We start from the raw sequence: 1,019,505 nt of genomic DNA on the forward strand, positions 1-1,019,505 counted from the left end.
GCTAGTTTGGTAGCTGACAAGTAAGTCTCTTGGCCATAGCCTGCTTCTGGCACCCCAGCCCTTTCCTGTCCTAATCCTCTGCTCCCCCACCACTCAGCATACCCAAACCCTCTGTCCCCCTCTTACACCCATACCCCCTCCCAGATGTGGCACCCCAATCTCCTGCCCTAGAACACATTTCCCTTCTACCCTAGGTCACATCCCAAATCCCTGCACTCCAGTCCCCTGCCCTAGGTCACAACCGCCTGCTTCATCCAAACTCCCTCCCAGACTCCACTCTCCCTCCTGCACCTCAGTCTTTACCCCAAGCTCCCTTCTGCATCCAACCTCCATCCCAGACCCCGCACCTCCTCTATTAATAGCATGAAAGAGTGCAGCCCTAGAACACTTTCCAAAATCTTGGAGTGGCCCCCATCAAAAATTACTGCCAACCCCAGATCAACTGTATTTACTGTATATAGGGTTCAGAGGTTCAGTATATATGTATAGCCAAAAGTCTAAAACTTATTCAAAACTCCCTATACAAAAATCCCAAAGCCCGTACAAAAGGGGGCTTCAGTTCTCAGAACAGACTCTAAAATATATGGTATTTCTGACTTCTCTTTAGGTGGCACCAAGACATGCACTGCTGTGGACAAAAATGGATTTTTAAATAATTAAGCAAACTTTCCTGACCTTCTATTTAGGTCATTTTATTCGATTTCTGGGCAAACTATTGTTTTAGTTCTTTGGTACTATGATTGGTTCTCAGTATGGTTTTATATAAGAAAACTAGATTTACCCAGAGTTGCTTGGGTCCTTAACCCTTTTTATTAAATGAAATGAAAATGTAGATGTTTCACTTCAATCATTGTTCTAGGGTGGGGCTGGGGATGAGGGGCTCAGTATGGAGGCTGCCATGGGGAGAGAGAACAACCCCATCCCCCTCTCACCACAGCAGCTTGGGACCAGGTGAGAAGTGCCTCCAGTTGCATTAATTGCATAGCTTGAGTCGAAGTATCTTAAATCGAATTTTGGCACCATCCACACTGCAGGAAGTCGAAGGGAGCACACTCTTCCTTCAACTTCACTTACTCCTCCTAGGAGCAGAACTACTGGCATTGACCGGCACGCCCTCTCAGGTTGAATTAGCGTGTCTTCACAAGACCCACTAATTCGAACCCCGGAAGATCAACTGTGGCAGCTTTGATCTTCTCTGTAGCGTAGACAGGGCCTTAAATACTTCTGAAAAATTTACACAGGGTCTTCAGATCAAATTATAACTGAAAAACAGATCATTTAACAAGATTTCAACTGTTTTATTCTAAGCAGTTTAGTCTTATTTTCAGAAAATGATAAACTTGACCAGTGAGATTCTGTTTCCATCCATATAAGACAAATTATATTTAATTATTTTCTCTTCTACATGAATGTATCTTTATCCTTCTCTTTTGTGAAAAGTAAAGTAATGCAAAGTTACACAGGGATTCTTTTATCTCTGTTGCTTTAGATAATGGCCATCAGGCATAAATGTTAAACATAAACACAGAGACAGTTCTTACTGGGGTCACTTTTGAATGCTACAAGAAATGCTGAGGGACATTCAGGGACAGCCCACAACATTTTGGCACCTGAGGCGGGGAGCTCAAATAATGTCCCCATGTCCCTTCACTTGGCCAAAACTTTGAAAGGTCTCAGTTCTGCCTTCTTCCTGTTTTGCTCCTGTTATGGTACTACTCTGCTACCTACCCCAATAAAGAAGAAATAACAACTTAAAACGCCTTGTTCAAAATTTTTAAGTAATACTTAACTTTCAAACACCTGAACAGCAAATGTAACTTTTCTTGTCTGCATAGTAAACACTGGCATTTTTATCTGTTTGAATAATCAAAAGTGGTGCTTTCTGTGCCTTCTTGCAAAGATTTGAACTGCTTCCTGAAGGTCCACAGTCTGAGCCAGCTCTTGCTCTATTAAGATGGTTGGAAAGCTGACCAGCCTCTCCTGTGTCATTGTGCAGCATAGATGTGTTTTTATTAACTTCAGCTTGGAGAAGCTGCGTTCTCCACTGGCAACTGTTACAGGAAATGTTAGAAGTATGCGCAGAGCAACAAAAGCATTTGGAAAGAGAGTGGTCATCTTATTTGTGCACATATATTCCAGAAAAGCCTTTGGAGTTAATCCTGCTGAAATGTATCTTGAAAGGGCTTTCAGTTCATCACCTAAATCACTTGCATCAATATCACGCGTGTTATCATGTGTCAACACTGTCTCTAGTGTCCTGCATAGCTGGTGTAGGTCTTCTTCAGGCATAGTGAGGAGTTTTGGAATATCATACAACATCCCAAATATACTGCTGTGTTCCTTGAGCTACATGAAACGTTCTTCAACTGACTGTATTGCACAGTCTAGCACCTGGTTAAAAAATTCAACTTTGCATTGTTTTTTGGCTCTTATTGGATTATCCTGTGCCTCGTAATCAAAATGTCTTCTTCTTCGGTGATTCTTGTATTCTTGAATGGGTGGGAAAATAGCTTCAGGGTGAAGTTCCTCTGCCAACTTCTGTGCATTCTTTGGAACATTTTGAAATCCCTCATCTGACCGGTAAGACTGTAGGTATGACTTTGCTTTTTCTAGTTGTTTCATTGCTCCAGATATATCAAGGTCAACACCTTGGAATCCCTTGCTTACAACATTTATTTCAAACAGTATGTCATGCCACAACACTAAGCCTCACAGAAATTTCAAGTTGTGTGTTTCTGGTGATTCCATTTCCCTCTGCCACTGTTCTCCCACAAACAGTTCCTGTCATAGCATTATCCTCCATAATGGCAACTATGGCATCATCTATCTTCTCAATTTGGTGTTTGATAGGCTTTATAGCCTCCACTCGACTTTCCCATCACGTGGCACTCAGTGGTTTCAGTGTCAGAAAGGATGTTCCTAGATGTTGCTTCAAAATTTGCCATCAAGGAGTTGAGGCAGAGAAAAATACTTAGATGCTTTGAATTACATTAAAAAATTCAGCAGCCTCGTTAGAAGCTAATGTTGCATCACTGACCACCAAGTTCAATGAATGAGAACTGCATGGGACAAAAAAAACCATCAAGGGTTTAACTCTTGGATCTTTGTCTGTACTCCTCTGTTCTTTCCTCTCATGTTGGCACCATTATCGTAGCCCGGACCTCTCATGTCAGCTATCGCAATTCCCGTATCTTCCAGCTTTTTAAGAAGCACATTTGTCATATCAGCTCCTATAGTATCTTCAATGTCAATACATTCTAGAAAATGTTCTCTGACAGTCACCATTGCAGGAATATTTTCACTAGGTTCTGTTGTTGTTACAAAACACACCATTAAAGTAATTTGTTCTGTATGGTTGATGTTAAGTGTGCAGTCCAGAATAACAGTAATATCTTGCTGACTTCAGATCTGCCACAATCTTTTGTTTGACTTTTGTTGCCAGTAATTGTATGATCTCATTTTGAATTTTTTCCAAGGTAGTGGTGTGTGTACATTTCTTGGGTGGTGACTCTTCTTAGATGCTCCTGGAGTACAGCATCAAACTCAGCCATCAGCTCCACAATTTTAAGGAAGTTTCCATTGTTTGTCACATACAGCTGATCTGAAGTGCCACACAGTGCTAGGTTTTCAGTAGCAAGCATTCTCACAATTGCAATGAGCCTTTTCAGAACATTTTGCCAGTAAAGAGACTCTGATGCAATCTTCTCTTGATGCTGATCATCTTTGGTGGCCTTTTAACCTTAGTCTCATCTCAAGCTCTTTCCACCTATGGAATGCTCTTTGGTGATTTGCTGCCTTCTCATGGCATGCCAGATTTCTAGCCAGATTTTTCTAGTCCTTTGTTCCTGTAGAACCCACTATGGTTGGAACATTACACTGGAAGAGTTTGCAATAAAAACATTATGCAGCATTCTGTGTTTGTGAGTACATAAGCCATGGCCTCTCTACTTTGTCACCATTGAGGATTTCACGCCAGTAATGTGTTGGATGGAAACTTCTATTTTAATTGTCTTTGGGGAACATGAAGTTTTTCACTTGCTGTGGCCCATGCAGTACAAGGAAGTCCCTCAGGCTACTGTTCAAGTGAGTCCGCAGTCCTGGATCATCTAGACTTAAGGAACTAAACTCAGCAGCAGCTGTTTCTTGTGCCTCCACCACACTGTTCTCTGATCTACACTTTTCTTTGGGAATGTGCATGGTTATATCCATTTGAGATGGAGATATGGATGCTGCAGTAGCTGCCAAGTCACCTGCACTCTGACTAACTGGGGGTATGTCTACACTACCCTCCTAATTCGAAATAGGAGGGTAATGTAGTCATACCGCAATTGCAAATGAAGCCCGGGATTTGAATTTCCCAGGCTTCATTTGCATAAAGCCGGCCGGCGCCATTTTTAAATGCCGGCAGTTCGAACCCCGTGTCGCGCGGCTACACACGGCACGGAGTAGCTAGTTCGGATTAGGCTTCCTAATCCGAACTAGCTGTACTCCTCGTGGAATGACTAGCTGTACTCCTCGTGGAATGAATGCGGTATGACTACATTACCCTCCTATTTCGAATTAGGAGGGTAGTGTAGACATACCCTGGAAGATCAGGCATCTCCTCACATAGGCACCAGCAGCAAACACAATTTTCTACACTCTGGGTTCTAGTGGCATCCTCCCCGCACCATAGTCTGGCACCTGAGGCGGCCACCTCAGTTCACCTCATGGTAAGGCTAGCCCTGGGGACTTTAAATAGCCCCCAAACCATGTGCATTTGAAATAACTTTTAAATTCCACATAATAGACACTAAGCAGAAGGCCTTGTGGAAAAAGCATGAGTATCTTCTGGATATTTCTGGCTAAAATAACATGATACAAGGAAGCAACTAATATATTAAAATCACTTTCATAATCTCACTACTACAGTGACATAAGGGAGGGAAGGAAGGAATGAAACGAAAGCACACATATTCCTCTTCTGAGACATGAACAGAAGAGATCCTCAGAGCTGCTGTTCATCACATTGACTCTGATCAAAGAGAACAATCCAGGCTCTGAATAAGGGTCTTCTTGATTTATGAAAAACTACATAGGAAAAGTCAGGTACATGTTTCCAAATCCCAAATGCCTGTATTCTGATTTATTGACCTTGCCATCAGACCAGAATGTTCATGTTAACCATTCCCAGAGAGTAGTTATCAGTGGTTCACATTCATGCTGGAAGGGCATAATGATTCAGGTGTGGAGGATTCAGTTCTGGGACTGGTTTTGTTCAATAACTTCATCAGTGTTTTAGATAATGGCAGAGTGAACACACTTATCAAGTTGGCGGATGTTATCAAGATGGGAAGGGATGCAAGTGCTTGGGAGGATAGGATTGTAATTCACAATGGCCTGGACAAACTAGAGAAATGATCTGTGGTAAATAGGATGAAATTCAATTAGGACATATGCAAAGAACCCCACTTAAGAAGGAACAGAAGGTCTCAGTTTCACACATATAAAATGGGAAATGACTGTCTAAGAAGGAGTACTGTAGAAAGGGATCTAGGAATCATAATGGATCACAACCTAAATATGAGTCAACACTGTGATACTGTTATGGGGTGGCCCATGGCTATAGGCTGACTCGGCTGCTGCCTAGGGCGCTGCTGCCTGGGTTGCCTGATAATGATGTCATGAGGGTGCCCGGGGCGCCCGCCAATGACGTCAGGCCATTGACAGCCCTGCAGGTGGGGGTGCCAATCGCACACTCCGCCTGGGGCGCCAGCTGCAGGTCTCGGACCACTCCTGACACAGTTGTAAAAAAAGCAAACATCATTCTGGTATGTATTAACAGGAGTGTTGTGAACATGAGAAGTAATTATTTCACTCTGCTCTGCGACTGATTAGGTCACAGTTCGGGAATTGTGTCCAATTCTGGGCACCACATTCAGGAAAGATATGGACAAACTGGAAGAAGAAGAGCAAAAAAATGATTAAAGGTCTAGAAAGCATGACCTATAAGGGCAAACTGAAAGAACTGGGTTTGTTTAGTCTAGTAAAGAGAAGACTGAGAAGGGACATGATAACAGCTTTCAAGTACCTAAAAGGGTGTTACAAAAAGGAGGAAAGAAAATTATTCTCCTTAACCTCTGATGATAGAAAAGAAACTTAAATTGCAGCAAAGGAGATTTAGGTTGGACATTAGGAACCAAACTGTCAGGGTGATTAAGTACTGGAATAAATTGCCTAGGGAGGTTGTGGAATCACCATCATTGGAGATTTTTAAGAGCAGGCTAGACAGACACCTCTCAGGGATGGTGCTTATTCCTGCCATGAGTGCAGGGGACTGGACTTGAATAGCTCTAGAGGTTTCTTCCAGTCCTATGAGAGTCTATGATTGTGTGTGTAACATGGCTTCAATTCACTGGTTTAGTTGCTCAAAGTTAGCCATTATTGCTAGAAATGGACCTATCCCAATATTATTAAAAGTATCAATTTTTAATCAGAACTGTCTGAGGCTAGGTCTACATTATAGGGTTTTTTTTTCAGAAACACCTATGCAAATTGTGCTCCACAATTTGCGTATCTTTTTCCGATTGCTTTTCCAGAAGAGGCTTTTCTGCCATTTGGCCAAGTCTAGATGGGGCCAAATGGCTGAAAAGCCTCCTCTTTCAGAGGAGCCCTTATTCCTCATAAAATGAGGTATACAGGGTTCCCTGAAAGAGTGCATTTACTTTTCCACAAAAAAAAGTGGAAGGGAAATGCGTTCCTTGGACGTGGCAGAGATTTTCCGGGATACCTCTGGTAGCTCAGAAAAAATCCACAGTGTAGATATACCATAAGGATGTAAATGGGAAGTTGATTCAAAACTGATGGTTTGTTTTGACTTATTGTCGTTATTAGATCTTCACATCATTGTCTGTAAGAGAGTGATCATAGTTCACACTGACATTTTAAGTAGGAATGTATTTTTTTTTAATGTACAAGTCAAAATACTGAGCAAATTTGCTTCTCAATAGCTGTATTTACTTAACCTCCCTAGAGCTACTTTCCTTGCATTTTGCCTCTTCTCGCCCCAGTTTTTTCTCTGAACGGTATTAAAAGTACAGCTCCTCAAAACATTTTCGTACTTTATGTCTGGTGGAATAAAGGCAGACAGAATGCCACACTATGGTGGGTGCAATTATTCCCTTATGCTCAGTTCAGCTACATACAATTAGACATGTGTTTGAACTATGTCCTATACTGAGGTAAATTTGAAAGTGCCCTAAAAATAACATTATACCACCAGCAGCAGTACTGAAGCTCACACTTCCACCAAGATGTTACTGAAATAAATTAGTTGCACGCAAATACATAAAATTGCATTTTTTAATTTTCCTTCACTTTCTTGACACTTTCCCCCACAATGTGTCTAATATCCCAAGCTGGGATAGAATAATAAGGGTTAGCTGGCAGGGATGCTAGGTGGAAGCAACAATGGTGGTGGATTTTTAGCTAATGCTTCCAGTGCACCCACCACATCTCAATTTCAGACTACTGTTAGTTTTACCTTAGCATATGGTATCAAAACAGAATTTTATATTTGAATATAAGACTAGAGAGCAAAAGAAAAGGTTCCATCTCCCTGTATTCCTCTCCATGTAATTGTAAGTGATATCAGTTTCAAACCTAAGGGATTTCACAGTTCTTAAGTGTTTGAGTTTATGGGTATTGTAATGTTTGTCTGCATACATGGTTTAGATAGCTGAAGGCACGAAGAAGTGCATATAATTGGGAGCAACTTGTGGAACCCAACTTAGACTGAGATGCTCAGATCAAAGGTGTTATACAGATATAAATGCAGGCATTGTATCTTCATGGTAGGGATTACATTATTTTAATTACAAGATTGAATCCTTAAACCTTAATGTACTCAGTCCCTTTTTCAGAGTGACACTAGACTCAGAAGTGTAGCCTGCTTCTGTACTATGTAAAGTGGGCCTTCCCCTTTGGGCTGAGTGGTTCAGCTGTCAGCACTCCCAAGGGAGGGTTGCAGACATTATGTGCTCATGTCTGAATGCTGTTTGGGAGAGCTTAGGGTTCTATTCTAAAACAACTTGTTAGAGAGGATTATTTTGCTGAAATATAATGAGAAAGAAAACTGCCCTTCATATCAGCCTGAGACCAAGTGGAGTTCTTCTGCCACATTTAACATGAGTTAGACAAGTGGTTCCTGAACTAAAACAGCCTGAAAATAGAGGTTCACAAACTTTCTTAATGTTCCTGCCTGTGGCGGGTTCACCAGCCCTGCCCTCTTCTCCCCAAGGTCCGGTCCCTTTAAATGCAGGCCCAGCGGCCTAGTCCTTTAAATGGATCCCCTCATCATCCGGGATCTAGAAGGAAGGGGTAGGGGGGCCCGGGCCCTCCCTCTCCACCGGGCCCCAACCCAGGGCCCTATCAGTGGTGGGTGGTTCCAACCACTGGCTCAGCGGGGCATCCTCCCTATCCCTTTGCCTGGTGCGATGGCTGTCCCACCTGTAAGTGCAGGTCCGGCAACTGCAGCGACATCTGTAGGCGTGGCTTAGGAGACAGCTGGGGCCGGGGCAGCAACGGCTTCTAGGGAGGCTGCACAGTGCAGCCGGCGTTGCGGTCTGGCTCGACCCGGCGACAATAGCGTCCGGGGTAACTGGTTCAGTGCCTCTTGGTCCAGCTGCTGCTGTTGCTGTTGCTGTTGTGGCTCCGGTGCATGGAGAGGAACCCCTTCCCCTCCCATGGCCAGCCCCAACTGAGCAGCCTGGCAGCCTTTTATACCAGGGCTGCATTGCAAGCGTGCCCAGCAGGGCTGAGGGGGAGGGGCGTATTCCACCCAATAGGCGGGCTCTCCGCCCCCCATGTTCAGTACAGGGCTGGCCAGCCTTGTCACACTGCCCCTTAAGGCAAACAGCAGAAAGGAGAAAGATTCTGCAAGCTGAGGGCTGGTGCCCAACACCAAAGATTAGTTGATCCAACACTACTTGTAATAGTTGTTAATATTTTAAATAAGAGCATCAGCATGGCACATCAATGCTAATAGTCTTAAAACAGAGATCCAAATGAATTCAGAGCTCTGTGCTTGTGCCGAAAGTACTCAAGGTGTAAAATGATCACTAGAGAGATGAGTCCATTGCAAAAGGACAATTTTTTCCCCACCAAATCACATAAACTGTAAATTGACAAACACTTTCCGAAAGCTTTTCATCAGTCTATGCTGCATCACAGCTGTTATAAAACAAACATTTGAACATGTTTTTGAAAACTCCAGTTGGGAGACCAAAGTAGTAATAAAGACTGTTGTTATTAATGATATGCTTGTAAGTAGGCTCTTCCTTCCCTCTTACTAACCTTGAAAAATTACTCCTCCATCCATTCTGTGGTTAGATACTGGCTCTCTGTCTAAGGCAGAGATTGCCTGCTGTGCACGGATTCTGTTGTAACAGTGTTATAGCTTGTCCAGCTGGGCTTCGGAACTGCCAAGCTGATTTTGTTTATGCTCCCAGGGGCCAGCCAATAAATAAGTATTATAAAGAAAATATGCTTCTCCTTTAGTTATCAAGCCCAGCAAAATATATACAGCACAATATATTTATAAAGACTCTGAACTGGCTATTAAGTCATTAAATCATGCTCCCATTGATTTTTCTGAGTTAAAAAGTCCAGTGCAATAATACTACTTCACCACCAAAGAACTGTTCTATCTCAGCAACAAGGAAAAGCATTCACCCCTTTATTTTCCACATGCACTAACATAAATGGCCACGTGAGGCATAATGATAGTGTTCTGCACAGATGTCAGTACATATTGTTCCAGCAGCCCTGCCAACTACTCACCTTCCTAGGTGCATAAAATGGGAAGAGCTTTTCATGTAATTTTCCACTGGGGTGTGTCCCTTTAAGAAATGTACAGCACTCCAAGAAAGGAGAGACTGGGAAGCAGCAAGTGTTATTGGTATGTCCTCGAGGAGTGGGCAGGCAGGAGAGGAGCCAAAATGACCTTTTGAGGACCCTGGACTTCAGGGAGCAAATCATCCCTGAAGCACCAGAAACAAATTAGTCTGTCAGTAAATTCAGAGAAGGGCAACACTGAGTCTGTACACTATTATCAGGTGTCTTTACAGATTGTCCTCCCTTAGCTGGGCCTCTGTGGTCCGGCAACATCCATGGTCCAGCAAGATCATGGATGTTCCTGAATCCCAGAGGCCAGGTATAGGGAGGTTGGGTTGTGGGGGAGGAGCTGTGTGTGCGTGTGGGGAAGGCAGCAACTCAGCCAGGAGCCTGGTGTTGGAGGGGCGCAGAGAGGTGGGTGGCACCGCAGGGAATTCTGGCCCCTGCAGCCAGGGAGTAGAGGGTGGTCAGCAGGGCAGCCGCAGCGCTCTGGCCCCAGCTACGGAGTTCTGGCTGGCAGAGGCAGCTGTGGAGGTCTGGCCCCAGCAGCAGCCACAAAGCTCCAGCCTGGGGAGCCATGGCCAGGCACGCAGCAACAGGGCTGGACTGGAGCTCTATCCTGGGGGTAGCAGGGCAGCATGAGCCGTAATGGGAGGATCCTTCCCTGATCCAGCAAATCCTCTCATTCAGGACCAGTCAGGCCCCAAGGGTGCTGGACGAGGGAGATCCAACCTGCACTACCTTTGAAATCTCGCTTGTGTCTGTGAACACGTGACTTACCCAAATGTCTAACACAGCCTTGCTTTCTGCATGGGCTATTAGATAGGCTTATTTCTAATACTAAGAGCCTGGCCAGTCTTCATCACTGGTTTAAGGCTGACAGGGAAGGGAAACTTCACCTACTTTTATCTGCTCAAAGCCTCATCAAATGCAAATATCTTCAGATCTTCAGATATTTGCAGATCAAGAAATTGCCTGCTAAATTCAGTGAGTGAAGCGAAGCAATTTCTGAAACAAAACAAAGGCTTGAGTGACATGTTGTCAATTCTCCTGAAATTATTCTACACAATTGTGATTACAATCTGCACTGCTGAGTGATCATTCATTTGCCTGCATAGATGGACAGTTTTCACAGAAGTGCCTAAAGTTAGACACATCGGCACCTAAGGAAGTGGCTGGGATTCAAAGACACTGAGCACATATACCTTTGTCCTTCTGTGAATGGGAGCTGATGAGGGATCTGCACCTCTGAAAATCAGGCAGTCTGTTTAAGTATGTAATTGTGAATTCATGTATGTAACACTAGGCATTCCTTTTTTGAAAATTCTGGCAGTTGGGTGTTAGACATTGTTTTTTAATCTATTCACAATGACAATCCTTTGGAAAGAACAAAATTGATTCTCTGTTATTTGAGGCAGAAGTAATTGCAGACTGAAAGAGGAACATTCCAGATGTTTAATGTTTACTTTGAAGGATGTCAGTTTTGTATAATTGGCAACCAGAACAAGTCCAAGTCCCACCTTCCCACACCTGCCTTGTTAGCCAATACATTTAAAAAAAATGTAATTATGGACTTGAAACAGTAAGCTTGTAATGATTTTCCTATATTGCACAGTATCACTATTATAAGAAAAAAATAACCCAGAAATCAACTTTATTAATATTATTTTGAAAACAGAAACAACCAACCACTCATGGGTCAATAACCCTCAAAAGCAAATATTTTCTAAGAAGTAGCCCCCTTTTTTATGATGTTCTTCAGGAGACAGCACTTTTCATCATTGTTTGGTTCTGGAAATGAATGAAGCCATCCAGGAGACTTTCAATGTCCAATTCAAAGGTAAGAGTTCTTACGAATGTGCAGAAATGTCAAATAATTTAGATGTCAGCCCATTGTCTTTTGCAAATAATTGTTCATTCCCTTCACTCCCATGCTTCACACACTTGAAAAAGTGATATTTGGTAACAGTGGAAATAAGCATTTATAAGCATTCTTAATTTTTCCCTCCTGCATTTTGCTTATGTTGACAAATCATTGCCTTGTGCTATTGTCATTAGAAATATTGAATTCCAAATATTCGTTGAGCATAAACTTGTAGTAGCAAGATGTGGCTTCTCTGAGAAGCGGATGTGGAGGGACAGCCACAGTTCACCACGTGGTAGGCAGCATCCTTGAAAGCAGAAGGGTGGGATGGAAGGGGAAATATAAAACCCAGATTCTGCAGTTCACTTAAAAGGTAGCCACTGAAGGAGACACACATATCCTGCTGGCTGCTTCACCCTGAACCCAGCACCAGCCATTCTGAAGACATACCCGAAAGTGCTTGCAGCCTCTGGTTGACCATGATGCCGAGAAGCTTTTGGAGCTGCCATTGTTGCTGGTCATCTATTCAGGGGAGATACTGAACACTTGCTACACTGAGGTACCAACTGAAGGAGAGTAGGAAGTTGCCCAGGGGAACCAGACACCACCATTTGGCTATAATGCCATTTGAAGCACAGTCTAGACTACACGCTTCTTTCAAAAGAAGCTTTTGAGAAAGCTTCTTTAGAAAGAGATTGTCTCTAGACAGCCACAACTTTTTTTGAAAAAGCCCTGCTTGTGGTCAAGATCGCCTTTTTTTGAAAGAGCTCTTTTGAAAAAAGCCATTCTTCCTCATAAAATGAGTTTTACTGCTGTTGAAAAAACCACCGTGTTCTTTCGATTTGAAGTTTTTTCGAGAAAACCCTGTAGTCTAGACATAGCCTTTGTGTATTGCAGCTGGAATCTCTGCTGACTCAGTGGCAGCCCACTTGCCACTGTTAGGGCCTGAACTGAGACCTGGTTGAGTCAGGTGCACCTGTGTCCTCTTACACCTGCAACCCCATCTCAGGGGTGGCAGTTCTTCCCCTCCTTAGACTGACAATCTGGCTTCCATTGCTCACCCCTGACAGAGTTCCTAGACTGCTTTGGGGGCTCATACTGGTCTGAACCTCTAGACTGCTTTGGGAGCTCGCACCAGTTTGAACCTCTAGACTGCTTTGGGGCTTATAGACAGTCTACCTTATCCTGCTTGAGGGCCAGGTCCATAGATTTCTGCTAATTCCACATTTTTTAAGATTAATCCTGCAGATCAGATTGCAAAGACATGTGGCCTTGCTCAGAGGCAGATGCAGAGGGACAGCCATTCCCGCTTGCACTTGCTCTATACTATTAAACTCAAGACAATTAAACTGTCATAAAAATCCAGTGAAAAAGGTTTAGGTTTAAAAATTTGATACTATCTTCTTCTTTATAAAATTTGTATTTGTAACAATTTTTTAATGAAATAATAGGGAACTCTCTGTCTAATCACTAATGGTGCTGGTATCTTTCACACTGCATAAGACTGATCTATTGAAAACCTCTTCCTTTGACAGATATATCTTCTTACTTAGGGTACATCTACACAGCACCCTACACTCGAAACAAGATATGCAATTTGTGCTAAGCAAATTGCGTATCTAATCTCAAATCTATTTTGAATAACTTAGTTTGAAATTTGGCGTGTCTACATAGCGCCAAATTTCAAAATAACGCACTATTTTAAGCCATCCCTTAACTCTCATGCAGCGCGGTTTACCAGGATGCCGAAATAGTGCACCCATTATTTCAAAAAATATTTCAAAATAATGGGAGGCTTGTGAAGACGTGACGTAGCTATTTTGGGATACCTCTGGTACCCCGAGATAGCCATTCAGTGTAGACATACCCTTAGTAGTTTCACTGGAATTTTTGCAGATGAGGTTCATCCATTTAATAGCTTTGATCTGAAGGCTATTACAATGTTTTCTCATTCCCCATCTCCTTTTTACTATCTGTAAAATGGGAATATTAATATTTACCAACCTCATAATATGACTAGGACTCCTTTGTTCCATGTGTGTCTGGTCAGTTGGTTGTGACCTTTTCTATTTGATGTTAATCTCATTGCCAGAATCCATGATGTTATCACTTTGAGACTGGGGCAGTGTAGTGTGTTCCATATATGCAGAGACTAAAATCACTTTGAACTCAGTACAAAATGTGGCAGAATTCAAGTTGAATGGTTTTATGCTATGTTTCTATTGACTTTGTTCCCGCTTGTTATGTAACAATTTATAGTGTCACAGAATTAGTCACTTTTCTTTGTTAAATTAGAAGATATTATTAGAATAAGGAAAATAGCATTATCTGTAAATTACCTGCATGTAGAGCTGCTATTATACTCTTCTCAACCATCAATCTTTCCCCAGGAGCTGCCAGTTTTTGTACTGCTCCATATGTGATATTCTATGGAAATTACTTAATTAGCTCTTGTATATGCCCATAAACTTCAACTTTTTAAAATTTGTGTAGATTTAGACTCTGTCTACACTATCCAGCTTTTAGCAATATGGCTGTGTTGACACAGCCATGTTGCTAAAAGTCAGCCAGTATAACCACGGTTTGTTGGAACATTTCCAACAAAGAATGTCCACCCCCTATGAATGGCTTTTGCTTTGTTGGCACATGTTTACACTAGTACTTAGTGTGGCAAAGCTTTTGTAATTCAGGGTGGTGAGGAGTGTTTAAGTACCTGTGAATGACAAAAACTTTGTCGCTCAATTGCTAGTGTAGACAAAGCCTTAGTGTGGTGAAACGTATCACATTTGATAACCTTGGTGAACAAAGTCCTCCATTCATGTGTAGAGTATCATCAGGGTAGTTTCTCATACACTATCTTGCTAGCATGTCTTAAGAACATAAGAACATCCATTTCCAAAGGCTAGAGGCACCATTCCTACACATCCTGGCTAATAGCATTGATGGGCCTAACCTCCATGAATTTATCGAGTTCTTTTTTGAATCCTGTTAAAGTCCTGGTCTTCACAACATCCTCTAGTAAGGAGTTCCATGTGTTGACTGTGCACTGCCTGAAGAAAAATATCCTTTTGTTTGTTTTAAACCTGCTACCTATTGATTTCATTTGGTGTCCCCAGATATTATGTTATAGGAACAAGTAAATAACTTTTCCTTATTCACTTTGGGTATGTCTGCATTTCATTCCTCTTCCGAGAGAGGAATGCAAATGAAGACACCTGAAATTGCAAATGAAGCAGGGATTTAAATATTCCACGCTTCATTTGCATAATCATGTTATGGCGCTATTTTAAAATAGTGCTATTTCGAGAGAAAAAACGGGGTTATTTTGAGATAAAACCCTCCCCTCGAAATAATCCTTACTTCTCATCTTTTGATTTCAAGGGAAGGGTTTTATCTTGAAATAGCACTATTTCGAGAGAAAAAACAGGGTTATTTCGAAATAGCGCCATAACACAAAGAGGAATGAAATGTAGACATACCCTTTCTCCATACTTGTTATGATCTTACAGACCTCTATCATATCCCCCCTTCATTTCCTCTTTTCTAAGCTGAAAACTCCCAGTCTTTTTAATCTCTCTTCATATGGCACCCATTCCAAACCCTGTTGTTTTGCCCTTTTTTTAATCTTTTCCAATGCCAAGATATCTTTAATGAGATGTGTTGACCACAACTGTAGACAATATTCAAGATGTGGGCGTACCATGGATTTATACAGAGGTACGAAGATATTCTCTGTCTTATTCTCTACTCCTTTTAAAATAATTCCTAACATTTTGTTTGCTTTTCTGACTGCCGATGCACACTGAGTTAATGTTAATGAGTTAATGAGAGAGCTATCCACAGTGATTCCAAGATCTGTCTCTTGAGTAGATGTAGCTAAATTAGTCCCCATCACATTGTGGCTGTGTCTACACTGGCCACTTATTCTGGAAAATCAGCCGCTTTTCCGGAATAACTTGTCAGCTGTCTACACTGGCCCCTTGAATTTCTGGAAAAGCACTGACGATCTACCAGGATGTGTAAAATCATCAGTGCTTTTCCGGAAAAACTATGATGCTCCCGTTCGGGCAAAAGTCCTTTTCCAGAAAACTGTTCCGGAAAAGGGCCAGTGTAGACAGAACAGATTTCTTTCTGGAAAAAAGCCCCGATCGCGAAAATGACAATCGGGGCTTTTTTTTGCGGAAAAGTGCGTCTACATTGGCATGGACGCTTTTCCAGAAAAAGTGCTTTTCCGGAAAAGCATCCTGCCAATGTAGACGCACTTTTTCCGGAAATACTTATAACGGAAAACTGTTCCATTTTAAGCATTTCCGGAAAAGGGTGCAAGTGTAGACGTAGCCTATATGTATAGTTGGGATTTTTTTCCTATGTGCATTACTTTGCATTTATCGATATTAAAATTCATTTGCCATTTTGTTGACCAGTCACCTAGCTTTGTGAGATCCTTTTGAAGCTCTTCACAGACTGCTTTGTTCTTAACTATATGCAGCAGTTTAGTATCATCTGTAAATTTTGCATCCTCACAGTTTACCCATTATTCCAGATCATTTATAAATATGTTGAATAGGATTGATCCCAGTATGGACCCACTACCTCTCTCCATTATGAAAACTGACCCCAATCTCTGGTGATTCCCTCCTTTAGAGCCACTGGGGACGGCTCAGTCTTCTTGGCTCATGCTATAATTTGCCTCTTTACAGAATCTGTGATTTAGTGAAAATCATGGTGATGATTTTTGACCTGATCTATCCACAAACTTCAGATCAACACAGTTATGGTGCTCAGGGGTGTGAGCACTCCTTCCTATTTCAAATTAACCCATAGTATAGATGTAGTGAGGTCGATTGGAAGAATTCTTCCATTATCTTTTACCATCACTCTGGAAAGTGGAGTTCCTACATCAACAGAAAAACCCCTTAAATTGCTGTATACTGTGTCAATATTACAAGGTTATGTTGGCAATAACTACATTATAGTAGCTATGCTGCAAGAATCCCTGTAGGATAGATATGGCCTTGGTAACTGTGAAGCTGGACCAGAGACTCATTGAAATGCTTCTTATATGGGGGAGGAATGAATCAGCAGCTAAGACATCACTCTAATCACTTAAACATTAACTGCCCTGGGATGGAGCTGTGTGCCTAATTAGTGGATTAGAATGGTCTGGGGAGGATTAAAGAGTGAGTCTATTAACACACAGGGTAAAAAGAGGCATAGGAGGAAAGAGGCAGGCTAGCAGAATCAGGAGGAAGAAGGATCTCTGAGTGGAGAGATTGCTTCCCTTTACACTTCTCGGGATGGAGGTGAGGAAAAACAGATGCTGTAAAGCAGTGTGTTTCAAAGTATGGGTCGTGGCCCAGGACTGGATCACAGAATGTCAGGTCCTGGGTTGCCTTGCTGTGGGGTGACGTGGTAGCCAACAGTGCTAAGGCAGGCTTCCTGTCTTGGTACCATGGACTGCACCACGCCCTGGCCAGAAGCAGATCTGGGTGGGAGAGGGGATGCATGGGACTCTGCATGCTGCCGCCATCCTGAACACTTGCTCCACACTCTCACTGGCCAGGAACTGGGGAGCTGAAGGGCAGTGCCTGCAGATGTGAGCAGCACACAGAGCTAGACTAACTGCTGTCCATTTCCAGAGCACAGTATTGTTAGGCCCTAGAAAATTAGGCTTAGTGCAGTTATGCTAAAGCAGATGTAACAAAGGTTTCTGGGTAGTCCCTGGACAGAACTGGAGATAGGTTCAAGCAGAGATGCACCCTACACGCTTGTTCAAGTTGCAAAATGAGATAAGTAAGAAGCTGCATTTTTGTACCTGCTGTGATGAGGAACAGTTTGTTTTGAGAACTGATAAGGAGACTCCCTGTTTCTGCTCTCCCCCTGTTTGTTCCAAACTCCCTGTTTATGTTCTCCTTTGGCCATAACAGACTGTATCCTTGTTGCCAGTACCTGTCTTTTGGGCTGATAAGAAATTGCTGATGCATTATGAATTGCTTAAGTCCATGATGTATAGTTGGCCAGGTGTGCATGGATACTAAAAGTTTCTAACCGATAAAGGAGGGTGGGTTGCTTGGGCAAATAGTCTATGACGCGACGGAACTGTCTATATAAGCCTACCTGTTAATGAAATCATGGCTGGTTCACTTTGGAGACGGGCCGCTCTCTATTGTAAGTGCGCACTATTCAATACAGAGCTTGTGATTGGATCTTGCTGGTGTTGCCTGTCTCTTTGTGGTCAGACAACGAACGGAGGCCGTCCGGGTTAAAGTCCCCGACAGTATGATTTGCAGTGCCAGGACAGGCAGAAGGCCTATCTTAGCAACCCTGCTGTGCCACTGATTGTGAACCACAAGTAAGCCTGTGGCCCAACCCTATACCCCAACCCCCTATCCCAGCCCTGAGCCTCAGCCCACATCCCAAACCCCTCCTGCCTGACCCCACAGCAGAGCCTGAATTCTAGCCAAAAGATATAATTATGCTGAGTCAGAGGCGTCAACTAACTGGGTCATGACAAAAAAAAGTTCAAAAACTAGCGCTGTAAACCATATGGATCTCTGAAAAAAGATGGACGCAGTGGTGTATAACAACTGAAGTTCTCAGAACAGTCTGAGTAGATAGAGTAGAAGACAGGAGTTTGGCTATATAGAAACAATTGCTAATCTCGACTGAGCTGTCTACAGTTAAACAGGTGAGACTTTAGCTCACTAGCAATGCAATCAGCCATCCATCCCCCAATGTGTGCTTATATTATAATTTCATAAAAATCTTTTCTGGAGAGATAAGTTTATTAACTGAAATTCTGGCTTCTTATCAGCTTACACTGGAATGGTTTTCCCACTCTATGGACATTCACATAAAATCTCCTACACATCTAGCACATACAGAGTTCAGCTATTAATTTGTTCCAAAAATACCTCAGTAGGGATAATTCCTCAGATTTATACCCAGAACTTTCAGGTCCTCAGCATATCATCTGAAAGCTCAACTGATAACAGAAAGACTGTAAACCTGTCTGTGCAATAGCCCCTTTAAGGGAGACATGATCTATTTAGCTAGTGAATTACACATCCGTTTCTGAAACAGCAGAGGAATACCGGGTATTGGAATTCCCAGAGCCATCCCAACCACAGGACAATTCAGGGCAACAGCCCTGAGCACTGGGCTTTAAGGGGCCCTGTGAGATCCAGGGCAGCCTGGGATACTAGAGGGGAGTCTGGGGCTGGCAGCAGGGGTTGGGCCAGCCCCTGCATTCACTGATGGCAGTGGAAAGCAAAGTGTCCCAGCCCCAGCCTGATCTGCGCCCCTGCCTCTCAGCCATGTTACACAGGGAAGGTGAATCTGGGGAACTACAGACCAATCAGCCTCACCTCAAACCCCAGAAAAATCATGGAGGGGATCCTCAAGGAGTCCATTTTGAAGAACGTGTATGAGAGGAAAATGATCAAGAATAGTCAACGCGGATTCACCAAGGGCATATCATGCCCAACCAACCTGATTGCCTTCTGTGATGAGGTAACTGGCTCTGTGTATATGGGGAGGCAGCGGATATGATATACCTTGACTTTAGCAAAGCTTTTGATACTGTCTCCTGCAGTATTCTTGCCAATAAGTTAAGGAAGTATGGACTGGATAAATGAACTGTAAGGTGAACAGAAAGCTGGATAGACTGTCGGGCTCAGTGGGTACTGATTAATGGCTCAATGTCTGGTTGGCAGTCAGTATCCAGTGGAATGTGCTAAGAGTTAGTTCTGGGGCTGGTTTTGTTCAACATCTTTATTAATGACCTGGATGAAACATCCTCAAGTTTGCAGATGACACCAAGATAGGGAGAGAGGCAGAAACACTACAAGGTAGGGACAAGTTCCAGAGTGACCTAGGCAAGTTGGAGGATTGGGCCAAAAGAAATCTGATGAGGTTCAACAAGGACAAGTGCAGAGTCCTGCACTTGGGACAGAAGAATCTCAAGCACAGTTACAGGTTGGAGACTGACCAGCTAAGTAGCAATTCAGCAGAAAAGGACCTGGGGACTACAGTGGATGAGAAGCTGGATATGAGTCAACCGTGGGCCCTTGTAGCCAAAAAGGCTAATGGTATATTGGAGTGCATTAGTAGGAGCATTGCCAGCAGATCTAGAGAAGTGATTATTCCCCTTTACTTGGCACTGGTGAGGTATCATCTGGAGTATTGTGTCCATGCCCATGCCCCCATTACAGAGAGAATGCAGATGCATTGGAGAAGGTCCAGCAGAGGCAACACAAATGATCAGGGGGCTGGAGCACATGACTTATGAAGAGAGGCTGGGGAATTCGGGCTTATTTAGTCTTCAGAAGAGAAGAGTAGGGAGAGGGATTTGATAGCATCCTTCAACTACCTGAGAGGGGGTTCCAAAGAGGATGGAGAGAAGCTGTTCTTATTGGCGACAGATAACAGAAAGAGGAACAATGGTCTCAAGTTGCAGCGGGGGGTTAGTGGGCGGGGGGGTGGAAGTAAAGGTTGAGTATTAGGAAAAACTATTTCACTAGGGCTGTGTCTAGACTGCAGGGTTTATTCAAAAAAGTAGCCTTTTTTCGAAAAAACTTCACCTGCGTCTAGACTACAGCCGCGTTCTTTCGAAATTAAATCGAAAGAACGTGGCTTTTCTTTTGACGGCGGTACTCCTCATTTCACGAGGAAGAACGCCTTTTTTCGAAAGTGCTCTTTTGAAAAAAGGCGTTCTTGAGTGCAAACAGGGCTTTTTCGAAAGAGAGCATCCAGACTGCCTGGGTGCTCTCTTTCAAAAAAGCGGCTTGCTTTTTTGAAAGTACTGCTTGCAGTCTAGACACTCTTTTTCAAAAGAGGCTTTTTCGAAAGTATCTTTCGAAAAAGCCTCTTTCGAAAGAGGCTTGCAGTCTAGACGTAGCCTAGGAGGATGGTGAAGCACTGGAATGGATTACATAAGGAAGTGGTAGAATCTTTATCTTTAGTGGTTTTAAAGTCATGGCTTGGCAAAGCCCTGGCTAGGATGATTTATTTGGGATAGGGTTCGACTCGAACTCCTGAAGTCTCTTTCAACCCTATGATTCTATGAAAGTCTTACTTTCATATGTGACTGACATTTTATCTTTGATGCAGGCAGGCACAGTGCTGCTAAATGCATGAGTGTCCACAGAAGCTGCACAATACTTTACAGAACTGCCAGTCTGGCTTTCTGCTAGGTTACGTCTAGACTGCAAGCAGTACTTTTGAAAAAGCAAGCGCTTTTTTGAAAGAGAGTACCCAGGCAGTCCGGATGCTCTCTTTTGAAAAAGCCCTGTTTGCATTACATAGTGCCTTTTTTGAAAGAGCACTTTCGAAAAAAGGCGTTCTTCCTCATAAAATGAGGTTGTCCGCAGTCGAAAAAACTGGCACATTCTTTCAATCTACTTTTAAAAGAATGTGGCAGCAGTCTAGATGCAGGGGAAGCTTTTTTAAAAAAAGGCCACTTTTTCAAAAAAAGCCTGTAGACACAAAGAAGTGGGGTACATTTCCTGCCACAATTTTTATGACTTGTGCCTTTAATGGATTGTCAGAACTCCTAAGCTTGGAACTAATGTATTTTCAATGTTCAAATAAAAGATTAAAATAAATACACTCCTTAATGTTTTTAAAGATCTTTGAAATGCATAGCTTTGAAGTTTCTATAGAAGTATAAAGTATTTTATACATCATAACACAAAATAAAGTGGTCGGATGTAAGTTATAATTTTGTTCACAATTCCAGGACTAATAGAACCATTTAAAAAAAATAAAATACAGAACCTTGCTTTTATGTTATCAAGAAATTAATATATGTGGCAGGAACTTAGGAAATGGCAGGTATATTGTTATTATTATGCCACTGGATGGAGAAGGAAGACTTAGCAGGAGAGAGAAATAATTTGACATGCTCATAATAACTTAAAAAAGTATTTCTGTGAGTGTTATACTGAGAAGTACTTCAGACTCATTTTCTTTAACGGGAGTATTTCCAGATTGAAGTACAGTACTACTGAATGTGAATAAGGCCTTGTCCATAAGTGAGAATTGTATTGTTGTAACCTAAGGTGTGAATTTATACCAATTAAACTGGTGCAAAGTCTTGTGTGGACACTTATCTCAGATTGGCTTTTGTTTTTTGTTTATTTTAAATCAATTTGGAATGCATTTAATCTAAACTGAAATAAGGGACTTTGAAATAAAAATAAAAATATCCAGTTAACTTAAATGGGGGTAACCTTTCCAGTGTAGATGGATGACAGGCACTAGCCCTGCTTAGATAGGCTTCTCTTTTTTAAAATTAAGATAGTTGGACAATTCTACACGATAGAAAGGGATAGTGCAGAGGCACCCAAAGTGGTGAAAAATGCATTCCATATCTTTTATTTATTAATAAAACAATCTGTCTTTGATTTAAATTTGACTAATAATAGATTTAAACTGGGGCTGTCAAACTATGAAAAAAATAAAGCACAATTTAATTGTGAGATTAAAAAAGTCACGATTTGTAGCAGTTTTAATCACATGATTAAACAATAATAGAATATCATATATTTAAATATTTTGGATGTTTTCTACATTTTCAAAGATATTGATTTAAATTACAACACAGAATAAAAAGTGTACAGTGCTCACATTATATTATTATTTTTGATAACAGATATTTGCATTGTGACAAAGATAAACAAATGAAATATTAGTATTCAAATCACCTCAGACAAGTATTCTAGTGCAATCGCAAGCTCCTGTGGGCATCCCTCTCCCTTTGCTCCTCCTGTTAAAAATAACATATTAATTTGTTTTGAGTTAATCACATGCATTAACTGAGTTTAACTGACAGCCCTAATTTATATCTTCATAATTTAAACAAAAATTTCTCACTTTTTAGAGACCACAGATATAATCATTTTCTCTTGTCACCATTCATAATAGAAGTTCAGGAGCTGTGTTTCTTCAAGGCATTGTTTATCCTCACCCAACTTTGTTCTTCATCTCTAAGGTTTCAGTTCAGGAATGTAGCTGAAATGAAAGAGAAATACACACACACACATACAAGAATCATTTGATTGAAGTGACTGATTCAAAAATATTGCTTTTTTCCTAGACAATATGAAGGTGAATCAGGAAATGGATGGTCTTTTCAAGTCATATGAATCAATACCCCAAGTTTCATCATTTTCACCAAGTGTTTTGTTAGTTAAAAAGTTGTTAGATAAGTGTTAAAACACTCTTAGCTATCATAGATATATTAACATTATTAAAGTGAAATCCAAGAACATATTAATATCCATTTCATGTAGTTCTGTTGTAGTTCTGTGCCACCTTAATGTACGTGCAATGATTTGCAAAAATATCATACAAAATTATTTATGAAGCACCTTATTTATGAAGAACTCACCCTGTACAGGGTTGTTAAAATTAGTGCAGGCAATTTATCATAATGTCAGTGGCTTTTACAATATTTTGGTCAAAATTTCAGGTTTTCAGAAAATTATAACCACCCTATAAATTGACGGCAAAACAGTAAAAACATTTAACCAAATATTTTTGTCAAAATCTTGAAAGTGTTCAATGAGCTCTACTGTGCAGCAGCCTGACCTTTCTCCTATGGTAGAGCAGCTCAATAGTATGAGAGGCTACAACAGGGCTAGTGTTTGTCTGAGTATTGTGATACTTCTCAGGGGCACCCAGAGCTATGAGGCACCTTGTAACCACCGGCCTTTAGAGTCAGGGAGCCTTGGCTGTGCTTGCTGTGGTCAGTTCCCCAACGCTACTGGATACAGGCAACACACACTCCTTGCTCGCCCATTGTCACTCTGACAGGCAGCGATAGCCACACTCCAACCTTTGAGTCCTAGCATGTCCAACCCTTGGTCCACTGGACATTTGAGGGTTTCACCAATTTACTGATACCACAATAACAATTGGGGGCAGTGAGTGCAGGGAGCAGTTATTCTGCAGAGTGACCCCTGGGGACACTGTGCTTCTAAAATGCCCAATGACAAGGAGTTTGCCTCTTCTCCTGGGACCGTAACCCTGAATTACTTTCCTGCTGACTAAACAGATCTCAGCACCAGCATGTCTCCATATTGCCATTTACCTTGACCTCTCTAATAAACTTAATTTCCACCTACAGGAGGTCAGACAGGAGAAAATTAACTAGAGCCCCTTCTGCCACTTCTGAAGTCTCCAAATTAAGTACAGTTCTGTTAACCAGGGCAGACTGGGCACTGTATTTGGAATTCCTATACCTAGGGAATTGTTTATTTACATATTCAAGGGACCCATTCAAGAAACACTTTTTGGGGCCATCTCCCTGGGCAGGTGTCTGATTAAAGTTATCAGGAGGGGATCAGTACTGGAGTGGTGTATGCTTAGTCCTGTTCTTCCTTCTCCCATGAACACACTGGGCACCCCATTTTACGCCAGGTTTCTGCCTAACCTTTTGGGACCTGCAGTCTACGAATGGTTTCACTTACATGTATAAATTAGCTGCCCCTTCTACCATTGCTGGGGATATTTCCCACACTGCTGCCCTCACCTCATCAGACTAATTGGTTATACGCCCTTATTTCCAATCCAATTTCTAAGATAAATCCCTTGTTTTATTAACACAGTCCCAGTGATATATCATATCAACTTTGTTGAGGCTTCTAACCTTTATGTGATATGCTCTTGGAGTAATTTAAGACCTTTTTAACACGGACCCTTAAGCAGCTCATACAGCATAATGTCACTTACATCCATATCATTAAACACGTATAAAGCATCATCAGTTAGTTTGGAAAATAAGACAGTCATTCTCTCGTCTTTATCTTTTGCAATCTGACCCCATGTAACTCAGACACAGTTTGTCCCACAGATGGGTGATCCTTGGGAAGGATTAGATCAATAGATTTTAAGTCCAGGAGGGACCATCATGATCATGTAGTCTGACCTTCTGTCTACCACATGCCACGATCCTCGCCCCATTTCCTGTAATAGTCCCATAACCTGTGGCTGAGTTGCCAAAGCCGTCAAATCTTGATTTAAAGACTTCAAGTTACAGAGAATCCACTGTTTACTCTAGTTGAAAGCAGCAAGTGATCTATGCCCCATGTTCCAGAGGATGGTGAAAATCATGGTCCCTGGTAATGTGACCATGAGAAAAATTATTTTCTGACCCCAAATATGGTGCTCAATTAGATCCTGAGCATGTGGGCAAAACCCACCAGCCACACACCTTGGAAATAATTCTCTGTAGTAACTCAGAGCCCTCCCTCTCTACTGTCCCATCTCTGGCTCTTGATAATATTTGCTAATAGCAGTCACAGATGGGCCATATGACTTTATAAGCAATTTCATCGCATCAAACCCTTCATAACTTGAAACCAGTTAGGTTTCTTGCCTAAACTGTTCTCCTTGGAAGTTTGTTCCAGAGCTTCACTCCTCTGATGGTTAGAAACACTCATCTAATTTCAAGCCTAAAGTTGTTGATGGCCAGTTTATATCCATTTCTCTCCCCTTCCCCCTCTTGCTATTTATTCTTCTGATGTATTTATAGAGAGCAATCATGTCTCCCTCTAGCTTTCATTTTATAAGGTAAAACAAGCCAAGTTCCTTAAATCTTCTGTCATATAGTAGATTTTCCATTCCTTGGATCATCTTGGTAGCTCTTGCTTGCATGTGTTCCAGTTTGAATTCATGTTTCTTAAACATGGGATAACTGAACTGCATGAAGTATTACAGATTAAGTCTTACTAGTGCCTCTATATAATGGTACTAACACTTCTCTATCTCTACTGGAAACACCTTGTCTAGTGCATCCAAGGATTATATTAGCCTTTTTTTTCACTTGGGCCTTTCTCCTCCATGGTCACTTCAAACTGATGTGTCTCAAGTTTATACCAAAAATTCTTTTTGTAAGTCCCTAAATGCATGCACTTGCACTTTGTACTATTAAATTTCCTCCAATTTCTAATACTCTAGTTTTCAAGATCATCTAAATTATGTTGTAAGATTTTCTGGTCCTCCTCCATGCTGGCAAAGCCTTCCAACTTTGTGTCATCTGCAAATTTTATTAAAATACTTCTGGGCCCAAGTAATTAATTAAAATATTAAGTAAGATGAGTCCTACACTAATCCCTGAGGAATTCACTAGTAACCTCCTTCCAGCAGACAGTCTGCTTTCAGCATGACCTATTGTAGTCACTTCTTTAGCCATTCCTTATCCATCTTTCAGTTATTGTATTAATCCCCATTTTCTCCAATTTAACTAAATTTTCCATATGGAATTGTGTCAAATGCTTTACTGAAATCCAGGTAGGTAAGCTCTATTGTATTTCCTTTATCGACAATTTTTTTTATCTTTTTGAAGAAAAAGTTCAAATTGGTCTGCTACCGTCTACCAATTTTGCAGCCTTAAAAAATAGAGGTACAGAATAACCCCTGAATGTATGAATTCATTAAAAGTTCTTGCTATTGTTTTTGCAATTTCATTGCTAGTTCCTTTAGTATTTTTCGATGGAAATGATCTAGGCTCCCTATATGATTTCATTAAGCTATCTGAGTTTGGCTTTTTGATGGGGTCACTAAGGGTACGTCTAGACTACAGGGTTTCGTTGACAGAAGTTTTGTCGACAGATACTGTCGACAAAGCTTCTGTCGACAAAGAGCGTCTAGACTACATCCAGTTCTGTCGACAAAGCAAGCCACTTTGTCGACATAACAGTGTGGACGCAAAGGACAGTGTAGATGAAATAATGCCTTCTATCGACAGAACTCTGTCAACAAAAGGCGTTATTCCTCGTAGAATGAGGTTTACATACATCGACAAAACTGCTGAGTTTTGTCTACATTATGTCGACATAACTCAAAGGCAGTGTGGACGCAGGTATAGTTTGGTCGACAAAAGTCCACTTTTGTCGACAAAACCCTGTAGTCTAGACACACCCTAAGGCTTACTGCTGGAGGCATTCTGGTCCTGATACACTCAGCCCCAAAAAAGAGTACAGAGGACTGTCAAACTGCCTAGAAAGGGTATGTGGAAAGCGACCAATTAGGGCCCACTAGGCTAGCATAAGAAGAGCGGGAAGGCCAGACTGAGAATGGTTCCTTGCTAGAGTGTGTGGCTGTCTGAGGGAACTGCAGAATGGAACCTTATACAGGGCAATACTTATAGAAGCCAGGGAGAGGGGGGAAAACCCCTGTGCTGGTTGCTGGGACTACCCTAAGGTAGGCGTGAAGAGGCTGTGGGGAAGTGGTGCAGGGAGTTAGAGAGGCTATATGACAGTTAAAGGGACACAGCAGATGGCTGCTATCTGCAGGGTTCTTGGCTGGAATCTGGAGTAGTGGGCAGGCCTGGGTACCCCCTCAAAGCCACATTACTCACTTGGGGGAAGTGGTCTGGATATTGGGTAGGGATAGAATCATAGAATATTAGGACTGGAAGGGACCTTGAGAGGTCATCAAGTCCAGTCCCCTGCCCCCATGGCAGGACCAAATACTGTCTAAACCATCCCTGATAGACATTTATCTAACCTACTCTTAAATATCTCCAGAAATGGAGATTCCACAACCTCCCTGGGCAATTTATTCCAGTGTTTGACTACCCTGACAGTTAGGAACTTTTTCCTAATGTCTAACCTAAACCTCCCTTGCTGCAGTTTAAGCCCATTGCTTCTTGTTCTATCCCCAGAGGCCAAGATGAACACGTTTTTTCCCTCCTCCTTATGACACCCTTTTAGATATCTGAAAACTGCTATCATGTCCCCCCTCAATCTTCTCTTTTCTAAACTAAAACCCAATTCCTTCAGCTTTCCCTCATAGGTCATGACCTTTAATCATTCTTGTTGCTCTTCTCTAGACCCTCTCCAATTTCTCCACATCTTTCTTGAAATGCGGTGCACAGAACTGGACACAATACTCCAATTGAGGCCTAACCAGCGCAGAGTAGAGCGGAAGAATGATTTCTTGTGTCTTGCTCACAACACACCTGTTAATGCATCCCAGAAAGATGTTAAATTTTGATCAGTGGCGGCCCGTCCATAGGCGTGAAATAGGCGGTCGCCTAGGGTGCCAAATTAAATGGCCGTTGTGGGATTTGGAGGTGGGGGCACCAATCGCGTATTTCGCATAGGGTGCCCGTTGCCGGCAGCTTATCTAGGGCCGCTCCTGATTGCGATTAATCAGCTAATCGAGTAGTCAATGGAATCTCAATGAGTTGATGGGGGAGGGGCACTCATTACCCCCCACTGAGACTCTTCAGTTTAAATGTAGTAGGAGCCAGGTGCATGGCAACGAGGTTAGCTCCTGGGGGCAGCGTGACAGGTCCTGCGCTGCACCTCTGCCTTTTAAAAGTAGTAAGAGCCCAGCAGCTCTTAGTACATTTAAAAGGCAGTGGTGCTGTGCCTCTGCCTCCCCAGCCCTGCACTGTGGAGATGGTGCTGGGGGCAATTGGCTTTTAAGCCAGCTCCCCACAAGACCAGCTCCTGCTTCCCCCAACCTTGCTGTCTCTGATAAAGAGGCAGCGGGGGGGGGGGGGGGGAGGGGCGGAGGGGGAGGAATGTGAGTAGTCAGCTTGACTAGCTGATAAGCCTAGGCTTATCGGGTAGTCTACTGTTTTACATCCCTAACACAGAGGCACTCCCAGAAGGGGGAACTGAGCTGCAGTAGCGCAGCTGGAGAGTTGTGGCCAGAAAAACTCAAACAGCATGAAGATGGTCACCTGTGACAGAGCCCTGTGGCACTGCTCTATCCTAGAGCAGAGACAATTTATGAGAGACATTACAGGGGGGCTGTTGGAACTTGTATCCTAGGAGGAGTTTTGCTTCTCCTTCATCACGCAGACAACTGTGTGTGACTCCGGCAGCAGGCTGAGTCACTAATGGCACACTAGAGAGAGTGCAGGGCATATACACTTGGTTGATGAATACACCCTATTAGCGGGCTTCTATCATGGATGTGATAGTTTTGATTTCCATGTCCTTGTTCTCCTTATCTTTAATTTCCACCCCATCCTTAGTGGTTAGGGATACTGTTCTTTCCTTGTTTTTTTTTTTTAATTTATATGACTAAATAAACTATTACTGTTAATTTTAGTTTCCATTGTGAGACCCAACTCTGCTTGAATTTTGGCAGTTTTCACTTTTTCCCTACACTTTTTCACCTCCAAGAGGTAGTCTTTGTTGCTGATTCATCCCTTCTTCCTTTTCTTGTAGGCTTTCTACTTTTGTTTAATAACTATATGATAAACTTGTTCATCCATTTTGGTCTGCAACCTAAAATATAACCGTGTGTATAATTATTGCTACCATTTTTATATAATTGTAACAAATCTTGTACAAAATATGTCATGTAAGGTGTCAATGAAAAAGTTATTGTTTGCTCAATATGATTATCCTATTTTTATATATGTATCATTTTTGTATCTGAAGTTATGAATATTGATATGTACCTGCATTTAAAATGTGCTCACTCCTGTGATAACACCCACAATATAGTTTACCACTAGTCTAGCCAGCATATTGTGAAGGGCTTATTCAAACTGATGGCCCATCAATGAACAGAATGGGCAATGGAAGAAGCTTATCTCTATCTCATGGATTTCCTGTGGATGTTCTAGATAGAATATAGGTAATGGCTCCTGCAATGACTCACTGAAGCATGTGGATAGCTCATGTGACACTTTTCCACAAATTGCTGAGGGCTTTGCTTGGAGTAATGGGTTTTCCTCCATATGGCAGAAGCTATAAAAGGCCCCAGAAACTCCATTTTTTTTTCCTGTTCTTATTTTGGGACTATGAACTTATATTAATGGAAGCTTTCTATGGGACTGAGGACTTTCCAATCTTTTGGAAGCAACCCAAGAGTTAACAAGCCAGCTGTTTATTCTATCACTGCTAAAAGCCTCAACCAAGAATTTTGAAACTACTGTATGTATTTGAATACTTTAATCAATTTTAACACTCACCTCTTTCTTTTCTCTTTATATATTAGATTCCAAAGAATTGACAAGAGCATGATTATTCCACAAGATCTGAGTTATATATTGACTGGGATATGTGACCGGCCCTTTGAGATCAGAAGAATCTTTTGTTTGATTAAATTGGTTTTAAATAGCCATTAATCAGTAAGTGCAGTGTCTAGGTGTTGGAACAATGTCTGGGATACCAAAAGAGATGCATTTCTGACTTCTTGTTATCCAGTATGGTGAGACAGAAGTCTACTTTCGTTGCTGGTTTTGGTATATCCTATGAGAAAAATAACCACCAGTTTTTGGATGCCCCTGCCCTCTCTCTCAGCAGTTTGTCCTAAATCTGGTATTAGTTGTGACCCAGTGAGGCAAGGTGACACTTGTTTTGCAGAAAATGGATAAAGAAGCATTTCAGCCCTTCTCTTACTTTCCCCCTCCTGCTTGGGATGCAGGCTACAATAGTTTTTGCAACTTTGACTTAAATCAATTCCAGGCCTCCTACTCATTCAGATCCTTGAGTTGTTCTGTCCAGTATACTTTCTAACTAATTCCTGATTTTTGTTAAGGTTTGCCACGGACCCCAGCTGAAGATCTATTTTTATTTATCTTTCCATTTGTTTAAACTGAATTAACTCATGATCACTTGAGTCAAGTTTACCCTCTATAATTAGCTCTTTTGTGAGGTCCATAGTACTTACCAATACTAAATCTAAACATCTTGTTGCATTACTGAGCATTTGGTGAAGAAATCTGTCATCTATCACATCCAGGAATATCCAGGCCTAACTTTGATTAGTAGCCCTTTCCTCTCTAATCTATATCTAAAAATTAAAGGCTCAGATAATCACATAATTCCCAGTAGTATCTTTCATTTAAAATAATTAAAGCAGTCTCTATTTTTTCCAAATTGGATCCTGAGGGTCTGCAGCAGACCCTAAGCACTATATGAAAGAAATGTAATAGACACTCTACTGATAAAGTGATTTCTGACTCAAACAGAATCCATTTTATCCATTCCATCAGCCAGGAGCAGGGATGCGGGAGGAGGTAGGTGTCTGCCAGCTCCATAGGGGTTGCCTGTTCCTGGCCCTACACTCTAGTAGGGAGCTGCTCCTAGCTACTAATTAACCATTAACATTAAAGGTGATGCTTACCGGGTAACCAGTTAGCCAGTTACCCTTCACATCCCTAAACCCAATCTCCTAGCATTGGTGTACAGACATCTTAGTACTTTCTGCTTGATTTCACTTAGATTCATCACATGATTTAGTACAGTCATTTTAGTGCCAATATCGCTTACCAGTTCCTGTCATAGAGCAAGTACCAATCTTTCCTCTTGTTCTCCATTTTCCTATCTTCTATTTTTTCTTTTTCTGATGTATCCTCTTTTAGTTGATTTTCCTCCCACTCAATACCAGAATCAGGCATGGAGATTATATGAACATCGCCTCCAAATTCCAAATTTAAACTCTTTTAATCAGTTGTTCCAACTTCCATCCCAGAAATCCTTTTCCAACGCTAGTAAAGAGGAGTTCATCCCATGAGCACAGTCCTTTGTCTGTGAATGCCCCCAGTGGTCAAACACCCCAAAACTCCTCCTTATAGTACCGTTGCCCCAGTCATTGTTGATCATCATAGTCTTATCTTACCTTTGCTCTACTCTAAGTACTGATAGAATCCCACTGAAAATCACTGGAGCCTCCATTTCTTTGAACATCTTCCCCAACTAGCTACATTCTTTCTTCATTGTCCCATTAAGAATCTAGCAGTATTATTTGTTTGCATGTGAAAGAAAATCACTGGATTCTTTCTTGTTTCCATTAGGATCCTTATCAGCCCCTATTCCACATAATGTATCTTAACTCCCAGTAGACAACACATCCTTCAGTTCTCCAGATCAGCTTTAGTGACAGGCTGGTCTGTTTCTTATTAGGAAGTCCCAACATCACATAGACTTGCCTTTTCCTGTTGGTGCCATTCTCTGGTCTCCCCCTTTCTGTTCTTTCCGGCTTCAAGTTCTCTTACTTTTTATACTCACTTGCAATCTTCTATGAGTCATCTTCTATTCTCTACCTCCTGGGGTTCTGACTCTGGCTATTTGCAAGGTCTCTTTCCCTTTTCTTGTAGGAATAGCCACTTTTGTCTTCTTCCTTGATCTCCCATCTTCTTTTACCGCCTGCCTCTCCTTCATTTTCCAACTCAGCAAACCTCTTTTTGAGCTCTGTTTCTCCTTTGCTAGTTGATCTTCCTCCCTCTGCCTTGTTTCTGTAGTCATGCACAGCCACTTACCACTTTCCTCTTCCAGCAATTTATCCTCACAGTTCACGTGTCCTCATGCATCTGCAAGCTGTAAGGTTTCCCTTCAGCCTCCTGTCTCTTTCCCTCCATCTGTTCAAATCCTCTTCTAACCTCAACCACAGTTTGGAGATGCATATCCAAGCCTTGAATTTTCTTTTCCATCAGATTTGTCAGGCGATACTTCATACAAATAAAGCAACTTTCAGGTGTACACTCTAGAATAATATACATCCCACAGCTTCCACATCCAGTCACTTTTGTTATCTCTTCCATTTTTTAGGTCTCTACCACTATTGCCTCTGTATCTGCCAGTCTTCCCTCCCAAACTCCTGTTAAGAAAGAAAACTCCACAGACCATCCATTACAATCTCTTAACAAACTTCTGCTCAAACTCCCATTTTCAGCTTTGTTAGCAGTGGCACGGAAGTCAGCAAAATTTCAGTATAAGATATATAACTCCTGTGGATATTTCTGTATATTTGTTTCAATTAGTATGATGATCAGTAAGCAGCTGGGTTTTCAGTACAGACTAGGGATGTTAAATATCAGTTAATTGAATAGTCGAGTAACCTCATGAATTCTTTTTGGTTAGTCAACTATTCTAAGCCAGTGCGCTCTGCGTCAGAGGCAGCAGCATGGGGTGCCAGGCAGGAGCTGGTCCACGAGGGAAGCCAATTTAAAAACCAGCTCCCCTTGCAGACAGGCTACCTGTTGTCCTGCGCTACTGCCTCTGATAAAGAGGTAGAAGCATGGAGTGGCAGTAGCCCCTATTTGGGTACAGTCTGAGGTCCTGAACCTGGCATGAGCCGGAACTGAGCTGGGCTGTCTATCTACCTGACTCCTAATACACTTTGGCTGTGTCTACACTGGCCACTTATTCCGGAAAATCAGCTGCTTTTCCGGAATAACTTGCCAACTGTCTACACTGGCCGCTTGCTTTTCCGGAAAAGCACTGACGATCTACTGTAAAATCATCAGTGGTTTTCCGGAAAAACTATGCTGCTCCCGTTTGGGCAAAAGTCCTTTTCCAGAAAACTGTTCCGGAAAAGGGCCAGTGTAGAAAGCAGAGATTTCTTTTCTGCAAAAAAGCCCCGATCTAGAAAATGATGATCGGGACTTTTTTGTGGAAAAGCGTGTCTACATTGGCACAGACGCTTTTCCGGAAAAACGCGCTTTTTCCGGAAATACTTATAACGGAAAACTGTTCCGTTTTAAGCATTTCCGGAAAAGGGTGCCAGTGTAGACGTAGCCTTTAAATACAGAGTCACAGCAGGGGTAGATCCTGCACCCATCACAAGCCAGGACTGACCAGGTTGCTAAAAAATGTAGTGGCAAGGGGAGGAGGGAGGGAAATGCACGTAGTCCATAGCTTTAACCTATAAGCTTTTGCTTATCGGTTAATGGGTTAATCAACTTCACTATTACATACTAGTAGAGACATCATGTGTGACACTATGGTGAATTATTATGCAGATATCCAACTCAGGGGATCCCTGTACAACCCAATGTACCCCCATATCCTCCACCATTTAGCACCCAAGAGTCCCTGGGTCACAATACCTATGGGTGCTATATTAACAAAGTTTTAATTAAAACAATGTAATAAAAAATATGTATGTAAAATCATCCTCCCTTGACTGCTGCTTCCCAGAGTAGTGTTTCCCAATTGGTGCTCCGCGGAACCCTGGGGTTCTGTGAAGAGAAAGTAAGGGTTCCGCGAGAATTCGGCATTCCCCTACCCCCTTTTAAAGAGACAGAGCCTTTTTGCGGCAGGACTCGGCGAGTCTTTTTTTTTTTTTTTTTTGCTGGATAAATTTTACCCTGGCAATCCTAGGGGTTCCTTGAAATTCTTTCAATCGGAAAAGGGTTCCGTGGCCAAATAAAATTGGGAAACACTGTCTTAGAGTATTCACATCATGGGCCTATATTTTCTGACACTATACTACTATCTCTTTAAACCTTAAAGTACGAGAGAGAGGTATACTCATCTACAGAGTTCCTCACAGGGAGACTAGAAAGAAGTGCATTCACTTTCTATCCTTTCCTTGTCTTTCTACCCTCTCTATTCAGGCAGGGGCCCAACTTCCTTAATTCTAATCCCTAACATCTCCTCTCCCTGACTCTTTGTATTGGATAGCACCTAGAAGCCCCAGTCAGAGTTCAGGGTACCATTGTGCCAGGTAGTGTACATACAAACAATAAAAAAGACAGCTTCTCCTTTGAAGAGCTTTTTGCAATCAACTAATAAATATACATTTATGGAAATCACCTTGCCCAATCAATTATTCTGCAATGATTTACTCAAATGTTATTAAATGCAGTGTCTAGAATAATTTTACATTATGTAGTTCATTTTTAACACAGTAATATAATGGCCATTTTCATGTAGCTGTTAAATTCTTTTGTTAGGGGTTTCTTAAAATAAAAATGGTCACTAATATTGCTTTGGGATTATATCAGCATCTTAGTGAACGTGTATGAAGCACATGAGATAAAACTCTAATGGATTATTTGGAGGCAGTATGATTTCAGGACACAGACAACACATGCCTGCCAATAGTGCGGGGAGAGGGAGAGGGAGAGGGCAGAGTGAGGGCAGCCAGCTTCAGCAGTGTTTCTGAGCACGCACAGACAACCAGCCAAACTGGAGAGGCATATGGACTCTTTATGACCATCCCTAGCAGTTGTAATGCCCTATGCAGCCTGAGCACTTGAACCCCCAATGAGAGGGCAGCTGCTTTGAGGGGGGAAGATGGGGCTGTGCTTAGAGCTGTGGGACATGGGGGCAGGAGGAGGGAAGGGAGGCAGCAGAGGTCAGGCCCAACCCTGCAATAACCGGGGACAACCGGAAGCAGTGACCTGGCCACAGCCTGTTCCACTCCCCCAGCTCCTAGCCGCATCAGTCAGGGGAGGGGACCACCCCCCTGCACTCACCAACAGTGGCAAGAAGCTGAGTGACGCAGCTGGAAACCAGCAGAGTGGGCTGTGGCTGGGTCGCTCCATTTCCCCCTGTTGTCAACGGTGAGTGTTGCTTGGAGGAGGGGGTGGAGTGGGGAGAGAGTAGGGACTGGACGTGGCTTTCCACGGACGCAGCCCATGTGGGAATGTGGCCTGGAGAGCAGCCCATGTGTGTGTGGGGGTGCCTGCTGGAGCTGGAAATACCCACAAGAGCGACCCCCTATGCAGCTGCCTAGGGCACCTCCTGTGGGTTAATAATCCCGAACCCAAAAAGAAGTTTCCCACTCCTGCCATAGACAGCTCCACACTCCCCTACCTCCTCCTCTATATCTGCCTCCAATGCCCCGCTTCTTGGCCAACTCAGAGGCAGGAAGCCGAAGCCAAAGCCACACAGTGCAGGGTAGTTGCAGCTCTGGCTGGTAACACAGATCAGGTAGGTGCAGCATCTTTCAATTTCCTGCTGATGCTCAGGGGTTGAGACTATTCCTCAGCTGTAGGGGTGCCAATGTGTAGTCAACTATGCAATTAACCAATAAGCCTTGCCTTATTGGTTAATCCGATGGCCTACACGCATTTCCTCCCTTGCTGCCTCTGTATCAGAGATAGCAAGGGGCAGGGAGGCAGGAGCCGGCTTTTAAACTAGCTTCCTGTGAGTACTGGATCCCGTAGAGCCACCTGCTCCTCCACCCCCACGCTGCTGCCTCTTTAGAGGGGAAGGCAGTAGTCGGTGCTCAGGGGGAGCCAGTTTAAAAACGGGCTTTCCCTGAGCACTGGCTCTGCAGAGCTGCTGCAGCCCCCCCTCTGCGCTGCTGCCTCTATTAGAGGCAGCAATGCCGGAGGGAGCAGGGGAGGCTGCTCTGTGGGACACTGGCACAGCCTCTATTCATGGAGCCCCCCTGGGGGTAGGGGCAGCTGCCATGGAGCAGCCTCTGTCCACAGTGGCCCTGGGCTCCCCACAGACAGAGGCTATGCCCGCATCCCATGGAGCAGCCTCTGTCCGTGGCGAGCCCAGCCCCCCCACAGACAGATGCTGCTCCACGGCAGCCTCCCCTACTTTCCTCTGCCCCTGTGCTGCTGCTCTGTTAGAGGCAGCAGCGCAGGGAGGGACAGGTGTCTCCACAGAGTCGGTACTCGTGGGTAGCCTACTTTTAAACCGGCTCTCCACACAGACTGGCTCCTGCCTGCCACCCTGCGCTGTTGCCACTGTACCAGAGGCAGCAGCGCAGGATAGCTGGGAGCTTCTCTGGAGTGGAACTAGGAGCACACTGGTGTTATCAAATAATCGTGTAACTGCTAATATTTGATGCGATTACACGATTATTCAATTATTCGATTTCTAACACCCTACCCACCTCCCAGCCCCCTCTAATTGCTCATGCAGGAAGTCAGAGCTGCCTGGATGAGGGGCATGGCTGTCCAGTAGCCTAGGCGGGGGAAGGCACTGCCTTCTGAGACTGCCAGGCATGGTGCCGCTCGCACTTAGCCCCCAGAACTCCTGTGGGAGGCGTACTGAGGCTGAGTGTTGCTGCCCAAGAACTCCCATCCTCCCTGTACTCCAGGTCTGGGGAAGCTACAGCTGCGCACTCTCCTCCCTCCCCAGTGCTCCGGGCCAGAGAGGTTGGGGCGCACGCATGCTTGCTCCTGTCCCGTGGTGGTGGTGGGGTGTGTGCACGCTTGGCGTTCTACCCCACCTCCTCCCCTCTCTGTGGTGGAGGGCAGAGCTGTAGTAGGATTGGGAGCCTGCCTCCCTCAGTCCTACCTTCACTGACCACCCATGGCTTGGGGCCCTGATAAAAGGGAGCCTCCCACCATAGCCTCTAGTTACTCCTCTCTGCACCCTGAGCCACCCATCCCCACCATCGTATGCACCCTCTAAGGTGTGTGGCCACTCAGCCATAGGGACCTGGAGAACAGAGAGGTAGGTGATGGGCAAGTAGCAAGTTGGGGCATGCAGGGATGCAGCTGGGGAGCTGCCACTGCCCCAGCCCCAGAGTGAGAGAAAGCTAGGGGAAGAAGGGAATCCTTTCTCCTCACTGCAGCCCCAGGGCTTTACTGCACAGCCTGCACCTCCCAGCCAGGATCCTCACCTGCTCACCCCCAACCCTGAGCTCCCTCTTGCACTCTGAACCCTCATCCCTGGCCCCTCTACTCCAGCTCTGGGCCACCTCCTGGGTATCCCACAGCCCTCATCCTGAGCCGCACCTCAGAATCTTCACCCCCCCATTCATCCAAATTCTTTGCCCAGTTCTGAACCCCCTCACACTCCAAATTTGTTGTTCCTACTCTGCTCCACATGGCCTCTGTATTGATGCACATAACAAAATTCGTTCTGCATATGGATGTAAAAAATTAAAGGGAACACTGTTGTCCTCACACAGTAGGGTGACCATGTCTGGGACAGCCCTTTTTAAAGCCCTGTTTCTACTTCTTTTGGCAATGATGGGGGCATTTGTCCTATTGATCTTGCCAGCTGATCAAGCTGGCAAGAGCAAATAGGACAAATCAAATGCCCACTTCAGTCACAAATGTGAGATGCAGAGGAACATGTTGGGGGACAAGCAGCAATGAAGCAATGCAATCCCCATGCAGGGAGAGGGAGACAGGGCTCAAGCAAGCCCTGATATCAGCCCCAGACTTTGGAGGAGGAGAGCAGGGCTCGAGCAAGCAGCGATGCCAATCCTGCATGGGGTTGGAGTCAGGGAACTTGGGTGGTGTCTGCTTTTGGGAAATATGGTCACTCTAGCAGACAGCCCTTGCTACCCTCTCCATGCACACAGTCCTAGCCACCCTGCCCCAATAGCTACTTCTTGCGTGAGCAATTTTCAGACGTTTTGAGCTGAGCCTCTTTTCCCTTTTAGTTTTTGGTCCTCCTCTCCCCCATCACCGAACCCAACAGGCTAGCTGGTCCGCTAAGGTGAGTAAGGACATGGAGGAAGTGTTCCCTCCACAAACCTTGCAAGGTGGAGCTGGCCTAACCCCCACAATCCCCTTCCTCTCCCCTGTAATAGAACCCTGCAAATCCACAGAAATTCACTTTATATCTGCAGATATCTGTGAATGTCCTTAGCTCATTTTTGTGGCTACAGATGCGGATGCAAATTTTGTATCTAGAATTCTTCAAATGTGCAGATATCCACAGGTATCTGCATCTGTGATGTGGGTGCAGATTTCCGTGGATCATTTTTGCAGATACAAATTTTGTAACTGCACAGGGCTCTACCACTAGAACTCAAACTATGCCTATGCCTGAAGGTCTCCCAGCCTTGAGCCCTGGAGTTTTCCTAACATGTTGGTGTGGGACTCAAAAAGAAAAAAGGTTGAAAACCCTTGGTCTAAGATCTCAGCAAAACTCCAGGAATTAATAATCTTATTGGTATGTTTACTTGTTTACTTTCTTGCATGTATAGTGAGCACTTTTCTAAGTTAAAGTACTTGCGATGTTGTTTTTAAAGATTTAGAAAAATAGTCTCTCTTTCTGAGTTTAAAAATTAAAGCTGTTGTAAGCTGGGAAAATCTACAGAAAGCACTACATGATATATTTATATATCTATAATTTAAAATCCATCCAAATGATTAAGATTTTTTTTAAATGATGTGATTGGGTGAACGTTTCCATGACCAGTTTACAATTAGATGAATTTTTTCATATCTAAAAAAATCTGTCCAAGATTTAGGACTTGTGAAGAAAATACCACACTGTCTAAAATTCATTAGCCGGTGCTTCTGAAATTAAAACTTACTGTCATAGTCAAAGGAAGCTGTCTAGGTTATAAATATGTACCTGAAATCAGAATTTGGCCAATACAATTTTATCCTTATATTTATATTGGTTTTCATACCAAACAGCTATCAGTATAACTGCTACCGTTTGCCAACTTTCAGTATTTTTGATAAACACGAACTTTCATATTCATTAGTCTTTCCTATGAGCGAATATCTTATATAAGTAAGCCAACGTGGTGATTCAACTTGTGGCGTTTCAGGCCATTTGAATTCCTCCCATTCTGGACTGCAAGCAGCTTCGGGTGATAGTTGTTTTAATTGAGTCTCATACGCTAGCGCTCTTGTTCATTGGGTCCGTTCCATGCTTTTATTTGTTTCACATATTCAACGGGTCATAACATTTTACACCTTCAACCGCGGGCAGTCTTGCCGACCGTGGCAGGGGTTTAGTTTGTACCGTAGTTTGCAGGAACATGCAAGCGCCCTGGAAAAGCCACGCGCGAGCCTGGCGGGCGACAAGCCCAGGCAGTCGGCGGAGGGAAAGCGATGGCATTCTCCGTGGAACACCACAGGCCATGCACCCGCACCGCCACGGAACAGGAGCGCAGGGGACACTGGCGCCCACGTACCTGAGCAGGATGCTCGCGCGTCTATCCCGCAGGAGAGTCAGTGCCACGTCTCACTGTCCCACTCACTCTCCCTGGGACTTTTATAGTGCGCTAGCCCGAGGCCCAAAAATAGCCTTGGAAACGCTATCCGTAAGGGGGCGGGGAAGCGGCCCGGGGAGGCCGGTCGCACGGGGGGCTGAGGGCAGGCGGGCGGGGGGAGGAGCGCCTGAAGGGGAGCAGTGCGTGCGGGCTGGCACCTCACGGGCCGGGCAGGCAGGAGGAGGGGAGAGACGCGGGCGGCCGGGGCTCTGGTTTCACTCCCCGCCTGGCCCCGAGAGGCGGCGTGTGCAGGCAGGCCGGGGGCGGGACGGAGCAGGGAGGCGCGGCGCGCAGAGGAGTCCCGCTCCCAGCCAGTCCTGCAGGGGGAGTCGGCGAGAGAGGCTCGCTCAGGCGCACGGCTCCGGCTGCCCGCCCGCCCGCACTCCCCGTGCCCTGGGCGCTCTCGGTCCGCTCCCCACTCGCCCGCGGGCTGCAGAGCCGCCAGGAAGCCTCGGGCTGCTGCTGCCGCCGCCGAGCGAGGGGAGAGCAGCGGCCGCTGCCCAGACCGCCAGGCGCCTCCTCGAGGATCCCTCGCCCCGCATTACAGACTGCCCCCGGCACTGGATTTATAGGCAACTTCCCCCCGCGTCTTCGCCGCCCGCCCCGCAGGGACAGCCCGGCCGGCGCCCCTCTCCTTGTGTGCAGCTGGCTCTCGCCATCCCCTCCCGGGGCGCCCGGACGGAGCCCGAGCCCGAGCCCCGAAGCGCTCGCTGAGCCCGGGCGAGTGGGGGCCAGGCTGGCGCGGCACCTGAGGAGCCGCCGCTCGCGGTCTCTGCTGCGGGCTGGGATTTGTTGTGCTCCAGTTTGGGGTCTGTCGGCTCGCTCTGCTCAGAGCCGATCCCGAGAAGCAGCCCCAGGCGATGAGTTCCGTGCCGCGGTGAGTACACACGGAAAAGCTGCCCGACCAGTCGCAACTTCTTGGCGGCCCGCGATTAGGCGGGTGCGCGGCGTGTGCTGGGGGGCAGGTGAACGCTGAGTGTTTCAGGGCAGTGGCTTCCCTCCCGCGTGCGGGACTGGGACAGCACGGTGATGGGCTGGCAGCGTCGTTCCCCTCAAACTCCTCTCCCCACTCCCCCCCCCCCCCAAGCTGTTCTCCCCTCTCCGCTGCAGCCCTCCCGCTTCTGCCGTTTGAGTAGCCGCGGAAGCAGGGGCTGGCAGGGACAGACTTGGTCGCACAGAGGCTGTGTATCAAACTTGGTTTGACCGCGAGCTGCCCTGGGGGTGGGAAGGGAGGGGAGCTTATTCATAGGTGTTGGAACTATGCAGCACCCCTGGCTTGAAGCGGTTTTTATCACAGGGTTTACTGTTAGCTAAGTGGCTCCCAGCCCCCCTCCCCCTTTAAAAATTGCTCCAGCTTCCCTGCTCTTATGGGAAAGGATGATTGAGTTACAGGGGATTTCCTCAGCACCTAAACCCATGGAACTCCTACCCTCCCCTCACTCCCCCCTTCCTGTTGTATTGCTATTCCTGGGATGGCTGGAGCCAGCATACAGGGTGAAGGGAGAGTGGCAGAAAACCGGTCGGGGAATGTGGCCTCAAGGCCCACTCCGGATTTCCCCCTCCTCCATTCCTCTGTGTTCTGATCACTCTCCTGCAGGCAATCTGGGCTCTGTGCTGAGGTCTTGTACAGCTCCTGCCAGTGCCTTTCCTATGAGCGTGTAGCTTTGCTCTTTGCTTTACCTGCTTCATGTGGTGGTGGTTAGTGATTTTGTTTCTGGAGTTGGGAGCCTGACTTTTCTCTTAGCCATAGTGGTCTGTTACCAGTAGGGGGCGCTGGAAGCGAAGGCTGTGCTCAAGGTGCCTGGATTCTCCAGCTACTGTTCAGAAAGCAGTGAGCGGTCTAGGGTCACCATCGCGGGGACAGAGGGCAAAACCTGCAACTGGTTCGCATTAAGCAAAACCTACCTCGTTAAGTATCTAGCACAGATATTTAAGAGGGAGGGAAATAAGAGATGTCAAAACAGAGAGTCCACTTAGTACTGTTACTAAACAGGAGCTAACTCTTTAGACAAGATAATGAAAACTAACAGCAAAATTCCGATCGGTAAAACTGATATAAACTAACCTTATTCCCCTGCTTAACCTCTCCAAGGACATTCAACATGTCCCACCACATCCTTCTGCTGGATTTTACGTTTTTGTTATATGTAAATAAGATAAATGACGCTGAAGTAAACAATTTCACGTACCTCAGTCTGGAATAGAATATATATTCATATAGAAAATGTCTGTGATTTTTTTTTTGTCACGGCTTTATTGTTTTTAAAGTATTGTATGCCTTTTCATGAAAGTAAAAAGAAATGGCTGGAGGGTAAGGGAAACTGTCATGGAAAGTTAGTTTACAGTTGGATATTATAAAAATGTGTACTTGGACATTTACAAATAATATTAGTTGCTGCTGAATATGAGTTTTAATATACGTGTACTGCACCTATTATCTAATTTGATAAATGACAGTAGTTCTCGTCTGTAGTATAAACTTGTATTTTGGCACCTATTAAAGAGTACATTTTGAGTTAATGATCCATAATACACTGAAGGAGACATCATGGTCTGTTGTGTAAATCTTTCTTATTGCATGGCTTATTACTCTGAAAGATGGTAGCGCTTATGGTTTCTCATATCAGCTAGATGCCAAGCATGTGCACCAAGTTCACATATTAAAAATCTGTATGATATTTTTCCTTTAAAAAAAAAAGCAATGTTCAAGCTCATTCTGTAAACCATACTCCTAAAAGTAAACAGCTCAGGGATAGATTGATATCTAAAGGCTGAACAGAGTATGGAGCCTTCAAGTTTACAACTGAGAAAAGAAGCAGCAGTTATTTTTAGGACTGTAGAAGTACATTTATATGGTTAAAAATAGTTGAACAGATTTTTTTGAATAAACAACATTTTGTAAAGCAAAGCAAACACTGAACATTCTTGGACTGAGTTCTTGTACACTAGACTCCAGCCTGAAGCTACACATTTTCAGCCCAGTTTAAAGCTCTGTAAAAACATGATTTATAAGGGAAGTAGGACTTCAATTTTAACTCTAGCAGCTGGAGTATTCTGCCGTCCTTGTACAGGTAAAATGAAAGATTTTGATAGATTTCTGTGTTCTTTAGGGTAGGTATATTTTTATTACTTTTTCTAATGGCAACACTTCATTTCTCATTTTAGTCGTGAATAGCTTTGTAAAGTCCCAAGGAGAGCAAAGACTTTGCTCTTTTGGGGGCATTTTACTTTTTTGTCTGAGAGAAGGTTAAGAAATAGAAAATGTAAACTCTTGCCATTAAGTTAACAAACCTTTCCTTTAGGAAGTTTTCACATAGTGTTTTGAAGAACCTAAGTAACATCAACAGTCTACATGTTTTAAATTTTCTCCCATTATCAGTTTGTTAAAATTTGTACAAGTAGCAATTTCCTGTATACCTTGTAAAGACAAAAACCTTGGCTATGTTAAGTTTATTGAGCTAATTTGCAGTCATAGATCTGTACCATCACAAATATGTAGCATTTTATTTGCACAAGAGCTATAGCTTTAAGCTTGTTTAATCAGATATGTAATCAAACTGGGTAATAGCAGAGTTTTACATCTGTTATTATTACTATTGTATAGAATGACATGATTATTATATTTTGTGTTGTCAAGACATTGGCATTAAGTAATAATGAAAAAGAAAACATTGCTTCTTAATAAATAAAACGTACAAAAGTGGCAAAGAATACAAAAAAAAACACCCTAGCAACTCCAGTTCATCAGTTAGAATCTAATTACAACAATGGATTCAACAGATGGAATTAGAAAGTTGCTTGGAAATTAGGGATGTGATAACCATGTAAATGGCTAATTGGGGTCATCGCTTGACCTTCGTGGTTACATGCAGGCTTCTCTCCCCACGCTGCTGCCTCTGTTACAGAGGCAGCAACATGGTGGGGGGACACAGGTGGGAACCTGTGCATGCAGGAAGCCCGCAAGCAGTGGCCTTTGTCTTCCCTCCCCCTCCCCAGCATCGGGGGAGGGGAGAAGGAAGGGAGCAGGCAGCTCTGTAGGAGCCGCCTGCCCCCGCCCCATGTAAATATGTAACCACAGAATACACACATTTTAGCATTCCTATTGGATATACAAAATCAAATCTTTAACTGGATTCCAATCCTTTAATCACACTACTGTAGATACATTATTAGCTTTAAGCCTGAAACAGTTCTACTGATGGCAATGAAGTTACTCCCATCCTTAACGTTAACAGAGGAGTTATGCTGATTTTCCCTGTATGATCTATACCATTGATAGTCAGACTGAGCATTGGGAGCCACAATTGGCTATTTAATTTGTCTCTTGTGGCTCTTTTAATCACATGATATTAAAAGACTGTGATTTAATTAATAACCAATCTAAGTTATTAACCAGCTAGGATACTTTTCTAATGTTATTATTATTAATCAAATAGAAGATTTACCTGATGTTTCTCTGGTGCTTAACTCAATAACATTTTTGGTTTTTGGAAAATAAAATTGAAAATGTACGTGCTTCATTTTAAGGATGTTGAAATGTGATTATCTGGCTAATCATATAGTCGATACAATTATACAATTAGTATCGACTACACAATTAGTCAATAAGCACCTTGCAGAGCTGCAGCGAGGGTAGGTCCAGAGGAGTTGACTCGAGCCAGGACTGAGCCAGGACTGGTTCATGATGGCTCCGGAGCCACCTATGCTATGGCTCTGCATTTTAAATGTACAGGCAGTCCCCGACTTACGCGGATCTGACTTACGTCAGATCCGCACTTACGAACGGGGCTTTCTCGCCCCGGAGGTCGAGGTAGCGGATTGCTACCTGCGAGCTCCGGGGCGAGAAAGCCCCGTTCGTAAGCTGCTCCGGTGCCCCTGGTCTGCTGGAGACCGTCTCCAGCAGACCAGGGGCACCGGGCGGGTTCCCGCGCTTCTGAGGCTTTGCCAGAGCAAAGCCTCAGAAGCGCGGGAACCCGCCGCTGCTGCTGCTTCAGTCGGGGTGCCTGTGGTCTGCTGGGGACGGTCCCCAGCAGACCACAGGCACGGGGACTGAAGCGGCAGCAGCTGCGGTTCCCCGCGCTTCTGAGACTTTGCTTTGGCAAAGCCTCAGAAGCGGGGGAACCCGCCTGCTGCTGCCGCTTCAGTTGCGGTGCCTGTGGTCTGCTGGGGACTGTCCCCAGCAGACCACAGGCACCGGGACTGAAGCCGCAGCCGCGGGGGTCCCGCGCCTCTGAGGTTTTGCCAGAGCAAAGCCTCAGAGGCGCGGCACCCCGCTGCCGCTGCGGCTCTGCTCCCGTATCCCTGGTCTGCTGGGGGGGGGGGGGGCGCGGCTAGTGTGCCCCCCCCCCCCCCAGCAGACCAGGCTTTTGTTTTGGACCCTGGAGCAGAGCAGCTGGGGCGCTGCCGATTGGTCCTGCAGCGCCTTCTGGGCACTACTGGACCAACCCGGCAGCACCCCAACTGCTCTGCCCCAGGTCCTGATTCAGCCGCTGCTGGTCAGTTTCAGCAGTGGCTGAATCAGGACGCCTGGGGCAGAGCAGCTGGGGTGCTGCTGGGTTGGTCCAGTAGCGCCAAGGAGCGGTGCTACTGGAGCAACCCAGCAGCACCCCAGCTGCTCTGCCCCAGGCGTCCCCAAGTCAGTCGCTGCTGAAACTGACCAGCGCTGACTACAGGAAGCCCGAGGCAGAGTTGCCCTGCCCCAGGCTTCCTGGAATCAGCTGCTGATCAGTTTTAGCAGCAGCTGACTTGGGGAAGCTTGGGGTTCTTAAATTGAATCTGTATGTAAGTCAGAACTGGCGGTCAGTTTCAGCAGCGGCTGAATCTGGACGCCAGTTCCGACTTACATACAGATTCAACTTAAGAACAAACCTACAGTCCCTATCTTGTACGTAACCCGGGGACTGCCTGTAATAAAAGCCACTGGGCTCTTACTACATTTAAAATGCAGAGGCACAGCGATTAGCACGAACTGGGACTGTTCGGTCCCAGCTTGCGCTGACTTCAGCAGCCTCTGTTCGCGGCGGTCAGCCCTGGCTGCCATGAGCAGGGGTTGCTTGGCAGCAACAACCACGGTCTGCGGGGAGGGGGCTGCTTGCCACTGGAACCCTGGCGGACAGGAGTTGCTTCACAGCAGCGGCCACGATTCCCCGCTGCTGCCTCTAATAGAGGCGGGGGGAAGGGGAGAAGGTGGCGCTCCAAAGAGGTGCCAGAATGGTGCCCCCATAGAGGAAGTGGGGCGGGGGGGGGGGAGAGCTGCAGAGAGCACAGGGATGAGTAGGGACAGCTTGTGCCATTTCCCCGCTGTGCCTCTGCCTCCCCGCACCCCACAGATACAGCGCTGGGGGGGAACTGGCTTTACCGGTTTCCCCCAGCAGTGGCTCCTGCTCCCGCTGTCCTTGCTTCCTCTCTCTGATAAAGGCAGCAAGGGAGGGGGGCGGGAAGGCAACTAGTAGAGTTGAATATACGATAAGCATTTGTATATCACATAGTCAACTAGTCGCCTAATTGCTTACATCCCTACTTCATTTAAATAATTGCATTGGGGTGGGGTTGGGGATGAGGGGTTCAGTATTCAGACTGTCCCAGGGAGAAAGGACAACGCCAGCCCTCTGGCACCGCAGCAGCAGGTGAAAAACACCTGTCCATGGCCACTTCAACTCCAGTGGGCACAGCTGAGGCAGGGGTGCATGTCCCCGGGCTACAGCAGGTCCAGGTTAGTATGCCCCCTGTGCATCACAGCCAGAGTGAGGAATGAAGCAAACTGTGCACTTCCCCTCACTCCCTGATGAAAAGAAACAACAGCAATGTTCCTATACAAATGGGGGGAGGGGAGCTTTAGTACCTCTTGCACTCCCTAAAGAGTGCCTGGGGGGGGTGGGAAGTTCAGGGCTGGGGCAGTTCTGGACAAGGTGGGGAGCATCACTGGCCAGTCCCTTTCACCCGCCTGGTGATCCTGTCTCTTTTCTATATTGCTTTATGAGACTCATTCCCATTTCAGGCTCATCCCATTTTCCTGGCATAATCAAACTCTTACCTTGCTTTAAGTTATGCCCAGGAGATTTACCTGGCATTGCTCAGGTACTTATCTTAAATAAGTTTTGTTTTTCTTCCAATACACATTGTTCTGGGGTGGGATTGAGGATGAGGAGTTCAGTTTGCAGTGCTATCTCACCACAGTAGCTTGGGGCCAGGCAAGAAGTGCCTGTTCATGGCCACTGCAGCTCCAATGGGTACAGTTGGGGAAGGCATGCATGTCCCCCGGCTGGGGGATAGATAGACATAGACAAAGAGACACACAAACAGATAAACTCTCTGAAATATATAATGGATAGCTGTTCCTTTCTTCACTCCTGCCCCCTGCTGGCCCAATGGGGCTATAGGTATCCTGGTCCATGTCCTGCCCCTTATTGTGGTCAATTTGCAGTATAACTCCCTCATGCCAGACCCCTCCCATTCTACTGTGTGAGAAACAATTGAATTCCACACAGATCCCATTAGCCTGGCACAACCGAGCCTTGACCTTGCTTTAAGTTATGATAAGAGGAATCTGCATACCAAATTTGGTGGTCCTAGCTCTTACAGTTTAGCACTTGAACAGACTCACAGACAGACAGACAATTCTAAAATATATAGTAAGATAAGAGGAACTGTACACAGAATTTGGTGGTCTTAGCTCTTACCATTTAGGAGGAGTTCTTGAACAGACAGACAGACATACTTTCTCAAATTATATAGAAGTTTGTAGTTGATAGCATAAAAATACGTGGTCAGTGATTTTTAATGTGAGAATTTATGTATATCTATATTCACACACACACACACACACACTCTAAATATTTCCCATAATACTGTTTAAATATGATGATATAGTACTAGAGTAAAAGAAACAATGAATTCATACTTTCCAGTAATGTTGATTGCAAACTTGGCTCCTGAACTATCGAAGTTTGAGTATCATTGAATTACACCGATAGTATTTGTATGGGGTCTGCAATCAAATGAATGAGGCTGAAGCAATAACTACTAATCAATATTTTGTGAAAAGAGTTTCAGTATATCAAGTATGTAAATATTTATAGTATCGTATAACATGATATACTATGCTAAGAAATTATTACTATTCTTTGAAAAAGAAGCTTGATTATAACATATGAACTGTAAAATTACAATACATCATCTTGATTATTTGGGCAATTTTTCTGAAACTGTTGCCATGATTACTGAGAGAAATAGGTATGATAATTAAAAAAAGAATCACTAAAGGTACGTCTACTCTGCACGGCTATTTCGGGATACCAAAGCTACTTTGCATCTTAACAAGCCGCCTGTTATTTCGAAATATTTTTTGAAATAACGGGCATGCTATTTAGGCATCCCTGTAACCCTTGTTCCATGAGGGTTAAGGGATGTCTCGAAATAGTGCGTTATTTCAAAATTTGGCGCTGTGTAGATAGAATCAAAATAAGATACGCAATTCACATAGTGTAAATTGTACATCTTATTTCAAGTTTAGGGTGCAGTGTAGATGCGCCCTATGCAAGTTCTTACATTTTTTTCCATTATGTTTGTCGAAACATATAATTTAAGTCTCTGTCAGTGCTCAGTTTCAAAAATTATTGTCTAATTCAACTTAGCTAGTCTCTTTCTCCCTCTTATCTGCATACATTTTACATTCTTTCTTGACATCAAGTTGCAAAATACAGTACACACGCATTTTATCTTTCCTAATTTGTCTTTGTAAACTATAACTGACTTAAAAGAATAAGTGTTTTATCAACCATATCCAAACATATTTCAGACTGAGCCCTCTGTGACATACACCTTTTGTCAGCTGTTCATGGTAGACTGGTTTTAATTTTTAGCCTGCAGCATTGCATAAATAACCTGCAAAAGACAGGTGGCAGTCTGCTATTTCAAATCCCTCCAGAAATCTTATGAATCTTGCAACTTGAACCTAGTATGCAGGTAAAGTCAGTCTTACAGAGAAAATAAGACACAGCTTTCTAAGAAAAATATACAATTTTCTAAGTAAACACACCCCTTTGTTTCTATGGTACAATTAGCCAGGCAGAAGCTAACTATTGCATGTATACCTAACATTTGGCAGAAATAACAACTTAATTGAGAGGCAGGTTTGAAATGTCTAGGACTTTGTTTGCTTGTAGTCTGCAGTTTTGATAGAGTATATTTTTTGTTGTTCAACATTTGAAAAAGCTTCAACTTTTTCTTCCACTACAGGATTAATTGTAATATTTATTTCTTAATTTGTATTGTCACCTATCCCCTAGCATGTAGAGAGATTCACATTTATAAAAAATACTCACTGATGGTATAAGGAAAGAAATGGAATACTCTAATATAGTAGGTAGCTGCATTTACACAATCTTGGTTATCTGAAGAGTTCTTATGCTAAGAAAGATATACTTGCATTCCTCAGTTTATTAGGGTACGTCTAGACTACATGCCTCTGTCGCCAGAGGCATGTAGATTAGGCTACCCGACAGAGTAAAATGAAGCGGCGATTTAAATAATCGCCGCTTCATTTAAATTTACATGGCTGCCGCTTTGAGCCGACAAACAGCTGATCAGCTGTTTGTCGGCTCAGCGCGATAGTCTGGACGCTCCCCTGCCGACATCAAAGGGAGCTGTCGACAACCCAGGCATGCCTCCTGGGATGAGGCATACCTGGGTTGTCGACAGCTCCCTTTGATGTCGGCAGGGGAGCGTCCAGACTATCGCGCTGAGCCGACAAACAGCTGATCAGCTGTTTGTCGGCTCACAGCGGCAGCCATGTAAATTTAAATGAAGCGGCGATTATTTAAATCGCCGCTTCATTTTACTCTGTCGGGTAGCCTAATCTACATGCCTCTGGCGACAGAGGCATGTAGTCTAGACGTACCCTTAGAAAGCCAAAGAACTTAAAAGAAGATAAATAACTAGAAGTCTTGTGGCACCTTATAGACTAACAGATTTATTGGAGCATAAGCTTTCATTGGCAAAGGCCCACTTTGTCAGAAGCATGTAGTGGAATCTGACAAAGTGAGTCTTTGCCCACGAAAGCTTATGCGCCAATATTTCTGTTAGGGTATGTCTACACTACAGCACTAATTCGAACTAACTTAATTTGAATTAGTTAATTTGAACTAAGCTAATTCGAATTAATGCATCTAGACCTAAAAACTAATTCAAATTAGCGTTTTGCTAATTCGAAATAGCATGTCCACATTGAGTGGACACTGAACCGAAGTTAAGGCTGGCCAGAACCAGTGCCGGCAGGGCATCAGATTAGGACTTAGACTGTGGAGCTGTTGTTTCAGGCTAGCCGAGGGCTGTGCTTAAAGGGACCCGACCTCCTCCCCAGACAGACAGTTCTCAGTGTTCCCTGCTTGCTTGTCTAACTTGATGAGGGACAGCAGAGCAGTCCTGTCTTAGAGTGCCCTGAGGGTATGTCTAAACTACATGGCTCCGTGGATGGAGCCATGTAGATTAGGCTAATCGGCAGAGGGAAATGGAGCCGCGATTTAAATAATCACGGCTTCATATAAATGTAAATGGCTGCCGCGCTCTGCCAACCAGCTGATGATCAGCTGTTTGTCGGCAGATCGGGGCAGTCTGGACGCGCTGCTGTCGACAAGGAAGCCTTTGTCGACTGGCGCAGGTAAACCTCGTTTCACAGGACTTCTCATTGTTTATGCAGATTCAGACTAATACAGCTACCCCTCTGATTTAAAGAAGATATTATTCCCCCCAAGTTTAGTGGTAAAATGTTGGAAATGAGAGGCACCTTCTACTAGGAAAACACTGAAAACTCGTGGAAAACAAATACTTGTTAACAACCCAAACTCTTTATAATCAAAATGTAAATTAACTACATTTGAAGCGGGGAAAAAGATAAAATTATTATCTCATGAAAGTTTTCAATTTTGCTGTAAAGCATGAGGTGAGGTCGTATTTTCAAGCTATCTTTAAGGAGATTCCCGGTCACTCCGAAATGTATCATTTCACAAAACTTTTGTAGAACAGAACAGACACAATTCCTTTATGTATTTCTGTTTTCCAGTTACTATTTCTGAAAATAGTAATTCGAACTGCTAATTCGAACTAACGCATACAGACTAAAAAACTAGTTCGAATTAGCGTTTTGCTAATTCGAACTAGCATGTCCACATTAAGCGGACCCTGAACCGGGCTTAAGGATGGCCGGAAGCAGTGCCGGCAGGGCATCAGAGGAGGACTTAGAGCGTGGAGATGCTGTCTCAGGCTAGCCGAGGACTGTGCTTAAAGGGTCCTGACCCCCACCCCGGACAGACAGTTCTCAGGGGTGCCCCGCTTGCAAAGCAGTCCTGGCTTGGAGTGCCCGGACTACCCACACTGGGCACATCACAGCACTCGGCCATCAGACCGGTTGCACTTGCCACAGGCTGCCATCTGGGGAGAGGGGGCAATTGGGGGGATGCAGGAGAGCTTCCACCCCCAGAAGCCCGCAGAGCCAGCCCAGTCCTCCCCATCGGGGGCTCGTGCCCCATTCCTCCCTCACCTCCTTCCACTTACCCTTCCCTAGCCCCTCTTCTTGATGTACAAAATAAAGATAACGTTTCTTCCAAAATGGAATCTGTCTTTATTGAACAAAACTGGGGGAGACTGGGAGGCTGGGAGAGGGGAGGGCAACTAAAATGATAAGGGGTTGGGAACAGGTCCCATATGAAGAGACGCTAAAGAGACTGGGACTTTTCAGCTTAGAAAAGAGGAGACGGAGGGGGGACAGGATAGAGGTCTCTAAAAGCAGGAGTTGGGTGGAGAGGGTGCATACAGAGAAGTTCTTCATTAGTTCCCATAAAGAAGGACTAGAGGACACCAAAGGAAAGGAATGGGTAGCAGGCTTCAAACTAGTAACAGAAAGTTGTTCTTCACAAAGCAAAGAGTCAACCTGTGGAACTCCTTGCTGTAGGAGGCTGTGAAGGCTAGAACTACAACAGAGTTTAAAGGGAAGTGAGATCAAGTCATGGAGGTTGGGTCCATGGAGTGGTATTAGCCAGCGGATAGGAGTGGTGTCCCTGCCCAAAGTTTGTGGAAGGCTGGAGAGGGATGGCACGAGACAAATGGCTTGGTCACTGTCTTCGGTCCATCCCCTCCAGGGTCCCTAGTGTTGGCCGCTGTCGGCAGACAGGCTACTGGGCTAGATGGACCTTTGGTCTGACCCAGGATGGCCATTGTAAGCTCAGGGCTCAGGGTCGGGGGTCTCAGTGGACCCCCTTGATTTTCATGCACTCCTGCTCCTGGGTGGCCAGGCTGGCAGCTCTCCTGCCTTAGCTGGCCACTTTCCTGTGCCTAGTGCGGAGATCGTGGACGAGGTCCACAATGTCCGCACTAGCCGAGGCGGGTGCCCGCCTCTTGCAGTCCCGGGCAAGCTCCCGGGAGCCGCCAGCCTGGTCCCGGGAAGAGGGGGAGGACTGGGGGGCATCGGGTGGGTGGCTCAATCCGTGCCAGGTGCAGGGTCTGCTGGCTGGGTGCTGGCAGGTTTGCACCTGGCACGGGCACCGTAGCCAGCCCGTGCCCCTTTAAGGGGTCCAGGGCCAGGAGGGGGCAGACGAGTTTCCCTGGTGTTGGCCAGAGTGGCCACCAGGGAAAGCTGGGGAGGGCTAGCCTCCCACTAGTTCGAATTAAGGGGCTACACAGCCCTTCATTCGAACTAGTAAGTTCGAACTAGGCTTAATCCTCGTGGAATGAGGATTACCTAGTTCGAACTAAGCGCTCCGTTAGTTCGAATTAAATTCGAACTAACGGAGCGCTAGTGTAGCGCCTATGAAAGTTAACTTTGAAGTATAGACATACCCTCAGAGATAGCAGTCCATTAACAGTTGGAAGAAATGTTCTTTCAGTTTGCATAGATATTAAATTAAGAAATAAAATAAACATAGTAAATACATCACTGAAAAGCATTAACGAAGCAGCTATGTCCTCATAATATAATTTACATTGTGTGAAATCCTTCCTGCATGTTAACTAAATAACAATTGCATATTGTTCAGTGCTAGCTTTTGTTTCATTTGATGCACAAATTGTGATCTGAAGAGTCCTAAAATTGCTGCTCTCAGTACATTGTATCTGAGGCCCTTCCTGAGGCTTTACATGATTGTAAGTGAACTTGGCTCTAAAATATTTGATCAGCTGGAAAAGACAGGAACATATTATGTTTAAAAAACAGTTTAAAAAGGATGCTTAAAAACAAGTTATGTCTAAATGGGGAGAGATTGTTAAGCTGGGATTTGGTCTCTGAGTAGAACCAGGATCAACCACAATCAAACATACTATAAACATACTATATTTGATTGTAAAGACCATATAAACAGACTTGAATAAAGAAATACAGTCTGGAAATAAATTATTCTAATACATTAGGGTATGTCTGCACTACCCCGCTAGTTCGAACTAGCGGGGTAATGTATGCATACCGAACTTGCTAATGAAGCGCCGCCATTTTTAAAAGCCGGCTAGTGCGAACCCCGTGCCGCACGGCTACACGCGGCACGGGCTAGATAGTTCGAACTACGTAGCCATTCCACGAGGAGTACAGATAGTTCGAACTACGTAGCCATTCCGAACTATCTAGCCCGTGCCGCGTGGAGCCGCGCGGCACGGGGTTCGCACTAGCCGGCTTTTAAAAATGGCGGCGACGGCTTTATGCTAATGAAGCCCGGGAAATTAAAATCCCGGGCTTCATTAGCAAGTTCGGTATGCATACATTACCCCGCTAGTTCGAACTAGCGGGGTAGTGTAGACATACCCTTAGATACCCAGTTTTCTGGCCTACAATATGGCTCTGAATTATTTGATATTTTCTATTGCTGGTGAATTCTACACAGGAAGGCATAAGTATAAGTGAATGTTAAAGTTGTATACATTTATTTTTCATTTATTTATAATAATCATTTATATTTAATATTTGATACATTTATTTTTCATTTATTTATAATAATGTATATTTAATGCATACATTTTTATTTTATTGTATTTATTTATAATAATAATGTTTTTATTTGTCACCACTTTAAAAAGCATGCAATGTTTGTCTAACTCTATTATTGTTGAAGTCACTCATAGACTTCAATAGATCACTGATGAGCAATTCTGAAAATCCCCAGCACATAGAATAAAGAACTTGCTCATGACAAGTTGTCCAGACGCCTTTTGGTTTGACAGAGTTTGGATGCTCCTGATCTGGGGATACATTTCTAGAAGAGAGTTTAATAATAACAAGTGGATGAAGAAAAATATAATGGTTGAAGGTTGCTATCAGTATTCTACAAGGTGAAATGGCAGCTGCATTGTTTTACGCAATCAATAAAATACTGGTTTCCTTTGACTGTTCCTTAGTTTTCTAGTTTATATGTTCTGAGTAACTGAAATCCTGATATGGATTTTTCTGTAAGAATTTTGAGGGTGAATGAAGATTGTAAATAAAGAAGGCTGTTTTCAGCCTCTTGACACTGAAAAATCTTCTCCGCCCAAAGCCATGAGATTTAGAGCTAGAGTGTGCATTCTAAGGTGGGAAGACCAAGGAGCTGGGAAGCAGCCACGGGACAAACTGTTCCCATCTGCAGATTGCAGTTTACAGCCTCTTTTGAAAGAGGGGTTATGATGTAGATGCCAGGGATAGAGCCACACTGCCAATGTGCAGTAAACCCAGAGGCCTTCTCTGAATGAAGGAGTTAAGCCTCCATAGAATCCATTCAGTTTTGCCTGGACTTCCGAACAGATTCACCATGTTTTCTGGTTTATTGGTTTCATTACTTTTCTCCTTGGCACGAGTCCACACTTCTTGTTCTGACATTTAGACGTGCCTTTAACTCTGTGAACACCGACCTGTAGAGTCTAGGCCTCATGCTTTCTCCATTTTGTATTTTTATCAGCTGCAGGAAAATGTCTAATAACTGGAAAGGAAGAGATAGCATGCAAGCCTTTAAGTTTGGAGTAGTGGGTTTTGTAGGTGTGTCTGCTTGTTTTTCTTTTAACTTTGAATTTATAAAAAACCTTTGGATGGATACAGGTTAACTTTCTTTTCTCTAAATTATGGAGAGGCAGCAACTTGTCTACAGTTAACATTGCAACTAGCTTCCATTTTAAAGCCCTATTTTTCCTTTTCTATTTTTTTGTTTATCTTGAAAATTTCCAAATTTCCTCTGAAGGCAGAGAAGATCATGTACACTAGAATTTGAAGAAAAGTAATTTAATTGTTCTTAAGTTATAGGCAATTAATAACTTACTCTGCTTTGACAGTGGATTTGTGTCATCTGTTTCTTTGGCTTCCAGTCTTGATACGAGAGATTTTTCGAATTACTTCAGCAGGATTGTGTACTAAATGCACATGTGAGCATGTTGCCTGTTATACAGGGTAGTTTGCATTTTAGACACATAAGGGTCTTTTTATAGCTCACTGCTGAAAAATGTCTTCCTTTATGTGAAGTGATAGAGGTCATATATCATAACTGTCCCCTCAAAACAGTTAAAACAAGTTTCTAGCTTATTGTGTAGACATGGCATATTGTATTTTATACAATAACTGGAAATATGAGAATCCCATGACCTCACATTGAGCTGATTAAATTATACTTTGAGAGTAAATTATTTGATTAATTTAGCCCATTGTTGTGATTCATATGTGAACTGATTCAAATTTCTACAAATGTATTTTGTTAGTGTTGCTAGATAATTTATACAAATTGATTTTATCTTATGGCAGTATCCCCAGTGTGACTGCTTGTCCCTAACTGGGTGGGACAGTCCCAAAATGTACATTTCAAGTTCTAGTCCTGAGTAGAGTTAGCAAGTAGGTTTAGAAAAAGTACCGAATACACTTGATGGGGGGAAGGTGGTCGGGGGAACCAGCTGGGAGGGGGGTGGGAGCCAGCGCAGCTGGCCACGGGAGATGGGGGGGCCAGGGGCGGGGCTGGCAAGTGGGGGGTCGGGGGCAGCATGGCTGGCCAGAGGAGATGGGGGAGGTTAGGACACCGCGGCTGGCTGGGGGAGATCGGGAGGAGGAGAACCGGCCGGCAGGAAGCAGGGATGGCCGGGAGGGGGTCAGGGGCAGCGGAGCTGGTCGGGAAGGGTTGGGGGAAGCGGGGGGTGGGAGGGTGGGGGTGGGACTGACCTGGGCACATGCAGATCCCGGGGCGCTGTCAGTCCCGCTCATGGTCCAGAGAAGCACGAGTGAGTCCGGCTGCGGCTCCACCACGCACTCAGGAGCAGGGACAGGGCTTCTCCTCCTTCCCAAGGTGTCAGATGGAGCCAGGGCTCCCAGCTCCGATCGCGCCCCGCCTCCCTGCCACTCCCCCAGCTCCCGCCAGGCTTCCGTCTGGCGCCCAGCCAGAAATCCAGGAAATACCGGATATAAGACATGTCTGGTATTTTCTGGATTTTTTTACTGGACAGAGGGCCCAAAAAACGGACTGTCCGGTAGAAAACTGGATACCTGGCAACCCTAGCTCCTGGGCTGTATGATGCTAGAATAGCATTTGTTCTGGATTCCCTGTGGTGGCTGATCTTTGCCTGTCTGAGGTTCAGGGGCAGTACCAGCTTCCTCCTTGTTGTGGGGCTGAGATGGGTCTCAGTCCCGGCTCCCCACAAAGCCTGCCCCATACTCCTTCTCTTTCCCCTGAAGCCCTGCTTCTGGATAGGCCAGAAGCTGGAGCTGGGCAGTTGTAGGATCCACTCGGGAAGTCTTGGCCACTGTGGGGTGTCCCGTGTCCAGGTGAAAGGCTGCTCTTGGGAATTGCACAAAAATGAGGAGGTTAGTTAAACAGAAATTAAAAGGCACAGTGACTAGAGCCAAATCCCTGAAAGCTGCATGGAAACTTTTTAAAGACACCATAATAGAGGCCCAACTTAAATGTATACCCCAAATTAAAAAACATAGCAAGAGACCTAAAAAAGAGTCACCGTGGCTTAACCACCATGTAAAAGAAGCAGTGAGGGACAAAAAGGTATCTTTTAAGAAGTGGAAGTCCAATCCTAGTGAGTTAAATAGAAAAGAACATAAACACTGTCAAAGCAAGTGTAAAAATGTAATAAGAAAAGCAAAAAAAGATTTTGAGGAACAGCTAGCCAAAAACTCAAAAAGAAATAACAAAATGTTTTTTAAGTACATTAGAAGCAGGAAACCTGCTAAAAACCCTGTGGGTTCCCTAGATGATCGAGCTATAAAAGGAGCAATCAAGGATGATAAAGCCATTGAGGAGAAACTAAATGATTTCTTTGCTTCAGTCTTCACGGCTGAGGACGTTGGGGAGATTCCCAAATCTGCACCGTCCTTTGTGGGTGATGAATCTGAGGAACTGTCCCGGATTGAAGTGTCATTAGAGGAGATTTTGGAACAAATAGAAAAACTTAATGTTAACAAATCTCCAGGACCGGATGGCATTCATCCAAGGGTTCTAAAAGAACTCAAATGGGAAATTTTTCCCCTTGAAACTTCATGTTATCATGCATGTATGGATTGGCTTTGGCTATCTATATTTTGAGTGTGAGAAGTTGGGCGCAAATCACAATGATCGCAGTGTAAGGCCTGGAGAGACCCTCAGTTCAGGTTACATAAAAGCATAGCCAGATTTCATTTCCCCACCTCTGAAAAAGCAATCATTTTTGTAAAAGCAATCACAGAGAGCAGTCATCAGAGAGCCTGTGATCTGAAGAAGAGCTGTGAAGTGTTACAATTCAATTTGGTAGGGAACACAGTTCAAATAGACTGGAACTGCTGGACTTCCCTGTGTGAGCTGCATCCATCATCATAGCCAATAAAGAAAAGTTACACATTCACTTAAATTATCTGCAATACAAAGTCTTCATTTAATTACATGTCAGTTAAACATTGGTTACATTCATGGGGACATTAATGCAGTTTTTGTATTAGTTGACTGCAACATATCAGAGTGTTTTATAGAAGTATCGAAGAGTCCTGTGGCATCTTAGGGTGTGTCTAGACTACATGCCTCCGTCGACGGAGGCATGTAGATTAGCCAGATCGGCAGAGGGAAATGAAGCCGCGATTAAAATAATCGTGGCTTCATTTAAATTTAAATGGCTGCCCCGCTCTGCCGATCAGCTGTTTGTCGGCAGATCGGGGCAGTCTGGACGCGACGCGCCGACAAAGAAGCCTTTCTTGATCGGCACAGGTATGCCTCGTGAAACCAGGTTTACCTGTGCTGATCAAGAAAGGCTTCTTTGTCGGCGCGGCGCGTCCAGACTGCCCCGATCTGCCGACAAACAGCTGATCGGCAGAGCGGGGCAGCCATTTAAATTTAAATGAAGCCGCGATTATTTTAATCGCGGCTTCATTTCCCTCTGCCGATCTGGCTAATCTACATGCCTCCGTCGACGGAGGCATGTAGTCTAGACGTACCCCTAGAGACTAACAGACGTTAGGGCTTAAAGGTGCCACAGGACTCCTTGTTGTTTTTTCAGATACTTTTGGTCTACACTAGACCAGGGAATAACTCCCTTATTTCAAAATAACAAGCAGAACATCCACACTACGGAGTCCATTATTTTGAAATAATAACTCCTGCTTTCCATGAGGAATAACACTTATTTTTAAATTATTTCAAAATAGCATCAGTGTGGACCCTCAGCTGCACTGGCCTTCAGAGGCCTCTCACAGCTGCAGTTGTGGCTGTTTGGCCATACGTGACATCTTCATTGCTCCCCTTCTCCTGTGGAACATTTAAAGCAACAGGCTTCAGGAAAATGCCCCCTACCCTGACAGGAAATTCTCTCGCTTGCTCTCGCAAAAGTTATGGTGCACACAGCAGGCTATCACCATGAAGGGGTTGTTTCACTTGCTGAGGTTCAGGCTAGGGATGTTAAATATCGGTTAACTGAATAGTCAGATAACCTCATTAATTCTTATTGATTAGTCAACTATTCTATAGTCTCTGGAGGTGGGGCCTGCAGCCACTGTATCAGAGGCAGCAGTGTGGGGTGTCAGGCAGGAACTGGTCCACGAGGGGAACCAGTTTAAAAACTAGTTCCCTTTGTGGACTGGCTGCCTATTGCCCAGTGCTGCTGCCTCTGATAAAGAGGCAGTAGTGTGGCATGGCAGCAGCCCCTAAGGTGGGTCTGAGGTCCTGAACCCAGCACAAGCTGGAACTGAGCCGGGCTACCTGCCTGTCTGGCTCCTAATACACTTTAAATACAGAGCTGCAGCAGGAGTAGGTCCAGGAGTAGCGAGCCAGAACTGAGCTGGGCTGCTGGCCAGCCCTGCTAAAAAATGTACTGGCCAGGATTGGGGGGGCGGGGGGAGGAGAGAGGGAAATGCATGTAGTCTATAGTATTAACCTATAAGCTTTGGCTTATTGATTTATCAGTTAATCGACTACACTATTACATCCCTCGTCCAGGCAGGGTAGGAGACTCCTGAACCTCCCCTTCAAATGGCCAAATGAACACTCCACAAGCATGCGGCACCTGCTGAGCTTGGCATTGAAGTTCACTTTGGTGCGCTGCCCTTGTGGGGCTTCAAAAGTCAGGGTAGCAAGGAGTAGGCTGTGTCACCCAAAATGCACATAGGCGTGTCCATGTCCCCGATTCTGATGGTGTGGTCGGGGAAATTAGTGCTGCTGTGCATCTTCTGGAACAGACTTGAGTTCTGGAATATGCAGGTGTTGTGCACCTTCCCCGACCAGCCAACATTAATCTGTTAGGGTATGTCTACACTACCACCCTAGTTCGAACTAGGGTGGTAATGTAGGCAACTGGGAGTTGCAAATGAAGCCCGGGATTTGAATTTCCCGGGCTTCATTTGCATCTTGCCGGGCGCCGCCATTTTTAAATGTCCGCTAGTGCGGACTCCGTGCCCTGCGGCTACACGCGGCACGGACTTTGGTCTAACCCAGTACGGCCATTCTTATGTTCTTATGTTCTTAATGTCTGTGACCCAGCCCTTATGGTTCACCCTGGCCTGTAGCACCATCGGAAAGAACCCTTTCCTGTTGATATAGTTTGAGGCACGGTGGTTGGCGGCGTTGGGGGGAGGGGAATGGGGATGTGTGTGCTGTCTATGCCTGCCCCCATAGTTGGGGAAGCCCATGGCAACAAAGCCATCAACAACGGTGTCCATGTTGCCCTGAGTAGTGACCCTCCACAGCAGGATGTTGTTGATGGCCTTGGTTACCCACAGGACTTTGGATTTCCCCATGCTGAACTGTTTCCTGATGGAGTGGTAGCTGTCCGGCGTGGTGAGCTTCCATAGGGCGATGGCAGTGCGCTTCTGCAGGGGGATGGCAGGTCACAGCTGGTTGTCCTGTAGCCTGAGGGCAGGAGCAAGCCACTCGCAGAGCTCCAGGAAGCTCTGGAGCCACTGCTGGTCATCCCATCCCTGCAGGATGATGCAGTCGCACCAGTTGGAACTGGTCTCTCTCTGCCAGAAGCAGCATTCAATGGTGTCCAGTGGGTTTAGGGGCATTTGCAGCAGCAGGAATGCTAGGACCTGGACAGTGTGGACGAATTGAGCCCTGAGGCGCAACACAAGGCCTGTGAGCCTGGCATAGCTTTGCAGCAGCTCTGGCTCTATGATGTGAGTGCTGTGGCATCCGCAAGAGCAACCAGAGCACACTGCATCCGTTTTGGTGTCCCACAAGGGGGTAGGCAGTGGAGGAGTGGCGCTGAGATGCAGCTGTAGAGAGAAGCTCCTGTAAGCACGTCTCAGCTTGCCTGACCAAGCAGCCACAGGAAGTAACCACCCTCCTGGTGCCCTCCCCGGAGTGCTTCCAGGGGGCTCTAAGTGCGAGATAGGCACCAGTCAGTGTGGACGCACTATTTTGAAATGATTCTGAGCCATTTCGATGCTCCCCCATAGTGCAGATGTAATATTTCAATTTTGTTATTTTGGGAGATATTTCGATTTTACTTATTTTGAAATTATTTCCCAGTGTAGGCATGCCCATACAGACTAACACCGCTACCCCGTAAGACTTATAAAAGTATGTTTCTCAGAAGTATCTGCTTGCAGACTTTTAACAGCTTCCTTGACTTTATCTTAGGGCAAATGTGTCAGACTGTGAAGAAAAAGTCACCATGTTTTGTGGTGTTGAGTCAAAATATTGTTAAAAGGGTTAGGATAAAGCAAGCAATTAATGAATCATTCTTAGTGAAGACTAATATCAGAGACCCCCTCCAGGACTAAAATGCCTTTATGGTGTACTCACTAACCTTTTTAATGAAGCCGTTATGACTGAATTTAATTAGGCATGTATGAGTAAACTCATGAAAACAGGTATCTAAAAACAATTTAAAACTGTTTTCTCAAAAAATGAGAACTTTTTCCTTGTTAGCAGATTCCTCTTTTCACTTTTCAGGTAACTGTTTTTATTTATTTTTTCTAAACATAACCATGAGGATAGTCTACCACTCTGGCTTTTGGCAGGATATGTGCCTTTTGACTATTTCAGTCTGTTCCCGGAATGACATTAATGTGTTCACATTTGAAACCCCTTGAGTCAAAACACGTTTGAAAGAATCTGAACAAAAGACACAGCCAATAGAGTCTTAACCCACTGAGTCTCTAGTATGCATGGCAAGAAATGCTCATGGGCAAAGATGTATACATCTAAAGCACTTATAATTAAAATTCCAAAATGCAGCTGCCGGCTCAATCCAGACTTTCTTAAAAAACTCATATACCCAGATGTTTGATCAGCCAAAATGCTTTTTGGCTGCAGGGTGTTTCTTCAGCATGAACTTCTAAACAAAACAATAATTATCCATTGGACATAGCAAATTATATGCTCAGATTGGAACTCAGACAGTAGTGCCCAATATACAGTATTTCTAACAAGAAGCATTGATACAATTTCTTTGCATTATCCTATCACATGTAAGTGTGATATTAACTACTTCAGTTAGTACAACAAGGAGCAATGAAAACAGTATATTTAAAAATAAAAACGCTTTAAATAAATGTATGTACTGAATATTAGGTTATAATGGTATATTTTAGAATATTGTTGTTTATATATCAGTTTGAAAGGTGTACCTCCATTACTTTTTTTTAAATTCGGGGGCTGTGCTCCCTGCTTGCTACACTTGCCAATCCCCCTTTCTCTGGGGGTAAGTGCCTAGCCAGTGGGGAGCAGGCAGGAGCAGACACAGGATAGGTGTCTGGCCAGGAGGAAGGGTGCAGGAACAGGCTGGGGGCGAGGGTCTTAGTGGAAGAGATGAGTGGAGGTGCAAGGTCTTGGCTTGGGGGGGTATGAGTGAGTGGGCTGGGGGTTTGGTGGAGGGAGTGTGTGAGAGGGCTGAGGGTGTGTGGTCTCACCTTGGGGGGTAGGAGTGAATGGGCTGGGACAATGCTACTGGCATTCTAGCCTTACACCCTGCAAGTCGAGACCCCTCACCACCACCCGCTCACTCACTGCCTTGCTGAGACCCTGCACCCCTAGCCCACTTACTCACCAGCTCCAGATCAGCCTCCCTTGCCCCCCGGGCTCCCCTCCTAGCTAGGAGCCTGCAACTGGTGTGCCAGTGCTGGCTTCCTGCAGAGGGAGGGAGACAGCCCCAAGGCTCCCCACATGCTGCTGCTTCCCTTCCTCCTCCCCTGTCTGGAGGAACAGCAGCAGGAACAGGCTCCTTGAAGCGCATCCCTGTACTGCAGTGCCCCGAGCCAGGGAAGGGGGGAGAGAAGTGGCAGCATGTGGGGAGCCCTGGGTCTTTGTCCCTCCTCCCTGCGGGAAATTGGCACTGCTGCTTCAACCTTGGTGGGGGGAGGTGGTAGAACTATGTTGTGTGAGGGGGGAGCTGGGAGTGCGCCATCTTCTCTGGGTGGTGAGTGAGGGGGCTGGAGGTGCGTGGTCTCAGATGGGCAGTAATTGAGCAGGTTAGGGATGTGGAGTCTTGGCTTGGGGAGGTGTGAATGAGGGGGCTAGGGATGGTGTGAGGAGGTGCTGCAGCCAGTGGGGCGGGGGTGAAGATGCTGGTCAGCGGGAAAGGTGGCTGGGACCAAGAGGCAGGCCTGGGTGGCTGGTGGCAAAGGTAGCATGGCATGAAGAGGGGCTGCAGCCGGTAGAGCTGTGGGAGAAGAGGCCAGTCAGCGTGAAAGGCAGGGATGTGTGTTCTGGGCTTAGTCTGGCTGGTGGTGATGGTAGCATGGCGTGAGGAGGGTCTACAGGCTGTGGGGGAAGAGGCCAGTATGGAATGTGGCCAGAATCAGGGGTTGGGGGTAGGTGGTGGTGGCTTAAGATGACCTCCTGCTGTGGGGAAGCAATGTAAGGGCAAGAGGAGGTGCCCGTCATCCTGCAGGAAATTTAGATAGATAAATAATATGAACCACAGCCCAGAATGCTCCAAAATAAACACCTCCTGAAGAAATAAACTTCTGGAAAGAATTCATTTTCTCTGTACTACTATGTGTCTATTGTATAAAGATAATGACAGTAACATAAAAAGTCCTGCAGAAGGACTATGTAGTAATTTGAGCATTCAAGTCAGCTAGTAACTAGAAACACTGATCTGGTAACTTACAGAACCACTTTAAAAGTTGAGATGTGCCATTGGCCAGATATGCTATTTTTAACCATCTCTATCACACCCTGTAGTGGAGTACATCCAACAATCTAAAATTAGCATTGTATCCTGGATATGATACTGCTAGTGGTTCGCATGTACTAAATAGAATCAAGACCCCTGTTGTTCAAGGCAGGTCAGAGTACATGTTTACTTTAATACATTATGGGTGTATGCAAAATTATATTACAATGATTATTGCCTTGTTGTTTTTATATTGCATGATAGGTGTGGAATGTGTTGTACTGGCGTAACAATAAAGCAACATCCTGAGACATTTAAAATCATATAGCCCAGGTCTGCACCCTTGAAGTCAATGACAACATTGTAGTTGGCTTCAGTGGGAGTAGGAATGGATCCTAACTTGATGATAATATTCATAATAATTAATGTAGGGGAAGAAAATATGGGTGTTGTTCATCAGTTGATTACAATGATGAACAAGATGAAGTCACATTTTTATACTTTATAGTATTTTACTTATTTTTTAATCCAAATAATGAATTCTGTATGGGCCAGAGAAAAATCCTCCATTCCCTAAATCTAGGGAAAGAAATGAATGAATTACTTAAACCAAGCTTTAAATGGTTTGAATTACATGACTGGTTAAACAGGGGAGTTCTGGTTTTTTACCTCCTCTCTCTCCTCTCTCCATGAAACAGGAGAGGTCAGCTGCTTTGGGACTGCAGGGCAGGAGGTTGTTTTAAAAATTCATCAGAGTGACCCTTCAGCTGTGAAGTTAAGCAGAGATGCTGTTAAAATTTGGTAATTGGCTCTAGATTATATTTTTAATGTGTGATTCAGAAAGGGACATGAAAACCATATAACTGTATGTGTGATATACTGGAGTATGTAGACAACACACATAGGAAGAGCATCTTCTCTCTCATGCTGTACTGTCCCTTTTTTAGTACCATTATTTTTAGCATTAAAAGTGAAGATCTTAACAATTATATTTTAGTTTTCTTTGCTAGAATAGTTATAAAAACTCACTCTTCAAGTTAAGACTTCTGGTTTAAAAATTTATGGTTTTTAATAAGGTGCAACACTTCAGTTTCATATGTTTTCAGATCTGTCTGCAGAGTTGTAAAAAGAGCGTCTGAGCTAAGTAGTAAAAGGCTAGGTTCATAAAGTTCTTTGTTCATATTTAATGCTTGCAGGAATTTTAATAACTATTACTTTTGGGGATTTTTTAATATTATAATTTCTTGCCATAGTTTAAGTGATGTTTAATACTTTCCATTTGCATCACTTACTTATAAAACTTAAAATATTATTAACATAAAGAGCTTGAATTTTACATTTACAATTCATTGGTACTGCAAAAAGAAATGTGTTAATATGAAAGTAGTTTGGGGAAAAGCATGTGAGGTGAAGGGATAGTTCAGGCAGCTGTTCTGTTGCAGAGGCCCCTTTTGCTGGCTTGCCAAACAGAATCAGTAGCAGATTTTGGTGCCAGTGAGTGTGGCATTAGTTGAGCAGGGGACAGAAAAAACAAGTGTGATGTGAGACTGATCCCCAAAGGAAAACAAAAATACTTTGAAGCTAGACTTGCCAGATTTCCCTGTTGTAACACTAGTCATCCTTCCCCTGGGATTACAGCAGTAGTTCTCAGAGCTAGTGGTCTGCGGCCGCCTTCCAGGTAGTCCATGGCCACCTCCCAGGTGGTCCGTGGTGGGAGCTCATGTCTCCCCCATGCAGCGGGAAGCTCGCACTGCCGCTGCAGCCTCACAGTTGGAGCTCAGTCACAAGGCTGGATTACTAGCTCCAGCCAGCAGGTGGGGAGGTGAGGAAAGCAAACTCATCCCCCCTACACAAGCCATAGAGCTACACGTGGAAGAGCACCGCCACAATGGTAAGAATGGTGTGTCCCTTGATTCGTCCCATGGGGCAGGCAGCAGGTTGAGCTGTGCGGTTCTTGGCCGGGTGTGGTGGGCTCTCGGGGTGCATGAGTGGCTGGCGCCCTCCCTTCCCTGTCAGCAGGTTAGGCTATGCCACGCCTGGCAGCGGTGAGAGGAGACGACACTGGAACTAAACAATGAGAAGTTCCGTGGCACCATATAGACTAATAGATTTATTGGAGCATAAGTTTTCGTGGGCAAAGACCCACTTCATTAGATGCATGTAGTGGAAATTCCAGAGGCAGGTATAAATATACAGGCATAAGAAAAGAGTTCTAACCAAGAGTAAGGCTAGAGATAACGTCAGTTCAGGCACGGAGGATGGAAGCCCACTTCTAGCAGCTGGTGTGGAGGTGTGAACACCAAGGGAGGAGAAATTGCTTTTGTAGTTGGTTAGCCATTCACAGTCTTTGTTTAATCCTAGACTGATAGTGTCAAATTTGCAAATGAATTGTAGCTCTGCAATTTCTCTCTGAAGTCTGTTTTTTAAGTTTTTTTTGTTGCAGGATGGCTACCTTTAAATCTGCTACTGTGTGTCCGGGGAGATTGAGGTGTTCTACAGGTTTTTGGATATTACCATTCCTGATATCTGATTTGTGTCCGTTTATTCTTTTACGTAGGGACTATCCAGTTTGGCCAATGTATATGGCAAAGGGGCATTGCTGGCACAGGATGGCATATATTATATTGGTAGGTTGGCAGGTGAATGAGCCCATGATGGTGTGGTTGATGTGGTTAGGTCCTGTGATGGTGTTGCTGGTGTAGATATGTGGGCAGAGTTGGCTCCGAGGTTTGTTGCAGGGATTGGTTCCTGAGTTAGTTACTTTGGTGTAATGTATAGTTGCTGGTGTGAATTTGCTTCAGGTTGGCGGGTTGTCTGTGGGTGAGGACTGGCCTACCTCCCTAGGTCTGTGAGAGTGAGGGATCATTGTCCAGGATGGGTTGTAGATCACTGATTATGCATTGGAAAGGTTTTAGCTGCGGACCATAGGTGATGGCCAGGCACTCCCTCCCTCCATCTCCCTGCCCCTGGCCAGACACTCTACCCTGAGTCTGCTCTTGTACCCTACCTCTCACCCAGACCTTGAACCCTCACCCCCTTCTGCACCCCACCTTGCTCACAGTTCCTGTACCTCATTTCTATCCCACTCACGTAGCCCTGTCCTGCACACTGAACCCCTCATTTTTGTCTCCACCCCAGAGCCTAAAGGGGTCCATAAAATCCACTAGCTCCAGAACCCCAGAAAAGTAAATCAAGCCTATGGGAAGCTCTGAACCTTAGTCCTCCCTGTCCCTCCCCTTTCCCATGTCCCTTGGGGTGGAGCGCCAAAGGAGTGAGGTATCTCAGTTGGGGGCCACATCACTGAGGATTGGGGGTTTTTGAAGGAGGTTTTTTTTGCTTCTCACTTGTATGGTCCCCAACTGATTTTTCTGTGGGTCAGTGACCCCTGACACAAAAAAGGTTCCCCTCACGTGCCATAAATAAAGAAAACATTGAAACCTTTTGTATTGTACAAAAATTAATATTTTATTGTATTTAAAATGAAGTTTGATAAACTAGCATGAGAAAATTAAAGTGCTTAATCTGTTTAATAATTTAAATTAAACCAGTCTCCCTAGCTGCAGCATTAGCAAAATGGCTCAGACATAATTATATAATTAACAGTGAGTTTGCATTAGTGACTGGTGGTCCACAGAAAGGTTTACATTGAGCCAGGTGGTTCATGAGCCAAAAAGTTTGAGAACCATTGGATTATAGTATCACTGTCAGAATGTGGGTCCTTAGATCATTGTATTTCTGATGGGATACCCCTTTGCCTGCCTGAACCTTTTCAGAGTTGCCCTCTTAAAAAGAGAAGAAATGACAGTGCAGTGATAGGCAGCTATAGTAGAGCAGCCAGTCCTCTCCTTCTCCTTGTGGCTCCAGAGATGGGCTCACATAATGGGTTTGCTTCACCTATGAAATGCTGAGATGAAGCAATGCCACAAAGATCTCTCACCCATGTAAATCAGGGCTACATCCATGGAGGTGAATGGAGTGTTAGAGAGAGTATAATTCAGCCCATTAGGTTTGAAACACAAGTCTGGGTTTACAGATCGAGAGTACTAGAAGTTGGGTCTGCAGGGATTTGAATAACTATTGTTTCCATGTTGCCCCCCCTCCCCAGCAGATATGGCAGAGCTTCAATTCAAGCATTATAAACCACAGGAAGAGCTCCACTCAGAAGACCTGCTTATTATTACACCTCATTAGCTCTGGTTGGTCCAGCCACTTCGTTTCAGCATGCAGAGAGGTCCAGGAACCCGGTAGTACTTTCTCTCTTGTACAAGACCTGGCTCTCCTCATTTTGTGGCTTGACTCCTGACTCACTCTAGGCTTTATTCCTGGTCCTTGACTCTAGTGCTGATCTCTGGTTAGAGACCCTGACTTTGTCTTTGACCTTAAGCCTGACGCCTGATTTCTGACTCCAACTCAGGCTCCTGCTGCAACCACTAAGAGTGTTGCACTAACTACTACTAGATCTAACTCCTGGTCCTACCTGCTAAATCAGACCACCTAGTCAATAAGACTAGTAAATTAATAATCATGACACCAAAATAGAGAAATTTTAATGGGTCAATCTTCCACAAATGTCTTCTGGGCCAAAAAAATTAATATTTGTATTGCCTTCCCAACAGTACATCTATTCTTAAAACATAAATTTAGAACTTTGGGTTTCTCAAATGCATTCTGTTCAGTGAATTTTTGGTTTATGTTTAAATTAGCTGTTGTGGAGCTGTTTTTGGTTTATGTTTAAATTAGTTTGCAAATGAAATACATTGAAAGGAAGTAGAATTTTTCATTCTGATTCATCATTGGAAAAGAGGAGAGGAAAAAAAGGATAACTTTGTGGCCAATGCACATTTATCACCAACTTTATTCCCTACTCCTACTTAAAATCCTCTTTTGAGGATAGTGTATTAATCTTCTGCATTATAGTGAATGTCACTCAGAGCTTGTTTTATTTGTTAAATGTTTGCAATACACTTTGTAAGATCCTTGTGACATGTTGGTGTAGAGTAGAGATGTAAGAGTATGTCTACACTACACTACAAAGTTAATTCGAACTAACGGACGTTAGTTCAAATTAACTTTGATAGGTGCTACACTAATTCGAACTTAATTCGAACTAGCGGAGCGCTTAGTTCAAACTAGGTAAACCTCATTCTACGAGGACTAAGCCTAGTTCAAACTTACTAGTTCGAATTAAGGGGTGTGTAGCCCCTTAATACGAACTAGTGGGAGGCTAGACCTCCCCAGCTTTCCCTGGTGGCCACTCTGGCCAACACCAGGGAAACTCGACTGCCCCCCTCCCGGCCCCGGACCCCTTAAAGGGGCACGGGCTGGCTACGGTGCCCGTGCCAGGTGCAAGCTTGCCAGCACCCAGCCAGAAGACCCTGCACCTGGCACGGATCGAGCCAGCCACCCGATGCCCCCCAGCCCTCCCCCTCTTCCCGGGACCAGGCTGGCGGCTCCCAGGAGCTTGCCTGGGACCGCAACAGGCGGGCACCCGCCTGGGCAAGTGCGGACATCGTGGACCTCGTCCACGACCTCCGCATTAGGCACAGGAAAGTGGCCGTCTAGGGCAGGAGAGCTGCCAGCCTGGCCACCCAGGAAGAGGTGTGCATGAAAATCAAGGTGGTCCACTGAGACCCCCGACCCTGAGCCCTGAGCTTACAATGGCCGTCCTGGGTCAGACCAAAGGTCCATCTAGCCCAGTAGCCTGTCTGCCGACAGCGGCCAACCCTAGGGACCCTGGAGGGGATGGACCGAAGACAGTGACCAAGCCATTTGTCTCGTGCCATCCCTCTCCAGCCTTCCACAAACTTTGGGCAGGGACACCAATCCTACCCCCTGGCTAATACCACTCCATGGACCCAAACTCCATGAATTGATCTCACTTCTCTTTAAACTCTGTTCCAGTTCTAGCCTTCACAGCCTCCTGCAGCAAGGAGTTCCACAGGTTGACTCTTTGCTTTGTGAAGAACAGCTTTCTGTTACTAGTTTGAAGCCTGCTACCCATTCCTTTCCTTTGGTGTCCTCTAGTCCTTCTATTATGGGAACTAATGAAGAACTTTTCTTGATGCATCCTCTCCACCCCACTCATGCTTTTGTAGACCTCTATCCTATCCCCCCTCAGTCTCCTCTTTTCTAAACTGAAAAGTCCCAGTCTCTTTAGCCTTTCTTCATATGGGACCTGTTCCAAACCTCTGATCATTGTAGTTGCCCTCCCCTCTTCCACCCTTTCTCTTCCCCTCTCCCACCTTCTTTTCCCAGTCTCCCCGAGTTCTGTTCAATAAAGAGAGATTCTATTTTTGACCACACGTGTCCTTCATTTTGTATATCAGGAAGGGGGGCTAGGGAAGGGTAAGTGGAAGGAGGTGAGGGAGGAATCGGGTACGAGCCCCCGATGGGCTGGCTCTGCGGGCTTCTGGGGGTGGAAGCTCTCCTGCAGCCCCCCAATTGCCTCCTCTCCCCAGATGGCAGCCTGCGGCAAGTGCAGCCAGTCTGATGGCCGAGTGCTGTGATATGCCGAGTGTGGGTACACCGGGCACTCCAAGCCAGGACAGCTTTGCAAGCAGGGAACCCCTGAGTACTGTCTGTCCGGGGTGGGGGTCGGGACCCTTTAAGCACAGCCCTCGGCTAGCCTGAGACAGCAGCTCCACGCTCTAAGTCCTCCTCTGATGCCCTGCCGGCACTGCTTCTGGCCATCCTTAAGCCCGGTTCAGGGTCCACTTAATGTGGACATGCTAGTTCGAATTAACAAAACGCTAATTTGAACTAGTTTTTTAGTCTGGATCCGTTAGTTCGAATTAGCTTAGTTCGAATTAACTAAGTTAGTTCGAATTAGTGCTGTAGTGTAGACATACCCAAAGAGTGTAACCATGAGCTTATCAACAATTACCCAAACTGCTACATGTGGTTTACATGCCAACTATCCCGGGACACCAGCTCCTGGGGAGCCACCTGCCACCTTGCACTGTTGCCTCTGTATCTGATACAGAGGCAGCAGCGCGGAGGGGCAAGCTGGAGTCAGTACATGCAGGGAGCCAGTTTAAAAGCTGGCTCCCCGAGCGAATCGGCTCCTGGGGAGCTGCCTGCTGTGTCTCCCTGCTGCCTCTGTATCAGAGGCAGCAGCACAGGGGAGGAGGGGTGAGGCAGGCGGGAGCTGGTATGCACAGGGAGCTGTCTTAAAAGTCGACTTCCAGTGTGGCCTGGATCCTGGGGAGCTGGCTGCCGCCCCACATGTAACCATGTAACCGATGAAATTTTCAGCTGTTACACGATTAATTAGTTACATGCATTTTAACATCCCTAGTGCAGAGTGTTTTATTTGTTATGTTATATCGAATTCACTGTGCGTGGGTTGCACTGTGCAAAGCTCACTAAATTGCTGATCCTCTTCTTCTCCCTTCCCTCACCATTCAGGTAATAGACACTTCACGACATTTAGGTGCTTAGTGATGTCCAGGTACAGAATAACCTTCTTTTGTGACTCAAGAATTTTAAAAGAAATATATGACTTTTATGTCTGGAGGAGGATTTGAACTTCTCCAGGCACAGAAAAATTCTCCCCATTCCTCTACTAGTTTTAACATAGGTGTAATGTAGGGCTTTTGTTTTCCATATAAAAAAGTCCCCTACATATGTTTTTTCTTCCATTGACAACCTGTTGCACTGCATGAAATACTGAGAACATGACCACTTATGAATGGCATGACATTTTAGGATAGATTGGAAACCAACAGCTTGAATGACATTTGAAAATGCAGGATGGCTTAAGAATGCGCCTGCATTGCTAAATGTAAACACTGCTGGGAAAAGACAAGGCTTTTTAAAAGTGGGGGAGGGAGAAAGGACTTTTAACACCGTTGTCTCGTAAGTCTAATATCTGCTTTCAGAAAACTATGTACATGTCTCTGGTTTTATGATTTCAGGACAATTTATCTGATGCCATACTTCTATATCTGTGGCTTAGTCAGAAAGTTAAAATTCCAAGTGTAAGCACTAAAGATAGCAGTGATTGGCTTTTAAACTTCCATTGTCACAGCAATGCCAAATCACTCTTATCATTAAAAAGCCCTACCTATTTGTTTTCTTTTCTTAAATTATACTTTGAAGCAATGAACTCTCCCAACTTTCCTATATGTGTAACAGATTGGAGGAGATTTGTACTTAGGAGAGCTGTAGGGAATAGAGGTGTGTGCTAGTAGTCGAATCGACTACAGAGGCAGCCCGGCTCAGTCCCAGCACGGGTCCAGGAGCTACCCCCGCTGCGGCTCTGCAGTTTAAGTATAGTAGGAGCCAGCCTGCTTGCCCACCTGACTCTTATTACATTCACACTGCAGAGCTGCAGCAGGGGAGGGGGGGAGTAACTCCCAGAAGCTTCCTTCCTTATCAACTAATCATGTAGTCGATAGAAATTTTATCAACTACACCATTAACTATTTTTTGCTTCCTAACATCCCTAGTAGGGTAAACAGTGTTACAAGTACCTGTCTGTGCCAGCATTAGAACAGCTTTAACATGGAAATCTATTCAAAATGTTTGTGTGCCTGTTTCAGTTGAAATCCCTTGGATTTGGTAGGGAGAATGTGTACAGGTCACATGAAAAAGCTGTACCCTACTGTAGTGGTCAATAGGTAGATTATAGGACAAATCTGGACCCTGAAGTATTATTGATTGCTTAATTATAATTATTGTTGATTTTTTTATTATGTTCTCTAGAGTCTGGATTTTGCCTATACCTTAACCAAGAAATTTGGACCTTGACAAAAAATAATTGGCTACTCCATGGCAGTAGAGAAAAAAACCCCAAATATGCATTAAAATTTGTCTATATGTTCATTCTGTAATAAAAGTTGGGGCTAGTTAATACAGCATCAGCTAATAATCTGTTATTGATTTTCTTGAAATTCCATTTCTTTATGAAATTGTTCTTCAAAACCTTATGTTTTTCCTATGGCAAACCATTGCAGGCAGAATGAGTGAACAGGACAAATTAAAATGCAGATGAAAAAAATGTATTTGGCTGTTACTGTTTATCAAAGAGCATTTCCTTAAAGGAGTTAAAAAAAAAAGTCAGCCTAAACCATGAAATGAGAGCAATAGATAGAAGATAATTAAAATACAACCTTTCCCCCCCAACAGAATTTCTTTAGTAGAGCAGAAAGTAGGACATAAAACTTGAAGCTGAAGTGTATGTAGATTCGTTTGTATTGTGTTAGCCAGTCAGTATAACTTGAGAGTATGTGAGTGTTTTGTGTAGATGTAGCTCCAGAGCAAGAGACACTTGCTGGAAACATGTCTGATTAATTTCTTGTTTTTAAAGACTGCATGCACTCTGGGCTACTGGAGAAGATTGCTCTCAGGGTTAATTAAGGTGGAATGGATACATTAAGAAATGAGAGCGTTAATGGTAAATTAAAAAGGGTCTTGGATGATTTTAGTGATTTCGTATTGATTTTGCAGTTTTGGGATGATGGGTGCTTCCACATTTCACAGCACACAGCTGAACAATGTGAAAGCTGGGCGTGCTGACAGAAGTCAGCTTTTAATAACACTTACCAGTGTAGTATGGAACAGACCCCTGGCCACTTTAATAGACTTGTTACTGATGGAGTCCATGCTCAGGAAGGCTGATCTGGAAGCCCTCATTTAGCTTTTTTTAAAATGAGAAATAAAAAGCCAGAGTTCATTATTTAAAAAAAATATTTAAGACATCTAATCTATATTTGATAAGTGTAGTCTCTTCTGGTTTATTTTGTTACTTCCAGGGTCTTCCACTCTCAGAGGATATTTCTTTACTGTAAATTTTAAAAAGCTATAAAACATATAGCATTCTGGAATCTATATGCCATAAAGTGTCAGAAGGGAAAAATATATATCAGAAATTATAGTTGCAAAACAATGCCCATTAATACAGAGCCCCTAATAGTTGGTGTACATTAATGGCTTAGTGGGCATCCAAAAGGTGAACATTTTCACCAGCTAGGGCAGTGGTTTTCAAACTATGGGTCATGACTCAGTACTGGGTCCCAGAAGGTCATTGTCCAGGAACCAGCCAGTGGGAGTGGAGAGCTGGTGTTCAGGGCAGGCGCAGCACTTGGCTCCTTGGACATCCACGCCCCCACCTAGGAGCTGGACCTGTTGCTGGCCACTTCCGAAATGCAGCATGGTCACCGTATAGCAAAGTGACCCAATGCCTCAAGAGGGGGCTGTGCCTGCTGGCAAGAATAGCACACAGAGCTGCTTGTTCACCTCTGCTGCTGGCCACTTCTGGGACACAGCATGGTCTGTGGTGCAAGGACAAGCAGGAAACCTGCCTTAGCACCCCTGCAGCACTGCTGACTAGACGTAAGCCTGTTCCTCAGCCTTGGCCCTGAGCCCCCTCCTTCATTCCTGGACCCACCCCATATGCAGCATTCTAGTCAAAAGCTATGATTATGTTGGGTTGTGGGCGATAGCAATTTTCTTCAGCTGAGTCATGAGACAAAAAGTTTGAAAACCACTGAACTAGGGTGACCAGAGGTTTTTAAGGAACAGTCCCAATATTCAGGGCTTTGTCTTGTATAGGGTTCCCACCTCCTGTCTCTATTTTTCACATTTGCTATCGCATCATCCTATGACAGGTTGAATCTCTAAAATCTGGGATTCTCGGACCATAGATGTTGCTGGACCAGAGAGCCCCGGCTGGCCAGGTTCAGAAGTTCAGCCCGGGCTGGGCTGGTGGTGGGGAGTGCAGCCCCAGTTATGCAGTGGGGAGCACAGCACTGGGCAAGACTGGCTGCCAGGAGCACAGCCCCAACTGGGTCTGGCAGCCGGAAGCATAGCCCCAGCCAGGGCTTGAGTCATTAGGGCTGGCAGCTGGCCACATAGCCCAGGCTGGTGCTGTGGTGGGCACAGTCCTGGCAGGGGCTGGAGGCAGTGGTCCTTGTCTGGGGCTGGCATGGTGGGGCTGGAGGCAGTGGTAGACAGCATGGAGCACAGCCCCAGCCGGGAGCATAACCTACAACCAGGTAGGGAGCCTTGATCTCTCCTAGTCCAGCAAACACTCAGGTCCCGAGGCTGTCACACCAGGGAGGTCCAACCTGTGCCAACATGTAAATTATGGTTTTCTGAATTTATGTAGCTGGTATTTTCAGTTTGTCTTGATAAACCTAGAGAATACTCTTTGTCTCCTAAACTATTTTTTGTTCTCCTGAGAGGAAATGTTCAGCACAATCAGAAACAATTTAATGCTGACAACTGGTGTTAAGCATGCAATTGCCCACATAGCTTGCTAAAAAAGTACCCCTTTCAGCTATCTGTTTTTCATCTGAAATAATACATGTAGCACCATATAGTGCTGTGCAATGTAATTTACTTAGGGATAGCAATTTTCATTCAAAAATTACAAATGCTTTCAGGCTGATTATTTAATGTATTGAGAAACATGCAGAATACTTGTTAAAAATACCATAAATCTTAATGGTCTCTAAAGAGAAGGTCAAGGTCAGTGGTCAGGAAGTAGAAATGAGTTGTGAGATGGATTTGAAGTGAATCAGTCAGGAGCAGGGAGGCTGTCCAGGATGCGTGGGAAAGGGATTTGCTAATCCCGGTTAAAGATTTGATTATATGATATGTCTGCCTGCGATAACAGGAGATTGGACATTATGATCCAGGAGATCTCTTCCAGTCTTAGGTCATATGACCTATACAAAAGTACAATATTAATTTGGCATAAGAAATGAGGAGGTGAAAAAGGAAAGATCAATTCAGATAATTGGCATGGAAATGAAGTGGCCAGTCAAGGAAGTCTTAAATCTTGAAGACTTAAAAGGAGACTTTGTAATAGACTTGATTGAAATTAAAATGTAAAAAGCTGAGGATGACAATACTGTTTCTGCTAAGGGAAGGTAGTCAATTATTTTTTGTCAGCATCCCAGTTTCTTCATCATAGTGTAGTCGAGGTCCAGTCTTTCAAGTGCCTCTGTTCAACAAACACATACAATACTATATAATATTTGCAGGGCCTATTGCTTATATTTTAGCACACTAAATGAAAAATAAAATCAAACCATTGTATAACCTAAAAATAACTGCCAAGAAAGATAATATAAAATGTAATATAAACAAGTTACATCTGAGACTTTGAGAAGGCACATAGATAAAATGTCAAATAAATGCAAATATTATCATTAAAACATTTTTAGACAACTGTTTTAGATTTTGAATTTGTTTGAATTTGTAAGGAGTGTTAACTTTGGTTTTGTCAAATAAAATTAATGTAAGCATATAACTACTTTATTATCTGCTATCCGGGATGTCCTTAGGATTTATGAGGCCCTATACAGAACTATTAGATTGATGCTTCAGGGGATAGCCAAGTTAGTCTGTACTAACTGAACTGAAAAGACAACAAATAGTTTGGTAGTTTTGTTAGTCTATAAAGTGCTACCAGACTATTTGGTTTTTTTTTCAGTTTATTAGACTGATGACCTTACCCTGGTGGCAGAATGGGGAGGCTGGGGAAGGGGCAGATTACAATTATTTTAGAGATGTGATTTTCTAATCTTCATCAACACAGATTTTAAACAAAGGTCCTGTCCACTAGCACAATAAATTCAGAAAGTTACAGTATATACCTGAGGTTTGCAAATGCCCGTTAAATGGCTTCATTACCAGCTGAATGATTCTTTCATAGATTCAATGATGTGCTTACTGCAATGAGGAGTAACGGTAGTTCGAATTAGGAGTTTTAATTCTAACTATCTAGTCCGTGCTGCGTGTAGCTGCGGGCAGGTAGTTTGAACTACTGGGCATTTAAAAATGGCGGCACCTGGGAACATGCAAATGAAGCTGAGGATATTTAAATCCCGGGCTTCATTTGCAAGTTCGAATGCCTACATTAGCCACCCTAGTTCGAACTAGGGTGGCTAGTGTAGACATACCCTGGAGGATTAATTGGACTGTGCTCCAGGGGGCATTTGAGGGTGTGGGGAGATGTGTGTGTATGGGGAGAGGATATTTGGGAGGTGCTGGAGGAGGTACTTATAGCCTCACTCTCCAGATTGGTAGGCAGTGTCACTCCCTGTCATGGTGGCAGGGTGTTCAGTGCAGGCCCAGGACATAGCGCCAGCTCATCAGTTAGACCTGCCTGCAGGCCTCTCCACCTCCCAAGGCAGGGAACAGAGGCCTGGCTCTGTGACCCTCCTGACTGGGCTGTGAGGCCCTGTGGTGGAGCAGGTGGCCAGCTAACTTGTGCTTGGCAGCTCTGCTTATTTCATAGGCCAGGTGGCCCAGCTCCTCCCAACCCTGCAATAGCCCAGTCACACCCTGCCTGACTCGGCAGGAGCCTCTCACTGCCTCACCCACTGAACCCAGATACCAGTGCTTGTTGGTTGGCATGCATGGCCCACTCGCTCCTTCACTGCAGTTCTGCTAGCCGGCAGAGGAAAGAGCTGGTGGGACTGTGGCTACAGAAGTAGTCACCCTGAGGACTCACTTTATCCAGTAGCTTGGGCCAACTGTCTGGGGGTTTGTGTATGTGTTGGGGAGTGAGCTTGGCTTCAATCCATTTGACTTTTATGAAAAGGGCCTGGCAGCCTGTATTTGGCTTGCAGTCCACCTATTGAATACACCTGTGCTAAGGCATGAGAAGAGCGATTTTATTTTCCCCTTTCATTGTGATGTAAGGTAATAACCCTGCAATGGGATTGGCATGCACTGAGTCCCAACTTTGCCTTCTGTAGTATTCCGGACTTTGTTTGAATGGATATCTGATAGTTGTGCTTTTCTGTAAGTCCTCAGGAAGAGTTCCACAATACTGCCCTCTAGTGTTTGACACATGCAGTTATGGGACCCTCCACTGCTACAAGCATTGTAGAAAAGTAATAGGCTGGTTGGAGAGACTGATTACAAAATGAGCCCACACCTGAGACGAAATAGATTAATCTTTTCCAGTAAAGGCATCAGGAAGCTGTTGAGTGTGCGTACAGTAGCCACTGACACATTCCCAGAATACAATATCCACTTAGTTATCCCCACCCCATCTCCTTTTTTGAGTCCATCTTTGCTGGTTTGAACTTGTACACATGGTGTGTGGGGGGTCATGCTGCATGGAGGAAGTTATTTTACAAAGCATGCTGCCCCTCTCTCATTTGTATGTCCTCACACACAATGCTACAAGTGAGGTTTAGCTGGAGGGAGCAATATGGCATAATCTGCAAAATGGCAAAAAATGAGGTTTACAGGATCTTTCAAAAAAGGCTTCTATTTTTGAAAGAACCAAATCTACACTGCGGTTTCACTTTCAAAATAGCGCTTTTTCGAAAGAGCGCCATGACACACATGTGCAGATGAAGCACAAGACATTCAAATCCCAGCTTAAGTGTCTAATTTACATCCCTCTGTGGAAAGAGGGTTGTAGTCTAGATGTACCCTTGCAGTGTATTATTCAGCCACTAGCTGTCTGTGTGTGCTATCACAGCGATCCGGGCAGAGTAATAAAGTCAGACTGAACAGAAACTTGGGACACCTGGAAGCTTTTTTGTTTTTGTCTATAGTTTTAAATGCCTTAAGCTTCCTGTTTAGGAAAAACTGTTATTCCATGTAACATTACTATAGTGAAAGGCAATTTTAAAAATAGCGCATAGTAAATTTAACAAATATATTCATTCAGGGTTCTTGTATAAAAAAATCCTAATTATGACAGCAAATGTTGAAATTGTATCGAACTATCTGACATATATTGTCAAAATTCAATTCACCTTAAAAACATAATTGTCTTATCACATGAGTAATGCAAGAAGTATTTGCCCCTACATAAAGTTTGAGTCAGACTCTACCGTTCATTTGAAAGGATTCTGGGGAAACATTTTGTTGAAATTGACCTTATTCATTTCTCAGAGGGGAAACAGAATGATGGTTTTGTTTGTAACATCAAATTTGCAAATACTTCATGGTGGCTATAGTTACTGCTTACCCCTTTGGAAGGTATAGGAAAGCTTTTCATTGTCCCATGGTGATACAAAATACCAGGCACACACAATAAACACAAAATCCAGCAATGGAAATTTTGCTTGTCTTCTACCACCTATTGAGATCTAATTTGTGCAAATTTAACTGTTGCTGTGGTTACAGAACACCATATTTAGTTGAGGGGACATATGCAAAATATTTATTTGTTACAATATCCTCTAAACAATGACATAGGGAAACAATTTTAAAACAAGGCAAGGAGTTAGTTGTGCACCAGAATCAGCCATTTCTACAATAGTTTGATTCCATTAAAATGAAAGAGCTTGCATGTGCAGGAGAGGGAGCTGGAGGAATCTGTACATTGTTGATCTCCATTAATCATTTCCTTCATTGAAGTCAACAGTGTGGAAAGTGACTTCAAGATAATTGAATTAAATTGTCTCTTTATACCACTAGCGGAGTCACAGCGAGATGTCAGAGCACAGTCAGAAACATAGGTGCTTTTAAAAAAAATCATCGTTACATTTCCCAACCAAACAGCCCTTAAAATAAAATAAACAAAACAAACTCTTCACGCAAGTCATTAAAAAACAAAAGCAAATTCCATTTTTCTCCTTTTAAATAGTTATAAACATGTAGCCTTGTCAGCTTCTTGCTTCTATCATCCTGAGTGTGATAAATGTTTTCTCCCTTATTATCTTTAGATTTGTAAATTCTTGGTGTTGCCATTGATTGTTTTTTAAACCTTATGTTCTGTGGCATTGACATTTAAAACCCAAACAGAAGAAGACAATTGATTATGCTTGCCAAACAACCTAGTGATGTTCCCGTATCCATAGTGTGTTTAAATAGTCAGAAAGTAAATAGTCAGCTTTTGGCATAAAAATGACTCAGCACATTCTTTGTTTACTGTCGGCAGCTTCACTTCCTTTGGGGGGAAAAATAGACTAAAAAGAACATAAAAACAGAAATTAGGGAAGGGAAAACAAGGAGTTCTGTGGCTCCTTAGGGTATGTCTACACTACGGGATAAGGTCAACATAAGATACGCAACTTCAGCTATGTTAATAGCATAGCCGAAGTAAAAATATCTTAACTCAACTTTTGGTGCTGTTCGTACTGCAGGAAGTCAAAGGGAACGCTCTCCCTTAGACTTTCCTTACTCGTTGTGGAAGCAGGACTACTGGCATCGACTGAAGTCCCCTCTTAGTTCGAGTTAGCTGACTTCACTTGACCTGCTGATTCGAACCCTGGAAGATTGACAATGGCAGCTTCAATCTTCTCTGTAGTGTAGACATGCCCTTAAAGACTAACAGATTTACTAGGGCATAAGCTTTTGGGAGTAAACCCACTTCGTGAGATGAATTGGAGTGGAAGTTACAGGAGCAGGAGTATATATAAGAAAGAAGTTGCTTGTGTTAATGAAGCTAATCAAGTCAGGGTGAAAATGGATCATTCATACCATTTTCTATGGAGTTATGAATATTTAGAGAGGGCGGGGCAGGCAAACAGACAGCAATCATTGGCAAGAGAGAGGGGGACACAGGGGGGAAACAGGGGAGATATGTAGAGTGGCAGGGGGTTGCAAGCCCTTCCTACTCCACTGTGTCCCAGCCCAGGGCCCTGCCACTGGAGTCAGCGGGGATCCGGCCCGCAACACACTGACACACTCTAAAATTCTGTAAGGTCAGCTTGACTGTTGTTGGCTCCCCCTGGGCCACTTCCTAACTCCCCCTCACTCTTGACCTGTCTCCATGGCCACTGCAGGTTCTCGGAGTTCTTGGTGTCTGAACCCTCTGGCAGGCTTAAAAGGGTCTCCTCTTTGGTGAAACGGCTCAGCAGTCCGGGCCAGTCTTCAGCTTCCATAAGATCCTCAGTGGCCACCTGCGTTTGGAGCTCAGGGCAGGCTTCTGCTTCTTCTGGTGGATGGAGGCCTACTGGCTCCTGGGCTTTTATACCACTTGCCCTGCCCCCTGGCTTCCGGGAAGTTAAAGGGGCAGGACCGGGCTCAGCCCAGTTGGGCTTACGGAGAGGTTCTTCCCCCTTGGGATCAGTGAGCGGTCATTCCTGCTCACTACACTGCATTTTTTACTCTTCTATTTAACGGCTTTTTTTTTGGTCATCTTGCTTTTTGGGGGTGCTGAAATACAGTTAGTTTGAGCCTCTAATTATGACTTAAAATAGTTTCTATGAAGTTTGCATGCATTTCACCTTGCAACTTTCTTATTAATTTCCATGTAACTAGTTTCCTCGTTGTGTAGTTTCCCTTTTCAAAAGTAAATGCTACTGTGGTGGGTTTCTTTGGGATTTTTCTTCATGTAATAAAGTTAGATTTAATTATGTTCTGATCACTATGTTTGAGCTGTCTTGGACCAGCTCCTGTGCTTCAGTTACTACTAAAGCAAGAATTGTCTCCCATTTTAGGTTCCAGGAGAAGCTGCTCCAAGAAGCAGTTATTCATGGCATCTAGAAATGTGATTTCTGCATCCCTTTCTGCTGTGGTGTTACAGTGTTGTGTTGTAACAGGAAAATGCAAATCATAGTTGCACCCACTATGTGTGTTTGCCCCAAATTCTGTGCAAAGTGAGCCAAGGTGTCTAAAAAAAGCATATGCTATGCTGATTCTATTTATTCTACTCATATTCTGGTATGATTTTGGTATGTAAAGATGGGCTCTGTATTTATATTTTACATGTTTTCTGTGTGGCAGACACAGGCAGGTGTTGCCCACCTATTGTGAGGGGTGGTGGCCCAGTGACTTCTACATGGACAATGGCTCTTAAGGGTTGCCAGTTGAGACCTGAGAAGCACACAATGGGCCCTTGCCTAAGAACGACATATCTGTGTATCCCAGGGCTCCATGCCTAAAAAGTACATAGACTGGTTTGTGGATCATGTGATCAACTCCATTTTGGGAGGCACCGTCACCCAGGAGAACAATGGATTTCTCTCCACATGGGCAAAATTATAAAAGTATCCTGGGGGTGCCTCCATCTTTGTATTCAATCTGCTTTTGACTTTAGAAGCATCCTTGTGATGGACAAAGAGCCAGGAAGGACTTGTTGACTCATCCTAACACAGAATGGTACTCCAGAGACACTTAAACTATCAGTTTACTACATCTCTACTAAGAGCCTGCATCAAGAATTTGGCCCTAAAGGATTTTTCAGAATTGATGCATATAGTGACAGTTCACATGCAAGACAAAAAAAAGTATAATAGAAATGGGATGGCTCAGGAGAATAGCAATTGCATCCTTTCACTTCTAACTTAGGCCTCGCCTGTACAAAACGTAAGATTGCCACTGCCACAGTCGACGTTCCAAAGTTTGATTTAGTGAGTTTAAATCAACTTTAACTCTTAGTTAAGACTTGCTAAATCGCACTCAGAGGGTGCTCCCTCCCCCGCCTGGTGTCGGGTCAAGAGCAGGATTGAAGACAAAGATGGAAGCACCAAATACGCTGATTGTTTCATTTGGCATCAAAATAAACTGTGATTCTGGACCAGATAATTTTTGATAGGTGTGATCTGCACAATGAAAAGCATCCAGTCACTAGTAGGGATGTAATGGGATAACCGTTTACAGGTTAACCGATAAGCCTGGGCTTATTGGTTACTGTGAGTAGCTACATGCAGGCTCCTTCCCTGCTCCTGGGTTGCGGGTGCCACCCCGCACTGCTGCCTCTGCTTCAGAGGCAGCAGTGCAGGATGGCAAGTGGCTCCCCAGGAGTGGTCCTGGCAGGGGGGAACGAGTATGCGCTGTGGGGTGCATGTAAACATGTAACCGCTGAAATTTTCAGTGGTAACATGGTTACCCAGTGACCTGCTTTTTCACATGTCTAGAATAACACCACAATTTCTGACTAATTCCACTATAAAATAAACAAACATTGAAGAAATATTGGAGAAACAGCATCACAGTGGGATAAGCATCTTATTTGAAATAGCTTCTGAAACTAAATTGTGACCATTCCACAGAAGTATTGAACAGTTTAAGAAGTATGTTTTTAAAGTTCACTTTGCCCTCAACTGGCAGGAGTTAGAAAGCTTTGCTCATAGAACTCAATATTTACAAGGGCAGTTCTAGTTTTCAGTGGCAACCTATCAGTGTGAAAATCCCAAAATATAGTGATTTGGAAACAGAATAAAACAGTTTATTCTTGGGATCAAAAGCTCAATATGTTAAATTCAGACTCTAGATTGCTGACTTAAACAGAGAGTGTCTTTGAAAACAAACATTAATATTTAGCTTCAGAGGGGTAGCTGAGTTAGTCTGTAACAGGAAACTTCGTCAGTGGGTTGTGCCCACGAAAGCTCATGATGCCATCTACATGTTTTGTTAGTCTTTAAAGTGCTACTAGACTGTTTGGGTTTTTTTAAGTTATTAATATTTAGGGGAACTATCAGTCATGTGTAGAATCTGCAATAATTAGAAAGTGAAATTAAACTGGACAAATGCCATTTGAGACTAGAACATTAAGACTGTAAATAACGGGCCTCTGACTCTTGGTTGTTTGGTAAGGTGATAGCTGGTTGAAGGGCATAACTGATTGTTTTATCTTTGCTATGTGAAATAGTACTTTGTTGTCCCCATTTGGTTTGCATTAGGGATGGCTGATGATATTGCACAGTGAGGTATAACAGTAGAAATTTGGTAAGTAACTACATAATTATACATATTATCAGTTGGAGATTTCCAGATTAATACTCGGCTGTGTACCTTTGCAAGCATAATGAAGGCTGGCATACCATCCCTACAGCAACCAGATTTACCGTGCATTGGGCAGTTTCAGTTCTAAAAAAGATGATAGAGGAGAGAGAATTAATTGTCTTTAATTTGTTTCCAGTCAGAGGCTTGTCAACATCATACTGAAAAAAATTGCTCAATTGACTAAGAATTTGCAAGGAAATGTTGCTTCTAAAATTGACTACAAGTGGTAAATGTTTTGGGGATGTAGTATGTTAGGATATAGTGTGTAAAATAAAGTATGATACACAAGACTCACGTTAAGAAACCACTTGCCTCTATCCAATTGTCATATCATATGGATTAGAATTATATATTCACATCTCTGGCACACAACATGGTTAGTATCTGCCGAATCCAGCAGCTATTATTATATTCCTCCATCCTGCCTTAACTTTATAGTTTTGAATGTGAAATGCAAATAATACATAGTATCAATTTAAAATAACAGCTGAAAACTCATAAACTTCTGAACCCACTGGCAGATTAGAGGATTATTTTGCCCCTTATTGGCCATTTATCAATAATTGTCTCTGAACCTCAGGAACTGATAGAGCAACTGACCATTTCTTTTTCTCAAAACATTTTCTTTTGCTGGATCTGTTCAGTTTCCAAAGTAAATCTTTTACTTAACGAATGCCTGTGTTTGGTGCTCCTGATGTTCTTCTTTGTTAGTGACTAGAAGGAGAGGGAATGGTGTTGTATTAGTTCTGACAGCTCAGGAACTGTCAGTAGAATTCTGGATGCCCTCAGCAAAGTGGACACAAAGATATGGGGTTCTCCTTGGCTTTGTCTACCATTCCTTCTGTAGAACTGACGTTTAACAACTGTTATGACACAATATAGCACTGGTGTAGCTTTTACCTGGACAGTTACCCGATACTTGAGTTTGAAATTTATGGGTTCAGCCACTCCACAGAATTAACTTCAGTGATTCAATCTTGAGTTAATTGCCTTGTGTTAAGGCTGTCATGTGGGAGAGCAGTCACATTGCAAAATTACAAGTGAGTACCGCAGGAATGGCTGAAGTGTTCTGTATCCATACTGGCAATCTATTCAATCACTCTTCCACTAAGACTTCTGTGGGTATAGTCCATAATTGATAGCACCACAGTAAACTGTGCTGTTCTATGTATACTTTCACAGAGTACTGTGGGAGAATCTGTCTGTCCCTTGTGGGCACTTTAGGTATAAAAGGTGTATAGTAGCCTGCATACACAAGAGAGAGAGAGCTAGAGTTAGTAGCTCTTGAGCAATGTTCACTTGACAGATGCTCTCTACTTCCAGTCTTACCAGCCAACTTGTGTTATTACACCATGACACACAAGTGATGTGTGTGTGTGTGTGTGAGAACAACAGCTGAATTAATGGGAACTCTAAAGTTATACTCCTGTGAACTTGCTAATGAAGACAAGTTCTACCATTCTACATTACTAGCAAAGGCAGTCGTTTGGAATTCTTATGATACTCTTTCTTCTCTTCTAATTCCTCGGCATATAGCTGGTTTGTAACTATTTCAGGGTTGTTTTTAGTTTGAGAAACATTTTTAGATTTTAGTGTGATGACACCCTTGTTGACCAGAAGTATGCATTACACCAGGGGCCTCTAGAGCTAAAAGTGTGAATAGCTTTTACTTTTTTTACCCCTAGAAGGGGTGGAGCCTTGGGTGGAAGGGGAGGGGTCAGGGGCAGCCAGCCATTAGTGCATCCTGGATGCCTCTCTCCCCAGACCTCAGCCACATGAAGCACACAGTTCAGTGCTCTGGCAGCAATTCAAAGGGACCTGGGGCTCTGGCCACTACTACAGTAGCAGCAGCGGCATCTGGTTGTTCCAGGCCCCTTTGAATCACTGGGCCCTGGGGCAATTGCCTCCTTTGCCCCCCCCACTCCATCAGTGAGCCTAAGTGTAACTCATCCATATTCTCTGTAAATCAGGCTGAGATGAGGATGCATAACATATTGACAAGTGAGCCACAGTAGACTAAAGTTGTTTTCCATCTTCTCATAGTTTCTGAACTGGTGATGCTACTAAAGTAGAGTGAGGTGTTTTACAATATTCTAATAGCACTAAGTTAGGAATGGGCAATAAGACGGTGGCTGGCGCTTTGTATACCTGTGCCTCCACAGGTGTGGGCACTTATAGCTCCTGTTGCCTACAGATTGCTCTTCCTGGCCAATGAGAGCTTCAGGAAGCAGTGTGGACCAAGACACCACTTCTTGCAGCTCTATTGGTTGGTAAGGGTGATCCATGGCCAATGGGAGGTGTAAGTACCCATACCTGCAGAGGTACAGGTGAATACAAAAGTGGTGGCCTGATGGGGGCTAACCCTGGCAAACCAGTTCCAGCCTGTGGGCCAGTTATTGCCCACCACAGCCTTAAATTGGCCACAACTATTTATTTATTTATTAAAAAAAACCAAACAAACAAGTTATATCACAGGTTCAACTGATAAACACAAAGGCTATGTCTAGACTGGAATGAGCGGGAGCAGCATAGTATTTGCGCAAGAACACTGACAATCTTACATTAGATCGTCAGTGTTCTTGCGCAAATTCAAGCGGCCAGTGTAGACAGCTGGCAAGTTTTTCCACAAAAGCGACTGCTTTTGCGGAAAAACTTGCCAGTCTAGACACAGCCAAAATGACTCCATCTCGTATGAGTTTACGTAAATACTGTCCATCTGGATACTGAGAGATAAAATAACAGAATTTGACATTCTCTGTTCTAGCCTGACATAAATGCTGTTATTAAAGATAAGGCATCCGAATATGAAATTTATAATATAGAAAACAAACTGCAAATGAAAACAAAACCCATATCATACTCCTGATTGTCCTTAGCCAAGATTGGCAAAAATCTATCTAAATGAAATGGGAAATATCCACTTCTGAGTAGTGGACTTCTCATTTTTTAAAATTTACTTTTGCAACACATCAGTTAACAGAGTAATATATTGCAAATCAATTTGCTAACCATGGAATTCTAGATTAATTAATAACAGAAAATGGACCATAATTTAAAAGTGGCTCATTTTTGGCAGTTCTCATCATATGATAGCTTTGCTGTTTATGTGCAGACAAATACTAGCAGCTTTTGACCCCATTGGCCATATTTTCTTGAAATCCAGGTATCCCTGGGCTTTTGTGACTGTCTTCTTCTCAAACTGCCTTTCATCTCACCTTTTCAACCTCTTGTTAAGTGGTTCTGCCTCCTTTGGTGGAAGTCCAGGCTTCTATCCTTTGCCTCCTCCTCTTAATCCTTTATTAACTTCTTACATGGACGCTTTCCTAGTTTTCCCAGTATGTACAGTAGGTCTTGTTAATTTTCAGGAACAGAAGCTGGAAATCTAGAAGATGAAGGGAGAGTATAAAACCAAAAATATATCAACAGCCTTAGCTTCCATACTTTATTTTGTATTTTGGTTGCAAGCTACTTGTTTGCAGAAAATAAAAAAAAATTGTTGCTAGACAACAAATAAGCTAATATAGGCTGGTGTTTCTCCTCACAAAAGGCCATGTTTGATGGCTTTCTATATTTATTTTTGTTCTAAGTACTATCTGCATTTCTTCATTATAATACTTCCATTTCACCAGCCCTTTGCTATAATGCTAGGACTGTGTCACATAGGTTAGTTATTCTTTTACCAGTTATTCTTTTATTCAGACCAGCTGACATCAGTCTGAGCTGCACATTTGTTAGTCCTGTAATTGTGAACTGTATTACTTACCTCTGATTTACTAGTAGCAAGGAATATGTTGGAGGTGATATGAATTTCATTTTAAATATAAATATAAAATATTTAATACAATGCTGGCATATAGGTTGACTTGTCATGTAGCTAACATAAAGATCTGCTTGATATATACATGCTTAATTCACTTGAGAAAAAGTTCTTGAAAGATAAAGCTCCTATTCTGCATGTTTGGGAATTACATATGTGACCCACACACCTGTTCTACAGCCTGGCTACGTCTAGACTACATCCCTTTTTCGGAAAAGGGATGTAAATTAGACGTATCACAATTGCTAATGAAGCAGGGATTTAAATCTCCTGCACTTCATTAGCATAAAAATGGCTGCCACTTTTTTCGGCACGGAGCTTTGTCGGAGAAAAGCGCCAGTCTAGACACTGATCTTTCGAAAAATAAAGGCTTTTCCGAAAGATCCCTTATCCCTCTTGAAATAAGGGAAAAGGGATCTTTTGGAAAAGGCTTTATTGTTCGAAAGATCAGCGTCTAGACTGGCGCTTTTCTCCGACAAAGCTCCGTGCGGAAAAAAAGCGGCAGCCATTTCTATGCTAATGAAGTGGGTGAGATTTAAATCCCTGCTTCATTAGCAATTGCGATACGTCTAATTTACATCCCTTTTCTGAAAAAGGGATGTAGTCTAGACGTAGCCCCTTAGTTTACAACTGGCTGGCTTTTAGTTTATGCAGTGATGACTCGTACTAAATTCCAGAGGCCTCAGGTTCAATTCTGCCCACAGATTGCATGAGTCTGCCTGTGTTACACATGCACACTACTTGTTTTATTCACACAAGTAATCTTTCTGTTTGACTTGATTTTGATTCACAATCCTTGCCTTTTGCTGCCTGAACTGATCTTTCAGGAAGAAGATTCAGCTTGTGAGCCAATGAGTTTCAGAATGGTCAACAGTAGCATTTATTACAATCAATTTAGGACTGAATAAGGATCTTAACTAGTTAACACATTACAAAAGCAATTTTCCCTCTCTTCATATTCACACATGTACACCAAATTCTGTGAATGAGCTACTTCCACACTGACATGATTAGCCTCATTAACACAGTATCTATACCCCTACCTCTATAATTTCCATTACAGTTCATGTGAGGAAGTGGGTTTTACCCACAAAAGCTCATGCCCTAATAAATCTGTTTAGTCTCTAAGGTGCCATAGGACTCCTTGTTGTTTTGACCAATTAAGAAATACTGTTGGATAGAGAGAAAGTGGCCATAATTGGAGATTTGAGAAGGTCAAAGGAGAAGAAGAGAGAAATTACCATTTTGCTATCTGACTTGCCTTTGTGTTGATTGTAGCTAAATGCAGCAGCTCATGACAGCATGACTCAACCCTTTCATTGATTCATCAAAGTGAACCACAATAGTAGAAAAAGATGAAATAGCAAGTTTTTAGCATTCCTCTTGTGAAAGTATTTGAATTTTTTATCCATGCTATTATTTTCAAAGCTATTAAGATTTGCTAGCCTGCCCTCACAAAGCTACTGTGTAACATTTTCAAGTCATTGTATTCCTTGGTCTGGCCATAATGAATGGTCTAACTCAGTGGTCTCCAACCTTTTAAAGCACAAGACCACTGTTTTGAATTTAAGCCAGGATCTACCTCACACTGCAATACCCTTGCCCTGACCCCAGGTGTGAGGGGCATGTATGCAGTGCTTTTTTTTGTTTAAAAAAAAAAGGTGCCGGTACTCCAGGGGAAAAGTTGTTGAGCAAAAACAAACAAACAAAAAAACCCCACTGGGCTCCTTTTAAGACACGAGGCCCAGCTGTGACTGTTGGACATTTGCATAGAGGTGCCGATATGCTCTGTTCTTTCCAGATAAGCTCTGACTGGAGGTGCGGGTACTGCGTCTGGAGGTACAGAACCATCACAAAAAAAGCACTGTATGAGTGGAATGCAAACACTTCCCTTTCACTCCCTGACAGTCCAGGGAATGGGAACAAAAGCAAGACCTTGAAGAAGTGGGCTGTGCCCATGAAAGCTCAGGATACCATCTACATTCGAAGTAGGAATAAGAGATCCTCCGGAAAAGGGCTTTTTTCCGGAGGATCGGGGCCAGTGTAGGCGCTCTTTTCCGGCTTTTCTAAAAGCCGGAAAAAGCGGAGGACATTTTTATTTAAATGCCGCGGGGGATATTTAAATCCCCCGCGGATTTCCCTATTACGACCTGTGAAATTAACATGCCCCTTTCGGAAAAGGGGCCAGTGTAGACGTAGCCTCTGCATTTTGTTATCTCTTCCACCTCCTATGCCACATCTTGTCTACCTGTCATACCCTATCTGACATTTTAGCTCTGGTCTGTGCTAGGAAGTTATTTCAAAATAACTCCTCTTATTTCAAAATAACAAGTGGAGCATCCACACTACTAAGCTCATTATTTTGAAATAAGTGCTTGGTTATTTCGAAATAGTAACTCCTGCTTTCCTTGGGGAATAAGCTTATTTTGAAATAGTTATTTTGGGAGTTATTTCAAATTTAGCTATTCCAAAATAATTTCATAGTGTAGACATGCCCTTAAATTGTAGCCCTCATGGTCCAGGATTGCTTGTTTTGTCTGTACAGTGCCTAACGCAGTGTTGCTTTGATCCTTGATTGGGGTGCCCAAATGTGACGACAATACAAATAACAATAATTTCACACAAAAAACTATGCTAAAAGAATATTAAGTTTGAAAAGTCAAACATTCAAAACTTAGGAAATGCCATAATAAAGATTGTTTATACAATCTTAATTTGATACAGTCTTTAATTATGTTATCAAATACTGTTTTTCCACAGGATTCTGGCCTCATTCAGTGCACAGGATGATGGTGTTTACTTAATGAGCAGTTCTTCGGTATTTTGTTTTACCTTCATTATTCAGTGTGTGACCCTGGTCTTTATTTATTCCACACTATTCAAACTCTGTTCTGAATTATTAATTGTTTCATTGGTTTTTCTGTGAGTTTCATCACCAAAGCACTTCAGTTGTTCACCAACATTAATGAATTTATCTTCACAATGCCCCTGTAAAGTGAAGGGGTGGCATTATCTTCATTTTAAATATGAGGAAATGAGACCCAGAGATATTAAGGTCAAATGTATCCACTAATTTTGGGTGGCCAGTTTCAGTTAAATAGGACCTGATTTTTCAGATTACTTCACATGATACTTTGTAAGTTCAAAGTCTAATTGACTTCACTTACAGTTATGAGTGTTCAGCAAATCAGAATCTAGGATCTAAAGTTTGACATCTAGAAAATGGGGAACACACATTTAGGGTGCTTCTAGACAGTGGCGTTATTTCGGGATACTTCCGGTATCCTGAAGTAGCTATTCCGCATCTTTTAAGCAAGCCCATTATTTCAAAATATAATAGGCTCGCTATTCTGACATCCCCGTAAACCTCGTTCCATGAGGATTAAGGGACGCTTCAGAATAGTGGTTTATTTATTTATAGTGGTTTATTTATTTATAGTATGCTACAACTACACCTACAGGCCCATAAAAATTAATTATTGGCTCTAATCTGTTCAGCCTAACAATCAGTTCTTGCTTCTTGAAAGTCCTGGGCGTTTAGTTTCTGTTTCTCAGCAGACTAATGTGCAAAGACAGACACAGGCTGGATAAGATTGTTTTTGTTCTGTGCTTATGTGGTGGTGGACTGGGTCCAAGCACAGCGGCAGAGTTAGGTAAGACATTGTCTAAAGACAGAGCCTTGCAAATCTGGGGATATCAGCTTTTTATCGTTTTTGCAGATATAAATGTGGATATAAATATTGTATCTAGAACCCTGTAAATGTGTGGGTATCCGCTTTAAATCTGTAGGTATCTGCATCCGCAGATGTCAGTGCAGATATCTGAAGCTCACTTTTGTGGATGCAGGTATGGACGTGGATAGAAATTTTATATCTGCGCAGGGCTCAAAAGACAGAGAGGCCATATATAGGACATGATGGAGGCAGCATAGAATTAGGGTTGCCAGATAGTTTCACAAAAAATACCAAACATGGCAGGAAAAAAATTGGTTGAGCGAAAAACAAAGAGAACTCTCCAGACACTGCAGGGGAAAAATGTCCCCACTGGCCTTCAGTCCAAGAAAAACAGAAAATATTGGTATTTTCCAGGGCTTTTTTTTAACCGGACAGAAGATGCAATGGCCGGACTGTCTAGGTGAAAACCACACACCTGGCAACCCTAAACCCATGCAGGGAAGGGGGGGAGGCTTCCCTTCCTTCCCCCTCTTGCAAGGGATTCTGCTCCTCCCCCCAGCCTTTCCCTCAAGTCCTGTATGCCTCCTTAACAGTTAAGGAGGCATTGCGGGCAGTGTAGGGCTAGCTAGAGCTACAAGACACCGCTCCTTGCTGCAGTCAGCCTATTGCAGGGAAGGAGTTCTGGGGCTTGCCCAGATGTGGCCACCCCTTCCTCCCTAAATGCACCCCATGCAGAAAAGGGGCTCGGGGTGATTCTCTTCCTACCCACTCCTGAAAGGTATCCCCCCACCCCGCCCTCCAGTCCTGCTTTTCTCCTTATCTGGTAAGGCCACAGACTGCCAGAGGCTAGCCAGCCTATTCAGGGAAGGGGGGAGAGAAGGGGAGACGCTGTCCATGCTGTGGTTTCCTCTTCCTTCCAAAAGGTGCCCCATGCAGGGAAGGGGCTCAGGTGCTTCCCTTCCACTCTGGGAATGGATCCCCCCCTCCCTCTCCTCTCATCCCATACACCTGCTCACGGCAAAAGGAGTTTTGCTGGCAACCTCTGCAGCCGCTGATGGCTGTCCTTCAGAGACTGCTGCAATTGCAAATATGAAATATTATGCTACATTTAAGATTTAGTTTAATCAAATATATCGTGTTTGTGTGTGTGATTTAGTTCTTACCATTCATAATATACTGCTGCTGCATCTGCAGCTTGATTCAGTTAATGAGTATTAAGTGCTATTTCCAAAACGAATTAAAATCAAGTTATCTAAAAAAAATTACAGAAACTATAGCCTCTTAGATGTTGTAAAACACTGTACCAAACTATACATTAACATGTTTTAGTGATCAGATTTGCACCATTGTTCGAAGAAATATGTGAAGAAATATCATTGGGAAACTTGATTTCAATCAGTTATTTTCTTTCGGTGATTTAAATGGTGATTTAAGTCAATCCACCCTGCTTCAGACCAACTTTTTCAAATAGAAATATTGATATGAAATAATATTTTTCAAATGAAATATCAGTTTGACATTTTTGTATCTAAAATGTCATTTCGAAATGAAATGTTGAAACATTATCATTTCAAAAATGTCACAATGTTATGTTTCAACATTTCTGACTTTTCTTTCAACTTCTTTTTGTGGGAGGGCTGAAAGTATTTGTCCAAATCAGTCCAAATTTGCCCAGCATCATGTAGGAACTCTGTGACAGAGGGAGGAATAAACTCCAGTTCTCCAAGTAGGGTGACCAGGTGTCTGCTTTTTTACTGGGACACTTGGTTGAGAAGGTGGCTCTGGTCAGCACCACTGACTGCACTGTTGACTGTCCAGTTGGCAGCACTGCACAGTAGAGTTGGCAGGCATCCTGCTAGACTGTTCCTTGCAGGTTTTGAGAAGCAGCTGGCAAGTCCCACCGCTGAATCCTGCGGGTAGGGACAGCCAGGAGTCTCTGCATGTTCTCTCCCTCCCCCCCCCCAAAGTGCTCCTGTCACTACCATTGGCTGGGAACTGCTGTCAATGGGAGCAGCAGGGTGGCTCCTGCAGAGGGTCCAGCTCACAGAGCCACCTGGCTGCACCTCTGCATAGGAGCCAGAGGAGGGACTTCAGGGAGCTGCTTCCAGGAGCTTTTTGAGGTAAGCACTGTGTAGAGCCTGTGCTTCTGACTCCCTCCCTTGCCCCAGCCCTGGTCCCATTCCCATCCTCCAAACTTCTCAGCCCCAACATGGTGTATCCTCCTGGTCCCTCATCCCTAGCTCACCTCGGAAACCACTCCCTAGATGGAGCTCTCACTTCATCTTACATCCAACCCACAGCTTCAGGCTGGAGCTGCCTTCCACGCTCTGAACATCCTGAGCTCCACTGCAGAGCCTGCACCCCCAGCAACACCTCAGTCCTCTGAGCCAGCCCAATGAAAATGAGTGAGTGAGCGAGGTTGGAGAGAGAGAAAGAGTGACAGAGGATGGGGGAGATGGAATGAGTGAGTGTGGAGTCTCATAGAAAGGGTCGAGTATCAGAGGGAAGCCGTGTTAGTCTGAATCTGCCCTATGTTTAGTGTTAATGTTGTAGTTATTACAAATGTTACAAGTGTTCTAAAAATGTTAGTGGTGTTATAAATTTTACAAGCGTGGCTTTCCATGATAATCTTTGGATAATGTTGTATGCAGTTAACTATTATTACATTTTAATTGCTTTGTTGTGTAAAAAATATATTGACATCTTTTCACAGCACATGGCCCGCCAATTCCGCCTGAGGCCCCGCCCCTTCCAAGTTGGCCCGCAGACACTTCTGAAATTTGTGAAGTGGCTCCCTTTCAGAAATTATTGCCCACCCCGGTGTAGGGGCACTGTGGAATATAAAGGTCCTTGTATCTTTCCCCTTGCACCGTTTTTCTCCCAGACACAATTTGGCTCTGGCTGATATCAGAGTTTGAGATAACTGGGTGAAAAATGCAGTGAACACAGAGAAGTATGGATATGAGTTGGACAGAATGAATTGTTCCTTCAAAAATTCTAAGGTCAGTATTATACACTCCTCACCCTCCCAAAAGGAAGAGTTTATTTTTTTGGTGAACTATTCAGAGCACAGTAAGAAAAATGCCTTGGAAAACAATGAATGTATTGAGTGAAAGAGAGGAGCATCTTAGACCTAATCAGGTGCTTTATTTTTTTTTTTGCGAACATATACAAACCTCACCTCTAGCTTCATTGTTACAGTTATGGAGCAAAGTGATTGTGAGGCTCAGAATCTGCTCTGCATTAAAAGAGTTATATTCTGATGGGGCTTATCCTTTGGAATGCTAAACATCTTTATAGTCTTGTTAATGTACTACCAATCTGTGCTGAGAAATGATCTTTTACATTTGAGGAATAATAACATTGGTCCTGGCATTGACATAGTGTGTGTGACATTCAGAATGGTTTTAAATAGAAATATTTTAAAAATTTGAATAAAATGTGTGTGCATGTGAGGAAAGGGGGTTTTAAGGAATAATTTAAACCTGAGTTCTAACTCCTCTTATATAAAGGTACATCTAGACTACCCTGCGTCCAAGGAACGCACCCGCTATTTTGAAATAATTTTTTAAATAACGGACATGCTCTTTCGGCATCCCTGTAAACCTCATTCCATGAGGAATAAGGGATGTCTTGAAATAGTGCTTTATTTCAAAATTTGGCGCTGTGTAGATGCACCAAATTTTGAAATAGCCTATTTCAAAATAAAATAAAAATACGATATTTAGATTTTAAAGTGCAATCTAGACGTACCCTAAAAATATGAACAGTTGCTTCTGACTTCACTGGGAATAACTTGTATCCTGTAAAAAGAAATTTGGAAAATGTCAGTGTCACCTAGGCTACCTCTACACTGCACAGTTATTTCGGAATGAGCTATTATTATTAACAAGTTATTCCGAAATAGCTTATTTCCAAAATAGCATGTCTACACTGCAGGGAAACCTCAAAATTAGTCTGAAGCAGGCTTCCCTAATATAGACGTGCAATCTCAATTTAGAGCCCCAGGAGGAATAATTTAGAATTGTCCTAGTAAGGGGCTATTTCCAAATAGCAGAAATGGAGCATCTACACAAGCCTTATTTTGAAATAGCTTTTTCAGAATAGGCATTATTCTTTGTAGAAAGAGGTTTACAGAAGTTGAAATAAGCCGTCCGTTATTTTAAAATTATTTCAAAATAATGGAATTGCTGTGTAGACACTCGCATAGTTATTTCGTAATAGCAGCCATTATTCTGAAATAACTTTGCTGTGTAGACACACCCAAGTCACAACAAAGCTGAGGCTATGTCTACACTACAGCGCTAATTCGAACTAAGCTAATTCGAACTAGCACAGCTAGACTTAAAAACTAGTTCGAATTAGCGTTTTGCTAATTCGAATTAGCGCGTCCACACAGAGTGGACCCTGAACTGGGGTTAAGGATGGCCGGAAGCAGTGCCAGCAGGGCATCAGATGAGGACTTAGACAGTGGAGCTGCTGTCTCAGGCTAGTCGAGGGCTGTGCTTAGAGGGTCCCGACCCCCACCCTGGACAGACAGTTCTCAGGGGGTTTCCCGCTTGCAAACCAGTCCTGGCTTGGAGTGCTCTGAGTGCCCACACTCGGCACATCACAGCACTCGGACATCAGTCCGGATGCACTTGCCGCAGGCTGCCATCTGGGGAGAGGGGTCAATCGGGGGGCTGCAGGAGAGTTTCCACCCCGAGGAGCCCACAGAGCCACCCCAGTCCTCCCCATTGGGGGCTCGTACCCCATTCCTCCCTCATCTCCTTCCACTTACCCCTCCCTAGCCCCCCTTCCTGATGTACAAAATAAAGGACACGTGTGGTCAAAAATAGAAACTCTCTTTATTGAACAAAACTGGGTGAGACTGGGAAAAGGAGGTGGGAGAGGGGAAGAGAGAGGGTGGGAGAGGGGAGGGCAACTACAATGATGAGGGGTTTGAAACAGGTCCCATATGAAGAGAGGATAAAGAGACTGGGACTTTTCAGCTTAGAAAAGAGGAGACGGAGGGGGGATATGATAGAGGTCTATAAAAGCATGAGTGGTGTGGAGAGGGTGCATACAGAAAAGTTCTTCATTAGTTCCCATACTAGAAGGACTAGAGGACACCAAAGGAAAGGAATGGGTAGCAGGCTTCAAACTAGTAACAGAAAGTTGTTCTTCACAAAGCAAAGAGTCAACCTGTGGAACTCCTTGCTGTAGGAGGCTGTGAAGGCTAGAACTACAACAGAGTTTAAAGGGAAGTGAGATCAAGTCATGGAGGTTGGGTCCATGGAGTGGTATTAGCCAGGGGATAGGAGTGGTGTCCCTGCCCAAGGTTTGTGGAAGGCTGGAGATGGATGGCATGAGACAAATGGCTTGGTCATTGTCTTTGGTCCATCCCCTCCAGGGTCCCTAGTGTTGGCCGCTGTTGGCAGACAGGCCACTGGGCTAGATGGACCTTTGGTCTGACCCAGTACGGCCATTCTAAGCTCAGGGCTCAGGGTCAGGGGGTCTCACTGGACCGCCCTGATTTTCATGCAAACCTGCTCCTGGGTGGTCAGGCTGGCAGCTCTCCTGCCCTAGTCGGCCACTTTCCTGTGCCTAGTGCGGAGGTCGTGGACGAGGTCCACGATGTCTGCACTAGACCAGGCGGGCGCCCGCCTCTTGCGGTCCCGGGCAGGCTCCTGGGAGCCGCCAGCTTGGTCCTGGGAAGAGGGGGAGGGCTGGGTGGCAGTAGGTGGCTGGCTCGAGCCGTGCCAGGTGCAGGGTCTGCTGGCTGGGTGCTGGCAGGCTTGCACCTGGCACGGGCACCGTAGCCAACCCGTGTCCCTTTAAGGGCTCCGGGGCCGGGAGGGTGGCAGACGAGTTTCCCTGGTGTTGGCCAGAGTGGCCACCAGGGAAAGCTGGGGAGGGCTAGCGTCCCACTAGTTCGAATTAAGCGGCTACACAGCCCTTAATTCGAACTAGTTAGTTTGAACTAGGCTTAGACCTCGTGGAATGAGGTTTACCTAGTTCGAACTAAGCACTCTGCTTGTTCGAATTAAGTTCGAACTAGCGGATCGCTAGTGTAGCGCTTATCAAAGTTAATTCAAACTAACGTCTATTAGTTCGAATTAACTTTGTAGTGTAGACATACCCTGAGTTGAGCTTCAGGCCACTGAACTACAATAATCTCGTTAAAAAAGAGAGAGGTATAAAATAAATCTATCTTGAACCCATCACAGTAGGGTCTCTGAGACTCTCACAATCATTAATGAATGTATTCTTTTGATACTCCTGTAAAGTAGAGAGAACTGTTATCCAGCATTTATAGATGAGGCATGCAGAGAAAACATTCAGTGACCAAGGCCAGTGGTCAGAGCCAGAATTAGCCTCAGTGTTCCCTGTAAGCTGTACGCTTGTGCGGCAACTCAGGAGAAATTCAGATGCTGCCCAGTTGACTAGCAGAGTGTGCACAACTAGGTTTTCTGTTCCTGTTGGTGGTGCATATTCACACATGCATTGGTGCATGTAAAAATTATTCCACACATGGATGGAAAAATATTCTCACTTGGATGGAAAAGATTAGAGGGAACATCAATCAACCCTAGTGATTGGAACCAAAGGTGAAAATCAAAGACATTGTCAGGTGCTCAACCAAAGGTCAGAGCTGCTCTACTCAGGATTGTTCTTTCTCCTTAATGTAATGAAGTGTAAGAAAAACAGAAGTAGCTGCTATTGGACTAGCTGAGTCACACTTGTGTCATTGGCATTAAGACCTAACTTTTGGTGGTTGTTGTCATGCTATATTTGTTTGGGCCAGCAAGGCTGCTGAGAAGATATAATTATGCAATTTACGTGCCAAATTCTGGCTTGGGTGCCATATGGGTTTCTTCCATGTAAATCAGTGAAATCCACATAGATAGCTTCAAAGCGAGAATTTAGCCCTAAATATTTTTCAGTATATTATAAGAATTTGCACTTGGTTGTTGGCATATTATTTTAACTACTATATAAATATACAGGAATATGTGTTGAAGAAAACTCACTTCTGCTGCCTCTCACTTTCTCTTTCTTGTGCTTTCAGTCTTGTTTTAGGGAAAACCTTGCCCATACAGAAAGATTTTTTTAGTTTCTAGAATGAACTTTGTAATTCCTCATTGACTAATTTATTTCCATGGATCCCAGATGCTTCTTGTATGCAAGGTCTTGTATGGAATGCGGAGAAGCCTCCAAATGCCTTGTTGAGCTGCACATCCTCTCTGATGGCAGGCTAATTGGCAAACATTCAGTGTATTTATTTGCTACTTGTGCAAATTCAGGCCTGGACAAACATTTGAGAGACCCATAGATGAGACAGAGTGCACTGGAAAATTCTGTAAGACTTCTGGAAAATATTTTTTAAGCAAATGAATTTCTGTTGAAAGTCAATAACTCTCTCCCACATCATAGCAATATTCAGGGGCTATTTTATTAAAATCCAGTATACTGTAGCTGAAATCTTGTTACCATTGCCATATGCTCTTTATCTTTCTCAAAAAAACAAACAAACCCCAAACTGAAAGGACACTCTCTCTTTTGATATTTTGTATTCACCTTTTATTCATCAGCTTGAGTAATAGTAAAACTGCATTGTGGAAATTTAAAATGTATGGACTGGAGAGTTCACTTATAATAAGGAAGTTTAAAAAGTACATAAATCACCTTTCACAGAAGCTCCCATTAACAGCCATTTTAGCTTATTATTCCATGAAAGTCATGCTGAAGTTTATGGAGAAACTACTTATGTTGGATCACATGTAGAGATGTGCCTGAACCAAACTCCAGATCACAGTTTCCTAAGTCTTGTGAAGGTTTGAATCCAGATCTGGATTTGAGTGTCTTAGCTGACATCTTTGTCAAGACAAGGAGCCAGGGTTATTTCAGCTGCATAAGGGGAAACTAAAATACAGTATATATGATATTCAAAATGAAATGCAATTATTACTAGAGATGAGCATGAATTAGAACTCCTGAATTTTGAGGAAGTTCACAGCTGGATCTAAATTTCTGTCTTAGCTCTATCTCCATTATCTATCTTATCTAACTTCAATGGCTGTGTGTTAAGAACTGCTGTGTTTGAACCCTGAAAGTGAGAATACATGTCTGTTCCACTTGGGGAACACCATGATTGTTAAAGTCCGAAATTAAAAGTTCCCTGCATGCAGCATCTCTTAGGAAAAACAGGGTGCTGAATACTTTTTGAAAATTCTGAGTGCTTCATGTAGATTCCTAAATAAAAGCTGAGGTCTTGAAAATTTGTTAGTGGCTTTTCTTCTTTTTTTCTAGTTGCATATAATGTTAATTTATTGTGCTGCCATGTTAAATCTGTTGTCAAAGTATTTAATGTAGATTTTGGGAACTAAAGTCTGCTATATTAGATATATGTATATGTATTTTGGTTCTTAATCTAGCAAATATGAAGAAAAAACAAAAGCAGAGTGACAGGAAAGAGTGAGAAAAAAGACTCAATTGGAATGTTTTTAGTTGTTAGGATGAAATAAAAAGATAAATTGCAAATAAGTAGTTTCTCACATTATTCTCCAGCCTGCACTATTTGATAGGAAACATCTGTTTATTTGTTTTATTATCCCAGAGCAGTTTTCCACAATGATGACAGGTTACAGATTAAGTAACACTAACAATATCTTCATACTCCTTACAGACAATTCAAAACATGTTGGACTCTTTGAGACCCCATTTAGATTGTTATTGGCAAATACCATTATGGGAAGAATTTCTCTCATTATTTCATGGCATTTGAGACGCCAAATGGCATTTTAGGATGGCATTTGAGACGCCAAACAGCCACTATAGTGGCTACTGTTATAGCAAACTAGCCACACTCACCTGGCCAAATAGCCACCTGCAGCTAGTGGCTAGCGTGTTGGATACCATGGCTCTAGTTTAATGACATGCACACAAGGTACATCATCTTTATTGGATTATAACATGGATTTATTAGGAAAAACAGAATTCTTTTCTATGGATTGAATACCAAAGCTTGCCGTTGCATAGTCTTCTCAGTTTTGTTCCTACATTTAAAACATCGGCTTTTGAATAACTTTTGTGTAGATGCATTGCTATGGAATGTAAGATTCTTAGTACAGTAGACTTCCGATAATCTGGAACCTATGGGACCTAGGTGGTGCCGGATTATCAGATATGCCGGACTATCAGGAGGTACTATAAACTGGTTATATATACTGTATACATTATATACTGTATATAAAGTGTTCTTAACCCTTTTTATTGTACATAATATATACAGTATACTGTAATATTTTAGTTTTTTTAAGCCTTTTTTACCCTTTTTGCTCAGTTCAGCTGCTGCCGCTATTACCTTGTGACTCATTTTTTGCTGAAGCTCACTCACTAGGCTCTTGCCATTTTGATGCCGCACTATCAGGAGTGCCGGACTATTGGATGCCAAACTATTGGAGTTTTACTGTAGCTTCTAATTAAACTCATTCAGATAACTGAGAAATGATGGAAACAAAGGATGAATCAGTTGTATTCTGTTTGTGGTGGAAATATCTTAAGCTGTACTGAAAATATTTTCCTATATTAGAAGTACTACTTACAGATTAATTACTTCAGCCCTGTGTTTACGTCCTCACTCTATGTATTAGATATATTTGTTAGTATATTTTGACTGGCCTGTATAGATATCTATATTGTTATCAACCCGACAATGTACTGCATTCACTTACAGAAGTTATTTTAAGAACAAAACTGGTTATGTTTCAAAAGACTTTTTAGCCCACTCTTGTTAATAATTAGAATTTAGGTTATATTCATGGGAATACCCAGTTGAAGTCCACATGTCTATAAAAAAATCCAGTGCTCAAATCTGAAAAATGAAAGTCTTAATTGGCTACAGGAACAATAAATTTGAAGATTGAACAAGGGTATATGCTTCCTGCCCCAGCAAGATCAGCGAAGGAGTTGGTTTTGGGTCTCTAATAGATTTGGAGGTGAAGAAACTCAGAATCACACAGAGACTGAGATATTTCTCTGTGGGAGGACTCAGCTCAGGAATTGCCCAGCAGTCCTCTACATACACTCTCTGGATTGTAAACTCATAATTACATTGTCTTGTGCTGTACAGAGATCTATAGAGCATAGGCTCGTGAAAATTGCCCCCTTCCTCAATGTGGAGGAGGATGTGAATAGCTGTTTCCCCTGCTTCCCCAGTTATGAAGTACACAAATTAGATAGTAATTTCTCATCCTAAATGTTTTTAGGCAGGTTGCAGAGTTTCTTTAAGGTAAACTGCACTGCTTCCACCTTAAATCTCCAGGTGTATCCTTTATAGGCCTGGACACCTGTCATTTCTCCTTAAGACTTAGGTCAGTCTTAGATGTTTACAGCAGCGATCCTGTGGGGTGATTCAGTGGGAACTGGTGATCTGGATTAACTCACTCTACAGCCTTAAATAGGATTTACATATGGCAGGAATCTTTTCTTTCCCTGTTTGATTCCCACACCAACTCCTTCTCAGTGGAAAAATACCAGCATTGTCCCAAGTGGTATTTTGTGGCCGGTAACAACATCATTACATTACCTTGCAGTGTTAAAGCAACCATGAGACAGGGCTTATTTGTAATATCCGTAGGAAGGAATGCCAAGAAGATGGAAGATCAGTATCTTCAAACACCCATTGTCTTTCCCAGTGGCCTATCCAGGCTGAATGTCTATTGTCTGGTGAGCATTCCCCAGGTATAGTTGTAATTGTTACAGAGTCCATATTCATAACTCCAGATAGAGAAATGATGCATGTGTACAAATTAGATACTCACATTCAGTAACTCATAACCTTTCCAATGATATCTCACAAGGCCCCTCTTGAATCAAATACCTCTTGGTTATGCCATATTCATATCATAACAATATTTCTATGAAGAATATCACTGTGGGCTCTGAGTTTCTTCCCTTCCACTGGGAGAGCAGACTTCAGGGGGAAAGAAAGCTCTAAGACCCTCCCTTGAGAGAAAGTTGTGGTGGATGAGAGACAAAGTTTTGCCTGCTTCTCCTTGCCAGCCAAGGCAGGCAATGGGAGGAATGGATTGGTGACCCATTTCTTTCTATTAATTCTAGGCCCAATGGCCCACTCCCCCACCAGGTTCTACACAATAAAAAATGCTAGCCTGCTATGCCTGCCCATTACAGCTCATTTGAAGAACTGGTACTCCTCCCCTGCCCAACAGATTAATGAAGTGAAGAGAAATATTATTAGTTATGCAAAGGGGCATTGATTTACTTTTAAAACTTTTTTGGAGCAGTGGGACTGTTGTAGCAATTTATGTGGTAATTTAAAGATAAAATTGAAAAATGTGTTTAGAAAAATGTATGCGACGGCAAATTGCTATGCTAATTGAAGTAAATCAGAGCAGGTATACATTTTTAACCAGGAAATTAATGAGGTGCTTTTTTAGATAGTGATTCTGAATCTGTCAAGAGATGGTTCTGGTCACAAGAACAGAATATTGCTACTAGCCTAGAGCCTCCAAGGAGCATGGTCAAACATTCTCATGCTGCCTCCAGTCCCTCCTTACAATCAATATTTAGTATATTTAAAAATGAAATAATAATTCTGAGTCTAAAACTACGGGTTATGTTTAATAATGCATTCTAATAGCACAGGAATGAGTTGAGGATTAATCAAAACTTTTAAAATTGGGACTAAATTGATTTAGTGATTTGCATTTGCCTCGCTGCTATATGCCTGTTGACAATAACTTGTAAAAAATTACCTTGCAATTTCCTCTTAATTGCCCGTGTTATGCTGCAGGGTGACACTGAAGACATTAAAATATGAGTAACAGATGTGATGTTTGCTAATGGAGCATCACATCCCATATATTTTCTCATGCTGTTATTTATTTATTTGTTTGCTTGTTGAAAATGAAGCCTAGCTAGTAAAAAAAGAAAACCTACTTCTTTCTGTGAACATTTTTTCATAGTTTTTTTCCAGGAAGTTCTTCAGACCTTTTCTGTCTCATGAATTGGTGACTGAAGAGCGGCCACGTGTAGTGCAATTTATATCTGGTTCTTAGCATTTTTGATGTGCAATTCTGTCTGCATTATGAGCCTTAGCCAAAGCTCGTTCAAGTTAATGGATGTCTTTGCACTGACTTCACTGGGCTTTAGATCAAATCTTTTATGGCCAAATTGTGGCATTAAGGCATCAGCCTCTGTTGTGGCAGAAGAAAGCCGCCCCCAAACCAGGGTAAGGAACTCCAGGAGGGGACTCTGCTTCCAGAGTTACAATCCCTTTAGGGTTTCTAGTCAGGCAAGCATATGTATGCTTCAGCACCCCTTAGTCTATGTCTACACTGGAGAGAAAAGTTGGAAAAAGATACGCAAATTGCGAATTTCAATTTGCATATCTTTTTCCACTTTTTTTCTGAAAGAGGCTTTTCCAAAATTTGGCCTGTCTACACGGGGCCAAATTTCAGAAAAAACTCCTCTTTCAGAATATCCCTTTTCCGCTCACTGAGAAGAATACAGGGATGCTGAAAGAACACGTCTGCTTTTTTGGAAACTGTTCCGAAAAAGTGGGCTTGTTCCTTGGATGTGGCAGAGCTTTTCTGGGATACCTCCGGTACCCCAGAAAAGCTCTGTTGTCTAGACATAGCCTTAGTTTGCAGCAGTATGTTGCCCTCTCTTGACCACCTATACTTGTAACCCTGCCTCCCCCCCATTGCTCACACTCTTTGAGTCCGCCTTATCCCATTGAGTGTCATGGCACTTGGAGCAGATTTTGTGCTCCACCAAGTACAGATACAGAGATTCTGTCTCACACTTGCATGTAGGGCATACGTAGGGAAAGAATTTTGTACATTTCCCCAACTGCTTTCTCATCCCTGTGTGAGAGCCAGGCACAGTTCAGCCCCTAGGGTAGGCTACCTGCTGCTGGCCTCTGTGGTTGCTACTTATAACATGGGTGCCAACTATTGCCAATAATTATGATGATTTCTGCAATCCCTAAAGGGATTGTAACCTCTTCTGCAATAACTGCACTGAGCCCATGCTGTATTGCACATAGGCCAGTTGCTGGCTTTCAGTCACTAGCATCCTAGGCCAGTAAAGAGGAAAAGTTCTGTGCACAGTTAGCAGTTACTTGTGCCACAGGTAAATTAAATTCTTGTTAAGAATAAATACACGTTCTTCATGCAATACTAAGAACATACCAAGTTTGAGATTTCAGAATAAAAGCCTTGTCACGTTAGTTGAAAGAAGGGAGAAAAAAGTCTGATAATATTCTTAACTGAAAACTATTTTTTTCTTCTCAGATAACTCAAATCCGTTTTTATTTTTCCAGACAATAAAAATCATTTATTTGATCAGAAAAAGCTTAAGAAATATAACCCCTTACATAATATTTATCTGACAGCCTAAAAGGAAGCAAAAACAGAAGTCTACTAGGACTAGATGTGTCATCCGAATCTTATCTTTAACATTACTACCATGATGTTATAACACCCTTTAAAATAACTCACTTTTGCTCATGTCATAATTTCTTTCATGCCTCATAATCCCAACTATAGCTCTACGTTGAGTTATTCCATCTGCAAGAAGTTAACACTCTTATGTTCTGTCCCAAACTGATAAAACATTTCTAGTCCTTCCAATTTGTGAACACATAGCCAGTGCCAGATTTCCAATTAGGCACAGTAACCACATGCCTAAGAGCACTGGCATTCTAGGGGTGCCTAAAAATTAAAAGTGGATTAAATATTTCATTTTTTACGAATAACATGAAGGTTGCCTGTAAGCAGGGATTAAGGGAGGTACTGAACATGTGCTGCATAGGGGCACGTAAAGTGTAAATCCAGTCCTGCATGTGGCACAATAATCCATACAATTATGATACATTTTGACCAACACACTAATTTTGAAGACTTCCCTCTGTTTCGATAGAGTTCTGTTATGGCTTTCTTGGGGCTATTATTTTTATTATGTACTTCTGTTTTGGAGTGACACTATTTTATTCCTCTATATTTTTTTAATACATCAGTTTTCTGATTAATTTTGTTCCAAACTTTCGTACTTAAGTTGTCAAAATACATGTTTTCTGACAAAATCTTAAGGTTTCTTTATGTCACCATGTAATGCACATTGTATGAAATGAAACTGCAATAGATGCACTGCAACAGGCAGAAGAATAATGGTACTATACAAAATGATATCGGGACAATCACCGTCCAAAATGCCTACAACTAGTTCGTGGATGACATTAAGATGCAGGAGAGGCAGATATGCTGGAGGGTAGGAATAAGGTCCAGAGTGACCTTGACAATTTGGAGAATTGGACTGAAAGAAATCTGATGAGATTCAATAAGAATAAGTGCACTTAGGAGGGAAGAATCTCATGCACTAGTAGAAGCTCAGCACTGACCGGCTAAGCAGCAGTCCTGAAGAAAAGGACCTAGGGATTAGAGTAGTTGAGGAGCTGAATATGAGTCAATGGTGTGCTAATGGCATATTAGGGCTTCATTAGTAGGAGCACTGCCAGCAAATTGAGGGAAGTGATTATTTCCCTCTGTTCAGTACTAGTGAGGCCACATCTGTAATGTTGTGTAGTGCTTCCACTACATAAGTGGACAATTTGGAGAGGGTCCAGTAAAGAGCAAGAAAAATGATTATGTGGCTGGGACACATGACTTATGAGGAGAGATTGAGAGAACTGGGCTCCTTTAGTCTGCAGAAGAGTGAGGGGAGATTTGATAGCAGCCTTCAGCTTCCTGAAAGGGGAGGGGGGAGCCAAAGATGATGACTGGTAACAGATGACAGAACAAGGAGCAATGGTCTCAAGTTATGGTGGGAAAGGTCTAGGTTGGATATTAGGAAAAACTATTTCACTAGGAGGGTAGTGAAGCACTGGAATGGGCTACCCAAGGAGGCGGTGGAATCTCAATCCTTGGGGTTTTTTAAGACCAGGATTGATGAAGCTCTGGTTGGAATGATTTACTTGAGTTTCGTCCTGCTTTGGGCAAGGGGTTGGTCTAGACCTTCTGAGGTCTTTTCCAACCCTAATCTTCTATGATTCTATGAAATGATGGCACAGAAATATTTTGTGGCATATAGCACCTCTGATCCCTACACCAATGGTTCACCGCTCAATTGGTAATGAGTGTAGCATTTCAGGTTGGTAAAGTGGCTAAAATGCAACTAGAGGCTGCTTAGTGGCTTAAGTGAGATGAGATGGAGGCTAGTACCAAATAGACAATTGTCTGCAAACACACATTTGATACCAATCAACACCTTTGCCAAATATCCAATAGAGAAGAAAAAGGCTGAATGGGTATGGAGGGCCAAATTCAAATGTAGTGTGTGAAAATAAAGACATAATAAAGACAATGGATTTCAAGAAGACAGACTTTAGTAAACTCAGGGAGGTGGTAGATAAGGTCCCATAAGAAGCAAGAACCACAGGAAAAACAGTTGAAGACAGTTGGCAGTTTTTCAAAGGGACATTATTAAGGACACAAGAGCATACTATTCCACTGTGCAGAAAAGATAGGAAGTATGGCAAGGAATTATGTCTGGTTTAACGAGGAGATCTTGAATGACCTAAAAATCAAAAGGGAGTCATATTAAAAGTGGAAACTAGGACAAAGTACAAAGGATGAATATAAACAAACAACACAAGTATGTAGGGGCAAAATTAGAAAGGTGAAGACACAAAACAAGCTCAGTCTAGCTAGAGACATAAAGGGTAGCAAGAAAACATTCTACAAATATATTAGAAGCAAGAGGAAGACCAAGGGCAGGGTAGGTCCATTGCTCAATGAGGAATGAGAAGCAATATCAGAAAATGTGGAAATGGCAGAGGTGCTTAATGACTTCTTTGTTTCTGTTTTCACCAAAAAGGTTGCTGGTGTTTGGGTACCTAACATAGTGAATGCTAGTGAAAATGAGGTAGGTTCAGAAGTTAAACTAGGAAAAGAACAATTTAAAATTTACTTAGAAAAGTTATATGTCTTCAAGTCACTAGGGCCTGATGAAATGCGCCCTAAAATACTCAAGGAGCTGATAGAGGAGGTATCTGAGCCAATAACTATCATTGAAAATTCATGGAAGACAGGAGAGATTCCAGAAGACTGGAAAAGAACAAATATAGTGCCTATTCATAAAAAGGGAAATAAGGGCAACCTAGGAAACTACAGACTAGTCAGCTTAACTTCTGTGCCAGGAAAGATAATGGAGGAAATAATTAAGGAATTCATCTGAAAGATAATAAGCTGATAAGTATCTCTCAGCATGGGATAAAGATTAAATCATGTCAAACCAACCCTATAGCTTTCTTTGATAGTATAACAAGCCTTCTGGATAAGGGGGAAGTGGTAGATATGGCTTACCTAGACTTTAGTAAAGCATATGACATAGTTTTGCATGATCTCCTTATCAATAAACTAGGGAAGTACAAACTGGATGGAGCTACTGTAAGGTAGGTGCATAACTGGTTGGCTAAACTTTCTCAGAAAGTAGTTATCAATGGTTCACAGTCATGCTGCAAGGGCATAACAAATGGTGTTCTGCAGGGATCAGTTTTGGGACCGGTTCTGTTTAATATCTTCATCAATGATTTAGATATTGGCATAGAGAGTGGCTACGTCTACACTGGCATGATTTTCCGAAAATGCTTTTAACGGAAAAGTTTTCTGTTAAAAGCATTTTCGGAAAAGCACGTCTAGATTGGCAGGATGCTTTTTCGCAAAAGCACTTTTTGCAGGAAAGTGTGCGTGGCCAATCTAGACGCGGTTTTCCGCAAAAACGCCCTGATCGCCATTTTCGTGATCAGGGCTTTTTTGCGGAAAACAGTACTGTGCTGTTTACACTGGCCCTCTTGCACAAATGATTTGCGCAAGAGGGCTTTTGCACGAAAGGGAGCAGCACAGTATTTCCTCAAGAACACTGACGATCTTACATGAGATCGTCAGTGTTCTTGCGGAAATTCAAACGGCCAGTGTAGATAGCTGGCAAGTTTTTCCGCAAAATCAGATGATTTTGCGGAAAAACTTGCCAGTCTAGACACAGCCAGTATGTTTATAAAGTTTGCAGATGATACCAAGCTAGGAGAGGTTGCAAGTGCTTTGGAGGATAGGGTCATAATGATCTAGACGAACTGGAGAAATGGTCTGAGGAAAATAGGATGAAGTTCAATAACAAATGCAAAGTATTCTATTTAGGAAGGAGCAGTAAGTTTTACATATACAAAATGGGAAGTGACTGTCTAGGAAGGAGTACTGCAGAAAGGGATCTAGAGGCATAGTGTACCACAAACAGTGTGACGCTTGCAAAAAGAGCAAAAGTGGGATGCATTAATTGGAGAGTTGCGAGCAAGACACAACATTTTAGGGAAGATGTGGAGAAACTGGAGAAGGTCCAAAGAGCAACAAGAATGATTAAAGGTCTTGAGAATATGAGCTATGAGGGAAGGCTGAAAGAATTGGGTTGGTTTAGAGAAGAGAAGACTGAGAGGAGATATAATAGCAGCTTTTAAGTACCTCAAAGGGTGTTATAAGGAGGAAGGAAAAAAAATATTCTTCTGAACATCTCATGATAAGACAAGAAGCAATGGAGTTAAATTACAGCAAGAGAGGTTTAGGTTGGACAATAGGAAAAACTTTCTAACTGTCAAGGTGATTAAACACTGGAATAAATTAGCTAGAGGATGTGGAATCTCCATCACTGGAGATATTTAAGAGCAGGTTAGATAAACATCTATCAGGGATGATCTAGATGGTGCTTGGTCCTGCCATGAGGGCCGGACACTTGACTTAATGATCTCTTAAGGTCCCTTCCAGTTCTAGTGTTTTGTGATTCTATGATATCTTTTGACACCCTGTAATGTTTTTGTCTGCTTGTGCAGCATGGATTATACATTGCAGGGAACAGTTACAATGAAAAATTAGACATAATGGACTTTATTGGTGAAGTTTTCAGCATTTGAATGTACTCCAGTACAGCTGACTAACATTTCTTCAAGATCTAACTGCTTGTACACTCATATAAAAATAATTTATAACATTTGCTGGAAATTGCCCCATCTGGTGGCCTCCAATAAAACTAGTGTATCCTGGAGTTAGAGCAGTGCTAATATGTTACACCTGTGTATAACAGGACTGGATTTGGGCTGAACAGTGAATACTGTCTCATTCCTAGAAATGCTCTCTCGAATTTCGGGGTAAGCTCTTGGAAACATCGATGTGAGGAATCTTGCATTGATGTTTCCTATACTTTGCCTGAACTGTTGATTAAATAGAATCTTTTGGACTTAGAAATTAGAAAAAGAAGGGCTAGAAATGAGACCGTTTTAATTTTTCTCACTACCAAATGTAATTAACGTGCACATAAAGGGTAATTGCTGGCAGATATTCATTGGGTTGTACTTACCAAGCTTATTTCATGTATCACAAAAACCAGAAGCTCTTATAATATGATTATATTCTCACATAAAAATGTGTGTGATAACCATGTACTGTTCTCATGTTTAGTATTAAGATTTTTATTGTACATCTGCACCAAAATAACAGCGTGAAGATGGCTATTTCATAGTTAATTATAGAGAGATAATTTTATAAATAAACTGCTCTTTAATAACATTCTAGGGTCTATGATAGGGCCCAGTGAGTGGTTTTTACACTGTTATAATGAAATGTCAGAATGTTTTATTGTTGGAATAATCTTTTTAAATAAAAACAGTGATGGTCCTAGGTTGCTCCAGCTGGTATGTCTTTGGAAGAACCTTAAGATAAAAATAAAAAGTTATGATTAGTAGTTACATTCTGTTTTAACCTCTGATTTGATTGCAGAAGCAAAACATTACAGATTCATAATTTATAAGGCCAAAAGGGACTACTGTGATCATCTAGTCTGACCTCCTCTGTAGCACAGGCCGTAGAACTCCCCCACAACAATTTCTAGAGCAGATGTTGCAGATCTTTTAGAAGAATATGTAGTTGTGGCTAAAAAATTGTCATAGGTGGAGAATCCACCATCAATCTTGGAAGAGTCCAATTGTTCATTATCCTCATGGTTAAAAATGTATGCCTTATTTCCAGTCTACATTTGCTGGGTTCCATTTTCAGGTATTGGATCACATTATACCTTTTCTAAGCTAGATTCAAGAGCCAGTTATTATTTGTTCCCTACGTAGGTACTCACAAACTGTAATCAAGTTGCTCCTTAATTGTGTTTTGATAAACAAAATAGACTGAGCTCCTGGAGTTTTACCACTATAAGGCAGAGTGGGCAATCATTTTTGTGCGGGGAGGGGCACTCCAAGAATGTTGGTAAGTGGTCACGGGCAACCCTTTTCTGTTATATTAATGGAGGAGGTGTGAGGTCTGGGACAGATTTTGGGTGGAGGAGGGAACTTTGGGCAGGAATTTGGGTGCAGGGGTGTAAGAAGGGGTGTGCTGTCTGGAAGGAAGTTTGGGTGCAGGAGAGTGTCAGTTAGGGATTGGGGTGCAGGAGGTCATGCAGGATCTGGGAGGGAGCTGTGACCTGGGACAAGGGTTGCGAAGCAGGAGGAAGTGCAAGATGAAGGCTCTTCCAAGAGGCGCTTACCATAGGCAGCTCCCAGCCAGCAGGACAGTGGGGCATTCAGGCAGGTAGGATGCTAGCATGCTATGGTGGTCGCATGCCTCTCAAAGCGTTCGGAGGTTGCTGGGTGTCTATGTGCGCTGCTTGGGAAAGAGAGGGGAGGTGGGTCTCCACACACTGCCCTGTACTGCAACCACTGCCCTTTGAGCTCCATTGGCTGATTTACAGTTAATAGGAGCTGAGAGGATGGTGCTGGGAGCAGGGGTATCATGCGGAGACCTGCTGTCCCCCCTCCCTCCAAGTGCATACAGAGACATGCTTGCCGTCATCTTCCATCTGTTCTGCTTCGGGGAGAGAGTGGCATGGATGGGGCTGTGACTAGTCAGACAGACATGAGCGCCTCTCCCCCATTGGAACGTAGCCGGCTGGACATGACCGCTCTCTGTTTTCCCCTCCCTCTCATCTGCTCTTTCAGCTGCAGTTTGAACAAAACTTCCTGTTATGTTGAGCAAAGGTGCTTTACATAAGTTCCTGTTATGTTAGAAAGTCCCTATAATGTTAAATATCTGTTAAAGCCACATCGCTTTATTAGAATGCTTATGAATATGTATGTAACCTACAGAATGTGTGAGGAAGTGTGAATGAGAAATACTCAATCATAAGGCAGTTGCTTTTTATGGCTAAGAAAGAATTCTGCAAAGTACTTAAATTGGTGAGTCAGGCAGCCAAAAGGGTGTCTTCCCTCAGAAAGATATAACAGCAAATATGGAAATAAAATGTTACCGGTCTGCCAAAATTTTGTGAATGGGTTTGTTGGTCCGTGGTATAAAAAAGATTGGGAACCATTGGTCTAGGTAATACTTAGTCCTACCTTGAATGCAGGGGATTGGACTAGCAGACCTCTCAAGGACTCTTCCAGACCTACAATTCTATAGTTCTATGCATGTGACTGCTTTTTACATAGAAGTCCAAGTTTGGGGTTGGTTTGTTTGTTTTTAACCATGTCACCGTAATTTATGGAACGTCAACCATGGACAATTTGATGGAGTAGCTATTTTAAAGTATTATATCATTGAAACATGCATTGAGAGGCAGAAGGCAAACACATTTTGTTCTCTGTTAAGATATGCTTTCAAAAATATTCAGAAATTGCTGATTATCTAAGAATATGTTTCTTAATGGAGAAAGAAAATCTCTGTCCAGCCTTACATTTCTGTGATTATGATTCATGTTTCAGTTCAGTTCTAGTTATTCAAAATTCCTGAGATTTAAAGACAGGTTTAAATTTTCTGAAGTATTTTCTGAAGACTGAGCTCTCGTTTATATGTGCACTAAAGTACATAATGTGCCTCTTATTAATTTTAGTCAAATATGAATAAAATTAAAACTATGCTCCTTTTTAAAAGTTAATGCAGGAAAGTTCTTAGAAATGAAATGTTTTGTGACTGGAATAATTCTGTGGTTATTTTTTTATTATTAATATTGGAACATATTGCATATACAGTAACTTTGATTTCCTCCCATAATCTAATCTTAATTTCAGCATTTCCAAATATACTACACAGAAAACAGCAAAGACACATACTAGTAGATGGCCATAATGACTTCATGTGACTGATTCAGATATTTTTAAAGATAAATATATATGACCGCTTTCTAAACCAAATATACGTATTGAAATTTATTTGGGGAAAGAAAGGGAGTAGGAGGAAGTTTTAAAGTCTCCATCTATTTATACACCTCATATAATGCATACTGTTGTCTTACTTAAACTGTTGTCCAACCAAAAGTAGCCCCTTAGTAGATAATTAATCTCCTTCTATAATATTCAACAGAGAAACTTACAATAAGAATATGAAGTGTGTTGAGAAGGAGGGGTGTATGTGTGGGTGAGGGGAGGGAAAACAGGATATACATGCCTAACCCAGGTGTACCACAGTGTAATTTTTTCTTACTCATCCCTACTACAATATCATCTAGGGATGAGTAAGAAAAAGAAATATTTGAATAAAGATGGCTAATTAAACAGCAGCTTGGGGTATCTGAGATATGAATATGTTGGGGATAGGGAAACATCCCTATCCCAACAAATATTTATCTAGGTCCTTTTTTCAATGTTTGCTTGTTCAACAGTACGACGCTTTAAAACCCCCAACTCCAGCATTTATTAGCTGCAAAAACTGAACTAAGAATTATCATTTTAAGTATATTAGCATGAAATATAATAATCCTTACATTCCTTCTGATTTACCTTGTGAAATGGATGTGTGAAACACACAGGACAAAGTGAGATATTTTAATCTGTGCTCATGATTCTTTCAGTGAGGTAGACAAAATTGAAAACAGAGTTTTGGGATGATATTTTCCTTCAGTACTCTTCTTCATGCCTACTAGTTATTCATGTTCATTTCTGAGTTTAAGAAATAGCAGCTAGCCTTTTCAGAATGCATTTTTAGGGCTTGTGGCTGAAATAATGTTATGGGAAGTAAAACAGGAGAGAGAGCTAAAGCAAATGTTTATAGAAGAGCTGAGTAACTAAATTGAGTTCCAATTACATAGCTGCTTACTGTGGGCCTATGGATATCTGCCTCATTTATGAGGCTGCCATAATCCTAACATCTAAGCACCCATGGATATGCATATTTCGATAAAATGAAAAAAGATTGAAACATAGAGGGCTCAGAAATGGCTCTTACAAGGCTGAGTCATGCTTAGCAGAGGACACATTGCTAGAGCACTAGTGCTGGAAGAACTCTCTCTTTGGGCATGATGGCTTCATTGCCCTCAGCTCAGATTTTGAGTGATGTGAATAGCAGTGTGCACCAAAGTGCTGCAGTGTCCCTCCCCTGTGCAGACACCGCAGCTGTGAACGTAAAGGTTCTTAGTTTTCACTAATTTAAACTTATTCAAAGAGGACTAAATTAGCGAGAACTCCAGACCTTTATGTTTGCTCCCACAGCATCCACGCAAGGCAGTGACAGCGCAGCACATTGGTGTGCACTGCTAGTCACACATCTTAAAGCTTTGAACACTAGGACAGAGTAGTCATGCCCATTGAAAGGCACAAAGGGTGAAATGCTGCCTCTCTGAAGACGATGGGAATTTTCCCACTGATTACCACTTCTAAGCCAAATAAACTAAACTGAATAAAGGCACCCTTATTCTGGAATAAGAGTGTCCACATAGAGATTTACATTGATACAACTGCAGCTATCTAATTATGTTGATAAATTTCACCTATCCTTCACTGGGACCAGAATTTCACCAATATCTCAAGAGAGCCAGAGGAGTCCCTAGGAGAAAGAGGAAGAGACAGTGCCCTTTGCTTCATCTTTAGGAAGATTCTAGTCTGCACCTTTAGTCTTAGGATGTCATATATCAGGATCCCTTTGTCCAATTTCGACGCCATTTCTGCATCTAAATTGCAAGTTCGTTTGTGGACTTTAGAGTATGTGGGATGGCAAAATTCAGTTTATAATTCAAATTCAGCTGAAGCTCCTGCATCTCCTTAATAGGGTACATATGAGGAGAGGAAAGATTTTTGTAACCTTGGCTACGTCTACATTGGCCCCTTTTCCGGAAGGGGCATGTTAATTTCACAGGTCGTAATAGGGAAATCCGCGGGGGATTTAAATATCCCCCGCGGCATTTAAATAAAAATGTCCGCCGCTTTTTTCCGGCTTTTAGAAAAGCCGGAAAAGAACGTCTACACTGGCCCCGATCCTCCGGAAAAAAGCCTTTTTTTCCGGAGGATCGGGGCCAGTGTAGACGTTCTTTTCCGGCTTTTCTAAAAGCCGGAAAAAAGCGGCGGACATTTTTATTTAAATGCCGCGGGGGATATTTAAATCCCCCGCGGATTTCCCTATTACGACCTGTGAAATTAACATGCCCCTTCCGGAAAAGGGGCCAATGTAGACGTAGCCCATGAGTTTGGAAGAACCTTATTACTCATGAGTTGAAACCATGAATGAACGATGAAGGTTTTACTAAACAAGCTAGATGTGTTTTCCCCCACCAAGCTTTGCTATTCTTATTCTTCAGAAATTCTAAGCTCTATTTATTCTAATCTGTTGGTTGTAATATTAATTCATCAATACCAGAATGCCTGGCTTTTACTTATGTGCTATTCTTGCCAAACAAGTGCCAATGCAATCTTCATGCCACTCTATCACATATCCATCATGTACCACATATATCTTACATACGTCTTCTATTTAGACACATTTTATTGTTCTAAATGTATTTATTAATACTGTTTTCCATATCAGTTGCTTGTCACATGATTGCAAACATGAAGGAATCTTCTGCCTTTATGTGGTATAAATAGACTATGGATGAGGTATAAATACATATACATGAACACTTGTATTCCCTTTTGGACTCAATTTAATGACTGTGTCCCAATAACCAAGAGTTTTTCTGCCTTTTGATATCTCTTTTTGAGGGCGGTGATACACGATACATTATTATATATATTTTTAAAAAATCACTGGCCACTTGTTTTTGTATTCCCTGAGGCAGTGGTTTTCAACCTTTCCAGATTACTGTACCCCTCCCAGGAGTCTGATTTGTCTTGCATATGCCCACGTTCCACTTCACATAAAAACTATTTGCTTATAAAATCATATATAAAAATACAAAAGTATCACAGCACACTATTATTGAAATATTGCCTACTTTCCCATTTTAACCATATGATTAAAAATAATGTAATTGGAATGTAAGTATTGCACATACGTTTCAGTATATAGTGCATATCAGTGTTTTTCAAACTATAGGTTGTAACCAGTATTGGGTTGTGGAATGTCAGGCATTGGGTCATGTTGCAGCAGGATGATCAGGTGACAGGTGGGAGTGCCAAGGTACCTGTCCGCTGACGGTAAGCCCCTCCTGCCCCAGTCCTGATGTCCCCCAAAGCTGGAGCAACCTCCTATGCTCCAAAGCTGTCATCCTCAGCCCCATTCCAGAGCCCACACTCTAGTCAAATGATGTTGAGTTGCAGGCAACAATTTTCTTCAACTGGGTCATAAGAAAAAAAGTTTGAAAACTACTGGTGCATAGAGCAATACACTCAAGTCCATGCGGCATTCTCTCTCCCTCTCAAGCACCAGGGTGAGGGGAAGGGCTGTGCCACATGCAGCTCCTGGGGCTGTGTGGCTTCCAGCTGCCGCCCCACCTCCCAGAACTCCAAGGAAGGCCATGTGGCTCATGGCTGTCACCCCACCCCTCCACACTCCAGAGCTCCTGGGAGACCTCACCTGGAGGGGCTAGACCTGAGCCTTGCTGGCCCTGCTTTCCCTTGGCCACTGGGAAGGGGAGAGGAGAGGAGGCCCTGTTATGGGTAGCCCCAGCCCTCCACATGAGCCCTGGGAAGGGCCATGCTGGGAATGGGTGGGGCTAGTTCCTGTGAGACGCAGAAAAAACTTTTTTTTATATTGAGAGAGATTTAATATCTTTTGAGGAGTTAGATATTCATGTGATTTTTTTTTTGTTAGAATAAAAATTGCAAACAGTCTTTTGTTTAAAGACATAATTGGCTTATGAGTATGTCTTGGTTTGGTGATTTCATCATTAAGTTTATTAGGCCATCTGGCCTGAACTAAACTGCAAAATTTGACTAATGATTCTGTTTGTTTCTTGCACAGATCTAGGGCTATTTAGATACAGGGGATTGGTCCAATCTCTTATGGCAAGTGTGGGCAATAATTTTTCATGGGAGGCCACTCCTAGAATTTGTTAAGTGGTCAAGGGCTGCACTCTTCCATGATATTAAAGAAGGAAGTATGGGTTCTGGGATTGAGATGAGGTTCAGAAGAGAGCTCAGAGTAAGGGACTTGGGTATAGGAGGGGGTGGGATTTGGGAGGAAATTAGGGTGATGGAGAGAGTTGTGACCTGGGGGAGGTGATTGGGGTGTAGGAAGGCGTGCAGGGTCTAGGAAGGGGTATTGGTGCAGGAGTGGGGTTGCAGAGGGTTTGAGTTGTGACCTGGGGCAGGAGGTAGCTGTGATCTGGGGCAGGGCATTGGGGTGCAAGAGGAAGTACAGAGTCTGGAGGGGGATATGAATGCGTGTTCTGATCTGCTGGAGGAGTGTGTGTGGGGGGGTGCAGGGTCTGGGAGGAGATTGTAACTTGGGGTGGGAATGCAGAAGGTATATGACCTGGGGCAGGGAGCTACGACAAAGGGGATGGAGTATTAGGTGCAGGCTAAGGCCAGGAGGCACTTACCTTAGGCAGCTCTTGGCCAGCAGCCCAGTAGGACCTTCACATTGCTCAGAGCTGCTAGCTGTGGGGGACATGTATTCTCTGTGTGCTGCACGTCCCTTGGGAGACCCTCTGAGTTCTGCCTATGCTGCAAGGATGGCCCAGGGTTCTCCCATTGGCTATTTTCTGTCCAATGGGAGCTGTGAGATTGTGCTGGGGGTGGGAGCAATGAGCAAGCTCCTGCTTCTCAGAGAGCACATGGCCCCCTGGAGCTGGCTGCTTTGAGCAGTATGTGGGGGCGCAGCAGGCAGGAAGCCTGCCTGAGGCTCCTGCTGAGCCATGGGAGGATGGAAGCCGGATCTGGTGATTTGGTAGGCTGGGTCAGGCATGCAGGCCAAATTTTGCCCGCCCCTGCTTTATTGAGATAGGGGGTCACCTGTGGGCTATTAATAGATTCATAGATTTCATAGCCAAAAGGATTCCGAAGCCAAATAGATCATCTAATCTCACAATGCTAAATTGTTCCAAGGGTCAGTTACTCTTACTCTTAAAACATGTGTACCTTATTTCCTGTTTGAATTTGTCTAGCTTCAATGTCCAGTCCTTGGATCATGTTATAGTTTTCTCTGATAGACTAAAGAACTCGTTATTAAATATATGTTTCCCATGTAGGTACTTAAAGATTGCAATCAAGTCACTCTTTAATGTTTTCTTTGTTAAAATAAATAGATTGAGCTTTTTGAGTCTATCACTCTAAGGCAGGTTTTCTAATCCTTTAATCATTCTTATGGCTGTTTTCTGAACCTTCTCCAATTTATCAACATCCTTCTTGAAGATACAACAGAAGTAAGTGACTGATCTGAAGCCTATTGAACTGAGTCTTCATTGCCCCAAACTAGCAAACCATCTGGTACTTATCACTGTATAATAATGGTCATTTTTTTAATGTGCACGAGAGTTGTCTGAAATCCATAATTTCTTCTATACTATGAAAGGCAGTGAAGTTAGGCTTAGGACATATTAGGATAATATGAAACCTATGATTTTAATGTCATATCAACTTGCTTTTTAATTTGTATCCTTGCATATGGGAAACATATCTGCTGCCATGCTTATCAAATCATTTGTTGTTAAAACATGCTGAAATTTAGAAGCATATTGATAATTAGAAGGACATTGTAACACCTCATTTGTGTTTTTTTTTATTGGCTATAGATATTCATTAAAGTACAAAATGGCATTGTGAGACTGTTGTCCTGGAAGGATGCAGTAAATATTTGAATGACGAGATTGTCTTTTCTGACAGTAAATCCAGTTTATCCGTTTGTTTGGTCACATGAACTATTCCAATGGATTCTATGAGAAATTCCATGAGGGCTGGTAGATGTTGAAGTTCCTTTGAGTTTTTTTTTAAAAAACCCAAGGCTACAAGTTGGGCCTCCCTCATCTGTCCCTCTTGGGAGCTTCCCAGCCCCAGACAAGGGAGTTTGCCAGACCAGGATAGTTCTGAGAGGCCCACTGGGCTCCTCTCCCCAGCAACGTGGGCTCTTTTCCCCAGCCTCGTCTCCTCAGCCCTCTGGTCTCATGCACTACAGCAGCCCTGATGGAGTCTGGCTAGCTACAGGAGCCCTGCCCGAGCTTCTGGCCCCACCAGAGCTCACAGTGGCCCCTTCAGAGCTCACAGCAGCCTTGCTGCCATGCCAGAGCTCCTGGCGGCCCCACTGACTGCAGGCTCCGCTGTCCCATGAACTCTGCACTCACCCTCCAAGTCCGGGACAATAGATACTCAACCTGTAGTAGAACTGCAAAGACTCCATTAACAGGTCATTGTTAAGGGTGTTAAGAAAATATTATAAATTTTCTATGTCAGTTGACATGTATACATATTAATACATATATTTAAATTATTATTCAGTGAGGAAGATAGTATTCATGCACAACCCTATCCTATAAAACTGCTGCATAGGATACAGGAACAAGGAAAATACTGATGAGAGAAAAGTTGAGTTTTAAGCTTAATTTTAAAAAATGGAAACAATGAAAAATACCTAGACTGTGTCCTTTCTCTGTGGAGGCTGATGTATGTGTTAATTGTGAATGCTCACATAAGAGCAAGTAAAATCTTCTTGATTTTGTAGAAACAAATGAAGGCTTATTTGGAAACCATAAATATGTGAATATATTTTCTATTAATAATCTCTCTCTCTCTGTGTCTCTCTCTCTCTCTCTCTCTCTCTGTCCTAAACAATCAGTGGGATCTCTAGATGATTGAGGTACTAATGGAGCATTCAAGGAAGGCAAAGGTGTTGTGGAGAAGCTAAATAAATTCTTTGCATTGGTCACCACTGCTAGGGACATAGGAGACCTGAGACATTCTCTTTAGGGGACAAATCTGAGTGACTGCCCCCTACTGAGGTGTTAGGTAGTGAAGGTTTTAGAACAAATGGATGAATTAAATAGTAATTTATGTATTAGTCACCATGAACAAAAAATATTCACTCAGGAGCTCTGAAGGAATTCAGATATGAAATTGGAGAGCTACTAATGGTGGTGCACTTTAATCCACCTCTGTATCAGATAATGGAGTGTAATTAATGTAACACCATTAAAAAAAAAGGCTTCAAAGGCAATCCTGTCAATTACAGACCTGATCTGATTAAGTGGATTTTACCCTTGAAAGTTTATGCCCTAATACATTTGTTAGTCTCTGAGGGCATGTCTACACTAGGAAAATATTTACGAAATAACTTATTTCAAAATAGTAACTCCTGAAATAACTATTTTGAAATAGCGCGTCCACTTGAAATTAGTCTGAGACAGGCTCCCTTAATGTCTATGTGCTACCTTGTATTAGAGCCCCAGGAAACACTGGGGAATAATTACTTTGCATGACTCTGGGGAGTAGTTACTTCAAAATAGCAAAAGTATACCTGGGTTCAAAAATAATTAGATAATTTCATGGAGGATATCTGCCAATGGCTATTAGCTAAATTGGTCAGGAATGCAAAACCATGTCTTGAGTGTCCCTATATCTCTGACTGTCAGGAACAGGGGATAGATCGCTCAATAATTGCCCTGTCCTGTTTATTCTCTCTGAAACATCCAGCACTGGCATGCAATGTATAGGACAGGCTATTGGGCTAGATGAATGACTGATCTGACCCAGAATGGCTGTTCTTATATTCCTATATTCATGTTTTTCTATTTTTCGACATTTTTTCTCTTCCCAGTGCTTTGTGAAAGACCCAAAGAAATAGGGGGAAATGACTAACACCCCATTTCTACAAACCCACATGCTTAACTTTATGCATAATGTGAGTTAATTCCATCAAAATCAGTAGGATTAGTCATCTGTGCAGTTAAATATGTGTATAAATGTTTACAGAGCGGTGGACAAGGAAATTTGTCAAAATATTCAGAAAATATTGTTAAAATGCACAAATAAGGAAACTGGAAAAAAAATAGAGATAGTATTTTCCTGTGTCCTCTTTCAGTTATACTGATAAGATGTATTTGTTAAAAGAATTTATATAACAAATTTAGACGCAAGTTTAAATATTTGGTTGGAAATCTCCTTTTAAGAGAAAGCATTGTTTTAAAAAATATAATTATTGCCATAAGCACCATATGCCAAACATCTGAATGGTTTTGAATTTCACATCTCTGATTTATATATTTGTTTGTTTACTGTTTGGCACTCTATTATTAAATATGAATGATGAACATGACTGACACATGGCAGCATTCAACACTATTACTTTACCTTACGGTCCTGAGTCCAGCAAAGGTTTAGATTAATAAATCCTGGGCAGGAAGAAACTGATTTGTATAACTGATTTTATTTCTTACAGCCCTTTGTCCAGGTGACCCATAGAACAGCATCAAGCAGAATTGTAACTAAATTGCTAACAATGACGATTATTTCAGAAGGTAATTATCTTGCATGTTTGTGCAGAGCTGCTATTTTAAGCACTAAATACTGCATTTCCAACATTCACCCTTCAGATCCATAGATTCTGAATGTCTACATATGCATTCTAGAAGACCCCACCCTCAGAATTAAATACTTGATTATGTTTTTCTTGTGGAAAAAAAGCAGGATTGCGCTCTAAAATAATACCCATTGCTATTAGAAGTATGAACATTTAACCTCTTCCTGCATACTGGCTTTTGATTCTCTGCAAAATTACCAGTTTTAACTGGTTGCAATGTTTTATTGACAATCACATAATTATTTTTAAAATAGTGCAAAAATGGCCATTTCACTTCACAAAGGGAGTTGTTTGGTTTTTTAATCTATGTGGGTTTGCAACTCCTGAATTTTGGTTTCAGTTTCTGGTTATAATCTAACCAGTCTTCTTTTTAAAGGGTTGCTTGCTTTTATGTTGGTACACTTTGTACCTGCAGTTTTCATAGGGAGACACATCTGATTAGTGTGTTTCTATTTCATTTTAGGACCTATTTGGTAGTTACAGATGTAGTTTTGTGTTTGCATTTAATATTTTTTGGTCTCAAATTTTTTAGTACTAATTTTGTCCATTAAAATGGAGCCTGGGCCTCATCCTTCCAAAAACAACCCCCACAATCTCATTATGAATTTCTCCTACTTTTTTAATTGAAAGCTTCTATGAAACACATATAATGGAGGTATAACCTTTTGCAACTCTGATCTATGTCATGAGTCAGGAGCCAGGAAACGAACTTCTCAACATCCTTCCTGTGTTGCCAGTTCTTTTGATTTAGTCATGAGTCTTAAAACGTTTCATGTATTTTCCTTAAAGCTACAGCTCCTGGAATCATGTTATTATGTGTGACTCTCACCTTTCATTTTAAATAGTAAGTTTCTAGACCAGAAAAACATGGAGTGAAGTTTGAAAGTGTGACATCTAAGGGAGCAAAACCCACTTTTTAATGTATGATAAATGACTTTTTAATGTATGATAAAGAAGGAATACCATTTTCATATCTGAATTAGAGATGTGAAAGTTTCTGGTGAACTGGTGGGGGCCGGAACAGCTCCCCCCTCTCCCTCTTTAATCAGTGAATCAGTTAAACATACATTTAACAGATTAACCTATTAAATGGGATTTTACATCCCTAACCTGACTCTTTCCTTGCACAGGTGATTTGCCTATTAGGAACTGGAAACAGTGCAATAAGGAGGTCTGATTACAACACTTGTAGACCTACACCAGAGCTAACATGATAAACCACAGCAGGGAAGCTGCAGCAGCATAGGCAGCTGCACAAGGTGCCTCTGTCTGCCCAGGACTGTAGGGTCATTGCTGTTTCATCTTCACTGCTGTTATTTGAGCTAGTTTTGATGCACGGTATTATTTGCACTTCCCAGTTCAAGGAGACTTACCTAAGCTAGCTCTGATCAAACTAGTGCACTAAAAATGAGGGTAGTCTCAAAAGTGTGAGTGATGGGTGGAGCTAGCTACCCTGATTTGGATGGGCTCATAGGCGGGATGGCTAGTCCTTCCCAGCACTTGCATTGCCATGGCTGCTCTCTAGTTTTAGGATGCTAGCTTAGAGCCACCATGGGTATATCCTGCACCTGAGAATTACACCTCCAGCTCCAAGTGTAAATTTATCACTAGCTTTATGTAGACTAGTTCAGGTATGTCTAGATACACTGGTGATGAACACCTTCAAATTGTAGTGTAAATATAACCGGATTCTGTGGAATTCAGTGATTCTAAGCCAGGTCTACACTAGACCTGAAAGGTCAGGTTAAGACAGGGGTTCTTAAACTTTGTGATACTGCAACCCTCCTCTAAGTTACTCATGACACCCCAGGAGGTTGGGATCCACAGTTTGAGAAATGCAGGGTTAAGGTATGCAACTCCTGCTACGTAAAATATCTCCACAGAGGGAGGCTGATGGGAGCAAACAAGCCTGTCGGCTTCTCTTACTCCGTGCGACTGCCAGGTGTAATAGAACTGACTGGGGCTGCCCTCAGCATTTGATTTAGCAGGTCTTAACTAGATCAGTTAAATCAAACACCAGAAGACTGATCTCTGCCATGGCAAGAGAAGATGTGGTCTACGGAATTCTTTATGGTGTTGATCAAGATGTGGCTGGTGATGTCGAGTAATTAGAACAGGTCTCATGTCTAGTAGTTAGAGCAGAAGCCATGCCCCCAGATGACAGAACAAATGGCCAGAGCAAAAGTCAAAGTCAGGAATTGGAGCTGAGGGTCAGGATTGGCTTACCTGGGGCAAGACAGGGAAAAGCAAGCACTTGACCTATCACAGCCATGGTGGGTATGTCTACACTACAGCACTAATTCGAACTAAGTTAATTAGAATTAGTTAATTAGAAATAAGCTAATTCGAATTAGTGCATCTAGACCTAAAAACTAATTTGAATTAGCTTTTAGCTAATTCGAAATAGCATGTCCACATTGAGTGGACCCTGAACTGAGGTTAAGGCTGGCCGGAAGCAGTGCCGGCAGGGCATCAGGTTAGGACTTAGAGTGTGGAGCTGCCGCCTCAGGCTAGCCGAAGGCTGTGCTTAAAGGGACCCGACCTCCACCCCGGACAGACAGTTCTCAGGGTTCCCCCCTTGCTTGTCTAGCTCGATGAGGGACAGAAAAGAAGCCCTGGCTTGGAGTGCCCTGAGTGCCCACACTCGGCACATCATAGCACTCGGCCATCAGCCTGGCTGCACTTGCCACCGGCTGCCATCTGGGGGGGTCAATGGGAGGCTGTCAGAATCCAGGAGGCCCTGCAGGAGAGCTTCCATCCCAAGGAGCCCACAGAGCTACCCCAGTCTTCCCCATCGGGGGCTCGTGCCACATTCCTCCCTCACCTCCTTCCACCTACCCCTCCCTAGCCCCCCTTCCTGATGTAAAAAATAACAGACTCGTGTGTTCAAAGATAGAAACTCTCTTTATTTAACAAAACTGGGGGGGGGGATTAATCTCTGGAGAGACTGGGAAAAGGAGGTGGGAGAGGGGAAGAGAGAGGGTGGAAGAGGGGAGGGAGAAACCTGGGAGGAGGGAGCTGGAAGGGGGAAGCCAGGGGAAGAAGGAGGAGGGGAAGTATGAAACTATGGTACGCCATATGTTCAGTACTGTGTACAGAGGTGGTCTCCTCACCTCAAAAAAGATATTTTGGCCTTGGAAAGGGTTCAGAAAAGGGCAACTACAATGCTTATGGGTTTGGAACAAGTCCCATATGAAGAGAGGCTAAAGAGACGGGGACTTTTCAGCTTAGAAAAGACGAGACGGAGGGGGGATATGATAGAGGTCTACAAAAGCATGAGTGGTGTGGAGAGGGTGAATAAAGAAAAGTTCTTCATTAGTTCCCATAATAGAAGGACTAGAAGACACCAAATGAAATGAATGGACAGCAGGTTTAAAACTAATAAGCGAAAGTTCTTCTTCACACAGCACATAGTCAATGTGTGGAACTCCTTGCTGCAGGAGGCTGTGACGGCTAGAACTATAACAGAGTTTAAAGAGAAGTTAGATAAATTCATGGAGGTTGGGCCCATGGAGTGCTATTAGCCGGGGGTAGGAACGGTGTCCCTGGCCTCTGTTTGTGGAAGGCTGGAGATGGATGGCACGAGACAAATTGCTTGGTCATTGTCTTCGGTCCATCCCCTCCAGGGTACCTGGTGTTGTCTGCTGATGGCAGACAGGCTACTGGGCTAGATGGACCTTTGGTCTGACCCAGTATGGCCGTTTTTATGTTCTTATGTTCTAAGCTCAGGGCTCATGGTCGGGGGTCTCACTTGACCAACTTGATTTTCACGCAAACCTGCTCCTGGGTTCGCATGTGGCCTTTGGTGGCCAGGCTGGCAGCTATCCTGCCCTAGAAAGCAGCATTCCTGTGCCTAGTGCGGAGATCGTGGATGTTGGAGGCCTCCCCCGAAACCTCAATGAGGTCCATGATCTCCGCACTAGACCAGGCGGGCGCCCACCTCTTGCGGCTCTGGGCAGACTCCTGGGAGCCTCCAGCCTGGTCCTGGGAAGAGGCGGAGGTCTGGGTGGCAGCGGGTTGCTGGCTCATGCTGTGCCAGGTGCAGGGTCTGCTGGCAGGCTTGCAACTGGCATGGGCACTGTAGCCAGACCATGCACCTTTAAGGGCTCCGGGGCCGAGAGGGGGGCAGAAAAGTTTCTCTGGTTTGGCCCAGAGTGGCCAACAGGGCAACGTGGGAAGGGCTAGCCTCCAACTACTTCGAATTAAGTGGCTACACAGCCCTTAATTCGAACTTCTTAATTCGAACTAGGCGCTAGTCCTCGTAAAACAAGGCTTACCTAGTTCGAATTAAGCGCTCCACTAGTTCGAATTTAATTCGCACTAGCGGTTTGAATGTGTAGCTGATATTAAAGTTAATTTGAACTAACGGCTGTTAGTTTCAATTAACTTTAAAGTGTAGACATACCCGGTTTGTGCAGCCCCTGAAATATTGCTTCTAGTGGGCTTAAGAGCCAATCTACTGATTTTTCCATCCAATCAGGTGGTATAGTTAATTAGATAACCTGCTATAGGCCAGCTGTGCTCATTAGGTTGTCTGGAATCCAACTTTGTTTTAGGCCTTGTTTTCTGGCAGTACATGGGATGTTGTTGCTTTCAAATCTAGAAGACTCTCTTCACCAAGTTCTACGTTGGACCTGCATTGGCACCTTATAGGTCAACTTACCATCAATATTTTGTGGTTTTCTTGGTGGAAAAGAGGGCCAAGTCATATGTTAACCAGAGCCTAATTCTACTTAGTGGGGAAGTTTAGTCCTCATGGAGTCTCCCCAGAGGGCTGTTTATTGGGTCATGGAAATGGGAGACCAATTCAGCAGCAATGATTTCTTAAAGATAGAGAATAAGAGAGAATATCTTATTGCCTCTATATAAAACCATGAATACTGCATATACATGCGGTCGCTTCATCTAAAAAAAGATATATTGGCATTGGAAAAGGTTCAGAAAAGGGCAACAAAAATTATTAGGGGGTTGGAACGGGTCCTATATGAAAAGAGATTAAAAAGACTTGGACTTTTCAGCTTAGAAAAGAGGAGACTAAGGAGGGATATTATATAGGTCTATAAAATCATGACTGTTATGGGAACAGTGAATAAGGAAAAGTTATTTACTTATTCCCACAATATAAGAACTAGGGGTCACCAAATGAAATTAATAGGCATCAGGTTTAAAACAAACAAAAGGAAGTTTTTCTTCACTAAGCGCACAGTCAACCTGTGGAACTCCTTGCCAGAGGATGCGGTGAAGGCTAGAATTTAATATGGTTCAAAAAAGAGCTAGATTCATGTAGGTTAGGTCCATCAATGGCTATTAGTCAGGATGTGTAGGAATGGTATCCCTAACCTCTGTTTTCCTGGAGGTGGGTGACAGGGGAGAGATCATGTGAGGATTACTTGTTGTGATCCCTTTCTCTGGGGCATCCGGTATTTGCCACTGTCAGCAGAAAGGATACTGGGCTAGAAAGACCTTTGGTCTGACCCGGTATGGCCGTTCTTATGTTCTTATATTCCACCCTTCCACCCTCTCCTCAGCTAGGTTCATGTGGGTTTTGGCCTTTACATATCTGAGCACCTCTCAATAGTGACTTGAAATCAGGTTAGAATCATAGCATTACCCTTACTATTTATGCAGAATCAAACTTGATGTGGAATTGAGGTATTGCCTTGACAGTGTAGAGCATTAAAACATTATTTTAGTGTTTTTGTTAGAAATCACTCACACCAATTTATTTTAATAGGTGTTCTGTATATTGAAAAAAGCACAGGAAACTATTCTCTCTTTTTAAAAAAATAGCAGTAATTTTTTTTATCATCATTTCATTCTGAATGGGTCTTTGTTGAACTATGTACTTTGTTTCAAATTTATGGCTTCAGTATTGAATTTTATGTTATCTTTTCATTCAATATGTTTCTGTTACATCAGTGGAATAATATGAAAGTCCTCTCTAGTCAAAATAATATATATAAATTCTCACTTAACTTTAAAATATATCTATAAACTGGAGGAGACCTGGACTAGTGCCTCAGCAATTTCAAGAGATATTTAGTTTAAAATTTGTGCTGTATGTTGTATTTTTTAATAACTATTAGATTTTATTAACTGATGTTATCACTCTTAAATATATGTAGTTTTGTAGCTGTGGTGGTCCCAGGATATTAGAGAGATAAGGTGAGTGAGATAATATCTTTTAGTGGACCAACTTTTGCAGGCGAGAGAGATATGAACTCTTTTCAGATGACTTGAGTTTCAAAGGAATTTTTTAAACAATGTAGTAGAGAAGTATGAGCCTCTAGGACAGGGCTACTCAACACGCGGCCTGCGGCTCCTTTGTTTGTGGCCCGCAGTGCAGTTTGGGTTTATGCAGGGCTCAACATGCAGGACGTGGGTGAGAGCCAAAACAAAAAAGTAGTTAATGTAATGGTTTTCTATTGATGTGCATTTTAGTAGTTAAATTCCTGGACTGTCATTGCTCATTAAAAGTGCTGTCATATGGGTGGAAAGTGGGTAAATATTGCATTATATTAATATCAGTATAACTGACTTAAATGGGACCTGCATGTTGTGTAGTCTTGTCTTAATCTTTGTGTTTATGTCTGTCAATGTGAAAGTAGATATTTGCATATATTGGTATATACATTTGCATGTACATGCAACCACACTTAGGTTGTGGCCCTCGGTATGTAATGTGAGCATCATTGTGGCCCCCGGGGCTTCCAAAGTTGAGTAGCCCTTCTCTAGGAAGTACTTGCGAGGGAGTGAATGCAAGTTCCTGCCTTCAGATTGAACCTTTTAAAACTACACTCTGGTTATGTCTAGACTGCAGCTCTTTTCCGGGAAATCCAGGGCTATCCCAGAAAACCTATGCCACGTCTAAGGAAATTTTCCTCTTTTTCGGAAAAATTTCTGAAAAAGCGGACACGTTCTTTCACCATCCCTGTCAACTTCGTTTCACAAGGAAGAAGGGATGGCTCGAAAGAGAAGGTTTTCCAAAAGAGAAGCCTCTTTCAAAAGAAAAGCAGAAAAAGATACACAAATTGCAAACCACAATTTGCGTATCTTTTTCCTACTTTTCTTTGTAGTGTAGATGTAGCCTCAGAGGAAAATCCGAATGGCTGGTCATTACCCCCTGCTTTGAGGGTCCAAAGATCAAATGTCCCACTGGTATTGAGAAGTGACTCGTGTTTTTATGTGGTGCCCTGATTCTGAGCAAGAAGGTTTATGAATTTGTGGCCACAGAAAAACCTTTCTGTGGGGTTTGCAAGACTGAGTCCTACAGGAATCACTGTTAGGCTATGTCTACACTGCAGGTATTTGTCGGTAGAGAGTATGCTAATGAAGCGCTCATTAGCATTTGTCACACTGTCATTTGTATATTCTCTGCTGATGCATTTTGTGGAAGAGGTTTTTGCGCAAACAGTGTTGCTGGGTCTGTTTTGCACAAAACCCTCTTTTGCGCAAGAACCCTTATGCCTCAAAAAAGGAGGTACAGAGGATCTGGCACAAAAGGGTTTGGGGGGGGGGGGGGAAATGGACCCATCTACACTGCTTGTTTTTGCACAAAAACTTCTTGTGCAAAAAGCATCAGCAGAGAATATGCAAATGACAGTGTGACAAATGCTAATGAGCGCTTCATTAGCATACTCTCTACCGACAAATACCTTCAGTGTAGACATAGCCTTAGTGCTGGGATGGTCTTTGATAAGCTTATTGGCATGAGTGTAAGGTTTTTAAATTGTTTTAATATGTCTTTCATCTTAAAAATGTATATGTTTGCATAGAAAAGCTGCATGGTACCCTTATAATTGTGGGCAATTATGCTGTTTATAACCTCTGAGGAGAAAACACAGCAAGCCTGCTGAGGCAGTCTGCCTTACTGGGGAACTCACAGTATAAAGCAGCCTAAAACAAACTCCTGTCCAGGAGTACGGGTATGTCTACAGCACTATCGCGTTATTTCAAAATATCTAATTTTGAAATAGTTATTTCGAAATAACGCGTCTACACACAAAATGCATTTCGAAATAGTATTTTGCTATTTCAAAATAGCGCATCCACACTGATTGGATGCTGAATTGCATTTAAGGCCAGCTGAAACTGGTCCTGGCAGGGCATCAGGTCAGGAGTTACTTTGTGTGGCTGCTACCTGCGGCTATCTGAGGCCTGTGCTTAAAGGGACCTCCCCGGACAGCTGATTCTCAGGTTTCTCTGCTTGCTTGCCTACCTCGCTGAGGGACAGCAAATCATTGTTTTCTCTGTGTGCTCTGGTTGCCCTCACTCGGGACACCACAGCACTCTGCACCATGGAGCTGGAGCTGCCCTTGGGCACTCTGGTGCTTCTTTTGGATGTGTTGCTGCAAGCCTGGAAGCACTTTCTGGAGTCTTCCTCACAGCATCTGCTGCAGCCCAACCCTCAGGCCATCATCTGGACCCTCCTGGGGTATATGGAGGAGCAGTAGCAGCGCCCGGACACCAGCAGCGACTGTTGGGACCACATTGTCCTGGAGCGCTGGGGAGACCAACAATGGACCCAGAACTTTAGGATGAAGGAGGACACCTTCATGGAACTCTGTGAGTGGCTCGCCCCTGCTCTGCAGTGATGGACACGCACATGAGGCCCTCCATTCCCCTCCAGAAGTGTGTGGCCATTGCCCTCTGAAAGCTCTCCACGTGGGATAGCTACTGATCCATGGGGAACCAGTTCGGCGTGGGGAGATCCACCGTCGGAGCAGTGCTCATGCAGGTATAGTCTCCAGCCACTGTGCCGGGGAGGGGGATCCAAGGAGGGGATGGGCTGCCTTAGGGAAAAGTGGGGGAGATGGTGCAAGTCCCCTCTATGGGAGGGTTTGTTCTGTACCACTCGCACTAAGGACTGCTGGTGGTGGCCAGGATTGCAGGAGGAATTGCTCCTGGGGAGTGGGGACGCGGGGCAGTGGCAGGGAAGGAGCACTCTCAGCCATCCTGGCACCTCAGTGACTCTCAGTTTTGTGTGTCCCTCTGCTAGTGGTCAAGACCATCAATAGAGTGTTGTTCTGCAGAGTCATCCGCCTTGCCAATGTTGATTCGGTCATCGAGAGGTTTGGCGCCCCGGGCTTCCCCAACTGTGGGGGGGCAATTGACGGGACACACATCCCCATCCGTGCCCCGGAACACCAGGCCTCCCTCTATATCAACCACAAAGGATACTTTTCCATCATCCTATAGGCTGTGTCTGACCACTGGGGTCACTTTGTGGACATCAGTGTGGGCTGGTCCGGCAAGCACACAATGCACGTGTGTACTGCAACTCCTCCATTTGCCAGAGGTTGCATGCTGGGACTTTCTTCCCCGACCGCTACATCAGGGTCGGGGATGTGGACATGCCTGTGTGCCAGGTGGGGGATGCAGCCTATCCCCTACAACTCTGGCTCATGAAGCCCTACACGGGACCTCTCAACCGTCCCCGACAGGCCTTTAATGCCAGGCTATGCAGGGCCGCATCGTGATGGAGGGTGCCTTCGGCCAGCTGACGGACCATTTTAGATGCCTCCTCATCCTCCTGGACCTCTCCGAGACGAATATTCTACACGTGGTGGCAGTGTGCTGCATGCTGCACAATTTGTGCAAGAGAAAGGGGGAGGCTTTCCTGCCAGTCTGGATGGCAGAGGCCGAGCACTTGTCCGGCCTGTACATGCAACCCCACACAGCTGTCAGCTGGGAGGCCCATCGGGGGGCTGTCTGTATCCGGGAGGCCCTGTAGGAGAGCTTCCACCCAGAGGAGGAGTGACGTCTCCCTTGTGTGCCCCACTCATTCCACCCTCATGTCCTTCCACTTACTCCTCCCTAACCCCCCTTTCTGATGTACAATAAAGACACATGTTGAAGAAAACAAACTCTCTTTATTGAACAAAACTGAGGTGTGTGTGTGTGTGTGGGGGGGGAATGAAGGCAGGAGAGGGGAGATGAGAGGGTGGGAGAGGGGAGGGATAAACCAGGGAGGAGGGAGCTGGAAGGGGGAGGCAAGGGGAGGAAGAGGAAGGAGAAGCTCAGGGCTCAGGGGTGGGGCTGTTGCTGGCCTACCTGTCTCCCAATACTGTGGCTGTAGGGGCCTTGACGTCCCCGCAGGGTGAGGGAAGAGGGAGAGGAAGAAGCGGGTGAGGGAGCAGGTGTGGGAGGAGGAGCGGTAGCTGGGGAGGCAGCAGGGGCTGGAGCGGCAGGAGGCACCAATCTCTGCACCAGGGTCTGCAGGTGGTCGCAGATGGCACGGCTCTGGGCAAGCAGCTCCTGCCTGCTCTCTAGCTGGAGCTGCAGGTCTTCGTGCACCCAGTAGTCCAGGATGCAGTGCAGGCCTCACAGTATCCCCAGGTGCTGCCGCTGGTACTCCTTCTGGTTACGCGTCAGCCTGCTGAGTGCCCATGTGTGGGAGGATGCCCTGGGCGGGGTAGTGTGCCCTGCAGTTGCAGCTGGTGCGGCTGTGGAGAAACAAGAGAGGTGGTCAGTTATCCCTGGGGACACAGTGGGTGAAGCCCAGCCCCCCTCTGCAAGGCGAGGACGACAGATCTCTGTACCATCAGAGCTGAAGTGCTTGCACAGATGTCATGTTCGGGATGTCTTGCTATCCCCGGGAGTGGGAGCTGGCCCGGGAGTGCACCCATGCCCCTGTGCTGTATGTGGTATGGGTCTGTGGGCGGGGGAAGTGGGAGAAGGAGAGATGTCCCCTGTGTCTGTGTAGAGAGGGCTTGTGGAGGGAGGGTGTCTTGCTGTGTCTCACCCAGGGGTCAGGAGCACGTCATGTGCCTTCATACATACACACATGTGGTTAACAGGCCATGGCCTCTGTGTGGCAACCAGAGGGGCCACGTGCTCAGGGGTGGCATGGCACATGCACAGGTTTCTGCGTGAGCCATGGCCAGCAAGGCCCATCTGCGCGGTCCCTGGTCTCCCTCCCCTCCCGCTCCCGCATAAGGGGACGGTGATGGCACTCACATGTTGTTGCCTCCCTGGCCTTGGATGACACTGGCAACAGGCTCACTGGGACGGCTCGGGGGCCCTGGCTGTGCGGCATGTTCCCTCGGGGCTCCTGTGGCTCCTGACCCTCTTCTTCCTCCGTGCCCTGGTGAGGGCCCTCTGCCCCAGGGTTGATGACCACCCAGGGGATCATGGACCATCCTACCCCCCAGGATGCAGTCCAGGGCGTCAAAATAGGGGCAGGTGTCTGGGTCTGCCCCTGTTTGGGAGCTGCTCCCTGTGGCCCTGGCATAGGCCTGCCGCAGCTCCTTTATCTTCATGTGCACTTGCTGCAGCTCCTTGGTTTTCATTCGAACCTGCTCCTGGTTTCAGATGTGGCCTTTGGTGGCCAGGCTGGCAGCCATGTGGCTGTAGACGGCCACTTTCCTCCGTCTAGTGCAGAGATCATGGACGTTGCAGGCCTCCCCATAAACCTCAATGAGGTCCCTGATCTCCGCACTGGACCAGGTAGGCACCTGCCTTTTCCGGCCTCTGGCAGGCTTCTGGCAGACTGGTCCTGGGGAATGGTGGAGGGCTGGCTGGCACTGGCTGCCTGGCTTATGCTGCTGCCTGGCTCAGGGGCAGCCGCATAGTGGCTCTGGGCTGGCAGGTCTGGTGCTAGCCACAAAAGACTGTAGCCAGACTCTACCCTTTTAAGGGCTCCAGGAGCAGGAGGCAGGAGAGGAGTTTTCCTGTTTGTGCCCAGAGTGGCCACCATGTCACCCTGAGAAGGGCTGGAGGCCCCCTATTTCGAAATGAGAGTCTACAATTTCAAAATAGATGCTATTCCTCAAGGAATGAGGTTTACCAATTTTGAAATAAGCCCTCCCTATTTCAAATTATTTTTGAAATAGCAGTTGGCTTGTGTAGACGCTAGTACAGTTATTTTGAAATAATGGCTTTTATTTCAAAATAACTTTGTTGTGTAGACATACCCTAAGAGAAATGTGGGTATTCACGCAAGGGGTTTGATAGCTGGGGAATTGTGAATCTAGAGGGGGTGTCTTTCCTGGACCATGAAGGGGAGATATAGGTGCCCTGGACCGTGGCAATGTGCACAAAAGTTTATTGTGGCAATGCAAGAGGTTAATTTCTGAGTCTCTTTGTACTTGGCTTAAACAGTGACTGCTCAGTGTGTCCCTACTGACTTTGAATACTTGATGTCAGGTCTACTCGTTAAAGATACAATGGCATAGTTATGTCTCTCAGGGATGTGAAAAATCCACACCCGGAGGGTACATCTAGACTACACCTCTCTGTCGACAGAGAGATGTAGATTAGGCACATCAAAATTGCTAATGAAGCAGGGATTTAAATAACCCACGCTTCATTAGCAAAAACATGGCCACCGCTTTTTTTTAACATGGAGCTTTTTTGAAAAAAAACCCCTGCAGTCTAGATGGGGATCTGTCGAAAAATAAACCCTTTTTCGACAGATCCCGTATTCCTCAAAAACTGAGGTTTAGAGGATCTGTCGAAAAAGGGTTTATTTTTTGACAGATCCCCGTCTAGACTGTCGTTTTTCCGAAAAAGTTCCGTGTTGAGAAAAAGCGGTGGCCATGTTTATGCTAATGAAGCATGGGTTATTTAAATCCCTGCTTCATTAGCAATTTCGACGTGCCTCATCTACATCTCTCTGTCGACAGATAGGTGTAGTCTAGACACACTCTGCAAGACATAGTAAGCTGACCTACTTCCTTAATTTATGCAAATGTTTCTCATCCGTCCATCCCCCTCACCTATAATTTTCAGCAACACCCAACAATATTTGGATTTATGTACAAAGTCAGCCTATTTTCAAAAATAATCAGTTTTTGAAGATGTAAATAGCATTTAGAAGTTTTTAGAAACGTGTCTCATTTTGGCAGATTATTAATCATAGAATCATAGAGCTGGAAGAGACCTCAGGAGGTCATCAAGTCCAGCTCCCTGCCCAAGGCAGGACCAATCCCAACTAATTGGGACCAATTCATTCCCCTTCTTCTGCATCTGCCCTACATGCTACATGATGCAAGGAATAAAGTGACAAGAAAGATAACACCATCCTGCTACAGGAAGTGTAAGTTATATTCTTGTTTCAATGAGTCACCTAGCACATTTTTATGTGTCGGGACAATAATTAATAATAGGAATAAAAGTGTTATTGTGTTCTGTTAAATATCTGCTGAATTTCACTCTTGAGATGTCATATCATCTTCGTCAGGAATTCTACAGCTTTCTGATAAATTTGTAAAATCCCTTTGGGATGCATTGAGATGGATCATACTACTCAAAAGAAAGAATAAAATCATTTAGTACGGAGTTTACTTTGGTGTATGCTATATTCAACTACCTTTATGATACTACAGCTGTTTTAAATTCTACAGTGTTCCTACTTTTCTTGTACTAACACGTTCTAATGGGTTCAGTTACTACAGTGCCTCTGGCTCTAACACACGTGAATTTTGTTCTCAAAGACAGTGGGAAATTGCTGCATGGTTTCACAGGATTGCTAATGTTTTCATACATTTGGTGTTTGAACCATTTCCCCAGTTCAATATCACAGTGAATTCACAAGAAAAAAGGAGAGGCATAATAAAGGAGAGATAGAGCTGAAGCTAGTTTGAATTACCACACAATCCTTAGTCAATGAATGCTGACAAGTTACTGAAATTAATACATGCAGAGCAGGTAAGAAAGGGATAATATAAAATAGATATCCAGTCTCATTAATATAGATATAACAAGTTGGGTAAAATTTTCCAAAACGGGTTGCCTACAGTTAAGCATTTTGAAAGATGAGAACCTGAAGCACAACTGCTTTCTCAATATCAGATGAAGGGGATTGAACTCAGGTCTTGTCCACATCATTAGTAAGTGCACTCACCATGGAACTTAGGACAGGACTATGCAGCAATTTAAGACTAACAAGATGGTTTATTAGGTGATGAGCTTTCGTGGGCCATCACCTAATAAACCATCTTGTTAGTCTTTAAAGTTCTGCATTGTCCTGTCTTTTGTTTCAGCAAGACAGGACTAATACGGCTACATCTCTATTACCGTGGAACTTAATGCAGCTCAGTAACTGTATCTTCCTCCTCCCCCCAGAGTTTTTCAAAAAATATTTAGGCACCTGCCTCCAGGAAAGGGTTCATGGCTATGAATCCCAAGGAGAGATAGTCTTTCTCCAAACCAGACATAGGGTACATCTAAACAGCAACATTATTTCGAAATAACTTAATCCGCATCTACACAGCAGGCAGTTATTTTGAAATAATGTCAAAATACTGTCAAGCTGGAGGACTTCTTGCTCCATCTCCTGTAACCCTCATTGTACGAGGAGTAAGGGAAATTGGAGGAGGAGTGCTCTATTTTGAAATAAGTGCTGTGTAGATGCTCCCAATTTCAAAATAAGCGATGTAATTGGCATAGCTCAATTTGCATAGCTTATTTCAATTTAAGCCCTGCTGCATAGATGCACCCTTAGGCACCTTCTAGCTCTGTGAGAACACCTGGACTTAGGCAATGGCTCACCATTGGTTAGCTTTGGCAGCTCCCTGCTCAGCATGCTAGCTTTTATGGACTCCATATTTAGGCAACTAATTCTCCCCATGGACTGTATGGGGAGCCCAGGCATATAGTTTGGGGCCATGGACATGTGAAGCATGTAATGGAGGCTGGGGGAGGCTAAGCCTCTCCAACCTCCACTCTGATGCTCCACACCGATGTTTTAGGGCCAGACCTTGGCAGGGCTCAGAGCTCCTCCAGACAGTCAGGACTTGGGGCTCCTCTGGCCCGCTGGGGCTTGATTTAGTTGGGGTTTGTCCTGCTTTGAGCAGGAAGTTGGACTAGATGGCCAACCCTAATCTTCTGTGATACTATGATTTTACAATTTGTGTTTAAAAATACAAATGGAGAATGAAAGTAATTTAAAATGTGATGTTTTATGCTTGAATTTTCACCAAGAACTAGCATCCCATACATTTTCTAGAGAGATACTGGTTTAATTTCAAACACATATAAAAGGCCCCGTGTCTGTTGCTGCATTTATTGCTTCTCCCAGCTTGAGAAATTCTAATCTCTGTGGGGTAGTTGAAATTTAGTTTTTTATTTATTCTATCAGAAAGTCGTCTTCTTCTTCTTCTTTGCTGCTACCACCCCTCTATTAATTACATATACCAAGAAGGCCCCCAAATTTTAAGGCTCCAATTCTCAATACATTTGACTTAAGTGGGAGTTTCCCCCTATTTAAGCGGGGGCCAAAGGCCCTTAGCCCCTCACCTCTGCATAGAAAGTAAGACTATATTTCCAATTCCTTCATTAATCTAAGCTAGCTCTATTGTTAGCTAGAAGCAGATTGTATGATTTGTCATAACTAAGGTTATAATTTAATCATGAGTATTTTTAGTAAAAGTCATGGACAGGTCACAGGCAATAAATAAAGTCATGGCCAGTGACCTGTTCATGACTTTTACTAAAAATACCCGTAACTAAATATTAGGTGCTGGGAAGCTCCAGTGGATGCTGCTGCTCTATGTGAGTGGGGGAGCACTGGTAGTCAGTGCTATCCCTGGGGTAAGCTTAGGACTAGACCACTGCTCCTGGGGATGGATAGCCCCCAGACTTCACTGTCACTGATGCTTCTGGAGGAAAGGGGCACGGCTTAGAACCCTGCCACTGCTTTTCTGGGCAAAGAGCAGCCCAGGGCACTGCTGCTGCCCTTGGACCACTGCTCCTGGACAAGTGGTCTGGGGCCACCCGAGGCCCAAGGGTCCGTCATACCACCCCTGCAGTTGCAGAAGCCAAGGAGGTCCAGGAAAGTCACAGCATCTGTGTCTTCTGTGAGGTCCATGAAAAATTCATACATAGCCTTATTCGTGACTATTTTTGGCTATTGTCCAAACAAGCAGAGCCAAAAAAACATTTTTTTTAAAGTTTGCCATAGCAGGGCTAAGCGAGAAGATTAAATATCCAACACTAAGGCCAGTGCCCTCTGGAGATTTCAGTTAGTTTGGTTCACTAAGCAAGAGAATTCAAGGAAAAAACGTTACTTATTCTTTATAGAAGAGAATTTGCCAAGCTGGTTTATATGTAATGTGGGAGTGGGAGATCAATTCCCGGAGAGAAAGATAAAGCAGAACTTGAAGCATTCCATACATTAAAAATGGAATAACCCAGGCTACCAATATGATAGTAATAACAAGTCACACTGTGCTTTTAAAACAAAAATAAAGCTATTAATAAATGACACACATGATGATTCAATACAACATTTTAGAGATTAATCTCTACCAGTCTCTTTAATAGATCAGAGAGGTTTGTTAAACATTAATGGTAACAAGGTGCACCTCATATGCATGTTAATGGATTATAACTTGTTATAGGCACAATTTGTACCTGTCCCTCAGTGAATTAGGAAACTGGTGCACCAGGAGTGGATCGTTAGGCACTAGTGGACAAGCTTTTCTAATTAGCCCATCCTCTAAGTGACAACTCTCTAATCAACAGAGAGAGACTATAAATTATGCCTACCAAACTATTACAAATTGTATTTTTCTCTCAATTTTGAGGGCATCGCATGCAGTGCATCTCTCCAATAGAAAGGCAGGGACTGTGGATTTGTAGTTTACAATTCTCATGATTAATGGAATAACATGCACGGTTTAGTCATACTTACAAAAGCAGGGATGCTGCCAGAAAGTATCTAATTGGTTAAATAAATAACCTTAAGCTTTTATTGCTCAAATCCTTTTTTATTGAATTATTAATGCTATGTCACCCTCCAAATCAGTAGCAGTTAATGACTGATTTGCCTGAGGCTGTTAATATTCTCCCATCAGTTGTAAATTTCAGTGATGACTTATTTTGCTAACTTAGAGCCTAAGTTACCAGTGTAGTTTGTAAAGTGGCATTGATTATAAGTCTGTAGAGAGAAATAATTGCCAGCTACAAATTTTTGTTGGTTTTATTATTTATATTTTTTTCTAATGAAGATCTTTGGTAAACTCAGTTAATTTAATAGTGGTGATTATTTTTTTTCAAATGGGACAAATTATTTATGAGACTTGCTTAGGACAGTTGAGATTAAAATGCAAATAAGCATCACATATTTTTCCCTGTTCCTGAAATTGAACTGGAACTAAGGATATTAAGGAATGGGTATTTTGCTAATTGTGTAGTCGATACACTTTGTATTGCCCACACGATTAGTCATTAAGTGGAGGCTCGCTCTGGAACCTTGGCACCTCTGCATTTTAAATGCAGTAAGAGCATGCAAGCCGGGACTGCTCAGTCCTGACTCGTGCTGGGTTCAGCAGCCTCTGTTTGTGGTGGCCTGGCACTAGTGGGCAAAAGGCTGCTGCCAGAGCAGCCTCTGCCTGCAGTGAGCCTCAGCCTGCTAATGGAGGCAGCAGGGGAGGGGACAGTCGGGAACCAGCTTTAAACCAGCTCCTCCCAGCATCAGGTCCTGTTTCCTCCCCCCTTTGCAGCCTCTCATACAGAGGCAACATGGGGGGGGGGGGCGGGGGCGGAGCGAGTAGTTGAGTACTCCCCTCTACTATTCAATAAGCTTTCATACCGCCAGCGTGGTATAGGCAGTCTGGGGGTGGAGTGTTGCTGCCCCAGCACTTGTTCTGCCCCGTGTTCAGAGGCTGGAGCCGTGTGCTGCCCGCCTTCCCTGTGCTTCAGGGCTGGGGAGGCTTGAGCTGTGCGTTGTCTGCTCTCCTCATGTGCCAGGGAGGTTGGAGCTGCATGCCACCCACCCTCTCTGAGCTCTGAGGCCAGGTAGGCTCAGGCCGTGCGTCTTCCCCCTCCCCCCATTCCTGTGATAGGGGGTGAGAGGTGCAATGCCCCACCTCCCCGTGGTGAGGGGTGGGATCTCGGCAGAAGGGGCGAGGCTGAGGTGGGGCTGGGGGCTTGCTTCCCTTCACCGACTGCCCATGCTCACTCACCTATTCTATCTTTTTCTAGAAATTAGGTTACAAACTCAAATAAAGATTTCAGCATTTTATGACTGTTAATGCGGCTGGTCTATCATCTAGCTGTTTTTTTGGCTATAAAAAGTAAAACTAGCCTCTGCCCTCAGTAGCTCGCAAAATGGCACTTCCTCAATATGAAAGTCTAGTGTCTGATGTTCTTTTCATTTCATTGATAGTAATAGAATAAAATACTGCTTCATCTTCTCACTTAACAACAAATCACCTCCATTCTGTTGGGCTGTCACACAGAGAATCTCAAGAGCCTTGCACACTCTGTTATTTAACAGTAAAGGCAGTACATAGCTTACATCTTTGTCATTACCTTTATGTTCACAGATGTATTCTGTGTGTGGATATGCATTTTTCCATCCATCTCCTTAGTGATTCCATGTCTGTGGAGCAGGTAATGGCTTGGTGTTGGTGAAGAGAAGGAACGTATTTGAGGGCTATGACCTCGACAGCAACCGGTGCCATGGAAATGCTCAATCTGTATGTCTTTGAATAGTTGAAAGGAATTTTACCCCCCCCCCCCCCGTTTTCTACCTGGCAAGTTGCAAATATAAAACAAAACTATGCAATAGAATGGCAAGCTACACTATTTCAAATCCTTCTGCAGAAGAAGCAATCATATATCATTTCTTTACCTCAAGCACATTATAGGGATCCATTAAAAAGTCAAAGAAAAGTAGGGGGGCAATTAGAAGAAAGTCCAAAGTACAATTAAGCAAGCTGTAATTTGTTTTGATAAGCTCCTTTTCTTCTGCTTCTTGCACTGATCCTTCGTTTTTCCGCAGATAAGGGCCACATTACTTAGTGCTGATAAAAATAGTACTCAGTCCAGAGCTAGACTGTTGTTCTGTGGATAGCTTTGTTTCCAGTAGGTTGGCTATCGAACAGGTTAATTTGCCTAATTACTTACATCTTTGGTACATGAACCACCAAACACTGTCTTTGGTTTGTTTATTTTTAAGAGGAGAGTAGCATAAATAAGGACATTAAAAGAAAGTTGGAGGTGGTGCAAATGTCTACAATATCTAATTTGAGATTACGAATGATGACCTCAACTTTGGTGGCCATAAATTGCTTATGGGATAATAAACCTATCAGGAATTATCTCTAATTTTGCAATCTTGCTTAATTGACAATTTGTACTCTGGCCAAAACTGGAAAAGAAACAGTACTTAAGATCAAAATTAACATTGGCAGAAGTTCTTATGTTGATTTACAGTAAATAGCACCTACTTGAACTGTGATCCTTTCTAACAAATGCTGTGATTTAGCTCCAAGTTCCCTCCTTTGCTTCAGGCTCCTTGAGTGTTTTAGGTTCATCTGGCTAGCGAAGCAAAATACCTGTGTGTCTATGTGAGTTGAGTTGAAATAAGAGGCTGCCTGTTTCAATTTAATAACTTGTAAAAAGTTATCCATAGTTACTTTTCCAGCTTCTTTTTTCTCTGCTGGAGAACAGAGCTGTTGGATTTATTCAGTGTCATTTCTATGAATGACAAATGTATGTATGTATGTACAATTATGTTTGCCACATCACTGTTCCTGAAAAAAATAGGTTAATTCATATTTTCTAAAGGAGAAAATTATATCAAATAATAAATAGATGAATGGTGAACTGGATTTTTCAAATTCCAGGAATCACAATTTTATTGTTAACAAAAGTTAAACATGGACAAGTTGTTAAAAGTACAGGCAATGCCTTGAAAGGAGTGATTTTTAACCTTATTCTCTCTTATGTGAAGAGAGCAGCCTACTACATTAGCAAAGTATTTTGAGAATGCCCATCCTAAATCAGGAAGAGCCCTCAGTTAAGCATGCTTCACACAGAGTGTATGTTAGTACATAGACCCTATGGGGATAGGGGACAGGAAGGCCATTTGGCCTGGACCTCAGGAGAGAAAGTGGCCTCAAGTGTTGACATTTTTCTACCAAGTCATTTCCATTTATTATACACCTTGCAGTTATAACAGAGACAACAAAAGAAGCTATATATACCTGCAAAAAAATAGATTTAAATAATTGTGGGACCTTGGGCCTTCACCATCTGAGTTTTCGTCTGCGTGACTGGAGTAGCTTCTCTGATTAGTGATTCTACTTTATGAAATGCTTTTTTACAGTCTTTGCATAGTTTAAAGGTTTTGGAAATCATAATGAATTCTCTTACTGTAAAGTGATTTTGCTTGGTCTGAGGGTGAGTTTAACCTTTAAATTAGATGTTTATCTCTGCATAGGAGATTTTCGTATTCCTGTTTTTTCTTATGTGTCTTTCTATACAATAACCATGCCAGGCTCAGCTGTAAGCTACTTCGTCATCCAGTTTTAGATTAACCTTTAATGGCTTTTTTATGATGATAAACTTAATTCTAGTTGTTTAATAAACTTTATATCTAATCTGGCAATCTCTCCGTGTTCCTATTCATAATAATGCACCAGTTATTAGAGGAATTTAATAATGGGAACAGGTTAGCAGACAAAATTTCATGATTTTGAACTAAGGATATAAGAGCCTTAATAAATAACACTCCGAAACCATTATTATATAATATTCATTGTGTGAAGTATATACAGTAAACTTCTGATAATCTGGCACCTTTAGGATCCAGGGGGTGCTGGATTATCAGATATGACGGACTAAGCGGATAGTCCGGCTCTGTCCCAGGCATCCCCGATTCAGCCGCTGCTGGTCAGTTTCAGCAGCGGCTGAATCTGGGACGCCTGGGGCAGAGCAGCTGGGGTGCTGCCAGGTTGGTCCAGTAGTGCCACCCTTCGGTGCTGCGAGATCAACCCGGCAGCACCCCAGCTGCTCTTGGGGATGCCTGGGACAGAGCAGCTGGAGTGTTGCCGGGTTGGTCCCGCAACGCCAAGGGGTGGCGCTACGGGACCAACCCGGCAGCACCCCAGCTTCTCTGCCTCAGGCGTCCCTGTTTCAGCTGCTGCTGAAACTGATCAGCAGCTGACTCCAGGAAGCCTGGGGCAGAGCTGCGGGACCAACCCGGAAGCACCCCAGCTGCTCTGTCCCAGGCGTCCCCAAGAGCAGCTGGGGTGCTGCCGGGTTGGTCTCGCAGCGCCGAGGGGCAGCACTACGGGACCAACCCGGCAGCACCCCTGCTGCTCTGCCCCCAGCTTCCCTGATTCAGCTCCTGGTCAGTTTCAGCAGCAGCTGAATCAGGGAATCTGGGTGCAGAGCAGCTCCAATTGTCCAGCAGCCAGAGCACTTCCGGGTTCCTGCTGGTGCTGGACCATCAGGAGTGCCGGAGCATTGGATGCCAGACCAATGGAGTTTTACTGTACAATTAAAATTTTGTGTAACCAATAGCCTTTAATGAATTAATTTATTGTGCGCTACTGTGTTTTAAAAGAACCCATTTATAAACATGAAGTGCATATTTGAAAGTAGTGCAAGTAAGAGATGGCAAAAGCAACAGAGTGAAGCAGCAATTAAGAGTTTAAAGCCAATAACATCATTTCTTGTAGAAAAAATGCCTCAGACATTAGATGGTGACCATACTGATAGTGACACTTCCCAGTTCTGATGATAAAAATGTTGTACCCACAAATGACATTTCAATGCCATTGCCTCAAAATGAGGAGATCATAAATCAAGTCACAGAAATGACAATAGTAGTGATAGATGCAGAATCTACACTTGATTTAGAGACTGTACAGGCAAAAATGAGGATCTCTGAGATGCTGCTCAGCAAGAGCAAGAACTTATGACTAGCACAGGACACAGTATAAACACAGTGGCATCAGAACCTGATATTGGACTTTTTGATAAGAAGAATGTTGCCCAAATGCAGTTGTTTCTCAAAGTTAGTTATATTCAGATTCCAAGTAATATACTGAAAGATGCTGAAAATCATGCTTTTCCCATTCGTCCGCTGACAAAAACTCTTCCAAATGGAGAGATCTACACAAGAGATTGGCTCTGCTGGAGCATGGAAAAACAAGCACTGTACTGTGTACCCTGATTAATTTTTAACAGTACTATTGGATTCAACCAGTTGGAGCATCAGTAGAGGTTGGAGGAAGTTGAAAGACCGAATACCTGCACATTAAACTTTAGTATTTCATAAAGATAACTATGTTACATGGAAATCAGCTAGTAAAGCAGCACTAGCTTACAGTTCAGTTGAAAATTTACTCCTGAGTGAATAAACACAGAAACTGATAACTGGAAAAAACTCCTTGAGCACCTATTGAATGTCATTCTTTCCTTTCTGAACAGGGATTGGCTTTGTTTGCTTCCAGTCAGCGTATCTGTGACCCTACAAACAGAAACTTTCTTGGTATACTTGAGTTTCTTAGAAAGTATAACGCACTTTTATCGGGCCATGTTAAGCATTTTCATGAATCACAAGAGAGAGGAAAACACATGCAAGTCCATTATCTGTCTTATCAGAATACAAAAGAAGTTTATTGAGCAGTGTGGGACATTTGTGCAAACAACAGTTCTTGAAGAGATACGACATACGAAGTACTTTTCAATTATTATTAATGCAACTCCAGACTGTTCTCATAAAAAATAGATGGCCTTGGTTGTTCAATATGTTAAAATTGTAGGAAGTTCGAAGGTTTCAAATGAAGAATGATTCTTTTTGTTCTATAATTTTATAAAAAACCTGGAAAAGAAATCTCTGCTCATGTATTAGAAATTCTGGAAGGCTCCAAATTATATTTTCAAGTCTGCATTGGCCAAGCCTATGACAATAGATCCAATATGGCTGGGAAGTGCAACAGAGTACAAGCATCAGAGGGGTAGCCGTGTTAGTCTAAATCTGTATAAACAACAAGAAGTCCTGTGGCACAAGCAGCCCTTTTCTAGCAAAATCCAAACCATATTTTCTCCAGTGGAAACCACACACTAAATCTTGTCGGCATTGATTGCACTGAATCATGAAAGGAAGCAGTCACGTACTTTGGAATAATCCAACAATTGTACAACCTCTTCAATAGCAATCCTAGAAAGTGGGAAACTCTGAAACAGCATCTGCCTGTTTCCCTTCACAGCATGTCGACAACAAGATGGTCAGCACGAACTGATAGTGTTAAACCAGTTGCACAGCATTTGGACTCTGTGAGAGAGACTTTAAGTGAGCTTGAATCTCTTACTCTCACAGCACAGGCTCACGTTGATCTTAAATCAGTTCAGAAGTATACATCCAAATTTGAATGCATTTTAATGTTGTCTATGTGGATGAAGCTGCTAAAAATGATCCACAAAACTAATCCTGTAGTTGAAGCACACAATGCTACAGTAGAGATTAAGAGGGAAAACACTAAATGACTTCTTAAAGATATTCAAAAGATTCATGATCGATGGAACATGATCCTTTCTGAGTCCAAATCAATAGCACAGGGTATTGATCTTTCGCCTGAGTTTTCCACCAATCGCAGCCTAACATCTCAATCTGATGCAGAAGGGCATTATTGAGTCAGTTTTTTTTGTTATTATTGACTCCATCAAATCTGGTCTTAGACATCAATTTGAGTCACTATGACAAATTTGTACCCCTTTTGGATTCCTTTGGGAGTTCAGAGAACTAAGTGATGAAGATCTGTATTCAGTGGCTGAACAGTTTCAACAAAGGTACAACAATGACATTTCAAGAGATCTCTCTGACGAGATCATCTTCCTGAAATGTATACATTCCATCAACTTTAGACTTCAAGCCGAAAGAACTGCTTCAAGAAATATTCGATCTCAGCCTGTCGACTGTATTTCCTAATATCACAATTGCATTGCGTATTTTTGTCAGTCTCCCTGCATCAGTTGCTTCAGGTGAATGCACATTCAATATGTTAAAACAAGTAAAGAACTATCATCATTCTACAATGGTGCATTTGAATGGGCTTACAATGCTTAACATTAACAAATAGCCAATTAGCCCATCATAAGACGGGATTTTCAGGTCTCTCCTCCACGTCGGTCTTCTCTCCTGAGCCTCTGGTCTCTCTCTCTCTCCTCCTCCTACTGCCTCCCCCTCTCTCTCTCTCAGCTGTCCTCCTCCTACTGCCTCTCTCTCTGTCTCTTCTCCTCCCCGTCCTGACTCTCACTCGGGGGACCACGGAGCCTAAATGGCTGTTTGGGCACCACACTCCCCGTGCTGTATGAGGGGTGTGGAGCCCAAACAGTCGCTTGCGCCACTTGCTCCCACATGGTGGCCACGCAGAAATCAGCCGAGCACCATGGTGGGAGGCAAAGGGGGTGGGGCTGTGACGTTCACGGAGGGGGCAGGGCCTGGAGCTGCTGTCATGCCGCACATCACTGCCCTGCACCCTTTCCCCTCCCGCTGTGGTGCTCGGCTGACTTCTGCGCCGCTCAGCCGGGCCTCTGCAAGGGAGCAAGTGGTGCAAGTGGCCGTTTGGGCCCCACACTCCCCATGCAGCACGGGCCGCCCAGAGGGAACAGCCAGCATTTCAGCGTTACGGACTCACAGACATTGGGCTACTATATATATGATGACGTTGCACGTAAATTAGATATTTCTTCAATTATAAATGAGTTTGCACACAACAAAGCCAGAAAAGCATTCCTAAAAAGAAGAGTGTTGTTTGCAGCAGAAACTCACAATTAAAGTCACATTATACATGCTATTGGTATAATTACTTAATTGTTAATAAATACGTGTGTCAGATTTTCATTTTCATATATTCTTTTGGTTTTGCTATGACCCTGTGGATGAGAAATTAGATACATCGAGAAGCTGAGGCGAGGAGGGGCTGGGGCCGGGGCCACTAAACTCAAAGTGGCCTGGGCCTCTGTCATTCTTTCAGAGGGCCTGTGAGTACATCCTTAACAATTTGACACCTTCTCAGATTAATCAGTTGGGGAAACACGAGGCAGATGGAAGTATTGTGTTATCACAGATGTCCTAGCTTTTTAGCTTCCAACTTTGCCAGCATGTGGTTGATGCTGTATAAGCATGTTTTTGGTTTGCACTTTTCTGTTCTTCAGTGATATATAATGGATTTTCCATTCCCTTTAATATGTTTTGAAATTTCTTTTTGGAAGAGACTTGTTTATTCTTGCCAAGGATAACAGATATATACTTCAATCAGAGAGATTGTAACCTTTGTATCTTACATTAATTACACATTCACTTCAAAGCAATAGACTAGTCATTGCAAAAAGAATATTGCTTAATAGCTTAGGTTGACAGCTCTGATGATCATGATAAAGTTTAATGAAGAATCGTGAAAAGTGAATTGTAAATAAACCACAACCATTATGCAATGTGTTGTCTTTTGCTTTTTATGTTTTGCTATTTAACATCCACTTAGAAGGAGATATTTTACTTTATGATGTGTTAGTAACTTTTTGAGTACTTCAGACTGAATTGTCTATGCCTTCTATATGCCAAACTCTTGTGTGTCGCAAGAGGGAGGGAGCAGAATGTATGTGACCTTGGCTGAAAGAGTATTTCTTCTTTGTATCATCTCTAAGATCCACAAGTAAAGCAGTTTAAATGGCATGACCTCGCTAGCTGGGAAGCTAAAGGGTGGATCCCCTGTCATTTGAAGTCTGCTCTGAATTTTTGCAGATAAAAACAACACACAGTGGAGAAGTGCAGAAGAAGGTTAAAGATATATGGCTCTGAAGAGTCACACTTCATTAGAACAAACTGAAGGCCATTAGATCGCTAAAGTATTGTAGCTGTTCAACACATAGAGATGGAAAAATGTCACTCAGCAGCATGGTGAGTGAGCTCTCTAGGCTTGAATGGGGATGTGATGCTATAGGCATGGTAGGTACAGAATATTACAGTGGGAATCAAAATATTACAGTGGGAATATTTTAGGTGCATGCCCATAAGAAATAGACACAATCTAGAAAATGGATGGGCTCTGGGAATTCAGCAATGGAGCTGGTCAGAGATAAGATTTTCCTATCTATCTCAGTAAGACACATGCTGAAATCTGAAAAAGCTTTCATGACTTCTCTCCCCCCTGCAAATTTTTTTAGTAAGACAGTTTAAACTTTTTCTTTGGATAATTTTGAAGCATTTCATTTTGATTTTTCCATATTTTACTATAAAATAATTGAAACAAAAAGTTGTTTTAAATCTAATTTTTTTATTTTGAAAATTTCAAAATGGAAAATTGTGACAATTTGAAAACTTTTTTTTTTCAAAAGATGTACAACAGGAAATGTGTTTAAATTGATTTTTCCCGCAAACTGTTTAAGTTAAATAGGCATGTTCTGACATAAAAGCATCTTGTTAAAAAAAGTATGACGAGAACTCCTTTTGCCTGCTCCTTCCCCATTCATACTTCTTTTATTCACACTACAGTTGGACTTGTGAAGGGTGGGGTTTTCTGCGACAATGTCCCGTATATGTCATTGAAATCAAATCCTTGAGGTAAGATTTTAATTATCTGTGTTGGTGTCCCAGTGGTTAGGGCACTGACCTACATCTTAGGACATGGGAGGCCAACCTATTACAGACAAAGAGCCAAAATAGTGGAGGATACAGTGCAAAGAGCTGAGGGAAAAAAGTTATTAAGCAAAAAAAGGGGGGAAAAAAGCCCCAGCGGCCATTTTGAGTGTCCATTTTGAAGGATGCATGGGATGCTGCAGCTCTGTCTCTTTCACACCGCTGCCCCTTGAAGAGCTGCAATTTTTTCTTTGAAGAGCCGGCTCGCGAGTCGCAGGTTGGCCACCCCTCACTTAGGAGATCCAACTTAAGTTCCTTCTGTTTCACAGACATCATATGTGATCTGGAGCAAGTTAACTAAGGTGAATCCATGAAGGAATTGAATCATTGCAATGCTGAATGTCACAGCGCTTAGAAAGGTCAAAGGAGTAACACTGTGATTGGCAAAACCAAGTTAGGCACCTAGGCTGTCTGTGCAGTGCATGGGGTGAAATAGATAATTTAGAACAGGGTTGGGTGAGATGTGGCCTGGATGCCGGATTCGACCTACCTAACACTTTGATCCAACCCCTGGACTGCATCTGGCTGCCTTCTATTTATATCCTGCTGCCCGGGCCACCGAATTTCCAGGCGGTGGTTATGGCAGCAGGTTCCTATTTAAATGGCTCTAGGCTCCCTGTTGTGGCCAGTGTTTCCTCTAAACTGCCTGGCAGCACAGCTTCACAGGTGATTAATCAGCCCCGCCCAATCAGAAGCTCAGGGCTCTGTGCAGGGAGCTGATTGGCTGGGTGGGACTGATTAATCACCTGTGAAGCTGTGCTGCTGCGCAGTTTAGAGGAAACACTGGTTGTGGCTATCCTGGCAGGGGCTGAATCCACGAGCCCTTTAAATAGCTGCAGTAACCCTGGATGGCTGCCAGCCAACGTGGTATTGGCAGGGCTGTGAGCTGTGAGCCCTTTAAATAGCAGTAATTTAAAGGGTTCACAGTTCAAGGCTCCTGGCCCTGCTCTACCATTTTGATTGAAAGGTCACGTAGTTGCAGTAATCCCAGGCAGCTTCCAGGCAACACAGAAGCAGTGGGGCCGAGAGCCATCAGCCCTTTGCTTTGTTTTTAATTAAAAACTTCTGACCCCAGACAACTCTGGGGGGAGACTAGTCCCTAGCCCTGCCCCTTCTGCCCAGACCCACCCCTTCCAGGGGAGTGGAGCCAGCCCATGACCACATACCAAAATTCATGAAGTGGCCCCCCTTCAAAAATTATTGCCCACCCCTGATTTAGAATGTGATCCACAAAAGTCAGGGTATGCTGTCTCTCTTTCTGAGCCAGCCCCTGGACTGCGCTGACATTCCACCATGGATACTTAGTCATTGAGCCAGAGAGAGAATGAGTCAGTAGTCCAGTGGTTAGTGTGTCCATGTGGGAGACCATGGGTCCAGTCTCCCTGTTCTATTTATCCACCATAGAACATCTTCAGCAGGAGAGCTCAAGGTAGCTTCTTAAAAGAATATCCAATAGTGTAGTGATTACAGCAGCCTCTTGAAAAGTAGGAGACTTTTGTTTAAATCCTTTCTCCCTATTTAGCAAAAAAAGGGAGAATTGAACCTGTTTCTCCAACATCTCAAGCAAGTTCACTGACCACTAGGCTGAAGGTGAAAAGGTGGACAGTCCTATTAGCACTTCTAACTACAGCTGGATTTTGAATGCGCCCTTAACCAGTAAGCGTGCTCAGAGGCTGCCTCCCTGATTGGAACCTGCAGGGGACCTAGGTGGCTGAATGCCTGTCTTTTCCTGGATAAGAAGTGGATGAAACCCACGAAAGCTCATGACACCCATCTACATGTTTTGTTAGTCTCTAAGGGTATGTCTACACTACCCTCCTAGTTCGAACTAGGAGGGTAATGTAGGCATACCGCACTTGCAAATGAAGCCCGGGATTTGAATTTCCCGGGCTTCATTTGCATAAGCAGGGAGCCGCCATTTTTAAAACCCCGCTGGTTCGAACCCCGTGCAGCGCGGTTACACGGGGCACGAACTAGGTAGTTCGAACTAGGCTTCCTAGTTCGAACTACCATTACTCCTCATTTCACGGTCCTGCTGCCTGCGAGCTCCGGGGCGAGAAAGCCCCGTTCGTAAGTGCGGATCTGACTTAAGTCGGATCCGCGTAACTCAGGGACTGCCTGTACTATTTGTTTTCTTTGGATATATGTTTGTAATAGCAAACTATGCATGGTTTTTACAAGATATGATCATATTCTGTCAGTCCTAGGTTCTAGAAAGTGGGTTTACATAAATATACCACTCAGATTTTAAAAAGCAAGTATTGCAAGATATAAAAATTATTTTTTTCCTTACAAATAAAATTAAGATGTGATTAAAAATGTCAAAAACAATATTTCCATAATCATTCATCCAATATAAATGAAGACCGATAAATGGTAGTGCTGTTCAGCCCTGTGCTGAAACATGCCAGTATAGAGAGTATCTCTAGGGAAGTAAGCTGCTAGAAGTCTGTAGTTAGCATGTGCAAACTATGATTTTTTTCAAAGGCCTATAACTTGGCTAAATCTAAGTAGAGTTTCAGAAGGCAGTAGGATTGCCAGTGTTGAGTTTTCAATCAGAACATCCAACTGAAAGGGGACCCTGGTTACTGAGGTCAGCCACACTGATCAATTGGCAGTGCTGACGGGCTTCCTCTTCATAGAGTAGGTACGCAAGGAAACCATTTTGAAACACTTGGAGGAGAGGAAGGTAATCAGGAACAGTCAACACGGATTCACCAAAGGCAAGTCATGCTGATCAACCCAATTGCTTCTATGATGAGATAACTAGTACTGTGGATATGGGGGAAAGTAGTGGATGTGCTATACCCGGATTTTAGCAAAACTTTTTATATGGTCTCCCATAGTATTCTTGCCAGTAAGTTAAAGAAATATGGCTTGGGTTAATGGACTGCAAGGGAGCTAGAAAGCTGATTAGATCATCAAGTAGAATCACTGGTTCAATGACTAGTTGGAAGCCGGCATCAAGTGGAGTGACCCAGGTGTCAGTCCTGGGACCAATTTTAATCAACATTTTTCATTAATGATCTGGATGATGGGGTGGATCACATCCTCAGCACGTTTGTGGCTGACACTAAGTTGGGGAGAAATTTTGTTTCATCAGCTAATCGAGCAGTCAGTGGATAAGAGGGGAAACTGCAGAGCCCCAGAGGAGACTGTCTTGCATCTGGTCCCAGATGCTGCGCCTCTGCTTAAAAGGCAGAGGTGCAGCAGGAGACCGGGCGTGAGCTGGGAATCAGCTGTCGCAGCTAACACCCAGTCCCGTGCTGCACCTCTGCCTTCTCTGCCCCACTGCAGAGATGGTGCTGGAGGGAACCAGCTTTTAAGCACTGGCTCCTGCTCCCCTCTCTGCTGCCTCTATAGAGGCAGCAAGGGGAGGGGGAAGCGACTAGTTGAGTAGTGACTTGACTAGTTGCTTACATCCCTAGCTGCAGGGCAGGGATAGGGTCCAGAGTGACCTAGACAAATTGGAGGGTTGGGCCAAAACAAAGCTGATGCAGTTCAACAAAGACAAGCACAGAGTTGAGCACTTAGGACAGAAGAATCCCAGCCATAGTTACAAGCTGGGGACTGGCTGGCTAAGCAACAGTTCTGCAGGAAACAATCTGGGGATTACAGTGGATGAGAAGCTGGATATGATTCAATAGTGTGTCCTTGTAGCCAAGAAAGCTAACGGCATATCAGGGTGCATTATTTGGAACATTGTCTATTCAGCACTGGTGAGACCACATCTGGAGAACTGTGTCCAGTTTTAGGCCCCCCGTCCTCCCTGAAAGGATGTGAACTAACTGGGGTGAGTCCAGTGGGGGGAGAATGAAAATGATTAGAGGGCTAGGGTGCATGATTTATGAGGAGAGGCTGAGAGATCTGGGCTTATTTAGTCTGTAGAAGAGAGGAGGGAGGGAGGATTTGATAGCATCCTTCAACTACCTGAAGTGGGGTTCCAAAGAGGATAGAGCTAGGTATTCTCATTGGTGACAGATGGCTGAATGAGGAGCAATGGTCTCAAGTTGCAGTCGGGGAGGTTCATGTTGAACATGAGGAAAAAGTGTTTCACTACGAGGGAGATGAAGTACTGGAATGGGTTACCTAGGGAGGTGGCAGAGTCTTCATCCTTAGATGTTTTTAAGGTGAGGCTTGACAAAGCCCTGACTGGAATGATTTATATGGAGTTGGTCCTGCTTTGAGAAGGGGGTTTGACTAGATGGCTCTTGAGGTCTCTTCCAACCCTAATCTTCTGTGATTCTGTGAGTCCAGGCTGTGCAGGGGGTTGAAGCAGGAGCTATAGTATCTGTGCACAGGGGGACGGGGCAAGAGTGAGCAGAGCCACCCCTCATTCCCTGTTCCTGCACCTTACAGCTGCAGGGACATGTTGCCACTTCCAGGAGCCTTTAAGAGGGTATGTCTATACTACAAAGTTAGTTCGAACTAACGGACGTTAGTTCGAACTAATTTTCATAGGCGCTACACTAGCGCTCCGTTAGTTCGAACTTAATTCGAACTAACGGAGCGCTTAGTTCGAACTAGGTAATCCTCATTCCACGAAGATTAAGCCTAGTTCGAATTTACTAGTTCGAATTAAGGGCTGTGTAGACCTTTAATTCGAACTAGTGGGAGGCTAGCCCTCCCCAGGTTTCCCTGGTGGCCACTCTGGCCAACACCATGGAAACTCGTCTGCCCCCCTCCCGGCCCCGGATCCCTTAAAGGGGCACGGGCTGGCTACGGTGCCCATGCCAGGTGCAAGCCTGCCAGCACCCAGCCAGCAGACCCTGCACCTGGCATGGCTCGAGCCACCTACCCGATGCCCCCCAGCCCTCCTCCTCTTCCTGGGACCAGGCTGGCGGCTCCCGGGAGCTTGCCCGGGACCGCAAGAGGCGGGCACCCGCCTGGGCTAGTGCGGACATCGTGGACCTCATCCACGACCTCCGCACTAGGCACAGGAATGTGGCCGGCTAGGTCAGGAGAGCTGCCAGCCTAGCCACCCAGGAGCAGGTGTGCATGAAAATCAAGGTGGTCCACTGAGATCCCCGACCCTGAGCAATCCAAGCCAGGACTGCTTTGCAAGCGGGGCACCCCTGTCCGGGGTGGGGGTCGGGACCCTTTAAGCACAGCCCTCGGCTAGCCTGAGAGAGCAGCTCCACGCTCTAAGTCCTCCTCAGATGCCCTGCCGGCACTGCTTCTGGCCATCCTTAACTCCGGTTCAGGGTCCACTTAATGTGGATGCGCTAGTTCAAATTAGCAAAACGCTAATTCGAACTAGTTTTTAGTTCTAGATGCGTTAGTTCGAATTAGCTTAGTTCGAATTAACTAATTCGAACTAAGTTAGTTCGAATTAGCGCTGTAGTGTAGACGTATCCAGAGTGAGGTAGGAGCCCTCCCCCCATATCAAGCTCCCTCCTGGAGCATGTTCCCACTCTCACACGTCCTTGTCCCAGGTTATGAGCCGTTTCCGGCACCCCAAGCCCTTCATCCCTGGCTCCACCCTGGAGCCTGCACCACCTCCTTCACCCAATCCCCTGCTTCAGGCTGGTTAAAATGAGCAGTTGAGTGAGGGTAGGGAAGAGTGAGCGATGGAGATAAGGGCATGGGAGAAGGGGCAGGATAGGAGTGTAGTAAGGATGTTCAATTATGTGCAATTAGAGAGTTGGCAATTCTATAAGGCAGCAAAAGGTACCTGGCATAAAGGCCAGATTTCAAGTCTCTGCTCCAATTCAGGTGAGCACACAGTATTCCATAGAAAAGGTCACCAGAATTATTTAACATTGGCAAAACAGCATATTCTCACCCAATCTCAAAAATGATTGAATTGTGATGGCTAAAATAAAATAAAATAAAATAAAAATACTTGAGTCAAACACTTAGCTTGGAAAATTTGAGGCTCAACCAAAATGTTTAAAGTTTGGAAAAGCAACTGAAAACAGATTATTATAATGAAGCACCATCTATAATAAAAAAAATAAAAAGTTCCATCTTTGATGTCTAACAATGTCAGATTATTTAAGTAGAGAAAAATCCGCTTCTCACACATCAATCCTGAGTAAGGTAGGGTTGTGTAGGGGCTGGGCAGGTAGAACCAACTGTCACCTGTGTTGTTTGATGGCTTAAGTGAGACTGGCACAGAGATTCTGTGAAGCAGTGAGGTACTCGTGCATTGCTATCTCCCTGCATTCTCACTGCCCAACCTCTTTGCCAGTCATCAGTGGTGCAATGGATTTTATGCCATTCTTCCACATAGTGCATGAATTGTACAAGTAGAGAATTTCATATGAAAACCAGAATTCTAGTGCATAAAATAATGGAGTTAGGTATTTTAATATCTTAGGAAATGGTATCCCCTCTTTTAAAAATTTCTTGGTGGGGACCTCTGGTATACCTTTTTAAATTTTTTCATTCCATGCTCCACTCAATATTGCTTATACTTTTATGTATAAGCAGATATGAGATACTTCCAAGTCATATGCAGTCTGATAATCTGAAGAACCTGGGTATTCATGGGATATCAAGAAAGTTAAAAAATAATTCTAATTTCTTTTGCACTTAAAAAAATGTATATGCATTTATCCTTTCCTCTGGATATCTTAGATTGCCAAATAAAACTATTGAGAAATATGTTCCAACAGTGCTTTATTCATCTACACTAATTTTGTTTTTGCTTACTCAGGAGATAATAAGAGAGCTATGGAGTGAATCTGGAGAGGAGATAAAGGAGTTATCAAAATACCAAAGTTTATAGCTTCTCCAATTTGTCAAAAACCAGAAAGACTTGTGGGAAGAAATGATTAGTCCTTCTATATCATTTTAGTCTATTGGATTATTCCACTGTTTTCTGTGCAGTGAAATCTGATCAAATAAAAGGTCTTTTTTGACAAAAACTATACATATTTTATGATTGTGAGAAAGGAAACTCATTATTAAATTCTCACAGAATTAAATAATCTTTTTCTGGACGTCCAAAGGGAGACGCTCCTTCAGAATATACAGAGTCAGTATTACCCAAATGTGGCTGATTTCTTCCTATTTCTGTTTTATAGCATTATACCATTTTTTCTTTTTTTAAATTTGACTTAATAACCATAATCACTTGTGGTTATTAAATCTCAAGATGTTTTTATCAGGACTGAAAATAATATAGAAATATTTCTATTATATTTTTCCCCTCACTGTTTTTGGGTTGGTTAGTAAAAAATACAAAACATTTTTTAAAAAAGGAAACTTACACTAAGGGCTATCTATAAGGAATAATTCCCTGATTTAAAAATCAAGTAGGTCTGCAAAGCAATTAAAAAATTAATTGTATTTAATCACATGATTCTTCATGCTGTTAAACAACAATAGAAAACCATTTATTTAAATATTTTTCAGTGTTTTCTGGATTTTCAAATATTTTGATTTCAGATGTTGCACTAAATACAAAGTGTACAGTGCTCACTATTTATTATTTTTTTATTCTAAATATTTGCCTTATACAAAATAAAAGAAATTGTAGTTTTCATCCCCCTCCATGACAAGTACTGTCGTGCAATCTCTTTATCGTGAATGTTAAACTTATAAATGTAGAATTATATATAAAAAAAAATCCTGTAAAACAATGTACAGGTCAAACCTCAGTCATATGGGGGAGACGGTTGGGAGATGCCCAGGTAATCTCTATGCCAGATTTTAACACTGAGAGGGAGGAAAACGAAGTAAGAAAGGATATAGCTGGGGGTAGGAGAATGAACATGAGGAAGGGTGGGGTGGATACCAGTCTAATAGGTCATATTGGAGGTATAACGTCTGTGCCAAATTGGGTAAAGAATGTGAATGAGGCCAAACAGCAAAAATTAAGATGTTTGTACACCAATGCGAGGAGCCTAGGTAACAAAAAGGAGGAACTAGAGCTATTGGTCCAGGAAGTGAAACCAGATATTATAGGAATAACAGAAACATGGTGGAATACTAGGCATGACTGGAGTACAGGTATTGAAGGGTATGTGCTGTTTAGGAAAGACAGAAATAAGGGTAAAGATGGTGGAGTCGCATTGTACATCAAAGATGAGGTAGATTGTAAAGAAATAAAAAGTGATGGAATGGAGAAGAGAGAGTCCGTTTGGGCAAAAATCACATTGGGGAAGAAAACTATCAGATCCTCCCCTGGGATAGTGCTTGGGGTTTGTTATAGACCACCAGGATCCAATTTGGATATGGATAGAGACCTCTTTAATGTTTTTAATGAAGTAAATACTCATGGAAACTGTGTAATCATGGGAGATTTCAACTTTCCAGATATAGACTGGAGAACAAGTAAATCTTGTAAATTGGAGTGATAGCAATAGGATGAAATTTAATAGTGAGAAGTGTAAGGTTATGCCTTTAGGGATTAATAACAAGAATTTTAGTTATAAGCTGGGGACACATCAGTTGGAAGTAACGGAGTCCTGGTTGATTATAGAATGACTATGAGCCGCCATTGTGACATGGCCATGAAAAAGGCTAATAAGATCTTGGGATGTATTAGGCGAGGTATTTCCAGTAGGGATAAGGAGGTGTTAGTGCCATTATACAGGGCATTGGTGAGACCCCATTTGGAATACTATGTGCAGTTCTGGTCTCCCATGTTTAAGAAGGATGAATTCAAACTGGAACAGGTACAAATAAGGGCCACTAGGATGATCCGAGGAATGGAAAGTCTTAAGAAAGGAGACTCAAGGAGCTTGGCTTGTTTACTTTAACCAAAAGAAGGCTGAGGGGAGACATGATTTTTAAATATATTAGAGGGATAAATACCAGGGAGGGAGAGGAATTATTTAAGTTTAATACCAATGTGGACACAAGAACAAATGGATATAAACTGGCTAGTAGGAAGGTTAGACTTGAGATTAGACGAAGGTTTCTAACCATTAGAGGAGTGAGGTTCTGGAACGGCCTTCCAAGGGAAGTAGTGGGGGCAAAAGATCTATCTGGTTTCAAGATTAAACTAGATGGGTTTATGAAGGGGATGGTTTGATGAGATAACATGATCTTGGTAACTAATTGACCATTCATTATCAGTGGGAAATAGGTCAATGGAGGGATGATAGGAGTTACTATAGAGAACTTTCTGGGTGTCTGGCTGATGAGTCTTGCCCACATGCTCAGGGTTTAGCTGATCGCCATATTTGGGGTCGGGAAGGAATTTTCCTCCAGGGTAGATTGGCAGAGGCCCTGGAGGTTTTTCGCCTTCCTCTGTAGCATGGGGTACAGATCACAGCTGGAGGATTCTCTGCATCTTGGGGTCTTCAAAGTATTTGAAGGCTTCAATATCTGAGATATAGGTGAGAGGATTATTCTAGGAGGGGTGGGTGAGATTTTGTGGCCTGCACTGTGCAGGGGGTCAGACTAGATGATCATAATGGTCCCTTCTGACCTTAAAGTCTATGAGTCTATATGGCATCACTAGCCTGACTGGTGCCGAACCAAGAATTTGCTGAATTTGCTGGTGGTAAATCTTGTATAGTAAATTACTAAGTTTCATTGCTTAGTAAGCTCTTAGAAGAAATTTAGCGGTAAATTAGAACAGCATAGAACACTGAAAGCCAGAACTTGTGGCTGTAAACAAATGTTATGGGACCACATAAATCTTGGGCACACCTATGATATGCGGCATAGTGATAGAAATGTAGCCGTGTTAGTCTGGTGTAGCTGAAACAAAAAACAGGACTACGTAGCACTTTAAAGACTAACAAGATGGTTTATTAGGTGATGAGCTTTCGTGGGCCAGACCCACTTCCTCAGATCAAATAGTTGAACATCCGGCTAACTAAAATCATGCCAAGCCATGGATGTTGCCAGACCAGACAGTGCTGGACTAGAGAGTATCAACCTGTAAAACTGTAGAGCTTAGTCATGAGTCCTACTTCTTGTACGGCCAATTGGTCAAACAAACAAATTTATTTACATTTGCAGGTGATCGTGCTCCTTGCTTCTTTTACAATGTCATTTGAAGGTGAGAACAGACATTCGTACGGCGCTGCTATAGCTGGCATCACAAGATATTTACATGCTAGATATGCTAAGGAGTCATAAGTCCCTTCATGCTTGAACCGCCATTCCAAACCACGTGTATCCATGATGCTAATGGGCTCTGCTTAATAACGATGCAAAGCAGTGAAGACTGATGCATGTTTATTTGCATCATTTGAGTCAAATTCCAACTAATAGAAGGGTTGATTTTCCTTTTGATGGTTTGATTTCTGTAATTTCCTCATTAGAGTGTTGCTCTTGTAACACTTCTGAAAGCAGATTCCACACTTCATCCCTCTCAGATTTTGGAAGCCCTTTCAGATTCTTAAACCTTGGGTTGAGTGCTTTCGGAAATTTAATACTGCACCTTTTTTGTATTTTGTCAAATCTGCAGTGACATTATTCTTATATAGAACAATACAAACTGGACTAACATCTTAGACTGCTGTAACGTGATATATGTCAGAATGTGGATAAAAGAACAGGAAACACACAATTATCCCCCAAGAAGTTCAATCATAAAGTTAATTAATGCTTTTTTTAATGAGCGTAATCAATATGAAAGCCTGTCTTCTGGAATGGTGGCTAAAACATGAAGATGCATATGAATGTTAAGCACATCTCTTTCATGTAAATATCTTGCAATGCCAGCTACAAAAGTGCAATGTGAATGTCTGTCTTCAGTTTTAGGTGACATGGTAAATGAGAAGCGAGCAGCATTATTTCCTTTAAATTTGAACAATCTTATTTCTCTTAGGGTGTGTTTACACAGCAAAGTTATTTCAGAATAATGGCCATCATTCCGAAATAATTATGTGAGCATCTACACAACAGTTCCATGATTTCAAAATAATTTTGAAATAACGGCCGTTTTATTCCGAATTCTGTACACCTCATTCTACGAAGAATAATGCCTATTCCAAAATAGCTATTTCAAAATAAGGTGTGTATAGATGCCTTCCACTTCTGCTATTTTGAAATAGCCCCTCACCAGGGCCATTCTAAGTCATTCGTTCTGGGGCTCTAAATCGAGATAGCATGTCTACATTAAGGAAGCCTGCCTTGGACTAATTTTGAGGCTTCCCTGCAGTATAGATGTGCTATTTCAAAACAAGCTATTTTGGAATAACTATTCCGGAATAGTTTATTCCAAAATAACTGTGCAGTGTTGAAGTAGCCTTGTGACTGGCTGAACAAGAAGTAGGTCTGAGTGGATTTGTATGCTCCAAATTTTTATATTGTTTTGATTTGAATGTAGTTAAGTAACAGAAAATACACTTTCATGATAAATAAATTGCACTATAGTACTTGTGTGAGATAAATTGATAAATACCATACCATTTGTTTATCATTTCTACAGATTAAATATTTGTAATAAAATAATAATATAAAGGGAGTACTGTACACTTTGTATTCTTTGTTTTAATTGACTTGCATATATTTGAAAATGTAGAAAACATCTAAACATTTTAATTGGTATTCTATTGTTTAACAGTGTGGTTAAAACTGTGATTAATTGCAGTTAAGATTTTTTAATCACAGTTAATTTTGTTTTAGTTAATTGTGTGAGTTAACTGTGATCAATCAACAGCCTTAAAAACAACTTTAAAATATCCCTAGGATTTCTAGTACAATGTTGTTGAATTTTATAGAACACTGACTTTTACTGTGAAGTCAATTTTTTCTGGGCATTGAAGCCTGGTTACATTGTTTCTTTAATGTTACATGCACACAGACATGCATACACAGACCCAGACAATTATTTAAACCATTATTTAATGCATCTGTCTGCCTTTATACAGCAGTGTATTATATTTTGCTTCAACTTTTTCTATTCCAATAGTACCAATTCTGCATGTCTGTCATGTGCATAAATCCCACTGACCCTATATAATATACTTCACTAGGAATTCCAGGATCTCAAGGTTGATGCAGTTGGTCATATATGGCATTTTTTATTTGAAAAACATATTCAGGGAATATGGAATGGGATTATATTAGGGTGCTGGAATAATTCTTTGAAGTTGAGGGTTTAAAAGTAATGTTCATGTTTGGTTTAATAAATACAGGCAGTCCCCGGGTTACGTACAAGATAGGGACTGTAGGTTTGTTCTTAAGCTGAATCTGTATGTAAGTCGGAACTGGCGTCCAGATTCAGCCACTGCTGAAACTGACCGCCAGTTCCGACTTACATACAGATTCAACTTAAGAACCCCAGGCATCCCCAAGTCAGCTGCTGCTGAAACTGATCAGCAGCTGATTCCAGAAAGCCCGGGGCAGAGCAACTCTGCCTCGGGCTTCCTGTAGTCAGCGCTGGTCAGTTTCAGCAGCGGCTGACTTGGGGGTGCCTGGGGCAGAGCAGCTGGGGTGCTGCTGGGTTGCTCCAATAGCATCGCTCCTCGGCACTACTGGACCAACCCAGCAGCACCCCATCTGCTCTGCCCCAGGCGTCCTGATTCAGCCGCTGCTCAAACTGACCAGCAGCGGCTGAATCAGGACGCCTGGGGCAGAGCAGCTGGGGTGCTGCCGGGTTGATCCAGTAGCGCCCAGAGCGGCGCTGCGGGACCAACTGGCAGCGCCTCAGCTGCTCTACCACAGGCGTCCGGAGAAAAGCCTGGTCTGCTGGGGGGGGGGGCATTCTAGCTGCCCCCCCCCCAGCAGACCAGAGAGACGCGGGCGGTGGACCGAGACACACCGCGGTCCCGCCGCCCGGGTCCTCCATGGCTTTGCTCCCCGTCTCCCTGGTCTGCTGGAGACCAGCAGACCAGGGAGACGGGGAGCAAAGCCTCTGAGGATGCCAGCAGCGGGACAGCCACTGCGCGTCTGGGCTGACCTGCTGCCCACGTGCTCCGCGGCTTTGCTCCGCGTCTCCCTGGTCTGCTGGTGACCAGCAGACCAGGGAGACCGGGAGCAAAGCCGCGGAGCACGCGGGCAGCGGGACAGCCCAGACCAGGGAGACGTGGAGCAAACCCCGTTCATAACTGCGGATCCGACATTAGTCGGATCCGCGTAACTTGGGGACTGCCTGTAAGATGCTTCAATGCATTTTTGTAGACTATTCTGATGTTTAAAATTGTGATTTAAAGATAACAATGTTATTAGCCAAGAAGTAAAGAAAATTAGAGGAGCTGAAACCAGAAACATTTGCTTAGATATTACTATTTAGAATCTTAAATACATTGTAATAAATGTAGCAAAATGCAGGACAATGTAGCACTTTAAAGACTAACAAGATGGTTTATTAGATGATGAGCTTTCGTGGGCCAGACCCACTTCCTCAGATCAAATAGTGGAAGAAAGTAGTCACAACCATATATACCAAAGGATACAATTAAAAAAAAATGAACAAATATGAAAAGGACAAATCACATTGCAGAACACGAGGGGGATGCAGGAGGGAGGGGAGGAAGGAAGGTAAGTGTCTGTGAATTGATGATATTAGAGGTAGGGAGAGTGGGATGTTTGTGAGTTAATGGTATTAGAGGTGATAATTGGGGAAACTATCTTGGTAATGGGTGAGATAGTTCAAATGTTTGTTGAGTCCTTTTTGGAAAGCGTCGAATTTTAACATGAATGACAGTTCAGAGGATTCCCTTTCAAGTGCAGATGTAAAAGGTCTTTGTAGCAGAATGCAGGTGGTTAAGTCATTTAGAGAGTGTCCTTTCTGGTTAAAATGGCAAGAAACTGTTTTCTCTTTGTGATCTTGTCTGATATCTGTTTTGTGGGCATTAATCCTTTGGCGAAGTGTCTGAGATGTTTGTCCAATGTACATAGCAGACGGACACTTTCGGCACATGATAGCATAGATTATATTTCTGGATGAGCAGGAATATGTGTTCTTGATCTTATAACTCACTTGGTTAGGTCCAATAATGGTATCAGCAGAATGAATATGTGGACAAAGCTGGCAACGGGGTTTGTTGCAAGGGAAGGTACCAGGGTTGGTATTAGTGTGGTATGTCCTGTGGTTGTTGCTAAGAATCATCTTGAGGTTAGGTGGTTGTCTATAGGAGACTATGGGTCTGTCTCCCAGAGCCTCTTTGAGTATGGTATCCTGTTCCAATATAGGCTGTAGTTTATTGATAATGTGTTGGACAGGTTTAAGTTGGGGGTTGTAGGTGATGACTAGTGGTGTTCTATTGTTGGTTTTCTTGGGTCTGTCTTGAAGTAGATGGTTTCTAGGTATCTTCTTCAAGACCATCTACTTCAAGACAGACCCAAAAAAACCAACAATAGAACACCATTATTGGAATGTGCCCAAGCCCGCATCGGTGCTGCTGGTGTTGGCTCTGATGGAGAGAGAGAGGAGAAGACAAGTGGCTGCTGAGCATGAGGTAGGCACTAGTTCAAAACGGGGTCATGAGAGAAAAAAAGAGTTCTTTTCATTAAAAATAAAAAAGGCATAATTGGTACAATTTAATTTCAAGAGGTCTCTAAAATAGAGGTAGTTCTAGTGCTTTACTTAGATATTTATGCATTCTGGAATTATATACCTTTTAGAAATTGTGTGACAGTAGGTTTCCATTATATTTACATCTTAGAAAGATTTCCTGGGGAAATGAAAAGTTCTGGCTGTTTCATAAAACATCTTTGGGTAAGTTTTGAAAGGTTTGTCATGATTTTAATAGGAGTTATATGGGTAGACCCCTTTCACACTTCTTTAAACATATATTCCATGACAGCTTTCACAAAGCTTTGTGAAACCCTGAAATTCTCTGGATTTCCGTTCTCTAATCTGTATGAAAGAACTTTTAAACTGTGATGTTTTCTTTTAAATAGCTTGTGTGGTATGAGTCTTGTGCCTTTGTTATTACAGCTGGGTCAATTTAGCTTTGCTTCTGGCCCCTGGCTTCCCCTTCTTTTCCTCATGCCTTTTAGGTCTGGGATAAAGGACAAGGTTGCCAGTAGTGTTTTGACATGTGCTTTGTGTTATTGCTAGATGTCACAGCTGCATTCAGTTGATCTCAATACACTTAGAAGAAGAGAAGCACTCCCTTTTTGCCCTAATATTTTTGTGTCTCTGGTTTTTCCTTCAGTTCTCAAGAGGAAGGAAATTGTGTTTTGGTTGTTTTGCTGCTCCTCCCTTATCAAGCCAAGTACTGGATTATCACCAATACCAAGAGCTTGTTGTTTGAAGAAAGCTTAAAAATGATATAGAAGCAATTTTTCCTACCCAGTTGCTAAAGAGAGATTACATTTATCAAAAACCAGACTGAAAGGGTGAGACAGAGCATGTTTAGAACAGAACAGCACCTTGTAAAACTTGCTGAGGAGTAAGCATAGCAATACTGAAAGCTGGGACTGGTAAATAATAGAACAGGATACAACTACGTCTAACTAGAATATTTATGAGTGGGTACTTGCTAGGGATGTAAGCGACTAGTCGACTATCCGATAAGCAAAAGCTTATTGGATAGTCGACACACTAGTCAACTAGTCGCTTCCCCCCCCTTGCTGCCTCTATCAGAAAGAGGCAGAAAGCAGGGGGAAGAGGAGGAGGTGCTGGGGAGAACCGGCTTAAAAGCCGGTTCCTCTGGGGCTCTTGTGCATTTCAAAGATTGAAACGCCACATGGTGCCTGGGGTCAGCGGGGAGTCCCCTGCTGAGCCCAAAATGTACAGGAGCCCCAGTAGAGGCTCTTGTGTGTTTCAAAGATTGAAATGCCACGTGGAGCCCAGGGCCAGCAGTGTTTCAGTCTGAAATTCACAAGAGCCCCAGCTGTATGTTTCAAAGGTGGAATGCTACACTAGTCCTTATCGACTAATAGAATAGTCGATGGAAGTCCCATTGACTATTCGATTAGTTAATTAATCAAAATTTAACATCCCTAGTAATTGCAATGTAACTTTAGGCCAGCCAGAAATCAACAACGTCCTCTGCCACACATAGATATTGGATGGTTTGGATCAGTATTTAGTTTGTTTGATGCTCACAACGTAACAGCCGGGAAAGGGATGTTGGGGGCAAGGAGTAATGTTTAGAGCCCAGCAAATCCACAGGTATCTTCATCCACAGATGTAGCTGTGGATATCTGCGGCTCATTTTTGAAGATACTGATGCGGATATCCGGTTCATATCTGTGGGTATCCACATCTGGATATTTTGCAGATATGGATGCAGATGTGGATACAAGTATTGTATCCACACACAGGGTTCTAGTGATGCTGATCATGTGTGTTCATTGGAAAACTTCTCAGGTCCAGGTGTGCTCCCTCAGGTCCAGAGATGCAGTCACTGCCGGTGTGGCATGGAGATTGAAACAAAAAGACAGAACTATGTAGCACTTTAAAGACTAACAAGATGGTTTATTAGGTGATGAGCTTTCGTGGGCCAGACCCTCTTCCTCAGATCAAATAATGGAAGAAAATTGGCACAACCATATATAGCAAAGGATACAATCAAAAAAATGAGCGCATGTGAAATTGACAAATGAAATTTTAGAACGGAGTGAGGGTGGGGGGGAAGGTTAGTGTCTGTGAGGTAATGACATTAGGGGTGATAATTGGGGAATCTATCTTTGTAATGGGTGAGATAATTAGAGTCTTTGTTTAGACCCATACATAAAGTGTCAAATTTAAGCATGAATGACAATTCTGAAGCTTCTCCTCTGGAGTGATTACAGTATCTGTGTTAGGCAGGGATGCTGGAGTTCTTTGCCCTTTGTGTGTTCCTACTATCCCTCTGCTCATCTTCTTTTCCCTGGTGGCTTGTCCAGTAGTTGCCCCCATTCAACTGCTGCACTTCCATAAGATGATATCATTGTGGGCTGTTTATTAGTGTCATGTCTATTAACAAATGTGTAATGTTCAGTCCTGTACAAGTGACAGATTGTCTGAAATCTTTTGATCCATCATGTGTAGAAACAAAAGCTTTATATCACTGAAAAAAGGAGATTACCAGCTTATCAGAAGGATAAATATATATCTTGGCAGGTTCTGAGATACTGGACCTTAAAATCACATCATTACTATGTATGAAAAAATAAAATCATTTTAGAAGTTTCCAAAACTATTAATTAAAAGGTTTTTATCCCAGAGACTTGTAAAATTTGTTTCTAAGGCATCTAATTTCACAGGAAGAAGAAGATGAAAAAAACTTAACATCAAAAAAATTCTATCAAACAATTTTTATTTTTTTTTACAGTATGTACAGAATATATAATGGGTTGGTGTGGTATAGATGTTCAGGAGCACTTGTTTGAGGTGAGTTTTGTAACAATGTGCCTGAATAATGTGACCATCCCAAATTCAAATTAATCACATCACACCTGAAAGTATTATAACAGTTGCACATTACAGAATAGTTACTTGTCTAGGTTTTTTTTTAAAGTAATAATAGTATGAATGTTTTAGCATTTTCTCATATGGTTCAAATTTGTCTTTTGGGGGTTGTTTGACTCTCATTACATTTTCTTCTTCTATACTCTTGGAATGCTGCTGATGCTAGTTGTTCTGAGTAAGGTTGCCAGATGGTTTAACCAAAAATACCAAACAACCCCCCTCCCAAAAAAACCCAGGGAAAAAATTCTGTTGAGAGAGAAAAAAAAAAGAGGGAGACCAAAGTTCTTCAACTTGTCTGTTATTTTCTGTTTTTCTTACTGGGCAGGGGACCCGAATAACGGACAGTCCAGGTGAAAACCGGACACCTGGCAACCCTAGATTTCTGAGTAAAAAGCTGACTGTGACAATTCAAGAAGAAAGCTTGGTAGGGGTGTGGTTAGTTTGAAATAATCACATCCTTGACATATGAAGGGAGATTAAACAGTTTTATATTTTCAGTCTGCAATTATCTCATGACCATTGCCAGCCTTCCAATTTATCCTTTTTGTAAGGTGGAAATAGCTTCATTTTTATGCAGTGATCTAAGTGAATGTGTCAATCTGTATTAGGATATTTTAGTTTTGAGGTTCATCCTGATTCATCTGGTGTTAAATGAAAATTAGAGACTAAACAAATTGGATGCATCCTTTTCAGTGCATTTTACCAAATCAAACACATGCATAATATACTGTGTTAAGGAATATTTTTGTTTGTGTTCACTCATTCATTAGTACTAAAAGTGACACACTGAACGGTTGTAAGAGGAAGAAGGGGTGTTAGATATCTCAATGTATCATTAATTTGTGAAAATGGATATGGCTTGTAGTCCCTTTTGTGGATTGAAAGGGAAAAAAATTGTAAGAGGTAGTGCAGTGTTCTGTTCTGTAAGCATTTAAAAGAATCTTTTATGACTTACAGCTTTTGAAGGTTTTAATTTTATGACTAGATTCTTTTTTCTCTGTTAAAAATAAATCCATCCTTTGTTTTATGTTAGCAGCCTCAAACTGAAAAGTAGTTATTTGAAATGGATTGTCAGAACATGTTATAATATTGCCAAACTCAGGTGAGAGAACCAAAAACGTGCATTGTGCAAGGTAACATATTAAGATTTGAATTAATTTTCACTTTGAACATTTGTCCAGAAGAACTCTTTCCCATGTATGATGCATGAAAAATATGTTAAGAGGGCTCAGACAAGTTGCTATGGTATTTGAAAGTTTAAGATGAACAGCTTTACTGTTCAGAAAAATATTATGACAAGTGTAATGGGACACTGTCCCTTGGGCTTACTCATTCATTCTATCAAGAGGGTTTCCAACATAGAAAATAAAAATCTGGTTTATATTATAAAATTAGAACATTTAAAAAGGGCAATACAAATCTGAGCATCCTGCTAGCAGTGAGTAATGAATCCCAGGGTATGTCTACACTACAAAGTTAGTTCGAACTAATGGACGTTAGTTCGAACTAACTTTCATAGGCGCTACACTAGCGCTCCGTTAGTTCGAATTTAGTTCGAACTAACGGAGCGCTTAGTTCAAACTAGGAAAACCTCATTTTATGAGGATTAAGCCTAGTTCGAACTAGCTAGTTCGAATTAAGGGGTGTGTAGCTAGCCCTCCCCAGAGGCTAGCCCTCCCCAGGTTTCCCTGGTGGCCACTCTGGCCAACACCAGGGAAACTCTATTGCCCCCCTCCCGGCCCCGGACCCTTTAAAGGGGCACGGGCTGGCTACGGTGCCCGTGCCAGGTGCAAGCCTGCCAGCACCCAGCCAGCAGACCCTGCACCTGGCATGGATCGAGCCACCCACCCGATGCCCCCCAGTCCTCCCCCTCTTCCCGGGACAAGGCTGGCGGCTCCCGGGAGCTTGCCTGGGACCGCAAGAGGCGGGCACCCGCCTGGGCTAGTGCAGACATCGTGGACCTCGTCCACGATCTCCGCACTAGGCACAGGAAAGTGGCCAGCTAGGGCAGGAGAGCTGCCAGCCTGGCCACCCAGGAGCAGGTGTGCAAGAGAATCAAGGGGGTCCACTGAGACCCCCGACCCTGAGCCCTGAGCTTACAATGGCCGTCCTGGGTCAGACTAAAGGTCCATCTAGCCCAGTAGCCTGTCTGCTGACAGTGGCCAACCCTAGGGACCCTGGAGGGGATGGACCGAAGACAGTGACCAAGCCATTTGTCTCGTGCCATCCCTCTCCAGCCTTCCACAAACCTTGGGCAGGGACACCACTCCTACCCCCTGGTTAATAGCACTCCATGGACCCAACCTCCATGACTTGATCTCACTTCCGTTTAAACTCTGTTGTAGTTCTAGCTTTCACAGCCTCCTGCAGCAAGGAGTTCCACAGGTTGACTCTTTGCTTTGTGAAGAACAACTTTCTGTTACTAGTTTGAAGCCTGCTACCCATTCCTTTCCTTTGGTGTCCTCTAGTCCTTCTTTATGGGAACTAATGAAGAACTTTTCTGTATGCACCCTCTCCACCCCACTCATGCTTTTAGAGACCTCTATCCTGTCCCCCCTCCGTCTCCTCTTTTCTAAGCTGAAAAGTCTCTTTAGCCTCTCTTCATATGGGATCTGTTCCCAACCCCTGATCATTTTAGTTGCCCTCCCCTCTCCCAGCCTCTCTCTTCCCCTCTCCCACCTCCTTTCCCCAGTCTCCCCCAGTTTTGTTCAATAAAGACAGATTCCATTTTGGAAGACACGTTATCTTTATTTTGTACATCAAGAAGAGAGGCTAGGGAAGGGTAAGTGGAAGGAGGTGAGGGAGGAATGGGGCACGAGCCCCCGATGGGGAGGACTGGGGTGGCTCTGCGGGCTTCTGGGGGTGGAAGCTCTCCTGCAGCCTCCCGATTACCCCCTCTCTGCAGATGGCAGCCTGCGGCAAGTGCAGCCGGGCTGATGGCCGAGTCCTGTGATGTGCCCAGTGTGGGTAGTCCGGGCACTCCAAGCTAGGACTGCTTTGCAAGCGGGGCACCCCTTAGAACTGTCTGTCCAGGGTGGGGGTCGGCACCCTTTAAGCACAGCCCTCGGCTAGCCTGAGAAAGCATCTCCACACGCTAAGTTCTTCTCTGATGCCCTGCCGGCACTGCTTCCGGCCATCCTTAAGCCCGGTTCAGGGTCCACTTAATGTGGACATGCTAGTTCGAATTAGCAAAACGCTAATTCAAACTAGTTTTTTAGTCTGGATCCGTTAGTTCGAATTAGCTTAGTTCGAATTAACTAATAGCTTAGTTCGAATTAACTAATTCGAACTAAGTTAGTTCGAATTAACGTTGTAGTGTTGACATACCCCCAGTGTTTACTAGGTTAGTTCTTGTATGGGGAACTAGTTATTGTGAATTATGTTTTACAAGTTTTTATAGAAGCTGTTTTCCCTCATTTCCACAATATGCACTGTAAGCCTGAAAGTCCTGAGAATGTTATCTGCGTTGAAATGAAAAGTAATCGTTTCCATTGTGAAGTCTTGAATTTAAGTATAAAGATTTTGTGGTATGATTTTTAGTTAAGGAGAAAGAGCAAATAAGATGAGTCATTTATATCACTGTGAATGTTAATGCAGATAGTCTTATGTGAAAACATCGGTAACCTACTGTTTAAAAGGTAGTAATTAGATTCAAACTAAGCTTGGAAACTCAAACTGGATGATTAAATAAGCAGTTAGAATAATGCAACTTGTCTCAATGGAGCAGCTTGGGAACACCCACCTAAAGCAGTTTCCAAGCAATAATTGATTTTTCCCACATTAGCCATTTGTTTTGGGTGGTCTCACCATATTTTGTTAGACTTATAAATATAGCCATTCTGTGTGCAACAGTTCAGTTTAAAATAGTGCCACAAAAGAAAGACAAAATTGATTAACCTTCCTGTCATATGATGGAATAATTGAAAGCCTCACATTCACAATAGTCCCCCCTCACACATACCCTGTGTTTTTAGGAGCTGGCTTCATTTGCTGTACAACACCAAGTGTCTTTTATTTGAGTGGCTGTTAGCACTTCCTATGAGACTGAGAGCTGGCTTCCTCATTAGTCTGTTGGGAGCAATTATAGGTATTGTGAAACTGAAGCTGGGGCTGAATGAATTCCAGTTTCTTTTTTTCTTATTTGTTTTTGTGGAGGCTGGTGGGAATGCTTGCTGTGAGTTGAATGCAGTTCTTACCAGGGCTGCCACTTTTCTTTCCCTTTGTTGATACCAAGGGGACAGTTTTGGCCTCCTTACACAATTTTCTGTTGTAAGGAAGTGGACCACACATCAGAAGCACTATGCCTGTAGAAATGAACTGAAAGTGAACAGAGGGGCTCCCTTTGGAGATGTTGGTGCAAATGAAGATGTCATTTGGGTTTGTGCAGTGACAATTTCCATGCAGTACATTCCTGAGGGAGACCGATCTTGTGCTGCCATTCTTAACTTTCCCCCTGTCCTCCATTCTGTCAGAGCAGCAGGAGTCAAAGCTGAGCAAAGCAGTGCTAGTAAGGCTGCTGGCACAATCTGCTTGACAGAGAAAAAAAAAAGACTAATGTAGAATGAAGGAAGCTACCAAAAGAAATAGACCATAGCTCCCTTCAAAGTTTGAAATATGCAGTTAGGTGCATTAGGTGGATGGCTAAACTGATTTGTTTATGCAGGTTTCTCTGAAAATGTTTTTTTTGGAGGGAGAGGCAGGAAGTTATTTTTACTGGCAACCTACACCTCAGTAGGCTATTGCTAACAAAAGGAAGGAATTTTACTCCTCTAAAGGAGTTGTGTGATAGGCAATACTAGGATCCACAAAGGAAAACTCATGTTGATCCTGATTTTCCTCTTCTGCTTTCACTTGCTTTTACCGCTTTTGTTAATGTTGATAAATCTTGAATGATGGTGTGGCTGCTTTATCTTGCAGCTTGTCAATAGGTATTAGATTAATTTAATCTCAGCAATAACATCTCTATGAAGAAATCATAATAAATACCACATAACTTTATTTACAATTTTTGGGTAGTTTATCCATTGAGCTGTCTTTGGAATTTCATGCCACTTTTCTGATTTGCAGCTACTCTACAATATTTGAAATGAGGCATGAACTGGAAATTGGCATGACATTGTCAGTAAGTGATGAATAGCAGTGTCCATCCTTCCCAATCCAATTTGAGTCATGTGAAGAAAGCAGTAAACAAGAACAAGACACAGTTTTCTAAGTATAATAACCAGCCACCCTCCCTCTTGCCTTGTGTCTTCCATTTCAATACTGTTTTTTCTTATAATTTCCCCATATTTGTTGTTTATTGGTGTATTCAAGACATTGCCCATGAATCAAGATATTTTCCCTCCTACACAGACTTTACAAACTCCTGCCTACGCATGCTGAGATTGCTTTCATGTTTATAAGATGCACAAGGCTTCCTGGGCATAAGTCAGATAGATTTTTACCTACACAACACAAAAACTATGGCAAGTAACTTATCTTACAGCATGTAAAAAGAGATGAAACCTGTACATCATTTATGCCCCCCCTGCCTCTCACCTGAAGCTGAATGAATATAATGGTGAAGTAAAATATTCACCATTCATTAGCATTATTTCAGAATACCTGTTGTTATTCTGAAATAACCGTCTGTGTCTACATTACAAGCAGTTATTTTGACATAATGTCAACATAATGTCAAGCTGGAAGACTTCTTACTCTGACTCATGGTAACCCTAATTTCATGAGGAGTAAGGGAAATTGGAGGAGGAGTACTCTTTCTCAGACTTCCTGCTGTGTAGACAGGGCCAAAATCCGAAATAAGCTATTTCGACTTAAGCTACACAATTGACATAGCTCAAGTTGTGTAACTTATCGGCTCTAGCCCTGCTGTGTAGACATGCCCTCAGAGTGCAGTGATGGTAATTAGGTACTAGCCATGAGTTAGGGTGTTTTTTCATTAAACAAATTCTTACATTCTGACTGACTTGAAGGTTGCTGTGTGCAGTCTTGTTGCCACATTGGTCTCAGGATATTAGACACACAAAGTGAGTAATATTTTTTTATTGGACTAACTTCTGTTAGCGAGAGACACAAGTTTGAGGGTTGCTATCAGCCACTTGGAGAATATTCACTGTGTGATTAATTTCTTAGAGGGTACTCATAACAAATCCTTCCACTCAGAATGGCTACTCCTTTCAGAACTGTCCAACTCTTTGCCACAAGGCTACATCCTCAACAAGATAGCAGCAATGAAGAAGGCCCGGTACTATTAGGCCAAGTATACACTCTGTCACCCAGTTACCTATTATCCAGTTAAGGTTAATGAAGGGCCTTAATTAATGGGGCTGGAAGGCTTCCGAACTGCAGGAAATTGCTGAAAAGTATCACATAAAGGTCTTATGTGAAGGTCTCCATGCTGGTTAGTGCACAAAATCCAGTGGTACAGACCTAGTCCTCACAGCTGATAGTAACTGGCTATTCACAGACATTTTTTGCCATTGAGCACAACACTGTCAATCCACAATGTCTGACAAAGCCATCGATTTGCTACTTCATTGTCCTATTTTAGAGGAGCTATGTGTAGACCCTTCTTTAGACAAGGTTACTAAGGCCACCAAGCTCTATCCATGGGCAAGTCTCTAGGCTGGATGGTGTTCCACCTGAAGTATACAAAAGTGAAGGTGCCCATCTGGCCAGGAAAGTCACCTGCCTTCACAAGACTATATGAAAATAGGGTGCCATGCTCTAGGAGCACAACTGTGCTTCATTTCTTCAAAAGAAAGGGAAGCATACTGAGCTGGGACAACCATCATAGAATATCACTGTTATACATAGTGGGGAAGCTCCTTTCACGATCTATCCTCTACAGGCTCATTTCACACCTAATGTATTCAGTATATCACAGTGTAGCTTTTGTGCTGGCCATGATACCATGGACCTGATTTTTGTAGCCCAACAAATACAAGATAAGGCTTGTGAACAGAACAAAAACCTGTACAAGGTGTCTGTTGACCTGACGAAGACTTTGACATAGTAAAGAATGCCTATGGAATCTCATTAATTTCTCTGCCCCGAAAAGATGATTGCTGCCATCTGCTCATTTCACGATGGCTTGATGGGCAGGATGGTTAAATGTGATGACTCGCTAGAAGCCTTCCTTGTCGTCAATAGCCTCAAACAAGGATTCATAATGGCAGCCTTTTTTTACTATAGTCTTTTTTATCAATGCATTTGTTCGCATTCAAGGACTTTGATAGATGTGTACACATGGGGTCTATTCAATCTACAGCAGCTCAGGGTCCACACTAAGGCAACTGAATGGCTATTTAGAGAGCTCCTGCTGATGACTGTGCCCGTGTTGCAAACACACATAAGGACATTCAGCTTATTGCGGATTGCTTTGCCAGTGTCTCAAAAATGCTTGAGTTTCAATATCAGTCTAAAAAAGACAGAAGTCACGTACCAGAATACCAGCATCATGAGCACTCTGATTCCATCATCACAACTGACATTGTGCCTCTCTGCTTGGTCCCAAAATTCTGGTACTTGGCTAGCACACTCTCCAACAATGCCATTTTGGATGATGAGAACACTTAGCGGCTGACAAAAACTAGCCTGGCCCTTTTCATGCTCACCTGCAGGATCTGGAGGTGTGGAGACTGCTTCAGAACCCAGATAAAAGCCTATTGCACTGTTCTACTCACCTCACTCCTCTACAGCTGTGAGACATGAATGCTTACCAACACCATATCAAACAGCTGGGGTGTATCTACGCAGCAAAGTTATTTTGGAATAACAGCCGTTATTATGAAATAACAATGTGAGCATCTATACAGCAATTTTGCTATTTCAAAATAATTTTGAAATAACAGACGGCTTAGTCCGACTTCTGTAAACCTCATTTTATGAGGAATAATGGCTATTCTGAAATAGCTATTTTTAAATAAGGTGTGTGTAGACTCTCCACTTCTGCTATTTTGAAATAGCCCCTCACCAGGACTATTCTAAGTTATTCCTCCTGGGGCTATAAATTGAGATAGCACATTTACATTAGGAAGCCTGCTTTGGACTAATTTTGAGGCTTCCCTACAAGTTCTATTTTGAAATAACTATTCTGGAATAGCTTATTCCAAAATAACTGTGCAGTGTTGATATAGCCCTGGAGAGCTTCCAGCATAGCTGCCTCAGGTCCATCTGCAACATCAAGTGGAGGACAGAATCCACAACACTGAAGTGCTTGAGAGATTCCAAATTCCTGTCATTAAGATCATGCTAATTAGGCCTCATTTTTTGCTGAGTCTGCCATGTGATCTGCATGAAGGTTTCCTGCATACCAAAAGTAGTGGCCTACAGTCAACTGAGCATCTGAATCCACTTTAACTGTCAACTGTCCTCAGATAGAAAGACACTGTGAAACCAAACCTCAAAGTGTTCAAGATAAACATTAAAACTTGGGAACTTGTTGCCCTGGGCAGAGTCAGATGGGGAGAGAAGTAGGTCTGTTCAGGAGAAGTGAGCGTGTGATAAAGTTAATGCATCAGACTCTCCCATTAACAAAAACTATACGTCTACGTCTACACTGGCATGATTTTCCACAAATGCTTTTAACAGAAAAGTTTTTCCGTTAAAAGCATTTGCGGAAATGAGCGTCTTGATTGGCACGGACGCTTTTCCACAAAAGCACTTTTTGCGGAAAAGCGTCTGTGCCAATCTAGACACGGTTTTGTGCAAGAAAGCCCCGATCGCCATTTTCGTGATTGGTGCTTTATGCACAAAAAATACCGCGTTGTCTACACTGGCCCTCTTGCGCAAAAGCATTTGCGCAAGAGGGCTTTTGCCCGAACGGGAGAAGCATAGTATTTCCGCAAGAACACTGGCAATCTTACATGAGATCGTCAATGTTCTTGCAGAAATTCAAGTGGCCAGTGTAGACAGCTGGCAAGTTTTTCCTCAAAAGCAGCTGCTTTCGCGGAAAAACTTGCCAGTCTAGACACAGCCTACATGCAAACAACTTTACACTGACATATCATGTCAGAAGCCATCAAAATAAATACACCTAGACCCAAAGCCAATACTGGGTTTACGCTCATCCATCATCTTCATCATCATCTTTCATCACTTCCATTTTAACATAGTTTTAATCTTGGAATAATTTAATCTACTCCTATAACATTTATGAATTTTGCCTCTAGAACACTGGAAGGTGAGAGTCAAGTTCATTTGTTTGACTAGAAGTGGTTTGTGATGAAAATCTTGAGAACCATTATCCTGTAGGCACATTAAGGAGGGAAGGAGTGTGAAATGCACAACATGTGGAAAATTGTGTAGTTCTGTGTGCGTTCTTGATACTTGCTTGTCCACTTTTCTGCAACCTCAGGGATGGTCATGGCCAGTGTTTGTATGTAATGGACAGTCATATTTAGTTGTAACAATGCCATGATTTGAGATAAGTGCATTTGTTTTCTCTCTGTCATGTAATAAATTCATCTTCCTTTTTTAAAGTTCTAAGTTTTAAGAGCAGAGTGATTTTTTTCCAGAAGTTTATATTCTCTTAAGGAAATATTCTCCATAATATTTAGTTAGGATTTTCATACAGATTTTATAGACATCTCAGTCACTCTCCTCTACAACCTCATTCCCTCAGCTTCTATATTTGGTGGTTCAGGAGAGCTTCTTGCTGTATTGTGAATTAGATCTGCTGAGCCACAGGCATTTTTCCTTGCTACATCATTACCGTGAACTTTTAGAAAAACTAAAATCCCAAAAGTGGTTGAGGAAAAGACATGTCTCTTCCCATTCTGCCTTAGTAAACCAAATCTGCAGTTTCAGTGCTTTTTTTTGTTTCAGTTTCTGTCAGTAATGTACTTAAAGGTATTTCCATTCCCAATAAGAAATGCTTTCTGTTGGGCAATTTAGTTCAATTAGGTTTAAATAGAATTGATTGTGAGTTGCCATTTTTAACATGAGCTTTGTTGAATGAATTACTAAGGATAATGAGATCTAATACCAACAGAAACACAAGATAACATGTCCATTATTAACAGGACTGTAGTTATAATATGATTACCTGGCTACGTAAATTGCTGCATATCTTCTTGGGTGCCAAAAGCTCAAACTTTTACCCACTTAGATGTCAAAACCTCCTGTTTCCTGTGGGGGAGGAAGCTTGTTTCTCCCTTGGTAACAGACTGGAAAGCCTAATATCAATAATTGTCAATCATTTTGCATAGAGGGATGATTAGAGTCACACCATGGATCTTGAAAGCTGTTTTGGGGGCAGGAGATGGAACATCATAGGAGTAGAGACATGTCTGCAGGTTTTGTGTCCATTGTTATGGCAGACTCTGATGCTGCTTTGAGTTGGTGGATTGTGTTCTATGGGGAGCTTGCTTCTGATGATAAGCTAGCAAGGTGGGTGATTTTTATCTAGGCTAGAAGAGAGTGGCTGGGAAAGATTTCTATCAGGATATGATTGCCAGAAAACATAGATTTTATTTGTTTAATGGTATCTCTTGTAAGCCAGAAGCTCTGGTCTCCCCAGCAAAGACACAGAGTTAGGGTCACAGCAGAGCAACACAGACACTGAGATCAACTCCGTTCTGGGAGGACTCGGTTACAGGGACTTGACACAGCCCCCAGATGCACCGCTACAATGGGAGCAGAACTCCAGATAAATCCATCTTATTCTGCAGAAAAGTTTTATACAGAGCAAGCTTTAATTAACCCTTTGTCAGTGAAAGAGAGATGCTTGGCTGTTCTCATCCCCAGGTAACAATTATTTACACTGGGTTTAATAATGAATAAAAGAGATTTTATTAAATATAAAAATATTATTTCAGTGGTTGCAAGTGATAACAGACAGATCAAAGTAAGTTACCAAGCTAAATAAAACAAAACATTCCATATAAGCTTAATACCCTAAGAAACTTGTTACAGGACAATTTCCTACCATATTTGTAATAATCTTTTCTCAAAAGCTAGGCAGCTTCCCATCTTGGGCCCGATCCTTCCCCAATTCAGTCTTAGATGTTTCCACTAGTCATCTGGGTGGTAATCAGGAGTATCTTGGGCTATGTCTAGACTGCAGAGTTATATTGGAAAATGATATGCAAATTGTGAACTGCAATTTAGGTATTTTCTTCTGCAGTTTTTTCAAAAGAGGATTTTCCAAAATTTGGCCTGTCTATACGGAGCCAAATTTTGGAAATACCTCCTCTTTCAGATCATCCCTTATTCCTCATACAATGAGGAATACAGGGATGCCAGAAGAACGCGTCTGCTTTTTCAGAAACTGTTCCGAAAAAGCAGACTCCTTCTTTGGACTTGGGATACCAGTATCCTGGAAAAGCTCTGCAGTGTAGACATAACCTTGGTGTCTGGTAACTACTCCTATTATTTGTTTTCCAGTCTATAAATAGATTTTGCACAAAGCAGGAATCCATTGTGTTCATTTTCAACCCTTTCACCCCAATAGACAAGTACCACATCCAAAATTGTTCCAGAATCAGGTGACCTGGCCACATGTTTTGGTAGGACCAACCATACTTCAGGCTTGCAGGAAAAGCAAGACTATTTACAGAGCTTTGTCATGAGCACCAGACTATTATGTTCATTGAGTACTATTAATGACCTTCATTAGCACATCAATATATATAAACAGGTTTATAGTTCACATTTCTAACTTCAAATACAGGAGTGATACACATACACAAATATAATATACACGTTCAGGGGATTAAATGCTCTTCAGTGATGGGTTACATGCCACATTTTGCATAAAGCATATTTGGGGTAGGCATATTCATATTAAAAAAACCTATTTCCATAAAAAAGATGGGGGTTCAACATCATACATATTCTATGGAATCTGAGTGCCTGGCTATAGATAATATATTTCTTGGTGTGCTTTGGTTAGTTACTGGATCTGTGAAGGTAAATGTGGTGATCCATGGGTTTCTTACATATAGTTTCTTGCAGAATTTGATTGCTAATACTGTTTGAAGTATCTGGGAAGTTGATGCTGGTGTGAGTCTTTTACAGAGAGTTTGATAGACAAATGATGATCTTTCAAAGTTGTGGAAATCTGTGTAGGAAATTAGGTCATCTGTCCGTTGGATGAAAATATCATTGCTATATCTCAGATAAATCATTAGTGTCATAATGTATTTGTCCAGAAATTCTTCCTCAAGGTGGCTGGTGAAGCTCTAGAAAAGGCTTACTGGTACCTATAGCTGTGTAACGATCCCGGCCCCTTCCCCGGGATGAGGGGTTGTTATCTTGCCCTGCTTTGTCTCTCGGGTGGTTCTCCGGTATCCGACCGGGGTGGAGGGGGACCTGGGCCCACCCCCTCTCCAGGTCCCAGCCCAGGACCCTAAGGGAGTGCGTCTGAGATGCGCTGCCCGACCGGGGGGGCTACGGCCGCAACGCACCGGTCCCCGGGGTTCCTACCCCATCCTGGGCTACTTCCTCCGCCCTCTTAGGTCTGCTGGTCCTTGTCTGGTTCAGCGGGGTCTCGGGGTTAACTCACCCACTCCGGTCCCAGGATGCTCAGTCGTCGGTCTGGGTCCGTGCAATGTCCTGCCGTCCGGCGCGAGTTTCCGCGCCCTGCTTACCAGGGCTCCGTCCCTTTTCTCCTCCCCCTCTGCGTCCTGGCCGCCCGGCTTTTAAACCCGGCACCCCTGCTCAGGGACGCCGGCGCCTGCGCCCTGCAGGAGGGGGCGGGCGCGTGCGGGGGCGGCCCCTCCGGGCGAAGACTCCTGCGCCTGCGCCGGCCGCCGTCCCTGGGCCGGCACGTTAGAGCCGCTCGGGCGTCCCTGCGGCGATTTCCCCTGGCGCGGGGCGCCGGGTTGGGGCCTGTGATCCCCACTGCCCTGCCCCCGCCTACGCCGGCGGCTGTCGCCGAACAAGCGTGGCAGAGCCGCTCAGGCGTTTCGGTGCCTGTCTCCCGCGGCGCCCCAGTGCGGGGCGTGGGGTTGGGGCTCGCGATCCCCGCCGCCCCGTCACAAGCTGTTCCTGTGATTTATTATTGAATGCAAAAGCGTTATGAGTGAGGATGAAAGAGATGAGTTTGACAGTGAGTTTGGGAAGGATATCTGAGTGTTCTCCATTGTCTTGTAGATATTTGAGGCAGGCAGCAATGCATTCATGACGACGGATTTTGGTGTAGTGGGGTAATGACATACGCGGTAGCAAGGATGGTGTTCTGAGGTAGGTTATTAATGTTGCAGAGTTTAAGAGGAAGTTGTTTATGTGCTTGAGGAATCTGGCCCTTTGCGTGGTGAGTAGCTTGAGAATTGTTTCTAAGAATCCCATTTTTTCTTCAGTAAGGGTGTGTCTAGACTACATGCCTCCTTCGACGGAGGCATGTAGATTAGCCAGATCGGAAGAGGGAAATGAAGCCGCGATTAAAATAATCGCGGCTTCATTTAAATTTAAATGGCTGCCCCGATCTGCCGATCAGCTGTTTGTCGGCAGATCGGGGCAGTCTGGACGCGATGCGCCGACAAAGAAGCCTTTCTTCATCGGCACAGGTAAACCTGGTTTCACGAGGCTTACCTGTGCCGATGAAGAAAGGCTTCTTTGTCGGCGCATCGCGTCCAGACTGCCCCGATCTGCCGACAAACAGCTGATCGGCAGATCGGGGCAGCCATTTAAATTTAAATGAAGCCGCGATTATTTTAATCGCGGCTTCATTTCCCTCTTCCGATCTGGCTAATCTACATGCCTCCGTCGAAGGAGGCATGTAGTCTAGACACACCCTAAGAGTGTTGGGGACAAGTATGATGGGTCTGTCTGCTTCATTTATTTGTGTATCTTGAGAAACACGTAGCTGTCTCTAGGGTGGCTTTATGGGGAATGAGGTTGTAGAGTTGCTCCTGGGGTTGTTTGGGGATGCATTTGATGATATCCTTTAATTCCTGGGTGATCTATGGTATGGGTGTGGGTCCTTCTTTGAGTTCTTTATTGTAGATGGTGTTGAAAAGTTTGTTGAATGGCCTTGTTGAAATAATCATCATAATTGAGGACCACAGTGGTCGCCCTTTATCTGTTGCTTTGATCACTATTTGGTGGTTCGATTTCAGGGTCCACATGGCTGTCCTCTTACATGTGGAGAAGTTCTGCTGGATGAGGGTATCACAGTCATTTTTCATCTTGAATTGTTATTTGAAAACATTATTTGTTGTAAAGTTACACAAACTTTATTTTGCCATCGAAATAGGTTCCAGTATGTTTAGGGAAAGATTACTATGAAATATTTAAAGGCTCACTGATGCAGTCTCAAAAAACAAAATTAATCCCCTCGCCCTTCCAAAATTGGATCCTGGACGAAATACATCTCTGGTGTAAGTCCACTCAAGTCAGTGGAGTTACACAAGGGATGAATTTGTCCTCCTATCTTTTAAATAAAATGGATGCACACCATAGTTTAAATGCTTTTGTAGCATTTAAACTAACCACATGAATAAGCCAGTCTGTGGAACAAATTGTCTCACATGAAAACTGGCTCAGATGTTAAACAGTGAACAGTTTTAATGTTCTTTTGTTTGTCCATTATTATTTCAGCTGTACAATTATGGGAGTCTGCTGCAGATGATCAGATGCTTTCTTCATAACCTAAAGCTATTGTATTTTTTTTCTCTTTCAAATTATCCTCTTGGATTGCGCCAGACAGCATATCATTTTGCCCCCAGTAGTGCATACTGGAAGCAGTAGTGGGTGTGATGCTTTCCTCATGTTAGGCAATGAGTTTTATCAGCAGCTGCAATTTTCAGGACTAGTCCCTTCATTATTGTTTGGCATCTGCAGCACCTGCATGAATCTGTTCAGTCTTGTTTTCTACGAGTCTGGGCTCTGACTGAGATACTATGACTGTGAAGTCACTTCTCCTGGGAACAGTTTCACTATATTTTATTATAACAACAGAGATTCACTGTAACTTGAATTGTAGTTTGCACATTGCAGTGCATTAAAACAATTTGGAACTTGATTCTATTTAATTATAACCTTAGTTTAACTATATCCAAATTCATTTTAAGCAGAAAGCTTCAGTTCTGACATTCTATTACAGATTTGAACACATGTATTTGACTAAGTTTCTCAGGGCAGGGACTTGTGTACTGATACTTGTGTACTGATATCACAATGGGGTCTAGTTCTAATTGGGACCTTTGGGGAGCAACACAATTAAAATAATGAATGCTACACATTTTTGGGCTGCCAGCAATGCTCTTTGCCAGACATTTCAAAACACATATACCTAGGATTGTCATCCAGCTGATATTTTAAAGTCACATTCTAGTCTTATAACTTAATAATAACATGCACCAATAGGACTTTGTATCTGTAGATCTGAGAGTACTTAAAGTCGTGTGAATGTTGGTACCCAATTTTACAGATGGTGAAACAGGTACAACGAGGTAAGAGCTATGCGCAAGGTCACAGTATAAATCAGCAGCATAACTTCATATTTTATCCTGGTCTCCACAGTCTTCATGTCAAGTGTGCTACAGATACTTGAATTGCGATAGCCCAGTTGTTATAGTGCAGCAAGAAAATACCAAATCTTGCTTTCCAAGTGGCAAATTAAATAAGATAGGGATATGCACAATCCTATTAAATCCATTTTATTATTTTGGATTTTGGGACATATTATATTCTGATTTTTTCCATTAAAATTTAATGTTGGTGTGTTTCTTTAATCAAAATTGTTGGGATATCTATACAAATTTAGAAGCCTTGCTATATATACATAAACATGTTCAGCATTGGATTGCAGTGGGAAAAATGGCTTTCCAAAAAATTTCAACAATTTTAACAAAACAGTAGAGTCTCAATTTTCCGACCTTCACTAATCCGACATTCTGTTTTATCTGATGGTGCCGCCCGTCACATGATGGCAACGGGCTCCAGGGACACTTCACACCACAGTGGCCTTGCTTTCCCTTTTTCCAGGGCTGGGCAGGAGCTCTGGTTGGCAGATCTGCGGGGGCTCCCCTCAGCCTGGCACATGCAGCGTGAGCTCAGCAACCTTACCTCCCATCCCACGCCCGGGGCAGCTCATGCCCATGCTGCGGGCTTGCCCGGCGCTCAGGTGTGCTGGGTCTGTGCCCCACTCGGTGCCCGATCCTAGCCTTCCTGCCGCGTTAATGGCTCCACTCTTAGGAGCGGGCCTGGACCCGCTTCCCCCTCACGAAACTTTGCAGGCTGGGAGGGAAGGAAGGGAAGGGAGGGAGCGGCCCCCCTGCAGAGCGAGCCCGACTCTCGGTCGGAGCAAGGGAGGAGTCCAGGAGCCCGCCCCTCCAGGCTGAGGCAGGAAGGGAAGGGGAAGGGTGTATGTGGCGAGGGGAGGGGCTGCCGCTGCCACCGGGCTGAGGAGAGGCAGGAGCGCTAGGGTCTTGGGCACATCCGGGAGGCCGGGGGGAGGAGAGAGGAAGAGGAAGGGAGAGGACACGGCCCCTCACGAGGACACAGCATCCAGAATCCACTGGGGAGGGGGCAGCGCGTGCGCCAACCGCCGCTGAGACAAAGAGTGGAGTGCGCCTGGGAGGTCCCCTCCCCAGCCGCCACTACTGCTGTCATTGCTGCTCTGCTTCCACCCCTCGGCCAGAGCGTGCCGGGCCCCCGCCCCACCACGAGCCAGAGCCATCTGTATTCTTCGACATTTCCGTTATCCGACCATCCTCCAGTCCTGTTTAGGTTACATAGTCAAGACTTTACTGTATACAGAAAAGTAACATATTTTAAATCACTTTTTAAAGCAGCATTAGTTAATATGATCCAAGTGGCATGGCTGAACAGTAACACAAGAAATCCAGAGAAGTAAGAGCTCTTACACTGTCCTTTTATTCATATGTGAATAATAATAATAATAATAACAATAAAATCCATGCTTCTAGCAGTCATTGTTGCTATTTAAACGCAGTACTTTCAAGCTTCCTGTATTCTGAAGGAATGCTTAAACAAATTTCAGTGTTGATTAGAAATAATTTCAAACTATCAAATCAACAGTTTATTGTTGAGTAGCATGACAAATTGCCAAATTAAATGTCATTATTTTTGCCATCTCTGGCAGACATCTCCATTGTGGTACATTATGGTTAGCTTAAGAAAGTGATTCCCTCTTTTCTGTAAGTAGATTTCTGTTTATAAAGCTTCTGTCTGTGTCTACAGAGCTGACAAGGAAGACGATATGAGGTAGCGCAAACTCTGTGACATTAGGCACTCCGCCTTTCATAACCTCCTAGCTCAAAGATCCAGTGGAATTGGGATGGGCTCATTCTGCTTGCTGCTCAGCCTGTGTCTTCACTGCAGAGTTTTTGTGCAAAAACGGCTGGTTTTGTGCAAAAACTCACGGAGTGTCCACACCTCAAGTGTATTTTTGCACAAGAAAATGTACATTGAATTGACAGAACAGAGGGGTTTTTGCGGTGTAGGTATTCTTTTTTCTACAAGGAATAACTCCTTTTTGCGTAAGTGCTCTTGCTCAGAAGGTATGTGGACAGTAAATGAGGTTTATTTTGCACAAAAACAGCCTATCGAAAGAATCACAGGTGCACTGGTGGCCATTCTGTTAATGGGAATCCGAGCTTTTTTGCAAGTGAGCATTAAGCAGTCTGGATGCTTTTCCAATGTGCTTTTGCAGTGTGGACGGGCTCTTACGCAAGAAGTTTGTGTGAACGATCTCAGAAACACTAGCCATAGTTCACACTGTTCAGGTGAGGGGTGAGTGAAAGGTGGTAGTTTTCTGTACTGATCAATGTTTTATTGCATGAGTGGAATCTGCCTGGGAGCTGCAACTCCCGACATGAACTGACATAGCAAGGAACTCAGAAGCGTCCCTTAAATTCCAGATGCTGATCCTTCTCTCCTTAATCCTTGCACTGCTTGTGGCCTGAGCTCCCTGCATCAATCTCCCTGTGCCAGGTTGCCTACAGAGGCAACACCTAGCTGAGCCTGCCCTGCCTGCCTGCTTCTGTAGTCCTACTGCCAGGGAGAGTGTGAATTCCATGTTATTGTTTTGATTCTGCAATTCCATTCGTGTTTTCAGTAATGTGGATTTCATAGGGTTCTACACATGGTATTTTGTTGCATATGATAGGTATTTTTGTCTTTGAAAGGGAGCTTATCTTCAATCAGAACTAATGAAGGTTTTTTAAAAATTTAACAAAAGTTTTCAAGCCCCTAGAGATTATTTATTCACTAAAAGATTTACCCGGTATTGCTCAGGTCCTTAACTCGAATAAATTTTGTTTTTCTTCATTTAAATAATTGACTTGGGGTGGGGCTGGGAATGCAGGGTTTGGGATGCAGTCTGTTTCCCAGCCGTCTCTGATTGTAGCAGATTAGAGCCAGGTGAGAAGCCCTATCCATGGACCATGCAAATTGCCGGACCAGAGAGCCCCAGATTTTAGAGGTTCAACCTGTAGTAGATAGCTGTCCCTTTCTCCACACTTGGCCCCGTGCTGTTCCAATAGGGTTATAGTTGTCTCAGTCCCCATCTTTGGTTTCTTGTTGCCCCCTGTGGTCTTTCTATAGTATAACTCCCTCCTACCAGATTGTCCTTTTCCTTTTTTTTTTTTGAGAAACAATCACATTCGAGTTCCATCCTATAGTCCTGGCACAACCAAAACCTGACTTTGATTTAAGTTATGGTAAGAGGAAACTGCATACCAAATTTGGTGGTCCTAGCTCTTACCATTTAGGAGGAGTTCTTGAACAAACAGACTCACAGATGGGCAAACAGATACACATTTGTAAAATGTATGGCAAAGATCACAACATACTGCACTGATGGCTTTGGTTTTTGGCCTGATGTGACTTTTTGATGTAGCATTTGCAGTATTTCCTTTTTGAGATCCCGTTTAACTGATTCTACCTTTCTTAGCACAACTTGTCTTCTTTGGAAAAATGAAAATAACTAAATTATACTATATTATATCGTAGGTGTGTATAAATTGTAACATTTTTGAAAAGTGACCGTGAAGAGTAATATAAACCATGCAGAAGCAATGAAGACCCTCTAGCTCTGTCAGTTATATCAAGGGTGGAGTAAGGGCATAAAAAGGGCTTGCCAAGCGGCAGCAAGCCCTGCTCGCCAGCTGTGTGGAAGCGCACGCTGCGCATGCACAGACTGCGCTGCGCAGCCCCACCGGCTTAAAATGTACTCGCCACGGGCGAGTAGATTAACTAATCTGTCGAGCCCTGGGCATAAAAATAAGAAATTTCCAGCCATTGTTGGGCACTCTTGAGGAGAGCAGATATGGTCAGGGATACTGCCCTCAGGTTAATTACCACCTCTCCTCCATGTAATTACAAGAACATAGTAGTTCCAGTATACTGGCTGGGTAAAATAGGTCCAGCAAGCACCAAAGTAATCACATTTAGTTGGTGCCTTTACCCGCTACCTCTTTTCAGGTTAGAGAATCTGCAAACAGATAAAAGGGACTAGGGCAGTGGGAGCCAAGAGCCCCACTCCTCTCACTCCAAAAAGACTATGTAACCAATTTGTGTCACAGGGACTCAGACAGATGAGAGCACCCTAAGAACATTCCAGTGCCCATTTGCAGCCTAGGAACTGGGACAGTAACTTAGGCACTCAGATTCAGACTGTCAAAGGAACTTATTTGCCTTATTCTCACGGATTTCAGTGGGATTTAAATTCCTAAATATCTTTGAGTGTCTGGAAGTTTAGTCTCATTCTTTTTATTTGTTTTCTGGTGTGAACTGTTGGGTGACCTCAGATCTTGTTTTCAAGCTTTTCTTTGCAACTATTAGGATTAGAAACTTACGGTATTTTTTTGTTGAAATGAAAGCTAGACTAGCCAGGTAACAGCCTAGCTCCAGGAATGCTGACTTTCAGGAAACCACCAAAGACTGCGAGTTTTGTGATATAATTAGGGCTGCCAGATAGAAAGAAAAAGAAGAAGAGGAACTGTCAAGTGGACTCTGAAGAATAGTGAGGAAGCTCACCAATGAGGGTGGAGAGACAAAAGGGCAGTTGCTCCAAGGCCCAGAGAGTCAAAGGGGCCAAGGGCTTGCTACTGCGGTGGCAGCTGGAGCCCTGGACCCTTTCAATTGACATCAGAAGAGAGTGAGCTCTGGGCTGCTCTAAGGGTTGGTAGGGCTAGTGTGACACACTCTGGATGGTACAGAGGGCTGGCTTCCATGGCCCTGCCCCTTCTGGGAGTGAGCAGCCAGTTCTCCCCTCCCCCCTTGCCTAGGGGCCCACAAAGGTTGTCAGTTCCCCTGATCGTGAACAACAGAAAACAAAACCATGAGAGCACAATCACAGGACCCTGGACAAGAAAGGAAGAAAGAAATGAAAGAGTACCATCAATGTTCCACAGGGATCAGTTCTGTGTCTGGTTCTGTTTAGTATTTTAAACAGCGATTTAGATAGTGGCATAGAGAGTACACTTACAAAGTTTGCGGATGATACAAAGTAGAATAGGATGATAGTATTATGATTCAAAATGATCTGGACAAACTGGAGAAATGGTCTGAGGTAAATAGGATGAAATTCAATAAGGACAAATACAAAGTACTCCACTTCAGAAGGAACAATCAGTTGCACACGTACAAAATGGGAAATGACTGCCTAAAAAGAGTACTGTGCTAAGGGATCTAGGGCTCATAGTGGACCACAAGCTAAATGTGAGTCAACAATGTGAGATAGTTACAAAAAAAGCAAACATTCTATGATGTATTAGCAAGGGTGTTGTAAGCAATATATAATCTACCCATCACCCTCAAGGGTGTGATGTACTGTCCTATCTAGTGACACTGAGATCACTTAGGGTACGTCTACACTACAGCGCTAGTTCGAACTAACTTAGTTCGAATTAGTTAATTCGAACTAAGCTAGTTCGAACTAACGCGTCTAGAACTAAAAACTAGTTCGAACTAGCGTTTTGCTAGTTCGAACTAGTAAGTCCACATTGAGTGGACTCTGAACAGGGCTTAAGGATGGCCGGAAGCAGTGCCGGCAGGGCATAAAAGGAGGACTTAGAGCATGGAGATGCTGTCTCAGGCTAGCCGAGGGCTGCGCTTAAAGGGTCCCGACCCCCACCCCGGACACACAGTTCTAAGGGGTGCCCCGCTTCCAAAGAAGTTCTGGCTTGGAGTGCCCTGAGTGCCCACACTGGGCACATCACACCACTCGGCCATCAGCCCGGCTGCACTTGCCGCAGGCTGCCATCTGGGGAGAGGGAGTAATTGGGGGGCTGCAGGAGAGCTTCCACCCCCAGAAGCCCGCAGAGCCAGCCCAGTCCTCCCCATCGGGGGCTCGTACCCCATTCCTCCCTCACCTCCTTCCACTTACCCTTCCCTAGCCCCTCTTCTTATTGATGTACAAAATAAAGATAACGTTTCTTCCAACATTGACTCTGTCTTTATTGAAAAAAACTGGGGGACACTGGGAAAAGGAGGTGGGAGAGGGGAAGAGAAAGGCTGGGAGAGGGGAGGGCAACTAACATGATCAGGGGTTGGGAACAGGTCCCAGATGAAGAAAGGCTACAGAGACTGGGACTGTTCAGCTTAGAAAAGAGGAGATGGAGGGGGGACAGGATAGAGGTCTCTAAAAGCAGGGGTTGGGTGGAGAGGGTGCATTCAGAAAAGTTCTTCCTGAGTTCCCATAAAGAAGGACTAGAGGACACCAAAGGAAAGGAATGGGTAGCAGGCTTGAAACTAGTAAGAGAAAGTTGTTCTTCTTGACAAAGCAAATAGTTAACCTGTGGAACTCCTTGCTGCAGGAGGCTGTGAAGGCTACAACTAGAACAGAGTTTAAAGGGAAGTGAGATAAAGTGATGGAGGTTGGGTCCATGGAGTCCTATTAGCCAGAGGGTAGGAGTGGTGTCCCTGCCCAAAGTTTGTGGAAGGCTGGAGAGGGATGGCACGAGACAAATGGCTTGGTCATTGTCTTCAGTCCATCCCCTCCAGGGTCCCTAGGGTTGGCCGCTGTTGGCAGACAGGCTACTGGGCTAGATGGACCTTTGGTCTGACCCAGGACGGCCATTGTAAGCTCAGGGCTCAGTGTCGGGGGTCTCAGTGGACCCCCTTGATTTTCATGCACACCTGGTCCTGGGTGGCCAGGCTGGCAGCTCTCCTGCCCTAGACAGCCACTTTCCTGTGCCTAGTGCGGAGATCGTGGACGAGGTCCACGATGTCCGCACTAGCCCAGGAAGGTGCCCGCCTCTTGCGGTCCAGGGCAAGCTCCCGGGAGCCGCCAGCCTGGTCCCGGCAAGAGGGGGTGGGCTGGGGGGCATCGGGTGGGTGGCTCTGTGCCGTGCCAGGTGCAGGGTCTGCTAGCTGGGTGCTGGCAGGCTTGCACCTGGCACGGGCACCGTAGCCAGCCCGTGCCCCTTTAAGGGGTCCGGGGCCGGGAGGGGGGCATAGAGTTTCCCTGGTGTTGGCCAGAGTGGCCACCAGGGAAACCTGGGGAGGGCTAGCCTCCCACTAGTTCGAACTAAAGGGCTACACAGCCCTTAGTTCGAACTAGCTAGTTCGAACTAGGCGTTAGTCCTCGTAAAATGAGGTTTACCTAGTTCGAACTAAGCGCTCCGCTAGTTCGATTCAAATTCGAACTAGCGGAGCGCTAGTGTAGCACCTATTAAAGTTAGTTCGAACTAACGTCCGTTAGTTCGAACTAACTTTGTAGTGTAGACATACCCTTACAGAGAGAATAATGAGTCTGCTCTACAGCCTTCATTGATAACCAGCGGGCTTTTAGCTGATGTGGTAGAGGCTCATGTTCTAAACTCCAGAGTTACCAAGTTTGATTCCAGCTGCAGAAAAATGAGGTCTTTCAGCATTACAAAGACACAAAGATAAGGGCAATACTGGCAAATGAGGTCTTTCAGCATTACAAAGACACACAGATAAGGGCAATACTGGAGTATTGTGTGTGTTTCTAACCACCGCGTTACAGGAAATGTGTGGACAAATTGGAAAAAGTTCTTAGAAGAACAACAAAAATGATTAAATATCTAGAAAACACAACCTACGAGGGATGATTGAAAGAATTGTGTTTAGTCTGGAAAACAGAAGCCCTCTCAAGGTCCTTCCAGTTCTATGGGTCTTTGTGAGCAGGTAGATCAGGTTGGCCTTTTCCTCCCTTTATAAGTATCGTGTTGGTGGTGTAGCCAGCAGAAACAAGATTAGAGAAGTTGAAAGGAGACTTGGAAAAGGGGAAGTGTTCAAGAATTGTTGAGGCAAAGGGGAAGATACAGATTGGCTGAGATTTTTAGGGTCCAGAACATTTAATGGAAAGTATTTTTCATGGTGGAGAATAAAAGAGCATGTTTGTATAGATAAGTGGAATGGAGTCACAAGATTGAGAACAAAAAGTCTCACGGAGTAGCCGTGTTAGACTGTATCTTTAAAAATACCAAGTAATCCTGTGGCACCTTAGCCCTGATCTATACTAGGGGATAAATTTGAAATAAGATACACAACTTCAGCTACCATTCATTGCATAGTTTAAGTTGAAATATCTTGAATTTTGACGCCATCCACACTGTGGGAAGGCGAAGGGAGCACTCTTCCTTCGACTTCCCTTACTCCTCCTAAGAGCAGAACTACCAGCATTGATGGGAGCACCCACTCAGTTTGAATGAGTGTGCCTTCACTAGATCCACTAATTCGAATGCTGGAAGATCAATTGCGGCTGCTCTGATCTTATCTGTAGTGTAGACGTGGCCTTAGAGACTAGCAAATATATTAGATCATGAGCTTTCTTGGGCAAAACCTACTTTCACTCATCTGATGAAGTGGGTTTTGCGTACAAAAGTTCATGATCGAATGTATTTATTAGTCTCTTAGGCTACGTCTACACTGCGGAGCTATTTCAGGATACCAGAAGTATCCCGCATAGCTATTCTGCGTCTTTTGAGTGCACTTGTTATTTTGAAATATAATGGGGCTCACTAGTCCAATGTCCCTGTAAACCTTGTTCCATGAGGGTTAAGGGACGTTTCAGAATAGTGCTTCATTTTGAAATTACCTCAAAATAAGTTACACAATTTGCATGGCATAAATTGCGTAGCTTATTTTGAGGTAAGATTGCAGTGTAGACACACCTTGAGGTGCCACAATACTAGAAAGCAGTTATCACAACAGAAAGAGTTCACTAATAAAGACCTTTTTATTATCAATTTTAAGAATTGCTGAGTTAGTGATTCTCCAAACTTGTAAATCTTTGAATCCTTTAATATTAGAAAGATCCACTTGTGAATCACCTTCCGAATCTGATTCCATTATGTTCCTTGCAGCATTCTGTGTCTGTTCTGGTGGAAGGAGCTTAGATGTAATTGGGAATTACATTGGTAAATCAAATAACAATGAATGGCCCCTGTTATTATCGTTTACAACATTTATATGGGGAAAAAGGTTCCGGAAGGAACCTTCATTGCTTCATTGCAGTGTCACAAACCCATGGGTGGAATGTTCTAATGCAGAAACTGCAGTTTTCTCCCAGAAAATGTGTGGCTGGTATATTAAATTAACAGCAGACCGCTGAACTGCAAATAGGTCAGTACACACAAAGAAAGTGAGGAATTCTGCTTTACTGGACTCTGCATATATGGTAAAGGAACTGAGGATCAGAGAATGATGAATGTGTGGAGAGGTCTTTGTTCCTCACTGTAGCGAATGAACCCTTTTCCTTTAAAGCCTGCTGTGAAAGCTGTAAGATTAATGTAATTTGGAAGTTGGATCTCAACCCCTGGCTGGAAACTCTAGCTGGTATGATTTATAATTTGTATCTCTTTGCATCCTTACCAATGAGATTGTTAATAAACAAGAAATGTAGGTAGAGATCCTGCTACTTTAGTCTGACAGAGTCCCAGGTGTCTTTTAGCTGCCTGAGCCATTTAAGCCTGGGTTTCCCTATTTCTGGTTCTAAAAATGTTGAAAGAATTATTGGAGAAGGGCACTGCTTTTGAGGCCTTAGAGTTATCACTAGTAGTACAATTTCTCTGTGTGTGTGTGTTTTTTTTTAAGCAACACTGATTTTGTATTGTGTTCATTAACACTTGCTGGTAATTTAGTTCCTATGGAAGCCTTTCACATGGAGACACTGAATGTTGTAGGGAGAGAGATAACATCCCATTTAATCAGTTAACCAGTTAAACATTATGTTTAATCAGTTAAACAGGAGCAGGCAGAGGGGTGCCTCAGCCCCACTTGCCATGGCTGGACTGGAGCAGCCTCCCTTCCTCCCCCACCATGGGCAGCGGCTGCTCCAGCTCGGCTGAAGTGCCCCCTGCTTGTGGCAAGTGCCGCTGGACTGGTCAGGGGGCTGCTCCAGCTCCTGGCAGTTAACTATAACTAGTACACCTCACCCGGTTAACCATTCACATCCTTAGAATCATAGAATCATAGAGCTGGAAGAGACCTCAGGAGGTCATCAAGTCCAGCCCCCTGCCCAAAGCAGGACCAATCCCAACTAAATCAACCCAGCCAGGGCTTTGAAATTCCCTAGAACCGTGGTCCCCAACACGGTGCCCGCAGGCACCATGGCGCCCGCGGGGGCATTTGAATGCGCCCGCCAAGTGCTCGGGGCTGGCCTGGCCCCGGGCACATGGCGCGGCGCTTTCGGGGAGCGTCGGCCCAGGGCGCGCGGCGCTTGTGTGGGGGAGCGCCGGCCCCGGGCGCGCGGCGCTTGCGGGGGGGGAGTTCTGGCCCTGGGCGCGCGGCGCTTGCGGGGGGGGGAGGAGCGCCGGCCCCGGGCGCGTGGCTATGGGGGGGCCCCAGCCCCGGGCATGCGGCTATGGGGGGGCGCTCCCGGGCGCGCAAGTGTCCCCGCCCCCTGGCGCCCGGCGGGCGAATGGCCATGCCCCCTGGTGCCCGACAACCTCAAAAGGTTGGGGACCACTGCCCTAGAATGTGTCTGGATTATTTTCACTCATAGTTTCAGTTCACACACCCCATGTGCCCCTCCCATAGCTTCTTGCTGCTCTTACAGTGAAATCACATGATCCAGTCCAGGCTCCTTTGTAACCAGGGTTGACTATCTCTCGTCCCCCACCTCCACCACCCTGATTGGTAATCAACCCTGCTACAAGTTCAAAAATCAGTAAGTGACAAATTACTGGTCTAAAGCTCTTGAATTCAGAAGCGATTTTGGATGTGATGGAGACATGAGAGACACTTTATTTAATTTAGTTCTTTGATCTGCTTCTCAGCGATTGACTCTTTCATTGAAAAGATGCTATGACTTACATATTCAGCATACTATAACCTTTCCAATGACACTCCACATGACTTATCTTGCATGAAATACACAATAGCTATGTCATAATCATATCATAATAATATCATGGTGAATAATATGAGTTTCACTTCATAATACCATCGATAATTTTTTGAGGACATGCAGTTTAAAGCTTAGGGATTTGAAATAACTTTATTTCGTAAAGTGGTACTTTACCTCTGTCTTTTCCGTCCTTCTTCTAAAGCTGTGTATCATTATCGAGGCAAAGGAATAGTCCAAATTTCAGAAAAAAAGGACTCTGCTGATAATCCAAACTCTTCCAAAAGAGATTATTTATTTATTATATGGTTTCCATAATTTATCCATTCTATGAGCAAGACATAAACTGCATTGTGGGGTAAGCAATGATACTTGAAATAAAGTTGATTATCTCAGTCCTGAATATGCAATTCCCTTCTAAAAGATAGTACACTATTGCTATGTCTACACTACAGAGGTTTTTTTTCGGAAAAACAGCCATTTTTCCGAAAAAAACTTCACTTATGTCCACACTGCAGTTGCGTTCTTTCAAAAACAAATTGAAAGAACAGAGGGGTTTTTCTGACATTGGCAAACCTCTTTCTATGAGGAAGAACCCTTTTTCTGAAAGAGCTCTTCTGGAAAAAGGCATGTGTGGACAGGGAAGACGGAATTCTTTCGAAACTTTTGTATCACTTCTGAAAATCTTAGCAACTGTGTGTCAAGCGCATAACATATGTATTGGTAAAAAATAGGAATATTAAATACAAATGGAAATGTATTGCAAATTATTTATATTTATTTCTGTTTGAAATTTCAAACTGCAGTACATTAGAATTAGAAAAGCACACAAGCATTCATAATACAAACTAATGTAGCTGTCACAACTAAAGAGTAATAATTCCTCGAAGCGTTTCACTCTTCACTACCCCTCTCCTTTCTATTAAAAAGTTTTAATGAATTGTGTATAATCAGGACAATTGTCCTAGAAAATACGTTATGGATTAATAAAAGGACTGTGGCTGCTATCAAATGTTGCTAAAATTATATTAACCCTCTCCTTTCATTTTTTAATATTGTATCCTTTGTAGTGTGGGGCAGGCTGCTGTGTGCAGTAATGTGGTAGAATTATTTTGAGATTTATAAGAAGTAAATAAGCTTTACATAAACAATATTTATGAAATGAAAGGTATGGAATATATTCTATTTTTAGAAACTGAGAGAAGTTTTTCTAGTTAGCAAATGTTATGTGAAGACTTGAAGGGTACTGTCTTTTAGCATCTTGGGGACTGTTTTCTCCCATAAGAACATGCAAGGAATACAGTATATAGAAACATATTACTACAGAATATATTGATAGCAAAGGTTGTAAGAACCATCTACAGCACCCACTCATAGATAAATCTGTGAGATTCAAATGAAGCAACTATAGTCATACCATACATAAAAAGGCGTATAGTATGATCTGTCTTGACATTTTTTCTTGAGAGAAAATGATACAATTGCACAAAAACTTAACTAAGTAGCACCACTTTATTTTGTGAAAGTTACATTCATGCACAGAGTTGATAGGAAAGTCCAGAGAATCTTGTTTCACCATAGTGATAGGATTGATTGATGCCTTTGCTGATGAGACTGTAACTGGGGGATTTCTTTCCAAACCACAGAACTTCTTAGTAAATGGAGTGTGTGCAATAACTATATAGAAAATGCAGTTTTCTGCCTGATGACCTCAAACCACATCCTATAATTCAGTATTTTATAGAAACCAAACTGAACCACAGATTAGCCACTGATTTGCCTTGTTGCATATCTGTATCTATGTAACACATATGTACATTCACCTATAAATATCACTACAGGTTGCATCTCGCAAAACCGGGACACGCTTGTCTGGCAACATCCATGATCTGGCAGGACCACAGATGTTCTTGAATGAGAGCCCCAGGGCAGGAGGACAAGCAGCCGAGAACCCTGCACATGTCGAGGCTGGTGGTAGTGGGGCTAGAGCCTCAGCAGCCCAGCAGCAGTAGTGGGGCCATAAGTAGCGGGACAGAGGCAGACAGGCAACCCCGCTGGGGCCAGAGCAGCCTGTTCCACAGAGCAACACAATTGGGGCTGTGTGCTGACCCGGAAGCAGGGCAGAGCCGCAGCAGCCTGGCTGGTGATAAGGCTGGGCTGTGGCAGTCCAGCAGGGAAAACCTATCAGGAGCTGTGGCTGTGGAGCTGGGGCCGCTGCTACCCAGCTGGGGCCGCGGCAGGCTGGCAGCCTGATCGGGGCTGTGTGTTGGCCGGCAGCGGGGCTGGTGCTGCCATGGCAGCCCAGCTTGGACCAGGGCAGCTTAGTCAGGGCCACATGTCACCCAGTAGCAGGGTGGGTGCTGTGGCAGCGGGGCCAGGGCTGCGGGCTGCTGTGACAGCACTGGGGCTGGGGAAGCAGCTCTGGCAGCAGGGCTGGGGCAGCCATGTCACCCAGCCGGCAGCAGGGCTGAAGGAGTTGGCAGTGAGGAGGGATGGCAGGCTGAGGGAGCAGGTGGCAGGGGACCTTCCCTGCTCTGGCAAATTCCTGTAGACCGCCCAGGTCTACAGGGTGCAGGACCATGGAGGACCAACTCCAACCTGGACTTTTTTGTACGTTATAATGTATATTAAAATATATTTATTGGGGTGAACATGTGCATTCTTTTACCTCAGACTCTGTATTTATTCTTTGTTTAGACATCTATTTCTGTGCTTATCTTGTCAATCCCTGAGGCTTTCAGAGGCGTTGCTTGCAGCATTCACCATTTCCGAGTGATAGGCATGTTAACGTGGGAAGGTCAAGTATTCTAAGCAGCAGAATAAGCAAGCCATGAGAGTTTTTACTTGCTCTAGATCAGTGGTTCCCAACCTTTTGGGGCTGCCGGGCGCCCGGGGGCGGGGCCACTCATGTGGCGCGCGCTCAGGGGCGGGAACGCGCACGTGCCGCATGTCCAGGGGTGGGGCCACGCACGGGCCGCGCATCAGGGGTGGGGCTCCGCATGCGCCATGAGCCCAGGGGCAGGGACGCTCATGCACTGTGCATCCGGGGGCAGAGCCAGGCACGCGCCACGCACCTGGGAGGGGGGGGGACTGCACCTGCACTGTGTGCCCAGGGCCAGCACCGCATGCCCAGGGTGCAAGAATGGTTTGGGCCGGCCGTGGTCACTCGGCGGGTGCACATAAATGCTCTGGCAGGCACTATGGCGCCCACGGGCACCACGTTGGGGACCACTGCTCTAGATCATGGAGCAAATGTCTGACAGGTCCCAGATTAAAATGCTGGTGTTCCTAGTTCTCAGTTCCGTTGACTAGAGGACTATGCTGCCTACCTATTGTGACTCAATCTAATATATAAAGGAGAATGTTTGTAAGTTTGTGCGCTAATACCTTGGATACTGTAAGAGCTACCACAACCAAACTTTGCATGGGATTACCTTTTATCCAGGAGAAGGTTTTAAGGTACTTTTGAACCCGATCGGGCCTGAGCTCAAGCTATAAAAATCAAAAAGTAACCCGCCACACTGTGCTACAGGGGCCGCCCTGCTCACCCTAGGTCCTGTGCCCACTGCCTGCGGCCCCCAGCACCGTCCAGGACTCACCCCCTCCCACCTGCGAGGTTATGTAAGCGACCCGCTCCCTCCCCCCTTCCCCGGCCGCGCCGGACGTAGCGTCCTGACCCCCACGCGCACAACGGCTCGAGCACCCGCCCTGCCCCCCGCGGCACCTGCAGTCCCGGGCGTGAGCTGGGGCGCCCCTCCCATGTGTAACCTGCCCTCTCCCCCCAGGGATGACGCGGACCCATATTTTAATCCCTATAGAAATCAGTGCAACTTTTCTACCATTCAAAAAATATAATGCATTACTAATTTTCTACATTTTGTTCCTCTGGTTTCCTGAGCAACGCCAGGTAACTCCAGCTAGTTTAAAATACTTAGTAACTTAGGCTGTAAAGGGCTATCTTGTTCTAAGGCCAATTTATTCATCTACCGTGGGTACATTATATGGAGGAGAGGAGGATTTGTTTGAATAGCAAAAACATAGGCACTGGCTCCATGAGTGCTTTGGGGCTGGATTTCTCTGGGGGGGAAGTTAGTGCATATGCAGCACTCACTACAGTCAAGCACTCGCCCCCCCTCCAGGTCTTCTCCCACCAGCCATGAATAGCTGTTTTGTGGCATTTGTGGCTTCTGAGGAAGGGGCAGGAGTGGGGACATGACCCACTTGGAGGAGGAGGTGGGAAAGAGATGGGGTGGGGCAGAGGCTTGGGGAAAAGGATGGAGTTGATGGTGGAGTGGAGGCAGAGTAGGGGTGGGAAGACGTGGGGGGACTTGGGGAAGGGTTGGAGTTGGGGTGGGGCAGAGGTAGACCAGGGACAGGAATGGGTAGAGGGAGGGTCGACCACCTCCCCTCTCCAGGGTTACAGGGGAAGTCATTGCTGATCAACAAAATGTGGTAATAAGAGTGATATTATGTGAGTTTATATATTTTTGAATAAAATATATGGAAACTTTGCTTATAAAACACTTAGATCCAGAGTCCTTGATAAGAGGTTTTCTTTCTGCTTTGAAAGAATCAAAGAGTTTTTGAAATATGCTTAGATCTTGGCTATTTTCCCCATGCATTGTTTTTTTACAGTATCTTTGCCTATGTAGTCCTGAGATTTACGCTTCCAACTGCAGGTAACTCTTTTATGTGTATTATTTTTTTTTTACATTAATCCACTCAGACAAATTCAGTGAAACATGCTTTAAAATAGCCATTTAATGAAACAATAATAAAAAAGTCAATTATTGTAGATGGTCTTTTATTGAAGCTTGAGCAGAACTCATTCTCTAGATACCAAAGTGTTAACTGCTTTAGGACTATCATAGCGGAGGATGTGATTCGTGCATGTAAAGATGTGCATTCAAAAATGAAAGTTGGGCTGAGGTTTCTCTGAAAATCTGACTATCTTCAGTATCAATTTAAATAGTGACTTTTAAACCAAATGCATTTTGGCAAATAACTGAAGATCAGACACTGGAATTTGTATATTATCAGTGGAAGGAAATTTTTCAGTAGGTATAGTTCTATATGCAAGTGAAAAAAAAGAAACCAGAAGAGAATGAGTTTTAAAGCCCAAATCTTAAGAAGCAAAGAGAGGAAAGAAGTGCTCTGAATCTTGATATCTGAAGACTTAGAAAAAATTATGTAGCATATTGATTAATATCTGAGTATCTCTGCTGTTGTCTCCCAGCTTCTGATTTCAAGGCAGATCCAAGACTAATTTGGTGCCCACAGCGTGCTTATTCAGCCTGAATTTGAGTTACCAGTAGTTGTGCAGTGATCAGTGTTCCCTGCAAGCTGAGTACATGGCTGGCCACCCAGGAGAGATTCAAATGCTGCCCAGCTGATTAACAGAGCACCCACAATGCCCACAACTAGAAGTATATGTTTCTACTGGTGGTGTATATCTCTAAATGCCTGGGTGCACATAACAAAGTTTATTCTGTACGTGGATGAAAAAAATTAGAGAAAACATTAGTGGTGGTACTGATATATTAGTGCAATGCATATTGAAACTCCCTTTTATACAACAGCATATTTTAATAAAACACAGCCAATGTAATTTTGTAATTCAGAGGTGGACTATAATTGAAATACTGTTATTTTTAACTGAGCTGGAATAACTAATAACTTGATTTCATTTTGACTATATGACTTTGGCATCTCGAGGGAATTATCTTGAGAGAAATCCTCTAGGACTTGCCAATACAGTTACTCTACCTTGAAGGCTCAGCTACTTAAATTTTAATTTTTTTCCAGAGTAATAGCCATCTTTGTTGGCTCCACTAATACAGGAGTAGATTGAATAAGCTATTGCTCTTTTTTTAAAAGCTGCTGACAGATAAAATGAAATATTGCTTTTGTGCAAATAAATAATTTTAGTTAATGGACTTCATTTATTTTTACAGTTCCCCATGGCAAACTGAACCTAAACAAGTGACTGAGAGAAAAGAATAATAATAAGCCCCTTAGAACGTAGATATAAAATAAGGTCACTGGAGTGAAACATTATTGAAATATATAAAATAGATTAATGTATTTTTTCATTTTGTACCATTAGGTCATTTTATACAGCTGTAAAATGTAACTTGTCATAACTCCAATCTGAATAAAATCTTGTGTAGAAAATCCCTTTTGCAGATTCTGTTTGTAATACAGTAGATCCAGCAAGCACTACAATGCTTAAAAAGCTGTCAATGTTTCCATTATCACACTGTTTTTGAAAAGTTTGACTTGGCCAGTACATTACTTTTAGACTGAAACTTGGCATAGGTAGGGTATGTGAGTCAAAAAGTCATATTCAAACTTTTTGGCTTCCCCTTTCACTTCTGTGTGAGAGGTTCCAGTCTTATTATGGCTTCCAGAGATAGTGGCCAATAGACTTGTCAATAAGGAGGACAGGGCTAGGCGAGGGCAAGTTTCTGACTTGTTAAAACTCTTGAATTTCACTTTTATAGCATCAGCACTGTCTGGATACTGAGACTGTTACTTCTCAAGTTAATTTCAGTCCAAACTGAATGAAATCAAATTGTCAAGTGAAAAGAAAACGAAGAGGTGGAAAGAAAAACAGACCCCTAAATGTTTAAAATATTTAATTTCTATGAGTTTGCAATTCTGAAGACCGTGTGTGTCTGACTCTCACAGGCATCCCTAGTTGCTCTGTCTATGCAAAAGCAGCAGAGGTGGGCCTTAGCATGTAGTATATGTCTTCTGCAATTCTAATATCAGTTATGGTGTGGAAGGTGTTCCTATTTTCTTATTTGAGATTTAATTTAGGGACAAATAGAAATGAAGCAAAGACCAAAATGAAATAATGTAACTTAGAACACTTCAGGTAAAGAAGGATGGTCAAATGATCTGCAGAGATCATAGCATTTTGTAAAACTACACTGAACCAAACAGTAAGAATAAAAAGCTATAGAGAGATCATTTCCCTCCATTTTATATATTTTTTCTTTTATTATAACAGTAAAAAAGTTTTTCTTCTATATCAGCAAATTGGAAGTTCTTCCAAGGTAAATTTAATGGTGATAATTATCTCACTGACTGAGAAAGGTCATACAAACTGCAGTAGAATGTCTTTGTGTGTCTGTTAGAATTAGATGCCCATTGTGCTCCAAGACTGAAATTGGGATTACATGTTCAGGGAGTAAGACGCAATAAGAGCCTTTTCCTGATATTTGTATTTGCACTACCCTAGGGTCCAAGTACACATGAGTAAGCAAAACAGGTTGTTAGGGAGGAACATCTAAATTGATGAAGGGGGTTAGTAGTAATCTGCAGTTTGTATGAAACGGCTGCAAAGTACGAATCCTCCTTCCACCTTCCCTGGAGCAAACAAAGCAGAGATGCAGTGTGTTTCAGATGGGTATCGCCAATGCACAATATCTCTTATGGGGGAGATGTGTCGTGTCTGTCTCATGTTGTTCAGGAATGTGCCTAAAAGAACAATCAGACTCTTCATGCTTTGTGAAGAAAGATTCCAAGGAAAGCTCCTTTCATTTGTAGATTAATGCCAAGAAAATATATACTGCTTGAGTGAATGTATATTGAATTGAGTTCCTCTTTACAGTATGAGAGAAGCATTCAAAATGCAATATAGAAGCTAAGAGTTCAATTCTGTAAATGTTTACCACATTGTAGGTATGCGTAGTTAGATAACTGGTGCACTGTTCCTTTAAGAGAGGCATGGGAAATGACTTTGAGATTGGCTTTTGTGCGGAGATAAGCTGTTGAGACAAGAGCATGTATTTGAAAGCCTTGCTAATAAAGGGCAGCTTAGTATACCCTGTCCTGTAGGGGCCTCCACTCCTGTGAGTAATCTGTACAAAGATAATGCACAATGTCCGAAGGAAAACAACCACCACAACAAAACTATGGTTTTCATGTAGAACAGTGGTTCTCAGGTGGTCCGCGGGTGCTTCCCAGTGGTCCAAAGCAGAGGTCAGCCTCCTCTTTTCCTCCATGCAGTGGGAGCCCATGCTGCCACTAGAGCTCCGTGGCCAGCACGCAGCCATAAAGCATAATCAGCTCCAGTCGGCAGGCGGAGAGGTGAAGAAAGTAAACTCACTCCCCTTCCCTGATGTGAGCGGCGCATCTACATGTGGAGGAGCACTGCCCTGAACCTCTCTATGGGAAAGTCCCGCCTGCTGCTGGGCATCTTCCTCGCCTAGGCCCTGCTGAGCTCACAGTCACCATGGTAAGAGCGGCACATCCCTCGGTTGTTCCTGTGGGGAGAGGCTGCAGGTTGGGCTATGCCGCTTCCAGCAGAGGTGGGAGGAGGCAATGCTGGGGCTGAGGACCCCACAGGATGCAGGTAAAGGCTCTGGGCTCTTTGGAGCTTTGCACCTCCAGGGACTAGGTATGGGGGGAGAGGCCGGGCCACCTCAGCGCCCGCCCCCCGAGGTTGTCATGGACTTCATCCCCATGGGACCCCACCCCCAGCAGGGCTGGGCACTCCAGGTACTTATTAAAAATGCCAAGTACACCCTTTACAAAAGTACTTATGACATGTAGGTATTTGTAAGTAAAAATACAAGTATAAATAGAGAGACTTTCAAATACCATATTCTCTATAATTGTCTGGTCAACAGATGGAGAATTCCTAAATAATACAAGCACGTATTGAAAGGGAGCGAAAAGCGCAATAATGAATTTTTAATCTTATACAGAAATAAGTATGGAATAACATTGAAAAAAATCTCATATAAATGTAAATACATTTATAAATTTCCTTTCTGTTTATTTATATATAACGATATTATATACAGACATCATATCACTCAATGAAATGGGTTTTTTTCTGCAATAACAGCATGATCTTGAACATATCCTGAAGATGGTTCCTTCTTGGAAAAAGGATTTGTCCAGTACTATTGAATTATCTTTCCACTTGAGCAAATCTTGGCGTTGTGGTATTAAATTTGATAAGAACTGTAGCAACTGCTTTTCACTTGATTCAGATCATGCAGTGGATTATTGAGGAATTGCATCCCGCAATTCTTAAGTCAGATTCAGCTACCCTTTTATCATCAGAGCAATAGAAATTAGTGGCAGCTGTGGAGGTTGTACATTGAGCTATAGTTTTGATAGCATGTTAGTATAAACTAGATCTTATTTTAAAACGTTTCCTTGCAATTTTTTCTGATTCTGATTGTGCAGACAATCTAGCTAAAAAATTGGGTATGACACAGAAGCAATGATGGATCTCTCTACACTATTGTTATGCACAGTTCCATCACAGGTCAAAATATGCCTGAACCATTTTCTAAGTTTATCCTTCAAATTATCTGCCAAGCAAAAATGGTATTTTGGAGAAAATGAGTCAAATCTGGATTTTAGCATAAGTAGAGAAGGCAGAACTGCAGCATAGAAAGACTCATTTGTTCTCCTATCCATGAAGTTTGTCAAATACATTGGCAACTGGGACATCACGTCTAAGCACTCAATTAGAAATTCCAAGTGTGGGTAGGAGAATTGTGACAATTCCATCACAATATTCATCCTGTCACATGTCATAAATGTGATCAAAGCAATGTAACTTTGAATTCCATTGGATAGTGGTAGGTTTGGAAATTGTTTTCCTATGGGTGTAATTCTCATCAGCCCTCTTGAGCTTTCGTGTGCAGCATTGCTTAAGGCAGAGCATTAACCCATTAATATTCTTGAAAAGACACTTGTATTGAGAGGTTTTGGGCAGAGCACAGTAGTTACCACTAAATTCAGTGTGTGTGAAAAACTGGTCAGAGTTGGTGGCAAGTTAAATAGACGTGAACACTCAGCAGCGTTGCTTAACAATCCCTACATGGCTACATATACCAGAAGCTGGGGTATCTTGTTTTCATACCAACATCATTCTCCACTTGATTACCCATCATTGTTCAGCTGTCCAGGTGCTGGAAAAAAGTGTGAGGGCTTTAACAAAATTATTACTATTGCTATAACCATGTCTTATTTTTGCTGAATCCAAGTCAAAGAGTGAATGGACCTCAGTTACCAGAGACGCAATATTATTGCACTCTGACTATAACAGGGTTCAAAACAGAACTAGATAAATTCATGGACGACAGATTCATCAATGGCTATTAGCCAGGATGGGCAGCAATGGTGTTCCTCATCTCTCTTTGTCGGAAGCTGGGAATGGATGACAGGTAGGGTTGCCAAGTGTCCAGTATTCACCCAGACAGTCCGGTATTTTTGGCTCCTGTCCGGTAAAAAAAAAATCAGAGAATACCGGACATCTAAGATATCTGGTATTTTCTGAATTTTTCCCCGGCCAGGAGGCAAAAATGCCGGGCACCTGGCAATCCTACAAACATTCAGCGCCCGGCCTCACCCCAACCCCCTCTTTCCCTCCCTCCGACTCCAGCCCCCATGCCTACCTGGTTCCCCAAGGCTGCTGGCACAAAATGGCTGCCGGCCAAAAGACCTAGGGGAAGCAATGCTTCCCCTGGGTTTTAGTGCTCAACCTCTCCCTGGTTCCTATCCCTGCAGTTCAAGGGGACATGCTGTTTTATTTTAATTTTTTATTTTTTTGGCTTAATAAGTCCTTGGAGTCTTTTTTTTGTTTTGCTCAACAACTTTGGTCCTCTCCCCCCTTTTTTGCCCTTCAACAGAAGGGTGGGGGTGTTCAGTATTTTTGTTTCAACCATCTGGCAGCCCTAATGACAGGGCTTGATGGGGAACCTGATATTGGCCATTGTTGGAAGACAGTGTGACAGGTTAGATCACAGAAGTCCTGTTGGGGTTGTCCACCTGGTGTGCTGATCACGCTACTGATGCCTGTCTTCCTGCTCTCTGGGACTCCCCACCACTCTGTCTTGCTGGGCCAGAAACCCTGGTCTTCCCCAGCAAAGGCAGCGTTGTGGTTACTACCCCTCTACAGAGCAACACAGATGCTGAACCAGTACAGCTTTAGAAGGGCTCAGCACGTAGGAAACCAATTTGCAAAAGGAACCAAAACCACAGATAAATCCATCTTGCCCTGTGTAAAAGTTTTACGCAGAGAAAGCTCATAGGCTGTGTCTAGACTGCAGGCTTCTTTCGAAAGAGCCTCTTTCGAAAGCATCTTTCGAAAGAGCCTCTTTCGAAAGATCGCGTCTAGACAGCAGGCGGATCTTTCGATAGAGGAAATCCGCTTTTTCGAAAGAGAGCACCCAGCGAGTCTGGATGCTCTCTTTCGAAGACGGCCTCTTTACATTGTAGAACGCCTTCTTTCGAAAGAGGAACTTTCAAAAGAAGGCGTTCTTCCTCGTGAAACGAGGTTTACCGCCATCGAAAGAAAAGTCGCGTTCTTTCGAAATAATTTCGAAAGAACGCGGCTTGAGTCTGGACGCAGGGGAAGTTCTTTCGAAAAAAGGGTACTTTTTTCGAAAGAACCCCTGAGTGTGGACACGGCCATAGTGTCTGCCTCCTTTATTAATGAAACAGTTGATCTAAACATATTTCACAAGCTAAGCCACCTCTTAGCTTGGGTTCAATTTTTTGGGTTCTTAGAAGTTTGCAGCAGGCATCTTAGGTGGTAAGGGGGGAGGAGTGTCTCCTGGCATCTAGCAGTTGCCCCTATTCTTTGTTTCCCCCCGTTATAGCTGTTTTGACCAAGGGGGGAATTCTTTATGCAGAGTTTAAACTTTTCTCACCTTGAGTGGAAAAGTACAAGATCCAAAAGAGAATAAAGCATCAAGTAGCCTGCCCACATGTCTTTCTGGGACCAACTACAGTTTGGGCGTATAGGACAAACAAGACTGTTTACCCTTTGTTGGTTTGAGTACGGAGTCGTGTTTCTGGAGCATCAGTAATGGTCTTCATTAGCAGATTTAGAATGATAAACAGATCCATTCTTCATATTTCTAATTACACATACAAGAAAGATACATGCACACAAATAGGATTTAAAGATAAAGCAGATTACAACTATTAAAATGACGTCACATGATCTATTTTGCAGAAAGCATCTTTGAGTTATGCATATTCGTATTCATAAGCTAATTTTCATACAGCATAGGGGATCCTATCCCAGACAGGATACTGGGCAAAATGGACCTTTCTTCTGACCCAGTATGGCAATTCTTCTGTTCTGTTCTGTTCTGTACAAATGTGTTTTAACAAGTGTCAGAAACCTAAGACTGCGGACTCTCTTGTTCTTCTTCGAGTAGTGTCCCCGTGGGTGCTCCACTCTAGGTGAAGGGTCGCCCTGAGCCGCAGATCGGAGCTTTTCAAAGCAGTTTTCCCCCTGTTGAGCCACGCATGCCCAGAGGGCGTCTCGAGCCCTTCCCGCCCTCTGCAGCGCGCGGCTCAACCCCCTCCCTTTCAGTTCCTCTTTAACCGCCCTCGTCAGCGGACGGAGCGAGCAGGAGCTCCCTCACAGTCTCTCAGACTGTATTTTCTATTAGTTAGGTTACATAGTTTTTCCCCTGTTACTCCAAGTTAGTTTCCCTTATTTTTCTCTTTGAAATAATAATAACAAAATATTTTTTTATAAGAAGAACGAAACTGACAACAAAATCCCCCCTCGGGGACTAAAACTCTCTTCAGACCGGAGCCCCGGGTAAACCGGAGCTCTCTCTCTCCTGGCTCCTCAGCCAGAGAAAAACACATAAACCATATGAAAGAAAAAGAAACGAAATATCAACACTTTAAAGAAACAAGCAGCAAGATATGTCTGCCTCCTCAGGCTTTAAAAAATGCGACCAGTGCCGCGAGCCTATGCCGGCTTCTGACGGCCACACGAAATGTATCCGCTGCTTGGGGGAAGCTCACTCACCCCGCAGCTGCACACACTGTGCTTCCCTCACGGCGAGAGCTAGAAAAGATAGAGAGCTCCGCCTGAGGATGATTTTATTTGATAAGACTCTGCAGCCTTCAGAGCAGGGGGAACTGCAGCATGAAACCCCCCTGCCAACGAAACCTACGAGGCAGAGAGCCTCACCATCTCGCTCTCTCCCGCCTTCTTCCTCCCCCAAAACCCAGGGAGAGGGGCAAAGAAACCCGAGGACCCCTGCCAATAAAGCAGAGGGAAAATCCTCGCGGTCCACATCAACGCCGGTGCGCGCTGCTTCTGAGCCCTCCCGGGAACGCACTGAGAAACCCGGGCGAAAAGAAAAGCCGGCGCCGCTTCAAACCGCGGCGCCGCTGCAAGCCCCGGCATCGCGAAAAACCCCGGTGCCGCTTAAAGGAACGGCACCGCTAAAACAACCCGCACCGCAACAAAGCAAGGCTAATACACAGCCGGCACCGGTTGCGACCACAAACCAGGGCTCGGCACCGGCACCGGCAACAGACAATGAGAGGCTTCTTCGGGAGTCTGCTGCAGAGCTCTCTAAGACTCCGTCTGACTCTCACAGCAGGCAGCAACAGCCCTGCCCCCCTCCCATTGACTGCTCACCAGGGACATCCTTTGCAAGGCATTCCCCTGCCAGATCTGTGTCCCCAGTGTCCTTTCATGGCGCTCCCTTTCTAGAGGATGACCGCCATACGACATATTCGTCGCGACAGACGTCGCCAAGAGGGTCTCGTTCCTATTATCAGAGGGCTGGACCGCAACAAAACCCGTGGCACCCCTACTGGTCTTACCCGCCCCCACCTTATCCACCCCAATGGGGGCCCTGGGACCAATGGGACCCGTACAGACGCCGGTCCTCAGTCCACTCCACACCATCTCGGAGAGGTCTGCCTCATCCACAGCCCCTACCCCCTGCATCACACACAGAGCAGGAAGAGGAGGAGGAGCGCTTTTCGGATAATGAATCCGACATTCAATCTATAAACGTCACTCACCCAGATGACCTGACTGCCCAACAGGACGATGCAGCGATACCATCAGATACCCTAGCGATGGATGACCTCAAACAGTTCCAGGAGCTATTTAAGCGAGTAGCAACAAGTCAGCATGTCTCCCTACAAGAAGTACAAAAGAAACAACATCACTTATTAAAGAACCTGCATCCTACGCTGCATAGTAAAATTGCCCTGCCGATTGATGAGGCAATCATGGAAACATCTGAAGATCTGTGGAAGACACCAGCATCCATCCAACCGACTAACAAAAAGATTGATAGGAAATATTTTGTTCCACCGAAAGACAATGACTTCCTCTTTACGCATCCACAAGCAAACTCCTTAGTGGTTGAATCTGCACAGCAAAGAGCGAAGATACCGCAATACAAGAATGGCAGTACCGACAAAGAACATAGAAAGCTAGACTTCTTTGGAAAGAAAATATATTCCTCTTCTACGCTACAACTAAGAATATCAAATTATTCTGCCCTCTTAGCGAATCACGACTTTGATAATTATTCGAAGCTCGGAGAACTGATACCACATCTCCCTGAGTCCAAAAGAGCCATCTTGAAAGCAATAGTCCACGAAGGCCACACCATCGCTCGCACTGCCCTCCAGACGGCAATGGATGTTGCTGACACAGCCGCTAGAACTACAGCCACTGCAATAGTCATGCGCAGAACTTCCTGGCTACAATCATCTGGAGTTCCCCGCGAACTTCAGCCAAAAGTAGAAGACTTGCCATTTGATAAACAAAAATTATTTGCAGCTTCTACAGATGAAATGCTACATAATAGTAAGAACTCGAAAACCACACTTCGCACACTAGGCATGTATACACCGCCCTTCAAACGCAGGCGATACACCCCATATAATACGTACAATCGTTATAGATATGGGCAATACAACCGGCCACAGAGACCCTATGAGGACACTAGGCCAAGGCAACGACCTCAGAGAAGACGACCTAATCAAGGTCGCCCACCAACTACCCAGTCCTCCAAACAGCAAATTTGAAGTCGTGGTCGAGGGTCTGCACTACCTCCCTCACGATCTAGCAATAACACAACATGGCTGCCTATTTACCCACCGTTTGCGGTCGTTCCTCCCACAATGGGAATCCATAACATCGGACCGCTGGGTTCTAGAAATAATTCGAGTAGGATACACTATCCCATTTACCACTACCCCACCTACCCTTCCCCCTACCCCGTCCCTTTTCAGGGACCCCTCTCACGACACTCTACTAAAACAAGAGATCGACCGCCTCCTTTCTATCGGAGCCATAGAAAAAGTACCAGTAGAGTTCCACGGGAAAGGGTTTTACTCGAACTACTTCTTGATCGAGAAAAAAACGGGAGGCTGGAGGCCAATATTAGACCTCCGCAAACTGAACAGGTTTCTCAAGAAACAACGCTTCAAAATGGTCACACTTACAACAATCATTCCTGCGCTAGATCAAGGGGACTGGTTCGCAGCCCTCGACCTACAAGATGCGTATTTCCATATAACTATCCATCCCGCCCACAGACGCTATCTACGCTTTACTCTCGGCCAGGATCATTTCCAATACAATGTCCTCCCCTTCGGCCTCTCGTCAGCTCCGAGGGTATTTTCAAAGGTACTAGCAGTCGTCGCTGCATACCTCAGACGCCAGAATGTCATCATATTCCCCTACCTAGACGACTGCCTTTTGAAGGGCTCAACACAGGACGAAACTGCCTCCATGATAAGTACGACCACATCACTCCTCAATCGTCTAGGCCTTCTACTCAACGAAAGCAAATCAACATTGCACCCAGTTCAAAATATAGAGTTCATTGGGGCGCGCCTGGACTCAATTACAGCCCGAGCATACCTACCTCGGCAACGTTTCATAACGATACAAGAAATTATAAGTGTAATGCTTACAACTCCTACCACTACAGCTCTTACTTGCCTCCAGCTAATGGGCCACATGGCTTCCACCACCTACGTTGTCCACCATGCTCGTCTGCATTTCCGATGCTTCCAACTCTGGATAGCAAGTGTATACATACCGTCACGACATTCCCTCAACAAGACGGTGACTATTCCACCAAACGTCCTTGCTTCCTTACGGTGGTGGACGATACCGAACAACCTCCTCACAGGTGTTCCATTCCAACAGAGCGAACCCACTGTACAGATTACTACAGATGCTTCCCTCCTTGGCTGGGGAGCACATATGAACGACCAAGCCGTTCAGGGAAGGTGGTCCCCATCCGAGGCACGACTACACATCAATCTCCTCGAACTGCGAGCAGTAAGGAATGCCTGCGCACACTTCGCCCCCGACATTGCCAATCAGACGGTCCGCATTCTAACGGACAACATCTGCACAATGTTCTATATAAACAAGCAAGGCGGAGCCCGCTCCCGCTCCCTCTGTGCAGAGGCTATCCGCCTGTGGAACTCATGCATACGCAAACAGATCACCCTGGTAGCATCCTACCTGCCCGGGGTGAACAACACCAGAGCAGATTCACTCAGCCGCAACTTCACCTCAGATCACGAGTGGGAGCTACACACGGAGGTCGCAAACTCAATCTTCAACCATTGGGGATGGCCATCCATAGACCTTTTTGCATCTACCCAGAATGCCAAATGCCCCCAATTCTGCTCACGCGCAGGTCTTGGCAAACATTCCCTAGGGGATGCCTTTCTAATCAAATGGACAGCCCCCCTTCACTATGCCTTCCCTCCCATACCGTTAATCCCGAAAACCTTACGCAAGATCTGCAGAGACGGAGCCCTAGTCATCCTGATAGCCCCGTCGTGGGCCCGCCAAACTTGGTACCCGTACCTGTACAGACTAGCAGTTCACCCTCCTTACCCGCTACCTCACCGGGCAGACCTAATATCTCAGAGCAATGGAACGATACTGCACCCACAGCTCCACACCCTACACCTCCAGGCTTGGCTACTCTCTGGTTCTCGGAGATAGAAAATCACTGTTCCCAACAAGTGAAAGATATCCTCCTCCACAGTAGGAGGCAGTCCACTCGAAAAACTTACCTACAGAAATGGACTCGATTTTCCCTCTGGTGCCAACGAACCAGAATAGAACCCCGTGATGCACCATTACATATGATTTTGGACTACATTCTAGACCTTAAAATATCAGGACTCTCAATTTCTTCTTTAAGAGTACATCTTTCTGCAATAACAGCGTTCCATACTTCCATTGATGGATTCTCCATATTTGCCCATCCTATCACTAAAAGATTCCTTAAAGGGCTCCACAACGTATACCCACCCCATAAGGCACCACCCCCCTTATGGGACCTAAATCTTGTTCTCCACCAACTTACTGGACCTCCTTTCGAGCCTCTGGCTACAGTAGCACTCCCATTTCTCTTTATGAAAGTCTGTTTCTTATTGGCTATCACGTCTGTTAGACGGGTGAGTGAAATTGGGGCATTAATGGCAGTACCCCCCTACACAGTTTTTACGAAGGATAGGGTCATACTTAGACCTCATCCAACATTTCTGCCAAAGGTCTGTACAGAATTCCATGTAAATGAACCAATCGTACTACCTACCTTTTTTCCGAAACCGCATGCATCACAGAAGGACGCCACTCTGCATACCCTGGACATTCGGAGGGCTCTCGCCTTCTTCCTGGAAAGAACAAAACCATTTCGTAAATCTGAAAGACTTTTTATATCAATCGCTGAGCGTTCTAAGGGAACACCCCTGTCATCACAGCGAATCTCAAAATGGATCTCCACATGCATAGTCAAGTGTCATACTTTGGGCAATAGACCACTACCGTGCCCCCCAAGAGCACATTCCACTCGAGCCACGGCCGCTTCTACAGCCTTTTTAAACAATGTCCCCTTAAGGGATATTTACCGAGCAGCAACGTGGTCTTCAGATCACACGTTTGCCAGACATTATGCAATCCTACCGCAACTTACACAGGACTCAGCAGTAGCTACAGCGGTGCTCTCTACCACCGCTAAACATTGACTCCGGCTCCCTCCAGCCATATATTGAACACTGCTTTGTAGTCACCTAGAGTGGAGCACCCACGGGGACACTACTCGAAGAAGAAAAGGGAGTTACTCACCTCGTGCAGTAACGAGTGTTCTTCGAGATGTGTGTCCCCGTGGGTGCTCCACGACCCTCCCTTCCTCCCCTCTGCACGGAGTCTAAACTACTCGGGCGGAGACGAGGAACTGAAAGGGAGGGGGTTGAGCCGCGCGCTGCAGAGGGCGGGAAGGGCTCGAGACGCCCTCTGGGCATGCGTGGCTCAACAGGGGGAAAACTGCTTTGAAAAGCTCCGATCTGCGGCTCAGGGCGACCCTTCACCTAGAGTGGAGCACCCACGGGGACACACATCTCGAAGAACACTCGTTACTGCACGAGGTGAGTAACTCCCTTTTATGTTATCAGAGTCAGTCCAGTGACAGGTGATACTTGTGTAGCTTCTCGCTTGATGGGCCCACACTCCTGCTGTTGTGGAAACATAAGGAAGAGATGTCAATTTATTTTTAGTTTTTTCTAGAACCAAGTGGTACTATACCACTAGTTTATTTTGAAATGTTTCAGTTCACATACGAGTGGCCTTATAAATAATTCCATTAAGAAAGTGTGGATGACATTCTCTTCAGCAAACAGGGGCAGAATTGCACTAACAAAATCAAGTATTATTAGTGTATGTGTTTTTTCTTTGGATACTGGTCCATTACAGAGTCATTGCTTCTGAAGTATCTAAATAGCTGTCTAGAGAGTCTCACAACCTGAGGGTAAACTACCAAAAAGTTGGGCAGATACCCCAAACTACTTGGCTGTGTCTACACTGGGCCACTTATTCTGGAAAAGCAGCCGCTTTTCCGGAATAAGCTGCGAGCTGTCTACACTGGCCCCTTGAATTTCCGGAAAAGCAGTGACGATTTACTGTAAGAAATCAGCTGCTTTTCCGGAAAAACTATGCTGCTCCCGCTCGGGCAAAAGTCCTTTTTCCGGAAAACTATCCCGGAAAAGGGCCAGTGTAGACAGCACAGTAGTCTTTTCCGCAAAAAAGCCCCGATCGCGAAAATGACGATCGGGGCTTTTTTCCGGAAAATCGCGTCTACATTGGCCACGGACGCTTTTCCGGAAAAAGGGGTTTTCCGGAAAAGCATCCTGACAATGTAGACGCTCTTTTTCTGGGAATACTTATAATGGAAAACTGTTCCATTTTAAGCATTTCCGGAAAAAGGTGCCAGTGTAGACACAGCCATTGTGTATACGTCATCTGCAAACTCTATTAATGATAATTGTATGTTTTCCTCCAGGTCACTAATAAACATTTTATATGGTGCAGGCTGAAGACTCAACTAAAAATTCTCTCATGATTCTCCATGTATAATTACATTGCAGTTACATTTGAGACCTGTTTGTTAAACAGCTTTTAATCAACTTAAAGCATGACATGCTAATTTTATATTGTTCTAGTTTTTAAATCAAATGCCATCAAATAAAGTGTTACAGAAATCTAATTAGTTTACATGAAAACTATTATTGTGAGAAGTCAAACCTGTAATTTTTTCAAGAAAATATATCTAGTTAGTTTGACAGGATCTATTTTGCATAAACTCATTTTGATTGGAATTAATTATATTGCTTTCCTTTAATTCTGTATTAATCAAGTCAGGTATCAGCCATTCCATTATGTGACCTGAGCTGAATATCAGACTGACAAGCCTTTAATTATTTGGGTTATCTCATTTATCCCTTTAAAATATTGACACAACATTAGCTTTCTTCCAGTCTCCCAGAACTTTTCAGGTGTTCCAATATTTATTGAAAATCAATCTTCATGATCCAGTAAGATCATCATCCAGCTTTTTTTTTTAAAATTCTTGAGGGCAAGTTAGTCAGGTCCTTGCCACCCATTAATAAACGACCTGCCCTCCTCTTCTCCCAGATGTCCTAGAATGCAGGAATTGGGGTTTGTCCTGGGAAGCCTTTTACTCAGCTCTCAGGGATGACTCCTGGAGTAGAAGGCTGTCTTTCCCACAGCTTTGATTGCTACACCGGGTGATTGTTATAAGCCATATTCTCTTGTGTTCTCCCCTCCTCCCGCTCCATTATCAGACTCTAGCTACATCCACAGCTCATTTTCTATTCAATTATGTCTGTGTTTCCTAAATAAAAATGAATTATTTCAGAAAAGGAGGCTCTGCTTTGGGGTGTGTGGTGATTTACAGGGCAGTACCTGTACAACGGGAGGCACCTAGATAATGAGCAAAAACATAACTGGCACTTCATTGTCTAGTCTTTCATGAAACTCATTTTCAAAGCTTCTCTGAGGCACAGTGCACCTCAATGTGCTCTCCTTACTTCCATGGTGTCTGACTGCTCATAATTGGCCATCAGGCAATCTGCCTCAACCACCCATGCTTCCAGAAACATTTCTGCCTTAATTTCACAGCTATCATGCAGCACACAGCAAGTAGCAACAACAATGGGAATATTGCTTTCACTGCAGAGATTTTAAATGGCAAAGGCACAGTCTACCACCATTCTGCATTTTCTCAATCTGAAGTTGAATTGGTCCTTACTGCTGTCCAAGCTATCTGTGTACGGCTTCATGAGTCATGAGGGCAAGGAGTAGCCTGGGTCTCCAAGGATAACTATTGGCATTTCATCGTCTCCAATAGTAATTTTCTGGTCTGGGAAGAAAGTTGCATCTTGCAGCTTTTTGAATAGATCAGAATTTCTAATGATGCATGTGTCATGCACTTTTCCTACCATCCCATGTTGATTTTGGTGTGACAGCTCTTGTGATCCACCAGCAACTGCAACACCATTGAGAAGTACCCCCTTGTGATTTATATACCCTTTGGGAAGATGGTCTGGTGCCAAGATAGATGGAACATACGTCCCTATTTCCCCACTACAGTTAGGGAACCTCATCATAGCAAAACCATCCACTATGTCCTGCACATTATCCAGAGTCACTAATCTTTCTAGCAGAAGGATACTGATTGCCCTGGCTACTTGGATCACAGCAGCCCCTATTGTGGATTTACCCCTTCCAAATTGATTCCTGACCCATTGGTAGCAGTCTGGCATTGCAGCTTCTACATTGCTATTGCCACGTGCTTCTCAGCTGTCAGAGTGGGCCTCATTTGGGTATTGCTGCACTTCAGGGGAAAGCAAGTCACACAGTTCCATGAAAGTGTCTTTACACGTGCAAAACTTTTGCAGTCACCGATCACTGTTCCATAGCTGCATAACTATGAAGTCCCACCAGTCTGTGCTTGTTTCCCAGGGCCAGAACTGGCATTCCAATGTGTCAAAATTCCCAGCCATTGTCAGCCTATGCCAGTTACTCCATTCAATAGGTTCCTACACTCTGTGAGCCTTCTCACACACTTCCTCACTCAGGAAGCTCCTGGCTAGGCTTTGAACAAACTGCAGCATAATGCATGAGATGTTTGCAATGCTTGCCACTGCAGTTTGCAGCTGAGCTGGATCCATGCTTGCCATGCTGTGGTGTTTGCATGGATAACCAGGGAAAAAATGATGCAAAACGATTGTTTGCCATTACTTTAAAGCAGGAAGGGCAAAACAAGATAAGTATGTTGTGGCAGGCTGAAAACATGTGCCTACAACCACCTGTGACAATGGAGCCTAGCCCAGAATTCAAATGGGTGACAGGAACTATGGAAAGGCTACCCACAATGCATCACTGTAAGAGTCGATATTAGCAATGGCAGTGCAGATGCACTCTGTTGATCACATGTGCTTAGTGAGGACATGCACCTTTGACTTTATAAATTCGGATGCTAACAGTTGACCTCAGAAAATTTGACTGCATTCTGTAGTATAAACATACCTGAAGTTTCCATTAATATTTAGGTCAGTGATCAGTCCTGTTCGTTTTCTTTAAATTCCCCATTTTATCAATCATGAAAAGGTTTAATACAGAATTCTCTTTTATGGGATACAACACTTCTTGAGTTAGAAAATGGTCATATATAATATTTATAAATGCCCTGATTATTTTACTATTGGGAATTCCTGCATACGTCATTGAGATTGGAGTTTCCCATGATCACATTGATTTCCCCCCTATATATGACCGTAAGGAGTTTATTACTCTGTTCTATGGTGTAATTTGATCGTCTAACACAGATAGTAACTGATACCCCATATTGTGCTTACTGACATTGATTCATAAGCATTTAAAGTAATTTTCTCACAAGTTATCAGTGACTTGGAATACAAGAAGCAACACTCTCTCCAGAGGTGGAAAAATGTTTAAACCAAAGAGTAGAAGATCCTAATGTTGTTATTAAGCTGGAACATTAGGAATGACATGAAAGTATGTTTTAAAAGGGAGCTATATTATATTCATGCATAGTTAGAGAACTGGTAAACTGCTGTCCCCTTAAGAAAGGCATAAGAAGTGAGTCTGACATTGTCTTTCTCTGAGCGTGTGCGCTCTCAGCTGGGCTTTTGAGATCAAAGTGTGTATTTGAAAGCCCTGCTAATAAAAGTCTATTTAGTTTATCCGATCTTGCATGAATCTCTACATGAACAATCTGAACAGACAGCACAAGTAATTACCATGTATAATCACATTAAAGTCAATAATCTTCTTATCAGCATGCATTATGTTGGTAGTTATGTACAGGATTGGTCTCATTATACCTACTCCAGCCTGTTTTTAAAAACGTTCATTAATAGATAGACCTTTATAAAAATAAAAGATACCCAGATATTCTGGCAATGATTTGTGATCTTTAACTTCCTACAATGCTAAAGAAATTTATTCGTAACTACACTCTCTCTCCCTCATTTCCATCTTATTTAATTTTCTTTAAAACCAGCAAGAATGTTTCTTTGCACTCTGATCTCATTCTTTTTTTCTTTTTTTTCCCTTCAAATTCTTAGGCCAAACTTTTCCTCCTTTTGCCTATTGGATTGCATCCACTAGATGTATTTAAAAAAAAAGCAAGAGCCAAATCCTAGTGCTGTACAGTTAGCTTACTGCACATAAAGAAATACTGGCTGCTTTTGATATATGTGCATAACTCTTATTACTGATAATGGGAGTTATGTATGTGTGCACAACACAGGAGGAATGTTTTCATAAACATTCATTTGCTTGATATAATTTGTATAATATAAATTGGAAATGTTTACATTTTTATCTTTATTGAACTATATAGAGCAGCTCAGTGAAATCACACATGCTATATGTCAGCTCTTAGCATTGTCACCAATGATTATTTTTGGTGAATGGCTCAGTTAAGCTGCCTGTAGCACAAGATCTTTGAGTTATCATGTTAAGTTGTTAGTGCTTGGAACATTTACCTGTGGTAAAGCTAATAGAATTGGATTTGATCCTGAAATCACGAAGAATTGTAAGTGTTCTGCAAGTTACAAAATATAATCTGTGCAGGGGTGCCTGGTGCCTGTGCTGAGGAGGGTGCAGGGAGGGCTACCCAGAGGAGCAGGGAAGAAGCATTAAGTGGCACCCCATTAGCAATTAAAATTTTGGGGGGGACAGGAAGGGCTGGTGCACCTCCCAAGTACTATCACAACTTACCTATGTATCTGTGGAGCGTGGATGTTTCAAGGAATTGCTGTAATATGGGGCTTTTTACCTGCCCCATATTACAATGGGGCTTGAATGTGACCGAAGTAGGTACTGAGAAAGTCATCACTGTTTTGTGCTCTATGTTAGGGATGTAAAATCCCATTTAATTAGTTAACTGGTAAAACTTTGTGTTTAACTAATTAACTGATTAATGGAGGACAGGGAAGGGGCGCTGTAGCCTGACTGGGAGGCAGGGAAGCACAGGGTGGGCAGGTGGCTGCTCCGTTAAGGGTGGGGCTTACTGGTTAATCAGTAAATTGGTTAACAGTTCACATCCCTAGTTGGTGTAAAACAAGTTGTTGATCTCTGTACAGCTCTGATTAGAAAGGTGCTCTCACTGTTAGCACATCATCACCAAAGGCAATCTTGTGTAGGCAGTCTCATCAAAGCAGTCAGGTATTGAATAGACATGGAAACGGAATAAATCTGACAAGATTTGAGATATACCTGCAGGCTAAGGCACAGTGCCAGGTCACCCTGGAGAATTTTGCCCTGCTGATGCCTCATGTTACAAATATGCTGTGGACAGGCAGAAAATACATCCTCCAGGGTTGTCAGTTGCAGAATTTTCACATGCAATATAGCGTGTAAAATGAAGGTACGATGTCTTTGCTATGATATGGGTAGTATAGAGCAAATAATGCACTTTGCTTTACTGAGAAGACTGGATCAAGCAGCTTTGGATCTTTAAGTGAGGGTGAGGCAGTATGAACTCCATGCCATAGTCACCTGTGGAGGAGGAGGAAATGACTAGTGTGGCATCTCATCCTTCCATTCAGCCCTATGGAGATATCTTATGTAATTGCTGACCTCATCAGCAAAGCCCTGCGCAGAAACTGATCTGTGGATATCCGTGTCTACATCCACAGATGGGGATATCTTTGGATATAAAGCAGATAGCTGCAAATTTTGTGAGGTTCCAAATATAAAATGTGTACCCACATCCATAGCTTCAGTAATGAGCTACAGCTATCTGCATCCACAGCTGGATGCAGATACTTGCAGATATAAATTGGATAGGTGTGGATTTGTAGGGCTGTATTCATTAGTATTAATTTATACTAGGTCTCCCTTCACTGAGCAACAGCCAAAAGCCCCTTTTAGAGAGCTTTGGAGGGCAATGACCAGTGTGCTAAGCTCATAGGAGCATGATTTCTTTAGGACCCAGATGCTATGGAAATCAGTTGGTAGGAGATAATACATAGGTACTTTGGTAGAGCTCTTGAGATCTCTGCAGATCTCAGGAAAATAGTGGGGAGGGGAGATTGTGTGTGTGTGTGTGGGGGGGGGAAGCGGACTGAAACATCTTTGGGTTCTGCAGGATAGCGAATCACACCATCACATGGAAACAATCAGATGGAAACTGAGGGTCTGGTTTCACTGAAGTTGCTGGCAACATTCCCATTTACTTGAGCAGTACAGGATTGAGCCTTGTGTGAGTGTAAACTTGGTTTCTGCTGTCGTATGTGGAAGTAGCCTTGGCATGGTGTGGTTTAGCTGAGGGCACATAAGTAGATTATATGAGTAGTTTTATAAGACTGCTTGAGTTATATTTATGAAATCAGCTTTGGAAACTATAGCATATTCTAATTTAAGATAATGCTGCTGTTCTGCAAGTTGTTTCTAAAAGAAATGTCATGTGTAAAACTCTCTTCTCACACATCAAAAAGTGGTAAAAATATAAATTTAAATATAACAAAACAATTTTTTTCTGCATGCCAATGGCAGATAAAACATGTTTTTTTCATTCAATCCCAAGTTTATGGAAATGTAACTGACAGTTTTGACTTTTGAGGAATCAAACTTCACAGGGAAGGAAAACAAAGGATTATTTTCCATTGAAAACCTAACCAATTGTTTTATTTTTTTATTAGCAGTCCTTGGTATCATTGATTTTTTTTATTTGCATTCTTCAGGTCCTTTCCACACATGTACACAAGGAGAGTTACCAGTTAAAAGAAAAGTGACCAGTGCAGACGACGGCATGACCACCATGAAGGGAAACGGTCTGATTGTGTTGCTGGTTGCAAGTTTGGGAGGCTTTGGAATCTTAGTGGCGGGAGCAACAGAAGATTCCCAGTGCCAGCGAGCTGAGCACCCTGTTATAATGTTTAAAGGTAGGGCATATTTCCCCTTTTCTTCTAAACTAGTTTTCCAAAAAAGGGATAAGTGCCATATAAGCCCTTTACTTCTGGAATTGGTTTATATCACACATTGACAACACGTGAAAATTAATTTAGTGCCCTGTGCTTAGTTGCCTATTGATATTAGTCTGTACTTCAGAAATCAACAGAGTTTGATTGATTGTATTTCTGGCAATTTCAGCACAGAAGAGTCCCAGGTCTGGAACAATAGCAGCATTATAGGTTGGCAAGGATTAAAGTGCATTGGCAGAGCTCTGTGTTGAAATTTGCCTGGCCCAGTGCCAGTTAATCAGTTAACTGGGTAAGCATGCCGGTAAGGCAATGCTTACCGTGTATCTGGTTAACCCTTTACATCCGTACTTCTGTCTCTGCTGTCTGGCAGCTCTTACAAGATACAGCCCTAAATCAGAGTTAAAACAGAGGCAGAGAGCAGAAACAAGTTGAAATGTATCTTGGACAGGCTAATACAAATGATTTTATGAACACTGCTCACCGTTCCCCTCTAAAGGTACTCATAGGATTAGATCCCCCATTTTCATTTGTAATGAAAACATAAAATGGATGAATACAATATCTTCTATATATACTGTATTTTCTGTCCTTTTGGTTACCACTGCCAGGCCCACCAATGCAGGGGTGGGGAAGGGTAAAGGGTCTGTTGTCTCTGGGGCCCAGCGATTCAGAGGGGCCTGCTTCTCCTAGCTGCCACTACTGCTAATGAAACAGCAATGGTGGCTGGAGTGCTGGGCCCTTTAAATCACCACCAGTGTGTGCCAAGCTGTGTGTTCCATGCAGCTCTGAGTGTGGCGAGAGCGGGGAAGGGGGGGGGGGGGCTAATAATCATAGAATCATAGAATAATAGGACTGGAAGGGACCTCAAGAGGTCATCGAGTCCAGCCCCCCGCCCTCAAGGCAGGACCAAGCTCCGTCTACACCATCCCTGACAGATGTCTATCTAACCTGTTCTTAAATATCTCCAGACAGGGAGATTCCACCACCTCCCTTGGCAATTTATTCCAATATTTGACCACCCTGACAGTTAGGAATTTTTTCCTAATGTCCAATCTAAACCTCCCCTGCTGCACTTTAAGCCCATTACTCCTTGTCCTGGCCTCAGAAACCAAGAGGAACAAATTTTCTCCTTCCTCCTTGTGACACCCTTTTAGATATTTGAAAACCGCTATCATGTCCCCCCTTAATCTTCTTTTTTCCAAACTAAACAAGCCCAGTTCATGAAGCCTGGCTTCATAGGTCATGTTCTCTAAACCTTTAATCATTCTTGTTGCTCTTCTCTGTACCCTTTCCAATTTCTCCACATCTTTCTTGAAATGTGGTGCCCAGAACTGGACACAGTACTCCAGCTGAGGCCTAACTAGTGCAGAGTAGAGCGGCAGAATGACTTCATGAGTTTTGCTTACAACACACCTGTTGATACAACCTAGAATCATACAGGCAGTCCCCGACTTACGCGGATCCGACTTACGTCAGATCCGCAGTTACGAACGGAGCTGCCCCGGAGTACATGAACTGCGGGACCTTGCGGTCCCGCGGCCCGTGTACTCCGGGCGAGAAAAGCTGCTCCGCGTCTCCCTGGTCTGCAGACCAGGAAGACGCGGAGCAAAGCCCCGCTGCCCGAGTCCCCCCCCCCCCCGGGGCTTTGCAAAGCCGCGGGAGGGGGGGCGGGCTCAGGCAGCGGGGCAACCCAGGCGCGCCTGGGCTGCCCTGCTGCTGGCTTCTCCGAGGCTTTGCAAAGCCGCGGGGGAAGCCGGCAGCGGGACAGCCCAGACACCCTAACCCTAACCCTAACCCTCAGAGGCTTTGCTCCCCGTCTCCCTGGTCTGCAAAGCCACGGAGGACCCAGGCGGCGGGACCGTGGTGCGTCTCGGTCCGCCGCCCACGTCTTTCTGGTCTGCTGGGGTGGGGGTGGGGAGCGCAGCTAGTATGCCCCCCCCAGCAGACTAGGCTTTTCTCCGGACGCCGGTGGCAGAGCAGCTGGGGTGCTGCCGGTTGGTCCCGCAGCGCCGCTCTGGGCACTACTGGTCCAACCCAGCAGCACCCTAGCTGCTCTGGTCCTGATTCAGCCGCTGCTGGTCAGTTTCAGCAGCGGCTGAATCAGGACGCCTGGGGCAGAGCAGATGAGGTGCTGCTGGGTTGGTCCAGTAGCACCGAGGAGCGGCGCTACTGGAGCAACCCAGCAGCACCCCAGCTGCTCTGCCCCAGGCATCCTGATTTACCCGCTGCTGAAACTGACCAGCGCTGACTACAGGAAGCCCGAGGCAGAGTTGCTCTGCCCCGGGCTTCCTGGAATCAGCTGCTGATCAGTTTCAGCAGCAGCTGACTTGGGGACGCTTGGGGTTCTTAAGTTGATTCTGTATGTAAGTCAGAACTGGCGGTCAGTTTCAGCAGTGGCTGAATCTGGACGCCAGTTCCGACTTACATACAGATTCAACTTAAGAACAAACCTACAGTCCCCATCTTGTACGTAACTCGGGGACTGCCTGTATTTGCTTTTTTTGCACCAGCATCACACTGTTGACTCATATTCAACTTGTGGTCCACTATGACCCCTAGATCCCTTTCCGCCATGCTCCTTCCTAGACAGTCGCTTCCCATCTTGTATGTATGGAACTGATTGTTCCTTCCTAAGTGGAGCACTTTGCATTTCCCTTTATTAAACCTCATCCTGTTTACCTCTGACCATTTCTCTAACTTGCTAAGGTCATTTTGAATTATGTCCCTATCCTCCAAAGAAGTTGCAACCCCACCCAGTTTGGTATCATCTGCAAACTTAATAAGCGTACTCTCTATCCCAATATCTACATCATTGATGAAGATATTGAACAGTACGGGTCCCAAAACAGACCCTTGAGGAACTCCACTTGTTATCCCTTTCCAGCAGGATTTAAAACCGTTAACAACAACTGTCTGACTACGGTTATCCAGCCAATTATGCACCCACCTTATCGTGGCCCTGTCTAAGTTATATTTGCCTAGTTTATCAATAAGAATATCATGCAAGACCGTATCAAATGCCTTACTAAAGTCTAGGTATATGACATCCACCGCTTCTCCCTTATCCACAAGGCTCGTTATCCTATCCTCCCACTATTATTATTTATTGGTTGATTTAAAGTTTACACTTTAGGGGTATGTCTACACTACAAAGTTAATTCGAACTAACGGACTAGCGGAGCGCTTAGTTCGAAATAGGTAAATCGCATTGTACGAGGACTAAGCCTAGTTCGAACTTACTAGTTCAAATTAAGGGGTGTGTAGCCCCTTAATTCGAACTAGTGGGAGGCGAGCACTCCCCAGCTTTCCCTGGTGGCCACTCTGGCCAACACCAGGGAAACTCTATTGCCCCCCTCCCGGTCCCGGACCCCTTAAAGGGGCACGGGCTGGCTACGGTGCCCGTGCCAGGTGCAAGCCTGCCAGCACCCAGCCAGCAGACCCTGCACCTGGCACGGCTTGAGCCAGCCACCCGATGCCCCCCAGTCCTCCCCCTCTTCCCGGGACCGCAAGAGGTGGGCACCCACCTGGTCTAGTGCGGACATCGTGGACCTCGTCCACGTCCTCCACACTAGGAACAGGAAAGTGGCCGTCTAGAGCAGGAGAGCTGCCAGCCTGGCCACCCAGGAGCAGGTTTGCATGAAAATCAAGGTGGTCCACTGAGACCCCCGACCCTGAGCCCTGAGCTTACAATGGCCGTCCTGGGTCAGACCAAAGGTCCATCTAGCCCAGTAGCCTGTCTGCCGACAGCGGCCAACACTAGGGACCTTGGAGGGGATGGACCAAAGACAGTGACCAAGCCATTTGTCTCGTGCCATCCCTCTCCTGCCTTCCACAAACTTTGGGCAGGGACACCACTCCTACCCACTGGCTAATATCACTCCATGGACCCAACCTCCATGAATTGATCTCACTTCTCTTTAAACTCTGTTCCAGTTCTAGCCTTCACAGCCTCCTGCAGCAAGGAGTTCCACAGGTTGACTCTTTGCTTTGTGAAGAACAACTTTCTGTTACTAGTTTGAAGCCTGCTACCCATTCCTTTCCTTTGGTGTCCTCTAGTCCTTCTGTTATGGGAACTAATGAAGAACTTTTCTGTATGCACCCTCTCCACCCCACTCCTGCTTTTATAGACCTCTATCCTATCCCCCCTCCATCTCCTCTTTTCTAAGCTGAAAAGTCCCAGTCTCTTTAGCCTCTCTTCATATGGGACCTCTTCCAAACCTCTGATCATTGTAGTTGCCCTCCCCTCTCCCCCTCTCTCTTCCCCTCTCCCACCTCCTTTTCCCAGTCTCCCCGAGTTTTGTCAAATAAAGAGAGATTCTATTTTTGACCACATGTTTTCTTTATTTTGTACATCAAGAAGAGGGGCTAGGGAAGGGTAAGTGGAAGGAGGTGAGGGAGGAATGGGGTACGAGCCCCCAATGGGGAGGACTGGGCTGGCTCTGCGGGCTTCTGGGGGTGGAAGCTCTCCTGCAGCCCCCCAATTGCCTCCTCTCCCCAGATGTCAGCCTGCGGCAAGTGCAGCCGGTCTGATGGCCGAGTGCTGTGATGTGCCCATTGTGGGCACTCAGGGCACTTCAAGCCAGGACTGCTTTGCAAGCGGGGCACCCCTGAGAACTGTCTGTCCGGGGTGGGGGTCGGGTCCCTTTAAGCACAGCCCTCGGCTAGCCTGAGGTGGCATCTCCACGCTCTAAGTCCTCCTCTGATTCCCTGCCGGCACTGCTTCCAGCCATCCTTAACCCCGGTTCAGGGTCCACTTAATGTGGTCATGCTAGTTTGAATTAGCAAAACGCTAATTCGAACTAGTTTTTTAGTCTGGATGCATTAGTTCGAATTAGCTTAGTTGTAATTAACTAATTCGAACTAAGTTAGTTTGAATTAGCGTTGTAGTGTAGACATACCCTAGGTTAGCAAGTTACAGAGCTTGTATGTGTAGATATGTACTATCACACTTTTTTCTTCAAATTATTATAATCAGTAAGCACAATGATATGGGCTCCTCTTTTATGGTTCCTCAAATACCAACTTTTTACTTTGATCAAGTGACCAATGACCCTGTTTTGGAAGAACAAAATGTGTTGTGGAAATTGCTTTTGGAAGGTTGGGGGTAGTTAATCTTTGTGTGTCGAACAGAAAGTTGGTTTCTGAAAGATTTTTTAGTATAATTGCTTACTATGATGAAATGAATGATGAATTTTCATTCATCATTATTATAAATTATTGTTAACATCTGATATAATGCATTTAATCTGGTGAGTTATAAAATAAACGATTCTGTGCCCCAGTATTTGAAGATAAACGGTGATTCAAAGAAATTAATTTGAACCTCAAGTCATAGCAAACTCAGTGGGACTATACAAAGAATAAAGTACTACTCTGTGAGTAAGCGTGTAAATAAAGCCCTGCGTGGATACAAAATTTGTATCTGTATCCTCATCCATATCTACAAAATGATCATCTATCTCTCTGGATGTGGATACTCACAAATATAAAGAGGATATTAGTGGAATTGCAGGGTTCTAAGTATCAGAATCTAGGTGTATTATAAGTGGAGCTGTTAGCACCGCTTGTAGCTAAGATTGCCCTGAGCCTTCATAGTGTTGCCAACTCTTGTGAATTCATAGCTTGTGACCTGGTTTTAGTCCTAGTTTTGCTCCAGAAGGCACCGCTTTCAAGTTATTTCCAGCCCTGCCAAGGGGCAAGCTTTGTCTGATTGTCTGTTTTTTCCACTTCCATGCCTCCTGGGCAAGAAGAGCCAATCAGCTCTGTTGCAGGAGATCAGCCTCTCTCTCTGTTGTCTTGTAAAGAGTGAAAGGACTGTTTGGGTGGAGGAAGGGGGAAACATCTGATACTATTCTCACAGGAGGGGAGGATGCATAAAGTAGCTGAAAGAGCCCAACAGATCAGAGGCCTCCACTCTTTCATCCCTCCTCTCCTCCTGTGAATAGTGGGGTCAGTCTGCTTTCTTCTTCTTCTGCCCTTCCTTCCAGGTATATCTCCATTCCTTCTGTACCAACCTGGGAAGAAGGAGAAAAAGACTTTCCTGCAGCTGTCCTCCAGGTCATGTGGGGTGGGTGTGAAGAATCGTGGGATCTGCAAGAACAGAAGTGAACTTGGCTGTTCTTGGGGAAAAAAAGAGTTCAGGAGATCTGGCAGTTTTTTTAAAGAGATATAGTTTAGTGCACAAGCTCAAAGTGTCAAGTGCATAGGAAAGAGATGAAATACAGTAAGGGTGTGTCTAGACTACATGCCTCCTTCGACGGAGGCATGTAGATTAGCCAGATCGGAAGAGGGAAATGAAGCTGCGATTAAAATAATCGCGGCTTCATTTAAATTTAAATGGCTGCCCCGATCTGCCGATCAGCTGTTTGTCGGCAGATCGGGGGAGTCTGGACGCGATGCCCCGACAAAGAAGCCTTTCTTCATCGACACAGGTAAACCTGGTTTCACGAGGCTTACCTGTGTCGATGAAGAAAGGCTTCTTTGTCGGGGCATCGCGTCCAGACTCCCCCGATCTGCCGACAAACAGCTGATCGGCAGATCGGGGCAGCTATTTAAATTTAAATGAAGCCGCGATTATTTTAATCGCGGCTTCATTTCCCTCTTCCGATCTGGCTAATCTACATGCCTCCGTCGAAGGAGGCATGTAGTCTAGACACACCCTAAGAGACCACCCTGGTTTAACCCAAGAGTCTTCTATGATTTCAGACTTTTTAAAAAAACATGCAAAATTAGGAACTAGGTCAAATTATGAAAGATGAACATGAAAATAAAATCCCTGAATATGTAGGGAAACGTTAGAAAGACCAAAGCACAAAATGTGCTTAAACTAAGAACATAATGGCTAACAAGAAAACATTTTGTACATACTGTCAAAGCAAGAGTAATAGGAAGTACAGAGTAGACTCATCTGTCAATGTGGAGGGAAAGATTAACAGAACATGCAGATACCTCAAGTATCAAATGCCTTTTTTGTTTCAGTTTTCACCAGTAGTGATTGGACAACTGACAGTAAATTAGGTAGGTTCTGAGGCTAAAATATGGAAAGAACAATTTAAATAAATAGTTAAACAAGTTAAATGTTTTCAAGTCAGCAAGACCTGATGAAATACACCTCAAGAACGTGTAAGGAGCTGACTGATGAGATCTCTGATCTATTAATTATTTTTGTGAATTCATGGAGAATGGGAGAAATCACAGAGGACTGGAAAAGAGCAAATGTGGTATCTATTGATAAAAAGGGGAATAAAGACAACCCGGGGAATTACAGACAAGTAAGCCAAACTTCAGTACCAAGAAAGATAATGGAACAAATAATTACACAATCAATTTGTAAGCACCTAGAGGTGATAAGAGGTAGACTAGATTAGTCATGAACAAATCATGTCAACCCAATCCTTTTTTGACAGAGTAACAAGCTTTGTGTATAGGGGAAAAGAAATAAATGTGACATGTTTCTACTTTTGAAGGTTTTGATTCGGTCTCACATGACCTGCTCATTAACACATTACGGAAATATAGCCTAGATGAACCCTACTGTAAAATGAAAAACCATACTCAAAGAGTAGTTATCAATGACTCACAGTTAAGCTGTAAGGGCATATTGAATGGGGTCCCTTACGGATCTGTCTGGGTCTGGTTGTATTGAATTCCTTCATAACTGTTTGGCGAATGGGATAGGGAATTCACTTGCACCATTCGCAGGTGTTACCAAGCTTGGAGTTGTTGAGAATAATCCTCTCCTAAAAAGCAGAGTCCAAAATGATCTTGGCAAACTGGAGAAAAGATCAGAAATAAATAGAATGGCTTTCAATGCAGGGTATTGTAAGCAAGACATGCTTCCACTATACTCAACACTGATAAGGCCTTTACTGGAATATTGTGTCCACTTTGGGGCAATATATTTCGAGTATGATATGGACAAACTGGAGAATGTCCAGAGGAGAGTTACATAATTGATAAAAGATCTAGAAAACATGACCTACAACGAAAGATTGACAACATTAGCTTTGATTAGTCTGGAAAGCAGGAGGAGGAAGGGACATGATAAGTCTTCAAAATGCAAAAGGCCCTTATAAAAAAAAGAAAGTGATAAATTGTTCTTTTTATCTACTGAGGATAGGACAAAGTAATTGGCTTAAACTGTGGCAAGGAAACTTTAGGTTAGACATCAGAAAAAACTTCCCAGTAGGAAAGGCAATAAAATACTGGAACAAATTACCTAAGGAAATTGCACAATCTCCATCATTGGATATTTTAGATAAACACCTGTCAGATATTAGCATTTCTTAGTGACCAATCCATGGACCAGCGCTGGTCCTGAGCACTCCCTGACACAGTTTAGAAGACCACAAGCAAGTTTCTACTATCAAAAAGATTGAAAAGCAGTGGTCTAGATAATACTTAATTCTGCCACAGTGTAGCAGACTGAACTAGATCTCTTGAAGTATCTTCCAGTCTTGCATTTCTGTGAGAGACAAGAGACAGATGGTGGGGCTGACAGGTTAAAATGGAGGTGGAAGTTGGGGTGTGTGTGCATAAATCATTGCTGGGTTGGGGGACAGACAGCTGTGGGATTGGGAACAGAAATAATTAATTATAGATGAAGAGTTTTAGGAGAATGCTGCAAGATCAGGCAGCCTTTTACACACAGCTTTAGAATTTGAGCTCATTTGGGTCCTTCACCCAGAGCTCCTGAATGGGGCCAAATTACCTTACTATATAAATTGGGAGGAGTTGGTAAAACTGTAACTGCTACACACAAATTGGGGATGAAAGGAGGGAGTTCAAAAATCAAAAGGCAGAGCAATCTCATTGTTTTTAGGGCCTGGCTCATGATTCTTGAGCATGTGAGGCTGGCATTATATCTTCGTTTGGCTGTGTGTACAGTTACTTATAATTTTGCCTAACTTTAGCCACTTAGGCTGAAGGTTCTGTTTCCAGATGCTCAACAGAGACTTGTTGGAGTTTGAAAGCTAAATTCTCTTAAACTTCTGCTTCATGGTGTGGTCCATTGTTGGCACAGATGGGCTGAGCAGGACTTTCCTTGCAATTATGTCTGCTGGGTGCCAGCTGCCTTGGCCCCAGGCAAAGAAACAGAACGGAGAGAGAATGGCTCTCCCGGGCTCCACCTGCTGGAGCCAGGGATCATGAAAGAAAATGAAGCAGCATCCTGACTGAAATGCAGAGGAGTGAAGAATTAGGGGGCAAGAGAGAGGGAGTTGGAGAGGCCGGAGAGTGGGGAGAAATGGAGAGGAACCAGGAGGGAGGTGTAGATGCAGATGGGGATACGGTCAGTATCTGAGGCCTGTGGGGTCAATAGGAGACGGGAGGGAAGGAAATGGAGAGAGACAGGCACGTGTGGGATTGGAGAGAAGCAGAGGGGGAGAGAGACAGGCATGAATTTATTTTCACAGCACCCCGTGAGGTAAGGCAGAAGAAAATGTGTACAGTGTACCCTATGTGGAGCACCTGCTTTCAGATGCTAAAGGATTGATTTTTTTTTAAAGAGAACTTGGCATTTTGTAACATTTACTTGTTCAAAGCACTGCTCCGTTGACCTTAATTGTATCTCTCACTTCTGCAAATGAATCTCCAGGGTCTAAAGGCAGGTTCCCAGAGAAGAAAGAACATATAATTAGTGACCTCCTGTGAAAAGTTTGATTTCAGTGACTTGCCTGATGTTACAGAAACTCTGTGGCAGAAACGGGGTAGAATCTAGTTCTGCAGAGTAGAATTCAACTGCCTTAAACACAGGAATTTTGGGTTACTTCAATCCTTTGCGTTGTTTACTACATACCTTCCACTTCTTCAAAAAACAACACAGGGGTCCTACAGACAACAGTGTCTTCCACTGCATAGCTTTGATTAATCTCCAAAACATATCCATCCTGTGCACTGAATGGAGCCAGGGGTGCTTTGGAAAAAATAGTGTGTGATCAAAATGCAGATACACAAGGGGCAACCTTAATTAATACATTTCCTAACTGTTGAGTGCTTGATTTTGCAACCTTAATGTTGTTTAAGTGTAGGATCTTTCTGGACTGGTTTAGTTTATAATATATATAAAATGTAAACATTAAATTTTAATACAAAATATTTTAGACTCATTTCCATATTCACATGGTACAAATCTGATAGTTGAAAGTGAAAAAGATATAATAAATATTAAGAGTTGACTCAGGGCTCCTGCTCTAACCGTATTTCAGCCCAAATTTGGGAATATGCCCTGAATTTGACCTGCTGTTGTTTGTACAATTTAGCCTTTGTTCTCTTTCCATGCTCCTTCTTATGCCACATGTTCCAGTATTTTTGTCTTATAAATGGGTGGCTTTCCCAATCCGAGTGATCTGCTTCCCTATACTGAGAGTGGAAGGTCACTCATCCCTGTAAGGCCTCTCATGGTTAACAGGTAAAGTTCAGTGCCCTCCTCCAAGTGAAAGATCCTTGGGGAAGTTGGATTGGGACACCGTCCCTTTCTTGCTGCTGCCATTGACTGTCCTGAAACAACAACATATAGGCTACGTCTACATTGGCATCCCTTTCCGGAAAAGGGATGCTAATGTGACGAGTCGGAATTGCAAATCCGCGGGGGATTTAAATATCCCCCGCGGCATTTGCATTTACATGGCTGCCGCTTTTTTCCGGCTTGGGGATAAGCCAGAGAAAAGCGCCAGTCTAGACGCAATTCTCCGGAAAATAAGCCCTTTTCCGGAGGATTTCTTATTCCTACATCAGGCATCAAAAGATAAGCCAAAAGAGATTTTTCTTCTTCAGGATTGGTTGGGAGGGTGTAGAATTGCATGGAAGCCTTGGGGATTACCTCACGAGGTTGTAGAATCTCCATCACTGGAGATTGTTCAGATTAGTTCAACACCTGTCAGGGATGGTCTAGATAATATTTAGTCTTGCCTCAGTGCAGGGGGCTAGACTAGGTGTCCTACCAATGTCCTTCTAAACCTACACTTTTATGATTATGTGGCTTTTGCAATTTGAACATCCAAACATATAACCCTTGTGCATGTATCCTGCAGGATGGGGTTCATGTTGCTGTCATGAACTGACCTTTGCAGTATTGGCCCCGCCCTGGGTGTCAGCTCTGCACAACTGCTAGTTGTATTAATTTCTACAGGAAGGCTCTTTCCTGCTCTGTGTAGTAGCTCTTGGGGTTGTTATCACTGCTGCAGGAGGAATGCAGAGTTCTGAAGTCAGGTCTTGCAGAGAAGTAGCCTTTCTTTGAAATCTACATTAGATTTTGAAAAAAAGAAATTGATCTACTGTCAGGTCTGAGTCTCAGAGATGAGGCATACCAACCAGGGGCTAAGGGTAGGGGCATGAAAGGTTAACTGGCACTCTTAACTGATGATGTTTATCAGTTGCGGATAACTATTAACTGTTGGGGGGCTGGAGTAGCTCCCCTCTCCCCCAGGAGGCCCATTGTGAACAGGGACTGCTCCAGTCACCTTGTGCAGGGAGGGAGCTACTCCAAACCAGGAAGGCTAGAGTGGTCTCCCCACCTGAGCACCTTTTAACTGGTTAACCGGTTACATTTTATATCCCTAGGTAAGGGCATTCAGAATCCTGTGGAAGTCATTTAAAAGCATGCAAATGCCCTTAGTTTACAAAAATACTTTTTACCTTCTTAAAATTTTGTTCTTTTATAAACTAAACAAGATTTGTTAGCTTTTGCCTTGCCATGGTAGTAGTGAGTTAATTTATTATGTATTCCCTGAGAGACCTATGGGAAGCATAGTAGATGAACTGCAAACTACTATTAAATAAAATTAATTGAGTGAGAATCTGCTGAAGTATAAGGCTGAATAGGTGCAAAACAAATAAATGCAATTTTAAAAAGTGCCCTGGAGTTGTCATAGTAACATATGGGACGGGAACTTGAGTTTCTACAATGGTCAAACATTCCTTTCCATTGCCTGTGTGCCACTCAGCTTGCAGGATATTATAGGTGATGATCCTGTTGAACAGCTCATGGAAGGCATATCATTTTTATACTGATTATACTTTCATCTACATATTTTTAGATGGAGAATTGTGGTGTATCTCAGAGCCAACTGCAAGAGATCCCACCACCCCTTCCACATCCAGTAGAGAACTCTCCATTCACTTTTTAATCTGATAGTTAAAGAGAAAGGAGCGAGATTGCATGAGATGCTTGGAAGACTTAAAAATATACTCAAAGGGTTCTCTGTATGATTTTAAAATATATCTTTCTGTATCTATTTCTTATAAATGAGGTGCGGATAGCCATGAGATTAATCACATTGCATAGCAATTTATCTATAAATGCACTTCTTCTGCCTTATCTGTTCTCTGCCTACTATTTCTTCCCCCTGGGAACTATACAAATAACCTAAAAGAGACTTTACTATTCATGAAAATGTCATAACTTTAAAATGATTTATCTTAGTCCCTTCAAAATCTTTGAGATATACATTATATATATGTAATGAATGCATATATTGGTGTAAATCAGGAGTAACTGAGGTTACTGGAGTTAAGTGAGTGTAAATTGAGGTCATACATATGTGGAGATGATATTTGGGTTACAAAATGGAAAAGCATGTGATAAATTTTGGTCTGTGTGCATGTATATTATGTATATATGTGTGAATGTGTATGAACAGTTTAAAGAGCTAGGACATCAAAGAGCTGTGAAAGCTGCAATTCAGTTAACAGAACAGAATTTGCAGCATTATTTTTTAATATGTATGTGCAGATATATGTATGTATCTACTCAAGGCCAGATTAAGCTCTTTTTAGGCCCTAGGCACTCTCAATTGTACGTTCTTGAATTAGACTATATAGAAATATATAAGGGAGAAATGCCTTGTCACTTACACACCTCATATTACCAACTTTAATTTTTGCTCTTGAAGGTGGTGCAGTGTGTGAGAAATTCATGATACTTCATTCTAAAATAGCAGCCATTTTGTTGGATGCTACGATTATACTTAGGATTCACCTGATAACTAATGAGGAGAAAAGTAGGGATGATATTGCGCCACTACAACTGTAAAGTCTACAACTGCATTGCTCCGCAGAACTGGTAACTTGGCAACATTCTGTTTTAAGATCGTTCAACTTCATTTGCTAAAGAACTGTCCATTGGCTGATGCTGGCCATACATTTCCACTAGAAACAGTGTTTAGTAGTAACCTAAGATTGCTGAAACAACTGTGAAATGCAAGCACTGTAGTAATAAGCAGTATTCCCTGCCCTCTAACAATAGAATCCTTTTCTTTCCATACCTTAACACCTATGTAAACTTTATTTGAAATGTAATCATACAAATGTCATGAGATAGGCCTATCCATGTAATTCTTATCTACAAAAGCAACCTAACTGCTTTACAATGGAAAAACACCTATACAAGAGAAGCCAGATCCTGCATTAAGATCTGCTAATGCAGAATCTCTCTACCATTTTTGTCTGCTCTGGATCTATCTCCCTCAAACAAACTAATATTTAGCTCAGGCTAACATCTCCAGGCAGAGTACTTCCTGTTAAACTCAATATGGCCTAAAGCAAGCTCTTTATCTTACCTCCTGATACTAGATAGGGTTGCCAGGTGGCTGAAAGAAAAATACCGAACCCCCCATCCCAAAAGAAAAAACCCACCGGGAAAAAATTTTGTTGAAGGAAAAAAAAGAGGAGAGCGGGGAGGCAAAGTTGTTGAGCTGCTGGGCAGGTAATCATTAAAAAACAAAAAAAAAACCAAACCCGAACACGCTTCATTGGAGGGAGGAAGGGTGTGGCCAGGAAGGGAGTGGTGCTGGCTGAGAGGGGGGGGCCTGGAAACAGCTAACGGGGGGAGGGCAGCAACGGGGCTAGCCGGGGGAGATGGGGGGCCAACGGGAAGCAGGGCTGGTCGTGGGGGGGGGGGGGGATTGGGTGGAATGGGGTTGGCCGCGGGATATCGGGGGAGGGCGAACCGGCCAGAAGGGAGCAGGGCTGGGCGGGAAGCACAGCTGGGGGGGATCAAGGGCTGTGAGGGTGGCTGGGAAGAAGGGGGAGCGGGAAGCAGAGCTGGCGGGGGGGCCAGGAGGAAGGGGGAGCAGGAAGCACACCTGTCCCCCTATTTTACCACACAGATGCCAGCACCCACCCCCTCTTTCCCCAGCTACCTACCCCATGTAGTCTGCTCCCTCTCTCCTCCCCTCGTAGACCAGCAGGATAGAGAATGCTGGGTTCCTCACATAAAACTGCAGCCAAGCCCAGCTGTTGTAATCACACCTGTCCTCTTCCACCATTTATTCGCCCCCTCCCCCTTATATGCTCTCCCTGCCAGCTGGAAGAGGCAAACTCCATCTATAGCATGGAAATGGAACTGCTGCTGCTGAGGGAGAAGTACCTGGCCCCCAGTGAAGCAGACCCTGAGCTCCTGGGCAGGGCTTATTAAGCAGCTATGACACTAGGCTTCTGCCCAAGTTACAGAGAACCTTGGTAACTAGGTAGTGAAAGGTTTTTTTTTTATTATACTTGTATGTTGTTTGTTGAGTAAAGATTTAATACACCTGCATTAAATTGATCATCATTTACACATGTATTCTAATCATAGAATCATAGAATCATAGAATAATAGGACTGGAAGGGACCTCAAGAGGTCATCGAGTCCAGCCCCCCGCCCTCAAGGCAGGACCAAGCTCCACCTACACCATCCCTGACAGATGTCTATCTAACCTGTTCTTAAATATCTCCAGAGAGGAAGATTCCACCACCTCCCTTGGCAATTTATTCCAATAAAAAATAGCAAATCATTAAGTGTGATTTAGCAGTTTTCTTGTCTTATTTTTTAATCAATTATGAATTATTTTAGGCCCTAAATTTTTCATGTGCCCTAGGCGCTTTGCCTACTGTGTCTAATGGATAATCAGGCCCTGTATATACTTTTTATGTGTGTGCAGATACAATTGTTGCACACTATATAGAGAAATATTGTAGAATTTTTGTGGAGTGTTTTAGGGCTCATCCTGACTAACTTAATTTATTGGAAAAACAAATCTACATAATGCTGAAGCCAAGTGAGTTTTTATTAATAGGGGCAGTCTGGACGCGCCGCGTCGACAAAGAAGCCTTTCTTGATCGGCACAGGTAAACCTGGCTTCACGAGGCATACCTGTGCCGATCAAGAAAGGCTTCTTTGTCGACGCGGCGCATCCAGACTGTCCCGATCTGCCGACAAACAGCTGATCGGCAGAGCGGGGCAGCCATTTAAATTTAAATGAAGCCGCGATTATTTTAATCACGGCTTCATTTCCCTCTGCCGATCTGTCTAATCTACATGCCTCCGTCGACGGAGGCATGTAGTCTAGACACACCCTTGGATAATACATCCAGTGCATTTTTGTTTTAAGTACCTGTATTACAGCTCAAATGGTCTGTATTATTCTGAATTTGATCTCACAACATTTAAATCTCATTTAACTAATTTCTGGTCTAATCCATTTTAGCATATCAAAACAGGACATTACTCCTTCTATGAGCCCTGACTGCTTGAAACAGCTCTTGTCAGTCATCAAAAGAAGCTAAGGCCAGGTCTACATTAGAAACTTTTGCCAGCATAGCAATCTTAGTTCAGGAGTGTGATTTTTTTTTTGCTTTCAAAAGCCCAACAGAAATTTCATTGTCACTGGTTTATATCAAGTTCCCAGGAAGATATTAGATTTTTACAGAGAAATTGAGAGCTGTCTCAGTGAGAGAAATAGTTGACATAATTCTGGAAAACATTGTTGGCAATGTTTTAAAATATACAAAAAGTTCTTGCAAAAAGGTCATGTCTTATGGTAAATAAACAAATGCTCAAAAATAGGATGAAACCCCAATCCACAGAGGAAACAAAAACAAAGTATTCATTGCTTCTTTGAGGTTTTCCAGAAAAGAAAAATAAAACATACATTTTAGAGTTGGTTTAGAACCCCCAAAATGTCTTTTCTTGGCCTCAGTGTCTGACCGCTATAGAATTCTCTAATTTGGTGTTTGTCTAGGGGAAATGGAGTCAGTGCAGTCACTCCTCTTAGTCTTATTGTGTGGTTTATATATAGACAGTACATGTTTAGAGTGCACCATGGAGGAAATGACTTTAGTGGGCTGAATGAAAAGGCATGGATGTTGCATAAACTTTATACCCTTTGAGATGCTTTCATCTCTCCCTTTCTCTCTTTTTGTAGCAAGTCACTTTAACTAGAACTTAGTGAAATTTTTCTTCTGAAGTCATTTTTTCATCCCAAAATGCAGATTTGAGTCATCTAAAATGTTTCAGGAACTTATGTGAAATTAATTGAATTGTTTCAAATGGAAAAAAAAAAGCAATGAAAATTTAGAAAAATAAAAATATTTAATGTCACATTTTTATGTGAAATAACTTTTTACTTCAAATTTTACCTCCAATTTTATTAAGAAAAGGTTAAAAAACTCAACAATTAATACTTTAATTACAGATAGATAGATAGATAGATAGATAGATAGATACGTGAATAACTTATTTTTTTGGTCATTGGATAAGCCTGAAACATTAAAACATCTGGTTGAACCATTTCATTCTATCATCTTCTTTAATTTGCAAAAATATACGTTAGTGTCAAGATCTAAGAATGTCTTTAGACTTCGTTTAAAAAAATGGTGACTTCAACATCTATGAAAAATGTTGATTGTAAGACTTAGGAGACCAAACCCTTGATTTATCCAAACATCAGAGAGAGAGAGCAGTGCCAGCTTCTTCACTTTGTTCTGTCACTGTTTCTCATCCCACACCTAAACAGACCATCTCTTTGGGTGAGGAGGAGAACTCATTTTTCACCACACTTGTGTTTTTTGTTACATGGTGTCAGACCACCAGTTCCTTTCATATATAGGACATGGAGCACCCATTAGGTGGCAGCAGCTTCTAGTTACGTATTATCAAACTTAGATTAAAGAAAAGTTGATGATTAATGGATAAGTATCTTATTGCCTGCTCCTTGAGTCATCTAATCCCTTTCCAATGCACTTGCACAAAGAAACAAAGTACAGGATGACATCCAAAATGTTGACTTTCCTGAAAAATGACACAACCACTCAATAGTTTACAAACAAGCAAGCAACCAAACAAAAAGAATCTACAAATAACACCCTTCTCATGCATAAAACTCTTACCTCTTCAAAGTGAGGGCTGCAGCAATCTAAAATCCCATGCCCGGTTTAACTGTTCCCTAAAGGTTAATCACAAGAAGCAAAGGGAGGGGAAGGATATTGCTATATTACCTCTATATTCCTAGTCAAACAGATCAGGCAACTACGATTTCAAAGCTGATAAAGACCGGAGGGAACGCTTCGGTGCTTTTGTTGTTCTGTGTTTTCATTACTTGAGTACACTGCTCTTTTGCCACAAGTTATTCAGAGCTGGCTGCCACTGGATCAGCAGAGATCCTGACCGCAACACACTGATTCAGTGTCTTTCCTCTCTTCCGACAGATCAGGGTGACTATCTCTGGGCTACTTCCCAAGTGCCCCCATGGGCATACCTGGCTTGGTACCAGCTCCTCCTGGTATTCAGGGAATGAAGACTGGCAGGGTTTCCATCAGTTCTGGACCTGGGGTCATCAGTAGCCCTGATGGTCCTGGACAGTTTTCCACCTCGGGAGTTCAGGAAAGGCACCTGGTTCCTTCAGTGGCTGGGGTCCAACTGAGCTCTTAGCTCCAGCCTTTATACTTTCTGGCCCTGCCCTTTTGCTTCCTGGGGGCAGGTCTGGTTTCCTTTGGCCCTGCTCACCAGGGTGTCTTGGGGAGTTCTTCCCATTCTGGATCAGAGGGAGGGCAAGCTGACTCACTACAGTGCCCCTTCACCATTCCAGAGCACATGTTTCCTGCTGATGATTCTTGTTAAAAATCCATTCAATTTGTGACTGATTCGTTGGGGGGAAATTTTATGTCTCCTGCTCTGTGTTTTACTGCATTCTGCCATATACTGCATGTTACTGGATGATGTTTCGGATGATGACCCAACACAGGTGTTTCATTTTAAGAACGCTTTCACTGCAGATTTGACAATGCAAAGAAAGTACCAATGTGAGATTTCTAAAGATAAAGATAGCACTCAATCTGAGGTTTCAGAATCTAAATGCCTTCCAAAATCTGAGAGGGACGAAGTGTGTTCCCTGGTTTCAGAAGTCTGAAAAGCGCAACACTTTGATGCGGAAGCTACAGAACCTGAACAACCAAAAAAGAAAACCAACTTTCTGCTGGTGGCATCTAACTCAGATGATAAAAATGAACATTCATTGGTCTGCACCGCTTTGCATCATTATTGAGCAGAACCCATCATCAGCATGGCCATGTCCTCTGGAATGATATTTGAAGCATGAAGGGACATATGTATCTTGAGCTCATCTGGCATGTAAATATTTTGTGATGCCAGTTGCAACAGTGCTATATGAACACCTGTTCTCACTCTCAGGTGACTATAAACAATGAGTGGGCAGCATTATCTTTCACAAATAAAAACAAACATGTTAGTTTGGGCGATAGGCTGAAGAATAAGTAGGACAGAGTGAAATTGTAGACTCTAAAGTTTTACATTGGTTTATTTTTATATAAAGTCACTTTTGTATATAGTTACATCTGTAGGTTCAACTTTTGTGATAGACAGATTGTACTACAGTATTTGAATGAAGTGAATTGAAATGCTATTTCTTTTTTTCTTTTTTACAGTGTAATAAAAATAAATATAAACTGAGCATTATTCACTCTGTATTCTGTTGTAATTTAAATCAATGTATTTGAAAATGTAGAAAGCATCCAAAATGTCTATTATTAACAGTGCAATTGCATGATTAATCACTTGCTAGCCCTACTAGAAATGCATTTTGCCTATGTCAGGAAGAGAGACATTTGTTGAGTTTCATCCAGAGAAGTATTGAGCATTGTGGGTTGATATTACACTATTGAAGCCAATGGGAATTTTGCAACCAAATTCAATGTGACAAGAATGAAGGCAGTACTGAGCTGCTGGAAACTATTGTGAGAGTACCAAACTTTGTGTGTGTGTGGGTGAAGACAGCATATCTATATGTCCTTCACTGTGGGTTTTGGCTCTATAATCCTAAATCCTCTTTATGGATAATACATATAGATTGTTTCATCTGTAATCAATACAATTTTCAACCTATTTTTCTTTAATGGAAAATCCAAGTATAAAGCACTATACATTATATTTCAAACTTTCATTTTAGTTAACTGTTTTGGAGCACCATGTGTGAGGCAGCAAAGTTGAATGAAATTAGAACACAAAAAGTGAGGAAACTATGATACTTTTATATCACGTGGCATACAGTCCAGTGACAGATGTATGCTGTTTTTTTCCAGTCAGAAATTCTGTGTAGTGTGTGGCATATCCAAGGCAAAAATCCAGTCTATGGTACTCTTGTCACTTTACTGAGTAACTCGGGCTTTGTGAATCCCAGTGATTTCCTAGGCGATAAAACGTTAGGTGTTATGATGCTCATCATCACAGTGTCTAACTCCTTTTATGCTCCCAGGCCAATGTGCCTTCAGTGGTAGAAGCACATGTGAGATGTTGGGGTATCTGTGTCTACTCTTACTGGATATTTGACTCATCAAGGCATCCTTTCAGGTAGACCAAGCAGTGGCCATGCCACAAACATGTATCTTATTCCAGACACCGAGTTCAGGTGAACTGGAAGAAATCACTTACATCTCCAGCCTAGATAATATCTTTTTCCGGGGACAGTTAGGGATTCTCAGAAAGACAGAGGTTTTTATTTTTAATTAGAAAGATTTTGAAAATGCAATAGAAGTACTATAAGAGAACTTGTACCAAATAGTAATGTTCTTCCTCAAACTCATATGCCTTATTCCAGGGATGGGGAACCTTTTTTGGGGTTGGGGGCTACTGACTCAGAAATATCAGTGGGGGGGGGGGGCACACAAGTGAGAAGAAGAAAAAAAACAACAATCCAAACCCTCACTGACGTGTCCCCTGACTGAGAAGAAGAAAGACACTCTCCACATTCCCCTCACATACCAGAGCCTGAGGAGGGGGTAGCCTAGTAGTTTTGTATGCCTCAGCCCTGCAATGGGATGGCAGGGGAGATGGAGCACCAGTGCAGGCTCCCCAATGGTGGGGGGAGCCCTGCGCCTTGGGGGATGGATCCAGGCAAGCTGGGAGCTGCATCTGGCCTCTGGGCCTGAAGTTCCCCACCCCGCCTTATGCCTTTGGTGGCATATGCAATACTGCATGAACATATAAAAGTGAGGCCTCTGCCACACTGGCTACCAAGATATTATATTTCAAACATAGAAGCATGTTTAGGAATTTGAAACTACCCAGGCATGTGTTCCTATCACTCATATGATGGAGTCAATGTTGCAATGTGTTCAAAGAAATTACATTCAAATTCCCAGCTCCATTAGCCACAATCACCTCTAATGATCCAATTCTGGCCCAGAGAACTCATTTCAAGAACTTGACAGTTCATGGTCACTGGACTTTCTGGGAGAAAAAAGACTAGGTAACTTCATTCTATCAAGAAGTGCAGTACTTGCTGACAATATTACAGTGATGTTTTATGTGAACAAGCTGGAAGAAAACATTCTAGCCCTAAGGGAGTGGTGTATAGTACAACAAATTTATCCAAAGCTTTATCTTTATAAAGCTTTATTTATCTTGCAAGCAAGGAGAGTATGCTGGTAAATCTGCTGATCATGATCAGCTCAAACAGTCACTCAAGAACTCAGTTACAAGCAACATCTTCCTGTGGGAATATTTGGACATGGTCTTATTTGCAACAAAACACGGTCCCTAATACCAGAGACCTTGCTCCAGAGCCAGAACAGACAATCAGTCCATTTCTTTGCATTTCTTCTGCACTATGTGATGAGGTTTGGGGGGAGGGGAAGTGGATCATAGCTATTTGTTCCCCCTAATTCATCTAAGTCAACAAGTTCATAGGAAAATCAAACAAGATGGAACCTAAATTATCCTAGTTGTTCCAGTCTGGGTGATATAATAGTGATGCTACTACAATTATCAAAACGGGAGTATCTGTCTCCAAAATTTTAGACCTTACCAACAAAGAAGAGAGGTCAGATTTTCCATCAGGATACAGGCACTCTGCCCTTGACAGGATGGGATGTAGGATTTTGACAAATCTGGAACTGTTCTGTTTGAAGATTGTGGTAAACTCCAGGAAGGTGTCAACTCATCTCTGTTGCGATCATATGTAGCAAAGGTTTTCTTTGAGGACAACCAACCATAGCATAAATCCAGCTTTGGTTCCTAGTCAATCCATCTTGGAGTGCTAACTTTCCTTAAAATCCTTGTGACTCCTATTGCTGGTAAATTACATCTTATCCACATCACACCTAAGTCAAGCAAATGACCATATTTAGCCATTATGTATTCAATTGGTTCTCAAAGGGCTCAATGAATGTCTAGAATCCTAGTTATAGAAGCCACAGTTACACAGGACCTCAGGAGCTCATGAAACTTTCTTTCAAACCTATGGAAGAATGTCCTGTGTCATTTCTCATCTAAGACAACATTTAATGTAGCAATTGCATCCACTAGAAGGGTGACTCAGCTGCAGTTTCTCATGGCTGAATTCCCTTAACAGTCTGTCAGAAAAATAAAATGGTCCTTTGTCCATCTCTGAATTGATGCCATTCCCAAAATGGTAACAGAATTCCATCTCAATCAGGCCATAAACTAACCCATATTTCTATTAACCTCACTCTCACTCAGGGGAACCTAATCTATCTACCTTAGCTGCTAAGGAAGCATTAGCCTTTTATTTGAGTAGGTCTAAGAAATATGAGACATCTACTAAACTGACTGCCTCTTTATATGGAAAAGAATACAATTCAGGAAATTACATCCTGGTGTGATACTCTGTATTGGAAAGAATTATAAAGATATCTCTAGTTCTCTTCCAGAAGTACTGTGCGGACTTGCTTAGTGTGCAAGCTATTTACATGGCTTGTGTAAGACATGTTCCCATAGTCTGTAGAGCTGCCACTTGGAGCTCCATTCATGCTGTCACCAAAGATAATCTTTTAGGGTATGTCTACATTTGCACCCTAGTTCGAACTAGGGAAGCAAATGTAGGCATTCGAAATAGTCAGTGAAGTAGGGATTTAAATATCCCGCACTTCATTAGCATGATCTTGCCGGAATGTTACCCTGATCAACAGCTGTTTCGAAAGTGAAAGTGCACTCCGGGACGTGTTAGTTCGAACCAAGCCTCTTGCAATTTCTAGAAAGCTCATGTGTCCATCAAAGGAGAGCTCTAGAAAGTAGATAGAGAATACTGGGAAACCAGAAAATTTATTAATTTTCTAGATAACACTGTGAAATCTAGGACTATATCAATGGAACAGGTACTTTTGAAGGACATGATAATGACACTATATAGATGTAGACTTGGGGAAAATAATCTTTGCCATGATGTCATATGACTTTTAAACACCTTTGGAATAAAAAATGTTGAATGTGATTTTTTTGAGCTTTTAAGTCAAATCTGAAGGTTTGTAGGTCAAATTCAAGCCCTTACTTCACATAAACTAAAAATTATATTTCCAATTATATATGGCATGAGTTTCAATTTCTAGGAGTTTGACAGGATGTTTAAACAGTATATTGAGAACTGCATTTAAAATTTTCCAGAATCTAATTTTTAAAAACAAAAGTCACTTTCCTTGACAAGTGAGCAGAAGTTTCTTGTTTTTTAATTATTATTATTATTATTAATTATTATTATTTTATTCATTATATGACTAAGGGGCTTGCTGTGCTAGCCTTGGCTCTCCCCTGGCCACCTGGAAGGGCCAGGCCAAAGTGTAGCAGCCCTGGCTTGCCCCGGCTCTCTCTCACGGCTGCTGGGCCCTCAAGAGGCCAGGCCAGCCCTGGCTCCTCCCACAGTCACTGGGGGGTTTGGCTGGGTTGAGACTGCTGGGGGGCTGGGCTGAGGTTGAGGCTGGCCTAGCTCTTTCCCTCCGATTGCCAGCTGGCTGTGGGGAGGAAGGGTGCATGGGTCTGCCCCCCCCACCCCCCACAAGAGGGAAGGGGGAAGTCGCAAGGCTCCCGTCCCTCTGAAGTACCGGAGAGGGGGCGGAGAGAGAGGGAGGGGGTGGGGTGGCTGAGGGCGGAGGAAGGGGCTGCGGGTCTCAGAGTGGTGTGATTATGTCACAGGAAACGTTATTTTATGTGTATAGAGAGACAACATGCCATTAATTAGCTTTGCCATGCTTGAGAAATGGCAAGAAAAGCTGAGGCCATATATGTGCTTTCAAGAATAGGAAAATATTGTGCCCTAAAGTTGTTGTTAAAAACAAACAAACAGACAATCAATCAAACATCAGGTGATTCACTAATCCATTAGAGAAGAGAGAACATTTGGCCTCTTGCCTCTCTGAATCATTCATCTGTGTCCCACATCTCCTTATTAAAGGCTTAATGAATTGGAACTTGGCTTCAGTCTGTTTTATTGGACTCCAGAGATTGCACGTTATATACCACCCATCTAGAAGTTGCAGTCTAATACAGAAATTTATAGATCGAAAGCTGTGATTTTCAACCTTTTCTGCATTTTCAGACTCCTAAAAAATTCAGATGGAGGTGCAGACCTTTTTGTACATCTTAAATATAGTTTGCAGACCCCTATTGATTTAAGGGAAATTGCCTTCCTAATGATATATGGTAGCACCTTCAACTACTTATGATCTAGGTGGGCTTCATGTTAGGGATGTTAGATGTTGTGTAATTGAATAGTTGTGTAACCATGTGAATTCTTAGCCATCTCTTCTATAGTTCCTGGGGATGGGGCCGGCAGCCAATGTGCTCTCAGTCCCAATCCTGAGGAGTCCCCAGCTGTCCCGTGCTGCTACCTCTATATCAGAGGCAGCAGTGTGGGGTGCCATGTGGTAGCTGGTCGACAAAAGGAGCCAGTTTAAAAACCATCTACCCACTCAGACTGGCTGCCTGCCACCACGCGCTGCTGCCTTCAATAAAAAGGCAGCAGCAGCACAGGGTGACAGCAGCCCCTGTCCACAAGGAGCTCAGACCCCCAATGGACAGGGGCTGTTGCCATGGACTAGCCTCTGTCTATGGGGAGCTCGGGCCACTGTGGAGAGAGGCTGCTTCACAGCAGCCTCCCCTAACCCCTGCTGCAGGTGGCACCATGAACCTGGTGCTGGGGGGAACCGGCTTTTAAGCTAGCTCCCCCCGGCCCTCCCTGCCTGCGTAGGAGGCAGCAAGAAGAGGGGGAAGGCAGATCCACAGAGCTGGCTTGAAAGCCAGCTTTCCACATGTATCGTCTCCAGCCTGCCTCTCCCCTCACCCTACGCATGGCTGCCTGTCGACCAGAGACAGCAGGATGTGGTGTGGTGGGGCAGGTAGATTTAGTGCTCATAAGGAGCCTGCTGAAAGTCAGCTCTTCAATGTCATTGGATTCCATTCCCTGCCCTTGCTGCCTCTGATACAGAAGCAGCAAGAGGTGGGGAGTGAATATACTCGATGAGATTAACTGATAAGACCAGGCTTATCGGTTAATTGTGTAGTCGACTACACGTTGACATCCCTAGTTCATGTGTCTCTCTTCAAATTTGCAAAGTTCATACATTATTTTTGCTGAATTAATTGTGACTTCAGGGATGATCAAGAGAATATGAAAAAGATCTATTATATTTTATTTCTTATGGTTTATTTATATGCTGGATGACTTTTTTCCCTTCTAATTTTAATTTTAAAAAATTTTCCTGGGAGATTTGTCCTTAGTTTTTAACAATTAACACTCAGCAAGAAAGTTCATTTCATCATATACTTCAAAGGCCTTGGGTCACTGATAGGGTGTGTCTAGACTACATGCCTCCTTCGACGGAGGCATGTAGATTAGCCAGATCGGAAGAGGGAAATGAAGCCGCGATTAAAATAATCGCAGCTTCATTTAAATTTAAATGGCTGCCCCGATCTGCCGATCAGCTGTTTGTCGGCAGATCGGGGCAGTCTGGACGCGACGCGCCGACAAATAAGCCTTTCTTCATCGGCACAGGTAAGCCTCGTGAAACCAGGTTTACCTGTGCCGATGAAGAAAGGCTTCTTTGTCGGCGCATCGCGTCCAGACTGCCCCGATCTGCCGACAAACAGCTGATCGGCAGATCGGGGCAGCCATTTAAATTTAAATGAAGCCGCGATTATTTTAATCGCGGCTTCATTTCCCTCTTCCGATCTGGCTAATCTACATGCCTCCGTCGAAGGAGGCATGTAGTCTAGACACACCCATAGAGACTTCAGTTATAATGGAGTTAAATAGTGACTGTGTCAGAACCATTGATCTAGAATTCCGTGCACCAATAGACATTCAGGACTGGAGCTACCAAAACAAACATCACTATGGCTATGTCTACACTACACTTCTTTTTTGGAAAAAGGTAAGCAAAATTGCACACCGTAATTTTCACACCTTTTTCCAATTCTTTTTTCGGAAGTGGCTTTCCTGAAATTTGGCCCATCTACACTGGGCCATGTTTTGGGAAAACCTCCCTTTTCAGAAGAGCCCTTCTTCCCCATGAAATGAGGTTTACAGGGCTTCCAAAAGAGTGCATCTGCTGTTCCGAAAAAAATTTCAGAAGAGCAGACGTATTCCCCGATGCAGCCGAGTTTTTCTGGAATACCTATGGTATCCCGGAAAAACTCTGTAGTGTAGACGTATCCTATACAACTTTGATTGTAGGCAGCACTGTAGCTTTGTTGATCCCAGGATATTAAAGGGTATGTCTACACTACAAAGTTAATTCGAACTAACAGACGTTAGTTCGAATTAACTTTCATAGGCGCTACACTAGCGCTCCGCTAGTTCGAACTTAATTCGAACTAGCGGAGCGCTTAGTTCGAACTAGGTAAACCTCATTCTACGAGGACTAAGCCTAGTTCGAACTTACTAGTTCGAAATAAGGGGTGTGTAGCCTCTTAATTTGAACTAGTGGGAGGCTAGCTCTCCCCAACTTTCCCTGGTGGCCACTCTGGCCAACACCAGGGAAACTCGTCTGCCCCCCTCCCGGCCCCGGACACCTTAAAGGGGCACGGGCTGGCTACTATGCCCGTGCCAGGTGCAAGCCTGCCAGCATCCAGCTAGCAGACCCTGCACCTGGCACGGATTGAGCCAGCCACCCGATGCCCCCCAGCCCTTCCCCTCTTCCCGGGACAAGGCTGGCGGCTCCTGGGAGCTTGCCCGGTACCGCAAGAGGCGGGCACCCGCCTGGTCTAGTGCGGACATCGTGGACCTTGTCCATGATCTCCGCACTAGGCACAGGAAAGTGGCCGGCTAGGGCAGGAGAGCTGCCAGCCTGGCCACCCAGGAGCAGGTGTGCATGAAAATCAAGGTGGTCCACTGAGACCCCCCAACCCTGAGCCCTGAGCTTACAATGGCCGTCCTGGGTCAGACCAAAGGTCCATCTAGCCCAGTAGCCTGTCTGCCGACAGCGGCCAACCCTAGGAACCCTGGAGGGGATGGACCGAAGACAGTGACCAAGCCATTTGTCTCGTGCCATCACTCTCCAGCCTTCCACAAACCTTGGGCAGGGACACCACTCCTACCCCCTGGCTAATACCACTCCATGGACCCAACCTCCATGACTTGATCTCACTTCCCTTTAAACTCTGTTCCAGTTCTAGCCTTCACAGCCTCCTGCAGCAAGGAGTTCCACAGGTTGACTCTTTGCTTTGTGAAGAACAACTTTCTCTTACTAGTTTGAAGCCTGCTACCCATTCCTTTCCTTTGGTGTCCTCTAGTCCTTCTGTTATGGGAACTAATGAAGAACTTTTCTGTATGCAACTTCTCCACCCCACTCCTGCTTTTATAGACCTCTATCCTGTCCCCCCTCCATCTCCTCTTTTCTAAACTGAAAAGTCCCAGTCTCTTTAGCCTCTCTTCATATGGGACCTCTTCCAAACCTCTGATCATTTTAGTTGCCCTCCCCTCTTCCACCCTCTCTCTTCCCCTCTCCCACCTCCTTTTCCCAGTCTCCCCCAGTTTTGTTCAATAAAGAGAGATTCTATTTTTGACCACACGTTTTCTTTATTTTGTACATCATGAAGGGGGGCTAGGGAGGGATCAGTGGAAGGAGGTGAGGGAGGAATGGGGTATGAGGCCCCGATGGGGAGGACTGGGCTGGCTCTGTGGGCTTCTGGGTGTGGAAGCTCTCCTGCAGCCTCCCAATTGCCCCCTCTCCCCAGATGGCAGCCTGCGGCAAGTGCAGCCTGTCTGATGGCTGAGTGCTGTGATGTGCCCAGTGTGGGCACTCAGGACACTCCAAGCCAGGACTGCTTTGCAAGCGGGGCACCCCTGAGAACTGTCTGTCCGGGGTGGGGGGTCTGGTCCCTTTAAGCACAACCCTCAGCTAGCCTGAGGCAGCAGCTCCACGCTCTAGGTCCTCCTCTGATGCCCTGCCGGCACTGCTTCTGGCCATCCTTAACCCTGGTTCAGGGTCCACTCAGTGTGGACATGCTAGTTCGAATTAGCAAAACGCTAATTCGAACTAGTTTTTTAATCTGGATGCGTTAGTTCGAATTAGCTAAGTTAGTTCGAATTAGCGCTGTAGTGTAGACATACCCAAAGAGACAAGGAAGGTGGGATAATTTTATTGGACCAACTTCTGTTGATGAGAAAGAAACTTTTGTGGTTGCACAGAGCTCTTCAAGCTGGGAAACAAGTTAAAGCTTGTGCAAGAGCTGTGAGTAAGCCTGGAAGCTTATCTTCCACCAGTGTAAATTGATTAATGAAGATATTGCCTCACCCACTTTGCATCACTATAAGCATAAGTCATGTGGATCTATATGATATGCAAAGATATATCTAATTTTCCCAGTTATTCAACATTTTCCACAGAGATCAAAATCATACCATAAATGAGTAACTATAGCTATTGCCAACAAAGAGCATGTATTATCCAAAATCAAGCATAAAATAGCTTATCCACATACCTTGCCTCAGCCACATTGAGATGGATGAAAGATAAAATTTAGTAGGGTTTTGAGATAAAATCATTATCCTTTTCTTTGCTGGAAGATACCGAAGAGTATCTGGTCATATTCTCCTGCTGCACTCCAGAGAATGTGCTTTTTTCTCAATGGCAATGAGAATCAGTAACTTATTAATAGGAGCGTGTTTCATTCATTGATGAGTAGAAATAGGAATGAAAGAATTCTGCAGTAGGTGGGTGGTAGGGAGAGGAAAGGCGAAAAATGAGTAGTCAAAAAAACCAATTTTGCAAATGCAATTTTTCTTTCTCCATATCTCTTTTTTTATATTCATGAAACTGTTTTGTGTAGTTGTTATTTATAGAAATATTTATTTAATGAAGTGAAGCTTAAAAAGTAAAAAAAACAACACTAAAATGGATTAGGTTTAGAAAAATCACTCAAAAACTGTATCTGTCTGAATCATAGTTTAAAAATGGAAGAATATGAAATCCTACAATGTCAAAGTAGAGAATCTGTAGGTGCACCTATCTAAGAAAGAAAGAGAAATGCTGCAAAGACTGCACCAAACATAATACAGTAAAACTCCAATTGTCCGGCTTCCAGTGGTCCGGCACTTGTGATAGTCCGGCACCAACTGGAACCCAGAAGTGCTCCGGCCAGCCGGACAATTGGAGCTGCTCTGCGCCGCTTCCCCAAATCCGCTGCTGCTGCTGCTGAAACTGACCAGCTGCGGACCTGGGGAAGCGGCACGGAGCAGAGCAGCTAGGGTGCTGCCAGATTGGTCCTGCAGCGTCGCCCCTCACCTGAGTGGTGCTGTGGGACCAACCCGGCAGCACTCTAGCTGTTCTGCCCCATGGCTTCCCCAAGTCCTCCGCTGCTGAAACTGACCAGCGGCGGACTTGGGGAAGGATGGGCAGAGCAGCTGGGGTGCTGCCCGGTTGGTCCCGCAGCGCTGCCCCTCGCCAGCACCCGATTCGCCCCACGCTGCGCCGTTCCCTGCTCACACCCCCCCCCCCCCCCCGCCACAGACCCGTCACAGCCCCCCTGCCGGAGTACCTCCTGATCCTCCGGCATATCCAATAATCCAGCACCTCCTGGGTCCCAATGGTGCCAGATTATCAGAAGTCTGCTGTACAAGTGAATGTAGGGATAGGTGTAACTTCTCTTATCATTTGTTAAGCTGTCTTCATATATTCTTTTGGTCTTAATGAGACTAGCACATGGGCATCAGGGATGATGGAAGGAAAAGAGCAAGGTAATAGCTGAAAATTCTACCTCATCTTCATTCTTTTGGAGATTACTAACATATCACAGCTGTCACGTGAATTAACTGTAGATGTTATGTTTAGGACATTATACAATATTACAGAATTGTTATTTTACCATTTTTAGTCTGAATTATTTTAATGTTATTAAAATAAACTTTTTGTTCTAAAGTATATTTTAATTTGCATCTGGTGAGATTACTGAACATGTGGTACCGGTATCACCCACAGATTTCTATTAATATTCCAAATTCAGTAGTTTTAAAAAGCGATGGAGAAAAATGCCTGCTATTTTTGTAAAGCCAGTTTGCTGAAGAAAACTGTGTTGCAAATGTTTCTTGATTTAACTTAAAAATTATGGTCACTCTGCATTTATCTCTATACAGTGACAGATGGGACAACATAACATGAAAAGTCATTGGATGACACGATAGTTTAAAAATTTTACTATCCGGTGACTGACTGCACCCCTGTATTCACAATCTACTTACTACTGTATAAATCTTTGCTCAAAATGTGACTTGTCTGCTATTATTTAAAAACCAATAGCTCACTGGTCAGTAATATGGTGAAATGTATGTGGCAACATTAGGGCTGTGTCTACACTGCACCCCTTTTCCGGAAAAAGGATGCAGATTAGACACTTTGGAATAGGGAAATCCGCGGGGGATTTAAATATCCCCCGCGGTATTTGCATTAACATGGCTGCCGCTTTTTTCCGGCTTGGGGATAAGCCAGAGAAAAGCGCCAGTCTAGACGTGATTCTCCAGAAAATAAACCCTTTTCCGGAGGATCTCTTATTCCTACTTCTTGCCTAAACCAACAACACCCTCCACCCCAACAAACCTCACTGACCTGGGCTCAAGTGCGAACGACCAACTCCCCGCTACTGACAGGACCCCGACTGAGAAGGAGAAAATAAAAAGAGAGACATGCTTCACACACACAACTTAGGATGCTAGTGGCACTCTCACACTCCAGCCCTGTGGGGAGGGAAAGGTTGAAAGAGGCACAGAAGCTCAGTACTTCCTTCCAGAGCTGGATTAACTACTCTGGAGTCTGAGGCAATACATTTTGTGGGCCCCCCCTAGGCTATGGGGTGGGGAAAAAATGAGCCTCATGGATCAAGGCAAACGAGGGGACCAGATCTGGCCCATCCCTGCTATAATAGTTTCCATTGTGTCCATATCCTCACAATGACAGGAGGCACTACCTTGACACTTCACATTGATTTCACCAGACCTACTTACCTCATACAGATATCAGCACAGACTATGCAAACCTACACACCTAGGACCTTTATTTATATTTAGCTAGCATTGCTTAGTGACTACATTCAAAATATTTTTTAAAATGCTTCACTAAGCTGCAGATTGGAGGAAATCAGGACTTTTGTGCTGTTGTTATTAAAAAAGGGTTAGTTTTACATTCAGTGCCTATAAATAACATTTTGTGTGTGCATAGTGTGTCTGCATGCTGTGTGCTCAAATCATCCATGTCCATACTCAGTTCGGCACTCAACTAGTCATATATGTACAGAAATAGTTGTTTTGCACTGATACATCAAGAGCTTCTATTGATTAGTTAGGTATGCACACTTGCTTATAGTGTGCTTCATTTAAAAAAATCTGGATCTGTACGTGTAAACTGAGTGCGAAGAGTGTTGATGCTTCTCTAATTGTAAAGATAGCCCTTTGGCCTTCAGCCTCTGTATTTTATTGTGCTACATCATTATTTCTCTAAGAAAAGCTTACAATAAAATCGACAAAAATGCATTGGCTGAATGTGATGTTTCTTGCTCACTCCCACTTGTTTTGTGTTGAAAATGATTAAAAAGCAAACAAGCAAGTAAACAAACAGACGCGACTTTTTGTTTAATACGTTTAGCCCATGAGGACTTTTTTTGTGTTTATTTTTTGATGTTCTTCAGCTATTTCTGGTTTATTTGTACATGAAATAGTTGTGTTCACATTTGGTTACCCTCCAGTCTAATGAATTGTGATAAACATTATGTTGTTCTCTGTCTTGTTCAGTGCTTGGGGAAGAAAAGCACATCTGGCTTGTAAATCAGAACTAAACATGTTAGGGGATGTCTACACTACCACCCTAGTTCGAACTAGGGTGGTAATGTAGTCAACCAGAGTTGCAAATGAAGCCCGGGATTTGAATTTCCCGGGCTTCATTTGCATGTTGCCGGGCGCCACCATTGTTAAATGTCCGCTAGTTTGGACTCGGTGCCCGCAGCTACACGCGGCACGAACTAGGTAGTTCGGACTAGGCTTCCTAGTGGAACGAGGAGTACAGGTAGTTTGGACTAGGAAGCCTAGTCCGAACTACCTAGTTCGTGCCGCGTGTAGCCGCGAGCACGGAGTCCGAACTAGCGGACATTTAAAAATGGCGGCGCCCGGCAACATGCAAATGAAGCCCGAGAAATTCAAATCCTGGGCTTCTTTTGCAACTCCGGTTGACTACATTAACCACCCTAGTTCGAACTAGGGTGGTAGTGTAGACATACCCTTATATAGGTCTGTAGTACAGATTATGTACACAGTGATGAAAAGAAGAACACTGGAATACCTCTAAACCCTACAGTACCTTTGATATGTAATGTGTGTTACCCGATACATTATAACTACCTGTCCTGCAAATAACAATCTCTTTTTATTTCTTTAGAAATTGCTCCCTGGTTACATGTATTCAGAGCAGAGAATGCTGTGGACTTCTCACAGTTAACATTTGACCTAGGCCAAAAGGAACTTATTGCTGGAGCAAGGTGAGAAATGTATTTGCTTTTGCTGATTATTTTTGTGTGTAGTTACATGCCCATGGGCCAAATTCTGCAATTTCATTTACTTTAAGTCATGAAGACCCACTGAACTGGATGCAAGCTGAATCTCCTCTATTATAATTGACAGGAGATTTAAAGTGCTGGGTTGGCTTAGGGTGAATATGAAGTTGTGCTGTCTTCTCATTTTTAGGAACCTTGTCCTATAGTCATTGCAAACTGAGAACTGAGAGATCAGTGCAGAACATGATCCTATAGTGAGAGATAAAGTTGCTTTAAGCCCAGGTGGCAAAAGCTTAATTCAGTACATATTTTATAGCAACCCCAAATAAGTGCTTTATGGCACTTATTTTCCCCCTTATACGAGCCAATTCATGGTTCTCTATGGTCATTGTTTCCTCCACATGCAGAACTTCTATTAAGTATTAGTCCTCAATAGCATGAATCTCAATCATCCTTTTTCTTGAATGTGATATTTATTAAGCAGTAATTTTCAAACTGTGGTCCATAGTGAATTACACTCACATTTTCTGTAGAGCTACTTCTATCCTAGTGGTGAACCATTTGCTGGTCTGCAGACACTGATTGTCTTAGTTGTTATAGTCAAGTAGAATTTTTAGGTTTCCCTTAGATTTTAACCAATTAAACTTAAATTTTAACAAAATATTTTGGCTCTATTTAACTTTGTATCTTAGAATCATAGAACCATAGAGCTGGAAGAGACCTCAGAAGATCAACAAGTCCAGCCCCCTGCTCTAGGCAGGACCAACCCCAAATAAATCAACACGGCCAGGGTTTTGTGAAGCCGAGACTAAAACACCTGTAGGGATGGAGACTCCACTACTTCCCTAGGTAACCCATTCCAGTGCTTCACCACCCTCCTAGTGAAATAGTTTTTCCTAATATTCAACCTGGACCTCTCCCACCACAACTTGAGACCATTGCTCCTTGTTCTGCCATCTGTCACTACTGAGAACAGCCTCTCTCCATCCTCTTTGGAATCTCCCTTCAGGAAGTTGAAGGCTGCTATCAAATCCCCCCTCACTCTTTGCTTCTGAAGACTAAACAGACCCAACTTCCTCAGCCTCTCCTCATAGGTTATATGCTTCAACCCCCTAATAATTTTGGTTGCCCTCCGCTGGTCCCTCTCCAATGCGTCTACATCCTTTTTGTAGTGGAGGGCCCAGAACTGGACACAATACTCCAGATGTGGCCTCACCAGAGCCAAATAAAGGGGAATAATAATATCTCTGGATTTGCTGGCAATGCTCCTCTTAATGCAACCTAACATGCCATTAGCCTTCTTGGCTACAAGGGCACACTGTTGACTCATATCCAGCTTGTCATCCACTGTAACCCCCAGGTCCTTTTCTGCAGAACTACCAGCCTGTAACAATGCTTGGGATTCTTCTGTCCCAAGTGCAGGATTCTGCACTTGTCCTTGTTGAACCTCATCAGATTTCTTGTGGCCCAATCCTCCAATTTGTCTAAGTCACTCTAGACCCTATCTCTGCCCTCAAGTGTATCTACCTCTCCCCCTAGCTTAGTGTCATCCGCAAACTTGCTGAGGGTGCAATCCATCACCTCATCCAGGTTATTAATAAAGATATTGAACAAAACTGGTCCTAGAACCAAACCTTGGGGCACTCCGCTAGAAACCGACTGCCATCCTGACATCGAGCCGTTGATCACTACCCACAGGGCCCAGTCTTCTAGCCAGCTTTCTATCCATGTTACTGTCCATTTATCCAATCCACATTCCCTTAACTTGCTGGCAAGAATATTGTGGGAGACCGTATCAAAAGTCTTGCTAAAGTCAAGGTATATCCCATCCACTGACTTTCCCACGTCCACAGAGCCAGTTACCTCATCATAGAAGCTAATCAGATTGGTCAGGCACGACTTGCCCTTTGTGAATCCGTGCTGACTATTCCTGATCACTTTCCTCTCTTCCACGTGCCTCAAAATGGATTCCTTAAGGATCCTTTCCATGATTTTTCCAGGAACCAAGGTAAGACTGACCGGCCTATAGTTCCCTGGATCGTCCTTCTTCCCTTTTTTGAAGATGGGCACTACATTTGCCTTTTTCCAATCATCCGGGATTTCTCTCAACCTCCACGACTTTTCAAAGATAATGGCCAAAGGCTCCTCAATGACATTTGCCAACTCCCTCAGTATCCTCGGATGCATTTAGTCCAGACCCATGGATTTGTGTACATTTAGCTTTTCTAAATAGTTCCTAACCTGTTCTTTACCCACCAAGGGCTGTCCATCTTCATCCCATCTTGCGTCACTTAGCGCATTAATCCGGGAGCCCACCTTGTCCGTGAATACAGATGCAAAGAAAGCATTGAGTACTTCAGCTTTTCCCACATCATCTGTCACTAGGTTACCTCCTTCATCCAGTAGGGGCCGCATACCCTCTCTGATCACCTTCTTCTTGTTAACATGCCTATAGAAACCTTTCTTGTTATCCTTCACATCCTTAGCCAGTCGCAATTCCATTTGCGCTTTCACCTTCCTGATAACCCCCTGGCGTTCCCGAGCTATACATTTAAACCCCTCTCTGGTCATTTGTCCAAGTTTCCACTTTTTGTAAGCTTCCTTTTTGTGCTTAAGTTCACCAAGGATTTCCCCTGTAAGCCAATCTGGTCTCCTACCATGTTTGCCTCTCTTGCTACGCATTGGGATGGTTTATTTCTGTGCCTTCAATAAGGCTTCTTTAAAATACTGCCAGCTGTCCTGGACTCCTTTCCCCTTCATGTTAGCATCCCAAGGGATTCTGCCCATCAGATCTCTGAGGGAGTCAAAATCTGCTTTTTTGCAGTCCAAGGTGTATATTTTATTACTCTCTTTTCTTCCTTTGGTCAGGATTCTGAAATCTACCATCTTATGATCATTGCTTCCCAAGTTGTCACCCACCTCTACTTCCCCTATTAGTTCCTCCCTGTTTGTGAGCAGAAGGTCAAGCTGCGCACGGCCCCTGGTCGGATTCTTCAGCACTTGTACCAAGAAGTTATCCCCAACATTCTCCAAAAACGTCCTGGATTGCCTGTGTACTGCCATATTGGTTTCCCAGCAGATGTCAGGGTGATTAAACTCCCCTATGAGAACCAGGGCCTGTGATCTGGAAGCTTCTCAGTTGTCCGAAGAAAGCCTCGTCTATCTCATCCACCTGATTCGGTGGCCTGTAGCAGATACCAACCACAACATCACTGCTGTTGTTTGCTCCTTTAAACTCAGCCCATAGACTCTCAACATGTTTTTCTCCCTCTTTATACTGGAGTTCAGAGCAATCGTAGTGCTCTCTTACATATAGTGCAACTCCTCCTCCTTTTGTCCCCTGCCTGTTCTTCCTGAACAGTTTATACCCTTCCATGACAGCGCTCCAGTCATGCGAGTCATCCCACCAAGTCTGTTATCCCAATTAAATCATATTTCTTGGACTGGGCCAGGGCCTCCAGTTCTTCCTGTTAGTTGCCCAGGCTTCTCGCATTAGTGTACAAACACCTCAGAATAAAGGGGAATACCAGTTGATCGCCCTATCTTCTCCATTCTAATCAGGGGTCCTCCTTTGTTGCTTGTTCCTCTCTGCATTTCTTCCCAGTATCTGACTTTCCCATTACCCTCAGGGTTTTGGTCACCGTCCCCCGACGAACCTAGTTTAAAGCCCTCCTCACTAGGTTTGCAAGCCTGCCCGCAAAGATGCTCCTTCCTCTTTTGGTTAGGTGGATCCCATCTCTTCCTAACAATCCTTGTGCCCAGAACAGAGTCCCATAGTCAAAGAAACCAAAGCCCTCTCTGCGACACCACCTCACTCCCTATTTGTTGCCGGGCAGACTCTGAGTTTGCCTTGGCTCCCCCTCGGACAGTGTGCCTCTCCCTAAGCTGCCAGCAGACAGAGCCCCAGGAATCTAGGTAATCTACTTGGGGGTTACATTAGGATAGATTGTTAGCCATAAAGAGTTCACCTGTGCTGTAGGCCACGTATAACAAAGTGTGGCAACTAAGGGTTAGCAGGCAATGGAGTGAGTTACAAATTGTTGTAATGACTCATACAACGAATCTGTCTCTTAAGTCCTTGGTATTTAGTGTCCAGCAGACTTATAAATTTAAGGCCTCAGGCTTATCTTTGAAGGTGTTATGCAGGCTTCCTTTGAGGATGAGGACTGACTGAGAGGTCAGATTGCAAAGCACACAGATGTATACATCTGCAGCCAGTCAACCACTTCTCCATTGTGCTTGCAACTAGTCACAAGGAAACCTTTGTGTTCACACACCATACCTTCACTTCTTCTGGAACAGAACTGGAGCAGCTGTGAGCCCTGGATCCACCAGAGCAGCAGCTGGGATTGGGTCAGGCTCGCTGGGACTTGAACTGTGGTGGTCATCTCTTGCCCCAGTAACAGAGTTGAGACTGGAGCAGCTGCGAGTCCCCAGCAGCAGTCTGACTATTTGTCCCCCCATCCCAAGATATTTTTAGTGCAAACCAGGGACAGGTCATGGGCTTCTGTGATTTTATGTTCCTTCTCCATGAACTGACCAAGGTAGAATTTTAATACTACTGATCAGCTTGGCCATCCGGCTTATTCCCTTGGATGGCAGCTTCCTATTGTTTCAGCTATTATTGTACAAAGGGGTATTTAATTGTTACGTCCATTCAGCCTGAAAGAAATGTGCTTACTACACCTGTCAGGTGTAGCTATGCAATTGTCTATAGATCAAAGACTGACTCAGTGGCAACCATTGAGAGTTTCCAGCAGAACAGCTGTCCCCTCCCCATCCTCCAGTCTCCCATCACCTATCTGCTCATCATTCTGATGGATTTTAAATGTTGACACCATAAATGACACATCCCAGACAGAAAGAAAATAAAATAACTTTTTAAAAAAATAATACAAACTTAACTATGTACATATTTACTCAGTGTTTTTCTCTCAGCACATCCTACAAATCAGCTTGACTCTGATCTAATCTTCTTCGAGTTCCCTCTCTCTGCACTGTCTCCTTTCTGCCAAATCAGAAGGGAGCACCTCCGGTAGGGTCCTGATAAGAGTCTTTTCTTTCTGTGGCGGCATTAGTTGGGACAGAGTTAATCTATTCAATTTTAATGAGGAATTCATTATTGTCCCAAATCTTTTAGCTGACAAATTTGAGGAACTGTCCCAGACTGAGTTGTCAATAGGAGGTATCAGTTGGACAGATTGATACATTAAGCAGTAATGCACCACTAGGAGCACATGATATTCACTCGAGTTCTGAAGTAACTCAGATATAAAGCTGCAGGTCTATTAAATCTGGTATGCAACCTATTGGTTCAAAGCAGCCTCTGTACCAGATGACTGGAGATCAGCTAATGTAACAGTTATTTTTAAAAAAGGCGTCAAAGGCACTTACACACCATTAAAACTAACTTCAGTTCCGGGTAAATCAGTTGAAATAAGAGTAAAAAATCAGAATGATCCAGGCACAGGAACAAATACAATTTGTTGGGAAACAGAACACAGTTTTTGTAAAGGGAAATAATACCTCAACAATCTATTAGAATTCTTTTTTTCACTCAGAGAAATAGAACTAGCAGAATCTTGTTTGGCGGATAAGGCAATATGCCGCAATAAGGCAATGTGCCACATTTATTGTGAATGTAGAATTAATTTACTGTCCCTAGCTACTAAAATTACCCAACACACATACACACACTCATACACACAGTTCCACAGATGGGAATATAATTACCAGCCTCAGTTGCTGTTCCACTGGCCAGGTGGTCTAACCATAAGGAGGGGAGCTGGGTCGTGTCAGTCCACATGATGCTCCTGGAGGATGATTGTAGAACTAAAAGACCCAATCATATAGTTTTACATTTATCTTTTGATATGTTTTAGTTCAGGCGTGGGGAACCTTTTTGGGTTGGGGGCCGCTGATACACAGGAAAATCAGTCAGGGGCTGCACATAAGTGAGAAAGGAAAAAAAAACAACCCAAACAAAACTCCCCCACCCCAAAATAAACCTCTCAACACTGATGTGGCCCCCGACTGAGAAGAGAAAGACACTCCCCACATTTCCCTTGCACAACAGAGCCTAGAGGGGCACAGGCTAGTAGATTTTGTGTGCTCCAGCCCCACAGGACAGCAAGGGGGCTGGAGTGCCAGTGTGGGCTCCCCAATGCTGGGGGTTGGGGGAAAGCCCAGAGTCTTGGGGACCAGTTTCAGGCAAGCGGGGGGCCACATGTGGCCCCTGGGCCTTATATTCCCTACCCCTGTTTTAGTCCTCAAACCTTGTCCTGTTTCACTGCCCCAGGACACTGTATGATCATGAGTCCTCAGTTCAATCTTTTACTGATAGGGCGTTTGTGTCTCTTTCTTGGGTGGGTTCTTTTGCAGGGCTTGCTTGCATTGTAAATGTGAGTACAGACACACACCTAACTTTAAACAGATTTAAGGCAGCACAAAGTTTAAAATGGGGTTTCAGTTATAATATGTATTTAAAAAAGGTTACAATGACATATTCTTCAAAGGCAATTCTTAACAGGTTACTAACAAACTCATCGAAAATCTAAAAAAATCCATTAATAAAAATTGGTCCTATTTGGTCTCACATTCATAGCATCATTGTGTCAATACTGCCCCGATCTGTAAGTACTAAGTTTTGTGTCTCATATGAAAAGAGGTTTGAGACACAGGTAGACTAATATAGGAGCCATTGTGATAGAAATGTAGGAGCCATTATAAGAGCTCTTTTCAAGAATGAAAATGCTAAATCATACTTTGCTGACCACTGAAATTGTTTTCCTTTTCTAAGCAACTTATGCAACGGCCTTGCAATATTGGCATTGCCACAAATAAACCTTCTCTAACAGGAGCAAAGACTTTCAAACTCTGCACATCTTTCAGTGTCTGGGGAGTTGACCAGTCCTGTACAGCCTCAATTTTCCTTTTGTCAGTGGAAATTCTCTCCCACACACAGTTATCATCTATACTGAAATCCAAACTGGTTATTAGCTCTTTCACTGCCTCAGCTATTCAGAGTTCTTTCTTAAATTCCCTTGGTCCCGTTTTCAGACTCAGTTTTCACATTTTTTGAATAGGTATCCTTGAGTCATTGTCTCCATTTCAGATCAATTGGATGGTTCATCTTAAAACCCCTTATTTTCTAGGATTGTTAAGATGTGTAGCCTAATAACTGTTATATTCAGGGGCAAAAGTGAAACTATTTTTGCCTGGTACAATGGGAGATTGCATAGCTAACAGGGGCCACATGACCCCCTTGTGACTCTGTCCCCAGCCCAGGGCTCCCATGGTCTTTCCTTCCCCTCCCCATCCCAAGTTACTGGGGTGGGGGAGTGGAGGCTCTACTCCCGTGGTCCCCAACACGGTGCCCACGGGCGCCATGGCGCCCAAGGGGGCATTCGTGTGCACCCGCCATGTGCGCGGGACTGGCCTGGCCCTGGGCACGTGGCGCATGCACAGTGCCGGAGCCGGCTCCAGGCGCATGGTGAGTGCCGGCCCCAGGCGTGCGGCGCTTGGAGCGGGGGGCGCCGGCCCCGGGCGCTTGGGGGAGGGGGCGCCGACCCCGGCCCCCAGCGCTTGGAGGAGGGGGGGCGCTGGCCCCGAGCGCATGGAGCTTGGGGGGGGAGGGGGCGCTGGCCCCGGGCGCACAGAGCTCGAGGGGGGGGGGACGCCGGGCGCGCGGCGCTTGGAGCGGGGGTGCCGGCCTCGGGCACTTGGAGGAGGGGGGGGCGCCGGCCCCGGGCGCTTGGAGGGGGGGCGCCGGCCCCGGGCGCGGCTATGGGGGGGGCGCGCGACTATGGGGGGGCCTGTGGGCTCCCCGGCCCCGCCCCCTGGCGCCCGGCGGGCGAACGGCCACGCCTCCTGGCGCCCGGCAACCTCCACAGGTTGGGGACCACTGCTCTACTCCTTTCCCCACTATGAGAGGCAGCAGGGAAAGGAGCTGAACACTGGGAGCTCCTCCAACTGCTGTACTGCTCCTAGCTCCTATTTATCCCCCCCAACCCTGTTCTCCTACTGGGCTGCTGCTTTACTGAGGGAGCTAGAGGAGAGGCAGCTCCATGGAAGGGCTGGGGGCAGTAGGTGTGGTGTCTTTCTGATACACTGTACTGGTTCTATATAGTTGCTACAGTGTACCGGACTTTCCTGGTCACTTTCTTGCCCGTACGGTGTATCAGTCAGTACCAACATAGTTTCACCTCTGGTTATATTAAAATAAGCGTCCACTATTCCTATAAAATTCACAGCTTCTATTTAATTTGTAATAGCCAAACTATTACATTGTATATAAATAAAAACTGCAAGTCTGATCCTTGTACCATTAAGATTTGCCCCTTCACTTGCATGTCCCCCCATTTCAAAAAATGGGCATTGTGACACTCACTCGTACACCTTTCTATGGACAGTTATTTCATACACCAGCATTTAACTAAATTCCTTCCCTTAATTTTTGCATTATTGTCCATTTCCCTTATTTTACAAAACAATTTAGCTGATTTTCAAAAATCCATGAACCCGATCAGAATCTCAATTCCCACCATGCATATTAGACTCAGAGCTGTATTACTGGGCTCATGGTAATCAGTTTCCTTCTTCTTCACTAGTAGCAGCTTTCTTTTCTCATGGGCTGCTATAAGGATTGTGGCAAATTTCAGAGCTTCCTATAGTGTCCTTCGCCTCCTTTCGCTGAACGTGAGTTGCAAGACCAAATCTAGTTGAGCATCTATAAATTGGTCCATTGCTAATTATCCCAGAAGTCCTTCCTGATATCTGGTTACACCAGGAAGACAAGTTTCCTCAGGTTCTCTGTCTGCTCAAGTGAGATTGCTTTTTTCCTCTCCTACCATCTCTCAGGTATAGTGGACCCTGGCCAGCAAAGAATAATGGCTGGCTACAAGATGCCTACCAAGAGCTTGTAGCATGTCTGGATAACTCGCTCTTTTTTTCTGAGGTAATTTCTACAGCACAATGAACCTCCCTCTATGTTCTTTTCCCCACTTGTTCTTTTGGGGTAGGATGTTAAACTGAGCCAATTCTACCTTGCAGGCAGTTTTGCTCCTGTAAGAAAAATGGCTTTTGAGTTACTTGAGCTGGAACAATTTCACCTATCCCCTCTGAAGGTTCCACACAGGGTAGAGAAGTTGTGGACATGTCTACTTCAGTTGTTGTATGCAGTGTATTTAACCCTGTGTTTGTCCCAGAAGATTAGTGGGGCAAGGTGGGGTAGGTCAAATCTTTTATTGGTCCATCTTGTCTCTCTGTCTTCTTCAAGTCATCTGGATGGCCTGATTCTTTATTCATGTGGCTGTCTTGCACTGCGATCTGGGGCCCTTTGAATTCCTACTGCCTGGAATAGAAATTTTAGCTCCTTAAATACTTGCTCTAATTTGCTTGTACCGGCAAATTCCAGGTGTGCCAGAAGCATTCCTAGTTTTCTGTATAATCTGGAAAACATTTTGGTCTATCAGTCAGGTCACTGAGGATCATTGGCAGGCCACAAACATATGCTTGCAAGGCCACATCTGGCTGCCTCGGCCCCACTCGCTGGAGAAGTGCATGGTGAGTGGCACAGTGGGCGGGTGCTTCGGGGGTCTGTGCTGGGCCTGCATGTGTGTGCGGGCCCAAGCAGCACGGGAATGGGGGGGGTTGTCTCATGCCTTGCAGGAGTGGGTTGCCCCAGGGAAGGCGCTGCCTGACTGCGGCACAGGCAGCTCCACGAGATCCAGAAGAGCAGCACTAGCTGGTTGTGGATCACATGAGAGGAACTGGAAGTTGGCCAGTCTTTGCTTCTTGGGAGGTCCTTCTAGGCCCTTAAGCTGAGGTGTTTCTAAGGCCCGCGGCTGCTGCTCATGCAGAAAGCTGTGAGGCAAGGGGGAGTGGTCGTGGCGGTGGCTGCACCTCCTCCTGCCACGGAGGTGGGGTATGGGTGAGAGCACCAGACCCATCAGCATGATGCTGGTGAGTTTGGGCAGCCGTGGCATCCAGCTGCTCTTCTGTTTCCCCTTCCAGTGGGGCCTCGAGCACCAATCACCCAGGTCAATAAGTGACAGCCTGGGGCCACGGGTGCACAAGGGCTTGGTGCCAATAGCAGGGGAAGAGTGAGGCGGGGGTTGGGCTCGCCCTGGGCCACACAGTTGGGGATGGAGGCAGCTTAGAGGCCATTGTCCAGGCCCTGGGGGTGGGGAGTGTTCCTAGAGGGAAGGAAAGGAGGTGGTAGGGAAGCAAAGAAGGACAATGGCCCTCATAAAGTGGGAAAACTTGGAGAAATGGTGGGTTATTCATAGTGTACGTACAGAAGCAATGCAAAATAACATGTGACCACTTAAAATTAATTACCATAATGAATATGCGAATAGATTACCATAATGAATATACATGTGTTTCTATGCTGGGCCACCAGTCGTTTTTGAATGAGTTTGCCAGTCCGTGGTATAAAAATGGTTGGGAACCACTGAGTCAGGTGGCTGGTCACCTCTTCATTCTGTCTTGCCAGACCAGACTCTGATTGTTTGGATTGTCACATCTGCTCTTACCTTTAATAGTTGCTGCCCCAAAATAGATTGTATCTCTAAACGCAGGTCATCTCAGATCTTGTTAAATCTCCAGATACTGTTATTTTATTTTATTTTATTTTATGTGGAGTCTATAAGTCTGGAGTTTTTTTAGATCTGGTTTTAATGCCTTTTTGCCATTTTTGAGTTCTGTGAGCGTCTCCATAATTTGTTCCATCTTCTTTCAAGAGGAATAATAGCTCTCAATTTCTCCTATTGGAAAGACTCTCCCACCTTGTCTCTAGTGTTACACTCTTCACCCCCTGCCCTGAGCCCCTAACACACTACCCCACACTTATACTTCTTACAGGTAAGGCATGTCTATACTAGGAAATAATTTCAAAATTGCTTATTTAAAAATAATAACTCCTAAAATAACTATTTCAAAATAGCATGCGCACACGGCAGGGAAGCATCAAAATTAGTCGGAGGCAGGCTCCCTTAATGTGGACATGTTGTCTTGACTTAGAGCCCTGGGATGCTTTGGGGAATAATTACTTTGAATAACTCTGGGGAGTAGTTATTTGAAATAGCAGCAGTGGAGCGTCCACACTAGCACTATTTTGAAATAACTATTTTGAAAGAAGTGTTATTCATCATGAAAAGCAGGAGTTATTATTTTGGAATAATCAGCCCCTTATTTTGAAATAACAGGTTTGGTAGTGTGGACGTTCCGCTTGTTATTTTGAAATAATCCTTTAGTGTAGATGAGGGTGTACTGTCATTGCACCCCGCCATTCCACTACCCTGAGCCCTCTCCAGGGGGTGTATGCAATATGACAGTCGCTATAAGAAACTTTAGTTACTTTTACCCCCAGTTGGAACAAACAGCAGCAGGCAATTTCCTTGCTCATGATTTCCAGTCAGTTCTGTTCCCCCAGGAGCTCTGTTTCTCTGCTCCTTCTCAGAACCAAGTTTACAGCTGCTTTTCTTGCTTTTAACTGTCATTCTTCTGTCTTTCTGCTTTTTTCATTCACACCTTGCCAAACAATCCCTGAGCTCCTACATTTAGAATCAGAGACCCTCTTTGCCCACAGGGTTTAGCTTCTGATCAGGCCCTGCTATGTGGTCAATTATCTTCTCAACTTCAATTAGCTCTGTGATTTTCTTTGGATCAAAGACTCAGTTAATGGCTGCCATTAACAACTTCCAGCATAACAACAGATAGTTTTACAGTCCGCATTGAAACCAAAGCACAGCTGTAGAGATTTTTTTTTAAGTAGCATTTCTGTCAGCCTATTGTGCAAAATAATATGTGTGCCTGTGTTATTGCAAAGGGACTTCTGAAACAAGGGAGCAGCTCCTGAATGATTGATGCCTTAGCTCAGTTCTTAGTGCCAAAATACAATTGACTACTTGCCTGCGACAGTTCTTCACAAATTGCATGCATGGCAAAATTCATTCAGAAAAATATGGGGAGACTTTTATCTTTCTCAGTTTCGATATAATGGCCCAAGAGCATAGTACATGAAAAGTGAAAGGTTCAATACAATTTCTGAAACTGAATCAGAAAGGAAAGGTCAGTTTTTTATGCCTTTTAAGTTTTGAAATTTGCTCTGGTAGATAACAGCAGATGCTGGACTCTTCTGTCAGTTGTTTCTAGATTTAACTCATGAACAACTTTTAAATAAAAATTGACCCACGGAAAATGTTAATAATGAGTAATAAATTCTGTTCTCTTTGCAAGACTGTACTGTTTTATGTGTTGATTTAAATACAAGAATGGTAGAATCAATAGTGAAACCCTCTAGAGAAAATTCAGAACAGCAGTGACTCTGAAAAAAGATGTATGGGTTGTAGTGGATAATCAGCTGAACGTGCACTCCCAGTGTGATGTTGTGGCCAAATGATCTAATGTGATCTTTGGAGACAAACACTAATCTTGAGTAGGAGCAAAGAGGTTACTTTATCTCAGTATTTGGCACTGGTGCAACCACTGCTGAACTATTGCGTCCAATTCTGGTGTCACAGTTCAAAAAGGATGTTGATAAATTACAGGGGCTTCAGCGAAAAGCTACAAGAATGATTTCCAGGGTTAGAAAACATGCCTTCATCTTCGAGTGAAGGCTTCTTTCCAAAGACTCTTTGCCCCAGAGGCTGGGCATGCTCTGGCCCCTGGGCTTGAAGCTTGATGCCTCTTGCGTCAAACCTATGCCAGTGAGTAACCCGCATGCTAGCTGTTTTAAAGTGTTTGGGGGAAACTCGTGTAAAAGATAAGTGCTTACCTAAAGGGATTTTAGATCTCACACTAAGAAGGCCAGGGACATTTGGCAGAAGGACAGTCTCATGGAGGCTGCCCTCAGACCAGTCTTGAAACCAAGACTCTGAATCAGTGCGAAGCACTTCAACATCATGTACATAAGAACATAAGAACGGCCATACTGGGTCAGGCCAAAGGTCCATCTAGCCCAGTACCCTGTCTACCGACAGTGGCCAGCACCAGGTGCCCCAGAGAGGGTGGACTGAAGACAATGATCAAGCGATTTGTCTCCTGCCATCCCTCTCCAGCCTCTGACAAACAGGGTACGTCTACACTACAACGTTAATTCGAACTAACTAAGCTAATTCGAACTAACGGATCCAGTCTAAAAAACTAGTTCGAATTAGCGTTTTGCTAATTCGAACTAGCATGTCCACATTAAGTGGACCCTGAACCGAGGTTAAGGATGGCCGGAAGCAGTGCCGGCAGGGCATCAGAATAGGACTTAGAGCATGGAGCTGCTGTCTCAGGCTAGCCGAGGGCTGTGCTTAAAGGGACCCAATCCCCACCCCGGACAGACAGTTCTCAGGGGTGCCCCGCTTGCAAAGCAGTCCTGGCTTGGAGTGCCCGGACTACCCACACTGGGCACATCACAGCACTCGGCCATCAGACCGGCTGCACTTGCCGCAGGCTGCCATCTGGGGAGAGGGGACAATTAGGGGGCTGCAGGAGAGGTTCCACCCCCAGAAGCCCGCAGAGCCAGCCCAGTCCTCCCCATCGGGGGCTCGTACCCCATTCCTCCCTCACCTCCTTCCACTTACCGTTCCCTAGCCCCCCTTCCTGATGTATAAAATAAAGAAAACGTGTGTTCAAAAATAGAATCTCTCTTTATTGAACAAAACTCGGGGAGACTGGGAAAAGGAGGTGGGAGAGGGGAAGAGAGAGGGTGGGAGAGGGGAGGGCAACTAAAATGATCAGAGGTTTGGAAGAGGTCCCATATGAAGAGAGGCTAAAGAGACTGGGACTTTTCAGCTTAGAAAAGAGGAGATGGAGGGGGGATAGGATAGAGGTCTATAAAAGCATGAGTGGGGTGGAGAGGGTGCATACAGAAAAGTTCTTCATTAGTTCCCATAATAGAAGGACTAGAGGACACCAAAGGAAAGGAATGGGTAGCAGGCTTTAAACTAGTAACAGAAAGTTGTTTTTCACAAAGCAAATAGTCAACCTGTGGAACTCCTTGCTGCAGGAGGCTGTGAAGGCTAGAACTACAACAGAGTTTAAAGAGAAGTGAGATCAAGTCATGGAGGTTGGATCCATGGAGTGGTATTAGCCAGGGGGTAGGAGTGGTGTCCCTGCCCAAAGTTTGTGGAAGGCTGGAGAGGGATGGCAGGAGACAAATGGCTTGGTCACTGTCTTCGGTCCATCCCCTCCAAGTTTGCTAGGGTTGGCCGCTGTCGGCAGACAGGCTACTGGGCTAGATGGACCTTTGGTCTGACCCAGTACGGCCAATGTAAGCTCAGGGCTCAGGGTCAGGGGTCTCAGAGGACCACCTTGATTTTCATGCAAACCTGCTCCTGGGTGGCCAGGCTGGCAGCTCCCCTGCCCTAGACGGCCACTTTCCTGTGCCTAGTGCGGAGGTCATGGATGAGGTCCACGATGTCCGCACTAGACCAGGTGGGTGCCTGCCTCTTGTGGTCCCGGGCAAGCTCCCGAGAGCCGCCAGCCTTGTCCCGGGAAGAGGGGGAGGGCTGGGGGGCATTGGGTGGCTGGCTCGAGCCGTGCCAGGTGCAGGGTCTGCTAGCTGGGTGCTGGCAGGCTTGCACCTGGCACGGGCACCGTAGCCAGCCCGTGCCCCTTTAAGGGGTCCGGGACCGGGAGGGGGGCAGACGAGTTTCCCTGGTGTTGGCCAGAGTGGCCACCAGGGAAAGCTGGGGAGGGCTAGCCTCCCACTAGTTTGAATTAAGGGGCTACACACCCCTTAATTCGAACTAGTAAGTTCGAACTAGGCTTAATCCTCGTGGAATGAGGATTACCTAGTTCGAACTATGCGCTCCGTTAGTTCGAATTAAATTCGAACTAGCGGAGCGCTAGTGTAGCGCCTATGAAAGTTAGTTCGAACTAACAAATAGTGATTTTCTATTTGTTCCAAAACCTCCTCTAATGACACTTCAATCCGGGACAGTTCCTCAGATTCATCACCCACAAAGGACGGTGCAGATTTGGGAATCTCCCCAACGTCCTCAGCCGTGAAGACTGAAGCAAAGAAATCATTTACTTTATCCGCAATGGCTTTATCGTCCTTGATTGCTCCTTTTATAGCTCGATCATCTAGGGGACCCACAGGTTTTTTAGCAGGCTTCCTGCTTCTAATGTACTTAAAAAACATTTTGTTATTTCTTTTTGAGTTTTTGGCTAGCTGTTCCTCAAAATCTTTTTTTGCTTTTCTTATTACATTTTTACACTTGATTTGACAGTGTTTATGTTCCTTTCTATTTATCTCACTAGGATTGGCCTTCCACTTCTTAAAAGATACCTTTTTGTCCCTCACTGCTTCTTTTACATGGTGGTTAAGCCATGGTGACTCTTTTTTAGGTCTCTTGCTATGTTTTTTTAATTATGGGTATACATTTAAGTTGGGCCTCTATTATGTAGAGCACTCTGCCAGCACCTGGCTCTTCCTAGTACCATTCATGATCTCCTGGGTAGAGGCATAACCATGAGAAGCAGCATACCAAGGGAAGGCACCTCAAGGTGTAGAAGAGGGACAAGCTGGGATAGGCTAGTACAATGAGACCTGTGCCAGGCCACTTTTCATCCCCCAAGCCAGGGATGTCACCATTGACTCTCCCTCGGGTGTTGAGTGTGATGTGTAACCTCTACTGACTCCTACAAGTGGCTACAGTGCAAGAGATCTGACTGTTCCTTCGACCCTGGAAGTCTCCCAAGCAGCAACGGACATCTTCTCCCTCCCAGTTGCACCAACTCCAAGGGGAAGCTGCCAGCATGGACAATGGAATCTAGAAGGGAACAGGAAGTATTAGGCCACTTCCTGGCACTAGCACTTCTTACTCCCTCGAAAGGCAAAGCTACCATGGTGGTGTCATTCCAATCATCATTTTGTGGCCAGCCCCTGGAATTCCAGCTCCACATAGAGGTGGAAGTCACTATGGCTTCACCATGGTCCCTGGGGAAGACTCCTCTTTAAAGCCTAAAGGAGAATCTCTTTCTCTGCCCAAAGCACATCACTGCTACCCAGCCAATGCACCACCAGACTTCAGCACTGATCCCCCTGCCAGAACTTGGCCAGCAATCCGCTGGCCAGTGCTGCAATTGTATTGTAACCCCTGGTGGGTTTCCCCTGGCACCAAGACCCTCCTTTCATCATTCTTATTTGTTGGCTTCATAGAAACAGGCTACTGCCTCTTCTGACTTAGCACAGGATCCCAACCCTAGCACCGATTCTAGTTCCAACATGTATCCAACGGCTCCGGTGGAAAGAACAAAGAGGAAGGAACCTTTCTTCCAGCGTAAGCCACCTACTCCTCATTCCCAGATAAGGCCATTGTGGAACACAGTAACATGCTTTCATAGAAGACTTGAGAATCCAACAGAACCTTCTGATACAGATTGCAGCAAATCAAGGTCTAGAAATCAAGGAACTCAGAGTCCTCCCGCAGCCTGATTGACATCCTGGCAATTGCACTGGTAATTGCCAAGGAAATTACCTTCAGGTGGTATTCTTGGCTCGAGTCTTCTGGCCTCCCCCATGAGGATCAGCAGACTGCCAAGGACCTCCCCTTTGGAGGCTACTCTCTTTTTTTAGAGCAAACAGACATGAGGCTTCATGCTTAAAGGATTCAAGGGCCATTCTGCATTTCCTGGGTCTTTACACCCCAGAAGTTTTCTGCACCACCTAATAAGGAGCCCTCCAAGAGAAAGGGAGGGGTTATAAATGTCACAATCCCTTCTCATCCATCTCAGTCCCCCAGTTGGGGTCTCAGAGACAGTCTAGCAGGCCTAATCAGACCTTTTAAAGGTGTGCCCTAGGGTTCTGTACCCGTTGACATCTCAAATCATCTCTTCCTTTATTTTTGGACTATATATCTTCATTAAGTAGAGTGTCATCATTCATAACATTGGACCATTGGATCTTGAATACAGTGATAGTCAGATATAACCTTCAGTTTTTAATCATTTCTCCTTTTTGCTCCCCTCTGCCATCCTTTTCAGGGACCATTCTCACAAGCAACTAAGTACAGTTACTTCTGGTGGGAGGGATGGGGAGGGAGGGTATGGGATATGCTCTCCCAAACTTGAGGGGTGGAGGTTACTCTTGAGATTTCTTAATCCCAAAAGCAAAGAGATGCTTCTGACCCATTTCGAATCTGCATCATCTTAATAAATGTCTCAAGAAACTGAGGTTCTGCGTGGTTTCCTGGGCCTCTGTCATTCCCTCCCTGGATCTCGCATGAGGATATGCTGCCCTCAACCTTTTAGCTTCACAGTTCTGTCTTCCATGGCCACAGAGGATTTCTTAGATTTGTGGTGGGTCAGTGCCATGACCAATGCACCACTTCAGCTTTTCTGAATTCCTCCAGCTATTCATTAAGATAGGGCAGTTGTAACAGCCTTTTTTTCAGGTGACAGGGCCTGTGATATGAGAATACCCATTCTGGCTGAGTAAAGACAATTGCAAACTCAAGTACAGACCAGCATCATTATTGTTGGAGCCATGTTTCAAGCACTTGGCCTACTGAGAAATGAGCAAAAATCAATTCTGGTCCAAGTTCAGAGAATACAGTTCATTGAGGGCAGTGTTTGACTTGACCCAAGCCAGAGATTTTCTGCCAGAGCCCCAATTCTGGACCATATTACATATCCTAAATCACTGCCCACCCAATTATGACTGCTTGATTCTGTTTCAAGTCATTGGGACATGTGGTTGTCTGTACTTACATGGTACAGAATGCAAGGCTTAATCTCAGGCTCCTCCAGATGTGGCTAGATTCCTATTCTACTCCTTGAGAAGACACCATTTATACTCTGTACTCCCTGCCCTGCCTCCTGTCTTTGCTTCTCTGGTCTCATGGAGAGACCCAAGATTGGTAATGAAAGGATTACCCTTTGTTGCTTCTCAACTGTTGGTAGCCTTGGTCTCAGATGCATCAGACCCAGGGTGGAGAATCCCTCTCAACAACCTCAGGTCCAAGATCCTCTAATCCCAAGAATTCTTCCTGCATATAAACATGATGGAACTCAGGGCAGTACATTTATCTTGCCAACTGTTCCTTATCCACCTCTCAGGTGAAGTGATGCAGGTCCTGATAGACAACACCATGACCATGTTTTACGTCAACAAGCACTGAAGGGTTTAATCTTTGGCTATGTGCAAGGAGGCTCTCCAGGTGTTAGCTTTCTGCATGGCATACTCTGTTCATCTCAAGGTGACATCTTTCTGGAGCCCAGAAAATACTAGTGGAAAACCTCACTAGATCCTATTCCTTTTACCACACGTGGTTCCTTCATATAGAGGTCACCAGATCAGTCTTCCAGAGGTGGGGGGAGGGTCTTCCCAAGTGGACCTATTCACTACCAAGTAGAACAGGAAGTGCCAACATTTTTGTCCACTGCACAGACACAGCCTGATCTTATTCTCCAATGTCCTGTTTTCATGGACAGACCAGCTCCTCTATGGCTTTCCCAGAATCCCCTTAGTCCAAAAGATCCTCCTAAAAATCAAATGGCACAAGGTGAGAATTACTTTCATCACCCCAGCATCAGTACTTTCAGTACTTTCCTAGATCTCTTGGTGGCAACCCCTTCTTCAAGAACATGATCCAAATATGCTCCCATTTGGTATTCCTACCAAAAGTGGTGTCAGAATTCCACTTGTCTTCTTTCCAAAGCCTCACAAAAAATCAGAGGAACATCGGCTCCATATATTGAATGTTATGTAAGCCTTCGCCTTTTATATTGAGAGATCTACCAAACCCTTCCATGCAGTTCTTTGTAGTAATAGTGGAAAGGATGAGAGGCCTGTCCATATCAAGTCAAAGGATTTCATCCCAGATAACTGTTTGCATCTGAGTTTGCTAGGAGCTGGCAAATGTTTTGCTTCCAGTCATTATGACCACAATGGCCCAGGGCTTGTCAGCAGCATTTCTTGTGCAAATACCAATCCAGAACATCTGGAAACCCTTAATCTGGTCATCACTTCATACCTTTGCATCCCATTATGTCATCAGCCAACAAACCCATGATGATACCAGTTTCGGGAGAGCAGTGTTGCAGTCACATGTCCATGAATTCCACATGTGTGTGTGTGTGTGCTGATTGTGAGTTACCAAGCATGGAGTGGACATTAACAAGCACTTCTTGTTCTTTGAGATGTTGCTCTTTCTATTCTATGGCTCTCCCTCCTACCTCTCTGTTAGAGTTGCCCGCAAGAAGGAACTGAAGGGTGGGGGGGAGCGGAACTCCTGATACTGGGGCACATGCATGTGGCCACAGAGGGCAATGGAATACAACTGAAGGAAAAATTTCTCATAACAATGCACATGGCACACATTCACCTAACATGGAATGGATGCAAGAAAACATATCTTGAAAAACAGCAGTGATGAAAGTTGAGTAACCTCCAGATACTTATGATGCTCTGTCTCCCACCCCCTCTCTTTTTTCTCTCCCCCCCTTCCCCTCTCCTATTTATTTTGAGTATTCATATCCTAAACTCAAAACTCCAGTCCTCTGGAGAAGTGGGCTGTGCCCATGAAAGCTCATGATACCATCTACATGTTTTGTTAGTCTCTAAAGTGCTACCAGACCATTTATTGTTTTTTTCTGTAACAGACTAACTCGGCTACCCCCTGAAGTGCCATTATTTATAGTGGTCGTCTCAAAGAGCTCAGTCTATTTAGTTTACTAAAGAGAATGTTGAAAATGATTAAAATTTTAATCTAAGAATACCTACATGGGGAACAAATATTTAATAATGCGCTCTTCAGTCAAGAAGAAAAACATGATCCAATGAATGAAAGTTGAAACTAGACAAATTAGGTTAGAAGTAAGGCATAATTTTTCAATAGTGAGTGTCATTGACAATTGGAACAACTGCCAAGGTTTGTGATGGGTTCTCCATCACTGACAGATTTTTAATCAAGACTGGATGTTTTCCTAAATATATGCCTTAGCAATTTTTTTGGAGATGTTTTATGGCCTGAGCAGTACAGGAGGTCAGACTAGATTATCACAATTGTCCACTCTAGCCTTAGAAATTATAAACCTATGAATAAGTAAAATAGATTCTAATATGCTATATATTTGAGAGAATTTGTGCATCTGTCTGTCTGCGTGTCCATCCGTCTGCCTGTGAGTCTGTTAGTTCAAGAACTCCTCCTTAAATGGTAAGAGCTAGGACCACCAAGTTCGGTATGCAGCTTCCTCTTATCATAACTTAAAGCAAGGGCAGGGTATGATTGTGCCAGGACAATGGGATGTGCATAGAATGCGATTTTCCTTTGATGAGAAATAAGGGGGCAGTGATAGTTATACTCCTAAATGACCACAAGGGAGGCAGCAAGCACCCCAACCCTGGGGAGCAGCCACTGGCCAGCTAGTGCAGCCTCTGCTGTTCTGACTTGGCCCCAAGGAGCAGCGAGAGGTTAGGCAGTGCAGCCACTGCCACCCCAGGGAGGAGCAGGCAGCCACCCCCACATCCTGCCCAGAGCGCGCCCACCCGCCCTAAACCTCCCCACATCTTCCAGCCCCCTGCCCTGACCCCTGTGCCCTCCAATCCTGCCCTGACTCCTGCACTCCCGACACACCCTGCCTTCAGCGCCCCACATCCTCAAGCCCCTGCCCTGACTCCTGCAGCCCCCACACTTCTAGGTAAATCTTCTAGTATGTACATAAAGATTAACACGTTTCAGATTCACAGGTTCCAAAACGGTTGCCATCCATGAATCATAGCAAACTGAGCAGTCTGGAAAACATTCAGAAACAACTCCTGCAATGAAAAACACCTTAACCATTACTTTTAACATCAAATGCTGCCTTGCAGATATAAAAAATGAATTCTCTTGTCATCTGAAACTCTTTAGGGGCATTTGTTCCCTTCCTGCAGAAAGGCAGGTGGAAGGAGAGACGTTACTTTTAAAATGAAGAGGCCTTGGAGGGAGATGACTTGCACTGTGTGCCTTCTAGCATTACGAGCAACAGGCAGCCTGGTGGAGAGGAAGAACTCTCAGGTGCACACTGTTATGTGATATATTCTATATTATTGCTGATGCTTCCTCCCTGTTCAGCTAAGGCGAAGTCTCTTGGACAGAGACAGGCAGCAGAAGGCATAGCTGGTAGGGATACGGAAGGTGAGCTTACTTGGACAGCTCTGGCCCCCCGTTCCTTTTCCAAGGAGTAGAGTGTCTTCCAGGAAGGGAGTATAAGAATCAGCGAGCATTTTGTGAGAACAAAAAGCCTGGCAGCTGTGCAGGAGCAGAAAGAGAAGCAGGCCCTGAGCTGCTGTGCACTTTACAGACAGAACCTGCACTCTCCACTCTGAGAAGTGCACTGGCCCAGCCTGGTCCCTCTAAATCAGCGGTTATCAAACTTTTGTATTGGTGATCCCCTTCACACAGCAAGCCTCTGAGTGTGACCCCCTGCTTTTACATTACAGCACTGTTATAATAATAGAGGCAAAGTGGGGTTTGAGGGTGGAGGCTGACAGCTCATGACCCCCACATAATAATCTCACCACTCTGGGCGGAGTCACAACCCCCAGCTTGAAAGCACCTGAAGTAGCTCCCCTCATGAAAGAGGGAGAGGAAAGGAGTAGGGACCTGCTGGCGTGTACCAGCAGTAGAACTTTGCAGACAGGAGTGCTGGTGAGGAGCAGGGATGGTTGCAAGAATTGTATTGGAGCTAGAGAAGGGACAGTGCTGGCTGAACTACGTATGAATTGGAACTCCTTCTAGGAACTGATTTCAGAACTGGTTTCTTGTAGTCACAGAGTGAGGGATCAGTCGTAAAAAGATTTCATAATTAAAAACCTTCATCTGAAAATGAGTGCACAGCACTCAACAAAACTCAGATGCTCCATATTTTGCCCATATAACATTTGGATACCTTGTACCACACAAGCTGGAAGACTGAAAGGCATAGGAAGTATATATGGCTTTAAATCCATGCAGATTCACTGAAGAAACACTGCAGGATTAAAGCCATAAAGGCACATCTCTCCCATGCTTTTGTAGCACTTCTTGAGAATCACCCCCTTCAGTACTGATGACACAGCCAGTGTGCTCTTGTTCTCACTAGTGTTCCTTTGATGGGGCAATTAAAGATGAGCACTACAAGTTAATGATTTTCAGAGCAGCATTAATTTATAATCATGAACCTCAGTTTTCAAATGGCACATGGCTCATTCTTTCTGCTGCTGACCACACACCTGTTTCACCCTTCTGCAACTGTCATTTAAATCATGCCCACTCTGGCAGTTTTACATTTTCACTGCTAAGTAGTTATTTCATGCACATTGTGTTTCCTATCCCATATTTGCATATAAGTCATGCCTGCTGGCTTCCCTCAGATACATGCAATGGATGGGAATATATGAACCATAACAACTTGAACTCTTCATAGTTACTTAGTCATCCACTCTGAGTGTAACATTTCTAGTGTGAAGAACAAATGCTTTAAAGATTAGATAGCAACCAAAAGAGATTGCTTTTGCCTCTCTCACAAATAAATTGCCCTGTAACATACAATAACAGCTTGACATTTGATCTAAACAGTGGGGGCTCCTTAATGCAATTTCTTTTTTTTTTTTTTTGATCCACTCAGGGACAAATGATTCAAAATATATTAGAGCAGGAAATTTAAATTATTTGCGATTAATTTTCAACAATTTCAGTAAACCATGTTTCATGACTCATCATTTTGATATAGGTTATTTAAAATAATAAAGAGTGATATTTGGGACACTTAGGTGGAATGTGATCAATTTGCCTCCAAAAATATGGTGATTGTCTCCTAGTGAGGGTCGGTCGGGGGGAAGGATGAGGACGTGAGCTCAAAAGCAATTAATGTCAACTGTGTGAGACTAGAAGGGCATCTGTATTTTGCATCTGAATTTGAACTAGTTTGTCATATTTTTTGAATCTGCAAACCATTGTACTCCTATCAGATTTATGATTTAAGAGTGAGATTCATTTTGGGTAAGTTTGTTTTGTTCAGTATGTTTGAGATAAGCATGTGCAAGCATTGACTGCAGTTCATGCAATCCTTCTGATCAGCTGAACATATGAAATTAATACTTAGCTTGTAAAATTTTGAAATTCACTGTTAGAATTACAATCTTTGGGCTCTTTTGAGGGAGATATATGTAGTCACTTGTGATTTTGTTGTTATAGGTTTGTTTTCATTTCTATATATAGGCAGTCCCCGGGTTACGTACAAGATAGGGACTGTAGGTTTGTTCTTAAGTTGAATTTGTATGTAAGTCGGAACTGGTACATATTGTAGGGGAAACTCTAGCCAAACATTTCTCCAGAGCTCAGTTTTATTCTCCCACATCTCACTTCCCTCAGTCCTTTATTCTCAAGCTGAGGTGTCTGCTGAGAAAAGCTGCTCCGCGTCTCCCTGGTCTGCTGGGGGGAAGCAGCTAGTGCTGGGTTGCCTCACCCCGTTTGTAAATAGGGATCCGATGTAAGTCGGATCCATGTAACCCGGGGACTGCCTGTACTTTTCAACTGTGCTAATTTCATTTTATTGCTCTAGTCTTTTTCTTATTTCCAGTCCATTACATTATTCTACACTCCATCTGCTTAACTCCTCCTTGTTATTGGGCTTTCAGTGATTGTTCCATCACCTGCTAGCTGTCTGATTGCTCTTTTACTTTCATTTTTGGGCTACTTACCTGACTGCACTGATTCTCGCCTTGCCCCTCACTTCCTGACTTTTCCTGTTGCGTTTTGTCCCCCATCAGCAGCTGTTTTTGTCAGACTTTCCTGGATGTTCAGCCGCTGCCTCAAACTCAACATGACAAAAGTAGTACTCTTCTTTCCTGAACCAGTCCATTTCACTCATTTCTTTTCCATATTTTGACAACTCTACATCTACCATCCTAAGGTTTGCAACTTTGTTGTCCTATTTAGAGCTGAGAGAATAGTTGATTTGTCATTTCAGCAGCTGATTAATTCATATTTGGATAATTCAGATAATTCATATCCAAGGAATGTGTCTTGCTTTTTCAAGAATTTTTTTGAAAGAACGGTTGTACTCTTTCCCTATCCTTGTAAACCTCACTCTGTGAGGAATAAGGGACAGCTCGGAAGAGCCTTTTCTTTTGCAATTTGGCGCCGTGTAGATGCACCAAATTTTGAAAAAGCCTCTTTTGAAAGTAAATTGAAAAAAGATACTCAATTTACATACCGGAAATTGCGTATCTTTTTCCAATTTAACAGTGCAGTCTAGACGTAGCCTGATTTTTCTTAGGATAAGTGTTGACCTTTAATTAGCTTCCTAAGCTTTGTTTCTACTAGGATTTTATGTTGAGTTAGCTACCTCAATGTAAGATATTTTTTTCTAGTTAAAATAAATATTTACAGACTGCTTTTCTTCTTATGCTTCTTCTCAGCATATGAAATTAACAGTGCTTTTCTTCTGGACCTCCAGAAAGCAAATTCTGATGTGACATACACTTATCAGAACACTTCAGTGAGTGAAGGACTAGGGTTCTAAGGGAGTTTAAGCAGATGTAACTTATATGTTGAAGTTCTGGGAGCTGTGGTAAAAAAATTTAAGTTAAAGTGTGAGTGGGAACTAATTAATCATAAACTTTCTTACATCCTTCTTTTATGTGCTTTTTCTGCTATACATATCTCCTTTTGTACCTTTGTGCGAAAGTTACACCAACTTGCATGTGAACTAGACCATTTTAGCCTTAGATCCTTTTAAATTTCAGTTTACCCAACCATCTGAATATGGCCCCGGGCCAGGCTGGTTTGAGGAGTGGGAAAGCAAGGCAGTTTTCAAAAGTTGGGGAACCTCCCTCGCCGACAAAATAGCTCAGGCTTCTGCTTTCACTACAGGGCATTTTTATATACATTCATAGATTTGGAAGCCAGAAGGAACCATTATTTAGTATGACTTCTGTATAACACAGACTTCTAAATTTCACTCCAGTCATCCCAATAACTTCTCTGGCTAAAGTATATTCTACAGAAAGGCATTCAGGTGTGAGCTAAAGATGGCAATTGATGGTCTTGTTATGCCTTTTTCTGCTACATGAAAGAGTCCTTTAGATCCTGGTATTTTCTCCCAAGGTAAATGCATATTCATTGAAATCAAGTCTCTTGGTCTTCTTTTTGAAAAACTACACAAATGGAGGGCATTTAGGTCTCTCACCTTAGGACACTTTCTCCAGCTCTCAAATAGTTTTTGTATTGGCCCTTTTTGCTGTTGCATCACACTAGGAGATCATGTTGAGCGGTGTGTCCATTACGATCATTAAATGCTTTTCAGAGCCACTGTTTTCCAGGATATTGTTCTCCATCTTGTACAGGTTGAACCTCTCCAGTCCAGAAACATCCATGGTCCAGCATGATTTTACTTAGCCACATGCCCACTTGGTGTGGCCAAGCTTCCCACGGTCCCATAAAATTTGTCTATAGCCACCAGTCCTTGCTTTGTGTTAGCTCTAATTTACCCCTAAATGTTTTCTAAGAGCGCAGTAAGCAGTGGAAGAGTTGGTAATGCTGCTAGACAATATTGACCTCCTGTGGTTTGGCAAATTCTCTGGTTGGGCACTGGTCAGGTCCCGAGGGTGGCTGGCTAGAGAGGTTCACCTTGTGCAGGTGACCTGCATTCTGTGGTCCCAGATGTAGAACTTGTGTATTTTAATACAGCCAAATACATTTGTTTGAATAGTTTCTATTTAAGAAGCAATTCAGCTTGTTTTTGTTATCCACAAATTTAATTAGCCGTGACTTTTTCTGTTTATTTCCAGATCATTGATAAAAATGTTAAATAGCAACAACTAATCCCCATGGAACTCTATTAGAAACAGCCCCATTCAATGATGATTCCTCACTGACAAATATTTGGGAGATCCATTAATTAGCCGGTCCTTGATTTATTTATAAGGAAGACTGTTAATTTTTTTAATGAGAATGTCATGCAGTACTAAGAAAAACACTTTACAGACGTCTCTGTTCATTACATCTACTCAGTTACCTTTATGAACTAAATGTATAATTCTTTCAAAAAATGAAATCTTTTTTTCCCTTTAAACCTGCTGACTGGAATTAGTTATATCGACATCCTTTAATTCGTTATTAATTGAATCCCACATCGACTTTTCCATTATTTTGCCCAGGACTGACATCAGTGTAATGGGCCTTTAATTACCCAGCTCATTAAATATACCCTTTTTAAATGTTGGCACAACAACGCCATTCTTCCAGTCATCTGGAATTTCCCTAACATTTCCAGGATTTATTAAAAATGATCAGTTGGTGAGAGATTTCTTCCACCAACACTTCTAGGACTCTTGCGTGCAAGAATATCTGGGCCTTCTCATTTGAAAAAAAAAAACCCACCTGTTTATCTCTATAGATGCTCTTCAACATCCGTCTTAGTTACTAATACACGGCAAAGTAATTCATCGTCCTCATATGATATGAGAACATCATCAGAACAAATATATATTGAACAATTTTGCCTCTTCTTCATAGTTAACAATTTACTGTTTGCATCTTGCAATGAGTCTATACCATTAAGATTTATTTTGTTTTTAATATACTTAAATATCTCCATATTGTACTTAGTCCTGCTAAACAGAGATTTTTCCCTGATGTCCTTTAGTTTCCATTATCAGTTTTATATTGATTGCTATTTCCCTTTGTCCCCATTTGTTTTATATAATATTATTTTTAATTGCTGCCTCCACTTACCCATTAAACCAGGTTTGCCCAAAGTTGCCTTCTAATTTTTGTTTTTTCTTTCTGAAATTTTTCCATTGGTCATGCCCAGAACATAGGTGTTGCTACAAACTCATATCTGTTTGTGAATGTGGTTTGAGGGGGTGTGTTTCTTTTGCTTCTGGAGCTTTCTTGGAGTTCTCATTGAGCTGACTTTTTGCCATATTTTGGGTTTTGATGTTTTAAATGCAATGTACATAGAGGCTATGTTGGGTTCATTGTTTTCATTATTGTAGGAAGTGTTGGCAGTAAACATTTATAGTTAAGGTTGCCTAACATTTTCTATTATAAGACTCTGTATTTTATTTTTACGTATATGTAAAATACGCCAAACTTCAATCATTTTGACTGCAATTTTCCCTGTTGGGTGTCTGTTTCAACATAAATTGTTTTGAGAAAGCCTCATTGATGTTTGTAAACTCAATATTTCTAATTCCATGCTGCACATATGAATGGAGAAGAAATTTGTGTTTTACTGTGTAGGAGGTAGCCATGTCTGTTTTGTTTTTCTTGGAGGTTTTTCTGCTACATAATTATGAATTTATGGGCGAGTTGGTCATAGAAATTTAGAATTGAGTTGTGTGTCTCATAGTGAAGACTGATATTATGTCTTGCTCAGTTATAAAATGTATTATCAATAATGAGGTGGCCTGTGTAGAAATTGAACCACGGCATTCACAATCTGTGCAAGATGAAATATGCTCAAAGAAATAACATGACCACTGACCTGAAAATTGCTCATGCACGCTCATATTGCTGTTTACTAATCAATTCAGCAAAAAAAACTTGATTCATTTTAGAGGGGGATAGAACACATTAAATAAAATTCCAAGTTCAGTGCTGGTGACCCTATTCACACATTGTGAATTGGGGCTCAGTATCTATCTGAGAGTCGGGGTGGTAAGAAAGCAGTCATCCAGTATCAACAGTGACTTCGCCGCTTTGCTTAGTATCTTCGTTTCCAGTTTGAAGGAAGACCAAGTGATACTGGTTGATGGGTTTGGGGATATGTAAAAAAATCTGATGAAAATGGAGTGTTAGTATTTAAATTCTCTGAATATTTTTGAGCAAGATATAGTAAGCTAATATTCATGTATTTTTAAAGAATAAAATATCTAGATTAAAATAGTAGATGAAAAGACTCCATGTGATGTGTTGTGACTTTCAGTTTAGTTTGTGCTTCACATATTGATGAGACTTTGGGTAAACACTGTCATGCAGTGTCGTTTTTTTTCTGTCTTTGCTGGAGCTCTTTGTGAACTGCACACAGGTACTTCAAAGATTTGGCTCTTATGTACTAGTCATAAATGCAGTTTCTTCCTTTGCCGCCTCATGAGCTCTTGCCTTTAAACGTTTCTTCTCTGTGTACAGTTTGAACGTCATAAAAACAAAATCACCTTAGCACTTCATCTTTTATTACATAAGCCGTGAATCTTTTCCATAGTTATGTACATTAAAAGTATGTACGTACCTAAAGCATGTTTTATAAAGAAAGCTGCACAAGGTTGTGTTCTGGAATATTTTATTCAACTAGAACTGCTTGTATTGTTCAGACACAACCAATACTATGTAATCTGTGTCTTTCAGCTTTCGACTGAGATGTGAAATTTATGTCCTGACTTCTTGTGTTCATTAAAGATCCATAGAGGGTATGGTCATTTCACCTCCCTTTTAATCAGTTAACTGGTTAAACATTATGTGAAAATGTGGGGACTCCCAGCTGCCACTCTGATGCACCTCCTCTTCTTCCCCAGCCCCTTCCTTTCTCTGATAGAGACAGCAAGGAGGTGGGGGAAGCGACTAGTAGACTAGTGTGTTGACTAGCCGATAAGCATTTGCTTATAGTCGACTAGTCAGTCACAGCCCTAGTCTCAAGGCATGTTCTGAAGGTCAGTGCATTTGAACTGTTTCATATTCAGGTGAAAATTAGTATTATATTAATTTTGTGTTTCTATTTAGATTAATTTACCTTGCACAAATGATGAATCCGAAGTACTAGTCCAGGTTTTCTTAACTCTTCCTGGATTTCCACTGAACTTAACTTGTGACATGCAAGCCAAATGTTGTGTACTCATTGCAAACTGGATATGGGTTGTATGAATGAAATGGATAATTCAGAGCTGGTTGTACCCAGAAATCATCTCTTAACCAATCTGAGACAAGTCTATACATTAGTTTCCAAATGTAGAAAAAGTGAGTAGCAGAAAGATTCAAAACATAGTATTGAGTTCCTCTGACTTTAATATAATGAAATCTTTAAGCTGCTACAGATGCTCCATTATAAAACAAATTTTGATAGGAAAACATATATGTGTTCTGGGTGCCTCAGTGTAGAAAGCGGGGAGGCACTTTCATGACACATTTGATAAAACTAATCTCACTGGATAAAGAACTGGAATACTTCTTTCCAGACTTGCTCTGAAAATTGACTGCAAAAATTGCATTGGCAGATTCAGTGGTAGTCTCTTTATGTATCTCTGTCAAGGACATTATATACAAATGTTTTTTTCTGTGTTTCATAAAAGCCACATTACTATTTAATTATGGGCACAGTTTGTAGTGTCCCCTACCATGTAGTATTGCCTGCAGTTAAGGTTGCCTGATACTTTACATCTTAAACCCAATTTTCATTTGCCAAACTTTGAATGTTCAGGCTGCGATTTTTTCCCCCCTGCTCTAGGGATCAGTGCCATGGTGGGTGGTTTTTTTGTTTTTTGTTTTTTTTGTCTTTCACCTAGTTTATGAAAACTGCCCATACTTGGCCAAGCCTCTGAAAAATCTCATTTTGTACAGTCTCAATAGAGACTTGTTGGAAGTTCAGCAGCTAAAATCTCCAAACGAGTCCTTCTATATTGGGTATGCTGCTGAGGAAGGCTACAGGGGCTGAGCAGGACTTTCCTGGATACTTGGGTACCAAGCCCTGGAACGAATCAAGGTGGAGGTAAGGAAGCAGTTAGGAGAGTGGAGCAGCAACCAGAGTTGAGGCTGAGGAAGCAAAGGCGGGTGAGAACCAGAGTAGGACATGGATCAAAGCAGAGGAATTAGATGATAGGAGCCATGGAAGAGGGATGGGGCAGATGGAAAGAGCAGAGTGAAAGGGGGAGTAGATAGTATTACAGGGGTCATCTAGTGCTTGCCCAGGTACAGGACTTGTGTCTAAACAATCCAAGGCAGGTGGCTATCCCGCCTCCTTTTGTAAATCTCTAGTGAAGGAGTTCCCATTTCTTCCCTAGGCATTCTGTTCTGTTGTCTTGCTATTCTTGTAGTTAAGAAAATTTTCCTGAGAACTAATCTAAATCTGCTCTGCTATAGTTTGAACCTATTTCCTTTTATACTCTTTTGTTGTAGAAAGCAGCCATTTTTTAAAAGAGCCTTTCAAGTATCTGAAGGCTGCCATCAAATCCTATCTTCATCCCCTCTTTGTCTAAAGTAAACCTACTTAGATCCTTCAGCTTTTGCTCATATGATCTGCACTTGCATCAGGATCCTTTCCAGTTTCGCTGCATCTTTTCTATACGTTGGTAACCAAAATTGGACACAGTACTACAGCTGAAAGCTAACCAGCACCAAGAAGAGGACTACTCTCACTTCCCGTGATTTGCCTTCCATACCTCCATTAATGCAACCTAAAAGTCTATTTGCTTTTTGCAACAACATTGCATTAATGACTTATATTTAGGTTGTGATCCACTCCCATGTCCTTCTTTGCAGTGCTGTTGTCAAGCTAGTTTCCCACCATTCTATATTTGTGCATTTGGTTTTGCTTCTCTTAAATGTAACACCTTACATTGTCTTTGTTGAATTTCATTTTGGTTATAGCCCATTCTTTGAATTCATCAATATTTGTCTGCATTTTTGTCCTGTCCTCCAAAGTACTGGCAATCCCTTCAGCTTTGAATCATCAGCAAACCCAATCAGAATGCTCTTTGAACTGACATAAAGAACTGGTCATGAATAAGGATGTTAAACACTGGACCCAGAACAGATCCCTATGGAACGCCTCTTGAGACCTCCCTCCCGTCCAGTAACACTCCAATAGATGGGGGAGGAGAACAAGAGGTACAAGCTGGGAGAGCTAGAGTGGCTGGGCCACAGTGGTAAAAGTTTTTGATAATCAAAATCTGGAACTGAATTCAGGAGTCCTAAATCTGAACATTGTTTTGCTGTTACCAAATATCTGCAAAATCCACCGGCAAAGAGTTATCCCCTCCCTCTCTATTGGAAGGTCCACATAAAGGATGGTAGCCTTCTATTGCGACCAGTCACTTTATTAGTTCAAGTCATCTGTGCTATGGATTTAAAGGTCCCAGCCTGGGTGATGACCCACGTGAGCATCAGTACAATTCCAGGTGAAGGAATTTCTGTTTTTACTTTTCCATTTTGATTTTTTTTTAAGAAATTGAATACAATAAAACCTATATTAAAATAAGCTTGCAAGTTGAAATAAACAAAACCTAGCACCATAATTGCAGTTGCTTGTATAATCTTAGTTTGGAGCTTTTGTGTGCATATATGAGGATAATGATTCAATGCTACTTTTTTCACAGGATCCCTGCCTCACTATTTTATGTATGTATAACGTATGTACACATTATCCTAAATCACTTCTGATCAACTAAACACACTTCTGTGGCCTGTTCAGCAAGGTACTTGTATTCATAGATTCCAGAGCCAGAAGGGGCCATTTTGATCACATAGTCTGACCTCTTGTATAACATAGGCTATAGAACTTCCCCACAATAATTCCCAGAGCAAATTTTTTTATAAAAAACAACCTGCCTTAATTTAAGAATTGTTAATGATGGAGAATCTTGGTAAATTGTTCCAATGGTGAATTACTCTTACTTTAAAAATGTCTGCCCTTTTCAGGTCGGAATTTGTCTAGCTTCCACTTCTAGCCACCGGATTATGTTCTACTGCTAAGTGAAGAGCCTATTATTAAATATTTGCTTCCCATAGAGATACTTACATTCTATAATCAAGCCACCCCTTCAGTGACAGCTTCTCAAGGTGTCCAGAACTATAACTGACCTCATTATCCCCCTTCCTCAATAAGGGCATGTCTGCACTAGAACATTATTTTGAAATAACTAAATAACCATTTAGAAATAAGCTTATTCCCCGAGGAAAGCAGGAGTACAGATTTTTAAATAACCAGCCCGTTATTTTTAAATAATGGGCTTGGTAGTGTGGATGCTCCACTTAGTTTGAAATAAGGGGGGTTATTCTGAAGTAACTCTCTAGTGTAGACCAGGGCTAAGAGAGAACACTGTTATATATATCACTCAGTATCATTATATATATCACTCAGTTATATATCACTCAGTATCATTTCTCTGACACCACCAGCCTGTCAGTCGCCCAAACAATCTGTGTTCCACGAGCCTTTACTTTGCCTTGTAGGTTACAATAAGAATACCCCAGCCACTAAGCCTTTCTGAAAACACCCCCCTGTAGTTTGTCACTGGACACTCACAGAATGGCCAGATTTGCTGTCCTCAAGAGAACAATATACAGACATTTTGACTGATACCACTTAGGATCAAGTATTTTATAACACTGCAGCACAAAGATATGGTTAAAGTTAAAACAACCATAAACTAATTATCTAAGATAAAAGTTACGAGAGATACTGTGAGAGAACAATGGAACCGAAATGTCTAGATCTAAAACAATAAGGATAATATACTTCTTGTGTTTGTCACTGCTGCAACCACTGCTAGTCTCTAGTCAATGGCAGAGCCTGGAACAGAAGACAAGAATCCTGGAAATCAGTCCCTGCTCTGATCACATACAATAAAAGCTCTATTCTCTGGCACTCAGTTACCCAGAAAGCTGAATTAACCAGCATTTCTGATATCTCCCAATACAAATCTTCAGTCTAATAACAGGGACTAGTATACTGCCCAATTTATTATGCAATTGCAAATTTTGTACTATACTTTTGTGCAAAAGAGGCAGAAAACAAGTAAGCTAGCTGCAATCAGGGATTTAGTCACAAAGGCAACTTCCAGTGTGTCATAGGGTCATTACAGATTCAGCCCAATCGTCTATACCTTCTACATCTCCACTGATAATTGATGTTGATCATGATGAAACCAAAGCACTGCAAGATCCTAAAATGCCTTCTGAACTCTCAAAGAAAGATTAAACTAACTATATTCAATATCGTTCTAGGGTAAATGTAGTTTTAGTGATCAGAGTGTAAGTCAGGCACTGCCCATAGTGATATGCAGTGTCATAAGATAATCAACTCTTTAGAAAACTCTACTTGTATACATCTAAGTGCCTCAAGAAACCAATAACCCTGCAGTGCAACCCTACTACTGGATTGTTGAGTATCTGTTCCATTTAAAACTTCATTCATTTATTGTATTCTGATTCTTTGAAAACTGGTATCCAGTTGGTAAAGTATAACTCTCAGTTAACCAGAATATTCGAGGGCCTCTATTCTCACAACATGCTGGATAGCTGAGCTTTTAGTATACCTTCTTAGTACATTAGCATTTTACTGCTATTTAAAGCAATAGTAAGACTTTTCTTTTTTTCTTTATCCTAGAAACTACCTCTTCAGGTTACATCTTGAGGATCTGTCTCTAATCCAGGTACGTGCAATGTATTTTCCTGTCTCAATTAGTTCTTGGTTTTAATGTGATGAAAAAGATGTTTTAAACTTGTAATCAAGCTAATCAGATGTTCTCTAGTGCACTGGACAGCTATTTTTTCAGCTTTGCTGCTCCTCATTATGTAAATCACATTACTCATTTTAATTCCAGATTAGCCTTTGGCCTAGGACATATATACTAGGGATGATAAATGTCGGTTAATTGAATAGTCGAGTAACCTCATGAAATTTTATTGGTTAGTCGACTAGTCTATAGTCCCTGGGGCTGTCAGCCATTGTATCAGAGGCAGCAGCCCTGGGTGCCAGGAGGGAGCTGGTCCTCGAGGAGAGCAAGTTTAAAAACCAGCTCCCTTGTGGACCAGCTGCCTTGTGCTGCTGTGTCTGACAAAGACGCAGTAGTGCGGGGTGACAGAAATTCCTGTCGGGGGAGGGGGGGGGAAGGGAGGTCTGAACTCCCGGACTCAGTGTGAGCCAGAACTGAGCAAGGCTGCTTGCCCACCTGGCTCCTAATACATTTAAATGCAGGGGAAGGTCCTGGAACCGGTGCGAGCCAGGACTGAGCCAGGCTGATGGCCAACCTACTAAAAAATTTACTGGGAGGGAGAGGGGGAGAGAGAAATGTGTGTAGTCTAGAGCATTAAGTTATAAGTTTTTGCTTATCGGTTAATTGACTATACTATTACATCCCTAATACATACCTGCTGTTACCTCACTATCTATTGTGATTTTAGTGAGAGTTAATATTTACAAAATGGAGGCTGGGGAGAGAAGTAATTGTATTGCTGAAGTGGTCTGACTTGCAACGGAGCACCCTACTATGGTTTTGTTGTGAAATTCTCTTAAGAATCCATTATTCCTGTTTGGAAAGCATCTGTCCTTTCTCTGTAATACTCGATGAAGGAGTGTATCCACATTTGCTGTGTGCAGTTCCTTAGCAAAGGAAAAACAAAGGTTGTGATAAACAAATACAAACTAATCTGCTTGCCTTATACAGCTAATTGCTTTTTAAAGTTATTAGAGCTTGAAATCCAAGTCTTCAGGCTTCAAGAAAAGATGAGAAAATAACTCAGCTTAATTAATTTCCCCCCTGAACTTTGCAAGGACAAAGAGGCCTCCATGTTCAGAATTTGTCATGTATTTCAGCCTTATATTCCCACAGGACTCTGAGTCCTTCCTTTTTACAGCAATAATATTCTTGCCATGCACATCCTGCCAAAAGAAAAGAATTTGGCATCCTACTTTGAATTCTTGGCTCTAAACATTTGTTTTCATTAATTTGATGTAATTGGCTGATATGTTAAAGAATGGAAGTACAATATAGGAGTCTGCAGTTTCTGACACCTTTCTTGTATATTACAGTAACTAATGAAAACACTACTTTTTAAGTTGAATTCTGTGGCTCTTCCAAAATACAACCCTGTAATTTTTAAGTATCAAAAAAATAAAGTCAATTGAGGTGAGTCTGGCCTTGTGATTTGTGCAGCCCCAACGTTTTCTGCATGTACAAATTAGGCCAAGAAATGCCTTGCCCTGTGGTCCCACAATATACTAGAGGGGGAAAAGTAAGTGATCTAGGGAGCTGCCACAATTACAGAATCCTTCCCTCACAATTGCGTTGCTGGTTGGGCCTTTTTGTTGGTGGTGATGGGTTTGTTTGTTTGTTTGTTTGTTTGTTTGTTTGTTTGTTTGTTTGTTTGTTAGAGTGACCATATTTCCAAGCCAAAAAGCAGAACACGTGGTTATTTTCTTCCATCATTGCACCCTTCCTTATCTCCTCTCACTTTCAGCACACCTTTTCTATATCCCCTCATCTCCTCCTTCCTGGCTTATTACTGACAAGGTCAGCCTCTATCTCAAAAATCTACTCTGTTGTGTCCTTTAAAAACTTGTACATCAACTATAAGGTAGCTAACGTCCTGATTTCCATATAATTAGCCTGAAAACATGGAGTATCCCTTAAAATTGTGAAATGTTCATAATCTTTTCAAGTGATCTGGGACTAGTTTCAAGCATATTTGTGCTATTTTTACGTTTATACTTTGAAATTACATTATTGTCATTTCCAAGAGTTAAACAATCAGGAGATTAACTGTTTTAGAAGTTATACATTTTGGTTTTTTTTTTTTAATTTCTTACTTTTTGGTTCATGTTTTCAAGCTTCTCTCCACATCCACGAGAGCTAGAAACAGTTTTCAAAAATTAAACCCGAGATTTTCATAAAATCAAATGAGTACAGGGACGGAGGTTATAGAAAAATACCGAATCACAAGATCTGTGATTAAATCACAAGAGTTGGCATTACTAATAATTCAGAATGAAACTCATCTCTTAAGGTGACAGGCAGGGGGAACCTACAAAAATCAAAATCAAAGAATGAAATTCCTGTAGAGTGGAATTACTGTGTTTATAAGAGGAAATAACAAAATACACTTGCTCCTGGAGTTGTACTTTGTTGGTAAATGTCTGCTTGCTGAGTGACTGAACATTTTGAAACTATGTAATAGAAGAAATGTTCTCCTTGCATCTTTTGCTTTCACACAATTGTTGGTGTCATAATAACAACATAAAAAGTTCAATCTAATTTTCCTTCCCTCTTTGATCACTTTGCTTACTTTACAAGAACCATCTTTTGTAAAACAAGCATCTGGTTTACAGCTAATAATCTACATTTTCACATCTGGAAGAGGATATGTACAGTAATATCTAGCAGTAAGAAGTCTGCAGTGTAGCACACTAAGAACAAAAAGGGAATGGAGATAATACAGCCCGGAGAGCTATTGTTCCATTATTTTGGAAAATTGCTCAAGATCTGTCTTTATGTTGTGTCTCTTTTCTGTGGGAAGAGGAAAGTAGCTGACTCTTCCTCAATCACAAGTGATACCACAGGCCTTAGAATAGAGATGAATGTTCCAGTTTGCCACCTGTTTTACCAATTTCCAAACAGATTGTTATAGCTCTGTTTTATTTATTTATTTTGTCACAATTGGCTCAAAGATTTTGTTTCTTTCAGCCTAAACTAACTTGTCAATTTATTTTGACCTACTTGTGGGAAGTCTTTTATCAAAGAATTTGGGAAAGAGTAGACAGTACAGAGATTTAGGTCTTGATTTTTAAGTCTAATGCAGGTGCGTAAGTTTGTTCACGTATTCGTGTACTCCCAAAAGTTTCACTGGAGCTAGGCTTAGGCGTATGTCTTTGCACAATGGGGCACTTCAAAATTAAAAATATTCAGACTAAGCGTAGGTTTATACTTAAAACACTTCTGTGGCACTTCAGTGAAGATACTACCATGTTGATGGCAGAGTTTCTTCCATTGGAGTAGTTAATCCATCCCGTGAGAGGCAGTAGCTATATCAGCCCTCCACTATCAGCCGTCTATGCCAGGGGTTAGGTTGGTATAACTATGTTGTTCAGGGGTATGGATTAATGTGATAGCCACTTAGCAACAGCAAGATAACAGTTCGAGTTCTTGGATTTAAATCTGTCTTTACATTACTAAAATATAAATGTTCTCCTTATCGTGGCATTTTATAGTAACAATAGTTCTCTTCAAAATCAACACATTAAAAGAACTACACCTTGTTTCAAGCAATTGCCTAATAACTTTGCATAGGATAATTCACATGTATTGGTTTAAAATAAATATTCTGTATTGATTAGACTTACTCAGAAAATCTTTATACGAGGTGCATTCTATTTATTATCCCTTATTAAAAACTCCATTTGAAATGTAAATCTCCATAAAGGAAATGAAAAACAGGTTAACATTTATAAAAAATGCAGCACTTTCATTACAGTAGAGAGTCCCAGCATCTTGCAAAAGTGATAGTTGGATTACAAGAGACAGGATGTGTATCTAAAGTGAAGAAAGGCTTTAGCTAGTAAGTCGTCATCACTCATTGCTGGCACACTGAAACTAACATCTAGAATGTGATGGTTCTGTGCTCTGTCCTTTAGAGGAAAGTCCTATTGTTTGGGTTAGCAATATGAAATGCCTATAGTGAGCCAGCATTTGACATGTCTCAGCAGTTCTCTTTATGAAGGGGAATACAGATGAGTTTAAAGGGCTGAAAACCCTTTAATCTTCTGCCAGGGAAGCATATAAGTAAAAAAAGTTCAAAGCTGACTCTTGGAACAATGACTCTATGGTGATTATGGATTAAGAAATAAAACCTCACAAGGCCCTAGTTGTAGAAGGACGGGTATTTCACTCCTCAGAACAGCACATGAATTTAATAGTCCTCATTATTATAAAGGTTACCAAACTGTATCCTTTTAAAAACAATTTTTTAACTTGTGTAATTTTGTCCTTAAAGGCAAAATCTTGTAGTAAAGAAATCTACTGGATATCATAGAGAAACTCTGTGTTTATAGATATATAAATACACACACACACTTTAGTTACTGTGTAAATACACACACAAACAACTGTGGGAATAATAATGGGTATCAGAAGTCAAGCAGAGATGTTACTAATGATTTTTACAACATTTTTTCCAAGAAGCTTCATTTTAAAAATAAATGAAAATGAGTGCCTCTGCTGAACTTACAGATCTGTGGGTGTTCTTCAAATGAACCACAAAGCTATTTGATGGTGAAGTCAAAAAGCTGTTCTTTAAATGGCTGTGAAACTGAACAGAGTATTCAAACATTTGTAGCCATTATCAATGTTTCTGTTGGGTCTGTTGAAAGTGGCATATAGTAAATGGCTTGTAAAATTTTACGATGTTTGGGACATGGAGATGTACTTAAAAATATATGACCTGTAAATCCAAATTGGCTTGAGATCTACCTCTCTGAGGGTATGTCTAGACTACAGGGTTTTGTCGACAGAAGTTTTGTCGACAGATACTGTCAACAAAGCTTCTGTCGACAAAGAGCGTCTAGACTACATCCAGTTCTGTCGACAAAGCAAGCTGCTTTCTCGACATAACAGTGTGGACGCAAAGGACAGTGTAGATGCAATAATGCCTTCTATCGACAGAACTCTGTCGATAAAAGGCGTTATTCCCCGTAGAATGAGGTTTACATACGTTGACAAAACTGCCGAGTTCTGTCGACGTTATGTCGACATAATTCAAAGGCAGTGTGGACACAGGTATAGTTTTGTTGACAAAAGTCCACTTTTGTCGACAAAACCCTGTAGTCTAGACACAACCTGAGAGAGTGCTTATCTTATCCATTTGATATTGGGCTTATGGCAAGGCATTATCCTTGAACAACTCTCAGTTTTGGAATCTGCTGCCCCTAATTGGAAATAACCTGGATTTGTTGATGACAAGGTCTATATATTCAGGGTTCACTATATATTCTCTCTGTCTGATCATGAATATCAACATATTTTTAAGGTCACACTTCCTACAATTATGTGCATATCTGAATAACTCAGTATGCATTTCTAAGTGAGGTTTTAACCTTCGTGATTGCTTGGAAACATAACCCAAATATCCCCTAAAACCGTATTATTTTTAATCCAATGTCATGATTTTAAAGGCCTGAATCAAGATTTTCATTGCTTGGATTGACGATACTATGGATACTGCAGGCATCTTTTGGAAGAAGCTTTTCCGGAAGAGATCTTCTGAAAAAAACTTCTTCCGAAAGAGAGTGTCCACACTGCAAAAGCACATCGGAAAAGCCATCTGCTTTTTCAAAAGATAGCGTCCACACTGATTGGATGCTACCTCGCATTTCAGCTGTGATTATTGTATGCGGAGTGGCCAGCAGGGCACCTGTGCTTTTTCCTCTTTCTTCTTTTTTCAAAAAAGCTCCCTCTTCCCCATTCACACGGGCCTTTTTCCGAAAGAGCTCTTTTGGAAAAAAGGCTTCTTCCTCGTAGAATGAAGATTACCAGTGCCGGAAAACCCCTCTGTTCTTTCAATTTTCTTTTGGAAGAACACGATTGCAGTGTGGACGTAATTGAAGTTTTTTCAGAAAAACAGCTGTTTTTCCAAAAAACCCTCTGTAATGTAGACATACCCTCCGTGCTTACTAATGCATTTGAGGAGGCAGAAGCCAGTCTGGGAAATGATGTTGCATGGGAGAGGAACTGCTTTAGAGGCTGACTGTTATTGTAGTGGACTGCTGCTGTTTCGACTGACTATAAATTTGTCAGAAGCTCCTGGAGCTTAGGAAAAGTTCTCTTTCAAATGGGTTGATAATAAAATAGTAATTTAATGCCAAAAGTTTATATGAAATAGTGATGTTTACTGAATTTTAACATATTTGGGGTATTCCTGTAGTTTTAACACAGAATTAATCCTGGCAGAAATCCAACTGATATTAAGGACTTTGTGACTGGGGCCTTTGTTTTTACAAGAGAGTAAAAGTGTTTCTGTATAGTCTGAAACAGTTGACAAATAGATAATGACTTTTGGGGGGAGGGGAAACTTACAGAGCATGGCATTTTTTAAGAGTACAATGTTTGCTTTACATGGAATTAAATGTTTATGAAAAATTCCAGAGACCTGATATAGGAGAAAGTATCTTCCATGAGAAAATTTTTGGAAAACATCGTTACTTGTTGCTCTCTGAAGGCAAGGTAGGTGATAGGTTGTATTCCATAGTTAATAGTTGTGTAATTTCATATTTGAGTTCCTTAAGACTTCTTGAGTGAACACCACTTGATCCAGGTGACTTACTACATTTTTGGTTCTAAAACTTGCTCTATCATCATGTGAATATGAAGAATTGTCGTAGATTTGTCTCCTAAAAAAGCTCACACATGGGAAACTCCCTCACACCTTCTGCAGTGAAGACTAATACAAATAATTTATTTAGCTTTTTTGCAGTGGCCTTACCTTCCTCCAGTGCTCCTTTAACACCTCAGTCATCCAGTGCCTTCACTTGGTTGGTTTGTTAGTTTGTGAGTGTGTGTGTGTGTGGGGGGGGTCTCTTTGTTTTGTTTTTGCTTTAGAGTTTGTGTCTTTTGCTGGATTGGGTGTCCAAATTGTTGTTGCCTCAGCAATGTATCAGTATATTACCTATAAACTAAGAAATGCAATCCTGAAGTAATCATTCTAACCTGATATTTCAAAATAAGTTTTTCTTTGATTCTGGGGATCACAAAATCTCCCCTCTTTTATGCTGATGTTATTAAGAATTGACTATGTACCTGTATATTTTAAAAAAAATTCAGTTACTGTAACTAATTTCACTAAGAATTCAGAGATAAAAATAGGGAAATTGCTCTTTAATTTCATCTATTTGATTTGTCAGATGGTAAAAGCTCAAGCTTTTGGGATAGAAAACTACCTTAGGGTCCCTAATATAAACTCCATTCAAATTGGGACAAATTTTATAGTCTTCCTATCTCTGAAATCTGCTCAAGGAGAGTATCTCTCTGTACTTGCCTTTGCAGAAGGGAATGTCAACCCCTTGTGCAGTTACATTTACCTCTGCATTTGACCCCACCCTCAGCCCTTCATGAGGCCAGGAATCTATGAATGAGGAGGAAATGAGCAGCAGTTGGGCCGGGACAGGTGGGCATCACATCATCTGCCCACAAAACTAGTGAATTCTTAAAAACAGAGGTCTCCAACTCCCAGCCTGTGGGTCATCCATGGCTAGAGTATTTTTTGCAATCTGGCCTGGGTGTCCCGGTGGCCCCGGGGAGGAGGGGGATGTCTATACCCGTCCCCCAAGTCTCACCCCTTCCCATCACAACCCCACTCTCTCCTCCCACTGTGGGCGCAGGAACTGTGGGGGCTGCTTTGGGGAAAGCAGAGTGTGCATGCACTCACTCAACTTCCCCACAGTGGTGGGGGCCAGGGGAAGTCTGGGGACCTGATTTCTGCTGCTGCCCCACACAAGCCTTCCACCCAGTAATCTCTGAGGTATCATCCCTCCAGGGATGGGGTGAAATGGGGAAGGAGAGGGTGGAGTGGTGGAGGGAAGAGGGGGGAGCTTTAGGGTGGGCACGCCCCCTCCCTTGGCTGCCGAGTCTCCCAGGTTTGATTGTGAAAATGCTCTGGCTGTAGATGGTCCACAGGCTGGGAGTTTGAGACCTCAGCTCAAAAAGGTTAATATTGTTATTGCTACACTGAGCTTTCTATGACCCTTTCACAATTCAATCCCCACGACCCTCTTCTTGGGAGTCCAGCCAGTGGAGACAGAACAAAAAAAGTTCTTTCAGCAGAGCTGTGATTCCAAGGAGAAGGGGTTGGATACCGGACAATGGATGATAGACCCAGAGCAAAGACTTGTTGAGCGGAGGTCTCTGCTTCTTTAATGGAAACTAATGAATCTTAAGATTAAACTCCTTGCTTCTTCCACAGACTGGGTCCAAAGAGAGGTTAAAACCAAACTAAACTTGCTATATAAATATCTGTAAATGACAGTGGCAGTCTTCCAGTTCTGTACTGAAAATTTATCTTTAGAAATGTAAATGCTTGCTTTTACATGAGGTTAAAAACTAATGGAACTGGAGGTAACAAAGTTGAGTGATGAATTGATAAGGTTTTGTTTTGCTTGTTATAACAAATTTTTTGTTCATTGAACAATACTTATAAGCCAGATTCATTATTTCATTGAAGCTAGTGGAGTTTCACCAAGAATGAATCTAATCATAAGTGAATGTAGCTTAGGGCCAGTTACTCTTATTCAAATAGCCACATTAGCTGTGTATAAGGAGTCCACAATCTATTTTATGTAAAGTAAGTGTATCCTATCTTGAAGCTATCCTAATATTTTATTTTAAAGTGTGGCCTGTGGAAAGTCATACCATGCAATGCCACTTGTCTACTGAAGATGAGTGTTACCTTCTGAGAGCTGTAGTCTGCACAGACTACACTCATCTATTTAAATATAGAGGAGCTATTACTGTAAATCACTATTGGTTACATTTGGCTTATGGCACACAGTATGGCTCAGTCCATCCTAAGGATGACCAAAGTGAAAGTTATTCCTCCCACAAAAAAAGATTCTGACACACAGTGTTGGAAAGTATTTTCAAGGTGAATGTCTGATTTAATGTGAAGCTCCCATTGTGAAATTTTACTCTGTAGACAAGCTAGAAGAACAGTTTTATTCATATATTTCCCCACACTTGTTATTCATTTACACTTTGCATGTAGGTAATTGAAAGGTTTCAGTTTCCAGAATTCGTAATCTTGTAGCCTTCAGCAGTGCTAAAATTCCTCACTTCAATTTGAAAAGAGAGTAAGCGTGAGACCAACAAATATTGATAAACTGGCAGGGTTCTGTGGCTACTTTTTCTTTATGTATTTGTGTCAGCGTTTTATGAGGGAGGTAGGAAGAAAAAGAAAGTAGGGAAAGCCTTTATCATTTGTCATTTACTCACTATATGACTGTGTCTAGACTGGCATGATTTTCTGGAAATGCTTTTAACGGAAAAGTTTTCCGTTAAAAGCATTTTCGGAAAAGAGCGTCTAGATTGGCACGGACACTTTTCTGCAAAAGCACTTTTTGCGGAAAAGCGTCCGTGCCAATTTAGATGTGCTTTTCTGCAAAAAAAGTCCCAATCGCCATTTTCGCGATCGGGGCTTTTTTGCGGAAAACAAATCTGAGCTGTCTACACTGGCGTTTTTCCACAAAAGTTTTGCGCAAAAGGACTTTTGCCTGAATGAGAGCAGCATAGTATTTCTGCAAGAAGCACTGATTTCTTACAGTAGGAAGTCAGTGCTTTTGCAGAAATTCAAGCGGCCAGTGTAGACAGCTGGCCAGTTTTTCCGGAAAAGCGGCTGATTTTCCGAAAAAAACTGGCCAGTCTAGACACAGCCGATCTGTCACAGATTTGTGCCAATACCGAAATATAAACACAAGCACACTTTTAAACTAATGAGTCTGAACACATCCATTTATTGAAGGAAGTTTAACTTTTTTTTTTATTCCTGTCTCAGATTGTATTTGGTGTTATTTTACAGAAATTTTACATCCTTGTTTTGGCAATGGAGAAGGCACTGACATTTTTCTTTATACCTAAAGTAAAGCTTTGTATTAATTCTTGTGGCCCACTGAGATGGAGGGCCACTCATTCAGCCCGCTCATTTGCCAACATTGCCCATCACTGCAATATAGCCACTAATATACATTTTAATACAATGTTCAAGCTTTTGTATTGCTAACCTTTTCGCGCAGGAAGTCTCTGAGTGCCACTCCTCCTCCATAAATGAAACACACACACACACATACACACACAAAATTGCTATAAAATTGCTGGAGACAAAGTGCACTTTGGCATGGAGGCTGACCGCTCTCAAACCCCGTATGCAATAACTTCATGACCCTCTAAGGCAAGGGTGGGAAACCTCAGGTCTGTGGGCCACATACAGCTCCCACCTTGACTGGATCTGGCCCTGTGGCTGAGGATGTCCCGCCTTCACCATTAGGAAGCCGGTACTGGTGTTCCAGCCCAATGCTGCCCCACTGCAGGACTGAAGCACACGATCTACTAGGCTGGGTCCCTCTCGACTCTGGTGTGTGAGGGGAATATGGGGAATGTCTTTCTCTTAGTTTGGGGTCACATCAGTGAGGGAGGTTGTTTTTGTTTCCTCACTTGTGTGTGGGCCCCTGGCTGATTTTATTCTGTGGGTCAGTGTCCCCTGACCCAAAACAGGTTCCCCACCTCTGCCCTAAGGGGTCCCAACCACCAGTTTGAGAGCCACTGTTCTAATACAAGCCACAGGATCAATTCTAGACCTAAATTTGTTTGCTGTACATCACATTTTCTGGTTTCAACACAAGCCTCCTGATTCCACAATTTTGGATCATCATGATTCCTTTTGGTCCTAGGAGATGATTTATTGTGTGCTATAGATCTAAAGAATCATTCTGATACTTCAGTGCTTGCCAGCTATGTTGTTTTGCTAGTTAAAACAAGAAAGAAAACAAAAATTAGAAATCCTTGGTCATTGGGAGGGGACTCGAAAACTCAAATATACAGTGTCCATCTGTTCTTATCCTTAGATAATAAAAATATTTAGGGTAATTCAACTTGAAATTAACTTTGAAAGAATCTTCCCATACAAAGAGGAGTGCCCTCCTGGGTTTCATAACTTTACCTAGGATTGGTAACACATGGATATTTCCACCTGTATTTGTGTAAAATTTTATTATTACAGGTTGGACCTCCCTTGTTCTGCACCCTCAGGACCTGACCCATCCCAAATGAGGGAATTGGTTGGAATTGGGAAGTCCCCTCCACAGCCCTCCCAGGACGCTCTCTCTCCCTGTAGTTGGCTCCGCTCCAGGCCCAATGCCACCGGCTCCAGCCTGAAGGGCTTGGACTTGGGCTCTGGCCTGCTGGGGCTCCTCAGGATGGGGCTGCTCAGCGTAGGTGGCCCCGCTTCTCCCCCACCTGACTGGGGCTCCCCAGGGACAGGGTTCGCACTCCCGGGCTCCCGGACTCTTTGATCCACAAACATCCGTGGTCCAGCAGAATCCTGGATTTCGGAAATTCAAACTGTACTACAATGAGGAAGGAAAGTGATCAAACCACTTCTTGATCTTGTAATTGGTATTTATTAGAGATAATTACTTTTGAAATATGTAGAAACACCAACAGAATAGAATTTTTTTTTAACATACTGGTTTAGTTATTATGATCTGTTTATTCAAGAACATAGGAAAGATCTGCATATGAAAGAATTTTTCAATGGAGTTGCCAAAATTTAAGGCTTCAGTATTTCTATAATATACCATAGGACAAGCAGCTTTAGATGAATTAATTCCATTAATGCGGTGTAATTGGGGCACAGTGAAAAGAAATCAGTTAATTACACTAGTCTACAATTTTTTAGAAGTCATCTGCCTCAGAGATAAAATGTGCTATTTATTATGTATTTTGATGTGCTGAATTCAAATATGACAATTAAAACAACTGATTGGCTACTGTTTCCAAGATATTTAAGTTTTTACATTTTACGTCTAAGTATATTGTGTAGATAGTAGAGTTATAATCATAAATTGAAAACCTAGGTCTTTTAATGTGTTTATGGTTGCTTTACATGATAATATTTCACCTGTCCTGTTTATGTAACACTTTAAAAATCAGCAAAATGGTTATATAAATAAAATTTATTATGAAACAAAAGGCAAAAAACTATTATGTACATAGTTTAGTCCTATTCAGTGTCTACTCGGTGCTTCTTGGCTTGTCTCTTGTATTCATTAAATGGAGCATCTCTTGTCACTGTCCTGCAATAGTCTGCAAGCATTGATGGGCTCCATTTGCCCTGATTGCATTTCTCCATTGTTGCAATGTCCTGCTGAAATCGCTCGCCATGCTCGTCGCTCACTGCTCTGCAGTTCGTGGAAAAAAATCTAGATGAGAGTGCAAAAAATGTATCTTTAGTGACATGTTTGCAACCAAGGCTTTTGTATGCCTTGAGGAGGTTTTCCACCAACAACCTGTAGTTGTCTGCCTTGTTTCCGAGAACATTTATTGCCACTAACTGGAAGGCTTTCCATGCCGTCTTTTCCTTGCCACGTAGTGTATGGTCAAATGCAACATCTTGAAGAAGTTCACAAATCTGAAGACCAACAAAGACACCTTCCTTTATCTTAGCTTCACTTAACCTTGGAAATTTTCCACGGAAGTACTTGAAAGCTGCTTGTGTTTTGTCCATGGTCTGGACAAAGTTCTTCATCAGACCTAGCTTGATGTGTAAGGGTGGTAACAAAATCTTCCTTGATTCATCAAGTGGTGGATGCTGAACACTTTTTCTCTCAGGCTCCAATGACTGTTGGAGTGGCTAATCTATCTCAATGTAGTAGGAATCTCTTGCACGACTATCCCATTCGCAGAGAAAACAGCAGTACTTTGTGTATCCAGTCTGCAGACCAAGCAAGTGTTGCAGCATATGTATGGGGCCCACCTCTTGTCCTGATCTCCAATTTTGCAGCCAAAATAAAGGTGATAGGCTTTCTTAATCATAGTGGTTATACTGCGATTTTGTGATGCAAAAGTCACTTCACCACAAACATAGCAGAAGTTATCTGCACTGTTCACACAAGTACGAGGTATCTCTGCTCACTTTGGCTAAACAGAAATGTGTCCCTTTGCAAAATCAAACACTGACTAATAAGAGAGCATGACACTGTATGATTTCTAGAGCTGATATAGGGCAATTTGTTCAGCAGAGTGATGTAAGCTTCGTTATGATTGCATCATCCATGACTTCTAGGAATAACATGATGTAATTCATATCATGTATGACGCAATACCAGTTTCAGATTGCATCATTCATTGTTTTGCCTAAAAAGCAAGTACTGTCCAAACCCAGTCATAGATTTATTCATAGATCCAGTCAAAGATGTATTTTAGTCATTTCTGGTTTAAATTGAGATCCCTTCCCTTTATAACTCACTTATCCTCCGCCATTAGCAAGTCAAGGGTCATATATACTGACCCAATAGCATATCTTGAAAACTAGAGCCAATCGACAATTTTAAGCACCGTTTTCATTCTCAGTGACCCAGAATTAGTAAAGTTTGACTACATTTATTTCAGAAGCATTTTGGCTGTGGAGCAGTGTTACTAATGAAAATAATGTAGCTGTTGCAGTGAGTATTTTCATGCTGTAGATGTTATAATTTTCATATTTTAAAGTTAATTTGGAGACCCAAGATGATTTTTTCAGGATTTCTAAATCCTGGTACAGAGATGTTGATTTGCTAGTAAGTGTGTTTCACAGAGAAAAGTGCAAAATTTATTCTTTTTTCAAACAGATTCTGCTTAACAAACTCCTGTAATCATACGTTCACAGTGTTCAGTGCCTTTGTAATGCCTTTGAATACCGATTCTATTACAGCTAACTATACCACTTTGAAACTGCAACTTCAGCCTGTGTCTCTTTTGTGACTGAATTGCATTGCTTGAGATTTATAAAGATCAGTGGTTAGTCCACATTTAAAAAGAAAAAAAATAAGAGAAGGACAGTATGAGAATAAAAGAGGTAAAAAAAAGGACAAAAACCTGAAAGAAACATTTTTCCTGTATGCCACCTACTCCATTGTACTCAAGGGCATATACTCATGTGTCTACAGGAAGTGATGGCACCTTCCCTTTTTTATACAGCACTAAGCACATTGTTAGGGTCCAGTAATTATTATTCAGAGAGACCAAGAATGTGCTCCATGTTGTATAGAATGAATGCAGACTATGCTCTAGAATGTTTGCAATTTAATCAGAAAAAAATGTCCACACTTTTCTTCTCTCATATCCTGTTGTCAACTTTTTTTTGAGGGGGGTGGGGGGGGGGTTCAATTTAAAGTCCCAGCTGCTGGTATCGTATGATAATATAAGAATGCCAGCATTCATTTTTTGTATTTAAGAACATTTCTAGCCTTCATGGTTCAGAGAAAAATCAAGAAGGGGGCCCTGAAAAGGTTCAAAACCCAGAAAAAATAAGACCCCCCCCAAATATATTACTTTAAAATCTTATGATTTTTAAGCTAATTTCTTTAGTTTGTGGGGCGCGGGGTTACTCGTGATTTTTGTACACTTTAAGTCCACTTTACTGTATATGCCAATTTTGTCAGGTCTTGTCCAGAAACATAAAAGAGGATTAGGATGCAAAGATCTTACATCTCCAGAGGGAGCAGCCACTATTGCTACTTTTGTGTTCTCTGTATGTAATGGCAAGACATGCAAGGAATCCTCTAGTCTGCATCAGCTGAAGGAATGCAGCTATTGCATGTGTGTGTATGTGTGTGTGTGTAATCACGTTGAAACACCACATCTCAAAAAAACTAGGTGTTCATGGCATACTTCACTGCAGGAGTCCTTCTAGCATCTGTAGATCAGTGTTTTTCAAGATTTTGGAGCTGAGTCCCTCCCCATTTTGGGTGCATCTACACAGCACCCTAAAGGCAAAATAAGATTCTATTTCAAAACAGCTTATTTTGAAATTTGGCGCATCTACACAGATAATTCAGTTTGTCAGAAATATCAGTATGCTAAGCCAAAAGCACAAACAAGTGAGGATCACACAGTGTCTCCATGTTGCTGAAATTCAGATTCACTAGAAAAAGTTGAATTTTGTTTTTCAATTCATAAATGTTTCAACACTGGATAGCCATTTGACTTCCACATGAAACTACAAAGTACCGTGCTCTTCTTCGATTTCTGCACAAAGCATTTGTGGACTGTCTTGGAGAAGTTCACAATTTTAATAGCAGAACTCAGAACATCCATAAGTTTCCTGCAATCGAAACATTGATCAAGATTTCCCAGTGAATCTTTCAATGAGTCTATGATATACGTGGAACAATTTCACTTTGCCTTATCTCCAAGTACAGAAGGGTCTCTCTTCATGGAGATTCCAATGCAAGCTTTCTGCTTCAACTTGTGAGAAGTTAGGAAGTCATAGATGACTGGTGCATGCAGGGAAAGGGGATTCAAGCCAAGGGTACCATTTTGGGCACATATGGGGGGCAGCAGGTATGCGCTCCGGGATGTGGCTTGCTTTTCATCAATTCCCCAGACTGTAAGAGAGTGAGGGGAAAGTACTTGCATTCCTCTCACATCTGGCTGGTGAGCTTCCTTCACCAGCCAGGTGTGAGAGGAATGCACAGAATGCAAACTCTTTCCTCTCACTCCCTTAGTGTCCAGGGAACTGGATGAAAAGCAAGCCACATCCCGGAGAGCATCGCTGCTGCCCTCCATACTCACCCGAAATGGAACCCTTGATTCAGGGAGGGCCATCCAGAGAGGCAGGGAGAAGACATGTCGGGGCACCCATTTAGCAATTAAAATTTTGTGTGGGCATAGGGAAGCAATTCACCTCCAGAGTGCTGCCATGAATCATCTATGTAGGAAGTAATTTAAAATGTAAAAGAGTTCAGATCCAGCTGCAAGCATCTTGCAGAATTTTTAAAAAAATCTAATATTGATGCTTTGTGAGTGCCAAACAGTTAAATGAGCTTCTTTTGCTATATCCATTGCTTCATCCAACTAGATTGCAAATAAATTGGATGGTAATCAAGAAATCACCTGTGTAATTAATGTTTTCTGACATTTCATAGATTTGGTAGCTGATCAGTTTGTCTGACATTGGGATAATTTTTAACTTCTTTACTACACAGTCATCAAGTATTGTTCTGCAAACATCAGTTGCTGCTGAGAGAGTCGGTTTTCCCTCAGTTTTATAAGGCTTTTTTTTTCTTGCAATGTAGTGTGCTACTTGATATGATGTGTTTAAGGACTTGCAGGGGTGGATAGCACATTTTTCATTGTTTTTTTGTTTGTTAATTTCTTGTACAGGTTGAATCTCGCTAGTCTAGCACCCTCGAGGCCTCACCAGTGCCAAACTAGAGAATTTGCCAAACCACAAGAGGTCGATATTGTTTAGTGCCATTACCAAAATTTCCACTGTTTACTGGGCTCTTAGAATACCTTTTAGTGGTAAATTACAGCTAAACAAGAGCACAGAACACTGAGAGTCAGGACTGGTGCTATAAACAAACATTATGGGATGGCAGGAAACTTGGTCACACTCATGATAATTGGACATTTGGCTCAGTAAAGTCATGCTGGACCAATGATATAGCCAGAGTAGAGAGGTTCAAGATGTAGCTTTTTAAAGTCTTTGTCAGGAAAGATGGTTATTACTATTGATATGATCATTGCTTATAATTAGATACATTCTAACATACTCCTTTATTGCATCAGCAGCCTCGTGTCAGACAAAAAAGACGCATCTGATTAAATTAGTTGAAAAATGTTTACTTTTACTAAAGGCTTTACATAATTTTTAATATTGCAGATCCTGCAATGCTAGGTTCCCATTGCAATTTATGTCAAGCATGTGCTGACAACAGGAACCCCCTCTATGTGTGGGCTGATAGCAGGAGTGCTAGCTGCCCAGGAATAACAGTGGAAGCCCTGGACCACTGATTAATGTGTTGCGGAAACCTAATATTGTGGGATCTGCAATATCATGAATTAAGTAGGGCATTAGTAATAATATATTTTTCAAAAAAAGGAAGAAATGCTTTGGGTGTTAGCTCCTCCCCCCTCCCCCAAACTTTCCTCCACGCCTCTGAGGGAGTGTGCCCCCGCAATTTGAAAATCTCTGATCTGGAGGCAGTCATTCAGGTTGCTCATGTGCTCTGTACTCAGAATAGTTCCATTGATACAGTGTTCTTCTGCAACATCACTGCAGCTGTAGCTTATAGAATGTCTTCAGATACATGCTTACTGGAATTACTGTAACATAACTGAGGGCACGTCTACACTGCAGGGCAAAAGTTTAAGTAAGATACGTAAGTTCAGCTACACCGATTGCGTAGCTGAAGTCGAAATAGCTTAATTCGGCTTTTGGCGCTGCCTCCACAGCAGGAAAATGAAGGAAAAACACTCTTCCTTTGACTTCCCTTAATCCTCATGAAATGTGGGTTACAGGAGTCGGAGTATGAAGTCCTCCATATTGAAATGATTTTGAAATAACGGCTTGCTATGGAGACGCGCATTATGTTATTTTAAAGTAACATCAGTTATTCTGAAATAATGCTTCTGTGGAGACCTACCCTGAGTGTGCTGTTTCGTCTGAATACCCTACTTTTGGAGAAAAAGAGAAAAAAATGACCAAGATACTACTGAGTCCTAATATTTACTATTTTAGGGATCTCACAAGCAAATATAGTCCTGGAAAGTGATATTTGAAAAGTACAGACATTCATATGTAAATTACCCAGACAAACTTAACTCTGCCATCTTTGTGATTTCCCATATTCTTCATTACTTACTCTTCTGTCCTTCTTCTTTCAGTCTGTTGGTTCCATTCATACTCCCATTCTCCACTGCCTCCCACAACCTACCTGCTCTCTCCAGTCTCTCCCTCCAACACTCTCTTCTCTTTCCCCTTACCATTTCCTGCAGGCTTCCTTTTTGTGAATTTTAGAGGAGCTCAAATCATCACTGCCTTGCTACTTCTACTCCGGAATATGCTGTATTTAAATATTATTAATTGGACACAGTCAAATGCAGTAAATGGATTGTTTCCCACAATATCAGATGTTAATAACATTTCCATATTAACCTACTTTTCCTAAGAGACCAATGGCTTGTTTGATTACTTAATTTAAACACCGCCCCCTCCAATTATCTCATATTATTGGAACATGCCCAGGAGTAAAGGATTAAATCCCAGTAAATTGCATTTTATTTGACTATTTCTATGGGCAAGAATGACACTGTGACCCAGTGGATTTAACAAAATTTCTATCAGCTTTTGGTATAAAGAACAGATTAATCTGCAGAGAACCAGAAAGGCAATAGAGCTTTGTAGAAGGAACTTATTTAATTCTACAAATGTTGATATAAATAAAATAATAAATGTGAATATTATATCATTGTCTATTTTTGTCAAAAAATACCACCAGACCAATACAAAAGAGTGGAGTCTCTTGTTTGTTTGCAGTTCTTTTAGACACTGCAGAATCTACCCATAGCAGCATACATGTAGGTATTTTCCTTCTTTCCATGCTGTGGAAAATTCCTTCCGGGAACGAAGGTGTACAGATAGTTCGGATTAGGAAGCCTAATCCAAACTATCTAGTCCGTGCCGCGTGTAGCTGCGCGGCACGGGGTTCGCACTAGCCGGCTTTTAAAAATGGCGGCGCCGGCTTTATGCTAATGAAGCCCGGGAAATTCAAATTCCGGGCTTCATTAGCAAGTTCGGTATGCATACATTACCCCCCTAGTTCGAACTAGGGGGTAGTGTAGACATACCCTCTCTCTCTCTCTCTCTCCCTTTTTGTCCACCCCCCTTGTGCCCTCCACTCCTCTCCAAAAAGATAAAAACAATGTTAAAATGGTGTGAAAAAGAGAGGCCATTGATTTGATTGGAAACATAGCTTTGGACACAGGGAATCCAATTTTAAGAGGCTTAAAGGGAGACACCAAAACTTCAGACAGGAGTCCAAAACAGCTTTTTGAAATATAAAATATTGTTATTCCTTTTGACCTGAGCCAATATGAGGAAGGGGTAATTAAGGGTCATTTCTATTAGGAGGAGAAATTGCTCATAGAGTCAATTTTTTATATACTCCTGTTAGTTACAAAGAATGTACATAGCTCTTTTCCCTGAACGCAGCAGGAATCAAACAGTAGGTGGTAGTTTCTTTGCTTACAGTTCCAGGTCTCATTTAATCTCATACAAAAGTTCTGTCTTTTAGCTTTTTTCAGTTCAGGCTACAAGTCTCAGTTCAGACTACAAGCTGGCTTCCTTTGTCTTTTTCGCTCATGTTTCTGCTGCTTCTCTCCCACCCATGTAGGCACATAACAGCAATCAAATCATTCTAGATGTTTATTACCAGTCCTCTATTAAATCCCTTGGTGTGCAAGGTTTGCATGCAGTTTGGTTCACAAAGGTGCATTTAAATTGTTCAGTCATTTGACTCGAGTAGAAGACAATCCCAGTGACTTCAACGAGACCCAGTCGCAGCATAACAATATATCGATATTTATTGTCTTGGACCCTACCCAGAGCTACATGTGAGTATTGTATATCCCATTGGGAAGCTGAAAAGTTCCGTTTACCATTAATATATAAAGATTCCTTTTTCTGTTCACGCAGAGTGATGAGATAATGGGCCTAAATTTGTGACACATGTATGTGTTGCAAAATAGAATTTTGTATGAACTCAACCTCAGATAGGGGTATTTTTCTTTCCAAGGAAGTGCCTTGCTTGTGAGAAAGATGAGGAAACGTTTCTCTGGAAGGGATAATTGATTTTTGTTTTGTAGCTATGGCAGCTGCTTGAAGCTATATAGGCTATACAGAAGTTTGAAATGTTAGAATAAATCATGGAGCAGAAAGTAGCTGAGGTGCCAAAGATGCATGATGACTAATTTAATACATGGCTATGCAGTATAGCACCTGGATATTGTCACCACCCACATAAAATATCAGTGTGTGCATTTATACACCCTCCATATCTGTCCCCACTGATAGAGAGGCCTGATAAAAACCTGTCTGGTCATTTAAGACACTCTTTGAAAAGGGTGAGGAGATATAACCACATTCTGACTTCAGATATGTTCTTGTGTGCTTCCCAACTGTTCCCCCTCATTGACTTCAGTGAGAGGTGTATCTATACCTATCTATTTGTCTATATGTGTTTTATATGTACAGGTTGAACCTCTCTAGTCTAGCACAGACACAGGAGGTCTATACTGTCTAGCAGCATTACCAACACTTGCACTTCTTACTGGGCTCTTAGAAGACATTTAGGGGTAAATTAGAGCTAAATAACAGCACAGAACACTGAGCGCCAGGACTAGTGGCTGTAAACAAACTTTATAGCATGGTGGGAAACTTGGCCACACCCATGATAAGTGGACACCTGGCTAATTAAAATCATGCTGTACCACAGATTTTATCTATCTATCTAGCTATCTATCTAGCTATATGTCTACACTACCCCCTTAGTTCGAACTAGGGGGGGTAATGTAGTCATATGGAGTTGCAAATGAAGCCCGGGATTTGAATTTCCCGGGCTTCATTTGCATGAAGCCGGCTGGCGCCATTTTTAAATGCCGGCTAGTTCGGACCCCGTGCCGCGTGGCTACACGCGGCACGGACTAGCTAGTTCGGATTAGGCTTCCTATCCGAACTAGCTGTACTAGTGGAACGAGGCGTACAGCTAGTTCGGATTAGGAAGCCTAATCCGAACTAGCTAGTCCATGCCGCGTGTAGCCGCGCGGCACGGGGTCCGAACTAGCCGGCATTTAAAAATGGCGCCAGCCGGCTTCATGCAAATGAAGCCCGGGAAATTCAAATCCCGGGCTTCATTTGCAACTCCGTATGACTACATTAGCCCCCCTAGTTCGAACTAGGGGGGTAGTGTAGACATACCCTATCTATCTATCTATCTATCTATCTATCTATCTATCTATCTATCTATCTATCTATCTATCTATCTATCTATCTATCTATCTATCTAATCTGCTAAAATAGAATAGGGCCCATACATTACAATTATCAAACCATTTAAGGGGACAAAAACCATTTAAGGGGGCAAAAACCAAAATACAACCCATCTGCTAGGAAATCCTTTGAATCAGAGAGCTTTGTTTGGAGGAAATGATAGAAATTACTTTGTCACAATAGCTGATCCTAATTCTTCACTGTGAGAGTGATGTCTGTTGAAAATCATAAAATTCCAGCAGAGGGAATGTGCTATTTAATGACAAATACTCTCCTCTAGCTTAAAGACTTTTAAAGCTGTTGAAAATACCTAGGTTTTGATATTCTCTGCTCTTTAATATTTGGTATATATTTTTTAAATCCAATGGTTTGAAATCAGACTTAATGTATCCCTTCTTTGCATAGGGAGAGATTTGAAATTGCTTTATTTAATAATTTTCAGTGGAAGAAATCTTCTGTTGGAATAAGTTATTGTTCCTCTCTTTTGCTACACAGAGAAGTGGAAAGGATGTTTATCCAAGATTTATAATTCTATCCATGCTACTGGCCCTGGCATTAACACTCTGTTCCATAAGCAGGATGAACTGGAACTTTCCTTTTTCTCCCCCCACAGTGTTCAGGAACCCATCTGTTTCCTGGGTGACTCCAGCCAGGTTCTCAGAACAAGGAGAGCCTGACAGACTGGGTCCTGTTGTCTTCAGGGTAGTCATCTTGTAGCTTCAGGCTGGAATAAATCGCTCTGGGTATATAAATCCTGTATGTAAGAAGCAGATTGCATTAAGGGGTCCATAAAGATGTACAGGGAAGCAAACGATGTTCGTATATTGTACAGTTGTAGATTCCATATTTGCCAGTGACTCTTTAACAGTTGTGATGACTTTACAATAAACACATGATTTTTCAAACTGATACTCTTGTAAACTCTACTTGTAACATTATTCTCCCTGCTTCTCCTTGTGCATCATCTTCAACACTAACAGTAGCGTAGGCCAAATTGGAGGTGACACCAATGCAATCCAACAGTGGGTATGTACAGTTGTAGCTTAATAAACAATCAGATTAGTGCACAAGAAGTAATAGAATAATAGAATCCAGTTCACCTTCCCTTTGTAGTGGTTACTCTGCAGAGGTTTCAGAGATTAAAAAAAACCCACCATCACCTTTGACACTGCAATGAGTTGGTATGACTGTGATTACACAGAGAATTTATGAACACAAGTGCCACTTTTATGTTTTCGGTACTGTTGATTCAGGTCTGTTGATTGTGGGAGGAAGGCAATTGCCCTGAGGTCTGGTGATTCAAAGTGGGGCAATGCTCCCAGCCACTGCCTCCTTCAATCTGTGGTATAACATTATCCGATGTCATTTTAAGTCTACATATGTGTGTGTGTGTAATATATATATAATAATTTTACATCCCAACCACCACTTTTTACAGGAAATGTCATAATCATATACGTAATGGAGAATTTAGAAGCAGAGCACCAAGTTCAAGGCTTGGCAAGATTTATGGGAATTACTGCAGTAAGAGTGCTGAAGTGTTCAGTATCAGCAAACTTTCCATAGGCTTATATATCATCATTTTAGCCAAACAATGTATCTGTCCTTTGTACTTATTCAACTACTTTCCACATCATCTGGACATTTGTAGAGGGGAATACATCATTATTTCAAGGTTGCTTATGAAATTTTCCTGCTGAAGTTCTAGGCCATTTATTTTATAAAATCAGGACTCACAAGTACATTGAGTTCCATTATCAGTTTTACCTTGGTAACAAGCTCTTTATGGTGTAGTGTTCAGACAGCTCACCTTTTGAGTTTAAACTCTTAAGACTCTAATCACAAGCTTAGATCTGCTCTTCACAGGGTCCACATCATGCTAGTTTGACAGAATAAACTTGATCCCTTTACTCATCTCGTTCTGGTGCAGTACTGGAGTTGATGGGAGAATGAGCAGCAGTTGACTTAGTGAGTTTTCACTAGACCTGCTAAATCAACTCCTGGTGGATCGATCGCTGCAGCACCGATTCACCCTGTAGTGGAGACAAGCCCTATGATATTTTGACACTAGGAAGGGTAGAGATTATAGGTATGATGATGATATGACCCTGAATGTTTCACTTTTCTACCTGATATCTGCAGAGTCTTGTAATTCACCCCCTGTTGCTGCTGCCTCCTCCTTCCCCTTCTTCACTAAAATAATTTGTAATATGTGAACATCTTAACCTACTGGCGGATGCTCAAGACCTTTAAAAATTCATCTTTGGTGCTTAAATATGGATGTAGGAGTCTTATATAAGCTCCTAATTTTGGAAAAAAAACCAAACCTCCTAATAATTTGATTGTAGCTATCACCGTTCATTAAAAGATTTCTAAATGTTTTACAACCAATAATTAAAACTCATATAACCCCGGCAGGGGGTAATAATAATAATATAAATAATCGTTATTATTACTCCCCCTTTTACAAACTCAGAAAGGGTCAATTATATAATTGCTTAGCGATTCCAAATCATAGCGGGGAGTAGAATCTTGGAGCCGTTTGCAAATCACCCTCTCTCTAATTGGCAACACTCCATCCTCTGAAAAAATGGAAGAACAGTTTGTTTTTGTCCTTTTTGGTTTTGGGGTTTTATGAGAGCTGCCTTTTTACTTTTTTGTGGTAAGTTTAGGAGTTTATTGGGCATAGAACACGTTTATTGATAAATAATTATATATACATATTCTTTAGGTGGAGTAATTCCATTAAAATGTCTTACTGAAAAGTTAATATTTCTTGTCATTGCAAATGTGTAGAGTAAATCTTAGTGAATAAATGAGCAGCCGCTCTTAGGTAGAATCAAATAGGAAAATTGCTATATGGCATATCTGTGCTTTCCACAATTGAATGTTTCCTGTATGCTATTTGGTCAATATTCTGCTGAAGAATATTTAGCTGCCCAATCCAAGTGCAGTGCACAGCAGCAGATGCTGAGCTGGTTAGTGATCCAGACAAGGCGGAGCTTGAGGAAGAGACCAGACCATTGTCTCCTCCTTACTGTTATGGCTACTGAACCCCTTATAACTTCTTTCATTTTCATGTGAAAAAGGAAACACTTCTCTTTCTCACCCAATCTTTACTTCCTTTAAGGCCTTTGCTCCCTGCCACCCAGGAAATCGTCATCTCTGGAAGTAACAGGAATGACAAATTCTTTTGTCAGGATCCTAATAAGGATAGTGAGACTCAAGGGTCAGGGCAGGGTCAAACCTGAGGCTGGGAGTATCAGAGGAGTTCATAGTCAGGTTCCAGGCCAGGATAGATATCAAGGGGGCAGAGTCCAAGGCAGGTTTCAGGATCAGGAGGCTAAGTCTAAAGCAAGCCAGGAACAAAGCTACAATTTCAAGAGTCGGAATAATCATAGCAGCCACAGGAAATTCTCACTATTGACTGAACACTTCTTGGACCATCCTTTGTGCTTATATATGGCAGGGAGCCAATCAGGAGCTATTAGCTGACTGCTCCAGAAGGCCACCTAGCAGGATGCCATTGTAACGAGCTTGCATGCCATTGTCTGTACCCCACTTTGGACAACTCCTTGAGGCAGTACTTCCTATAGCATTTGTCCAAAGTGGGTCATGGGCAATGACATGCAAGCTGCTTATAGCTTTCTCTTGAGTGGCCGCCTGGAGAGGTCAGCTGCTTAGCAGCTTTGCAGCCCTTGGTTCTACAGACCCCCTCTCCTCAGTCTCCCCCTGCACCAACCTATGATGAGCAGCATGGATGGTACCACAAGACTAGGGCATAGGCTTGCAATGTAGGCTCTTAGAATTCCTCTTCTGGGGCATGGCTGCAAGGTACTAGAGCAAATTGCATCTGATTCTTCAGTCCAGTATCTTGTGGCCCTCATGCTCAACAAGTCCTTGGTCTCACACCAGATGGGGTCGTGGTTGAGTTTGGTGAACAAAAGGGTTGCCATTCTAGGTCTTAGCAAGGATACAAGAAACACTGCATATATTTTTAAGTATCTGGGTAACGGAAACTTCATGGTCACTAGGGCTATGTCTGCATTGCACATTTATTTAAGAATAAGCTATTCTATGCTGCAGAGAAGCCTCAGAATTAGTTTGAGATGTAGATGTGCTACTTCAGTTTAGAGCCCCAGGAGGCACTGGGGAGGAATAAGTTAGAATGGCCCTGGTGAAGGGCTATTTTGAAATAGCAGAAGAGGAGCATCTACACAGCCCCTATTCCGAAATAACTATTTTGGAATAGGTATTATTCTTCATAGAATGAGGTTTACAGAAGTTGGAATAAGCCTCGAGTTATTTTGAAATAATTTCAAAATAATGCTATTGTTGTATAGACGCTTGCATAGTTATTTTGGCATAAAGGCTGCTATTCTGAAATAACTTTGTTGTGTAGAGACACCCTAGGTTAATTACCTCAGGTTATATCCCATCAACCAAGTATTGGTAGTCCTGTTTAAAAAGCAGCTGGTTGGTGTGGAGGATTTGGGCTAAGAGCCACACTGACAGTGAATGCTAGGCCTTTCTGGAGTTAATGGTCACCCGGTCACTTAGGGTATGTCTACACTAGCTCCCTAGTTTGAACTAGGGAGGCTAATGTAGGCATTCGAAGTTGCAAATGAAGCCCGGGATTTAAATATCCCGGGCTTTATTTGCATCTTCCCGTCTGGGTACCATTTTAAATCCCCTTAATCTGAACTAACTGCCCACGGCTACACGCGGCAGTCAAACGTTAACTCGAACTAAGTCCTTAACTAGTGTAGACATACCCTTACAGTTTTCCTTGTCCAGATGAGCCCTGAGTTCTTCTTGAAGCTTATGGATCTGCTGCACCTAGATCGTTGCCATAGTATTTAGGGAGCTAACAGGTACAGCCAGGTGGAGAAAGGGGTAAAAGCTGTAGTTTGCATAGAATGGACACTACCCAGCAGAGACGTGGTCAGTGTTGCATGGGGTAGGAGCAAGTCTTCATGAGTAGAAAGCTCAACCAGTTGCCCTACTGGAAACTGGTGCAGCAGTGCAAGTATTGCTCTAACACCTGGTTTGCTCGTTTGGGCTGATTTTCCCCAAAAACCATATGATTGCTTGGGGTCTGCACTTATATATATCTATTGCCTATCCATAAACTGGTGGTCAGTGCAAATGGTGAGTTGTGACTCGCTAGGGGAGTCCATGAAGACAGATGGCATGTGACATCAGGAACTGGGCTGTTCTTTTGCATACAATGGGGATGAAAGAAGACATTTTATTAACTGGTTGACCATAGCGGGATGGACTATCGTGTGTTTGTTAGGCACAGATAGCTTGACTATGAAGTCTAGGTAATGGCCATCCAGGGTCTAGAAGATAGTGTCCTGAAAGGTATTAGGGTGCCATGGGGTTTTGAGTGCAATGTTTTGGTACAGGATATCTCCCAGGAATCAACATATGACTGGATTGCCATGCACTTTTTGAACATCAGAAGGAGCAGATGGGCAAGCAGAGAGAGGGTTATGAGGTGCCAAAATGGACTGCTATTGCTGAGTAATGAGAGAGCAAGAACACTTCTAACTGAAGGGGTCCTGGTGCAACAGCAATGCGGCCCTTGATGTAGAGCAAACCATCCTGAACCTGATGTTGGCCTTGACTTGCTGTCTCAGTTCCTTGGGAGGGGGCTCCATCTTTGTAGCTGAGTGGTACACTGACAAAAGGTCTTGGGAACTATGGCATCCTCAAAGTTATGAGGCTGAAGAATAGGGTTCAGGTGGTTGGGACGGGTAGGGAGGGCTCCTGAATGGTGAGGGAGTCCTCTTTACTGGGCAAGACTTCAGGGGGCTTGTTCTGGTCCCTCTGGTGATATGTGATAGGGAAACTGAAGTCTCCGAAGACCTGGGTCTAGTGAAGCTGCCTCTAGTTCAATGCTTTTGCTCAGTGGACATATTCTAAGTTGTGATCTATGTATGCTTGTGCTGGGTACTGCTGGAGGGCTTTGCCCTTCATCCTCCCATTTACCTGCCTCTCATGCAGACCAAGATCAACTAACCAGAAGTCCAAAATGGCGACAATGTGATGTTTATTGATGAGATTAATTTCCAGCAAAGATGATTCAAAAGCCTTTCACACAAGTTGGGTGTATCTCTATAGGCTGATAGGGTCTGTTCCCCAGTGTTCTGTTCCCTGCTCTGATGCTACAGAGCATTTACCCTGTGTCTCCTTCTCAGCTGTGACCCCACGGAGCCTTGCCCATGTCCCTGTTCCTCATTCTCTGTTTTCTCCTCCCGCCCCTCCCCGCAAACATGACCCCAGTTTCCTTCCCCCTGCTTCCTGTATGACCTCAGTTTATATTAGTAAAACTGGAGTTCTGCTCTGATATATACCCCAACTAGTCATTTTACTGAAATTTTACTAACCAAACCTAACATGTTGTATCATCATTCTATGACCAATTATATCCCACCATCTTAATTAATTTACACCCAGCAAAATTAATTATAGAGCAGAGAGAAATAATTAAAGAATCAGACAGAGACCATACAGATTAATATAGAAAAGGGGGACCATAAAGACAAAACAGTGAATGAGAATTTCATAATCACAACAATTGATAAGTAAAAATGAGTAGTCCTATGGCACCTTCGGGTATGTCTACACAGCAACATTATTTTGAAATAACTAGTGTTATTTCCAAATAACTTAGTCCACATCTACACAGCAGGCAGTTATTTCGAAATAATGTCGAAATACTGTCAAGCTGGAGGACTTCTTACTCTGGCTCCTGTAACCCTCATTATACAAGGAGTACGGGAAGTTGGAGGAAGAGTGCTCTACTTGCAAAATAAGTGCTGGGTAGATGCTCCCAATTTTGAAATAAGCTATGCAATTATCATAGAATCACAGAACTGGAAGGGACCTCAAGAGGTCATTGAGTCCAATCCCCTGCCCTCACCGCAGGACCAAAAACCATCTAGATCGGTGTTTCTCAACCTTTTTAAATAAAGTACCCCTTTAAAAAAATTATAAGTAGACTTAACTGAAATTTGGAGAAAACGTAATTTTTGTTTTGTGTTGAGTACCTCCCCAGACTTCTCTCAAGTACCCCTAAGGGTCAATTTCCATAGCTTATTTTGAGTTATGCCCTGCAGTATAGACACACCCTAATAGATAGATAGATAGATAGATAGATAGATAGATAGATATAGTATCATGAGTCTTTGTGAGCAAAACCCACTTCAGATTAGATGAAAACTCATGATACTAGATAGATAGATAGATAGATAGATAGATAGATAGATAGATAGATAGATAGATAGATAGATAGATAGATAGATAGATACCTTCTAAGGTGTCACAGGACTACTCATTTTTAAAGTTACAGATTAACACAGCTACCCCTCTGAGGCTATGTCTAGACTACACCCCTCTCTCAGCAAAGTGATGTAAATTAGACATTTTGAAAGTGCAAATGCAGCGGGAATTTAAATATCCCACGCTTCATTTGCATAATCACATAATGGCGCTCTTTCAAACAAGCGCCATTTCAAAAGTAAAACCATGGTCTTTTTTGAGGTTTACAGGATCTTTCGAAAAAGCGCCCTGTTGTTGAAAAAAACACATCTAAACCACGGTTTCAGTTTCGAAATGGCGCTTGTTTGAAAGAGTGCCATTACGTGATTATGCAAATGAAGTGCAGGATATTTAAATCCCCGCTTCATTTGCACTTTTAAAGTGCTTAATTTAAATTCCTCTGCCGACAGAGGGGTGTAGTTTAGACACAGCCTGAGACTTTTATTGATAAGTAATTTCTTGCCAGACAGAAAGCTGTGACCTTTCCTTTATCAGGAGGCATTCATTTGGATCACCTACCTAACAGTCAAATATTACCTTATTTCAGTGGGATAGTTTGGAATATAAGGATGTGACTATAAGCTTCCCTGCTAATGGATGCCCCTGCTGCTTAGCCAAAGAACAAGGCCTTAGCCAAAAAATAATTCTTCAGACTGTCACAGTGAGAGAAGGCTCATAGACTGGCAATCTTGTGTTGTTTCATTTGTCGTTTTATACTTCCAGAACTAGCTAGGCAATGAGACTCTATCTAAATCCTTAAAGTATAGTCCGGCCTGAATATCGCTAAGCTAGCAGATGCAAAGCACTCCAGAGAGTGGTATCATTCTTCAAAGGCTTCTTTGATGGATAGAATATCCTTAGCTAGTATTTCATCATTCTGTTTGTCTAGAGCAAGCTTCTGTAAATAATAGGTAGAAGAATGGAAGTGCTTTTAAGGAGTATGGCCCTAATTGCCACTCTAGAGGCAATCTGACTTGAAGACAAAGATCTGTGCTGGGTTTGGATGGATCATGATCAGATCACTGGTAAAGGTCATCTTCATTTGTTCAAATGCTTATTGGGCCTCTGGAAATGAGGTGGAGGTTTTTTGCAGAAAAGAACGGTAAATGAGAGGATTTGGCCTGAAAACCTGGTTATGAGGAACGTATACATGTTAGTCAACCCCAGAAAACATTGCAACTCCTAGATGTTTCATGGGGCATCAAGTCTTAGGGTCCATTTGGAAGCTGTGATGGGGCGGATGTGCCCTGCACTGGGGGGAGGGGAGGAGCGAAGCTAAGACTCTGTGGACAGAGGAAGTCCCGCCTTTCTTCCCAGACTGGGCATGCTCCAACTGCTGGAGCTGTGTAAAAGCCACGGGAGCAGCTCAGTCTGGGCAGACTGCCAGCAGGGAAGGAGCTCAGGCCCCGCCACAGCCCAGGCAGCAGCCACCACAGCCTCAGTGACAGCCCCGACACCAGGGACGGTAGGAAGTGGCCCAGGGCGGAGGTTTGTCCCTCCGGGAGCTTAGTGCATTTCGGAAGGACGCCCCGCTGAGCAGACAGTAGAAGCGTCCACTGCCAACAGGGACCTGGGTTGGGACCCAGTGGAGCAGGAGGGCCTGGGTCCCCCTGCCCCGCAACACTCGCCTCCCTGACAGCTGGGGAGACTCACCAGAGGCGCAGGCCTCCAGGCCAGAGAGCCTTCCAGAGGGAGACCACAGAACTTTTTGGACTAGGCTTGTAGGGCCATATAGCCCCTAAAAGAGAGAACAATGTTTCTGAGACAAGGCCTACCGGGCTGTATTCCCCCTGAGAGAAGGGGCAGTACTTTTGACTAGGCATTTGTACCGTATTTACCCTCAAGCGAGGCAACAGGACCTTGGGACCAGGCCCATGTGGCCGTATTTACTGTAAAAGGAGGGAATTGTATTTTAGGAACCACTTGCCCCTTTAGAAAAGGGGCATCGATCCCACCTGTGGGGACCCCCTCAGACTATAGCAGGGGCAGAGCCCGTTACAGAAGCCCTCAGGGGACAAGTTGTAACTCAGGAACTCCAGAAAGAATTGAATGAAGCACCACTTTTCCAGATTTGCATATGGGCCCATGTGGGTGCAGTCTTTCCAGGCCTGACCAGACAAGCTGGGTATTCTGCTTGGGATCCTCAGAAAAGATGAGGCTCTCATCAAGGTACATTACAATATACTAATCTAGGATATTGTGAAAGACCTCCTTCAAAAAGTTCTGGAATGTTATGGGAACACTTTTGAGGTCAAATGTCATGATCAGGTATAGATAGTGGCTGTCATCTGAAAGCCATCTGCCCTTCATTACCCATTCAAGCAAGTTGTAGCCCCACTCCTTCCTACCCTTTCTGCCACAGGTAAAGTCATATGAATACCTGTGCGAAATCATACATAGTCCTGTGGTTCTGGGAAGGATGAAAGGGGGTATCATTTCTTCATGGTAACCTGATTGAGGGCCCACTAATCCATGCATAGGATTTTAATAAAGAGAGGTAAGAAGGCAGGAGAAGTATTAAACCCTTAGGCTGTGTCTAGACTGGCAAGTTCTTCCACAAAAGCAGCCGCTTGAATTTCCGCTAGAACACTGACGATCTCATCTAAGAAATCAGTGCTTCTTGCGGAAATACTATGCTGCTCCTGTTCGGGCAAAAGTCCTTTTGTGCAAAAGCTTTTGCGCAAAAGGGCCAGTGTAGAAAGCTCAGATTTGTTTTGCACAAAAAAGCCCCGATCGTGAAAATGGCGATCGGGGCTTTTTTGTGCAAAAGCACGTCTAGATTGGAACAGACACTTTTCTGTAAAAAGTTCTTTTGCGGAAAAGCATCCGTGCCAATCTAGATGCTCTTTTCCGCGAATGCTTTTAACGGAAAACTTTTCCATTAAAAGCATTTGTGGAAAATCATGCCAGTCTAGACGTAGCCTTAGCCTGGTTATCCTGAAGACAGGAATGCAGGGGAGTCAACTCTTGTTCTGACATGGTGTAGAAATGGCAAAACAGCATCTTGGCCCCTCGTTGCATCTCAGTCAGACAGTCATGATCCTGATGTGGTGGAAGGGTGCCACTGAAGGCCTTCACCACGGGTTAGGGTGGTCCAGGCAAACTGTCAGAATCTTAATAAGGATAGTCAGGACTAAGGGTCCAAGTAGGGTCAAACCTGAAGCTGTGAGTAGCGGAGGAATTCATTGTAAGGTTTCAGAATTGCCAGAATTGATACCTTAGTCAGGGTTTGGATCTAGAAGCATAGTTCAAAAATCAAGTGGAGATTCAAGCTAGGAATTCAAGGGCAGGAATAGTTGTGGGAGCTACAAAAAATCCACATAGTTGCCTGCACCCTTTCTGGAATGTCCCTTATGTAGCATATGGGAAGTCCATCAGGAGCCATGTAGCTGTAACCTGCCAAACCCTCAAATGCAGAACTTCCTGTCTATGTGTACAGTGGGTCATGGGCAATGAAGTGGAAGTTGGAATTGGCAGCTCTGCAGTCCTGGGTTCCAGACTTGTGGTGATTTTCACCCTGATGTTGGGATAGTTGGTTCAATAAGGACCTAGGAGTATGTCTACACTAGCTCGTTAGTTTGAGCTAGGCAGGCAAATGAGGGCAACCGGAGTTGCAAATGAAGCCCGGGATTTAAATATCCCGGGCCTCATTTGCATCTTCCCGGGCACCACCATTTTTAAATCCCCTTAGTCCAAACTCCGTGCCCGCAACTACACGCGGCACGGAGTAGGTAGTTCGAATTAGGATTTCTAATTCGAACTACCGGTACTCCTACGAGGTGTACCGGTAGTTCAAATTAGAGATCCTAATTCAAACTACCTACTCCATGGTGTGTGTAGTCGCGGGCACGGAGTTCGGACTAAGGGGATTTAAAAATGGCGGCGCCCGGGAAGATGCAAATGAGGCCCGGGATATTTAAATCCCAGGCTTCATTTGCAACTCCAGTTGCCCTCATTTGCCTACCTAGCTCAAACTAACGAGCTAGAGTAGACATACTCCTAGGTCCTCATTGAACCAACTATCCCAACACCAGGGTGAAAATCACCACAAGTCTGGAACCCAGGACTGCAGAGCTGCCAATTCCAACTTCCACTTCATTGCCTATGACCCACTGTACACATAGACAGGAAGTTCTGCATTTGAGGGTTTGGCAGGTTACAGCTACATGGCTCCTTACTGTTTGAAAGTGGTGGACATGTCAGATAAGCCTCTAATTTTTTCCTGTCCTGCCTGGAGAGTGAGCCTTAGATGTAGGAAATGGGAATGAGAATACAAATGATCAGAAGGCAGGAGCATCTCCTAGTAAGGATGGAGGTGTGTTTGTTAGGTGAGAGGTGTAAATCCAGCAAAGATGATGGGAAGATTTAGGAAAGGGTTGATAAACAGAGTGTGTTTGGAATATGGATGTTGGAACCCCTAAATATCAATATCCTAAATTCTAATATGAGCCTGTTTGCCCATAAATATTAGCTATGTAATATTAGCTGTGACATGCCACTTTCCATCACATGAGCTACATTTTGAATAGAATAATCATATAGTTATGGGAGTCCCCTGAGAACCAAGATTCTCAAAGCACAGTAGGCCCAAACCAGAATACTGACATTAAGGTTCTCTTCTAAGGGTGGAGTTTTGGGGATGTGGGGGGCAACACCTGTGTGCTCCAGGATGTGGCTTGCTTTTCATCCCATTTCCTGGACTATCAGGGAGTGAGAGGAAAGTACTTGCATGCCGTGCATGCCTCTCACATCTGCCTGGTGAACTCCCTTAACCAGCTAGGTGTGAGAGGCATGCACGGAATACAAGCACTTTCCCCTCACTCCATGATAGTCTGGGGAACGTGATGAAAAGCAAGCTGCGTCCCAGAGTGCACGGCTGCTATCCCTCCCCCCCCATCCTCCCGAAATTCTGCCCTTGTTCTCTTCCCCTCTCTGTGTGAACATAACGCTCATTGACAATAGTGGGAATGAAACAGAAAAGTGAGAAAAGCCCCAGGTGTCTATCTGACATTTTATATAGCTAAAGTATATCTCATGAAAGCTTCAACAGAAATATAAAGAATGCTTTCAAGCCAGTGTATACAGATAATAATAGGAAACAAACAAAGAACACACACATCCATATGTTTTAGCAGAGAAAAAATAAACTTTTTTCTTTGCTCTCTACCAAAACTGTAAAATGTGATTTAAACATATATCTCAAAATATATTACTATAAATTAAACCACCATTTTTTGTTTGAGATTGCAGCACATATCCTATACTTTGGCTGACTGTCACAGAGGCTGGGTAGCCACCTGGGAAGATATTTTTGTGATAAAAACAGTTGCAGCTGGTCTTTGGCAAACTCCTCTGTCATTTATATTGGCAGCTCTTGTAGTTGCCTGCGTCTTTGTCTTGCAGTTAAACCGCTGAGTGGTGTTCTGACTCCCACTGGCATCTTGGACTCAGTTCAGTTTCAACCTACTTTTATTTCAAGGAGCTGGCAGGCAGACTTTTATGTACTGATGAATCCATTCCAGTACAAATCCTGTGAGAGACTGGATAGCACAGAACTGGGTTTATCTCTTTTTACATCTTTATCTGATGACATCTTAGCTGGAAAGCAAATGATATTTTGATTCTAAAGAGCATTTGATGCCAAATGTGATTGTCAAGAGAACATATATTTTGATGCCATAAGCCATGCACATTTTGTGTCTAAATTAAATCTAATAATTTCTACCTCATTATTTATGGTTTCGTACTCCTGTTGGAATTCTGCAACTGTTGCAAGTGGAGCCAGAGTGCTCTTCGAGGTTTCGAGCAGGAACACTTAAGTAATATATCACTATGTCAGATGTGCAGAACTATCTGATGAGCACACTCAGGCTACATCTACACTGCAACGCTATTTTGGACTACCTCCGGTAGCCCGAAATAGCTATTCCACGGGTATGTCTACACTACCCTCCTAGTTCGAACTAGGAGGGTAATGTAGGCATACCGCACTTGCAAATGAAGCCCGGGATTTGAATTTCCCGGGCTTCATTTGCATAAACTGGGCGCCGCCATTTTTAAATCCCTGCTTGTTCGAACCCCGTGCCGCGCGGCTACACGCGGCACGAACTAGGTAGTTCGGACTAGGCTTCCTAGTCCGAACTACTGTTACTCCTCGTGGAATGAGGAGTAACGGTAGTTCGGACTAGGAAGCCTAGTCCTAACTACCTAGTTCGTGCTGCGTGTAGCCGCGCAGCACGGGGTTCGAACGAGCAGGGATTTAAAAATGGCGGCGCCCAGTTTATGCAAATGAAGCCCGGGAAATTCAAATCCCGGGCTTCATTTGCAAGTGCGGTATGCCTACATTACCCTCCTAGTTCGAACTAGGAGGGTAGTGTAGACATACCCCACATCTTTTGAGCGCGCATGTTATGCAAAATATAACAGGCTCGCTATTCCAATGTTCCTGTAAACCTCATTCCACGAGGAGAAAGAGATGTTTTGGAATAGCAGTTTTTTTCAAAATAAGTGCTGTGTAGACAGCACCAAATCTCAAAATAAGCTATTTTGAAATAACATGGAAATAAGCTATGCAATTTGCGTAGCTCAAATTGCGTATCTTATTTTGACCTACGGTGCAGTGTAGATGCACCCATAGGTAGGTTTTTTCTATGTGGAGTTCCTCAACTACAGAGTTTCCACCTGTGATGTTATTATGCACAGCTCAAGCCATGTTCTTTTTAAATATTTATTTTAAAACGTGACAGTCATCATTCAGTTTTGTCTCATTTCAGTTACTGTATCAAATCAATATTGCCATGAATGTGAGCTGGTATCGCTGGTGTTGTATGATGAAATATTGGGAAACATTTGTGAGCTCTAAGGAATGGGTGAATTTGTCTTACTATGTACTCCATGAAAGAGCTAGAAAAGTGTCTGCCTCAGAATCTGGATAGAGGTTTAATGAAAAACACCGTTCCTGGAATTTTCAAATTTTTGTCAGTTGTTTGTGTGTAAGTAAAATATGACATTCTCTGATTCTGTGTTTTTGTGCTCAATTGCTCCACTAATATATGTGTGTACATATATATATAATGTGCCTACATTACAGGAAATTAACACAAACTAATCTGGTGAATTAAAAAATAGTTTGTGATTCATAAAACGTCAGACTTTAAGATCCTCATGAATCACTACGTGACATCTTTCTAATTGTGTTATTTTTCCTTGATCTTTTAGAATATGAAACAGTACAGGGCATTTACAAATTCATTACTACTGACAATTTAGTTGTCTACGAAACAGAGATGTTCCTACAAAAAATTGAACAGTAAAATTATCAGTGAAAAACTACAAGATATATAGCAAGGGGGAGAAAAGTCCATTTTGGTGGCCAAAGGAGCTGGGAGGAGACAGAAGGCCCTTGATAGCTGGGGGGAGGCTGGGAGGAAAGAAAAGGCCTCTGGTGGCATGGGGGCTGGAGGAAGTGAGAGACGGCCCCTGATGGAAGAGGGGAACTGGGTGGGGAAGGGGTGGTGGAGAAAAGACCCCTGTGGGGCTGGAGGGAGCGAGAAGGCCCCACCAGCTGGAGGGTAAGAGAAAGATATCCCCAGACAATGGGGCCCCTCCTAATCTCCCAACCCGCGCTCTCGTACCTTCCCACACTCCTACCCTGTCCCTCCACATCCCCAAGGCCCTGTCCTGACTCCTTCTCCCACACCATCAGCCCTCTCACCTGAAGGACCCAGGCAATGCCTGGTACTCTGTGTGTGTGTGTGTGTGTGTGTATTCACACATATAAGGTTGTTATAGCTCAACCTAAAGGAACTGAGGGTATGTTTACACTACCACCCTAGTTCGAACTAGGGTGGTTAATGTAGGCAACCGGAGTTGCAAATGAAGCCCAGGATTTGAATTTCCCGGGCTTCATTTGCATATTGCCGGGCGCCGCCATTTTTAAATGTCCGCTAGTTCGGACTCCGTGCCCGCAGCTACACGCGGCACGAACTAGGTAGTTCGGATTAGGCTTCCTATTCCGAACTACCGTTACTCCTTGTGGAACGAGGTGTACCGGTAGTTCGGAATAGGAAGCCTAATCCAAACTACCTAGTTCGTGCCGCGTGTAGCCGCAGGCACGGAGTCCAAACTAGTGGACATTTAAAAATGGCGGCGCCTGGCAATTTGCAAATGAAGCCCGGGAAATTCAAATCCCGGGCTTCATTTGCAACTCCGGTTGCCTACATTAACCACCCTAGTTCGAACTAGGGTGGTAGTGTAGACATACCCTGAGTGACTATAGAAAAATCAATGAGAATGGGGCATTAACTCTTTTAGGTTCCTTTGAAAATTGCAGCCCATTGTGTTCGTTGGTATGGTCCAGTGGACAGAATAGTGGGTTGGATGGCAGGAGACTTCAGTGCTATTCTCAGCTCTGCCATGCTGTATGACTTGCAACCAATTCCTTTGCTTTTTTGTCACAGGTTTTCCATATGTAAAATAAGGATCATGATACTTAGAAATAGATCGATGAAAGCCCTATACAAGAACAAAAGTGGCGAGGAGTCCTGTGGCACCTTATAGACTAACTGAAGTGTAGGACGAAGTGGGACTTTGCCCACGAAAGCTTATGCTCCTACACTTCATTTAGTCTATAAGGTGCCACAGGACTCCTCGCTGGTTTTGCAGATTCAGACTAACACGGCTACCCCTCTGATATTACACAAAAACAGAGTACCATATTTATTTTGTTTATTCCGCATTTATAACTCACAAGATGTATACATTCTGGGTTTTTTTTGAGGGAGAGAGGTTATGTATTTAAATTAATCATATTAATTTGTAGCCAGTATATTTGAAATGGGTTTGATGTAGAAATTACTGGGCAAGGTTGTAGGTATAAGCAGAGAAATGGTCCTGCTGCTGTGGAGAATTTTCCTGGCTTCTATTCTACTCTAGCAGAATCAGATGGCAGAGGATCTGAGTACCCACCTCCTCTGACTTCACCTGAAAGTCTTCCTGAACTTGGGGATGCCTCTTTCTCTCTCCCATGTGGCAGAGTTCTCAAATACTTGATAAAGCTGGACCCAGAATAGCTGAGAAGCTTAATCCCCAGTCTTGACAAGGGTCTAGGCTAGGGGGTCCATGATATTTTCTCTTCACTGATCAGTTCCTTAACCTAGTTATCACCATATGGTGTTTAAACCCTTAAACATCAACATCAGGGAAAATGTGAGGATGTTAAAGGAACCTCCTAAACAATAGGCTCTAGAATACCAAGAAATTCAGTCTGTTCCTTACACATCTCAGGCCTCATTCCCAGGGCCTGGCTGTGCTGTGGTGATACTGCAGGTAAAACATCTTCTCTGGTAGTGTCTGCAAGCCCTCAGGGTCTGGTTGTGGAAGTATTACTCCCAACCCTATCAGGTTCACATCCCTCCTCAGAGTCTGGGCTTCAAGGCCCTCTTATCTGATGACATCTCACTACACTAAGCCATCTCTGTGAAGGGTCTTTACCTTGTTTTCCCCAGCCACTCCCAGCTCTTGGCTCTAGGTTACTTCTTGCATAAGTAGGCCTTCCACTATCCCAGCTCTAGGCCCTCCTGGCTCACCATCGGTGTCACTCTGGGCTTTTCCATTCTCTCCAGATTTGCTTTAGCTGCTCTGTTCTCCTCTTTGTGCCTTATTCTGTCCACAAAGCCACAGTTCACACACAAGATGGACTATGGACTTTCAACTCCCTCATTGGCCTGTCTACCCTTTCAATTTGGCTGACTTGGAGTGTTGGCACCTCTCCCCATTAGTCCTGGAGAATCTGCCAGTCCCAGGAAGCTTATACCTCTTTGGTGTTTCCATTCTCCTGGTACTGGGATATAGACAACCAAAAATCCCTCTAAGTTTCAGTAAGGGGTCAGGAGTTCCCTTTCTTATAGCTTGTTATTCCGGATATTGTATTAGGTGATCATAACCATCCTTTCTGCCCTTAAAAATCTATGAATCTATGAAAATAACAAGAAAAGCGGAGACAATATTCTGCAGGTGTTATCAAAGCAAAACTCCCATTATAGCTAGGAGATTTACTTGCTGAAGAGCTGCAGACCACATATTGCTAAGCAATTGCTGTTGCTGTACAAATCAAAGAAGAAATGCTAATTAGTTTTTTACAACTTGATTTAGAAAAAATGTTATACAAAAGAACCATCTATTAAAACGTTAAAGAACATTAATTGTAAAGTCAATAGATGCTGCTGGGCCCTTAGCGATTCTGAAAATTAGTCCACTTATGTAGGAATACAAGGCCTGGCCTATTCAGATATGTTTGTACCGGTATGATTATTTTGGTTAGTGTTCTGCATTTTTTTTTTTACTGAAATAATTACACGGGTATAATCTCTAGCAATGATTCAGTTATACTAGCAGCATAGAACTGCTTTCAAGGAATTTTGGCAATTCTTATTTCTTAATTTTCTTTGTATTCTATGATGGTCTTTGCTCGTGAGGAGTATTGCCTAGTGGTCAGGGCTTATACCCTGGAATATGCAGAGAAGAGTGTTGGTAAGGGAGCCTGGGTCCTCCCCCTCCACTAGGATCCAGCCTAAGGCTATTAAAGGTCTGACACCAAAGAGTGCCTTAAGGCTGCCTTCATTGGGCTATTTCTTACCTTCCTGTATTGCCCAAAGTGTGCAGTCTGTAGCAGGAAGACATGAAGGAGTTCAGTTCACCCCTTGGCACCTCTTTTCAGCTCTCTCTAAGGGTGATAGTTGCCTTCTCTTATGCCTTGGACCTACAACCAGAGTAGTTCCAAGTCTCTTCCTTTCAGAGGTAGCCCATAAACAAAACACAGGCAATCAACACCAATAAACAGGGATAGTAGGTAAGAGGGGGAAATGCCTCTCTCTCCAGGTCTGAGCAAAGCAGGACATGATCCTTAGGCAGTTTGGGATGAAAGGGATTATATCTTCCCTCAGCCCTTTCCTCAGGGGCTTGCAAAGTAAATGTCCTTTCTCTTCCACGGTGTGCCCCTAACTGAGCAGTTCTGTCCTCTTTTAACTCTTCCTGAAGTCTGTGCATCTCTTGTGAGTGTATTGGGCCGGGGATGGCTAAGACTAGAGAAGCTCCTTAACTTCTTGTAGTACATTGTGTGGGTTTTAGGCTCCATCACAGTTTCTCAGAATGAAACTGAAGGTATAGTACAGGCAGTCCCCAGGTTACATGGATCCGACTTACATCGGATCCCTACTTACAAACGGGGTGAGGCAACCCTGCCCTAGCTGCTTCCCCCCAGCAGACCAGGGAGACATGAAGCTAGCACCCCCCTTCCCCAGCAGACCAGGGAGACACGGAGCAGCTTTTCTCAGCAGACACCTCAGCTTGAGAATAAAGGACTGAGGGAAGTGAGGTGTGGGAGAATAAAACTGAGCTCTGGAGAAATGTTTGGCTAGAGTTTCCCCTACAATATGTACCAGTTCCGACTTACATACAAATTCAACTTAAGAACAAACCTACAGTCCCTATCTTGTACGTAACCCGGGGACTGCCTGTAATTCATAAGCATTTTGCACCCTGTCTGGCCCATGTAGACCTTGCTGGCTTGCACTAAAGTTCCCTAATGCATGCTAACATTGTTCTCTTTGAAGCAAGAGGACATTAGCATATGCTATAAACTTTTAGTGCATGCCAGGCCAGCTGGGACCACATGTACCATTTAGTGAATGACACTTGGATGCTTTACAATTCATACCCTACTGATGTGCAATCCTGCTCTATGTAAACAAGTCCTGAGGATTTTCCTGTGGAGCAGTGGAGGGCGGACTCTTGTGTTGAGCAAGGATTGGGAAGATGGCTGATACGTGAAGGGGAACCTGGGAAGAAGTTGTGCCCCTCCTCCAGTGTCTCTGTTACCTTTTAAATCATGAGCTCTTCAGGATACAGCCAATCTTTTATTCTAAATTTGTTCAAGTGCTAACACAATGGAGCCCCTGCCATGACTGGAGGTTTTGAGAACTACCAGGATACTACTACTACTAAATATAATAATGAATAATGTCACAAATTGACTTCAGTTACCCTGTGCTCCCTAAACTGGTCAAATAATTGTATGATTTCACTTTACTGGCGGTGTTGTTGCTTGCTGTAGCGTTCTTGCATATTTTTATTCCAAGCCAAAATATTGCGTTAACAAGGAAATACGGCTTCTGAGCTTCATTAATTTAAAAAAATATATAAAAATGCAGGCACTCCTAAATTATTTGTTCTCAACATTCGAAAACACTTAATCTTTCATTAAATAACAAAATCATTTATGTTTAGTTTAATAAAACTAATATACATTCTGTTTACATGTAGTTTAATAAAACTCACATACAATAAAACTAACATAAACACAACTTTATTGTTGATGATGTTCAGATGTAACATTTGTTACCAATACACACACCTCTTCTCCCCCCCACCCACTGGAATAAATCTCCCCTTTAGCTATATTTTCAAACACAACCTTAATTGTGAAATTGTGCCACATGCTTTAATAATAAGCAATTACAGGCAGTCCCCGGGTTACGTACAAGATAGGGACTGTAGGTTTGTTCTTAAGTTGAATCTGTATGTAAGTCGGAACTGGCGTCAGCCGCTGCTGAAACTGATCAGTTTCAACCGCGGCTGAATCTGGATGCCAGTTCTGACTTACATACAGATTCAACTTAAGAAACTTTGCTGGACCTCCCCCGCAGACCAGGGGGACAGGAGCAAAGCCGCGGAGCACGCCCGCAGTGGGACAGCCCGGGCGCGCCCAGGCTGTCTCGCTGTGGACGTGCTCCAAGGTTTTGCTCCCCATTTCCCTGCAGACCAGGGGGACAGGAGCTAAAACCCAGGCGACGGCTTTGCTCCGGTGTCCCTGGTCTGCTGGGGGGGGTCCAGCGGCTTTGCTGGACCCCCCCCAGCAGACCAGGGAGACGGAGAGCAAAGCCGCGGAGCACGCCTGCAGGGGGACAGCTCAAGCGCGCCTGGGCTGTCCCGCTGCGGGCGTGCTCCAAGGCTTTGCTCCTGTCCCCCTGGTCTGCTGGGGGGGTCCAGCAAAGCCGCTGGACCCCCCCAGCAGACCAGGGACACCGGAGCAAAGCCGCCACCTGGGCGGCTTTGCTCCCGGGCAAACGAGCAAAGCCGCCCAGGCAGCGGCTTTGCTCGGGCGTTCCTGGTCTGCTGGGGGGGTCCAGTGGCTTTGCTGGACCCCCCCCAGCAAACCAGGGAGACCGGGAGAAGCTTTTCTCGCCCCGGAGGACACGGGTGGCGACCCGCCGCCCGTGAGCTCCGGGGCGAGAAAAGCCCCGTTCGTAAGTGCGGATCCGACATAAGTCGGGGACTGCCTGTACCTTTCTATGTGTTTTCTCATATTTGCTGTTATGAAGCAGTTAAATAAAATAAGGAATATTTCTGTAATATCAGTAGCTTGATTGTATTCAGAAGAGTTACTAAAGAGAATATGAAAATTAATATGAATTTTAATCGGTTGTAAAGGAAAAGAATGCATATATAGGAGAAGTCAGCAATAATGTACATGTCCTTGAGCTCTCAGTGTCATAGATCTCTGAGTTAGCGGGATGATTTATAAAATTATAAGTAGACGGAGACTCCCTATTGACTGTGCTTGAAAAGGCACCTGTGTGTTGCTGATTGTAGCTAATCTGTGAAATGCCTTGTGCTTATGAAATGTGAAACAATTATCTCTGTTTTGTTGGCAGTATGTGACTAATTAGTGTGTGGGGCTGAAATCTCCCACTTGTTGGGACTTCCGCTGCTTCAGCACAAGTGTCTAAGACACAGAGCAGTGCTAATGTTCCTCTGGAGTGTGGAGAAATCCTACAGCAACTATAGTTGTGATGATTTGTCGTTGATCACGGCTCTGCATCAAGAGTTCACTTGCTGCTACAGGTTGAACTTCCCTTGTCTGGCACCCTCAGGACCTGAGTGGTCCTGAACCACAGAGTTTGAGAGGCTCCTTACCCAGGTGTAGGGCTCTGCTTCCGGCTGGGACTGTACTCCCTACTGCTGCCTCCAGCCCCACACCCTGCCAGCCCTAGCTGGGGCTGCATCCCCCACTGTGCCAGCCCCAGACAGGGGCCGGCCTCCCTGTCTCCACCCCTTACGGGAGCTGCATCCAATGGTGCCGGCTCAGCCTGCACACCTAGCTGCCAGCCCCGCTGACTCCAGCCCTGGCTGGGTCTGCACTCTTCACTGCCAGCCTCAGCCAGGACTGTGTTTCTGACTATTGGCCCTGCTGCCTTTAGCCATTGGTGAGGCTATGCTCCCCCACCGTGCCAGCTCCAACCGAGGCTGTGTTTCTCACCGTGCCAGCCCTGACCAAGGCTGTTTTTCACGCTGCACCAGTCCTGGCTGGAGCTGTATTCCCCATCTCACCAGCCTCAGCAGGGCTGTGCTCCTGGCCATTGGCCCCACTGCCTCCAGCCCTGGCTGGGGATGCACTCCTGGCTTCCAGCCCTGGCAAGGGCTGAGCTCCCCACCATGCCAGCCCTGCTGGGAACGTACTCCCCACTGCCAGCCCAGCTCAGTCTGCATTTCTGAAACTGGGTAGCCAGGGATCTCTGGTTCAGCAATATCCGTGGTCCTGCCAGACCACAGATGTTGTTGGACCAAAGAGTCCTGAATTTTAGAGGTTCAACCTGTATAACCTTTCAGTGTATAGAACCTTGTTCCCTGTCTTTATACCCAGCCAGACCTGATCAGGGCCATAACAAGGGCGGAGCAAGTATTGCACTCACCCCAGGCGCATCATTATCAAGGGTGCAAAGATACAATGTCTGTGTCTACACTGGCCCCTTCTTCGGAATAGCCTTGCTAATTTAGAACTTTGGAATAGGGAAATGCGCGGGGGATTTAAATATCCCCCGCGGGATTTAAATAAACATGGCCGCCGCTTTTTTTCCGGCTTGGGGAAAAGCCAGAAAAGAGCGTCCAGACTGGCACGATCCTCCGGAATAAAGCCCTATTCCGGAGGATCTCTTATTCCTACTTCAAAAAAAAAAGCTTTTTTCCTACTTCAAGTAGGAATAAGAGATCCTCGGAATAGGGCTTTATTCCGGAGGATCGCGCCAGTCTGGACGCTCTTTTCCGGCTTTTCCCCAAGCCGGAAAAAAAGCGGCGGCCATGTTTACTTAAATCCCGCGGGGGATATTTAGATCCCCCGCGCATTTCCCTATTCCAAAGTTCTAAATTAGCATGGCTATTCCGAAGAAGGGGCCAGTGTAGACGTAGCCAATAAGTACAAATAATAAGATGCAAAAATAGAGCATGAAGCATGCTAACCTAAAATTAATATTTTGCCCCAGGCGCAAAAATATTGAGTGGCATTGCTGAGCCTGACTAATGCTTGAAGGAAATGCGTAGCCCCATCCCACATTTCCCCAACCCCCTTTGAGATGTTTTGATCACCAAATAGCCTAATAACGTAGGTAACCTGTGCTGAAATTGTGCTTGGCTAATGCAAGGATGTAAAGAAGGCTGTACACTCCTAGAACACCCGGGCACAATTTCCTTCTAATGAGAACACTGCCATTAATCTCTCTAAACGTATGTATTGTTCTGCTCTTTAGGGTTAGGTAGATGGAGATCTCATTTAAGAATCAAATCCAAAATGCTCCAAAGCCTAAAGCATCTTAAGTTTTGCACAGTAAAATGTTTTTGTGGTGGTGGGATGAATTTGGAAGCACACATTTACAAATATTTAGACGGGTGCCAATTAGGAATTCTTACTCTGATTCCCTTTGCATTCTCCTCTTAGAATTCTTCAGATGCCAATTCCTGCATATGAACACAAGAGACAACCCTCAAGTGATTGAGATCCCACTTAGTTCTTGACACTTGGAAAGTTGGCATTCTTTCTATAGTAACTCTTGACAAGTCACGTTTACACTGAAAAAAGAGTATTGTGTTTGAAAATATGTTAAATGACATGGTTTAACTAACACAAAATTAAACATGATTTAGCACCTACTTCAGATAGGGACAAATTGTCCTTAAAACAAAATTTGTAACCATGACCAGCTAGCAACATTGAAAGCACAATTTATCCATGTCTACACAAGGGCTACGTCTAGACTGCAAGCCTCTTTCAAAAAAAGCTTTTTCGAAAGATATTTTAGAAAAAGCCTCTTTTGAAAAAGAGCGTCTAGACTACAACCAGAAGACTACAACCAGTACTTTCAAAAAAGCAAGCCGCTTTTTCAAAAGAGAGCACCCAAGCAGTCTGGATGCTCTCTTTCAAAAAAGCACAGTTTGCATTACATAGCGCCTTTTTAAAAAAAGCTTTCGAAAAAAGGCGTTCTTCTTTGTAAAACAAGGGTTTCCGTGGTAAAAAAAAACCCTGCTGCGTTCTTTTGATTTACTTTCAAAAGAACGCGGCAGCAGTCTAGATGCAGGGGAAGTTTATTTTAAAAAAGGCCATTTTTTTCGAAAAAACTCTGTAGTCTAGACACACCCTAGGTGGCTTAGTTGTGTTTAACATGTTGTTAGTAAACATTCTAACAGTCTAACTGACGGAATGATTTTTCCAGTGGAAATCTCTGTGTTTAAGTGATGAGTTAAACCTACGAGTGCAGCAGTTTTCCATTCAGTGCAGCAATATATTAGCTGATTTTTGAGCCAACATAAGAGCAGTCCATATAGTAATGACCCAGGCCTTGTCTACACTAAAAAGTTTTGTTGCCAAAAACTCCCTTTTGGCCACAAAACTGTGAGGGTACACGCAGCAGCTTTTGTTGAGAAAAACACCCGGTTTGCAACAAAAAACTTCCACCCCCCCAACAGAGACTTTGTTTTTCTTTCCCCCTACCTTTATTATAGACAAAGAACAAGTGTAAATGCCGCTGTTTGTTTTGTCCATGGGACTGGCTCCACTATCCCCCTTCCAATCCCACAATGCCAGCCCTGATAGCTTTGCTCAGTGTTTTGATTTCTGCTACCTGGAAGACTTTCACACCTCCTCTATCAAGCTCTGGGAAGTATCTGACAGCTGAGTGAGCTGCTGCCTTTGGGGAACAAAGAACAAATCATTAGAATGCTCCTGTTCTACCCTGCACTAGAAACACATAATCAGAAAGACTGCTGCTGCGGGGGGAGGGAAAGAGACTGCTGTGCTGCTTTAACATTCATCAACACAGAGAGCTCACAGAGTAACTCATGATGCTGAAGAGCCTGTGGGAGAACTCAAAGGGAATCCCTAGATGCAGAGGGATCAACTCTGCCTTCCCACAATGCTGCACTGTGGGCTACATACATTGCTCATACTGTCAGTGCTAGTGTCGCCAATGTGGACATGATCTATTGACAGATGGAGCAAGTGTGAAAACAATTTGGCAATTTTGGATTTGTCGATTTTTGCGCATCAACATAAGTCAACAAAACTTGATAAGACAGACAAGGACTTAATAAGAGAATCAAAAAGATTTAGAAAGACAAAAAGCAAATCCCAAAGCCTGTGTTGTATCTTACATTTGATTCTTCCTTTGTGTCATGGTTTTTATTTATCTTTACACTTGTTTCAGCATTCTTCATGGACCCAGTTGCTTAATGTTTACATTAATATGGCTTTTTTTTCAGTTTACCTAGGTAACACTGATGTTTTATATTGAAAAATGTTATATAAAGTATTGTAAAGCTGCTGTCAACAGGACTACTTTCCAAGTTTGTCATGCTGAAAAATTACTGGGGTGCTCCTGGTTCCCTCGAAGAGTGCACTCTTAACTTCCTTTAGAACACAAAACGCTCCTGGTAATATAGGCATACACACGTGCTGTGTGATGCTCTTTTATTCAGAATGCTAAAATATTAACAAACTAGTAAATTTAGTTGAAAATAATTTAAAATGTGACAACAGACATGTAAACTAAAAAGAAACAAACAAGCACATACAGAGATGATCAGAAGCTAACAAATTGTGGGTTTATTATCATTTTGATAACTTTCACCCTAATCCAGCAGAGACATATACCCATGCTCAACTTGATGCTTGTGAAAGGACCCGTTGCTTTTATTGGGAGTACTGATGTTAAAAAAATATACATTTTTTTTTTTAGGATCAGGGTATGACATTCTGCACATCAAAGTAGCACTCTGTAATCCCCATAGTCACCATTGACATCAAATTATTATATGTTTTGTACAAAGTTTACATTTTTAAAAAGTATTTTATGTTGTAAAAGTATCATTTTAAAAGTCTTATCTGTTGAACAGTATATCCCATTGGATTGTATGAGCTGTCACGGTGTGTGAAGTTATGAAGCATTGCTATGTAGTCAATAAAGTGCAAACAAAATATAGAATACAAAAAACAGATACAGTTCCTTTTATGCCGGTATCACAAGATGACACATGAAAAGGATTCATAATCTCCGTGGTTATGGGCAGAGACACAGATTGGGAAAGGTATGAGTCTGGCATTGAGTACTTACCATTATGAAACAGATGAAAAGCAGCATGGTTATGACATGGCTGAAAAACTGATTGCCCCTTAATTGTTCTTGTTTGTTTAATTAGACTAATTTTTTATAAAGAGAAAGCATTATTAAATTAAAGAGCAATTATCCACTGTGAAAATTATAGTTAAAATGATTGTGGCAAATTATTCTAGTTTCCAGCATTAATTTGGCTATAAGAAAACAGTCTAATTATTAGAGTTTATTCTATGTGAAATTGGTTGTTCTCGACTGTTAAGGTATTTTGGAAATCTGACAAAAGCTGACTTGTACTCATTCCTTGAAAAAAAATAAGTTATTTGTTGTTGAGACAGGGATAACTATAGCAAACTTTTAAATGAACCACAGTTGCATGACAGAAAGTATCTTGGAAACTCAATCAGTAGTTAACTTTAGGAACATAATTATGTACCTTGTTTCAAAAGGGTGGGATTACCAACTTGTTTATGCTGAAATATGTGGTCAAGTGTTTTGCGTTGGCCCAACATGACCAAGGCTGCATAATTAGAGCATCTCATAAAGCCATTTAGGTAGAAGTTAAAAATGTAACAGCTGTTTCATCCATGTAAAGATGGAAAAATTTCCATTTGGATTCATGAGAAATGACTCTTTAACTGGCAGGAATATTGACATTTCTCAAAAAAATAGCTGTAATATTCCAGAAAGCTGGAATATTAGCAATCTTTGCCTTTTTATCTCCCCTCTCTTCCAAAAAGAAAAACAAGCTATCGGAAAGTTTAGCTTGCACATAGCAATGTTTTGAGTCAAATACATAATTGTAACGTTATCGTTAGAACAGAAAACCATTTCAGAGAGCGAAAAATCAAAATCACGATTACAAATTTCAATGAGGAGGAGGCATGTAAGTGGCTAAGGATCTGATTTTTAATGGTCTTTTAAGCTGCTGAAGAAGCAAGTAGTGGAATTTTCAAAAGTGCCCAGAAACCCAATTGCTCTGATGGGAGTTGGATATTTGGGGACAGATTTTCAAAGCTATTTAGACATTTAAAGATGCAGATAGATGCTTAGTAAGATTTTCAAAATTGCCTAGATGCCAATGAGAGTGAGACACCTAGCCACTTTTGAAAACTCATTTTACAGGTTCCTAAATACCTTTGTAAATGGTCCCAAGTCACTTTTGAAAATGGGACTTAGGCTTCTGCATTACTTAGGCACTGTAGAAAATGGCACCTATTTTCTGTTAGGGATGTAAATGGATAATTGGTTACCTAGTAAGAATCACCTTTATCCGTAACCAGTTAACTGGTGCCCACAGGCAAGAGGATGCTCCAGACTGGATGGGTCCACAACCCCGTGGGCCGAGGCCATTAGCCATCAGACCCGCTGGGACAAGAGTTGGCAGTAAAGCCCTGCAATTAACTGTGTAACTGATATAATTTTTATTGGTTACACAGTTAATATTTTAATATATTTTATATTCTTATTCTCTGTAATCATGAGACTTATGTTTGATGAAAGTTTGTGTGTCTGTTGTAATGCTTCTTCAGAAAGAAGGAATTTCCAACTTCATTGCCATTGTCTCCATCATTATTCTAATATGTGTATATAAACAGAACTTTTAAAATTAACTAAAATGTTAATAAAATGTCACTGGCTGAATGTTTAAATGACTGAAATCCTCTTTAACCACAGAACAGATACGGCATAGATAGTAGAAAACCCTGCTGTCCTAGAATTGCCAGTCAGTGTAGGTTAGCAGTGACAATAAATGGCCCTCAGGCCAGACTCAGTCCAGCTGGGTTAGCCCCTGGCAGGCTGTCGGTGCTTTATTTACCTGCAGAGACGCAGGTAAATACAAGTACTTGCAGCTCCCATTGGCCATGGATTGCTGTTCCTAGCCAATCAGAGGTGTGAGTGGCAGGCATGGAACCACTTCCCACAACTCATGTTGCCCAGGAATGGCAATCTGCAGCCAATAGGTGCTGCAAGCGCCGATATCAGTGGAAGCACAGGTAAATAAAAGGGTGGCAGCAGCATGCCAGGGGCTACCCTTGGCAAACCATATTGTCTTATTGCCCACCACTGGTATAGGTTAAGCTAGACTTTGAGGAAAATTCTATAGGACTCCCTTGATGCTGATAAAGCTGACAGAAATTGGACAGAGATGGCCAACTCACTTCCCATAAATAACTGCCTTAAAGGCTATGAGATGGTGCCAACTTCCAGCAATTACTAGCCTGGAGCAAATTTGAGCATGTGACTTAGAAGTGAAAGTCATCGTATCTTTTGCCGATGTTCTGAACCTTTCCATCTCCCTGTAACATAATAAATGAAAAAAATATTTTCAGTCTTTATAAGAACATCGCCATAATCCCAGATCTCCATCAGGAAATTGTAAATGGGGATTTCAAGTTGTATTGTTGGCTTCTCCTTTTTGATTACTTCTGTTGACTAGGTGGTCAATGTTATACTGCTGTCCGAGCCTTTTTTCTCATTTTATCAGGGAATATTAACCCTAATCCTCCTCAGTCTTCCTTACATTGTCTTCCTTACATTTTCTTTTTTGTTTCCTTGGTCTTTTTTGCAACTGTACAATTTATTCATTGAGCAGGTATGCCACAAATTAAATTTGCACTGAAATGATTTCCTTCATTCTTTCATGACTGATCTTTCAAAATATCCTGATATAATATGTAGCTTTCTCTCATCCTGCTTTGATGGGTGTCCCCCAGGACACTTTTCTCTTTCCCCTATTCTTTTTGCTTTATATTTGCTTTGTTGGTAACATTATCCTGTCTCAGAGCATGCAGTGCTGGTTATATTCAATTGTAGTCCTGGTTTATATCCTCTCCCCTTCATACTCATAAATTTGTCTTAATTTTTCTCATATTCAACCAAATTATCTTAAATTAATTATAACCAGGGCAGAAATTATTTTATTTCTTCTTTCGCTTTCCACTTCTTCCACATTCTGGTCATTACCACTAGATACTTTATCTTTAATCTGCAGTTTACTTTTGGTACTGGCATTGTCTTATTTTTTTCAATCTTGCCTTGTTCACCTTCTAAACATCTTGGCTACGTCTAGACTGGCATGATTTTCCGCAAATGCTTTTAACGGAAAAGTTTTCCATTAAAAGCATTTTCGGAAAAGAGCATCTAGATTGGCACGGACGCTTTTCCGCAAAAGCACTTTTTGCGGAAAAGCGTCCATGGCCAATCTAGACCCGCTTTTGCGCAAAAAAGCCCCGATCACTATTTTCGCGATCAGGGCTTTTTTGCACAAACAAATGTGAGCAGTCTACACTGGCCCTTTTGCGCGGAAGTTTTGCGCAAAAGGGACTTTAGCCTGAACGGGAGCAGCATAGTATTTCCGCGAAAAGCACTGATTTCTTACAGTAGGAAGTCAGTGCTTTTGCAGAAATTCAAGCGGCCAGTGTAGACAGCTGGCTAGTTTTTCCGGAAAAGCGGCTGATTTTCCGGAAAAACTGGCCAGTCTAGACACAGCCCTCATGTATCAGTATGTTATTTTAAACAGCAAAATCATGGTCTATGTACTTGTTTTTGCAGCTTAACTTCAGCAATGAAATGTAAGTTGGACATCTAAAATCCTCTTGCTGGGCATGTCATGCAGTTCTAAAGAAAACTGTATGTCTCATTTTCACTTTCATTTGCTATTGACATGCCTATTTCTTCAATAGCATTTTATTGCACAAATTGGGACTAACTATATTTCTTTTAGTTTATTACACTTTCTTTTAACTGTTTTCTGTCTCTTCGTTGTCTCATAAGCCTCCAATTGTTGACCAGTTCTTATTTTTGGCTATTATTTTGATTATTAATTAGCGTATTATTATTTATTTGTCCTCCTGTTATCTTTTCCTCCAGAATTTTGAATGAGAGGTACTGTTGAAACTGCTATCAATGAAGTCTTAGACATGGCCTACACTAAAGGGGAACGTTGACTTAAGATATGCAACTCCAGCTATGTTAATTAAGTAGTTGGAGCTTACTTATCTTAAATCATGTTTTTGTACTGTACACACAGTGGGAGGTTGACGGGAGCAAACGCTTCTGTTGACTTCCATTATGCCTTGTGAGGAGTGCGACTACTGGCACCAGTGGGAGCACCCTCTCTGTTCAAATCAGCAGGTCTTCACTATACCCACTAATTTGGATCCTGGAAGATCAAAAGTAGCAGCGTTGATCGAAGGTAGCAGAGTATAGACAAGCTCTAATGGCAAAATTCCCTCAATAGGTATAATGTGAATATACTCTAAACAGATATTAGTGAGAAGAGGAATAAGCAAGAGCAATGATGAAATTGTTGGTGTTAGTATCTAAAAAATAAAATAAAGCCCAAAAAAGTATGCTAGATTGTGCAATCCAATGTGTGATTCTCACATATTTAAAAAATTCAGAAGGTCACATACTGCACTGTATATGCAGTAACAGATATTTCTCCTCCTTAAACTAAGGCCTCTAACTCATTGTCGTTGTTATTTATCTTAATTTGTAAGAGTATTTTCTGTCTTTAAGCACAGTCATAGGCCAAGGCTTAGTGCATAGGCTGCAACCTTCCCAAGAAACTCGAGGGGGAATTGTGACTCATCAGCATCTTTCTAAGGCATAATTGCCTCCTTGCTTCCTTCTTAATTCAAGTATTGGTTGATGTGGGGTAACTGGCTAATCCCTACTTCCCATGTAGAGTATGTCTACACTGCAGAGTTTTTTCAGAAAAACGGTCAAAAGTTTCACTTACATCCACACTGCAATTGTGTTCTTTTGCAGAGAGTTTTTTCTGACATTGGTAAACCACTTTCTATGAGGAACAAGCCTTTTTCCAAAAGAGCTCTTTTGAAAAAAGGCGTGTGTGGACAGGGAAGAGGGAGTAATTTCGAAAGTAGAGGAAAGAGGAAAAAGCACAGGTGCCCTGGTGGCTGCTCTCTCCATAGTAATCACAGCTTAAATGTGATATAGCGTCCATTCAGTGGGGATGCTATCTTTTGAAAAAGCAGATCACTTTTACGATGTGCTTTCAAAGTGCGGACCCTCTGTTTTAGAAGAAATTTTTTGGAAGATCTCTTCTGGAAAAGCTTCTTCTGAAAGAAACCTGCAGTCTAGACGTAGCCGTAGGGAGCAAACAGCCACATAGCATAGTTTATTCCTGCTTGCCTAGGCTCATGGACCAAATAGACTGCATAGCAGTCCTCTGTTGAGGAAATGCATAGTCCAAAGCACAATCTACAACTAAGAGAGTGCAGTGTTCTAATAATTTTTTTGTAATATGATTTGTGATTATATAGTTTCTTTGGGGAATGGATTAGTGCTCATGTTGCGCTCTGAGGGTATGTCTAGACTACATTCCTCTTTTGAAAGAGGAATGTAAATTTGGCAAATCAAAAGAGCAAATGAAGCGCAGATTTAAATATCCCATGCTTCATTTGCATATTTGCGTCTGAGTGCTTTTTCAAAAAAGATTTTTTTGAAAGTGCAAGCGCAGTCTAGACGCAGTTCTTTCGAAAAAACCCCGTAACACCTAAAAAAATGAGGAGTATGGGTTCTTTCAAAATAGGGTGCATTTTTTTGAAAGAACCATGTCTACACTACGCTTTCACTTTCGAAAAATCCTTTTTTGAAAAAGCGCTCAGACGCGAATATGCAAATGAAGTGTGTGTTATTTAAATCTGTGCTTCATTTGCACATTAGATTTGCCTAATTTACATTCCTCTTTCTAAAGAGGAATGTAGTTTAGCTATGCCCTCTGTCAGTACCTGACCCAGGCTGGGGAAGCTAATGATCCAGCCAACTGACCAAATTTGATAATGAATCCCGTTCACATGCCATTTTGAGGCACATTTTGCATGCACTTAGAAAAAGAGCGAGAGAAGTTTGATATTCATTTGTCAGCTCCCTACAAAATTTTGTAACACTGTAAGATCAGGCTTTTTGTAAGTTTTTCTCAAAAAAATCTTTGAACCCACCAAAACCAGCCAACATGCCAACAAGTAGGGAGTGATTTTACTCCCTATAGTGCTGCAGGTAGTTAAAAAGGATTTTTCTACAATTTAAACAATGATTTCCTTGCTGACTTGGGTATGTGACCATTAACTTCATAATCTGCATTCAAAAACCAAATTTATTAATATGATGAAGGCATATACTCTTTACTCCTGTCTACTGACTGTCTGAGAAATTTTGGATTTGCATTGAGTGTTTTAATGTCCGAATCAAATATATTTTAAAAATGGGAAATAATCTAATACAAGAGACTCAAACACCCAAAACTTTGGAGCTTTAGCTGAACATGCCTGACTCAGGAGTGTTATTTCAATTTTGCAAATAATAACCTGTATAGGCCAGAACCAAACCCAGGATCCAAATCCCTCAAACTTTGGGGGAGTTGAATTCCAGCATTAAATATTAATTTTGCAGTGAACTTGTCTCTATTAAATATAACCCAAATATTTTTTGTTTAAAATATACGAGCCATATATGGGCCCTTTCTTCACCTCTTAACAGTGGAATTCTTTACAAGTTGAACTTCTCTAGTCTGGCACAGTCGGGACCTGACCAGTGCCTAACCAGAGAATTTGCCAACCACAGAGGGTCTATACTGTCTAGCAGCATTACCATCACTTCCACTGCTTATTGGGTTCTTAGAAGACATTTAGGGGTAAATTAGAGCTAAATAACAGCACAGAACACTGAGAGCCAGGAGCCAGGTCTGGTGGCTGTAAACAAACTTTATGGGATCGCAGGAAAGTTGTCCACACCCATGATAAGGGGACATATGGTTGACTAAAATCATGCCGGACCATGGATGTTGTCAGAACAGAGAGTGCTGGAATAGAGAGGTTCAGTCTGTAGTTTACGTCTATACTGCACCTCTCTTGTGCAAAAACTTATACAAATGAAGCTTGGATTAGCGTATTGCCACACTCTATTTGCATAATTAATTAGCAGCTGCTTTTGCACATGAGGCTTTTGCGGAAAAAGGAGCTGTGTGGATGGCTTCTTTTGCCCCAAAACACCTTCTTGCACAAGAGCCATTCTTCCTAAATTTTCAGGAAGCCTCTTGCGCAAAAGCACCCCCTAATTAATTATGCAAATGAAGTGTGACAGTATGCTAATCAATGTTTCATTTTCATAAGCTTTTGTGCAAGTGAGGTGCAGTATAGATGTAGCTGTAGTGTAATCAGGAGAAATGAGGGACTTCAGATAGAATTTTCAAAATTGTTCAGCATTGGGCTAAATTTTTTCCCACTAAAGTCAATGAAGTATCTCAGTGTTGCGCACTTTTGAAAGTTAGCTTGATAGATCTGTCTGCTAATTATGTCTACTGATGTAGTGCTAGATTCTGACCTTCTGAGATGTTTCAAAACCTGAAATGTACCTTTGCATGTTAAACATACTCATAGTGTAAAACTTTGATTCTTCATTCCATATGGATTCATGTGAAGATTTTCTCCAGATTTTGACACAGGATGGATAGACTCATAGAATACTAGGACTGGAAGGGACCTCGAGAGGTCATCGAGTCTAGTCCCCTGCCCTCATGGAAGGACCAAATACTGTCTAGACTATCCCTGATAGATATTTATCTAACCTACTCTTAAATATCTCCAGATGGAGATTCCACAACCACCCATATATATAAGTACAGAGTTTTGTTGTGTTTAAACCAAATTGTTTAAATTGAAATTGAGTTGAAAGCTAAATACCAGTTCAATACCATGTGAAATTTCAAATTCACTGCATTAAATCATGTCAGGTACACTCGCTTTGTAGTGAACATCAAAACCATTTGAGCTTAAGCATGATTTGAGATTTATTTAAAATATTTCACACAGACCCCTGTATGAAACACAGTATAAACTTACATAAAAGTTGCAGTTGTTATGGAGATATTTCCATATTAGAGTCAGATATTTAAACTTGACTCTAAATAGACAAAAACATATAAATAGTGTTTTCCCCAAGAAAAACAAGTTGTTATGTCTGCCACCTGATTTCCAGATCTGAGACTAGACATAACCAATTACCAGAATCCTCCATCTGGTGGTTGGATTCCCTGTAGAGGATTCTGGCATATTGATACAGTTGAGACTCAAATTAGGGTCCTTTGCTGAGTGAGCCAAAAGAGAACCCTTCTCATCTCTGAAGGAAGCTCATCTAATCAGAACATCATTCTTCATGTATGATCTTCTAGCTTTTTCAATGAAAAACAGATGTTCCCCAGACCTCAAAGTCTTTTGGACAGCAAAGTAGGGTTCTAACAAAGCAGCTGCCCGGAGACAAAATGGTTGGGGTGGAAGGCAAGAAGATGATTACTATGTTTGAAATATGGAGAACTTTTTTTCTCAGTGGATATAGAGTTGTAAATCTTTCTTAATTGGATTTGTATGTCAACTGGAAGCATTGACCTCATAACACCAAAATCATGCCATAAAAAACCTGGCACCAGCCAATAGTACAGTCATTCTGCTAAGCTCTACTTCTGCCGAAATTCTGTTCCTTCATTATTTCCCTGCACTAAGTGTTCAGACATCCTCCTATGGCCCCTTTAGATCCAGTTCTTGGATTCCAACATAAATGACTACTGAGACACAATTACATAGCTGGAAAGTCTCTATAGCCAAACAGAGCATAGTTTTAGCCAAGCCATTTCATTTTTGAACTACAGGCAGTCCCCAGGTTACGTACAAGATAGGGACTGTAGGTTTGTTTTAAGTTGAATCTGTATGTAAGTCGGAACTGGCGTCCAGATTCAGCCACTGCTGAAACTGACCGCCAGTTCTGACTTACATACAGAATCAACTTAAGAACCCCAAGCGTCCCCAAGTCAGCTGCTGCTAAAACTGATCAGCAGCTGATTCCAGGAAGCCCGAGGCAGAGCAACTCTGCCTCGGGCTTCCTGTAGTCAGCGCTGGTCAGTTTCAGCAGCGGCTAAATCAGGACGCCTGGGGCAGAGCAGCTGGGGTGCTGCTGGGTTGCTCCAGTAGCGCCGAGGAGCGGCGCTACTGGACCAACCCAGCAGCACCCCAGCTGCTCTGCCCCAGGCGTCCTGATTCAGCCGCTGCTGAAACTGACCAGCAGCGGCTGAATCAGGACCAGAGCAGCTGGGGTGCTGCTGGGTTGGTCCAGTAGCGCCCAGAGCGGTGCTGCGGGACCAACCGACAGCGCCCCAGCTGCTCTGCCACAGGCGTCCAGAGAAAAGCCTAGTCTGCTGGGGGGGTCGTACTAGCTGCGCCCCCCTCACCCCAGCAGACCAGGAAGACGTGGGCAGCGGACCGAGACACGCACCGCGGTCCCGCCGCCTGGGTCCTCCGCGGCTGGAGACCAGCAGACCAGGGAGACGGGGAGCAAAGCCTCTGAGGATGCCGGCAGGGGGACAACCGCGGGGCGTCTGGGCTGTCCCGCTGCCGGCTTTCCCCGCAGCTTTGCAAAGCCTCGCTGCCTCGCTGCCTGAGCCCCCCGCGGCTTTGCAAAGCCGGGGGGGGGGGGAGCTCGGGCAGCGGCTTTGCTCCGCGTCTTCCTGGTCTGCAGACCAGGGAGACGCGGAGCAGCTTTTCTCGCCCGGAGTACACGGGCGGCGGGACCACGAGGTCCCGCAGTCCATGTACTCCGGAGCAGCCCCGTTCGTAACTGCGGATCCGACATAAGTCAGATCCGCGTAAGTCGGGGACTGCCTGTAGTGTGAACAATAGGATGGGATGACCATGTGCTTACCATCATTTAGTTGTAATGCTCATTACCATTATATCTAAAAAATCTCCAAGGTACTGATGAAATACATAATGTAAGATGTGAAAGCAACCAGATAATAAAAAGAAAAGCTCATTTAGTTGTTAATTTTTGGCATCATGTAATTAAACCACCTTTTTAATGTTATTTTTTGCCAGTATCTAATTAGCAGAGCCATCTGCCTAAGGAGTGCTGGACCATCTGCCTGGAATGTTGTTCTGTTCATTTCTCTATTTCCTGACTAATTAGCTTCTTCTACTAGGAAATGTAATAGTACATTTTGTTTTTACACTTCATAGGAGTGTATACATAATATCTGTGTACTTGTATTAATGCATCTATTATTAGGGCCTGTCTACCTACAGTGATCGAGGTATTACACAGGGCCCAGTTATGCTCTCAGTTACATGACAGCAGCTTCTATTGATGTTAATGGAAGCAATGTGTTTTTTTGCTCTAATAATAGAAACGCTCACCAACCAGTCTTTCCATGGCCTTTTAAGATCCTGAACACATGGCTGACGCTTTCTTATTGATTAAGGTCATGATTGCACACTGTGGCTATAGTGCAATGGGCTGTCTATAGCTTGATTTCCGCCCCTCCCAATTGCAATTTGTAGCATTTCTGGAAAATTCATGTTAGGACTTAATATCCTGCTGAACTGGATTGCTAGCGCGCACACACACAAACACATTCTTTCCAGTGATCATAGCAAGGACTTTTATCCTTCTTGATTACTGTTTATTCAATAAATGGAAGGGATTACTAAGCATTCTTCACACTTTTCAGATTTTTACTATTTGCCTTCTGCAAAGGTATCTGAACAAATCAAATAGCATTTGGCATCCCTTTCAGTTTCCCTGGGACCGAACCAGCTTTTACATCTAATTTGCTTGCTAAAGATATGACTGTTTAACTTTTTAACATGATTCTATTGCCCACTGAATCTTTAGTCAGATAGTTGAAATATTTTATTGTGGTAAAGTATGTCATTATCCTTAATAGCTCTTTGATGTTTAAAGGGTGCTCAAAATCTATTAATCATCACCAGTTCTTTACTTAGCTAACAGCTTTTACCTCGATAGCAAAGATGACACTGTAAACCCAGGTGGAGCAGATTTAAGTACAGAACTCTAGTATGAGCAACCCAAAGTTATAGAAAAAAAGAGACAAAGGTGCCTATCTAATATGAAACAAAATACAGGACCAGACTAACACGGCTACATCTCTATCACTATCTAATATGAGTACTTTGGATCACCAGGAGTGTTCCTAAGCGGCTGTTGCAGGACCACAGTTGTCTTCTTTCTAGGTGTCTTAAGCTTTCAGGAAGCAATATGCTGAGTGGGTTACATTTTTATAAAAATTGTTGTGGGCTAATTACATGGCAGCTCATGCTGCTGACACAGATTGAAAATATCCAGCCAAATTAATGTTGTGGTCCCCTCTCATCACCCAATTCGAAGATGAAGCATCACTTTTGAATACAGTATACTTCCGATAATCCGGCACCTTTAGGACCCAGGGGGTGCCGGATTATTAGATTTGCCGGACTATCGGAAGGAGGGGCTATGAGGAGGGGCCACTCCTCAGCGCTACTGAACCAACCCGGCAGAACCCCAGCTGCTCTGCCCTAGGTGTCCCCAAGTCAGCCGCTGCTGATACTGATCAGCGGCTGACTCCAGGAAGCCCGAGGCAGAGTTGCTCTGCCTCGGGCTTCCTGGAGTCAGCCGCTGGTCAGTTTCAGCAGCGGCTGAATCGGGGACAGCTGGGGTGCTGCTGGGTTGGTCTCGCAGCCTCGAGGGGCAGCGCTACGGGACCAACCCGGCAGCACTCCAGCTGCTTTGCCCCGGCTTCCCCGATTCAGCCGCTGGTCAGTTTTAGCAGCGGCTGAATCGGGGAAGCTGGGGACAGAGCAGCTCCAATGGTCCAGCTGCCTGGAGTACTTCCGGGTTCTTGATGGTGCCGGACCATCAGGAGTGCCGGACCATCAGATGCCGGACCATCGGAGTTTTACTGTACTTGCAACTGGGTTTTAGGCTACGGCTAGACTTCATCCCTCGGTCGGCACTCCATTTTCGAAAGAACTGAATCTAGACTGCGGTTTCAATTTCGAAATAGCACTTTTTCGAAAGAGAGCCATTACGTGATTATGAAAACGAAGTGCGGGATATTTAAATCCCAGCTTCATTTGCACTTTCCAAGTGCTTCATTTACATCCCTCTGCCGACAGAGGGATGTAGTCTAGACGTAGCCAAACATTCCAGTGTATTTGTGCCACATCAGTTTACGTAAGATTAGTGCTTACACTTAGTTTAATGGTTAGGACTAGTGCTAAAGATTAGTTAATGACTAGTTAGGTCATAGCCATTTGTATGGTAGTAATGGTACATACATTGAACAGCTGCTGGCTAATCCCAGCCAGCAACATTTTTTCACAAGTTGCTTTTCAACTGCACCACCAGTGTGGTTAATAGGCTTCCAGACTTGCCTACTTAGAGTTCCATTACATACTCTGGTGAAAGGCTGAAAAAACTGTGCCACTGGATTTAGAGTCTGTACTCTCTTAGGCCTTTGACTTTTATCTCCTGAAAAAACCTAGGCTGAGTGAAATGAACTAAGATCACACAGCAAATCAGTGTTAAAATGAGAGAAAAATAGAATTCACTGATTTGGACTCTCCAAGCCAATGCCCATTCCAATAGATTAGAAAATAAACTACAAGGCAATCCACTTAATCTTTTTCAATATAGGATTCCAGATCTTTATAATTGGGGAAAATAATATTGTTTTGGTCTCTGGCAGCAGGTATTTTAAATCTGTAGAGTACATTTTCACCTGTGATAAATACCATTGGCACTCTATTACAAGTAGTGGAATTGTAGCAGTAGTAAGCTCATCTGTGAGAAGTGAAGTACCTTTGTCAAATCACATATTGGATGTTAAAGATGGGCACCCAATACAAAGCTGCTTCTGAAAAAAACTTGCCATAAGCATTGTATTCTGGGGTTATTGTGGTCTAATGTATTACATTACCTAGGAAACAGAGGACTTGAATTCTAATCCTTTTTTCTGCCCCTATTACACCAGAGTCCAACACTAGGCAAGTCTCTTTACATCTGTCTCAATTTCTTCATATGGAAAATAAGTGTTGTGAGATACAATGCATGTGATGTTGTTGTAGCTGTGATCAACCCTAGGGTATGAGAGATACTCTATTGGTGAAGTAATATCTTTTTTATTAGACCAACTTTTGTTGGTGTATGGGATAAGCTTGCAAGCTACAAAGAGATCTTGCTTAGGTGCTGAGAAGGAAACCAACGGGAGTGTAAAATACAAGGTGGAACGCATTGTTAATCATAAAGGGTTTACTCATTCTGTAGGATATGCTACATGCTTAACTTGTCTTCTTTCTCTCCACTCCCCATGATTGGTATAGCCTACTAAGTTCACATATGGCAAGCACTCTCCTTAAATCCTTAATTTAAAATCACATTTCTCATGAAATCTTCCTACCCTGATGACCTACTAGTAACTCTTGTTACATTAGAACCATCGTAGGATTTAAGCTTCAATGCTTTTATGGGTTAAAATTTCCAAAATCAGACACTGGCACATAATGCTATAAAACACAAAGACATATTGTGTCCTGCTAATAGTTGCTTTAGTCTTCATTCTAAAACAATCAATTATAATACTCTAGAAAGCAGGGAGGCATTTTTATGCCAGGAGTAGTCTTCTATGGTTTACTTACCATTTTTGGGATCAAACTGCTTTTTGTACAAAAGAGCTAAGACTTTGTTCCCATTTTATACAATTGCATATGAGGGTGTTTCAGGCTGCTAGATACAGTTTTGTTACAAATGCTTAGGTTATTCACTGAAGGATTCTTCCAGACTGTTTTTGAAGTTTCCGTGAATCTCCACTGATGTAGAAACTAATCTGCAGTAGAAATTGTTTAAATGGGAAGAAATTTGGGGAAGCTTGGGCACTGATTATAAAGTTATTTTTCTGGAAATAAAAATCTCATTCTTGGGCTAGTTGAAAAACGCAAGACAAAGAGCACTGGGTAGTATTCTCTGAAGGTGTTTCTTTCCCTCATTTAAATAAGCTTTCAGTCTATTATTTTACTAATTATAGAATCTTCTCACTATTAATAGATCTCCATGAAAGGTCAGCTACAAAAAATTAGCTACATTAAGTCAGCATGAATTAGCTTTGGCTACTTAAAATGAAAATCGGGCAAATTATGATTTAAATTGTTAAGCTGTAACAGTTAGTTAAAAAGTCATAGTTCTTTCTAATAAAAAGAAAATGTAGTCATTCATAACAGATAGGAATCTGCACCCGAGATATGAAAGATACCATCTGATATCCAAGGAACTCTTAATTATACGGTGTGCGTGTGTGTGTGAATATATACACACTGAAGTATACAAACTACTTCATAAAAGAATACTCTTCTTAATCATATTTTTTAATATTAGATTAGGCAATAATATGGTTTAATTTATAATCTGAAACTACAGCATGGAAAAATATTGTTACAGCTGTGGTAGAAATCTGTTGAAGCAACAAAACAGCACAGAAATGAAGCTAAATCACCTCCATTCCACAGTCGACAATTTTAGTGCTGCTGTTCTGTACATTTTTTTCTTCCACACAAAAATGTAAGTTTTAGTGTTTGTGATTAGAGCTGGACTGATGCCCTTTTCAGTTTATATTGGTAGGAGGAAGAACAGCAATAGTGAACACTTTCCCACAGCTTGGTGATTATGTCTCTTCACAGAAGTGACCTCACATGCTAAGGCAATGCAGGCCATTTAACTCCCTAAAGAGATCAAGGGAAAGAACATCTTTTCCTCTCCATACTTATTCAGTCACTTAGCTTTGCTAGGACTCCTAGGAATCATGCTAATTAGTGCTGATTGTGATTTTTCTGATGTAGGTAAGTGTGTACTAGGTCTGGATTGAAAATACGAACCTCACTTTAGCTATGTCTGTAAGCAGCCATCAATAAAAATGTAATGTGTTTCCAAGGAAAAAAGATTATAACAATATTATAAATGGATTCTCATTGATATCAACAGTTAATGTGACAGAATTATGCTCAATGAGTATGGACTATTAGCTGTTTCTATCTGACACACCTATGTGTTTTGTATTTTATTTACTTTTTTCTATAAATATTTTTTATTGGTATGTATTTCAGGCAGTGGAGTGGCAGTGTGATGAAGCTACTAAAAGAGCCTGTTACAGTAAGGGCAAATCAAAGGTAAGTAGGTGACAACTGTGACACTTAATCAAATCTTATATTTGACCGACAAGGTATCCAGTAGAGTCCTGAGTGGGACTAGTCAAAGTACAAACTTCTTGAGTATAAAATTCTTGATCTCCTTTTAAAAGTAATGCAGTATTCTTTAGGATGGCAATACAGCATTTACTAGACTGTAGGCAAAAAATATAAACAATAATATTTCAGCTGTTGCCTTCAGGGCCCATCAAAGGCCCTAGAGTAGTAATACTCAACTTACTTAGTTTGTATCACTTTACTGTCTTAGGCCTAGAATATGTGAAATTCAGTGGACTAGATTCTGATCTCATTGATGTAAAACTAGATTACCTCCTCAGAAATCCTTCAATAATACACCATTTATCTCTTTGGTATCAGGCACAATTTTATATATATTTTTTATCTGTGTCTCATAAACTGCTCCAGGATTTATTGACCTTTTGATGATAGTAATCGGAAATTCATTAGCTGTGTAGACATACATCCTGCTGTGTTTCTGATGTCCAAAACCAGATTCCGGTTTGACCAACTACAATATTTTTAAATGTATACAGCACAGTTAAATACAATGCCAAGAAGGAACAGGTCCTATGGTCATACAAAATGAATTATTTTGTGAGTTTTTAGAGGTGCATTTAATTAATCACATTTATTTGTGTGATATTGTGCACAATCTACTTCACAACTTGAGCAATTTGTATCTATTTTTTTACTGCTTATGTTTGCTAATTGTGAAGATACAAATATCAACATCCTATATATTCACGGCAAACAAGTTATATTTTAGAAATACTAACATTATGGACCTTATTAAAAGAATTGAGTCAGTATTAGTTTTATACCTTCTATTAAAATTTCCAAACAAAAACAAAACCAAAAAACATATCACCAATGCTAAGCTGCCACTAGTAATACCACTAGAATAGAACAATACAGATATCACATTAAGTTAAGTCAACAAGTTAGTCTTGGCATTGGAATGGAATCAAATAAATCAAATTACGGTAAAAAAGTCTAGTTTCCTTGGACCACATCCTACGATCCCCTCACAGGATACCTGCATTCCACAGGTATCCTCTGTTTGCTCAGGATATGCAGCAAGCAACAGATCCACTGGCTCTTCATCTGGGTCAGTCTCCTCCAGGGGCAAGGCATGGCTTAGTGCGGGTTCAGCTCCAGGACTTTGCAATGCCCTGGACATGTCCATTCCTTTCCCTTCCCTGACTCAGACTCAGCTGGGTTGGCACCTTTGCCTTTTATACTTCCTGTCCTGCCCCTTGACATCCAGTGGGAAAGGTGAGTCTGGCTTGGCTCTGTCCTACAAGGATTCCAAGAGATTCCTCCCTGTCTAGCTCAGTGAGAGGCTACTCTGCCTCACTATAAAATTCCTTAGGCTATTTAAACCAAGAACTTTTTTTGGTGCCTTCCCATTATGAACTTGCCAAGTGTCCATACACACTTGCTTTCATGTATCCACACTCCCATGCCCTAATACAGGTGTGGCCAACCTAAGCCTGAGAAGGAGCCACAGTTTACCAATGTACATTGCCAAAGAGCTACAGTAATTTGTGAGCAGTCCCCATCAGGTGCCTCCTTTCTCATCTCCAGCATCATTTGCCCACCAGCAACCCCACCAATCAGTGCCTCCTCTTTCTTCCCCATGCCTCCTGCCCACTGCAATCAACTCTTTCATGGCACTCAGGAAGTTTTGTGGGGGAGAGAATGAACGAAGGTGCAATATGCTTGAAGGAGGAGATGGAGCCAGGAGTTGAGCACTAGAAAGTTGGCACCTGTAGCTGCAGCCCTGGAGTCGGTGCCTGAGCAAGGAGCTACATATTAACTTCAGAAGAATCACAGGTGGCTCCAGAGTCACAGATTGGCCACCCCTGCCCTAATATGAGAGACTGAAAAAGGTTTGATTGCTTCAGTTTTCATGGCCTTCTGGACATTCCTGGAACAGAAGCTGGAACTGTAGTCCAGCAACTAGATCAGTGGTCCCCAACCTTTAGAGGCTCCCGGGCGCCCGGGAGGTGGGGCAACTCACGCGCCGGGTGCCCAGGAGGTGGGGACCACTCACGCACCGGGCGCCCGGGGGCGGGGCCGCGCGTCTGGGGGCACGCCAGGGGATTGGGATGCCCTTGCACCTGGCGCCGGCGTGTGCCCTAGGGCCGGGGCTGGGGCCGCCCGAGTGCCTTGTGCCATGGGCCCGGGGCCGGCGCTGCCACCTGAGCCACACTCCTGGGGCCGGCACCAGCGCCGCTCAAGCACCGCACGCCTGAGCGCCCGCATGTGCCCCGGGGCTGGAGCCGCCCGAGCGCCGCGCACCCAGCGCCGGTGCGTGTCACGCGCCTAGGGCCGGCGCCTTCCGTGCGCCAGGGGCGGAGCCAGCCCAGGTTGTCAGCGGGTGCACACGAATGCCCCGGTGGGCGCCATGGCACCCACGGGCACCATATTGGGGACCACTGAACTAGATAGTGAGGTTGCTGGCACAGCACTTAGTTGCATCCTTCATGTGCAGGGAGACAGATCAATGGCTGGGTCAGCCTTCTTGCAGGTGAATTGACTTAATTTCTCTAAGGTGATTACCTTAGAGCTTCGGGAACGTCCATCATCCCTGTGGTGGTTTGCTGATCCAGAAGGCTTACTTGGCCTTCCTTTTCATTTCAGAGTTTTCAATCTTCGTTTACTCCACCTTGAAGTGCCCCCCTTAAAAGCCTCTAAACAAATCAAGTATGGAGCTACAGAAGTTGTTTAAATTAGGTCATTGTTAGTGAGCTTCAATTTTGGAGAAGCCCTGCTTAAGTCACAAATTTTAAACAAACAAAAAATCATTGTTTTGCACACCACAAAGATTAAATCCATGACACCCATCCTATAAAACCAAAACCAAAACCAAAGAACATGTTTATTGACCTTAACGAGGTCACGTCCATGTTTACAAGTCTAGACATGCCATTATGGAACCAGTTTAAGGAAAATTGACCCCAAATGCTAGAAAGATAATGGACTTGAAAAGACCTTAGCAGCTGCCAGCCTCATTGACAGCAAGATCAAAATAAACTTGAACTGATGGTCCTGACCTTTGGATAAAGACCGAAAGGGTGAAATTGTGGGTGCAAGCAGCAAAAATGAGGTTTCTCTGCGGTGTGGCTGGGCTTACTCTCTAAGGGTGTGTCTATACAGCAAACAATAACTATGCAAGTGCCTACCAGGGAAGTCCATTATTTCAAAATAATTTTGAAATAATGGACGGCTTATTCCGGTTTCTGTAAATCGCATTCTGCCAAGAATAATGCCTGTTCCGAAATAGCTATTTCGAAATAAGGCATGTGTAGATGCTCCACTTGTACTATTTTGAAATAGCCCCTCACCAGGGCCATTCTAAGTTATTCCTCCTGGGGCTCTAAATCGAGATAGCATGTCTACATTGGGGAAGTCTGCCTCAGAAAAATTTTGAGGCTTCCCTGCAGAGTAAATGTGCTATTTTGAAATAAGCTATTTTGGAATAACTATTCTGGAATAGCTTATTCCAAAATAACTCTGCAGTGTAGATATAGCCTGAGACAGGGTGAGAGGCCCAGCTATTCAGGAGACCCTTGGGCTGTGTCTACATTGGCACCCTTTTCTGGAAAAGAGATGCTAATGAGACAAGTCGGAATTGCAAATGTCGCGGGGGATTTAAATATCCCCTGCGGCATTTGCATGAACATGGCTGCTGCTTTTTTCCGGCTTGGGGCTTTGCCAGAGAAAAGTGCCAGTCTAGACAGGATCTTTTTGGAAAATAAACCCTTTTCCGGAAGATCCCTTATTCCTGATTTTAAGAGGAATAAGCGATCTTCCAGAAAAGACTTTATTTTCCAAAAGATCCCTTCTAGACTAGCGCTTTTCTCCGGCAAAGCCCCAAGCCGGAAAAAAGCAGCAGCCATGTTCATGCAAATGCCGCAGGGGATATTTAAATCCCCCGCGACATTTGCAATTCCGACTTGTCTCATTAGCATCTCTTTTCCGGAAAAGGGTGCCAATGTAGACACAGCCTTGGAGTATAGCTGCTAATCCATTGGATGGAGAGGAGCCAGCTGAAGTGTTTCAGGCACCGGATGAGGATGCTCCCAGGAGGATTCCTTTGAGATTTACCGAGTATGTCCCACTGGGTGGGGGCCCAGAGGCTGACCCAGGGCACACTGGAGGGATTACATCTTCCAGTGTGCCTGGGAACGCTGGGGAATCCCACAGGAGGAGCTGGCACCTGTTGCAGAGGAAAGAGAGGTCTGGTCCTCCTTATACTCTATGCTGCTGCCATGACCATCAACACGTTAAAAAAAAGTCATAAAGGAAGAAAGAAGAGAAGAAGAGCCTGATGTCACCATTAATAAGACAATCTATAATAAACATCATATTTAGAAACCAGGGCAAAAATCAAACAGCTTGTAGTTGTAAGGTTGCCTCTTGATAAAGAAGAGAGGCCTTAAAACTTCTCAAGATAAAACCCATTAAAATAAAAACATTTGTAGATCTCTCTTCCTAAATACTCTATTTTTCTCACACTGAGTTAGTTCTTGTAAATTAATTAAAAAGAAAATCTACAAAAAAATCGAGCATTTTATCTCTTTGTTACTTTTTGTGTCATTAAATACGATTAAATCCTTATAAGGTCAAAATCATGGAAAAATCCAAGGACCTTACTTCAGAGTTGGAGAAGATTGCCTCTTCTGTGACACAGCAAAACCTTTAGTTTCTACTCTTCTCAGTGTTCTGGTCTATTTAAACATATTGAAATGACATTGAAAATCGATAAACATCAGTATATCAGTGAGTTGTACATGCAATTTAATATCATGACCTGTGTTCTTTCAGGAATTAAAATGAATTGAATTAAAAAGGTAAAGAAAAACACATGCAAATAAATCAAAAGCAGTAATTACAAAATTACTTAGCAAGCTTCAGAAATCTGATTCTCTCCTCATCAGGACACAGTTACCTGTTTCCAGGCATCTCTTGCAAATGCTTGCACTGCCTTGAGCAGTTTTAAACATGTTCCCCACTTCCCCACTTGTCATCCATTTAAATATAAAGAAAGTACATGCACATTGTGAGTTTCCCTGCTAAATGCAGGAAATAACTTTGCTTTGTAGGGCTGGCCTACCCTATTCCATTTGGGATTGATTTAAAAAAATTATAAACTCAAACCCATGGCGAAGATGTGTAATATTGTGAAGTGTATAGAGGCAGAATTATAATTTATTTGTAAACAAATCACTGAATGTATAATCTATTAAGACGCATACAAATATATGAGGAGAAGTTGAGTAATGCAAAGGAGAAATGAACTATGTGGGCTGCCAGATGCCATACATTGACTGGTTATACTTTGGTTGCAGTAGGTAGCTTCAGTCCTCAATCTTCTGTACAAACCTAATAGGAAAACCATTAGTAAGATAATAGGCTGAGGCCATTCCAACTTACTATTTTTAAACAGACTTTAAAATGTCTCTTTAATGATTTTGAGCTTTGTGATTCTGGAGAATTACATGTCTCTAATGTACAAAACAAGATTGCAGTAGTGATTTTTTTGTTATTTAGACTGACATTAATAATTTGTGTTTATAACTATTATATGTGTGGAAAACTAATGAGCCATTAATTTAGAAAACACCAAAAGAATTAGAGATAGAGAGAGAAATAAATTTAACCACTGCAATAGCTTTTAATAGATCATTGCCACCCCTGCAATTATAACATGTTTTCGGAGACATATATAGTGTAATGAGTTTTAAATGAGTTTCTCAAAGAGGCACAGATGCTTTAGTAACTTTTGCAAACTCAGTTACCATATTACCAACTTTCATACTTTTCAAATTAATTATCAGAAATGGTCCTGCCAGACAGCTCACTTGAGAAGAGTGAAAGATAAAGATAATGTGCCAAATGAAATGTTAACAATCACTTCTTATAATAAGTTTCCATGTTGTCTCTGAAAACCACCTCTGCCCTTCTCATACCTATAAAAGCATGTTCAGTATGTGTGATTTCTTTAAAAATATACAATTGATGTCTTGAGCATAGCTACATAATCCCCTAATGAACTGTGCTCCATTTCCTACATTGTGTGTTATAAAAACGTTGACTTTGACTTCAGAAGAAATCAGTTGAATCAACTCAGTCTCTTGAACCTGATGCCTAGATTTGTTACCAACAGTTAACTGCTAGACAATTTAAATAATTAGATATTGATGAATACTGGATATGATTTTGAAAGATTCCTTTGTGAATTGTGCTACTCTTTCTGTAATTATTTTACTTAACATGGTCAAACTGCAGAAGATAACCATGGTTCATTTTAGGAAATCCCTAAACTATATTAACTATTTTTACTTATTTCCCCTCCTCATTATGGGAAGACAACAGAAAACCATTAAAAAACCTTAAACCTCTGGCACTAAGTGACCCAATATTCCTGATAATTTATAAACTCTGGAAAAATAGATTTATGAAATTAATTTTTGTGATTCTCAGATAGAAAATATGTCCGTCAATGCTTAGAAATATCTGTAATCTTAAATATAGCTGATTCTGAAAAAAGAAATACATGAATCTTTAAAGGTCTAGTCCTGTTTCCTTTGAAATTAATATCAAATCTGTCATTGTCTTCAAGGGCAGAAAGATCAGGTTTTAAATTGGAAGATATGACTGTGTAAGTAATGTAGAATTGAGCCCTGAAAAAATTACTTTAAAGAAATAAAGGGTAAAATCCTGTACCCATTGAAGTCAGTGGCAAAAGTCCCATTAACTTCAATTAGTATAGGATTTCTCCTAAGGGATATGCTGGAAGTGAAATATTAATTATTATATACATCTGTACTTGTGAGCTCATGTTATACATTTCAATTTTCTATGGTTTGTTGCTTCAGACATTAGTTCTTGCAGTGGCTTGGTGGATTGGCATTTTCCTTTTCCATATTCCATCATGCTGTTACCCTAGCATAGATCTCAGTCTCACTCCTTTTTTCTGATCGTTGTGTCTGTCTTGCCTCTTCTTATTTTTTTTCTTTACTTTTTCTTCTTCCTCTCTTCCGTTTTCCTCCCTCTCGGGCTACTTCTAGACTACTTTTTTTTTCCCTAAAAGGAAATATGCAAATTTGGTGCTAATTTGCATATCTTCTTCCGATCGGTTTTTCAAAAGCGGGTTTTTCAAAAGTGAAAGTAGTCTGGATGCCTTTTTTTGGACCCCCCTTTTTGAAAAACTGCGTAGACCTTTTTTTTTTAGGAAGAGCGGGTTTTTCAAAAAAGGGGGTTTTCCCGGGGAAAAAAACGCATCCAGAGTACTTTCACTTTTGAAAAACCCGCTTTCAAAAAAGCAATCGGAAGAAGATATGCAAATTAGCTCTGAATTTGTGTATCTCCTTTTGAAAAAAAAGTAGTCTAGATTTAGCCTCAGTGACTCTTCATTTCTGGTCTGCCACAAAAATGGTCAAAAATCACTCACAACCTACCATGTCCCACAATCCTTTGTAGTGGAAAAATACTGGAATTTGTATCACACAGTGCACAGTCCACCTGTGGAACTCGTTGCAAAAGGATGCTATGAAGACCAATATTATAACTCTGTACAAAAATAAAACTAATTAGGTGAGTTCATGGAGGACAGGTTAATCAATAGCTATTAGTCATGATGGTCAGGAATGGAACACTGTGTGGGTCCCTATCTGCCAGAAGCTGGAATTGGATGATTGGTTATGGATCACTTGAAATGTCCTTTTTCTGTTCATACCCCTGGAAGTCTCTAGCACAGGCAGAATATTGGGCTAGATGGACAATTAGTCTGATTTTGGGTGGCTAATCTTATGACAAGGTTTGTTTGCTTTTACTGGTTTGTAGGCCATGCATCAAGAAAGCTCAGGGGAATATAGGGGAAATGGTGATGCTTTTCTGTGCTAGCAAATTGTTACAGTGCCTATCTGCAAAAGCAAGGGTGTACTCTTCCTTCACATGACAGAGCATCTTTGCTCCACAAGTCTACCTCATTTTTGTCTCCTCACAAACATCTCTTCTGCTGCCCACCTCACTGTCACATCTCTCCCCCACCTCCTTTCTTCTGCATTAAATCTATTAAACAGGAGGATGGAAGGAAAGAGGGAGGATGAGTGGCTTTCAAAGGGCCACCTTTGACTGTAGAAGCATGCCTAAAATGTGGTTGGGGGTGTTTGGATTTGGACTTGTTTCCTCTCTGTCCCTTTTCTTTGTCTCAGTGGAGCCACATCTCACTTTAGGAAGGAGTCTTTAATAGTCATTCAAATGAGGCCTTTCCTATGGAAATGTATGGTGATAACAACAATAAAGAGACAAATACTGATCATTAATATTTCATTAGGTTTTTTTTTAATCCAGGGAAACTTTCTGAGATACTTCATCAGAGGTGAAAAAGAATTAAGCAATAGACTAGATTACACGGAAATAAAACAATTACTAGTCTGTATCTGAAAGAGTAACAAAGAATCCTCAAGGAACTCTTAATCAGGTTTGCATTGAATTATGCATAATACTTAAGGAGTTTCACTTTCTAAGTTGTTGTTCCCTAAAAGATTTATGATTCTTAATGTAATATATCCCTCAAACATTCATCCAATTTTATCAACAAAGCCAGCTCACAGACATCAACACATTGGAGGTTAAAAAAAGCCTAAATGGCAATGGAATATGACAAATTGTATTGACCAAAGGGATATATAATAGAAAATATGGCTGGAATATATCAGGTAAATAAAAGCATAGGCCTCTATTTTAGTAGCTGATGCTTTTGAGGCTTAAAATTAGTTTTTTTAAGACTAGCCTCTGCCTGAGATGGATGAAATATGATGGATGAAAAGAAGGGTTAACTCTGAGCCTACACAAGCATACTTTGAATTTTGTCTTGACAATGCTAAATATTTCCCCTGTCCCAAACTAGCAATGTAAAATTCATATTCAATTCCACAATATGAAAGCATAGGCTGATGTTAAGTACTTTTGCTTGGAGTAGGATTTTTTTTTGAGTGTTAGGAATGGACATCAGTAGCGTGATACACAAGTAGATTTTCATTCACTGCATCATATCCTTCCAAAGAAATAGTAAAGTGTTCTATAACAATCACCAAAAACTTACTGCAACATGTATGTCATTACAGTACAATAATGTGGTATTTATGTTAGGACCCTTAGTTCTTAGGTTGATTTTTCTCTAAGGGTTGTGTCTAGATTACAGGGTTTTTCAAAAAAATGGCCTTTTTTTAAAAAAAACTTCCCCTGCGTCTAGACTGCTGCCACATTCTTTCGAAAGTAAATTGAAAGAACGTAGCAGTTTTTTCGACCGTGGAAAACCTCATTTTACGAGGAAGAATGCCTTTTTTCAAAAAGGCATTGTGTAATGCAAACTGTGCTTTTTTGAAAGAGAGCGTCCAGGCTGTCTGGGTGCTCTCTTTTGAAAAAGCAGCTTGCTTTTTCGAAAGTACTGGTTGTAGTCTAGATCTTTCAAAAGAGGCTTGCAGTCTAGACGTAGCCCAAGTGTTTGCATCTGTCTGTTCCAGATTTAGGGTATGTCTACACTACAGAGTGTTTTTTCGGAAAAATGGCCATTTATTTCCACACTGCAATCACGTTTTTCTGAAAGAAAATCGAAAGAACAGAGGGATTTTTCCGGCATTGGTAATCCTCATTCTATGAGGAAGAAGCCTTTTGCCAAAAGAGCTCTTTTGGAAGAAGGCCTATGTGGACGGGGAAGAGGGAGTTCTTTCAAAAGAAGACGAAAGTGGAAAAAGCACAGGTGCCCTGGTGGCCATTCAGTCTATAGTAATCACAGCTGAAATGCGAGAGAGCGTCCATTCAGTGTGAACGCTATCTTTCAAAAAAGCAGATGGCTTTTTCGATGCACTTTGGCAGTGTGGACGCTCCCTTTCAGAAGAAGTTTTTCCAGAAGATCTTTTCCAGAAAAGTTTCTTCTGAAAGAAGCCTGCAGTCTAGACATAGCCTTACTGTCCACATGCCCCAAATGCAATTGTTGGAAATTTTTCTCTCAATGGTAACTTTCAAGGTGTCCCAAGTGCCTTCTTCTGCTGCGTCCCATAAGGCACTGATATAAGGGGTCCAGCCAGTCCTGAGCCTTTTTAGCTCCTTCTTCTCACTTGTGATTGCCATTGGAATTGGTTGGTTTGCTTTTTCAAGTGCTCTCATTGTACTCCTTGCAGTTTTTATTGCAAATAGTTTCTAAGGTGTTATTAAAGTTGTTAGTTAACCATTAAGGTTGCTAGATTTTTTTTCCCCCTTGCTGGTGATCTCATCTAATACCCAATACTGAGGTAAGCTTCTGTCACTGGGCTTCAAGCCTGTATTTTCTGCAGAAAGTCAATGCACTTGGAGCAAACCACACTCATGCTTGAAATGTTTGGGGGAAACTCGTATTTGGGATCGCTGCCAGATCTGCTGAGATTAAATCTAGCACAAACAAGGACTGTGAAGCCAAGCTAAAGTTTTTACTGATGGAGACAGCTCTGAGATCTCTTTCTCAGACAGGTCAGTCAGACTCGGCACTGAGTGCTTTGGCTAGGAGTGCCCCTCTAACTTTGCCTGAGTCCTTTTGTCACTCACCACCCCTATTGCCTATGTAAGGGGACTGTTAGCCCCTTACTAAAACTTTGTGGGAGTTTTTGGTTCGCCAGCTCCCAGTGTCAAAAGGGGAAGGGTCCATGAGAAATCAGGGCCCTGAGACTGACAGATCCCAGAGACAATGGAAAGCAGCCAACACTCCAGCTCGGCCTGATTGACAGGTTGGACAGGCCAGTGAGAAAAGTGAGAGGCCAGGCCCCGTCCTCCCTGTGAGCTGGGATTGTTCTGGGTCTCTGTGAGCAAGGAGAGAGCTGAGAGACAGCTAAGAGGAGCAAGCTGTTTGGAGAAGCAGTCCTGCAGCAACAGAGCCAGGCACAGACAGCCCAAGGAGTGCAAGCTGTGCCGAGGGGCAGTTTTGCAGCAACAGAGCCAGGCACACACAGCCCAAGGAGCGCAGACCCTGTGTTGAGCAGCAGACTGGCAGTGCTCAGAGAGCCCAAAAGGGACAGAGAAGCAACGCAAGGAGCTGGAGACTGGCAAAGCAGCACAGCCTGCAGCTGGGTGTGGTGAGCAGCTGGGACCAGCAAAGGGGGGGAGAGGCTATAGGCAGGGAGATATCACCAGCCAAGAGGCCCAGCAGGCCAGACTGGGAGAGGGGTCTGACCACTTAGAGCTTGAGGCTGTGTGGTCATGTGGTCACTGCCAGAGCAAGCGTGTCCAGCCTGCAGTCCCCCTGCAAGCACATCCAGGGCCTCTAAGGGGCCTCTAAGGAAGAGACTGTGAACTGTCCCTGCACTCTGCAGACTGCTGTTTTGATGTCCCCGTGCTACAGAGCAGGGCTGTGTGTTCTCATTTAACCATTCTCATTTTTTCTTATTCTTTTCTCTTTAATCAGTTGATGTTTAATAAATTGTATTTGCTTTGAACCTTATGAAATGATCACTGGGCCAAGAAAGCCTGCAGTGTAAAGAGAGCTCCTCGGAGTGGGGACACCCTAACTCCTGCCCCTAGTGACTACAAGGTCGGGGATTAAGCCCCAGGAAACCTGGGCCCAGCCTTGTTGGGGTTCCGAGGACTCTGCTACTCAGGAGAGTGGAGGGGGAGCCCTCAGGATCAGGGAAGCCGTGGGGTAAAGGAAGTGGGAGCGGGGACTCAGATCCTTTCACTAGTCCATTTCACCGGGGTGGTATAGAAGCCAGGAAAGTTCCCCACAATAGCGGGACCATTCCCCCGCTTACACCTAGGAAGAAGCAGACCTCCAAGCAAACTGCTAAGAGATGATCTCCAACACCAAAGCCTGCTAGGCATGGGATTAAGAGTAGAGGGCAGATAAATTCCAAGCACTCCTCTTGTCTGACACTGTTGATTCTGGCACAAAGGCAAGTACCACTGAGTGCAGAGCTTGAGGGGTGAACTTTTGGCAACTGTGGCACTGCACCAAAATGAAACCATCTTGGTACCAACCACCTGGGGTCTCCTGACATATTTGGTACGGTACTGCTGGGAGTTCAGGAGTCAGTGCTCTCCATACCAAGAGACGTGGGTGCTGCAGCAAACATCACTGCAGTGCACAGTGCCTCATCAGCACCATTTATCTCAGATAGCTTGTCCTTTGTTACTGTGGATGGGGAAGCTTGCAGTACTTGCTATGCTGAGTCTGACTCCACCTTGGCTCTGGTCATCGGCACTATCAATAGCAGAACCTCCATCATCACTGGAAGGAGAGTCATCCTCCTTTGAATCACAAGTTGGGTCCTAAATTTCCCAGCCTGGGAGCCACTCTTGCTATTATCCTGCTAAGGATCCTTCAGCAGGAGTATCACTGGGTGGATGGCCAGGAGGTCACAAGGGGGTATGCACCTATCCAGTGAAATCTGTGGGGTTTCCCCAATTTCCAAATCACATTCTAGGCATTTCTATTCCATGGCCTCAGAGACCACCTAGTACTGAGCCCAGCTCTGGTACCAAGGGCTGACTTAGGAGGAGCTCTCTAGATAAGTATTGGAGAAAGAACAGTCTGAATATGTGCCGTTCTTCTTTCCAGCCTCTCCTGGTGAAGCAATCTCACTGGGGGCATTTTGCATTTCCTAGATGACATTGAAACCCATCAAGAGTTGTTAAAGAATGTGGCTATAAGTCTGTGAGGGTATGTCTACACTACCCCGCTAGTTCGAACTAGCGGGGTAATGTAGGCATACCGCACTTGCAAATGAAGCCCGGGATTTGAATTTCCCAGGCTTCATTTGCATAAGCCGGCCGGCGCCATTTTTAAATGCCGGCTTGTTCGAACCCCGTGCTGCGCGGCTACACGCGGCACGGGCTAGATAGTAGAACGAGGCGTACAGATAGTTCGGAATGGCTTGCTAATTCGAACTATCTAGCCCGTGCCGCGTGTAGCTGCGCGGCACGGGGTTCGAACAAGCCGGCATTTAAAAATGGCGCCGGCCGGCTTATGCAAATGAAGCCCGGGAAATTCAAATCCCGGGCTTCATTTGCAAGTGCGGTATGCCTACATTACCACCCTAGTTCGAACTAGGGTGGTAGTGTAGACATACCCTGAAAGACTTAGTAAAGAATAGGTCCATCCAGAATGGCCCTGCCTCTGAATGAGGCAATTATGGATCCCATTAAGGCTCTCTTGCAGACCCTTTTGTCTATTCCCCTGGCATCTACAAGGGCTGAAAGCAAATACTGTGTGTCAGGGGGTTTGAGGACCTCATTTCTCATCCCTCCTCTACCTGTCTGATGATATCAGCAAATAATGAAAATGAATGTCTGGAGCATGAAGGTGTGCCCCATACCGATCAAAGAAAGTTAAAAAAAACCCAAAAAATGCATGTGGCAGGAAAGCTTATACAACTAAGGCGTTGCAATTCAGGACAAGATGTTAAGCAGGAATTCTCTTCATTAGTGCATGAGGAGAAATCTATTGCAGGAGATTCACTGAATGCTGCACTTCAGTGGATTCAGTGGCCAGCTCCACAGATTATGCAGTCACTATGTGCAGCAGCTCCTGGTTGCAGTCCTAGAGTCTTCCACAGGAGGGCCAACAAACTTTATAAGATCTGCCTTCTTGCTCTTTTGAGAGCAGATGGTTTTTAAGGACACATCTACCCAGCAGGGCTAAAGTTGAATTAAGCTACGCAACTTCAGTGACGTCAATTGTGTAGCTGAAGTTGAAATAGCTTAATTCGGCATTTGGCACTGTCTACGCAGCAGGAAGTCAAAGGAAAACTACTCTTCCTTAAACTGCCCTTACTCCTTGTGAAATGAGGGTTACCATGAGTTGGAGTAAGAAGTCCTCAAGCTCGACATTATTTTGAAATAAAGGCTGGTAGTGTAGACGCAGATGTCAGTTATTCCAAAATAACACAGCTGTGTAGACATACCCAGATTCAAGGGCAACCTTAAAGGCTCTGGAATGGTTCCATCTAATGATTTTTATCCCTGTTCAGAATGAATTTTGTTATGTGCACCACATCAAGGTAATGTGTGGATGTTGCCCATGAGTAGAAACAAAATGCCCAGAGATAACATACATTTTTTTAAAAGATACCATAGGGATAATTACTCCAGCCAAGTCAGGTTAGGCATTTTAGAACTCTTAAATTTAAGTATGCATTCTGGAAGAAGTATAAGAAGTAACAACTATAATAATACAAGTATGTGTTGAGAGGTGAGTGTGAAAGACTGTGTGTGTGACAGAGACACTCAGTATGTGTGTCTGTGACAGAGAGGTAAATGTATAATCAAACATACATAGATGAAATAGTAACCGAAAACAGTGAATTTCCTGCAAACAGATAAATGTCTGTAACCAGATTGCCCTCATGTTGTCTAGTTGGAGTGAAAATGTTAAAAACCAGTCAGATACTAGTTGAAACTGTGCTAGTCTAATCTATATTTTTGTAAAATCAGAGAATGCTTAGTAAATAAATATTTCCCAAAAGAGGTTTATAAGGCAGCAGGAGAGCAAAATAGTAGATAAAAAGTCAGTTGCAAACTAGAGCTATGCGACTCAAACAAGACTTTGTTCTTTTAGTCTGAGGCATTCACAAAGGCCATCCTTATACCAAACATGACCTTTTCACACAGCAAGCCACTGTAGTCGCCTGAAAACATCTAAGACTCCTGAATTTGAACATCCAAGTGAACCTGTATAATTTAATTTGCCTCTGAATCCAGCAAACTGACTCTGGAAGGTTCACATTATGTTTTTTTAGCTGTTGCTATTTTAAAATAATGTGTAAAATAGCTAATTGTAAGAAAATGTGCCTTAGTTCATCAAAAGAGAATGTGTTTTTTTAATTCTCTCCCAAAATGTGATTTTAATTTTTTTTTAAATATTGGTTATTTTAATTATGATACCTTTGAAAAAAAGCACCAGAAGGGATGTGGTCCAGTGTCAAATCTACTTTGACCACAGGATGGGCTTACACAAGAGACAAAGAACTTTTGCTTATTCTGTTGCGTTATAGGAATCCTTAAAAAGTTGGCACAGGGACTGAGAACATATAAAGAAAGAATCTTACAAATGCTAAGAATGTCTGTCTCAAATGAATGTTATTCTCCTTGAACATAGAGTGGGTGCTCAGTGTACAACTAATTTTATCACAGAGCTATTTCAGCAGGCTGTGGAGAATGAAGAGGAGAGGTGAATAGGACTGATGGGTTGTAATATCATAACCCACTTGTTTCCTACACTTACATTCCACAGCTTACTGGGATAGCAAAACATTAAAAATCTCCTATTGTTTCAATGCATACCATTCTTGTGAACATATTCCGTCTAAATAAAAAAAGATGACATTCCATTTACCCTTATTAAAAAACAAAATTGAAGTAAGAGAGAGGTCCAAAGCTTTAACCGTCACTTTAAAAGTGGAAAAGGATCAATAGTATTGCCAAACTGCTCTGTAGTTGTATTGATATTTCTGACTTCTGTTTAGTTGAAAATGTATTTTTTTAAAAAAGTTTGGTAAATTTAAGATAAAGTTACTATGTGAGGTTTTGAAACTAGGTCAGATTTTTAAACGTTTTTATTGTTTTATATAAAATCGACATATAACATAACAAAACAAAATATATAAATAAATGCACGATGGAAATACCATAAACTAAATTACTAAACTAACTAACAAACTAAATAACTAACTAAATAACGTAAGTAAAGTAAATGTTCATTATTTGTATAATTTGGAAAACAAACAAGCCTAGCCAACCCCTAGGTCATGTAGGGCATCAGTTATTGAAGTAACTAAACAAATAAATGAGAACAAAACCTACGAGTACAGGAGAATAATTTATACTAAACCGCAAAAGTATGCAATAACTTCATAGAATCCTAGGACTGGAAGGGACCTCAAGAAGTCATCTAGTGCAGTCCCCTGCACTTGTGGCCCCCCACTGAGTAATGGGCCTACCCTGTCCTTGGCTGCCTTCTTGTTTCTAATGTATTTGTAGAAGGTTTTCTTGTTACCCTTTATGTCTCTAACTAGTTTGATCTCGTTCTGAGCTATGTTGCACCAGCCTCTGCTGGGACAGTATCAGACAGCTGCATGCCCAATCCCCAAGCACTAACAATGGGGATCTCAGGCCACTTGCCCCACTCTCTGGCAACAGCAGCTGGGATCTTGGGCCATGTATTGCTTCCCATCCCCACATCTACAACATCCTTGGTGCCCCCCAGGCTGTGCGCTGCTCCTTCAACAGCCTCAGTGCCCCAGGCCATGGTCTGTTTCCAAGATTTAATCAGATATTATATAGTACAAGTCATGTACAGGTCATGAGCCATTCATTTTTGTTTACTGTCCATGACTTTTACCAAAAATATACATGACTAAATCAAAACCTGAACTATATTCAATAATGATAGGATTGGTGAGGGTGGATTCTTCACCAGCACAAAAAAGTCATGAACATATAAACTGATTTTGAATTCTCCCCTGTTTATAGTCACACCTTCAGTGCCTGACTGCTAAGGTGTGTACAGTGTTGGTGGTCCAGGAGAGACATAAAAAAGGAGAGGCAGATAGGAGACAGCTCTGTCATGCCCCTCTTTCTAGTTGAAATGTGGGAGAAATAATTTCATTATTTGATAGTGAAGTGAGGTGAGTATTGTATAATACTGACCCAGTAATATTTATCCAAATTTAAATGGTTGGTTTTTTTTTTAAAGGACAGGCATTGAAGGGGGACTGGCTCTGATCAATATCTTCTTCAACCATTTAGATATTGGTATAGAAAGTATGCTTATTACATTTGCATGAGGTTACCAAGATGGGAGGGGTTGCGACTACTCTGGAGGATAGGGTCATAATTCAAAATGATCTGGAAAAATTGGAGAAATGGTCTGAGGTAAACAGGATGAAGTTTAATAAAGACAAATGCAAAGTGCTCCACTTAGGAAGGAACAATGAATTTCACACACACACAATGGGAAGTAACTGTCTAGGAAGGAGTACCGCAGAAAGGGATCTAGGGGTGATAGTGGACTACAAGCTGAATATGAGTCAGCAGTGTGATGCTGTTGCAAAAAAAGCAAATATGATTCTGGGATACATTAACAGGTGTGTTGTGAGCAAGACACGAGAAGTCATTCTTCCATTCTACTCTGCCCTGGTTAAGCCTCAGTTGGAGTATTGTGTCCAGTTCTGGGCACCGCATTTCAAGAAAGATGTGGAGAAATTGGAGAGGGTCCAAAGAAGAGCAACAAGAATGATTAAAGGTCTAGAGAACATGACCTATCAAGGGGTACGTCTAGACTACAGGGTTTTGTCAACAGAAGTTTTGTCGACAGATACTGTCGACAAAGCTTCTGTCGACAAAGAGCGTCTACACTACATTCAGTTCTGTCAACAAAGCAAGCTGCTTTGTCGACATGGCAGTGTAGACGCAAGGACAGTTTACATGCAATAACACCTTCTGTTGACAGAACTCTGTCGACAGAAGGCGTTATGCCTCGTAAAATGAGGTTTACCAGCGTCGACAAAACTGCTTAGTTCTGTCGACGTTATGTCAACAGAACTCAGCGGTAGTGTAGACGCAGGTATAGTTTTGTCGACAAAAGTCCACTTTTGTCGACAAAACTCTGTAGTCTAGACACACCCAAGGAAGGCTGAAAGAATTGGGTTTGTTTAGTTGAGAAAAGAAAAAATTGAGAGGGGACATGATAGCAGTTTTCAGGTATCTAAAAGGGTGTCATAAGGAGGAGGGAGAAAACTTGTTCATCTTGGCCTCTGAGGATAGAACAAGAAGCCATGGGCTTAAACTGCAGTGAGGGAGGTTTAGGTTGGACATTAGGAAAAAGTTCCTAACTGTCAGGATAGTCCAACACTGGAATAAATTGCACAGGGAGGTTGTGGAATCCCCATCTCTGGAGATATTTAAGAGTAGGTTAGATAAATGTCTATCAGGGATGGTCTAGACAGTATTTGGTCTTGCCATGAGGGCAGGGGATTGGACTCGATGACCTCTTGAGGTCCTAGTATTCTATGATTAGATAAGGCCATTCAACCTATCAAAGGCTTTTTCTACATCTAGAAATAAATCTATTGAGGGAACACCTGACATCTGAGCTTGTTGATCAAGTGAGAGTGTTTTTATATACTAGCAGTAGCTAATATTTCTTTAATGAAACCAGCCTGATCTGTGCATATGATTGATGGGATGTTCAGTCATGTTACTAAAATTTTTGCAATTATTTTGCAATCTGTGATCAATAGGTAGATGAGGCAGAAATCACTGATGTTGCAACCATCTTTGTTCTTCTTTAATATTAAAGTAATTAAAGCAGTTCTTATGTTTCAAGATATGGTTCCACTGTGAATGTTTCAGTGCAGACCATTAAAAGAATAGAAGATAGCCGATTGCAAGGTTTTTTTTGTAGGAATATGCCAGAAAGCCATCTATCCCAGGGGCCTTGCTGTAATTCATGGTTTTTTTAATAATCTGCTCAATCTTTTGTCTTCTGATAGCTTTGTACATTATTTGCCTCATTCTTGTGCATTCTCTGCAACTCATCTATTTCCTTGTTCAGAGAGTCTGGATATTTGGGGTTTTCTTTCTTCTTTTGGGAAGCATACTTTATGCATTCTCCCCTGACAGTAGCTTTCAGAGTTTTCCAAAAGATGTTATCTGAGGTATGAGTGCTCATTTTCTTGTGGGATGTTCAGTGACTCAACTGTGGAACAGAACTTTGCATCTGTTAATTGCAGAGTGTTCAGATGATACCTAGAAGAGTTTAATGATGTATATCAAGCATCTATGGCAAATATAATTGGATCATTATCAGAAGTAAATATACTAGCAATGCCTACTTCTAGGCATGCTGGAATGACCTCAGAGAATACAAGAAAAAAAGTCATTTATAGATTAATTTACTTAAGAGAAATTTGTATAGTTATAATCTTTGGGGTATATCTCTCCATATGTCCTTCATATCTAGTTCATAATTAAACAAAAAAAGGTTAGCTTATTAGGCTTTGAGAGCTGTGTATAATGTAATTGGATTTGTCCAGATATCTATATAGTGTTATATTCCAATTGCCTCTCAGTTTTTCAGGAATATCTTTTTCATTAGAAAGGATGTCTGCAATGTCTTTGAAAAATTCAGCATTACCTTCACTTGGACTCTAAGGCACAGCAGATTTATTTCGGAATAACTGATGTTATAACAAAGAGCGCAACTACACAGCAAGCCATTATTTTGAAATAATGGTGAGCTGCACGACTTCTTACTCTGACTCTTGTAACCCTCATTTTATGAGGAGTAGGGGAAGTGGAAGGAAGAGTGTTCTTCCTTTGACTTCCTGCAGTGAAGACAGCACCAAAAGCCGAATTAAGCTATTTTGACTTCAGCTACACAGTTGACATAGCTGAAGATGTGTAGCTTAATTTGACTTTTGCCCTGCTGTGTAGACGTGCCTCAAAGTGATTCCAAGAATTAACTTTTCTGAGTTGAAACAGCCTTAAAGAAGACTGTATCTTCCTTTGGAATCAGACACAGACTGTATTTATTGAAAAGTTATACTTTTATGAATTAAGGTGGATATGCCTCTGTTCTTAGAATTCAGTGATTAATGATCAGCACCTTCCCATCAAATCAAACCTTGATTTGATTGGCATCTATTTCTGCAAGATGAGTTACTTGCTATAAAGTTACTTGGAGGTGTAGTTATTTTTTTTATATGAGGTGTCTCAGGATTTTAATTCTTTTTGAAAAGTTGATTTAGTCCCCTCACATTCCAGGAGCTCAATCTAACAAAATTCAAGGTAAAGATTGAAATGATATATTAAGACTTGTAATCTTACTCTAAAGATACATATTTCCCGTTGATGCTGTAAAACTATATCTCTATGATATGATCTGTATGTATACTTTTAAAATACTGGTTAGTTTTGACTGAATTTATGCCTTCAATTGAGCCTCGAAGTGTTAGTTATAGAGAAAGATCTATAGTTAAATATCATATATCTTCCAAAGTATATTTGTCACAGAAAACAAACAACAAATTAACAGATTTAAAACAAACCAGTGTGGGAATATTTAGATCCCAGATGGTTTCAATCCCAACTGTTCCTCCCTTCCCCATATTATCTAATAACTAGCCAATCAGCCCATCATAAGACAGGATTTTCAGGTCTCTCCTCCACGTTGGTCTTCTCTCCTGAGCCTTCAATCTCTCGTTCTGTCTCTCTATCCTCCTTCCTCTCTCTTTCTCTCAGCTCTCTTCCGCCTCCTGCCTCTCTCTCTGTCTCTCTCTTTCACTTCTCCTCCCCCTACTGCCTCTCACTCGGGGGACCATGGAGCCCAAATGGCCGCTTGGGCTCCGCACTCCCCATGCTGTATGGGGGGCACAGAGCCCAAACGGTCACTTGCGCCGCTTGCTCCCACACAGCAGCCTGGCTGAGCAGTGCAGAAGTCAGCCGAGTGCCACGGCGGGAGGTGAAGGGGGGCGGGGCAATGATGTTCACGGCCAGGGGGCGGGGCCTGGAGCCGCTGTCACGCCGCACATCACCACCCCGTCCCCCTTCCCCTCCCGCCGTGGTGCTCGGCTGACTTTTGCGCCGTTCAGCCGGGCCGCCGCGGGGGAGCAAGCGGTACAAGCGGCCGTTTGGGCCCCACACTCCCCATGCAGCACGGGCTGCCCAGGGGGAACAGCCAGCATTTCAGCAACAGCACCTCCCAGAGGGAACAGCCAACATTTCAGGCAGCAGCGCCCCCCAGAGGGAACAGCCAACATTTCAGGCAGCAGCCCCCCCCCAGAGGGAACAGCCAGCAATTCAGGCAACAGAGCCCCCCAGAGGGAACAGCCAGCATTTCGGCGTTACAGACTCTCAGACACTGGGCAACTATATATATGATAGTCTAAACATCTCCACATGCAAATATATTTTATATCCGATATTACATTGTAAGTACTATTGGGTATTCTAGAACATGATTAATATATTCCCACCTATAGAATGTTGCATGCTCTTAAAAATCCCCAGTGATTGAGATCCCACAACTTTTCTAGGTAATTTAACGCCAACACAGCTAGGGGAGATGGGATACTGGCCAGTGCCTCTTCTCTTGTAATCCTGCAAGGGCAGGGCAGGATTACATGGTGGTGCAGGCTGTTATGATGGACTCTGGAGCTCTAATGGCCTCCTCCTGTTCTCTTATAAATGAATGGTACATTTTCCATTCCATGTGCAAGCAAGTATTGTGGGGGAGGGGCTGCACTGAGGAAAATGTGTTACCCTTTTATAGATGTAGGAAAGATCAGGAGTGAAGTTGCTCCCTGCAGCTCATTTCAGGGTAATATGGCTTCCTTGCTTTTGCCCACATTGTGATTACAACACAGCCCTGGAGAAGTCACTGCAATTGCAGATTCATATCAGGCCTGAATTTATCCCATTCCCTCTAGCCATCGCCAGGCAAGGTGGTACAAATACTTCCTTACCTCTCAGCGTAGCTCAGACACCATATGTTCCTCTTTTGAATTTAAAATGTTGACTGATGAATGTGTGGCTATATGCAATGCAAAACATTGCCACAAATGTTATGGTGTACTCCAGTGCGTTTAGATGGCTACCTTTTTGCAAAACATATGCACAACTGTATTTGATGTCAGTATTTATAGCTAAAGCCCAGAAAACGGTGCTTTCTGCAGGATAACAAGTTACCTTTTCAAAGACTGTGGATTTAGCTGCATGACCTTAGTTAATATCAGGAGTCACATTGCTACATTTCAATGTGCTTTAAAACTTTAGCCCAAGACCTTCTTGAGAAGTAGAAGCAAAGTTGAAAGCTGCTTAAGCTTTCATTCAAGCCAGAGGTGTCTGCAACCTGTTTTCTTATAAGCATATTTTTGGCTTGAGTTTTAGTGAATTCAAGCTGCAAAAGGAGTGTCTGTATCTTTTTGATTTACACTTCTAATAGATTTTTAGTATTTCAGCAAAAAGTCCTCTGCTAGGGAATGCATACCTGAACCCAGCCATGAAAGTTTTGGTTGTCCTCTTAATAGCTCCAGTTTCAGAGTTTATACTTAATAAAACAATCATACGCTGTAATATAGTTAAAAACGAAGTAACATACAGAGTGAGCTTACATGTTATTTGAAGAGATCATTTTAGAGGTCATGTTGAGGAACCTCTGTGCCCGGAGAAATGTATCTCCTGTGGATAATTTAATATGCTTCTAATATCATCCATTGAAGTAATAGAGCCAAACCCTCATCTGAAGATCTAGCTCATGAAGTATATCTATGACAGTTCCAACAAACCCAAGCTAGTGACCTATTGATCACCGTCGCCCTGTAGTCTGGCCTATTTTGAGATATAGCATTTGATTTGGGACTGACATTTTTATTCAGAGTGGTGTATATCATGTAAAAAATTAACCGGACCTTTAAAATATCAATTTGGCAGATGTATTCAGTACTGGACAGGTTTATTTGACCCTATTATGGGCTTTTCTTAAGGACAGAATGTATTCTTTAACTAGAGTTATGAATTCAATGCAAGTGCTTATTGATTTCTCATACATCAGGTATATTCAAGCATTGCTTTTCTAAGTTTTCACATGTGGTCATGTAGCTCTGATGTGCAAGTTTTAAATGGCCTCCTTCTTCTTTGCAGCATTGCTAAATACATTGTTTCTTTTCTGCATCACAGGAAGAATGCCAGAACTATATCCGTGTGCTTCTTGTGGGCGGTGACCGACTCTTCACTTGTGGAACCAATGCTTTCACTCCTATTTGCACCAATCGAACGGTATGAGTAAATAAATTGATTCTGTGTGTTCACAGAAATGATCACTATTGCCATTGTGAAACAAAACAGCTAAGGGGATGTGCAGATTAGTAATGGGAAATTTCACTTTTAGGTTGTTAGCTCAATACAGCCCTAGATAGTTACTGAAAGTATCATCTATTTCAGGGGTTCTCAACCTCTTTCTGAGACCCATGCAACATGCTGTAAAAACTCCACAGCGCAGGAGTCACAATAACTGGATTTCTATATATAAAGCAAGGTCCAGCATTAGGAGGTAGCCAGCAGGACAATTGCCTGGAGCCCCATGCCACAAGGACTTCATCAAAGCTACAGTGCTCAGGCTTCAGCCCCAAGCGATGGGGCTCAGGGATCAGGCTTTGACCTTATGTGGCAGGGCTTTCTACCCTGAGCCCCAGCGAGTCTAATGTTGGCCTTGCTGGGTGGCCCCCCCGACACCTGCTCCTGGCCCCACAACGGGCACCAAGCCACAGATTGAGAAGCACTGAGCTATCTTATCAGATGCCTGTGTGAGTTGTTGAGATGTCCACAGTGAACGCACTTCCACATCACAAAAAACACCACCTTATTTCACTTTATTTAGTCCTCTCATTGGCAGAGAGAGATTGAATCAATTTTCAAGCCTGAACCAGCCTCTTACCTCTCTAAAAGTACCTTTCAAGCTAGGGCTGAGGCATGTTGGTCAGAAGGGTAGGCATTGATGCTGACACTTGGGAGAGGCAGGTGAAGGATCGGATAACCTGGAGGACCACCATCAAGAACGGTGCCCAACACTTTGAGATTAAGCGACGTCTCTGCAGAAAATCAGAGAGCCCGACATAAGGAGTGTGCCCAGGCCTGCATCAGCTCTGCTGGTATCAGTGTCACTAGAGATAAATTACATCTCTGACACGGGCCTGGAAAAAAGGTGTGAAAGAAGTGTGCTTGGTACCCATGTATGTAAATAAGACATTTGCTGAACTCATGGTGTTTTTCTTCACTGATGTTATTGTTTGAATAATAATTCTTATGGAGATTTTTTTGCTTTTGTTCCAGTTAAGCAACCTGACAGAGATACACGATCAGATCAGTGGCATGGCTCGCTGCCCGTACAGTCCCCAACACAATTCCACAGCTCTTCTCACTTCTAGTGGGGAGTTATATGCTGCTACAGCCATGGATTTCCCAGGAAGGGATCCTGCCATTTATCGCAGTCTGGGGGGTCTTCCTCCTCTCCGCACTGCACAGTACAACTCCAAATGGCTAAATGGCAAGTATTGACAAGCCTCAGTGCTTTTGTTTTTGTTATACCCCAGTGTCTCCTTACCCACATTCTTCAAAGCCTGTGCTTCGAGTAAGCATGCTGTTAAAATTGTTTTTTAATCTTTTAAACATTTTTTTAGAGCGTTCTTACTTTGGACTGTAACACAAAGCAAAATCTGCAACTAACAATACCTTGAGGAAGGACTTTGTGAGTTATAGTTTCTTGGGGGTCAAACTGTCTCCAATGTGCGCGTATACAATGTGTATACAATATTTGTTACTTACAGAAATAGTCAATAGGAAATACATGCACAAACACACACAAATGATTATGCTTCTTTGACCAGGGTTCTAGGTTCAGTGCTGAGGTCACTCAGGTCCTAAGTGCCAAAAACGGCATCCCTATAGAGGATGGCTGAGGAACCTTTTTTGGGTCGGGGGCCACTGACCCACAGAAAAATCAGTCAGGGGAGTACAAAAACCTCACTGACATGGCCCCCGATCGAGAAGGAAAAAGACACTCCTCACATTCCACTGGGGGGCCCAGGCTAATAGATTTTGTGTTCTCCAGCCCCACTGGGCCATGGTGAGGGGTGGGGCTGGAGTGCAAGTGTGGGCTCCCCAAAGCTGGGGGGAGAGCCCTGAACCTCGAGGGCCATCAGGATAGAAATCATTCTTAATTTTTAAAGTAGACATTTTTTTAATGTAACTAATCTTGTAAATTAAAATGAACAAATCAAGAACATGACAGAATGCTTTGTTTAACTAATTGTTGATCCACTTTTCAACTTTGCACTCTTTTAGTCATGATGTATGAGTTCTGGGTGCTTATCCAAACTACTTTGGTCTGGAAATCTTGGTGAATGGAGCAGCATTGGCTATGTGATGGTCTCACAATAGCAAGTAAATGAGGCAGTAGCAAAGTATGCATGTTTTCTGTAATAAATGTATATGAAACTTGCTTGGTGAAAACATTTGAAAAATATTGTTACTGCCTCTGGCTATGTCTAGACTACAAGCCTCTTTTGAAAGATTTTTTTTTTTGAAGCAATCTTTTGAAAAAGCGTTGTTTGAAAAAGTGCGTCTAGACTGCGTCTAGACTGCAACCCAGGCAGTCTGGATGCTCTCTTTCGAAAAAACCCTGTTTGCTTTCAAGAACGCCTTTTTTCGTAAGAGCACTTTTGAAAAAAGGCGTTCTTCCTCATAAAATGAGGTTTACCACGGTCGAAAAAAACCCCATGTTCTTTTGATTTAATTTCGAAAGAACATGGCAGCAGTCTAGACGCAGGGGAAGTTTTTTCGAAAAAAGGTTACTTTTTTTGAAAAAATTGTATAGTCTAGAGATACCCTCTGAGTTGCTGATTTCTACTTTAAAAACCGCTTTTTGAAAAGACTGGTTCTGATAATAACTAGGGTCTTGGTCCTGCCACGCAGGGTGTTGGCTTGAAAAAATATATTTTAATAAATATTTGTTTGATTATTAAATACCTAATTGTTCTTCTATTGCTTGCTGTGATTTTACAATAGTTTTAAAATGTATCTGTTAAATTGTCATATAAAAATCTATAATGATCTGACTTATACAATTTTAGTCTTGTAGCTAGTATTACACAGATGGAATCAGGGAAGGGTGAAAGTGCCCAAGAACTATTTTTCTGTGTTTATGCAGGTATGAAACAGCTAAGCAGACTTTATTTGAACCATTAAAAATTTCTCATGCGTAGACATGGCAAACTTCCCATTTACTTCAATAGGAATGTGAGTGGTCGAATGGTTTCAATGGCAAATTATAGTCTAGAGCGACTGTTTACAGCAATTACAAATGTGTGAAAATAGATCAAGTGCAGGACCTTACAGGCAGCACTATATAGTACTTCTGTGTATGTGTTTAATGTTTAAATTATTGTGAGATGAAACATAAAATACAGCAGCAGTTTGCAGAAATGTAGAAACTGGATGATAAACAACATATACATGTCTCTACTGGCAGACATAGAGATAACTGTAGTGTTTCTCAGGTGTGCTTACACAGGAAAACTCAGTCTGCCAGCAGAAGTAACCTGTCTTGATGTTTTCTGTTAAATACTTGGAAAAGCAAAAAGTAAACAACGGAATAAATTGAATTCTTCTGGCTCTCTTGGTAGGGAGTTGTCCTGACAGGCATAAAGGGTGTGTTTTTCAGTTATGTTTGTTCTGAGTTAACAGGGTTGATGGATACTCCCTTAAGATGCAAACTAACAAAACTGAAGCTGTACATAGCCTAAGGAGGAACACTAGACTACAACATGGCCTGCTACTATAGCTAATAATTTAATATTTCTAGGAAGTGTTACTTTGTCACAAGTGATAATCAGCTGATAAGGACTTTCTGCTGGGAGAAGCAGATACACCTTGACTTTCCCTGAGGCACAACAGGGCATAATGCAATCCATTCAGTTATTTATTTTTAAAGTTGTAGGTGGTACTTTAAAAAAATACCCTTAAATGCAGGGATGGGCAACAATTTCTTATAGAGATCCACTCCAAGAATTTGGAAAGTGGTCTGGGGCCACCCTCTTCCATGATAATAATGGAGGAAATGCAGGGTTTGGGATAGATGTTGGGTGCAGAAGGGAGCTCAGAATAAAGGACTGGGATGCAGGAGACATGTGGGGTCTGGGAGTGAGTTTGAGTGAAGGAGGAGGTTATGACCTTTTGGGAGAGGATTGTGATCTGGAGCAGAGAATTGGAGTGCATGAGGGGGTGTAGGTTAGGAAGGGGTTGTGCCGTGGGGCAGAGGATTGGGGTACAGTAGGGCATGCAGGGTCTAGGAGGGGTATGGGTGCAGAAGAGGAGTCTGTCCAGGCGGAGTGGTGTAGAAGGCAGTGCACAGTCTGGGAGGGGTTGTGACCTAGGGCAGGATGGGGATTGAGGTGCGGGAAGGGGGGCAGAAGGCTGGGGGGAGAGAAAGGGTGAGGTGTCAGGCTGTGGCAGGGAGGCGCTTACCTTAGGCAGCTCCTAGAGAGCAGCACAGTGGGACCTTCAGGAAGGCTCCCTGCCTGCTGCACCCCATACACCACTCAAAGCAGCTTGCCACAGGGGCCATGTACTCTCTGTGTGCTGTGCTCCCTGTGGGGGGCCCTCTGTGCGCTGCGTGCACCATAAGCATGGCTCAGGCAGCTCCCACTGGCCAGTTTCTGTCCAATGGGAGCTGCAAAATTATGCTGGGGCAGGGGCAGAGTGCAAAGTCCCCTATCCCAGGGTGCGCAACGTGCAGAGAGCACGTGGCCCCTGCATCTGAACACTTTGAGTGGCATGTAGGGTCGTAACAGGCAGGGAGCCTGCCCCAATCTCTCCCACTGGGATGCAGAATGGTGGTGGGCTGGATCTGGTTGTTTGGCAGGCCGGATGTGGCCCTCAGGCCATGTTTTGCTCACCCTAGCTGTAATGTATTATGATTGCACATGTGTACAAAACCCTCCTTAGGACTTGTCTACACTAGGAGGATGAATTTTATGTGTCCCCCCCATGGGACTATTCTCATGCATAAAGTTAAGCACATGGGTAAATCTTTGCAGGTTCAGAACTCTAGGATGAACCATGACCATCTGACATGACAGTCCTTATATAAAGTGAGTGCTAAATTGTGTTGAACATTTTTATTACCATGTGTATTAGCATGGATAGCTCAATGAAATTTCCCAAAGCAGACAAGCTTTTAGAGTGTCTGAGAAAATCAAAGAGCTTTGCAATATGCTCAGAATGTCAGCAAATTCCAGAATATAAAATACAAAAGATATACATTGCATGGTTCTAATCTCATTTTACAATTATGTCAGTAAAGACAGCTCCATTGATATTTAGAGTTTTACTAGTACAAAAATGGCATGAGAGGAGAAACAGGCCCTTTGTGTGTATGATACTCTTATTTAGTCAATATTTATCTATATAATTAAGGTATTATGACTAGTTACTCCACTAGGATTCCCCTGTAGTAGAAAAAATATTGTTATTGCCAGGTTTTCATGTTAACCGTTCGCATTCTGAATTGTATCCAAAGGGTAAAATAAAATCTGCTCCCTGTATCAATTAAGTAGAATGACTCAGTTTAATATTTTCTCTACTAACTAGCTTCAATTGTACCTATTAGCCCTCTATTGATGCTTACACTTGAGCATCAAATCTATTGGGATTTAAATCTTATTTTAAGAACACAGATTTTAGCTTTAGGTAAAATATAAGACTTGTAATTAGAGGCTGTTGAAAGCAAATCCAATATAAAGTTGGGAGCAAAGTTTTACCTAACTGAGGGGGGGAGCATTCAGGCATTAAGGTACTGATACATTCATCTGTTGTTGTGTCTGTCTGCCTGCCCACACATGACTCAGCCACCTGCCAGCGAATCGCACTGGCTTTGCAGCACTGGAGCACAGTGAGGACTTTCAGTTCCTACAATTTGAGAGTGCAATGTATATATAGCAGGAAAACTATGGCAGTTTGACAAATTGAAATTGAGGCTTCCTGTCAAATATTAGTTATGCAACAGTCATATATAATGGCAGGACGAAAAGATTTCTCTGGTGCCTGATGGCTCACTCATGGAAGACAGTCTTTTATCTAACATGGTGGAGTTGCTGCTCTGCTGCTCAAAATGGCACTTTGCTGTGAGATCTTGCCAGTAGCCTACAAAAAACATTGGCTATGCTCAAAAGCTTCATAGGGGTAGCTGAGTTAGTCTGTAACAGGAAAAACGTAAAACACAACAAATAGACTACGAGGGTATGTCTGCACTAGCACGCTGGTTCGCGCTAGGTAGGGTAATAAGGGCAAGCGGAGTTGCAAATGAAGCCTGGGATTTAAATATCCCGGGCTTCATTTGCATGTTCCTGGGCGCCGCCATTTTTAAATCCCCCTTAGTCCGAACTCCGTGCCTGCGGCTACACGCAGCACGGAGTAGGTAGTTCGAATTAAAGATCCTAATTCGAACTACCGTTACTCCTCATTCCACGAGGATTTTAAAATGGCGGCGCCCAGGAACATGCAAATGAAGCCCAGGATATTTAAATCCCGGGCTACATTTGCAACTCCGCTTGCCCTCATTACCCTACCTAGCTCGAATTAACGAGCTAGTGTAGACGTACCCCGAGCTCCTTAAAGACTAAGAAAACATGTAGATGGTATCATGAGCTTTCGTGGTCACAGCCCACTTCTTCAGATGACAGGAGTGTTAGAAGTCTAGATCTAAGAATAAATAAGGGAAGGAAAGGTGGGGTAAGGGGGAGAAGGAAAAAAGAGAAAGAAAAGGAGGGTAGGAATTTAAAAAGAGAGAAAGTAAATACGCTTCAGAGCAAGATAACTGGAACAGGATGGACTTAATTCCTTTTAATGGTTAGTGGGCTTCTTTCCTAGCAAATTCAGAGGTTTGAGAAACCTCTGAAGAGAGCTGCCTGCATTGCCAAGTCACGTGTTTGAGCAGCATACCTTCACTACTCCCTCTTAACTGTGGAGGTTCTTGGCATTGGAAGATGTATAACACTGGGAACTGAGCCCTTATTTTTGGTTAAGTGGTTTATCTTGGGTGACAATCGATTTTTCTATGCCACGTTCCTTTGCCTTTTGTGATTGGCTGTCTACATTGGCATCCCTTTCCGGAAAAGGGATGCTAATGAGACACTTCAGAATTGCAAATCCGCGGGGGATTTAAATATCCCCCGCGGCATTTGCATTTACATGGCTGCCGCTTTTTTCCGGCTCGGGGTTTTTGCCGGAGAAAAGCACCAGTCTAGACACGATTCTCCGGAAAATAAGCCCTTTTCCGGAGGATCCCTTATTCTTGAAAGTAGGAATAAGGGATCCTCTGGAAAAGGGCTTATTTTCCGGAGAATCGCGTCTAGACTGGCGCTTTTCTCCGGCAAAAACCCCGAGCCGGAAAAAAGCGGCGGCCATGTAAATGCAAATGCCACGGGGGATATTTAAATCCCCCGTGGATTTGCAATTCCAAAGTGTCTCATTAGCATCCCTTTTCCAGAAAGGGATGCCAATGTAGACACAGCCATTATGTATTTGGGTTGCTTAGTTCTCTTTTGAATAGTTTGAAATATATTGTATTTGGTTTTATGACACTGAGACACAATGATAGGTGTTATTTTAATTTTTTAATTAAAAAAATATGTGTTTTATATAAGTATTTAGTTTGAGACTTGTGCAATACTTTTAAAATACTTTTTTTAGGTCCTTTTTGGCATATATAACTTTGGAAGCTTCACTAATTAGAATAAATACTTTCAGTGTTTCTTAGCTGTTGTTGATAAAAATTCCCTAGTGGTACAGGGAGGAGAGGTGTTCAATATATATAGTACAGGTCTCGACCTGCTGTAATCATTGTTTATCACTGTTTTCTACATTCTGGAAATAACTTGTATTGCAATTTGGACATGTGGGGAGAAAATATGAGCTAAGAGCTAAGATTAATCATTTCATTTATGCTGATAAACATAATGCATATGGTTACAATAATTCAAGATCATCTTTCAGTTTTTAATAAAAAGCACGGCATTACCCAAGCCAATCTTTTCTTACCAAGAGGTATGCAAATAATTCTGGAACACAGTGTTCTTGGGGTTATTGCAGTTTTGACTCTTGCTTACAAATCTGAGATCTGAGGACAGAAATACAAAGCAAACCTGCATATAGCTGCCAATTGTTACTGCTTTTGCAAAAAAGACATCATTATTTTCATTTGATTATATCATAATTTTCTCTACAAGTAAAATGTAGTTTTTAGTACTGGAAATGTTCTTTTTTTTTTTTAAAGAATTTGCTACAAAACTCTAAAAGTAGATGCAGATGATATTTTGCCCATATTGTAAAACATGCATGACTATAAAAATCATCACAGTTGTTTCTTTGTGCACACCTTGTCATTTTTAAGATACCAGATAAAAAACGAGATAAAGTGTACAAGATCCTGATCTTAAAGCTCAGATTCCTGTAATCTGAGCTATAGGATAATCACCTGAACCGTATAAAGCTTATTATTCAGAGTAATGTTTTTTTGATTCCGTTGAGTTTAGAGTAATAGTACAAACACACTAAATAATACATTGTAATATTGTAGATTGCCAAGGCTAAATTCTGGGGGTTTAATCTGGTTTGAAAAGTTGAAATAAAATCTGTTTTAAAAATTGAAATCCACAATTTATTAATGATGCGATTAATTTACAATACATGCCGGATTGATTTTATTTTTAGTATTTGCGTGAAAGCACCTAGAGGCCTCAGGTAAGAGCCCCAGCCCTGGCATACACTAGGGTGTTATTTCAAAATAATAAGCAGAGTGTCCACATGACCAAACCCATTATTTCAAAATAAGGGGTTGGTTATTTTGAAATCTGTACTCCCAGTTTTTCACAGGGAATAATGCTTATTTTGAAATAGCATGAGTGTGAACACTCTGCTGCTGCTATTTCAAAATAACTACTCCCCAGAATCATTTGAAGTAATTACACCCAGGCTGTCTGCACTCGTGGCTTCTTGCGCAAGAACATCTTGTGCAAGAAAACGTCCACACTGCCATGTGCGTGCTGTGCTTTTGCGCAAGAGCTCCCATGGCAGTGTGGATGCTCTCTTGCGCAAGAAAGCTCCGATGGCCATTTCAGCCATAGGGCTTTCTTGCGCAAGAAATCCCTGCTGAGCGTCCACACTGCCCTCTTGCGCAAGAGCTCCTGCGCAAGAGGACTTACACCTGTTAAAAAAGAGCGTAGCCCTCGCTTACCACGCCGTACTGTAAATTTCCTTACGCAAGAGCGTGCCGGCAATGTAGACGCTCTGCGGATTCTTGCACAAGAACGGTCATACTTGCGCAAGAAGCCGTGAGTGTAGACATACCCAGTGTTTCCTGGGGCTCTAAGTCGAGGAAGCGTGTCCACATTAACAGAGCCTGCCTCAAAACTAATTTCAAGGCTCACCTGTAGTGGGAACCCACTATTTCCATTTTAGAAACAACAACAACAACAACAACAAATAGTCTGGTAGCACTTTATAGACTAGCAAAACATGTAGATGGTATCATGAGCTTTTGTGGGCACAGCCCACTTCTTCAGATGACCGGAGTTTTATTTTGGGAGTTATTATTTTGAATTTACTTATTTTGCATTCTGTTGAATAAGAAGTATTTCCCTGCAGGATGGGAACTTTACTACTCTTATGTGCCCTCCCCTACAGAAAGGATGTGGCCAAATTGGAGAGTGTTGAACACAGGGCAACAAAAATAATTAGGGGGCAGAGGCACATGACTTATAAGGAGAGGCTGAGGGAACTGTGGTTATTTAGTCTGCAGAAGAGAAAGAGAAGGTGGGATTTGATAGCAGCCTTCAACTACCTGAGGGGGATTCAAAGAGGATGGAGGTAGGCTGTTCTCAGTGGTGGCAGATGGCAGAACGATTGTGTCAAGTTGTAGTGGGGGAAGATCTAGGTTGGATATGAGGAAAAGCTATGTCACTAGAATGGTGATGAAACACTGGAATAGGTTGCCTAAGGAGGCGGTAGAATCTCCATCCTCAGAGGTTTTGAAGGCCCTGCTTCTCAAAGCCCTCGCTGGGGTTGGTCTTGCTTTGAGCAGAGAATTGACCTAGATAACTTATAAATACCAATTCAGTGGGTGCTCAGGGTCTGGGAAAAATTAGAGGGTGATGAGTACCCACTAGCAGCCAAGCTTCTCCCCTTTGCCTTCCTTCCTTCATGCCTGTCGCCTGTTGGACCAGCTCCTTGCCTACTCTCCCATGGCTTCTAAAGCACAGTGTACAGCTGATTTGCTACATTCATGCATTCCAGGAAAGAGGGGGAGGAGTGGAGACAACGGAGCATATTAGGGGAAAGGAGGCAGGACAAAGGTGGGAGTTTGGAGGAAGGGAAGAAAGGGGCAGGGTGATGCTTGGGGAAAGGAGTGGAATGGGGGTAAAGCCTGGGATGGAGCTGAGGGGGAGGGGGATGCAGCACTCCCCTGGCTAGAGGGGAAGTTGGAACCTATATTCTGAGGTCTTTTCCATCCCTAATCATCTATAATTCTATGATTCAGGACCTTCTTTTGAGCAATGAAAGCTCATCAGTTAGTTTGCCACTCTATCAAAGAATAGTGTACATGCACCCCTGTTAGTAATCTGAAGAGAGTCCCCAAGCAATCATATTCACTGGTAAAGATAAACGATTAAAATAAATGTATTAATTACAGAAAGGTAGTTGTTAAGTTATTATAAGCATTCAGAATAGAGGTTAGAGTTGGTTACATAAGAAATAAAAGGTAAACGTTTAGTCTAAATCCTAAACTTTATCAAAGCATGTAAGATTTGACTATGGCAGTTTTTCCCCACCCCACTAGAAACTGTAACCAGTTCATGGTTATTAATATGCAAGTGGAATTCCCTGCTCAGCCTGAGACCAATCCCCCCAGTTCAAAGATTTTTCTTACAAACCTTAAGAATAGATAGGGGAGGAAAGACATGAATTTATGATGTCACTGCCCCTTACTTTATACTCTCAGTTCATGTGCCTGGAAAAATACTGGCTCCAAAATGAATTCAAATATCATATGTCCTGATATCTTGCTAAGTCAGGGTACGGCTATACAGTAGTGCGCACCACGAAATAAGCTACGCAATATGAACTATGGAAATTGTGTATCTTATTTCTAAATAGCTTATTTTGAAATTTGGTGCTGTCACTATTCCAGCGTCTTCCTTAATCCTCGGCAACGAGGTTTACAGGAAGCCAGAATAAGAAGCCCCTTATTTTGAATGTATTTCTTGTGTAGACAGCGCAGAACAGACGTTATCCCGAAATAGCACCACTGTGTAGACGTACCCTGACGGAGGTAAGCTAGCTATTGTTTACAATTCCCCTGCTGGTAAATGGCTCGTGATGGTTGCTTAATGCCTATCCCCTTTGTTGCCAATGATGAGCTAGCTGTGGGCATCTCCTAGATTCGCCACATATTTCAGTAACAACCATACAGCATATTACAACTCCATATACAATTATGTTACACATATTTTGACAGAACAATGATTTTCAGCAAACCATGACTTTTCATAGGATACCTTACAAGACATTTATTGTTAAAAATATCATAGCCATTTAAAAATGGTGAATGTGGGAGATACAGTTCGCTATTTGAGGTACAGTAAGTGACACTTTCTCTCTTACTTTACTGCAAGAGTGTTAGTTACTAGCTAACTCAAAGGCATTGTGGTTTAGGTCCTCCGGCATTTTAACAACATAACCTCCAAGTGTTGTTAAACATTGTAGTACTACCCACATAGGCTTTTGCAAAGTCCTGCGTATCTTTGATCACATTGTGGACCAGTCTTGTGACCTCAAAAGTTAGCAAGTGTGTTTTCTCTGGATTGCTAGAAAGCATCTCTCTCTACCTTTGCATTACTGTTAACACTTGTGCTTTTACAGCTGATTTTAAATCACTGTACACATTAATGTTTTCCAATGTGTATAGGTTGTGGCATCCAGTCATAGATGAAACAGCATGCCTCAGTTTCCCTTCCACGCAGCAAGTTTCTTATGGTTTCTCTGCTGTGATTAATTTTAAATCTATTCACTTGTAATACGTGAGAAGCAGTATTTCCATAAGGTGTCTTAACATTGCATGTGTCTCCGGTTACTATCCCTAGCATGTCCAATGGCTTTTCCCCAAATTTGTTCATAATATACCTTATCACAAGGTCTAACATTGGTGTCAAATTCCTTATTACCTACAGATGTTTACAGCTATCTTTTGTCTATATAGTCCACACCTTTTGTCCACACTATAGACCACACCTTTTGTCTATATAGTCTGCTTCTGAGGTTGGTTGATGCAGTACTCATTGTGTAATTTACATTCTTCCTGAACCTTTGCCTGTAATCAGGTATGGGCTTTTCTTTCCTTTCAGTGACCCCTTCTTCATGGGTTTTTAATCTAATCATATTTCTGGGATTTTGAAACCTCAGGATCTGGTGAGATAAGGGTTCAGGGGAATGGCTATCCCTTTGTGGAGCAGTCTTTCAATCCCAAGGGTTACACACATGCAAAAAGTGCTTTTCCCCTCAAAGGGTTAATCTGTAAGTCTTTCTCCAGGACTGAGTCCTCCCCTGTATCCTATTCCTTCAGGGTTGTGATTTGTGATCTCTAGGCTAAGAGATGTCTTAGCTCTTTGACCAAATGTTTTTGTCTCCAGCAGCATGTTCTTAGTAGCTGTTTTCCATGCCTTACCAGCCCATGAGAAGCCCCCATCCTCCACTGGCCAGATTATTTGCATGTTCATAGATACTTTCTTTCTCAGTGCAGTTTGCATCCTGTCTTACAGAGACACTTTTTATCATAAGATCATAAGAAAGACCATACTGGGTCAGACCAAAGTCCCATCTAGTCCAAGATCCTGTCTTCCCAACAGTGGCCAATCCCAGTTGCCCCAGAGGCAGTGAACAGAACAGAAAATCATCACATGATCCCCCTGTTGTCATCCATTTCACTGGTCTACAATTTTTTAGAAGTCGCCTGCTTCCGAGATAAAATGTGCTATTTATTATGTATTTTGATGTGCTGAATTCAAATATGACAATTAAAACAACTGATTGACTACTGTTTCCAAGATATTTAAGTTTTTACATTTTACGTCTATGTATATTGTGTAGATAGTAGAGTTTTAATCATAAATTGTAAACCTAGGTCTTTTCATGTGTTTATGGTTGGTTGCTTTACATGATAATATTTCACCTGTCCTGTTTATGTAACACTTTAAAAATCAGCAAAAGGGTTATATAAATAAAATTTATTATTGAACAGAAGGCAAAAAACTATTATGTACATAGTTTAGTCCTATTCAGTGTCTACTCGGTGCTTCTTGGCTTGTCTCTTGTATTCATTAAATGGAGCATCTCTTGTCACTGTCCAGCAATAGTCTGCAAGCATGGATGGGCTCCATTTGCCCTGATAGCGTTTCTCCATTGTTGCAATGTCCTGGTGAAATCGCTCGCCGTGCTCGTCGCTCACTGCTCCGCAGTTCGGTGGAAAAAAATCTAGATGATAGTGCAAAAAATGTAAATGTAGTGACATGTTGCAACCAAGGCTTTTGTATGCCTTGAGGAGGTTTTCCACCAACAACCTGTAGTTGTCTGCCTTGTTGTTTCCGAGAAAATTTAATGCCACTAACTAGAAGGCTTTCCATGCCATCTTTTCCTTGCCACGCAGTGCATAGTCAAATGCATCATCTCGAAGAAGTTCACGAATCTGAGGACCAACAAAGACACCTTCCTTTATTTTAGCTTCACTTAACCTTGGAAATTTTCCACGGAAGTACTTGAAAGCTGCTTGTGTTTTGTCCATGGCCTTGACAAAGTTCTTCATCAGACCTAGCTTGATGTGTAAGGGTGGTAACAAAATCTTCCTTGATTCATCAAGTGGTGGATGCTGAACACTTTTCCTCCCAGGCTCCAATGACTGTCGGAGTGGCCAATCTATCTCGATGTAGTGGGAATCTCTTGCACGACTATCCCATTCGCCAAGAAAACAACAGTACTTTGTGTATCCAGTCTGCAGACCAAGCAAGAGAGCAAAAACCTTCAAATCGTCACAAAGCTGCCACTGATGTTGGTCATAGTTTATGCACCTCCAAAGTTGTTTCATGTTGTCATAGGTTTCCTTCATATGGACTGCATGACCAACTGGAATTGATGGCAAACCATTGCCATTATGCAGCAAAACATCCATGACTTCTAGGAATAACATGACGCAATTCATATTGTGTATGACGCAATACCAGCTTCAGATTGCATCATTCATTGTTTTGCCTAAAAAGCAAGTACTGTCCAAACCCAGTCATAGATTTATTCATAGATCCAGTCAAAGATGTATTTTAGTCATTTCTGGTTTAAATTGAGATCCCTTCCCTTTATAACTCACTTATCCTCTGCCATTAGCAAGTCAAGGGTCATATATACTGACCCAATAGCATATCTTGAAAACTAGAGCCAGTCGACAATTTTAAGCATCATTTTCGTTCTCAGTGACCCAGAATTAGTAAAGTTTGACTACATTTATTTCAGAAGCATTTTGGCTGTAGAGCAGTGTTTCCAGCCTCTGACAAACGGAAGCTACTGACACCATTCCTACTCATTGTGGCTAATAGCCATTAATTGACCTAACCTCCATGAATTTATCTAGTTATTTTTTGAACCCTACCAAAGTCCTGGTCTTCACAACATCTGCTGGCAACGAGTTCCCCAGGTTGATTGTGCGCTGAGTGAAGAAAAACTTCCTTTTGTTTGTTTTAAACCTGCTACCCATTAATTTCATTTGGTGACCCCCTAGTTCTTATGTTATGGAAACAAGAGAATAATTTTTCTGTATTCATTTTTTTCCACGCCAGCCATGATTATGTAGACCTCTGTCATATCTTTCCCCATCCCACACCTCCCACTCTCCTCTTTTCTGAGCTGAAAAGTCCCAGACATTTTAATCTCTCATCATATGGAACCTGTTCCAAACCCCTCATCTTTTCGTGGCCCTTTTCTGAACCTTTTCCAATGCCAATATATCTTTTTTGAGATGAGGTGACCACATCTGTACACAGTATTCAAGAAGTGGGTGTATTATGGTTTTATACAGAGGCAATAAGACATTCTCTGTCTTATTTTATATTCCTTTTAAAATGATTCCTAGCATTCTGTATGTTTGTTTGACTGTCACTGCAGTAGTTATAACTAAATTAATCCCCATCACACTGTATGTATAGTGGGATTATTTTTTCAGATGTGCATTACTTTACATTTATCACCATTAAATTTAATTTGCCATTTTGTTGCCCAGTCACTTAGGGTATGTCTACACTACAAAGTTAGTTCGAACTAACGGATGTTAGTTCGAACTAACTTTCATAGGCGCTACACTAGCGCTCCGTTAGTTCGAATTTAATTCAAACTAACGGAGCGCTTAGTTTGAACTAGGTAATCCTCATTCCATGAGGATTAAGCCTCATTCAAATTTACTAGTTCGAATTAAGGACTGTGTAGACCCTTAATTCGAACTAGTGGGAGGCTAGCCCTCCCCAGGTTTCCCTGGTGGCCACTCTGGCCAACACCAGGGAAACTCTACTGCCCCCCTCCCGGCCCCGGACCCCTTAAAGGGGCACGGGCTGGCTACGGTGCCCATGCCAGGTGCAAACCTGCCAGCACCCAGCCAGCAGACCCTGCACCTGGCACGGCTCGAGCCACCCACCCGATGCCCCCTAGTCCTCCCCGTCTTCCCGGGAACAGGCTGGCGGATCCCGGGAGCTTGCCCGGGACCGCAAGAGGCGGGCATCCGCCTGGGCTAGTGCGGATATCGTGGACCTCGTCCACGATCTCCGCACTAGGCACAGGAAAGCGGCCATCTAGGGCAGGAGAGCTGCCAGCCTGGCCACCCAGGAGTAGGTGTGCATGAAAATCAAGGTGGTCCACTGAGACCCCCGACCCTGAGCCCTGAGCTTACAATGGCTGTCCTGGGTCAGACCAAAGGTCCATCTAGCCCAGTAGCCTGTCTGCCGACAGCGGCCAACCCTAGGGACCCTGGAGGGGATGGACCGAAGACAGTGACCAAGCCATTTGTCTCGTGCCATCCCTCTCCAGCCTTCCACAAACTTTGGGCAGGGACAGAACTCCTACCCCCTGGCTAATAGTACTCCATGGACCCAACCTCCATGACTTGATCTCACATCCCTTTAAACTCTGTTGTAGTTCTAGCCTTCACAGCCTCCTGCAGCAAGGAGTTCCACAGGTTGACTATTTGCTTTGTGAAGAACAACTTTCTCTTACTAGTTTGAAGCCTGCTACCCATTCCTTTCCTTTGGTGTCCTCTAGTCCTTCTTTATGGGAACTAATGAAGAACTTTTCTGTATGCACCCTCTCCACCCCACTCATGCTTTTAGAGACCTCTATCCTGTCCCCCCTCCGTCTCCTGTTTTCTAAGCTGAAAAGTCCCAGTCTCTTTAGCCTCTCTTCATATGGAACCTGTTCCCAACCCCTGATCATTTTAGTTGCCCTCCCCTCTCCCACCCTCTCTCTTCCCCTCTCCCACCTCTTTTTCCCAGTCTCTCCCAGTTTTGTTCAATAAAGACAGATTCCATTTTTGAACACAATTCTCCTTTATTTTGTACATCAAGAAGAGGGGCTAGGGAAGGGTAAGTGGAAGGAGGTGAGGGAGGAATGGGGTACGAGCCCCCGATGGGGAGGACTGGGCTGGCTCTGCGGGCTTCTGGGGGTGGAAGCTCTCCTGCATCCCCCCAATTGCCCCCTCTCCCCAGATGGCAGCCTGCGGCAAGTGCAGCCGGACTGATGGCCGAGTCCTGTGTTGTGCCCAGCGTGGGTACTCCGGGCAATCCAAGCCAGGACTGCTTTGCAAGCGGGGCACCCCTGAGAACTGTCTGTCCGGGGAGGGGGTCGGGATCCTTTAAGCACAGCCCTCGGCTAGCCTGAGACAGCATCTCCATGCTCTAAGTCCTCCTCTGATGCCCTGCCGGCACTGCTTCCAGCCATCGTTAAGCCTGTTTCAGGGTCCACTTAATGTGGACATGCTAGTTCGAATTAGCAAAACGCTAATTCGAACTAGTTTTTTAATCTGGATCCGTTAGTTCGAATTAGCTTAGTTCGAATTAACTAAGTCGAACTAAGTTAGTTCGAATTAACGTTGTAGTGTAGACGTATCCTTAGTTTGGTGAGATCTTTTTGAAACTCTTCACAGTTTTTCATGTGAAAGGCTTTGGTGGGTTCAGCTAATAACCATGGTTACAGAATGCATAGTAACTATCACATGTTTCAGAAATTCACTGAAATTCGACAATGCTATCAGCTATTATTACTTTGTTTTCAGAATTCCCAGAAGAGACAAGTATGATTGTGAAGAATTCCCTCTTAATCTACAGATGGAATTTATGGACATTTACCCTTGTGCTAAGTTTTAGAAAAATCGTTTTCCTAGATACACATCTGCATAAAGAATGGACTGTATGTTTCCCCCATCCCCCCTTAATGGGCAGTATCATGATTAAAGATCATGCACAGGATTCTTCCTTTCTTGGGTTAGAAGGAAAGATGTTGGAACATTTCCAGGAGGATCGTGCTTTCCAAGAAACAGTACTTACAATTTAATAGCAGCAGGTCATATGCTCAGAAATCTGCTCTTAATTCCTAAGTGCCTAAGTGCTGGAAGACATATGGTCTACTTCTAAATACAATTTAATTCACTAGCTACTTTGCTATTGCTGGACTGAAATGTAGCTCATTGGCTAAAAATATAGCTTATCCAAACAAGTCTGAATAGCACAGTAACAATAAAAAAAAAAGCTGTTTAGGTCCTATTGTTTCTTAATTTATTAGTTTGTAAAGTCCTGATTTGTTGCACAAGGCATCTGTTGACTTCTGTATCAGGCCCTAAGTGTGGGATTTGTTTTTATGTATTTATTTTTGTTATTACCCCCTTTTATTACTAGCCAGTAAGAAGTATTTTAAAAATGATACTTTCTTTACAGGGATACAACAAACCTACATGGACAAACTCTTTGCATAAATAGTACAACAGATTTTACAGCTAAAGCAAATGTGAACCTTTTGGAGGTAAATTGGAATTAGAATGGGAACCTTTTGGGGATAAATTGTAATTAAAGTTGTGCAGTTAGAGTTGTAATTAGAGTTGTGCAAAATAAAAGACAGATTTTCTATTCCAGTTTGTGCCAGAAACACACCCATTCAGATTTTGATAATTTTACACCTCCTGAAATTTCTCTTTTCTGTGTAATTCAGAGCACTGCCTGTGCTTGTTGAACAAAATAATATGAAAGCATTGATAGCCACAATTGCTTAATCTGTGCTCCTTTTCAACTGAAGGCATTTGCTATCATACAGATTGATCTGTTCTGTCCCCCCTCTGAGGACAATGAATGGCCAGTTCACATGTGATTGCCAAACAACTCTGAAAACACCTGGCTGGAGGTACTGATCTCTTCTGGGATAAATCTGTTTACTCCTTCCTCAGATTTGCCTGGCAAACATATTTTAATTTCACATTTACTTCACATTTTTATGTCCCCAAGGACATATACCAAACATTGCACAACATCATTAATGAGTGCAGTGAGACCTTGTATGACACACATCAGATACAGTTTATGACATTAAGGAATTGGTGTATACAGTGCCTTACTGAATTGGTCAGGCCCAATGAAACTCACTGCCCAATACGAGGGACCCCTTTGTCATCTTGTAGTTGGGAGCTGTTAGACACACCACTGTTAGTGAAAAACATTTCCCAGGAAGAGCTAAGCCATCTTACATTTAGTAAGTATAGTACCGTGTAAGATAATGGGTATTGACTTTATTAGGAGCTTCACGAAAACCAGGGTTACTGAGTGCCATTAAGATCATGACAGTTCTATTGTCTAGTCCTACTACAAGTTCTACTGTCAAGTCCATTGGTATAGCAGACCCCAGGCTGAAGAGTTGTGGGCAGAGACAGGAGGAGACCTAGGGGTCTTCATTGTGGTTATTAGTATAAACACTGAGACTGCAGGACCTTATATAATCTTTAATGTAAGCACATAGGCCTGGCCACTAGAAGCTCATTGAGACCAGGTGGCAGTGCTTGAATTGGCCAAAATGCTTCAATACTTAGTGTCAGTTATCCCTTTCGAACATAAATGCAATTCTTGTGAGGCCATTCTGCAATCAGGACTCAGAGTCATGTCCTGTACCTACATCATCCATGGCATGATGGATCTGTGGTCTGAATGGGTCATCAGGAAAGGAGAGTGTATGAAGGATATCAAATAGCTGCTGATCATCCCATGACAGTCAGACACCTTGGATGCGTCTAGACTGGCAAGTTTTTCCGCAAAAGCAGCTGCTTTTGTGGAAAAACTTGCCAGCTGTCTACAGAGGTCGCTTGAATTTCTGCAAGAACATTGACAATCTCATGTAAGATTGTCAGTGTTCTTGCGGAGATGCTATGCTGCTCCCGTTGGGCAAAAGCCCTCTTGTGCAAATGCTTTTGTGCAAGAGGGCCAGTGTAGACAACGCGGTATTGTTTTGCGCAAAAAAGCCCTGATCGTGAAAATGGCGATCGGGGCTTTCTTGTGCAAAACCAAGTCTAGATTGGCACGGACGCTTTTCCGCAAAAAGTGCTTTTGTGGAAGAGCTTCTGTGCCAATCTAGACGTTCTTTTCTGCAAATGCTTTTAACGGAAAAACTTTTCTGTTAAAAGCATTTGCGGAAAATCATGCCAGTCTAGACGTAGCCCTTAAGTATGGCGGTAGAAGGCTCTCTGGCAGGTTTGAGATACTCGTCTTTTCAAAATAGGGCTTCCACCTCCTGTTTGTCATCTATAGGCAATAAGTTATCACAAAAAGAGGAGCCAGCTATTCTCATTTGTTAATATGTCTAGGAGTCCATAGCTACTTCAGATTCTTGTGTCTGTCAAGACTTGGATAGGGAATCAGACTTCTTCCAAGAGGTGGCACCATTTCTTGAAAACCACTGTGAAAGCCAATAGCTTCTAGTCCCAAATATTCCATCCCCCCCTTCCCCCCCCCCCCCGGGTTAGCTTTCAAGCATAAAGGCACAAGGAATAAGTAGATTATGTAAATTGATACAATCCTGCATCTATGTAAACATTGAGGGTGTTGGGCTTGATTGTAAGTGGTTTAGTGGAATCTGGGTGAATCAGGATGGATACTGAGATGAAAGTTTTCTTCAGTCAATGAAAGGCTGAGCAGGAGCTGGTAGTCAGGAATAGGAGCCCAGGGTCAAAGCTGAAGTCAAAAGCTAAATGACAGAGCCAAGGGATATAGCTGGAATCAAAAGTCAAGAATCAGAGTAAAAAGTCAGAGGCAGGTTGCCTGGCGTGAGCCAAGGCAGGGCCAGGACTGGAACAAGTTGGGAGTAAGGTTGAAAACAAACAGGCATAGAAGTTGTCACAGGGATAGCTGAATGCTTTGAGAAGCCACCAAGCTACTGCTGGGTTTAAGGACTGGTCTGCTAACTTTTCCCATCAGTCAGACACAGAAACTCCTGCAGAGAGAGAGAGAGAGAGAGAGAGAGTGTGTGTGTGTGTGTGTGTGTGAAAAACCTCACTCACACCTCCTCCTCACCCCCTGGAGAGTCTTTTTAGCTGTTTAGTGGGGAGAGGAGTGCTAATCTCAAGTCTCACAGTAAAACAACTGAGTACATTTGGGTTGGAGACTGGAAGCCATCTTCATCAATAATACCTTAACCATTGTCTTGTAATGGCCTCCCAGGTGTTCTTTGGGAGGTTGCTTACCTTGAGTCACTATGTTGCCTGTCTGTTAGTTTTTCTAACTGCCCTGAGTTAAACTAGACCAATGTGTTCATACAGGAAAATTTAATAACCCAATATAGCCATACAGGAACTCTCTCACTGACCTTGTAAAAGACACTATTCATCAAATTAATACAGAGCAGTATTCTTCATTTTTACCTAACAGCTCCACATCCACCATTCCTGTACTGAGATATTTTGACTGCTCTTCAAAATCCAGAATGTATTTACCCTTTTAGAACTATCTGCAAATTCAGCAGAAAACAAAAGAGCCTTTTCATCTCCTCTATTACAAAGTTCTATTGGAAAGAGCTGCCTGTACTGATAAATGTCAGGTCTCCATGCACTATCTGGGCATATATAAACTAATTTTTTGTTGAACAAGAATCACCCTTTTTCTGAAACTCCAAAATTACTCAATAAATTTTCCCCAAATGAAAAAAAGAAATAAAGTCTGACAGGATAATCCCAGCAAATCCACAGAATCCCCTGAGGTGGTGCTAGTATTAATCCATTTCATGCAAATGGAAACAGCGTTCACAGCTTACAGCAGCTGGCCTTCTTTATATCAAATCATAATCAGTGAAGTGTCCATACAGGTGTTTGTGGGTGGATGTATTATAGTTCTAGTTTGAGTCAATGAACTATATGTACAAGTTTGTGTATTTGTGTGTGAGTATGTGTGTGTGTTTGAGAGACAGAGAGACCCTAGTAAGAGATTTACATGGATTTATCAAAGGACGATGAAAATGCTCTGACTGGATTTCATAACATTTTTTTATTCCTAAAGCCTTTGCTCATTGACGCATACTGTCAGCAATAGTAACACTGCTTTTGGTGCTGACCCTGCAATCACATTTCTTTGTGTGAACCCGTATGCTCCTGTGGATTCCTGTTGAAGACGGTGGACTTCAACAGATGGAAGTGTCAGCAGATCTGACTGCCAGCACCAGGCTTTAGTAGTTATTTTTTCAACAGTATATTTTTAGGAAAAATGAGGTGGTGAGTGTTTGTGCAAGTAGAAATGGTTTTACATCAGACATTGTACTGCTGAGAGAGAGTTAGAAGACCAAGTGGGATATTAAGCTCAAGGCCTTCCCTAACGGTCTGAGGTAAATCACCTATATAGGCTCCCCTGAACATATTTTACACAAGCAAGGGGGCCCTGATACACCTTCATCAATATGCAGACTTCCCCATCCCCTGTAATTAGGAATAAAAAATGCTGCTCTTCCCCAGTGCAATTAAGTGCTGCCCCCACCCCCAAAACAGGGAAGTTACTCAGTCCCTACACCTCTAGAGCAGGGACCTGCAGACTACAGTACCCCTTCCCCAATATATCCTTCCCTATACTGCTGCCTGCCCAGGAAGCATTCACATACCTAATTTGCCCCTTCCCCCATAAAGACTGATGACATTCTCTTCAAAGTCAAATTGCCATCACCCATGACTCACAAAACGTTGTGCCCTCCAGCAGGGCTGCCAACTGGGGGTGGGGAGCGGAAAAAGGGGGCAGTTGCTCTGAGGCCCAGTGATTTGAAAGTACCTGGGGCTCTGGGCCACTGCTACTGCAGCCCCAGATCCTTTAAATCACCACCAGAGTCTTGCACAGCATGGTCGTGGTGGTGATGAGGGTTGGGTTGTGGAGCGCAGTGTAAGTGGGTGCCACTGAGGGTCAGCTGCCTCTTCTGGGGGACTGGAGTTGAGGGCTTCTCCCCCCTTGGTTCCCCCCACCCCCCCAGCACATTGTGAAGGGCTTGGCAAATTCTGTGGCAAGACCGGCCCTCCAGCAGGTATCTATTCCATGACTTCTTCTGTCTAATGGGGTTGTATGATTAACTTATCCTTAGTTATCCACCATATATCTCAATGAAAACAATGAGGTCTGTCTGTGATTCATCCAGACATTTATTATCTCACTCTCCAGAGGACAGAAGGGAACAGGTTTGGGTTTTTTTTTATGGGGAAGGATGGCCCCTTTGATCAAATGACCCCAAAATTGGATCACCGCTGACTCTGCATTCCCAGGAGGCAGATTTCCAAGCAATTAAGAGTAACCATTGAGATTTTACAGCACTTAGAGTATGTCTACACTACCACCCTAGTTCGAACTAGGGTGGTAGTGTAGACATACCCTTAGAAAGGTGAGTTTTAAAGCAAATAAAATGGTGGGAGTCAGTGGAAACATTGTGGGCTACGTCTACACTGGCCCCTTTTCCGGAAGGGGCATGTAAATTTCACCAGTCGTCGTAGGGAAATCCGCGGGGGATTTAAATATCCCCCGCGGCATTTAAATAAAAATGTCCGCCGCTTTTTTCCGGCTTTTAAAAAAGCCGGAAAAGAGCGTCTACACTGGCCCCGATCCTCCGGAAAAAGTGCCCTTTTCCGGAGGCTCTTATTCCTAAGAATAAGACCCTCCGGAAAAGGGCGCTTTTTCCGGAGGATCGGGGCCAGTGTAGACGCTCTTTTCCGGCTTTTTTAAAAGCCGGAAAAAAGCGGCGGACATTTTTATTTAAATGCCGCGGGGGATATTTAAATCCCCCGCGGATTTCCCTACGACGACTGGTGAAATTTACATGCCCCTTCCGGAAAAGGGGCCAGTGTAGACGTAGCCGTGCTGTTTTTCTGTAATTTGCCAGTCTTCGTGGAGGTGGTGGAGTTTTGGAACCTTGAGTGCTGGTACCACAGGACAGGGAACTCAAAGACCAGAGCCTGCTGCTGGAAAGCTGAAAGGGGTGGGGCACTGGGGAAACACCAATGCTGGGCAATGGAGATTAGATAGCACACACCTGTGCTAGGAGGGAGCCCCTGTGCAGTGGAGCTGTAAACGTGAAGGGTCCATCTCTCCCTATGAGGTGGAAACCTGGAAGGGCAGAGGCAGGGTCAAGATCAGCCTACTCTGCTCAGGCTGCTAGAGTGACACTAGAGAATGGCAGAAGAGGGAGCACTAGGACCCTGCGATTGCCAGCAGGTGACTGATTCTGGAAGCCCATAAACAATGGTAGAACATACATTTAAATTTATTATAAATAGTTTGGATGTTTTTCCACATTCTCAAATATATTGATTTTAAATTACATTGCAGAATACAACATCTACAATGCTCACTTTACATTATTTTGTATGATTAATATTTGCCCAGCAAAAAAGATAAAATAAATCGTAATTTTTCAATCCACCTCATAAAAGTCCACTCAGTTTCACTTCTTGTTTAGCCAATTGCAATGAAAAACAAGTTCATTTACATTTTCAGAGATATTGCTGCTTGATTCGTCTTTATAATGTCACCTGACAGTCACATGGCACTGTTGTAGCGGTATGGCAAAATATTTACATACAAGATATACTAAATATTAGTATGTCCTTCATGCATTGACTTGTAGGGTCTAAACTTTTACATTGTTTTGTTTTTATTGCAGTTATGTAATGATAATAATTCTACATTTGTAAGTTGTATTTTCATGAAAAAGAGATTGCACTACAGTATGTGTCTGAGACGGACTGAAAAATATTTAATTAAAAACAATAAGTTTAAGTGAGTGCTATATAGTTTGCATTCTGTTTTGTTATTGAAATCAACATATATGAAAATGTAGAAAAACACCCAAAAGTTATAATACATTTAAATTGGTGTTCTGTTATTGTTTAACAGTGATTAATCACAACTATTTTAATCTTGTGTTTAATCATGATTATTTTAATAGTAACTTATGCAATTATATTAACTAGTGTTATGATTTCAAGCTTTTTGAGGAAGGAACTGTTTCTATTTCTGCTTGCACAGTACTGCTACTGGAAATAGATCATTACTATTATGTATGACTTTTTTTTACTTTAGCACCCATAGTGTACTAGGTGCCATGCAAACATAGAAGGCCAGGTCCTATTTTCCTTAGGTAATTAGTATTTTCTACACATAACTTCTGATAAATAGAACTGGTGATAAAACAAAATTTTTGATCCACAAAAAATAGAGTATTTTAGGGAAAAAATCATAAATCAGATGAAAAAAAGTCAACATTTTTCATGGGACTGAAATTCTGAAATGTTTTGTTTCATAAACATCATCTATGCTCCTCAGGATCCCATATTCCACAGCAGCCTGCCTGGCAGACTGGTGGAGTGCCCAATTTCCTATGCCCCATGGGTTACCCCGCTTCCCAGCTCCTCAACTGGCCTTCAGACAGAAGGCTAGATAGGGAGCTGGCTGTTTGGAAAACCAGCCATCCCAGGAAGACAACCACCCAGGAGGAGGGGCAGTCCACCCACCTGTCTACCCTCTGGAAAGCTGAAGAGGCAGCCAGCTGGAGAGCTGGCTGCCTGGGAAGCCAGGAATCCCTGGGATGCCAGCCTGCTGATAGGATTGGCAGGGAGCCTTGGGTGCTGGGGGAAATAAATGGAAGCTAGGCAGCCTCCCTAGGTGCCTGGTTTCCATCAAAGTTGAAGAGGACATGACCTGATCTTGCAGAATATTTCAAGTCTATCAAACCGGCATTTTCTGATAGAAAACTGTTCAGTTGAAAATGTTTTTACTGGCTCTATTACTAAAGTTATCTAGCAAGGTATGTTGGAAAAAGTGTTTTTCATCCAGGGCGGTGTGTTTTTATTTATTTATTTTAAATATTTTTACAGTGAATTCTGGAAATGTACACTGTAAAATATACAAATCTTGCATTTCTGTTAAGAGGCATCCGTTTTTTACAATCATGGTTCTCCTGGTCCATGTGTCAGTATAGCTAATGTGCTTTGCCTTTAAGAAATTACCAAGTTGTCCATCTCCATCGAGCTAATGGATGCTTTTTAGCTTCCATAAGTCTTACTGGAAAAGTCCCATATTTTTGTTTTCTCTGGTCTCCAGAATTCTTAATTTTTTTATTTTGTTCCTTATTTCTTATATCACTATTGTTTATTTGCTAATTTCTTGTTGAATGTGTTTTTCTTCCTTGCCAGAATAAATTTGCTGCATCATTTTTTTATTTAGTTTTGTTTTTTAGAGAGAACCAAAATATTCTAAAGTGTGATGAAGGTTTTAATTGATATATTGATAAAACCAGTTTATTTTGCTCTCAAAGGTTCACTTTCAGCAGTCTCTTTCTTTGCATCAAAGCACTTAAGCACATGCTTAATATTTTGGTGCCTCATCCTGTGCTTTTAACTCAACTGGAATTTTACCATTGACTTCAGTAGCCACATGATCAAGCCCTTGAAGAATAGGGATAGAGTGATATCTGTGCTTATCAGGGCATAATTTATTATACTACATGCAGTTTAGAAATTGCTGTTTTTTATAACAAAAACTTAAATCATGTGTTCAGTATCTGCTGTCTCTACAGTCTCCTCATGATGTGCAGAAGTGCAGAATTCTATTTAATGTCTGCATGAATATTGTCATCATATGCCTTATTTTAACATGGAAAAAATAATCATTTTGAATTTTAGAAAAAAAATACACTTTCTCAGACTGATGTACTGATGATGAAAATTTAGATTTCAAGCAGATATCAGAAGTATATGTACTATACCTGACATTAATTATTTTCTCCAACTTTTCAGAGCCAAATTTTGTGTCATCCTATGACATTGGAAACTTCACATACTTCTTCTTCCGAGAGAATGCAGTAGAACATGACTGTGGGAAAACAGTCTTTTCTCGGGCTGCTCGGGTGTGTAAAAATGACATAGGGGGCAGATTTTTGCTAGAGGACACCTGGACAACCTTTATGAAGGCTCGTCTGAACTGCTCTCGCCCAGGAGAAATTCCATTTTACTATAATGAACTACAAAGCACTTTCTTTCTGCCAGAATTGGACTTGATCTATGGGATCTTTACCACTAATGTGTATGTAACTTACAATCTTTTTGTTTATTTTACTGTTATATTCAGAGTAAATTCTAAGGCTCTCAAGCTCCCTTCTGGCTCTTGGATAATAATTTTAAATAATAATTATTAATGATAATTATTATTTTAAAACCAGTGTAAAGGGTGTTACAAGGAAGACCAAGCAAAATTGTTTGCCTTGGCCACTGATGATAGGCCAAGAAGCTATGGGCTTAAATTGAAGCAAGCAAAGTTAAGGTTGGACATTAGGAAAAATTTCCTAAATGTCAGAATGATTAAACACTGGAATAAATTGCCGGGGGAAGTTGTGAAATACCCATCATTGGAGATATTTAAGAGTTACTGGGATAGACATCTATGAGGGATGATCTAGACCAGGTGTGGGCAAAAATTTTTGATTGGAGGCCACTTTGCAAATTTTTGAAATGGCCCCGGGCCACCAGAAGGGGCAGGGCCTCAGGTGGAAGGGGTGGGGCCAGGACACTTCCATGCTTCCCCACCCACAGTCTTTGCCCCTGTCCTCCCTCCCCCCCCCCAAAAAAAAAGAAAATGCCAGCTGTTTTGAACAGCTGGCAGTTCCCTTTAGGTGCCCTACCCCTGCTGGAGGGAGGAGACTTCATGCACTTGCCTCTCTGCCCCCAGGTCAGTCAGGGCCTGGGTGAAGGGGAGCATGGAAAAATCTCTCACTCCCTACCCTGATCCTGCAAGGGAGTGCGGCGCTTAGAGTCAACTGCCAGCTGATTGGCAGCTGGTGGTTGACTTTAAGTGCTGAGCCCATTGCAGGGCAGGAGGAGACTTTGTGTGCTCCCTCTGCCCCCAAGCCCTGATTGGCTTCGGGGGTGGGGAGAAAATGCACAAAGTTTCCTCCCAACCTGCCAGGAGCACACAGAGCTTCTAACCACTGCACACTCCTTGCAGGGTGGGGACAGGGCAGGAGAAGAATTTGTGTCCCTCTTCCCCTCCCTCCTGACCCAGCCCTAGCCCTGATTGTCCTGGGGAAAGACAAGATCGTGCAAAGTCTCTCTGTCCCCCATCCCTAGGCCCTGATTGGCCTGGGAGCAAGGAAGCGACAGGGCATCTGAGGGCCAAATCAACCCACTTCGCAGGCCAGATCCAGCCCTCAGAGGCCCTTTTGTCCACCCCTGACATAGATAGTGCTTGGTCCTGCTGTGAGGGCAGGGGACTGGACTCGATGACCTCTCAAGGTCCCTTCCAATTCTAGTGTTCTATGATTCTATGATACTGTGCGGACAGATAGTCTTGCACTGACATATGTTGACTGTTCTGTTCTACTGGTTCAAACCAGTGGTCTACCTAATCCAATGACCCATCTCGAAAAAATAATGCCCAAGAAGGAAGAATGCTTGCTCTTTCCTCCTAACAGTGCAATCTTTGTCTCGAATACCTGTTTTGTCGTCTTGCTCCTATAAATGAAAATGTTATGCATTTTGTGGACCCCAGCAATCAGAAAGGCAAAAGGCTCCAGGGGGTCCAGTAATGAGGAGCAGGCTGCCTATTACAGTAATTCAGACAAGGGTTTAGCATTTTTTATGTGAATTGCTTGTGTACACATAGCTAATATGAAACTTACTTTCATCTGCTAGTTTTTGTTTTTTTCCAATGTGACTGACAAGCATAAAGAGTCAAAGTGCTTTTCTGCCATGGTTGTAAATCCATACTGATACACTGTTTGTTCAGTCGGCAGATCTGATCCCCAGGGATTATTTTCTCTTCCCAATAAATTTGAACAATAACAATTTGAAGCTTAAACAGTAGATTTGCTTTCTAAAGCCTTGTTTAAACAACAGAGTAGGTTAGAAGAAATAAATGCTGTGTTGACCACTTGTCAGCAGTTTTGCCCACAGTGGAAGTTAGTGTAACTGTCCGCCTGCTTCATTATTTCTCCATTTATCTTACATTGTACAAAAGGACAAATCAGGAGTTTAGTTCCATGAGTTATGGATATGGTTAAAAAAGTAATTCCAAGCCTTAATTCACTGTGAGCTGTTAGGCATTCAATTTATTTTGCTTTTGCTAAAAGCATTTTTATAAATATTTTAAACCTCTCAAATACTGCTCTTTTTTTTTCGAGTTAGCTTTATTTATGTTGTTATGCCAAAATGAAGTTGTAATTTGCAGCAGAGTCCCATTTTTGGAGTTCTCACAGTTACAGTATACACATCTATATTGCTTACATTGTGCTAAATTAACACACTGTTGTACTTTATTTCTCATTTCAACATGAAAATAGGGGAATGGTATAGCTGGCTTGGCCGGTGCTTAACTCTTTGGGTATGTCTACACTAGCTCGTTAATTCGAGCTAGGTAGACAAATCAGGCAACCAGAGTTGCAAATGAAGCCCGGGATTTAAATATCCCAGGCTTTACTTGCATGTTCCCGTCTGGCTATCATTTTTAAATCCCCCTTAGTTCGAACGAACTGCTCGCGGTTACACGTGGCAGTTTAAAGTTAATCCGAACTAAGTCCTTAGTTCGGATTAACTGTTACTCCTCGTTGCCTGATTTGCCTACTTAACTCGAATTAACAAGCTAGTGTAGACATACGCTTTGATATTGCAGAATGTTAAGTTCAAGTTACTTGCTTATGGGCTTATTTTGCCAACCAGTGGGCACCTGTTGTCCATAGGGATAGTGTTACTTTGAAGATGTGGGCTTGAGTGTAGATCTCTTAGTTTCTCATCCTGCAAGAACTTGGGCGTATTTCAAAGGGAACAGACTTAGGGTACGTCTAGACTACATGCCTCTGTCTATAGATTAGGCTATCAGGCATAGGAAAATGAAGCGGCGATTTAAATAATCGCCGCTTCCTTTAAATTTACATGGCTGCCGCGCTGAGCCGACAAACAGCTGATCAGCTGTTTGTCGGCTCAGCTCTGTAGTCTGGACGTGGAGGTGTCGACATCAAAGGCATTTGTCGACCACCCAGGTATGCCTCCTGGGATGAGGTATACCTGGGTGGTCGACAAATGCCTTTGATGTCGACACCCGCGCATCCAGACTACAGCGCTGAGCTGACAAACAGCTGATCAGCTGTTTGTTGGCTCAGCGCGGCAACCATGTAAATTTAAATGAAGCGGCGATTATTTAAATTACCACTTCATTTTCCTATGCCTGGTAGCCTAATCTACATGCCTCTGGCAACAGAGGCATGTAGTCTAGATGTACCCTTAGCGCTCTCACAGTGCAACCGGCTGATTAAAGAAGGAGGAATATTGATGAACCGTGAGATGGAAGAGTGGTAGCTCTGATGCATGAAGTCAAGATTGTAAAAGAACAGGATTAGGAAGCAGGAATTCCTGAGTTTCAGTCCTAGATCCCTCTATATTCTCGACAAGCCACTTTTCTCATTTTTAGTTTTCCCATCTAAAAAATGGGGATGTTGATACTTTCAGTATGTGTCACACTGGGATGTAGTGAGAATGGCTAGTTAATGTTTATAAAGTGCTTTGAAGATTAAGAGCTTGAGTCACTCAAATGGTTGCAGTAATCATCAAGAGGACACCTCTTATATTCATTAGGGCTCCTGAAACTTTGCGCAGATTTACTCTCCCACCCTCAGCTGCTAAGCCAGGGCACATTTAAAGTACTATCAGGGTGCCCATGATGTGCTGCTGCTGGGAGCAATTGAACTTTGGCCCTGACCACTTTCTGATTGGCCCCAACTATATTGTGAACTACTCATAGAGTTGCAGAGTTAATAAGAGGAAATGTTGCTTTTTGTGGGCAGGTAATTAATTCCTCAGTGTCTCTATTTATCTTGGTTTTGTTTTGTTTTGTTTTGCAGGAACAGCATAGCTGCCTCTGCAGTTTGTGTTTTCAACCTGAGTGCGATAACTCAGGCCTTCAGTGGACCATTCAAATTTCAGGAGAACTCCCGCTCTGCCTGGCTGCCTTACCCCAATCCCAACCCTAATTTCCAGGTACGTAGGGCGCTAGTCCTCAACAAACTTCTTTAAAGCACAGTTTAAAGGTATCAGATTACAGACTGAGACACAAGTCGTTGGAGTTCTTGTATCTGGAACTACCGTAAATTAGCGTATATAACCCGCCGTTTTTCCTGAATGAGTAAAAAAAATTTTAGATAACCTGCGGACATATATAACCCGCAGGTTATATATACTACTTTAAGATAATTGCACGTACCTGCTGCCAGCGGGGGTAATGTAGAGCGCAGCGTAGGCGAGCTGGCCGGCCTGCAGGAGGGGAGCCACACTCACACCCAGGCTCTGTGCAACCGCAGCCAGGCGCAACCCACCCTCCTCCGGGCAGGGGGAATGGAGACCGCAGCACAGATGAGTAAAAATAAACTTGTATACCCTGCAGACATGTATACACCATAGGGAGGGAGTGGGGTTTGTAAATACATGTATAACCCATGGATTATATACGCCAAAAGACGGTAGTCCAGCTAACTGGCAAACAAATCTGTTCAGATAGATATCAGTGAAAGGAGCTGCACTTTACAGAGATTGGTTCACATTATGGAACAGTGGCATTGATAATTGGCAATATATGTCCTTCTGTTTCCTTATATCCAAATTCGCCAAAGGAAGAAAAGACAATTTAAGGACAATATTGAGTAAAATCTGTTGAGCTTTTAACACAGTATTTACTGGGACACAGTATATCTCGGATAATTTATATTCCCCACAATTTGATTTTGTGAAATACGGAGGGAATGAAAATTACTCAGAGAAATAGGCAAAAAAAGGGATTAAGGCATTTTTGTATAAATATTTTTACTCTTAAATTTGAAAGAGAAGGATGAGCCCCTCCCCTGCTTAGAAATCTCTTGAGCATGTGGCCTTTGAAGACAAATCCTCCACTCCCCAGGTTCACAAAAAGTGTCTTTTCAGTTTTTAACAATAGCCAGAACATCACATGAAATTTCATGCAAAATATTTGAGTTTTTAAAAAGTTTATTGTGTTTCACAGGAGTTTTTCATGAAAATAAGCACATGTTGACTCGCCACCCCCAAAACACTGTGCACACACAGAGTTTTGATTCAGGGGAGACAGGAATGTGGTGTTATTACTGCAGTAAAAAGCCATGATTCTGCCATTGCATTTAATGCATTTCCATGAAGTTACTATTATCTTCAGTTAGGCTCTGTGTGGGTATAGGGGTCCATCCACCCAAACCAGATTGTAAGCTCAGTGCCCAAGCTTGCATTGTGTTCTACCAGTGGTTCTTGATACATGAAAAACTAAAGTTCCATCTGTCTCATCAAACTTTATGTATACCGTAGAGAGAGATTACAAAATCAAGTATACTCTGGCTGCCACCTATGCACGGCTGACTTTATATTCCATTTATGCAGGTTCATAGATTAGGTTTGGAAGAGACCTGAAGAGGTCATTCAGTCTAGACTGCAAACTTCTTTCGGAATAAGCTTTTGTGGAAGAGATCTTCCGGAAAAGCTTATTTAGAAAGAGAGCGTCCAGACGCAAAAAGCGCAACAAAATAGTGATGTGCTATTTCAAAAGATAGTGTCCACACTGATTGGACGCTATCTCACACTTAACGCCACCTGGAACCAGTTCAGGAAGGGCATTAGGTCAGCACTTGCTTCCGGGTGCTGTTGCCTAAAGCTAGCTGAGATGCATGCATAGCTTCCCCAATTATCACCTCTAATACCATTAACTCACAGACATCTCCCCTTCCCCACCTCTAATATCATTAACTCACAGGCATTTACCTTCCTTTCCCCCCTCCCCTGTATTCCCCCTCTGTTCTGAAATGTGATTTGTCCTTTTCATATGTGTTCATTTTTTTAAATTGTATCCTTTGGTATATATGGTTGTGACTATTTTCTTCCACTATTTGATCTGAGGAAGTGGGTCTGGCCCACGAAAGCTCATCATCTAATAAACCATCTTGTTAGTCTTTAAAGTGCTACATAGTCCTGTACTTTGTTTCAGCTACACCAAACTAACACGGCTACATTTCTATCACTAAACTGAAAGAGATACTTTTCCATGGTCCTGCAGGCTGTGGTCGACCACCGCGGACAGTTAGTGACATTTTTGTCAGCTAGTCGGCAAGGGCGCACAACGCCCGTGTCTTCCACAACTCAAGCCTGTACCAGAAGCTGGAGGCTAGCACTTTCTTCCCTGAGCACAACTTCCAAGTCGGGGATGTGGAGATACGACTGTACATCATGAGGGATGCAGCTTACTCCCTCATGCTGTGGCTGATGAAGCCATACACTGGTCACCTGCACCCAAGCAGGAACAGTTTCAATGCCTGTCTGGACAGGGCCCACATCCAGGTGGAATGCGCCTTTAGGCACATGAAGGCGTGGTTCAGGTGCCTCCTGACCTGCCTCGATATGGGGGAGCACAACATCCCCCAGGTAGTGTCAGCCTGTTGTGTTCCCCACAACATTGTGGAGCGGAAGGGGGAGGCCTTTCTTCCAGGGTGGGGGGCAGAGGCGGGCTGGGAGGGATGGGCCTTCGAGCAGCTGTGCACAGCTGCCATCCACTAGGCCCATCAGGTGGGGGTGCTCATTCAGGAGGTCCTGAGGGAGTCTTTCTCTGAAGGTCTCAAGTAACTCTCCCCAGGGCCACCCTACTAGGGGCTTCTGCCTTGCCCCTTTCTACCTTTCCCACAACAACCCTTCTCTTCCCCCTAATAATACTTCTTCCCTGCAGCCAAAATAAAAAAAACTGTTTAGTTTTGAAAAAAAATAACTGTTTGCTTTTTTATTTGGGATAAAAGTAACTGGGAGGGAGGGAGGGAGGCTGAGAACCTCGATATGAGGAGAGAAGAGAGAGGCTGAGAACCTGGGTATGGGGAGGGGGAGTGAGAACATTTAAGCGGGGGAGAGAGTCTCAGAGCTAGGGCTGAGACTGGCGCATGGTTCAGATGGTACTTCCACCTTATATCTGGGGACCTCAGAAACCTCAGCGGTGAGGGGGTCCTGGGAGAACAGGGGAATAGGCAGGAGGGAGGGCTGGAGCGGGGTCAGGCATGGCAGGAAGAGCTGGGTCAGGCATGGCTGTGGTGGGGGAACAGGGATAGGAGGCATGTACACCATCATCCCCGGATAGTAGCACAGATGTTGCAGCCTTGCTGCAGCAGCTTGGTCCACATCTGGGCCCACCATTATGCGTCGTCCTGGGCGTTCTGGTCCAGAGTCTGCTGTATGTCTCTGAGGACGGACAAGTGCTCTCTCATTAGGTTCTTGTGGACCCTCTGACACCTGCGGCTCCCCGAGCATCAAGCGACTGTCTCAGAAGCTGGTGATTGCCCCACAGTCACGGCCAGTCTGGCTGGGGAGAATAAAGAGAGGTGGTCAGTAATCCCTGGAGATATTGTCCCTGAGGCCTTGCCCTCATCAGTGAGCTGAGAGCAACAGTTCTCAGGTCAGAAGGAGGTGATGTCCCAGGACCAAGGCCATGTGTGGCCTGGATAGTGGGCCCTGCCCCACAGGGGCCCAGAGGTCCCCACGGGGAACATGCTTTCTGCCCCCCTGTCCCATGGACAAGCAGGCAAGGGAGGTGTCCAGCTGCAATGGAATCCCATAGCTGGGATTCCCATGGCTGGGAGAGGGGTTAGGGTCTCTATCAGGGCCGCACACATACCTGGACTTGGCAGCGCTGTCCCCACTGTCCTCCTCATTTTTTGAGGAGTACAGGATCTTTCAAAATGGGGCATTTCTGTCGAAAATGTCTGATATAAACTGCCGATTGTTTTCAAAAAGCCCCGTTTTGAAAAAAAGGGGCGGCAGCCATTATGCAAATTTAGCACAGGATATTTAAATCCCCGCTTCATTTGCGCTTTCAATACATCTAATTTACATCCCTCTGCCGACAGAGGAGCATAGATTAGACATAGCCATACTTATAGAATTTCTTCTTGTTACCCTTTATGTCTATAACTAGATTCAGCTCATTTTGTGCCTTTGCCTTTCTTATCTTGCCCCTGCATACCTGTGTTGTCATGTAAGATCTCCTGGTTAAGAAAGTATGGTAAGTGGTCTCTTACCATACTTTCTGACTTTCCTACACAGATGTCCCTTTGAAAAGCTGCCAGTTCTCTTCAGTTGTTTTTTCCTTAGTCTCGCTTCCCATGGGACTTACCTACCAGCTCTCTGAGTTTACTAAAATCTGCCTTCCTGAAATCCATTGTCTCTATTTTGCTGTTCTCCCTTCTGCCATTTCTTGGAATCATGAACTCTATGATTCACCCAAGCTGCCTTCCACTTTCAAATTTTCAACTAGTTCCTCCCTATTGGTTAAAATCAAATCTAGAACAGCTTCCCCACAATAGCTTTCTCAACCTTCTGAAATAAAAAATCGTCTCCAATACATTCCAAGAACTTACTGGATAGTCTGTACCCTGCTCTTTTAGTTTCCCAACATATGTCTAGATAGTTGAAGTCCCCCATCACCACCAAATCCTGCGCTTTAGATTATTTTGTTAGTTGTTTAAAAAAAGCTTCTTCCACCTCTTCTGCCTGAGTAGGTAGTCTGTAGGGGTGTGTCTAGACTACATGCCTCCGTCGATGGAGGCATGTAGATTAGACAGATTGGCAGAGGGAAATGAAGCCGCGATTAAAATAATCGCGGCTTCATTTAAATTTAAATGGCTGCCCCGCTCTGCCGATCAGCTGTTTGTCGGCAGATCGGGGCAGTCTGGACGTGCCGCGTCGACAAAGAAGCCTTTCTTGATCTGCACAGGTAAACCTGGTTTCACGAGGCATACCTGTGCCGATCAAGAAAGGCTTCTTTGTCGACGCGGCGCGTCCAGACTGCCCCGATCTGCCGACAAACAGCTGATCGGCAGAGCGGGGCAGCCATTTAAATTTAAATGAAGCCGCGATTATTTTAATCACGGCTTCATTTCCCTCTGCCGATCTGTCTAATCTACATGCCTCCGTCAACGGAGGCATGTAGTTTAGATGTACCCTAGAAGACCTGTATCATGACACCTTGTTTTTTACCCCTTTAATCTAACCCAGAGACTCTCAACAAGTCTGTCTACTATGTCCATCTCCACCTCTGTCCAAGTGTATTCATTTTTAATATATAAGGCAACACCTCCTCCCTTTTTCCCCCTGCCTATCCTTCCTGAGCAAGCCATACCCTTCTATACCAATATTCCATTTGTGTGTATTATCTCACCAAAGCTGTGTCTAGACTACATGGCTCCATCGACGGAGCCATGTAGATGAGGGTTGTAGGCAAAGGGAAATGAAGCGGCGATTTAAATAATCGCTGCTTCATTTAAATTTACATGGCTGCCGCGCTGAGCCGACAAACAGCTGATCAGCTGTTTGTCGGCTCAGCACGCTAGTCTGGATGCTCCCCTGCCGACATCAAAGCCCTTTGTCGGCAGCCCCGTTATTCCTCGTGGGATGAGGTTTACCGGGGCTGCCGACAAAGGGCTTTGATGTCAGCAGGGGAGCGTCCAGACTAGCGCGCGGAGCCGACAAACAGCTGATCAGCTGTTTGTCGGCTCAGCGCGGCAGCCATGTAAATTTAAATGAAGCGGCGATTATTTAAATCGCCACTTCATTTCCCTTTGCCCAATAAACAAATCTACATGGCTCCATCGACGGAGCCATGTAGTGTAGACGTACCCCTAGTGTCTGTGGTACCAACTATGTCATAGTTCTGTTTGTTTATTAGCACTTCAAGGTCTTCTTGCTTATTCCCCATACTTCTTGCATTTGTATACAGGCATATAAGATACTGATTTGATTTGGTCCCCCAGTGTTCCCTTGCCCCTCCTTTAACTCTGCTATTATAGCCCATGCTACCTCCCATTTCTGGCCCATCTCCCAGGTCTCCATGTTTTTCACTTACCTGTGGGCTTTGGTCATCTGCCCTTGTAGAACCGAGTTTAAAGCCTTTCTCACGAGGTTAGCTAGTCTGTGTCCAAATACTCTCTTCCTCTTCCTTGAAAGGTGAACCCCATCCCTGCTTAGCAGTCCATGGGATAGCATCCTGTGGTCAAGGAAGCCAACGCCCTCCTGGTGACACCATCTTCGCAGCCAGGCATTCACTGCCAGGGTGCTCCTGTCTCTGCCTGAGCCCCTACCTTTGACAGGAAGGCCTGTGTTCCATACCCCTTCACCCATTCTTCCAGATCCATGTATCAGCCACTGTGAGCCTACTCAGCCCTATTCTGCTATACCTGCACTTGCAGTCAGGTAATTAAGGGCAATTAAAATTGGAAGGAATGGCTTATTAGTTGTCTGACCAGGGAGGAGAAGAGACCTATCTTTTGCTTCCTGTGGAGAGGACCAGCCCAGAACTTCTGGAAAGACTGCTGGTTTCCATAACCCCTCTGGTAGAAGCAGGGCCATTCCTAACCAATTAGCGGCCCTGGGCAACCGCTCGGCTCGCCCGTAGGTTTGCCTGATGGTTTCAAAAAAAATACCGGACAACAATTTGTCAAGCAAAACAAAAAAAAGGATCGGGGAGTAACCAGGGAAACCTGGGGGGAGGATTTGGGAGGTGGGGCTGAAATGTAGTCATGGCCCGCCCCTAAGACCAGCTCTGATGGCGGCCCCGGGCAACCGCCTGGCTCGCCCACCCCTAAGACCAGCTCTGAGTAGAAGGTAGGGCTGGCACAAGGCTAATGAGTTTCTTTTCTTCCTGGGACTATTTCTTTGATGTATTATAAAGATTATTGTGCTGGCTTGGCAAGGTCAGAAGGACCTAACAATATGATTTCAGGGACTCTCTACTCATGGTGCACGGGCAGCTGCTTCAGTAAACTCAGTAGACTTTTGCATGCTACTCGAGTCTGCACTGTAGTTGTCTTGGACCCTCGAGAGCACGAACACAATGAGTTATTAAGCAATTTGGCAATTTCAGTGAATCTTGAGAAATAATCAGGCTACATTGACCAGATATAAAAGATCAATACCAGCTGTCTGCCATGGCCTTTGTTGTAGAGCAGATGGTAGTACGGCTTCCAGCAGATTGGTTCTCATGTGAGCACAAATATCACATTTCTCAACACTCTGTTGTAGTTGTTTGCTCAGAGCAGGCTGCCAGACTAGCTCTCTCTATGTATTTTGTAATACCTTGGGGGTCTCTCATGCAGTCTGTCGAGGATTTCCTGTTACATTGATGTAAGGATAACTAGTTGGTTGCGGGTCACATTTATTGGAAACCATCCAATGTGATATCACAGAGCTTTCTTACTATATGTTTTGTCCAGCTTTCTTTGCAGTGAGTCATCACTTGATTCAGTAATTCATCTGCCTTTTCCTTCTTTTTCAGTACTTGGAGGCATTTGTGATCAGTTTTCACATGAAGTTTTATGCTCGCTAGAAAGTCTCTGAAATATTCATATGGCTATGTATAGTGGCTAGGACATCTTTTCTAATGTGTGCATTGTGCTACCCTATATTGGTATGTGCTGCTAGGTGTCACAGACAAGATGATTGTTCCTGAAGGAAGACTGCACCATCAGATGACAATGTCCTGGTTTTGCTTGGCTTATATAGGATAAAAATATGTCAAGTGGTAGTCTACTAAAACAAGACCTTGATAAACTAATATGAAAAAGTTAAACTGCTTAATCTGTTTAATAATTGAATATCGCCTTTCTTACTGGTTACGTTAAACCATTCTCCCTAGCTGCAGCACGAGCAAAATGACTCGGGCGTAATTATGTAATTAACAGAGAGCCATGGAAAGGTTTGCATTGAGCCAGGTGGGCCACGGACCAAAAAGTTTGAGCACCACTGTTAGGGAGATGGGAGAGCGCTGTGTTGTGGGGGGATGGGTGGTTGGGGCTAGTGGCAGTATAACAGGGCCGGGAGAACAATGTGTTCCACTCAGGAGTGGCCTGGGCCTGGCCCCGCTAGCTAGATACCCCGCCCCCACTCACCTAGCGCTGACCTCACCAAGCAGATAGAGCAGCAGCAGGCAAAGGGAGCCACGGGAATGGGTGGCTATGGCGGTCGCGCTGCCCGCCATGATCCCAGAAGGTAATTTCTGTAAAACCTTTATTACTGTATACATTTTTAGTATGTTATAACGAAATGATTTTACCAATCACTGTTTCCACTCAATTTTTTCATTAACTTCTCTTATGCACAGTTATTTCATGACTATTTTGAACTCCTTTATATTTAAAAAAAATTGTTATCCACATTTACAAAAAAAGCATACATCCCCCACAGAAATTCCTGCGTACGGGCCTGTTATTTCATAGGTTTCCTATGGTGATTATTGTGATTAATTCTGGGGTTTCATGCTCATCTCCTATTGCTCCAAATGGGCGAGCTCAGTGTCTTTTAGGTCATTGTCTTGAAAGACAGCTGTTGCCGTAGATTGAGACCAGCAGCCTGCTGCGTAACGGGCCCCTTTTAGACATTTCTTGCATGTGGAACATTTCAGTGTTGGATTAGGTTGTGCAGAGTTGCTATGAAATCATTCACTGACTCACCCTTCTCTTGCTTACGTAAGTGAAATTGTGCTTTCTCACAAATCATATGGTGCTGTAACATGAAATGCTTCTCCAGTACTACTTTAATTATACTGGGCTGTTTTATGTGAGCAGCTGTGAGGCTTCTGGGAAGGATAATATTGTCTGCTGCAAGTCGCACTGTACAGAGCAGGGTATTGTTTCTCCTCTGATTGCTGGCATGAGCCAGATGGAACCTCTGGAATCTGCTTACACACAGTGGCCATCCCTCACAGTGTAGGAAATTAAATTCTGTTGGGGGCTGAGGGGTTGGGAAAAGTCTCAGTCAGATGTACTCATCTCTGCTGTTTTACCAGGTCCTCCTGTATGGAGTAAGGTGGAGTAACTTTTCAGGAAGCAAGCTGGTGTTGCTGTGGACCTAGCCTTAGTTTCAGTGTCTCTTGCTTTCCTTACCCCACTGTTTGTGGGAGCCTGGACTCATCATAGCAGTTCTCTCCGGATTTTCTGTATTTTCTGACCTTTTCTGTGCTCGTTGAACTGCTAGCTCTGTGCACTGTTCTGGCTGAGCTAGAAAGATTGCTTGTTTGCCTTCCTGCCCGCCCCTTCCCTCTCCCTTTCTCCTTTTTTCAGGGATGTTCTCTGATCTGTTGACTCTCTATTCATTTTCACTCTGATACCATGTAGAAGAGACTACAGAGACCCAGCACACTGTGGTTGGGATGAATGCAAGACTGGCTGTGCTACCTGCTTACACAGACTCTTACCATCTAGCTCTACGCCCCCCACGGGTCACTCTAAATAGTGCACTCAGTATTAGCTGTGACCATATTTATGCTCACCCCAAAGAATGATGTGCTTGGGAAAGCTGATGTGTCTGGAAAGGCAGAAGTATAAGGGTTCAGCTTTGACCTGTTGATATTCTCAAGTCTATGAAAGAGGAACAAGGAATTCAAGTGTGAGACTACTATTAGCATTTAGGCCAAGTGAAACCATGCTGCATTACTCTTGTGTCCACTTCCCCTGTGCCAGAACAATGGGAAGAGGGAGTATTGTTTGATGGTAAAGGGTAAGAAGGTTTTGACCAATCCCTGATCAGAAAATGGTGACTGTTTCTGTGAAAGAAGATACACAGATCCTAACAGTCTTCAGACCATTTGGACGGCAAAACCAGACTTGCCATTGAAAAGTATAGGGGATGTCCCCCTAAAGTGCGCATGAATTTAATGCATCTTTAACAAAGGCTACTTATGTGTCATTGCAGTAAGGAATAAAAATAGTTTGTGGAGCAGTGTGCCTCTTCATTCACAGTTGTTAGCTGTAGTATAGCTATAATGCTGTGCATCCCTTGAAAATGGCTGACAATTTTGATTCTGTATCATGAAACTTATGAGTCCAAAGGTGAGTCAATATTTGAAACTTTCTGAAAAAGAAAAAAATATATAGTCCTGTTTTTCTGCCCAGAAAGTTCTGCGGATCCTAACAATATGATTTGATTAGCAGCATGGCTCTATAATATTGGTAGTTACAAAGTTAGCTTGTTTTTACCGAGGTACTCCTCAGTGCAAAGTCTTTCTCCTAAAGTTGAGGTTTGTATGTCTGACTTGTAGAACTAAATGTAGAATTTAGTGAAGTTGTTGAAAGAAATTATGGCTTTTTTAGAAGCAAAAGATCTTTATATCCATGAAGTAGAATCTCCAGTAGGGGATTTCTGGGTGGTTTCCACTTCCTTTCTGGTGCCTGCATGATTCAGATGAAGCAGAACAGGACAGAGAATATTGATTAGAGCCCTTTTTATAATAATATGTTTGACTGTAAGACTCAAAAGTCTGGGCACTGGTTAGGTTTTGAGAGAACTCAGATATGAAATTGCAGAGCTGTTAACACTGCTTAAATCAAATAGATAGATACCTAATTTCTATCTATCATAGAACTGGAAAAGATATAGAGTAGGGATGTGAACATGAAAACATGTGCATGATTAATCGATGAGCCTGGGCTCATTGGTTAACATGCACAGTTACACACAGCCTCTCCTCACCGCCCTTACCCCCCCCCCCCATGCTTTTGCCTCAGTATGAGAGGGTACCAGGTGGGAGCCAGCTCCCCGTGCATGCCAGCTCCCATGGAGCCACCTGCGCCCTCCCACACTGCTGCTTCTTGGCAGGCGCAAGCACCAGCTTTCTGCTGCTGCCTCACCCCCGGCCCTACCCCGCCGCCACTGCTGCCTCTGATACAGAGGTGGCTCCATGGGAACCAGTACACGTGGGGAGCCGTCTTCCCCTCCTCCCATATGTAAATGACTAGCGGCTGAAATTTTTAGCAGTTACACATTTACCTAAATAAACACATTTTAACATCCCGAATATAGAGAAGGGTATAAAGCAGCTTCTACATAAGGAGAAACTAAAAAGACTGTAACTGATAAGCTTGGAAAAGAGACAACTAAAAGGAAGCTAAGATAGATGTCTATAAAATCATGAATAGTGTGGATAAAATGAATAAGGAAGTGTTATTTATCCCTTCACATAATACAGCAGTCAGGGCTCTCCCATTTAACTTAATAGGCAGCAGGTTTGCAGCAAACAACACAACATACAGTCAACTTGTGGAGCTTATAGTCAGAGGATTTTTGTGAAGTCCAAAAGTATAACTGGGTTAAAAAAGAATTAGATAAGTTCACAAAGGATGGGTCCATCAAAGACTATTAGCAAACATTGTCAGGAATTTTTTTTTAATATTATCAGGGATGCAAACCTATGCTCTGAATGTCCCCAGGTCTATAACTGCTGGATATTGGGAATGGATGACAGGAGATGGAAATAATTATTCTTCATAACTCATCTTTTTCTGAAGTTATGATACAACTTCATGTAACATTGCAGCTTCATTTTCTTGTGAACAGACTGATCCTTCTCAATACAAATAAAGAGGACATACTGATCTGGAGACTCATCCTTTTCGGAGTGTCTCCTGTAAATGGATACTCACTTATTGTGGAATGAAGTCCTCTGCCCCCCCCCCCCAAAAAAAAACCCCTCCCCCACATAAGTAATGGTTAATTTTGGAACTCGTCACCGGCGTTCTTAGATTTCTTATGAGTTTTAGATGTATTTACAATATATATACATTTATTTATTTATTTATTCATTTATTTACAGTGTGGTACAATGGACCAGGGACAGTACATGAATCTGACTGAGAGGAATCTTCAGGATGCCCAAAAATTTATTCTAATGCATGAGGTGGTTCAGCCAGTTATTCCAATTCCTTACTTCATGGAGGACAACAGTCGATTTTCCCATGTGGCAGTGGATGTGGTGCAGGGCAAGGACATGCTTTTCCATATCATCTATCTGGCCACAGGTATGGCATAATGGTGCTGAGAAAACCATGGAAAATCTGAGATTCTTTTGAATGATCTGTGTATCAGGATCGCAATGTCGAAACCATCCTGGAGAATCGAGTTTGTCATTTGACATAATTAACTGTGTCCTTCCTCTGTTCGAAGTAGATAAGCTAAGCACTATGCATTCTGCAGGGTGTCTGGCTCTTTTGTACAAAATGTGCAACATCAAGGCTCTGTGTCCTCTGCATGAAAATGGGGCTAATTTTTCAAATGGAGGAGAGACTCCAGCAGTGGTGTCTTGCTGAGTTTCTTTGCCTCTTTCTTGGTTTTGAAACATAGACTATGATCTCACCCTGAGTTTATAAAGTCTTTTGGGATTATGATGTTTGTGAAGATTGATTAATTGATTAAACTTATTTAGAATATCAGTACAAAAAAAAAAAAGATGCTATGTACTTTAGTACTTTAGGTAGCACCATTTGCAGGGCCCAGGATAACCCCTCTTCCAATTCAGGCCTCACCCTATCCCACTTCTTCCTGCCCTATTCCACCCCAATTCCATCCCTTCCCCCAGTCTCTGTCCCTGTTCCACCTCTGCCCCATTGCACCCATTCCCCCAACCTCCCTCCTCTAAGTAATGCAATCCAGGGGATTATAGTGGGGCCTGGTGCGGGTAGCAGGAGCTGGGGACTTGTGCGCTCACTGCGACAGTAGGAAGTGTAGCCACTCGTCCCCAGCCCATTGCGCTCTTCCAAGTTTGGCTCCCAGTCACATCACTTGGGGGAACAGAGCCAGCTGGGGTCAGGACGCTCTGCTTTCTGTGGCCATGGTGAAGCACCGTGACATGGCTGGGGACTGATGGAGTGGAACAGGTTGGGGCTGGATCACTCTGCTTCTGCCACTACAGGTGAGTCTGAAGGTGGGCCCAACCCTTTCCGGCCTCCCACCACCCAGTAATTTCCCAGGCTGCCCTAGGCCTCATGCTCTCTCCCTCCTCCTCCCCGCCCAATGTGGCACCTCCTCTGAACCATCCTATGGATAGGACGGCTATGAGAAAGGACTTGCCACATTTTGCATTTAGGTTTTTTTCTATGTAGAAACACTCTTACTTCAAGACTGTATTCCATATTTAGCTCACAACTGCCTTTCCTCCCCCGTCTACTATATGTTTGAGAGAGAAAGTGTGTGTGTGTCTGTTTATGAGTCTGTTTGTTCAAGGACTTCTCCTAAATGGTAAGAGCTAGGACCACCAAATTTGGTGTTCAGCTTTCTCTTATCAAAACTTAAAGCAAGGTCAGGGTTTGATTGTCCCAGGACAATGGGATGTGCCTGGAATCTGATTGTGTCTCATACTGTGTAAAAGGAGGGCTCTGATAGTAGCAAGTGTTATACTGCAGAACAGCCACAGAGGGGCAGCAAGAGCATAAGGCCTTGGGAACAGCTGCTGGCTGGGCAGCACAGCCTCCATTGCCCCAGCTGCCGCAAGGAGTCCCACACCTCCCAACACCCTGACCTGACTCCAGCATTCCCACCCCCTGCCCTGAGCCGCCCCGACCTCCGAACTCCCTACCCTGACTCCTAACCGCCCGCCACCATTCAGAGCCCCCTGACTCCTGCAAGCCCACACCCTGCCCTAACTCCAGCACTGTCACAGCTCTAGCCCCATGCCCTGAAGGACCTAAGCAACACTGGGTAAATCTTCTAATAAAGCCTGATATAAGGTTTAGCTCTGATGGCACAAACATTCCTGCATATTGTACTGTATGCATGTGAAATGACAGAGCAGTTTGGAATGTTGTGTCAACCCAAATACTGGAGAGGCTAGTGATTCCTTGCCTTGACATTTTCCTGTTATAGGTGTTTTATGTTATAAAACTCATTCTTAGTTTCTTTTCTTCTATTCTAAGTTTTGGACTGTCCTGTTTGTATGTTTCAACAAAGAAAACCAATCAAACTTATGAGAAAGACCAGGGAGTCTTTCACCACCTGATTTAGAGCTATACAAACAGTTTTATATAAATGACAACAATACCAGAAACCAGCTGTGATGTTACATCCCCATATTTTTTATAGAAACGCCATATTTTCTCATTTCTAAAGTTTATTAGTATGCATATTGGAGTGACACACATTCTGAACTGGAGTGATGGGACTAATTCAGATCCAGAGGACCTGGAAAAACAAACTGCTGAAAAGTTTTCTAACAATGTATAGCATGTGTACCATCCATAGCACAACTTTGTATATTTTAATCAGTCATTTTCTAACTTGGTTAGTTTTTTTCTTGTGAAATGTCCTGGATCAATCTAAGTATATTCTTAATAGTTTGACTGCTCATAGGCTCTATCTTTCATTCTCTTGAGAAAGTTAATATTCATTTTTGATACTCTGTGCTTGGGTTTGGATCATCTCATATAAATGGTTAACAGATTTTAAGACCAGCATTATCCATCACCTCACCTAATCTGATCTGTCATATAACCCTGGTCATGGAATATCTCACAGTGGGCCATCTCTGGCCCCTTGCTGCCACCCCATGGTTATTATACAATATAACTGCCCCTGCTACCAGAGACCTCCCTTTCCATTTTTTAAGAAACAATTGAATTCCAGGCACATCCCACTGTCCTGGCACAACCAAACCCTCATCTTGCTTACAGGTTATGATAAGAAGTTTCATACAAAATTTGGTGGTCTTAGCTCTTGCCATTTAGCAGCAGTTCTTGAGCAAACGGACTCACAGATGGACAGACAGGCTGACTCACAATTCTAAAATATATAGATAATGTTACTGCAGAATTTTCTAGGTTTCTTCTGTACTATGTGTATGGAACTACAGGGTATATTATAGGAGTGTTCTCCAGATGAAATGGAAAATTGGAAATATTGTAAAGCTACCCCTTGTACCTTCTTAGCTTTCTAGCCTTGATAGTGTCTTTTTAAACAGGCCTCTAAAAAGTATGGTCATTGAATATTCTACCATCTTTATGATGTTGTGTTAGTGTCTCTGATACAGTGCATATTAGAAATAATCATATAATAAAAATAGTACCAAGAGTTTGCATTTTTTTTCAGAAATTAAGATTTAAACCATCAGAAGTTAGTGTCCTTTATTTCCGCTCCTTTCCCAGTGACTATGCCCCCTGTTGTAGGGAAATGTAGCTTTAGGGAGTCTGAATACATTGCATTATTGCAATTTCCGTAACACATTCTTTTGCAGGACTTAAATAAATACTCCATTCTTTTGGATACAAGTACAGGCAGTCCCCGAGTTAAGCAGATCCGACTTATGTCGGATCCGCACTTACGAACGGGGCTTTCTCGCCCCGGAGCTTGCACGCAGCGGGACCGCCCAGAGCGCAGCGGTCCCGCCACCTCGACCTCTGGGGCGAGAAAAGCTGCTCCAGGTGCCCTTGTCTGCTGGGGACCGTCTCCAGCAGACCAGGGACACCGGGAGCAAAGCCGCAGCGGTGGCGGGGTCCCGCGCCTCTGAGGCTTTGCCACAGCAAAGCCTCAGAGGCACGGGACCCCCCACCTCCCCGGCTTTGCTCCGGGTGCCCCTGGTCTGCTGGGGACCGTCTCCAGCAAACCAGGGACACCTGGAGCAAAGCCGGGGAGGCGGAGGGGTCCCGCGCCTCTGAGGCTTTGCCAGAGCAAAGCCGGGGAGGCGCGGCACCCCGCCGCCGCTGTGGCTTTGTTCCCCGTGTCCCTGGTCTGCTGGGGGGTGGGTGCAGCTAGTGCGCCCCCCCCCCCAGCAGACCAGGCTTTTGTTGTGGACCCTGGGGTAGAGCAGCTGGGGTGCTGTCGGGTTGGTCCTGCAGGGATCTACCTGGCAGCCCAGCTGTTCTGTCCCAGGCTCGAGATTCAGCCGCTGTTGAAACTGATCAGTGGCTGATTCCAGGAAGCTGGGGGCAGAGCAATTCTGCCTCCGGCTTCCTGTAGTCAGCCCCTGATCAGTTTCAGCAGCAGCGGCTGAATCTGGAGCCAGTTCCGACTTACATACAAATCTATAGTCCCTATCTTGTACGTAACCCGAGGACTGCCTGTAGACTACATTTACTTTGTGACTATACTAATATTCTTAGCAATTTATGATAGCCCCCTCTTAAAATTTGGCTTCACTGAGATTATCCACCTTAAGACTACAGAAATGGAAAGGGTAAATATTGGAATTATAATACATTTGATATTTGGACAGCAAATATTCTCTCCAAAGTGCTATTAAGATAGTATTTCAAAGGATATATACATAGCACTTTTCTTGTGCAATGCATTGTAAAGATATTAAACACTCATTGGTTAAAACATTAACTTTAAACATATAGGGTTATGTCATTCATTGTGCATATGTGATAGAAGTGGGCTAGGATAGAGGGAACTTTTTATGCTTTGGTACAACTGTATGTGGCCCAAACATAATCTGTTCCCCAGCTCTAGAGAACACACATGTGGGTACAAGATGGCTGGCCAGAACTGGTCAAATTATTCACTTGCAATAATTTTACCTGAAAAGTGCATCCCTTTTTTTCTGCTCACAAATTACCTGAAATTTGTCATTGTTTTCTTTCTGATAATTATCCACAAGCGATTCATGATTTTTTATCAATTTATTATTGATAGTTTGTGCTGCCAAATTTTAGCCTCTTGTTGACTAACTAGTCAGTTTGAATATTTGGCATTTCATTTCAGATGTAGTTATTTCTGTACTCTGCCTGGATTGATCTACATTTTATAAACAAAATAAATCAATTTTTGTGCTCAGAAACTATCCACAGCTCTCCATAATTGTACACATAAATTAGCTAAATAATAAAAAGGACCTTATAAATAGTCATGGTCGCCTTTACAGTGTGACTAGTAGGGTTACCACCTATCCAGGTTTTCCCAGGGTCATCCCTTTGGTCCTGGAAAACTTATGAAGTACTAAGGCTAGTTGGCAGTGTGTGCTGTTTTATGGGCTCAGGCTCATCCCAGAAGTGTGCCAGTTCTTGTAAGCAGAAAAAGCAGCCCTAGTGAATATTGATGCAATCAGTGCCACAAGGCCTACCAGAGTTTCATGAGGCATATCGGAGCGGTCGACAAAGGCTTCCCTTGTCAACTGTGGCATGTCGAGACTGGTCCACTGTGCTGGATCAGCTGATTGTCAGTACAGCTCGGTGGCCATTTTGATGTAAATGAAGCGCGATTATTTAAATTGCCGCTTCATTTTGCTATGTCTAGTAAACTCATCTACATGGCTCTGTCGATGGAGCCATGCAGTGTAGACACACTCTATGGTAGTATCATCATGCTTCTGCTTTCTGCAAATATTCTTCCTAATAAAATCTTGTTCTTCCCAAATGTTCAGGAATAAGTAAATAAAAGTGATGAATGCCAGCCAAATCACCCAACAATATGTGTGAATGATGTTTTGCTGTGTTTGTTCACCTCTAGTGATAATATGCAGTAGATCTTCAAAGGAAATAAAGACCTTGTTATAACAAAATACTTGAATAAAATGCATGTTTGTTTGAACTGCTGTGCCAAAATTTGCCTTGGAAAAGTTATCACATTTTAAAGTTGTATTACTCCAACTATTGTACATGAAGGTTACCTTAAATAATGTAGCCACTGAGGGCATTCTGTGGGAATCATACTTTTGAAAGAGGATCTTTTGAAAGTGAAAGTATTCTGGATGCTTTTTTTTCGGGGAAAAAAACCCTTTTTTGAAAAAAATGCGTAAACCTCATTTTTTAAGGAAGAGCGTTTTTTTCAAAAAGGGTTCCCCCCCCCCAAAAAAAACCCGAAACCAGACTATTTTCACTTTCAAAAAAATCCTCTTTCGAAAGTGAGATAGGAAAAATCCTCTCTCAAAAATAGAACGTAGTCTAGACATAGCCTAAGAAATTATTTTGAAACAACGTATTTCCAAATAATAATTCCCGAAATAACTATTTCAAAATAAGTTTATTCCCCAAGGAACTCAGGAGTTGTTATTTTGAAATAACCAGCCCCTTATTTTGAAATAACGGGTTTGGTAGTGTGGACGCTCTACTTGTTATTTCAAAATGTAGACCGGGGCGGAGAGAGTATCACCATAGCATGACTGACTTTTGGGGTAGGACAACGTATCTGTCACTGTTGTGGCAGGCTGAGAAAAAGTTATAGCACAAAAGCTTCAGAGGGGTAGCTGAGTTAGTCTGTAACAGGAAAACTTAAAACACAACAAATAGTCTGGTACCACTTTAAAGACTAACAAAACGTGTATTGTAGATGGTATCATGAGCTTTCGTGGGCAGTGGGTTGTGCCCATGAAAGCTCATGATACCATCTACATGTTTTGTTAGTCTCTAAAGTGCTACTAGCCTATTTGTTGTGTTTTAAGTTTTTCTTATAGCACAAAGTAAGGCCTCCCTATCCAGGCATATTTATCCAGGGTTAATATATCTTGCTTTGGGGGATTGACAATGATCTAGGGCCTGCATATCATAATGTTTTTATCCTTTCTGAAGCTGCCATTATGTTGTGCATTGTTCGCTGCTGGTCTTTGTCCCCTAGTAAGCCTTGCTTCACAAAGACTTTATGCATATCATGCATTCAACTCTTAATGTTCTCCTTTAGATTTTAAGTTGCACATTTTGGTGTATTGGCTAAGTTTCCCTTTCTGAAATTAAAGCCAAGATTACTGAACAAACTTTTCAGTGAGTCTTTGCTGAAAGGAAGCATGTTTTGTTCCTGCTGTCCTCGGGGCTGCTGAAGATTTTGCTACTGGAGTCTATAGTAAGCTGATTCTCCAAGTCCTCTACTTGTTTTGAGACTCTGTGATCTCTGTTATTCACCTCGTTATCTCTAGCCTGATTCTGGCTTGCATATTTATACCTGCCTCTGGACATTTCCACTACATGCATCTGACGAAGTGGGTCTTTGCCCACGAAAGCTTATGCTCCAACACTTTGTTAGTCTATAAGGTGCCACAGGACTCCTCGCCGCTTTTGCAAATTTAGACTAACACGGCTACCCCTCTGATACTTGTGATCTCTGTCAATTTCAGTACTTTTACTATATTGGTACAAATCTTTATAGTTCCATTTTTTCTTTTCTGACCTCGGAAATCAAAACTCCATGTCTCTTGACAGATGAAATACTTCCGATACAGTTCCTTTTCAATTCATAAAACTTCGGTCTTCTTTACTCTGAGGATTTTTTTAAGCTACACTAAAGGTTGAATGTTGCAAACAAATTTACATGTAATTACAGTAAAATTTCAAACAGGCATTCATTAGATTATATGTCGGTCTCGCACACATATTGCTATTGAATCTGCTTAGTCATCATCTGTCTAGTTTTAGGGAATAACATTTTTCTTGTTTGGGTGGGAAGCTAATTGAGAACGATATTTCTGGACCATGTGTGTTCAGGCACTGGAGTGAAACTCTGATTCTAAATCTCAGAGCCTAATTTTCAAAAGATGGCACATAAAGTGTGCCTGTCTGCCCATGTGGGTACAAGATGAGTGATTGTGAAATGAAGCAGGTACGTAAGTATGCTGCTACAACTATTTTTTATATTTCTGTCTGGCTCGCTCTTTTTTGGGACTGTGCATTCAGTGTCTTCCTACTCCTACTGTGGTCCTTAAATTTCAGCAGAAACTGCCAACCTTTAAATCTCTCATGGGACTTGAGGCAAAACAAAGTCACTCAACATCCATTGTGCACCACAATAAGATTTCTGTTATGAAAGGAATATATATGCAATGAATCAGAAAATGGGACATTTAAATTATATTTTTATCGATTGGCCATCTTATAAAAAGCAGCCCCATAATAGGTGGAATGCAGATCCATGTACATATTATTAGAGTGTATTTCAAGCAGAGAGACTATTGTCAAAGATGTAAGATATAATTATGTGCATTTTCTCTCAATGCTAAGTTTGACTAGCCAAGACCCTCATGGTCCTAATACTTTTTTCTATACCCTGCACTGTTGGTATACATTCTTTTCCAAGCTATAAGGACATGCCTATGTTATATTTCATTTTTCCCCACATGCCAAGACGTTTCTGCATATTGTAACTGGAAACCAAATGATACTTTGTTCTGACCTGCCATGAGGGAATTGCATTAATTTCTCATAATGACTGTGAATTTTGTATTACTGAGTAATTTTATAGTCGTAATCTCAGGACAGTTGAAGAGCAAATAAAAATTATTTCTTTGTAAGACCAAAGGCTTTTACTTAAAGTTAATATGAACCTTATCTTTGCAATATTGCCTCTATGAGACCACCTAATATCTCTGGAACTAATGAGAGTAGAGCAGCCAAAAAAAGTGAGATACTAGAGCAAAATGCGTAATTGCTGTCAGTCAGCCATTAGCTCCTGTCTGACAAGTTATGAGAAACAGATTCCTATTCCCCGGCTCAGCACGGCCAGAATTAAAGATGTTTTCCTTTTAAATAATATGATCAAACCATATCCTCCTTCTCTGAATCACCTCTCTCAGTCCAACAAAATGATTGTAGCCAAGTCATCTGTTACATGTTTGAAAAAAGTATTATCTTTGTAGTAAACCTTTTTGATAGGAAGGTAAATAAGTGATGCAGTGTAACATAATATAGCATTAATAGCCAAAGAACCATATTTGTTTTAAATACACTATTTTCTAATATGTGTGATTTGATTTTTTTCTTTCTTAGTTATTGGAGGCCATCTGCCTCCTGTTCTTATATATTATTGCCACATTACTTGTTCCATGGATTGGAGAGCAAGGGCCTAAACCAACCTTGATTTCAAGGCTAACTCCAGAAGCCAGAGGTGGGGGGCAGAGGAGGAGGAAGAATCCCAGGAAGCTATAGCTCTGCCTATAGGGTGCGTCAAGGTGCAAGAAGACTTCTAAGTCTTTAGGGGGAAAAGGCTTAATAAGTAAAAGAGAGTGAGGAAAGCTGCCTACAATGAGACGCTTGGAGAGACCTTATACAAGGAAGGGAGAGGCTACAAAGACCTGTGGGGCTGTCCATAAATTACATAGTGAATTGGGGGGAGGGAGGAAGTCCTTAATTTTGTATGTTTGTTTCAGCGTCACAAGGGAGTGAACAGGTCTTGAAAATCACCAAAAAATGTGTAATGGATAGTTCTGTTGGAGAAGATAAATGTCAGGCAGAGAGTGCTGGGAAGCAGAAAAATGCAGCCTCACCTCCCTAAGGGACTGCGCAGCTGAAACTGGGATAAAATTTTTGTGGGATTTTGTTTTATTTCCAAAAGACTGGGCCATTTTGGATGGTCACAGAATGTAGTTGGTATGGAGTTGGGTCCTAAAGGGCACCTGAAGACTTAAGAAATTAGAACCCAGGTAGGGGATTTTGGACTATCCTTGAATTCTGTTGAAGGAGGTGTCTGCCTGTGCCCTGGTCTACACTACACATTTATGCTGGTATAATTATGTTGCTCAGAGTGTGGACAATCCACTGGGAGTGGAGGAAGCCATCTAGGACTTCTTGCCTCCCTGTTCTCCACTGGGGGAGGAAGGGTTCTCATCTCATACTCTCCTACCTGCTCCCTACTGGGAGCTGAGCAGCCTTACCAATTATGACAACCACAGTTCCCAGCTGGGGGTGAAGTTTAGCTGCCCAGGCTTCTCACTCTGGCTTCCAGCTAGAAGCAGGGGGCAGCTGGGCTCTAGCGCTCAGCTTTCTTGTCAATTTCACTTCTCCTGCTGTGAAATTGACAGGACTGCCAACAGCAGATGCAGATGCTGCTGGGCCCTGAACTGCAAGTGGAAATGGAGTTGTTGTGTCAGCATAGTAAGGCACTTACATCAATGGGAGAAGGCAATAGAGTAGTCACTGAGGGTATGTCTGCACACAATTTTTATTTCAGGAGAAGGATGCAAATAGCGCTGTGTATTTGCATACTTCCTCGTTTTTTTGGGTTTTTTTGGAAGAGGCTCTTCAGGTATTTACCCGTGTCTACACTGGCCAAATTTCAAAATAAACCCCTATTTCGAAAGACCCCTGTGAACATCATTGTAGGAGGAATAAGGGGTCTTTCAAAATATGGGTTTATTTTTACATTTGGCCGTGTGTAGATGCAGGTAAATACTGGAATAACCTCTTCCGAAAAAAAGCGGAGGAAGTATGGAAATACGCAGCGCTATTTGCATCCTTCTCCCAAAATAAAAATTGTGTGTAAACATACCCAGACATAATTAGATTGGTGTAACCTACCTGACATTGACCTAACTGTGTAGATCAGAGGGGAGATTAATATTGAGGGCCTGTCTTCGCTTATTGTTTAATTACTTTTTCAAAATTAAAATTATTGATCTAACTAAAATATATTTACACTGTGCTTTTATATTTTTAGCTTTTAAAGCTTGGACAGTGAGAGTTAATATATGTTCTTTCCTTTTCATGATAATCTGTTTGGAGCTACTATTCCTATCATAATTGGGATCTTGAGTGACCTAATTATGATACAGAACCCTTCCTTGTCTGTCACTCTGACTGCTTCCTTGTCAATCCTTCTTTCCTAATAAATGTTATGAAAGTTATTAAACTTAGGCTTCTTACAGACCTGTAATTTGTGAGTCATGTATTTGTTTTGGATATTATTTTTTTTCTGTGGAACAAGTGAGAAGTATGTAAATTCAATGAAATGGTCTAATATTTCTTGGAGGGAGAGGCATTGAGTCTGAAGTGGATCGTGCTCACTCTCTCCAACCTCCAAATAAGCTGCTGCGTATGAATTTGTAGTACTTGTGGCTTCATGGATTTATGTTGCACCTAGAAAAAGAGGAATTAGAACCAGTGACCTACTGTTCAAGTATCACTTTTGACTGGAAACAGCGAACCACAGTGAGCGGGGGCTGTGATGCTCAATGGCTATGGACACTTGATTAAACAAGGTGTTGTGGACCTGCCAACAGCTTACCCGTGGAGGCCCGTGACCCAGGTTTGAAAACCAGTGGAGTTGAGCAAAAGAATTGCTTCTCATGTTTTGCTTACAACACTTCTGTTTATACATACTAGAATTATGTAGGATTGGAGAGATTTTTTTTTTAACAGTATTATACTGTTGACTCATATTTAACTTGTAATCACTATAATCCCCGTATCTCCTTCCTAGATAGTCCTCTTTCTTTTTATGTTTTTAAATGTGTGCAATTGATTTTCCTTCCTGAATGAAGTACTTCACATTTGTCCTTTTTGAATTTCATCTCGTGGTTAAAGAATCCAAAGCTCACATTGATTTTTGTTTTTTATCATCATCACCCTGTTGGAAAGTTCGTATTGTTTTCTTCCTGGATCTGTGGCACTGAATTATCTAGTTTAAGAGTCTTGTACATTTTTAGGAATTAAGAGATGAGAATCACAAGGGCAATTTAGGAACCTAACTGCCTGTAAGTACCATTGTCATTGACAAAACCTCCTTTCAGCTGCTGTCTCTATCTGTAAGAACCTAGTCTCCCAGGTCCCTAAAATTCTGCTGGTTGGTGCCAGCTCACAGAGCCATGGCCAAACAGGATTATGCATTCTCTTCACCGTAGGGGTCGATTAGAGATAGTTGCTTTTATTAATCTCACTACATCACTACTATTACAGAGTTAATACTGCCAAATGGTTACACAGCCACTGCAAAGTGACACATCAATAAGTTCAGGCAGAGCAATGCATAAAAGAGTAACAGGCACTTAGAAATCTTATGTCCCTTCAGTTTGTAGGGAGTCTCATCCCTTTCCCCTTGCACCGGGGCCGCAGTGGATATGGCTTCAGCTGGGGGAATCTAGGGCACCCTCCGAGGTCTAGGTCCCCGGCGAAACTCACCGGGGCACGGGACTCCCCACACTAGTTATATCACAGTTGTTTACTGGGTTGCACGTGCTGGCTCAGTGCCATTCTTATCACTCATATGAGCTGAGACTGAGGTCAAATTTGTTTACCACTTAGTAGTTTCTCAGCTCAGGTACATGGGTTAAAGCTGATAAGGGCCAGCTGCTGTTTCCGTCTACGGACTTCAAGGTTCTACCTGGCTGTGTACAGCAAGGATGGAAACTTCCATCCCAGCCTGCTGAGGTGCAGGCTTCACATATCACTTTTTATGTGATGGATGGAATGTGGAGAGTCCAAACACTAGCAAGCAGCTCAGCACCTAATGTCCATCTACCTAACCTCTGGGGCGCAAACTAATAGCCATACTCTGACATCTACCAGCTTGGGCACCACACAAAATACAGCTGCCACAGGCAGAGAAAGTGCCCCCTTTAGGCTAGTATTCCAAGTCTTAGATAGCCAGTAGTTAGGACACCATAGTTCAGAGTTCCAGCCTGCCTGATACAGAGCAGGGCCTTGAACCCAGCTTTCCAGTATCACAGGTGAGAGTACCCTAACCACTGTGAGGTACTCTGAGGCTGGGGCTCTCATCTGTCCTGTAGAAGCTCTTCTATTTGATTTATTAAAAAATTCTTAATGGAGCAGGGATTCCCATACCCCAGCTGAGTGCCCTAGCTATAGAGCTACTGACTTCATTTCTCACTGTAGCCCATTGAATATTTACACAGTAGAACAGTTTCCATTGGAGAAATTGAGATCCTCACCACAAAATACTCCGATTCCCGTCCCTTTTTTGCTTGATATGAATTAGAGATTGGAAGCCTGGTTTCTCATCTCCATGGTCCATGTGGTAACTTCTGGGTTATTGGAGGGAGGGGATGAGGCACTACCTCCCCATCAGGTTTGCTTGAGAAAGACCTGACCAAGCTCTTTCCACCTATCTTCAAGATTCATGTCTGTGAATTCTGCACAGAGGAGTTCAATCCTTCTGGACAAGAGTAAAGCATCTAACTCTGTTTGAGGGGTGGGGCTTAGGGTTCACCCCCCTTCTCAGCATTCTCTTCTGGTTAGTCTTGGTGGCTCCCTAGTCATTGTGTGGCCCTCCAGACACTGTGCTATCTTCTAGGGATACCCTTTAAAGCCACCTAACTCTCTCCATGCATTATTTAAGGACCCCAGGCATCTAATGTGCTGTGAATTCCCCTAGGCAGCAAAGCACCTAAAAATTAGTTGGTACAATTCTCAGCCTACCCTTGTGAACCCCACTCTAAGCTGTCCTGTTCTAGAGTGGAAAAGGAATGGTAGATGAAGTGGGGAGAATGAACATAACTCTCAGAAAGTACATACGTTATCAGCATTTTAAGTTCTGTGCATCCATTTGAGAGACTTAAGGAGTAACATGTAGTTTCAGAGCTCGGGATGTTGAATATAGTGTGATCAGATGTCCCAGAATTAAGTGCTTTGTCTTATATGTACACAACTGTTCACCCTTTCCTGCCCTTTACATCCCTCCAAAAAGGGTCCTGATTTTTCACATTTGCCATCTTGTTACCCTAGTTGAATATTAGGGACTAATTGAGAAATTAGCATGCCAAGTAAAGTTATAATTTGATTTGTTAGTCATTCTGGATGGGTTTGGTTTGGAGGTTTAAATTAATATTTTGAAGGGTGCACATAAGTTTAATAGTTCATTTTAAAAAATTGCTAAAAATTGCTAAAACTTTTAGCTGAGGCCTCATGAGACCAGAGAGAACACACTTTTTGCCATTGGGGATCAGAGGGTAGTTTAGACTTCATGCTCATATGCACTGGCTTTCAGAAAAAAGCTGCTATTTTTTTCCAAATGTGAAGTTGTTTTGTATTTTAGTCAATAATAAATCTAAGGCAAGTAATTTCCCTTTATAAATCTTGAAGAGCTTCCTTAAAAGAATGATTTTCAGTCAGATTGACTGGAGTTAAATTTAAGTCCTGATCCTAGATAAGAGCCCACTGAAAAGAACACAAAGGAACAAGCTAATTTCACTATTATTTTAAATATAATACTGTTTTTATTCTCAGGAAACACTTGTGGTAACATTTTTATGAGCTACTAACCTATGATTTATTGTACTTTAAATGGTAGTAATTTTGTGTACCTAAATAGGTTCTGCTGTTTCATTCTCTAGTCATCGCATGGCAAATACTAAAAATATTCTCACTGGAGACCACCCAGGGTTACACTAGTATGGGTTTATTTCCACTAGGTAAAACTAAAGAGGAGAAAGCAGCCACCAAAGGTTTAAGCTAAAGAAGATAGAACTCTCTCTCACACACACAGACAAGCAAGCAAGCACACACCCCTCCATTCATTCACACATTCACACCCATTCACTCCTGCCCTCAGGCAATCACACACTTGCACAGACATATAGGTTGCAGAAGGCTAAGGCATATGGATCCTGGAGGGTCTATCTGCTCATCATGGCTGGGGAAACTGGTCAGGAGGAAAGACACTGGAGAGGAGCTTCTCAGGAGGAGGGGAAGGAAAAAGAGAGTGCTTCACAAGTGCTCCCTCTCTTTATATAGTGTCTGAATGGCTCCTGTGACTCATTCACCTCGTCATCAGGGAGCTTGCCCAGACTTCCCTTTATCCAGCAAGGAGCATGCCCAGACTGTGATGACTCATTGCCATGTGGTCCATTGTTCCAAGCCTGCTTCAAACATGCTCACACTCACACTCTCTTTCCATTCACTCAGGGGAGAATGAAGCTTAGGGAAAGTTACAAGCAAGGTGGCTACATGTTACAAAGATTACAAAGTTGCAGTTTACAGTAAGTTTGAGAGTTACACAGATTGCAAAGGTTGACAAAGATCACAATAAGTTGCAATTCAAAACTTTATACGTTATAGTTTTGTGTAGCTTTAGAAAATCCATGTATATAAATCTAGTGAGCTCAGGCAGAGGCTTTTTTATGCAACAAAATGGAGCAGTGAAATTGCTAAAAATGACTGTAAATTGGAAATAAGCTTGATCTCTGTTAATTATTGAAGTAGTTTGATGGCACAATTGATCTGAGGGTACATCTACACTACAACGTTAATTCGAACTAACTTAGTTCAAATTACTTAATTCGAACTAAGCTAATTCGAACTAACGCGTCTAGAACTAAAAACTAGTTCGAATTAGCGTTTTGCTAATTCGAACTAGCAAGTCCACATTGAGTGGACTCTGAACAGGGCTTAAGGATGGCCGGAAGCAGTGCCAGCAGGGCATCAGAGGAGGACTTAGAGCGTGGAGATGCTGTCTCAGGCTAGCCGAGGGCTGCGCTTAAAGGGTCCCGACCCCCACCCCGGAAACACAGTTCTAAGGGGTGCCCTGCTCGCAAAGAAGTTCTGGCTTGGAGTGCCCGGAGTACCCACACTGGGCACATCACACCACTCGGCCATCAGCCCGGCTGCACTTGCTGCAGGCTGCCATCTGGGGAGAGGGGGCAATCGGGGGGCTGCAGGAGAGCTTCCACTCCCAGAAGCCCGCAGAGCCAGCCCAGTCCTCCCCATCGGGGGCTCGTACCCCATTCCTCCCTCACCTCCTTAATTTGAACTAGTGGGAGGCTAGCCCTCCCCAGCTTTCCCTGGTGGCCACTCTGGCCAACACCAGTGAAACTCTATTGCCCCCTTCCCGGCCCCTGACCCCTTAAAGGGGCACGGGCTGGCTACGATGCCCGTGCCAGGTGCAAGCCTGCCAGCACCCAGCCAGCAGACCCTGCACCTGGCACGGATCGAGCCAGCCACCCGATGCCCTCCCCCTCTTCCCAGGACCAGGCTGGTGGCTCCCGGGAGCTTGCCCAGGACTGCAAGAGGTGGGCACCCACCTGGTCCAGTGCAGACATCGTGGACTTTGTCCACGACCTCCGTACTAGGCACAGGAAAGTGGCCGTCTAGGGCAAGAGAGCTGCCAGCCTGGCCACCCAGGAGCAGGTTTGCATGAAAATCAAGGTGGTCCACTGAGACCCCCGACCCTGAGCCCTGAACTTAGAACGGCCGTACTGAGTCAGACCAAAGGTCCATCTAGCCCAGTAACCTGTCTGCCGACAGTGGCCAACCCTAGGGACCCTGGAGGGGATGGACCAAAGACAGTGACCAAACCATTTGTCTTGTGCCATCCATCTCCAGCCTTCCACAAACTTCGGGCAGGGACACCACTCCTACCCCCTGGCTAATACCACTCCATGGACCCAACCTCCATGAATTGATCTCACTTCTCTTTAAACTCTGTTGTAGTTCTAGCCTTCACAGCCTCCTGCAGCAAGGAGTTCCACAGGCTGACTATTTGCTTTGTGAAGAAGAACTTTCTGTTATTTGTTTGAAGCCTGCTACCCATTCCTTTCCCTTGATGTCCTCTAGTCCTTCTGTTATGGGAACTAATGAAGACCTTTTCTGTATGCATCCTCTCCACCCCACTCATGCTTTTATAGACCTCTCTCATATCCCCCCTCCATCTCCTCTTTTCTAAGCTGAAAAGTCCCAGTCTCTTTAGCCTCTCTTCATATGGGACCTGTTCCAAACCCCTCATCATTGTAGTTGCCCTCCCCTCTCCCACCCTCTTTCTTCCCCTCTCCCCCTCCTTTTCCCAGTCTCCCCCAGTTTTGTTCAATAAAGAGAGATCCTATTTTTGAACACAATTGTCCTTTATTTTGTACATCAGGAAGGGGGGCTAGGGAGAGGTAAGTGGAAGGAGGTGAGGGAGGAATGGGGTATGAGCCCCCGATGGGGAGGACTGGGCTGGCTCTGCGGGCTTCTGGGGGTGGAACCTCTCCTGCAGCCCCCCAATTGCCTCCTCTCCTCAGATGGCAGCCTGCGGCAAGTGCAGCTGGGCTGATGGCCAAGTGCTGTGATGTGCCGAGTGTGGGCACTCCGGGCACTCCAAGCCAGGACTGCTTTGCAAGCGGGGCACCCCTGAGAACTGTCTGTCCGGGGTAGGGGTCGGGTCCCTTTAAGCACAGCCCTCGGCTAGCCTAAGACAGCAGCTCCATGCTCTAAGTCCTCATCTGATGCCCTGCCGGCACTGCTTCCGGCCATCTTTAACCCCGGTTCAGGGTCCACTCTGTGTGGACATGCTAGTTCAAATTAGCCAAACGCTAATTTGAACTAGTTTTTTAGTCTGGATGCGTTAGTTCGAATTAGCTTAGTTCGAATTAACTAATTCGAACTAAGTTAGTTCGAATTAGCGCTGTAATGTAGACATACCCCAATTTAGAAACTTGGGTGCCTATAATGGACCATCATGCCTCCTTGCTGATAACCATTATCAACAATGTAGCTCCTTTTTTTCAGAAGCTTAATTTTCAGTACTGCATTCACTCAAGTAGAGCACTAACATTTACTTGAAATATAAAAGACAAAGAAACAGTAAAAAGGGAGTGGAGGCAGAGCCCAATACAATAAAGTCTAATATTTTACTATAGTATCCTAGCTCTTTAGGGTCTTTCTTTCAAAATTACTTTTACTATAATCCATAAATGTTTTTTAAAAATTGTATCACATTTTTAAACCTAGTAAATAATATTCAAAAGCAGGAATTTTTTTTTGTTCTGTATGTGCTGTTTTCACTGTTCTCTGTAAAGAAAAAGCTACAATTTTCATGTGTTTCTGCTAACACTGATAATGTTCAAACTAAATATTCTTTGGTGGTTAGATCGTTGCACACTTAACTATACTCTAAAGTTATGTCTACATTGCTATCTTGTAATATATTCTTGGCAAGTATAATCTCTTACTAAGGTGCAGTTACTAAAAACAAAAAACACAAAAAAAAAACCACCACTTTTATCAAGCCAATAACAGACTGTACTTTTTTTTTTCAATTGCCAGAAAACAATAGTTAAATATAGATATGCAATGAAATGTAGGGATGTAATGGTATAGTCGATTAACTGATTAACCAATAAGCAAAAGCTTGTAGGTTAATCCTATAGACTACACGCTTTTTCCCCCACCCTTTGCCAGTAAATTTTTTATCAGGCTGGCCACCAGCCCAGGTCAGTCCCAGCTTGCACTGGGTTCTGGACCTACCCCTGCTGCGACTCTGCATTAAAAAGGGTATTAGGAGCCAGCCGAGCAGGCAGCCCAGCTCAATTCCTGATCGTGCTGCATCCAGGAGCTCAGACTCCTCCCCCCCAGACACGGGCTGTCTGGGGACTATAGAAAACTAACTGATAAGAATTCATGAGGTTACTCATCTGTTCAATTAACCAATATTTAACATCCCTAATGAAACGTAGCATTATGAAAGTAGATGAGCAGGTGATGAGCAGAAGATACTCCTGGTCCACGGGATGGAATAATTGAGAGAAGTGACTCATCTTTCCTTTTTTTCTGTCTGATAACATTTCTCTTTCTACTGAACTTTCTCTTACAGTGGGGGTGATTTTATTCTCACCTCAACTTTTCCCAAAAGCCTTTAAGCTATTGAAACTGTTAAGACACGGTTATTTCGAGAGAAAACCCTTCTTTCAAAATAACTGGTAAACCTCATTGTATGAGGAATAAGGGTTATTTTGAGAGAAGGATTTTCTCTTGAAATAACCAAGTCTAAACAGTGTCTGTTATTTTGAAATAGCACTATTTCGAAACAGCACCATAATGTGAATATGTAAATGAAGTGTAGGATATTTAAATCCCGGCTTCATTTGCAATTTCAAATGTGTTCATTTGCATCCCTCCCTCGAAAGAGGGTGCAAGTATAGATATACCCTAATAAACCAGCATCTCACAATCAACTCGCTCTGAATGTTGAGATTGAGGGAGAGCATGGTTGAATTTAAACTCAGAAACTTGAAATATCACTATCGCCAGGTCTACACGACCAGAGAAAGTCGATCTAAGATACGCAACTCCAGCTATGAGAATAGAACAACTGGAATCGATATACTTTAAGTCAACCTCCTGCAGTGTCCCCACTCCTTATAACCCAGTGGAATTCTGGGGTCATTGGGGGCACTATGAGCAGTTAATTTAGCAGGTCCTTACTAGACTTGCTAAATCCAACCCTGGGAGATTGATCTCTGGATCTTGTGGTAAGTGAAGACAAGTCCTAAGATTTTGGTTTTCTGAACAGATCCTGAATTAGAAAGTGCCTTTTTCCCTTTTTGCTTTTTGTGGCCAAAAGCAGTTCTTGGCAGACTTTGAACATTCCAGCCTAAATGCTCATTGAACAATTCTCAAGTTTTCAAGCTACCTTCCCTCCCTAAATCCAACTTAAACTTTATTTGCATTGAAACACAATATCACCTGCTTGTTCCATATATATAAAAAATACCAATCCCTTTTCCTTGCTATGCTCTTTCTTTTTATAATGCTCCAATGACACAGAGCTGCCATAAACACAATTTAACTGGTGGATTGTGTAAGTTTATGGCTATTCATCATTACTAAAACAATGCAAAGTAGGTAGAATGTACTAGAGACTCACCTACTACTCATGACTATTTGGATAAAATTATTTCTTTATTTACAAATGTTTTCTGCATTCTAGAGAAATGCATGCTCTATAGTTTTAAATCAGGAGATTTTTGGTTATATCTATACTCGTGTTGAGAGGACCAACTCTGTCATTCTGGATTATACTGATATTTTTCAAAATCTAATTACAAAACTACGAAGACTTGTATTTTTTTTCCTCTGGCAGAAAATAGTCTTCTGCAGTGGATTACAGAAACTAATGTTAGAAAATTGTTAGAATCTTGAAGAATCCAGATCTTAAGTTTTTATAGCTATCCCCACTGAGTCATATAATTTTGCAAATAATTGTTTTTAGCAAAACCATTTTGTTTAGAGTGTCTACTGTTTAAAAAATTGTCTTTTATATTAGTAAAATAGGATCCACAACTTGCAACTCTTCTAAGAAAATCACAACCAAAGTCTGCTACCTGCTGTTTTTCCACCTACTCTATTAGTCAGGAACCTTTGTTTTGCAGTTGTTTCTCTTTATAACAATATGTTTGTTTTATAACTGTATTATTTTAACTTAGCCACTGGCTGGTCTTATTTGTGCCTTTTTCTTGATAATGGGTTGTAGTAGGAAGGCATCATAGTGGCCAAAATGCTTCCTATGTTTATCACATTTTTTTTATTCTTTACTACAAACTAAAACATGTTCAGATTGTCAACCTGCATTGATGATAAAATTAAGATTATAAAGAGACTAAAATTTACTAAAACTTATTATTTCATGCCAAGAAATATTCAGATTTTGAATTCATTCTTCACTGAAGTATCAGACTCCAATAATAGAGATATAATTCCTAAATTAAATAAGAATAACATGTTCAATGTTTGCATTGTTGTAAGTATATTGATGCTAGGATATTTGACAGAGGTGAGTGAAGTAGTATCTTTTTTTATGGACCAAATTCTTTTGGTTAAAGAGACAAGTTTTGCTTTTCACAGAGCTTTATCAGGTCTGAAAAAAGTAATTACAGTGTGTGAACAGCATATAAGGTAGCACAGATTGTTTTGTATAAGCATTTCACACTTGCTGTAGGAGACCATTTGAAATGAAGTGGGCAGTTATCTGTTTTCTGCAGCCAGGCATTCATATACCACAGAATAAGCTCCAGAGAGAAAATTTGGGTTAACCATCTGCATTAAGAAAAGACTAGTGAAGTAGAATGGGCCGCTCATCTTGGAATGGACCTCCCAAATACACTAGACTAGAGGAACATGCTTTGATATGGGGATGGGGGACAGGGCAGATACACTCACTGCACCGGTTCTTCACATACTACCCAACTCTAGAACTTATATGAGGGAATCACCAAACAATGACAACCCACACTCGAGAGAGGGAACATATTCTGAAAGAAATCTTTTCCAAGCCCCTTTTTCAAGCCTGCAGTCAACCTTCCTAAGTTCATCATATGTATTTAACTCTGACTTAAGTGCAGGAGACTGAACTAGAAGACCTCTTGAGGTTTCTTCCCGTTTCATTATTTTATGTTCATCAGAAGCAAGTGCCTCACAGGCCAGAACACACTACCTGAAAGAATTTATCTACACTGCTACAAAGACAATTCCCCTCACAGCATACTTAACACAAAATGTGGTCTACCTCATCCAGGACATCAAATATCTCAAAACAAAGTATGTGAGCAACACCATGCACTTACTGCTCTCTTGAATGAACTCATACAGAAAGGTGATAAACAAAAACATCTTAGCATCTGTGGGTGAATACTTTTCACAAAGTGCTCACTCAATATCTCTGACCTCTCCATCCCTGCCCTCAAAGGAAACCTGCATAGCACTTAGAGCCACAGGAAGCACTGGGAAGTAATTACTTTGAATGACTCTGGGGAGTAGTTATTTCAAAATAGCAGCAGTGGAGCATCCACATTACTGCTGTTTTGAAATAGAATAAGTGTTATTCCTCATGGAAAGCAGGAGTTATTATTTTGAAATAACCAGTCAATTATTTTGAAGTAATGGGCGTGGTATTGTGGATGCTCTGCTTGTTATTTCAAAATAAGGGGAGTTAGAGGCTTAGGGTGCGTCTATACTTGCACCCTAGTTCGAACTAGGGATGCAAATGTAGACAACCGAAATTGCTAATGAAGCGGGGATTTAAATACTCCCTGCTTCATTAACATGATCTCGCTTGTGCGCTATTCCAATCTCCAGCTGATTCGAACCAGGAAGTGCACTCCAGGCTGCGTTAGTTCGAATCAAACCCCTGGGATCGAATAAAAAAATGAGTAACGTTAGTTCGAACCAAGGGGTTTGATTAGAACTAACGCATTCCCGAGCACACTTCCTGGTTCGAATCAGGTGGCAATCAGAATAGCATGCAGGTGAGATTATGCTAATGAAGTGCAGGTTATTTAAATCCCAGCTTCATTAGCAATTTTGGTCACCTACATTTGCATCCCTATCTCAAGATAGGGAGCAAGTGTAGACGTAGTCTTAGAGACTAACTAAATATATATAGTATCGTGACAAAACCCACTTCTTCAGATGAGTTGGAGTAAGATAACAGGAACCCAGAATTTATAACAGAAAAAGAAAGGGAGGGGTAACGAGTCAGTTGTAGGACTAGTGCTAATGAGGCTAATGAAGTGGACTGGAAGTGTCCCATATTTAGCTTTTATTGTAAAATGATATGTTAAATGTAGGGAAAGCTGGATTTATTGTCTTATAAAGCTACTGTAAGTAGAATTCAGAAAATCTAGCTAAGGCCTGAGGCGCTCAGTTTCGTGAGCAGCTCAGATCCTAATGTAGTACAAATTGTAAATGAAGTAAGCACATATAACTCACATGAGACATTTTGAATGTGACAGGGGCATTTTTACACACACATATTGCCAACCATAGTTCCCAAAGCAAAAGTAAAAAGTGGTAAAATGGAGAAGAATGCTAACTTTAGTTGTTCATAATCCAGTCATGGCTTAAGTTACTTTTAAACATGTTTTTAATTTGGAGAGGTAAACAGACATTTTAGTTTTAAAAAGAAAGAAATTTTAAAATGATGCTTTATATTCTACATGTACATTCCATCAAATGACACGTATATTGGAAAATTATGCATTATGGGCTCTCATTCTTGGAAAGTCACAGCCTAAGTGGAGGAACTGAAAGGTTATTAGAGGACATTGCCATAGTAGCTATTCCTCAATCCATTTCGCCTAAGGGAGCACACAAACCAGTGAACAGAATGAGGGAGCAGGAACATACTTCCATATGGCTCATGCACTTAAATTTTTTGGGGGAGGGTTGTACAGTGAGATATATTTTCTTTCTTCACACCGTTTATGCTGATTTCAATCTGTCAACTGATGCAGATAGAGAATATGGTCACAGCCTTTTTTCCACTCTCTTTTAAATATGAAGTACCACTAATATTGCAAATATTTTCTCTAGCATTATACACAGTGAGTGCAAAGTTCAAGAATGTGTGGACTCTGAGTCTCCTTATGCTCATCCCTATAAGAAGGGTTCTTATCCACTCTTCTACTATGCACCTAGATAAGACCATTTACTAACTGCCCTATGTTTTATGTGTATACCAAGATTAGAAACAGCTATATTTTCACACCATCTGCTGTAGCAGGATCCATGCCCCATGCACCCTCCAATTTTTTTCATACATGAGTGGAATACATTTTGTTTTCCACACTGAGACATGCGCAGATGTGTACCACCAGTAGAAACACATGATGCTGGCTGTGGGCACTTTGTTAATCAGCTGGGATGAATCTGAATCTTTTCTGGGTGACTGCCCAGGCGCTCAGCTTACAGAGAACACTGTTCATGACAAGTGATCTTAAGTACTACCACAATATTTCTTTCATAATTTGTTCAGAAGGCCGGATCCAATTGAAAAGCAAACTTTTTTTCATATAACAATACTCCAATCATAAGTCCAAAATCTGATAGATGAATACCTGGCCTTCTTACAAACAATCTTTTTTTCTCCATAGGGTATGTTTAGTCTCCAGGGATATAATTGTGGCCACAGTGAACTCAATGAGTGTTTTGCCGTTGACTTTAGTGGGGCCTAAAGTTCTCCAAAGGTCTTTTCAAACATATGTGAGCCTCCAAATGTCTAATTATAGATTCTAGCTCTGGAAGGGACTTTGAGAGATTCTAGTCCAGTCTCCTGTATTCAAGGCAGGATTAAGTGTTATCTAGACCGTCCCTGACAGGTGTTTGTCTAACCTGCTTCTAAAATTTCAGAGGGGTCTTTGTAGATATCAAATTTGTCATTTTAAAATCTTGTCATTTTATATCTTTTACAAGTACATCTGGAACACTGCTACTACCACATTATGAAGAATAGATTATACTACATTGCAAGATAAAGTAATTTGCTCGAAATGTAACGTTATGGAAAGCATTCAGATTATACACTGGAAATATATTTATATAATCTGTGGATATTACTTTTACATCCTGAATTTAAGTAGACATTTGCTAATGTAAAATTTTTGCTTATAACAACAAATCTGATCTTTACTCTGATGGATATTGTTAAGAGTTTAAACATAAACTATATTCCTATAGTTTAAGAAATACTTGACAATTGATTTATTGTACCTTAATTCCAGCTATTGCTCAAGGTACTGCATTTATAGCTTCAAACCATTCTCTCTGTCTTATACTGTCTGCTTCTCTTATTTTTTCCCTATGATCACAGGACAACCATTCCCACACCTATTCAATGAATGAGGTACACATGTGGATAAAAAGCCATCTTTCTTTATTAAATACTAGCTGAAATACCCGGCGTCGCCCGGAGAAAATATAGTAAAAGGTGTGATGAATGAACTACGTCAATGACAATAACATAACATAGTTTATTGGAAATACTTTTCTCTGATATATTACTTTAAGAAATTAACATACCTAGTGATATGATTACAAAATGACAAATCCCATATGGTCTCTTTTCTCAATCCCCACAAATCAGGAAGGCCCATCTTCCCTTAAAGACTGTATGCAAACCAATGCCTGCAGCCTCCTTGCCAGAAGCCCTAGTGGTGGGGGAGGGATAACTAAGCCGTTTGAGCATTGGCCTGCTAAACCCAGGGTTGTGAGTTCAATCCTTGAGGAGGCCATTTGGAGCAAAAATTGTCAGGGATGGTACTTGGTCCTGTTGTGAAGGCAGGGGACTGGATTTGATGACCTTTCAGGGTCCCTTCCAACCCTAGGAGATAAGCAATCTCCATTAATTTCAAATAGAGAGGATGTCTCCAAAGCTCTGCAGCAGCAAATCACTGTTTCCCAAGTAGCCACTCCCAGAGGGTATGTCTACACTACCCCGCTAGTTCGAACTAGCGGGGGTAATGTAGTCATCCGCAGTTGCAAATGAAGCCCGGGATTTGAATTTCCCGGGCTTCATTTGCATGAAGCCGGCCGGCGCCATTTTTAAATGCCGGCTAGTTCGAACCCCGTGCCACGTGGCTACACGCAGCACGGAGTAGCTAGTTCAGATTAGGCTTCCTTCCACGAGGAGTACAGCTAGTTCGGATTAGAAGTCTAATCCGAACTAGCTACTCCGTGCCGCGTGTAGGCACGCGGCACGGGGTTCGAACTAGCCAGCGTTTAAAAATGGCGCCGGCCGGCTTCATGCAAATGAAGCCCGGGAAATTCAAATCCCGGGCTTCATTTGCAACTGCGGATGACTACATTACCCCCGCTAGTTCGAACTAGCGGGGTAGTGTAGACATACCCAGAGTGACTTCAGTGCATGCTCCATGGGGCACCTGAGTGGACTTCCTAGTAGCAGCTGGACTGGTTGCATTGATCAGACAAAGTGAAACACCTTCAGACCAGGTGCAATTAGTGATATCTAGATGATAAGAACATGCAGCATCTGAACATACCTGCTCTAATGAGAATAGGCTGTTCTAAGTGTACGGTGTCCTCCTCAGGCTCCATGGTGCTCAAAACCCTGTCCTCCTACCCACCTTCTCTTTGTACTGTGAGCTGAATCCTGCAAAGTGCATAATGCCTGTGGCACTTGCTGATAATGCACACAGCCCTGCCAAGAGAACGCACGCAGCCCAAAGGAGGGCGAGTGGTGGGATGGCTTGTTCGGGTGTGGGGGGAGGGAAGCAACTGTAATTTCCAGAAGGGGTTCAGTCCGAGCCTGGCTCTGTGAAGATGTTGAGAGGCTGTGATAGCTGGAGGCTTCTCCCAGCCACAATTAGCAAGGCTAGACATCAGCCACAAAGCCATATTTGGGTCTGCCCTGTGCTGGTGCCCTAGTATAGGGGAGGTTGCTGATTCTCTGCCCCACTGCAGCCTGTCCCCCATGGCTTTCCATCTGCTGCAATGGTGCTGCAGGTGCTCACATGCTTTATCCTCTAGGATCTCGTAGTTGCAGTTTATGTGACGCTTAACAGAAGAGTCCAGCAAATGCCTATGATCAGGTGCTACTAAAAGCTAATGATCAGTGGGCCCAATTGCGGGTCTGGGTCTGGGGGAACTGATTTCGAGATGTAACCAATCCAGCTATTTAAGTTAGGAAATCAGTAGTATATGTGCAAAATTTGGTGTTTCTAGCTCTTACCATTTTGGAGATCTTTCGGGACAAACAAACAAACTTTCAGAAATATTTATAAGAAAATTCTGTGTGACTGTTCTGTTAATCTCCTAGTAGTTATTTTACAGTTCTCTCCAATGCTTACAATTCTCCTTAAATATTAAGTTTAAGAAACTAACTGGGTTTTGATTATATTAATTTTATCTCAGTGTCTGCAAGCAGAGCAAGCTACCACTTGCACACAATCCCTCCATGTGTAAAAAATACAGGCACAGTTGTATACCCACAAATGTGGACATGCAAATGGTGGGTAGCCTGCAGACACATTTGGAAATCAGTCCCCAGGTGCCTGCTACTGACTCTTCATGCAATTTTAACTGCAACTATGCTATTCACTTAAATATTATTAATATATAATCTTAGAAGTAGGACGTGAACAAGAACTTCTAGGTCCTTTTCTCACCTCGTCCTACTATCATTTTTTCTTCACCTTAGGCCTCCTTGTCTCCAGATTTGCTCTCCACAATGTTGCCTCAACTTTTCTATTCAATTATTAATGAAATGGCATGTGTCATTATAGACTTACTGAATTCTCTGTATGCTGCTTCAGCCAGAAACCTTCCTTGATTGTACACCATCCTCATTCACAGTACATTAGATACCAACTATACAATTGCTAGCTTAGCATGTCTCTTTCTGCAAACATTGCTGTACTACTTATATAGCACTTCAATGAGCTGGTACCATCTGGCCAATATTGTTATCTTTCTCTGATTCCCCACATATAAAGTCATTCTCATCAGAAAGCAAAACTGTCAGTTGTTTGGATCCATTCCATCTTGTCTTGCATTATCCCAGAATGTGAACATTCTTATTCATTCATATTTTTAAATAACTATGGGAACTGTTGTCAATATTTGTGTGGCAGCTAGAATTTTTACTGAATCAACAGAAGGGAAAGATACATCCACTGGGAAAGTTTGTACTGATCATAGTACTTTCATTATGGCTATTTCCTAGCACAGGAAGAGTCACAGTGGTTCTGAAGTAGGGATGTAAAATCCTGTTTAACTGGTTAACCAGTTAAATGTGATGTTTGACTGGATAACCGATTAAAGGGGCCATGCAGAGGGCTACTCTAGCCCAGCTGAGGTGGAGTGCAGCCCTCCCGTCCCCTCCCCCTGCCATCCACTGCAGCCGGGCTAGAGTGCTCCCCCATGCCAGAGGTTGGGGTTGCTTCAGCTCGGGCCTGCTGTGGACAGAGGCTACTTTGGGTGGTGGGAGCAGCCCCTACATGCAATGCACCCAGGTACTTGGGCTGCTCCGGGAAGCCAAAGTAGCCCCCGTCCATGGCAGGTTCCGCAGGGCTGGAGTAGCTCCCTACCCGCTGCTGGCAGTTAACTTTTCACATCCCTGTTCTGAAGTTAATATTTATTTGAGGAATTGTGATAGAGTTGCCTGAAAAATCCCTTGCTCCAGAAAAGGAACTTTGAGGAATATTCTACCTCTGTTCCTCTTCCCTTCCCCCCATTGCTTTTCATTTTAGTTTTAGAATGGACAAAGATGCATGGCTGATTGTGATGGGGTGAATCAAACAAATCACCTTGGGGTTGTCTCCCATTTGATCATGCCACTGTCACCTGTCTTTCTGATCTCTGCAACTCCCCACCACTCTGTCCTGCTGGGACAGATCTTCTGATCTACCCTAGCAAAGACACAGATTTGGGATTATTGCCCCACTGCCATGTACATTGGCTAACCTGGACAGTCTCTATAGGAAAGAATGAATGGACACAAATCAGATATCCAAAAAGGCAACACATAGAAACCTGTTGGTGAACACTTTAACCTGCCCGGGCACTCATTAATGGATCTCCAAGTTACCGTGTTGTTTCAGGCCAATTCCACAAGCCAAATACACAGGGAAGGTTTGAAACTTAACTTCATTTACAAGTTTAATTCTTATCACAATGGAATGAAGAGACTTATCGGCTAGCTCCCGCACTACCTTCCACATCCTAATGTCTTAACCAAACAAACAATGGAGGTGCTAATTCTTCTTATTAGCCTCTTGTAACTACTTGAACAATCTATTCAGGGTCTTTTTTCTCCTTTTTTCCCTTCCTTTCCTCCCCCTTCCGTTATTTATTCTTAGATCTGGACTTTTAATACTCCAGTCATCTGAAGAAGTGGGTTATGCCCACAAAAGTGGGTTATACCATCTACATGTTTTGTTATTCTTTAAGGTGCTACTAGACCAGGGGTGGCCAACCCGTGTCTCATGAGCCGCATGCGGCTCATCTCCCCCAAAAGTGTGGCTCTCAAAGCTATTTCTGCGCCCACCCAAACAGCCCCACTCACCTGCCTCCGCCCCCGGCTCCCCTCTGCTCACCGGGGTGACGATTGAAAATGGTGCCCAAGACGGCGGCCATTGATGGGAGCCTCATATGGCCAAAAAGCCTAAATGAGGAGTAACGTTAGTTTGAACCAAGGCGGTTGATTTGAACTAAAGCGTCCCGGAGCGCACTTCCAGGTTCAAATCAACTGGCGAGCGGAATAGCACACGGGCGAGATTATGCTAATGAAGCGCAGGATATTTAAATCCCCGCTTCATTAGCAATTTCGGTCGGCTACATTTGCATCCCTAGCTCAAACTAGGGAGCAAGTATAGATGTACCCTTAGTCTCATGTAATTCATATGACACACACAAATTTATAGTGGTATCTGTAAAGTAACCCAATAATCTTTATTTATGATTCAGTCTAACCTTATCATTCTTATTCTGTTGTAAATGTGACATTTAGAAACAAAATCTAAACAAATCTTTGGAGGGGGGGAGTACATGTAGAGAGAGACAGAGAAATACATTGTGTGTATGAGTTTATTATATATATTATAATAAAACACGTATGTAGACAATCTGTTATTTGCTTTCTTGTGGAAATGCAGTTTTCATACTAGTTATAAATATCCCCCTGATTCTTTTTTTCCTTCCAGTTTATTCATCTGATGTTGGCTTCATGCCCCATTTCCAACAGGGATCATGGACCACGGTATCATTTCGAGCGCATCCACAAAGCAACTCAGCTAATGATTTTTTTTCGGTAGCTCAAACAGCATGCATTGACCTTGAAACTTGATGTGACTGCAGTTAAGATTCTGGATTTAGTCACCAGTAGTGGAAGCACACTTTTAGTGTCATGCTGGCTGTCTACTGTGCTGCTTTGCACCCACTTGTCATGCAAAATCCAAGCCTGCTAAGGATTTAATTCATTTTTAGATATACTCTAAGGGTATGTCTACACTACCCCCCTAGTTCGAACTGGGGGGGGGGGGGTAATGTAGTCATACGGAGTTGCAAATGAAGCCCGGGATTTGAATTTCCCAGGCTTCATTTGCATAAAGCCGGCCGGCCGAACTAGCTAGTCCATGCCGCGTGTAGCCGCGCGGCACGGGGTCCAAACTAGCCAGCATTTAAAAATGGTGCCGGCCGGCTTTATGCAAATGAAGCCCAGGAAATTCAAATCCCGGGCTTCATTTGCAACTCCGTATGACTACATTACCCCCTAGTTCGAACTAGGGGGGTAGTGTAGACATACCCTAAGTGAACTGAGAAAAAGACACAGTAAAATACAATTTGACTGGATATAATCAGGAGTGGTGGAGGTAAAATTATAATAAAAATAAAAATTGTAGTTAAAAATAGATAGTTTGAAATAAATATGTTTATCTCAAGAAAGGAGAAAAATGGAGAGAATTGTGTTAAAATATTTTTTCCTATGAAATACACATTTAATCTGAAGGCCTAAAAAGGATGGATTCAGTGGTCTTGACTCTGACCATGCAAGCTTCCAGTCCTAAGAGCATTCCTCACTCATACAGATAGCCCCAATAGTCTGCAAAGGGCAACTTGTATGGATAACGTTTATTTGAGTAAGGAAGGCTTGCATGAATGGACCCTTAATGTTCACCATTTGCAGCACACACAAAAAGCGCATAATGCTGTCTTTCGGCCAGACCCTTGTCTGGTGTTTACACCAGATGAGAACTTGGTCATTTGTTTTCATAGCAAATATTTTTAAATGTTGAAAATAATTAATTGTATTCAGAAATCTCATAAATGATCTGGCATTGAGTTGGTGAGATTAATAGTCTTTACCCAGAATGACCAAACAGAAGGCTCTGAGTTAGGCTAAAAGGGGTAAAAAACAAGAGTGATGTCATGTTAGGAGTCTACTACAGGCCACCTACCCAGGTGGAAGAGGTAGATGAGGCTTTTTCTAAACAACTAACAAAATCATCCAAAGCCCAAGATTTGGTGGTGATAGGGGACTTCAACTATCCAGATATATGTTGGGAAAATAACACAGCAGGGCACAGACTATCCAGTAAGTTCTTGGACTGCATTGGTAACTTTTTATTTCAGAAGGTTGGAAAAGGTAATGGGAGGAAGCTACTCTAGATTTGATTTTAACAAATAGGGAGGAACTGGTTGAAAATTTGAAAGTGGAAGGCAGCTTGGGTGAAAGTGATCATGAAATCATAGTGTTCACAATTCTAAGGAAGGGTAGAAGGGAGAACAGCAAAATAGAGACAATGGATTTCAGGAAGGCAGATTTTGGTAAGCTCAGAGAGCTGATAGGTAAGGTCCCATGGGAATCAAGACTGAGGGGAAAAACAGCTGAGGAGAGTTGGCAGTTTTTCAAAGGGACATTGTTAAGGGCCCCAAAGCAAGCTATTCCACAGCGTCAGAAATATAGAAAATATGGCAAAAGACCACCTTGGCTTAACAACTAGATCTTTCATGATCTAAAAATAAAAAGGAGTCCTATAAAAAATGGAAACAAGGACAAATTACAAAGGATGAATATAGGCAAACAGCACAGGAATGCAGGGGCAAGATTAGAAAGGCAAAGGCACAAAATAAGTTCAAACTAGCTATGGGAATAAAGGGAAACAAGAAGACATTTTATAAATACATTAGAAGCATGAGGAAGACCAAGGACTGTGTAGGCCCATTGCTCAGTGAAGAGGGAGAAAAAGTAACAGGAAACTTGGAAATAGCAGAGATGCTTAATGACTTCTTTGTTTCGGTCTTCACCGAGAAGTCTGATGAAGGAATGCCTAACATAGTGAATGCTAGTGGGAAGGGAGTAGGTTTAGAAGATAAAATAAAAAAAGAACAAGTTAAAAATCACTTAGAAAAGTTACCTGCAAGTCACCAGGGCCTTATGAAATGCATCCTAGTAAGGGGATGGTTTGAGAACATGATCTTGGTAACTAATTGGCCATTCATTATCAGTGGGAAATAGGTCAATGGAGGGATGATAGGAGTTACTATAGAGAACTTTCTGGGTGTCTGGCTGGTGAGTCTTGCCCACATGCTCAGGGTTTAGCTGATCGCCATATTTGGGGTCGGGAAGGAATTTTCCTCCAGGGTAGATTGGCAGAGACCCTGGAGGTTTTTCGACTTCCTCTGTAGCATGGGGCACAGATCACAGCTGGAGGATTCTCTGCATCTTGGTGCCTTCAAAGTATTTGAAGGCTTCAATATCTGAGATATAGGTGAGAGGATTATTCTAGGAGGGGTGGGTGAGATTCTGTGCCCTGCACTGTGCAGGGGGTCAGACTAGATCAGTGGTCCCCAACCATCTGAGGCTGCTGGGCGCCAGGGGGCGTGGCCATTTGCCTGCCGGGCGCCAGAGGGCGGGGATAATTGGGCGCCCGGGGGCGGGGCTCCCCCCATAGCCACGCGCCTGGAGCTGCCAAGCGCCACACGCCCGGGGCCGGCCCCCACCCAAGCGCTGCGCGCCCAGAGCACGGGCGGCTAATTCGCACCCAGGGCCACCCCCCCCCCCCAAAGCGCCGCACGCCCAGAGCGTGGGCGGCTAATTCACGCCTGGAGATGGCCCCCCCCGCCAAGCACCGCGCGCCCGGGGCCGGCCCCCACCTCCAAGAGCCGCGCGCCCAGAGCGTGGGCGGCTAATTCGCGGTGTTCCCGGGGCCAGCGCTCACCGTGTGCCATGTGCCCGGGCCGGCTCCGGCACCATGCACGAGCCACATGCCTGGGGCCAGGCCAGCCCCAAGCACCTGGCGGGCGCACACAAATGGCCCCGCGGGCGCACCGTGTTGGGGACCACTGGACTAGATGATCATAATGGTCCCTTCTGACCTTAAAGTCTATGAGTCTAGTATACTCAAGGAGCTGATATAGGAGGTATCTGAGACTTTAGCTATCATCTTTGAAAAATCATGGAAGACAGGAGAGATTCCAGAAGACTGGAAAAGGGCAAATATAGTGCCCATCTATAAAAAGGGAAATCAGCATGGATTTGTAAAGAACAAATAATGTCAGACCAGTCTGATAGCTTTCTTTGATAGGATAACAAGTCTTGTGGATAAGGGAGAAGCGGTGGATGTGGTAAACCTAGACTTTAGTAAGGCATTTGATACGGTCTTGGATGATATTCTTATCAATAAACTAGGCAAATACAACTTAGATGGGGCTACTATAAGGTGGGTGCATACCTGGCTGTAAAACTTTACTCAGAGAGTAGTTAATGGTTCTCAATCCTGCTGGAAATGTATAATAAGTGGGGTTCCTGAGGGGTCTATTTTGGGACTGGCTCTGTTCAATATCTTCATCAACAATTTAGATACTGGCATTGAAACTATGCTTACTAAGTTTGCAGATGATACCAAGCTGAGAGGGGTTGCAACTGCTTTGGAGGATAGGGTCATAATTCAAAATGATCTGGACAAATTGAAGAAATGGTCTGAGGTAAACAGGATGAAGTTTAATAAAAAAAAATGCAAAATGCTCCACTTAGGAAGGAACAATCAGTTTTACACATACAGAATGGGAAGCAACTGTCTAGGAAGGAGTACGGCAGAAAGGGATCTAGGGGTTATAGTGGACCACAAGCTAAATATGAGTCAACAGTGTGATGCTGTTGCAAAAAAAGCAAACATGATTCTGGGATGCATTAACAGGAGTGTTGTGAGCAAGACACAAGAAGTCATTCTTCCTCTCTACTGTGCACTGGTTAGGCCTCAGTTGGAGTATTGTGTCCAGTTTTGGGCACCGCATTTCAAGAAAGATGGAGAGGGTCCAGGGAAGAGCAACAGGAATGATTAGAGGTGTAGAGAACATGATCTATGAAGAAAGGGTATGTCTACACTACCCCGCTAGTTCGAACTAGCGGGGTAATGTATGCATACTGAACTTGCTAATGAAGCCCGGGATTTGAATTTCCCGGGCTTCATTAGCATAAAGCCGGCGCCGCCATTTTTAAAAGCCAGCTAGTGCGAACCCCGTGCCGCGCGGCTACATGCGGCACGGGCTAGATAGTTCGAACTACGTGGAACGAGGAGTACAGATAGTTTGGAATGGCTACGTAGTTCGAACTATCTAGCCCGTGCCGCGTGTAGCCGCGCGGCACGGGGTTCGCACTAACCGGCTTTTAAAAATGGCGGCGCCGTCTTTATGCTAATGAAGCCCAGGAAATTCAAATCCCGGGCTTCATTAGCAAGTTCGGTATGCATACATTACCCCGCTAGTTCGAACTAGCGGGGTAGTGTAGACATACCCGAAGGCTGAAAGAATTGGGTTTGTTTAGTTTAGAAAAGAGAAGATTGAGGGGGGACATGATAGCAGTCTTTATGTATCTAAAAAGGTGTCATGAGGAGGGAGAAAACTAGTTCATCTTGGCTTCTGAGGATAGGACAAGAAGCCATGGGCTTAAACTGCAGCAAGGGACGTTTAGGTTGGATGTTAGGAAAAAGTTTCTAACTGTCAGGGTGGTTAAATACTGGAATAAATTGCCCAGGGAGGTTGTGGAATCTCCATCTGTGGAGATATTTAAGAGTAGGTTAGATAAATGTCTATCAGGGATGGTCTAGACAGTATTTGGTCCTGCCATGAGAGTAGAGAACTGGACTCGATGACCTCTCGAGGTCCCTTCCAGTCCTCGGATTCTATGATTCTAAGGTAGCATGTAGCATCACTGTATTTCTCAGTCACTAGAGGAAAGGTGATTACTTTCTCTAGTAAGGATGAAAATTATTAGACAATCTGTATGAAGCACTTGTACTTTGCAATGTCATATGCCCCTACTGAATAAATAAACATACAACTTTCCATACGTTGTACACTTTCTTAAAGAGATTATTGCCTGGGCTAATGAAAAGCTATCCTATTTGTTTATAGTCTAAATTAAAATCATTCCATTTACAAAAGCTGACCAAGTGAGGCAACAATGGATGTTATTAATTTGTACTGAGTCCTTTAAAAATAGTCAGGTATACAGTTGTCTTGTAAATTAGCAATAATAGGTATGTCCCTACACTCTGTTCTTGCTTTATATGGATTCTGTAGATCTGTGTACATAAATGCTGAGGTTTGAATGTGAATCTTCCAGGTTCCACTGTGTTAAAGTTTTTGTCTGATGCTCCCAAACTGTTTTGCCATTACTTGTTTTATAAAATATTTATAGTTCAGCTTTCTTTGACTTGTATAGTAAGCTGTTTAACCCAGTTGAATCCTCCAAAATTATAGGGCCTCTTACAAAATGTGGGAGAATAGTTTCTGTGCCTGTGGAATGGTCTTGAGAAGGTGTTGTCCCTTATATGATTTTCAGTTTGTAATTTCCCCTTTACCTTTACAGATTATGGAACTATTAAGAAAGTACTTGCTCCAATGAATCAGACTTCCTACAGCTGCTTACTAGAAGAAATTGAGCTCTTTCCAAGGAAGCAGAAGGAACCTATCAGGAGCCTCCAGATTCTGCATAGCCAGAGTGTTCTGTTTGTGGGACTTCAGGAACATGTAGTAAAGATTCCCCTGAAAAGGTGTCTGTTTTACAAAACACACAGGTATGTAAGATCAGCTGGCTTTATCTCTGTGAAGAGAAATACATAATGAAGGGGTTTAATGGAAGGAAAAAAGGGATATTTGTAGTAATCCAAATTAGCTTTCTGTTTATAATTATCAATCTAAGCTTCTTGTTTACATTGCGTATAAAAGTAGTGTCAGGGGACTTTTGGATAGTAACTAATTTAAGATAGAAAAAAATACTTTCATGGGATGATAGTGATATTTGAATGTTAAGGGGTACAATTTGAACTCTGTGAATTAATCAGTAAGTAATTACTGATATTATAAATAAGTCTCCAATATCATGCAGAACAGAAAATGGCATTTGAAGAACTAGCAGAGGTAGCCATCTGTTTGAAGACAGTAATTCATCACTCTCACTATCCGAAAAGGAGTGGCGTGTCTTATCTTTCTCCCCCTAAAATATATTATAAAATTGTGTTGCCAACATGTCATTTAGTAAATATGCTTTGCGTTTGGTTGCTGGTTTGTTTAGCACTTGATTTTGTTTGTAATGTATAAAATTCATGGACAGCTTCAAAATAATGGAAGGTCTTTTTCTTCCTTTTTATATTTTACTGTAATATATCAAATTGAATGTCTCTGGAGATTCAGAAGGAATGTTTGAAATGAGCAAGGAGTCAATGAAAACCTAGCTGGGTAAAATGTTGTTTAGGTACTTTGATATGTTGGACAAACATAATAAAGTGAACTACAGCTGTATGACAATAGTTGAGTACTACCCTTGTTACAAAAATGGAAAATAAATATTTAAAAGGTATCACTTACATTCAGGCAATCTTATAACAACAAGGAGTTCAGAGTTCAATGTGCAGCTCTGTTTCACCTCAGGTGCTTCTCTTTTGTGGCACACATGCCATTGACCAAAATGCTTTGGTACAGGAAGTAGACGTAGGTCGGTCGATGCAGTTGGCCAGATCTTCAGCTATTGTAACTCAGCATAGCTGCATTGACTACACTAGGGCTATGCTGATTCACATCCACTGAGGATGGAGACACAATTTCAACTCTACCTGATTTAACCAGTTGAAGCTAGAATCTCCATTCTGCTGTTGCTTGAATGAAGGACCCACACATATCTGGAAAAGGAAAATGCCCATTATTATAGTTTCATGCTGCTTCTATTCACCAGACTGCTGAACCACCATCACAGCATTCTCTCTCTGTTAAAGAGGTTTAAAAATATGGTTTTTTTTAAAGATCCCTGTTTATTTCTGACACAGAAAAGTGGTATAATGTAGTGACTGGTACCCTGAGTTGTGACAGAGGCCGTATGTAAGTCCTGCTTTTAGTCTTCTGCATACCCTCTTTAACTGTTATGCTTAAGTATTAGAACATAAGAATGACCACACTGCATTAGACCAGAGGTTCCTCTCGCTCTGAATCCTGTCTTCCAAAAGTGGCCAGTGCTAGTTGTCCTAGAGGGAATGAACAGAACTGGTAATCGTCATGTCATCTATCCCCTGTCATCTGTTCCCACAACTATCTTATGATCTATCTCTTTCTTAATGATTCCCAACATTCTGTTTGCTTTGTTGACTCTCACGGCATATTGTGTGTGTTATCAGAGAACTCTCCTCAGTCACTCTAACATCTCTTTCTTGAATAGTAACAGCTAATTTAGACTCATCGTTTTCTGTATATGGTTTGGATATTATTTTCCAATGTGCATTACATTGCATTCATCAATATTGAATTTCATCTGCCATTTTGTTGCCCAGTCACCCAGTTTTGTGAAATCCCTTTGTAGCTCCTTGCAGTCTGCTTTAGACTTAACTATCTTGGGTAGTTTTCTGCCATCTAAAATTTTTGCTTCCTTGCTGTTTGTCCCCTTTTCCTGATCATTTATTGATCATGCAGTTTGCACGCATGCAAATTCCAGCATCAGCACAGTGCTGTATTTTTCCGAGCAGAAATTTACAGAAGTATATGGATGAAATCACAAAATGAAATAGATGTCTTAGACTTGGCTGCAGTACTGGACTCCGTGACTTTCAGCAAAATTCTGGTATTTGGTACCTCAAATACTATTACATTATCTCACTTTCCCTTTTCTCCCACTTTCTCAGTGCTACAGCTGTTTATTGCACATTGCTTCATATTATACCCTTGTAGTCAACAAAACTGTTTTTTCTTATAAAGTATTGCTGTGTTATCTTGTAGTAAATGTCCAAAACAAGATAGTTTATAATAGTTATTATTTACTATATGAGATAATATGGAAAGTGCTTAAATATGCTACTAGACACTAATTTTGTATTTTTATAAGGACTTGTAAATTTATAAGGACTTGGAAATTTACCAAAATTGCTGTTCTGCAATAATTATTCCATCATAGTTCTCTTGGTATGAAATCCCATGTAGACAGTCTTCGTCCAGAATAAGTGTGTCCTCTCGGGTTTCTCCTAAAATAACTCAACTCTTATTTTGGTAAATTTTTAACTGTAAACAAGTCCAAAGAGTGGCAGAAGGACTAGCTAGTGATTACTGTTTTCCGGCATCATACTATATCATCATAAAATTGCTGCTAGGCATACTGGGGACAGTACTGACTTCAGTGGAGCTATAATAATTTACACTATCTGAGGATCTTCTCTATTAAAGGAAAGAATGTTATTAGTCTAATGCTGATTTTACAGAGTATGGAATTAAAACTATGGGGGTGGCGAGTCCTGATTTCACCTGTATTTTGGTTCCCATCCCAAAGTTTCAAGGTCCTTTATGAAAGATTTGTAGTCCTAATTGATCCCAGCAGCCTCAATCATCCTCTCTTCTGCTCCTCTACCCTGCTGCCAGTTTTCTCCTCAGACTCCCTTCCTACCAGGTTCAAATTGTTAGGCAGAGGCAAAATGCAATTATATTCTGCTTGGCACAAAGTATACTATCCTAGCTCTTCTACAGAGCTAGATCATTTGTGTATGAAATAGATATGTATGTATTCTGCTCTAAATAAATGGCTCTGGTAAACAAAGGAGAATTCTGATAAACTGGTAAAATTTTATGGAGTATTCGAAAGATATTTATTGAAATAGTGTCTTGGGGACACAGACATTTTCCCCCCCTTAGCGTAGCCAAAATGTTATGTGTAACAGATGATCTCAACTCCTTATACTTGATTCAGATTACTATGATATTATATTCTTTTAAATGAAAAGGCTATAAAATAGCCACATGGGAATCACAAATTCAGAGCTGATGTGATTAGCTTATTTGTTCTAAGTTGTACAAGGAAATGGGAGTTTTTTTAAAGTGCAATAGGATTCTGCCTAAATTGTAGAGGTTGAAATACAGCTAAAATTTTTAAAGCACCCTATTTCCCCTGAGATCTTTTCACTGATCATTTGAAGTTTGGCTTTTCAGAATCATCTGAAATCAGAGGTTAAAAAGACTGTAAGGAGGGAAAAAGGTCCATTAACCTTTTCCCCCAAGTTTCAAAATGTGTTATATTCGAAACACAGATGCTCATTTAGGCATCTCAGGTGTAAAATGAATGCTTCTCAGTTTCTCTTGCTTTGTGGAAAATGCCAGTTGTATTGTCACCAAAATTATTTACAAAAGGTTTGAGCTTCTGTGGTCTTCTTTTGGGAAAACTTATTTTCTGAAAGTCTTGCAGTATATAACTTACAAAGCATGTCTTAGTCTCTAGAATCTATTGTAGATCTAAATAGATGAGAGTTTTAGTTGTAACTAGGGCTAAAATTCTCAAAAGCGGTTGTAGATGCTTTGATTTTGGATGTCCAACTTGAAACATCCTAATGGCTCAAAGCATTTCCAACGATGAGGACTCATTTTTTGAAAATCAGGAACTTTTCAGGAGTCTCAAATTGGGCACCCAAAGCACTCATCAATTTTGAAACTACTTGCCTACGATCTTTATAACTTACATGCTTTACATTTAAAATATATGTTTATTCTAAATTAACTTGAGAATATTGTTGCAACAAAAATTAAAATCACAGCTTGCTAAAGAGTTATGAATGATCTGTAGTGCTTTCATGTTACTTTCTGCTAAATATGAGCATGCCCATTATCCCATGTATCCTGCTTTATATCTTTGAAATGTGACCATGATAATGTTGTTGCTTAAAAAAACAAAATACAGTAAAACTCCGATAGTCTAGCATCCAATTGTACAGCACTCCCGATAGTCCGGCATCAAAATGGCAAGAGCCTAGTGAGTGAGCTTCAGCAAAAAATGAGTCACAAGGCAGCAGCAGCAGCAGCAGCAGCTGAACTGAGTAAAACCGGACGGGACTGAGTCAGTCAGCCACTGGCATTGTGTGATGCTGGACAGTGCTTGTGCTATAATAAAAAGGGTTAAAACACTTTATATACAGTATATATACTGTATGTATATATATAAAACCATCTTATAGTACCTCATGATAGTCCGGCATATCCAGTAATCCGGCACCACCTAGGTCCCAAAGTTTCCGGATTATCGGAAGTCTACTGTATTTCATGAAATAATTTAATTTTCCTTTATGGTATAGAACTAGTTCAAATTAATTGCCGTATTCATTTATCCAGTGTTATCTCCTTATCTGCTTATTTGTAGATCCATGCAGGAGAACTGTCAAAATCTACATATTTTACAAGCATATTATACATACCTAGCGTGATGTCAGGGTTCCTAAAAAAGAATAAAATATAAAGCTAGCATATTTTGTTTTATCATCAAGCCTGGGGCATCAGACAGGTCTAATGTCCTCACTGAGCAATACACTGTTTATTCTAAGTCATTTTCTCATAATAACTGCTTGTATGATTTGTCTAACATGGGAGCTCTGATTTCATGCTTAACATGTATAATTTGGATATAAATTTTAAGTGGCAGTTCTGTTACTGGAATCAGTCAGGTATAATGAATTGATTCAGTCAGTTCATTAATAATGGACCAGTCACCATGGGATCTAATGGAGATAAATTTCTTATCATTTTCATCAATGAGAATCAAAGAGGAACAATGGAACTTTGACAGGCATTTGTTCAGTCCCTCATAATATTATAGTTAAAGTTATGTTTGCAGGGGAGAAATAAATATGTAGTCATAAAATAAAAGATAAGAACTAATAAAAGTAAAATCAGTATATCGGATGGTTTAGATATGGTCAGGTCTATGTCTTGACACTTTTCTCAACTCAGGAATGTGACCTGAGTGAAAAGATAGCCATTCGAGGATTACTTTTTTCCCCCCAAAGACATGTAGAGATGAACTTTTAAAAGTAGCCTCTAAATTTAGTTTTTGGGTACAGGTCTTCAAAAACCAGACCAGCTGTGTCTCCAGAAGGGCAGGCAAAAAACAAGAATTCAATTTTGTGAAAAAATATTAAAGGTTTTGCATTATGTTTTCATTCTGCCTCAGAATGAAAACAGGACATTCAGACTTTTTCATGTAGTAAGCATGTGTCTAGTGAGTAGGATGTTCTCCTGAGATCTGGGAGACCCAGGTGTACATTTTTGCTCTGCTTGATTTGGAGTATAGGCGTGAACTCAGATCTTTGACATCCTAAGTGAATGCTTCAGCTACTGAGCTATTGACTATTGTGGGTTGGGTCTCTTTCACTGTGACTAGAAATTTCATCCTGAAGCTGAGGAAAAATAATCAAAATGGTACATTTCCACACAACAATGGAAAGGTCAAGAAGATTAAAAGACAAAGTTTTCTTGACCACAGGTGATCATTTAACTCTTTCTGCTAAGTCACCAATACATATCTGATTACAGTACTATGATGCTAACTTTTCCACTAGGAAAAGGAGGGAGATCATCCGCTTATTTCAGAGCCTAACAACTCCTTTCTACCAAGTTGAGGCAATTGAATTGGTCTGCCAGAGATAAAAGACTTTGTGTTACAGTCACAGAACACAGTGCTACCAAGATGGTCCTAATGAGTAAGGACTGATTCATATTAACACATCCAAATGGGGAAATGTGCAATGCTGTATCTGCTCTTTGGATGAAGAACTGCAGTTCAAAAGGATATAAGTATGGTGCCTACCTGTGACGGCGCGTTGGGGGTCCCCCGTCTCCTGCACCCCGAAATGGCACAAACAGACTCCACCAGCCAGTGGAATTGAGTGTGGTTTATTGCTCCTCCAGGATACAGCACAGCACAGATGTAATCTGGTTACAGGAACTGGGGCTAAGAGGCCTCAGTGCTCCCCTTGAGATAGGGGAGTTCCAGCCCCCCTCCCCAGCTCCTTCTCCCCTTCTTTCCAGACAGGAACTAACTCTACCTCTCCCAGCCCTGCCCCCAGCCCAGGCAGCATTCCACCTCCCTTTGTTTCTCCCCATGGGGGGTAGGCTGGTTCAACCGGTATGGTACCTTTGCATAATAAGGTTTTCCCTGATGGGTCTTGCTTCAGACAGCAGAGGTCACCACAGCCCAGCAAGTACCCCCACTACGTCACACTACCACAAGCAGTAAATTAATTCAGAGCTGAATCCTGGCCCCATTGAAGTGAATTGTAAATGTCTTTTAACTTAATTGGACAGGATTTAGTCTTTAATGTTAAAATAAAAACAAGATGCATTCACCCTATAGCTTAGTTTGTGTGTATGTAATGTATTCTTTTTTAGGCTACAATTGGTTCCTTATTCATTTTGCTTTGTAGTTAGTACTCTTCATTTCTGCCTTTCCTTCTGAATAAATCACAGACCTTTCTCCAGCCTCCTGGCCCCACAAGCTGTGACAGCCCTGCAGGACTTACACCAGCCCTGACACCCCACTGGAATTCCTGGCAGCCCCACTGGCTGTGGGCTCTACTGTCCTGTAAGCACTGGCCCCCCCACCGGCTTCCTTGCCCCAATGGCTGCAGGCTCTACTGCCCCTCAGGCAACCCTGTCCTTCTGTTCCTGCCAGCTGGCTCCTCTCTGAGCCGCCGGCAGACTGCCACTGGGGTTTTCTAGGCCAGCAACATCCATAGTCCGATAGGACCACGAATGTTGCCAGACCAGAAAGTCCATGTTTAGAGAGGTACAACCCATAGTTTACGTTACTTTTACTGATCAGTAATACACCATTGTTTAAATTTAGGATGATTGTCTGTAGACATAAAGAGCATCACAGCTATCTGAATGACATAAAAGGAATACTTAACCAGCCATCATTTATTTTTGTTAATTAAATGGAAAAGGCAGGAAGCAAGTAGGGAAATTTGAAGCAAGAAGTAGATGTCCAGCATTAGGGTACATTTTGCAGAGATGCAATAGACTAGGAGTAATGCTTTGTAATGAATTGATTCATGATCTGTTATTCTGTTGATGTTGGGCTTCCTTTTTTATTGTTTTGCCTCTGAGGATTCAAAGGAAAGAAACAGCAAGGGAAGCCAACAGAGTAAATATGAGATGTATAACACTCATAGGGCTGCTATTGGAAGCCTAAGTCCAGAGTCTGATGTTGGCTATGCCAGTGTAAATACAGCTTAACTTCATTGAAATACACTGCTTCTTATTAGATTCCCTCCAGGGTACCTGAGAGTAGAATCTGCCTGACGAGTTTTCTTTTCCTGTCTTCTTAGTTCAAGTGAGCCATTTTTTTAATGTATTAATTGAAATACTTTTATGGTTGTTCTCATCATTAGTTGGCTGACGTAAGTCATCTTTAGTGCTTCTGTAGGGAAGAGACTTTTGTGGGTGAAGTAAAATGTGAACAAGTGCTATATATGTTTCCTCGCTCATTTTGTGCTTGTGCCACCTCAGTTTTCACCCATGCTCCTGACCATCTCACTTTTATTCCTGGCCAAATTGTTTAATATCTTTGAGATGTGGACAGATACTCACTGAGGAGTAGGTTCAAGTAACTCATTTTCACTTCTGACACAATTCAAATGTAACTCAAGTTTACAGAGATAAAAGGGGGCTCATTCATTATCCATTCCTGCAAGTTAGGCTGTCCCATTTAAAAGGGCACTCTCAATTTAAATATATGTATGGTAATATGTTCACCTTTCCCTCTGTGAAAAGCTGTCATTGGCTTCTGTGATATCAATTTTGGAGGGGATCTGGCTCTAATTAACGTTCAATGGGACTTGTGCACCTAAATTTTGAAGGTACTTTTGAAAATCTCTCCATGCATTTATATCCAATCAATGGGAATTACACACACACAGGCTGTGACTAGATTGAGGTTCTTTTGAAAAATCTTCCCAACTTTTCTTTAGCACCAGTGCAGCTCCATCAGTGCTTAGAGTGTCATCTGACTGCTGGCATTTTTACCATAGTACCATTAACAGATAGTCTATACTGGCACTGCCCATTGTTGCTAGCACTAGTGGAGCTGCAATGGCACTACAATAATGGTGGTAGATTTTCACACAAAAAAGAGACATTTCATTTCACAGACCTCTTCTGTCTGTGTTTCTGTTTATATGCATGAAATTTCCTTTTAAGGATTATGCTATTGAAAACATGAAAAAGAAACACAGAATACCTTTGAATTTAAGAATAGATCATTCTGTTTCATTGAAGAAAATAATTACACATTATTGTGTGTTATCACTTGCATCTTTCATTTTCGATTCAGACAAAAGTTCTATAGTCTTCTAGCCTGAAAAAATGTGTTTCCCTTTCACTCTGTATAAAGCATTTATCTTGTGCGTCCAACTGATTTTTATTTGAGAGTAGCAACACTTGTAATTGAAGTTTGTAGCATAATGCATATGCACAAAAGGGCCCAATTAAGGTTGCACAGGTAGCCTTAATTTGGGAATTTTCCTATGTTTTGTTTGCTTGACTTTATAACCTGAATAATGTTTTGCACATAATTTGAAAGGGTGTTTTAAAGAAGAAAAGCAAAACGCAATTCTGTTATGTTCTATGGTAAGATTATCCCCACTCTGTAATATATCATTAATAGTATTTGAATGATGAAATGTTATCACCACAGAACATACTCTACCACTTGTTCTAGAGGAATAGCTATAAGCAAAGAAAGCTATTATCTGAGAAAGGAGGTGAACTACTAGCTTTATGTGCTGGATAGTTGTGGAAGTCTGACACAGTGCTTTCTTTTTTTCCCTTTTCCTATTGCATGTAGTTTCCCAAGAGGGTTGAACAAGGGCACAATTTATGTGGGATTGGGGAGATCTGTAGCTACCCCCCTGAAGTTTGATCCCCTGGATTTCATACTTGAGGTCTGCTTAAAGCACATATCCTAGCTCCAGAGGTCCCCTAGCTCCAGAGGTCCCTCCCCAATTGTTGAGTGACTTGTACTGAGCATGCTTAGTAACTGCTGAAGAAGCTGGCCTCAGTCAGCCTCCCCATGCTCTGACTCACCCCCCACCCCCATCATGGCATGGTCATCCTTCCCCCACCAAAATCTGAAATGGCATCCCTGGGGTTGCATGGGCCATATGCTGTTCTGAAGGGTATGGTGAGTAGAGGGGAGGGGATGGAAGGGTTATCTCATCCTGACATATCCTAGTTCTGTCCCTGGTGCTACACTGCTGAGCCATTTTGACAATTCACAGACATTCCCAGGGCAGTGTCTGCGGCTGGGTTGGCAGCACCCTGGGCCCAGCTCTTTCGAGTGTTCCATTTAGTAATTATTTTTGTATGCTCCAAGACATTGCTAATCAGTGCAAGTCAGCTAAGGGAAATGGGAATTTTTAACAGTGTGTAACACAGCTAAACCTGAACACATTTTTTAGGGCTAAGAATAAACACTTCTCTAGCCTCAGGGCTCTCTCCCTTGCCAATTTTCAAAGTCTTTGTTGCAAATTATGGAGGTATAGGAGCTTCTTTAAAAAAAGTTGCAAGAATCTTTTTACAATTGAAAATGTTATGCTTCCTGACTATTGTGGTTACTACTAGCATCTCCTGTCATATATATGTACCTGTAAGAACATAAGAACAGCCATACTGGGTCAGACCAAAGGTCCATCTAGCCCAGTATCCTGTCTGCCAACAGTGGTCAATACCAGATGTCCCAGAGTGAGGGATCACAACAGATAACCTAACGTGAACCCTCACCTGTCACCTATTTCCAAAGAAAGAGGCTAAGGACATCATTCCTACCCATCCTGGCTAATAGCCGTTGATGGACCTAACCTCCATAAATCTATCTAGCTCTTTTTTTAACCCTGTTGAAGTTTTAGTCTTCATCACTGTCAGCCGACGGTCAGGGCAGGGTGTGGTGTGTGTGCGCTATACACCCGAGACTTCAACTGCTGAGACCAGGGTCCCTTTCAGCGGGCAACCTGGAGGAGGTTGACAGGCGCCCCAATAAGTTTACAGGGAGAGCTTATAACACCTCAGATTTTAGCTGCTAGGATACAGAAATCCCTTCGCAGCGGGCAGCCTGGGGAGGCTGAGAGATGCCCCAACGGATCTGTCACCTGGGAGTGACACAATCCAAACGCCCAAGCTCTTCCTATACCTGTCCCTTATGACTGGCTGAAGTTCTTTTAAATTGTGCTTGGTTCTGTTACAGCAACTGAAGGAGGGTATGTCTACACTACAGCACTAATTCGAACTACTTAATTCGAATTAGTTAATTCGAACTAAGCTCATTCGAACTAGTGCATCTAGACCTAAAAACTAGTTCAAATTAGCATTTTGCTTATTCGAACTAGCATGTCCACATTGAGTGGACCCTGAACCAGGGTTAAGGATGGCCGGAAGCAGTGCCAGCAGGGCATCAGATTAGGACTTAGAGCATGGAGATGCTGTCTCAGGCTAACCGAGGGCTGTGCTTAAAGGGACCCGACCCCCACCCCGGACAGACAGTTCTCAGGGGTTCCCCGCTTGCAAAGCAGTCCTGGCTTGGAGTGCCCACACTTGGCACATCACAGCACTCGGCCATCAGCCCGGCTGCACTTGCCGCAGGCTGCCATTCAGGAGGGTCAATCGGGGGGCTGCAGGAGAGTTTCCACCCTGAGGAGCCCACAGAACCACTCCAGTCCTCCTCATCGGGGGCTCGTACCCCATTCCTTCCTCACCTCCTTCCACTTATCCATCCCTAGCCCCCCTTCCTGATGTATAAAATAAAGGACACGTGTGGTCAAAAATAGAAGCTCTCTTTATTGAACAAAACTCAGGGAGACTGGGAAAAGGAGGTGGGAGAGGGGAAGAGAGAGGGTGGGAGAGGGGAGGGCTACTAAAATGATCAGGGGTTTGGAACAGGTCCCATATGAAGAGAGGCTAAAGAGACTGGGACTTTTCAGCTTAGAAAAGAGGAGACTGAGGGGGGATATGATAGGGGTCTATAAAAGCGTGAGTAGTGTAGAGAGGGTGCATAAAGAAAAGTTCTTCATTAGTTCCCATAATAGAAGGACTAAAGGACACCAAATGAAATGAATGGGTAGCAGGCTTCAAACTAATAACAGAAAGTTCTTCTTCACAAAGCAAACAGTCAACCTGTGGAACTCCTTGCTGCAGGAGGCTGTGAAGGCTAGAACTAGAACAGAGTTTAAAGAGAAGTTAGATAAATTCATGGAGGTTGGGTCCATAGAGTGCTATTAGCCAGGGGGTAGAAATGGTGTCCCTGGCCTCTGTTTGTGGAAGGCTGGAGATGGATGGCACAAGACAGAGGACTTGGTCATTGTCTTCAGTCTATCCCCTCCAGGGTCCCTAGTGTTGGCCACTGTCGGCAGACAGGCTACTGGGCTAGATGGACCTTTGGTCTGACCCAGTACAGCCATTCTTATGTTCTTTTGTTCTAAGCTCAGGGTCAGGGGTCTCACTGGACCACCTTGATTTTCATGCAAATCTGCTCCTGGTTGGCCAGGCTGGCAGCTCTCCTGCCCTAGACGGCCACTTTCCTGTGTCTAGTGTGGAGGTCGTGGACGTTGGAGGCTTCCCCCCAAACCTCGATGAGGACCACCATCTGCGCACTAGATCAGGCGGGCGCCCACCTCTTGCGGCCCCGGGCAGGCTCCTGGGAGCCGCCAGCCTGGTCCCGGGAAGAGGTGGAGGGCTGGGTGGCAGCGGGTGGCTGGTTCATGCCGTGCCAGGTGCAGGGTCTGCTGGCTGGGTGCTGGCAGGCTTGCACCTGGCACGAGCACCGTAGCCAGACCGTGGCCCTTTAAGGGCTCCAGGGCCCGGAAGGGGGCAGACAAGTTTCCCTGGTGGTGCTCAGAGTGGCCACCAGGGCAAGCTGGGAAGGGCTAGCCTCCCACTAGTTCGAATTAAGTGGCTACACAGCCCCTTAATTCGAACTAAATTCGAACTAGGCGTTAGTCCTCGTAGAATGAGGTTTACCTAGTTCAAATTAAGTGCTCCGCTAGTTCAAATTAAGTTCGAACTAGCGGTTTGTATGTGTAGCGCCTATTAAAGTTAATTCGAACTAACGGCTGTTAGTTCGAATTAACTTTGTAGTGTAGACATACTCGGAGTCAGGTTAAAGCTTAAATAGTTACTATTTATTGTTACAGGGTAAACTTAGCTTTTAAATTCTACTGCTGTGTTACAGATAACACAGCCACTACAAAGGACAGGACAGAAATTACACTAAGAAGTCACTTACAGGTACCATGAAACCCTTTTGGTTCTCTGAGCACTTATTAAATGCATGCGAAATGGACACCTAGCAGGTATATATTCTCACCCCTGCGTTCCAGACTTGGCGTGGCCAGCGTCTTTCTCTCAATCCCTCGGGAAGAAGTAGGACGAGGTTGGGCGTCCCACAGACCTCGGGAGACAATCAATACCTGCCAGCAGGTGTAGATGATTGGAGCTCAAAGGGGTGGGCTACTAAACCCCGCTTTATACCCCTTGGGTCATGTAGGCTTCTTCCTAGTCTCAAGTGGCCAATCAGGAAAAATGGCTTTGAACACCAAGTTTCCCACGAAGGGTGCAAAGCATAATTCACACCTGGGAAAATGCAGACAATGGGCACCTCTGGTATGTGATGGGTGAAGATTCCTCTCCTGGGACAGTGCAGGCATGTCAATTACTGGTACTAGCCATCAGGGCGAGGGGAGGCCCCGGGTCGTCAGCTAGCCCATTTACTGTCTGGTTTTTGCGATGAGGAGTCCTGTGGCACCTTATAGACTAACTGAAGTGTAGGAGCATAAGCTTTCGTGGGCAAAGACCCACTTCGTCAGATACATGCATCTGACGAAGTGGGTCTTTGCCCACGAAAGCTTATGCTCCTACACTTCAGTTAGTCTATAAGGTGCCACAGGACTCCTCGTCGCTTTTGCAGATTCAGACTAACACGGCTACCCCTCTGATACTTGTCTGGTTTTTGTTTATGGTAGAGTCAGGGACAGGCACCACACCTGCATTCCCAGGGCATCAAAGGCTGACTGCCTTTCTCTTGCTCTCGGGGGGGAGGGGGGGAGGGAAACAAGATGGGGTTCATGTCTGGCTACAATCACATCCTCTCTCAAAGAGTTCCATAGGTTGACTGTGCGCTGAGTGAAGAAAAACTTCCTTTTGTTTGTTTTAAACCTGCTGCCTATTAATTTCATTTGGTGACCCCTAGTTCTTCTATTGTGGGAATAAGTAAATAACTTTTCCTTACTCACTTTTTCCACAGTAGTCATGATTTAATAGACCTCTATTGTATACCCCCTTAGTCTCCTCTTTTCTAAGATGAAAAGTCCAAGTCTTTTTAATCTCTCTTCATATGGGACCTGTTCCAAACCCCTAATCTTTTTTTCCCCCTTTTATGAACCTTTTCCAAGGCCAATATATGTTTTTTGAGATGAGACAACCTCATCTGTATGTAGTATTCAAAATGTGGGCATACCATGGTTTTATATAGAGACCATAAGATATTTTCTGTCTTATTTTCTATCCCTTTTTTAATGATTCCTAACATTCGATTTGGTTTTTTGACCAGCACTGCACACTGAGTGGATGTTTTCAGAGGACTATCTACAATTACTCCAAAGATCTCTCTGTTGAGTAGTTGTAGCCAAATTAGTCCCCATCATATTGTATATATAGTTGGGATTATTTTTTCCAATGTGCATTACTTTACATTTATCAACATTAAATTTCATTTGCCATTTTTTTGCCCAATCACTTAGTTTGGTGAGATCTTTTTGAAGCTCTTCACAGTCTGCTTTGGTCTTAACTATCTTGAGCAGTTTGCTATTATCTGCAAATTTTGCCATCTCCCTGTTTACCCATTTTGCCAGATCATTTATAAATAAGTTGAATAGGATCTGTCCCAGAACAGACCCTTGGGAATCCCACTAGTTACCTCTCTCCACTCTGAAAACTTACCATTTATTCCTACCGTTTGATTCCTGTCTTTTAGCCAATTATCCATCCACGAAAGGACCTTTCCTCTTATCCCATGACAACTTAATTTACTTAAGAGCCTTTCGTGAGGGACCGTGTCAAAGGCTTTCTGGAAATCTAAGTATACTATAACACCTGGATTCCCCTCGTTCACATGTTTGTTGATCCCCTCTAAGAACTCTAGGCATGATTTCCCTTTACAGAAACCATGTTGATTTTCCCTCAGCAAATTATGTTCATCCATGTGTCTGACAATTTTATTCTTTACTATAGTTTCAACTAATTTTCCCGGTACTGATGTTAGACTTACCGGTCTGTAATTGCCAGGATCGCCTCTAGAGCCCTTTTTACATATTGGCGTCACATTAGCTATCTTCCAGTTATTAGATGCAGAAACTGATTGAAAGGATGGGTTACAAACCACAGTTGATAATTCCACAATTTCCCATTTGAGTTTTTTCAGAACTCTTGGGTGAATGCCATCTGGTCCCAGTGACTTGTTCTTGTTAAGTTTATCAGTTTGTTCCATAACCTCCTCTAATGACACCTCAATCTGGGACAATTCCTCAGATTTGTAACCTAAAAATAATGTCTCAGGTTTGGGAATCTCCCCAATATCCTTAGCCGTGAAGACTGAAGCAAAGAATTTAATTTAGTTTCTCTGTGATTACTTTATTATCTTTGAGTGCTCCTTTTAGCATCTCAATCATCCAAGGGCCCCGCTGTTTGTTTAGCTGGTTTCCTGCTTCTGATGTACTTAAAAAACATTTTACTATTACTTTTTGAGTTTTTGGCTAGCTTTCTTCAAACACCTTTGTGGCTTTTCTTATTATATTTTACACTTAATTTGTCAAAGTTTATGGTCTTTTCTATTTTCCTTATTAGGATTTGACTTCCACTTTTTAAAAGATGTCTTTTTATCTGTCACTGCTTCTTTTATCTGGTTGTTAAGCCACGGTGGCACTTTTTTGGTTCTTTTACTGTGTTTTTTAATTTGGGGTATACATTTAAGTTGGGCCTCTATTATGATGTCTTTGAAAAGTTTCCATGCAGCTTGCAGAGATTTTACTGTTGTCACTGTACCTTTTAATTTCTGTTTAACTAACTTCTGCATTTTTGAGTAGTTCCTCTTTCTGAAATTAAATGCTACAGTATTGGGCTGCTGAGGTGTTTTTCCCACCACAGGGATGTTAAGTTTTCTTATATTATGGTCACTATTCCCAAGTGGTCCAGTTATATTTACCTCTTGAAACAGATCCTACACTCCACTTAGGACTAAATCAAGAATAGCCTCTCCCCTTGTGGGTTCCAGAACTGGCTGCTGATTTAAGGTATCAAGACATTTTATCTCTGCATCCTGTCCTGAGGTGACGTATACCCAGTCAATATGGGGATAGTTTAAATCCCCCACTATTATCAAGTTTTTTAATTTGATAGTCTCTCTAATCTCTTTTAGCATTTCATAGTCACTATCACTGTCCTAATCAGGTGGTCGATAATATATCCCTACTGCTATATTCTTATTATCGGAACATGGAATTACTATCCATAGAGATTATATGGAACATTTTGACTCATTTAAGATTTTTACTTCATTTGATTCTACATTTCTGTACTAGAAAAGAATAAGTATTTTGATGGGAGGATCTAATGGCCAACCCCCAGAGATGGATTTTACATGAGTAGTAATAACCATTACATGAAAATAATGTGGGATTATTCCCTTAAACACAACTATTATTAATTTAATTTACATGGACTCCCTTATTTCATGCCACATAGAAAGGGCAGAATAAGCCACTTTTAAAATACAGGCAGTCCCCAGGTTATGTACAAGATAGGGACTGTAGGTTTGTTCTTAAGTTGAATTTGTATGTAAGTCAGAACTGGTACATATTGTAGGGGAAACTCTAGCCAAACATTTCTCCAGAGCTCAGTTTTATTCTCCCACACCTCACTTCCCTCAGTCCTTTATTCTCAAGCTGAGGTGCCTGCTGAGAAAAGCCGCTCCGCATCTCCCTGATTTGCTGGGGGGGGGGGGGCGCTAGCTTCGCGTCTCCCTGGTCTGTTGGGGGGAAGCAGCTACTGCGGGGTTGCCTCACCCCGTTTGTAAGTAGGGATCTGATGTAAGTCGGATCCATGTAACCCGGGGACTGCCTGTATTTATTTCAAAAGGTTCTATACCACACTGTAAAAGAAACAGCTGCTATTTCAAAAGAACAGTTATTATCTCCTTCCTCTCAAAATGTGATAACTGTAGTTTCAAAATAGTCAAAAACATGCCTTCTGAAATTATCCAAGAGCACAGATTAATTTTTAATCATTTCCTGCTCTAGTATTATTACAGTTTGTCTACATACTATGCACAGAACATGAGATTTACCTCACTACCTTTAACAGATTCTATGTCTGTATCCCAGATGTTTATTAATTCTCACTAGTTTTCCACAATTCAGTCGCATTGATGCTTCTCCTAAATGCCATTACAATAATTATGTTTATTTTACTTTATATAATATGAAGAAATGCTAAGTAGCATCTCAGGAAGCCTTGAAATGTATAAACAAAGTGTTCATATTTTCTGATCTTGGTGTTTGTATTTGCAGTGCATGCATTGGGTCCCAGGATCCTTATTGTGGCTGGGACATGGTGATGAAGAAATGCACAACACTGGAAGAAAGTCTGAGCATGAGTCAGTGGGAGCAAAGCATCACTGTGTGTCCAGTAAGTCCAAGAAAATTCACTGACCTCTTGACGTTCTTGAGTTCATGTGACTCTTATGTAAACTGGTCAATGTAAGATTTCTCAGGCTCAGAACATAATTGGGCAGAAATTGTACGCATTGCTTCAGGCCTTTCTGCTCAGATGTGGACTATAAATGTCTTTGTTGTTCAGTTTGTTGCCAACTAATTTGCAGTATGTACAAGAAATTGTTTGCAGTTTTACAAGGAGCAGTCGGCTTTCTTCCCCCACGGTGCACATTCCCACTTTGAAGATGAATATTCACAGAGACAAATTGCCATCAAATGTTTTCCTTCCAGAAATTTCCCCCTACTTTGCACTGTAAAGCCAGATTCTAATAGCTAGAGATGGAATCTTGCCCCTTGCGATTGTTATTGCTAATTTAAAAAAATCTCATAACAGTTCACAAAGATTACTAATTGAAAAAGTGCTATCTTTCCAGAGACAAAAAGTAGATTGCTTGGTTGCAGAAAACCCCCACGCATTATAAGAAGTATATACATTTTAATTTCATGTGCGATGGAGTTGATACACTCTCTCCTGTTTAGTCTAGTCTCAACATTTTAATATCATACTCAAAATATGGAATGAACTAATCTAAAAAGAAATATTTTGTTATGTAAAGTGCAGTTAGCTTTATCGGTGCAGATGGTGTTTCATAAATGAGGAAAATTACCTTCCCCAAGGACTTTGTAAACTAATGGCCAGATTCTGATTCCCCTATACTTGCTGAATAATACCAGGCTCTGAAATAGTCCCATTGCATTCAGTGAGATTATTCCTGCAATAGGTACCACTTAGCATCAGGGTGGTAGAATGTTTTTGCAAACATTGGCAGCATAATTGGAGTGGACACCCAATCACAGTGGAAGGGAAAGAGGGCAATCAAATCTCAGGAAAAGGTTTGCAAAGTATGTTTTACAAAGAATCCAGATAATGCTATTTCAGATATGCTCAAGTTCAAGAACAAGAGTAGACAATATAGAAATGGGAATTTTAAAGGAAATCAAGCATCAGAAGAACTAGAAGAATGTGAAAACACCTTGTCTGGAAGAAGGGGACTGTTAAGGCATAGAAGAGGCTACAACTGGTACTGATTCTTGAGTATAGAGAAGAAAACCAAAGGACCAGTGAAGCAAGGTGTTCATACAGACAGTATGGAGCAAGAGAAGGAGTAGAAGGAAATGAGAACTAAGATGTAAGCAAGAAAAGAGCCACATGAATGTAAGAAAGATGAGTCTGAACTTGATATGCAGTCAAAGAGCCAGTGGAGGGATTAGTAGAGCAGAGGGGCAGTAAGAGATAATAATTTTGTCTGAAATGATTTGGATAGAATAGAGAGGGGAAAAGAAAGGAGGAGAGATTATGATAGTCAGCGTTAAAAATAATTGGTGCTTAAGGCAGGGGGATACCAGTCAGAACACAGAGCAGAAGTCAGGTTTTAGACATGTTGCAAAGAAAGAATGAGAGGATTTTTTCAAGATCCTGGATGTTGTGAAGTTCAAACTGGCCACACGCCTGGGTAGCAGGGAATAATTGAAAAGGTTTGGGAGAGGAGAGTGACTTGAAGGACAGGTGATGAATATAGAAATAAAATCATCTTTGAACTTGGATGAAAAATGACTGTCTCCCAGGGCTCCCCAAATGTGTTTTGTGTGCTCTGTGCGGGGGTCTTCTCTAAAGCATTTAGTTTTGACCTGACATTGCTCCTGCTGAAGTCATTTGAAAAGGTTAAGCCACTGTTGAACAAACTTCTGTCTACCATCCAAAACGCAGAGACCACTTATGGGAGGAGAGGGGAGAAGCCACTTGGCCTTTGTCTACACTAGGATTTTATTTCAAAATAACTCTCCCAACGTTGAATTTATAAGCCGTGCCTCCACACTACCAAGCCTGTTATTGCGGAATTGAAACTCTGTACTCCTGCTTTTCATCAGGAGAAATGCTAATTCTAAAATAGTTATCTTGAAATAATGATAGAATGGATGCTCTCCTACAGCTGTAGCTCTGACCTCTAAGGTCACACCAGTTGTCTCCATTGCTCTCCTCTTCCTGCCGAGCTCGAAAAGTCCTGGGAAGAGGGGAAGGGTTTCTCCCACGTGGTCAATTGTGCGAGCCCTATGTGAGAGACCAGGACCTGAGAGAGATAGGAGCAACCCCTGTGCTCCCTTGGATCCTCCTATGGCTGCCATCATTTTTACTGCTCCCATGGCCTCCACTGCCCAGGGACACAGAAGAGCTCTGGTCTGGATTGGTGCAGAGATCCTGGACTTCATCAAAATTTGAGGGTGGAGTCCAACTTCCAGGATCTCCACGTCAAGAAGCACAATGCCAATATCTATGGCAGAATCGCCACCAGCATGGCTAAGGAAGGGCACAGCAAGATCTTCGAACAGTGTCGGCTGAAAATAAAAGAGTGGCACCAGGCCTACCACAATGCCAGGGTGCAGAGAGGATGCTCTGGGTCATCACTACACACCTGTTGCTACTTCAAGCAGCTGGATGTCATCCTGGATGGGAGGGGAGTCCAGCCAAGACCCGCACCATTGTCAAGTCCAGCCAAGACCCACCTTGTGTCAGTCTGCAGGAGGGTGGGATGTTGGAGGAGGATGCTGACGACTTGGTGGGAGGAGGCCAGCCAGGAGACCACGCCCACAAGTGAAGAGTTGCTCCTCATATGGGAGCTGGTCCCTCCTCCCAGGATGTCTCCCAGGCTTCTGACAAACCTGGGGATGGCACTTCAGGTGAGTTCTCTACCTTTCCCTATCTATAAGCGGGATCAGGAGACGGGCTGTGTGGGGCTGTGCGCTTATCTCTTGGCCTATTCAGCCTGAGAGTCACACAACAGATGATTTACATGTATGCACATGGAGTGCCAGTGCAGAACACTCAGCTCCACGTTGCTCTCACACAGGAACCCCGCAATTCTTTTCAGAAAGTTCCTGGAGAGGCCTTCCTTACTCCAGCCTCAGTGGTGGGACACCTTCCCATGACAAGCCACCACTAAGGAGTCTGGGGTCATGGAACCATGTAGCAGTGCTGCACCTGACACAGGGTCATACCCACAATCTGTTAGCATTCCCTCCCAGTCAAGGGCAGTGATGCGGAGGAGACCAATATTGTGCATGGGAACCTGCTGGGAGGGGGAAAATAGGGGAACTGAGTAACACTCTATCTAGCAAGCAGCATCTGCCACTCACACACACCTCTCCCAACGCCTCCCCTGCCCCCCGCCCCTCCACAGGGCAGGGATAGAAGAGTTCTCTCTCTGCAGGACACCGATAGTGCTGGACCCGGCGTATGCAGGATACAGAAGGAATCCAAGCCACCTTGTCTCCCCTCCCACCCACAGGCTGCTGATGTAGTTGGCACCTTCACATGCCTGCTTGTTTGCAAGCCTTGGGTGTTGCAATGCTCCCCTGGAAGGTCTGTGCCCCTGCTGGAAAGTCCCCACTTTCTAGGCAATATACGGCCTTGCTCAAAGCACATCTCCATCATCTGAACTGAGATCTTTGGTGTTAGCTCAGAGATTAGGGCTAGGCTTCATGCACAGTGTCTCCTGTAATGACTGCCCGTGTAACTTTTCTTCCCAGCTGAGACAGCTGCGAGCTTCACATGTCCCCCGGCTCTCACACCATCCATCCGACTGAGTGGAATCCACAGGTAGAAAAGCACCCGGGAAGAGCTCCTGCGGGAGCAGATGGTCTGCCTGCAGTCCCTCGTCAAGAGACTTGAAGCAGAGCACCTGGAGCAAGCTGCCAACTGGAAGGAGCACCAGGCTGCCCAGGCGGAGAGGAAGGCTACGTGGGAAGAGCTAGCGTGGCAGCATGAAAATATGTTCTCCACCCTCACCTTGATGATGGAGCTCATGGTGTCATTCATGGAGCGGGCAACCAGCCACGTCTCTGCCTGCCCACTGGCTTCCTCTCCAAGGGTCCCCAGGGACTGCCAAGACCCCAGAATATGGGATGATGGGCCCTCCAGGGCAGCCAGAGCCTGCATGCCACCCGGAAACAGGCACCAGTCCCAGCCCCATCTCTGAATCCCCCTCCCCCATTCCAGGTTATTTACCTAGTCCCTCCCCTGTTCTATGTTCCCCCAATAAAGATTCCTGATTTAAAAATATATATATTTATTGTTTTCTCTGCAAGGAAGAGGAAAGGTGGAAAGGAAGGGGTAGGGATGAAAGGCACACACAGGAATTCAGGGGCCTCTTGTGAAGAGACATGGGGGAGAGTCTCAGAACTGGCCTTGCATGAAACTGTCCTTCAAGACCTCTCTGATGAGCACAGCCCCTTGCTGTGCTCTCCTGATGGCCCTGATGTTCGGCTGCTCAAACACTCTGGCCAGACATTCAGCATCAGCCCCCCAAACTGGCAGAAAAGTCTCCCCCCTAGTTTTTGCACAGGTTATGGAGCACACAACAGCTGGCCACCCTGAAGGGAATGTTGCTCTCTCTGAGATCCAAACCGGTGAGGAGACTCCTGAATCTCCCCTTTAAATGGCCAAATGCACATTCCATCACCAATCAGCACCTGCCCAGCTCACTGCATCCCTTTTGTGTCCCGTGAGGGGGGAGGCAGTGTGAGAGGGGCTTATGAGATGCGGTCATAGAGAGGAGCCCCTGAAAGCATGTCTCACAGCTTGCCCAACCAAGCAGTCACAGGATGTATCCATCCTTTTGGTGCCTGAGTGCTTCTGGGGGCTCTCAGTCTGAGGCAGGCTCCGTTCAATGTGGATGTGCTAATTTGGATTAATTCAGACTAATTTCTATGCTTCCCCATAGTGAGGACACGCTAGTTCAAATTTGTTAAATCGGGAGTTCTTAAGTTTGAATTTAGTAATTTCGAAATAGTTTCCTAGTGTAGACATGGATTTGCTCTTTTATAATTAAAAAATGCTTGGATGCTTACACTTGTCTAGTACCCAACTGTTAGTGCTTTAGAAGTATCAAGTTCATAAAATCCCTCTCAGTATTATTCTGTTAAATACATACTACAGAAAGAAACCTCCGCACCCCACCACCTTTGGGAGTATTTGAGATCATCTGCAGTGTACAAATTGAAATGCGTGTTCTGAGCAATGCTTTCAAATACGTTTGAAAGCTCAATCCACCTCTCAGGTCTTCTGTCATCATGGATGAAGTGGATCTTCAGGAGGATACAGAGAGTAATGGCCTTGAAGGTGAACTTTGGAAGTCTTTCCCTGGGGTATGTCCAGAAGCTTATAAAATCGAGAGTTAAGTAGAGTGAGGGGAAAATACAAGTTCCAGACCCAAGTTTTCTTCAATAAAATGCCTGTCCATCGTGTCCTTCTGATCATATTTCAACTGGGCTACTAACTTAGGCTATGTCTAGACTATAGAGTTTTGTTGGAAAAACACCCATTTTTCTGACAAAATTTGAGTTACGTCCATACTGCAAGCGCGTTCTTTCAACAGTAAATCGAAAGCGCAAAAGGCATTTTGAACATTTGGTATTCCTCATTCTATGAGGAAGAAGCTTTGCGAAAGAGCTCTTTCAGAAAAAGGCGTGTGTGGATGGAGAGGAGGGAGTTTTTTTGGAAGAAGAGGGAAGAGGAAAAATCACAGGTTCCCTGGTGGCCATTCTGTCCATAGCAATCACTGCTTATATGTGAGATAGCGTCCAGACAGTCTGGACACTATCTTTTGAAAAAGCGTGTCGCTTTTTCAATGCACTTTTGCAATGTCAATGGTCTCTTGTGCAAGAAGATTTTTTGGAAGCTCTCTTCTGAAAAAAGCTTCTTGCACAAGAAGCCTGCAGTCTAAACGTAGCCTTAGATACCTCATATGATCTCAGTTTTCACAATACAAATTAGGGGGAAAGCAGCCTCTCAAATAATCAGGCCTCAAATCAAGGTCAAAATTAACACCTAAAAATATAATTCTGAAATAAATCTGCAGCCAGTGCCTATCACAGATTGCAGGGTATTTCTGTTGCATGACCCAGACTTGCTTAGCAGGCAGGCTGATGCTTTATTCATTAGTTTCAATTTTTTATGTTATTACCCAACATTGAGTTAATTGCAGCGATCCAGTCTCCAGGGTATAAGGGCACAAGTAAGCCCAGATGCATACATTCAACATATATTTCCTACACATTACTTTGAAATGCTTTTTTCCTATATCCTGCCACTTTGGCCACCAAATTTCATCTCCTCACCAGCCTCTACAAGCTCTTGGTGGCTGTGCCCCTCGCTCCACACCCATACTTGTCAAACTACAAAGGCTCAAAAATAGAACGCAATATGTGACAAGTATGTTAAATTTAAATTAATCAAGCAGTCTGCTTGAGTCCCCCACTGGCCCTGTGCTCCCCATTCATGTTGTGTTTTTGAAATGTACAAGAGCCCCTCTCCCTCACGGACTCTTGTACATTTCAAAAGCAGGGAGCATGGGGCCAGGGAGGACTGCTTGAGTCCCCCACTCACCTCCTGCTCCTGCAGAGCTTCTGCTTTTGTGGAAGTGTTGCCATTTCCCCACTGTGCCTCTGCCTACCCTCCCAGGAGATGGTACTAGGGAGGTGAGGGGGGGAGGGGAAGTGCCCCCAGTTCTCCACAGTGCCCCTGGACCCCTACAGAGACAGTGCTGGGGGGAACCAGTTTTTAAGACGGCTCCCCCAGAACCAGCACCCTGCCTTGCTGCTGCTCTCTGATAGAGGCAGCAGGGGTAGAAGAAAGCGACTAGTCAAGTCGACTAGTTGCTTACATCCCTAGTTCTGAATTCTCCCTGTACAATGTTTATAGACTATGTTCAAACCCACATAATCCTGATTAGGCAGGAAAGGTTAAATAATTCTGTCTTAATCAAAGGATTGCGTGCATGCACCTTAGTTTATATATTGTAGTGAACCAGATCTTTGAGACAGCAAAAACAAACCAAGGCAAATGGGGATCTAACCTGAAGTTTGATCAGCCCTGCTGTTGGGAACATATGGTGAAGATTGTACCTTGAACCAAGTCTAGTTTTGTTTAAATTTTAAAAATGGAAATCATTTCCTCTTTATTCCTCTTGCTAATTTTAATTCCTTGTACTTATACTCAAATTCTCTCTGGCTAAGTCTACGCTGCAGGCTTCTTGCGCAAGAGTTCTTACGCAAAAGGTCTTGCGCAAAAGCGCGTTCACACTGCCATGTGCTTTTGTGCAAGAGCATTCATGGCAGTGTGGACGCTCTCTTGTGCAAGAAAGCTCTGATGGCCATTTTAGCCATCGGGCTTTCTTGTGCAAGAAACCCCTGTTGCCAGTCCACACTGCCTTCTTGCGCAAGAGCTCTTATTCCTTATGGGAGAGGAATAACTCTTGTGCAAGAAACCCTCTTTTCTGATGCTTTACTGTAAATTTATTTGTGCAAGAACACGTGTGCAGTGTAGACGCTCTGCAAGTTTTGGCGCAAGAACGGCCGTTCTTGCGCAAGAAGCCTACAGAGTAGACGTAGCATTTTTGTAGGTGAATACACTTGTTTTATTCTTTAATCAAAATTCATCAGGTGTTGTGGTTAAACTGGTCTCTGTGATAGCTCCATTTAAAATAGCAAACTGTTAGTGTTCCACACAGGAGTAATGTTACATTATAAAGTTGCTATGTACATTTCATTGTGATATTACTCACCAGTGAGTTATTAGTTTTCAAATAATAATTCACAAGGCATATTTTATACAAAGGTTATCACAGTAGGGTATCTGTATCTTGTGTGGAGATTTGCAACTGTGTAAAATGACCAGGTCATAGTGATGGTAATATGCACCCAATTTGAAATTACTTAGTACCACAATAAACCACTATTCAAAATGCAAGGTCTTGGAGGATCAACCTTTTTGTGTTCTGACATTTTCTGCATTAATAAGTAAATACTTTCTTTAAAAAAATGTGCACAAAGTTTTATAATCACAGTCTGACCTGCCTACCCCAGAAGGAGAATGAAATGCTATCACACAGGAAAGCTGTCTTCAGTTCCTACACCCAGCTCCTTGCCTTTTGGTCAGCAGGAACTGTACAGTATAGTGTATTTAGTTCCAAGTGCATGAAGAGCAGCATACTGTTTGCAATGGTCTTTGGTTGCATGTCAAAACACTGGAGACTCAGCATACAGTAGAAATACAAATGTAATGAGAGATAATATGTTTTCCCTGAAAGAAAAGAGCAGACCATGGAAACCCACCAGAATTATTTTCAGCTTGAGCCCCCAAACTGGAACTCTGTGATTTCACCTCAAAGAACAGGCAACAGACAAGTTGCTGGGTGACTGAAGATACAGAATTCTTCAGAGTGCAGGCCAGCACAAAGTAGGCTAAATAGCCATTTGAAGGAATGCAGAGAGCATCAAAATTCAAGATTCATAAAGATAGCAGAGGAAACAAGAGTCTTTTGAATGGGCAGGGACAGGGAAAAACAACTAGAGGGGAGACAGGAATAAGAAGAAACTTTGGGTAGAAGTGAAAGATAAGGAAAGTAGAACACCAGAGGAAAGAAGGGTAAAAGAGGAAATGTAACCAAATCAGAGAAAATGTATCTTCTTGTTTTGTGCTGGCCTGTACTCTGAGATAGGTGAGAAGATTGAGAGTAACACAACTTTATGGGTAAAGGCGTTGCACTGGTGCTGCAGCGAGCAGAATTTGGCACTGAAGTTAGTAAATATTCATTTAGGCTACATCTACGCTGCCGGTTTTGCCAGCAGTGAGTATGCAAATGAGGTGCATATTAGCATGTCGCCATGCCTCATTTGCATAAGTTATGCAAGGTATTTTTGCGCAAAGGGTTTTTGCAGAAAAAAAGTAGTGTGAACATTGTCTTTTTACACAAAAACACCTTTTCCCGCCAAATCGGTAAATCTTTTTAGGGGCATAAGGATTTGGCAGGAAAAGGGGTTTTTGCTCAAAAAGGAAATGTCCACACTACTTTTTTTTTCTGCAAAAACCCTTTAGGCAAAAATGTCTTGCATGCATTATGCAAATGAGGCATGGTGATATGCTAATCTATGCCTCATTTGCATATTCTCTGCTGGCAAAATTGTCAGTGTAGATGTAGCCTTAATGTACTTATAGTTCCTCATTTGACTTGATTGCTCTATAGCAGTGTTTCTCAAAGTGGTCTACGGAACTACTCTCAGAAAGCTGCTACTGGGTTGCACTGGTTTGTTTATTTACTGACTCTGCAGCCATGAAGCCTCATGGCTCCCATTGGCTGCGGTTCACTGTTTGCAGCCAACAGGAGCCGCAGGAAGCAGTGTGACCTGGGCCGCTGCTTCCCATGACTCCCATTGGCCGCAAACAGCAAACCGGAGCCAGAGGGAGCTGCAAGGCTCTGTGGCTACAGAGCCAGTAAGTGAACAAACTGGAGCAGCTCGGTAGCAGCTTTCTCAGAATGGATTCGTGGAACACTTTGAGAGATACTGCTCTGTAGACAACTGGGAGTCTAGCTGATCATGAGTGAGGTCTTCTGTAAAGTGTAGGTGAGACAGCAGAACAGTTGCTCAGATACGTTGTGGAAAAGTAATCACCAGAGATGGTGCCATAACTATAACATTAATTGCATTATAGAATCATAGAACACTAGAATTTGGGAAGGACCTTGACAGGTCATCGAGTGCAGTCCCCTGCCCTCACAGCAGGACCAAGCACTGTCTAGATCATACCTGGCAGGTGTCTGTCTAATGTGCTCTAAAATATCTCCAGAGATGGAGATTCCACAACCCCCCTAGACAATTTATTTATTGGGGACATGTTATCTGTGTCTATAGAACACAGCCATTTCCAACCCACAGAGTAGGCGAATGAAAGCAACTGACACTTAACAAGAAATAATTATTTCCTGTTTGTGCAAAATAACAGCATACACACTGTATTATAGTGTGTTATTTTCAATAAACATGTGTCAGCAGTCTGCTGAGTTGATAGATTGTGCTATATCAGTTACAGCTGCCAGAAAATAAATTTGTTTGTTCTCTAGAGTAGTACTGTATGTGAATGATTGATCTTCAAAAAGTGTTATTAGCAGTTAAATTATGGAACCTTTTGGCAGAGTGGTTGGAGATCAGCCAGAGATGCAGTGAAAGCATGCTGCCTGCTGTAATTAAATCTTTTATATCTTCTAATTATCTGTGAAAATTATACTTCCTGTCTCTCCCTTCCCCACCCCATTTAGAATTAACTGATATCCATTGTTTATTCCAGGTAACCAAGAGAGTCACCTTTCCATATGATTCATAGAGGTCTGCCAGTATTGTTTGTAGTTCAGTGTAGAAACAGATGTTACAGCATTAAATTCTGCTAAGTTTCCTCCCTCCTTCCCCATTTAAAACATGCCTATCTGTTTCAGGATTTTTCTGCCTAGTTTGGGGTGGGAGAGGATCCATGTACTAATTAGAGGTGTATCATTATTATTTGTTTTATAGTAGCACCTTGGGGCCCTACTCATAGAGCAGGATACCCGTGAACTAGATGTTGTACAAACACAGAACCAAAAAGTTGATTTCTTGACTCTATAATACACGTTTTCTAATTCTTTATTCATATGTTCGTCTAGGGAGCTAAATTCTTGATATGCATCACCAATTTCATGAAAGGTTCCAGTAGCAATGAAGTCTGAAGAAAGCTAGACATAGCAGTAATTCTTTTAATTAGACAATTCCTGATCAAATATATACGTATACATATCTCTCTCTCACAGCTTTTAAACTGTATTTTGGAAGAATTATTCAGCACCAGAACAAAAGCCTAATCTTTCTCCATGTAAAGGTAGTGAGAATAGACTTGAAGGGAATAGGCAAGAGTCCTAGCATAGTTTTATGCTTTTTCATTTAAAAAAAATTACAGCTATGTTCTTCCCATATTAGGCCTAACCAGAAGTTATCCTTTCACCTTAATCCTCTATTGCTTCTGCCTTTCAGTCTAAAGTCATGTATCTGCAAACAGACTTGCATATTTACCTTTGCAATCAGTGTCTTAGACCAGATCACAGCAGAGTGTGGAAGAAATGTGAAATACTTTTAATCACAAGATCATTGAGTGAATGGGGCTCTAATTCCTTTTGCATTTTTGTAGGAGTTCTTTCCAAGGGAGTCAAATAGTGGTTGTAGTTTGGCAGGGGTGGGGTGGCCATGGTGATGATGATGATGATCTCACCAAACTGAGGGTATGTCTACGCTACAAAGTTAATTCGAACTAACGGACGTTAGTTCGAATTAACTTTGATAGGCGCTACACTAGTGCTCCGCTAGTTCGAACTTAATTCGAACTAGCGGAGCGCTTAGTTCAAACTAGGTAAACCTCATTGTACGAGGACTAAGCCTAGTTCGAACTTACTAGTTCGAATTAAGGGCTGTGTAGCCACTTAATTCGAACTAGTGGGAGGCTAGCCCTCCCCTGCTTGCCCTGGTGGCCCCTCTGGCCAACACCAGGGAAACTCTATTGCCCCCCTCCCGGCCCCGGACCCCTTAAAGGGGCACGGGCTGGCTACGGTGCCCGTGCTAAGTGCAAGCCTGCCAGCACCCAGCCAGCAGACCCTGCACCTGGCACGGCACGAGCCACCCACCCGATGTCCCCCAGCCCTCCCCCTCTTCCCGGGACCAGGCTGGCGGCTCCCGGGAGCTTTCCCGGGACTGCAAGAGGCGGACACACACCTGGTCTAGTGCGGACATCGTGGACCTCGTCCACGACCTCCGCACTAGGCACAGGAAAGTGGCCATCTAGGGCAGGAGAGCTGCCAGCCTGGCCACCCAGGAGCAGGTGTGCATGAAAATCAAGGTGGTCCATGAGACCCCCGACCCTGAGCCCTGAGCTTACAATGGCCGTCCTGGGTCAAACCAAAGGTCCATCTAGCCCAGTAGCCTGTCTGCCGACAGCGGCCAACGCTAGGGACCGTAGAGGGGATGGACCGAAGACAGTGACCAAGCCATTTGTCTCGTGCCATCCCTCTCCAGCCTTCCACAAACTTTGGGCAGGGACACCACTCCTACCCCCTGGCTAATACCACTACATGGACCCAACCTCCATGACTTTATCTCACTTCTCTTTAAACTCTGTTCTAGTTCTAGCCTTCACAGCCTCCTGCAGCAAGGAGTTCCACAGGCTGACTCTTTGCTTTGTGAAGAACAACTTTCTGTTACTAATTTGAAGCCTGCTACCCATTCCTTTCCTTTTGTGTCCTCTAGTCCTTCTATTATGGGAACTAATGAATAACTTTTCTGTATGCACCCTCTCCACCCCACTCGTGCTTTTATAGACCTCTATCCTATCCCCCCTCAATCTCCTCTTTTCTAAACTGAAAAGTCCCAGTCTCTTTAGCCTCTCTTCATATGGGACCTGTTCCAAACCTCTGATCATTTTAGTTGCCCTCCCCTGTCCCACCCTCTCTCTTCCTCTCTCCCACCTCCTTTTCCCAGTCTCCCCGAGTTTTGTTCAATAAAGAGAGATTCTATTTTTGACCACACGTTTTCTTTATTTTGTACATCAGGAAGGGGGACTAGAGAAGGGTAAGCGGAAGGAGATGAGGGAGGAATGGGGTACGAGCCACCGATGGGGAGGACTGGGCTGGCTCTGCGGGCTTCTGGGTGTGGAACCTCTCCTGCAGCCCCCCAATTGTCCCCTCTCCCCAGATGGCAGCCTGCGGCAAGTGCAGCCGGTCCGATGGCTGAGTGCTGTGATATGCCCAGTGTGGGCACTCAGGGTACTCCAAGACAGGACTGCTTTTCAAGTGGGGCACCCCTGAGAACTGTCTGTCCAGGGTGTGGGTCGGGTCTCTTTAATCACAGCCCTCGGCCAGCCTGAGGCAGCAGCTCCACATTCTAAGTCCTCATCTGATGCCCTGCCGGCACTGCTTCCGGCCATCCTTAACCCCGGTTCAGGGTCCACTTAATGTGGACATGCTAGTTCGAATTAGCAAAATGCTAATTCGAACTAGTTTTTTAGTCTGGATGCGTTAGTTCGAATTAGCTTAGTTCGACTTAACTAATTCGAACTAAGTTAGTTCGAATTAGCGCTGTAGTGTAGACATACCCAGAGTGAGGGTATGTCTACACTACCCCGCTAGCTCGAACTAGCTGGGTAATTTAGGCATACCACACTTGCAAATGAAGCCCGGGATTTGAATTTCCCGGGCTTCATTTGCATAAGCGGGGAGCCGCTATTTTTAAAACCCCGCTGGTTCGAACCCCGTGTAGCGCGGCTATACGGGGCACGAACTAGGTAGTTCGAACTAGGCTTCCTAGTTCGAACTACCGTTACTCCTCATTCCACGAGGAGTAACGGTAGTTCGAACTAGGAAGCCTAGTTCGAATTACCTAGTTCGTGCCCCGTGTAGCCGCGCTGCACGGGGTTTGAACCAGCGGGGTTTTAAAAATGGCAGCTCCCCGCTTATGCAAATGAAGCCCGGGAAATTCAAATCCCAGGCTTCATTTGTAAGTGCGGTATGCCTACATTACCCTCCTAGTTCGAACTAGGCAGGTAGTGTAGACATACCCTGATTGGGCAACAAAATGGCAAATGAAATTTTATGTGGATAAGTGTAAAGTAATGCACATTGGGAAAAATAACCTAAACTATACATACAGTATGATGGGGGCTAATTTGGCTATGACAAATCAGGAAAGAGATCTTGGAGTTATCGTGGATAGTTCTCTGAAAACTTCCACACAGTGTGCAGCGGCGGTCAAAAAGGCAAATAGGATGTTAGGAATTATTAAGAAAGGGATAGAAAATAAGACCCAGAATATCTTACTGCCTCTGTATAAAACTATGGTATGCCCACATCTTGAATACTGTGTACAGATGTAGTCTCCTTACCTCAAAAAAGATATTTTGGCCTTAGAAAGGGTTCAGAAAAGGGCAACTAGAATGATTAGGGGCTTGGAATGGATCCCATATGAAGAGAGGTTAAAGTGACTGGGACTTTTCAGTTTAGAAAAGAGGAGACTAAGGTGGGATATGATAGAGATATATAAAATCATGAGTGGTATGGAGAGGGTGAATAAAGAAAAGTTATTTATTAATTCCCTTAATAGAAGAACTAGAGGACACCAAATGAAATTAATGGTTAACAGGTTTAAAACTAATAAAAGAACGTTCTTCTTCACACAGCACATAGTCAACCTGTGGAACTTGTTGCCAGAGGATGCTGTGAAGGCTAGGACTATAACAGAGTTTAAAGAAAAGCTGGATAATTTCATGGATGTTAGGTCCATAAAAGGCTATTAGCCAGGGGATAGAAATGGTGTCCCTGGCCTCTGTTTGTCAGAGGCTGGAGAGGGATGGCAGGAGAAAAATCGCGTGATCATTGTCTTCGGTCCACCCCCTCTGTGGCACCTGGTGCTGGCCACTGTGGGCAGACAAGCTACTGGGCTAGATGGACCTTTGGTCTGACCCAGTATGGCCATTCTTATGTTTTTATGATTTCATCCAAAGTCTCCATTGCCCAAACAAAAAATAGAATTCCTGTTCTAAAGAATTTTCAGTCTAGAAGGGAGTGATCCTTTTGAGAACAACTCCACGGGTGGCTCTAAATTCTGAATTGTTGAAATTCAGACTTCAATATGTTGTACAACCAAGAAGTTACATCAAAAGGGACCTCTGTTTAGTTTTCTGCTGTCTAATCATAAGCCTTGACTTTCTGCTTTTTTTTTTTAATCTTCCAGACTAGGAATTTGACTGTGGATGGGAATTTTGGAATGTGGTCTCAATGGAAACCCTGCACCTACAGTGATGGTACCAGTGTCGGCTCCTGCCTCTGTAGAACTCGCTTGTGTGACAGTCCAGCTCCTCAGTGTGGAGGCTGGCAGTGTGAAGGACCAAGTATGGAGATTGCCAACTGCTCCAGGTATGCCCAAGATTGGCCAGTGTAAACTTAACCTTAGTGTTTAGTAAATTAAATTTATTGTGGGCACAAAGATATTTGGCAGAACCCGGAAGCTTTTTTAAAGCACTAGTTCTGGCCCTGTGATCAGACAATTGCCAGGCACAAACCCATGCTATAGGATATCCTTTTAAAAATTATTTCAAAGAAAAAAATGAAGTAATATTTTTTGTGGAAAGCCTTCCTATTCTTTCTTCAATGTGGAACTGCTTATGATGAAAGCCACAGCAGCATGGGACATAAATAGCCTCTCAGACTTTGCTGGGAGAGAGAACTGGATAAGTGGGAAAAATTAGCTTTAAGTTTTGTGAAACTATTTAAGTTGACCCCAACTAACATTCACAAAAGAAATACAGAGGAGAAAATCAGTGCCTTCGGTGACACCCAGAATTTAAAGTCCGAGGTTACATCTATACTGGCCAGTCTTGCGCAAGAACATATGCAAAGGAGGTGAGGGAATGAATATCACCACCTCTCATTTGCATACTTAATGAGCCACCATTTTTACCAGGAGCTACACTGCTCCTTCTTGCACAAATCCCCCTTCTTGCTCAAGAACTGTTCTGCCGCTTATTTTCTGGCATAAGCCCCTTGCGCAAAATGGCGGCTCATTAAGTATGCATATAAATTGTGGCAATATTCATCACCACACCTCATTTGCATGTGTTCTTTTGCAAGACTGGCCAGTGTAGATGTAGCCCTAGTGTTTAGTAAATCAAATTTATTGTGGGCACAAAGATATTTGGCAGAACCAGAAAGCTTTTTTAAAGCATTAATTCTGGCCCTGTGATCAGAAAGAACACATTTTGAGATGCCTGTGTCTGCAGTGGAGAGGAGACAGCTCTACTGAAGCCTGTGCTGATAACATAACACCCTGGCCTGTGGCCTACCGTGTCTGGTCTCTGCAACCATTTTTCCATCGCAGCACACTCACTTGATTCCAGAGACTGAATAACAGAGGAGATCATTTTTCATTCCAAGTTTAGAAACAGGGAGTGTATTTTTTTTTCTGAATAGTGCTGACAAAGGCCGAGGGTGTAGGATTAGCAGATTTACGCTGACAACTGGTGAGAGTGAAGGAAGTGGAGCTAATTTGATCCGGAGCTCAGGTTTCAAACATTTTTTACATTTAATGCCTTAAGTTCAAATTTGTTAAATGGTCTGGTCTGTTCATTTCCAGTCTGTTCATTTCGTTCTTTTATCACTTTCTCCAGTCCATTACTTACGCTACACCAGTAGCAAATACTTAATCACCTCATGACAATATTGTATGAATCAGAGCAGTTATTATCCTGTGTGTAATGGTTCCAGATGTTATAATGGAGTGTGCAAATAGTTAAGAAAAAAATCAGTGGTGTTTGCAGATGAATGTAGAGAAGTGTAGGAAGAAGACAAGGATACTAAATGATGCTAAACAGTTGGACAAAAGTTATTAGAAGTATTGTTGCCCAAGTATGGACTTGGAGGCCCAGAGTTTTAAAGGCATTTTGAGGTGTTTAAATTGCTTAGGCATTGCTAAACTCACTGCTGTAATGTTTCACTGACTCAGGAGCCTAAATCTCCTTTTGAAAAGAGATTTAGGAATTTAACCAAGGAGATTTTGACTTCTTAGTGCCTAAATCCCTTGTAAAAATATTATCTAGGCTCCCGAATCACATGGGCACCATAGTACTGAGTGCAACAACGTCTAATCACCTTTAAAAATTAGTTTTAAGTCCTGAAGGCTTTGATGGGACTGGAGAAATGCTCATAAACCATAGATATTATCATAGTCATTTCCCTGCTTAACATTACATCATTTCATTTGCATAACCATTCATACTAATAATGGATTTTCAGAGTACTGTACTAGGCACCCAAAGATTTCCTTGATTTTAGTACATCTCAAAATTATGCCATTGATACTAATTCTTACAGTAATTAACCCTTTTTTTCTGTCCAAAATCAGTAGCAGTGAACCATGATATTTTTCAGGCAGCCATTTTCTCTAGTGTCAAATTCAGTGTCCAATAAAACAAGGGAAGTTTCATACATTGCTCGAATAACAATAAGCCATTAGTAAAAGTTAAAACGTCACTCTTTTGCTCATCTGTTGAAATGATCTGACAAGAGCAACATTTTTATCCTGTTGTATTTTGAACCAGTTGAGCTTTTTAATTATTAATTAAGGTAATTTGTATTATATTAACTTCAGTATTCTTTGTAAGTGTTTCTAATGAAATCTCAAGAGAATTACATTGCCGAGTTTGATTTTTGTTAAATTTCTTATCTTTACTACCAATTTTCAGGTGTGAAAAAAAATGGTGGGAACTGTATCATGCATTGATTTCTTTAGGGTTTAAAATTTCTTTCTGTACATTTGGCATGATACTGTTCATATTGAAGTCAGTAGGAATTACCCACTGACTTTAATGGGAACAAGACTGTGCTTTCTAGGGATTTACAAGTATAAGAAATCTGTATTGATTCTGTTAGTTGTATCAGTACCTTTGAAGGTATTGTTGTCTTATTTGAGGATTTTGTGGACTTGTGAGCTCATGTAATTGTTTCCTCTTGAAATCGTATTGCTCCTAGAACTTGATTTTTCCGGGTTTTTTATTTATTTATTTTTTACAGAAAAAGGAAGGGCATGAACTTAAAGTTTTTAATCTTCCTTAAAAGACGTGCTATAAATAATATGGTCTCTCTAACATAGCAGTTCTCAAATAATATTGCCCCTCAACCCCCTTCTGACAACAAAAATTACTACATGACCACAGGAAAGGGAACCAAAGCCTGTCCAAGCCCCAGCACTTTGAGGTGTGTGGGAGGTGGGAGGGGCAAAGCATGAGCCCTATTGCCACAGATGGAGAGGAGGCAAAAATTCAAGAGCTTCAGCTATACAGATGAGGCTTATAACCTGAACCCCATTTCCCAGGGCGGAAGACCTTGGACTTTGATAACAGGCAGTGAGGCTCAGGCTTTGGCTTCAGTCCTGAGTTCCAGAAAATCTGACACCAACTCTGGCAACCCCATTAAAGAAGGGTTGCAACCCACTCTGTGGTCCCAGCGCACAGTTTGAGAATCACTGCTCAGAGCATTATGTAACTCAAAATTCTCTCAAAAAAGTTAATGTGGGAATTTAAATATTAAATGTATCCAGAATAAATTAACTGAGGAAAATTTAATTCCATTTGCTGTTAATAGTGGGTTTGGTTTTGGTTTTTTATTTTTGTTTTTGTTTTGAAATAATCGAGAAGAATGTCAGATTTCCCCTGTCTTCCTGCCCTGTAATGTAAACTACATGTGTCATTTAATTTTTATAAAAACTAAAGTAAACATTTGTGATGGTGGTGGTGAATATGGTTAAAAATTAGAAGTGTAATTTTTTAAACAAATATTTTATTGAACTTTGAACAGACTCACACATGACCTCAGCCTAAATATATACATATCAGAGCAAACCCATGTATACACTGATAATTAAACCCAGTTTAGTGACAGTTCATGTCAGGAAGTATTTGCTATGAAATTCCAATATTCTGTGGTCAAGTGCCAAAATTATCCAAGCGCAATAAAAGCTTTCATCGTTTTCTTTTTGGGTTGTTGGGGTTACTTGTGATAAATAGGCAATAGGTCACCTCATCTCAAGTGCCTGACGTCTCATTTTTGCTTTATGCCTTATGTTTGTAAAAGCTCTTGCTTCAGTGTTTCAGCCAGCCACCTGCATGCGTCAGGAAGGATTTGTGCTTCTTCCCATGTATTTTGTTCTGTTCTTTTAATCTTCTTTCTCCGAACAATCAGGGATGGTCTCAGCTGAAAATTGAGTGGAGTGGGCAAAAGCTTTGAGGTAGTACTGAGCATTTACTGTCTCTGGTGCTTGGCTGCCTAGTTCTTGCTCACATGCTGAGTATCCAACTGATCACCATAAATGCAATTGGAAAGGGATTTTTCCCCAGGTCAGACTGGCAGCCTGAATGGTTTTTGCTGCCTTCTGTAGTGTGTGGGCTTGGGTCACGTGCCTGGATTATTTCACTTACCCATTTCACCTCTATAATGTAGTTGGTCCCTTCTATTCTAGGCCTGTGCCACATAATAGTTTGGTCTCTTGTAGTCTATTATACTTTGGTCTGTTTTCACTTGTGTGCAGGTGCTGGATGGTGTTGGAGACCACTAGTAGGTCAGACTACATGTTTTGGTGATCCCTTCAGCTTTAAACTACGTACCACCTTATATGGTCAGATTACAGGGACTTGTGTGGGTTTTCTAGGTGTTTGGTCACTGGGCCCATTTCAGCAGTAATGTATAATATAGACCAGGTACAAATGATGGGAAAGACAAGTATCAGAGAAACTTCTTTTTTTCACTAAGTCTTCTGGAAGTTTAACTCCATGCAGAATTAACTATATCTGCAGATATTAATGGGCCAAATTCTGTTCTCAGCTGCTCACTGTATATATAACAGATGACAGAGCCCAGACTTCTTATTCTACTAGAAATGGGGGCTGGACTCCATGGACTTCCTGGTCCCCCTGCAGTACTACCTGTGGAATTGGTTTTCAAGTCCGCCAGCGTTCATGCAGCAATCCAACTCCTCGGCATGGAGGCCGTGTATGTGTGGGACAGAACCGTGAAGAGAGGTGAGTAATTTTTTCTCCACTGCCTATTTTAATTTTTTTCCATTCAGGTTTATTTTCATGTTATATTTTCCCCTTTAACTGCTTGATCTCTCTTTTTTTTAATTGCCATTATATCCTCTTACCACAATTACTATTAACAAGGACAGGGACTTCAGCAGTACATTGAGTTTTCACATAGCTTAGTCCTTCTCGAACCAGCAGAGCTCCCAGCATTCCCAGTCAGCTAATTACTTTGAGGTACTCCCCCCCCCCCCCCCCGGTTTCCCTTGGGCCTCAGAAAATTGTTTGTACTGTGTTTGAATTACCACTTGACCAGACTCAAAATCTGCAATTCAGAGTAAAGTGTTGTAAGATCACAGCACTGCATTACTAATGGACTGAGTTCACTTTCAGTATATTAAATAAAACTAAACATCAACACAGCAAGTGGGAAAGTTTTAAGAGGTTTGTTTGTATCTAATAGAGGCATACAATACAGGACTCAAATATGTTCTAAGTACAGCTGAAATTGTGTATATATTAACCATTCAACAGTTTGTCAGCTTTTAACTTGGCCTTTTATTTTACAGGTTGTTGCTTTGCACAGTACAAAATGTTTTATCATACCATCTCAAATGTACAGTGTACAAAGAGAAACCTATTTATTATTATTTTCCATTAATCCCAACAAAGAAATGAAACATTTATTGTGTATCTATATCTATATATCTATATATATTTAGAGAGACTACTGAATTGAGATATATTGCCTTGTTTCCAGGGACAGTCTGTCAAATGCATAAGAAATACCAAGCTGTGATACCATCATGTAACAGTGTTTAAAATTCTGAATACATGAGCCATCAGTTAAAAAAAAGTACACAGACCTATTTTTTTCTTTAATGAACACTTAAAATTTGCATTAATGTTCCTGTTGGGTGTATTTATGCAACCAAGAGAGACCAGATCACAGACTGATATTATTTAATAGAGGTTTTTTTATATTGCCTTCAGATCAAAACAGAACAGGTTCTGTTTTTTTTTTCACTGAATCTGCATCTCTGAACTGATGAAGATAATGAGAAAATTTAGATTAGCATCTTTACCATTTCTGTTAGCAATTACCACATTCCAGTGGATAATTCCAGTGGGCCAATGTTACACCACACACTGCTGTTTCCATATAAATTCTAGGAGTCTGTCTCTGTAACACAATATGTAAAGGGCGAGTGTCCTAGCAAATGTCACACTCTTTCAGATCCACTCATATCTCCCATTCTTTGTTCATAAGGCCAACATTTTGATATGTCGTAATACACTTTCCGCAGACAGGTCATCCAAGTAAAAAATGGTCCCTAGCAAATATGGAGCTTTAAATAAAATCTCATAGCTCTCTCCCAGCCTTATTATCAGTCATTAGTTTTCTTAAAATGATCAATGCAGAGCAATAGAGAATCAATGTGAGTTTATATTTAAGAAGAGTTGAGATTTAAGTAAAATCCACAGGGTGAGTTTTGGTAAAGTAGTGTGTCACGTTTGTGTTATAATTATAACATGGATTAAAGAATCAATAGACATTTTAAAGAACGAATAAGTTGTAGGACCAAAAGGGGATATTGAAGAGTTCTGAAGGTTCAAAAGATGGAAGTAGTTGAGTTACTTAAAAAAAAAGTCATCATTTATAATGCTACTTTGGCAGACAATGGAAGTACAAACTCACTTGAGGCTCCAGATCTGCCTTGTACTACTAAAAATAAGCAAGGAAATCATTTTAGAGGTGTATTGCATTTTAAAGAATAAAATATACTAATGACAAACCAGTGTTAGGTTTTGTAAAAGTTAAACTGGTTTTCTTATCTCTTAGAATTTGCTGAGCTGGAAAAAATAGAAAATACAGGAGAATCAGTGGGTATAATGAGCTGGATTTACCACTGCTTAACTTCAGTACCAGCTGAGTTACTCCTGCATAAGACTGAAGTAAAGCATTATTAAATCAGACCGAATATGTTTAGGAGTGCTGAAAGAATAATTCACAACTAACAATTTACTAAGAAAATGTAGCTGATTTTCCTGATCCAGATCAGCAGCCAGGAGAGCATGATTTCATTAAGATTTAACAATTTTTTATTCATTTTTAACTATATTGCTTCCTTATAGCCAGTTCCATGTCTGAATTCCATATTCAAGTTAAGATAGCAGTGAAAATGATTGGAAGTGCAGGAATAACTTATGTAGGAGAAGAGGTTTTAAAAGGGCACTGAAGGAGCATTGAAGCAGAATTGCAAGAATAGGTATTGTTGACCTTTTTGGCCCAAGTAGTCAGGGCCGTCCCACAACATTTTGGCACCTGAGGCGGGGAGTTCAAATGACGCCCCTATACCAGCTTTTCTCCTGCCTCCATGTTATGTCTCTTATGCCCTCCTTCCTCCAGCACAGCACTCCACCATCTCTGTGCATCTAGAGCAGAGAGAATACATATGCACCAGCAGCAGACAAATTTTCTACACTCTTGGTCCTAGTGGTGCCCCCCCTCCTCCCCCAGTCTGGCACCTGAGGCGGCCGCCTCAGTTTGCCTCATGGGAAGGCCAGCCCTGTAAGTAGTTAGGCAATATTTGGGGCATTGAGCATTTCTTCCACTAGGAGAAGTTGATACAAATCTGACATTCCTTTAGGTCCGATCTGTTTATTTTCAAAGAATGTGCAAAGACCTGTTTATCTGAACACAGTAGGATCAAACAAGAGGCAATTTCCATGCTCACAATACTTCCAGCCCTTGCTCTGTCCGGGATGCTCTTTCCTGTGATGCTCTCTCAGGGCTATCCTATCAGTGGTCCTTTCTGTGTGTCTTGGCTTTTCTGGCTGTGTGTACTGCTGAAACGTAGGCTATGTCTAGACTGCCGAGAAAAGTCAGAAAAAGATACACAAGAGGGCATGGGCTTCTGGGTGCAGGAGGGTCCTCAGGATGGGAAGAGGCTCAAGGTAGGCCAGGAGCTTTGGACGTGGGGATGGTGAGGAGGGGCCACTTTCCCCTGGCTGTGGCAGCTTGATGCTGGATCAGGTGAAGTGGGGCTCCCATCCACTTCTCCAGCAGCTTCAAGACCTGGGAAGAAATATCTCTCCCCCTGCAGCCCTGATCCCCTACTCAGTGCTTAGTGGGAAGCTGCGTGGCCATGCAGATTAAGGGGAACTGAGGTGGCTAGCACACACATGAGCCTCAGTGAGGTTTATGCTTGAATGAATATCCAAAAAATGACTGCTTATAGCCTCCAATATTGACCAGCATAACAGTATAACTCATGTGCACACAAAGATTAATTGTACAGAGGAATGTAATTGGTGATTATTATCCACCCTCTATTCTAATACTGTACTAAAACAAAGGGGACACAGAAATAACATAACGCATTTTAAATGAATTAAGAGTGGAGTTTTAACTAACCGCTATATAATCAACCTGTGTTACTTGCTGCTATTTGAAGTAAATAACATTGCATTTTTAAGCATTATAGCTTCCTATTAAAAGGGCTGTCAATCCTTATGCTCCAGGGCATAAATTTCTCTTCTGCTGTGGTCAGCAAGAAATTTCCATTTGTGAGATAGAATTGAATATATAAGTGGATTGTTGGATTTTTTTTTTTTTTTTTGCCTTTGTTTGAACCATCAAATATAGGCTGCTTTCTGGAAAGAGGTTGCTGGAATAAATTCATCTGAGTTGTTTTTCCCCCAGAATGGCAATTCCTATATGTGAGTAATTGGACTTGAACTCCTCCAAAAAGGAGAATGGGGTGGGGGAGGGTTGTCCTTGCACTAGTCTAGTCTTTTTTTTTAAGCATGTGTATATGTGCCGTTCTCCCTTCTGACCTCATCACTGCTGTAGACAGAGTCAGTGCAGAGGGCAACCGTTACACAGATCTCAGTTTCTTACAATACTTGTTTTGCTGAATTACTGTAGAATGTTAGCCCTCTGGGTCCTGGGAAAATAAATAAAAGGGAGAGTGTGTGCGAAAGGGAAGAAGTTGTTACTGGCTAACTTGAAATGCAGCCAGGGAGAGGCTTAATAAAAAGTGGCTCAAAACCCCATGCTACCACACAGTTCCCAGATTCACCTATGCAGTTGATCTTTAAATATAAAAACTTATCTGATATTTTTGGAGTTTGATTGGCTGAATCTCAGACTACACTTCTGTGCATTTGATACATTCAAAAGGGGGAGAAGAATACAAACACAAATCTTTGGCTGATTTTGCTTTATTAATTTGTAGCTTCAGATATATCATTAATTGGATTTGGCTAGCAGAATTCCAGCATTCCTAACCTTTCAAATGCTTCAAGATTCAGTTTCAAAGTTCATTCAGTAAAGTTTTGTTTATCCCTGGTGTTTACCTGGGAAAAAGCAGGAAACATGGCATGGTGACATTTGAAAATGGGACTTGGTATTGCAACAAGATATTTCATTTATAACACGCTATGTGACACAATCCCATAACTTCTTGGCTTAATGTCAAAGATTCAGTTTATTGTATGTGTGTGTCCCAAACGTCATGACAACTGCTCTGCTAAGAGCAGGAGGAATAATACAAAAAATGTGTGCACGTTACTCTGAATAATAAAATTATGAAATGCCTTCTGTTTGTGATAGCTTTTATTTTACTTCCACCCGCAGTCATGTTAGCAAACGTCTTGACCTATTCACAGAGAAGCGTGTCACAAATATGCAGCCAAATATGTACCCGTGACCGTTTTCACACACAGATTATTTGTAAAGCCATTGTGACCATTCTGAGGGTTTGGAAATCATCTAAACCAAATGCCATAATGTGACTTAGGTGACCAATTACAATGTGAACAGTAAAATACTTTTACTGAATAGTCAAAGAAACAGGTGAATAGGTTATAAACAATACAGAGTTTGAAATATGTTTGCACAAACTATTTATTGTATAATTTCATTTTGCAATACATACAAATTGGAGTTTTTCCTCCAGATAATTCACAGGGGAAGAAAAGGGAAAAGAGTCTCAATTAATCAAATAAATTATGTGCTCTGAATAGTTTGCCCTGCTATACATACACATAAGACCAGAATTTTATCTCAGTTTTACCATACAATCTTGTTAGTTTCAGTGGAGTTGCACTGGCCAGAAAGCAAAATTGACTTTATGAAGTAGAATCCCACATCTATATCTGTATACATCAACATATGCAGTACAAATACATAACATGCACACACAGAGCAATTAGTTCTAAACACTCAGGGCATGTCTACAGTAGGAAATGATTTCCACATAACTAAAATCGACATAACTTCCAATTTAACAAAATCAAAATAGCATGTCCCCGCCTTATAGGGAAGCATTGAAATAAGTCAGAATTATTCTGAAATAGCATGTCCACACTTATTGGAGCCTGCCTTGGACTTAAAGCCCACGGAAGCACTCTGGGAAGGGTACAAGGAGGGCAGATACTTCCTGTGGCTGCTTGGTCACGCAAGCGGTGATATGTTATTTCAGGGGCTCCTCTCTATGACCACATCTCACAAGCCCCTCCTCCACTGCCTCCCCCATCATGGGACACAAAAGGGGTGAAGTGGGCATATGCCTTTTTGTGCTCTGGTTGCCTTTGTGGACACCACAGCACTCAGCATGGAGTCAGAGCTGCTGCAAAGTGATGTTCGGCTCCCTGGCCTCGTGTTATGCCTCATGTTGCAGTACTTCCAGACTGCCCACATGTTGCTGCAGCAGGACAAGGACCAGAACCTCCAGGATGAACCGTAGTCCCTGCTCAGCCAGATCCTGTAGCTTCTGCTGTTGCACATGCCCCTCAATCCCCTGGACTACCACTTCTGGTGGCGGGAGATGATCTTGGACTGGTGGGTCCGCATAGTCATACAGGTGTGGGACAATCAGCAGTGACTGCAGAACTTCTGCATTTGCAAGACCACTTCCTGGAGCTCTGTGAGTGGCTCACCCCTGCTCTCAGGTGATAGGACACCTGCATGTGACCCACCATCCCCCTGCAGACACGCATGGCCATTGCCTTCTGGAAGTTCACACACCGGACAGCTATCACTCCATCAGGAACCAGTTCATCATGGAGAAAATCCACAGTTGGAACCAGGCTCCTGCAGGTAGTGAAAACCATCCACCAGGTGCTGCTAAGGAGGGTTGTCCCTCTGGGTAATGTGGACAGCATCCTGGATGTCTTTTCCACCATTGGCTTCCCCAGCTGTGTGTGTGTGTCGGGGGGGGGGGGGAATAGATGGCACATACACCCCCATCCTAGCCCCAGATCACCGGTCCTTGGTCTTCATCAACAGAAAGGGGTACTTCTCCAAAGTGCTGCAGGCCCTCATGGATCACAAGGGATGCTTCATTGACATCAATGTCAGCTGGTCAGGAAAGGCACATGATGCCTGCATCTTTCGGAACGTCTGCCTGCTCTGAAAGATGCAAGCCGGCGTTTTTTTCTCCGGCCACATCATCAGAGTTGGAGAGCTGGACTGACCCATCGTCATCCTGGGTAATGCAGCCTAAGCTTTGCTCCCTGACACGGGCAGCCTGAACCCCAGCAAGGAACAGGTCAGCGCTTGGCTGGGCATGTGCTGAATGGTGGTGAAATGTGCATTTGGCTATTTGAAGGGAAGGTTCAGGAATCTCCTCACTTGTCTGGACCTCAGTGAGCAAAGTCCCCTTCATCATGGCAGCCTGTTGTGTGCTCCTCCAGCAGCATGAGAACATGGGGGAGACTTTTCTGCCAGTTTTGGGGAGGGGCTGAGGCTAAATGTCTGGCCAGGGAGTTTGAGCAGCCGAACATCAGTGCCATCAGGAGAGCACAGCAAGGGTATATCTACACTACATGGCTCCGTGGAGCCACGTAGATGAGCTTTGTAGACATAGTGAAATGAAGTGGCAATTTAAATAATCGCCACTTTATTTACATCAAAATGGCTGCTGCGCTGTGCCAATCAGCTTCAAAAGCATTTGTCGACCGCCCCGTTATGCCTTGTGGGATGAGGTTTACCAGGGCGGTCGACAAAGGCTTTTGATGTCGACTGCCGAGCGCCCAGACTACCACACTGAGCCGACAAACAGCTGATCGGCACAGCGCAGCAGCCATTTTGACGTAAATGAAGCGGCAATTATTTAAATCACCACTTCATTTTGCTATGTCTACAAAGCTCATCTACATGGCTCCATCGATGGAGCCATGTAGTGTAGATATACCCTAAGGGGCTGTGCTCATCGGAGAGGTCTTGAAGGACAGTTTCATGCAAGGCCAGTTCTGAGACTCTCCCCATGTCTCTCAACAAGGGGCCTGTGCATTCCCTGTGTGCCTTTCATCCCCACTCCTCCCTTCCCCTGCACTCCCTTCCCAACTCCCCCCCATCCCCTTCACAGCAATCTATAAAGACATTGTTATTGAAAAAACAGGAATCTTAATTGGAGGGACGTAATACAGGAGAGGAACAGAGTAAGGAAACTGGAATGGAGGAGGGGGACTCAGGGATGGGTCTGGGACTGGTGCCTGCCTTTGGGTGACCTGGGTCTCCAGCTGCCCTAGAAGGCCCACCACCCAGTATTCTTGGGCCCTAGAAGCCCTTGGGGATCTTTGGAGGGGAAGCCACCCAGCAGGCAGGCAAGTGGCTGGTAGCCCATTTCATGCACGATGCCATTAGCTTCGTCACCGAGGCAAGGGAGGAGAACATGGTGTTGTGCTGCCACACTAGCTCTTCCCACATGGCCTTCCTCTCCTCCTGGGCAGCCTGGCATTCCTCCTAGTCGGCAGCCTGCTCCTGGTACTCTGCCTTGAGTCCCTAGATGAGGGACTGCAGGCAGACCATCCGCTCCCTCATGATCTCCTCCCGGGTGCCTTTCTGCCTGCTGATCCCACTCAGCTGGGTAGGTGGAGTGGAAAATGGGGGATGCACCAAGCTTGCAGCTGTCCCAACTCTGAAGAAAAATTAAAAGGGCAGTCACCACAGGAGAAACTGTGCATGAAGCCTAGCCCTAATCTCTGAGCTGTCACCGAAGGTCTCGATTCAGATGATGGTGATGTGCTTTGAGCATAACTATTTCATAATTAGTGTTATTCCCTGAAGAAAGCAGGAGTACAGATTTTGAAATAAGCAGCCCGTTATTTTGAAATCACAGACTTGGTAGTGTAGATGCTCTCCTTATAATTCTGACCTAAGGGGGGTTATTTGAAATAATGCCCTAGTGTTGACCTGGGCTCAGAGATTTGTCTATATAAACATTAGTGTGCACTGCGCTGGGGTGTAATCCTGTAGAACACTAGCTTGCCGCTTACTCACTGCCTGTGTTGAACCTACTATTGTGCTCTAAAAGGTGCCTAGTGCTCTTGGATCAATTCCATTTTGAAGTGGGGGTAGGCCATTGTGCACTAGGGAACTATTAGTGCAGAGTAGCAGGGCCCACACAGACAGCTAGTGTGTGTGGCTAAACTAGTATGCTGGAGATTTACACCCCAGCTTGTCATACACTAACTTCATCTTGACTACCCCCAGTACTTTTGTAATAAAGATTGATGGCTTAAGGTCTTTAGAGATTTGTAAAAGAAAGGTCATCACCACTGTTTCTATTGAAGGCATCAGACGATTTGTTAAATCATTATTTGTATAAAAATTGAGATTGAAATATTAATGTTAGTTCCATGGTAGGACAGTAAAAATGGATGGAAACTTGCTGAGTGGGTAAAAGCAAAATGGATATTGGGTAACCAGTAGACCAACAGTAGTAAGGAAGGGAGAAAGAAGGAAATGGTGTCCTTTATGATTTTGTTCAGGTGAGACATAAGAACATAAGAATGCCTGCACTGGGTCAGACCAAAGGTCCATCTAGCCCAGTAGCCTGTCTTCCGACAGTGGCCAGTACCAGGTGCCCAGAAGGGGTGGACTGAAGACAGTGATCAAGCAATTTTTCTCCTGCCATCCTTCTCTAGCCTTTGACAAACAGAGGCTAGGGGCACAATTCCTTACCCTCTGGCTAATATCCTTTTATGGACCTAAGCTCCATGAATTTATCTAGCTCTTTTCTTAACTCTGTTATAGTCCTAGCCTTCACAGCCTCCTCTGGCAATGGGTTCCACAGGTTGACTACATGCTGTGTGAAGAAGAACTTTCTTTTATTAGTTTTAAACTGACTACCCATTAATTTCATTTGGTGTCCTCTAGTTCTTCTATTTACGGAACTAATAAATAACTTTTCTTTATCGGCCCTCTCCACACCACTCATGATTTTATAGACCTCTATCATATCCCCCCTCAGTCTCCTCTTTTCTAAACTGAAAAGTCCCAGTCGCTTTAACTTCTCCTCATATGGGACCCGTTCCAAACCCCTAATCATTTTAGTTACCCTTTTCTGAACCCTTTCCAAGGCCAAAATATCTTTTTTGACGTGAGGAGACCACATCTGTACACAATATTCAAGATGTGGGCATACTATAGTTTTATATAGGGGCAGTAAGATATTCTTCATCTTATTTTCTATCCCCTTTTAAATAATTCCTAGCATCCTATTGACTTTTTTGACTGCTGCTGCACACTGCGTGGATGTTTTCAGAGAACTATCCACAATTACTCCAAAGATCTCTTTCCTGATTAGTTGTAGCTAAATTTGCCCCCACCATATTGTATGTATAGTTGGGGTTATTTTTCCCAATGTGCATTACTTTACACTTATCCAAATTAAATTTCATTTGCCATTTTGTTGCCCAGTCACTCAGTTTGGTGAGATCTTTTTGAAGCTCTTCACAGTCTGCTTTGGTCTTGACTATCTTGAACAGTTTAGCATCATCCGCAAACCTTGCCATCTCACTATTCACCCCTTTCTCTAGATTGTTTATGAATAAGTTGAATAGGATTGGTCCTAGGACTGACCCTTGGGGAACACCACTAGTTACACCTCTCCATGGGGTAGAATTGGCTTTTCCTTTTGGATAGCTATCTGGTCTTCAGACTCAGGTTATTTGTAGCCCACTGCTAAATCCTAATGAAGTTACAATTATGAGAAACACACTGAAAAGCAATAGCATAATCAAAACCACTATACAATTCTTATGCTAGGAATCATGTTTTGCGTTTTATTATACTCATAAAGTTGAACACACTGGAATAGTTGAAAAGCAAATTCAACTGTTTGAATTGGAAAAAGCTAGCTTGGTTCTTCTAAGAAAGTAATGTCAACATCGATGTCTACTTTTCTAGACCATGGACTGAATTCTTCCCTCAGCAGTCTGTGTGTGTTATTTCTATTTCTAAGCTGTGATTGACCTAACTACTTTGGTAAAGAAATATGCTTCCAGTACAATAGAGTAGGTACATTATGTAGATTGTAAAAAGAAATTAGACAAGGAAGAAAATGCTACTCCCTCACTATTACAATATACGTACAATTCCATTAATGGTTAAACACTACATATAGTTTGACAACTGTTACTTGTGACCTTTAAAAAAAGTGAGGAGGGGAGCTCAACAAATAAATATAAGACTATTGGTGTGAAACATTTCCATATACAATGTCTTTCTAAATAGAAAATGTTGAAGTTAGAGTTCTTTTATTGTAATAAACAGTTTATTTTCCCTCTTGGTTTCCCTTGTCGCAGATACTGCAATGAGCACTTGCTGTGCCCGCCACATATGTTTTGGACAGGCTGGGGACCATGGGAACGTTGCACTGCTCAGTGCGGGGGAGGGATTCAGGCCCGTCGCAGGACATGTGAGAATGGCCCCGATTGCCCTGGCTGCAATGTGGTGAGTACCTTCTGTGCCTTCCCATCAACAAACACTTGCATGCTTTGCAAACATTTTGATCCATGTTTTTATGTTACTGAGAGCACTTCATGTTTGTGAGTGAGAGGGTGCTCTTTTACAACTTTAGCTAGATGACAGATCTCTTAAAGGAAAGTCGTTACCGGTAGGGATTTGTCATAGGCATATTTATTTTGTTTATTGCAAACTAAGAGAAAAATACGCTTATTTTGTTCTAGTCGGAATGCTATAAAAGAAGGAGAGAAATATGGGTTATCACATATTGGACCAATTCTTAAGTTTCCTAAGTTCAGAAGGTAAACTTGATAATTGTGAAGTTTGTCATTGACTATGAACTTTTACCTGGACCTCCAGCAGGCCTGTTGAAAACATAATAAAGGGTAATTTATCATCTTTTTTGTTTTGTTTCTTCATCTGGCTTTGCTCTGTTGCTTTTGACATTTATACCACAAGTGACATTTCACTTTTGCAAGCAGATTGAACACTTTCAAAGGGTTTCTTCTCTTTCCTTGCCTCAACTTTATAAATTAACCAAACAGTCTTAAATTCTGCTAAGACTTCCAAAATATTTTACTTCTAGTGATGATAGGTTCAAAGGAAAATCTATGACATGATGTTTCAGTGACTGTCACAGAGAAGTTAAAAATGTAATCTGTGATTTTTCCATATAGCTCTTTCCTAGTAATTGCGTATTAACAGTATGTGATTCCTAAGGCTGAACAGTATTTTGAATTTCATATTATCTGTTCATGGTCACAAATGAAAATTGCATCCCCCAGATAGCCTAGGGAAATTCCCTGAGATAGGAAGAACATTATGAGGTGCTTTGTCAGATCTTAGAAGTAACCCAATAAGATTATTGTTATTGGGATTTGCAATCTGATTTCCACCACCACCATCATTCTTAAAATGTTATACAATTAAAGCATGGTCTAGTATATTCCCACCGATCCTTCCCAGTTCAGCTACTGCATGCTGACAGCTTTTTGGTTTAACTCTTTCAGTAAAACAGTTTTATCTCTGTGTGTCCCTCAAACAATCAAATATAGGATCATACACATGTAGAGCTGGAAGGCACCTTGAGATGTCATTTGCCGCCACTGCATTTGCCTGCACCGTAAAACATCTCTGAAGTTGTTTGTCTAACCTGTTTGTAGGAAAACCTCCAATGATGGGGATTCCACAACCTCCCTTGAAAGCTCATTCCAGCGCATAACTATCCTTATAGTTTAGAAAAGTTTTCCTAACATCTCCCTTGCTGCAGATTAAACCCATTCCTTCTTTTCCTACCTTCAGTGGAAATGGAGAACATTTGATCATTGCACTCTTTATAACAACTCTTAACATATTTGAAGACTGTGATCATAGCCCCACTCAGTCTTTTCTAAGGATTTTCTCAGGATCTTTTGGGTTTTTTAGCCTTTCCTTATCTGTCATATATCCTAACCCTCTTAAAATCATTTTTTATCTCTTCTCTAGACTCTTTCTGATTTGTCTATCTATTTCTTACAGTGCAACACCTAGAACAGGACACTCTACTCCAACTGAGACCTCACCAGTGCTTGACAGTTACCTCCCAAGCAAGGTTTCCTCTAAGCTACACAGCAGCAAAGCCTCGGAGTTGCTTAATCAGCCCAACCCAGCCAGACAGCTCAGTACACAGAACCCTGAGCCCCTGACTGGGGAGGGGAGGCAATTAAGCCGCTCTGGGGTTGTGCTGCCACGCAGCTTAGAGGGATTCTTGCTCCCAAGCCTTAATTTATGACGCTCCTGTTAATCCACCAAACAACGGTATTAACATTTTTGGAGATGCACCGAATTGTTGACTCGTATTCAATTTGTGATCCACTATAAAGCTCTGATACTTTTCAACAGTTACTACTGCTACTGACTAGCCAGTTATTTATCTCCCATTTCATATTTGTGTATTTGACTTTTTTCCTTCCTTAGTATAGTGCTTTGCATTTGTCTTTATAGTATTTTGTCTTGTTGAGTCCTGCCAGAAGGATAGGAGACACTGGAGGTGATTTTAATTAGAATGCAATGCAACTTCATTGTTACATATCTGGTAGTAGCTGGCAGATACAATTGTGCAGAGCAGGAAATTGCATGTACATTTCCATGTACTCAGGGGCTGCCATCATCTCTCCCCATGTCCAGTCCTGGTCCCACCTATCCTGCAGCTCGGACCCTGCCCCCTCATATAATGGTTATTGGGGGGACTATAAAAAAGGGGGAGTTGACTTCCCATTGTACCAGTCATAGGAGTCCCAAATCCCCTTTCTCTTTGCTTCTTTAAAAGATGTCTCCTTCAAATCCTTTACTAATCAATGTTCTCTTATCACCATATCCATTCGCTATGGACTATCTGCACTACATCTGCCGCAAGCTTACCTAATGAGTTGTGACATTATAACCAAGCCCACGACCCTTCCCTATACCAGTAGGTCTGTAACCAGCTGTGGGGAAGCCAAACCTTGGCTTGGCAAATCTGGCAGTCAGGGAAAATTCCGTCCTAGCCCCCGTGCTCCCAAGAAAAAGAATGACTGCTGTAATAGCCACAATGGGTAATTATGAGACCTGGTATTTGAACTATTTCCATGAATGAGAGGATGAGTTCTGCTATCCTAGTCTGGATTAAAGAAGGGTTTTCTGATGCTACCTTGAGTATAAATATCCTACCTCTCTTTGAGTCAGGTGGGGTGGGGGCAGCATCCTTTACTTGCTAATCTGGTCCAGCTTTTTGGAGGAGTACAGGATCTTTCGAAAAAGCCTGCCATTTTCAAAATAACCGCATCTAGACTACGGCTTTGCTTTCAAAATGGAGTTTTTTCAAAAGAGCGACATTACGCGATTATGCAAATGAAGCACAGTTTTGTTGCTGATCATCTGCTTGTGTCCCTTTGTTTTCTATGTCTTTGCTTTCTTGGCTGCTGAGACAACTACAGGATAAATTCATTCTTCATAGTCTTCACTGATAGGCTTGTTGATCTTATACTCAAAGTCCATTTCATCATTTCCTGTGCAAATGCCTTTTCAGGAAAGAGTCATTTTTAATTTGATTTCTGGCTTCTCTTAATTTGGTGTTTGCATGCATTGTTAACTCATAGATTTAAGAGCAACATACAATGGTCTGTTGATTCATTTTATGATTATCACTGCATCGTTGAAGATTGCTCTGTTATCTGTCAATAAATAACTAGTCTGATTTAGTGTGACTCTGGGCTTTTCTAAGTCCCCTTCTGATGTACTTTTTGAAATATCATATTCATTATGTAGACATGTTTTGCCTCTACAATGCAGTGAGACTTGCTCCACGATCAGTTCTTACACTTTACTGAATTTTTCCACTTACTTTTTCTTCTCGCTTTCCTTTCCACTTACTACTGCACTGAAATGCTCTTGAATGATTGTGTAGGTGGATCTTTTCTGCTTTGTTCTCTCCAGTTCTTCAGACACCTGGAAACATTCCATTTCTTCATCTTTCACTTGCTGCATGGGAGCATACAGATGAATAATTTTAATCATTCTCCTTTGTTTTAGCTGACATGTGAGAACTGCTGTACAGGGTGATACGATGTCATAACTGATTATTCTTGGAACTGTCTTTCTTGACAATGAATCTGGTGCCTCTGGTCCTTGTTCTATTATTGAATGATCTTCCTAGGAATGCTTGCTCTCCAGTTCTCCATTCTGCAATGAGGTTTTTTGTTTTTCCTGCTTTGCATATCCCAATAACATCTGGTTTACCAAATTTGTGACTTCGATTTAAATAATGGTGTATGAATCAGATGATTGTCGTCTTGTGTTATAACTTTACAATAAATCATTGGACTGCTCTTTTAGCCATTTCTCTTTTATGTCCTGTGCTACACCTGGGAGGGTATGTTTACACTAGCTCATTAGTTTGAGCTAGGTAGGGCAATTAGGGCAAGCGGAGTTGCAAATGAAGCCTGGGATTTAAATATCCCGGGCTTCATTTGCATGTTCCCGGGCATCGCCATTTTTAAATCTCCTTTAGTCCGAACTCCATGCCCGTGGCTACACGCGGCACGGAGTAGGTAGTTTGAATTAAAGATCATAATTCGAACTACCGTTACTCCTCATGGAATGAGGAGTAATGGTAGTTTGAATTAGGATCTTTAATTTGAACTACCTACTCCATGCCGCATGTAGCTGCGGGCACGGAGTTTGGACTAAGGGGGATTTAAAAATGGCGGCACCCGGGAACATGCAAATGAAGCCCGGGATATTTAAATCCCGGGCTTCATTTGCAACTCCGCTTGCCCTAATTACCCTACCTAGCTCGAACTAACGAGCTAGTGTAGACATACCCAGAGAGACATAATTGAACTGATTTAAACTCCAGTATAGACACAGTCTGATGGACAAAATAACTCTTCCAATTAGTGATGGAAAACCACCTTTTATTAAAACAGTATCTACAGCTAAAGCATCATAGCTGTAGCTCTGACCCCAAAGTGCTTCTAGTGTAGACAAAGCCTTAAGCACAAAAAAAAATGAAGCATAAACCTTCATTAGAAAGAGGAAAGGATTTTATATGCATAATATTTGGTATATTTTTATAACTTGCCAAATAAAATGGGAGAATTGTAGAATTGATTTGCCTGAGATACAGACAATGACATAAATTTAAGCAAAGTGAATTTCCTTTCAGAAAGAAAAGATGATAAAGTAGGCCCATAAGTGCAACCGATACCTGAGGGCAATCTTTTGAAAACTTATTTAAAACAATTGTTCTTACTTGTGGTAGAAAGTATCTTTTTCTCTCCTACTGTTAATCATTATTACAAAAGTTTTATTTACACTAAACCAGAGTCATTTCTCTTTTATAATTCTATTCTTCTGTCTCTTTATTCCTCACCTCAAGTTATTCTCCTTTGGGTCTGACACCATAATTTTCATCACAGAAAATGCACAGTAAGGTTACAATATATGTACCCTGAATTGTTTCTGAAGACAGTATTTTTAAAGTTGTCCATTACATGCTAGTATCTTTTTAAAAAATATAGAGTCACTAAATAAGGGAAATACATCAAAAAAAATACCAAAAACTAGAAATACACTATGGTATTTTAAAGCTATATCACTTACTGATATTTCATAAAAGGCATGAAAATAGATGCCCAAAAGCCAATACAAAAGACATGAACATGGAATATAAGATAACTATAAATCTTAATGATGTAAGAGAACTATACCATAGAGAATCCTAAAAGTCAACGAGGAAAATTTTGAAATCAATATACTGAGCCAAGGGGACCATCTGAAGGTTAATCGAAGTTAATATAGTATGCTTGAAGTTGTCTAATGCCTGATAGGAGGACTATTGTGGTCAAATTTATCAACAAAGTCTGGCAATACAAACCTTAAGTAAATCACACGTTACTGTAAGGTAGGAACGAAATATAGGAGAAACAGATGGCATTGTGAAAAATCTGTGGATAAAACGGATCTGTCTCAAAACACAGATCTGTTCAAATTGTGCATCATACTCATATACACTGTGCATTTGCTTCAGGGTCTCCTTTCTCCATGCGAATCATAATTTCAGCTAAATTTGCTTCTAGCTTATAATGGAAAAACAACATTTTTAGACACTCTTTGCTAGAATAAGAATTCTAATCTGAATCTCAGCTGGGCTGACATATTGGTTATACACTAGTCTATAGTCTCATTTAATGTCATACTAATAGTATAAATCCTTTTCTTATAAATGGGAGGGACTCTGGAAAAATGAATATGTTACTGGTATCCAAACCAAGTAAGTCAGCATTGTGTTGCTGAATAAAGCAAAATAATTATATTTGCTTGTCTAAAAATTGCCATAATTATAGCATTTATATCTCTTTTTATCCTCAAGAAATTCTCACAGTGGCAAATATTTACACCCCAAACGTTATATTATTAATCAAGACAAAAAAAATTATACATTAGAAGACTGATGTCAGAAATATTCTGTTGATTTATTTTATTGTGACTTTAAAAAGGAATTTGGAGATGGGTTCTTTGTCCAGTAGGGGAGATACAGCCTGACTCCCAATATATCCTTAGTTTCAGAAATGAATTTCTGATGTTTGACCTGGTGAGATGAGAACAGAAATGAAAATTGCTATTATCTTTGTTGTGTTTTTTTTTTAATTTAAGCTAAAGCGAGGGCAGATGAACCTCCTTTCCTCCCCCCTCCCAACAAATGTGTGTAACAAAAGAAAAAGTACTCAAAAAATAAACCAACCTTATCACTATGCTTTCATTCTACCCATTTCTCCCATTCTGTGTCATGTTTGTTTCAAGTAGTGTTTCCAGTATGCTTTAAAAGTGTCAAGTACAATTCAGCCCTTATTTAAGCCTATGGGCACAGCTGTAAACCTAATAAATTAGACAATGGTAAAAACGTTACAAAAACAAAAGAACACCAAAGAATCATTTTCAGATAATTACATCTAATGTGCATATTGTCTGATGGCAAGTGCAGAAGTCCAGTTAGAAACCTGTCTTACCTTTTACCATGTCCATTTCACATGCATAGTCATGCAGAATGTGACATTTAAACTGAGCAAATTGTTATATAGACGTTTCTGAAATTGGGGCCCTGTTGATATGTTTTGCTTTTTGGTTCCTAGTAATCAAATTACTGCATCGTATGTTTTTTTTAAATATTGTTTTCTAATGTTTTGTTTGAAACAAAAGTTGTGCCAGGTATCACTTTTGGGAGTGAAGTCATTTAAAACAAAAATTAGAATCATGGTCCTCGGCTGGTATAAATTGTTATAGACGTCCTAAAGTTAATGGAGCTATGAGAATTTACACCAGTTAAGATCTGCCCCAGTAGTCCATATTGAACCATGTCTGAGAGTTCCACCTGTTTTGTGTTCCTTTCTTTTGTGGACTCTAACTTGACATTGGTTTGAACTCTTCCAGGCAAATTCAGGTAGAAGAATTCACTTAAATGTCCATTTCAAGTTTTAATTTCAAAGCCTAATAATGTCATAAGAACATGAGCAAATTATGCAAATAGAAACCATGCAATTTCATTACAAATATTCTCTCATCTAAGAGCTTTCCTCCTCTTTACACAGGACTTAATTAAACATTGTATGTGAATAGACAGTGCTAATTTCTGGGGTTCAAAAGTACTCTAGGGCAAAAATTCAGTACATCTAGAACTGTCTTTTGATGTTCACCTTGTTGGTATGCACTGGCCTTAATTTAAACAGCAGTGGTATTGCTTGTCCATATTGCAAAGCTTAACTTTTTTTGGAAGAATGGCCAGAACTTAGATACATGTTAATCAAATCTCTTGGAGAGTTTTTTTCTTAAAAATTAAGAGGACTAGGTTTTCTTATTTGGACTGTGTGTATGTTTGTAATTTCCAGTTCATTCATCTGTGATGTAATAATAGGTACATAGTTCCTAAATTATCTGCCAATCTGAAACATGCAGGTTAGTGAAAGTTATGTACAAATGTAAGCATAAATTCTAAGGGAAAAAAAAGAATTAAGCTATTAGATGCTGCTTGTACAGGTTGAATCTCCCTGGTACAGCATCCTCCAGACCTGACTGCTCCTGAATGAAGAAGTTTGCTGGTCCAGTGGAGGTCGGTTCCATCCCTCTGCTGACAGACTCTGGGCTACATCAGAAGACAGCTTCTCTCCCAGCAGCAGGGCCCCCGCCCCTTCCCCCATTTATAAGACTCCTGGCTCTGGAGCTGCCAGAGCCATCAGGCCTCCGCTGCTTCAGGGCTGCTGCAGCATGGACCAGCCTGTTTCCCACTGTCCCGGGGCCAGCCCAGGCCGCTTGCTCCACGTCGGACACTGGGCTCCTAGGCCTTTCTGGTCCATGTTTCTGTACCAGAGAATCCTGTACCAGAGAGATTCAACTTGTACCTTGTTTGGGTAACATATTGTATAGGAATTGGTCTGTGAGAGTCCTGTATTGTGTTACATCTGTTTGCATTTGATCCGATGGTTCCACAGAGACAATGTGGCAGTCTGGAAATTAGTAAACATAAGGCTTGCTTGTGTGCTGTCTCCCCTGAGGTCCTTAATTTTATCCCAGATAAATTGCAGCTCTCGCTACCACTTTTTATAGATGTAATTTAATAGTTCACAAAAGAGGCATGAAGGGATCAATTTGTTTAAAGCTTAAATGGAAGAAAAACAATTAATTTGTCAAAAAGGAAGAACTTCAAGGTAAGTCAAGTAATTGAAGTATATCTTTAACAGTGAGATGTGTACCTGACAAATCTAACATTTCCCATGTATATTGGAATAAATTGTAGCATTAAGCCTCTATGTTCCTGTATGTATGAAGCCAGTAGAATAAACATTATGTTGGATGTGAAGCTGCTCTCAGTTCAGAATTTAGGGAGTTCTGCTGTTGATTTCAGTGAATTAAGGATCAGTATATGAACTCGTCTGTGAGGAAAAACCTTGTATGTAAGGCCATGTTCTAATTTTTGCCTTACCCAGATGGAGGGGAGTTGTTTGGTGTAGCTCCTAAAGCATTCCTGGATTGAGGAGTATACATGGTGTCCTTGTAGGGTGGGCAGATTGCAAGTGTGAAAAATCGGTACTGGGTGTTAATTGCATGGATATAGAGAATATACAGAGGTCTCCTAATGCCAAAAAAAAGTTTGAAGGGGTGTTATAAGTCATTCTTCAGGGCTTAAATCAAACTCTGACCATTACAGATCAGAATGAGACGTATGTGTAGAGCAGATGATTCCTCCTGTGGTGTTCTTATTCCATCCTCTGAAACACTGGTTTTGGCCACTGAGAGACAGGATGAACCACTAGGCTGAACCAGTATAGAAATTCAGATGAGCTACTTTACATTAGCTAATCAGATTGTGAGAATCAACTCTTTAGCACTCTTATGATTACTTTAATTCCCTTTAAAAATCTCAAGGTATAAACAAATTTCCCTACAAGAAAATTATTTCAAATATTACACGCAGACATGAAGAGTAATGCAAAGCAATGGTTTTGTTTCACATTGTGGTCATTTAAAAGGTCCTGTGCCCTTCAGTAGGACATTAGTAGGTTGAGTGATAGGTTAGGCTGGCATCAGTAATATGTGCTGTTACAATGATAACCACTATTGCAGGAGCTGTCCAAGTGTGCAAGATTGATTTGTTATCCAGGCTAATTGGCAGCAGTCCTTAGCCATCAGAGTGCAATTACACAGAACTCTGTCCAAATTTATGACATTTATCTTCTTGCCTGTCTCTTGCTTTCATTTATTCTCAGAGCATCTTAGTGATTTTTAATTTAATAGGCTGTGATAGGATTTTGCTCTTCATTGAAAATAATATCACTCAGTCATTTCCTTCCCTTCACTGTGCTAGATTCAGAGCACATTCTAAGTAATCTTTGGGTCATTTATTTGTGTAGTTGTTCTAAGGGCCTATTTTCCTTTCTCTTGGATTGATGAAATGTCATCTCTTCCGCTTTCAGCATCCAGTATTAAACATTTCTGCAGTAATGCCGGTCCTGTGGGCCAAAGGAAGTTGGCTGTTCAAGGACTGCAATATTTATGTAGGGCACTCAGAGCATAAGTCTTTAGAAAGTTCAAGTGAGTACTCTGATTGTGTTAAATATTGAGTCCCTTGAGGGTGGCCAATTTGGTATGTGTATTTGTTACTGGAAGACATACCCTGCCTTGCCCAGGTCCAGTGCAGGGACCACGTAGGCCTCCTTCTGGCATTCCCCAGGCACGGGGAGGGGAGGGGAGTTAGGGACTGGCAGGGTTTCCCTTCTCCCCACCCCCACCCTGCTAGCTCCTCAGTCTGGCGTTGGGGCCATGGGCCAGGAGGAGTAGGAGTTTGGGACAGGAGGGCCACTTACCTTGGTGGTACAGCTGCCCCCAGTGGTTATTCTGTAGTATAACTGTTCCCTGTGTACATCTCAAATTTGAGAAACTTTACAATATAGAAAACTGCATACATCTACTTTTTTGCATGACTGGGAAGTGCAGCTTTTCTGAATGTTAAGATATTAAGAGTTTGCCATATCAATAGCAAATTATTATGGAATCTGAATGCCAGCTATAAAGGACTTTAGGTAGCTGTTGTCCAGAAATTCATTAATTTCTGCTTTCCTCATGGCATTAGGTAGTTTCAGATAATGAAACTGCAGAAATCAAATGTATGTGAGCATATAGTAAAGTGCTCTATTTTAGCTCCTGCTGGGTTCAAGGTAAATGATGCCCTCAGAAGCACTAATCATCACAGCATAACAACAATATTAGCACTGTAGATACCAGTCACACTGAGGGCAGAATGTGACCTATTCTGCATCACCTGCCATTACATCTACACTATCACAGATATATTAATATATTCAAATCTCCAATTTCAGACCCTGATGTTTGTATTATCAGGGTTTCTGACTCAGCTACTGACCCATTTTTAACACAAAAAAGCAGAGAAGCATTAGGTTACAATCCAGACTTTGTATTCAAAGGACCTTACTCACCATTCCATAGTAAATCAGTACAATCTCTGGCATAAAACTGTAGTACTGTATCAGATCCACAATATGCTTCTTACCTTCATCTGTCCAGAATGATTCTTGGTTGTGACTTGGGTGGAAAAAGAGTAGCTCTAGGTAACCCCTTTCCTCTTCAAATGCCTAATCTGGAAGGGACCTTGAGAGGTCATCGAGTCCAGTTCCCTGCCCTCACAGTAGAACCAATCACCTTCTATATCATCCATGACAGACAATGCCTATCTAACCTGCTCTTCAATATCACCAGTGATGGAGATTCCACAACCTCCCTAGGCAATTTATTTTTCCTATTGTCCAACCTAACCACCTCTTGCTGCAATTTAAGCCCATTGCTTCTTGTCCTATCCTCAGAAGCCAAGGAGAACAATTTTTCTCCCTTCTCCTTGTAACACCCTTTTAGATACTTCATAGACAATGTCAGCTCCCAGACTACTACACTTGGCAACACAATATCGGAAGGAGGTGGGCAGCCCTCGGTAGAGAAAGAACAGGATAAGAACTATTTAGAAAAACTAGTCATACACAAATCCATAGGTCCAAATTTAATGCATCTGAGGGTACTGAGGGAGTTGGCAAATGTCATTTCAGAGCATTTGGCCATTATCTTTGAAAATGTGTGGAGATTGGGAGAGGTCCTGGATGACTGGAAAAAGGGAAATGTAGTGCCCATCTTTAAAAAAGGGAAGAAGGACAATCCAGGAAATTATAGACCGGTTAGCCTCACCTCAGTCCCTGGAAAAATCATGGAGGGGATCCTCAAGGAATTCATTTTGAGGTGCTTGGAAGAGGGGAAAGTGGTCAGGAATAGTCAATATGGATTCACCAAGGGCGAGTCATGCCTGACCTACCTGATTAGCTTCTATGATGAGGTAATTGGCTCTGTGGACATGGGGAAGTCAGTGGATGGTGAATACCTTGACTTTAGCAAAGATTTTGATACGGTCTCCCACAGTATTCTTACAGCAAGTTAAGAAAGTATGGATTGAATAAATGGACTATAAGGTGGACAGAAAACTGGCTAGATTGTCAGGCCCAACAGGTAGTGATCAACAGTTCAATCTCTGGTTGGCGGTCGGTTTCAAGCGGAGTGCCCCAAGAATCTGTTCTAGGGTCGGCTTTGTTCAACATCTTTATTAATGACCTGGATTGCATCGTCAACAAGTTTGCAGATGACACTAAGCTAGGGGGAGAGGTAGATATGTTTGAGGGTAGGAATAGGGTCTAGAGTGACCTTCACAAATTGGAGGATTGGGCCAAAGAAAATCTGATAAGGTTCAACAAGGACAAGTTCAGGATCCGCAAGATCGATATACCTCCTTTTTGGGGGCATAAGGATCTTGCGGGAAAAGGGGGTTTTGCGCAAAAAGAAAACATCCACACTGCTTGTTTTTGTGCAAAAACTCCAGCACAAAAAGGGATCAGCAGAAAATATGCAAAATAAGTTTGCGACTCATGCAAATGAGTCCCTCGTTAGCATATTTTTTGCCAAGAAAACTCGTAGTGTAAATGAAGCCCGAGGGTGATGAAACACTGGAATGGGTTACGTAGGGAGGTGGTGGAAACTCCATCCATAGAGGTTTTAAAGTCCTGGCTGGCATAAGTTAGTTAGGGTTGGTACTGCTTTGGGCGGGGGGGAGGGTTGGACTCAGTGACCTCCTAAGGTCTCTTCCAGCCCTAGGATTCTATGATAAACTGCTATCATATCTCCTCTCTGTCTTCTCTTTTCTAAAGTAAACAAGTCCAATTCTTTCAGTTTTCCCTCATAGGTCATATTTTTTAAGACCTTTAATCATTCTTGTTGCTCATCTCTGTACCTTCTCCAATTTCTCCACATCTTTCTTGAAATGCGGTGCCCAGAACTGGACACGATACTCCAATTGAGGCCTAATCAGCACAGAGTAGAGCGGAAAAATAGCTTCATATGTTTTGTTCATAACACTCCCGATAATGCATCTGTGACAGACCCGGCCGTGTCTGGGCACAGCTGAGGGCGTCCGCTCAGGGCGAATTGCTCAACTTCAGGGCTCCTTACAGTCCCCAGACTGGTGACCTCTCCAAACAGGCCACAAACCAGTCCCACAGAGTGCTTCAGCTGCCTGCCTGAAGCCTCACGAGCAAAACCCCTCCGACACCCCAGCAATATCCATGCCCCAGATGGCCCCGGGCCTCATACACAGGTGGCGGGTCTTAGCACCTAATCCCACCTACCCTGAACAAGTTCTGTCCAGTTCCAAGAAACCAGCCACAGATCCCTGGCCCTTACCCACAAATCACGCTGAGCCAGTCCTTTAGCATCTAACATCTAAAGGTTTATTACCATAAGAAAGAAAAGCATGAGAGTAAAGTTGTTAAAGGATAGTACATTACGTGCATCGAATCTCCCAGTTCTCGATACAGGCTCTAGCAGAGATGTTACAGCGTCCCCCCCCCAGCAGACCAGGGAGATGCGGAGCAAAGCGGCAGAGGACCCGGGCCGGACCGTGGCACTTACAGATCAGTGCTGCGGGTCCGGCCCAGGTCGTCCGCGGCTTTGCTCAGCGTCTCCCTGGTCTGCTGGCTCCCCCAGCAGACCAGGGAGACGGGGAGCAGCTTTTCTCGCCCTGGAGGAGGCGGGCGGCGGGACCAGGCGTCCCGCCGCTCCAGTCCTCGGGGCGAGAAAATCCCCGTTCGTAACTGCGGATCCGACGTAAGTCAGATCCGCGTAACTCGGGGACTGCCTGTATTTTTCCTGTGGAGCTTGTAGAAAGAAAGGATTGCATCACAGCTATTCTGCTTTGTCTCCCACATCCCGGGTGCCCTAGCCACTGGGCTTCTGGATAGAAGACTTCATCTCTTTCTTTGGTTTTGTGACTGGCACCTATGTCCCCTTCGGAATCTAGCACCCCCACCTTTTTCTTGTCCAAAACTATTCAGCAAATTTTTGTCAAATTCACTGTAGGGTTTTTTTCATCTGAAACAAACCTACATTTTTTGACAGATAAAGATCTCTGTTTGGAAATAAGGATGGAGAAAGTTTCATGCTTTTCTCTTTTAAAGAGACTAGAGTAGAAATATACACAGTCACGCACTGAATGTTGGTGTTATTTGAAGAGCTTGTGTGTGGTAGCTTGGCAGGATGGATATTTGTTAAAGAGGCTTTAGATTACTTAGGAAAAGAATTAATATCAGTGCACATAATCTGCTTGTGCAATGCAAGGCTAAAAGGAATATTAGGCATATACCGGAATTTAACATCAGCAGTTTGGGTATGAAGTATAAAAAATGATGAATGACATACAGGAAAAAGCAAGTGATGGATTACAGGGATTAATCCATCAAAAGATTGGTTGTAGGTCACATCATTGTAATTCTTGTAGAAAGTGGAGTTTAGGCTGGGTTTGAGGGGGAGTACTTGGATAGAAAAGTTGGCTTAGTGTTTTTACAGACAATCTCTGTTGTATAGGAAAGAGTCTTTGCAGTTTACTGTTTTGCCATTCAGTTTCCAGAGTTTTATCTGGAACAAATGCAAAGTGTTTTGGTTTAAGTACTTTATGTGAAGAGATGCTAATCACTTTATATTCAAAACTAAAAATAACAGTCCACTATAGGCCCACTTTTCACTCAGCAAAACTAAACAAATTGTCTTGAAATGTCACAGACAGGATGTTCTGCAGAGGAGAATTACCTGTAAAGTTAGAGGCACGTGGGGCATGATGCTTTGAAGATAGGAAGGTTGAAATAACATTATTTTTTTCCCTTGCCATCATTCCAGAATGCAATAGCATCAAACAACAGAACAAACACATACAAAATAAACAAGATTTATTAATCTTATGTCTTAGATAAATGCCCTTCACTAGTTTAAGAGAGTTCATTCAGAGAATTATTTAGTTTGTAAAACTAGTTTCTACATATAGTGTAGGCCTTATACAGAGTATATAAACCCTGTATTTTTCCTTCTGTTACACCTTGGTTCGGTGATGTGATGGGAGCCTCAAGGGTTAAAGCCGACTACCCAGTGAAAACTACTGGATGATGGTGAAACAAATGATATTTATTAAGTGGTCAAAACCAGCAATTAACAAGTAGGTGTTTAAACTAGCAATTGCTTAGTACTTTTACAGCGTAGAAAAGCTTGGGCACAATTATACCCAACTGATTACAATTCTTTGATTACAATTCACTTATATCAAATCACTATCCCTAATTCGCCTAAGACAACGTAGCATACAAATGAAAAATACAAAAAACAAAGCCAAAATAATGATAATAAAAGAACCACCCACAGCCAATCCCTCCAATGTCACTTTAGGACAGCTGGTGGAGTTAGTCATTGATTTTTTACTGTTACAAGTTGACAACTCAAAGGTTTTTCTTCTAACACTAATACCTGGGCTAAAGCTTAACCCTTTCACATAGCACAAAATCACACTATCTATACAATACAATTAATATGACTTACTTATACTTCACAGGATTATAGGATATAATTAATACAGCTTAACTATTAACTAAACCATCAATTAATAAATTTAAGCAATACTTACAAATCCAGAAACGATAACAACATAAAGACACACTAGAACTCGGAGCATGCTCAGGACTCGTGCACCCCTATATTTGATTCGAAGGGTGGAGAGGCAGCCTCAGGGTGATCAATCCTTTAGCCGGGCAAAAAAAGACACGTGCCCTCAATACACGGAACCTCCGTCGAACAAAGGGATTGAGGGTCTTTTATACAAAACTTCGGTGTCTGTTGCCATGCTAGGGTCTGCATTTGGCAGGGCCTGATAGGCTAGTGATGAGGTAGTATGACAATACTGCCCTATAGAAATTTTCGTGATGTATGCGTGATCCCCTCGTGGACAGGACCAGATGGGGCATAGTTAGTGTTAGACAATTATGTTTTATTACCCTATGTTTACTTTTTCCCTTGCCCCTAAGACTGGTCAAGCAACGGTCAAATGAGGCTTATCTGTAAGCACTATCTAGTCATGCTCACCTCCCTATTTTTTTTGGCGCCTGTGAGTCCCAGAATGCCTATAAGATCAAATTCCATTCACAAAACTGCATTGTGCTGCCCATGTTCCTCTGAGTATCTAGGTTTTGTGTGAGGGGCCTTGTGTGGCAGGATGGGCTATACGCGAAGGCTATGGACAGAAAAAGCCTGCTTTACAACATGCCCCCGTGGCCATGGCCGAGCGGCCCAAACGCCACTGATTATACCTCCTCCTTGTCCTCAACGCCTTTATCGGCGCCAAGTAAAGATTTTCTTTCAATGAGAAGCACTTGCGCAACAATGCGTTTTGTACAGGCTTTTAAAACAGCGCATCCTAGAACAAGACAAACAATACATGTTATGAATGTGATGAAAATAGAAACAAAAAGTTATTTGTATCGTCCTAAACCAAACCATGAGGCTAGCCATTCCAGTCAAAAACAGATGCACGATTCCTGACATCCGTTACAATTTGCTCAATTTTTTCAATTACATCACTTATATTTTGTTCAATTGACTTAATTTCCATACAACATTTATTTTTAAACATAGAACCATATTGTGACTCATCTAACCAACTACAAAAACCATTTTCTTTTGCTAACAAGTAATCAAGAACTAATCTATTTTGCATAATATATACACGTATTTCTTCAATTTTATCTGATAGTAGTTTTAGTCCCTTGCTTGTTTGGTTGCCGAGGCGTTCAATAGCCAGGGCATTCAATTCAAGTTGTTCTCGCATTATCAGATTTCCAACAGGATTCCAGGTGGATATTGCTATAGCTGCTTTTCCAAACCAGGTGCCTACCGACTGCCAGAGTGAGGACAAATCGCGGGTTTTCCGCCCCACAAAACGAGGCAGTGAGGAGTCCTGTACATAAATGCCTCCTCCTTGAACGGCTACATGGCCAAAAGTGCAGCGTCCTTTTGCATTAATAGGCAACCGAGAATGGGCTTGATTTCCACAAAGCCAGAAGTGTCCCGGGTACAACGATTGGAGGCGAGGATGGTTACTGCACCAGGGAGCTAGTTCATCGTTTACATCTACGATGGTTATATAAGCACCAGGCAATGAATAGAATGGAGTAATGCGCAGACCACCATCATCGTGGCGATTACTTTCCATCTGACACACAAAATTCCTGTTTGCAAACAAAAAGGGATACGGAATAGGGGTAGGAGTAACCTGTGGATTAGTTTCTTGATACTTATCATAATACAAAATACTGGTTAGATTCAAGACTATTGTTGTTAGGTGATGTTAATAAAAAAGAATTTAGTGTGGCTGTTAAAACAAAGCCAATCCAGTGGGAAGGGGTTGGTACCCCACTCCTAGTTTTTCTGTTCACATGTCACACTTCTTGCTTCTTTTCAGTTTCTTTTTGTTCACCTGTGAAGACATTGTTAACATTCTCCTAGCTTAACAATTACTACACTATTATCTTTTCACTAAACTTTATAGTTACCAATTGATTGCCAATTGATTGATTGGGCCCAATTATTAATTTTGTTTTTGTTTAAATTCATGCTTCTGCTTTACTTAAAATATGCTTTCATAAAAACACTAAATATCCTACACACAATTACAATTGCAATACATATTACAATTAAGACACACAAGACAAACTTGAACAGAAGACAGAACACAAACTTATTATGTCATGACACAGAACCATGGTTTTTTCTTTAGTTGTTCAACTGTTCTTTAGCTGTTCTTCAGCTGTTCTTCAGCTGGTACCAGCGCTTTCTGATCTGAAAGACAAAAAAAAACATTTCTACCCCGGGGGGGAGGGGGGGGGTGACACATTATATCTTAGAATACTTTTCCTTTGCAAATGTTCTTGCTAATTTTGATCAGCCTAATGTTACCCAATGATATGCTTTCATTTTGCACACCATCTTCAGAGGGTTTAAGTGAATTACTTCATTGTTCAATTATTAAGTTAAAGGTGGCATGCCTTAGTTTCCCTCTTGTACTACAGATCAGTCTTAATGTGTGAAGCTTCAAATGATTTACTTCCACAGAGACTTTTTCTTAAAACAAGGTGTTTGCTAGTTACTATTCCATCAAACAGAAAAAGGTTTTATTTTCCTGAAAAGAATCATACTTGATGTTACAGGCTTACTTATGGGGGATAGTGCCGTCCCTCCCTTTCCAGAACAGACAGGCAGTTTGCAGACACACACAACCTCAGGTCTGATACCAACTCAAAAGTATTATCAACTTAGCCTTAAACAGAGACACAGTGAAGTTTCAGAGCTTGGATTCTTAAAACAATAACTTGTTTTCTTAGAGAGCAAATTTAACCTTTAAGGGTACAGCTTTTACAAATTTACAATGTATAGATTTATCCTTTTATGCAGTTAACCAATTAAGCTCCAGTAGAATTTCTTATTTCCCTAGTCTGCCTATAAAACTCCAAACCTTAACACATGCTTTTTCTTTCTATTGTCTGTCTTGATTCCTGCTAAATAGCTTTTTCAATGACACAAGTGTTGTCCATTATTAATTTAGTATGAAGGGTAGGCTTTTCAATTAGCCCCCACAGCTTATAGTTCCTTTTCATGGGTAAATTTAAATGTTTATTATTGCAGTTAGCTACTTATAATTTCCAAACCTTTTAGTACAGGGGTTTGAGAATTTCCTGAAGTTGCTTGGCAGCCCTTTCCTGCTTCAGCGTGCTGCTCTGTGTGTGTGTTTCCAGCCAAAATGCCTAGGGTCAGTATGGCTTGATGGTTGGCAGGTATTCTTTCCTTCAGAATTTGGAGGAACACTTCCCACAAGCTGTTAAGTCTATTTCAAAACTCAGTGTTTTACATTCTCTTTATTTACTACCTCTGATCCGTTATTTAAAGCTACACATTCCAACCATACTGTGGGGAGCTCTCCTGCATTACGCTGCACGTCCTCTAAAAGGGTTTTTAATTCGGTCCAGGATCGGGTGCATAGAACCGTGACCTGGTTAGTAAGTCCGGTTGCTGCATCATAAGTTGTTTTTGTAACGGCTACTGGGAACACTTCCACTTCAGGTTTTTTTTGCTAAAGGTGGGGTGCTTGGTGTTTTTTAAACTTTCGAGAGCTTCTCAAGGATAAGAGGGGGGGCTTAGCTGGCCCAGCTCTTTTCTCCGGAGGCACATCTATATCTCGGTTGGGATTGTTAGCCTCAATTTTTTGCTGATCCCCACACACAGCAAAACTTAGTGGTGTGTGGCTTGAGTCCAATTTTCAGAGGGTCGTTTTAAACATGACTCACAAATCCTCTGCTACTTTCTTGAGTTTAAATTTATCAGGCTTTAATTTCTTTTGCTCTTGGGATTCTTCTAACTTTTAAACTAACTCTATTAAGAGAGTGCGCCCTGGACTACCGTGGGTAACAGGGGTAGCTGGAAGGGTGGCTGACACGTGGCTATCAGATTTCTTTAAAACTCTTTCTGCCGCGGTCAAAAGTTTTGCCAGGTCTGTTTCGCTCCCTTTTAACCCTGTAGTTACACAGGCGGGGCCTTTTGTCTCCTCTTCCTAATAAAACGTGACAGAGTGGTGTGTCCTTAACAAACACCCCAGAGAAGACATTGTTAGGAGGGCTACCCATGATTTTAAGGCTTGCCCAGTTCCTTACTTTTATATTAAAAATCATTGAGGGGTTATTACTCTCATCTCCCAATTTGTAATACGTTAAATGACTAAATACATCTTCCTGAGTTTCACTTGGGGGTCTGCCTGCCCAGGGGCATTCACCACATCCTGTTCGTGACGCCATGTTACACCTTGGTTCGGTGATGTGATGGGAGCCTCAAGGGTTAAAGCCGACTACCCAGTGAAAACTACTGGATGATGGTGAAACAAATGATATTTATTAAGTGGTCAAAACCAGCAATTAACAAGTAGGTGTTTAAACTAGCAATTGCTTAGTACTTTTACAGCGTAGAAAAGCTTGGGCACAATTATACCCAACTGATTACAATTCTTTGATTACAATTCACTTATATCAAATCACTATCCCTAATTCGCCTAAGACAACGTAGCATACAAATGAAAAATACAAAAAACAAAGCCAAAATAATGATAATAAAAGAACCACCCACAGCCAATCCCTCCAATGTCACTTTAGGACAGCTGGTGGAGTTAGTCATTGATTTTTTACTGTTACAAGTTGACAACTCAAAGGTTTTTCTTCTAACACTAATACCTGGGCTAAAGCTTAACCCTTTCACATAGCACAAAATCACACTATCTATACAATACAATTAATATGACTTACTTATACTTCACAGGATTATAGGATATAATTAATACAGCTTAACTATTAACTAAACCATCAATTAATAAATTTAAGCAATACTTACAAATCCAGAAACGATAACAACATAAAGACACACTAGAACTCGGAGCATGCTCAGGACTCGTGCACCCCTATATTTGATTCGAAGGGTGGAGAGGCAGCCTCAGGGTGATCAATCCTTTAGCCGGGCAAAAAAAGACACGTGCCCTCAATACACGGAACCTCCGTCGAACAAAGGGATTGAGGGTCTTTTATACAAAACTTCGGTGTCTGTTGCCATGCTAGGGTCTGCATTTGGCAGGGCCTGATAGGCTAGTGATGAGGTAGTATGACAATACTGCCCTATAGAAATTTTCGTGATGTATGCGTGATCCCCTCGTGGACAGGACCAGATGGGGCATAGTTAGTGTTAGACAATTATGTTTTATTACCCTATGTTTACTTTTTCCCTTGCCCCTAAGACTGGTCAAGCAACGGTCAAATGAGGCTTATCTGTAAGCACTATCTAGTCATGCTCACCTCCCTATTTTTTTTGGCGCCTGTGAGTCCCAGAATGCCTATAAGATCAAATTCCATTCACAAAACTGCATTGTGCTGCCCATGTTCCTCTGAGTATCTAGGTTTTGTGTGAGGGGCCTTGTGTGGCAGGATGGGCTATACGCGAAGGCTATGGACAGAAAAAGCCTGCTTTACAACACCTTCTATCTCTGGGGGTTTTGTAGACTGTGGGGTGGGGGTTGGGAAAACTCCACTGCATCCAGGGAATGCATTTGCTCTTCCACTTTTTTTTGTGGAAGAGTAAACATGCTCTTTCAGAAGCCCCTGTATTCCTTGTTCTATGAGGACGAAGGGGGCTTTTGAAAGAGGGTTTTTTCCAACATTTGGCCCAGCCTAGACGGGCCAAATGTTGGAAAAGCCTCTTCCAACAAACGAATCGGAAAATGCTACACAAAATATATGGGGCTTTTGAGTTTAACATGTTTTCATACTTTGATACTTAGCATAGAAACACAGTTGCCAAATCCAGGCTGATGAGGAAACTCCTGAGGTCTTGATGAAAATTAATAATGGCTTGCTCTATAGGGCTATGTCTAGACTGCAAGCCTCTTTCGAAAGAGAGCATCTAGACTGCACATTGAACTTTCGAAAAAGCGGCTTGCTTTTTTGAAAGAAAGCATCCAGTGAGTCTGGATGCTCTCTTTCGAAGAAGCCCTATTTACATTGAAGAATGCCTTCTTTCGAAAGAGGAACTTTCGAAAGAAGGCGTTCTTCCTCGTGAAATGAGGTTTACTGCCATCGAAAGAAAAGCCGCGTTCTTTCGATTTAATTTCGAAAGAATGCGGCTGCAGTCTAGACGCAGGTGAGGTTTTTTCGAAAAAAGGCTACTTTTTTCGAAAAAAACCCTGAGTCTGGACACAGCCTAGGGTTCAGGAGCACATGTTGCAGATGTTGACTTATGTGTAAAAATTAGACCCCCAGCCTCCAAAGTTCTTTGACTCCATGGGAAAACTGTACAAATAAAGTAGTTTTAAGAAGTCTGTAACTAGAGACTCCAAATCTTTTAAAGTCTTTATCACAATGTGATTTAACTAACATTCCTTACCAAAGTATCTCCATTTTATTACAATCAGCATTACGGATATATTGGATAGAAAGTCAGCAGGGGATAGAGGCAGACCTAAAATCATTTGGGTGAATACTACTGCTATTCTGGGATTTCTGAAATTTGCTTGGTGTTTTAATGCAACCTTAAATTTAACTTCCAAATGTTTGTGTTGCTTTTATAAAACTGCTGTGTTCTCATGTGTTTCCCCCCCTTCTTTGTTATTATTGTCAGTTTGATTAGAAATAAACCAGATTCAAAAAGTCCACTTTTTTTAAAATCCATCCTTATGTAGAATATCATTTAAATCATATATGCTAATTAAAACAAACAAAAATCCTAAAAACACAATTTAAGGTGTTTTTTTTTAAATTCAGTTTCCCTGTTCGTGTTAGTAAATGTCTTTTCAGTCTAGTTACTTTCTTCGTCCCTCATTGACTATAAGTGACACTGACTATATGCAAAGTGCTATTGGTTATACTCTATATTAAATATACACTTATAAATAGTTTGTGTTAATGATTGATTGATAGATGTTATAAATATGGTAGGGGAATGAGGTACATCTTGTTGTTATAAACTATAATTATAAACAATGTATTGACCTGTTGGTTTCTCTAACAAACTATAACAATTGATTAGCCATTGATTAAAACAATAAATGTTCATCTATTAACCCTTAAATGCTATTTGCACATGCACCCTTAATATAAAATGAAATAATACTGTCAAATGCACAAAGTAAATATGGGGAAAATATTTTTAAATGTGGTTAATTTCTTCCAACTCTAGTCATTTTAGGAGTTATTTGTAATTATATATTTGGTACAAAATTTAACAATTTAATAATGGTTCATATTTTAACTGCAGTTTAATGAAGGTTTTTTGTTGTGGTTAGAATATGAATTTAACTCACTAACGTTATTTGAACAGACATACATCTTTTTCTCTTACATCTGACTGCAAAGCTCATCTTTGTAAAATAATTGCTTTAACTTATTTCTGCAAATTATTTTTTAACACAAGAAACATGTTGCTTTCACTTGCCAATTGCTTTAATGAAATATTGCAACAAAATTTATATATATTTTTATATAAATTTATTAAAATATAGCATTTGTGTGAATAAGGCAATGTTTATCTCATTACAAAATGTAAAGCACATTCATGTGAGAGACTAAGAAAAATGTTTTGAGTAAGACATAATGGAGGCAGATATGTTACAGTTTTTCCTTATTGTTCCCTTTTTTTAAGCAACAGCAGTGAGAAGTGGGTATAGGACAGAACCACCTATTGTATATGCTTTCAATTTGATCATACAACAGATGCTATGCAATCTTTTTCTACAAAATTTTCACTTAACCTCAGGCTTGATTTGCAGGTTCCTACTTATTCCTGCTCTGGTAATCCATGCCCAGATATGTCCAATCTTGGTGTTTGAATGTGCCTACATAGACTGCAGAATGAGGCTCTTTATCTATGCCGGACAGTTGGTTTTCCACAACTGCATTTTGTGAATATCTTACTCCCAGAACTTCCACCCATAAACATGATACTTTAAAGAGTGATGGCAGTTGACCTCATGTTCAGGAGCATTGATACCTCAAGAAATGCTGCATATCCAAAGATTAGCCTGAACTTATTTGACTCCATAGTAATCTTCTGTGTGACTGTACTAATGATATGTTCAGAGCCCTTGCATCTGAAGTCCTTTAAAATTGTTCGTTCATTAAAGGTAATAATCAGCTTCATCACATCCATTAAAGATGACTACGTAAGCTTCAGGCTTTGACTGATTCTGCCATCCTTTGTGATATTATTCTGATTTCTCCATTCATAACACTGTATTTCTTTCCTGTTAAGATAAGCATGCAACTGGCATTTTAAAATAATTATGCATGGAATTCATTTAAAAAGAGTAACAACTGATGAAAAGCTCCAACTATTAAATTACTGCAGGTTTTGATTATTACAGCCCTTGCACAGGCATTCAGATTGGGATGGCAGGAGTGAGGCCTGGTTATCTTTAATCTGCTGCTCAACTTTGCTCATTTTGTGTCTGTCCCCAGAGAGGAGGTCAGGGGCTAGTCTTTCAGGGTATGTCTACACTACAAAGTTAATTTGAACTAACAAACGTTAGTTCGAATTAACTTTGATAGGCGCTACACAGGCAAACCGCTAGTTCGAACTTAATTTGAACTAGCAGAGCGCTTAATTCGAACTAGGTAAACCTCATTCTACGAGGACTAACGCCTAGTTCAAATTAAGTAGTTCGAATTCAGGGCTGTGTAGCCACTTAATTCGAACTAGTGGGAGGCTAGGCCTCCCCAGATTTCCCTGGTGGCCACTCTGGGCACCACCAAGGACACTCTTCTGCCCCCCTCCCGGCCCCGGACCCCTTAAAGGGGCACGGTCTGGCTACGGTGCCCGTGCCAGGTGCAAGCCTGCCAGCACCCAGCCAGCAGACCCTGCACCTGGCACGGCACGAACCAACCACCCGCTGCCACCCAGCCCTCCGCCTCTTCCCGGGACCAGGCTGGCAGCTCCCAGGAGCCTGTTCGGGGCCGCAAGAGGCGAGCGCCCGCCTGGTCTAGTGTGGACATCGTGGACCTCATCCACGACCTCCGCACTAGGCACCGGAAAGTGGCCGTCTAGGGCAGGATGGCTGCCAGCCTTGCCACCCAGGAGCAGGTTTGCATGAAAATCAGGGTGGTCCAGTGAGACCCCCAACCCTGAGCCCCGAGCTTAGAACATAAAAACGTAAGAATGGCCGTACTGGGTCAGACCAAAGGTCCATCTAGCCCAGTAGCCTGTCTGCCGACAGCGGCCAACACCAGCTACCCCAGAGGGGATGGACCGAAGACAATGACCAAGCCATTTGTCTTGTACCATCCATCTCCAGCCTTCCACAAACAGAGGCCAGGGACACCATTTCTATGCCCTGGCTAATAGCACTCCATGGACCCAACCTCCATGACTTTATCTAACTTCTCTTTAAACTCTGTTCTAGTTCTAGCCTTCACAGCCTCCTGCAGCAAGGAGTTCCACAGGTTGACTATTTGCTTTGTGAAGAAGAACTTTCTGTTATTAGTTTGAAGCCTGCTACCCATTCATTTCATTTGGTGTCTTCTAGTCCTTCTATTATGGGAACTAATGAAGAACTTTTCTTTATGCACCCTCTCCACACCACTCATGCTTTTATAGACCTCTATCATATCCCCCCTCAGTCTCCTCTTTTCTAAGCTGAAAAGTCCCAGTCTCTTTAGCCTCTCTTCATATGGGACCTGTTCCAAACTCCTGATCATTTTAGTTGCCCTCCCCTCTCCCACCCTCTCTGTTCCCCTCTCCCACCTCCTTTTCCCAGTCTCCCCGAGTTTTGTTAAATAAAGAGAGTTTCTATTTTTGAACACACGTGTCCTTTATTTTGTACATCAGGAAGGGGGGCTAGGGAGGGGAAAGTGGAAGGAGGTGAGGGAGGAATGGGGTATGAGCCCCCAATGGGGAGGACTGGGGTGGCTCTGCGGTCTCCTCGGGGTGGAAGCTCTACTGCAGCCCCCCGATTAACCCCCCCCGGTTGGCAGCCTGTGGCAAGTGCAGCCGGGCTGATGGCCGAGTGCTGTGATGTGCCGAGTGTGGGCACTCAGGGCACTCCAAGCCAGGACTGCTTTGCAAGCGGGAAACCCCTGAGAACTGTCTGTCCGGGGTGGGGGTCAGGTCCATTTAAGCACAGCCCTCGGCTAGCCTGAGACAGAAGCTACACGCTCTAAGTCCTAACCTGATGCCCTGCCGGCACTGCTTCCGGCCATCCTTAACCTCGGTTCAGGGTCCACTCAACGTGGACATGCTAGTTCGAATTAGCAAAACGCTAATTCGAACTAGTTTTTAGTTCTAGATGCACTAGTTCGAATTAGCTTAGTTCAAATTAACTAATTTGAATTAAGTTAGTTCGAATTAGTGCTGTAGTGTAGACATAACCCAGGTCTTCTGCCCTTGAGTCAGTATTGTCAGATAGATACCAAACATGGCAAGGGAGTGAGTGAAAAAAGCATGGACTCCACCTCTCCTACTCACAGGCCAGAATGATTGGTTGAGCACAAGGCTACATCACAAAAATTTATTTTTCCCTCAGTGCAAAAATAGAAGGAGACAACTTTGACTGTGAGTTGTAGTTGATTCTCTGGCTTGACCTTAAGGAGGAACAGTTATATAAAGGTACAATCTAATCTGCAAATTGGTAGGCTTTGAAGACTTTCTAGCTCTGGTGTAAAATTTTGTATTTCCCCCTTAAATAATGAGTGGGCCAAAATGTAGGCTCTGGACTCTGTTTAAGAGTTTTATGTGCATCTTAGAATAAAGAGAGGACATTTCCACAATGAAGATCTTTTTTTTATAATAGCTGGCTATCCACAGACATCAGTGAGGATTCAAATCCCTTAATGTTAATTATAAGATACTAGAAGACTTACCCAACAGGCTTGGACTCTCTATAATTCTGACTGTTATTCAGTACAGTTACTCTCAACCTTTCCAGACTACTACACTCCTTTCAGGAGTTTGATTTGTCCTGCATACTCCGAAATTCCACCTCACTTCCTTAAAAATACAAGCATGTTCAGAGCCACTGTAGCTGAAAAACTGCTTACTTTTTCATTTTACCATATAATTATAAAATAAATGAACTGGAATATAAATATTGTACTTAAATTTCAGTGTATAGTAGATAGAGCAGTATAAACTGGTTATTATGTAAATTTTAGTTGATACTAACTTTGTTAGTGTGTTTTAGGTAGCCTGTTATAAAACTAAGCAACTATCTAGATGTGTTGTTGTACACTCAGAAGATCTCTGCATGCCCCATGTTAAAGGACTGCTGTTTTAATAGATGCAAAGATTTGTTCATGACTGGATGCCTAGCACATGAAGAACTGTTTGCTTAAGTGGCTGCAAAGAGATTTGTGGTTGAGGAAAAAAAACCTCACACAGTTTGGGCGAATGTAACTAAAATATGTATGCATATCTATCCTAATCCAGAAACACTATCACTTATTGAGTTACTGAACTCAGTGTCCTGAACTATTTTAATGTCATATTGTTATGTAGAGAAACAGAATAAGAGGGTGGGGGGAAAAACTGTCATTAATTAATGCATTCTCCAAATACGGAACTGCATTCAGCTGAAAATGTGATCACTGGAGAAACACAATGAATTTTTAAAAACAAACAACCCAGTTGGAGCAGAGATGCCAACAAACCATTCTTTGATGCTTCATAGATGACTTTGAATACAAAACTTATCTAATTGAGTCACTCCCTACATTCTCTTTACAATTTTTTATAAAGTGCTTTGTGATTCTATAATTTTTTTTGAAGTGGAGGGTTAAACTTATAAGTGAGTGAATGCATGCCGGTGTGGCTCCATTCATTTACATTTATAAATCATGTATTTTTAAATGTAGTTTAGGTTTATCGTGGCTTTTGAATGTGGTTTGGGGAGTAAGTGTGTGTGTGTGTGTGTGTGTGTGTGTGTGTGTGTGTGTGTGTGTGTGTGTGTGTGTGTGTGTGTGTGTGTGTTGGAGGGAGTGGACTTAGTTGCTCTGACAGAAAATTCTCCAGCTAGGTAGCCATTTACAGTGTGTACCATTATGTTTCAAGCTCAAATGAAGGGCACAGTAGTTCACATATTTACCAATTTATCAACTTATCACCACAATGCATTGTGTGAACAAGCAGGGAGAAGGCCACTCCTACCAAATCTGCCACAAAATAATAGTTTTAGCACTTTTGTATCAAGGAAGACATTATTCCCACTGATGGGCACTTACTGGATGCTCGGTACCAATTGGTGAAGCAGGAATGTCTTCCATAATCACAAGGGTCTCTGAAGAGCAGTGTTCTGAGGTCCAGCATCAGAGAATGGGACATTCTTTCTGTGAACCTGTTTGCAACAATTAACAGCATGCAGCACAATTTGTTTCTGCTCTCGAATCCATCTCAGTCTATGGTCTTTAATTGATTCTTTCCATCTGAATTGGGGATCAGAACTTTTTTACATTGTCCCCCAATCTCACTCATCTCGCAGGTTATTCAGAAACTTAAGCTGAAGCATGCAAACCTGATTCTCACTGTGCCAGCTTGCCTAGGACAGTGTAGGTTCTCCAGCCTTCTCAGTGTATCGATTCAGCCTCCAAAATTTCTTTCCCTCTTGCTGACATTATGGTCAGATTGGGCATACAGCTCTGAGTGGTCTGCACCATGTAGTATGGATGCTTCATTGTTAGATAAGGAGGAAGAAGAATGTTCAGCAAGTCGTATTTAATAGAAGAAAACCTTCTACTGGGACTACCTATTTAGCCAAGTGGAAGTGCTTTTCAGTGCAGTCTCTAGCTAGGCAATTTCCATCGTGTTGCTCAGTGGTTTTACACTGGATATTTGGAGGGCCACAGCTTGATCTTCTGCTTATATTTTTAACTATTTTGACTACATCTAAGTCAGATGCAGACTTTGGAAGGGCAGTTCTGCAGTCATTGTTTAAGTAGACTCTGAGCCCCATTTTCTTCTGTACCTGCTTGGAAGTCACCTGAATGGAATACGTATCTGCAACCACTCACAGAATTGAAGTGCATTTCTTACCTGTTCTGGGACTTTTATTATGTGAGGTGTAGATGCAGACAAGTATTCTGCAATCCATTCTTTATCCATCTGCATTAGGGTCTCTATGCTTGACTTTCAGTGCAAAGGAACTGAGAAGAATTGGGGCGACTGCCATTAAAGAGCTGAGGGAGGGCCTTTGAGAGCTAGAGGGAGTGAGCAGCAGTCCAACAGGTACTGCTAAGCAAAAATTCTCTGTCTCCAGCATACTGGGCACATGTATTTCAGGTAGAATATATATCTGTACCCACATCTCGAAGGACAACATGCAGTTAAGTAACTATTTTTTTCCAGGATTTAGCTACTCTAATGACAAGCACTTTAGATATTCTCATGGCCAGATTGTTCGAAGGACAAATGAATTTACCACATCCATAGCTGGCAGAGTTTGTAGGAAAAGTAGTAAAACATACTCTTATTATAATATTTGCTTTCAAAATCTAGCCATTTAATGACCTTTTATGTCCATGTGCCCTAATGTCTTCCTTTTCCCAATAAAATTCCTTATAGAAACTTCCATGTTCAATTCCCAAAAAATCAAAAGACATCAACAAATTTTAGTTGCACAATTTTTCTGAGCAGTAAACAGTCCTCAAGTTCTAATGTGCTGTGTAAATGCAAAGTATTCTTGCTCTATCTATGAAAATTGTCCTGCAGGCTGTAAATATTAACCTGTGGGCTGTAAATAACTCTCCTTTTCCAGCTACTATATTATTGTCTTGAAGATGCTGACAATTTGGCTGCATGATCCATTTAACTTTTGAAATACAGCACGTGCTAAAAAAAAAAAGCATTGCATTGGCAACACCAGTTCCCAGAGCTACCTTTATATGCAATTTTTTCCATCGTGACCTCAGTCGAAGAGTGATTCTGGCACTTTGGCTCATTTGGTCCAACTCAAATATTAACATTAACTGTGTATGAGTCCTCTGTTCTTTCTGACATCACTGAAACATACATTCTAGCTTTTACTAGTATTTGAATGTCCATTTCTTTAGCAATATTATTATTATCCCTTAGTTTTACATCAGAGGGATTTAAAAAAAATGAGTTTTCACCAGTGGCATAGCTAGGACAGGAAAGTGGGTGGGCCCCAGTGTTCAGGTGAGTGAGCAATGATGGGAGGCTAAGGGGAAGGGACTGAAGTTCCTGGTGGGGCAGGAGGATCAGATGGACAGTGGGATTTGGTACCCTAGCAAGAGAGGGCAGGGGTGGACCTTCCTCTCCTCAACTTCCTTTTATTGCTCAGCAGGCAGCTGGGGCACACCCATGGAACACACACTACCTGTGGTGCTAGCGCTGGGACTGGAGACCAAGGCAGCAGTGTGCAGCACTGGCAAGAGAGCGCAGTAGCCAGGCTGATGGACATCCAGCTGGGGTCAGGAGTCCTAGATTCTGGATTCAGGAGGCTCCAGCCCCAATTTGGGTGGGCCTGGATATTAAGTGGATGGGTCATGTCCCACTCAGGCCCACCTGTAGCTACTTCCCTGGCCTTCATAACATTCAAGATCTTTAAACATAAAAAGGAAAAAGCAACTGTCTAAAATGTATGCTCCCGGGTCACCAATAAATCTTGGCCACAAACTGATTCTGTAGCTTGCGGTGGTCAGGAGGGTTTTTTTAAAGACCTTCATAGAATTCTTGCATTTCAGGAGCTCAGATGGACTCATCTCCCGTGACTTCGCTTACATTTTTGCAGTGTTTAACAGCACTGTCTTCTGGAGGTCACTGATTGTGATGTCTTGCACTCCTAACATATTTTTGGCTACTTGTTCATATCTTTAGGGATAACTCCAAGAGATCCAATAATGACTGGGACCATCTTTGTTCTAGTTTTTCACAATTGTTCTACTTCCTGGCATAGCTCTTCATACTTCACCATCGTCTCTCCTTGTTTCTTCTTGTTGTGGCTGATATGTCAATATCAAGTAACATGGCTGCCTTTTTGACAGCTATATCCTGTCTGTGTGCCTGCACTGTGTGGTCTGTGACTGTTGCTAGGTCCCGTAAAATCTCACACTCTGTATTTCCTAGAGTGCCTTCCGTTCAGTGGCCCTAATACTACATGGTGGAAGAAGTGATTATGAAGATTGTTGTATGAATTACAATAGTTCGTAGAAGCCCTACTCATGGACTGTTGTGCTAGGTTCTTTACAATAACATAATTTAAAAATGGTGCATGCCCTAAGGGATTGAAATAATTTTACATAAACCTTGCTTTGACCAACAAATGAAACAATACATTGCAGTGGCGGTCGATAGCTCCAGCATCCAAGGAGACGGGGATCTTTCATCTATGTGACTTGGCAACCTTCTGAACATAACCAAAACACTCACGCTTTGAAAAAATCTTGACCCCTTTTGTGGATCACTAGAAGGAAAACTATCTATCAGACAGCACAATATATAACCTGGCACATTCTACTCTGCTGCTCAATTTTCATGACGTTATTTTCATCTGCTTTTTTGCCCTTTCTTCCTGTTTTGCTGTTTCTTTCCCCTGCTCTGTGTTTTTCCGCTTAAGTAATTGTATGTGAAATCTGCTATCTGTAAAGTAACCTATCCTGGAGTTCTTAGTCAAGAAAAAAATGTAATGTATTTCATTGAGAGTTGTTGATGCTGGGTATTGGCTACAGGAGTTGGTCAATAGTATTACTTCTGGTACAAAATAAAAGTCTCTTTAAAAATTATTATCACAACAGAGCCCCTTTAAATGATGTTCAAGAGTGCTGCTGCTGTTTTATGTTAGGTAGAGGTTGCATGTTATTGCCAGTGCATGGCAATTCCTTATTAATGTTGAAATAATCCCCTTAACAGATGTGGCCAGGTGGAAATTGAGGTGAGGAAGAGTATGGCAGTGTAGGTTTAGAAAAAGTTAATTTAGAACAATCCTGACTACAGAAAAGGAGCAATATCCACCACACAGCTAGAATATGCTGCACACCATTGCACACCTGTGAGCCAGCACACCACATATTCTTGAAGTTGTGGTACACCAATGCATACAGGAAGGAGTCATGCTCTTCTGAGCATTTTGTAAGAATCTTGTCTTTCTGAGGGAAGAAGTTTGCTATATATAAAATAGGTAAGTCCATGAAGATTTTTTTGTCTGTTATGGATCTTTTCTTTGTCAGTTATAGAAGATGGGGGCTAAGAAGGGTGACTGAGCAGGATATCACCAAAGAGTTTTCCTTCAGTTACCAGTGGATAAAAATTTCCAGTTCACCTATTCCTTATACAGTAGTGTTTATATTGCCTCACTGAGAAACTTTTCTAATGAAGCAATCTCATTTCATGGCCATGCACACTCAGACACTGTGACAGGAAGGTTACAAAGGCCCTATAGTTTCCTTCAGCTGCATTCTCTTTGAAAAAGGATATTACTGCTCAACACTAAACTTGCTGAAAGTCAGCAAATGCATCATTTGACATGTGCTCTTATTTCATTATTCTTTAGTGTACTGCCTCCTTTCCTGATCAATTTATTTTTGTTACCTGGAGTTTTTCTCCTTGTGTGTCTGCAATCACTATTTTCCTCTCTTTGCTTCATTAACCTTATAGCTTGAGCATCTTGAATGATGCTAGTCTTTATTCCAGTGGTCACCAATCAGTAGATCAGGATCTACTGGTAGATCTTGGAGCCTCTGACAGGTGATCCTGACTGTTTTAGGCCAAGAGACTATCAAGTGCCAGCACTTCAGCTGCCCCTCCCCCTTCCCCTTCCCCATTGCTGTGCACCTCTTACCTTTTGCCTTGGAGCTGTTCTCCCAGGAGCCTTCTGCTTGCTGTGAAGAGCAGGGGAGGGAGATGAGGGGTGCTGATGTCAAGGTGCCCCCTTCTCCTACCTTGTATCAGGGGCAGAGGAGGATTTTGTGGGGCCCAGGGCAGCACAATTTCGCGGGGCCTCCCCTCTGACACGGCGCATGCGCAGTGCTTCTTGTAGTGCGGGGCCCGGGGCAGCCGTCCCGCTTGCCCTGCCCTATATCCGCCACTGCCTTGTATCCTATCTCCACAGAGCAGAGATGGGGCACAACAGGACTAGGTATGGAGCAAGTTTGTTGCCCTCGCCCTGAGCCCCCCTGTATCCAAAAATGCCTTCCCAGAGCCTGCACCTAGAACCCCCGCCTGCAACCCAACTGCCTGCCCCAAGCTCAGCTCAGAGCCCCTCACACTCTAAATACCTTAGCTCAAGACCAGAACCTGCACCCCAATGCTCTGCCCCTCCGTGGTGATAGTGAGTGAGGATGGGGGAGGGATGGAAGATGGAGTGAGCAAGGTTGGGGTCTCAGAGAGAGGTGGGGCAAGGAGCACAAAGAAGGTGGGGCAAGGATATTTGGATTTGAGGTAGATCTTGGCTTGCACTTAAATTCAAAAAGTGATTTCGTGTTTAAAAAGGTTGGAGACCACTGCCTTAACCCGTCTGCTGGGACTGACAACAAGAGGCAGCACAAAAGGTCTGTTGAATGCCCTCCTGAAGAGGGATGTTATAGAATTGATACACCATTTTATCTCTCGTGTGCATTATTATGTATCTGTCTGAAGATGGATATAGATTTTACTTCAAAATCAGTGCGCATAAAAAATAAACAGTGATGTAATGACTAAAGCAAATGGTTCTCAAACCGTCACCACAGGCTGCTTGTGGTGTAATCAGCACACATCTGCAGCCCATGAGATATATATGTATATATAGTCGTGCAGATGCAACTCACGTAACACACAGAATGCTGCATATGAGTCCCACAATTATAAACAGAATCATAGAACACTAGAACTGGAAGGGACATCACGGGTATGTCTAGACTACATGCCTCTGACAACAGAGGCATGTAGATTAGACTACCCAGCATAGGAAAATGAAGCGGCGATTTAAATAATTGCCGCTTCATTTAAATTTACATGGCTGCCGCGCTGAGCCGATCAGCTGTTTGTCGGATCAGCGGTAGTCTGGACGTTCCGCGGTCGACATCAAAGGCATTTGTCGACCTCCCAGGTATGCCTCATCCCAGTTCTATAACATCCCTCTTTTTCAAACCATTATTTTACCTACCACAGATTTATTAAAAGTAGCTGTTTGTGTTCATGTTTTATTATTTGCTCTGTATTTTATGCACATTTAGTGTTCAGTTTTTTAAAAGTAGATGTTCACTCATATAAAAATGCATAGGGCACATGTCTATATTTGTACATGCATTTTTACTCTAATTATATGCACATAATAGAAGCTTGTGAATGTGCTTACGTAAGTACCTGTGAATTTCTACCTGGGCTGGATTAAGACAAGCTGAGGTCCTAAATTATGTCACGTTTAAGAGGCCCTATAGCATTACCAAAACGATGTGTACTATTCTAACAGAAAGGACAATGAAAATAGAAATAATAATGTTTTATATTTGTATATATACTGGTGCATAGGCAAGGGTGCAATTTATACCTAGTAATTTTCTTGTAATGAGAGGCCCCTCATAATCTGAGGCCATAAACTAGTTTACTTAGTTTATGCATAAATCACCACTGTCTGCATTGGTCTCTGTTTTTTAAAATGTGACCTGTTGACCTTTAAGTTCTGCATTCATGAATCATCTTATGTCATTGGTGTTTAACGATCATATCTAAAAAAGGAGTTTGTAGTGTAAAAGAATATGGCATTTTACCTGCTAAATGTTGCTGCCCACAGGACCTGCAATCTCTCTCTGGTAGCAGAAATGCTTTTCTTGGGAGTAGTGTTTTTTTTTCTTTTCCCTCATTTTGTAGGAATTCGGTTTGCACTGTAAAATAGGAGGAAGCATTGGTCCATGTACAAAGTAATGTATTATTCTTCACTTATCCTAAGTAGATAAATGTGATATCCTTCTTTACTTTGATCCAGGAACAATTTTGCCCTAATATTCAAAGTAGCTTATCAACCTCAGGGCCAGAACAAGTGGTGGCTAAGTTATTCAAAATGGGAGCCTAGATTTAGGCTTCTAATTTCATCGTTAAGTGAGTGAATAAGTATTCTTATTTTGAAAATTACTGAGTGTTTAGCACTTCCTATTTCAGTGTGAGTAGCAGAAGCTCAGCACTTTTGAAAGTCTGGCCGCCAACTTAGGTGGCTAAATAAAAAAGTTAATGAGTCTAGTGATTTAAACACTTTGGCCAGTTTTGGCATGCATATACATTCCTAAGTGAGGTCCCCAGCTCTGGACTTGCAAATTTGATTTCCATCTCTAGTCTACTAGTTAGCTGTTTAGTTAAGTAGCCACTTAGTTTTACCCCAGAGGAGGTTGCATAACTGCAGTATGTACAGAAATTTCTGTAGGGTTGCCAGATTTCTGACCAAACAAAACCAAATGCCCCTGCCCTGGCCATTCTCCAAGGCCCCACCCCGCCTTCTGTCGCTCACTTTCCCCCACCCTCACTCATTTGTTTATTTTCATTGGGCTGGAGAGGGGCCCTTTTCCTACGGGTATTCAGTTAAAAACCAGACATTTGGCTACCTTACATTTTTATGTTATTTGAAAAGTCCTTTGAGATGAAAGACACCACATATTGAGGATGTTAAAATTCAGTACTCTAAATTTCTAATCTTTGCTTGTTATGTTTCCACCACTCACTGTTTACTCATTTTCTGTTTTTATTTTATTTTCTCTCTCTCTCTCTCTTTCTCTCTCTCTCTCTCTCTCTTTTTGTTTTTTTGTTTTTAATAAAATACAGTTTACAGGACTTTGCACTCCTTTGTATTTTTACTTGAAATCAGGTGGTCTAAATCCTTTCACAACCAAATAAAAAGTCATAACAGGTGTACGGGAAACCTGTTTATATGGGTGACATCTTTTTATTTTTCTAGTTTAGTGCCAGTTCATATCTTAGTAAACAAACAATTGATTGGTAGGTTCCAGTTTTACCCTCAGATTCACAGTGTAGAGTAGACCCAGCCAAATCTAAAGGAATTTGTCTAGTATAACTTAGGGTAGATATGGGTCCTTAGTGTTTATTAAAGGCTTCTCTGATTTGTAAGGAAAGACTATAAGGCAAAGCAACATTAACTCTGTGATAAACCATAGGCAAAAAGGTATGAATCTGAGATCATATTTTAATCCCAAACACTGATTAATAGGTTTACTTTTCTATGCTATTTTTGGATTTTTTTTTTTGTGGTGGTGTGGATTTGCTGTTGTTTTTTTCATTATGCTGTTTTCCAAACTAAAACAATAGGGTTTTAACTTAAATCCTTCTGACTTAAATATCTATAACTACTATATCATTTTACTTTAGTTTCAGATTACTCGGCCAAGAAATGATCTGTTTCTGTCTATAGCATTGTCACTAGAACTGCTCATTCCAAACACAATGATTACAGCCAGTGGTGCTTTTGTTTTGTTTTGTTTTGTTTTTACTTTCTGAATTATACCCTGTGGTAACAGTCCTCAGCGCTAATAATATACAGCAGCTGGCAAACAAAACTAAAAGTCATCTGCAGATTTCCCCACAACTAAATTCAGTGAAAGGCATGTTGATTATACTTTTTACTTTTCAACCAATAAATTATATGGCAAGATTTACAGAGGCTTTATTTTGGGCAAAATCAGAACTGGAAATAAAAAATTCCCTTTCAGGAGGTAAACCTCTAATACTTTTCTATCAGGTCACTAAGCAGCAAGTAATAAATACACCACTGCTTATAAAAGCTAAAACCAAATTTACAACCTAAAAAAGCAGAAGTGTATACACTCCAGTGAATTTCCAGGGCTTCCCAACTATTCCCATTTCATAGCACTCACTGAGTAGCCAAGCTCCCTGGACCAGAGCAAGTCCTGCAGCCAAAACATCTGCCTTCTACTCCTAAGCTGCCTGCTCTCTTCTCCTCTCTCCTGACCATTTCCAAATCTTAGCTCTGCTTAAAGACCCATATTTGCTACCCACCAGATATTTAAAAATTGTCAGGAGCTGCTGAGATGCTCATTCTGTAAAAAACACATGGTTTTAGCTAACCTGCTAATGTCAGCAGTAGGAGGGTCTACAAAGACATAGAGCAGTAATCAAGGTAGACATAGAGCAGTAATCAAGGTAGAGAACCCGAGGGAGGAAACTGAACCTGATTTACAGAGTCAAATGCAAACAATTCTGTTTTTTCCCCAGGGCATTGCTCTGGTTAAAGAGTTAATAGGATTTAGATGCCTTATTCTTGGCATATGTATCATTTCAAATATCTGTTGACCTTTTTACTGAAAGTTTGATGTTTCACTGAATTGATACATGTTTTGATAGATACACTGTTTTATGTTCTATTGGTTTTTTCTTTTGTTTCATCTTTTGCTTTTAGTGCGAGGAGTTAGTATTGGTTAGGGAATATGCAGAAAACGTATCTGGAAGCGTCAATATCCATATAATATGGTATAGACTTCCTAAGCAAAAAAAAAAAAAGTTTAAAAAACCCATAATTGTAAGATAATGAGTGATCATAAAATTATTGGATTCAAATTCAGAGTTGTGTCTTCGAGTCTAAAGGAAGTTTAATTTACACCTTCATCTGGCCAACCTGCACACACCAATTTTAGACTTCCTTAGATTCCGGCCAATATACTCAAACTAAAGTTAAGCTCTTACCTCTATATTAAGCTGTCTTTGTAGTTTGGAACCTGACTTTAGAAACCATAGTTAGCAAACTTTGGCCTGAGACTCATTTGCAGTCATGCAATTTTAACATGTAACTTACACTTACTGTAAACTTACAGGCCCCCAAATACATTAGAAACCATAGCCCAAATTTAGAGCTGATGTGCAGTGTGATATAACTGAAGCCTTGTCCATACACAAAAATTGCATCAGTGTAACTTAAATCAGATTTTTAACTAATTTAGTTAAACTTGTACACCATCCTTGCTTAGGCAGGCCTTTAAGCCCCTTGGGTTTAATTTTCCATTGCCTGAAACATTCTATCATTAGCTCATTGGTAGTATTTTACTCTCAGTTCACATTCATTCCTCACAGGGTAAATGATCATACAATTTGCAAGGCAACAGATAATCAGATCCCTTTTATATAATTTAGATTCCACTAGACTTATTCAGACCCATTCCCATGAGTCCACATCAACACGAGGAAGAGGGAGAGTCTGACTTACTGGGACAAATTTAGACATGAGAGATGAGGCAATTTATTTTAATTGCACTCACTCCATTTAACTGAGCATGGGGAAGCCTAAGAGAATCACAGCTTAGGTTACATCCCTTCCATGCATAAATAGTACTAGCATAGGTTTGCTCACCTGTGCTACAGTCACACCTTCACTTACTGCACAGACCTATCCTAAGACTCACTTACCATATCAGGAAAGGGACCTAAGAGAGTTTGAATGTAAGAAGGACGAACATAACACCACCTGTGAACTGAACCCACTGAGTTGTACACATTATTGCCAATTCCTGCAATTTGATAGTGAGACTTACAATGTTTGATGGGTTTTTTCTTACAGCCTCAGATCTGGGAGACTCATAATGAGATATGAATCTCAGCTTTCATGTTTTAAAAAAGAAACTTACTTGTCCCTCATGGTGACTGAGATAACCTTGAAAATATGAATCCTTAAAGGCTCAAAAAAAGTTTTAAAGAAGTCACAGTTTTTTTAAATCATGATTTTTAAGCCATCTTATGGAGTTTGGGGCCTGATTTATTATTTTTGAACATATGGTGTTGTCAATAGTGTGTAAATGGCTCATAGATCCATTCTAGGCAGTGGCCTAACATTCAGGCAGTGAATCACATGAGAGCAACAAGAATAGGTGAGGGAACTATTAGCACCTATTATTGCACATGCATACATGCACTGAAACAAGTATTTGAGATCAATGAAAAAACCCGAATGTAAAGTTTGTTTAAACATTCATAAATTCCCTATCCTTCAGGAAGTAACTCAGGAATTTTAAAATCTTGATCCATGGTTAGTCATGCTAACATAATGCTCTTTTTTATGCCAAAGGAAGCAGGAAATTATTCAAAAGTATAATTCTCTAAGCTTAGTTATATCTCACACTCTCACTGAAACAAAAAGAGTTACTAGCAGGTGATTCTCTCTGAAGGGCCCTTCCATATGGAACTGCTACTGACTCCTGATATACCTCACCTCCATTCCCCTTTTTATCCAATACAGACTTGATCTGATGGCCTTTGAGGAAAATTGCAAAGCTTAGATATTTCCTTAGGCACATGCTAAGGTGATGAAGTAGACTAGTCAGAAAGGATAGAGTGAGTACAATGTAGAAGACATTGCACATATAATAAACTAGTTGCAATGTTTCATCTGAAGAAGTGGGTTGTACCCATGAAAGCTCATAATTCCATCAACATGTTTTGTTAGTCTTTAAGGAAAGACTATTAGTTGTTTTTTAAGTTTTTCCAGTTACAGACTAACTCGACTACCCCTCTGAAGCTGGTTGTATTGTATTCAGTAGACTTGGTGCTGCAAGACTGAAAGAAACAACATCTTTATAAAGTTAACCTACCTTTAAAAAGTGGGAGGCAATTGTCTAGATTGGTAACCCAGTAGTAACAGGGAGTGAACAAACCCTTAAAATCGATGTACAGATTCTTGGGATGGAGATGCAGGTGTCTGCTAGGGGTCAGACCACTTCCTCCATGTATCCCTTGTGTCTGCAGTCAGTAGTTTGGAGGTTGTCTCTGCTGGTGTAGAGCCTGTGGGTAGATAGTAAGGAAACCTGGGTCCTCCCACTTCCTTGGGTCTCAACCCAGAGCTTTGTGTGAGGTTTGTGCACTCCATCACAATCCTCTAAATCAAAGCTGAGTCGTACAATGTTGAGAGCACTGGAAGAGGGCATAGGGATACATAGGATTATAGTATCCTCTGGATTTGATCTCTACATAATTGTGAATCAGAGGCGACTTGTAAGGTCTCTATTTAAAATATACACCGCAATGATTATAATAATCCTTGTGAAATATAAGTATGGGTAACATGTACCTACATATAACTGAAAATAATGTTGGTCACCAGAAGATAATATCCAAGTTTCTCTGAGTCAGCAGATGCTTATTGAGCTATCTGGCTATCAGTAAATTGTGTATTGTATACTTCACCTGTTTACAGTGTGAGCAATATGCTAATAAAGTGAGGAAAATGCTAATCAAAAGATTGCAAAGTTTCCAGAGGAGAGTCTCTACTGGAAAAAGTAAGGTGATGATATTATCCTTTACCTAGGAGTCAAGCTGTCAACTGGCTTGAATGGAGGACCACAGCCAGTTTGACTGTTTAACACTGGGAGAGGAACTTTGGGTGAATGAGCCTTTATGAGTAGGATCCTACCAAATTCATGGACATGAAAAATGTATCATAAACCATGAAATCTAGTCTCCAATGTGATCTGTCCTTGTGTATACTTTTATCCTATATTATGCAAATTTCACGGGGGGTGGGGGAGACACTATTTCTCAAACTTGGGGTCCCAACCCAAAATGAGGTTGCCAGGGGGAACCACAAAATTATTGTATGGGGGTCACAGTAAGGCCACCCTTACTTCTGCACTGCTGTAGAACTGGGTGGATGGGAAGTGGCAGCTGCTGACCAGGTGTCTAGCTCTGAAGGCAGTGCTCCTCTAACAGCAGTGCTGATGTAAAGGCAGCAATACCAAACCTTGTCGTACCACACATCTCTGCTGCTCTCTTCAGAGCTGGGCTGCCAGATAGTGGTGGCTGCTGCCCAAGTACCTAGCTGTGAAGGCACCAGGACAGAAATAAGAGTGGTAGAACCATTCCTTACTTCTGTGCTGCTGCAGGAGACAGTTATGACTTCAGAGCTGGGCTCCCAGCCAGCAGCGACTGCTTGCTGAGTTGTCTGAGTTTGGTGGAGGCAGTGATCTGATGCCTGGCAGGTATAGACAAAGTCTCCTACTGCTAAGGGCAGGTGGTTGTGAGGTGCCTTACAAACTTGTGTAGCCCTGAAAAGCATCACAGACCTCCACTTGCAATCATGTTTGGGACATCTGGTAGTGAATACCTACTGGATGTGCTAAGAGTATGGAGATGCCAGAGAAGCCAAAAATCACATCCATTTATTTGAAAGAAATTTCATTCCAAGTAGTTACATATGTTGACCCAAGGGTAGCAAATTCTGTTCATTCATGGGGAACAAGAACTCTTATTACTAAAGAATGTAAATGATGTGCTGGTAGTTTATAAGCCAGCAAATCTTAGCTTCTTCAAGCCCCGGTGTTGTTTATCTTTTTCCCTACATACCAAATATGCTTTAAGGGTTTGGGTTTTTTTCAGACAATCCTCACTTCCTGGGTAGCAATATGCCTCTTTTGTTAAGGGCTCCAGCCAGGAACAGACAGCTGTGTTTTTATCAGCTCCTGGTCAGTGGCAGAGTGAGGCTAAGGCAGGATCACTGCCTGCCCTGGCTCCACACTGCTCTGCTTTGCTCCCTGAGGTGACTGACATGTCTGGCCCGTTGGCAGACAGGTTAAGTCACTCTGGGTCGTGCACGTTGCCTGTGTCCGGAGGCACCGCTCCCACATATCCCGCTGGGCATGGATCCCAGCCAATGGGATCTGTGGCATCAGTCCTGGGGCTCGAGGCAGTATGCAAAGATTCTCTGAATGCCCCTTACCACAGGGGCATGCTGGCGAGCCAGCGTTCCTGGCTACAGCTCTGGATGGGGTGGGAGCACCAATGCTCAAGGACTCGGATCCAGCCCATGGCACAGGCTGGATGAAAAGAAATACTGGGTGTCATCTAGCTTGTGAGGCCCCACTTAGCCAAAGGCTCTGAGATACCAGTTCTAAAGCCCCTGTATTAATCTGGCTCTCTTGCTGTGGCAGAGAAGTCCAGGAGTTGTAATGTTCCTCAAAAGAGCAGTGAAATGGCTACTTCTGTGAGCAGTGTTGGTGAGTTTGACGAAAACGGCCAATCACAGATTGCGTACCTTGAATGGTTTAAACAATTTGTAGCTTGTGGCTCCATTCCAGATGGACAGAGAGTTTCAGCCTTGGTGACAGTGCAGAGTCTGAAGGCATATGGACTGCTGCATAAACTCTTGTCTCCAGCAGTGCCTGGAGCGGCCACATATGCCACAATTACTGCAGCAGTGCAGGAACATTTCTCTCCTATTGCATCGATAATAACATAATGGTAAATGTTCCATTAGCAACATCTGAGAAGTGGAGACTTGGGGCGCACAGTTTGTTGCTGCTCTAAAGAAGTTGATGATTAAGGAAGATTAAGGAAGAAATGGCTTCTATCTCTGGATTATACAGTGACCTAACCCAAAGACAGTACTGACTGTATCAGCACTTATGTTCAAGATGTTGGTTGAAACAGCAGTTGCCATGGAGATCACAGAGACAGATTTGCTAGACTTTAGTGTAAGCAAAGAAGTTAACAAGAAAGAGGATCATGGGAATGAAAAGAATGAGTGTGCGGCTACTGTGCACAAGCAACTCATGCTGAGAAGGATTCCTGACCGTGGCCTGTGACACAATTCCGTGACCAGCAACACAGAATAACCATACATCCAAGAAGATACTTAGGAATGCTGAGCCTAAGAAAAGATGGATGCTGGGAACAAGTTGGCACAAGAACTCAAATGACACTGATCAAATCCTAGCATGATGTGTGCTGTCAGAAACTGGATTAAGAGATGGCATCTGGGTTACACCCTTCATCTGGCAAGTTTCACCAGAGTGGACCTTGATACTGGAGCTGCCATTTGTCTAATTTCTGCATCTACCTATCACTAGAATTTGTCACAAGTTCCTTTGAGGAAACCTCCATGGTTTTAAAGACTTACTGGAGACAAGCTAGTCCCAAAAGGAATACTCCAATTGAAAGTTGAACTAAATTGACAATTAGTGGTTTTACTTTAGTATGTGACTGAACAAATGTATACACCATTCTATGGCAAATGTTCCAAAGTTTTTCAAAAAGAACTTGGACAGATAAGCAATGTCTCAATGAAGCTCACCCGTAAGTCTGACAGCCAGCCAAAATAATGCAAGCCCAGAGTTGTGCCATATGCTTTGAAGCATCGGGCAGAAGCTGATATCGACCATTTAGTGAACTTCAGAATTTTGTGACCAGTTTCATACAGTGTGTTGGCTACACCCAATATCCAAGTGATCAAGAAGGATGTCTATTCAGAGGCTATGTCTACATTTACCAGAGGATTGACACTCTGAGTTCCAGGGTTCGATTTAGCAGGTCTAGTAAAGATCTGCTAAATCGAACACTGAGGGTGTCCCTGCTGGAGACAGTACTCCTTGCTATTGTGAGGAATAAGGGAAGTCAACAGGAGAATTTCTCCTGTCGACCTCCTGCTGTGCTGATGGTGCCAAGCTTGGCTTAAGGTATGTCGACTTCAGCTACATCATTTACATAGTTGTAGCTGTGTACCTTACGCCGAGCTTCCTCCCGCAGTGTCCTAAGTGACCTGGCCTAAGTTGTGGAGTACAAAAAACAATTTTCATTTCAGGATTTGTGCATAATGGGTCTCAGGTGTTCATTCAGATCAAATTTTTGAAGCTGTATTTTAGTTTGCAAAATTTGCAGGAAATGGCAATAGACAAAATTAAATTAATCTAATTATATTTTGTTGGTATCCTTGTATACTGTACTTGTGATTTGTTTTTAGCTGTAGGAATATATAGTACTGTAATCAATTTTTTAAAGAAGTTGAGAAGATTTTCCACTTCTCTAAAATTGTGTTCATAAAGAGCAATTTCTCTTTAGATTTTTTTAAAATGTAAATTGCACATTCACTTTTAAGTTCCTTGAATGTGCTTCCTGGGGCAGCAAGTTTATTATACACACACACACACTTCTGATGAACTTTAAAAATTGCTATTACTTTTTGAGTTTTTGTCTAGCTGTTCTTCAAATTGTTTTTGGCTTTCCTAATTCTATTTTACACTTTATTTGCCAGTGATTAGGCTCCTTAGGATTTAACATCCACTTTTTTAAACAATACTTTTTTATCTCTCACTGCTTCTTTTACTTGGTTTTTAAACCATGGTGTCTCTTTTTTGGTTCTCTTATTAGTTTTTTTTTTTAAATTTGGGAACTACATTTAAATTGATCCTTTATTATGGTGTCTTTGAAAAGTTTCCGTGTAGCTTGCGGGGATTTTACTTTTGACACTGTACCTTTTAATTTCTGTTTAATTAACCTCTTCATTTTGTATAGTTCCCCTTTCTGAAATTAAATGGCACAGTTTTAGATATCTGTGGTGTTTTTCCCACCACAAAGATGTTACATTTAATTAATTCAATATTTTCAGTTGGTCCAGCTACATTCACCTCCTGGACCAGATCCTCTGCTCCAATTGGGACTAAATCAAGAATTGCTTCTCCTCTTGTGGGTTCTAGAACCAGCTGCTCCAAAAAGCAGTCATTGAAGGTATCAAGAAACTTTATCTCTGCATCCCATCCTGAGGTGGCGTGTACCCAGTCAATATGGGGATATTGAAATACTCCAATATTACTGTTTTTTAAATTTTGATAATATCTCTCTAATCTCCCTTACCATTTCATAGTCACTATCACTATACTGATCAGGTGGTCTGTAATATAGCCCTGCTGCTATGTTTTTATTATTAGAGTATGGAATTGCTGTTCATAGAGATTCTATGGTACAGTTTGGTTCCTTTAAGTTCTTGACTTCATTTGATTCTATGCTTTCTTTCTCATATAGTGCCATTCCCTCACCAGCATGACCTGTTCTGTCCTTCTGACATATATTGTATCCTGGTATTTTTGTGTCCCATTGATTATCCTCATTCCACCAAGTTTCTGTGATACCCATTATATCAATAGCCCTTTTTAATACAAGGCACTCTAGTTCACCCATATTATTTAGACTTCTAGATTTGTATATAAGCACTTAAAAACTATCTGTGATAAGACGTACACCAGGCAGGCAAATCACCATGCGCTTCTCCTGGACATCACAAATCCAGCTATGTTTCTAATGATTGAACACCTATCTCTTCCTAATAACTGGAGTTCCCTCTCCTGTAGAAATCCTCAATTTGAGAGGGTACCACAAAACCATCTGGAAGGAAGGTTCCACTCACCAGCATAGAGACTGTCTGACTCGCGGTGGCACTGCTCTACTGTGTCCTGGACAGTCTCATCTATGTACCTTTCTGCCTCCCTTAGTGCTTCCAGTTCAGCAACTCTGGCCTCTAAAGCCAAGACATGCTCCCTGAGGGCCAGGAGCTCCTTGCAGGGAATATGTAACCCACACACCTAGGGAGGTTACTTTTGGTTCTTGAAGAAAAAGGCTGTTTCAGTCTTCTCAAGCACTGTTGTTTTGATGGGCAAACGAAGGTTAAAAAAAAAGTCTAGAATGGCATCTTATTACCCAAGGTAGGGAGAGCTTCAGTTTACAGTGGGTTTATCTTGACATGTGCAGTTGATGCAGGGGTCTGACGGTCTCTGCAACTGCTGAATTTTCCAGCCCTAGCTCATCTTAGGATACATTTACACAGCAATTAAAACCTATGGCCTGCCTGAGCCACCTGACTCAGGCTTGTGGGGCTCAGGGTAAGGGGTTGTTTAATTGCAGTGTAGACACTCAGGCTGAAGCTCAGGCTCTAGGACCCTGTAAGGTAGGAGGGGCCTCAGCAGGAGCATTTACAACACAATTAAACAAACTCTTAGTTCAAACTCCACGAGCTTGAGCCAGCTGGCATGGGTCAGCCACAGGCTTTTAACTGCCGTGTAGACATATGCCCTCAGGCAGCTTGCTGGTCCATACAGTTTGCATCTATTTAATTGTCTTTTTGCTGGATTCATTACTTCTTTTCACATTGAACAAATATTTTGGGCAAGAACCCAATGGAACTTTGCTCATTTATACTAGGTAAGGCTCTGGTCTTTCATATCAATCATTTTCAGCTACCATAGCAAAAGTACAGCTATTGAATTTTGAAAAAATGATATAATAGCTGCACGATGAAACAAACAGCAAAAGAAACTTGAAATACAGAAGTATATGGAATCAATATACAATTCCACAGTTCTGAGAGAATATTCTAGTAATAATCTACCCACTGATGCATTTCATTAAGAGTAAATCCTAAAAGACAACCTATGTGATGAGTGAATTTGAAAGGGTTGTTAATGTTGATTTAGTTGGCTTGTGTATGTTGAGAGATTACCTCCATAGATCACAAAGAAAAAGAACAGAAAAAACAAAAGAAGTTCACACAACCATGAGATACCATATGCATAAAAGAAACAATAAAGAAACTGAAATCAGTAAAAAAAGGAATAGGAAACAAAATATTTTGTAGATAACTAGTTCTATTACTTGCAACTATACCAGCTAACAAATAGATTTAAGTATATTTTTAAAAATATGCTACAGCATACTTTTAATCATTTTTAGTATTGAATCTATATTTGAATGAGAAACAAATGGAATATATAGTCAATCTGTTATGTATTCTGATTTTTATTCTGTGCACCATTTCTTTCTGACAGAGGCAATATTCTGTCAAAGTTAGACAGAACACTATTTCCTTGTTGGATGCTACAGATGTTGCCACCTGCAGTTTAAAGTAAAATATTTTTTACACATAATAGTGTTGCTCTCAGTTTTGCTGATAGATATTTGCCTCTGATGTATTACTGAAGTCATACAACTCAAAAATTGTGTGCAATCTTGGCATTACAACAACAGATGCATATCCTGTTCCATTCAATTATATTATTTCATTATGTTTTTTTATGTATAGATAGGACCAAAATATATTGCCAATATCAAATTTAACCTTTAATTTTTTACAGATGCATCAACTATTGCAGTTTTTAATTCACATTATTTTACTTTAGGTGGTTGTCAATGAAGAGAATGAATTTTTAGTTTTTCTTCACAGACACAGTCAGGACCCCTTATAGGATTGTGAAGCCCAAGAATTTGCCACGCAGTTTGCTGCAGAACTGTGCTCCAAAATCTATGGCCATGGCTGTGTCACAGGAATTATAGCATCATAACTACAGTGCCGTAGCTATGTTGCCATGAACCCAAAGCATCGATACAGCCTGGAGCAACTGAAAGGATTTTTCTGTCACTGTAGGAACAATGGTAGCTAAGTGGATGGAAGGATTCTTCTATCTACCTAGGGTCTGCATCTACTCCAAGGGTTAGGTCAACATAGCGAGGGCACTCACAAAATGGATTTTTCATCCCTCTGAGCACCATAGCTATGTTGAACTAAATTTTAAATGTAGAAGAAGCCTACGCTTTCGTTTAAACAAAAAATGATGGTCCTGTCTCATCACTGCATTGCTTGATCTTTAACACCAGTTTAACGCCACAGATTTCACTGAAGTGAAGCTGGAGTAACACAGTGGTGAATCAGGTCATATGTTTTTAGCCTTCTGCATTGCAAAGAAAGGCTTGAAAATGAATCTACACTACATAGCCATTGCTGACATAGCTAGGGGTAGCAGTGCCCCTCAGGTAGACGTAGCCTATATCAACATAAAGCATTTTTGTATTGGTACAAGAGCATCACCTCTTCAAACAACATTAGCTACATCAGTAGAAGCACTCTTTGGTCAACACAGCTAAGTCTACTCTGCGGTTTTTGCTGTGTAGACATCTTTGTCAGGGTTGTTTTTTTTTTTCACATCACTGATCAATGCAGCTCTGCCATTATTACTTTCATAGCCTGGTGCATACTCAAAACTTAGGTCAACTGTGCTACATCTCTCAATTTTCAAAAATCCACACTCCTGAGCAACATGCTTAAGATGACCTAACACCTGGTGTAGACAGCTCTAGGTCAACAGAAGAATTTCTCCAAAGACTAAGCTACACCAACTGGGAAAAGTGGATTATCTATGCCAACAGGAGAACCCATCTTGTTGACATAGGTAATGTCTTCACTGATGTGCTACAGCAGTGCAGCTGTAGCTGTGTCACTGTCGCATTTCAAGCATATACAAGTGCTTTTACAGTGTTAGCTCATCTTCAGCCTGTCCCATACCTGGCTGCCAAAACCTACCATTTCACCCTGACATCTTTTATGAGGCAATTGGGTGCTAGAGGGTGGCTGTGGAGATTATTGGTAGGGCTGCCAGTAGATGCTGAGCACCCACTATTTATTCCTGTGGGGCTCCAGTCGTAGGGCACAGACAGGATCATGCCTATGTCAGTGCTTAGGTTGATCTAAGTTTTAGGTGGAGGCCAGGCCTGATGGAGTGCCATCTAAAAATAGACAATATCCAAGTGGTTTCACCTGAAAGGTGGAGGAGGAACTTGAACTAAGGGGGGAGTCTCCCGCATTCTAGGTGAGAACCCCTGGGCTGAAAGTTACTCTGGAGCTCCACCTCTCCCTCCTCACGCCTTCGCCAGCTTCTTGCTAAAATGGCATAGTCCCCTAACACAAAGAGAGGAATTTCCAGGCAAAGGGAGGTGTCTTCCTAAGCCACAGACTTAACCACCTTTCTCCAAATGAAATTAATAAGTAGCAGGTTTAAAACAAACAAAAGGAAGTTTTTTCTTCACTCAGTGCACAGTCAACCTATGGAACTCTTTCCCAGAGGATGTTGAGAAGACCAGACTTTAACAGGGTTCAAAAAAGAGCTAGATAAATTCATGCAGGATAGATCCATCAATAACTATTAGCCAGGATGGGTAGGAATGGTGTCCCTAGCCTCTGTTTGTCAGAGGCTGGAAATGGATGACAGGGGAGGGATCACTTGATTATTACATGTTCAGTTCACTCCCTCTGAGGCATCTGGCCTTGGTCACTGTTGGCAGACAGAGTACTGGGCTAGATGGACTTTTGGTCTGACCTAGTATGGCCGTTCTTATGAACTGCCTAATGTGCTGGCTTTTGTACCTCTAATTGTAAGGTGCTCATCTTTATCTCTCCCCACTCGTTGTATGCATGGAGTCTATGTGCTGAACTGAGGATTTGGGAATTCCAATGATTGTTCTGTGTATCTAAGAGTTAGGTATGGCAAGACTCTGGGACACTACTGCTAGGTTCGTTTGCGAATCTAGCCCATTGTATATATATTATTCCAAGTAGAAAAAAATCTTTTGGGGCTTTAGAATTCAAAATCCACTGGCGGCAATGAAGACTGAAAGAGGAGATGGGATCAAAATTCTCTTGTCAGGTTGTTTACTCCATGCCATATTGTAAATATAAACAATTGATAATTTTCTTCTAGGAGTATCAACCTTGTAACACCAATCCCTGTCCAGAGCTGAAAAAGACCACCCCTTGGACGCCTTGGACTCCAGTCAATATCTCAGACAATGGTGGCCACTATGAACAACGATTCCGCTACACTTGCAAGGCACGCTTGCCTGACCCAAATTTGCTAGAGGTGGGAAGACAGAGGATTGAAATGCGTTATTGTTCCAGTGATGGTACCAGCGGATGCTCAACAGATGGTAAGCAGAGATAGTACAAGTGAATAATAGCACCCAGTAGACAGATTAGCGGACAGTGGTATAATACAATCAAGTGGCTGGAAATTGATGTGCGTTTTTAACAGTGAGATTAATCCAGAATTGGAATAGTTTACCTAAGTATTGTAATGAATTTTTTATCACTAGTAATTTTTTCAATCAAGATTGCATAGAATTTTTTGTACATATGCTTTAGTTCAAATAGGAAATAATTCAGGGTCATCCTTTGGCTTTGTTTTGTGGGCAGTCAGACAAGCTGATCATTCTGGTCTTGGAATTTATGAACTTGCTAGACCAGTGTTTCTTAAACTATTTAAGACCAAGGAATACCAAACAATAATTTTTTTTCTGAGGAACACCAAGGATTTTTGGTTGAGGAAAAAAAAAAAAAAAGTCGGGGAGGAAAATGGTCGGGGAGAAAGTTATTGAGTTATTGAGCAAAAAAAAAGTTGTCCACGCCTTCAGGGACGTCCATTTTGAATTCTGTTGTTCTCTGCGGCACACGCCGGTGTATCTCGGAACACAGTTTAAGAAACACTGTGCTAGACCGATGGCTGTAATTCCAGTTTCATGACAGAGTGAAGATTTTTACTTGGTGTTTTTCATAGTATTACAGAGTTTAAGGCCAGAAGGGATCATTGGCTCATCTATTCTGACCTGCATGTATATCAGAGGCCACCAACACCGCCCACTGTACACACACTAAACCCAGCAACTGAAATTAAACCAAAATATTACAACCCAAAGGTGACTAGATTATTACGTTCCACAGGGAGAGAAGAGAAGGGGCCTAAGGTGCACCAGTGCCTGAGGCCTGAGAAAGGCAGGGGTATGTGTGAGATATATTCAGATTGATATGGCAAGTGACCTGCAGCCACTTGCTGCAGAAGAAGTTGAGCTCCCTTCCCCCATCTTACCTGGAGGGAAATTCCTTCCTAAGCCCACGCAAGACAAAAAGACTGACCTTAAACCTGTGAGCAAGAACCAGACAGCCAAATATCTGAGGGTATGACTACACTAGCCCCCTAGTTTGAACTAGGGAGGCTAATGTAGGCATTCGAAGTTGCAAATAAAGCCTGGGATTTAAATATCCCGGGCTTTATTTGCATCTTCCTGTCTGAGCGCCATTTTTAAATCCCCCTAGTCTGAACTAACTGCCGCGGCTACACATGGCAGTCAAACGTTAACTCGAACTAAGTCCTTAGTTCGAGTTAACTGTTACACCTCATTTCACAAGGTGTAGACATACCTTGAGAGAGAGAATGGTCAATGTCACCTCAGAGCCCTGGCCTACCCCATCCAATGTCCCATCTCCAGGTCTGGCCATACTGATGGTACAGAGGAAGGAGATTTAAAAAAACAATGCATTTTGTGGGAGATCTCTTCCAGATTCCTGCAGATGGTCAGCTGAAACCCTAAAACATGAGCTTTTAGGAACATCAGACAGAATGCTGAAGTGAGCCCTCAGGCTGTTGAGCCCTTCCTCTTACCAGGACAAACAACCCCATCATGCAATCTCACTCATAAATTTGTTGAGCTCATTTCAGAAATGTTAATGGGAAGAAAGTAATAGATCAAAACAGGTAAATTGGCTTCTATTTCTTCAGGCTGGACTTAATATCTCAGGATAACACATGTTTTTAATTTCTGGCTATAAGACTTGTTGGTGTGTGTCAGATGTTCTTTCTAGTAATTAATTCATCACAATGATAGCCATGAAATTGTAAAATAATTTTTGAGATTGTTCTGTCATCTCTTTCTCTCTGCTGTCTTTTGGGAGAGATTCTGACAAATTCTGTTTTTATTTTATAAATATTTGGCTGTACTATAACACTGATGATAAATGAAGCTTTTTAATGAATAATTAAAGAGCAACAGATGACTGCATGCTTATGACAATTAGCTAGACAAATACTTTATGAAGAGGATAACTTCTATTATTAATGTTTTATAGTATTGAGCTATCACCAGGATTTAAAGTTCTGTTTCTGACTACAAAGGGAAAATGACCCCCTTCAATGTTATTTTTAGCTATAGATGCATTTTACATACAGAATTTATTCAAATTTTCTGCTTGTCAGTAGCCACTTAGTTATTCATAAACTGATGTTCAGTTGAAGTCCACCCTGATTTTAAATTATTAGTTATAAGATTCTTAATTTCATTGTTATTTATTAGTAGTTATAAGAATATTTTCCAGTTGCATATCCTTTTACATCTTAAAGGGTTTTAATCAATTGATTATCACAACAGCCTGGAAAGATAAATATGCATAGTCAAGTGGGTAATCCCACTCTGGCACTCCAAATGCAGAAGGCAGGGACCTGCAAGAGACTTTAGAATACCTTGCCACTAAAAGCTTTTGTTTAAAAACTCCCCAACGTCATAAATTCCCTGTCCTTGGCTTGGTATCATTGCCACCACCCAGATGCAAAAGCACCCAGGAAGATGCATTTAGGAATTCCTTCCCATGGAGTACCCTCAAGCTCTTTGACCCTCCCTCTGGAGAGAACTTGAGAAACTGTAATTTTTCCTAGTAGCATGGCTTGCAGTCTTAGGGTACGTCTAGACTACAGGCTTTTGTCGACAGAAGTTTTGTCAACAGTATCTGTCGAGAAAACTTCTGTCGACAGAGAGCGTCTAGACTCATTCAGTTCTGTCGACAAAGCAAGCTGCTTTGTCGACAAAACCCTGTAGTCTAGACACAACCGTACATGCAATAACACCTTCTGTCGACAGAACTCTGTCGACAAAAGGCGTTATGCCTCATAAAATGAGGTTTACCAGCATTGACAAAACTGCTGAATTCTGTCGACGTTATGTCGACAGAACTCAGCGGTAGTGTAGACGCAGGTATAGTTTTGTCGACAAAAGTCCACTTTTGTCAACAAAACTCTGTAGTCTAGACACACCCTTCGACATGTGCACACAAAACCTTCTGTCTTCAAGGATACAGGAATCAGATCATAGTCTTGAAAGGGTGATTTTTATTAACAAAACAAAGAAAACACACGTGGTGAAAGAATACCTGTTTGTTAGATTATTAGATTTACAGAGCAACTGAAAAAAAGTATTAAAACATAGAATTGCTGGGATTCAGTGGTAACCTGATCATGCCTGACTAAACATTCCGGCTGTGTCTAGACTTGGCAAGTTTTTCCGCAAAAGCAAGTGCTTTTGCGGAAAAACTTGCCAGCTGTCTACACTGGCCGCTTGAATTTCCGCAAGAACACTGACTTCCTACTGTCTGAAATCAGTGCTTCTTGCGGAAATACTATGCTGCTCCCGTTCGGGCAAAAGTCCTTTTGCGCAAAGCTTTTGCTCAAAAGGGCCAGTGTAGACAGCTCAGATTTGTTTTGCGCAAAAAAGCCCCGATCACGAAAATGGCGGTCGGGGCTTTTTTGCACAAAAGTGCGTCTAGATTGGCACAGACACTTTTCCGCGTCCGTGCCAATCTAGATGCTCTTTTCCGCAAATGCTTTTAACAGAAAACTTTTCCGGTAAAAGCATTTGCGGAAAATCATGCCAGTCTAGATGTAACCTCCCTGTTCTACTTACATATCCTAGTCCTTCATGAATCTTCCATGCCTTGGTTTCCTGGCTTAACTCATGTCTCCCAGTTCTGCTCTGGTCACACATTAACAGGAACAGGAAGCTCACTGCTTCCAATTCAAAAGCCTACACTCTTTTTCCATTGGCTCTCCTCACCTCCTGCCAACTCCCATTCTGCTTCCCTAGCATTCCTGGAGACTCTCTAGGACCACTGTCTATGGTTTTAACCCTTACTGACAAGAAAATTAGGTTTAGGTTTCAAGAGTAAACCATAGTGAAAAGACTAACTGAATAGCTGCAATGTCTAGAAAAGGGTATTACCCCTCCCATTTATCATAGCATTAATAACTACAGTAGCTAAGCATATTATTTGCATGGTTACAGTTTTTTTTTTAATTTTCTACGGTGATATGCACTTGTAAGGAAATTAACATCTGTAGACAAATGTAGAGCTATTTCATTCCACTTCTGGCAGTACAGTCCGTCACTATATCGGTGCCTGGAAATTACATCACCTTTGTCTGTTTCTTTAGTTTGCATGTACTAATGATAGGGGAATTGTAAATATTGCTCTCTTGTGGTTATCTATGCAGCCTTCGTCTGTTATGTAGAAGCTTGCTTATTACTTCTAATCCTTGCATAAGATTGGGGGAAAATTAATTATCACAAAAAGAAAGTCAGTCATTTCAGTAAGAGAGACTCTGGGAAACATTTAATTGCTATATATTCCCCAAATCTGGTAATATTTCTAAAGATACAGGAATAAACATCCCTGGAAGCCTGTTACTGCTTGCTTTAACCCTAACCTCAAAAAGTCATTCTTCCTAAAGGCAAGATGTAATTTAGTTTTAATACTATTTCAGACCTTGTCTTTTATGAGGAGAAACTGATTAAATAATAGTATTAGCCCTGAAAGAGTGCCAGAGGCTATCAACACCTTTTTATTTTTAACTAAAGCCTGAATGTGAGAATATTCTACTGCCAAGAGGAATACAAGATGAAATGTTATCGCTTTGGCTGTCTCATCAAGGCTAAGCTGTGTTGCATCATGATAAGAAGAAAATTACTTTTTAAAGTTGTGATTGTTTGACTTTAATAAATACAACCCCCAAAATATTAACAGAACTTCAGAGTCATATTTTTAAATAGAAAAGATATATAAATAAAAAATAAGATTTTCATAATAACTTTTTCTCATTGCACATTACCTTATTTGTCATTGAATATGTAATATTAAAATTGCTTTAATATTTGCCTTGAATATTATTGTTTAAATGAGTCTAGTGAGGCTGTGAAGTTCACATGTAATTAATCAACATGGTTCTGGGGAATAGCATTTTCAACTTGCTGAGGTGAATATAGGTGGGAACAGTGAAATGGAGATAATACTTACCCATTTTGCAGAGGTTTTGTGAGGCTAATTTAATGTTTGTAATACACAAGCAGATCCTTAGACAGAAGATGCTGTACAAGTGCAATTAGTACTATTTTTGAGCTTCTAGGAGTTATATTTCCCATCCAAACATTTGCTCTACATTACATTTCCAATAATGTCCAGAAGGTAGTGATTCACATTTCTTGTATAATATTAGAGAAAGCATTGAAAGATAACAGTTCCCCAAAATGAATAGCACCATAATCACCTCAAAATGAACATGTCTCTCTTTACATAGAGCTGTCATTTCAGAGGATCTGTGGTAAACATCCTGTCCTATTTCATCAATGGGAGTTTGTCAGTCAGTTTGATCTTTCCTACAGAGATGGATGAGTGACCACATGTCTATGCTTCATCCTCAAGACATTAGGAAGTAACTCCTGTATGAGACAAGATCTTAAAAGTAACCCTGGGTGGCTTTGCTCTGGTGTCCCTGGTCTGCTGGGGGGGGGGGGGTTCAGCCAGTGCCCCCCCCAGCAGACCAGGCTTTTCTTGCCTACCCGTGGGAGCAGCTGGGGGCTTCCGGGTTGGTCCCCAAGTCAGCCGCTGCTGAAACTGACCAGCGGCTGACTACAGTCATTCGAACTTGCAAATGAATCCCAGGATTTAAATATCCCGGTCTTCATTTGCATATTTCCAGGCACTGCCATTTTTAAATGCCCCGTAGTTCGAAGTACCTGCCCGCGGCTACACACGGCATGGGCTAGGTAGTTTGAATTAAAGCTCCTCATTCGAACTATCATTACTCCTCCTGCAATGAGGAGTAAAGATAGTTTGAATTAGGAGCTTTAGTTCAAACTACCTAGCCCATTCCGCGTGTAGCCACGGGCAGGTAGTTTGTACTACCAGGTATTTAAAAATGGCAGCACCCGGGAACATATAAATGAAGCCTGGGATATTTAAATCCCGGGCTTCCTTTGCAAGTTTGAATGACTACATTAGCCACCCTAGTCTGAACTACGGTAGCTAGTGTAGACATACCCTAAGGCATTTAGCTTGGTACCCCATCACATGTTTGTTAAAAACTAGAATTATATAAAATTAACATGGCACACATTAAATGGATTAAATACAGGCTAACTAATAGGTTTCAAAATGTAATTGTCAATGGGGAAGGATCATCAAATGGGTGTGTTTCTAGTTAGTCCTGCAGGGATCAGTTCTTGGCTATCTGGAAGAGAGCAAGTTTGTAGATAGCAGCACAAAGCCTAGGGGAGTGATAAATAATTCATGGGACAGATCACTGAATCAAAGCAATCTGGATCATTTGGTGAACTCGGCACACAAAAACAACTTTAACTGTAATATGGCTAAGTGTATCCATCAAGAAACAAGGAATCTATCTCAGGGAGCAGTGACTCTGAAGAAGATTTGGGGATTGTGGTTGCTAATCAATTGAATATGAGTTCTCAGTGCCATGGTGTGGTCTGAAGGGCTAATGTACTTATTGGTTGTATAAACAGGGAAATCTGGAGTAGGAGTAAAGAAGTTATGTTACTTCTGTTTTTGACAGCTGTGCAACTACTGCTGGAATGCTGTGTCCGGTTCTGATATCCACAACTCAAGAAGAATGTTGATAAATTGGAGAAGGTTCAGAAAAGAGCCATGAGAATGATTAAAAGGATTAAAAATATATACTGTCTTATAGGGAAAAATAAAAAAACTCAATCTCTTTATCTTAAAGAGAAGGTTAAGGAGTTTATAATTACCTAGATGAGTAACAAATATTTGGTGGTAAATGGTTCAGTCTAGCAGATCCAATGGCTGCAAGTTGAAATTAGACACATTCAAACTGAAAATTAGGTATACATTGAAATAGTGGGGTAATTAGCCACTGGAACAATTTACCAAGTATTTTTCATCACGGAAAACTTTAAAATCAAGAGTAGGGGTTTTTCTAAAAAATATGCTTTAGTCCAAACACAAATTAATTCAGGGTCATTCTGTGGTCTGTGTTAGAGTAGAGTAGCTGACCACAATAGACCATTCTGGCCGTAAAAACTATGAACCATGGGTGTCTGGAAGGTAATGAATTCACACAGATGAAGAGTGTAAAAAAAAGTAGGAGTATGCAGGAATTGTGGGAAAATGCCACACCTTTAATAATGTCATTGTGAAATAGAATCTTCATATGTACAAGGAGGAGAAAGATAATGCTTACTGTCTGCAGGAAACTGATTTAAAATATTTGTCAGTAGCCAATAGTTACACTCTAGTTAATTTAATTTGATTGTTTCTATATCATTCTATAGGTCTGGAATTCAAATTAACTTGGCCTGTTGTTGTGATTTGAATCCTTTGTCTAAAGGGAAAACTCAACAAGACCGATGTTATGGATGGGATTCACAAAAGCATTTAGGCACTTGACTCCCTACTCAGTGAGAGTTGGGCACCTAAGTATTTTTGTGAATCCCATCCCATAAAAGTTATTTAAAAGCTGTAGAATGTAGTGTATTCTTTTAGCATCCTGAAATGAATGAGACTCATGGAAATGTGAGTTGTTGCAAGAACATCCCACTAAAACCTTGATTCCATACATTATTATGTGTTAGTGGCAAGGTCCTGCTGAGATTTTGCATAAATAATTTTTCTGATATTCTGTAACACTAAGAAATCTGATATGTTATTGAAAAAATGTGAAATAAAGTTACTCGTTTCCCTTAAGACTGAAAATTCCACCCCTCGGAGTGATCCTCAATTCATTCTAATGGTATTGTAAAATGACACAATGCTGCAATATTTTATCTAGAGAAATACTGACCAGCATAATCTAAATCAGAATAGCTCAGCCATAATTTGTGCTCCTGTTAGCCCTTTGGCTGAAGTGCTGTTTGTAAGTTGGTGGTTGAAGATGGGGAAGGGCAGCTGTGGTACCCTCTTTTCTTCTCACCTTTATTATGTGTATAATCCTGGGATTTGTCAGCTGGGCAACCTCATAAGGCAAGTCTATGCCAACTCATCTGATGAAATAGGGTTGGTGTTATACATTTGTTTATCTGTAAGAGCACTTCTACACAGCAGGGCTAAAGCCAAAATAAGCTATGCCACTTGAGCTACGTCAGTTGCATAGCTTAAGTCAAAACAGCTTAATTTGGCTTTTGGCTCTGTCTACACAGCAGGAAGTGCAAGAAAGAGTACTCTTCCTTCGACTACCCTTACTCCTCATAAAATGAGGGTTACAGGAGTTGGAGTAAGAAGTCCACCAGCTTGACATTATTTTGACATTATGTCAAAATAACTGCTTGTAGTGTAGCCGCAGACTATGTTATTTCGGATTAACGTCAGTTATCCCAAAATAACACTGCTGCATAGACATTCCCTGAGGTGCCACAGGACTACTTATGGAAAGAGGTGTTCAAGCAACATTTTAACTCCCACAGTGTTTCCCTATAATCTCTTCCATTCTGGATTCAAATTTGCATCAGGTTTCATAAAATCTGCTGATAATATGTTTGCACAATAGGAACTGGTTCAGAGGGAGCAGTAATTGTTCTCAGTTATTATCCAGAGGGAGGATTCTATCCACAAATTTGGGGATTTAGTATTACTGTCTAAGGAACTGAGCTGAGCAGTTTCTCATTACAAAACTGAGACAAAACCAAACTTATTTGTCTGTTACTGCATCATTTATTTCATTGTTGCCCACTGTTATAGTGTACTGAATAAAAGTCTTCAAGGCCCCATCTATACTACGAGTATTATAATCACAGTCACAAGGGTGCATCATAAATGCATGTGTAACAGTGTTACTAGTGTTTGAACCTGTGGTGGAGACAAGACATGGGTAGTTTTAATACAATTGCAGCTAATTATATCCAGGTGTTTTATTGCAGCAGATCTGGAATAGCAGAGCAATTTGGGAAGACACAAGGCAAAACTGCAGGGGTCTTTAACATAATTCTGCATAGCCACTGTGGATGTGTTGAACTGTTTGTACTTTCATTAGTATAAAACCACTGTTTCAGTTTGCAAACAATTCACTGTGGATAGGTCTCATACTGCAGCCAAAGATATTGTGAACTGGATTGGGATGAAGTCTACTGCGCACATTGAATGTAGTGCTCGTTACATTCCACTTGCTTAGGGTGCTTGTAGTCATATGGTTTGAGTTGAAGATTACTATAGGGCAACATGTCCTCAATATCAGTTCTCACTCTTACATTTTATTAGAAGACTTACCCTGCATGACTCAGGTCCTTCAGGGCAGGGGACTGGGAGTGTGTGGGAGGATACAGGAGTCAAGGCAGGGGCTTGGGGATTTAAGGGACTTAGGGCAGGAAGCCAGAGGTATGCGGGGCTTCAGGATTGGGGGATATGGGAGGCTCAGGGTAGGAGTCTAAGGGTGTGGGGGAGCAAGAGTCAGGGTTGATGGGTAAGGAGGACCTCAAGGCAGAGGTGCAGGTGTCCGAGCAAGGGGTGGGGGCTCAGAGCAGGGGTGTGAGTGTGCAGGAATCGTGGTTGAAGTGTAAGGGGGGGGCTCAAGGTGGAGAGTGGATGGATGGGGAGTGCAGGAGGCAGAGGAGGGGGTGGAGGGCTCCCGGCGGGAGTGAAGATGCAGGAGTCAGAACTGGAGGGGGGGAGGCATAGGAGGACTCAGAGCAGGGAGAGCTCAGAGGTGGGCGTAGATAGTGGCCGCTCCCCAGGTGAACCATATTAGCAGTATTGTAAAACTTCAGAAGAATTCCCGTCATAGGGTGAGTGGCTGATATCACTGCCATACATGGCAGATGTACACAGTGGCTGAGCAGTTTTGCTACAGCTGATAGGATCAGAAGTTAAGTGCTATGCTGAGTTCTTTTGTGGGAGTTCCTTCCCTATCGGGAGCCCTACATTGGCATTAAGAATGACTTTTAGCAGTGTTTCATCCAGGTAGGGACTAAAGCATATTGGCAATGCTGCTGCTAAAAAACTTCCATACCCATTGCCTACACTGTACCTTTTCTGTGACTAAATCATAGACTTCAGACTCCAGCAGTGTTTAGTTTTCATTTCCCAGCTTGCTGATTTAACCAAGAAGCACACTATTCTCATTGTGGGTGACAATGGTTCCCTTCCCTTCCCTGAGCTCTTCAGCCAAGTGAAGAAGACACTCACAAGTTTAATTTTAAATTGGGAAAATACTTTCCCTCACAAAATGATTTTTACAAAGACATTCATGAAATTATTTGACTCCATAATTTAAGCAGGGTTATCACTATTGGGTCATTTCTACTGTGATTTAATGGGAGCTGCCAACACCAAGGGCCAGAACCTCACTTGGTGTAAACTGACTGCCAGGCTTGCTACACAGACTTACAGCAGCTGAGGATCTGGTTCAAACTGTGTTGCTATAGGAGGATTTATGGGATATCTGTCAGTTAAGGTAGTGAAATAGAAATATGGTGTTGCATAGCCAAATAGAAACAAGTAATCTGGAACAGTACCAAAAATGTTTATTAAAATACTAAGATTAAATAGGAATACAAAATGTTTGTTTGCAAGTTAGCAGCCTTTAATCCCATGTTCTGCTTTCAATCTTACTTCTTTAGGACTGTCAGGGGATTTCTTGCGTTCTGGACGATACTCGGCTCATACAATTAATGGAGCCTGGTCACCGTGGACTCCATGGTCTCAGTGCAGTCGAGACTGCAGCAGAGGCATTCGCAACCGCAAGCGTGTCTGCAACAATCCTGAGCCGAAGTATGGAGGTCTTCCATGTCTGGGCCCATCTCTGGAGTACCAGGAATGCAACATCTTGCCTTGTCCAGGTAAGAATTAAGAGATTCAGTAGGGGTTATGAAAATGATTTAGTTCACTTTCAAGTCCATACTTTACATTAGTAAAAGTTATAAACTAGTTCAAACCATTTCCTCCTCATCTCCTTTCCAGATAAACAAGTTAGCCCAACCAAAAAGAATTTAACACAATAACTTTTGCTCTGTAAACTTCAGTGATGATTTGAAAACAGAGCTAATTAAAGACATACATTCCTGGCAACTACCCATAGCTATTAAAACTAATTTACATTGCAAAAAAAATGACAACCCACCAATCCCTTTGACATATCAGCACCAGTATTAGATATGAGAGCTTTAACATGTAAGGTACCATATGGAAATGTGATTTCTGAGCTGTTTCATCAGACAAAGTTGTTTTGCTGCCAGAAAAAGAGAATTTCTTTAGCAAACAGCCAAATCGTTTTATAATGGATATAGACTAGAGGCCAAATACTCAGCTGGTGTAAATCACTGCATCTTTATTTATTTCACTATAGTATAGCTATATTTTATGTACATTAATTGAGAGTTTGACCCTAAGCATGAGAAATGTTTATGAAAAAGAAAAGGGTAAGAACATGAGAATGTCCATACTGGGTCAGTCCAAAGTATTACGTCTTCTGACAGTGGCCAATGTCAGGTGCCCCAGAGCAAATGAATTGAAGAGGTAATCATCAAGTGATCCTTTCCCTGTCACCCCTTCCCATGAAATCCTATGATAACCACATGAAACTTCTCCTGCGTCTAGACTGCCGCCACGTTCTTTTGAAAGTAAATTGAAAGAACACGGCAGTTTTTTTGATCATGGAAAACCTCATTTTATGAGGAATAACACCTTTTTTTGAAAGTGCTCTTTCGGAAAAAGGTGTTATTGAACATGAACTGTGCTTTTTCGAAAGAGAGCATCCAGACTGACTGGGTGCTCTCTTTAGAAAAAGTGGCTTGCATTTTAGAAAATACTGGCTGTAGTCTAGACACTCTCTTTCAAAAAGAGGCTTGTAATCTAGACGTACCCTTTAGGGAGCATCTACAGCAGGGCTTAACTTGAAATAAACTACGCAAATTGAGCTACATCAATTGTGTAGCTTATTTTGAAATAGCTTACTTAGAGTTTTGGTGCTGTCTACACAGCTCTTATTTCGAAAAAGAGCACTCTTCCTCTGACTTCCCTTACTCCTCTTAAATTGAGGGCTACAGGAGTCGAGTAAGAAGTCCTCCAGATTGACAGTATTTTGACATTATGACATTATATCAAAATAACTGCCGGCTGTGTAGATGCAGATTAAGTTATTTTGAAATAACTTTGCTGTGTAGACATAGCCTTAAGTGCAAGGTAAATCATGAAATGCTTGTAAAAGTTCATTAGAAGAATCTTAAGCAGCTTTTTCATTGAAGATTATTTTATGGCTCACTAAAAAGAGGTTAAACCCTAAATGTATATTTTTTCAACCCATGGACACAGATGTGTATCACTAATATATCTTCTATATTTGGCAAAATGATTTGTGCCCTGATCATCTCTCTCTTTCTTTCTCAAACAGAGGGACCCCAAAGCAGAAGGATATGGGGACAGGCAGTAGAGGAGAAGAGGGGGAGTGCTGGGTGCTCAAAATCCTTTTTTTCTACTTTCAGCTCCTGAGATGGTTGTGACATTATTCCCCTTTTAATCCTAAGGAATTCCATGTGTGAATAATGTTGATCCACTAAATAGTCTCTTAGGCTCTCCAGCCACTAGCCTAAGATTAGGGGGCAGAAATGGGTCTGAAGGAGATTGGAGGGAAGGCAAAGCTGAATCTGTACACTAGGAAGCCCAGGAGAGCTGAGAGCCAACAAATGGTTACAACTCACAGATTCCGTGGCTCAAGTACAGTGCAGATTTTAGCAGTCTGGGGCATGTTTATTAAGTGCTAACTGGCAGCAGTTCCCTGAGGACCCATACACAAAGTGGAGATAGCCAAAAATAGAGCAGCCCATTCACTTCTCCTCCTCACTGATTCTCAGGAGGGAAGTATACACCCACTCTGAGTTGCTCCTGCTTGGGACACCCTTAGGCCAGAGGAATCCCTAGCAAGGGATTTTCTGTTTTCCGGTGGTGGTGGTCTCTGTTCCCTTTGTACTACATTAGCAATGCAAAGGTAGAAGACAGAGTAGAATATTGATTGCAGCCCTTTAATCTTAAAATAAGATTTGGCCCTGAAATTGAAAAGGTGGGGGTAGAGCCTCAGCCATTGTAAATGGCCAGGCTCAACTGAAGTCAATAGAGCTTTGGGAACTTATAGTAACAGAGGACCTCCCAACACTGGGAGTAGAGACTTGTTCCAGGCTTATTTTATGTAGTTTTAAGTTTAAGTAAGCAACAGTTAAATAGGGACTTCAAAAAAATCAATCCAGATTAATAGTTTCATTACCATATAGTCATAACAGGAAGAAAATATTCCTTTAAAATTGTACCAGATTTGTTCTTTCCCTTCACTGTTGGTTCTTTAAAAAGAATTTTGGGTTGGATTTTTTTAAAAAAATTCATTCTAAAGTGAAATATTTTATACCACCACCACCACTTTACAGAAATGGGACATTTTTAACTTAGTAATGTTGCAGTTATTTTTTATAGAAATCGGTACAGTCAGCAGAAAATGCAAGTTTTCCACAATATTAATAAGAAGAGCATGATAGTGTTGTCAATATCTAATATTAAGCCACCATAAAAAACTAAGCAGAGCAGAAAATAAAAAATGATGATGTGATAAGAAACAAGGAATAAAGCTTGAAACTGACATTTTGGTAACAAATAATCCCCATTGTTGCATCCCCATTGTTTCTGCTTTTGAAAATGAATGTCAATAACTAACTGAAAAAAGGGAGTAGTGGGCCCTGCTACAGCCGGAATCTGATGTCATGATAGGTCTAATATCTTTTCTCAATGATTTGTTTGTTTCTTGGCCTCAGAATTAAATTTCAATAAGTTTGCACAGCTTGAGTGAAACATGCAGGTGCTTAGTGATTTGGGAGCAGATAGTGAATGATGTCATTCTGATGGGACTGAGAAAAATCCTTGAAGTTCTCCATCATTGCTGATTCACAGCACCTGGTGCTCATCAGTAATTGAAAATGAATTTAGGGGCCCAAATCAGATCTCAGATAAATCTGAAGTGAGAAAAGAGGAAATGAGTAAAGACAAGTGCTCTGACTAATGAGTTATGTTGTCACTTATTATGACACTGACAGTCACTAAGTCACTTATTGGTACTAATCTCACCATTACTCATCCATGTTTTATGACGGTTACGTACTTAATGTGACTAATGGTAATAAGAATGTATCTTATTGCCATTACTTTCACTCCCACATGTGTCCAAAGAGAAGAGTATCTATATATGCCTGTATGTATGTTTCCCTGAAACTATGTAATACATTCCCAGTCTCTATTCAGACGAATTCTGATGGTGTCAAATTTGCATATCAATTCCAGCTCAGCAGTTTCACATTGCAGCCTGTTTTTGAAGGTGGGTTTTTTGGGTTTTTTTGTTTTGCTTGAGGATGAATTAATTTCTCTTCAGTGAGAGCCATGATAGTGCCCTGTAGACTGCAGTGTTGGAAACCTGTCTAGCTGCCTCTAGTTTGTAATCTGACCTATTCATGATGACAACAGAAACTCCTTTGCCAGCCCCTTTGATTATAATGTTAGAGTTGTTTCTGAGACTGTGGATGGCATTATGTTCCGCACGGCTGAGGTTATTGGGCAAGTGATGTTCCTTGTCCACAATTTCAGCTTCTAAATGATTGTGGATGCACTCTATGTAGCAGTCCAGTTTGTTGTTTCAGTCGTCAGGTGGTGTTCATGTAGAATCCTTTTTGTGGTGTTGGTAGGATGGTTTCTGTGGGTAAGTGGGTTGTTCAGTGGCATGGAAGAAATAGTCCCTGAGTCAAAGATGGCAAAAATAGGCCTTCCGATCACCACAGAATTGTATCATGTTCCTGGGAGTGGTAGGGCAGAAAGGATTCCCCCAGATTTAATAAAAGCTTCAATTTTGAAGAATATTGCACAATCTGTGCAAAACCCCTACTTTCACAATTCTGTCCACATTTTTGTGAATGAAGAGTCTCATTCTCTATGCTCATACTTTCTTCCCGTTTCTTGTAAAACCCCAAGTGCATAGAAAGATGGCCAATTTACTTAATAGTCTTTTGGAAACTGTCCAATGTGGTGTGGATGTTTTATTGGAGCCACAGGAGGTCCTATTTCTATAGACTTTTCCTTGGAACAGCCTCTTCCCTGTGTTTTTTCTTTTCTCGTCTTTGTGAAGCAATATTTATTAACAGGACAACAGCTATTAGGCAGAGAGTTGCCTGATTGCTCAGGAAAACAAAACAAACAAAAAAACCTTATAAAAGAAAATATTGTTTTGAGAGTACACTTGCTTGTTGAAAAGGCGTTGCTCCACAACATGCCAACCTGAATTGTCAAGTATTTAAAAGCAATGTTTTACTATTGTGTAATTATACAATAGCTCTGCTGTACTGTTTTGAAAATAAATTATATAATGTCTGGAGCTTTCTTCATAATTTTTATTTTTTGTCAATAAGGCTGAATCAGCATTAAGGTCTATACATCATGGACAACAAAGGAAGAGAAAACAGATGGTCTTATGTTGCTAAGCAACATTATAGAAAGATGAAAGCAACCACAGTGTTCTATTTGGGTCCTGTAAAACCTCAGGCAGTAAACACTCACTCCTTTGATCTTATTTAACCATGATGATGCCTTTATCATCCCTTATTGTTAAGAAGAAAAAGTTTAGAGGACAGATAAAAGAGGGAGTTGTGTCAGCTTTTTTGAGGTCTAGAGATTTATGATGGCAGCCTAAATAGGTAGAAATCACAGCACATATTATGGTGCCCTTTAGCACAACTACAATTAAGCCTCTCACATTCTATTCTGTTGTGTCAGGTCTCTCCCCATTCCCCCAGCTTATAATGTAGCTATAACAACTGTAGTTACAAAACAGAAATCTATATGCAGTGTTGTAGCCATGTTGATCCCAGGATGTAAGAGAGACAAAGTGAGTGAAGCTGATCAGTCAAAATAATCGATTTTTTAGGAACTATTGGAAGGCAGACTGTCAAGAGACATTTTGCAGAAATGCTTTATGGGGATACCATAAATATCTAAATTATTGGTTTGTTTATAGTGCTTTATTGGCTTTATGGTTTGTTGCTTTACAAGGTAACTCAGTACAATAAATGGACATTGTAAAATATTATAGAAAGAAAATGTTACACATGCTAATGACTTCTATTAAAGGCCCATTTGACCAATAGCTACAGATAGACTACTAAACTGAATGAGACTCTGAATATTCATTATGTGTCAGATTGTCTGAATAGCTGCACAGGCAGATATTGATACTCAAATAATAAAAGATCCCCTAAACTAATTTTCCAGCTATTACAATCTTTCCATATAAATGAGTTCTGTTTGACCTGGCAGATATGAATGTGATGTAACTTGCTTTCTAAGCAAAATCACCTATCCTTAATATATTTAAAGTATTCTTCAATGTCACTACCAGGTAGAAGATTTAAATACTAATATTTTTGGATAGGGTTGGGTTTTTTTTTTATGCAGAGCCATATCAGTAAACTGATTAAAAGGATTTTACAGCCTTAAATATTCTTTGATTTCTTTGAACAGAATGGTATTAAAGGCGTTATTAAGGAGTATTGTTTGAGAGATACCTGGATTATAAATACTCAGTCTAGACACTAAACCATAAATTAAGGTTTCCCAAAGAGTGCATGAAAATGAATGAACCATTAAAATAAATAAAATAAGTTGTGCATGGCAATGGGAGTATCTACCTATAATAAAAAGGGTGGTATTTCCTGTGCTTAGAGTGAGAAACATTGTGAATGCTATGGTAAATGTAACAACTGTGGATGGTAAACATCCACTTTTTAAGGGTGCCTATGAAAGGAAATTCAGTTAGTGCCTGATTTCCAAAGTTATGTGTGTGCTGTTGCACAATAGATATGTATGTGCCTAGTTTATGTGCATAAGTCATGTATTTTCACAAAGCTGTGTCAAATATATAAAATAAATACCTGATGTGCACATGTACATTCAATATGTATTTATTATGTGTGTACCATTAGTGTAATTTGGTATAGCACTTCTTATATTCTGAAAATATATTTAAAGGTATAGCTGTATAGCATTTATTTTTCAGAAAAATAGGGACATATTTCAATAAGTATTTCTAAACTCTTTAATGCATCTTTATAACCAAGCTCCTATTACACATGTATAAACCTGTCAGCCCACCACCTTCAAGCTGTTTTTACAAATTTACACCTAGTTCCCTGGCATTGTCTAAATCAGAGGTTGGCAAATACCAGTCTGCAGGCCAGATCCGGCTCCCAAGGGTTAGCCCCTGGAAGGCTGCTGCCGCTATATGTACCTGCACCTTCATAAGTATGGGCAACTGCAGCTTCTATTGGGTATGGATCACCTTTCCTGGCCAATGGGAACTGCAGGAAGTGGTGTTGCAGTCCATGCCACTTCCCGTAGCTCCCATTGGCTGTGACCTGTGGCCAAGGAGAGCTGCAGTCACCCATACCTGTGGAGACACATATAAATATAGTGGCAGTGGCCTGCCAGGGGGTAACCCTGACAAACTACAGCTGTTTTATTGCCCACCCCTGGTCTAGATGCACAATAAGGACACCTACATTATTTATTTGTGTCTGTCCCATTGATGACTGGAGATAATTTTTAAGTCTTCTGAAGCTGGAGAATGATTTTGGTTGATCCAGGCACAGTGAGAAGGATTCTTATAAATTTGCAGTACTCTGGAAGCATAGTGCTTCTAGGGTACTGGAAATGATTCCAAGATATCTTTCTTGATGGATAACAGCTAATTTGGGCACCATCATTTTGTAGATATAGATGAGTTTATATTTTGCCATGTGCATTACTTTGCATTTATCAACATTGAATTTCATCTGCCATTTTGTTGCCCAATCATCCAGTTTTGTGAGATCCCTTTGCAACATTTTGCAATCAGGTTTAGACTTAACTATCTTGAGTAATTTTGTATCATCAGCAAATGTTGCCATCTCACTTTGACCCCTTTTTGGAGATCATTTATGAATATGGTGAACAGAACTGGTCCCACTACAAGCCCGGGGTGATACCTGTATTTACTTATCTCCATTCTGAAAATGGATCATTTATTCCTATCCTTTGGTTCCTATCTTTTAACTGGAGAACTTGGCAAAGCTTTCAGGATCATCTAAAGAGCCTTAATTTAATTACAAGCCTTTTGTTATCTTAACCAACCTTTTTCTCAACAACAAACTCCCTGCTCCAAGGGCAGACAATGCAAACAGCACAGAATTCATCACATTCTGTGTTAAGCTCTGGCTACTGGAGGCTGAGTACCCCTGATTCCCGCCCCCCCATGTGTTCCTGAACCCTGGACAGTGCTTCTGACTTAGCTATCATGCTGTCTCCAATGGCACATATTGTTATTCCATATATTGCCCTATACAGATACAAAATGTATTTTTTTGGATGTAGATATCTGTGGATATAAATCAGTATCCACAGAGCTGCCCTCTACCAGGATCCACAGTGGTAAAAATTAGAACACGTTGAGGCACCACTTCCTGGGAGCCAGAGCCCTATGCCAGGAGCTCCTCTGGCATGGCCATACTGCCTCTAGCCCCACCACTTGGGCAGGCCCCAGGCACATCAGTAGCTGTCCCTGGTTGCACTCTTATGTGCAAGCAACTTATATGCCCCAGAGAGGAGATGCAAACCATTGCATGGTTGGGATTGGTCCTGCCTTGGGCAGGGGACTGGACTTGATGACCTCCTGAGGTCTCATCCAGCCCTAGGATTCTATGATTCTCTGACTCCTGTCCTAGGATACGTCTAGACTACATGCCTCTGCCGACAGAGGCATGTAAAATAGGCTACTCGACATAGTCAATGAAGCAGGGATTTAAATGTCCCCAGCTTCATTAAAATAAAAATGGCTGTTGCACTGTGCCAGCTCAGCTGATTGTCGGCACGATGAACAAGTCAAGACACGGATCGGTCGACAAGGGAAGCCTTTATCGACCGCTCCTGTAAACCTCGTTCCACGAGGCATAAGGGAGCGGTTGACAAAGGCTTCCCTTGTCGACCGATCCATGTCTTGACTCGCACGCTGTGCTGACGATCAGCTGAGCCGGCACAGCGTGACGGTCATTTTTATTTTAATGAAGCCGGGGATATTTAAATCCCTGCTTCATTGACTATGTAGGGTAGCCTATTTTACATGCCTCTGTTGGCAGAGGCATGTAGTCTAGACATACCCCTAGTGTGTTCCAACCAAGTCTCTGCAGCTCCAGAGATTCTTATTCATATCTGCGGATATCTGTGTCCAAGGATATATATTTTGTATCCACCCAGAGCTCTAATTCCTTACCCTTCATTCCACTGGATAATACTTTTATAAATGTCAAAATGTAAAGTAAGCTCCATAACCTGATCCCATTTGCCAGGCAGAACCTAATAATCTTCCATTGTTTGCAGTTGAATGTTGACTCATGCCTACAGAACACAAAGAGATTAGGTTGATGTAAATGACTCATCCATGCAGAGACCTAGAACATTGAGTTTTTATTTCTTTCCAGTTGATGGAGGTTGGTCTTGTTGGTCATCCTGGTCGAAGTGCTCAGCAACTTGTGGAGGGGGACATTACATGAGGACCCGCTCTTGCACAAACCCAGCCCCAGCCTATGGAGGGGACATCTGTCTTGGACTTCACACTGAAGAGGCACTTTGCAACACACAGCCCTGCCCAGGTACAAGAAATCCAATTAGTACTGCTTTGCTTTGAATAGACCATAGAAGAGTATTGCTATTGCTCAGCCTGTTCAGTAAAGTGCACTATGCTTATTCCACATTTAGAAACAAATTCTCTCTGTCCTCTGCTGCCTTCACATTGGGTTACAATAAAATCTGGCCCACATTAGATAGCTTCTAAAAAATTCTTTTACCATTACATTACAGATATCAAGTTAGTTACCAGGTTTCAGGGCAATGTAATTTAAAATGGCATAGTTCTGTATACAAAAGATTGTTGCCTTGAGAGGTCATTAGCTATAACAGCACAAGAAACACTTCACTTGTAGTACTGGATGTTGCAGGGCAAGCAATACTTCTGAGGCACTAGATCCTCAGCTGATATAAATCAATGTAATGCTGAAGCCTTCAATGAAGTTGTACCAGTTCACATCACCTGACGACCTAGTTCTTAATCTTAAAAAAGACCTTTTGATTTAAAAATGGTATCTAAGCTCTCATGAAGTAAGAAATGGGAACAAAGTTTAGTGCAATCTATTTTCACATTTACAAAAATGTTAATCTTTTAAAATGCTTTCCTAGATTGTAAGACCTTTGGGGCAGGAAGTGCATCTTTATACGTACTTGTACATCGCCTTGGGGCCTGTGGGCACTATATTAATGTCTATGTGTAATCATAATGGAAGTGGACCATGATATTTTCTGTCATTTTTATTGTCTTTTGATCCTTGACAAGTAGTCGTGTGAAATGTTAAATCTTTGCAAAACAAGCAACATAAAAGAATCAGAAGTAGAAAGTAAATAGATAAGTTAAGTCAGAGGAACCACTGGCAAAGTTTGTATGTCATGCTGGTTTGTAGGGTTATAGTTAACACCTTCTGTTCTTGATCATTGGGGGAAAAAAGTGATGTCTGCTAGAATCACTAATGTCCTGTTCCATTACTGCTTCACTGATGGGTTTTTAAACTTTATGGCATAAACTTACTTCTTATGCAGTGAGGTCATGTACATGAACATACAAGACCCAAGATTGTGAATTTATAGATGCTATTACCCAAACTACAATTACAGGTAATTTCCCTTTCTAAGTACTTCATGTCTTGCAGTGGAATAAAATAGCACCCACTCGTCAAAATTACACCAAACTTAACGCTCCACCTTGGGTTTTAAAAAGTGAAAATGGAACTGTGTTGTTGATTTAATTCCTCAAGAGGGATGGAGTATACGTGTACATAAAAATTATCACAGTAGCCTCAGCTCCTTAAGGCATTTTTAAAAGGTCAGAGCTGTCATGTTCCTTGTGCTGTTTCCAGTGTTATTATAGTGGTTTTTCTTGTAGTGCTGCTATTGTTAATGGTCTGTCAGCATTTCCATTAGCAACCCCAGTTTTCAGGTATTTATTACTTGTGCTCTTTAGCTTATTATGACTTGATTGTTAATCTATTTTTTCCAACAAAAATCATTTATCATCTGTATTAAAGCCTTTTTAATAATCAGAGTGACACAGATGTCTCATATACCTCCTTGCTCTGTTTAATATTCAAATCTAACTAAAAACCAACCTAACTTTTTAGCTGAAAATTTGTAGTGTTTTTTTCTGTCTCCCCCTCCAAAATAAATATGTCTCCAGTACTGTGAAATGTTCCACATGCACCGACCACTGTGCTAGTGCAAGTCCATATTGACTTTGCCCGGTTATAGGGGTATGCCTTCTCTGATCCGGTTGCAGTATACAGGGCCTCTACTTTTTAAAACAAGTGTGCAAATCTATGATTCAACAAAGGAAAGAAATGTAGTTATTTCAAGAAGATCTTTGGTTAAAACTAGCATCTGGAAATTTGTAATACAAGGAAATAATGATGATAATTGCTTAAGTAGTGAGCAAGAAAGAAAAAGGGCTCTTGCTATTTCAATCAGTTTTATTTTACCATAATTGAATGGAATATTAAATTTCCACATGCCACTAATCCTGTAGGTATGGAAGTATTTATTTACTATTTTTTTAAAATGCCAGTCTTGACTGGAATTGAATAAGATATTTACCTTTGAAAAATAACTATAGAATAGTTTATGAATAGTAACTATTTCTCAGACTGTCTTTTCCATTTTATATTCCTATTTTAATTGAAACTAAATAAAGCCTATTAAAATGAATGAGATATTTATACCATTGTTCAGGAAAATCTTTATATACAGCATATTACTGAATGTTATCTATAGCAATGGTATCTATAACAAGTATTACACACAACAATATTGGGCACTTAGAATAATGCATTTGTGTCTGCATCAAGAGAGAAATAATGTGCTGTCCTTGTACCAGTCACTCAGATCCACAAATAATGGATTTAAGAATTGAATTGTCCAACAAAAGTGTGCATTTCTTTTTAAAAATAATGGGGATTAATAATGATTGTTCTTCACCTACTGTCTATATAGGTGCATAATTTCAGGTGTGCTTCACCACATGTGTCTTTAATCAGAGATTTTTTTGACAGTAGTGCCTGTGTACGTGGCCTACATATTATAATGCCCTGCACGAGGCTATATAAGACTAAGTGGTAGAACTGGTCACGGTTCCTTCTCAACCACCTGAGTATGAGATGAAGCATTAGTAATCTTTCTTTCTTGCTTGCTTGCTTGCTTTATTTCTTCTCAATTCCTTCCCCCTTGGGGTTTGGGAACTTTCTCTTCAAATCACAGTTGTACTGGAATATTCTATGGTTTTCTGGGCTTCAAATGGTATCTCTCTTTCCAGGAACCTATTCTAGTTACTGACAAGCATTCCCTTTGCATCTGTTGCCTGGGGGAGGTCATATCCCCCTTAGGTGCTCCATGTGCTCTGCTTTTAAAGGCAGGGCTTGGAAGAATCAAGAGATAAGACTCAGACTCTTAATGATGGAACTCTCTCTTGGTATGTCTACAGTAGTTCGTTAATTCGAGGTAGGTAGGTAAATCAGAGCACCGGTGTTGCAAGTGAAGCCCGGGATTTAAATATCCTGGGCTTTATTTGCATGTTCCCGTCCAGCCGCCATTTTTAAATCCCCCTTATTCCGAACGAACTGCCCGCGGCTACACACAGCAGTTTAAAGTTAATCCGAACTAAGTCCTTAGTTTGGATTAACTGTTACTCCTCATTCCACAAAGGATTTAGTTCAGATTAACTTTAAACTGCCGCGTGTAGCCGCAGGCAGTTCGTCCGGACTAAGAGGGATTTAAAATTGGCAGCCAGACGGGAACATGCAAATAAAACCCGGGATATTTAAATCCCGGGCTTCATTTGATACCCCGGTTCCCTGATTTGCCTACCTATCTCGAATTAACGAGCTAGTGTAGACATACCCTCTCTGTCCAGCCTCAAATCCAGGCCAGGATCCCCCTGGACATTGGCATCAAAGTGAGCACAGTGCCTCTTTAGTTTTAGCACATTCACCTGAATCTATCCAAGGTAAATCCTTGGAGAAGTCCCATTTAAAAGATAGCTAATTATCCTTAAAAGCAGTCTACTTCAAAAAAGTCTGTCTCCTCCAAATAAATCCATTTTGGAGATACCACTGAGTCTCCAGGCTTTGTCAGTACCAACCTCATGCCCAGGGCTCTAGGCTCTTCTGAGAAGAGGGGCACCAAAAACGCTTCAGTATCAAGACCACCTGTGCTGCAGAAGCAGACCACAGCAGCACAGGAATCTAAGCACTCCTCTTCTAAGAAGGCAGTACTGTATCTTCAATACCTTCAGGTCTGTCTTCAATACCTTCAGCACTGTCTGCACTGCTCAAACAGTATACTACCTTCTTGTGCTTGTCCCCACATGATTCCCCCCCCCCCCCCCCGGGCCTGCCTCTTATGCTTGATTCGCTCACATCCAGGTATCTCGTGCTTCAAATGGGAACAGAACCAGGATGTGCCCTTTGGGACGCAAGACAGCAAAACTGTATGCAGAGAAAGGGAGGGAGAGATTCCCAGACTGTTGGAAATAAGTCTGGACACTCTGAGTGCAGTCAAAACAGGCAAGAGGATTTATTACACAAAGCTGCTGGTGGAGTGCTACCAGGGGTTAAGCTGGTTAACACTGGTTAAACGAAACATTACAATAGATTATATAGGGAGCTGATGGACGGAGGGGAAGCAATTCGATAGGTTCTAGCAGCAAGATGAAATGAGCACGTAAACCAATAACCTAAGAAAGATTACATAGCATCTCCGCCCATCATCAAACAAACTCCTTATCTCTAATAAAAGTAGTTTCCTTAACAAGTTAAATAAGTCAACAACAAACAGACATTTAAATGGCAACTGTTGTCTAGTTAAATTATGATGCATCTGTGAAGGGGTTACTGGCACTTTGTGCTGATGTGCTCTATGAGTTTATGGGCCCATTATCTAGGATTAAAGCAAAACATGTTAGCAAGGTTGTTTTGGTATCAGCTGCTGTGGCCCCTTGGAATGTGGTTGCCAGGGCGACTTTGCCTTCCCAAGGTCCCTCTACTCAGGCTAACTGTCCATACTGTTAAGTTACAGGCCTGTCTCAAATTTTAGGACTGAATAGGGGTTCTTAGCGAAATACCATGGACTGCCTCAGTTTACCCTACAGTTCCCTCCTCTTAACCTAGGATTCCTGAACCCGCCAGGTTAAATACAACACTTTCAGGGTTTTTATTTTACTCTGGAAGCACCGGTACAGCACCAGCACTATTATAAATGTTAAAATTGAAACTCTCCACATAACTTGGCAAAACACTACCCAAATCCATCCTCAAGGTATTTTGGCACCAGTAAACGTGCTGCCCATGATTATGGTTTTGACCTTTACTGCCTGGTTGAGTGCCTCAGAGTATTTGGTTTTGGCCCGGTCCACAGTCTTCCCTATCTCTATGTATCTCAGACGGCCAATTCCGATATGCCTTTGGGCCTCGGCCACCAACTCCTCGATTTTTGCCTGCAGGGTCAGTAGACCCTCCTCTAGGTACTTACTTCTGCCATGCCACTCAGGATCCTATGTTAGGTTACCTGTCATTGCCGAAGTGCAGTAGAGCCGCGTCCTGTCAATGGTCAGGATCACCCATTATGCACACGGATGGATATGTAGAGCGGCAGGGCCTTCCATTTAGTTCAATGGAGTGCTCTGTCTGGGAAGTCGAACACCAGTAGGTATTGTTCATTTGGACCAACTCTGTATGTATTTGTTTCTCTGTGACGACCACTTCAAACCTAGACAGATTCATCATGATGTTACATGGGCAGGTACATAAAATTTCTTTATTGTAGTGGGTACAACAGTCCCTGGAGTAGAGGGTGCCCCACGCACCTTCGAAATAAACAATGCCGTCTACTCTAACAATATGCCCCTGCTTTTGCACAGGCAGAGAGGTTACCATTCTAGCTTGTTGCTGACAGAATTCCTCGTGATCAGCTCAAAAGCCTGGATCCCGGTACCAATATATGTGCATCCTCAGTACCAGGTAAATGCCACGCTTCTCAAACAATCCCAGCACTGCCTGAGACTCCCTCATTGATGCCAATCATATTTACCAGAAGAGAGAAGATGGAACAGTTACGTCCTTGCTACTGACAATGGAACTAGTCTCATACTTCACACTTACCTGATACTAAGAGAATTCAGATATTCCAGAGATGCAATGTGTTCAGATAAACTAGGTTCTTCTCTGATATTGGATATCAGAGGACTAGCTGTACTAACTGTGACAGACCTAAGCCAACAGCCTGCCACACTCTGATGGAAAGCAGGTATACAGGGCACTGGAAGAGTGGGTTTCTTTTTCCATAGTAAACTACTAGAGCCTGCTGCAATAAAATGAAAGCAGAAAAACACCTGGGGCTAATTAACTAGATTGCTCCATCAGGCAAGTCACTTAACAACTGCAGCCAACTACATCCAGTGGAGTTGTTTTTTAAACTCCGGTCGGTAAGGAGAGGGGGAAGACAAAAAGTGATGGAAAGAGAAAATGAAGGAACACGATGAATCTGTGTGTGAGCTTAGAACTGGTTAACAGGAACTAGAGGGAGACATTTTGGCAGGGTTGGTTGGGGACAGGGAAAAAAAGCTGCCAAGTCGGAAGGAAAAACAACCTTGACTGCTGCTGCTACTTTAGGGATCCTGGGCCAGAACCTGGAGTAGTGGCACTATTAATCTGTAACTTTAAAAACGAGTAGTCATGTAGCACCTTTAGGGTGCATCTACACTGCGCCCATAGTTCAAAATAATCTATGCAATTTGAGCTATGCAAATTGCATAGCTTATTTTGTAATTTCAAAAGAACCCACTATTCCAAAATATCCTTTACTCCTCATGGAACAAGGGTTACAGGGATGCCGGAATAGAGAGCCAGTTATATTTCAAAATAATGGGCGCACCTTCAAGATACAAGATAGCTATTTCAGTATACCTCTATTATCCCAGAATAACGCTACAGTGTAGATGTAGTCTTAGAGACTAACAAAAATATATAGTATCTTGAGCTTTTGTGGATAAGATCCACTTCATCAGATGAGCTGGAGTGGAGAAGCAACTGAAGATATAATCTGAGATTGAAGAGAGTGCCTTATGATTTCCAAAGTGAAAAACAAGGCCAGAATAATAAAAAAGTGTCTAGAATACATATTCCCATAAGTCTAGTGTTGCTACTGGTCAGTTATGTAAATTAACAAATTAGCATTGTCAGTCTTGAAGCCCTGTGGTAAACGTATGGCAATGCAGTTACACTTTCTTTTGCACACTCATGCACTCAAGTACAGTGGCAAAAAATAGAATACAGCTGTGACTTATGTAACATTCCGTGGCATATTTGCAATGCTGGATGGTCAGTTTCAGAGGGAGCATTGCATTTTTTGTGGTCTTTGCCATGTATAGCAATGCCAGATACTCAGCTGATGTGAACTGACATCATTTCAGTGAAGTCAATGGAACTATGACAGTTTATACCAGTGTAGATTTGACCCTCTATATCCTATCCCTTTTAGAGTAAGATATTTTATTTTTCACTCTAATACGGTCAATTTTTATGACTTACTTACATTATTTCCTTCTCCTTTTCACTAACACAGATAACTGGTCTGACTGGTCTGATTGGTCTGATTGTGATTCATCTGGAATCCAGTTCCGCGTGCGTCAGTGTATCATTTTATTTCCTGTGGGCAACCAGTGTTCTGGAAACACCACTGAGAGTCGAGCTTGTGTTTTTGATTCTAACTTCATACCAGGTAAGATTCTTTACTTTTAAAGAATAAGTGAAATCACTCACAACATTTAAAGAATGAGGCCTAATGCTGCCCTCTACTGCAGAGTGCAGAAGGGAGCCAAATGACAGACATGATGGAAGCTGCCTTGAAGGGATGAAAGCTGTCCAGGTGCATAAAACAGCTGTGCAGTATACTTCTCACTCTACCACTTCTTCACCATTTGAGAGAAATGTAGCAATCCCAAACTCACGCTGTTCATGCTTTACTGACCTAATCATGTCCCTTTTAAAGTGGTTTCAGAATTAAAAGAATACTGAGTTTTGAGAGCACAGTAGGCATGGCCAGTCCCAGGCATATGCAAAGTGTCCAACCACACAAAGTCTCTTGTTTGTATACTGCCCCTTTTGGGGGCAATTGTTTCCCAAAGTGCACACATGGTACCTTCTATCTTGAAAGATGGATTGTGATGGGATAAATTATATAGCTATCAGCCTCATATCAATCCCAAGCAAGATAATGAAGCAGCTGATACCGAACTTGATGATCAAGAGGGGGATAATGTAATTAATGCCAAACATGGGTTTATCGAAAACAGCTCCTGTCAAACTAAATTGATATTTTTAATGAAATTACAAATGTGGTTACTAGAGGTAATAATGTTTGATGAAATATATCTAGACTTCTGTACAATATTTGACTCAGTACTACACAACATTTGCAAACTTTGCATATATTAAATGGATGAAAAACTGCCTAACTGGTAGGTATACAAATATACTTGTAAATAGGTGATCATTATCACATGGGTGTTTTTGAAGTGTTGGTATCACAGGAATTGGTTCTTGGCCCTACAGTATATAACATTTTTCTTGGTGATTTGGAAGAAAATATAAATTGATGAAGTTTTCAGAAGACAAAGAGATTAAGGGCGTGGTAAATAATGATGAGAACAAATCACTGATGCAAAACAATCTGGATTGTAGGTAAAAGCAAACATTATACACTTTATTATGGCCAAATGTAAGGTTTTACATGTGGGATCAAGAAACATAGGCCCTACTTATTAGATGGGGAACACTATCCTGGGAAGCAGTGACTCTGAAATAGATGTGAGGGTCATGGTGAATAATCTACTGAACATGAACTCCCAGGGTCACACTGTGGCTATAAGATAAGGGAACCTCGGGTAAAAGTAGGATGATTATCTTATATTTGGTATGGATGCAACCACTAATGGAATATGATGACCAGTTCTGGTATCCACAGTTCAAGAGGGTTGTTGATGAATTGGAGAGGGTTCAGAATGATTAAAAATAGGAAAATATGCCTTATGGTGACAGACTGAAGGAACTCAGTGTGTGTAGCTTTCACGTGGAGAAGGATAACGATGACTTGATCTAGTCTATGCATACCTACAAGTGGAAAAAAAATGATAATAGAGAGCTTTACAATGTAGCACAAAACGGTATAATGAGATCTATTGGCTAAAAATTTAAACCAGATAAATTCAGAGAGGAAATGAATTTTTAACAGTGAAGGTAGTTAGCTATTGAAACAATGAATTATGGGTTGTGGTGGATTCTCCATTTGATGGGAATTTAAAATCAAAATTGGATTTTTTTCCCAAAAGAGCAGCTCTAGTTCAAACTGGGATTAAATCAGGGACTTTCTATCTTACTATATATTTTAGAAATGTCTGTCTGTGTCCGTCTGTAAGTCTGTGTGTTCAAGAACTCCTCCTAAATGGTAAGAGCTAGGGCCACCAAATTTGGTGTGCAGCTTCCTCTTATCATAGCTTAAAATAAGATCAGGGTTTGGTTGTACTAGGACAATAGGATGGACGTGGAATTTGATTGTTTCTCATAAAACGGAAAAGGAGGAGGCTAGTAGGAGTGACAATTATAGTGCAGAATGCCTACAGAGGGCAGCAAGGTGCCAGAGATGGGGACCTGGACAGCTATAACCCCAAGGAGCCAGCAGGGGGTAGGGGTGAAGAAAGGGACAGTTACTATGATTTATTTCAGAGAGTTTGTCTGTTTGTGTTTCTGTCTGTCCCCCAGCTGGGGGACATGAACCCCTCCCCAGGCAGTGCTGCAATGATCATGGACAGGAGCTTCTCGCTTGGCCACAAGTGCTGTGGTGAGAGAGGGCTGGGGTTTTCCTCTGTCCCCAGGACAGCCTATATACTGAACCCCTCACCCCTACCCCTACCCACAGAGCAATGATTTCAATGAAGAAAAACAAAACTTATTTGAGTTAAGGACCCAAACAACTCTGGATAAATCTTCTAGTACAATATGAAGGAGTTCAGACTGGATGATGATTCACAGTGATTTTCTGGCCTTAAAATCTATGAGCCTATGAAACCCTCCAAATAGCAGAAATTAAGTCCCTATGCATACTTAATACAGTGAGTAATAACAGTGTCACAAACAAGAAAACCTTCTGAACTATATTGGTCAATAATCCTGACAACCTTCGCAAGATGACAAAGTTTTCTTATATATTTGATGAACAATAACACCAAATTTTAAATTGGTTTGTTCAACATGAGTTCACACCTACCTGGGAGTGCATTACCAGACTAATATGAAACCGCAGCATATTTAAGAAGGGTAGATATTGCTTTGATGGCCACCCTGAACTTCATAAACTCTTATGTAAAATTCCTACAGTACTTAATAAGGGTGAAATCAATACGGTTCTGTAGAAATTAAATATAATTCTATACATATTTTTCTGCAAACCCAAGAGAATTTAACAGGAAGCTATATCCTAGCATTCTTAAAATAAGCTTTAGGGTGAGATTCTTGGGATGTTAAATTTAGATTAATTGGATAATCAAATAGTCAATGCCTCTGCCTTTGGTACACTTCAAAGGTGAAAGTGCTGTAGGGAGCATGAGGCCAGCAGGGAACTCAAGCAGTCCCCGCTGGCTCCATGCTCCCCACAGCATTTCAAAGCGCCAGCACCAAGTGAAGCCCAGGGTCAGCAGGGGACCCCGCTAACTCTGGACTCCATGTGGTGCTGCCACTTTGAAATGCTGCATGCAGACTCCCAGCTGGCCACAGGCTCCATGCAGCGTTTCAAAGCGGCAGCACCACATGGAACCCAAGGTCTGGCCTGGGCTCCACACGGTGCTTGCTGCTTTGAAGCATCCCCTCCTCTTCATCCCCTCCCCTCCCCTCCGATGCCTCTTTCTGATGGGGGGGGGGGTAATTGGCTAGTCAACTAGTGTGTCAGCTGTCCGATAAGCATTTGCTTATCGGATAATCAACTGGTCATTCACATCCTCATGAGATTCACTAGAAACCTGCTCCTGCTCCCATTTAAGGTAAAGAGAAAACTCCTCTTGACTATGGTGCAGCAGGGACAAGCCTCAAATGCAGGACAGAATGGGTGACAAGGTTAGTTTTAATCCATCTTTATCCCTTCAAAATTCTAATCCCTAGGACTGTTTTAAGTCTCAGAATGTTATTGTTCTCTGGTAAATTCTGTGAGCCTACAGCTTGGTCAACATTACCAAGTTATGTCTGTATAACTGTGTCACTCAGGGGTGTGGCTTTTCCACAGCCCTTGTTGATCTAGTTATACCTACCGAGCCTCCAGTGTAGACAGTGGTATGACCATGGGAGGGCTTCTCCTGTTGACATAGCTCTCAGTAAGGGTACGTCTAGACTACATGCCTCTGACGACAGAGGCATGTAGATTAGGCTACCAGACATAGTAAAATGAAGCGGCGATTTAAATAGTTGTCGCTTCATTTAAATTTACATGGCTGCCGCGCTGAGCCGACAAACAGCTGATCAGCTGTTTGTCGGCTCAGCGCGATAGTCTGGACGTGCGGGTGGCGACATCAAAGGTATTTGTCGACCACCCAGGTAAACCTCATCCCAGGAGGCTTACCTGGATGGTCGACAAATACCTTTGATGTCGACACCCGCGCGTCCAGACTATCGCGTTGAGCTGACAAACAGCTGATCAGCTGTTTGTCGGCTCAGCGCGGCAGCCATGTAAATTTAAATGAAGCGGCGACTATTTAAATCTCCGCTTCATTTTAATATGTCTGGTAGCCTAATCTACATGCCTCTGGCGACAGAGGCATGTAGTCTAGACGTACCCTAAAATGGAATACCTATGCTTACAGGAAAAGCTCTCCCATCAGTGTGGGTAGCATCTTCACTAAGCACTACTGTGGCACATTAAGTGTGGACAAGCCTTAAGCTATAAGGGAAATAGTCGGACAGCAGTATTTCAAGAAAACTTTGTAAACTTTATAACTTTGTAAATGTTAACATATTCCTCCTCTAGAATTAGATGTGAGGTAGGTGTCTACTCACCTACTCACCTTAAACCACATAAGTATGTAAGTAGACTATTGAGAATGATGTATACAAATGGGATACTTCATACAGGTCTGGGATTTCCCCAAGTCCCTTTCCTGTTCATCTCTTTTGTTTTGGTCAGATTTGTGGATATTATTTAGTTTAATAAGACAATATTCCACTAACCCAGTCTTGAAAAATTGTCAAGAAATGTATGCATTAGAGCATAAAATTTACTCACTTTGCCTTTACTGTGCGGATTGATGATGATGGTAAATTAATAATACTTTGTTCATCAGAAAATAACTCCACTCAGGAAAAGAATTAAGTTGAATTTTGCAAGATCTTTTAACCAAACAGTCTTGTACTTCATAAAACAGGACTATGTAGCACTTTAAAGACTAACGATGGTTTATTAGGTGATGAGCTTTCGTGGGCCAGGACACATCTTTTCATATGTGTTCATTTTTTTAATTGTATCCTTTGGTATATATGGTTGTGACAATTTTATTCCACTATTTGATCTGAGGAAGTGGGCCTGGCACACGAAAGCTCATCACCTAATAAACCATCTTGTTAGTCTTTAAAGTGCTACATAGTCCTGTTTTTTGTTTCAGCTACACCAGACTAACACGGCTACATTTCTATCACTATTGTACTTCATAGGCACTGGAAATTTCCCAGCCTTTCTATCTGGATGTGCTAGACCAGATACCCTGATGCTGTAAATATACATAATTCCATTGATTTTAAATGGAGATGTGCTAAGTTACATTAGCTGGGGATTTGGCTATTCAGTATAAGAACACATGAGAGACCTGATTTGGTTTCTGATTTTTCAGGACTTTGGAGATATTCTTTTGATTTGCACGACCCTGTGTAAAATAGATAACCAGATACTATCACAGTTTACATGGAAATCATTTCATGCAGTGCATTGCTATTAGGTCTATAACAGGCTAGAACATTAAATATGTTTAGCTGTGCCTCAGCTTTTTAACTCCTATGGGACTACTAAGTACCTCGTAAGACCACTATATCATGTGTGATTCTTTAATGTTTCTTCAGATTTACAACTGTATTATTTTGTTTTATTACTGTTGTCTCTTAAATCCACAAAACAGTATGAATGACAACACTGTATTGATATTGAAAATCATCTTTCCCTCAATGTACATAAAAAACAGTAGTTTATCCACAAACAAAATAATGACCTCTTCTTCTGTAATTTGAAATATAATGATGTTTGCTCAGAACAGCAAGACTTTTTCCTGTGACATAAAATTAATGCTATACAGAAGTATGATAAGATCCATAAGCTTAAATGTTTGTTTGTATAATTGTTGCACAGTGAATAGGACTAAATTTGAATTCAATAACATTTTAATTTCTCATCCAAAATAAATTTAAATACCAATATGAAGAAAGAGGATTCTGGGAACTCCCACATCATATTTGTTCATCTTGCTCATGGCTTCAAAACAAGATTTAGTAAGACTAAATTGCTATTAACATCCTAGTTACTAGAATTTAAAATGCACATGGCATTTTGGACAGCACTCATTTTTAATGTAAAATGAGGAATATTTAATTAATACTAAAATATTTTATTACATTACTGAAACCTCCTACTCTGTGGCCTTTCCAGTGCCCATCTCCATCTCTTCAGTCCATCCAGAATGCAACAGCCAACCTCATCTTCCTTCCCCACCTCTTAAGACCACATTATTCTCTGTTTTTGAATGTTTCCATTCCTTCCCCTGACCCATCAAATCAAGTTTGATTCCTGGCCTTGTTTTCAAAGATCTACCAGTTAAATCTGCAAATTCTCTCTCTTCAACCTAATCAGTTATGCCAGTCTTTTCCCATTCCTTTTTCCTCCCTTCTGTCATGCCTTAGTTTAGGCCTTCTTATACACCATCCCCTGGGCCTGGAGTGAGCTCCTCTTCCAGTATATGAGGCTCCCTCCTGTGATGCTGTATGAATTTGGAGAACATTTTAGAATATTATTTTACCAGTATTGTAAAATTTCAGTGAGTTGCACCAGATAGGCTGTTTAAAGTGTCTGCAAAATGTTATAGTTTGCCAGGTATGATAATCTGGCTTGTATGTTTTCATCACCTTTGTATTATGAGTTACAGGCATGTAGGTCTGCATGTCTGTATTTCAAACGTGTGCTATGCTTCTGGGTAACTTCCCCAGACAGTTTGGCATTAGCATGGCCCAGTCCGCTTGATGGTCCCTCAAGGATCATCAGCTGTACAATGAACCCATTGACAGTCAAGAGCTATATCTTATAATTCAACAAGGTATTCAGGGACATGTCTGTGAACAGAAAGGCTTCCAGACTATGTGCTGGGTAGCTTTTGTGCAGAACAGAGAAAATACAAAATGCATAGTAAAGGACTATAAAAGGACAACTCAGTTTAGTCTTCATTCCTGTCTTTTACCTCTGAAATAACTTCTCTCTCTACAAAGGAAGTTCTGAACAAAGACTGAATCACTCTATACTGTGGATGTGTTCCAAAGGGACTTTCAAGACAACAAACTAGAATATGCAAAGAGCTGATTGAGGAGGTATCCAAGCCATTAGCTATTATCTTTGAAATGTCATGGAAGACAGGAGGATTCCAGAAGACTGGAAAAGGGCATATATAGTGCCCATTTATTTAAGAAAAAGGAAAATAAGGACATTCCATGAAACTACAAACCAGTCACCTTAACTCTCTGTCAGGAAAGATAATGGACCAAAGAATTAAAGAATCCATTTGCAAACATCTAGATGATAATAAGGTGATAAGTAGCAATCAGTATGGATTCATAAAGAACAACAAATGTCAAACCAACCCTAATAGCTTTCATGTAAAGGATAACAAGTCTTGTGGATAGGGAGAAATGGTAGATGTGGTTTTCCTAGACTTTAAGAAAGCATTTGATACAGTCTGATATGACCTTCTTATTAAATAGCTAGGGAAATAAGGTGGATGCATAACTGGTTGGATTACTGTTCCCAGAGAGTAGTTCTCAATGGTTCACAGTCATGCTGGAAGGGTATACCAACTGAGGTTCTGCAGGTAGTAGTTTTGGAACTGATTCTGTTCAATATCTTCATCAACTATTTAAAAAATGGCAAAGAGAGTATGCTTATAAAGTTTGTGGATGATACCAAGATGGGAGAGGTTGCAAGTGCTTTGGAGAATAGGATTATAATTTAAATTGACCTGAATAAACTGGAGAAATGGTCTGAGGTAAATAAGGTGAAATTCAACAAGGACAAATGTAAACTATTTCACTTAGGAAGGAACAATCATTCACACACATACAAAATGGAAAATGACTGTCTAGGAAGGTTCAGAGAGGTAGCCGAGTTAGTCTGTACAGGATAAACTTTAAAAACAAAAAATAGTATGGTAGCATCTATATACCTACTCCTTCTTTTGTTCCCCTCTCCCATTTTTTCCTTCTTCCCCTCTTCCCCCCTATTTATTTTGGTTCTGGACATACAACACTCCAGTCATCTGAAGAAGTGGGCTGTGCCCACGAAAGCTCATGATACCGTCTACATGTTTTGTTAGTCTATAAAGTGCTACCAGACTATTTGTTGTTTTTTAAGTTTGTCTAGGAAGGAGAACTGCGGAAAGGAAATTAGGGGTCATAGTGGACCACAAACTAAATATGAGTCAACAATATAATACTGTTGAAAAAGAGCAAACATCATTCTGGGATGTGTTATCAGGAGTGTTGTAAGAAAGATACAAGAAGTAATTCTGTGCTGATTAGGCTTCAACTGGAATAACAACCAGTTCTGGATGCCACATTTCCGGAAAGATGTGGACAAATTGGAGAGGGTCCAGAAGAAAGCAACAAAAATGATTAAATATCTAGAAAACATGACCTATTAGGGAAGATTGAAAGAAGTGGGTTTGTTTAATCTGGAAAAGATAAGACCGAGAGGTGATATGATAACAACTTTTATGTACCTAAAACATTGTTGCAAGGAGGGAGAAAAGTTTTTCTCGTTAACCTCTGATGACAGGACAAGAAACAAGGGGCTCAATTTACAACAAGGAAAGTTTAGGTTGGGCATTAAGAAAAACTTCTTAACTGTGAGGGTAGATAAACACTGGAATAATTTGCCTAGGTAGGTTGTGGAATCTCTATTGATGAAGCTTTTTAAGAGCAGGTTGGACAATCACTTGTCAGGGATGATCTAAATAGTGCTTGGTCATTCCATGAGCTCAGGACTTGATGACCTCTCGAGGTTCCTTCTAGTTCTATGATGCTATTATTCTACCAAATTCACCAGTTCTGCTAGGAACCTGATACACAGGCTTTGAATATTTGTTAAAAAACCTCAGCGGGGTAGCCATGTTAGTTTGTAATTTTAAAAACAACTAGTGATCCCGTGGCATGTTAGATACTAACCAAAATATATAGAATCATGAGCTTTTGTGGGAAAAGCCCACTTCATCAGATGAATTGGGGTGGAAATAACAGAAACCGAGAGAGAGAGAGAGAGAGAGAGAGAGAGAGAGAGAGAGAGAGAGATGTTATTATCAAGGGAATTTTCTTTGCTCCCATCTTAACCTGCAAACCTTATTCATGCTCCGGAAGTCACCTGAGTTCCTAGCATGAAGATCTGAGAATAATGTGTAATTGTTGTGGCTTGCACTTTCAATCAGACTCTTAAATTCAAAAGGAACTCAATGGGAATATAGGCTCTATCCCATTTAAAAATAGCGGCCTGCCTTCTGTGCCTCATATTAGGGTAAAATAATCTAATCTAAAAGAATCCATTCCCCGTATAGCTCTTAAAGGAAGGCCTTGGCCAAGATGCACTGATAATGACAGTGCCCTTTGTAAGGGGCAGGGACAATAGCAGGCCCTGCACACAGGGGAGCAAAAGACTGAGCAGTTTTGTTCATTTGCCCCAAGACCGTGACTTGTTCCTTAATCTCCTGAGACTCCAATTCCATGCCCTGTCCATGGAGAATGCGGTGGCTCACAATCTCACCTGTCACAAGCAATGTCACAGTTTGCATCAGCAAAGGCTCGCAGTGCTGCCTTCTGAATCTTAGCATCTTGGCGAACAACATTTTATATCCGTTCTTATTCATTAGTTTAATATTTAGTTTTTGACACTTTATTATTTTAATAAAATTGAATTAAATTGTGTCAATTTTTTGGGTAAATTTATGAAAACTTTTGAGATTACCAATTTGTTTCTGAAATGTTCACTAACACTACTGTATACTTAAACTCCAGGGGTGCGTCTAGACCGGCAAGATTTTGCGCAAAAGCAACTGCTTTTGCACAAAAACTTGCCAGCTGTCTACACGGGCTGTTTGAATTTGTGCAAGAGCACTGACTTTGTAATGTACAAAATCAGTGCTTCTTGCGCAAATACTTTGACACTCCCGCTCAGGGATAAGCACTCTTGTGAAAGAATACTTACATAAGAGGGCCAGTGTAGACAGGCACCTTAATTTTTTGCGCAAGAAAGCCCGCTAGCTAAAATGGCCATCGGAGCTTTCTTGCGCAAAAGTGCGTCTATACTGGACACGGATGCCTTTGCGCAAAAGCACTTATTGCGCAAAAGCATCTGTGCCAATCTATACGCTCTTTTGCGGAAATACTTTTAACGGAAAAACTTTTCCGTTAAAAGTATTTCCGCAAAATCATGCCAGTCTAGACGTAGCCCAGGGGCTATATCTACACTGGTGAACATCTTGCGCAAGGGTTCTTGTGCAAGCATTCTTGCACAAGAACACGTCCACACAGCCATGTGCTTTTGCGCAAGAGCATCCATGGTAGTGTGGGCGCTCTCTTGCCCAAGAAAGCTCTGATGGCCATTTTAGCCATAGGGCTTTCTTGCGCAAGAAACCCTGGCTGCACGTCCACTTTGCCCTCTTGCGCGAGAGAGCTTAAACTTGTTAGAAAAGAGTGTAGCTCTTGTGCAAGAAGCCCTGTCTTCCGATGCCATACTGTAAATCTTCTTGCACAAGAACGAGTGGCAGTGTGGACGCTCTGCGGCTTCTTGCGCAAGAATGACCATTCTTGCGCAAGAACCCACCAGTGTAGACATAGCCCAGGGGTGCCAAAATACAAGGGTACCCTTTTTCCTAAGGCCGGCCCTGAACTATGTTGTTTAGTAGCTTGCTTGTAAAGGAATTGTGTGAAAATGCTCTTAATGTGACAGAGATAATTCTGTCTATAAGTGAAACTCGGGAGTGTGTTGTGGCTCCATAAGCAATGCTTTTGTAGGGCAGAAAACAGGTGGATTGATTCCTGAAGAGAAAATTGTTCATGATAATTTTTTCAAGCAGTTATAGGTATGGACATGATTGGAACTCGGGGTGAATCACTGTATGGAGAAACTGTTGGTTAGGAGACTTTTCTTCTGTTCCTAACTGCCAGAGATGTTATAGATCCAACTGATGTTGCTTTAGAAAGATCCAGTGTGGAGTGAAAGCTGTTAGGGGAGTTAAACAGCCCTCTACATGTAGGCTACGTCTACACTGGCATGATTTTCCAAAAATGCTTTTAACGGAAAAGTTTTCCGTTAAAAGCATTTTCGGAAAAGCGCGTCTAGATTGGCAGGATGCTTTTCCGCAAAAGCACTTTTTGCGGAAAAGCGTCCGTACCAATCTAGATGCGCATTTCCGCAAAAAAGCTCCAATCGCCATTTTCGCGATCGGGGCTTTTTTGCGGAAAACAGTACTGTGCTGTCGACACTGGCCCTTTTGCGCAAAAGTCTTTCGGAAAAAGACTTTTGCCTGAACGGGAGCAGCATAGTATTTCCGCAAAAGCACTGACAATCTTACATGAGATCGTCAGTGCTTTTCCGGAAATTCAAGCGGCCAGTGTAGACAGCTGGCAAGTTTTTCCGCAAAAGTGGCTGATTTTCCAGAAAAACTTGCCAGGCTAGACACCGCCATAGTGGTTGTGCTTGGCCAGATTGTTGTAACATCAGTGTCTCTGTAGAAGAGCAGATGACTCTTGCCTCTCCCCTTGACTCTTGCCTCTGCCAATCCACAAAGGCACTTTGAGACCTTGAGGTTAGTAACAGATTATACACAGGCTTGTTCCCACCATTTCACCATATACAGCTGACTCTTCAGCATCTGCAAGAGGGAAGTGCTACTTCCCTAATTTCACTCCCTGCCTTTTTCTCTTCCCTCCCCTTAGTTCCCTTCTCATACAGCCCCAGCTAATTAGAGAGCAGCTGTGTCTGCTCCCCAATTATAACCAGTTTATCTCCAGTCAGCTCCAATTCATTCTGCTAAATGGGAGCTGGCTTGACAGAGGGCTGAATCAGCAACCCTTTGCAAAGTCCCTATGCTGTTTCTTTGAGTAAACAGTCTTTGCCTCAAGACCTGAGGAAAGATTGAATTACTGGCTTTTCTGAGCAGAACAGGCTTGTGACTGAATGCTTAAGGATGCAGGGGGAGCAGGCAAACTCTCACCTGTACACATTTCAAATATGTTTGGTATCTCTTTAAAACAGAGGCTGGTCTCTAATGGTGGTGGTGATAGATTCAAGAGCTTGAAGCAGGAGTCTCTGTGTTGATGCTTCAAGCATAGAGGGACTGCAGTTGGTGGACATACCTAGCTAGCAAAGGGAATCCTGTGAGCAGGGTGATTCAGTTTCCTGTCCTTTAAAAGTAGAGATATGAAGGACTCAACACTGCTGATGGGAACAATGAGTGTCAAGCCTTGACAGTGATAGCGCAGAGCATACCCCTCGCCAGGCAAGGCATTTGGTAAAACAAGAAGCAAGGTATAACCAAGATATTTACACACGCTCACTTGTAACAAATTTGTTATTACTGTTAAGGTTCATCCCCCTGATATATTTGAGTTTGATTTGTCAACCCTGGCAAAAAGGTTGCAACTTTAATAAAAAGCCTGAGGCCACACTGGGAAGAATACCTAAAAACACACTGCCTGCTAGAGAGCCTTATGATTGTGCAATGTTACAACTGATACCTATAAACAATTTTGAAACTCGGCACAGCAGAGAAACCTTTACAAATCTATCCTGCTGATTAAAAAGGAAACCGAGGCACACTGGGTTATACCTCCCTCTCATTATTCAGGCCCCCCGAAAACCTGCTCTGTGATGCTCAGAAATGCTAATATCAGCATTGTACGATTGCCATCTTTTGGGTTCCACAGCATGTTTTTATCTTTCACTCTTTTGGGTTGTAAACTGCTTGGGGGAAAGGATTATGTATGCTTTATCCAGACAAATTGCATTGTCAGCACCTAACCAACAAAAATAATATTTGTCTGGACTGGTAATTTCCTCTTTGAAATGTGCCAAGGTTCATTTCACAGCTGAATGAAGATAAAAACTTAGCCTCTTGTTTAGCAGAAATGGTCTGAGGCATGAAAGACAAGCAAAATCCAAGATATCTTTTCCACATCTGCTAGTAAAGTATATATTTCACCATAAAATGACTGGACAGAAAATCAGTTTTTAAGACAATTCCATGAGTGTTTCTCCTGATACTTTTCTCCATCTCCAGCAATCTTTTCTTTTTACTATAACTCACCCCTCAAAAATCAACCTAAGTGCCTCCCAAAAGAATATTGGTGTCTGCTTAATTGGCTCTCTCAATTCACAAAAGTGGATGTTTTCAGAGAACTATCCACAGTAGATCCAAGATCTCTTCCTTGAATGATAACAGCTAATTTAGTCCCCATCATTTTGTATGTATAGTTGAGATTATGTTTTCCAATATGAACCAGTTTGCATTTATCAGCATTAAAATTCATCTGCCATTTTGTTGCCCAGACACTTAGCTTTGTGAGATTTTTGAAGCTCTTCACAATCTGCTTTGAACTTAACAGTCTTGAGCAGTTCAGTATCATCTGTAGATTTTGCCATCTCTCTGTTTTCCTCATTCAGAAACTCCCCATTTTGTGCGGGAGAAATGGCTTGACACTGAATGAAGTTTCTTAACTGCAGTATCTGCCATTTGTTTAACTCTTGAGAGTTTTCAGACAAACCTGAAAAACTGTTCTATGTTATTTTTCATGGAACTAAGAAGGGTGGTGATTTGTTTGTGGAGCTTGGCCAGTTTCCAGAGGTGGTGGTAAATCTTTTCACACAGTTCTAATCTGGAATGAATATGGTAAAATAATTTTTTTTTAAATCTTATTCTCTATTCATCAACTTAGTATGTCTCCTGTGTTTTATCTCTACATTGTAATTATATTATTTATTTTTCTAGAAATATCAGTTGCAAGATCGAGTAGCATCGAAGAAAAACTATGTGGTGGTAAGTTTTTCTTTTCTCTGTAGCACAATCTTTACCTTTTTCAAAAACCATGTAATTGATTCCTGTTTTTCTCCATTTGTTCTACCTTTTGCTCCCTTTTCTGTTACTCTACCTGCTAAATACCATATTCTCATTACTTACATTTTCTGGGAAAAATAGAAGTTTCCTCATTAAATGTCTGACTTCCACTGCCTACTTTTGAGTCAACAGTGTGTTACCAGAAATAGTTTCTCTCACCTTTCCACCACCCCCAAGGGCAGTCATCCTTCTCACAGCAGGAGAAAGCCCTATTATAAGCAAGTTATTTGCAGATCGAAAATCTGGAAAGTCACTGCACCAATCCAGGATAATAATTTCACTGTTCTTCGTTGGGAGCCAAATGCATAACTAATTATAAATCAGCTTACTCACACATGTAGTGTCTCAGACTGTATCTCTAATTCATCGTTAGGCAAGCTGCCAAAAAATTTTTTTAAATTCTCAGTAAAACTACCACAATGTTAGCAAAATAGGTCCTAAGCGGGATGAGAAATTATTGTTGGAAAATGTAAAAATAAAGTAATACTTCAATTTTTAACAATTGCACCCACTAAGGGTATGTCTACACTACCACCCTAGTTCGAACCGGAGTTTCAAATGAAGCCTGGGATTTGAATTTCCCAGGCTTCATTTGCATAAAGCCAGGCGCCGCCATTTTTAAATGTCCGCTAGTGCGGACTCCGTGCCGCGCAGCTACACGCAGCACGGACTAGGTAGTTCGGACTAGGCTTCCTATTCCGAACTACTGTTACTCCTCGTGAAGCCCGGGAAATTCAAATCCCGGGCTTCATTTGTAACTCCTGTTGCCTACATTACCACCCTAGTTCGAACTAGGGTGGTAGTGTAGACATACCCTATGCAATTAGCTACAGCTGACACTCTGGGTTCTAGCATTCTAATGTACAGTTGAAGCAATTTTTCATGACAGGGAAGGGGAGTGATTTCCCTGGGGAAAGTGAAGGCATCACTGTGTGCAATGAGTTCTACTCTGACATTCACTCTGAATTGATTGTTTTCTGCCTTCCACACTTTTTTTTTTTTTTTTTACCAAACTGCTCCTGGGCAAAACTTTTGCCAAAAGATAGAAAGCAATTCATGGGGCCACTTACATACATTAGTACCCACATTAGCCACCTAAAACCTATTTGAGACATACAAGTTCTGATTTATGTGCCTGCTGAAATTAGACTTCCAATGAACTCCCTTTTTATATTCCAGTGCCACTATTCAGTTTTCAGGAGAGACACTATGGCCCAGATCCTTAGCCACATACCTCCTATTATAATTAACACTGTGCTTATGCACTGAAGTCATGGAATCCGTGACTTCCAGAGTCCTGCATGACATTTTCCACTTCAGCCCCAGGGTAGCAGGGCTGGAGCTGGCAGTAGCAGCCCCCCAGCAGTTCCGAGCCACCAGGCAGCAGGGGGACCCTGGAGTTCACAGATGCTGAGCCGCATAGGTGGTGGGGTGGGACTCTGGAAACCCAGCAGTTGTAGGTGCTGGATCCTTCTTGCTCCCCGAGGAGATAATTACACTCAATCAAAATGAATTAGCATAAATAATATACCTTTTAAAAATATTAAAATGATGATGTTGAATACTTTGCAGTACAATTTACAGAACTGAATTTTAACAGAGATTTTCAAGACACTTAATTTCAATAGGAGCTAGGTACCCAGCTCCTTTAAGCATCTTTTGAGAACCCAGCCATAATCAATAGTACAGTACTCCAGATGTAGTGATCTAAAAGGCTGAAAGTGATCTCTAGGGACATGCAATGTATGTTCAATTAAAAGTAAAAAGCTTGGCAATTGGCATTTCCAAGAAATGCATAACGCCATGAGATACTTTATTCCCTTATGGATCAAATCACCTGTTTGTGTTTTGCCTAATGTTTCAAAACTCTTTTATTGTGACTGCCTTAAAGATAACGCTGTCTTTTCCTATCCGTTCTGCAGAGTTCAACATGTTCCACATGATTGCAGTGGGCTTGAGCAGTTCTATACTTGGCTGCCTCCTTACACTGCTTGTTTACACTTACTGCCAACGATATCAGCAGCAATCCCATGATGCAACTGTTATCCATCCAGTATCACCAGCTCCACTTAACACCAGTATCACTAACCATATCAACAAACTGGACAAATATGATTCTGTGGAAGCCATCAAGGTAAGCAATGGACAGAGCTATCTGCAATGTGGAGCTATGTGTAACTGTATATAGTATCTACCATGCACCAAAGGAATTCTAATTATACATGTTGACAGTAAAAGTTGGACTCAAGATCGTACACATATTAAGTATACAAATATCAGATGTTTGAATAGCTAAAATAAATGTGTAGTGTAATAATTATAGATTTCTTATCATACCAGCCTAGATAGGTTGAATATGGTATAGGTTGAACCTCTCTAGTCCAGCTCTCTCTCGGTCTGACGACATCTGTGGTTTGACATGATTTTAGTTAGCCCGATGTCTGTTTGTCATGGGTGTGGCCAAGTTTCCTGTGGTCCTGTACAATTTGTTCATAGCCACTAGTACTAGCTCTCAGTGTTCTATGCTGTTATTTAGTTCTAATTTACCTTTAAATGTCTTCTAAGAGCCCAGTCAGCAGTGGATGTGTTGGTAATGCCATTAAGTGTAAGCACGGTTTTTATGTTTTATCCACTTTTGCCAACACAGTAATAACAACACTAACTCTTTGTTATAAAAAGAACTGATAACTCTTGACTAGGCATAGGCTTATATAGGGTATATCAGTATAGTCATACATTACTAAGCAGCACTGCAAGTGCTATTCCATTTATTCACCTTGACAAAATAAAGAGACCCACTCACTACAATACCAACCTCCCATGATTCGGCAAATTCTCTTGTTCGGCACCCATAAGGTCCTGAGAGTTCCAGATTAGAGAGATTCAGCCTGTATTATAATGTATTGACTATATCATTATATGGTGCACCACTGGCCTTTGTTAAAAAAATTTTTATTGCTCAAGTGTTTTCTTTGAAACCATCTTCCTTTAGAATCTGGTTTCAAAAGTAGATCTGGATCTTAACAATCATAGTTATATTCAGGGCCATAACAAGGACTGGACAAGCAGGGTGCTCGCCCCAGGCGCATCATAATCAGGGGCGCAAAGATTCAACACGTAAAAATAATAAGCTGCAAAAGTAAGTCCATGATGTGTGCTAACCTAGGGAGAGGGGTCACATAATTAATATTTTGCCTTGGGTGCAAAAATACCTAGTGACAGTGCCGGTGATTTTCCTTTAGTTTAATTAGTAGGCAGCAAAAACTTCTCTCCTCTTTCCCATACTATATGTGTGATTTACCTTCTGAACTTTTATGTGTTCTTGAAAATCACTGGTAAAAAATGAAGTATCACTGACAAAGTTTGCATATGACAAAAATTAAGGGAAGGGTAAATAATGAAGAGGACAGAGATACAGAGTGATCTGGATTACTTTATAAATTAGGCTCAAGCAAAGAAATATGTGCTTTAGTACAGCCAAATGGGAAGCAATACATCTTAATACAAAGAATGCAGGTCTTACTTACAGAATGGGAGACAGAATCCTGAGAAGCAATGACTCTAAAAAGAATGTGACATTCATGGTGGATAACCAGCTAAACATGAGCTCCCAGTGTGACACTGTGGCCAAAAGGGCTAATGTGATCATTGGTTATATAAATAGAGAATACTGAATTGGAGTAGAAAGTTTATATTACTTCTATCTTTGGCTCTGATGTCCACAGTTCAGATAGGGCATTAAAAAGTTGGAAAGGTCCAGAAGAGAGTCAAAAGAAGATGGTAAAGGAAAGACTTAATTGCAGTCTATACGTACCTACATGGGGACCGAACAATTGACAATGCACTCTTCAGTCTAACAGACAACGCTCCAATAAGATTTCGTGGTTTAAGTTGGAGTTAGACCAGAAATAAGTTGCATATTTTTAACAGTGAAGCTTGTGGTAGATTCTTCCTCACTGACAGTGGATGTTTCTCAGTAAGACATGCTCTAGTTGGAACAGGAATTAATGTAAGGAAGTTCCGTAAGCAAGTGTTATGAAAGAGGTCAGACTAAATTATCACAATGGTCCCTTCTGCCTTATAATCTTTGAACCAAATCTTCAGCTGGTGTTAATCTGCATAGCACAGTGTGAATCAGACTGCATACATTTATACCAGCTGGGAATCTGGCATGATAGCGACACTTCTTTGCCATAGATTGTAAATTCCTCTGTAATGTTTCACTGCTTATATCTAGCTTTGTAGAATTCAATGTTTATGTTTATAGAGTTTCAATGGACAATGTCAATGATTATTTTCAAGCATTTTCTATATTTTTATCTATTTAAATTTTCACAGATGTACAAAATTATGTGTTTTAAGCATTTCTCTTTTTTATCAATTTAAATTTTCAAAGTTTTAGGAAATTATGGAAGAAGTCTGGAAATGGGGAAGGGACAGGCAATGACATTAGACTTAAAGATTCAAAAAATTAAAGCTTTGTAACTGTTAGAACATCAATTGTCAACCTTGCACATTAAAATAAATGAAGCAATTTTCTTTAAATCAAACTCTGAGTTCTGAAGCAGAATTTTTCTCATTTTCCATATGAAATTTTGATTGTCATTGGAAATACTGTTCATTTCTATGTGTATGATGAAATTTCATTTATCAACATCTACCTAGAATAAATCTAATGATGACAAGTACACTTATAACCTTACAGAACAGTTCCCTATTCCAAAATTCCTACAGTAGGCAACATTATACATTTGAATACTATCTAGCTAAATATATTCAGACTATAGCATTTATATACTATAGCAACATTTTGTGACGAGTTTGTGAAGTCCTGGCTGGTGAATCTTTTTCTCTTTTCCTTTTTTCCATTTGTTTCTTAAATTAAAAAAAATCAAGGAAATTAGGAAAGAGATACTATGCTTTGGAAACAATGGGAGTGAAGCCCTACCTATTTACAGTAGATGTTTTTGAAAATTCCACTGGGGACCTATCTTCATGTTCAAGTGCCTAAATATCTTTGAAAATCTAACCCTGAAATCTTTTTTGTTAAAATGGAATTTAGACTCTTAAATCACTTAGATGCTCTTTAAAATTTTACACTAGAATCAAAGCATGCATACTTTAGAGGGAAATTATACAGAAAGTTTAAGTCAACAAATATGTACAGAACTGTTCTGACAGTGCAAATACTATAAAAAGGAATATAAAAAGTTATTTAAGATGGGGGGGGACCTTTAATGTATCACATTATGCATGCAAATACAGGGTTTTGTAGTAAACATAAATATTTTCAGAGGCACTCTGGCTGCATCTTTGTTTGAATTTGTGGCTCTGGAGGTTTTCCCTCTAAAATTATCTTTTTAAAATGATACTTTGTGTTTTACATTTTGTTTTTGTTTTTTCTAGGCATTTAACAAAAACAACCTGATCTTGGAGGAGAGAAACAAATACTTCAATCCACATCTTAGTGCAAAGACCTATTCTAATGCCTATTTTACAGAGTTCAATAATTATGATGAGTACTAATGGACATGTGTATTTTCTGGCCTCTGGTAACTTCCCAATCCCCCAGAGCCTGTGCTACATGCCCGCTCATGTGTTTAAGGCTTCAGATATGAAGTTTGGAGACATTTCAAGCACACTCCAAGCCATCAGTGTCCCATTGCTGCCAAAAGAACAAAAACACCTACATGTGACATGATGATGTTTCCTTTGCAAGCATGAAAGGTTGGCCTGCAGTATGGAGTGCAGATTTAGTAGCTGGGCATAGTGTAATGAGTCCTGAGGAGTATATCACTTTGTTGGTGTTTATTAATGTCCAGTCAGATTTCTTTGATGTGTTAAGAACTAATTTCTTGAGCTTTTCAAAATACTATAATCCCTTTGAAGAGGGTGTGAGTAATATGACTTCTATTTTATTTTGGACATTGTCTTGTTTCCATGAAGTTTGAGGAGAAAACTCTGCATCTAGTAGTAAGGCTCTCTGAGGAGTCTTCCTGACATTATGCTATCAAAAAACCTCATAGAACTTTGAGCAAAATGATGAGGAGAAATTTGGCTGTGCGGTGTTAATTTGTAGTAACTCCAGACACTCCAGAGTTTATCATCCTGGAGTGTGAAGTGTTCTACCTGGAATTCTTGGAGGTTTTCCAGATATTTAGATTTTGAAGCAAACAGAAAAAGATATGCTTTTTGTGACAAAAAGGGAAATCTGCACAATAGATGGTTCAAAGTTGTGAGATAAGTTAAGCCTTCATTCTAGTTTATTTTAGTTTCTGGGAGATTACTTTTGAAAATTTCTGCATGTCGTTAGTAACCCGGTGTTCTTGTAGTGTATGGACTTGCATGACTCATGGCATTCCAAAGACCTGTTCTCCTCAGAGTGTCCATATGGAACCCACTTGTCCAGTGCGCTGTAGCGTTCAAAAACTTGCCAAAAACTTGGCAGAAACAACTGTACCATGATTTATCCACTGTACCCTTCCTTGCCACTACTGGGAACGTATGCCTGATAATAGAATCGATTTTCTTTTCACAACTCCTTGTTTACACATGCCTGTTTGGAAACAACAACAAAAAAAGAAAGAAAAGGCCAGATATGTTGTGAAAAGCATTGTTTTCATCTTCTCGGTATGTCTAATCCATGTTAATCAGCCTGTGCCAGGACCATTCATGCTGTTATTTAAAGTGGGCTTCCTTTGAAGCTCTATTGATGTGAATATTTAACATAATAGCTGCATTTTAAGCTGTCACTTTTAAATTCTTGTGCAATGGCAGGTGAGGAAACAGTGGCAGTCCTCAGATATTGGCACCACTTGTCTTTGTCTCCTCTTCACCTACCACATCTGTACCAATTGTATTTTTGGAAGAGAAATTCTTGGTATTCCGTTGAAATGAAAATGGCAGGGGTTTATGACATTTATTCAGCCCAGAGTGCTGAACCATATTTATCATAAAAGGCACATTTCAGAAGTTTCTAAATACTATTCTCAAAGACTTCCTATACAAAATTAAGACGTGAATAAGAAAGTTTAAACCATTGCCTACTTGTAAACTATATATCACACCACGATTATCACATCAGAAATTTCTAAAACAAGGCAGGTTGGGGAGAGAAAATGCAAACTGAAGCTATTTCAATACAGGGTACCTTGTGATATTGAGATTAAGGTATAGATAGATACAAAGAGAAAAGGTATGCAATGGCTAATGTTAGAATGGTTCAAAATTCTGCAAGGAACATAGAATTTTGTGTAAGACTGTATTTGTGTACATGATGTTAGTGGCCCTATAAATTACATGGTAAGGGCAATTATGGGAATAATTCCTCATAGTATGTTGTACTGAACAATATTTTTGGATTGGAATAGGTCCAAATACCATACTGTAATTTGGTTCAGTAAAAAATAATTAAGATTTGTTTCCTAAGTGTTTCCACTGGATTATTTTCAGTGTTCATTTTAACTGTCAATTAAAAATCCTCCACTCTCAGGGTGCATCTACACTGCAGCGTTTTCCCCAGAACAGCCGTTTTTCCAGAAAAACAATGCTTGCGTCCACACTGCCATTGAGTTCTTTCGACAGAAAGCCAAAAAAACAGAGGGGGTTTTCCAATGGCAGTAAACCTAATTCTACGAGGAAGAAGCCTTTTTCCGAAAAAGCTTTTTCAGAAAAAGGCGTGTGTGGATGAGGGTTTTCTTTTGAAAGAAGAGGCCTCTAGGAAATAATTCAGGGGCCCTGGTGGCCACTCCATCCACACTAATCTCAACTTAAATGTGAGATAGCATCCAATCAATGTGGATACTTTCAAAAAATCAGATCGCTTTTTTGTTGTACGTTTACTGTGTGGACTCTCTCTTTTGAAGTAAGCTTTTCTGGAAGATCTCTTCTGGAAAAGCTTCTTCCGAAAGAAGCTTGTAGTCTAGACGTAGCCTCAGACAGGTTCCCACCAAGAAATGTGGAGGCATTAATCCTTTGTTATCTACCATTATAATACTGTACCTTTGATTTGTTTCCTCCTAAGAAACTGCCAAATACATTTATTTCCCTTAGGAAAGGTAAAATTACCTTTGCAAGAAAATTCAATGGAATGAGAATGGGGAAACTTTCCAAATGATAACCAATTTGGTGGCATTAGCGTCACTGCTGCTGCAAAATCAAACTTTTAATTTAAATAATATAAAGAAAATAAAAAATGTATTGCTCCCACTGCCTGAAAAAATATCAAAACAAAAAACAAAACTAGAAGCCACAATCTTCTTCCTTACTTCTCTACTAACAGGAGTGTTAATCTGGCTTCTGTATTTGACATTTAACGTATTCACAATCAGGACTGTAGTTTTAAAAATATTTGAAATATTTATCTTTTTTAATTTGAATCTTTTTATTAAAAGTATCTGTAATGAATCCAAGTTTTACTCAACAATAATTTCTGAAGGGTACATATTTAACTGTATAGATATATTGGCAATTCTAAGTACAGGCATATATACTGTATTAGATCTGTGATGGTAATACCCATGGGATAAATTGTGAAGTAATATGATTAACTGCATTTAGCTTTTCTAGCACTTTTCCCGCTAATCCATCTCCCACAGGACTATTTCAGACTTTCCAAATCTGAGCAGCTTTAAAGTGACATTAAAAAAAACATGCCTGAGAAATGTTTCCTTCTTTTCTTTCAACGTAGAATGTATTTCCCTAAATTACACTAGCCTGGGGCAATAATTATTCCTATAGTCCAAAAAAGTTTTACATTTCCTCACAGTCCTTCAGGGTAAGATATCACATCTTCTTATCACTGGAAAGGGGAGATCCCAAGTTTCCCAGTGGGACTAGTCTTGGAAGATCCTGAGACATCAGCCTTTAAAAGCTGTGATGTTTTTGAGTTTTGAAAAGTATATTTGTTAATTTAGAAATATTTAAAATATGTAAATTATGTTTATTTGTTCAGCCTCTGAGAGCTGGACATGACATTAATGGAGCCTGGCCTTGAAATTGGAGGGATACAAAAATAGTCTCCCAATCAGATTTTCTTTTTAATTGTTTAACCATTTCTTTAGTTTTTGCTCTAAAATTGGTAGGACACACATTTTAGTGTGAAATAAAGTTCTGGAATCTAAATGCACATGAAAAAAATTTCCTTTAGACCATAAAAGTTTGAATTTACGAAATCGTGTAGACATTTGCCTGCAATTATCATGTATAGCAGTGGTACTAGATTGCATTTGTATGAGGGGAAAATTTGGCCCCAGACAGTAGTTCTTTCCTTGAGAAGTGGAATTAAAATCCCTGACCCCTTTAATTCTACTTAGTTCTCTTCCAAATTTTTGATTGTGATATAGTTATCTGTTCTGGACAAAATATTACAGTATTCCTAATGCCAGGACTGAGCATCACTAAAACACTAAACACTAAACTAGAACACTAAAATGGTGTTCTCTCAATATATTCATTTAAAAACTTTCTTTCATTTTGCACTTATGTTTAAATGAGATGTAGGCTGAAGTTTAAAACAAAAAATTCTGCTGAAATGGTCAAAATATCTCAACTTAAATCTGTAACTCTTCTCCCTCCTCCTCACAAAAAAGGAAAATTGCAAAGCCTGGTGCATTAAAGTATTTGTTTTCATTCGATAGTTCAAATTAGAGCTGTGTAAACATTTAGGGCTTGGTAGGGTTACATGGGAATATATTGCTCACTTGCTTGGAAAATCCACTATTATGCTTGCAGATTGTATCTTGTAGTTCAATTTGAATCTGAACACCTTTATTTTCACCTAAGCTTACTTTTAGTAGAAGCTTTGTTTTCAGAAATCTGCTGTTGCCTGCTACTGCAGCAGTGTGGTTCAGATAAAAATAAGACATTTTTGGTTGGGGTTTAAGTTCATAATAGAGCAGGAAACAGGGGTGTTGAACTGGCTGTGATTTTTGATTTTATGAAATAATGCTCATTAAAATCCTGGAAAGGTATGCAGTACTATACTCAATACAGGAAAATAATTGTTAACGGTATCAGAATCACACAGAAGTCTGAGTGACGTTTCAAATAAATGTAAATTAAAGAGCCACCAGACAATTCATTTAAATAAAAAAGTGCTCAGCACATTGAAGCATAGGGCCTTACGAAACTGAAAAAATGAGAGTTAATTTTTAAGAAATGTTAATGAAAACACATAATTAATTTTTGTATAATTTCAGAATAATTAAGGCCTCAATTCAGTAAAGCATACAAACATTTGCTTATCTTTAAGCACATGAATAGCCCCATTGAAATAAATAGATTTTAAATACATGCTTGAATGTTATTGTTTTGCTGGATCAGGACCTAATCCTGCAAATACTTATATACTTATATAAATTTACTAGGGTTGCCAGATGGTTTCAACAAAAATACTGGACACACTTGACATTATATCACAATCTACATTACATCTTATTTAGAAAATACTGGACATTTATATTTTCTCAATTTGTTTCCCAAACAGAAAGCTCAAATACCGGACTGTCTGGTTCAAAACCGGACATCTGGCAACCCTAAAATGTACTGCCGTTTAAGTAATGCCATTGTACTACTTGTAAGAAAAGTTAATCACAAGCTAAAGTGTTATCAGGACTCAGACCAAAGATCTTATTTCTTTCTCTAAGAGCCCAGAGATAGAACTAGGAAAACTGTGGTGGCAGTGAACCTCAGAAATAAATTTACGGCATATGGATATCAGGGAACTGATATGCACTCGTGTAAGATAATTGATTCAGGTTTTTTTTTTGCTGAATAAAATGAATTATAAACAGGATAGTTTGCTTGTCTTGATTTAAAATACATGATCTCCTAAATTAAGTAATGATCTGGGCTTTAGTGTGTGGTTTTTTTTAAGAGAACTAGCATTCAAGTCATGCAAGAATATGCACTTACTTGGTAGATGTTTATCACCAAAACATTCTTACTCATCCCATTGCCTCCAGCAATACACCAGTGTTTTAATGTGTCTCTGGTGTTCTTAGTTATAGATAGAATTCCCTTTTTCCCCTCTTTGTTTTTGCAAAACTGCTCTTAAGAGGTAAATTCTGATACTCAGTATGGATAATTTTACATGGGAAGTGGTGAAAGTCCCATGTCTTTAGAAAATGTACAGCATGGAATCATCCAGCACTGGTAGAGAAAGAGATTCAAAGATCGAATATATTTTTGCCAGTTTGTAGAGTTGTGGTGGGGGGAGGGGGTCTTTTTGGATTGGGGCTTTTTGTTGTTTTTGTAGTTGTTGTTTTGATGATTCTGTGACTGAGGCGATATGAAAAGGGAATTAATGAAACTCACTATCTAAAGTTAAAGATCGTTCAGATGGAAGATTCGGCAGATATTTCAACACCAATAGTAATAATCAAAGGAGGTAAGAATGGATTTATGTGGAAATGTAAATGGATTGTTTGGTGAAATCATTATTGAAATTACATACAAACTTTGAATGAGCTTTTCGAAATTGGCAAAAAAAGGCATATTCAACCCTTATCTCTTGCCTACATGACCTCCTAAATTCTCTCCTGACTCTAATCTTCTGTAATTCTATGATTACCCATCAAACATACCTGTCTGCCCTACCAGTTCATTTATTTTAATTGAAGTTCTACTGAAAGTTTAAGCAAAGATGTGTTCATGACTCAGCGGTCATTCTCTAAAATAGCAAATTAAATGGAAGGGAATCAGACTCTTTCAGAAATGGCAAGTAGGGTACAATATAGTCATTTCAGACAGATGCCATTTTGTTTGTCTCCTTAACTACAATTCCCTAATTTTGTGTCTCTTTTACCTTACATCTTCCTGGACCAGCATTGCAGTGCAAGATATCTTCAGTTTTCAAAGGAAAAATGGTACAATGGCTAATGTACATGACTCAGACAAATTCTGCTCTCAGATCCACCTGTGTAAATCCAGAAAATTCCTTTAAAGACTTTGCAGTTATTTTGGATTAACAATTATTAGAATTAAGAACATAATTTGGATCCTAAATTCAATTCCTGGCTCTGACACTGACTAGCTTTGTGACATTTGACAAGTCACTTTATCTCCTGCAGCATCAGTTTCCTCCTCTCTAAACAGGCAGTAAGAGATGAATACTCATAGGCTGCGTCTAGACTGGCATGATTTTGCGGAAATACTTTTAACAGAAAAGTTTTTCCGTTAAAAGTATTTCCGCAAAAGCGCGTCTAGATTGGCACGGATGCTTTTGCGCAAAAGCATCCGTGGCCAGTCTAGACGTGATTTTGCACAAGAAAGCCCCATTGCCCTTTTAGCCATTGGGGCTTTTTTGCGCGAAACAGTTCTTCCCTGTTTACACTGGCCCTCTTGCGCAAGTATTCTTGCACAAGAGGGCTTTTTCCTGAGCGGGAGCGTGAAAGTATTTGCGCAAGAAGCACTGATTTTGTACGTTACAAAGTCAGTGCTCTTGCGCAAATTCAAGCGGCCAGTATAGACAGCTGGCAATTTTTTGCACAAAAGCAGCTGCTTTTGCGCAAAATCTTGCCAGTCAAGACGCACCCATAGGGTTTGTCTGCATCTTAATTCATGATTGCTTACAAACTCTATTGAACTTCTTGGAAAGAAATCATAGGAGCTGCAAAGTATTACTAAGAAATGAATTTCATTCCCTACTCACAAGAATCAGTTGATCAGCATGATTTTCACAAGAGAAAGTGAGTAAGGTTCTCTGTCTTCAGAGTGGAATATTAAACCAGAGCAGGTGGACTCTGGGAGACAGAAAAAGGAGGAGGGAATGAATGGGTTCTTTTATTGCCTTTAATTATGAAGATGAAAAGACTTCTAAGATCCAATCTAGCCCCTTGTCAATGTAGGATTCAGCCCTGCATGGGCTTTAACTTTCTTTTTTAAAGAATGCCATGTGACTTTTTTAAGGTCAGTATTTCATGTAGTTCACCTGTACATTATTTTTAATAACAACGATGAGATATGATTGGAGATGCTTTTTAAAATAATTGCTTTCTTGTGGGCCTCCCTCTGATCATATCAGAAAATTAAAGGAAGCCTCAATGCTCTTCATATTTCTCTCTTTAATTGGTTCCAGAGATCAGTGAGCTGTCTGTACTGTGCTAGGAAGATAATTATCTTTGTCTTAAAGACCTTGGCTTTTTTTTATTGTTCCCATGTTAGCACTTACATAGAAAATGAAAACAAAAGAGATTGCTAATGGGGGGGGGGGGGGGTGTAGGTGGGCATTTGAAGTGGTTTTCATGATAAACTCTTTTCATAAACTAAAAAACTAAGTTCAATTTGTTAATTTCAGTATATGTGAAGAACGCATACAAAAGTCTCACCCCAATGTCTGTTAAAATCAGTGGAAACAGTTCCACTTACTTCAAAATAAATGTTGGATCAGGCACTAAAAAGGCATTAAAAGAACCCTGTCTACCTCCTCTGTATTTGAGAGTTCATCTGCTAAAGAAACATCTATGTTGAGTTACATAGATGGATTGGTGAGATTTTATGCTGTATATGAATGTCCACATAAATGCCCCAGTGCTGCCGCCTCCACCTTCACCATTTCATATATGCTAATACAGTGTCTCTTCAGTATTTCACAATGATCTACTACATGAAAAATTGGCAATATTTAACTGTTGCTATTTTTTAGGATCCATATAAAAACTGTGTTCATCAAGATGCTTGTGTGCAACTACTCAATTTTGTATCGTACACTTGTTTAGGTCACCGATTCCCCTCTCTTCCTCTCGTACAAAGACCAATTCATCACTTCTTGTCTCCTGCATGTTGTAACACACTTCTGAGAAGAACTAGCTTAGACCATTGGAGTAGAAATACAAAAAAAATGCACATAGTACTTCCTGACAAGTTCTGAGAGGGCACTCTGAAATATATTTGTTTTATACATCACTCTTTAGAGAAGATCTAGGAGCAGTTCTACAATTAGTGTTAAATCTGTATATCATCATGGGAGCCAATGGAACCATGGCCTGTTATACTTGCTAACGAGCTGGTTCCTGTTCAGTGTTTATGGTGATACTCATGAACTGTGGGGCTGACTCCTGTTCCCATCATTGATGTCAATTGGAGCAGACCTGAGCTAATAGGGTGAAACTATACCACAATCTCTTGGTGTATTTTAACCCTTGTTTGTAGCATGTTTATGAGAAACCCCGCATGCACTTCTGTGCAAGAGTGCATGTGCACGCCCATAACCATGCATGCGCATGCACAGATGCAGAAACAGGTTTGTAGTATAAGTTGTAAATGAGTTTCCCACGAATTGATTGGTTGCTACGTAATAGTGCTGATCGCCTTTTAGAGAGAGGAGTCTTTTATTATCACTTAAGAAAAACTGCCAATGAACTACTCAACCAGTCAATAAAAGTTGATTTTAATATCCTTCTGGCTTCCTCAGTGAAGAAAATAGTAACATTTCTGAAAGGAGCACTCAATGGTCAGTCAGAGAGAGAAGTCAAGTTCACTGCTGGTCCAACTGACAACTTTCTACCCCAAGACATGCTTCACAAATCTTCACTTAGAGATTACATACATTTTAAACCAATAAACTGCCTACCTTCCAATGAATCTGTTTACACCTGGGGCTCCCACTAGATTGGCAGTTGGGTGCAGTGTTTTTCCCGTATCATATCTGCCAAATCTTTACATCGTGTACAGTATAAAATTGTATTATATTTTTTGTACTTATGCTTTGTGTAAATAATTTATCATTCAGTTGTATGTGAGCATTGACAATAAATCCTTAACCTTTGGGGTTCATAGTAGTGGTGTTTTTTCTATACACGGTTCTTTCGAAGGCCTGGGTGTCACCCAGCCTCCATTCTGGTTTTCCCATTGTTTTTGCATAAGAGAAGTGAAAAACAATTTTTCCTCTCAGATAAACTCATTGATATTGGGATTCAGGATTTCCTTATGTTTCACGCTGAAACAGAGTTGTCCTGGTGCTTAACCATGTGAAAAGATTCAGACCAATAGTAGTACAGAATCCTTGAGCTAAGCTATGTACACAAATCTCACAAGTATATGTATAATATAATAAGATCATCTCATCACCCATCATATAATGAGCTCAAATCTTCCATTAAGAAATGGGCAACAGCCAAGAGTTCGAGAGTGAATGTGCTTACGAAAGCTAAATACAATATCACCACCAACAAAATAAATTATAATTTAATGGTTCCCACTGGTCAGAAACCAGAAGAAATGGCTCTGAAAAGTGTTTATTTGAAAATGGTGCACCTACTTGAGGTAGTTTATCAATCCACTAATAATATATATTTTTGGACATTGGACTGAATAAAATATGTAGGAGAATTAGTGAATTGAAATTATCTATTCCAACCAGCTATAAGGGCTACTTCAATATTCATCTTTTTCTCCATCAAAACTTGAATGAATAAGCATGTAAACTAGAAAACATTTTGTTCAGATACCTCCGAGGTGTAGAGTAACTTTTAAAATGTTATTGTAATACATATAAAGTGGTTGTCAGAAACCTAAAAATCAGTATTACCTGCTAGCCAATTTTGCATTATTGTTTGTATCCTTTTTAATACATTCAATCTTTAAGAAAATATGCTTTAAATATACTTTCCTTGCACTGGAACTGTTTGTTCAAGTGGAAATTGATTGTTTAAATATAAGTAATCCACAACTGCAACTCTTCTCACCTGGGAATAAAATGGATCTGAAAGTTACTCCAAATGTATATCTGCACAGGTTACAGTAGCATAGAGAGTGCATACATTGCACATCCTGGTCCTCCAGTATAGGCATAAAGAGCCATGTGAATTAAGCCATACCTGAACCACTGGGATATGTGTCCTCCAAGCCCTCTACATGCCCCAGCATTGCATCCTATGTCTACATAGCTATTTTTAGCTGTGTTCTCCTGCTAGGGTCTTTCCCCACTTAAGGGAGCTATGTGCCATGTGGAAGTTGCCTCCAAAAGCATCCCTTTTTGCCAAAGCTATGTGCTCTATGATGCAATACATGGACAGCAGCTATGACAGTATATCAGACATGCTTGAGAAATGAGAACAAAACAGAATACTCACTAAGCACTCACTTTTCAGCAACTAATGCCAGTTGATGTACTGGGAAAAGCTGTCTATACCCCACAGTAACTATGGGTATGTCTACACTACCCCGCTAGTTCGAACTAGGAGGGTAATGTAGGCATACCGCACTTGCAAATGAAGCCCGGGATTTGAATTTCACGAGGAGTAACGGTAGTTCAAACTAGGAAGCCTAGTTCGAACTACCTAGTTCGTGCCCCGTGTAGCCGCGCTGCACGGGGTTCGAACGAGCGGGGTTTTAAAAATGGCGGCTCCCCGCTTATGCAAATTCAAATCCCGGGCTTCATTTGCAAGTGCGGTATGCCTACATTACCCCGCTAGTTCGAACTAGCGGGGTAGTGTAGACATACCCTTAGGGTGGTGAAGTCTCCTCCATTGCATTGCTAGGAGCCTGAAATTAGTGGGCAAGTTTCTGATTTGAGTGTGACCCAACCAAAGTATTAAATTGTTAGGCAAGGCAGCCTCTATCCAAGAAGGCCATGAGGTTTGTCAGAGTGGGAAAAACATTTTCTTTGCTATACCTGATGCAAGAATCTACCCACAACTTTTTGTTATAAATGCTAATATGTTCTTTGGAGACCATGTTTCTAACTATGCACTCGTGACCATGTGCCTCTGCAGTGCTGCAAAGAAGCCATAAAGCTAGCTGAAACAAAAGAAAGGACTATGCAGCACTTTAAAGACTAAAAAGATGGTTTATTAGATGATGAGCTTTCGTGGGCCATCATCTAATAAACCATCTTGTTAGTCTTTAAAATGCTGCATAGTCCTGTCTTTTGTTTCAGCAAGACCAGACTAACATGCCTACATCTCTATTACTATAAAGCTGGCTGAAATTGTTGGGTAAGTGAGGTTTATAATTCCTTTGCATTGCTGGCATGGTAAGCAGCAGACAGTACAGAGTGGGGAAAGGGGTCTTTGAACACTAACTCTTTCTTTAATCTGACTTTTCTGTGTATAGATAGTTACACACATGGAGGTGAAAATGGCTATGCTCAGGTTTTTTATTACAGCCATGCCAAGAAGCCCCAGCCAAAATTGGTCCTCTGCTCTATACAGGTTTCAGAAACAGTCCAAATAGACACAGAAGAATGATCAAGGCTTAGGAAACATGCCTTACAGTGAATGATTCAGTGCAGCTGATCAATGAGAAGGCTAAGGAGTGACTTGATTATAGTTTATTAGTATCTTCATGAGGAAGAGCAATTAGAAAATAGAGGGCAACAGTAAAAAATGGTCAAAAATTGGCCCAATGGTCAAAAATTGAAACTAGACAAGTCCAGAGGGGAAATAAAGTGCAAATTTTTAACAGTCAGAGCAATTAATGATTGGGAAAGCAACCAAGAATGACTATTGATGGCCTCAAAGGTGTTCTGGCAAACCATTTGTTGTTTTAGGAGTCAATGGGGCATTGGCTAGGCTGTATTCAGCAAGAGTGGTGGAACGCTGACCTAGACTGAGATTGTCAAGAGCTGGAAGGAGCACTTTGAGGAACTCCTCAAACTGAGGGGCACACCCCACCCCTCTTTGAGTAGGGAATGTCAGGAACTTCAAGTACGATTGGATCAATTCCTGAGGCTGGGGTTGATGTGGTAAAGTGCCTTCATAGTGGTTATGCAATGGGATGGACGAGATTCACTCAGATGTTGAAAACACTGGGCAATGTTGGGGTGTTGTGGTTAATGTGCCTTTACAATACTGTGGAAAAGGCGGGTGCAGTGGATTTCGACTGGCAAAATGCGGGGGTATTACACAGCTCAGCCTCCCAGCAAAGTTTATGCCAGGGCACCAGAGAGGAGGTTAAACCCATTTGTTGAATCTCAAGTTGACAAGGATCAATACAGATTCTGTCCTGGCTGTGGAATCATGGATCTTTGCTCTGTTGCAGATGCTCGAAAGTAAACCGAAAGAACACGGCAGTTTTTTGAAGTGAAAAACCTCATTTTACAAGGAAGAACACCTTTTTTTGAAAGTGCTAGTTCAAAAAAAGGCGCTATGTAATGCAAACTGTGCTTTTTCGAAAGAGAGCATCCAGACTGCCTAGGTGCTCTCTTTCAAAAAAGTGGCTTGCTTTTTTGAAAGTACTAGTTGTAGTCTAGACGCTCTTTTTCAAAAGATGCTTTTTCGAAAGTATCTTTTGAAAAGCCTCTTTCGAAAGAGGCTTGCAGTCTAGACGTAGCCCAGGAGTGGGAAGAAGAGCTGCCCTTAGTGGATGAGTTCTAGTACCTAAGGGTCTTATTCATGAGCGATAGCAAACAGGAGCATGGAATCAACTTGCAGATTGGTGTGGCAGCTGCAGTGATGCAGACACTCTACTGAATCACGGTGGTGAAGCAGGAGAATGAACTTTGGGTAATGACCGAAAGGACGAAACTGTGGGTACAAGTGGCAGAAATGAGGTTTCTCCACAGTGTGGCTGGGCTTACTCTTCAACACAGGATGAAGGGGTCAGTTATTTGGAAGTATCTTAGAGTAGAGCTGCTGATCCTCCAATCAAGAGGCGCCAGCTGAGGTGGTTAGGGCACCTGATAATGATATCCCTGGGAAGCTTCTGTTGGGTCTCTACCAGGTATGTCCCACTAGGCAGAGGCCCCAAGACTGACCCAGGACATGTGGGAGGGGTTATATCTCCCGGCTGGCCAGGAAATGCTGGGAAATCCCCGAGAATGAGCTAGAACCTATTTCAGAAGAAAGGGAAGTGTGATCCTCCCTACTCTCCCTGCTTCCACTGTGACCAGCAACAGGAAAGACAGTATAAAAGAAGAGGCTGAATGGCATCTTCATTGCTGAAAAAATTAAAATCAAGACTGGCTGTTTTTCTAAGAGGTCTGCTCTAGTTCAAACAGGGATGAGTTCAGGGTAGTGCGACGGTTTGTGTTGTACGAGAGATCAGTGCTGAGTACCACAGTAGTGCTTTCTAATTTTATAACCTCTGAAACCAGGCATGTTAAGACAATGCAGTTAGACATGTGTAACTCAGGGTCTAGAGTGGCCAGTATTGTTTGGCTAGTTGTAGAAGCTTTATTAAGATGATGACTCATGGGGCCCAGATTTAACTCAGCATGCAGGATGAGTTTGGGGGGCTTCCCATTAGAAAACACATAGCTTTTGTTCATGGACTGAATGTATTTGGTCAGAAAAGCATAGACACACAAACAAGGAACCCCTCATGACATTGTTCCCCGATGTCTTAGCTTAGCTATTCCTTTTCTATCATCCTTGCCCAATTGTTTTCTGAGTGTGAATAATTCTGTTACCTAATGATTCAAATACCATTGGAGCTATTTATAAACTAAGATCATGTCCCCTTTGAGTCTTCTCTTTTATAATAACAATAAAATACATTAGAGAGATTAGCATGGTTTGTTAGGAAGATAAAAATAAAGGTTGAAGAATCACATTCTACTGTAATTCAAAATTGTAATGGGCAGTTCTATCTGAGAGCTCACTGAGAGCCATCAAATGAAAAGTGAGAGCCATCACATGAAAAGCAGCCCCAGACAGACTATAATTTTAGTTTCAAATGTAAGTGTATTTAATGGATATTTTTCTAATAGCACGGCATATAGCCTTAATACGCCTTTGTGTAATGTGAAGCTGATATCCTTGAAGTAGAAATTGAGAGGCAGATGTTTTAATTCTTTCCCAGTAGCATTCTCCCTTACTGCAGATGCAATCAACCTTCAGAGCAAGGCTGTAAAATACACTAGTTTTCAGGATGCTTCGAGTGACAAGATGTCAGTTTGGAATACAGGTGTTCTTTTATGAATGAGCTGTAAAATTCTACATTCGAATCATAATGACAGTATGAGAGTGTGAAGGACATTCAAGGATGTGAACAGAGAATTTTATACTGCAAAGAAACTGGAACTGGTGAAATGGCTTGAGTGTGAACAAAACAGAATGGTCCAAAAGTGATACTCTGAATATGTCTGACAGAATATTCTTCCAAGAGTTCCAAAGGGATGACAGTAGAAGAAACATAGTCCCATGCAAAATAATTTCCAACTGTAAATTATAAGGAGCCATGCAAGCTCTTCATAGCAAACCTCAAAATTGCTTCCACTGAGCTACAATTTAACGTTGCGAAAAATCTAGGAATGTGCACTCACACAGCAAATATATCCATCCCCTAGTCACCCACCGGCTCTCTTTACTGCTGGATTCCCCTCAGATTTGCCCTTCTTCAGTCATTTACATCTATCCAAAATGATGATCAGGTGGTTGTATGATATTGCCATTCTGAAGTGGTGGTGTCTTACAACAGTGTTGGGCAACCTGCAGTCCACAGGCCACCTGAAGCCATTGGAGTTCTGTGTGTGGCCCATAAGCTATTTTGTCTTCCATTGTCCACACAGGGTTGCCAGATTTCTCTGGTTTCCATCTGAGTAGGGGTTTTTTGGGGGGTTTTGCTTAGGGTATTAGTAAAGAGACACACACTTAAGACAAGGGTACGTGAAGTGAGGTGTGTGCTGACTGCATGCAACTTCAGTTGTGAGAGCCATGCACTCCCTCTGCATCCAATCAAACACTTCTGTGGTTCAATCAGCACACTCTGCCAATTCTAGGTCTGCAAATGCAGTGAGCCAGACTACCCTGTCCCAGGAGACCATCTTGGTTATGACCACCTTGAGGCTCACTGATATGAAAGAGAACCATCCATGCCACCTAGGTTACCAGGATTTCCTCTAAGGTGCACAACTGCACAGGCATGGACCAAGAATTTGAGGTCCACCCACCTCCACAGCAGAGCCACGCCGTGGCTACTCAGCTGTTCCAGGGCAGGCGGCTGCTCCGCCCCAGGAGCAGCAGGGCAGCCGCCATGCAGGACTGGCCCTAGCTTCAGGCCTTCCCCAGGGCTGAAGCTGTGGGCAGCATAGTGGGCAGTGGCTGCTCCAGTGGCCCCAGGCAGGGCAGGGGCGAGAGCCAGAGCACGTGTCTCCAGTGGCCGGAGCCAGCCAAGGCCACATGGTGAGAGTCCTGGGGCTGCTCCTGGGGTCACGACTAGGGTGGTTCCAGGATCAGGAACAACTGCACTGCAGCCCCAGCAGTCACAATCCACCCCGAGAGCAGCTGGCTGGAGCCGTGGCCAGGGCCACACAGTGGTTGCCCAGCCACTCCCGGGGCAGGCCACATGGCAGCTCTGAGAGCTGGAGTCAGGGCCGGGGTGTGCTGCTCCTGGGTTGGGGGTGTGTGGCCAGGGGTGTCGAGTGAGCAGTGGCCAGTAGAGGTGTCGCATTCTCCCCACCTCCCAGGAGGAAGGCACCGGGCGGCGCAAGGACAATCGAGGCATTAGTGGCAGCAGGGGGATGGCCAGCAGACTGGGCAGGGTCTGTGGTGGTGAGTGGGGAGAACGAGGCCAAGACCCGGCAGGGTCCTGTGGAGCATGGGGGGAGGCGGCCCAGCTCAACCTGTTGGTCACCTACGGCATGTGCTCCTAGCACATCCAGAGCCAGTGGCCCAAGCTGCTGCCCTGCCTGCACTCGTTCTGCCTGCTGCAGTCTGACTGCCACCTCATGCTATCCCATTCGCCTGCCTGTGCACCCCCAAGGAGCTGCATCCTCCTGTGTCCCCTTCCTTGGCTGACCTCACTCCTGCACTGAACACCCAGGAAGCTGTCTGCAATGGAATGTGCTTTTTATTGTAAAGATCTATCTGATCTCTGGTCTATTTTGAGGAAATTTCTACACATAGTAGCAGAAATCTAATACTATGCCAGTCATTTATCCAAACAATGGGGAAGACGGCTTAAAAATTTAAAACCTTTTCTTTAAAAAAAGGTGTAGCAACATTAGTCACCCTGTAATAGTGTCAGTAGGCCTATTATTGGTATGTTTATTCTAGGAGGCTGTGTCTAGACTGCATCCCTTTTCCGTAAAAGGGATGCAAATTAGACACATCGCAATTGCAAATGAAGTGGGGATTTAATTCCCCCTCCCCCCCCCCGCTTCATTTGTATAAACATGGCTGCCGCTTTTTTCTGGCTCGGAGCTTTGCCGGAAAAAAGCGCCAGTCTAGACGCGGATCTTTCGGAAAATAAAGCCTTTTCCGAAAGATCCCTTATTCCTTATTTTAAGAGGAATAAGGGATCTTTCAGAAAAGGCTTTATTTTCCAAAAGATCCCATCTAGACTGGCACTTTTTTCCGGCAAAGCTCCGAGCCGGAAAAAAGCGGCAGCCATGTTTATGCAAATGAAGCGGGGGGGATTTAAATCCCCGCTTCATTTGCAATTGCGATGTGTCTAATTTGCATCCCTTTTACGGAAAAGCGATGCAGTCTAGACACAGCCTGAGTGTAATGGGAGATTATAAAGTGCTGGAGGTGGGGGAATCAGGAAGCCCTCCCTCAGCAAATGATTGGTGAGGGTCAGTGTCACAACTATTTGCACAGAATATTTTACTTCCTCCTCACCAACATGCAAAACTAGAATGAACCACAAGAAAGAGGGCGCTGGTGGCTGAAGGGCAGATATTCTTTGTGTTTACTTAAAGGCATCCCCCAATAGCTCATTATCAGGAACTAATCCTTAGGGATGTTTTTTGTCCCTGACTAGTTACATTCTAACTTCCTTCTAGGCTGGAGCAGCAGCCGGAGCTGCTCTGCTGGAGCAAGGGTTGCAGGGCCCCCTGTTCCCCCCTTCCTCACCTCTCTTCCCCCCCCCCAGCTTTCAGAGCCCCCGTCCCCTTCAGCCCCCTGCCAGTTTCTCCCCCACTCCCTGCAAACCCTGGACACTGGGAGAGTCTCTTGGAGAGCAGCACCACTGGTGGGTGCCACGGTGCCACTGGTGGGTGCCACGGTGGCACACATACAAACAAGCACACATGACTTGTAGTATTGGTGCACAAGACAAAACTAATTCCGCTCATGAATGGAAAATCTTAGAGGGAACACTGTAGGTTACCCATCGCTCCTTTACACCCATTCTACGCAGATACAAAGGAAAGCATCTGGTGTGGGGTTGGAGGAAGAGAGGTGTGGGGAAGAGAGGTGTGGGAAGGGGCCAGGGGAGATGACTAGACACATTATTTTCTCCAAGCAGAAACAGATTTAAAAAGAAAGGGAGAGAAGATAACCAGAATAGCAACTGTAGTTTCAGTTGGACGCGTTGTGGCCTTATTCTCCCGACATCTGGCTCTAAAGGCTTAGTGTCCCTGGAGCTACAGGTTCAAATCTGGGGAGGGCTGTCTCAGGCACTCACCCTCAGTGCTGATGCCTTGAGGTCCAAGCAGCTTGCTCTACAGCTCTCTCAGAGACAAGATAAAAACTGATGCTGTGTCTGGAAGCTAAAGAGATTGTGCTGTGTGTTATAACAGTAGACATCTGCCATGAGGACAATGTACAAAATCCCTCCCCCCGGGCTAATATGTCCTGGCATGTACAATCCGGTTACAGAGTAGCCAGATGTCACATGTCAGCTGTGACGCACACATATCTGACACTCTGACACGTGTTTGTGCACCCCCGCTGAAGGCATGTTGGTAGCCTGTACTCAAAGGCTGTAGTTGCTATTCTTGACTGCCTGGGGCTGCTATCTTGCCTGTTTTGCAGGCAGCCACGTGGTGGCTGCAGTGGCAGCAGTAACAAGAAATGGCAGGAAGGAACAGAAGGTGAGGAGGTTCATTACTGAGGCCAAAGCCCTTCTAGATAGCTGTCCTGCACATTCTATGTGGACTCCCCCTGACGGTCGGAATTACAATCTGGATTTCTATATACACAGCTTCCGCAACAACGCACAGACTGACATTATTCGCAAACGACAACAAGCGACACACAATCTTAGCCGCGCTGAACACCATGCCATCCAGAGTCTCAAAAACAACCTGGACATTGTAATCAAACCAGCTGACAAAGGGGGTGCTGTGGTCATTATGAATAAGGCCGACTATAACCAGGAGGCAACCAGACAACTCTCGAACACCACATTTTACAAACCTCTCCCCTCTGATCCCACCTTGGACTACCAAAAGAAACTACACTGTCTCCTTAAAAGCCTCCCCACAGCTACTCGGGAACAAATCCTCACAGAATCACCTTCTGACCCCCGACCAGGATTGTTCTATCTACTTCCCAAGATCCATAAACCTGGGCACCCCGGACGTCCCATCATCTCTGGTATTGGCACGCTCACTACTGGTCTATCCAGCTATGTAGACACTCTTCTCAAACCCTTCGTAACCAATACCCCCAGCTATCTCCGAGACACCACTGACTTCCTAAGGAAACTACAAAACATCGATAAGCTCCCCAATAATACCATCCTTGCCACCATGGATGTAGAAGCTCTATATACCAACATCCCACATGAAGACGGATTACAAGCAATTAGAAACACTATCCCAGAGGACACTACTGCCAACCTGATAGCAGACCTATGTAACTTTGTTCTCACCCACAATTATTTCCGGTTTGAGAACAACTTATACCTCCAGATCAGCGGCACAGCCATGGGTACACGCATGGCCCCACAGTATGCTAACATCTTTATGGCTGACCTAGAACAACGTTTCCTCAACTCCCGTCCCCTTTCACCCCTCCTCTACCTACGGTACATCGATGACATCTTTATGATCTGGACACATGGCCAAGAAACACTGGAGATATTCCACAGAGATTTCAACAACCTACACCCCACCATCAACCTCAGCCTGGACCATTCTACACGAGAGATCCACTTCCTGGACACCACCGTACAAATCAACAATGGAAAATTAGACACCACTCTCTACAGAAAACCCACTGACTCATACAGTTACCTACATGCATCCAGCTCCCATCCAGAACACACCACACGATCCATCGTCTATAGCCAAGCCCTTCGATACAACCGCATCTGCTCTAACCCCACTGACAGAGACCAGAAGCTTCAGGATCTCTACCAAGCATTTATAAATCTCAACTACCCACCCAGAGAAACAAAAAAGCAAATTGAAAGAGCCAGACGAATACCTAGAAACCATCTACTTCAAGACAGACCCAAGAAAACCAACAATAGAACACCACTTGTCATCACCTACAACCCCCAACTAAAACCTGTCCAACACATTATCAATAAACTACAGCCAATATTGGAACAGGATACCATACTCAAAGAGGCTCTGGGAGACAGACCCATAATCTCCTATAGACAACCACCTAACCTCAAGATGATTCTTACCAACAACCACAGGACATACCACACTAATACCAACCCTGGTACCTTCCCTTGCAACAAACCCCGTTGCCAGCTTTGTCCACATATTCATTCTGCTGATACCATTATTGGACCTAACCAAGTGAGTTATAAGATCAAGAACACATATTCCTGCGCATCCAGAAATATAATCTACGCTATCATGTGCCGAAAGTGTCCGTCTGCTATGTACATTGGACAAACATCTCAGACACTTCGCCAAAGGATTAATGCCCACAAAACAGATATCAGACAAGATCACAAAGAGAAAACAGTTTCTTGCCACTTTAACCAGAAAGGACACTCTCTAAATGACTTAGCCACCTGCATTCTGCTACAAAGACCTTTTACATCTGCACTTGAAAGGGAATCCTCTGAACTGTCATTCATGTTAAAATTCGACACTTACCACCAGGGACTTAACAAGACTTTGAACTTTCTCACCCATTACCAAGACAGTTTCCCCAATTATCACCTGTAATACCATTAACTCACAAACATCCCACTCTCCCTACCTTTAATATCAGCAATTCACAGACACTTACCTTCCTTCCTCCCCCTTCCCACCCCCCCCCGCATCCTCCTTCTGTTCTGCAATGTGATTTGTCCTTTTCATATTTGTTCATTTTTTTAATTGTATCCTTTGGTATATATGGTTGTGACTATTTTCTTCCACTATTTGATCTGAGGAAGTGGGTCTGGCCCACGAAAGCTCATCATCTAATAAACCATCTTGTTAGTCTTTAAAGTGCTACATTGTCCTGCATTTTGCTTCAACTACCCCAGACTAACACGGCTACATCTCTATCACTGTCCTGCACATAGCCGCCCTGACAGCCCTCAGCCCTGCGCACCCTCCAACACCACCTACTGAATGCAGGTCGGGAGTGAGGGGCACCAGCAGGGCCAGGCTGGCAGTGGCTACGGGACGGGCATGAGGGGCACTGGCAGGGCTTGGGGGGCAGGGCCAGGCTAGTAGGGGCTGCAGGTGGGGAGTCAGTTTTGTGGTGACCGATCTTGATTTAGGGCTATTCAAAAAAGCAAACGAAGCAACTCTCTGGGTCTGATTCTCCTCTCCATGTGAATTGTGAGTAATGCTCCTATTGTCAGCAGCCTTTCATTGAAGTAAATCCCATGTATCTGAGAGCACATTCAGACTCCCGATTTTAAAATGGCAGCACCAATCATCTTTGCACTAGGCTGGCTTTGACTCTTTTTCTCTGTAACTCAGAAATCAAGCCCACCACAGACGGGTGGATGATACATTTGGCCTTCTCCTGAATTCACAATTCTGGTTTTTAATCTGGCTGTGCTGTTTATTGAATTGTTTGACAAAACTATGATAAGGAGAGTGCATATGTCAAGGCGTACATGCCCTGGGACAAATCATTGTGATTGCATTCTTCGGTCTAAATTCCACATTTCCTGTTTTGTGACAAGTCATCTTTAGCATTTGTAGACATTTGTGATTGCCCGCTGTGGTCAGGGCAGAAAGAAGTGTCATTCTTTCCATCCCATATTATAATTCTGCTCATGTAGAGAGAACCATTACAGCTCGCACTCTCTCTCTCTCTTTCTCTCTCTCTCTCTCTCTCTCTCTCTCAAAAATCTGGTTTATGCCCCCATCAGGGAAAATATACTTGACTGGACTTTGGTGTGTACCCAATAGTGCTTTGCTCCTGCCTGGCCCATCTGGGCAGTACTGTGATATAAATGTGCATAAAAAACGGACTATTTGTTTGTTACAGTTACAACATTATTAACAGAAGTACCCACCTTTATACAATTTTAATAAGAGGCTGTAATTTTGTTAAACATGTAAAATGAATAGAAAGCTTAATACTACAATACTTTGTCATCCCCATATAGTGGCTATTGACCAACGAGGTGAATTTTCACAGCCCCCAACACTAATTATTTTCTCTCTCTCAGTAACTGAGACGAGGTCTTTTTTCCAGCATCTGACTGTTTCTACACATCTCGGTTCTCTGAATATTTTCAATATTACATTTTACTGTGGAATTCAGCCAATTGGAACAAACTGAGTATACGTGTGACGCCTGCAGTACCAGGCCCACTCAGAGCCTCTAAAATTTGGTCCAAACAGAAGTAGATAAAAGAATAGTCTCTTTGCAGGAAACGTGCACAGTGAGGTGTTGGTGTTCTTGTGTTTGCCATTTTGATTTCTCTCTGAGGTGGCTATCAGCCTCGCCGTCACTGTCCTCTGTTCTGGAAAAAGCAGGAAAACAAACAGTGGGGAAATTGGGGCTTATAAGGGGAATTCACCCCTCCCTCAGGGCTCTTCTGTGACTCTGAGATGCTAAAGCAGTAGCTCTAGTGTGATCTCTTCAGGTAGGTGGGGAAGGCCATCGGCTTAACAAGGTATAAGAGGCAGGAGTCTAGCCCTGTCACAGCGAAGCTGGAAATCTCCAGCCAGAGAGAAATTCTGGTATGGTCCCTCAGTGGTGGAGCAATCCAGATACCCAAATTCAGTAATAGCTGCTGCTATTGAGTGTTTAATATCAGGTCAAGGTAACAACAGCAGGCCTAAGCCCCTGGATTCCTCTAAGCAACTCACACTCACCCATCTCTCACCTTACTCAACCATACACTCCACATGCAACATCAAATCAATAAGTGAAGAACTGAAGAAAAAAAAAGAAAGAAATCATCCTTTGCTTACCTGAGCATCCATCTTGAAGCTCCATGGTGCTGGTGTTCAGCTATTTGGAGTTCCCTCCCAGAGTGTCTCCTGTCCCTGTGGTGTCCTCCTGATACTGGCAGAGTGATTCCTTCCCTACTGTGTCCTACCCAGATGTTATTTGTATTTTAGGTTCCTCGCTTCATGCCACTGTTTGTGCACTGACAACCAGAATTTGTGTTTTATTCATTAGATCCTGTTGTCTTATTATTTAGGGTTAGTGCTATGTTAAATAAAGCTGTTTGTCGGCCCCAACCACTTGGTTGGGTGTGTCATACTTGACTAACAACAGGTTAGAGAGATGTAATGGCCAGAGCACCTGGCCAGTGCGCCCACAGGCCTGGTACTAAAGTTAGCTTATCTTATTAACCTGTAATTTTCTAAATTACCTCCAGAGCACTTTTTAAAAATCAGTGTTATATTAGCTGATTTAGACAATAGTTAACACCCCGCGGTTAGTAGCTCTACACTTTCATATTTGAGTTCCTTCAGAATGCTAGGGTAATATCATCTGGTTTTGATGACACTTGTTTAATATATCAACAGCCTAGCACCATTTTGAATTGCCTGGCCCCAACAATGCTCTATTTATATTAATTATGTTGGAGTTGTGTTTTTTCTACTCTGCTTGCTGAGAGTGAAATCAGTGGGAGCTGAAATCATTTGTGACTGATGGGTAGAAGTCACAGCCAAGATGTGGATGACAGCAGATAGTGACTGAGAGCCAATAGGTCAGTAGTGAAGAGATGCAGTGAGTGGCCAGCACAGTGGTGGTGGCATGACGAGCGGCCAGCAGAGCAATGGCAGCACAGTGAGCCGCCAGCAGGGCGACGATGGAGAGGCGTAATGAGTGGCCAGCAGAACAGCACCAGAGATCAGCGAGAAGGTGGATGGCAAGTGACCAATAGAGTGAGTAAAATGCCGCCTACCTCCCCTCTCCACACACACACACTCAGGATGGGAGGTGAACTCTGAGGATGCATCTCTGGTCTCTGGGTCTGGGAAGGGTGCAGACAAGGGTTGGGCATGTGAAGAGGACATTTACATTGCTAGATTTAAGAACCTGAGAGGAAAAGGACATTGCCCAACCTGCTTGGGGTGGGACTGTTACTCATGGTTTTGATTATGAACTGTGGTGTTTTCCCAAATTAATGCCACCTTACTTCTCTCCCTTTTATTAAAGGTCTCTTTTCTATACCCAGAGACTCTACTTGTGAGTCAGAAAGCATTGCCTCTCAGAGGTGCCCAGGGATGGTGTTTGAATTTCGAGCCAGTTCTGTGTTGAATGGATAGAGAGCAACTCCTAGATATTGAACTTGGTCCTGGCTGTTGCTGGCTGTACCTGGCAGAAGGATTACATATCTGTACTAGGAATCTTAGAGAAATTGCTCTTGTAAAAATAGAAATTGCTCTGGCTACTTATTCACCTAGTTATTTGTTTTGGTTGCTCATTTCAAGTATATTTTTTGCATAAACCCCTCACCTCAAATGCATTGTAGTTGTCTCCATTATTTACTGGGGCTAACATTTAATTAAAAATCAGAAGTCTAAAGATATGCCCCTACATCGCTACTTAGACCCCTAAATAAAAAATTTTCAAAAATTCAGAGCACACTGCAGCTCCCACAGAAGTCAATTAAAGATGCTGCATAGTCAGCATTTTTAAAAGTATAGTACTTGTTCAGAGACTTAAATATGGACTAAGGAGCCTAACTTTAGGCATTCATCTTTTAAAATCTTGGTTCTTCGTTTAAACGCTTTTACCAGTGCACTATTAGTACAATCATAAAATGTCCAGCGTGTCACCTAGGTCATTTAAATAAGAACAAAGCTGATTTTAAAACTGTATTAAAGTATAATAAATAATAATAAATATTGTTTAGGTCTGGAACTTTAGGTGTGGGCTTGAGCTTGGACAGACTTTCATGACCTTCAGTAAGCTCTTGAAAACAGGTATTTGTGAGGGAGGGAAGAAAAACCTGCCCTCAAGATGTGGCACAGGTGACAGTATGGTCAATAGGGCACTTGATTTGAAAATCAGGAGCTTTGGGTTATACCCTTGGCTCTGTATCTGTTCTGGTGTTTGACCTTGAAGGTGTTATTTTATCTCAGCACTTCATTTTCCCCGTTAATTGTTCCTATCTTCCTTGATAAAGCATTTCCTGTTAACTTTGAGATCCATGGATGAAACAAACAATAGGACAGCTAAGTAGAAGTATCTCAGTTAAGTGTGAATCACAACACATCCTGACCACTGAACTTCTCATGCTTGGATAAAGAAGACTGGGATCTGTGATGATTCGTCTGTTTAATTTCATTCCTACTATTCTGTGTGCATGCGCGGGAGCACAGTAGCAGGAAAGAGATGGGGTGGAATGAATTTAACTTGCTCTTACATGTGATTCTGATGTTAAATATAGAAAATCAATTTTAAAGGAATTAAAACAATTGTTTAACTATGCTGGTGGGGATGTTTCAAAATAGAGCTATTAATTTTATATTTTAAAGAAACTGCAAGTTGATAGTTAAACCCTATCTCTCTGAATTTCCATTTCAAAGTGAAAATAATGATGGAGTCTCTTGCTTTATCAATGTTAAAAGTTAATATAATAAATTTCTTTTTAAAAATAGAAAAGGAACACAGACCTTTGTCAGCAAAAATCCATTTTGTTTGTTTGTTTCAACAGAAGAATTAGTACTAACTGCATAGGCAAGTGGAGAATCAATAACCTTTACTTTTACAATTAATATAGATATTTCTTCCTAATGTGGAGATGCGTCCTCCCCTAAGTCAGCTGAAGGCCATGTTCAGACTTGTTCCTTGTAGCGCTTATCCAAAAGGTGTATTCATAACAGAATTACTAACCTTGAAATACTGTATATTACAAGAGGTTTGGTTATTGTAGGAATTGAAATTAGCATAAAAGCAAAGCTTCAGTTTTCAAGTAATAATAATAATAATAATAATAATTAATAATAAATAGTTCTACCTTCCCTAGGGAACACGGAGAACTCTGGAAGAATTTAAGGAAATAGGACAATTATTACACATGATACAGTTCATTACTTAAAAAGAAATGCAACAGAATGTAAGGCTATGTCTCCACCACAGGCTTCTTGCGCAAGAATGGCTGTTCTTGCACAAAAACTTGTGGAGCGTCTACGCTGCATGCGTGTTCTTGCACAAGTAAACTTACAGTACAACGTCGGAGCAGAGGGCTTCTTGCACAAGAGTTATTCCTCTCCCACGAGGAATAAGCCCTTTCTTGCACAAGAGAGTGTCCACACTGCCATGAACACTCTTGCACAAAAGCACATTCTTGTGCAAGACGCCTGTAGTGTAGACGTAGCCTAAAGTTTTGTCTTTTCAAGACAGATGGACATGGCATTTGCACAGACTGTGAAGATATATTCTTCATTCTACTCTCCTGGACAGAAAGAAGTTGTTGATGGCTAGTAGTGGGTACAGAAGGGAGGAATGGGGAATTGTAGTGAAGGAAAGAAAAAAAAGTCTAAGGGAAAACACTTTTAGTCCTTAAAGACAAAAGACTCATTCAGTCTTTTAGATTTAATAAGTGTTGGTTTCTTGAGGCTATAAACTGAGACTGAATAAGGAAACAATAAGCTGCTTTAAGACTGAAGAGAGGCCAACATGGCTTTCTACCTAATTGCAACAGTCCTCAACTTCTCTGGGAAGATAAATGATGAAGAAATCAATGGACAGAATGGAGTCTGAAGCAGCACTAAGCGGCATGACATTGACAATGTTTCTTGATCAGAGTAAAAATGAGTTTTCTTTTGGCACAATGAAGTACTGTGTCCCCGTGCAACCACTTTAATATTTCAAATGGCTGGACTCTTGCTGAACATATCTTTGTACTACTAAGACCTGCAGCCAGGCAATTCAAAGTTTTTTTTCTCACATCAGGTTTCTTTCTGTGGACCCAATCTGTAACTGGTCTTTTCTCACACAAAAGAGAGGAACAAACATCTCAAAGTGTAACCTAGTAGAATATCATCATTTCTAGATAAAATATTTAAAACCAGCAGTCATACAACATGCCAAAAGATTTAAGAAATAATTTCAGATGAGATATTCAAGTAAATCCATGAACTTTCCTGAAGTTGGGAAGGAAAGCACATCACAAGCTGAAGCCAAAAAAACAAAATATGGACAATAGTCATTATGCTCCTATTAACCCCTTGATTGCTTGAGTGCAAAGGGGCAAGATATTATACATCCAGAAATACTGCTGGATAATTACCACCCAGTTAATGAAAATAACATTTGAATGCCTATAAATAAAGTTGCTAAAGCTGAAGAGATTGAGACACTTAAGATTTAATGATGATTGAAGATATATACCTACCTGGCAAGTGCCAGGGGAATAGGGAAAAATGGTTCTAATCTACTTTGATGTTTCCAGGATTCACGGTTAGCATGCCATGCCTTCTTCCTCTTCTATAGTGTATCTTGCTGACATGTGGTCTGTTGTACGGAGGAAATGCTTAATTGCGTAATTACCTGAGAGGCACAATGGGTGAGGTAATATTTTTTATTAGACCAACTTCTGTTGGTGAGAGAGACAAACTTCAAGCTGTCCCACCAACAGAAATTAGTCCAAAGAGATTATGATCTCACCCACCTTCTTTCATCAATATCCTGAGACCAATGGGATTACAACATATTGTGTGGATAATTTTTGTTCAAATTAATTGCTCAAACTAGTAAGAAAAAGACCTACATTCTAAATACAAAAGACTAATCATTACTTCCATCATAATGTGTTTGGTTCCACTTGTTCTTCGGCCATACACCTGAGAATCAGCCTAGAATCAAACCTAGCCTTGAAATATTAATCTTTCATGTGAACGTTTTCCTCAATGTGTTTCAATAGTTTTACACACACTTATACTTATTGCTCCTGAAGGCTTTTTTTCAATGCTTTCTAATTAGTTATATTATTATGCAGTTTCCTTTCCAACTATAGTGCTAGCAAGGATATAGTGAGGAGTTATCAGAAATGCAAATGTCTTGACAAACCAAATCATTTTGTAACATCAGCAAATTCTGCCATCTTACTGTTCTACTCCATACTTACATCATTAATAATCACATTAAGAACTGGCTCTAATATAAAACATGGTGTAGACATTTATCACACTGATTACTGAGCATTTATGCCTTCTCTTTGTTTTCTCCTCCTTACACAGTTCAGAAAATACATAGCTGGTCAGTTAACCTTAAGACCATCTTGGTGGCATTCCCATAGTGGGAAGCCAATAGCAAACACTCCCGTTGGCTTCTCTTACTCCTCACAAAAGGAGTACCACCGGACACTGGCGGGGGCACCCTCTGAGTTCAATTTAGCAAGTCTAGTTAAGTTTTAAGTCTTAACTAGACTTGCTAAATTGAACTCTGGAAGATCGATTGCAGCAGCAGCAATTTTCCTTTGCTACATCTACACTATAGCCTGGATTGATACTCTGAGTCAATTTAGCGGGTCTAGTGAACACCTGCCAAATTGACTGTAATATTGCTCTCTCACCAGCTATGTTACTCTACCCTAGATGAGAAAGTAAGGGAAGTCAATGAGAGAGTTTCTCCCATTGACCCCCCAACCTCTGGTGTAGAGCCTGCAGTATCTTGACTTAAGGTTCATCACTTTCAGCTAATTTATTCACGTGGCTGGAGTTGCTTAGCATAAGTTGACTTTCTGCTGCAGTGTACATGTAGCCTTATTTTCTTTAATAGCCTCTTATGAGGAACTTTGTTACAATTTTTTTGTAAGTCATAATGAATTATGGCAGCTAGTTCTTCTTTATTATTGTTTTGCTGATATTCTTAAAGAATCCTAACAGGCCAGGGAGAGACAGTTGTCCTTTATACAAATTGTAAAGGCTTGTTGTTATAAGATACCCTGGCCTGTAAATTCCCAGGATCATATGTAGCACTTTTTTATAATATAGATATACTCAGCACAGGGGGCAGGATGCCGGGAACCTATAGGTACAGGGCCCCATAATCCATGCATAAAAGCCACACAGGACCCACAAAGAAGTAGAAGGTGAGTGTGAGCAAAGATATCAAGCAAGGGACTGAAAATGAGTAACTGGAAGTATCAGCAGACTATAGTGAGATAAGTGTAGGTGGTAGGGGATGTGGTTCATGGACCAGATGGTTAGCTAATGGGGCACAGTTTATGAAAAAGAATGTTTCTTTTCTATTGGATATACTATTTTTTTCAGACAATATAGGACAAACTGGGATAGTGGTCAAAACCAAGATTGGATGCCAGGAACTTAAACCAGAGTCAGTGATATGATCTCCAGAATGGAGATATGAACAGGCCAAGGTTTGGGGCTGGATCCAAGGCCAGATATCACATCAAAAATTGATCCAAAATCAGGGTTAGGAGTCCTGCTGATGATCAGGAATGGAATCAGAGTCCGACAGCCCAGTGTGAGATGAAGTCAGGGCGTAGGGAATAATGCGAGGGTCAAGTTGGAATTAGTATGCAATACAGCTATAGACCAGAGGGTCACTCAATTGCTCAGGCAACGCCCTGTGCCTCTTTCTGCCTTAGATAATGCATTTGAGGGTATTTATGGGGCCAGTCTTCTGCTCTTATCAGGAGCTTCATGAGAGAAGCTTCTAGCACATCAGAATTCTGAGAGCCCCCTCCACCGCTTCAGAAGAGCTGTTGCATGGTGGCTGCAGTCTGGGCACTGCTTGGCCACCCCAGGCCAAGCCTACCAATAACCACCAAGCCTGTTATTCTGAAATAACTGAGGGTATGTCTACACTACCCTCCTATTTCGAAATAGGAGGGTAATGTAGGCATACCGCAATTGCAAATGAAGCCCGGGATTTGAATTTCCCGGGCTTCATCTGCATAAGTGGGGCGCCACCATTTTTAAATCCCCGCTCGTTCGAACCCCGTGCCGCGTATAGCCACGCGGCACGAACTAGGTAGTTCGAACTAGGCTTCCTAGTTCGAACTGCCGTTACTCCTCATTCCAGTAGGTAGTTCGGAGTAACGGTAGGAGTAACGGAAGCCTAGTTCGAACTACCTAGTTCGTGCCGCGTGTAGCCACACGGCACGGGGTTCGAACGAGCGGGGATTTAAAAATGGCGGCGCCCCGCTTATGCAAATGAAGCCCGGGAAATTCAAATCCCGGGCTTCATTTGCAATTGCAGTATGCCTACATTACCCCGCTAGTTCGAACTAGCGGGGTAGTGTAGACATACCCTGACTGGTTATTTCAAAATCTGTACTCCTGCTTTTCTCAGGGAAAAATGCTTATTGCAAAACTGTTATTTCAAAATAGCCTGAGTGCGGACCATATGGTGCTACTAATTCAAAATAATTGGCCTCCAGAGGACTCTCACAGCTGCAGGAAAAGGGCTTGTGGCATGTGCAGAGTTTTTCCAGCCCTATGCCAGACTGCACCATTCCAGGAGCCAGGGCAGACCCCAGAGCTCTCTCTGAACCCTCCACTGCTGCCAGCACTCCTGCAGCACCCTTAGCTGCCCCTGGCCAGGGATACAAGAGAGCACTGGCCTGGACTGGTGCAGAGACCCTGGATCTCATTGAGCTCTGGATCTCCACACCAAAAAAAGGAATGCCAATGTCTATGGCCACATGGCCACCAGACTGGCTGAAAAAGAACACACCCGGACCTTTGACCAGGTCCACATGAAGATAAAGGAGCTCTGGCAGGCCTAGACTAAGGCCAGGGAGCAGAGTGGACACTCTAGGGCATCAACTGAAATGTGCTGCTACTACGAGCAGCTTGATGACATCCTGGGAGGGGAGCTGTTGTTGTCAAGTCTGGCCAGGATATGCCCAGCGTCAGCCTTTACGAGAGCAGCATTGTGGAGGATGATGAGGAGATTGAGGAAGCTTGCCCGGTGACCATGCTCACAAGCCAGGAACTGCTCCTCACCCTGAAGCCAGTTCCTCCCTCCCAGGATGTCTGCCAGATGTCAGACAAACCCAGGGAAGGCACTTAACGTGAGTTCTATAACTTTCCCTATACACATGTGGGGTCAGGTGATGAGCTGCAAGGGGCCCCATGCTCCTTGCTCAGCCTTCTCGATCTGGGGGTCACACAACAGCCTGTGCATGTGGGAGCACATGGAGCACAAGTCCAGAGCACTCACCCCCTTGACACTCTCACTGAGGAACCCCTCACTCCTTCTCACAAGGTTCCTGGAGAGGCCTGCCTTACTCTAGACCTTCCCATGACAAGCCACCACTAAGGAGGCTGGGGTCCTAGAACCACACAGCAGTGCCAAGCAAGGCATAGGTCATGCCCACACTCAGTCGGCATCCACTCCTGGTCAAGCACGGCAATGCAGAGAAGACTGATCCATGCATGAGAACCTGCCGGGGGAAGGATGAGAAGGAGATCCAGTTGGTCTCTCTCCAGCAAGTGGCTTCTCCTGCTCACACACACCTCCCCCACCACACCACTCTTCTCCTCCAGTGGGCAGGGATAGTTCTCTCTCTGTGGGATGCTACCAGTGCTGGACCCGGTGTGTGCAGGACACAGAAGGAGGCTGAGCTGCTCCATCCCCTCCACCCACCCGCAGGCTCCCGTCCTTGCTGTCACCTTCCCATGCCTGCTTGTCCCTGGGACGTGGGTGTTGTGATGCTCCCCTGAGATGTCTGTGCCCCTGCAGGAAAGTGCCCGCTGTCTAGGCAACATATGGCCTTGCTCAAGGCACATCGCCATCATCTGAACTGAGACCTTCAGTGTCAACTCAGAGATTTGGGCTAGGGTTCCTACACAATGTCTCCTTGGATGACTTTCCTTGTCACTTTTCTTCACAGCTGGGCCAGCTGCGAGTGTGGCATGTCCACCACCTCCTGCACCATCCTCCCTACTCCACAGTATCCTCTAGAGAAGGAGAACCTGGGAAGACCTGTTGCGTAAGCAGATGATCAGCCTCCAGTCCCTCATCTTGGGCTTGATGAGTAGCACCGGAAATGGTCTGCTGACTGGAAGGAATGCTGGGCTAACCGGGAGCAGCAGAAGGTCACCAGGGACCAGTGGATGTGCCAGCATGAGGCCATGTGCTCCTCCCTCACCTTGGTGATAGAGCGTATGGCCTCGTGCATGAGGTGGGGACAGCAGGCCCCACCCCAGCTTCTCTTTCTAGCCCCTCCCCCCAGGTGCCACCAGGAACACAGAACATGGAGTGGTGGGACGTTGAGGGCAGGTGAGCCCTCCTGTACTGACCAAGGCAGGGGCCAATCCCTGCCCCATCCCTGAGCATCCCTTTCCCCAGCTTCCCTTCCCCCATTCCTGGTTCTTTTCACTAGTCCCTCCCTTGTTGTATACCCTATAAATAAACACACTTAAAAACACTTTTTTATTTACTCTCAGGGGAAGGGGGATATGGAAGGCAGGGGAAGAGAGGGGCCGGGGAGGAAAGCCACACAGAAGAAATGTGCAGGAGCTCTCTGTGGAGAGGCATGGGGGAGAGTCTCACAGGTGACCTTGGCTGAAACTCTCACTCCAGGTCTCCTGGATTTGCACAGCCCCTTGGTGTGCTCATCGAATGGCACTGGCATCCGGCTGCTCCTAAGCTCCGGCCAGCCATCTGGCTTTGGCACCCGACCCTGGCAGGAAAGTTTCCCCTTTGCGTTAGCATAAGTTGTGGAGCATGTGACAGGCCGCCACCATGATGGGGATGTTGCACTTGCTGAGGTCCAGGTTGGCCGAACCCACACTCCACCAACATGAGGCATCTGTTCAACCTAGTGTTGAAGTTCTCCTTGATGGGGTCCAGGCTGCTCGTGTAGGGCTTCATAAACCAGGGAAGCAAAGAGTAGGCTGTGTCACTCAGGATGCTGATGGGCATGTCGACCTCTCTAATTAGCCCTGATGGTGCGGTTGGGGGAAAAATTGTCAGCGTGAATCTTCTGGAACAGGCAGGAGTGTACCTTTTCTGACCACCCGATGTTGATATCAATGAAACATCCCTTGTGATCCACCAGGGCCTGCTGCACCATCCAGAAGTACCCCTTCCTGTTTATATATTCCAAAGCCTGGTGGTCAGGGCCAGCATGGGGATGTGAGTGCTATCTATGGCCACCCCCATGCAGTTGGAGAAGCCCATTGTGGCAAAACCATCTATGATGACATTGAAGTTGCCCAGAGCGACAACCCTCCATAGCAAGTTGTTGTTGATGGCCTTGGCTACCTGCAGGAGCACGGACTCGACTATGGATTTCCCCACACTGAACTGGTTCCTGACAGAGCGGTAGCTGTCCAGCATGGCAAGCTTCCACAGGGCAATGGCGACATGCTTCTGCAGGGGGATGGTGAGTCGCAGTTGGGTGTCCTGTCACTGAAGAGCGAGGGCGAGCCACTCACAGAGCTCCAGGAAGGGGCAACGCAAAGGGGAAATTTTCTGCCAGGGTCGGGTGCCAAAGCCAGATGGCTGGCCGGAACTTAGGAGCAGCCAGATGCCAGTGCCATTCAATGAGCACACCAAAGGGCTGTGCAAATCCAGGAGACCTTGAGGGAGAGTTTCAGCCAAGGCCACCTGTGAGACTCTCCCCCATGCCTCTCCACAGAAATTCTGCAGATGCTGCTGGTCATCCCATCGCTGCATGATGATGTGGTCCCACCCGTTGGAACTAGTCTCCCTCTGCCAGAAGCGGCATTCAGTGGTATCCAGGGGATTGAGGGGCATTTGCAGCAGCAGGAATACCAGGATCTGGGTGAAGGGGGCCTCCAGTTTGGGCTGGTTGTCAACCTGCTGGAGCAATATGTGGGCAGTGTGGACGAGTTGCACCATGAGGCGCAGCATGAGGCCTATGAGCCTGGCGCAGCTTTGCAGCAGCTCTGGCTCCATGTTGTCAGTGTTGTGGCATCTGCAAGGGCCACCAGAGCACACTGCTTCTGTTTGATGTCCTGCAAGAGGGGAGGCAGTAAAGAAGTGGCATGTAAGACATGGCTGTAAAGAGGCTCCCCTGAAAGCAAGTATCTCCGCCTGCCTCACCAACCAGCCATAGGAAGTATTATTTCAAAATTATTTCCTAGTGTAGACATGCCCAAAGTGAAATCTCAACCTTTGTTAGTAGAACCTCTACAATTCTATTCCATTATTTCAAAGAGGGTTAACCAATAATGCCAAATACCAAAAACTGAGAGAAAAAGGAGAAATGTTTTAATCTGTTTGCAAACAAACTTTAAAAACCAAAAAGGCTAGAAAGCTCAGAAATCTGCCAGATGGCCTAAGAAAGCAAAAGTGCATTGTGCCTATGCTTTTAATAATCAGTACTGAAATACTGGGATTTGATTTGATTTGAAAATGCCTTCTTGAGCTTAAAAGCTTATGAAGAAAAAATAGATGCATTATTAGCAAAATCATTATTATACACATTACATTCCAAGTCAACAAATACTTTGTTCCTGAGGTTTCATTGGTAGTCCTCAGTGATTATGCACAGCCTGTATACAACTGAGAAATATCTACTCTGCAAGATTTCCTTTTCCCTGTGGGAGATAATAGACTCTTGCATGTAATGGCCCAAATGTTGCTCTATTATACACACAAGACGTTTGTAATTTCAATGGAACGTAATGGCTTTGATTTTTTTTTTTTTTGGTCTGTTGATGTTCAGTCACTTTTCAACTTTGTCTGTACCAGGCTGTTTTGTTAGAAGTTTCTCACCATTGCAATGAATGTTTCCCTTCTAATGGAAGTAGCAATGGCGGAATATAATGCAGGCAGGTCACTGGCAGTTGCCAGCATTTTAACCTGCCCTGCGAAGGGTTAGAACACAGTGCTGTTGGCTTTCTCTACTTGATGGCTATAACCACTGATAACTGTGGTGGTAGCAACCAGACCACCAACACAGGATAAGGGATGTTCTGAAGGTGGGTGTAGTGGGGTGGAATGGCCACCCACTGAGCCGGAGGCGGAGGAACCCCTCGGGCGGCCATTTTGGGCCTGGCCTAGCCCCGCCCCCTCACCTGACCGGAAGTCAAGGGGCGGGACTAGGACTATAAGAAGGCTGCCTGGGAGCTCAGTCAGAGCCCAGCCTCCGAAGGAGCCGGAGGCCCGGCTGGAGCTCCTGCCTGGGGAGGCTAAGACCCGGGCTAGGCCACCCTCAGCCACCTTCCCAGAGGCCGGCCTGGGCCTCCCTGCCCGGGCTACTAGGGCCTGGCCTGGCCCGCCAGCTGAACCACTCGCGGACCCAGAGGACGGGACCGAGCCGCTGGACCAGCTGGACCCCCGGTGGGTACGGGAACGCCGGGCCGGACAACCCCCGCGGGACACTACAGAACCCCGACCTCTTGACCCCTGGATTGGGCCGCCGGCCCCTGCGGAGACGACGTGGACTTCAACTCCCCGACAGGCCGCTGGGGCTGCAGGTACTGGGGAAGGGGGAAGGGGGAGACAAGAAGCGGCCCAGGGGGTAGCATGGGCTGAGAACAGCTCTAGGCCAGCAAGTTGCGGGCTGGAGCCCCTGCTGAGCCCGTAGCAGCTGAACGGCTGCATCCAGGGCCCCTGGGCCGGGGCGCAGTGGAGTGGGTGGGCCTGTGCCCCCTGCCACCCACTAACCGGGTGGCAGTCTCCCACCCCCTTGCCACTGCTGCAGCTACACTGCCTGCCCCGTTCGTGAACTAGGAGCTCCTACAGACCGGTGGGTTTGTTTGGGGCCTGCCTTGCGTTGGGGCCTGGCCGCCAGTTGCTGCCCTGCCCTGCTCGAGGGCCGGGGCGTCCGTATGAGGGTTTTTGCACCCGGCCACGATCCGGATCGGACCTTTAAAGGGCCAGGACTCGGACTACTGTAAGGCACGGTGGAGCCATAGGACGGACTAGCCATCCACTGTACCAGGGCGGAGGACCCGCCTCCTAAAGGCCTGCCGGCCTACAACGAACTATCCCCCGGAAGGGGACAGCTTAGAGGCTATGGTTGTCACTGCCGGAGGGCAGTGACCAAAAGGGCGACGTGGCGACGAGAGCCACCCGCTACAGATGGTGGAGAATGTGGGTACTGTGATCCCGACCCTGACGTAAGGGACGGAACGGGTGCCTCAGTTTGTCAAAAAAAAAAAAAAAATCCTTAAATTCCTTCCCCCCTTCTCCCCCCCCCCCTCCCCCAGCCGTGGGGACTGTTTACGCAGTGGACCGGGAGTTTTCCCCATTTCCCCAAAACAGGATGGAACTGGACCGAGTGGGGAGAGCAGTGGCGGAGCGCCAGCGCCAACAGCTGCAGCAGTTGGCCGCTCAACACTGGCAGATGGCTCAGCAGTTGATACAGCAGCTGGGCCTTCAACTCCAGCATCTCCAAGCACTCCAGCAGCAGGACCTTCAGCAGCTGTTCAGTTGCGGGCCCCAACCTGCCGAGCCAGGGCCGGGACCAGCCCAAGAGCCTGCCTACCCGGCCGGGGGGACATCAGCCCCAGGGGAAGGGCCGGAAACCCTGCCTGAAACCTGTATGGGGCAGAGGGACGGACGTGGACCCAGGGGTTCTACGGGGCTGAGGTCGGGGGCGCCGACACCCGCCAACCCCTACACTCTGCCGGTCGACCAGGGGGAGTTGCTGATCCAGGCACCGAAGGACTCCGAAGGAGTAGCCGTCTTTCTGGACTCTGGCTGTATGCAGACCCTCGTCCGGCGGGATCTCCTTCCTGAAGACCTGAAGCCAGAAGGGGAGCTGTACCTGCGGTGTATACATGGCGATGTGAAGGCCTATCCCCGAGCAAAAGTCCGACTCACAATCCGAGGGCGGTCTGCCGAGATGGTTGTAGGGCTCGCCATGACGCTCCCCTACCCTATCATCCTGGGAAGAGACTGGCCCGGATTCGCAGACCTAGTGCGCGAGGTAACCCCCAGGCCTCCGGCTGACCGGGAGAAAGTGGAGACCGAGCTTCTGGGAGAGAGACCACCAGAAGATCAGTCCAAAGAGGCACCTGAGGGTGAGCAGCCTCGTGGGGAAAGGGCGGGTGAGGGACCCGATGACCCCCAGGTCCCGGCAGAAGCCAATGCCCAGACCCTTACCCTGGCCGACTTTCCGCGGGACCAGAGGGAGGACCCCACACTGAGGGCGGCCTATGAACAGGTGGCCGCGGTTGATGGTACCGTAGTAGACCCCCGGAAGGCAGCCCAGTGGCCCCACTTTGAAGTAAAAGGCGACCGCCTCTATCGGGTCATGCAAGACCCCCGGACCCAGGAGGTCAAGACCCAGATCCTCGTCCCTGGCTGTCATCGCCGGGCGGTGTTGCGACTGGCCCATGACATTCCTGCGGCTGGCCACATGGGGACAGAAAAAACGCTGGCAAGAGTACTGTCCCGGTTCTTTTGGCCTGGAGTATACCAGGAAGTTCGGGACTACTGCCAGTCGTGTCCAAATTGCCAGTTAGCCTCCGACTCAGGAGTGCCGAAAGCCCCGTTAGTCCCCCTCCCGGTGGTGGGGACCCCCTTTGAAAGGGTGGCCATGGACCTAGTCGGCCCGCTGCCCAAAAGTAAGGCGGGGTTCCGCTATATCCTGGTTGTAATGGACTATGCCACCCGGTTTCCTGAAGCCATACCGCTGAGAAACACCTACGCCCGAACCATTGCTTCGGAGCTGGTAAAAATCTTCGCTCGGGTGGGGCTTCCCCGAGAACTCCTTACGGACCAAGGGACTAATTTCACATCACAACTGTTCCGACAGGTGTGTACAATACTAGGGATACATAAACTACAAACGTCAGTATACCATCCCCAAACCGACGGCTTAGTGGAGCGGTTCAACCGGACCTTAAAGGGGATGTTAAGACGGTTTTCCCCAGCAGAACTGCAACAGTGGGACCTGTTACTGCCTCCACTGCTGCTTGCGGTCCGGGAGGTGCCACAAGCGTCCACTCAGTTTTCCCCTTTCGAACTTCTATATGGATATCGTCCTCGGGGGATCCTGGATCTCGTGAGGGAAACGTGGGAGTCGACCCCTTCAACGTCACAAGGCCTCCTGCAATATGTTTTCCAGCTCCAGGAGCGATTGAGACAGGCCGGAGCCCTGGCTCGGGAAAATCTACAACTAGCCCAGACCGCCCAAGAACGGACCTATAATCGACAAGCCCAGGAAAGAAGTTTTAAACCAGGGGACCTGGTGGTACTTCTGCTCCCCTCAGAGGAATCCAAACTCCTGGCCCGCTGGAAAGGGCCCTATGAGGTCATTCGTCAGGTCGGGCCGGTGAACTACGAGATCTATCAACCGGATCGGAAGAAGAAAACCCAAATATTTCATGTGAATTTCCTGAAGCACTGGCGAGAACGGGAGGCCCTGATGATTACCCCCTACCCAGCGGAGCCCCCTTTAGGGCCGGAAATACCTGATCTGGGGGAAGAAAGAGAACCACAGCTGGGAAATACCCTCTCTGCAACCCAAGTGAAACAAGCACGTCGTCTCATAGAGGCATTTCGAAAGACCTTCACAACCCAACCCGGCTGTACTGGGGTAATAACACATACCATTTGGACCCCTCCAGGCCAAGTGGTACGAGAAGGTACTCGGCCTCTCCCCCGCCGGATGCGGAAGATAGTCGAGGAGGAAGTCCAGTCGATGCTGCAACTGGGAGTGATAGAGCGCTCCCAGAGCGAGTGGCGTAGCCCAATCGTCTTGGTGCCAAAGCCAGATGGCAGTGTCCGCTTCTGCATCGATTTCAGACGAGTAAATGCAATTTCAAAATTTGACGCCTACCCCATGCCGCGAACAGATGAACTGTTAGAACGCCTGGGGAAAGCCGACTTTATAACCACCCTGGATCTTACAAAGGGTTATTGGCAGATCCCCCTGGACCCCGAATCGAGAGAAAAAACTGCCTTTTCAACTCCTTCGGGATTGTTCCACTTTAAAAGGATGCCGTTCGGACTCCATGGGGCCCCTGCAACATTTCAGCGAATGATGGACCGCTTGCTATCCCCGCACACGGCATATGCGGCCGCGTACCTAGATGATGTGGTAATTTACGGCCAAGAGTGGGAGGAACACATCGAGCGGGTAGCGGCCGTAATGCGGACCTTGCGGGATGCTGGCCTGACCGCCAATCCCACGAAATGTAAAATTGGCTGGCAGGAAACCACCTACCTCGGGTACCAGCTGGGGCGGGGTCTAGTCCGGCCCCTAGTAGGGAAGGTGGAGGCGGTCCAAAACTACCCGACACCCACCACCAAGAAGAAAGTAAGACAGTTTTTAGGATTGGCAGGTTACTATCGTCGGTTTGTGCCACATTTTGCAACTCGAGCCGCGCCTCTCACGGCGCTCCTCAAGAAAGACAGTCCTCAAAGGATCAGGTGGTCGCCCGAATGCGAGACTGCTTTTCAGGACCTAAAAGCCGCTCTGTGCAGCGCGCCGGTTCTGTTCAGCCCCAATTTCTCCCGGCCCTTCATTGTCCAGACGGACGTGTCAGACTGCAGACTGGGGGCAGTACTGTCCCAGGAAATTGAGGGAGAAGAACACCCAGTGCTGTATATCAGCCGAAAACTATTCCCCCGAGAGCGTCGCTACGCCGCAATCGAGAAGGAGGCCCTAGCAATAAAGTGGGCCATCGAGGCGCTGCGATATTACCTCCTTGGAGACTCTTTTATTCTTTTCACAGATCATGCACCCCTGCAATGGCTCCATCAGATGCGGGACACCAACAGTCGCATCATGAGATGGTACCTGTCCCTCCAACCGTATGTATTCACAGTGAAACACCGAGCGGGGAGGGACAATGCAAATGCCGATGCCCTGTCCCGCAGGGAGGAGGAGCAGAAGCCCAGTCCCGGAGATCGGGAGCTGGACTTAAGGGGGGAGGAGTGTAGTGGGGTGGAATGGCCACCCACTGAGCCGGAGGCGGAGGAACCCCTCGGGCGGCCATTTTGGGCCCGGCCTAGCCCCGCCCCCTCACCTGACCGGAAGTCAAGGGGCGGGACTAGGACTATAAGAAGGCTGCCTGGGAGCTCAGTCAGAGCCCAGCCTCCGAAGGAGCCGGAGGCCCGGCTGGAGCTCCTGCCTGGGGAGGCTAAGACCCGGGCTAGGCCGCCCTCAGCCACCTTCCCAGAGGCCGGCCTGGGCCTCCCTGCCCGGGCTACTAGGGCCTGGCCTGGCCCGCCAGCTGAACCACTCGCGGACCCAGAGGACGGGACCGAGCCGCTGGACCAGCTGGACCCCCGGTGGGTACGGGAACGCCGGGCCGGACAACCCCCGCGGGACACTACAGAACCCCGACCTCTTGACCCCTGGATTGGGCCGCCGGCCCCTGTGGAGACGACGCGGACTTCAACTCCCCGACAGGCCGCTGGGGCTGCAGGTACTGGGGAAGGGGGAAGGGGGAGACAAGAAGCGGCCCAGGGGGTAGCATGGGCTGAGAACAGCCCTAGGCCAGCAAGTTGCGGGCTGGAGCCCCTGCTGAGCCCGTAGCAGCTGAACGGCTGCATCCAGGGCCCCTGGGCCGGGGCGCAGTGGAGTGGGTGGGCCTGTGCCCCCTGCCACCCACTAACCGGGTGGCAGTCTCCCACCCCCTTGCCACTGCTGCAGCTACACTGCCTGCCCCGCTCGTGAACTAGGAGCTCCTACAGACCGGTGGGTTTGTTTGGGGCCTGCCTTGCGTTGGGGCCTGGCCGCCAGTTGCTGCCCTGCCCTGCTCGAGGGCCGGGGCGTCCGTATGAGGGTTTTTGCACCCGGCCACGATCCGGATCGGACCTTTAAAGGGCCAGGACTCGGACTACTGTAAGGCACGGTGGAGCCATAGGACGGACTAGCCATCCACTGTACCAGGGCGGAGGACCCGCCTCCTAAAGGCCTGCCGGCCTACAACGAACTATCCCCCGGAAGGGGACAGCTTAGAGGCTATGGTTGTCACTGCCGGAGGGCAGTGACCAAAAGGGCGACGTGGCGATGAAAGCCACCCGCTACAGTGGGGTGGGTTCCTGCATTGGTTAAGGGATAGGGCATTGGCCTGGGGAGCAGAGGGTTATACAAAGAAGTCAAATGAAACCTCCTTCCCTTGCCCTCTCCTCTTTTCATACACAATAACATAGGTTTTTGGTTCTCCATGTAAGATGGTCTGCCCTGGAAAGCAACACATACTGGCTTATAGGGATCAGAAGCCATGATTCCCTCAGAGAAAAATATTATTGTTGTTGTTACGATCACTGCTCCTACCTCACAGTCATTGCAAGGCTGTGTCTGTGTGATCTCATGTGATCCTGGTGTGTATTTCATGAAACTGTCTAACCCCCAAACAGCCAAAAGTTATTAATACATTTGTAGATGGTCTTACTGTTCACTGTGGAGCTGTCTAAATAACTGAACAATGATAGTGATCTATTAACAATACAGATATTTTGTTGTGCAGGACAGTGCACTTGTTTTCAGTGTCCCAGCCAATAAAGAATGAAATCAAGCAGCCACTAAAAAGCCTTGTACACAAACTGTGAAGCACAAAGCTATTAATCAAAGTCATTAATGCAGGCAATCTCACTGTAAATCTGATCCCTTAGAAATTCATTTAACCAGCCCAACAGTACCAGTAATAAAGTTGTCCCACATAACCACACAACCCTTTTACTAAACCACACTGAATACAAACCTCAAACTGACTATAAATAATATGAATCTAAACCTATATCAGTCAGTCTGTGTCCCTCTCATACATTGTGTCTGAGTGAATATCACAGATTCCTGTCAAGATCACCTTACTGGTGTGAATAGCCTTTCTTCTAGGTCTTTACACGAGGAAACTGCCAACATTATTTTTATCAAGAAAGTAAATAAACTTTAATCTTTTGCTTAACAGATCCATTAAGCAGAAGGAAAGTCACTGTATGCTACACCGATTGTAGTTCATTGACCTGTGATTTTTGGTAGCAGTGGTGAGCTTGATTCTTAGCTGCCTTGAACTGTGTGTGATCATTTACCCCTGGGCAATGGGGCTGTAAATGCTCCCAAGTCAAAATAGGCATGTTTCATATTCACTTTGCACAGGAGTAAATGGCCATACAGGAAAAAAAGTGGTGGAAAATCAAGGTTGGTACTTCTCCTGCTGGTGGCATAGTGGAAAGCTGACATTGGCTATTACTGAGAGAAGATATAGAACACTAGAATCCAGCCTGGAGGAGATAGCTTTATTAACAGACAGCAAGGAGCAAATATTTTAGGTAGTTAAAGTTTAAAACATGGATGAATTTTACTTTTTAGCTTTCACAAAATACATATCTCTATATGGAAGAGTAAAACTTCCTGTGAGTTTCATCCAAGAAATTGTGCCATCAGTCTTGACTGTTATTTTCTGGTTTACATTACACTGTGATTTTTCTTCACTGTTCAGAGCAATGCTATTGATTAGAACAGAAAGCCTTCTTTCTCACTCACCATGAAATTCTTGATCAAAAATCATAGGCTGCAAAGTATCTGTTAAAAATAAACCCTGGTAGAATTTTTTTTCCTAGAGGGTGTGTTTTTTTTTCTAGAGTTAAAGCTGCAGGTTTTGGTCCCTATTAAACCTTTGAGAAAAGTAGAAATATTGTTGACATGTTCTGCTTTGTGCTTCCTCATAGTCATATGATCATAAACTACTATCTCAGTGCTCCTCAATCATAGAAATCTGGGGCCTGCAGAGAGTTAATTCTGCCTTTCTCAAAAGAAATCTTCCTGTACATTTTTATGTATTTGCAATACCAGACTGGGTGTTTTATTACCATCCAATATAGCTGTATTGAACTCTAAATATAGATGTGTATCCTTATTTTAACTTGTTATTAATATCAGAATAGTAATCTGGAGACTTCGTTTGGTGAGAGAGGGAATCCCACATCAGGCCTTCACTTGTTTTCCCTCAGGTCTCTGATGAACTACAAGGAATTATATGCTAGGAGTTTTGAAAAGCTGCAGACAGTGCTGGAGCCATTAATCACATACAGCCAGTTGACTGGCAGAAATGCAGCGTCTTCATTCTCACACCTGTATCCTGCAGTCAGGCTAAATTTTTTGGTTGAATTAACTAGCGCTATCAATCCATCTGTCTTCTCCATTTTGGCTTGGTTTCATTAGCTCTGCTTTAGTGTGTAGATGTCGATTTGGAGTTATTGTAGAGAACCGAGACTGTTTAAAATAGAGAGACAATGCACATAAATCCCATAGGATAGGTTGGATGTACTTGGGGTCCTTCTCCTCACAAAGCATGTGACTTTTGTCATGACACTAGGACTTCACAGATGAAGACTTGTGAATTTTGCACTCTTCATTCTGGACAACTTAATGGGTTTTTCTTTGTTTGGTTGGGTGTTTGGTTTGGTTTCTTTGTTCCAGTTGGATGTGACTATGAAAGTAGAGGTAATCCTTAGGGTAACTGCTCTCACCTAAAGTAGATACCAGTGCTGTTCTGCACCTCCGATGGAGAATTGCAGGGTGAATCTGTTATTGTTTTTTCTCTTGGGCTGTGTCCAGACTCAGGGGTTTTTTCGGGAAAAGTAGCCTTTTTCCGAAAAAACTTCCCCTGCGTCCAGACTCAAGCCGCGTTCTTTCGAAATTAAATCGAAAGAACGCGGCTTTTCTTTCGATGGCTGTAAACCTCATTTCACGAGGAAGAACGCCTTCTTTCGAAAGTTCCTCTTTCGAAAGAAGGCGTTCTTCAATGTAAATAGGGCTTCTTCGAAAGAGAGCATCCAGACTCACTGGATGCTTTCTTTCGAAAAAGCAAGCCGCTTTTTCGAAAGTTCAACGTGCAGTCTAGACGCTCTCTTTCGAAAGAGGCTTGCAGTCTAGACATAGCCTTGGAGATCAGGTGCATTCCACATCATACCTGAGCTTTTGTTCTGGCCTAGGAACAAAGGGCTCCAAAGCTCTGCAGAATGTACTGTTATTGCTAAGCCAGAAGGTACATAGCTACTTAGTTATGTAATAGAAAGCAGTCAAGCCTTACCCAATGTAATTTAATGAAATCCATCAGATGGCCAGATTCTGGTGCCCTTACACATATTGAGGAGTATTTTATCACAGGAGTAATTCCACTGAAGTACCATAAATGGGAAGATGTGGATTAAGAGGCTATTCACCATTTGTAAGATTTATCAAAATCTGTGCCAAAGAGAATGACAAAAGCCTGTCTTGCAATTTTGACCAAATTTACCCTCTACTCTGACTTTTCCTCAATATATCACTGGAAATTGTGTGATAAATATCTTTCCAATACTTATTTCAGCAATGCATTGTTTGCACAATATCGATAGCAATTAGTCAGTTATTCATTTAACTTCCAGAAATCATTGGTTGACTGTGCACTGGTACTGGTACTGTTTCTGTTTCCCACTTGGATGATCTAATTGCTAAAAAATATTTTCAGTCCAGTTGATTTTTCTTTAATCACAAAAACGTTTAATGTATGGAGCCAATTAACCTAATCTATTGGAGGGAGGGGCAAAAATCACCATGATGCAAACATTAATTCAAATGGATAGATAGCTTCATGGAGGTTAGGTCCATCAATGGCTGTTAGGGTAGGAATGGTGTCCCTAGCCTCTGTTTGTCTGGTTAAGGGTGACAGGAGAGGGATCACGTTAGGATTACCTGTTGTGTTCCTTCACTCTGGGGCATCTGGTATTGGCCACTGTCAGCAGACAGGATATTAGGCTTGACAGACCGGTAGTCTGACCCAGTATGGCCATTCTTATGTTACGTTCTTAAAAAAACTTTTGTCTTAGGAACTGACCTTGCTTGAGAATTCCATAAGAGAATGGTAATGCATAGCAAAGCTATAGGTGCACAAAGGAGCTGACAAAAAGTCAGAATAATGATCACTGAGAAATTTAATTATTCTGACATTTCCTTAGAGAGCATTAAGGGGATTACTAAGGAAGAATGATGTATATTTCTTGCTAAATTGATGCTAACAAAGAAATTAGTCAAAGTAGGATCCTCAGTAGTGGCTATTAGAGGAAAATTTAATTACATTGAATGGGGAATTAAGTGCCAAGGTCCCACTAACATTAATGGCAGCTGTGTGTCTTGTTGCCCCTGCACATCACCCTGGAATAATGTATCCCTGGGTGTTCTATTGGAGCTGATTTTTGTTTCATTGTTTCCTGAAAATTATGATACAGTTTAAAAATGACCTTAACAAAACCCCTAGGAATAATTATTTTAGAACTGTGCTAAAAAATGTACTCTCTTATGTCTCCTACATCTCATGTTATTGAGCAGAAGAGTGGATCCTTGACAGCTAAAGTGGGGAAATGTAATCTACATTATATCAAAGAAGTCAGGAAATCAGGGAGGGATTTTGGCCTAAATAATATAGAAATGTAGCTGAATAAAATAATGTAACTAAGTTAAGTGTCATTTACTCTGTCTCCTCAGTCATTAATGGTGATATTACATAAGATCAGACCTGACACTGATTCTTGCAGGAGCCCTTTAAATATGGCCTTACTGTTCCAGACTTCACCACCATTTAGTTATTTTACAGTGATCATATCCAAACTGATGTGACTTAATTTTGAGAGACACAGAACCCAATACTTTTAAAAAATCTAAATATATTACACAGATCATTTCCACTTCATCCACTAATTTTCCCAAAAAGAAGTTACATTTGTCTGAAAAGATTTACCCTTTATAATTCAATGCCACTTTGCAGCTTCCGCTTTTGATTCTATAACTCATGCCTTTGAGAATGTCCAACTACCAAAGATACACAAAGGAAAAACTTATTCTAAGCTAACCTTACTTTTTAGGGTATTTTTTAACCAAAAGATGTGGGGGAGTACTTTTTGTTTGTACAGTTATTATTTGACTATTTTTGATGTTTCTGACCCAACTTCCCTAATAATAACTTAGGTTTATGGCCATAGGTTCCAGGAAATGGAATTCATCAGGCAAGCCATTTTTGCAAAAGGCATTTGACTATTTTCTAAGATTGAGACTGCCAGAACAGATGAGAGTTAAGGAATAGGCAGTTTACTGAGATGCATGCTTGCTCTTCATGCTGGGCTGTGATATTTGTATGAAGAAAATAGGGAAATTATTCTAATAACTTTACACAATCTAATAAGAAAGATAGAGGAGATGTTTGAAGTTGTTATTCATAAAATTACAAAATGCAATGACTCAGATGATTATATGCAAATTAATATCACGTTTTTATAAAAATAAGTGGAAACGGAATGAAGTAGTTTTACGACATAATCAAGCTCTTTAATCCAACAAAACATTGTTTATTCATTACAAATCAGAAATAGTAGAAAATCTACAGTAGCCAGGCAGGTCTTGTCTATACTACAGAGAAGATTGAAGCTGCCACAGTCAAACTTCCAGGGTTCAGATTAGTGAGTCTAGTGAAAACACACTAATTTGAACGGAGAGGGCACTCCTGTCAGCGTTGGTAGTCTTGCTCCTCATGAGGAGTATGGGAAGTCGATGGAAGTGTGCATTCCCATTGACCTCCCACTGTGTAGACAGCTCCAAAATGAGATTTAAGATACTTCAACCTCCAGCTATTTATTTAACGTAGCTGGAGTTGCGTGTCTTAATTTGATTATCCCCTTTAGTGCAGATCAAGCCTCAGTGAGTATGAAGACCGAAAGAGGAATTAGATAGTATTAATCTTGCTGGCTTATTTGCTGAACCTTTTGGGAGAGAGATTGGCTACTAAGTTTGATCTGTTAAGTTTGACGCTAAATATGTTGAGAAGGCATTCAGTCTTCTACCCTTGCAAGTTTAGGGATTACAGGGAAAGTAGCGTTGTCATACACTTTCAATTATTTTTGGTCAAACTGATGGCAGAAATAAAATGTTATCAAATGTTTAAAAGAAAAAAGTATTATGGTGTGGGAAAGGTATGTTCATATTCCCTAGTATAGTCAGAGTGATATAAGTGAGGAGAAAAGTAACTTCCCAAAATTAGGTACTGAAGTAGCACTTTGCTTTCTGTCTAAACTATGTGGTAATTTATGAGGTCAGAGATGCCTTTCATGATTCAAAAATCTTTGTCCTCTAAATTCTGTATTAATAAAGACTTTCTATATCAAGGAACTTTAATTGTAAGACATTTTCTATTCCCCTCTAAAGATTTAAAAAAAGATTTAAATAAATTTTCAATGTATGCGTATGTGTCGTCTGAAGGTTATGCTCAGGCTATGCTCTGAACATGAGTTCATGCATCATTTCAGATATACTAAATTACAAATTGAATTTGTACTATGGAGACACCATGTTGGCCACAATGTTGATCTGCTCCGAAGGAGCTACATGTAAGTAAAGCTGCTGGCCTACACCATCTGATTTGTCTGGTGTAGTTGGAGAGGATGTGGATTGAAGCATTCACGCATCCCTCACCCACCTTTCCAAGGTGTGTGTTTTATACATCCATATTTTTGCATGTTTGGACTCAGGGAGGGGGCTGCTTTTATATTGCGATTACCTTTTCCATGCAAGTGTTAACTGCCTTCACATGTACTCTTGTTAGATTTTATCCTATTTCCCTATTAAAATGGTTTATTTTCAATGCCTGTCTTTGGAACAATCCTTTATGATTCAACATTAGCTGCTTCTTTTTCATTTCTACTGGATTTTTACCTTGCACACAAGGGATGAGGCATTTGTTCAGGAACTGTTATAAAAATGTAAACCAAGAAAAACCTTTTTCACACAAATTTACAAAATCCATTTTCAGTGGAAATGCTCAAAGGCTGGTGATATAGAGGAAATAACATAAAAGGTAGCCAACATGATGTTATTAAAAGGTGAGAAAGAGCAGAGGAAAACTGTGTCAGAACTCAATGTCTTTTTTAAAGCGTCCAAGCCGCTGTAGTGCTGGCACAATGGGGAACTTTTGTGAATACCAGGTCTAATACCAGGTCACAACAACCATGGGAGAATGTAAGAGCTCAGAATAGACATTGCAGAATCCCTCTTACTGACTTCTAAATACCATCCAGCTTGAACCTTTCTAGTCTTTCAGTCTCTGTTCAGGTAACGTCTATTTCTGGCATGATTCTCGTTAGCCGGATTTCCACTTACCTTGGGTGTGGCCAACTTTCCTGCAGTCCCGTAAAGTTTGTTTGTAGCTTCCAATCCTGGCTCTGTATTCTGTGCTGTTGTTTAGTTCTAATTTATCCCTAAATGTCTTCTAAGAGCCCAGCAAGCAGTGGAAGTGCTAGTAACGCTGCTAAACGTAAGCATGGTTTTTATGCGTTATCTACATATTTCCCTGTGCCAACACAGTATAATTGTGTAAAACACAACCATTTTGTTATGTAGAGAGCTATAAGCCTTGATTAGGTGTATGCTTATAAAGGGTGTATCAGTACAGTCATACATTATTAAGCAGCATTGCAAGTGCTGTTTCTTTCATTCGCCTTGGTGAAATAAAAATAAAGAGACCCCACTCACTTATATTGACCTTCTGTGGTTCAGCAAATTCTCTGGTTCAGCACTGGTCAGGTCCTGAGGGTCCTGGACTAGAGAGGTTCAACCTATATAAGAATACATAATCCCAACAGATGAGTTATAAAACAAAGGCATGTAATTTTGCAGCTCTCACAATACATATTATCTATTTGGTCAAAGATTTTTTGATTGACCTGGATCCCTTTCCTTTTCAGAATGTAAAGATGACTTTGCAAATGGCAGTTGTTGTTTCTTGGCAATAAATGATACCAATTACTCAGAACAATAAATGCCTTATATGTTGCTTTAATTCCTTATTAGATAATACATAGTACATGATCATAGGGCAGTCAGTCTTGTGCCTGGATATCTTGCTCTTAATTGCTTACTGTAATGTCAATGGGCTTCTCTTGCCCCAAGATCATTTTCAGAATAATTCTATGTGAAGTTGCAGAAACAACCACAATTCCACCTCTGTCAAAAGCAAATCTAAAACTATTTAACCTATTTCTTTAAGTATGTGCTCCAAAATGATATATCAGGACCCAACATTCTTGTGGAACTGGGGTGTCATGGTGGGGATTTTTGTTTTTGTATAAAGGGAATAGGTAAGAATTGTTTTCCTACAGGCATTTTTTACTGGGGAGTACTCTGTGAATTCCAAGAAATTCCTGTAGATGCTTTTTTAAACAAAATTTGAAAATTGTATTTATTGATTTAGGAACATGAACTCTTGTTATATTTCATTCAATTTTCAGAAATATTCATTCTCCTTTGTAACTCAACATTGTCTTCAACTATCTCTAAAATTGTTTGCACATTTCTAACTTTGATCTAAGTGAATGATGCACTTATTTCAGACCATTCAGCAAGTTTTCTCCACTGTACCCATAATGTCTCTGGGGATGCTATGGGGACACAAAGAGCTGCTACATTTGTTACGTCTTTAAATAGCACTCACTTCAGTGCTAGCCTTCTGACACTACTTGGTGGAAGCAGCTCCTCCAGGCTGGGCAACACTGCTAACAGGGCCAAACAACCTTCATTTACTCTCAGAATACGTCTATACTACAAGTTTTCCTGTCAAAGAATATGCTAATGAAGGACTCATTTGCATGAGTTGCGATCTCATTTGCTGTTTTACTTCTTCCATTCTACTCAGCACTGGCTTGTAAGACCTCAACTGGAGTAATGTATTCAGTTCTGAGCATTGCACTTTGGAAAGGATGTTGACAAACCGGAGAAAGTCCAGAGAAGAACAACAAAAATGATTAATGATCTAGAAAACAGGACTTACAAGGAAAAAATGTCTAATGGGGGAATATAACAACAGTCTTCAGGTATGTGAAAACTTGTTATAAAGAGGAGGAGGATAAATTGTTTTCATTAACCACTGAGAATAGGACAAGAAACAATGGGCTTAGTTTACAGCAAGAGACATTTAAGTTAGACATTAAAAAAAATTGTTAGGATGAATCCCTAATTTGCTACAAGATGTAAACTTGAACAAAAGCACTTACTTTCTCTGTGTCCCAGGTTCCCCTCTATAACATGGGGGTAGCATTGTGTTAATATAGTGATTGCACTTCTTTATTTCCCTACCATGTTTGAGGATAAATACATTAAAGTTTATGACGTACTCAAACACTGCTGTAATGAGGTTCATAGAAGTACCAGAGATATATAGACAAACCTCCATGCTGAATTTATTCCATCACCATTGCTACTGCCTTAGCACAGGCTGCTCTTAACAGGAGATTCCTAGCTACATAGTAGGTATAGGAGAATACATATAATTTTGACCTACTTCAGTTCCTTTCTTCATATCCTTCTTTAACAAGATAGATAGATAAATAGATAGATAGATAGATCTGAGTACTATTTGGGTCATTCCTCTCCCATTCCTAGTTCATTACTACCAATGCCTGAATGGTAGGGATAGCCAGTATGTTCACTATTCCACCAGCATTTCTTCCCATTATCAATGACAAATACTGGAATAAAGTTATTTTTTTCCAACAATAGCCTATTTTTTTCAAATAATAATTTTTTTCCAATATATTTTTTTCAAGTAGCTTGAAAAAGCTACTTGTAGTTTCCTGTGGTGCAAAATTGTAAATTTGTACATCAGTGTCCGGAGTCAAGTCTCAAAGGAGACGTCAGTTTGTGAGAAAAGGCTGAGAAAGTTCTCGTCTTTCTCATGGGAAAACATTTCATGTTCATCTAACTACATTTGTTTTGTATATTAATCCAAATAAACTCTTCACATTGGCAAAGAACACAAATGGAGACATGAATCAGAGAATGCAAGCAAAACTGTGACACTAAAGAGAAAAACAGATGGAATCCATATTGAAAGGACTCTAATGAACAAACACCAATAACTTGCTGTGATTCTCCTATCTGTTCATTTTCTTCTAGGAGTAAGGAATTCTGAAATAAGGCAAGATGTGCTATGGGGACAGACTGGCACTCTCCTAATAACATGCCAAACCAGCACATTTTTTTGTTCTGTGCTCAACATAGTTGTCAGGTAGCCACAGTGAAGTGATGGCCTCAAAAAATAGCAAGAACAGCCATACAAATAAACAATAGATAGCTATGATGTAGAGACAAGGGGGAGTGAATTTCTACAGTTCTTAACAAGACTTTTCACCCAAATAAACCACCCCAAAGTGCTGCTAGTAAGATGTCTGATTGATTGAGGTAGCTCATTGCAGTGCTGTTCTGAAGACGCTCCATTCCCATTGACCCACAGTGAAAAAGAAGTGTAGCGACATTACAGGGTAAAAGGAAGAAGATATGAATGAGGTGTCAGGGAGAAAAATGAAGGGGACAGAGGAAAGAAATGTATAGGGGAGCAAATGAGGGAAAATAGAGGAGGGGAAATAGATAACATGACATGGAGAGCACAGAAGAGTTATTGATGGCTTTGGGTTGCATTCATTATGAGAGAGTATTTCCAAAAATCTTTTGATATGGTCTCCCACAGTATTCTTGCCAGCAAGTTAAGGAAGTATGGATTGGATAAATGGATAGAAAGCTGGCTAGATTGTCAGGCTCAACAAGCAGTTATCAATGACTCTATGCCTGATTGGTGGTCAGTTTCAAGCAGAGTGCCCCAAGGTTGGGTCATGGGCCAGTTTTGTTCAACATCTTTATTAATGACCTGATGAGGGGATGGAGTGCGCCCTCAGCAAGTTTGCAGATTACACTAAGCTAGGGAAAGAGGTAGATTTGCTGGAGGGTAGGAATAGGGTCCAAAGTGACTTACACAAATTGGAGGATTAGGCCAAAAGAAATCTGATGAGGTTCTACAAGGAGAAATGCAGAGTCCTGCACTTGGAAAGGAAGAATCCTAAGCATTGTTACAGGCTGGTGGCCAACTGTCTAAGCAGCAGTTCAGCAGAAAAAGACTTGTGATTACAGTGACTGAGAAGCTGGATATGAGTCAACAGTGTGCCCTTGTAGCCAAGAAGGCTAACGGCATATTAGGGTGCATTAGGAGGATCATTGCAGGCAGATCTAGAGAAGGGATTATTCCCTTTATCTGGCAGTGGTTATGCCACAGCTGGAGTGTTGTGTCCAATTCTGGGCCTCCCACTACAGAAAGCATGTGGACGCACTGGAGAGTGTCTAGTGGAGGGCAACAAGGATGATTAAGGGGCTGGAGCACATGACTTATGAGGAAAGGCTGAGGGATTTGGTCTTATTTAGTCTACAGAAGAGTGAGGAGAATTTGATAGCATCCTCTAACTACTTGAAAGGGTGGTGGTGGGGTTTCCAAAGAGGATGGAGAAAGGCTGTTCTCAGTAGTAACAGATGACAGAATGAGGAGTAATGGTCTCAAGTTACAGTGGGGAAGATCTTGGTTGGATTTTAGGAAAAACTATTTTACTAGAAGGGTGGTGAAGTATCGTAATGGGTTATCTAGGGAGGTGGTTGAATCTCTGTCCCTAGAGGTTTTTAAGTCTTAACTTGACAAAGCCCTGGCTGGGATGATTTAGCGAGGGTTGGTCCTGCTTTGGGCAGGAGGTTGGACTTGATGACCTCCTGAAGTCTCTCACAACCCTTTGATTCTATGAAAAACAAAATCTTAAATTTATACATACATTTCCAAGGCAGAAATGTTTAGGGGTTCATCAACCAGCAAAACACACCATGTAGCTTATCTGGCCAGTCATGCTTACGGAACACAGTAGAGATCTTGCAGTCACTGGAGAAAAGGAAACAGTTGAACAATTTACTGACTAAATCCAAATAATGTTTTTTAAAGACCTTGGGTATGTCTACACTGCCACTCTAGTTCTAAGTAGGGTGGCTAATGTGGGCATTCAAACTTGCAAATGAAGTCCAGGATTTAAATATCCAGGGTTTCATTTGTATGTTCCCAGGTGCCACCATTTTTAAATGCCCCGTAGTCCGAACTACCTGCTAGATGCGGCACGGACTAGGTAGTTCGAATTAAAGCTCCTAATTTGAACTACCGTTATTCCTCCTGCAAGGAGGTTTAACTGTTGTTTGAATTAGGAGCTTTAATTCGAACTACCTAGTCCATTCTGCGTGTAGCCGTGGGCTGGTAGTTCAGACTACGGGGCATTTAAAAATGGCGGCGCCCAGGAGCATGCAGATGAAGCCCGGGATATTTAAATCCTAGGATTCATTTGCAAGTTTGAATGCCTACATTAGCCATCCTACTTCAAACTAGAGCAGTGTAGACATACACCAAGATAACCATACTGTAATAAGAGTAGTACATAAGCAAAATGAAGCTTCTCTGAAATAAATTATTGCTTAGTCAATACCTAGCCTTTAACATGAAAATCTGTAAAAGAGATTGATTTACTTTCTTTCATTGATAGATAAACATGTTTAAGGAAATAGAGTAGTGAAGGTTTAATTTTAACTTTAGTAAGTTTAGTAACTTGATATAGTTTCACAAAACATACTCATATATGTAGAAGGTTTGGATTTATACCCAGTTGGCTAAAGACAATCAAACCCAGAGAGAATTATTAATGATTCAATTTAAAATTGGAAGGAAGTACTGATATGGGGTAGGAGGGAGGTTCCAAAAAAAGCCTATTATGGTCCAATGCTATTAACAATTTGCATTTTATTGTCACTTTAAGGGAGGAATACCAAGCTGGGAGAGATCACAAATACTTTGCAAGATAAAATGAATAAAGTAAATAAAATGAGATTCAACAAAGACAAATAAAGGTGGGTTCACACAGGGAGAAATAATGAATCGCTTTAGTGATTCATTCTGAGTGAAATGCTTCTATGATTCATTAAGTATTTCATTGAATATCTGCTGCTAGCATTGTCTACAAGGAAAAAATCCATTTATTTAAAAAGGAAAATGAAAGGAAGTTGCAATTTATGCCACACTACCAAAGTGCATCCCAGGGGCTAGCAGTGAATAATGACGAAGAACAAAAATCCACCAAATAATTCCATATATAAAACTCCCATTGGTACTCTGGGGCATAAGTAGATTGTATGCTCTATGTGATTCTTATTACCAATGGATAGAAGAGGAACAAAATAGTTGCTAAAATGGGAAGCATGTAACCATTCCTTGCAGTTCGAACACTGACTCTGTTTGAGCTCAATGGTAACTGCATACCTGTAACAGAGCATAGGATTTGGCTCTACCACAATAAAATGGACAGTAACCTCTGAGAACAAGATGCTGCCAGAGGAGGAAGAGAAAGGAAGTACCATATACCACATTCAAACACAGTAACTACTGTACAGATCATTAGGGAAGTTAGTTGTTTTAAGCTTCTGTTTTTTTCACAGTTGATAGAGGTGGGGGGAATTGCAGAATACTTTCAACAGGAAAAAAAATATATAGTGGACATCAGAAAGTGCAATACTGTGTCTTTTCATCATTGCCACAGAACCTGTGCAAGGGACGGGGAGCCCAGGTGCAGTTAACTCCTGGTATAACTGTGAACAGCCATTGCACTTGATCATAGTTCAGAAATGTTGATTTATTGTAGGTTCTCTCATATACACTGAGGCTACGTCTACACAGGGTTTTTGCGCAAAAATCTGTGACGCGACCACACCTCAAGTGAATTTTTGCACAAGAAAATTTACAGTAGAACCGCAGAACAGAGGGCTTTTTCCATTGTAGGTATGCCTCTTTCTATGGGGAATAACTCCTTTTTGTGCAAGAGTTCTTGCGCAAAAAGGTGTGCGTGGACGCTCAACAGGGGTTTCTTGCGCAAAAAAAGCCTATCACAAAAAGCACAGGTGCTCTGATGGCCATTCTGTTAATGGCCATCAGAGCTTTCTTGTGCAAGAGTGTCCATGCATTCTGGATGCTCTCTTGTGCAAAAGCACATTGCTTTTGTGATGCGTTTTTGTAGTGTAGATGCGCTTTTGTACAAGAAGTTTTGCGGAAGATTTCTTCTGCAAAAAAGCTTCTTGCACAAAAAGCCTGCAGTGTAGACATAGCCTGATGGTTTGAACTCCAAGGAGAAATCCTGTGCTGAAAACAGTGTAAGAGTCTGTATGATGTCCCAAGTAATTCACTATCCTACGGGAGGTTTATGTGCACTTGAATTAATGAGTGCTGTGAACTGGAAACACCTGGTTGTCATCTTCCCCTAATTATTTGGCTCTGTGCATAAAACCAAAACTGCTTGAACTCCCGCCCCCTCCCCCCCCAAGCTTTCAACTTTCTCCCTAAATGCTCTACTCCACATAGAGAAAGCTATTATACTGGTTCTGCTCTAGATGGTTCATTTACTTGCCCTTATTTTATGCTCTATCTACAGACAGTTTCTTCAGACATCCAAATAAGAAATGTTGGTGGAGTAGACTCATTAACTCACCTCATCAGTGATTTCACCTGATACTCCACCTTAGCAATGAGCAGAGCCCACCTGATGGATCCTCTGCAGCTGCACTTTTATGTGGTAAAATGATATCACTGGAACAAGAGTGGATTTTCTGTGTCAGCCTGCAGTTGCCCTTTCATCCATTGTTAAACCTCTCCCCATACTATTGATTACACTATTCTCTAATCCCCCAGCACTCTGGTTATGTATCTGCCCTGTAGGTGGCTCTGCTAAATCTTCATGCTTCAGTGGTACAAATTACTCCAGGCTGTCTCAGCCAAGCCTAGTAGCAACTTGGGGTTATCTTACAAGAAAATAGATCCAAATATTTCCCATACAAACTATTGGGCGTGACTGCAGTGCTACTAACAACTTGTTTGTGACCATGTTGTATTAACTTGATTTAACACTTTGGTAGGTTTATTGATTAGTTATTAGCAGTAAATACTGTATAGATTCTCCAACTATTGAATTACATAAGGGTATTTGAAACACCTTTGCAACTGTTGTTACTTAATATTCCTTTTTGGTGTTTGTACTATGTTTTTTTCTTAAAACTTAGTTGCTTTTGTGCTTGCAAACTCTACTGATTTGTACCCACTATCTTAAAAAGAATGAAGTCCACCAGCTTTTGGTTCGTTGCCTAAGCTTATTATATGGTCTGACTCCCATTGATTTAGAGGGACTAAAGCTAATGTCAGCCCTTGTTTTTAGATCAGAAGAAATATTTATCTTCAAGTTTTACTCTCTTTAAGGAAGAAAACAATTCATGGATTTGCAAATTAACAGGATGATTTACTTGCTTCAGCAGAGACTTTTGGTGGAAACACTGAGCCAGACTGAACTCTGTTGAAATGATGAATGTTAGTCTTTTGCACTGCAATATTCTTTGGAAATTTACAGTGAGGCTTTTCTGAATGCAGGGGGCAAGGGTTGATGGTTACTCAGACACACTAAGCCCTTAATGGACAAAAACAGGTTTGTGAAACTACTGAAGCCTTAATAAACACAATACATTTACTTTGGTTATATAGCAGACATTTTCAGGCCATGTAAGGGCATGTCTAGTAGCCTGAGGAGGGAAGAGCTGATGGAGTGAGAGACAGAAATGAGCGTGAGGAACACCACAGTTTGTAGTGAGCTGGAAAAACTGTTCAGATGCCATGAAATTGTATTATTCAATGATGCCAGTAGACAAATATTTATTTTATTTTTCTTTCAAAAATAGTAAGCATAGCTGTTGATTCTGAGGTGAGGTGAAGCAGCGCCTCTCGGAGGTGGGGCAACTTGCCAGGAAAGAGCTTGCAAAGACTCCTTGGAAGAGGGTTAGAAGTGAGGGCCACAAAATGGATTTTCCACAGGGATCAAGAGCAGCACAGATTCAGATTCAGGGGCTAATTTAATGTGTCTATTACAAAATGTTTCCATGCAACTATAATAACTAACCTACCCAATATTGCTAAAGAAGGAAGGACCTCCAAAGACTAATGTAAATAAGAGTACCAGATAAAAGGATCACTCAGCATAGACTGGAATTTGTTACCTACCTCTCTTTACACCTCTAGTATCTTGCAGATCACAGCAAACAGAGCCATAGTCTGCCATCAGTTTTGATACAAACTATCCACTGACTTCAGTAGAAGGAGATATTTTGTGCAGACCTAATGTTGGAAACGGCCTAACGCAATGGACGTAGGACTGAGCTAATAAAGCCTTGGACCCTAGTCTTGCAGTGCTCTCCAGGTGGGTGGACTGCTGTGTCTGTGCCCTCTTAGTCCCCCCTTCCCTCATGCATCATTCCTATCAGCAGAGATAATTTGTTTCTTGCATTTTTTTAACCATTGTTTGGAAATGTGATGTAAGTGTTTTAAGTGGAACTGCAGTAGACTTATATCAGGAGGAGGAAACATTCCGGCTGCTTCAAGTTCACCCTTTCCTCTGCCTTTGTAATATAGGAAAATCACATCCCAGAGACTTTTTATGAGAATTTGGCACGATCAGATAGATTTTGTGACATTATCACTTATAGGTCACAATAGACAATTCCGGTGCATTAGCCTAAAATATAGCCGGAAAGAATACCAAAGAAGAGAAAATTGCTAAATATTTTTGTCATAGGTTTGTGTTAATTGCATCTGTTCCACGGTCCACTCCGGGAGTGCTCTGGGTCAGGCTTCCTGTCTCTGAGCAGGCACCCCTGTTCACTCTCTTCTGACAGAGCCTGGGATTTTAAGGCTGCACAGTCCCTGGCTCCTTCCATATTCTGTGATATTCCCAGAAAGCCTGATGGCCAATATAGGAATATAGGCATATATATTAGGTTTGAGTGTGCTATGGTCTTAAATTGAGTTGAGATATTGGCATGAGCAATAGGTCCAAAGCTGTAGCATATGACCAAAAGGAATGAGATCATGAGAAAGAAGAACTGGTATATTTAATTTGCATGCCCTTTTGAAATACCAGCATTGTCTTATTTAACGTTTGGGCTGAAGTAGTAGAAATAAAACCGAGTTAATTGGGAACCAGCTGCAATAAATAATTGTCTATATAAATGTGTTTAATGTATTATTTAAAAAAACTGCTTTATCTAGCCTTAGCTAAGGTTTACTAATTGGCTGTGATATTAAGGGTATAGAAATTAAATTCCAGTTCATTGCCAATACCTGCTTGACCATGTAGGAACCAACCAACATGGGTTTAATTACCCTGGGTTTAGCCTGTTTTTAAGTATCTTAATCAAATGCTTATACTTTTTTTTTTTACTGTTCAAGTACAGTAAATTGCTTATTAATTAGCCTTTACAGGCATTTTTAGAACAATTGTATAAATATTGAATGGCCTGTGGATGAATAAAGGAATTGATGATTACATTATGTGGGATGATTGCGATGGTCCCCCATGCTTTATAAAAACTGGTTTATGAACATAAATATGCCTAACTCAGAGATGCTTTAAACAAAATACCTCTGTAACCTATCAATTTTAATGTTACAAATTGATGAACCTTTATGTATTATTTTTGTGCGTGCATCATTCTTGTATGCAAAGTTAGAAATATGAAGTTTAAACCTGTTTATAATTTTAAATAGGCTAATTCGAGCCATTATGGGTGCCCTGGAAGCCTAATAACTTGGTGATCACCACAACAACTTGTAAACAGTCTTGAGCCTGTGAAACTGAGTGTCCAAGCGGTGGCTGGTGCTAGAAAGTCATATTACCATACCACCTAGTACTGAAATCCATTTTAGAACCTGGCATTTTTCCATGGAAGGAACAGGGGTGTAAAACAAATAAATCCCATCCTAGGGGAAAGTCTATTTAAGTAATGGGAAGCAACCAGGTCTTTATCTTCAGCTGGCTTTTGAAATTGCCTGGCACACTCTAAGAGGGGGGAAAAATAGAACTTTAAAGAGGGCTCGAGACCCAAGTCATAGTAATAGAATTAGTCTATAACTTGAAAATTATGCCTGAAATCAGAACAGCTCTTTAACGTAAGACTCTGCATGCAATAAGTTTTGAATGAATTAAAGACTAGTTATGTATTTTCTTTTCATTTTAATTTAGTAACTTACTTTGATCTATCTGTTTTGAGTTGCAACCACTTAAATCCTAGGCTACGTCTACATTGGCATCCCTTTCCAGAAATGGAAGCCTAATCTGAACTAGCTAGTCCATGCCGCGTGTAGCCGCACGGCACGGGGTCCGAACTAGCCGGCATTTAAAAATGGCGCCGGCCGGCTTTATGCAAATGAAGCCCGGGAAATTCAAATCCCGAGCTTCATTTGCAACTCCATATGACTACATTACCCCCCCTAGTTCGAACTAGGGGGGTAGTGTAGACATACCCTAACAGAAAAAAAGAGGAGATGAGGGGGAGAGACCCTCATTTAACACGGACACTTGAATTGACAAGGGTTTTTTCCCTTCCCCGTCTCCCCTCTTTTTCTGCTATTTATTTGTACCTCTGGACCTCTTGTTCTACTCATCTGCAGAAGTGGATTGTGCCCACCAAAGCTCATGATACTATCTACATTTTTTGTTAGTCTCTAAGGTGCTGAAGGTCCATTTTTGTTTTTTTGTTTTTTGTGTCTCTGAAGATCATCATGTTCCTTTTGTAGTGATGCAGGTACATAAGGACAAGATATAAGCCAAGGAATTTGTGCATTATTTTAAGAGTTGTAATTAAAATTTTACATAGCTCTAATTCAGGTAGGTAGAAATACTAAACAGATGTTTAATTTGGAACATTTAAACTTTGTTTGAAAATGCATGGATCTATTTACTTACATCAGAAATCACTGATGTCATTTAATACTATGTAAATACCCTTTTCATGATTTTCCTTTATAATTTCTTTCCTTTTCCCTGTAGATAATTTTCATTTTCTGAATCTTTCTATTATCTCTGCTACTTCCATTTCATGGAAATTGTCCTTTTCTTTCCACTATGTAAAATACAAAAATATTTTTGCAAGTGCAGTCGCATTTATCCTTTGATGAAGTATAATAGTGCTAATCAGTATTGTTATGGTGCATATTTGGCCCACAGCCTTGTCATTTTTTCCAGCAAATGGGAGTAATTCGTGGTGTCAGGCAGAAGAAAAAACAAGGTTTATATTTTTTATTCTTGCAATTAGCAATTAAATCTCTTGTGGCTCTGTGAAGGAAGAAGCTGTTTGATACAATGATATTCCTGCAAGAAATATTGACACTGTTTAAATTGGAGCTTTCTGTTTAAAAGATTGGGGAGGGGCAGGGAAAAGAAAGAGAGGAAGTTTACTTGCTGTTGATTGTGCATAGTTTCTAGGGACTTAACACTGATGGATGTATCTGGGAATTTGTTTAGTACGCACAGCTGGAAATAATGCAAGAAAAGGTCTCCTCGTGCTGTTTTATATTCTAGGTCTGGAACATCATTACAGACTTGTATAACACGGCATCAGTTTACCTGGGTGCACAGATCAAGTCTTCAGCCTCACGCAGGTTGATGAGGCAAACAGAACTATTGAAAGGCTAAATGAATTTCCAATATCTTCTTGATATGCTGTGTTGCTCAGAAACATTCCTGGCTAGCTATAGGAATTCATCTAACGCCACAGGATATGTCTACACTACAGCATTATTTCAAAATATCTTATTTTGAAATACGTTATTTAGAAATATCTTATTTTGAATTAACTATCTACATACAAAATGCATTTTGAAATAGCGTTTTGCTATTTTGAAATAGTGTGTCCACACTGATTGGATAGCTACCAATCCATCGGCAACCAGTTTGGCGTGGAGAGATCCATCATCGGAGTAGTGCTCATGCAGGTATGGCAGTCTCCAGCCACTGTCCCTGGGGAGGAGAGGGGCAAGGAGGGGATAGGCTGCCCCTAGGAAAAGTGGGGGAGGTGGTGCAAGTCCCCTCTCCAGGAGGGTTTGTTCTGTCCAAGCCACACTACGGACTGCCTGCAGTGTCCAGGATTGCAGGGGGAGTTGCTCCTGGGGAGGAGGTGCAGGGTAGTGGCGGGGAAGGAGCACTATCAGCCACCCTGGCACCCCAGTGACTCTCCATTTTGTGTTTCCCTCTGCAGGTGGTCAAGGCCATCAACAGAGTGCTGCTCTGCAGAGTCATCTGCCTCACTGATGTGGACGCGGTCATCGAGGGCTTTGGCGCCCTGGGCTTCCCCAACTGCGGGGGGTCAATTGATGGGACGCACATTCCCATCCATGCCCCAGACCACCAGGCCGTGTCTGACCACCGGGGCCAGTTCACGGACATCAGTGTGGGCTGGTCCGGCAAGTCACATGACGCGCGGGTGTATCACAACTCCTCCGTGTGCCAGAGACTGCATGCTGGGACTTTCTTCCCTGACCACCACATCAGGGTCAGGGATGTGGACATGCCAGTGTGCCTGCTGGGGGATGGTGCCTACCCCCTACAGCCCTGGCTGATTAAACCCTACACAGGACACCACAACCCCTCCCGGCAGGCCTTCAATGCCAGGCTCAGCAGGGCCCACATTATGGTCAAGGGGGCCTTCGGCCAACTGAAAGCACGATTTAGGTGACTCCTTACCGGCCTCGACCTCTCCCAGCACAATATTCCACACGTGGTGGCAGCGTGCTGTGTGCTCCACAATTTATGTGAGAGGAAGGGGGAGGCTTTCCTGCCAGCCTGGATGGCAGAGGTTGCCCGCCTGGCTGGCCAGTACGCACAGCCCTGCACAGCTGCCAGCCGGGAGGCCCTTCGGGGGGCTGTCCGCATCCAGGAAGCCCTGTGGGAGAGCTTCCAGGTGGACGAGAACTGAAGATCCCCTGGCATGCCCCACTGTGGCCTTGTGCCTTACATTCCACCCCCATCCCCTTCCCCTTTCCTCTCCCTAACCCCGCTTCCTGATATACAATAAAAACACCTATATTGCCACAAAAAACTCTCTTTATTTAACATAACTGGGGTGGGGGGAGGGGGGAATCAGGGTGGGAGAGGAGAGGGGGAAACCTGGGAGGAGGGAGCTGGAAGGGGGAGGCAAGGGGACGAAGGGGGAAGGGAAGCTCAGGGTTGGGGGTGTTGCCAGCCCTCCCGTCTCGCAGCACTGCGGGTGTGGGGGCTTTGGCATTTCCGGGGGGGAGTGGAGGGTGGGGCACTAGGGACGGGGGGGGTGGAAGAAGTGGGAGGGGGAACAAGGGTGGGAGGAGGAGCGATAGCTGGGGCGGCCGCAGGGGCTGGAGCAGCAGGAGGCAGCAGTCGGTCTGCCAGGGCCGATAGGTGCTTGCGGAGGGCACGGCCCTGCTCCTGCAGCTCCCGCAAGCTCTCCTGCCACAGCTGCAGGTCTTCTTGCACCCACTGCTCCTGGCTGTGGACCTGCTGTCCCTGTAACCACAGCTGCTGCCTCTGAAATTCCTCCTGGTTGCAGGTGCGCCTGCTGGCCCAGGTGTGGGTGGATGTTCCAGGTGGGGTGGTGAGTCCTGCACTCACAGGTGCTGAGGCTGCGGTGAAACAAGAGAAGTGGTGAGTTATCCCTGGGGACACAGAGGGTGAAATCCAGCCCCCCTCTGCAAGGCGAGGGCAGCAGGTCTCCGCACCATCAGAGCTGATGTGCTTGCACACAAGCCATGTTCAGCATGTCCTGCTATCCCTGGGAGTGTGAGCTGGCCCAGGACTGCACCCATGCCCCTGTGCTGTATATAGTGTGGGGGTGGGAGGGAGGGGAGATGTGCCCTGCCTCTGCGTAGAGGGGGCTTGTGGAGGGAGGGAATCATGCAGTGTCCCTCCCCGGGGTCAGGAGCTAGTCATGTGCCTTCATACATACACGCATGTGGGTAACAGGCCAGGGCCCCTGTGTGGCAGCCAGCCAGGGCCACATGCCCAGGGTGGCATGGTACATGCACAGGTTGTTGCATGTTCCGTCGTCAGCAAGGCCCACACGCACAGTCCCTGGTCTCCCTCTCCCCACCTCTCACCCCCTGCCCTGCATAAGGAGACAGTGATGGTATTCACATGTCGAGGCCTCCCCAGCCTCAGACGACACCAGTACATGGCCTCTGTGAAGCTTTGGGGGTCCTGGGTGAGTGCCACACTCTCTCCAGGCTCCTGCGACTCCTGGCCATCGTCCTCCACCTCCTCCATGCTCTGGTCAGGGCCCTCTGTCCCAGGATCAATGACCACCCTGGGGGGGCACGGACCATCTGACCCCCCAGGATGCGATCCAGGGCATCATAATAGGGGCAGGGATCTGGGTCAGCTCCTGTTTGGGAACTGCCCCCTGTGGCCCTGGCACAGGCCTGCTGCAGCTCCTTTATCTTCTTGCGCACCTGATCCTGGGTGCGCATGTGGCCTTTGGTGGCCAGGCTGTCAGCCACCCTCCTGTAGATGGCTACGTTCCTGCATCTAGTGCGTTGATCATGGACATTGGAGGCCTCCCCCCAAACCTCAATCAGGTCCATGATCTCTTCACTGGACAAGGAAGGTGCCCGCCTTTTGCGGCCCCTGGCAGGCTCCTGGGGGCTGCCAGACAGCTCCCGTGGAGCAGTGGAGGGCTGAGTCAGGACAGCAGAGGAGGGGGAGGAGTTGGGGGGCAGCAGGCATCAGGCGAAATGACAGAGCAAGGAGAGGAGACATGGCAGCAGAGAAAAGGTCAAGGTTTATAAAATATTTATTAATAACTTGTTATGCTGCCCACGGCCACTTCGTTTGTGCCCCGCGGTGCAGTTTGGGTTTATGTGGGGATCAACACGTGGCCAGCGAGTGGGAGCCAAAACAAAAAAGGAGTCAGTGTAATGTACTTCTGTTGATATGCGGTTCAGTAGTTAAATTCTTAGACTCTCATTGCTCATTAAAAGTGCTGTCACATGGGTAGAAATCGGGTCAATATTGCATTTTATTAATATCAGCAAAGCTGACTTAAATGGGGCCTGTGTGTTGTGTAGTCTTGCCTTAATCTTTGTATTCATGCCTGTCAGTGTGAGAGAAGCTACTTGTTTATATTTGCTTTCATATGCAACCACCCTTAAGTTGAGGTCCTCAGCATGTTCTGTAAGTATCAGTGTGGCCCCTGGGGCTTCCAAAGTTGAGTTCTAGATAAGATTCCTCCCCTATCTGCCCCCAGATGCCTTAACAATAGTCCCAACCTCATTCCTCCTGGCAATGGTGAGTGGCTGATGTGTTCTAGCCCCTTTTCTCCCCCAGAGCTTTTCATTTAGTTTGCTGTTCTAGGCTGGCAGAGTCCAAGAATTCAAGCAGGTGAATCTTTAGTCCCCAAGAAAATGCAGCTTGGGCTAACCTGGGGGACGGGGTTCTACCATCTAATCTACCTTAAATGATTTCAGGTTTGTTGTGTAGGGAGCTCCACACAGAAGTTCCTCAAGTAGGTGCTGTCTTCTGCAGCTTCAACCCAAGCCACCTCACCAGCATTTCCAAACTGCCTTAGCTCAGCTCAAGCTACCATCACAAAGCTACTTTTGTGTTAAGTCTCCTGAGAGATCAGTGCTACACGGGACTTTAACAGAGTCCTTTTAAGCTGAGATGCACTTGCTGAAGAAGAAACAAAATGCAGGACTATGTAGCACTTTAAAGACTAACAAGATGGTTTATTAGATGATGAGCTTTCGTGGGCCAGACCCACTTCCTCAGATCAAATAGTGCAAGAAAATAGTCACAACCATATATACCAAAGGATACAATTAAAAAAAAGAACACATGTGAAAAGGACAAAACAAATTTCAGAACAGAAGCGGGATGCGGGGGGGGGGGGGAGGGGGAGGGAAGGTAAATGTCTGTGAACTACCTTTCCCCACCTCTAATTCCATTAGCTATTTTCTTCCACTATTTGATCTGAGGAAGTGGGTCTGGCCCACGAAAGCTCATCATCTAATAAACCATCTTGTTAGTCTTTAAAGTGCTACATAGTCCTGTATTTTGTTTCAGCTACACCAGACTAACATGGCTACATTTCTATCACTATTTTGCTGAAGAAGGTAAGAGTAATCTCCTCTCCCTCCCTTTCTCTCCGTCTCTCTCCTTTCTCTAGTTCAGGTTCCCCTCCTCAACTGTGTCCCTTAATTTAACAGCCAACATCAACAGCATTTTATTGTCCCCAAAAGCTGGGAGGTTTTGGTCTCTTTCCTCTGAAGCACCAGAGAGGGCTGCTGCTGGAGATGGCACACTGGACTACTCTGAGGTGCTTGCTCTCTCAGGTGCTTGGCTGGCTGGTGCTTGCTCACATGCTCAGGATCTGTTTGCCATAAGTGGGTTTGGGAAGGAATTTCCCCCCCACGTCAGACTCCAGTAGGGGTGGGGGGATGACGACAAGGGTTCACCTTCTTCTGAAGCATGGAGTGCAAGTCACTTCCCTGGGTCACTTAACTCCCTGCCATTGCGGGAGCCTCAGGCACTGATACACCTCCGTCCTTCCTGTTCTCTGCCTGTGAGGCACAAATGTGGGCAATAATACCTCGGTCTAATTTGGGTTGTTGGGTTTTGTGTGAGAGTGCTGGGTGACAGTGGTAGTGTGTGGCAGACCGAGGCTCATGCTGCATGATCTAATGGTTCCTTCTACCTTAAACTCTGTGAAGCTAGAACTAAAATGTAACTGTATTCTCACCAAAATGCCCCAGACTGTCACATGACTAAAATGCAAATCAGGCCAGGCCATCATCTCCTCTTGCGTACCAACAGATGCTGGCATAGAGCTCTCTCCCCATGGCACCTCTGCCCATCTGGTGCTCTCCTCTGGGTTACACTTCTCCCTGTTCTACAAGAGGTGTCAGCAGTGAGCTCCCTATTCTTTAAGCCACAGGGCTCACTTCTGTACACACAGTTTTTGAGGGAAATTGGGTCCAGTGTGTGCTTCCTGGACATGCCCACTGACACACTAAGCTGAAGGTCAATTCTCTGTGGAGCTGTAGGAGTTTGGGAGAACTTTTTGCAACATGCTGGGAAGGAGGGAATAATGCTTCCGAAATGCTTCTTCCTCCTCCCACTTGTTTTTGGGAGGGGCTGTGAGAGAAGAGTGTTGAAGATGTACTATGCTCTTGGCTGTTTTCCATACCTCAGTATAATGGTGAGCTGCTCTCCAGGGCTGTTTCTATTGGCATTATGTGTATTAAACACTGTTGGTGTTTTCTCTGTTTTCTCTGGTCCCTTTCCATGGTTGACTCAATGCAGGGGACATAGGTAGGACTCAGGGGGGTTTGCTCAGTGGTTCAACTGGCTTCTGCTGACTGACAACTAGCAGTGATTATATTTCTAGAGACATCTTTGGTGCCTCAGTGACATGGAAGAGAAGACCAACAGAATGACCAGCAGAAACAGTGGGAGCTTATCATTGTAATCCAGGCTTACTTGACAAACCAGATAAACCCACAGAGCTTATGAAGAATGTCAGTGGGCACTGTTCTCTGGTAGTTTCTGCTGTTTATTATATTTGAGTTCCAGAGTAGCCACTGATTTTTGTTCCATGTCAGAAGTTAGCCTCTCTTCCCCTCTCTTTTCCTCCCTCTCTCTCTCTCTTCCTTCATTGATCTCAGTTACTTTTAAAAACTCAACCTAAATCTCTATGGAAAACAAAATATTTCAAAGGATCATGTTAAATTTTTCTGTACAGTTCTCAGCCAGCCCATATGACAAATGAAATCTCCAGGGACTGGAACACTAAAAATACATTCTTTTAGTTTCCCACAGCTCTCTTCTCTTTTCATTTACTCTTGGGAAGATATTTTAAAGATCCATGTAAATTAGTTCTAAAGGATATCAAATTCCATTTCTATTTCTTTCAGTTTCATATTTCCCTTTATCAGAAAAGGTTCTGGTTTTGTTCTCTCTCCTTCCTTTTCCTACATACAAAACCATATTTCATACTTCCATGTTTCTGAAAGTTATCTTTCATTTCAGGAGCTCATTTGCTCACAGAACTTTGAATACTGACTGACTTGATAGCAAGAATTTTCCTGGGTTGCTTTAAGGCTTAGTCACCATGAGAAACTTAGCACCTCAGCCTGTTTCCATTTGAATCGATGGCAAAACCCTATTTGGTTTTGAGGTGAACTGAAATTCTTACATCAGCTCCAGACTCTGCTCCAGCCACAGCAACCAATCATGCATAGCAGCAGAAGTTAGACAGTATGACCTGTGTGGTGCCTTCTAATGCTATAATTCTATAATTCTGTGATGTCCGCAGGTGGGATCAGGCCCTTAACAGACACCCATTCAGGCTGTCAGTTAAGAGCTACAGTTCCAGGGTGAATAGTGGCTTTTAGATACCTTTTCACTAGCAAATATTTGCTCTTCAGCTCTAATTTCCTGCTCTCCTTAAAGGGACTGATCCTTATAAATCCTCTGCACTACTTCTGGCTTCTCAGTGCTGCTTTAAGCTAGGAAGCTTCCCAACTAGGGTTTCTTCAGATATAAGGGAATTTGCAGATAGGATGTAGCTAGCTTTACACCACCCATAATTGCCAACCCCAAAGGTTCAGAAATCACGAGTCAGACCACAACAAATTGGAGAGGTGATTTTAGAGACTATATTCTGAGGGGGTATGTCCATGGTTTGATTTCTGAACATCACCTGCCAGGCCCACTGTGTGTGAGAGACAATTTGTGTTGCTGCCACCCTCAGATCTCTTGAGTGAGGGTTTTCTGGCTCCCACTGCAGGAGCTTTCACCCCACATCCACCCATTGCCTGCCCAGATACTAATGCTCCTACCCCTCCCCATGAATCAATCCCAGCCCTCATAAATTCCCTTCCCCACTTCCTACCCTTGCCTAGCAGCTCTGTACCACATCACTTCTACCCATCCTCCCCCATTCCCAATCTCCACCTCAGTTTATCGTCCCCTACCCCAGCTTTACCTCTGCTCCTCCTGGGGCTCTTTACCTCCTTTCCCCAGGCCTGGAGGGCTGCTGTGGAGTCCCCTGTCCCTCCTTCCCAGGTGTGGGAGGCAGACCCAGGGGGTCTTCACCCTCCCTGCTGCCCCTTCTTAGGCCAGGTGTTGCTGGGAGGGAGAGGAGTAGAGGAGCTGTCCTGCTCAGCAGGGAAGTGCAGTGGCTCAGAGCTGCATGGGGCTTTGTACTCCACCCATCCATCCTGCTGTGGAAGGGCTGAAATTCTCAAGTCAGCTCCAGACTGTGCTACAGCCCCAGCTGAAATCCAGTTACAAACAATTCAGAAGAGTTGGCAGCACCACCCATCCCGATCCCCCAATTGATGGTGAGTTGAGCAGTGAGTAGGGTCTGTACCTGCTGATGGTCTTAGAGCATCATTCTACGCCCAGAGCCCTCAGGCTGCTCTACATTTCACTTGCAAGCCAAATTGGCCCCAGAGCAATTGTGGCAGTGGAAAGGTGTCTTAAAGCCACCTTCCTCCCTGCTCTGCAGGTCCTGTGCCACAAAGCTCAGGTCGCATTGAGGTTATGGGTCCACATAGAGAACTCCCCTAGACATTAACAGAAATTATTTCACTTCATTGGGAATCTGGAGCATGGAGCTGTTAAAGGACTAAGCTTTCCACCCCTTGAAATCTTTGTATGTGTCCTCCAGGCACTTGTAGCTTTCACAAGACTTCTTGCTTTCAAAAATTCCTATTTAGCAATGAATAGAGGGGCTTGCAAACTCTTTTCAACCTGCAGCTGTCATTTAGGTCAATAGAAGCTCTTATATACAGAAGATTTGCATGATCGGACCCAGAATATCTCAGACAGGATTGAAAACATAAGAAGCTTGACATATAGGTGACTTTCTAAATTGCATTTGAAAGGTTTCCCCACCCCTGCCCTGCTTTTCCAAATAACTAATGTCAACCAGACATGTGCATGCCTAAATATGCAGCTTAACTAGGAAATGAACACCTGTCAAGGAGAGCCATGGTGTTGTGATCTTCTCTTCTTATTCTTGAATACTAATTCCAGAAATGTAGTCTTGCACTAAATTGTATTGGTGATCAGGCTTTTACTTTTTCTTGTATTTAAGATAAGCAATATTATCTGTGGCACTAAATGAATACAGAATAAATCTAGGCTGTATGAAACATTTGGCCAAACCATTATTTATTTGGTATTTTTAAAAGTTCTTGGAAAATTGCATAAGTTTATTTTGGGGTTTGTGTGGGAAAGAAAATCCATTAAAAAGATTCTTGCTTTTTTTGGCTGCTGCAAGAGGGAATGTGTGTAAGAAAGTGGAACAAGGGATGGGGGAAGACGCATACTAACATAACTAGACTCGGGACTGGTCTACACTGAAGGAGAAAGTCGACTTAAAATACACAACTTCAGCTACATAAATTACATTAATTATGTAGCTGGAGTCCAAGTATCTTAAATTGCATTTTGGCACAGTCCACACAGCAGGAAGTTGACAGAAGCACACACTCCTGTCAACTTCCCTTACTCCTCATGAGGAACAGGACTACCAATGCTGATAGGAGCGCCTTCTCCATTCAAATTGGTGGGTTTTCACTAGACCCACTAATTCAAATCCCAGAATAGTGACTGCAGCAGTGTTGATCTTCTCTATAGTGTAGACAAGCCCAAAATAACGAGAATTTTGGGCTTAAAATATTATTAAAGATGATTCGGGGTACTGTATTCTTTTATTTCCCTAGAAAATAAGTTCTGATAGGAGTGATAGGTGAGTGCTTAACCCAAATGTTTTTCAGTAATCCTTGATCCTTCTTGAAACCAATCTGCCTTACTTACTTGCCACCTGGGAGAAGAACTACCGCTAATTCATTTTGAAGCCTCACACTTATTATCAGAAAATGTTTTCCATTATTTGCTTTCCTCAACTGTCAATCCAAAGCTGTCTTTGTACCAAGACTTCAGCTGTACAATCATTAGAGGAAAGGAAAAAATGTTAATAGCATCCTCTTAAACATGATGTAAAATAACTTTATTATGAATTAGAAATGTTGAAATTTCAAGTTCCAATACCTTGTGATAGTCCAGGGTTGAAAGTAAGTATTGTGTGGTTGGAAGGGATGTGAAGGAAATCATTTCTAATCTCCACTGGGTAAAAATCATCCATTCACTTCTAGAGTTGATTGATTTGGTAAACATTGACTGTTAAAGATGTCACTGGTTCAGGACTGAACTCTGCAGTCCTCCATCTCAGACTTCTGAGATTTATGAGTGGGTAAATTGGAGGAAAATATTTGTGGGAGCTGGTCTTAAAAGATCTTACAGCCTTTTAAAACTGCTGAGCATTTAGAAATGTTAGAAATAACTCTGGAAAATGGATTAGCAGGCAGAGTGCTGATAAAACAGTTAAAAAGTGATTTTATATATGCAATTTCCCACATGATTCTGAAATTTTACATGGAGCTTAACATTGCATAGGTGGTGTCCAGTGTGTATGTATTGTACCAAAGGTATGTAGCAACCTAGTTGAGGTTGTTAAGAATTAGTTAAGATTGTATAAGAATTTCTATCCTAAAAGGAATTTTTCAGTTGCTTATAATTTTGTCAACCTTTCACTAGTAAGGACAAAATTTCCCAATTTTGGTGTCTGTCCAGGAGGAAACAGGCTTTTTAAAAAATCTGAGCAGAAATACTTCAATTGTTTTGACCATTAAAAGAATAGAGGAAACATATATTTGCCATTAAAAATGTTTTGCAATAAATCAAATAACTATAGATATGTCTACACTGCATTCCTCTTTCGAGAGAGGAATGCAAATGCAGACAAAAAAATGCAAATGAAGTGCAGATTTGAATTTACCATGCTTCATTTGCATAATCGCGGCCAGCCGCTTTTTTGAACACCCTATTTTGAGATAAAAAATGCTGTTTAGACACAGTTATTTTGAGAAAAAAACCCTTAGGAACATAAGAACATAAGAACGGCTGTACTGGGTCAGACCAAAGGTCCATCTAGCCCAGTAGCCTGTTTGCTGACAGTGGCCAGCTCTAGGTGCCCCAGAGAGGGTGGACTGAAGACAATGATCAAGTGATTTGCCTCCTGCCATCCCATCCCCTGACAAACAGAGGCCAGGGACACCATTTCTATTCCCTGGCTAATAGCCTTTTATGGACCTAGCCTCTATGAAATTATCTAGCTTCTCTGAAAGCTACTCCTGAAAGTTTCTTTCGAAATAACCCTTACTCCTGAGGTTTAAGGATTATTTCAAAAGAAGTTTTTTTCTCGAAATAACCACATCTAAACAGCATTTTTTATCTCGAAATAGGGTATTTCAAAAAAGCGGCCAGCTGCAATTATGCAAATGAAGCATGGGAAATTCAAATCCACGCTTCATTTGCAATTTTGTTCATCTGCATTTGCAATCCTCTCTTGAAAGAGGAATGCAGTGTAGACATACCCATATATAGTGTTTCAGCAATTTGGTGTGTAAATTTAAAATTGAACAAGGAGATAGTCCTTACACCACAGATTTGCCTTTGGTCTAGAAAATCAGATTTATTTAGGGTTTAAAACCAAACTTACAAATGTTATAACTAGCTGTTCAGCAAAGGCTCTAGCACACGAATACCAGCTTCAGGGGAGGCAGTTATGAAACAGAGCACAGACCCTAACTTGGTTGTTCATTCTATACTTATATTTCACCAACCAATTATCTAGTGTAAAGTCGTCAAGCACTATTACGAATTTAACATGAAGTCACAGATAGTCCTGTCGGATATGCTGATCTTACCACTCAAGTAAGCTTACTGTTGTGACAGAGTGCCCCTTATACTAAAGATCACAGCAATATTCAGGTTACTTTCAGTCCCAAAGGGCTAATCATGTACCCCAGGTCAATTGCACCTTAGATTTCACACCAGACTACAGTTGTAGCCAATCCTATAATAAACTATCTAAAATATGAGATTAATGCAGGCAGCAACATATAAGAATTTCATAATGTCTAAATACTAAACACATGCTTCTAACTCTAATATCTATTTTAAGAATACCAATACACAGATGGGCCAGACTGGTTCCAGCTTACATATTCATCAGTGCTCAGTTGAGACTCAGAGGCGTTGGTGTGGGTTGGCACCTGGTCAGACAGCATTACGCCTGGAATTTTACCATGCAAAATAATTTTGTTTTGCTAAAGATCTACCAGTGGTCTGTAGAGGCTTTCCATGTACGTGTACAAAGATCAGTGGAATTGCTCTCTTATTTAACATTTTGTAAATATTTTATACACTTGAAGCAGCTACAATGTTTTTTTTTTCTGTGTTGATTTCAATTTCACTACAGCACCATGATTATCACCAATTCTATCCTGCCATTTCAATTTTGACCACATTTTTCTCACTGTGCTCAGTATCTTGGCTAAACCTCATTTCTCCAGTTCACTGCCAGAAGCTGTTACCAAGTAACAAAGCTCAGTCTGAAAATGTCAAACATAATGACTTAACATCACAAGTGAGAAAATTGGCCACAGCCAGCTCCTATATGAGCCCTCTTTATAGCTTCAGTTGACTTTTCTTGTTCATCACACAAGCCCAGGTCAGAAGGAAGTACTATTATCATTTCTGTCTGGGGTCACAGAGGAATTGAGTATCTGAAAATTCTGAAGACATATGAATGTCAAAGCTAGCTTAAAAACTCAATGTTTGTTGCAATTAAATGCCACCAAACCCAGACTCATCTTTCCCTTTTGTCCTGATACCACAAGAAACCTGAGAAAAACATGACTATTTCCTGAATTAATAAATGGTAAAATTGTCAGGTATTACAAGTGGAGTAAATCTAGTTCCATCTCGTCATTAAAAAGGGAGACTGAAACTTTGTACTCAAGATAAAGTCTAATGGCTTAAAATGAGAAGCAGACAGAAGCAGAAAAAGATTGTGGACTGATAGTTGGATCATGGAACTGGAACAAGAGGGTTGGGTCCCATTTTAAGTATAACACTAGATTTGTTCAAGGTCACACAGCAATTAGCTGCTGGGTCCCTCGGTTTTCCCATAAAAGGAGTAAAAAGCACAGAAGTGCTGTAAGGTAAATGTTTGTGAAATGATTTGAGAGCTTCAGATATCAAGTAAAAGATAAGATGAGGAATGCATTGATCAGATGTCATTAGTGAGTTTCATTTTTAATTTGGGGGTAAAATTAAAAAAAACCTTGAAGGAAACAAATTTTGACTGCTGAGAGAGAACTTACTGATATAAATACGGCACATCAGAAATTGTTTCACACAAAAAGCAGCATAAATTAGAAACGTTGGATTAAAAAAATAACTGGTCAATTAAAAAACTTTAAATTCAAAACAGATCCTGTAAGTACTTCACCTACTGCAGAGTTCTGCTGATCAGTCTGTCAAAATAACACATCATAATAACAACAATAATAATATTAATGAATAATCTTCTATATATTTGAGAGATTTTGTCTGTCTGTCCATCTGTCTGTTTGCATGTTTGTCCCTTTGTTCAAGAACTCCTAAACAGCAAGAGCTAGGACCACCACATTTGGTATGCAGCTTCCTCTTATTGCAACTTAAAGCAAAGTCAGAGGTTGGTCATGCCAGGAAGGGGTAGGGCTGGGGGCTTGCCTCGCCCAGTCCTACCTTCACCCGCCATCCATGGAGGGCTGATCATGCATGTAGAGCAGTGGTAGGCACCCTGCAGGCTGTGAGCCCTATCAGGGTAATCTACTGGAAGGCTGGGAGACAGTTTGTTAACACTGACCATCCACAAGCATGTCCCCACAGCTCCCATTGGCAGCAGTTCACCATTCCCAGCTAATAGGAGCTGTGAAAAGTCTAGCATGCCCCTGTGGCCCACACTGCTTCCAGCAGCTCCCATTGGCTGTGTTTCCTGCAGATGGGGGACAAACCTATTGGCCCTGTCCTCTGTGCCCACTGCCATGCTAACAGTGGCAGATACAGTGGCTGTGGTAGTCAGTCATTGCAGCTCAGCAAGCTTGGTGAATCCATTGATACTTAGCCACTACGTCTTACTGCCTGGCCAAGAGGAATTATTGACTTTGGCCATTGGGACATAGTGCTCTGCAGAGCAGGGCTGATACATTAACTCTGGCCTTTAGGCCTCACTGCTCCGCTAACAGAGGCAAGTATATTGGCTCTGCTTAATGAGACATGGATGCAGGTGACATATATCCTGCAACTACATCTTAGGGGAGATGGGGTACACTTGCCCTGCACTTTATAGACCCCTCCCCATAACTGTTGCCGAAGGCCAGGATCGGGGGGGGGGAGGGGGGGAAGGATTAGCACTGAGCAGGTGGATTGGTGGAGGTAGCAGAGAAATAGGCAACAGCGATATGATTGTTTATGAAAACTGGGAGAGGGTGAAGAGATGCAATAGTTTGGGCAGATGAGGCAAGAGGAAATGATTGAGGATGCATCTACACAGCACCCTACACTTGAAATAAGATACGCATTTTGTGCTATGCAAATTGCCTGTCTTATTGCAAATCTATTTTGAAATAGCTTATTTTGAAATTTGTCGCATCTACAGGGTGCCACACTTCAAAATAATGCACTATTTCGAGCCATCCCTTATCCCTTGTGCAACGAGGTTTACAGGAATGGCAAAATAGCACGCCCGTTGTTTTGAAAAATATTTTTGAAATAACAGTCAACTTGTGTAGACACAGCTGGCTATTTCGGGATATACCCAAAGTGGGGCAGTAGAAGGGAAGTGGGGAAAGAAATGGAGTTTAAGGGTAGAGAAAGTGAAAGTGCAGCTGGGTAGCAGAGAGGCACAAAAGGAGAAAAATCTGGAGCAAATGCAAGAAGGAAAAATTGGGAGGCTGAGCAGTGGAAAACAGATATTCAGGAGCAAGGGTAGTCATTAGTGATTCATGGTAACCTATTCACTGTAAGTGGCTACCAACAATGAGATGTCAATCAGAATAATGGTAGTAGCAGCAATCATTAGCAACAAAATATCAACTAATTGCTAACAATCAAATAATGCCAATCAATTGCATTGAAAAGGCAATCAATTGCAAAGAGATATCAACTGCCATTAGGCAACTGCTAACAGTGTTACAGTGGCAAAGCAGAGCAGATGGTAAATGTGATAATGATGAGCTGATAAAGCAGGGTTGCAGAGAACAGGCGCCATTAATATGACATTGTAAAGTGAGAGGTGCACAGCAAGACAGATAAAAAGGTCACACAAGGCAAATGATTAGGGGGTAGTGCAGAATTTCAATTACTAGAGGGAAGTGAGGGAAAATGGTAAATCCAACCTGATGGTTTCTTGTGTGAATTATATGTCACTCTTGGATGGTCCAGTCATTAGTGTAACTGCTGCACCTCTGGCAGTGGGAGAAAGCAAAATCTGGGGCGTCTGATGATGGCTTGCAAAGTGGAGGGGCTGGAAAGGATGTGAAGCTGGCATCCCTGTGTCTATTCTTACAGTGCTAGAGCTCATGGACAATGGAGTCACGCTTTGATTTGCATCTTTTCTTTAAAATTCCTATATTAAATCTTTGGACAATTGAAGTTAATTGAACTGTTGGTGTTTTGTTTAAATTTGAATTTAATAATTGGTCTTCTTCCGAATGTTGTGTTCAATGCTATATTTCTTCATCAAAGTTGGATGTCCAAGCTCTCCAGCCAGTGAACAGTGTCACTGGTTAGATTGTGGATATTTTCCAATAAGCCAGTGAATTTTTGTGTTGGGCATTCCACAACAATGTGATGCATAGTTTGCGGACTGCCACAATCACAAATAATTGGTCAGAGCACTTCAGTAATAACAGGTTGGAATGGAGTGAAAGGAGGCAAGAGTGCCCAAGTAGAATGTTAGTTAAGCTTATTGAGTGGTGACTTCCAGTTTAATGAGACTATACTTCATTAGACAGTGCTACACTTATAATTGGTGGGCAAAATTCGACTCTCAGTTATTCATGTAACCCCACTGACTTCAGAGGAGTTGCACATGCATGAATGAGGATGGAATTTTGCTGAATGAAGAGTATGAAGAGCATCCAATACAATAATAAATACAGTATTCATCTTTCGCCTACAGTGATGGTCCAAAATCATGTTTGCTGTAGCATACTATAATGTTTCCATTGTGCTTGGGAATATATTTTTAGAACACAGTGGTATTTCACAATGTTTCCTTTACTTTAACTGTTAAAACAAATGGTGGCTGATTTTTACTCTTTCTGAAGAGGCAATATTTATATTACACTTACAAACACATCCAAACTGGTTCCAGCTGAGTATAAAACGCTACTATTATGGTCAGGTGCCGTACCTTCACAAAGTGGAAAAACCAAGGATAACTAGACTCAAAAGTCTATAAGAACTGTATTCTATACACTCCTGCCACTTCCATCATCTCCAATGGAAATTGAGTACATAGCTGATAGAACCTCTTGTTTCTCAGAGTATATATATAGAATTTTACAAGGCCCTTTTGCATATCATTGTTTTTCATAGCTATATACTGAATAGTAATTTATGATTACACTGGAAAGAATTCAAAGTAGATAGGGAGTCTCTAGTATTTGAATGATCGAATATTCATGCCATTCCAAATGAAGATGATGAATTGAAGAGAATCATGGAATGAATGGATATCTGATCCAAAATATTTTTCTTACATGTTTTGTCTAAACACTGACTGCAGTCCCTAATGATTGTTTCACACACACCCCCTTATAAAATCCTTAACTGATGTCAAAATTAATAAATGGACCTTAGAGTAAAAAAAAAAAATTCTAGAAGTCTGTGTTAAAGGTATAATGGATCATTATTTCAGTTATGTTAGTATGAGCATCAAAAAAGTAGATAAAGCTTTCATTCCCAAAATGCACAGATGATAAACTAGGGTTTGACCCACAGTTCAGCTAGGCTCTGTTTAAGGGAAAATGTAGCTTTAGGATAAGTTTACAATTCAATGATGCTTGGGCTGGTTAGCTGCAAAGAGAGCCCGGCACCAATCAGAGCAGCCTCAGGGCTGCCATAACTTGCTGCTAATTTCAACAATGGCTTAAAGCCCTTCTCCTCTGAGTAAACAGAACATTCATTAGAGCTCAGTATATGTAGGTTATGATCTCATTCTGTTAGGGTGGTAAAATAGCAGCTCTTATCTTGTATAGTTCAGTGCAGGACAGAGTCCTGAAAGAATTAAAACCTGAATAATTAAGCATAATATTTCTGTGATGCTGGCAGACTAAGTGTCAGCTCAAGCCAAAGTTCAAGGCCTCACTGAATACTTACAATTCATAGTTGGACGCCAGGCCAATTCCTGTGTCTATTAATATACATCAAAGTGATAGTTAAATGTATAAGAGTTTATTTGGTGTTTAAATCTCATGAAAACTAATGGATTAGTACATGCATTGTTTCCACTTATCTCTTTACCCTATTATGTTACAACAAACATCTACATTGTATATACTTCTGTAACTAAATAACCCATCAAATGAGGAAAAAAAGCATTTTGTAATGCAAATGAAGAACTTCAGCAGGAAAGAGCTTATTTCAAAGCATTGTATGTTCTGATTGGCGGCTCATTCTCCAACAGGAAACAAAGTGCTTAGGTGAATAGTGACGCTACCAGCTTATTTTTTGTGAGAAGCTATAAATATTGATACAAAGAGCAATCCTTCATGTGTGGACTATCTAAACTCTAAGGACTGGTCTACCCTAGGGATATTAAATATTGGTTAATTGAATAGTAGAGGAACCTCATGAATTCTTATCAGTTAGTCGACTATTCTGTAGTTCCTGGAGGCGGGGCTGGCAGCCAGGCCTCACTCTTGAGGAACCCCCTTCCACTCTGCACTGCTACCTCTGTATCAGACGCAGCAATGCAGGGTGCCAGGTGGGAGCTGGTCCACGAGGAGAGCCAGTTTAAAAACCAGATAGAGGCAGCGGCATGGGATGACAGCAGCCCCCATCCTGCCTCTAGAAATTTCCACTACATGCATCTGACGAAGTGGGTCTTTGCCCACGAAAGCTTATGCTCCTACACTTCAGTTAAGGTGCCACAGGACTCCTTGCCGCTTTTGCAGATTCAGACTAACACGGCTACCCCTCTGATACTAGTAGCCATTTGGTATCTTATTAAAAAGGTGTCTGTCTGCTTTTGTTGTATTTGAGCCTTGGATCCATTACGGTCTCTGGTGTACCACCTGCAATCCAGACTCAAACATCCAAAAGGGGCCCTTACTTCATCAACACATTGATGGTCTCTAGACAAGAGTCCAGATAGGTCCCTTACCCAGGACAAGGCAAGGTAATACATACTGTTTAGTTCTATCTTTACAAAATGGATGCAGGCCTATCCCAGCAAAAATTGCGCAGCAACCAACACCGCCAGAGTGCTTTTGGAACAACCCTTTAGTCAGTTTGGATTAAAGGTCGGACTTCCCTGGTCCAGCACCCTCATGACCTGACCAGTCCCAGATGAGGGACTTTGCCAGCCCAGAGAAGGTCATTTCTATCCATCCCCCACTGCCAGAGGTCCCCCCAGTGATGGCCTAGCTGCCAGGCTCTCAGCCCCCCACCCCCACCCCACCACTAGCCCCTCCACATGGAGGGTCCCTGACCCCACCATGACAGCTCTGCCACCTTAAACACAGCCCCACTGCTGGGCTCCTGACTCCACAAAGCAGGCACCCTGCTGAGGTCCAGCTGTGCTGCCAGGTTGATAGCCCTGCTTGGACTTGAGCCTCGCTGGGCAGCCCCACTGCCTCCCGGTGTCACCAGGTAGCTCTACCAGGTGGCAACAGAGCTGCCAGGCTCTTTGCTGCACTGCCCGGTAGCCCCACTCATGGGTTTCTGGCCCTGCCACCAGGCAGCCCTACAATCAGGCTCCCAGCCCCAGGGGGCTCTCAGTCCTACCTCACAGATGCACTGCTGGGCAGTAACCGGGCTGCCTAGGTCCTTGTTGTGCTGCTGGGTGGCCCTGCTGTTGGCTCCTGGCCCCACCTACAGACAATCCTGCTGCCTCCTGGTCTTCCTGGGTGCTTTTGCTGCCGTGCAGTAGTATTGCCATTAGGTGGCAGCTGCCTGGCTCCTGGTTTTGCTGCCAGAGGGCATCCCTGCAGGGCTCCCAGCCACCAGTCCTCCATGGGACTCTCTGGTCCTGAACATCCATGGTCCTTCCACACTAGGGATATTGCCGGACCAGAGAGTCCCAGTTAAGAGAGATTCAACCTGTACCAAAAATAATAGATTCTGACCCATTTTACAGGCAAGTTAATGCATCTGCCTTTTGTGGCATTTGACGTCAAATACAAGTTTTATTTTGCAGGACACTCCCAGGCACTGGGGCAAGCTGAGAGAAGCAACCATATGTTGATGAATGTCCTTAGGAAAGTAGTGGAAATGTCAGGTAAAAACTAGGACTCCAAGCTACCTTTGATTCTCATGGCAATTTGTTTAACTAGCCGTGTAACTGGGATTTCCCCTCACAAAGCCCTTCCTGGACAAATGATGAGAACCCCAAGGAATTAAGGAGGTTGCAGATCACTGATCAAAAGATGATGCTAAGCTACTGCATGGCTGTAATAATATCCTCTGTTTTATTCACGGGGAACAAGGAATGAAGACTCACTAATTGTTGGCTATTTGGAATATCAATTTATTATGTGTTATTGGTGTGTCTTCTGTTTTACTAGTTAATGAAAATGAATAGTTTTGTTTAGCGGAGCACAATTTGGTGCATAAATGGGAGGAACCTGTATTCCCAGAAGTTGATTTTGATCCTGATGAGCATGTCATTGATGTATCAGAAGAAAATGTGAAGGAGGGAGAGAGTGCAGAAGAAAATGCAGATGAGGATAAAGATCAAGAATATCTTTCTTATGAGGAGTTAGCTCCAACTAAATCATTTTATTCTTGTGAGGAGTCAGAAGAAGAAATACCTCCAGGACTCAGCTTACATATAATGACTAAACAGTTCCCCCCTAAATGGATTAAGGGACGGAGCAGAAGATCCTGGAGATGGAGTACACACAGGATAGAGGATGTGCAAGTTGTAGAAAATGAGAAGATATTACTGTTGATCCATTCAAAATACCATTAGTAACTTATTACTGGGTTACAACACATTGTCAGGTCTAATTAATGTTTTGCCATGTATCTTAAGTAGATATTGTTATCTATCTTCTGAGGAAATTGAGGGAAATAAGACTATTGCGGCTTTCAGTTTCTACGAAGCACAATCCCATTATAGCTCAGCAAGTGCAAATAAGATTTATCAAAAAGAACTCTGAAGATTTCTCTGCTTGTAATATTCAATATTCACTGGCAATGTAAGTGGATTATTAGAAAGCCTTTTGCCTTTTAAAGCATGCTTGCTAACAATGCAGTTTTTCCCTAGGTCATTGACGACTGGGAATAAGATACAGATTTTGTTAAGGAAATAATAATGTAAGATAACATTCTGTATCTTGAGAAATGAAACTGAATATGACATAGAACTATATGAAGAACATAGTGTGACAAAAGGCTTCCTTTATTATACTGGTTAGTTTAAGAAAGGTAGGTACTCAATATGCTTTCAAATTACTTGCAGCAAAACACGAGGGACACTCAAAGGTAATTTTAACTGTAGCTGCTTGCTACATTTATTTAGATATCATCAGTGAATGATTGCAAATCTCCCAAAGAAAAAATTAAAGTACATTTCATACCTTCCTTCAATTAGGATGGTAACATTGATGGAAAACATTTGACTGCCATCAAGCTAGCAGGAAGTAGACATTAGTCCCCCTGAGTAATATTTCTTTGAGAACCGCTAAGATTTCTCTTCTTGTAATATTCAATAGACTATAAAATATCATTTAGGTAAGGAAGTTAAATGTGGATCTTTGATTAAAAAGGCTCCTTTGAAAAATATAAGTTCAGGAAGATATATTCTCTCTAATCCAATCTAATGACTGATACTCTTATGACCAAAATTGAGATACATTGGGCACAGGACACAGCAAAGGTTGGAAAGGAAGATAAATGAACATTTACTGGCTTGATAATAATGCAATTCTTGTACTAAATTAGTGGTTGACACCAAGTAGGAGAGTGGGAACCTGAGATTTTTACAAGTAACTTTGCTTTTATTGACTAGAGATGACAAGTTGTTCTGAAAGGTCAGCCAAACTTTCTCAACTCGTTTCAAACATTTCCAATACTAAGCACATTTGGCTTACTTATTCCCACATTATCATTCAAAGTCTTGTGACTTTGATACTTATCAACCTATTCTGGCCATCTTGGTGAGTGAACATTATCATTATGTTGAGCATAGGAGGTGAAGATCAACAGGAAGAGGATTCTGGTAAATATGCATGTGTAACCATTCTGCCAGTCAGAGTCAGCAGCAACAAGGGCCGGGTTCAGTATCTAGGGGTTCTTATTCAACAGTATCACACAAACCAGTTCAATATCTGTCAGCTGATGGTCAGGGCAGTGCGTGTGTGTGTGTGTGTGTTACACCCTAGTCTTCAACTGCTGGGACACAAGGTCCTGTCGCAGTGGGCAGCCTAGGGAGGCTGATGGGTGCCCCGAAGAGTTTAACGTCCATGTCTTTAACTGCTAGGACCAGGTCCCTTCATGGTGGGCAGCCAACAGGCTGACAGACGCCCCAGAGTTTACAGGGAGAGCTTATTACACTTCAGATTTTGACTGCTGGGATACATGATCTCTTCGCAGCAGGCAGCCTAGGGAAAGCTGAGAGATGTCCCTACGGATTTGTCCCCTGGAAGCGACACGATACAAATGCCCAGCTCTGCCTGTATCTGTCCCTTATGACCGGCTGGAGTTCTTTTAAATGCTTGGTTTTTAAGTGCTTGGTTCTGTTACAGCAACTGAAGGAGTCAGATTAAAGCTTAAACAGTTACAGGTTTATTAAAGAAGCTTATAAATCATATGGTTACAATGGCTATTGCTCTATTTCTTAACTGCTAGCAAATATAGATCTTAAAAATGGTTACAAAGAAAATAAAGATAGAAAATAGAAATAATGGTACCAAGTGACAGCTTAATCTTTAAAGAGCTCTAAATCTATGTGTACACTTAAGACAAAGGACACATCCAGGTACAATTTTTACCCCCTTCTGTGCCTCTCGACTCCAGAGTATCAGGCCAGGGCCGGTCCCTCAATTCTTAGGAAAGACGAATACAAGGTGGGTGTCCCCGTGGAACCTCGGGAGGCCAATTACCTAACCCGACCAGCAGATAGATGGTAGATTGACACTCAGAGTAAGTGTGCTGCTGGACCCATCTTTATACCCATAGGGGCCCGTATCCTCTTTCTTATCTATGGTGCCAAATTGTGTTGGTCTGTCTTTGTGACACCAGTTCTTACAAGGGAGTTTCGACTTAATTTACACTTGCAAGAGAGATAACTAAATTGTGAGTACTGGACATTCTTTACTGGGCAAGAGATTCCTCCCCCTGGACGAGTGTGTGTTTGTATCAATATAGGTTTCAGTCAAGGGCACTCCTTGGCAGCCTCTTGGTCAGCAATTGGCGTATCTCTGTTTACAGCCATCCAGGGTCACAGCAGCCAGCATATCTGGGCCTTCTGTCAAGGCTTCAAAGACTATGCTGATTTTACTGATCTCTCTCTATGCCCTGTGTACTCCAGGCAAGCAAAGATGGATGTTACGGGGGGGGGGGGGGGTTTCCTGTCTGGCAACAATATCCAAGCACAGAGCCTGAGTGTAGCAAAACACATATAATGCAAGTTCAGAAGTAACTTGGTTTTCATTTGGGGGAAATACCACAGACAGAGGGGTCATTAGCATAAACCACGAGCAAAAGACCACTACCTAGTAAATTGGGCAGTGTCCTTTTCCTCTCAGGTTCTTAAGCCCAGCACCCCAAGGCTATGTCTACACTGGCGGATTCTTGCACAAGAACACGTCCACACGGCCATGTGCTTTTGCGCAAGAGATGTGCTTTTGAACAAGAGTATCCATGGCAGAGTGGATGCTCTCTTGTGCAAGAAAGCTCTGATGGCTATTTTAGCCAGAGGGCTTTCTTGTGCAAGAAACCCCTGCCGCACGTCCACACTTGCCAAGAGCTCTTGCACAAGAGGGCTTACACTTGTTAGAAAAGAGCGTAGCTCTTGAGCAAGAAGCCCTCTCTTCCCACGTTTTACTGTAAATCTTGCACAAGAGCGGGTGGGCCGAGTGGACGCTCTGCAGGCTCTTGCACAAGAACCGCCGTTCTTGCACAAGAATCCGCTAGCGTAGACATAGCCCAAATGTCCCTTTAACATGCTGTGGCAGGGTCAGGTCAGACCAGAGGGCTGCTGCAGAGTGGAAGAAAGACAGCCCAAAAAGGGTGAAAGACCTGCTAAATAGAAACAGAGGGCAGCAGGACAATTAGAAGCAGCTGGGAGGGAGCTGGCTCAGGCAGATTGGGGCCAGCTGACTCCACTGCTGGCTTGCTGGAAGCCTTTAAAAGCCTCCACAGTTGGTAGGGGGTGGAGAATGAGAGAATGGAATGGAAGGGGAGGTAGAGGAGAGACAGAGATTGTTAGTAAACCAGCACAACTTTAGAGCAGGAACAGCAGGGGAGGGAGTCCCAGGAGGAGTGGCTGGGCTCACTACTCCAGAAACCAGCTGCAAGCCCTGACCCCTGAGGGAGCGGGGGGTGAGAGGCTGGCCAGAGCAGCAGCCTGCATAAGAGGGGCCCTTGCTGCAATGCTCCTGCCTTCTCTGCATCCCACTCAAAGTTACTATTCTTGGATAATGTAGGCCTAGAATTCAGAGGTCTTTTGCAGAATTAATCTACCATCTTGGGTGGAGGGGTAAGGAGGAACCTCATTCACTCCTCAGCTCAGGCACTCACTCACAGTCAGCTGCCCTACTGGCTGGTCGATGTACCTCTCTGCCCAGCTTCTCTGTTAGCCAATTGCCAAGATGTCTTCAGCACCCGTCACTAATTCAGTTGTCAGGGATTTCAGTGGTTAGTGGGAGATCCTCATGGGAGGTGCACATGGTACAGTCTCTTCCATCAGATGCTCTGTCCCAAAGCAGGTCTAATATTTAGACCTAGATATCTGTAGCATGTAACAATACTTCCATCTGAGTCTAATATCTCATGAACAGCTGAGAGAGGGAGTGTTAAACAATATCTAGCCCCCTTAGGAAAGGCCCACACAGACCCCACATCAACTCACCATAAGCAAGCAAATTCCTTTTAGGGCCTCTAGTGACTATCTGGCAACTCCTGTCCAATACACGCATAAGTGGAAACTTTTAAAAGCCATTAAGGGATTGGGATGCCTAATTCCAATTAATGGGACGATCTCAGCCCTAATAGCCTCAGGCACCACCTCTTAGGCAGACCACTTCCCCTCTCACTAACATTATTCTGATTGTAGAAGCCACAATCCAACCTTAAGTGACTTACTCAAAGCAAGAGGAAATGAGTGTCAAATCCAGAAGGCCACATTTCAAGAGCTTCCAACCCTGCCCCACTCTTCTTGCAAACTCCAAAGTCTATTACATTTCTAGCAAAAAATACGTAAAATGTTATTTAGTGCTAACTTCATGCACCCTCTTTTTCTCCTGGCTGTCTTTAAATATAAATAGGGCCCTATCAAATTCACCCCTATGAAAAATGTGTCACAGACAATAAAATCTGGTGTGCCCTGTGAAATCTGATCTCCCCATGAAATCTGGCTATTTTAGAGAAGACCAGATTTCAGAGCTGGGAGGCCAGAGACAAGCAGGGCTGAGACCCAACTTTGAAGACAGAGCACCACCAGCAGCAGTGAAGATGTGAGGGTGGCATGGTATTGGGGGGGAGGAGGTGCTGTTTCTTAGATCATAAGAACAGCCGTACTGGGTCAGACCAAAGGTCCTTCTAGGCCAGTATCCTGTCTACCGACAGTGGCCAGCACCAGGTGCCCCAGAGAGGGTGGACCGCAGACAATGATCAAGCGATTTGTCTCCTGCCATCTCTCTCCAGCCTCTGACAGAGGCCAAGGAAACCATTTTATCCCCTGGCTAATAGCCTTTTATGGACCTAACCTCCATGAAATTATCTAGCTTCTCTTTAAACTCTGTTAGGGTATGTCTACACTACCACCCTAGTTCGAACTAGGGTGGTTAATGTAGGCAACCAGAGTTACAAATGAAGCCCGGGATTTGAATTCCCTGGGCTTCATTTGCATATTGCCGGGCGCCACCATTTTTAAATGTCCGCTAGTTCGGACTCCGTGCCCGCGGCTACACGCGGCACAAACTAGGTAGTTCAGATTAGGCTTCCTATTCCGAACTACCGTTACTCTTCGTGGAATGAGGTGTACCGGTAGTTCAGAATAGGAAGCCTTATCCGAACTACCTAGTTCGTGCCGTGTGTAGCCGCAGGCACGGAGTCCGAACTAGCGGACATTTAAAAATGGCGACGCCCGGCAATATGCAAATGAAGCCCGGGGAATTCAAATCCCGGGCTTCATTTGCAACTCCGGTTGCCTACATTAACCACCCTAGTTCAAACTAGGGTGGTAGTGTAGACATACCCTTATAGTTCTAGCCTTCACAGCCTCCTCTGGCAAGGAGTTCCACAGGTTGACTACACGCTGTGTGAAGAAGAACTTTCTTTTATTAGTTTTAAACTTGCTACCCATTAATTTCATTTGGTGTCCTCTAGTTCTTCTATTTACGGAACTAATAAATAACTTTTCTTTATCGGCCCTCTCCACACCACTCATGATTTTATAGACCTCTATCATATCCCCCCTCAGTCTCCTCTTTTCTAAACTGAAAAGTCCCAGTCGCTTTAACTTCTCCTCATATGGGACCCGTTCCAAACCCCTAATCATTTTAGTTACCCTTTTCTGAACCCTTTCCAAGGCCAAAATATCTTTTTTGAGGTGAGGAGACCACATCTGTACACAGTATTCAAGAGGTGGATGTACCATAGTTTCATACAGGGGCAGTAAGATATTCTGGGTCTTATTTTCTATCCCTTTCCTAATAATTCCTAGAATCCTATTTGCCTTTTTGACGGCCGCTGCACACTGCGGGGTGGCATGACTGGCCTTACAGATGAATGTCCACCATAAGAGCTATCGTTGTGTAGAGTCATAGTCATCTCCCCCCACAGCCAGGCAAAGACCTCTTTAATTCCAGAGCTCTGGTCCTAGCGCCATAAGAACAGACATACTGGATTGGACCAAAGGTTCACCTAGCCCGATATCCTGTCTGCCGACAATGCCCAATGCTGGGTGCTCCAAAGGGAATGAAAAGAACACAGAATCATCAAGTGATTCCTCCCCTCTTGCCCATTCCCAGCTTCTGACAGAGGCTAGGGACACCATTTCTATCCATCTTGGCTAATAGCCATTGATGGACCTATGCTTCATGAACTTATCTAGTTTTTTTTTTAACCCTGTCAAAGGCCTAGTCTTCACAACAGTCCAGGGACGGGCAGGACTGCGGTGTCCTAGCCAGGGACTCCTACCATGACTGGGCCCCAGCTGGTAGTTCAGCATGGTCTGGGGAGGGACAGGATTTCCTCTTCTCCTGTATGAGCCACTCCTGGAGTCAGACTGACTTCTGGGAACCTCCTACTGCTGCAGGAAGCACCATGGCTGCTGGCCAGGATCCTAGCTCTGAAGGCAGCACCACCTCCAACAGCAGCAGCACAGAAGAGAAGCTGGCATGATGTATTATCTTCTTTCTACTCTGCTGCTGCCTTCAATGGTGGGGGCCTGCCAGAAGTTGCCCTCTAGTCACCTACCTTTGAAGGTAGTACCACTAAAGTAGGGTGTCAATACCAGGACCCCCTACACTAGCCTTGTGACCCCTACCAATCTCCATTTGGGTTCAGATTCCCAGTGTTACACCACCATGATATTTCAGAGGTAACTGTCTACACCCATGATATTTACAATTTTAAAAATCCTAGGCGATGACTTTGAAATTGACCAAAATGAACTGAATTTGGTAGGTATATTAAAGTAGGTCTTATTTAGCCACTTTGGCTACATACACTCCAAGAAAGCATAATGCAGTGGTCATAATGTGGATTTTGCATTGCATTTTGGCAGCACTTTTGGGCATTCCCAGTAAGAGCCATTTGACTTTTCTGCTGACAAACTGGCAAAACTCTCTGTATTTGTTGTGGGGGTATGATCTGCCCCAATCCTGACAGGTGTTTGTAGGCTCTTGTTAAAAAACCAAGGGGCATATTGTAGCAAAATGCATGAGCTGGAAGGCTCATTTGCCAAAACTCACCACTGTTTGTTGTAGCTCTTGTAATGTCCTTTTATAAATCTGTTTCTGAGCTGTACCGTATTTCTCGCAGTGAGCAATTAGGCTGTGCAGCATGAATTTTACAGCTAACTTAGATTACACAGACCATAAGGTACTTCAGTGCAGGTTGAAGAGTTCTGGAGTGGGAGAAACAGAGAAGCAGAGTATAATGAAAATGGATTTGTTTATGTTTCTCCTTTATTAATGATTGCGTCTTCAGGTGTCTAACTTGAAACAGAAGATTATGGAGTCTTTAGATCCACAGCTGTTGCTAGGGTGATGCACATACAGTTATTAACAATTCAGACCTCTTAACGCTCCATTTTAGCATACCCTAAAAAGAATGTCTTTCCAGCACACATTTAAGCCAATATTTATATATGAAATCAAGCACTGTTTGTGGTGGCATTAGAAACATGTGTGTAATTTAAACACATTATAGCTGCTGTGAGAATTGTACCGAATATTGGGAAAATATTCCTATCTCTTTTAAAGCTTGTTTTACCACAAAAATCCCTATGGTACTGCTATGAGTGTACCCTGTGTAATAACTGTAAACAGAGTGGAACTCTTTTCCTGAACACCTATGGGAAAACACGTGTTGAATGATTCATAGACACACCATAAAGCTGGATTAGGCATCTCTGAAAGAAAATGTCTGTAAAGGGAGCAGCAGACTGGCTGAACAAACATACAGATAATAAATACAGAAAATAAATCTACGTGCCTTTTACGGAAAAGCGGCTTATTATCTGAAGTAAGCTGTGAATCCAGCTTTCATTGATTGCTTTATGCCTTGCTCAGCATCTATTGATATGGTAAGGGGAAAAAACAGTTGCTTTGCTGTCTCTGGAGTAATTAACAATATATTGGGATCCATGTGCCATTATAGGTAAGAGACAGTAGCATCCATTGCAAAGTCCTGAAAATAAAGTAGTTTAAGGTATCAGATTTGAAGTATTGTAAGTGTTGTGAATTGGCATAGGAAATTAACTTTTAGCCCAACAGTGCCACTTGTATGTAGAATCATAAATTGCACCACAATCAGGCCCTTTGTAATTATCTGAACAAAAACACCGAGTATGTATACTACTACCATAGGTCAAATTCATGAACAATATGCACCCTGCCACAGAAGTATTTCTATAGGACTTCCACCCTGAATTCCCCTTCGCTATTTCTTGGGTAACTAGGAGGTGTCATTGATCAGTGCACTGCCAGGAACAGGCCCAGGAGCTGCATTTGTAGCTTTAGTCTAGCGGCACAAATAGGCTGTTGTGCATTTACAGAGGAAATGTAATTTAGTACATGTCTGAGCCCAGTATTCTGCGTCATTGCACATGTCTACTAACATTATAATTGTACCGTAGAAAATTAATTGCTTAGGTCTGGTGTAATTAACACTGCTTATAAATTTAATATTAACCATATTTGACAAGCTGAGGGGAGCTCATTCTGCAGCACTCTCCTGGGAGCAGTGACATTAAAAACATCAAGGGAGAACTTGATGTTGCAAAATGAAACAGACAGAAAAAAAGATAGAGAAACACTATCTCACCCAGGATGGGGAAATAGCATCTTGGCAGATAAGGTCCTTCAAGCTGTTTGCCCTCCAAGGCAGAGTCAGTACAGTATTTGTGTGTACTATGCATCACTGTGCTAAACAAATCGTAGAAATAAAGATTCTATTTTGGTTCCTTCTAAAATGCATTTACTCTTTTATGACAATCTATGCTGTCTGCCATTTCAAAAAACTGTGGATGAGGTCTTCCAGACTTTCATCATGTGCACAGGTGACATGAAATTAGTCAACTGATCGAAATTAGGGAGTCCAATCAAGTAATTTCTAGCTAAAAGCAAATAATACCTTGAGGTGAAGATAGTTAGCTAATGATATTTAACTCATTGCATAGTCAATTCAGAAAAAAAAAAGCCTTCCCTGCATCTGTGCAATACTTAATTGACCCTAATAAGTAACACCAGCCAGGTCACAGATAAATACACTCAACGGCTTTATGCGAAATATATATATATATATAGGCCCCACATAGCCAAGTGTGAAAGCTTCCTGTTTTTAGTTTGTCTAATTCTGGTTTTGGTAGCCGACTTTAATATTAATAATGGTAAGTTTAAATGATGTGGGTAATGTGATATCGAACAGACACGTAAGGTGTATTGCCCTGAAGAGTTTGCAAGCAATAATCAACCATATATTGCCCTGGCTGATCTCCTAAATCAGTCTGTGAACCCCTCCCGTGCACTGCTATGTATTTATTTATGTGAGTTGGCACCAATGGGAAAACTCATGTGAGGAAATGCTCAGCAATAGGAGAGAGTGGTTGAGAATTTGACTCTGAGAGATCCCGTGTAATGCTCTGATCCAAAGCCTATGGAATATAATGGGAGTCTTTCAACAGACTTAAGTGGGTTCGGGATCAGACCCCAAATCAATAGACACTCTTAATTACTCAGGGTATGTCTACACAGCAAAGTTATTTTGAAATAACAGCCATTATTTCAAAATAACTTTACCAGAGTCTACACAACCAAACTGCTATTTCGAAATTAAATCGAAATAGCAGACGGCGTATTTTGAAATGGGTAAACCTCATTCCATGAGGAATAGCGCCAATTTTGAAATTGCTATTTCAAAATAAGCACTGTGTAGATGCTTGTTTCAAAATAGGGGGCCTCCAGCCCTTCCCAGGGTGCTCTCCACTCTGGGCACAACCAAGAAATCTCCTTCCCACCCCCCAGAGCGCTTAAAGGGGTAGACTCTGGCCACAGTGCCTGTGCCAGCTCCAAGCCTACCAGCTCCAAGCCTGCCAGCCCAGAGCCAGCAGTCACTGCACCTGACCCAGTGGCCCCAGCATGAGCCAGGCAGCCAGTTCCAGCCAGCCCTCCACCGCTCCCCAGGACCAGTCTGCCAGCTCCCAGGAGCCTGCCAGGGGCTGGAAAAGGCGGGCATGTGCCTGGTCCAGTGCAGAGATCAGGGACCTAATTCAAGTTTGGGGGGATGCCTCCAACGTCCATGATCTCCTCACTAAATGGAGGAATGCAACCGTCTACGGGCAGATGGCTGCCAGCCTGGCCACCAAAGGCCACATGCAAACCCAGGAGCAGGTTCGCATGAAAATAAAGGAGCTGCGACAGGCCTATGCCAGGGCCACAGGGGGCAGCTCCCAACCAGGGGCAGACCCAGACCCCTACCCCTATTTTGATGCTATGGACCACGTCCTGGAGGACAGGATGGTCCGTGCCCCCCAGGTGGTCATCGACCCTGGGGCAGAGCTTGCTGCCTCCTGATGCTCCAGCCCCTGCTGCCTCCCCAGCTATCGCTCCTCCTCCCCCTCCCGTTTCTTCCTCCCCACACCCACAGGGATGCGGAGGCCCCCGCACTCACGGTGCTGGGAGACAGTTGGGCTTGCAAGACACCAACCCTAAGCCCTGAACTTCTCCTGCAGATGAATTATTCAGTGCTTAAATTGGTAGGAGTAAGAGTGTGGTGTGGAAAAGTAATGGTCTTTACTCTCCATGTACCTTCTTTGAATTTGAAGTATAAGAAATGTGGGCATGACATAACCACCTCAGTTCAAGCATTGGAACTGTCTCCATAAAAGCATCTCATGCAGCACAGATCCAGGTAGAAGAGATATTCTTGTGCAAACGGCCAACTATTTTGCTGAAACCAGGGAGGGGTACAGTAATGTGCCACAGCCTTAAAATTCAGTCCGCTGATTCAGGACATGGAGAGATTAAAAATTAGTAGTGTATGTGAATATAGAGTCAGTAGAAACACAGAGAGACACCAAGAATAAAACAAGAAGTTCTTAAATCAACTTACATCAAGTTCTTACATCAACTTAAACAGAGATAAATATACATCGTTGTGTATTCTTATTCATTGAACGTTGGGGAGGTTGTGCTGTTTTTTCCTGGTTTTTTACTTTTCTTTTCAACATAATACATAAGGACACTAATATAAGACAGGGGCCCCAAAATTTGGCTGGCTTTTTTAATTTCTCCAGCAAATGTTAAACTTCATTGTTGTGTGGCAGACTGCTGGCTACACCAGAGGTCTGCTACTACAGACTGGCTGAGAAGGCCAATTATGGCTAGCTGAACAAGCCCAGACCTTCGGGGCTAATGGAAACAGCTGTGGGCCTCATTAGCCAGAAGGCTAGATAAGAGAGCCAGAGGTGATGTGGAAGAGGGAGGAGTAGCTAGAAAGTGGCTGAATGGGTGCTCCTGGGGGAAGCTGAGGGAAAAACAGAAAGCTCTAAATAGAAGGTGGTGGGAAATTGGCACAAGTGCATGCACCAGTAAGGGTCTCTGGTGATTTGTGGCTGAAGAAGGAGTCCTAGGGCAAGGGCCATGCCATAGTTTATACTCATTTTTAAGGCCTGAGATCACCAGAATGCCATCCTTTTTATCTCTTATAGTACTCATGAAGAAATTGGCCTATTACTCATACCCATTACTGAACAAATGCAACACACAAGTGCACAAAATTGCTTATCTGATTCACCACACAAATTTGGGGCTTGCAGAGGTACCTTATTTAAGACGCAAAGCAGGCAGTGGATTTATTCCCCTATTTTTTTTAAAAAGCAGGAGTCATTCTGAGTTGGCCTACTCTACAAACCAAGGAGCAGGTATAATTCTTTATTTATCTGTTCAATTGTTACTGGATGTTTGTAAAGGACCTAGTGATAATGTGGACTTCATAACAGACTTTACAACAAAGGGGAAGCCAGGCCTGGTGATATGGACTAATATCTGTGGAAAGGGCTTCAATGAACAAGAGAGGCTTTGATCAAGGAGCCATTTTTAGTCAGCCCTGATTTTACTAAACCCTTTGTTCTGTACACTGATGCTTCTACTGTTGGTTTAGGTTCAGTGCTAAAGCAGGCTGGGTGGGAGACAAGACACACCCCATTGTCTTCTTGAGGAAAAAGATCCTGACCCCCACTGAACGGGACTATGCTGTCATCAAAAGGGAATGTTGTGCTATAGTTACAGCTTTTAAGCAACTTAATTTTTCTACCATACAGATAAGGCTTAATGTTCTAATGGATTGCGCCTCACTAATATGGTGACACCAGCCCAAAGGGACCTAATTAAGATTATTACTCTGGAGTTTAATTCTGTAGTGCTATGTCTGCACTGCAGGTTTCTTGTGCAAGAACGGCACAGTTCTTGCGCAAGAAGCCTGCAGTGCAGACGTAGCCTAGGAGTATGACATGGAAACAGTCCTTATCAAGGGAAAAGAAAATATAGTGGCATATACTGGCAGACCAGGTAGCAGTTCATCCCAATGCCCCCATGCCTCAGCTGAATACTGATTGATACATGACTTGTTATACACTTAGCTACATCTACACTGGCACCCTTTTCCGGAAATGCTTAAAACAGAACAGTTTTCCGTTATAAGTATTTCCAGAAAAAGTGCGTCTACATTGGCAGGATGCTTTTCCGGAAAAGCACTTTTTCTGGAAAAGCATCCGTGGCCAATCTAGACGCGCTTTTCCTAAAAAAAGCCCCGATCGTCATTTTCGCAATCGGGGCTTTTTTGCGGAAAACACTACTGTGCTGTCTACACTGGCCCTTTTCCGGAACAGTTTTCCGGAAAAGGACTTTTTCCCGAACGGGAGCAGCATAGTTTTTCCGGAAAAGCACTGATGATTTTACAGTAGATCGTCAGTGCTTTTCCGTAAATTCAAAGGGCCAGTGTAGACAGCTGGCAAGTTATTCTGGAAAAGCGGCTGATTTTCCGGAATAAGTGGCCAGTGTAGATACAGCCTTAGTTTGACTGTGAATCATTGATAACTGCTCTGAGAACAGTTTTCCAACTAGGTATTTTTGGGTTTATTTCCCTATTTTGCTTATGTGAAGCATCAAAAACCTTACTAAAGGCAAGATATATCACACCTATTGCTCCACCTCTCCCCTCAAGATGAGTTATTCTGACAAAGAAGGATATTAGATTGGTTTGGCATGATTCGTTTTCAAAATCCATGTTGATTGCTACTTATCTTCTTGTCTCCTAGATACTTACAAAAGGAAGATTATTTGCTCCATTATTTTTTGGGATACCAACGTTAAGCTTCAGATATCAGAGGGGTAGCCGTGTTAGTCTGAATCTGCAAAAGCGACGAGGAGTCCTGTGGCACCTTATAGACTAACTGAAGTGTAGGAGCATAAGCTTTCGTGGGCAAAGACCCACTTCGTCAGATGCAAAGTTTTCGTGGGCAAAGACCCACTTCGTCAGATGCAAAGTTAAGCTTACTGATCTATTTTTCTCTGGGTTGTCTTTATTCTTTATTTCTTTTTTTTATAGATAGATATTATTTATTAACTCTCCTCCTCCACTTCCCTGCACTTAACTCACAATAAAACTCTAAACCAACTCTCTTGGAACCTGCCTGAATTCGTTCAGTCAAATCTGAAGATTTGATTGCTTGTTGGAGTTGTGAACATAATCTTGACTTATTTCAGCCCTTTTCGTTACCCAGAAAAGAAATACCTTTGATGCTACATGGATATGTATGAAATATCATGTGTTCTAAGTGTTCCATTCCTCCTTCAGTTGAAGTATGCCTGTAGTTTGGATGGAGATAACACATTTTTACCATAACTCAAAAAAAATGCAGCCCTCCTTCTGCTCTAACAAGATTCTACAGAGATGTTCAAATATCCTCTCTCGCCCTGTCAGAAATGAGCAGTGAATTAGGTTGAACTCTTATAGTGGGGAAAAAAATATTCTGTATCATAAAAGTAATTCAGGATCACCCTATAAATCATGGTCCACTTCTCTAAGGGTACATCTAGACTACAGGCTTTTGTTGACAGAGGCTTTGTTGACAGATACTGTCGACAAAGCTTCTGTCGACAAAGAGCATGTAGACTACATCCAGTTCTGTCGACAAAGCAAGCCGCTTTGTTGACATGACAGTGTAGATGCAAAGGACACTGTAGATGCAATAACGCCTTCTGTCGACAGAACTCTGTCGACAAAAGGTGTTATTTCTCGTACAATGAGGTTTACCGCTATTGACAAAACTGCGAGTTCTGTCGACGTTATGTTGTCAGAACTCGGCGGTAGTGTAGATGCAGGTATAGTTTTGTCAACAAAAGGCCACTTTTGTCAACAAAACCCTGTAGTCTAGACACACCTTAAGACATAACTTCTGCTTAATGAACCAATTCATTCAGCACAGAACCATCCAGTTTCCCCATTTGCCACTCCCATTTGTCTATCTCCCCTCTTTTCTCCAGTAAGTTCTTCCCCTCAACTACATCTCTTCCTAGTCTAAATCTATGCACATTAGGAGAATTGTTCAAATCCACTTTGCTTAAAAACAAACCACAACATCAGTCAATGATTGTACTGGCGTGACAGGGTCAGTTCTATTGTTTTTAAGCTTGAGGGGTTTTAAGCTTTTGGTTTCTTCAGTTTTTTTTATTTACATTGAGTGATTTTTGGAGGCATATAAGGAGGCCAAGGCACATAGGGAGAGAGATATGACTAAGTCATCTTCCACTTTGGCTCACTCTTTGCTTCAGGATGGAAGAAATCTGGTGCTAATCTATGCCAGAAACAAATTATACTGTCATACTGCTGGGGGCAGAACAAAAGTTTACCCTGTTCTGTGACTGGGGAGGGGAGTGGGTGGACAGGTGAGAGAAATGCATGGGAATAAAGGAGCATTTTATACCCACATGTGATAGAGTAGAGCTAGAGGCAATTTTGCCCATTGGGAGTGGTAGACTGGAAAACAAAAGTATACATTGATGTGAGTTTTAATGAATGTTGCCAGAATTCATTCTCTTCTGAGATCACTTCTTTGTACCTCTTAAAAGGGAGATTCTAGTTGTTAAAATATATATAAAAACTGTGCATGCGTTTATTGAGCTTATATAAAGCCAGCCTGATGAAAATGCTAAAATTACATGAAAAAACTCAAGCAATATTTAAATTACATAACAGAGAAGAAACTCATCAGTTTGCTGCAATTAATTCCAAATCATAGAGTGCCAAGTAGTGTAGCTGAGTGTATTTTTCAAGGTGACAGGGCAAGAGAATGGACAGCCTGGCTTAGCAATCAATTACCAAGGATCAGGCCAGGTTGGAACATCAGGAGACAAGAATCAGGAGACAAATAAGAAGGCAGGAATCCAGGTACTGAGGCTCAGATAGGTCAGGATATCAGAAGGCAGGATCAGGTAAACAACAAGCTGGCAGGGTGAACCCTACTTGTAAATCTATCCCCATTTCCTCCTTTGGTTTCAGGAAAGGCCGTAGTCCAGTGGTTCCCAAACTTTTGAGCATCATGCCCCCTTTTTGATTTTTGAGAAACCCTCATGCCCCCCCCACAAAATAGCAGCAAAATTTGGGGTGAGATTGAGGGGGGGGAGGATGGCTAGGTCGCCTCACGCCCCCCCTGGAATTTCTTCACATCCCCTGAGGGGGGCACTCTTAGGAACCCATGCTGTAGTCTAATCAAGAGCTTTTGAGTTCTCCCAGAGAGCAGGAGTGAGTCTAGTGCTCAAGTTCAGCTTCACGGATCCTTGTCCCAGGTGCTGTCTGTGAGCTGCTTGCTGGAATATTGGAGTGTGACAACTCTGACACACCAGGGCCTAACATAAAGACAAGGAGGGGCTTATGGCCTAGAAAATGGACTAGAGACTAGAAGATTTACTTGGCTTTGCTCGGGTCCTTAACTCAATTATTTGTTTTTTTGGAAAATGAAATGGAAATGTGCATGCTTTATTTCAATCAGTGCTCTGGGGTGGGACTGGGGGTGAGGGGTTCAGTGTGCAGGCTGCCCCAGGGAGAGAGGAAAACCCCAGCCCTCTCTCACTGCAGCAGCTTGGGGTCAGGTGAGAAGCATCTCTCCATGGCCACTGCAGCTCCCATGGGCACAGCTGGGGGATGGCTGCATGTCCTCCAGCTGCAGCAGGTCCAGGTTCATCTGCCCCCATGCTTCCAAGGTATAGTGAGGAATGCATCAAACTGCACTTTCTCCTCACTCCCTGATGAAGGGGAATTGCCTGCAATGTACCTGTAAGAATTGGGGGAGGGGGGACAGTTGCCCATCTAAAGGACACTTGGGGGGGAAGGAGACTGTAAGCTGGTGCAGTCCCAGGTGGGGGATTGCTCCCCCAGCCAGCCTCTTTCACCTGCCTGGTGATTCTGTCTCTTTTCTGCATGGTTTTATGAGAAGCAATCCAATTCCAGGCACATCCCATTGTCCTGGAACAACCAAAACCTTGCAGGCTATGTCTACACTGGCATCCCTTCCGGAAAAGGGATGCTAATGTAGCACATCGGAATAGCAAAATCCGCGGGGGATTTAAATATCCCCCGCGGTATTTGCATTAACATGGCTGCCGCTTTTTTCCGGCTTGGAGATAAGCCGGAGAAAAGCGCCAGTCTAGACGTGATTTTCCAGAAAATAAGCCCTTTTCCGGAGGATCTCTTATTCCTACTTCAAAGTAGGAATAAGAGATCCTCCGGAAAAGGGCTTATTTGCCAGAGAATCACGTCTAGACTGGCGCTTTTCTCCGGCTTATCTCCAAGCCGGAAAAAAGCGGCAGCCATGTTAATGCAAATACTGCGGGGGATATTTAAATCCCCTGCGGATTTGCCTATTCCAAAGTGCTACATTAGCATCCCTTTTCCGGAAGGGATGCCAGTGTAGACACAGCCACATTGTTATAAGTTATGATAAGAGAAAACTGCATACTGAACTTGGTGGTCTTAGCTCTTACTACTTAGGAGCAGTTCTTGAACACATACACTGTCTCTGTCTCTGAGTCACTAGCATATAGTAGATGAACTTCACAGCCCTTATTACTGACCAAGTCCCCATGGACACAAGGGCAGTCAAGTATTAAACCACATTTCGCAAATACATTAAGGCTACATCTACACTGCAGGCTTCTTGCGCAAAAAGCCTTTTGCGTAAGAGCTTTTATGCAAAAACTTCTTGTGCAAGAGCATGTTCACACCTCAAAGCACATCGCAAAAGGAATGTGCTTTTGCACAAGAGAGCGTCCACACTGCATGGACACTCTTGCACAGGAAAGCTCTGATGGCCATTCATAGACTGGCTATCAGAGCACCTGTGCTTTTTTCCATAGGGGTTTTTTGTGCCAGAAACCCCTCTGTAGCATTCAAACTTGCCTTTTTGCGCAATAGCTGTAGCGCAAAAAGGAGTTATGCCTCGTAAAAGGAGGTTTATCTAAACCAGCAAAAGCCCTCTGTTCTGCCATTTTACTGCTGATTTACTTGCGCAAAAGTGCATTTCAGGTGTGGACGCTCTACACGTTTTTGTGCAAAAACGGCCATTTTTGCGCAAAAACCTTGCTGTGTAGATGTAGCCAAAATACACAATATTATTTCAGCCCACAGCATTAATATTGTATACACAAACATTTATCATTCAGGTTAAGAGCTCCAAATGCATGTTGTTTGATCATTCTTGCTCAAACCAGAACCTCTCAATCTCCTCTGAAAGCAAGAAATTAAACGCACATTTCCTAATTGCCAATATTAATTGGCTATGTGTAACTCACTGGCAATATATGGTAAGTCATTCCTTAGTAGTTGAGTCAAATCAAAACCTGTAAATATTCCTATAGCACAGATGATTCTGGCAGGCTCTCAGGATCTGTAGAGCTAATATTCAAACTTGGCTGATGAGTTGAGTAGCAATATAGGAGTTGTTTTTCCAGTTTCATTTTAAAATTTTCAATTAATTTGTGTAATGTGACAAATTATCTGAAAACAGGTGTTATATTCTATAAGTTACAGAGCAACGTGCTCCATAATTCATCACATATTTTGATTGCAAGTGTCATACAATGGTAGCAGGTTAAAGGTTGAGAGGTATGCTTCAAAATCCTGCCTTTCCTTGTGCAATATAACTGCTTCAGTTTGCTTTTCTAGTAGTGAGCTCCAGGAGCTCATTGGTGGGTACAAGATTTGTACCTTATTGCTGTCTTGTTCGCTGACATACATCACATATTATAATAATAGAATACTAGGACTGGAAGGGACCTCAAGAAGTCATCGATTCCAGTCCCCTGCCTTCATGGCAGGACCAAGTACTGATTAGACCATCCCTGATAATCTAACACCATATTTCTGGGTACTAATTGAAATGTTACCATTCAGGAAAAATCCATCAGATTATTCCAGATACGTCAATGAAAATCTCCATTCATTAGCTAGCTGTAATCAGAAGAGCAAGCAAAACATAAGTATAAAATATTACAGAAACATTACACTATTCTATAAACTGATGGTATGCCTTCACCTGGAGTACTGTACCGAATACTTAGCTACTGTAATTTGGTGCAGATTTGTAAACTTCAGTGGAGCTATAACAGTTTATACCATCTGAGTATCTAGCTTTCTGTATTTAATTTAGGTTGCCCTTTTTCAAAGGGTCCAGAGATGGGTGATGAAAATAATTAGAGGCATAGGGTTTGCATACATCCACATGAATAATTGGACTGCAGCAAACTTACTGGTAGTGAAATGGATATTCTTGTCAGTTTCACAGCTGCTATTATTTCACATTTTGTCTCCAACTCTGGGTGTCCACTCTGGAGGCCGGGGACTCCAACTGTGAGCCCTGCAGGCTGACAGATGGAGCCACAGCTAAAATGTGAAATAATAGCAGTGGGGGAGAGGGGCATGGCTCACTGGACAAAATCATCCTACTGTGTCTGCTTAGGCCCCCTGCTACTGCCAGGTTACTCACCTGCCCAGCTCTCTGGCTGCTTGCTACTCATCCTCTCCTCCACAGCCTGTGGCCTATGGCCTTCTGCTCTTGGTTGTCCTTAGCCTCTCAGCCAAACCTGACCCCATCCAGCCACTGGATAGTACTGTCGTTTCCTGTACTCAAGAGATTTTCTAGCCTTCAGCTATATGTTGAATGAAGTAAAAGAGCTTCCTTTTTTGGCTAGATCTTTGCCTCCATTTCATTCAGGATTAGAAGGAACATACTGAGTAGTGATTCAGTATGTCCATTATAATAAGACCAATTGCATAGCTGGATTCAAGCAGGGTATCATATATCAATACTTATTAGCCAGGATGGGTAGGAATGGTGTCCCTGGCCTCTTTGTGTCAGGGGCTGGAAATGGATGACAGGAGAGGGATCATTTGATTATTACCTATTTCTGTTCACTGCCTCTGGTACATCTGGCATTGGCCACTGTTGGCAGGCAGGATACTGGGCTAGATGGACCTTTGGTCTGACCCAGTATGGCCGTTCTTGGGATCTTATGGAGTATAGTTCAGTAAGATCATAGTTCAGATCCCTTTCCTCTTCCTTTCTCTTGACCATCTTTTCTCCTCCCATTTTCCTCCTCTGTTAAATCATCACTGTTCACAGAGTGACTTGGTAGGGGCTGTTGGCAGTCATAACTACAGTAGCTTTAAAATCAAGGGACAGTGTGAAAAAGAAAGTGCTGTGTTGCCAACTTCAAGTGTTCAAAAGCCCCGAGTCAGGATCCCCTAAGTCACATAAATGGCTTAAAAATCAAGAGATAGTAATACATTTGTGGGGGAGGAGTTGTCATCTTCTGGTTTATGAATCTTTTATGGGTAATGTTTTCAAGCAGCTTGTTTACCTCCATCTGAGGGGTCTTCTGCAAGCCCTCTTTGAGTTGCTGGTCTTCTCTTGGGTATGTCTACACTACAAAGTTAATTCGAACTAACAGACGTTAGTTCGAATTAACTTTAATAGGCGCTACACATACAAACTGCTAGTTCGAACTTAATTCGAACTAGCGGAGCGCTTAATTCGAACTAGGTAAACCTCATTCTACGAGGACTAACGCCTAGTTCGAATTAAGTAGTTCGAATTAAGGGCTGTGTAGCCACTTAATTCGAACTAGTGGGAGGCTAGCCCTCCCCAGCTTTCCCTGGTGGCCACTCTGGGCACCACCAGGGAAACTCTATTGCCCCCCTCCCGGCCCCGGAGCCCTTAAAGGGCCACGGTCTGGCTACCGTGCCCGTGCCAGGTGCAAGCCTGCCAGCACCCAGCCAGCAGACCCTGCACCTGGCACAGCACGAACCAGCCACCCGCTGCCACCAAGTTCTCCGCCTCTTCCCGGGACCAGGCTGGGGCTCCCAGGAGCCTGCCCAGGACCACAAAAGGCGGGCACCTGCCTGGTCTAGTGCGGACATCGTGGACCTCATCGAGGTTTGGGGGGAAGCTTCCAACGTCCACGACCTCCGCACTAGGTACAGGAAAGTGGCTGTCTAGGGCAGGATAGCTGCCAGGCTGGCCACCCAGGAGCAGGTTTGCATGAAAATCAAGGTGGTCCAGTGAGACCCCCGACCCTGAGCATAGAACATAAGAACATAAGAATGGCAGTACTGGGTCAGACCAAAGGTCCATCTAGCCCAGTAGACTGTCTGCCGACAGCAGCCAAAACTAGGTACCCTGCAGGGGATGGACCAAAGACACTGACCAAGCCATTTGTCTCGTGCCATCCATCTCCAGCTTTCCACAAACAGAGGCCAGGGACACCATTTCTATGCCCTGGCTAATAGCACTCCATGGACCCAACCTCCATGAATTTATCTAACTTCTCTTTAAACTCTGTTCTAGTTCTAGCCTTCAGAGCCTCCTGCAGCAAGGAGTTCCACAGGTTGACTATTTGCTTTGTGAAGAAGAACTTTCTGTTATTAGTTTGAAGCCTGCTACCCATTCATTTCAGTTGATGTCCTCTAGTCCTTCTATTATGGGAATTAATGAAGAACTTTTCTTTATGCACCCTCTCCACACCACTCGTGCTTTTATAGACCTCTATCATATCCCCCCTCAGTCTCCTCTTTTCTAAGCTGAAAAGTCCCAGTCTCTTTAGCTTCTCTTCATATGGGACCTGTTCCAAACCCCTGATCATTTTAGTTGCCCTCCCCTCTCCCACTCTCTCTCTTCCCCTCTCCCACCTCCTTTTCCCAGTCTCCCCGAGTTTTGTTCAATAAAGAGAGTTTCTATTTTTGACCACACATGTCCTTTATTTTGTACATCAGGAAGGAGGGATACGGAGGGGTAAGTGGGAAGGGGGGCTAGGGACAGGTAAGTGGAAGGAGGTGAGGGAGGAATGGGGTACGAGGACTGATGAAGAGGACTGGGGTGGCTCTGCGGGCTCCTCGGGGTGGAAGCTCACCTGCAGCCCCCCCATTGACACCTCCCTGGATGGCAGCCTGCGGCAAGTGCAGCCGGGCTGATGGCCGAGTGGTGTGATGTGCCAAGTGTGGGCACTCAGGGCACTCAAAGCCAGGACTGCTTTGCAAGCGGAAAACCCCTGAGAACTGTCTGTCTGGGGTGGGGGTTGGGTCCCTTTAAGCACAGCCCTCGGCTAGCCTGAGACAGCAGCTCCACGCTTTAAGTCCTAATCTGATGCCCTGCCGGCACTGCTTCCGGCCATCCTTAACCTTGGTTTAGGGTCCACTCAATGTGGACATGCTAGTTCGAATTAGCAAAACGCTAATTCGAACTAGTTTTTAGGTCTAGATGCACTAGTTCGAATGAGCTTAGTTCGAATTAACTAATTCGAATTAAGTTAGTTCGAATTAGTGCTGTAGTGTAGACATACCCCTTGAGACTTGGAAGCTAGTCTTAGTAATCGGTTCCATGGTGACTGCTGAGTGGGAGGACCTACTTGCAGAGCTTCTGATACACAGCCTCCAACTTAGTGTGAGGGTGGCAGAGTCCCCTCAGTGCACCTGAGTTTGGTCCTGGCAAATACCACCAGGATTAGAGATCTCCTGGATTAAGACCGGGGATAACTGGATAGATTAACTGGTTCTCAGCCAGCACATGGCACTCTCCACCAATTCCCCGAAGCATACTCCAGGTGAGATCTCACTACCTGTCTATGAGAGATGGTGGGAATTGCAGTCTGTGATGTAGATGATTTAAATATCTCATGTGTCTGAATAGTGCAAACTGAGATTTGCATGATGCTTGGCAGTTATTGCAAATATATATGTCTTGTTTGGATGTTGCTGGCTTCCTACAAGCTCTTTTCTCTTCAAGCTGTAGGAGCCAGCTTCTGTCATACACTTTGATACCTTGATGAAGATGATGGTGCCACTTGTTACAATCATTTGCCAAGATTTCCCATTGCCCAGGATCAATTGCAAATTCCTTCGTATCTCATGTGCAAGTGTCTTTATAGCAAAGCTTGGGATGTTCCATTATTTTTGTTCCCTCTGACAGCTCCCTTGATAGCATGTTCTTTGGGTATTCATCTGCCTGCCAACCTACTTAGATGGCCCAGCCAGCACAATCATTTTTGCTTGAGCAGTGATGCCAAACTTGGTAAATTTACCCTTTGAACAGCCTCTGTGTTGGTAACTTTATCTTGCCATTTTTGTTAAGTATACATGGTAAACAGTACAGGTGGAAATCGTTTATCTTTTTCTCCTGATGTGCACACATTATCCATGTTTCCACATTGTACATGAGAGTGCCAAGGACACAAACTTGGCACACTAGCCTTTTGGCCTCGATGGCAAACTTTGAGTTGTTCCATGCTTCTTTAGTTGGTTTGCTAAAGATGGTGACAGCCTTTCCTATGCACATATTTAGGTTTTCATCCAATGAGAGGTTGCTGGTCTTTGCAGAACCCAAATAGCAGAACTTTTGGACTACTTCTAGCTGGTTTGCATTAAAGGTAATTGAAGGATTTCATGGGCTTCCCTGTCCTAAACAACCATTTTCTTAATGCTGATGGTGAGAGCAAATGCCTGTCAGGAATTTGCAATTGATCCTGGCCAATGGGAAATCTTGACAAATGATTGTAACAAGTGGCACCATCATCTTCATCAAGGTATCAATTGTCCTTTCTCTTCTAGCCTCTGCAAGACTGGAGGGCTGAAATTTTGACATTGGGTTTGTATAGCTCACGGTCTTTCAAAGCTAGCTTTTGCAATGTGCTTGTATATTTTAGGTGATCATCTTCTGTCAATCCAGGACACATGTTTCTGACATTCCAGCTTCCAATCCAGAAAGTTCTTGGTTTCTTATTTTGGCCAGGTACAAGGTATCCATCTGACTTTCAACTTTTGATATAGTCGCATGTACCCCAGGAGGGTAAAAGACCACAGGGGGTCAACATGTAATTGTCCAGGGACTGCCTGGCTTTATGGCAAGTAGTGGCTGACCAACAGAATGCAATCATTCTTTCACCATCAAAGGTGTCCTGTGGCACCCTCTTCTATGCCAATTAAGTGAAAGCTTATAACCTGTAACTGTCTTCTTTTGTGCTGTGTCCATGTTGCCAGCAAAGATGGAGTGTCCTGTCCACATGGCGTGGCCTCAATAGCTTGGGCAATTGATTTGGAACCACTGCTTTGTCCATGTGTCAGCATCCCCCTCTTGCCTTTGTTTTCTTGTACCAAGAGAAGGACAAGTGTTGATAGGTTTGGAACCAGCTATGCTGCAGGAATTGCCAACTACCTGCCTTTCTGGATTTCTCTGCGAGATTGGTTATCAGCAGGGATCAATTTGTCCTGAAGGGATCAATTTGTCCTGCATGGATGTTGTTGGCAAAAACAGAGTGAATTTGCGCATTCATTTTTTTAATGGCATTTCCTCCATCAAGGGTTCCACTACCCTCCTCAGGGACTCATCCACCCAAAGCCAGTGGCACTTCCTGAAGTTTCTGGGTTAATTAATTGCCACCCAGCACTCCACATTCACTAATACAGATTGTACTGCTTGTGGTCATAATGGTAGCAGTTTTTCAATTCTGACCTGACTGAATATCCTATGGGCCTGAAATTAAATCATGTCCCAGTATTACATATAACTGAAAAAATCTTTTATTCTTTGACCTTGACTCCAAACCTTTGTTCTTTTGCGGCAGCTATCTCTTGCTAACCTTACAGCAGAACGTTGACTTAGGGTGAGACTGTGGTTTGACCTGTACACCCATCCAGGGAAGTAGTTCACTTCCCTGCATAGGCTGCTTATTTCAGGGTAGCAAATGGAGAGAAAAAGCAGCCTTCGTGTGTCTATTCAACACTTACCTGTAGCTTGCAAGCTTTAGTCTTCCAATTTTATGACAAAACCAAATGATATTTTGCAGCAGCTGTACCTGTTTCTGCAAAGTTGTGGAATTGTAAAAAATTGCTATACAGCCTGTTTTGCCTTTGTTTGAAAATTACAGATTACTTTCCATTTTAGTAAAAATAGTTGTTGTTGAAATAGCTGATTGTAACTGAGAATCCCAGACCCGTTCATTCTCCTCCTCAGTTACAACGCAGCACTGCTCAGAGCACTTACTGACAACACAATCCAATTCAGGCTCAGTGTCATGCTCTGTAGCTGACATCAGTTAAGCATATTCTTCTTTCTGGCTGGCAGCACATTCTACTGCTCTGCTCAACTCTGCCACCTTCCTCTACAGCAACTCGGTTGTCTTTCTGTTCCCACTCAATTCCTCTGACCACCCGCCCCATTGCATATAAATGTGCATGTGATTAAGTCTAAGCAGAATCTGCAGAATACAAACGTTTAGTATCATGGTATGACTTGTGTGTCTCAGATGGAAATGAGTGGAAGATTAAGAAACAAAGAGACCTGAAAATTAGAAGACCGTTTTTATATTTTTCTAATTCTTTACCAATATGTTTGTAATTATAAAGTCCCTTGATTGAAATATTATTCCTTGTTTCAGTCTGGAAATGCAGATTAAATGTCATTCATTTTTCATTCTGAAGCTTTATCAAATCTCAAGTGGTGCCAGAATAGCTTAATAGGGCAATGGCCAGACACCAAGGTGCCAGATCTGAAACGTATTTCTAATGCAACTTCAAAAAGGTTGGGCATTGTGCAAATAGCTCCTCAGCAGACTAAAGAAAGAAAGAAAGAAAAAATAGAAGAGCGGCTAGAATAAATCCCTTCTCATCTAATACTTGCTTCTAACAGCCTTAGCCATGTATTGTATTAGAGTGAAATAGTTCAAGAGGCAGTGTAGCATAGAAAAATTAGAACTATTTCATCTGCTTGGACGGTCTTGAATTAGCTATTGATATGTCTTATTGGTTGTGCACCAAGAGTGACCCAAAGGATACTGAAGTGAATAATTCTTTTTCTTTGCAGAAGCCTGCAAGTTTTGTGCAAGTACATTTAGAATCAGAACGCTATACACAAATCATCAGGCAATCAGTAGCTCAAACTTGGGCTGGCTAAAACAGCTGGGAAACAAATGATAACAATGAGCTTCAAATAATCTACCATTTGAAAACTAAAAAAAATCTACTATTTGCATGGACTGGGATATTCTATTTTTTTCACTAAAATATATAGTTGGAGTTTCTCATTTTTCAGCATTCAAAGCTATATGTCCACAGAATTATATGACTAGATTTAGAGAATTTATTTTTTTCATCAATTTAAAATTAAACTGGCATGCTAATATATGTTATTTTTGTTGATTCCTTAGGCTTTGGGATCACCAATGCATATATTATGACCTTCTAATATGTTTAAGATAATGTTTTTTTTCTTTTTAATTCATCTAAGGAGTCGGTTAATTTCTTTTGGTGGATTTTGGTGATGTTATTAAGGCTGATCTACACTAGAAGCTTTTACAGTTGAGTGAAAAAATCCATACCTCCCTGAGAGACAACAGAAGAATTCTTCCAGCAATCTTGCTACCCCATCTCAGGGATGTGGATTAAGTATTGCTATTGGGAAAACCCCTTTCATTGGCAGAGGTAATGTTTACACTGAAGTGTTACAACAGTGGAGTTGTGGAGCTATAGAGTTTAAGTGTTATCAAGTTGCCACTGCTATAGTAACAAAACAGAAGTAGCAGAAGGCGGAAAAGTGATATGGGTTTATAGTAAGTTTGCTATTGCTGCTGTGGCAAAGTTCCAACCGTTCACTGTTGGTCCCGCACTTCTGGCAGATAGTGTTTGCCTCAGAGGCTCATTGTGAACCGCCCCACATCCCCTTACCCTTTAATAGAGGCAAGGGTCACAGACTACTAAACCCTTATCACAGGTTTGTCTGTATTATGGATTGAAATGCTTGCACAATCCTGGTCTGCCTCAGGGGCAGACTCTGTCATAGTGTGGGAAAGGTTAGGGGAAACCTGACACCACCCACTATTCCTGTATCCAGACCAAGGACTCTATGGAAGTGGCAACTGGCAGGGTTTCCTCTATTCCCAGTCTTGTCACCTTTTCCCTGGGCCACTTCCCCAAATGATCCCTCCCAGTTCCTTCTCTCTGGTACTAGGACCAGTCCATCCTGCTCCTCCACAGCATTCTGCCTTTTATCACAGTCCTCAGTCCTTCACCAAGTGCACCTCTTCACTCTCTCACCATGGGCACCTTCCCTCCTCCAAACTCCTCGTGTGCTCTCAACTAACTGCAGAGGAGCTCTTTTTAACCAGTCTCAACTGAGTCTTAATTGGCCCCAGGTGCTCTGATTAGTCCTACCCAGTTGATTCTGGAAACCTCCCAACTATTTCCAGGTGCTTCAATTGACCTGATTGATTCCAAAAGGCTCCTTCTGGTTGTGGGTTAGTCCTCTGAGTACAGAGATTACTCAATCTAGGCTAATATACTTTCCTTCTGCCATTCTTCTATACCACTCTGGCCTGTCATATCAACTCCACACTGTTACATTTGAGCCAGGACATTTTCAGGTCCTTCAGTGCAATAATACTCTTTGGTATTTCTGGGGAAGATTTGCATTCTATAGATTATATAGGATACTCTACTATATATTTCAGAAATTATGTCTGTCTCTGTGTGTGCATCCCTCTCTCTGTTCAACAACTCCTCCTAAACAGTAAGAGCTAGGACCACCAAATTTGGTATGCAGCTTCCTCTTATCATAACTTTAAAAGGAAGATAAAGGTTTGGTTGTGCCAGGACAATGGGATGTGCCAGGAATTCAATAGTTTCTCATAAAATGGAAAGGAGGGGTCTGGGAGAATGGAGAATTATACTGTAGAATGACCACAGAGGGGCAGCAATGGGCCAAGAGATGGGGACCAGGACAGTTATAACCACATTGGGCTAGCAGGGTGCAAGGGTGGAGAAAGAGACAGCTATCAACTATATATTTCAGAGAGTTTGTATGTCTGTCTGTATCCCAGCTGGGAAACATACATCCCTCCTCCATCTGTGCCCATGGAGTTGCAGCAGCCATGGACAGGCACGTCTCACCTAGTCCCAAACTGTTGCCGTGAGAGAGGGTTGGGGTTGTCCTCTTTCACTGGGGCAGCCTGCGCACTGAACCCCTCATCCCCAGCCCTACCCCAGAACAATGATTTAAATGAAGAAAAACAAAACTTAGTTGAGCAGAACCAGGTGAATTTTCTAGTGACTTTAAAAGGAGCAAGTGTTTCATTTTTTATGTGGAGAATAATATAATCTCTGCAGTTGACTAGAGTAGATTATATTTGTTTGTCTTTGTGATGGGGTGAGGCAGCCCCACACTGAGCCTGCAGAGCCCAGCCAGGATTACCAGGCTGCAGAGGCCCCACCCCTGCAACCCTACCGAGCATGCCCGGGCTGTAGCTCCACCATAAAAGCCTGGGGAAGGACTCAGTTTGGGGTGGCAGCTGGAGGAGAAGGACCTGTGAAGGGGGCTCTTGCACAGTGGTCAACAGAGACTCCAGAAGAGGCAGGTGGGGATGCGGAGGCGAGTTGGTGCACCCCAGGACACTGCCTGCCGAGGAGACACCGGCCCGGAGGCTGCAGCAAGCTGGATGAGTACATGGGAAGGAACCCCAGTGAACCAGGTAGGAAGTGGCCCAGGGCAGGAGCGGGAACCGCTTCTCCCGCCCCAAGAACCTCAGCGCGTTTTGGCTGGATTGCCCCGCTGAGGGAGTAACCCGCTATCCGGTCACTCACAGGGCCCTGGGCCAGAACCCGGTGGAGTAGGTTGGGCCCGGTCTCCCTACCTGGGGTGCATCTCCGCTACAACCCTAAACTGTGCTTCGGACTCAGGCTGGAGGGTCTTGGCCTTGCCTTAAAGGGGCCAGACTTGGACTGTGTTTTGGACTCAGACCGGAGTACCTTTGACTTAAGAGGTCCTGTGGGAGGGTCAGGCGGGATGGGCCCACCACAGTCTTCTAAAGAATTCAGTTGTGTAGCTTTATACCAGGGAGCTGCTACCTTTCAATGTCTCTGCATGATAGTTGATTGACTCTTATTTTTATTCCTATTTTTCCAACCATCAGTATGCCTCACAAGTAACAGTTCATCCTTCCACTGAACATGGTCTTTTCCCTATTATATAAAACAAGAATATGCCTCCCTGCCTCTTGTGGATTATCAGTCCAAGAGCATTTGGAAAAATAAAGTTCACTGTTAATTAATGGTCCTGACTTTCAGTGATTATGAAAGTAAGGGCTGACGGCACTGACTAGAATAAAATGTGATGTGGAAAATTCTGCGCAAGGCACCTATAACTCCAAATTGGTTCTCCTTTGGATGTAAAGAGTAAGTTATGTCAAATAACAAACATGGTATAGAGTATAGTCTGCACATCTATGGTATCTTCTCATATGTATATGCAGCAATGTACCAGTTCAAATTTTGAGCAAATATAAAGGCTGATTCTTTATTATATCTAGTACGGATGACCCTTCTTCAAGATCTATTTTGCCAAAACAATTTTTTTAAGTTGAAATTTTTGGATAAGTGCAGAAGACTGGAGTTTAAAATGAGAGAGCTTTATTAGGCTGAAATGTAGCCACAGCAATCTTGAAATGTAGAATGTTTAACTTAGTCCCCACAACTTTGTTGTGATCAGTCATCCGAAATATTCATCAAGTACAGGAAATGAGCCTTCTATTGATTTATAAAGTAGCATTCGGGGGGACTGGTAAGAAACAGCTGCTTACGTCATTTCTTAGAAATGATAAAGCTTTAGAAGTCATGACTGATAATAAGAAAAATATTAACTATTTGCAAAGTACAGAGGAAATCAATTAATTGAAAGATGAAGTGGCATCTAAAGCTGTTTATGGAAAAAGCAGTGAATGCAATGGTAAACTGGGGGAAAGAGTCTTACAAAACCAATGGGAATGGGGCTACAGTGACGTTAAACCACCTACATAAGCCCCTCCCCCCAGTCCTGGGCTTCTCTGGGATCTGGAGCAATAATTGAGGCAGCATGTACCCTGAGCTACACTATGAGCTGCAGCAGTGCCCAAAACTTTTGCAGTGCTGCATGTAGGACTTTGCCTCTGACGTGCCCCTCCTGTCCTAGTCCTGTCCCTGGTTTGTTCCCTGTGGCAGGGCTTGGGAGTGATAGGCAGCCTTAAGGCTGGAGAGTTCCAGGGGGAAAGACTTTCGCCTGGCATGCACATAGAGAGACAGAAGCAGGGATGAAGATTACATCCTAGCGATTTTGTGTTGTGATGAAATAGATAAACTGACAGCCAGCATAGCAGGGGCTAAAGAAAGACATTGGACCCAGTCAGCCCTGTCTCATTATACATGCAGACAATGTCAGGACCGGAGAAGGCAGAAAAGAAGAGAGCCTGGCTCATTTTGGGAATGACTGACAAAGAGGCAGGAGCCAGCTGCCTCCCTACCTGAGAGGAAGGGTTGCTAGCCTACCAGCGAAGCCAACATAGGGCCTTTCAGGAGCCAAGCCCTCCAGGGAATTGGTCTCTAGAGGCTAAGCCCTAGGCTGAAAGGACTCTGTTAAGAAGTAGACCAGGGCAATAGATTTAGAATGTCATATGAGGTAGCACTATCCAGAATCCACCATCCTGAGGGGCTTAAACCCTCCCCACCCCATCTGGAGTCCAGAGGGCCCTCATGATTAAGGGGGTTCAAGGACCCTTCAGCACAGAAGTTTGGAGCCATTTACCCATAGCCCAGTCTAAGAAACCAGTGGAACCCAGTATGTAGGAAGGAAATATCGCTGGAGCCTGAACTCATGGGATCCCATGGGGAACAAGCCACCTGAATTCCTGGGGGCAGATCAATCATACAAGCCCAGACCAAAGTGGATGTCTCCTGGGCACTGATTCAGAGATTGCCTCTACATGGTGTGCACCTTTGGCAAGATCCGGGCCTCATGGACACAAGCTGCACAGTGAATTGGACTATAGAGGGGACACCCTCACTGAAGGTACAAGCTAGGAAGAAGCCCAGGACAGTGGTTTTAGATTCCCTGCTAGGAGGGCTCCCACTCTTCAGGGGTCAACTCACATTGAGACATGGTGAAAAATGAGGGCCTGGATCTCCTTACTCCATTGCCATAATAAGACTGAAACACCGCAACTGGGGAAGCAAGGGGTTGGAAGTCAGTCATGTCATCCACTAAGCAGCCTGGCCCTCCAAACAATCTGGTTCAAGGATATGTCTTGTCTTTGTCACCTTCTGCTAACAGTAGGCCAGCAAACAAAATGATATTACACTACGGCACATTCTGTGCTGGATGGCAGCGGTGGTGGCTGGAGATTTCTTTGCTAAAACAGGGAGTGTTAGTAGTAGCATTGTAGCTGTCCAGTCTGAGGGGGCGGGGAGGGGCGGGGCTGAGAGGAGGGAAGAGGTGACCTGTGTTAGTGCCTAAAAGTATTCTCTAACCATTTTAACAGAGAAGGGGTATGTCTACACTAAAGCACTAATTCGAACTAACTTAATTTGAATTAATTAATTCGAACTAAGCTCATTCGAACTAGTGCATCTAGACCTAAAAACTAGTTCGAATTAGCATTTTGCTAATTCGAACTAGCATGTCCACATTGAGTGGACCCTGAACCGAGGTTAAGGATGGCCGGAAGCAGTGCCGGCAGGGTATCAGATTAGGACTTAGAGCGTGGAGCTGCTGTCTCAGGCTAGCCGAGGGCTGTGCTTAAAGGGACCCGACCCCCACCCCAGACAGACAGTTCTCAGGGGTTCCCCGCTCACTTGTCTAACTCGATGAGGGACAGCAAAGCAGTCCTGTCTTGGAGTGCTCTGAGTACCCGCACTCGGCACATCACAGCACTCGGCCATCAGCCCGGCTGCACTTCTGGGAAGGGTGTCAATTGAGGGGCTGCAGGAGAGCTTCCACCCCGAGGAGACCGCAGAGCCACCCCAGTCCTCCCCATCGGGGGCTCGTACCCCATTCCTTCCTCACCTCCTTCCACTTACCCCTCCGTAGCCCTCCTTCCTGATGTACAAAATAAAGGACACGTGTGGTCAAAAATAGAAACTCTCTTTATTGAACAAAACTCAGGGAGACTGGGAAAAGGAGGTGGGAGAGGGGAAGAGAGAGGGTGGGAGAGGGGAGGGCAACTAAAATGATCAGGGGTTTGGAACAGGTCCCATATGAAGAGAGGCTAAAGAGACTGGGACTTTTCAGCTTAGAAAAGAGGAGACTGAGGGGGGATATGATAGAGGTCTATAAAAGCACGAGTGGTGTGGAGAGGGTGCATAAGGAAAAGTTCTTCATTAGTTCCATAATAGAAGGACTAGAGGACATCAACTGAAATGAATGGGTAGCAGGCTTCAAACTAATAACAGAAAGTTCTTCTTCACAAAGCAAATAGTCAACCTGTGGAACTCCTTGCTGCAGGAGGCTGTGAAGGCTAGAACTAGAACAGAGTTTAAAGAGAAGTTAGATAACTTCATGGAGGCTGGGTCAATGGAGTGGTATTAGCCAGGGCATAGAAATGGTGTCCCTGGCCTCTGTTTTGGAAGGCTGGAGATGGATGGCACAAGACAAATGTCTTGGTCATTGTCTTCGGTCCATCCCCTCCAGGGTAGCTGGTGCTGGCCGCTGTCGGCAGACAGGCTACTGGGCTAGATGGACCTTTGGTCTGACCGAGTACGGCTATCCTAAGCTCAGGGCTCAGGGTCGGGGGTCTCACTGGACCACCTTGATTTTCATGCAAACCTGCTCCTGGGTGGCCAGCCTGGCAGCTATCCTGCCCTAGACAGCCACTTTCCTGTGCCTAGTGCGGAGGTCGTGGACGAGGTCCACAATCTCTGCATTAGACCAGGCGGGTGCCCGCCTTTTGCGGCCCCGGGCAGGCTCCCAGGAGCCGCCAGCCTGGTCCCGGGAAGAGGCGGAGGGCTGGGGGGCATCGGGTGGCTGGTTCGTGCCGTGCCAGGTGCAGGGTCTGCTGGCAGGCTTGCACCTGGCATGGGCACCGTAGCCAGACCGTGCCCCTTTAAGGGCTCCGGGGCCGAGAGGGGGGCAGAAGAGTTTCCCTGGTGGTGCCCAGAGTGGCCACCAGGGCAAGCTAGGAAGGGCTAGCCTCCCACTAGTTCGAATTAAGTGGCTACACAGCCCTTAATTCGAACTAGTTAATTCGAACTAGGCGTTAGTCCTCGTAGAATGAGGTTTACCTAGTTCGAATTAAGCGCTCCGCTAGTTCGAATTAAGTTCGAACTAGCGGTTTGTATGTGTAGCGCCTATCAAAGTTAATTCTAACTAACGTCTGTTAGTTCAAATTAACTTTGTAGTGTAGACTTACCCAAGTTTCTTTATTACATCTTTCTTCCCTAGATGCAAATACCTGTAGACCGATTAGTAAGTTTTACAGTATCTCCCACAGGACACATAACATTTCAGATCCAAACAGGTAGAGCTTCAATTTAATGATAACCCTCAAGGGGATTTTGCCATGTAAGGGATTGAAAATTGGGTCCCTTGGGGGAGGGGAGAAGCACAGAGTAATTATTTAAAGGAAGGGGCTTTTAACAGAAGAAACCCTCTTTTATGTGCTTTCTCTTATTTTATATGTGTACATTAACCAGAAGAATGGGCCTCCAAACCCAGCTGTGATCTCTGCATTATACTGCAATGTAATATTACTACTACAAATGAACTAACGACAATCTGGTAACAACTGGGCAGAAGGTGAGTTGCAGTCACCTGACTCACTTACAATTGAGCATATCCTATTAAATTGTTCCTTCGGGCCATCTTGACTAAGCGGGCGCCAACAGAATTTCCAGATCCCTTGGCAAAGGGTGGGACTGGTTCCATGCTACTGGAAGGGGAGGAGCCTTGGTCAGAAGGGATAGGGATGTGGGCAGCCAGCCCTCAGGATTGCCTGGACCGTGCTGCACTGACCCCCATCCCCTGCCAGCCAGCCCTTAATGCCGCCTGGAGCACATGGCCCAGGACTCTGGCAGCAATTTAAAGGCCCCTGGGATCCAGCCACTGCTCCTGCAATGGCAGCCATGACAGCCGATACCCCCTGGAGCAGTTGCCTTTTTTGCCCCCCTCTCATTGGTAGTGCCTAGCACAATGGAGCCCAACCTGGATGAAGCCTTTAAGTGCTAGTATAATAATTAGTAATAACATAATTGTTTATCATTCCTTCACTTTTCCCTCCCTAAAATAAACCATCAGAATCAGAGATTAATGTCCTATTATTTCCGAAGCAATGAGAGTCTTTGTGTCAGCAAAGGCATGTTCTTAATATATTTTTTCCCACAGTTTTAGTGCTCAGCAGCATTTGGTAATGAACAATTGGTGATCTGTGGTTTGTTCAGAATTATTAGTGAACAGCATGATGTTTATCAATAAAAAGGCCAGTAGGCTAAATATTTTAAGCCTCATAAATTAGTAAGCTGGAGATCAGCACTGCTCTTTCGTGTCTCCAAGTCCCACTTCATGAATTTCTAATTGTCTGTACATTAGAAAAAAAAACAGATTATAGTAACTACTAGAAATGCCTTTTCATCTCAGAGCTAAAATAAAAATAAACTTACTCTAGAGCTAACCCCAAAGTAAATTTAAAAAAATGGAACTATAAGTACACAGCCAGAAATTGTTTTCTGCATGTCAAAGGATACTATATTATCTGGGAATTGTCTATAATGAGAAAAAAAGTAATTTCTGTTAACAGTAAAGCAAAAGACATTCTGAAGTTGAGTGTAATCTTTGATATTTCCATTAGTTGTCTTTTACTCAGGAAGGCTATATGTTAAAAATAAAACAGAAAAGTTCAGAAGGGTGTTCCATTCTGAGGAAAATTTTCTTCTTTTTTAAATTTTTCTCCCACCTAAAGCAGCTCATAAAATAACAAAGTAGTTGGATTTTATGTTTTTAAGGAAACCCTATGCACAGTTCTCCATTAAAATGCAAAAAAGCTATATTAATACAACACAATGGGTGGATTTTACATAGCAAAAAATTTAATAAACCTAAAGTTATGATTCCACATGACCATAACTTGATCCTTTTACATAGGTGAAAAGGTTTGCAATGGAAGCCACATCAGTTACTTCTTTGAGCCAAACTGTGAATTAGTGGCTACTCTGAATTTCAGAAAGGAAGTGTTCTTTCGGATTTCAAGTCACATCAGCGATTCTTCTCGATGCTGTATTGCATGACCGTGGCATAGCATCCAGCTGCTTATCTTCCCACCAACCATCGTGTAGCCTTTCTACTTTTCTGCTGTAAGGAAAAATACTTTCTTAACATGATGAGACTTCCCTGCCCTTGCAATGTGAAGACTCACAAAATGAGATGAGTTCAGAGTGGAAAGTGACTGCATGCTTCTTTTTTGCCACATAGCTCAGTTAAAATTGACAGGCTTGACTTTTATGTCAGAATGTTTGGTCTCCAACAGTCACTGCAGATTTTGTTACTTTGAGACATCCATTGGCAAACACCTCATGCATAGCAGATGACGTGTAAAGGATGAAGCTCATCAATGAAGTCAGTCCATTTGAAGTCCCATGTCGCTGTCATACTTTTTTTTTACTTACACAGTTGAAGGTATATTTCAGCAGTCAATAATGGCCATTGGCTCACTTGGTATATTGTCCCTGGCATTTTGGCTCAGGTTACCAGATTTACGGAATCGTACATAAGTTGCAGCTGCACCATGTGGAGTCCCAAAAGAAAAGTAATTATAATTGGAACTGCTTCTTCCCCCCACTTAAGAGCTTAAGTAAAAGCTATCAGCAGCTCCAAAATGCTATTTAACATGTTATTTTTCCTAAAGCTTTTTGCTTTGCAAGTAGATGACTAAATTAAAGGCAATCCCCAGCAAGCTTTATGTCAGCAATTTGCACAAGTATAGTTTTATCTATTCACAAATATTAAAATGCGAAACAATTTGCAATGTTCATCTTCTTTAGAAAATATTTGCCATCCCCTTTTGCTCCTCATTTCATGTCTTCTGTCTCTGTGTTTTGACTTCTGTTCCCTTCTCAGCATTTGCTATCCCCCTTTTCTCCCTGTCCTTCTCAATAGCTATCGATAGCCATGCCTAGGCTCAAGTGCCAATGGGAAACTATATCTTAAAAAAAAATGTTGTTCATTCCTGCTGTGTTGCTCTGAAGTATGCACAAATGGATATTTATTAAATCATCTGCACGTCAATCAGTTTTTTAGGTAAAAAGTATGTTAGCTCCTGCAAGTGCTAAAACAAACCAAACATAGTATGGGATGACTGACAGCAATGCATCAGGTGCTAGAAGGACTGGGACTCATATGCTCAAATTACAATCAGCCCACTGCATCCTGGTTGTATATCATAAAATATGTTTTGCGGGTGCTCATTATCCAAAGGAATGAGCCAAAAAGTGCTTCTCTGGATTAGATCAAGAGGATTCTCCATTTTATCCCACAAACCTACCATGAGGGGAAAAAAATCCACATTCTATATATGAAAAAATGAGGCAATACAAGGAAAGCAGAAGGGAAAAACTGTTTCTTAATCCTATATGGACTCTTTTTCTCTCCAAATCCCCCTGCCAGCTCATTTAAGTCAGATAACTGGCACATAGATCAGCAGTGTCACAAGTACAGCTGCATTGAGCTGGCAAACAGCTGTTCCAGCACGTAGCTGCTTGCTGTTCAGTCAGAAATGAGATTATTTTCTTTCAGGGACAGAAAGGGAATCCTGCACAGCTCTTTTATAGAAAGTGAGGACATATTTCACTGCCTATATTGTGCTCTAAACCCTATAAATTGAAGAGACCTAACAAGAAAGCGCTGCAAGTTAGAGGGAGGCAATTAAGAAAATGACCCTAATTTGTCCTCCAAAAAGTGAGGCCTTCATCATGGGGGAGACAAATACCCATGTTCTTTCTGTGTGTGTCAAAGGGAGAGGAGATTTCTGTTGAATAGGTGTGGGAATACAAGTAGGCACCAGCTGATTTTACAAGAGATGACACTGCACTTTGTCAAGGACATAACTACATGTCCTCATTCACAGTATTGAGTCACTCACATGATGGGGTTACTCAAGGGAAAAAGTGCTCATTAACCCCTGGTCTACACTAGGGGATAAGGTCGAATTAAGACACACAATTTTAGCTACATCAATTGCATAGCTTAAGTGGAAGTATCTTAACTTGAATTCTGGTACTATCCACACTGTGGAAAGTCAAAGGGAGCATCCTCTCCCTTCAACTTCGCTTAGTCCTCATAGAAACAGGACTGCTGGCATCAGTGGGAGCTCCCTCTCAGTTTGAATAAGCATGTCTTCACTAGATGCACTAATTTGAACCCCAGGAGACTGAATGCGCTGCTTCAATCTTCTCTGTAGTGTAGACATGGCCGGGGTGCTGCTTAGAATAGGCAATGTAAAACTATTGTAAAGGTGTAAGTTAGCACACTAACTACTAAAACACTTTTAAATAACACTAAGCATCTAATATAGCCATTATTCCTAGCACATTTTTAAGTGACTATAAACCCACTATATACTAGGTGCTAAGTGATTTTAATTAAAATTTGTTGTCTAATATATTACAATCAACACCTAATTTCCTAAACTGGAGAACTCTAGTTCAAATGAGGATTTCATAATTGGTCCCCATCTGGAGCAAAGCTTCTGATATAAATTGGAACACTACAATTGGCTCTGTAGAGCCTCCCCATCCCAAAAAAACCCAACAACCCAAAAAATAAAAACCCTTAAATGTACCCTTCCAGGAAAATATATACACAGCTCAGTTTAAAGGAGCCGAGTAAACGTCTTTCAAGAAGGAATTTTGCACTCAAGAAAATACCCTGATGACACTTCCCAACATAACTGAAGTGTTAGCTCTGGTGTCCTGCAAAGTTCCAATGCAAGTAATTCATCCTCACTTCAGTTCCCTCCACTGTTCCATTTGGAAAAAGCACATCCACTTCCTTTCCTAAAAGACTGTTGTCTATTGTTGCTGCTTGTTTTACATTCCCCACCACAGGCTTCAGAAAATATACTGTATGGTCACTTCTTAGAGAGATGCCTGGCATCCATCATAGAGGTATGTGTGACTCATTTTATGGGTTACACTGTTTTATCAATATTTTATTTGAAAATTTTTAACTTGATATTTCATTTAAAATAAGAAAAAGACACAATATTAATAATAACGGTATTAACATGTTACTATTATAATATCTCTTCATCTCCCTTGAAGCCAAACTTGACTACCACACAGACTCCTCAAAATTGGAACTGAATCCAGTAGTCAATTAATTCCAACACACTAAAACATGACCATACCAAGGTCTTTTAAATAATCTCTGCTTTTGCCATAACTTCCCTTGAGGACTCACTTCTGATCTGAGGAAGTGGGTCTGGCCCACGAAAGCTCATCATCTAATAAACCATCTTGTTAGTCTTTAAAGTGCTACATTGTCCTGCATTTTGCTTCAACTACCCCAGACTAACACGGCTACATTTCTATCACTATTCTTAAGGCAGGGCTGTCCCAGAGTTTCCTGCAAGGACACAAGCTTTTCCTTGTTCTAGATTAGACCCCTCCCAACATGAAGCACTCTTGCAATCCAAATCATTGCTCCATAAGATCGTATGATTTGCTGTCATCTGATTCTTTCCCCTGTAGGGTCTTTGTGTTTTGTCCCATACATAAAACGACAACATCTGTTGGAGGAACAAGATCTGAAATATCTTCAAGGAAATAAAACCTTATCGGTTTTATTAACATTTTCCCCAAATGTCTTTAAGTTCTCCCACTGGTAAAAGAAAACTCATGTCAATTCCCAGGCATCAATACTCTGTTAAAGTAAGAGCTAGCCTTTAAGAATATGTAAGTGGCCTATATATAATTTCTGGTGTTAGGGTTTATGCTTGCACTGTTCAAATGGCAGCATTTTGAACAGAATACCTCCATTTATCTTTGGAAAAGTAAAAAGTCAGACAGAAGCACTACATTTTTTTTCCTGCAATGTACTCCTGCTTTAACAGAAAACTCAACACTTACCTATAGTGATTTACCTCCAGGGAGCACATATGTTCACTTTACAGAAGAGACATTCTATACTGCTGTGCTCATTCACAGGCAAACTTGGTTTATGAGTTCACTTTGCCAAGTTATTAGCTTGCTGCATTGTCAGCTATGTTGCCTAGTGCTGTAATCCTATCAAGCTGCAATAGAATATTGTTGAAAGCCAATTGAATTCAATGGAAAGACACACTGATTTCAAGGGTCTTGAGACCAGGCCCTATATGAGGTTATGATAGGGCAGTACTTGGACATCAGATCTCCAGCTAACACCCATATGCTACTGGAATCTGTGCTGGAAATGTGACCTTTTCCTTTCCTTTTGTGTCAGTACTAAATCTATATCCGAGCAAGGTACTAGGGGATTTGGAGAAGTCATCTTTGTGAGGTTACCACAGTGGAGTCTTTCTCATAATGACTCTAATCCAGCAGCTGGGATCTTAACACTTTTGCACATCAGAGTCATATTTATTTAGGAGACAAAATATGCACGTAGAAACCCAACTTTAGGACCTAACTTTGAAAACATTGCCCCCTGAGAATGTATCATCCTTCTCTGAGCCGTGTGGAGGACAGTAGACCTAGGAGAGGAGAGAGGTATTTCTTCTTCTCCATTCAGAGCACTTCAAGTTGCATGGAGAAAATTATTCCTTATACTTACCTAAATCTGCAGTTCAAACTCAGAGCCTTGAGTGAGGTAGGTGTATAAGCATTAATATTTCACAAGGGGGTGGGGTAGGAGAGAAACATGGTGCTTAAGTTAAATATCAAAATATAGGTGTTTGATCCAGGAGGTGAAAAAGAAACTTTGGCTTACAAATCAAGGCCCATTCTAATGCTCCTTGATACTATTCAGACATGTCATTTAAACTTCTGTATAATGAAAGATTCAAAGAGAAGGATATTGGTGTTCGAGAGGAGGAGTTATAGAAAGATCCTGAGAATAGGATGGATGCAGAAGGTCACCAACGAGGAATTATATAGGAAGATACTGCCAAAAGAGAACCTATTGAAGAAGGTTATACAATGAAAGTGACAGCTATTCAGGCATATCTGCAGAATGAACAACTATCAAAAAGTGAAGACCCTGGTATTCCACATAATGGATGGTCCGAATAGGAGAGGCAGACCCACAGAGAATGGGGAGATGATATAGTAGATTGGTGTGGAGCTAGTCTACAGAAACTAAGCCACTCTTCCCTGGACAGGGAAAGATGGATGGAAGTAGTAAGGAAGGCATCAGACACCAATGGGCATTGATGATGATGATCATCTCAGGTTTCCTAGAAGAATGAGTCTAATAATAATAGTTAGTAGAGTCATTACACTTTTCAATGTGCTTGCCAAAGTTGGTTAAACATAAATAACCTCATTTTCAGGGGAGCTGACAGCCTCCATGGGCCCCTGGGCAAGTGGAAGGGGCCCTGGCTCCACATTCCTGGAAGAAGAAGGGCCTTGGGGGGAAGAGGTGGGGCCAGAGGTAGCCAGCCCTCAGCACTGCTCAGAGGGCCTGGCGCATCATTCTGGGAGGCAATTTAAAGGGTCCAGTGCCTCAGCCGCTGCTGCAGTAGCTGTTGCAGCAATTGGGAGCCCTGGGTCCCTTTGAATCACCAAGCCCCAGGTCAATTGTCCTCTTTGCTCCCCCTGACAGCAGGCCAGCTCATTTTATGAAAGTATGGCTAAGCATGAAATAGACTCTATGGTCCTGAACATCTGTGGTCCTTCCAGACCAGGAATGTTGTTGGACCAGAAAGTCCAGGTTAAGAGAGGTTCAAGCTGTACTGTATACAATTGCTTGATATTTATTGCATTTTAAGTCTGTTTGGATATATTTAAAGCAATTAAGACTACAAGACCGTTATAGTTTTGAAAGAAATGGATTGTTATACATTATACATGAGTTTGCAGGATAAACAAAACATGCATTTGAAAATATTTTTTCTACAAATTACCAACAATCTGATTTTTCCACTCTTACTCATGTGGAGCAGCAATCTATTCCATGACCAGTTTTACTGTCTGAGTTTTAAAAAGCCATTTTTCAACTTTTGCAGTTTCTAGAACAACAACTATATGGTCTTGTGAGCATGTGAATAAATTGTCTAACCCAAACTGGCAATTTAATAACAGAAAGCCAGAAACTAACAAGTGACAATCAAAGCAACATTCCTTTCCTAAAATGTTTCTGTACGAAACCCAAAAAACTTAGTTTCATAACAAAAATCTACTTTGAAAAGAGGCAATTTTGCTGAATTTTTTTCTACTTGAACATTTTGTGCCCTGCTCTCATTTGGCTGCACCATTTCTCAGTAAAATGGCTTCTATTTCATGCTTATCCCTGCAGTGAGGCTGGAACCCAGTTGCAGGGCTGCTCAGTGGCAGCAAAACCAGGAGCCTGGTATGGCTGCATGGCAGGATTTGGAGGCAGTGGGGCTGCTCCATGGGGCCAAGAGCCTGACCATGGGGCTGCCCGGCAGTAGGGCCAGGCACCTGGGAGTGGGGCCACCCGGTGGCACAGCAAAGAGTCCAGCAGCCCTGCTACCTCTTGGTAGAGCTGCCTGGCGAGGCTGGGAGGCCACAAGGCTTCCCAGTGAGGCTGAAGTCCAAGCAGGGTTGCCATTTGGTGGCACAGCTGGATCCCAGTTGGGGACTGTTCTGCGAGGCTGGGAACCTGGCAGTGGGACTGTGTGTGTGGCAGCAGGGTTGCCACGGTGGGGCCTGTGTGTGGAGGGTCAGGCAGCAGGTGGTGCAGCTAGGAGGCTGGCAGCCAGGCCATGGCTGGGGGGACTGCTGGCAGGGGTGGGAGGCAGAAATGACCTTCTCTGATTTGGCAAAGTCCCTCATCCAGGACCAGTTAGGTCCTGAGGTTGCTGGGCCAGGGAGGTCCAACCTGTACTAGCATTTGATTATTTAATATACCACGAAGAAAAGAATTTGGTTTAGCTGTCTGTCTACTTTCTGTACATCTTTTAATAAACATACCATGTCTCACAGTAATTACACCTTGGAGGTTTTGTCATCACTCTCATTTTTTCCATGACTACTGTAATCCACACTTGATTAAAGCATATTGAAAAATCAGGAGTTTCTATTTTCTTTTCACAGGCTGTAAGGATTATATATATTAAAGTAGTTATGTAAAGTCTAACTATACCAAAGTGCTAAATATAAAGAGATACTGTGATACACATGGTACTTAAAATAACACCTTGTAATCCTCTGTGCTGGGGTGTGCATCCCCCGCACTCGCCAAGGCAGAGTTAAATACATAGTATGGACTGTAGAAGCCCATCTCCCAAGTGCAGGAATAGTATAAGAGAAGGAAGCACAGGTCATACAGGATGGGGGTTCTCTACCCTGGGAAACGGTGACTGGAAAATGTTTGGGTTGTCATGGTGAATAAATAGCTCACCATGAACTCCCAGTGCGATGCTGTGGCCGAAAGGGCTAATACTGTTAAAGCTGCACTCTTGTTAACGTTGCGAGTCCTGCTGTTCTTGTAGCATTGGCATTAGCTGCAGGAGCAGAGAGTGCAGCATTCTGATCCAGCAAACCTAGATGCTCTACGTAAAGAAAGACCACAGGCTTGGTGTGGTGGCCAAGGTGTTTGACCAGCATTATTGTCAACAAAACACAGTCTTAGTGCCCCATGGGGGCTGCAGGTGCACTAACTCAGATATGCCCATTACAGTGGTACCAATTCAATCAGCATAACATGACACTGTCCCCTACAGCAGCACAAAGATGCCCTTCATATGGTTTCTTCTTTTATACAATGATACAAGCAAGTTAGGTATTACACACTACTGATGCTGTTAGTTACCACCCAAATCCTCATACCTGATAGTTGAGACGAAACATCCTTATCCTTCTACCCTCTCCTTATTTTTACAAGGGGTAAGTGTGTTCTTTTACTGTCTCTTAGGAATGCATTTACTTAGTTATTTCAGAGATGTAAGTGTCTTGTAGCATCTTCCATCAGGAAAATGCTTGCTTGGGTAGTTAACATCTAGTTTGTTACTATTCTGTCAAACCCAGGGCTCCTCTGGTTCACAGCCTTTGGTTCACTCTGTAAGTTATGCTTAGGACTCAGCTTACAAATGTGATTCTCCAGGGTATATACAGGGAAATATTGAGTCAGAGTAGTGTTGTTGTTTTACCTCTATTTGTTGTTACTGAGACTGCTACTGCAATACTATGTCCTGTTCTGAGAAAGATGATGATCAATTGGAGAGAGTTCAGAGAAGAGCCCTGATAATAACTAAAGGGTTGGCAAACATGCCATATAGTGATAGACTCAAAGAGCTCAATATAGTCAACTTATCAGAGAGAAGCATAAAGGATAACTTGTTCAGTTCATAAACACCCGTATGGGGAACAGGGCTCTTCAATCTAGGAGGCAAAAGTATAACACGATCCACTGGCTGAACTTAGAAAAATTCAGACTAGAAATAAAAAATAACCTTATGGTTAAAGCGGCGAGGATTCAGACTAACACGGCTACCCCTCTGGTACTTAGGGTTAAAATTTGTAATTAATCATTGGAATAATTTACCAAACATTGTGGTGATTGGCCTTACTGGATATTTATAAATCAAGATTGGATTTTTTTAATGGAAGATATGCTCTAGTTCAATGAGGAATTAATTCAGAAAAAGTCTATGACCTGTATTGTGCGGGAGGTCAGACTACATGATCAGAGTGGTCCCTTTTGCCTATAAAATCTATGCATGTAGCTGGAACAAGTAAATTAGTGGGCAACCAATTTTCCATCACCTCATTGCTTTTACCAATTAGCTCTATGACAAAGTAAACATAGGAAACAATGAGTAACATGTTTTCCACTTAGCATATGCCAAAAGGTAGAGTTATATCTAATTTAAAATTAGTTTCAGGAACAACGCACAAGCTGTTAAAAATAATTTCAAAGAGAGAGTTCAGCTGATACCCAGAGGCTCCCAGACCCTTACTGGGAGCCTGAGTGCATCCAGGAGTCACCTAGTCTTTGGGTGCAAAGTTCCCTGTTGGGTTAAGTGGGGAGGGAGAATGGATCCTAGCTATGGGGAGAAGAAAGCTGAATGCAATGGGGTAGTGTGTACATGAACCATGCATTGATTACTGCAGTGATTGTAAGTTGACCTTGCACATAGTAGGTTGACTTAAGCCTGTACTGTAGATATGCCTTGAGAATATAAATAAGGGACACTGACATCACCACTTAACCTCTTCCCCCCCCCCCACCTCTACTGAAGGCAACGAGATTGTTTGGAAGACAAAGAAACATTCAAACATGTTAGGGAGGGGGAAGTAGGCTGTACTAGGCTTTTGGGTAGGATAAACGTTATTGCTTCAATTTTGACTTAGCCTGATAAAGTTCAGGAAATAGCTAATGGGTTTTATCTTTTTATTCCCTTCTGTAGCTAACTCTGATAATCCATGCCTATATCACTTACAATCACTTAAATCCTATCCTTCCGTAGTCAATAAGCTTATTTTAATGTTTTATCTAAGTCAGCATGGTTTTTTGATTGAAGTTTGGGAAGTCTACTCAGTTTACAAAGGCTGGTGCATATTCATACCCTTTGATAGAATGATGAACTGATTAGTCAGTTTATTCTGATATAGTGAGGCTTGAGCAGTGTAAGATGCACATTTCTGGGGTTTTGTTCACATTTGCAGGGGACGCTGAGTACAATGGACTGGAGGATGGGTGATCAGTGGAGTGGAGCAGAGCAGGCTTTTGAGTTACTCCAGCTTCCACCACTACGGTGAGGAAAGGGGAATCCTGCTTCTGCCCCACACCAGGCCCCTGTTAATCCCTTGGGCCACCCTGGGCACCACGGGTCCTATCTATTGGATAGCAGAGGCAGCCCCAGTGGAACCCCCTAAAACACGAGACCTGGGACAGCCATCTTGAACTGACCTATGGACAGCATGGCTCTGCCTTGCCTTGAGCATAGCATGTCAGGTATACCATACATTGCAACATACACCTTCAATTTCCTGAATGCAGTTCTTGCCTGAATGTCTGTCAGAAAATCCACCTCCTAGAAGCTACAGCAGTGACCTACTGTGATTATGTAGTTCTGGTAATTAAAGTGAATAAGTCTGTTTTGATCTTTTCTTGGCGTTGGGCAGGATTGGTTTCTGGTGTAAAAAAAAAATCCCTCTACAGTTTCATTGTGTCTGGGGCCACAGAACGCTTCCCACTTTCCAGCTGTTCCAGTATTTTGGGCATTATTCCTGGCAACAGCATCTCACTTATAATCCTTTTTCCCCAATGAGATACTAAAAGCTTAGCTTTCACTCCCCCCACCTCCCAAGGCCAGCTTAATGTACAGACTCAGTTCTTGCCTGAATACTAGTGCATGGTTTTTCATTTTTTTTGTTTGTTTTGTTTTTGGTCTGGAAATCTAGCATTCTTATTGGTCTGGACCACTCTTTCCTAGCTGTTTACTCTGTTTCTAGCTATTGCTTTATTTTCCTGCTAATCACAGTCTTCCCTGCTGTGGCACTCTAACAAGCCCTCATGCTTTATGTACAATGTGCATGGTAATAATAGGAAAAGGCTCCATGTTTCTAAAACTAAGTTCTCTCTTTATTACAAGATTCTTTACAGAGTTGCTGCAATTGCAGGTGCTGTTCTATCCACGGGCATGCAGGTTGCATCCTTGATGCCTTTCTTCTACCTCAAGTCACCTGCATTGTCTTGTCTTTTGCTGTTTTCTCTCTTTCCTTCTCCCCTCACTGAGTCTGTTTTTGGAAGAAAAAAAGCTTTAAATAAGAAAATGAATGTTCTTACTTAATGCAGACTCTGTCGTTATTCCAACAAGGACACTTGATACCATCCCAGTGTCTGACAAACAAAGGATTTTTCTATTTGAAATGCTTGAGGTGCCAACCTGCCTGAAGCCTCCAGATACTGTTAGTGCTGCACAGAGTTGTGAAGGCTGTGGCATTATTACTACTGCAGCCCATCAATCCAGCTTATAGCAAAGACATTCTCTGAGTATCTTAGTATCTGGTTCTCTTAAAAATATAAATGTGTATATATTATTATGGCACTACATATAACATCTTTAGGGAGAATACCTGACTAATGTGATCCCTGGAAAGTGATATGAACTTCCCAGAACTACTTTTTGTATAAAGAAATGACTCTCAGATCATAGAGTAACAGAATCATACAAGAGTCTGAAAGAATCAAAAAAGATGTGGAGAAATTGGAGAGGGTCCAGAGAAGAGCAACAAGAATGATTAAAGGTTTAGAGAACATGACCTATGAAGGAAGGCTGAAAGAAATTGGGTTTGTTTTGTTTAAAAAAGAGAAGATTGAGGGGGGACATGATAGCCGTTTTCAGGTATCTAAAAGGGTGTCATAAGGAGGAGGGAGAAAACTTGTTCATCCTGGCCTCTGAGGATAGAACAAGAAGCAATGGGCTTAAACTGCAGCAAGGGAGGTTTAGGTTGGACATTAGGAAAAAGTTCCTAACTGTCAGGGTGGTCAAACACTGGAATAAATTGCCCAGGGAGGTTGTGGAATCTCCATTTCTGGAGATATTTAAGAGTAGGTTAGATAAATGTCTATCAGGGATGGTCTAGACAGTATTTGGTCCTGCCATGAGGGCAGGGGACTGGACTCAATGACCTCTCGAGGTCCCTTCCAGTCCTAGTATTCTATGATTCTAAGATTAGGGTTGGAAGAGACTTCAGGAGGCTCTATCAAATTTCCCCTCACTCTTCTCTTCTGCCAATTGAATAAGCCCAGTTCCCTCAGCCTCTCCTCATAAGTCATGCATCCCAGGCACCTAATGAATGTTGTTTCCTTCTGCTGGACTCTAATTTTCCCCATCCTTTCTGTGGTGAGGGGCCCAAAACTGGATGCAATACTCCCGATGTGGCCTCACTAGTGCCAAATAGAGAGGAATAACCAACTTCCCTCAATCTGCTGGCAATTCTTCTACAAACGCAGCCCATCTTGCCATTAGCCTTGTTGGCAACAAAGGCACACTGTTGACTCATATCCAGCTTCTCATCCTCTGTAATCCTCGGGTTCTTTTCTGCAGAATGGCTACTTAGCCAGTCGGTCTCCAGCCTGTAATATTGCTTGGGATTCTTCCATCCTCAGTGCAGGATTCTGTGCTTTTTCTTGCTGAACCTCATTAGATGTCTTTTGGCCCAATCCTCCAATTTGTCCAGATCATTCTGGACCCTAACCCCACCCTCCAGTGTATCTACCACTCCCCCCATCTTAGTGTCATCCGCAAGCTTGCTGACAGAGCAATCCATCCCATTATATGGATCATTAATGAAGATGTCAAACAAACAACAGCCCCAGCATCAGCCCCTGGGGAAGTCTGATACTTGCTGCCAACTGGATCCAAGTGCTTGTTATAAACCAGGGCAATTAGTGACTTGTTACCAAAGGAAAACCTCTTGGTGGAAGGTCCCACAGCTGAGCTAGTCTGGAAGCAGCACCTGCAACAGAGCCAGCTTCCACGCCTGCAGAGAGTTGTTAGTAGACTGCCTTACTAGCTACCCTGCTAGATTGGCTGAAAGAGTCAGCAGACCCATTCTTAAACCCAGCAGCAGCTCAATGGCCGCTTAAAGCATTCATCTATGTCTGTAATTGCTCCTGCTTTGGTCCTAGCTCTGCTTTTGCCTTGCTTTGCTCTACTCCAGATATTCAGGTCCTGACCATTGGCTCTAATTTATAAGTATGGTTCTGACCCTTGACTACTGCATCTGGCCTCTGAATCTGACCAAATGTGCTGATTTCTGGCCAGCGAGTCCTCCTCTGACCACTAGGCATGACTGCCTATGTTCCAGTCTCTCACACTTCATGGGATTTGAAGGACCATTCATCTGCCAGAGCCCTTGTTGGAGTTAGCTTGGTCTCTGGCAAGCTTATTAGTATGTGTCTAAGTTCTTTTATTGTTTTTAATATTCTCTGTAATGCTTTTATCATCAGATAAATGTGCCTGTTTAGATAAATTAATGGAAGTTGGGCCCATAAAAGGCTATTAGCCAGGGGGTAAGGAAAGGTGTCCCTGGCCTGTTTGTCAAAGGCTGGAGATGGATGGCAGGAGGCAAATCGCTTGATCATTGTCTTCGGTCCACCCCCTCCGGGGCACCCTGAACTGGCTACTGTCGGCAGACAGGATACTCGGCTAGATGGACCTTTGGTCTTACCCAGTATGGTCATTCTTATGTTCTTATGTTCTTATTATAAATAATAATAATTAGAACAGTACCCTGAATGTGCTAGGTGCGCTCTCTCACACAGGAACACTCTCCTCAGGAACTGGACCATATAAAAGTAGGTGCAGATTCTGAAAAGTCTTCAGAATAACAAATCACATTATTGTCACAAGAGCAGGCAGATGAGTATTGCAGTACCAGATTTATACACTGAAATTCCTTTTTACATATTCAGATATGTATTTTCATACACAAATGTAAGTTTTTGCTTTCACAATATCATCACACATAACTAGACTTATGTTTGAAAATTTGTTCTCATTGTGCTTCCCAAGGTCATCCAATTTCAAACTCCTTGTTTCAGAGAAGAAGTCACTTTCTGTTGAACATTCTGCTTCTTCACACACTGGTTGAGGGAAGAGAGACCAAGTCCCATTGTTTTATGAAAATGTTCCTCTCTGCTGCAAGTGGAGTTATCATTGTTAAAAAGTAAGTTAACTAGAGTGGGAAAAACACAAAGTAAAAATACCATCTCTGTTGCTCACAGCCTACGCAGAGAAAAATATAGATAAAAACGATATGGCATAAACAACCACAAAATGAGGTAAAAATGAGTCCTTGAACTGCTTTTTCTATATCTCTGTCCTGCTCTGCTGCTTTAAAAAACATTGCATCATTTTGCAGTGGCTAAGAGAATAATGTGAAGCACCTGCGTATCTCGTCTCATAAAAAGTACATCTGATTAAAGAAACATCATCGTTTGTTTGCCTGTATTTGGCTTCTGCATTTCAGAGAGGAAATATATTAACATGATGCTTGCTCTGGTCTACATTATACATGTTTAACTACATCACTTGGGGTATGTCTAGACTGCAGAGTTTTTCTGGGATACTGGAGGTATCCCGGAAAAGCTCTGCCATGTCCAAGGAATGTGTCTGCTTTTCCGAAAAAAAAATTCGGAAAAGCAGACACATTTTTTCTGCATTCCTGTTAACTTCATTCTATGAGGAAGAAGGGATGTTCAGAAAGAGGCTTTTCCCCTGACATTTGGCCCAATGTAGAAGGGCCAATTGTCGTAAAAGCCTCTTTCAGAAGAAAAGCGGAAAAAGATACGCAAATTGCGGTTCACAATTTGCGTATCTTTTTCTGATAGAACTTTGTAGTCTAGATACAGCCTTGGGTGAGGAAAATCCACAACCTTGAGCAACACAGTTATACCCACCAAACTTCCATGAAGGGCTTCTTCCATTGGCATAGCTATTATCTCTCGAGTAGGAGGAGTGCCTATGCTGATGGAAAAAACTCTCCCAACCACCTAGGTAGCACCTTAACTAAGCACTACAGTTATGCTAGTGCATCTGTGTGGCTACTGCTGTGTAAATGTTGACAGGCCCTTACTCTCATTGTCTTTTGATCATGATATTTACTTGAATGGTGACTGCTTTGATCAGCAGGAGGTAGAACAGGCCGTGACAAACATTCAGGATATATCAGAAAAACAAATATCTTTTAACTAGTTCTCAGAATAAATGAACCTTGACAGCAATAATCATTTTATGCTGTGTCCCTTGCTAGCAGCTATGGGTATCATGTCTACAAAGGAGGAGCTGAATGACTATGAATTATTAAAATTATCTAATATCCTCAGAACTGAAAAATGCATTACGACTGAATGTGAAAATGAATGTTAGCCATAATTTGACAACATAAATTGAAGCACTGTCATGAGCCTGTCAAGCTATTCTCACTCAGATTTAGTACTAGTGGTCTTAACAAAATACTGACAGAATGAGATAAGATCACATTATGCTCAAAATCAGAGGATTCTGACTCAGCCTTTCTCTACAGTAAATTTGGCCAAAAACTAGTTAGCTGTGTATACCTATACCTGTAGAGTTCCATTCTTTGTCCGTCAGATCACATGTACAAAATTAATTTGGTTAACATAGCTATAGTGTGGAGATCTAGCTCTAAAAGTTATGTTTATCTTTCACTGTAAACATGGTGTACTACCTAGAAATTTTACCTGCTATCCTGAGACAAATTCTATTGATAAGAAGGTATTGTATTTTGTTATTAAGCTGCTACCACTAACTAGAACTATATACAGAGTGCACAAAAACAGATTTTAAAGCTGTAAAAATGTGAGATTTCATAGAAATATGAAAATAAATCCATATATTCAATCCACAATTTGGAGGTAGCTAAATGGTTTCACACACTGAACAAACAGGTCTTTCACTGTATATTACAATCAGTTTTACTGCATTTTCTAGAGTAATCGTACCTAGCTTTCCATTTGCAAAACATGTAATAACCCTGCTTCCTACAAAATAATGAAGTACTGAGATACAACAGCAGTGGCATTTAGTCCTCTGAAGAAACAGCATCTTAATTTCCTAGGTGAAAAGTAGAAAGGATTCTGGTGATGTACTTCCAAGAGAAAATGAGTGAGAGACTGCTTAAGAATTTTAGTGTCTAATATATTTTGTATTTGAATAACTTTATCCTTAAACACAACATTTCATTTTCAACATTTACTATGTCACGTTCCATATCCTATCTATTTTCTGGTATGCATCAACAATTATACATAAAACTAATAAACAATCGTTACTATACACTTACAATCCAAGGCGATGCCTAACTGTTGATAATATGTGCAGGGGTGCAATCTAAAGATCCTGGTGTTTTGCAGTGGGGTTCAGGACAGATACTCTAGAGACAAAGGAGAACTACTTCCCACTCCTCCTGCATCTCCCATATCCACACTGAGACAGCACTACCTTTCTCCCACTTCCCCCACAGCTCTTTCCCCCACTTCTTCCATTGCCTTCCTGCTGCAGGTGAAATACAGACCAGACACCATACTGCCAAGCACAGATAACGGGGCGTGAGGAGGGGACAGGACTCAGCATGCTTTCCCATGGCCTCTCTGTCAGAGCTCCATTGCCAGCCAGTCTCTCATCCCTGCTGCGGGTGCCTGCTAGCAGGGTTCAGTGGAAGCATGAGGTGCTGGTACCTTTCCCAGGCATGTCCTTCTCTGTCATGTTCGGCCTGCCTCCCACCGTGATAGAAATCTATGGGGTTACTTAACCCCCAGTGTCATCATGGCATGTTAAGAATTACAGCAGGACTACTAATTTATGAGTACTATAAATCTGGAGAAAGAAAAATCAGATTAAAATGAATAAAATATAAAACATAAAAGCTGGAATCTAATATACCACAAATCTATATGGGTGCTCTGAAAGCATTGCATTGCTATTTCTGGGCTTCTGAGTGCTTGATCATGTAAACTTAAAATTGCATTAACAATAGTGGGTTTTTTAAATTTAGGTTTCTAATTGTTTAAAAAAAAAACCACCACCACCAATAGACCAGGCATGCTCCTTGAACTGCAGCTGAATGGCTCTTGGAGTTAATATGCTGCATTGTCAATATGGCAGTTTCAGCTTTATCTGCATCTTGGAACCCCATCCTTGCTTTCCTTAAGGCACCCACTTAAGGTTTCAGGCTTTCTAGCTGTCACTTCACCTGTGTCTTGCTTCCTATAGAGGCTTCCAGTCCCTCTACTCCTCGCAGTGCTTTCCCAACCATTGGTGTTCAGCATCTGTGATTAATTTTTCTCCAGGGGGTACAACAGTGTGTATCATTTACAAACTAGCCAGCACAAAGCAAAATACATTTATTCTCAGACCAAAAGCATTACCAAAAAACATATAAAATAACTTGCACACTTTCTAGTTCATGTCAGATTTTAGTTGAGTTTACCTATTACTTTATACAGTTTAGTCATTTGATTTCTGGACCTCTTATAATAGGTAATGACCAAAGAATGACCCTTCTTCAGGGTGAAGCCTTAAAGTGTTGTGTTTTTTTTTGTTTTGATTTGTTTTGCAGAACTGGTAATGGGGAATCTTGCTTGAACAACTCCTAGTGATTCTAGATTATATATGACTCCCCACCCCCCGTGATCCAAATACACATTACCTGTGCTGATACAAAGGGCTATAAATATTCTATATTTAAAAGCTGTAGCGTTCCTTGTTCTGAAGCTTGTTAATCCTCTCCTTCTTACACTCGTCTTCTGCTTTGTCAACTGAGCTTATAAATTCCTATAACAAAAATAATATTCATTATGTACATTGTGTAATGTTATTTTGCATTACTCGTGCTTAGTTTGGCCTATTTAAGCATTCATAACTTTAATGTTTTAAAATCAACCATTCCTAAGAATAGTGAAGCATATTCATTAGGGTCTATTTATGTATCAGCTTTGGTGTTTTGAGTTGTCCCTGAAAGAAACAAGTTTATGCAAACTTTTTATAATGAAAAAAAAAAAACCAGCCACTGCATTTTTAACCGGCAACATGAAGCCAAAACAGTAAAAGGGATTTTATTCAAATTTTAAAAAAAGAAAAATTTCTCAATAAAGAGACCAAACATTGGAAAGTTTTTCCTAATCCATGAATGATTCAGAAGTTTTGAGACGATTACAGAAACTGCTATGCAGCCTTAATGAATATTTTGTACCATTATCTATATAGCACACATAGTGTACTAGGAGTTTTATAGACACATGAAATACCTAATTTCTGTTAATTGCCTATAGTCCGTAGTTAGACATAATATTAGAGCTCTCAGGTGCACTACACTACACAGAAAATCACGATACGACCAACCTCAAAATGTTCAGTGATTAAAAAGCAGAATGTCCCAAATCATGGGTTAAAAATATTCTTGTTTAAAAAAATTCCTCTTTTTTGTTTCTGGCTTCTGACTCCCCCCTCCCCCATATGTATGGGCCTATTACACATTGAGAATTAAAGTTTAAATATGTGCAAAATTGGAGGCCCCAGCTTCCATCCATTCCTGCTCTCTGGCTCCTCCCCCCCTCCAAAGCCCTTCACACTTTGAGGCATGTCTCCACAATGCTGAGCCTGCTCCAAGGCTTCAGTTTCTCTGGCAGATGATGGAGGAAATTGCAGGCAACACAGAAAACTTTGGAGAGCTGCTTGGGTTTTCTTGTGAGATCACAAGAGCTCCCCAAATTGACCCAATTTCACAAGGGTTAGCAGTACAGCACTGGTGTGTCTGAAGAAAACATCTGAGACAGGGAGCATCTGGCAGAGGAAGGGGGAAAGACTTTCCTCAAGCATCTCTGAGCCCGTTCAAAGACCAGAAAGAGGCCCGTGAAGAAAGGAGAAGTTACCTATGTGGCAAAAGGAGATTTTTGGCACAGTGGAGGCAGGGCAGCTCTGTTGCACTGACACCATTTTCATAAAGAGGGGAGAAGAAGAGGGATCATTCTGAGTTGGTGGCATCTTTGTGGTCCCTCCTCCCTCAAAGTGAAAATAGTTTCTCCTGCTCCATAGTCTGGAGCTCGCACTGATTGTATTGTATCTATTGCATTGCAGAAAAGCAGTTTGAAATCTGGCTTTCTGTAAAGAAGACATTTTAAGAACCATGATTTAATACAGATTTGGGAACGAAAGGTTTGAAAGCAAAACTTGATAGTTTTTCCCAAGTTTTGACCAGATCCGCTAATGGAGCAGAGAGAGTTCATACCCACAAATTCTCTGCTTTGTGCATTTCTTCACAACACTCAGGACTCTGAGTAATGGCCATCCCCACCCCATTCAACACCACTACCTGCAGCTGCACTACACATGTGAGTATTTTCAGTGCTAGAGTTGGAGTAATTCCTCCCTGGCTGAGTGTGGGTGGTCGACTCGGTACTCCAGTCCCCAAACAACCAAGTTAAAATAAAAACCCTGGCACTGAACCGTGAGGTTTGTCATTGTACTCTTCTCTTCTTCAAACTACTTATGATTGCTAGATATCTGCATGACTGCCAGATACATTATCATGCAATTTCTATTGCTAGGGATTACCTCTTCCCTTCACTGATCCCATATTCCTGATCGTCTAATTTTTGTAAGAGAAGAAAAAAATGTTTGTATTCTTTTTCTTTTTCTGCCTACATGAACTTCAGAATGGGATATTTGACCATGGATTTATATCTATTTTCACTTCATAACTGCTTCAGAGAATATAAATATATTTTCAGTTATTTATAGTGATTATGACAAAGTCGATTTTCATTTTATAAGTTGACATTCTGGAGTATATAATCATTTAATCAAGACCTATTTCATTGTAATAGCCACTTTATTGAGACATCTCCCAGAGAACCAATTTAACTCAGACCATTTTAGCAAGAATTCCTTTCAGTGAGGGACACTTTCAGTACTAAAGGATTGAGAAATATTTAGTCAGGTGTTAAATAGAGATGGAATGCTGAGGTCTGATCTTTTATTACAGAAACCGGAATTAAAAATGAAAAGACAAATGGTTTTATTTTGATTCAGCACACTATCTCATTTCATTCAGACAAACTGTTCACCAAAATGTCCCCAATTAAGAGGATTCTCCGCCTCCTGTAAAGCATCTTCATGTGTCTTAATGTAGCATTGTATTATGTACTTAAAGTATAAATTACACTTTCTGTATAAATATTTTAGCAATATTTGTTCACCAGTGTAATTAATTCATTTTCATAATTCTCAAAGTGCAAATAATCAGCATTTTAAAGATTATGTTATTAGGTAGATGATAATAGTTCAATAGTTTTAACAATTATAAAATATTTCCTAAATTGTCATACAAATATTTCTGTTAGAAAAAATTCTTGATTTAGTGGAACCTCTACCTCCCTGATATGACTTTATAAGGCTAAGAATAGACCCAAAGTAATGTGCAATTAATGAGTTTAAACAATGGCAAATATATAACAAATATTGGGAAAAATATGAGTTCAGGAATAAAATGAATGTACAGGTAATATAAAAAATGTGATCTGTATTATTAATTACCCCAGCATATCAATTGTGTGTCTGAGACCTCAAGAGTATTGAACGTAAGTATTATTAGGCAAAAGTTAACAATTGCCAAACATAAGTTTATTGTGGAGTCAGACCCCATACCAGCCCCCACTTTTATGGGAAAAGAGAATGCTTAAGGCCTAAAGCAAGAGATGCCTTAAAGCCTTCATGGAAAGACGTGAAAGTTTCTTTTTTGTAGCTGACCTCTCCTTCAAATTGTTCATGAGTATTGTGGTAACAAAAGTCTTTTTGGGTATGGCTACAGTAGCCGCACTAGTTCGAACTAGGGTGGTTAATGTAGTCATTTGAACTTGCAAACGAAGCCCGGGATTTAAATATCCTGGACTTCATTTGCATGTTCCCGAGCGCCGCCATTTTTAAATGCCCGGTAGCTCCAACTACCTGCCTGCGGCTACACGTGGCACAGGCTAGGTAGTTCAAATTAACACTCTTAATTTGAACTACCATTACTCCTCATTGCAGGCACCCGGGAATATGCAAATACATTCCAAAACATGCAAATATATTCAAAAACATGCAAATACTTAAATCCCGGGCTTCATTTGCAAGTTCGAATGACTACATTAGCCACCCTAGTTTGAACTAGGATGGCTAATGTAGCCATACCCATGGATACTTGATGGCGTGCTCTATATCATGATCTCAGAGGCAAGTGTGGTTAAGTGCTCATACTTCAGATTCTAAATGCTCTAGTTGTTGATGAGTTCACATGTGAGCAGTGCATGGCTCCTGCATCTGGGGAGGCTGTGCATGAGTGCTGGATGCCCCTAGATGTATTAGGCTGCACCAGTGGCCCCTACTCCTACTTTGCCCCGAGGCCTGCCAACATTTGCCTCTTTCTCCCTAGGCCCACCTCCACTTGGCCTCCTCTCCCAAAGCCCTACCCACACTCCACCACTGCTCTGCCTTAGGTTCCACTCCCAGTCAGCTCCCTCCCCCAAAGCCCCAGCCTGCTGCTCATGCCTCTTTGCCCCCTTTCATGAAGGGTTCCTTGCTTATACATCTTTGCCCCTTGTACCTCTCTCCATGCCCTGCCCCCCCAAGGGGCCCTTCCCACTACCTACACTCTCTGCCTTTCAGGGGTCAAAGAGGTGTGCGAGACAGGCAGGGACTGGGGACAGGGAAGTGGCAGAGAAGTGCCAGCTGCAGAGGGATGGGGCACAGGGGAGAAAAAGAAGTGCTGTGATGAGATTGGAATTGTGCCTGCATTCATTCTGCCATGAAGTTTGGCAGTGCAGACTTGTCAGAGCTGGTGTGTTATCTGCTCTCCCTCATCTGGAAGGACTATGGCCATGGCAAGGGTAAAGCTGAATGCTGGATAATTATATTGAGGCATTTTGTAGCAAAAAAAGGTTTTTTATTCAGCATATTAAGTTTATGAATCATTGGTGGTTTAAAGTAGAATAAAAAGTAAAACTTCTCCTTATATAGCCTTAGGGTACTACATATATCCTTCATTTTCTTTGCTAAACAGTTAATAGCTGCACTATTTCAGCTCACACATTTAGAGCCCAGACTGTGGGAGGGGAATGCTGATCTCAGCAAAGCTATGAGCTGTGCAAAAGGAGATCCCTTGGGAGACAGAGAATCCTGTAGATGTACTTAGGTCTCCCTGGCTGCATGAAAGAAAACATTCATCTTGCTGCAGTGGTGTGCTTCTTATTATGTCTCAAAAATCCTAGGTCTACTGTGCTGCAAAATACATGGAATGCTGGTCATAACACTGATATTAGCAAACAGTGTAAGGAATTTGAATAGTTTAGGACTATAAAAAAGCAATTTAGGAGAAAAGGGTAGATATTAAGATGGGCGTATGGGTGGTTTTCCATCCAGTCTTTCAGACGCCAATGCTTCTGATACAAATATATTGAAAAATTGTACATCATCTTTGTAAAATCTTTTTGTCACCTCCCTGCCTTAAAACACTCTCAAGTTCTCATAAATCTGAGGCTTGATAAGAATGGGAATCTTCTATATAGTGCTTAGTAATTTGGGAATTCTGATTTCCTGCCTAATAGCACTTTTAAGATTAATAATGCATTTCTTCAGTGATCTTAAGGCCTTTCCCACACAATTGATACCACAAGGGTGATTAGTAATACAGAAAATGTGATCTATATCACATGCACAGTAATTCTTGACCTCATATTTTCTCACAGTAATTGCCTCATGTTCTCCATTGTCAAATTTCAAACATTATACATTGCTTTCAACCCATTTGCATGATGATTAGCCATTAAAGAAGTAAAGTTTACTTGAAATAGAGATTGAAATGGTTTTAATAATAAGTGCTTATTAAAATTGTTAAAAAGGAAATTTAAAAATATTTAAACCTTAAACAATTAAATATTACTATCTGACTAATAATGATTCATTAAATAAAAATGTTACTTAATGTTAACATTTTGGAAATCATGAAAAGTAATTACTGATACCTATGAACAAATATTGCAAATGTATTTGTACAAAATTTAATTGATATATTACTTTGTCATTCTCAGTCATCTAAAGAGGCTTACAGAGGATATAGAACATTTGATGAGACAGCAGAAGCCTTTTTAATTGGGATAGTTTTCTTAGATGGAATATCAAGTAGATTAATGGACTGACTTAATATAAAAGACTTGAAATTAAATACTGTAATGAATAGCAATCAGACATCAGATACCAGTCTCAGTTGAGCAAAGCATTTTAACCTCTAAATACCACACTGTAATATTTATACAGGTGTAAATCCAGATTAAGTCCTCTGATTTCTGAGAGTCCCTAATTTGAGCCTTTAGTATGGATCACTCTGTGGATGTTGATAGGGCTCTGAAATACTCAGAGGTTTCTATTATATAAAACATCACTAATGTTGGCATCAGTTAACATTCTTGATGGCATTCTTAACCAAAAATAGATTAACATTGACTAAGTGACCCTGACCTATAAACTCATGAGTTTGTGTGTGCTGTTGCTACTGTTCTTATATTGCCTGTGATTTACCTTTTTGCTGGATAAAGACTTCAGTCTCTAAAATTGTCCACTTTAATGAGGGTCAGCCCTTGTTGTCTATGTTGGAGAGTCCCACACCTCACTGGTGCTCAAATAAGTCAGTTCTGTTTTCTTAGCTATGGGGTTGATGGTCCTTTTCCAATCATTTCCTCTATGTAGTTATGATTTAAATGTAGTGGGTCTGCGGGGGGGGGGCGGGGGGGGAGCAGGGGGAAGGCAAGTTGGATTTGATAGTTCTCCGGGTTTCATATACCCTCATATGGAGGGTTCACTCAGAAATAATAGATGCACGTTCACATATAACTCTGCTCTCCTATTCCAGACAAGTTATCATGTACTTTATGTCTGGTCACAGTGTTTTGCATTAGATTGTGACTGGCCCATTAATACTTGCTCTTATTTTAAATATTTGTATTTATTTATTTAAAATGGAGTTTCCTAAATCTCTTTTTGAAAAGACAAAAAGTCAAAAAAATAATAAATTGCCATGATTCAGGGATGGTGTTTGTGTAACTACAAGAGTGTGCTGAAAGGTTCTTTTAAGAGTTCATGATATAGCTCTTCCCACATCTGGAAGTAGTGCTGACATTTCTATGTTCCTTCTGGGTCAATATTAACAAAGCTTTTGCAAACACACATAGCTTTCTCTGCTCCCTGCTTCTACTTGCACCACAATATGATCCAAACAACTTTTGGTTACAATGATTTAGGCCAAGCACTGTCTTATTTTTATGTTTGTATAATGTCTAGCACATAGAAGCTGAGGCCTTTACCTGCTATTGAAATACAAATAAATAGTAATTTGAACCTTGTTTGGATTCAGGTTGCTTGTCTAGAAGTTAAGGTTCTCACATCTCATTATCAAGCCCCTACTTTCTCTGCTCCATCCAGGCAAAAGTGCTATTTCAAACAGGAACTAGCTGCTATTCCAGTTTTAACTCTACAGTTTGGCTTACAGTTACAGAACTATAACCAAAGAGCTCTTATTCAACACATTATGAACAGAGAGCCTAAAAGATCACAATGTGAAGCATTTTTTATTTTAGAAACCACAAAGTGATGGTCTAGTAACTGTAATTATTGTGTGTATTCATTTATTGTATTTTTAAATGCAAAATTCAAAATTAAAGTGTCCTTGTTTCCTTGGTATGGTCTAAACACCCATCTTTGTTGGATAAAAGAAAACTTCTCAAGAAAATTTACTGTTTAAGCATATTATATTATCCAGGGCTGCATGATCATTATGGATATGCCAACAGTCCTTCCCCTAACACCTTGCTGCTGGTATTCTTGCCCTGTCAGGCCTTTCTAAGCAGCTTTCTGAAAGCGGAACAATCTATGATAGTCTTTTTACTTGATAGGAACCCACAGTTGTGAACAGACCTCCCTGATTTCTTTCCTGTGCAGTTAGCCACCCTATTTTCTAGCAGACTACTGAGATGGCAATTTAAAGCAGTAATGCTGCCTGATTTAGTACATTCCTTTCTGCTTCAGTGTACCTAGTGCAGAGTTCAGAGGTGTGATTAGTACATCAGTGGGACTATGCAGTATTTTCCAGATCTCTGTGCTGCTAACAAGATGCCTGTTGGTGCCATTGTCATTGCTAGACAGTTGAACCACTGGCAGCTTCTGCACTGTAGTGCAATGCTGAACATTAGCATTTAATCATTTTGAGAGCCGCAAATTAGTTTTTGTACACTCACATTTTACATTTTTCAATTTCATAGAAGCATAACAGATTAGGGTGGGAAGAGACCTGAGGAGGTCATCTAGTCCTGTGTTTCTCAACCTTTTGTTTTATAAAGTATCCCTTTTAAAAAAAATTATAAGTACCCCCCAAAACCTACAGTTTTCAGACACACAAATGTTTTTTCTCCCTTTGAAACACATTTTCTTCCATTGCAACACATTGCAAAACAACTTAATGGTAGCTGGGCGGGTGATGAAATTTTTGGGTGTAAAAAGTACAAAAATAATAAAACACTGTTTTCAGTTTCCTCCAAATTTCAGTTGTATTGATGTACCTCCCCCTCCAAACTTCTCTCGAGTACCCCTAAGGGCACCCATACCACTGGTTGAGAAACACTGATCTAGTCCAACCCCTTGCTCAAAGCAGGATCAACCCCAATTTACATTGTGTTTGTGAAAATTAAGTAGTATGTGTGGATTTTTCAATTAAAACAAACATTCAAAATTAAGAATTTATTTCCACTATCTGCAATCCCATGAACATGATTCATTCGCTGCGTAGTTAAAGCTTGCTTGGGTATGATTGCATGTGTTGCAATCACACTTCTGATTGCAGTGGAGACATACAATGAGGGAGAAGCTTCAGGTAAACTGCTGTCTGCACACTAATGAGAATAACACTATGTACGTGCTCTTATCCATAACTTTACAATCAACATAACAAGCAGCTGCAGATCTGAATTTTAATATTAGTAATAGGTGGAGGAGGAGAAGATCTAGAAACAATTAGTCAAATTTCCCACTGAGTGTGATTCCTTACAAACATGCAGCCCTGGCTGTTAGAAGAATCAGAAACCTGAATTCCTTGAAGCTGTTTTGCCTTAAGACGCATTTCTCACCGCTGCCTTTACTTTCCATAAATCTTCAGGTCAGGGTGATGAAATGGTGAAGCTTGGTTTACAAGAAAGAATTCAAAATAATTACACAACTGCCCTCTCCCTTGTCTTACTTTTTGTAAACAGGAAAAACTTAAAAAACAACAAATAGTCTAGTAGCACCTTAAAGAGTAACAAAACATGTAGATGGCATCATGAACTTTCGTGGGCACAGCCCACTTCTTCAGATGACAGGATTGTGCCCACAAGAGCCCATGATACCATCTACTTTTTTTGTTACTCTATAAGGCTATGTCTAGACTGCAAGCCTCTTTCGAAAGAGCCTCTTTTGAAAGAGAGCGTCTAGACTGCACGCGGAACTTTGGAAAGAGCAAGTTGCTTTTTCGAAAGAAAGCACCCAGTGAGTCTGGATGCTCTCTTTTGAAGAAGCCCTATTTACATTCAAGAACGCCTTCTTTCGAAAGAAGCACTTTCGAAAGAAGGCGTTCTTCCTCGTGAAATGAGGTTTACCGCCGTCGAAAGAAAAGCCGCGTTCTTTCGATTTAATTTTGAAAGAACGCGGCTGCAGTCTAGACGCAGGTGAAGTTTTTTCGGAAAAAGGCTACTTTTCCCGAAAAAACCCCTGAGTCTGGACACAGCCTAAGGTGCTGCTAGACTATTTGTTGTTTTTTAAGTTATTCCTGTTACCCCTCTGAAGTTTTTGTAAATAGAAAGCCCACCTGAAGATCTTGTAGGTGGTATAGCCAGCTCGGGTAGCTAATTCAGAGACCAGCCATAAAAACAGGAGGGGAAAAAGACACACTGAGCCCTGGTCTAGAATGTCCACACTACCAAGCTTGTTATTTCAAAATAAGAGGCTGGTTATTTTGAAATAATAATTCCTGCTTTCCATGAGGGATAATGCTTATTTCAAAATAGTTATTTCAAAATAGCGGTAGTGTGGATGCTTCACTGATGCTATTTCAAAATAACTACTCCCCAGAGTCATTCAAAGTAATTACTCCCCAATCCTTCCTGGAGCTCTACATTAAGGGAGTCAGCTTCGGATTATCTTCAAGGCTTCCCCGTAATATGGACACGCTATTTCAAAATATTATTTTGGGAGTTATTGTTTCAAAATAAGTTATTTCAAAATAATTTCCTAGTGTAGACATGCCTTGAATTTATGTGACTGGTTAGTATAAGAGTCCCTCTCTTCCCCCACCCCCAGCAAGAGAGGGCACAGCAGGAGGGCTGGCCAGGAACAGATATATTACCCTATCATTATTCCCAGTCGCAAGCATTAAAAAATCATGAGTCAGGCCCCCTAAATTTATGAGTGGCTTAAAAATCATGACATTCCAAACACCATTAAATGCTTTTATTTGTATTAATTGTCTTTAGGCTTTTCAAACTTTAGGTGGCCACATTTTCAGACTGGGGGGCTTGATGAGGGAATACAGCTTCACACTCACCATAGAAAACTGGGGAGACCTAGGAACAGGGTATAAAACCACCACGCAAATCTAATATACAAAGGAGAGTGTTTGTATGTTTGTGCTCTAATAACTTGGACACTATAAGAGCTACCACAACCAAACCTTGCATGGGATAACCTTTCATCCAGGAGAATGTTTTAAGGTACTTTTGGACCCACTCGGGCCCAAGCTCAAGCTGTAAAAATAAAAAAGTAACACGCCGCGCTGCACTGCAGGGGTCGCCCTGCTCACCCTAGGTCCCGTGCCCGCCGCCTGCGGCCACCAGTGTCAGCCGGGACTTGCCCCCTCCTGCCCGCAAGGTTACATAAGTGATCTTCTTCCCCCCTTCCCTGCACCGGCATGCAGTGCCCAAATCCCCACAGGCACAACGGCTTGGGCACCCACGCTGTGCCCCGCAGCACCTGCAGCCCCAGGCGTGAGCTGGGGCACCCCTCCTGCGTGTAACCTCCCCTCCACCCGGGGTTGTACCTCCTCCCCCCCTGGGGATGACTCGGACCTATATTTTAATCCCTATAGAAATCAGTGCAACTTTTCTATCATTCAAAAAAAGATAATGGACTACTGTTTTTCTACATTTTGTTCCTCCGGTTTCCTGAGGAACGTCGGGTAACTCCAGCTAGTTAGAAAATAAAGTAGCCCAATGTCTGTGACTCTGTAACACTGAAATGCTGGCTGTTCCCTCTGGGCGGTGCTGTTGCCTCCCTGGCTGTTCCCTCTGGATGGCGCTGTTGCCTGAGTCACGTCCTTCGCCTCCCGCCGTGGCACTCGGCTGACTTCTGCACCACTCAGCCGGGCTGCCGCGGGGGAAAAAGTGGTGCAAGTGGCCGTTTGGGCACAGCAGTCCCCATGCAGCACAGGGAGCATGGTGCCCAAACAACTGTTTGGGCTCTGTGCTCCCCTGAGTGAGAAGCAGGAGGGGGAGGAGAAAAGAAAGAGAGAGACAGGGAGAGAGGCAGGAGGCAGAGGAGAGCTGAGAAAGAGAGAGGGGGGGCAGTAAGAGGAGGAGAGAGGGAGAGAGAGAGAGAGAGAGAGAGAAAGAGACATGGAGCGAGAGCCTGGACACTCAGAAGAGAAGACCATCGTGGAGGAGAGACCTGAAAACCCCGTCTTATGAGGGGCTAATTGGCTAGTTAGAAAATAATTAGAGACTGAATCATAATATGTACATCTATGCAGAATTACGTAGCACAATTTAGCATCTAGATCTGGTGACTCTGGTTCCTTTAATTCTGGCATTTCTTTTGAGTGCTTCACTTAACAATATAAATGATGTTCTTTAACGTAATATACACATGTGCATGTGTTAAATGTGAGCACATGCATGTGTATATAAGGACAGATTTGGCTCTTTACTTAGGCTGAATCTCACTTCTGAGACATGAAGAAAAATAAAATGCACATAGCCAAACCTCAGTTAATGTCATGATTTGTACAGCTGGAGATTTGATTACGTTTTCTTCTGTCTGAAACTATCTTATATTTCTTCACATTACATTAGTAAGCTGTTGTGTCTATAAGGCAACAGCCCTAGAAGTATGAATTCTGTTTTAGTTGTGCCTTATTATCAGGCTGGGGCTAAATCCAACAATTCCATTTACTTCACCACAGTTACACCAGGGGATAAATTTATTCCCCTGTGTCTGCACTATGATTGAAACCTAACTCCTTAATAAGTTCAGACCACTGCTTTTTAATCCTCCCTTAACTATACAGCCAGTGAACTGACTGGTTTTCAGTCTGTTCCACTGAGATTTGCTCTCCTAAATTTAGGTCACTGCCCTATTAAATCCTCCCTAACTATATACCCAGAGAACTGATTGGATTTTAATCGGTTTGACGTTATAATTAAACCTCACATTTTAGTGTACAGTTTTATAATTGCAATACAGCATCCTGAGAAAGATCAGAGGTCTCCCCTGCTCAGCTGAGGCATAAGAACATTTCCATATGTAAAGAAGAGGTCCTAGCACCACCAGAAGCAGAGTAACATTGATCTTTGTGTAAGTGGAATAGAGAAACACACAGCTAAAAGGGGCACCATGTCACAGGGCCACAGGTGGATGGTAAAACCCGAACATAGGGCCAGCAATATAGCTACCTTGTCCCTGTGTATCTCTCAACCTGGCATCTCAGTTTGCAGATATCATAGAATGTTCTATTTGCCAAATGTAACTCCCAAGAGCAGGCAGTCAGGGAAAGGGTGACACTTAGAGTCAGATGTGGGGACAAGATTGTCCACAGAGAGGAAGAGGGGGATGTTACAGATTCTAGAAAAAAAGGGTGTATCTGAGGACAAGTCATGTTGTTGCTGTTGTAGATGTTGCCACAAAGCCCCTATCAGATAGAGAACTGAAGGAGGAGTAAGAGGGATGTGCTGAAGTGAAGTGCCAAGTGGAAGATAGTGACCAAAAGCAGGAAAATAGGGAGATTCCATAGGTAACGTCTTCACTACAGGCTGATTGATGGGGCAGTGATCGATACAGTGGGGATCAATTTATTGTGTCTAGTATATACTAGACACGATAAATTGACTTCCTATAGCTCTCCTGTAGACTCTGGTACACCACCAGAGTGAGAAGAGTAAGGGGAGTCAATGGGAGAGTTTTTCTGTTAACCTAGTGTGGTGTGGACCTCACAGTAAGTAGTTCTAAGCTATGTTGATTTGAATTATGCTACACATAACTTAAATTGCATAGCTTAGATTGACCTGTTCCTATATTGTAGGTTTGCCCTTAGTGCAAGAGTGGGATGGGCCAGCTAACTACAAACATGAGGGCAAATGACTGACTATAAATGGAGGTTGCTACTGGCTCAGCTTCTCTCCTCATGCCTTATTAGAGCCTGCTAGAAAAAGCTCCTGTCTCACCTGGGTTTACAATGTTGAACAATGATCAAAATGTGACCGCAGAGTATGTCTGCCCTGTGTTGCTCTTCTGTTCACACTGTCTCAATTTAATTGTGAGAGAGAGCCTCAGTGGGAGCAGAGAAAGGCAGTCATCTACAAAGCTTTATGGTCATGCTGCAGCTGTAGCTTAAAAGGCTCCCAAAGAAGGTTAAAGTTTGTAGCTTCCCTTTTGTTTGAATTGAAGGCCCTGAATTGTACAGAGGGATGGCAGATGATAAGAAGCCACCACTGGTACCTACTGGAGTTGGGCTTACTCTTTTGGACAGCTTCCCTCCTTTCTGACTCAACACTTAAAGGCCCATTTCCAGTCTGCCATGAATCCTCATGTTCTGACACAAGCATCACTTGCTCAGATATGGTCCTCTTCCTCTTCCATACTGCTGATGTGAGCGCTCAGACAGCTGAAGCACTTTACCTCACTGCACAGGTTTACTTCAGTGTTGTCCCTGTGCCACAGGTTAGGTTTAGCCTCTTGCTTCCTTCTGGAGAGCACAATCCACATTCTGGTCTATGGCCAGAGACAATACCTGCTCTTAACTTGGCTCTTTTTAGGTGGGTTGAGGCAACTTCAGTACTGATACATACTTAAAACCTCTCACAGCTAACCTCCTTCCCAAGTGCATACTTTTGCTCACCCCATGGTCATCAGCATTGTAGGTTTGTACATAGTGATAATAAAATATATGTTTCCAGCAGTTGTTCTATCAGTCACTTAAGGACAAAAGCCTCCCTTAGGCCTATTTTTGCACTTGAGCATTTTTTCTCATTTTTCCTCAGAATGAAATTCTTGATTTTATTCACATGTTTAATATAATGCCTACTGTGTAGGTTTCCAGCCTGCACCTAAGCTATCATTTTTCTCCATGTGTCAAAGGGTGATTTTATCTTAGGCAATCTCTGTCCATTTAAGTTTATTTTCTTAAGTTTTTTTTTTTATTAAAGCTAATGTTAAAATTAACTAATACACATGTAACCCTTCAGTTGGGTAGGCCTGGCAGCAACCAGGGCTGGGTTCAATATCTAGGGGTCCATCTCTCACAGAACCGGCTCGAGCCCCCACCCAGTAGCCTGGGAAATTCATACTACCCTGGGCACCTCTGAGAGGCAATAGTTAACAGTTAATTATCTTGCAGAGCTAAACAATTGGAGTGAGCACACCCACCCCCAGGGCAGATCTCTTCTTTTAGCTGGCTGATAGCAAGCAGAAATTCAGCCCCACCTTACACACAGGTTAAAAAAGGAGTGATTATATATCTGGATACAGTATAAAGCTTAAATTATTCAAAAGTGCTACGTTTGGTTAAAAAGACATAAAATACATATACTACTTCATCTGCAATAGCCCAAATTTAGGTTAACAATAAAGTTTAGATATTAGCATCCAAATATTTAGATATTAGCATAGCAAAGATATTAGAGTAGCTTGTGGAAAGTAAATATGGCAATGAGTGTAAGTTGTCCCTCAGTAATGGATAGTTTAGGCTAGACTGTCCCTCAGTAAATAAAATCCACAAGAGAAGTATTTCAGTTACTTTCCCAACTTTGCTTCTTAGTGGCACTCCAGCTCATTTCTCCAGGTATCGCTGACATGTTTTAATAGAATGCCCTTTGACCATCTCATGGCATCTGACACCATGAGTTGTCACATCAGCCAAAGACAGCACTGACTGATTCAGCATTCCAGGAATACTCACTCACTACTGGGAACTCATGTGCCCAGAGCTTCTATGATCAGCACATTGAATCTTGTAACCCCTAGCTTTCAAGGCATCAGCCAGATGGTTGAATTTCTCCACCTTTCAAGTGTGGGCATCACAGAAGGTTGGGGTGTTGTTTTCAAAGGGGAGTGTGACATCCACCTTGATAATCTTCTTGAGTGCCTCATTTCTGAAGACAATGTCCAGTCTCATTGAATCTGTGTTCCAGAGATAGTGGAGTTACTAGGGTTGACAGATGTCTGGTTTTTGCCCAGACAGTCTGTTTTTTTGTGGCCCCTGTCTGGTAAAAAGAAAACCAGAAAATATTGGACATGTAAAATATGTTTCTCTCAGATGAAAAAGAACATTTATGTAACCATCTATCACCTTTGCTAGTCTGTTGTCTGTGCTCTTACTTTCCTTTTCACTATATTGCTATTAAGATCTTTGCCTCAGTTTTACATAGCAATAGCGGCAACAGGAAATGATCAAATATTTTTCTCTTTAAGACAGATGGTGTTCTACTCTTCAATATATTTTTTCTCTTCACTTTTTGCTATAAAATACTCTTAATAGCACTGTAGTTCGCTTTCCAAAAAAACCTATTTTCTATCCTTAATGACCAACTTCCAAAAAATGTAGTTCTTTGCTAATGCATAAAGTTGTCATCTGGCTTCTGCTGTACAGAATGCATCTGTGATATTAATACTATTTGCTCATACTTCAGTGACCTCAGGTCTTCCTTAGTTAAAGCGAGGAATTTAATATAGAGAATTTGAGATGCAACAGCAAATCTCAAATGAAGGCACCTTTCTCTCAATTTATCCTAATATCTCTTGCTGTATTTAACATAATACTGCATGCATTTAAACATGGTACTGACTAGACTAGATAGTATCATATCTCCCTATTAGAGAGAGTTTTCCCTTCTTATGAATTCTCATGCATGGTGACCTTCTCCAAAGATACTTTGAAATACCCACTATTCTGAGTTAGCTAACTATTTATCACTGTATGTTTACATAATGCATATTGATAGCAAATGTTTTTCCTGGTGATTTGCTAGAGCTAATGGATAGTAATTACTTAGATGTATTTACTTTTGTAATTATGATTCACTTAGTGAAGTCAGCCACATTAAGCCTTGTTTTATAACCGAATCTAACCTGAATGATACATCTTATTATATTGCCTTAGTGAGCTGTAAAGCATACTATAGGAAAACTGATCTGCTTTAACTAAATTAGACACACTTTTTTAGGTCTGTCTGATTATGACCTTTGCCAAATGAGGGAAAACAATATGTAGCTGGTCCCTATGTTATTCTCAACCTACCTGAAAAAAGAAGCACGTAAAGTTAAATAAAATAATTCTGTACATATTTTCAATATTTCTAAGGATGGGGAAAATTTACCTATGTGAAATAAGAATTAATATTTGGCAAGTTGTTGTTGTCCAATATGTACAGCTCCCATTAATTTCAATATAAGTTTTATGCAAGGAGTACTTCCAAAATGATGCCTGTAGGCCTTTATTTATGCCAGGAGCCAAGCTACAATATTACTGAGGTTGCAAAAATCTTAATATTTGTGCTTGTGTGATAATTTCCCCCCCATTCAAGTGCAGTTTCAAATTCAATCTCATTTGGAAAGTGGAAACATTAAACTACTAGGCTGCGTCTAGACTGGCATGATTTTGCGCAAAAGCAACTGCTTTTGCGCAAAATGTTGCCGCCTGTCTACACTGGCCGCAAGTATTTGAGCAAGAGCACTGACTTTGTAATGTACAAAATCAGTGGTTCTTGCGCAAATACTCTGACGCTCCTGCTCAGAGATAAGCCCTCTTGCGCCAGTATTCTTGCGCAAGAGGGCCAGTGTAGACAGCAACATTAATTTCTTGTGCAAGAAAGCCCGATGGCTAAAATGGCCATCGGAGCTTTCTTGTGCAAGAGAGCGTCTACACTGGCACGGATGCTTTTGCGTAAAAGCAAATCTTTTGTGCAAAGGCACATGCCAGTATAGATGCTCTCTTGCGCAAATACTTTTAACGGAAAAACTTTTCTGTTAGAAGTATTTGTGCAAAATCATGACACTCTAGACGCAGCCCTATTGTAATATTTCTAATCCAGTTGAAACCTCAATATATCTGGGAGGGGTTGCAACTGCTTTGCTTTGGAAGATAGGGTCATAATTAAAAAAAGATCTGGACAAACTGGAGAAATAGTCCGAGGTAAATATAATGAAGTTTAATAAGGACAAATGCAAAGTACTCCGCTTGGGATGGAACAATCAGTCTCACACATACAGAATGGGAACCGACTGTCTAGGAAGGAGTCCTGCAGTAAGGGATTTAGGGGTCATAGTGGACCACAAGCTAAATATGAGTCCACAGTGTGATGCTGTTGCAAAAAAGCATGATTTTGGGATGCATTAACAGGTGTGTTATGAACAAGACACGAGAAGTCATTCTTCCGCTCCATTGTGCACTGATTAGGCCTCAGTTGGAGTATTGTGTCCAGTTCTTGGCACCACATTTCAAGAAAGATGTGGAGAAATTGGAGAAAGTCCAGAGAAGAGCAACAAGAATGATTAAAGGTCTAGAGAACATGACTTATGAAGGAAGACTGAAAGAATTGGGTTTGTTTACTTTGGAAAGGAGAAGACTGAGAGGGGATATGATAGCAGTTTTCAGGCAATGGGCTTAAACAGCAGCAAGGGAGGGTTAGGTTGGACACTAGGAAAAACTTCCTAACTGCCAGGGTAGTTAAACACTGAAATCAGTTGCCTAGGAGGTTGTGGAATCTTCATCCCTGGAGATATTTAAGAGCAGATTAGATAGACATCTATCAGGGATGGTCTAGACAGTCCTGGATCCTGTCATAAGGGCAGGGGACTGGAGTCAATGACCTTTCAAGGTTCCAGTTCTAGTGTTCTATGATTCTATCCAGGAAATCTTTTTTAAAAAGCTTATTCAGGGAGATTTCTATCAAAATTCACCCACCATGCCCAAAATAGATTCGGATAAAGTCAGTCAAGATTGGAATGCACGTGGTATTTTTTGGACTATTGTGTTTATGTGAATCAGACCCCTGAATCTATGGAGGGGTGTCCTTTATTGTCACCAGAAGCATAGTATTAAAGTTCTTCAATCTCTGTGATAAACCACTAGAATTTCGTATCTCTGTTTCTGTACATCATGCCATTAAAAAGAATTCCAAAGGAAAGCCCAAACGAAGCAAAGTCAAAATTCAGAAAAAGTATCCTGTGGTTAATGATTTCAGAACAAAAACATCTAGCTCTTATACAACTGCTTTTCATCAGTAGATTTCAAAGGGCTTTACAAAAGAGATCAGCATCATTTTGCAGATGGAGAAAGTAAGTCCCATCCTGGTGTTCCATCCACGAGGCAGTACTGCCTACCTACAACACAACTGTATGCTGTTGGTTTAAATTCAGGATTAATATAAATTGGTTGTAAGATAGAAAATGATTTGTTTAGCTTAATTTAATGAAAAAAGCATGATTTGTAGTTTGTGTATTAAGTGCAGGGCTTTTGAGAAGTTGTGGAAATGCTTTGAAATAATGTGGCTCAACTGGAAATGCTAGGCTTGAAAGATTACTGATAAAACAGAAGGAAAAAGAAGCCAAGTTAACAGGGATAGGTAATAATAAAAAAGGTTTGTGCAAGTTGAAACAGCAATGACCCAAATTGACCAAAACCTGCACTGCTTGGTCATGTATCCCATAATTTTCAAACTGGAAAACAACAAGGGTACGTCTACACAGCAGGGCTAAAATTGAATTAAGCTACACAACTTCAGCTACGTCAATTGGATAGCTTAAATTGAAATAGCTCAATTCAGCATTTGGAACTGTCTACACAGCAGCAAATCACAAAGAACACTCTTCCTTCAACTTCCCTTACTCCTCATGAAATGAAGGTTACCATGAGTCGGAGTTTGAAGTCCTCTAATTTGACATAATTTCGAAATAATGGCTTGTTGTGATGATAAACACTTTGTTATTTTGGAATCGCGTCAGTTATTCTGAAAAAACGCTGTTGTGTAGATGTACCCTACGAGTATTAAGAAAAACTATATATATTTACCATACAGTTATTGAAATTCCTTCACTCTGATTGGCTAACAGACATCACACACCAGCCAGTGCACTATATGAAAGCTGAGAAATAACTATAAAATAATTATATAAATTACATAGCCTATACACATTATATATTCTGACTAAAATACTTATCTGGCATTGGCTGGCACCTTTAGGGCAGGGGAATAGTGGTGTGTGGGGGGGGGTGCAGGAGACAGGGCAGGGCCTTCAGGATGTGGTGGGGTGGAGCAGGAGGCTGGGAGTGGGAAGGGTGGAAGACTGAAGTTTGGGGGTGAGGAGGAGCTCAGGACAGGGGGGTTCCATTCAGTAGGGTTTCTCCCCTCCCCACCCCTCACCCCCCAGCTGGCCTGATTTTCCCCTCCCCAGCCTCCAGGGGCCTTCTGCCTCCTCCTCTACCCTACCCCTGGCTGCCAGAGGCCTTCTGCCTCACCTTTCCCTAGCACTCCTGTCTGCCAGGGACTTTCTGTTTCCTGCTCCCCCCAGTTCTCCTGGCCACCAAGGACCTTCTGTCCCCCTTGGTGCTGTGGCCAAGGGCTGAGGAGTAAGGGTTTGGGGCAGGGAGGCTACTTATCTGATCTGTTGGCAGGTAAGATGGCAATCCCCAGCGGTGCTGGCCATTCTTTTGGTAGTGCTGCTGCTCCCGCTACCCTTCATAAAGCTCTCCCCTGTGGGCTTGCTGTCCCAGTAGCCACTGTCAGTATTACATCCCTACTTTCTCTGCCCCACCCTTTTGCATCCCTCCTCTTTCTATCCCATTCCCAGCATTTTCTGTTTATTTGGCACAATCAAACCTTGACCTTGCTTTAAATTATGATAAGAGGAAGCTGCATATCATATTTGGTGGTCCTAGCTCTTACTATTTAGAAGGAGTTCTTGAACAAACAGACTCACAAATGGATAAGCAGATAGACAGACGTTTCTTAGATAGATAGATAGATAGATAGATAGATAGATAGATAGATAGATAGATAGATAGATGACAACTTTTTGAAAGTATTACAGCAGTACATGTCAATGGGATGGAAGGGAAGGTGAATGTAGAATGATCTGGTAAATACAATTTTTCAAAAAAACACACCAAAAGAACCATTCTGTTAAATCCTTTCTGGTGGTTTTCTGTCTGGTACTGAAGCTATTTCCAGTCCTGCTCTAATGGAGAAGCTGATTGCTATGATGTGTAATGTTGGTAGTGAAGATGAAAGGTTGGAGGAAGAAATCCCAGAAATCTGACAAGAAAAAGAACTACACCCGTTTTTAATATTTGGAAAATGTTTCTTGTAATTGTTGACTTTCAAGAGTCAAAATGCTCATCTACACAGTTTCTACAGCTATTGTGAAGCTATTTAAAAAGTCAAAGACAAACTCATTTGGGGATTATAATGGGATTTTATTTTCTATTGAATGAAAATTGGCATGATATAAATTGACTGTTATTGCACCCGTGAGAAATAAGTTCAGTCATTTATACCAATGGTTCTATATAAAATAGTTTCTCAAAATGCGTAAAGGGCTTTCTGACAATTTGCTCTTGCAGATTTAAAAGTCATTTCCATTTTCTCTGACATTTCTTTATATGCAGGAAGCCAGGAGTTTGTGAAAATACGGAACTGAAAGGAAGTGTGAATGAATAACCCTGAGGGTGAGGAAATCAGGCAGTAAAGCAAGTGAATGTGTGACTGTGCATGAACAACAGCAACATCTAGTGGTTAACAATTCGTTATTAAGTAAAGTGATTATGGACACAATTTGAATTCTATTTTTAATAGGCATATTTGGGGAGGGGATTAAGAGAAACACATACTCTTACAAAAAGCATAGTGTAGTGATTCAAGCACAGGGCTGGGAGCCGAGTATTCCTCGATTTCTAATCCTGACTCTGCTCCCATTATTCTTTTTGTTGCTCCAAGGGGCTAAATTGTGCCATTAGGTATCATCCTCTACTGAGAGTGATCCTGAAACACAGGAAACATGGGGCACAATCAATTTATGGTATACAAAGGGAGAGGACTAGCTGTTCTAGCTTGTGGTATGCTGCCACCTGCTCTCTAAGGCTTGCCAGGTCCCATGAAACTTGAGTGCAGACAAGAGCCAGCTTTCTGAGATGTGCAGTATATGAAATACCCACTTACTAGTTCTATCACATTGTGGCTACCAGTAGTCCAGTGTCAGAGATTTAATGCATTGTGACAAATGTCATATAAACATGAGACATGGACAAGGATTGAAGAGTCCCAATAACCTAAATACCTCCCAATTCCACTGAAAAAGCATAAGTAACCAGTTAGTCTGATTTCCTTGTGCTCACAAGAAAATCGAAGGAAGGGAGTGTTCCTCCTAGCCTTAGAATCCCACTGAATCCCTTCTGCTGGAATTCTTGGGATGGAGAACCTGCAGGGTCACATAGTATGGGAAGTGCAGCAGGGCTGATATTGCAGAAATACGCATTCCTAAGCAGTTCTAGGCACATAAACCCACATGCAAACACTTACCAGAAGGATGGGTTCAGAACATTCCCAGATCAACATATTCCCCCAAAGACAATGGAAACAGACTGATTCCTCTTAAAGATAAGATAAGGATGACAGCATGATGGATAGAGATGTTTTCATTGAACCAACATGTACAAGATAATGGGTGGACCCCAGAGGGTGGCACACACATATGTGAGGAGGAGGGCAATACATAACTTGTTTGTGTTGGTGTATAAAGAGGTATCTCAGAGAGAGTTCATTTGGCCTGCCTAGGAAAGAATGGAAAGTACCACCATTCACTGAACTGTGTCCCTTGTAATGTGTTAGTGGCACTGTAGACTCTTCAGGATATTTGGACCATGCCTCATTGACTATAAACCTGGCTGGGTGCCTTCCTAGCTAAACAGATCTTGAGGTCATTGTGCAGTTTGCTTGAGGTGTGCCATGCCATCCGTCTGCACAAAGCTGGAACAGCACAGAGGGAACACACACAGACAGCCAATCATCTAACACCACCTACTGCCTCCTTAATCTGTCCCTCCTGAGGTATGAGTTCCCACAGCAGTTTAAGCAAACATGAAAGGATATAGTATTAACTTTCCAATAAAATGACTAACACAGGTAGTATTATTTTTCCAAAAATAAAGTGATTTTTATTAATGTGACTAGTAATCCCAAACACAATGTATTCTAAGAATAAAATCCCTTATTTCACATTAAAGAGCATCTAAAGCACAGTAGTATCCATCTAAATCATTCTAAATGACACATTCTGTTCATGCTGCTTTGGTCGGCTCCAGTTAACTATCAGTTTTTTATGTTCCTTCAAAATTCTCTCCCTTTCTCTCTCTTTTCTTCCAGCAGCTCTTCTCATTATATCCTGACTGCCAGCACACTGCCTTTTATGTGGTCTGTTTTGTAACCTCTGCTTAGCATGCTCTCTAACAACCATTACTTTATTCTTAGCTACCAGGAGAATCAGCCTCAAACCAGTCCAGACTAGAGCTGCTTGACTATTTTTACCCTCTTATGCACGTGCTCATTTGCAGCGTTTTTGCCTCAGCACAATGATTACTCTAGATCGAGCCTACTTCTTGGTCAGACTTCATTTCTTGTAACTCTCACTGGTGGGCATGCTCAGCTGAGAGATAGCATTTTACTTATAGCTCTGGTCATGGGACCTACAATATACATTGGTAAGTGACCTGGAGCTTTCACTCAGTGAAGTGACTGCTGCTTATTTAAGAAAGAAGCCAGGGACACAAAATGAAGTTTAAGACTAAAAAATGGAGTCTGAAGAATTTCTCCAGTATGTATAATATGGGTCCTTCAGGAGAAGTGCTGGTTGGACTCAGTGGATCCATGAGGAGGGGGAGCCATAAATGTGGAACACTTGATGTCCCTCCATCAAGCTGGAGAATCCCTTTCCTTCAAAACACCAAGAACCACAGGAAGTTTCTCCTCATTCAAACTCTAGAGCCCATCTATATTCCTTCCATAGGAAACTGAAAGTTCAACCCTCTGGAGTTTTCCTATCTCTATGTTCCATCTGTAAATTTCTTTATTGGAGGTTGTGGTCTAGGCATCAATTACCATTGCATCCCACAGAGTCTGCACTGACTTTTCAATGGACAAAGAAATGACTAGGAAAACAATTACACTGGCTGGCATGCTCTCAGAAAAAAAATTGTTTTGAAGTAACTGACTGCAAAACCACCATTTTAAGATTTTGCTAAATAATTCCAGCACCTTGTCTTTTTAGAACCAGGTGCAACAGTTATGATGGGAAATAAAGAAAAATTCCACAAGATTAAGAAAAAAAGTTTAAATTATAGCAGCAGTGTAGACAGTGATGTTGACTTGTGTGATGTTGTATACCTAACAGATCTACATAAAACAAACAGCCTAATGTATATTGCTTCATCTTGTATCATCTCCACTACATTCTTGTCTATTAGTCCAGTTCATAATTTCCTTTTGCATTTGAAAATTGTCTGTGGGCTTGCTCCATCCTACTTCTTTTTTTATATTCAGCTATTCTCTTACCAAATCACTCTTCTTTCGCAATCTCTGCTTAACTTCCTCTGTTTCTTCTTCCTGGCCCTCCACATTTAGCAGTAGCCTTTTCAGGTTTGCTGCCAGATACCTCCCTTGTTTTTTCATCCAGTTATTTCTTTTTATTTGTTGATCACTTCTTTTTTCATGTCACAGCTAAACATGGCAGACGACAGGTGACAGATAAAGTATTCAGGACAGGGGATTTAGCAGGTGACATTCATTGTATTCCTAGGCTGTTTGTTCATTCATAGAACATTTTCTTAAATCTTGTGAGGTCATTGTTGTGGAAGAAAATTCCCTTCTGTATGATCTCATAGAGCGTGACTGTACCAGGTGATTGTCAGTTTGGAGAATCTGGGCTGCCATCCTCTGGCAAGAGAGTTAAATTTTTCTCATTGATTTTCTATCATATTTTGAAGACACTATTGAGTGGATTTAGTCTGGCAAGGCCCTTAACATAGATGTCAACTGGTACTTAGATATGACATGACATTTTAAGTAAATTTGCATCATTTTCACTCCCTACTCTGTTTTGTAACATAGAGGCTACGTCTACACTGGCATGATTTTCCGGAAATGCTTTTAATGGAAAACTTTTCCGTTAAAAGCATTTTTGGAAAAGCGCGTCTAGATTGGGAGGACACTTTTCCGCAAAAGCACTTTTTCCAGAAAAGCGTCTGTGGCCAATCTAGACGCGCTTTTCCGCAAAAAAGCTCCGATCGCCATTTTTGTGATCGGGGCTTTTTTGCGGAAAACAACCCTCTGCTGTCTACACTGGCCCTTTTGCGCAAGTTTTTCGGAAAAAGACTTTTGCCCGAACAGGAGCAGCATAGTATTTCCGCAAAAGCACTGACAATCTTACATGAGATCGTCAGTGCTTTTGCGGAAATTCAAGTGACCAGTGTAAACAGCTGGCAAGTTTTTCCGCAAAAGCAGATGATTTTGCGGAAAAACTTGCCAGTCTAGACACAGCCAGACTGTTTGTAAATGCCTGAAGAGTGTGTTAATAAGTGTCCATGTTCTAGTGCTTTACTTTTTACCTGGCGTGGTACAGTGCATGGCACTGGAGGTTCAGCTTCTCTCAGAGTACAAAGGTGAGAAGAACTTACTTCAACAGTCAGGGGGCTGACAGATGTGGTAAGGTATGACGGGTGGCACCGCACTCCTGGAAGGAATGGGGCTGAGGGTGGCCAGTCCGCAGCACTGCCAGGAGCATGCTTTGCAACAGTCCCTCCCCAGCCAGCCCTCAGAGACTCCCATAATGCACTGCCTGGTGCTGCAGCAGTGACTGAAAAGGGCAAAGGGGCTGCTGCAGTGGCTGGAAGCCCAGGCTTTTTTGAATTGCCAGGTCCTGAGACAATTGTTCCTTTTGCCCGCCACCCCCATTGGTAGGCATGTCAACAGGCCAGACTGAGACTCTCCTTGCATAGGAAATTTGGCTCACACAACTCCACACCAATCTCTGCCATTCCTGCCTCTGTCATTGTAGGGGCATGTGGGAAATAGAAGGGAGCTGCTGTAATTTATGCTGAGGAATGAAACAGCCCATGAATTTGGTTAATTCAAAGGTGTCTTTAATCCACTTTCCCCCCTCCCCCTTCCCTTCAGACCCTGTACCTAGCACTCATTGGCTGCACCAGATCACATGGCTCAGGAGAATGCCTTTTGTAACTTACTCCCACTGTTCAGTGTATTCTGTGCTTATTCCACTGAGAATTTGACCTTGTTATAGCTCCTAACCAGAGTAGTCCTGGGGGAATTCTGCAGTTGTTGTATTTGGAGCCATAGTAAAATTGCAGAATTCCCAAATTCCCCCAGGACTGACGAAGTATAGCTCAAATTGTAAAAACTTCTGCTTTTTTCCCTGAAGATGCCCTTTTGTCAGTCAAGATGGTAACTAGAGCATAACCACTGCATCACTTCAGACAGAATCTAAGCAAATGGACCTGTGTTTGGATTTAATAATAATGAGCTTTGTACAGTATGTATTCTGAACTATAATTGCCAAAAGCCATCTCAAAATATAGAAGACAGATCACTTTCAGCAGTTCTGGAATAAATACATGTGTTCCATAAAGCTCCATGGAAAATACATTATGGTATTTATTATTTATTCCCATGTAAATAGCTACGCTGCAATGAAATCAAGGTACTGTACTCCTTTCCTCCAGATGGCCGCCACTGGGTTTAATTTGTGTGGCACAATACAATGAACACTGAAAAGAAACAGGAATATATTAATACAAGTGTCTTATTATTCCTAAAGTAGACTTGAGGACACAATAAAAATTGTATCAATTGTACCAATCTGGACTGTGACATCTAGAAAATAAGAGACAAGTTCTTTTTAACTCTAGAGAGTATATATTTGGATAAAACATAATATATCCAAATTCATTGCTGGAAATGAAAGTGATCTGAAATCTAAAACATGTGTACCCAGCTAAATTATTTAAACACTGTTCAATATTTGTGTTCTATTTCTAAAATATACCAGGGAAAAGCAGTGGAAATTGTAGGTTGGTAATGATGTAAGAACACATTAAAAAAACACAATGAAAATTCAAGAAAAAATGTAGAATCTCTCAGCGTATAAGCAGGAGTTAGAAATTATATATGAACAGTAATATTTCACACAGTGTTTCCTGGTACAGATCCTGACAAAGCATTGCATGGTTTTCTCACATTGTTACTAGCACTTCTAGACATTCCTACTAGTCCCTAGACTGAAGTCTCAAATCTGCTAATTTTTCCCTGAAGCATCTATGATCACACTGTCAGTTTTTCTACCAAGTTAGAAAGCTTCTTTTTTAAAGTGTTCAGCAACCTTCTCCTGCAATGGTGAAGAAATATATGGGACATGAGCAGGTACTTTGTAATACCGCAGTGGACCCAAAATTGTGGATTCTGCAGTTTTAAAAGGTGCCCTGCAATTTTCTAGCTCATGAGCTGACATGTTTTAAATTGATACTTCATAAAGCCTGCCTTTCTTTAGCACCCGATGGTGGACCACAGCAGTGCTCTCTATGAAAAAAGGAGGAAAAAGATGAAAAAAGAATAAAATCAGCACTGAATATGATGACGCGAGGGAGGAAAAGAGAGAGATGGAGACAGAAGAAAAAAGAAGGCAGTGATGAGAATGTGACAAAATTTAAGCAAAGGAATGAGAACAAAAGGAAACTGGATGAAGAGAAAGGGAAATGTACAAATGGATAAGGAAAGGGAAATTCTTTATGTTTCTCCCTACATAGAAAAAGCATTTGGCCACTTGAGAAAACCTTCTTTTTATGGTCAGTTTCCAAAATAGTAATACTGGAACCCTGTATTCTAATAACATAAGAATGGACATAATGGGTCTGATCGATGGTCTGTCTAGCCCAATGGTCTGTCTTCCAACAATGGCCAGTGCCAGATAATTCAGAGAGAGTGAACAGAACAGGCAATTTTTCTAGTAATCCATTTCTGGTTGTCCAGTCCCATCTTCTGGTATTCAGGTTTAGGGACGCTCAGGGTACATCTACACTGCAGAGAAAGATTGAAGCTGCAGCTGTCGATTTTCCAGGGTTCGAATTAGTGCTCTAGTTAAGACAGCTCATTCAGACTGAGAGGGGCACTCTGGTCGATGTTGGGTATCCTGCTTTCACAAGGAGTAAGGGAAGTCAAAGGAAGAGTGTGCTCCCTTCGACTTCCCGCAACATAGACAGTGCCAAAAGTCAAGCTACTTTGACTTCATCTACACAATTAACATAGCTGAAGTTGCGTAGCTTAATTCAACTTAGTCCCATTGTGTAGTCATACCCCCAGAAAGGGGTTATGTCCCTGACCATTTTGGTTAACATGGACCTATCCTCCATGAAGTTATATAATTCTTTTTTGACCCCAGGTATAGTTTTGGCCTTCATAAAATCCCTAGGCAACAAATTCCATAGGTTGACCATGAATTGTGTGAATAAGAACTTTCTTATGTTTGCTTTAAACCTGCTTCCTATTAATTTCATTGGGGACCCATGAATCTGGTGTTTTGAAGAAAAAATAACACTTCCTTATTTACTTTCCCCATACTACTATTTTATAGACCTGTAGGATATCATCTTCTTAGTCATCTTTTTTCCAAGATAAACAGTCCCAGTCTTTTTGTTTTTCCTTCTTTAGAAACTGTTTCATACCCCTAATAATTTTTGCTGCCCTTGTCTATACTTTTTCCAATTCTAACAAATCTTTTTTAGATGGGATGACCAAAACTACATTCAGTATTTAAGGAGTGGATGTACCAGAGATTTATATAGTGGGGTTACAATATTTTCTGTCTCATTTTCTACCCTTTCCCAATGGTTCCTAACATTCTGGGTGTTTTTGTTTTTTTGTATTTTTGACTGCTGCTGTACACTGAACAGATATTTTCAGGGAACTATCCACAACAAAACCCAGATCTCTTTCTGGAGTGATAATGGCTAATTTAGAACCTACCATTTTGTGTATATGGTTGAAATTATGTTTGCAATGTGCATCACTGTATATTTATCAACATTAAATTTCATCTGTCATTTTGTTTTCCAGGCAAGTGTCAAGACTATTTTGGTGGTGGCATTATCTGGTTGGTTACCAGGCATTCTGCATTGTTCTCTACTGAAGAGGTGTGATTCAGCCTTAAGTCCATTTATGATTCAGGGGTTGAGATCATAAACCCACTGGGTAGTTGAAGCAAAATGCAGGACAATGTAGCGCTTTAAAGACTAACAAGATGGTTTATTAGATGATGAGCTTTCATGGGCCAGACCCACTTCCTCAGATCAAATAGTGGAAGAAAGTAGTCACAACCATATATACCAAAGGATACAATTTAAAAAAATGAACAAATATGAAAAGGACAAATCACATTGCAGAACAGGAGGGGGATGCGGGGGGGGGGGGGGAAGGAAGGAAGGTAAGTGTCTGTGAATTGATGATATTAGAGGTAGGGAGAGTGGGATGTTTGTGAGTTAATGGTATTAGAGGTGATAATTGGGGAAACTGTCTTGGTAATGGGTGAGATAGTTCAAATGTTTGTTAAGTCCTTGTTGGAAAGTGTCGAATTTTAACATGAATGACAGTTCAGAGGATTCCCTTTCAAGTGCAGATGTAAAAGGTCTTTGTAGCAGAATGCAGGTGGTTAAGTCATTGAGAGAATGTCCTTTCTGGTTAAAATGGCAAGAAACTGTTTTCTCTTTGTGATCTTGTCTGATATCTGTTTTGTGGGCATTAATCCTTTGGCGAAGTGTCTGAGATGTTTGTCCAATGTACATAGCAGACGGACACTTTCGGCACATGATAGCATAGATTATATTTCTGGATGCGCAGGAATATGTGTTCTTGATCTTATAACTCACTTGGTTAGGTCCAATAATGGTATCAGCTGAATGAATATGTGGACAAAGCTGGCAACGGGGTTTGTTGCAAGGGAAGGTACCAGGGTTGGTATTAGTGTGGTATGTCCTGTGGTGGTTGGTAAGAATCATCTTGAGGTTAGGTGGTTGTCTATAGGAGACTATGGGTCTGTCTCCCAGAGCCTCTTTGAGTATGGTATCCTGTTCCAATATAGGCTGTAGTTTATTGATAATGTGTTGGACAGGTTTAAGTTGGGGGTTGTAGGTGATGACAAGTGGTGTTCTATTGTTGGTTTTCTACATTTCTACCACTGGGTAGGATTGCCAGAGGTGGCTTGGCAGGCACCAGACCTGTTGAGGGGCACAAGTCCCCAGTATCAAGCCCCAAGGGAGATTGGTCTATTAGTTTTGTTGAGCCTGCCATGAAGATGTCGTCCTGGGAGAGGTTTAATTCAGGGGTCTGGACTGTCTCTTTTGTCTGTACTACCTGGGGAAATCTCCCTTTTTTTGTCCCGGAGTGAGCTGCAGGAGGCAGTATTTTATAGAAGTTATAGAAATGTAGGTCTGAAAGGGACTTCAGTAGGCCATCTAGTCCAGTCCCCTGCAATCATGGCAGGATTAAGTATTATCTCTACCAGGGTGGCCAAACGTATTGACCCTCTGAGGTGCATATGACAAACTTCTGCAGTTCAAGAGCTGAACCATGCCTGCCAGGGCTCACAATTTCAGCCCGGTGGAATTTGCCTGCTGGTATCTGGGTCTTCAGCTATGCAGGAGGTGTCTGCTAGGGCTTGGAGCTTCTACCTCATGTCATGGTGGTGAGGCTAGGGGGCTTCAGCCTGGCAGGGAGGGGGCTCCTCAAACTTTCAGCACATGAAAGGCTCCTGTGGGGACTTAGGCTTCAGTCCTGCTCCTGCTGAAGCTCTGCACCCCATCTGGCATGCCCCCCCCCCCCCACAGGCTTGAAAACCTGAGCCTTGGCAGGCACTCTCCATGGGGTTCAAAACTAGAGACTAGGAATCACATGCCCCTCCCCCAAGATTTTTGCCAGGGTTTGCTGGCCCCATCTGGTCACATGGTACCGCCAGACACTCCTTCTGCATGGCAGATGCTGGAGCTGGCACGCTGGGAGCAGTGGGCAGTGGCAAACAGCTGGGAGCTGCAGAGTTGAAGGAGTGTCCCCTCCTGGCAGCTTCCAGCTTGCCATTTCCTCCCCCCTCCCCAGCTGGTTCCCAGTTCCACTCATTTCAGGTATGGGCTCCCAGTCCCAGGCTTCTTCTCCAACCAGCCTCAGCCTTTTCCCTGTCAGCTCCCAGTCCTGCCTTCCCCTTGATCTCAATCCCAAACTCCTTGCCAACCTGTATCAACCCTCCATATAGCCCCGCCCTTGTTTCTAGTTGTAGTTTCCTTATCCATCTAATCCTAATTTGCACCCTGTCCTAGTACGAGTTTCCGTATCTATCAAAGACTAACCCCTCCCAACTCCTAGTCATAATTTCTCTCCCTGCAATCCCATTCTTGTTCCAGTCTCACTAGTTTCTTGTTGCAATCTACTCCTTTTCCTTCTGCAGCTTTTGTTCCCTCTGCACTTGAGTCAGACATCTTCCTCCTCCATGATGCTTTCTCTCCAGCAGGGGAATAGGTCAGTAAGAGCACAGGAGAGGCAAGTTTCCTATTCTTAGTTCTGTAGCCTGCAGCAGCTAGGATAAAGTGACCAGATATCCCAATTTTATAGAGACAGTCCCAATGTTCTGGCTTTTTTCTTATATTAGCATCTATTGCCTCCCATGCCCTGTCTTGATTTTTCACACTTTCAATCTGGTCACCCTAAGCCAGGAGCAGCAATGACAAACAAATTTTGTCTGTGCCCCTGCAACTCTGAGCTCAGTTGTACTGTGGGGATGGCACACATGCAGTCTGTTCAGCTGTGAGAGTTGTGAGGGGATGAAATATGCTCAGGAAGGTTGAATCTTCAACAATTTTAGCTGATAAACTCTAAAAAGTGTTTACTGAGCAGGGCCAAAGTTAGATGGATTTTCCTGGGGATGGCAAACCACACATCTGACACAAAAACTGCCTTCCCGACAAATGTTAAGTCCCTGCTCCAAAGCATTGAAGCTTCTTGAAGAAACTCACCAGAAAGTTTTCAACATTTCAGAGCACAGTCCTCTAATAATATTCTCAGAAACAGCTTACTTGTTTTGTTTAAAACTTTTCAAAATGCTTCAGCCAGTGGCAGACACCTGAGTTGTAAAATTTCAGCCTAAAGTTTGGTGACTTTTTGTGCAATTGTAAAGAGAGGAAGAAAAATAGAATGATCAGTAGAACAAACATCAAAGGGTCCATGTTCTCTGGAAGGACTGTTATTGATGAGACACCAGGAAAACTGGAAACACTGGGCATTGGGATGGAGGCAAAGCCAAATGACAAGAATAGACCACAGGTGGTAATAAAGTTCCACTTTCTCAGCATCACTTTCATTCAGCTTTACTCTTTGCTGATGAAATATGGTGACAGCAAGTTCTCTGAAATGCAACAGCTGGCAGCCTGAGCCATGCAACTCAGTCTGAAGCCACCTGGAACCCTGGATTTTCTAGACACAAGCTGAGCCAATGATGGACCTGGTGGAAGGAGGAGTCTGAGCTGTACACAGCACTGGCCATGCAGAAGGATAACAACAGCAGGAAAGTAAAGCTGTTATTTTCCTCAATGTGGAACAAAGCAGAGAGGTTGGTACCAGTCCACAGCTTACCACTGCCTCAAATCTCACAGCCATCACCCAGAACACTGTGGAGCCACACAGGTTTTTTCACTAGACAGCAAGTTGAAGGAGAGAGATTAGAACCCTGTTACTGCCTTATGTACACTAGTTGTTACATGCAATAGATTCCTGACTCAAGACAGGATAGTGTCTTCCCTAGAATAGCACTGCAAGGAAGGTGCAATCCTTTTAGAATCAGAGGGAGGGAAGGTATCGGAAAGATTCATTCAGATTTGAGGGGAAGGGTGTATCAGACAAGAATGGCTCTCTTCTGGAGCCTAAGAAGCATATCAGGTTCAAGCTGTTAGGCAGCAATACAACAAGCACTGTGCATGCAACAATGTTAATAGGGAAACATCCTGTGTGAATTCAGCTGGATAGTGGGGCCTCCCGCAATGCGATTCCTTTGGGTGAATTGAGTGAATTATGTTCCAGGAGGAATAACAGCTAATTTGAGTTAGGGCTTTACTTCGCAAAAGTGACTCAAACAGTGTGAGAGGACATACACTGGACATCTGTTCACAATGAAAGGACTGAAGGCAGATCCCACAAAAGTTCCAGGCAGTCAGAGACATGCCAGCTGCAATGAATGTGAAAGGGGTGATATAATTTCTGTCCAAATTGTGTTCAGACCCGGCTGCAGTGGTGGAACCCACACGTCAGTTCACATTACTGGATGCTGAGTAGTACTGGGCACTAGGCTATGGTCTACACTAGGGAGTTATTTTGAAATAATCCCCCGATTTCAAAATAATAATAGCAGCACCCCACTACCAAGCCCACTATAAGACTCAGTGCTGCAGGCTTTTTGTCTTAGTGTAGATATACCCAGAGACACCCAAAAGGAGACAAAGATGTAACTCGGCCTGTAACCAGGAAGCCTTCTATTCTCTTATGACTAGAAAATGCCAAAAGTACTAGATCAGGTTTACTTACATCCTTTTGCGTATATGTTTGCTGTTTTCTGACTATCAACATGGAGCTCCCTGTGCAACCTCTCATCTTGCTTTGTTGTGGCTTAAAGGCATAATAGAAGTCATGGGTACTACAATCTTCTTCTTATTATTGTTGATTATTATTGGGATTATTATTGCTCATCATCAGACCCTAGAAATGAATTAGCTTAATTTTCAAGATTAGGCTATTTCAATCTAAATAACTTATGGTATAAAACAGTTAGCTGGCTACTTGCAATAGAGTGAAATATGCAACATTTCAAATGAATGCATTTGCTGTAGTTGTGTTCTGTAACAACATTGAGAAGTACTTGTCAGTTAAAAGGGTATTTTTCCATACAGGTTTGTAGGCACGAATGCACGATTAACTCATTAAAGCTCATTGAATCATCCATTAAAATAATGTAAGGGTATGTCTACACTACCACCCTAGTTCGAACTAGGGTGGTAATGTAGGCAACCGGAGTTGCAAACGAAGCCCGGGATTTGAATTTCCCGGGCTTCATTTGCATCTCGCCAGGCGCCGCCATTTTTAAATGTCCGCTAGTGCGGACTCCGTGCCTCACGGCTACACGCGGCACGGAGTCTGCACTAGCGGACATTTAAAAATGGCGGCGCCCGGCGAGATGCAAATGAAGCCCGGGAAATTCAAATCCCGGGCTTCATTTGCAACTTCCGTTGCCTACATTACCACCCTAGTTCAAACTAGGGTGGTAGTGTAGACATACCCTAAGAGACAGACGATAGACAGAGACTCTCAAATTAAATTACTCTTCTTGTAACAAAAGCAGACTTTTCTTTTACCAAAAGAGGTTTGTTTTATTTACTGAAAATCTTTCAAGTGTACACACTGAACTTTGCTCAGTTCTTCAGTATGACAGGCTTGAATTAATGGGATCAAAACATTCCCATTGTCTATAAAATGTAAAACATGTTTGTGATTGAGAGGTTTAAATATTTATCAGCATTTCTGAATCCAATAATTGTTTTCAGCATGTTATCTGCTATCATGGAAAGGGTGGATCAGAAGCCCCCAGAAAAACATCTGCAAGAGGAGCAGAAAACCTCATGTGTTTGATTTAACAATTTTTCTAAAATATTGTCCCTTGTCCGGGAGGGTTCTTAATAGGCATGAAGTAGATAGTGTTCACCCACTGTGTGTCTCCCATTTTATTGCATATTGTAAGTCACAAAAAGTCCTGTGGAATACCTAGAAAAGAAAACAAAATTCCATATGCAAATCAGCTTTGTCCCCCCCCTTTAGGTATAATCAAAATGTCTAGCTTTCCAAAACAATTCTTATTTGACAGACTTGGGGCACACCAGATATTGTCATGGTTGGAGATATAGCAGATGGTAAATGTTACTCTTATCCTGATGTAAATACCACATTTGTATTTATTTGAGGAGGAGGAGGAGGAGGAGGAGTAAATAACTATTATTATTAATTGTGGTAGCATTTAGGATCCACAATCACAGATCAGGATCCCAGTATCCCACTGTAAAAATGCATAACAAAACAGCAATCCATGCCTTGAAGAGTTTACAGTCTTAAGTCATCAAATTTTTTTTAATATATGCAAGTGAGTGGATGCATCAAGAGGCTCCATGGTTAATGTGTAGACGGAAACTAACAAAGAAAATCTGACATTTCTTATCTTATGTTTGAATAATTCATGTCATGCAGCTTGTATGATCTATGAAGTATCAGTTCATAAGGATCTTGAAACAAATCAAGCTTACAGCTTACCTGGGGGAAAAGACCTAAGCTGAAGTATTTTCCATATAGCGTGATGGAAATTCAGGAAGGAATTATTTACAACTACAGCACTCTGCCTCTGGTCTCATTTGTATTATCAAGACTACATCTAAATAGTCTGTAACATGCTAGATCTAGAATATGTCTTCCACTCTTTTTGGACTGAACTGCATGATTCACTCATGGCTTCATTACTTGATAATAATATAGCCAAGTTCCAAATTCATGCCTATTAAGCCTTTATACTCTGTGAGCCTCATTTATACAAATTCTTAAATATCCAAATGAATGTTATGTTCAGATAACTGAGGCTGTATACCTCAGTTGGGGTAGCTTCTCAAATATTAGACAGTTATTTGTGGTATTAGTGCAGGAGATATCATTGCCTGATTGCTGACAATTGGTGGTAATTCATTAGCTCAGACATGATTAAATAAGCCAAAAACTGTATTTTAAAAAAACATTTCAGAATATGGTCACATTTTAATATCCAAGCCTGGCTGCTAAATTTAATTTATTCATAAATGACAGTGACTACAAACTAAAGCAAAGATCTTCCTCCACTCAAGATTTAGTAAGGACAAACGTCAAGATTTTCAGAGATTCTGTAAGGATATTCTGTGTTTATGCTATAATGCAAGGGTGCATATCGAGACATCTTTGGGACAGAGGGAGCTGAGGAAACAGAGTAGTTTACTCTTTGCCTTGGTCTCTGATTACAGCCAATTTCTGAGATAGAGTTTGTCCTCAGGAGCCAGGCATTGGTGTTAGGCTGAGATACATTGAAGGAGAGTGTGATGGGATGAGGAGACCCAGTCCAATGTGAAGTGGGTTCACCCTATCCTTCGAGCTGACCTCTGTCTCTAAGCAGTGAGACCTAAGGGTTAGAGTCAACAGAGTTTCCCTGATTCTCAGGTCTGTAAGGCCTGTTGACCAGAGTCCATGTAATCACCCTGATCCATGGAGCTGTAGAGTGTCATGACCTACATCAAGGGGGTAGCCCTTCTCTGCAGGGCAATGGGGCCTAGCAGACAGAGACCATAGCAATACCTGGGGTTGGAAGGGTAGCAAGACCTGGTGGCCAGAATCAACAGAGATACCCTGGGGTTTGTAGGGCAGTAAGGCCTGGGAGTCAGAGTCAACAGAATTGTCCTCTGGAGCAGCACTGTATGGCCTAGCAGCTGGAGACAATAGAGTTCCCCTTCAGGTGGGGCAGTGGGGCTTAGTGCCAGTCGGGGTGTGTGGGCCATCACCTAAGGGCTGTGTGACTAAGGTAGGGAGACCTAGCCCTCCCTGATCTACTCGATCCCAGCCCAGGACTCTATTAGGGTTGAGGGTGCCTACCATTGAGTCAGCAGGGATCCATCTGCAACAGACTGACTATCATAAGGACAAAGGTTAGTCCATCTCCTCATTCTCAGCTTTGTCCTGCTGTGGGACTCCTGGTGGTAGTTTGTCCATCTTCTGGGTCTCCAGATTCCTCAGCTGGTACAAATCCCAGAAGCTCAGACATCCCTGGGGTGTCCACAAGTAACTGGACATCTGTCTGGGTCTTAGCACCACTATGTGCCTCAGTCCAGTGTTCCAACTGTTCCCGGATGGGAGCCATCAGGAAGCATCCTTCCTCTCTGGCAGTCAGCCCAGACTGAGCTCGCTCTTACACTGGTGCCACACCTGAAGCATGCCCAGTTGGGCTATGGGAGTGTTGCTTCTTCTGGTCCCGGTGAGGAGTTAACCCTTTCCTGTCCAGTGTGGAGTGAGTTCAACCTGTCAGAAAGGGATGTGTCTCAAAGCTGTTTTTGGCCACCACATTTTACAACTGGTTATATATACCTATAATGTACCTGTAGTATATCCCCATTGCTGAGCACTGTATTTGCCTCTGCTGAAAAGCACAAGCAGGCGGGGGGAGGGAGAGGGTAGAGCTGGTCTCAAAATGGGATACTGGTAGCCGACAAAGTGGGGGACAGTAGTTTAGAAAATTTCAGCTGCTTCCAGGAAAGTGCGGGAACACAGCAAGCACAGTCTTTTCATTCTTTGTCAGGTTCCATCCAACCCAAGGTATTCAGATGTCTTCATTTCTTTTATTTTTTCCAAAGACTTAGTTTTTCTCCTGAGACCATGTAATAAAAGAGCGGCACAAAGGATTGTTGGGAAGACACTTTTCTTTATTTCCTGGACCCTGTCTTATGACAAGGGGAAAGTTATACTCCATTACCTGTCAGAGATCTGTCCCCACAGATGCCAGTTAGAAGACTGTTTAGGAATGGATAGCTAGTCCTAGGCTATAATCATTTATAAAACCCAATTCTATCATTACCATTTCCATTTAGGATATAGGGTTTCCTATTAATGCTGGGCAGCCCCAACAGTAAAAGTATTGTTGAAGGATCTCTTTTGTCCCTCAGTCATTAATGGAACAAATGAAACTTACAATATTTCTATATTTGTAGTAGGAGAAAAAGATACCTGGTGAAAAGAACAAAAATATTCTTCATTCCAGTTGCATTCATTTATAGCAAGAAAAAGTAATTATTCTTCAAGCATTATTATACATAGCATATATCATGCCAAAAATGAAATTTTTAAAGGACGATATTCTAAATTGAATTAAACTTTAATTAATTTAGAAATTAAAACAACTTTCCTATCTTTAGTACCACTCATCTGAAGGGAACAATCCAAAACAGGTTCAATAAGAAGTACTTAGATAACACAGTCACAGAAATGGTAAAAGGACTCCTTTGAAAAAGAAAGTTGTGTCCTCTATGATTGATGAAGTAGCTGAAAAGGAGACAGAAAAAAGTTCTTGTTAACAAAGAAGAAGTTGTCTGGCTTATGGAATGACACTATTTTATGAAAAATCTGTAACATTTTCACACACACACACACACACACACACACACACACACACCTTACAGCTTTTTCATAAAATAAACATATGTGTGTATATATATATATATATATATATATATATATATATGTATATATATATATTTATATATATATACACACACACACATTCTGAATATGGTCACAAAACATTAGAAATATTCCACAAAAGATACACAATATTGTAAAGAGTTGATAAATATTCATAGTACTTGGGAAGAAGAAAACTAAGTCTTTTTTTTAATAAGATAAGTTCATTTTAATGGTAGCTTGCTAGCTTAAATATTTATAGAATGTAATTTCTTGCCTCATTAGTAGAGCTGGGAACACTAGTCATAGTGCACAATTCATCTAATGAAATTACTTCTTTCTTCTGTCTGAGAATTACCCACAGACTTTGAGCCTTGTTTTCCTCTGCCTTGCACCCTATGTGGTCATTTACACCTGAGCAAGCCAGGCATATGATGCTGGAATGTTTGCAATCAAATCACAGAGTTAAAAATAAATAAATTCATTGAATGAACCTGAATGACAAAAGAACACAAGGGATTTATGATCTACTTCCAGACATCTAATGAATAGAAGATGAGGCCAAATTCATTGAGTAAATGTGTTTGTCTCCACTTCTTACATGTTATTCCTACTGAATTCATATTGCTTCCTACTCCCATACATAGCTAAATAATTATTAGGTTGGCAAGCTGACATTTCTATTCCCATTATCCTTAAAATTATCCTGTCTTATAATCAGCAATTCTATTTGGCCCAGCTATTACCAGAGGTTATATAGACCTTATATTTATCCATCATGAACTACATTTTAAAACTGCATGATTGAAAAGCCTCTGTACTGTAGATTTGGTAAAATTAAATTATAATACTACTGTAAATCATAAATATTTGGTATGAAAGAGCACTACTATCTTATTACCTGCTGGTGTTTATGTACTTTTAAACACACTTTTCTAAATGTAATATGAATACAGTCTAGGAGGTGAACATTTAATGTCTAAATTTATTATGAAGAGCAAAATATGCAACAATATATTATCTGTAAAATCTCTGTGCTGTAAATATAATTGCTATCTAGCAGCAGTAATAAGATTTTAGTTAATAGTACTCAGAATGCATGCATGTTGAGAATAATGAATGGTGAGAAAACAATTCTAGACAGTGAGAAACCGTCAATCAAGTTCTAATCTATAAATAGGATTATTATAATATTCAGTGGGAAATTTTCCTGAAGTGGCATCATCTTGATGAAAAATTTACACTTTCTAAATAATAAACATACAAATATCTGAGCATAAAAGATATTATAGGTACTATACAGATACAATATACAGAAAGATATGAAGTGTGTATGTGTGTGTGTCACTCATGTAATAGTGTGTCTGTATAAATACAATCCTTTTGAGAGAGAGAGAGAGAGAGAGAGAGAGAGAGATGTTTCCATTTAACCACCTCATTTGCATTCTGCTTACAAATTCATTTTACCATGAAACTTATTCTAATAGTCAAAACATTTGAGTGTGTAAAAAAAATCTGCCATAATTTCTCCAAATGTTGCCAAGTTCATCCAGGAATTACAGTTGTTTTAAGCCCAGGACAGAAAGTATTCACTATTGCCATAATAATATCTCATGGCCCTGAAGAGCTAGAAATGGGAGCATTTTGCCATTACAAAGTTGGGATCCCCTGCTTTCAAAGAGGACATAGAATACTAGCTTCTAGCTGTTGTGAGTTCCATAATATCAGGCTTTAAAGCTATGACATTCCCATGCACAGAAAAACTATTTTAGGTAAATTTTAAATATGAATTAAATGTGCTTGTCCAATTTACTTTTCCTCTGGGACCTGTACATGTGGAAGCATGCTAATACAGTAGGCTTTTCAGGTACATGGGGAGCAAGAAATAGGTCCAATAAAATTGTAAAATGTCTTAATACATCATAAAACAGTTTTTTCTTTCAAACATTTCTTTTTATCCAGAGGCCATGCATCATAGTTACAATTGTACTATAATCCCAGTGACAATCCTGATTCAAGAACACTTCTCTATTAAAGAAATAATTTAACCATGTGCTTACGCTTAAAATATTTGGTCTGGATGGCTCAATGGGAGATTAAGAAGGGGATATACAGGCAGTCCCCGGGTTACGTACAAGATAGGGACTGTAGGTTTGTTCTTAAGTTGAATCTGTATGGAAGTCGGAACTGGCGTCCAGATTCAGCCGCTGCTGAAACTGACCGCCAGTTCTGACTTACATACAGATTCAACTTAAGAACCCCAAGCTTCCCCAAGTCAGCTGCTGCTGAAACTGATGAGCGCTGATTCCAGGAAGCCTGGGGCAGAGCAACTCTGCCTCGGGCTTCCTGTAGTCAGCGCTGGTCAGTTTCAGCAGCGGCTGACTTGGGGACGCCTGGGGCAGAGCAACTGGGGTGCTGCTGGGTTGCTCCAGTAGCACCCCTCGGGCGCTACTGGACCAACCCAGCAGCACCCCAGCTGCTCTGCCCCAGGCGTCCTGATTCAGCCACTGCTGAAACTGACCAGCAGCGGCTGAATCAGGACCTGGGGCAGAGCAGCTGGGATGCTGCCGGGTTGGTCCAGTAGTGCCCAGAGCGGGTGCTGCAGGACCGATCCGCAGCGCCCCAGCTGCTCTGCTCCAGGGTCCAAAACAAAAGCCTGGTCTGCTGGGGGGGGCACACTATCCGCGCCCCCCCCCCCCCCAGCAGACCAGGGACACGGGGAGCAGAGCAGCAGCGGCAGCGGGGTGCCGCGCCTCTGAGGCTTTGCTCTGGCAAAGTCTCAGAGGCGCGGGACCCCTCCTCCCCGCGGCTGCGGCTTCAGTCCCGGTGCCTGTGGTCTGCTGGGGACCGTCCCCAGCAGACCACAGGCACCGGGTCTCAAGCGGCAGCAGCGGCGGTTCCCCACGCTTCTGAGGCTTTGCTCTGGCAAAGCCTCAGAAGCGCGGGAACCCGCCCGCTGCTGCCGCTTGGGTCCCGGTGCCTGTGGTCTGCTGGGGACCATCCCTAGCAGACCACAGGCACCGGGTCTCAAGCGGCAGCAGCAGCGGTTCCTGCGCTTCTGAGGCTTTGCTCTGGCAAAGCCTCAGAAGCGCGGGAACCCGCCCGGTGCCCCTGGTCTGCTGGAGACGGTCTCCAGCAGACCAGGGGCACCAGAGCAGCTTACGAACGGGGCTTTCTCGCCCCGGAGCTCGCAGGTAGCAATCCGCTACCTCGACCTCCGGGGCGAGAAAGCCCCATTCGTAAGTGCGGATCCGACATAAGTCGGATCCGCGTAAGTCGGGGACTGCCTGTAAAACCTTTCCCTTTATTCACCAGTTCAAATCCAACCAAGTTTAAATAACTAAGGCTCCAATTGGGCTAACACTTATAATACATGTGCTTAATTTTATTATTATGAGTACATCATAATAGAACTACTTATGGTAATAAAATTGAGCACATACAAAAGTATTTATAGGATGGGTGCCTAAAATCATTATCACACAAAGACTGATCCAACAACATTAAATGCACGCTTAGTGCTTCTCACAAGCTATATGCTTTGCCTGCTCACAGAATGAGAAGGCCTAACATTGTAAACAAAACTCTTAGACTTTTAAGAAGTGACTGAGGGTCGATTTCAGGAAAATGCATAAGCAATTGGTTAAATTCTTTCCTTAATAGAGATGTATTCCTGAATCAGGACTGTGGCAGGGATTATAGTACAATTGCAATTATGTTACGTGGCTACTGAATAAAAAGAAAACTAGTATTTTTCTATATGATTAAGACAGCACCTTTCACAAGCAGGAAAGGTATTCATTTTTTAACAGAACAGTAAGAATTGATGCCTGAGAAACATACTCTAAAGAGGTATTAAAATATACACCGTAAACATGGTTCATTTAATTTTTATATGTTCATTACAATGTAGCAGACAGTTATCCACAGAAGAAGTACTTCCTTTATTGAAAATTACAGAGAAAACATAATCTAATGTTTATTCAGCATACAAAGTGTGAATATTTACATTTCCTAGAATTTACACGGTAGGAGATGTGAACATTTTATGACATCTTCAAATTTTCAAAGTCAAAAATATATGTAATTGCTTCTATGGTCATTACATAAATCTGCATTCTTTATTGAAATATTAGACAGATAAGGTGGGAAAGTAATATCTTTGATTGGATCAATTTCTGTTGGTAAGAGAGACAAGTTGAGGGGGTAAGGTCCCAGTCTGAGCCTGAACATCTGTGCTACAATTTATAATCTCACAGCCCAAGTTATGTGAGCCCAAGTCTGGTGACATGAGCCAGCCAGGGATAGTTTATTGCAATGTAGATGCACCCCCAAGGACTTCAATGGGAGCTGTGCACACTCAAAGCCTTTGTTCATCTAGTTTATTTTGTTTAACAGAGGGTATGTATACATTACCCCCCTAGTTCGAACTAGGGGGGTAGTGTAGACATACCCTGAGTGAGAACTGGACCGAGGGTTTATTCTTACCCCATGGTTAGGGGTAGAGCTGCTCCAGGAGCAAGCCAAGCACTGGCCTTTATTTGCTCATGGGAGAAAATAGTCTGCTCCTGGTATAGAACCATAGATTAGTCACTCTGCCTCTCGAGTTCAGCTGCTCTGAGTGGGACATTGTGTGGGTTAGAGTCTAGGCTCCATGTCTTCCCAGTCCCTACACACTCGCTTCTTGTCTTCCCTCCGTCCCCACATGCAGGAGGGCAGTGGCAGCCCCACAATGACTGCTCTCCCTCCCAAGTTGTGACTCATGTTGCGGGTAGCCTGCACAGAAAGTAAGTGGATGACTTGTGCTTCCTTACTGACTTGCACAGGTGCACAGGATGAGCCACGATCTTGACCTAAAATGTGGATTTAAATGCCTTAGTATAGGGCCCTAGATTGGACAATGTGGGCTTGAATTTTTTAAGTTTTTAGCCTAGTTGTGACATTCCAATGCACAGAAAACCTATTTTAGGTAAATTTTAAATATGAATTAAATGTGATTGTCCAATTTGGAGTACATGAATCCAAGCTTGTCTCCTTTAGCTTCTATTAGCAGATGCTGGTCATCAGCTAAATGCTTCAGGTTCCTTTTATGTTTCAACAATGTATTTGTATTCATGAATAATTAGTGAAGGAAACATTTGAAACAATCTGTTCTCACTTTACATTAGGGTTCACTATTTCATCCCATACTGTCAATTTCCAAGTATTCACAGAGGTTTCTTTCATGAAAAGAGAAGCTAAACTAATTGGTTAGAAAAAGTAAGGCAACCAAAAAGTATTAGATCAGAAGCATTTATAATTAGGAAGCTAGGCACCTTTAATTAGGTGTCTGATGAATGCAGTATAGAAATGCTATTTACTGGAGTAGATTGAATCTGCCTAACACATTACCTGCATTTCTGTTTAATGTAATAATTTTAGTTTACTGTATGGATGAGCAAAGAGGTTTGATTAAAATAAAAATTGAGTGAAGCCTTAGCTTATTACATGAGTATTGCTAGAGGTTTGACAAAGTTTGGTTAACTTTTTCTTTCATTTAATTTCTGTGCACTTCCCCTAATCTTTGGTTTGGGTGGGGATAAAAGGGTAGGGCACATTCTCAGCTGGTGCAAATTGGTAAAGCTCAGTTGGAGAAATGGCAATTTACACCCATGGTGAACCTCGTCTACTACATTTGTAATGTTGCTAACTGGATCAGAAATACTTTTAGTCTACCAAGACTGTTCTTATCATTCCCCCCATTCTATAGCTATAGACCAAGTACATTCATCCATTATTAATTGATCAGATCTTTACTATTGAATACAATTGGCTGAACACTAGAATGGAAATAGAATGGTAAGCTGATATCAGTTCAGAACATAAGGCAAATGATCAACTCTTACAGATGACTTGAGTTGCATCTAGATTTCCATTTCTCCTCCAATCTGCCAGAAATCTATTCAATTCAGCAAAAAGTGAAAGGATATTAGTAATTAGAACCAGTATAGATTTCCCACTCTCAGGAGACAGAGGCATTATTACTTTTTAAATCCACTGTCTACACAAAGATTTCATTTCTGAAATGTCAAGCGCTTTACTGGTGATGCATATAATATATTTAGCAATATAAGATATTAAGACCCATTCTTTAGCAGGCTTGTAGTAATCAAACAAGACCTCACCACTTCTCTCAGCTGGTTGGCTTGTCTAAAGGCCAAATAGAACTTAGCTAGATATTCAGCTCTCAAAGGAACTGTGAGTCATTAAATATGTCTCAGTTCATGTGAGAAAATGTTGACATTTGCACTAGCAGTAAGAACACTGGCTATAAAAAGTCTATTTGCCCTTCCTCCTACTGTTTTTCTGAGGGGGAAAGAGTTTGGGCTGAGAATTTGGAGAATTTTGTCAAGCTTTTCATGCTACTGAAGCTCTCCATATCTTAATGCAAATGTAGATTTCTATTATTATTTTCTATGGCAGAAGGACCCCAAAGTGGCATTGTTGGCATGTTGGTCTGATTCATCTGCTAATATAAAAGCAGTCATCAACTGTTTTCCTGTTGTTGTGTAAGGGACAGCATGTGGGAGAGGGGCAGAAGGAAATGTGCCGAGAAATAGCCCTTCAAATGAATGCTTTTTATATTTTAGAGGAAGAAGAGAGAACAGAAAGGTTATATTAAGTGCAAACAACTGCAAGATTAAAGTTAACGCTGTAATACTAATAAAATTATATTCATTTTCTCCCTCTCCATCCCCCTTGCCTTCTTATAGTTATAAACTGAAAGGTCAAGGCTTTGTTCACTATGTTAAAGGCTCTTTCTACACAATAAATTATCAAAGCACTAATTAAAGATGTGTGGATAATAGTAATGTGGAATCCATTGTATCAAAGTATTCTCCAATAATCACAATTATTTTGTTCTTGTCGTTGCTCATGTCTGAACAAGCTAATTATCTTGAAAAACAAATTCAGATCAGATGTCTTCCTTCTCAAGTTCATTTAGCAGCTGCCAAGCAGTGCTTTTGGAAGGGATTCTGCTAGCAGAATACAGGAAATGACTTTAAAACACTAATGGGACTTGTAAACAACAGCTTTAAAGGCCTTACATCCACTTTTCAAGAATATGTTATTGCTGAATAGAGAAGGGAAAAGGGACAAATGAGAAGAGAATGAGTGATTCATTTTTGTGACTTGATTGAAACTGATGGGATAACTTCCAACATAAGTCAATGGATCTGGTTTGCAATACCTGTTTACCCAAAGCTTTGTCTAATATTTACATGCCATAAATTCCTGTATGCATGCAAACACACAGCTGCATTAATAATGAAAAAAATCAAATATTAACTCATTTAAAAATGAATGTATTTGAGTCCAGTTTGCATTCATTTCCCAAGATAGGGTCCAGAGTGACCTAGACAAATTGGAGGATTAGGCCAAAAGAAATCTGATGAGGTTCAACAAGGACAAATGAAAAATCCTGCACTTAGGATGGAAGAATCCCAAGCATGGCTACAGGCTGAGGAATGATTGTCTAAGCATTATCTGTGCAGAAAAAGAATTGGGGATTATAGTAGACAAGAAGTTGGATGTGAGTCAACAGTGTGCCCTTTTTGTCAAGAAGGCTAACAGCATATTTGACTGCATTTGTAGGTGTATTACCAGCAGATTGAGGGAAGTGATTATTCTCCTCTATTTGGCACTGGTGAAGCTACATCTGGAATATTGCACTACCCCAGAAAAGGACTGGTCAGAGACCATTTCAGTGTAAGTTTGGAGACACTTCTGTGCACTCTACATAATGTCATTTTTGTGATGAGCTAGGTTTGGGGGAGCAGAACTAATCATGTGTTCTCCACCACCATTAACAAATTGCACCTACTCAGCTCCAATGGTTGCATGATGCTCACAAAACTCAATGGTTTACTGATGAGCTTTAACGTGTTTGGACAAAAGTCTGGAGCACAGGCAAAGGGCACCTCCTACATTCAGACCAAGAACTCAGGAGTCCTTCTGGGAACACTCAGACATGGTATATGTCTGGTCTCTTCCACTGCAAAGACAAAGAGTATCGGACAGAACTGGTTCTGGCTGTGTGTGGATTTGAAGGCAAGGATAGAGAGAACACATATATCTTTAAAGAAGTATTAATTTCTTGTGACTGTGGACTGATGCAACATGGCAAGGAACATCAATTTTTTAAACGTATTGTTGAAGCAAAAGAAGTATGGTGATTTCTCTCCACTTATTCAGCTTTTAATCTGAACCTGAATGCTCACACCATCAGACACTGCATATGACATAGATCAGGGAACATGATTAGCCACCTCTGTATTTGTTTTATTTTAATTGGGAAGGAAGAATTGCTTTTCCTGTGTGTTCTAATGAGTCTCATTCACCTTGCTTGAGTTCCAGAAAGTATGAGTCCTCAGGCAGTTTTCAGACTACACATACTCTTAACTTGTATTATTGAAATTATAATAAGTGTATTTTTCTCCAGCAAAAATGTTCATATTAGATCCTTCAGTTTACTTGCCTTTTTATATCATGAGCATTTGTCATTTGTTAGAGACTGCAGGATATATATATAGAAGTTATTAAAATCCACTATGTAAATAGTCAATTTGCCTCTGCTATGTTTTGTAGAAGTGGCATGAAATATTTCAGTAATGGTGCTTATAGCTATGCATCACACCTTAATCTTCTTCTTGTACATCACAAATGATAGGCTCTACTTTCCTTTGACATATCTTTGGTTTTAAAATTATATTTCTGTTTTCTTGGAAGCCATTAGCTTATTTAAGCACAAATGTTTGTAATGAAACCTTGAGATGTACTTTAAGCTACTAGAAGAATTTGCTTTGAATTTCATTGCAAATGATCTGTCTACACTGTATTATTGAGCTGCAATTTAACAGTTAAACGGCACTCCTATTGAATTACTATTTTTATCCATTTTGTAGAAGAGATGTGATTCAGAGAAAGCTAGTGAAATATATTGTGACATTATTAATACCTTCAGGGTACTCATCCACCATGAATCCCAGTTCAGATCTAATTAATTATGGGAATAAGCTAAATGTGGAAGTAATTTCCTATCTCCAATATATTGAGTGGAGAAAAAGAGTAGCAGTGAGAGTAACAGAGTGAGACTGTCCACATTACTGTTTTCAAAGGGTGGATTTCATGAGATCCTTTTCAGCTAGATCACAGAAATCTTGCTGACACCAACACATTAACATGTATTTATTTATTTATAGCAGTATCAAACTACAGCAAATGCCTCACTTTTAAAAAAAACCCTTAATATGAAAAAAACCCCACTGTTATTAATTCACATGGAGCAGAGGCTATTTGTCATTTTACTGACTGAGAATAACTACCATATTTAAGCCTGCTAATGTGTTTCCAGTATTGCCCATGCTTGATTGTAAGATGTCATTTACATACTTTTCTTTTCTAAAACCTCTCTGTGCTATAAATGAATCTTGCAGGATCCACTGTTTTACTCTCCAGTACACCAAAGAAACATAAATAAGTTTGTGCGGGTGGCTCTTGACACTTCGGGTGCATCTAGACTGGCAAGTTTCGGGTGCGTCTAGACTAGCAAAAACTTGCCAGCTGTCTACACTGTCCGCTTGAATTTGCGCAAGAGCACTGACTTTGTAATGTACAAAATCAGAGCTTCTTGTGCAAATACTTTCACACTCCCACTCGGGAAAAAGCCCTCTTGCACAAGAATACTTGCACAAGAGGGCCAATGTAGACAGGGAAGAACTGTTTTGCGCAAAAAAGCCCCGATGGCTAACATAGTGATCAGGGCTTTCTTGTGCAAAATCGTGTCTAGACTGGCCACGGATGCTTTTGCGCAAAAGCACTTTTTGCGAAAAAGCATCCGTGCCAATCTAGACGCACTTTTGCGGAAATATTTTTAATGGAAAAACTTTTCTGTTAAAAGTATTTCCGCAAAATCATGCCAGTCTAGACGCAGACTTCAAGAATAACTTGCCAACTAGAATACAGATTATGACTTTTTTCTATTGTGTTTTTGCAGGGACTGATAGCATCTCCCTAATACTCATAAAAAGAGTGAAAAACAGAATGCCCACTGAACGAGGCCCACTAAAACTGACACTGTTTTTTAGGTTGAAATGGTACAGCTGTTCACACGGATCTCTTCACACAAAATAGCTGCATGTGACCATCCTCACATGATTGTCAACATTTACCATTGTCAGCCGACGGTCAGGGCAGTGTGTGCGTGTATGTTTCCGAGAAAAGGTTTAACGTCCGTGCCTTTACTGCTAGGACCGGCGTCCCATCGCAGAGGGTGGCCAGCAGGCCAACAGACGCCCCGTTATATAGGAAGAGCTTATTACATCTTAGATTTCAGCTGCTAGAATTTCATAATTCCTTCGCAGCGGGCAGCCTTGAGGAAAGACTGAAAGATGCCCCAGTGGGTCCTGTCACCTGGGAGTGACACAGATCCAAACGCCCAAGCTCTTCCTATAACTGTCCCTTTAGACCGGCTGAAGTTCTTTTAAATTGTGCTTGGTTCTGTTACAGCAACTGAAGGAGTCAGGTTAAAGCTTAAACAGTTACAGGTTTATTGAGGAAGCTTATAAATCATATGGTTACAATGGCTATTGCTCTATTTCTTAACTATTAGCAAAATATAGGTCTTAAAAATGGTTACAAAGAAGATAAAGATAGAAAAATAGAAATAATGGTACCAAGTAACAGCTTACTCTTTCTATGTGTACACTTAAGACAGAGGACCACATCCAGGTACCATTTTTACCCCCTTCTGTGCCTCTCGACTCCAGCATGTCAGGCCAGGGCCGGTCCCTCAATTCCTAGGAAAGACGAAAATACGAGGTGGGCGTCCCCATAGAACCTCGGGAGGTCAAACACCTAACCCGACCAGCAGGTAGAGGGTAGAATGACACTCAAAGTGAGTGTGTGCTGGGCCCAACTTTTATAATCATGGGGTCACGTATTTCTCTTTCTTATCTTAATTGCCAATTGATGCTGGTCTGTCTGCTGTGAGACCAGTTCTTACAAGGGAGTTGTGAACTTAATTTACACTTGTAAGAGAGATTTGAGATGATTAAATTTTGAAGTACAGGACATTGTTTTCTCAGTGGGAAATTCCTCTTCCTGGGACTGTGTGTGTTCGAATCAACATAGGTGCCAGCCGCAGCCTCGAGGCCAGCTTATTGACTTAACTGCTCTCTATCCACATATCTGTGTTTCAGCTTCTCAGGATCAGATGTGCCAGCATAGACTATGCTGATATTATTGCTCCTTCTCTGTCCTGTATGCTTCAGAGAGGCAAATAAGATGGATAATATGGAGGCAGGCTGTCTGGCCACAACCATATGCAGCTTTAAGGCTTTTTGCATGGCAGAGAATATGCCTGCCTCTCTTGTTGGGGGTGTGAGAGCAGGAACAAGTAGTAGAGGACCCCTGACAATATCACCAATAAAAAGGGAAGAGAAGTCCTATGGCTTGTTAGGAAGAGTAGGCGCAGCTGCATGGAAAAGGGATCCCACCATTACATTTAATTTAGCCAACCTTCCAAGTTTGGTTTATTCCCAAGTTTCTTAACAAAAGGGTATCCTGTAGTGTTATTCTAATATTAGTACCCTTCTGTGTGACAGATTAACCCTCCAAACCTTGGCCCAGGTCACATGATTGGGGCCAGAAAATAAAGTTTCCCTTTCTTCTTGTCCTTCCTGTGTATTAGAGCATTATTGCAGCTCTCACAGACCTGACCCCATTGCTGTTCTCGCTTCTGTGTATAGAAGTAACTCCTAGGAATAGCTTTGAAAAAATTAGGGAATGATCAGGTAATAATTTTCATAGATTCATAAAGCTAGATGGGACCATTAGGTCATCTAGTCTGTCCTCCTGTATTATCACAGTCATTACATTTTGTCCCATTTTAATCCTGTACTGAGTCTATTCACTTTAGTTTACACTGAAGCATTTTGGTCCTCAGGAGACTAAGCTGTTGTGTGTCATAGGCAGAGAACAGGAGAGACTGAGGTGCTACCAGCTCATGAGGCCTCTCACAATCAGGAAATTGAATAGATGAGAGAAGCCAGATTGCCCCATACTGCAGAGGAAAGTGAAAAAAAATTCCGGGGACTTCTCCTTGTTGGTGCCTGCCAATCTGAGCTGGGGGGAAATTCCTTCACAACCTCAAATCTGAAGATAAGTTTGACCCTGGGCATTTAGAAAAAAAAATTCCCAGAGCTCCTCAGAGTACTGGTTTTCCCCATCTAGAGTCTTGCCTCTAGCTGCAGCTCTTCCTTTATATGGCAGAAGAAGGTATATGAGTGTTGGTGGGGAAAATATAGAACAGCCAATAGGAAAAAACTCCTTCTTGACCTCTGCGGGTGACCTGGAAAAGCCCTAAGCATGACATTTGGTTATAGTCACTGTCTTATTGCAGAGCTGGAAGTGTTCTGAATGTTTTGAAGCCTATGCAGAGCACCCTGTTCTCTCTTTGGCCCATAAAGGAAGAGAATGAACAGGGAGGTTCATAAAAAGGTAGGTGGGCCCATCCAGCCTAACCGCCTACATAAACAGGCCAAATAATTTATCCTGGAAGTTGGATCACTGCATATTTCTCTAGAAAGTTATCTAATCACATTTGAAAGGCTCCACTCAGTGATTAGCTCACACCTCCCTGGCAAGCTGTTCCAATGCTTAATTACCTTCATTGTTAGGAAATTGACTCTCATTTCAAGGTTGAATTTCTAACGTTAACTTCCAGCCACTGGTGCTTTATATGCTTTTTTCAGCTAGATTAAGTGCACCCCTAAGCCTGACCATTATCAAATACCTTTTCTGTGCGTAAATATTTGTACACCGTGATCAAGTCACCTCTCAACTTTCTCTTCAATAAGCTGAATACACTGAGCTCCTTAAATCTCATATCATAAGGTTTTGTTTTCTGGCCTGTGAATCATTTTTCATGCTTTCCTTTGCACTCTCTGATGTGTGGACACAAGAAATGGACTCACTGTACTAGTATTGATTTTATCAGTGCTGTGTGCAGGAGCAAGATCATTTCTCTTCTACTTAATAGTCCCCTTTTATTCTTCCAAGAATTGCAGTAACCTTTTTGCCCTGAGAGCTTATGTTGAGGTGATTATCTACAATGACTCCTAAGACCTTCTCTGCATCACTACTTTTCAAGACAGTGTCCCATCCTAAAGGTATAACCTGTATTTTTGCTTTCCCAGGTGTGTAACCTTGCATGTGGCTCTCTTCAAAAGCATTTTATCAGATAGTGAGCATATAACCAGGTCATTCAGATAATTCTGTAACAACAACTTGTCCTTATTTACTCCCCCACTAATCTTCATGTTGTTGGAAAACTTCACCAGCAAAGATTTTATATAATCAATTAGATCAGTGATGAAAAAATATTTAATAGAGTTGGATCAAGAACCTGCTAGAAATGGTCCCCCACTCATTTCATCACCACATTAACAATTACATTTTGAGATCTGTCAGTGAGCCAGTTTGTTATCCATCTAATGTATGCCCCCATTAGTTTCATTTAATTCAAGAATTTAAATCAAAATGTCATGTGATACTAAGTCAAATGTCTCAAAGAAATCCAGCTATACTTTATCAATACAAGTGCCATCATTAATAGGACCAGTAATGTTGTTTTAAAAAAGACAGCAAGCAGGTTTGTTTGACAAGACCAAATTTCCACGAAATTATGTTATCTGACATTAAGTATAATTTAGTCTCTAAGGGTATGTCTACACTACCCCGCTAGTCTGAACTAGCGGGGTAATGTAGGCATACCGCACTTGCAAATGAAGCCCGGGATTTGAATTTCCCGGGCTTCATTTGCATAAGCGGGGAGCCGCCATTTTTAAATCCCCGCTTGTTCAAACCCCGTGTAGCGCGGCTACACGGGGCTCAAACTAGGTAGTACGGACTAGGTTCCTATTCCAAACTACCGGTACACCGTGCTACACGGGGTTCGAACAAGCGGGGATTTAAAAATGGCGGCTCCCCGCTTATGCAAATGAAGCTCGGGAAATTCAAATCCCGGGCTTCATTTGCAAGTGCGGTATGCCTACATTACCCTCCTAGTTCGAACTAGGAGGGTAGTGTAGACATACCCTAAGGGTGCATCTGCACAGCACCCCGAACTTGAAAATAAGATTCGCAATTTGTGGTTCTATTTCAAAATTGCTTATTTTGAAATTTGGCGTGCAGCAGAAGAGCTTGTGGGAGCTGCGTGACCAGGGCCCTGCCATCACGACCACCTGCAGACCATGGTGCAGACATGCAGAGATTGCTTCCTGCTGCCGCTCCAGCTATCGCTCCTCCTCCCACTCCTGCTTCCCTTCCTGCTCCCCCTCCTGCTTCTTCTTCCCCCCATTCCTCCTCCTTACCCACTACCCCCCCGGGGATGCCAAGGCCCCCTCACCCACAGTGCTGGGAGACAGGTGGGCCGGCAAGCCCCCAACCCTGAGCTTCTCTTCCCCCTTCCTCCCCTTGCCTCCCCCTTCCAGCTCCCAGGTTTCCCTTTCCCCACCCTATTTCCCCCCCACCCCAGATACGGTCAACACATGTGTTTTTATTTGACATCAGGAAGGAAGGTTAGGGAGGGGAAAGTGGAAGGACATGAGGGTGGAATAAGGCACAGGGCCCCAGTGGGGCACACCAGGGAGACTTCACTCCTCCATCTGGAAGCTCTCCCGCAGGGCCTCCTGGATACCGGTAGCCCCCTCAATGGGCCTCCCAGCTGGCAGCCGTGCGGGGCTGTGTGTACAAGCCAGCCAAGTGGTTGGCCTCTGCCATCCAGCCTGGCAGGAAAACCTCCCCCTTCCGTTCACACAAATTGTGCAGCACACAGCACACTGCCACCACATGAGGAATATTCCTCTCTGAGAGCTCGAGGAAGGTGAGGAGGCATCTAAATCGGGCCTTCAGCCAGCCAAACGCCCCCTCCACCACAATGTGGGCCTTGCTGAGCCTGGCATTAAAGGCCTGTTGGGAAGGGTTGAGGTGTCCCGTGTAGGGCTTCATGAGCCAGGGTTGTAGTGGGTAGGCCACATCCCCCACCAGGCAGACAGGCATGTCCACATCCCCGACCCTGATGTGGCAGTCAGGGAAGAAGGTCCTGGCGTGCAGCCTCTGGCACATGGAGAAGTTGCGGTAAACCCACCCGTCGTGTGCTTTGCTGGATCAGCCCACATTAATGTCCACGAACTGGCCCTGGTGGTCAGACACGGCCTGCTGGATGACCGAGAAGTATCCCTTCCAGTTGATGAACAGGGAGCCCTGCTGTTCCGGGGCATGGATGGGGATGTGCATCCCATTGATCCACCCCTGCAGTTGGGGAAGCCCAGGGCACCAAAGCCCTCGATGACTGCATCCACACAGGTGAGGCAGATGACTCTGTGGAGCAGCCCTCTGTTGATGGCCTTGACCACCTGCAGAGGGACACACAAAACCACCGATAGTCACTGAGGTGCCAGGGTGGCTGAGAGTGCTCCTTCCCCACCATTGCCCCATGCCTCCTCCCCAGGAGCAACCCCCCCCCCCGCAATCCTGGCCACCACAGGCTGTCTGGAGTGCAGCTGTGACAGAACAACCCACCAGGGGAGGGGACTTGCACCCCTCCCTCTCTTTTCCCTAGGGCAGCCCATCGCGTCCTCGCACCTGCCCCCCCACCACAGTGTCTGGAGACTGCCATACCTGCATGAGCACTGCTCCGATGGTGGATCTCCCCATGCCGCACTGGTTCCCCACAGATTGGTAGCTATCCGGCATGGAGAGCTTCCAGAGGGCGATGGCCATACACTTCTGGAGGGGAATGGTGAGCCTCATGTGCATGTCCCATCGCCGCAGAGCAGGGGCGAGCCACTCACAGAGCTCGAGGAAGGTGTCCTTCTTCATCCTGAGGTTCTGGGTCCACTGTTGGTCTCCCCAGCACTCCAGGAAGATGTGGTCTCACCAGTCGTTGCTGGTGTCCAGATGCCAGATGCGGTGGGGCATGCTAGCGTCCAGCTACTGCTCCTCCGTGGCCCCCAGAGGTCCAGAAGAGAACCTGGGGGTTGGGCTGCCACAGAAACTGCCGAGCAGTCTCCAGCACTTGCTGCCTGGCTTGCAAAAAGACATCCAAAATGACCACCAGAATGCCCAGAGGCAGCTCTGGCTCCATGGTTCCGAGTGCTGAGGTGTCCCGAGTCAGGGCAACCAAAGCAGGCAGGGGAAAAAATGCTTTGCTGTCCCTCAGCGAGGTAGGCAAGCAAGTAGGAAAACCTGAGAACCGGCTGTCCAGAGGGGTCCCTTTAAGCACAAGCTTCAGATAGCCTCAGACAGCAGCCACACAAAACAACTACTGACCTGATGCCCTGCTGGAACCGGTTTCAGCTGGCCTTAAATGTGATTCAGCGTCCAATCAGTGTGGACGCGCTATTTCGAAATAGGAAATGCTATTTCGAAATGCATTTTATGTGTAGATGCGTTATTTCGAAATAACTTATTTTGAATTAACTATTTCGAAATAAGATATTTCGAAATAACGCTGTAGTGTAGACATACCCAAAGACAGAGCAGAATTTGGCCACATGTCTATTCCTCCGCTTTTGCCCTACCCCCAAGTACAGTTGAATGCCCTTAACTGACAAGGAATAAGAGTTTGCGGGGAATTGGAGGAGAAGAATGGGGGAAGGATAGGGTTCCACTATGAATTTGGGCCTTGCTGTCAGCAGACATAGTTGAATGGTTTTGTCACAGCTTTGCTTGAACCAGTCTATCTAGCTGACTTTCAGAGGTTCCAGAGCAGAAGTTCCTAATTAAACTTGTGTTTGAATTCAGCTATTGGAATGAGTAGGTCCTGCTTTCATTTATTTTATTCTCTCAGGGTATGTTTACGCAGCAAAGAAAAACTCACAACTGTCCTATGCTGGCTTACTCAGGATGCAGGGCTGTTCCATTGCCAAGTAGATTTCTGTGCTCCTCCCTCCACACAGGATCCCAGATCCTGGGCTCCAGCCTGAGCAATGAAACAGCCCCATAGCTTGAGCCTTGGAAGCCTGAGTTGGCTGTCACAGGCAAGCTGCATGTGTCTAGTTGCTGTGTAGACATATCTTCTGCATGGCAGGTATTTTAACTACTCTTTGATGTTAGAGGGCTCATCCCTGATATAAGTTACTTCATGGCTTCTTCACCTAACTTCCCTCCCATAACAAAACAAAACAAAACAAAACAAAAAAATTCCATACATTTTAATGAGTTCTATTAACAATGAGTCAAATTCCCACCTGTTAGCCCTGCAAGGTCAGATACTCATACAGCATAACAGCAGTCAGGACACTCCACCTTCCACTCGTTCATTTTAGAGACTTAATTGCCTTTTACTTTGTGTAATCACTTCCACTTATACAGTGTGGTCTGGTAGCTTTTCAAAACTGTTGAGCACAGGTATAAATAGCAACAAGCTTCAAGTCATCAAGAATCAGACACAGTCTGGGGGAAGGGTTAGTAGCTGAGTTCAGAGGTATTTATTTTTCCAGTACTGAAAGGTAAATGTAAATCATATTAATGTTGATGAGAGTTGTAGGAATTGATATTTAAGGGAACCAATAGTGGGGGAGGGAGCTGTTAACCCACAGGTTGCAAATGCTTTTATGGCTGACTGATTCTCTTTAGTCAGCTTTGGTTTTGGATGGGTAGTTCACTTTTCCCTTGGCGTATGTGTGTGTGTTATTTCCTTTTATGTTTAAGTGCTATAAAAACACATTGAGCCCCCAAGGAAAATGCTTCATATACATTTAAAAATGCATTAAATAATCCTAGTCTAATGATGCCACAACCCTGGACTCAGTGGCCCAACATAGCTGCACTAAGACAAAATTAAAGTCCTTGAAAGAGCAAACACAATCAGCATTGAGGAAATGTTACTGAGAGCTTAAGTAGCCAGGGCATGTCCGTAGAATGGAAGATCACTCCCAAAACTGATCTTGTGTGGGGAACTGAGTCAGGGCAACATAAGAAATTGAAGGTTCATCCATATAAGTGCTTCAAAGCTAATCTGAAAAGTAGTCTTCACTGGGCTGGCATCAGTCCCAACTCCCAAGGAACTTGAGCAAATGGCTCAAAACAATGCTCCCTGGAAGTTTCTGACAAGATCAGCACGTTACAGGTTTGAGTGGGATTGACAACTTTTTCTCTAGACTGCATGTGAAAGGCACCACAGAGCTGCATCATTCAATAGGACAGCTATAGACTGCCCATGCCCTCAGTGTGACCAACTCTGTGCCTCAGGATTCAGACTGTGGAGTCATATGCATCACCAGATATGAGAACTGCCACAATATTATCATGATCATCAGTGATGGACTACCAACAGATAGCTTCAAGTATTTTCCTCGTGTTTAATACATGACTCACCTTGGCCTAATATATTTAATGAGCTACATATTTAAAAGTTATTAAAAGGTGATTTTCAATAACTGTATAAAACATATCTACATTTTATGGCATTCTGATTTTTAAATAATTCCAATCCAAATAATGTTTTCATATTTTGTGTATGTGAAATGCTGAGGTTTTATACAGTGTTATGGACACTGAATATTTTCACCTACCAGGTAGTAATTATCATAACATAATTCAAATGCACAAGCATAATGCAATTTCCTCCAAATGAAATATTTCCAGTGTATGCACAGTTTTACTTGCTGCACAGAAGGATGCATTTTCAGGATCTTCCATGCATAAAATACTCATCTGAGTACTTTATTGGGGGGTGTAAACAAGGTCCAGGGTGTGAGCTGAAAAATAAGCATGCACCCTAGATTGCACACAATATATTACTGGCTGCATTGAGTCCAGCTATCTGTTCGGGTATGCACAGCTTAGTTATAATATACACATGTTAGCTAAGGAGTGGTCTCCTAGCAACCTTCCATTGGCAGTGGATGAGGAATATTAGTGCAAAAACTGCTTGTTCTGACTTCTGTTATCTTGGATGATCATCATTAGGATATCCAGATCTCATAGATTCTTTTAGGCATGGTAGTATGTCCTATCCAGGCCTTCTGCTGAGTCAGCAGATGCCTTCTTGTTTCAGCGAGGAGGATATTATGTTGCCACACTTTTCAAGTCACAGGTTTTCCTTTACATGCATAGAGGTCCTGCCATAGCCTGTGTAAGAAGAGTCTGAATGAGCTCTCTCCTGACATCTAATGATCAGCTGAGAAGAGGAGTTCAGGAGACGAACTGTGTTTGCATACACATGCCCAGTCTGAACACTTGGGGTACGTCTAAACTACATGCCTCTGTCAGCAGAGGCATGTAGATTTGTTTGTTCAGCAAAGGCAAATGAAGCCACAATTTAAATGATCGCAGCTTCATTTACATTTACATGGCTGCCGCGCTGAGCCGACAAACAGCTGATCAGCTGTTTGTCGGCTCGTGCTCTAGTCTGGACGTTCCCCCTGTCGACATCAAAGCCCTTTGTCGGCAGCCCCGGTAAACCTCATTCCACGAGGAATAATGGGGCTGCCAACAAAGGGCTTTGATGTCGACAGGGGGAACGTCCAGACTAGCGCGCGAGCCGACAAACAGCTGATCAGCTGTTTGTCGGCTCAGCGCGGCAGCCATGTAAATGTAAATGAAGCCGCGATCATTTAAATCGCGGCTTCATTTGCCTTTGCTGATCTGTCTAATCTACATGCCTCTGCCAACAGAGGCATGTAGTCTAGACACAGCCTTGGAGCTCCTGCTAACTTCAGTGAGAGTTGAAGGTTTTCAGCATCCCCGAATATCAGGCCAATAAATTGCCAAAAGCTAGCTGGAGCAGGGACAAACACTAACAGCCATCCAAGAGATGGTTTTGCTATTACATTATATTGTTTAATTTTATGTTGCTGGGCTGGTATGGCTCATGCTGGTTCATAGAGTCCATTTTGCTAGATACCATTGATATTGTTGTCACGCTGGTGAAAGTGATCACTACCGAAGTCATAAAAAGCTCGCCACTATTCTTTGGCAATAGCAACATGAGGAACCCAGGAGGTACCTAAAAATGTTAGTCAAGTGCAGCAAATGTGACCCAAATCAATGTGCCACTTTAGCCCTTGTCTAGTGGTGTCTGGGCCACAGATGAAGATTGATGATTTTGCTGCAACCTAGATTAATAGGCTTGAGTTTTAGCTCAGGGAAGAGAAACTCCTGTGGCTAGATCTGATTAGTATAAATCAAAGTGGATTGCTAAACTTATAAAAGTACATTCGGTGTTTAAACTTCATGAAAACTAGTTGGATGTTACTTGCATTCTTTTCACTTACCTGTATCCTGTGTAGCAGCAAACATTTTCATTGTGTAAGTCCCTGCAAATAAATAGCCCCCCAAAATGAGAAAGAAGGCTTATAGAATGTAAATGAAGAACGTTAGCAGAAAAGGCTTATTTCAAAATAAGTGGTCATTGTTGTCGTACCTCGGTGTCTTGTACCTCGGTACCTTCGATGGTCTGGACTATCAGTGTCAGCATCGTCTGGTCAGGGTCGTCCTGACGTGCTCCTGACAGGACCTCTACTCCGTCGTTGATGATAAACTTTCGGCTGCGTGCTTAACAATTATGTACTCCCTTTATCTAGAGTGTTAGACCCCATGCACTTGGGTCAACACAGGAGATCTCTGAGAGGCCCTGGAAATGACAGATGCAGGCAAGGTTTGAAATCAATCGAGCAGGTTTATTGTCAAATGCGAAGCTCTACCAGTCGGTAACAGAGATGAGTACAATGTTACACCACTGGGCACTATGGCCCACGTTGACAAGGTACCAACACCGGGCAGGCCTATTGCCATATAACAGATATTAACAGCAGTTAGTTAAAGTTAAGCTACTGTGCATTCTGTAAGTTTAGGCAATGACACCTGCCGTTCAGGCGCCTAGTGCGCCCCCCAACTCCCCAGGTCAGCCGGAGAGCACCTTTTGCGGGGTCCTTTTATAGACAGGTACAAACAACTTATGTCATTTTTTTACCAGGTTGCCACCCTCTGTTGCCTAGATACCACCCCTCACCTTATGGAAGGGGGGCTTACTTATTAGTTACTTATTACTTACTTATTACTTATCCTTATTAGTTTTTAGGGAGTCTTTGTACCAAGACATTCCTTAAGATGTTCCATTACTCCCCTTTGGCGTTCAGTCTGTACCCAGTGCCTCCCTGTGTCCTTCCATGTTTCACCTAACTTACACAATTACACAGTTATCAGTAGGGCCTCTTTCTTGGCTCCTGTTACTGAACCAAAGTCTTGCTCACTAGATTGCAGGCCTGTTGCTGTTTTCATGTTACAGGCCTCTATTTAGGCCTGCTGACTCCATGTTACGGACCCTCAACTTACTACAATTGTGTGTTATGATCAGAGGTCGAAGACTCAAAATGAATTTCTCGCTCTCTGTCATCAAAGGAAAAGGCCAGATGTCAGTTTGTTTCTTGTGAAATGTAGCTTTAAGTATTGATCAAGGAAAGATGCAGCATCTCTGCACTGTTTGGACTCTTACAGGGAAGTGTATGCAAAGTGGAGATCCCCAGACACAATCTGGCTACTCTGAAAAAACTTTTGGGAAACTAGCAGTTTATTACATCTCTGCTGCCATTTGGAATTACTAATTGTGACTCACCTGTGTGCATATTTTAGCTAGTTTAACCTCTCAGTAACTCTCACTTCCTTTTTTAGCTAATAAACCTTAACTTAGTTTATTATAGAATTGGCTGCCAGTGTTGTCTATGGTGTAAGATCTAAAGTAATGGTTGATCTGGGGTAAGTGACTGGTTTTTGGGATGGGGCACAACCTGGTGTGGTGTGATTTTTGGTCTACGTGACCTTTTATCACAATGCCCAGTTTGTCTGGGTGGCAAGATAGGCTCAAGAGTCTGAGGGGAAATTGTGTGACTCCATGGTAAGACTGCTACAGTGACCCATGTTTACACGTGTTACTGGATTGATGAACTCAGAACACAGCAGCAGATTGGGGTGTCTAACCTGTTTTCTGTCAGGGCCTAAGGAAAGTACTCACAGTTGTGAGCCACTCCAGACAGCCTTACAGTTTGTACATATGGTATTGTATTTAGTAGATGCCCTATGATATGGTTAATATGGTTTTCTTTGAGCGAGGCATTAACATTCAGTTGCAGGTAGCCCACAGGGATTTGTGAATGTTAATTAATACAGGACTTTCCACGGGAGAATGGAAAACATTACAGATTGTTGAATCAAACACGTTAAGGTCAGATTTATAAGGGCACGTAGGTCCACTATTTAGGCACCACTAATATTTTCAAGGCTACCAGCAATGGTCAGCATACACAAAGGTGCCTAAATACTGATGCCATCCCACAGCTAACAAGCTGCTCAGAGCCCTTGGTACTGCACACTTGGTACACTCTCCTCAGAGAGATTCGCAAACTAACCAGGGGTTGCTCCTCTTGCCAACAGAGCCCAATCCTTTGGGACCACCTACAGGATCAGCCCCACTCATAAGACCCCGTAAGGCCTTATCATTTCATGTCCCCAAACTGGGATGCAGGACGTGCGGATTCACAGTGCTGCTCTTGCTGATTCAGAGCACACAGTTGAACCTGAGTCTACCAAACCCTGAGGGAGCATCGTGATCACTGAGCTATAGAATCATTTTCACACGACTTGTCTCTCAGGGTATGTCTACACTACAGCACTAATTCGAACTAACTTAATTCGAATTAGTTAATTCGAACTAAGCTAATTCGAACTAGTGCACCTAGACCTAAAAACTAGTTCGAATTAGTGTTTTGCTAATTCGAACTAGCATGTCCACATTGAGTGGACCCTGAACCGATGTTAAGGATGGCTGGAAGCAGTGCCGGCAGGGCATCAGGTTAGGACTTAGAGCGTGGAGTTGCTGTCTCAGGGTAGCCGAGGGCTGTGCTTAAAGGGACCCGACCCCCACCCCGGACAGACAGTTCTCAGGGGTTCCCCGCTCGCTTGTCTAACTTGATGAGGGACAGCAAAGCAGTCCTGGCTTGGAGTGCCCTAAATGCCCACACTCGGCATATCACAGGATTCGGCCATCAGCCTGGCTGCACATGCCGTAGGCTGCCATCTGGGGGGGGGGGGGGGGGGATTGGGAGGCTGCAGGAGAGCTTCCACCCCGAGGAGCCCGCAGAGCCATCCCAGTCCTCCCCATTGGGGGCTCGTACCCCATTCCTCCCTCACCCCCTTCCACTTACCCCTCCCTAGCCCCCCTTCCTGATGTACAAAATAAAGGACACGTGTGTTCAAAAATAGAAACTCTATTGAACAAAACTCGGGGAGACTGGGAAAAGGAGGTGGGAGAGGGAAATAGAGAGGGTGGGAGAGGGGAGGGCAACTAAAATGATCAGGGGTTTGGAACAGGTCCCATATGAAAAGAGGCTAAAGAGACTGGGACTTCTCAGCTTAGAAAAGAGGAGACGGAGGGGGGACAGGATAGAGGTCTATAAAAGCATGAATGGTGTGGAGAGGGTGCATAAAGAAAAGTTCTTCATTAGTTCCCATAATAGAAGGACTAGAGGACACCAAATGAAATGAATGGGTAGCAGGCTTCAAACTAATAACAGAAAGTTCTTCTTCACAAAGCAAATAGTCAACCTGTGGAAGTCCTTGCTGCAGGAGGCTGTGAAGGCTAGAACTAGAACAGAGTTTAAAGAGAAGTTAGATAAAGTCATGGAGGTTGGGTCCATGGAGTGCTCTTAGCCAGGGGGTAGAAATGGTATCCCTGGCCTCTGTTTGTGGAAGGCTGGTGATGGATGGCACGAGACAAATGGCTTGGTCATTGTTTCGGTCCATCCCCTCCAGGGTCCCTAGTGTTGGCCGCTGTCAGCAGACAGGCTACTGGGCTAGATGGACCTTTAGTCTGACCCAGTACAGTCATTCTAAGCTCAGGGCTCAGGGTCGGGGGGGTGTCACTGGACCACCCTGATTTTCATGCAAACCTGCTCCTGGGTGGCCAGGCTGGCAGCTCTCCTGCCCTAGACGGCCACTTTCCTGTGCCTAGTGCGGAGGTCGTGGATGAGGTCCACGATCTCCGCACTAGACCTGGGGGTGCCCGCCTCTTGCGGACCTGGGCAGGCTCCCGGGAGCCGCCAGCCTTGTCCCGGGAAGAGGTGGAGGGCTGGGTGACAGCGGGTGGCTGGTTCGTGCAGTGCCAGGTGCAGGGTCTGCTGGCTGGGTGCTGGCAGACTTGCACCTGGCACAGGCACCGTAGCCAGCCCGTGCCCCTTTAAGGGCTCCGGGGCCGGGAGGGGGGCAGACGAGTTTCCCTGGTGGTGCCCAGAGTGGCCACCAGGGAAAGCTGGGGAGGGCTAGCCTCCCACTAGTTCGAATTAAGGGGCTACACAGCCCTTAATTTGAACTACTTTATTCGAACTAGATTTTAGTCCTCGTAGAATGAGGTTTACCTAGTTCGAATTAAGCGCTCTGCTAGTTCGAATTAAGTTTGAACTAATGGTTTGCTGTGTAGCGCCTATCAAGTTAATTCAAACTAACGTCTGTTAGTTCGAATTAACTTTGTAGTGTAGACATACCCTCAGCTATTGAATACAAAGTAAAACAGCTCCAATAGGAAAGCTTGGGGAAATCCTAGAATAGACAATAGCCTGGTGTTCAGAGCACTCAGTGGGGCTGGGACAACACTGGGTTCAAGTCCCTGCTCCAAGTCAGGCAGAGCAGGGCTTTTTTATCTGGGTGTTCCTCATCCTAGATGAATCCCCTGATCACTATGTCATTGGAACTTTGGGATTCTCTCTATGCCTTTTGGGAGAAAGGACTGACCTAGGAAAAGGGGTCAAGTATGCAAATTGTAGGCCAAGGGAGGTGCCTATCATGGTCATATCAGTCTTGCCCCTAAGGTCTAACCCTCCCAGAGCATATTATGGAAGCCTTGGTGTCTAGCTCAGAGCTCAGAATGCTACTGGCCTAGGGATTCAGCATTGCAATTCCTATGTATTTTTGTGAATCTAGCTGATTCGGACACTGTCTAGTGATACCTTTCCTCGGGGCTCTGAAATATCTAAGAAAAAGCTATGTTATGCAAACAGTTCAGAGTTTATGGAACCAGTACACAGGCCAGCTAAACATATGTATTCAGTAGGTATGAGTTAAGCAGGAAAACACTTCCAGCAGCAATACAGGCAGCAGTTAGCCACAGGACTGCTGATTTCACAGGTGGGCCAAAGGACAAATTCCTTGGTAATTGCCCTGGCCTACTTTAGATGTGAACAGTGTATCAAAAGGGGCACAGAACAAGAAAGAACAGTTTAACTGCTGACAGCATGCATGTCCTTGTACTCTCTCTATGTATGTCTACACAGCCAAGTTATTTCAGGATACCAGAAGGATCCCAAAATAGCTACCCCGCATCTTTTGAACACATCTGCTACTTCGAAATGCAGTGGATGCACTATTTCACCATCCCTGTAAACCTCATTCTACTAGGAGTAAGGGATGGCTCAAATAACACTTTATTTCAGAATTTGGTGCTGTGTAGACTGCTCCAAATGACAAAATATGCTATTTCAAAATAAACTCAAAATAAGCTACGCAACTTGCATAGCACAAATTGTATAGCTTATTTCGAGTTTTGGTTTCTGTGTAGATGCACCCTATGCCTATTTCCAAGTATGTGATTCAGTATTTATATGGTCAACTCTTCATTATTATTTTTCTTCTAACTGGAAACTCATAGGCACACAATGACATTTAGGCAGGGAGTCTGTTTAGCACACAATTTGCCAACTATTACATATGTACAATGTATGGCCATTGCTTTTCAAGTCTGTTGTTCCAGGTGCAAATGAAATGTGTAATCTTCATTGATCCTTATTCTGTTCCCTGTGAACATGCACTGACTGTCAAAGGGTAAGAGTCCCTGAGCCTGTTGTCTCAAAGGACACAAACCCCTCCAAACTCCCCTAACTCTGGATAGATTTACTACTTCTGCAAATAGTGTGACAAATCCTTCTTCTGCATGTGAAGATGGATGTCTTAATTAATTGCTGACTGTAATAATAATGAGTGCATTCACAAAGCTGTTTGTAGCAAGCTTACACAATTCCTCCCTTCTCTATGACCTCACTTTCTTAAGCAGTAAATTCCAGACAGAAAGACAGACAGACAGATAGAAAGAAAAAATATCATTATCCTGTGAAAGGGGTGAACACAGGGTACAATGATCACAATATATTTATGTAGGCATGTATAAAATATGTAATTATACAAAAAAATAATCTTTAATACTGTAAGATCATAGCACCAGATGATATTTTGCTCTCATTGTTCAGAGATTGTCAATTTTAGTTCTTATTCTGGACAATTTAGAGAACACATTTTATTAGTTTGTCTTAATCTTAATTAATGTAGTTTTGGAGGAAACAATTTATTTTCTTAGGGTGCGTCTACACAGCAGGGCTTAACTCAAAATAAGCTATGGAAATTGAGCTATGTCAATTGTGTATCTTATTTTGAAATAGCTTATTTCAAAATTGGTTGCATCTACACAGCACTTATTTACAAATAGAGCACTTTTCCTCCGACATCCTCTACTCCTTATACAATGAAAGTTACAGGAGTTGGAGTAAGAAGTCCTCCAGCTTGACAGTATTTCAACATTATTTCAAAAGAACTGCCTGCTGTATAGACACTAAGTTATTTCAGAATAACACTAGTTATTTCGAAATAATGTTGCTGTGTAGACATACCCTTAGGCTGTGTCTACACTGGGCCACTTATTCCGGAAAATCAGCTGCTTTTCCGGACTAAGCTGCGAGCTGTCTACACTGGCCCTTGAATTTCTGGAAAAGCAACGATGCTCTACTGTACAAAATCAGCTGCTATTCCGGAAAAACTATTCTGCTCCCGCTCGGGCATAAGTCCTTATTCCGGAACACTGTTCCAGAAAAGGGCCAGTGTAGACAGCCCAGTAGTCTTTTCCGGAAAAAAGCCCCAATCGCGAAAATGGCGATAGAGGCGCTTTTCCAGAAAAAGGGCTTTTCCGGAAAAAGGGCTTTTCCGGAAAAGCAGCCTGCCAATGTAGACGCTCCTTTTCCGGAAAAACTGAAAACGGAATAGTATTCCGTTTTAAGCATTTCCGGAAATTCATGCCAGTGTAGACTCAGCCTCAGTGACTTGTACTGCACATTAGTATATGTTATAAGTACACACAATTGTGATGGATAGAGTCACAGAGATCCTCTTGACACTGTCACCTAAAGGCTGATCATATCTCTGAGCCCACTTACTAGGGATGTTAACTTTAATAATTGGTTACTGGTTACTCAGTACCCAGGAACAGACCCCGCCCATGACCTGTCACGGACAGAGGTTGATCCAGCCCCACCAGACCCCTGAGTGGGGCTCTTGGCTTCCAGCCTGCACGGGCTGGGAGCTGCCAGCAGGGCCAGAAGTGACAGCCCTGTGCAGGGCCACATGGTTGGCAGCGCCAGCAACCCCATAAAGAGCTGGGAGCCAGAGCCAGCAGCCCCACACAGGGGCCAGGAGCAGAAGCCCCATGTGGGGGCTGGGGAAAAAAACCCGCAGCCCCGCCCAGGAGCTGGAAGCAGTCAGGCTGGAGGGCCACTCCAACCCAGCCTCAGTGGGCGAGGGGGCACTCCAGCCCAGCTGAGCTGGAGTGGTTCTCCTGTCTGCCCCTTTTAATCAGTTAACTGGTTAAACAGTACGTTTAACTAGTTAACCAATTAAACAGGATTTTACATCCCTACTGCCTGTCTGTCCTCTGTGGCATCCCACCACCCTGTGCTGCTTAGCCAGAAGTGCTGCTCTCCCCCAGCAAGAGTTGGGGGAACTCAACAGCAGAGTAACACAGACATTAAGAACAGCTCATCTCTGGTTCCTTTGGAGGGACTTGACACAGCACCCAGATGTACAACTCCAATGGGCTCAGAACCTCCCATAAAACTGTCTTATTCTGCATAAAAGTTTTGCACAGAGCAAGGTCATAAGTTCACCCCCTTATCAATGAGAGACAGGCATTCCTGTTGCCCACCCAGGTAATAATTATTTACACTGTGTTCACTAATAACCAAGGGCGTGTCTAGACTACAGGTTTTTTTTTTTTAAAAGTGGCCTCTCTTAGAAAAAACTTCCCCTGCATCTAGACTGCTGCTGCGTTCTTTCGAAAGTAAATTGAAAAAACACGGCAGTTTTTTTGACTGTGGAAAACCTCGTTTTACGAGGAATAATGCCTTTTTTCAAAAGTGCTCTTCCAAAAAAAGATGCCATGTAATGCAAACTGTGCTTTTTCAAAAGAAAGCATCCTGACTACCTGGGTGCTCTCTTTTGAAAAGGCAGCTTGCTTTTTCGAAAGTACTGGTTGTAGTCTAGATGCTCTTTTTTGAAAGTATCATTCGATAAAGCCTCTTTTGAAAGAGGCTTACAGTCTAGACGTAGCCCAAAAGTGATTTTATTAAGTATAAAGTAGGATTTAAGTGATTGCCTGTGGTAACAGCCAAATCAAAGAAAGTTTCTAAGTAAAACAAAACACACCAGCTAAGCTTAATATTTTAAGAAACGAGTTACATGTAATTTCTAACAGTAGTTCTAATCATCTTTCTTACAAACAAGACAGGCTCCTAGTTTTGGTCCAATCCTTCCCCTGTTCAGTCTTGGAGGTTTCCAGCAGTCACATTGGTGGTAAGCAGGGGGTATCTTGATGTCTCACAGTTGCTAACTTCTGAATTTACTGAGTCTCTACCCTACCTATAAACAGATTTTGCCCCAAGGTGAGAATCTTTGTGTTCAGCTTCAAGACTTTCACACCCACATGGAAAAGTACAATATTTAAATTAGGTTCCAGTATCATGTCTTGACAGGACCAACTATAGTTCAGGCTTACAGGAAGCATAAGGCTATTCACAAATCATTGTCTCAAGCACCGGGCCATTAAATTCCAAAAGTACCACTAATAATGGCTTTTGCTAGCGCACCTAGATTAATAAACATGGTTATGCTTCATGTTTCTAATTCACAGGCAGGAATGATACATGAACACAGACAGAAATACACATTCAGGGTATTACAAGCTCATCAATAATAGGTTACATACCTCATTTTGCATATCACATATTTAAGTTATGCACATTCATATTCAAAAACATATTCCCATAAAAATATGGGGGTGCAGTGTCATAACAATCAAGGTCGGTGTCACGTTACTGGATCTTGAGGGGAGCAGCCAGATCACTGATGCACTCATAGGTGGGGGTGTTGGCCCCAAGAATGGTATAGAAGGGGGCCATGTGAGGTATTGAATAGAAGCTTACTATCTGCTGATCCTGTGTACACTATTTATGTGAATGTATAATGTCTGTGTGTGTAGGTAGGAATCTGTAATATGTGTGGAAACTGAATATTTCTCTGAATGTTTGAGCATTGGGCAGAGCCTGGCCTATGGACATGCTAATTAGTGAGGCCCTGTGGGACAATGGCACTCAATGGGCCAAGGACACACCTAAAGCATGAGGGCGGAGGCCTAAGAGCTGCAGCAGAGAGAGACTGACGGCCAGGTGACCGGCTGCGGCCAAGGAGAGGCCAGGAAGGGTGTATAAAGAGGCCATGTGGGGGACTCCCTTTTGTTCTCAGCTCAGCACTTCATCCCAGAGGCAGCATTTCAGGGATCGAAGAGCCCGGAAGACCTGTGAACCCATCCTGATCCTAGGATGTGCAACAAGAACTTTTAAACCAGCAGCTGTGACATCTCTGCTAGAGCCTGCATCGAGAACTGGGAGATTCAGTGCATGTAACGTACTATTCCTTTAACAACCTTACTCTCATGCTTTTCTTTATTGTAATAATAAACCTTTAGTTGGTAGATGCTAAAGGACTGGCCCAGCGTGATTTGTGGGTAAGGTCCAAAGGGTAAATTGACCAGGGATCTGTGGCTGGTTTCTTGGAACCGGACAGAACTTGTTCAGGGTAGGTGGGATTGGGTGTTAGGACCTGTGTATGAGGCCCGGGGCCATCTGAGGCATGGATATTGCTGGGGTGTCAGAGGGGTTTTGCTCATGAGGCTTCAGGCAGGCAGCTGAAGCACTCTGTGGGACTGGTTTGTGGCCTGTTTGGAGAGGTCACCAGTCTGGGGGCTGTAAGGAGCCCCGGATTTGAGCAATTCGCCCTGAGCGGACACCCTCAGCTGTGCCCAGACTCGGCCCAGTCCATCACAGTTGGGAATTCCAAGGATGAATGTGGTCTAGCATCACTTTTAAAATAGCATCTCGACTTTTCCAATTTCTTAGATCAGATTCTCTTACCCTTACTCACACCGAGTAGGGTTACAACTCTGGTAGAGCTTCCCCTTGAGACTGGACATGAGGGTGCTGCACTGTACCTAGTCCTTGGATCCCACATGATCTTAAGACCACTTGTTTCAAGCAGTCCAGAATTATCCATTCTTGGGATATTAGAAACCGTGCTCCAACTGTCTTAGGCTTCAACACCTGTGCAAATCTTTCCCCTCTCTCAATTATCCCCAGTAATTTTAAATATATCCGATGCAAAGAAGGAGCATCCAGACTTTGCAAGGGAACCTCTCACCCAAATACACTATACTCAGACTAAGCACCAGAGTTACAGAACCAGAGAAAAATAAGAACCTACACCCCAAACTCCTTCCTCCAGTTTCTTACTACTCAAGGAGACGTTTGGGTTTAGACCGATGTGTTTTCACGATCCCGGGTCCCTTTTGCAACCTACTTCCCCAAATCATGGCAATAGATGGCTGATAAGAGCCAGTCCCTCCACCCAGCTAAAGGAGATCTAACCTCCCATGCCATGTGACCTCCCAAGCAGCTTCAGACTCCTTAAGAACCAGTTGCTCAGATCCAGTTCTTCCTCCAATGTCCTGAATCAGGCAACGTGGTTTCCCTGGACTATATCCAGACTGTTGTTCTAAGATGGGCCCATTAGAATGGAGTACGCTTAAGGCTGAGGACCCTTGATAGCTATTCCATTGATAGCCCTTCTGCTAGAGGACTTCTTCTAAACCTTTTGGAGTGTCCTACATCCTGGTGGAAGCTACCATTCAAAAGTGAAGGGCACCATGCAGGTTACAATCAAAATAGGATTCACAAAACAAAATGAATTTGCAGGCTGATATAAATATGTCCACACATACACTAATTCATCAGGGGAGTGTGTGTAGTTATATTCTGTGAGGGTCAGTCCAGGGACTATATTGTGACTCAGAGTCACAGGGTGGTCTTTGAGTTTCCTCCAAGAGAAAAGGAATATCTGCCTGTCCTGTATCTGATGCAGACTACTTCCTTCTCCGTACTACCTCAGTGCCAGTGGTCAGTGTCTCACGAGGATGGTCTCTAGGCTTCATCCACTCCTTTTTCATAGGTTGCCTTCCCCGCTGAGCTGAAAACTGCAATATGGGTGTCCAAAGCAGAAGAGTATGGAGGTTCCTTACATTCCCATCCTCCCTTGCATGGGTGTGTAAATGTGCCCTCTGAAATAATGGAATTATTTGCAGAGTGAGGTAGTACTTCATGTGACAAATCGTAGCTTAATCTGGCCCTGAGCATATATGTGATGCAATTTTTTTTTCAGTACCACAATGCTGCTGTTATTCATTTCCCACCTCTTGTTTTGGATTTACATCTCCATTTAGAAGTGGAAAGAGACTACAGTTTCACTCACCCTGAATACTCATCTCACAGAACAGTCTTTTTTGAGTTACTGTCAGTGCAATAGGTGGTGTATTTCTGGTGCAATATATGGTGTGTGTACCGTTAGTGGCAACTGAAGCTCCCCTAACAGCTGTTTCCTCTAGTCTACTTTCATTATTGATATATTTTCAGCCCAGGCTCACCACCTGTTCCTTGAAAATCACATTCTAAGTAATTTCTTTAATTTAAATGTGTAGTTAATTTTTTTCTCCAATTACAAGTTCTTGCTTTGATTAGCTGTCTCAAAATACTTCTTAATATATGCTTTCTTGATGCACTGGCAAATTGGGATGATTACAAATGGATTTTCTATCACTGCAACAAATTGTTGATGACAACAACGGTGGACGTTGTAAACCAAATATACAAAACCATGAACACACTATACCACTTGAAAAGAAAAAGGCAAGATCTTTCTTGCTAAAGAAATTTCCCAGAATACTTTCATATTGCTCAGAATGCATTAATAGCTCCAAATGTAGCATTTCCAGATTAGGGCAAGAAAATTGTTCATTTTACATTCAACGTATTGTATAAGTACAGGAATCTTACGCTGATAATGGCTAGAAGCAAAACTTTAAATATAGTGTGATATTGGGCTGAACATGTATATGTGTGTGTACATTCACTCCCTACCTTATTCCTGATTCAAGACAGTAGGCACTAGCACAATATAAGGGCAAGACTGAGATACCCTTACACATATTGAGTAGCACATTACTCTGAAAGCAACCCCATTGAGTGGCACTCTTTATTGTCTGCATGGGAACCCATTGGTCAGAAAGGTACTACGCTGTATGAGTAAGTATATTTCAGCTCTACATCTTCTTACTCTCTATTTTAGAAATGTGCATCTCTCTCTCTGTCCATCTGTGAATTCATTTGTTCAAGAACTCCTCCTAAATGGTAAGAACTAGGACTAGCAAATGTGGTATGCAGCTTCCTCTTATCGTAATTTAAAGAAAGGAAAGGGTTTGGCTGTGCCAGGATGTGCCTGGAACTTAATTGTTTCTCATAAAATGGAAAGGAAGGGATCTGGCAGGAGGGATTATTATACTGCAGAATGACCATAAGGAGGCAGCAAGAGGCCACAGAAGAGGACCAAGACAGCTATATCCCCATTGGGGCAACAGGGGGGGCAGCAATGGAGAAAAGGACAGCAATCTACTATATATTTTAGAGAATTTGTCTGTTTGCATATATGTCTGACTGGGTGTCTGTCCCCCAGCTGAGGGACATACACCCCTCCCCCATTTATACCCACTGCAGTTCTAGCCGGCATGGACAAGTGCTTCTCACCTGACCTCAAAACTGTTGTGGTGAGAGTGGGCTATGGTTGTCCTCTATCTCTGGGGCAGTCTTCAAATTGAACCCCTCATCCCCAGCTCCATCCCAGAACAATGATTTAAACGGAGAAAAATAAAACTTATTTGATTTAAGGACCAGGTAAATCTTCTTATGTAAAGAAACTGAAGCACTCAGAAATAAAGGGCTGGATTGTCACAGCCCTTACTTGATCATGCTGAAGAATAAGTCCTCCCAAATTTACTTCTCGGCATAATCTTTCAGATTTTGACTCCAGACATAAAGAAGAGTTTAAGGACCACTTGGCCAGTACTTGTTGCTCTGAGGAAGTGAGTGGGGGATGAAATTGGTAATGTGAAGAAATTTAGCGAGGCCTCAACCCACCTACCCAGCTGCCTCTTAGGGTTGCCAACTTTCTGACTGCAGAAAACCAATCTCCCTTGCTACACCCCCTTTTTCAACTCTTCCCCAAGACCCTGACACTACCTCAACTCTTCTCCAAGGCCCCACTTCCTGCTCACTCCACCCCCACCTCTCCCTCCATCACTCGCTTTCCCCACTGCTCTTTCATTCACTCATTTTCATCTGTCTGGGTCAGAGGGTTGGGGATATGGGCTCTGGGGTGTGACTGGGACTGAGGAGCTCTGGGCTGGCAGTGGAGCCAAGTTGTTTGGAATGTGGGATGGGGCTCTGGGCTGGAAGTTGGATTGTGAGAGGGGGGTGAAAACTCTGGCTGGGAGTGCGGGCTGTGGGGTGGGGCTAGGGCTGAGGGGTTCAGAATGTGGGAGGGGGCTCACAGCAGGGGCAGGAGGTTGAGGTGAGGAGAGAGTGTGAGATCCAGAAGGGCGTTTGCATGCAGGAGGGGGTTCAAAGCTGCTGCAGAGGGTTAGAGGTGGGAGGGAGTTCGGGGTGAAGGCTCCAGGTAACACTGACCTCAAGGTGGTCCTAGCATTTCCTAGAGATAGAGGAGGTCTGTGAAGCTCTTGAAAAGCAGCAGCATGTCCCTCTGGTTCCTATTCAGAGGGTGGCCAAAAGTTGTGTGTGTTGGCCTCCCTGCCCTTTCCTGCACATGTCACCCTCACCCACAGGTGCTTCCCCTGTGGCTCCCACTGACCATAGTCCCTGACCAATGGGGGCTGTGGAGTCAATGCCCAGGTCAGTGACAACAGGTGGGGCAGAAGGCAAAGACCCACTGGCCATCCCTCCATTTAGGAAGTGGCGAGACATGAATATAGCTTTCTACATATAAATGGAGATATAAATCCCCAAAGCTATGCACAGAGCCTGCCTGCCCCACTGAAACAAACTGGACTTTTGGTGGCCTGGTCAGCTTTGCTGATTGCAGCCACCCTTTTCAACTGGGTGTTCTGGTTGTAAACCAGATGCCTGGCAAGCCCACAGATCCATGAAAGGCAGTGAAGTAACTTTGCACCCCAGAGCAAGGATGAAGCAAGAATGAAATTGTGACTTATACGTGTGTGTCAGAATCACACTCCTTCCCACAACTACTCCTATGGCAATAGTCACAATTCAGCCCTAAAGCATTTGTCCCTAGCCGCACAGAAAATGTGTGGTGCCGTCAGGACTAGGATCCAGGTCCTATGAACACCATATATCCTAATCATAACACTCCTTCTTCCTTTCCCCTTGAGGTTAGTCCCTTTTAAATCTCCCAAAATTTTAAATCCAAACTCTGCAGACTGTTGCACTTCATATTAAAAGAAAAATCTGCACTATTGCATGACACTCTCCTTCTCTGATCTAGAGCCCTGCAGCAAAGCCAATATATTTTTATGAAATCTCTGCTGATTCTTCTTTTCTTGTTTTGGTCTCTTGACACTTTAACTGAAGAAAGTGATTACCAAGGTTAACAAACTCTATTGTAATCTCAAAGGCAAAAGTTCTGAACTTTTCCTTGCTCCCTTACCTGCAATGGGGTAAAAAAGCTTAAAAAGGTAATTGGCTATTTTAGATCATTAGGACTCATTTGGAAATTATTTAAAAAATATTTATAAGCAATATGAAAAGTACTGCATTACCAGAGAACTCAAAATCAAGCATTTAATTGATAACATATGCTATTGGTCATTTCATCTATCTGTACCTCAGTTTCCCCATCTATAAAATGGGAATAATAATACTGACTTCCTTCATAGACCACTTTGAGAACCATAAGACCTATATTTTATTATCTTAATATCCAAAGCCTGAAATAAATTTCAGATGATATATGACAAATGTATGTAATATTATGAAAATATAAGTAAGTAAGGTTGCAGGTTTCGACAAAACCATCTAAGAAGCAGGATGTTCTTGTGCTGCCTTAGGAAAAGACCATGTAATACATTGTAACTGACAGAGTCTATCTGTCCCAGCTGTCATTAATTTGGTTCCCCTGCTACTCCATGGAAAATCAATGTAAATTTTGCCCCAACTCCAGTGAGAGCAGGTCTTGTGCCTGTATTTCTCAGCTTTGTACGTCTGGTGCCTTATAGTGCAACTGGATTCATTTCAGTTTGTTTGTGTTGCCCTTTATAGTTATTTTGAAAGTGCTTGAAATTCTTTCCAAAGCACATTCAGCACTTCAGTACTGCAAGGAACATTTCCCTGTGTATTTACTGATCACTGAACTATAGAACTGTGATTACAAAACAATTTTAATACAATTTCATGTCACTTGAAAAGATTAATGTGAGGGCATAAAATGTCTATAGTGCCTACAGCAATATGGATCTGCAACTTTCTCCTTTGCTTGTGCCCTCTTTGAGAGACATCAGTTTCCTAGACCTAATAGTAAAAGTGTAGTCATAAAATGCTCTGTAAGAATTCTCCTCTAGAGCTATTCTGAGATTTTTCCAATTAAGTTTAAAAAATGACTGATTCTTAAAAAGGTCATATCCTCCACCTTCTCTTCCACAACACCACAATGTCAAAGAAGCGTTTGCAATGTTCGCATACAGTGGGATCAAATTTTTTACAATCTTTTTTTTCTTTTACATTTATTTCATTAGGGTATAAATGTGTTAGTGCTAAACAAATACAAAACCAAACCCAAAACAAAATAACCACCACAAAAAAGATTGTTTTGAGAGTCCATTTTGAGAGACCAGCTAAATTAATACCAATAATTGTGTATGTTTCCCTCAGGACTATAACCAAGACCCAAGCTAGTTTGAACACAAATGTAGCTTCCCTTGGTCCATACTAAACTGCTTGGATAGTGGCTCCTAAAATGTATTGTCATTCTCCTTTCTGTCACCTGTTACTATGCAAATACATCTGACCCTCTTGCTGAAAATTAAGGAAACAGGCTATCATCCTGCCTTTGCCAAAGAAAACCCACTTTGCGGTTGCATGTGTGTGGAGCTATTGAGGAAAGATCTTAAATAACTCTGAGAATTCTGTAACAATACTGTTGAGGCAGAACTAGGGGATAACTCATTGAGTCTGCTATCATACGCAAAGGTATAATACATCAGATTACCATATCTTGCAAAGCTGGCTTTGTTTTCATCTGAGCTATGTCCCAAAGCATTCTTTATGAAAGGTCTTCAGCTTCATTTCACATGTAATCATAGGTGGCACATAATGGAGGCCAGAGGAACAATGTACCCTCTAATTTTTTGTGTCCCTGTGTGGAATGAATTTTGTTATGTGCATCCATATGGAAATGATGTGTCCTCCATATTGCTGCACATATTGCAATTCATTCTGCACATGGATCATCTGTGGTGGGGTGGAACCAGGAGGTTCAGATTGTGGGACGGGGCTCAAGGTTGGGGGGGATCAGAGCTCTGTATGATGCAGGCCCTGATGTGGGGTTGGGAATGAGGGTTTTGGAGTGAGGGGGTGAAGGCTGGGGGTGCAGGATCTGGGATAAGGCTGGGGGTGAGGGGTTTTAGATACAGGCTCCTCTGGGAAAGAGGGTTCCCTCAATCCTCTCTCACCGCAGCAGTTCCGGGCCAGGTGAGACACAACTATCTGATGGCCGAGATAGCTCTGGTGAGGCTTGGTTGGGCTGAGTGAGAGATTTCTTCTTCTCAACTATGGCAGGTCTGTGCTGCTGGAAATGGTGTGGGGAGAACTTTGAGAAGGTGCCTTTCTCCTGGCCATGGCAGCTCCTTGCTGGGGCTGGAGGAGTGCACCTCTTCCCTGGCTGTGGCAGCTCCATGCTGAGGCTGGGGGAGTGCACATTTCTCCAAGCTGCGGCAGCTCCCTGCTGGAGCCAGAGGAGTGCTCCTATCCCCGAGTCATGGGAGTTCCTTAATGGGCTGGGAGAGACACTCACCCTCCCCCCCCCCCCCCAACCTGTTCCTCAGCATGCAGCTGCTGTGGCCAGGGAAAATGCGCACTACTAAAACCCCAAGAGGGAGCTGTCTCTCCCTTGGCTGGCATCTCCATGCACAGCAGTGCTAGCCTCTGTGTGAGGCTTATTAGGCAGCTGCATGGCCACACAACTTAGGGTGCATCTACACAGCACCCTAAACTCAAAATAAGATATGCAATTTGTGCTATGCAAATTGCATATCTTAAATCTATTTTGAAATAGCTTATTTTGAAATTTGGCACGTCAACACAGCACCAAATTTTGAAATGACATCCCTTATCCCTCATGCAATGCAATTTATCAGAATGGTGAAATAGCATGCCCGTTATTCCGAAAAATATTTCAAAACAACAGGCGGCTTGTATAGACGTAGGGTAGCTATTTCAGGATACTGGAGGTATCCCAAAATAGCATGCAGTGTAGACGTACCCTTAGAAGGAACTTAGCAGAGGAGGCTTAACCTCCCCAAGCCTTACACCACTGGGGGGCAATGGTGGGTTTGGGGGGCCCTGAAAATCCTCTCCCCCCAATCATTGCCCCAGACTCAGGGAAATTCATTCCCTGCTTCAGTCCTGGAGCTCTCCAGGGGCCACTGAGGGGGGCTGAGAGCAGTGAGTGGGGATAAGCTTCCTCCAGAAGAGGCAGACAGGGAAATATGTACACAGACTATAGTATAAGAAAATAAATTCTGGCTGTTGCCAGAAAAGGCAGAAACAAAAGACACGGGGTTTGGTTGTAATTTGTCGATTATTTATAATGGAAAAATAATCTGTTATTCTCAATGGGATTTGTTTTTCATGTTTATAATTTCTTTGTTTTGTAAATTCAGCTTCATAGGGGAACTAAAAGCAGTTAGTATTTATTATAACTAACGCATTAACAGATATGCTTAAGGCACCTTAAAATTAAGCAATATTTCTATACACTTTTAAAAAAATTATGAATTACTAGAAGATTTACCCAGTGTTACTCAGGTCCTTGACTGAAGTAAATATTGTTTTTCTTCATTAAAATTGCTGCTCTGGGATGGGGCTGGAGATGAGGGGTTCAGTAAGCAGGCTGTCTTGGGAGAGAGAGACAATCCTAGCCCTCTCTTACTGCAGCAGCTTGGGGCCAAATGAGAAGTGCCTGTCCATGGCCACTGCAACCGCCGTGGGTACAGCCAGGGAAGGGGGGGGGGGTGGAAATGCTGAGACAGACAGACACACAAACAAACTCTCTGAAATATATGGTCGATAACTGTCCCTTTCTCCAACCCTGTCCTCTGCTGGCCCAATGAAGTTATAGGTGTCCCAGGCGCCATCTCTTGCCCCTTGCTGCCCCCTGTGGTCATTCTGCAGTATAATTATCTCTCTTACCAGACCCCTCCCTTTCCATTTTATGAGGAACAATCAAATTCCAGGCACATCCCATTGTCCTTGAACAACCAAACCCTTACCATGCTTTAAGTTATGATAAGAGGAAGCTGCATACCAAATGCCATGGTCCTACCTCTTACTGTTCAGAAGAAGTTCTTGAACAAATGGAATCACAGATGGACAGATAGACAGACAGACAGACAGACAGACACACAAACTTTCTCAAATATACAGTAGATTTCTCGTAATATCTGTTTTGATAAATTACATTAATATATTTGAAACTGAGTCTTACCTGTATTTTGAAGTTGTTCCTTTCTAATTAAAACCTTATCTCTCCTGTGCATTTTACCTCTATTTTCAGTCAATCTGTTTCAACCAAAATTCAATGTTCGTTCTCCTCTTGTAGTCCAAAACAAAAAATAGTCACTCCACTTTGTGGCTAGTTTCAGCCCCTCTCCTCTGAGAGTCTATTTTCCCACTTTGCATCCAACCACCCCTTCCTGCAGTATGACCCTCTCTAGCTCTTCCACTGTTCTCTGTTCTTAGTTCTTCCACAGAAGGCCTGATTGGATCAAATTTCCTGTAAGTTACATGACTTTCTGCATTTTTCATACTTGGAGAAGCAAACGAATTGTGTCACAGGTGGGGCTGGGCCCATCTCTGATTAAAAGAGCCAGTCATCCTCTGATAGTAACCAACCTTGGACTCAAACTCGGATCCTTGTATGACAAAGAATTGAGCCACCGCCACCTGTTTCGATGTGAGTTTTTTGTAAATTATAGCTAATGCAATCAATTTTACTCTGGTTTGACAATGCAATGCTCAGTCAGTGGAAACTGTTCTCATTTTCCAGTATGTTGGAGTGAAGAAGGCCCAGGGACAAGTGTCACCAGTTTATGTGAAGGAGTTACAGGAAACAGCAGGGAGGCATCTCATTTGTTAATTAGCTTTGAAGAGACCGAAGATAAGCACACAGAGTACATACTCTACTTTTCTATCAAAAAGCATATCATGCCATAAATCGTATTCTCTTGGAAGAAGAAAAGGATCATTGAGATGAAAAAGTCTCTTTTGAATGAGTGGATGCAATGTATATAATCAGATAGACAGTCTTTAAGAAATATTGAGAGGATAGTGGCTCAGGCTGACTTTTGGAGGCCATGTGATTAATGGAGTTTTCCGTACTCCAAGTGAATGATACCTATTTCTTGGGACAGGAGCCAAAATTTTTCTTATGGGGTTCCTGCAAAAAAGGGTTGTCTCTGATTAGTTCGGTTTTTGCTTTGGTTCTTGAAACTGGACCAGTACAGTAAAACCTGTGTTATCCAGCATGCTCGGGGATTAGGGTGTTCCGGTTATCTAAAAGTTCCCTGTTATCTAAAGGTCCCATCAACCTAGGAAAAACCAATGGACAATAATAATAAAACTCAAGTTTTTAATAATGGTAGTTTTGTAGTGTGAGGCAGTTGGTCTCACATTTATATTTTGAGTTAAAAATTATTAGTACTTCTTAAATACAAAATTGTTAAGCCAGTCATGGTAAACCAAGCCAGGACTGTGCGCCTGAAGATGTGACAGTATTGTGGCTGGGGGCAATGCCAGTTAACGAAGTTTTCTGGTTAACAGAGTGCCGGATAACAAAAGTTTCACTGTATATATTTTTTTATTTTTGTTTTTGTAAATAAACACATTATACTCAGAAAACACCCTGACTCCATATCATCAATATTTCCTCTAAATGGAAGCCACTCTCTATGGTCCTGAATTCCATTTACCACATGCCAAAAGGGCACAGTATTATGTCATTAATAACAACTGAGCAAACATCATTGGTGTTGGTTCTCAGCAAGTCATGAAACATTTTTAGTTTTCAGGTCACAAACATATGCTTTACATTACAAATCTCAGAGCCAAATACACCCACATTCCTTAGTTTGTTTGATTTTGGAGGGAAACAGTGACTTAGTCCAGGTCAGCCAGAACCTTGGCCCAGGTTTTACAAATCTCAAATAGTCTTTCAGTGAATGTGATATAAGCTTCATATTTGTAATGAAACCTGACTCCAAGGGGATTTGGCATGGTTTCAGATTTAATTATCAGTGCCTCTTACAGCTCTAGTTGTTACTCTGTAAGTAAAAGAGCACCAAAAGCATCAGCCAATACATCAAGACATATCCAGAACAATTTCATTCATTAATTTGTACTGACATGGTATGGAAAACTGCTATTTGTCATAGAATCATATAATCATAGGGTTGGAAAAGACTTTAGGAGGTCATCCAGTCCAACTCCCTGCTAAATGCAGGACCAACGCCAACTAAATCTTCCCAGCCAGGACTTTGTCAAGCCTGGCCTTAAAAAACCCCTAAGGAGAGAAATTCCACCACCTCCCTAGGTAACCCATTCCAGTACTTCACCAACTTCCCAGTGAAATAGTTTTTTCCTACTATCCAACCTAGATCTCCCCCACTGCAACTTGAGACCATTGCTCCTTGTTCTGCTATCTGCCATCACTGAGAACAGCCTAGCTCCGTCCTCTTTGGAACCCCCCTTCAGGTAGTTGTCCTCTACTTGACTTTCTCCAGTTTGTCCACATCCTTTGTGTAGTGGGGGTGGAGGGCAAACTGGATGCAATACTCCAGATTTGGCTTTGCCAATAGCAAATAGAGGGGAATCATCACTTCCCTCAAACTGCTGGCAATGTTCCTACTAATGCAGCTACCCGCTCACTGACTGTCTTCTTGTTACTAACATACCTGTAGAAACCCTTCTTATCCTTCATATCCCTTGCTAGCTTCAACTTCAGTTATACTTTTAGTCTAAAACCAGAAATACATTCTGGAGTCAGTGAGAAGTGTAATTAAAAATTTCATTATATTATTGCTTCTTGATATAAATTGCCATTAAAGAAATATAAATCCTTTCCCAAGACTTTTCAATTGACATAACTGGAATCACATTGATAAATCTTCACGCGCTGCTCTGAAAGTTTATGTATTATTTACTTTGTCTCTGATTAGGCTATCAACATGTTTTAATCCTGTTATTCTTGGCCCACTGTAGATAATTCCTTTTCTTATGAAATTACTTTCACCTTTTTATTTCAAGCAGGAACAGACGTAGACTGTAAGCTCTGGTCTACAGTAGGGAGTTATTTCAAAATAGCTCCCCTTATTTCGAAATAACAAGTGGAGTGTCCATGCGACCAAGCCCAGTAATGGGCTGGTTATTTCAAAATAACAACTCCTGCTTTCCATGAGGAATCATGCTTATTTCAAACTAACTATTTTGAAATAACCATAGTGTAGAAGCTCCACTGTTTCTATTTTGAAATAACTACTCCCCAGAGTAATTCATACTAAATTACTCCCCAGTGCTTCCTGGGGCTCTAAGTCAAGGTGGTGCATCCACATTAAGGGAGTCTGCCTCAGACTAATTTCAAGGATTCCCAGTAGTGTGGACAAGCTATTTTGAAATAGTTATTTCGGGAGTTGTTATTTCAAAAGAAGTTATTTTGAAATAATTTCCTAGGATAGACATGCCCTTATTGTTTAACCCATCTCTAGAATGTGGATGAAGTAACGGCTAGAGCAGAATATGGCGTGACTCTTTTGGGGCAATTCTTCAATTCAACACTGTGATGGAATTTAATGTTAATAACATTGCACTCTAGCTATGCAAGGAAATGTAATGACATGGGTTATTAAACTCCATGCTTTAGGGAGAAAGCTAATTGACTGCAGAGGTCAGGAAGGAAATTCCCTCCACTATAGTCCATCATCTCAAAATAGGTTGCTGTATTATATAAGAACTTTCCTTGGGCCATCAGTTTCTTCCCTAAAGAGGATACCATAGTAGCTAGATCTAGTGTCCGCACTAGTATGCCCATCTTACGTTCATCTTATGATGTTACTTCTTACTAACTACATGATGAGAGACTTTAGGCCAGATTCTCTGCAGAATTATAATTTCTTTGTACCATTTAGCTTGTAGAAAAGTATTTCTCTTTATGATGTACACCTATTAGTATAATTTTGATGAGGAAAGCTGAGCAATTTGATGTCCTACACTTTCAAAATCATACAGACATGCATTGTAAAAATAGCCAAATAAAGCAAAATAAGAATATGTATCAAGTCATATGAACAGTTTTACTTCAGATGATACATAGCATTGCTATATACAATACTGATTGTGGATTTAGGCTGTAGATTAAATATTTTGTTAAATAAATTATATATATTAAAATTGCTTTTATTTCCTTGGTATATATACATACTACTGATAACACTCTGGCTCCATGTAATTAACAAGGGAGGGACCTTGACCAATTCAACAATACTGTTGAAAGCACATGGAAAGAAATTGTTTTGTTAAATCAGGCACTAGCAACTTATCTTTATTTTTCTTGTAACCATATCTGACTCTCATATCTCATTGCTTATACTCACTTTAAATCTGCAATATCTCTTTGTAGTTAATAACTGGTTCCCAACTTGCAGTTAATTTCTATTATTGTTCTTTCTAATGTAGTATGTGTAAAATTAAGTGTCTAGGTAACTCCATTTAAGATGGTAAGTTCTGTACATGTTAGTCCCTAAAAGGAATGCAGGAATTGATATATTTGGACTGTCCTGTAGAGGGCTGGTCAGTACAAGACATACATTTCTGGGGGAAAAAATTGGAACTGAGAGTATGCTAGGGTCACCCTGCAATAGAGCCAACGCTGCTAAAAGTCATGGTAAAACCCAGCTCTGGCAGGCAGGCTGCAGTTTCACATAGACATGCAGAGTGTGACTTGCATGCTGGAAGGTTGTTTATGAGAGGCAAAAGTGGGAGCTATTGTAGAATGGTATTGTAAGGCACACGAGGTTACAGGACAGGAGTGACAGCCTCACTAGTCTAGATTGCACCTGGCAAAGCTTTGATTAGATTCCCCTCCAATTACTACATATGGGTTATTCCGTTAACACCTAGATTCAAACAGGTCTTCTTTTGACAAATATCTATTTGTAATGAGGAGCTATGGTCGCCCACTGATCCGGAAGGGGAGGAGCCCCTCCTAAAGCCCTGGTGGGTGGAGCTTGGCCCCATCCTATCACCTGATCAGAAGTCAGGAGGCAGGGCTAGAGCTATAAAACTCTAGCTCACAACCCCAGTCAGACCACGGCCAACAGAGGAACTAGATGCCTGCCCTGCCAAGGACTGGCCAGGACCGCTGGGCCTGCAGACAGACTTTGATCTGGAAGAACTGCCAGAGGTTCCAGTCCCCGATACTCCAGAGGACCTGCAGTGGAGCCAGGTATGCCTGGACAGGTTGTCTGGAAGTAGCCCAGGGACAACCAACCTTCATCTGGCTTACTTAGATCCCATGACTAAGTCAGTGTGTTGTGGGTAGGATCCCCAGTGACCCAGCAGCAGTCAGATCTGCCACTGTTATGGCCCTGGGCTGGGACACATTGGAGTAGATGAGCCTGTGTCCCCCCTTGCCACCCAACACATAGATGGGTCTCTCCCTCACTCCACTGTTTTAGACCAACTACCTGTGTTTGTCAGCTTTCTGCCAGAGACCCATATGTTTGTTTGTGGCTTCACCCTGAACCGGGGCCTGGGCTTAGTGCCTGCTGCTCGGCCTGAGCGTAGGCCTGTGCAATTGAACTATCTGTTGTTTGCTGCCCAATCTTGACACAGGGCCTGGGTTAATACACTATTGATGTCCTAAGCTACTGAACATCAGGTAGTGGTTGCCCTGACCTGAGATAGAACTTGGGCTGAGAGACTATTGACTGTCAGCTCAGCCTGAACTGGCCTGAGCTATCAAACTGCTGGTGGCTGCCCCACTCTGAGCAAGGGCCTGTGATTATAAACTGCTTGCCTAAAGGTTCCACCTAAGTACAGGTCTGAGCTCCCAAACTATCTGTTGTCTGCTGCCCTGCCCAGAACCAAACCTGGGTGTATTAACTGTTGGCTTGGCCTGGTTACAGACCCAAGCCCCTGGACTCCAGTTGCTTTCCCTGAGTAAGGGCTGGGCAGAATTAGCTGTTGGCTCATCCCCATCATAGGACTGAGCCCCAGGACTATTGTGGCCAGTCTGGCATGACAGCTGAGGCTTACTGACTGTGGGTGTGTCCTGATCATAGGCTGGAGCCCCAAACTAATGGCACAGCTGATTCCCCAGAAGAGACTAAGCAGAGCACAGTGCAGCGGAGTGGCCTCCTGCTGACCCAAAGGGGGAGAAGGCCCTGCTAGAGCCCTGGTGGGCAACACTATTATTCCTTAACAGGTCTCTTTGCACATGATACCAAATTTGCAGATGATACCAAGCTGGGAGGGACTGCAACTGCTCTGGAGGATAGGGTCATAATTCAAAATGATCTGGACAAATTGGAGAAATGGTCTGAGGTAAACAGGATGAAGTTTAATAAAGACAAATGCAAAGTGCTCCACTTAGGAAGGAACAGTCAGTTTCACACATACAGAATGGGAAGTGACTGTCTAGGAAGGAGTACTACAGAAAGGGATCTAGGGGTTATTGTGGACCACAAGCTAATTATGAGTCAACACTGTGATGCTGTTGCAAAAAAAGCAAACATGATTCTGGGATGCATTAACAGGTGTGTTGTGAGCAAGACATGAGAAGTGATTCTTCCGCTCTACTCTGTGCTCATTAGGCCTCAGTTGGAGTATTGTGTCCAGTTCTGGCACCATATTTCAAGAAAGATGTGGAGAAATTGGAGAAAGTCCAGAGAAGAGCAACAAGAATGATTAAAGGTCTAGAAAACATGACCTATGAAGGAAGATTGAAAGAACTGGGCTTGTTTAGTTTGGAAAAGAGAAGACTGAGAGGGGACATGATAGAGGTTTTCAGGTATCTAAAAGGGTGTCACAAGGAGGAGGGAGAAAAAATGTTCTTCCTGGCCTCTGAGGATAGAACAAGAAGCAATTAGCTTAAACTGCAGCAAGGGAGGTTTAGGTTGGTCATTAGGAAAAAATTCCTAGCTGTCAGGGTGATTAAACACTGGAATAAATTGCCTAGGGAGGTTGTAGAATGCCCATCTCCAGACATATTTAAGGGTATGTCTACACTACCCCCCTAGTTCGAACTAGGGGGGGTAATGTAGTCATACGGAGTTGCAAATGAAGCCCGGGACTTGAATTTCCCGGGCTTCATTTGCATAAAGCCGGCCGGCGCCATTTTTAAATGCCGGCTAGTTCGGACCCCGTGCCGCGCGGCTACACGCGGCACGGACTAGCTAGTTCGGATTAGGCTTCCTGTGGAATGAGGTGTACAGCTAGTTCGGATTAGGAAGCCTAATCCGAACTAGCTAGTCCGTGCCGAGTGTAGCCGCGCGGCACGGGGTTCGAACTAGTCGGCATTTAAAAATGGCGCCGGCCGGCTTTATGCAAATGAAGCCCAGGAAATTCAAATCCCGGGCTTCATTTGCAACTCCGTATGACTACATTACCCCCCCTTGTTCGAACTAGGGGGGGTGTGACGGGGTGGAGCAACCCCGCCACTCGGGCGAGACAGACGGGGCCGCAGCGGAGCCGGCAATCAGCGCGGCAGGCCCGAGCGGGGGCGGAGGGATGCGTCATCACGCGGCGTCGGGGCGCGCCAGTGATGACGTCGGGGGAGCGACGCCAGGGACGGCAAGGGGAGGGGGGATAAAAGGAGCCGGGGAGGCCAGGGTAAGGGGGGCGGAACCGGCGGGACGGGCGGAACCGGCGGGACCAGCGGACCCGGCTGGGCCAGGAGGGCCGGAGCCAGCGGCGGCGGGGCCGGAGCCGGCGGCGGCGGGACCAGGAGCGCCAGAGTCAGCGGTGGTGAGACCAGCGGCAGTCGAGCCAACCGGAGCAGGGGCCCAGGCGAGGGAGGAACGAGCCGCGGGAGCCGGGCAAGGAGGCAGCGAAGGCGGCGGGGAGCCCGCAGAGGCCAGCAGGTAACCAACACAGTGAGGGCCGGCGGAGTGGAGCAAGACCCAGGGCGGGCTGTGGAACCCGAGAGCGGGGGTGTTTTGGGGTACCAGCCCCCCCCTGCTACCACTGAGAGGGCGCCTCTCAGTGTCAGGGCCCTGGGTCGGGATCCGGAGAGAGGGCGGGCCCGGACCCCCCACTCCGCCCGGCGATCCAGAATCGAGGGGTATCTTGAGCGCGGCCTAGGGGCAAACAGGAGAGGCGGCGGCCCGGACGGGCGGCCTCGTGACAGGGGGTAGTGTAAACATACCCTAAGAGTAGGTTAGACAAATGTCTATCAGGGATGGTCTAGACAATTCTGGGTCCTGCCATGAGGGCAGGAGACTGGACTCAATGACTGCTCAAGGTCCCTTCCAGTCCTAGTGTTCTATGATTCTATGATATTTTAAAACACTTTAGTTTCTCTCTTTTTTCATGTTAGCTTTTCATGGTTTTAGCTGTTTCTTTATCATTGTTGCAATTTGTCAGTCACAGTGATAGGAGTGCTGGGTCTGACACAAAATCCAGACAAGGCTGGATCCTTCAATGATATTAGCCAAGGTGGTCAGGGATGCAGCTCAGTGTTCTGGGTGTCTTTAGCCTCTGACTGCCGAAAGATGGGAGCAGGGACAGTGTTCTGGCTAACATCTATCATTTTCGTGTGTGTGTGTGTGTGTGTGTGTGTGTGTGTGTTAAATATATATTTAACAATAAGTAACAGTACATATGTGTGGAAGAAAATATATTAAAACAAGCGATATTTAACAAGGAGCAATGCTTATGATATTTAATATGAAATTAATAAAAAGAAAAGTAACAGTACCCTTGGAGTACATGCATCATCATCCTTTCTGACAACTCAAACTAGTAAAGATACCAAAATGCATATTATCCACACATAGCTCAGCTTCAAGATGCTAAACAAATCCAGGAGTCAACTAGAAATATTATTTGCAAAGAGAGAATGACTAATACAATATTTACTGACATTGGACAGGAGAGGAAAAGGCATTCACTAAGGCTTATACAGTTTCCCTGGGGAATGTTTAGGATCCATGCTATACAAGAACAAGTGAAACAGAGCAGTATAAAAACAGATAGAAGTTCTCTCACCTTCTCACCAACTTTCACCTTCTCACCAACTCAAAGAGTAAAAGCCCCAGAACAAATTAACACATGGCTTTAGGGTTTGTAGACAGATGCATGTTTCAAAAAGCTTGCAGATAAGTTTTCATCCTACAAAATAACTAGCATCATACCTCGTGCTTGCTACTTCAGACTCATAAAAGCCAGAACTCTACCACATAGCAAAGATCTGGCCTTAATGCAATATAATATACCACGTATTAATTAGTAACACGGGATTTTTAAAAAATCATTCAAATCAGAGTTCTAGATCTCTGCAACACTCCAAACAATTTATGTTAAAGAAATCTTTTCTTTCTTATCTTAAGCCATTAACACCTATGTAAACTTTGTTTGAAATATAATACAGGCAGTCCCTGACTTACGCGGATCCAACTTATGTCGGATCCGCAGTTACGAACGGGGCTTTTCTCGCCCCGGAGGACGCGGGCAGCGGGACCACCCAGACGCACCACGGTCCCACTGCCCACATCCTCTGGGGTGAGAAAAGCTGCTCTGCGTCTCCCTGGTCTGCTGTGGGGGGACCCACAGCAGACCAGGGAGACGCGGAGCAAAGCCGCGGAGGACGTGGGTGGCAGGACAGCCCAGACGCACTGCGGTCCCGCTGCCGACGTCCTCCGTGGCTTTGCTCTGCATCTCCCTGGTCTGCTGGCCTCTGAGGATAGAACTCTGGGGGGAACCCCCACCAGAACAGGAAGATGCGGAGCAAAGCCGCGGAGGATGCGCGCGGGACCGCGGCGCGTCTCGGCGGTCCGCTGCCCACGTCTCCCTGGTCTGCTGTGGGGGGCCCCCAGCAGACCAGGGAGACGCGGAGCAAAGCCTCGGAGGATGCGGGCAGTGGGACCGTGGTGCGTCTGGGCTGTCCCGCTGCCCGCATCCTCCGAGACTTTGCTCCGCGTCTCCCTGGTCTACTGGGATCCCCCCCCAGCAGACAAGGGAGACACGGAGCAAAGCTGCGGAGGAGGTGGAAAGTGGGACCATGGTGCATCTCGGCGGTCCCGCCGCCTGCATCTCCCTGGTCTGGTGGGGGGGGGGCGCGCAGCTAGTGCATCCGAGGAGCGGCGCTACTGGACCAACCCGGCAGCACCCCAGCTGCTCTGCCCCAGGCGTCCTCAAGTCAGCCGCTGCTGAAACTGACCAGTGGCTGACTACAGGAAGCTCAAGGCAGAGTTGCTCTGCCCTGGGCTTCCTGGAATCAGCCGCTGATCAGTTTCAGCAGCGGCTGACTTGGGGACACCTGGGGTAGAGCTGCTGGGTGCTGCCGGGTTGGTCCCTGCAGCGCTGAGGTGCGGCGCTGCGGGGACCTACCCGGCAGTGGCCCAGCTGCTCTGTCCCAGGCGTCCAGATTCAGCCGCTGTTGAAACTGATCAGCGGCTGATTCCAGGAAGCCCAGGGCAGAGCAACTCTGCCTTGAGCTTCCTGTAGTCAGCCACTGGTCAGTTTCAGCAGCGGCTGAATCTGGACACCAGTTCCAACTTACATACAAATTCAACTTAAGAACAAGCCTACAGTCCCTATCTTGTACGTAACCCGGGGACTGCCTGTATTGCAAATGCACACCCACCGCCATGCAATCTGCTTTCCTGTTCTCCCCAGTCAGATCAGACTGAAGCAAGTGAGTCAGAAGGACACCCCAAACAACTGCCTCCTGCCTCCAACTCACTGCACAGATGCCAGCACCCACTACCTCCTTTCCCCCACCTACTCCTGTGAAATTTGCTCCCCCAGCCCAGCTGGACAACGGGAAAAATCCTGTTTCTCAGTCTAGCAGGCACCAACAGTCTAGCTGGGAGTCAGGACAGGATCAGCACAAACAAAGTATCCACACCTCATCCCAAAACACTGCAGAAACAAATTTCCCCCTCCACCTTACCCTAATGTTAGTACCCACCCACATCCTCTTTCCCCCACCTATTCCATGCTGTCAGTCACTTACCTCCCTTCCCAGCCCTGGAGAAATGAGGAGACTGCTGGGCCCTTCCTCTGCCTTTCTCTCTCTCTCCCCTCACACACAGGACTCTCCAAACTCCCCTTCCCTTCCCCTCTGATTCCCCTCCCCCCCAAGCCAATTAATTAATTACTGACTCACTCCCCCACCAGTCACTCATTTTCGCCTTATCTCATGTTTACCTGGTCTGGGAGCTCCTCAGCTGAAACATGCAGCTAGCTCCATTTAGCTGCTGCTTAAAGACTCCCCATCACACTGGCCAGCTGAGTTTCCTGACTGTGTGGGAGCTTTGAGCAAAGCTCAGAAAATAGCTGCATGGCCACACAAGTGTGCAGCTTATGGAAAATTTGAGTAGGGATGGCTCACTTGATGATTCTCTGTTGTGTTCATTCCTTCCAAAGCACCTGGCATTGGCTACTGCTGCTTGGAGACAGGATATTAGCTATTGGTATGTCCCAGTACGGCCATTCCTATGTTCTTATGTTTGATGCAGAGGTACTGATCATCCATTACAAAATTCAGAGTATTCTCAATTCCCACTGGGGCAAATTCTTTGTCCCAATATGCTTCATTTGTACAACTCATTGCACAAAGGAAAAAAAAGTTGCTCACATGTTCTCTGACATGCTGATGGAATCTTCAGTGCAGAAGTAGAACCTACTGAACCATCACTTACACCTCTCTTCCCATAGCTTCCAGTACAGGCACCTGGGAGTGATGTAGGTAATGTGTGAGGTGCTCTAGCAGTCTATGGTCTCTAATAGAGTCAAAGGAAGCAGATGCAAATTAGGTTGCTCTAACATACACAGAAACTGGGCATAGGGCATAATGTCAGTAATCTGTGACCAGGCTCCTGACATCTCTTCGCTTTGCCCAGGTTGAAGCCAGGAAGAGCAAAGAATCTGCTCCATTGATTCAAATTGGGGTTCAAAATTATTAGCACTTCCTATGATCAGACCTATACTTTCTAACCCTCTTTTTTGTTTCAAATCCAAATGAGAGCAAACAAAACACATACAGATCATTTTATTGTTCTCACTACAATGATTAAAAATCTGCTACAATTAGCAGTGATAAAAAGTTATGGCCCTGAATACGTCACCTGCTTTGTTACATTAGCTAGTTTTCAGTGACACAATATGCTGATTGGAGCATTCTGAGCTTTCCCCATGGATATCTCGTAGCTTTTCTTGGTAAAACTGAATAGACTTCATGTAGATGAGCTTATTAAACTGAGAAAGTTCACAGCCATTTCTTGCTAATTTATTTAGTAATTACAAAGAGTTTCCTGGGTTGCCTACATGCAATGGAGTAAAGTGTTTTGTCATAGGATTATCTTTCTGTTAGCACAGGACACTTACAGCAGCAATAGACCTACCAAATCTGAAATTATAGCACAGTTACATTCTGAATAGAGAAACTGAGCAGAAGGACACATTGCAATGATTAAATGTCCAAAGATTTTGTGAGATCTGTGGGAAAAGGGTTCACAGTGTTGAAGTTACAATTTTTAATATGAAATTGCTTTTCTTACTATTCTTACTTACAGACAACCCCCTAACCTGAAATGTATTCTTTCTGATAATCATGCCACACAACCACATCATAAGCCTCCAGGAACCCATCCCTGCAACCAAAAATGATGCCAACTCTGCCCACATATCTACACTGATGAATTCATCACTGGAGCAAACAACACTAGCCATAAAATCAAAGGGTCATTTGACTGCTCATCTAGTAATTTGATCTACGCCATCAAATGCCAACAGTGCCCCTCTACTATATAAATATAGGTCAAACTGGATGTTCTCTATGTGAAACAATCAATGGACACAAATCAGATATACGTAAAGAAAATACTCAGAAGCCAGTGGCAGAACATTTCTGTTTACATAACCATAATCTCACAGATCTGAAGGTGGCGGTCTTGTCATAGGCCAGTTCCTCAAGCCAAATCCACAGGGAAAGCTTGGAATTACTATACATAAGCAAATTCAATTCAATTAATTATGTACTTAATCGAGATATGGGGTGGTGGAACCTTTATTAATGAAGGTGCTAACTACTTTCTGAATGGTATCCTTCCTGCCTTATCCATCCACTGACTTTGATCTTTATGTACTCAGGTTTAACACCCTTTCTCCTGATACTTTATGCATAGAGGAAGGGGAGTGGGCAACTTTCTTTCCCCCTCCCCCTTCCCTTCTCCTATTTATTTTGAGTTTCCTTATCCTCTAATCATAACTCCGGTCATCTGAAGAAGTCGGCTATGCCCACGAAAGCTCATGATACCATCTACATGTTTTGTTAGTCTATAAAGTGCTACCAGACTATTTGCTTGCTGCTTTTTTTCTGTAACAGACTAACTCGGCTACCCCCTGAAGCTACAAAAAGAAGACTCTCTAAAAGTCATTTCTTTCTGGAGCTACAGAGAGAGAGAGAGAGAGACAAGGGGGGAGGGAGAGAGAGAGAGACTCTGGAAGTATTTTATTTGATTTTTGCTTTGAGTTTTAAAGATAAGAGAAAATTTCACATAATTCCGTGTGTGTGTCAGTTATATTTTCAATTATAATCTGACCTGCCAAATATTATTTATTTATTTGTATTGTGAGTCTAAAAGCCCTAGACAAGGATCAGGCCTTACTGAACTAAGCATTGAACAGGCATATGTGAATGTTCCACTGATCTTACAAGATAAGCATAGACAACAGACGGATACAACAAAGAGATATGGAGCAGAAGCAAAAGAAAGAGAACGTTGACTACTGCTTATTACACTCATGGAGTTAGTTCTCTTCCTGCCACCCAGGTAAATGGAAGCAAAAAATGACCTGTTAGCCATTAGTTGGGGTCTTACAGGTTGATGATGGAGACAGATATTTCACTAAGGCAGGCCTATTTTTTTACAAAGAATGTACATAGTCCTGTTTCTCTGAACACAGTAAGATATGAACAGTAAGCAATTTTTTTGCTTACAGTTACAAACCTATTTCCAGTCATCATTCCTCTTTAGTTAAGGTTGCATGACACTTCACCGTATAAGACTCTGTTTTCAGTTGCTCATAATTTTGCCATATTAGCAGCAGGCTAATCAGAACACCTTCAGCCCATAAAGGACCTGCTGGGACTCATTTAAAAGGCTTTCCTTCAGGGAGGATAGGCAGACCAAGGACTGGGAGTGAAGAAGTGCATTGAGGAAGAATGGAAGGGCGTAATCAGGTACCAGGAGAAAAGTACTAGGAGGAGCTGGTTGGGGAAATGACTCAGGGAGAAGTTGCAGCTCTGGTGGTAGAGGAAATACTACCTGCTACTGCTGCTATTAAGGTCCCTGTGCTGGAACCCAGAATAGAGGGCAGGCCTGGGTTCCTTCTAACCCTCCGTGCACCACTATGGAGGCCACCTCTGAAGGAGGAGTTTAGGACTAAAAGAGCTGTATGTAAATTATCTGTATGGTCAGGGTTGTGGTTGATTCAGTTACCTCTGATATTGCAATGATCTACAGTTCTTGGCATGGCAACATATATGTTTGGTATTGCATGGGTATAATTCATGAAACTAAAATGGCTGAGAATTTAAAAATTGGATCCAAGAGACTATGAATCCCAATGATGATTCATTATGATGATATTCCAAACAAAAAAAAATCTTCATCTGTGCTTGTAACTATTATCATTCTTTCTCACTAACCCAACAGATATTCTAGGCATCAGGGTGACAATCCTAGAATCTTATAAGAGATTACATAAGAATTTCAAAAGAGGTAAGTAGTAATATGGAATTTTATAAGATGTTAAACTGGCTACTCAATAAACAAATGCAACATTTTTTGTTTCTCTGTGGAAAAAAATAGGTATTTAGAATCTTGCAGGAGAGGACATCTGACCAGTTTTAGACTTCATTGCCTTGAAGAGGTATCTATTTTATCTTACACATTTTAAATTAACTTTTTGGGGTCTAAGCCCAGTTTATAGAAGAAAACCATCCGTACCACAATGGTTTGCTGGAAGACTGAGCAGAGAAGCTAGGGATTCAGTTAGAATGGAAACTAAACCCTGGTATCCAGTTCCACCATAACAGATCTGATTTGAATGAATCACCCTGCACTGCTCCTGCCCTAGAGCGACTTGTTTTATGAATTAAAGTAGACTTCAGTCTCCAGGGTCTGTAAATTTGGCACGTTCTTCATGTCTACATTCTTCACGAGTCATAAATTTAACAAATCGTCATTTTAGTGGTATGATGTAGAGATGAACAAAAATATGGTTTTGCTTGTGAAAAATGCCTACAAAGTCAAATTATTCACTGGCAAACTCCAGCTCCTTCTGAATATCGCTTAGACTGTCTTCAATCAGTAATTGCAATACACATAGTGCAAAAAACAACTTTGAAAAAGATTTGATGTGCAAGCAATACAGATAAGACAAAATTGCATAATCCATTCATTTATAGGCCATGTTTATCATATATGATATATTGTTTTTAATCAGAGACAAAACTGACTAGCATTTATGTACCAGAAGGAATGATATGCTATTAAATATATATGATGTGCAATTACTGTTACCACTTTACTGCAGGTCCACTAAAAGATAGCAAATTAATCCCGAGTGGAAACAAACATATTTAAAAAGAAAAATGTTTTTAAAAAAAGCTTGTGTAAATTAATTTTCTAAATTTACTAGACTTGAACAAAGTGGGGATTTTTTAAATTTAATTAGAATAGTAGTTAATGAGGTATTAGTAAAATTCATTCATTCTTTAAAACGTAGTCAAAATAATTCTTTATCATTATTTTAAATATCTCATAAAAATAATTTTAAGGCATATGAGGTTTTATCTGCTCTAGTGGCAATAAAGAAGGTCAATGGTACAGAGAAAGGCATAATATAATCCAATGGCTGGAAGCTGAAGGTAGACAAATTCAGACTGTAAATAAGATGTACATTTTTATAAAGGTGAAAGAATTTAGCCCTTGAAACAATTTACCATGGTCTGTGATGGATTCTCCATCACTGACATTTTCTAAAACAAAATTGGAGGTTTTTCTAAAAGCTGTGTTCTTTTGGAAAAGTTCTATTCTCTGTCCTACAGAGATGGCCAGACTAACTAATCCCAGTTGGTCCCTGTTAACCTTAGAATCTGTGAACATTTAAGATATTCCTTAGTTATATAAATCATAATTTCAACATTGGGCAATAAAGCCATTATCTCAGGACAACTAATATATAAAGATGTTAGCCTTAAAGGTACAAACAGCTCTTTGAATGGTTACATCACTGTTTTGGAAACTCAGTTAATTGCTTTTTGAAATATAGCTTCTTGCTAGGAGGTTTTAATTGATTTTGCAAGCAGTTTCCATTAGAGCGCCAGCGGAGAAAAAATGTCAGACTCCATTTTTTAAGTGAGCAAGCATCTTAAAGTTATTTATGCAGCTTGCTGCTGTTACATGCACTTAATCCACTTAATTTACTTAATAATTGATGGGCTATGACTACTACTGCATAATGTAGCAGAGATACAGCTGTTATAAACTGTCGTAACTTCAGCGAAGACAATGAAGTTATGGCAATTTACAACAGCTGGGGCCCTTCCCTACAATATATAAACTACAAAACTAATATTAGAAAAAAGAGGTTTCCCCTTTCTCCCTTCTAATTATTAGCAAATGTTATATGTTTCCATTTCCTCATTATTCTTCCCTTCCCACACATATACACAATGTACTAATTTTGGCCACCTCTGCTTCCCATTTATTTCCATATTTGTACATTGTCAACTCCTTTTCCCCACCAAACTGTTGTCTGGCTCTACTCCCAGTAAACACCTTTTAGCCTAAGGGCATTAAGAAGATTGACACTGCTGTGATGGATCTTCTGGAGTTTGATTTAGCGGGTCAAGTTAAAACCTGCTAAATCAAATTCGGAGGCTATTCCCATTGGTGGCTGATACTCCTGCTCCTGTGAGGAGTAAGTGAAGCCAACAGAAACATTTCCTCCCATTGGCTTCCCTCTGTGGGGACTGTGGGGAATATCAACCTGTGGGAAACTTGAATCAAGTTACGTTGACTCCTGTTACAAAATTATCATAACTGGAGATGCATATCTTGATTCGACTTTCCCCTTTAGTGTAGACCTGGCCTGAGTAATCCTAGGGAGGGCAAATGAAATAAAGCATAAAGTTCAGAAGGCTGGTTCATGAGTGGAACTGTATCCTTGCCACCACCTCCAAATACTCTCCCACTACATGAAGGACCCCTCTTTGACTCTCCTTTGGCTAGAAAGGATGAATCAGACCTTCAAACAATGGTCTGGGCCGATAATATCAGCCAAGAGAGGTCACTCTCTGAGAGCTATAGGGTTTCTCATGTAGTGAGAATAAAGGACATTTTATCCACTGACCTCACATTCTCTACTTTTAGCTCTTAAAACTTGAGAATATTCTATATTTGGAGGGTGATGGTTCCAGGGTGGTGAATTCAGGATAAAAACAAATGGGCTGCCAATCCAGTTACAAAATGTCAGAAGATTAATATTGCTGTATGTCACAAAAGCTATAAGGGATTTTTCAAGTCTTATGGCAAAAGTTCTAAATGGAAGTGAGCTGACTCAGCTCAGCTACAGTGATGTACACAAGTGAAGATCTCGCCCAGTGTATCATTGCTCAGTTCTATGTTACTTTCTGCAGAGTCTGTCTCTAGGATATAGAGGTGAGAATAATCTAGGCCAGGGCTCAGAGGGAGGCCATCCTTTCAGTCTGCCCAGCCAGTTTCATTGTTCCTCCCTGCTTCACCTCAAGCAATGGGCCCCTAAAAGATGTATGGAACCTGACGGTCTATGGGTTGCAGCCCCGGGGGTCTTGGAGCACCACTGGATGGTAAATAGAAGAGAAGAGATGCACTCAGAGAATGATATTTCATTTATGTCCTGGAAAGACATAAAACATAAATACTATTTGGCCAACATATTTATTATTAAGAGCAAATACAATGCAGCTTTTTAAACAGCATGCAGAAGACTGAGTAGATAAACAAGACTCTTTACTGAAAATAAATTCTTTTCCTAATTCTTTTGATATGTCATGTCCGTCTTGTATCATAGACCAGTGGAATAAAGAGTAACATCTGGAGTTTATTAACAACAAAATAGGAACACTCTCTAGTAAGTGTAGTAATGGTACTCAGTATTATTGAGGTAGACTCTGTAAGGAAAAGCAAGCTGGTGTACCAAAACAGTGTAACTGAAATGTACCAATTTTAAATGCTCAATTATATACAACTTTCAAAATAGTACATAAAGTTTATCAGGAAGAACATAAGAATTTGGGAAATTTCTATAGGCAAAGGAGATGTTAGAGCATATAACAAAGAGCAGCCTTCAGATATCCCCAACATCAAGAATTATTTCAAAAAATATTTGAGGATACTCCAGAACTGGTCTTTTTGGCCAAACATCAGGGCTACGTCTAGACTGGCATGATTTTCCGCAAATGCTTTTAATGGAAAAGTTTTCCGTTAAAAGCATTTGCGGAAAAGAGCATCTAGATTGGCACGGACGCTTTTCCGCAAAAGCCAATCTAGACACGCTTTTTCGCAAAAAAGCCCAGATCACCATTTTCGTGATCGGGGCTTTTTTGCGCAAAACAAATCTGAGCAGCCTACACTGGCCCTTTTGTGCAAAAGCTTTGCGCAAAAGGACTTTTGCCCGAATGGGAGCAGCATAGTATTTCCGCAAGAAGCACTGATTTCAGACAGTAGGAAGTCAGTGTTCTTGCAGAAATTCAAGCGGACAGTGTAGACAGCTGGCAAGTTTTTCCGCAAAAGCAGGTGCTTTTGCGGAAAAACTTGCCAGTCTAGACACAGCCCAGATGTTGTATTGCTCTCCTGAGTAAAATAAAATGAGACGTTATTAAACATCGTAAAAGATGAATGGTTAAAGTTTTTAGTAGAAACATCAGATAGAGAAAATTGTTTTAATATACACTATCATGAGAATACATATGGTTCAGTCAATATTATGTAGAATGAAATATATCAAAAGAGTAACTTACTCAGATGACTTCTAAGGCTATGTTTAGACAGCAGTTCTATATTGCGATACCGGAAGTATCCCGAAATAGCAATTCCACATCTTTAAATGCACCAATTATTTATAAATGGCTTTTGAAATAACAGGAACGCTATTCTGATGTCCCTGTTACCCTCATTCTATGAGGGTTAAGGGACTAGTTGGAATAACGCTTTATTTCAAAATTTGGTACTGTATAGACTGCGCTAAATTTCAAAGTAAGCTATTTTGAAATTACCTTGAAATAAGCTATGTATAGTTTGCCTATTTCGTTTTCCCTCTCCCTCCAACTGGAGCAGACTGACATATTGGTATATTTTAGAATTGTATTTGTCACTTGATAATTTGAAGTAATGTAACATATGCATTTGATTTATTTCCCATCAGAATAAGATCTTGGTATGTGTGTGGGTGTCAATATCATGTGCAAGTGGGTTATAATGAAAATCTTTGTATAAGTTTAAATATTATGGTTCCATCCATGCAATTGCTATAATGTGAACTTTAATAAATATTTATCTATACGATATTCAGTTGAAAATGAATGGAGCTTTCCTTGGATACCAAATGGCATTGTCAGAGTCCCAAATAGATCCAATCTATCCATATAATACTGATCTAAACTCCATTCAAGTCAGGCTTCAGTAGACCCTATATCTGGCCCATTTAGATCTTTGTAGTTTAATTAATGTCCAGTAGACTAGGGTTATTATAGACTGTCATATATGAAGAATAAATTACTCTCCAAAACAAAGTACTTCTCATCCAGTGATTAAATTTCATCTTGACATTGTCTAAGTATAAAAGCAGTTCCTAGGAATTGTCATTCCAGGACAAACCAATGGTCTGTTTTAATTCAACATCCTAAAGCTATCAATATACCTAGAGTCATATATAAAGGTTGTCAAAAAGTTATCCTTATTTCCTAAGGTGGACTTTACAATTAAGTTCCAATATATGCAAGGAGTATACAATGTATTTTAGGAGGGAAAACTCTTTGGCCACTTCTGTAAAGCTAAATATAAAATATTTAACTATGCTCAGCTGTGATATTTTACCCAGGTCCTCTATTAGAATATCAAAGCATGAAGAAAGTCCAAGGAAACAGCTATTCTTGACAGGTTTATTGCATACAATCAGGAACAAGAGATTTTAAAGAGTGGGTGTGTAATTACAGCTATTGCTTTACTGGAAAGCTAGTAAATGTAAAGAGGTCTCATTTTCCGAAAAGAATACTAACAGGAGACCTATAACAAGTTAAAAGTTTGCATTCAAACAGCAGAGCTTATTAGAATATTTTTGCAATAACATTTTATCCTATTGACTGGATGCACAAATTGCTTTTTGAGCGCTTTTGTCGAAAGCAATTCAATTATTTATTTGCCTCAACATTTTATCAGCAACAAAATCTATTTTTTTTTTAAAACGCAGCCCTGTTTAAAACCGGCATGCAGATGTTGGCTGTTGGCTATAATATGGACAGTTAACTGCTCTCTGCAGAGAGTAGAGTGGAGAAGCAGTAGTAGCATTGTCCAGGTCCTGCAGGGTAGGGGGCTGGAGATGTGGGGAGTGCAGGAGTCAAGGCAGTGCCTAGGGGATGGTAGGGCAGTGCTGGAGGCTGGGGGCAGGAAGGGGTGTGAAAGTGAGGTTTGGGGGGTGAGGAGAGGCTCAGGGCTGGGGCTTCCATGTGCTACCAGCCTTTTTTCTCCCCCCAGACTCCTCCTGGCCACTAGCTGCTGGTTTTCTGCACATAAAAGCCAGGGCCTGCATTAAGTGGCAGCAAGCAGGGCAACTGCCCAGGGCCTCACACCACAAGGGACACTGTGAAACTAAGTTACTCAGGCTTCCTTGGCCCCAGGTGGTGGGGCTTAGCTCCTGTAGCTTCAGCCCCCATACAGAAGGGCTTCAGCTTTCTGCCTTGGGCCACAACCTAACACGTGTTTTTCTTGGTGCACCCCAAAACTTATTTGTGGCCCACCAAGGGCCCTTGTTCCGTGATTGAGAACCTCTCATCTATCCCATCTGCATGTAACTGCAGGATTGTTTCATAAGGTACATATTTTAGCCTCTGGTCCTGTTTAAATTTCAGAGTTCCACTCAATGGAACTTACACCATGTCCCTTGAGATATAATGCCTCACCCAGAATACATCTCACCATCAATGGGTTTTTCCTGATTTTCAACCTGAAATTTCATTCGTAATTTCCACCCATTGTTCTGACCTTCTATCTTCATCTACTTCTTTTGTGTTAACACTCCACAAATATTGAGATTATTTACATAACCTCTTAGGAGTCACTAAGTCAAGCTATACTATTTAGTTAGTTCTTCAGCCTTAAGACAATTTCGGTTTCTTTACTTTGAATTCATTTCCAATTTTTTAGTTTCTGCATGGTAATGCTGTTCTTAGAACTGGATGGTAAAATATCAGGTGCTGTTGCAACTGACCTGTACTGGAAAGGACTATTAACCCCTTGCTTTGTGTTGTATTTGTAACCCAAAACTGCTTTGGCCTTTTTGCAACCATCTTACATCGCAAACACTTAACTAATTAATTGTTCACTATCATCTGTTTCAGCCTTACAGTTTTCCAAATAGTGACTACAATATAATAAAATTTATCATCCCTTTGGGGGGAAAAACTCCCCAGCAGCCCAACACTGTGGCATTTAATTTCAGAAAGGAGAACTACACAAACATGAGGAAGTTACCAGAAATTAAAAGGTACAGCGAAAAAGTAAAATCTCTGCAAGCTGCATGGAAACTTTTCAAAGACACCATAATAGAGGCCCAACTTAAATGTATACCCCAAATTAAAAAACACAGTAAGAGAACCAAAAAAAAAAAAATGCCACCATGGCTTAACAACCAGGTAAAAGAAGCAGTGACCTATAAAAAGATATATTTTAAAAAGTGGAAGTCAAATCCTAGTGAGGAAAATAGAAAGGACTGTGAAATTAAGTGTAAAAATATAATTAAAAAAGCCAAAAAGGAGTCTGAAGAACAGCTAGCCAAAAACTCAAAAAGTAATAGTAAAATGTTTTTTAAGTACATCAGAAGCAGGAAGCTGGCTAAACAACCAGTAGGGCCCTTGGACAATCCAGATGCTAAAGGAGTATTAAAAAATGATAAAGTCATAAAGGAGAAGCTAAATGAATTCTTAGCTCCAGTCTTTATGGCTGAGGATATTGGGGAGATTCCCAAACCCGAGCCAGTCTTTTTAGGTGACAAATCTGAAGAATTGATCAAGATTGAGGTATAATTAGAGGATGTTTTGGAGCAAATTGATAAACTGAACAGTAACAAGTCACCGGGGCCAGATGGCATTCACCCAAGAGTTCTGAAAGAACTCAAATGGGAAATTGTGGAACTATTAATTCTGGTTTATAACCTATTCTTTAAATAGGTTTCTGTACCTAATGGTTGGAAGATAGCTAACTTGATGCCAATATTTTAAAAGTGATTTAGAGGTGATTCTGTCAATTACAGACCAGTAAGTCTAATGTCAGTACCGGGCAAATTCATTGAAACTATAAAGAATAAAAGAGAGAGAACTACTGGTGTCCCCCAAGAGTCTGTCCTGGGACCTATCCTATTCAACTTATTTATAAATCATCTAGAGAAAGGGGTAAACAGTGAGGTGGCAAAATTTGCAGATGATACCAAACTGCTCAAGATAGTTAAGACCAAAACAGACTGCAAAGAACTTCAAAAAGATCTCATCAAACTAAGTGATTGGGCAACAAAATGACAAATGACATTTAATGTTGATAAATGTAAAGTAATGCACATTGGAAAACATAATCCCACCTATATATACAATATGATGGGGACTAATTTGGCTACAACTACCCAAGAAAAAGATCTTGGAGTCATTGTGGATAGTTCTCTGAAAACATCCACTCAGTGTGCAGTGATAATCAAAAAAGCAAACAGAAGACCGAGGCAAAAAAAGCATTGAGTTCTTCAGCTTTTTCCACCTCATATATTACTAGGTTGTCTTCCTCATTTAAAAAAGGTCCTGCACTTTTTCGGACCTTCTTCTTCATGCTAACATATCTGTAGAAAATAGGGATGTAAAAATGTAGTTGATTAACCGATACACAAAAGCTGATAGGAGTAATGCTACAGACTACATGCATTCCCCTCTTCCCCCCCGCCCCAACTTGCTAGTAAATTTTTTAGCAGGCTGGCCAGCAGCCCAACTCAGTCCTGGCTTGGACAGGTCTTGGACCTATCCCTGCTGCAGCTCTGCATTTAAAGCGTACTCGGAGCCAAGCGGGTAGGCAGCCCAACTCAGTTCTGGCTTGAGCTGGGTCCAGGAGCTCAGACCACGCCATAGACAGGGGCTGCTGCCACCCCGCACTGCTGCCTCTATATCACAAGCAGCAGCGTGGGGCAACTGGTTTTTAAACTGACTCCCCTTGCAGACCAGCTCTCACCTGGCACTCTGCACTGCTGTCTCCGATACAGAGGCAGCAGTGCAGAGTGGCAGGGGTCTTCTCGGGAGTGAGGCAGGAGCACTCTGGCTGCTGGCCCAGCCCCCAGGGACTATAGAATAGTCGACTAGCCAATAAGAATTCATGAGATTACTCGACTATTCAATTAACTGATATTTAACATCTCTAGTAGAAACCCTTCTTGTTATGATTCACATGTTTTGCTATCTGCAACCCAAATAGTGCTTTGGATTACCAGATTACTTTTCTGCATACTTGAACAATATTTTCTGCTTCTTCCTACTTAACTGTCCAAGTGTCCACTTCTTGTCAGCTTCCTTTTTGTTTTCGAGCTCACATAAGATTTCTCTGTCAAGCTAAGCTGGTTGCCTGTCATATTTGCTATTCTTTCTGCACATTGGGATGGTTTGTTCCTATGCCCTCAATAAGGATTCTTTAAAATACAGACAGCTCTCCTAGACTCCTTTCCCTCTCGTATTAGCCTCCCAAAGGATCCTGCCCATTAATTTCCTGAGGGAGTCAAAGTCTGCTTTTCTGAAGTCCAATCTCCATATTCTGCTCCTCTCCTTTCTTCCTTTTGTCACAATTCTGAGCTCAAACATTTCATGGCCACTGCTACTCAGGTTGCCAACAACTTCTCCTTCCAATTCTTCCACGGAATGGGTCCCAGTGATATAGAGGTTCACTGTGCCTGCAGGTTTGACATAATTCCCAACAGAAGAAGAGACTCAGTGACAGCAGTAGCATAGCATGCCTTAGCTGAACAGTTCTGTTCTCCCATATAACCAGGATTTTGGGAACAGATGACATCATGAGCCCACTCTCCTTCCAGAATAAGTATATTGGCTGAAGCCTGGCATACAATTTTCCAAGATTATTGAGACTTCAAAAATGTCTCAGCATCCTTCAGGAAGGAGATTCTCAGTTCTGCCCCAGCATAGCAGCAGAGAGCATGGTCTTCCCAGATCCATGTAAGGCAGGCACTTCAGGGCTGTGTCTACACTGGCCACTTATTCCGGAAAATCAGCCGCTTTTCCGGAATAATTTGCCAGCTGTCTACACTGGCCCCTTGAATTTCCCGAAGAGCACTGACGATCTACTGTAAAATCATCAGTGCTTTTCCGGAAAAACTATGCTGCTCCCGTTCAGGCAAAAGTCCTTTTCCAGAAAACTGTTCCGGAAAAGGGCCAGTGTAGACAGCTCAGATTTCTTTTCCGCAAAAAAGCCCCGATTGCGAAAATGACGATTGGAGCTTTTTTGCGGAAAAGCGCGTCTACATTGGCACGGACGCTTTTCCGGAAAAAGTGCTTTTCCGGAAAAGCATCCTGCCAATATAGACGCGCTTTTTCCGGAAATACTTATAACGGAAAACTGTTCCGTTTTAAGCATTTCCGGAAAATCATGCCAGTGTAGACGTAGCCCAGGTGTATAGGGTATAGGTAGATGAAAAAGCTAATTGTTTAGTGGGAAGAGGTCTTGAGGGCAGTGATGAAGGCATTTTATAAGGTACTGAAAATGCTATATAGTGTGGCATTGGGACAGTTGCTAAATAGAGGCGGGGTGTTTGCTAATGGGAACTAATGTGGGAGCTAGAACTTTGCCCTATCGGTCAGAAATGCTCACTTGCCATTAGATAGTTCATGCCAATTCCACAAGCCACATATACAGGGAAGGGTTGGAACTTAACTTCATTTACAAGTTTGATTTCTGTCATAGAAGTATGAATAAAGACATTGGCTGGCTTGCATACTACCCTGCACATCCTAATGACATAACCAACTAAACAATGGGAGCTTAGACAAGGTGCAAATCATTCTTATCAGCTTGTAATTTGAATACTCTAATTCTCTTTTTTTTCTTTTCTCCCCCTCCCGCCCCGTTTCCCTTATTCATTCTTGGATCTGGACTTGGGTTGCACCCACAAAAGCTCATGCTGCCATCTACATGGTTTGTTAGTCTTTAAGGTGCTGCTAGACTTTCTGTTGTTTTTTAAGTTTTTTTAAAGTATGTTGGGACATCAATATACGGTCTCATGCAGGTAGAATTGTACAGTGCTTGAAGATTTCACTTCTACATTTCCTGTGTACATTTTACTCCATTTCAAATCCCATGGGTTCCTACACAATAAGTTTCATTTTGTGTCTAGAAATTGAAGGAATCCAAATAAACCAGAGATTTCAAATTGCCAACACATGATTTAAAATTCCTTTTCTTATATTCCAAAGCTTCTGAGTAACTAAGAAAACTATTTTCTCACTTTACCTTTTTCTTTGGGTTTGTTTTAGATTCTTTTTATTACTGTTCATCTGATACTGATAAAGGAGAAAAAGACATTATGGAACACAAAACAAATGCAAGACTGGTTACATAATGTTTTTATTTTCCAGTGCAGATTACTGAAGTCTTTGCTCTGCTGCAGAGAAAAGCTTCATGCTCAGTCATCTCGCCTGTCTGTGGGTCTGATTTATTAGCAGAAACATTGTCCCAAAAGTCTATTATATGAAACACCAGCCTAAATTACCTTCATCCCAAGGTTCCTAGGGACCTAGCAGTTTGTCTCCAGCCCTAACTCTCTGTGCTTTGTTGTTATACCTATCTCCCTTTTATTCAGATTGGAGTTGTTGGAGCCATGCTTGCCCCTTGAAATATTAGGGTGTGTCTAAACTACATGGCTCCATCGATGGAGCCATGTAGATTAGACAGATAGGCAAAGGCAAATGAAGTCGCGATTTAAATGATCGCGGCTTCATTTAAATTTACATGGCTGCCGCGCTGAGCCGACAAACAGCTGATCAGCTGTTTGTCGGCTTAGCGCGCTAGTCTGGACGCTCCCCTGCCGACACCAAAGCTCTTTGTCGGCAGCCCCGTTACTCCTAGTGGGATGAGGTTTACCGGGGCTGCTGACAAAAGGCTTTGATGTCGGCAGGGGAGCGTCCAGACTAGCGCACTGAGCCGACAAACAGCTAATTAGCTGTTTGTCGGCTCAGTGCTGCAGCCATGTAAATTTAAATGAAGCCGCGATCATTTAAATCGCGGCTTCATTTGCCTTTGTCAAAAAAACAAATCTACGTGGCTCCGTCGATGGAGCCATGTAGTTTAGACGTACCCTTAGTGATTAGCCTTTAGCTTCCATAAGGATTCCAACAACCTCTGAGAGTGTAGGAGGCTGACAGTTCCTGTTGTTACAGTACTTTCCCACAAATAAGTGAGGTGGGGCAAAAGAGAAAGAGAAAAAAGACTGGAGCACACCTCCAGAGTCAGCAGACCTGCTGTTCAAACTCCACCTATGGCTCCTGGGATTTAGATGGCTGTTCATGGCAATTGTCATGCTGGATCAGATCCGTGGTCCATGTAGTTCAAAGGAAAGTTCAAGAAACCTTGCCGCAGGCATGAAGGGATAACTTGTCCTCTGGAGAGGCCTTTCCTAATCCCTCTTTTTCATTTCTGAACAATTTGTTGTGCCACACACTGCAGTTACATTTGCCCTGGAAATATAAAGTAATTTAAAACCAGCATGTGGGTACGTATTCACAGTCAGATGAGTTATCTTAACAAGCAGCCATAACCATACAGATGTAATGAAATCTTGTGCTTTCAGAATATAGCTCATAATCTTCTTTCATTGTTTTATTGTCATTAATAGCTAGAATTAACTTGATAAATAAAGTAATATAGTGTCTTTCCTATATGTTTCCTGGGAAAAGCATGCTCTGACAAGATGATGGTTTTTCAGCCTTCTCTCCACAGATGGGAGGCAATGCAATGGAATCACCCCTGATGCTCTGCCAAAGTTTTACATGCATCTCTTCATACCAGTTTGCTTAATTCTTTTAGGGCTTTTTGTGACTCAGTTTGATGACTAAAGCCATGTCTATATTACATTCCTGAACTGATTTGTGTTAGGTCAACTTATAGCCACTGCAGTAATTAATTCAGAGGTTGATGTCCACACTGCTCTCCTCTAAGTGGTATGCATCCTCACCCAGAACACTTTCATCCATCGAAGAGGGGCAGTGTGGGGGCTGAGAGTCAGGGCTCTCAACTCTGCACAACCCCCTACCAGGAACTCAACTGTTTCCTGGGCTCTTGGCTCCCTACAATCCAGGGGCATCTATGCTCTTTCTACCCAACTTTCCTGTCAATTTCACAACTTGGGAGACCTGAATGACAAGACAGACAACAGCACATGTAAGTAACAGAGTATCTACACAGAGGCTGCCTCCCTGGAACAGCACCAACATAAGCACTATGCCTCCCATGGAATCTTGGAATCCTAGAATCCTAGAACTGAAAGGGACCTCAAGAAATCATCAAGTCCAGTCCCCAGCCCTCATGGCAGGACCAAGCACCATCTAGATCAGTGTTTCCCAAACTACCGGGCCGTAGGAAAAAAATACCGGGCCTCAGCATGGCTGCTGGGAGGGGAGCAGAGTGGGGCGGGCTGGGAGGAGGGGGGAAGGAACCGGCCACCAGGAAGCAGTGCTGGGGGCAATGGGGCTGTCCCGGTGGAGATCCGGGCAGGTGCGCAGGTGGGTGGGCAGCCAAAGCAGGGCTGGAAGCAGCAGGTCTGTCCCGCAGAGATCTGGGCATGTGGGTGGGTGGGTGGGCGGGCGGGCAGTGGAAGCAGGGTTGGGGGTAGCGGGGCTGTCCGGCAGCAGAGATCAGAGAGGGCAGGCGATGGAACCAGGGCTGCAGGCTGGGAGGGGAAGCTGGCCAGGGGAGATCAAGAGGAGGAGGACAGGAGAATCAGCTGCCAGAAGCAGGGCTGAACAGGGGCAGAGGGGCTGGTGGGGGGCCATTGGGGGAGCAGGGCTGATTGGGGGAGACTGGTGGGTGGCAGGGGGAACCAGCCGCTGGAAGCAGGGCTGGAAGGGGGCAGCAGGGCTGGACTGAGGAGATCGGGAAGAGAAAGGGGGGGAGCGGGACTGACCTGGGCTCATGCAGACCATGGCAGATGAGTGAGTCTGGCCGGGAATTCCATTTTGTCCCCTCCCCCTGCACATACCCTCCCTGGAGTAGTTGAGAACTGCCTGGCAGGTAGACACACTCAGAGAGCGTGAGCACATCTACCAGCCAGGCAGCTAAGGACTAATACACCTAATTATAATAAAATGTACCTAATTAGAAAATACCAGGCATTTTATATGTCTGGTAATTTCTCAATTTCTTTCCCAGACAAAATCTTCAAATACCAGACTGTCCAGTACAAAACCGGACACCTGGCACCTACCCTTCCTTGCACCCTCCCTCTTAGCCAGATACCCTACCCCCAATCTGCTCCTGCTCCCGCCTCCTGAAGTGTTCATGTGGTGCCGGGTCCCCCAAGCCCTGGCCCAGGCTGGATAGAGGATGCAGCTGGGTGAAACACTGAAAATTTATTCATTTTTCATTCTTTTTTTTATATGCGTTTATATTTTTGGGCTACAAAAGACAGTACTGAAAAAAAAGGGTTCCAACTAAAGTAAAAAGTTTGGGATAGCCTGATCTAGCCAGCTTTCTATCCAGCTTACAGTCCATTCATCCAATCCATATTCCCTTAACTTGCTGGCAAGAATATTGTGGGTGACTGTATCAAAAGCTTTGCTAACGTTGGCACTGGGGGCTTTGGGAGGACCAGAAGCAACTTATTTGAATATTCATCATTTGCTTATTGAATACGCAAATATGCAAATGAATGTTACTGGTCCTCCAAAAGCTTGTGAATGGTCCCCGTGTCAAAAAGTTTGGGAACCCCTGATCTAGATCATCCCTGACAGGTGTCTGTCTAACTTGCTCTTAAATATCTCCATAGATATGGAGATGGAGTTAGGTTGGTGTAGAAGGGCACATACCTCGGCAAGATAAGGCTGTAGAGCAGGGGTGGGTAAGATACAGCCCGTGGGCTGGATCTGGCCAGCCAAGCTTTTCAATCCAGACTGCAGCCCATCCCACTGGACCCACAGGCAGAGAGCAGCCCCAAGGCTCAGAGTGGCTGGCTGCTCCATCTGCCTCTCTGCACTAGGGGTAGGAGGAAGCTTTGTATGCTGCAAACCCCCTCCTTCATCCAAACTCCCTTGCACACACCAACCCTCCCCTGAATTCCAATCTCCTACCCCCCATCAAAAACTATTGCCCGCATCTGCTGTAGTGCGTATGCTGATATAATTAGGTCAATGAAAGCTGCCTCATGTTGACCTAATTGGGCAGAGTGGACCAGGCCTAAGTGATTTCCCAGCTATTAAAAGCTACTTTTATTTGTTATATTGTCAACAAAACGATCTGAGGTTTAAATGTGCAGGAAAATTATCTATAGCATGAGATAGTTATGGAGCACTGACATATTAATTTGACATTTTCAGGCGTGTTACAAAAGATTTTGATTATATCTGACTGCTCCCTACATAGAAGTATCAAGTGCCCACTCCTGAGGCACAGAATTAAGATAAAATTTAAAAGGCTCAGAATTACATTCTCATTATCTTCTGCTTTAAGGAATTAAATAGGGAATGAGAATATAGACCCTCATACTGCAGCAATTCACTGAAACATCCAACAAATCCTAGAGCACATCAGCAAACAGAATAAAAGGCAAATACTTCATAACTCAGCTACTGGTATATTAAATTTTCAATATTGTAGATAAAAGATTAGAGAAAACTCAGCATTTCAGTACCTGAGAGGCCCAAACATTTTTCCCTCTTCTCTTCCATTATCTACAATATTAAGGCACTTAAAGTGTAAATACCTGCACTATCTTGATGTCTTTCTTTGAATTATTTCCTGATATATCCTAGGATTTGTAGGATGCATAAAGCTTTCTGTACAGCCAGGCTTTGTAATGCTCTACATTAAATGAATTTGATTTAAGCAATTTTAAAATATATGGAATGCCTTTTAGCTGCATGTCATCCTAGCTCTATTAAGTTTTCTTGTATTAATAGTATTACAGTAGTGCTTTGGGATCCATGCCCATGACTGGGGCTCCTTTGTCCTAAGTGCTATACTTACATAGAACAAAAAGATGTTCCTTACTCCCAAAGGGTATGTCTACACTACAAAGTTAATTTGAACTAACAGACGTTAGTTCGAATTAACTTTCATAGGTGCTACACAGGCAAACTGCTAGTTCGAACTTAATTCGAACTAGCGGAGCGCTTAATTCGAACTAGGTAAACCTCATTCTATGAGGACTAACGTCTAGTTCGAATTAAGTAGTTCGAATTAAGGGCTGTGTAGCCACTTAATTCGAACTAGTGGGAGGCTAGCCTTCCCCAGCTTGCCCTGGTGGCCACTCTGGCCAAACCAGAGAAGCTCGACTGCCCCCCTCCCAGCCCCGAAGCCCTTAATGGGGAACGGTATGGCTACGGTGCCCATGCCAGGTGCAAGCCTCTCAGCACCCAGCCAGCAGACCCTGCACCTGGCACAGCACGAGCCAGCCACCTATTGCTGCCCAGCCCTCCGCCTCTTCCCGGGACCAGGCTGGCGGCTCCCGGGAGCCTGCCCAGGTCCGCAAGAGGCAGGCGCCCACCTGGTCTAGTGCGCACATCGTGGACTTCATCGAGGTTTGCGGGGAAGCCTCCAACATCCACGACCTCTGCACTAGGCACAGGAAAGTGGCCGCCTAGGGCAGGATAGCTGCCAGCCTGGCCACCCAGGAGCAGGTTTGCATGAAAATCAAGGTGGTCGAGTGAGACCCCGACCCTGAGCCCTGAACTTAGAACATAAAATCATATGAATGGCCATACTGGGTCAGACCAAAGGTCCATCTAGCCCAGTAGCCTGTCTGCCGACAGCGGCCAACACTAGGTACCCTGGAGGGGATGGACTGAAGACAATGACCAAGCCATTTGTCTCGTGCCATCCATCTCAGCCTTCCACGAACAGAGGCCAGGGACACCATTTCTAATACCACTCCATAGACCCAACCTCCATGAATTTATCTAACTTCTCTTTAAACTCTGTTATAGTTCTAGCCTTCGCAGCCTGCTGCAGCAAGGAATTCCACAGGTTGACTATTTGCTTTGTGAAGAAGAACTTTCTGTTATTAGTTTGAAGCCTGCTACCCATTCATTTCCTTTGGTGTCCTCTAGTCCTTCTATTATGGGAACTAATGAAGAACTTTTCTTTATGCACCCTCTCCACACCACTCGTGCTTTTATAGACCTCTATCCTATCCCCCCTCAGTCTCCTCTTTTCTAAGCTGAAAAGTCCCAGTCTCTTTATCCTCTCTTCATATGGGACCTGTTCCAAACCCCTGATCATTTTAGTTGCCCTTTTCTGAACCTTTTCCAGAATATCTTTTCTGGGGTGAGGAGATCACATCTGTCACAGTACTGAAGATGTGGCGTACCATAGTTTGATACTTCCCCTCCTCCTTCTTCCCCTGGCTTCCCCCTTCCAGTTTCCTCCTCCCCTCTCCCACCCTCTCTCCTCCCATCTCCCACCTCCTTTTCCCAGTCTCCCCGAGTTTTGTTCAATACAGAGAGTTTCTATTTTTGAACACATGTGTCCTTTATTTTGTACATCAGGAAGGGGGGTTAGGGAGGGGTAAGTGGAAGGAGGTGAGGGAGGAATGGGGTACGAGCCCCCGATGGGGAGGACTGGGGTGGCTCTGTGGGCTCCTCAGGGTGGAAGCTCTCCTGCAGCCCCCCGATTGACCTCCCTCCCCGGATGGCAGCCTGTGGCAAGTGCAGCCGGGCTGATGGCCGAGTGCTGTGATGTGCCGAGTGTGGGCATTCAGGGCACTCCAAGACAGGACTGCTTTGCTGTCCCTCATCGACAAGTGAGCGGGGAACCCCTGAGAACTGACTGTCCGGGGTGGGGGTCGAGTGCACAGCCCTCGGCTAGCCTGAAACAGCAGCTCCACGCTCTAAGTCCTAATCTGATGCCCTGCCGGCACTGCTTCCGGCCATCCTTAACCTCGGTTCAGGGTTCACTCAATGTGGACATGCTAGTTTGAATTAGCAAAATGCTAATTTGAACTAGTTTTTAGGTCTAGATGCACTAGTTCGAATTAGCTTAGTTCGAATTAATTAATTCGAATTAAGTTAGTTTGAATTAGTGCTGTAGTGTAGACATATCCAAAAAGATTACAGACTATAGTGCAAGTCAAAAGACAACACGTGGGTATAGAAAGACAAGGACGTACAAAAAAAAACAATGAAAAAGTAATGGTCACCACACTAAACAGTGCTTTCAGCACAGCAGCAGTTTAACCACTGTCACAGTTTTGTAGGCATCACAGCCAGGGAAAGTTTAAAGGAGGGCTTTGAAGGTGAATAATCAGGTAGGTTTGTGAATACTTATGGGGAGTGGCTCACAAACATGAGTGGCAGAATAGAAGGAATTCAGGGCCTTGTTTGGAAATGTAACAAGTGGGCAACAGAGGCTTACATCATGGGCTGACTGGAGGCAAGAGTCAACATTTTAATAGTGAATGAGGGTGCATCTACATTACAAGGCTTAACTAGAAATAAGCTATGCAAATTGAGGCATGTCAATTTTGTAGCTTATTTCGAAATAGCTTATTTCTAAATTGGGAACATCTACACAGCATTGATTTAGAAGTAAAGCACTTCTCCTCCGACTTCCCTTACTCCTCGCACTATAAGCGTTACAGGAGTTGGAGTAAGAAGTCCTCCAGCTTGACAGTATTTCAACATGTTTCCAAATAACTGCCTGCTGTGTAGACACGGACTAAGTTGTTCTGTAGACATACCCTGGGGGCCCGTCTAGACTACCCTTGGCTTCCAAAACAAGATATGCAAATTTGGCACAAATTTGCATATCTTCTCCAGATCCCTTTTTCAGAAGAGGTTTTTCAAAAAAAGAAAAAAAGCAGTCTAGACAGGTTTTTTTGCACAAAACTCCCCCTTTTTCGACAGAACCCTTATTCCTCAAAAAATGAGGTTTACAGGGTTCTTTTGAAAAAGGAGGGATTTTGTGCAAAATCCCCCATCTAGACTGCTTTTTCTTTCTCTTTGAATAAAACCTCTTCTGAAAAGGGAACGGAAGAAGATATGCAAATTTGCACCAAATTTGCATATCTTATTTCGGAAGCCGAGGGTAGTCTAGATGTACCCTGAGAGAACATAAGTAGGATGGCATTAATCATGAAAGGCATAGAAAGTGGAAACAAGTAGCCTATGTTGGATGCAATAGAGAAAGGGAAGACAGTTTAGGTGGCTAGGAAAATTCTTTGTAGCAGCATTCTGAATGGACATGGGAGTGCATTTGTCAGTTCCGGAGAAAAGGATACTGTAGTAACTGAGAAGTGAGATAAGACCTTCCTTTATTGGCAATTGTCTCATAGAAAAAGTATTTTAAAATTTCAGACACAAACTAGATCCATGCAGGAAGCTGTGAACCTATTCATGCTTCTAACTTGAGACCAATGTCTGCCTGCATCTATCTAGGATATTTGGAGGCATAAATGTGACCTAACAATGCAGTGTGTAATCCTCCAAAGCTATTAAAATTAAATGTGATCCAATCTACTGGAGGACATAAGGGCTTCTATAGAGAAGAAACATGAAAATATTGGATTTATGTTACATGAATTCAAAAAATAATTCCAGCTATTGAGATAGCAGTTGATGGAATGACATTCCATTAGCCAGAGAATACTGAATAATGTCACAAAACCAAACTGACCACTGAAAGAAAATTTAAATTAACTCCTAGAGCAAAAGCACAGGTGGCCTATCCAGGACTTACTGCACCAAATGAGGCTTTTGAAGAGTTTCAGGATATTCTAGAATGAGACCACTGATCCACTTGTTGCTGAATGTGAAATATCACATGGTTTGTGAGAACATGTTAAAATTGTATTAGACGTGTACGAGTATATTCTACAGAGTAGTTTATGAAGGAGCTATGGATTAGTAATTAAATACATCAACACTTCATTAAGGTAGAGTTCAGATTACTTAATGGTGCTTTGTGCCCTTCTGCAATGCCTCACATATGTTTTCTAATGGCTGTCTAAGCTAAGACTGGAACTCACCACACAGATGAATAACAAACCACTGGAGTAGCAGAGACTACTGTATGTCTGCTTGAACCACCTTAATATAATATTAAGCTGCCTCTAAACTCTCTGGCTGATAACAGAGCCCTAGTCTTGCTGTGTATGTTACACCTTCACTCTGTCTTCTCAGGTTGGCACAAGCTTGGATCCAAACTCTGAAGTGTGGAATTTCATCACTGTTACTATCCCAAAGGGGCATTGAGGGTTGAATACTAGTTAAGATAAGTGCTGAAAAACTGAGCCAGCTGGGGATGATTAGGGCCATAGTTTGGCTCTTTGGTATATGCAAAAAAGTGATATATAGGTAGTCTTGTAGCATTCTGATTTTAAGGAATTTTCACTCAGAAAACCCTTAGTCAAATGACTCCATATTTGGATCCAAAACCCCATTCTGTACTCTTATGAGGCACAGCACATTTCAAAACAGGTGGGATGAGTCAGGATACCCTTTGGGAATGTTATCTGATGTGCTGAGACCCCACTGAGCCTGCTTTTCCTGACAGCCTGGGCACCCTGCAATGCACCTCTCTTGTGGAGCCCAGCTCTCCAGCCTGTTTCAACCAAGACACCAACACTTTGCATCCAGTTCTGGTCTCCCCTTCTAAAAAAAGACATATTAGAATTGAAAAGGGTACAGAGAATGGCAACAGAATGATTAGAGGTATGGAACAGTTTCCATCTCAGAAGAGATTTAAAAATCTGGGACTGTTGATCTTAGACAAGAGATCATTAAGGGGAGATATGGTAGAAAGCTATAAAATCATGAATGGTGTGGGGAGAGTGATAGGGAAATATTCATGACTCCTTCTTAAAACATAAGAAACACTATCCTTTCCCTACTGCACCTGTTCACTCCCCCAAGCCCTGCTGCTTCTGTCTCCTCCTTCCCCCTGGTGGGCTGTGTTCTGCTCCCTGCACTATGCAGATACCAGACCCTGGCCAGCAGTTTTGACTTCAAGGTTGGTAGCGACAACAAACCCTCTCACTAGGTTTCAATGTTCACCTTTGAGCCTACTGTTGTCAGCCTGTTCTGGTTCTGAGATACAGCAGGTTCTTCCACAACAAAGACTGCAAGGGCTCCAAGTTTTCTATCTAACAGAACATGTTGGTTGTTCCTGGGCCTGGTTCCTTCCATGTCTGGTGGAAGAGATCTAGGATCCTGTGGGGCTGCCTCCCATGTGAATAAGAGGAGGCATGGGATAGACCAGGCTGAATATGGGGATCTGAGGCCTTGGCCATCTGGTTGATTCACCAACTGAGTTCCAGGTTAACAGATTCAACCAAATGTACAGTCCAACGTTCCCACAGAAGAAAGGTCCTGCAGCCCACGTCTAGTGCCTGTGAGGGGCTCAGGGCTTTTCATGTCTCTGCCCTTTCCTCCTCCTCATTTGAGGGAAAAGGAGTCTGGGCTCCCTTCATAAAATGGGTGGTTAGTGTGGGAGCCTGGCACCTTCCTCTGCACTGGGCATATGGCCACATGCCCCACCCAGGATCCTCCAGATGTTAGAACTAAGAGGTCTGTAGTCTGAGGCAAAGACTCCTTTCTGGCCTGGGGCAGCTGCTACTAGCAGAATCTCTCCTGCAGCAAGGACTCCTGCTACACCCTTCTTTAGCATCTCCTCAGGCCAGTCTCTGTTCTCTGCTATTTCTCCCCTTCTGAGCGGTCTAGCTCGGTGAAGTGGTGCATCAGTGCCAAGGGGCATCCACTGGCCAAAGGAGGGAAGAATGTGGCTTTGGCTCACTCAGCTCAGTGCGGCTGAGTCATTCCACTCCTTGTGTCCAGGAATCTAGAAATTCACTGTGTTCAGGACCATCAGGGGGTTTGGTCTGTTGGCCTCTTCGCCCTGGCTGGGGGGCTTTCCCTGGATGGCTCTTTAGCAGTCTGCTCCCCGGAGTGCCTTTCTTCTGCCTGCTCAGCCCTCTTTAGCAAGCTTACCAGTCTGTTCCCCAGTGTGTTTCATGGTTGACTGGTAGATTCTGGAGCCTCTGCCAGTCAGCTGGGTTCCTCAGGTCAGCTGTCTCTGTCTGCCTGGCTCCATGCTACTCAGAGGCAGCAGGCTGGCTGAGCACAGGCACATCTCTGTAGCCCCTGGAGTGGGTGAAGCAGCTCCATGCTGCCCCTTTCCACAGCACTATCCAAACAGCTTTGTTTGGCTGAGAACTGGCCAATGGGGGCAGTACCTGTGGGCATAGGTAGCAGTGCAGCACATGGAGACCCCTCTCCCTCCAGGGGCTTCACTCAGTGGGTGCCTGAACTCAGTAAGTCAGGCATTTCCAGAAGTGGCATAGGGCCAGACAGAGGCAGCTTGCCTGCACCCTGCTATGCTGCCAACTTGGAGCCACCTCTGGTAAGTGCCTCCCAGCTGAAAGCTGCACCCCTACTCCCTGTACTAGCCTTGAGCCTGAACCCCTTACCCTGTCCTGTACCCACTCACCTCTTCTGTACCCTGAGGCTACGTCTACACTGGCCCCTTTTCCGGAAGGGGCATGTAAATTTCAGCAGTCATCGTAGGGAAATCCGCGGGGATTTAAATATCCCCCGCGGCATTTAAATAAAAATGTCCGCCGCTTTTTTCTGGCTTTTAAAAAAGCCGGAAAAGAGCGTCTAGACTGGCCCCGATCCTCTGGAAAAAGCACCCTTTTCCGGAGGCTCTTATTCCTACTTCAATGTTAATTTCACCTATCGTAGTAGGGAAATCCGCGGGGGATTTAAATATCCCCCGCGGCATTTAAATAAAAATGTCCGCCGCTTTTTTCCGGCTTTTAAAAAAGCCGGAAAAGAGCGTCTAGACTGGCCCCGATCCTCCGGAAAAAGCACCCTTTTCCGGAGGCTCTTATTCCTACTTCAAAGTAGGAATAAGAGCCTCCGGAAAAGGGTGCTTTTTCCGGAGGATCGGGGCCAGTCTAGACGCTCTTTTCCGGCTTTTTTAAAAGCCGGAAAAAAGCGGCGGACATTTTTATTTAAATGCCGCGGGGGATATTTAAATCCCCCGCGGATTTCCCTACTACGATAGGTGAAATTAACATGCCCCTTCCGGAAAAGGGGCCAGTGTAGACGAGCCCCCAGTGTTTGGGCACAGGAAAGAGGGATACAAACTCTGGGAGGGAATTTGGGTGCAGGAAAGTGCTTGACGCTGGGGGAACATTCCCACCCACAGCCTGCATGCCTCACTTCTCCACCCCAACACTGTCCCAGCCTGGAGCCCCCTCCCCATACCCGAACTTGCTTCCAGAGCTCACATCCCTGACCCCCTCCTGCACTCCAACTCTCTGCCCCAGCCTGGAGCCTCCTCTGGCACCAAATTCCCTTCTAGAACATGCACCCTTTATCTCTTTCTGCACTGTAATCCTCTGCCCCAGCCAGATGAAAGTGAGGGAGTGGGCTGAAGCAGCCAGAGCTTTGGGGAAAAAGTGGAGGCTTGGGAAAGGGGCAGGATAGATCATGGGTTGCCCTTAAATTCAGAAAGTGATCTTGGGCATTAAAAGGGTGGAGAACACTGCCCTATATGAACTGTAAGTTTGCCACTCTGGATTCAAGATTTGGTGCATCACATGTTATATACTTTGCATAATGCTTCCTCATAAGATGGAGCTTCCATGAGGGATGGTAGAGCAGGTCAGGACCGGCAATTTATTGGCTAACGGCTTAAAAGAATCTGGGATTTCCACTAGTGCTGCCAGATAAGATGTTGAAAACGAGGAAACAGACCTACTGTAATAAGACCTTCCATCTCTGGTGAGGAAAGTTTACAGAAGAATAAATAGGAAGGGCTATATCTTTAAAACAAAGGCAAATAAACTGAACATTAACTGTCTCCTTTTTCTATTGGAAATCACTTAGTCCACTACAAGAATTCTGTTGGTACTTTCTAATCCAGAGTGCAAAATAATGGCCATTGTCAGGTTATTTGATGCAGTGCAGTGCTGATTTTTTCAAATGTGAAACAAATATTTATCTGTACAGCCCACAAGGACTAGGGAAGCTTAGCATAGTGGGATTGACAGGAAATGCAAATGGTGTTGAATGGTCTGAAATCAATATCTGCACAGGGATTAAACAATGATCCATGTTACCTGGATAATTAAAAGGCTAATTCAAAAGGTTTGTACTCTACAATTTAATATTGATTCTTCTGTCTATACAATTTCTTTTTACTAATGGCTCTGATGGGTTAGTCCAATAATTAACTACTGACCTAATTCAGAAATTCTGAGTCTACCAGGACAAAAAAATTGTTTTAGAAATAACGGGGCCTGGTCTACATGGGGAAATTGAGGTCTGGTCAACACAAGGAAGTTAGGTCGGTAGAACTGCATCCACCCTGGGGTATGAAAAATCTTCTAAATATAATGCAGTTAAACTGACCTAAACCCCAGCATAAACAACACTAGGTTGATGGGAGATTTCTTGAGGAGGTAGAGAACCCCTCCCATCATCATCGGTAGCATCTTCACTGAAGCGCTAGAGCAGTGTAGTTGCAGTTTTTTTAAGTACAGACAAGCCCTGGGGAGAAGAAAAGGCATCTGATTGTCTCTGTATTGAAACAAAGGACAAACAGCATTAAAATCTAACCTCTTTTTAACTTATGGTATGGAGTGATTGCTTGTTTGTCTATAGTCTCAAGGATGTTTACTTAAAGGTTTGCATGAAGGCTTCTGCAAAGAGCACTGCCTGCCCCTACACTTTAACTATGAGGACATCATAGATGATTTTGAAGGTCACCCTAACAAGTTAACTAGGAACACTAACACCTTGTGAATTCGTGATACAGTGATTTTTCCCAGCACATCTAGATACATAATTCAGCTGTATTCACAAATAGCATTGTGAATCTTTACAGTATTACAAAAAAGCAGTCATGTAGCACTTTAAAGACTAACAAGATGGTTTATTAGGTGATGAGCTTTCATGGGGCAGACCCACTTCTTCAGATCATATTCTGAAGGTGAATTGGCATGACCATTATATAACAGAGGGATACAGTAACATCTGTGAATAAATGAAGAGGATTAGTTACAAAGAACCAAAGAATATTTAGAGCTATTGTAGGTCGGGAATATCATCTAATCTTCCTTGGGTTCTTTGAAACCACACTGGAATTAAAACAGAAATTTTTGAATGTTTTCATGATCAAAAAACTGTCAAAATATCTGTTTTCCAATTGAAAAGGTCATTCATCTCTTTCTCTCTTTCTCTCTCTCTTTCAGAGTGAGCAGAGAATGAACAAAGGACCTCGGGAATCTTTTTTGTCAAAACATTTGTGTCTCCATATGGTGTTTCAGTTTCAATGTAACGGCATAATTCAATTTTAAAAATTAGTCAAAAATGTTCCCACCATATCTTCTCAGAACGATTAGCAGCACATTTGCCATTGAAATCCTGACCTAACAAAAAGGGCAATGGCTGGAAAACTTGGGTCTTACCATTTTTCAGTTTGTTTATTTCAGAAACAGCAAATTAACTCAATTAGCTGAAACATTCCATGCATTTTTAATGCTGCAATTAGTAATGGGAGTAATATATTTCAGGCTAGAGAATGCTAATGATATCATTAAGCTTGTTTATAGAAATCTGTATAGTGATACTCTTGCTATCAAATATTAGTATTCATCTTGGAGACACAGACTGGATGCCTTAAGGGGCTGGCAATAGAAAAAAAGAATTTTCCATCTCTAGATCATTGGTTTAAATTTAAGCTAGGTTGGTGGCAACCAGGAATCACTATCATCGCTTGAGAAGGAGGTGTCCTTTGTGACATGAGTTTGTAGCATCAGTCCAGTCCCTATAGGACAGGCATTCACCTCTCATCATATTTTGCATTAGTACTCTTATTAATAGTCTGAACAGATAAGCCAAGGAGAGTAAATTCATGAAGACTAACCAACCACAAGTATAGTAACTGTTCTATGGGGAAGTTTCAGTTTCAAGTTCTGGTAATCAAGTTCTGGTAATTCAAGTTCAGTTTCAAAGTTCTGGTAATCAAGTTCTGAATGAAATACATTTTATAAAACAGAGTAATTATCTTTACAAATGCAAATGCATTTCATGTAGAATATTAATGTCTGTCTTAGGGAAAAGGAGGATTATGAAACTGTAAATACATCTTCATGATCGATGAATGTCAAAAATCTTCAATTTCAATTTAGATAGGCCTCCAAAAGTCCACATACTCATTCCAAGCTTGTACAAATCTGAAATTCCCTCAGAAGACCCCATGACTCTCCATCCCCACAGCTTCAAATAAATCCCTTCTCTCTACTTCCTTTGCAGCAAGAGCCAATGGGTCTTCCCTAGCATCACTGAGCGCTGGTCTATGCCCGGGAGTTATTTTTAAATAACTCCCCTTATTTTGAAGTAACAAGCAGAGTGTCCACACTAAGGGCTAGTTATTTCGAAACAATAACTGCGGCTTTCCACAAGGAATAACACTAATTCCAAAATAATTATTTTGAAATAGCAGTTGTGTGGTCACTCCACTGCCACTGTTTCAAAATATCCTCCCCAGAGTCATTCAAGCTAATTATTCGCCAGTGCTCTAAACTCGACATAGTGCCTCCACTTTAATGGAGCCTGCCTCAGACTAATTTGGAAACGCTATTTTGAAATTATTATTTTGGGAGTTATTATTTCAAAATAAGTTAATAATAATTATAATTAAGCTATTATTATTTTGAAATAATTTCATAAAATAGACATACCCTAAGAGACAATGGGGCTGTGCAGTAGCAGCTGAGGACATACTTTGCCCTGTCTACTCTCTATTGTTAGGGTATGTCTACACAGCAAAGTTATTTCAAAATAACTTTCCTAGCATCTACACAGCCAAACTGCTATTTCGAAATAAATTCAAAATAGTGGAGCGCTTCTTTCAAATTTGGTGAACCTCATTCCACGAGGAATAACGCCAACTTCGAAATAGCTATTTTGAAATAAGTGCTGTGTAGACACTTATTTCGAAATAGGGGGCCTCCAGCCTTCCTAGGGTGCCCTAGTGACCACTCCAGCCTCAACCAAGAACACTCCTCTCCTTCCCCCATCTCCAGAGCCCTTAAAGGGGTAGACTCTGGCCACAGTGCCTGTGCCAGATCCACGCCTGCCAGCCCAGAGCCAGCAGGCACTGCCAGTGGCCCCAAAACATGAGCCAGCAAGCCACTGCCAGCCAGCCCTCCACCGCTCCCCAGGAGCAGTCTGCCAGCTCCCAGGAGCCTGCCAGGGCCCTCCTGTTCCAGGGTGGAGATCATGGACTTTATTCAGGTTTGGGGGGGATGCCCCCAGTGTCCATGATCTCCGCACTAGATGGAGGAATGTGGCTGTCTATGGCAGGATAGCTGCCAGCCTGGCCACCAAAGGCCACATGGGAACCCAGGAGCAGGTTTGCATGAAAATTAAGTTGGTCTGGTGAGACCCCCAACCCTGAGCCCTGAGGTTCCACTCCCCCTTCTTCCCCTTGCTTCCCCCTTCCAGCTCCCTCCTCCCAGGTTTCCCCCTCCCCTCTTCCACCCTCTCTTCTCTCTTCTCCCACCTCCTTTCCCCAGTCTCACCAGAGTTTTATCTCCCCCCCCCCACCACCTTGTTTTGTTAAATAAAGAGTCTGCGTCTAGACTGGCATGATTTTGCGGAAATACTTTTAATGGAAAAGTTTTTCCGTTAAAAGTATTTCCACAAAAGAGCATCTAGATTGGAATGGATGCTTTTGCGCAAAAAGTGCTTTTGCACAAAAGCATCCATGCCAATCTAGACACGCTTTTGTGCAAGAAAGCTCCGATGGCCATTTTAGCCATCAGGCTTTCTTGCACAAAAAATTAAGGTGCCTATCTACATTGCCCTTTTGTGCAAGTATTCTTGCGTAAGAGGGCTTATTCCTGAGTGGGAGCATGAAGGTATTTGTGAAAGAAGCACTGATTTTGTACATTACAAAATCAGTGCTCTTGCGCAAATTCAAGTGGCCAGTGTAGACAGCTGGCAAGTTTTTGGGCAAAAGCAAGTGCTTTTGCGCAAAATCTTGCTGGTCTAGACGCACCCAGAGAGTTTGTGTTAATGACAATACATGTATTTTATTTGAGATCAGGAAGGGGGGTTAGGGAGGGGTAAGTGGAAGGACATGAGGGAGGAATCAGGCACAAGCCCCCAGTGGGGCACACCAGAGAGGGTCTTAATCTCCTCAGGGTGGAAGCTCTCCCGCAGGGCCTCCTGCATACTGACAGCCCCCTGATGGACCTCCCGGATGGCAGCCTGCAGAAAGTGCAGCCAGGCTCATAGCAACGTGTCCATGAAGAGCACCAGACAGCCCAGAGCAACTCTGGCTCCATGTTGCAAAGTGCTGTGGTGTCCTGAGTGAGGGCAATCAGAGCACACAGAGACAAAATGCTTTGCTGTCCCTCAGCAAGGTAGACAAGCAAGCAGTGAAAGCTGAGAACCGGCTGTCCAGGGGAGGTCCCTTTATGCACAGGCCTCAGATAGCCTTAGGCAGCAGCCACACAAAGTAACTACTGACATGATGCCCTGCCGGACATGGTTCCAGCCAGCCTTAAATGCGATTCAGCGTTCACTCAGTGTGGCGTGCTATTACATAAGAACGGCTGTACTGGGTCAGACCAAAGGTCCATCTAGCCCAGTATCCTGTCTGCCGACAGTGGCCAGCCTCAGGTGCCCCAGAGAGCGTGGACCGAAGACAACGATCAAGTGATTTGTCTCCTGCCATCCCTCTCCAGCCTCTGACAAACAGAAGCCAGGGACACCAATTCTATCCCCTGGCTAATAGCCTTTTATGGACCTTACCTCCAGGAAATTATCTAGCTTCTCTTTAAACTCTGTTATAGTCCTAGGCTTCACAGCCTCCTCTGGCAAGGAGTTCCACAGGTTGACTACACACTGTGTAAAGAAGAACTTTCTTTTATTAGTTTTAAACCTGCTACCCATTAATTTCATTTGATGTCCTCTAGTTCTTCTATTTAGGGAACTAATAAATAACTTTTCTTTATCCGCCCTCTCCACACCACTCATGATTTTATATATCTCTATCATATCCCCCCTCAGTCTCCTCTTTTCTAAACTGAAAAGTCCCAGTCGCTTTAACCTCTCCTCATATGGGACCCGTTCCAAACCCCTAATCATTTTAATTGCCCTTTTCTGAACCCTTTCCAAGGCCAAAATATCTTTTTTGAGGTGAGGAGACCACATCTGTACACAGTATTCAAGATGTGGGCGTACCATAGTTTTATACGAGGCGTACAGATAGTGCGGAATGGCTTCCTAGTTCGAACTATCTAGCCCGTGCCGCGTGTAGCCGCGCGGCACGGGGTTCGAACAAGCCGGCATTTAAAAATGGCGCCGGCCGGCTTATGCAAATGAAGCCCGGGAAATTCAAATCCCGGGCTTCATTTGCAAGTGCGGTATGCCTACATTACCACCCTAGTTCGAACTAGGGTGGTAGTGTAGACATACCCTTAGAGTTCTGCAGGGCTCCAGTCCAATTGCAGTGTGGATGCAGTCCCACTTCACTTGGGTCCTGGAAGTCCACCAATGGTATCTGATAATCCCATGAGCCAATTTTCTTTGTCCTCTCCATCCCAATATCCAGTTGACTCAACTGAAACTAGAATTCCACCTTTGGCATACTGCAGCAAGTCAATGAGTTGGTGTTAACCCTTCCACTGTCTTCTGACCAGTGATCAGATAGCTTTCTGTGTTTGGAAAGGTTACTCTGAAGAACAATTACTTTGGAAAGTGAGGTATTTTTCATGGTCATGGGAACACAGCTAGATTTTGGTGAATCTCTGGTGCGAGACCAACAACATGGTGGACTTTAATAGAAGTACCAGGAATGGCCAGACACACCAATAGGTAGCAAAGAAGCTGGCAGCTTTGTAAATTTGCTGGATTGGAGACCAGTGCAGGGAGTAGGTTAAGCAGCTCAAGTATAAGTATAGGAAGACCAGGTATCACCTTGGGTAACTTGCCAACATTGTACCCATTATATAAGGAGTGTGACTGGGTTCTGGGCATTATGCCCAATGCAGCGGTGGTGCAAGATGACCTGGTCAGATGTAATGGGGCCCTGCTGGCCCCAGAATCCAGCACAGAGATAGATGATGGCCAGTAGCAAGCATGGAGTGAAGAATGTGAGGTCACTCTATTGCTGAAACCAGTCCCAGAGCCAGCTTTGGAGCAGGCTCACCAGCAAATTCTGTGTCTATAGTTGTAGGAGCTGTTTGATGTCCCTCTGAAGGAACAGCCTGCTGCTAAGTCTTCAGCAAATATGGAAGGGATAGAAACCAACCCATGCTCAGTAAATTTCTCACTCCAGTTTTATGTTCATTGCTATAGTAATGGGAGGGATTTCCACTTTTAGAACCAGTGCAACAGTTCTGAGTAGCCCAGGCTAGCTACATGTATCTGCTAACTATGGTTTGTATCCTAGCACCTTTGAGCTCTCCCCAACCACATGGAGTTTAAAATGACAGCCAGGAAAATCTAACAGAAGAGGGTGTCTTTAAAGATTCTTTACTGGAAAGGCACAGATCTTTTAATAGGTCCAGTCCTGTTTCTTAAAAGTAGTAGCATTACTTTGCCATGCATTTAAGTTTGCTGTATTGCAAAGTACTCAGCAGTCTATGGGCCAAACGGAAGCAATGTATGTCTTTGGGGAAATGTGATCCATTTAAAAAACAAGTCCATTTCAGCTACAGGTAGTCCACGGAGCCCATTGGTGATAAAATAATTTTTCCTGAGTGCGACTGGGGAATTATTTTTTGTCTAGCAATATGCCAAGGTGGAGGAGGCAGACTCTGGAGTTCTGCCTTTTCAAAGGCAGCTATAATGGGGTAAGCCATGTGGAAGCTAACAGCATCCTGTTGATTCCCTCATGAATTCTGACCCAAAGGGGCCTGCACAGCAATGGGGCAGTACCCTTTCTAATTTGTGTATTCCTGTGCTCCTTAAGGAAGGCAAACTATGGACACATGAGTCCTGTCAGTGGCCCCAGTGCAGTTTGGAAACACCATTCTCTCAAAGCCATCACTTACCTCAGGAATATCTTTTATACCCAGCACTCTAGAATAAAACACATGTCTGATCACCTCAGAAACCTCTCTTACCACTCAGGAGCACAGAAACATGTGTAAAAGTTTGAGGTGGGGAGAGCCCATAGGCAGTTGAATCATGGCCCTACCCCCGTTCTCCCTCTTTGCCTCAAGGGCCTGCCTTGACCAAGCTGGAAATCAAAGCCAGGCCATGGTAAAAGTCATCCAGGGAGCCTGGACCTGTAGATAATCCTGGACCCTCCACCTGCCCAGGGCAGGGTGCCTGAGAGCAAGCCCCCAGCCTGAGTTTCTGGCCCCATGAGTGCAGAAGTGACTTCTAGTGAAGAGAGGCTGGGTATTTATTGTTTGTATTATGATACAAAATGAAGTGATAAAATGACCTCAGAGAAAGAACTCTACCAAAAAAATATCATGGGGAAAGTAATATAAGTTGACAGACAATTTGAACCATCTCCCAAATTCTTATAATAAGATTGAATATCCCACATTCAATAGTGGGGGTTGGAAAACGTGCTGTAAAGAGAACCAAAGCAACACACTGAATGATGAGGATAAAAAGAAAGAAGTATGGAACAGTGGCCTTATTCCGTGAACACAATCTATCTTGTGTACTGACGACCAGGTACAAAACCATTGAATTCAACAAAAAGTCTCCCATAGACATCAACAACTCTTGAATGAGATATTTTGAGGGGTTTACATGTCCCCATACACTACCCCCTTTGGGTGTGAGATTATATTCCATAGAAAATATAACATATTTCTTCCTGTTACACTCTATTTTATTAGGTTAACTCTCATAGGGTATGTCTACACTTGCTTCCTAGTTCGAACTAGGGATGCAAATGTAGGTGACCGAAATTGCTAATGAAGCGCGGGATATTTAAATCCCCACTTCATTAGCAATTTCAGTCTCCTACATTTGCATCTCTAGTTCGAACTAGGGAGCAAGTGTATACCTACCCATAGCTATTTATAAAACTAATTTCCCCCAGTGTGTTGGTTTATGACAAAGTCTAATTTCTATTTTTCTATTCTCATGTTGACGTGGTTACTGGTGTGAATTTTGTAAAAGACTCTTACACATTTCTAACAAATACATCGGATCTAAGAGGTGCAGCCATCTTATGGTCTGCATAATGTGTTATTTTCTGTGGTGTTTGCCTTCAACACCTTTTGGAGATTGCTCATTTCCTTGCAAATGTTAGTCCTTTTTTGCAGCCATTCTAATTGCTACTTTGCATTACTACAGAACATTCAGGTACTAAAATCATCACTTCTCTATAGTAGCTGCTGTTCTTATCAGACAGGCAGTCACTGTCTGCCACCATGTGAAACACAAATCTCAGGATAAAATGTGTGTTGTGGGGGAAGAAACAAACTATTTTTACAAGAGTATGTATATTGGAACTGCAGCCACATCTACATAGAAATCTTCTACTTTAAACATAGCAGGAAAGACAAGGGGTGTGTCTAAACTGGGGAGTTATTTCAAAATAACTCTCCTTATTTCAAAATAACAAGACGAACCAAGCCTGTTATTTTGAATAATGGGCTGGTTATTTCAAAATAATAACACCTGCTTGTGAAGAGGAATAAGCTTAATTCTAAACAGTTATTTTGGGAGTTATTATTTGAAAATAACTTATTTCGAAATAACCTGGTAGTGTAGACATAGCCAAGGAGTCCTGTAGCACCTTAGCCTGGTCTACACTAGGAGCTATTTTGAAATAATGCCCCTTATTTTGAAATAACAAGGGGAATGTCCACACTACCAAGCCTGTTATTTCAAAATAAGGGGCTGGTTATTTTGAAATAATAACTCCTGCTTTCCATGAGGAATAACACTAATTTAAAATATTTATTTTCAAAAAAGTAGCCATAGTGTGGATTATGTAGTGTCACTATTTCGAAATAGCTACCCCCCAGAGTCATTTAAAGTAATTACTCTCCAATGGTTTGTGGGGCTCTTAGTCTAGGTAGCATGTCCACATTAAGGGAGCCTGCCTTGGACTAATTTCAAGGCTTCCCTGTAGAGTGGACATGCTATTTTGAAATTATAATTATAATTTTGGAGCTATTATTTTGAAATAAATTATTTCTGTCTCAGGGTGCATCTACACAGAAGGGCTTAACTCAAAATAAGCTATGCAAATTAAGCTACGTCAATTGTGTAGCTTATTTCAAAATTGGGAGCATCTACACAGCATTTATTTGGAAGTAGAGCACTCTTCCTCTGACTTCCCTTACTCCTCATACAAGAGGGTTACAGGAGTCAGAGTAAGAAGTCCTCCAGCTTGACAGTATTTCAACATATTTTGAAAGAACTGCCTGCTGTGTAGACATGGACTAAGTTATTTCGAAATAATGTTGCTGTGTAGGTACCTTCAAAGTCCTACAGTTCTACTTCTTGTTTCTTTAAATTTACAGATCAACACAGCTACCCCTCTGACACTTTTAAACATAGCAGTCACTACTGACCCTAGAGCTGGGCAAACTGAGGCCCCGCCCAGGGTGCCATTGTGAGGGGTGCAGTACAAGGGGCTTGGGCTTCCCTTCACTAGCTGTGGCACAGTCTGAGCTGAGCTGGTAGGTTTCTTCCTGCCCCCACGCTCCCGATCCTTCCCTCCACCTTGTTGCTCCTCAGCCACCGGCCTGAGGGCTCCAGCTCTACCCACTCGCTGTCTATGCTGCTCAATCTCCAGCAGGGGCAGGAGCATTACATGTGAGTGAGCAGAGGGAGCTAGGCTGGGCAGGTGGGAGCCTGGCAAGGCTGGTAACAGAGTGGGGGGTTACCTGGAGACTGGGAAGAGAAGGATGAGCCAAGCTGTGGGGTAGAGGGACATCTGGGAGTGGCGGAGGGTGGGGAGAAGGAAGGGGAAACAGAGCTAAAGATGGTGCGGGGGACCAGGACTAGGAAGGGAAACGAGTGGATTTGTTTCATTGTGTGCTTCAGTGAGCTAGCAACAAACAAACATCCTAGGGTCTCCTGGGGAGCAGGCTGGTGCCCCCAGGGGAAAGCAGCTGTTATGTGCTGCCCCACACTGCACCTCTCCCCTCTTTGGCCCACATGACCTGCCCTGGACACAAAGCCTGCCTTGCAATCTCTCAAGTCTCCTTTTAGTTCTGCCTACCTCTGCTCTGAAGTTTAAACCCAGACCCCAAAGATGTCCTTTGGACTTTTTCCTATCCTCCCTTCCCCAGCAGAGATCAGCAGCAGATGTGGGCTGGGAGAGAGTGAGAGGTACACACACAACCTGACTGGGAAAGAGGCAATGTTTTATAGGAAAACAAAAGACGGTGGAATTTGCTCCTGTCCATGATTAATAATATGCCTGTGTCAACTGGAAACTGATGCTAAAACAAAAGGAGGAGTGGGGAGATGTACCTAGAGCAGAAAAATAGCAAACAGAGCAGCAGAATGTAGGGGAGGAAGTGACCTCTGAGCTGGGGTGGAAGATGGACTGCCTCTTGACAAGGCTGGAATAGCTGAAAACTTTTATTTAGGGAGAAGGGATGTAATTTTTTTCCCTTGTGGATCCAAGTATCTCCAGGGCTGTGTCTCCAACTGGTAGCATTTTGAATGAGGGAAAGTTGTAAACAGTGTAGGGTTGAGTGGGATTTTAAAGGTCCCTTTAAGAATACAGCACATTCTTTCTCATCCCTGGGAAAGATTTTTAAAAGCTTAAATAACTAAAAACAAGAGCCACTGTTCAAATCAGTCTTGTCTGGCTTATGGCTCCGGCCCCATTGATGAAGCATTGTTGAAACTGTGGGCTGAGTTATTATACCCAGTACAATACCACTAAGCTGTGCGTGGCAACCAGGTGCGTAAATCAGGGCAGAAAAAAGAATAGAATTATTTTTTTTATTAAACTGAACAACCCAAGCACCTAGAATAGTGATAGAAATGTAGCCGTGTTAGTCTGGTGTAGCTGAAACAAAATACAGGACTATGTAGCACTTTAAAGATTAACAAGATGGTTTATTAGATGATGAGCTTTCGTGGGCCAGTATTTGATCTGAGGAAGTGGGTCTGGCCCACGAAAGCTCATCATCTAATAAACCATCTTGTTAGTCTTTAAAGTGCTACATAGTCCTGTATTTTGTTTCAACCTAAGCACCTGTTTGCTTTTCAGGCTAACAGGGGCATGCTCTATTATAGGGAAAATGAAAGGCCATTTGGGAGGTGATGGCCCAGCGCAGTGCCAGGCGAGGGCCTGGATGAGGGCTGAAGTCAGTCGTTGGTAACAGCTATTTCTTTTTGTCATTCAAATGTGTTTTGAGTCATCACATCACAGCCATCATGTAAACACTTCCCAGTGGCCTTTTGCAGGCAGAGGTATCTTGCTGGCAATCCCTATCCTAGCAGAGGAGGGTGGGGAGAGGCTGTAGTGTGATCTCCCATCTTCAGGCAGCCAATGACCTATGCTTGCCACTGCCATGCTAGAATCTCCACATTTATTTATTGACAAAATAAAGCTGCAGATTGTTGCAAAATTTTCAAATATTGTGCCCAGAATTGTTAATTTTTTGGTGCAGAACACCATCTGGAATATGGGGTGCGGGGCAGTTGTGAGGGGACCAAGAGATGTGCTGGACAGTGGGGGAAGTCTGTGTGCTGGAGGCGCTAGGCACAGAGATCAGTGGTGGAGAGCTCTGGGTGAGATGCCACTGGGCATGGGGGTTGCAGGACATAAGGGGTTAGGTGGGCAGTGTGGCAGGCACAGTGGCAGCACAAGGCTGCAATTGGTGGTGCAGGTAGAGCGAAAGTGCAGGAGCTGGGGTGAAGGGGACACTGTGAAGGTGGCAAAAGGCAGGGGTTGGGGCACAGGGGACAAAATTGGAAGTTAGATGGCAGAAGGGGACACAGTGCAAGAAGGGGCAGGAGGTCATGGCAAGGAGGACACGGGATGTGGGTGCTGGGGTTGGGAAGCCGATGGGAGTTTGGAGAAAGAGAGGGGCACCATGCCAAAATACAAGTTCACCCAGATCACCTTAGTTTCCCTAAGACCAGCCCTGATTGCAGTGTATAGCATAAGCTGTGCTGCTTTTATGAGGCCTGATCCTGCCATCACTGAAATGAAAAGAACAGTAGCTTTGCTATTGATTTCAGACCAACAATGCATAACAACAAACCTATTTTCCCTTCATTTGCTGATGTTATTTCTGTGCACATGTTGTCGTAGCAAGGAGATTGACATAAGTGGAATAGAAATAAAGCTTTGTTAAATAGCAGTCAGACAGTGAAGTGGGCCCCTTCTAACTTGATCATCTGAACTCAGAAAATCAAAGTCACAGCTGCTCACAAAAAGCAAATCTAGCCTTTTCAGAAAACCTTTCCAATGTGATAGCATTAAACTCATCTGAAATAAAACCACCCACACAGCAACACATGGTTGTTTCTTAACTAATATGCTAGACTTTTTAAAAATGTACCGTGGAAACATTTTCAATTTTCACACCTACAAAATGTATTGTATGCTCCTAAAAGTTAAAGAAGTGTTGGGGTTTCTCCTCAGAACATTATATCAGAAAGAAAAATCTTCCTCTCTTTCTGTTTTCACCTGATGCCATAAGTAACGCTTGAGGTTTCTGGTTGAGGAGTCACTGTTTGTATTCACTTGCTTACTCTGAAATTTTTCAGTGCAATGTGGTATTTTGAAATAATCTGTGAAAGTGATAGTTAAGATTTCCATGAAGTGATGATTGCTCACTTCCTCTGAATTATATTGACAAGGAAAAAAAAGGCCAAGCTCCTTTTTCCAATGATTGTTCTCCTCCTCAGCTAGGTAATATAGAGTGACAAAGCAACCAGGAGACAGAGAGGGGAGGGGTAGAAAGGGTTGAAGGTTACGTTTCAGTTTCTGACAGCATGCAAAGTAATTTGACATAACTGCCTAGATCTGGTGCTCCAGCAAAGGCAGTTTTGCGTTTGTTCATTTTCTGTCTTCAATAGAAAAATGGAAGTGCACAGTAGTTATGTTAACTAGGGACAGATTAGACTGCAATTGCAAGTCCTGGCTGAATGATGAGGAGCATACTTTTATACATCATTTGTTCTCTGGCACTAATCTACTCTCTTTTAAATGGCTAAAATAACATTCACTTCTTTTGATTACTCTTTAAATATATCTCATGGAAGCGTCAGAATTGACTACGCAGTTACGGCTGCATTTGATTTTCAATGAAAGAAAAGCTAAACTCTGTTTTATATATCGAGTGAATTTGTTCAGTCTCCTAATTTGGCAATGAAAATCCCCAAGAGTATAGAACATTCGGTGTATAATTTTTTGTTGTTGTTGTTGTTGTTATACACAATTATACTAGAAGGTTTTTATAGAGAAAAACTTTGAAAATGGACCTTTTATGAAATTTGAAATCTTTTAAAAAGAATTGCATTTTATTTATTTTAAATGTATATATTTATGTATGTATTTGAAGCCCTCCAAGTTAAAAATAAAATAATTCACAAATTCCAAATTTAACCAACTAACTCATGTTAGATAAAATTCAACTCTATACCAGACTATACATTACATTAAACTCATTTTGAGGACTTAAGTGGAATATATATAGTGAGTACAAACTGTGGGGATTGCCTTTCAATGGAAGCCAAATTGCAGCCACCCGATGCCCCCAGCCCTCCCCCTCTTCCCAGGACCTGGCTGGCGGCTCCCAGGAGCTTGCCCGGGACCGCAAGAGGCGGGCACCCGCCTGGTCTAATGCGGACATCGTGGACCTCGTCCACGACCTCCGCACTAGGCACAGGAAAGTGGCCGTCTAGGGCAGGAGAGCTGCCAGCCTGGCCACCCAGGAGCAGGTGTGCATGAAAATCAAGGTGGTCCACTGAGACCCCCAACCCTGAGCCCTGAGCTTACAATGGCCGTACTGGGTCAGAACAAAGGTCCATCTAGCCCAGTAGCCTGTCTGCCGACAGCGGCCAACCCTAGGAACCCTGGAGGGGATGGACCGAAGACAGTGACCAAGCCATTTGTCTCGTGCCATCCCTCTCCAGCCTTCCACAAACTTTGGGCAGGGACACCACTCCTACCCCCTGGCTAATACCACTCCATGGACCCAACCTCCATCACTTGATCTCACTTCTCTTTAAACTCCGTTCTAGTTCTAGCCTTCACAGCCTCCTTCAGCAAGGAGTTCCACAGGTTGACTCTTTGCTTTGTGAAGAACAACTTTCTGTTACTAGTTTGAAGCCTGCTGCCCATTCCTTTCCTTTGGTGTCCTCTAGTCCTTCTATTATGGGAACTAATGAAGAACTTTTCTTGATGCAACCTCTCCACCCCACTCATGCTTTTATAGACCTCTATCCTGTCCCCCCTCAGTCTCCTCTCTTCTAAACTGAAAAGTCCCAGTCTCTTTAGCCTCTCTTCATATGGGACCTGTTCCAAACCCCTGATCATTGTAGTTGCCCTCCCCTCTCCCACCCTCTCTCTTCCCCTCTCCCACCTCCTTTTCCCAGTCTCCCCCAGTTTTGTTCAATAGAGATTCTATTTTTGACCACAAGTTTTCTTTATTTTGTACATCAGGAAGGGGGGCTAGGGAAGGGTAAGTGGAAGGAGGTGAGGGAGGAATGGGGTACGAGCCCCCGATGGGGAGGACTGGGCTGGCTCTGCAGGCTTCTGGGGGTGGAAGCTCTCCTGCAGCCCCCCAGTTGCCCCCTCTCCCCAGATGGCAGCCTGCGGCAAGTGCCACCAGTCTGATGGCCGAGTGCTGTGATGTGCCCAGTGTGGGTACTCAGGGCACTCCAAGCCAGGACTGCTTTGCAAGCGGGGCACCCCTGAGAACTGTCTGTCTGGGGTAGGGGTCGGGTGCCTTTAAGCACAGCCCTCGGCTAGCCTGAGGCAGCAGCTCCACGCTCTAAGTCCTCCTCTGATGCCCTGCTGGCACTGCTTCCGGCCATCCTTAACCCCGGTTCAGGGTCCACTTAATGTGGACATGCTAGTTCGAATTAGCAAAACGCTAATTCGAACTAGTTGTTTAGTCTGGATCCATTAGTTCGAATTAGCTTAGTTCGAATTAACACTGTAGTGTAGACATACCTTTACTGTTAATTCATTCATGCCAACCATTCATACTACCCATGATTTGTGACACCCACAGAAACTCTCAGAGTGCTGTCTTTTAAAACAAAACAAAACAAAACAACATAGAGCGTTGCGGCATTTGCATGGAGAGTAGATTGTCAGATGAATCTTTTATTTAGGTTTCTTAAATAGTAGTCTCTTCATTCTGCATACTGTGTTTCAGACATGAGATATATAAGTCCAAATGGATTTGTGGCTCCAGGCTCTAGGTCAATGAGGCAACTGTATACATGATGTAGCATAGCGAGTTTCCCTTGCATTTTTCAAAGGCATAGCCGTAGTGTTAGTTTTACACAGGAAGACATGGTTCATTGTGAAGGATTGTCACTTCTGAATACCATTTCGGGGGCTATCTGGGTTCTTGGAGTTCTAACTTTTGCTTCAGTTTCCAGAAGTCTGAATGCAGTCTTGTAAGAATGAAGACAGTTTTTCTTACAGATGCTCAATAGGAAGGAAGTGGCATGTTAGGATGTAGGTAGAATATGGGGGTCATGACAGATTAACAAAGGTGCCTCTAAAATCAGGGTGAAAAGCGCTGAGGAAATAAGACTTCCTGGTGTTCTCCAGTTACCACTTACAGTGGTGAGGAGAACCCTGTGGGCCTCTCTGTGTCATCAGACCTAAAGCCAATGGAGGCCATCTACTGTTTCTTTCAGATACAGGATAACCAGGGGTCATATTGAATGACTGAAGATGCAAGCCATAGGTCTTCAATCGTCCCCCTTTCCTGAATCAAACAAGGCCTGTTGCATAGGAGAGGCCTGCCGGACCTGGAGGACCCACAGTTGTAGAGGAGCCTGTAGATGGAGAAATGGATGAGGAAACCCTGGTTTAACACAATCTTGGGGTTTCTTCCAGGTGTTATCCAGGCTTTGGACCCGTACTGAGTGTGAGAGTACTTTTTCCTTTCAGATTAGCATGGGTTTTGACAGCAAATGTGAATCCTGCATGCACAGCTCCTCCACAATAGAAACACAGGTTTCTCATAATCTGTATTTTCACTCACCCAGGAATAATTGGGGCCATACTATGTCAGTGTGCACAGGCTTGATCGAAGCAAAGCTTGTTTTGGCCTGAGGACTAAGCCTGAGCTAAGTGCAGGAGATAAGTGGGACCCTCCTACATTCCAGTTACTGTTGGTGCAGTATGGTGTTTATCTTGATACTCAGATGCATAAAGGCTTTTAAACTAGCTAGAGAGTTCACCCATGACAGATCATCTATTAGATCTTCACACAGACAGCACCATAGTGGATGGATGGGTATAGCATCTTTCCAGAAACTGCCAGTGCTGAAATATCTGAACTGGGTATCATAAGAAATGGCTGACCCAAAGGTTTGCCATAGCCCTTATAATGTGACTCTGCCACATGGGCTTTGTAAGGGTCACCTGAAAGAATTGCAAAGCCCTGTCAGAATGAGTCTTGGTTGGTCAATACCGAGTGAACCTTCTCTAGAAAGTGAGAGGTCCACACCAGGGTCTCCCTAGAAAGAAGGCTTGGAACTAGCTGCACCTTGAGTTGCTCCTTGGGCTAGAGCATAAACAAGAGTTTGCATTTAGCAAGGAAACTGCAGAACTTACTGCAGGTGTTATCATATCTTTCCAGCAGTAGAACTCAGGGGCCTGTCACCAAAGTTGTAGCTTGCTCCCACAAGAACTAATTTTTCATCTAATTGTAGAGTTTGGCCCCCCAGCTTTTGCTTTTCTGATGGAGGGCAGTGATCTGCTTCTGAGTGTTTATGAGCCCATGGGGCAATGGCAGAGTGAGAGTCCTAATAGATCCCACACTTAGTGTATAGGATCTGCAACAAGACCTGGAGGAGACCAAGGCAGTCTGAGCAAGCTGTCAGGGCCTGTAATGGGGTGACCTCATGATCAGAGCTGGGATGAAGTCAGGGCTGCAGCTCTAAATCATGCCTAAGGCCAAAGATACAGTTGGTGTCTGATGGTCTGAAAAGGGTTGATCCAGAGCAGGGGTGAGCAATAATTTTTGTCTGGGGACCACTTCAAAAATTTGAAGGGGCGTGGCCCAATCAGAAAGGGGTGGGGCCTAAATGGGAAAGAGCGGGACCACCTCAGCCCCAGGCCATGATTGGTCTGAGGGTGGGGGAGCCCTTTTGCTCCCCTTCCCACTAAACACCCATGCCCTGAAAGAGGCTTGACATGCTCCCCCACCCCCAGACCCTGCAAGGAGCATGTCAAGCCTCCTCCCACCCTGCAAGGAGCATGTGGCACTTTGAGGTGCTGTGGGTTCCTCAGGGCTGGAGCAGAGCAAAGGAAGCTTCATGCAGCTCCCTCACCCCCAGACCCTGATTGGCCTTGGGGAGGGGAGCACATGAAGCCTCCTCCACTTCCCCCCACCCACCCTGCGAGCAGCGCTTCAAAGTGCCACACACTCCTGGCAGGGCAGGAGGAGGCTTCGCGCATTCCCTCACTCCCAGGCCAATTAAGATATTTAAGATCTGAAGCACTGCACACTGCTCATAGGGCAGGGGCAGAGTGGAGAAGGCTTTGGGCACTCCCCCACCCCCAGGCCCTAATTGGATCTGCCCTGCGGAGGCCCTTTTGCCCTTCCCTGTCAGAGTCCGGAGCCACACCAAGTGTCAGTGCCATGACTGGAGTCAGTAGCTATGTGGGTCAGGAAGGTGTGTTTCTAATGGGACCCAAGTGGAGTTCCTGGCCCTATTCAATTTAACATTTCTATCAATGACCTTTAAGAAAACATGAAGTGGGTTTTGCCCATGAAAGCTTATGATCCTATACATTTTTGTTAGTCTCTAACGTGCCACAGGATTATTCATTTATAAAATCTTCAGTGATAAAATTTGCAGATGACACAAATACTAGGCATGTGGTAAAAATGAACAGGATGCATCACTGATTCAGAGCAATCTGAATTGCTTGGCAAACTGGGCACAGGCAAACAATATGTTTACATAGGCTAATTGGAGCTGAATAGAGGGAGACCAAAGCTGGGACCCCGAGAGCAGTGACTAAGCTAGATAGCAGAAATAGTGAAGTCTTTCACAGAGCTGTGGGACTGGTCACAAAACATTTAAGGCTGGGAAAAGGGTTAAACTTGTTGGATAATTTATTCACAAATAATTTGATGAGATGTAAATTAGCATAGAGGAAAAAGTCAGAGTCACACTGCTCACTGCAGAAAGAGCACCAATCATGAGACAAGAAAAAATATCCAGAAATAACTTTGTCTCTGCACGTAGGCGGTTTTTGCAGACAATATACTGAAAACAGCGGAGCACACTTTGATACCCATATTTGATCAACTTATGTTTTAAGCAACACCGGCTGTAAATAAAGCTCATCTTCAGTAAATATTGGTATGTAAAATGTCTTATGTCTCTAGAGAATCTTTGGAAATTTAAGGCCACATACCAAATATTTGCTCTTCATCCTGGTTGCACTGATGTCAATGATAATTTTATCACTGGCTTCCCTGGGACTTACTTTTGACCCTGTCTGTAGGAATGGAAGGCGATAAATCATAGAGAACAACCGACAATTTCTTTTTCTTCTCTATCTAAGCCAGGCTGCTCAAACAGACGTGCAGAACGATGCCTGAATGCACATTAATGAGTGCTGAATCTATCTAGTAGTCACCCTAATATCCCATTTAAAGTTAATAATACAGAAACAGCTTCCTCAGTACCAGTGGCGGGGGTGCACACATGGATGATAGGGAAGCATAGGTAGTCTTTACTTACTGCCAAACTGCCAATACACCTGAATTATTAGCCTTCAACTCCCTCTGATATCATGCAGCTACAAGAAGAAACTCTCTGAAATCACTGAAGCTTTGATCTAAGCCAGTGGAATTAGAAGATAAATTAAGTGTATCTGAAAATAATTACTTTAGAATAAGCCTGACATCCATGCAGCTAAACTGGACAGAGCCTTTTTTCTTCCAGCCCAGAACTGAAACAGAAAATTAGATTTCAGACGGGCAGACGAGCTTACACAGTCTAATACTGGAAAACATATGCTTACAAAACTAACAATAGGAATTGTAGCAGAACTGCAATATAATCTGTTGCCATCTCTTTAGGACTTTTACATAAAGTTACAAATAAAAGCCTGGTAGCTCAGTAACTTGAAACATGTCAGCACAATTCATAGAGGCTCATATCCATTATAATAGAATAGGCATAAGAATCTAAATAGAATAAAATAGACAGATATGCTGAACCACTTTGAAACACTCCCTTCCTCAATGAGCCACTGGCACATTGGGAGTGATGTGTTTAAGTTCCCAGGAAAACTGTGGTAGAAATTTTCTGTACTCCCCTATAAAAACCTCCCATAAAACAGTAGAAGGAGAATGTGTAGTAGAAACTCTAAACTAGGGAAAGGAGGACTCCACTATTTAGTTCCATACTAGCAAATTTACTCAGTGTTGCTCAGGTCCTTAACTCAATTAAAGTTTTTTTTGTTTTAATAAAAGGAAAATGTACATGCTTAATTTAAATTATTGTATTTTTCAAAAATACAGGGTAATTTTTATTAAGTTAATTTTTATTTTGGATTTCTTTAAAAAAGGGATTCTTAAAACTTTTATTTTTCATATTTTTAGTAAATTTTTTAAATGGGAATTCCATCAAGTGTATATGTTTTCTTCATCCCTATAAACTCTTATCATTCACTATGTTTTAACAAAAGAGGGCCATAGTCAATTCAGTTTCCTGTCACATTTTCTTCTAGTTTAAAAACCTTAAGCATTGATTTAGCTGTGCCAAAACAGAGCATTACTCCACATTTTTTATTTTCTCTCTTTTTCTGTAAGGCAATGGCATAGCTAGCTGTGCCTTTGGGTGGGCAGGCAAGAATGGGGGCTGGGGACAATGGGGCCACTCTAACCGGCTGAGTGGAAGGACCGACATGGCAGCCAGGGGACCCAGAGATGCACACAGAAAGCAGAGTTTGCACTCAGAGGCTTATCCTGTTCTACTGCCTGCCTAGTACTCCAGCCCAGAAGTGGTGTTCCATCGTGGGGTCTAGCCCTCCGACTCCTGCTCTCTGGTTGGAGTGGGGTAAGCCTCTGGCTCAAATTCCTCTCCCCAGTAGGGTTGCCAGATGGTTTCAACAAAAATATCGGACACACTTGATAGTACAGTAGAGTCCCGATTATCCGACCTAAATGGGACCGACAGGCAGACGGATAACGAAAATGTTGGATAATACAGAAACGGCCTGGGATGTGAACAAATTCTTCACTGTATTCTGAGGGGAGTCCAGACTGCTTTAGCCAGCCCTCCCCTTAATCACCCCTCGCACCAGCTGTGCCCTGCGAGCGGCCTAGGGGGCTCTCACCCCGCTGCGGACTGCCAGTACACTGCACCACGAACAGCTCGGAGACAAAGCAGCCAACAATGGCCGTGGCTCGGCCCCTTCCCCACCTCCCAGTGGTAGCACCAGCCCATACCCCTTGGCTCCGCACGCATCCTGCGGCTGGATCTCACGCACCAGTCCCTTCTGCTTGCTGGAGTTTGAAAGGGCCGTTGTTGCCCAGCCTAGTCCCCGCCATGCAAAGGGAGGAGCAGGAGCAGGAGCAGGAAGTAGTGGTTGGGCGGCCCGGGAACAAGGCTGCACCAATCCGCGGGCAGGACCGAGGCTGCGTGTGTCACCCCCAAGCAAGCGTCGCTAACATGGCTGGGGCGGGCATAGCCTGGCTGCAGGAGCCCCTGGAGAGTGGCTCAGGCTGAGCATGGAGCAGCCTATGAGGCTTCCCCTGTGTCACCCCTGTTGCACCCCTTCCCGCAACTGCCGCCCCCAAGAGGCCAAGAAGAAGGCCCTCAACTCCCCCCAGCACTCATCACCATGACAGACAATGGAGTGGCCCGGCCACAGTGGGCTGGAACCAGGGCGCACTGACAGACAAAGCAGCAGTGGTATGGCTATGTTGGATAAAGTGGAAGGTTGGATAAGTGAAGGTTGGATAATCGGGACTCTACTGTATATCACAATCTACATTACATCTTATTTAGAAAATACTCGACATTTATATTTTCTTATTTATATTTTCTCAATTTGTTTCCCTAACAGAAAGCTCAAATACTGGACTGTCCAGTTCAAAACTGGACACCTGGTAATCCTACTCCCCAACTGGGGTACTGGCAGTCTGGTGGGATTTGGCCTGGATGCAAAGTGAGAGAACCAAGGCCTACTCAGGCTACACCCCCTGCTGTAAATTTTATTGAGAAACAATCCTATTCCAGGTTCATCCTATTTTTTGGTCCATCTTAGTTTGGTCTCTTTCATCACTTGCTCAGTTTTGAGGACTGTACTTGATTTGGTGAGTCTGTCTCTTTTCTGTTTGGTTTTATGAGAAGCAATCCTATTCCAGCTACATCTCATTTTCCTGGCACAACCAAACACTTACATTGCTTTAAGTTATGATAAGAGGAAGCTTTATACCGAATTTGGTGGTCCTAACACTAACCATTTAGGAGGAATTCTTGATCAATCAGACAAACGGACAAACTCTCTAAAATATATAGTAGATTTCAACTATGTAATTGAGAGCAGAGTGTCACCCCTCATTCTTATAAAAACAGGGTAACATTCTACTTTTCTCATTCCTTGCCCCTTCCACATTAAATTTGTTCCCCAGTGCAAAATCATGATTTTGTAACCATGTGTCACTCTGAAATTCACTGTATTAATAGATTGATTTTAATATTTCCAGCTGAAACACATTTTTGTTATAAAATAATAATTTGTAATCTTCCTTTTGACTAACAAATATTCCTAGGAAAAACAGCAGGTTCTCCCAGGTAGTTTTATACAGAATGCTTTACAAGGAGATGTCAGCTTGATAGCTCTTGCTTTAGGGAATGGAATGCAATGGTATTCAGAATCATGATGCTCAAACAATGTCTGGACATGAAAAGCAGCCAGTGAGGAGAGAGCTGAAATGTACAAACAGAAAAAAAATAACAGTCATCTGCTGATGGAAGGTTGTCTGACATTGCAAAAAAAAAAAATTTCATATGAATGTTCAAAAAAAAAACCCAACTGCCTAATTAGTTGAAAAATCCAGCTCTGTAGTTTTAAATGGTTTGCAGGAAGGGGTGTCTATTTTATAGAAACTCATTGCTATTTAGTGGAATTCACACTGCAGGGCAGGTGCTCCCCTGTAGGGTGGGTGAGATTTTGAGTCTTCTGGGTTAAAAGTGCAATCATTATGAAATGCATTCTAATTAGGAAAACAAAAAGAAGGGAATGATAAAGTGTAATAAGTACAAGGAACATGTCCCAGATGCTTCAGTGCTAGGTTATGTAGCAGTAAGAAATAGCAAATTTTATTTATTTCCATTTTTTCAGATGATTTGGAATCACCAGAAAGAATCAAGCTGTGCAAGAGTTACCTATATAATCAAGTAACACAAATTGTATTATTCTTATTGTCTCTTTTCTCACTTCTTATCTTTGTTTGTTTGTTTGTTTGTTTGTTTGTTTGTTTGTTTGTTTGTTTGAGTGGGAGCAATTCTGGGAGCTTCTCCAAAAGTTGCAAATCATAAGAACTAATTAGTTCTTACTAATTACTAATTACTAATTAATTAGTTCTAACAGAAAAAGAAACTCTTCCTCTATTTGTGAAATGCACAGGAACCCCAAAGAGCACAACTATGGAATTGTCAATAAATCTGACAGAGCTATACAGGTCAATTCACCTTTGCCATCTTGGGCTCCCTTTTCTCCTTGTTTTTTCATTCTGCATTACTTTTCTTTTCCTTTTTGCCCATTATTTTTAGCAAAACAGTTGGCTTTTCCCCTGAGCCACTGGAACCAGTTCTCCTTTCTTAACTTTGTTCTCTAGCAGGCAATTGGTAAAGGACACTATATGAATTGATAAATAAATCTGTTTTTAAAATCTAGAAGAGCTAATTGGCACTTGGTAAAATGTGGGAATTGTTTGGCTATTCTATGTGGTGTAATGAGTATCAATTACTAGAGGCAAAGGAAAGATCACTTTTTTTGTAATGCAAACCTTTTATTTTGCAGGGGCTAGCACACTGGCAGCTGAAAGATAATACCTCCTGCTGAAAATGTTGTCAAGTCACATCGCATCATTAGTTCTAAGCCCTGTTACATGTCATGTATAGTTAAAAACCAATTTCCCAAGCCCTGTATGATGAGACTGAACGACAAATGCTAATGTAGCAGAATTTAAAGTACTACTTATTCTTGCAGGGAAAAGCAATATTCATAGAATAGTAAAACTGGAAGGGACCTCGAGAGATCAAGTCCAGTCCTCTGCCCTCACGGCAGGACCAAACACTGTCTAGATCATCCCTGACAGGTATCTGTCTAATCTACTCTTAAATATCTCTAGTGATGGAGATTCCACAACCTCCCTAGGCAATTTATTCCAGTGCTTAACCACCCTGAGAGTTAGGAAGTTTTTCCTAATGTCCAGCCTAAACCTCCCTTGCAATTTAAGCCCATTGCTTCCTATAGCACTCTGCTTAGTTTTCCTGTCAAGTCCACATTTTGGATTTTCTTCCACTTGCTATGACTTACATGAATTATGACCTGATGGTGAGGGGGAAATCTCGCTCCCCTGGGGTACAGAGCCCCCAGAAGGGTTCGAGGCCGGAGGTCAAATCAGTGAGGCAGGAAAGAAACTTAGAAGAGAAAACTTTATGATGCATGCATGCAGGCTGTCACTTCCAAGAGTGAAGCAGCAGCCCTGACAGACAGATTCAGGTATCCTTTATACAGAATGCTTAGACAGCTCAGTTGTGGATTGTTCTTCTTTAACATATCAAAGTCTCAGCAGAAGTACTTTGAGACTTCTGTTCACCCCAGGAGTGCTAGAAGTAAGTTTTTACAGTACACAAAGCCACATGAGAACTTGAGTGGAGGAGTCTACAAGGCAAACTGTGACAAAGATAAGGGTTTACATGACAAATTGTGACAGACTAGGAGTATCCATGAATTTGAGATAGTCATTTGTAAGGGTCTTTGATTAGAGCTAATTTGATTTCTCTCTGTTACAGGGAGAGAGGCCTGGAAAACTTTTTAACCCTTACAGCAGTTTTCTTTTAGAAAGTTATGATTTCTGCACAGTTCCCCCCTTTAGACACAATTGGAGTTATTTGATTTTTCTCCCACAATTCCCCCCTTTAATACTCCTATTGGAGTATTACTCAAAGTTATTCTAGACATTCTTAGGTATTCTTCTTTTGCTGGGATGAATTCTTATCTTAGAGGGAGGTTTTCTTTATCAGTTGGGTAAATGATCCACTGCCCATTCACCCCCAGATCTTTACCAGTGCCAATATTGCTTTTAAAACATAAGGGAAACATAAGGGAAGCATTCCCTGATGGATGTAATGCTTGAGTAAGGGGAATTCCTGAGGCAATCAGATTTTTATGCCAAATCTGCCTGTTCCCCCCCATGACTATGTACTTCTGGCACAGTGTTATCATTCTGGGCATCTACCCACTCCCGCTCTCCTGTAGAGTACTGACTACCAGTAGATCTGAATTTTAGGGGTCTGGCCCACAGGGAGGCAGGAGTTGGGATAAACTGTAATGGTAAAAGGCCTTCAGAGCCTTCTATAAGCTGTTCACATATCCAACAGTCACTTGTATCACTTGTATTGGTGAGGGACACAACCTTTTGCAGGGCTTCCCAATAAGGGTGGGGAAAGTTATATACTAAGGCTATTCTGACTACTAAAAGAAGGAAAACAATCCCCATCTTATTATAGTATCTTAAGTCTCTAAAGTAGAAGGATAATAATAATATAGTAATTATCTAGCAACTAGCAAAGCAGTCTCTTTAACTAAACTTAATCAGTTAGTATTGTTTGGCTTGCCTCTGCAGGCACTCTTCGAGGTTTCGTAGTCTCTTAGTTCACTCAATACTGGAATGGATTTTCCTTTGTGAGAGCTATGGGGCGCCAGGCTCACCTGTAGGTCTTTGCTGGTACAGTCCTACCTCTCAGGTTGTACCTCGAAGCTCCTGGTGGAGGCCGGTTTGGTAACAGTCTGGTTTGAGAGTCTGCCGCCTCGGTCCGCTGAACCTCGTCCTCAGGTGATTCCTCCAGGGAGGGGTCCTGGGTGACGGGGTCAATCAGCTCTGTTGGATCTGCAGTTCGGCGTACATGACTTGCGTGGATCCACGAGCGGCGCTCCTTCACCTTTACTGCTGTGTGGGTGATGAGCAGCAATTGGAACGGTCCTTCCCACCGGGCTGTCAGGGAATTCTTTTTGCGATGTTCCTTCACGAACACGTAGTCGCCTGGTTGGATGTTGTGGCACGGCACATCAGTAGGTGCTGGGAGGGCTTCCTTTACCTGCAGGTGCAAGCTCTCCTAACCGTCATTTTATGTCTAGGTTTCTTCTTTCTGTGTGGCTGCTAGCCTGTGGGCCTCCTGCAACATTAAACTGCTTACAAATCACACATGAATTAGATATGAATTAGATATTCTTGAGACAGCTTCTAGGTGCATGCCTGGGGCGTACCATTGTTTTGGGATTTGTGAGGCCACCCCCCTTTTGCTCATGTGTGTCATTTGATGAGACACCTGAGCAAGCTGCCGTGTGAGAGATTTTTGGGGCAACTGGGCAGCCATCAGGTGCACCCATTATCCCAGCTGGGGATAAGGAGCAGCCTGCTTTCTCCCAAAGGTTTTTCTCTGCAGGTTGAGCAGCTTGCTGTAGTTCTATCAGGTCCTGCAAAGAAACAGGGAGGGAAAGAGAGACCAGAATCTGAAAGGGAGTCAGAGGTCCATGTGCTGCTGCATGTCTGGCGGTTGCATCAGCACTCCCATTACCCAGAGAAACAGGATCAGTGGCACCTGTGTGGGCCGGGCAATGGGTAATAGAGAGGGATGTGGGTAGCTGAATAGCATCAAGGAGTTGGGAGATAAGGGGACCATGAGAGATAGCAGAGCCAGAAGGGGTAAGGAAACCTCGTTGTTTCCAAATTTGTTCTGTGGCATGACAGACAGAGAAAGCATACTTTGAGTAAGTATAAATGGCAGCAGACTGTCCGGAAGCTAAAAGGCAAGCACGAATTAAAGCGATGAGCTCAGCAGACTGAGCTGATTTGATTTCTGGAAGAGAAAAAAAACCTTTAAAACATTATTATCTGAGACCACTGCATATCCAGCCTTTAGTTTACCAACTGCATTTCTTTTACATGAGCTATCAGTATACAATACAAGAACTGCATTTTCCAGCAGTTGAGCAGACAAATCTTGGGGAGGCTTTACACAGTGCTCAAGCAATTCTTCACAGTTATGGGTATGTGCTTTACCAGTAGAGGGTAAAGGAGAAAAAGTAGCTGGGTTAAGTACATTACATCTTTGAATTACCACATTTGGGGAAGAGAGGATAACATTCTCATACAGGGTTTGTCTCTGAACAGATAGGTGCTGAGTGCGGTGTCGCTGTAAGAGAGCAGAGACAGCATGAGGGACCTGTAAGATAATGCTGTGGCCTAATGTGACAGGTTGGGCCTTTTTAAAGTAATTCAGCAGTAGCTGCAATTGCCCTCAGACAAAGTGGGAACCCACGGGCTACTGAGTCCAGTGTTGCAGAAAAATAAGCTACTGGACGAGGTGTGGGTCCAAGGGGTTGACAGAGAGCTCCAGCTGCAATTCCATCCTGTTTATGACAAAACAGAGTAAAAGGCTTGCTATATTTAGGTAAGCCCACTGTGCAGAAGAGTTTTAAGGGAAAGGAAAGCAGATTTATATTCTGGGGACCAGGTCACTGGGTCAGGAGCTAAGATTAAGAGTAGAATAGTAAGGGGCCTGGTGAGTCCAGAAAAGTTAGGAATCCATTGTCTGCAATATCCTGCAGTACCCAGAAATTTGTATACCTGACTTTGGTGAAAGGGTGAGGAAAAAAAAAACTTGAGATTCGCTCAGGTGTTAACTGGCGGCCATCTCCTAAAAGTAAATGTCCTTAAGTACTGAACTCTTTGTTTTACAAACTGCAATTTGGCTTAGGAAGCCTTGTGACCCTTTTTAGCAAGACACTTTAACACATAGGAGGTATCAGTTTTACATCTTTCCTCAGTTTCACTAGCAATTAACACATCATCAACATACTGAACTGCAGGGAAGAGAGAGAGAGTTAAGGTCAGCTTTTTAAAAACTGAGAAAACAGAGTAGGGCTTTTACAATAACTTTACAAAAACATGTCCAGGTTAATTGATTATCCTGAAAGGAAAAGGCAAAGAGAAATTGGGAATTCTTATGCACTGGAATAGAAAAGAAGGCAGAACATAAATCTATTACAGAAAACCAGGTTAGGTACTACTGGAAATCTAGGGATTACAAACTTATTAATGACTCTTAGGTCTTCTACAAATCTATAGATTTGCTTTTTCACAGGTAGTATAGGTGTATCACATGGTGAAGTTGTATAAACAAGTATCCCTTTTTCAAGGAGGGAAGAGATTACAGGCTTAATGCCCTCTTGTGCCTCCCTAGCCAATGGATACTGGGGTACCCTTGGGAAAGGCTTGTTGTGTCTGTATGTTATTTGCACTGGTGTTGCAGAGGCTAGCAACCCCACTTCATTCACAATGGGCTGCCCACAATGTCTCTGGGACATCTGAGAGGTCCAGGAGGGGTGTATGTCCTGAGGTCTCATCAGATTCCTCTGAGAGTAGTAATGCCATCAAATTTGGAGCCTGATAGGGGGAAGGTCAACAAATATCCCTTCCTCTCTACAGAGAAGGTTTGCACCCAATTTACACAACAAGTCACATCCCATAAGGTTTACAAGAGAACAGGGAGATAACAGGAAAGAATGTTCAGCTGACAAGGGTCCAAAGGGGGTGGGGGTGCAGATGGCACATCTGGGGAATCAAGCTGTTTCTTTAGAGTAGCCAATTCTTGCTGCAGCTTTTCAATAGAATCTTTTTTTGCTAGCCATAATGCTCTGATTATTTTTTTTTACTGCCACATCCTCCCAGAGGCACCAATATTCCATCTGGTTAGGATGTTTTTCCTCGAGGAAAACTCTAAGATAAGCAAGCTTTTGTAAGTCAAAGTTCTAATTGCCATGTATTCTGGGAATTCCCCTGAGTATAGCCATTCCAAATGCTCAATAATTCCTTAAGTCTCCTTAGTTTCAAACCTGCAGGCAATACCTAGCTGACTGATCATCTGAGACAAGGGAGTCCCAGGCTGTGAGAAACCTTTCCCCTCAGTAGGAGACAGACTTGAGGGAGCAATCTTATCCATGTTAGCACTGTCTTGTCCAAGGACAGCGCAGGAGCCCAACAGTACTACCCTCCCCAAGGATAGTACAGGCGTCCAGCAGCACTACCCTCTCCAAGGATAGTGTGGGAGTCCACACAAACTGTCAGCTTCACTCATACTCCTTATGTGCCGTGGGAAACCGCCCTTGCTTTCAGCAGCTGTGCAGTGACACTGACAGCACTGGTGCGGCTGCAGTCCCACTCCGGACTTCACTCACTCAAAACCATGCGCTTGGACTCGCCACCAATCAGTCAGCAACAACAACAACAACAACAAAATCCAACCCCTATTTGGCTATACCCAGTGTTTTCGTTTTAAGTTTCCCTCAAGCCTCTTAACAAAAAATTTTAAGTAAAAGATGACTCTTACCGCCAGCCGGTCCAGCTGGTGACGAGAACAGGGAGGCGGACTGGGGGATTTTAAATGGATCCCTTACCCTCCAGATGCGCGCTGTAGTCCGTTCCCATTCCCCGTCATCAGCCTTTCCAACTGGAGTTCCAAGCCATCCCACTTCTGACACCAAATTGAGGGGGAAATCTCGCTCCCCTGGGGTACAGAGCCCCCAGAAGGGTTCGAGGCCGGAGGTCAAATCAGTGAGGCAGGAAAGAAACTTAGAAGAGAAAACTTTATGATGCATGCATGCAGGCTGTCACTTCCAAGAGTGAAGCAGCAGCCCTGACAGACAGATTCAGGTATCCTTTATACAGAATGCTTAGACAGCTCAGTTGTGGATTGTTCTTCTTTAACATATCAAAGTCTCAGCAGAAGTACTTTGAGACTTCTGTTCACCCCAGGAGTGCTAGAAGTAAGTTTTTACAGTACACAAAGCCACATGAGAACTTGAGTGGAGGAGTCTACAAGGCAAACTGTGACAAAGATAAGGGTTTACATGACAAATTGTGACAGACTAGGAGTATCCATGAATTTGAGATAGTCATTTGTAAGGGTCTTTGATTAGAGCTAATTTGATTTCTCTCTGTTACAGGGAGAGAGGCCTGGAAAACTTTTTAACCCTTACAGCAGTTTTCTTTTAGAAAGTTATGATTTCTGCACAGTTCCCCCCTTTAGACACAATTGGAGTTATTTGATTTTTCTCCCACAATGGTCATGTAGGTTATGTGAAAATAGTATTCTGCAGCTCTCCCAGAAGACTCTTAGGGGCCGATTCCCCAGCTGGAGTAAAACAGCGTAGCGCTATTAAAGACCAGGCCCTAGTTCTCAAGGAGCTTAGAAGCTCTAGGTTGTGTCTCATTAAAGAGAAGGGTTGTCTTGAGCAGGAAGAGTTGACAGAAAAGAAACAGCTTAATCTACAGCGGTCTGTTGGATTTGGTATTTATCCTCCCCTTTGTGTATAAAAACAACAGCTCCATGTCTCTTACAGTAGAATGTTGTTGCTTAGGTGTCGTAGCTGGTGATCAGGCTAACAGAAAGGTCAGGAAGGCAGACCTTACAATCAAACTGGTATCCCCAGGAATAACAGCACCCTGTCTTTGGGATTTCAGCCTGGGAGTACTCCCTTAATGCTCCACATCCTGAGAGGCCATTAGGTATTCTGCCTCTCTCCTTGGAGAGTAACCACTGCCCAAGGTCACCAAATAGCAGACAGGAATAGCTCTGGTCTTGATGGTGGTATAGGAAAGTGGCAGGTAAAGCCATCCTCCCCTTGCTCCTTGTGGAGGGGAAGTAAAAGTTTCGCCCTATTTCCTGGGGGGAGAATGGAGGAGAAAGAAGAGAACAGAGAAGAAGAGTGATAGAAATGTAGCCATGTTAGTCTGGGGTAGCTGAAGCAAAATGCAGGACAATGTAGGACTTTAAAGACTAACAAGATGGTTTATTAGATGATGAGCTTTCGTGGGCCAGACCCCGATCTGAGGAAGTGGGTCTGGCCCACGAAAGCTCATCATCTAATAAACCATCTTGTTAGTCTTTAAAGTGCTACATTGTCCTGCATTTTGCTTCAGAGAAGAAGAATGGAAGACAGGGATCGATTGAATGAATAGAACATGGAGAGAGGATGAACATGGGGAAAGTGGTGGTGGAGGAGGAGTGAATGAAGATTGAAAATTGAACTGGAGAGGAATGAAGTAGAAGAATGATAGGAAGAAGGGGAAAACAGTGGGGAGAATGGAAGAAGGAAATATTTCATATCAGTACACTGTACTAAAGATAAATGTTACATGGTGTGTGTATGGATATCAATCTATGACATATAAGAACTGAGTAAATATTAATAGACTCATAGGGTTCATTAAGCATGAGAGCAGAAGGGACCATAAGATTATCAAGTCTGAACTCCTGTAAATCACTGGCCATTACACTTCACTCCATTATCCCTTTGTTGGGCCCAATAACTTGCATGTCATTAAAGCATATCTTATGTTTGGCTAAAACATATCTTTCATGATCCAGTTGTGATCTGAAGACATAAAGAGATGGCAAATACAGCATTTCTTTGGCAGTTTTTTCCATTGGTTAATCATCCTCACTGTTAAAAATATGCCTTCTTTTTATTTTGAATTTGGCTTCAGCTTCCAGTCATTGATTTATTGGTTCTGTGATAAATTAAAAGAGTCTTTTAGTACCCAGTATTTTTTCTCTATGAGGGTATCCTGTGCACTGTAATCAAGTCATCTTTCAATTTTATTTCTGATAAACTAAACAGATTGAGCTCTGTAAGTCTGTCTCTGAGAGGAATTTCTTCCAGCCATTGTGGCATGTTTCTGTACCCTCTCCATTTTCTCAGCATTCCTTTAAAACTTGGACACCAGAACTCTACACAGTATTCCTACACCAGTCTCAATGAAGTCTTCTAGCCCTGTATATAATACAGAGCTATTTCCAAATAACAAGCAGAGCATCCACACTGCCAAGCCCATTATTTTGAAATAAGGGGCTGGGTATACTCCTGCTTTCCATGAGGAATAACACGCATTTCAAAATAGTTATTTCGAAATAGCAATAGTGTGGATGCTCCACTACTGCTATTTAGAAATAACTACTCCCCAGAATCATTCAGAGTAATTACTCCCCAGTGCTTTCTGGGTCCAAATTAAGGGAGCATGCCTTAGATTAATTTCAAGGCTTCCCTGTAGTGTGGACACTCTATTTTGAAATAGTTATTTCAGGAGTTATTATTTTGAAATGAGTTATTTCAAAATAATTTCTTAGTGTAGACATCTCCATAGAAGCATCTCCCCGCTTCTCAGAACTTCTCTTGTTTTTACATCCTAAGACTGTACTAGCTTTCTTTCCCCCGACAGCATTACATTGGGAGCTCATGGCGAGTTGATTAACTTCTAAATCTTTTTCAGTCACTGCTCTTCAGGGTAGATCCCCCTCTGCTTTTCGTAGATGTATAACTTTGCATTTTGCTACCAAGTTTTATAAATAGGGAGGCCTAAATGTATATTTTCTTTGCATCATGCTACCCACATAAAACAAACCTTAAGTCAGAGTAGCTAACTGCACGAGGATGGTTCCAGCACAGGAGATTAGACAGTGGTGCAGATATGGCTTAGCAGTGCTTAACACAACATGGCTGCATTTTCTTATGCCCATAGCTGCCATGGTATTTCTAAGGATTAATTTATGCCTGAAGATTGCACTAGTACAGCATGCCCAAAATGGAGGGAACAGAAAGATGGCTCCTCTGTTACAGTGTGTGCTTTTTGGCTACAGCAGAAAATCTGAGCCTGGATTTTATAGGTTGGCTAAACATTGGCAAAGATCATTATAACAGGTTTATGTTAATAGAAGGATGTAAAAATACCTAGGACAAAGAGGGATTATTTAGGGTGCTCATGATCCAACAGGCTGTATCTAAGAGTAATGGGAATTTGACCAAAGGAAAATTTGGGTTGAGCAATGGGAAAAATTAAAAGTGATCAAGGAGAAGTTCTGGAATTTTTATCCAAGAATCGTTAGCTGACAAGGGAAGGACTAAATTAATTAGTAGGTCTCTTCTTTTTCTTATTTCTGTGCTCTGATGATTCTAGTTTGTAAGTTCAGGAATGTTGTGTATGACAGTATTAAAAATGTGTTTGTGTTCAAGAGTTAAAACCTGGTTTCCAAGTTCCCTGGTGAGAATCAGACATGTAGTAGCATCTGAGAAGGACAGTTTTGCAAACATAATTACATTTAACAGGAACATTATACTTGGCGCTGCCAGAACATGTGTTTTTATTTAAAAGTAAACTCGTTTCTTTACCTTAATTTACTCATTTCTAAAGTACTCTAACATCTCAGCCTTGCTTATTCTACTTGGCCATCACACAAAATAGCACATCAAAAAGGAGGGCATTTCTCCCAAACACTATAAAATAGATAAAAATGTATATGTTATAGAAGGGTATTACTACAATGGTTTCTAAACTCTGCCAAAATGATGTTTTTTTTCTGAATGTGAATGCTGTAGCAGATGTAATCTATGCAACAGATGTTTAGCTTTTAAAACGTATTTTGGGGCTCTATCCTGATCCCATTGAAGTAAATAGAAATTTTGCTATAACATTCAGTTGGAGCAGATAGGGTCCTCGATAAGTACGTAGCTTCTTAGATTTTCTGAACTGAAAATAATAAAAACATACAATTTAACTTCAGTGTAATAATATGCAGAATAACATATGACCCACTTAAAATGTGCAATTGCACCCGTCTAGGACATTTTAATACCTAGCAAAAATTTTGCAGACAGCTTATTTGCAAAATATTAGGTAGATTGAATGAAAATTGTCCAAAAGACCTAAATCTGTCTTTATTACACACCATGTTTTTTTAAAAAGAACCTTCAGAATTACATGCAAGCTAGTATTCCTTTAGGAGTTTTTTTTAACTGAAATGAATCTAACTGATGTGTTATTGAATTAAATCTATAAAATATTTAGCAATGTGTTTACTATGTATAAGGGGCTAGATAGAAAGATCTGTGCCCTTTTTGAATGCATTGTAAGACTTAAAGTTATGGACTAATCATGAATCTGCTATAAACCACCGTAAAACTGAATGCTACTTCAGGAGACTGCAACACTGTTTTGGTCAATCAATGTACAAGCTTTTTCTCTCATGAAAGACTCATTAAATATAGAAATAGTATTGATAACAGGAAGTGCCAATTATAAAGAGCTTTGGAGAGTTCTAGTAACAGGGAGCCAAAAAGTGTAGCCCTTCGAGACACTGTGGTCTCTAGTTAGACAAGGGGTCCAGGAATTAGGAAAATAAAGAAAAAAATCCACACTAAAATGAAATACATTTTTCCCCCTGTCCTTTTTCTATAGTTGTTCCTTTCTGCTCCATCAATCACCCGCACAGACACAGGCTTCCTGCTTCTCTTTTACTTTTCCAGTTTGTCTCACTTCCTGCCTCCTTCGTTTCCACCATTGCCACAAGCATCTGTTGGCAGTTTGTCCACTTGGTCAATATGTGTCTCCCGCACTGTCACTTATGTGTGGAATGCCTACTTGAATTGATTTGTAAAACTAGTTCTCTGTCCTCCATTAAATTCCTCCTTAAGACCAATGCCTGCTACCGTGCCTATGGAAAACACCCAGTAGATAATGACTCAGGAGCTAGCCAATAATTGAATGAATTGTGATATTATTCATCAGTTACACACACACACACACACACACACACACACACACACTTATAAAGACTTGGAATAATCAAGCTATGCATATAAATGGCTTATGTTAATACATGTTCTCATTTTCCTTTGTTGTCCATCTCCTCCCCCTTCCCAGTGATTGGCATGTCCACTACTGAATTCTGTCATACACCAAGTGGGAGGTTTCTGGGGCAGTGACTGACCTTTTATCCAGAAGTGCTAAAATTAGAGGTATTATGGATGCAGCAGTTTCCAGTGGTTTAGAGTTTGGTTCAATGGCTCTCAACATCTGCACTATACAAATTGTTCCAGAACCCTTGTTTTTATCTGTATTTATACAAGTAATTAATAAAGCCAGGATGAAGTAGGTCTAGGAAATTTTTGAACTCCTTCCTTTTTAGATCATAAAACTATTGTCTCCATTACTTTAGAATCCTTTAATGTTATCACTCTGACTGTATTAGTCATCTAACAAGGTAGTTAGATGTGGTTAAAATCACCCTGCAATACTGTATCCTATGGTTTTATGCATCAAGAGAGCTGTTACAGGAATTTTTCATTTTGTCTTCCTCCTGTCTTGATAGTCTATAGCAAATGCTCAATATTACTTATCCTTTCCTTTTACAAAAAACAGGACTATGTAGCACTTTAAAGACTAACAAGATGGTTTATTAGGTGGACCAGACCCAAAGTTATAATCCAGTGTAAATGAGAGTATCAGGTTTATTTCGTGGACCAGACCCACTTCCTCAGATCAAATAGTGGAAGAAAATTGTCACAACCATATATACCAAAGGATGCAATCAAAAAAATGAACACTTATGAAAAGGACAAATCAAATTTCGGAACAGAAGGGGAATGAGGGGGAGGAGGTAAATGTCTGTGAGCCTTTTCCTTTTAGTCCTTGTATCCTTATGAAAATTATTCAACAAAAAATAATTTTGTATGGTCGAATAGTAGCTTTACTGATCTACATATTTCAACATAAAAAGAAACTCCTCTGTCTTAATATAATTGGGAGTCACCAGATGGTGTCGTTTCAGACAGTCTTACAAGTTGCATGTATATGATTATATAGGCAGTTGGGACAAAAGCTGCTAGCTATGAAGCAGCACACATCAGCATAATATCATTTCTCTCAAAGTGAGATTATTCATCTGAAGCATATTCTTTTCTTGAGTTTCTGTTACTGAAATAATTTTTTAGGTACAGAGCTGCTGCCTACAAACAAAACAAAGATATTACATGATGTCAAAACATTGCACATTTATTCTTCCCTTTCTATCTCATGCGTGTGAATGGTAGAGAGACAAAGGTAGGTGAGGTAATATATTTTATTGGACCAACTTCTGTTGAAAGAGACAAGATTTTGAGGGAGACAAAGTTCTCCAGATACTCAGTGTCACAGCTAAATACAAGATTAAACAGATTATAGGTGTACACACAGATGTTCAGATCTATCTATCTATCTCTGCATAGATACACAATTTTGTATCTGCATCCACAAAAATGAGCCATGGATATCCTCATGAACATCTGCAGATGTGGATACCTGTGCATATAAAGCAGATACCCATGGATTTGCAGGACAGGGCAGATAAGGTTTCAAGTATGACTTTATTTTATTGACACTCACTTTTAAAAGACTAACAATTGGGGGGTAATTGATCTATGTTTTACATTTTGTTTTAATGATTAATTTATACAGATCAATTAGTAGGCAGAGCAAAAGTTTAAGTATATGCTTAAGTACTGTCTTAAATATCAATGCATATTCATAGAAGCTATGAATTTCACCCTTATTCATCTTGATTAATATCTTACCCTGGGAGTAGTCCCTTTTACTTCAGTGGGACTACTTAAAATGAAATTCTACTTATTGGACTAGATTGTGGGCTCCTCATTCTCATTAGTGACCAATTAATTTCATGAGTAGACCCACTGAAGTCAATCTGATTGCTTGTGAGTAACTGTTTCATAAAAGGAGTAAGAAGTTATAATCCAATGTATCAGGAACTGGCTCTTAATGTTTTTGAATATGTATTCAACAACCTTATTTAGTCCTTGATTAACTTTAATTCTGATTGTTACTGATAAAGAAAAAAACTATGCAGTCAGTCTGGAGACAGAAAAAGATTCTGGTGCATAAGGTAAATAAATTAATTCATATCCTAATTCGATACACACAAGACAATAAATATTTCTGATTCTTAGACCTGAATTTATTTCCCTAGTATTAATGTACCAGTGTTTTCCCCTGACAAATTATTAAGTATTGAAGATGGAAGCACTGTATAAATATATATTTTTGAATAGCATGCTGTCAAAATACTTCTTACTGAGAAATTTAATAAAAAGAAATGGAAACATGATGGAAGATAAGTTAAATGGTTCTGATGAATAAATAATACCTGATTTGTTGCTTGCTGAATATGAATAGTTATCTCTTGTTGACTGCATTTGTACTCGTTCATATTCATAATGTTATATGTTGACACAGCAAGGGATTTTGCTGTTGCTAGTCAGCATGTTAGTTTAGGTAAGTCTTACCTGGAATATTTTTGAGGACTTTTGAAAGCCAGTGTCCAATACCAAACCTAGATATGAAGGGGCCCCTGACTGACCAACTTAGCTCTCTTTCTGTTCACAGATAGATGCCCTACCCCTTACCCATGTAATTTTTTACAGTAGGAACAGGGCTATACATTTTGGGCAAGCAAGGCTACCTAAAAAGAAAAGCTTAATGCTCCTAAAGGGTTGTCTGCTGGTTAAGGTTAGTGCCCTAGGAGGTCTGTGTTCAATTTCCTGCTTTTTTGTGTGAACTGAGATGTTACTTGGGCTCAGTACTCAAAAATATCGAGCCATTTAATGTCTTTAATTGGTATGAGAAGCCTCAATACCTTTGAGGATCTGTGCGTCTGTTGGAGTTGATACTCTTCACCATCTTGAAGAAATGTTGTGAAAATAAGTATGTTAAAGATTGTGAGGTGTTCAGATATTGAGGCAATGAAGGCCATAGAAGTACCTAGACAGATGGAGAAAACAGTTGCACAAGAAAGACTGAGGGGAAAAGAGGTGTGATAAAGGTGCACTTTTATCTATCGTGGCCTCGGGAAGAACTCTTCCTCATCTGTCGAAAGACTGGAGACATGGCAAAAGGCATCTATGACCCTACTACCAAAAAAGCCAGTGGTAGCTTTGGGGAGAAACACCCCCTGAGTAGCAGAGAGAGTTGGCAGGAGGGGGTCAATTGATGTGGGGCTAGTGTTCATGAGGCCAGTGACAGTGAACCTGGTCTGCATGCTGAGCTCCCACATCTACTGCTGCTTCTTAGAGATCTACCTGTCTAGATGTGTCCAGCATTGTGCCAACAACTGTTTCATCCACTGCCAGAAGGAGAGAGAATATATTGTCTATATGTTTTACCCTACCTACACATTCCCAGATACTTTCCTACTTTGCAGCCTAGAAGATACATCATAGGTTTTAAGGAATTTTAAGTACTAGATAGAATATGAGGGTAACCAAGTGTCATGTATTTACCCAGTAAAAAAGGGACCCTGTTGGCTTCACTCAGCACTGTTGCCTGGGCTATTAAAAGTCTGGCTGGCTCCACAATCCATTGACTGTTTTCCAGCCAATGGAAGCTGGGGGGGGGGCAGTGTCTATGGGTGAGAGTAGCACATGGAGACTCCTGAACCCCCGTATGTAGGCACGGGATCTGCTAGCCACTTCCGGAATGCATCACAGAGGCAGGACAGGCAGGGAGCCTGGTTTAGTCTCATTGCATGGCTAACCAGGAACTGCCCAAGGTAAGCCCAACCCCTTGCCCCAGCTCTGCTCCCCCCCCCCAAACCTGGAGCCCCTGCTGCACTCCAGTTCCCTCAGCCCCACCCCCCAGTCTGCACCCAAACCCCTCATAACCAGCCCCACCCTACAGCCAGCACCACCAGCTGGTTTTGTGCAAATAGAAAGTTGGCAGCTATATATAGTTAATTAGGGACAAAGAAGGCCAAATGATTTTATGAATATTCACAGCACCCACCAGATCCTCTAAAAGACTCATCCATGATCTAGGCTAATGAACCTTGGTCACAGGACTCACTTGGAATGCCAGAGAAAGGATAGCATTCTTGTGAACCACCATTGGCCTTCCCACCTCTAGGTTTCCACACGAAATATGTGAGTATACATATGATCTACATGTATGAGCAGGGCTCGACAAACTATAGAATCTACTCACCCGTGGCGAGTAGATTTCAGCCGCGCGCCCCATTTACTGGTGGCGCACACATACGCAATGTGGCTCTTGCGCATGTGCAGTGCGGAGTTGGCAAGCGGCTTTCGCCGCCGTTTGTCAAGCCCTGTGTATGAATATGCATATATCTAGACTTTAGTAAGGCATCTGATAGAATCTCACATGACCTTCTCGTTAACAAACTAGGGAAACACAACTTACAAGGAGGTACTATAAGGTGAGTGCATAACTGCTTAATCATTCCCAGAGAGTAGTTATAAATTGTTCACAGTGAGATGGAAGGGCATAATCAGTGAGGACCCATAGAGATCAGTTCTGGGTCTACTTCTGTTCAATATCTACATTAATGATTGAGATAATGGCATGGAGAGGTCTCTTATAATGTTTGTAAATGATACCAAACTGGGAGGGGTTGCAAATCTTTGGAGGATAGGATTGTAATTCAAAATGATCTGAACAAACTGGAGAAATGTTCTTAGATAAAGAGGATGAAATTCAATTAGAATAAATACAAAGTACTGCACTTAGAAAGGAACAATCATTATAAATTGGGAAACAGCTACCTAGGAAGGAGTTTTGTGGGGGATCTGGACGTCACAGTGAACCACAATCTAAAAAAAAAAAAAAAAAAAAAAAAAGCAAACATCACTCTGGGATGTATTTGTATGAGTGCTTTTAGCAAGACATGAGAAGTAATTCTTCCACCCTTCTCCATGCTGATTAGGTCTCAATTGGAGTACTGTGTCCAGTTCTGGGTGTCACTTTTCTGGAAAAATGTGGACAAACAGCAAAAATGATTAAAGGTCTAGAAAACATGATGGAACATCCTACGAGACATTAACGGGGAGGTCGATAAAGGGCTTTCAGGTCGGCGCGGGAGCGTCCAGACTAGCGCGCTGAGCCGACAAACAGCTGATCAGTTGTTTGTTGGCTCAGCGTGGCAGCCATTTAATTTAAATGAAGCCGCGATTCTTTAAATTGCAGCTTCATTTCCCTTTGCCGATCAGCCTAATTTACATGGCTCCATCGATGGAGCCATGTAGTTTAGACACTCCCAGGTTTTTTTAGTCTAGGAGGCATAGGTTGGATATTAGGAAAAACTTCCTATTTGTTAGGATGATTAAGCAATGGAATAAATTGCCTAGGGAGGCTGTAGATTCTCCATCATTGGAGATTTATAAGAGCAGGTTACACAAACACTTATCATGAATAATTTATATCAGCAGTGTTCAATAACCGCTCTAGGTAAAGTAGTTGAGGTACAAAAGGTCATGAGAGCTCTGGGGGTGCAGGCCCAGAGGTGGGGCCAGAAAGAGGGGTTCAGTGTACAGAAAAGGATTAATATGATTAACTAGGGTTAGTTTCTGGGGGACTGCTGGTGCTTTATTTACCTGTGCCTCCACAGCTACAGTCATTTTCAGCTCCTGTTCACCAGAGATCACAATTCCTGGCCAATGGGAAGTGATGTCTCAGTCCACGCTACTTCCTGCAGCCCCCAATGGCCAGGAACATTGATCTGCAGTGAATGGGGGCTTCAACAGGCTGTGCCCATGAAGTGCAGGTAAACAAAGTGCCGGTGGTCTGCCATGGGCTAATCTTGGTGAACCACATCTGGCTTATTGCCTACTCCTGGTCTAGATGGTGCTTGGTCCTGTCACAAGTGCAAGGTGCTAGACTTGATGACCTCTCAAGATTTCTTCCAGTTCTATGATTCCGTGACATAACTCTTGATGTGAAATTAATATTGCTCTAGTTTTACAATCTTGTTTCAATTGCAACATTTGTGTTTTCACTAACTGTTAATAAAATGGTTGCAAATTTGCGAGTCTTGCAACAGTGCACATTTCAAGTCCCATTGAAACAATATATCTAATTCTATTCTGCCTGATTTAAGGACTGGAACCTATGAAAAACTCAGAGGTTTAATTTGTCAATTGGGGATTCTTAAGTAATCAATATAGATGATACAATCAATATATAATCAGGCAATAGCTCTCTCTATGCCCAATCCTAGGTTGCTTAACTTCTTCAGCATCCATTGGCCTTAATGAGATTGAAGTGTACTCAGAACCTTCTATGATGTACTCAGCATCTTGTAAGGCTGGACCTTGATTAAGGAGGGAGAGAAGGATACACTGGTTCCTTTACCTTCTTTCCTTTATCCTAATAGCATGTCAGAGACCATTGGAACAGGAAATAAAAGGGGTGGGGCTGTCTGGCTTTCCAATCTGCAGCGGTAATGGGCACCTCATCATGCAGAAACAGTTTCATTGTAACTACTACTTTTCCATGCAACCAATCTCCGCAGTCTTACAGTTGCTGGAGAGCACTTTTCTGCATGGCTTTAGGTTGCCACACACCCTTTGGGGGAGGCAGGTACATGGGTGCCCCTTTTGTTTCTCATTCAACTTCCCCCTTTATATTCTTGGAACTACTCCTTTGTAGCTGATGTATTCTGCTTCCTACTGCATTAATGGAGACAAAGAGATGGCCATGGAAAGAGAGGGCCATTATAACTTGCCCTAGGAGATAATCAAGGCTTCTAGCCATGCCAATGATCTCTTAAAGCAGTGGGCCCCAGTGTGGTGCCCTTCAGGGCATTTATGTGTGCCTGCCTAGCGCCACCCCTGGGAGCGCAGTACATGCGCGGCCCCACCTCCGGGCGCCCGGCGCACGCGCGGCTCCTACCCTGGGTCCATGGTTCATGCACGGCCCCCGCCCCCAGGTGCATGGCACATGCACTGTCCCATCCCCGGGCAGCCCGGCAGCCCCGCGTGGCAACTGCCACCCAGAAAGTTTGGGGATCACTGTCTTAAAGCATCCAGATGAGGCTACATTATTGCAGAAGTCTCAAGGACAGGCTCTAGGGCAAGTGCACACTGCCTGTGAGCTATGACACTGAAGGTCACTGGAATAGAATGGACAGGACTTTGATCTCACCCTCACCCTCTTCTATTATGACACTTCCTAGAGATATCCAGGACAGTGAGGCACCTCACACTCACCTACCCTTAGCTTGAGGAAGCCTTGTGTTTGCCTGCCAGGGGTCGCTCCCTCACTCTATTGGGCAACATAAGCATTCTTCTCTAGGTCTAAGCAGACCCCCCTGTCTTTCCACAAGTTAGCACCACACACACATCAACCCCCAAGCACATCCCCAGAATGTCCAGCCTCCCACTCCTCTTTTTTAAAACAGTTCCAGCCTTTTTCCCAGGACATCCCCTTTTCAAATATTTATTTTAGGATTCTTTTGTCTTCGTAAATCCTCAGTCTCACACCTCGCCCAGACAGCAATCAGAGCCTGTCTCCATAGATATCAATTGATCCCCATACTGATTGAGTTATCCCTAAGGCTCACATTGACACAGGTGACATGCTTTACTTCCACCGGGACCAACTTCTGTTGGTGGAAGAGATAAGCTTTCAAACTTCACAGAGCTCTTCACAGAGGTCTGGTTTATTTCTTCTGCCAACAACAGTTGATCCAATAAAAGATGCATCCTCACCCAGCTTGTCTCTCTCATGTCCTGGGACCAACGCAGCATATCAACACAGCAAGTACTCTTTGTTTCAACAATTTTGAAATCTAATATTTTGCAGCTGTTTAAATTGTTTCCCATGCAAACATTGTGCAGTAATTATGCTAAGCAGTGGGCTACTAGCTTTTGTAGCCAACTTCACATACCACCCTTTGATCAGTTATTATATAGATAATCTGGCTCTTCTTCAGTTCTGTGTAGCTTGAAAACTTGTGTTTTTCACCAACAGGAGATAACCCACTGAAAAGTATTACCTTTTCAGTGGGCTATCTCCTGTTGGCAAAAAACAAAAGTCTGTCAATATCACCTGACCAACATGGCTATAACTACACTGCAAACTATTTTATAGCTATCAGAACCAGGGGGTATCCCTGTAAAACACTCTGCAACCCCCATCTCTCTGCCAGTTGGCACCTGAATGTCCCCATCTCTCTAAGTCACACTCATTCTATGCAGCAAAGCTACTACACACAGCCAAATACACAGGATGCTCTGCAAAAAATGTTCAGCATCATCAGTTTGGAAATCTATAACATTTTGCTCAATGAGGCTGTAGTTCTCTGCTAAATCAGATACACGGTAGACTCTGTCCCTGAAGTTATTGTCCTTAGTATAAATAACTGTGGCGAACCTCCATCTGCTCATAAACTGTTTTGCCCAGTGCACATTTGTACCCTTGCCTGGAAGAACAGCTACACTTCACTGACATCATGCTGGGTACTTCTTTATGTGTATCTGTTCTGTTCTGTTTGACTAAATTATCACCTGCCTTGTTTTCAGTGCATACAGTTTACATAACCTATGCTATTTTAGGTGATTTACTTGAATAAAGTAATCTCTGTTTTGTTTTGGGTTTTGTTGCCTTAACACACTAGTGATTAATTGTACTCATTTTGTACACGGTGATTTTTTTCTTTTGTGAAAATGGTCACCTCTGTTCTGGGATTAGACCTTTACACTGCTTAAAAGTTACCTGATACTAATGAATATTTCTTCCTCACCTCTAAAAAATGACTGTTGAACTCCTCTCTATATTATGACAGGCTGAAACTGACTCTGATGTGTTTGGCTGTGGAATTGCATTCATGCCTAAAGGAAAATTCAACACGGACATGGCCCTTATGAAATAGAGGGCTCTGTCTCAAAAGCCACCAAAAACAGCCAAAAGTGGAGTACACCGTTATAAACCATACTATGGAATATCCAGAAGTGTTGTTTGGCTCTTTCATAAGGTTTTTTTGAGAGAAAGAAAAAAAACATGTGAGTGTGGTGATCCACCTCTGGCTATAGAACAAAAAGGTCCTTCTGTATAGAAGTCATTAGATAGAACAACACATAATGGTATATGCCAAAGGATCTTCAGACTTTTCATTCTGCAGATCACTTTGCAAAAGAGAGTTCGAACTAGCGGGGTAATGTAGGCATACCGCACTTGCAAATGAAGCCCGGGATTTGAATTTCCCGGGCTTCATTTGCAAGTGCGGTATGCCTACATTACCCTCCTAGTTCGAACTAGGAGGGTAGTGTAGACATACCCAGAGTGCCTTTCATGAACACTTCTACCCTCCCCAAAACCCAATTGCTTAGTTCTCAAAATATTTTCTTCAGGGCCATCCAAGAGGGCTCCAAAGGGATAATTGCTCTTCTAAGGTCCTCAGCATGAGAATCACTATTATACACCTTGCACATAGTCATTAGGAGCAAAGAATCCACGCATCTTGATTCTCTGTTTGCTTAGAGACTGAATTTTAGAAGTGGTGAATAGCTGTAATTCTTGTTAGCTTCAGCTTCAGCTGCAGTTCTCAGAACACGTGAAAATCAGGCTTTTTTAGAGCCTAAAACTATCCAATAGGGAATAAAATGTGCCATAGTACTGTAGCTTTACAACATGAATCAGAGCTGAATGGATGACAGATTATATTGTGAAAAGAGACTGTAACAAACTCTACTTGGTTTGCTTTATTCATATTATGTTTGTTGAATTATGATAATATCACACTGAACATTTTTTAGTTAATTTAGATCTATACCTTTGACTCTTTCAAGATTTGAGTTTACTGCATTGTTGGCTGAAGTTAGTATGTTTGAAGTATTTCACAGGCTAACCTAGCCCCATGGTATAGATTAACTCAAGCCACTCTTGAGTTATTGTGTACATGCTGTCATAGGATGGAGTCAAATGTACTGTTAGCAGGTGAACCAAACTCCCATGATCCTTTGCAGATGAGCCAAACTCTTGTGAATTTTATATTGAACTTTAGCTGAACCTAGGGTGTTATCAATGATGAATTGGATATCCCCTTACTCCGACCTGTTGACCCAAGGAAATGTTTCCAGATGTCAGAAAGGGACTACATGTGATTGATGAGGTGCAGAAGTTTTCCATGATTGATAATAACTTATTGAGAGATGCTTTGAGCTTATCAGGGACTATTCTTTTTTTTTTAAATGTTTTCTGCCATAATGACCAGAACTGATATTTTTGCTTTATCAGTTATGTAAATCAAGTTACCATGAAAAATGCTCCATAGATCATAGGTCATTTTCCCTACATGCATAAACATTCATGGTATATAAGTAAGTAAATATCTAAAAGGTAGCTGAGAGGGAATCAAGCTGCAAGACCACTTCCCCAGATTAGTATGATAATGTGTGGATCTTCCTTATTCTACTGACTAATAATTGTTGCTTAGGGAAAGCTGATTGAGCCTAATTTTCTGACCTCATAACAGAATCAGACCTTTAAGAAAAGAATACAGAGCCAGGCAGGAAGGTAATAATCAGTAGCAGTTTGGGCCATTTAGTAATAGTTAGTAAGTTTAAACAGTGACAGCATTCAGGTTTTGTCATGGACTGTCACGAAAGTCTGGGTGCGTAGCATATTCCAGTTCTGCAGAAAGGTGCCTTTAATGTGGGGGCAATTAAAATAGAAAATAAAGTATTGAAGTGTTATAGGAGCAGACTGTTAATACAGCAAAAGAAAAGGAAAATAATATCAGACAACAACAGAGAAATACTCATGCATTTTGTAGAAGATATATTATAGATCGTGGTGGTGCTTCATTTGTGCTGGACACAATGAAAGCAGATCCTGGGATCATGTTTATAATGCATTTAAGTTGGAGACAAATAAAAAAAGGAATGATAAGGAGTAGAAAAGTATTTCAATGCAGAATCTTCATGTGGACTCTATGGTTTTGAATAGAGATAGCTAAATGAATGAACAAATAAGGGAAATGAAGGATCATTTGGAAGCAGAAAGGGAGAAAAACAACAGCTGCCCAGTGTGAGTAGTAACACCCCCTCATCTTGAAAGCTGCACAGAGCAAGAGATAATGCTCTCAAATGTTAAGCACAATGTGCTCCAGAGAACTACCAACCACCTAGTTACAGAGGGTCCAAAAGTCATCTCTTTCAAACTTGGAGAGGGAAAAGACTTTGCAAACTCCGTGGCTGGGACTGGACACTCCCAGCAGTAACTAAACAGACTGAAGGTGTTTAAGGAAGCATGGAACCTATATGTATCTTCAGAGCCATCCTTACACTGATTAGACCGATTCGGTCAAATCGGGCCCCACGCCTAAGGGGGCCCCGCACCCCTGAACCCGGAAGTGCCAGCGAGTTACAGAGCCGGCGGCCATGCTCCACCAATATGTGGAGCTAGGTCTGTCACCTGGCTCTGCCTGGAGCGGGCTCCGGACTCCCCCAGCTGCCCTCCCACACATCCTCCCACCCTGCCCCCAGAGCATCCCCCTCAGCCCCGGACCATCCCTACCATGTGTGGCTCCTCCTCGTCGCCTGCTGCTGCCCATGCGCAGCATTGCATGTGGGCAGGGAGGATGCTTGGGCATGACATGACTTAACGGCCCGGGATTTTAAAACTCATGGGAGGCACGTTGTGGGGCCTGGCTGGCTCCAGGTTCAGCCTCCAGAGCCTGAGTGCAGACTCCAACCCTGCAACATGGAAGGCAGAAGATAGGGAACAGGATTGTGCGGCGGTGGGGGAAGGGAAGAGAAGGGGCTTGGGCTTGGGCTTGGGCTTGGGCTTGGGCTTGGGCTTGAGCGGAGGCGAAGGCGCTTGGGCGGGGGAGGGGCAAAAGGAGAAGGGGCCTGGTAGGGGGAAGGCACCAAAAGACAGGGTTGCAGGAGAGACAAATGCCAGGGGACCAAGTGCAGACCATAAGGGAAAGGGCAGGAGGGGAGGTGTCAGTGGGAGGGGGAACAGGGTGATTCTGGGAGACGAGAGGAGAGGGGAAGGGCATTGGGGGCTAGAGGGGGAAGTGCTGAGAAAAGGCTTGAAAGAAGGGGTAGGTGTGAGAAAGGTGGGGATGGAGCAAGGCATGTGTGAGGGCACAGAAGGGCAGGAGGGGAATGGGGCAGAGAGTGGTGAGGGGGTGGGTATCAGGGAAAAAGAGGGCAAAGAGGGTAGGGACAGTCAGGGAAGGGGGAGGCACCAGGAGTGTGCAGGGCTAAGGGAAGGTGCAGATGTCAGGGGATTCCGGGGGTGAAGCAGAAGGGCAGACACCTGCAGGGGAGGGACCAGCACCAGAGGAGAGAGGCAGGGCAGGTGTATAGAGGGAGGTGTTAGAAGAGGGGGTGAGGAGGGGTAGCTCACATGAGCACAGTGGGGCTACTGGAGGAGTGGGTACGGGGGGAGAGAAGGGCTGGTGGAGGGGGGCAGGTCGCAGGAGGGCTGAAGGCAGTGAGAAGGGCAGGAGTCAGGACAGCAGAGGAGGGTGAGGAGTTGGGGGGCAGCAGGCATCAGGAGAAATGACAGAGCAAGGAGAGGAGACATGGCAGCAGAGAAAAGGTAAAGGTTTATAAAATATTTATTAATAACTTGGTATGCTGCCCACAGCCACTTTGTTTGTGCCCCGCGGTGCAGTTTGGGTTTATGTGGGGATCAACACATGGCCAGCAAGTGGGAGCCGAAACAAAAAAGTAGTCAGTGTAATGATTTTCTGTTGATATGTGTTTCAGTAGTTAAATTCTTGGACTCTCATTGCACATGAAAAGTGCTGTGTCATGGGTAGAAATCGGGTAAATATTGCATTTTATTGATATCAGCAGAACTGACTTAAATGGGGCCTGTGTGTTGTGTAGTCTTGCCTTAATCTTTGTATTCATGCCTGTCAGTGTGAGAGAAGCTATTTGTATATGTTTGCTTGCATATGCAACCACACTTAAGTTGAGGGCCTCAGCATGTTCTATAAGTATCAGTGTGGCCCCTGGGGCTTCCAAAGTTGAGTGTCCCTAGCTCATCCCTGACAGGTGTCTAGCTAACCTGGTCTTAAATATCTCCAGTGATGGAGATTCCACAATCTCCCTAGGCAATTTATTCCAGTGTTTAACTACCCTGACAGGCAGGAAGTTTTTCCTAATGTCCAACCTAAACCTCCCTTGCTGCAATTTAAGCCCGTTGCTTCTCATCCTAAACTCAGAGGCCAAGGAGAACAATTTTTCTTCCTCCTCCTTATGATACTCTTTTAGGGTATGTCTACACTACCCCGCTAGTTCGAACTAGCGGGGGTAATGTAGTCATCTGCAGTTGCAAATGAAGCCCGGGATTTGAATTTCCTGGGCTTTATTTGCATGAAGCCGGCCGGCGTCATTTTTAAATGCCGGCTAGTTCGAACCCCGTGCCGCGCGGCTACACGTGGCATGGAGTAGCTAGTTCGGATTAGGCTTCCTAATCCGAACTAGCTGTACGCCTCATTCCAAATTGCAGCAAGGGAGGTTAGGTTGGACATTAGTAAGATCTGTCCTCTCCTTAGACCACATTGAACATTAGAGTCCCTACCATCAAACTCATGCTAAAAATCAGTGGCAGCCCATCAATACAGGTGACCTAGGCGGTCGCCTAGGGCACCAAGGAAAATGGCCATTGAGGGCTTTGGAGGTGGGGGTGCCAATCGCACGCCTATTGCATGTTTCACCTAGGGCGCCAGTTGCCGGCAGCTCGTATAGGGCCGCTCCTGATCAAAATGTGTGTCTATGATGGGAAAAATTGGAGACAATCTCATTAAATTAGATTTCATGGCAATCTGGGCTACTCCTGCCAGTGCAACAAATCACGCTCCCTTTGAAATAACAACAGGACAAGAAATTAGATTTCCAGAACATTTGTTGAAGGAAACAATTGATACACATATCAAAGGAGATAGCATTGATATTTTCATGAATAAATTCCAACAAAGGCAGATGCATCTGTATGTAGCTAATGAAGTGGAGAAGTTGAAACAGAGAGCAAAAGTATATTTTGACGATGGAATAAAGGTTAGAGTTAGAAAGCAGGAGACTCAGTCATACTTCCTTTGCATGCCACACTGGAGCATATCTTGTGCCATAAATGCCCTTCTGTGCTGTGCATAAATTGAATTAATCTCTACATATGATTTGGTTACCGGAAACAAAAGAAAAATAGATAAAATTAATCAACTTAAAATGTTTATGGGAAAAAAATCCCTCCATCCTACAGAGAACTAACACTGCTGAAAGTACCTTGTTATTGATGTTGACTCTCTAATTGCTTGGGGTGCTGCTGAATGGAGAATTACAGCTCCACTTTCCCCAGGAATCTTTGCAAGGTTTTAGAGAAGGAGACATTTCTTTTTCTGGTAAAATATAATGCAATGGATAGGTTGTCACATAGTCTATGGCAGTGGAACAGCTTTTTTTTGTACAATATGATATGACAGGATATAGTATAATATTTCCCAATGGTGCAAAGCCAGGTAGGCATTAGGAGGAATGAAGCAGTCAGATATGAAACTAATGACTCTAACATTCAGAAGTCAGACACACAAAGATTCAGGCCTGTATAATGTAACCATAGCAACTGCTACAGAGGAAGGCCCAACAATTCATGACACAGGCAGTATCAATGGTAGATTTAGAGTTAGTGGGGACCTGTGTTCAGCTTCATTTTTTGGAGGCCCTTGGAGACTCAGCCAAGAAAAAAGAACATTCACTCTTCCTGCTCCTCCCATTTTTCATTCTTTTTTCTTCCTCCTCCTCCTATATTATAAGTAATAAGAAGTAAAGGAAAATGAAGTGAGGTGCCTTTATTGGTTTTGTAGTCTTACTTTTTTTTCACAGACCACTTGAAAATTGCTGAGGGTCTCTGTGGAGCACTCAATGGTCTTTCCAAATATTGTTTGTACCATTAACTAAACTATTGTAAAGTGCTTTGGATAAGAGCGCTTTATTTAAAAAACTCATAGTAACCTTTCCTCGGTCCACCTGAATAGAGTTCTTTGAGCACAGTTTGAGAACTTCTCATCTAGATGAAAGCTTGTATTTGAATATGTGAAAAATGTGTAAAAATAAAATATATAGATGATGCATGAATGGAAAAATAAAGGTTAACTTCCTCTGAAGAAATGTATTCAGGTAAAAAATTATTCAGATAACTTTCTTTTTACATTTTTTCTTTACAAAATCATCAATTAAGTCATCGTAAATAATATTTTGTAAAGAGGCACTTTCAATTGTCAATACTGCTGAACTTGTCACATATTTCTGATTCTTCATATTTCGCAAATAATTTTCACTCACTTCAATACAGAAAAAGAAGGTTCACCAGAAGCATTTGTGACCGGTATTGTTAAAAATATTTTCAGAATGGTTTCTACATTTGGAAAGAGAGCCTACAAACCGTCATGTACAAGTCTTTACAAATCAACTGGTGATCTCAAAGTATAGACCTCATCATTTTTGACAAAATGAATGAAATGTTTCACTTCATCTTCAAAAAGATTTGTGTCTATGTTCTCTCAGTAGCATTCACTTAATATCTTACGGTAGTGGCTTTTAGCAGCTTTATCCATGCTTCTGTCAAAAAACATGCAAAATGGAATAAATAAATCCACAGCTTTCTTTAGAGATTCACCTCTACTCTGCAACTGCACTAGTAACGTGTCACAAATAACACTGACAGTCTCAACGATGATCTTCTCTTTCCCTTTTAAATTAATTTCATTGTCTCTAGTTTCATCAAAAAATAACTTTCTGTTTTTTTAATGCTTTTCATCAGATATATCAAAGGAACTCAGATTTTCTATTACTGTTCATGCCTCTGCTTCCATGGACCTATAGTCTTTTGAACGTCCATGACAAAACTTGTAATTGAGGCTAAAGAATTATGGAATTATTATGACCCTATAGAATTATGGAATCACAGGGCTGCAAGAGCCCTCAGGAGGTCACCGAGTCCAACCCCCTGCCCAAAGCAGGATGAACCCTTGCTAAATCATCTCAGCCAGGGCTTTGTCAAGCCAGGACTGAAAAAACCCTAGGGATGGAGCTTCCACCAACTCCTTAGGGAACCCATTCCAGAGCTTCACCACCCTCTCAGTAAAATAGTCAAACCTGAATAACCACAGCCCTGACCATGGATTACCTCATGCCAAACTGGTTCCCCACAGACAGTGGCTTCCTGAGGGCAATAGCAATGCACTTCTGCAGGGGATGGTGGGTCTCATGGGTGTCCCATCACCTGAGGATGGGGCGAGCCACTCGCAGAGCTCCAGAAAGGTGCCCCTCCACATGCAGAATTTCTGGAGCCACTGCTGGTTGTTCCATTGCGGCAGGACGATGCAGTCCCACAAGTCGGAAATGGTCGTGCTCTACCAGAAGCGGTGTTCCATGGTGTTGGAAGAGGATGGAGGGGAATTTGGTGCATCATAAGTGCCAGGACCTTGGTGAAGAAGTCCTCTGGTCCAGGCTGGTCATCATGGTCCTGAAGCACTATGTGGGCAGTGTGTATGAAGTGTGCACACTTTATTTCGGGAGTTATTATTTTGAAATAACTTATTTCAAAATAATTTCCTAGTGTAGGTATGTCTTTAGGCTCTAAGGGTATGTCTACACTACAGCGCTATTTCAAATTATCTTAATTTGAAATAGTTAATTCAAATTAAGCTAATTCGAATTAATGCATCTACACACAAAATCTATTTTGAAATAGCATTTTGCTATTTCAAAATAGCACGTCCACGCTGAGTAGACCCTGAACCGAAGTTAAGGCTGGCCGGAACCAGTGCTGGCAGGGCATCAGGATAGGACTTATAGTGTGGGGCTGCTGCCTAAGGCTAACTGAGCTCCATGCTTAAAGGGACCCTACCCACACCCCGGACAGACAGTTCTCAGGGTTCCCCGCTTGCTTGTCTACCTCGATGAGGGACAGCAAAACAGTCCTGTCTTGGAGTGCCCTGAGTGCCTGCACTCGAGACACCACAGCACTCGGCCACATAGAACCAGAGCTGTCCCTGGGCACGCCAGTGTATCTCATGGGGTCATTGCCATTAGCCCAGCTGCACTTGCTGCAGGCTGCCATCCGGGGGGTCCATCGGGGGGCTGTCAGGATCCAGGAGGCCCTGCGGGAGAGCGTCCACCCTGAGGAGCCCTCAGAGCCTCCCCAGTTCTCCCCACTGGGGGCTCGTGCCCCATTCCTCCCTCACGTCCTTCTAATTACCCCTCCCTAACCCCCCTTCCTGATGTCAAATAAAAGACACGTATGTTCAATAGAAACTGGGCTTATTGAACAAAACTGCGGGGAGGATGAACCTCTGGGGAGACTGGAAAAAAGATGTGGGAGAGGGGAAGAGAGAGGGTGGGAGAGGGGAGGGGGAAACCTGGGAGGAGAGAGCTGGAAGGGGGAAGCAAGGGGAAGAAAGAGGAGGGGACGCTCAGGGCTCAGGGTTGGGGGGTCTCGCTGGACCAACTTGATTTTCATGCAAACCTGCTCCTGGGTTCGCATGTGGCCTTTGGTGGCCAGGCTGGCAGCTATCCTGCCATAGACGGCCACATTCCTCTCTCTAGTGCAGAGATCATGGACATTGGGGGTATCTTCCCCAAACCTGAATAAGGTCCATGATCTTCAACCTGGACCAGGAAGGCGCCTGCCTTCTCCAGCCTCTGGCAGGCTCCTGGAAGCTGGCAGACTGCTCCTGGGGAGCGGTGGAGGGCTAGCTGCCAGTGACTTGCTTGCTAATGTTTTGGAGCCACTGGGTCAGAGTCCCCAGTGGCCACTGCTGGCTCTGGGCTGGCAGACTTGGAGCTGGCACAGGCACTGTGGCCAGGGTCTACCCCTTTAATGGCTCTGAAGCTGGGGGAGAGGAGAGTAAGTTTTCCTGTTTGTGCCCAGAGTGGCCACCAAGGCTCTCTGGGAAGGGCTGGAGAGCCCCTATTTTGAATTAAGTGTCTACACAGCACTTAATTTGAAATAGCTATTTTGAATTTGGTATTACTCCTCATAGAATGAGGTTTACCAAATTTGAATTAAGCACTCCAATATTTTGAATTAATTTCGAAATAGCAGTTTGCATATATAGACACTATTAAAGTTAATGTGAAATAACAGCTGTTATTTACAATTAACTTTGCAGTGTAGACATATCCTAAAGTGCCACAGGACCCCTCGTTGTTTTGATCCCTCTACTACCGTGGTCACCAACCAGTCGATCGATTGCGAGGCCTCGACCAGTTGATCATGAGGCGTTCGGACCCCCCATTTTCCTCCCAATTCTGAGAAGCTCCAGTGTAGTTCCGGCTTCCCATGGGGTGGATGGAAGTCCTGCCTGCAGCTTCGCGCCACTTCCTGGGGTTCCAGAAGTGGGCTGGGTGCTCCCCTCCCACAGCTCTGTGGCATTCTGGGCATGCTGAGGGAGGGGGCATCAGCCCTGGAGGAGGAGTTCAGCAGCTTCCCTGCACCATAGGAGGAGTGAGTTGAGGGTAGGGGTTTCCCTGCACTGCAGGAGCGGGGGTTGGCCCTGGGGCAGGCACGCGTGGGGGTTTGGCTGCGCCACGGGAGGGGGGTTTGGCCCTGGGGAAGGCACGCGGGGGGGGGGCTGGCTGCACCGCAGGAGGCACACTCTGGCCCCAGAGGAGGTACGTGCCGGCTTCCCTCTTGGGGGGGGGGAGAATCCCGGGAGGAGGTGGATGCAGAGGACCCTCTGCCCTCACTGCCCCTTGTTCCCTCTTCCCACTCTCCTCTTCCCTCTCCCCACTCCCCAGCCTCAGGAACCTGTCCCCACTGGCACCCTGTTCCCTGCCCTCCCATCACCCTGTCCCCTCTCCCCTGTCGCCTCTCCCATCCCCAGCCGCAGAACTCTGTCCCCACTGGCAACCTGTCCCCTGCCGAAGCTCCCACTAGCACCCTTCCCCAGTATTCTGTCCCCTGCTCCCACCAACACAGTTGAGGCCACATTAGTGAAGCTGGGGGGGGAGGTTGGAGGAGGGTTTTTTTTGCCTCTCACTTTTGTGGCCCCAACTGACTTTTCTGTGGGTCAGTGACCCCTGACTCAAATCAGGTTCCCTGCCCTTCTCAGAAATAAAGACAATGTAGAAACTTTTTGTGTTTGACATAGTATTTTATTTGAAAATGAAGCCAGGCCAACAAACCCCCAATTGCGGCCAAGCCCCCATCTGGCCACAGCATCATGACACTCCTTTCCCCCAGACCCTACATCTGAGCCTATCATACACTGGAACCCCCTGCCCTGAGCCCCTCACATACCTCAACCCAAATTCTTGACCCCTCACATCCAGAAGTCTGTGGCTTGCTTAGTATCCTAACCCTACATCTGACACCAACACTGCCCGGCCTGGAGCCCCCTCCCTGAGCCAGTGTTCCCTTATCCACCTCCTCCTGCATCCAGATTTCCTCTTGCACCTCTCACCCCTTCCCACACCCAAATCCCTCATTCCCACCCCGGAGCCTACACATCCTGTCTCCACTCAGCGACGGTATGGCTAGACTGCAAGACTTTTTCAGGATTCCGGAGATATCCCAGAAAAACTCTTCTGCATCTAGGGATGCGTTTGTTCTTCCACTTCTTTTAGTGGAAGAGCAAACATTCTCTTTCAGTCACCCCTATATTCCTCTTTCCACGAGGAATAAGGGGGCTTCCAAAAGAAAGGTTTTTTCTGACATTTGGTCCAGTCTAGACAGGCCAAATGTTGGAAAAACGTCTTCCTACAGAAGAATTGGGGAAAAAAGCAGCAGTATAAGGGTTGGGGATAGCAAGTGATGGAGAGGAGGAGAATACAGAGGGCAGGGCTTCAACGAAGGGGCGGGGTAGTAGATCTTGGCTTGTTTTGTCATTTAAAAAGTGATCTTGGGTGTAAAAAGGTTGGAGACCACTTCTCTAGTAGTAGAAGGAGTGGGGTTTAGATGAGAGACAAAACCGACATTGCATAAATAGCATAGCATCTGGATGAAGGAAGTGAGAGGAAAAACAAAGTGATTTTACCATATGAACTTTTTCCCTGAAAACGTGGAACTATTCCAAGCATTCCCAAGTAAAGCAGCCAATATTCACTATGGTGAGAGTTGTGCTGGAGCAGCGGTACACACATGTATCTGTCACACAGATGTTTTATTTGGTATTGAAATTATTTCCCTTTTAGGACCATAAAATACTGCAGTGAAGTTGGGGGCTATCAGTGCATTTTGGAACAGAGTATTGAATATGAAAAGCTATAGAAATCATAGTGTAACTCCTTCTTGTACCATATATGTGCTCCATTTCTCATTTAATGTTAGTTTCTCTATCCTTAACCACTTAGTTTTTCAAGCAGCCTGCATTTGGTGGCTTAAATTGTTCTTTCTGGGGAGAGTCATCTGGGTATCTCAGTTCAGCATTTTAAAACTAAGATGAATGTTTGTGTTTGAAAATAATTTCAATTATTACGGCAGTGTCGTATAGTTGTGCATCACCAGAGCTCAGGCACCCATGCAGGAGCAAGATAAGATATGGGAGCCTATTAAGGGTAAGTCTACACTGCCTTTTACTGCGCTACAACTTTCTGGCTCAAGGGTGTGAAAAAAACATGCCCCCAAGCACAGCAAATTATAGTGCTGTAAAGCACCAGTGTAAACGGGTTCTCAGTGCTGTTAGCTACTCCCTTTGTGACAGGTCGTTTACATAGAGCACTGACCTTCTCCCAGACATGGCCACACTTTCACTTTAAAGTGCTGCCATTGCAGCATTGCCACAGTGGCACTTTTATTTTAGAAGTGTAGACAAAAGCCTTCCTGAAAAAAGTGGAAATATTTCACTAAGCTTCTCACTGCTGATCCTTTCTCATACCCTACCCTCCAAAACAGGAGGCACAAGGGATTGCTTATCTAAAATATTTTCCACTGGTATCTTTTTTTCTTCATTAAATTATACTGATCAATACATGGTTAAAACAGAAAATCAATATAAACTTATCAAAGGGCCCAAGTACACAAATACAGCACCTGGAGCAGTCAATGTCTGATGCACACACATGAAGCTTTACTTCTGGGGAAAAGCCTTCTTAAAGTGAATAGACTTTCCTTCAGGGGTAAGGCCTGTGGATCTGAGAGAGATGGAGGCCCAGGAGGAGAAGCAGATAAGCTGTGCAGGAGGAGGCAGTCAGGAGAATCCTGGACCCTGTGAAGGGACCAGATCCAAAAGGGTTCTTGGAATTGGAGGAAAACGAGGCAGGGGGTTGTGTGTATGATTTGTTGTTTTTCCATAGATTTGTATATTTCTTGTGTGGCCTGTGAGCAAAGTGAGTATGCGGTTTAGAACTCATGAAGAGTCTATGTGTATTTTCCTACATAGTCATGTAATCCCCCAAAGGGCATATAGAGAACGAGACAGCTCACAGCTTAGGTGAACTCTGGGAGTATGCATCAGCTATTGGGTATGCATGGAAGAGCTGGCACTAGCTTCAGAACTAGACAATTAGGCTATGTCTAGACTACAAAGAAGTCAGGAAAAGATACACAAATTACGAAATGAGGTTTACAGGGATGGCGAAAGAACGTGTCCACTTTTCCGATTTTTTTTCCAAAAAGCGGACATGTTCCTTAGATGCGGCATTGCTTTTCTGGGATATCTCTGGTGTCCCGGAAAAGTGCTGCAGTTTAGGCATAGCCTTATAGCTTTAGGTCTCCTGCCAAGATGGTGTCAGACATAGGGTCTACACCTGGAATGAGTCCCTAAAAAGCTAGAAGCTGAGACAGTACATAAGCTCCACCCAACTGAGGCAAATCTAGAGCATCTGAGATCCAAAGTTCAGGTCTAGTATAGTAGTCTGATGAGCCCCTATAAAGTAAAGCTTATTGCAGATAATAGTAATCTAGTATTTACACAAAGAATCATGTCATTAGGCATATCATAAACAATTAATATTATTAATAGCATAATCAGACAAACGGCAAATATTGACCTACACCAAGTGATGATCTGCACTAAAGTAATTAACGCAATTGTTGGTTTGTTTTGCTTTTTGGTTTGCCAAAGTAGAGTCAGTTTCTTTCCACATATCTGGAAAGAAAAGTCAAGAGGGTAAAAGTCTCACAGATTGTCTGTGTTCTATCATACTACTCTCTATGGAGTAAGAACCACACTTACAAAACAACTTAAAAACAAGGTTGGTACCTAAAATATAGAGAACACCCAGTTCCTTATAGCAATTGATGAGGTTTAATCAAGGATAGAGGTAGACTTTGGTTATGCCTATACTATAAGCTAGGAGTATTTAATGGGGGGTCTACAAACCACCTACTGAGCACAGACAGGGTGTGTCTAGACTACAGAGTTTTGTCGACAAAAGTGGACTTTTGTCGACAAAACTATACCTGCGTCTACACTACCGCTGAGTTCTGTCGACATAACGTCGACAGAACTCAGTAGTTTTGTCGACGGCTGTAAACCTCATTTTACGAGGAATAACGCCTTTTGTTGACAGAGTTTCTGTCGACAGAAGGTGTTATTGCATCTACACTGTTATGTCGACAAATCAGCTTGCTTTGTCGACAGAACTGAATGTAGTCTAGATGCTTTGTCGACAGTATCTGTCGACAAAACTTCTGTCGACAAAAGCCTGTAGTCTAGACATACCCATAGAGCCAACCCGAAAAAGCACAGGTGCTCTGATGGCCATTCTGTGAATGGCCATCAGAACTTTCTTGTGCAAGAGCGTCCATGCAGTGTGGACGCTCTCTTGTGCAAAAGCCCATCTCAAAAGCGATGCCCTTTGAGGAATGGACGTGCTTTTGCACAAGAAGTTTTTGTGCAAGAACTCTTCCACAAAAGACTTCTTGCGCAAAACCCTGCAATGTAGACATAGCCTCTATGAGCAGTGTTTGCTTTGCCTGCAGGAGAGCATGTTCCTGTCAACAAAACACTGTCTGCACAAGTATTTGCTGTGACAGGACCCTTCTCTCCTCAGCCCTTCCAACAATCACAAGGACCACCCTGTTAATATTATTTCATTTACTTGGTACCATATAAGATTGGAGGATAATTGTAAGCTGGTTTTCCTGTGACATCAATGCTCTTGGGCAGGTAAATATGAGCTTCCAAATCTTGCTGCTGTCAAAATCAGTTCAATTAAACTCAAAATACATTCCCCGTTGGTTTTCTATATTACATAGGCACCAAAGATAGGCCTGGTCTATACCCAAAATTTAGATCATCCTAGCTATATGGCACAGGTCTGAGAAAAACATAGTTATGTCCTCATAGCCCCCATATAGACATAGCTAAATTAACAGGGGAATTCTTCTGTGGACCTTGCTACCACCTCTCAGAGAAGTAGTTTACTGGTGTTGATGGGAAAACTCTTTATTGTCAATGTGTGAAGCAACTATATTTCAGCCCTATAACGACCCAACTGCTGCATCATAAATGTGCTACTGTAGCTGCTGACATGTAGATATACCCGACTTTTAATGGTGCTTACGGTCCTAAACCACTTAGGTTTTTCTGAAAATCCCATTCCTAAATTGTTTCTATGTAGACTCCTAAATGAGTAGAGTACTGGGAGACTAGCCTTTGGCACCCACGTGAGCTTTAACAGATATCATCGCTGAATGGATCGCCTCTTCTCATGCTTTGTGAACAGTCTTATATTCGATGTCTATGTATCTCCTCACTGTTTATAGTTGTTTTATAAATAAAATGTTAAAAAGTCATGGTAACAATGTCTCAAAAACATGAAACTCGTGGACTTGGATCTCACGTCAGGCCTGGCAAAAAAACTGCCTCAGCAACAAATAACTAGGTTGCCTTATCGAAAATAAAACAAAATAAAAGGGAGCATCAGACAATACTTTTACCAGAATTAAAATATTCTATGCAGCCAGCAGCTGGAGAAGTCCTCTTTTCATGTTAAACAGACAACAATCCACTTTATCACCTTTGTGATGAAAGGAGCAGACATGATCAAATGTTGTTAATTTAGCCAGCTGCAATTGAGTTTTCTGATTTCTGTAATGACTTGGTATTGAAACACTTAATTAAAACAAATGTTTTTGTTTCTTCATTCAATTAGATAAAATATCTTTGGAAAACTAACATGTAATTTCTAGTCAAGTGAAAACACATTTCTTTGATGAAGATTAATGCTTTTTTTGGATAAGAATCGTTGTAGTTACAACCACTACTTTTTTTGACTAGCCTAAATAATTATTTCATGTCCATAGTCCTGTCTTTTTATAGTCCTCTGACTCTTGACCGTTCCTCTGTTTATAAAAATGTAATTATATAATTAATATAAAATACTGAAAATAATCCTCTTTTTTATATGAGGACAATAGTGTCATAAAGGGCAAACTATGGCAGGAGATGCACTGACTTTAAACTATCAAGCACTTGAGCTAGAGATAGCTGGCACAAATATGTTAGAATGTAAATATGAAGAACTCTGTGTAACAAGCCATGAATTATCAAGGAAATTTTATTGATAGACAGAACCACTGTGCTGCATTATTTTACACATTTCTTGCTTGGAAACTAAAGCAATACTATTCATTTTATTTCACTTTTATATGTTTTTCCATCTAAAATTATATAAATCTTATTTAAGCTTGCTGCATCAGTCATTTTGTTTTCAAAACCATGACACATTTGATAGTGAGCTGTGATCTATTTCTTGTTTTTGTAGCTGCTAAAACTATGGTAATGAGGCACCAGCTAGAACTATGCATAAATTTTAGAACGCTATCCCAAAGTAGGCAAAACTCATCTGGGAGTTTCACTACAAAAGCCAAAATTTGGGACTGGTTTGCCTTAAAGTTGAATGAGTCTCATGGACGTATCTGGTTTTCAGTTTCAGAATTTGATTTATTTCAAACCTGAAGCTTGCATAAAATATAACAAAAGAGTTTCACAAAACACCTGTGAACCAAAACTGACATGTTTTATGCAGCTTTATCCCTATCATAAACATTCAATAGTAAATAAAAAGTGGAGCATATGACATAAAAATATGCGAAAGAGAATAAAAAGCTTTGTAGCATAAATCATAAAATAAATGAACGTACATGACACATAGCACCTTCAATGCTATATTGCCTCAGACAACCTATGAGCATGCATGAAGATGTGGACAAAACTTATATGTACGGTATAAATATGTGTGATTGTGAAAATGTCTTGCATGATATGAAATGACATGAGGACACATGGGCTACATCTACACAGTGGAGCTATTTCGGCATATCTCTGGCATTCTGAAATAGCTATTCCATGTCTTAAGACAAACCTGTTATATTGAAATATAACAGCTCACTATTCCGACATCTCTGTAAACCTCATTGCACAAGGGATAAAGGACGTTTCAGAACAGTGCCTTATTTCAAAATAACATCGTACAAATTGTGAAGCTTATTTCAAGCTAATGGTGCTGTGTAGATGCACCCATGATGAAAAACATACACAGATTCTCAACTTTAGTACATAATGGAACATGAGAACCTCAAAAAGAAAAGTTAAAAAAGACAGAAAGCAAGCAAGAAAGAAATCATTAATGCCTTCCATTTTCTGGAGAGCTTAATTCATCCAAAGCCTGCTTCTGATAGCTGGCTGGGTTATGCTGTTGTTATTCCCAGCAGAACCATTGCTCCTGAATGTTACAATAATGGTTAATTGACTATGAAGTCGGCGGTTATTACATTTTACGTCCTCCCGTGCTTTTTTAAACATCTAAATTGTCATTGATTACAAATCATTCTAAAGCTAGGATAGAATGTAATATAGCTCCAGACCCTATTGAATTATAGACTGTGCACTCCTGTAGTAATCAATATTACATGTAAAACTAACTGTCTTTTTACCCCATGAAACTAATATATTGTCAGAGGGAAAAATATACACAACAAAAAAATATGATCTCAGCATTTAGGGTCCACAGACCTGTAGCTATGAGATATCAAAATCAATTCTGTTTCCGTCTTCTGGCCACAAGCCTCCACATGATTTATAAAGTATTTTATTACTGGGATGAGAAAAAATTATTTACGAACTCTGAAACCACAAATGAGAAATAGCTATGAATAATGGAATTCCCTACGAGGGAATACTTTTATTTTGTCCTGTTCTTAGATACAGTCCTGCAGAGCAGGAACTTCAGTTTCTGCCCATTAACTTCTCTAAGCACACAAACATCAAGCTGTGGATTTCAAAGTTAACAATGTCCTGGAACATTTTTACCACAGCTGGAAAAGAATGTCAAATAGCTGCGTGTCTGATAAAATGCTGACAGCACTGTCTTCCTCTGAGGGATGAATTTTCTTCTTCTTAGTGCACCAACTTTCACCTGGAAGTTACGATTGCAGCATTTCACTTTCTTGTGCCTTTCCCTCCCCTTTCCCCATCTAAAAAAATCCTCTTGGGTATGTCTACACTAGCTCGTTAATTCAAGCTAGGTAGGCAAATCAGGCAACCAGAGTTGCAAATGAAGCCCGGGATTTAAATATCCCGTGCTTTATTTGCATGTTTCCGTCCGGCCGCCATTTTTAAATCCCCCTTAGTTCGAACGAACTGCCCGCGGCTACACACGGCAGTTTAAAGTTAATCCGAACTAAATCCTTAGTTAGGATGAACTGTTACACCTCATTCCACGTGGAGTAACAGTTAATCCGAACTAAGGATTTAGTTCGGATTAACTTTAAACTGCCGCTTATAGCCGCCGGCAGTTCGTTCGAACTAAGGGGGATTTAAAAATGGCGGCCAGATGGAAACATGCAAATAAAGCCTGGGATATTTAAATCCCGGACTTAATTTGCAACTCCGGTTGCCTGATTTGCCTACCTAGCTTGAATTAACGAGCTAGTGTAGACATACCCCTTGATACAGATTTTATATGACTTTGGATTCACTTGAGATGATGCAAGAGAACAAGCTGTTTGGAAGATGCTGTTGAAAGGAGAGCTTGTCCAAGAACAATAGAAACAGCATCAGAAAAGGAAAAAACTAAATTCATATTATCATCATCAAACATTTAGAAGGTTAATTGCACGGGAGACTTTCTTTTGAAACAGTGTTCTGGTTGTGATATGGTTTTCCACTCCTTTTCTGATCAGAAAGAGAGAAAGAAGAGTCAAAACAGAAGCATTTTAATTGTATATAGTATTTGTTTTAATGATTTGGCATGTTTACTAAATTAATTAGTTAGCATAACAGCTAGTGCCATTTTCTCCATTCCTTTTCATGGTATAAAATGTGACTTCTGTAATAATGACAAGTATTGTAAATCTTTTATTTTAATGAAATCACTTAGGAAAAAGAGCAAGGAAAAAAACATCTTTTTTTTTCTCACAAGCCTTTCAGAAATGATGGAAATCTTTTCAAATCAAGGTTTCAAGAAATATATTTTTAACTCAGACACTGCAGATAAGGTAGAGCTTAAGTAAATCAGTGTCACTAAAGGGTTGTGATATTCTGATATAATTCAATATGCAGAGTACAAAAATGAATGTAAATTTTGTCCAGATGACTAATACATTTCCATGAAGAAATGTATGTTGTTAAGAAATGAATACTGAAGTTAGGCTATTCCTGAAACTTACATCAAAATAAATTTTCAAACCCATGTTACAGTCATCCATTTTATAAATTGCCCATGTTTATCTGTTCCTCGGCATTTTATGGAATTTCTGACTCCACTTTTCACTTTATAATGGAAATAGAAAAGCGTTCTTAGCTTTACAGGAAATGATGTTAGGCTAAAACTCCCACTCCTGCAGAGAAACAAAGGCGAGGGGAGAAAAGTACATAAGGTTCAGGTAACAGAATTGGTACCTGCAAGTTCAGTTGAAAGGCAGTGGATTATTATTTGTTATTTGTGTAGCACTTTCACTTTAAAGAGACAAAAAGTCCCTGCTCTTAAAAACAGTCACTTGGAGGGGAGAAAGGGCCACCTCCATGGAGCATGAGAGTCAATGGGAAAATCAGGCTTCAAGCCCCATAACCATCCAGATGACTAGTCTGCTTTGGACATTTCTGCCTCTGGTAGCAGGGAAGCCCAGGAACCATGCTATCACTGGATCCCAGCACTGCACATTCAAAGTGCTGCACTCTGAAGCAGGCAAAGCATGAAAATTAAAGCAGCTTGGAGCAAAGTTAAGCTATGCAGGCATTTCCTAAAGCATCTCCATGGTGTTGCTAGAGGACAGTGGCTGCTGTCAAGTTCTGCATCTGTATCAGCACCATCCACTGCTTTTGGGGCCACTCCACGATGCAGTCTTCTGCTTTCTCCTCTCTGTGTCACATAACAGTGAAATATCTGGTTCTTTACAATTTATTATTATCATTATTATTGTTACTATTATATGCAGTAAATGCCTTGCGTAGCTTAGGTTAAAATAGCTTATTTTGGCTTTTGGTGCTGCCTACACAGCAGGAAGTCCAAGAAAGAGCACTCTTTCTTCAAATTCCCTTGTTCCTTGTGCAATGAGGGTTACAGGAGTAGGAGTAAGAAGTCCTTCAGCTCAACATTATTTTGATATTATATTGAAATAACTGCTTGTAGTGTAGACATGCACTATGTTCCTTCGGAATAACGTTAGTGTTATTCCAAAATAACCCTGCTGTGAAGACATAGCCTTATAGCTTCCTTCAGCTACGTCTATACTACACAGTTATTTCAGAATAAGCTATTCCAGAATAGTTCTTCCAAATAGCTTATTTTGAAACAGCACGTCTACACTGCAGGGAATCCTCAAAATTAGTCAGAGGCAGGCTTCCCTAGTGTAGACGTGCTCTCTCGATTAGCCCCAGGAGGAATAACTTAGAATGGCCTTGGTGAGGGGCTATTTCAAAATAGCAGTATGGAGCGTCTACACATGCTTTATTTCAAAATAGCTATGTGGCGGGGTCCTCCCCGCCCCTTTCCCCTCTTCCTGTGATTAAAGCGTCAGCCACCAGCCCGGAGGCCTAGTCTAGTAGCCGCAACGGGCCCGGAGGCCTAGTCCACACCCTGAGGGGTTGGGGTAGGGCGGTCTGGGCCCTCCCTCTCCACCGGACCCCAACCCAGGGCCCTAATGGTGGTGGGTGGTTCCCACCACTGGCTCAGAGGGGGGTCCTCCCTGAAATGTGCTGAGCCCACCAGGGGTTTCCCTGCCCCTTGCCCTGGGTTGCTTCCTACCCTAGCCTTGTGGCCGATGGAGGTCCCACCTGGCGATGCTGGGTTGTTGGCGGCAGCCACGTCAGCTGGTCCCGTCTCTGGGGCAGCAGCGCAGGGGGTGTCTCCTGCAGCGGGGCGGGCGGCTCCCCAGCATTGGCGTTGGGGGCGTGCTCGCCCCGGAGCTGGTAGTAGCAACAGCGGCGGTCCCTCCGGCTCTGAATCTGGCAGCAGCTCTGGTGGCGGGCCTGCAGCTTGGGCCGGAGCTCCTTCCTCCCCGGCGGTCTGCCCCAACTGAGCAGCCCGGCAGTCTTTTATAGTGAGGCTGCACTTCAAGCATGCCCAGTAGGGCTGTGGGGGAGGGGCGTGCTCTACCCAATAAACGGGCTCCTCTCTCTCCTGCTCAGTGCGGGGCAGGTTAGTCCCGTCACAAGCTATTTCGGAATAAATGTTATTCTTCATAGAATGAGGTTTACAGAAGTCAGAATAAGCCATTCCAAATTATTTTGAAATAACAGAATTGCTGTGTAGACGCGCACATAATTATTTTGGAATAACGGCCATTATTCCGAAATAACTTTGCTGTGTAGACACACCCTCCAAGATCAGGGCTTCATTGTATCAGGTGCTGTTTCAATTGATATGAGATTATCCTTACCCCAAAGTAGTTACAGCCTAAAATAGAGAAAATGACAGGATCCAGGAAAAAGAAGCAACCTACCAGCAATAGAACCCTAGATCATAACTTTTAGGTGATGACCCAGTAGCAGGCAATGCAACTGTCATTCCAGGGTTCCCAGGGTCGACAACCTTTTCAAAACCAAAGAGCCAAATTACATCAAAATTCAGAACAAGTGGTCAATAAAGAGCCAGTATATAAGAATACCCATTTGCATGACTGAAAATATACAACTTAATATTATTTATAATTGACACGATGATTAATAATAGCATAAAATGTTGACTGTGGCACCTTAGTCCTTTTGTGGATCTAGTTCTGTCTCCACTTGTTTCTGTTGGGTACCTACAACATTTTAATGCATTAATAATAATAATAATAATAATTAATAAATAATAATAATAATAATATGGAAGTTGAAATGGAATACAAGACTTATCCCACCCAGGAGCCCAATCACACACCTGCCAGGGGCTCCTGCCAGCCCTGCAGCATGGGGCAAGGGGCAGTGGGAAGCGGCTCCCTGCAGCAATGTGAGAAGGCAGGAGCTGAGAGGCCAGAGTCATTGGACCTCTCCCCAGGACTGGAGCTGGAGCCAGGGCTGAGTGATGGCTGTCCAGCTGCTCCTGGGGTGGGTCCCATGGCAGCTGCCTGAGCTGGAGCCTGGGCTGCAGTATGGCTGCTCCAGGGGTCGGGGCCACGGTATACCCCAACCCTTTGAGCAACCACACCACAGCCTGGCTTCAGCTCTGGCAGCTGCCCGCCCTACAGCCCACCCGAGAGCAGCTGGACAACCACAACGCAGCCCCAGCCTCCCACTCTCCCACCGAGCCCATCACCAGCAGCAGCTTGCCTTCCACATCCAAGGAAGGCGAGTTCTGCTGCGCAAGGAGGTGGCCAGATTACAGTTCTTTCTGCATGCCCATGTAGGCGCACACCCTAGCGGGAACTCCCAGCAGCAGCCAAAAGAGCTGTATTTGGCTCCATCGCGAGCCATAGCTTGCTGATCCTTAATACAGGCACATGTCTACTGCTACCCCTTTTATGGAGTGCAGCCCATTCCCCAAGAATCCTATTTTGTGGGCTGCTATGGAATGGAGGGAATTCATGACCCTGCCTCTTCCTCATCCTCTGTGGGTTGTCATGGTTCTCTGTAGGGAAGTGATGGAGCCCACTTCTTCATGGCTCTTACATGGGCCACAAAAATGTAGAGGAAAGAAAACCAGAGGGACATGTCATGTGTGTAGATGATAGCAGGATCAAGGCAATTTATCAATATGGCCATTTATGGGATGGGTAGTATGACCACATATATTTTGGGGAGCTGTTTTTATAGAAATGGCACAAAATTACTAAAATATTTTTTTCCTTTTTAAAAACTTGTTATTTAGGCAAAGTTACAATAAAATGTTAACATATGACATTGGACATTACTTATTCAGGATGAAATGTATATTATAAAAACTTGGCTAAAGCTTCTGGCTTGCTGGCTGGGGAGTCCTCCTCCTCTGACTCAGCTGAAAAGGAGACAGCATTTATAAATAACTATCCTCTTTTGGCATGTCTCTTGTGAAATACTAGGTGGAAAGCTTTTCCGTTACAGGGACAGTCTGTATTTTACTATATCATAATTCCATAGGAAGAGGAGTTACATTTTTCCAATAATGTGTAATATAAAGCTGAGCTGCTAACAATAAAAAAGAAATTAATTTGTCATTCTGTTTAAAATGTAGCTCCCTTAGTGGAGCACTGAGGGAGCAGGCCAGGGGATTGCTAGCAAGACAGCATTTTGTCATAAGATGAATGTCTTTGTGACATGTCACTACTGCAAAATACATTTTAAAAATGAACAATTTTAACCCCGTCACCCAGGATGCTTCAATTTGTAACTGGAAGTACAACAACATTAGCAAACTGTTTTCTTCTAGGTTAAAAAATTTGATCAATTGTATCCTGAGCACAAAAATCTACCGCAGGGCCTTGAGGAATTAAGATAGCATTACATATATATTGCTTTGGAAGAAGCAGAGAAATCCCCCATATAACATAAACTGGTTATAGAAGGCCACAATACTGTTACTTTTCAGCATTCCAAGAATGCACTTTATCACATAATTCTTGGTTTTCAGACAACCTTTTCAGACCTAGAGGAAAGAGCAGAGGCTACTAATGGTAACATACATAAACTATTTTTTTAAATTAAAATATTTATAGTATCTCAAGGGTGGGCAGGTCCTTCCAGAAGCTGTATTGCCAGTTTGAAATTTCTTCTTTGAGGATATGTGTACACAGCAAAGTTATTTTGAAATAACTTTCCTATCATTTACACAAGCCAACCACTATTTCAAAATTAATTCGAAATAGCAGAGGGCTTATTTTGAAATTGGTAAACGTCATTCCACAAGGAATAGCGCCAATTTTGAAATTGCTATTTCAAAATAAGCATTGTGTAGACACTTATTTTGAAATAGGGGGCCTCCAGCCCTTCCCAGGGTGCCCTGCTGGCCACCCTGGCCACAAGGTAACTTCTGACCTGATGCCCTGCCGGAACCAGTTCCGGCTGGCCTTAAATGCAATTCAGCATTCAATCAGTGTGGACGTGCTGTTTCAAAATAGCAAAAATCTATTTTGAAATCCATTTTCTGTGTAGACGTGTTATTTCGAAATTAGATATTTCAAAATAATGCTGTAGTGTAGACATACCCTTAGACTGGCCACATTTGGAGAATACAGCAGTTTTCAGGGCATCGGAATGAAAAAAAAAAAGGAGAAATGGTTTTCCAGTCCTGTAGAAGTGATCCGGCAATCTATGCTAGGGTAACATTTCTTTACATTTTGCTGACTGGAAGCATTTAGTCAGCTGTGAATTTTGACCAATCATATGTGTGCTACCAGCAGCAATTTTCTGAAATATGCTTACGGGATTGGGAGACAATTAAACTGGAAATTGGCCATATTCTCAATCAGCAGTGCCCATGCCTCCTTATTCCCTGCTACCCCATCCCCAGCATCACTGGAAAATCCTGTCTCAGACAGCAATGAAATGGCAAGTAAAGAGACAATCCTAAACTTTATTAGGTTCCTTGAATTTTCAGACTAGTTCCACAAGCCCCTCACCTATTCACTGTCAAGGGACATACTGCACTGTGTTTATCCAACCAACCCTCCCCCTTTTCCCCTGGCTTGATGGCAGGAGAGGTTTTGATTGGCTGAGTCATATAGACTTTTCTGGTGAGGAAGACAGAGTAGTGTGGCAGGGCACTAACACACAGTCTAAACTCCAGCCAGCTCACTCTTGTGAAGACAGAGAGGTAACATGGTGGACCCCACCTCCAGGTATCTTTAGCAGCATGTTTCAGAGCCTTTTACAGCACCAGTCCAGCTCCTCCTACAAGGGGTATGTCCTACAAGCTCCATAGAGTGTCTCTTACAGTCTTTTGCCACATGGTACAGGACCCTCATATGCTTGATACATTTCTGGCACTGGGCTGGAGTTCACTCAGTGCCTGCCTGCTTCAGGGCTATGACATTTCCTGGCACAGGTGGATGTTCCTGTCTCTCCAGGAGAAATTATGGAGGACGGTGTACTCCAACCACACAATGACCAGCACATGCATGTAGTTGACAGGCCAGCTGGCTGCTCTTGAAGCAAGATCCATTGTCACCTCCCTTGCTCTGTGAAGCATGCAGTAGCAAGTTGTTCTAATGTGGTCAGCATAACTTACTACTAGCAATGAAAACCAGCGGACCAATGACCTTTTGGTTTGGGTAAGGGTGAGGCAGAAAAGGGCTCAGTGAGTTGTGGGAAAACAAAAGGAAAAGCTATGTTGCACTTTAAAGACTAACAAGATGGTTTAATAGGTGATGAGCTTTCGTGGGCCAGACCCACTTCCTCAGATCATATTCTGGAAGAGAATTGGCATGATGGCCATAAATACCAAAGGAATACAATGAAAAAAGTGAACACATTATTAAACTGACAAATCAGATTTAGTAGAGAAGGTGGGGTGACGGAGAGGGAGGGAGGAAGGGAATAGCTATTTATGAGTTGTGGGAATCAGAATAGAGCACAACTGAAACTTGAGAACCTGATACTTGCCCCTTGCTCCTGTTTGCACTACAAACTGGCATGACAGGTACTTATCTACATCTCTCTGACATGTTAGCTTCCTGTCCCTGCACTTGCCTTCACACCTGTGTTTTTGCACTTTAGATACACACAACAAGAGGGCTGTGGCATGGCTACACACAGCACCATCTATGCAATTGCTAGTGTAGACATACACTAAGCGTACTTTTTTAATCCTTATTTTTATTGCTTTAAACATGTCCTTTTTTTGTTCACTGATAAATAAATTGCATTTCCTTTTGGGCAGAGGGCAGGCTGGCAGTCCCCAGGATGACAAAATTTAAATGAGTCTCACCTCATCAAACTCCACATTTTTCTTTTATGGTGTTACCAGTCATGTTTTCTCACTGGTACATAATTCAGCTTGCAAATGCCTCAGTAACCTCACTGTTTCCTTGGCACCTGTCACATGTTGTCTTCTTGCTCAAGATGTTTAGTGCATTATTATTCTGAGCAGGGGAAAGTCCTTGGAAAGTGTCTGCCAACACAGTGCATAAGCCATGGATCAACAAAACATCCAAATTGCAGCTAGGAACAAAATATGACTTCCTGAACAATGGCCTAGGGTAGGGTACCAATATACTGTACTTGGCTTTAGCTGTCACACAAAATATCCTGACTGCTCCCTTATTCCTAAGACATACATATTACTTGTCTTTCAAAGACATATGGGGAGCACGGGCTTGATCCAATGCTCACTGAAGTTATTGGAAAGACTCCCATTTACGTCAATGGCCATTGGATCAGACCCAAGATTTGCAAGCTATTTCTTTTCAAACAGATTCTGGAGCCTTGCCTGTGAGTTAGAATGCTGAGGCAATACCAGAACGATTCATTTCCTCCATCGTGCAAAATAGACACAAGAAATACTTTATGAAGCTCCTTATCCTGCAATGTGTTCAACAAAGATGGATCCTGGGCCCACACAAAGCCTCACACTGAAATCAATGAAACTCAGTATAGGCCAGATGTCTGAGTGGACCTTTAAGTAACTGTTCTTAAATGCTTAACTGGATGGGAACTCTGAGGTGGGTGTAGCAAAAATATTTTTATTTTGCTCTTTGAAGTAGGGCCAACACAATGTGCTCTTTCATTATATTTATTACATTAGTATTAGTACATCTATTATATCTGACGTATAGACAGAAAGCAATAATAAATTGTAGAGGTAAGCAGCCACATTCTGTAACTCACTAGAATAGTTGCCATATATCAGACCTGGGCAAAATACGGCCTGCGGTCCAGATCCAGCTCGCCAAGCTACTGGATCTGGCCTGTGGACACAGCAGGGAGCCCCAAACAGGCTCCATGCTCGCCTTGCCCCACCCACACACCACTTTGAAAAGCAGCTGCCGAACATTTCTCTTTCAAAACTATGAGCCCGGAGGGGAGGAGGAGAAGGCTTCAGGTGCTGCCCCCACCCTCAGCACAATCCCATTGACCAGTTTCTGGGCAGAAACCAGCCAATGGGAACTGCCTATCTGAGTAACAGGCAGCCAGGAAGCACCACACCTCCTCCCCTCTGACTCGTAATTATTCACACACACATGGCTCTGCACCAGGCCGGCCGGCTGGCTGGTGGGTGGGTGGGTGCCTGAGAAACATGTTTGGCTGCTGGCTGGGAGTCACCCAGGTAAGTCTCCTTGCCAGAGCCTGCCTTTCCTTCCCTAACCCTCTGCCCCTCATTCCTGCCCCCCTACTCCATATATCTAAACCCTCTGCCCCCCTGCAGATACCCTCCCAGATCCAGCATCCCAATCCCGTGCCCTTGGTCACAACCCAAACTCTGACACTCCAGTCCCCTGCTCTAGGACCCTACACCTCCTCCATTAATATCATGGAAGAGTGCAGCCCTCAACCACTTTCCAAATTCTTGGAGTGTCCCCCCATCAAAAATTATTGCCCACCCTTGACTTATGTGACGGTGCCCCATCTCTCATGGGTGAGAGTCAATATAATATTGTCCATCCCAATGTGTATTACAAGATTGATATTTTTGGCCAACAAATGTAAAGTTAAATTTTCATACGGTAATTTTTTTGTACACTTTAAAAAGTGAATTTAGCATTTATGAAAGGTGCTAAATTGAGGGCCCTGGATAAATAAATCTTCTATATCCCCACAGAAGAGGGACAGAACTATTAACTGAAGGCTCAGACCTCTTCTAGTAGGGGTCACAGTAGGATTTACAGAGTTGTTTAGCTTCCAAAGCATTACAATGCTTGACCTCTGCTGAAACTACCCATAAGGCATCAGTACCAATGACAATATCCGATTGTGTAATGTGTTTTCCTGTCAGCGAAGAGCTGGGCCAGAACCACCCTCTTCATTTCAGTTAGGTCACCAAACAGCATCACTTGGCAGAATACGTAATTGATAATCTTAACCTAAACTGAATTGATACATGACAATTTTTCTTCAACAATATTCTTTAATTTTCCAGACAAAAAGAGAAGCATTTGCCCAAAAAAGCCAAAAGAGAGTGAATCAAAATGACATCTCTTCAATGAGGCAGAGACATATTGAGTTTTGAAGGCAGGAACAGGATTAATTTGATGAATTTATCAATGTGATAATGCTCGATTCTAATAATTGATGCACTATGAATATTTCCAGCAAAGAAAGGTCCTACTGTAATGTCCATCAGTCTACTTACAGAAAATAATTGCAATTTGCATGTATACAGACATGTAATGTGTGCATCTAAAATGTAAGTCTATTAAGGGATGGTAGTATTTTGTCCACAAGTATTTTAAAGGTGTAAAACTTAAGGAGGATGAAATGGTTTATAGGTGATAAAAGGGATTTTTTAACTCAGAAAACTCAGAGAAAACTTGAGCTGAGTCCAAGCCAGGATCCTTCCTCTTTTACATATAAACCTCCTTCCCCAGTATGCCTTCAGGCATTCCCTTTATACATCCAAAGGCCCCATTGCCACCACCTAGATCCAGAATTCTAATAATTGCATACAGTGAATGCAGTGATGACAAATGTGCATAGTTGTTAGAGGCAAAGGTCGTAAACACTGTAAATTGTTAAGATGGTGTGAGCCAAATTCTGGCCTGACGTACAACCTCTGTGAGCCAATTAAATTCAAAGTTGTTATGAAAGGTGAGTGTTGAGACACAAATTGCTCCTAGGTATGTAAATTTAGAGTGGCCTAAATTGATTTAACATAAAGGGGTGTATGAAAGAGGCAGAAGAAAGTGTTAAGTTACATACACTTACAGATATAAATCATGTAATCCAACATTATAGCCAGATCATCTGAGATAAATATTCAAATACAACACCGTTTTTCACAATTTGCTTTGAGTTTGTGGGTCCCCATGAATCTAGAACAAGTGATCTTCTAGGGGTTGAGTACTTTGGAAAACCAAATTCAAAAATTAGCATTCATCATAACTGTGAATCAAGGGATCTTACAACACCTGCTATACAGTTTGCAGTGACATGATGTATGAAGGAAAGGACAATTCAGACTGACTCTCTTTGAAAACTACACAACAGTCAGATATATTAGACCATGGAATATTCCTCCCACAGCACTCTAAACACCATTACCTGAGATGTGTCACACCAAACAGAATCCAGCACTAACTTTTATCCTATACAAACAATGAGGAGTCCTGGGGCACCTTAAAGACTAACTGATTTATTTGGACATAAGCTTTCAGCTCTTGCCCAAATAAATCTTTTAGTCTTTAAGGTGCCTCAGGACTCCTTATTGGTTACACATACAAACTAACACAGCTACCCCTCTGAGTCTCATTCTATAACGAGTAAACCTGCAAACCTTAGCAATGAGCTGAAACAGCTTTTTAGACTCTATCTTCTTTGATTCTAGGATCACTTTTTAAAATAATACAGCAGTACACCTGTTCCTTGCTGGCCGTGAGCAAAGTCTCAACATAGCTTATGAATTTTGGAAATGAATCCAATTGTCTTTTTGTATTTTAATGTATTTCTGACTTCTATTATAGAAAAGTGAAAATCATCACCTAAAACTCAGCATATGAGATGGTTGACCTGACTTCATGAATTGTAAGGTAAGAATATTCACTCTAAGAAAGAATTTGAAATATTGGAAAATAAATTTATGTAGAAAAAATATTTTCTGCTAGGAGATTGACTAATACATGAATCAGGCATATAAATCACACTGCATTCAAACACACAAATATTTCACATTGATTATTGTTACAACATTTATGAAGGCTTCTCCATGCCTGAAAAAAATTATGTAAAATCTTGTTCTTTCACACTGAGCTGCCATTATTGCTATGGATATGGAGAGCTCAATGTGAATTACCTCTAGGAAATTATATATGGAAAGTTTGCCAAGCAGAATATTCACCTATCATTTGCAAACAGCAGTAGAATACTTATTACTATCAGGTGAGTACTTACGACCTGATCTGATCCCTTTACTCATGGGGAATAGTAACCTCACCACATAAGTAGTTCCACTGATTTAATATTCATATAATTGAAACTACTCGTAGAACAAAGTATAACTCCAGCTGAGGAAGAGGGGCAAAATCATGTCCTCTATATGTAACATTTTTAATACTATCTTGTCTGCTCAGCACACTACTTTGCATGCAGGTACAAGTTAATGAACATAATTTATGGAACATGAACCCACCAAAATCAATAGCTGACACTATTCAGTAAGTATATAAATCAAAAGTCATCATTTCAGATCCAGCCTATATAGCTATTTGATGGATGGACACTGAGGCCTGATCTACACTGGAGCAGAAGATCGACCTAAGATATGCAACTTCACCTACATTAGATGCGTAGCTGGAGTCAACGTATTTTAAATCTGCATCCACACAGTGGGAGGTCAACAGGAGCAAATGTTTCCATTGGCTTCCCTTACTCCTCATGAGGAGCAGGAGTACCGACAGCAACAGGAGTGCTCTCTGAGTTTGATTTAGTGCATCTTTACTAAACTCGCTAAATTGAACTTGACCACAGCAGCGTCGATCTTTCCTGTAGAGTAGACATGCTGCAAGTATTTATTTTTTAATCTCTACAAAAGAAATAGTAATACGATCAAGCTATATCTATTGTCATATGTTAATGAATAGTTGTTGAGACCAAATATCTATATTGGATTTATAAGGAAATGAAGTTTCTTCAAAGTCTAAATTTCACTGTAATCTGCAGTAATTCCACAAAAAATCCTAGCCAGAGACTTCATAAAATAGGCCATATTTGTGTAATTATATTCTTCTTAGCAAAATTTGTCTTACATTTGCAATTAGATACAATTTTCTTCTTTGTTTCCTGTCCTAAAAGTTTGTGTAAATCTGCAATTTTCGACCTTTTGCATCCATGACTCACGGAATGGAGAGGGAAGCCCATTATCCAACAATACTTTGCAAGTCAAACATTGTGCCATAGGACAATTTATCAACCATTTTTTGAGTTGCAGATTAAAGAAAGTAGAGGTGAGGATTTGTGGGGTAAATGTGGCTAGAATAAGAGAGCACCTGATGCTGCTGGGGATAGCCTCTGAAGCTGATACGGTGGAGTGTTTTACTATTGAGGTTGCTTTCCCTCTTTTCACCCCTTAAAAGTGCCACTTCACCAGAACTAGAACAGAGCCCTGGGAAATGGGGGTGAAGAGGAAATTGGGAAGTGGGGGAACTGCTGTCTGAAGAGCATAGAGCAGTGAAAAGGCATCTACAACAGCAGTAGCAGTAAAAGGAGGAGGGAGAAAGCTCCTACTATGTCTATGATTGGAGGATTTTGCAGTTCTCATTTGCTGAGGCACAACCCAGTGGATCCTACTTAAAGAACCATTTTCAGGTTGTGCCGCAACTGCTGCTGTAGATGAACTATGTTCTTTTAGATGATTGGTGCTTCTCACCAAGGGTATGTCTACACTACCCTCCTAGTTCGAACTAGCGGGGTAATGAAGGCATACCGCACTTGCAAATGAAGCCCGGGATTTAAATTTCCCGGGCTTCATTTGCCTAAGCGGGGAGCCGCCATTTTTAAAACCCCGCTGGTTCGAACCCCGTGCAGCGCGGCTACACGGGGCATGAACTAGGTAGTTTGAACTAGGCTTCCTGAGGAGTAACGGTAGTTCGAACTAGGAAGCCTAGTTCGAACTACCTAGTTCGTGCCCTGTGTAGCCGCGCTGCACGGGGTTCGAACAAACGGGGTTTTAAAAATGGCAGCTCCCCGCTTAGGCAAATGAAGCCCGGGAAATTCAAATCCCGGGCTTCATTTGCAAGTGCGGTATGCCTACATTACCCTCCTAGTTCGAACTAGGAGGGTAGTGTAGACATACCCTAAGAGACTAAATTCACTGTAATTCCACAAATTATTGATATACAATCTACTCATCTAAAACTAGTACTGAACCCAAACAATGTCTCTAGGTTTGTAAATTAATTTGGCAATCTTTGGGAGGAAAGGTGCTATGGAATCTATTATAACAGAATTGAAATAATCATAGTCTGTCTTTCCTCAGTGTTTGAACAAAAGAGAGGACTATGCAGCACTTTAAAGACTAACAAGATGATTTATTAGGTGATGAGCTTTCATTATTATTAGGTTATTTCATCACCTAATAAACCATCTTGTTAGTCTTTAAAGTGCTGCATAGTCCTCTCTTTTGTTTCAGAAAGATTAAACTAACACGGCTACATCTCTATTACTATTCTCAGTGTTTGAGCTATTCTTGTATCTTACAAGGGTATGTCTAGACTACAGAGCTTTTCTGGGATACAGGAAGTATTCTGGAAAAAGCTCTGCCGCATCCAAAGAAGGTGTCTGCTTTTCTGAAATTTTTTTTGGAAAAGCAGATACGTTTTTTCAGCATCCCTGTAAACCTCGTTCTATGAGGAAGAAGGGATGTTCCAAAACAGGGTTTTTTTCTGACATTTGGCCCTGTGTAGATCGGCCAAATGTCGGAAAAGACTCTTTCAGAAGAAAAGCAGAAAAAGATATGCAAATTGCGGTTTGCAATTTGCGTATCTTTTTCCAACTTTTCTTCGTCATGTAGACACAGCCCAAATGAGTCAATATCGATGACCAAAGCAGATGTATCTATTTCTTTTCAGGAGAACACTAAAAACAATCTGGAATTTTTGCAAGTTCTGCCCACGAATGTCACATTCATGTCACCCTGGATGAGCATCAGCATCTTCTTGTTTCTCCCTGACAGAAGAAAGCTGCACTGACTGCACTCCCTGAGGAAACAAATACTATATGGAAGTGCCAAAGTGCTTGTCAAGTTTGTCTTGGCTTATGTTGTTGTGACAGTTTCAACAAATTGCATAAACATTTATAGTACCATCACCTTCAGCTTTAGCACTATACAAACTGTGAAGAACTTTCTTTGCTGTTCTTCTTCCTGCTTTGCATCAAACAGCGAGGAGGCATTCATGTCAGGGCTATAAATACCTTCCATTCTGCAAGTGACAAAGAGCTGGCTGGCAGGATTTTTTCAAAGCGTGTTGCTTACCACTTTTCAGATGTAGATACTGTATATGAAATTAACTTTTGGTTTAACTGGATTTGTCCAGGGCCTTGCCCTCCAACCCCTACCAAAATTCCACTAATTTCTTCCTCTTCCAGGGCTATTACAGTGTCAGCTACAACCAGGTAAAAGGCACAACAACATGCAGATACATGTTCTTACATTTCGGATTTGGACTGCGGTGTCCTTCTCCAGGGCATCATAGCAAAAGTAGGCAGGTATGCTAAATATCTGAGCATTTCTATTTTAATTTATTTTGCGCATTTCTCCTCTGCTAGTTTCTCTGATGCCATTTTTTCCCTACAGGATCACTTTTGTGTGTGCATCTAGACTGCAGGGTTTTTTTCGGAAAAATGACTGTTTTTCCAAAAAAACTTCACTTACATCCACATTGCTATTGCATTCTTTTGAAAGAAAATCAAAAGAACACAAGGTTATTTCTGGCATTGGTAAACCTCATTCTATGAGGAAGAATGCCTTTTCAGAAAGAGCTCTTTCAGATAAAGGCGTGCATGGACTGGGAAGAGGGAGTTTTTTCGAAAGAAGAGGAAAGAGGAAAAAGCACAGGTGCCCCAGTGGCCACTCCATCCATAGTAATCACAGCTTAAATGCGAGATAGAGTCCATTCAGTGTGGACGCTATCTTTAGAAAAAGCAGATCGCTTTTTTAATGTGCTTTTGCTATGTGGAAACTCTCTTTCGAAAGAAATTTTTTCGGAAGATCTCTTCCAAAAAAAATTCTTTCAAAAGAAGCCTGTAGTCTAGATGTACCCTGTGAGGTACAGTTTGCTGGATTCTTAGGTCTACATGTTGTCATTAAACCCACAAAACAGGCTTTTAATAAGAGCCTTTAATGAAATATTCTGAGGGAGGAAAAATATACCTAGGAATTGTTTCACAAAGGTTCTGACCCATATCTGCACAAACAAACAAAAAACCCTTTTTATACCTGAAAATACTCCAGGCATGCCATGTTCAAAATAAGCAATGGCTTTTTTATAGTATTTCCAGTTCAGTTCTGTAAATAAAACTGCTCCAGCTAGTTATGATATACCCTGGATAGTATCTGAAGTTTTTTGATCTCTTAACTAGGATCACACCTAATTTATGGATTTCAAGTTTGGTTCCCCACTGTGTTGATATGATTTTATGCTAACTAGTATCACTGGAGAAACAAAGCACAAACAAGGGGTCACACAGTGGAGACTCAAGCCTGTTCTGATGTTTTCAAATCATTTCTTGTACATAAAGGGCCTGACTCTGATCCCATAGATATTAATTTTGCATGGATGTCATGCCTAGGCAACTTGTACATTTGTCACAGATTGTGGGTACAGAATGCAGAGACACATTTGTAGAGACTGTATTTTCTCCATTTTAGACTGCTTTTTAATGTAGCATTTTAAATACAGTGCCTGGTTATATTCAACTACCTACTCCCATTACATTTAAACAGGGTAGGTAAAATTAAAGAACACAGTCTAAAAGCTAATTTTGAAAATAATTTACATGCATTGTATCCTTTGTATTGTTGTTAAATCTCTGAGAATATTATTTCAGTGTCTGAGTCACAACAGACAAGACCCTGAAAAGGCCTCTGACCAACTACCAAGGGAAAGTGGTGGAAGTAGAGGTGCTGGGGAGAGAGGGGGGGAGGAGGTTTGTTGCTGGCCTCCTGGCTTGAAGAGGTTTCCATTATATATAGGGTTTACAGTTTGGTTTAATGTCTCTTGGCACCCCACACTATACAATTTTTCCCCCACTACAGAAAAAATTGGTGAGGGTCCAGTAGAGAGCAGCCAAAATGATTAGGGGGCCGGAGCCTTACAAGGAGAAGCTGAGCAATTTGGATTTGTTTAGTCTACAGACGAGAAGAGTGAGGGGAGATTTGATAGCAGCCTTCAACTACCTGAAAGAAGGTTCCAAAGAGAATGGAGAGAGGCTGAGACTGTTCTCAGAAGTGATGGATGCCACAACAAGGAGCAATGGTCTCAAGTTACAGTGGGGAAGGTTTAGGTTGGATATGAGAAAAAACTATTTCACTAGGAGGGTGGTGAAACACTGGAATGGGTTACCTAGGGAGATGGTGGAATCTCCATCCCTAGAGGCTATTGTTGTAGAGGTTAAGTCCCGGCTTGACAAAGTCCTGGCTGGGATGATTTAGTTGGGGTGGGTCCTGCTTTGGGCAGGAGGTTGGACTCAGTGACCTCCTGGGATCTCTTCCAACCCTGTGATTTTACTGCAGGCCTCCTGTGTCTGGAAAGCACTTTAATAGGCTTCACTGGAGAAGCCTGCATGGAGTTCTTTCCAGGACAGTGGCTTTATGCAGTAAAAACAAACAAACAAACAAACAAACAAAAAAACAAATCCAGTTACAAGAACCATTCAGTTCTACTCATGGGAAACTGAATCAGACATTTGAAATCCCTAATAACTGCCATTACTAATTAGTGATGTGATATTTTCTTCAGGCTTTGTGTTAAGCTAATAGCTTGAACGATATTTAAGTTGTATTATTCTAACATAAACTTTCCAAGAACCTAAAACATGAATCTATTTTGTATAATAATATAATAAAATCATCATCATCATCCTTTTGTTTGCTGTCATATGTGTTTTCTTCAGTTACTTTTTTCTAATAAAATTACCATTGTAATTTTCATAACCCCTTACGTCCTCTTTGTCCTCCTTCAGTCACATTTCTACAAAGATGTCTAAAAGATGTAAGTCTAACAGAGAAGCCTACCGTATTTTCCGGCGTATAAGACGACTTTTGATGTTAAAAAACATCTTTGCTCTGGCAAAGCCTCAGAGGCGCGGGACCCCTCCAGCAGACCAGAGACACCGGGAGCAAAGCCGGGGAGGCGGAGGGGCGCTGGGGTATAAGACGAAAACCTATCTTTTAACTAAAAAATTAGGGGGTCGTCTTATACACCCAGTCGCCTTATACGCCGGAAAATACGGTACTAATTTTTTCCATCTTTTTAAAATAGATCTTACTATGTCAGGGAATGTACTAGTTTTTGCTGGATAACTGCATAATATAACTAGGGTTTCCCCTTAACTTTGTTCCCTAGAGTTTTGTTTCCTACGGTTTTGTTTCCTCTTTGTTGTGATTAGTTGAAACTAGGCCCTGTCCAGCAAAGACTTGCCAATATGCTTAATTCTAACCATGTGATTAGTACCACTTAACTTAAAGTTAGGCACATCATTGGGACTACTCACAGTGATTCATAATGGCTCTGACCATGTATAGGAATTTTCATGTTACCACTTTTGGGAGGGCACATTAAACACACCTATTAAACCATATCAACACAAGTAATATATCATATGCATAGAAAAAAACTGCATTATACTCATCATTGTAATAAACTGTTAATCCATCTCAGACACAGGCTACTTAATGTTATGGGAGGGAATATGTGCAGACCAAGCAGGCATACGTGCATCCATAACCTCATGTTATGGGGATATATGTATGACCTCAGAGAGTTTGTGTCCTTTATGCAATACAATAGTTAATAGTTAATAGGCATCACGTTTAAAATAAGCAAAAGGAAGGTTTTCTTCACTCAATGCATAGTCAACCTCTGGAACTCCTTGCCAGAGGATGCGGTGATGGCTAGGACTTTAACAGGGTTCAAAAAAGAGCTAAATAGATTAATGGAGGTTAGGTCCATCAATGGCTATTAACCAGTCTGGGTAGGAATGGTGTCCCTAGCCTCTGTTTGTCTGGAAATGGATGACAGGGGAGGGATCACGTGGTGATTACCTGTTGTGTTCCCTCCCTCTGGCATTGGTCACTGTTGGCAGACCAGGATACTGGGCTAGATGAACCTTTGGTCTGACCCAGTATGGACATTCTTATGTTCTTATGTTAGTAGAGAAAGGGTAGGCGGGGGTGATAGAGACCTTCTCCAATTGACCCCAAATTCCTCTCGCCCCCAGGCCACAGTGAGGACTGTGAGCTCTTTCAGCCCTGAAGCCCTGGAGAGGAGGGGATGCAGAACTCCCTTTGCCCCAGGGCCTCAAGTGAGAGGTGGGGGACAACAAGTTTCTCCAGCCCAGGGTTGTAGAGAGTGGTCTCCCCACCGCAACCCCAGAGCTGGAGGATGCTGCACCCCCCTCCCCCCACATGCTCACTGATTAGGGCGGGGGGGGCGGCTCTGTCCCTGCTTGCCCCCACCTGCATATACCCCAGTTCTGACTTTTATGCAGTCTCACAATTGTCAGCATACACAATACAATGTCCTGGCAGGTGTGGGGGTGTTCACATGCACACTTCCTTTCTCCTGCATGGTATTTCGGCTGTGTTCATCGCTCTAGGACTGTTGTTCTCTAATCACTACAGGCTTACACAGGGAAGCTCCTTTAGCTCAGGGGACATTTCCCTCATGTTTTCAGTTTATCTGACAAGCATAGTGCCTGTAGTATGAGCTATCAATTTGTTACAAAGCCTCTGGAGCCTGAGCTTGGGCTTTGTTATACAGGAAACGTTTTTCCCTATACCTCCAGAACGCGGAGATGGGTTTTTGCTACATTCTAGGAAGAGATGTTCTTGTCTTTTATGTCAGACTCATCTTCTACTCCTTATTGCTTCTCAGTAAGTGCTGGCTAAGTGTATTCAGGGAATAATGCCATTATTCACGAAGGAAAATATAATGAAGCTCTGTTCCCTGGAAGGACGGCTGAGTCACCCTTCCCCCAGGCTCAGCAGGGCTTGTAGGCAGAGCCTGGAGATGGGAAGCCACCAGACCACAGGCAGAAAACTAGCAGCTTTCTTCCTCTGGGAGGGACAGCACAGAGACAGCACCGTTGCTGCTCTGCTCCTTTTTGGGATGAAGCTTAATGAACCAAGTAAGGGCAACTAGCTCTGGAGATCAATGTTTAGAAGGGCATTCTGTCCTGCCTTACCGCTTGTGAGATGCCATGTACCCCTGGGGAAACTGGGATAGGCTAGTCTACAATTATGCTCAGACTTATCTGGGGCAGGTGAACTGGGGAGGCTCCTCATGCCTCCCATCCTGATTGTACAATTGATTAATACATAGAATTCAACAATGAGTTTTATGCTGTATTCACCAGCATTGGTTTCAGCAATTCTGATTACTCCTTTTCCTGAGTGCTGCTAAGCTGATTCATGGCTCATTGTTTTACTGGCATTTGCATAGTCTCATTTTTCAGTTTTTCCTTCTAGCACCTTTCTGAACTTATTATTTTAATAGCTTAATACTTCCTGGCTTCTGATGGTTTGGATGTCCATCCAGAATGTCCTCCATTATTTAACTTGCCACAGTCCTTCAGATCTTCACAGAATCTGTCATACTCAGCCTGAACGTCGCCATTCATTTAATCTAATGCAAGCCTCTTAAATCTGGCGTTTGAATCAATTTAACACCCTTCACCTTCCTCACTGGGCACTTCATAATTTGTCTTTGCTCCAGCGTATTCTATTAGTTTAAATTAGTTCAGACTAACTACTATCTTATCCTAGCTCTGAGATAAAAAAAGTCTCCTCAGTCACATGCAATATGACCCCTTGCTGTTCACTCACTTACCTCTCTGAGCTCACAAGGAGTGGAATCAAGGGGGAAATATCTGTTACAGTTATGACAAATGAGCTTCTCAGAAATTCAAGCTGCTGTCAACACCTGGCTAATAACAACATCAGCAGCATGCCTTTGCAACAAGCACAGACATGCTCATCATGCATTAGATTGTCAAGTGGCTGCATAAACATTCATCTATTACTCTTCACTGCACCCCTATTAAGTAAGTAAGTGCTAGTAGACCCACAACTGGATTGAGGCAGTCTGAAGCCCTACACACATCCTGGCTTGAAACCCAGTGCCAGGCCCCCCTTCATGTGATAGTTATTTCCACCATTTTAGATTATCAATGGCAGAAGCTGCCCACAGCAGAGCTGTGACTAGGCTGGTGGTAAGTGTGACCTTGTTTTCCTTTGGAAGCACTGGGGCTCCCCACTTCCTCAGACCACTACTGTTATGGGTAGCGTCTAAGTCAATGGCTTTGGGTCTATGCATATCTCTAATTTATGTGATGGCTCCTTTATAGCCACCATTCTGCTTATTCGTGCAATGCTGAAATCTCCCACCACAATGAAACGTGTTCTCCAGCCTCTCCAGTTCCTTAAAAACTGGATCATACAGTGCCAATGGGACGTAGCACTGTGAGATGCACTTCAGCTGAGTCAGTAGATCTACTTTCAGTTGCAGCTCTCCTTCCAGTCAAACAACAACTAAGGATTCTGATAGATCTACAAAATTTACCTGGATCCCCTGGTGTCTACAACACTGTCCCATAAGAGTCTATCCCTTTGCCCTACTATTAGCCCCTCAAAGAACTTGAGCTGCCCACAGTTTCATTGTTCCTTGGAGAACAACATATATCTAGAGCTCCCAATGTGGCTGCTAATGCTAAGATGCTGATGAGCTTCAGGCTGGCACGTGCTTCTCTGTCCTCATTCCCAATAAAATAAAAGCTTGACTTTCCTGCTTTCCTCCTCCCTTTGTACAGTGCAGCTCAAATGCTTGCTTCCACTGGGTCCAGCCTGAACAAGATTCCTGTCTGTGAAATCCAGGCTTCTGGGAGACTCCCAGCTGTAGTGCATGCTGCTAATTGCCACACTGAAGAGTCTCACACACAAATAGCTGACACCATGTTTCACAAGCAGTAGTAAGGCAGCAGGCAGTGCTGTAGGGAAGTTCTTGCATTATGCAGGCAAGATTACTTTCTGGGCTCCAGAGTTCTCCTGGATTCTTGAACCACTATAGCACCACACTGAACAAGATCCCTCCTGGCAACCGACATTCCTTTTGGAGATTGACTTGTCATGCTGCAACTGCTTCCTGTTCGGGTAGGGGAAGAGGGAAATGTTAATTTTCAACCTTTGATTAGAAGATGTTCTGCGAGAGCTTTAATTCCCGCCACCCTTGCAGAGGGCCATTATTATGTATTTTGTCTTAATTGCCAATCTCTTAATCCTACACACCCTCATTTTACTGGTGCCTAGAGAGATTAAATAATTAGTGGAAGGCTGCTAAGGTCAAGTAGTGTAATGATGGACTTCAAGTTACTACTGCGGGTCTCACCATGCCTGTTCAAGGATGTGTTATTAATACAGGAGTGATTTTTGCTAGCAGTTGTGTTAAGTCTGAGCATGTCTAATGCGAATGAGAGATTTCCAGACAGCTGAGCAAAATTACACAGACCAGAGCATTCTCGCAGTTCATAAAACTAATATGTCTTCTCTCCAGTCAGCCCAACTCCCAAATGATGGGAACAGAGCTATGACTGGAATTCAGGAGCTGGTAGTTCACAGCCTTGGAATCAAGCCACAAGACCAAATACTTTCATCTGATCTCATTCAGAATGCTTTTCTCTATAGTTTCTTTCCCCGCTGGTTTTGTGCATGCACCTCAGCGTGGGCCAAGACTTCTTTCTGAGCCCCATCTCAGGTAACTGGTTGAGCATTGAGGCTCTCCCTGCAGATAGTACTGCATCTCCAATCTCAGCAATGGCATATATATTGCAGCCCAAGCCACCTTGCCCTGTAAATGAACCAGTGGAGAGGGAGCCACTCAAACCCTGCCTACAGCATCCCCAGGAGAAAATTCTGGCATACACATGCCACACAGTGATTCTGCACCTTCTCATCTGTGCAGAAGGTGCACAGGTCCTTCTGCACAGGTGGAGAGGGCTCAGGGTTTGTTCCTCAGTGAATGGGGATCCTGTCTCAAGCATATATCTGTAACTCTAGATATGTACTGAAATGATCTAGAATGTCACAGGAATTTCGATGCCTAACTCCTATTGATTTTGGTGTCTTTGAGGTTCTGGTCATGCACACCTAAGGAAAGGAAGGGAAAAGGAACAAAAGAGCATTTGATTTTTTTGTCTTGTGTATTTGCATTTGCTGTCTATAAAAGTGACTAGTCAGGGAAGAAGAAAAAAAGACAGTAAGCACACAAAAAACCCTCAAACTCAGCAACATGCATTTATTTCCTGTGATTTTATCCTGCATTTGTGTATCTAATACAAAAGTAAAGAAAGATTTTAATAGGTTTAAATGGACCTATGTAGGTCTTAGTTGTCTTTTAAGTTATTGATACATATGTGACACTCCAATTGCCATAAATTGGAGTTGCTGTTTATAGCGAAAGAAAAAGAGATCCCTTTGGTTTTTGGTCATTGCTATATGTAGTGATTATAAATTAACTTGAGCTACAAAGTCTGGCTCCAAGTCAAAATCATTATATTTTTTGTATTAATTTAGCACCTGAAGGTTCCAAATGAGATCATGTCCCCATTGGTTATTACAGTAATTTTGGTGCCTAGAGATGGTAAAAGTACTCAGAATGTACATTTATTTTTAATTGTCCAAATAAGCAATTAACTCATACAACTAGAATTCTGAAATTGCATTCATTTTTAAAGGGATTAATGGCACAAACAGGCCTCCAGAATTCTTAACTTTCAGAAGAAACGCCCAGTGACAGTAGCCTCCTATTCATGCAGAGAAATACATTCCTTGTGCTATATAAAATATCTTTTTGGAACACTATAGTTAAGCTACTAAACCAAGAGTTTAGATAAGATATAATCGCAGGAAATTAAAATGCACTGCACTGAGTTTTAGTTTTCTTTTATACTTAACTAGTAGAGAATCTGATTTGATTTCTCTGGGACTATTAATCGCAGAGCAAGAAAAACTAATTGACAGCAAAAGTGGAAGCACCAGGCTCCAATTTTTGAGCACCATTCTTGCTCTTTCTATTTATCTAAGTTTTTGTATTGCTCTCATCCCTATAGTAGTATCAGAGCACTTTCTTCCTTGCTATTTGCCATTACTCATCTTCTGAGGCCCTAGGAAAGGACTATTTCATAAGCCATACAAGCAAGGGGGCTGAACTAGTTATATTCAGGCAACTCTAATTCTAGTATACATTGACTTTTGTGTACTTAACCATTCAACTTCTAGCATGGTGTCACAGTTGTAGGCCTGGCTGCATTTTGTTCTACAGCTCATCTTTCAGCGAGAACCCCCTCGTGTCTGGCCTTGTGCCTCTACTCTCTCAAGACAGAATTGCACAGTTCTCCTACTCCTAGACCAGGCCTATCTATCAACAATTATTACCCATCATATCCCATTGTATTTGAGCAACTTTGGTTCATTCCTTTTGGAATCTGTGACCAGAGGCCTGCAAAGACCAGGCAGCCTTCATAAAACAAAAGCATTAATTATTTTAGCAACAGGAACAAAGCCTTTAGATAAAAGTAATTGTAAATCAAATTTGCACACATGGCTATCTTAATTAAAGCCCTACCACGTTGCAGTGATGACCTAGGTGGGCTAATTTCTTCAGACACAGCAGTAGGGTCTTTTGTCTCTGAGAGTTCTTTGCTCTTCTGTGTAGGGGGTCTTTTTCTATCCTTGTCAAAACCAGTTTTGTAGGTTGGCTGGAATGGAGGCAAAGTTACTAATAGTTCTGGCTTTGTCCTTCAACAATCCTGAAGTGATAGCCAGTGCTCAACAATCTTAAGCTATTGTTTCCCTTCCTGGCTGAGAAGACTCCTGTTGTGTTCATACTGTAAACACTCCAATAACCAGACCAACATATAGGTATTCATAATTTATTACAGCTCCACTCCATATCTGTCACACATTACTTTTTGTATGAATATTTTAAAGACAAGTGCAAGGAGCCCTTTTACTCCAAAGTTTATTTTTCAAATTGCATTGAATCATGCTACCTGACTAGGCAACTTTATTTGTCAGTAGTATGCTGATTTTACTAGAGTTTGTTTATGATGATTAAGTGTGGGCATTCATATGTATAACAGCCAGAGTTTACCCATTTACTAATTCTGCAAAAGAAAGATAGCAGAGCCATTACAAACACCTTCATTCAAAATTGTATTGGCAAGGCTAGATTGGGTCCTCTTATCTATTAGATTAACAGAAAATCACAGATACAGCTAGTTTCAGCGGAAAAAAAAGTCCTATTCTTCATAAATTCTCTCAAAATTCTTCTGTGCCATGATGCCTAAAAAAATGCCTTGACAATGATTAGGCAACTAGTGCACTGTGACCTGCTTCTCAGGTTGTTGTAATTGTCACACTATTACTTGTGCTTCCCCAGTCTTTTTGTTGTTTCCATACATGCTTTTAGAGCAAAGAAATTGTAAATCAAGTCTACACACATGGCTATCTTAATTAAAGCTCTACCATGCTGCAGTGATGACCTAGGCAGGCTAATTTCTTTAGACATTGCAGAAGGATCTTTCCCCAGTCCTTCCTGCCCCCATACTCCTCACATTCCTACTTGCACAGCCACTGCTAAATTCTCCTTTAAGCATGCTGGCTTGATCAGAGCCAGTGCCAGTATGCTCCCTTGAACTGGGAATCACACCCACAGCTCTAAGTATAGATATGCCCTTAGTCCACAAGTTCTTTAGTTCAGGAGTCATCTTTTGGTTTTATGTTTGCACCGTGCCTACCACAATGGAGCTCTGGTCCCTGCCTGGGTTGTTCAAGTACAGGTCCACCACAATACAAATACATACAGTAATACATAACAATAGTGACAGAAAATAGGGAAGGGAATATGTAAATTCTTAACACTAATATACATCTTTACAATACTGTATAGAGATTCAGTTCTACAATCCATAACTTTGTCTCTGCTGTTACTTAAATAACATGGGGGTTTTCTGTGCTGATTTTTCAAAGATCTGAGCATCTATCAGCATCCACTGAGGTCAGTAGGAATTCCTGAATGCTCAGCACTTTTGATAATGGGGACATTTACATAGGTGCCTAAATATAGATTTCAGGGGCCTGACTTGGGCTCTTTGAAAATCTTGGACTAAAAGACTAATTGTAAAATATGCAACACTCCCTACTCCATAAACTGGAATTGATATTTTTATCAAACAGGTCACTGAACTCTGGAAATATCAGGCTAGGCTTCATTCATCAGAACAAAATGCAGAACCACTGGACAGCCACCTGTGAAGTCAAGCAGCAAGGGTAGTAAAGGGTAGTAAAGGCAATCTGCATGTTAGCAAGTACTGGAGAAAGTAAGTGCCACATATAGACACAGGAGATGGGGGCCCACCATTAAATTCAACACAAACTGGTTTGTCCAACTTTAAGACAAGGCCCATTTTTCTCACTAAACCTTGGACTAAATTCTGCACTTATATAACCATTTCTTCCATGGGATTAATCTTGCCAAGGAAATGCATTAGAGAAGACGATTTGGATCTACTGATTGAGTGGTGCTGCCCACTTCTAATGCCTGTTTATCTGCACAAAGTGAAATTGCCTCTACAGGCAGTCTCATCATTGTGGAAAAAATCCTCCTTGTGTCCATGTGATGGGGAGGGAAACCAGTTCTTCGGGTGTGTTTATTATTAACTGATACAGTAAGATAATTTAACCAGGCCCTATAGTGCAATGCTTCTCCAACCACTCTGTGGTTATGTCTAGACTGCAAGCTTCTTTCAAAAGAGGCTCTTTCGAAAGATACTTTCGGAAGAGCCTCTTTCGAAAGAGAGCGTCTAGACTGCACACGGAACTTTTGAAAGAGCAAGCCGCTTTTTCGAAAGAAAGCACCCAGTGAGTCTGGATGCTCTCTTTCGAAGAAGCCCTATTTACATTCAAGAACGCCTTCTTTTGAAAGAAGCACTTTCGAAAGAAGGCGTTCTTCCTCATGAAATGAGGTTTACCGCCGTCGAAAGAAAAGCCGCGTTCTTTCGATTTAATTTCGAAAGAACGCGGCTGCAGTCTAGACACAGGTGAAGTTTTTTCGGAAAAAGGCTACTTTTCCCGAAAAAAACCCTGAGTCTGGACACAGCCTGTGAAACCACTTTGAAAAACCTGATAACTGGCCACTCCAGTGTGTTTATTTACTGGCTCTGTTGCCTGCGAAGCCTCATGGCTCCCATTGGCTCTGGTTCACTCTTTGCAGCCAAGAGGAGCCGCAGGAAGCACCACATTTTATTCTTAGTTGCATGCAACCCTATTTATTTTAGTGGGGGCTGCTGGGGATTAATTGACAGTAAAATTTGTCCCATAATGTTTATAGGGCTCATTGTCTGGAAGGAGGGCATGATAATGCTTTTAGACCATAGTGATTATGCTTAGTATTATCTCTGTACGGTTATTTCCTACTAATGTAGTGGTGTAGTTGAAAAGTGGATAAACCTGAGCAGAGCCATGATTGTTCATTCCCTCTTGGCTCAGCCCACAGAAAGCCTTAGGTTCCATACTAACGCTTAAATATGCAGTGAAAGTTGCTTTAGGCTCGTGTTAGTGTTACTGAACCTGAAGCTGCAAGATATTTTCTAGAAGGTCTCTGTTGTCTTACTTGTCTTTGAAAGGAGATTTAAATTATGACATCTATCTGATGTGTCAGTAATGCATGTTCTTATGATTTGCAAGACAGCCTTCTGTGGTCAGATAGTAATGGGATCAGACAGTTAAACCAGTGTCATACAATTTCATTACATAATTGCAAGAGATCTGCATTAGATTAGAAACGGGTGCTGCACTAGTAAGAGTATTAAATCACAATGCAGGCTCTGTTTTAGCTAATAATTTCCTAATTGTTAAAATGTGTTAAAGCAGAATCATAGATCTAAAAATACAGTCAAATTGGACTCAGTGGTGCTCTGGGGAAATAAAGAAACATTAAGGAAGGCTGGTGTTTTGGTTTTGGTTTAAACCAATATTACATTTCCATTTGACCTAATATATCAATGAATGTACAAAATGAGTCTGATGTTTCCCAGAGGCCTCCTAGTGGGATGTTTCAAACTGTAATATGAAACACATGTGGAATTGAGGTAAAAAAGGGCAATGGAAGAGCAAGAGAAAATCTCTGTTAGTAATCATCAAGAATGGGATATAAATGTCTCGCTGTAATAAAATTGCAGTGCTTGTGTACATACACTTGATGACATTTCTACAAGTTTCCTTTACAGTTAAAGTTGGAACAAAATTTCCTAGACTATCCTAAATACAAAAATACCTTTTGTTTCACATAAAGGTCTTACTTGGGGGGCGGGGGAGAGGATCCAAATCATATAGTGTGCTCCTCCTGAAAATACTTTCAGGGAAGCTAAGCTCTAGTTACAGATACAAATCCAAATTTAGCTATGGCAATTTTTCACTATAACGAGCATGTAGCAAGGAGTCATAGCCTCCCTTGGAAAGTGATAGAGAGGTACTTCAAGGTGCCTTCTGGAGTGCAGAACCAATTGAGCCATATCTGTTCCGCTGGAAGTGGAAGGGCAGGAGACAGAAAGCAGAAGTACAAAAGGTAAGCCCTGAACCTCAGTTAGTCTATGTGTACACTACAGCGCTATTTTGGGTTACTTGAGGTATCCCAAAATAGCTCTCCCATGTCTTAACAGCATGCCCATTATTTCGAAATAAAACAGGCTCGCTATTCTGACATCCCTGCAAACCTCTTTCCACAAAGAATAAAAGACATTTCAGAATAGTGGATTATTTTGAAATTTTGTGCTTGTGTAGCTTATTCGAGATACAGGTGCAGTATAACCACACCCTCAGAGTGGAGTACCTGTAGGATACAGATGCATTAACAGGTGTGTTGTGAGCAAGACACGAGAAGTCATTCTTCCGCTCTATTCTGTGCTGATTAGGCCTCAGTTGGAGTATCATGTCCCATTCTGGGCACCGCATTTCAAGAAAGATGTGGAGAAATTGGAGAAGGTCCAGAGAAGAGCAACAAGAATGGTTAAAGGTCTAGAGAACATGACCTATGAAAGAAGACTGAAATAATTGGGCTTGTTTACTTTGGAAAGGAGAAGACTGAGGGGGACATGATAGTGGTTTTCAGGTATCTAAAAGGGTGTCACAAAGAAGAGGGAGAAAAATTGTTCTCTTTAGCCTCTAAGGATAGGACAAGAAGCAATGGGCTTAAACTGAGCAAGGGAGGTTAAGGTTGGATATTTGGAAACACTTCCTAACTGTCAGGGTGGTTAAATACTAGAATAAGTTGCCTAAGGAGGTTGTAGAATCTCCATCTCTGGAGGTATTTAAGAACAGGTTAGAAAGACATCTATCAGGGATGGTCTAGAGTCTACAGTCCTGGGTCCTGTCATGAGGGCAGGGGACTGGACTCAATGACCTCTCAAGGTCCCTTCCAGTTCTAGTGTTCTATGATTCTATGAACTTCCAGAGGAGCTGCTGGGGCTGCCACTTGAGAACTAGCCAGAGCTCCTAGGGCTGCTGGCTGACCGAGATGTTGAGGAGCTGTTGCTGCTGCCACTGGGCACATGGGTTATATAGCAGCAGGACAACTACAACATAGTGGTACCAAACCCTGGGAATGGTGGGAGTAGCCCAGCCCCAGGGAAACTAGGTGACAGTCTGATTGAATGTTGATCAGCATGTTGAAGGTGGATCCCCGCTGAACCAGTGGCAGACCACTCCACCATAGTTAAGGCCATAGGCTTGGATATGGTAGAGTCAGGCAGGCACGTGTCCTCCCCCACCCCCACCACTCCACCCTTAGGGTGGCAGCACCCCATCTTAGACAAAGAGATCTATGGCACCCTATGGTCCTCCCTCACTGTGTGGCACTCACCCTTACCTGAGCCACTAGATTCTGTGGGTCCTCACCTCAGCCTGAGCCCCACGACTCTGTGGTGCTTACCCTTACCTGGGGCTCAGATACTGCTTAACTGCTCTAGTTGCAGGCCAGAGACTACTCACTGTTTACTGCCTCACTCTGAAAAAAGGCTCAGGGCTCATAGACTGCCATACTGCTTTGCCCAGCTAGAGGGCAGAACCACTAGGTGCAGCTAATCCCCTGTCCCTTTTGAGTGCTCCTTTACAGGTATATGACAGCCCGTAGAAATTGCCTCCCTCAGAGAATGACAGGGAAGGATGCTGCACAGCCTACAAGGTCAGACTAAAATTCTGAATCTGAATACTGTCAAACTTTGAAATAGTTCAGATGTGCATCCATATGTGGCTTGCATCAATCTGTAGTTACTGTTATTGATTTACATTTGCCTTGCCCACCTAAGAGAAACAAGCATACGCTTTACCTCTTTGTACCTCAATTTCTTCTTCTATAACATGAAAACAATAACTTATTCTCCTTTGTAAAGTGCTTTGAGATCGATAGAATAAAAAAGCTTTCCCAGAGCTAACTTTTAGAAGTATTCATCCTTCTGAACTCCTAAACTTTGGACATTGTCAGTCCCCCCCCACTACTTCATCACATACTTTCTCCTCCTCCTCTGCAGTGTACTCCACTCCATTCCTTTTCTTCCACACCTTTCAGCAATTTCAAAAAGACTCTCTCCGAGTCTGTGTTATAAAATCAGCATTTCTCCCCACAACCTCTGAGAGGGCTACAGGGGGAACCAGGATGCAGATCAGTGATACCTGTGAAGGACCTGGAGACAGGATAGGAGACAACCCAATGAGCAGACACTAGGTTGCACAGGTGACTTGCTACTCACAGAACCCTGGTCAGAACCCAGTGGAGCAGGGAGTTTCTGAGTTCCTCTGGCCCCAGATTGGAGTTTTGTCTCTGGTCAATATGTCCACTGACTCTCACCACTAGGCATCACAGCCAAACTATCACTGCTATGTTGTGTTGCCAGATTCACACTTCAACCCTCTTGCACTGACAATAATCTGTGGCATCTCTGCCATTGTATATTAGGAATACCTGAAGAGAGTACTGAAAATAACCTTAAAGTGAATAAGGCTAAATGTCAACTTCAAGCAAAGAAAATAGCATCACTCGGAGAGAAATTGACCTCAGAAGCATCCTTTTAAAATGCCCTGCAATCAGCCAGTCTTTGTTCTCCAGGCCTTCTGTTCCTTCCAGGTGGAACCCAATGTAAGATGTTGAAATCACTGGAGTTATCCCTGTCCAGCTATCGACTCTGCAGTTTGCTGACCCATACAGCGGAGTGCTTCCACATTGGTTGTTCAATCTTGCCAATGAATTCCAAAGATTCTTCTTAAGCAATGCTCATGGAACACATTCCATTTCCTGTTGTGTACATCTAGCTTCTGTCTCCTTTCTGATGTGTGCAATATTATTGGAAGGACAATGGCACTTCCAGATATTTCTCTGATGGAAAAATGTTCCACTGACTTTACTAATTTTTGCATTTGCTTCTTTAGTGGCCGGGCCATTAATAGATATTGTATTCCCAAGATAAACAAAATCAATTCTTTCATACTCTTCTCCATTAATTACACCTCCATCAGTGTTGGTACATTACTCTCCTGTCTCCATTATCTTGGTCTTTTGTGCTCTAATAGGAAGTTCCACTTTAGCAGCTTTTGCTTTTATGCTGATAAAGTGTCTTTTCATTCCATCTAAGTTGGCATCCTGTAGGACTAAGTCTCACAAGTTAGTTCTTGCACAAACAATAACTGTGCCCTCCTCAGCAGCCATTGCTTGTTTCATCTCAAACCCTAGAAGAATGCAGAAGAAAAGCGGGGCTAGTGCACAACCATGCTCTACACCAGTAACAATTCTAAACCATTCTTTAGCTCTGCTCTCTGACCTAGTGCCGCATTTTATCACAAGGGATCTCACAGGGCTCTGGAGCTCATCTCATGGTGATGCAAGAAACTCTGGCTGCTTTGCAAAGTTTAATCCTACTGGGAGCCAGTGCAGTGTTCTCACAGGAGGAGCAAACAAAGAGCCAGAATCCCAATAGCCCCTGGAGCTAGCCCCTGGAGCTGCCCCCTCTTGTCTGGGAACATATTTCAGTCCACCCTGGCCTGAAGAGTGGTGGAGAGTCCAAGGAGTTGCAGAGGAGTGGTGAGAGGGCTGAGCTGCAGGAGTAGAGGTCTGATGGGTAGGTGGATGTTGCTGGGTTCAGGGAAGGAGAAAGGCACTAGAATGTGTAGGAGAAAACAATAATCAAACTAAAAATGAATTAGTTTAAAAACTGAAGAAGTATTGCACTTGTTGGATCATGTGTCTACTCATATAGTTATCAAAATTATACAAAGAAAGAAAAATGATATACAACTACTTCTGAAATATTTTGAATGTGACCGCATTATTTTAAAATAACCTCTAGGGGATAATAAATATAATTACTGCACTGAAAAATACAAAGTTCTGAAAGATGTTTGATGTTGCCAAGGTATTGTTGTTGCACGTAAAGAATATGACAGCTCATATAAATCTTTATTAAAAAATAATTGGAAAATTTTAGAGAGAGAGAAGGTGTTTTACAATTATATTGAATTACAGTTATATTGAAATAAGTCTCTTGCTACTTAGAACTAACCCATGTACTGTAAAATGAAGTCTTAACCATTTTGCATTTTCTCAATTCTTATTCTCCTTAAATATGTTTCTGTACATCCAGAATTCATTGATTTTTCCACTGCTATATGGTTAACTTTTCAATCTGATATTATCATGCTCACGTTGCTAGAAAAGTAGGTGGCAGGGGATAAAAGACAGAGTAGGAAAAAAAGCTTGATGATGCTTTTTAAATCTCATGATTTGTGGAATAATCTCATAACTTTCTTTAGGATCTGTCTCGTGATTTTTGATTTCTTGGCATTGGAAATATTGCAGTTCACAAACTGGCCACATTTTTTACTCTGAGAGGGAAGAATATATTACCAACAAGACTTGCTTAAAGAGGAGATATGGGAGGTTGCAAAAATCCTGTGAGAGACAGCTGTCTAGACTGCAGGGATTTTCCAGGGTACCTCCAGTATCCCAGAAATACTCAGTTGCATCCAGGAAACGCATTTTCTCTTCTGCTTTTTTTTTTTTTTTTTTTTTGCACACATGCTCTTTTAGAAGCCCTGTGTTCCTCGTTCTACAAGGAAGAAGGGATCTTTTGAAAGAGGGGGATTTTCTGAAATTTGGCCCAGTGTAGATACCCAGGGGAGGTATATGAGTGCCATGTGGCCCCTCCATCTTGGTCTTCAGTTTTTCTCCGAATCCCAGATGCAGCCTTGCAGGGAACAACGAGCCAGAAAGAACCGTGGACCCATCCTGACATAGGATGTACACCAGAGACTTTTAAGATATCAGTTTATAACATCTCTGCTAAGAGCTTGTATCGAGAACTGGGAGATTCAATGCATGTAATGTATTATCCTTTAACAACCTTACTCTTATGCTTTTCTTTCATTTAGTAATAAACCTTTAGATTTTAGATTTTAAAGGATTGGCTCAGCATGGTCTTGTGGGTAAGATCCAGAGTGTAAATTGACCAGGGAACTGTGGCTGGTTTCTTGGGACCAGAAAGACCCATTTGGGGTAGGTGAGATTGGGTTCTATAACCCCTCACCTGTGCGTTAGGCCTGGGGCTGATTGGGGCATAGGAAGAGCTGGTGTGTCTGAGGGGGTTTTGTTCATGAGGCTTCTGTCTGGCCAGGTAGGCAGCTAAAGTGCTCTGTGCGACTGGTTTGTGGCCTATCTTGAAAGGGACTTCAGTCTGGGGCTGTAAAGAGCCCCAAGTTTAAGCAATTCACCCTGAGCAGATGCCCGGCCCGGTCCATCACAGGAGGTATCCTGGAAAAACTCTGCCATGTCCAAGGAACATGTTTGTTTTTCCGCTTTTTTTGCAGAAGACCAAACACACTCTTTCAAGGAGCCCTGTATACTGCATTCTACGAGGAATAAGGGCTCCAATGAAAGAGGAGGTTTTTCCACCATATGGCCCCATCTAGATGGAGACAAATGGCAGAAAAACCTCTTCCGGAAAAGAAATCAGAAAAAGCTATGCAAATTGCAGAGCGCAAGTTGCATAGCTTTTTCTGATAAAAGACGGTAGTCTAGACCTTGCCTGATTTTAGATTTTTTATGACTGTGTTAAAGCAACCTGAAGGGTGGTAAGGTCAGTTATTATGTATGTTGTAGTTTTAGTTTAATTTAATATTGTTAGTTCAGTCAGTATATTTAGAAAGGGCTTTAATAAAAAAGATGCACCATAAAGAAGAGTAGAAATGCCACACTGTCTATAAAGTCTCAGTGCAGACTTTCATTTCTTGGGACACACTCTCGTTTAGGCACAAAAACAAAGAAGCTCAGAACAAGGCAGTTGCCTGATGCAGCTTCACAGAGAAGAAAAAAATTAGTTTCCTCATTATTGTATACAGTGCAGTTCATAAAGTACTTATCTTGCCACTGGTCTGTTGGACAAAGATCTAAAAATATGTATCCTATCCAGAAAGTCTTAGACATTGTTATCAGGTTTTGTGCAGCTCCTTATGGCCAGAAGATAAGAAAGAAAGCCTTCTTTTTCTGGAGAGATTTGGATCAGAGAAAATGAACATGAAAATTATACTGTACTAGTTTTCCCTGAAAAGAAAGTGCATGTGCTCTCATCTCCTCATCCCCCAATCCAGTCCCAAATGAGCATTCCATTCTCCCAATTCTGGCATGCAGTCTTCCTGCCTCTATCACATGGTTACTTGTCATTACCAAAAAACATACTTCCCTCAGTGCTAATTGCTTCACATGCACATCCTGAAGAAAAGGACTCAGCCCAGAAGACGTAGATACATCTGCCCTGGGGCCTGGCAATTTCAAAGGACCAAGGGCTCCCACCTGACACCATCACTGTGGTGGGAGCAGCAGCACCCAGATGCCAGGCTCTTTAAATCTCTGTCAGAGCCCCTGGCAGCCCAGGCTGGACAAGAGTTGAAGGTCTGGCTGGGAAAAGTGTCCCCAACCCCTCCCCTTCTTCCCAAATCCCCATCCTTTCCATGTGCCAGACTCATCCCACCCAGCTTGCCAATGGGCCCAGCCATTCTATCGACAACTCTGGGTATATACAAAAATGTTGTGTGATGCACTATTAATATCTAATGGTTTTATTCTCCCTTTGGACCCCTTTTCTCTTTTTTCCCCTCTTCTTTGGATCACTTTTAAATAAGCACATCTTTGTGAGCTGGTATGTCTGCAAATTCAAATATTCCCATCTGCAGACGTTCAGACAGATGTACAATGTGTTGTGAGCATGCTTGGTGTCATGCCTCCCCTCCCCCTCCCCATTTATGGCAATTGACAATTTTTGACAACTGACATATAAATATAAACAGGGCTCGACAAATAATACAATCTACTCGCCCGTGGCGAGTAGATTGCAACCCAGAAGAGCCGGATTCGGGCGATCTGCGCATGCACAGAACGATCTGCGCGTGCGCAGATTGCCAGACAGCACAGCTGGCCCGGGTCTACAGCTTTTTTCAGAGTTTTTAGAGTTCTTTGTTTCCAGATCTCTTCATGTGTGTCCTCTTAGGGCAGACGAGGCTGTTTCAAAGGCCAGTTGAAGACAAAAACTGATTGTTTTCCATGCCTTAAATAGACTTCCTCAGAGCAGGAACCCTTTGTTTAGCACTCCCCATTCTCATGGCAAAATACCGGGTTCAAGATGGATTTGAGGACCAAGTGGCATGGTGATATGTTTTTCCAGGACCAGCCATAGTTTGGGCTTATAGGACAAACAAGACAACTCAGAAGTCATTGGTTTAAGTACTGAAGACATTTTAATTGGAAATATAATTGTTTGTGGAAGTTATGCACTGAAAATTTCCAACTAAAAATAGATGTTTAACGTGAAAGTGTTGAGTCAACTTTAAATGCAGGACTGCTGGCAAGATGTTACACAAAAAAATCCCAATGTTGTTACACATTTCCACTTCTAATTAATGTAAATTCTCAAGTTCTTAAAAAAAATCTAACTTTCTCTCATAGTCTTTGTAATTTTTTTTACTGCAGTTAAGCATTATGAATTCTAACACAGTCTCTTGGCATATGTACAACTGTGCTGCAATCCCCGCTTCCAGATAAAAATGTAAATAATATTGCAGTTAGGCTATTAATTATGGTTTATAATAGCAATAATGCCATCAAAGTCTATGAAAATTATTGGTTTTGTTGCAGCACTGAACTGCTCTTGGCTTTTTCTCAAGATGGGTAAGTACTGTACGTAACAAACAGCTCCTTGGGGGGGACAGCTTTGTTGAACACACATTGTAGGAACAAAGGCTTCCAAGTTAACTTGCATGAAAGAACTAACTCCATTTGAAGACATAAGCACTCTGAGTTTTATGGAAATCAAAGGTCAATCACAGTAGTGTAGAGGTTAAGAATACTCTGGAGATATTTTATTGACCTGGCAAGGAGTACAAAACTTAAACCATTCTTCTTCATTGAACTATGGCTCTTAGCTTTGCAAATGGCCTTATAAATGTTTTGTTTTTGCTTTGGCAAGTTACGTAGTTTTTTTAAAATAAACCATCCACCATTCAGAAGCCTTTAGTTTCTTTGTGATTAGCTACTATAGAATCCAGTAGTTACAGGCCAAAACTGCTAATGGGAGATCATTCCGGCAGCTGACTAAAGCAAAGGAACATTAAAACTACCTAGTAATTTGACTCTGAGGTCACATGTTTCTGAGTCGAAGCAGAGATTGAATAGCAAATGGGCAAACGTATCCAAACTCAGAACACTGTAGCTCTTAACTGCAGTCCCACATGAGGGCAATTCAGCAATGCAGTAACTGCATCAGATTCTTGTGATTATACATTTTAATGTAACACCCTTGTCATAACCATCTACCATAGAAAGACATATATAGATTCATGTCCAAAAATGGTAGATTCATTACACAGAGAAACAACTGATTTGTAAATAAAAGCAATGCATTTTGCTGACTGTTATTCATGAGCTCAGTTTTAAAAAATTATGTCTTTAACCTTTGACCCTGGACCAGTGACATTGATCGGTGAAGACAGAGCTGGGATTATAATCCTATCAGCAGCACATCACTCTTTGCCTTCTTGACTAGGGGGTCATATTCCTCTTGACGTGCTGTTCACAAAGAGGGAAGAACTGGTAGGGGATGTAGAAGTAGGTGGCAAGCCAGCCAGCTGTGATCATGAGATTGTTGAATTCAGGATCCTGGCAAAAGGAAGCAAGGAGAGTAACTTTCTCCTGGATCCTGGATTTCAGAAAAGCAAACTTTGACTCTCTTAGGAAACAACTGATGGTCAGGATGCCCTTTGAGGTTAATATGAGAGGGAAAAGAGTTCAGTAGAGCTGGCCTTTCACCCATGTAGCAAAGTCAATGTGCATATATTCAGTAGCTTTCAACTATACAAAGCAACCTTCAGTGGCATAGGGACTTCCAAGAATACCCTCAAGCTTAGCAGATACATCATCACTTAAAAACACCTGAAATAACCTATTCAGACAAGACTAAGTAACTGGGAAGGACAGAAATAACATATGTGATAGAGAACCACAAAAGACCCATGGTAACAAATGAAGTTGAGATCATCTATAGGAATGTCACTTCACTATTAGTAAGGTGAGGAAATACAACTAAGGAGAAAAGGGAAACAATCCTCTATTGAATACGTATCAAACATAACAACGTCAGCATAACTTATAAAAGTGGCATCCTTGGGAAGTGCCAGAATGATGGACACTGGTAATGATGGGGAAGACAAAGATGTTGAGGAAGATGATGGCTAATACCTCAGGTTGTTCCAGAAGGAATGGTGTGAGTCTATAGCATGGAAATAGAGATGTACATTTCCTATCTACCTTATGAAACTGGGGTGTTTATGACTGTGCTAAATGTGTTAAACTATATTTGTAAATATACAAGAGTTCCTAAAGTGTAAGTGTTGCAACTGTGAACATCAGGGTTCCCAAACACATAATTAATTAAATAATGGGCCTGATGCTGGTGCAAAAGACCTGTCAATCCTAAAGGTGGTAACTGGAAATTAATAAGTAATCTTATATCAGGCAACACTTACTGAACATACAAGAACAAACCATCCAGACCAGTCAACCTCACCTCAGTCCCTTGAAAAATCATGGAGCAGGTCCTCAAGAAATCCATTTTGAAATACTTGGAGGAGAGGAAGGTGATCAAGAACAGTCAACATGGATTCACCAAGGGCAAATCATGCCTGACATCCTAATTACCTTCTACGATGAGGTAACTGGCTCTGTGGATATGGAAAAAGTGGTAGACATGATATACCTTAACTTTAGCAAAGCTTTTGATATGGTCTCCCACAGTATTCTTGCCACCAAGTTAAAGAAGTATGGATTCTTTGGATAAATGGACAGTAGAGTTAACAGAAATCTGGCTAGACTCACAGGCTCAATGAATAATGAACAATGGCTGAATGTTAGTTGACAGCCAGTATTGAGCAGAGTACCCTAGGAATCAATCCTGGGGCTGTTTTGTTCAACATCTTTGTTAATGATTCAGATGATGGGATGGTGACACCTTCAACAGGTTTGTGGATGACACTAAACACGGGGGAAAGTAAATATGCTGGAAGGTAGGAGTAGGATCCAAAGTGACTAGACAAACTGGGCCAAAAGAAATCTGATGGGGTTCAACAAAGACAGAGTGCTGCACTTAGGATGGAAGAATCCCATGCACTGCTACTAGCTGGGGAACAACTGGCTAAGGAGCAGTTCTGCAGAAAAAGACCAGGGTATTACAGTGAGAAGAAGCTGGATATGACTTAGTAGTGTGCCTATGTTGCTAGGAAAGTTAACAGCATATTGGGCTGCACTGGTAGGGGCATTGCCAGCAGATTGAGGGAAGTGATGATTTCCCTTTATTCGGCATTGATAAGGCCACATCTGAAATATTGCATTGAGTTTTAGGGCTCTCGCTCCAGAAAAGTGGTGGACAAATTGGAGAAAGTCCAGGGAAGGACAAAAAAAATTAGGAGTCTGGAACACATGACTTAGAGGAGAGGCTGAGGGAACTGGGCTTCTTTAGACTTCAGAAGAGAAGAGTGAGGAGGGATTTGATAGCAACCTTCAACTACTTGAAGGAGGGTTCCAAACAGGATGGAGTGGTGGCAGAAGACAGAACAAGTCTCATATTGCAGTGGGGAAGGTCTAGGTTGGATATTAAGAAAAACTATTTTACTAGGAGGGTGGTGAAGCATTGGAATTAGTTACTTAGGGAGCTAGTGGAATCTCCATCCTTAGAGATTGTTAAGATTAGGCATAGCCCTGACTGGCATGATTTAGTTGTGGGTTCGTCCTGCTGTGAGAAGAGGATTGGACTAATGAATGACCTACTGAGGTTTCTCCCAATCATAATCTTCTATGATTCTTTCAAGAAGATAGGCCCCATGTTTAAGTTAGCGCTGAGAAATGTCACCTGTGCTATGACATAAGTTTGGGGCAAAGGCACCTGTTCACAATCTGGCTATATAAGTTTTTGCTGTTTTATTTCTCTGTTATTATAGAGAAAAGGAGACCTTGCTGTATTCATATTAATCAATTATGACCTTTTCAGATAATTAATTTTATCCATGTTTTTATGAGAAAATGAGCATAAGAAAACAATTTAAGAACTCCAAATTCAGCCATGTAAAGTGTCCCAACTTCTAATAGCTGAACTTTGTGCAACCTGACATTTTAAAAGGCTATTTGCTTCTAAATCTCAGGCTATTGGGGCTGTATTGTCTGGCTATTTGTTTCTAAATCTTAAAATCAGGAAGACTTCAGCTGCAAGTCAGGCCCCTGTAACTCTTCTGCAAGCTGCAATTAACTGTCATGGCAAAGTGCCTTGATTTACTCAGCATGCTAGTTTTCTAGGGTAGAAAATGTGCACCTGGACATTCATTACAAAATAGTAATGTTTAATTAATTAAAGTTAAAACTGAATAACACAATAAGCATAGTATCTGTGGGTGTTCTTTATTTTAAAATTAAATTCAATTTGTTTTAAGTTTCCCACAAATGTTTATTGGTCAAATAATTTTGTACTGAAAACATGATTGTATTATAGAGCAGTTTTGAAGTTTCATGAGATTCTGATGCCCGAGCTGTGGGACCAAGAAGATTGATTAGATACACAAACAAGGTAATTTGAAATTATGTATCTTTTCTTGTTTTTGAAAGTATCTATGTCCAACTGCTGGCCAGACTAAGTGGAAGAGCATTGTGTGTATCTATGCCTACCTGTCTTTGTCTATATGTAAATTAAGTATTGATTTAAAATGTCTCAACCAAGTTTGCTTAAACTTTCATGAAATTTTACATCTGTATTAAAATAAACCATTAAAAGCATCAGCCCCCAAACAGGGGAAAGTTAAAAAAGAATGATAAAATGGAAATTGGATCTTAACCTAAACTGTCCAAGAGTTTGCTGTAATACATAATTCAGCATCCATAGTCAATAGCCACAAAACTCAATTGTGAAATCTTGGACTTTAGAGTCACCTGCACTGTAAAGAGAGCACCAGAAATAAAGTGAACTAATGCCTAGTAAAAATGAAATCCCTGTAACCTGTTTGTTACAGACAAAATGCTTTAAAACTTAGAATTACTATGCTAACGTGCACCGACAGCACAAAAATTGCTATAAAAAGTCCAGATCCAAAATCCATTATATTTTAATACAATTGGATATCCTCTCCTTTCTCAGAAGGATCACATCCCAAGATAGCTTGTTGCTATGATTTCTTCAGCTCTAAAACAATCAACTTCTTAGGGGGAAGATACCCAGTCCACGTGATTTACACGTCATTCAAATCATATGAAAACACAGAGGGTAAAAAACAGATGTAAGACAAAAAAATTGATCTGTTTCTTAAAGGGAATAAAGCTCTCCCCTCTCTCAAATCAAATATAGTGCAGAATATTGACTGTGTTGCCACTGTTATGGTAGAGAGTGGTTTATAAAAGCCGATCTATCTATAGTTTTTGCACTTTTCAAGCCCTTTTTTCCCCAGAATGAACCCCCAAATTAGCAAAACTATGACAGAATGCAGTGAACTGGAAATCTTTTTGTTAATGAGGCAGCAGGCCACCAAAGGGGAAAATAATGTGGCATTAGAGAGATCGCTCCTGATTTAAAGAGTTGAGTGGGAAAATGTCTTGCTCTGTGTCATCACCCTGCCCCCAACATGGCTAAATTGTCAAGAATTCCAACAACAGCTAGGCACTCCGTTCTGCTTGCTCCTACTAAAGTCACTGTTGGCAGTGCCACTGAAATAAATGGGAGAAGAATCACTTTCTGGGATATTAAACTCTGCTTCTCAAATTATACACCATTTGTGGAACATTTGTGATCTTGCACACTCCTACCATTCAGTCTTCCAGAGGTAAAGTCCAATGTAAAAATTGGCAAAGTGATGAAAAGTGAAGAAGTTTGTGGTGAAAATAAAATCCTTACTCTTAACTCAATATGCCTTCTGATTTCATAGACTGCTTTCCCATCTGTTCCTAATTAGACCCCTCCAAAAGCCCCAAAATACCAATATTATACAGAACTCTTTAGAAAAGAAGTTGATGACTCACATATATACTGCATCTGTCATCTTATAGTGTCCCAAAGTGCTTTACATAGTTTTTATAACAGAGATCACTCCACTCGGCATTGAAATGCTGTCTCATCTTTGATGGCAATTATCCTGTACAAGCAATGTAGGAATACATAGGAATATTAAGGACACAAACTGAAGACCCATTTGTACATGTCAAATTACAGGGGAATTTTAGATAATCTGAATCTTACTAGTCATTGTGGAATTCAATCACCACTTGATACAATATTGCAGAATTCCAAGTCAGAAGGTCATATTTTCTCATAGGAGCTTCCCCTACCAACTCCTCAGCACCATTGCCTCCAGCACACGCTTCCTGTACCACCTGAGATTTCCCTGGATCTTTTCCATGCTCTACTAACCATATTATCCCCTCTCAGCATACTGGGTAAATTTGACATTATCCTACTCTCCCCCAAATATAAGTGTTTTAACAGCGCATTGTCATTTAATAATACCTTTGTAAGCATCCCAAATGGAAAGAAAAACATTCCACTACTATCAGCACATGTTCCAAATTTACCTTGCATCAATCTACATTTTAAAGGGAGGCCATTTTGGGAATTTCTGGACACCCCAGAGGGGCAGGCCCTCTGGTAGAAGGGGCATGGTCAGGAGACTTTGAATGCTCCCAGCCACAAATCCTGATTGGCCTAGGGATGGGGGTCCCTGCCAGGGGCACTTTAGGCATGGGAGCACACTCCCCCAAGAAAGCAAGAAAGAGCAAGCACAGTAGCATTGTGAGGGGGAGGGGGACTGAAGGGAGGCTTTCTCCTTAGTTCAGGAACTGCCTCACCTCCACTCCCCATTCAGCACTTCCCAACCATTGGGAAAGGCCGGGGGTGAGAGGAGCGGACATAGTGTCTCTGACTCTCCCACCCCTCCTGGAAGGGTAGTGAGAGACTTCACGTGGTCCCACTCCCCCAGGCCCGAAATGTACAAAATCTCCCCCTCCCCCACTGCCAGGGGCACATGGTTCCTTCTGGTGCCACTAGCCTTTGGCTGGATTAGGAGGACTTTGCACGCTTCCTGTTCCCAGGTCTTGATTGGGCTAAGGACAGAGGATCAGCAGGGTGGCCACAGGCCAGATCAGCCTGCTTGGTGGGCCAGATCCAGCCTGAAGAGGCCCCTTCTCCCACTGCTGATCTACAGGTTGAAACTCTCTTAAGTAGGATTCTCTGGTTGGGCAATAGCCATGCTCTGGCATGGATGTTGCAGGACCAGAGAGTCCCTGTGGAGTGCCAGCAGTAAGGATCCCTGCGGGGTCAGCAGGACAGTGGGCTGCCTGCAAGTAGCTGATGGTGGAGCTGCCAGACTGTGTCTGCCCAGCAGGGCTGGTAGTCCAGGCGTGTGCATGGCTGCCCAGGCATGCACCATGCGGGGCTGCTCACAGTGCCCCAGTGCGGCGTGCACAGCTGCTAAGGAAGCCCCAGCATGCACTGTTGCCCCGAGTCCCAGCACACTGTGTGTGCAGCTGCCAGGAGCCCCAACGACCAGCTACCTGGCAGAGCCACAGCAGCAATGGCTGCCCAGCAGGTCGGCAGAGCAGCAGGGTGGGCAGAAGGTGGGGAGCTGGCTAAGAGGCCAGTGTCTGGGCCAGGTGGGCTGGTAGCAGGAATCCAAAATTGACCTCCCCTAATCCAGCAAAATCCCTCACCTGGGACCAGTCAGGCCCCAAGGGTGCCAGACCAAGGAGGACCAACCTGTATTTCATTTTATGGCACACATTACTGGGAAAGTTGCCTAAATATATCAAATAATTCCAGTTTTCTGACAAAAAAGAAGAGAGTTTTGAAGTATTTATTGATGTTATTTTTAAATTTCTTTATTCTATACTTGATTACATTTCAAAGGGGACTGTGTATTCACACTAATTAAATGGCCTTTATATTGTTGAGAAAAACTTTAAAATACTCAACAGAAAACACTTCAGAAGTCAGGCTTCAATTATAGAAACACTTATTTTACCATTTTCCAAGGTGATATGCAATTGTTTAAAGTTTTGAAACATAAGAATACGGTAAGATTGAATTTATCCATTGTTTTTCCTCAAGTTCCTTACAATTTTTTGTAAAGAAGCATTCAATTGTGACAGGGATGCCATTAAAAATTACTTTATAAAATGCACATCAGTGGTAAAGAATGGCATTTGATTTTTTTTTAAATCAAATGTTATCTAGTGAGGAAATTTAATATAAAAGGCTTGATCAAAATGGCAGCTCTAATATTGACAGTAAATTGAGTTGGCTTTGGTGCTGTTTGACAGGGCTGATTACACCAGGAGACCAAGTCCCCAAATGATTAACATAACATTTAATTTGCAAAAGCTATTAACCTTTTTCAGGTTTGTTAACTAGGAGGGTTTATTACCTTTTGCTTTCAAAGTTAAGCCCATCACAACTCCCAGCTGATAAATATTGGCAAGTCGCATGCACAGAGCCTTGGTAAAACTCTCACATAAGAGTTGACATACAATCATTATTTAAAATGAAATTTTCCTGACACTGGCACTTACTTTAAGTAAATGCATTTATACTATCACAATTTAACCTTTTTCATGCAATCATGACTTCTCTTGGAAAGTAAGAACTATGCTACGGTAATATATAAATTAAATAACAAAAAGGATGAGATTTTTGGTGGTCGTAATTTTTTAAAAATCATTTATCAATAGTTACAAGGTAGGCAACTGGCTCTCCTATGCGACTATACTCTCCACAGGGATGGCTCAGGCTGGAAGTCTAGAAAGATGAACTGCACAACTGATCCTCAGCCTGAAATCTACATATGAAATTTCCTGGATAAAATCATTTCCTTCTCTCTTTTTCCTTTACCTCACAAAAAAAAATCATTCCTCAAAATCCATTAATTCCATTTTTTTCTTCTCAGGCCCCTCACTCCTTTCCTCTGAGCCTGGCACCTCCTGAACCATTGTCAGACATTCCCTTCCCAGCATTTCGTGGAAGGTTCCCTTATTGGTTGCATTGTCTGGCAGTGCTAACTCATAAAAGGAAATGTGCTGAGAGGTGAAAATTCTGTGGCCTCTACTGATAGCCATGAGAGCAGGGAATTGTCCTGAAGTGGCTGGCTCAAATCAGAAACAGCTCCTCTGCAGTGATGGGCAGGGAGGGTGGCTGGGGAAAGACTTCCATAGGTCTTGATGTAAGGGAATCTCCTCTACCCAACACTATTTGCTCCTAGCTAGTAATACAGTGGCTGATGGGTTGGTGTCCAGTGGATGATGGGGACTCCGGGTCCTGCCTCTACTGATTCTTCAAATTCAGAGATAGGGGGAGACAGATAGGCATTGGCCACAAGAGGTGACTTTTAGTTGTTGCAGCACTGCTTGAGTGGCTGATGATGGGGAGAAACTGGGACTATATTATGTATCCTTCACATACTTCTTGCAGCACTGGTGGAAGGATGCAGCAGCTATGTTGGTTCCACTTTTTAGCAGTTGCTGGAGCAATGACAGTAGGGGGCAAATCCAATGCCTCAGAAGCTGACTGAATGATCAGCAGCCTCAGAGAAGGATGAAAATCTTACTAACAAGAGGAGTAATACTTGTGTAGGCCCCCTTTACTATAGGAGCCTCTGACTTTTACTGGGGGGGCTGCAATTGAGCCCTAGAGACTGCAACTCCCATGATGCCTTAGGAAAAAGGAGGGAAACTGTTGTTCTCTTCCTTACAGTGCAGGGAGAGACTTGGTGGAGAAAGGAGCCCAATTGATGGTGCTGAACCTTTTAAAGTCCAGGAATTGCTGCTGGAAGCCGGAGCCTGCTGTTGAGAGCCTGCTGGGGCTTGGATCTAGCAGGCAGCTTCAGCGGCTGTTGGTGATTGTCCCTGGAGGGGAGAGACCCTGGCTGTGCCTGTGGCTGAGAAATGCCTGCATAGAAAGAACTGTAATAACATTGGCTCTTTAAGAAAATGCTGCCTGGGATGGCGCACAGGAGACAAATTAACCCTGGGTCCAAAAAGAGCCACAGTGATCTGCCCAGGGAACCAAAGCTGCTGGTGTTTGGTGGGGCCTGGTCAAGTGGCAGAGGGATTGTGCAGCTTGTTGCAGAGGTGGATTTACACTGAAACATACCATGCCCCAGGGCCACACAGTCCAGCACTGGGTATGGCACCTCCCCTGCAGGAGGTGGCCACTCTGCAGGAGGACCAGTGCCTCTGCAGAGAGGACTGTGGGGTGGCAGGAGAGGAAGGAGGCTCACGTGAAGGCTGCAGATTCAGGAGAGCTGGCAGAAGGTGACAAGCAGCATGATCACAGGCTGGAAGGCTTCAGAGGAGAACGTGGCAGCCGCACAGCTGGCTGGAGAAAAGCAATGCTTTGAACTGGGAAAGTGCCACTTCTCTCTAGCTGCCAGCTGTGCGGCTACCCAGTGCTCCTCTGAAGCCTTCCAGCCTGTGTTCATGCTGCTGCCAACCACCTGGTGAATGGCGGCTGCCTGCAGGGTGGCGAGGGAGGGTGGCGAGCCGCAGCTGCTGGTGGTGGGGCGGGGGAGAGGGAGGTGACTGGATGTTACAGAGCCCTCAGCCAGCAGGAAAAACCCGCACATTGAGGTAGGAAAGCACCGCTTCTCTCTGGCAGCTGGCTACGTGGCTGTGCTGCCCCCTCTTCCTGAGTCCTCCAGCCCCTGTAATGTTGTGCTGCTGGTCGCTGCCACCAGGTGTGTGGCCATTGCTCATGGCGGGTGGGGTGGGGAGAAGCACTCAAGTAGCCAGTGGAACTGTGCCCATCCCTCACCTTCAGGTGGAGCACATGTGGGTCCAGCCAGCACTTCTTGGTCCAGCCAGCGTAGGGCCACTGGGGCACCTGAAGCTGTCCTGAGCAGCCATGGAGATCTTCGTATCTCCTCTGTCAGTCTTCTTCTCCAGCCCCACCATGGTGGCTCTGTTCCAGCACTGTTCTCCCAGCTCCTCCCTTTCCACCAACAGCCTCGCCCCACACACATACCTTACCCGTTTGTCGACGGTCACTCTAATTGGAGAAATGTTGCAAGAGATATTGCTGATCATGAGACTTCCAAAGCTCATAGTATTGCTATGTGTTAGCTTCTTCAAATATGTAAATTATGTAGAAGAATTGATTCTGTGTAATTGGCTCAGTTTGAGAAGGAGTGTTCTTATTGGAGGAAAGTGCTGAGATATGTTGTTGCCATGGTGAAATTGCTGTCTTCTTTGGAACTACCTTTAAGAGGACATGATGAGTCATCAGGGTCAAATCGAATAGGTAATTCTTTAACCTGCCTTGACTTTGACAATTTTATCAAAGAACATTTGAAAAATTATCAGTATTGTGGCTCAGGGAAGACCAACTTTTTAATGCACCAAATATACAATAAATTCATTACTATAATAGCAGAGCAGCTCAGAAACCAATTCTCTGATGAAGTCAAGGATGCCAACTACTATTCCATAATAGTCAATTCAACACCAGATGTGAGTCATGGATACCAATTTACATTACATTTTAAGATATGTGACCAGCAATGCTGAAGTTGTAGAGTGTTTACTTCATTTTCTCCCACTAAAATCCCACACCTTTGAATGTCTACAGACAACAGTTTTGGAATTCATTGCAAATTTAGGTTTGGATATCAAAAATGGTTTTGGGCATAGCTTTGATAACGCCACAGATATGACAGGAAAATAGTCAGGTCTACAGGCAAGACTGAACAATGCAAATCCCTCTGCTTTATTCATACCAGATTCCAGCCATTCCTTACATTTAATTTGCAACACGCCAGCCTCATATTGTGAGAGAGCTACACATTTTTGTGGCTCAGGGAAGACCAACTTCTTAATGTACCAAACCTACAATGAATTCATTACTATAACAGCAGAGCAGCTCAGAAACCAATTCATTGATGAAGTAAAGAGTGCCAAGTGCTATTCCATAGTAGTTGATTCAGCACAAGATATGAGTCATGGAGACCAATTAACATTAATTTTAAGATATGTGAGCAGCATGGTAAAGTAGTACAGTGATATCTTTGTTTTGTCCCATTAAAATCCCACAATATCTTGAGACAACGGTTTTGGAATTAATTGTAAATTTAGGTTTGGACATCAAAAATGGTCTTGGGCATAGCTTTGATAATGCCACAAATGTGGCAGGAAAATATTCAAGTCTACAGGCAAGACTGAACAATGCAAATCCCTCTGCTTTATTCAATCCAGGTTCCAGCCATTCCTTAAATTTAATCTGCAAAACTCCAGCCACATCTTGTGAGGGAGTGTTGCACAGGGAACAGTGCAACGTTTAATTTTAATCTGATTAAGACTAAACTAGGCTCACTCTGACTACTAAACAGTTAATGTCCCTGGATTCAGAAGCAAGGAACGCCTGATAAATCTGTATCTGTCACTGGCGATTTCTTTAATAAACAGGCAGACACCAAATTTAGGGCCAAATATATTGTTAGAATTTGTTAAAAAACAGCATACACAGGAAATGACAAACAGAAATACAACCCACCCTAACCCTAGAAGAAAGAAGACAGAAAATCCCTCAAACAAAAGGAAATATACATTACAAATGATTGATGTACAGCCGTTGCTCACTACCTGCAACGCCACAGCTAGTGTCAAGCCTTAGTGGAGGATCAGTGAGGAGATCCCTCAAGTACCGCTATCCAAGCTTTTCTGACACAGAACCGTCCAGGAATCCTTGACCTCTCAGAATGTAGCCTTCCACTGGATCCAGAGGCAAATGACCCTTCAGTACATTCACATAGTCCGAAATGGTGGTGGCAGTGATGTATATGTCCAACTGCCACTATCTCTGGCCTCAACCCCCAAACGTGGGACTTCTCCACATGCAGGTGGCCCACAGGATAGCTATTTAGTTGAGCCCACACTACATTCATGATGATGATAAAACTCAACCTCTCTCACTCACTCGTACGTACATATACACAAACGCACACAGACGAAACAAATCATTCAAACAGACTGACCAACCATACCCACAAATGAACGAACCTGAACTGAACTGAACAGAGGGGTTTTATTAACATTTGGGTGGGAAACGGTCCATGAGTGTTGAGTGCATAATTTGGTGATGTGTGCCTAGATTCCACAGGGTGGTGTGCACCTATATAAGGCTATGTGCAACCTTCAGGTGGTGTGCGGTTGCTAAGAGGCCAAGTGCACAGTGTTTGAGAAGGGTGCAAAAGAGGACTGAGTGCAGACACTGGCTTTGGTGGGAAAACTCCTCTCCCTGCTCTCATGGTCACACAAAATGGAACCCATCAGAGACTCCATTTTGACTAAACTCCATGACTATAACACTCATACGTTTATCCATGGTAACAGGAGCTACACATTTTTTTGGCTTTGTTCAAAATATGTATGCTTCTTTTGTTGTTGGTCGTTTCCACACATCTGTGGAACATGCGACAATCATACTTGGAGGAAGCAAATGGAAAACATTTGACAGTCAAAAGAATTTGTGACACCAGATGGTCTGCTTGTGCAGAGGCTGTTTTGGCTTTGAAAATGAGCTATGAAATTATAGAGATAACCTTATTAGACATAGCCACATTACATTCTGAAAAAACACATGTGAAAACTGAAGCAAAATCCTTAGCAGAAGTTTGAAAAGTATGATATTGCTCTTTTCACTATTTTGTGGAACCATTTACTTCAAAGAATTAATGTCATCAGCAAATCACAGAAAAAAGTTGACACAAATTTATTGAACACTGCACAGCTGTTAGCTTCATTTACAAGTTTTATCATGGAAGTTCTAAATGACTTATATGTCCATAGAAGCAGAGGCACTAACAGTAACAAAAAATATAAGTTCCTTTGATATATCTCCTGAGAAGAGTAAAAAAACCCAGGAAGTTATTTATTGATGAAACTAAAGAGAATGAAATTAATTTAAAAGGGAAAGAGAAGATCATAGTTGAGACAGTCACTGTGATTTGTGACACATTAGTAGTGCAATTGCAGAGTAGAGGTGCATCTCTAAAGAAAATTATTGATTTATTTTGCATGTTTTCTTGACAGAAGCATGGATGAAGCTGCTAAAAGCCACTACAATAAGATATTAAGTGAATTCTACTGAGAAAACATAGAGACAAATCTCTTTGAAGATGAAGTGAAACATTTCATTCATTTTCTCAAAAATGATGAGGTCTGTGCTTCGAGATCACCAGTTGATTTGCATAGACTTGTACATGACGGTTTGCAGGCTACCTTTCCAAATGTAGAAACCATTCTGAAAATATTTTTAACAGTACCTGTCACAAATGCTTCTGATGAATCTTCTTTTTCTGTATTGAAACAAGTGAAAATTACTGGCAAAATATGAGGAGTCAGAAACACTTGACAAGTTCAACAATATTGACAACTGAAAGTGCCTCTTTACAAAATATTAATTATGATGACTTAATTGATGATTTTGTAAAGAAAAAATATCAAAAGATCCTAGCCTAAACTAAGTCTAACCCGACGCAACGCTTGAAACGGACGTTGCACAGGCCTTTAAAGGCTATGCTAATGCATATGCATGAGGGTTCTAGTTTGAAATGATTGGTTTACAGAGGATGCCGCTTTACATGATTTTGAATTGATTGGTCCCTTAACATAACTTAATATTTATGAAACAACGTTCAACCCTATGAATATTCATGAGACAGGATCAAAATCAACAATTCCGTTGATACAAATGCAATGCAATTGATAACATATTAATGATGTAATATAAACAAGGCTAATATACATATAATCTGCTCATTAACATTTCAACAATTGTAGTACAGCCCAAGATTACATAAAATTACACAAGCATATACAATTCTGCTAACAGTTAGACTAAAAATCAAACAAGGAACCTCTCTTTATTTTTGTTTACTTCTCATTACTTATAAGAGTAGGATGAAGAGAAAAGAATGAAAAATGGAAGGGGCAGGAAGAATTCATGTTCTTTTTTCTTGGCTGCCCTAAAAATGAAGCTGAGCACAGGGGCCCACTAACTCTAAATCCACCACTGTTGTTTCGCCTTGCCTGGACTGACACACACAGAATCTGCATAGGGCTGTCTCCATTTGCAGATCTTCAAGCGTGCCCACGCAAGGAAGTGTCTGGGACTCTGAGATCCAGATGAGTGCACAGTCTGGGTGGGATAAATGGTGGCAGTGTAAATATCAGTTAAATACGTTTCATTTTTTTCCATGTACTTCTTTTATTTTATTCACTTTTAGTCTTTTAAACCCTGTTTCTTTAAGTGGTTAAGTAAAGGTGTGTTAGTTCTAATTTAATCAATTACATGTATATTATGTATACTTGTTGTTTTGGAGTTAGATCCAGATTATTACTGGAATAATTTTATTCTTGGAGACTCCCAAGGCACACCATTACATGTGTACAGGGCCAGCCAGGAGGAGGCTTACACCAGTGTGCATGGGGCCTAGTGGTTTGGGGGTGGTTCACTGAAATGATCCTTTAATTAACCCCATATTTAGATTTTTTATTAAAAGAGTCAGTGTAGAGAGGGGAGAAATCCGTTGCTTCATCCCAGTTCCCTACTCTACGTCAAGCTTCTTTTTCTTTTCAGCCCTCACAATTAGTTTACATCTTCATAACAAAAAGGGCTAGAGACTTACTCTGCTTTTTAAAATGAAAGCTTATATTCTCCTTCATTCCTTCAGGGGAATAATAGACTGTTCTGCTAGCAAGGGACACATGCACATTCCCCTGAGTTCCTCCCAGGTCAGCAGTGCTCTGTGGTATATTTACTAAAAATAAGAGCTAGAATCCATGAAAACTCTTGGGGCCCAGTTTTCCTGAAGGTTCACAGGCTCTTGCAGAAATTTTGAACTAGATCGGTTTGGTATTGAAGGTAAGCCCAAGTGATCATTACTGAAAAATTGAAGGAGATTTTAATGAAGGAAAAATAGTAACATCAGTAATAGTAACATATTCATGCTTTTGGTCCCTGCTAATTTTCTTTATCTAAAGGAATGCAAGGAGATCCTGGAAAAGCCATGAGAAAAGATGATAAAATTACTAGAGATAAGCCCAAACCAAAACCCTACTTATGAATATCTCCAGCTTTGGAAATAATCTGAATATTGTGCACTGCTTTCCAGACCCCTGCAGACCACACTCTCTTTGTAAAAGTAGTGACAGGAATACACCACCCCTTGAGTCCTGTAGTGTCAAACCCATTATCAACTGAACCTTCACAGAATTACTGTGTACACAGCAGCTTGTATGATTCAACTCAACACCAATATATTGCTTAATGCCACAACACTTAATATATTTATAATGAAAGCAAGTATAAGTTTATTAGCAGAGATTCAAGCAGAGATTCAAGTGATGATGACTGAGAATATTGGAAATAAATGATTACATATAAAATAATATCATCATATGCTTTCCATAGTCTAAACTTAACTAACAAGTTACCCTACCGTCTAAAGAACCTTATCTCACTCAACTTATACTGTGGTGTTTTCAACCAAACATGGTTGAGACTCCTCTTTTATGAAGCAAATATGTCCTTTTCCATCTTTGATGAATGATGCCAAGATATTCACTTTGTTCTCCAAATATACCAGAACAAACCTTTGATGTGCACCTCAAAATAGGTTCCTCCATTTCCACCACCAAAACCAATGCGTGGTTATTTTTTCTCTCTATTACTGCTCTCTCTGAAGTTTTCATAAAATAGAATCTCAAAAATGTAGGACTAGAAGGGACCTCGGTAGGTCATCTAATTCAGTTCCCTGAATAAGACAGGACTAAATATTATATAGACCCATCTCAGACAGATATTTATCTAACCTGTTTCTAAAAACCTCCAATGACAAAGATTCCACAATCTCACTATGTAATTCGTTCCAGTGCTTAACTACCTGTACAATTAGGTTTTACCTAATATCTAACCTAAGACTCCCTTGCTGCAGTTTAAGTTCATTACTTCTCCAGTTCTTAATGGTTAAGGAAATCAATTCATTACCCTCTCTTAATAACAACCTTTCATGTACTTGAAGATTGTTTTCATATCCCCCCTCTGTTTACGTTTTTTTAAAATTAAACAGACCCACTACTGTCAATCTATGTCTTCCAGAACTTTAATCATTTTTATTGCTCCCCTCTGGATTATCCCCAATTTGTCCATATCTTTCCTATAATGTGGTGCTTAGAACTGCACACAATTCTCCAGTTGAGGCCTAATCAGTGTGGAGTAGAATGGAAGAATTACTTAAAATGTCTTGCTAGTACCACTACAGGTAATACATCCCAGAACTATGCTTTTTTGTGACAGTATTGCATTGTTCACAACCCTTCCTTAATGTTCAGTTCAAACAGGTGAGAGAGAAGACTCATTGTAAACCAGACAATGCTTAATTGACATGTAAATAGCCAGATAGATAAGCAATTCTTGTCTGACAGCAAACATGTTTTACACCTTTTGCTGGTGACTGGACCCTAAACTCCAACTTTAGTAACGTAATTTTCATTGTACAGGAGGCCCACAACTTGCAACGTGATCGGTTCGTGGGAAAGCGTTGCAAGTCGAGGGAGTCATAACTCGAACCTCATTTACGATAGGCATTGTGTGCCGTCATACATGTGGGCCAAGGACGTACATTGGGAGGTTTCGGCCCCTTCCACATTTACAAAAATCGTTGTAAGTGCTGGGGGTAGCATCTCGGGCGGTTCCATCTCAGGGGTTTTCTGTATATACATTACTCCTTACAGAACTGTACATATATTTCACAATGATATTAATTACCAGTTTGACACTGTCTTTTATTTGAAATTTCACATGATATTCTTTGGTGAACTAGAATGCATATATCATACTTGAGCAGTTCCTGGTAACCCCCTTATATCTCCTTTGTATCTCTTGTCCATTGGCATTAGTATGTTTCTAGGTTACAAACAGGCAGAACTACAAATTCATATCAGAACATCCTGAAACTCAGGTTGTTACAGCCCTGGCTAAGTTCTTTCCCCTCCCGGTAACCAGGCAATGGATCCTATATGGGTTTCCAGCCACCTTGGTCTAGGTAGAGACACGTCACTCTTTCCAACTCTGGGCCTCCAGAGGATGCTTCTGGGTACACATCCTTTCTGTCCCCCTCCTTTGGGATATGGGCTTCTACAGTTCAATTGCCCTAGTCCCTGAGAACAGTGCCGAAACCCCTAAGCCCTGCTAGTAGTTTCCATAAGTTTCTCCCTCAGTTCACCCACATAGACACTCTGGTGTACAGTTTAAGTCTCTGGGGACACAGAGCAGTCAAACTGAGGAATGCATACTTTGCAAAAGAACTTGTTAAATACACACACACATGGTTATTTTACTCTTGAAAAGCATATGAGAGCTATAAAGTTATGGAATAACACATGAATGCAATTTCCCCTGTCCTCAGAATCCTCACCACTCGGGAGAGTTTTTGAGTTTTGGTTCGTATCCTTTGAGGGACAGCTAAAGTCCCTCCTGCTATTACTCCACCAGCTGTGTCTTCTCTTCTGGCGGTGGAATGATCACCACTGCTTATAAACACAGTCTTGGTCATGAGCTCCAGTTTGAAACCCCATACCCCAGTCACACTGAATTAATGTAAACGTCATATTCATAGGAATTTATAAAGTAGGAAAGAGATATTAGCAAAAAGCATCTTCCTGTGTTGGTTCTCCACTTTGTATGGAACACCTCCTCCTTCCCTCGCCTTGTTAGATGCCAGCACCAGGCTATACATATACCAGTTCCTACTGGTGCTCAGCAGAGCCACAAAGTTGAGATTCCAATCTACAGTGCAGGTAACAGTGATAAATAATACATAACAAAAAGAAATTCATAAATTGCCCGAGCCAGATATATTTCTAAAATTGTCACAAAGCTGTCTGAATTTCTGGATCTTGTCACTTAGGCGGGATTGGAAAATGGATAGGTGGAAAGGATTTGGAATTCTTGTGATTAGGGAGTCAGCTTAGGACCTGTCACAGAGAGAGTTCTGGGAAACTTTCAGGCAAAGAGCAGGAGGTTAACATTTGGGATGGTACAGTTGCATTTGGCACTTCTACAGTAGTTGAGACAAACTGACTCCTGTGAAGTTACTGTGGATTTACATTAGTGTGTGTGTGATCATGTCAGGGGAGCTGACAACCATGCCACGCCACTAGGCAAAATTGGGGGGTAGGTCTGTGCTCCTGGAAGAGGTGGAACCTTGGGAGGAAGGGGTGGTGTCAGGAGAACCCATTCACCAACTCTTAGAGCTGTCCAGAATGGGGATCCAGTGGCAATTTAAATGGCCCAGGACTCCGGGCACCACTGATGCCACAGTAGCAGTGGCAGCTGGAAGCACCAGTCCCTTTAGAATTGCCGTACCCAGGGTAGGCTGCCACTTTTCCATCCCCCATCAGTGAGCCTGGATCAAGTTAAGGAGGGACCTGATCACAGTCTATAAGTACCTACATGAGAAATAATGTTTTGGTAATGGGCTCTTCACTCTAGCAATATAGCAATATCCAAAGGCTGGAAGTTGGAGCTAGACTCATTCAGATTCAAGTGCAAATTTTAACAGTGAGGGAAACTAACCCTTGGGACAATTTACAAAAAGTAGTGATAGATTCTCCACTGCTGGAAATTTTAAAATCAAGACTAAACATTTTTCTAAAAGCTATTCCTTAATTCAAACAAAAATTGATTCAGGGAAATCCCATGGCTTGTACTATACAACATGTTAGACAACATGATCACAACCATCCTTTCTGACCTTACAACCTACGAATCTGGCCCAATGAGTTTTATCAACACTCTAGCTATTGAGTGTGAGTCTTCTCTCATTTACATTAGTTATACATTCAGTTTAATAGTTTTACTCCAGATTTACATCTGGAACAGTCCCTTAAGCTGCTCTCAGTTCCATGAAAGTCTGACACGGGTTGGGTGCAGGGGACTCTGGGATTAGTGGCTGGTGCTGGGGGTTGTAGAGGGGTGGGGGGACTCTACGGGTTAGGGCTGGCACCAGCATGTTCAGGGTGCCATGTTGTACCCCAGTCCCAGCCCCCAGAGCTGCTGCAAATAGCCAGGTTCAGCTCCAGAAGTCATCAAGTGGCGGGCAGCTGCATATTCATTCACACAATGAATTTGCATATGGATTTGCATATTCGTTTTTGCTATGAATATGCAAATATGCAAATAAAACTTCCCGGTTTACCAGTCTGCAGTATAACAAAGTTTGGGAATCACTGTTCTAAATGAAGCCTGCAGTGACATATGAAGCAGAACAACTGCAAAGTAATTTCTACAATAACTAAAAGACACAAAATCCAGATCTTCACCTTACTTAAACTGGTGTAACATCAATCCAAGTCCAGTGATTTCAGTGTACATCCATGTCAGGAAGATCAAATACAAGTTCAAAGTGTCTGTTTCCAGTTTCTCCCCTCTCCAAAAACAGTCTAAGAAATGTAAACCACAATGAACAAAAAATTACTACTACTTACACATGCCCCGTACTTGCATAGCTATTGGGCTATATTGTGCCCAGCACCACATAAGTACCCCACCCAGTGAAAGAGTTTTCTCCCTACATCAAGGCTGGCTTTACTGTGGTTATGGGATGTGGTAATACTCTAGGTTTCTGATGTTTCCAGTGCTAGGACAAAGGACACAAGGTGGACCGCCAAGGAGAGAGGACACTTAATGGAAGCTCCAGGGTCAGCAGTGGAGGGAGCAGGTTCCTTCCAAAATTTCTTCCCAGCTATGAGAAAGGAAACAGTTAAAATAAAAGCCTCACTTAGAAATTTGCATTTAAAATGCTTTAATTTTTTTCCTCTTTTCCTGTATCTTCAATAAAGGGCTTAAAAGATTTGTAATAGTCCGTTCGCCATAGTGCTAAGCAGGCTAGGGTCTCTGTACACCGAACCTTGTTTAATGCTGCTTAATGTTGCAAAGTTAGGTTAGCACTTTTAAGTCTTCGGGCCTGTTGTAAATCTGGAGTAACTATACTGAAATAAATGGAATTACATGGTGAAATTAGAGTATAATTTGGCCTAAGCGTTTCATCACAAAATGGTAATTTAGGCAGTTCTCCAAAAGAACATAAGAAAGGACCTTCTCTCTTATCCTATGGCAATGTAATTTACACAAGAGCCTTTGTCATGGGATAAGAGGGAAGGTCCTTTCTTGGATTGAGAACTGGTTAAAAGACAGGAAACAAAGGGTAGGAATAAATGGTAAATTTTCAGAATGGAGAGGGGTAACTAGTGATATCCCCCAAGGGTCAGTCCTGGGACCAATCCTTTTCAACTTATTCATAAATGATCTGGAGAAAGGGGTAAGCAGTGAGGTTGTAAAGTTTGTGGATTATACCAAACTGCTTAGGACAATCAAGACAGAAGCAGACTGTGAGGGACTCCAAAAAGATCTCACAAAACTGAGTGATTGGGCAACAAAATGGCAAATGAAATTTAATGTGGATAAGTGTAAAGTAATGCGCATCGGAAAAAATAACCCCAACTATACATACAGTATGATGGACACCATTACTGTCCATCATCACTACTAGCCATTGATGGACCTAACCTCCAGGAGTGTGTCTAGTTCTTTTTTAACCTTTGTTATATTCTTGGCCTTCACAACATCCTCTGGCAAAGATTTCCACTGGTTGAATGTGCACTGAGTGAAGAAATACTTCCTTTTATTTCTTTTAAACCTGCTGCCTATTCATTTCATTGGGTGACCCCGTAGTTCTGGTGTAATGAGGAGTAAACAACACTTTCTTATTTACTCTCCCTACACCATTTCTGATTTTATAGACCTCTATTGTATTACCCATTAGTTGTCTCTTTTCCGAGATGAAAAGTCCCAGTCTTATTACTCTCTCCTCAGATGGAAGCTGTTATTATACCCCTAATACTTTTGTTGCCCTTTTCTGTAATTTTTCCAGTTCTAATATATATTTTCTCAGATGGTGCATTGACATCGACATGCAGTATTCAAGATGTGGGTGTGCCATTGATTTATATAAAGGCAAGAATATATTTTCTATGTCATTATCTATTCCTTTCTGAATGATTCTCAACATTTTGTTAGCTTTTTTGGCTGCCATTGCACATAGAATGGGTTTTATTCAGAGAACTATCCACAATGACTCCAACATCTCTTTCTTGTGTGATAACAATTAATTTAGACATCCTTATTTGATATGTAATCCTGAGTAATTTTGTATCATCTGTAAATTTGGCCCCCTCATTTTTTGCCTCTTTTTCTAGACCATTTATGAGAATGTTGAATAGGTTCCAGTATAGATGCCTGGGAGACATTACTATTTACCTCTCTATAATCTGAAAATGGACTATTTATACCTACCCTTTGGCTATTAACCAGTTACTGATCTATGAGAAGACCTTCGTTCTTATGCCATGATGGTTTTACTTTGCTTAAGAGCTTTTGTGAGGGACCTTGTCAAAGAGTTTCTGAAAATGTAAGTATACTATATCCACTGGCTCCTTCTTATCCCCCTCAAAGAATTCTAGCAGATCGGTAAGACATGATTTCCCTTTACAAAAGAACATATTGACTCTTTGCCAGCAAATCATGTTAATCTATGGCTGCGTCTAGACTGGCATGATTTTGCGCAAATACTTTTAACGGAAAAGTTTTTCTGTTAAAAGTATTTGCGCAAGAGAGCGTCTATACTGGCACGTGCCTTTTCACAAAAGATTTGCTTTTGCGCAAAAGCATCCGTGCCAGTGTAGTCACTCTCTTACACAAGAAAGCTCTGATGGCCATTTTAGCCATCGGGCTTTCTTGCACAAGAAATTAACGTGGCTGTCTACACTGGCCCTCTTGCGCAAGAATACTTGCGCAAGAGGGCTTATCCCTGAGCGGGAGCGTCGGAGTATTTGCGCAAGAAGCACTAATTTTATACATTACAAAGTCAGTGTTCTTGCGCAAATACTCGCGGCCAGTGTAGACAGGTGGCAAGATTTTGCGCAAAAGTGGCCGCTTTTACGCAAAATCATGCCAGTCTAGACACACCCGATGTGTTTGATAATTCTGTTCTTTACTATAATATTAGCTGGTTTGCCCCATACTGAAGTTAGGCTTACCAGCCTCTAATTGCAAATATTGCTTCTGGAGCCTTTTTAAAAAATTGGTGTCACATTAGCTACCCTTCAGTCATCTGGTACAGGAACTGATTTAAATGAGAAGGTTACATGCCCTCATTAAATTATAACAGGAGCATTGTGTTCAATATAATAAAAATTGTGCTGGATTTATCTTGAACACAGTGACACTTTTCTTGTTTTAGAAACATCGCACCCCGTCTTAAAGCTGATCCATAATTTATTTTGTGTGTATGTTCAAGTTCTCTGAAGGAATGTGTGAAACCCTCAGAATTTATTGTTCTTACATGCAGTAAAAAATGTTAGCAGTTTTAACATAAAAAATCCCAAACCTTTTGTCACAGGGTGTGGGGGGGGGGGGGGGGGGGATGGTATTTATCGTTGCTCTTTTGGGCCATTGTCTTTACCTCTTAGCATCAAATTCTGGGGAAGCTTTTATTCAGAATATCTTTTGCTTCCAGTATAATTGTCTTTTTTCCTCATCAAATATAAATTGAAATGATACCCCAAACCTCCCACCTTATTATATTATCTAACTTTTGTGGTTGATAAAGCTAAGGCCTGGTTCACACTACACAGTTAGGTCAAGGTAAAGCAGCTTATGTGGACCCAATTATCTGTGTACACACTAAAGCCTTGCTCCTGCCAATGTAAATACCCTACTAGAATATAATAATTCTACCTCCGTGAGAGTCATAGAGCTTATGCCAGTGTAGTGTGTTACAGTGTCTGTACGGGCATTCTGTTACTTACATCACCCATTGGTTGTCTGGTCAATTTCATGATTTTGAAATCTGGACAGCCAGATCCCAGCTGCCCCGGTTCCCCACTCCTAGCTGGCCCGCTGGCTCCCCATTCCATGCTCAAGGACGCATGAAGCCTGAGCAGCTGATCCTTATTACCAAATGAGAACAGGGAGCCAAGAGCAGGGGGAGAAGCTGGGCTCCCAGCCCTGGTCTACACTAGGGAGTTATTTCAAAATAACAAGCAGAGCGTCCACACTACCAAGCCCATTATTTCAAAATAAGGGGCTGGTTATTTGGAAATAATAACGCCTGCTTTCCACAAGGAATAACGCTAATTTTGAAATTGTTATTTCGAAATAGTGCTAGTGTGGATGTTCCAGTGCTGTTATTTTGAAATAATCACTCCCTGGAGTCAGACTAATTACTCCCTAGAGCTTCCTGGGGCTTTAAGTTGAGGTAGCACGTCCACATTAAGGGGAGCCTGCTTTGGACTAATTTCAAGGCTTCCCCATAGCATGAACATGCTATTTTGAAATTATTTCAGAAGTTATTTCAAAATAAGTTATTTTAAAATAATTTCCTACTGTAGACATGCCCCTAGTGGGTAGCTGAACTGAGCCACCCCACACTACCCCTCTTCTCTTGATGAAACTGCTCATGACAGAAGGAGTGTAGTATAGACATCAGCCACCTCAGTAATTATTGGGCTGATGTCTATGTAACCCACACACTTTCTGGGTGTGGTGTACTGTCCCATACTTTGGCACTGAGACCTTTTACAGAGAGAATAATGAGTCTGCTCTAAGTCTTAGATAATAGGCAGCTGACTTTTAGCTCATATAGTCTCATGCACTAAGTCAAAGGCCCCAGGTTCAGTTCTGCCTCATGGCATTCCAAGTGGGGGCATGTCCAGGATTTGAACTCAGATCGCTGGATTCAAAGTGCTTTGCTCCCTGGCAAAAGGGGCAGTGAAGTGCTGTTGTAGCCACACTACCAGGTGCTACTGACAGGGCTGCTGGTAGGGTGGGAAGCAAAAGTCCGCCATACTGGTCCATCCCTGGTTTTTACTGGTGCCGATACTGTCATGATGTGGATTACACAAACAAATTCAATAGAACTATAGATAATTAACAGCATAAGTCCTAGTGTAGCCTGGAGAAAACTGTTTTTAATATTTTTTCAGAAGGTGCAATGGAGGATAATACTACCTATATCAGAAGTAGTCTGTGGGAAGTGATGTTTGTAAAATGCTATAACTGGGCCCATTCTAATGGCCCAGGAAGTTAGTGGGAGTCCTTCCTCGCACTTCAGTGGGCACTGTATAAGGTGTTTAGTGCTAAAACCCTCTGGCAAACAATAAAACATGTAGCTCCCAAGTACCCTGGCTTATTAGAACACGTGTCTTTTGAAAAACTTTTCTAAAACTGTTGGCAACTAGACATGGAAAGAACTATACCCTGTTTGCAGCAGGAGGCTAATGGTAATCTGAGCATTCATTCAACTCTTTTATACTAGAACAAGTTAAGTAAATGCAGAGGTTCCCTAAGGAAACAGCTTAAATACATTCCCGGAAACCTTTGGGAGGGCTGCATAAAGTCATAGATTCCAAGGGCAAAAGGGAACATTGTAATAGCCTAATCTAACCTCCTGCAGAACATAGGTTATAGAACTCCTCAGAATAGTTCCTTTTGACCTAAATAATTCCCTTTGAATTATCAGAGACACAGTAAGACTCGAAGAGGGAAATAACTTGCCACTAATCTTGCTAAGGGACAGGGGAGGAGTGGGGATACTTCAAAGTGGCAGCACCACATGAAGCCTGGGGCCAGACCTCGGGTTCTACATGGTGCTACCACTTTGAAACGCCACGTGGAGCCTGATTCTGGGCTCTCCGCAGTGCTTCAAAGTGGCAGCACCACATGGAGCCCGAGGTTAGCAAGGGAGCTCCCAGCTAACTCTGGGCTCCACATGGTGCTTTCACCTTTGAAGTGTAGCAACAGCCCTAGAACTGTTGCTACACTTCAAAGGCAGAGGCACCCTTCTCAACTAATCAAATAGTTGACGCAAAATGCATCAACTATTCAATTAGTCAATTACTCAAAATCTAACATCCCTAGTCTGATCCTCCCGACCTCAATAATTTTCTGATGATACTTTGCTGTTGTAGATAGAGATCTTTAAGTGGTCACTCCCAGGGGTGGCCCATCCATATAGGCGAACTTGGCGGTCACCTAGGGTGCCAAGTTACATGGGGCGCCAAATGGAGGGGCAATATCATTAAGAAGTTTGGAGGTGGGGACGCCGATTGCATGGTTCACCTAAGGCACCAGTGGCTGGCAGCTAGTCTAGGGCCACCCCTGGTACTCCAAAGGCCTATATAATACATTGCCATGTCCAGTTAACACCTTTATAAGACTACCCTGTGCTGGCATTCATTAGAAGATGGAAAATGCGGCTGAAGTTTCCCTGAGAGGAAGTATCTACCTTAGTAATTTAAAGAACATGAAGAGAGCACTTTAATTACACTGCTCTGTTTTCCTGACAGATCAATTGCTTTGAAGACAGAAAGCTCCCCTGACATGCTGGTTGGTGATTTTCTTGAAGTGGAAGTTAAATCACAACTTTTTTCTTAATGTAATTGACCTTATCTTAACTGTTCCCTCGTTCATTTATTTACCAGGCCAATTTCTACCAGTAGGGTGAGAGGAGTGTGTACCTTTTAGATTCTGCACTCACTCTCTTTTTAAAAAATTAAAGTTACTAATTTCCAACATGACAGCTCATCTGATATATATAGTAATGTTCTGAGCTTCTCTATACATTGCTTGTAAATGGAATATTTTTGTCAATAGGTTAAAAAAAAACAGGCTTCAGATCTCACAATGTTTCTCTTTACAATGTATGTAGAAGATTGATTAGTTTAATATAATGTAGTCCAAGGCAGACTTGAGTTACTGTTGGACACCTGAGCAAGAGCAAATTGGGGGAAAAAATCTGAGTACACAATTACACTATTTGTAAAATTGTGATAAAAAACTACAGTGCCATCTTCTGGAATATGGTTATGACCTAAAAACACACAGTTTTCTTTTCATATTTGATGCCACACAGGAACCACATTCTAATGCTGAAATCTTTTTTTGCTGGACATTTTTTGTTGCACTAGAAAAAAGGTGGCCCTTGACCACTCCAAATTCATGCAGAGCTACTGCAGACATATGGCCTTTCAAAAATCCTTTGAACAGCAATTTGAAGTTATGTCCTTTCTCCTTCATAGTCCTAGTAACCTTCAGAGTTTCTTGAGAATTCAAAACATTTCAAGAGCTATTGTAAAAAGATGTGGTTTGATTCCAGATGATAGGAAAAATGAAAGAATCACCTCAAAGCAACTCAGCATACCCAGGAATCACAGACTCCTCCCACAGCATGTGGAAAGTGCGCTCATACATAATGTTTCCTTTCACAGCTGCCAGTGGCTTCTCTTTCTCTCTCTCATGTGTTCTAAATCTCCTTGATGTGTTCTAAATCCCTGGGGCAAAGCTTTAATGTTTATATATACATTTATATATAATGTATAATTACAGAGGCCGTGACTGGATATTTTCACATACTGCTTGTTGCTCTTGTGCTTTCTTGTTGAATGTGCCCAGGGACAGAGTATAATATTTCTAACACATGATCTCAAACACAATAAAAGATATAAGTGGGCTAAATTATTAGAAATCCAGCTAAACTTCAAAAGCATTTACTGCCACACTGATCCAGCAAAAGCTTAAGTCAAACACCATGGTGATACAGTTGCATCCTGACAATTCAAAAATCTGACATACAACTGATAGCTCCTTTTATTGTTATATTTGAATCATAGGGGAATAAAAGCTATATAATCTTGCTTACAGTAGTCACTTTAAAACTATAACAAGTTACCTCTCTGCAGTATTCCCTATATGCTTACTATAGGGGCTTCTGCAAATATTGAGGTAACACTACTTAGCAGAGTAAGGCAACTGACAAATTTATGAGTGACTGCTGTACTAACAAGATCTATCTGAAAGGATGCAACACACATCAGTAAAAGAAAATGGTACATTAAAACTGACAGATCCTCTTTCTGCGATCTTATCATCAGTTTCTCTTGATTCAGTTTTATCCTTTTTATCCTTTCGTTTGCATCTCCATTTCTGTCCTCAAGTCTCCTTTACCTTTTTATTCCTTTCTCTTCCTCCATTATTGTACAGAAGAGAGAAATTACTTATCCATAATTATTGTTCTCGAGAAGTAGTGATTATAACAGATCCTAACCCCCACCTTCTCGCTAGTAAAAAAGTAGAAATGATAATATTGCATATCAGTTTTATTTTGCCCCATCGTGACCAGGTATTTAGATACTTTTCAATAAGTCCATCTAGTTCATCTTCCATTTCAAATGCAACAAATTGAAGACATAAAAGACAGAATTTACACGTCAATGCCCAGATCCTCAAAGGTATTTAGATGTTTAACTTCCATTGAAATAAATTGGATTTAGCCATCTAATAATTTAGGACCCAATCATGCACCAGTGGAAAATTACAATGGCTTCAAAGCTGAACTAATGGAAGTAAGAGGCTATTTTGAAAATATGGCCCATGACATTAATCTTTTAGGTGACAGGGTCTATGACTCTCCAAGAAGTTCTAGTTTCATTAGTTCACTACTTAACTTCTGAAACTTCTACCTGGAATTTGAAACCAGAAGGGTGAATCAACTATGTAATTTCTGCTCTTTTTCTTAGCAGATAGCATTACATATAAGTGAAAATTTACAAAAATACTTGCCTAATGCTAGGCTTCTAAATTCATATTTAGACACACAAATAAAAGATTAAATATGAATTTAGGAGCCTTAACTTATCGCACCAAGTTTTCAGATTTTGTTGTTTTCAAATTCTGTCCTATAATTAATATATTGTGTGCAACAACTTTTCTTTGTAAACTAAATTTATGAATTGTATTCATTTTAATAACAAACAGGCAACTTCAGTAATATAAAAAAATAGACTGTAGAGTTGTGCAAGTACCAATAAATCTTATATACAAAGTGTATCAAGTAAGGCGTCAATGGAAAAGTTATGATTTGCTGAATATGATTATGCTATTTAGATGCATGTATTATTTTTTAATCTGAGTTATAAATAATTAACTTTGTACTTGTATTTCAAATTTTAGCTTCTGGGGAAACAAAGTGGTTACCTTGCATGTTGTGAAGGAAATATTCAAGTTGATTGAATATTTAACTTACAATAGACCATGGAAGATTCCTATCTGCACTTAATGGACTTTCCTATGAGTGTTCTAACTACAGTATGGATTAGGGTCTCTATTACGGCTAAGCGAAGCATCCTGGACATGAGACTTGCCCATGTAATTCCAAACACCATCTTGTAAGCTACAATTTTCCACAGTGAGTACAATGGGTTTCCCTTCACTCAGCTAAAGCTATAAATGGCCCCAGAAACATTTCCATTTTATCTCTTTCCTGCTCAAACCTCTGGACTATAAAGTTACTTACAATGAATTTAATGGGAGTGCTCTAATCAAAGGACTGAGAACCTTACAAGGATTTGGAAGCAACTAGAGTTTCAACAAGATGACAGGTTATTCCCTCACAGCTACAAACCTGAGCCAAGAACTTTGCATTATTGTGTGTATTTGATTCCTTTAGCCAGTTTTAACTCTCATCTTTCTCTCTTTCAGTAAAACTTTAGATATAAGATACTAAAAGGATTGACAACCATGTAATTATTGGGTAAAATCTGAGTTTTATATTGACTTGGATATGTGTCTGGCCCTTTGGGATCAAAAGAACCCTTCTGTCTGATGAACTTGGTTTTAAATAACTACTCATCATAAAGTCTAGTGTCTGAGTGTTGAGTCCAGGACTTGAATACCCCAGGAGACTGCAGTTAGCATGTGTGCTTTGTCAGAGGTTTACTTTTGTTTCTGGTTTGGTATATCTCATGGAAGCATAACTACCAGTTTGGAGACGTCTCTGCCCTATTTCTCAGCAGTTTGTCCTGAATTTGCTATTCTCAGTTGTGACAAGGGGGAACAGGGCATGGTGACACCTGACATCACATAGAAACTCTGCAGCAGATGCAGGGGTAGAATGCCATTCTCCAAGGCAACATGAAACTTTCTTAACCATGAAACAATCTTTCTCTTCCTACAATCCCCTGCCTCCTTCATTGTAAATCTTCCAGCTTCTGTAACAAATGTGGCATATATCAGGAGGGATGAATCCTATAAATCCTCCTCAGAGACCCAGCTATTTGAGAAAATGGAGTAACTTATAGCAGTAATAGATTGCCTCCACTGGGAGATTGAACACTCTTTGCAGTTGGATTATTGACAGCAGAAGAATGGTAGGGATTCTAGGATGTGGAGAGCAGTGTTCTCTAGTGAGCATAGAAACTCCTGCCTCATTTCCTCCAGTATGCTCTGTCTGCCCCAGTCCTCTCTCTTTCCCACTCCTAGCTCCTTTACCCACTCCATCACTTCGTGGACACTGCTCTGGCTTTTCACCCTACTCCCAGATTCCTTGTCCAGCCAGTCTGAGTTTCTTTTTCCAAACTTGCTGTGTAAATTCCAGTCTGACTTCCACTGTCATTCCTCTCCCCTTCCCCACACACAGTCCCAGTCCCCTCCCACTTCCACTCAAAATCCTTTCCCCCAGTCTCTCCGTTCCCCCTGTGAGTTCCTTGTCCGATTTGTCTCTTTTTGGTTCAGTCTTTTCCCCTGAACCATTGCCATCGCTCTCCTCTTCCACCTGCCTGAGTACCCCAGCATTGGTCCCTAATGCAAGTCTCCTTGTCCAGCTAATGCCAGTCATTCCTCCTCCTTTCTGCACCTTGTCTAATTTCAGAGCTCCACCCCCACAGAGTCTACTGGCTCCCAATCCCCACTGTCCCTCATTTCTTACATTGGTTGCCAATCTGAGACTCCTTCCACAGCTCCTGCTCTCAGTGTCATCATCTAACAAGTGCTCTCTCCCCTAATTCCAGCCTGCAATTCCCATCTGGTTCCCAGTGTCCTTGCTCTCCAGTTCCAGACTCAATAGGCTTCTAGACACGAAAGGCACCTCACTGCTACAAGGGCCAGCCCTGCCACATTTCAAAATCCAGCTCCAAAGCATGGCAGTACTAAAGTTTTTCAAATAAAAGGTTTGTGGATTTTGAACATGGGTATACAATGTAGTTTTTCCTAGCCTGCTTTCAGAAATGACTGAACTATTTTAGCTGAAAGTTTTTCAGAGACAAACACTCTGCATGTAAAATTGTACCCCAAGCACTTAAAGTTTGGCAATCATATAAGCAACTGAAAACAGTCTTATAGTGACAAATGTTGGACAGCCTTAATAATAGGTGAAGCATCTAAGCTAGCTAAAATAATAATAGTAGTAATAATTAATAATTATAACAATAATAACAATAACCAATAATAATATAATATAAAGCATTCCTGAAACAACAGTTATTTGATTTAAAGATACTCTATCCTCTAAAAACTCCATCAATGGAGTTTATTATCAAGTTTTACAAGATCTTTTAAGTTTAGCATGTCCACTGAGACCTGGCCTGGCTTTCAAACATCCACATTTTTCCAGAGAATAATTCAAACATTAATCCGAAATATTCCTAAACAATAAAGTTCTCTAAGGACTAATGAATAAAACAAACTTTTGAGATATAACTTTACAAACAATCATTGGAAAACTTCCAGAAGGTCAGCCTCATGTCTCAAAAATGTCTTTTCCCACTAATGTCAATCCTTCCTTAAGCTTTTTGCTCTTGCTAAAGTCCACACACAATACATTACAAACAGAAAGGTGCTTTTATTTTCCAAAAAGTTACAGATGGATTCCAAAATCAGTCTTACAATGAAAACTAAGTTATAAACCAATGAGAGTCAAGCACAGAGAATACATCTCTGATTCAGCCTGTTGCCTATGAAATCAAGCTCAGTGCTCCATGATTCTATGATACTATATTTAAGAATTTAAGACTTTACTAAAAAAACTTCACAAAACCTACCAATTTTTATATAAAGACCACAGGGCATCCCATTTTAAGACAAAGTATATTATACATATTGGCTACGTCTACAGTGGCATGATTTTCTGGAAATGCTTTTAACGGAAAAGTTTTCCGTTAAAAGCATTTTCAGAAAAGCGCGTCTAGATTGGCAGGAAGCTTTTCCGCAAAAGCACTTTTTACGGAAAAGCGTCCCTGGCCAATCTAGACACGCTTTTCCTCAAAAAAACCCTGATCGCCATTTTCGTGATCGGGGCTTTTTTGCGGAAAACAAATCTCTGCTGTCTACACTGGCCCTTCTGCACAAACGTTTTTCGAAAAAAGACTTTTGCCTGAACGGGAGAAGCATAGTATTTCCGCAAAAGCACTGACAATATTACATGAGATCGTCAGTGCTTTTGCGGAAATTCAAGTGGCCAGTGTAGACAGCTGGCAAGTTTTTCTGGAAAAGTGGCTGCTTTTCCAGAAAAAGTGGCCAGTCTAGACACAGCCACCATGATAACTATGGGTATGTCTACACTACCCTGCTAGTTCGAACTAGCGGGGTAATGTAGGCATACCGCACTTGCAAATGAAGCCCGGGATTTGAATTTCCCGGGCTTCATTTGCATAAGCGGGGAGCCGCCATTTTTAAAACCCCGCTGGTTCGAACCCCGTGCAGCGTGGCTACACGGGGCACGAACGATGTAGTTCGAACTAGGCTTCCTAGTTCGAACTACCGTTATTCCTCGTGAAATGAGGAGTAATGGTAGTTCGAACTAGGAAGCCTAGTTCGAACTACCTAGTTCGTGCCCCGTGTAGCCACGCTGCATGGGGTTCGAACCAGCGGGGTTTTAAAAATGGTGGCTCCCCGCTTATGCAAATGAAGTCGGGAAATTCAAATCCCGGGCTTCATTTGCAAGTGCGGTATGCCTATATTACCCTCCTAGTTCGAACTAGGAGGGTAGTGTAGACATACCCTGTATGAGTCCTGGAAAAGAGTACCTATACTGTTTTAATATTTCTACATATCTTTTAAACTGTAGGACATATTTTCCAAATTTGTTTATGCATAATTCCTATATGCCAGTTGATAACTTGCATTTTCTTAAAATAAAACTCTCACTTTTTACTTCTGTGATTTAAATATCTTGGGCTGACTGTACTGTGCATAGGAATAGCTCCATTTAAGTCAACATAGCTATATTGATTTAAACTACCTGAGACCCTGGCCATTTATAATTTGTGTCTTTTTAGAGTATAGCATGTTTCATTTCATTACCCAGTATTGTTCCTGAAGAAACTGATTTTTCTCCTTGAAACACTGTAAGCATCAGAGAAGGCCACCTCTGCTGATGGGACATTGCACAGGATGGGCTATGGCTCTGATGTGGCAATGAGAATTCTCCCTGGGTATGACTACACTGCAGCGTTTTTTCCGGAAAAACAGCCATTTTGCTGGAAAAACTGCACTTACGTCCACACTGCTATTGCATTCTTTCGACAGAAAGTTGAAAGAATGAGGGTTTTTTTCAGACAGTGGTAAACCTCTTTCTATGAGAAAGAAGCCTTTTACCGAAAAAGATTTTTCCGGAAAAGGCATGTGTGGACGCAGAAGAGGGAGTTTTTTCAAAAGAAGAGGCCTCCAGGAAATAACACAGGTGCCCTAGTGGCAACTCCATCCATAGTAATCACAATTTAAATGTGAGATAGCGTCCAATCAATGTGGATGCCATCTTTCGAAAATGCAGATTGCTTTTTCGTTGCACTTTCGAAGTGCGGACGCTCTTTTCAAAAAAAAGTTTTTCCAGAAGATCTCTTCCAGAAAAGCTGCTTCTAAAAGAAACCTGCAGTCTCTTTCTCCAGTGCTGAGTGGCTAGTTCTTGCTCACGTGCTCGGAATCTAAATTATCACCACATGCAGGGCCAGCAAGGAATTTTCCGCAGGTCAGATTGTTAGTGGGCTTAAGACACTTGAACATTCCTCTGCATCTTGCGGATGCAGGCCACTTGCCAAGATTATCTGAGTGTATCATACTCAATCATTTTTTTGCCATTGCAGATGCCTTAGACAGAGCCGTCCTGTCCATAGGACAGTTCAGGGCAGGTACCCCTGAGCTTTGGGGGAGGGGCCTCCACGGCAGCTGTGCCAACCATCCTATGGCATGATCCCTCATACTGAGGTTAGTGCCAACCTCATCTGTGGCATGCCCTCATCCCCCCGCCCCAACTCAGAGCAATGATTTAAATGAACAAAAACAAAACTTATTTGAGCTAAGAACCCAATCATGGGTAAATTTTCTAATATATATATATATATATATATATATATATATATATATATATATATATATATATATATATATATATATATATATATATATATATATATATATATATATATATATATATATCTATGAATGATACTTTCCAGATTATTTGAAAGGAAGAATTGTACAGTACAATGTAATAAGAAAACTATTTGTTCTTTCTGCCAGGGTTTGAAAACATCAACCACTTGGGGAGAGTGAGGGAAGAGAAAAGAGAAAAGAAAATTCTGCGCATCATTCTCCAGTAAAATTTACTTTCTCTTTTAGAGTTAGATGTTTTGAATTTTTTAAGTTGTACTTTTGTTTCCAGATCTTGGAAATTTGCATAATATAACAATTATTTCCTGTCAAACTGATTTAAACTAGGGATATAATAGTGTAGTCGATTGACTGATTAATCGATAAGCAAAGATTTATAGGTTAAAGCTATAGACTACGTGCATTTCTCTTCCCCACTCCCTTGACAGCAATTTTTTTTTAGCAGGCTGGCCAGCAGGCCAGCTCTGTCCTTACTTGAAATGGGTCTGGGACCTACCCCTCCTGTGGCTCTGCATTTAAAGTGTATTAGGAGCCAGGCAGGTAGGCAGTCCAGCTCAGCTCTGACTCATGCTGGATCTGGGAGCTCAGGCCCCCCTTACCCCGCCCTAGACAGGGGCTGCTCCCACCTGGCACCCCGCGCTACTGCCTCTGATACAGTGGCTGTCGGCCCTGCCCTCAGGGACTCTAGAATAGTTGACTAACTGATAAGAATTCATGAGATTACTCGACTTATTCAATTAATGGATATTTAACATCCCTAATTTAAACTATTTTGTTCAGTGTATTCCTTACCCTCAGAATTTAATACGACTGTTTAAACAAATTCATAAGATGATTGTGAATGTGCGACTCACCTCTGCAGCACGGCGTGCTGGATACTTGAGTAATCAGCTCCTCAGGTGTGACGGGCTATGTCTGTACTACGGGGTTTTATTGGAAAAAGGTAACAAATTGCACTCTACAATTTGCGTACCTTTTTCCAATAGTTTTTTTGGAAGAGGCTTTTCTGAAATTTGGCCTGTCTACCCTGGGCAAAATTTTGGAAAAAACCCTCTTTCAGAAGAGCCCTTCTTCCTTGTGGAAGGAAGAAGACAGGGCTTCTGAAAGAGCGCATCTGCTCTTCCTCAGAAGAGAGCATAAGAGCAGATGCGTTCCCTGGACACAGAGGAGTTTTTCCGGGATACCTTAGGTATCCCAGAAAAACTCCGTAGTCTAGACATTGCCGAGCACCCCTTTCCAGACAGTGTCATGCCTGATGATACCTGTTAATGTCTCCACCACTTTATGTTAGGACCCATGCCCTTCCCTGACCATGGCATCCTCCCCTCTGGGTACTGCCCGGCTGCAGTGCCCCCACGCTCTGTGGTCCTCCTCAGGGAAGCTCAACCCCTATGCCCACATTGCCTCACTGATCCACTTTCAGTCTTCATCTAGCCCCAGCCACAGGGGCAAACTGCAGTCTGAAATGGCTACTCATCATTGTCAAGGGGATATAGCCCTGCTGCCTGTCTGCCTCTCTGCAGCCCTAGTACCCTCAGGCTTTGCTTCAGGTCCTGCAGCCTGGGAGCTTGCCTGGCCCAGAGCTTCCCCAGCTCTGCCTGCCTTTCCCCAGCCCTGCTCTAAGTCAGTAAGCCTCCAGCTTCTTGGCAACCAGATCCCTCGTGTTCCACAGCCAGAGCAAGAGTGTGACTCTCTGCCACTCTAGAAGCCCATATTTATAAGCCCAGGTGGGCCCTAATTGGCTGTATCTGCCTCAGCTGCTGGCACCACCACTCTAGCCCTCTCCCAGGGCTGGGTATTAACCCTTACAAGGCCAGTGCGAGGCAGACGCCCCCTCACAGTGAAGCATAGCTTTATATGTCTCACATGTTAAGTAACTGTCAATTAATGGCAGATTTGTAACCTTTTGGAAGAAAAAGAAATATATAGATACAGATATATAGCTAATTCTGTATTTTTATATGGCTTCAACATGCCTTTTAGTCTGCACCTAGTACAAGAAACACATTCCAAAAGATCTGAGAATTGAGCTGTCATAAAACAGCTTTAAGTTAAGGGAAAATGGTGAAAACAACTTTTCTAATACTCCAGAGAGTATCAGCATAAATTTTAAGGTCTAGATGATGATATCATAATGAGAACTGGAAATATTTGTAAAATATTTCATGGACCATCAGAAGAAACAGAAAGTCAAAGCGATGCAAAATATATCATGCTGAATTATTGATACTGCAACAACTGTAGCTGAATCATGAGGGGCCAACAATGGTTTAAGGAATGGCATAGTTAGAAAGACAGTAATATTCTCAATAAGACACAAGAAGCCATTCTTCCACTCTACTCTGCACTGATAAGGCCTCAGTTGAAGTACTCTGTCCAGTTCTGGGCACCACATTTCTAGAAAGATGTGGAGAAATTAGAGAAAGTCCAGAGAAGAGCAACAGAAATAATTAAAAGTCTAGAAAACATAACCTGTGCGGGAAGACTAAACAAGCCCAATTCTTCAGTTTCAAAAACAGAAAACTGACAGGGGGACATGATAGCAGTTTTCAAGTATCTAAAAAGGTATTATAAGGATGAGGGAGAAAAATTGTTCTCCTTGGACTCTGAGGCTAGGACAAGAAGCAATGGGCTTAAACTGCAGCAAGGGAGGTTTAGGTTGGACATTAGGAAAAACTTCCTAACTGTCAGAGTGGTTAAGCACTGGAAAAAATTGCCTAGGGAGGTTGTGAAATCTCCATCTCTGGAGATATTTAAGTGCAGGTTGGATAGACATCTATCAAGGATGATCTAGATGGTGCTTGATCCTGCCATGAGGGCAGGGAACTGGACTTGATGACCTCTCGAGGTCCCTTCCAGTTCTAGTATCCTATGATTCTATGATTCTAATAAGAGAAGCAGGTCTGGGAGCATCCCAAATGGCCCCTAGTACTATTCACTGAAGATATTTCATAGCCTGGGGTTTCCTTGTTAGTTGCTCCTGCTGATCAGTGTGTCTGAGATGAAGATTCAAAACACATAAGAATTATGATTCTTTGGCTTCTCATATTAACATTCTCATCTCCCATGTGCATATAATGGAGAAGTTCTAGAATATTAGTATATTTATATTAGTTGATGCTCTGGAGCTACAGTAGAGACTCTGTTAGACCTGCTTATGTGCCTCTTAAAAGTTAGATGGAGAATAAACAATGGGAGAAGGGACTTAGCTATGAAAGAAAGAGATCAATGAAGCCAGTAACTGGTCTTTGGTGGGAATAGGGAACAGATTTTTTTTGTTAGTTTCTAATGTGCTAAAAAAAAACTTGTTTTTTAAGCTTTTTTTTTTTTTTTTTTTTTATAAGGTTGGGAAGGGCTTATTCAGACAGATCCAAACATGAACAAATGTTTGCATTCAGCTTAGGAGACAGATGAGAGTCTGAAACAGTTTCATTTCCCTGATTGAAACATACATTTGAAGATGGTAGGGTCAGACTGTCCCTACTCAGGAAAAGCTCACTTTTCAAATGCGGTTCTGCTCTGCCAGATGACTGTAAAGTGGCAGTTGCAGTTTCATGTTTATTGTTTCTTGATGGTATCAGTATCAAACGAACACTGTTGACAAGTAAAAGGTTATTTTTTTTAAATCCATAGTCCGCGCACACGCACACTGGGATCTGAAAGTTATCATCCCAAGTAGCAAAAGTAATGAAGGTCAAACTAGAGCCTATTACCTTCAAACATATTTTCTATTAATTCCTGTGGAAGAACACTGCTTTCCATGGATTTGCACAGCTGTAACTTCCTGGGGCTAAAAAGAATAAAAGGGTGTAAAATGATAACTTGATATCTAAAATAAGTCCATATGAAAACTAAAAGCAGAGCAGGCCTGTTGACATGGCCATTGTGCTAAATATAAAATTGTAAATGCATTTTTTTTAAAACTTCGTCTAGGACTTTGACATGCCTAATACCTTTAACATTTTTCCTTAAAATTATTATCTACAGCTTGCATCTAAAGGTATCTTGTGTGTGAGGCCTTTTGCAACCTACACCTCAAACGAATGTTTCTATGGACTTGAGACAAACTAGTGATTTTTGAAGTGTTTTGTACTAAGTTGGTAGGAAAGTCAGAGATGCTTTCATTGTTGTTTTTCATTACTGTTTTCTCTCCAAGGGTATGGCTACACTAGCTCATTAATTCGAGCTAGGTAGGCAAATCAGGCAACCGGAGTTGCAAATGAAGCCCGGGATTTAAATATCCCGTGCTTTATTTGCATGTTCCCGTCTGGCCGCCGTTTTTAAATCCCCCTTAGTTCAAACGAACTGCCTGTGGCTACACAAGGCAGTTTAAAGTTAATCCGAACTAAGTCCTTAGTTCGGATTAACTGTTACTCCATGTGGAATGAGGTGTAACAGTTAATCCGAACTAAGGATGTAGTTCAGATTAACTTTAAATTGCCTTGTATAGCCACGGGCAGTTCGTTCGAACTAAGGGGGATTTAAAAATGGCAGCCAGACGGGAACATGCAAATAAAGCCTGGGATATTTAAATCCCAGGCTTCATTTGCAACTCCGGTTGCCTGATTTGCCTACCTAGCTCGAATTAAAGAGCTAGTGTAGACATATCCTAACAGCTTGCTAATAAAAAAAAACTTTTGCCCCATTTGTGGCCCTAAAAATCATACACTTGTGCATCTAAGTATACTGAAAGCACAGGTGAGTTTAGAAATAAATGTAAAGTCTACCTTTTGCACAAAGTGAACAGTTCAATTACGGCTTGATGATGAAGAAGTAAGATAACAAAGAAATGAGAAACTGAGAACAAACTAGACATAGGCATCAGATTGACATTGCTATACGTAATTACATATACTGTGCATAAGGCCATCATCTTGCTTACGCACAAAAGGTACATCTGAACAGCAAAGAAACACCCACAGCTGGCTGACGCCAGCTGACTTAGACTCACAGGACTCAGGCTGTTTCACTGTCAGGAAGATTTCTGGGCTTGTGCTGTAACCTGAGCTCTGGAACCCTCCCACCTCACAAGGTCATTGAGCCCAACCCAGAAGCCTATACAGCCCTGCATCCCAAGTCCCAAGTCCTCTGAGCCTAAGTCAACTGGCAAGCGCAAGCTGCGGATTTTACTTTGGTATGTGGACGTACCCAATAGCACCAATTCATAAAAGTTATATGGATCATTTAAGCACCTTTCACGTGATTACTCAGCTCAAACAGCTAATTTACGTTATATCTCTTTGAAATTATTTTTCCCCATTCACGTTCCCATCTTAAGGGTTGGGCATCTGTACTTGTGAATGATCAAAAAGCAAAGAGTCAGCTTTACAAATGAAACTGCTCTTCAGTAAAATACATAAAACTGCATGTATTTCTAAAGAAACTTTTGTATGTTTGTTTGTTTCATTAAAAAGTCAATGCAACATTCAGGTGGGACAATCAAGCCTTCAGAAAGTTCCAGACATTAAGTTACTGCCACAGAATGAATGCAGCTTTACTGTACACATTGTGGGTGAAATCCTGGCCCCATTGAAATTAATGGGGGGTTTCCTTGATATAAATGGGGTCAGAAAAGATTTTACCCTTTAGTTTTGATAGTGTGTGTTATGAGTGACATGTACAATACATTTGTGATGGGTTGGATCACAAAAATTCCCTGGGGTAGTCAACCTGTGTACTGATTAAGTCACTAATACCCACCTTCCTGCCCTCTGCGGCTCCCTACCAATCTGTCCTGCTGGGCCAGACCTTCAGTCTCCCCCATCCAAGGCATAGAGGTGGGGAAACTGCCCCACAGTAGAGCAATAAAGACTGAACCAGCTCAGCTCCAGAAAAGCTCAGCTACAAGGCCATTTGCAGCATCCAGGAGCACAACCGCAAAACTTGACCAAAACCTCAAATAAATCCATCTCACTCTGTGTAGTAGTTTGACACAGTGAAAGTTTATAACGTCAGCCCCCTTTATCAATGAGAGACATACACAGTGGATGCTGTCCACCGATAACAATTATTTACCCTGGTCTTGATAATAAAAAAGTGTTTAATTAAGTATAAAAAGTACAACATAGGTGACTGCAAGTGAAAACAGACAGATCAAAGTAAGTTACTAAGCTAAATGAACAAATCACATGAGCGAATTCTATTGCACTGAGAAACTTGTTCCACACAAATTCTTTTCTTATCTCAGGGCAGCATTGATCTTTTTCTGACCTGGGCCTAGCAACTTTTCCTTTCTCCTTTCCCTACAGTTCTTTGTTTCCAGGTCTCTTCATATGTATCCTCTTAGGGTGGGGAGGCAATTTCAAAAGCCAGCTGAAGACAAAGGTCAATAGATTTCCATTCTTTCAATAGACTTTCTCCAGGGTCAAAACTTTTTAACGCTCTCCCTCCCCATGGAAAAATACCAAATTCAAAATGGTTTCAAGCATCAGGTGGTATGGTCACATGTCTCTGTAGCATCAACTACAGTTTGGGCTTACAGGAAAAACAAAGCCATTCACAGGTCATTGACATGATTACCAAGCCGTCAAATTCCTAAAGCTCACTAACGGCTTTTACTAAAATACATGGACTAAAAAAACAGGTTTCCACTTAATATTTTTAATTTCACATGTAAGAAAGATACATGTACAAAAATAGAATATACACATTCAGGGCATTATGGGCTCTTGAGTGATAGGTTACATGATCTGTTTTGCATAAGTGTGTTTGAGTTATGAATATTCATACTCATAAGTCAATTTTCATAAAGCCTGGGGAAGGACCCCATGACAACATTAGTTTGCATTTAAGAAAGAAAAGGGGAATATAAATTATTCCCTATGGGTTGAAGCAAGTATTTTATCATTTCCTGTATTATTGAACATGGAGAAACAACACCTGTTAGTGTCTGATGATACATGACATAGAATAATATATCATAACTGAATGATTGAGGCCTACAGAAACAAACCAACGTTCCCCTATGCATTGATAACACAGGGAATGGTGAAATACTTGCTACAAAGCCTCGGCCTATTTTGCAGTTGTTCACAGTATTGTTTTCAGGAAGAATATACATGTTGAGTATTCTGAATGCTAAACCAGACTTCTTCTCTCCTTATTCTGTACAACTTTTAGAAGTTGAAAGTCATGCCCATACGTATTTTCAAATATAATATCCCTTAGAGTCTGAATAGTGGCTTATAAATAAAACCTGTTATTTTCATTTTACAAGGTAACAAAGAATTCTGGACAATAAATATAGAGGCAACAAAGACACTTTTTGTTACATTTGCTAAAACTTGCAAAGGCAATTAGTAGAAAATTATGTCTAAAATTTTACCTTAATGATTGGATTATGCCATTTTTGTGGTGAAAAGTATTACTAATGTACATGCAGTCTGAAGAGGAGAGATGCTTGCTATTATGTTGTCAAATAGCGAATATTCCAAGAAAACCAACAAAGTAGTATTGTTGACAGCACAATTGCTGAAAAAATATTCTGTTCATGCAAGAGTATTATCTTGTGTTCTTTTAAACACCTTTCATTTCCAATGTATCCAATAAAATATAAAAATCACGGTCTCTTCTGACTATCTCTCATGGCTTTTTAAGTACAATAAAACTCCATTGGTCCGGCATCCAATGCTCCGGCACTCCTGATGGTCCGGCACCATCGGGAACCCAGAAGTGCTCCCGGCAGCCGGACAATTGGAGCTGCTCTGCACCCGGCTTCCCCGATTCAGCCGCTGCTGAAACTGACCAGCACCTGAATCGGGGAAGCCAGGGGCAGAGCAGCTGGGGTGCTGCCAGGTTAGTCCCATAACGCCGCCCCTTGGGACTGCGGGACCAACCTGGCAGCACCCCAGCTGCTCTGCCGTAGGCATCCCTGATTCAGCCGCTGCTGAAACTGACCAGCAGCAGCTGAATTGCCACCCCATCCCAGACCCCTCATAACCCCCCCTTCCAATAGTCCATCATATTTGATAATCCAGCACCTCCTGGGTCCTAAAGGTGCCGGATTATCGGAAGATTACTGTATGTAGACATTACAGTTAATAATACTTTACCAATTAACAATGTAAACCTCAGATAATCCTGAGAGGTAGAGAAGAATTATTACCCTCATTTTACAGAGAGGCTCAGGGAACCACCGTAAGACTAAAGATTCATTATTGAGTGTGCACACTTCTGGCCTGATCCGCCAAAATCAACAGGAGTCATTTTGACCATGACCCTAATCTGCAGTTACCGTGACTAGCCATGTAATTTGGGTATATGCAAATAGTCAATTCTAGTTGGTCATTTGCAGATGCAAATACCTATTGTCTACTTGCAACTGTGATGCACAATTATATATGCTTTTTGTAAGCCTCATTTGTTCACATGCAGTTTTGAAAGTTAGTCCATAAATTATTTACCCAACAAGACACAGCAAATTAGAGGCATGGCCAAGATCTAAGAACTCAAAGAATTCCTGGCTCCCAGTCCTATCCTCTGTCCATAACAGAATGCTGCCTTTCAAACTATCACAGAACATGTCAAAGAACAGGAGCAGGGAATAGACCCAGGGGGCACTGCAAGGGGCTACACTCACTGGAGGACTTAAGCACCTAACTGCCACTTTTTGGACTTAAATCTCAGAGTCTGTCCCTCTGGGATTCTCAGAACCCACACTTAGCTGCCCTGAAACCTGTTGATGCCCAAACTCCTTTGGCACCTACATTTTTGCAGTAGAAGGCACCCAGCCACTTTTGTTTCTGCCTCTAGATATGTGCAGGGGAGCCCAAGCCATGTGTCCAGCTGCCTAAGTCCCAGAGGGCCACATGAACTGAGGGAAGATAAAGTGTTGCCTTATTTGCCTCTGTTACTTGATCTGAAAAGCGCATTTAGAACTCACCTATACACGCTTAGACAAAATGGCCAGAGGGAAGAAAGGATCAACCACAGAGCCTTTAGCTCCATGGTTAGGTACTCACAGATATGGGAGAGTCCCAGTTCACATCCCATCTCTACCTGCAGGGGAAGCTGAGCTTTGTACTAGGCTCTGACACCTTTCAGGTGCCTGTCCTAACCACTGGGGTATGGGATATTCTGACATGAGGCTCCCTCAAGCCATCTTGTTGAAACTGTTTCACTGTGCAGAAAATAATTTTAACAAGTCATAGGGCCACTGAGAGAATGGCTCTCTAGCCTGATGGTTAGCACACTCCTCCAGGATCATGAGAGACTCAGGGTCTGTTCCCTCTGCTTCACAGTGGCACTACTTCCACAGGAGTGTTTGAGGGTGCTCCACATCACAATATGCCAGTGTTTAGGGCACTCCTTTGAAGTGGTAGAGTTAAGAGACAGCTGAGTGGTAGATTTAAAGAATGCCAGCGGGTCCTAAGATGGAGTTAGGTGCCAAACTCCCTTTGTGGATCTATCCCCTGATGCCTTTGCTAACATTCTTTCTCTCAATAAAAACAGATTCCATAAAAGTCAAGATTATGTGGAAGAAATTGTTATGTCCCTAATGGCTAGCATGTTGCTCTAGTTACCTTGCTATCTGTACAATAGCTCCAGTAACTCATTATTTAGTAAATAACTTTACCATACCTTATGATTGAAAGTAATCACATAAAAATACCTTCTGTTCTGCATCACTCATGATTTGAGTATTTTTTGCCTGAAATGAAAGGAGGTATAGTTGTCTGGATCTTTTCTCAGCATTCCTTCACCACTTCATCTATGCCTTTTTACAGCCTCTCTCTCAAACCTTTGTCTGCTTATTGTCTGCTAGGAAATCTGAAAACTTCTATTCTACGTAATAAGGCTATGATAGGACATTTGCCAATTCAGATGACCAGAGTTTCACCAAAGCCATAGCATCTCAAAACTTGGAAAGTTTCTTGCAGTGATTTCATCAATTTAAAAGGCAACATAAATACAAGTATTTTAATAAAACTCACTCACAAAATAACATCTGGTTGTAAACACATCTCTTACTTGCAATGATGTCTTTAGATGGTACTTATAGAATCAACCCTGGGATTATTTTCCCCTATTGTAAGAAAACGTACATTAAATTTAATTTTAAAACACTGCTGTATAGCATTAAAGAAGAATAACGAGTTAGAAGAAATTAAAAGGAAAAAAAAGATTGATGGACTGTGCCATCATAAACAAGACAATTCTGAGCTAAGGACAATTGTCTACTTTAACTTTGCCCATTCCCAGAAGAATGATCTTGCTTAACACATATGCTACTGTACTGTGCGCAGAAACCATCTGAGATGGAATTTCAAATGAAGCTTTGCTTCTCAGCGGAATCTATCAAAACCTTCCTTTTATTCTTATTGTAAAAGGTGAGAAATGGTTTTATTTTCTTTCTGGTGCTTCCTTGTTCCACAGAGACTATGATCCTGTCTCATTATCTTTTTTTTTTTAAATTAAAGAAAAAATCTTGCCACTGCATTATTAGGGACTCACCATTCCCATGCAGAAACTGTAGTACCCCGTTCTTGCTTCCTATTCAGAAATGGCCTATTTGAAAATTAAGAAATCCTTAAGGTTCATCTGCTGGGACAGATTGTGCACTGATTTACAGCACATGCATCCCCTGCTCTTTCAGCTAGAGCCCATGTGGATTTCTGCTGTCATTGTTTCGTCAAGCACTTCTTATTCTTAATGCTGGATTGCCTCTCTCCTCCAAGAATCCTCCTAGGAAGTTTTGTAAACTATTTACTGATTCGCTCTGCAGTACATCATTTTCTGGAAGCAAACTTTGAAAATGGGAAGGTGCACTAAGAGTAAAGTAGCAGTAACAAGTATGCTCACTGAAAAAAGCTCAAGTGTATGTGTGTGTGTTTTTTCAGTAGAAGTTCTGAAGGCCGGGAACAGAAATTGAGGATTAAATATAATTCTAGAACTTTTACCCGCTATTGGCAAAATGCAAAACAGAAAAAAAAGCACTTGTGTGTTTGATATGTGAATTATTTTGAACCAATATTAACCAACCAGCAAAAGGTTAATTCAATGCTTGCAATGCCTGAATGAAGTCAGAAACAGAATCAATAATTATTTCTAGGATGCTCCTGTTTCCACTCTAGCCCAAGAGTGTAAAAGTGCCACTGAATCTGAAGGAAAATAGCGTGCTTACATTTAAATTCTGATTCAGAATCCATGTTGATGACAGGGCATCTGAGGGGGATATTAGCGGGTGATGGAAGCTTTTCTGATATGATTTAAAATTAAATTATGTCTTTTGCTCTTACGCCTTGTAATTTTGATGTATCCCTAGTATATTGCCTTGGCAAGGCAAATGACCGTATGTTATTAGAGAAAATATGTTTTTTATTAAAGAGTCTGATCCCTTCTATCTCGGTAATAGCCACACATCGGAATAATTAAAGAACTGCTAGGGACATCATTTAGAGAATCATACTGATGGTTCTAAATATCCTCCTAACGGAGACATCTGCAGCAGCTTTTTGTAGATCAGTTTTGAATGTCACTACAGCTTTTTCTTATTTGATATTTCTGTCAATTTTTCAGTCCAGTTGGTTATTTTGATTCTTGTTGGGATTAAGACAGAAGGGGGTATATAAGCTTTCTTATGCAAATCTGATAGGGTATGTCTACACTACCCCGCTAGTTCGAACTAGCGGGGTAATGTAGGCATACCGCACTTGCAAATGAAGCCCGGGATTTGAATTCCCGGGCTTCATTTGCATAAGCCGGCCGGCGCCATTTTTAAATGCCGGCTTGTTCGAACCCTCGTGGAACGAGGTGTACAGATAGTGTGGAATGGCTTGCTAGTTCGAACTATCTAGCCCGTGCCGCGTGTAGCCGCGCGGCACGGGGTTCGAACAAGCTGGCATTTAAAAATGGCGCCGGCCGGCTTATGCAAATGAAGCCCAGGAAATTCAAATCCCGGGCTTCATTTGCAAGTGCGGTATGCCTACATTGCGGTATGCAAGTGCGGTATGCCTACATTACCCTGCTAGTTCGAACTAGCGGGGTAGTGTAGACATACCCTTAGTGTCTTGGATGCTACTCTGTGATAGGTTTCAGAATACATACAAATAAATATTCAAAATATTATTCTTAGCACATTACAGGCAGTCCCCGGGTTACGTACAAGATAGGGACTGTAGGTTTGTTCTTAAGATGAATTTGTATGTAAGTCGGAACTGGCGTCCAGATTCAGCCGCTGCTGAAACTGACCAGCGGCTGACTACAGGAAGCTGGAGGCAGAGTTGCTCTGCCCTGGGCTTCCTGGAATCAGCCGCTGATCAGTTTCAACAGCGGCTGAATTTGGACGCCTGGGACAGAGCAGCTGGGACGCTGCCGGGTAGGTCCCCGCAGCGCCGCACCTCAGCGCTGCGGGGACCAACCCGGCAGCACCCCAGCTGCTCTACCCCAGGTGTCCCCAAGTCAGCCACTGCTGAAACTGATCAGCGGCTGATTCCAGGAAGCCCAGGGCAGAGCAACTCTGGGGCAGAGCAGCTGGGGTGCTGCCGGGTTGGTCCAGTAGCGCTGAGGAGCGGCGCTGCGGGACCAACCCGGCAGCGCCTCAGCTGCTCTACCCCAGGCGTTGTCGGGGAGAAAAGCCTGGTCTGCTGGGGGGGGGGGACGTAACTCGGGGACTGCCTGTACTTTGTAGAGGGAAGGATTCGTATGAGCTTCCCTTGCATCTCAATTAACCTAGTATATTCAACAGTGAGAATAAGATAAGGACAGAAAAGGTGTTGTTAGCACGCAGTACCTATTTACTTATGAAATGAAATGTTAGAGACACATGGTGATTTCACTAACTCACCAGTCCACCAGTTACTGATAGTTTCATGCATGTTCCTGGACCTCAATACCTAGCTGTCCAGTGCCCTGGATTCTAAATCACTTACTAGCTTCTATTCAGAAGGGATGCTTAGCCTTTAACACAAGAACTATCTAGGCCCTATTTTTTTCAAACACCAAATCTCTTCAGAAATGGAAAACCAGACAGGTCTTAGTTTCAATCAGATGCATATCAGTTCGGTGTTTGCCCAGAGAACTGAAGACAGGGTTTGACGGTCCCTTACCTACCCATCGTATACCTATACAGAACTAGAGCCTGTGTGAATATCTCTCTCTTTTCACCACTAGATGGCTGTGCCTGTGCAATAAATTCGTAGTAAGTCTAGGCTAGTCTCCACCTAAGGCGGCCAGTGTTAAACCAGATGGATTTGCTGTGCACCATTTAACTCTCAGTGATCGTCATACTAGTAGTGTGCACATGGGATGTCTGTGCCTCTTTCAATTCACAACACCATGTACACAAGGTGATGGCTTGGTGCATACCAAATGTGGGGCATTCTCCCAGGCCATTCTCTTTTGCTCTGCTGCTGTACAGTTAGCATTTAATTTTTTGTTTTCATTTTGCATTATGTAGCAGTGGAATCAAGGCAGGTCTACATGTTTAAAAAATCCCAGGATTCCACTGTCTTCACCCCATGCCTCCTCTCTTCCCAGATGGTCTAGCACCATCTTCAGATCGCTGTTGGTCAGCATAGGCCCAACCGTGCTCCCTCTCTGTATGCCAACAACCTCAAATATCCAAAGGCTGTGCCACGCACATTCAGTTTTGGACTTTGCCCATGGCCCCCCTCAGCTGATATTGTGGCAGATTCTCCAGCAGCACAAGCAGCTCCAGAGATGGTGGAGGAAGTGGGATGAGGGGGAGGGTGACTTTTTGGAAGTCTGTGTAGAACTAATGTTGGCGTTTCAGAGGCAGCATGCCAACATGCAGTGCACCATACCTGTGGAGAAGTAGCTCATCTTTGCCATCTCTAATGCAACTATGGCACAAATGCAACCAGGGAATGCCATGGAAAAGGTATTATTGTTCTGGGTTATAAAGCTTGGTTATGCTCAGGCGATTATCAATGGTTTTGCAGGCCTAGGGTTCTCACATTGTGTAGGGACAATCAATGGGACCTATGTGGGATCATTTGTGTCCATATCCTCCACAGCTCAGTGTTTATAACCACAAAGAGGAATTTCTCCTGGTGTTCCAGGAGGGTACTCCCTGCATTTCTGTTTGTAAACTCCACCAGGTTTACAAATATAAATGCAGGGAGATCTGGAAGGGTGACTGATGCCAGGATCTCTCTGACCCTATTGACTTAAATGAATAAAGGACCGAGTGCCTCCAGGCTCATTATGAACAGGAATGGTGTGGACAGTGCTCCAGTTATGCTGGGAGACCCAGTATATCTTCTGCTTCCCTCCCTACGTGGGCCCTTCACAGGCTACTTGGACAGAAGAATTGACGGATCACCTATGTAGCTGCAGAGTGGCAGCTGAGTGTGCATTTGGCTGTTTGAAAGGAAGGGATGTGGTGCTTTTTACAGGCTAAGTTAGAAGCTACACAGAAAGTGTGTCTAAGATTAGAGTGGTCTTTGTATTTTGCACAGAGGGTGAGGGAAAAGCCTGGAAAAGACAGGAGGCTGAGGCACGGAGACTTGACTAGCATTTTGAGTGGGCAGCCAGGCGTCCACTAGAAAATGGAAAGAGGCATTACTATGCTGCCAGGGATGGCTACTGCGCCTCCTATTATTCTCAGGCCTGAAAATATGCAGCTGTCTATCCAGCCGTTAACCTCTGAGGGGGTGGGACAGACTGTAAGCAGTCAGTGTGGTTTATGGATGGCAGTGAGGAGGAACATTGTGGCAATTCTAGTTTTTCCTGGTGTCTGTGTCTCGATGCGTTTTAAATCCCTGTGAATTATTTACTACCTATGGCTCTTCTATGTAAAATGCATTGCTGACTTCTTGTAGGTGAATTTCAATGGTTTTTATTATTAACTATCTTTTACAAGGCAAACACCTTGCCTCTGCCTCTTCTTCTTTCTTCTGACGCTGAGTGGTGAGGTTCCAAGTTATTAGGGGAAGGAGATGGTTCAAAAGAGCGGGGCTCCCCCATGTTGCTGTTGTCACCGTCCCGAGCTAGGGACTGTGAAGGAATGGCCCTGGGAGCAAGACTGCAGAGGTGCAGTGGGAAGGAGTTGCTTTCTGTCCAGTACTCCCACCCTGCAGCCGTGGAACATAGCTGGGTCCTGGTTAACAACACTGCTGTCCTAATAGCAGCATACACTGCAGCACAGCACTCTGGCTCTGTATAACCCCCATTATTTGTCTCTGCAGCTTCCTGTCTTTTTCACCATGGCCACGCTGTCCCTGGCCACTGTAGTGTCTTTGGCCACTCCAATGAGCCCCCTGGAGATCCGCTTTTCTTTTACCCACTCCACCCTCACATACAGCCTCAACCGGTCCACTGTTTTCATTTCTCTCTGGGACCCTGCAATGAGGTCTCTGAATCTTTCACCCTGTGTTTTCCATTTTTTCTCCGACCCTCTTCTTACAGATTTGGCCACTGCAGGTGCCCAGGCTGGAGGAGTGGAAGGAACAACAAAATCAAATCACATGCAGTCGCTGATTACATCGTCATAGCCTTTCTGCAATATGATTTTGATATTCATTGTCGAGTTTTCCTCCCTGGGATTCTTCCCAGTCTTGAGAGGAGCTTACAGATAATAAGTGGTGTGTGGATGCAGAGGGCCATACTGGGATTTTTGTCCGCTGTTTGGGTTTGATGTCATGGCCTGGTGACTAGGCTGGAAGTTATATTCTTGGTTTGACGTTGCTGGTTTACTTATGCAGTGAGGGGGAGGTTAACAGGAGGCCTCTAGGGACAAGCTGGATAATAATCTCTTGCCCATGCTTTTTTTAGTTGTCCTGACTGAGGCAGATGACTAGAAAGCAGAGAATGGCTTTCCTCAAAAAAGGCAAAGGGCAGACCAGTGAGACACACTGACATTTTTCATCAAGGTGTGCTGCAAGAGTGGAAGGGAATTATCAGCTATACTTCAGCAAATAGCCAGCAGTTATCCCACTAGCCACCAGATGAAAAAATCAAGGAATTTCTCAAACTTTAATCCTGCTTTAATCAATCCTGCAGACCTGGTGGAAGTGCAGAGAACAGCAGATAAGGTTCATGTTCGGGAAGACTACATTGTTGCAGGGCATTTGTATCTCAGCAGAGAGCTGCACTCTTTGTACCTTTCCAGGCATCCACTGTCTATGTCTGCCTCCTGGAAACTGAAAATACTAATCAAGCTTCTTTTCCTACAACCACAGCCTCATTAAACTCTGTGGTTGCGCACAAATGAATGCTTTCATTATTAAACCCGGACGCAGGAGGGGCTAAGGCACAGGTGGCAGCAGTCATTTTCAAATGGGATGGGTGGAGGGGAGAGGCAGATGTGGTCAGGGAAAGGAAAATAGGTAGATGAGCCTCCTGTGGCATGGGCCTGGAAACAGTCAGTAGTCAGGGCTTTAGCCTGAGACCAGGGGCAGATAACCAGCCAGAGCTGCCACCATTCTGAAAATGGGCATCCTGTGGGGGAGGTGTGGTGATCAGATAATTTGGGCTAAGGGAGGAGGACAATGGGGGTTGGACACTCGGAAGGCTCCGCCTCCTAGCTCACATCCACCTAAAATGGTGGTTGCTGCAGAGTAACTGGAACACAAGCTAGCACAGCCATACAGCACAATGATAGTAAATTGCAAACAGGGCTGGCCTTACCATGAGGTGAACTGAAATGGCCGCCTCAGGAGCCAGACAGTGGGGGGGCACCACTAGGAACCCCAGAGACTTGAGACCTTTCAAAGTTTTGGCCCAAGCGAGGGAGCATGGGGGCGTCATTGGAGCGCCCCGCCTCAGGTGCCAAAATGTTGTGGGACAGCCCTGACTGAAAACATAGATGCATGTAAAGGTTCCCTCAAGACGACCTTGCCTCCTAGATCTTAGCCTTGGTTTCTGTTAGGTATTTGTGCTGTGGTGCTGCATGGGAGAGACATGAGGCTTGTCTTCTACCGGGCTAGCATCACAGTGCTGGGTCCCAAAGAGATCCTGGCTTTCAGGGAACACATGTTCCCTGGACTCCTCATGCTTACCCCCCCCCCCAGTGAGCCTTGCTGATTGTCTTTGGTGGGTGTTAACAGAGCGGGCAGCAGCGTCCACTAACACCCTGGGTTGGACCAAAATCCTGAACAACTCCTCAGCATAATGGACTAGTCATATTTCTACCTTTCCTGCCATTCCTGGTTTGAATGTAAAGTCCTCCTGAGCTGTTTGCTCTTTATCCTGCACTCATCAGCACCTGAGTGGTGGCCTCAGTTTGGCAAAGTCCACAAAAAGAATTTGTATGCTGGCACTTCACTCCAGGTGGAGCTAAAATCCAGGGTCTCAGCACAGCTCCGGGTGGCTGCTCGAGGCATATTATGAGGCTTCTAGGTACTATCACAGCAATGCAGATATATCTGAATCCTCCAAGAACAAACTCTGGCTCTGGCCAGTTTTCAGATGAGGGAGGGGACTTGCCAACAAAATGACCACAAACCAGGGCAGGACACACAAATAAAGAGGTCAGAAATGGTTGCCTGCTAAGCAGTGGGAGAGGAAGGGTAGCAATTGGAGGGCTACCAATGTACTGCACAGAAGCTTTGCATACACACGCAAACTCAACTGGCATCAAACTTAGTTATTCTGAAAGAGGATTCTGGAGCTCACATTAAATATGAAGGTAGTAAGTTATAATTAATTTCATCCTGAGTACCAGAGATGACCCATATGTGCCAACACTGGAGTAGAAGAGTGAGGGCAGCAGCTTCCCCAGATGTTACTGAGCATGCCCAGTTTATGTGAGCATGCTCAGTACAAGCCAATCAGCAATTGTGGGGGAGCACGTGACCTGTGAGACCCCCACACATACATCACCTCAGATGAGCACACAAGTGTACGGTTTCAAGCTCTGATGTTAACCATCAGCCAACAGGTTGCTGCAAATACAATAATATTGCTTGCTACTTATATACCACTACCCATGTTTGAAGTTATTTACAGATACTCACTAATCAATCATCACAGTTCATCTGTTGAGTAGCGTTAAGGCAGCATTAGTAGCATCCACAGCTCTCCTCTGGCAGCGTGTTATTTGATTATGTTTACAAAAGTAACAAGAAAGTGGAGATAAGTCAATAGTCATTCCTGGATCAATGCAGAGTTTATTCTTCCATGGAGGTGATACACCAACTGTTCCTTGTAGAAAATAATGTGCACAGCATGGGATTTGTAAACTCTTCCAAACCCAAGTGGCTGAATGGATAGAAATGTCAAGGTTGGGGGGGGGGTAGTTTTTGGGTTTTTGTGTGGAGCCATAACCCAGCCAGCTTCTCCTTTATTATGTTTAATTTACCAAGAAATATTTTATACTACTGTCAAAAAAAACCAACAGCCCTGAACACAGCACCCATTTTGTTTGTATAAAGTGTTCAGATATGAGATGTCTCCCCTGGGCCCCGATCACTCTGTGATGGAACAGAGCAGAATGCACTCAAGGTGATCATTGTGCCCTGGTATTATTGTGCCTTTAACTATAAAAACCAGAACCAGGGTGAAGTGAAAATCTATTTCCTCAGAATTCACTTAATATTTGCCTCACATAAGGCAAAGAACTCATTCCGCACAGAGTATGTTTTATAGATGGTTGAACAAGCTCTCATTTGCATTAATCCCTCTATCATCCTTCATTTCAGCAGTACCTCTGCACTGCCATCAAACTGCTAGGAGTAAATGCATCCACACTTTGTGGAGGGAAATGTATGCTTTATGGTCAATGTTAATTTTTATTTCGTTGTAGTTTTGAAATTATTGATGGGTTGACATATGTTTGCTCTTAGTCCCTGAGGAAATGTAATATGGCAAGGATCTGAGGAAATCTGAAGAGATTTTGTTTTTAATTGCTACTGATCCAACTTAAATTTATCAACAGAGCTGGGCAGCCTTTCAAGATAGCGGGAATAGTTTCAAGCATCAGTCTACTGGAACAACATGTCAACCAGGATTTCTTTACTGAGCAGATAAAAGTGAGGCAGTTAGTATGACCTGACACTTCTTTCAATTTCTACAAGGTACGAAATAAAAATAATAAGTGTCACAGCTGGAGTTGGACACCAGAATTTACAATCATTGAGAAGTACAAGGTGAAAATGGAGAAGCTGATAATGTGATAAATGGAACTGATCATATCTATGACAGCCTTTTGATCTCCACAAGCCCACTAGACTTGAAATTTGCTGATAAGGCTTTCTATAATTACCTCATGTCATTCAAGCCCTTTATACAGCTCAGGACAGCAGCAGATTGCAGAAGATATTGTTATGGAAAACAAAAGCCTGTATGGCTTCTGGTCACCTTTGGGACAAGTTAACAGGAACAGAAGGGAAAAACAAGCTGCAACTGATGGGGTTGTGCTGACAAGCAGGTTTGTATTGTTTTTCATGATCCTGGGATTTCTTGAGCTTTCAGACAGCTTTTCAAATACTCTTTCAGACACATCACCTTTCAAAAGGATTTCATTCCTTCAGCCTGTCCAGAAAACAGGAATTCTACCTCACTGCTGCAAGCTAATTGCTACTGCAGCAAGTCTCCTGGGTTTAGTTCATCATACCATACCTTTCATCTGTGTTCATTGCTCTGAAGCAGTGGTTAAATGAGGAACACAAGGAAGCAGAGATGCACTCTGGTTGCTGTGCCTGTCCCCATCCGTGATGTGACAACTGAACACTATCAGGCATATCAGCGTTATACAACAAGATCATGGCAGGAGGAACCCAAGAATGGCTGCCTTTGTCCTAGGGTTTCTCCCACCCTGAACATCAGCTGATGCTCCTATAGGAGCCAGAAGTGATCAGTCAAAAAGAGGGAAGCCAAGTAGCCAACAGCAGCTTCCCTACTCCCACAAGAAAAAGAAGAAATGACAGCAAGTGGTCCCCTCTCCACAGAAGGAAGAAGCAATTTATATGTGAGGAACAGGTCATAGAAGTAAAGAGAATCTGAGCAGGGTTGAGGGATAAGAACCACCACTGAGAATGGAAAATATAAGGACACAAGGGAGATGAGGAAGAAAAGGAAAAGGATAGGAAAGAGGTGGGGAAACAGATAGGACAAAATGAGTAGCCCTGGGAAACACACCGGTTAGGGTGGAGAATGTAAAAGATGTTAAGGGAAAGCAAGGAGAGGAAAGATGATAGACAACAGGAAGAGAACAGAGAAATTAGAATAAATGGACAGGCAGCCAGGCTGGGATAATGGCAAAGAAGAGAAGAATGAGAGAAAACATGGAGAGAGAAAGTTGTGAGAAAAAGGAGGGGATGACACAGATGGCAGAAGACAAGAACTGGATACAGTGGGGTCGTTGGCAATCCACTCCCTGGCTGCTTTTCAAAGCCACGCCAAGATGTAGGAATAACCTGTGCTGCAGCACTAGACAGGGCAGTCTAGTAGTTAGTGGGCCAGAGAACAGACCAGACTTTGCCAGCAGCTACCAGGATCAGTAAAGCACCCTTTGCATGCTCTATCCCAGAGAATGTTGTAGGTACAAAGAAAATAAGTGGTGAAACCCATCCCTCGAGAAACAACATTTCTTGTCAACTGTAGAAGATGCTACCTCATGAAAAGCTATTTTACGTATTGGCCAGGAAATCATAACCAGCCAGTGCTGAACAAATCATGCAGAACACTGGCATGTGTTAGCAGCCATACTTTGTTTTTAAAATGTTGGGTTTTTCGTAGTCACTCCAGGTGAATACAAGGAAAGGCACTGAAAAAATAACTTCAAAATCCTTTAACAAAGTGAAATCAGCCATGTTACTCTCTCTATGGTCCCTGTCCCTCCCTTCTACTTTGAATTCTGAGATAGATTAAGTTTATTTTAACCATCCCCTCTCCCAGAACATAGTGCTTGGCAACATGTGGGAGTTTTTTGTAATTAGCATTCTTCCAAAATTGCTAGCTCCTTTGGCTGCAATTAAGACATCTCCCCACTATTAATGAGAGCGCTATGACACTTTCCCGCTCGGTGATGAAACAAGGAGAAGTGTTGTTTCTGCTTTCAGGGCAGAAAAGGCAGGAGGGACAACAAACCCATCAGCATCACCACTCATTATTTCCTGTAGCAACAATGCCCACTTCCTTTGGCCCAGCAGATGCACAGTTCAAATGGACATGTCAGTGGGCAAACGAAAGGTGCCTGCTCACTTCAAGCTATGAGGTCAAACATTCTTGTTAATATCTGTCCAATGAGCAGGCACAGCCATCAAGCCTCAGACATTTGTATTCCCAGTGACAGTGAAGCTGTGGCTGGCTTGACTGCAGCATGGAGGAAAAGATGCTTACTGTCTTGCACAAGCTTGGAAGTGTGGGTTAGATGAATCTTCATATCCAGGGGAACTACTGGAAAATGTGGAAATAATCCTTCCTTTTGGAGAAAATATTACTTTTCTTTCTGTTCTCTTCAGGACAAATATACTCACTGCTCCAGTAAACGGTCTCTTGTCCAGTGAAAATTGTAAATGAATGGCAGCATCCTTGAGGGTGGATGGTAACCATGAGGTTCTCATGCTGCACTAATTATGAGGAGACTGTTCCTGTAATTAGTTTGAATTGCTAAAAGAGACAGGAAGAGGCTGCAGTTATCTATGAACTCAGAACTGACATAGGACGGGAGAGTGAGGGCCCAATTCAAACGTGGGAGAAGTCCCATTGGTCTACTGGGCAGCACTAGCATGAAGAAGTACACTGCCAGCTTTGCTATGTTGACTAGCTGAACCACAGGTGTCATTGTAAAAGTCAAGCAGCATTCAACAAGCTGATGCCTAGTTCTCACAGTGGCTACGTCTATACTGGCAGCTTGGTGAGCAAGAACTCTTTTGCGGAAGAGTTCTTGTGTAAAAACTCTTCCACAAGAGAGCGTCTACATTGCCATGTGCTTTTGCGCAAGAGCATCCTTGCCAGTGTAGACGCTCTCTTGCTCAAGAAAGCTGTGATGGCCACTTTAACCATAGGGCTTTCTTGCGTAAGAAATTCATGTTGCCTGTCTACACTGGCCTCTTGCGCAAGAACAGTTGTGCAAAAGGGCTTATTCCTGAGCGGGAGCGTCAGAGTTCTTGCGCAAGAAGCCCTGATTTCATACATTAGAACGTCAGTTTACTTGCTCAAGAACTTGCAGCCAGTGTAGACAGGCAGCAAGTTTTCGCGCAAGAGTGGCCGTTTTTGTGCAAGATTGTGCCAATGTAGACAGGGGCAGATGACCATTTTGCGGGGCCCAGAGCAGCATAATCTTGTGGGGCCCCCCTTTGCCACGGCGCATGCGCGGGGCTTTTTGAAGTGCGGGGCCCGGGGCGGCCACCCCGCTCTCCCTGCCCTATATCCGCCCCTGAATGTAGACATAGCCCAGAGTATTTCTCCCCTGTGGTGGGGTAGAATTGGAGTCTGAAGCACAAAGGGCAGTGCGGTTACCTTCTGCGAAGGGCACAGTCTCACCAGAGACAGAAAAAAAAAAGTTTGGGTTGGAAAATTGTGGGAAATTATGTTCTGAGAGTTATGTGGAAAGAAAAGAAGGGAAAAGTTAAAAACGGTTCATTTTATTGGAAGGGAATTATCCAGCACCTGGGCAGTTTGACCTAGAGGCCAAAGCAGGAGGCAGACTGGGTCCAATGCCAGGGAGTCAGACTCCAAGACAAGCAAGCCAGAGGGAATACAGCAGAAGTCATGTATCAGGAGGCAGGCAAGTTAGGTTAGCAGAAGACAATCCTGAGAACAGAACTATGGATGTTAACAAGAGTTAGGCCAGGTCAGAAAACCAGGAAGTCAAGCCAGGGGAGTGGGAGCAGGAAATGTAAGGTGCAGGCCACAGCAGGGGGAATTCCAGTTGCATGAATAGCTTTTCCAGGACTGTGCTGGTTTTAAATAGAGACTGGGACCAGTCAGGACCCCTAGCATTCAACTCAGAGGGCTGGCATCTTCTGTTTGAGTTCAGCTTCTACTTTGACAACTATTAGTAGGTCCCTGTGTGATAAGTTAGCACTTGCAAGCTCCAAAAAGCCCTATAGATTAGGGTCCAAGACCCATTGTCCCTAAAAAGCTGTAAATAAAATGTTTACAATGAATAAATCTAGTAAACCAATTTTCCCTCTTGTACAAAAATTTAATAAAAAAGTTTTATAGGACCTCTGTCCTTGAGGTAACACAAAAATCTATTTGATGTTTCCTAGTCAATTATTTTGAGTTGCAATCTTAAAGCCTGTCATTTTTATTGTTCTAAGTTGGGGATGTGCACTGTAATTGGATTTAAGTCACTAGTGTAAGTCAAGCGTACCTGAGGGCTTTCCAAGTGATGTGAACCCTTCAAAGAACCTAGATATCCAACAGTAAGTCTGCAAGTAGCCACCATTGATTTCCACATAAGTGGCAGGCAGATAAAACGAAACCCTGGATACGATTGAACATAATGGTGACTTAGTCCAGAACTAAGATCCAATTGAAGTTTGTATAGGCTTTATAAGCTGTTAAAATCCCTCAGGTGCTGGAGTTGCCAGATTTCTGATTTTTACCAGAATACCTGGGCCAAAAGGGGACTCTGGTGGCTTCAGTGAGCACCGCTGACCAGGCTATTAAAAGTCCAATTGACACAGGGCTGTCTGGCTCCCTACATGGCCCTGTGCAGTTCCCTGCAAGTGGTGATATGACCCTCCAGCTCCTAGGTGGAGGGATGGGCACAGGGCCACTGCATGCTGCACACACCCTGACCCAGCACCATCTTTGCAGTTCCCATTGACTGGGAACCACAGCCTGGAAACAGAGGCAGTGTGCAAAGCTGCCTGGCCATGCCTCCACTTAGGAGCTAAGGGACGTGTCACCTCTTGTGGGGTAGCTACATTAGCTAAGCACCACCTGGAGCCTACACCGCAAAAGTATTCTAAAGCCCCAACACCCAGTCCTGAGCCCCCTCCGGCACTCCAAAGCCCTTGGCACCAACCCGAAGCCCCCTTCTGTATCCTGAACCCCTCAGCCCCAATCCAGAGCCTTCTCCTGCATCCCAGACCCCTCATCCCTGCCACACACCTCAAGCCTGCACCCAAGCACAGAGCCCATACCCTAGCTCCTTGCCTCAGCCCAAAGCCTCCTCCCACACCCCAAATCTCTCATCCCAACCCAACCCCAGAGCTCACAACACCCAGCCAATACCCTCCCATATTCCAACTCCCTGCCCCAGCTCAGTGAAAATGAGTGAGTGTAGGGGGGAATGAGTTTGATCCCTTTGTGATTGTCACCCAATGTGCTGATCATACCACTGAGCCCCTATTTGCCCTCTGGGGCACCCCACCAGAGAGTGCTGGATTAGAGAAAGGTTCAACTAGTATCTGCGTCCGCAACTGACTCTGTCCCCAGGAGCCCCTAGGGGAGATGCTGTTTCCCCACCCAGTTACTCCACAGCAGCTCTCTTGCCTGCAGCTAGAAGCAGTCTATTCTCAAAGTCTGGATCCATTCCCTGGATGTCCTCTATTAGAGACACAAGCAGAAGTTCTGGACATACTCCTATACATACTGACAGAGAATTATTTGCCATATATGACATCTGCAGCTCATTTGTTTGCCTTCTGCTTTTATGTGTCTCTCAAGGACAAAAGAGCTCTATAAAATAGATGTTTGGGTGGATCAGATGATTTTTCTAACCCCTAGGTGCTAGCAGTAGATCAAGTTAAAGAGTTTCTATGACAACATTCCTTGTAACTCTCAATTACTTCAACCAGTTCCCTGTGTGTAATGCCATAGATCCCAAACAGTCTTTTCCAGATTTATAAATGTTTCAATCTTAGTTGTACCTTGACTTTTTGAAAAAAAAACTTTCATTCAAGAGACCTGCAAATTCGAGTCCTGCCTTGACAGTGGAGGTTGTACTGGCCTGTGCCAAATTTGGAAAATTCTTTGAAGTTTGTAAATAGTCTAAGCGGGATAGATGATTGTTAGCTCTCTACATGGGCTCTCAGGGTAGAATATTAAACTAACATGAACATTTATTTTTGGTCTCCTCTTGTCGGGATTGATTTATGTGCATGACTACTCAATTCTCAGACTTTATTTTTTAGTATATTTCTCCAGCAAAGTGAATTGGAGAGTGTTAAATGAACAGCTTGTGGATAGGTTGCCATACAGAATTCTTTGGTTTCATGTAGAGCTGTAAACACTGGGGCTGTGTCTACATTGGCATCCCTTACCAGAAAAGGGATGCTAATGAGACACTTCGGAATTGCAAATCCACGGGGGATTTAAATATCCCGCGCGGCATTTGCATTTACATGGCTGCCGCTTTTTTCTGGCTTGGGGATATGCCGGAGAAAAGCGCCAGTCTAGACGCGATTTTCCAGAAAATAAGCCCTTTTCCAGAGGATCCCTTATTCCTACTTTCAAGTAGAGCTTATTTTCTGGAGAATCGCGTCTAGACTGGTGCTTTTCTCCGGCAAAAACCCCAAGCCAGAAAAAAGCGGCAGCCATGTAAATGCAAATGCCGCGCGGGATATTTAAATCCACCGTGGATTTGCAATTCCGAAGTGTCTCATTAGCATCCCTTTTCCGGAAAGGGATGCCAATGTAGACACAGCCTAACAATATTAGCATATATGCAAACAAAGCAACCATGCTTCAGGACATCAGATATTAACTGAAACGCATATTTCACCTGCATACAGAATTAGTTCATCGGTTAAGCAGAAGGTGGAGTAAGCTACTAGGGGAGAGACAGAAAAGCCAATGAACAAAATCAGATTAAACTAGCTAGTGACAAAAAGGGTAACAGAAAGCATTCTGTAAATGCATTAAAAGCAAGAGGAAGACCAAAAGGATCGGTTTGTTAATCAATGAGGGGGAAAGAAGAAGAATGAAGTGTTTTGCTTTGGATATGGACCATCTAGTAGCTTTCACATGAAGGAGGCACCTTGCAGTATCTGCCTGAAGTATTGTTGCATTAGCTTTCAGCACCATTGATACAGCATGAAGGAAAGGACAGTGCCTTCAGCATTTCTTGAGATAAAAGGCATTAGAGGGAAAAGCAGTATCATTTTCTTAATTAAGTTACACCAATGGTATCAATTTAGGATTGAGCTCAGCCAGTGTCATGCTTTGTGCCTTTGGAAAGCAATAATGCAGAAGCTATTCAGAATAAAGTTTGGAATTTCTAGATGGATTGATCTTAACTGATGTACTTGTAAAGCTAGACTAGGACTCTTCTGTCATCAGAGTAACTGGATATCTCACAGTGACATGCTGTGGCCATTGAAAGTGTACAGCATCTATGTACTTCTGCAGTTGGCACCTTCCACAGGATGTGTCTTTTGCATTTTCCTTGCTATCTGCTTGCATTATGCAGGGACTTGTATAACCTTGATATTAAAATTTGAAGTTCAAGAGTAATATTTCAAAGTACTCTAAAATGACATAGGTATTCTGATCTGATTTTTGAAGATAGTCAAGGAAATAGTATTATTTAAATGAAATAGAGGGAAGATGAAAGACTCTAATATGAGGTTAGGGTAGTGTAATCACGACTCATGCTCTTATTTCTCTCTCAATATACTAATATACCCCCCACATACACACTCTGTAGTGTCTGAGCATTTCATAATCTTAAATGTATATGTACTCACACACCCCTTGTGAAGTAGGGAAATGCTACTTTACAAATAGACAGTGAGTCACAGAGAGACGATAGGTGTTGGATTTATTCAGATGGAATACTTGGGCTAAAAGTGTCAACAGAAGGCAGTCATTGTCCACTATCAAACGGTGATAAAGTCTGGGGTTAGGTAAACAGAAACTTTAGCCTGCTTTGTATCATGTCAAACACATAATTTAAAAAAATCCACTAATTAAAAAATATCTCTAGCTCAGGATTGCAGGGTATGTCTACACTACAGTGTTATTTCAAAATAACGCTTCTACACGCAAAATGCATTTCAAAATAGCATTTTGCTATTTCAAAATAGCACGTTCACTCTGAGTGGACTCTGAATTGTGTTTAAGGCTGGCCGGAACCAGTTCCGGCAGGGCACCAGGTCAGGACTTACTGTGTGGGGCTGCTACCTGAGGCTATCTGAAGTCTGTGATTAAAGGGACCCCCCGCCCCAGGAAAGCCAGTTCTCAGGTTTCCCTGCTTGCTTGTCTACCTTGATGAGGGACAGCAAAGCATTTTGTCTCTGTGTGCGCTGGTTGCCCTCACTCGGGACACCACAGCACTCTGCAACATGGAGCCAGAGCTGCCTCTGGGCACTCTAGTGCTTCTCTTGGACACGTTGCTGCAAGCCTGGCTGCACTTTCTGCAGGCTGACATTGGGGAGATCCATCAGGGGGCTGTCAGTATGCAGGAGGCCCTGCGGGAGAGCTTCCACCCTGAGGAGCACTAAGAGCCTCCCTGGTCTGCCCCACTGGTGGCTTGTGCCTCATTCCTCCCTCATGTCCTTCCACTTACCCCTCCCTAACCCCCCTTCCTGATCTCAAATAAAATACACATATTTTCAAAAATATAAACTCTGTTTATTTAACAAAATGGGGGGAGGTATGAAACTCTGGGGAGACTGGGGAAAGGAGGTGGAAGAGAGGAGAAGAGAGGGTGGGAGAGGGGAGGGGGAAAACTGGGAGGAGGGAGCTGGAAGGGGGAAGCAAGGGGAAGAAGTGGGAGGGGAAGCTCAGGGCTCTGGGGTGGGGGGTCTTGCCGGGCCAACTGTCTCCCAGCACAGCGGGTGCGGGGGCCTCGGTGTCCCCAGGGGGATGGGGAGGAGAGTGTGGAGGTTGAGGTGGGAGGTGTGGAGATTGAGGAGGAGGGTAAGGAGATTGAGGAGGGATAGGAGGGAGGGGGAGAAGGAGTGGGAGGAGGCACTGGAGCTGGGGAGGCAGCAGGTGCTGGAGCAGCATGAGGCAGCATTCTCTGCACCAGGGTCTGCAGATGGGCGCAGATAGCACGACCTTGGGCAAGCAGTTCCTGTCGGAACTCCCATTTGTCCTGCACCCACTGCTCCATGGTGTGGTGTGTGGGGAAAATCAAATAACTCCAATTGTGTCTAAGGGGGGACTGTGAAGAAATCAAAACTCTCTAAAAGAAAACTGCTGTAAGGGTTAAAAGTTTTCCAGGCCTCTCTCCCTGTAACAGAGAGAAATCAAATTAACTCTAATCAAGACCCTTACAATGCCTCCTATCTCAAGTTCATGGATACTCCTAGTCTGTCACAATTTGTCATGTAAACCCTTATCTTTGTCACAATTTGCCTAGTAGACTCCTCCACTCAAGTTCTCATGTGGCTTTGTGTACTGTAAAAACTTACTTCTAGCACTCCTGGGGTGAACAGAAGTCTCAGAGTACTTCTGCTGAGACTTTGATATGTTAAAGAAAAACAATCAACAACTGAACTGTCTAAGCATTCTGTATAAAGGATCCAAAAACCTGTAACTCAGGGCTGACTGCGATGGCTCTGCTGTCAGCCTGCATGCATGCATAATAAAGTTTTCCTTTCTAGATTTCTCTCCTGCCTCACTGATTTGACCTCCGGCCTCGGACCCTTCTGGGGGCTCTGTACCCCAGGGGAACGAGATTTCCCCCACAGGTGCAGGGCTCACGGGGCCCCCAGGTGCTGGTCTCGGTACCCCTGCAATGCTGCAGTGGACCTACTGAGCCCTCGGGTGCGGGAGCATGTCCCAGGAGGGGTGGTGCGCCCTGCAAGCACAGCTGGTGCAGCTGTGGAGAAAGAAGAGAAGTGGTCAGTTCTCCCTGGGGACGCAGTGGGTGAAGCCCAGCCCCCCTCTGCGAGGTGAGGATGACTGTGCCCTGCACCGTCAGACCCACAGTGCTTGCCCAGAAGTCATGTTTGGAATGTCCAGCTATCCCCGGGAGTGGGAGCTGCCCCGAGACCGCACCCATGTCCCTGTGCTGTGCATAGTGCGGCCAAGGTGGGGGGGAGATGTTCCCTGCCTCTATGTAGAGGGGGCTTATCCTGCTGTGTCCCACCCCGGGGTCAGGAGCGTGTCAGGTCTCTTCACACATGCGTGTGGCTATCAGGCCACGGCCCCTGTGTGGCATGCAGCTGAAGCCACCTGCTCAGGGGTGGCACAGACCATCCTGCCCCCCATGATGCGGTCCAGGGCATCAAAGTAGAGGCAGGTTTCTGCCCCTGCTGAGGAGCTGCCCTGAGTGGCCCTGGCATACACCTACAGCAGCTCCTTGATCTTCATGTACACTTGTTCTTGTTTGTGCATGTGGCCTTTGGTGGCCATGGTGCCAGCTATGCGTCTGTAGATGGCAGCGTTCCTCCATCTAGTGCAGAGATCATGGAAATTGGAGGCCTCCCCCCAAACCTCAATGAAGTTCATGATCTCTGCACTAGTCCAGGAGGGTGTCCGCCTTCTCCGGCCCCTGGCTGGCTCCTGGGAGCTGGGGGACTGGGTGGGGGACAGCTGGCTGGCACTGGCTGCCTGGCTCATTCTCTGGCAACTGGGTGAGGGGCAGCTGGCAGGCCTGGCTCTGGCATACAGTGTGGCCAGAGTCTACCCCTTTAAGGGCTCCAGGCCTGGGGAAGAGGAGAAGAGTTTTCCTGGTTTGGCCCAGATGGCCACCAGGGGAAACTGGGAAGGGCTGGAGGCCCCCTATTTTGGAATAAGCATCTACACCGCGCTTATTTTGAATTAGGTGTTATTCCTCGTAGAATGAGGTTTACCAAATTCAAAATAAGCGCCCTGCTATTTTGATTTTATTTCAAAATAGCGGTTTGCCTGTGTAGACACTAGGAAAGTTAATTTGAAATAATAGCTATTATTTCAAATTAACTTTGATGTGCAGACATACCCTTAGACATAACGCCACATTAGACACTCTCTTAGGGCATGCTAGATTACATAATGCTCTGAAGCCCCAGCCCTTCCAACTAGGGACACTTCTTTATAGTCACCTACAGTGATATAAGGACACATACGGTACATAAGTGCTCTCCTCCCCTCCATCCTCCCCTCTGCTTCAAAGTTGTAAACATAAGCTCTATGGCAGAGAAGGAACTGGGGGCAGTCAGATGGCACAGCACTGCACATGCATCTCACACAAACAATGCAAGGCTGGAGAATTGTGCAGTTGTGGTCCAGAAGGCACTGCTGATGAAAATCACAGAGAGTGCTGCCACATCCACAGGAGATCACTAATAGGAACACACATCACAAAGAATCTGTTATAGCACAAGATAAGTAACAATCTCTTTTGTAGGTCTTGGTCTGTTGAACAATAATAATCTGTTGGATTGTATGTACTATCATCATATGTAATGTTATGAAGTATTGCCATATGTGTTGCTGAAATATGTTGTGAGGTTGGGAACACCTACAACTGGCCTTTCAGTTACACCAAAGGAGTAGCCATCAATAGCCAGATGTTCATTAATGGCTCGTCAACACACAATTGACTATCCCAGAGGCATCTCAGAGAAGGCATGTACACAGTAGAGACTGTTTGACCAATGTGATCTGCCTGATCCCCACGTAACAACAAGGATCTTACCAGCAAGCTAGAAGAAAGTATAAAAGAAAGACAGTAACATCATTACTTGACCTTCCTGCCCCCAAACTCAACATCTGGAAGAACAACTGGTGAACAAAGACTTTGAACTGGGGCAGTTTGGTCCCAGGTTAGAAGATAGTCCCACGTTCTTTATTGAGGGACATCTGCTTGTACCGTCTGTCAGGATGAGAAAAGCTGTTTGATTAATACTTGCTTAGACTAAAAGATTTGGATTTAGAAAGCATGCTTCTATTTTTATTTCTTAAGGTAACAATCTATGAGTTTTATGTTCACAGTTATAATAACTTAAAATCTATCTGTCGTTAATAAACTCAGTAAAATGCTTGGGAAATCATCTCAGGTTACAAAGGCTGGTGCATGTCCAATTTTCTTTGAAGAAGTGTCAAACTAAGTAAAGTAGTTACCCTGGTCAGGTCTCTGACCATGCAAGACAGAACAGTTCTGGGGTGCAGACCTGGAATTGGAGAGAACTTGCTGGAGCCTCTCTTTTGTTGGTTCCTGGGAGGCTGAGAGCCTTCATGTCACTCAGTGAATGTCTGTGTGAGTGCAGTGCCCAACAGAGACTTGGGCTCAACATTAGCATCACAATGTGAGAAGCAACCCAGGTGGGTGGGTTTAGATGGCTCAGTGGTCCCACAGTCCAGAGACCCTGTCACAGAGGCAGAGTGAGCAGAATGAAATGCAATCTGTTTTTCTGAAGGAGATTTCTACTTCATGCACCTAGGATAGAGATGTGAAGTGTGGTGATGACTGAGAACATTCAAAGAGTAGGTTAGCAGCTTGTTATGTTTTTTGTTCAGTTATTTTAGGAAAGGGAGTAGGGCCAAAAAAGCAGAAAGATAAGTGAGAGTGATGCAATTGCAAAGTTCATGCTGTTCAGACAGCAGCTGGAAGAAATTAAAAAAAGAAGAAAGGACATTAGCAAATCCTGGAGCTAAAGAATCTGGAAGATGAAGCTCACTAATGAGCAGAAAGAAGCAGAAAGGGCCAAAGAGGAAGCCACACATAAAAAAAGCCATGGAATTAAAAGAACTAGAAATAAAGACCCAGAGGCAGGCTGGGGAGTCAGTGGGCCCTATAGCTGAAAACCAAGGAGGCTCAGGACAGAAAGACAGAAAACACAACTGTATCTGTCAGACAAGTAGAATCACTCCCTGCCAATTCCTACCTCTCCAAAAATCCACAAATAAGAATAATTGTGCCCTGCATACAAAGAGACAGGCAATGCTCCAGAATATGTCACTATCTTTGAGATTCCTGGGGACAAGAAAATCCCTATTTTGGTTGCAAAGTTATTTGGTAAAGCTCTGAATATATCTAATGAAATGCCAATTCAGGATACCTTTCAGATTAGCTCTGAAGCATACCGACTGAAATTTAGGAATCATAAGAGGGGGGCTAATATGAGTAATATGGAATATGCAAACAAGATGACAGATCTAATGGGAACATGGATGATGGGGAAAGAGATTACAAGTTTTGAAAATATGTTTGACCTTACTGCTCAGGAGCTTTCCTTAAGCATATGTAAAGAAATAGGCTATGTCTAGACTACATCCCTTTTTCATAAAAGGGATGTAAATTAGACTTATCGCAATTGCTAATGAAGCGGGGATTTAAATTTCCCCTGCTTCATTAGCATAAAAATGGCTGCTGCTTTTTTCGCTTTTTTTATAGGGATAAGGGATCTTTCGAAAAAGGCTTTATTTTCCGTAAGCTCCACGTCTAGACTGGCGCTTTTTTCTGGCAAAGCTCCGTGCCAAAAAAGGTGGCGGCCATTTTTATGCTAATGAAGCGGGGGAAATTTAAATTCTCGCTTCATTAGCAATTGTGATATGTCTAATTTACATCCCTTTTACAAAAAAGGGATGTAGTCTAGACATAGCCATAGTGTATGGGACAAACATGTGAAAACGGTGGATGAGATCACTTCTCTTGCTGGTGTCTTTGAGAAGACCTGGGAATCTCTTGAGCGTAAACCACAGAAAGAAGGGTTTAAACCTTGGGGGAAGCAGAGTTCCCATTTTAGCCCCTGGAAAAAAGGAGGGTGGCTGGGACTTTGAGCACTCACCTCCTGAAAACAATATCTCTAATCTCCACTCCAGGAGGAGGCAGGCAACCATTCTGCTATCCCATAGTCCAGGTTGCATGCTGGGGACCCGATACACACCCCAACCCTTTTGACCTCTGAGCATTCCCCTGGAGTCTCCAGCCCCTGTTTCACTGGACACTCCCAGAATCCCCAGTTCCTTTACAACCAAACGAACAGCCTCCTCCAGTTACGCCTCAGATCACATCTCTGCTTTACACAAAGCACTGTGATGGATTTACTGCTAAAACAAGCAAAGTCTGCACTACAGGACAAAGAGCAGAGATTCTAATGTTAGCAAGTAAAAATATTGGAAACAATCGGTTATATGCAAAAAAATCATAACACCTTCTAGATCCATGCTTCATAAGCAACACTACATCTACACTGCAGGCTTTTACCAACAGAGAGTATGCTAATGAAGCTCTCATTAGCATTTGTCATGCTGTTATTTGCATATCTCTGCTGATGCTTTTTGCGCAAGAGGTTTTTGCGCAAAAACAAGTGTGTAGATGGGTCTGTTTTGCACAAAACCACTCCCTTTTTGAGGCATAAGCGTTCTTGTGCAAAAAAATCCTTTTGCAAATGACAGCACGACAAATGCTAATGAGTGCTTCATTAGCATACTCTCTGTCAGTAAAAGCCTGCAGTGTAGATGTAGCCCAAGACGCTTTCCTGGCTAATGAAGTTTTGCTCACCCAAAGTCTTTGCCATATTTTTAAGTCATGTTGACTGAGACCTACCTTCATAAGACAAAATACACTGGCAGTGTGTCTCCACAGTGAAAGATACTCTCTGTGGCTTTGCAACCCCAGATAAATCAAAATAGCCTAGTGATCTTTATCCATTAACCGGACCCCCGCTTGCTATGTGTTCCTCTTTGTACATTTCACAATCTCTTTTCAATTTTGCAACCTTGATTATCTGATGGTTCTGTATGCAAATAGACTCACATTGTCAGACCCAGAATACATAATACACACCTGACCAGTCAGAAAATGTTAAGAGTACAAGAACCTGAACCTGTCCAAGGCCTGTGACCTTGTGATTATCTGCTTTTAACATCACGAACATAATGTTCAGTATAGATACATAATTCCTTAAACATTATCCATCCATATATCTAACAATGGCAATGACGACAAATGCATGTCAGTAGAGGCTTTACATAACAATGTTTAGTAAATTATTATGTACATAGCCACAGTGGAGTCCTGTAAAACCCTATGCACTTCTGTGATCCACTCATTGGGATCAAGGGGTCCCTACATCGCTCGTGTCTGCTTATTTAATAGGATGCCAGAGGGGGAATTTCTTGGTCCCAGCTAGGGAACGACTCATGGTGAAAGCAGAAGGGAGAGTGGCTAAGGAGACATTTACGGCATTTATCATTCTTGTCAGCTGGATCAAGCAGTAGGTGTCAGCCTTGATTATGGCCTGTTTCTAGGGAGCCAGTGGGGAGGTGCCCCACTCTCACTCTTCTTGTTACTTGATGGTGGTTATGGCACGGCATGACTTGCCTTCTCTCTGACACTAGTTTCCCATTTGCAGTGATAACTTCCCTGCCAGGCCTCCCCGCCAGCTCCTGAAATGGGTTCTGAGTTATTCTTTCTTTACCTTATAGCACTAATTTTTAAAATTCTTCTTTAAACTGTTCATTTATTTTAATTAAACTCACCCACGGCTCAAAAGCTTGCTCACCAAATGGATTATCTTGGAGCTCTAATTTTTAATCGGTTGGCTAGATATGATGTGGAGAGTAAAAATGTCACTATTGTAATAATAAATCTGAGTTCTAAATCTATGGCTCTAATCACAGCAATATTTTAAGGTTAAGGGGTTTTTTTTCATTTCTACTTCTTATAGGTTCTCTTACCTTTCTTATTTTCTATTGCAGTCATTTATTAAGTGAAGATTTCTATCTATACAGTGCATCCCCGCTATGAGTCACCTGGATATACATCTGTTCCACACTAAAGTTTTTGATGATTGTAGGGACTGACAGTGTTTCTCAACCTTTTTTTATTAAGTACCCCTTTTTCAAAAAAAAATGTAAGTACCGCCTTTAAAAAAATTATAAGTACCCCTAGAACCTACAGTTTTCAGACACACAAAATTTTTTCTACCATTGCAACACATTTGTTTAAACATCTTAATTGTAGCCAGGAGAGCGATGAAATTTTTGGGTGTAAAAAGTACAAAAATAATAAAGCGCTGTAAAACTTAAAACAAAAAATCAGTTTTCTCCAAATTTCAGTTGTGTTGACGTACCCCCCAGACTTCTCTCAAGTACCGTTAAGGGTACTTGTACCACTGGTTGAGAAACACTGAGTTATAAGTCCTCCTATTCCCTGCTCTTAAGTCGCGCAAAAAAAACCCCAAAGGGTATGTCTACACTACCCTCCTAGTTCGAACTAGGAGGGTAATGTAGGCATACCACACTTGCAAATGAAGCCCGGGATTTGAATTTCCCGGGCTTCATTTGCATAAGCGGGGAGCCGCCATTTTTAAAACCCCGCTGGTTCGAACCCCGTGCAGCGCGGCTACACGGGGCATGAACTAGGTAGTTCGAACTAGGCTTCCTAGTTCGAACTACCTAGTTCATGCCCCGTGTAGCCGCGCTGCACGGGGTTCGAACCAGCGGGGTTTTAAAAATGGCGGCTCCCCGCTTATGCAAATGAAGCCCGGGAAATTCAAATCCCGGGCTTCATTTGCAAGTGTGGTATGCCTACATTACCCCGCTAGTTCGAACTAGCGGAGTAGTGTAGACATACCCCAAATGATTTGTTCAAATAGAAGTCAGTTGTGGGAAAACAATTCCCTGATTTCAGTTGTTTTGCTATAAGTCCAAGTTTTTATAATGTATCTTGGACTTATAGCGAGGATGGCCTGTACTGGGTAGATAGGGGTAGGTAAGAAGGATGGTAGGTTGCATTTGTACAGACAGTATGCTAACTGACATATAATATTCTTATTATTAAATGGCTGACTTCACTGTTTGATATTTTTTACTGTGCAAATCCTGATTTTAAAGCTTCTCTGAATGTTGTCTGGTTACTTTTGCAACAGTTGTGGCTTACACAAATGGAACTATTATCGCTGACAAAAACATCCATTTTAAACTTGAAATCCTCATATATAATATATCCCATAGATTTTTATCTAAATGATATGACAGAATTCTGCTGTTGTTCCCTTATAGTTGATGGTAGAATGAAGACACTTATAGTGTGTTATCCACACTGGCCACACTACTTTGGGGAAATGGTGTGATATCATTAAACCCTTCTGGTTTGAGCAATGTAAATGATGCATCACTTGTTACAGAAGTTGGAAGGTGGGTAGTGAAAAGCAGGAGATTGCAACAAAAGAATGGAGAGTCTCATAAGGTGCTTCTACACAGCACCCTAAATTCAAAATAAGATACACAATTTATGCTATGCAAATTGTGTATCTTATTTTGACTGAATTTCGAAATAGGCTATTTCCAAATTTGTCACATCTACATAGCGCCAAATTTCTAAATAACACGCTATTTCGAGACATCCCTTAACCTTTGTGGAATAAGGGTTACAGCTATGCCAAAATAACATGGCCATTATTTCGAAAAATATTTCAAAATAATGGGCAGTTTATTAAGATGTGGGGTAGCTATTTTGGGGTATCCCAAAATAGCCGTGCAGTGTAGACCTACCTATAGTTGTGGTAATCCTGGAATGTTGCTCTGGAGAACTGGTTTCTATTCTTGCCTCTGCCACAGAATGCCTGTGTGATGCTGGGCAAGTTGCTTAAATTACATTTTCCAAAGGTCTTCCCCCAGCTCCAGCCCTTCCCACTTCCTTGCCTAGTTAGTCCCAGACTGCTCATCTGATCTCAGTCTCACACACCAAAGGCTTCCCAGTCAATTGCTGCTTCTCTCCTTGGATCCCTGTCTTCTTTCTGTTGTGACGTCCAATCCTGCTTTCTTTCCTTTCCTTCCTCCAATCAACCTCTAGCTCTAGATTCTACCTACCCATTGCTCCTCATCCCACTCTTCTTTTCCTGCCTCCTTCCTCCTTGATCTTCCTACATTTGAGTCAGGCACATTCCTCTTACACATTGTAAGGGGGCACTGAAAGCACAGAAGTGATAATCTCTCTGCTTTCAATTCTGGTGCCTTGCCCTATTTGGCTGGCAACAACAAGGAGGCAAATGCAGGGAAATCGTGCTGATCTCCTATATTCCTGGCCTGGAACATGCCCAGTTGTTCTGTGGGGATGGCACATGTGCAGAAAGGTCTCATGTAGAAGCTGTTAGGGGCTGGAGCATGCTCAGTGCAAGTGGAATTGTAGGCCACTTTAACTGCAAATCTCTAGAAAGTGTCTATGTGATGAAAATTTTTCAAGTGCTATATAACTTAGCTCTATGTAACAGACTTGTCATGGGAAGAGCAAAAGGCACATCCCAGACACAAAGTCTGCCCCTCTACCAAATTTGATATCCCTGCAGTATATCATGGGAAGGGGAGTAAGCTAGACATTCTGCAAAAAGGGGTGCCAGAAATTATTAACACAGCAAAATGTATTTTTTCCTAGCCTTGCTCTTGTAAACTGTTTTGACTAAAACTTTCTAAATGTAAAATAATCCTGGGGCAGGCACCCAGTGTGGACATTTTCTGAGCAAATGCTCAAATGCTGATAAAGTTATAGGCAACTGAAAATGGGATTTTATAATGAGAAGTGCTAAGCAACCATAACAAGTGATGCTGCTGGCTCTGACTACAATAATTTTCTTTTTAATTAGATTAACTAATGAATTGCTATATATTTCCAGCTTCAGTCCTGACTTATTGTTCATCTGTGTATAATAAAGTTACTAAATATGTGAATTACTTTTGATAATTAGCATTGACATTTCTACAGTGTATTCTTCACTACTCATTTTCTTACTCTATGGTAAGAATTTCAGGTGGGGGTGGGAAATAAATGAGAACACCCTTAGCTAACTGTAAATGTAATTTTTCATCTCATCAATTTAAATTTAAAATAAAATAATTTAAGTACAGAAGAAGATAAAAATATATGCGTTTTTATTTTTGAAATAATTTTGTTTAAATAAAAATTACACAAAACGCCTAATCCTGTGGCATGAAGTTAATGGGAAGACCTACCCATCACTTGCCACATTCACATTTCCTATAATACTTTTGATAACACTTCATAAGATTAATAAGTGGTCTATAGTAATTTGGGCTAACATAATATTTTTGAAAAATTGAGCCAAAGCATCTGGGGGGGGGGGAGGGTTATGCCAAGTTTGTACAGCTCTTTATAGAAACTACAGACGGCTTCAGAAATATCTTTTGGTGATATACATACTATATCATGTTTATCGTGGATGGCTCTGATTCTACATGCAGAGCTCATTTGTCTTAGATCAATGGGGGCAACTTGCAGCCTGAGGCTACGTCTACACTGTGGGTGTTTTGCAGAAGAGGAAATGCAACTGGAGAGCTCATTTGCATATCTCACGCTCTCATTTGGATAACTGCTTCTCATTTGTGGAAAAGGTTTTTGTGATAAAAAGCCCCGTGTAGATGGGGCCAGTTGGGGGAAAAAACACCTTATTCCTCAAAAAATGAGGAAGGCTCGTGTGCAAAAGTTTTTTTTTCCGACAAATGGCCCCATCTACACAGGGCTTTTTATCGCAAAAACCTCTTCTGTAAAAAGGATCGGAAGAAGATATGCAAATGAGAGCATGGTATATGCAAATGAGTGCTCCATTTGCATTTCCCCTTCCTCAAAACACCTACAGTGTAGACATAGCCTAAAGGCCCCATGCAACCCCATCAGGGTTCTATGTGTGGCCCATAAGACCTTTTTTACCATTGCCCACATACAGGGTTGCCAGATTACGCTGGTTTTGATCTGTGCAGCTTTTTTCCTACTTTAAGTATTAGTAAAGTGACATGCACGTAAAGCAAGGCCGTGTGAAGTGAGATGCGTGTCAATTGCACACAAAATTGGCAGTGAGAGCTGTGCACTCCCTCTGCATCCAGTCAAAGTGCTGCAATGGTTCAATCGACACACCCCACAAATTCTAGATAGGTGCAGTTACAACAATCTTGTGGCCCATTGAGATGAAGGAGGGCCACTCATGTAGCCCACTCACTAGCCTACGTTGTCCATCGCTGTCTTAGATGGTGTATCAGCATCTGGCAAGCTTTTTCACCCAATTCCCAGAAGTCGTGCCCGAGGCAATGCCTATTGTACAACCTTTGGTCAACCCAAGTTACACCTGCATAAAGTTGCTGCAGTTATTATATTGCTTGTTTGCATGCATACTTAGCTCCACATTTTGGCGGTGCACACACCCACCAGGAGTGTTATCAATGACCAGTGTGGTACACCATATGTAGGGATCATAGTGTTCAATTCACCACCACCAAGCTCAAAGTCTTTTGGGAATGTTGACAGTGCATGGTGGGGCAGAAACAAGTCATTCAAGGGTGACTGGGAGTAAGGGGTCAACTTACTCCCAGTGAACAACTGTATCCACCCCATAATGCCATCTATAGCCCATAAATGCCTTTTTTCCCAAAATCATACAAACTTGGGTGGCCCTCCTTGCTGCTCACCTTCTCTGACAAAAGAGTGGAGCTTGTTCAGCTCTGCATCATTGTCAGGAGTGTTGCAAACAAAGGGTGCTTGAGCCTCCAGCATTTGCAGAGACACAAGAAGAACCAAACAGGAGGGGAATGTGACTCCTTGGAGGACCGATTGCTGCAGGACCCATTGAGAACCCATTCAATGTAGTTGGCAGCATTCATAGAGCAGCTGCAGATGGTGGTATGTGGCTTCTGAGCACAAGAAATGAGCCGGGATTGGTGGGATTGCATGGTGATGCAGACTCGGGATGATGAGCAGCAGCTGCCGAACTTCCAGATGTGCAAGGCCACATTCCTGAATCTGTGCACAGAGCTTGCCCAGCCCTCTAGTGCAGGGGCACCAGAATAAAAGCTGTATTGACAGTGAAGAAGCAAGTGATGATTGCACTGTGGAAATATGCAATGGCAGATTGTTACCAACCAGTAGGAAAACATTTTGGAGTTAAAAAATCCATTGAAGGGGGCTGTTGTCATGCAAGCTGGTCAGGTTCATTCATGTGCAGGACACTGAGGATGGATTTGAAGTCCCAAACTGTGGCAACTAGCAATAGATTGCGTGCACATCACTGTTTTGGCCTCAGACCCCCTTGCCACAGAGTACACTAACTATGGTTATGCAAACTTTGGTGGGTCACTGCGGATGCTTCACTGACATCACTGTTGGCTACTCAGAGAGGCTGCATGATGCATCTTTGGGTGCATCTACACAGAAGGGCTTAACTCAAAATAAGCTACACAAATTGAGCTACCTCAATTGCATAGCTTATTTCAAAATAAATTATTTCGAAACTGGAAGCATCTACACAGCACTTATTTCAAAATAGAGCACTCTTCCTCTTACTTCCCTTACTCCTCATACAATAAGGCTGTGTCTACACTGCACCCCTTTTCCGGAAAAGGGATGCAGATTAGACACATCGGAATAGCAAAATCCGCGGGGGATTTAAATAACTTGAAAGTAGGAATAAGAGATCCTCCGGAAAAGGGCTTATTTTCCGGAGAATCACGTCTAGACTGGCGCTTTTCTCCGGCTTATCCCCAAGCCGGAAAAAAGCGGCAGCCATGTAAATGCAAATGCCGCGGGGGATATTTAAATCCCCCGCGGATTTTGCTATTCCGAAGTCTACATTAGCATCCCTTTTCCGGATGCTAATAAGGGTTACAGGAGTTCGAGTAAGAAGTCCTCCAGCTTGACAGTATTTCGAAAGAACTGGCTGCTGTGTAGACGTGGACTAAGTTATTTTGAAATAATGTTGCTGTGTAGACATATCCTTTAAGAACAAAGAACTTTTCAGAAAGCTACATGCTGTGGCTTTCTTTCTTGATGGCCATGTCTGGTAATGTTGACATGCCAATTGTGATGCTTGACCCTTTGCTCCCATGGTTCATAAAGCCATATACCAGCCACCTCACCAGCAGCTAAGAGAGGTTCAACTACCAGCACAGTAGGTGCAGAATGAGTGTTGAATGTGCTTTTGGGAGATTGAAGGGTCACTAGCACTGCTTACTCATTGGATCTCAATGAGAAAAATATCCTAATGCTTATAGCAGCCCACTGTGTTCTTCATAATATCTGTGAAGCAAACGGGGGAAAGTTTCTGCTGGAGTGCAGCAGCGGTCTGCTGAATTTGAAAAGCCAGGCAGAAGGGGGTAATATGGTTCAGAAAAACATTGAAAGACCATTTGAAGAGTAAACCACACTGTGCTCTATTCAGCTCTGCTGTATTGGGGCCTGTTGGGAACTGCGTAGTGCTGGGAGTACATGTTTGACTATAACACTGGCAATGCACCTATTAGCTTTATTTGTCACTCATCTGATGAGTTGTGTCACACTGCACAGAAACAATTTTTTTCTTTGCTTTCAGAACTACAAGGCACTTTGCAGCATATCTTGAACTAATAAGGATGATGAAGTGGGTTTTACTCACAAAAGCTCATGATTCTCTATATATTTTTGTTAGTCTCTAAGGTGCCAAACAGGACTACTCGATTTTAAAGCTACAGACTAACATGGCTGCCCCCTGAGACTTAATAAAGATGAGTTATATGCCAAGTAATATAATTTTATTCTGTAACAAAATCAGTGAAAAGACAAATCAATGCAATTTTAAAGCAAATATATCAAACATAGAATTAGCAAAACAGAATTTATGAAGGGAAAAGAATAATCATAACCATTTTGCCTACACACATATCCATGTGGCATTCATGTGTCAGTGCACGTGAAGCTGCTGTTGTCTTTACTGTCCACCTGGGTAGAATGGTAGAGGTAACAGTAGCAGTAGTGGCCCCAATGCCATGTGGACTGTTGGGGGTTTATAGGGAGATGCTGCACTAGAGTTCTCCATAGACTGCAGATAAAGGGAAGTCTGGGATTCTTGAAGCAGCTGAGCCACCGGAGTCTTCACATCTGTGTTTGACACCGGAGAATCCCCATTATGTCCTGGCCTTTTCTTGCTGGGACTTCTTTATCCTCTCCGCTCTTTCCTTCTCCAGGCTGTCTGCAGCATCCACCTTCCAGTCCTTGGGCTCGTGCTCTGATGCAGCACAGCCAGCAAGATCTCATTGGACAGGTTGCTCCCTTCATTCTCTGGCTCGGGCATTGAGTGGGTTGGGAAGGGGAACCCAACAATAGCTGCAGCTACAGGTGAAACACGCAAAAGTAACACTGCCAGTACAGTCACAACAGAAAGTGAAAGACAACTCAGAATTTCCTTCTGTAGCTCCCCTAAAGTTTTAAACAATGCATGCTCATTGACCCTGCTGCCTATGCTTACCTGTGTGCAGCACCACTCACAGCACCAGCGATGGAGAGTGTGGGCTGCCAGAGGACAGGGAAATGAGGATGGGATTGCTCGGTTGCGTGAAACAATGACTAAGGTGACTCTATTTCCCAAAGTGAAAATGGCACACAACACTAGATTGGCCTGAGCCACCCGTGGACATGGTGACAGCCTGAGTCCCAGTGCCTGATGTCATGACTCACCCACCTGAATCTTTTCCTTCACCCCGCTAGTGCTGATCAGCTGGCAAGAACAAATGCCCGTTTTCCTCAAAAAATCATTACGTCCAGGACAGAGCTTAAAAAGGGGACTGTCCCATCCAAAATGGGATGTATGGTCATGTTAACTATGGGTATCGGGCAAATCACTGTATACCAACATCATTTTCCACACACACTGGTGACTTGAACTGATCTCTCACTCTTGAGGGTAACAAAGAAAGCAGAGCTGCTGCTGGCATCCCAAAGCCACCTGAATTCATATGCTACTAGTTTATATATTGCAATGGTACCTACCAAAGTTATCGCTAACCGGAGTGGGAAAATGCCCAGCTTTGAAAGTTTCACCAAGATTTCTCAGAAGGATTCAAGTGACATCCTTCTATATATTAACTGCTCCATATGTCCCCTCTTGCCTAACTCTACAGCAGAGGTAGAGAACCTCAAGCCAAAGGGCACATGCAGCCCCCAGCTTGACTGAATCTGGCCCTTGAGGCTCAGGGATCCCCCACCCCACAGCTTTGGGGAGCTACTGCTGGTGCTCCAGCCCCCCGCTACCCACCTGCAGGGCAAGAACACACAAAATCTACTAGGCTGGGGCCCCCTAAGCTCTGGTGTGTGAAGGGAATGTAGGGAGTGTCTTTCTCCTTCTCGGTCAGGGCAAAAGTAACTGTAACTGTTGCAATAGTAACCAAACAAAATTTAGAGATGCAGAGATCTTGTCTGCTTTTCATTACCCTGTAGAGTGGGGATGGTGAACCTTTTTTGGGTTGGGAGTCACTGACCCACAGAAAAATCAGTCAAGGGCTGCACACAAGTGAGGAAAAACAAAAACAAAAAACAACCGCTCACTGATGTGGCCCCTGAGTGAGAACATTTAGAGACAAGAACGCTATAGTTAGTATGAGTAAATTAATGCTAAGTCAATAGCGATGTCCTGTTAAATTGAGGGCACCATCACTGTAAAGGGAAAGAAATGTGCACACTTACCCAAGGATCTATCTCCTGCATCAGTCTCATCTGCCAGAAGTAACCAGCTGACATTGTCCCCGCTGAAACAGAGACATCACCTCCTCCCCCGTGGTGTGCCAGCAGTCCTTTGTAGCTGGACAGCTTCCTCGCTCTTAGCTGTCTCCACATGAATACTCTCAAGGAACATCTCCTGGGTAAGGATGCTCCTCAGCCTAATCACTTCCTTCTGTAGCTCCTCTAATTATTTTTGTCACTCTACTCTGGATCCCTTCATCCCACTTCAGTAATAACTCATCTGAGATGAGGAAACAAAAACGGAATCCATTATTCCTGGTATAGGGGCCGTATCACTGCTTTATGCCATGGCATTGTATTTTCTGTATTATTTTCCATTCTATTAAGAAGGCCTAGGATCTGGGCCTAAGCCTGCAGAGTCAATGTAATACAATGAATCTAAAGTCCTAATCTTTCTCAAGAGTCCACTTTCCAGTACAAGAATATTTGTAAATATAAAAAGCTGTTGAATATAGAGTTATGCATCATAAAAGAAGTCAGAACTTTTGAAGTAAATACCAAACCTTGTATGCCAATCTCTCTTAGAAACTTGAAATCCCATCCAAGAATGTTTCATACTGAAACATGTCAGCTCTACATAAATTGTTCATGAACGCCTTGAAGAATTGATTCAGTATCAGTACAAATTATGTTATTTCATTAATGACTAAGTTAATATTTCGGTTCTGGTAGACAAGGTTTATCACATTGACAAAGCACCCAAACTATATTAGGATTATACAAATTGTACTGGGTTTATTATAAAAATAAGCAGCTTTGGAAAGCTCTCAGCCACAGACATTCATTTATCTCTAATCCTCTTCTAATTCTACTGCTCTGATGATTACTTGTATTCCCTTACTGTATCCATGCATTTTATTCTAAACAGGGGAATAAATCCTGCTCAGCTTTCTCTTATAAGCAATCTCACTGCCAGGCCCTCAGGAAGTTTTCCAACACCTGCACTATAAGACTATCCAAGGGCAGATTTTCTCCTGTATTCTAGATGCTATACTGGGTTTGAAGACCAGTCATTCATTTGTTTTGACAAGAGACTGGAGCGGTTTGGTGATGTGCGTAAATTGTTAGGATGGGGCTACCAAACTCTTTTGCATTTACTGGGTCAGACAGAAGTTAAATGATAGGTAAGTGAACAGTCTGACCATTTTTATAGGTTTTAAGACTAACCTGTCTTCATTTCCCCCAGGTGGCCATTGGCTCCCTGCTTGACATGCCTCAGAGACCCAAACTTTTGTGGAAGGGTTTGCAGGGCATTTGTTCTTCTCGTGGTAGCAGGACCTCACAATATAAACAACCCACTACTTTACCCTATATTGGCAACTTCTATAAGGATCAGGAAAGAGGCAGAATTTAGCCCACTGAAAGGTATATTGAGGAGGCAAAATCTCTCCTTTTCATGTTACTGTTAGTTTAGCTGGAACTTTTTTGTGCTTCCATCGTCTGTTCATTCATCACCTTTGGCTGCTCTAAATGGAGTGCAACACTTTATCTCAGATGAGGTAAAAATAAAGGGCAGGGAAGAGAGAGAAACATTCAATATTTTAAAATGATTTTTTGATAAAAGATATGCAGCCATTTAGGGAAAACCAATTTTAGAAACATGTTACTTATAGAAATTGTTTGGCAAAGTTTTGGTAGCTTTTTAAGAGTCAAGTGTCAAAGGGAAATAACCATATTTCTTTCTGATAATCAGAATTGTAAAAGCTCATATAGCTTTGCAAAAGGAGAGTATTGCATACCAAAGCAAATGGAAACACTGTTCATTTTTGTAAATCTTCTGCCAAAAGACAGTTCAAAATAATTCTTTCAACAACGTTTGTAGAGGTGTTACTTTGTTCTCTACTAATATATAAAATGTTTTTCTTTTTTTATATATCTTTAGATCTCAATGTAGCTTTTGTTTTGTTTTTACAGGTATTATTTCAAAGTGTCTGTTTGAATAAAGTAACCTTTATGTTCATAAAGCCATGTTTACTCAGTAAAATGTATCTTCTTATAAGTGATGAGTCAAATAAAACCGCGGCGGCAAAGGTAACAACTTTCATATCTTCATTTAATGGTGCTGGAGGAATGCCTGGTAGCAATATTTTTTCTCCATTTTACAGATAACTAAACTGAGTAAACACGTAAATAGAACATGGAAGGAACCATAACAGATGCAGATATAACTATAAAATAAATATATGAGAGAAGAACAGATTAGACTAGTGATATTATTTGTTTCTTATAATGCTTACAATGTGCTAGGCGCTTTCCACACATAAAAGAAAGCACAGGCAAACTAATCTAATCTAATCTAATCTAATCTAATCTAAGTAGATGTATGGGAAATTCCCTATTAAAATGCAACTAAGTGATATCACTGGCAGAATGGAATGTATAGAGAAAGGGAATATGGAAAAAATAAAAAAGTATAAGTCCATGTATTTGTAAATGTTTTTTCATTATGTAGTCCTTACAACATACTGCCTGGCTGGTACAAAGTAAATCTTTATAGTAAATCAGTTAGAATATGGATCCCATATAAACTGTTGCATTTTACAGAAAAGAAAAATATTATTCTCATTGTCAGTGTACACTTTTATGTAATGATTCAATTAATCATTAGTGTCCCGTTTTGTTATGAATTAGGCCAAGGTGAAAATTACTCCTAATCCAGTACTGTTTAGAAAGCCAGTGAGAAACTTCTTTAAAAGAACACTTGAAGGGCTTCTATCCAGAGGGGTTATGGTACCCCTCAGATGGTGGTGACGGCCATTTTAACTAATAGTATAGTATAGCCCTGACTATATTATTTTATCATTTTTATTATTTATTTGTATTATTACGGCATTTAGGAGCCCCAGGACAGCACTCCATTGTGGCAAGTACTATACAAAGATAAAACAAAAAGATGGTTCATGTGCGTAGCAATTTGTGCACTCCCATGTGCACTAGAGAGTTCTGGGTGTCATTCTGTTTGTCTAAATAGAAGATCCCGGAGCTTCTCCTGGGGCAGTAAGGCTGACTGTCCCCAGTTCAGGGTTATGCCTGAACTCTAGTTCAATATATCAATTTTATTTTCACTAGCATGTTAGATAATCTTCACTTTGAAAATGAATGGAACGATTCCATTTCAGAAATTTCTTACACAAAATACTGGTGCGCTGCTAGACTACACTATAGCCTGTATCTGGCTGGATAACATTTTGTTTTTCCCTCCTTTTATTATCACAGTGATGCAAATAGTCTTATTTTCAAAAATCACTTGATATATAGAGGGGCTCTGACCGGTGACTTTTCTCAATTTGATTTCTGAACTGCAAAGCACTAGGTGCTTTTCAAACAGAAAAGCAAGCACAATCTAATCTAATCTACCAAGATATATGGATCAATTGCATGGACGATTAGCTACTGATCTTCTCGCAGTGTGGAGAAAGACTGTCTACTGGGGTATGTAAAAGAGATGGGTGCCCAGTGATAGAGACAAGCGAGTCAGATCTTATGTTTTTAGATCAGATCCTTGAAGAGATCAGGAAGGAATCTCTCTCTTCTTCTCTCCTCAGTGTACAGCATTACACCATAACCGGTCAGAGACACTGCACATTTTGTATGCTTGGTATTTGATTTCCCCTGAAGTTTTTGATACTGGCCATTTCTGGAGGCACTGGTACTGGACTGGGTGCCCCAAAATTGAGAACAATTATGGCATATTATTTATTCCTTCTGATCTTTGCTCAACAAAATTTTTGTTTGCTAAATTCTTATGTACATTTTAACATCTCATTTGTATGGGATGTTCATTTTCTGCCTGTTAATTTTATAAAGCAATGTAGGAAGATTTTCCAATATGGTATTTTCCACAGCAGCTTGAATATTAGTATCAAAGTGCAATTATTTTGTTATTGCTTGTGTTCTGGTCCATAGCCAGGCTAATCTCCTTTAAAAAAAAAAGCAGTGTTGAGATCATGGTAGAAACGTCTGCAATTTGGTACACTTGGGTAAATTAATCCTTGCTGGTACAGTAGCGCTAAATTAAAAATCCACTGACTGGCTTACTGTGAGTTGCACTGCAAATGACTAATCCGTATGTACTATAGTAAGACAAAGTATGCATGGTGGGTTATTTCTTGCTGCTCATGTAATAAATTAGGTTTTTGTTTGCAATGTTAAGCTTCAGCAAAGAATGATTAAATCATTTTTTTCCTTGACGCATGAATGCAAACTTTCCAGTATGAAAAAACAGTCAAGTCTGATCTAGTCTGAGTCCCAGACAACCATGAGTGTCCCTTCCAATGGTCACTTTCAGCTATAGATGTACATTAGTGATGGAGTTTACACTCCAGATTAAATATAGATTTAAGAATCCACAGGTTCTGAGATTTTAATCAATGGACAAAATAGCCATAATAGTGCAGTAAAAATTGCTGAGGGAGAATAACAGAGTCACCTGACTTAGGCTACATCTATACTACAAGCCTCTTGCAGAAGAGCAAATGCAAATGGAGCACTCATTTGCATAGGCCGCGCTCTCATTTGCATTTCTTCTTCCCTTCCCTTTTGCGCAAGAGGTTTTTGTGCAAAAAAGCACTATGTAGACAGTGTCTTTTTGAGCAATAAAAACCCTTTTGTGCAAGAGCTGTTCATCCTCAAAAAATGAGCCATCTACACAGTGCTTATTTGCACAAAACCTCTTGCGCAAAAGGAAAAGGAAATGCAAATGAGAGCGCAACCTATGCAAATGAGCGCTCCATTTGCATTTGCTCTTCCGCAAGAGGCTTGTAGAATAGACATTGCCTCAGAGACCTTTTTATTAACAAGGGGAAGCAGCTTTCTTTCAAAAAAAGGAAATATTTTATAAGGGTGAATATAATATACTCTGCTTCCGCACTCTTTGATTTCTTTACGTGCATAATTGAATTGAGCTCTTGCCTTGGTTACAGATAAAAATGAGTGAGTGGTTCTTTGGAGTCAGAACAATCAGTGGGCTCAGTTTTTGAAACTAGACTATTTGAGGCCCAGTTGTGGCTAGTCTTGCACGGGTGCATAAGAGATGCAGCATGCCCAGAGTGACTCCTTTTCATGCGCTTTCTGCAAGGCTCAACCACAATTGCCATCCCTGCACTTGGTGGAGCACAGGGGGCCCAAAGAGACCAGGGAGGAAAAAGATTCATGATTTTGCTCCTTTCCACACTAGTTTGCAAAGTGAACCAAGTGCAGCCAGGGCAGATATAAATCTGCTACCTTCTCAATGGCTCCCTCTTGAATCTGCAGAGATTCAGTGCTAAGAGCAAGACACTGGAGAGGCTTCTCATTGAGGTACTTTTTGCAAATGATGGCACCTTGATAGCCCATGACCTTCAGGCCATCATTGATACATTTTCTGAAGCATTGCTGCTCTTTGACCTCACCAGCTCTGTTTTCCTGAAATCTTGCTCCATCCAGCCCCTTTTCCAAGGCCCCACTGCCAACCATCCTTATACAAGGTACACAGCTGAAAAATGTGGATCAGGTAACGTATTTGGGCAGCACCATCTCAAGTGACAGTTCCCTTGATAAAGAAACTTCCTCCAAAATCTTCCAGGCCCTTGGCTGAATCCAAACAACAGTCCTTAACCAACACAACACCTGTCTTTCCATCAAACTGATGCACAGGGTTTCTAACATCTCTTTTGTATGGATCTGAGATGTGGACTCTTTACTGATGTCACAAAGAACAGCTTGAACATTTTCACATGTTCCCTTTGCTCAATAATGAGCAATTGCTGTCAGGAAAGGGTGACCAATATTAAGGTCCTTGAAAAAGGAAACAACCAGCATTGAGGAAATGTTACTGAGAGTACAACTTAGGAGGACCAGGCATGTCATCAGAATGGGAAACCACCATCTCCCAAAACAGACCTTATATGGAAAGCTGAGCCAGGGCGAAAGACAAAAGGGTCATCCATGTAAGTGCTTGAAACCTAATCTGAAAAGTAGTCTCTGGTCAGCTGGCATGAATCCCAAAGAGCCTGAGCAAATGGTTTAGAAGAGGACACCCAGGTGGCCTATGACAAAATCAGATGGCAATGACTTTGCACAGATGGACAAATTCATCTCTGAGCTGCTCATGAAAGGTGTCACACAGTTGCATCATTGAACACACTTCCCTTGCCTTTAGCACAGCTGACTCCAGACCTCAGGGTTTGAATTTTGGAGTCATATGCATAGCCATAGATGAGAACTGTGACGATATCACCAGCATTGTCAGCAGTGGACTTCTTACAGCCTTCACTTTCAGGCAGCTCCAGATCTTGTGGTGACACTAGCCTCTCAGGGTGGTTTGTGTTTCCTCAGCTCCTTCTGTTTTGAAAAAGCAACAAGAAGTCCTGTGGTACCTTATAGACTAACAGATGTATTGGAGCATAAGCTTTCATGGGCAAAGACCCACTTCGTCAGATACATGTAGTGGAAATTTCCAGAGGCAGGTATAAATATGCAGGCCAGAATAAGGCTAGAGATAACGAGGTTAATTCAGTGAGGGAGGGTGAGGCCCACTTCTAGCAGCTGATCTGGAGGTGTGAACATCAGGAGAGGAGAAACTGCTTTTGTAGTTGGCTAGCCATTCACAGTTTTTATTTAACCCTAAAATGATGGTGTCAAATTTGCAGATGAACTGTAGCTCATCAGTTTCTCTTTGAAGTCTGATCTTGATGTTTTTTTGCTGCAGGATGGCTACCTTTAAATCTGCTATTGTGTGTCCAGGGAGACTGAAGTGTTCTCCTACAGGTTTTTGTATATTACCATTTCTAATATCTGATTTGTATCCGTTTATTCTTTTTTATGTAGGGACTGTCCAGTTTGGCCGATGTATATAGCAGAGGGGCATTGCTGGCACATGATGGTGTGTATTACATTGGCAGATGTGCGGGTAAATGAACCAGTGATGGTGTGGCTGATCTGGTGAGGTCCTATGATGGTGTCGCTGGTGTAGATATGTGGGCAGAGTTGGCACTGAGGTTTGTTGCATGGATTGGTTCCTGAGTTAAAGTTACTCTGGTGCGGTGTATAGTTGCTGGTGAGAATTTGCTTCAGGTTGGCGGGCTGTCTGTGGGCGAGGACTGGCCTGCTTCCCAAAGCCTGTAACAGTGAGGGATCATTGTCCAGGATGGATTGTAGATCACTGATGATGCATTGGGGAAGTTTTAGCTGAGGACTGTAGGTGATGGCCAGTGGTGTTCTGTTGGTTTCTTTCTTGGGCTTGTCTTGTAGTAGGAGGCTTCTGTTGAAATCATGGTGGAATTCTTCCAGAGTCTCCTTCCCATGGGTCCAGATGATGATGATGTCATCAATGTAGCATAAGTAGAGAAGGGGCCTTTGTGGATGAAAGCTGAGGAAGTGTTGTTCCAGGTCAGCCATGAAAATGTTGGCATATTGTGGGGCCATGTGGGTGCCCATACCAGTGTCACTGGTTTGGAGGTATATATTGTCACCGAATCTGAAATAGTTGTGTGTGAGGATAAAGGCACAGAGCTCAGCCACCAGTTGTGCTGTGGCATCATCAGGGATACTGTTTCTGATAGCTTGTATTCCATCTATGTGTGGGATGTTTGTGAACAGAGCCTCTATATCCCTGGTGGCTAGAATGGTGTTTTCTGGAAAATCACCAATGCATTGTAGTTTTCTTAGGAAATCAGTGGTATCACGGAGATAGCTGGGAGTGCTGGTGACGTAGGGTCTGAGTAGAGAATCCACATATTCATACAGTCCTTCAGTGAGAGTGCCAATACCCGAGATGATGGGGCACCAAGGATTTCCAGGTTTGTGGATCTTGGGTAATAGATAGAATAACTCCGGTCGGGGCTCTAAGGCTGTGTCTAGACTGGCAAGTTTTTTCCGGAAAATCACCTGCTTTTCTGGAAAAATTTGCCAGCTGTCTACACTGGCCGCTTGAATTTCCACAAAAGCAATGACGATCTCATGTAAAATCATCAGTGCTTTTCAGAAAAACTATGCTGCTCCCATTTGGGCAAAAGTCTTTTTCCGAAAGACTTTTGTGCAAAAGGGCCAGTGTAGACAGCATAGTACTGTTTTCCGCAAAAAAGCCCCAATCGTGAAAAAGGCTTTTTTGCGGAAAACCACATCTAGATTGGCCACAGACGTTTTTCTCCAAAAAGTGCTTTTACCAAAAAGCATCCTGCCAATCTAGACGTGCTTTTCCGAAAATGCTTTTAACAGAAAACTTTTCCGTTAAAAGCATTTTCGGAAATTCATGCCAGTTTAGACGTAGCCTAAGAGTGTGTTGATTTGCTCCTGTGCTTGTGTAGGGAGTGTCCTGAGCAGAAGGTACAGTCTCTTAGTGTACTCCTCAGTGGGATCTGAGGAAAGAGGACTGTAGAATTTGGTATTAGAGAGTTGTCTGGCAGCCTCCTTTTGGCAGTCAGACCTGTTCAGCACCTCCTTGATCAGCTTCTTTGATTATAATGTCAGACTTGTTTCTGAGGCTGTGGATGGCATTGAGTTCTTGCACAATGAGGCAAGTGATGTTGTTTTTCCACAATTTCTGCCTGTGCACGTTGGTGGAAGCATTCTATGTATAGGTCCAGACTGTCATTTCGACCCTCAGGAGGAGTCCATGTGGAGTTCTTCATGTGCTGTTGATGGGAGGGTATCTGTGTGTCAGTGTGCTGTTCAGCGCTGTGTTGAAAGTATTCTTTGAGTGGGAAATGGCAGAAGTAGGCTTCCAGATCACCGCAGAACTATATCATGTTTGTTGGAGTGGTGGGGCAAAAAGAGAGTCCCCGAGATAGGACAGACTCTTCTGCCGCGTTGAGTGTGTAGTTGGATAGATTGAAAATATTGCTTGATGAGTTAGGGGTACCACTGTTGTGGCTCCATGTGGCAGGTAGGATTTTAGACAGCTTATAGTCCTTTTTCCTCTGTAGAAAAGTGAAGTGTGTAATGTAGATCTCCAGTCTTATTTTAGTAAAGTCCAGCTGTGTGGAAGTTTGAGGCCCACTTCTAGCAGCTAATTTACTGCTAATCTGCTGCTAGAAGAGGGCCTCACCCTCCCTCACTGAATTAACCTCATTATCTCTAGCCTTATTCTGGCCTGCATATTTATACCTGCCTCTGGACATTTCCACTACATGCATCTGACGAAGTGGGTCTTTGCCCGTGAAAGCTTATGCTCCAATACATCTCTTAGTCTATAAGGTGCCCCAGGACTCCTTGTCGCTTTTGCAGGCCCAGACTAACACAGCTACCCCTCTGATACTTCTGTTTTGTAGTAATTGTCCAAAGGGAGATTTCTTGGCTGGAGTTTTCTTCACTTTTCTAGAAGTTTTACAAGCCGGCATGTCCATAGAAGTAACTGATAGCAAGGAGGAAATGCCAGTACCATGTGATCTCACAGCTCCCACGTGCGAAAAGGAGGATGTGGCAAACCTTTTCTGGAGTTGTTGTCTCCTCTTTATCCTGAGCAGGTCTCTGTGTCCATTCTTGTGCTTCCCTTTTTCTCTCTCTCTTTTTCTGGATCCTTTAGGTGGAGGCTGGAGAACAGTGGGGAAGATGACATGCATTCAGAACTGCATTTTCCTGTCCCGTGTTTACATTTACTAGCCACTGCTGAGAAATTTGCAGAGTTCCAAAAATCTAGTAAATCCCCTGTAGTAAGTTGAGGGTCAGTAACATGGAGTCAGCAGGCCTAAATAGAGACCTGTAACATGAAAACAGCAACAGGCCTGCAATCTAGTGAGCAAGACTTTGGTTCAGTAACACAGGAGCCAAGAAAGAGGCCCTATTGATAACTGTGTAATAGTGTAAGTTAGGTGGAGCATGGAAGGACACAGGGAGGCACCAAGTACAGATGTAAGCCAAAGGGGAGTAACGGAACATCTTAATAAGAAATGTCTTGGTACAAAGAATCCCCAAAAAACTAATGTACATACCAACCTAGGTTCAGGACCAGGTCGAGACTGACAGCAGAAAGGATAGTAAGTAAGCCCCCCTTCCGTAAGGTGAGGGGTGGTAACTAGGCAACAGAGGGTGGTAACCTGGTATGTAAAGAAATGATGTAAGTTGTTTGTACCTATCTATAAAAGGACACCGCAAAGGGTGCTCTCCGGCCGACCTTGGGGGAGGTGGCGCACGAGGCACCTGAACAGCAGGTGTAATTGCCTAAACTTACAGAATGCACAGAATGACTAACTGCTGTTAATATCTGTTATATGGCAATAGGCCTGCTCGGTGTTAGTACCTTGTCAACGTGGGCCAAAGGCTCAGTGGTGTAACATTGTAGGATCTCTGCTACTAACTGTTAGAGCTTCGCATTTGACAATAAACCTGCTTGATTGATTTCAAACCTTGCCTGAATCTGTCATTTCCAGGGGCTCTCAGAGAGTTCCTGTGTTGACCCAAGTGCACGTGGTCTAACACTCTAGATAAAGGGAGCACTGAAAGTTATGCACGCAGCTGAAAGTTTATCACCACCAACGGAGTAGAGGTCCTGTCAGGAGCGTACCAGGACAACCCCGAGAACCTTGACCAGACGATACTGAAATGCTGATCGTATGGACCACTGAAGTACTACATCCCCTTCCTGGAGAGGACTCACAGTAAAGCTTTCTTTATTTCACAGTGGATTTATTACACCCCTCTCCTATTCATACCAACATATGGCTAAAGATTTCACACTTCCCTAAGGGAGGCTACACTGTTTTCCCATTACATGTAATCATTCCTAATGGAGAAAAACACCAAGGAATCATTGTTCTTTCTGTGTGCATTTAATTAATTGCATGAAATCTTTTGGTTTCAGAGGGGTAGTCGAGTTAGTCTGTAACAGGAAAAACTTAAAACACAACAAATAGACTAGTAGCACCTTAAAGACTAACAAAACATGTAGATGGTATCATGGGCTTTCATGGGCACAACCCACTTCTTCAGATGACAAGAGTGTTGGATGTCCAGATCCAAGAATAAATAGGGGAAGGAAGGAAAAAATGGAGGGGAGGAAGAAAAAATAGAGACAGTGAGTAGATAAGCTTCAGAGGGTAGCCAAGTTAGTCTGTAACAGGAAAAACTTAAAAAACATCAAATGGATACAAGAGGCTGATAAGAACCATTACTTTTCACTTGGAAAGGAAGATGACCAAAACCAGATTCTACACAGACATCAAGAACCATTAGCACCTTCATTGTTTGTTTTTTTGGTTGTCATTAAGATGTGGAAAATACATAAGAATTCCATTTACATAAGAATTAAACTTGTGAATGAAGTTAAGTTCCAACCATTCTCTGTGTATTAGGTTTGTGGAATTTGTTTGCAACAAAATGGTGTTTTGGAGATCTATTAATGAGTGTCCAGGAAGATTAAAGTTTTCTCCAACAGGTTTTTGTGTGTTACCTTTTCGGATATCTGATTTGTGTCCATTAATTCTTTCCCATACAAACTGTCCAGTTTGGCCAATATACATTGCAGTGGGGCATTGCTGGCATTTGATGGCATAGATCACATTAGTGGATGTGTAGTTAAATGAGCCTCTGATTTGGTGGCTGATGTGGTTGGGTCCAGTGATGAAATCACTTGTGTAGATGTGTGGGCAGCGTTGGCACCGGGGCTGATTGCAGGGGTGGGTTCCTGGATGATTATGATGGAGGTGTGTCACGTGGTTACTGGAAAGAATTTGTTTGAGGCTAAGGGGTTGACTGTAAGTAAGAATTGGCCTTTCCCCAGAGAGCCTTTAAGGGTGAGGGGTCATTTTCCAGGATAAGTTGTAGATTGTTGATAATGTATTGGAGGGGTTTACGTTGTGGACTGTAGGTGATGACAAGTAGAATTCTGTTGTTTTCTCTTTTGGGCCTGTCTTGAAGTAGTTCATGTCTGAGTACTTTTTTTGGCTCTGCCAATCTGTTTTTTCACTTCTCCAGGTGAGTACTTCAGTTTTAGGAATGATCTATATAGATCCTGTGGTGTTTGTCTCTGTCTGTGGGATTGGAGCAAATCCGGTTGTATCTTACGGCTTGGCTGTATACAATAGATTGAGAAATGTGTCTGGGATGGAAGCTGGAGGCACGAAGGTAAGTATAGCAGTTGGTGAGTTTCCGGTATAGGGTGATGGAAATTTGTCCATCATTTGACTGTACTGTAGTGTCAAGGAAGTGGATTTCTCATGTGGACTGATCCAACTGAGATTGATGGCGGGGTGGAAGTTGCTGAAATCCTTGTGAAATTCTTCAAGGGTCTCTTTCCCGTGGGTCCATATGAAGATGATGTCATCGATGTAGCCTAAGTAGAGTAAGGGTGTTTTGTTCTATCAATGAATTTCCCAAAAGTGTGATACAGAGAGCTATGATTAAGACTACAGTTTAGTCACAGAGGCTGTGGAAGTCATGGATTCTGTGACTTCCAGAGACCTCCATGACTTCAGCCTGTGGTGGTCAGGAGCTAAAAGGTCCCCTGTCGCTCTTGGTGACAGGGAGGTAGAGGTACCTCTGCTGGGCCCCAGAGCTCAAAGCCACTGCAGGCAGTGGGCGGTACCCCACAGCACCCAGGTACTAAAGGTTGTGGGAGAACGCCAGAGCTCCCAGCCACAATGGGCAGCCGGGGTCCCCAAGCTCCCAGACATAGGTGGCCTGCCCCTGACATTTATTAAAAATATCCATGACAAAATCTTAGCCTGACCTACAACATCACATATGCCCAATTTAACGCCAATTTCAACAGCCTCCTATTCAGGGACAATCGAAGTTAGATACAGATTCAATTACCAAGTGGCAAAAGTGACAACTGGGGCACCAGCCTCCTGCATTGGGTCTTGCACAGGATGACAGAATAAGAGTCCATATGCTCCAATCCCTGCTGTCACCTGGAAAATAAATCCAACCCCATCGCAAGCTAGTATAGGAACAATGAATCTTCCAGGTAACATGCTCTATGCATGGCTGTGTTTGTACCATTGCAGAGCTGTCTTCAAAATGTACCACAAACTAGTTATGTGATTCAAAACCAGAGACTCAAGACTCATGAAACAAAACACACCGACAAAAAACTCCTCTTTGCCATTTCCATGTTTTCGGTTCTCTGCTTGCAGTTTTGTGAATGATGGTAATGAGCCTGGTGAGGTGGCATTCGTGGTCGTTTTCAGGCACGCATTCATGAGTAACTGCTTGTATCTTTATGGACAAACAAACCTGACTTTCCTGAGACATGCAGCCCACTTCACTCCTGCTGGAAAATTGCACCCATCCCATGCCAGCGAGGCCATCTGTGTTCTGGAGAGCCCTCCAGGGCAATGTGTGATGAGAACATCGCTGTCACCCAGCAGCAATGGCACTGAAGGAAGGCAATTTTAATTTGCATCTGGAGCTCCATAAAGTCACACTAGAGGACACCATGGGGATGGGGAATGTTCTGAATTAGCATGCTCCAGGTGCTCTGGGTATTTCATAACCTCACTCAATACAACCTGTTTTATGGATGTGCTGGCCAGCAATGTGTTTCTATTGTACTGGGGCTGAGGATGAACTCTTTTCTTTGTACAGGAGCCAGCAGAAAGCATTTGGTAAATGTTTCAGGCTTTAAAAAGTCCATTTAAATAAAGCAAAATTAAAATTGTCCTTTGATTTAATTTCCGAATAATTTTCTGGGAGCTGGAAAGTGCAAATTCTAGAGACTATTTAACAAATTGAACTTCAAGCACGTCTATTTATCATTTTTGGTCTGGTAGAATTAACTTAATTTCAGAAATAGTGGCAGATGGATTTCTTGATTTATGATTTATTTTTGGCTGAGGCCTGAAAGAAACTCGTCAAACCCTTGTAGCAGAAATCTTATGTATTGACCTGTGGGATGACTGATCTCCAATAGACGGTAAAATAAATTCATACTGTAGCTGCAAAGCCACATCTTACAAAAAGGGTTCATCAATCTTGATGCCTTGTTTAACTCTTTTTAAAGAGATTTAATCTTTTTTGGTTAGGCTGAAGTTAATAATGTGTCAAAAACAAACAGATAAAAACAACTCCAAACCAACTAGCTGCTGACAAGTTTCAGAGGATTTTGAAAGCAGCAACTTTGTTTCTAAAATGTTATTAAAATTTGACTTTTTTTCTTCAAAGACTGGGTCATCTTGGTAATTATGCTCCTTTCTCAGAATGGATTACAGATAGTGCAGGAACCAATCAGGGACTTCTATTTTTCTCATGAGACTAACTATACCAAGTAAATCTAAAGAACTAAGGAATGTTACAGTCATCTGATGCCACTCAATCATGGATCTTGGAAACAGTTTAATTAAATACAAGCTTTAAAATTTGATCAATTAAATAGCCACAGAAAAGGGAGACTGCAAATCAGAAGCTATTTTGGACATTTGACTAAATCCAACTGAGCACTGTACCTGGAAAAAACAACATACATCTTGGGCCAAATTTTGCCTTTATTTATACCTTGTGCAACTCCATTAACCCAAAGAATATCAAAACAAAGCTGATTAGTTGTGTGATTTTTTACTTGGACAGTTCTAGGGTGAAATTCTCCATCCTGTGCAGGAAGTTAAAACAAAATGGTTTTGAGGGGAGAACTTTGGAATTCTGCAGTGGCATGGGTGATGGATAAACCTAGGGCTGGCAGAGGCAAGCCCCCAGCCCAGCTCCACTCAAACTCCCACGGAGTAGAGGAGGGGGACCCAGCAGGCAGCCTCCCTAGCCCTGGAGTGTGGGCAGTACCTGGCCCCAGTCTTCCCAGCCCCAGGAGGACCTCAGACAATCTTGGGACACTGGGGGAGACTCTATAAGTGGGAGAGACTGGGGATGAAGTGTGGGCGGGCGGGGTTCGGCTGCCAGTTGAGAAGGCTTGCCTCTTGTACCTACTGCCCATGTGCAGTGGGTTGCAGAGACATAATCCACTGCACACACAGGCATCAGGGCAGTTCTTTCAGGGAACAAACCCTCTTCCAGACCCTCTTCTCATTATATATGTAAACAGTGATTAGCACAATTGAGCTCCAATCCCTGATTTGGGCCACTAGGTGTTACCGCACTATAAATAATAACAAAAAGAAGGGCTAAATCACAGGTCCTCTGCGGCCATTGTAAACTAGATAAGCAGGCACTGCCACTTTGCAAGCTCTCTTTAGGAATGAGGACCAGTGGACCCCCCTAAGAATAGATATAGAGGTTCTGTTCCTGAACTCTCTCACTCTACGCCTTCCTTTCTAGCCTCTTAAAGAGGGCACAGATCCCCTTCTCAGCACACACAGAGCATGCCAAATCACCTCCCACCTGATGGCCTCACCAGGGGCCTGGTGCATGCACAGAGTGTCTACAGAGCTTTAGGGACCTTGTAACTGAACTCTTACCAAAAGTTTAAGAATTGGGCCTCTTTTGCTCCCATGGCAATAAGTAGCAAAACTCTCAATAACTACAAGCCCCCGGCATGTCTCTGGAAGCACCCGCATGCTATACCTGAGAGAAGGTTTAATCTTCAGGAATGGCACCTGGTTTATTTCTTACTAGCTCATACGTTATGCACCATATATCATCTCTGTTCCTCTCACCAGTTTGCAAAGCACACAATAAAACCAGGCTTCCTCAGCCATCATTTCTGCTGAGAACAGTTTCAGTAAAATTTCCATTTAACTCAGCGGATTGCAAGAAAATACCTCCTGCAACAGCGAGCAGCACTGGGGAGCCCTATTCCTGAGCATCAGTGAAGATGCTGGGAATGAGCAGCAAGATACTAGCCCTGAATAAAGCCACTGGATCCACATTAAGTTGTGAAAAATCCCTTTAAAAGATGGCAGATTTTACCTCCTTAACAAAAGATGATGGTTATTAATCACATTAATGGTATCTATTAAATAAGGGGAATACTGTGATTTCTGCACTAACTTTAACTGGCAAAAGGAAAAACTTCATTGTTTGTAACAACTTAAACAATGATTTAGTTCACTTGAAGATTTAATAATTTCATAGAATTTAAGCCAGAACAACCATTAGATCATCTAGTCCAGTGTTTCTCAACCTTTTTTTATAAAGTACCCCTTATAATTTTTTTAAGTACTCCCAGTACCCTCCGTTTTCAGACACACAAAAACATTTTCTACCATTGCAACACATTTGGTGAAACAACTTAATTGTAGCAGGGCAAGCGATGAAATTTTTGGATGGAAAATGTTCAAAAATTATAAAATGCTGTAAAACTTAAAACAAAAATTCAGTTTTCTCCAAATTTTAGTTTTGTTGACATACCCCCATACTTCTCTTGAGTACCCCTGAGGGTATTCATACCACTGGTTGAGAAACACTGATCTAGTCTGACTTTTTGAAAAGAATTCCTAAAATAATTTTCTCCTTAAAAAATCTGTTTTATCCAAATTCTCAGGAAACTATGTTACATATGAAGTATCCTAATAGATGCATCAGTACTGAATCTTGGAGTGAAGTGTAATATAACGTAATATAGGAAAAGCAGAGCATGATTGAAATAACTACAGGGAAAGTCTACACCACCGGGCTATCGTGGCACAGCTGCACGGATATAGCTGCATCACTGTAGCCTGTCCGGTATATACACAATGGGCTGATGGGAGAGCCCTCGCCTATTGGCATAATTACTCCACCTCGATGAGAGATGGAGGTTGTGGCTCATTCGATACTGAAAACATTAAAGTGCTGCTGTGGCATTAAAGCTCTTCCACAGTTCATGAAAGCCTCCTAAATGAGAAGCATAGCTCCCAGCGCTGTGGGAGAACATTTACACTGGCGGGTTATAGCACTGTAGCTTGCTGCGCTTAGGGGATCTGTTTTTTTTATATCCCTGAGCCAGAAAGTTTCAGCGCAGTAAAGTGGCAGTATAGACACAGCCTATGGTGCCAGGAGAGTGTCTCCCACCAATATAGCGTGGGTGTGGACAGCACTTAGGTTGAAGTAACTTACACTGCTCAGGGTGAGTCTGCGGAGGAGTCTTTTTCACAATTCTGAATGAAGTTACAAAAGCTGAGGTGTAGACCATTCCATAGTTACTTTTGCAGGCATTAGTGGATCACGATTAGATATGATTATCCCCGGGCTACAGTAAAGCAGCAAGTATAATATTTTGGGGAGCTGGTTATAACACAATAAAGCTGAGGGCAAAAACTGCTCTGAGTGTAGCAATTTAATAGTAAACCTAGAATCAATAGGGCCTGATTCACCTCTTCTTCGCATTTTGTATGTGTGTTCACAACATGGGTGCAAAAGGAAGGTATTCTAACTGACTGCTGCAGACACAAGGCTGGTGAGAATCTGGGTCTGTATTTCCAGGTCATGGAAAGTAAAAAGAAGCCCTAATGGCTATGAAGAAATTAAAGAAATAAAGTATGAAATGAAGTAC

General features: G+C 42.6%; 1 protein-coding gene, 3 long non-coding RNA genes and 1 other non-coding gene across 7 annotated transcripts; 2 read left to right on the plus strand and 3 right to left on the minus strand.

Annotated features, from left to right (window-relative positions):
• Positions 1 to 20,498: 20,498 nt before the first annotated feature.
• On the minus strand, positions 20,499 to 39,442 carry LOC149525345 (uncharacterized). Its single transcript, XR_016348888.1, has 3 exons — positions 39,293 to 39,442; positions 22,613 to 22,750; positions 20,499 to 22,505 (listed from the first exon to the last, which is right to left on the minus strand). It is a non-coding gene; the product is annotated as an uncharacterized LOC149525345 (long non-coding RNA).
• Positions 22,846 to 22,914, minus strand: LOC112545177 (small nucleolar RNA SNORD123). Its single transcript, XR_003088617.1, has one exon. It is a non-coding gene; the product is annotated as a small nucleolar RNA SNORD123 (small nucleolar RNA).
• Positions 39,443 to 39,588: 146 nt separating the features above from the next.
• On the plus strand, positions 39,589 to 592,994 carry SEMA5A (semaphorin 5A). 3 transcript variants are annotated; one of them, XM_006111031.4, is made up of 23 exons: positions 62,705 to 63,056; positions 63,583 to 63,685; positions 215,011 to 215,211; positions 247,174 to 247,273; positions 280,580 to 280,625; positions 342,251 to 342,313; positions 365,069 to 365,167; positions 366,221 to 366,434; positions 391,311 to 391,596; positions 395,402 to 395,537; positions 407,170 to 407,374; positions 441,852 to 442,059; positions 458,887 to 459,004; positions 473,668 to 473,849; positions 478,361 to 478,504; positions 489,104 to 489,251; positions 537,494 to 537,719; positions 548,253 to 548,471; positions 557,163 to 557,333; positions 564,397 to 564,552; positions 578,096 to 578,143; positions 580,144 to 580,355; positions 583,628 to 592,994. In XM_006111031.4, exons 2-23 carry the CDS (start codon positions 63,670 to 63,672, stop codon positions 583,745 to 583,747), a joined length of 3,318 nt encoding a protein of 1,105 aa, XP_006111093.4. In that variant the 5' UTR covers positions 62,705 to 63,056; positions 63,583 to 63,669; the 3' UTR covers positions 583,748 to 592,994. The 3 variants fall into 3 exon arrangements, with proteins under 3 accessions (XP_075777605.2, XP_006111093.4, XP_075777606.2); XM_075921490.2 differs by lacking the exons at positions 62,705 to 63,056; positions 63,583 to 63,685 and adding an exon at positions 39,589 to 40,247; XM_075921491.2 differs by lacking the exon at positions 63,583 to 63,685.
• On the plus strand, positions 186,073 to 193,854 carry LOC112545151 (uncharacterized). The gene is made up of 3 exons (XR_003088582.3): positions 186,073 to 187,980; positions 189,854 to 190,006; positions 191,490 to 193,854. It is a non-coding gene; the product is annotated as an uncharacterized LOC112545151 (long non-coding RNA).
• LOC149525346 (uncharacterized) lies at positions 503,814 to 509,760 on the minus strand. The gene is made up of 2 exons (XR_016348887.1): positions 509,127 to 509,760; positions 503,814 to 506,534 (listed from the first exon to the last, which is right to left on the minus strand). It is a non-coding gene; the product is annotated as an uncharacterized LOC149525346 (long non-coding RNA).
• Positions 592,995 to 1,019,505: the final 426,511 nt, after the last annotated feature.

The sequence above is a fragment of the Pelodiscus sinensis genome, chromosome 2 (genome assembly GCF_052426305.1).
Source record: "Pelodiscus sinensis isolate ZL-2025 chromosome 2, ASM5242630v1, whole genome shotgun sequence".
Classification (NCBI taxonomy): domain Eukaryota; kingdom Metazoa; phylum Chordata; order Testudines; family Trionychidae; genus Pelodiscus; species Pelodiscus sinensis.

Bases quoted from the DNA above. Each gene is read 5' to 3' on its own strand.
- SEMA5A (XM_006111031.4), top strand. The intron at 548,472-557,162 runs GTAAGAATTAAG...ATTTCTTTCCAG, and splicing joins CAACATCTTGCCTTGTCCAG to TTGATGGAGGTTGGTCTTGT. The intron at 578,144-580,143 runs GTAAGTTTTTCT...TCCGTTCTGCAG, and splicing joins CGAAGAAAAACTATGTGGTG to AGTTCAACATGTTCCACATG.